Genomic DNA, 1,114,719 nt, shown 5'->3' on the forward strand with positions numbered 1-1,114,719 from the left:
TCATTCCAGCACTTCATAAATAAAGGCTCATTAGCCAAATGCTTGCCTTCCAGTACCTTAACTATGACTGTACCAGGAGATCCACTCCCTACGGAGGGATTTATGTTGGGCATTCATGGAGATCCACTCCCTACAGAAGTCCAGGACTGAGGCATTCATTATGGGCCTTCCTCATCTATACCTCTTCTCCATTGACTCCATCCTCTCCCCCTGCTTTGGAAAAGCAGCTAATGTGGTGATGCCCATATTTGATGCCAGGCAAGTTGGCTCTGTGTGTTACGCACATGTCATTGGAGCAGCCACATCAGAGATGGCATCGCAGCAGCCTTCGTTTCTGGGAGAAGCTCGGGGCCAGCCTGCGCAGATAGTGCGCATACATCACAAAGATGTGGTTTCTGGTGCGCTTGGGCAAGAGCTTTGAGTGCCTTAAAAGTGGAAATACGCTAGTCAAAATAAAGTTGACAAGTTCTAACCAGCCCACTGACTTCTGGTCTCGTTCATTCACTTGGTTAGCATGCTTGCTACATTGGTGACCCCAATGAGTTCATACGTTTTTGGACTGCTCAACGTGGACGCCGCAGCAGTAAGTGTCATTGCATTAAAACTGCCCACCTTCTGGACACTACAACCTCGCACATGGTTTGGACAAGCGGAGGCACAGTTCCAGATTAATCAAATCTATTCAGACTCTACCAAGTATTACCACGTGGTCAGTCAGCTCCTTGGACCAGGAGAATGCAGCCAGGATAGACGAACACATCCAGGCCCCACCAGAGGAAGGTAAATACGATGCACTGAAAGCGTTACTCATCAGCACATACGGGCTCTCCAGGTGCGAGAGGCCAGCCAGGTTCATGAATCTGATGGCCTGGGGGCCAGAACGCCATCTGCCCTTATTGACAAGATGTTCACTCTGGCAGAATGTCACAAGTCCTGCCTCATGTTCAAACAGGCTTTTCTAGACCAGCTACTGACGGTGCAGTTTTCAGCGACCCCAGAAAGGTCACAGCCAAAGCAGACATCCTCTGGTGTAACAAACGAGAAAACAAGTCCACCTTCTGCCAGCTGTCCAGACCTCAGGGAGAGCCACAGACCATACCCCACTCGTCCCAAGACTCAAAGCCCCCCCCTCCCCCCCACAAAATGACTAAAGGAGCAGACAGCAAATGGTGTTTCTACCACCATAGTAGGAGTTTTTCACCATTGACCACTTGGAACCAGCACACCTGGACTTAAGCTAGCCTGTCCCACTACAGCCGGCCAAGCGCCAGGGTGGACTTCCTAAATGAAAGATTGTACATACTTTGAACAAGGCAGCTGGTTCTTGGGGAGGTGGGGGGGGGGTTGTGTGGCGATGGAAATATTTGATGGCCAGACGAACTGGCTTCATATGTTGCACGTGCGTCATAGGAGCATCACGTAGCTTTCTTTTCTGGTAGAAACTCAGGGGCAGCCTGCGCGCTTACATCATGATGACGTGGTTTCCAGTGCATTGGGCTGGGAGCTTTGAATGCCTTAAAAGCGGCAGCGCGCTAGTCAAAATAAATTCATCAGTTATAACGAGCCCACTGGTCTCATTCATTCACTCGGTTAGCACACTCGCTACACCGATATATTAAAGGACTCATACCACTCTAATCACGCCGTTTTCCCACATCTCCCTTAAAAGGAGCAGTTAGATGAGTTTGAAAACACGCAAACCACATTTTAAGGACAGTTTTTTTCCTGCTGTTATCAGTCGCTGAACAATTAAATGTCTTGCACTGTTTTACTGTACTTCTCACTTTAACACTATGTACTTAAGGAAGTTCTTTTAACAGGTGTTGCAGAAGATGCAACTGCTTAAATGGGGAAGAAGGAACAGAAATGTGATAATGAGAGAAATAAACAACTGCAGAGGATAATGAGGAACTGGTGAATTGCAGCAGATCAGATGGGAATGAAATGGTCACTCAATGTTTTGGCTCAGGAGTCTCTTTATCAAGAATGTCATTATCACTGGAATAGTTTGATTTACAGTGTTAATGGGAATGAAGTGTTGACTAGGCCCTGTGGATACATAATTGTTCAAAACAATGCTATTGTAGCAGGCGTTTAGCGGGCCGAGCGAGCACGCAGCGTGGTGTCGTGAACCGTCGCCGGCATCGTTCTGCGGGCTGCGGAACAAATAAACAAACAGGTGAATACTCACCTGACGGGGTAATGCATGCTGGAGTACAGCACGTTGTCCTGCTGAGTAGCCTGCCAGAAGGCGCAGGACACTCACAAGGATCAATTTAAACCTGCCAGTCCCGTGGATCGAAAGCGTTCCATTAGCAATATCCCACCTTGTCCCGTGGAGCCCGGAACATGCGGGGTATAAAAGAACATTGTAAAACTTGAATAAAGTCAGTCTTGAGTTGACTAATCTGGCGTGTGTGTTTGTATTACTTTCGTAGCTCTACCGTAGTAGTAGCTACACTATGTTCTCTTTTGCAAATACCTGTTAGAATTCACTGGGTCTCTGATTTAGTGGCACTTGATTGGCTGAGGTTTAAAGTCTCATCCAAAGCAATGACTCTTTATGCAGTACTTCCACCATGCTAAACAGAAGTCTCCGCACAGATTTCTGGAATAGGAGTTGTCCCCACATACCCTGAAGAAGGGCTCAGCCCTGAAACTTCAGTAATGTAATATATCTTCACCCTCTACGGACACTGCGGGACCTGCTGAGCTGCTCTAGCATTTCTGTGTTTTCACTACAATCACAGCATCTGCAGACTTTCGTGTTTCATCCCCTTGACCCCCACAGCTCCCCAACAGAGAGGTTCTCACTGAGCTGTAGCTGAAGTGCTCCTGCCTTCAGCAGTGATTGTAAAAAAGAGTTTGTGTTTTAGTTTCCCAACGTGGACCTTGTTCAGACGGATGAAAATTTACAAGAGTTTCCACTTTCTTACCACACAAAATCAATTGGGAGTAGACAGTTCTGAAGTTCATCACAATAAATAACTTGATGCACCTGCCATTCATTTATCATTTAGATTCCCTTATCATTCCTTAATTGCACCTTCCTTTCTTTTTTTTAAAGATTTTATTTTGGATTTTCACGGACTCATATAAATTCAAACACACAGTACAATCTCTTCCAATACCTACATAACATCCAGAGTCCATTTTCATTCCCCCCCCCCCCCCACCTCCTGCCCCGATACAACTAAGAATAAAGTCATATAAATTATACAGCTATGAAAAACACAAATACCTGTGGGACTGATTGCTTCAATACCTTTGCTCCGAAGCACGAGAGTCATATCTGCAAACCTTTCATGCTTTATCAAATTGCCATATTTTCTCCATAAATTGTACTTGATTTTCTCCAGGTGAATACAACTCTGCATTTCTACATTCCACTGTTTAATATTAAGTTAGGAGTCGGACTTCCACATGACTGCCATAAAGTTCCTGGCTACTGCCAAGGTGACCTCCACAAATAGAATTTGGTACTTGGATAGTTCCTTTCTTCATATTAAGGTGGCAATGTTAGAAATGTACCCGGAATCATTCAGATTGGCAGAACCACCTCTCTCCTGGGACTCTTTATACATAACGAATGATATTGTATAACCTTTGTTTTCTATGGACAAGAATGAAAGTCATTTTGAACACAATAATGAATCATAAAGCTGAAAATAAGATAGTGATAATGTAATGACTGATACAGTTTTATGGTTTCTTTCTCACCTCTGACGCATAACAATCATTTTTTTCCCAGACCTGCTCTCGACTTGCTGGAGGTTAGAATTTTAGTGCAGGATTTATGCATCCCCGCATGTTAAATCAAGGCTCAGTCGACCTCCTTGGACAGACACAACAGATCTCATGGCATAATTCAGTATTATCTTTAGAAGAGCAATGTTTCAGTGTCCTCCCATAACTAAAAATATCGAAAATCAATGAAAGGTCACCCAGTCTTCTTCAGTTCCACTACAATGTTGCCCATTTAAAACCTGAATTTATGCAGTTGTTGAAAAGCGATGAAGACACATGAAAATGTTTTGTGTTCATAGTCCACAGGACACTTGAAAAATAAAGATATGAAAATCAAAATAAATCTTCAGATGCTCCCTGACCTCATGGCTTTTATTCACATTCTCTCTCGCCCCAGGTAGATCTGTTGCCAACGAGTTGACAAATGATCAAGGCCCTGTTCTGATGTTGATACCTCCATGAATGATCACGTCTGGGTATTTGGTCATCAGGAAAGTGGTTAATAATGGAAAAACTATTCATTATATTTTCTCCCCGATGTGTATAAAATTGCAACTGGCTTAGACAGGGTAAATAAAGTTGACAAATGGTTCATATTTTAGACAAAGATGCAAAGAAGAGATGGGACCCAAGACATTTTTACTCTGAGAGCATTTGCAATCCACATTTTACAGCTAGTAGGTCTCATATCAAACCATTGTTTAATCTGTCAAATGTTGCTTCATTTATTGAATTGTAATTATAATAAAGTGATATCAAGTGGAAATTAAAAGCTTAACCATTCATCCATCACAGCTAAAAACTACAGTTGGCTAATACTCTGTGTAAAACCTCATCTGAAACGTCATTGGATAAAGTGGCGACAAGACACATCCCTGGGGAGTCCATGCACCTTCTCTGTATACTTGTACAGTATCTGGGTAAATAACACAATGAAGCAGAAGTGGTAATAAAAATGTTCTTGATTAGCACATTGGCTATAGATAGTTATCAGTCCTGATTCTCTCTTTGATAACAAGAGGTCTGAATCTATTCTCTAACAAAAGTGTGTTTCAAGCTTTGACCTAACAAGTGCCAATTCTGTACCTAAATGAACATACAAGGCCAGTATTCATTGGAAAAACCTCCTGCAGCCACTGGCATCACTGGGTGGGGTGGGGGGGGGGGGGGGTGGTGCAGTGTTTCAGTAGAATTTTTTTTAAATCCCTACTGTAGTTTGTTATAATAATGAAAACATTTTTGGTAAGCCCTGTTTACATGTATCAGGGCTAAAACTCTCTGCTAATTTACTTTGAACCTTCTAATGCGCTCCGGTCAGTGCCGCCACCGCCGCCACCCTGGATATACAAGGAACCTGTTTTTCTATGCTCGGTCCATGGGGTGGGGGGGTGGAGGGGCAGTGACACTATGATTTACTTCACCAGGTGACACCAATCCTAATGACACCACTGCCTGCAGTTGCATCAAGGTCTCTGGCACAGCTAAACGACTGGTGTGCATTCAAACATTCTCATTGCTGCGGTATCATGAAGGGCTTCATCAAGACTGAGCTGTGGTCAGGGTACGTGTGTGAATGATGGGGGAGAGGGGTGAGTGATTAGCATGTGGTGTGATCAAAGAGGGACAATCGGGGCTTGTGTTGTGAATAATCAAGGTCTATCCCAAACATCAGGCTGTGGACTGCCATCATTAATCGATTTAGGTTTAGAGGATTATCAGATTTCCTTTATCTATTTAGCTTTAGTCGTGGCTAAGAAATGTATAGCACTTACTTGGAAAGATAAAAATATATTAACTTTAGATAAGTGGTATTTGGAGATGAAATTTTGTTTGACTATGGAAAGGATATCTTTTTCAATTCAGGATAAGATGTCTTTTTATAAGTTAAAGTGGACTCCGTTTGCTAATTATATGCATTTAAGTTTGATTTAAATATATGTTTAAGCGTGATATTTTAGTTTTTTTTTGAAGACTTTATTTAAAATTTTATAACATGAATACAATAGAGAATTACATTTAAAGAAAATTTTTAAAAAATTAAAAAGGTATGATTACAATATTACATCAGAAAACTACACAAAATAACCCTCCCCCCGTTAATTGTAACACAATATTAGTAATCTAACTTAAAATTAGTCTAACCCTCCCCCCCCAAATAAAGAGTGAAGAGTTAATAAAATTAACAATATATATGGATATATCGATATTTTAGTATTGATAAAAAAATTTTTGTTGTTAGAATTTTTTTTAGGTTAAGTTTTATCTCTTTTTTGTAAGTAGGTATTTTTTTTTCCAAATATAATATTGTTAATTTTATTAACTCTTCACTCTTTATTTTGGGGGGGAGGGCTGGACTAATTTTAAGTTAGATTACTAATATTGTGTTACAATTAACGGGCGGGGGGGTAATTTTGTGTAGTTTTCTGATGTAATATTGTAATCATACCATTTTAATTTTTTTAAATTTTTCTTTAAATGTAATTCTCTATTGTATTCATGTTATAAAATTTTAAATAAAGTCTTCAAAAAAAAGAATCACTGCTCAAGACCCAATTGTTACTGAAATATTTAGCTTGAGAAAAATTGTTATTGGCCCATTTCCTTTGGAGCTATGAAACAGTGCACATGATGAGTCAATTATAGATGATTAAAACAGTGGCTTTCAAACTTTTTCTTTCCACCCACATAGCATCTAATCACAGAGCACCTATGGCATAGGGAATGCTTAAAGTGATATGTGAGTGGAAAGCAAAAGGTTGAGAACCACTGGTCTAAATGCAGCAGTCACTTGAGCATTCTATCATCCCCATGGGTTTCAAGGCTGCCATCATCATCTCAGTATCAAAGAGGGCGACAGTGACAGGCCTCAATGATTCCCGCCCTGTGGCACTGATGTCCACCATTATGAAATGCCTCAAGCGTCTGGCGATAGAACCCATCAAAGTGAACCTCCCAGAGACACTGCACCCATTTCAATTCACCTACAGTCGGAACCGTTCCAGTGATGATACTGTAGCCTTATCCCTCCACTCTGTCCTGACCCACCTAAAGGACAATACCTCAAAGGCCAGTCTGCTGTTCATCGACCAGCTCGGCATTTAATACAATCATTCCTAGAGGCTGGTGGAGAAGCTGTCCTCACTGGGACTCATTGCCACTCTCTATAACTGGATTCTGGACTTCCTAACAGAAAGTCCACAGTCTGTCCGAGTTGGTAGCAGAGCGTCGAGCACCGTCACACTGAGCACTAATGCACCTCAGGGCTGTGTGCTCAGCCCACACCTGTTCAAGCTGCAGACCCATGGCTGCATCACTGATCCAGCTTCAACAGAGTCATCAAGTTTGCAGATGCCTCAACAGTAGTAGGTCTCATCAGCTTGAGACTCAGTACAGAGAAGAAGTAGAAAATCTCATGAAATGGGGTGAAAATAACAACCTAAGTCTTCATGTGTATAAGGCAAGGGAGATGATGGTGGATTCCAGGAGGACTAGGGTTGACCATCCTCCACTACATATCAATAACTCTGTAGTGGAGAGAATAGAGAGCAGCAAGTTCCTTGGAGTCCACTTAAGTGGTGACCTATCCTGGACACACTAAATCTTTTCACTTGTCAGGAACACACAACAGCGACTGCACTTCCTGAGAAGACTTGAGACGGGAAAGTCTACCAGCCACCATTATGGCAACCTTCTATTGGAACTCTATGAGAGTATCCTGACTGGCTGCATAGTGTGGTATGGTTGTTGTAGAACATTGGTTCGGAGATCAATCCATAAGAGCAGCAGAGAGGATTACTGGGGTCTTCCTCCCTCCTCGATGTGATCTACTGGGATTGTTATCTGAAGAAGGCTCACAAAATCATTAACACCCTGCAAATAGCATCTTCCAGCAACTCTCATCAGGAAAGAGATACATAAATATTAGAGTCAGAACCTACCAGGCTAAGAAACAGCTTCTTCCCATGGGAAGTGAGATGACTGAATAACCGATGAACTGCACATATTAATCATATTATCCCTCCAAGAATCTGTATTTATTTAACAATATTTATTTATTTTGAATTTAACTTGCTTGTAAATGTATGTCTTTATATGTGTTGGCATGTTTTCACACCAAGGACCAAAGGACATTGTATCGCCCAGCTGCACTTTAACAACTATATGATAATAATAAACTTGAATTTTAATCCCATGAACCTATTCACCATACTTGCATCTTGCATGTTATCTCTGTCCTTTGAAATTGTGCTCAGTACAGCAAATCAAAACATAATATTCTAGAAATGCACACAGGTCAGGCAGCAACTGCGGAGAATAAAACTGGTTTAACATTTCAGGCTAATGGCCTTTGTGACAGAGTATATAGACATGTTTTTAGGAGATAAATTGGGAAATGTTTGTTAGAGTTGGTTACATACAAACACTTTAAAACAGAGCTGGTTTGAAATACTGGAGTTCTGCCCCATGCTAGACATATCGGCTCCACAGCTTTTGCAAGTGCTTTGGAAAGTGCTCAAGAGACTTCACTAATGGATTGTTGTTTACAAAAGGCAACAGTGAAAGATCTTGTTGGAGCCACAGATTGTCTGGAAGAGAACTTTTTGTTCTAAGAGGCTCATGTGGTTTTGCAAGCAGAGAGAGTCAAACAGGCTTTCTTTCAATGAGAGAGAGAGAGAGAGAGAGAGAGAGAGAGAGACACACACACACACACACAGATCACTTGTACAATGTTACAGTTGGTATCAGCAGCTGGGACTTGAACAGGACAAGCTGGAAAGTTTGTGGAAAGCCCCATTTGGAAGATGGCCTGGTCACAGCCCTTATGGTTCATGCAAGAGGAGAGGATTGGCTGTCTAATGTTTCACTTGGAATAAGAGAAACAAAAGTCACTCTGTGGTGACCTGAAAGAAAGAGGTTATCATCTGGAGAACCCTGAAGGGGACAAATTTCATCAGCTAGACACTGGAGTGGCTGATTAAAACCAACAAGAACCTTCTTGAGCAGTAATCATTTACCTTTCAAGCACCAAAGCCTGGCGAACTTCATAAATGTTAAATTCTGTGCAGCGTATAAGAATTGCATGCAACCAGTGAACTTGGAGGAATGAGAATTGAGATTGGACTGTGAACTAAAGAACTTTTCTGAACTTACACACTCATTACATACATGTGCACTTAGAATTAGAAGGGGGTTATGTTAGGTTGGTTAAGTTAAAGTGATTCTGTTTTCATGTTTAAAGGTAAAAAAAGATACTTTTGTTTAAGTAACCATTTGTCATGGTGACTATCTATTGCTGCTAGGTTTATGAGTCCTCTGGGCTCATATCATCTTTCATCAGAGATGTAACCAGGAAAACATAGGTTTAAAACAATTGCAAGATTATCAACTTGAAAGGTTAATTCTGTTTACATCTCTGCAGATGCTGTCTGTCTTACTGATATTAAATTTTTTATATTTAAAATTTTAGACACACCGCACGGTAACAGGCCATTTTGACCCATGAGCCGATGCTGCCCAATTTACACCAAATTTATCTACAACCTCCAATATGTTTAGAATGGTGGGAGGAAACCTGAGAACACAGGGAAAATCCATGAAGACATGGAGAGAATGTACAAACCCCTTACAGACAACACAGGATTTGAACCCATGCCCCGATTGCTGGAATTGTAAAGGTGTTGTGCCCACCTTCACACACACAATGGTTAAATGATATTATGTCTTATCTAAGTTTAGAAAAAAAATTAGATATCCTATTAAAGATTCAAAAATTCACTTTCAAACTTCTATTGGATCATGTGGATAGTTGCGACTTCGGTCACAGCCTACAAAATAGAGGGAGGTGGTATTGAACTATATTATCACACCTATTGGATAGGGTACTTTTTGTTTATATATAGTTACATGTTCTTGCTGGAAGATATGTGATGGTACATTGTCAAATATTTTCAGAATTATGGACACTTCTTAATCTTTAATTAAAGTTTTATGCAAGAGACTTTTTGGATTTAGTAGATGCACATGATAATATTTTGATAGGAGGAGACTTTAACTTTTGTTTAGACCAAATTTTTGATTGAACTACAAGAGGAGCAGTAAGAACTAGAGCAGCAAATGCAAATTTTGTATTAAAGAGAGACTTAAATTCAATAGATGCCGAGAGGAGAATTGATTCTAAAGAAAGAGATTATTATTTTTATTCAAATAGACATGACTCTTTTTCTAGAATTGATCTTTTTTAATATCTGCACAAATACAAGGCAGACTATAAAACAAGAATATTATCTGACTATTTGCCTTTGTTAATGACTGTTATAATGCCAGATAAAGAAAAATCAGTATATAGATGAATTTTGAATTAAATATTATTAAAAAGGAAAGATTTTTGTGGATTTTATTTGAAGGCAAATTCAGTTATTTTCTAACACAAATTTAAGGTGAGTGAATGATTATTTTTTAATATGGGATTCCCTAAAAGCTTATCTGAGATGACAGACAGATTATAAGTTTTACTATTGAAATTAAGAAGAATTATATTAAGAATTAGATCAGTTAGAGCAAGAAATAAAGTTATTGGGAAAAGGACTTGAGAATCGAAGTTCTGAAGATAAGTGTAGGAAATTAATTAATAAAAAACTTCAAAATAATACATTACAAATTTAAAGAACCACAAAAATGATCACAAGAACTAAACAGATACTATGAATAGGACATAAAGTACTTGCATGGCAATTGAAATCCAAAAAGGCATGAAGAACAATTAACACAGTTAAAAATGATTTGTATGTAATTAGTTATAAACCTCAAGAAATAAATGAAACTTTTAAAAAACTTTTATTCTAAATTATATAGATGAGAGTAAAATAGATAGATACTTATCAAGGATAAATTTACCTACACTAAACCTGGAAGAACAACTAGAATTGAGTGCATGATTTACACAATTAGAGGTAGTGGAAGTAATAGGTTTATTACAAAGTAACAAATCGCTGGTGGAAGATGATTTTCCACCTGAATATTGTAAAGAGTTTAAATATGCATTGAGTCTTATTTTTCTGGAAATATTAGCTCTAGCATCAAGAACTCATACTCTTCCAGAATAGGCAATAATTATTGTGATACCAAAAGAAAAGATAGTGATCCTTTAAAACCTTCTTATAGACCACTCTCATTACTGAATGCAGATTTTAAAAGAACTGGCTAAAATATTGGCAAATAGAGTTGTTAAAGTATTGCCTAAATTAATAAAGATGGGTCAGACAGGATTTCTTAAAAAAGAGACAGTCAGCAGACAATGTGGCCAGATGAATTAGTATTATACACACAGTACTTAAAAAAGGAAGGATCTAAGTGTAGCAGTGACACTAGATGTGGAAAAAGTGTTGATAGATTGGAATGGGACTTTTTGTTTAAATGATTAGACAAATTTGGGTTTGGATAAACCTTCATAAATTGGATCAAGGCTTTATATAATAATCCTAAAGTGAAAGTAGTAACTAATGATCCACTTCAATTGACAAGATCTAGTAGACAAAGTTGTTCCTTACCCCAGCTTTGTTTATTTTAGGTGTAGGGCCATTGGCTGAGGTAATTAAGAGTGATTTATAAATTAGGGGGTTTAAGATTGGACATGAGGAGTACAAAATTATCTTATTTGCAGATGACATTTTGATGTATCTGACAGATATATCCTTATGCAAATTACATTGGAAGAACATTGGGATAAAAATGAAGTTATTCCCCTTATACAAGGAGATTATACTTTTGGTCAAAGAAATACTTAATTTAATGGCCAAAAGAACTGAATACTTAGGGATCTGGATAGATAATAATTTAAATACTTTGGATAAACTGAATTATTTATCATTGCTTAAAAAATTTGAAAATGGATGACCTTGCCAATAACATTAATATGTAGGGTAAATTTTCTTAACATGAATTTTTTCCACAGATTCAATGTCTTTTTCAAATTTTACCAATATTGCTACCACAGAAGTTTTGTCAAGAATTAAATAAACATATAAGAAAATTTATTTGGAAAGGTAAATTGTCAAGAGTATAGAAAGATTAACATGGAAATATGAATTGGGAGGTTTACAACTTCTTAACTTTAAGAATTATTAATAAGTGGCTCAATTGAGATTTCTTACTTCTTTATTTGAAGGATCAGGAAAACCAGCATGGGTCAATTTAGAAATCGATAAAATTGGAGACATATTAGCAGAGGAATTTATATAGGATATAAAGTTAATAAGTATCATGAAAGAAGCACCTTAGCTTTAACATTTGATTACTATCTGGAACATGATAAATAATAAAATTGAAACAAAAGGAAGTATATCACCCAAGACACCTTTAATTCAAAATAATCTTATACCTTTTACTAAAGATAATCAAATTTTAAATATTTGGTTTCATAATGGTATTAAAAATGTAGAAGATTGTTATGAACAAGATTAATTGATGTAATTTCAATAATTAAGAAATAAAATTGGAATTGTGGCAGGGGGTGTTAACCCATAATATAAACATTGTAATTTCAAATTTAATCAAATTTTGGTTATTTAAAGGTAAAAAATTACATGGATGGAAATTTTTAAAATAAAATATCAAAAAAATTAACTTTCAAGAGATGTGGGGCCCATTTATGGACAGTTACCAGAATCTAAAGAGTTAGGGTAGTCAAGGTGTTTTGGTGCTGTGCTGTCAAGTTCCAGGTTGAGCTCCACATATTATTTCCTAACCTTGCTTCGTGGTCGGGGTTTTGAGCTATGGGGAAGGGGGGGTCCTTTTTCCCCCTTTTTAAAAATTAGTTTAGGTTTCCTTTTTTTTCTTTTATAAACTGGATAATATAACAGAAGATGGCTTTGCCCAACTGTGAACAGTACAACTTGTGATAAAAATTCTTACAGAATGAGAAGAGAAGGAAAGATAATTGTATAACTTTTATTTTTTTTAAATTATAATTCATTCAAAAAGAATTTTTAATTTTATTTTTCCTTTCTTTCCTTTATTGCTCTTTCTTTTGGGTTGGGTTGCGGGGGGATTATTTTGTTTGATGTTATATTTTACTACATTATTACCAATGTGCATTTGAGTTATGTTCATACTTGAAATCTTTTTTCCTATATTTTTAAATGTATTGCACATTGTATAATTGTATCATTCAATTGTTTATATATTAAATATCAATAAAAATATTTTAAAAATAAAGGCTTTGCATTAACTGCTATGCCAAACATTCCAGCCTCAATTCAATCTCCATTAAGCCTCTAGTTGACGGAGCCTTTGATTGTTATCTACTTCCTGCACCTCTTCATTCACCCCTTCTACTCCTGGACTGAAGATAGAATTCCCCGGGTCTGACTTTCTAGTTCCCTGCTCTTTTAATTAAAAAGCAGGATACTGGGATTTTAAAGTAATTAGTAAAACCATTTGATATGTATAAGAGGAATTTTTTAAAAAATTGCATGTGCTTGGGGTACGAAATACAAATCGAACTGCAGGGATGGGAGGTCAGGGCAAAGAGAATTCTATCCTTCTGTTCACGAGTAGAATGTAGGTCGATTGGATGAAAGGGTCTGTTGCCATGCTGTATGTCTACATTTTTTGTAAATTAGAAAGCAAGGGACTGAGATTTAAAAATAATTAGTAAAAGCAGTTCACCCCAGTGGCTTGAGCCTCATACTGGAGGGTACAATTACACTGAGTAGCACAAAAGTTATAAAGCAAAGTGACCTCCCTCTCTATGGTACATTCTCTATGAGTGTAGGATCTAACTGCCAACCGGTCGTTGCAGTTCCAGCTCAAAATATTTGACTTGGCCATAAGTTACAAACTGTTCCCATGACCAATGCTGAAGCTGCGAAAGACTCCTTGTTCCCTCTTTCGGTTTCATTTCCTTCATCTTCATGTCTTCAGCTGACGGCAAATCACACAAAGGCCACTGTCACTGGGCCCTGGGCCTCTCATGTTTACCACAATCGTAAGTGCTTTCTGCAATGTCATATGGAACAATGAGTCATAAGGAGACCAGTTTCACATCATGTGGTTTCAATGGAAGTTCATGCAGTAGCTTAATTATTATCCAAGAGCAGAGTAATGACGACAATCTCATGGTAGGACAGTTCTTGGCCGGCACACCTTGTTTCACCAACACAATTATTACCTCAATAATCAAAATGAAAACATCACAGTCAGGAACTAAAGAAGAAAACCTACAGACGCTGCGACTGCAGTTTAATAAAGTGCTGGAGAAAAACTGCAGGTCACGTCGCGTACTTTATGGCAAAGATGCATAGCCAACATTTTAGATCTGAGCCCTTTGTCCAGGTATGAACAAAAAGCAGGCAGGCACCTGAATATAAAGGTTGGGGGGAGAACCACAGGTCCAAAGGCAAGAGGTTATCAGTAGATATGGGTGGGAGAAAAGAGGTGGAAATGGTAGTGGGAGAGGACAGCTGTAAATGGAGAGGGAGGGGATGGGGGTTGGGTGCTGGAGGAAAGAAGGCAGAGGGATGGAGAAGAGAGGGAGGCAGGGGAAACCAGAAAAAGTCGAGGTTAATGTCATCCAGATGGAATATTATGCGTTGTTCCTCTGATTTGTGCATGGTTTGGCGGTGTTTGAGGCTACAAGGCGACATATTAGCATGGATGTTGGATGTAGGATCAAAATGGGTGGCCATTGAGAGGTCCCTGCTATTGCATGGACAGAGTGAAGGGGCTCAATGAAATGATCTCCCAGTCTGTGTCCAGTCTCTTTCATGCAGAGAAGTTACTGTGTGGCTTTCTTCAATGGAATTACATTGTGTTGACTCATATTTACTAGATTTGGACAAGTTAACCTGAAAAACCTGTTTCCAACCTGTAAAGTTAGACTTTGTTTCCAAATTATCCATTTGCTTCTTTCCAATAATTTCAGTTCTTATTCAGTTCCTCCCACAATTTCCTATCCCTTACTCTCTTTGTTTCTGACCAGCCTCCATCTTCCTCTTCTTGTTAGTACCGTGATCAGGTGTCATTGACGCAAGATCCAACTTGCTGACTGCACTTGCTGATAAGACTGAGGCAGGCAAGGCTACCGGCCACCATCACGTCAACTTTCTACAGGAGTCCTATCGAGAACATCCTGGCTGGCTGCATCACAGTGTAGTACGGTCACTACAGAGAAATGGATCGGAGGTCAATCCACAGGACCATAAGAATGGCAGAGAGGTTCACTGGAGTCACTGGACCCCATCAATATGATTTTCTGGGGTCATTGTCTGAAGAGGGTGCGCAAAATCATCGAGGACCCCTTTTACATTGCACATGGCATCATTCAGCTGCTTCCACTGGGGAAGGAGTATCAGAGCCAGTACCACCAGGCTGAGGAACAGTTTCTTCCTACGGGTCAGTGAGAACGCTGAACGACCAAAGGAACTGCTCACACTAACCATCCAAGCTCTCATATTTAGCAAACAATATTTATTCATTTATTTGTATATATGAATACTGCATATATATTATTTGTCTGTGTATGTGTTATGTTTGGTTAGGTTTCTGCGTGTTTTGCACTGAGGATTGGAAAATGCTGTTGAGTCAGGCAGAGGTCGACAGCATCGAGTCCACGCTGCTGAAGATCCAGCTGCGCTGGGTGGGTCACGTCTCTAGAATGGAGGACCATCGCCTTCCCAAGATCGTGTTATATGGCGAGCTCTCCACTGGCCACCGTGACAGAGGTGGACCAAAGAAAAGGTACAAGGACTGCCTAAAGAAATCTCTTGGTTCCTGCCACATTGACCACCGCCAGTGGGCTGATATCGCCTCAAACCGTGCATCTTGGCGCCTCACAGTTTGGCGGGCAGCAACCTCCTTTGAAGAAGACCGCAGAGCCCACCTCACTGACAAAAGACAAAGGAGGAAAAACCCAACACCCAACCCCAACCAACCAATTTTCCCCTGCAGCCGCTGCAACCGTGTCTGCCTGTCCCGCATCGGACTTGTCAGCCACAAACGAGCCTGCAGCTGACGTGGACATTTACCCCCTCCATAAATCTTCGTCCGCGAAGCCAAGCCAAAGAAAAAAATATATATATTATTTGTCTGTATATGTGTTATGTTTGGTTAGGTTTCTGCGTGTTTTGCACTGAGGATTGGAAAATGCTGTTGAGTCAGGCAGAGGTCGACAGCATCGAGTCCACGCTGCTGAAGATCCAGCTGTGCTGGGTGGGTCACATCTCCAGAATGGAGGACCATCGCCTTCCCAAGATCGTGTTATATGGCGAGCTCTCCACTGGCCACCGTGACAGAGGTGCACCAAAGAAAAGGTACAAGGACTGCCTAAAGAAATCTCTTGGTGCCTGCCACATTGACCACCGCCAGTGGGCTGATATCGCCTCAAACCGTGCATCTTGGCGCCTCACAGTTTGGCGGGCAGCAACCTCCTTTGAAGAAGACCGCAGAGCCCACCTCACTGACAAAAGACAAAGGAGGAAAAACCCAACACCCAACCCCAACCAACCAATTTTCCCCTGCAGCCGCTGCAACCGTGTCTGCCTGTCCCGCATCGGACTTGTCAGCCACAAACGAGCCTGCAGCTGACGTGGACATTTACCCCCTCCATAAATCTTCGTCCGCGAAGCCAAGCCAAAGAAAAAAATATATATATTATTTGTCTGTATATGTGTTATGTTTGGTTAGGTTTCTGCGTGTTTTGCACTGAGGATTGGAAAATGCTGTTGAGTCAGGTGTACTTGTACAATTAGAGGATAATAAACTTGACTTGATTTAAACTTATTGACACATGGGAAAACCAAGAGTTGTCAATGACTCCAGCTCCATTATTGGAAGAAGAAAAAGAAGCAAAGCAGAGTCCCTTCAGAGACATCAAGTGACCGTGGATCTCGCATTCTCCTCCTCCAATGTCGTCATCTCAGCCACCTTCATTTCTACATGGCCTGTATTCAGGGGTGATCCAAGGTTAATGTATCCATGTTGAGCCTTCTCAACCCCTGGTTCTGAAGCATCAGGAAACCATCGGCACCTGAAGCCATTCGGGAGGCCAGTTCACCATCACACCTTCATTAATCCCGGACTTGATTCCTGCTGCCCAGAAACCATTCACAGGCACCCTACTGCTTGGTGTAATGCCTTCAGCCAGTGACCCTGAGCCAAGTCTGCTGCAGCAGCTACATTTAGCTCTTTGCTGCATGTAGCTACCCCATGCGACAGACAATCCTTACTGGATGCATTTCTAATACTTGCCCCTCGTTGACCTGGTCTGCCATACAATGTTCTTTCTCTACTGGGTTCTCTGAGCCTGAGATGTTCTCCTGCTCTGGTGCCCTACTCCAGTCCACCACTTCTTCTACTCATGCAACCTTTGATGTCCAACTGCCGAGCGTGGGAGCCACCATCTTGGATACAGCTCTCCGAGGATCTTCTGTGTAAAACTGCTACCGATTTAATTCTACAGGCACTAGGTGCCTTGTGTGGGATAGCCGGGCAGTAGGACCCTGCAGAAAAGCACTGAAAGGCTCCTGTCCCTCTGGAAATGAGCCTCCAGCCTGATTAGTCCGCACCAACCATCAAGCACCCATTTTTGCACTGATCCTCCCCTTATTTTATTCTCCCCACATTCGCATCAACTGCCCCGATTCTACCACTCAGAAGTCCACATCAGGGGAAAGCGACAGTATCAAATTAATCTACCGAACCACATGCCTTCAGGATGTAGAAGGAAACCAGAGTGCCCAGGGGAAACCCATGCAGACATAGAGTGAACACACAAACTCTGCAGGGACAGCGCCAAAGGGTTGGACTGAACCTGTGTCAAAGAAACAGTTTCTGTACTGGCTGTGCCACTGTGCCGCCCTTTGTTCCTACTCTGAGCAAGAGGCCAGGGATTTAGATTTGCTGGTATTTGGAGGGGCACCCATGTGCACTGATGCACGCATGCTGTGTCCAGGAAAGATCATTTTTGTGGGGAAGCAATCCCTATGATTTTCCTGTTTAATCCTCCACCTCCTGCATATCCCAGAATCAAAGTAAATACCAAGCTGCTTTATTATCCACCAAATGGCCCGCTCAGGGGTGGCATACGCATGGAATCGCGATTTCATACACTCAGCCCTTCAAATCTGCCCTGCTATTCAATGTGGTCATGGCTGATCTGTAGCCCTCAAATCCCTGATTTTTCAAAATTGCATTCACTCCCAATTTAAATCCTCCCTCTGATGCAGCCCCCACAGTTTTCTGGAGAAGAGTACTCCAGATATTCACCAGCCAATGCTGGAGGTTCCTATGCTCCACTGTTTTTAATATCCGCCCTAAATCATGTACCGTGTCTTGTCATTAGAGATTCTCCCACCAGTGGAAACCTTTTGACATCTGCCATGTCCTGCATGCTTCCGAGTGGATAGAACACAAGTTCGCCAGAAAGCACAGATGAATCTTTAAACCACCATAAATAGCAGAAGTATTCTGGATTAAACTCGCTCTCGTTTAAAAATGTGAGAGTTGGCCTCATCCCATATTTCAGACAACGTAGAAAGAGACCACTGATTCTATGTTGGCCCTGGGCAATCTCATTTCCCTGCTCAATCCCAGATCACCTGTTCACACACACCCATCAACACTCCCTGCATCTCCATCCAGCCACCTACACTGAGATTTCAATTTTAAATGTTTAAATTTAGATGTGCAACACAACAACAGGCCTATTCAGTTCACGAGCCCCTGCCCCCAACATGCAGCAAATAACTGATAACTCCCATACGTTTTGAAGGGTGGAAGGAAACCTGACCACAGAGGGGAAACCCACACAGACATGGGGAAAACCTACAAACTCCTTACAGACAGCGCCAGATTCGAACCGGGGTCACTCGCACTGTAATTACCTTGTGCTAACCGCTGTGCTAACCATCCCATCCAGATGGTCAATTAACCTGCCAACCAGCACGAATTTGCATTTGTGGGAGGCAAAGAGGAGCCCAGACAGTCTTGGAGAAGACATGCCAACTGCACACAGAAAGCCCTTCGGTCTAGATCAAACCTGATTCACTAGATCTGTCAGGTTGCAGCCCCATATACTGCAACCAAGACACTCATAGATTAATGTCTAATTGACTTAATGACCTGGGCACAAGGGCATCAATTTCCTCTCCTGGGGAAATCCAGCAAATAGGACTTTTTTACGATTAAAACAAGACTACTTCAGATTGATATCAAGAAACACATTTTCCAACAAAGAATCTGAGACCCACTTCCTCAAACAGCTGCTGTTAATGGGTCAGCTGAACAACTTGATTTTGGAAGTATTGAATGGTGTCTACAGGCAATAAAGCCATGCTCTTGTCTAATTAATCTATTGTGCCATTTAAAAAGAGTTTTTATCCCAGGGGGCAAAAAGTTGGCGCCAGCTGTCATAAAAAATGGCTGAGGTCTGTAATATTTTAACCAGTAAAATTATATGCATATATGTGTGCTAAAGTCAAATTTTTTAGACGAGATTTCAGATTTCAGATTTATTGTCAGCGAACATTCGCAACACCTTTATAACACCAGGGATGGGGATATGGGTTTGAATCCCGTGCTCTATGTAAGGAGTTTGTACGTTCTCCCCATTCCTTGTGGGTTTTCCACGGGGGCTCAGGTTTCCTCCCACCATTCAAAATGTACTGGGGGTGAAGGTCAATTGAGTATAAATTGGGCAGGATGGACTCATGGACCGAAATGGTCTGTTTCTGAGCTGTATGTCTAAATTTAGCATAAATAAAAATCACGTACAACCCTGAGATCCCTGCAAGCCAGGCAGAATGATCATTTATTGGTAATGCAAAAAAAAACTGTGCACAATGTACACATGTAGACAAATATAAACAACTGACTGTGCAATAGAGAGAGGAGAAAATAAAAACAAAAAGAAGTACAAAATAAGGATCCTTAAATGAGTTCATGACTGAGTTTGTCGTTGAGGATTCTGATGGTGGAGGGGTAGCAGCTGTTCTTGAGCCTGGTGGTGCGAGTCTTGTGGCACCTAGACCTCTTTCCTGATGGCAGCAGCGAGAACAGAGCATGTGTTGGGTGGCGTGGATCCCTGACGATTGCTGCTGCTCTCTGATAGCAGTGTACCCCGCAGATGTTCTCGATAGTTTGGGAAGGGGTTTGCCTGTGATGTCCTGGGCTGTGTCCACTATCTTTTGTAGGGCTTTACGCTCAGGGGTATTAAGTCCATAACGCAGCTGGTCAGCACACTTTCCACCACATATCTGTAGAAATTTGCCAAGGTTTCCGATCTCATACCAAACCTTCGCAAACACCTGAGGAAGAAGAGGCACTGACGTGCTTTTTCCATGATGCCATTAGTGTGTTTGGTCCAGGAAAAATTCTCTGAGATATCGACTCCCAGTAACTTAAATTTGCTCACCCTCTCCACCTCTGATTCTTCAATGATTATTGGGTTGCTCACCTCTGTTTTTCCCCTTCTGAAGTCAACAATCAGCCCTTGGCTTTGGTGACTGAGTTGTTGTTTGTGCACCATTCTGCCAAGTTTTCCCCTCATGTATGCCGACTCAGCACCTCTTTTTATTACATCCACAACTGTGGTATCATCAGTGAATTTGTAGATGGTGTTGTTGTAGTATGGAGCCACACAGGGGGAAGGGCCTACAAATGCAGCCCTGTGATGCTCTTGTACTGATGTAGATTGTGGAGGAGATGTTCTTGCCAACCCTCACTGATTGTGGTCTGTAGGTGAGGAAATCAAGGATCCAATTACACAGTGAGGTGTTGAGTCTCAGATCATGGAGTTTTAATGTTAAATTTATGGTGTCGACTATTACATGGATACTAACTTTGAAGGGCTGAAATTCACACTGGCCTGTTTTACCTTTGCGACCCAGCGGGAATTCCTGATAGATACTGGTGCATAAATCAGCCTAGTTCTGCCCATGTTCTTTGAGTAGAACAATAATGTCAGAGGCCTACCCCTACAGGCTGCCAATGGTTCAACCCTCCCCATCTATGGGACACATTGTGTGACATTCACACCGGGAACAGTGTTTTCAGGTGGGACTGTACCGCCACCTCAGTAGGCCAGGAGCGGATTTGGTCTGGGTGAATGAACTCCTGGTCGACCTCAACCAATGCTGGCTGGTTAATGCCACCACCACCTTCCAAGTTTTTCCCCCTCGCACTGCGCCAACACACTTTCCAGCCTTTGGGAGCCCACGCTATCGAACAAAGTAAGTACACCACACTTCTCGCCAACTTCCCCGCTCTAGTGGGCCTCAGCTTCTATGATGTGGAACCAGCACGTGGCATGCAACAACACATTGAGACCACCCGTGTATGCATGGGCACGGCGGCTGCCCATAGATAAGCTCCTCCAAGCCAAAGCCAAGTTTGCCATGATGGAGGAATTGGGGATCATCACCAGTACACATGGTTCCTAAGAACTCTGGTGGCTGGCGCCCCTGCGGCGACTACCGCAGGCTCAATGATGCAACGGTACTGGACAGACACCCAATCCCGCACATATAGGACTTTGCCTCATGATTCCAAGGTGCCCAGAATTTTTCCAAAGTCGACCTGGTGAAGGGCTACCACCAGATCCCAGTGCACCAGGACGACGTCTAGAAGACAGCCATAATCACCCCGTTTGGCCTCTTCAAGTCCTTGAGAATGCCATTCGGGCTGAAAAACGCGGCCTAAACATTCCAGCGCCTCATGAACATAGTGGAAAGAGACCTGGAGGGGATTTTTGTGTACCTGGACGTCATCCTCATTGCCAGCCCAGATGCCAGGTCCAAGAAAGAATATTTAAAATGCCTGTTTGCTCGGCTGCAGACTTTCAGGTTAACCATCAACCCATCCAAGTGCCAATTCAGTTAGTCCACCATCGACTTCCTTGGTCACTGCATCTCCTGTGAAGGAGCAATATCTTTGCCTGACAAAGTTGAGGCCATTTGGAACTTTCCCAGGCCCAAAACCATCAAAAACCTGCAGGAATTCCTTGGGATGGTGAATTTCTATCAGCCCTTCCTCCCAAGAGCAGCAGCCACCATAAGGCCTCTCTTCGACCTAAGGCAGGTAACAAGGAGCCCAGCTGGTGTATGGAGGCACTCCAGGCATTCAAAGGGACCAAAACTGCACTCTCCAAAGCCATGTTCCTGACACACCAGGATTCAGACTTACCCCTGTCGTTAATGACAGGAGCCTCAGACCGGGCAGTGGGTGCAGTGTTACAACGGTGGGTGGATCACCAGTGGCAGCCACTCACTTTATTCAGCCAACACCTCTGACCACCCGAGCTGAAGTACAGTGCTTTTGATTGCGAACTGCTGGCAATATACCTGGCCATACACCATTTCCAGTAGATTCTCGAAGGCCGAGTGTTCACAGCCTACACGGACCACAAGTCATTGGTGCAGGCACTGGGCAAAGTCTCGGACCCCTGGTTGGCAAGGTGATAGCAGTACCTTTAGTACATCTCTGAATATACAACAGACATCTGCCATGTAGCAGGGAAGTCCAATGTGGTAGCTGACGCACTCTCCAGGCCAACAATCTCCGAGGTGACAGGTGGCATCAACGCAGCACAGCTCACCAGGGACCAGGCTGAAGATGCCGACATACAAGCATACCACACCACCATCACCAACCTACAAATTGAGGAGTTCACGCTGGACCCAGGAGGCCCAACACTCATGTGCGATATGTCTACAGCCCACCCCAGGCCATTCCTGCCTGCAACCTGGAGATGGCGGTATTCAATCAAGTGCATGGACTCTCATCCTTCCATCCAGTCAACAGTCTGAGTCATTTTGGACAGGTTCATATGGTACAGGCTTCGGCACGAAGTTTCACTTTGGGCAAAAACCTGTGTACGATACCAGCGAGCCAAAGTCCATCAGCACACTAAAGGCCCAGTGCAATGTTTCCCACCCAGAGCGGACAGGCTCAACTACATGCATGTGGACATTGTAAGGCCCCTTCCCATCAGCCATGGGATGAGGTACATTTTCAATGTGGTCGACCGCTTTACACGCTGACCAGAGGTGGTGCCCATGCCGGCCTGTGACACAGAGACCTGTGCGAGAGCTTTTACCTCACAGTGGGTCACCTGTTTTAGTGTCCCTTCCCACATAACTTTGGTCCGGAGAGCCCAGTTTATCTCTTCCCTTTGGGCGACCATGGCCAACATCTGCAGCAGACAGCTACATCAAAAACGACTTACCACCCCCAATCCAATGGGCTGGTAGAGCGCTTTCACCACCATCTAAAAGCAGCCCTCATATCACAGCTATATGGGACCAACTGGATAGATAAATTCCCATGGGTCCTGCTGGGCATCCACACAGCACCTAAAGAGGGTCTCCCCACCTCATCGATGGAAATGGTCTACAGCGCACCGCTCTCCATCCGAGGCAACGACCATTTTGGCTCCACAGAACCACTACCGAATGCCCTGGATGTCCTTCAGTAGCTAAGGAGCCACACCACCTACCCACGTCCACATCCTACCACTACCCATGGGATGCCAAACAGCAACATCCCACAAGAACTCAAAGACTTTGTCTTTGTAAGATGGAACAAACCAGGTACCCTCCCTTCAGTGTCCTTATGAAGGGCCTTTAAGGTACTGAAAAGGTAGAGGGTTGTATATACTCTAGACCACACATGTCAAACTCTGGCCCGCAGGCAAAATTTGGCCCGCGATATAATTATATTTGGCCCGCAAGATCATTTCAAAAATGTATTAGAGGTGGCCCGCCCTGCAGCGAGAGCCGATGCTGTTTTTTGGTAATGTCACCCCCACCATCCTCCCCCTTCATTGCACATCCTTCCCCACCCCCTAACTATCCCCTCCCCCCTAAAACCATCCCCCTTAAAAGATGGCCAGAATATTCTCAAAAAAGAATCCAGAATGGTAAAGTTCCACAAACCTTCTGCTGGGAATCCTAACAACACCCAGGCATCAGATCCATGGGACGTGGAGGGAGCAAGAGTGTTGCAGATTGACCGTGCAAACTTTGAGAACGGGGAAAACAAAATTGTAACACGAGAAGTCTGTCGATGTCATCAGCCGGGAAGCCAGTTGGAAGGCTCCCCGCACAACCAGTCACTTCTCCCACCTGTCGAGCGGTGCAGCGGATTGGCGAGCGCCTGTGATTTCCTGTCGGCGCGACGGACATGGCAGGCTGCGCATGGCCCCCGCTGTTCCGCAAAGGCTGATCGGCAGCGCGCTGGGCCTGAGTGGGTGGGAAGCAGGGGTGGGCAGAGGGTGTAGGTGAGGAGTAATGGGCAAGGGAAGTTATGGTGGTGCGAGGGGCAGTTAGAGGGAGGAATGAGTAGAAGGAGGGGTGGATAGGGGAGAGGTAAAAGGGGAGGGGCAGGGCGAGTAGGGGAGGGGTGATTAGAGGGTGAGAGACGGGTAGAGGGAGGAACAGGTTGAGGGGAGAGGCAGTAGAGGGGCGTGTATAGGATGGGGTGGGTAGAGGCAGAGCGAGTGGAGTGAGGGGTGAGTAGAGATTGGGTAAAGGACTGGTCAGGTAGAGGGATGGTGGGTCGAGGGTGAATAGAGGCCTAGAGCCTGAGGAGTGAGCAGGAAATGCTGAGTCCTGATGCAGGCCAAAATGGACACAGCCTGTGAATGCTGACTACATCTCCACAGGGACCAAATATGTTTCCCTCAGGTCAAGCAAAGGGTAAACTCGAGCTACCTACTCCTGACCTGTAACATTATCCTCCTAAAGTTATATCCTAAAGTTTAACATTACATATGTTGAAAGAAGAGAAAACATGCAGATGTTGTTGAAAATTTTCAATAAATATTTAGTTCGGCCCTCGACTTAGTCCAAGTTTTTAATTTTGGCCCTCCGTGAATTTGAGTTTGACACCCCTGCTCTAGACATTGGAGACAGGAATGACGTGTGTTTACAGTCGACCATCTCAAGAAAGCCCACTTGGACCGTTCAGAGCCTTACCCTGCCCCTACACTATGGCGCCAGGAGGATCTTCCCAAAGACAATCTCCCAAACCTCACGCGAAAAGACTGTGTAGCAGGCCGGGTCAACTCCACACCCAATGGGCCAAATCACCATAGCGAACAGCCAATGCAGCAGGGCACAGGGGCTTTCCCCCCCACTGTGCAGAAGTTCCAGGCTGCAGGAGCGCGTTGCCAGGGGAACGGCCAGGCCTCACAGCAGCTTATGACATCACTCCCGTGAGCCAGTCGCCTCCCCTGAAAAGGAATGCACGTGGTTTGAATAATGGCAGCTGTGGAATGATCCTTTAGCTGGTTCAACACATAAAGTCCTACCTTTGTTCTACAATGGGTGAGGATAGATTGCATTAGCTTTGGTCTCTTTTGAAAAGCAGTTAGCTATTGAGGTTGATTATAATAAAGAGGCTATTGTGGTTGCTTCATACATTTTCATATTGCTTCATTTTGTTTTCATTTTACATTTAAAATGTAAACTTATTAAATAACACACGTATTTTATTATGTTTTGATTTTAAATACAAAATAACAATTATGTACATCCTTTGAAACTATGTCTTTGTGGTAAACCATTGTTGTGCCGTGATTGGCTGCTGCCAGCTGGACATGCATCCTGAGGCCGATCCTACCCATAATCCCTTGCATTTCCCCTTTCTCTTTACTTCGATCAGTCGATGAGGTTGATGGTTGTTCCAGTCTTTAGTTAACAAAAGCCTGAAAGTTTCTCAATATCAGACTTTTGTGATTATTGATGGTGCATCAATTTTATAAAGTAAAAAATTTCAAAAACCATGGAACAATACCTGAAACTTTAGAAGCTCAACATTGATCCCCGGTCGCCCGACACCCCAAATATGTTCAAATTTTGGCTATGCTGCTTTGAAAATTTCCAGGAAGAGGCTGTGGATGCCATTACTACGGATGCTAACTGACCAAACCTACTCCTCTTGAAGAGTGGGCTCCAAATTTTCCTGATGATCAGTGATGCCAGCTCATGCCAAGCAGCTATGGAGACCCTCAAGGCCCAGTATTGCAGGAAGGTTAATGAGGGCTATGCCAGGCATCTCCTGGCCACCAGAAAACAGTGACCTGGTTAGTCAAGTGCCGAGTATCTGTGGGCCTTCTGGATCCTGTGTATAGCATGTGATTGTAAGGCCATGTTGGCTGCCCAGAACACAGAGGACCTCATCAGAGTCGCATATGTGGCTGGTATCCACTCCGGGTATTTACAGCAATGGCTATTGGAACAAAAAGTTCTCGATCTCCAAAGGCCGGTTGAACTTACTGAGACTCTAGAAGTGGCCCTCCAGAACTCAGATGATTACTCGGCTGCTTGGTTGCTGCGGGCGCCACTATCCTGGGACAGGGCATCATCCTGCCCTGTGAGTGACTGGTCCCCTACACCATCCCACCACTCTAGTGATCTGACCTCGACTGCCGTTGTAGGAGATCTCCCCCAAGTGCTACTTTTGTGCAAAGGTTCAGCATCTGCGGAAACACTGCCCTGCCATGGACGCGGTGTGCTCCAGAGCCAGATAAAGGGGCATTAGGCCAACGTTTGCCAATTCTAACCGTCCATGAAATCTAGCAGCACAGAGTGCGGACAGTCACCACTCCGAGCAATGTAATCAGCGCCATCTTCCCTGCACTCCAGCAATGCCATGTGCAAATTATGCGGGCCGCCATTTTGGACTGTACGCCAAATGTCATGTTCCCAGGGATACAATACTATGAGGGGTTGAGGCTGGCTATCTTCGGGTGGGAGCTCTCATTAGACTCAGACAATTAATCCATACTGGCCTCCATCACCCTGAACCAGGAGGCACTGCACGAACACGCCAGGTCCATGATGGACGTCCAGGTAAATGAACGCGATATCAACTGTTTATTCGATAGCAGGAATACAGAAAGCTTTATCCATTCCAATACCACTAAATGATTGTCCCTTAAAGTACAGCCCGCCAAACACAGGATATCTCTCACGTTCAAATCATACCTGGGGTCCTATGTAATGACCCTCACTGTTGGAGGCGTAGAGTACAAACACTTCAGACTGCTCATTACGCCCCCTTGCTACTGGGGCAGGATTTCCAGTGCCAACTTCAGAAAGCCACTCTGCGCTTTGATGGGCCCCTTCCCTCCCTCCCAACACTGTCTGCAATGAACAGTTCACAGACGGCCCCCTGCTGGCATCGTGTGGCCTCTCGACCCTCAAGGTTGATCCCCCCTCTGTCGTTCACCAACCTCACCCCCCGATTGCAAGCTGGTGGCCACCAGGAGTTGGCGGTACTGTGTGGCTGACAGGACATTCATGAAGGTGGAGATTCAGCGTTTATTGGGCGAGAGCAGCATCAAGGCCAGTAACAGCCCTTGGAGGGCCCAGGTGGTTTAAAGAACGGGGATAAGAATAGGATGGTCATAGACTACAGCCAGACCATCAATCTGTATATGCAGTTCAATGTTTACCCCCTTCCCCACATATCTGATATGGTCAACCAGATTGCACAATATCAGATATTCTTCATGATTAACCTGAAGTCGGCGTATCACCGGCTCCTGATCCGCCCAGAGGGCCGCCAGTATATGGCATTCGAGGTGGATGGCTGATACAACATCATTGGCCCTGACCTGGACCTCATGCATCTGCTGATGGAGCCACTCACATACCCTCAAAGCTCTGAAGAGATGCCTCTGGTTCTTCTCATACTACACTCAAAGGATCCAAACATGCATTCAAGATTTGTCCATTGTCCACTATCTTGCCGGGAAATGGTTCACCCTCCTCACAGATCAGCGAGCAGTAGCATTTATGTTTAATAATAAACAAAGGGGCAAAATCAAGAATGATAAGATCCTCAGGTGGAGAATTGAGCTGTCCACTTACAACTATGACATTCTCTACTGGCCCGGCAAACTTATCGTGCCCCCCCGATGCTCTTTCTCAAGGGACTTGAGCTAGTGTTCAAATTGTCAGACTGTAGACTCTCCGCAATGACCTTTGGCACCCCGGAGTAACTAAGTTTTTCCATTTTATCAGATCTCAGAATCTACCATACTTATTTGAGGAAGTCCAGACAATGACTAAAAACTGTCAGGTCTGTGCTAAATGCAAACCTTAATTCTACTGGCTGGACAAATCACATCTGATCAAGGCTACCCACCCTTCAAGCATCTCATCATTGATTTCAAGGGACTCCTTCCCTCCTCCAACCAGAGTGTCTACTTCCTTACAATCATTGAGAATACTCTCGCTTCCCATTCACCATACCTTGCCTGGACAAGACCATGGCTACAGTTATCAGGCCTGCCATAATATCTTCACATTCTTTGGGTACCCTGGTTTCATCCACAATGTCCGTGGTACATCATTCATGAGTGATGAACTGCGGCAGTACCTACTGGCCAAGGACATCGCCACAAGCAAGGCCAACAGCTATAATCCTAGGAGTAACGGGCAAGTAGAAAGAAAGAATGCCACAGTATGAAAAACCATCCTCCAGGAACTGAATTCACAGGTCTCCCTGTCTCCCAATGGCAAGAAGTCCTCCCAGAAGCACTCCACTCTGTCCAGTCACTTTTATATACAGTCACCAACATCACTCCTCATGAATGGACGTTTGCTTTGCTTAGAAAGTCTGTATCAGGGACTGCACTGCCCACCTGGCTTTTCTCCCCAGGACCAGTCTTGCTATAGAAGCATGCCTAGCAATCTAAGACTGACCTGCTGGTCGAGATTTTTTCTCACCCTACAGGACTCTTCTTAAAAAGGGAGGGGTGAATGCGGTAAACCACTATTATGCCATGATTGGCAGGGCACTCCTCCCAAGAATGTTCCTTCCCTATAGGCCCTTGCATGTTCCCCTTTCTCTTTGCTTCGATCAGTCAATGAGATTGATGATTGTTCCAGTCTTCAGTTAATAAAAGCCTGATAGTTTCACAATACCAGCCTTTTGTGATTATTGATGATGCATTAATCCTCCTTGTATTTTGATGTTAAGTACAAAATATAAATGTATAATGAATTTTAAATTATTTGATAGGTGTCATTGCACATTTTTTATGTGCTCGCTCCTCCTAACTTTAGAACCTGGCTATGCCCCAGGTTAAACCCTGCTTGCCCCCAATGTTCCCATCACATCCAGGGCTGCAAAGGCCTCTTCCTCTGTCATATATTCTGTAGATAGCTCAAAACCTTGTGAATGCCATCTTGAATATTCTCCATCCAATACTTTGAATCCTTGGGGCATTCCGAGGTTCCCTGGTATGCAAGAGCTCCTCCGATCATTTCCAAATTCCATGAACTTCTGAGCTTTTCCTAAAATCAGACTCTATCATTCAGTGTTGGCTGAACATAATTCCGTGCAAGATGGTGGTGGAGGCAGGGACAATAAGATCTTTTAAGAGACTATTAAACAGGCACATGGAGCTGAGAAAATGGAGGGTTATGCAGTAGGGACATTTTAGGGAGTTGGCACGTACCATGTCTCTATCAGAATGGAGCCACTTTCTATTGCTTCCCTTGGTTAGCACAAGATTCAATTTGTTGGTATGTACTCAAGAAACAATGAAAAGCATTCCTTTGTTTGACCTCCAAAGTTCAGTAAATCCAGCTCAATGTGAGCTGTTTCACTTTTCCTCATTAATTGTACGCGCAGGATGAGACAGGGTTAAAAATACTATTCACCAGCTGGAGATCCAAGGCTCTGAACTTCCTAAGAGAATAGTGTTCAATTCTGGATCCTCTCATTGTAGGAAGGATGTGAAGATTTTAAAGAGGGTCAATAAAATATTTATGTGAATGGCAGCTGGGATGAGGGACCCCATTTACAAGGGTTCGCTGTGGAAATTAGGATTGTTTTCTCGAAAGATCGGAAGGATGGATGAGGGGAGATTGGATGGAAATATATGAAATGATAAGGTGTCTGGATAGAGTGGAGAGGATAGTGGGAGTCTATTATCAGGGTGGAGTGATCAGTGTCCGGAGGTCACAGGTTTAAAAAAGTAAAAAGATAATGAAGACTGACAGGGGAGCTATTTTTAAGCATTGTGCGATTGGAAACTGGAAAGCGCTGTCTACAAATGTGGTGGAGGTAGGTTCCTTTGTGGTCTTCAAGAGGAAGCTGGATAAATATCTAGTGTGGAAACATTGGCAAGGACCAGAGAAATGACCAACGGATACAAAATGATTCTAAGGACAAAATACTGAAGTTCCTGTCTCATGCAGACAGTGGGATGGTCTCCCTGCATGACGTTGATATGACCATCAGGGCATATCCATCACATGTGTCTGCAACATTGAAATTCTGAAGGGAGCGAGGAGATTGTATCAGCAAAGAGTTATGCAGATGCTGAACTGATGGATTTCAATGTAACCATCTGGGCTTCTCAGTGCATTAAACCTCACAACTGCTTTTGAGACCTGATTGAAACCATTTTGTTGACAATGTTGTGGCAGCTTTTGTTCTGCACCAGTGGAAACAAAAAGGAGCCACTGCCTTTTCAAGACAGTGGTGATAACTGGCAACAAACCTACCACTAGCTGTGGTATTGTAATGCCCAAGTTGTGCTAAAGCAGTGGTCCAAGTATCACTGGATTAATAATTTGATGAAAGTTTTTCTTGCAGACGAACATAATGGGAACTCATTGTCTGGAGTTCATTTCAGCCTCTGTAACTGTCTTGGGACTAAAATCAGGAAATGTGGAAAATAGATGTTGACATTCATGCTGTGACATAAAACACAGAAATCTACATCGCAGTATCGGTTCATCAGCGCACAGCTTTGTGCTGAACTAATAACCTAGTCTAACAACTCCCTAAAATGTCCCTACTGCATAACCCTCCATTTTCTCAGCTCCATGTGCCTGTTTAATGGTCTCTTAAAAGATCTTATTGTCCCTGCCTCCACCACCATCGTCGGCAGCACATTCTATGCACCCCTCCACTCACTGTGTGAAGAACTTACTTTTGATGCCCTCCCTGTACCTACTCTCAAGCATCTTTAAACCATGCTCCCTTGTAAGTCCCCTTTCAGCCCTGAGAAAAAGCCTCTCATCTGCAATGTTTACAGAATTGGGTGGAGGCTGATGAAATGTCGGCTAATGAACACTGAACAGGGACTATGAGGGGTGTTCTGAGCATAGTAATGCAGGCATTCTGAAATGACTGTGCAGAAGCAATCTTCACCTCCACCAGATGACTATCACTTCTTGCTCACCCTTATGTGGGCAGTGATGTCCTGCCCAATTCCTCAGCATTTCACCAACAGCTGCTGAATGCAACATAACCTTCCTCATTGTGGCATTATTTAGTATCTATAAGCTGCTCGGTTACACATTTGATGTATTCTATCTCTTTCTCCATTCCATCATGCAAGCTTTATTTAAGAAAAGATGTGCTGCATTGGAGAGAGTTCAGAGAAGATTCATAAGAATAATTCCTGCAATTAAGAGATTAGCGTATGAGGAACATTTGATTGTTCTTGAACTGTATGTACTCCTTGGGGTTCAGAAGAATGAGGGGGTGAACCTTATGGAAGCATTTCAAATGTTAAAAGGCCTGGACAGAGTAAATGTGGTAAAGTTGCTTCCCATGCTAGGGGAATCAAGGACAAGTGGGCACAACTTCAGATTTGAAGGTTGTCCAGTTAAAATAGAAATTCTCTAGCCAGTGAGTGGTGAACCTTGGGAATTTGTTGCCATGGGCAGTTGTGGAGGCCAGGTGTTGGGTGTATTTAAGGCAGAGATTGGTAGATATCTGAGTAGCCAGGGTATCAAAGGTTACAAGAAGAAGGCAGCGGAATGAGGCTGAATGGAAGAATGGATCCGCTCTTGATCGAATGGACGAGCGGACTCAATGGGCCAAATGGCCTACTTCTTCTCCTATACCATCCGCAGGCCCATGACCTCATTGTGTGTTTCAATTACCAATTGAAAACAGTGTTATCAGCAGGTGGCGATGCATCTATGTGGAGTGAACGTTTTCCCAGGGTTTTCCTTGGCGTGTGTACTGCAGTTAAAGCAGATCTTGGATGTTTAGCAGCAAAGATGGTCTATGGCACTACGCTCACTTTTCCCAGAGAGTTTGTGAATCTGAGTCCAGGTCTTATGGAAGTGGCTTAGATGAACAATCTACACTAATACCTGGCTCCCTGTGTATCAGCTTTCTGTTGTGATCTGACAAATAATGAAACATCAGAAACTCTTTTTCCCACAGAGGGGATCAAAGGGTGGAATGAGATGGATGATATCACACACTAATGCATTAAACCAAATGAATCCCAGTCATCTTAATGTAATTGAGGGGATTGCCAGATGGGTGTCATTGATTCATACAACTGGGAGTTTTGAAGCGTGCCCTTGTTCGTCTGGTTCAACCTGTTGAGAAATGGACTGCACTAAACAAAGTTAATACAGAAATCTTCATGCTCCTCTAAATTGTTGTGATAAAGGTTGGTTACTGCCTCAAACTGTAGGCAAATACAAGACCATGCTATTCTTAACTGCCACAAAAAATGTTGTTTTCTTGGTTGTAGATGTTCTGGTTTACGTCACATCGTGGTCCTCTCCAGATGTGAACTCATCTTTGTGAAGCAAACAGAGGTTCCAGCTGGACCTCTGGGCTCCACAGTGCACAGACACATGCAGGCAATGATTCCTGTGATGCCTCGGTCTTTGTCCCTATGACCTATCCTTTTCCACGTTTAATACAATAGTTCTCAGAAGTTGTGCGATACCTACATTATTGACCATCCCAAGTTGCTCCTTGACCCATTGGGCTTGCTGGACCATTTCAGTTAAGGGTCAACTACATTGCAGTGCGAAGGAACTCACAGATAAGTCAAATGTCTCCCAAGGATGAGCCAAATAACTTTTTGCAGGAAAGATTTTGATTGGTGGACTTGGTGATAAAGTGAGGAGAATCATAGGAATGTTGCTATCAAGAGGTGGTACGGTGCTTTCAACATGCAAGGAGCTCACAGTGAAAATGGGTATGCTTGAAGTGCATCTTATGAGGAGTTCTCAATTATACACTTCTGACTAACAGTTGCCCCTGCAAGTGATAAAGTACCTGTAAATATATGGTATTGTATGTACTGACCAGTACAGGCATGAGCTGGCCCACCCTCCTGATGACATCCTCTCCTAGACTCCTCCCTGCACTCCTCCCCTGTGACCCAGGCCATAAAGGTCGAATCACCTCTTCCTTCCCTTCACTTCCCTAGCTTGGACCCGGACCAGCAGTCTTGTGTGTAATAAAGCCTATTGCTCCCCTTAGTCTTTGTCTCTGTAATTATTGGGGCAACTGGTAGTGCCCAACAGTGACACAGTATATGAGCAAGCCAATCAGCCCAGTATGTCAATGAGAACCATCAAATAAAGAACATAGAACCCTACAGCAAATATTTCTCCATACCAATTCCATTTACCAGTGCTTGGGCTCCAGTGTACTCTGTCATAACAATTCAGGTGGTCATCCAAATGTTTCCAGAGTACCCGGCTCCACGACCTTCACAGGCAGTAGGTATCAGGTTCCAACTATCCCCTGAGTGAAAAAAAAAATTCTTCCTCAGATCCCATCTAAACTTTTGACTTTTCCTCTCAAACTTTTCTCTTGTGCTTACATACTTTGGATAAATCTCTTAACATTTATGCATCTCGTCATTTTGCATTCCTTTCTGTGTGCCTCCGTAACCTCCGCTCCTCCAATCTCCACTGAAACAATTTCCCGTGGAGCTGTCAACTCTGGGTGGTGTTTTCCTGGAGTTTTCATCATATGGCTTTCTCTCAAGTACTGGACAGTTCCCAGGGCTCTTGCGATTGACTCGTCCTCAATAACCTTGCGATTCTGCACGCACTGAATGGCAAAAAGACCCTCTCACCCAATTAGTGAAGTAACAGAAAATCTTTCCAAAACATCTCTATTATTGTTGCATACAATAAATCAAAATATGTCTTGGAGATTATCATTTAGTTCCAGATATTGCTGGAGCCTGCGGGGATGGTTACTTTGTAGTGTTTCTTTAAAACTGGGTGCAAAATTAAAATATTGACAAGATAATTCAAGGAACAAAACATTTTCTTCTGTTCATGTTAGGAAATTCACTCAGTACGATTTGTGCAGATGTAACAAGGAGAGCATTAGAAACATCATAAAGTCACAGAGTGACAAATGACTAATGTCAAATCCCACCTTCCAGTGACATTGGACTCGTGCCAGTTTGCCTGCTGTCGAAACTGGACCATAGATGATTCTATAGCCTTAACTCTCCACTCCATCCTGTCCCACCCAGAGAATAATGCCACATATGCCAGCCTTTTGTTCATTGACCAGCTCAGCATTCAATACAATCATAACTCAGAGGCTGATAGATAAACTTTCCTTGCTAGGACTGAACACCACACTGTGCAACTGGATTCTGGACTTCTTGAGTGAAAGACCACAGTCAGTACAGGTTGGTTAGCAAAATCTCATGCCCCATTACACTGAGCACATGTTCACCTCAGAGCTGTGTGCTCAGCCTGCTACTGACTCACAGCTGCACTGCCAGATAGAGTTCGAACAGAATCATTGAATTTGTGGATAATATTATAGTAGTTGGCCTCATTGGCTACAATGAAGAGTCACTTTCAGAGAGAAGGTTTGGAGATTCCTGAAATGGTGTGAGAAGTACAACCTGAACTACAACCAATGTGGACAAGGTCGAATGTGAACTTCAGGGGGATGAAGGTCAACCAATCTCCACAACACAGCAGAGGCTCCATTGTGGAAAGCGCAAAGTTCCAAGGTGTGCATATAACGTACAACCTGTCCTGCACCCACCACACCTACCTCCTCATAAGAAAAACAGAGTAAAGGCTACATCTGCTGAAGAGGTTCAGGAGAACCATCTTTCTCTCAAAGTTATTATCAGCAAACTCCAAGAACTAAGACTAAACACCTCACTTCCAGACCACAATCAGTGAAGATTGGTAGGACCATCTCCTCCACAATCTCCATCAGTACCAGAGCACCACTGGGCTGCATTCTTAGTGCACTGTCCTACTTGCTATACAGCTATGACTCTGTGATTCGGTACGACAATAACACCATCAACAAATTCGCTGATGATACCTGTAATGCGCGTCGAAAGAACCAAGGACTTGTTGATCCAAACCAAGGCTTTTATTAACTAAAAGACTGGAGCATATCACAAGTAGGTCGACCAGTCTAGAATGACCTGGTCTGGCTAGGAGCAATCCTTTAAGACCTGCCAGTAGGTGTGGCTACACTCTCAGCCAATCACAGTCATCCTACACTACCATCTGTACATATGTACAGATACACATTGGTGATAGAATCTGTTCTATCACAATACCACAGTAGTAGGTTGTATAAAAAGGACGATGAGTCAGCACACAGGAGGGAAATAGAAAACTTGGCTGATTGGTGCACCAACACCAACCTCGCACTCAATGTCACCTGATTGTTGTCTTCAAGAAGGGAAAACCAGATGTGTACGATCATTGGGGGATCAAAGGTGGAGAGAGTGAGCAAATTTATGTTCTTGGGAATCACCTTCTTGGAGAATCTTTCCTGAACCCAACACACTAATGGTTTCATGAAAAAAAACACATCAATGCCTCGACTTCCTCAGGAGTTTACAATGGATTGGTGTGAGATTGGAAACCCTGGCAAATTTCTACATATGTGTGGTAGAAGATGTGCTGACCTGCTGCATCATGGTTTGGTATGGGGACACCAATTCCCCTGAGCGTAAATCCCTGCAAAAGGTTGTGGACACAGCCCAGGACATCACGAGCAAAACCCTTCCCACCATCGTGAACATCGACAGGGAACACTGGCTTCGGAGAGCAGCAGCAATCGTCAAGGATCCACGCCACCTAGCAAATGCTCTGTTCTCGCTGCTGCCATCAGGAAAGAGGTGTAGGTGCCACAAGACTTGCACCACCAGGTTCAGGAACAGCTGCTACCCCTCCACCATCAGACCCCTCAACAACAAACTCAATCAGATTTCAGATTTATTGCAAGAGACGTCAGATACAACCCTGAGATTTCTTTTTCCTGTGGGCAGGGCAGAATTACCATGAATTGATAGGGCAAAAAATAAACTCTACACAGTCTGAACGTATAAACAATCAAAAGAACTGTTAACAGGTAATGAATGTCAGCAACCGACTGTGCAATGGAGAGAGAGCAAAGAAACAGTAATAAAGTGCACAAGTAAAAGTCCTTAAACGAGTCTCTGATCGACTTCGTTAATTCTGATGGTGCATGAACACTGGGGTTATGTCAACCTCCTGCTCTACTGCCTCAGAGCAAGTCTAGATTAAATGAAGACCCTTCTATCTACCCTTTGAGTTTTTTCATCTGTGAATCTCTCTGGCATCTACATTCATCCAGATGCTGATTACAGATAGGCTTTCAAAACCCTCTATGTCCAATTAGATGCCAGTAATAATGAAAAACCACCCCTCTGCATCCCCATGTCCCCTGATGATCCCATCCTGTCTGCATCTGAGGATGACATGCATGCTGCCTTCAGAAGAGTGAATCCTAAGAAAGCATCTGGCCCGGATGGAGTACCTGGCTGGGTATTAAAGTTCTGTGCTGATCAACTTACTAAGATATTCACAGATATCTTCAATATCTCATTCCAGCAAGGCGTGGTACCCACCTGTTTCAAAAAGGCATCAATCATACTGGTGCCCAAGGAGAGTGCAGGAACCTGCCTTAATGACTATTGACCAGTAGCACTTACATCAATAGTGATGAAGTGCTTTGAAAGGCTCGTGTTGAAACATATCAGTTCCTATCTGAGCAGTGACATGGATCCATTCCAGTTCGCCTATCTTGACAACAGGTCTATGGTGGATGCCATCTCACTGGCTCTAAACAAAGCTCTGGAACACCTGGACAGCAAAGATGCAGACATCAGAATGTTCTTTATCGACTACAGTTCAGCATTTAACATCATCATCCCCTCAAAACTGATCAGCAAACTCCAGGACCTGAGAGTTAACACCCCACTGTGTAGTAGGATTAGGGATCCATTTAAGAACACTTACTTTTGCATTTTAATGATTTTTTTCTCTCTCTCTGTATTGCACAGTCTGTTTGTCAAGTCAAGTTCATTTTCATCTGTTTGTACAAGTACAACCCGATGAAACCGTGTTCTCCGAGCCTCAGTGCAAAGCACACAGACACACAACCAGACACAACACACATACAGACAAGCAAAACATATAGTATGCAGGACAAGTCTATACAAAAAAATGAATAAATAATATTTCAGGAATATGAGAGTCTCGGATGGTTAATGTGAGCAGTTCCTTTGGTCGTTCAGCGTTCTCACTGCCCTTGGAAAGAAATTGTTCATCAGCCTGGTGGAACTGGCTCTGATACTCCTTATCTCTTTCCTGATGGGAGCAGCCGAAAGACATTGTGTGCGGGGTGCAAAGAGTTCTCAATGATTTTGCACATCTTCTTCAGATAACGATCCCAATAGATCACTTTGACGGGGCGGGGGGGGGGGGGGAGGAGACGCCATTGATCCTCTCTGCCATCCTTATGATCTTGTGGTCCTAAGGTCCAATCCATTTCTCTGCAGCAACCATACAACATTGAGATGCAGCCGGCCAGGACGTTGTCGATAAAGCTCCTATAGAAGGTTGACATAATGGTGGCCGGTATCCTTGCCCGCTTCAGTCTTCTTAGGAAGTGCAGTCACTGTTGTGCCTTCCTAACTAGTGAGGGGATGCTGAGTGTCCACGATAGGTCAGTAGTTAGGTAAACTCCAAGAAACTTGGTGTTCTCCATTCTCTCTACTGCAGAGTTGTTGATATTTAGTGGAGGGTAGCTGTTCCTGGTCTTCCTGAAGTCCATGATCATCTCCTTTGTCTTGTCCACATTGAGACTCAGGTTGCTACTCTCACACTAGTTCCCAAGATTTTCTGCCTCTTCTCTGTAGAGTGACTCATCATTGCTACTGAAGAGGCCGACTGGTGTTGTATCATCTGCAAACTTGATGACACTGTTAAAGCTGGTCTGGCAATGCAGTCATGGATCAGTAGCACAGTGTCCTGAGGTATGCCATTGCTCAGCATAATGACGCTCGACGTTCTACTGCCAACCCGGAAAGACTGTGGTCTTTATGTTAGGAAGTCCAGAATTCAGTTCCAGATAGGGGTGTTGATTCCCAGCGAGGACAGCTTCTCTACCAACCTCTGGAAATAACTGTATTAAATGTATTCAATGAACAGCAGGTGTTGTCTCCAGGTGGCTCAGAGCAGAGTGAAGGAACAAGGCTATAGCATCATCTGTGGAACGGTTTCTTCTATAGGTGAATTGAAATAGATCTAGCATCTCTGAAAGGTGTGCTTTGATGCGTTCCATAAAAAGATGTTTAATCCATTTCATCATGGTGGAGGTCGGTGCCACTGTGCAGTAATCATTGAGGCCTGTTCTTGATTACTGGTCTGAAGGTGGCTGTCTTGAACCCTATGGGAATGATAGACTGCTGCAGTGAGGTGTTGAAGATGTATGTGAAGATCTCCATCAATTGGTCTGTGCAGTCCTTTAGCACCCGACCAGGTATGTTGTCTGGTCCATCGATCTTGTAAAGGATTCACCTTTAGCCTTTTTCACATTGGCTAGCCAGTAAATTGGCTGTTCAACGAACTGGTTCAAGAAGCTGTTTTTGCCGTTCACTCTGGACCACTGTTAACCAGTCCTCTGCGTCCTTTCACACTCACTGCCAGGCATCCTGGGGAGAGGGCCGCCTGTCCTCTACCAGTGATGTCCTGTGTGACATAATATGCACCCACTGGAAGTGACATCTTCTCCTTCTCAATAGTGACGAATGCCATTGCAGTCCATGTGGTTGCCCTGAGAATGTGCGCTTCTCTCACCGCACAGGCAGGTCTTATCAACATCATTATCAGTAAAATGGTCCTATTCAGGACCATTTACACACTCCCAGGTGGGATCATTTAATGGAAATATTGAAGATTTTGGCTGAGTTTCACAGCCGTCGGCAAAAATGCCTAGTTATCTTGAAACATTTTGAATGGCTATATAATAATAGAAGAATGTGAATAAGAGAGAGAGAAAGAGAGAGAGAGAGACCACAAGGGCCTGTGTTCTGGTATAATGCCCTCGATAATTTTGATGATCATCATTTTATAATTTCTTGGAGTATGTGAATTTATTGTGGAGCTCCTTGAGCCAGGGCTAAGGCATACGAGCACCAACTGCCTGTGGAGCCTTAGCTCAGACTTGCCATCACTTTGTGGGGGTATGCCTTTGGTGTGGGCATCTCCACTGTGGACACAGTGGTGTGCTAAGTGACTGTCGCATTCAGAGAGACCCTGATGAAATGTTTCATTGACCTGCTGAGTGGGGACAATCGATGCGTATGCAGAAGGCAATGTGTGCTGGTGCCATTGATGGCACACATATTCCCATCATTGCTTCACATGATGACACATCAGCCGACTACAATCGAAAAGGGTGGCGCTCCATTATTCTTAAGGCGTTTGTTGACAACATCTGCTGATATGGATCATGGCCTGAGTTACAATCATTTGTCTCCATCTATCAGTGCTTCCATATGTCAATCAATGCCTTGTGCTTTTGTGGTTCCAGCTTCACAGATGTGTATGTGGGTTGGCATGTGTTGAACCCACGATGTTCAAGTTCTTGCCAACTCATCCATTTACAGAAAGGATCAGGGCACAGGCAGTCATCTATTCCCGCATGAACTAAGTGAGTATTCTCTACTTCTGATGCTTCCAACATGTACACGAAAATGTATCTAGCATGTGAAAAAGTCCTTAAGTGGTTTATATATGTGTATGTATGTATATACATCAGAACGAATGTTAGAGAAGGCATTAGCGTGTTAGAGGGAGGCACAGTGCAACACTCATAAACTCACTCAGTGAATGAGAGGGGATGCTGATCCTACCTGCCAACGATCGTTAACATCCTCCATTCCTCTGATTAGCAGACAAAGCTAGATGCTAATGACATTTGCCGCACATTAATGACGTGGCCGGGGGCTGGTGGAGAGTCGCTATCATGCGTCAAACTAGATGCTAGTGACACAAGCAGGAATGGGGTAAAGTCTGACTGCGACTAATAGTCGTGACCAAATGGGGGGTGCATAGCAACTCATTTGGGGGGGTAATGCCCACGGATGCCCCCCTTAGCACCGACCCTGACATACACACACACACACACACACACACACACACACACACACACACACACACACACACACACACACACACACACACTCACATATTTTTATATATATATATATCTTTACGAGTCATGTTGCAGCCTCCAAAAGCCACTGCAAAATTGTCATTCCCTCTCCAAAAGAGAAATCCTGTTTGTTTTTCTCTCTCTCTCTCTCTGCTTGCAAAACCAGAACTCCTTGCAGGGCCCAATCTTTGAAAGATCTTATCAGCACTTGAACTCAGACTCCTCCATTGGCACCTGCTTCTAAAAATTTGTTTCATAGCACTTCATTGTCTTTTGCAAAGCCACTGGTGGCTGAAAAACTGGCGTCAGCAAAGCTCTTGCATTTTAAATGAGATGTGAAGTGTTACTCTGTTTGTGGTGACCTACACTAAATCCCCACAATCTATCTCTTTTAAAAAACATTTATATATAAGATAAAATATAATATAATCCATAGCAGTAGAAATATATTTATATGTGGTGTCAGTGGTTGTATAAGAAGCCTACATTTCTGCATTGCTTTGCCACAGGTATCCAAGATTGTTAACATAGTTGAAATTCCTGCACATTTGATCGGGGACGCCACTTACCCACTTATGAATTGGCTGATGAGGGGTTTATGCACCACCAAATGCTCGATCAACAGAAGCACAAATTCAACTACAAGCTGAGTTCTGCACAAATGGTTTTGGATGGCTCAAAGCTCCCTGGAGGTGCCTGGCCAAATGACTGGATATTAGTACCACCTTTGTGTCTGAGGTGTAACCTGAATAATATATGTGAAATTAACAAGGAGTGGATGACTGAGGTGACAGATTTCCCTCTGCCAGATAGAGTTCCTAATCGGGGTCCCACAATGTGGGGTCACCAGACTATACATGAGGCAATTATGTCCATTTTGAGTGCACATCAAGCAAACAACTAAGGCCTTTAACTGAAAATTCAATAAAAAGTTTATTGCACATTGCACCAAATACTTCATCTTAAAATTGTTAAAGTTTTGGAATGAGCATTTAGGAGTCATGTATAACATTTTCAAAACCTTTTAAATGTTAACCTTGAATGAATCAAACTATGTACAATTGCTAAAAATACATACTTCCAAAATAAACTGCTTCTCTTCTTCCAAAACTATGTACAAAGTATTTAATAAAAATATCAATCCAGTTGCAAGTATGAGGAAGTGGAAAGAGGACTGAAGGAGTCATCTCCCTCAGACACCTCACAACTCCCCAGTACGTGTCCAGGTGCTGAGTGGGGTGGTCCATTGGGGTAGGTAGATGGTGGTGGGAGGAGAGCTGATGGTGGCAGGATGAGGGAGGATGCTGGAAGGGGGAATGCTGATGGTGGCAGTAGGAGGGAGAGGAATGGAAGGAGGAAGGCTGATGGTGGTGGGAGGAAGGCTGATGGTGGAGGGAGAAGTAATGTGGCTGGAGGGAGGAGGAATGAGGGTGGTGGGCAAAGCTGGAGGGTGGAGGGCGAAAGCTGGACAAGTGCAAGAACACCAAGTGAGGTGACAAGGTCCCCCATCAGGCCCGTCTAGGCCTGCAATTTCTGATGTACATATGGGATGAGCCATGCATTTTCCTGGCACTCTTGGTGGTCATTCTCCCGTTCCTGCCTCTTTACCTAGTGGTGTGCTTGGATCAGCACCTGCACTATTTCCCACTGCCTCTCCCGACAGAGGCGGTCATGCTCCTGGTTCTCCTGATCTATCTCTCAGAGCAACCCATGGATCTTCATTATGACTACCTGCATCTTTGTGGGCTTCCTCTTCCTCAACCTATCCTCAGTTCCTGGAACATATAGGAGATTAGAAAGATGGCACTTCATGGGCAAAAACTCACAAAACACATTAGACAAATTGGACAGATGGAAAAGCAGTTCTTACCTGCCTCTGGTGTACCAGCAGATGAGGTCCACTTGGCTCTCCTCGGGGCATTAGAGCTCCTCAGGGTGGCTGAGGTACTAGAGTCATTTGAGGTACTGGGAGTGGATGAGGTACAGAGAGCAGCTAAAGCACAGGGGGCAGTTGAGGAACTGTGGACGGATGAGGGTCCAAGAGCGGATGAGGTACAGGTGGTGTTTGTATCAAAATGGCTTCAGGTGAGTGTACGTGAACCCTCTCACTAGGCTGCACATTCACAATCAGAGACAAGGGCTTTGCTGATCCACTGGTGCCCCCAGATATCATAGCTCAGGTCATAATATGGCCAGTCCAGCCAGTCTCTCCCCCTCCTGTCATTGTGACAACAACCTGAAAAAACATCCTCCGAAGAATCTTCAGTTTATTGATCTCCTGGGGCTTGTCCCTGGCAAACCCCATGTCTCTGAGCCTGGCTACAATCCTTTCATAAAGCAGGCCATCTTTAATTGTGCCCGTTAACTCAAAGGAGGCCGCCTCCTCAGCCTGTAGTGAAAGGAGATTCCACACCTCCCTATCCCCTCAGTTTGAGACCATAGTTACACCAAATTTATGATAGTACAGAATGGGGAGAAGTTGGGCCTACCTGTACCCCTCCTCTGATGACTCCAGCAGACTGATTCACCTCACAGTCGCACGCACTCACGCAAATGTCATCAACATGTTATTAATCTGTCCTGGGATCCCTCATGTCCCTTTCTCACTGGGCAAACCGGCACGCAGGCATCAGATCACCCTGGCGGTGATACAAGGCGGTCCATCCCCAGAGCAATCTGATGCCTGCGTGTTGATTCGCGAGCCTTCACGCTGGCACGTTAGCCAGTAGATTGACAGCTAATTACTGGGATAAAGTGCCACTGTAAATGGGGCTTACCTCAGGCGCAGCTGCATAGCTGACCTGCTCATCATGAGGGCAAGGAGCTTTCTTCAGCGTCATCCTGCTCTTCTCATCAAACCATGCATTGAAGATGTTCAGTCTGGAAGGGAGATGTCATTATCCTTAACTCACAAAGTTGACTTGTGACCTGTTATAGTCTTGATCCCTTGTCACATGTGCCTCGTGTCGCCAGTGTCACCCAGCTGTCTGTGGATCCTCTATACATAACCCCACTTTGCTTTCCAGGTTGCATGGGCGAGTTCAGCCCTGACTGATCTTATTGCCATCCTATCTCCTGTCCTGAAGCCAGCATTACAAGCTATGAGAAAGGCCTTAACCTCTGCATCCAATCATGGTTTCTGGTTCGCCCTGGTGATGAAGCATTTGACCTTGATGACATTACATTTCTTTATTTGTTAACATGTGTACATTGAGTCCATTTTTTTTGCACCACTAATAATTCTGCCTCACCCACAGAAAAAAGAATCTTACATGCAATGCCATGACAATAAATCTGAACTCTGAGGAGGTCAAGGCCAATATCCCCCTTTTTGACAACATTTTACATGAGCACAATTGAGGATCTCCTGTCAGGGTGCATCATTGTCTAGAATGGTAGCTGCAAAGCATTGGAGCCAAAGTCAATACAGAAAATCATTAAAACAGCCGAGAAGGTCACTGGGGTCTCCCTTTCTATATTAACAACATTTACTGGGAGTGTTTAAATAGAACTCAAAGAATTATCATGTGTGAACATGAGTATGTGTGTGAATAGAGGTCCAGAGAAATGCTGTCTCGTCTGGTTGTATATGTAGTTAGATGTTCATAAAGTCCTCTACCCTACTTCCTATTCAGACAGCCACACAGAATAAGCTCATTCAAAATAAGACTTAAAAACTAATCGTTTCACTCGGTAAACTGTGGGAGATGACTTGCTTCCAGCTTTCAGGCAATTCCCAGATAACATCATCCACATCATGCAATATCATCTTGTTTCTGGTTCAGAACTGTTGAGTTGCTGGTTGAAGGACTCAAATTGAAGGACAAAAACTTGCACAAGCCCAAAGTCAAGAATTGGATTTTTATGGAAACATACAAGAGGAGCAGGGGCCTTCAAACCTGCTCTGCCAGTCATGGCTAATCATCCAAATTCAAATTCAGGGTTGATACAGCATCGTGGGCTGAAGGGCCTGTACTGAGCTGTGCTGTAATGTTTGACATCATTAGCTTTCAAATTTTTCCTTTCCACTCACATAGCACCTTAAGTAATCCTTCATTTCTGGCAAGGTGTATTTTGCACTTTATCGTTAGTTCTTGATATTAATTTGACTCCTTGCCCTTTTTTGCTATCTTTGGAGTGAGTGGGCCAATGGATTTAACTTCTTCTCAATCCCACAAGGTGGCTTTTGCTTCCCTCTTTGCTTGAAAGGCCACTTTGCTGAGATGGAGAGGTGCTGTCCCTCCCACTCAGACTCAACGGTTGTCGGATGTGATGGGTTGTCTTTTCCTATGAAAAAAAATTAGGTCTTCTACTACTGTAACAGATCTTAACTTTCTTTCTCTTTGGTGTTCTTATCTCAATTATTTTCAAAATTTATAGATTAATTATTGTTTTGTTTTTTTCTCTACCCCATTATTATTAATATTAGTAGTAGTGGACTCCTTAACTTGGCCAGCAATATATCTGTTTTTTCTTTCTTTCTCTTTTTTTCCATTTTATTAACATGGGTTCATATGTATTTTGTTCACTATTATTTGATATTTGTAATTTTATATTAATTCACTTTATCTTTATGTAATTTGTGTATGTAAAAACCAATAAAAAGTTTGAAAAAGAAGCATTCCCTATTCCATCGATGCTCTGTGATTAGTAAGGGATTGCTTCAGGTGATATGTGAGTGGGAAGGGAAGGTTGAGAATCACAGCTCTTGACCCAATTGTTACTGAAAGCTTTTGCTTGTGAAAAATTGTCATTGATCCATTTCCTTTGGAGTTATGAACGAGTCAATTAGGTACGATTAAAACAGAGGGTTTCAAACTTTTTCTTTCCATTTACATACCACCTTAAGCAATCACCTTACTAATCACAGAGCACCTATGGCATAGGGAATACATTTTCTTTTTAAAATATTTTTATTGTTTAATATATAAATCCTACATACAAAGTCAACCAATATAACAAATAGCATGTCATATCATATACATACCACAAATTAATATAAATATAAATCAAATCCATCCATATTTTAACATTATTTCTTAATAATAATTCTGGATAGAAAGCAAGTAAGTTGCATTACACAATCTTTTGGTCATGACACAGAGTAATTTCTGTCTAACTTGATGATATGATCCAAGATGACCATAATTTAACCCGTATATAGCTAGTTATGTTAAAAAAAAAGGAATAAAAAGAAAACAAAAAGAAAAATGAAAACAAAAAAAAATCTGTGATGGAATATTTGGGAGATAAATTGGAAAAATTAGAAAAGGTTACATACATACACACACTTTAAAACAGATCTTATATCAAATACTGAAGAATTCATATTCAATGACTTTACAGAAACTATGGAGAATGCTATGCACATTTCACAAGTAGGTGCCAATTGAAATGATGTCATGAAATGAATGGACTGGAGTCAGGTCGTCTGTGTTGGACATTTTTGCAAGGCTTCTTACCTCTCTGCAAAGTGCTCACTCAGAGGTTATTGAGAGGTTTGTTTAGCTAAAACAACAGATGGGAGCAGAAGATGAATTCCTATTGTTTGCTAGAGAAGGTCGTGGGGTTTGCAAGTGAGAGAGAGAAGGACCTGCTGCTGGCAGTTTGAATCTCAGATGGAGAGAGAGAGAGAGTGAGAGAGAGAGAGAGAGAGAGAGAGAGAGAGAGAGAGAGAGAGAGAGAGCTGAAATAAGCCAAAAGAAGCTTGTTAGAACTGAAACAGAAGCTCCAAAGTGGCAGATGTCTGGAAGTGCTATCTGTCTGATGTTTCTCTTGGAATAAGTGGAAAAATAAAAGAACTCTGTAGTAGTTTGAAAGAAAGAAGTTATCATCTGGAGAACCCCGATGGGGTAAGTTTCATCAGCAAGACATTGAGGTGACTAATGGTGGTACCTCATTTGTGGAAATCCTAGAACAACACATCTCTCTCTGCAAACCTACAAGAATCTTCCTCCTGAGTGGTAAACATTTACCTTTTGAGCACCAAAGCCTGGTGAACTTTATACATGTTAAATTCTATGCACAGTATAAGAATTCCCTGGAACCAATGAACCTGGAAGAATGAGAAGTGAGATTGAACTGTGAACCAAAGAACTTTTCTTAAATTTACACACACATTACATACATGTGCACTTAGAATTAGGAGGGGGTTAAGTTGGGTTAGTTAAGTTAATAGTGATAAGTTAAAGTTTGATTCCGTTTTCATGTTTAAAGATAATTAAAAACAACTTTTGTTTAAGTAACTATTTGTCTTGGTGAATATCTATTGCTGCTGGGTTTGTGGTCCTTTGGGCTCGTTACACTACCCTCTCCCTTTAATCAAGGTTACCTTGTAGAAAAGAATGTCAGGCATAGGGATTACTTAAGGTGGTATGTGAGTGGAAAGAGAAAGTTTGAAAACCACTGTTCTACATGCTATAAAATGTTGCTCCAGCTGTCTCCTTTAATCCCATACTTACAATTTCAAACTCCTCATTATGTATAATAACTTTTCTTCCACTGCTTTCTGTATTAGAGGATTCCGTGGATTCACCATTCTTCGGGAAACTTTTTTTCTTCCTCAATTCAGTTTTTAACATACCATTCGCGATGAATTCTGGGCCTGGAACATTTTTCCTGCTTGTAATCTGCTAGATTTCTTTAGGTTTCAATGAGATCTCCTCTTATTATTCTAAACTAGAGTGATTAAAAGCCCACTTGACCCAATCTTTCTTCATGCACCAGTTGGCTTTGGTGTACTTTTGCTGAATTCCCTCAACAGGATGAACATTCTCAGATGAAGACACCAAAAATTAGCTTAATATTCAAGGTGTGGTGTCATGAAGGCCCTGGATGATTGCAGCAAGATATTCTTGCTTCCAGACTGACATCCACTCACAATGATCAAATGAGCTCCAGACCCTGTAAAGCTCTGATAAGAAAATGCCAGAAAAACTAAGAAGGTAAGGGAGTGGATAACATTTCAGATTAAAGACCCTTCCACAGAAAAGAGAAAGAGAGGGGGAAAAAAGCCACACTGCCAAGGCAGTACAGGCTTTAAAGAGCCTGTCAAAAGATGATGTTTTATTTAAAATCCTGTGAGCATGGGATTTGGGCCCAAGATGGCAGCAGTTGTATTCGGCAGCGGCCTCAAGGGGTTGCAGACTCTGAGGAAGCAGCAGAATGGGGCAGTGCATCAGTAATCCGGGGTTAACCCCAGTTGCGAAGGAGAAGCAGAGGGGACAGTCCCAAGGACAGTGACCAGCGAGGGGCTCTGCGGCTGAAGGATTCACACAAGTGGCAAACTGATGGCAGCTTGCAGGCAAGGAACCCTCGCATCACGGTTCCAATACCTGGTCCTCCTTCGGCCAGTCCACAGCCTATGTGGATTCCTGCCGCCTGCGTGTAATTCAGCCTCAGAGCCCATCACTGGTTTGCCGCAGGTCACCGTCACATAACATCAACTCCCACGGTCGGTGTCAAGGGGAGCATCGCAGGCATCAACCTCACCCACCTCCCCTCCCCCCAATGAGGTGGCATGCCCCTGATATGGTTATGGCCATCACTGGCCGTCTGATCCACCCTAATCCCTCCTGCATCTCTGCATCACTAGCTTGATGCACACTAGCGACCCTTTACCACCCACGGCCATGTCTCCAATGTGCATCAAACGTCAGTAGCATCTAGTGACGCTTGACACAATAAAAGGAGCAGCCTCGTTTCCTACGTCAGAGGGATTTCTATCACCACCCTTCCCCCATGGGTTGAGAAGTGGGTCCTGGCTAGTACTCTCCTCATCACCCCGCTGAACAAGCGCCCCTCGAACATGCTGATGACTCCTCCATCATTAGTTCTGGCACCGACCTTGTCAACTCCTCTGCTTCTCCTTATCAAACAAGGGATGGACTCCTCCATTTTCTGGCCCTGCGCCAGCCCTCTGCTTCCCCTTGTGGCCACTGTCAATCATGGGAGCCGCTATCTTGGGCCCAGACCTCCAGTTTGGAGGATTTTAACATCAAACGCCTTTAGCGGACCCTTTAAAGACAGTACCAAGCCGTCTCTAGTTGGACGAGGAGGTAGAACCCTGCCGAGGAGTGCTGTATCTTAACTTCCCACAATCCCCGGCCCTCACCAGTGGCAACAATGCCATTACAACAGCTCTGGCTGCACCGCCATTTTAAAAAATTATTATTTCTGCTTCTGAATAGCTGGAAGAACTTCTCGAATGGAAAGCTCACACAATCCAAAGACAAGATTGTGATTTTTATGGAAACATACAAAATAGGAGCAGGGACCTTTAATCCTTTAATCATGGCTGATCATCCAAATTAAAATTCGTGGTAGGCACAACATCATGGGCTGAAGGGCCTGTACTGTTCTGTGATGTAAAATGTTCCATAAATTCATGTTCCAGCTTTCTCCCTAGATCCCTTGCTTCATCTAACGATAATTACAATTTCTAACTCCTCAATATGTTTAATAATTTGGGTTCAACTGCTTTAATTAGTAGAGAATTCCATGGTTTCACTACTCTTTAGGAGAAAAAAAATTTCCTCAATTCATTTTTTAACGTACTGTTAGGCTATGAACCCTGGGCCTGGAGTTCTCTGCCTTCAATAACATTCTTCATGCTTCTAATTTGTTAGAATTTGATAGGTTTCAAAGAGATCCCCTCTGATTCTTCTAAACCAGGGGTCTCTAAAATGGTTGATATTGGATCCCTGAGGTTTTATGGGGTAATTCAAGGGGTTGATAAATGCCAAAGGGGTCAAAAAGATATTGATAAATGCGGGGGAGGGAGAAGGGAGTTGATTGAATTTTTCTGGTCGAAAGCAGGGGTGTGTCTACGGATAATAGCACCTATGGCAGGGGTGGCCAACCTTTCGCGAGAGCTGGCCTTGGTAGCTGCCACGTTGCATTTTGCTTTGGCTTTTTAATAAGTAGAGAGTGAAGGACTGACAGAGCGGTGAAGAAAGAAGTATGTGTCAAACACCGCCACCACCCACCACCTCATCCAGCGCTGCCATCCCTCACCTGTCCAGTATGGACACCAACCCCTCCCCCCCATCTAGCACTGCCACCAACCCCCCCCCCCAGCATCAACCCTGTCTTGAATCCTATGGGAACGATGGACTGTTGCAGTGAGTTGTTGAAGATGTATGTGAAGACCTTTGTCAATTGGTCTGCGCAGTCCTTGAGTGCCCAACCAGGTATGTTGGCTTGTCCTTGTGCAGGCTCACCTTGGATAGGATCTCCTCACCTCAACCACGGCTGTGAAGGGGGCTCATTTATCAGGAGGACATGGAGCTTTCTTTAGCGTCACATGATCTTCTCAAGCCGTGCATAGAAGATGTTCAGTCTGTCCAGAAGGGAGGCGTCATCGTCCTTAACTCACAAGGTTGGCTGGTGATCTGTTATAGTCTTGATCCCTTGTCACATGCATCTTGTGTCGCTAGTGTCGCACAGCTGTCTGTGGATCCTCTATGCATAACCCCGCTTTGCATTCTGGATTGCATAGAAGAGTTCAGCCCTGACTGATCTTATTGCCATCCTATTCCCTGTCCTGAAGTTAGCATTACGAGTTCTGAGAATGGCCCAGACCTCTGCATCAAACCATGGATTCTGGTTAGCCCTGGTTGTGAAGCATTTGATCTTGGTGACATCCTTAATGCACTTGCTGATGCAATCACTGAACTTGTGTACTCCTCTATGTTTACATGACCGTTGTAGATGGCTGCCTCCCTGAAACAGCTTTGTCAGTGGTCTCAACCCATTCTTGCAGCTCTGCCGTGCACCCCTCCCCCCCACATCCAGCCATGTCCTGATCTACCTACAAACTGGAAGACTGACCAAGTTTGCTTTGCCAGAGGTCTATACACCAGGGTTAGAAGGACAGATATGTGATCCGAGTCACCAAGGTGGGGGAGGGGTGCAGCATTGTATGCACCAGAGACAATGGCCTACGCCCGATCAAGGATGTTCTCTCCTCTGGTGGTGAAGTTTACATGCTGCTGGAAACCGTGCTAAGGCTGTTTTTGGGTTGATGTGATTGAAGTCATCAATCGTGGCATCGTCAATCTGGGGTCTGGGCTTCGCAGATGACACAGTAAAGCTCCTTCATGGTTTCACCCACATTAGCTGAAGGCGGAATGTAGACTGCAGTGATGAGCATGGCCAAGACTCCCTGGGCAGGTACAAGGAGAGTCAGCATAGAATATGAAAATTGAATAAGCTCCAGACCCCGTAAATCTGTTGTTAGAAAATGCCAGAGAAACTCAGCAGGTTAGGGAGTATCTGTGGAAAGAGAAAGAGAGAACAAGATAGCAGTGCTTCTCCCCAGTCCTACTGCCGACACCTCCATACAGGTTTTAAAAGGCCTGTTAAAGGAGTCAATGGTGTTTTATTTAAAATTCTGCAGCTACTGGTTCTGAGCCCAAGAGGGCAGCACCTGTGTTTGATAGCAGCCTTGTTGGTTGCAGACTGGGGAAACAGTGGACTGGCACAGGCCACCATAATTTGGAGAACGTCCCCCCATTGGGAAGGAGAAACAGAGGGGATGATCCTAAGGACAGTGACCCCGGTGTGGACTAACAAGGGACTCTGCAGCTGGAGGACATGCACAGGCAGTGAGTTGTTGGTGACTTGTGGGTGAGGAACACACACATGCTTCGGGCTGTTGGCGACTTGAGGTCAAAGGACTCACACCAGGCTGCAGACTGCTGGAGACTAGCTCTCGATAATCAGTATCAGTTCCGGGATTTGATAGGATGCTGAAGGGAAGGAAAACTCCTGAAGGGCCTCGGATGCTGAAAGCTTCCTAATCATGTTGGGTGTTTAGAACTGGAGCTCGGGCTGATGATGCTTTGAATTGAACTGGAGTTTTGTGTGGCTGCCGAGGCTGCGGGAGCTCTGGAGGCGAATCCACAGACACTCAGTGACTCTGGGAGTCTCTCGTTTGCTTCTCTTTCTCTGACTGTAAGGGGGCACCAGGAAATGAAAATGCTAATGGCATTAAGGCAGACTAAAGGCATTTTTGTGTAATATTACATTTCTGTTTTATTACATGATCATAAGTAGCATCTGATCTGATCTGATTTGAAACGAGTTAGTCTAGGTAGCAGATAAGGTGGGGGGTAGGTGTCATGGGTGGAACAAATAGGGTGAAATAATGCAGCCATCAAATAGGCCTTAAATTTCTTTATCTATGTAATGGGTTGCATATGTGGTGAAGTCCAGTTGGTTTTGTAAAGCCTGACCTACTGGGATCTGCCCAGCAGTCCAGAATATACAAATAAAAAGAAATGAGAAGAGGTTTGGCATCAAAGCTTTTTGCATGGTGTTGCCGAAACCTTTCATAATCCTCTCTTCTTCACAACCTCCTCCATTTCAGGCCTTGCAGCTTTTGACTCTTTTCAATCATGATTCTGTTATTGTCATGTAACAATACAGAACATATAATATTAAGCAAAATTGTGTTCTGCCTGCCATAAGCCAGACAAAGAGTTACCGTTAATGTTGCCTGGTGCCCCTTACCGAAAAGGAGAAATAAAAGCAAATGAGAATCCCTTCAGAGTCACTGGGTGTCCATGGATTTGCCTCCAAACTTCCAGCAGACTCTGCAGCCTCGCAGACTCCTGTTTAGCAACCTGAGCACCATATCCAAACCTCTGACACAATCAAGAAGCCTTCAGCACCCTAGGTCCATCGGGAGCCCTTCTTGTCCTCAGCACCCTCTCAAAAATCTGGATCCAATATCTAGTTCATATGAGCCAGTCTCTGGCAGCCTGCAGCCCAACCACAAGTCACCGGCAGCCTGCGTGGGTCCCTCAGCCACTGAACATCTAGCTGGTTTGGTCCCATGGTCACCTTCCCTGTTGGGTCAATTCCTCTGCTTTCCTCAAAAGGAGAGGTATTCTTCCCATTTTTGGTGCCCTCTGCTGGTCCACGGATGCCTGGCCTCTGTATCCCTTTGGCAAGCACAGGTAGCAGTATCTTGGGCTCAGACCTCCATAGTTACAGGATTTTACTTACAAACACCTTTGGCTCCTTCAACAGGCCATTTAAACCCTGTACAGAACCTTCGGCATTATGTCCAGGCAGTTGAACCCTTCAGAACTGCACTGTGTCTCCGGTCCCCACTCTGCTGGGCCTGCACCAGTGACAGTGCTGCCATTCTTTCAGTGGATGATTCCAGTGAAAATTCCCAATGCCAGTTTTAAGGACATCAGAGTGTTCATTAAAGTGGCAGCATGAAATGTGTAATAGACTCCTATCAAGTTTCCTTGCTATCCACATTTTCTCTGTACCTGTACCATATTTATGTAATATATCTATACATCTCTATCTATCTATAGTGTCAATGAAAACTTCAACACCATTAGTCTCTTAAGACTGGATGCAGTGTGTCCGAAGATGACTGGTCAAGCCAGTTTGGGCGAGGAATGTCCTGGCACATGTTGGGCAGACAGCTCTGGACTTGCACAGCTCCCGCTTATTTTGTATATCAGCAGGACACCTTGCTTCATAAGCTTGACAGCCCATTTGGATAAGGCCATGCCAGGTAGGGCACGTTTGTGCCAGCATTTTGTAGGTGGCCACAACTATGTCAAGTGACTTCAGGGAGGCCTTTATTGTGTCTTTGTAATGTTTCTTCTGCCCTGCATGCGAGCATCTATCAGCAGAGAGGTTCCAAAAAAGGAGCTGCTTGGGTATACGCTCATCTGGCATACGGATGACATGAGCTGCCCACCGGGTCTGTGCTCTCATCAGCAGTATGTGGACTGATGGTCGACTTGCTCTAGGGAGAACTTCAGTGTCTGGTACTTTGTCTTGCTATCTGATACCTAATATTCTGCGAGGTCAAGTCATGTGAAAATGGTTGAGCTGTCTTGCATGCCTTCAATACACAGTCCACGCTTCACAGGCATACAGGAGGGTAGTGAATACCATGGTTCTGTAGACCTACAGTTTTGTTGCTGGACTGATTCCTTGATGTTCCCATACAGTGGAATGTAGCCTTCAGAAAGCAGAACTTGCCTTTGCTAGTTTGCAGCAAACTTCCGTATCAATAGTCAAGGCTCGGGAGAGGGTGCTGCCAAGGTAAGTGAGCTGGTCCACTGCCTGTAATTTCTGCCCTTTGACAGTGATTTTGGGTTTTGTGTACGGAGCATGAGGAGCAGGCTGGTAGGTGACTTCAGTCTTTTTCATGTTGATGATGATTCCAAAGTTGGCACAAGCCGTGGAGAATTTGTCCACGCTGACTTGCATCTCTGGCTCTGAGCCAGCACACAGGGCGCAGTCATCGGCAAAGTGCAAGTCACTCAGAACAGTCTCCTTCTCTTTGGTAATAGCTTGAATTCTCCTCAGGTTGAAGAGCTTCCCATCCACTGTGTACTTGAGGCTGATTCCAGCCTCACTGTCCCAGAAGACATCATTCAGTATGGCAGTAAACTACACAGTTTGGCGGGCAGCAACCTCCTTTGAAGAAGACCGCAGAGCCCACCTCACTGACAAAAGGCAAAGGAGGAAAAACCCAACACCCAACCCCAACCCACCAATTTTCCCCTGCAACCGCTGCAACCGTGTCTGCCTGTCCCGCATCGGACTTGTCAGCCACAAACGAGCCTGCAGCTGACGTGGACTTTTACCCCCTCCATAAATCTTCGTCCGCGAAGCCAAGCCAAAGAAACTACTTGCTGAACAGTGTGGGGGAAAGCACACAGCCCTGCTTGATGCCATTGGTGATTGGGAATGCCTTTGAGGGTTCTCCGCCGTCCAGTCCTCTGGTCATCATGCCACCATGGAACTGGCATACCATCTGAATGAATTTGGTGGGGCAGCCGAAATTTGACATGATCCTCCACAGGCCCTTGTTGGCTAACAGTGTTGATGGCTTTTATGAGTGAACAAAGGTTGCGTAGAGTTCGCGATTCTGCTCCTGACACTTCTCCTAAAGTTGGCGCGCGACAAAAATCATGTCAATAGTCCCACGACCTTTGCAGAAGCCACACTGACTCTGGCAGCTGGCCCAGCTCAAGATGAGTGACCAGACGAACCAGCAGGACTCTTGCGAGGGTTCTATGTGCGATAGAAAACTGTGAGATATCTCGGTGATTGTCGTATATTTGGGTTTTTTATATTTTATTTATAATAAACGCATGTATAGGTACAGTTTTCATATATCAAAATATTATATGAAAGAAATGATTAATGCATATTAAATTTATATATAAGAAAAAAGAAAGACTAACTAAAACACCCTCCCACTCCATCCCCTCCCCAAACCCCCTACCTACTCAGAAAAAACTACAAAGATATTTATTTAAAAAAAAAACATAACAGACATGGCAAAATTTGTGTAAAGGTAATTATAATTAATACAATTAATGTAAGCTACAGGTTGCTTCAATATAATTTTTTACATCAATTATATTTTACACCTCAAAAATTGAACAATGTTTTAGATCGATGTTTAGATGTGGTGATGAAATTGGAACTTTTTTTACACTCAACTTGGTCCTGTTCAAAAGTCAAACCATTTTGGATTTCTATTAGTAATTTTTTGCAACAAGGGACTGGTGTTGTTTTTCCATTAAATCCCGAATTATTTTTGATGGGAAATTTTGGAAATATAATTCCTTAATTAGATTTATCAGATTCTCAATTAAAATTTGATAAATCAGCTCTGGTAATAGCGAGAAAATATATTGTTGTTACTTGGAAATCTGATGTTTCTTTCACATTAGGAAGATGACAAACAGAGATTCAAAGTTGTATTCCATTAGAAAAAAAATTACATATAATCTGAGAGGTAAATATTCTATTTTTTTTTACAGATTTGGAGCCCGTAGGCTCAAATATTAGGTTTAAATTTATAAATAATTCCTTTGATTCCTCCAGTTCATGAAGTTTTCCTTCAATTAATTATCTTTTTTTGTGGAAATGTTTTTATGTGAGATCTCCAAGTGTTTCCAAGACCAATCCAAATCAATATGTATTCTTATTACTTTAGTGCATTAGTGTTTTTTTTTAAAATATATCGTATACTTGTTGATTGCCCTTCCTCTTGTAGAGGTGTACAATGGATGCATCTTTAAGTTCCTGAGGAATATATCCTTGCATCCAAAAAGGCTGGAACAACTCGGTGAGCTTCTCTATAAGTAGAGGACCATTGGCTTTGTAGATCTCTTCAGATATGGTGGCTATCCCTGGGGCTTTGTCATTGGACAGCGGCTGACAAAGTCCATCTGGGGAATACTATTGCCTCATTGTTGATAGATGATGATGGTTGGTTGAGCACGGCTTCAAAGTGTTCAGCCCATCTCTGTAGGATCTGAGCCCTCTCTGTAATGAGAGTTGTACCATCTATACTCAGGAGGGGAGAAACCCCTGAGAGACTGAGCATCCATAGAACCGTTTCAAGTCATTTCTGTCAGTGTATTCCTGTAGTTCATCTGCCTTGGCGCTCAGCCAAGCATCTTGTATTTTACCCAGTTTACTCTGGACTCCTGTGACCACAATGAGGGTGGTGCTTTTCAACAAGTAGAGCCTGTACTTCCTCATCATTCTCATCGAACCAGTCATGCTACTTGCGAGAAGAGGGTCCTAGCATCTTCAGTGCAGATGAATAGACAGCATCCCTGAAGCATTCCCGGTTGTCCTCAGCACTGCCTGCAAGGTGTAGGTCAGCAAGTTTGGTTTCTAAATCTTCCGCCAGTGCTGCAGCTACACTGGGGTTCTTCAGCCTGGCCACATTGATTCTTTTTATGGCCTTGCTTCCTTGTGGTGGCCTCTTGAGTTTGATACGGAGCTTCATTTTGGAGACAATGAGCCTGTGATCTGTCCAACAATCAGCATGACACATCCTGTCTGTCTTTTCTCCTGATAATGACATATATATATATATATATATATGCACATTGATATATAACTTAAAGACATAATTCAGAACATTTTACTTGATTCATTTATAATAGACCCAAGGTTAGAGGATATTGTTTATCAATCTCACAGCATACAGGAAGAAACAATTCCCCAGCCTGGAAGTCCTGATTTTAAGTCAAGTCCCCGTTTATTGTCATCTGATTGCACACGTGCAACCTGATCCTCAGTGCAAAAACATGCAGAATCGCAACCAGGCTGTACTACCAATCAACCACAACCAGATAATCGTGATTAATAGGCTTTAATCACCTTAAAGTGTCCGCATGGTTTGTAAGGCAGGTACTGAGGGAAGTGTTTTGCTGTAGCAGCCTTTATGGTGATATCTAGGAGGGAGGAGTCACAAGTTTAGGGGTCGGGCCAGCCCATGCAGTACATACATACATCTATATACATAGTGATAGCACCACATTCACCCCTCCTTTTTAAACAAAGTCTGGCAACATGGTGTGGTTTAATGTTTCTTGCAGCTTCGCGATACTTCAAAGACCCTTACAGGTTCAGCCTGTCCGGTGTTCTCATCTGTTGCTGTGACTGTCACAGGGTCTGATGTGGCAGAGCTGCCAGTTCCCGGGTGGCGTCTTGTGCAACAGGCGGTGCCTCTGGTGGCTGAGAGGGGTTTGTACCATGGTGCTGTTCAGGTTGGCTGGAGTTTGAGGCATGAGTTCAGGTGCCGATAGTGGGGCTGGTTGATTAGGGTTACAGGGGAAGGGGATTGGCCTGTCGGTTGAGGGGTCTCCTGCATGCACCAGGACCTGGATGGAGACAGTTTCCTGTCGACCATCCTGATACTCCACGAAGGTGTATTGGGGATTGGCATGGAGGAGGTGGACCTTCTCAACTAGAGGGTCAGTTTTATGGTGTCAAATGTGCCTTCAGGATTCGTCAGCCAGGACGGTAGTGTCATTCCAGATCCCGATTTCCTGGGGAAGGAAAAGAACCTTACATGTGTGGCCATGCAGAGAAGGGACCTGGTTGCATGAAGCATATCAGGGAGGGTGACTTGCCACCAGGAGGTGGGCAGTGCTTTCAATTTAAGGGCTGAGGAACACCCTCCAAACTGTGGGATTTTCCCTCTCTACCTGACCATTCCCCTGGGGATTATAGCCCATCGTTCTGCTCGTGGGCTATGCCCTTGGCCAACAGGTACTGGCACATCTCCTCGCTCATAAAGGAGGACCCCAGTCATTATGGATATAGCAGGGGTACCCAAACAGAGCAAAGATACCGTGTAGCACTTTTATGACCGTTGCTGTGGTCATATCCAGGCAGGGATGGCAAAGGGGAAGCGGGCTATTCATCCACGATGTTACGTAAGGACACATTCCTTTTGGTGGACGGGAGCGTCCCTTAAAGTCCATGCTCAGCCACTCAAAGGGGCGAGTGGCTTTGATAAGGTGGGTTTTGTCTGGCCGGTAGCACTGGGGTTTGCACTCAACTCAGTCTGGACGGTTGCGTCTTAACTCCTTGATGTCTTTGACTGAGTAGGGGAGGTTGTGGGGTCTAACAAAGTGATACAGCCTGGTGACTCTGGGGTGGCATAGGTTGTTGTGAAGGACTTTGACACAATTCAGCTGAGTGTTGGCACATGACCCCCCGGGACAGGGCATCGGGAGCATTGTTGAGCTTCCCGGGCTGGTACAAGATCTCATAGTTGTAGGTGGATAGCTCAATTCTCCACCACAAGATCTTGTCATTCTTAGTATTTACCCGCTGTTTGTTGTTGCATTGGTCAGTCAGTAGGGTGAACAGTTTTCTGGCCAGGTAGTGCCTCCAATAGTGTGCAGCTTCCACTATGGCTTGGTCCTCTTTCTTGACAGCTGAGTGCCAGAGCTCAGGGCCCTGGAGAGTTTGGGAGAAGAATGCCACAGGCCTGCCTGCCTGGTTGAGCATGGCAGCCAGGGCAAAGTCGGATGCATCACTCTCCATGTGGAAGGGGATGGATTGATCCACAGCATGCATTGCCACCTTGGCAACGTCACCCTTGATGCATGTGAATGCCGCTTGGGCTTCCACTGACAGAAGGAAAGTGGCCAATTTACCTGGAGGCGGGGTTTGTCCATATAATTGGGGACCCACTGGGCATAATAGGAAAAGAAAAGAAGCCCAAGGCCTTGAGGGTCTGGGGTAATGGGAGTTCCAACAGGGGTCTGGCCTATTGACGCCATTCTCCACCATGCATTCCAGGATGGCTAGCCATGAAGTGCTAAATATGCACTCTTTTGATTATAGGTCAGATTGAGGCTTTTGGCCACTGGGAGAAACTTGTGGAGGTTGGTGTCATGGTCCTGCTGGTCATGGCCACAAATGGTCACATTGTCCATGTAGGGGAATGTGGCCTTGAGTCTATAGTCATTGACTATGTAGTCTATCTCCCTCTGGAAGACAGATACCCCGTTGGTGACTCCGAAAGGGACATGGAGGAAGTGGTAGAGGCAGTCGTCCACCTCGAAGGTGGTGTAAGGGCTGTCCTCCGGCCAGATTGGTAGCTGGTGGTAAGCCGACTTGAGATCAATGGTTGAGAAAACCCGGAACTGGGCGATCTCGCTGACCACGTCGGCGATGCAGGGAAGTGGGTAGGCGTCCAGCAGGGAGAAGCCACTTATTGTCTGGCTGTAATCAATGACCATGCATTGTTTCTTTCCCTCTTTACTACCACTACTTGGGCTCTCCATGAGCTTGAGCTGGATTCTATGACTCCTTCGTTTGACCTCCACTTTAATGAATGCTCTGTCCCAGAGGCTGTACCGTCTGCTCTTAGTGGCTGCAGTTGGAGGTGAGGTTCTAAAACAGGGGCGGTGGTGGGCCCCAGGGAGTAGAGAGGCCGCAGGTTGTGTTCAGGGGGGATCGGCCAATTGGTGTTGCAGACCATGAGGGGCAGGTGGGGAGGCCGTTGAACTGCATGCAGATGCTCTTTAGCTGGCACTGGAAGTCCAGTCCCAGTATGACTGGCGCACAGAGGGGCGGCATGATCAGGAGCTTAAAGTTCCTGTACTCAGTGCCCCGCACAGTCAGCGACACGGTGCAGCAGCCGCTGATCTTGGCCGAGTGAGATTTGGAGGCCAAGGAGATCTTACATTGCAACGAGGGAGTATTGCTGTACTGTACCTGGGTAGATGAAGCTCTCGGAGCTTCCTGTGCCAAATAAACAATTTGTAGGGTGGCCGTTTACCTCAACATTCATCATGGCTTTGGCCAGTTGGTGCGGGCTGTCTTGGACAAGGATGAGGTTGCTGTTTGAATCACTACTGTTTTGGTTCGGGAGCGTTCGTCAAGATTGCCGCACCCATGTTACACATATAGTGCTGTCCCGTGCAGCCGGAAGTGGTTCTGCCCCGGCTTGTTGTCCCCAGAGCCCCGTCGATCTGTCCCCGGCAACCGGAAGTGACATTTGAGGTGAAGCTGGAAATGGGGAGGTCCAAGATAGCGACGGCTGTCGGCTGCATGTAGCGCTGTTGAGGGAAGGTAGGGACCTACACACTTTCACATCGTGCCCTTTCTTCCTGCAAGTGGAGCATGTGGCACTTCGGGCTGGGTAACTCTTACGGGGGTACTTCCCATGTCCGCAGAAGTAGCACTTCTGGGACTTGATGGCAGTGGCAGTGATGTGGCACCCGGCGTCCAAGATGGCGGTGCCAGCGACCCCACACGGCAGCTGCATAACCTGAAGTGAATTCTTGGGCGCTTCGTAGCACTGTCTACAGGAATTTAGCCAAGTCAATTACTTCCTGCAGGCTCCGATTGCCCTTTTCTAGGAGTCTCTATCTGATGTAGTCAGAGCTGAACCTGGCCACGTGTATGTCCCATATTAAGCCTTTGAGGTGGGCAGCTCCAGAGATATCTCGGCAGCCACAGGCTTGCCCCAGCTGCCACAGTGCTCAGATATACTCGTCAACCAACTTGCCTGGTGCTTGTTTTCAGCTGCCCAGGAGGAATTGTGTGTATATGACGTTCATCGGAGCCCAGTTCTGTTTCTGTAGGAACTCCATCACTTCAGAATAAATAGTAAATTCTCTTATCGCTTGGAAAACCCGGTGGCTGACTTGAATGAAGAGCACTTTCCTCTTGTCTTTTTCGCTCTGCACATCGTTGCGTCTCATGAATGCATTGAATTCAGTCAAGGCCTCCAGATCCTTTGGGTCGGTGTCTAATCTATCCACCCATACTACCTTGTCCATGGTCTAAAATTAAGGTGATTAAATTGTACTATCAATCAACCACAATCAGACAGAGGATCGTGATTAATAGGCTTTAATCACTTAAAGTGACAGCACAGCTTGCAATGTTGCTGGCCCGGTTCCAAGGCAGGAACTGAGAGAGGGATTTGGGCATAAAAGCCTTTTATGGGGATATCTGGGATGGAGGAGTCACAGGTCCAGGGGGCAGGCCAGCCCATATAGTACATACATACATCTATATACATAATGGTAGCACCACACGGACATAACACACATACAGGCAAGCAATACACATGCAGAACAGGTATTTTATCTATTCAAATAAATAAATAAATATTGATTTGTTCAAATGAGAGTCTCGGACGTTTAGTGTGACCAGTTCCTTTGGTATTTCAGCATTTTCACTATCTGTGGTAAGAAACTGTTCCTCAGCCTCATGGTGCTGGCTCTAATCCTCCTGTACCGATTTTGATGCTCCTGTACCTCCTTGCTGACGTTGGTAGGTCAAAGATCCCATCTGCTGCATAGAAATGGTCCTCAATAATTCTTTGAGCCCGATGTAACCAATACTCCTGGTTAATGTTTTCAATAGAAGAAAGGGAGACTCCAGTGATCTTCTACATTACACCCATTTTTGCTTCAAGCATTGCCAGACCATCGTAGTATTTTCAGTGCTTTTGATTGTGAGCCAACTGATTGTTTTTTTTGGTTAATTTGTTTCATCAGACTATTTTAATTGTTATTGCTGTTTGACCACGTTCATTCAATAAAGTGCCGGCAGCATGCCGTCTGTGACAGAACAGTTAATATAATCAGGCTCTGTGTGTTCTCTCACTCATGAGGGACTGATAAGGCTTTCTGACACAGGCCTCAAGAGTAACTTTTCCGTCCATTCATGTAGAATTTCCAGGTGGAAGCTTCAGCTTCAAACCCTTTCCTGGCCTCACCTCAACTTTTTGGCAGCGCCACCTCCCAGCTTGTTGTTAGTTCCTAACGAACCCAATTGCAGAGGAAGGAACTCATTTCCCTTACCAGCTGCCATATTTATCTCAGGGAACTCTGACAGCCTTGAACTTTCATACTCATATGCCGTATCCTATCAATACTTCCTCTTCAGAGATATATTTCAAGTCGCTATTTGTTCCATTGCTGTGAATTCCACACTTTGTCCATATGTAATTAGTGAACCGGACTTCAGCCATTGCTCAGCAGGGTGATGGTGGCCATGCTCAGTGTTGATTAATGAAGCTGGGGAGGGGGGGGGGGGTAGTAAAAGTAGATGGTAATCAAAGGAGTCTATGTGGGGAACATTTTCTCAAGTGTATATATTTCATTGAAAGGAGCATTTTAAGAAAGGTGGATGAGCTTAGAGTATGGATTGACACATGGAAACATGATACTGTAGTCATCAGTGAAACTTGGTTGAAGGAGGGTCATGATTGGCAGCTAAATATTCCAGGATTCCATTGTTTTAGGCGTGATAGATCGGGTTGGGGGGGGTGGGGGATAAAAGGTGGAGGAGTCACATTGCTTGTTAGAGAAAACATTACAGCAGTGCTGTGGCAGGATTGGGACCAGAAAATCTCTGTGTCCTCCGGTTTCCTTCTGCCGTTCAAAATGTACTGTGGGTGTAGATCAATTGGGTGTAATTGGATGACACGGCCTTGCGGGCCAAAAGGGCTTGTGACCATGCTGTATGTCTAAATTTAAAATGTAAATATAATAAAAGTTTCTACCTCCCTCAGGCAGTGAGTTCCAGACCTAGACAACTGGGTGAAGCCAGTATTCTTCAAATCCCCTGTAATCCTTCCATCCTTTATCTACCCTCTCACGTTATTGACATCCTCTGCAAGGGAGGTCACTGCATTGGGATGGTACAACTGGCCTAGCAAACATAGTTTTGCTCCAGACGATGGCATGGCTGATGCAACCCGGTTTCACAGCTCCAACACCCTGGATTCATCGCGGACCCCAGCTACTGTCTGTATGGAGTTGTCACTTCCCTGCGATCATGAGGACTTCCTCCAGGTCCTCATTTCCTCCCTCATCCTATTTGGAAGCTTAATTTATCGGGGGTGTATCTACAGAAAATAGTGCCTATGGAAAGCACTGAAATTGCCCTCGTGTCCAAACATCTGACACCCATTGTTTAGATAACTTTACCATAAAATCAGCTAACAAATACAGGCCAAGCTTGTTAATCTTTTAATTAACAAATTAAGGCACAACATAAAAATTATAACTGCACTTTCCTTGTTTTCACAGATGCAAATTGGTCTATGATGTGATCAAAGTCCATTTTTTCAATTTCTTCTCTTTCTACGCTCATCAGAGCTAGATCACAGGGTCTACCTTGACCCATAGAGGCTCAGTGCGGCTGCGCCTGAAGACCAGCAGGACGGCTGGGCAGTCTTAGATGTACATATCATTGAGGAAGTGCAGGATGATGAGCTCCTGCAGCCCATCATCCTGGTTCAGCAGCTCCTCAAACCACTCAGGCTCACTCAGGTCAAAGGCCTCGTGAATGTGGTCCCAGAGCCACTCGAGGCAGGGATTGTCGATCGATCGACATGGCCTGACTGGGCTGGGCCTCACCACCGGATCTGCACTAATGGCTGAGTTTGCAGTTTCGGCCCCCAGGTGCGTGACAGAGTCCTGCCTCCGTGGAGCAGCTTTTACTCCCATCCCCATGGTAACCGAGACATCACTTCTCCAGAGCTTGAACTGTTTAGCGGCAGCAAAGTTGACAGGCACAAGTCCCCAAACATTCTGCTCCTCAGAGGATGGCTTGTCTGACTTTAATAGAAACTGCTTAGTGGTGCCCCCTTTCAAGTAGCACCCAGGGCATGTGCCGTGTCTTAGATACACAACTGCCCTTTGTGAATGATAGAATCTGGGCTGCTGTTGATGGGAATGTGGTGAGGATAAAGGGGATCAGTGTAGGATTAGCATGCTTCATAGTTCTCCTGGACTCAGGAGATGGTGTCCATGCAGCAACTAAATGACAAACCAAACTGTGTTTGCAATTAAGCATTAAATCAATTGCTTTCCAGCATGGTCTACAACACAAGTCCAACAATTGGATTCAATTTTTTTTTCATTTTAGAATCAGAAAGTTGTCAAGTTCTCTAGCATTGTCCTTCCTTTCTCCCACAATGCACCCCTTACAAAATGGTCCTCCTTCCAAGAGGTAAGCAGTGTTTGACATCAATCTGTTTTGAAGGTACTATTTTATTATAAGAGCCATCCAAATCACACAAGCAGCTCAGCATCAATTTGCATTTAATATTCTTCAAACCAAGGTAAAAGGACCATCTTCTTCTTTAAGTTCCATTACTGGACCTGTGCTCACCAAATATATACACGTTGTCTGGATTCAAATGCAAGGGACACAAGGTACGATCACTGGCAAAGCATTCTTTTCTCAATCCATTTATTTTTCTGCCTATTTTCAGGTTCTGCACTCTTTATTGCCCATCCCTAACTGCTCATGGGAAAGTAATCACGAGCCACCTTCTTAACCCGCTGACATACGATTGGTGATAGGACCACAGTTCCAGGATTCATTCTCAATGATGATGCAGCAATGCTGATATATTTACAAATGGGCCTGGTGTTACCAGTCTGTTCTTACTTCCCAGCTTATATGTAATCTTGTGTGCAATGGGAGGGGTTCTTGTGGATGGTGACGGTGATACATGCCTGGTAGCCCCGGTCTTTGAGGCAGGTGTTGCTTGTTTAGGAGGAGCATTTTGCAGATATTCTTCACTGTAGCCAGTTGGGGGGCAGTGTTGGAGAAAATGAATATTTGGACTAGTGGCTGGATGCTGGTCGAGTGAACAGCTTTGACCTGGATGAAGTTGATCTACTTTTTTTTTAAACTTTATTTAAGATTTTATAACATGAATAACATATAGGATTACATTTTAAAAAATTAAGAATAAAATAATAAAATTACAATACAATATCAGTAATCTAAATAAACTATACCCTCCCCAATAATTATTACACATTAATAACCCAACTCAAATTAGTCCAACCCCCCCTTTCTCCCCCCCAAAATAAAGAGTGAAGAATTAATAAAGTTAATAATATATGTGAGAAAAAAAACCCACTTACAAAAAAAAACAAAAACATAACCGATTAAAATACTAACAAAAAGAAAAGTAATTAATACTAAGATATCAGACTTAAAAAACATATTTAAATCAAAGTTAAATGCATATATTTAACAAACGGAGTTAAGATGAAACATATATTTAACTCAAACTTAATATAAAAAAATTAGTAAAGTTAGTAATATTATCTATCAAAAATTCTTAAACAATAATCAATTCTTAAAAAAAAAGTTGATCTACTTAATAGGTGTTGGCAAATCAAACTCCTGCTTTGTGCCTATAATAGACTGCCTATTGATAAGTATCTCATTAAAACCACCCTCTTTACTGGATCTGCTACATGCTTTTTTTATGGAATATTTTATTTTGATTTTTTACAGACTCATAAAATGATTTCAACAATCAATACAATCTTTTTCAACATTCATGGAACGTACAGTCTGCCCCCAAGCACATAGCCAGACTGATTATACAAATACCAGTGGGGTTCAGAGCTCCCACCGAAGACCTAAAAAAAAGAACAACCTAATTAACTAAATAACCCAAGAAAGAAATAAAAGGAAAAAAAAACCCTAACATAAAAAAGGGCTGAAAAGAAAACACACACGTCACCTGTGGTCTGTTCTATTTCCTTCACTCCAATCCTTTCCCTACCAGGACAGGTTTTTGTAAGATCCATATTTTAGAGGGAGGTCTATCTATATGCCCATGTAGTTCAGATATGGCTGCCACACTTTAACAAATGTGTCATGTTTCCCCCTCAGAGGGGGGGAAGCGTGGCAAGATAGCGTAGAGGGAAGACATGCAGTTCCACCTTTCCCCAGTTAGACTTATAAATACCTGATTTTAAAACTTATAAAAGTTGTTAAAAACAGTTTTACAGACTTTGGAATAGTGGAGGATTGAAATGGCTACAAATGTGAAAAAATCAAAAACTCAGTTACAGAAGAAATTACCCTATAAAAGTGTTGAAGAATTGAAGCCTACATACCAATTTGAAGCCACAGAATTGTCAGCTGGAGTTCCCAAGCTTCAAAGGACCCCTGCTCGGCTGAGTATTACACCGGCGCCAATCATGCGTCTGCAAGATGGCGCCGGTTCTGTGATGACCTCGGTCGGCCCTGACTCGCGCCCCTGTGAGCCCAGGTATACAGGCGGATTGGCCGAGTGGGGATAGACGCGTGAGCCCACAGTAATGCCTGGTGGTCTGGGGGCGCGCAGTGTGGTGTCGGAGGATGCACCTGCGCGGTCAGTGACTCTTCTGGGCATGCATGGTGGATCGCGAGTTTGGGATTTATTAGAGAAGGTGTGGGTTGTGGGGGCTGATGAGGCCGGCACGCTGTCAACGGGTACCCAGACCTGCACCCGCACTGGAAGAGGAACTACTGTGTCAGAAGAGGAGGAGAGCCCAGTGCTATTGGAATCAACACAGGAAGAATATATGGGGTCTGGGACCAGAGAAAGTAGGCCTCAAGCGGAAGTGATGGAACCTGGACTGGATTCTGTGTTTACAATATTGGAAGGGATTGCTCATCAAATGGAAAATATGTCAATGCAGATGTCTACTCAGATAAATCAAAGATTTATGGAAGTGAAAACTAAAATAAACAATATGTGTGAAGAGATGTCTTCTAAAAAGAAAGATATGACTGTAGTTAAAAGTGATGTTAGTAGATGTATAAAAACAGTGGATACTGTTTTTTTAAAATTGATGAAGCTTATTTTGAATGTAAGAACCAAGTAGAGCGTAATAGAGAAAAAATGGGAAAAGTGGAGGATTCTTTCGTGGATAGGGGATTCCGAAAAAGGAATTACTGAAGAAGATTGACTCATTAGAGAATCAAGGTAGAAGAAATAATGTAAAAATAATAGGTCTCCCTATTATTTTTTAAGAAATGGATTCTTGAGGTACTGGGGAAGGAATTTTTTCCAGATGGTCTGGAGTTGGATCGAGCACATAGAGCATTGAGGAAAAAACCATTTCCAGGTCAACCACCAAGGGCAGTTTTGATTCGTTGTTTGAAATATCAAGATCGAGAAATGATACTACGAGTTGCGGTGCAGAAGGCACGGCAAAATCAGACTCAAATGATGGTTCAAAATAACAGAGTGTTCTTCTATGCAGATTTGAGTCAAGAAATTATTAGAAGATGCCGAGAATTTAATTCAGCTAAAGAAGTGTTGTGGTGAAAGGGTTACAAGTTTGCCTTTCGTTACCTGGCTGTACTTAAAATTTTTTATGGGAATTTTCAGTCTCAATTTTTTGAAAATGATCATGATGCATTAATTTTTGCTAATTCGTTACCAGATTTGCGAGAAAATGGTCGGTCGGCATTATTGTCACCTAAAAGGAGGGTAAATGGAAATAGGAATAGAAAGAACAGGAAACATGGAAAGAATGGAAAGAACGTTGAATTGACGCAGTGATATTGAAGTCCTGGAACAATAATTGGGATTGGAATCATTGGGTTGAATTTGTCTGTATAATTACTTTGTGAAAGTCTGATTGGGTGGTGGACGACACTGAGACCTGATAGTCGTCTGCAACTAGTGGGTTTCACCACACCAAGATTTTTAGGGAGTTACTACTTTTTAGTAGTTTATTGAGGGGAAATTTATATATTTTTTTAGTTTTTGTGGTATTTTTATATGGGGGGGGTTTAGTATATTTAGGGAATTAGAAAGGGGAGTGATATTTTATAGTTCTTTGGCTTTGCTTCGTGGATGAAGATTTATGGAGGGGTAAATGTCCACGTCAGCTGCAGGCTCGTTTGTGGCTGACAAGTCCGATGCGGGACAGGCAGACATGGTTGCAGCGGTTGCGGGGAAAATTGGTTGGTTGGGGTTGGGTGTTGGGTTTTTCCTCCTTTGTCTTTTGTCAGTGAGGTGGGCTCTGCGGTCTTCTTCAAAGGAGGTTGCTGCCCGCCGAACTGTGAGGCACCAAGATGCACAGTTTGAGGCGATATCAGCCCACTGGCGGTGGTCAATGTGGCAGGCACCAAGAGATTTCTTTAGGCAGTCCTTGTACCTCTTCTTTGGTGCACCTCTGACACGATGGCCAGTGGAGAGCTCACCATATAACACGATCTTGGGGAGGCGATGGTCCTCCATTCTGGAGACGTAACCTACCCAGCGCAGTTGGATCTTCAACAGTGTGGATTCGATGCTGTCAGCCTCTGCCATCTCGAGTACTTCAATGTTAGGGATGAAGTCGCTCCAATGAATGTTGAGGATGGAGTGGAGACAACGCTGGTGGAAGCGTTCTAGGAGCCGTAGGTGATGCCGGTAGAGGACCCATGATTCGGAGCCAAACAGGAGTGTGGGTATGACAACGGCTCTGTATACGCTTATCTTTGTGCGGTTTTTCAGTTGGTTGTTTTTCCAGACTCTTGTGTAGTCTTCCAAAGACGCTATTTGCCTTGGCGAGTCTGTTGTCTATCTCGTTGTCGATCCTTGCATCCGATGAAATGGTGCAGCCGAGATAGGTAAACTGGTTGACCGTTTTGAGTTTTGTGTGCCCGATGGAGATGTGGGGGGGCTGGTAGTCATGGTGGGGAGCTGGCTGATGGAGGACCTCAGTTTTCTTCAGACTGACTTCCAGGCCAAACATTTTGGCAGTTTCCGCACTCTACTGAAATGTCTAACTTGAATTTTGCAACTGTTAATATCCAGGGATTGAATAATCCTAAAAAAAGAAAAAAAATGTTTCCCCCTTAGATTATAGGTGATTTTCTCCAAGGGAATGCAATTCTGCATTCCGACAGATATATTTTCCTTTTGTTTGAATGACAACTACAACTTATCCTCAAGGAAATCCTGGCCTCACCCTAATGCAGAAAGTCACATCCGTCACTCACCCTACCTTCTCTGGAATTTAAAACAAATGTGTGATTTTTTTCCCTAAGGCCATGGATATTTGACCTGTAAACTCTGCGCACTTTGGTGTAGCAGTTAGCACAACGCATTTACAGCACCAGCGATCGGGACCGGGGTTTGAATCCCACGCTGTTTGTAAGGAGTTTTTACATTCTCCCCATGTCTGTGAGGGTTTTTCCTGGGAGCTCTAGTTTCCTCCTACTATTTGAAGTGTACCAGGGGTCTAGGCTTATTGGGTGTAAATTAGGTGGCACAGACTCATGGGCTGAATGGCCTGTTACCATTCTGTTGGCCTAAATTTAAATTTAAAATGTACACAGATGCTTTCAGACTTGCTCATTGTTTGATCATGTAAATTTGCCACCCCACTCCAATTTTGATCTGTCTGTGGGTCCCTGCATAATAATGATAAGGTTCAACATAAGCTTGAGGATCAGCATCTCATCTTCTAGATGTAAAAAATGGTGTGCTGCCGGAGCTTCTGTAATGGCAGCAATGCTGCTGGTGCAGACCCATGTGGAGAAGGGAGCGGAGTCACAGAAACTCCCATGCGGGGTCCAACTGCTGGCAGCTCCATACAGGCTTTAAACATCCTGGTAGTGGAGTTGTCGGTGGTTTAATTCAAAGAATCTGTGCCCAAGATGGTTGAGGGATTCAATACTAGGCAGCAGACTGCTGGAGACTGACTGAAGGGCTCCAAATATCAAAACCAGGATGCATGAGGCTGCTGAGGGAGCTGAAGGTTTCCTGATCGCGCTGGAGGTTCAAATCTGGAGCTCGGATTGTACTATGTGTAGTTGTGGAGACTTCAGCAGCGCTGGAGGTGAATTGACAGACACTGATGGACTCTGAAGGGACTCTTTTTTTGCTTCTCTTGTTCTAACTGTAAGAGGTGCTTCAGGCAATTTCTGCCATGGCAAATCTATCTGCCTTATGGCAGACAAAAGCAAATCCCGTGTAATGTTGCACTGTTTTTAATTACATGACAATAAAGGAATATTGAACCTTGAATCTTCCTTCAGAGCCAATATCAAATTCTATAACTTCAGCAAATTCACTTTTCTTCCACCATGAGAACTGACCAATTCTGGTGTAGGTCATCCTATTGCCTCCGGTCTTTTCCTATCGACACATCATGTCCTGCAGCCCTGCATTTCACAGTTGCTTATGCTTGTTTGCATTCTCACTTTAACTGACCCCGCAACTTACTCTTTACAACTTATCCTCATTGCCCCACTGGCCTCACCCGATCACAGATAGGTCCTTTGCCTGATCTACACTCCTGCCTTCTCAGCAACTTGGACCTGTCTTGTTTCCTCTCTTTTCCAGTTTTGATGAAGGATCTTTCTCCTAAAATGTGAACTTTGCTTCTCTTTCCACAGATGAGTGTTTTCAGAAATTTCTCTTTCTGTCTCAAAAATTATCGCTTGGATGATCATTTCTTCACCCCATGCTCAAGCTTCAATGTGTGGAGTTTAAGAAGCGTGTACCGCGATTGTGATGCATGAATAATCAGAATCCTTTGCAGTGGTGGGGTGTAATGCTGATGCTTGGCTCTGCCCCCATCTATCCATATATAAACCTTGTATCCCACCTAAACCCTGAGCCCTTCTGAAGACCACTGTGAACCTACCCTCAGTTATAAGCTAATAAAAGTGCACGTTCTTCTTCCAGTCGTGAGAGCTTTTATTCACGCTACAATTTTATTAGCTTTTTCCCTAAACGATGGAAGCGCTGCTGAAGCCAGGGATGTTGCTTATTGACCCCTGTTCCCCGATGTGGCTGAGGAGTTCACATACTGGCTAGACTGCTTCCAGGCCCACCTGAACGCGACCAACGATGTCTTCCATACCGATGAACTCAGCAGGTCCGCAATCGTTATGAAGGTAGGAATGAAAGTGTACACAGTCATTAGGGACTGAACTACATTGATGCTGCCATCAAGACTTTGAGGGCTCAGTACTTGAATTTGAAAAACAAGGCCCTAGCCAACAGCTAGGAGAGACCACTGACAATTACCTGCTGGATCTGTGGACATTTGCCAAGAAGTAGAGGTACGAAGTGTTTCATCTTGTGTTCATATGTGTGAGTTATTAGACAACACATGGATGAAGGAAAAGGTTCTTAACTTTAAATTTGTTGTAAACAGCACCATGAAAAATGCCACGAGGCTGCAAGTCTCCTGCTCTGTGTGTCAGCCCAAGTCTAATCAAACAGGTACTATAACCAAGGGCTTGCTAGTTGCCATGCAAACATGATCATCCCCCTTTTTTAAAACAAAAGTAGCTTACTTTTAACTAACATGTTTTCTTTGTGTAACTCTGCAATTTTAACTTTAACACAAGAACTTATGTTTTCATTATCATCAACATTGTTAACATATTTAAACTTGTTTTGTGTGTTCACATTTACATACTCTAAAACTTGAAGAGTGAATAAGATAGCACTACTTCATTTTATAACAGGAATCTTTAAATTTGCTCAGTGAGTCTCTTAGGAGGATTCACATGTCTGGACAATCACCTGATTGATTGTCCTTGAATCTTAGTTGTTGCCTCAGATTATGTCTTCTCAGTATCCGTTTTTCTATCTACTATGGCTGGTCCCATTTGAAAATCTCGACGATTTCTTTGCAGAACAACTCTTTCATCTGTTTGAATGGTGAATGATCTTGGTTGGACTTCACTAAGGACAGTTCCCTTCTGAGTTTAGAAGTTTGTTTTGTCTTTTAGCCTTACTTGGTCACCAGTGTAGAGTTCCGGTAGGTTTTTTTGTTCCTCTGTCAAATAAATACTTTTGCTTTTCTTTCTGTTGTTCTTTGAATTTCTTCACTTTCTCCCCCTCTTTTGTTTTTAGGAGGTTCTCCTGAATGGGTAGGTTTGATCTTAGCCTACGTCCCATAAGGAGTTGTGCTGGTGACATACCACATTCGAGCGGTATTGTGCGGTATATACTAACATGCTATGGGAGAAGTCTGTTCCATTGTCTTTTGCCTTGTTCATCAGTCTTTTCACTGTCTGCACTGATTTTTCCACTAGACCATTGGGATGTAGAAAATGAGGACTTGATGTGGTCTGTACAAAGTCCCAGTCTTTGGCAAACAGTCAGAACTTTAAATTGCAAAATTGGGGTCCATTCTCTGTGAAGACCTCACTTGCCACACCATGTCTGGAGAATATGGATTTCATACCAGTTATTACAGCATCTGCAGTGGTGGTGCTCAATTTACACACCTCTGGATACAGGGAGTAATAGTCTGTGACTACAAGATAGACCTTCCCTTGACATTCAAATAGGTCAGTACCTACCTTCTGGGAAGGTCTGTGTGGTGCTGGGTGTGGCTTTAGTGGTTCTGCAGGATTGTTTGCTTGATATTTCCAGCGTATTGTACAGTTTGACACTTCATTTGTTATATCATTGTTGATTCTAGGCCAGTACATCACCTCTCGTGCTCTCTTACACTTTTCGATTCCGAGATGTCCTCCATGGATCCTTTTTAGCATCTCTTTTCTGAGACTCTCTGGGATAAGGACTTTGCTTCCTTTGTAGATGATGTCTTCAACCACTGAGAGTTCCACCCTGCAGTTCCAGAACTCTGAAATGTCAGGTGAACAGTCCTGCTTCATGTTGGGCCATCCATCCAAGGTGATTTTTCTCAGTTGTCTCAGTGTTACATCTTTGTTCATCTATGACTTTATGAGCTCCATTTTTGCATCTGATATGCACAGTGCACGTGATCATGTCCACAAAAGCAATCACGTCTTCAACCATTTTGGTGTTTGTGGACTTTCGTGTGTCAACAGCTCTTGACAACGTGTCTGCTGTGTACATTAGTTTATCCAGAGTGGACGCTACATTCAGTGTGTATCGTTGCTTCATTCTTTGTATTCTAAGTGGACATTCATTTAATGGCTTTTGAAACAATGCAATCAAGGGCTTATGGTCAGTCTCTACATTGATGGCTTGTCCAGACAGAAACTTATGAAATATTTCGCAGGTGTATGTGATGCTGAGCTGCCCCTTTTCAATTTGAGCATATCGCGTCTCCGTGTCTGTCATTGACCGTGATGCATATACAATGGGTTGCCAGTCATCAATATTTTTGCAGAAGCACTGCACCAAGCCCACTATGTGATCCGTCTGATGATATCTTGATGGGTCTCGCTGGGTCGTAAAACCTCAGAACTGGTTCCGCTGTGAGCAGCTTCTTCAGTTCGCTCCATGACTTTTCATGCCTATGTGGAGTACCTGGGTGGCAGGTAGGACACCATCTCCATCAGGGACCTGGCACCTGCCGGAACAGAGGGTCCTTTGCCTCAAATGCCTAAGAGCCACGGAGCCCATTCTTGCCACCCCCAGTCAGGGCCTCAGGGGATCTGGTTCAGGAGGAAAGTACATCCCTGTCTATCATAGAGCCAGAGACCCGGCTCGCCTCGCCTCTCCTCCCTCACAAGGGGACCAGGAGACTCAAGACCCAAGGAGTCCAAGGCCCTCCTGTGCTTAGGCACTCCACCAGGATCTCCAGGCCCCTGGACCTCTTACATTTGTAAATAACTGTATATTTTTCAAATTTTTTGGAATCAGTGTTCTCTGTCTTCATCCACAGACCCTAAATTCTACAGGAAGGGGTGAATGCAGTGAACTGAGATTCACTGCTGGTATAGTAATACTGATGCCAGCCCCGCCTCCTGGCTCCGCCCCCATCTACCCATATATAACCCTGGTTTCGTGCCTAAACCCAGAACCCTTCTGAGGACCACTGTAAGACCCTATCCTTAGTTATAAGCTAATAAAAGCATATGTTCTCCTTCCAGTCGTGAGAGCTTTTATTCACTCTACACCCTTCTGATCTCGTTAATTAAACCCAAAGCATTTAATAGAGTACTCAACGATGCTGTAGATGGGAGCATATTTATTATGACAAGAAAGTTATATCCTTGTGTGGGGGACTTCACTGGTGTGAGGAGCCAGAAGAGGGAACAGCCACCAACATGTCTTTTGCTCCCAAAAGCCCTGTGATCGTGTTACACTAATTGGTTTGCTAAGTGTGCCATCCAACATCCTGTAGAATCAGAATTTATTTTTACACAGAAAACTCAGCCGGTCTTTTCAGCTCAGCCTCTACTGCTACACCCTCTTCAACTGCTAGAATATGTCCTTCTCACTGCAATGGGCAAGTATAAATTCTGAGTGAAACATGAAAGTCTGCAGACACTGTGATTGCAGTAAAAACACAGAAATGTGGGAGGAACTCTGCTGGTCTTTTTGGCGTCCAAAAAAAGCAAAGATATATTGCTGACGTTTCGGACCTGAGAACCTTCATCGTGGAATAAGAGGAATGAGCCGGAAGCAGGAAATCTCAGAAAGTCTCAGAATTTAGACAATGCTGCCTGGGGAAGGAATCCAGGCCAACAAAAGGTATTAATTAGATATGATAAGGGATGAGGTCATATACATTGAAAAGAGACAGGAAAAAAGGGAGAGAGACAGGGCTTGGAGGAAGGCGATGTGGAAGAAGTGGGGGGGAGGGGTTTTAACAAAAGCCACAGAAGTTGATATTAATGCCGTTTGGTTGGAGGGTGCACAATCAGAAGATAAGGTGTTCGTGGGTAGTCTCAGTCTGGCAGTGCACAAGATCATGGACAGACATGTCACCAAGGGAATGAGATGGGAAATTGAAATGGGTGGCCACTGGGAGATCCACATTATTGCTGCGGGCAGAACTGCACTGGAAGGGACTGTTTAATGTGCTGTATCTCTAAATTAAATACGAGCTTGTGTTTCTATTTACTCTGTTGTTCTGTCTAAATGGGTTTCATATTATCCTGATAGGTCATCTCAATCAATAATAAGTTTTACTTCAAAGAACAATTACATTCCACCAGAAACTATGACTGACACAACCTCAGCCCTCGGGCCACAATTAAGGGCCTTTCTGATCTGATAGAAGCTAGTAACTCACACCAAGAAACTTGGGTGGATATGTGTTTGTGAGCCTGACAGGGTGGTTGAAAGCACAAAAACTCAGCAAGTCAAAGAGTATTTTGCATTCAGGCCTGGAAGAGCAACAATAATCTTGAGTTTAACAAAAATTGCCTGGGATACTGACTGTAAATGCAAGAGATTGCAATCATACGAACATCCTGATTTAGAAGCTGCCTTTTCTGCATCAATGATGTTATTGTGCGGAAGCACCCTCGATTTTCTGCCAGTTCCTTTTCCTTCTTGTTACCTTGCTTTCTATATTCAAGGCACATTTTCCAATGTGTTCAACCTCCCTGAGATTGGCAGAATTGGAGCTAACTTTGTCCCTATTTATTCACAACAGTGTTGCCTTAAGTTTCCTAACCCTTTAACAAGAGCCTGTTCCTTCCACTATTATATCAGACCTGTAACACTGAAGAACAATTTTTTTTCAAAAGATTGGCTTCCTGAAAAGAAATTGGGGTTTATGATAGACACGTTCAAGCTGAACATTAAGATAATTTCATATTTGCTGTATCAAGTAGGAGGTTGGAGAAACATGAAATTAACTTTTATTGAATTTAGCATGTTTAATCGCTTACAATGTGGACACATTTCTCTCAACAACTGAAACGGAGCTCAGAGGTTTTCTTAGTAAGTGTTGTCACGCTGTGTCTTTGAGTCTTAAGCGTATACTCGCCACAAATGTAACAGAATGTATCGCAGCCGTTACCTTATTGACGAGACATTTCTGCGGTATTGAATCTTCCTGAAGACAATAAATTCCTTTGTTAAGTACACTCACTTTGCTATTACCTGATGAATATGTGCATCAACATGTGTTCAATCTAATGCACAGCATCTGTATATGAGATCTGCTTTTATAGCCTATGTATTTATCCTGACTAAGCATGCCCAGGTCTAAGACAACTTGCTTAGCATCTGCACTAAGTGTATGCCCAGGCATGCTTGGACTGACCAAAACAGCTTGCTTTGTGGACAGTATACTCATAGACTTAAAATATGGCAGGAAATCACAGAAATAGTTTCTTCTTCTTTGGCTTGGCTTCGCGGACGAAGATTTATGGAGGGGGTAAATGTCCACGTCAGCTGCAGGCTCGTTTGTGGCTGACAAGTCCGATGCGGGACAGGCAGACACGGTTGCAGCAGTTGCAGGGGAAAATTGGTGGGTTGGGGTTGGGTGTTGGGTTTTTCCTCCTTTGTCTTTTGACAGTGAGGTGGGCTCTGCGGTCTTCTTCAAAGGAGGTTGCTGCCCGCCAAACTGTGAGGCGCCAAGATGCACGGTTTGAGGCGATATCAACCCACTGGCGGTGGTCAATGTGGCAGGCACCAAGAGATTTCTTTAGGCAGTCCTTGTACCTTTTCTTTGGTGCACCTCTGTCACGGTGGCCAGTGGAGAGCTCGCCATATAACACGATCTTGGGAAGGCGATGGTCCTCCATTCTGGAGACGTGACCCACCCAGCGCAGCTGGATCTTCAGCAGCGTGGACTCGATGCTGTTGACCTCTGCCATCTCGAGTACTTCGACGTTAGGGATGAAAGCGCTCCAATGAATGTTGAGGAAGTCTACACAAAAGAGTCTGGAAAAACAACCAACTGAAAAACCTCACAAAGATAAGCGTATACAAAGCCGTTGTCATACCCACACTCCTGTTCGGCTCCGAATCATGGGTCCTCTACCGGCATCACCTACGGCTCCTAGAACGCTTCCACCAGCGTTGTCTCCACTCCATCCTCAACAGAAATAGTTTATATCTAAATTAAATGACACATGATAGAAATTTTAAAGTGATTTTTGTATCAGCAGCAAAAATCCATGAAATGTATCCAAAAGTGTTCAGGAAGCAAAATCTTTGTTGTCCAGTGTCATTTAAAATCTCAAGTCTCCACACGAATGGCCTCCTCTCCAAGTTGACATCCTGCTCTGGGCATGACTTTCATATTGGCACCACCCTCCCTCACTCTCCATATCTCTCCTCAATACTCAAACCTTCCTGCCCTCTTGCTGTTCAATTATTGAATCATGATTTCCTCACTGCCTTCCAAGGTAAAATTAATACATAATTTTTCTTCACTTCTCAAAAATCATGGGGAAACATGGGAGCCCAGCATTCCACACCAAACTCCATGAGTTCTTTGTCTGCTGCTGGAAACAGGGCCTCTGTGATGCAGTCATCATCACCCTGTACTAGAACAAGTGAGAAAAGCTCTAACTACCAAGAGATAAATCTGCTCTCCGGTCACGGTAAAAATCCTAGCAAGAGTACTCCTGAACAGGAGTTTGCTGAAGAACACCTCCCAGAGAGTCAGCGTGGCTTCAGAGCCAACAGGAACACCATCAACATGGTATTTGTTCTCAAGCTGCTCCAGGAGACATGTAGGAAACAGAACAAGGGACTGTACATGGCATTTGTCAACCTTACCAAAGCTTTTGAGGCTGTGAGCAGGAAAGGTTTGTGGCAAATCATGGAATGACTGCGATGCCTCCCCATAGTTCCTCAGCATGGTCATCCAGCTACATGAAGATCAGTGTGGCCAAGTCAGACACAACAATGACCTCTCAAAGTCCTTCTCAGTAGGAAACGGTGTAAAGTGCATCCTCGCCAATTCTTTTCACCATCTTCATTGATGCTCTAAAGGGCTACAAAAGAGTTTGATGTTGAAGACGGTGTCTACATCTGATATCGCACTGATGGCAGCCTGTTCAACTCAACCTCAGTGCCACACCAAGACATTAGAGCAACTCATTCAAATGCTACTCTTTGCCGATGAGGCTGGCCTCTTTGCCGATACAGAGACAGCCTTGCAGCATATAACATTCTGATTTGCGAAGGCTGCCAACCTTTTTGGACTGAAGTCAGCTTAAAGAAGACACACGTTCTCCATCAGCCCACACCTCCCTGCATTACCATCAGTGAGATTGAGCTGAAGACAGTCCAACAGTTCAGCTACCTGGTGTGCACCATCTTGCCAGATGCCAAGATCAATATAGAGGTTGACAACAGACTGGCAAAGGCAAACAGTACATTTGACAGGCTGTACAAAAGAGTCTGGACAACAAGCATCTGAGGAAAGGCACAAAGATCAGTGTGTACAGACCCATTGTACTGATCTCCAAGCTGTATGGCTCCGGTTCATGGTTCACCTACTATCGCCACCTACAACTCCTTGAGCACGTCCACTAACGCTACCTCCACACCATCCTCAAAATCCACTGGAGTGACTTGGTCACCAATATTGAAGTCCTTGAACAGGGGCGGAGGTTACCAGCATCAACACCATGCTGATGAAGATCCAGGGCACGTCTCTAGGATGGAGGAACATCACCTGCCCAAGAATGTGCTATATGGCGAACTCTCCACTGGCCACCATGACAGAGAGGCTCCGAAAAAGAGGTACAAGGACTCGCTGAAGAAATCCCTTGGTGTCTGTCACATTGATCACTGCCAGTTATCTGCTCTAGCCTCTGATCTCATGGCCTGATGACACATCATTCCCCAGTCTGTCTCCTCCTTCAAGAATGCATGCAGACCTGGCCTTGAGGACAAAAGGAGGTGGAGGAAGAACCATGGTGCAACAGCACCAAACCCAGAACTGAACATCCATGTAGTAGCTGTGGCCGGGCATGTCTGTACAACATTAGCATCGTCAGCCACCAGTAAGCCTGCAGTAGATGTAGACAGTCCCCTTCCTAAATCTTCATTTACAAAGCCAAACCATGATTCTTTCTTTGGCTTGGCTTCGCGGACGAAGATTTATGGAGGGGGTAAAAAGTCCACGTCAGCTGCAGGCTCGTTTGTGGCTGACAAGTCCGATGCGGGAGAGGCAGACACGATTACAGCGGTTGCAGGGGAAAATTGATTGGTTGGGGTTGGGTGTTGGGTTTTTCCTCCTTAGCCTTTTGTCAGTGAGGTGGGCTCTGCGGTCTTCTTCAAAGGAGGTTGCTGCCCGCCAAACTGTGAGGCGCCAAGATGCACGGTTTGAGGCGTTATCAGCCCACTGGCGGTGGTCAATGTGGCAGGCACCAAGAGATTTCTTTAGGCAGTCCTTGTACCTTTTCTTTGGTGCACCTCTGTCACGGTGGCCAGTGGAGAGCTCGCCATATAACACGATCTTGGGAAGGCGATGGTCCTCCATTCTGGAGACGTGACCCATCCAGCGCAGCTGGATCTTCAGCAGCGTGGACTCGATGCTGTCGACCTCTGCCATCTCGAGTACTTCGACGTTAGGGATGTAAGCGCTCCAATGGATGTTGAGGATGGAGCGGAGACAACGCTGGTGGAAGCGTTCTAGGAGCCGTAGGTGGTGCCGGTAGAGGACCCATGATTCGGAGCCGAACAGGAGTGTGGGTATGACAACGGCTCTGTATACGCTTATCTTTGTGAGGTTTTTCAGTTGGTTGTTTTTCCAGACTCTTTTGTGTAGTCTTCCAAAGGCGCTATTTGCCTTGGCGAGTCTGTTGTCTATCTCATTGTCGATCCTTGCATCTGATGAAATGGTGCAGCCGAGATAGGTAAACTGGTTGACCGTTTTGAGTTTTGTGTGCCCGATGGAGATGTGGGGGTGCTGGTAATCATGGTGGGGAGCCGGCTGATGGAGGACCTCAGTTTTCTTCAGGCTGACTTCCAGGCCAAACATTTTGGCAGTTTCCGCAAAGCAGGACGTCAAGCGCTGAAGAGCTGGCTCTGAATGGGCAACTAAAGCGGCATCGTCTGCAAAGAGTAGTTCACGGACAAGTTTCTCTTGTGTCTTGGTGTGAGCTTGCAGGCGCCTCAGATTGAAGAGACTGCCATCTGTGCGGTACCGGATGTAAACAGCGTCTTCATTGTTGGGGTCTTTCATGGCCTGGTTCAGCATCATGCTGAAGAAGATTGAAAAGAGGGTTGGTGCGAGAACACAGCCTTGCTTCACTCCATTGTTAATGGAGAAGGGTTCAGAGAGCTCATTGCTGTCTCTGACCCGACCTTGTTGGTTTTCGTGCAGTTGGATAATCATGTTGAGGAACTTTGGGGGACATCCGATGCGCTCTAGTATTTGCCAAAGCCCTTTCCTGCTCACGGTGTCGAAGGCTTTGGTGAGGTCAACAAAGGTGATGTAGAGTCCTTTGTTTTGTTCTCTGCACTTTTCTTGGAGCTGTCTGAGGGCAAAGACCATGTCAGTAGTTCCTCTGTTTGCGCGAAAGCCGCACTGTGATTCTGGGAGAATATTCTCGGCGACACTAGGTATTATTCTATTTAGTAGAATCCTAGCGAAGATTTTGCCTGCAATGGAGAGCAACGTGATTCCCCTGTAGTTTGAGCAGTCTGATTTCTCACCTTTGTTTTTGTACAGGGTGATCATGGTGGCATCACGAAGATCCTGAGGCAGTTTACCTTGGTCCCAACAAAGCTTGAAAAACTCATGCAGTTTGGCATGCAGAGTTTTGCCGCCAGCCTTCCAGACCTCTGGGGGGATTCCATCCATACCTGCTGCTTTGCCACTTTTCAGTTGTTCGATTGCCTTATATGTCTCATCCAGGGTGGGAACCTCATCCAGCTCTAGCCTTAGGGGCTGTTGAGGGAGCTGGAGCAGGGCGGAATCTTGGACTGAGCGGTTGGCACTGAAAAGAGATTGGAAGTGTTCTGACCATCGGTTGAGGATGGAGATCTTGTCGCTGAGGAGGACTTTGCCGTCTGAGCTGCGCAGCGGGCTTTGGACTTGGGGTGAGGGGCCGTACACAGCCTTTAGAGCCTCGTAGAAACCCCTGAAGTCGCCAATGTCCGCGCTGAGCTGGGTTCGTTTGGCGAGGCTAGTCCACCACTCATTTTGGATCTCCCGGAGTTTGCGCTGAAGATGGCTGCATGCGCGACGGAAGGCTTGTTTCTTCTCTGGACAGGACGGCTTTGTAAGGTGAGCCTGGTGGGCAGCTCGCTTCTTTGCCAGCAGCTCCTGGATTTCCTGGCTGTTTTCGTCAAACCAGTCCTTGTTTTTCCTGGAGGAGAAGCCCAGTACCTCTTCAGTGGATTGCAGTATGGTAGTCTTCAACTGATCCCAGAGGGTTTCAGGGGACGGGTCCGTGAGGCGGGTTGCATCGTCGAGCTTTGCTTTGAGGTTTGCCTGGAAGTTTCCTCTCGCTTCGTCTGACTGCAGGTTTCCAACATTGAACCTCTTTCTGGGGGCTTTATTGTTCCTGGGCTTTGGCTTGAAGTGAAGGTTGAGCTTGCAGCGAACCAGCCGGTGGTCAGTGTTGCATTCCGCGCTAGGCATGACCCTGGTGTGGAGCACATCTCGTTTGTCACTTTCTCGCACCAGGATGTAGTCCAGGAGGTGCCAGTGTTTGGATCGGGGATGCATCCAGGTGGTCTTAAGGCTGTCCCTCTGCTGAAAAAGGGTGTTTGTAATGACAAGCCGCTGTTCTGCGCAGAGCTCCAACAGGAGGCGCCCATTGTCGTTGCACTTGCCGACGCCATGCTTGCCCAGGATTCCTGGCCAGGTTTCTGAGTCTTTGCCGACACGAGCGTTGAAGTCGCCCAGGATGACAACCTTGTCGGCTGTAGGGGTGCGTTGGATGAGGTTGCGCAGGTCGGTGTAGAACTTGTCCTTTTCTGCTGGTTCCGCCTGGAGGGTTGGAGCATAGACAGTGATGAGGGTGATGTGACGCTTGTTTTGAAGGGGGAGTCGCATGGACATGATTCGGTCCGAGAGGCCTGTCGGAAGGTTTTCGAGTTTGGAGGCAATGAAGCTCTTGACCATGAAGCCTACACCAGATAGGCGTCGTTCATCCAAAGGCTTGCCAGACCAGTAGAGTGTGTAGCCCGCGCCGCGTTCTTGGAGGCTGCCTACATCTGCCAGGTGGACTTCACTGAGAGCAGCTATGTCGATGTCAAGTCTGAGGAGTTCATGTGCAATGAGGGCAGACCGACGTTCAGGTCGGTGGCTGTCAATATATTCAGCATTATGACTGTAGGGTTAGTGGTCTGTGTTGAGTGTCAGATGTGGCCATACCCTCAGTAACCAATTTATCATTCTAGATACTATGGTGGGGGGGGGGGGTGGAAATGACCTGACAGAGACAATCATAGTGACCGGCTCTTTGGCACTGAGAATAATTCTGTAGTGGAGAGGGCAGAAAGGCATGCAATAGTGATAGGAGATTTCATTGTATGAAGAACAGACAAGAGATTCCGTTAGCCTGATAAAGACACCCAGGAGGTGTGTTGCCTCCCTCGTGCTAGAGAATGGAATGTTTCCAATCAGGTCCAGAACATTCTAAAAGGAGAGGGCGAACAGGCAGAAGTATTGGTAGCTGTTATTAACAATGACATACATAAGATAGTGAGGAGGTCCTGAAGAGGGAATATGGAGAATTATGATGTGCTAATGAGGGCAAAAATAGCGAGATCAGATCCCTAGGGTCAGGGATGTCTCTGAACGATCTCACAGAATTCTGCAAGGGGAAAGTGAGCAGCCAGAAGTCGTGGTCCATGTGGGGACCAATGACTTAGTTAGAAGTGGGGATGAAGTCCTGAAACAGGAATACATAGAATTAGGCAGGAAGTTTGGCAGGGGGGTGGGGAGCAGAGTTTGCGAGCAGTGTCTAGGGTGCATGGCCACCTAGTTAAGAATGATAAAGATAACAAAGGAAGGATGGAGGTTAAGGTAAAAAGTAGAAAAGGGAATATATGTGAGGGTCATTCTCTGAAATGCATGTACTTTAATGCAAGAAGTATAGTGAACAAGGTAGATGAGCTTAGAGCATGGATTGACACTTGGAATCATGATGTTGTGGCAATTAGTGAGACCTGGTTACAGGTGGGACAGGACTGGCAACTAAATATTCCAGAATACAAATGTTTTAGATGTGATAGAACAGGGGGTAAAAAAGGGGGAGGAGTTGCTCTGCTTGTCAAGGAGGACATTACTGCCGTGAGGTGGCAGAATGGTTTGGAGGGATCATCCAGTGAGGCTGTTTGGGTGGAATTGAGGGGTGGAGGAGGCATGAGGGCACCAATAGGAGTGTATTATAGACCACCAAATGGGCCAAAAAAATTGGAAGAACAAATTTGTAAGGAGATAACATATATGTGTAATAAACATAAGGTAGTGATCATGGGAGATTTTAACTTCCCTCACATTGATTGGGATACCCATATGGTAAGAGGGCTGGATGGGCTAGAGTTTGTCAAATGTGTACAAGATAGTTTTCTTAATCAATACGTAGAGGAACCGACTCGGGATGGTGTAATACTGGATCTCCTGTTAGGGAACGAGATAGGTCAGGTGTCTGAGGTTAATGTTGGAGAACAAATTGGGTCTAGTGATCACAACTCTGTTAGTTTTAGGGTAGTTTTAGGGAAGAGCAAAGAAGGGCCTAAAGTTGAGGTTCTGGATTGGAGAAAAGCAAATTTCGAAGGAATAAGAATGAATTTTGGGAGTATTGAGCGGGACATGATTTTTTTCAGGAAAGGATGTAAATGAAAAATGGAGAATATTCAAAGAAATTTTGAGAGTACAGAGTAGATATGTCTGTCCTGGGTAAACTTGTACCTCTCATTTTTTTCATTTTAGATTGGTCACAGTGTTTGAGCTACCGAAAGAAAATAGACACACACACCGAGAGCAGTTCAGTTTATACAAATGTTTATTACAAATTCAAAAGCAGATTTCAAACTACAATATGCTAGCCCTTCCCAACTATACTTATCAATGCCTGGACTGGTCTCAACTGCCGAAACGAGGCAACGACTGCACACTTGTAGTAAGTTGTCGGGGCGCCGGTAGCAGCTTCTCCACCTCACTCGACCGGGACGTTAGCTGGACTCTAGAAGTTCTTCTTCTTGCTGAGAGATTTTGCCACCTCTCAGAGACTCTCAAACTTCAGCAGTGGGACCATGGCTTATATTACCCAAAAGTTGTTTACTTCATAGCTTATCTCTTTGAACAAATGATTTAATTATCTTCAAGGTCTCCTGACAGTCTGCGACCAACAAAAGAAAACTGCATCTCTGGGCCTCATGGTGGAATTTAGGTGTGTCATATGTATTCCTGGGCCTCATAGTGTAAATTAGATTATGTCTTCTGATTCAACTGCATCCTGGGCCCCACGGTGGAATTGAGGTGTATCTACTAATTCATATCCATCCCTGGCCCCCATAGTGTAAATTAAATAATGTCTGCTGATTCTAAAAAACAACCAGGTTCTCAGCCTTGCAGAAGCAAAGGCTGCAAAGGTAAAAAACACGGTTTAAATCTTCCATTACATTGTTCCAGTGAGGATCAAAGGAAAGGCTGGAAGTCATAGGGAGCCTTGGTTTTCGAGGAATATTAGAAATTTGGTTAGGAGAAAGAGGGAGGTGTACAAGAGGTATAAACAGCAGGGTGATGAGAAATTGAAAGAGGACTACAAGGAGTGTAGAAAAAATCTTAAGAAAGAAATTAGAAAGGCCAAAAAGAGGCACAAAGAGGCTTTGGCAGACAGAGTAAGAATAAATCCAAAGGGTTTCTATAGGTACATTAAAAGTAAAAGATTAGTGAGGGATAGAATTAGACCCCTTGTAGACAGGGAGGGTAGGCTGAGTGAGAAGTCAGAGGAGATGGGGGAAATTATAAATGATTTTGTTTCCTCGGTATTCACTAGGGAAAAAAATATTGTACCAGTTGAAGTAAAGAAAAATAGTGGGGAGGTCATGAATCAAATAAGGATAATCGTGGAGGTAGTGATGGCAGTGTTAAAAAAGATAAAGGTGGACAAATCTCCAAGGACACTCAGGGAGGCTAGTGTACAGAGAGTGGGGCCATTAACAGAGATATTTAGGATGTCACTGGTCACGTAGGTAATGCCAGAGGATTGGAGGGTGGATCATGTTGTCCCGCTGTTTAAGAAAGGGTCCAAATGTAAGCCTGGAAATTATAGACCTGTGAGTCTGATGTCTGTGGTGGGTAAGTTGATGGAAAGTGTTCTGAGGGATGGCATTTACAAATATTTGGAAGAACAGGGATTGATAGGAAGTAGTCAGCATGGTTTTGTCAGGGGTAGATCATGCTTACCAAACCTTATAGAGATTTTCGAGGGGATTACAAAAAAGATTGATGAAGGGAAGGCTGTGGATATTGTCTATTTAGACTTTAGTAAAGCTTTTGACAAAGTTCCCCACAGGAGGTTAGGAAAAAAGGTGGAGGAATTAGGTATAAATGAGGAGGCAGTGAAATGGATTCAGCAATGGTTGGATGGGAGCTGTCAGAGAGTACTGGTAGAAAATTGTTTGTCAAATTGGAGGCCGGTGACTAGTGGAGTTCCTCAGGGATCGGTCCTGGGTCCACTATTGTTTTGTTATATATATTAACGATCTGGAAGTAGGGGTGGAGAATTGGATAAGTAAGTTTGCAGATGATACAAAGATTGGTGGTATTGTGGACAGTGAGGAAGATTACCGTAGCTTAAAAAGAGATATAGGAAAGCTAGAGGAGTGGGCTGAGAAATGGCTGATGGAATTTAATACGGATAAGTGTGAAGTGTTGCATTTTGGAAAGGCAAATCTAAATAGGTCATATACATTGAATGGTAGACAATTGAGGAGTATAGATCAACAATGGATTTAGGAGTTATGGTAAATGGCAGCAAGACAAAATAATAGCTGGAGAGATAACAGGGATTCTTAAATGCATATAGCCTTAGAAAAATAATGGATGATCTTGCTGTACAGCTACAGATTAGAGGGTCCTATGTGGTGGCCATTACAGAGTCATGGCTAAAGGATGAATGTTATTGGGAGCTGAATGTGTATCGCAAGGATAGGCAGGGAGGTAGAGGGGCAGTGTGGCTCTGTTGGTATGCAAAAATATTAAATCAATGGAAAGAGGGGACATAGGGGTCAGAAGAGGTAGATTACTTATGGGTTGAGTTAAGGAATGGCAAAGGTAAAAGGAGACCAATGGCAGCTATATACAGACTCCCAAACTACAGCTGGGATGTGCATTACAAAATACAACTGGAAATAGATAAAGCATGTCAGAAGGACAGTGGTACGATAATTATGGGGGATTTTGATATAAAAGTAAATTGGGCAAGTCAGGTCAGTACAGGATCTCAGGAAAAAGTTTGTGGAATGCCTAGGGGTGACTTTTTGGAGCAGCTTGTTGATGTGTTCACCAGGGGATCCGCTGTTCTGGATTGGGAGGTATGCAGTGAATGAGAGGTGACTAGAGAGCTTCAGGTCAAGGAATCCTTTGGAAGCCGTGATCACAATATGACTGAGTTCACTTTAAAATTTGAAAAGGAGAAACTAAGGACGAAAGTGTCAGAAATTCAGTGGAGTAAAGGAAGTTAGGTTGGCACAAGAGAGGAACTGGCCAAAGTCGATTAGAAAAGGACATTAATGGGGAAGACAGCAAATCAGTAATGACTGGAGTTTCTACAAGAAATAAGGAATGTGCAGGACAGGTACATACCAAAAAAAAAAAAAAAATTTGTAAATGGAAAAATGAGACAATTGTGGCTGGTGATGGAAGTTAAAGCCAAAGTAAAAGCAAAGGAGAGGGCAAACAAGGAAGCAAAAATTAGTGGGAAGACAGAGGACTGGGAAACCTTTAAAAACTTAGAGAAGACAACTAAGTAAGTGATCAGGAAGGAAAAGATGAATTATGAAAGGAGGTTATCAAATAAAATCAAAAAAGATACTAAAAGCTTTTTTGAATATATGAAGAGTAAAAGAGTGACCAAAGTATACATAGAACCAATAGAAATTGATGCTGGAGAAATTGTAATGAGAAACCAAGGAGACGGCAGAGGAACTGAATGAATATTTTGTATCAATCTTCAATGTGGAATGCATTAGTGGCATATCAGACCCTTGTGGGTCTCTCAGAAGAGAAGTAATTGCAGTCAAGATCACGAGAGAGAAAATTTTTAGGAAGCTAAATGGTCTAAGTATCGATATGGCACCAGGACCAGATGGAATGCACTCTCAAGGTCTGAAGGAGGAAGCTGTCAAGATTGTGGAGACATTGTTAATGATCTTCTGTAAATCAATGGATCCTGGCATGGTTCTGGTGGACTGGACAATTGCGAATATCACTTCACTGTTTAAGAAGGGAGTGAGGCAGCAGAAAGCAAATTATAGACCTACTAGCCTGTTGTAGGTGGTTGGGAAGCTGTTGGAGTGCATTGTCAAGGATGAGGTTATGGAATACCTGGAGTGATATCCCCAAGTCAGCATGGTTTCCTTAAAGGAAAATCATGCTTGACAAACCAATTACAATTTTTTGAAGTGATCACTAGTAGGATAGATAGAGGAGATGCAGTGGATGCTATGCATTTGGACTTTCAAAAGACCTTCGACAAGGTTCCACACATCAAGTCAAGTCAAGTTCATCATCATCTGATTGTACATGTACTACCCAATGAAACAGAGTTCTCCAGTCCTTGGTGCAAAACATATAGACACACAAGCAGACATAACTCACATGCAGCCAAACAGTACACCTGCAGGAGAAGTCTTTTAACTATACAAATAAATAAATAATGTTTCGTACATATGAGAGTCTCGGATGGTTAGTGTGAGCAGTTCTTTTGGTCATTCAGCATTTTCACTGACTGTGAGAAGAAGCTCTTCCTCAGCCTGGTAGTGCTGGCTCTGATACTCCTGTATCTCTTCCCCAATGGGAACAGCTGAAAGATACTGAGTACAGGATGGAAGAGGCCATCAATTATTTTGCATGCCATCTTCAAACAATAATCCCGATAGATCACCTCAATAGGGGGGGAGGGAGACTCATGTGATCCTCTCTTCCACTCTTATGGTCCTCTGGATTGGCCTCCAATCCATTTCACTGCAGTAACCATTCCATAGCACATTCTTGACAGAGCTCCTATAGAAGGTTGACAACTCATCTTTCCATTTTAACAGAATTGTTCTCCTTGCTAATGAAGTGGAGAATGCTATAACTTGTCTTTGATTAGAAGATAAAATAATATTTATATCTTTAGAAAAAGCAAATAGTGCAATTGCCAGGCATTGATCTAAATTGATCCTAAATTGAGTTGAAAAAGTTCTAAAAATGTCAATCCAATATTTTTGCAAATTAGAGCAAGTCCATGTAACAGAGGCATTGAAAATTTTACATTTGTCAAAAAGTAAACTAATATCAGAATAAATTCGAGAAAGTTTAACTTTGGAGAAATTTACATGATGTACCATTTTGAATTGAATTATTCTATGCCCAGCGCACAATGATGAATCGTAAATCAGGCCCAAAATTGAAATCCATTCTTCTTCTGAGAAAGAGATATTCAGATCAATCTCCCAATCAGTTTTAGTTCCACATAAAGAAATTGCTTTCATATTCAATAGTTTATAATATAAAGCAGATATCATGCCTTTATGAGAAAATTGTAATTTGAAGAGTACATCGATAAAATTTGGGTCAGGAAGGGTAAGAAATATTAAAAGCAAACAAAATGTCGAATTTGAAAGTATATGAAATAATGTCTATTTGACAGGTTAAATATCATCCCCAATTGTTGAAGTGATATAAAATGTTGCTGTATAAAAAGATCTTTAAAACTATTCATTCCTAAAAATTTTCATTCTTGAAAACCAGCATCTAAAATAGCTGGTTGAAATAAATTAGATATTAGAGGACTTGTAGCTATAAATCCTTTAAATCCAAATTTTTTTCTTCAATCTTTGTGTCATTGTTAAGTTCTTTGTCACTTTTTTAATAGAGATAGGTAAAGATGACCCCAGTACTGCCTATAGGGTGGTATTTCTGAGGGTTTTTAACTCCATCTCAATCGAATTAGAATATCCATCCGTCTTTTCAGTGTGCAACAAAAGTAACATATTTCATATTTAAAGCCTAGTTGTAAAAAATTTCTAGTGTTCTGAAGATACCTTTTATTCAATCTAGGTTTCTTGCTTTGCATATATATAACATAATAATTGATTTGAAATTGTCAAAAAAGGATTTAGGAATAAATATCGGCAGTGATTGAAAGAGGTATAAAAATTTTGATAGAATATTCATTTTAATCAAATTAATCCGACCAATCATAGTCAATAGGGGGAGGGTGACCTTCCTTAAGAATTGATTTGGTTTGGTTGGCTAAAAGTGTAGTTTTCTTTAAAAAGATTTTTTTTTAATTCTTAGTTATAATAATGCCTATGTATTTAAATTGTTCATTCACTACTTTGAATGGATATCTAGAATAAATTCCAGTGCACCCTTTAGTGGTAATATTTGTCTTATGAAGATTGATCATATAATCAGTGAATCTGCTAAATCAAGAAAGTAGTGAAAGTATATTCAGTATGGATAACTCGGGGATGGTACAAATTGAGGCCATTGGAGATGTATATAAATGTTTTATCTAATGTATAAAAGCTGGGCCAAAATTAAATTTTACTAGGGTGGAAATAAATATTCCCATTCTACTCTGTTGAGTGCTTTTTTCAGCATCTAAGGATAAAATACATTAATTGTTATGAGTAGAAGGTATTTACATGATATTCAGTAATCTCGATATTATAATAAGAAAGCCTATTTTGAATAAAAACCTGTTTGGTTCAAGTTTATTAGACCTGGTAAGATTCTCCAATTGGTATGCTAAAACTTTAGATAAAATCTTAACATGAAGGAGATCGGTCTGTAAGATGCTCAAATCTCTGAGTCTTTGCCCTTTTTTAAGATCACCAAAATAGCTGCTTCATTAAAAGGAGGTAATTTTCCTTCCTGGAAAGAGTTATTTAATACCAAGTTTAAATGTGGGACTAGTTATTTTGAAAATGTTTGGTAAAACTCTATTGGATAAAGATTCGGCCCAGAGCTTTACTTGATTGTAATGAAAATCTGTTTTATGCAATTCTTCTTGTGAAATTGGAGCTTATAGACATTCTTTATTTTCCTGAGAAATTATTAGTATATTTAAATTGTTTAAAAATTCATTCATTAAATTGTGTTCATTATTAAATTCAGAGGAATTAAATTAGCATAGAAATCTTTTACAATATTATTTATTTTGGATTGATCGGTAGTAGTAGTACCATCAGGAAGACCTATCTTATTAATTTTCTTATTAGCCAACACTGCTTTCAATTGTTCAGTCAACAGTTTACCGGACATCTCTCATGAATATAAAATTGGTCTTTAGTTCTTAAAATCTGTTGTTCTATCGGGTGTGTCGAAAGAAAGTCAAATTTAGATTTTAGTTCAATTCTTCTTCTGAATAGCTCCAAGACTCTATTTTGGGCAACTCTGATTCTGAGAAGATTTACTAGAATATTTCCAGGAATGAAAGGGTTAGCATATGAGGAATGATTCTCATCTCTTGGACTGTACTCCATGAGGGGTCTTCTTGGAGGCATTCCAAATGCTAAAGGTCTGCATAGTGTTGATGTGGCAAGGATGGCCATGGTAGCAGACTCCCCTTGATGCTGCTCGATCCACTGAGATCCTCCAGTAGACTATTAATTTTTTTGCTGCAGATTCCACTATCTGCAGTTTCTCGTGTGTATCTGAGAGTTGGACTGTACCTTAAATTACCAGCAAAATCCTAACTAGAGGATTAATTACTTTTTTCTGGCTGTCTGCTCATCAGTGTCTCTTTATTCTTTACCAAAATTTCGTACCTTTGAGTCTTTGCAAAAGATTACTTTACAAAGTAAGAGCTCAGAGTACAGGAGATAGTAGATCAGCGTGGGTAGAAGCCTGGTTAAGCAGCAGGAAGCAAATAGCAGTGGTAAACAGCCTACATAGGCAAGGCTCCTCAGGTCTTCCTCCACTCCATTGATGACTACATTGGTGCTGCCTCATGTACCCATGATGGGCTCGTCAAATTTATCCACTTTGCTGCCAACTTCCACCATGACCTCAAATTTACTTAGTCCATCTCTGACAACACTTTCCCCCTTCTCTACTTCTCTGTCCCTATTTCAGGAGACAAACTCTTGACAGGCATTTTCTACAAACCCACCAACTCCCACTGTTACCTTGACTGTATCTCTTAACACCCTGTACCCTGTACCTTTCTCTCAATCCCTCCATCTCTCTTGCATCTATTCCCAGGATGAGGTCTTCCATGCTAGATCATTCAAGATGTGCTACTTCTTCAAAGCATATGGGTTTCCCACTACTACCATCAATTCAGCCCTTAACCACATCTCCTCCATTTCCTACACATCTGCCTGGTCCCCTCCACCCCCAGATGCAACAAGGGCTGGATTCCCCTTGTCCTCACATACCTCACCAGCCCCCTCATCTAACATCTAACACTGCAATTTCTGCCACCTACAACGTGATCCCATCACCAGACCTCCTCATCCCTTCTCATCCCATCTGCACCTTCCACAGGGAACATTCCCATCTCATCTACTCCTCCCTTCCCACCAATTGCTCCCATAGTACTGCTCCCTTAGTAATCACAGCAAGAAATGCTATATTTACGCCCACTGCTCCTCCCTCAACACCATTCGGGGCCCCTGAATCTGCAGGTGTCATCTACTGCATCCGATACACCCATTGTGCCCTCCTCTACATCGGAGACCTGGACACGAACTGAGAGATTGTTTCATTGAGCACCTTCACCCTGTCTGCTGTAATAGCAGGGATCTTCCGGTCACCACCCATTCTAATTCCCATTCTATCCATGCTCTCATGTACTGCCAAAATGAGACCATTCAGAAATTGGAAGAACAGCACCTCATATTCCATCTGGGTACCCTCCAACCAGAATTCTCCAGTTTCCATTAGCTCCTCCACCCCCAGTCTTTCTCTTTCTCTATCCCCATGTCTCCTTTCCTCCAACTACCCACAACCTGTCTCTCTTTCACGATCCCACTATCTCCTTTCCTCCAGCTCTGTATTCACAGAGCAAACCACCCCTCCCCAATAGTTCTCAGCTTTTTTATCCTGTCCACCTATGGCCTCTTGACTGATGGCCTGTGCTCCTTCCCCTGCCCCTTCTTCCCTCTTCCCCCACCTTTTTATTGAGGTACCTGTCTGCTTTTGGTGAAAAGCTCAGGCCTGAAGTGATACAGTATCTTTGCCTCCTATGTTCTAGGTCAGTGATGATTTGCCATCTACTGATAACAATGAACAACAAAAATTTTGCTTCCTGAACACTTTTGGGTTTATTTTATGGATTTTCGGCTGATGGTTAAGGAAATCTCTTTAAAATATCCTTATCAAGTTCTGTTTTTTAGATATAATCTATCGTGGTGATGTCCTGTCATATTTTAAGTCCACATCGAGCATTCAAAGCCATGGAATGCAGCATGTGATTGAATATTCATTTTCTCCACTCGCACTTGGACGTCTTCCCTGCTGATCCTGGTGCAGTCATTGACGAACATGGTGAAAGGTTTCACCAGGACATTGGGGCCATGGAAAAGATGCATCAGGGCAAATACTGCCACCGCAGAGCCCACCTCACTGACAAAAGACAAAGGAGGAAAAACCCAACACCCAACCCCAACCAACCAATTTTCCCCTGCAACCGCTGCAACCGTGTCTGCCTGTCCCGCATCGGACTTGTCAGCCACAAATGAGCCTGCGGCTGACGTGGACATTTACCCCCTCCATAAATCTTCGTCCGCGAAGCCAAGCCAAAGATTGTGGGACACTGACACGAGAGGCATCAGATACTGAGTACAAACAAAAATCAGCATTTTTAGGTAAGTTGAACTAATGCAACGCTAAATTTTTAAAAAGTTAATTTAATGTTTATGTGATATAGCAAATCTGAAATGATCTTTGTGTTCAGCTTGAAGTCGTCTATCATAATCCCTTCTTTTTTTTTTCCAAGAAGCAAACCTTTTGAAAAAAATTTGTTGTCCAGTGTAATGTGGAAATTTGCCCAGGAATGTTCTATTCACAGTAAATGAAAATCAAAAAAAAGATTAGATGCTGAAATCAGCCCAAAACTCATTACCCACACATCTCACCATGGCAACCCTGCCCCCACCCTGCCAGAGATCTTTTCTTTGCCACATCCATTCTTCCACCTCAGAGTCTCTGACCTTAAGCGTGCACTCTGTTTTCTCTTCTCACAGACACTGCCTGTCCCGTTGAATGCTTCCAATTTTTGCACTTATTTTTGTTTCAGATTTCTGCTATATGCAGCTTTTCATTCACAGACCCTCTGAGGATCACAACACCAGGCAAGTGAACCAATGATATTACCAGTCGAATTCAGGAGGGAGTCTGAAAATGAACCGACAGAGATGGAGCAGATTCTGAAATGGACGAACTGGTTAAAGGTGATGCCTTGCACTGTTTAGCTGGACTTTTCTTTACACCATGCTCTCTGTCTTTAATGTTATATCTGCACTAGTGTAACACCACGTCCTGTACTTTGGTATTATTATTACACAATCTGCTATACTTAAATGTGAGTTGACATGCCTGGATTATGTGCAAAACAAAGTTTTTCACTGCACAAATGGCAACAAATATTTCAATTCAAATATCAGCTAAAAGTGTGATCTTTGTCAGTCAAAGCACATTCTTGTTTTCTTCACCTCACATAACATATTAAAAAAAACATGTTTATGTAGTCAGAAGTACAGGGAAGGGGGCCCATAAACTTAGAGCAGTATGCAAGGGGTCCATAGCTGAAAAAAGTTTGAAAATGGCTGATCTATGTTCATCTCGCTACACCAAGTGGTCAGGGAGAATCAAGAATGCTAAAGATGAATGACATCCTCTAAAAACCAGGTTCATTTAACTCTCCTGTTTCCCACCTCTCTGTGTGGGCACATCTGATACAAATTTACAAATAGTGCACTGCATTCCTCTTTTTGAAAAGAAAGAATGATTCACTTATTTATATTATGCACAACTCATGCTGACTCTCTTTGATCTTATCAAAAGCCCTTATGTTCATGGTGTTGTATCCACCTGACTTGAGGAATGTCAGTGGAAAGTCAATTCTCTGGAATGTGGTTTCATTGCTTCCTCTGCCTCCACTGGGTCAACTTTGGGAATGCATTTATAATCAAACAACTCTTCAAAATTATCTTGAATATTTCTGGCAAGAATTAGGTGATTCACATATACACTTCTGATTTATCATTGAGAACCCTTTCCATCCAGCACACCGGATCTGTGACATACTACCATCAGGAAGGACTTCCATGCTGGGAAATAGCTTCTCCTTGCACACTGTGATTAATAATATTCTGTAAATCATCCCAAATATTTTGTATGATATGTTTAAGTACATATTTGATTATTATGTGCTGTGCATTGTGTGAGTATGTACAGTATATACTTATTCGTGGAATAGTCCAATTTTGGGACCAATGTTTCAGTTCAAATTTGGGGGATCGACTTTTACACGGATACTACTCTTGGCTGCAGTAAGTGCTACCATTGTTCAAGGTGTCAGGAGATCACATGGCCGGGACCGGGTGGTGTCCATGTTCAGGGCTTCGGGAGCTCAGATGGACAGGCGGTTGAGGCAAGGATCCGTGGTCGGGCATTGGGAGCTCTGGTGGGCAGGCATTTGAGGCAAGTGCTTGCAGTCATGGTGTCGGGAGCTTGGATAGACCAGTGGTCGGGGACAAAAATAGGGAGTTCGACTTTTTCATGGGGTTGACTGTTACACGAGTAGATATTGTATGTGCATGGTGGTCTGGGAAAATGCTGGTTGTATATGTACTGTCAGGTACTTGAACTTTCTATGAGGCATCTAATTATTCGGAATACTCCAACATGATCACGCCATCATCCCATTTCTGAATGTCAGATATGTCTGTGGTATAAAAGGTATTTGCATTGACTCTTTGCTATCTGTTCAATCTTAGCTACCTATTTTCTACTCCCACCTTCACATCAAGTTGGATGAAGGTCAACATGTTCTATCATCAATGCATCAGCAACTCTGCATGTATATAATCCGACTGGAGTCTTGTGTCATTTCCGAGTTGATTAAGAAAATCATTAGAAAGGCCAAAAAAAGGCATGAAGAGGCTTTGGCGGACAGAGTAAGAATAAATGCAAAGGGTTTCTATAAGTACATTAAAAGTAAAAGATTAGTGAGGGATAAAATTGGACCCCTTGTAGATAGTGAGGGTAGGCTGAGTGAGAAGTCAGAGGAGATGGGGGAAATTTTGAATGATTTCTTTGCCTCGGTATTCACTAGGGAAAAAAATATTGAACCAGTTGAAGTAAAGAAAAGTAGTGGGGAGGTCATGAATCAAATAAGGATAACCGAGGTGTTAGTGATGGCTGTGTTGAAAAAGATAAAGGTGGATAAATCTCCCGGACCGGACAAAATATTCCCAAGGATGCTCAAGGAGGCTTGTGGACAGATAGTGGGGCCATTAACAGAGATATTTAGGATGTCACTGGTCATGGGGGTGGTGCCAAAGGATTGGAGGGTGGCGCATGTGGTTCCGCTGTTTAAGAAAGGGTCCAAATGTAAACCTGGGAATTATAGGCCCGTGAGTCTGACGTCTGTGGTGGGCAAGTTGATGGAAAGTGTTCTGAGGGATGGTATTTACAAATATTTGGAGGTACAGGGATTGATAGGGAGTAATCAGCATGGTTTTGTCAGGGGTAGATCATGCTTGACAAACCTGATTGAGTTTTTCGAGGGGGTTACAAAAAAGGTTGATGAAGGGAAAGCTGTGGATGTTGTCTATTTAGACTTTAGTAAAGCTTTTGACAAAGTTCCCCATAGGAGGTTAGGCCTTCATAAATCGGAGTATTGAATTCAAGAGTAGGGAGATTATGATGAAATTGTACAAGGCATTGGTGAGGCCAAATTTGGAGTACTGTGTACAGTTTTGGTCACCAAATTATAGGAAAGATATAAACAAAATAGAGAGAGTACAGAGAAGGTTCACGAGAATGTTGACAGGATTTCAAGGTTTGAGTTACAGGGAAAGGTTATGCAGACTAGGGCTTTTTTCTCTGGAGCGTAGAAGATTGAGGGGGGACTTGATAGAGGTGTTAAAGATTTTAAAAGGGACAGACAGAGTAAATGTGGATAGGCTTTTTCAATTAAGAGTGGGGGAGATTCAAACTAGAGGGCATGGTTTAAGATTGAAGGGGGAAAATTATAAGGGGAACATGAGGGGAAATTTCTTTGCGCAAAGGGTGGTAGGGATGTGGAATGAGCTTCCGGCAGACGTGGTCGAGGCGGGATCATTGGTTACATTTAAGGAAAGACTGGATAGTTACATGGAGAGGAGAGGACTGGAGGGGCATGGACAGGGTGCTGGTCAGTGGGACTAGGAGGGTGGGGATTTGTTACGGCATGGACTAGTGGGGCCGAACTAGCCTGTTCTGTGCTGTAAGTGGTTATATGGTTATATGGTTATATTAATCCATGTCTCTTCTCAGACTTCAACACCCCCTTGCAACTCTTGCGTTTTTATTGCTTCTTTTACAATTCTCACTGATCCATCATCTGTAATCTTTGACACTGCATGTAATGGTAATGTAACTGTGGTTAAAATCATTTATTTTTCAGTGCTTGGATTTCAACAGATGAAACAGAGGACCATTGTGTGAGCATAACTTCCCAAGAAGCTTATGGCATAAGAAAATAGCTCTCAATTCTTCAGATGTAAAACTGCATTCTTTATGCTTGGTCTTCGTTTCTTAAAGGAGAAGTGCCCGATAGCTGGAACAAGAGCAGACAGATGCTTCTCAACAGAAAATGATCTTGAAAATATTGAAGGTGAAGCATGGGAGAAAATTTGAAATTTTTAATGATATAGTATGGTAGAATCCGATTCTGACCATTGAAACCTGTGCTGCCCTACTGACAACCAAGTATTCTCCAAATTCTGTATGTTTTTAGAGGATGGGAGGAAATGGGAGCACCCGGGAAAAACCCACACAGGAGAACATACAAACTCCTTACAGAGAGCGTTGGATTTAAACCCAACTCGCTGGCATGGTAATCTTTGGCTTGGCTTCGCGGACGAAGATTTAAGGAGGGGGTAAATGTCCACGTCAGCTGCAGGCTCGTTTGTGGCTGACAAGTCCGATGCGGGACAGGCAGACACGGTTGCAGCGGTTGCAGGGGAAAATTGGTTGGTTGGGGTTGGGTGTTGGGTTTTTCCTCCTTTGTCTTTTGTCAGTGAGGTGGGCTCTGCAGTCTTCTTCAAAGGAGGTTGCTGCCCGCCGAACTGTGAGGCGCCAAGATGCACGGTTTGAGGCAATATCAGCCCACTGGCGGTGGTCAATGTGGCCGGCACCAAGAGATTTCTTCAGGCAGTCCTTGTACCTCTTCTTTGGTGCACCTCTGTCACGGTGGCCAGTGGAGAGCTCGCCATATAACACGATCTTGGGAAGGCGATGATCCTCCATTCTGGAGACGTGACCCACCCAGCACAGCTGGATCTTCAGCAGCGTGGACTCGATGCTGTCGGCCTCTGCCATCTCGAGTGTTGTGCTAACTACAACACTAACCGTAGCTATTACAGCAACATGAACACCATGATGTTCCAAATGTACACTTGAGACGATGATGGAGGTGAAAGGAAATCGAGATGCCTGCATGCATCTCATGCAGACCGGAAATAAAATAGTTGGCTACTGAGAATTGGAGGAGGCGTTAAAATGGTTGGCCATTTTCCCATTCACTTCTCATTCCCAAAGTGACATGTCTGTCCCTGGGTCTGTCACTGCCATATTCTGGGTTCTCACAAATTAGAAGAATAGCACTTTAATGTTCCGTCTTGGCAATCTCCAATCAGACAGCATCAACATTCATTTCTCCAATTTCCAGTAATCCCCTCCCTTACCACTCCCCCCTTAGTTTCTGTGATCTCTGGCACAATTTAAATTTAGACATGTAGCATGGTAACAGGCTCTTTCGGCCCACCAACCCGTGCCACACAATTACACCCAAATGACCTTTGAAAGAGGTGCACAAAATTATGAGGGGTACGGAGAGAATAAATGCAAATAGGCTTTTTTCCACTGAGGTTTGATGAGAGAAGAACAGGAGGGCATGGGTTGCGAGTGAAAGGTGAAATGGTTAAGGGGAACATTGGAAGAACTTCTTCAATCAGTGGGTGGTGAGGGTGCGAAACGAGCTGCCAGTGGAGATGGTGGATGCTGGTACAATTTTGACATTTAGGAGAAATTGGTACATGGATGGAAGGAGAATGAGGGGCTATGCTCTGGGTGCAAGTCGATGGGACTGGGTGGAATAAATAGTTCGGCATGGACTAGATGAGCCGAAGGACCTATTCCTGTGCTACAGTGTTCTGTGATTCTACATGACACACATTACACTTCCACAAAGAGCAACTTGATGAATATCCACACCATCTATTTAATTATTGAGACCAGTGGAGTGATTAATGATATCTTCGACACAGGGGCACTCTCTCTTCTAATCTCTGAAATAGTCTCATGAAAATGTCTGTTAAACAAAATGATGTAGGCAAAATTAAGCCTCTATACAAGGTTTTATGTTATCCATTCCATTGTCTCAAGGTGCAGGAATGTGGGCCAATGCACTGCTGTCCATTTTGTTTCTCCTTCCGAATCTGAATGTCTCAAGAACTAGCTGACTCAAACTACTTGTAATTACAGCCATTTTATCAAATTGGTGAGTGACACACTTAGTGGAATCTGGAAGCAAAATAAAACTGCTGGAGAAACTCGGGTGGTTTTGTCGCAGTCGCGTACTTACCCTCATCGAGAGCAGTACCAGCCACCGCTGATGACGTAAGCAATGCGACATGTGGGGGTAATAACGCTCATGCGTAGTTGTGTTAAGCGTCAGTATGCGGGTGATGAATCTCAGATGCAGGAGGAGGAGAGTGAGAATGTCAGGACCACCCATGTGGCGGTTAGCCAATGAGAAAGTCAGAGGACTTTAGTTGGGCAGTGTTTGGGGAGTTGAAGAATGCAATGTTGTGTCTAGTGAATAATAAGGAAAGTCGACTTCATGCTGTGCTAAAAGAAAGGAGTGAGTATATTCTTTATTTAATTGTAAGCTGTGGTGAACCAGTGCCATTATAGCTTCGTGACGAGTCCCTGCCTCAGGATTAATACCTTTAGCAGTAAACTCTAAATAAGCTAAAAACATCTGGTTAATTATGTGACATTGGTGACCACGAATGATTGATGGAACTAACTATAGTATTTTCAGTTTGTTTGTGATAATTTCATGTGTTCTGGGTATACCATGTGACCACCATTAGAAAACTCTCCTGTGATTTCCAATGTTGCATCAAAGTGTTCTGAGTCTCTAGCCACTCATTTTAACACTTCTAATCCACAGAAGGTAGTATTTGAACAAGTCTCATTTTCATTTTTTTCTTTTAAAATGTCAGTACTTCAATTTTTCTTGATGTGACTTTTTGAAGTTAATGGAATTGGAACAAAACCAAAAAACTTTAGACATTGGAAGTCCATAATATAAACTGAAAATTCAGAAGTGAGAAATGGAGCTAAGCTTTTAGGATATGACCTTTCATTGGAACAGGGATGGAAATGGCGGCACAGTTACCATAGCGGTTAATGCAACACTATTATAATGCCAGTGACCCGGATGCAAATCCAGTGCTGTGTATAAGGGGTTCGTACGTTCTTCTCGTAACTTGCATGGGTTTTCCCTGGGTGTTCTGGTTTCCTCCCACCCTCCAACTGTTTGGGGTTGTAGGTTAATTAGAAGTAATTGAGCTTCAATGGCCGGAATCAACTTTTACCATGTTATAAATAAAAAGAAATCTGATGAAAGCTCATTGATCTGAAACTGTAGCTCTGATCTCTCTGCAAGGGTTCTGGGATAAGGACATATATGTGATTGCCCCAAACAGTGATATCCTTTAACAATTACAGCACAGAAACAGGCCAGTTTGGCCCTTCGGGTCCATACCGAACACCTTCTCGCACCTAGTCCCATTGACCTGCACCCAGCTGATAACCTTCCATACCTCCCTCGTCCATATACCTATCCAACTATTCCTTAAATAACCTGGAAGAACTCCACACAGACAGCACTGGAGGTCAGGAACACCAGTTGTTGGAACAATGCGCAGCTCCACGAACTATGCCATTGATTCAAGAAGGCATCTCCTCATCACCTTCATAAGGGCAATTAATGCTGGTCCATCTCTTAGTTGAATATAATCACTCACAGGTTCTGATAACCAAAAAGTCTGCAATAGAAACCTTCTCCTGATCCTCCCTTTACATTTCTCAAGGAATGCACCTTCGTCTCCTTAACTTCCAGAATACATTCCGCGGATTTTTCAGAGCAGAAGCCTGCTTACTTAGAAGCTTCCACTGTGTCAGACCAGTATCGATCATCTTTGACCATAAGAAGGAGAATATAAAGTTGCCATGGAGTGAAACACAAAAGTCTGCAGGCACTGTGATTGTAGACAAGGAACAGTGATGCTGGTCTCGCTGCATCCATAGGAGGTAAATTATCAATGTTTCAGGCCTGAGCCTTTCCTTAATGTATGAGTAAAAAATGGCAGACGTCTGTATTAAAGGCACAGGAAAGAGGGGAAGAATAGGAGGAGGAGGAGGAGAACAGGCAAACAGATATGATAAGCGGACTGGAGAGAGGAAAGGTGAAAATTAATTTGGCTCTGTGAAAAGGGGCAGTAGTAAAAGGAAAGGGAGAGACTGGGATAGAGCAAGAGGAAAGAAGACATGGGTAAAGATGGGGGGGTGGGGGGGGGAGTCTAATGGAAACCAAAGTAGTCAATGTTAATGTTATCTGGTTGGAGGGTGCCCAGACAGAATATGAGGTGTTACACCTTTAATTTATGGGTTATCTCATTCTGGCAGAACATGGACTAAGGGCAGACATGTCAGCAAGGGAATGGAATGGAATGGGGAATTGAAATGGGTGGCCACTGGAACATCCTAGCTATTGTAGTAGGCACAGCTGAGGTGCTTAATGAAGCCATCTCCCAATCTGCGCCCAGTCCATTCGATGTAGAGGAGGCCACAACCGGAGCACTGGGTGCAGTAAATGACCCCGGCAGGTTCACAGGTGAAGTATTGCTTCGCTTGGAAGGACTGTTTGAGGCCCTGAATGGTGATGAGGGAGGAGGTATGAATGTGGTTACAGGGGTAGGTGGCAAGGGGAACCAATTGGTGGGAAGGGAGGGACAAGGGAGTCACAGAGGGAGTGGTCCCTGTGGAAGGTGGAGAGAGGAGGAGATGGGAATATATGTCGAGTGGTGGGATCACGTAGTAGATGGTGGAAAGGGCAGAGGATGACATAGTGGCAGTCACACGGTGCACAGAGAATGGCAGCTGTGATCTATCCTGCCATTCTCCCAATACAGTGCATCTAACTGAAGACATAGGAGGCTGTAGATGCTGGATTTTGGAGCATCATACAACGTGCTGGAGGAACTCAGTGGGTCAAACAACTTCAGTGGGAGGAAAAGACTGTGTGTGCAGAGTGGATCTAGTAATGTGACACATTACACGAGCTGTCTCATCTCAGCACTCAGGAATTTAAATTGAAGCCATTACTCCAAAACATACTTGGAAGCTATGAGATTGTCATAAAAACCTGTCTCATTCACTGATTTCCCTCAGGGTAAGAAATATTCTGCCTATCTCAATCTTTGCGAGATATGTAACTCCAGATGCACCAATGAGATTGACTCTTAATTTACTTATCAGTCCAGGAACAAATGCAGTTGGACTAAAACATTTCAGTACAGACAACCTTGTCCATATTTTACAAAGTTAAACCACAGAACTGCTGCAGCAACTCAGTAGGTCCCGCAGAGTTCATATAGGCCTGAAGGTGTCTGATCTCGGAAGCTAAGCAGGCTCAGGCCTGGTCAGTCCTTGGAGGGGAGACCGCCTAGGAATACCAGGTGGTGTAGGTTTCTGTGAGGGGCGAAAGTGGTGACTCTTTGTCTGCTTTAAAGTTAATGAATTTCATGTGTGTTACATTCTAAATGGACCCTTTGTAGTGGTGCACAGTGCAGTATCACGAACCATCGCCAGCGCAGCTCTTCAGCAAACACGTGGAGCCGCAGGCCGGACCGCTAGGTACTCCCCTGGTTAATGGACCCCACGCACATGGTGCTGCATGCTGAGTGATGGTACGTTTGTTCGCTGTGCCTCCTTCTAGAGGGCGCGGGGCCCCCACTGTGTTTAATTTAAACCTGCCATCCCCGCTGACCGGCTGCAAGCACATAGATATAAAAGAAGCATGTAACCCGGTGTTTGTGTGTTCATTTAGTAGCTCTACCGAAGTAGTCATTACATCTTTACCTTTCTTTCTTTCTTTGGCTTGGCTTCGCGGACGAAGATTTATGGAGGGGGTAAAAGTCCACGTCAGCTGCAGGCTCGTTTGTGGCTGACAAGTCCGATGCGGGACAGGCAGACATGGTTGCAGCGGCTGCAGGGGAAAATTGGTTGGTTGGGGTTGGGTGTTGGGTTTTTCCTCCTTTGCCTTTTGCCAGTGAGGTGGGCTCTGCGGTCTTCTTCAAAGGAGGTTGCTGCCCGCCGAACTGTGAGGCGCCAAGATGCACGGTTTGAGGCGATATCAGCCCACTGGCGGTGGTCAATGTGGCAGGCACCAAGAGATTTCTTTAGGCAGTCCTTGTACCTTTTCTTTGGTGCACCTCTGTCACGGTGGCCAGTGGAGAGCTCGCCATATAACACGATCTTGGGAAGGCGATGGTCCTCCATTCTGGAGACGTGACCCACCCAGCGCAGCTGGATCTTCAGCAGCGTGGACTCGATGCTGTCGACCTCTGCCATCTCGAGTACTTCGACGTTAGGGATGAAAGCGCTCCAATGGATGTTGAGGATGGAGTGGAGACAACGCTGGTGGAAGCGTTCTAGGAGCCGTAGGTGATGCCGGTAGAGGACCCATGATTCGGAGCCGAACAGGAGTGTGGGTATGACAACGGCTCTGTATACGCTTATCTTTGTGAGGTTTTTCAGTTGGTTGTTTTTCCAGACTCTTTTGTGTAGTCTTCCAAAGGCACTATTTGCCTTGGCGAGTCTATTGTCTACCTCATTGTCGATCCTTGCATCTGATGAAATGGTGCAGCCGAGATAGGTAAACTGGTTGACCGTTTTGAGTTTTGTGTGCCCAATGGAGATGTGGGGGGGCTGGTAGTCATGGTGGGGAGCTGGCTGATGGAGGACCTCAGTTTTCTTCAGGCTGACTTCCAGGCCAAACACTTTGGCAGTTTCCGCAAAGCAGGACGTCAAGCGCTGAAGAGCTGGCTCTGAATGGGCAACTAAAGCGGCATCGTCTGCAAAGAGTAGTTCACGGACAAGTTTCTCTTGTGTCTTGGTGTGAGCTTGCAGGCGCCTCAGATTGAAGAGACTGCCATCCGTGCGGTACCGGATGTAAACAGCGTCTTCATTGTTGGGGTCTTTCATGGCTTGGTTCAGCATCATGCTGAAGAAGGTTGAAAAGAGGGTTGGTGCGAGAACACAGCCTTGCTTCACGCCATTGTTAATGGAGAAGGGTTCAGAGAGCTCATTGCTGTATCTGACACGAAAACCAACAAAATCTTTACCTTTACCTTTATATAAAGATACATAACCAATGCTACAGGCCTGAGCTTTTCTCCAAAGTATGAACTCCACATTTTCTGAACACATTTTTAGAAAGCGTTCTTCTGCACCACTATATGGACAAGTGTAAAAGGAGATAGTATCAATTCACGTGCAACGGTGACACCTTCTAGAACATAGAACATTACAGCAAAGTTCAGGCCCTTCAGCCCACCGATATGGCAACCTATGTAAACCTATATGTAAACAATCATCTAATTTTTACCTACCTCATATCCATAACTTATTTATCTTGCATCCATGTGTCTATCTTTTAAAATGTCCCTATTGTACCAGCCTCCACCACCACCTCTGGCACTACCCACCCACCACTTTCTAACCAAAAAAACTTTCCTCTGACATCACCCCCAAACTATCCTCCCCTCACCTTAAATGGATGTCCTTTGTGTGGTGAACTGCTGTATTCCTGATTATCTAATGTTACTCCTCATGAAAGAATTTTCTCCTTCCCCAGCAAGTCTGATTCAGGGACTACCCTACCCTCCCCTCTTGGCTGAGGTCTCCAGGGCCGGTCCTGCTACAAAAACACATGAGGGATCATAAAACTGACCCCCTGTTCGAAAGGGTTCAGCTCCTCTTCGCAAACCCCCTATACGCATACCTGGCCTACCCAGATAAGCACGAGGAAACATTCTCCATCCGTGACCTCGCACACATGGGGATCCCCGAGGAGCATACCCACCAAGAAGCACCCCCCCCACTCCTTCCACGGATACGCAATACATACTGTTGCTCCCTCCCCCTACCCCAGTCACTCTGGCCAAGCCATCGAGCCACACAGGTCGACACTGCACTAGAGGTCTGGGATGAGACAGCGTCCCCAGCCCCAATCCAACAAGCAATGTTCTGCCGGTCAGTATGGAAGACCAAGCCACCAGACCGGCTTAACCTGTAAGACTTTGTGTGTCTCATCACCCCGCTGGACAATTCAAAAAAACAAGAGGTGATGTGGTGTTTTCCTGACTACCTGGCTCCACCCCATCCTGTGACTGGAACTGTGGCCCCTCCTTCTTTGACCTTGTATAAAGCCTCTAACACCTTGACCCTTTCCCAGAAAGCCCGGGTTACGGAACAAGATGAGGTCCTTTGTCCATTGTGAATAAAAGCCTGTGACTCCGACTCTTAAGTTATTTGCTGCTCCTCACTCTAGTGTTGGTGAAAATTATGCATTGATGCATAATTGACACTCAGGGGGATCCGTACACATTTCTGTCTGGAAGTCAGTCACTGTACTTGTCCTGTTTCAAGGAAAGTTCATTACTTGGGTTGTTAAGGGGGGTAGGTGTTAGTTGGATTGTGCAAGGGTGATGAGTTGAAATTCCTGCGGGGAATTTGGTCGAACATGGAGATCGCAATAAATTTAGGAACATTAATGGAAGACTCACTGGACCTCTAGCTCAACTGGAGCAGCAGAGTAGGGCCAGAGAAATGGAACCCCTCAAAGAGAAAGGGTAAGGTCTACCTCAAAAGCCGCAGACCGATTCCCACTGCCCAAGGTGTTAGGCTTCTGAAGAGCAATGATGAAATGAGGCGTCATTGACCACTGTTTGTCGAGATGGTCTTGGACTCTGGGTCATTGCAGGTGGCAGTAATGCCGGATTTCTTAACAGTTTACATGCACTGCTGAATAATGGGCTCATGACCCATCCTTACTTAAGGACAGGAGGTTCTATTTCTTTCTTCTTGAGTAGAGAACTCTGTTGAAATCTTCATTGACCACTTGCATGATCACTTCCTGAAATCCCAGGTAGTCGGAAAGATTCTGGGACTTACCACCTGAATTCAAAGTCTTTAGGAAGATTCAACACGGCAGAAATATCTCATCAATGTTGCAACAAGTACCATACCTTCTGTTACATATGTGGCGAGTGTACACTTACAGCTCAAAGACACAGCAAGACTACACTTACTAAGAAGGCCTATGAGCTCTACTTCAGTTGTAAAATTGATGATCCAGATAAACCTTGGGCTCCTCACATTTGTTGTGCAACATGTGCAGTCAAGCTGAGATCTTGGCTCAGAGGTACAGTATGTGATTAAACATGTGAAATTCAATAAAAGTTAATTTAATGTTCCTCCAACTTCCTGCATGATACAGCAAATCTGAAATTATCTTTGTGTTCAGCTTGAAGTTGTCTATCATGATCCCAAATTTTTTCAGGAAGCAAACCTTGTGAAAAGAATTGAGGTCCAGCATTTTTGTGGATGCTCATTCATTGTCCACACATTACCAAAGTCAAAGATCTCCCACTGTAAAATCTCAGGTGGATTAGGAAGGGTATTTGTTTACCACCATCACTGGCAATGAATAGTTTCCTTCAGGGAAAATTTTACTTGACAAGTTCTGAACAGGGCAGACAAAAGAGGGTCAGTGGATGATGTTTATTTGGATGTTTAGAACAGCTTTGAATAGGTGCTGCACATGAGGCTGCCAAATAAAATAGGAGCTCATAATATTACAGAAAATGTAACAGCATGGATAAAAGATTACCTGGTCGGCAGAAGTAAAGAATGGGAATAAAGTGTTCCTTTCTGACTGAATGCTGGTGACTAGTGGTGTTCTGCAGGGGTCAGTGTTGCGTCTGACCCTTTTCATAGCAGACTCAATGGGCAGCATGGCCTCATTCTGATCCTTCCTCTTCTGGTCTTGTGATCTTAATATTGCACAACTCACAGCAATGTCCAATGCCAAAGATGAAATAATTGTTACAAAAGAGATAATGATGAGAAAACTAATAGGACTGAAAGCGGACAAATCCCCTGGTCCTGATGGGATGCATCCCAGGGTACTGAAGGAAATGGCGGGAGTTATAGTCAATGCGTTGATAGTCATTTACCAAAATTCTCTAGATTCTGGCAGGTCCCAGCAGATTGGAATACAGCAAATGTCACGCCACTTTTTAAAAAGGGATGTAGGCAGAAGGTGGGTAACTATTGGCCAGTTAGATTAACGACTATAGTCGGGAAAATGCTTGAAACTGTCATTAAGGATGAAATAGCAAGACATTCAGAACAAAGGGGTTCCATCAGGCAGACACAGCATGGATTCAGAAAGGGCAGGTCTTGTTTGATAAACTTGCTGGAGTTCTTTGAGGATATAATGGGTGCAGTTGATAGAGGCGAACAGGTTGATGTATATTTGGATTTCCAGAAGGGATTTGATAAGGTGATGCACAAGACACTTATCAATAAGATAAAGATGAATGGAGTCGGAGGAAGTATATTGGCATGGATTGAGAATTGGTTAACTGACAGAAGGCAGAGAGTCGGGATAAATGGGTGTTTTTTCTGATGGGCAGACAGTGGTGAGTGGGGTGTCGCAGGGGTTGTTGCTGGGCCCACAGCTGTTCACCATTTACATCGATGATTTGGAAGAGGAGGCAGGGTGTAGTGTAGCCAAGTTTGCGGATGATACTAAATTGAGTGAAAAAGCAAATTGTACAGAGGATGTGGAGAGGCTGCAGAGGATTTAGTTAAGTTAGGTGAGTGGGCAAAGGTCTGGCAAATGGAGTACAATATTGGTAAATGCGAGGTCATCCACTTTGGTAGGAAAAATAGAAGAGCAAATTATGAGTTAAATGTTGAAAAACTGCAGCATACTGCAGTGCAGGACTTGGGAGTGCTTCTTCATGAATTGCAAAAAGTCGGGTTGCAGATTCAACAGGTTATTAAGGAAGCAAATGGAACATTGACCTTCATCTCTCTAGGAATTGAATTCAAGAGCAGGGAGGTCATGCTGCAAATCTACAAGGTACTGCTGAGGCCACACCTGGAGTACTGTATGCAGTTCTGGTCTCCATACTTGAGGAAGGATATACTGGCCAGAAGAGGTTCACCAGGTTGATCCTGGAGATGAGGGGGTTGATCTATGAGAGGAGACTAAGTCACCTGGGATTATACTGTCTTGAATTCAGAAGAATGAGAGGAGATCTTATAGAAACATATATAAAATTATGAAAGGGATAGATAAGATAGAGGCAGGAAAATTGTTTTCACTGGTTGGTATGAAACAAACTAGGGGACACAGCCTCAAGATTCAGGGAAGTAGATTTAAGACAGAGATGAGGAAAAACTGTTTTTCCCAGAGAGTAGTGAATCTGTGGAATTCTCTGCCCAGGGAAGTGGTTGAGGCTGCTTCATTAGACATATTTAAGGTTGAGTTATATAGATATTTACATAAAAAAGGAATTAAAGGATATGAGGAAAAGGCAGGTAGGTGGAGCTGAGTCAATGGTCAGAGCAGTCATGATCTTATTGAAGGTCAGAGCAGGCTCGATGGGCCGGATGACCGACTCCTGCTCCTATTTCTTATGTTCTTATGTAAGCAGAGGAACCCATTTGTTTCTTGTAACAGTTTTCATGTTACCAACCTTTTTATAACTGATCAAATCAGCATCTTTTCTGCTCAAGCTATGACAACAAGATCAAGAAAATTAACGTGCCTAAAATTTTTATATATTCATTGAACAACAAATTACACCAGAGGCTTATTTAAGGACTTTTATTTTGCAGTTATTTTTTACTGAATATTTATATTTTTATTGTTATGACCCAAGAGGACCCCAAATCCCAGCAACAATAGAAATTCACCCAAGACAAATAGTTACTTAAACAAAAGTTGCTTTTAATTATCTTTTAACATGAAAACAGGATCAAACTTTAATGTATCAGTATTAACTTAACTAAGCTAACTTTGTACTGACAATAACCACACCAGCAGTGCGAGTATAAGACAGCTTTAATAAACTAATATGTACACTAAGAGATCTTGTCTCTCTGCAAGATGAACCTGGAAGGCTAGACTGTAGCTCTGGAATGCTTTATATACAAGGTCACTGGGATGACCCCTGGTGATCTAGTGGTGTAATTACATATCACCACAAACTTAACCCTCTTCTAAGTGCATGTGTATGTAATGTGTGTGCAAGTTTTAAAAAGTTATTTGATTCACAGTCCAATCTCACTTCTCATTCCTTCAAATTTACTGGTTGTAGGTAATTCTTATACTATGCAAAGAATTTAACATTTATGAAGTTCACCAGGCTTTGGTGCTTGAAAGGTAAATGGTTACCACTCAGGAAGGTTCTTGTCAGTTTTCAGAGAGAGATTTGTTGTTCGCTGGACACCCACAAATGATTCCTTTTAATCGGCCACTTCAGTGTCTTACCGAAGAAACTTGCCCCATCAGGGTTTTCCAGATGATAACCTCTTTCTTTCAGGTCACCTCAGAGTTCCTTTTTGTTTCACTTATTTCAAGTGGAACATTAGGCAGCCAATCCTCTCCTCTTGTATGAACCACAAGGGCTTTAACCAGGCTGAACTAAGCACTCACAATCCATCTTCCAAATGGGGTTTTCCACAAGCTTGTCAGCTTGACCTGTTCCAGTCCCAACTGTTCCTGCTGACTGTAAAACTGCAGAACTGATTTCTCTCCCTCTCCCTGTTTGACTCCCTCTCTGCTTGCAAAACCACACAACTCTCTCAGAACAGCAAGCAGCACTGCCAGAGAGCCTATGGCTCTGAACCTACTCCCCCGAGTTCTTTCATCTGTTGCTTTTCAAAACAACAATCCATAAGTGAAGTCTATTGGGCACTGTCCAAAGCTTTTGCAAAGGCTATTAGAGCCAGTCTGTCTGGCTTGAGCAAAGCTCCAGTATTTTAAATGAGATCTGATTTGAAGTGTTTGTACATATTACACTAAAAAAACTACCCCAATTTATCTCCCAAAATTATATCTGTAATCTGTCACATTACCAATAAGTAGAAATCCTGCCACGCCTGCAGGAAAAAGAATTTTAGGGTTCTATGTGATGTCAAGTATGTACTCTGCCAATAAATCTGAACTTTTAAATTTTTATTTTTTAAATTAACAATTTAAACAAAAAGCATTATAACAGGCTCTTCTGGCTCGTGTGTCCCAATAACACCAAATTAACCTACAATCCCTGTACATTTTGAAGGGTGGGAGGAAACCGGATCACCCAGATAAACCCATGCAGACCCAGGGAAAATATACAAACTCTTTACAGGCAGCGCCGGATTAGAACCAGGGTCGCCAGTGCTGTAACATCAATCCACTAGCTGTACTCTAAATGTACTGCCCAGACTTCAGATTTTGAAGTCTAAAACCATTTCAGTCATTCCTGAACATTTTCTGAGCATTTGTTTTTCATTTGCCTTAACTTAGCCAGGATGCTTGGTATGGGACCAGCTTTGGCCAAGACCACCAGAAACTCTAGAGAGTTGTGAACGCAATGTAAAGGTTAAAACCTTATGTTTTTACTTCTTAGTTAATTTTATAACCATCCCTTTAAGAAAAATTGTTGTTTGTAGTGTCACCATGATGTCATATGTCGTAATATCTGGGCGTACAGGGTGCTTGCTTTTGTTCTTTGAAGAACCATAGAGGAGGCGTAAGCATTGAAATACTTTTCTTTGAATTCATCTTATTTTGTATTAATTATCTATTGATCCTCTCTTATTATCGTCTTATATCATTATGTCTTTAAATATAGCCAAATGCTTTGTTTATCCATTGTTATGAAAATCTCAATGCAAAGTTATGCAAAATGTTTAATCATTATCAATGAATTAAAGCTATTTTCAGCTGAACTTACGAAGTTTGATTTATTGGATTAATAAAAATGAAATTCAGAATTTCGTCACTTGTGAAGATGACATGATTTGAAATTAGGAAATACAAGAGATTGGAAAGTATCATCTACACACAGCTCCAGCCAATGTCGAGAGCAACCTCTCCTCCATCAACTTCATTTATAGGTCCCGAAAGCTGCTAAAGACCACATTCAATGACCCATCCACATCTCATCCATCCTTCAGGTTTTAGAAACATCAGCTTGAGAAGTGTAAGGTAAAACATCATGAGATGGGAATGTGTAGGGAGTTACCCTGTACAGGGCAGTAACAAGAAGGGGAGGTGTCCTTGTACTCCTGTTAGGTAAAACATCATGAGATGGGAATGTACAGGGCTGTAACAAGATGTGAATGCATCCTTGTACTTACAAGATAAGAGAGACATTGATGGATTGAGAGGCAGGAAGCTAGCAGGGAAAGGATAGCAACAGTTTTAGTCATTGGACAAGTAATGATATGATGATGTTCTAAGCACATATCCAAGGGTATAAAAAATCACCATTTTGCTGATAATGGCGGAATGCATTCTCCGACTAACATGGTTGGTCGCAAGTGTTACAATCCGGTAATAAAGAACAAAGAACCCTGATTTCGACTCAGCCTGGTGTTTGTCTCACTCATTCATGAACAAAGCAGACCTAACAGAAGGCAAACATCAAATTTCAAGGACAGTTATATTTCCTGCTGTTATCAGACTTTTAGATGGAGCTCTCATTGGTTAAAAAAAAAGTATGCCTTGTAGTGTTTTAACTGTGTTTTTCTGTGAACCTGGACTTCACCTTTGTAATACTCTCCTCTGCACTCTGATTATGAACACTTATGTTTTATTGCACTGGCTACTGTACTTAAGTAAAAACAATGCTCAAGAAACTCCGCAGATTAAACAGTATATTTTATATAGCAAAGATAAAAGTACATAATCAATGTTTCGGGCTTAAGCCCTTCATCAAGGGAGGGAAAAATGGTGGGGGAGGGGAAAGAGAAGGAACATGGTCTCAAAGGCAGGAAGTAATAGGTAAAAGGAGGGGAGGGCACAGCAGCAAGCAGGGGGAGGAGGGATGGCTCTGGGAATAGAGAGGGAAGGGGTGGAGAGCTAGGGGAAAGAAGAAGACAAAGGGAAAGAGAAGGGAGGGAGAACAGAGAGTCAGTTAGAAGAAACCAGAGAAGTAGATAATAATGCCATCCAGCTGGAGAGTGCCCTGATGGAAAATTAAGTGTCGTTCCTCCAATTTATGGGTGATCTTGGTGGGATAATACATGAGACCATTGCCAGACATGTGAGGATGGGAGTGGGGCGCAGAATTCAAATGATTGGCCACTGGGAGATCCCTGTCACTGATGCTGATAGAGAGCAGGTGCTCAGTGAAACATTGGTTATGCACCTTTATCTTTGCTACATCAAGAACACTGTTTGACCTAATGAGTTTGTGTTTGCATTGTGTTTTTACTTCAACCACGGGTTTGTAGACTTTTGTGTTTTACTACTGTATTTAAGCATGGGTTGACTTTCCTGGATAACATTTGAAACAAAGCTTTCAGTACACATGACAATAAACAATAGACAACACATGGTTGTAGACAAACAATAGACCATTGCATCCTGATGTGGGGGAGGTTGCAAACAGTCATAAACAATGGCTGTGAACTCAAAATGGACCAGTTTCAAATTGCACCATCTCATTTTCAGCAAGGATGCAAATGCAAAAGCAATATAGGAGAGTGAGTAAAATGAAAACCAAATGGCTGCTGGAAATATGAAAGAAAAGCAGAAAATGCTGAAATATTGCAGCCTTCAATGTCAACTTCAAGATTTTCAGGTAGCTCACTTACTCTGCATTGGAAGGAGCTATTGGTCTGGACCCCTGCCCCTTCCAATCTTCCCCCTTAATTTTTAGTCTTTAATTAGGATGCCTGCCTACTATATGCTTATACCTTAATGGGCTCAGGCCCAGAACGATGGTAATATATCTTCACCTCCTATGGATACTGTGAGACGGTCTGAGTTCCTCCAGCATTTCTGTGCGTTTTTACTACAATCTCAACATCATCAGACTTTTGTGTTTCCCTCTCTCCAGTTCTACCAGTGACCCCATTTGTAATTTAACTGTGTTTCTCTGTCCACTGACTCTGCCTGGATGATTGAGCATTGCCTGCAGCTCTGACTTGCATTTCAAGGTATTAAATTGTTTTCTCCTTCTCAAATGAATCTATCAACCAGGGGGTTTCAACAACAGCTTATCACCACAGCTATCCTCCAAGCAACCAGAGATGATGTTCTCTTTGCCCTATGTGACTTTTCCTTCCCTCTCTATAACACAAAATTAACCTAATTTTCTCTCTTTTCCAATTTGGCCCAAAACTTTATTTCCATCTGCAGATGCTACCTACCTTGCTGAGTATTTTATCTTGGAGAGGGCATACCATTCCTGAAATGCTAGCAAAGTGGCACAACCCAGGACAGGGTGGGTCAATCTGATGACGGACACATTGATGGAATGTCAACACAATTACTTATTCCCTTGTTCAACATGATCAGAGACTTATAGGAGTGGTTGCCTCATTTCCCTTGTGAAGGGGATTTGACTGCGTTTCCCATTTGAACCATAGAACACTACAGCATATAAACAGGCCCCTTGACCATCTAGTCTGAACCAATCTATTTTTATGCCTTGTCCCATTGACCTACGCCCGAACCTCCATACCCTTCCCATCCACATACCTATCCAAATGTCTCTAAAATGTTGAAATCGAACCCACATCCGATAAAATATAATTAGTGATTCAGAAGCACCAGTCCTCTTGGCACTGACCAAAACCAAGTGGTGCCTCGATAGGACTGGTGTTAAACTGCTTGTTTCTAGAGGTCAAACCTTTCCACTAAGCACTCCATTGTGTCTACACCACTGTGGTTGTGAGGACATTAACAAGATTACATCCATGGAAACCCATGAGCAAGTTATTAAACAAGTAACAACAAACATTTCACAACATTCAAAGCATTCAAATCACACGCTCCATAAAACCTTCCATCTCAATTTCAATCAACCACAATTCTTCAAATCTTTTGAAATTAATTTTATGATTTAAAAAATACATTAATGCATGCAGTTTTGCATGACCCCTGCTGAGTTGAAACCATTTGAAATTCATTTTATGTTGAAAAATGTTTTAATGCAGGCAATCTCCCATGAGCTCTGCTTGGTTGAAACAATCATTTGTGCCTCAGAATTAGCTATTATCTTTAAATGATTTTTTTAATATCATCAGCGTTCTAATTTAATAGTTCGTTCCAACCAGTCACAACATTCACACCAACAAGCACATGAAAGCAGTGCCCTTAGTGTTGACACTTCCACTTTTGCCTTGGCATGTGCATGGTAACGGGAAATAAGTGTAGCAGTGGTATGTAGTAGAAAGAAAAAGTTTGAAAACCACTGTTTTAATCGTACCGAATTGACTCATCATGTGCATGGTTTCATAACTCCAAAGGAAATGGGCCAATGACAATGCTTCTCAAGCAAAATATTTCAGTAACAATTGGGTCAAGAGCAGTGATTCTCAACCTTCCCTTCCCACTCACATACCATCTTATTATAGAGCACCAATGGCATAGGGATTACTTCAAGTCATATGTGAATGGTAGATAAAGGTTGAGAACCACTGGTTTAAACTTTTCATATTTCACCCTTCACCCATGTCCTCTTGTTCTTGTCCCACCTAACCTTATTGGAAAAAGCCTGCTTGCACTTACTCTATACACCTCAGAATTTTGAATACCTCTATCCAATCTCCCCTCATTCTTCTACACTCCAAGAAGTAAAGTCCTATTTAATCTTTCCCTATATTTCGGTTCTCATATCCTGGTAGCATCCTTGTAAATCTTCTCTGCACTCTTTCAATCTGATATCTTTCCTGTAGTTAGATGACCAAAACTGCAAATAATAATCTAAATTTAGTCTGATCAATTTCTTATAAAATTGCACCATAACATTGTGATAGTACAGATCTATCTAGACTGTGCTTACAGCGATTGGCTGAGAGCTAAGCCACGCCTACTGTCTGGGCCTTAAAGGGTTATGTCCCTAGCCAGGTCGGATCATTCCGGACTGGTCGGCCACCTGTGAAGAGCTCCTGTCTTTTGCTAATAAAAGCCTTGGTTTGGATCAACAAGTCTTTGATTCTTTCGACGAGTTCTACAATTTTATTAGCGAAAGAATTTTTTTTGAAAGGGATGGAGCATTTAACTCGGCCAGAAAAACTTGATATCGACCCACAGTCAGCTACAGCCTTCAAAGCCTTTAACTTCTGGCTGCTGAACTTTGAAAACTTCCTGAGATTCATTGAGGTGGAGGAGGATAACCAGCGTCTAACAGCATTGCTGTCTATGGTGTCCTTGAGAGTCTACGAGAACATCCAGGACGAGACCACTTACACCACAGCCATAAAGGTATGATCAACCGGTGAACAGAGTTCATGCCCGGCTTGTGCTTGCATCGAGGAAGCAACAGCCCGGCGAGTCCAGCAGGGCATATTTACAAGTATTAAAGGCGTTGGGCAAGGACTGTAACTGTGTGGACAAAACTGCTGCCGAGATCACAAACGATCTCGTCCAGGATGCCAATGTGGCCGGGCTCCGATCGAACGAAGTGAGGCTGCGCTTGCTCGAGCAAGGGGTAGAAAAACTAGAGGACGTGGCCCAGATTGCAATCACAATGGAGGATACAGCCTTAAAGTCCACCGAGTTCTCTAGGGACTGGACCCCTCGTTCTGATGTGAGTAGAGTGCCCTTCTACCCTACCACTGACGGCCTGTCGGCTGCTGCTACACTGCCCCATGCGAACCCAAAATGTTATTTCTGTGGGAGGGACAAGCACAGCAGGTCCCAGTGCCCAGCAAGAAAAGCCAGGTGCCAGAAGTGCCTTAAAAAGGGACACTTTGCTGCAGTCTGTGGGTCTAAAATGGCCGCCGGCAAACACAGTGCCTCGTGTGAAGCCCAATCGCCACTATCCCATTCAAACTCTTCCTCCCCAGAGCTCTCGTCCAATGAGAGCGAGGGCTCCCCTGCACGGCAATGCCTGACGTCACGGAGACGCCGAACCCGGAAGGGGCAGCCCACCCTCGCAACCATGGTGTTGGCCCGCCTCTCGCCCCCGTGCGGAACACTCGACCCGGCCTCGGTCCCGACTGTGGCAACCGCTGCTGCTGCCGCCACCATAGACACCCCCGGGGCCGACGCTGCCACCGCCACAGCCACCCCCATGGCCAACGCTACTGCTGCTGCTGCCCGCTCCCTATCTGCCGCTGCCTACGCCACCGCCGATGCGGCCACCACGACCGACTGGGGACCCGCCGCGGCCAACCAGGTACTCACCCTAGCATCCATCGCTGATGACCGCCGGGGCCCGACAGTCACACCCGACGAGCCTGCTGGCGACACCACTCCAGCGACCCCAATCCCAGCATCACGGCGGTCACGCCAGATGGTCAGACCCCCTGACCGCTACAATCCTTAACCTACCCCTTCCTTTCTTTCTCTCCCTCATTTTTTTGTTTTTTTTTCCAGGGTCAGTTCTCCGAGAAGGGGTGAATGTGATTGTACAGATCTATCACCAATGTATATAGTGTATATAGTTACAGTATCTAGACTGTGCTTACAGCGATTGGCTGAGAGTTAAGCCACGCCTACTGTCCTTAAAGGGTTGTGTCCCTAGCCAGGTCGGATCATTCCGGACTGGTCGGCCACCTGTGAAGAGCTCCTGTCTTTTGCTAATAAAAGCCTTGGTTTGGATCAACAAGTCTTTGGTTCTTTCGACGAGCTCTACAAACATTCCAACATCTCCTCTCAATTCTTTGATTTATGAAGGCCAATATGCCAAAAGGTCTCTTTACAACCCTATCGACCTGCGACACCACTTTCAAGGAATCGTGTCTGCATTCCCAGATCCCTCTGCCGAATGCACTGTTCAGTGACCTACCACTTACTGTGTACGTCCTACCAAAGAGCAACACTTCATAATGTCCTCATTAAATTCAATCTCCCATTCTTCAGCCGATTTTCCATGATGCCATAAGTTACCGCACCAGGTGTCATTAACCCTAGTGATGCCACTGTCTGTTGCCATGCTGTGTGTCTAAACAAATATTAAAGTACATAAGAAGGTGTTGACCAAATAGGATTATTATGGCTAAGTACAATGATCTGCATGAATGTGAGGAGTCGAAGGGCCTGTTTCTGAGCTGTAGGACTTCATAGTTCTTTGTCTCCATGGCTTTTCTCATTATCTCTGTCCTTCTCAGTCCCCACGTGAGTCCAAGAGAGCACTTCTGATAATGATCAACCTGCCCAGTGTGGTGCAGACCCAATGCGGTCAATCCACAGGCGCATGAGAGTAGAAGCGAGGATCACTGGATTCTTCCTCTCCTCCACCCCTCCCCCCACCAACATGACCTACTGGGATTGTTGTCTGAAAAGGGCACGCAAAATCGCTGAGGACCCTTCCCACCCCGCACGCAGAACCTTTCAGCTTCTCCCATCGGGAAAGAGGGGCAGGGGTATCAGGGCCAGCACCGCCAGGGTGAAGAACAGCTTCTTCCCACGGGCAGTGAGACTGCTGAACGACCAAAGGAACTGTTCAAACTGACCCTCTGAGATTATTAGTTATTTGTAGATATGAATACTTCTTTGGCTGTATGTGTGATATGTCTGGTGATGTGTCTACATGTTTTTGCATTGAGGACTGGAGAACACTGGTCCATTGAGTTGCACTTGTGCAATCAGATGACAATATACTTGACTTGAGTCACTGACTCAGGAGTTCTATTTTGAAAGCCAACTGATTGCTCCTCCGTGGCAGGTACAGCAAACCAGAGCAGTGCTGAACCAAGCTGTGCCCACGATAGCTGTGGCTCCACCCCACCAGCTGTCCTTCTGCTCCTTCCTCCTGCACAGAAGTGTAGGAAGGGTTGGGGAGAATGGATTATGTCCTAAAACACCCTTGGCTGTTGATGCAAAATATGACAATGTTGTACTGGAATCTGGCATAAAAGAGAGGTTAACACCATTACTGTAGATACATGTAATAGTCGAATTTTGTAGATCAATTTTTGGGGCAAAATTTAGGGAGTTGACTTATACGCATACTACCTGTAGCACATCGAATGACCTAAAGACTTGTTGACTCAAACCAAGGCTTTTATTAACAAAAGACTGGAGTGCAGTACATCGAGATCAACCAGTCCAGACTGACCTGGGTCTGGTTAGGAACAGCCCTTTATGACCTGCCAGTAGGTGTGGCTACAGCTCTCAGCCAATCACTAATACTTTATGTGAATATATACATTGGTGATAGTATCCTGTACTATCACATTCACGCCTTCTTTAGGAACTGACCCCGGAGTAAAAATAAAAAGGGGGATATAGCATGCAGTGTTCACAGGCTATAATGGTCGGGAGGCCTGATTGACCAACATGATTGCCCTGGCGCCGGGATTAGGGTAGCTGGTGGAGTATCATTGCTGGGGTCCTCGGGTGTGGGCACACCTTCGCCTAGTCCACAGTCGTCATTGGCCGTGGGTTGGTCCGATCTGCTGCTGTTGTCTTCCGTGAGGTGCTACTGGTCCCGCTGTCCTGGCATGTAACCTAGGGGAGGATGGAGGTTGGGGTTGGAATGTGACAATGTTAGACCCAGCTTGAGCCAGGTCCCTTACCAAGACCGTGTCCCCCCGGCCATCCGGGTACTTGATATTAGGCGCAGTGCGGGTTCGCGTGTAACAGTGTTACCTGGTCGACTAGGGGGTCGTTTTTCGAGTAGCAGACATGACGACTCAGCAGTACAGGTTCAGGGACCGTCAGCCAAGCCAGTGTGGTCGTTCCCACTTCTGACTTCCGTGGGAACGAAAACATACATTCATGCAGGATAGCGTTGATGGCAATGCATAACAGGGACCTGATGGAGTGTTGGGCATTTGGGAGGACATCCTGCCAGTGAGTGGAGGGAAGGCCTTTGGACCTCGTGATGTCAAGCATTGTGGCATGATTGATTCCTCGCTCTTATTGGATGAGAGTTCCGAGGACGAGTAATTCGAATTTGGGGAAGATGGTTGGGCCTTGCATGAGGCGCTCTGCTTGGTGGTGGCCATTTTTGACTGGCAGACTGTGGCAAAGTGGCTGTTCTTTCCACATTTCTGGCATCAGGCCTTCCTCACAGCGCACAGGGATCAACTGTGCTTCTCCCTCCTGCAGAAGTAGCACTTCGGGGCCGCGTCGGGTAGTGTGGCGGCGGCGGCAAGGCCATCGACGGGGCATGGGGAGTCTGGGTTAAATGCAGGCATTCTACTCACATTGTGAGTAGAATATACACGCCCTGTGTATAGGCGTCCATGCTTAGGGCTGCAGCCTCCATTGTTTCAGCAATTTGAATGGTCTCCACCAGGTTGTCTCTGCCATGCTCCAGTTATCCTTGCCTCACCTCACTGGATCGGATCCCAGCCACATAAGCATCCCAGATGAGGTCGTCGGTGATCCCAGCCGCCATTTTATCGGTGCACGCACAAGCTCTACCCAGTAACCTCAGTGCCTGGAGGTAGGCTCTGCAGGACTTACCGGGCTGCTGCCTCCTGGTCGCCAGCATGTGCCTGGCATAGACCTTATTCACAGGCTGCTCGTAGAGTCCCCCCAGCACGTTCATGGCAGCCGTGCAGGAGGTCGGGTCCTGGATATTTTTGTAGACCCTCGTGGACACCATGGACATCAGGACTAGTAGCTTATCTGTGTCTTCCTCCACGATGGGATCTGATTGCTGCAGATATGCCTTGAAGCACCTCACCCAGTGCCTGAAATCACTCTGGGCAGTAGCTGACTGCGGGTCGATGTTGAGGTGTTCTGCTCGCTGCATTCGCTCCATCAGTTGAAATTTTTGTTAATAAAATTGTAGAGCGTCACATGACTCAAAGACCTGTTGACTCAAACCAAGGCTTTTATTAACAAAAGACTGGAGCATAGTACATCGAAGTCGACCAGTCCAGACTGACCTATGACTGGTTAGGAACAGCCCTTTATGACCTGCCAGTAGGTCTCAGCCAATCACTACGACTATATGTAAATATATACAAATGTATACATTAGTGATAGTATCCTGTACTATCACACTACCTTCGACTGCAGTAAGTACCTGCATTGTTCAGGGCATTGGGAGCTCAGGTGGATGGGTGAATAGGGTCATGGTTGGGGCACCGGGAACACAGACTGAAGGGCAGCAAGTTTGGATGAGTGGGTGTCTTGAACCCAGGCAAGAGTCTGCAGCTGGGGTGTAAGGAGTTTGGATGAGCAGGTGGCTGGGGCCTGGGCGAGAGACAATAGCCGGGGCATCAGGACCTCGGATGAGTGGGCAGCCTGGGCCAAAAGTGGGGGTGGGGGGGTCGACTTTTAAATGTTATCAACTAATACATGAGTATATATGGTATACTGATATATTTAAGTTCTCCTTCCAATGAAATGATGACCCAGTATTGGATCACACAGCTGGGTTGAGTTCAACACGTGAGTAAAGACCTTCTTTGTTAAAACAGCTGCATCACCCTCCATGGGGTGTGCAGCTGGGAGATAGTTGGCAGATTAACAAAGCCTCATATATGTGGGATATTGTTAATGGATAGCTGGAGTATTGGGCTCCATCACTGCAAGAGTTCAATGGCTTGATTCAGAGCCCAATGAGGGCAAAGGTTTGAGGATTGGTCGATGTGAACTTTTGTGATCCATGAATTTCACCAAGAGCTCAGTGGGAAAGAAAGGCTGAAGAGTTCCAAATTTGATTTTTTTTTAAATCTGGTAAATCTTATACCCTTCAAGGATGAGCCCTGTGGTAAAACTCAACTGGTCATAGAAGTGGTGCTCAAACTTTTTTCCCCCCACTCACCTACCACCTTAAATAATCCCTTACTAACCACAGAGCACCTATGGCACCCTATGGCATTAAGTACCACCATGACTACCAGCCCCCCCACATCTCCATCGGGCACACAAAACTCAAAACGGTCAACCAGTTCACCTATCTCGGCTGCACCATTTCATCAGATGCAAGGATCGACAATGAGATAGACAACAGACTCGCCAAGGCAAATAGTGCCTTTGGAAGACTACACAAAAGAGTCTGGAAAAACAACCAACTGAAAAACCTCACAAAGATAAGCGTATACAGAGCCGTTGTCATACCCACACTCCTGTTCGGCTCTGAATCATGGGTCCTCTACCGGCACCACCTACGGCTCCTAGAACGCTTCCACCAGCGTTGTCTCCGCTCCATCCTCAACATCCATTGAAGCGCTTACATCCCTAACGTCGAAGTACTCGAGATGGCAGAGGTCGACAGCATCAAGTCCACGCTGCTGAAGATCCAGCTGCGCTGGGTGGGTCACGTCTCCAGAATGGAGGACCATCGCCTTCCCAAGATCGTGTTATATGGCGAGCTCTCCACTGGCCACCGTGACAGAGGTGCACCAAAGAAAAGGTACAAGGACTGCCTAAAGAAATCTCTTGGTGCCTGCCACATTGACCACCGCCAGTGGGCTGATAACGCCTCAAACCGTGCATCTTGGCGCCTCACAGTTTGGCGGGCAGCAACCTCCTTTGAAGAAGACCGCAGAGCCCACCTCACTGACAAAAGGCAAAGGAGGAAAAACCCAACACCCAACCCCAACCAACCAATTTTCCCCTGCAACCGCTGCAACCGTGTCTGCCTGTCCCGCATCGGACTTGTCAGCCACAAACGAGCCTGCAGCTGACGTGGACTTTTTACCCCCTCCATAAATCTTCGTCCGCGAAGCCAAGCCAAAGAAAAAAGAAGACTTAAGGTGGTAGGTAAGTGTGGAAAAAAAGGTTGATAATCACTGAGCTATAGGAAGTAAAGAATTACCAATGTTTTGGGCCTGAGCTCTTCATCAAAGTATGCGCAGAAAGCAGGCAGACTGCATGACCTGCAGAGTTTCTCCAGCCCTTTCATGCATGGCACTACAGTCCCCTGCAGACTCTCCTGCTTAACCTGCAATGAATGCTGCAGTGAATAACATTATCACAAGTTTGAGTCTGATTGTGGTGCGCTTTTAGCCAGAATCAGACACACAAAATTTAATCCACAAAGACTTCCACTGGCTGTAGCTGCAGTGACTCGCAGGCTTATATCCTGGAGAGTGATTGACACCTGACTGGGTGGGGCTTGATCCATTCAGGCCGACTGATTGACAGCTGGCCAGGTGTTGTCCTGTCCCCTTACACTCCTGCAGGTACAGAGGTTGCCCCCTGCAGTAGGCCGGTGGTATACCACCATACTGATACAAGCTGCAAATAATGGCCATTATTTCCTCAGTGCCTTTTCTTCGAGGAAACATCTAAACCATTTGGTAAAAAAAATTCAATTTTCTATTAAGAAAATAGTTAAGTACGCAAGTAAGCTGCCGTTGATTGGATCATTGCCAACCTTATATCCGACCTCCAAACTCCCAACGGTGTTCCAATTTCCAAGCAAAATATGCCAATCTGTGTCTCAGGAATTCGAAGTTCAAGAATGTACAAGCAAAGTGATGATTCACTTGGAGGCTTGGAGGACAGTGGTGTGGCCTAAGCGAGCAGTGTGGAGGCCAGGGTGGCCCATGTGGAACTCCGGCAACTGAGGTGGAGCCCAGGGCGAAGTTGGCAGGCATGCTCGCGGGGATGCCTCACCAAGGTAATGGAGCTGAATTGTGGACTGTTTGCAGGGCCGGGACTTCTCCTCACTGGTGGGACGTTGCTGAGGGACTGCATTGTAGAGGCTGTGGGGTGCCTATATTATAACCCCAGGCACCAGAGAACGTGAATGGAGAGAGTCTTACTCAAGCTACTGAGTGTTTTATGTATAATAAATTTAGTTTAGCTTGTGATTTAAGTAATTTTATGAAATGTTTTGAGTCTAAAGTCTAAATTGTGTTTGGTCTAAAGTGTCTTGTGTTTTATCCTAATGATGCACCGGTCTCCAAGAGTGGTGTCTGATTTTTTTTTACTGCCTCCCTTTATAACAGCCACAGCTTTAAGAAAAGATAATAAGCTTCTAATTTGCATTGATTCCTCTGACCTCAGATAAAAGTCTTGGCCTCACTTTTGTCCTGGTTGTCTAGAGAGCTGCGTCGCCCACCCAGAGACTTTGGGCTTCTTTTGCACAGGGTTGAGTCGGATGAGCCAGTGTGTTTAGGCAGCTTATCACACCCCCCCCCCCACCCCCACCCCTACCACGTGTTTCTCCAACCCATTACTATTCTGTGAGATGACTCTCCTGTCCAGGGTCTAGTATTTTGTGTTTGTTGATTTTGTGCTTTGTGTACTTTTTGATTAATTGGAGTACAGCACTTTGGAGTAAAGTTTTGTTGTGTTAAAAATGTGCTACTGTGGTGACCCGCCACCACGGAGATCGAGCCGGCACATCATTCAGGGCGCGCAGTAGTAAACAGTAGCATAACACACTGCAACAAGTCCATTAACACAGGGAACTGGTACGGTTGAAAGCTGGAGCAGTACAAGACCAGCAGCTCTAAAATGGCGCTGGCCAAGCTGCCCACCTAACAGATTTATAACAGGCTAGGGAAGAAGGATTTTGACATGCAAGAATGTTCCCGCCTGCTATTGTTATTCATGCGGCTGATGTCAGCCAATCAAACAAACGGCGGGAACTCCAACTGTATAAAAGGAGCCTTTCCAGCCTCAATAAATATCAGAGCTTAAACTCCCCCACTGTGAGTGTGTGTGTGTTTCTGTGTAGCAGTCGGCTGAACTATATAAATAAAATATACAATTAAAGTCCTACAGTACAGAAACAGGCCCCTTTGCCTGCAATATCTTTGCTGACTCCTACATCTGCGTGAGGGACGATGGAAAACTGGGGGAATTCAGTGGGTCAGCCAAAGGTCATCAATAGGCATTTTTATGCTGCAGGACCTGGGTAGCCCTTCAGGGACCCAGGTGTGATTAGTGGGCTTCTAGCACCTTTCAAGCTGGGGGGGGATCAACCCAGTAAATTCCCAACATGGCGATTTAAAGGGGATCCCGTACCCACAATGATGTGGTAGGTGACGCATCACGCAAACTACTGGTGGTCAGTCTCCCCTGCCCCCCTATGAGCTATCAGTCGCCCCCCCCCCCACCGTCAATTGTGCTCCACCCCACCCCGCAGCAGCCAACTCCTGTGTCCCCGCCGATCGCGGCATCCCCCCCACCATGGCAGGAACATCTCCTCCCCTGTCAGCAACCTCACTCCCCCCGATTGTGCCCCCCCCCATAGCAGTGACCCCTCTCTCCCCCTGATCACGGCAGACACTTCAACTGGGGTTTCCTCTGTATCGCCAGAGCACAAGCACTGACATCACAGGAGGACTGAGTCTGCCATTTTTGTTTTAAAGCCTAGGTAAGTTTAACTGGGTTCCCTGACTATCACCAAGGTGAGGCAGGGACCTGCTGACTGGATCGGATCCTTTCAAGCTGCCTTGTGAGTGGGGCGTTAACCAGGCAAATTGCCCGGCTAACCCCATTTTACAAGGCGGCTTGAAAGTGCCCTCATGTTTTAGGGTAAAACCCTTCATCTGGAATAGCAAGAACCTGGCAGACAACTGAATAAAAGGGTGAGGGGAGAGGGGGAGGAACACAGGTTGGCAGGTGTACACAGGTGGGAGGAAGAAGAAATGGAAACAGCTTGAAAGGTGCTGGAAGCCCACTAATCACACCTGGGTCCCTGAAGGGCTACCCAGGTCCTGCAGCATAAAAATGCCTATTGATGACCTTTGGCTGACCCACTGAATTCCCCCAGTTTTCCATCGTCCCTCACACAGATGTAGGAGTCAGCAAAGATATTGCAGGCAAAGGGGCCTGTTTCTGTACTGTAGGAGATGATAGGAAGAAGGAGGCAAGGGCTGAAGAAGATTCACTCCGATGGGAGAAAAGAAGGGAAGGGGGTGGGAGCTGGAGGGAAGGAAGGAAGGAAGGAAAGAATGGGTGACGGGCAGCTGGAGAGGCCGGGGAAGGGGTAAGAGGAAAGGAGAAGAAGGAAGCCACTCTCTCCCCCTTTTATTTGGGCGTCTGCCCGTTTCTTCTACCTTTAACGAAGGCTTTGGCCTGAAACTTTGACAACCTATTGTCTTGCATCAATGCAGCCTGACTCATTGAGTTCCTCCAACAATATTTTATGTATATCTGTACTAATCCCATTGGAAAGTAACAGGTGTGTGTGTGTGTGTGTGTGTGTGTGTGTGTGTGTGTGTGTGTGTGTGTGTGTGTGTGAGTGTGTGTGTGTGTGAGTGTGTGTGTGTGTGAGTGTGTGTGTGAGTGTGTGTGTGAGTGTGTGTGTGTGAGTGTGTGTGTGAGTGTGTGTGAGTGTGTGTGTGTGAGTGTGTGTGTGTGAGTGTGTGTGTGTGAGTGAGTGTGTGTGTGTGAGTGTGTGTGAGTGTGTGTGTGTGAGTGTGTGTGAGTGTGTGTGTGTGTGTGAGTGTGTGTGTGTGTGAGTGTGTGTGTGTGTGTGTGTGTGTGTGTGTGTGTGTGTGTGTGTGTGTGTGTGTGTGGGTGTTTGCATCCATTTGCCATTCTCAGCGTGATGGGATGGATCTTCAGCACAGCCAAGATCCAAAAGTCAGGGGCTGCTGCTGACCGGAGGGTCAAACTGCATCAGGTGATGGCAGGCGGGTCTGAAGGGAATGCCAGCTGGTGCTTCAGCATGTGCTGAGAGCCTGATGTCATGCAGCCGGCTGGCTGCTCCTTCACTGAACTCACCAGCCATGTGCGCCAGACAGACTCACTTCACCCCCTGGCCCTGGGATTTGGGCCAGACTGAACTGGTGGAGCATCAGTGGTGCAGTCCAATGGGAGACAGTAAATGCTTGATTCATTTTACTTTATTTTAATGCTTTTATTTATTTATTAATGTTCTAATCTGTTTTTAATTCCTCTTATGTTTTCATCGTTGAATCCAGGTCAATTGATTTTTTAAATAAAATTAAGTAATTTTTTGGGGTTTTTTTTCAATCTTTTTTGTTAGTTTCTACAGAAAATAAAATACAATGAAGGAAAGGGAACAAAACTGAAAATGCAGTATTATTTATGTATGATAAATAAATAACTTCAAACAGTATAAACGCGATCCCCCCTTCACTGTAATGGGTGAAAATGAAAAAAAAGTCAAAAGTATTGTATAAAAAACCCCACCTAACTGTGGTGCGCTGTTAGACAGAATCAGACACACACACGGTAAAGACTGAACAACAGGCTTTAATCCACAAAGACTTCCACAGAGCCAGGCTGGCTGTGGCTGCAGCAACTCAGTGTGAGGCCTCGAGAGGCCAGCGCAGGCTTATAACCGGAGGGTGATTGACACCTGACTGGGTGGGGCTTGATCCATTCAGGCCGACTGATTGACAGCCAGCCAGGTGTTGTCCTGTCCCCTTACACTTCTGCAGGTACAGTTTGCCCCCTGCAGTAGGTCAGTGGTGTACCACCACATTCACCTACTCTAATAAAGCAACAACTAACAATAAACAGCTGAGCAGCTTATCCTGAGGGTCACACATATTTTCTAGTTTTTGTTTAATTGTTTTAAAGACAACGTTCAAGTCAAATTTATTGTCATCTGGTTGCACAAGTACACCCTGAAGAAACAGTGACCTCTGGTCCTCAGTGCAAACCATGCAGATGCACAAACAGACATCACACACATACAGACGAACAATGCCTATACAGAACAAGTATTCATATATACAAATAAATAAATATTGCTTCACGAATATGAGAATCTCAGACGGTTGGTGTGAGCAATTCCTTTGGTCGTTCAGTGTTCTCACTGCCCATGGGAAGGAGCTGTTCCTCAGCCTGGTAGTGGTGGCTCTGATCCTCCTGGATCTCTTTCCCAACAGGAGAAGCTGAACGGTGTGTGCAGAATGGAAGGGGTCCTCAACAAGAGAAGCTGAACGGTGTGTGCGGAATGGAAGGGGTCCTCAACAATTTTTGCATGCCCTCTTCAGACAACGATCCGGGAAGATCACATCAATGGGGGGAGACTCCAGTGATATTCTCTTCTACTCTTATGGTCCTGTGGATTGACCTCCAATTCATTTCTCTACTGCAACCACTCCATACTATGAGCCAGCTGGCCAGGACACTCTCGATAGAGCTCTTCAATAGCCTGAACAGCTGGCGAGCTGTCAAAGATTGTCCACACCCTCTGAGGTGGGAGGTCATTGGCAGTCCACTCCTCAGTCCCTGCTGTTGGCTTGGAGGGTGCTCTACCTCACCGGATGCCTGTTTGGAGCAGAACCTCAGATGGTCCGATCTTTCCCATTCAGAGACAGAGGGAGCAGGGCAATGGGTATAGTGGGTGGATGTTATGACCCGGCTGAAGGCCATGTGCGAGGCAGTGGGTGAGAGAGCCTGCTGTTTTTTTACATTCTATTGGAAGCCCCTTGCTGCACAGGTATGATCCACCAGCCAAAAGCTGGTATTAGATCCACCAACATCAGCCATTATTTTGCAACACCAATATTTTATCATCCACATCTGCTGGCAGCTCAGACTCCAACAGATACCTCCAGGTTGAGGTATAGGAATGTTTGCCATTAACTGGGGCCTCAAGGAGAAACTCAGAAAGAATCTAATGTAATTCTAAAATGTATATGACTGCATTTCCCAGGGTAAGCCCAGCAGAGGGGAGCAAAGTGCAATGGAACACAAACATACAATTGCTGAATCAAATCACTTAATTCTCCTTCATTTTATCCATTGCCACAGCACTGGGCAGATAAATCGTTTGGGAATCACCAAGCAATCAGAAAAGCCTTTGCAATCTTCCAGCTCTCGGTCTAACCGTCCACTTCTAAAACTCAGCCTTCAGAACACAAGGATTGTTCCCACTCCCTATTGTATTTTCTTCCTTTTTAATAAATTAATGTGACTGCAAGGAAAAGCTCCCAGCTACCACTGGATTACACCTGATGTATTGAATCGAGGAACGTGTTGCTCCACTCCAGAACTATGGGACCTTATTCACCTCATGCAGAGCACATTAGAAGCAGGAGGTCATTCATCCCCTTGTGCCCATTCTAATATTCAGTGATTAATGATTTCCTTGGAGGGCAGGAGGATGAAGGGTGATCTCAAAGAGGTGTACAAAAGCAGGAGAGAGTCCTTTTCCCAGAGTAGGGGAATTGATAACCAGAGGGCATGGGTTTAAGGAGAGGGGGGAGAGATTTAACTAGAACCTGAGGGGTGGGTGAGTGTCACGAACTGCTGGAGGGGGTAGTTGAGGCAAGTACTTTTGCAACATCCAAGAAACATTTGGAGGGATATGTGCATAGGATAGGTTGAGAGAAATATGGGCCAAATGCAGGAAGGTGGGGTGAATATGGGTTGGTCATTTTAGTCAATGTGGACATGTTGGGCCAAAGGGTCTGTTTCCACGCAGTATGACTGAGAGTCAAAAAGAAGTCAGAAAGACTTTTCAGGGGGCTTCACACAGCAAGGCTGAAGCTATAATTTAGAAGGCAGTAAAATCGGTGGGGGGGGGACCATCTGTTTGGGTATTTTCCTCCACCCTGACCATCACAGGTTCCAACCTCCCATCCTTTGAAGGCATTAATGTGAGGCCCTGCCTCAGACAGGCACCCAACATTACCTGGACGATGGCAAATGCAGTGCCGTTATTTTAAAAGGGCTGAAAGAATGATTTGAGTAACTACAGACTTATCGTCTGATGTCAATGGTCAGAGATAACATGGACAAGGTGAAGGAGATGTTTGTGGACTTCAGGAGGACCAGGAATGGGCACACTCCACTAGGCATCAATAACCCAATTGTGGAGAGAATGGAGAGCACCAAGATGCTTGGAGTTCACTTAACTAGTGACCTATCATGGGCACATATCCTCTCCTCACTTGTCAGGAAGGAGTAATAACAATTACACTTCCTGAGAAGACTGAAATGGGCAAGGTTACCAGCTACCATCATGTCAACTTTCCGCAGGAAGGCGTGGTATGGTTGCTGCAGAGAATTTGATCGGAGGTCGATCCACAGGACCGTAAGAGTGGCAGAGAGGATCACTAGAGTCTCCCCCCCCCACCACCACCATTAATGTGATCTACCGGGATCGTTGTCTGAAGAAGGTGTATAAAATCGATGAGGACCCCTTCTACTCTGCACACGGCATCTTTCTGTTGCTCCCGTCGGGAAAGAGATGCATGCGAATCAGTACCAGCACCACAAGGCTGAGGAACAGCTTCTTCCCATGGGCAATGAGAACACTGAACGACCCAACACCTGCTCATACTAATCATCCGAGACTCTCATATTCATGAAACAATATTTGATTGTATGAATACTTGTCCTGCATATGTATTGTTTGTCTGTATATGTGTTATGTATGGATGTTTTGCACCAAGGACTGAAGAACGCTGTTTCGTTGGGTTGTACTTGTACAATAAGATGACAATAAACTTGACGTGACTTGGGAAAACTTCAGGAAAAGATTCTTAGAGATAGAATCTATCTACATTTACATTGCCAGGTGAAAACTGTAAGATGTGTGCATGGGAAATAGTGTCTTATGAACTTTATAGAATTTTTGAAAAGGAGAGAAAGACAAGGCAGGAAGTGTTATTTATGTGGCTATTAATGAAGCATTTGATAAGGTTCCACACAGAAGGTTGGTACAGGACACACAGGATAGGAGGCCAACTGGCAGAAGGATTGGCTTAGTTATAATAGGACTTAGAGAGTGGCTGTTGAGGGCAGTTTCTCAGACTGGAGCACTGTTACCAGTGGAGCGTCTCAGGGGTTCAGTACAAGGGCCCTCGCTTTTTTGTGATGTACAAAAATGATTTGTACAAGGATGTTAATGGCAAGGCAAGTTTGTTGATGGCACAGAAATATGAAGTACAGTGGATTGTGAAGAAGATTACCTGGGTTAGCAATGGATCTAGATCTAAGGGGGGGGGGGGGGTTAAAGAATGTCAGCTTGGTACTGTATTTGAGCAGAGCCTACTCTGTTTACAACAGGACTTTAAAGGGTGTGATGGAACAGACAGAGTTAGGAGTGCAGGTACAGAGCTCATTAAAGCACAGGTAGACAGAAAAGAGCATTTGGGGCATTCATCTTCATCAATAGAAAGCCATAAGCAATCAACAATTCAGGCTGAAACCCTTCATCAGGAATAGCAAGAAATGAACAGACTCCCAAATGAAAAGAAGTGGGGGAAAGTGGTGGAATACAGGCAGGCAGGTGAGAAGGGAAAGGAAAACACTGGAGCTAAGAGGTGATAGGAGGAAGGGGCAGGGGCTGACAAAGGTGCCCTCTCATAGGTGGAAGGGCTGGGTATTGCTGACAGGCAGGTAGAGATGGTGGAGGAGGAGAAAGGGAATGAAAAGTATAAAGGAAAGATATGAGAGAGATAAGGTGGAATTGTAGGAAGTCCTTTCAAATTACATGTGGTCTCAAGCTGGCAGTACATCTCAGCGTGGGAATGGGAAATGGTAACCGAACTAACCTCTCATCCTTTCTCTCTTTGAAGTCAACTCTTATTCTAGCCTTTCTCTTGGGACTGTTTCATTCAGCTTGTGGGGTGACATAAAGAACAAACTTTTCACTGCACCTCAGCATGTGACAATAAACAAACTTGAACTTGAACTACATTTATTACAGACCATATTGTGGAAAGGCAAATTTATTTTCGTTTGTGACACAAAGCTTCTTAGCCTTCACTCTGATTTGGTGGGGTCTGAGCTGATGAAGACACAAGAAGACACCTATCTGCTAACTCCTTGATTTTCTTGGTTTTTCATGAATTTATCGATTCTGTCCCTAAGCATGTTGAATAATATAATATCATTAGAAAGAGGTGATATGGGATCAGAGGATATGTATTGAGTTAAGAAATGGCAAGCGTGAAAAGGATGGCTTTGGCGTAGCGTTCACGCAACGTCTTTACAGCACCAGCGATTGAAACCGGGATTCAAGTCCTGCACTGTCTGTGAGGACTTTTTACATTTTCCCCGTGTTTGTGTGGGTTTTCCCTGGGGGCTCCAATTTTCTCCCACAGTTCAAAAAATACCGTGGACGTAGATTAATGGGGTGTAAATTGGACGGCATGGACTCATGGGCCGAAATGGCCCGTTACCGGGCTGAATGTCTATGTCTATGACACTGTGGCAGTTATATACAGACCTCCGAACAGTAGCCAGGATGTGGACAACAAGTTACAACAGCAAATTGAAAAGACGTGTCAGAGGGCAAGGTTATTGTAGTCACCACGGTTGTCGGCAGAATCACAGATGGCAATGGGGAAACGTACAGGAGTGAGGTAGATCAGCTCATTGAGCACTATTACAACAACAACCTTGCATTCATCATAGCAAAACTAAAGAATTAATTGTGGACTTTAGGAAGGGGGAAAATGGATCAGCTCACGATAAAATTTCAGAGCAGATTTGATGGGCTAATTGATCTATTTCTGTTCCTATATCTTATGGTTTTAATATCCATGGCCCTCAGCAACCTCACCTAGAGAATTCTGAAGATTCACAGCAACTCTGAGTAAAGAGAGTTTTCCTCATCTCAGTTCTCAATATTGGTTCTTGAGACACGGCCCCAGGTTCCAGATACTCTCCAGTCCCCAGCTATCTACCTTGTCTTTTCCTATCAATTGTTTAAGGAAGGAAGTGTGGGAGGGAGGAAGAGAGAGGAAGGAAGGGAGGAAGTATGGGATGGAGGAAGGAAAGAAGGAAGTCAGGAAGGGAGGAAGTGTGTGAGGCAGGGAGGGAAGAAGGGGAGGGAAGGAAGGAAGAGGGGAGGGAGGGAAGGAGGGGAGGGAAGGAAGGAAGGAAGTGTGGGAGGGAGGGAGGAAGGAAGTGCGGGAGGGAGGAAGAGAGAGGAAGGAAGGGAGGGAGGAAGGGAGAAAGTATGGGATGGAGGAAGGAAGGAAGTCAGGAAGGGAGGAAGTGTGGGAGGCAGGGAGGGAAGGAGGGGAGGGAAGGAAGGAAGGAAGTTTGGGAGGGAGGGAAGGAAGGAGATTCTGAATCTGCACATGAGCAGCAGTTAGTTCTTTCATTAGATTTGAGGTTTAAAATCTAGATTAAAGTTAAACAATGATTGCCTGCGCATGTGACAATCATTTCAATGTAGCTGTAAAACAGATGTTAAGGAAATTGGTTCAAAACTCAAACAACAATCTACATAATTCTCAGCTGCACAAGAGAGCATGATCACCAAAATAAATGAGTGCCATATGAAAAGATAATAAAGATTTTTGTTGTCTGTACTCTTTGAACTGACGTTGCAAAATGCCATTAAGAAAAATGCAGTGCAAGATTACATAAATTAGTGATGCAGTTTTTCAGTGCATCTTCCCAGCAGGGCCAGTGCTAGGAATCGCGGGGCCCAATTAGAAAATTGATAGCGGGGCCTCTACTCTACAAAAGTCGAAATTGATGTTTTATATTTTGTGTAGTATGCTAGTCTTAGCCAAAAACCATTTAAATGCTTGATATACTAAATACTGAAAGACAATATGAAAGTTTTAATTTTTTTAATACAAGTTAAGACAATTACAGACGTACTGTTTATGCAGGTCTTTTAGAAACAGAGTTTTCTGGTTTTTTTATTTGCAAAACCTTTCAAAATAATTTCAAAGTCAATGGTTTTAGTTATGTCATTTTCTATAGATAGGATCACCAAATTGTTTAGTCTCTCTTGTGAAATTGTTGACCGTAAGTATGTTTTAATCAGTTTTAGTTTTGAAAAACTTCTTTCGCCCGATGAGACTGTTACGGGCATTGTTAAGTAAATCCTCAAAGCAATAAAAACATTAGGAAATGCTGTGAATCGATTGTTTACTACCAGGTATTCAAACAGAGCTTGAGGCTTAATGACACTGAAGGAAGAAAAGTTTTCAGAGCTTCCAAGTTTTTCAGCCAACAGATAACCATCCACGTCTTTCGTTGTTTCAGTAACTACCGCTCCATCAGTGCTTTGTTTTAGTATGCTGTCAGTTAAAGCTACTTCAAGGTCTGCTATTTGTTTCCTTATTTCTGCCTTTTGTAAGCTCTGAAAGTTATTTTAAAATCCAAATAATTTTACATGGCTTTTAAGCTGCTTAAATCTAGACACTAAAGATTGAATAGCTTTGTCTAGCACTAAGCTGAAGCACTGAGCTCTGTGCTCCTTTTGGATCATCTAAAGCTTGATCTTTTACCTCATATGAAAACATTCTCTTCCTTCTACGTAGTTTTTTTTCTTGAAATTGTCTAAACTCCATTGGTAATTCAACAGCTTCAGCCAATTCATTTGCGCCTATTAGGACATCATTAAAACTGCCCTCTCTATAAATTCTTAGCCATGATAATAGTTTTTCAAATGACTCCATGCCTTCATCAATGTCCTTTGTTTCACCTTGTAGTTCCTTGCTTACATAGTTAACTTTAAAAAGTACTTCATGGCAAAATATCAAAGAAACTAAAAATTTGTAGTGTTTTAGTTGGTTTGCTAAAGATTCAGCTTCTGCTTTTACCTTGGGCTCATCTGTTATCTCTGATATTTCCACAAGTGCATCATATACTTCTCCAACCTGATAACGAATAGCTTTAACACTATCAATCAGACACTCCCACCTTGTGTTGCTCAAGGGTTTCACTGATAACCCGGGTACATGTTTGTTAAAAACTGCCCACCTCTTAGTTGATGTGGAGAACAATATGTAGATTCTTTGCAAGATCCCAAAAAATGTTATAGCATCTGGACAACACTTGGCTACATCTCTCCGAGTAAAAGGTTATAATTGTGACATGCACAGAGTACGAAGAAAGCTCTTGAATTATCCTTCAACAGTCGTGCTTGTACTCCAGATGTGTGACTTTTCATGTTGCTACCATTGTCATAGCCTTGGCCTCGAATATCTTTCACCTCTAAATTTAATTCCTTCAGTGTGTTTAATAATGTTTTATATAAATCTTCTCCTGTGCTACTTTCAACCTGCATAAACTTTATGAAATGTTCATAAACACCTGAAGGAACCAAGTTACCATCAGACACATACCTGATCGTTAGAGACATTTGCTCTTGCTGAATCATATCAGGTGTCCAGTCTAAAATTATGGCGTAGTGCTTTTACGCATTTCAGTATCTCATTCAAAACAGCCATAATGTCTAGTAGTTCATTCTGAGTATCTTTTCCTAAATAGTGATTATGAATTTCGTGGGTTTTGACTTTTCGCAAATGTTCTTCAATAACAGCGTCAAACTTTCCAAACAGCTCAACAAGACCTAAAAAGTTTCCATTGTGTACACTCTCATTCCCAAGTTTTTCCTCTGTTCCTCTAAATGCTAGATTTCTCTCAGCAAGAAACTGCACTACTGCTACTAGCCTTTTGAATACTGGCTGCCAGTCCTTTGCACGTTCATTGACGATTATTTCAAGTTCTTTGTCAATTGTCTGTCCATTGCAAAGTCTTTGGTGTAACTCCCAGAAACTCCATGTGGCTTCCAAATGGTTTTTAGAATGTTCATGCTCACAAAACCTTGTATGAAGATTAGACCAGTTGTTGAATCCACTTGTTGATAATGCACTGGTTGTGTTCTTACTACAAAGTTTACAATAAAAGCAATAAATTCTATCAGCAGACTGAGAGTTTATAATCCAAGGTCTTTCAACACACTCCCCATTTGAAAGTTTCCTCTTACAGTGAAACTTTGAAATCCCTTTTCATTTTGTGGAAAGTTGTTCACTGGAATAGGAGGACCTTTCATTGTTAAATATTCTCTTACATTTTGATTTATGTATGCTGGCCAGTTGGCTGGGTCATCATAAATGTTAATTACAACTGTACTCATGGATGATCCATCATTGCGTGATGTTTGGGCTTAGTCTTTTTTGGCTATAAGTGGACTTTCTGCTTTGGCACTGTCTTCTGGTGTATTGAGATCGTCTTCAATTTGATTCACAGCTGCAATTGGACTCACGGCTGTATTGTCATTTTCTGAATTGTTTTTGTTTTCTTCATCCTCAATACATGGGGGCTTCAAAGATGGAGTGACAATGAATTTTGTGATAGCACCTCTATGTTTTTCATTTTCAGCTACCTTAGCCTTGGCCAGTGCTTGTTTCTGGTTGGCGCCCTTTGTCTCTATCTCTGCTTGTGCTTGCCATGTAAAATGAGATACAAATTTTAAGCTGCTAATTCTCTGGACTATATTTTTAAGGTAAAAGAAGTATATTTTAAAAGGTTTAGACTTAAAATTACACAAAAAACTTGACGTTAGCAATTTGTTATAAAATTGGACTCAACATCGCTGATAGCATGTCTACGTTGTTCCAACAGTGAAACGATGTCATCGTCGATGGTACAACGTAAGAAACCAACGTCAATCCCAAGTCATTTTGCTCATTAGCTTTACGTTTTTCCAACGTCAGCTGCTGACCTTGGAACAACACACTCAACTCTCAACTTGTGAACGCCACCAAACAGCAAAACAAGCAACCGTCTGAATTTGTTGAATGACGACAACTTCGAATAAGGTAAGAATTGCCTTTTTTAGTTACGGTTAGGTTAGTTAAGTTAGGTTAGTTAATTAAGGTTACATTCTAGAATGGGGGGTGGGGGGGACGCATTTTAATTTTGACGTTTTGTTTAGCTGATTTTCTAGTCAAATGTCTAGTGCGTTTGTTGCTAAATATTTGGCTAGAGAATCGGCGGAAAAACAGATGCGTGTAACGGATGAAATTCGCCCCCGAAGAAAACAATTTCCGCATGGTCAAGCTAAACTGCATCTGTTCCAAATCACCAAAAACATGAAATAGGCTATATTAAACCCTAGCGGTGCAATAGCATAGTTAGTAACAGTAGCCTAGCAAACCACTGCAAAATTATGAAACAATGACAGAGGCAGCCTTGCTAAGAATATCTGGATCTTGTAAAGATGAATAAACCCGAGATGTACAGTACATGCCCCTATAGCTGAATAACCTTGTAAACCAGCTCGTAAAGATGTAGGCTATAACACACACACCCCCCCCCCCCCATAACGACCTAACCTAGTAAAGATCAACGTAAACTAACCTAACTTCGGGGTTATTCATCTTAACAAGACCCGAATATCCTCACCAATTCCATCTATGATTGGTAACATTGTCAGAAATTCTACACTTAGGCCTAGGCTATTTACGTTCAGGCTCACTGCTTAAGCCTAGGCTATAGGCTAGCATGACGCTATCTCAATCTCATATTAAAGTACAAGTTCTCTTATTGATTAGCCTAAAGCCTGTTTTGATCTTGATAATAAGAAGAGATGCTTCATCAGCTCCGAAATACATCTATCTTACTGGGTCAAATGAATACGAAACATGAAATTTTTCACTAGGGAGACAAAGAAGGCCTATAGGCCAGTAGTTTAATCAAAGACATATTTACAAAAAATTTCACTGAGATAATACGATCAATTAAGGGCAATAACTTCATGAGTTCACTGACAAATCCCTCAGTTTATAAGGCCTACAGTATAATTATTTTCTTACCAGTTTAAACGAAGTCTGTCAGCCTGGGGCCCCCTTGAGGCGTGGGGCCCAATTTGATCAAATTGGTCAAATAGGCTTAAAACCGGCCCTGCTTCCCAGCTCCCCTAATATTAGCAAAGTAACTTGTGTGGCTATCATAAGTGGATAACATTGTGATGAAGAATTTTCACCAGGAGGGAAATGATTGGAAAAGGTTTTTAGGGACAGGATGTCCTTGCATTTGGAAAAATGGAGACTTATTAGGGATTGTCATCACAACTTGTATAGGGGAGGTCCTGTCCCACATCTGGAACTTTGAGGAGGTGGCAAACATGATTGACAAGGATAGGGCATTGGATATTGCATTTGACAAGGACCTTCATGGTAGGGTTATCATCAAGGTGGAGCGGTTAGCTTAGCGGTTAGCGTAACTCTAGTACAGCACCAGTGACCTGGGTTTCAATCCGACGCTGTCTGTAAAGAGCTTGTACGGTCTCCTCGCTCCTGCGTAAATTTTCTCCGTGTGGTCCAGTTTCCGATGTTACAAACCACACGTAACAAGCAGCAAGAGGCAATGAATCAGACAGTGTTTAATTTTAAAACACTAATTTTATTTCTAACTCTTAAACTATAGTCTTAACTATTGATCTTAACTTTTAGACTAACTTTTAAACTAAATCCATCCCAGCTATACGTAGGTAGTGTTTGTATGCATGTGTGTGTGTGTGTGTGTGTGTGTGTGTGTGTGTGGGTGGATGTGTGTGTTGATACAGAGTTCTGTGTTGTGTATTGGCCTATGTGTTGTGTGGTTTTATGTTAAAAAGTGACAGTTTGCCGTCAGGAGCCAAGGTGAAGGTGGACTGCTGAGAGAGTGGGAGACAGACTGAGCATATGCAGAAAATGATCTAAAAATTTCTGAACTTGGATGATACACCACTGTGCTGTGCAGTGGAAGGAGGCCCAGAGCATGAGTCATGGTCTGGAGGACGGTTTAGAATGTTGGGATTTCAAAATGGATGAACATTCTGAAGGCAGCCAGAAGGATCCAGACCAGGCCAGTTGTTCCTCTCTCTGCAAGCAACACAATAAGACAACTTCAAATTTTGTGCTCTCTCTCTCTCTCTCTCTCTCTCTCTCTCTCAAAGATCTCTTGGCTTCATTTTACCAAACAAACTGAATTTTGTTTATGATCTTTGCTTTGGTTGCGATCGAAGTTTTATGAGTCTTGTTTGTTTTGTGTCTAAGTTTTTCTGTGGGCTGGTTGGAAATATAACTTAGACTTTAATTACTTATGTTATATTTAGGCTGGGGAATTTATTAGTTTTACACTGTTATAGAAATTTGCATAGTAACTAGTGGGCATTGTTATAAAAGGGGGGATTTTGAATTAAAGTTTGAAGGTGAATTTTTGTTAATAAAGTAATTGTTCATCTTCACCCCTGTGTGATAGGCCTTCTTTGTGGTTGCTGGTTTGATCTTGTAACAGTGTGTATGTGTGTGTGTGTGTGTGGGTTTGTGTGGGGTGTGTGTGATATACCCAAACCATTCCAGTCCAGTCCAAAATCTAGAAAGTTACTTCAAAGTTCAGTCTTTCAAATGCAGAGTTGAAGTGAAGGCCTCCGAAATTTGTTGGCCAGAATTAATGTTGAACTGATGGGAAGACTGGAGTTGTGGCAGCTACAGACTCATTAATTCTTTTTACATTGCCTTTGAAGAAATGTCCATCCACACAAACTGTGGTCACAGCACTCCTGTAGTTGATGAAAAGCAGCCTGATGTACGTGTTTCTGTCTAAGAGAGCCAATGAGATTGCATCTGCTCTGGAGAAATTGTGGCAGTAGGTGAATTGCAGTGGGCCCAGATCTTTAGCTTAGGTACAAGTTCATTCTGGCCATGACCAACCTCTCAAAGGATTTCATCATCACAGTCAATGTGAGGGCTTTCTGGGAGGTCATCATTGAGGCAGCTCACTCTGTTCTTCTTGGGCACCGGGATGATCGATGCCCTTTTGAAGCAGGTGAAAACCTTCATCTTCAACAATGAGAGATTGAAAATGTCCATGAACACTCTAGCTAGTTTGTTGGCACAGATTTCCAGTACCATGCTAGGTACGCCATCAGGGCCTGATGCCTTGCGAGGGTTCATCCTCTTGAAAGATGTTTTGATGTTCACCTCATAAGCAGATATCATAGGGTCACCAGATTCTGCAGGGATTCTCATTGGTATAATTGAACTTTCCTTTGCAAAGCAAGCATAAATGGTGTTCAGCTCATCGGGTAGTGAAGCATCACAACCATTTATGATATTAGGCTTTGGCTTATAGGGTGTAATGGCCTGCAAGCCCTGCCTTAGCTGGCAAATATCAGACTCTGTTTCTAGCTTCCCATGGAATTGCCTCTTTGTTTCTGAAATGGCCTTCCATAGGTCATAGCTGGACTTCCTGTGGAAATCTGAATTTTTGGTCTTAAACACCCCCATTGACCTCCCCCTCAGAGGGTTGCAAATCTTTTGATTCATCCATGACTTTTCATTGAGGTACTCACATTATGTTCACGTGGGCACACATCCATCCACACAGGTCCTGTTGACAGCCGTGGCCTATTCATTCAAGAGTCCTTGAAAATATTTCCAGTTTACCATTTCAAAGCAGTCCTGCAGACACTCTTCCTCCTCCCTCAATCATACTTTTGCCGTTTTCACTCCTCTTGCTGTGGTCCTCAGTCTCTGATTGTACGCCGGGAGCAGAAGTACAGCCAGGTGATCAGACTTGCCGAAGTGCAGCCATGGAATGGCTCGGTAGGCATTATTCATAGTAGTGTAGCAGTGTTCAAGTGTGGTTGGTACTCAGGTAATATGTTGGTGATAGTTCGTCAGAGACTTCTTTGGGTTGGCCTGGTTGAGGTCCCCTACAAACGACTGAGAAGCCGACTCATGGCCTGCTGATTACAGCGCGCAGCCATGACAACGTAGGTGAGATTAGTTTGCTTGAAGTCTACTTGAAAACTGTCAGACTAATGTATGGGGAAGAAGGTTATCAAAGGATATCGCAGGGTATAGATCAGCTGAAAACTTGGACAGACAAATAGCGGGTGGGATTTAATCCAGATAAGTGTGAGGTGTTACATTTTGGGAGGTCCAATGCAAGATGAAAGTATAGAGTAAATGCCAGGACCCTTCAGGTATTGATATACAAAGGGACCTTGAGGTGCATGTCCACAGCTCCCTGAAAGTGGTAACATAAGCAGATGGAGTGGTAAAGGAGGCAAATCGCCCTCTTGCTTTCATCAGTCAGGGACCCAAGTATAAAAGTTGGCAATTCATGTTGCAGCTGTATAAAACGTAAGGACACATTTAGAGCATTTGTGTGCCACTGTGGTCACCACGTTACAGGGATCTGAAGGCTTTGGAATGTGGGCAGAAGAGGTTCACCTTGGATTATTTTCTCTTGATAGTCAGAGGGTGAGGGGAAACCCCACAGACGCTTATAAAATCATAAGGCTGAGATAGGATGGCGACTCGGTGTCTTTTATTCCCAGTAGGCAAAAGTCATATACCAGTTGGAATAAATTTAAAGTGCATGTGAGATGTGCAAGATAGGTTAATTACACAAAGTGATGGGTGCCTGGAATATGCTGGTAATCAAGGTAATAAAACTAGATATGATAACAATGCTTTAAAGTCTTTGGGTAGGACACACAAGCAGGCAAGGAATAGAAAGATACAGACTACATACAAGCAGATGGGATAAGCACCGTGGAAGGCCATGGAACCTGTTCCTGTGTTGTGTGAGGAACGTTTTCCTTAAAATTTGAGTTCAAATCTTGCCCCAGCAGCTAGAAAATTTAAACAACTCTGGATTGAAAACCTAAATGACATCACGAGAGGTCACTGTTATAGAAACTTTCTTGTTCATTTCTGCCCTTGCCTGGCTAATAACAACCCCAAGCACACTGATAGTTTGGGACAATTGACTGAAATGTCCCAGCGCTCTCTCTGCTCAGGGGGCAGTTCAATAGTTGATAAATCGTAACTGGGCATCTACACATACATCCTCCAAACCAGCTTCTTAAAGCGGCAATAATTCATAAAAAATTAACCCTGAAGAGATCACAGCTGCAATCAAGATACAGCCTAGGCTGACTTCCAGGAGGGGAGTAAAATCACTGCCTTTTACATCAAGGAAATACTGTAAAGCTTCTGGTACTCGCCACCTCTGGGGATTGGTAGATGCTGGGTGTGAATTTTCTGGTTGCTTGAGGTTGCATGTAATGTGATTGGCAAAATAACTGAGAGGCACGCCAATTTTTAACTTCCATATTGATTTGATTTGATTTGATTTGATTTTTCATATAGAACCTTAGAGCGCTACAGCACAGAAACAGGCCCCTTTGGCCCTTCTAGTCTATGCCGAACCATTACTTTTTCCCAGTCCCACTGACTTGCACACAGTCCATAGCCCTCCCTACCATCCATGTACCTGTCCAAATTCTTCTCAAATGCTAAAGTTGAGCCCACATTTATGACTTCAGCTGGGTAGCTCGTTCCACACACTCACCACTCTCTGTCTGAAGAAGTTACCCCGCATGTTCCCCCTGAACTTCTCCGCTTTCACTCTTAACCCATGTCCCCTGGTTTGTACCTCACCTACCCTCAGTGGAAAAAGTCTATCTACATTTACCCTGTCTACCCCCTCATAATTTTAAATACCTCCATCAAATCTCCACTCATTCTTCTATGCTCCAGAGAATATTCCTAACCTGTTTAACCTTTCCCTGTAACTCAGTTCCTGAACATCCTAGTAAATCTTCTCTGCACTCTTTCTATCTTATTGATATCATTCCTGTAGTTAAGTGCCCAAAACTGCACAAAATACTCCAACTTTAGCCTCACAAATGTCTTATACAACTTTACCATAACATCCCAGCTCCTGTACTGAATTCTTTGATGTTTGAAGGCCAGTATACCAAAAGCTCTCTTTACAACCCTATCCACCTGTGATGCCACTTTCAGGGAATTATGTATCTGTATTCCTAGGTTCCTCTGTTCCAGCTATTTTTTACTTATTTGTTTTCCATGATTTTTTTCCCGGATGCTTGAATTCTGGATACAGGTGTTTTACTCTTTGATTTTGTGAAAAATCAAGGAAATAAAAGTGAAATCAAATCTGGTCTTAACATATATATAACAGTTTATGGAATGGAAACAGGCCATTTTGGCCCTTCAAGTCCACGCCCATTCACTCAAACAACTCCACTAGATCCCCCCAACCTATTCTCCGCCAATAACCCTCCAACCCCCTCCTATCCATGTATATATCCAGCCTCCTCTTAAATGAAAGAATTGACTCTGCCTCAACTATTTCCTCCAGAAGATTATTCCATTCAGCCACCACTCTCTGAGTGAAGAAACATCCTCTAATGTTTCTCCTAAAATCTTTCCCCCTTACCCTCAACTTGTGTGCTCTTGTTTCAACCTCCCCTGCTCTCAGGGGAAACAGTCTACTTGCATCTAGTCTATCTATTCCCTTCATAATTTTAAACACCTCTATCAAATCCCCTCTCAACCATCTACGTTCCAATGAATAAAATCTTAACTTCTTCAATCTTTCTCTGTACTCTAGGTATTTTAAGCCAGGTAACAACCTAGTAAATCTTCTCTGCACCCTCTCCACCTTATCTATATCCTTCCTATAATTTGGAGACCAGAACTGAACATAATATTCCAAACTTGGCCTCACCAACGCCTTAAACAGTCGAAGCATCACTTCCCAGCTCCTATACTCTATGCTATGATTTATGAAGACTAACATGCCAAATGCCTTCTTAACCACCTTGTCAACATGGGAATCTACCTTCAAGGAACCCTGCACCAGAACTCCAAGATCTCTTTGTTCTTGTGCATTCCCCAATGTCCTCCCCTTTACTACATATGTCCTATTCTAATTTTTTTTGAATGGGGTGGATTGAGATAATGAGTAAAACAATATTTCCCATCAATGACATCTTTTCCCTTTGCACCCACAATGAGGATTCACATTTTAAGACAATGTCTCATTGAGATTGTGGTGACACAAGCACTGGACTGTCTGTGACTGTCTGTGCCTGTCTGCATTCCTACCTGCCTACTACTGTATCTGAAGGGAGGTAAGCTGGAAAGCAGGCTCTCTCCCAATCACTGGCCCCATATAAAGGTTCACACCGACCCTTATATAGGCAGTTGAGCACATGGAGCCAGAAAAGATATTGAACCTTGTGTGCAGGTTTTAAACTAATTAATGCCTGTAGAACAGCCTTCGTAGTTTGAGCTTGTTTGTTCGCATTTCAGTGCATCACAGAGATCAGCCATTTTAACTTATTCTTTGCTTCAATCCCCAGTCCTCCTTATAGCCAAAGAAGATTCTCCTTTTGAGAAATCAAAGCCAAACTGGGCTTTGGGCAAAGCACCTGACAATAAAAAGTCCTGAATCGAGCCCCAAAGTTTAAAAGAAAAGCACCATGCTGGTGAAGACGTACCCAGCTCTCAGTCACCATAAATAAAATGGCTTTGGCCGTGTGCAATGTTCCTCAGGGATATCCTCTTGGTTGGTGCTGACAACATAGTACTAATAGTTATCTGAGGAGCTTTGAAGCTGAAATGGGATAGTGTGGAATTGGGAGGTGATGCCTTGAATGCATTTTCAGGCCTGGTGGTGGTGGAGGCTGGTACAATGGGGACATTTAAAAGGACGTACAAAAATACTGGACTAGGGGTGTGAAGTGAGGAAGTTTGCATCCAGCACATGACGTCCTGTTTTGCGGAAACTGCCAAAATGTTTGGCCTGGAAGTCAGCCTGAAGAAAAGTGAGGTCCTCAATCAGCCAGCTCCCCACCATGACTTCTAGCCCCTCCACATCTCCATCGGGCACACAGAACTCAAAACGGTCAACCAGTTTACCTACCTCGGCTGCACCATTTCATCTGATGCAAGGACTGACAAAGAGATAGACAACAGACTCGCCAAGGCAAATAGCGCCTTTGGAAGACTACACAAAAGAGTCTGGAAAAACAACCACCTGAAGAAACACACAAAGATCAGCATGTACAGAGCCGTTGTCATACCCACGCTCCTGTTCGGCTCCGAATCATGGGTCCTCTACTGGCATCACCTACGGCTCCTAGAACGCTTCCACCAGCGTTGTCTCCGTTCCATCCTCAACATTCATTGGAATGACTTCATCACCAACATCGAAGTACTCGAGCTGGCAGAGTCCGCAAGCATGCTGCTGAAGACCCAACTGCACTGGGTAGGTCACGTCTCCAGAATGGAGGACCATCGCCTTTCCAAGATCGTGTTCTATGGCGAGCTCTCCACTAGCCACCGAGACAGAGGTGCACCCAAGAAGAGGTACGACTGCTTAAAGTAATCTCTTGGTGCCTGCCACATTGACCACCACCAGTGGGCTGATCTCGCCTCCAACCGTGCATCTTGGCGCCTCACAGTTCGGCGGGCAGCAACCTCCTTTGAAGAAGACCGCAGAGTCCACCTCACTGACAAAAGACAAAGGAGGAAAAACCCAACACCCAACCCCAACTCACCAATTTTCCCTTGCAACCGCTGCAACCGTGCCTGCCTGTCCCGCATCGGACTTGTCAGTCACCAATGAGCCTGCAGCAGACATGGACATACCCCTCCATAAATCTTCGTCCACGAAGCCAAGCCAAAGAAAAGGTGAGCATAGGTTGGTATGTCATCATGGGCTGAAGGGCCTGCAGTGTGCTATAATGTTCAGTGTTTTTAAGTGGCAGAATATCAAACTTTCCACCGGACTTTGAAGGAGGCTTGGCTGTTAATAAGTAAAGCAAAACTCTATAATTAGGGGAATTAAAAAGAGGCGTATTGTTTCACCTTAAATAAACTCTTCTGAAAGAGAAGGAATAGTCTTGCAGAATGCAAAGTTGACAGTTAATCAGAGGAAAATCCTTGCCATGTCTATCCTAAAGTCGTAAACAACCTGGGGAATTCATATTTGTCAAACTGAACATGTCTGAGGGCATTGCTGATCCTGGTTTGTGGAAATGATTGAGTCTGAACAGATTCCATATTTTTTTTCAAACCGCCAACCTTTCAGCAGTTTCTCCAGTTCAAACCTTCAACCCGCCAACAATGGCTGACAGATCAGATCATTGTTTTTTTTTTAATTTCAGAAAGCCAGTAGCAGAACCAGAGCTCCAAAGAGATTGTCAGATTTAAATAAATGCAAAGCTACCAAACAGTTTGTCCTTTCTCACATGTCAGTGTGTCCCTGGATGGCATCCAAGCAAGAGAACTACAGACATATCTGGGCATCAGTTTTGAGAAAAGCAGTGCACTTAATTTAATTAAGCATATAATAATGTTTAATTTTGCAGATGAGACAGGCACAGGAGCAGAAAATGTGCTGTAATTTTATTTGATCACTGATTTTTAATTTAAAATAGAATAGAGTCATGCTAAGTTGTCAGTTGTGTTTATATTAATAATAGGTGTCTTTGGGGCGTGGCTATGCAAAGGACCCAGGCAGATGTGTTCTGATCGAGCTCTCTGTGAAGAGTATCAAAAAGACGGTTAATATTTTAAAATAAAGTATTTTCATACTAAAAAATGGGAAAAGCAAATACTAGGAAGTCCAAGGCAACCAAAATTGAAGAAGTTTCTACTCAGCCAGGAACATCAAGCGAAAGCCTGAAAGGGAGCAGCGCAAGAGCAGTCTCGGGGCTGGTGGGCCCCGGCAGATCTGGGGAGCCGGGACAAGAACTAAATACCATCCTGTAGAAAATGGAAAACTTGAGCAACCAATTTTCTGGTGTTGAAAATGTAATGAGAGACGTGACTGAAATTAAAGAAATCGTTGAAGACTTAATTGAAAGAATGGCCCAAGCAGAAGTAGATTTGGTAAAACCGCAAGATAAGATAAAAGCTTTGGGAAAAGATATGAAGCAATGGGAGTCGGACAGACAAGGTCTGCTGGACAAGATTGACTACATGAAGAATTTTAGCAGACGAAATAACGTCTGAATCATTGGACTGAAAGAAGGAATCGAGGGAAGAGATCCGGTGAACTTCTTCGAAACATGGATCCTAGAGAAAAATTACATATTGAAAGGGCTCATTGAACCCTCAGACCCTAGAGAGCTGGCAATCAGCGATCATGACTGGTCTTGGTAAGACTTTTGGGTTATCAGGAATGGGAGACAATTCTAGAAGCAACATATGAATACTCTAAACAAAATAATGGTCTGCCTGAGATTGACCATGAAAAAGTGCTCTTTTCCCAAGATTTTATTCCTACTTTGATTAAGTAAAGGGAGGAGTTTGATGATAGAAAAAGACAACTGGGTTCCAAAAACTTGAAATATTCGATGATATGCCCTGTCATTCTGAGGGTCGAAGTAGCAGAAGGTAATTGACAATTTTTCAAAACTAAGAAGGAGGTGGAAGACTTCCTGCGAGTTTTAGGAAAAACCTAAGGTTTCCAAAGAGGAAGATAGTGAAGAATGTTGACAATGGGACTAATTAAATGTTATATTTTTTTAAAACCATCTTGTATTTATTGTTGAAAAGTAAATTTTATTGAACTGTTCACGGAGAGCTCAGAAAAGAGAGAAAACTTGGGAAAGGTAGTAGGTAAAACACTGTGGTTAAGTGAAAACAAACACACAATTGCTGGAGAAACTTAGCAGGTCAAATAGTGCCTTTATGTAGCAAAGGAAAAGATATATCACCAACGTTTCAAGTTTGAGCCCTTCATCAATGTGTGGGGGAACGTGAACAAAAGGGGGAAGGGGGATGGTGAGGGTGGGAGATGATAGGTGGAGAGGGAGTGAAGAGTCTAAGCTAGTAGCAAGGTGGAAACTCCATTCCAAGGGGGCAGAATGGCGCCCAGAGAGGAGTGCCTATAAAAGATGGTGCTAAAGGGAAGAGTTCCTCAAGAGATCTATGGGCTTTTTTCATAGGTTTTCAGGGTTTCCTTTTTATGTAGGGACATTGTGTTTTTTAAAGGAGAAAGATTACTGTATTATTTAAACAATCAAAAAAGGTTTTATTGTTAAATAATATTTGTTTAAAAAATCAATATGAATAGAACATTAAAATTGATTAGTCTCAATGTTGATGGTATAAAAGGGATGGTGAAAAGGAGGTGGTCTTGGCACACCTAGAAAAATTAAAGGCAGATATAGTCTTTCTACCAGAAACACATCTTACCAAATCAGAACATGCTAAACAAAAGAGAGGATGGGTGGGACAAGTAATACCATCTTCATTTGGCTCAAAAGCAAGGGAAGTAGTGATTCTAATTAATAAAAATATACTTTTAATAATAATAGAAGGGACATTGACTGACAAAGCCGAAGATTTTTAATGGCACATTGTCAAATTTATGATTAATCATGGACTTTTAAGAATGTCTATGTACCAAATTATGACGTTGAAGCATTTATGAAGGATATCTTTTTAAAAGACAGCAGAGGGAAGACAAAATATACTGATTGGAAAAGAATTCAGTTTCTGTCTATATTCAATATTGGATCAATCAGCCAGAACAGTGACAAGGGCAAAAGCTGTCAAAACAATGTTATCATTTAAATTTGATTGATATGTGGATGCAGCTTAACACCATAGAAAGAGACTACTCATTCTACTCAAGGGTAGATACAAGGATTGATTTGTATTTAATGTCTGTCCAGTTAAAAAGTAGAGTGGTAAAAATAGAATATTTGGCAAGACTTTTATCAGAACATTTGTCATTAACTATTGCAATAATGGAAAAACAAGAAAGTGATGGTGTCCCAATGCCACGCTGTTGAAAAGGACTAAATTTTGAGAGTTTGTTAAGAGACAGATAGAACTATTCTGAGAAACTAACTTTTCTTCTACAGATAATATGGCTTACCTAAGAGATAATATGGGATACGCTTAAAGCAGTGGTTCTCAACCTTTCTCTTTCCACTCACATACTACTTTAAGTAATCCCTATATCATCGGTGCTCCGTGATTAGTAAGGGATTGTTTAAGGTGGGATGTGAGTGCGAAGGAAAGGTTGAGAATGACTGCTCTAGACCTAATTGTTACTGAAATATTTTGATTGAGAAAAATTGTCATTGGCCCATTTCCTTTGGAGTTCTGAAACCATGCACATAATGAGTCAATTAGGTACAATTAAAACAGTGGTTTTCAAACATTCACACATTCACCCCATCTTTTAAAGTAAAACCCCACTGGGTTAAAATCCTAGAGGCTCAGCCGGTTGGGTGGTCTCTTTTGCCTCTGTGACCGGTGCAGTTCCACCAGTGGTATAATGGTCGGCTCCATTGCCGGTCATGTGTCGTGAGACTGGGGAGGGAAGGCTGCTGCCATAGGAGTTAGGGCTTCGCTAGATGTGGGAGAAGTCATGGTGCAGATGGAGCAGGGTACAGGGTGCATGGCGTGGTGGGTGGGGGTGGGTCACTGACGCGCCGAGTCCTTGATGGGGCTGGCATGGATGTAGGTAGGTCCTGGGTTGAAGGGGTTGGGGAGTGGGCACGCAGCAGGTCCTGGACAGGGACTGTGGCCTCATGGCTGTCTGGGTACACCATGTAGGCATATTGAGGGTTGGCATGCAGGAGTTGCACCTCTTTGACCAACGGGTCAGACTTGTGACCCCTCTCATGTTTCTGCAGCAGGACAGGTCATGAGGATGAGAGCCAAGGTGGCAGTGTGGTTCTGGTCGCCGACTTCCTGCAGAAGGAAAACATGCATTCGTATAGGGTTGTATTTGTAGTGGTGCATATCAGAGATTGGATGCCATGGACTTCCTGCCAATAGGACTCTGGCCAGGAGGACACCTTTCCAAACTGGTGTTTTCTCTCTCTACCTGACCATTCCCACAGGGGTTGCAACTGGTCGATCTACTAATGGCAATGCCTTTAGCCCATATGTATTGTTGCAGTTCGATGCTCATAAAAAAGGACCCCCCCCCACCCCCATCACTATGGATGTAATTCAGGAACCCAAAGACAATAAATATGCTATGGAGTGCCTTTATGATGGTGGCTGAGGTCAGGAGATGTTGGGACAGGAGATGGCAAAAGGGAACCTGGAGTACTCATCAATAATGTTCAGAAAATATATGTTCCTGTTGGATGAGGGCAGGGGCCCCTTAAAATCGATGGAGGAGCGTGGCCTTTATGAGGTGCGACTTGACTGGCCGGAAGAACTGAGGTTTGCATTCCGCACAAACCCAACAGTGTCTGGTTAATGACCTGACATCCTCATTGGAGTAGGGAAGATTCCAAGCTTTCACAAAGTGGATCAATCTCATGACTCTGGGGTGGAAAAGATCATCATGGAGGGTTTGGAGGTGGCCAAGATGCGTGCTGGCACAGGTTCCTTGGGATCGGGTGTCTGGGGGGGGGGGTCATTGAGCTTGCCCGGCCAGTATAGGATATCGTAGTTGTAGATTCTCCACCTCAGGATTTTGTTATTTTTGATTTTACCCCTCAATTTCGTATAAAACATGAAAGCAATGGCTCATTGTTCCATTAGCAGGGTAAATCTCTTCCCAATCAGGTAATGACACCAATGGCATACTGCCTCCTTCTCGACGGAAGTGTGTCGAGTCTTAGGACTGTGAAGGGCACGGAAGAAAAAGGCTTCTGGCCTGCCTGCCTGGTTGAGAAGTCGCTTTACACCTGAATGGCTGTCAGTTTTTGCTTTTCCATCATCTGATCCATTTCGCTCTGAAATAAGGAGACACCATTGGTGACTCCAAAGGGTACCTGGAGGAAGTGGTAGAACCTGCCATCTGCTTCAATTGCAGTATACTGGGCGAAGGGGAAGTTGTTGTATGCCAACTTTAGGACAATGGTGGAGATCATCCTAAACTGGGCGATCTTATTGACCATCTCGTTGATCTGGGGGGGAAGGGGATATGCATCCAGCTGTGTGAAGCGGTTTTTCGTTTGGCTATAATCATACAGGGTTTACTTCCGCCCCTGACCACCATGACTTGGGCTCTCCTCTGGCTGGAACTGGGTGCTATGCCCCCTTCCGCCAGGAACTGCTGTATTTCAGACTTTATGAATGCCCTGTCCTCAGTGCTGTAGCATCTGCTCTTAGTCGCTATGGGCTTACAAACAGTGATGGTGGGGGTATGCGGAAGGTGGAGAGACCATAGGCAAGTGCTGGCTGCAGGGGGTTCGTGAGCTTGGGGTTGTATACAGTGATGAGTAGTTGGGCCCCCCCAAATCCCATTGTGATACCCCTGAGCTGGCTTTGGAAGTCCAGCCCCAGAAGGATCGGAGCGCAGAGCTGAGACATTAACAGTAAATGGAAATTGTGATAACGTTCACTCCGCACTGTTAATGATGCAATACAATACCCACGGATCTCAGCAGATTGGTCCTTGGAGGCCATTAATATCATCCCACTCGTTGGTCTGATGGGGAGAGAGAGTTTGTGAGCAGTGTCCGGGTGAATTAAACTTTCAGAGCTTCCACCGTCGAACAGGCAGTTAGTTCATTTCTCATTTACCTCAATTTTGATGCAAAATGATGGACGCCAGTACTGGGTCACTGTCGCTAATGGAGGGGGAGCCGGTTCGGTAAGATAGCAGCCCCCATGTTGATCACGTGGTTGTGCTGGGAAAAATGGATGAAGATGGCGGAAGTAATGTAGTCCACCATGGCAGAAGTAGAATTAGGTAAGCTGCTGACCCTCAGGTCATGCACGTGGTCACGCTGATCGAGGCCAGAAGTGACATCGTGGCTGTGGGAGGAAGTGAAGTCGGGTTCAATGGCTGACCCCCAGGGATGCCTGGTAGGGAAGGCTTCAACTTACACACTCTCTCGCCAGGCAGCATCACCGGGAGTGTCTCTGCTGACTGCAGAAGTAGTACCTCGGGTGCTCGGCTGCGGCAGCAGCGGCAGTGGCGATGGCGTCGGTGTCTCCCTGTATGGAGGCAGTCTGTGACACCGTGCCCCAAAATAGCTGCACCCGTGGCCTGTACGTGGAGGGTCCATTGCCGGCCGCAATGGATTCAGTGTTGTGGTGGGCTGAATCTAAACTCTTAGTGAGCTGGAGGGCACTCTGCAATGACAGACGGTCCTTCACTAGCAGTCGCTGGCAGATGTAATCGGACCTCACCCCAGCCACGAAGGTGTCCCGGATCAGCTCTTCCACAGACTGGTCTGCCGATACTGGAGCAGGGAGACAGATCTAGGTGTTACAGTAATGGAAAAGCTGGTCTAATTGATGTTTGGAGAGCATGATGTCAATTATAAATGCAAGGTACGGATTAGTGCAAAATAATTTCCTACACCAATTATACCTCACACTACAGAAGTTGCATAAATCAAAATCTGAACTATCAGAAATGTGTTTAAGGTGTGGGTTAGAAATAGGAACGTTCTTACATGCTACTTGGTCGTGTGTGAAGCTGAGACCTTTCTAGCAGGATATTACTGAAAGGATACCAGGGGTGGACATCATGGGTGAGCCAGAGCTTTATCTTTTGGGTAACTTCATTGAAATAAGTAATAAACTAACTAAATTCCAAATTTCATTTGTTAAAGTTGGCTTAGCAGCAGGTAGGAAATGTATTGCAATTTCTAGGAAATCCAACTCCCCTCTACATATAGCATGGTGGATTGCTGAGATGAATAGTTGCATACCCATGGAAAAAAAATTACATACAACTTAAAGAACAAATAGGACATATTTATTAAGATAGGGCAGCCACATTTGGATCATATAGGGGCCCAAATGTAATTATAAATGTATTAATAAAAAGGATAATAATAAATGCTACTGTAGTATAAATACAAGTGACTTCCCCATGTAGAGTTTTAGATGGTCAACATGAATGTGAGCCCTGTCGGTGTGTGTATTTCTAATGCAAAAGGGAGGGGGAGGGCTTGTTTTGCTTTGCTTGTTTTTTGTAAAGGAAAGTTTTACATATATATATTTAAAATTGGAAAGTTTTTCTATGTATATTTACATTCTATGTATATTTACATTCTTACATTCTTAAATTTAGACATACAGCATGGTAACAGGCCCTTTCAGCCCATGAGTCCATGCAGTCCAATCACACCCAATTGACCTAAAGCCCAGGTACATTTTGAAGGGTGGGAGGAAACCGTAGCACCTGGAGGAAAGCCACGCAGACATGGCGAGAACGTACCAACTCCGTACAGAGAGTGCTGGATTTGCTGGTGCTGTAATAGCATTCCGCTAGCAGCTATCCACGTGCTTGTCTAAGGGTCTGTTGAGTTCCTATTGTACCAGCCTCCACCATCACCCCCAGTAATGCATCCCAGGTACCCATCACTCTCTGATTAAAAGTATTACCTCTGACATCTCCCCTAAACCTTCCTCCCCTCAGTTTAAACCGATGTTTTCTGGTATTCGTTATTGTCGTCCCAGGAAAAAGGTGCCGGCTGTCCACCCTGTCTAAACCCCCCATATTCTCATATACCTCGATTAAGTCACCTCTCATTCTACTTTGCTCCCAAGAGAAAAGCCCCAACTTCTGTCAACATTGTTTTTTCGCACTCTGGTAAACTGAAACATGTCTTCCAGTGTATGTCGATGTTCACATGGGTTTACTGCCGATTGTCGTGAATCAAGAGCATGAGGAACACACAAAGCTCAATGCAGCCAGTGCAAAGGCCTTGGGGAGAAGGACCACTGCCCAGGATTCTGGTGCTGCTGAGCCCTGAAGTGCTGGATCCCATGTAACAGCCTTTCAGACACTTCAAGGAAGAAATTTGAGTGCCAATTAAGATAATGGATGATACAATGAATGTGGAGAAAGGTGTGACACAATTGCAATGTCTGTGTCTACGTGATGAATAAACTATGACGAAAACAATATTTATGTGCCCCTGAGTTAAACGAGAAAGTCTCCAGATACTGGAGTCAAGTGCAACACACAAACGTGCTGCAGAAACTCAGCAGGTTACGCAGCGTCCATAAGAAGTAAAGAGTATCCAACATTTCAGGCCTGACAAAGGTCCCTTGCCTGAAACGTTCCTTACCTTTTACTCCCTATGGATGCTGCGTGGCCTGCTGAGTTTCTCCAGCATGTTTGTGTCTAAGTGCCTCTGCGCTGCCATCTGGGCTGTATCTGCGATCTGATCATCAATCTTGCTGTCGGTGGAAATAGTAAAGCCTTGCAAAAAGTCCACTCCTCTTTATGAACCTGTCTGTTAAATCTTCCTGGACCTTTCCACTTCCTACAGAGAGCAATTACAACCTGGATCATCTCTGCCTCTTGCTCCGCATGTCAAGATAGCTCTGGAAGAAAAATCTGTTCCTTCTCCTTTCAACTTAAATTAATTCCATATGCGGTGTCAGGTTTAAGTCTAGGTTTAAGAGCCCTTAATGGTGAAGTGTAGGGCCTTCCACTTAACCAAAGAATTCACAGCCACTCTAATCACAGCAAAATGTTCCTCCTTCTGCAAAGGATGGGGAAGCATTGGAAGAGCTTCATGTGAAGCCCAGGAAACTCAGCCTGATGGTTGCATGGTTGTTGCCGGTGAACTCAATCACATTAACTTAAAAACAGCCCTGTCGAAGTTGTAACATCGTGTCAACCTTGCAACCAGGGGGAGAATATGTTCGATCTGGTCAACACAAATGTCCCTGGAACCTACAAGGCTGTCCCTCGCACCCCCCCCCCCCACCACCTTGGATACTCAAACTACATATAGTACCTATTCTGTTAATCCATGGCTCATTTTATGCTGAAACCCCACATTACAGCCAGCTCAAGTTAAAAATAAAAGTGAATTTACCTTTTATGGTGACGACCCATAATGCGGATCCTGTGGTGCCTTTATGCAGAACTAAAGTCGGGAGTTGGCTTCCGGAGCTGAAGGAAGTGGGGTGAGTAGTGCAGTAGTGCCATCCGCCACCATGATGTCAAACTTGGGTGCCAAGAAGGGAAAGCGGCTTATACTGGAAAATGGCGATAGAAGACCAGGTAAGAGCACTAGTGGAGATCTCCTGCACAATGTAATCAACTCTAATAACAATATGGTTTTTTTTAATTCACACTTCTGGGTCGCGGGCTGACGGTGTCATTGCAATGACATCAGCCCTCCCCTTTGGAACCATGTTACAGAGGAGATGACGTGACTTTACTCCACCTCTGAGTCTAACCACCCTAGGTGGATGGAAGATGGAGTGAGTTCAACTAGTCAATCTGCCTTCAGACCTTTTATGGAGGTAAGTGAAGCGATTTTAAAGAGAGAGAATATTTGTCTGTACAATCACTTTTTTTTTCTCTATAAAAGGGCCTCCTATTTACAGAATGTAGTGAACTTGGATTCACTAGAAGTGTACTGTACTGACGACTGGTCCTGCCTCCCAGCTCCTCCCCCTGGGGGCACATATGTAACCTTGGTTTCGTGCCTAAACCCAGAACCCCTCTGAAGCCTGTTCGTAAACCCTGCCTGTGTTGTAAGCTCATAAAAGCGTTAGTTCTCCCTCCAGTCAAATGTGAGCTTTTATCTACGCTACAATTTTATTAGCTTATAAACAAGGATGGAGGCATTGCTCAAGCCCAGAATGTTGTTAATAGACCCCCAGTCCCCCGACATGGCTGAGGAGTTTGCTTATTAGCTAGACAGCTTCCAGGCCTTCTTGAATGCGACTATGGATGTCTTCCATACAGACGAGCTCTGGAGGTTGGCGTTCATCTCAAGGGAAGGGACGAAGGGGTACGCAGTCGTCCAAGACAGCCCAACGTACAATGCCTCCATCAAAGCACAGAAGGTCCACTACATGAAGGCCCAAAATGAGGTTCTAGTGAGGCACTGGCTCACCCTATGCCGCCAATGGCCCAGAGAGTCGATTGACTTGATTCTGCTGGATCTGCGGATGCTGGTTAAAATGTGCAGGTATGAGGCCGCTTCGGGAAGATGAATAGATCCGGGGCACCCTAGTCAAAGGGGTCCGCTCAACGTACTTGAGGCAGCAACAGCTCGAGTCGGGAAGGAAGGATCTCGCTAGCCATATCAAGATGGCCAAATCACTGGAACAGATCAGTCTTGAGAATGACTACCTTGAGGCCAGCGAACTCGTGGTCTTGAGTGAACACCTCCAAGGACCAGCTGCTCCTGCTACAGAAGCCCCACTCTAATGGCTGCTGCTTGCCGAGCCCAGGAGTGCTTTTTCTGCGGCAAGGGTCAGCACCCCCATGTGCACTGCCTGGCCAAAGACTCGCCGTGTTCCAGCTGTGGGAAGAAGGGACATTGGGCAAGGGTCTGCCGCGCAAAGTGAAATCCAGGGAAGTCCATGGCCTGTAATGCTCCTGGATCCAATTCCAGCTCCAAGCCGTCTGGCCCAGACTCGCCCAAGGTCGCTTGCTGCGCAACCCACCACCTACAGAAATGACGTGAAAAGGCTCGGTGGCCATCTTGCAGCTGCCCAATTTTGAATTCAGTGCCATCACATCGTCAGAGGAGGAAGGAGGGCGGGCATCTTGCTGCACCACGATATCGGGACTATCTTACCTGCACAGGTTGACTTGGGAAGGAGGGGGGCCACTCGAGAGAAGAACACGGCGTCTCCGGCAACCTCACATTGCTGGTCCTTCACCAGAAAAGACCTCATCAGTTCAGCAACGATGGTGAGGGTAAACGGACTTTTGACCAAGTACCTGACTGACACAGGCTCCATGGAAAGTTTCATAGACTCACAGACTGTGCAAAAATATAACTTAAAAATGTACCCCTCTAATTACTGAATCTTCCTAGTGTCTCAGTCCCATTCGGCGTGGGTACAGAAACATTGTATAATTCATCTGTCATTTGAAGGGGGGAAATTTTGTAAATTTTGCATGTATATTTTAGATTAATTGTGTGCTCCAGTATTGTTGGGTCTGGACTTCTGTGTCTCCTTAAAAGTGTGACCTTGGAGTTTTCTGTCCCCTTCCCCCGGTAATGGTTCGGAACGGAGGGCTTTCAAGACCAGGACCCACTTGCAGCCTCTCCATGCTGAACATCGACTGCCCCCCCAACCCCTTTTCCCAAACCTGTCTATTGACTGTAAGCCCATGGCCACTAAGCGCAGGAGGTACAGCACAGCAGACACGGAGTTTATAAAGATGGAGACCCAGCACCTGCTGAAGGAGGAGATCATCAAATCCAGCACTAGCCAGTTGAGAGCTCAAGTGGTGGTAGAAAAGGGGGAAAACAAGTCCAGGTTCATGATTGACTATAGCCAAACAATTAATAGATACACACTCCTGGACACATACCGCCACCCTCGCATTTTGGATATGGAGAATGATATAGCGCAGTATCGGGTCTATTCGACCATCGACCTGAAAGCTACCTATCACCAGCTGCCAATCCTTCCAAGGATTGCCCATACATGGCATTTGAGGTTAACGGTCGACTCTATCAGTTCTGGAGGATCCCTTTCGGTATTACCAATGGGGTCTCTATTTTCCAGCAGCAGATGGACAGGATGGCAGGCCAGTACGGATTGAAGGCTACCTTCCCCTAGCTCGACAATGTCACCATCTGTAGCCACATCGTGGAAGACCATGATGCCAATCTCCAGTGTTTTCTCCACATGGCGAGAGCCCTGAATCTCACTTACAATTCTGACAGGTGTGTATTCAGGACTACATGACTGGCTATCCTTGGCTATGTGGTGGAGAATGACATCATTGACCCCCAAACCTGATAGGATGCGCCCCTGTTACAGCTTCCCCTCCCTGGAACCACAAAGGCTTTGAGGAGACGCCTGGGGTTTTTCTCATATTACGCTTAGTGGATCCCTCAATACACTGACAAGGTTCGCCCTCTCTTAAAGGCCACCACTTCCCCCTTTCGGCCAAAGCCTAGATGGCTTTTAATTACCTCTGAAGTTACATTGCGAAAGTTGCCATGCACGCAGTAGACGAGAATTTACCTTTCCAAGTGGAAAGTGGCGCTTCAGACTTAGCCCTGGCCATTAACCTCAATCAGGCGGGCAGGCCGGTTACCTTTTTCTCACAGACACTTCAAGGTCATGAATTCTGGATCCTGTCCGTGGAAAAGGAGGCTCAGGCCATTGTAGAAGCCGTAAGGCACTGGAGGCACTACCTGGGTAATAGAAGATTTATGCTCCTCACAGACGAGCACTCTGTCGCATTCATGTTCAGCAACTCCATGAGGGGGAAAATCAAGAATGACAAAATTTCTAAGTGGAGGATCGAACTCTGCACCTACAGTTTTGACATCGCCTACAAACCTTAACAAACCTCCAGTTGCCTTGTCCAGCGGATGCTGTTCCTGCGCACACACCAGTCAACTGCGGACCATACACAATGAGCTCTGCCATCCAGGGGTCACCTGCATGGCTCATTTTGTCAAGTCCCACAATTTTCCCTACTCAATAGAAGATGTCAGGGTAATGACCAGGTCATGCCAGGTCTGTGCTGAGTGCAAGTCACACTTTTTTCATCCCACGAAAGCGCGCCTGATTAAATCATCCAGGCCCTTCAATCAGCTCAGTGTCAATTTTAAGGGATGGGAACATCTACTTTCTCTCGGTCATCGATGAATACTTCCGCTTTCTATTCATCATCCCGTACCCAGACACATCCACCTCGCCGTTATTAAAGCCTTAGACTCTATTTTAACCCTGTTCGGGTATCCTGGCTATATTCATAGCGACTGGGGCTCATCCTTCCTGAGCGACGAGCTGTGTCAGTACCTGCTGGTGAGGGCCATCGCATCCAGCAGGGCTAGCAGTTACAACCCTCGGGGGAATGGGCTGGTTGAAAAAGAGAACGCCAGGATCTGGAAGGCTGTCAAACTTCTTGAAGTAAAAAGGCCTTCCAGACTCGCGCTGGCAGGATGTCCTCCCCATCATGCTCCACTCAATTCGGCCACTACTCTGCACTGCGACTAATGCCACTCCTCATGAGCTCATCTTCACATTCATCAGAAGGTCGACATCAGGAATACACTCCAAGACTGACTCACTAGTCCTGGTCAAGAAGCACCTGAGGAAATGCAAGACCCACCCCCTGGTGGAAAGGGTGAAATTGCTCCAACACCATGTATGCCTACATTTAGTATCCAGATGGATACTACACCATCTCCATCAGGGACCTGGCACTCGCCAGAATATGGGATCCGTTGCTTCAGGTGCCCCACGAGCTACAGAGCTTTTTCTCCCAACCCCCGCTCAGGGCCTCAGGGGATTCAGTTCAGGAGGAGAGTGAATCCCCCTCTATCGTCGAGTCAGAGCCCCAGTCCACTATCCTTCCATCACAGGTGGACCAGGAGACTCAAGGAGCCCAAGACCACCCCCCCCAGTGCTAAGGTGCTCCACCAGGATCTCCAGATCCCCGGACCACCTGAATCTGTAAATAGTATGGTAAATATTTCTCTTCTGTGTCTATTACCAGCTTCTGATCCTTGTTCTCTTCATCCACAGACCCTTAATTCTGAAGGAAGGGATGAATGTAGTAAACTGGGATTCACTAGAAGTGTGCTGTACTGATCCCACCTCCAGCTCCTCCCCCGGGGCCCATATATAACCCTGGTTTCCCGCCTAAACCCAGAACCCATCTATTGGGCACTATCGGTAGCCCCAATAATGACACAGACAGAAGACTGAGGGGAACGATAGGCTTTATTGAGCAAGAGACTGCTGGCTCGGGTCTAGGCTAGAAAAATGAGCGGGAAGGAGAGGGAACTTGACCTTTGTGGCCAGGGGTCACATGGGAAGGATCAAGGGAGGAGCTAAGGTAGGGAGACACCCAGAGGGCAGGCCAGTCAGTGCATACAGCCATATCACCACACCCTCTAAAGCCTGTTCATGAACCCTACTTGTGTTGTAAATTAATAAAAGCGTTTGTTCTCCCTCCAGTCAAGTGTGAGCTTTTATCTACGCTACACATACCACTGATAAAATGAGTCAAACCAGTTCACAAGGAGATCAGGGCCATAGGAGTGCTGCAGGACTCCTTAGAAACCATGGACTGGAGTTCATTCGTAGAGGCAGCCACCTAGAACGACCACATCAAGATACTGGCGTAATGACTAGCTGCATAGGCAAGTGCATTGAGGATGCTACAGTGGACTACACAGCCATGGCAAATCTAGACAGAGAGGTTCGTGCTTCCAGTGGCAGATTAACCACTACCCGGGCCCCTAGTCTGAGCTTTAGTAAGGGTCCCCCTGACCTTACAACCATGCCCCGCCCTTCGTTAAATAAAATAAAGTGACATTAAGTTATGTTAAATAACTTATACCAGGTGTCTCCAAAATGGTCAATATCAACCCCTGCCTGGAGCCAGTCGTCCCCACTCCTGCTGGGAGACTAATGTCCCCATTTCTGCCAGGAGCCAGACATCCCTGCTCCTGCTGAGCCCCCCTCCTTTCCGGCCCCTAGGCTTAAGTCTGCTCAGCCTAATGATTAATCTGACACTGCTTGCATCACCCAGGAGACAAGATGGCTTTAAGATCAGCAAGAGCTGAACTTCCCCCATGCATTCAGGAAGGCAAAGCCTGCATACACACAGAGGATCCACAGGCACCTGTGCAACACCAATGACACAAGGCACATATGGCAGGGGATTCAGACCATAGCTCAACCTTGTGGGTTAGTGACAATGTTGCCTCCCTTCCTTATAGTTTGAATATCTTCTACACACAGTTGGATGAGAAAAACAAGGTGACATCAAAGAAAGTCTCGTCTTCCCATTAAGAACAGGCATCCTCTATAGCCACAGCTGAGGTAAGGAAGATCCTATCCAGGGTGAACCTACACAAAGCAGCAAGTCCAGACAACATCCCTGGTCGGGTGCTGAAGAACAGTGTGGCCCAGCTGGCAGAAGTTCTAATAGACATCTACAACATCTCACCACAACATTCTACTATTCCTGCAAAATTCAAGGCAGCCACCATCATCCCAGTGCCCAAGAGTGAATGGTAAATGGTCAAATACCTATCATCCTGTGGCCTTCTCCTCTACTATCATGAAGCGCTTTGAATGGCTAACAATGGAACATCTCCAACTGCACCTTCCAGTGGTGTTGGACTTGTTTGAGTTTGCCTACCATACAAACAGGACCACAGATGATACCATAGCCTTTACCCTCCTCTCTGTGCGGACCCACCTGGAGAGCGAGGTCTCATACGCCAGGCTACTCTTCATCAACTTCAGCTCACTGTTTAATACGATCATTCTCCAGAGGCAAAACTTTCCTCGATGGGTCTCAGCACCCCTCTTTGCAACTAGACTATGGACTTCTTGACAGAAAAACCACAGGCAATTTGGGTTAGTAGCAAAATCTCGTCCCATCACACTGAACACTGCCAAAACTCAGGGCTGTGCGCTCAGCCCGCTGCTGTTCCCACTGCTGACTTACAGCTCCACTGCCACATTCAGTTCCAAGAGAATTATCAAATTTGCACATGATACAACAGTAGCTGAAATATGAGTTGGCTTACAGAAAAGAGATTGAAAATCTTGTAAAATGGTGCAAGAACAACAAGGAGTCTCAATGCGGCTATGACAAAGAACATGATCGTGGACTTCGAGAGGATGAAGGGCAACCATTCTCCAGTGCACATCAACTGGAGAGGGGGGGAACCACAAAGTTCCTCAGCATATATATAAGGAACAACATATCCTGTACTCACAACCCCCCCCCCCCTCATTAGTCAAGAAGACACAGCAGTGCCTACACTTTCTAGTGAGGCTGAGGAAGGCAAGGCTACCAGCCCCCATCTTGACAACCTTTTACAGGAACACAATTGAGAGGGACCTGCCTGGCTTCAAAGCATTGGACTGGAACTCTATACAGAGGATTATTAAGACTGCAGAGAGGATCTCTGGGGTATCTCTTTCTTCTATAGATGACGCTCAATGGATTCAAGGAAATATAGAAGATGCCTTCCATCCAACACACAGTATCTTCGACCCACCACCATCAAAAAGAAGTTAAAGGAGCTTCAAATTCAGGACTGCCAGGCTGTGGAATAGGTTCTTCCCTCAGGCTGTGAGACTGATAAATAGTATTCTATAACCATGAAAATCACCCCAAATATTTATATATCTATTTATTTTGATCATTATTTACTGTGTATTGTGTATGTTTTGAGCATGCTCCATGGCCTGGAGATGCTGTGTTGTCGGATTGTACATGTACAATCAGATGATGATAAACTTGAACCTGAAGTCACAGGGCTACAGACACAAGCCACACCTACTCCCTGAGTATCTGTTCCCAGTGACTTGCATCAGGGAATTTTTCTTCAGCCAAGACATCATGAATGGACATTGGAGAAATAATTCGGATTTGGTCAGAACTCAGGTTTCCCACCCGTTACGAAGTTGAGAGCTCATTGAAACCTGGACTACTTCCTTCCCACTGAAACACTGAACTCAGTCCTTGAATTGAGAAAGTCAAGAGCCAACGTTTACAAGGTATGGCTAGCACAACCCTATTACAGGGTCAGCGAACCGGGTTTGAACCCGCCATTGTCTGTCAGGAGTTTGTACATTCTCCCTGTGTCTGTGTGGGTTTCCTTTGGGTGCTCCAGTTTCCTCCCATGTTCTAAAGATGAATGGGGTTTGGTTAATTGGCTACATTGATTTATTTCGGCAGTGCCGGCTTGTGCACCGACCGGAAGGGCCTGTTTCCGTGCTGAATCTCTAAATTAAATAAAAAATGTAAAAACACCCAGATGATCTGAAACACTCACGCTGGCAGCTGCTTCAATGGTCGCGTCTGAATGCATAATTGGGACGGAGACTTAGCTGAGTTTTACTTACCCACGGAATCAGGAAATTCAATTTGTCCATTTGCCTCAACAGATGGGTTTGTGGTTATCACACCAACATTCAGACTTACATCAATCTATTTGTTCACAGAATTGAAAGTAAATTCAGTTTAAGAAAGTAAACATAGCCATCAATCACAAGCGCAGACCTCAAGAGCGATGGAAAAAAAACCCCTTTCAACTGCTTGCTGGCTGCACCACACACTATGAGGTGACAATTTCAATCCCAGCATCAATATCAGAGGTCCGATGAAATGTATTCGATAGAAGGAGACATGGCAAGGTTTGCATGAAGGAAAGTCAAGCTGCAAGATCAATGTTATCATTCAATTGCAAATCATCCGCCCAGGATAAAAGCCACATCTGGCCCCTCTCGAGGTCGGTCACTCGGGAGCAGAGCACAGCTAGCTACAGCAAAGACTTTAACCTGAATAAAGCCAGTCTTTGAATCTTGTGTCTGTTTACTGTCATGACAGTGCATCACAGTCAGTCAATCCTGATCTGGGCCAAGGGAGCAGTCGAACTAGTAAACCTTGATCTCTGTCAATTATGAGATCCAGACGAAGAAGATATCAAAAGCATAAACAGAACCACACAACAAAAAGAGGAAATGATTTCCACTGAAGTACCTTTCAGGCCATGGCACACAATGGGATCAGACTTATTCACCGAGAATCATGAGTGGTATTTAATAACAGCCTGTTATTACTCTAAGTTTCCATTCGTCAAAAGAGTGAAAGACCTGAGAGCACCAACTATCATCTCAGAAATGAGAGCGCTCCTTGCTGAACAAGGAATACCCAAGCAAGTAATATGCGACAATGGAACACAGTTCACATCACAAGAATTCAGAGATCTGGTTGCAAAGTATGGGTTTGTTATCACTACATCATCCCCATACTGCCCCAAAGCTCATGGGTTCATTGAAAGACAAGTATAAACTATGAATCGCTCACTAGTTAACTGCCACAAAAGAAAAGAAGACTCATACTTAGCTCTTCTATCATTATGAACAACGCCTTTAAGGACTGACATGAAGTCCCTGGCAGAGCTTCTAAATGGCAGGAGATATTAAACAACTCTGCCAAGCAAAATACACCCTCCAGAAGACCAAGAGGAAACCAGAAGACTGGATGACACACAAGAAGACACATAATGCCACCATTATAACAAACATTTCCAGAACTCTTCAGAGGGTGGTAGCATGTGCATATTCAAGAGTCAATGCTGAAATCATGGACCCCAGCAAAGGTCATCAGAGAAGTTGAGACACCAAGATCATACATTGTCGAGACAGAGACTGGTGATCAGCTAAGGAGGAACAGAACTCACATCTGGCCAACACAAGATGTGATGAAGCAGAAAGCTTTAATACCAGCAAAGCCTGAAACACCAATATCAAGTGAGGTATCAAGTGTAGAGACCACAACCACTAATACAGAAACATCAACACAGCAGTTGTCAGGTGAAGCACAACAAACTACATCACCTACACGTGGACCAGCAACACAGAGCCCAACGATCACAGCCAAATCCATAAGATGGTGAAGCACCATACTGCCGTAATAGTTGTGTAAATAAACTAGTGTACAAGTTCAGTTACTTAAGTTGCACTGGAAAGAAAATGACAAAGAACTCTAAATTTTTCTTTATCTTGAGAAGGAGGGATGTTATATAGTCAAGATAATATGAACTATTTTGTAACTGTGTAAGAGTACACTGTAGGGTACCACTGTGGGGCATATGTATATATGTGTGTGTGAACAGTCTCTTCTGTTATTTGAATCTTGCATCTCTAAGTTATTTAAGAAGCCTCCCAAGTAACAACAGAAACATAACAAAGCTGATCAATTTTCCCATTCGGCCCCACTGCCCGACCTTCTCCCCATAACTTTTGATGGCCTGGCTAATCTCTGACTTAAATACACCCAATGACCTGACCTCCATAACTGTGGCAACAAATTCCACAGATTTGCCACCCTCTGGCTGAAGAAATTCCTCTGTATGTCTGCTCTTGGGAAAGAGTGTCACCATCAAAGCAATGGAGTTGGGTCTAAATCTGACATCACTCCAGAGCTAGAAGGAAGTTGACTCAAAATCCCAGCATTTTTCTAGCAAATGAGGTACCTTTTGAAAATACAGTCATTGTTACCATTTAGAAAAGGTGGCTGTCAATTTGCACATACCGTATGCTGTGTTTTCTTTCTTTCTTTTTCAGGGTCTGGGCTTCAGTGGCCAGGCCATCAATCTTAGCCTGACCTCCTAAACCAATGCCCCCGCCTGCGAGGGTTTTCCCACTCAACTGGTGGAGCGGGCATTCCAAGATTTAGATCCAGGAGGAACGTCTAGCTTTAGAATGATTAGTCATAGAGCACTGAAGAAGGCCCTTCAGTCCAATTTGTTCATCCTGATCAAATTGCCCACCTGAACTAGTCCTACTGGCTCACACGTCCTTATCCCTTTCACCCTCTCCTATTCAGAGGGCCTTAACCATATAACCATATAACTGTTTATGGCATGGAAACAGGCCATGTCGGCCCTTCAAGTCCACGCCGGTTCACTTGAACAACTCTACTAGCTTCCCCCTCGTGCTCTCCGCCCATAACCCTCCAACCCCTCACCTCCATGTACAACCCCTCACATCCATGTACACAACCAACCTTCTCTTAAATGACATTTAAATTTTGAAATTGCCCCTACCTCCACAAGGTCATCCTCATATCAGATACTATAGTAAAACCAATGGAATTACGAATTCAAGCAAATGGCACAAACTCGAGGAAAAGAAATAAAAATTAACATAAGTAAGAATAAAATAATAGGTAAAAGATACATCTGTTTAAAATTGGCGCACTTCGCTGTTACTTTGCCAATCCACCACTCGCGCGCCAAGCGACACCTGCAACCAATTGTGACCAACGTAAATAAACAAAGATTCTATTTTGCAGGACGTTATTTTGGACAAATTTCCTCCCTAACCCTACCATGCCAAAAGATAAAAGATAAACAACCAGGCAGGCTTACCCTTAAACAGAAGGTGGAGATATGTAAGAAACTAGAAAAAGGTGCATTGTACAGTGCTTACGGACGAATTTAATGTTGGCTCAGCAATCATCAATCTTATTAAGGCCCAGTCTCAGAAGATTAAGTCATTTTATATGAAGTCCAACACCGATAAAAGTATTGAGCGACATCACACTCTTAATACCTCCAAGGTAGGCTTACTGAACCAGACTCTTTTAGAATGATTTAGTTTGAAAACGTCAGAAAATGGTTGCCTATCAAGACCCAAATTGCAAGAAAAAGGAAAGGTATCCACAAGAAGATGAATATTGAGGCACAATGTTCTTTCTCAAATGGTTGGCTTAGAAGATTCAAGATTTGTCTCGGTACCCTGGTGAGCTGAAATCAGCATATTATACGTAGTGGACAAGTTTTGTGGTGTTTTCAGTGAGGCAGTTGCCGAAATGGCTTAATCCCATACCAAATTTACAATGCTGATGAGACAGAGTTGGGGTTGAAGTGTCTGCTTAAAGTGAGTCTGGCTCGTGCTAATGAAAAAGCTGATCAAGATTTCATGCAGAGTAAAGAGCATTGGTCAGATTTATGTAGAGCAAGTGTAACATCGACGATCAATGCCAGACTAAGATTGGTACAATAGAATTCCTTACACCAATTATACCTCACAGAACAAAAATCACATAAAGGAAAATCAGAGATATCGGAAATGTGCTTCAGATGTGGTTTAGAAATTGGTAACTTTATATACCCTACGTGGACCTGTTGAAAGGTGAGACCTTTTTGGTTGGAATTATCTAATATATTAACTTCTTTCTTTTTTCTTTCTTTGGCTTGGCTTCGTGGACGAAGATTAATGGAGGGGTAATGTCCACGTCAGCTGCAGGCTCGTTTGTGGCTGACAAGAACAGACTTCCCGCTGGATCCGGAGCTGTATTTATTGGGAAAGATAGAGGACGTGGACAGAACATTAATTAAATTTCAAATAATATTTGTAGATATTGCCCTGTCGGTTCCAAAATTATGTATTACGATAACCTGGAAATCCGACTTAACCCCCACCCCCACCCAGCTCATCACTCGATGGTCCACAACTGTGTGCTCATGGAGAAAATAACATCCAATTTAAGAAATAAGTATGATACTTTTGCCAAAATATGGTAACCTTATCTAGAGAACTTTGGTGCAAAGCTATAACATACAGCGCACAGTTCTAAAAAGCTAACAAAATACATAAAGACAATAGCTTTAGTTCTGGTTTAATTTTCAAAAGTTTTGGAGGGAGCGAAGGAAATTGTAAGTCAGCTGACATAGTGTTTGAATCTGAGAAATGGATTATACTAAAAGAAAGTGTAAATACGTTAAAAAGGATTGTTTTGGAAAAATTGGAAAAAAAAAATTCAAAAACAAGATTGCAAGCAGAATAAAGAAAGAATAACTCTGCTCCTTTGTGCACAGGCTTCTGCAGCCCCAGAGTGAAACTGACTTTTGTTGAAAAAGTTGCTAAACCAAAGTGCCCTCAAGGCAGCACTCGCCGTCCTGATGGTTATCAGCTGCAGAGCAATGCTCGGACGGATTTTGACATCTTTACCAGGTGGGGTCATCACTTTCTATGTCCCCCAGTGTCAGCAGGAATTGGCGCAAGAAATTAGTAAAGTTATGTTGTTTTTAGATAAGTGTCATACCCATCCTCCTGCTGAGAAACTTGTGAATGGTAATATATTTGGATATTCTCTCCCTTCAAATCTGAAGACCCCAACTCAACTCGTAGATCAAGGGGTTATCCAAAATGTGAAAATGTTGTACAGATGTGATTTCATGTGGAAAGTGACAAATTTTGACAGGACAATACTGAAATTTCAGAAGAAATATTCACTCAAGGATGCAATTTATAAATTGTGTTATTTTTCTCCATGGGCACTTAGTTATGGACCATCGAGTGTTGAGCGGGGAGAACTTCCGGGTGATCGCAATCCATTTCTTTGCTACTGACAGGGCAATATCTACAAACTTAATTTGGAATTTAATTAATGTGTTCTGCCCACGTCCTCTAGGTTTCCCAATAAATACAGCTCCGGATCCAGCGGGAAGTCTGTTCTTTAAATTCTTGTTGTCCTCGGAATTCTGCGAAGAGTGAAACATTAAGCAGATGCTGACAAAAGTTGGGGGCCAGTTGTAATATTTAAGGAAAGATTTGATGAGGAAGACGAGTTTAAGGGGCTTTTACCTCATGGCGTGAGCGAAAAAGTTTGTGATGACGTGTGTGAGTTGGTTGACCTTGCCGAATGGCTTGAAGTGGATCAAGATGCTCCTGTTACTCGTACATTAAATACAAAAGACCTCAGTTTTCTTCAGGCTGACTTCCAGGCCAAACATTTTGGCAGTTTCCGCAAAGCAGGACGTCAAGCGCTGAAGAGCTGGCTCTGAATGGGCAACTAAAGCGGCATCATCTGCAAAGAGTAGTTCACGGACAAGTTTCTCTTGTGTCTTGGTGTGAGCTTGCAGGCGCCTCAGATTGAAGAGACTGCCATCCGTGCGGTACCGGATGTAAACAGCGTCTTCATTGTTGGGGTCTTTCATGGCTTGGTTCAGCATCATGCTGAAGAAGATTGAAAAGAGGGTTGGTGCGAGAACACAGCCTTGCTTCACGCCATTGTTAATGGAGAAGGGTTCAGAGAGCTCATTGCTGTATCTGACCCGACCTTGTTGGTTTTCGTGAAGAAAACTGAGGTCCTCCATCAGCCAGCTCCCCACCATGACTACCAGCCCCCCCACATCTCCATCGGGCACACAAAACTCAAAACGGTCAACCAGTTTACCTATCTCGGCTGCACCATTTCATCAGATGCAAGGATCGACAATGAGATAGACAACAGACTCGCCAAGGCAAATAGCGCCTTTGGAAGACTACACAAAAGAGTCTGGAAAAACAACCAACTGAAAAACCTCACAAAGATAAGCGTATACAGAGCCGTTGTCATACCCACACTCCTGTTCGGCTCCGAATCATGGGTCCTCTACCGGCACCACCTACGGCTCCTAGAACGCTTCCACCAGCGTTGTCTCCGCTCCATCCTCAACATCCATTGGAGCGCTTACACCCCTAACGTCGAAGTACTCGAGATGGCAGAGGTCGACAGCATCGAGTCCACGCTGCTGAAGATCCAGCTGCGCTGGATGGGTCACGTCTCCAGAATGGAGGACCATCGCCTTCCCAAGATCGTGTTATATGGCGAGCTCTCCACTGGCCACCGTGACAGGTGCACCAAAGAAAAGGTACAAGGACTGCCTAAAGAAATCTCTTGGTGCCTGCCACATTGACCACCGCCAGTGGGCTGATAACGCCTCAAACCGTGCATCTTGGCGCCTCACAGTTTGGCGGGCAGCAACCTCCTTTGAAGAAGACCGCAGAGCCTACCTCACTGACAAAAGGCAAAGGAGGAAAAACCCAACACCCAACCCCAACCAACCAATTTTCCCTTGCAACCGCTGCAATCGTGTCTGCCTGTCTCGCATCGGACTTGCCAGCCACAAACGAGCCTGCAGCTGACGTGGACTTTTTACCCCCTCCATAAATCTTCGTCCGCGAAGCCAAGCCAAAGAAGAAAGAAAGAAATACAAAAGAGATCATACAAGCTGTTGAGAATCATCAAAAAGAAAATTAAGTAGAGGAGAGTGATATACAGGATGAAGAAGTCTGGAAAAATTGCAATTGCAGCATTGCAACCTGTCATTGTCTTTGCAGAACAACAACCTTGCTTAACTTCTCAACGTGCTATGCAGCTTCTACGTCATGCAAAACTTGACTTGGCCTGAGAGCAGGAGGGCCTTCAAACAAACTGATATTTATGCAGTATTGAAGAAAGCAGCCCAAAAGCAGTCCTGATCCACAGCCATCCCCTTCAACTGCTCGAGAACCACAGCATCATCAGTTTTCCTTGCAGATCTTGATGAAATCTTAGGGTCACCACCACATTCCCAGTAAACACTCTGCCCTAGTGTACCCTTAAGTTAATTTTTATTCAACTTTAAAAAAAATTTAATCTATTAATTTCAAGTAGGAGGCGAACTTTGTTCAGTGTAAACTGAAAAGGATCTATTAAATTGATTTTGGAGAAAAAAAATTCAAGTTTTCTAAGTTACAGGAATTACCTGATTAAAATGAACTCTACATAATTAAGGACTAAAATACTGATTTTTTTTTCCAAGTTACTTTACATTTTACACCACTTCAGGGGAGTGCAGCTTAAATAACAGCCAGGCTCAGAACTTCTACTTGTGATGGGAAGTACAGTATAGTATTTTTCTCTTTTGCCTTCTAAACTGTTTATTCTTGATGCTGATGGATTAGTTAGGACGTTGTTAGAGTAAGTCCCAAGCAACCGGAAAATACACTTATCCAACATCTATCAATCCCTATAGGCACCAGATACTAGGGGTTTCATGGTATTATTTGTCATGTAATAAAACAGAAATGGAATATTTCCGGCAGCTTGTTCCACATTCTTACCACCCTCTGTGAGAAAAGGTTGCCCCTTAGGTCCCTTCTAAATTTTTCCCTACTCTCCTTCAAATTTTGCCCTCAGGTTTTGGACTCCTCCACCCTTAAAAATAAAATCTGTGACCGTTCACCTCATCTATGCCCCTTGTGATGTTATAAACCTTGATATGGTCAGCCCCCACATCCCATGTAGCGACCATCTCTTTGTCTAACAGTGATCTGGGCTCATTTTACATCCAACTGCGAGGATTCAGGACGAGTTTGACGTATCTGAAATGCAGCGCCTCTAACAGTACATCACTGACACAGGAATGCAAGCCAAAGAAGTTAAATTTCTGTTCAAACAAAGAGCAGGCATTCTTTTACTTCCTGGACAGGAAACCAAGTAAATGATAAGGAAATGGAATATGTTCCAGAGTTGCATCTGTTCAGTCATTTCCAGAGCTCATTGTTGCATTGAGGGGAAAATAATCTTTGGTAACTTAGTATGACAGTAGTTGGAAAATTCAATATTATTTTATTGTCAGGTAATAAAACAGAAAATATCCTTTAGTCTGCCATAAGGCAGACGAAGATACGCTATGAGCAAAATTTGCCCAGTGCGCCTTACAGAGAAAGAGAAGCAAAAGAAAGTCTCGCAGAATCATTGAATATCCATGGCTTTGCCACCAGTGGTCCTGAAGCCTCTGCAGCCATACAACATTCAGTCCAAACAATCTGCAACCCGAACTCCACATGCACACTTCTGACACAATCGAGAAGCCTCTAGTGCCCTCTCGCATCCTAGTCCCAATATCTGGTACCCCTTCAGCCAGTCTCCAGCAGTCTGCAGCCTGGAGTGAGTCCTTTGACTGCAGTCACCCGCAGCATATATGGGTCTTCGCCTTGTAGCAAATAAATAGCTGATCCTGTTAACAAAGTGGCAACAAGGAAAATCACAGTGATCCAGCAAAGTTCAATGTTGTTTCAGAAGAATTAGAAAACAGAAATTACAGTGGTCTCCCCCTGCCCCCCTGTTCCCCCCCCCCATCCATGGTTTCAGTTACCCACGGTCAGCTGCGGTCCAAAACTGATCTGACTGCCCCTCTCTCTCCCCAAAGCCCAGTATCAGAAGTAACTAATCCCACTGCTCTGTGCTCTCCCCAAAGCCCTGTATTAGTCCCCACACTGATCCCACTGTCCCACTTTCTCTCCTCAACCATGTGTTGGTCCCCACACTGATCCCACTGCTCCACTCTCTCCCCACAGCCCTGTGTCAGTCCCCACACTGATCCCATTGCCCCATTATCTCCCCACAGCCCTGTGTCAGTCCCCACATTGATCCCACTGCCCTGCTCTCTCCCCACAGCCCGGTTGGTCCCCACACTGATCCCACTGCCCCGCTCTCTCCCCAGAGCTCCATGTCAATCTCCATACTGATCGCACTGTCTCACTCTCTCCCCATAGTCCCATGTTGGTCCTCACACTGATCCCCAGAGCCTTGTGTTGGTTCCCACACTGATCCCTACTTACAAATAAAAATTTTGTAGGTACACTACAGTATCCCATATTGCTTTGCTAAGTATACACTATGGTGTTTGCACAATGCCACATAGCATAATGCCCAATTTTGCAGAACTTATCGTGGACGTTAAGTGGCGCATACACTGTATAGAGTTTGGTACTATCCACAGTTTCATGCATCCAGCGGGGGTCTTGAAACATATCCCCCGTAGACAAGGGGGTCTACTATACTGGAGATACTAGGGAAGTAATGTCCGTGAAGAGAAAAGGGAAGTTAACATTTCAGGTAACGACTCTTTATTGGAACCGGAGGAGATCTTAAGCAATTTTAGCAGGCAGGACACACCAAAATCTCTACCTGAGAGCTTCAACAACCTGGGCTCAAATCCTGACCACGGGTGTTATCTGTGTGGAGTTTGCACCTACTCCCTGTGATTGTGTGTGCTTCCCCAAGTCCTCTGGTTTCCTCCCACCTTCCAAAGATGTGTGGATCTGTAGGTTAATTGGCCACAAGAAATGGTCCCGATTGTATTGATGAGTGGTGGGATCTGGGGGAAGTTGATAGGAATGAGAATAAAATTGGCGAAGATGGTAAAAATGAGATCTTGATAGTTGATGTGGACTTGTAGGGCAAAAGGGCCTGTTGGTCTGCTATATCTCTATATGTCTCAGACTACATGATGAATGAAGCAGAAGGTCTGCATAGGAATAGAAGGATTGGAAGATCAAATGACGAGATACTGTACAGCAAAGGAAAATAATGGAGTAAGATGCTGTCAATAGCAAGAGCATTTGCATAAACTGATTTGAATAAAGAAGATGCTTTGACTCTAACAATTTTCTTTTTTTCTCTCTCCAATGCTGCTGTTTGTTCAGCTGTATCTAAAATTGGGGTGGGGGGGAGGGGAGAGGTCAGAGTATGAGAGTAAAAAAGTCTTGCTGAAAGACCTTATCTCAAAACTGACAGAGAAAGTCATAATTTCCTTGGAGGGGGTGTCATCAGCAAGCTTGTAGATGGAGTTACAGCATCATTAGGCCACACAGACACGAGTGTGTTGGGAGCATGGGTCGCAGCCTTGTGGTGCTGCTGGCAGCCTGCTGGTCGGGCAATCGAGGATCCATTTGCAGAATGGGGTGCCAATGCTTGGGTCTCAGAGAAACATACAAAATGCCGGAGGAACTCCACAGATCAGGCAGCATCTATGGACGGGAAAAGATAGTCGATGTTTCGGTCTGAAACCTTTCATCGGAAATGGTGAGATGCAGGAAGACACACCAAAAAAGAGTTGAGGGGGGAGTATAGGTTGGGGGAGGGGGGGGGATGGAGGAGAAGGGACTGTAATGTGCTCAAATGTTCTCAGTTCCAGATGAGTCCATGGCACTCTACTCTCTTACACCGTCCAAGAACAAAGGGCTCTCAGGATGAGATGGAACAATAATACATGAGCCAATACACAGATCAGGTTAACAGGAAGTCTTCACATACTGGAAAACTGGAGCAATACACTAAGAAAGTATTGGAGGAACTCAGCAGGTCAGACAGTATCCATGGAAACCAATAGACAGTCCACATTTTGAGCCAAATCAGGATAACTTAAACCAAGATGAGGTTCCTTGGGGAAGGTTATCCGACTGAATGAAGTACCTCACTAAAGTCTTGTTCTGCTCTCTTCAGAAGCACATACCAATGATTCCTGCTGACCCATGCAGTACATTACTCAATCAAATTTAAATTTTAAATGTGGACATATAGCACCATAACAGGTCCTTTCAGCCCAGGAGCCCATGCTCCCCCCCAAAAAAACTAATTAACTGACAATCCTTTAGAACATTTTTGAAGGGAGGGGGAGGAAACCGGAGCACTCGGAGGAAATCTTCACAGACAAGAGGTAAACATACAAACTCCTTCCTTACAGGCGGATTCAGACTCGGGTCGCTGGTGCTATAATAGCAACATGCTCTTTGCATTGGTAACTGTGCTCGTTATCGTGTTGCTCTTTGTAACAGTGAGCAGAGCTCATTATTCCATGAGGCTTTATAATGTCCTGAAGTAATGAACAGAACTATAAACAAGACAGTCATCTGGGTCACATCCCATTACATACAGAAATCTCTGGCCATGATTGGATCCATTTTGAGAAAACAAGAATACAAGGAACATAGAATATAGAACATTACAGCATACAGGCCCTTCAGCCCATGATGTAGTGTTGACCTATATAAACCTACTCTACAACAATCTAATTTTTTTTCCCATAGCCCTCATTTTTTTCTTTCACCCATGTGCCTAACGAAGAGTCTTTTGAATGATGCTATTGTACCAGCCTCCAACACCAATCCCCACAAGGCACTCTAGGCATCCACCACTCTCTGTGTAAAAAAAATCCTATAATTAGGATGGAATGAGAAAATGGAAGAGGAATATAATGGACAGACTGAAGATAGCTTCACACCTGTGGTTCTGTATATTTGAATGCAAGGCAGGTTTTGCATTACACAATTGGCGGTGTAACTTTCTGTTACTGTTTTGTACCATTTGCATTAAGGGTCTATTCATTAACACCCTCAGAGAGTAGTTAAGCATCATGTAATGTGTACTTACATGCTAGATGAGCTGTTAATGGATGTTTAACAACCCAATTAACTTCCATGGAGAGAATTCAACCTGCAAACTTTCACCCACCAATAAAATTGACTATCAATCAACAGAAAAATATAGACCACAATGTACAAGATATTAAAAATGTATGTGATAATGAAATTCTAGCCCAGTAGTTACAATATAGAGGTCTGAAAATTCTCAGTGTTCTTCCATCTTAACCAGTAGGATATTATGAAAATGGCCGTGCAGAATATGTGGGGCTAGCAACTTCGAAACAGAATGTTATTCAGAAAGGGACTCCATCAACAGAATCTATTGATGGAGTCATCCAATTAATGCCAAGGTTCCCTTTCTAAAGAGCCCTCCTTCAAGTGGACATTGGTCAGGTTGAGTGAACTCTTAATGGAGAAAATGTGCCATTCAACTGAGGAACCAATCAACAAACAAGCAAAATCTTAAACACACATCTTTTGGAATACTGTGAGCCAGTATTTGGGCACCATACCATGAAGCCACTTTCCTACTTCTGGCTTATTCGTTGGAAGAAGGGCTCAGGCCTGAAATGTTGACAATATATCTTTGTCTGAAAAGGCTGGATGAGTTCCTCCAGCATTTCGGTGTGTTTTTACTATAATCACAGCGTCTGCAAATGTTCATGTTTCACTCGCTGGTGTTTAGAAGGGCAAGGGGGAATTTCATTGAAACCAACGGAGCATTGAAAGCACTGGATTGAGTGGAAATGGAGAAGATGTTTCCAGTAATGGGAAAGTCTAGGACCCAAGGACACAGCCTAAGAATAAAAGGATGTCCCTTTAGAAGAGATGAGGAGAAATTTCTTCAATCAGAGGGTGACGAATCTGTAGAATACATTGTCACATACGGCTGTGGAGTCTAAGTCATTGGGCATATTTAAAGCCGAAGTTGGTAGGTTCTTGCTTAGTGTCAAAGAGGTAGGATAATGGGGGATAAATGGGAAAATACAGCATCTGTGAATTGAATGATGAAGCAGACTCCGTGGGGTGAATGACCTAATTCTACTCCTATGTCTTGGTCCAGTGTTTTCCTAGTTTCTGAGGGCAAATCCATGAAAGTGTTGACCCATATGGAGTACCTGGCCATGTCCTTAAGATCTGGATGGACCTACTAACTGAAGTTTTCATTGACATTGCAAGAGGACATCCATTATACTGGTGACCAAGAAGAACAATAAGATGACCTGCCTCAATGTCTGGTGCGCTGACACGTACCATGAGAGGTTGATTACGGAACTCCTATCACAGGAAGGACCTGGACCCACTTCAATTCACCTGTTGTCACAACAGGTCAATGGCAGATGCCATCCGGTTGGGCCTCCACTCTGCGTTAGATCACCTAGACCACAGGAACATTTACGTCAGGTTGTTGCCCCTTGACTGCAGTTCGGTGTTGCCCATCAGACAAACATGATCAAACTAAGGGAACTGGAACTCTGTACATCCCTCTGCAACTGGATCCTCGACATTCTCATTGACAGACCCCAATCAGTATGAATCGACACCATCACTTCCTCCTCACTGACCATCAACATGTGTTCCCCAAGGCCACATGCTTGTTCCTCAACTCTATTCCCTGTATGTTGTGACTGCACAGCTAAGTTTGGTACCAATCCAAGCTATAAATTAGCTGATGATGCAACTACTACTTGTTGAATAACTGGAAATGAAGAGTCAGAATATAGGACAGGAAATGAAAATCTGGTTGGGTGGTGCCAGAACAATAATCTTCCTCTCAACTTTAACAAGGCCAATGAGTTCATGATTGATTTTAAGAAGAGGAGACCAAGAGACAAAGAAACTGCACACACTACCCATCCAAGACTCGCATTTGTACAAAGCAATGTTTATTTATTTATTTGTATAGATAAAATACTTGTCCTGCAGATGTATTGTTGGTCTGTATGTGTGTTATGTCTGGTTGTGTGTCGGATTTACACCAAGGTCCGGAGAACACTGTTTTGTCAGATTGCACTTGGACAATCAGATGACAATAAATTTGACTTGACTTAACTAAATGTACCTGTCTTCATTGATGGGACAGGGCTGGAGAGGGATAGTACCTTCAAATTCCTATGTAAATATATATATGGAGCTGTCCTGGAGCAATTACATTGAGGCAAGCGTGAAGAAGGAAAACCATGCATCTGCTTTCGATGAAGTCTGAGGAGATTTATCTTGCCGTCAAATGCTCTATCAAAGTTCTACAGGCGCATTGTGGAAAGAAAATGGTTGTATCCCAGGCTGGTGTGGTAATTCGAGTGTTAAGGAATGCAGAAGGCTGAAGAAAGTATCATGAAGTCCATCACAGACTCCGACCAAAGACACCTATGTGAGGTGCTGGCTCGAGAATCTGCCAACATCACATAGAACCTTCATCATCCTGGTTGTACTCTTCTCACTGCTCCCTTTGGGAAGAAGATACAGAAGCCCAAAGTACAGTACCTCCAGGTTCAAGAACAGTTGCTTTGTTTTCCCCAGTGCCTATCAGGGTCTTTGCCTCCTGAAACATAAAACTCTCCATGACACCAAAGATACCTGCTGCAATGTTAAGATGTCACCGTTTTTGTCTTGCTCTAACTGTAATTATTTGTTATCTATTTATTTTTTATGCTTATTATTTCTTTTCTTACTGCGGTAATTTAATATTTGAGCAGCACAGCTGGCGTAGCGGTCAACACATCACTGTAACAGAAGCAACAATCAGGACAGTAGTTCAAATCCCGCGCTGTCTGTCAGGTGTTCGTACGTTCTCCACATGTCTGCGTGTGTTTTCCCCAGAGACTCGGGTTTCTTCCCACCGCACAAAGCATACAGGTCAGTTAGGTGTAATTGGGCAGCACGCTCGAAGCAGCGCGATTAAATAAGGGATTTATTTCAAACAGTTTGGAAGAAAGTAACTGCAAAAATTCAAGCTGACATAAAATTTGCAGAGTCCCATAAAACTCTTTCTTGCTGCAAACAGTGAGACGCAGAGAAATAGAAACCTTTTCCTCCTTCAGACTAATTGATGGTATCTTTTGCCATCACCTTTACCTGGACCTTTCTCATCCATGAAAATAACTTCAGATACTTTACAAAAGATTGCAATTTCTCGTACTCAGCCCCAGTCTGCGGCTTACCGCAGGTTTTTAAGAATTTGCCCCACCCAGCAGCCACTGTATTCTTTGGCTCAGTGCCCTAATTGAAGACAGATGCAGGTTTTGGTGGATGAAAATCCATTACTTTTGTGCCAGGCAAAACTGTTCTGCAACAGATTCCTTTGCATCTTGTTCTGGTCCCTGAACACACGGGTTCAAGCTGCACGTGCATGTTACAGAGTTAATGCCTAAAATTGGAGGATTCATTTCGCTCGAACTGTGCTTCAAGAGAGATGATGAATATTTCACTAAATGATCAGGAAAGACGAGGGAACACTCCAGTTCTGAGTTGCTTTTACCTGACACCCTGAGATAAATCCCCAATCCTTCGGTGTTGCGGGTTCAAATCCTGCATTACTTACTCGTTACCAACAAGTTCTATGTTCTTGCCATAGGTCTACAATGCACATTTTCTTGGCAAAATAGCCAATATGGGTGGAGCAAGCTCGCCCAAACATGAGATGTAATCTCCTTTGAGCTCCTGTTAAACACATCTGGTGCACATATTTCTGGGAATATTTCAAGTGGATATCATGAGTTTCTGGCCCTTAGGCTCTGGAATTCCCTCTATATCTGCCTTTTTGCTCATTTACAAAAATCCTTCTTAAAACCTTAAAGAGATCATTTACCTGAAATATTTTACTGTCTCACTTCCAAATAAATTTTTAACATTCCCGATGCTTTTATTCCAGATTCCACACTAAATGATTTTGTTTTTACAAGCAGCAAAGGTGGAAATGTAAAGTTTCAATGACAAATTATCAGATTTAGTGATACCTTCCAAAAATGAATTTCACGTTGTATCCAATTGTGAAGCTGACGGTTTTAAATCCCAGGGAGGTGCTTTCTTAAAAGTAAGGTCAGAAGTCAAAAGCCATATGGCTGTGGTAAATGACATGTGAAAAATTGGCACATGAAGAACTCTTATCAATTGTTGGCATTTGTACAAAAGAATTGCGATCGCACTATTGTACAAAAAAGTGCTGGAGAAATTCAGAAGGATGTAAGATCAGACTTTAGATTTATTGTCAGACATCACATACAACCCTGAGATTCTGTTTCCTGTGGGCGAGGCTGAGCTACCACTTTTTGGTAGTGCAAGAAATAACTGTACTCAACATACACATGTTAACAAATAAAGAAATGTAAACAAACTTACTGTACAATACAGAGAGTCCTTAAATGAGTCTTTAATTGAGTTTGTTTTTGAGGAGTCTGATGGTGGAGGGACAGCAGATATTTGAGAACCTTGTGGTGCGAGTCTTGTGGTCAAACTCAATGGGTCATGCAACATCGATAGGAAGTAAAAGGCATCCTATGGCAAATGGAATTGCTCCATAACTTTTGTCTACTCCACTAGACTCCAGCATATGTATTTTCTTGTTTACCTCCAGATGTCATGGAGTTCAAAGTTTTTTTTAACCCAAAATAGACTTTATTCACAATAAATTATTTACAGAAAGAAAACCATTTTCACTTCCCTAGTGTCCTATCCATACATTTCCATCACATTGTTACATTCATTTTCTATTTACACCATTCCCACCACTTGTCATTACTCCCCCTCTGTTGTTTGAGGAATTTCCCCTCAGTCTCAGCCCCTCAATGCCCGGTGACAGGTCCCTAGGTCCCTCCCACAGTGCCCTCGCATTGGCTGAACTAAGCCTCAGTGTGTTCCTCAGGACTCACTCCTGCAGCCTGGACTGTGCTAGCCATCATTCCATCACTGACACTTCCATGTGCTGAAAGGCCCACAGGCTCGGGCAGACCAAAGGGCGAGTTGATGCTATTCAAGCAGTTCTGGCTGTCTGTCTCTGTGTGTGACCTAGGGAACAGTCCCTAAATCAGACTCCTCTGTCACGCTGCTGCTGGGGTCGTGAATCGTGGCAAAGAATGTTTCATCTTTCTCCACATATTCTGAGCAAATCTGTATTCTGCAATCAGGTGGGTGACTGCCTCCATTCCATCGCAGGCATCTCAGTGAGAACATGCATTGTCGGTGATGTTCCCATTGTACAGGAAGGGTGTGACCAGGAAGGTTCCTCTCACCACCATCTAGGCCAAGTCCCAGGTTTAGAAAGCCTTGGTTTCACCGCATCTGGAGAACTGCTCAAGTTCTGGACACAAACCATAAGAAGACTATACTGGAGTCACAGAATCAATACAGAACAGGTCCTTTGGCCCAATTCAACCAATTTGGCATTCTGCACTGCTTATCCTTACATCTGTCCAAATATCCTTTGAACGTCAAAAATATGTCCAGATTCCTCTGGCAGTTGGTTCCAGAAATGGACCATCCTCTGAGTGTCAAAGCCCCCCCCCCCCCCTTCCCCACCCCCATCACCAGAACATTTAGTGATTGCTGCTTGAGTTTAGAATGCTTCCTGATCTACAATGGATTGCACGATGCGGATATGATCTCTGCAGTTTATACTGATTGACATGATATCGCAGGTAGAAACTATTTCCACTGACCAGGAAATCTGAAGCAAGAGGCGATAGCCAAGAAAAAATTGGAGCCGCAGTCTTCAGGTGTCAGGAGAAGGGACAGAATCTTGGGTGTGGTGACTGAAATCTTTTAACTGAAGAAAGGGAGAAACACAGGAGATAAATGGAGTTTGTTCACAGGACAACTGTAAAAGTGAGGACAGAATGGGCCTCATCTGTTCTCGTGAGCAGCCTTACCCAAACATCGTCATCCTCCCTTTAGTGACTGGAGATAGTTTCTATTTTCAACTTAATAAACAGAAACTTTATATGTCCCTCTAGCTTTGGCCGATATGCAAACTATTTACTTCCTGTAAATAAGAAGACAGATATAGATGTCTCACTATAACATGTATTGAATTAAGTTGGCTGGAACACATTAATTTTTTAACGTGACAGATGTTGAAGGATGTGGTTCAGGGTGGATTTGTGATAAACAGCTGAAAATGTCGCTTGTTCTCTCCAGAAAATGGGTCTTGATTTTGCGATAAACAGCTGAAAATGTCTCTTGTTCTCTCCAGAAAATGGGTCTCGATGCAATGGAATACCTGTCTTTCTGAACCAGTCTCCACACATCTGCTCTTTGTATTTTATCAGGGGAGAGAGAGAGAGAGAGAAAGAAAACAAGCACTTAGCGAGATTTTAAATAGTCGATATTTTCCCTCAGAGACAAATCACGCTCCTCACACATGAGGTCAGTGAGATGGAGAAGGTACCTGGCACTTTCATCACTGCTCTCTTACTCTCCCACACCTCCTTCACCATTCTTCCCCTCCCCTGCCTTTCTCATCACAACCCCTTCACCCCACCTACTCCCTTTTTTGTCTCTGTCTTTGTCCCCTTCAATGGCTGAGACTGCAACATCTATATAAATTCATAATGAGTTCATTTTTACCATCAGTCCCATTCACTGGACACAATACATCCTCCACAACGTACGTGCGCCTCACATGTTACCATGACACTGCTATGCTCCCCTTAAATCAGAAAATAAAGAATGAAAGGATTATGTGTGAAAGCTTTGAAGTGCAACACTGGAATCTAAATAAAGCTCGATGATTAAAGCCACACTGTTTTTCTAGTTATTCATCTTTCATCATCTGAATGTTGCCAGCAAAGATCAGCATTTATTGCTGATCCCCAATTATCCTTGAGAAGGTAGTGATGAACAACTTTCTTGAACCACTGTAATGCTTCTAAGGAAGGCACCTCCTCAGTATGGTTAAGGGAGGAGTCCCAGGACACAGACCCAGAGTCAATGAAGGAAGGGCAAGGTATTTCCCCATCAGAATGGTATGCTGCTGAGAAAGGAACCTGTAGTGCAGTGGTTCTCAACCTTTTTCTTTTCACTCACATATCATTTTAAGTATTCCCTATGCCATAGGTGCTGTGTGATTAGTCAGGGATTGCTTAAAGTGGAAGGAAAGCAAGTTTGAAAACCACTGTTTTAATTGTCCCTCATTGACTCGTTATGTGCACAGTTTCCTAACTCCAAAGGAAAAGGGCCAATGACAATTTGTCTCAAGCAAAATATTTCAGTAACATTTGGGTCGAGAGCAGTGATTCTCAACCTTCCCTCCCCACTCACATACCACCTTAAGCAATCCCTTACTAATCACAGAGCACCGCTGGCATGGAGATTACTTAAGGTGGCACGTGAGTGGAAAGAAAAAGGTTGAGAACCACTGCTCTTGGTCTTGGTGCTCCCATACACCTGCTCTTTCTTGACGATGAAGGTTTTCGATAGGAGAGGTGCTGACAGACAGCTGAGGTGAACATGTGTGCTGGATATCACAGATAGTATGCAGTGCAGGCATTAAGCATGAGGGGTGAAAGGCATAAGCATTCCAGAAGGTGAATCAAACACGCACCTTGCAGGCTGCTTTCTCCTGGATGATGTCAAGTTTCTGGGCAAGGTGAGAGAGCTCCATTATACCCCGGCCTGCGTCTTGGAAATGATGGAAACATTTTGGAGACTCAGGGGATTTTCTCACACCGCGATACTCTGCCTCTGCTCTGCTCCTGTAGCCATCATATTTGGGCATCTGGTCTAGTTGAGCTTTTCATGTCAGTGCCAGGTCTCAGAGCAGTCCCATCTGTTCCATTTCCTGATTTACCTTTCTACAATCCAGGATTATTAACTTAATTTTTCTATAAAATTTGTGGTAAATGTTCACCTCCCAGCACATGTTTAGATAGGAGAGGAAAAAGAACCACTCCAAGGTCACAGGGAGAACTTGTGAACTCTACCTTCAGCACCAAAGGTCAGGAATGAACCTGAAACCGAGAGGTCACAGTGGTGACAGCAGTGCTGCTCTGCCATCTGCTTCTGAAGTTTGACGAAGAGTAGTCTAAATTGGGGTACAGTACAGCTTCCTTCATCTCACACAGTGAACTCAACAAGCCTTGCCCTTTCCACCACTTCACTATTCCCCACCCCTTTCCCTCTCCATTCAGAGAGCTATCCCTTCCCCCATCACTTCTCAGATTTTTTTTATCCTGTGCCCTCCCTCCCAAATCTACCTACGACCTCTTACCTGAGGGCCTGTACTCCTCCCTCTTCCCCTCTCCTCACTAATTTACTCATGCATCTGCCTGCTTTTTGTTCATATCTTGATGAAGGGCTCAGGTCCAAAACATTGCTGTTGAGTTCCTCTGGCATTTTTGTGTGAAATCCAACAGCAAGAGAAAGAGAAGCAAAAGAGAGACCAGTCATTTAAATTAAATTTAAATTAAATTAAATTAAAAACTGAGGTCCTCCATCAGCCAGCTCCCCACCATGACTACCAGCCCCCCCTCATCTCCATCGGGCACACAAAACTCAAAACGGTCAACCAGTTTACCTATCTCGGCTGCACCATTTCATCAGATGCAAGGATCGACAATGAGATAGACAACAGACTCGCCAAGGCAAATAGCATCTTTGGAAGACTACACAAAAGAGTCTGGAAAAACAACCAACTGAAAAACCTCACAAAGATAAGCGTATACAGAGCCGTTGTCATACCCACACTCCTGTTCGGCTCTGAATCATGGGTCCTCTACTGGCATCACCTACGGCTCCTAGAACGCTTCCACCAGCGTTGTCTCCGCTCCATCCTCAACATCCATTGGAGCGCTTTCATCCCTAACGTCGAAGTACTCGAGATGGCAGAGGTCGACAGCATCGAGTCCACGCTGCTGAAGATCCAGCTGCGCTGGATGGGTCACGTCTCCAGAATGGAGGACCATCGCCTTCCCAAGATCGTGTTATATGGCGAGCTCTCCACTGGCCACCGTGACAGAGGTGCACCAAAGAAAAGGTACAAGGACTGCCTAAAGAAATCTCTTGGTGCCTGCCACATTGACCACTGCCAGTGGGCTGATATCGCCTCAAACCGTGCATCTTGGCGCCTCACAGTTTGGCAGGCAGCAACCTCCTTTGAAGAAGACTGCAGAGTCCACTTCACTGACAAAAGGCAAAGGAGGAAAAACCCAACACCCAACCCCAACCAACCAATTTTCCCCTGCAGCCGCTGCAACCGCGTCTGCCTGTCCCGCATCGGACTTGTCAGCCACAAACGAGCCTGCAGCTGACGTGGACTTTTACCCCCTCCATAAATCTTCGTCCGCGAGGCCAAGCCAAAGAGACCTACAACATGGTTACAGGCCATTTCAGCCCACGAGTCCATTCTGCCCAATTTACATCCCATTAACCTACACCCCCAAAATGTTTTGAATGGTGGAGGAAACCTGTGCCCCCAGAGAAAACCCACACAGATACAAGGAGAATGTACAAACTCCTTACAGATAGCGCGAGACTCAAACCCCGGTCCAGTCCCGATCACTGACGTTGCACTAACCACTACGCCAAACATAATTTAGACAATCTTGGTATTTCACATCTAATCAATACTTATCCATCTAATGTAGACTGGTTTAGTACCCAAATCTAGAATGGCATACTTAAATGTGAAGTGAATATATTGTTTAGCATAGTTTTGATTTGATTTCCACATTATAGTTTACACTTCATTGTTTAAACATTGTTTAAAGAACTACTTAAGAATGACAGTTAATGAAAATTAAAATTAGTTCAGACGAAACCAGGAAGCCTTCAAATCCAATTTAAAAGAATGATATGAATGAATTTGGACAGGGTGGGAGAGATATGGAGGGCTATGGACTGGGTGCAGGTCAGTGGGACTAGGCAAAAAAAATGGTTCAGCACAGACTAGAAAGGCCGAAGGGGAATGTTCCTGTGCTGTCATGTTCTATGGTTCTATAACACCGAGTGCTTGTGGATTTGCCTCCAGCCTTCCCGCACTCTTTTTTTAAAAACTTTATTTATTCGTTCAAAAAACAAATAATATGACATATACAACAATTAACCATAAACATGAATGTTATTTTATATATATATAAAAAGAGAAAAGAAAAGAACCCCCCCCCCCCTTCAGCCAACTCTCCTAAGGAGAGCCATAAAGAAAAAAGGAAAAATATTAAAGAAAAATTAAATATACATATTAAGATCTAATCAATATAAATTGAAATGTAAATATTCTGAGTATAACAGCCACTTATTTATAAAAAATTATAGTTATCATGCGAAACATACATAATTTTTTCCATTATTAAACAATATTTCATCTCATTATGCCATCTATTAATATCAATCATATTTGTATCTTTCCACGTACTAGCAATACATTTTTTCGCTACGGATAAAGCTAAATATACAAAAGCAAGCTGAAACTTATCTAATCCCAAGCCTTTCAAAGGTTGCAAACTACCCAATAAAAATACTGTTGGATCTAAAACTATTTTAATCTTATACAGATATTCTAAAAATGATTTAAATTTTCTTCCAAAAAGATTGTATTTGTATACATGACCAAACGGCATGAAAAAAAGTTCCAACCGTATCACCACATCTAAAACACAAGTCTGATTCATGAAAACCATACTTTTTTAATGTTTCAGGTGTTAAATATAATTCTAGTTAATCATCCCTCCCGCACTCTTTGCAGTTACGCAGCCTTCTGCACGATCCAGATCCCAACCTCCGATACAGAAATGTCTACAGATGCTGTGATTGCAGTTAATACACAAAAGTGCTGGAGAAACTCAGCAGATCCCCCAGCACCAATAGCAGGCAACGATGTGCAAGCAACATTTCGGGCCTGAGCTCTTTGTCAAGGTATGTGCAAAAAGCAGGTGGACACCTGAAAAAAAAAAGGCTGAGGAAGAGCACGTGCCTGCAGCCAAGAGGCCTTAAGTGGGCATGGATTGGAGGACAGGAGAGAAGTGCAGGGGAAGGGGGTAGTTCTGATCATGCTGAAGGAAAGGAGACAGAGGAAAAGGGAAAAAGAGAGGAACAGGTTATGGGGAGTTGTATAAAAGGAGATATGGGTTAGTGAAGGAGTGAGATGAGGTGGGGTCTATTGGAAACCAGAGGTCGATGTTCATGCCATCTGAATGGAGGGTGCCCATATGAAATATGAGGGGTTATTCCACTAATTTACAAGGTAGTCTCAGTCTGACAGAGCATGAGACCATGGACAGACATGTCGGTATGGGAATGGTGCAAGGAGTTGTCACTGAGAGATGCATACTATTGTGGCGGACAGAGCAGAGGTGCTTAGTCTCTTGATGCAGAGGAGGCCACAACGGGAGCACTGAATGCAGTAGATCATCCCAACAAGTTAACATGTTGCTTCACTTGGAAGGGCTGCTTGGGGCCCCACATGGGGATGAGAGAGGAGGTGTGGGTGTAAGATTTGCACTTCCTGCGGTCACAGGGATAGGTACCAAACCTGGTCAGGTCACTCGTCTGAGTGCTACTGGTACCATGTAACCCAGTACTACCTGTTGCATGGGCAGTGGTCAGCGATTAAACCGGCTCCCCCACCAGGCTTGCCTGGTGAGAAGGGTGGCTAGACACACTGCAGGATGAAAAATAAGACCTGTCAAAGGGTGGACGAACCTTCTCTTAGGGTCAACAGTCATTTAGCAAACACATGCTGAGAAGTGCAGAAAGGGCATCCCTTGCGTCGAAGCTTGGTCTGGCCATTCACTGCAACAGAACTTACCCCAGCCATCTTGGACTTCACCATGCCGCTGAATCCAGGAAAGGATATCGAGAGGGTGGGTCTGGACCTGTGCAACCCCGACTCACCTAAATCCATTCACGCACACTGCACACGCTGTTCATTTCTGAGAAGTGGGGTATCCTCGCATCAAACCCCACAAACTGACTGAAAAGGAACCATAAGGGATGGATAGCCAGGAGAGGTACCAAGGGGTGATTGGTGGGAAGGGATGAGTGAATGAGGTAGCTACGGAAGGAGCAGTTCCTGCAGAAGACCGAGATGGGAGGAGAGGGAAAGATATATCTGGTGGAATCACATTGTAGGTGATCAAAATGGCAGAGGACAATAAGTTGGATGCAGAGGCTGGCGTGAAGGTAAGTGAGGAGTGGGAAATCCTGTCCTTGCTGCATCTGAGCAGAGGGGGTCAGGGCAAATGTGTGGGATATGGAGGATGTGCATGTAGTGGGCCGAGTTTTTGATGGGAGAGGGGAAACCACATTCTTTGAAGAACATCTCAGTTAATCTTACATGGAAGACCCCATCCTGGGAGAAGATGTGATGGAGATGGAGGATTGTGAAAAAGGATGTGAAGAGGTGTGATTTAGGTAACTGTAGGAGTTGGTGAGTTTATATAAACTGTCTGTCGAGATGGAGACAGAGGAATCCAACAATGGGACGGTGATGCTCAAGATGGACCAAGTGAATCTGACGACAAGTTGGAAGTTGTCAGCAAAGTGAATAAAGTTGACAGGTTCATCATGGGTGTATGAGACAGTCCCAATGTAGTTGTCAATATAGTAAAACACAAAAGTCTGCAGGCTCACTGATTAAAGTAAAACACAATGCTGGAGAAACTCAGCAAGTCAAACAGCGTACTTTAACTAGTTATCAATGCAGCAGAGGAGGCTTCTAGCATTGATTGTTCCACATAGCCAGCAAAAAGGCAGGCATAGCTAGGGCCCAATGGCTACCCGTTTGAAGAAAGTGGGATAAGTCAAAGGAGAAGTTATTGAGGGTGAGGACAAGTTCTGCCAGCCTGAGAGGGGTGGTAATGATGGGGGAAATGGTTGGGTCTGCTGTTGATAACAAAACGAAGGGCTTTGAGTTGTTCTGTATGGAGGTGTATAGGGATTGCATGTCCATGGCGAAGATGAAGAGGTTGAGTTCAGGAAGCTGGAAGTTGTTGAAGCGATGGGTGACATGTAAGTTGTCGCAGATGTAGGTAGGGAAGGACTGGAAAAGGGACAGTCAAAACAGAGTCGAGGTTAGCAGATACCAACTTGGTGGAGCAAAAGTATGCGGAAACAATGAGTCTACCAGGACAAATGGGTTTGTGGATCTTGGGCAGGAGGTAGAACCAGGCAGAGCGGGGTTGGGAAACAGTGAGGTTGGAGGCCGTGGAAGGGAGATGACTAGAAGTGTTGAGGTCGGAAATAATGTGTGAGATGGTGGCTTGGTGTTTTTTGATGGGGTCCTCGCCAAGGGATCTGAGACCTGTCGTTTGACTACAGCCAAGTGGAGGCAAACCATTTCAGGTAATGCGACATGGTGACACAATGCGCAACTCTGGGTGGAGCCTGCTGGTTGGTACCTTGAATTCACAGGGAGTTCTCCAGGCTCAGATTGAAGAGGATATGTCATTGGTTCAGAATCAGAATTTTTTGTCAGGAATGGGTCACAAATGCAGCAGTTATAATTATATATACTGCACTGTATATTGCAATAAATCATATTTCAAAAAAATAAATAATGCAAGAAAATAGGTTAAAGCGAGGTCTTTGATTCATTCACCATTCATAAATCTGATGGCAGTGGGGAGGAAGCTGTCCTTGTGCTGCTGAGTGTCATCTTCAGGCCCCTGTACCTTTCTCCTGATGGTAGCAGAATGAAGAGGGTATGGCCTAGGTGGTGAGGGTCCTTGAGGACTGTGCTGCTCTCTTCGGACACCGCCTCTTGTCAATGACCTCGATTGGTGCCCATGATGTCACGGGCTGAGTTAACAACTCTCTGGAGTTTTTTCCATGTCTTGTTCATTGGAACCTCTATACAAGCAGAAAGAATGGACGGTATACCAGTAGAAACCTTCGAGTCTTTGGTGACATATGAAATCTCCTCAAACTCCTCATGAAATTTAGGCACTGGCAAGCCTTTTTCATGATTGATTGCTTCGATGTGGAGGCCCCAGGGCAGATTCTCAGCTGTTGACCCTTTGAAGCTCGACCCTTTCCACTGCTGTCCCCATGATGAAAACTTCCTCCTGAAGTTATCAGTGGCAAATTATTGGCGTGACAACCACCTCATCTATCTCCCTCCTCTACGCTTCCTCATTGCCATCTGATATCCATATTTTGATAGTCTGCCATTGGCAAATTTGTTGGCGGCATTTGGATTGTGCCTGGTAAAGTCACCAAAGGGGTAGTGCAAAATGTTGGTTTTACTTTCATTTCTTTAACATACTTCCTCCTCTCTGCTCTGCATTTCTCCTCCTTCTGGTAATACCCACCTCATTCCCTGTCAAAGCCATCATGAGAGAATTGGGGTTAAACTGGTCTTCTTCTCTTATCCAGCAGGGGTCACTAGAGAGGAACGAGTGCAGAGATTGATCCAGTTTTTCAATGCACACTTTGATTACGGGGGATGTGTGACCAGAATCCAGAAGCACCATCTATCCCAGAGGGCCCTATTTTCAACACCTCTGTCAAGGCAGCAATCCCTCAGTACCACATGACTAAGCACTCAAGCCTTCAGAGTGACACTTGAAGCCAGCTTGAATCAGAGACAGGATCAACAGCTTTGCAGAGCAAGTAGCAGGCTGTCAAACACTTTATCCTTTGAAAGACTCCAGCTTTACTTTGCCCCTTCCTGGTCTGGAGAGGTTGGACTATTTCAGAGATAGAGACTTCATCACAGAAGGTTCTTTATGTCATGAAGTACAGGTCCGGAGTATTCTGCAGATATTGTAATTGGTAATTAATTGAAAATACAGAAATGCATTGAATGATCGCGTGGTTAACACCCAGCTGTGATAATTACAAGGCCAACAGCTGGCTCAAGTTAGGCCAGATCGCACTTGGAGTATTGTGCGCAATTCTGGTCACCCTGGCATGAGAAGGAGGTGCAGGTTTTGGAAAGGGTACAGAAGCAATTTGACCAGGATGCTGCCTGGATTAGAGGGTATGAACTACATGAAGAGGTTGGACAAACTTGTGTTATTTCCTCTGCATTGTCAGAGGGGAAATCTGACAGATTTATAAAACTGTGAGAAATGTGAATAGGGGACAGTCAGAATCTTTTTCTAGGGTTGAAATTAAAGGGCATGCATTTTAGGTGAGAGGGTGAAAATTTGAATGATATGTACAGGGCAATTTTTTAATATATATAGAATGTAGTAGGTATTAGAAACTGGCTGTCATACGTCTTGATAGAACCAGATACAATAATAGTTGAAGAGGCTTTCAGATGGGCACATGAATGTACAGAGAATGGGGGAGTATTGGATTATTGTCAAGGCAGAAAACAGATTAATCTGTCATTGTGTTTGACACAGACATCATTTTGATGCTGGCATTATGGGCAGAAGGGTCCTTTCCTGTGTTGCACTGTAATTGCAGAGAATGGTTTGAGCTGCTGCCTCACACCAGAGACCTGGATTCAACCTTGACCTCTGGGTTCTGCCGACGTTGAGTTTTCACGTTCTCCTTGTGACTGCGTAGATTTCTTCTGGGTATTCCAGTTTCCTCCCACAACTAAAAAGGTGTGGATCCAGGTGGCCTTGTGAGGGTATCAGCTCTTGGCCCATTACCAACCTGACATTGGGCCAGCGTATGACAGGCAACACAATCTACTGGAGGAACTCAACAGGCGGCACAGCATCAGCGGGAGAGGAAAGGAATGGTCAGTGTGGTGGGTGGGAACCCTTCGGTGCTGACAATTCTTTGTCCCACTGATGTTGTTCGACCTGCTGAGTTCCTCCACCAGATTTGTGCTTTGCTCCAGATTCGTGTATTCAGTCTCCTGCGTGTTGCCAGATAAAAGGCATTGCAATGGCAATTCCTATAAGTCCCATATGTAGATTGTCCTTTGTTTGAGTCCTTGTTTGACACTTTGGTTTACTCTTTCACAATCTTTTTCCTTTTACATTAGTCATCCTGAAACCCAAAAACTCCAAGTGAAGCAAGATTAACTGGTACTTTTTTTTGATTTGGTGTTAACATTTCAATGCTCACAGTGGCACAGCTAGTAGAATTCCTGCCTTGCCAATCCAGGGATAGTTCAGTATTGACCTTGGGTGCTGTCTGCATGTAATTTGTCCCCAGATGGCTTTTCTCCCTCATCCCCGGGACCTGCAGATTGACAGGTTAATTGGCTGCTGTATGTTGTCTTTGGTGTGTTGTAGAATCTAGAAGGAAATAATGAGGGTGTGGAGAGAATAAAGAGTGGGATTAATGTCGGATTGGTGTAAATGGTTGTCAGAGTGGACTTGGAGGTTTGAAGAGCCTGATTCTATGCAAATAAATTTTTTTAAATTTAAATTTAGATATGTAGCACGGTAACAGGCCATTTCAGCCCATGAGTCTGTGCTGCCCTATTTACACCCCATTAACCGAACGTTTGAGGAAACTGGAGTCCCCGGAGGAAACCCACGCAGACACAGGGAGAATAATATACAAACTCCTTACAGACAGCACAAGATTCAAACCCTGGACCCGATCGTTGGCGCTGCACTAACCGCCACACCATCCGCTCAAGTCCTAACTCTGTCTCCACCCCTTGCTTTGCACCTTAAAACCCCGTTTTAACTCTTCATTTCCTAATTCTGACCATTGTCCTGAAACATTAATCTGGTTTTTCTCTCTCCACAGATTCTAGAACCATAGAATAAGAAAAAGGGCCATCTGCCCAATCGAGCCTATGCCAAATTATTACTCTGCCCAGTCCTGTTGACCTGGACTAAAGCCCTCCACACCCCTCCCATCCATGTACCTACCCAAACTTTTCTTAAATATCAAAATTAAGCCTGCAATCGCCACACCAGGAGGCAGCTTGTCCTACGCTCCCACCACTCTCTGCAGGAAGTTCCCTCTAAAGATTTCCACTTTCATCCTTAAGCCTCTAGTTCTTGTCTCACCTCACCTCCATGGAAAGAGCCTGTTTGCATTTACACTATATTCCTCTTTCAAATCTCCCCTCATTCTTCTACGCTCCAGTGAATAAAGTCCTAACCGGTTTAACCTTTCCTTCCAACTCGGTTCCTCCTGTCCTGGTAACGCTCTTTTTCAATCTTATTGCTATCTTTCGGGTCGTTGGGTGACCTTGTACCTCTTTTGAAGAAGACCGCAGAGCCCACCTCACTGACGAAAGAGAAAGGAGGAAAAACCCAACCCCAACCAACCAATTTTCCCTTGCAACCGTACCTGCCTGTCCCGCGTCGGACTTGTCAGCCACCAACGAGCCTGCAGCAGACGTGGCCATTACCCCTCCATAAATCTTCGTCCGCGAAGCCAAGCCAAAGAAAAGGTGACCAAAACTGCACACAAAATTCCAAATTTGGCCTCACCAAATTTCCAGCCCCCTTTTGTTTTAATTTTACTATTTTAATCTGGCAGGGGGGAAAGATTACCAATAGCCACCTTGATCACCAATGGAAGCTGGTAGGAAGATGATTCATCTCCGAGTGCGAGGGGACGCGAACCTATAAATTGGCGTCCTTTATTCTCCTCCTCTCCCAGCCGCACAGAACATTCCTGCTGCTGACGCCGGGTTCCCCTGGAGCAGAGCGCTGTTCCACCGCGCGGTGGGCACGGTCTATGAAAGCCTTCATCAGGACCGGAGCGAACGAGCTCAGCCCAGCAGAAGAGAAGGCATCACCTTCGGGGGACACGTGGAGCAGACATCAGCCAGGACTTGAGGCAGAGAAGTGGGACGATTAAGACCCCCCCCCCCCCCCCACTCCCTCCCTCCACCTCCAGCAACCAAAAAGCAACAGGGTTTTGCTTTGAAAGAAGGTGTACTCTTGAAAAGCCACGAAGTTGCTGTTCGCGATCTACTTCTTTGTGAAACTGAAGCTGCTGTTAATTGGAAGGACGGGACTGACGCGCTCTCCAAGTGTCAGCTCAGAGCCAGGGCAACGTGTAACATTTTACGCACCGCATATAAAACCAAACTCCCTTGCATTTAACCCAACCACCCAAAAAAAGGGCACTGTTACAAGTCGGGCTTGGCTTTGAGGATACAGAAGAATTGCCAGCTCTCTGGTGAGTTGTTTTAATCATTTCTGCAGCGAATTTGGGTAAATAGTTGATTAGCTGGTGATGTGATCTGCAACCCCAAAAGCAGCCTTGTGCGGACACGCACATCAGGGCAAGGCGAGCTGTAGTTTGAATTGAGTTGGATCTTGTTGAAATCAAACGCTGGTAACTACTCAAAACGTAGCCTCTTGCAAAGGGGAAAGACGCGCTTTATTTTGCCCTCCCCCTCTCTCGTCTGGTCTGGCAGATGTAATATTATCTCCCGCCAGAGAGAAGGAAGACGAGAAAATCACGGTTTTGTCCGGATTTTGGGTTCTCTTTCAAAAAGGGAGTCCGAGAGAAGCGAGAGTGGAGCGGAGGGACCAAGTCGCCCACAGGAGTGGGGGGCTCTGAACCAATCGGGCGGTTTGTTGCCAGGGGCTCCGGTCTGCAAGGCTGCGCTCCGCATTAGCGTGGATCCCCTCTGCTAACCCTCCCTCCCGTCCCCCAGCAGGCTCGGAGACGAAAGAGTGTCCAGACCGCACTCCAACCGCAATTGTGTTCATTGGCGAGCGGGGCGGGTTTTAAATGCTCACAGATGGACTGTGGGAGGGAGGGTCTCTCCCGACTGGATGCAGGATTCTTCCTGGGTGCTCCTGTCAAACGTGTGTGGGCAGAGAGAGGAGCGCTACGACTCGGGGCGGGCTGCAGGTTCCCGGTGGACTCCCTGGATGGTCCTCCTGTAGCAACCCTTGTTGCCTGCTCCCTGGAAAATGCCTGCCTCTTGTGCTCATTTACCCCAGGACGACAGTGAGGTTGCATTCTTGCTTTTCGCGGCGCAAGCCCCGTGTTACTAGTGTATCTGACGTGACAGCCTGGGCTAGAGGGCACATGGGCTGCGTAATAAGGGGGCCACAGTGGCGCCCCGGGTCCAAGCGCCCGGGTCTGACCCTGAACCGCGTCGGGTTCTTCCCATGTCTCTGAGATTGGTTGACTCGGTGTCACTGGCAAGAGACTCGACTGTGCTGATGAGGGGTGACGGGAGGGGGGGGAGGGGGAAGTAGCTAAATAGGATGGGACGGATTCGATGGACCGAACGGCCCCCTTGGCTCTCAAGAAATGAAGCAAATCCAAGTCTTGATTGGCCATTTGCTTTGCACTTGTGCACAGCCCCGTGGGATCGTTAAAAGGCCTGGATCCAAAAGTTAAATAAAGGGGTTGGTGATGAGGCAATTAACGTTCAGCAAAGGAGATGCTATAATGAGCATTCTTTGGCAAGAATGTTAATGGTGGAACAGCTGACCACGTGGATGTTATTTAGCTTGTTGGGTGTGATTGAAAAGACCAGCATTTATTGCCCAACCCTGATGATCCTTGAATTTGCTGAGCTATTTCACTGGACATTTAACAGCCAATCACTGAGCACTCAATTCTTGTCATAGGCTTAATCTTCAGAATGACTAACTATGAGTGAAGTCATCTTGCTCTGGAAACCAAGACCTAGTCAAAGACCAAATAATATTTATTCCATTCATAATAATGTAGGAATTTAATGAGCTTTAATTATGTTTGCATGAATGTTTTATCTTTGCAAAACAAATAAATACCCTGGCTTCTAATATAGTGAGTTCTGTTTTTAAGTTTGCAGATGACATAAACTTGAAAGACATAGTAAATAGTGAGATGGGCAGCAGCTAGATTCATCAGGATACTGGCTGATATGTGGTGAATGCAGTTTAATGTAGAGTAATGTGTAGTTTAATTCAATGGTCTCAATGTTTGTGAGTGAAAATCCCCACTTGTTCACTCACTGTATGAATGATAATTGGCTGTTCTGTAGCTATCCACAGACAGCTGGCAGTCCCACTATGGTCAGGGTAGTAGGCATGCTGAGAAAAAGGTATACATTTTTTGTGACTTCTTTAATGATATTATCTATTATCCCATGGTCATCCCATGCACATATCAAGTTGGCACCTAATGAACTAGATTGGAAAGGTTCAGGTTTCAACAAGGCAGTAGAGTAAAATCTCTCCTAGGTGAGAGAGTATTAACTGTGAGGAAAAGATAGGTATGCTTGACTTGTTTTCCCCAGAGGGTGAGGGGCGATCCAATAGAAATATACAAAATTATGAGGTGCATATGATAGGCTGGTCAGAATCTTTTGCCCCAAGTTCAAATGTCAAATTTAGAAGCATCGTTGTAAGGTGAGAGGTAGAAAGTTTGAAGGAGAACTACAGGCCAATTTCTTTTTATTCAAGAGAATGGTAGATGTCTGGAACATGCTGCCAAAAGGTAGTGGAAGCAGATATGAATGAACATTTCACGAGCAGGCAGGGAATAGAAGAAATTGGACTATGTACAGTCAGCATTGATATGGTGGGCTGAAGGGCCTGTTCCTATTCTGTCCTGAATGATAGACTGCAGTGCTGTGAGATGCAGAGGGCCTTGAGTACCCGAGTGAATTATTTGCAGGTACAGCAAATAATTATGAAAACACATTTTGCCAATCTGAGAAAAGAAATAAAATTTGCCTATATTCTGATTCCTTTTGACCTGCTAAATCTTCAGGTCCATGTTTAAATGTCATCCCCTACATCATGAGATTTTATAGTCCTTTATGATTTTTGCACCATCTTACTCATTGCCTTCTGGAAATGTTACTACATTCACCAGTCTCATTGTCTAGAGCATGTTACTACTTCAAAGCACTCTAATAATTGGTCGAACAGAATTTCTGCTCCACAAAACTATGTTGACATTGCTGGAATACTTTAAGTGCCAAGTTACAACATTTTTAATAATTGTTTCTAATATTTTCCTTTTGACAGATGTTATCTGGCTGACTTTTTGTTTCTCTCCAAGTCTCAGAAACATTTTTTCCTCATTACTTATTTTAATATTTAAAAAAATATTTTATTTAAAATTTTCTCCATCCATGCAGTAATCAGAATTAATATAATAAGATAGATTGCAAAATAAGCAAAAGTTACATACATGATGGTATTCACCGTCTTCCAAAGCCCCCTCCCTTAAAATAGTCAATATAAAAGAAATAACATCACTTTAGAAATGTAGAAATAAATTTTCAGAATTGCACAGAGAGATGTTGTCTAGCACATGTAAGTAAACATTCTTCATATTCTTCATTAAAACTCAGAGGATAATCTCACAGGTCTAGAGTAACAAAAAGGGCATTATTACAAATTTAAGCCTAATATTTGGGTGTACAGGTGCCAAATTGGATTCCCCACCCCCCCCCCCCCCAAAAGGAATACAACTTTGAAATTCTGCAGTCCATCTTGGTGTACCTAAAAAATATCTGGTTTCCAAGTAACTGCAATACATTTCCTCATCACCGCTATCACTGATTTAGGCTTTGTTTCCTAATAAAAATATGTCTGGAATTTGCAGAAAAACAACTCCTGTAATTTGTTCCAAAAAATTCTGTAAATCTTCCCAAAATGATCTTGCATTAGGACAAGACCAAATTGAATACAAGTTCCTACATCTTCACCACACCTAAAGCATTAATCAGATAAATCTGATTTTATTCTATTAATTTTCTACGGTGCAAGATTGTGGTGTACTGTCAGAGATATAGCCTATTTTACTCTCGGTTTCAATGGGAAAAGACCTTTTTACATGATAGAGGCATTAGGGGATATGGGGAGAAGGCAGGTAGGTGGAGTTGGGTCATAAATTAGATCAGCCATGATCTTATTGAACGGCAGAGCAGGCTCGATGGGCCATTTTTGGCCTACTCCTGTTGCTACTTCCTATGTTCCTATGTTGCATTCAATCATCCTACAATTCTATTGAGCACTGGCTTCCATGTCTCCAACTTTTGCTGTAAAGTGTCATACAAGTTCCCCTGTTGCTTCCTTACTTGGGCCTTTTATTGTAAATGTGTAAGCCTGCAAGTCTGCCTGTAAGAGGTGCTTAGGCAACTCCTGCCGATGTCTGCCTTGCAGCAGGCAAAAAAAATTTCATGTAATATGACACTGTTTTATTACTATGATATTAAATTGAATCTTGAATCGAATTGACCATCTCTTCTCCGCATTTTCATCTTCCACAAGTGTAGTGTGGATTGTGGAGAATCATGTGAGTGACCTCTCTGACTGGAACCTGGTTGGAATGTGAATTGAGGAGGGTCTCTTGACCCTCCATCTGGAACCAAGTGAGAAGTTGGATCACCTGCCAGTCAAGGTTGGACTCTGTCCACCCATTAGTATGCACCTGACCATTGGTCCCTTTTATCACCCCAGTGATTACATGGGCCAGACCCTCCATCTTCCTCTTCTTTGATTTGGTCCTGAGATGATCCCTGCTCCATTCCAGGTTGCAAACTGTAGACAACACTGGAGGAGTTGTTGGTAAGGTGTGCTCTACACAAGAATCAGGGCTGTTAGATAGCCTTGGAACTGTGCCTATGTTAGACAAGGAATGGTGGGTAGTGTATTGTAATCCATAGTTGTTGTAAGTCTGTACACAGTTGCTAGTATTAGTAGTGTTAATTCCAATGTGACTGGGTTTACTGTGTTTTGTGATTAAGGGTACTAGTGTAAGAAGACCGCAGAGCCCACCTCACTGACAAAAGGCAAAGGAGGAAAAACCCAACCCCAACCAACCAATTTTCCCCTGCAGCCGCTGCAACCGTGTCTGCCTGTCCCGCATCGGACTTATCAGCCACAAACGAGCCTGCAGCTGACGTGGACTTTTACCCCCTCCATAAATCTTCGTCCGCGAAGCCAAGCCAAAGAGAGAAGAAAGAATCCCCTGATGTGTGCTTTAATAAAGATCCTTTCTGTGTCCAGACCCATTGCTTTTTGAACCCACCAAATTTTCTCTTTCCAATTAACAGCAGGTTTTTCTGCTTTTGCACTTTGTTGAGAACCTCAACATTTAGAAATCACTTCTTCTCATTGATTCTTGTTGCAGCTTCTGCTCAGTTTGTTTTTCTGCATCAGCTATTGACACCTGCCTTCCCATTCGGTGGTCTAATTTGCAGTATTGCAATGAGCTTTAATGTTGTTCTAGTGAACTCTCTGTTTTAAAGGAAGTGATTTCCCCCCCCTCCCCCCCCCCCCACAAAGATAATGATGATGTTCTCCATCTCCTTTTCCTGTAGGTCAATGTCAGCTCACCCATTGCACTGGTATTAAAATATGAGCATTGTTGCATGCAGGAAAGTGGGAGATGCACTTTAAATTCTGATGATGAAGGAAAGAGAAGGAGCACAATGTGTGGTTTGGAATGTGTTCGTGAAGCATCATTTCTTACAGTGCTATTTGACATTTGTTTCAGACCTGGGTTTCCTGGATAGGGATATGGAATGAACCATAATTGGAAAGCTTGTAATATAAAAAAAGCCCATTCAGCCTGTGGTATTTTTTACCCACTGCTGAAGAGCTCTGCAGCTTAGTTCCAACTCTACAGGTTTTGACTATTCAAGGACAGCTCTAATGTGAAGAAGATTTGTGCCTCTGTCACACCTTCAGGCAATGAGATACACCATGCTCCAGATAAAAATGTTTTCCTCGTCTTCCCTCTAACTCCTCTTCCAGTTAACCAAGTTACTCTTTCAGCCAAGTGACATAACGATACACTTCTGAAGGATTGTGTTACGTGTAGGTGTTACAGGCCTTTTTTTTAATCTGTATTTTTATATTATATTTTAGAGAGTTACTGTGGGGGGGTTTGGAAATGGGAAGGATGCACACATTTTGAAATCCAGATGGAAAGGCACCTACGTTTAGAGCCATAAAAACCAGCATTAGTGTTGTCAATTAAAAACCTGAAACAATGAATGTTTAGTAAGAGACACTTGTTTAAACAGAGTTACCTGCTCGTTGACCTGTATTTGAGAAATGAAACTAGAACCATATTGCTGAAGCCAGTCATGTATTACAGAGTCCAGAGGACCCCAAAACCCACAGCAATAGATGTGCACCACGACAAAGGGTTACTTAAACAAAAGTTTCTTTTAATTATCTTTTTACACGTAAAGAGGATCAAACTTTAAATTATTACTATCAACTTACTTGACCTACTTAACCCCCCCCCCCACTCTAATTCTAAGCGCACATGTGTGTAATGTGTATATAAGTGTAGAAAAGTTCTTTGGATCACAGTCCAATGTCACTGGTTGCAGGCAATTCTTGTACTGTGCACAGAAGTTAGCATTAACAAAGTTCACCAGTCTTTGGTGCTTAACAGGCAAATGGTTACCACTCAGGAGGGTTCCTTTTCCTGATTCCTTTTTAATCAGTCTTGCTGACAAAACCTGCCCCCTTCAGTATTCTCCAGATGATCCTTTTTCTTTCAGGTCACCACAGAGTTCCTTTCAGCCAGCCAGTCTTCTCCTTTGACCAGGCAGTCTTCCAAGGCAGCTTGTCCCTATGGAACTGAAGTTTCTGTCTCTCCTCTCTCTCACTCCCTCCCTCTCTGAGATCAAAACTGTTCTGCCTCTGCCTGCAAAGATCACATGCTCTTCCAGACAAGCTGTATGTTGCTACTTTGTTACCTTTTGCAAAATAGCACTCTGCAAAAGTCCTGCAAAAATTCTGTTTTAAAATGTTTGTGTGCAACCTGCTCTAACAATCATCCCAAACCAGCTCTAAATGCTCTGTCACACATGTGATTAAGACACTTCAAAAAACAACTTCATCTGAAGACAAAAATGCAATGACATTCTGTGAGATGGACACTGCTGTTGTGTTCTCCTTGCCAAGGGGAAACAATGACCTGCTGTGGCTATTATAATGGTCACTTATGACTGATCCATATCTGGGTTTAAAAAAAAATCAAGATCATCCTTGTATTTGGAATGTGACCATTTTGATGGTTATTTTATCTGAAACTCTTGCCTGGGTCTGTGAAAGCATCGTGGAGGTCACAAGCTTCGTAACCCTTATGCAAGAAAGGGAGAAGTTGTGTCACATCATTTGTATGAAGAAACATTTCTCTGAAATGAACTCGACAAAAATTCATGAGTTTTGAGAAGTTTGATGTCTCGATGTCTCACCTACATAATTACTTCTCAACAACTGTTTTAAAATTTGAGTTTCAATACAAGATTTCTAACACTGAACTTTGAATTCAACTTTTCAGAATTGTGCCTTCCAAGAAGTACAAAATGCTATTGGCATTTAGGTAATAGTTTAGGTAATCCATACACAAATATATACATTTGCACGTATTTGGGGTTAAGTTTAGAGTTAAGTAAGATACGATATTATTTAAAAATATATTGCTTTAAGTACCATTGTCTCATGAATTTCTATTGCTGCTGGTCTATGCTGTTATCGTAGGTAATTTCAGGTGTACTGAGAAAGTGGATTTTTTTTGTGTGTTGTGTGCTATTCAGCAAGTCAACTTGATGTGATGTGTACAAATATAGAAAGGGAGTCGAGAAGATGTTTCCAGTAGTGGAGAAGTCTCGGACCAGAAGGCACAGCTTCAGAATAAAATAAGATCCCTTTAGAACAGAGATGAGGAGACATTTATACAGCCAGAGGGTGAAGAATCTGTGAAGTTACTTGCTACAGATGGCTGTGGAGGCCAAATCATTGGGTATATTTAAAGCCGAGGTTGATAAGCCCTTGATTAGTAATGGTGTCAAACATTTATGGGGTGAAGGCAGGAGAATGAGGCTGAAAGGAAAAATCCATCAGCCATGATTTGAATGGTGGGTTGAATGGCCATCTGCTCCTAGGTCTTGAGATCACATGCTATGCTTCTCAGGGTGGCTGATAAGCAGTGTCGTCATTGGGCTGAAGGGCCGATCTCTTGATGTAAATGACCAGTTCCAGTGATGGTTTATTCTGATGTTGCTCTTTAGTAGGTATTTGAGCTTCTGTTGAAGAATATCCCAGAAGCAAGCACAGCTATTTTAAAACACCACAAATCCTTTGAAATGAACTCAGAAATTCTGTAAGCAGGCACCAAGATCAGAAAATTCCCTTGTACAGTCCCCATCTGGGCAAGTGTGTTGATTTATGTGGTGAAGCTTTCTTCATTAGCAGGATTCATATGCTTTAAGATTACATAACCTGATTAAATTAATGTCTAGCATAACACTGAACACCTCCAGCCTTCCAGAGGTACAAGTGCTATTGACGTCGTACTCTTCTGGAGCAAGTGGAAAATCTGTGCTGTTCCGGCAGAGTCAAGACCTACATCGTCAGCTGCATTTAAGAGTCAACAATTACCATGTCATTTTTGGTAATGGTAAGGAGTCATCTTAGCAACCCAGAGGTCGTGAGTTCAATTCACACCAATGTCAGTTTTGTAATTTAATAAGCCTGATCATTTTTGGGGTGGTCCCAAAGAAAAATTGAATGACTCTTGAAGCATATGGGTTGTCAATGAAGTTATACAACAAAGTCTGCAGATGCTGGGGTCGAGTGCAAGACACAAAGGCTGAAATGTGGGCTACGTCTCCAGCATGTTGGTATATGGCAGGTTGTCAGAGAGACCCATCTGCTCAGTGATGCCCTTCAGAGAATGGGAACTGCCATGCAATGCCCTGTCTCCCTCACATCAGGATCCCCGTCCTTCCATTCTATTTCAGCTGTTTGAAATCTGGAAGTCAGTGAACACGAAAGTGTTAATTTCCCCACCGGTGATGGCCATTGAAGTGCTCCCAGCCAGGGTTCTTAATATCTAGGGGAGAAATAAAACAAGAGCTCCCACGCCAAAGATTTTTTTGTTTGGTTTCTGTACAGTTTCAAGTTCAGATGAAAGGTCATCAGTTTGAATCCATGGGATGTTGCGGTGATAGAAACACTGCTTCACAGCTCCTGCAAGCTGTGCTCATCATGACCCCCGGTACTGTTTGTGTGCGGTACACAGCTTCTCTTTGGGACCACATGGGTTTCCTCTGGGGGGGTTCTGGTTTCCTCCCATCTCCAAGTATTTTGAATCATGAAGTTAATCATCCCCTTCCCAGGCTGCAGGTGAACAATGGGGTTAGTGTGGGATTAATGTGAATGGAAGATCGATGGACGAGGTGGGCAGAATGTCTCCATCCATGCTGCGTCTCCAGAGAGACTCTGCCTGACCTGGGTATTTCCAGCATTTCCTTTGTTGGAGAGGAGGGTGGATGGATTCTGTCCACTCCCTGTCACCTTTGCCTTAGCTCACAGGTGGTGGTTTGGCTTGGCCTTGGAGCTACTTCCTCTTTTCAGTCCTCATGAGACTCCACCTCTCACCTGATTGACCTCAAGCTGTGAGGTCAGATTTTGATTAGTCTGGTAAAGAAGCAGCGCCATCAATAGTGTTGGGGGATTTGGCAGCTTAGCTGATGTGGCTTGGACCTGAACACCAGAATAAATGGCTTCTTTTTAATATAAAAATATTTCAGATTTCTTGTCAGCGTACATGTATGGCATCACATACAATCCTGAGATTTCTTTCCTGTGGGTGATGCAAAAAGAAAACATCTCCAAAGTAAACAAGTAAACAAACCGTGCAATGCGGGGAGAAAAAATGTCAATAAAGTGCAAAAGACAGAGTCCTTAAATGAGTCCCTGATTGAGTTTGTTGCTGATGGTGGAGGGGTAGCAGCCGTTCCTGAAACTGGTGGTGTGAGTCTTGTGGCATCTACACCTCTTTCCTGATGGCAGCAGCGAGAACAGAGCATGTGCTAGGTGGTGTGGATCCTTGATTTTTGCTGCTGCTCTCTCCGATGGCAGCATTTCCTATATATGTTCTCAGTGGTGGGGAAGGGTTCTGCCTGTAATGTCCTGGGCTGTGTCCACTAGCTTTATGCTTAGGGGTATTGATGCAGCTGTTCAGCACTTTCTTTGCCAGACATCTGTAGAAATTTGCCAGGGTTTCTGATGTCTTACCAAACCTCTACAAACTCCTGAGGAAATAGAGGTGCTGATGTGCTTTCTTCACAATGCCATTAGTGTGTTGGGTCCAGGAAAGATCCTCTGAGATAGTGACTCCCTCGAACTTAAATTTGCTCACCGTCTGCTCTCAAGAACTTAAATTTGCTCACCCTCTCCACTTCTGATACCCTTATGATCATCCCTTCCGAAAGTCAACAAATCAGCTCCTTGGTTTTGATGACATTGAGTGCAAGGTTGTTGTTGGTGCACCATTTGGCCATGTTTTCAATCTCCCTCCTGTGTTACTCATCGTCCCTTTTTATACAGCCCATTATCGTGGCATCATCAGAGAATTTGCAGATGTAGAAATAACACAATATTATAAAATGTTAATAAAAAATACTCCTTTGTTGGATGTTGGCCATGAATGCTACATCCCTAAAATTAACCTTGAATGTTGCTTGTTGTAAACGTCCAAATGATTCTCGTGTCTTTTGACATTAGTTCTACAACTCATTTGGTGTGGTTTATGTCTGGCTTGAGTCCCCACTATGCAGTTAACTCTCAATAATTTCAAGCTGCCTGCATATCCAAAGTGGTTATTTAAAAATCTTCCGTCTTCCACGATGCAAAACCTGTTGGGTGCTTCCTAATTCTCTTTTTTTTTAATTCTTATTGTGGACTTTTTAAATGGCATCTGTACTCTTCTTCTCCAGCCACCAACCCTCACTTCCACTCCTCTGGAGGAATATGATCGATCGCATTTCATTTTCCACAGGCGGTTCCACTTGCGTTATTTTCTGGTGATTCAGTGTCTGGCCAGCCTAGGAGCTCTTGTCAAGAAAGCAGTCAAATTTCTTTATTGTCACATGTACAAGTGAGAAAGTTTGTTTTGCGAGCAGTCCATACATAGATCGTTATCCCTATACTATAGTTAGTGTTGGAAAGAGTGCAGAGGAGATTTGTCAGGATGATACCTGGTTTACAGAGTATGCATTATGAGCAGAGATTAAGGGAGCTAGGGCTTTACTCTTTAGAGAGAAGGAGGATGAGAGGAGACATGGAAGTTCAAGGGAGATATTAGAGGAAGGGTGTTTTGCCCAGAGTGTGGTCGGTGCTTGGAATGCACTACGTGGGTTAGTGGTAGAGGCAGGTACATTGGGGAAATTCAAGAGACAGCTAGCCAAGCATATGAAGGAATTTAAAGTGAAGGGTTATGTGGGAGGCAGGGTCTAAAGGTTGGCGTAACATTGTGCGCTGGAGGGCCTGTGTTCTATGTTCTATACCCATGACCCTCTCTGTGAAAAATGTGATCCTTAGGCCCTTTTTATTATCTGTCCCTTCTTACCTTAAATATATTCCTTATCCCTTGAATCTCTAATCCTGTTATTTTTAAAAAAGACAATGATTCTTCATCTTCTCCATCCCCCTTATGATTTTATACACCTCTATAAAGTCCTCCCTTCGTCTCCAGCCTCTCTTATAATTCAGGCACACAAGTCTGGTGAGTAATTGGATCACTGAATAGATATGGCATTGAGGAAGGCTATTCATCCCATCGATTCATACCAGCAGGTCCAATTCTCCCACCTTCTTCCTAGAATTTTCCCGAGTTTTTCCTCTTCAGATACTTATCCAGCTCCTTTTTCAAAGTTGAAGTTCCTTGCACCATGACCCTTCGCAATGCATCCTGCACTCTTGCCACCATTGGGGTTAAAGTGCACATCACCTTTGGGTTTTTTTGAAAATCACCTTCATGCTGCAAACCTGGCAGTCTCCTGGTCTCAGTGTTGACATTCTTCACCCATTGGGGCAGACCCTCGGCCTTTCAGCCTCATGAGATGAGCTAGGGATCAGTCCTCAGCCTCTGCACCCATGTTCTGCTTCACTGACCCCTGTGGAATTGCTTGACGTCATTTGAATTGCCCCTTGAATGTTTGGGTTTGCTTGATACAGCTTGATCACTGCAGCTTCTAAATAACCAGAACAGAAGGGAATCCCCATCGTAAGTGGGTTAGGGGACATGAATGAGTTTTATTTTGGAATCCACTCCATTTCCCATGGCCAGAGTTCATGAATGAGCAGCACCCACAACTCGCCAGACGTGCCATTGGTCAGGTAATTTCCGTTTGGCTTTTCATAGTGAATCATTCCAACGGGAGGCAGAGCCAGTGAATCTCCCTCCTTGTGTGGAAATAAATAAGCAAGAGGCTCAGGTCTCTGAAAGCCTGAGGATCAAAGAGCACTGAGTTTAAATTTAGCAGCTTTAGAGAAATTAACTTAAGTGACCTTGGAAAGTGAAGAGAAAATAGGGGGGGTGGGTTGGGATCCCTCTTTCAAAAATAATCTCAGATCAGAAACTGAAGGAGAGAGATACCATACTTAGTGCTTCATTTTCAGTTCCAGAGTCGTTTGGCAGCCAGTAAAGCTTAACACATTGCAAAGAGATGGACTTGGACTGGAATGGAAAGCCTAACCTTCTGTTTTGAGTTTCATTCCATTCTACCTCCCTGCATATATCTCAAGAGAACCCAGTGGAAACCCAGAAGGTAATCAGAAGAGCATGCAAACTCTACACAAAGAGCCAGGATCATTCTCAATCCCTAGAACAATGAGGCAGCAACACTAATTACAGTGCCACTGTGGTGTCTGCCTTGATCTGCAGTTCTCAACCTTTTCCACTCCAATACACTTTAAGTAATCCCTTACTAGCCACAGAGGACCTATTGCATCCTATGCCTTCGGTGTGTGATTAGTAAGGGATTGCTTAAGGTGGTCTGCAAGTGGGAGGAAAAAGGTTGAGAACCGCTAGCCTAGATTTTTGTGCAGAACAAGTCTTGAATTTCCCTCTTCTGCCTTGGAGGGGGAAATGTTTCCACCTGAGCTCCATTTGACATTTAAAGTGGAAATAGGCCCTCAGCCCCTTGTTAAACTCCTTGCTCTTTCTCTGTCCCGCTGCAGTTCTTTTCTGTTCAGGCACATGAGCTCCTAATTCTCGATTCTAAGTTGCAATGAATGGATTTGAGGATAAACTCTGTCGGTTCTGCAATCAGCCAAAGTCCAAGTATCCATACCGTCATAACCAGCTCAAGTGGTTGAGAGGGTGGGGCAGAATCAGCAAATAAAAGCCACATATAATGTCAGCATTGCACAACAGTTCAGAAACAGTTATTTTGCTTGACTATTCTGAATGGTTTGTTCTGTAAGAGATTATTGATTAGTTCCAAAAATGACTGAATCTCACAGAGATCCTAAGATAAACGCAACAATTTTTACATTGGCCAAGTCGAACTTTACAATAGAGGCATTGAAAAGGGCACATTGCTGCTTTAGCTGGTATGCAGATCTGTTGTATAGGGGAGGAAGGGGGCTTAGCGCCAGCTCGCTACAGCCCGAGGGTTAACTGTTTCAGACTTTCTAAAAATAAAATAATGCATCTTTCCAGCATTAGCCATGTGGCTTCTGAGTTCCAGCACAAAGGAGGTTTTGTGTTGACTGTCTGCCAGTACAGCGCCGACATAGCTTCCCTTGTAGTGACAAGATACAGTTGCGCAGCACTTGTGAAATGCTGGACTGGGAGACTTTGGAATGAGCACAAATTAATCCTGTTCCCAACAAGAATTCTGGGTGAAAAGGGAAATGCAGCAAAGGAATACAGTATTTTTCCCAATCTGGGAATGTACCAGAATTTTCCTGCTTCTTGATGAATGATTAGTGTAAGTGGTTGATGGTCAGGGGGGACTTGATGGGCCGAAAGGCCTGTGTACATGCTGCATCTCACTGTGACTCTGATCATTTTTAATGAAGGATATGTCACAGTTAATATGCACACAGGAAAATGGATAGATAATGTTGCTGTGATGTTTATATTAGGCATACAGTACAGTAACCGGTCCTTTTGGCCCTCGAAACCTTGCACCCCAATTAAACCGAACTGACCTTTATCCTAGGTATGTGTTTTTTAACAGTGGGAGGAACCTAGAGGAAACCCACTCGGAAACTGGGAGAACATTTGGATTTGAACCTTGATTGTTGGCTGTAACAGCGTCGTGCAATGTTGGTTCAGGGATTACTCAAAATAACATCAGAGAGATCTTTTCTGTTGAGATGCTGGGGGGGGGGGTGCCTTTCATTTAATTAATCTTTCATCTGAGAGGTGCCACCTCTGCCAACAGAGTGCGAGATACTCCGCCAATGGAGCATGAAACACTCCGCATACACTTTGTGCATAAGTCTACGAATTAGGAATTTTTTTTAAAAAAAGCAGAAACACTCAGGAGTGCAGGCAGCATCTGTGGAAAGTGTATCAGATTGGGAAAAGTAAGTTAGATTTCTGTAGCAGAGAAGGTGGTGTATAGATGGATGGAACAAAGGAAATATCTCTGATCGGGTGAAACCAAATGGATTAATGGGAACAGTTAGAGGAGCAATTTGAAACACACTATAATTTTTAGTCTGCACATCATGTTGTTAAGAGCTTGGTTGTGGGACTTCCCCAGCATGCCTGATGACAATAACAGAAACACAGAAGCAAAAGGAAAATTGTGCCAAGGTGACGACAGGCAAAAATAGCCGGTTCTGGTACAGAAAGAATGAATTAACCTACAGTTGTAGAATCCAAAGTGGAAAATGCTGGAAGCCCTCAGCAGGTCAATTAGCTCTCAGTGCAACTGAGTGCTTCCAAAATTCCAGCAAATAGGAATAGCTCAGGTGGACAACTTGATCGGTGTAGATGAGGTAGATAGAATGCCAGAATTTTGAGATACAAATTACTACACAGTGGAAATCTGAAATAAAAGATAGCATTGATCATCTGGAAAATTAGTTTTCCACAATGGGCATGTAATTGGTGTAGATTTAGGAGAATGAGGGGATCTGATTGAAACATTTTGAATATTGAAAGGCATGGACAGAGTAGATGTAAAAAGGTTGTTTCCCATGATGGGAGAGTCTAGGCCTCTAGGACAAGAGGGCACTTCATCAGGATTTAAGGACGTGTACTTAGAACAGAGATGCTTAGAAATTTCTTCAGATATAGGATGGTAAATTTGTGGAATTTGATGCAACAGACAGTTGTGGAGGCCCGGTCATTGGCTGTATTTAAGACAGATTTGATAGTTTCTTGATTAGCTAGAAAGGTTATGGGGAGAAGGCCGGGCAGTGGGGCTGAGTGGGAAAATGGGTCAGCTCATGATTAAACGGTGGGCTGAATAGCCTATTTCTGCTTCTATGTCTTCTGGTTTTTTTTTTTAACTCCCCAGTACATTGGATTAGCACAGGGCGAAGAATACTTCAGAGGGTAGAGAGGATGTGCAGTGGATGCAAGCCCGGTTCCCAAAGAGCTCTGTTTCCTGTTCTGACCTTGTGCGTATCCCTGATTCCATTACTTCACCTCTCATCTGCCAAGATCAGGAGTTCCCTCATGATAAACCCTTGCTCCATTGAAAACCAAGCTAGTTACTTGTCTTAATTGTTCCCCATTGAACTCTTGAGAAATTCCCCGGCATGCTTTTGCCAAGTGAAGGATGGTGCTGTGCCAGGGAGAAACGAGGCTTGCAAAATGCAAGTAAAGGGAAAAGGAGCAACAAGGGAGAAACAATCATGAAACAGTAAATGCATGTTATGAGGGAAAAAAAAAGGTGACCCTTTCCATCCATAGCTTTCTCCCTTCTGTTACCTCACAGCTGATGTTGAGCAGAGTCTTTGAGTTCCGTGAGTGCTAGTGCAAATTTGCCATCACATTTACAGCGGTGAGTCCCCACAATTGACTTAAGGAGTGAAGATCATTGACCAAGAACCCAAAAGAATTAGCCACATGGCAGCAAGAGACTGAATGTCCTGCAGCAAGCGACTTATCTTCTGGCAACTCTCAAATCTCCCACAATCTGCTAGGCACAAGTCTGGTCGAATGTTCGCTCCTTGCCTTCAGTTGTGGGAACACTCTCCACATCGAATGCCCCTTTCATCAGTGCCTATTGACGCAGGGTGTATCATCCTTCGTATTTAAGCTACACCGAAAGCACGACCCAAACCCATCCCCAAGAAGTACAAGCTCTTCGTGCGCGCGAGAGCACCACCACCTGCAGATTCCCTTTCGAGTCCTGATTTGGAAATATTCTGCCACTCCAGTTCTGTACCTCAGCCTAGCACTGTTAAGGTATCTTCACATGAAGAAGCACAATGAAGCATTTCACTGCCACCTTCTCGGGGTGGGAAATAGGTGTCTATTTTCTAAAGATGAATGAAATGTCAGCATGGGGCTACTAGGATCATTGGTCCACCGTGTTCCAAGATGTGAAGAGAGGCTAAACGTGTCTTCAGATGCTTACCTCAATTTTATTTTTGGATTAATTATTGACAACAATGAACAAAATTATTGGGAGAGAAGCTGTAAGGGTCACTGGCTGCTTTTTCTCACAATTATGTGGCGTGCATCCCCAGACTCCCAGCAGCACTGCATTTAGTCTGAGTCAGAGAGCTTTGGGAGGATCTGATTAAATGTTCTGCATGCACAGCAGAGAAACTTGTTTTTACACAGCACCTTAAACATAGCAGCTTGTTCCCAAGGCACCCTCATAGAAGTGTTAACAAACAAACGTTTGTCACTGAGCAATGAAGAGGTTTCTTGGTCAAAAGCATGATATCTAAGGTCTTTTTTAAAATGGAGTGCCAAAAAGATTTGGAGAGAAAATTCCAGAACGTAGGTCCTTGGTGACTGATGGCCAAGTGGTAGACCATTTAAAATTGGCACCGAAGGGAATGAGAATTGCAGGTGAGCTGGTATCTTGTAATTGTGGAAGAGGTCACAGCAGTAGGGAGGGACTTTGGGGTAAATGAGGTTACATCAGTGAGTTGTAGGTTCTTCACAGAATGAATGAAGTTTATTGCCATATGCACAAATACAATATACAGGTGCAATGAAAGTCCAAGACACCAGATACCCAAAAAGAGAGAAAGTAATCATTTTTCTCCTCTTCCATTTATATTGTTGTATATTCACATTTGGTTGTAGAGCAAAAATATGCCAAGGTAGTCCTGATGGTGGCCATTGGTAGCCTTGAAGTAGAATGAGAAGGTTCAAGAGACTGATAGCTGTTTGGGGAAGGTTGGGGAAGGGAAAATTGTTCTTGAATCAAGGGGTGCCAGACTTCAGGCTCTATACCTTCTGTTTTAAGGGAGCAGTAGGAAGAGGTAATAGCCAGGGCGATGTTAGCAGCTACCTTGTGGTGTAGATGATTTCAGTGGCCAGGAGGTTTATATTCATGGTGGACCAAGCCTTCTGCATTCCTGGGCTTTTAACTTTTCAAACTAGGGCGTGATGTAACCAAGTCTGTATGTAGATAATACTCTAATTTAAGGATGAAAATTTTAAAATTGAGATCTTTAAGCCAATTGAAAGTGGGACCTCCAGTAGATGTAGTGTAGGATCTGAACACGAGAGTGATGGGTTGAGGTGATTTATTTTTGAGGATCTCTGCTAAAATATGTGGAACATCTCTGCCTAGATCTGCTGTCTCAGGTCACATGTCACCACAGTGAAAGTTAAAACTGAAACTAGCAACTGATCAAATATTTAAACACCTCTTGAATCTGATTTCCAAATGCACTTGGCTTCATTGGTGACTTGTGTTTGTGGTGAGGTCTATTTATTGTGCAACTATCTCAGCAGGCAGTACCTAAACCTCTGGGCCATGGGAATGATTAGGTAAGTGTGAAACGCAAATTATTCTGTTTCCATCTAGCTCTTTATGTGGCAAGTTCAACATTGCATAATATTTCATTAAGAGCCGTGCTACAGAAATGATAATGTTAAGATATCATTGAATATATATATATATGGTGCTTTAAACTGTTTATTCTGTAAGATGAATAAATGTTTGATTTTTTTTTTTAAATTTTCTGATATGTCTTTGACTGAATTCCCCCTCATCAAGGGAAATTTGGAGATGTTTTGTAATGAGGTGGGATAGACGAACACAAGTGCCAATGCGGTTCCCAATGGTTCGTCTGTCATTTCCCACGGAGGTCTCTCAGGGTAAATCTCCAGGGGATTTCCTTGCACTTCCTTGGAACCCCCCCCCCCCCCCCCGTCAGTCATCCAAAAGCAGGTGTCCCACCATCACTAACTCCGTAGATGCCATAGCCAAGTCTGTAACTTTTCCGGTGTGTTTAGATCAGTACAATGTGGTGGGATCATCCAACAACGCTTTCAGCCACTGGGCTGGCACTCCTAAGGGGATCTCCTCCACTTTATACACAAAAAGTCTCCATTCTTCCCCTGAGCCATTGTGCTTCTTACCTCTCTGTGTTCACCTGTATCTTTGTTGTTTCTTTTTCAATATTTTATTGACATTTAAAAATTCATGTTAAAAGTCAAAAAATAGAAAAGTACAGAATTCACTATACTCAAAATTTCATCTCAATCAAACAGTTTATATTAGGGTAATATTTTATTATAAAAATAAAATCTAGTCCCATTACCAAAACCAAAGGTGTTTGCAAAGAAAAGAGAGAAAAAAATTCCCTGTTGCTGTAATAAATTATCTTATTAGCCAACACCTCTGCATTAATACCAAATCAAAGATTTTGAAAGTAATTCAAAAGGGATTCCCTCAGTGTTTGAAATTTTAAATTCAAATTGGAAATTGAGCATTGAAACTTTTCTAAATTTAAACATGAAATAACATCATGTAACCATAGAGCTTAAATAGGAGGAGCAACGTCCTTCCGTTGAAGCAACACTGCCCACCAAGCCATAAGAGAAACGAAAGCTAATACATCCAAATCAGATGCCATTAACGTTATGCCACTCTTGCCAACAATAAACCAAATAAGGCAGTTAAAGGATTAGTCTTAAAATTTACTTTAAAAATTACAGAAAATGTTTGAAATATTTCCTTCCAGTATATCCCAAGACTCGGACATGTTTAAAACACGTGAATTAGATGCAATAATGGAGATGTATCTTTATAACAGTGAGGAAATATATCCACATAAAAGCGAGATCATTTGACTTTGGACATGTGGGCCCTATGGACTACTTTAAATTGTATGAGGGAGTGGTGAGCACATTAAGATGAGGCATTGACCAATTAAAAAATTACATTCCAAGTTTTTTCAGTGATTGAAAACTGTAGGTCCTGTCCCAAGCTTTTTTTTAAAATGTTATAAAAGGAGCCCCTCTTCTTTCCAATAACATATAATAAAATGTTAGATATTGAACCATTGTAAAAAGGTGGCAAATTAAAAATTACATCTATTAAATTCTTGTCAAAACTTTTTGGAAATGTGTGTAATTAAGATCGCAAAAAATCTCTAATCCGTAAATAACAGAAAAAAAAAGAGTATTTGGTAAACTGACATTTGTTCAAAAGAAGCAAGACTTCCTTCAAAAAAATAAATCTTTAAAACATTTAATGTCTAATCCATACCATTCTTTGAAAGCTACATCGTGGAAGGTTTAAAGAAATAATTGGAAAAAATAGGACTAGAAAGAGAAAATTTCAGTAATTCAAAATATTTTTCTAAACTGAATCCAGATCCTTAAAATATGCTTAGCTACCGGATTTTCAGTTAATTTATTTAAAGATAAGGGAAGTGAGGATCCAAGAAGGAGGATGATAGAAAATTTTCTAACAGAATTAGATTCCAAAGAGATCCATATTGGACAATCTTCATGGTTAATATGGTATGACCAAAATGTAAGATTTCATGTATTGACTGTCCAATAATAGAACCTAAAGTTTGGTAGGGCTAAACCTCCATTCTTCTTAAGTTTTTTAAGATGGTCTTTACTTTAGGCAAAGGGTGTTTCTTCTTCCATATAATAAGAAGATAAGATTGAGTCAAGGGAATAAAAAAGACAGGAATAAAAACAGGAAAAGCCTGAAAAAAGGAAATAAATTTAGGTGAGATATTTATTGTAATAGAGTTTATCTGACCAACCAATGATAAAGACCAGTTTGATAAAGCCCCTCTCACATATTTTATTAAAATAATTGTTATGGACCTAGGGGACCCCAAAACCCAGCAGCAATAGAAATTCACCAAGACAAATGATTTCTTAAACAAAAGTTGCTTTTAATTTTCTTTAAACATAAAAACAGGATCAAACTCTAACTTATTACTATTAACCTAGCTTAACCCCCTTCTAATTCTAAGTGCATGTGTATGTAAGTTTAGAAAAGTTTAGAAAAGTTCTTTGATTCATAGTCCAATCTCACTTCTTAGACCTCCAAATTCACTGGAATCAGGCAACTCTTATACTATGCACAGAATTCAACATTTATGAATTATCACCAGGCTCTGGTGCCTAAAAGTAATTGGTTATCACTCAGCAAGGTTCTTGTTGGTTTCAAAGAGATTCATTGCTCATTGGACACACAAACTGATTGACTTCCATCAGTCACTTTAGTTTCTTGCCCAAGAAACTTGCCCCATCAGGGTTTTCCAAATTATAACCTCTTCTTCCAGGTCACCACGGAGTTCCTCATGTTTCCCTTATTTCAGGTGAAACACTCTAGCCAGCCATTTCCTCTTATATGGACCACAAGGGTATTCAACAGGCTGAAATCAGAACTCACAACCCATCTTCAAAATGGGATTTTCAATCAAGCTTGCCAGCTTGTCATGTTCCAAACTGATAATCCACTGCAAATCTCCAACTGAATTCTCTCTCTCTTAGAGAATACCTGTTTGATCTTTTTTTCTCTCTCTCTCTCTGCTTGCAAAACCACATGGCCTTCTTAAGGCTCCAGATGCTTATCAGCCTGGACTCTTCCATTTACACCTGCTCTCTGAAAATTATTTAGCAAAGCATTTCCAAAATAGTTTTATTGTCTTTGCAAAGCAACTGGTGCCTGCATGACTGGCTTCAGCCAAGCTCTTGCATTTTAAATGAGATCTGTTTTCTGAAGTGTTTGTTTGTGACCCAAACCCTCACAGTCTATCTCCTCCAAAAACATATTTATATGTATCATGAAATATGATATAATCCGTCACTTAAGAAAATTTTCTTTATATAAGTGTTTATAATTCTTAATAATTGTTACACCTAAATAAATAAATTTATTTCTTACAATTTTAAAAGGCAGGTTGGTATTTAGTTGGTTCCAAATTATTCAAAGGAAAGAGTTCACTTTTATGTAAATTCAACTTACCCTGAAAATTGACTAAAATGAGAAAGTAAAGAAAGCTTAGAAGGCAATGAGGTCTTAAGATTAGAAATAAAAGCATAAAGCTGTACTTTGTGGTCAGTGCCCTTCCTTAAAATGCCAGTCATTCTCGGAAAGCAATAGCTAAAGTTTCTAGAGCAAGGTCAAGGAAGGAAAGGAAAGATGGGAGTGGGGGTGGGGGGGGTGGGGAAGAACAAAAGAAACCAGAGGTTGATGTTAATGCCATCTAGTGGGTGGATACCCAGACAGAATTTGTGGGTGGTCTCAGTCTGACCATGCATGAGACGATGGACAGACAAATCGACAAGGGAATGGCATGGGGATTTGAAATGGGTGGACACTGCTTTTATGGAAGTATGGATTATTTCCAGCATTTACTTCTGTATTTCAGTGTTCATTCATCTGCTGCCCTGCTTAGTAACAGATCTTTACATGTTACTAAGCTAAACATGCTGAAGCAACATTTCTAAGCTCATAAGCCACAGTTTGACCTTTACAGGATGGTCATTATCTCAATATTTTCCATTAAAGTTGAATAGAGAATGGTTAAATAAGAAAGTCTGCAGATGCTTAGGTCAAGTGCAATACACAAACATGCTGGTGAAACGAAGGGCTCAGGCCCGAATCGTTGGTTTCCCTTTACTTCCTGTGGCTGCTTGCATGACCTGCTGAGTCTGAGTATGTTTGAGTATTGTATTGTTTAATCCAGGTTAATGCATTCACAGACAGAGGACAGTATGATTTGCTCTCTGTTCATTGTGGCCATCCATTCCCCATGCCACCTATTCAGAGACCGTTTAGGATTGTCCATGTCTTTGGAAAAATTATTCCATGGAACGAGTAGAGATTTAATAGGGCTATACAAATTATGAGGGACATGGGTTAAGGGTGAAAAGCGGAATGTTTAAAGGGAACATTGAGGGGGGGTGGATTTCCTCATGCAAAGGATGGTGAGAGTGTGGAACGAGCTGCCAGCTGAAGTGGTGAATCTGGGGTCAATATTGATAGTTAAGATGCATTTGGAAAGGCACGTGGATGGGAGGGGTACGGTGGACTATGGTACAGGTCAATGAGACCAGGCAAAATAGTAGTTCGGTACAGACTCGGTACCGTACAGACTGTACGGTAGTGTTCTATTGTTCTATGAATGACTTAAGATGTGGCTTTCTGCTCAATGAAGCATGTTTCGAAGCCCAAGGAGGCACAATGCTGGAAATGGGAACAAAAAAATAAACTACTGGAGGAACTCTTGTGGGCTAAGCAGCGTCAGTGGAGGAAAAAGGTGCACGATGATGTTTTGGGGAGCGATCGTGCATCAGGACATGATGCAGGATCTTGACCATCCCTTTGCTTCCACATATGCAGCCTGACCCCCTTAGTTCTTCCAGTACAGTAGTTTATTTTCTGCTTTTTACATGCTATTTTTGGCCAAAAGCTCTTTGGATCAGCAAAGGGTTGATTAACATAAATAGCTAATTGCACAACAAGGCTGTAACATCTGTTGTAAAATCTTTAAAGCTCAACCATGACAGGAATAAAAGGTAGTTGATGGCACACAGCCCTGCCCTTACCCTGTCAGCTTGTCTAGAACACCCTGGAGTTGACAGCCCTTATTTTCTGGCCTGCAAACTGGAGCATGTAGTTTCATGATTTTATGCTCTACCTGTTCTACCCGATGGCACAGTTAGCATCCCCTGTGACAGCTCCAGTGACCGGGGTTCGAATCCTGCATTGGCTGTGAGTGATTTGTGCATTCTCCCTGTGTTTGCATGGGTTTTCTCCAAGTGCTTCAGGCTAGTTGGAAGAACGGGCCTGTTACCATGCTACATGTCTAAATTTAAATTTAATTTCAGTGGCACATAAACCCTAATTGAAAATTGGGGACTTACTAAATACATGGAGTCTGGCACTCGGAAAAAAGGGGCATGGAGTTCAAATGTAATGAAGCTTTGTTTAAGCTTTTGGATCATAGCTGGAGGGAATGGCAATGTTCTTTAAACTCAAGGGTCCAAATTGAGACATTAATATGGGGCCTGCAGCAATTGTGCTGTAGGGCATGAACACACAGGGTTCTATTCTGGCCACTGCACTTGAGGGAAGATGGAAAAGTTCTTCAGAGGATGCAAAAGAAGATTTACTCAAATAGTTCCATAGATGATGAAGTTAACCTGGGGTGCCTAGAAGGCCCAGACAGGTGTCCAAGGTCATTGCAGGTGTAGAGGAAATCCGCTCCCATCATGAGAAGACAGCTTCAAAGTGAAGGACGAAAAATACTGGGTATGTCGGATGGAAATAATTTTTTACAATTCACAAATGTGGGGTAACTCCCATGCCTCAAACTTCAGTTACTGTTTCCTTCTTAATTTTAAGTATAGACATACAGCCTGGTAACAGGTCCTTCCGCCCATCTGCCCATGCTGTCTGAATATCCTAATTAACCTACAACCTCTGTGTTTTTGAAAGGTTGGAGGAAATCCACACAGACATGGGGAGAGCATGCAAACTCCTTACAGACAGTGCCAGATTCTAACGCGAGTTGCTGGCTCAGTAATAACGTTGCGCTAACTGTACTGTCCCTAGATTCCTATGGATGCTGTGTGGCCTGCTGAGTTTGTGCATTACTCTTCACCCCAGCATTTACAGATGTTCATGTTTGACAGGAAATATTTTTATACAGGGCGCTGATGACTTGGAAGGTTGCTGGAAATGGCTTTCACAGGAAATTGGATAGACATTTAAGGGGGAATAATGTGTAGAGCTGTAGGAAAGATGAAGGGAATAGATCTGAAAGAATTACTCCCGCGTATCATTCAATGTTGTTGCTTGCATCTCATTCTGTGTGTCAATGTCCGGGCCCATGTTTTGTCCTATGTTTCTGCATTCCATGCCAGTGTTTTGTCCTGTGCCTCTGTGTCAGATTGCGTGGGTCCAGTGACCTTCAATGCCATGGCGATTGCATGAAATCCGGCTGAAGGAAGGTCAATAGACAATAGACAATAGGAGCTGGAGTAGGCCCTTCGGCCCATCGAGCCAGCACCGCCATTTTACTACCATCAGTACCCCTTTCCAGCCTTATCCCCATAACCCTTAACTCCTTTGCCCACTAGTGTCTTATCTAACTCTCAGGCTTCTGCCTGAATGTTAACAAACGGGATCTGCTCAGCTAAATTTTGGGGATATTAATGTGGAAATTTACTTTTTAAAAAAAAAAAGAAATACCAGACAAAAGTGCTCTTGTTCAAAGTCTTTAGGTGCTGCTGCCAGAGACCAGTGAACTTCCTTGCGTTTATTCTTCCTTCTTGGAATATTGCTCCATGTTTTCAGCAGTTAGAATGCGCTGTCGGAGAACTGAAATGTCATTGTGTCAAATGGCATGGAAATAGACCCTTCAGCCCACATTAGCCATTATATCTACATGCACAAATTCCACTTATCTGCATTAAATCCATTGTCCAAGCCTTGACGATTCAAGTATTCCTCTTATCTGCCTTCGTTCAGTGATGATGACCCCCCCCCCCCCCAACAATCCCAGGACTCTGCTCAAATTTTATGCCCCCCCCCCCTTTCCATCTGAAGCAGTTGCTTTGGTTTCTTCAATGCTTCTCTCCTACCAACGACATAAAAAAGTTATGTTACGCAAGGTGAAAAGAAAACTAGGCTTTTACTTAAATGTGCTGTGGTCCCCAGGGAGGAGGGGGATGTGTGAGCTCCCCCAAGGAAGGAAGGGGTTAAAAGCAAGTGAGAACATAGTCAGATTTTGCAGCATTATAATAAGGCAGATGAGGTAGCACAAATGGACCAATTAGCATGACGACTAACTATAGGAATTTACTTTGAACCAATCAGCTTCAGCAATGTCTGATAAGAGGCTGTCAATCTTATGTAGCAACCTAATGTGTACGTAGAAGCAATTGTAATGGGTAAGAATGTATGGTGTAAACTTTCAACTGGGCCAAATGTAACCCGACCCAAGTGTAGACTGAACAAGTGAGAAACTTTCTGCCTGTTGACTCCATTGAAGCAGCAGTGAGCAGACAGCTCAAAAATTCTGCAGAATAAAGTAGTGTGTGACCAAGACGAAAGTTTAGGTGTCATCATTTTGCATGCTCCACCGAACGAACCGGAATCCACACCCCCACCCTGTTGAGAATGGCTGCTTCTTAAATATTGTGAGGGTATCTCCCTCCGACACCTCTTCAGACAGTACATTTGGTGTAGTGAAATTCCCCCTTTAAGTCGCCAACCTCTCGCCTTGAAATTTCACTCTCCTGCATTAGACATCCCGCTGGACGAAGGGCTCAGGCCCGACATATTGGTTATCTATCTTTGACTTTGCTACCTAAAGAATGCTACGAGATTTGCTGAGTTTCTTCAACATTTTTGTCATCGTGATGGGAATTTTGGTTTTTCCAATCTGCCGCCCTAGTTATTTTACATTCCTCTATCAGATCACATCTTCCTTTTTCTCTGCTCCAGGGAAGATGAGCACAGCATGCTCGGTCACTTCTTTATGTGAATCATAATTTACATTTTCAAAGACCATTTTCTTTGGTTATCCAGCAGCAGATGACTGTCAGGACACAGTGAGGACAACTCTCACACATTAAGTGCTTTCACACTGCCCATGAAACCCAGTATTTAATCGCCTTTTTTACCATTTCACTTGCCTGTTTGAACACGACCAACACAATATGGGGGGGAAGAGGGCTCATTTTCACCCGGTACTTACCCTCCAAGGTAGGTAGTATCAGAGCCAATGCATTTCGCATCGGCTCCAGAGTAAAAGTCTTGCCCACCTTCCTGGGACACCAGCACTCCAATGTTGCAGGTCCCGCCTCCTGTCGGGTCCCTATGTAAAAGGTTGCACGGACTTAGCTTTGATCTAATCCAACCCAGCTTTAAACAAAAGCTGTTGGCACACCAATTTACTGGGGTCTCAGTGTGAAAGCACCTCAGTGACCGAAGAGTTTTTGCATTTTAAAAAATGAATAAAGCCAATTAAAAATAATGGCAAAAGCCAAGTAAAACCAAATGCAATTCTTTGTCCCTTACAAACTTTGTTAAACATTTGTAATACAAGCTGTTATGGTTACTGTGGTTTAAAAAAATAATAATGGACAGTTCTGTTGAGAGCAAACAGTGAGGCCTTGTGGATCAGTTCCAGGGGCGTTCTGTCCATGTGTCATTCTATCATTTATCCTGTGGTCTTTCAATGGTGAATTGTAATGTTTATTGTCATGGGTACTGAGATACAGTGGAAAAACTTTATGCTGTGTGCTATCCATTGCAAGTCATCCCTTGCTTTAAGTACAGCAAGTACTGCAAAAATAACACCAAAGTACAGCAACAGTGCAAAGACCTGATGAGGTAGAGTTTGTGAAATTGAAGAGACCATCTTATATTTAAGAGAGGGCCATTCAAGAACTGTGGCAAAGAGGCTCTCATTGAGATGGAGGTCCCTGTATACCATCCAATGCTTCTGCTTTATCCTGTGTCTATGCATCAGTGCTAGCATTTTGTCCTGCACTCGTGCGTCTGTGGTTTTGGTGAGCTGCAGCTGTGTATCGGTTGATCTTAATTTCCTCCACCACTCAGCCCCAGAAGAGCATGTCCTTTGTACTCGATCTCTTGATACATGACTTTCTTGCGGGATAACTGGGTAACTTGGCCTTCAGCAGGTTTGCCTTCAGAAACTATTTCTCATTCGAAGTGCAGCTGTCAGATAGTTGTCAAACGTGCGTCTCGCTTTGGTCCATCCCTGCTGCCTGAGGCGTGAGTTCATTGGGGAACACCTGCTATTTTGCTGGTGGAAAAGGGAAAGGCGGAGATTGTGTTCCTGCAGGGAAATCTGACTCTGTAGGGTATTTTGTGATCTGCAGACTGCAGTACAGGGGAATGCAGACGATGCCTGATGCCATCAATCTATATCAGACAACTTGAAATTGATTGCAAAGAGCTGACAGAACATTCATCCACTGCTTTCTCTACTCCATACTTGCTTATTTACATTTCACCCATCATGATCCAAACTCCCTCATTCAATGAGCCATCCATTATAATTCACCTCAACCAATCTCTGCATTGCATGTTCTGAGCACGTGTATACCATTTTCTTCAGAATATTTTAATGCACCTGTGCCTCTATGGAAGTACATACTGTATATGGAGGTCATGATACTTCTGTAAATGCCACAAGTGTTGCCCATCCCCGGGACATCTGCCTTGGCAGTGACAAGAGCAGACCTCCGATTCATATCGGGATTCAAGATGGAAAGGGTCGTCATGTACAAGTCACCACACAATGGGGGGGGGGGGGGGGGGGGGGGGGGGGTGGAGGGGCAGTGGTGTAAGGTGAAAGAAGGGCACACCTAACATGGCCCTCATTCTGATTACCTCTTTTATGTGTGGTTGCATCAGGCTGTGTATGGAACCAAAGAACGAGGGCACCAAATGCCACTGTGCTGAGGTTCTACCTGTTGCGAAGGATGTGATTGGCCCCATTGCTGTGCAATGTCCCAGTCAGCCGGACATTGCCACATTGTCAACCTTCTGTGGAAAAGTTTTTTGTCCTGACAAACACTTTTTGACAACAAGTCTATCAGGCACTGGTCAGCACAGAATGTCTGGCAGACACCGAGAGACTCGGACTTGATGGATCTGTTCCAAGTCATCCAGTGGGATGCCTCATCACCAGTACTCACTAAAAAAAGCACCAGAATGTAGCATTGGCTGGTGGTGAAAGGAGGCCCCCCCAGTCAGATCTTTAATTTATGAAAGGAATATGGCCCAATGCACATTGTCCCCAAGACAACTGCGGTAGAGTGGAGACAGTCCTCCACTTCTTTGCAGAATGTGGATTTGCCAAGAGTGTGTGGAGAAGAATGCAAGGGTCCTTGTCACGGTCCAACCCCAGCAGCAGTGTGGCAGAGGACTTTCTGATTTAAATGCTGTTCCTGGGGACGCCCACTGAGACAGACACCCAGTGCTGCAGGAAGATCATCAACTCTGAGAAAGATGACCTTTGGTCTGCTGAAGATCACTGGTGTACCAGCGCCCCGAGATGCCGGTGAGGGAATGCTGCCAACTGGCACATTCCAGACCACAGGAGTATGCACTGAGGGATGCACTGAGGTTTGTTGGAGCCAACACAAGTGTGCTGTGGGGAGTGGGGGGGGGAGAGAGGATGGGTGAGGACCACAGTCTAGAGTCCTGCCATTACCAAACTGGGCTGAGTCCAAGGGGAAGTCCCTCAAACAACAGGTGACCAGGTGCCACAGTGTAAATAGAGAATGTACAGTGACAGATGTGACTTTAAGGAATAGGAATGACTCTGAACAATTTATCTTTGTAAATAATTATTGCGACAAAGTTTATTTTGGAAAGAAAACCTATATCACGTTAAATATTAACCTGTCCAAGAGTTATTGATAACGGACACATTTCACCAACTGGGAGTCTTCCCACAAGCAGGAGAAGCTTCAGTAACTTGTAACTATTAGGTGCGAGTAATCTCAGGGTAAACAATGAGACTCCTGAGAAGACCAGACTGATCTGCTGTAGTTTCTCTTTCTAAGTCACTCGTGGGTACTTTCATGTGGCTTAAATAGCGTGTAATTGAAATGCGCTTTGGAATAAAGAAATGCATTGGAATAAAGAGCCTACCTTGGAACTTCTGCTATAATCAGGCTTCTGATCTTTATAATGTTACTTAGTAAACATTAAAAATGTCTACTTGCCTGATCAGTTGAATTAAATAAAACCGGGCAAGTGTTTCACAACACGAACTGGCTCAAAGGCAGTTTCTTCCACATGGCCATCAGGCTCCTGAATGAACCCCACAACAGTGTTCTCCTTGCTTTGCACCAATTGACTTTTTTTTTCCATTGTCATTCCATTCGCTATGCTCTTTCTCTTCTACTTTACACAGCGGTGTGAATGTTACAGTTGACCTGGTGGAGGAACCCTTCTCACAGTACAGGTATCTCTTTGTTTTTGGTGATACAGCATGGTAGCAGGCCCTTCCGACCCATGAGGCTGCACTGCCCAAATATGCTCATGTGACTAATTAACTGACTGACCCCCCCACTCCGTGCACCTTTGGAACCTGTAAAGAAACCGGAGCATCGGGCAAAACCCACACAGGTCATGGGGAGAGCGAACAAACTCCTTGTACTCAGCGCCAGATTTAAACAGGGATTGCTTTGTTCAGACTTCAAGCAATCAATCACCGTAACCATTTCTTCAGGGTGCTCCAGTCTCCTCTTGCATCCCAAAGTTAATTAGCCACTGTATTATCTCTCCCTGAGCAAGTGGCAGGAGTTGTTGAAAACGTGGGGAAAATAAAAAGCTGGGATTAGAGTGAGATCATTGGAAAGGGGAGTGGAGGAGGGGGAAGGTTGAGGACTGGCATGGAATGAATGGGCTGAAGAGCCTGATTTTATGCTGTAAAAAACCAGGCACAACACTGAGGATGATGGAACTGCAGTCCACATCATACGGGCGTAAAGGGGCACAACACCTATTCATGGCACTCTGTCTGTGAATGAACTCGAGATAGGTTGGGATGTGCGACTTACAGCTAGCAATCTTCTGGACAGGGAAGGCCAATTAAAAAGCAAAGTATATTTAAATAGCAGATGCAGAAACCAGAGCAACATATTTCATTAGTAGATGCTTCTGGGTAAATGTTTCTCAAAGTATACAAAATTACGAGAGGAATAGATCAAGTGAATGCAGAGAGCCTTTTACCCAGAGTCAGGGAATTGGTAACCAGAGGACATGGGTTTAAGGTGAGGGAAGTGGGGTAGGGGAGATTTAATAGAAAAATGAGAGGTGACCGTTTAGACACAGAGGGTGCTGAGTGTACAGAACGGGCTGCCAGGAGGGTGCTGGAGTCACGTACTCTGGCAACATTTGAGAACAAAAATATGGATGCCTGGATAGGAGGGATTTAGAGGGATATGGGCCAAATGCATGCAGGTGGGACTGCTACGGGTGAGACATTTTGGTCAGCGTGGGCAAGTTGGGCCAAAGAGCTTGTTTCCCTGCTGCTCAACTCAATATAAGTGGGAGGTGGGTAGGAATAAATTGTGTGCATAAAATCAATTGCAGTCTCTGGCACCAGCAAGTGATTGATAGGTTTGGTTGATGGGGTAGCATCAAGCAGTGTCAGAAAAGGGAGCTTTCCTGATCAGGGCACATTTATAACCACTTTCAACAAATAAAATGGTCAAGATTCCAAAAAAAATGTATTTATCCTGAGATATCTGGAGTGCAGAAGTTGAAGATTGATTTCTTCTCCTTTCACATCTGAATGGTAAATTTTCAGCTACATGTTCCCAAGCCCTTACATATTGGCCTTGCTGCGACACCAGGCCAGTGTACCCGTGTACTGAATTCATCCTCATACCAGACTTTAAAGCAGAGCAGGAGAAGATAACTTGGGCCAACAGTGAACAAAGTGTTCCAATTTTCAATTGCAGTTGGATGCCGTGCAATAATCTGTGCAACTCAGACCGTGCATTGGGTCAATAAATCCTACATTTAGCAAGTTGAAGTCTGCCAGAACTGGATTGGCTGTATCAAAACACCTCTTGCTCTGGCGCTGAGGAAGTAACTGATGCACCCAGCGCACGCAGAACATTCCTGGACTCGATGAGATGCTCCCGTTTACATTTCCACAGAGCAAACGCTATTTCTCTTCTCGCATGTCTAAAGTCCGACTCAGGTTTCTTTCCACTGCTACACTCCTTGGTTGCTCTCTCTTGTTAATAGTGGTACGACAGCTTCCTTTTGCGTAGCACTGCCAAAGGAGCAAGGGAGATGTTCGTGAAATCCTGGGGGTGGTGATGCAGGGGCAGCTTTCCAAGGTGTGCAGGAAGGAGGATTATAAAGGAGGAAAGAAGTTTGAGAGGGAGTTCAATGACCTTGGATTCCAACAGTGATGGAAATTTGAGCAGACGTTTGGAATGGGAGGAGAGTAGATGCTTGTAAGGACTGGAGGAAAGTCCTGGACTAGGGAAGAGCAAGGCCTCAGGAATGATTTGGACACATTAATATTGTGCAGTCCAGAGGTTTGAACCAGAGACCCAAGTTCAAATTTCCCCAGGGCAGCTGAGAAGTTGGCAGTAGAAGACCGAATGCTGGAGCCACTGCCTAACACCTACATTAACCCTGGGTTCATTCCTGACCACCAATGACGTCTTTCTGGACTTTACAATTTTCAGTGTGGCTCTCCACTTCCCACAAATATGAGTATTGGTGGGTAAGATGCCATAAACGGTTGTGAAGTGTAGATGAGTAATGGAATCCAGAGGCAGTTAATTTTTTTTTAATTTTAGACGTTCAGCAGTATCAGGCCCTTACAGTTATTCACCCATTCTGGGAGCATGTGCCTGTACCACCCAATTACACCCAATTGACCTACAATCCTCATTATGTTTAAATGGTGGGATGACACTGGAGCGCCCAGAGGAAACCCACGAAAACATGGGGAGAATGTACAAACTCCTTAAAGACAGTGTGGGATTCGAATCCCAGTTGCCGACGCTGTAACAGCATTGCACTAACCTCTACACTAACGGTCATGCCCTTTCCAGTCATTGGAACTGTATGGAGAGTAAAATAGGATGGTATGCTTGATGGTCATCATTGACCTAATGGCCAAAAGAGCCTGTTTGCATGTTGTCTAAACTCTGCGACTCCTGGTTTTAGGATTATGTCAACAGATAAGCTTGGAGATTCAGCAATAATAACAATAAATCTGGATTATTGTAAAATCTCTTTGGGTCCTCGCCAAGAGTGAACCTACATGTGATTCTAGGCTCCCAGTGTTAGTTGCCTGCCTTTCTCTGGATTGTCTGTCCTGATTTTGTGCATGTTTTCTAGATTGTATAGCAGATACAGAGCTCGAAAGTTCATCCAAAGTGTGATTTTCATTCAAAATCTCGCATTTGTACAGCCCTATACACTGTCCAACATCACTTCACAGGAACCTATCCAGTCAAAAACTGACATCAGGCCATGTTAGGGCAATTAAAACCTGGCCCTGGGTGCAGTGGGTTAGAGACTGGGTGGGTCAAGGCATAGAAGGGTTTGGCTTTATTAGTATGTATTACCAGTACATCACTATAATCCAAAAATCAACAGGTCCTGATGCCAGTTTTATTCTTGCCAGTGGAAATTTGGCTCTGAATCGAATATTGCAACTTCTACACTGGATTTTTTTTAAAAATCCACAATTTTGAATGGTATCGGAGAAGGTTTCCCTGATATTAATTCCCCACCACCCTGTTCAAAAGAAAATGAAAATTGGATTATCTGGTCATTAGGGGTTTATAGGGGGTTACGATGCTGCCATGTTTTCTGGATTACAACGATGCTGTACTTTAGAAGTACTATGGAGAGGACATGGGTAATAAACAAGCCAGAGGACCTGGTAAGGTTGTGAACTGCACAACAATTGCAGTCTCTTCAAACTCAAGCAGAGAAAGGATGGCCGAGGGGGAGGTCAGCAGCAGGGGTGTAGTTCTGCCGGAGCTCACCAGGCGGGGGGTGGTCCAGGCACCTCATGGGGCGGCTCCAGCCCCTCCTTGTTGCTGTTTTTGGTGAGCTCCAGCACCTAAAATATTAGCACTGAACCCCTGGTCAGTGGGTCAAGCAAGCGACTGCAGAAGGGAAAGGAGAATTGGTGTTTGGATTTTGATACTTCAGATTCTTCTGTCTCTGGTCCTTTCTTTCCACTCTGTTCATTTTCAGCTTTGTGGACCTGGGGGAGGTTTGAAAGGGGGCCGTTGTTAGCTCCATTACGGACCAAAAGTGAATGAAATCACAAGGGTCTGCTGCTTCAGATAATGGGAGTATTGTTTTGTTGCTCATGCACAAGGCCTTTCCCCCCCCCCCCCCAGAGATTCTACACTGCCCCCTCATAGTCAGCCAGAAAGAAGTTAAACTAAGCCAATCTGCAGATGCTGGGGGTCAAGGGTAATACACAGACTCGTGCTGGAGAAACTCAGCAGGTCACGAGGCATCCACAGGAAATAAAGGGCAATGAATGGAATGAAGGGCCTTTGTCAGGAAGGGCTCGGGCCCGAAACATTGTTTACTCTTTACTTCCAACGGATGCTACGTGACCTGCTGAGTTTCTCCAGCACGTTTGCATATTGCAGGCAGAGAGAAGAACTGGAGTCTCTGCCTTCATATGCAACTTCTGATCAGAGTTTACATTTTCCTTCCATTCCACTTTGCGGATGGTGAACATTCGAGATTCTGGTCACCTGAAGGCTCACCATTATTCATTTTGCTTCAGATTCCAAAATGGGGTGATTGGTCACATTGCCACAGCATTAAGTTTCATGATCTATGACCTTCACTGATACCCTGCCTTTTTTTTAAAGAGATCTTCCTGGCCGTGTTTTAACAGCCGACATTCATTGCTTCTCAAATGTCTTTGGGTTGTCTCTGCCGGTACAACCCTGAGATTTGTTTTCGTGCCAGGCAGAATTTCGACTTGATGCTAACTATGAACTGTTCTGAAGAAGAAAGTTTTGTACACAAAAGAGAGAAATGTAAACAAATTGCGTAATGCAGAAAAGTTATTCAGTAATGAATAATGTGCAAAATAAGAGTCCTTAAATGAGTCCCTGATTATTATTTAAGAGTCTGATGGTGGAGGGGATAGCAGCTGTTCCTGAACCTGGTGGTGTGAGTCTTGAAGCACCTATACCTCTTTCCTGATGGAAGCAGCAAGGACAGAGCATGATCTGGGTGGTGTAGATCCTTGATGATGGCTGCTGCTCTCTGATCGCAACGTTCCATGTAGATGTTCTCGATGGTGCAGAGTGTGACAGAGTATATAGATAAGTTTTTGGGAGTTAAATTGGAAAAGATTTGTTAGAGTAGATCACATGCAAACACTTTAAAGCAGATCTTATTTGAAATACTGGAGCTCTGCTAATGCTAGACATATCGGGGTCTCTCACCTTTTTGCAAGAGCTTTGAAGAGTGCTCAGGAGACTTCACTAATGGATTGTTGTTTACCAAAGGAAACAGATGAAAGAGAATGCTGGAGCCACTGCTGTCTGGAAGGAGAGCTTGCTGTTGTAAGAGGGTCATGTGGTTTTGTAAGCAGAGAGAGAGAGAGTCAAACCGGCTTTCTCTCAGAGAGAGAAGACAGCGATCACTTGTACAGTGTTACAGCCAGAAAAAGTAGCTGGGACTTGGAACAGGACAAGCTGGCAAGCCTGACTGGAAGACACCCTGGTCAAGGCCCTTGTGGTTCATGCAAGAGGAGAGGACTGGCTGTCTAATGTTTCACTTGAAATAAGAGAAACAAAAACGAACTCTGTGGTGACCTGAAAGAAAGAGGTTATCATCTGGAGAACCCTGATGAGGAAAATTTCGTCAGTAAAACACCGAGGTGACTGATGGAAGTACCTCAGTTGTGGATGTCCAGGAACAACAAATCTCTCTCTGAAAACCGACAAGAACCTTGGTAACCATTTACCTTTCGAGCACCAAAGCCTGGTGAACTTTATAAATGTTAAATTCTGTGCACAGACTATGAATTGCCTGCAACCAATGAACTTGGAGGAATGAAAAGTGAGATTCGACTGTGAACCAAGAACTTTTCTGAACTTGCATACACGTGCGCTTAGAATTAGAAGGCTAAGTAAGTTAGTGATAAGTTAAAGTTTGATTTTATTTTTCATGTTTAAAGATGATTAAAAGCAACTTTTGTTTAAGTAACTATTTGTCTTGGTGTCCTCGGGGCTCGTAACATTTTATGGGGATTCAGCCATTCGATTTGAAAATTGGAGTTTTTGTGATTTATTAGTTAATTCGGTTTTTTTCAAGCTAATCTAAAGCTTGTGTGTGGGAAAACCGCAGCAATGGATGTTGATACATTTTTGTCACAACCATCACCTGCGGAGCTGCAGAGCAAGAGAAAAGAGGAACTGATGGTTATTTCTATGGCATTAAAACTGACTGAAGTTAAACATTGGATGAGGAAAATACAAATACAGAGGATTATAATGAAATATTATATAGGTGAGGGAAAATTTGTTGAGAAAGACTTAGAAAATTTTCCGCAGGATAGATCTGTTGGTTTGGAATTGGAGAAATTGTGGGTGGAAGAAGAGAGAGAGAAACGGAGGGTGTTGGAGGCTGAAAAACAGAGACAATATGAGGTAGAGGGAGCTGAAAAACCGAGGGAGGGTGATGAAAGACGAAGAAAATATGACTTGGAAAAGATTGAAAGAGACAGACAGTTTCAATTGGAGAAGTTGGAAAAAGGTAAGAGAATTGAGGCTGTAACTCCTGGGGAGAGGTTTTTGGCTAGTAGAGAGGTAAATCTAGTGCCTCCTTTTGATGAGGGAGATATAGATACCTATTTTCAGCTTGTTGAAAAGGTTGCTGAGTGTTCAAGATGGCCAAAAGAAAAATGACCTCAAGCACGTTTCATACTCTAGCTTGACTGCAGAGCAAGTGGCATTTTATGCAAGCAGTATTGAATCATGGGTCCTCTACCGGCATCACCTACGGCTCCTAGAACGCTTCCACCAGCGTTGTCTCCGCTCCATCCTCAACATTCATTGGAGCGACTTCATCCCTAACATTGAAGTACTCGAGATGGCAGAGGCCGACAGCATCGAATCCACGCTGCTGAAGATCCAACTGCGCTGGGTAGGTCACGTCTCCAGAATGGAGGACCATCGCCTTCCAAAGATCGTGTTATATGGCGAGCTCTCCACTGGCCATCGTGTCAGAGGTGCACCAAAGAAGAGGTACAAGGACTGCCTAAAGAAATCTCTTGGTGCCTGCCACATTGACCACCGCCAGTGGGCTGATATCGCCTCAAACCGTGCATCTTGGCGCCTCACAGTTCGGCGGACAGCAACCTCCTTTGAAGAAGACCACAGAGCCCACCGCACTGACAAAAGACAAAGGAGGAAAAACCCAACACCCAACCCCAACCAACTAATTTTCCCCTGCAACCGCTGCAACCGTGTCTGCCTGTCCCGCATCGGATTTGTCAGCCACAAACGAGCCTGCAGCTGACGTGGACATTTACCCCCTCCATAAATCTTCGTCCGCGAAGCCAAGCCAAAGAAAGAAGATTGAAAGCTGATGAGTTGGTTCCAGAAGCATATAGACAAAAATTTAGGAGTTTGGTGAAAACATGGAATCAACGTTATATGGATTTTGCTCTGAATAAATCTGTATGTTTTGACCGTTGGTGAACCTGTGATGTCCTGGGCTGTGTCCACTTTCTTTTTCCAGGCCCTTCCGCCACAGCCGATCACTTTCCACTAAATATCGATAGAAGTTTGCCAAGGTTTTCAATGCCATACCAAACCCCTGCAAACTGACGTGCTTTCTTCAAGATGCCTTTGGTGTATTGGTTCCAGGAAAGGTTCGCTGAGATGGTGACTCCCAGGAATTTAAATTTGCTCACTCTCTCCATCTCTGATCACCCAATGATCGAACACCTCCAGTTTTCCCTTTCTGAAGTCTACAATCTCCTTCATCATCTTTTCAGTGTAGAGCCTAGAGATTAATCAGGCAAGATGGAAATTTCCTAAGGTTTGCAGCACTCAGCTGACCGGGGAGAGCTCTTTCCTTGTTTGACTTTTCATGTTTGTCCTGGCTTTATTCCAGCACTATTCATGTTGATGTTTGCAAATGGCTGCCAGCTCACTTGACGTCCTTTGGAGGGGGTGTGATCACCAGTGCCAATAACTGGACCAATTACAAGTTCCTCAGCTATGGCAAGGCTCTCTAAACAGGGAGGTGTTTTGACTTTTTATTAAATCTTTCCACCCAGATATGTCTGACTGAGAAAGAAGAAAAACCTGGGAATTCTTAATAATCTATTTTGTGAGATTATTGTGATTCAGCTTTATAAAAAATAATTATTTTTTATTTAAACCTTAGAGAAGTGTTAAAGCGATTATTTCAGTGGGTGCTGCAGACATCAGGGCATGAGTGCAACAGAAATATGATGCTAAGCCGGACTGGGATCTCTCTCTCTCTCTCTCTCTCTCTCTCTCTCTCTCTCTCTCTCTCTCTCTCTCTCTCTCGTACTCTCTAGAACTGTGAACAGAAAAAATGGTTTTATAATGCAAAGAAGATGGGGAAAGAAATGTTTAAGACAATGGGAATAGAACAAGATGGGAAAGAAACCATCCTTCTCCCCTCTCCTTTTCTCCCTTCCCCCTCTCCTTTCCCACATGCAAAATCAATTTTAAATCCCCTCTTATCATATCCAATTAACATCTTTTGTTGGTCTGATCTCCTCCCCTGGCCAGTCTTCAGTCAGCTTTTATTCTAATGCCTTCCTGTTTTTGCTTATTCTTAGAAGAGGTGTTCAAACCCAAAACATTGAGAATATATCCTTACCTCCTATGGACACTGTGAGACCAGCTGAGGTCCTCCAGCATTACTGTATGTTTTTACCTCTAATCTTTCGTCACATGTATCAAAATATGGAGTGAGAAGTTGCTTTGCCAGCAGCCCAGAGGATATCTGATACACAGTACAAGACAGCTGCGGAGAGATATCAGTTGGTTTGGAGTAAAGCAACATAATTTCCCAATTTTGAAATTCATTGAGGAATCTGACAGGAAAAATTCAGTCCTTGAATCTGATGGTATGTGATCTCATTCTTGTGAATCTTCTTCCTGACTGGGAAGGGGGAGATGAAGAGAGTGTGTCCAGGGTTGGGTGAGTCTTTTAGCATGACGACTGCTTTTCCAAGACTGTGTGAGTTGTTATTCCATTCCATTCAACGAATGCCTGTTTCATACTTGTGAGATTCTGGTCTGATTCCCTAATATGATGCAGTGGTATCCAGGATGTTTAGAGCTTTTAATGGTCAAATGATTATGCATAGTTTGGGCTCGAAATTCCAAAGTCAGCTCTTGGCAAGCAATCTTCTTCACTGGGAACATGCGTTTGGAGAAATGAGTGAAAGATGGATATCAGTTAGTGAAAGAGGTAGTCAAGCCATTCATAAAATAGCAGGAGTTGTGCTCAAGGGTATGAAATATTCTAAAGATAATCCCTCCAACAGGCTGTCCTTGTTAGAATCCTGGGCTTGGAAGGGAGCAGAGAAGCATGCTGTGTTGAGGGGGCAGGGGATGAGAATGTGGTCTTTTATCATTTTCATGATGTTAACTGAAGGAGGGCCCAGTTTAAGGAGATGTAATAAATAACCCAGTGATGGGTTGTTATTAAGCAGAACACAAGACGTTCATTTGTCATCTCAGAGTGGCTTGCAGGATTCAAAGTCTTGTCCTTTCCTTGAACTTTAGAAAGGAAGTGCACAACTAAATCAAGCTTGCTTTATTTGTCCTTTTTCTTTGGAAGAAGCTTTGCACTGGCTATCAAGCGGCAGAGGACACCCTTATGAAAGAGCATCTCTTAGCACCGCTGGATGAAGGCACAAGGCACAAAACGGATGGGTGCCATGTTACCCTGTGACTCGTGTGTCTCGTTGCTTTGCCATTGCATTTCCAAGTCAGATGAGTCTTTTTTTAAAAACCGTCAGCCAAAGTGTGCAGCCTAGAAGGTGGACCTCCTGATCATCTGTGGTTAAATGGGCAATAGGACAAGCTGGAAATCCTGAAGGCCTTTTGCAAGCTTCGTATTTCAGAAGCTTAGAACACTACAGCACTGAAGTAGACCCTTTGCCCCATCTAGTCTGTGCCAAACTATTATTCTACCTAGTTCCACCGATCTCCACCAGAACCATAGCCCTCCATACCCCTCTCATCCATGTACCTGTCCAAATTTTTCTTAACTATCAAAAGTGATCCCACATTCACCACTTCAGCTGGCAGCTTGGTCCACACTCTCAATGCCCTCTGCATGAAGAAGTTCGCCCCAATGTTCCCTTTAAACATTTCCCCTTTCACACCCTGATTATGCATCCCCTATTTTTCATTGCATTTCCAGTAGTTATGGTTTCGCAATTGCATCTGACACAGGGTAGTTCCAGCAGAAGGTAAGGCCATTTGGCCAATCACAGGAATGCTGGTTCTTTATCACAGCAACACACTGGTTCAACTCCTCCAAGACCCTTCTCTAGAGCCTTGGAATTTTTTCTCTGGGCATATATTGGAAGGTAGTGCCATACTATGCAGATAGTCATACAGAAGGGCTAGTTTTATACCACTTTGTTCTGCTGTATGTGGGACAGTTCCTCCAGACTCCTGATATCTGGGGCTATTGCCATGTCACACTCTAATTTCCAATATTCACTCTTTTTTAAGCCCCCTCTTGAATATGCCCTCTCATCAAACAAACCCATGGTCACCCATGCCTCTGCAAAAAAGTTCTGCTTAGTAAGAGTGGCCCCCATTGGAGGCTTTATCTTCTATGTGGAGGGAGGGGGTTAATTATCTATAATGTTATTTGTCTTTCAGGGAGCTCCATGGAGGGGGAGGGACCTGCAGATGCAGCTTTGGTTAAAAGTTTTCAAAGAATGGGACTGAAAATGGATGGTATAGTTAGTGTTGTGGTTACAGCACCAGTGAACAGGACTGGGATTTGAATCCCATGCTGTCTGTAAGGAGTTTGTATGTTCCCTGTGCCTGCATGGATTTTCCATGGGGTGGGTGGGGGGGCTCATGGGTCAAAAGGACCTGTTACTGTGCTGTGTTTAAATTTGAAAAAAATTAAGTTCAGCAGAAGCAAAATACTGCAGAAGATGGAAATCTGCAATAAAAACGGGAGATGCTGGGATCACACAACAGCGTCAGAGAAGAGAGAACTGTCCCTGGTTGTTGGTTAAAGTCCTGATGAGGGTCATTCACCTGAATCGCCCCTCCCTCTGCAGAGTCTGCCTGACCTAGTGTGTATTTCCAGCATTTTACATTATGACGATGCAGTTTATCTGTAGATTAATTCTGGCTTATTTTAATCATGAAAATCTGAAGGTATCTCCCACCTCTAATGTCCCAGAGGGTTGCAGAGGTTTTTAAAGCAGGAGTTAGGTTAATTTTTCACAAGACGATGGGAATTTGGCACACCAGAGGAGTCCTGGCCATGACCCTGTTGATTGGCGAGGCCGAGTGATGGTACCGTCGCCTTTTTCTTGTTATTTACAAATAATTTTTCATTTAATTTTTTTGTTACCTGTGGATGTGTTGCACCCATCAAAGCCAGCTCACTGGAACATTTTCTTTGAACTTGTTGGTGACGGTTTGTAAATCGTCCTGTCCGTGTGTGTTGCGTCATGTTTTGGATGAGTTCATTCCAACAAAGAAGAACCTGAGCCTGAACGTAACAGGCACACAAGTATGCCTGGGGCGAACAACAAAATGGGATTAGTGCGGAGTCAGATCATTTAGATCAGAAATAGTTCCTTTGGCCCAACATGTCAATACTGGCCTTTTATACATTAATCCCATTCGACTGCATTGGGTCCGTAGCCGTGCCTAGTTAAGTGTCTGTTTAAAAGTATCTGATTCTATCACTTCCTCTGGCAGTACATTTCAGCTATCAACCACTTTGTGTGCATCTATCTATCTATGTATCTATCTTATTCAAATCCCCTTCTTCTCCTTTTTAAATCTATCCCTCTTGATTTTGATTCCCTTGCTGTTGGTAAAAGTCTTTGCCTATTTTCTTTATCTATATTTCTTACAGTGCTCTTCACGTCTTCCAGGACACCCTACACCCTCCACCCCAGGGAAAACCATCCCAGCCTCTCTCCCCAGACTGCTCCAGTCTAGGCAGACCTCTGGAAAACCAGGCTACACGATTAGCGTAACATTATTGCTGCACCTGTGGCTAGGGTTTGAATCCAGTGCTGTCTTTAAGGAGTTTGTACGTAAAAGGACCTCTCTGTGTCTGATAACTGCTTGAGACATGGGAAGTGACATTGGCCATGGGGAGTGGACTCGACTCCAGCCCAGCATGGTGGCCAACGCTAGGTCAGCAGAGGGGACCTATTTCCTTTTGCAAGGAGGTCAATGACTGAATTCTGGTGAACTGGAGCATCTTGGCTGGCTGCATCACAGTGTGGTATGGTTGCTGCAGAGAAATGGCTCAAAGGTCAATCACAGGACCATAAGAGTATCCGAGAGGATCACTGGAGTCTTCCTCATCCCTTACACCAGTAATGTGATCATCTAGGATTGTTATCTGAAGAGACCACGCAAAATCATTAAGGACCCCTACTACCCTGCACACAGCATCTTTCAGGTGCTCCCATCGGAAAAAAGATGCAGGAGGATCAGAGCCAGCACCTCCAGGCTGAGGAACGGCTTCTTCCCACAGGCAGTGAGAATGTTGAATGGCCAAAGGAACTGTTCACACTAACCATGCGAGACTCTTATTTTCATGCAACAATATGGATTGGTAAACATGAATACTGGTCCTGTATACGTATTGTTTGTCTGTATGTGTGTGTGTTGTGTCTGGTTGTGTACCTGACTGTTTTGGACTGAGAACTCTGTTTTGTCTGGTTGTACTTGTACAATTAGATGACCATAGACTTGGACTCTGAGAGCTGAAAAACCTTTTGTGAGAAGTCTGACACAGTGGTGGTAGAACACCTGTCTCCATTCAAAATATACCTAGGTGAGGATCTGGAGGTGATGCTGATGTGCGATTGGTTTAATTTAATTTGTCCCATAGTATTCCATACAAGGCCATTCGACTGCTGGTCAAGATTCTTCTTCAATGCTGTCAACAGCTCTGCTTCCACCACTCTCTCAGTGAGGTATCCTCCACATCAATGGAATGGAATCATGGAAGTGGAGTATCACACATAGCAGCCAGAGTATGATGCGTTCACTCCATGTTGGAAATCCAAAGCAAAGACTGCATGCTGGAAGCAATGTCTCTGCACAGAAAAACAGAGTCAATGTTTCAGCTCAAGTCCTTGGGTGGGAAGTCAAGTTATATTTTAACAGAAAGATGGAGTCAATAAGCTGCTGTGAATGGATCTGAATTATCTGCTGTGCCCAATGTTGTAAACACAGTTTGAAAATCGCCACAAATAAACTGGTTACCTTATGACGTTCTGTGAATCTTAAATCCAAAATAGCCACGGAGAGTGACAATAGTTTTGTAATGGCTGAATAACACCCAAACCTAAGCCATACACTGTATCTCAGTGCATGTGACAATAAAGTCAACTAAACTACCCAAGGCCAAGCTAACATAGCTCTGGGGGATGGCCATTTGCTTTCTCACAAACCAGAGATGGGCACAATTTATTTAATCAGATTTTCAACATACACACATCATAAAGGCAATCGTGGCAGATTCTGTTACAAGAGCATTCTTCTAAAAGAATTTCCTTCAAGGTATGCCCACTTTAAACCAGTTTTCCTTCTCTCTTCAGGAATTCTGTCAGTCTCCCCCTCACTCCTGCTCTCCTTCTCTTCAGCCGCATTCTTAGTCATTTATCACCAGCTTCATCCCTTGTCATCTCCAATTTCAGATTTATTGTCAAGAGTGCATACGTGGCAGCACATACAATCCTGAGATTCTTTTTCCTGCGGGCGAGGCAAAATTACCACTTATTGGTAGTGCAAGTTACTATAAATGCAAACAAATAAAGAAATGTAAACAACCTTGTCTGCAAGATAGGGGAAAAAAAATCAATAAAGTACAAAAAGAAGTCTCTGAGTTTATTGTTGAGGAGTCTGATGGTGGAGAGGTAGCAGCTGTTTTGAATCTGATGGCTCGAGTCTTGTCCTGATACCTTTTCCTGACCTCCCATCTACATTCTTTGTTCCTATACAATGCCCCAACCTGAAACATTGATCATCTCTTTCCTTCCACGACCTGCTTGGTCACTCTTGTAGTTTGCTTTTTCTAGCATTTGCATTCGCTTGAATCTCTTAAACCAGATATAGTTTCATATTAGCGACGTGAGCCAGGTTTGGCAGTGAGTGAAGAATTGGATAAACCTATAAAACGAAGTGTCAGAGTCCAGAGAGAGTGGTGGAGCGAGAATGAATGTTCACTGTATCACCAGAGATTAAACTTGATCTTCTCTTCTGTGGTTGGTGGTTTTAAAATAGTTATTGTAATTTACAAGTAGGACAAAGAAAGGAAATCTAATGCTGAAAGTAAAAACACAATGCTGGAGAAATTCAGCAGGTCAAACCGTGTCCTTTTATATAGCAAAAGACAAAGCTACAAAAACAACGTTTCAGGCTTGAGCCCTTCATCTGTGAAATCTCTTCGAAGGTTGCCTACCCTGAAGAAGTTCTCCTCTGATCTCCAAAGGTGGTTCTGTGGGATTCTCCCTGCTTCCCATCTGTACTGTGAAATCTCTAATACTGAAATGCAGGAAAAGAGTGAAGGATCTGGAATTAATTTTGAAGGATGGGTAAAGCCACTGCAGGGTCAATGCTCCTGTTTTACGAGGAATTCTAAATTCACAGCAGATAGCAGGCCCGGTGACATTTGCACAATTGATGAATAACATTCTGGATTTTGCTTTGCTTACTTTCAAAATGAAAAGAACCCGAGACAATAGGTGAAATCCTCACTTTGCCTCATTGTGCGAGGTCACCCACCGTGCAGGCACTACATGCAGGGTCTAGATCAGGAGAGGGCAACCTCTTTTTTCAAAACTCACATTCCACTTCAGTATTCCCTGTTCTCAGTGATGAGTAAGGGATCGCTTAAGGTGGTATGTGAGTGGAAAGAAAAAGGTTGAGAAAGCCAATGCTCTGATCAGTTTGTGTGAACTCGCAAATCTATAAACCTACTTTAGTCCTTCCTAAATGACGACATTACTGCATTCAGTGTAAATCACCCTAGCACATTCTTGGATCACAATACAGACACTAAATGCACTTAATCGATCCAGTTGTTTTTAACAACAAACGTAAGTGAAGCTCAAGGTATTTGTCACGCGTACCAAGGTCTGAAGAGGAAGTTTCTTCTGTGAGCAGTCTAGCTCATCAACCCATACACAGTGCCGAAGGTAAAGAGTACAGAGTTACAGAGAGAATAAGCAAAGGGATCACTATTTTACTTAAAGAGATTTACTCAGAAGTTTGATAAAGCTGGGAAAGAAACTGAACTTGAATCTGAACTCATACTTGAGAATCTCCTTTCTGATGGTAAACATATAATAATTTGTCTTGGTGAACTTCTATTGCTGCTGGGTTTTGGGGTGCTCTGGGCTCATAACAGTAATCAGCTGATTTGGTGACAGAACATTTGATTCCTTCATCCAAATTATTAATAGAATATAAGTAGTTGAAGGCCCACCATTGATCCCACTTAATATTGATTGTCAATCTGAAAATGGACCACTTATCTCAATTCTCCATTTCTATCCATTAATATCTTATCCCTGATTGCTATGCTCTTATCTCATGGTTCTCAAAGGCCTTCTGAAAATCAAAATACACTTTATCCTCTAATTCTCCTTTGTCTATCCTGATTGTGACATCCTTCAAAGAACTCTAGCACATTTGTCAAACATGCTTTTCCTTTCATCAAATCGTTAACTCCGCTTGAATGACCAATGGTTTTCTAAATTTCCAACAATTACCCTTTATTATTGGATTCCAGAATTTTCCTAATGAAAGATGCTATCCTATCTGTTATATTTCACTCCTTTAGTTTTTTTATTCTGTCTAAAAAGGAAGCATAACTTTTGAGGCTTCCCATTTCTCCTGCTCATTGCCAAATTTCAGTGAATTTTGGTAAATGTCAACCAACATGTACACTTTCTCTGCAGTCCTCCTGGTAGAGGAGTGAAGTCTGTGCTGGTGCAGGATAGATCTTTTAATATGCTGGTTGCTTTTCCAAGAAGCACAAAATGAAAATAGCATCAATTGGGAGGTTGGGTTTGACACAAAAAAATGTCTGATGCAAATCAACATTACTCTCTCTCTGTCCGCACTTGAAAGTAAAGTATAAATATGCTTTGAAAGTGGTAACATTTAATCTTTAAAGCACAACTGCAAAAAGCCTGCATTCTTCTGGGCTGTTGTCAGCCCAGCCAATTTCCTTTATGAAACCATGCACATAACGAGTCAATTAAGTACGATTAAAACAGTGGTTCTCAACCTTTTTCTTTCCATTCACATGCTACTTAAAGTAATCCCTATTCCATCGGTGCTCTGTGATTAGTAAGGGATTGCTTAAGGTGGTATGTGAGAGGGAAGGGAAGGTTGAGAATCACTGCTCTGGACCCAATTATTACTGAAATATTTTGCTTGAGAAAAATTGTTATTGGCCCATTTCCTTTGGAGTTATGAAATTGTGCATCTAAGGTACGATTAAAACAGTGGGTTTCAAACTTTTTCTTTCCACCCACATACCACCTTAAGCAATCCCTTACTCATCACAGAGCACCTATGACATGGGGAATACTTAGTGGAAAGAAAAAGATTGAGAACCACTGCTTTAAAGTGTTGATTGAGAAATATTAGGCCCAAGCTACAGGAAAAAAATAACCCCATTCCTGTTCAACATGATAATGAGTCTATTGTCATATAAATTGAACAATGTACATTGAGTCAGGTCACTCATCAGAGTGGTTAATCATGTAACCCAGGACTGCCTATTGAAGGTCAGCGACTAAACTGGCTCCCCCTCCAGGCTTGCCTGGTGCGGAGGGTGGCTAGACAACATGCAGGATTAAAAAAAAACAAGATCTGTCAAAGGGAGGTTGAACCCTCTTGTAGGTCAAGGGCCATCTAGCAAACACATGCCATGAAGCGCAGAAAGGACATCCCTTGCATTGAAGCTTGGTCTGGCCTTTCACTGCAGCATAACTTCCCCCAGCCGTCTTGGACCTCATCATGCTGGGAGGGGATGTCAAGAGGGTGGGTCTGGACCTGTGCAACCCCCTACTCACCTAAAATCCATTCATGCCCACTCTGTTCCTTTCTGAGGAGTGGGGTATCCTCAGAACCCCCACAAACTGACTGAAAGGACCCATCATCATCCTATGGGATGGAGAGCCAGAAGAAGAAGACGACAATGTACACTGAAATCCTTGCTGCATCTGAACAGGGGCATGGTTAGCGCCACTTCCAACCCTCGCAGGTTACGTCCACCCACACATACGATCTAAATTCAGGCACGGTTAGCGCAACATTATTACAACACCAACGACCTGGTTTTGAATCCAGTGCTGTCTATAAGGAGTCTGTGTGGGTTTCCTCTGGGTGCTCTGGTTTCCGCCCATATTTCAAAGATGTGCGGGGTTAATTTGTCACATGGGTTTAATTAGATAGCATGGGCTTGTGCACTGGAAGGACCTGCAACTCTTTTAAAAAAAAGAAATAACAAATAGACCGATAATAAGGGGCATTAGATAATGAGGGACAGAGATCAGGCCTTTTTCCCGGTCGGGAGTAGCAAACACCAGAGAACATCTGTACAAAGTTAAGGGAGGGAAGTTTAGGGGTAAAATTTTTATAGACAGGTAGTTGTGGGAGGAGGCTGAAACATTAGGGGCATTTAAAAGTCTCTTTGAAAGACACAGGGGTGAAAAAAATCAGATGGTTATGGGGTAGGAAGAGCTTAGTACTTTTTAAATTTTGGTAGGAATATATAGGTCGGCACAACATCGAGAGCCGAAGGGGCTGTACTGTGCTGCAGTGTTCTGTATTCAATTGCCATAGTGCAAGAAAACAATTATGGTGATACAGTAGTGAAGACAGTCTTTTTGCAGTCTGATCATAGATCCTCCTATGAGCAGGCAAACCCAGCCCATCCTGAGCAACTTATTACAAACCATGCATCATTTATGTCAATCTAGTTTTGGGAGTGAAACCCTCAGAAGTCTCACTCAGAAGTATCAGTAATGCGCACTGACCCACAAGGCCAAATAAAGACAGAAAATGTTCACAATACAGGTAATCCTCAACTTCCAACCCATGCAAGTTCCGTCCACCCACACATACGATCTAAATTTTTAAATAAATCTTTATTAAAACTACTGTACAAGTTCATATTTTGCTTTAAAAGTACTGTATACAGTGGTTGCCTGCTCCTGGTGGCAGCCCGAGGTCCCCTTTCCCAGCGGCAGCCGAGGTCCCCGTTCCCCGACTTATGACCAAGTTACAATCAATCCCTCCAACCCATTATGATCGTAAGTCAGGGACCACCTGTACTCAGGTCATTCAGGCAACATAAAGAGAGAAATGATGCTTCAAGCAGAGTAAAAGGGCATCCACCAAAAGTGTGAACTCTCTTTTTAAATCTCCTCCTCCTTGACCAGTGTTTAGGGAAGACTTGCTTCCTCTCGTGTTTAGTAGGTTCTGAGGTGAGGAATACCAACTGAAGGAGGAGGGAAGATGGCTTGTTTGTGAGATTATGCAGCCCTCCTGTTACTGGGAGCCGACACTGCCTCACAGGATGGATGTGTCCTTTCCCAGACTGACATCCCCACCACCAAGGTCATTGCTGCTCTTTTTTTTAAAACATATAGCCATTTACGGCCTTTCGAGTCTGCACCGGTTCACTGATTTTGTGTGCCCTCTTCAGGCATTGGTCCCGGTAGATCTTCATTCAATAACGATCGGCAAATTCAATGTCAACATCCACAGGGTTTCGCAGGGTATTCGGTAAATGGCGTGAGAGACCTGGAGAGCAGGTGGAGGACGGTTGGTTGCAATTGGCGGTACATCAACAAAACTCCAATTAATTAGAGGCGTGAGAGAGGAGCAGCAATCTAGGCACCTCCGAAGTGAAGTGTGCAGGAAATTGGTGTTTGCTTATGGATAAAACCCAGCATCCATATTCCATTAACCTTGACACAAACTGGCTGCAACAATCAGTCTCCAGCAGTATGTCTGCAGCCTGAATGGAATCTAGTCACTTTTTTTAATTTAAAAAAGTCAGCTGAACAGAAACAGTTGTAATACAGAGGAGCTGAGAGGTTCCAGCTTCACTGCTGTACTCTAATTGGTGTTTCCTTGTGAATTCCTGTCAGATGAAGCAATTTCCTGTCTATTCTGGTTTTTACTATAATAAAACGGTTGACATAATTGCCTCAAGTAAATACAAGCTATGTTTAAATTATTTTTGCTCTGCTATATAATAGAGAAATTTAAAAGACTCCTGGATAGGCACGTGCATTGAAGAAAAAAATTGAAGATTGTGGGTATGAGGTAGGGAAGAATTGGATGGCTGTGGAGGAGGTTTACATAGATCGGCACAATTATGTGGGCCAAGGGGCCTGTACTGTGCTTTAATCTTCCATGTTCTATAACAGCACCTTTCAGCTAACACAAATTTCACTGTAGATGTTCAGAAAATCGTTTTGTGTAACTTGAGTTCTGATAAAGATGGTTGTAGGACTGGCTGCTCTTGTGTCGCCACAGAGCTGCTGAAGCAAAGGGCCTGTTTTCTGTACTCTAAAACACTATAACGCTAGCTATAGCGCGAGTAATGTTCCCACGCTGCTTAAAAATTGTCCGCTATTGATATTTATTTCCTCTCTCTCCCACCGCGTCTTTCCCATGGCACAATTTATATCTTCATTTTAATCTTTTCTTCCTTCATGTTCCTGCACTCGCGCAAAAGATTGGGTCCTTTCTATCCCATTCTACACTTGCCCGATTACAAAGCCGGCGTCCGCAGACACCGGGGATTGTACTAGGGGCCGAGGCAGTCTATCCCTGACATAACCTGATGCCGGCGTTGAGAAGATTTTGCTTACACACTGGACTCTTTTGGCTGTTAATGTTTTTTTGGGACAACTTGCAAGATTAAAAGGGACTTCGGTCTGTGACGACAAGTTTCAGTTGATGAGCAGATAACACGAGGAAACACTTTTTAATGCAGCATGTCTGAAGGTCACTGCTTGAAAGGAGCAGCAAGACCAAAGAGGTTATTATGGACCATAGGATGGGGAGGGACCACACGCCTGTCTTCATTGACAGGACAGAAGTGGAGAGGATTAGTTCCTTCATGTTCCTGGGAATGTATATGTTGGAAGATCTCCACTGGAGCCAGCACATCAAGGTAATGGTGAAGAAGGCACACCAACGCCTCTACATTATGAAAAGTCCAAGAAGATTTGGCATACTCTGTCAAACTACTGCAGGTGCACTGTGGAATGTATACTGACTGGTTGCATCACAGCCTGGTTTTCAAACTCATGGAATGCAAAACGCTGCAGAAAGTGGGAAACCTAGCCAAATCCATGGCTACACTGAGCTCCCAGCCACTGAAGACATCAATGTGAAACACCGACTCTGGAAGGCAGCAAGCATCAGAAAGGCTCCCTGTCTCCATGGTCACCATCTCTTCTCACTGATGCCTTCAGGCAGGGAACACGGAAGCATTTTTATTTCCCCCAGTAGCCTTCATCTCTGGAACCTCCCCATGCTGCCCACACACTAATAAAATCTCATCTCCTCTCACTTCAGTGATAACCCTTTGAAATGAAATCAGGGAAATAATTGAATGAGAAATGTTTGCAGGGCTGCAGGGGAAAGGGAGTAGATGTGACGAAGGACTTTCAAAGAGCGGACATTGGCTGTATTGTGCTCAGAACCTTTCTAACGTATCTGTGCTATGCTCCACAGCAGTTGAGACCAGAGTTGCTCTCTCCTCAAGTGTGAGGCAACCCATTGATTTTCATTTAACTGAAGAAACCCTCAAATCCTACCCTCACACTCCCCCCCCTCAAGTGATGTGAGATTGTTCCTTATACATATTCCGTTTGAGCCATGCCTTTTGTGTGGAATGTGGGGGAGAGAGGGAATTACCGTCAGACGTACCTTGAGTCATTGGTCTGGGCACCCTGCCATTTGCAAATGAGAATAAATCATGGTTCATGCACAGAACTAAAAAGGAAGGGCCCTGACTAAACTTGACACGTGGAAGAAGAAACAAGGTGGAATGGGAAAGGGGGAAAAGTTTATTTGCGCCAAGTACCTAGCATTACAGCATTATCTCTAGCATTACAGGTAGCAATACAAACACACAATTTGCAGAGTATGCGAATACAATGACCAATTAGCATAAACTAAAGGTAGATAAAACTAAAACTATTATGGAGTTTATTCAGGAGCCCGATGGCTGCAGAGAAGAAGAGGAGTAAAACATGAGAGTCTTCAGAGACGGTGGCTGACGCTGGAGAAACTCAGAAGGTCAAACAGAGTGCTTTATTGAGTAAAGATACATAACCAACATTTCGGGGAATGTCTGTTGGCACATGCTTTCACACCCTTGAGTCTTTTCCCTGAAGGGAGAAGAGAGTGGGTCGGGGCTGTGACGCAGCATGTTGACTGGAGTTCTGGGGCAGCAGAAGATGTAGATGGAGTCTATGGAGGAGAGGGAAGTTTGTTTTATGTTTTAAGCTGTATTCACTACCTTTTGGAGCTTCATGTGTTCTCGAGGAGTGTAGCTGCCATGTGACGCTGTGATGCATCCAACAAATGTTTTCAATGTAAAAGTTATTAAGGCTACTCAGAAACCATTGTTCCCGCAAGATTTCAGTGTGCTGAAGCTGTTCAGGAAGAATGAGCAGAGGAGGTTTGTTGCAATAATACAAAGAATGAAAGTTTCAGTGAAGTGAAGAGAAAGGAAAAATGTGTTTGCTTCTGCTTAAGAGCCGAGATGATTCAAAGCTCTTCTTTGACACAGCCTGTTTTCTCTCCCCAATGACTCAGCTGAACCTGCTGAGTATTCCCAGAACCTTGCGTTTGTTTCAGGTAGCAGCGTCTGCAGTTTATTTTCCTCTGGTTTGAGGATGTGTAAACAGATGCATTCAGAGTTATACAGGGTGCAAAGTAGAGGATTCAAAGTTTATGCAACAAAAAAGGAGTTTGGATTTAGCCCACTGCTCTACTCATTATACACCCATGACTGTGTGGCCAGGCACAATTTCAGTGCCATCTACAAGTGTGCCAATGACACCACAGTTGTCAGCAGAATTACAAACGGCAAGAGGAAACGCACAGGAGGGAGAAGCCTCGAGTGATGCAACACAACAATCTTATGCTCAATATCAGCAAAACCAAGGAGATGATTGCGAACTTCAGGAGGAAGTCAGGGAAACACGACCCAGTCCTCATCGAGGGCTCAGTAGTGGAGATGGTCAAGAACTCCAAATTCATGGATGTCAGCATCTCCGAGGATCTGTCCTGGAGCCTCCATATTGATGCAATCACAAAGAAGGCTCGCCAGTGGCTATACTTTGTGGGATGTCTGAGGAGTTTCAGTATGTCACCAAAGACTCTCATAAACTTCACCGTGGAGAGCATTCTGACTGGTTGCATCACTGCCTGGTATGGAGGCAGCAACTCTCAAGGAAAGAATAAACTCCAGATGGTTGTGAACTCAGCCCGCAACATCACAGAATATCTATATGAGGCGGTGTCTTAATAAAGCAGCCTCTATCCTTAAAGGCCCCCACCACCCAGGCCATGCCCTCTTCACTCTGCTACCATTGGGGGAAAAAAGATACAGGAGCCTAAAGACGAGCTCACAGCAGCACAAGGACAGCTTCTACCCCTCTGCCATTAGATTCCTAAATAATCAATGAACCAAAGACCCTGCCTTACTTTTTGTGCACTAGTATTTTATTTTTTATATATTAATGTTGTAAGATGGTTATAATAGGAATGTTTGCTCTCTGATGCTCCTGCGATGCACCAAATTTTTGACTTGGTCATGACAATAAATTCTGATACTTATAGAAGCTTTTATCAGTGCCAGAATGATTGGCGAACCAATGGGGCCCAGATTTAGAATATCAATGGGAAAAGAAGTCACAAGATGATGGATTTGTTTTGTAACTGTATTTATGGTATGGAATGCAAAGTCTGAAAGTGGGGTTGAGTCGAGGCCAAACTGCCACAGGCATGGTGAGCAGCTGAATGTGGTACCATCAGCCATGTGTAAATGGAAAGGGCACTGAGGAGCGAGCAGCCCTGAGAATAAATAGAATCAGAATAATCAGAATTTATTGTCGTGAACATGTTGTAAAATTTTGGGGTTTTTTGCAGCAGTAGTATTAGTATCAGTAGTTCCTCTATTTGCACGAAAGCCGCACTGTGATTCTGGGAGAATATTCTCGGCGACACTAGGTATTATTCTATTTAGTAGAATCCTAGCGAAGATTTTTAACGTCGAAGTACTCGAGATGGCAGAGGTCGACAGCATCAAGTCCACGCTGCTGAAGATCCAGCTGCGCTGGATGGGTCACGTCTCCAGAATGGAGGACCATCGCCTTCCCAAGATCGTGTTATATGGCGAGCTCTCCACTGGCCACCGTGACAGAGGTGCACCAAAGAAGAGGTACAAGGACTGCCTAAAGAAATCTCTTGGTGCCTGCCACATTGACCACCGCCAGTGGGCTGATATCGCCTCAAACCGTGCATCTTGGCGCCTCACAGTTTGGCGGGCAGCAACCTCCTTTGAAGAAGACCGCAGAGCCCACCTCACTGACAAAAGGCAAAGGAGGAGAAACCCAACACCCAACCCCAACCAACCAATTTTCCCCTGCAACCGCTGCAACCGTGTCTGCCTGTCCCGCATCGGACTTGTCAGCCACAAACGAGCCTGCAGCTGACGTGGACTTTTTACCCCCTCCATAAATCTTCGTCCGCGAAGCCAAGCCAAAGAAAAGTATTACAGTGTAAATATTGCTAAAAATTACATTTAAAAATAAATAATGCAATAAAAATGAGAGAAAGTGAGGAAGTATGTGGGTCATTGTCCATTCAGGCATCTTATGGCGGAGGGGAAGAAGCTGTCCTTGTGCCACGCTGGGTGTTCGTCTTTAGGCTCCTGCATCTCCTTCCCAATGGTAGCAGAGTGAAGAGGGCATGGTCTGGGTGGTGGGGGTCCTTGAAGGTAGAGGCTGTTTTCTTGAGACACCGCCTTTTATATAGATGTCCTGGGAAGAGCGGAGACAGATGCCCGTTCACAACTCTAGTTGGTTCCTGTCCTGTGCATTGGGACCTCCATACCAGTCAGTGTGCAGTAAGTCAGAACCAAACATTTTTCACATAAGATACAAAGTACAAAAAAGAAACAAATAAATATTTATTTGTTCATTTCCGCAACTTCTGTGCATCTGTGGTGCTTATGCATGCATGCACGCACACAAAAGCCTGCTAAATTTTAAAAGTTTTGTGGAGTCCAAATTCTCGGGTGGTTTGGATTTCTGGAATCTGGTTTTTTGGACTTTTACTGTACATGGATGGGAGGGATATGGAGGACTCTGGCCTGGGTGCAGGTCAATGAGTCTACACACATACTAATGGGCAAAACAGCCTATCTCTGACCTGTGGCTCCAAAGAACCTAGCCTTGCACTTGGCCAATGGGCTTATACGACTGTCTCTTCCCTCCATAGGTGCTGCCTTATCTACTGAGTTCCTCTCACACACTGTGAGAAGCTGGAGAGATCCATCAGCCAGGCAGCATCGATGGAGAGAAATGTACAGTCCGTGTTTTGGGTCAGGTTCATTTTTGAGTCTCGAGAAAGGGTCTTGACCCATTTCTCTCTCCAGACACTGACTGACTTCCTGTGCCCCTCCAGCTTCTCTCTGAGTGCTCAAGATTCCAGTATTTTCAGTTCTTGTGCATCTCGAGGTTCCAGCAATTTCTTTTCAGCCAGTGAAGTATGCTTGAAACCAAACCCCAATGAAAAATATCCTTCAAATCCCTGCCAGAAGATTTTAATTAAATTAGAGGACAGGATGTATATAAGTTGCTGACTGATCGGGTCAAGGAGACCAAGAGCCCTGTTTTAACATGTTTCTGGACCATCCCCCAACACAGATGAGGCCTGTGTCACACATCAAAGGACTGGTAAACAGTGGGAAGCGAATGAGCACTGACCACCCACGAAATATCTCCACAAACCGTCCTGGGACACCCCCGTCGTGCGTCGGATGGGAATTATCTGAGAGGACTGGTGCTCAGCTTGTCTCTTGCGTTTGCCTAGCAACAAAACAGAACTAACAGCATGACTGGCAAAGACTTTTCTTTGGGAGGAATTCACAAAACTTTGGAGACCTAATTTTTAAACGTTAACTCCCGGTATATCTTTTTTATGAAGAAGAATTGTTCATTTTTAATTTTATAGTAACAACCCATTCACCATCATTCTCCAGCATTTATTTTATTGAATCAGAATTTATTGTCATGAACATGTCACAAATTTGTTGTTTTGCAGAAGCGTTACAGTCCAAACATTGATGTAATTTGCATTTCAAAATAAATCAAAGTTGATTGTTGCTTCGCCTGGAAAGTCTGGGTTCCTGGATGGTGGGGAGGGAAAGGGAAGGAGTGGAATCCTTTGGATCTGACAGATATTGTGAAGGATTGTGTATTGAATGCGAAGGATGGTAAGTTAGAATTTATTGCCATGAGCGGGTCAGGAAATTTGTTGTTTCGCAGGAGCGAATATTGCTATAAATTACATTTCAAAATAAATACAGTAGAGCAAGAAAATAGGATAAAGTGAGGTCATGTCCATTCAGAAATGTGATGGTGGAGGGGAAGCTGTCCTTGTGCCACTGGGTGCTCGTCTACAGGCTCCTGTACCTCCTTCCTGAAGGTAACAGAGTGAAGAGGAGAGGGCCTGGGTAGTTGCGGACCTTGAGGATAGAGGCTGCTTTCTTAAGACATCTCCTCTTGTAATTTCCTTGATAGAGAGGTGACTGGTGCCTGCGATATCACAGGCCGAGTTAACAAGTCTCAGGAGATTTTCCTGCCTTGAACATTGGCACCTCCAGTGATGCAACCAGACAGGTACACCTGTAGAAATTTTCATGAGTCTATGGTGACATACTGAATCTCCTCAAAAGGTAGAGGTGCTGGTGAGCCTTCTTCGTGACTCCATCAACATGGAGGGCCCAGGACGGATCTTCAAAGGCAGTAACATCCAGGAACTTGACCCTTTTATTGCCCTTTCAATTGCAATATTTCTTATCTACTACAAACCCCAACATTTATGAGAAACTGAACCAAGAGTATTGAATCTTTGCGTTCTGGCCAGGTTTGGATTATAAAAGGATTTGACGGAATTCAGCCCAGCATCCATGCCATCTGAAGGGGTTTCCAGGCTATTACTTGCCTGCTCCACGGTTGCAGCATGGAAGTCCAACTTCTTTCATTCAAGAATGTTTTTAAATAAAGTGAGTAGTTCTACCTCTGCCACTTAGCAGAGAATTCCAGACCTCACTGATCCTTTAGATGAAAACTCCCACCCCACCTACCCTCTAACATTAGATCCTCTCTGCTTATTGATTCCTCGGTAAAGACAAATACTCCATTTTTCCCCCTCCATATTTTATGTACTTCAGTTAATTCTCCCCTCATATTTCTCAATTCCAAAGATAATAACATAGCTAAAACCTTTCAGTGCTCAAGGGTGCAAAAAGAGTCCTGCTGGAACATCTGGAGTTTTTCAGGTGCAACCTACCCTCTGTGTGCAATGGTGACCAGAACTCTGCTCAGGAGTCCAACTGGTTCCAGTGTGGCTCCAGAGGCAGATACACGCCAGCTAGGGTAGGGAGTGCAGGCCACTACATTCAACAAAGCGTGAGCGAACACCATAGATGGTCCTGATGCTTCATTGCCTGATGAGCTGAACACCTTCTGTGTCCGCTTTGAGAAGGAGAACCAAACAGTGCCTATGAGAATCCCTGAGAATCCTGTGATATCTGTCTCTGAGGGTGATGTCAGAACATCATTCAAGAGGGCGAACCCTTGCAATGGGTGAGGCCCTGACGGTGTACCTGGCAAGGTATCGAAAATCTGTGCCAACTAACTAGCCCACTGCTTTTGAAGTAGATTAAATCTCCACTGAAATGGTTGTTACATTCTTGAAATACACCATTGACAGAAGTCATACTAAAGGACACTAAACACTGATACAAAGGTTTAGGTAACTGGCTCAGAACGTGACCTCCCCCATTTGTGCAATATTTGAAAATATTTTTTAGTTTAAAATCATTATTGAAATTTAATGTTGTCATAAAACTTTACTGGTGTTGAGGACGAAGATGCGTAAGTACTGATTTTGCTGAAGTTTGAATTCTGAGGCTTCCTCTGGGAGGACTGGGGAGTGGAGTGCCTATTGGTGACCATTGTAATTTTTGTCCCTCATCCCATCACTGAGTTGCCTCATTAAGGCAAAGAACAAGCCCTGGCCACAGATGTTGTATCATCAACCTTAGAGAATGAATCCAACGTTACTCCTTCTGTACTGAAGTTAACATTGTTGTCTGCTTCTTCTCAGTTTACAGATTGCATTTTAAGCTCTTTTCATTCACAGCTCATGGCAAATACTTATCAAGGGTGATTAACTAGGGAGAAAGACAAGAGGGCCTTGTGAAGTTTCCTGTAGAAAGATTCATTGTTCACTGAGAGCAGTATGAATCCTGATTTCCCCTTGACTCTCCACATCTGGCAATCACACTGGGCACTCTCCAACCAGATGGCAGTAAGTTGGGCTTCTCCAGTTTCTGTTAGGCCCCACCCACTCATTCTCAAAATACCTCATTAGTCTTCAGTCATTCATGAAATTCCCCAAAATTTCTTGTCAGTTGGACATTTTCAGTAACAACTGAGCCCCAGTCAGTTACAATCAAAGCAGTGCCATCAGTCCAATATCCCTTCTGCCTTGAATTGAATCACTCCTCGGCTCAGTCTACCACAATAGCGTGGATCCCCATCTCATGCCCTTGCTGACATGTCTATCCATGGGGTCATGCACAGCCAGACTGAGACCATTTGCAAATTGGAGGAACACATCGTCTTCCATCTGGGCCCACTCCAACCAATGTCATTAACATCAACTTTTCCGGATTTCTTTAAACACCCTCCCCACTTTCCCCCCCCAGCTCTGTCTCTCTCCCTTTTCCCTCTGTCTCCTTTCATACAGACAAATCAATTCTCACCTTTCCCCTTATCCTATCCAATTACCACCTTCTGTTGGACTGGACTCTTCCCACAGCCAGCGCTGTCTCTGTTCTGAGATTTTTCTGATTTATTTTTATTGCTTATTCTTTGCTTCCTTGAAGAAGGGCTCAGGCCCGGATCGTCAGCAGTATAAAGGTATTTGTCTCCTACGAATGCTCCTCCTGCATTTTGCTGCGTTTTTACTACAATCAAAGCATGTGCAGACTTTTGTGTTTTATTCCCTTGAATTGTTTCATGCCACACGTGCAAGATACAGTGGAAAGCTTTATTTTACATGCTAGCCTGGCAAGCAAGCCCATACTCATGTACAGAACGTAGAGCAGTAATATAACAAAAGTGCAGCATGTAGTGTTACATTAGGTCCAAATGTGCAGGTACGGGGTTATTATAAGTGCAGCATTACTAAGGCAAAGTGCAGAATATAGAGAAAAGTACAGTTAATCCGTGAAGGGAAATCAGTGAGAGGCTCATTCAAGAGTCTGATAAGCCCAGGGAAGAAGCTATCCTTGAATTAGGGAGATGCATGCTTTTAAGCTCTTGTATCTGTGCGACGGAAGGGGGCAAAAGAGGGGTCATTGGTGCAGGATGGTCCTTTCATATACTGGCAGCTTTCTCGAGGTAGAGGGAGATATAGACAGAGTCGAATGAGAGGAGGTTGGTTTGCATTTATTCTCTCTCATTGCCCCATAATGCTGTGATTTTATTTTCTCAGCTCATCTTTTTGCATCAGGAAAGTAACACAGCAGCGTGTCTTTGGGTTGGGGAAGGAAACTTGAGCATCCAAAGGGAATCTGCGCAGTCACAGGGAGAATGTGTAGACTCTGCAGAAAGAGAGGTCAGAATTCTGTCGAAGTCCATTTTCAGATAAGCTATATCCCACTCCGGTTCTGCTGTTCCCACCTATCTTTTACCTGTTCCCATTTTCATGGCCCATTCCGCTGCTCACCTTTCACTCAACTCCCCCTCCTGACCTTTTCCTCCGCTCTACTTTCATTTGTCCAGTATCCTGTGTCCTTTTGACCCCTCCCTCCCACCACATCCCCTTGCTGTCTCTTCTTCCCATCTTAGTCTCACTGAAGTGTCTTAACCTATATCGTTGATGGACCATTTCTCCTCACGGCTGCTGCCGGATCCACTGAGTCCCTCCTCTTTACTTGCTTGTTCACAATCCCCACATCTGCAGTTTCTGGTGATCTCTTGAACTCGAGCTCTCTTGTTCAGTTTGTAATGTACTGGTTTTAAAAAGAAATTCTTCCAAGGAAACCTGAAGAATTCTCTGCCCCATTGTTTTTACACCAGTTCTACCTTAATTAATGTTAAGGTCATTAAAATGCCTTTTGTTGCTACCATATTTTGCCCTTAGTGAGATATTTGCTAACTCTCTAAATGCACTCAATCCGATACCCTACGAGGTCATTGCACCTTTGTTTTCAACCTCTTATGGCCTCATTTAATGGTTCTTTGATTATAGAACATTACAGCATAGATCATTCCCTTCAGCCCACTATGTTGTGCCAACCATAGATACCTACTAAAAAACACAAATCCTTTCCTACTTCATAATCCTCTATTTTTATTTCATCCAAATGCCTGGCAAAGAGACTCCAACCCTAACCACAAACAGTAGTGCATTCCAGGCACTCACTTGCTGTGCAAAATAATCTTAGCCCCAATGTCTCCCCTTTACTTTGTACAGATGTCCTCTGGTGTTTGCTACTCCTGGCCTGGGAAAAAGAGGCTGACTGTGCACCTTATCAATGCCTCTCATAATCTTGTTAACTTCTATTAAGTCACTTCTCATCCCTCTTTGCTCCAAAGAGAAAGGTCCTAGCTCTGCTAACCTTACCTCATAAGACATATTTTCCAATCCAGGCAACATCCTGGTAAATCTCACCTGCACCCTCTCAATAGCTTCCACATCTTTCCTGTAATGAGGTGACTAGAACTGAGCCCAATATTCTAAAGTGTGGTCATGACTCTAATAATGATTGTTACAGTAATGTTGCTCCATTTCTCTCAGCTGCATTCCTACAGAAGTCCTGATAACACGATTCATCTGTGCTCTCCACCACTCAGCAGTCATTTTCCTGCCTTTGATTCCTCTGCCCCTCCAATCTCGTTTACTCAATGCTCAAGATTCTTTTCACAGCGGGCCAGGCAGAATTTCTACTCGGTAACTGCAAACCACCCTCAAAAAATAAGATACATAGACCAAAGAGAGAAATATAAACAAATAAAGAAATGTAAACAAACTGTGTAATACAGAAATAAATTAAAAATCAGTCATAAATAGCATGCAAAGAAAGAGTCCTTAAATGATTGAGCTTGTTGTTGAGTCTGATGGTCGAGGGGTAGCAGCTGTTCCTGAACCTGGTAGTGCAAGTCTTGTGGCACCTAGACCTCTTTACTGATGGCAGCAGCGAGAACAGAGCATGTAGTGTGGATCCTTGATGGTTTGTGCTGCTTTCCAACCGCAGTGTTCCATGCAGAATTTCTCGACGGAGGGGAGAGTTTTGCCTGTGATGTCCTGGGTTGTGTCCACTATCTATTGCAGGGCTTTACACTTAGGGGTATTGGTGTCCCTATACCAGGCCATGATGTAGCCAGTCAGCACACTTTCCACTACATATCTGTAGAAGTTTACCAAGATTTCCGATGTCATACCGAACCTGTGCAAACTCCTGAGAAAGTAATGGCGCTGACATGGTTTCCTTGTGATGACATTAGTATTTTGAGTCCAGGAAAGGTCCATCCAAGCCAGTTTAACACTTTCCACCCTCCAAATGTTACCATCAGTATAATTCCTTTGTTTTCCGCTGGTTTTCCACCCCTTGCTTTGTTGTGGCCAATTTTGACTTGCGTTCTATATTCTGTGTTCTGTGGCAAATCTGGGCCATGAGGGAGAGCGAGTTCCTGTTGACCTCTTAAGGTTTGGCAGCTTTTACATAGGCATTGGCTTTGGGACCACATGACGCAGGAGTGGAATTAGGCCGTTTGGCCCATTGAATCCTCCTTGCCATTCCATCACAGCTGATTTACTCTCCTTTACAACACTATGTAATTCTTGATTCCCTTCTAATTCTTTTTTTTAATTTAAATCCATTCACAATGTTAGAAGCCAATTTTGGCCATTGAAAACCATGTCGCCAGTTACATCCAATCAACCTATCAAACCCATATGTTTATGGAGGACCTAACTCTACCTCTATCTTAAATATACCATTGACGTAGCCTCCACAGACGTTTGCAGCAACGTGTTCCATACATTCACCACCCTCTGGGTAAAGAAACTTATCTTTATCCCTGTGAATGTCGCCTGTGATAACCATTGAGGTAACTCAGAATTAGCAATAATATATGGAGATACAGAGAGATGATGGGTTAGTTTTCTATGCCAGGCTTAGTCATGACCTGACTCCTGTGGCCACAAAAGGATACACTGAAGACAAATCTCAAGGAAAGAAACAATGTGCTTCAGAAGCTGGGAGGAGTGACCCCACTCTGAGGAATAACACACCTAATCAGAGCCAAAATTTGCATGAAGAAGGGGGAAAGGAAGACCAGTTGGATAAGTGGACCAGAAGGCTGTAAACACTAGGGAAATTCTACATGTAAACCCTCCCAAGTGAGGCTTGGATCTCTTGTAAACTGAATTTGTTTAATACTTTTAAATATTTTATTTAATATTACTTACATGCAGTAATTATTATTATACAACAGATATAAAAAAACAAAATTATTACATACATGATGGTTTTCACCCCACCCGCCCACCCAACCTTCCCTCCCAAAAAAAATATACAAATTGAAAATAGTTTTAAAAAATTATAGGTATAAAATGATAAGAAAAAAGAAAGTAAAAAAAGATCTTTGGATTGCAGAGAGAGAGAGATGTGTAGAACAATTCATCAGTTCTAACATAAACATACAGAGGATAATTTTGCAGGGCTTGAAGGACAAAAAGGATATCACTACAAATTTAAACCCATTATTTGAGTGTATGGGCACCAGATTTATAAAAACATAGAATAGTTATTTCTTAAATTATAAGTATTTTTTTTCTAAACTTTGAATTTCAGCATGCCTCCTTGGTAGAGTTAAAGATGTATCTGATTTCCAAGTACTTGCAATACATTAACAAATTTCAGTTGATAAATTGATAATTTAATTCCTTCCATACAGTCACCCAAAAAGGTCTCACATTGAGACAAGATCATATTGAATGTATAAATGTTCTTACCACACCTAAAACATTGATCTGATAAATTTGATTTCAATCTATTCATTTTCAGTGGTGTAAGATATAATTGATGTAAAAAAAATTATATTGAACTAATCCATATCTTACATTCATACAATCCCTACATAAATGTCCCCACATTTGTTGGTCTATTGTAATATTCAAATCTGTTTCCCATCGCTGTCTAGATTTATACACTCCTGATTTTGGAGTTCCTGCTTGTAATAATGAATATATCAAAGAAATATTTTTTAACTATCCCTCTCCCTTTTTAAATATTTAACTGACTGTGATAAGTTTAAGCCCTTGCCTCTGGTTCATTCTGACTGTCAGTCCCACTCTGCAGTATATAATCCTTCTTCAGAAAAGTAAACCACTACAATCGGCGCTGTTAAGAAGACCTTCAGTTGATAAATGGAGCCATCAGAATTACAGGAGGCAGGTCTGTTGTTTCATTTTGCCTGATATCATCATACTTTCAATGACAAATGAATACATTCTGCAGCAGTTGCTCTACATCTTGTAATTCACACCTTCATACCATTCACATGCAATCATTTGTATTTTGTTTACTGACTTCAACTGATATGGGCTCATTTTTATTTTTAAGTTGTTTTGTTTCCTTCATATTTTTGTTTAATGACACCATTTCTGGCATTCTTTACATTGTGGAAATGGTGAGAAATAAGAAGTCTCGTTACTGATCTTGGAGCTTAATCTCATCCGGTCTCCTTACCAGAGAAACAATGTTAGAGAAGACTTCAATATTATATAAAGGTTTAAAAGGGTTTGACAATTCCATCGTAAGGGTATTCAAACCCAATGGTTTCAAGGTTTTTATTGTCACCTAATACATGTAAAAAATGTAACATAAAGGATATATTTTAGCTTTCGCCTGCCATAAGCCACAGAATAAGTTGCCATGAGCATTGCCCGGTACCCATAACAAGAGAAGCAAAAGATTTCCCTCAGAGGCACTGAGGGCCCATGGATTCGCCCAGCTCTCCCGCAGCCTCTGCAGCCGCACAGACTCCTGTTCAACTTATCAGCAACCCAAGCTCCAGATCCAAAGCTCCGACACAATCAGGAAACCTTCAGCGCCCGAGGCCCTTCTTGCCTTCAGCATCCTCTTGAATTCTGGCTCTGATACCTGGTTCCCATGACCCTTGTGTCCCGCAGCCTGTGCAGGCCCCCGCGACTGTATATCACCCGCAGCCTGTGTGGGTCCTGCGGCCACTGAGCTCCTCGCTGGTCTGCAGCCGTGTCACCATCCTGTAGGGTTTATCCTCTGCTTCTCTTTCTCAATGGGGGGGGGGGGATGAAGGGGTGTTCTCCCCTTTTCTAGTGTCCTGCACTGGCCTGCTGGACCCCAGAGTCTGCACCCTTCATGGTCGCTGCCGAGCACAGGTGCCGCCATCTTGGAAACAGACCTCATGGCTACAGGATTATACTTGTAACCACCATTGGCTCCATTTAAAACCTGCAAGGAGCCACCGGTATTAGGACAAGGTGGTTGAAATCTTCAGAGCAGTGCTGTGACTCCGCTCTCTAAGATCTGCACCAACAATGCTTCCTTTACAGCAGCCCTTTTTTTAACGGTTATGTTAAAGTTGTATAAGACATTGGTGAGGCCAAATTTGGAGTATTGTGTGCAGTTTTGGTCACCTAACTACAGGAATGATATTAATAAGATAGAAACAATGCAGAAAAGATTTACTAGGATGTTGCCTGGACTTCAGGAACTGAGCTACAGGGAAAGGTCAGGACTTTATTCCCTGGAACGTAGAAGAACGAGGGGAGATTGGATAGAGGTATTTAAAATTATGAGGGAGATAGACAGTAAATGTAGATAGGTTTTTTCCACTAAGGGTAGGTGAGATACAAACCAGAGGAGATGTGTTAAGAGTGAAAGGGGAAACATTTAGGGGGAACAAGAAGGGGAACTTCTTCACACAGAGAGTGGTGGGGGTGTGGAATGAGCTACCAGCTGAGGTGGTGAATGCAGGCTCAATTTTCGCATTTAAGAAAAATTTGGACAGATACATGGATAGGAGGGGTATGGAGGTTTATGGACTAGGTGCAAGTGACTGGGAGTAGGCAAAAAAAATGGTTCAGCACGGACCAGAAGGGCCAAAGGTGCCAGTTTCTGTACTGTAGTGTTCTATGGTTCTGTAAGCTAGTTACTGATTACTTCCATAACAAATTCAAAAGAAGTCACTTTGCACAAAGAATAGGTGGAGTACAAATATCTGCTACCTGGAGCAGTCTAAAGCCCCTTTCACACTTGCCAGTGATCCCAGGAATCGAACGCCAATCGGCCTTTAAAGTGGCAAATGTGAAAGCAAAATCTGCTCAACGCCAGCGTCAGATGATGTCATCTCATGCCGGGGATTTCCAGCCTCAACCCCTAGTACAATCCCCAGCATCTGGCAGACGCTGGTGTTGAAATCAGACAAGTGTGAAACGGGCAGCAACATTGCAGACACTTGCGATTAAAGGTAGAACAGACCAAATGCCAGGGATAAACCCTTGCAAGTGTGAAAGCGTTCAGTGTCCCCGTTAGGAGTGGTCTAGTGTGAAAGGCCAAACCCCATTCCTATCCCGGGACACTGAATGGTCGATTTACTGGGATGCAAGTATGAAAGCAGCTTAAGTAACAAAGATGTACTTATGGGCAAAAAGCAATCATACAGCATAGAATAGGTCCTTCAGCCCAACTTACCCATACCAATAGTGTTGAAATTCTGGCCTAGTCCCATTTGCCTTATTTGATCCATATCCTTCTATGCCCCTCTTATTTCTAACCCTCACCCTAACTCTATTAATAATGTCATTTAAGTGTTGTCATTGTGCCTGCTTCTACAGTTTCCTCTGATGCTCACTCCAGAGATGGAACACCCTTTGAATGAAAAGGTTGCCTCTTGTATCCCTCTTGTATCTTTGCCCTCTCACCTTGAATCTATGCTCTCTAGTTCTAGAATCAAAAGAAGTCACTTTGCACAAAGAATAGGTGGAGTACAAATATCTGCTACCTGGAGCAGTCTAAAGCCCCTTTCACACTTGCCAGTGATCCCAGGAATCGAACGCCAATCAGTGAAGATTAGTAAGAACTTTTCCACAATCTCCATCAGTACCAGAGCACCACAGGGCTGTGGTCTTAGCCCTCTTGCTCTACTCACTTTCCATCTATGATTATGTGGCTCGATAAGGCAATAACACCCATCTACAAATTCGCAGACGATACCACGGTAGTGGGTTGTATAAAAAGAGACGATGAGTCAGCACTCAGGAGGGAGACTGAAAATTTGGCCGAATGGTGCACCAGACACAACCTCGCACTCAATGTCACCAAAACCAAGGAGCTGATTGTTGACTTCAGGAAGGGAATCCTATGATCTTTGGAGAATCAGAGGTGGAGAGGGTGTCTGCTATGGGGACACCAATGCCCTGCAAAAAGTAGTGGACACAGCCCAGGACATGACAGGCAAAACCCACCCCGCCATCAAGAACATCTACAGGGAACGCTGCCATTGGAGAGCAGCAGCAATCATCACGGATCCACACCACCCAGGACACGCTCTGTTCTCGCTGCCACCATCGGGAAAAAGGTTTAGGAGCCACAAGACTCTCACCTCCAGGTTCAAGAACAGTCACTACCCCTCCACCATCAGACTCCTCAACAATAATCAGGGACTCATTTAACGACTTTTACACGTTTTTCTCTTTGTATTGAAGTCAGTTTGATTACGTTTCTTGATTTCTTTACATGTGTACGTTGAATCAGGTTTTTTTTTGCACTACCAATAAGTGGTAATTCTGCTTTGCTCACAGGAAAAGCAATCTCAGGGTTGTATGTGATGTTATGTACGTACTCTGACAATAAATCTCATCTAAAATCGAACCTACTCTGGGGGAAAAAAATGTGAGCATTCACTTATTCCGTATCCCTCATGATCTTATCATTCTCTATAAGATCTCCCTTCAGTCTCCTTTACTCTAAGAAATATGTGCCCAGACTATCCAACCTATCCCTGTAACACAGGCCTCTAATACCATCAACACCTGGAGGAGCTCTGTGAAGCGAGCCACATCTGTGGAGGCAAAGACTTGCTCGATATTTTGTGCTGAAACCTTACATCAGGTCTGAGAGTGTACAGAGAAGATGTCAGGTATATAGAAGGGAAGGGCGAGACAGACACTGGCAATTAGAACCAGATGAGCAGGGGAATAATATATGATCCAGGAGGGGATGGGAAAGGCAGGGAGAGAGAGTGGAAGGTGATAGGTCAGTGGTTCTCAACCTTGTCCTTTCCACTCACATACCACTTTAAGTATTCCCTATGCCATCGGTGCTCTGTGATTAGTAAGGGATTGCTTAAGGTGGTATGTGGGTGGGAAGGGAAAGTTGAGAATCACTGCTTTAGACCCAATTTTTACTGAAATATTTTGCTTGGGGGAGGTGAAAGGAAGGCAGGGAGAATAAAATGGAATCAATGTGGTGTTGATGTCAATGCTAGTCAGCACAGACTTTATTGAACAAAGGTCTGACTTAGTGCCTTACGATTATGAGGGGGATAAACAGAGTAAATACAAATAGGCTATTTCCACTGAGGGGAGGTGAGATACAAACCAGAGGACATGGGTTAAGGGTGAAAGGGGAAAAGTTTAGGGGCAACATGAGGAGGAACTTCTTCACACAGATAGTGATGGGGGTGTGGAACGAGCTGGCAGCTGAAGTGGTGAATATGGGCTCAATTGTAACATTTAAGAAAAGTTTGGACAGGTACATAGATGGGAGGGGTATGGAAGTCTATGGACTGGGTGCAGGTCAGTGGAACTCAGCAGAATAAAAGTCCTGAACAGACTAGAAGGGCAGAAAGCCAAATGGGTCAACTTTTAGTGAAGAAATTAATTAAATATATAAATTTAACAGTAATTACAAATTCCAAGATTGCAAGAAAATTGTTTAAAAATGGTTAATTAAAAAAAATATATTTACAGCCATTTAAATGCATGCCACCCAAAAATGCCAATTAACTTACAACCCTGATACATTTTGGAGAGTAGGTAGAAACCACAGCACCCACAGGAAGCCCACACAGACAATGGGAGAGCTTGCAAACTCCTTACAGACAGCGCCAGATTCGAACCTGAGTTGCTGGCTCTTCAGTAACATTGTGCCAACCTCTTTGCTAAGCTTGCCACCCTGATGTTTCAGGTCATGTTCAATGTGTGGCATGAACCGTGTTTCTCTCTCCACCACTGTTGCCTGGCCTGCTGAGTACTTCTGGAACATTTCAGCATTCCAACATATACAATTTTATTTATAACTATCAAGGACTTCCCAGAAGCGAACAACTTTAATTCCACACCCCAAGTGCCAAGTTGAGGAGACCCTCAAATTGGAGGAACAAGGGCGGCACGGTTGGCGTCGCACCAGCGATCTGGACCAGGGTTCAAATCCCGCGCTGTCTGAAAGGAGTTTGTACGTTCTCCTCGTGTCAGCGTGGGTTTTCCCTGGGGGGGGGGGGTTCAGATTCCTCCAATCCTTCAAAACGTACTGGGGGTTTAGGTTAATGGGGTGTAATTTGTGTGGCACAGACTCATGGGCCGAAATGGCCTGTTTCCGAGCTGTATGTCTAAATTTAAATTTAAAACTTAACATCTCTTATTCTATCTTGGCAATCTCCAGTCAGATGGCATTAGTAGTGACCTCCAATCTCTGTTAACCCCCTCCCCCAGTCTCTCTCTTTCCCTTCCCCACTATCTCCATTCCTCCAGCTTCCCAACTCCTTCCCTTCCTTCCTGGCCTTTTTAGCCCTCTGTCTCTATCACCTGAGCTTCTTCCCCCTCCCACCTGATTCCACAAAACACCTGTTAGCCTCCGTTCCTCCCCCGCTTCTCTTCCCCTTCTTCCCCCACATCCCCCCCACAACCTTTTTATTCAGCTGTCTGCCTGATTTTTGTCACCCTGACGAAGGGCTTAGACTCAAAACCTCGACTGCCTTTTACTTTCCTGCATGACCTGCTGAGTTTCTCCAGCATGTTAGTGAGCTGTGCTAGACCCTCAGCATCTGCTGATGTTCTTGTTTACCTCCTGTGCCCCTGAACAGTTTTTGTTTTAGATTTTCTTTAAGACTGACGAGGTTTGCTCAAACACTTTATTTGTGGGTGAGGTAAAGTAATCCTAATCCTAAATGTACTATTGGAACTAAAGATGAGGCCAGGGTTGAATTTGTGCTGTATTGATCATAAATAGTAATAAAGATTTCCTTGGGTTTACATGGGCTGATTTTGGAGGGAGGTGCACATGACTAACTGTTAGTTCATTCCCAGAGCTGGAGTGGAATTGACACTGCCCTCGATTAGTTATGTCCTTAAAAGCATGTTAATAATTTCCTCATTATTTTACTTTAACAAAGGCGTTGACATTTTAACAACTAATTTGCCACTAATATTGTGCAATGCAATTTCAACCCTTTGCGCTCACTTGTTCAGTTTCATGCTTTCTGATCCTCAGTCATTGAGCCTGTCTCTCTCACACTGTGTTCTAGCTAATGGCTCAGAGAGTTCCCATTCAGGGGAGTTCCGGACACGGGAAGAGTTTCTGTTTGCCTCACCTGTTCAAAAAGTGGGGCATGGATCTATGTAACCTGAATCACAGGGACGAAACATCAAGCAAACAGGCCCTTTAGCCAATAAAATCCCTTGTGACCATCAAGCACCAATCCCATTTTATTTTTCCCCACATTCCCATTAACTCCCTATTATTGCTATGCATGCATATAACCAAACACATTACTTAACTTGCTTTTAGGGATGTGAAGAATCTGAGTACCCAAAAGAAAACTATATATTAGAGGAGAACATGCAAACACCATTCACACAGCACCCGAGGTGAGGATTGAAGTCGGATCACTAGAGCTTTGAGGCAGCCACTCTGTTGCCTGTTGAGTCCTTATGTATCTCTTTATTTCCCTTTAATCCCAAAGTTGTGTGGCAAAGAGTGTTGGATGGTTGGAAGGGTTGCGAGGTCAGGACATGTGCCCTAGGGTTGCGAGATCAGGACACATGCCCTAAGCTGGCGAGGTTGGGTTCAGAGGTCGGGACACACGCCCCAGTGTGGCAAGCTGAGGACACACACACCTCAGGATTGCAAGGTTAGGACACACACCCAAGGGTTGTGAGATCAGGACACACCTCCCAGGGTTGCAATCTAAGGACATGCAGTCCAAGGTTACGAGGTTGGGACACACGCCCCAGGGTTTTGAGCTGAGGAAACACACCCCAGGGTTGTGAGTTGAGGACACCCGCCCCAGTGTGGAGAGCTGAGTACACACACCAAAGGGTTGCAGGCTGAGGGCACCCGTCCCATTGTGGAGAGCTGAGGATACACATGCCCAGGATTGTGCGCTGAGGACACCTGCCCCAGTATGGAGAGCTGACACATGCCCCAGGGTAGCGAGGTCAGGACACACATCCCAGGGTTGTGAGCTGAGGACACACACTCCAATATGGAAAGTTGAGGACACACACGCCCAGGGTTGTGAGCTGAGAACACTCGCCCCAGGGTTGCGAGGTCAGGACACACGCCCCAGGGTTGCGAGCAGTTTCAGTGGTGTCTCTTCCTCAAGCCTTCCCTCATTATCGGGAACATTCTCCACTGAACTCATGTCAGGGTCTGTCATTGGTCTTGTTTGGATGAAGAAGCTGCAGGAATCTCAAGTTCAAGTTCATTATTATTTGACTGTACATATGCAACTTGCTGAAACAGCGTTTCTCCGGACCATGGTGCCCATACAATACACACCACATGATAATGACAGATTTACATAAAGATATAATTTTAAATAAATACAGTAAAACCCCCTGGTATTCAGAGTCTTTGTGAATTGATAGATGCCAGATAAGTGAATTTTCCGGTTGCTTGAGATTGCATGTTGCATGATTGGTGAGGCACACCAATTTTAAATTTCCATATTTCTTACCTATTCATTTTCCACAACTTTTTTTGCTGGTTTCTTGAGGCTGTTTGAATTCTGGATAACAGAGGTTTGAGTATCTTTTTTTTTAATATACATACAGCATGGTTACAGGCCCTTTGATCCCACAAGCTTGTGCAGCCTAAGAACCATAGAATATTTCAGCACAGAAAATAGGCCCTTCAGCCCTTTTAGTCTGTGCCAACCTATTAATCTGCCTAGTCCCGTCAGGTCATTTTGTCTTCTTCTCATTCTGTCATTTTAGGGGGTGTAGGCCCTCTCTGTTGTGTTCCATGTACGGTTCCCAAATTTGTTCAAATAATGTGACTTTATTTTTTCCAATGGAATACATTTATTCATCTCCATGTACCATTGCTGTAATAAATTTACCTGTTCACCTTTTCTTTATTCCTCCTTAATTTTGAATTTTCAATGTACTGCCCGCAAATCCAGAAAATCTGAAAATCCAGACTTCTACTGCAAAAAGCTTGAACTTGATAAGGAAGGTTTGGAGGGACATGGGGCAAACACAGTCAACTGGGACAACGTAAGATTAGCATCTTAGTTGGCCGAGGGGGTTTGTTTCTGAGCTGAACATTTGTGACGATGGTATAGAATGGTGGAGCAGGACCAAGGGGCTAAAGTGATTTCTTCACGTGTTCTTTTGTAGGGCATGACTACTATAATGGGTTCTTTATCATGATATAAGCTGCGCAGGCAGAAGTAAGACAAATATAAAGTGCAGAAGCTGAAATTGGAAACAAAACTAGAAATGCAGGTGAACTCAGGTCAGTCCAAGCAGCATCTGTGGAAAGTAAAAAGCAATGAACATTTTGTGTTGAAAACTCTTCATCAGAACTGTGTGAAGAAAATCAGCAGTGGAACATTTTTGGTTCAGTTGGACTAGTGCCAGCAAAATTATGCGATTAAACGTGCTTGATTCAATAAAAGTTAATTTAATGTTTCTCCAAACTCCTACATGACACAGCAAATCCGAAATGATCTTGAAATTGTCTCTCATAGTCCCCAATGTAGTTTCAAGAAACAAGCCTTTTGGAAAAAAAATGGTTATCCAGTGTTACTGGAGGTTGGAATTGTAAATTGTTACTGGATCTTTGAGAAAGATTCACAAAAAGATGCATGCACCTGCTTCAACTTCATGGTCAAATGGTGGAAGGTCAGCTGCAAGAGGGAAGGAGAGAAAGGTTTTTGCCTGGATAAAGGAAGAAGGGTAGGGTTCTTGTGGTCCTCAGGGAATAAATGATCTGGGGTTTTTTTTTGCCCTGTTGAATTCTTTGTAAAAGGTGAATTATTGCACAGCAGTCAATGTGATTGTGCAGCCACTTTAATATAAAAACACACATGGACGAATGCGTCCATGGAAGATATTACCAATGTTTCAGCCCTTAGCCCTTCTATGATATTGAGGGGCACCACTTGAAGGGGGCACCACTATCCTCACCTCACCCACCCAATATCGAACTCCTGTGATGGATACACAGCGTTGGTTTGAATTGTTTACCAGGTTTCAATGCAGACCAGAAATACCAGCTGTTTGCATTGTAATGAAGATTCTCTCTCAACTCCTGATAGGTGACAGACAGTTCAGGGCACAATGAAAACAACCAGGAAATGTAGAGCCTTGTTGACAGTGGGGTTAAATGGTGGCTCTCTTTTTTTCTCAACAACTGCTTTCATAACAACGTACTGGTGTGAGGGGACCCAAAAAGTGCCCAAACCAAACTGTAGCAAAGGCACGAAATTAAACAAGATCAACTTTAATGGCCACAATGGCTCCCTTTCCTACCTAATCCATTACAGTTGAGGGATGACAGGTGTTCCTTTTTCTATTTCCTCACGGGAATTTGGTATTCTTGTGAAGAAAACATAAATGGTGTTGGTAAATGTCTTATTGTGTTTCTTTGATGAGCAAGCTTTGGTTTGATTCCTCAATAGTCACCTCCTGAACCAGCTCATGGTTTTATTTCTGGTCAGGAATCAGGGGCAGAGAAACCCAGAGAAACAATTTTCCACTGTTTATAGGAAGCTGGTCTCTTTGGTGTGGGCATTCTGTGCACTGCTTGGCTTGGACGTTTGCTGAGCAAACACAGTGGAGCCTATGTTCAATCTCTGATGCCAGGAGTCTTAACCAAACAAAGAACACCAAAGATGATGAAAGGTTAAGTTGAGATGTTGCAATGTGTTGGGTAATACCAACTGTCCGATTTGGATTAAAACTTCTGCTGTACAGGAATTTCCTGTCTTCAGTTTGGTAAGAAGCTAAAGCAAACCCTAAAGCTTGAGTGATAAGCATTAACGCACAAGCACTTTGTATGAGACAAAATCTGCTAGCTCCCGCTCCAGTGCCGCAGGTTCAGTCCCAACCTCAGGTGCTGCTTGGGTGGAGTGCCCATGTTCTCCCTTTATCAACGTGGGCTTCCTCCAAGTGCTCCAGTTTCTTCCCACATCCCAAATTGATAGATGGAACTACTGTAGATTGCCTCTTTGTGTGAGTGAGAGAATGGGGGAGGGGGAAAAGTTGATTGGAATGAGAGAATAAAATGGGTTTGGATGGGATGAGTGGGATTGGGTGCTTGGTGGTTGTTGCAAAACTTGATGGGCTAAAGGGCGGGTTTCTGTTTGAAACTGTTATTGCCTGTATATAAGGAATAGTTCTAAACTGTTGTGTGCTAAGGTAGAAGTGATCAAGTGATGTAAAAACAGAAGTACTGAAAGATCTCAGCCAATTAGGCAACATCTGTGTAAAAGGAAACTGATTAATGTCCCTTAGAACTCAAGGCAGAGTGAAGGGAATCAATATTCAAAGCAGAGATGAGGGGAGGAGTAAGGCATAAGGCAAAAGACTGCATGAAAATTGGTTAAGACAGATTGGGGGGAAGGGGGTGGTGATAGAAACATGAATGTTTATCATTGTGGCATTCTAGAGAAATGGACATGGGTGTGTGATCATGGAAAATTATAAGAGAGTTTGAAAATTCAAATTCTAGACAATGAGGTTGCAAGCTCTAGGGGAGCAGCGATCCAGTACAGGGTACCAGAGCAGAACACCACCCTGCTGAGAAGGTGAAAGCTAGGAGAGGACCAGACAGGGTAGAAGACCACAGCAAAGAACCAATGAGGAACTCCAAAAGACTCGCACCAGGCTGTGGGCTGCATAAGACTGGCTTGTGGGAACCAGGTGTCAGGATTTGTGTGGGTACTGATGATGAGCAGGGCCTCTCAAGGACCATGGGCATAATCAGTTTCCTAATTGGATCAGAGTTTCAGAACCATGAGCCAAGGAAGGTGGCCTGGAACAGACAGAAGGCTATGTGGTGATGTAGATTATACACCGTATTTTTACACATATAACGCGCATTTTACAAACCAGGCACCTTGCCCACACCGCATGTTATATGCATGTGGACGATATTTTTACATGTTTACACAATTAATAGCATGCATAGGAAAGTCGAACCAGCAATTTATAATGAGTGTGCGAAGTTGTAGTGAGCGTGGAAATATAATAGAGGCAATGAAAGAGCAAACACGATTTATAGTGGAATATTATAGTGAGTATGAGAATGTAATAGCGGCAATGAAAAAACATGCACAATTTATAGTGGGTGTGGGAAATTTTGATCTTGGAAATATGTCTTCGTACTGAAAGCCATGGAATTCCTATAAAAAGAACATTCTGGCTAGGGCACTGCACCTTATCAATGTTAACGGCCCAGACCCGTCCCTGAGGGAGGAGATTAATATTTCAAGTGCCTCTGATTTGAAACAACATTAGAATTAAAATCTTGATTAATGTGTTGTAGCAGAATATCCTCTATATAATGGGCGATTGACACCTCTGGAGGAAGTTGACTGGGTTTTTATTGCAGGAGATTAACTGTGGCAGATATTGGTATGTGCTTTGTCTCAAGGCCCATTTAAATGCAACTTGGTTTTGCCAGTTGGAATTTAGTGTACATCTGCTCAATATTATTCAAAACAATTTTTACACAATTAATGATTTTCTGATATATATATATGTGACTCTCTCTCTCTCTCTCTCTCTCTCTCTCTCTGTATATTTATCAGTGATGGTGCTGTGCAATTTTTGCTCAGCAAAAGAAGGTGTAAGGCGCTCAATCCATCCGATAGCCTACAGGTCACTCTTGGGCAAGGTGTAGTACCTGTTTAGCCTCCCAATCAGGGTCATGTGAAGCCATGGATTGCAGATGGTGGATTGTTTTTACAAGCATATTCTACAAATTGGAATTTGTAGTTTTAAAACTAAAAATGCTGGGCAGATGAATTTGCTGGTCAATGGCCAGGGTTACCCGTCCAGTATGGACACTGTAACGGAAGAAGGCAACAGGAAACCACTTAGGTATTTTTCCCTTGTATAATCATGAACTCATCATTGAATCCAGTCTCAGCTCAAAGATGGAGCCTTCACCGAAGGAGAACAGGAGAGGCAACAACTACAATTCGGAGGGTCGGAGATCGTGACGGATGGAGAGACATGATCGCCCTCACGGAACGAATATATATATGTGAAAGAGAGAGAGACCCAAATATAATTTAAAATAAAATATATGTAAATATTTTGGGATGATTTTCTTGTTTATATAACCATATAACAATTACAGTATGGAAACAGGCCATCTCAGCCCTTCTAGTCCACATCCAATTAAGTGATCTCCTCTAGTCCCACCTACCTACTCTCTGTCCATAACTTTCCAATCCCCTCACATTCATGCACTTATCCAACCTTCTCTTAAATGACAAAATTGATCCTACTGCAACTACCTCTTCAGAAGGTCATTCCACTCAGCCACCACCCTCTGAGTGAAGAAGCTTTCTCTCATGTTATTTCTAAACTTTTGTCCCCCTAACCCTTAACTTATGACCTCTCATTCCAATCTCACCTACCCTCAAGGGGAAAAGTCTATTCACATCTAATCTATCTACCCCCCTCATAATTTTAAATACCTCTATCAAATCCCCCCTCAACCTTCTACGCTCCAACAAATAAAGACCCAATCTGCTCAATCTTTCTCCATATTCTATAAACTTCAATTCAGGCAACAGTTTAGTAAATCTTCTCTGCACCCTCTCTACCTTATTGATATCCTTCCTATAATTTGGGGACTAGAACTGCACACAATATTCCAAATTTGGCCTCACCAATGCCTTGAACAGTCTTAACATCACCTCCCAGCTCCTATATTCTATGCTTTGATTTATAAAGGCAAGCATACAAAAAGCCTTCTTTACCACTCTATCCACATGAGAATCCACTTTCAAAGAACGATGAATCATTATTCCAAGATCTCTCTATTCCTCTGCATTCCTCAATGCCCTCTCCTTCACTGTATATGTCCTGTTTTGATTATTCTTCCCAAAATGAAGCATTTCACACCTATTGATATTAAACTCCATCTGCCATCTTTCAGCCCAGCCTTCTAAGCAGTCCAAATCCTTCTGCAGTCCCTGATAACCATCGTTACTATCCACAACTCCCCCTATTTTTGTATTGTCCACATATTTACTAACCCAATTTACTACTCCATCATCCAAACCATTAATGTAAATGACAAACAACAAGGAACTCAACACCGATCCCTGAGGCACACCGCTCATCACCAGCCTCCAACCTCACAGACGGTTATCCACCATGACTCTCTGGCATCTACCTTCTAGCCACCGTTGAACCCATCTGACTATCTCAACATTAATACCTAGCTCCTGAACATTCCTTAACAACCTTCCATATGGAACTTTATCGAAGGCCTTACTGAAATCCATATAGACTACATCTACTACTCTACCCTCATCAACCTTCCTAGTCGCCTCCTCAAAAAATTCAACAAGATTTGTCAAACATGACCTTCCTCGCACAAACCCATGTTAGGTGTCCTTGATCAGTCCCTGCCCCCTTAGATACTTATACATATTATCTCTAAGAATACTTTTCATTAGTTTACCAACCACCAACGTCAAACTTACTGGCCTATAACTGCCGGGCCTACACCTGAAGCCCTTTTAAAACAGAGGAACCACATTTGCGAAACGCCAATCCTGCAGCACCATGCCCCCCTCGAATTACTTTTGAAAAATCAATGACAGAGCATCTGCTATTTCCTCGCTGACTTCCCACAAGGTCCTGGGGAAAATCCCGTCAGGACCTGGAACTTATCCACCTTTATATGCCTCATAAGTTCCAATAGCCCCTCTTTCCTAATCCCTATGTTTTCCATAATTACCCCTTTTTCTTCTCTTATCCTACACGATTCCATATCTTTTTTCCCTAGTGAATACCAAAGAGAAGAACTCATTCAATATCTCCCCCGTCTGATTTGGCTCCACACACATTTGGCTGCTCTGATTCTCTAAGGGACCAATTTTATCCTTCACTCTCCTTTTGCTATTCACATATTTGTAAAAACCCTTTGGATTTAATTTCACCCTGCTCGCTAAAGCCACCTCGTACCTCTTTTTCACTTTCCTAATTTCTTTCTTAAGCTTCTTTTTACAATCCATGTATTTTTCAAGCGTTTCATCTATACCTTGTTTCTTGTATTTAATGTAGGCCTCCCTTTTATTTTGAACCAACTTTCTAATCTCCCTTGAAAACCACGGCTCTCGAGAACCTTTGGCTCTGCCTTTTATCCTAATAGGAGCATAAAGATTCTGCACCCTCAAAATCTCTCCTTTAAATGCCCTCTAATTCTTCTCTACCTCCTTCCCAAAAAACAAATCAGCCCAAACCATTCCATACAAATAACCATATAACCACTTACGGAGCGGAAACAGGCCATGTTGGCCTTTCAAGTCCGCACCAGTTCACTGATTTTGTGCGCCCTCTTCAGGTCCCTTCTCATTTCATCAAATCTGGCTTTCCTCCACTCAAAAACCTTAATCGTCGGACCAGACCTATCCCTTTCCATAATTATATTGAAACTAATGGTACCATGATCACTGGATCTGAAGTGCTCCCCAACACACACCTCAGTCACCTGTCCTATTTCATACCCCAAAAGCGCCCCTTCTCTAATGGGTACCTCAACGTATTGCTGCAAAAAATATCCTGCACAGATTTTAGAAATTCTAATTCATCCAGCCCTTTCACAGAATGTGTTTCCCAATCTATATTAGGAAATTTAAAATCCCTCACTAACGTAACCCTGTGTTTATTTCAAATCTCAGCTATTTCCTTACACATTTGCTCCTCTGTTTCTCACTCCCCACTAGGTGGTCTATAATACACCCCTATAATTGTAACCTCTCCTTTTCCATTTTTTAATTCTACCCATACCACCTCCCTTGATGAGCCCTCCAATCTATCTCGCATCAACACCGCTGCAATATTTTCCCTGACAAGCAATGCCACACCCCTCCCCTTACCCCTCCAATTCTATCACACCTAAAGCACCGAAATCCCAGAATACTTAGCTGCCAGTTACACCCCTCCTACAACCACGTCGCACTAATCGCCATCACGTCATACTGCCAAGTGTCTATCGACACCTTCAGCTCATCCACCTTCCTTACAATACTCCTAGCATTAAAGTAAATGTATTTCAGAGATTTCCCACATCTCACCTTCCGCTTGTCCCCATCTTTACAGACAACTCTATTATTTATTACCATCATCCCTCTCTCCATCATGGCACCGATCCTTTTCTTTCTCGATATCCTGTCTTTCCATCCCCAAACTTTGTCTACAAGCCTTCTCTATTTGCAGACAAACCTTCTCCTTGCTATTCTCCTCTATATGCACCCCTTCCCCCAACCATACTAGTTTAAAGCCCCCTTAGTAGCCCTAGCAAATGCCTCCGCCAGGATCCTGGTTCCTCTGGGATTCAGATGCCACGCATCCGTTCGGTACAGGATACTATTCATCAATCTTACAGCGTGTGGGAAGAAACTATTTCCCAGCCTGACAGTTCTGTTTTTTGATGCTCCTGGACCTCCTTCCTGATGGTAGAAGATCAAAGATGCCTGGTAATGGATGGAAAGGGAGAGAGTCCTCAATAATTCTTTGAGCTCTCTTTAAGTAACGCTTATAGAAAATGTCAATAGGACAATCGGAGACACCAGTGATGTTCTTAGCCATTTTCATGGTCCTCTGGATTGATGTCCAGTCTGGTGCTTTGTAACTATGAAAGATTTTCTGACATCCAGCCACATTTTAAATGTATTGCTGGTCTGTGGCACCCACAATGGGGCTTGGCAGTAAGCTCACTGAGCCCCAGGTGCCAAGATCAAGGAGAAGGTGGCGAGGTGAATTATATCTTGTAGAATTTTACTCAGGTTAACCTGATTCGGAGCTCTCTGCCAAAGCTCGCAGTGGACAGTCTGTTGGACGGGATCATGAGAAGGAGGGGGTGGCATTTGTTTAATTTTCTCTCTACATCAAACATTGAAACAGTGAAACAAATTCAGTGTTGGCTGTGCAATCGCTGGTAAATATTAACCAATTTCTCTTTTTCTCTCCCTCTCCCCCTTTCCTTCACCTTTTCTAAAGCTATCCATGAGCACTGATTTAAGGCTGTCTAGCTTCAAGATGCCAAACATTGGGTTCCAGAACCTTCCCCTCAACATCTACATTGTGGTTTTTGGGACAGCGATCTTCGTCTTCATCCTCAGCTTACTGTTTTGCTGTTACTTGATCAGGTAAAAAATGGCTTCCTTATTGGAGGGGGGGGTGGGCGGGATGTGGAATGATTGACTGTACATTGACCCACCCAATAGACTTCCCATGAGATTGAGGCAGGTGGTATTTAACACCAAGCCCAGCAATGAATTATTAGGACTTGGGGACAAAGAGATGTGTTTTAATGGAGTGTGGGCAGGGAAGGCAAGGGTTAAACTTCTGGCAGATGGAGCAATCCTTAGCGTGATGAAAGTGTAAGCTGAAGTAATGCAGTGCTCTCAGGATGTGCAAGAGCTGGAGAAAGCGGCAGAGAGACATGAACTCACCGGATCACAAGGCCCAGAGCATTAAACTCAAGCAAAAGTTCATGGTGGAGTCAACAGCTGTGACCAGAGGGAAGGGGGAAGATGATGGGGGAGGGGGGGGGGAGATGCGGAGGAGGCAGCAGACTGAATGGGGGCCCTTGGGGAAGTGAGCTGCAAGATTTGGAGAGGATCCCAACCTGGAGAGCAGTGAGGGTTATTGAGAAACCACATTTAAAGTGGAGGGGGGGTGATAATTGAGAAACCACATTTAAAGTGGGGGGGGGAGAGAAGTGGGTAATTGAGAAACCACATTTAAAGTGGGGGAGGGAAAGAAGTGGGTAATTGAGAAACCACATTTAAAGTGGGGGAGGGGAAGAAGTGGGTAATTGAGAAACCACATTTAAAGTAGGGGGGTAGAAGTGGGTAATTGAGAAACCACATTTAAAGTGGAGGGGGGAGGTGGGTAATTGAGAAACCACATTTAAAGTAGGGGGGTAGAAGTGGGTAATTGACAAACCACATTTAAAGTGGGGGGGAGAGTAAATGACAAACCACATTTAAAGTGGGGGGGAAGAAGTGGGTAATTGAGAAACCACATTTAAAGTGGGGGGGAAAGAAGTGGGTAATTGAGAAACCACATTTAAAGTGGAGGGGGGACGTGGGTAATTGAGAAACCACATTTAAAGTAGGGGGTAGAAGTGGGTAATTGACAAACCACATTTAAAGTGGGGGAGGGAAAGAAGTGGGTAATTGAGAAACCACATTTAAAGTGGGGGAGGGGAAGAAGTGGGTAATTGAGAAACCACACTTAAAGTAGGGGGGTAGAAGTGGGTAATTGAGAAACCACATTTAAAGTGGAGGGGGGTAGAAGTGGGTAATTGACAAACCACATTTAAAGTGGGGGGGAGAGTAATTGACAAACCACATTTAAAGTGGGGGGGAAGAAGTGGGTAATTGAGAAACCACATTTAAAGTGGAGGGGGAAGAAGTGGGTAATTGAGAAACCAAATTTAAAGTGGGGGGGAAGAAGTGGGTAATTGAGAAACCACATTTAAAGTGGGGGGGAAGAAGTGGGTAATTGAGAAACCATATTTAAAGTGGGGGGGAGGATGTGGGTAATTGAAAAACCACATTTAAAGTGGGGGGGAGGGTAGAAGTGGATAATTGAGAAGCCACATTTAAAGTGGGGGGGAAGAAGTGGGTAATTGAGAAATCACATTTAAAGTGGGGGGGGGGTAGAAGTGGATAATTGAGAAGCCACATTTAAAGTGGGGGGGTAGAAGTGGATAATTGAAAAACCACATTTAAAGTGGGGGGGGAAGATTGGGTAATTGAGAAACCACATTTAAAGTGGGGGAGGTAGAAGTGGATAATTGAGAAGCTTCATTTAAAGTGTGGGGGGGGTAGAAGTGGATAATTGAGAAACCACATTTAAAGTAGGGGAAAAGCTGGAGAAACTCAGCAGGTCAAACAGTGCCTTTATGTAGCAAAGGTGAGGATCCATCACCAACATTTCGGGCTGGAGCCCCTTCATCAAGGTGTGGGGGAACCTGAGAGATGTTCGAACAAAAGGGGGAGGGGGGTTGGTGAGGGTGGGAGATGATCATCTCCCTTTTGTTTGGACATCTCTCAGGTTCCCCCACACCTTGATGAAGGGGCTCCAGCCCGAAACATTGGTGATGGATCCTCATCTTTGCTACATAAAGGCACTGTTTGACCTGCTGAGTTTCTCCAGCAATATTTGTGTGCTTTTTCACTTAACCAACAGTGCCAACAGAATCCTGTATTTTACCCACATTTAAACAGGATTGAGGGTAATTGACAAACCATATTTAAAGGGGGAGTGCGTGGAGTTTAATGATGTGTAGAGCAAGTTTTTTCAGGTAGTTGAGGAAGCAGTCATGATATTAGCATTTAAGAAGCCTCTTGATGAACTCATGAATATGCAGAGAATGGAAAGATATGGATCATGTGCAGAAAGAAGTTCAGTTTAATCGGGCATTTATATTAGTGCCGATGTCGTGGGCTGAGAGGCCTGTTCCTGAGCAGTTCCGTTCAATGTATGTCCAAAGGCATTGTGTAAATTAGCCAATAACTCGTAAAAGGGGAGATATCCAATCAAGTTTGTGTCACACACAAAAAAAAATAAAGGTCTTCCCTTTATCAGGGTTCCGCTAATCTCAACAGTGACGTGTTGGAAACATTGCACAAATCACCTCACTTCATTTTGAATTTACTTGCCGGTTTGGTATGTGCTTTAATTTCACCAGAAGAGAAATAAAACTGTTGACCAGCAAACTTAGTATTATATTTCAATCTCGCAGAGTCAGACTGAACAAGCTTTCTTTTTAAACATAGAAACATAGAAACATAGAAGATAGGAGCAGGAGTAGGTCATTCGACCCTTCAAGCCTGCTCCGCCATTCAATGAGATCATGGCTGATCTTAAAGTTCAGTACCCTGTCCCCGCCTTCTCTCCGTAACCTTTAATACCCTTATACTGAAGAAATAGATCTAATTCCCTCTTAAATATATTTAATGAACCTGCCTCTACTGCCCTCTGTGGCAATGAATTCCACAGATTCACTACCCTCTGGGTCAAGAAATTCCTCCTCATCTCAGTCCTAAATGGTTTGCCTATTATCCTCAAACCATGGCCCCAGGTTCTGGATTTTCCCATCCTTGGAAACATCCCATCTGCATCCATTCTGTCCAGTCCTGCCAGAATTTTATAGGTCTCCATGAGATTCCCTCTCAATCTTCTAAACTCCAGCGAGTACAATCCCAATTTGCGCAATCTTTCCTCATAAGTCATTCCTGCCATTCCAGGTCTCAGCCTGGTGAATCGCCTCTGCAATCCCTCCATTGCAAGAACATCCTTCCTTAGATCAGGTGACCAAAACTGCACACAATACTCCAGGTGGGGTCTCACCAAGGCCCTGTACAGCTGCAGTAAGGTATCCTTGTTCCTAGACTCAAACCCTCTTGATATGAAGGCCAACATACCATTTGCTGAAGGCCAACAAATCACAAGAGGCAGAGAAATGTCACCGTGAGACGACTGAGATCAGTGATAAACCATGTGGGGAGCTTCACTTTAAACAATCATTAAATTGTCGATTAATAAAAAAAGCCTATCACTAAACTAATTTCTAATAGCGATTATAAAGCCAGGCGTCAACTACTAATTTCAATACTAATTGTTCAAAAAATGAAGAAAAAGATAAAAAAGAAAAGAGCAAAAATAATTGATCTAGAAATTTTGAAAATCATTGATAAAAGAGCCCCAAGGAGAATGTGTTTTACTCGTTGAGCACCTAATTTCTCTCTAGAGAGAGGGATGGCCATCAAATCCAATGTCTGCGTGGGAAGGACGACATCGATCCACTGTGGCAAAATGAGCCGCCTAGCAATCGGGGACAAAACCAACTGCGTGGGATTGAGGTGGTGTCAAAATTAAGTCCATTGGTCCACTCATTCCAACTATAGCAATATAAGGGCTTGGAGAGAGATTAAGGATTTAAAGGTAGTGTAGTATATACCTCTTTCCTGTCATTAAAGAGGGAGGGACATAGCCAGAACATACGATATCAAGTAGCTTGACTTTAAGTTGTCATAAAGAATGTCGAGCGCATAGCGAGGATGAATGCACATCTTTCAAAATAGACTCCCGTACATTTTCAGCAAACAGTTGCTCAAAGTCGTGTTCCCAAACTTTCTTAATGTTAGATAAAGAACTATAACTAAATCTTAAGAGTAATTCATAAAGAGCTGAAAGCACCCCTTTCTGATTAGGTCTAAAATTATATACTTCCCAAATAAAATTAAATGCTAAGTCGTGGGAAAGCCTCAATGTTAAGGAGTCTAAGAAACTCCTAATCTGTAAATAGCGAAAGAAATGTTGATTAGGTCATTTAAATTTGGTCTATATATAAATCCAAAAGAGATTGAAGACCCAAGCTGGACCATTGAGTATATCCAATGTCTTGAACAGAGGGTTTAAAAAAGAAAGGACTTATGTAAAATTAGACTAATTCTTAAAAGTTGATGATAACCAAAATGCTTATCCTGAACGGTGAATGTAAGAAAAATCCCTCTTGTGCAGCCCTGGTCAATCCCTCTTGTGCAGCCCTGGTCTTGTACTGCACTGCCAATGTATTGAATAATCTGAAGAATAGGAGATTATGGCCTCTCTTCCATGACACTTCAAGAAAAGAAGGTTCTTCATTGAGCTGGCATCAATGTCGACATGAAGTGGGAAGTTTGCAGTACAAGGTAGTCAATACATTGGACAGGACATTTAGGAGAAGCATAGAGTGGGGAGAATGTGGAACTCGGTCATGTAGAGGAAGACGTGGCACAAATTGCTTTGAAGCATTCATTGGGAGCTAAGTACATACATTAGGGAAGGGGGCAGAGGGGACAAGCTGCCAATCTGAAGTGGTGTATGTGAGCTCACTTTTAACATTTAAGAAAAATTTGGTCAGGTACATGAATGGGAGGGCTATGGACTGGGAGCAGGGTCCATGGGACTAGGCAGACTAAAAGGGCCAAAGGGCCTATTTTCTGTGCTGAAATATTCTATGGTTCTAAGAAACGGAAGGAAACCTGTGTGCAGAATCAACTCCAGAACAACCAGCATTTGGTTGTAAAATTCTCCATGACCCCATATATGTGCCATTCACCTGTGTTCAGTTTGTGGTGATATGTAATTACACCACTAGGTCACCAGGGGTCATCCCAGTGACCTTGTCTATAAAGCAGTCCAGAGCTACAGTCTGGCCTTCCAGGTTCACCTTGCAGAAAGACAAGACCTCTTAGTGTACATATTAGTTAATTAAATTGTACTGGCAATAACCACACCAGCAGTGTGAGTATACGACAGCTTTAATAAACTAATATATACACTAAGAGGTCTTGTCTCTCTGCAAGGTGAACCTGGAAGGCCAGACTGTAGCTCTGGACTGCTTTATAGACAAGGTCACTGGGATGACCCCTGGTGACCTAGTGGTGTAATTACATATCACCACACAGTTGTTCTAGGTTATCAGCTGTCGCGCCCAGACCTCGGGGTAGATAACGGTCTCAGATTACGTAACTAATGTTTATGAACCTTTCAGAGTCAACGTTGGTAAAACACTTCACAGTTTGTCACTGCCAATCAAAGTCACCCACCCCACTCCCACACACCATCCCAGCCAGCGTGGCCTTGACTGTTTCTCTTGCTTCTCCCTGAGTAAGATCAGCAGGTGGGGTATTTTATTGAGGTTGGCGAAGCGCTCTTTCCTGTGCACTGCCAAGGTTCAACAATGCTGCCGTGGTTAAAACCTTATAATTATTAGCCCAGTGTGGTGCTGGCTGTCCATTGTGAGTGGAGCAGGGGAAAGAGCTGAGCGATGATTTTAGTGCAGGATCAGCAGTCCTTGAACTGTGAGGCACAGATAATAAAGCTGCTTTCCCAGTTCAATCCTAATATCCTGTGCTGTTTGTAAACCCTAACCCTACAGCCACAAGAACAAAAGAAATTTAGGAGCAAGAGTAGGCCATCCGGCCCATCGAGCCTGCTCCCCCATTCAATGAGATCACAGCTGATCTGATGATAGACTCATCTCCACCTACCTGACTTTTCCTCATATGCCTTAATTCCCCTATTATGTAAAAATCAATCCAACCTTGTCTTAAGTATATTCATTGATGTAGCTTCCATTGCTTCCATGGGCAGCGAATTCCATAGATTCACCGCCCTTTGGGGAAAAGTTCCTCCTCATCTCCATCCTAAATTTACCTCCCTAGATCTTGAGGCTATGTCCCCTCATGGGTATTCCCCCGCCAATGGGAACAACATTCCTCCCTCTATCTTAACTATGCCTTTCATATCTTTTTACGTTTCTTCTAAATCCAACTGAGTACAGACCCAGATCACTCAATCTCTCCTCATAGGCTAACCCCTTCATTTCCAGAATCAACCTGGTGAGCCTGCTCTGCACTGCCTCCAAAGCTTCCTCAAGTAAGGAGACCAGATCTGTATGCAGTTCTCCGGATGTGGCCTCCTCACCAGTGCCTTATACATTTTGATTGGAAGGTGACTTGGCCGCTGTAAATCGACCTGAGCTTGTGGGTGGTAAAATCTTTTGAGAAGAGTTGATGGGAATATGGGGAAAGGGAAGAGTCCCGACTCAAAATGTTGACTGTCCATTCCTCTCCCTGAATTCTGCCTGATCTGCTGGGTCCCTCCAGCTACTCGCTGTTTGCTCCCCTTCCCATCTACTTTTATTGCCACTTTCAGAAACTGTGGACTTGAACATTTCTTAATGCCCTGCCATTTATTTTCTTACCCCTATTTAACCTTACAAAATGCAGCACCTTGCTCTGGTCAGGGTCAAGTTCCATCTCACAATTCTCCACCCGACCTTCCTTCTGATCTATGTTGTGCTGCAGCCTTAGTCAACCATTCTCTCTTGTTCTGCCACCACCACATTTTCATTTCTATAAACTTACCAATCATACCTCCACTGCTGACATCCAAGTCATTAAATCATAACCAAGGTCATAGAACTTCTCCCTGTGATGTACCACTGGTCACAGACTTTCAAGCATGAAAGCCACCTCTACCACTACCCTCTCCTCCTATCACCTTCATCGGAGAGCCCAGACACAGACTGGGAGATTGCTTTGCTAAGTATCTCAGCTCTGTCCACCGCAATAGCACAAATCTCCTAGAGGCCACCCATTTTAACTCCTCATCCCATTCCCTTGCCGACGTCACTGCCAGGCTGAGACCACCTGCAAATTGAAGGTATAACACACCCTCCAACTGGATGGCATTAACATCGACTTCTCTGGTTTCTGTTAAACCCCTCCCTTCTTTGACCCCCCCCCCCCTCCTCTAGTTCTGTCTCTCTCTTCCCTTTTCCCTTGGTCTCCTTTCACAGAGCCAAGATCAATTCTCACCTTTCCTCTTATATCCAATTAACACCTTTTTTTCGTTGGTCTGGACTCCTCCCCCTTTCGTTCTTCCCCCTTTCTCTCTGCAGTCTTCGTTGAGAGGCCTGTCTGCTTTTTACTTATACCTTGAACAAGGGCTCAGGTCTGAAATGCCAGTAATATATCTGTAGCTCCAATGGATGCTCCAAGACCGGCTGAGTTCCTCCAGCATTTACTGTCTGTTTTTACTACAATCACAGTGTCTGCAGACTTCCATGTTACATCCCGCAATTTTAGATTCAATTAGCACATAATGTGTAGAATGAGTTTGGGTTCTCTTTTTTTCTCACCTTTACATTTTATCACCACATTTTGCCCTTCTAATTAATTTCTTCTCCTCTTGAGTTCCTCAAGACTTGCTCTATTCCACTTGCATGTAGCTGTAGATTTCTATTTTGTTCCTTTATCTACCAAAGTTCATTAATCTTGCCATCTTTGCCTTTCACTCTTTCTAATACAGGTGGCCCTGAGCTCTTTCCATTACCCTAACTCTGTTTTATAAAACTTGCATTTGTTCAATGTTATTTTCATTCATTTCAATTTAGTTTGGTTTTCTGCGAACAGATCAACAGGTTGTCTCAAACATTGCATACAGCTGTGTATAGGGCACAATTTACAGAGTCTAGAGTTATAATGAAAAGGAAAATCACTTAGCACCAAGCAAGGGCAGCATGGGAGCATTGTTATGGGGTTCATTCAGGAGCCTGATGGCTGTATGGAAGGAACTGTGTTTAAGCCTGTGGTGAGTGCTTTCACAATCTTAGGCCTGTGTGTGTTGGCTGCCTATCCCAGGCAATGGGAGATGTCGGTGGAGAGGAGGAGAGGAGAGAGGAGAGAACTGCATTCACCACCTTTAAATGTGAGGGTTCCATTATTGTCACATAATACTACATTTAGAATGTAACATATATGAAATTCTTTAACTTTTGTATTCCATAACGCAGACACCACTTTGACCAGCATCCCTCACAGATACCTACAACAGCTGGTGTTCCTGGGTGGTCTCCCCTCCAAGTACTGACCAGACCTGTGCCTGCTTAGCTTCCGAGATCAGACAATCCCAGATGTATTCAGGCTATTAGGTAGCTTCTGATCTTGAGCAGAGCATCTCCCATACCATGCTGGGATGCCTCCAGCAAGTATGCTTTCAAAGGTACACCTGTAGAAGTTGTTGGAAACGGGAGGCATGCCGAACCTATAACCCCAAAACATCTGTTCCCAATCTACTTTTGCCACTTCCTCTCTTAGACTAAAATCAACCTTCCTCCACTTTCATCTCAATTTATGACCTTACTTTGAGGAACCAACTTCATCCCTTTTACATTGTTACCTTGAAACTTACAGAATTATGATCAAAGTTGACAAAGTGTCTCCCGCCGACACTAACATTTCCATCATCAGCCTGGCCTGGGCCCCATTTGTTTCATGGAGTTCTGCTGCACATTCATTGGCTGTTAATCCACAAAACTAAAATGATTTTGCTGAAGTGGTAATGTAGTGCAACATGATTATCGTAAGGATGGCACGGTTAGCATAGGGGCAGCACAGTTAGCACAGGAACGGGACGGTTAGTGTAGGAGTGGCACAGTTAGCGCAGGAACGGGACGGTTAGTGTAGGAGCGGCATGGTTAGTGTTGGAACGGCGTAGTTAGTGTAGGACTGGCACGGTTAGTGTAGGAACAGCATGGTTAGTATAGGAGTGGCATGGTTAGCAAAGCAGTTAACACAATGCTATTACAGCACCAGCGATGTGGGTTCGAATCCAGCACTGTCTGTAAGGAGTTTGTACGTTTTCCCCGTCGAATCATATGGGGGTTTGGGGGTTGTAGTTATTTGGGTGTAATTAGGTGGCATGGGCTTATTGGCTGGTAAGGCCTATAACCATGCTGTATGTCTAAAATTAAAAATATTCTGCAAGTTTTATTCTGGAAATGCACTCGAAAGCAATACTTTTTTATGGCACAGATTCAGGCCCTTTGGCCCATCTGTCTGTGCCAAACTAATTATTCTGCTTCAACCCATCGACCTGCCCTCAGACCATCACCTTCCATACCCCTCCTATCCATGTACCCATTTAAGTGATAAGATCAAGCCCGCATTTATCACTTCAGCTGGTAGCTCCTTCTACACTCTAACCACTCCCTGTGAGAAGTTCTCCCAAATGTACACCTTAAACATTTCTCCTTTCACTTTAACCCATGTCCTCTTGCTCATGTCTCATCTAACCTCAGGGGAAAAAGCCTACTTGCATTTACTCTGTCTGTACCTCTCATAATTTTGTGCACCTCCATCAAATCTCCCCTCATTCTTCTACACTCCAGGGAATAAAATCCTAACCTGTTGAACCTTTCCCTGTAACTCAGTTCCTCGAGGGCCTGCAGCATCCTTCTAATGCTTCTATGCACTCTTTCAATCAAAGAAACAATAAACTTATCTAGCCCAATACTTGACAGAGCACACCAGTTCCTGCTTCCCAGGAAAACCGTTTTAGCTACACGGTAACTAGAAATTAGTGTGACAGAATATTTCCCGAATATGATGTCGATGTTATCTTTGATGCGAGAAAGATTTTGAGCTGGTTGGGTTGTGTGAATCAACTTTGTGAACAATATGTTGTCCTCAGTATCTTCCTCTTTGTTTCACCCACTCACCATTGCCAAACCATGGAAGAATTATCTGGGCACCCATCCACTCTGGATTGCTGCCTGGAATGTCTTTTGGGTGGTGTGGCCTGAGAATCTGATAAGGAGTAGTTGTGGTCACAATCTTTGAAAGGGAATGAAACAATGACCTTTGGATAAAGTTGCTGACAGTTTTATTTAGAAGAACTTGCGGGCTAATTAACTGTTTAACAGAGCCCAGTTACTACTGAAAAATCCCTGTTATCCGGAATTCAAGCAGCCGGCAAAAAAAATCACGGAAAATGAATTGGTAAAAAAGACAAGCATTTAAAATTGTGGCAATTGCGGTCGGTTCACCAATCATGCAACAAGAAATCTCAAGCTGCCATAAAATGTACTTATCTGGCATCTACCAATCCCCACAGGTGCCGGATACCAGGGGTTTTACAGTATTCCATTTCAATAATGGTGTGGGGTGGGGTGGGGTAATATATGGGTAGGTAGAATATAGGTAGAGCAGTGCACAGGATAATGTTAAATGAGGGAGACTCCCATAGCTAATAAAGACTTTGGATTCAGGTCCCCATTACAAAGTCTCTGGAGCTGCTCCACAGAACACCTCACGCCCAGTATCTTCTGTCTGGATGGGGAGCACGGAGTTCAGGACTGCTCAGTTTTGTACTCATAGACAAACATGCTTGTGTTTTCCGTGCTGCTGTTTGCCTGTGGGTGAGAGTGACCATGTGGTGGAAGCCATCAACTCCAATCTAGTGACTGCAGGCAGTGAATGTGCATTTGTGGGTCAACAGCTTCAGGCATACCATGTACATTGAAGGGTTTGCAGAGTTAATGCTCTTGTACTTTTAAGATGCGCAGGTTCCTAAACCAGCTTTGTCCAATTAATTCTTTTTGAAGCAATGTATTCCCACCCACAAGCTCCGCTGTGGGGAATGTAATGGGCAGAAATACTCTGACCTGAAAATTCTCTCAGCCAACACAAAGCCAGAGAAAGGAATTGAATCTAAAACCCCCATTGTTGAGTGTGGTGGGTCCTTTGTTTGTTGGTCTTTTGATGTCAAATCTCACGTGAACATTGATGGATGGAATGTCTGGTCAGCACATATTTCGACCTCTCTTGCTGTGGAATCGAAGCCCTATCAATGGCACCAGCCATTCAGTCCAAAGCAGGGCTGAGCTTGGCCTGGTCTTCAAGGGAGCCATTACCTTGGACTCCCAACAGAAGACCAGGAGTCTGGCCGTTCAATCCTCTTCTGGGATTTTTAAAAATGTTTTTAGTTTTACATTTAGACCTACAGCACAGTAACAGGCCATTTTGACCCACGAATCTGTGCCACCCAATTAACCTACACCCCTGGTACATTTCGAACAGTGGGAGGAAAGTGGAGCCCCCAGGGGGGAAAAACAAAACACACAGACACGGAGAGAACATACAAATTCCTTACAGACAGTGCAGGATTCGAATCCTGGCCCGGATTGCTGGTGCTGTGAAGGTGTTAAACTAACCACTAGGCCTACCATGACACCCGAACACCTCTTGTTGCCATATCATTGGGGGTCCAAACCATATGTGATCTCCTCTGTTGGTACATATGAGCCCACTTTCACTCCATCTTGAAATCACACTGACTGCACATCCAGCCTTTGTTGGATTTACTTCATTGAATCCTTCCCTGATGCTATCCCTTCCCTTGATCTCTATTCTTTTGATTTTTCCATTTCCCTTGAGCGCACTGGGTAACTTGATAAGTTCATGATGAGCCTTGTTCGGTAATAGTTGGCACTCAGTGGCAAAAATGTTCCCTCAGTGCTGTTAGTTGGGAGTGCCTGGAATTTGATGGAAAGTGATAATGGTGCTCTGTCCACGTGACTTCAAAGACTGGACTTGAGGAAACTTAGAGATGGCAGTGTATTCTGTTCATTTGCTTCCCTTACCCATCTCAACAGCAAGGGGCATATTTAGAACAGTGAACATTACAGCACAGTTCAGATCATTTGGCCCAAATGTTGTACCGAGCTGTATAAACATATTCCACATCATTTAACCATTCATTCCTTCACCGGTAATCACCCTCCATTTTTCTTACTATTATCTATTTTTATAAGTCTCTCAAATTACCCTCTTTGTACCAATATCCATCACCCCTAACAAAGCATTCCATGCACCCACCGCTCTCTTTATGTAAAAACAACTATCTCTGACGTGTCTCCTAAAATTTCTTCCACTCACCTTAAAAGGATGACCTCTGGTATTGCCCATCACAGCTCCAAAAAATGGGTGCACCCTGTCTTTTACAAAGCTGGACAATAAAGATTTTGCTTCCTGTATTTTATGGATTTTGAGCTGCTGATCACAAAAAGAACCTCAAAATTTTCCATTCATGTATTGTTTTTAGATATAATTTATTTTTGTGAATATTTGTCATAGAACTGTTTTAGTCAGTCCAAGCGTACCTGGGCACACACTCAGTACAGGTGCTATGCAAATGTTGTCTGCGGCTTGGGCATGCTTGGAAGGCATTTAAACATTTTGTGGAGAATTTTTTTTTTGGCAAGTGCAGAATACCAACCTAAAGCTGTGAAGTGCAACATGTCATTGAAAATTCATTTTCTGCATTTGCACTTAGACGTCTTCCCTGCTGCTCTTGGGGCAGTCAGTGCCGAACATGGTGTAAGGTTTCACCAGGACATTGCGTCCATGGAAAGGCAGTATCAGGGTAAACGGAATCCATCAATGCTGGCCAACTATTGTAGGACAAGGGCATGAGACACATCAGATGCTGAGTACAAACGAAAATCAGTGGCAAAACATTTTTAGGTCAGTTGAGCAAACACAATGTGCCATTATGTGATTAAACATGCTCAATTCAATAAAGGTTAATTCAATGATTCTCCAACTTCCTACGTGACACAGCAAATCTGAAATTATATGAGTTTCTCCAGCACTCTTGTGTATTGCTCGAGAAACAGATTTCAGATTTATTGTCAGATTACATACATTTTTCTTTTTTTCTTTTGGCTTGGCTTCGCGGACGAAGATTTATGGAGGGGGTAAAAAGTCCACGTCAGCTGCAGGCTCGTTTGTGGCTGACAAGTCCGATGCGGGACAGGCAGACACGGTTGCAGCGGCTGCAGGGGAAAATTGGTGGGTTGGGGTTGGGTGTTGGGTTTTTCCTCCTTTGCCTTTTGTCAGTGAGGTGGGCTCTGCGGTCTTCTTCAAAGGAGGTTGCTGCCCGCCAAACTGTGAGGCGCCAAGATGCACGGTTTAAGGCAATATCAGCCCACTGGCGGTGGTCAATGTGGCAGGCACCAAGAGATTTCTTTAGGCAGTCCTTGTACCTTTTCTTTGGTGCACCTCTGTCACGGTGGCCAGTGGAGAGCTCGCCATATAACAGGATCTTGGGAAGGCGATGGTCCTCCATTCTAGAGACGTGACCTACCCAGCGCAGCTGGATCTTCAGCAGCGTGGACTCAATACTGTCGACCTCTGCCATCTCGAGTACTTCGACGTTAGGGATGAAAGCGCTCCAATGGATGTTTAGGCTGGAGCGGAGACAACGCTGGAGGAAGCGTTCTAGGAGCCGTAGGTGATGCCGGTAGAGGACCCATGATTCGGAGCCGAACAGGAGTGTGGGTATGACAACGGCTCTGTATACGCTTATCTTTGTGAGGTTTTTCAGTTGGTTGTTTTTCCAGACTCTTTTGTGTAGTCTTCCAAAGGTGCTATTTGCCTTGGCGAGTCTGTTGTCTATCTCATTGTCGATCCTTGCATTTGATGAAATGGTGCAGCCGAGATAGGTAAACTGGTTGACCGTTTTGAGTTTTGTGTGCTGTTAGGTCTGCTTTGTTCATGAATGAGTGAGACAAACACCAGGCTGAGTCGAAATCAGGGTTCTTTGTTCTTTATTACCGGATTGTAACACTTGCGACCAACCATGTTAGTCGGAGAATGCATTCTGCCGTTATCAGCAAAATGGTGATTTTTTATACCCTTGGATATGTGCTTAGAACATCATCATATCATTACTTGTCCAATGACTAAAACTGTTGCTATCCTTTCCCTGCTAGCTTCCTGCCTCTCAATCCATCAATGTCTCTCTTATCTTGTAAGTACAAGGATGCATTCACATCTTGTTACAGCCCTGTACATTCCCATCTCATGATGTTTTACCTTACAGTGCCCAATGGAGATGTGGGGGGGCTGGTAGTCATGGTGGGGAGCTGGCTGATGGAGGACCTCAGTTTTCTTCAGGCTGACTTCCAGGCCAAACATTTTGGCAGTTTCTGCAAAGCAGGACGTCAAGCGCTGAAGAGCTGGCTCTGAATGGGCAACTAAAGCGGCATCGTCTGCAAAGAGTAGTTCACGGACAAGTTTCTCTTGTGTCTTGGTGTGAGCTTGCAGGCGCCTCAGATTGAAGAGACTGCCATCCGTGCGGTACCGGATGTAAACAGCGTCTTCATTGTTGAGGTCTTTCATGGCTTGGTTCAGCATCATGCTGAAGAAGATTGAAAAGAGGGTTGGTGCTAGAACACAGCCTTGCTTCACGCCATTGTTAATGGAGAAGGGTTCAGAGAGCTCATTGGTGTATCTGACCCGACCTTGTTGGTTTTCATGCAGTTGGATAATCATGTTGAGGAACTTTGGGGGACATCCGATGCGCTCTAGTATTTGCCAAAGCCCTTTCCTGCTCACGGTGTCGCATATAACCCTGAGATTTTATTGGTAATGCAAAAAAACTATACAAGGTGCACATGTAAACAAATAAAGAAATATAAACAACTGACTATGCAATATAGAGAGGGAAAAAAAACAATAAAATGCAGAAGTCCTTAAATGAGCCCCTGATTGAGTTTGTTGTTGAGGAGTCTGATGGTGAAGGGGTAGCAGCTGTCCCTGAACTTGATGGTGAGAGTCTTGTGGCAGCTATACCTCCTTCCTGATGGTGGCAGTAAGAACAGAGTGCGTGCTGGGTGATGTGGATCCTTGATGATTGTAGCTGCTCTTCAATGGCAGTGTTTGCTGTTAATGTTCTCAATGGTGGGGAGGGTTTTGCCTGTGATGTTCTGGCTGTGTCCACTACCATTCACAGGACTTTATGCTCAGGGGTATTAGTGTCCCCATACCAGATTGTGATGCAGCCAATCAGCACACTTTCCACCACACATCTGTAGAAATTTGCCAGGGTTTCCAATGTCAAACCGAGCCTCCACAAACTCCTGAGGAAGTAGAGGCGCTGACGTGCTTTCTTCACGATGACATTATTGTGTTGGGAAAGATCCTCCGAGATGGTGACTCCCAAGAACTTAAATTGGAACCTCTTCATCTCTGATCCTCCAGTGATCACTGGATCACACACCTCTGGTTTTTCCTGGGGAACAAGGACATGGCAGACCAATTAAATAACTACTTTAGTTTGGTCTTTACTAAGGAAAATATGAATAATCTTCAGGAAATAATAGGGGACCATGGGGCTAATGTGACGGAAGGACTGGGGAAAATAAGTGTAAGTTATGAGGTTGTGTTGGATAAATTGATGGGATTAAAGGCAGACAAGTCTCCAGGGCCAGATGGTCTGCATCCCAGAGTGCTAAAGGAAGTAGCCCATGAAATAGAGGATGCATTGTTGATAATTTTTCAAAACTCTTTAGATTCTGGAGTAGTTCCTGAGGACTGGAGGGTGGCTAATGTAACTCCACTTTTTAAAAAGAGAGGGAAAGAGAAATCAGGGAATTATAGACCAGTTAGCTTGACATCAGTAGTGGGGAAAATGTTAGAGTCGGTTATTAAAGATGTGATTGTGGCACATCTGGGAAGTGGTGAATTCATTGGTCAGAGCCAGGATGGTTTTATGAAGGGAAAATCGTGTCTGACTAATCTTATTGAATTTTTTGAGGATGTAACTAGTAGAGTGGATAGGGGAGAACTAGTAGATGTGGTTTACCTGGAGTTTCAGAAGGCTTTTGATAAGGTGTCACACAGGAGATTACTATACAAACTTAAGGCACAAGGTATAGGGGATATGGCATTGAGGTGGATAGAGAATTGGTTGACAGATAGGAAGCAAAGAGTGGGAATGAATGGGTACTTTTTGGAATGGCAGTCAGTTACTAGTGGGGTACCACAAGGCTCAGTGCTAGGACCCCAGTTATTTACAATATATATTAATGATTTAGATGAGGAAATAGAAAACAACATTTCCAAGTTTGCAGATGACATGAAGCTGGGTGGCATTGTAAGCTGTGTAGAGGCTGTTAAAGAGTGTGCAGGGTGACTTGGACAGATTGGGTGAGTGGGCAAATGCATGGCAGATGCAATATAATGTGGATAAGTGTGTGGTTATCCACTTTGGAGGAAAGAATGAGAGGGCTGAGTACTATCTTAATGGTATCCAATTAGGAAAAGGGGAGATGCAAAGAGACCTGGGTGTCGCTGTGCATCAGTCATTAAAAGTGGGCAGGCAGGTGCAGCAAGCAGTAAAAAAGGCGAATGGTATGTTGGCATTCATATCAAGAGGATTCGAGTACAGGAGCAGAGAGGTATTGATGCAGTTGTATAGGGCCTTGGTGAGACCTCACCTGGAGTATTGTGTTCAGTTTTGGTCTCCTTATCTGAGGAAGGACATCATTGCCATGGAGAGAGTGCAGAAAAGGTTTACCAGATTGATACCAGGGATGGCGGGACTTGCATATGAAGAAAGGCTAGAACGACTGGGCTTGTACTCGCTGGAGTTTAGACGATTAAGAGGAGATTTAATAGAAACGTTCAAAATTCTTAAGGGATTTGACAGGCTAGATGCAGGAAGATTGTTCCCAATGTTGAGCAAGTCTAGAACCAGGGGTCACAGTTTAAGGATAAAGGGACTGAGATGAAGAAGAATTTTTTCACTCAGAGGGTGGTGAATTTATGGAATTCTCTGTTACAGGAAGTGATTGAGGCTGGTTCCATAGCTATATTTAAGAGAGAGAGATTTAGTACTTGTGACTAGGGGGATCAGGGGGTATGTGGAGAGAGAGCTGGAACAGGGTACTGAGTGGATGATCAGCCATGATCAAAATGAATGGCAGTGTAGGCTTGAAGGGCCAAATGGCCTACTCCTACACCTATTTTCTATGTTTCTATGAAGACAACAATCAGTTCCTTGGTTTTGGTGACATTGAGGGCGAGGCTGTTGTTGGTGCACCATTCAGCCAAATTTTCAATCTCTCCCCTGTATATTGACTCATCATCCCTTTTTATACAACCCACTACTGTAATATCGTCAGTAAGTTTGTAGATCGTGTTGTTGTCGTACCGAGCCATACAGACATAGATCCAAAGTGAGTGGAGAAGGGGCTAAGAACATAGCCTTGTGGTGTTCCAGTACTGATGGAGATTCTGGAGGAGATGTTCTTACCAATGGTCATTGATTGTGGACTGTAGATGAGGAAATCTAGGATCCAATTACAGGTACTCCCTGACTTGCAACCTATGGAAATCGCATCCATGTGCACATATGACCAAAAATTTGTTTAAAAAATATAAAATTTACACGGTTTATGTTGTATTTGACAAACTATAGCAGGGATACAGGGCATACATACTTACTTTGTTAGTCGGCATCCCGGGGTCCATAAGCTGGTGCATCCATCTTGATGCTTGTGCGCATGCACAACCCTTCAGTTGATGCATGCACGGATCATGTATTGGAGTTGGTTTGGCACATGCACAAGAGTTTAAGGGCATAAATTAAATATCATTAGGGTGCTTAAATGTCGCGCATGCGCCAACCAAACTCCAATGCGCAAATCCATTGCACATGTGCCAACCAAAGACTCATGCATGTGAACAGGAATCAAGATGGGCTCATCCAGCCTACAAACCCCAGGACACTGACTAACAAGGTAAGTATGCACATTTTGGCTCTTGCATGCCCTGTATTCCTGTTATAGTTTGTGAAATATTTCATAAACTGCGTAAATTTTATATCTTTTCATTATTTTTTTAAACACAAACGCACAATTCTGACAAATGTCCATTCCAAGATACAACCGATCCTTCGGTCCAAATTACAGTCATAAGTCGTGTGAGTACAATGGGGTGTTGAATCCCATGGCTTGGAGTTTCCTGATCAGTTTTGAGGAGATGATGGTATTAAATGCCAATCTGTAGTTACCCTGATGAATGCATCTTTGCTGTCCACTTGTTCCAGGGCTTTGTGCAGGGGCAGTGAGATGGCATCCATGATGCTACAACAGGCGAATTGGAACAATTCATGCCGCTGGTCAGGCAGGAGCTGGTGTCCATCTGCAGACTTTCTTGTTTAACAACTTTGGCAGTTGTTGAGGCATGCCTGATAACATATGCAGGTAGTGTACTTCAAGCAGGCATAGACTTAGAAAGTCTTCAGTAAACTTTGCCTTCAACATAAACACGAACCCGTCTTGCAACCTAATTAGTCACTAAAACAAATTTAAATAGTTAACAATGCTCAGATTTGAGAGAGGTGTCACAGAGGGCATGTCATTGCAGTGGGAAAGAATGGTCACAAGGTAGGCAAGTCTAAAGTGGCACCTGCAGCACAACAGTGCCAGTGACCAGGGCGTAAACCCGGCACTATCTGTAAGGAGTTTGTGCGTGGATTTCCTCCCACCCTCCAAGAACGTACGGACTCAGTGGATTAATTAGTCACGAGTGTATTTGGGTAATGCGGGCTCGTGGGACGGAAGGGCCTGTTACCATGCTGTAATAAAAAAACCTGAGTCCATAGACTGAGACGAGACTGACCCCAGGCAGACTAGGGGTCATGTGGGATTAACTGATGCCAGGCAACCGGCTGGCAAATCAACCGTTACCACTTCTGATTGGTGTTCTGTGAAATTGATTAAGGACAAAGCTCAGACTCTGTATACCCCACAGCAGAATATTCAGCCAGCATTTGTACTGTGTCAGCCATCATTTCACCATTTTGTTCTTGACTACAATTGTCGTTCGTGGCTTCATGTTGCTGTTCAGTGTTTATGGTGATATTTTGTGTTTGGATCAATATGAAAAGTTTCCTTGCCTCACAATTTCTCACGCACGAAGCCATTCTGTCTATCCCTGATCAGACCTTGTCCTTTCCAAGTGCGGGTAGGGCCTGTCTCTCATCATCCCCTCCAGTAACTTTCCCACCACTGATGTTAGGCTCACCAGCCAGCAGTTCCTTGGTCTGTCCATGCAGCCCTTTCTTCAATAAAGGCACTCTGTATTTCAGTGCCCCACGATGGTACAAATGTCCCTGCCGGAACTCATGCATCACATCAGAATCAGAATTTTATTGTCAATGAACATGTCATAAAATTGTTGTTTTGTGCTGCATTATTAGTGCAAGTATTGCTATAAATTACATTTCAAAAATGTAACTAAATAGAGAGAGAGAGAGAGAGAGAGAGAGAGAGAGCGAGAGAGAGAGCGAGAGAGAGAGCGTGAGAGAGAGAGAGAGTGTGAGAGAGAGAGAGAGAGAGAGAGAGTGAGAGAGAGAGAGAGATAAATTAATACAAATAAAAGAAAAAATTAAGGCAGTGTCTGTGGTCGTCCATTCAGAAACCTGATGGCAAAGGGGAAGAAGCTGTTTTTGCACTGTTGGGTGTTCATCTTCAGACTCCTTATCTCCTTTCCGATGGTAGCATTGTGAAGAGAATTGAGGATAAGAGGCTACTTTCTTAAGACATTGCCTCTTGTAGATGTCCTTGATGGAGTGAAGACTGGTGCCCATGACGTTGCTCGCTGAGTTCACAACTCCATACCAGACGGTGATGAAACCAATCACAATGTTCTCCACGGTACACCTGCAGAAATTTTCAAGAGTCTTTGGTGATTTACCGAATCTCCTCAAACTCCTCACAATATATAGCTGGTGGTGAGCCTTCTTCATGATTGCATCGACACGGACATCTCCAGAGATGCGGACATCCAGAAATTTGAAGTTCTTAACCCTTTCCACTGCTGACCCCTCGATAAGGACTAGTTCATATTCTGATCTCCCCTCCTGAAGTCCACAGTCATTTCCTTAGTTTTGATAACATTGAGTGCAAGGATACATCACATCTTCCTAGAATATCTCATATCTTTGTTATGCCCTCCTGATTTCTCTCTCAAGTGCATTTCTTACACTCCTCAAACAGTCCATGATGCTAGCTGCCTATTCCTGACATATGCCTGATTTCTCCTGATCACCACTCATCAGCCAAGCCTGCTGGCCTTACATCTTTACTCTGATTCTCCCTTTTAACTGTCGTCCACTTGCCACGCGTCACTTTACTTACAGTCTCTTCAAATCAGTCTTTGAAAGTTTCTGTCTAATGCATCAAAATTAACCTTGCCCCCATTTGGGACTTTAAATTGCAAATCACAAAAGTGCTGGAGAAACCCAGCGGTCACACAGCGTCCACAGGAAGCAAAAGGCAGACTGCGGATGCTGGATGACCTTCTAAGTTTCTCCAGCACTTTTATGCCCTGCACTAGACCCCAGCATCTGCAGATTTCCTGTTTGCCACCAGAGGACTTTAACTTGTTTAGGAGACTATGTGCACAGCAGTTCTGAAGCTTGAGAAAAGTACCAAGCTCACGTTTCACTTGATGTTGTCCTCATTCAGAGTGGAGCTGGTCTCTGCAGAAGTCCGCATCCGTCCATCAACCTCTACTTTTGCTAGAACAGTACAAAGCCCCTATATTCCTGGACAATCATGTCAGACCCCACCTAGATTGGGCCAAAGATTTGACAACAGGATCTGCATCTCCGTCCTGAACAGTGACAATCTTCCCTGAAGCAATATATTCACCAATAGTAAAAGTCTGAGTGTATACAGTTAGCATAGCGGTTAGTACCCCACTGTTACAGTGCGGGCAACCGGGACTGGGGTTCGAATCCCGTGCTCTCTGTAAGGAATTTGTTCGTTCTCCTCATGTCTGCATGGGTTCCTCTGGGTGCTCCGGTTTCCTGCCACCTTTCAAAATGTACTTGGGTTGTAGGTCAATTGGGTGCCATTGGGTCGAAAGTTAAAATGTAATATGTGTATATGTGTTTCATATGTATATTTATTTATATCCCCGTGTTTAAGCATATACTTAGAAGCCTGTCTGTGAATGTGTTTGTGTGTGAATACATGAGTGCTTGCAAGCGTGATCACTTCTGTGTGTGTTCATGTGTGTGCGCGTGCATGCAAGCGATTGTGTGGGTGTGTGCATATCTGCATGCGAACACTCATGCACACACAGATAAATTGCTGTAGTAGGTGCTATTAGAGAATGAGGCTGCTATAGAACAGAGGAGTAACGTCATTCGCAGGAACCACCAACTTTTATTCTTCTTGTTTTCCTCTTTGCAGGTTACGGCATCAAGCACACAAGGAGCTATATGCCTATAAGCAGGTAAGACCTAGAGCTGCAAGAAACCAGTGAGGCAAGTTAATGGTGTTTTGAATTGATTGAGGTTGATTATTAAAATGGCAAAGCTTTTGTGTGAATATTCTTTTCTTTCACAGGGTCAAATAAGCAAGTTAGGAATAGAACATAAACAAGACATCATAGTGCAGGCCCTTCACCCCATAAGGTTGTGCCAACCTAAAAAAATCTACTACAATCTCATCCTTCCCTAATTTACACTCAAAACCCACAATTTTTGTTTGCATCCATGTTCCAATCTAAAAGTCCTTTAAATGTCCCAATTGTCACAGTCTCCACCACCATATCCACATCCACTACTCTCGGTAAAAAGTACCTCTACACATCTTAAATGTATGCCCTCAGGTATTTGATATTGTTGCCCCGGGGGAAAAAAAATGCAGGTTGTCCACCTTATCTATGCCTCTCATAATCTTGTGAATTCTATAAAGTCACCTCCCATACTTCTTTGCTCCAAAGAGAAAACCGTGGCTCAGGCAACCTTGCGTCTTAAGATGTGTTCTCCAATCCAGGCAACTTCGTGGTGAATCTACTTTGCATTCTCTCTAAAGCTTCTACATCATTCCTGTAATGAGGTGACTGGAACTAAACACAAATATTTCAAGTATGCTCTTATCAGAGTGTACATAATTGCAACATTACTTCATAGCTCTTAAACTTTACTCTCCTGTCTCATAAAGGCCAGCACACCTTGCGCCTTCTTAATCATTCTCTCAACTTGCACAGTAACCTCAAGGGATCTATGGACTTGGACCCCAACAACCCTCGGTTCCCCTACACCAGTAGTTGTCACCCTTTTTTCTTCCCCACAGAACACCTATGGCATAGGATTCCATGTACTCCACGTTCAAGTTTAACATTCCGAAGTCCATCACTTCACACTTCTGTGGATTGAACACCATCTGCCACTTCTCCACCTATCTCTGCATCCTGTCTATATGCTGTTGTAACCTCCACTATCCATGACACCTCTATCTGTTATATTATCTGTTACTGACCCACCTATGCATCCATTTCTTCATCAAAACCATTTATGAAAATAAGAAGAAGCAGGGGTTCCAGAGAAGATTGCTCCAGAACTCCAGGCCGAATATGTTCCATCAACAAGCCAATTCCTATTACATGCAGCATGCCTCATGAATCTGAATGAGCCTACCATGAGTCCTCTCCAAAATCCACGCACACCATATCCACTGCCCTAACTTCAACAATTTTTGTTGTGGCCTCCTCGAAAAACTCAGACTCATGAGGCATGATTTTCCCCTCACAAAGCCATGATGACTATTCCGAGAAGACTGTATTTCTCTAAATGCTCATATCTCCTGTCCCTAAGAATTCTCTCAAATAGTTTGCCCACCACTGACGTAAGATTCACTGGTCTATAATTCCCAGGTTTCTTCCTATTACCTTCCTTCAACAAAGAGGCTACATTTGCCATTCTCCAATCCTCCAGTACCATTCCTGTGACCAGGGAGGATGCAAATGCTCCAGCAATCTCTTCTCTTGCTTCCTGTAGTATACTGGCGTATATCCTGCCTGGCCCAGGGACTTATCAGTTTGAATATATTTAAGATTCAGCACTTCCTCTTTCTTAGCCTCAACATGCTCAGGCACATTAACCTGTTCTACATTGATTTGACATTGACCAAAGGTCCTCTCTGTGGTGAACACAGAACCAACCTATCTATTTAGGTCCTCTCCACTTCCTCTGCCTCCAGGCTCATGTTAGCTTCTTTGTCTTTGAGCGGTCCCATTGTAGAATGCCTTTGAGTTTTCCTTGATCCTACTTGTCAAGGCCTTTTCGTGCCTCAGATCATTCCCAAGACCTTTTCTAAGCTCCGTCCTGCCTACCATATAATTCTCATGAGCCCTTGCTGATTCTTGCTCTTGAAACCTTCTGTATGCTTCCTTCTTCCTCCTGACTTACTGTCCACCTCTCCTGTCAACCATAGCTCCTTAACCCTACAATATTTTTCCTGGAATAAACCTATCTCGGTCCGCATGCATTTGTGGCCTTCATTGGTCATGATCGACTGTGCCTCTGGTAGCTGGAGTGGCCTCTCCAGGGTGCAAGCATTGGCAGAATTGATATGGAGATCCGTCTGTTGCACATGCTAATGACAAGTCCAAAGGAATGACGGAAGTCGATACAGTTTGGTGCCAGCAGCATTGCAGGAGTTGCCGTGCCAGTGCTAGGTACAGCACTCAGCCGCCTTTGGGTCACTGACTCCGGAATTTTCCTCACAGTTTACTCCCAAAGCCTCTCCCATGAGCGGGTATAGCCACAAGGCAGCAGAGGCTTGAAATCAAAGTTTACCCCCGTTAGATGAATTACCATCCGTGGTTAACGATCCCCATCTGCCTGGAACAACAGAATTTAAAGCACCTTTGGCCCTTCTCCTGTCGGTGAAAACAGCTCAGCTGGGCATAAGAACTAAGCCACACATGAAGGCCAGGAGTTAGACTTGGTTATCAGAGGTGTTTGAGATGCAAACCATGAAGAACATTTGTGTAGCAGTGGAAACTCAACCCAACTACCACCTTTCGGCTGTGACAACCTTTAGAGCTCATGCATGTGGTCATAGGTATCCTCCACATTTCTTGTCCATATTCTAAAGCTCAGGGAGTTTGTTCACTGTCACCGAAATGGCCTGTCACCTGACCACGTTCATTACCCAGTGCTAACCATATTCTTCTTTGGCTTGGCTTCGCGGACGAAGATTTATGGAGGGGGTAAAAGTCCACGTCAGCTGCAGGCTCGATTGTGGCTGACAAGTCTGATGCGGGACAGGCAGACACAGTTGCAGCGGTTGCAGGGGAAAATTGGTTGGTTGGGGTTGGGAGTTGGGTTTTTCCTCCTTTGTCTTTTGTCAGTGAGGTGGGCTCTGCAGTCTTCTTCAAAGGAGGTTGCTGCCCGCCGAACTGTGAGGCGCCAAGATGCACGGTTTGAGGCGATATCAGCCCACTGGCGGTGGTCAATGTGGCAGGCACCAAGAAATTTCTTTAGGCAGTCCTTGTACCTCTTCTTTGGTGCACCTCTGTCACGGTGGCCAGTGGAGAGCTTGCCATATAACAATTACACCATAGAAACAGGCTAATTTGGCCCTTCTAGTCTGCACTGATCCAAGTACCCTCCTCTAATCCCACTTATCAGTACTCTGCCCATATCCTTCCATCCCCCTCATACTAAATCCATTTACAGCCTCACCTCTGTCAGCTGGTCCACATATCATATGTCATAGACACACCTGACAGATTCTGCCCCATTTGAAACTTTTGCCTCGGAGGTGCCAGTCCACATTAGGAAAGCCTCCCAAAACAACTACCCTGCTATTTTTGTATCTTTCCAAAATCTGCATAGTTAATCTGCACTTTAGTGCCCTGAGGGCTATTTTGAGGCCTATAGAATACATCCAATATAGTGATCACTCCCTTCCCAATGACTTTCACCCACTGACTCAATGAACAATCTTTCTTCAGCATTCTCCCTTTTTCCAGCAGAGATATCCCTATCTGATCATTATTACCATTATTAGTAATGCTACTCTGCCCTCCCCTTATTTTATTTCCCTCCCTATCCCTTTGGAAACGTCTAATGCCCGGCACCTGCATCAGCCAATCCTGTCCTTGTTTCATCTATCTCTGTAATGCCCACAAGTTCATACTTCCATGCACTGATCCATAGTCTAAGTTCATCTCCTTTATACTTCTTAGAACAATAGAACATTACTGCACTTTTCATCCCTTCTAGTCTGTACCGAGCTATTATTCTGCTCGGTCCCACTGATCTGCACCCATACCTCTCTCATCCATGTACTTGTCCAAATGTTTCTTAAATGTTAAAATTGAATCCGCATTCACCATTTCAGCCACACCTCGTTCCATACTCCCACCACTCCGTGTGAAGAAATTTCCCCTAAAATTCCCCCCTAAAGTCTCTTTCACCTTTAATTCATGTTGTCTGGTTGGTGTCTCACCTAATGTCAGTGGAAAAAGCCAATTTCTATTGATAACCATTATAATTTTAAAAATCAGTCCCTTATTCAATGTCAAAGTTCAGATTTATTTTCAGAGTACATACATGACATCATATACAATTCTGAGTTTCTTTTTTCTCAGTGCAAAGCAGAATTACCACTTAATGGTAGTACAAAACTACATTCCAGGGAATAAAGTCTTATTCAACTTTACCATAACAGCCCAACTCCTAGACTCAATGTCTTGATTTATGAAGCCAAAAGCTCTCTTTATGACCCTATCTGCCTGTGACGCCACTTTCAAGGAATTATGTGTATGTATTTCCAGATTGCTCTGTTTTACTGCACTCCTCAGTGCCCAACCATTTACCCTGTATATCCTTTCTTGATCTGTCCTTCCAAAATGCAACATTTCACACTTGTCTGCATTAAGTTCCGTCTGCCATTTTTCATCCTATTTTTCCAGCTGGTCCAGATCCTTCTGCGGGCTTTGAAAACCTTCCTTGCTGTCTTCAACACCTCCAGTCTGAGTGTCATCTGCAAACTTGCTGATCCAATTTAACACATTATCATCCAGATCATTGATATAGATGACAAACAACAATGGACCCAGCACCAATCCCTGAGGCACACCACTAGTCACAGGCATCCAGTCAGAAAGGCAAACATCCACTATCACTCTCTGGCTTCTCCCATAAACCCAATACCAAATCCACTTTACAACCTCACCATGAATTCTGACCAACTGAACCTTCCTGTCTAACCTGCCATGTGGGACCTTGTCAAAGGCCTTACAAAAGTCCAGGGAAACAACATCCACAACCTTTCCTTCATCATCTTTCCTGATAACCTCCTCAAAAAACTCTATAAGATTGGTTAAACATGACCTACCAAGCACAAAGTCATGTTGACTACCGCTAATCAGGCCCTGACTATCCAAATACTTGATATCTGATCTCTTAGGGCAACTTCCAAAAAATGACCCACTACTGATGTCAGGCTCACTAGCCTATAATTTCCTGGGTTATTGTTGGAGTCTTTTTAAACAATGGAACAACATGAGCTACTCTCCAATCCTCCAACACCTTACCTTAGGCGAGGGACTTATTAAATATTTCTGCCAGAGCCCCTGCAATTTCTACACTTCCCCTCAAGGTCCAAGGAAATACCTTGCCAGGTCCTTAGGATTCATCCACCTTTGTTTGCTTTAAGACAGCAAGTACTTTCTCCTCTTTAATTTGTATAGGTTCCATTACCTCACTGCTTGTTTGCCTCAAATCCCTGGACTCTGCCAGGTTCCTGAGTAAATACAGATGCAGAACCTCATTTTAAGATCTCCCCATTGCTTCTAGCTCTATACATACTAAGCACTCTGATCTTCAAGAGAACTAATTTTAACCATTACTGTCCTTTTGCTCTCAATATACCTGCAGATTCCCCTTGGGATTTTCCTTCACCTTGTCTACCAAAGTAATCTCATGTTTTGTTTTAGCCCTTCTCATTTCTCTCTTAAATTTTTCCTGCATTTTTTAATCTGCCTGAAAGAATCTAATTTTCTCCTTGTTGCCTATACACCTCTCTTTACTTCCTAACTAGATCCCCAATATCCCTTGAAAACCAAGGCTCCTTATGCCTGTTAATTTTGCCTTTAATCCTAAAGGAACATGCAGTCTCAAAATTTCACCTTTGGAGGTCTTCCACTACCAAGCCAGAAAACACCGAGCCCAATTGGCACTTTCTAGATTCTTTCTCATTTCCACAGAATTGGCTTTTCTCCAATTTAGAATCTCAACCCAAGTACCACACCTATCCTTCTCCAGAATTATTTTGCATTAAAGTGTACACATTTCAACCCATCCAACTGACACCTTTTATGCTCCATCCACTGCCTTTCCTTTCTCGCAGAATCACTAAACATTGTATCTTCCTTTACACCAACTGCTCCATCATTTGCCTAACAAATCCCCCTAACTTGTTTAAATCTTCCCCAATAGCAGTCGCAAACCTGCCCCCACCCCACCCAAGGTTATCAATCCCTCTCGATTTCAGTTACAACTCATTCCTTTTGTACAGGTCACACCTTCCCCAGAGAAGTTCCCAAATGATCCATATTGTGAACCCCTGCCCCATGCACCAACTCTTCAGCCATGCATTCATCTGCCAGAACTTCCTATTTTTGCCCTTCTGGTTTTCCCATGGTGAGATCCCTTCCCAACAGTACCTAAAATTGTGTACTTGGCTTTGAGAGCAACAGCCACCCTGCACTGACTGCCTGTTCCAATCCCTTTCCTGACAGTCACCCAGCTACCTGCTTCCTGCTTCCTAGGTATGACTGCTTCCCAATAATTCTTGTCATCCCCTCTGGCTCCTGAATGATCCAGAGTTCATCCAGCTCCAGTTCCATAACTCCAGGGGTGCAGTGCTGCCCGTGGTCACTGCAGCAATGCTCCGGCACCTCCTTATCACCATTTTTGGTGAGCTCCAGCACCTAAAAAATTAGCACTACACCCCTGCCTAACTCAATCTGTGCAGATTTGCAGCTGGATGCACCTCGCAGGTGCAGCCATGAGGGTCACTTGTGCTATGTGGTGCAGCCACTATATAGCTAGTAGCACTGTCTGGATACATGTACATATTTCCCCCCGGAAATCCCAGTAAAGACTGTTGCGCCCAATCTCCTCCCTCAGTACCTGCCTTGGAACTGGGCCAGCAGTGAGATGTGTTGATGTCTTAAGGTGATTAAAGCCTATTAATCACAACTCTCTATCTAATGTGGCTGATCATTAGTGCTAAATGCTATTCCAGATTTTACACATCCGACAAGAGGAGCATACTATTGCCCTCGCTGCCATTCCCGCTGCTCAAACTGTGGAATAAGAGAAGGCCTTACCAGACTTCACTTGCACGTGCTCGTGAAACCTTTTTTTTCCTGTCGTGCTGCTGTCACAGCCAACACCTGCACCACTTCCTCAGCCTCTACTCACTGAAGCCCCTCGAGCCAAAGCCTCCACTTGAGCTTCCCTTCCTTTTATTGGCTTCAGCAACTTAGCCGTTCTCACACAAGGCCTACCTGTACCGTAATTGTAAGGGCTCCTACTCTCACTTCATCTCAGTGAACTGCAAAACAAGCATTGACACAAATTCAACCATCTCATTCCCGGTGAGGAAGTAAATACTGTGTCTTTGCTTTTTGCTTTCTGTCCAGGTATACAAATTCCATCAGAAGTAAAAAAATGTTTTAATTTGTCTCAGGAGTTTAAGAACAAAGGAAATAGGAACAGGAGTAGGAATCATCCAGTCTGTCGAGCCTGCTCCGCTATTCTACGTGATCATGGTGGATCTGATGACGGGCTCATCTCCACCTACCTGCCTTCTCCCCAAATCCCTTAATTCTCCTACTTTGTGAAAATCTATCCAACCTTGTCTTAAATATATTTACTCCATTGCTTCATTGGGAAGTGAATTCCATAGATTCACCACCCTCTGGGAAGAGCAGTTCCTCCTCAACTCCATCCTAAATATACCACCCTGGATCTTGAGGCTGTTTCCCTTATCAATGGAAACAACTTACCTACTTCAATCTTATCTCTATCTTTCATAATTTCATATGTTTCTATAATATTTCCTCTCATTCTTCTAAATTCAAGCAAATATAGTCCCAGACAACCAGAGTTGGCATCAGACCAAGTCTAATTGGGGGCCATTAGGGTAACTGTGGGGGAGATGGGGTGTGTAGACACAAACTGATGCTCAAAAACTCATTCGGCGGTGGTGGGGGGAAGGGCCATACCTGTCATAAATCTCCTCCACTGCGCTGCCATCACACTTCCCCCTCTCTCCGATGTAGCAGACTAATGCACATGCCTATTTGGGGGTCAATGCCCATGAATGCCTCCCCTTGGTTCTGGTCATGCAGACAATTCAATCTCTCCTTAAAAGCTCCTTTGACCCTGGAATCAACCTGGAGAACCTCTTCTGCACAGCCCTCAAAGCCACTACATCCTTTCTAAAGTAAGGAGACCAGAATGGTACACAGTGCTGCAGATGTGGCCGCATCAGTACCTTGAACAGTTGCACCGTAACTACCCTGCTCTTAAGTTCAATCCCTCCAGCAATGAAGGCCATCATCTATTTGCCTTCTTGATAGCCTGTTGCAACTGCAAACCAACTTTTTGCGATTCATGCATAACCACTCCCAAGTCCTTCTGTGCATCGGCATGTAGCCATCACTTGCCATTTAAATAATATTCTGATCTTCCATTCTTCCTTCCAAGTGGATGACCTCATATTTGCCAACATTGTACTCCATCTGCCAGACCCTTGCCCATTCACTATATCTCTCTGCAGTCTCTCTGAATCACTGCTTTCTGCAGTGCTTTCACAGCCAGTGGAGCTCTTTTAAAATGTAGTCATTATGTCATGCAAGTTGATCGAGGAGAGATTGTCCCAATGTTCAGCCGAATACCATTTCCCTGATGCTATAAGTGGCCTGACAGTAAGTGTTGCTGTTCCATCATCTAATGAACTAATAAGCCTTGGCCCAGAGTCGACTTCCAGGATCCCCACTTTGCACACTCCCCCTAGTTCCTTGTAGTTGTATAGGCCCTTTCTTTGCAGTTGATATTCTGTAAGAATATCTGCCCCAACAGCAGAAGTGGGCTGATTGCACAGTCACCTTGACCCAAAGGACAGGTTGCATTAGCGTCAGGGCAGCCGAGCAGTCCCCATGGCCCTGGTTGACTAGCCTTGGATGAGAAACACCGGGGTAAGAAAGATCTCAGAATGGCTCTGGCCTCAGCTGATGTAATGGAGCATATAAGAGGAGGCATTACTTCATCTCCCTTCAAACCACCCCTCCCACCCTTAATCTGGAATCTAGCACTGAATCAGTGATCTCACTCAACAGAAGTTGGGAAGCATTGGTATATAAATTTTTAATTTAGAAATACAGCCCTTCTAGCCCACGTGTCCTTTCTGCCCAATTGCACCCAATTGACCTACAACCCTGATACACTTTTGAAGGGTGGGAGGAAACTAGAGCCAGGAGGAAACCCATGCAGACACAGGGAGAACATACAAACTCATTACAGGCAGCGCTGGATTTGAACCCCCATCACTGGCGCTGAACAACCTTGTGCTAACCACTACACTAACTGTAAAAGGATGTCTGTCTGAGGCTGGCAGACAAGGTTTAGAATTGAGAGTAAATTTCACAACAAACTATTCCCATACCTGATTTTTTTTAAATTTTTTTTATTTTTTATGATGAATACACAAAAGATAAAGTGTCCATTCCCAAAAAGCAAACACACCATCATAAAAGTATTCGTCAGCTATCAGCTCACTCTTATGGTAATTAGGAACTGTGACTTGCACTGTTCAATTTACAAGAATCATGTGAACAATGAATCATCTCTTCCTGGTTGGCAGTTCCGCAAGGGCAAGGTATACTTACACCTCCTCCAGTTTCTTTGGTTCTGAGATGGCGAATGAGGCAACTGTGGGAGCGGGGGGAAGCAGGCAAGGCGGGTAAGAAGTTGGTTTCCACGTGCTTAGCTTGGAAGTTCTCAATATTAATACCAATGCTTCTTCCTCACTTCAGTGGTCATAGGCCAAGAGTCCATGGGACGCAACACTTCCTCAGCAGAGTTCTATGCACCTCCTCGGATCCTAGTAGTAATCTCTACCTGCGACTGAGATCAGAATAGTGTTTGTTTTTGAAGTCTGGTGAAAATGGCCTGCCCAAGATGGTGCTCAGTCAATACCTCGTGTTATTCCTTTTTCTAAACCAGAATGTTAGGATGGAATTTTTGTCTGTTAGTGATCTTGGGGAGTCTTTGCATCTCTTCATCATCAAGGACATGTTAAATCTTGGAGTAAAATATGAAAGTCCGCAGACACAGTGATTGAATTTAAAACACAATGCTGGAGAAACTCAGCAGGTCAAACAGCTTATTTTATATAGCAAAGATCAAGATACATAACCAATGTTTCAGGCTTGAGCCTTTCATTAAAAGTTATATGTAGCTGAGAGAGCCTGAAATGTAGGCTATGTAACTGCACCCTCCCCCCACCCCCCACCCCCCCACCACCACCATCGATGTAATCTATCAATATCGTTGTCTGAAGAGGGTATACAAAATTGTTGAAGACCCCTTCCACCCCACACACAGCATCTTTCAGCTACTCCCATCGGGAAAGAGATACAGGAGAATCAGCCAGCTCCACCTGGCTACGGAACAGTTTCTTCCCACGGGCAGTGAGAATGCTGAATGATCAAATAAATGACTCACACTAACCATCCGAGATTCTAAATTTACTAAACAATATTTATTTATTGATTTTTATCTATGTCCTGCTGCATGTGTATTGTTTATGTCTACGCATGATATGTCTGGTTGGTTGTCTGCATGTTTTGCACAGAGGATTGGAGAATGCTGTTTTGCTGGGTTGTACTTGTGAAATCAGATGATAATAAACTTGAACTTCAACTTTGCTATATAAAATCTGCTGTTTCACATGCGGAGTTTCTCAAGCTTTTACAGTTAAAATCCTTCTCTATTCATCTGTGTATTGACAGCCCAAAATACCGTTTCAGTCGTTAACAACTCTGGAGTTTGGCAACAATCTCTTTTTAGTAGTTTAAATAACTTGTCATTTTTCTTTTGAAAACCAAATGTGTTTTAATCAAAAAATTGAAATGCAAAGACAGCCGATGCTGGAATCGTGAACAAACGAAGAGCTTCTGGATGAATTCAGCTGGTTACGCAGCATCTGTGGGTAGAAATGGACAGTCAGAGTTTCGGGTCGGGACCATTTGTCGAGACTGAAGTGAAAAAGGAATGCTATTGTATATATAAAAGGAGGACAGAACTGGAGGGAGGGGCCGAGAGGTGATGGGTGTACGACAGAAGGTGTGAGGGGTGGAGAGAGGAGGGAGTGACCATGAGAAAGAGAGGGGTGATTAGTGAGAGTAAAACAAGAAGTTCAGGACATGTTAAGAAGAGATGGAAATCCCCAATGGGGTGGGGATTACTGAAAGTTGAGGTTCAATTTCAAAATTTCAAGATTCCTTTGTCAAATAGTGTAACATACATGAGATAAGTCAACTTCTGATTGTCATAAAGGCAAATAAAGAGTCACCATTGCTCCCAATAAGAAGAGAAAAAGAAGCACAAGAGAATCCAGGAGGAATATGAGGTGTTGATCCTCAAGTTTACGTTTGGTCTCACCCTGGCAATGGATGTGACTGAGGACAGATATCTTGCTGCAGGAATGGATGGGGGAGGTGAAAGAGTCTCAAGCTTCAACCCATAGTTTGTAAATGTCAACTCTTTTTTAATATTTTATTTAAAATTTTTGACCTTGTATGGAGTCAACTACAAAGTTGAAGAGTACCAAGTATAAAAGTAAATCCAGTATTTACTCCATGATGGTTATACCCCAATCTCTCAACCCCCACGCTCCCAAGAAAAGACCCCAAAGAAAAAGATGGGTAAGTTTAAAGGGGAGATTGACAAGTGTCTACTGAGTTAAGGTATCAAGGGATATGGGGGAAAAGCAGGAAATTAGAACTAGAAGTGAGAACAGTTTAGCTCAGGATGGATTTGTGGAGCAGACTTGATGGGCCAAATAGCCTATTTCTGCTCCTTTATCTTGTGATCTTGTGATATGGGAAAGGAAAAGCAAGAAAAAGATAAAGAAAGAAAAAGCAGAATGGATTGCATCTTCTTCACAAAGCCTGTTTGGTCCATGTTTATCAGTTTTGGCAAAAATTTTGCCAGTCTGTCTGACAAGACTTTGGCAATAATCCTGTAATCTGAATGTAATAATGAAATAGGTCTATAAAATGATGGTTTTTAATAGATCCCTGTCTTTTTTTTGGTATCACAGTAATAATTGCTGTTGAAAATGATTCCAAGAGGGTATCTGTTTCTGACGCCTGATCCAACACCTCCATAAATGGAGGGATCAACGTATCTTTAAATTCTTTATAAAATTCAGGAGGGAAACCTCTTAACAATCTCATCTCAGAGATTTATTGCTTTGCAGTGAACTCAATGCTTCCCTCACCTCCTCCAGAGTAAAGGGGGCATTTAATACTACCTGTTCTTCTGAATCTAACCTTATTTGTGCTAAAACTTCTTCTATTTTATTAACATCTCCTTGAGATTCTGATTGATATAATTTAGAATAAAATTGTCAACAAACCTCATTTATTTCTTGGGGTTTATAGCTAGTCATATTCATATCTTTTTTTATCACATTGATCGTTCTTGAGACCCGTTCTGTTTGCCAAGAAAGTACCTTATGAGCTCTTTCACCCAGCTCATAATACTTCTGTTTAGGTTCTTATTATTGCTTTATCTTCAGCGCTTGACGTCCTGTTTTGCGGAAACTGCCAAAATGTTTGGCCTGAAAGTCAGCCTGAAGAAAACTGAGGTCCTCCATCAGCCAGCTCCCCACCATGACTACCAGCCCCCCCACATCTCCATCGGGCACACAAAACTCAAAACGGTCAACCAGTTTACCTATCTCGGCTGCACCATTTCATCAGATGCAAGGATCGACAACAAGATAGACAACAGACTCGCCAAGGCAAATAGCGCCTTTGGAAGACTACACAAAAGAGTCTGGAAAAACAACCAACTGAAAAACCTCACAAAGATAAGCGTATACAGAGCCGTTGTCATACCCACACTCCTGTTCGGATCCGAATCATGGGTCCTCTACCGGCATCACCTACGGCTCCTAGAACGCTTCCACCAGCGTTGTCTCCGCTCCATCCTCAACATCCATTGGAGCGCTTTCATCCCTAACGTCGAAGTACTCGAGATGGCAGAGGTCGACAGCATCGAGTCCACGCTGCTGAAGATCCAGCTACGCTGGGTGGGTCACGTCTTCAGAATGGAGGACCATCACCTTCCCAAGATCGTGTTATATGGCGAGCTCTCCACTGGCCACCGTGACAGAGGTGCACCAAAGAAAAGGTACAAGGACTGCCTAAAGAAATCTCTTGGTGCCTGCCACATTGACCACCGCCAGTGGGCTGATATCGCCTCAAACCGTGCATCTTGGCGCCTCACAGTTCGACGGGCAGCAACTCCTTTGAAGAAGACCGCAGAGCCCACCTCACTGACAAAAGGCAAAGGAGGAAAAACCCAACACCCAACCCCAACCAACCAATTTTCCCCTGCAACCGCTGCAACCGTGTCTGCCTGTCCCGCATCGGACTTGTCAGCCACAAACTAGCCTGCAGCTGACGTGGACATTTACCCCCTCCATAAATCTTCGTCCGCGAAGCCAAGCCAAAGATACATACCATTCTATATGTTTTTAATGTATTGTATTCAAGTTTTTTATTAATAAATTGTCTACACTTTTCTTCAGAGCCCCTCATTTGGAAGTCTTTATCCAATTGTTCTGCCTCGCTTGTATATTCCTTTTTAATCTTAGAATTATGACATAATTTGTCCTCTTAAATATGCTTTCAAAGCGCCCCATATCATAAATTTATTGGTAGTTCAATTGCAGTTTGTCTCACAAAATATCTGAATTTGTCTTCTAATAAAATCACAAAAGTCTAATCTTCTCAACAATGTAGAGTTAAATGTTATCTATAGACCAATTTTTCTTTATCCGGCATCATGATCGTCAATATCAAACATGAGGGTGGTGAAGAGGCAGGTAATTTCTTATATTCAACTTGGTCATGTCCCAAGATAAGGCCATTTTGGACAGATTTAGGAATTTAGGTATTTTTTTAGAACTGGTTGCAGAAGTTAAGTTTCCACAAAATCCAGAACTATCCAAAAATATTAAATGCTTCTATGAGATCTCCTCTCATTCTCCTATACTCCAATGAATACAACTCAAGAGCTGCCAAACACTCCTCGTGCGTTAGCCCTTGCATTCCAGGAATCATCCTAGTAAATCTCCTCTGCACCCTCTCCAACAACATCACATCCTTTCTAAGACACAGGGCCCAAAACTGCACACAGTACTCCAAATGAGGTCTCACCAGTGCCACATAGAGCCTCATCAACATCTTTTTACTCTTATACACTATTCCTCTTGAAATGGCCAATATAGCTTTCGCTTTCTTCACTACCAATTTCACCTGGTCATTAACTTTTAGGTTTCCCTGCACAAGGACACCCAGGTCCCTTTGCACATCCGAGGACTGAATTTTCACCCCATCCAAATAATATTCTGCCTGTTTATTTCCACTTACAAAATGTATAACTGTGCATTTCTCTATGTAAAATTTCATCTGCCATAATTTTACCCAGTCTCATAATTTGTCTATATCCTTCTGCAACTTTATGGTTTCTACTACACTTCCTTCTCCACCACCTGTCTTGGTGTCATTGCAGATTTGGCCACAAAACCATTCATACCACAATCCAAATAATTAATATAAATTGTAAACAGCAGGAGCCCTGATAATGACCCCTGGAAAGATAGAAAGAGACCTACAGAAATGGAGAGTCATATCGATTACTTTCGTGGGAAGGGTTAACTGCGTCAAAATGAAAGTGATGCCAAGACTCCAATACCTTTTTCCAATCACTGCCTATTTCATTACCTAAAACTTTTTTAAGCTACTAAACAACCACATTATTCCTATGGAATAACAAGGTACCAAGAATTGCATTGAGATGGGACTACAAGCTGGGAGGACTTAGACTTCCAGATTTTAAAAAAATATTACCTAGCTGCACAGGCTAGATTTCTCACAGCCTTCTTCATTGAAGACAACACACACACCCCCATCCCCCACATCTTGGATTCAAATGGGAATATACTCAATGGAGGAGGGGGAAACAAAGGACTTCATTTATAAATGGAGTGTCAAATCACTAAAGAAAAAGATGGATAATCCCATTTTAATACATATGATTAGAATGTGGCAAAAAAAAATGAATATATAGGAAAAAAGTAGGGATATCAATAAAATCACCATTGTGTAAAAATGTGTTATTCCCTGTGATCATGGGCAACAGAATATTAAGTTTGTAGGATGACAAAGATATAAGGTATAGTAAAGACTGTTACATGGAAAGAACTGTTATGTCCTTTGAACAATTAATACACAAATACATAGTGGCCTATGGGACCTTCTTCTCTTTTCTCCAGCTTAGATTGTTCTTAAGAGAAAGATGGGGTCCAACGTGGACTCCACTTGAAATTACTGAAACTGAACGAACAGTTTGGATGGGGAATACACCCAAATTTATAACAAAAATGTACTATGCTCTCCAGAGCGAAAGTCCAAACCCAGGGTTGCAGAGGTCAAGGGAAAGATGGGAGTCAGATTTGGGTGTAGTGATCTCCAAAAGAAGCTGGTCATATTGATGTAAGGACAGCATGACATCAATTATAAATGCAAGATATGGACTGGTTCAGTATAATTTTTTTACATCAATTACATCTTACCCCACAAAAGTGACACAGATCAAAAGCTGAAATTTCAGAGATGTGTTTCAGATGTGGGACTGAGACAGGAACTTTTCTACATGTCACGTGGTCATGCATGAAAGTGAGGCCATTTTGGCAAGTAATCGCAGAAACATTAAGCAGGAGGAGTGGCCTTCATGGGTGTCTCAGAGCTATATCTACTAAGTAATTTTATGGAACTAAGCAACAAATTGACCAAATATCAAATTGTATTTGTAAAAATATCACTAGTGGTAGTGAAAAAATTGGAAATCCAACTCCCCTCTACTTATAGCACAATGGACTGCAAAAATGAACAGCTGTATACCTATGGGGAAAAATCATAGATAACTTAAAAAATAAATATGACACTTTTTAAAGATCTGTCAGCCATACCTGGAGCATGTAGGGGCTCAGATACAGTAATAAAATGAACAAAAAAGAATATTAAAGTAAATATTATACATACCAAAACATAGTTTCCCCAATTGTACTCTATATATTTAAAATACATGTAAACTCTGACAGTGAACGGATTTGTATGTATGGAGGAGGATGGGGGGGTAGAGAGGGACTGTTTTGTTTTTGTTTTGTTGTGTTTGTAATAAAAAGTTTATTGTACTATGTATATTTTTGAAAAACAAATAAAATATTGGAAAAAAAAATCCAAAAAAATAAAAGGTGAGTGATCTGATAAAATTCTCACTTCATATTCAACTTCTGTAATTTTGCTTTGTAATTGAGCTGATACTAAAAAATAAATCTATCCTAGAATAAGAGTTGTGTCTATTTGAATAAAAAGAATAATCTCTTTCTCTTGGATGAATTCTTCTCCAGGCATCCACTACTTTCAGCTCTCCCATTAATACTAAAGTGACTTTTGCCACTTTTGTCATTATTGCCCTCGCTGATCTATCTAAAACTGGGTCCAGACAGATATTAAAGTCTCCTCCTTCTAAAATATTTTCATAAGCATCTACTAAATTAAGAAATGTTTCTTGAATAAATTTCACATTGTCAACATTTGGTGCATATAGATTCATAAACAAACAGGGTATATTTGACAGTGCCCTATAACATACCTGCAGGGTCTATTACAGCATCATGTACTCTACTGGAAGATTCTTATTCATCAAGATAGCCACTCATTTTGGTTTTGAATGAAACAAAGAAGGAAAGACCTATCCCACCCAGTCACTTTTTAATTCTTGATGTTCTTTGTCAATTAAGTGAGTTTCTTTTAGAAAGGCCAGACCCACTCCCATTTTCTTAACATTTGACAATATTCTCTTTCTCTTCACTTTTCCATTTACCCCATTAACATTAAAACAGATATTTCACTGTGTTATTCATCACAATATTTATGTTCCCCCTTTGCCTCTCCCAGGTTGCTCAATCTTTATCCTCCATGATGGAGCACACACCCTCCAGCAGTCCAGATAGAAAGGAAAGAAAATAAATACAGTTATATATATATATTTATAAACATAGTACACATGACATACATCAAGTAACCCACCCCCCTTTCTAGCATTGTTAATACAACACTAACCCCATCCATTGTACAGGTTGTGACAATTGCCATAAATATACACGTGGTACGATAGAAATCAGGCTCCCATTATCAGCAAATCCCTTGGAATATTCACCATATTACAGTTAATCATTCTTTGTATACGAGTTGTATCTGAATATAAAAAATAAGAAAACACACAACATTATCTTGAATTAATCACTCCACCAGTCTAATGTTTCCACAAACTCTGCTGCACGCTTTTAGTCCAAAAACAATTTTCTTTCATAATTTGTCGGAATAATTTTCAAAGTTGCTGGATGATGCAACACAAATTTTTATCCTTTCTGCCGTAGGGAGTTTTTAACTGGATTAAATTCTCGTCTTTCCTTCAATAAAGCCGCACTTATATCCAGATAAAACAATACTCTACTTCCTTCAAAATCAAGCAGGATTACCTCTTTCCTTCGCTCCTTCCGCCGCTACGATCAATATCTTTTCCTTGTCCTGATGTCTTAGATACTTAATCAACATAGAATGTGGTTTTCAATTTGATCTTGGTCGAGGTCTATGTGCCCTTTCAATTTCAATATTTTGTCCAACCTTCTCCACTCCCACAACTTTAGGTATCCAATCTTGGAAAAAAAACAGATGGGATCTTCACTTTCAGTGCCTTCCTTAAGTCCAACAATTTTAATATTGTTTCTTCTGCTAAAGTTTTCCAGTGTATCCAATTTTTACCACATTTTGTCCCTCTCAACAGCCAACACGTGTCACTCTCTACTTTTCCCACTTTTCTTTACATCTTCCACTCCATTTTCTACAGTCTTGACATTTTCATCCAAGTTACTCATAGAAACCTGCAAATTATTCACAATGGTAAAATATTTCTTAATTTGTTATTTCAATTGTGACAGAGTATATACAGTATACAGATACATTTTTGGGAGATAAATTGGGAAAAGTTTGTTAGAATAGGTCACATGCAAACACTTTAAAACAGATCTTAATTGAAATACTGGAGCTCTGCTAATGCTAGACATGTCAGCTCCACAGCTTTTGCAAAAACTTTGAGAGTGCTCAAGAGACCACTAATGGATTGTTGATTACCAAAAGCAACAGATGAAAGAGATTGTTGGAGCTGCATATTGTCTGCAGGAGAGCTTGCTGTTGTAAGAGGGTCATGTGTTTTTGCAAGCAGAAAGAGTCAAACAGGCTTTCTCTCAGAGAGAGAGAGAGAGAGAGAGAGAGAGAGAGAGACATACACAGATCACTTGTACAGTGTTACAGCCAGCAAGAGCAGGTGGAACTGGAACAGGACAAGCTGGCAAGAAGCCCCAGTTTGGAAGACAGCCTGGTCAAAGCCCTTGTGGTTCATGCAAGAGGAGATAACTGGTTGTCTAATGTTTCACTTGGAATAAGAGAAACAAAAATGAACTCTGTGGTGACCTGAAAGAAAAAGGTTATCAACTGGAGAACCCTGAAGGGGCAAGTTTTGTCAGCAAGACACTGAGGTGACTGATGGAAGTACGTCCTGAGCGGTAACCATTTACCTTTCAAGCACCAAAGCCTGGTGAACTTTATAAATGTTAAATTCTGTGAACAGTATCAGAATTGCCTGCAACCAGAGAACTTGGAGGAAAGAGAAGTGAGATTGGACTGTGAACCAAAGAACTTTTCTGAACTTACACACACATTACATGCACATGTGCTTAGAATTAGAAGGGGATAAGTTAGGTTAGTTAAGTCAATCGAGTTAAGTTAAAATATAATTCTATTTTCATGTTTAAAGATAATTAAAAGCAACTTTTGTTTAAGTAACCATTTGTCTTGGTGAATAACTGTTGCTGCTGGGTTTATGGGTCCTCTGGGCTCGTAACACTATTCTTCAATCCCCTCATTAAATCTTCTCTTTTTTTGATACTTTTCACTTTTTTACCTTTCGCAGATAGTAAAACTTTCTTCTGTATAAATTCTTGTTCCTCTTTTTCATCACTATCACTGTTTTGTGTGTCTGTTATGTCTTCGTCTTCTTCTTCTTCCTCCTCTGAGTCCTGTTGTAACAGCTGGAATCTCGCCCAGTGCTAGCAAAAGCGCGAGTTCTGCTGACTGCCGTTGAGGGCTCCATCTATTTCATGCACACGTGTCGTTCTGCGCATTTGCGAATGGTCTTATTTTTGGGCGCCATCTCCCCACCCCAACGATGAAGAGGCTCCTCCAGCTGCCCCAGCAGACAGGCCACTCGCACGGAGGGCAAATCGAACTCCAGCCTCAGGCTTACATTGTGCAAGAGGCCTCTGCTCTCGATCTTCTTCTGCTCACTGGACTCCAGAGGATCTGACAACAGATTTGTTTTTCTTTAGTGACATTCTTGGAGTGTTTAAATGTAGTTTGTTTCTTCACTGTTGACTTTTAGAATTTTGCTTAAATAACTCTTTTCAATCAATATTCCTCCTAGAGGGTTGGGTTCCTGCCTCCTGACTCTACGGCATCACATAACCCCCCACCCCCCACCCCCACCATCCTGCCGGTGTTGACTCTTCTAAGAAATATTATGGGGCCTCAGTCACTCTGAAATGGTGTCTTCCACTGGGATTTGGGGAGCAATGTAAGCACGGCCTGGTCTAACACGGACAGGACCAGAGGAGCACTGGTGGTGTGTGTCAGACAATGCATTGGTTGGTGGAATCAAAAGTTATTGTCATGAACATGTCACAAATTTGCAATAGCATCACCAGTGCAAGTAATGCCATAAACTACATTTTTTTAAAACTAAATAAATTAGTGCAAAAGAAGAGAAAAGAAAGTGAGATGGTGTCTGTGGTTCATTGTCCATTCAGAAATCTGAGGGCAGAGGGGAAGATGCTATTTTTGTGCCGTTGGGTGTTCACCTTCAGCCTCCTGTACCTCCTTCCTGATGGCAGCAGTGAGAAGAGGGCATGGTCTGGGTGACAAGGGTCCTTGAGGATAGCGTCTGCTTTCTTGAGACACTGCCTCTTATAGCTGTCCTAATGGAGTGGACTGGTTTCCATGATGGCGTGGGCTGTTCACAACTGCCTGTAGTCTTTGCCTGACCTGTGCATTGACACCTTCATAAAAGACAGTGATGCAACCAGGCAGAAAGCTCTCCATATAAATTTGTAAAAATTCCAAACTCCTTATTAAGAATCGCTGCTGGCGAGTCTTCTTCATAATTACATCAGCATAAGGGCCCCAGGATAGACCTTCAGAGATGTTGAAACCAACGAATTTGAAGTTTTTAAGCCCTTTCCACTGCTGACCCCGCGATGAGGATTGGTGTGTGTTTTACTGATTACCCCATCCTGAACTCCACAATCAGTTAGCATATAGAACACTACAGCACAATACAGGCCCTTTGGCCCTCAATGTTGTGCCAACCAATATATTCCTTTAAACAAAGTACTGAACCCACTCTACCCAGTAACCTTCTATTTGTCTTCCATCATGTGCCTGTCTAAGAGTCCCTTAAATGGCCCTAATGTTTCAACTTCCGGAACCATCCCTGGCAGGGCAAACCAGACTCCCACAACTCTGCATAAAAAAACTTACCCCTGATATCTCCCCTAAACTTCTCTCCCTTAAGTTTCTACTCATGTTCTCTGGTGTTTGCTATTCCTGCCCTGGGAAACAGGCGCTGGCTGTCAACCCTATCTATGCCTCTCATAATCTTGTAGACCTCTATTTTTCTACGATTCAAAGCAAAAGTCCCAGTTCCGCTAACCTTGCCTTATAAGAATTATTTTCCAATGCAGATAGCATTCTGGTAAATCTCCTCAGCACCCTCTCCATAGCTTCCACATCCTTCCTATAATGAGGTGACCAGAACTGAACACAGAGATTTGTTGAGTTGCAACATGTCCTCTCTACTCTTGAACACAATCCCCCTATTAATGAAGCCCTGCATCCTATAGGCCTTCTTAACTATCCTATCAACCTTTGCATAAACCTTGAGGGATGCATGGATTTGGACCCCAAGGTCCCTCTGTTCATCCACCATTAACCCTGTACTCAACATTCTGGTGTGTCCTACCAAAATGCATCACCTCACACTTAACTGGATCGAACTCCATCTGCCACTTCTCTGCCTAACTCTGCAACCTGTCTTTATCCTTTTGTAACCTTTGACAACCTTCAGCTCTATCTACAACTCCTCCAACCTTTGTATCATCTGCAAACTTTCTAACCCATCCTTCTGCCTCTTCATCTGGGTCATTTATAAAAGTCACAAAGAGCAGGGGTCCCAGAACATATCCTTGTGGCACTCCATTAGTCATTGACCTCCAGGCAGAATACTTTCCTTCCACTACTACTTTTGCTTTCTACCTACAAGCCAATTTTTTATTCACACAGCCAAGGTTCCATGGATCCCATGACTCAAGACTTTTTAAACGAGCCTCTTGTGGAGGACCTTGTCAAGTGCCTTACTAAGATCCATGTAGACCACGTCCTCATTCATTTCTTTTTTTAACTTCTCAAAATACTCAATTAAGCTCAAGAGGCATGACCTTCCCTTCACAAAGCCACACTGACTATCTTTGAGTAAATTGTACTTCTCCAAATACTCATAGATCCCATCCTTAAGAATCCTCTCCAATAGTTTGCACGCCATTGACGTAAGACTCACCGGTTTATAATTCCAAAGATTCCCTCTATTACCTTTTTTAAACAAGGGGAATACATTTGCTATTCTCCAGTCCTCCAGCACCTCCCCTGTGGTCAAATAGGATTCAAAGACCATAACTAGTGCCCCAGCTACCTCTTCCCTCACTTCCCACAGCAACCTGGGGCTATTTGGCAGCCTATAAACTACTCCCAACACAGTGATTGCTTACTTCCTATTTCTGACTTCCACCCACACCGACTCAGTGGATACTCCCTCTTCATCCTCCTCCCCTTCTATAGCTGTGATACTATCCCTGGCCATTACCCACATGAGCCAATCCTGCCATTCCTCCAGCCAAATGTCTGTAACGGTCACAACATTATAGTTCCACATACTGATCCATGCTCTAAGTTCATCCTCTTTATTCCTCGTGTTGAAATGGACACATTTCAACCCCTCTATCTCACTACATTTATGTTTTGTGCCCTGTCTGTCCTTCCTCACCAACTCAGAATACATAGCATCAAGCTTTTGACCTTCTGCGCTTTTCTCTGCACTCACATCCTGGTTCCCACCCACCTGCCAAACTAGTTTAAACTCTTCCCAGCAGGTTTAGCAAAACTGGCTGCCTGATCAGATCCCCTTCCAATTCAGGTGCAGCCCATCCTTTTTGTACAGGTCAGACCTTCCCCAGAAGAGATCCTAATGATCCACAAATCTGAACCCCTGCTCCCTGCACCAACTCTTCAGCCACGCATTCATCTTCCACAACTTTCTATTCCTACCCTCTCTGGCGCATGGCACAGGCAGCAATCCAAAGATTACCACCCTTGAGGTCCTTCTTTTTAACTTCTTACCTAACTCCCTATATTCCCCTTTCAGGACCTCATTCCTACTCCAAACTATGTCATTGGTCGCCATGTGGACCACGAAATCTGGCTGCTCACCCTCCCCCTTCAGAAAGCTGTGAAATGAATCAGAGACATCCTGACACTGGCACCTAGGAGGCTACTCACTATCTGGGAGCCTCAATCTCATTCACAGAACCTCCTACCCACTTGTATAACCAATGAGTCTCCAATCACCATAGCTCCCCTCTTCTCCCCCCTTTCCTTCTGAGCCAAGGGCAGTCTCTATGCCAGAGATGTGACAACCATAACTTACTCTTCCTCCCAACAGTATCCAAAACAGTATAGTTATTGTTGAAGGGAACAGCCACAGGGGTGGCCTGCAATGTCTGCTTATTCCCCTTCCCTCTCCTGACAGTCACCCAGCTACATGCCTCCTGACTTTTAGGGATGACTGTCTCCCTGAAACTCCTCTCTATCATTACCTCTGCCTCCTGAATGATCCAGAGTTCATCCAGCTCCCACCTCCAGTTCCCTAACTCGGTCTCCCAGGATCTGCAGCTGGATGCACCTCTTGCAGGTGCAGTCATCAGGGATAATTGTGCTATCCAAGATTTCCCACACCCTGCATTCGGAGCATTCCACTGCCCTAGCTGTCTCCATTAATTCTTATTAATTTAAATACAAATATCTTATTTGCCCTTAACTCGCTGGAATCAAGCTCGTCCTCAGCTCGCCAAAGACTCGTGAGCCATAGCCTCTAAATTCCACTCAGAAGCCTCATGAGCCAAAGCCTCTAAGTCCCATTCCTACCCTGAGCCACTCATACACTGGCTGATCTCCACTGTCAGCTCCTCTTGACCTATCCCTCTTTTTACTTGTCACTGCCCTTTATCTCCCACCAATCACCATTCTGTTTAACCCTTAACTTCCCCTCTGCTCCCTTTTAGACTGTCTCCCTCCAGTAGGTTCCCGACATTCACAGCACACACAGATCTCCCGAGCCTTTCGCTCCTCCTCTTTCAGTGATGGTCCCAAAATTCCAATACCAGAATCCCAAGTCCCAATCACTAGCGCTATTAAAGGCATTGCACTAACCTCAACGCCAACCGTGCCACCCTAATTTTCTAGTTCCTTCATTTTGCTCATGTTGAGTGCAAGCTTTTTGTTGTGACATCACTCAACCAGCTGATCCTTCTTACTCCTGTACACTTCCTTACTACTGTCTGTGATTCTGCTGGTGACCGTGGTGTCAAATTTATAGATGGCATTGAAATTGTGCCTGGCCAGCCAGCCATGGGTGTATAATGAGTGGAGAAGTGGGCTAAGCACGTGCTCTTGAGGTGAGCCTGTGTTGATTGTCAGTGAGGAGGAGACCTTGTTTCTAATTCGTTCTGACTGCGGTCTTCCGATGAGGAAGTCAAGGATCCAGATGCAGAGGCGGGGTGCAGAGGGCCAGTGTTTGGAGCTTGCTGATCAGTACTGAGTGTATGATGGAGTTGAAAGGTGAGCTGCAGTGGATGAAAAGTATGATGGTTTTGCATGTGATGTGGGCGTTCTCCATATTGAATGGAATGTGAGCAAAGTGGGAAAATTATGTTATACAATAGGAAAAAATCTTGGAAAGAGCAACAGAATGGTTAGCGCAATGCTGTTACAATGGTAGAAACCCAGGTTCAAAAAAGCTCGGACGTTCTCTCCGTGTCCCCATAAATTTCCTCTGGGTTCTCTGATTTCCTCCCACCCAGCAAAATATATGAGGTTGGTAGGTTAATTGGGCAGCACAGATATCATTAGCCAGAAGGAGTCATTAAATTTAAATTAAAACTGGAAATTTTTACTTGTCATGACAGTGAGGCAGGCTATTCAGCCCATCAAATCCATGCCAGCTCCCTGTCCATCCCATTCTCCTGGACTCCTACAAGGCATTCCCTCTCCATTACACATCAACTCCCCCGCAATACTTGGGTACGATGAGGGGTCGGTCGTTCACTGTGGCTGTTTAATTTTCCGGTACATCATTGTGATGTAGGAGGAAGACCGGCCCAGTGGAACAAGGCAGATACTTCACAGACCTCAGCAAGGGGCAGGGTTGAGCAAGGGCACTAGAGGCCACCGACCTGAGAGAGCAAAGGGGCCTTGTTTGGGGGGGTGGGGTGGGTGGAGAGAATGGGTGAGAGAGAGGACGTTTATTCTATGACCATCTATTGCAGTGTAACCTCACCTTTTCATTGGGTGATCTGTAGAATTTGAGAGGTAAGTGTTTCAAGTTCAACATTAATTGTTATCATCCAATTGTAGAAATACAACTGGATGAAATGGAGTTCATCGATCCTCGGTGTAAAAACAGTCAAACAGATATATAGACACAGCACACTTATTTACAAGTGACTCAAATACAATATGTATATACAAATAAATACATATTATTAAATGATAGTACATTCTCGGAGGGATTGTATGAGCAGCTCATCGGTCATTCAACAGTCTCACTGCCCATGGGAAGAAGCTGGAGGTGCTGCATCTAATACTCCACTGTAAATTTAATGCAGGCAAGTTCAAATGGAGCACTATGGATCACCAAAACACCAAAGAGAAAATTAAATCTGAAGATAAAATGTGGGTAATAAAGGAGAGGAGAGCAAACAGGAACATGAAAAGCCTGGGGATGTTCAAACAAAGTACAAAATCAATTTTTTTTTGAGCCAGACAAATAATTGAAATCTCTTTGGCTCATCAATATGGAACTTTTGCAGGTCATAGAACCAAAGTAATAATGCAATTTGTAAAAGTATTTTAGTCACAGATTTTAGTTAAAGAGCTTAAATGGCCTGCACTCCCAGCTATGGCAGGGAGTGCAGGCCATTACAGCCTACAAAGCGAGAGCGAACATTATAGATGGCTGTGATGCTTCACTACCCAATGAGCTGAACACCTCCTTCGCCTGCTTCAAGAAGGGAAACCAAACTGCCTACTAGAATCTCTGAAAAGGCTAAGGATCCTGCGATATCCGTCTCTGAGGGCGATACCAGAACATCATTCAAAAGGGTGAATCCTCACAAGGCATTAGGCCCTGATAGCATACCTTGAAAATCTGTGCCAACCAACTACTCAGAATGCTCACTGTCATTTTCAATCTCTCATTACGGCAGTCAGAGTTTCCCACCTGCTTCAAAAGGGCAGTGTGTGCTGCCTCAACGACTATCACAGAAGCTATAACTTCTACTGTGATTAAATGCTTTGAAAGGTTGGTCATGGCCAGAATTAACACATACCTAAGCCTGGCAATTCGCCACAATCGCTCCACAGCAGATACAATTTGGCTGGCTCTCCACTCCGCTCCGGATCACCTTGAAAACAGCAACTTATGCATAAGGCAGTTCTTCATCGACTACTGCTCGGCCTTCAATATCATTATTCCCTCAGTTCTAATCAAGAAGATACAAATTCTCAGCTTCTGTACCCTCATCTGCAACTGGATCCTTGACTTTCCCATTGGAAAGTTCATTTTAATTGGAAACAACGTCTCCTCCTCAACGATCATCAACACACGTGCACCCCAAGGATGTGTGGTTAGCCCACTGCTCTACTCATTATACACCTATGACTGTGTGACCAGGCACAATTCCAATGCCGTCTACAAGTTTGCTGGTGACACCACAGTTGTCAGCAGAATCACAAATGGCAATGAGGAACCGTACAGGAGGGAGATAGATCAACTCATTGAATGATGTAATGATAACAACCTTGCACTCATCATCAGTAATACCAAGGAAATGATTGTGGTCTTCAAGAGAAGGTGGGAGGAACAAGAAGGCTCAGAAGTGGAGAAGGTCAAGAACTTCAAATTCCTGGGGGTCAACACCTCCGAGGATCTGTCCTGGAGCCTCCACATTGATGCAATCACAAAGAAGGCTCGCCAGCAGCTATACTTTTGTGAGATTTCTGAGGTGGTTCGGTACGTCACCAAAGATTCTCGTAAACTTCTACAGGTGTACCATAGAGAGCATTCTGCCTGGTTGCATCCCTGCCTGGTATGGAGGCACTAACTCACAGGACAAGAGAAAAAACTCCAGACATCATAGACACCAGATTTCACTCCATCGAGGACATATACATGAGGCGGTGCAGCCTCTATCCTCAAAGACCCAGGCCATCGAGAGAAGTACAGGGGCCTAAAAATTAGCACAAGGGCAGCTTCTTCCCTGCTGCCATTAGAATCCTGAATGATCAAGTGAGGAAATAAATAATGAATAAATAATGAATATGTGGAGCCAAATCTGGATAAATCCCCAGGTCTGGATAATATGTTTTTTTTAAATAATTTAGAGATACAGTGGGGGCAAATGCACTCATGTGACCAATCAACCTACCAATCCCAAATATCTTTGGAATGTGGGATGAAACACTCGAAGAGAGCCCCCAATGATCTTTTCCGCTGACTTCACTATCCTCTGCAGGGTCTTGTGGTCCGAGGAGGTACAGCTTCCAAACCAGTAGTGATGCCATTGCACAGGATGCTCTCAATACCTCCTCTGTAGAATGTAGTGAGGATGGAGGGGGAGTACAAAGTAGGAGAATTAAAGGATATGGGGGTCATTGAATAGCGGATCAAGCTCGATGGGCCGGGTGGCCTACTCCTACTCCATGTTCTTTTGTCACCTCACCCAGCTGATTGTGGAGACCAGATCAGTGAGAATACTTAGAGGGGTGGATAACATTTTGAAAGATGAGGAAATCAAGGAATCCAGGATCCTGCACAGAAAAGATGAGGCCTGAGACAGATCAATCTTATCATATTTAAGGTAGGCTTGAAGGCTGAGTGGCCTTGTGCTATTTTCTCATGTTATTCTGTTCGAAATGGGTAGGGCTGGTAAGATACTTTTGGAGGAATCCACATCCAGAATCGATAAAAGTGAGATACACACGACAAAATTCAGGAAGGAAATCTCCTTACTCAGTTTGTAACTGGAATTTGGAACTCCTTCTAAATAAAGGGGTTGAGACAAATGACTTACTTTGAGGGGAAATGGGAAACTGGGAATAACTAAGGCGAGGCAAAAAGAACAAGAGGTCATTTTTGAGCAATGAACACGTCATTCAAGTATGAGCTCATACAGCTTGCAGCAATAAACAGTTGGCATGCTCGACAGTTGAGTCGTTGTGCATTTTATTGGTTGATACTTTGTGAATGACGGGTGCTTTCTCAGTGTGAATCATTGTGCTTCTCTTTGTTTTGCAGGTAATTCTGAAAGAGAAAGTAAAAGAACTCAATCTTCACGAGGTAAGGGAGAAACCATGAGTTCTCCTGGTGAACTCTCAGAACAGCTGATTTTGTTTTTAAACTCTGCTCACTAGACCCTTTCAAACTGCCATGTAAAATTTGCCCGGTTAGTACCCCAGTTAGTCAGCAAGTAGAAAAGATGTGACCTAGACAACCCTGTCGGGGAACCCAGTTAAACTTAACTAGGTCTCGTCCACAGGCGATATGAAAACAAAAATGGCTGACCCACTTATTCCGGTGACATGAGTGCTTGCGTGCATGCATCACTGGGCAGCCAGCATCTGAACATCTGGCAGTACTTCCAGTAAGTACATGATGCATCATTGCAGGGGTGGAATCCCCCTTAAATCACTGGGTTGGCGATTTAATGGGTAGGTCCCCCTGTAATTTAAAAGGTGCTTCCAGCACCTTTGCCCCAGTAATCGCATCCGAGTTCCAGGAGGGCAACCCAGGTGCTGCAATTTAAAAGAGGCTACTGTTTCCACCCACATCAAACGGCCTTGGGTCAACTGCCCATACCTGAGATTCCCCCCCCCCCCCATTACCCTTGTCACCCAGTTATCTGGCAAAGACCCGTCTCTGTGCCCAGTTGCCAATGCAGCCCCACCTGTCAGCGAATCAGGAAATAAAAGGCTCAGCGAGTCGAGGAGGAGCCAGGTCAGCAGAGATCAGTCACTTCGTGTGCAGGTTCATCATTAAGATGGAAAAGAGAGAGCTGTTCCCAGTGCAGGTGGGACGAGGCCAGGCGTGATTACAGGCTCCTTTTTGTGCTTGTAGGAGCAACGAGACTTCCCCTGACAGCAGCTAGTTCTCCAAAAAATGTGATTTATTTATAAATGTGTACAAAGACACAGTGAAAGGTTTTATTTTGCATGGCATTCATAGAACATCACAGCAATGTACAGGCCCTTCAACCCATAATGTTCTGATCTACTGTGTGTTAACGTACTTCACAACAATGTAATCCTTCCCTACCTCCCACCCATCAGCCTAGATCTTTCATACAGCCATGTGCCTATCTAAGACTCTTATAAATATCCCCATTGTACCAGCCTCCAACTCCACCCCCACCCCCCCACCAGTCAATGCTATCAAAGACTAACAAAGTCAGCACACGCTGGCATCATTTTGCAAGCACAGAAAGTCCATCCAGAGAAGGTGATTAGACGAGGATCGCCCTGCCTCTTTCAACCTGACTGCCACAGCCACCGCTGCTGGTTGCTGTGGTTCCCACATTGTCCATCGGCCAGCGAGGGGGGGGGGAGTGTGGGAGGGCTGCAGACACCTCGGTTCCACTGCACCTCCTTGACCCCAAGTCCCCCGGTTCCCAGAAGCCCCATGAACGCCTGGCGGAAGGCTTTCAAGCACCAAGGTAGAGCCCAGCCTATCCAGCCGCCTTCATTTCACCAAATTCAACCATCCGCCCTCCGCACCAGAGTGGTTGGGGGTGGGGGGGGGGGGGGGGGAGGAGGATGCGACTGAAGTCCCAGCGGCAGCTGCGTTCCTTCAGGTGAGTCGTGGTCCGCTGGCACAGGCCACCTCTCCTCCACAGATCTGCAGGACCTCCACCCCATGATTTGCCATCTGGATGTATAATTCACAATCCATGACCGCTTTAAGAAAGGTTTCTGCTAGTGAAACATGATCGTGCACCGACAAGGTCAGGTCCATCAGGTTTTGTATTTCAACATCCTTTGTTTATATTATGCTGTGGAGCTGGAGAGATTGAGGCTGAACCCATGGGATCAGCTTTGTATTTTCCCTGAATATGTCAAAATTTACTTATGAAATTTCTGACTGATTTGATTGCTGTAGGGCCTTTGTGTAGAAACATTTGTGGTCAGCTTACCATCGAAACCATTGTCAATTCAGAGATCTCATCCAGTCAACAGAAAGAGCTGACTGGGTATTCCCTGTTGAGAGGAATCTCTCAGGTTTGGTGCTATGAAAAGCATCCTTGCACCTTTTATGACATTTTTATATTTACTTGTGATAAAGAGATTTAATCAGGAATACAAAAAGGGGACACAAGATGAAAGAATAAAGGAAAATCCCAGAAAACTGTGTCTAGTGTCATCTACAATATATCAGTGATAACGGGGTAAATTGAATTAGCAAATTTGTACTTGACACAAAGATTGGGGGTGAAGTGGGCAGGCGAGGAAGGCTTTATGGCAGATGGAATTTAATGCAGACAAGTGTGCTCAAAGGATTGAATTAATTTTTTTTTTAATTATATTTAAATTTAGACATATAGCACAGTATCAGGCCCATGAGCTTGTGCCGCCCAATTACACCCTCATGTTTTTGAACGGTGGGAGGAAACCAGAGTCCCTTACCATTGGCCATGTATGTCCTACATTGGCTTGCACTTTGGGAGGACAGACCAGTGTGGGACATACATGGCCAACAGTAGGAAACTGCGGCATGCAGCCTAAAAGAGAGACCTGGGAATACAGATTCACAATTCCTTGAAAGTGGTGTCACAGGTAAATAAGGTCATAAAGAGGGCATTTGGCACAGTGGCCTTCATAAATCAAAGCATTGAGTACCGGAGTTGAGATGTTATGGTGAAGTTGATGAAGCCAAATTTGGAGCATTATGTGTAGTACTGGTCACCTAACTCCAGGAAAGATATCAGTGAAATAGAAAGAGGGCAGAGAAAATTTCTCCTCCCTTTTATTTGGGTGTCAGCCTGTACTTATTTCTCGACGAAGGGTTCAGGCCCAAAACATTGATTACCTTCAACTTATCATGAATGTTGCTTGACCTGCTGAGTTTCTCCAGTATTTGCACTTGACCCTAGCATCTGCAAATTTTCTTTCTGAACCTCCTCTGCACTGCTTAAAAAGCACGGTTAGCGACAACGCTGGTACACCACCAGTGATTGGGACTGGGTTTCAAATTCAACACTGTTTGTACATTCTCCCTGTGTCTGCATGGGTTTTCCCCACATGCTCTGGGTTCTCCCACCATTCAAAAACATATTGGGAGCTTGCAGGTCAATTGGATGACACCGGGTTGTGGACCGAAAGAGCCTGTTACCATTGCTGTATGTCTCCGCTCCATCCTCAACATTCATTGGAGCGACTTCATCACCAACGTCGAAGTACTCGAGATGGCAGAGGCCGACAGCTTCGAATCCACGCTGCTGAAGATCCAACTGCGCTGGGTAGGTCACGTCTCCAGAATGGAGGACCATCGCTTTCCCAAGATTGTGTTTGTGGCGAGCTCTCCACTGGCCACCGAGACAGAGGTGCACCAAAGAAGAGGTACAAGGACTGCCTAAAGAAATCTCTTGGTGCCTGCCCCATTGACCACCGCCAGTGGGCTGATCTCGCCTCAAACCGTGCATCTTGGTGCCTCACAGTTCGGCGGGCAGCAACCTCCTTTGAAGAAGACCGCAGAGCCCACCTCACTGACCAAAGACAAAGGAGGAAAAACCTAACACCCAACCCCAACCAACCAATTTTCCCCTGCAACCGCTGCAACCGTGTCTGCCTGTCCCACATCGGACTTATCAGCCACAAACGAACCTGCAGCTGTCGTGGACATTACCCCTCCATTAATCTTCGTCCGCGAAGCCATGCCAAAGAAAGAATGTCTAAATTAAAATTTAAAAATTTTTTAAATTTTAATTCAATCCCTTGAGCGATGAAAGCCAGCATTCAATTAGTCTTCTTGATTATTTACTGCAGCAAAAACTAACTTTTTGGGATTAATGACCAAACACTCCAGGTCTCTCTGCTCAATACCATGCAGCAATTTCTCATTATTTAATTAAATCATTTCTTTATGAAGTGAATGATTTTGCATTTACAGACTCCATCTGTCACATCTTGCCAACTCAATTAACCTCTCCCGATCTCACTCTCAGTGCCCTCCACCCTGTTTGCTTTTCCACTCAGTTTTGTGTCATCAACAAATTTAGATACACTACACACAACTCCCCCCTCCAATCACTTATGTACGTTGTGAACAGATGTGGGACCAGCACTGATTCCTTTGTATACTGATCCCTGTGGCACTGCACTAACCACTGATTGCCAACCACAGAACTCTGACAAGTGTGAGGTGTTGCACTTTGGTAAGTCAAACCAGGGCAGAACTTGTACAGTAAGTGGTGGAGTCCTGGACAGAAAGTGTCCTGCAGAAGAGAGAAGGGTCTGAGGAAGACAGTTCCCTGAAAGTGGCAACCCTTGTGGATAGAGTGAAGTGAATTTGTTTGTCAGGTTTGCATTTGTTGAGCAGGGTATTGAATACAGCTATATATGGCATTGGTGAGACCACACTTGATAGTAATGTGTGCAGTTTTAGTTGCCTGGCTACAAGAAGATTTCAATAAGTTGGAAAGAGTGCAGCGGAGAAACACCAGGATGTCGCCAGGATTGGAGCGGTTGAGTTTTAGGGAAAGGCCTGAGAAGTTAGCGGTAGGAGGCTGATAGTTGGCATTGTGTATCCATCGTGAACAGTGTGGTCAAATTAATGCTCACAGGACATTTCCCAGGGTTGACGATTCAAGAACTAAAGGGTTTAAGGCAAGAGGGGAGAATTTTAAAAAGGACCTGAGGGGCAACATTTTCACTCAGAGTAACTGCCGTACAACTATGATGTTCACAAGAGTGGCACAGTTGGCATAGCATTAAGACCAATGGTTCTCCACCTTTTTCTTTCTACTCACATTCTTCTTTGGCTTGGCTTCGCGGACGAAGATTTAAGGAGGGGGTAAAAGTCCACGTCAGCTGCAGGCTCGTTTGTGGCTGACAAGTCCGATGCGGGACTCACATACCACTTGAAGTAATCCCTATGCCATCGTGATTAGTAAGGGATTTACTTAAGGTGGGATGTGGGTGGGAAGGGTAGGTTGAGAATCACTGCTCTAGACCCAATTGTTACTGAAATATTTTGTTTGAGAAAAATTGTCATTGGCCCAGTTCCTTTGGAGTTAGGAAACCGTGCACATGACGAGTCAATGAGGTACGATTAAAACAGTGGTTTTCAACCTTTTTCTTTCCACCCACCTGCCATCTTAAGCAATCCCTTACTAATCACAGAGCACCTATGGCACAGGGATTACTTAAAGTAGTATGTGGGTGGAAAGAAAAAGGTTGAAAACCACTGGGTTAGCACAACACCTGTACAGTCGGGTTCGGGTTCGAATCCTGCACTGTCTATAAGGAGTTTGTACATTCTCCCCATGTCTGCATGGATTCTCTCTGGGGGGCTCCGGTTTCCACCCACCATTCAAAATGTACTGGGGTGGAGGTTAATGGAGTGTAAATTGGGCAGCACGGACTCGTGCACCAAAATGGCCTGTAACCATGCTGAATGTCTAATTTTTTTTTAATTAAAGACATTTGGGCAGATACATGGATAGGCAGGGTTTATAAGGAGACAGATCAATCGTAGGCATGTGGGATTAGTCAATTAGCTCAGCATGGACGAGATGAGCCAAAGGGCCTGAGCCTTGCTGTGCGACTTGATGATATTAAGAGAGCGAAGGTGTCCTGTAAGATGCAGAAACTCTGACTGTGAACAAGTTTGTGACAAGCCGAACACATAATTCTCTTTATCTCTGTGCGTCAGTGGAACCGCAGCAGCATGCATAGATGGAGCACGAGTGAGCCACACTGTCCTCAGGCTAGTCTAAACAAAATGGCCATCAAAGATAGTTCAGCATTTTAAATGCAGCTAAGTGTAATATTTAGTGAGGATTTGGAGGCCAAAACGCAGTTGTTGCTGGATGTGGGCTAAGGTAAGGGGAGGCCTAAAAGGGTGTGACCATTTTTACAAGACTGAGGAGATCTGGAACATTGTAATATTGGCCCAGAGCTGAGTGCCTCGAAACGCTTACTATGAATTTAATCAACATGTAAACACACTGGGTCCACAGTTTCCACGTTCCCTTTAAACACACAGGGTCCCTGGTTTCCATGTTCCCTGTAAACACACAGTGTCCCTGGTTTCCATGTTCCCTGTAAACACACGGGGTCCCTGGTTTCCATGTTCTTTTTAAACAAACTGGGTCCCTGGATTCCATGTTCCCTGCAAACAAACAGGGACCCTGATTTCCATGTTCCCTCTAAACACACCGGGACGCTGCTTTCCATGTTCCCTGTAAACACACGGGGTGGCTGATTTCCATGTTCCCTGTAAACACACTGGGCCGCTTATTTCCATGTTCCGTTTAAACACCCTGCATACCTTGATCCCACAATCCCTTTAAACTAGTGATTCCAAAAGTGGACACTGCCTCCCGTCCCCCCACCCCTGGTGAGGGTAAAGGGACCAGTCAGAAGGTGGTGAGGGAAAAGTGGGTGTTCCATACGTTCAGATTTGTTATTACTCCATTTGCTACAAAGTTTAACGAAGGAGCCAGTATCGTGATCTTTCTGGCCAGTAGTGAACAGTTTTAGCAAAATAAACAGCAAAAAGGCGTTCTCGCGAGAGCTGGTCTTGGTAGCCCCCAAGTGTACTGACATTAATAACCCCCTGCTCAGTGCCCCCACCACCACCCCCTCTCAGGACCACTGCCACCACCAACCCCCAGTGCTGCCACTAAGCCTCCACTCAGCACCGACACTTACCCCTCCTTCTGCTCAGTGCTGCCACTACCCCCATCAGTGCCACCACTGAGCATCACCACTAACCCCCCTCAATGCTGCCACCACCCCCTCTCAGCACCACCACTACGTCCTCAGTACCACCACTACTCCCTCAGTGCCACCACTACTCCCTCAGTGCCACCACTACACCTCTCTCAACACCACCACCACTCCCTCTCAGTGCCACCACTACTCCCTCTCAATGCCACCATCCCCTCTCAGTGCCACCTCTACCCCCCTCAGCACCACCACTACACCCCCTCTCAACACCACCACCCCACTAACCCCCATCCCGCTCAGCGCTACCACCTCCCCCACTCCCCAGCACTGTTTTATGGGGGGAGGTGCTCAGGATCTGGCCCAGAGGCCATGGGGACAGCACCCTGAAAAAGTTTGAGAACCACTGCTTTAAACTCTCTTGAGTACACAGTTCACATGTTCTCTGTAAGCACACACGGTCCCTGGTGTCTATGCTTCCTTTGAACTGATTGGAGACCAGATTCTCACCTGCCATTTAAACTCCCCACATGCTCTGGAAAGTTCAATATTATTATGTACAGCATCTGTGTTGGATATTAATAGAAAGAACATCCAATACTCCATAAAACCTGGAGTCTGACATCACCAAAGTATGTGTGCCAGTCCATCAGAATTTTACTCATTTCTATCCCAGCAGAGCTCTAGTCCTGCACTGGACGGCTCAAAAATAATGTATTACTTTATCTTAATTAGCACAAATCTTTATCCATAACTGATGGCAACCACACTCTCCGCTGAGATTCCATTGGCCTGGTATTGTGTTGGTATGTGTATTATTTGTTGACTGTTACCTGCTGTGGCTCTATCCCTCCAAATTCAGTAACTTAGTTAGGACCTGCCATTGCAAGTGTACCTTGGGAGTTCTGCTGACTCATGGGTCTGAAGTGGGGATGAGGATTGGAATGTGGTTGGGTTGGATTCTGCATTGTTCACAGTGTTGCAATACTTTCCTGTCTTAATACATTAATGAACCGATGAGTAACTCGTCAGATCCGCATTATTTCGTGTGGGTTTGTCTTCCTGGTGGTCGTCCATTGTCTTCAATCTTTCTCGATTGCTTGTGCACCCAACAAATACTTCCCTTTTAACATATTTTAAGTTCAAATTTCTCAGTTTCTCCCAAGATTATGTTACTTTGCCCTCATGTTGTTTATATTTCCCCTTTTGTTTAGGTTGAGCCTTTTTTCAGTTATTTATTATTATGATTTTATCCCAAATCCTCTGGACCTTTTTTCAAACGACTTCCTCTGGGCTTCTCTCCACTCTGTTAAAGGATGAAGGAGGGAGGGAAGGTGTGATAGTACAGATCTATCACCAATGTATATAGTGTATATAGTTACAGTATCTAGACTGTGCTTACAGCGATTGGCTGAGAGCTAAGCCACGCCTACTGTCTGGGCCTTAAAGGGTTGTGTCCCTAGCCAGGTCGGATCATTCCGGACTGGTCGGCCACCTGTGAAGAGCTCCTGTCTTTTGCTAATAAAAGCCTTGGTTTGGATCAACAAGTCTTTGGTTCTTTCGACAAGCTCTACAGAAGGGAGGGGGGAAAAGGGGAGAAAATAACACTGTGTATATTCAAGAGGAAAATATTTGTGTGTATTTTGGTTAATATGGTTCATAGTGTGAAAAATTTTTTTAAATTTAAAAAAAGGATGAGAGGTGACTCAGTGGAGGTATGCAAGATCATGAGGGCCTTAGGTAGGGGGAACAGCCAGCATTTTTTTTTCCCAAGGCAACAGTTGCAAGTGGGAGAAAGCATTTTTTGAAGGTGAGTCCAGGAAAGTTTAGGGGAGACGTCAGGGGTCATTTATTTTGCACAAAAAATTATAGGTGCCTGGAATGCATTGCCAGGGGTGGTGGTGGAGACTGGTGCAATAGGGAGATTCAAAAGACGCTTGGATAGGCACATGGGCGTAAGAAAAAAAAGAGGTTATGGGTGTGAGGTAGGGAAGGATTAGATCATTGCGAAATAGGTTTACATGGATCAGCACAATGTCATGGGCCGAAGGGCCTGTACTGTGATGTTCCCTGTTCAATAAACAACAGTGTAGGGAGTAATGTTACAATCAGTCAAATAATGTACAAAGGCATGGTGCAGTGTACGGAGAAATGTTCAGTTGTAAACAGGGAAAAGCTGTCATCTTTTACCAGTAAAAGATCCATTTGAGAGTCTCACCACAGCAGGAAAAGTCTTTTTGACTGCTGTCCATTCTCTCCAATTCATAGAGGTGCCATGTCACCATTTCAATCACAGGTTTTTATTTCAAATTCAACTATTTTGCTGCTGTATTCTTTTTGTCATGGCACATAGTTAGTGTTCTACTCTGTTCATCAATAAGGTGTGAAACCTACAGCCCATGGTGTTTGCAGAGGCGTCTGCAGACCAGAGGTTTGCTGGTCCTTACCATGCATCTGGTGAGCTGTTTATCTGGACACGTGGCTTTCCCAAAGGACATGAGCATTAAGTCATGTAAAATTACACAGCTGAATCCACCCAGTGGTTCCTCAGGGAACAGACATGGCCTGTCTAATTCTTTTCTTCATCAACAAGCTTTTCCAGAACATCTGAAGGGAGTGAAGTAAGATGTTGACCTTGGTGTAATCAGTAAATCTCCTGTGGAAGATTGACAGTGATGTTGTGAAGTAAGCCTGAGTCTACTGTTCCAAAGACTCAGCTTCTTGGCTGGTTGACAAAGAACATGGAAAAGATACATGAAGAATGGAAATCATCTCCACCCAGCAGATGCTGGAATGTTCCATCAGCCAAGTTCGCCTTGAAACTCTCTGAAGAGCACGCCTTGCTCCTGAGTTCCAGTCCAGACTGATTGGACAAGGCAGTCATATATGGTGTTGAAGGCTAACTTTGAACTACATTCCACTCTGTAGAACCTCAGAAAGTTTGTTGCTATTAGAACCATAGAACACTACAGCACGGAAACAGGCCTTTACAGTCTGTATTGAACAACTATCTCCCATGGGTGGTGAAAGGAACACTTTCTCGGCACCATATGGGGATCAAGTGTTTACGTGGCAGGAGAGTGCAGCCATAGCTGAGCCTGAGAATTCTGCACCTCTCCAAAGGTTAGCAAGAAGTCCCAATGGTAAAAGTTTATGGGTCATTTCCTCCTCCTGAGACTCCGCCAGGGAATGGCGTTGAATTTGCAATGTATATTTTAAATTTACACAAGCAGCACCGTAACAGGCCCTTTCAGCCCACAAGACCATGCCGCCCAGTTACACCCAATTAACCCAGGATGGATGGAAACCGGTGTCCTCGGGGAAAACCCATGCAGACACGGGGAAAACATGCAAACTCCTTACAGACAGCGCGGGATTCGAACCCAAGTCCTGATTGCTGGTGCTATAATGGCCTTGCACTAACCATTACGCCAACCATGCTATCCTATGAGTATGTTGTGGGTTATAAGTGTGAAGTAGGGAAAATGAGATTCTTGTGGAGTAGGTTTACATAGGCTGGCAGAACATCATGTACTGTGCTATAATGCTCTGTTATATTAAGTTAAAGAACAAAAGTGTATTAAAGATCCATCTGGTAATATGTATCTGGTAATCTGTATGTGGAGCCAAAGAACTAGCCATTGAGGCAAAAACCTCAAAACCTCAATAATTACAAACCATAGTATGTAATTCACCAAAATTGGTGATTATAGGCTATTTCAAATTACAACAGGATCCAGATCAGTTGAGAGAGTTGGCAAAGGAATGACCAGATAGGATTTAACTCAGTCAAGTGGAAAGCATTTCCTTAGTAAATGGCAGGGCCTGGGTGAGTTTTTTTTTTGGAGTTAGGTAACAGCCATACCAGTCCACGAGGCTGCACCTCCTAAATACAACCTTGTGACCAATTAACCTACTAACCCAGTACATCTTTAGAATGTGGGAGTAAACCAGAGCACCCGGAGGCAACATGCGCAGGACGTGTGGAGAATATGCAAACTCCTTACACACAGCATTGGATTCGAACTCAAGTCGCTGGCTCTGTAGTGGTGTCAGCTAACCGCCACACTAACCATGCCGCTCATTTTGTGGGGCAGGGCAACCTAAGGATACACCAAAAGTGGCAAGACAGCCGGAACAGAGGTGAAGAAGGGGTTCACATCAGTCAAGGCCACCAAGTACAAGAGTTGAGACATCACATTACATCTAATTAGACAAGATGGTGGTGAGACCACTCTTGGAGGATTGTGTACATTTCTCAACACCCAGCTACAAGAGGTGAGGGAGGGGGAGGGAGGGGTCAATCAGCTGGAAAGGTTGTTAAAAAGCTTCACGAGGATGTATTAGAGTTAGACTGGATAAGCTTAGGCTTTTTTCCCTGATTCATGTGAGGGTAAGGGGGCACCTAATGGAGATTTATAAAATAATGAGGGACATTAGAAACAGTGACTGGTCTTTTTTGCAGGGAGGGAAGGCGAAAGCTATAGATTTGAGGTGAGGGCAAATGTCACGCATTTGTGGTGGGCGTATTGAGTGAATTGCGAAAGGAATCTGCAGAAGTGGGTAACAGTAACAATGTTTTAAAAAATTTAGAGGGAGTTACATAGAGCAGGGTTTCCCAACCAAGGGTGCTAGATAACATTTCAGTTTTTTTTTATAAATCCATAATCCTTCAATTTGGATATTATGTTGGATGATGAAGAGCTGAAGGAAGATCTTATTGAACTGCACACAAATTGTGTTCTTGAAATGCAGTTTGAAAGCCAAACTTTGGAACAATAATGGAGTTCGGGAATGGACACGTTTCCAAGACTTTGTGAAAAAGCACTAACTGTGCTCTTCCCATTCACGACGACATACTTATGCGAGTCTGGATTTAGGGCCCTTTTGTCAATCAAGACAAAATCTAGAAATCGCTTGGGTGCCCAGGCAGACACGTGGCCTGCTATCAACAAAGTGCCACGCTTTGAAAAACTCTTAAGCAATAAACAGGAACAAAAGAGTCATTAAATTTAAATTGGCTTATGAACATTTGAACATTAGTTCTTTAATTTTTTTAAAGAAGTTTTATGCATGGATGAAAATTTAATTTTTTTGTAGGGCTTATGCAACTTTTAATTTGTTGCAATATTTTTTCTTTTCCATATATTTCATTTATGTTTATATATTATTAAAAATTGATTATACAAATTTGTTTTGGTCACCTTCACCTTTATTCTTAAATAAATCATTATTTTAAGGGGTGCGAGAACATATTAAAATTTTTTAGGGGTGCGGGGCATAAAAAAGGTTGGGAACCACTGGTTTAGAGGGATGTAGGGCAAATGCAAAAAAATGAGGCACGCGCAAGGAACTGGTTTGGTTGACATGAACAAGTTCAGTTGAAGGGCTTGGGTTCTGAGCTATAAACCTCCATGACTACCGTAATGTCTTCAGCAACATTGATCAACTATCCTCTTGCAAAGAACACCTGTCTCTGAATGGAAAAATTTGGGGGCTGGTACCCTCTCTTGAACTAATACTTTCTGGTGATATGTTATTGACTGGAATCGTGTCGACAGATGCCACCTGGCCTGCAGTCTTAACATTTTAATTCTGCCGCTTGTTTCCAAAACACTTCAGCTCCAGAATTTGTAGCTTCACTCTGAGTACCCTTGTTATGACAGCTGATGTGCAGAACAAGGATGCCTGACCTTAGGAATGCAGTTCCTGAAACGTTAACTTCTCGGTTGCTGCACGACCTGCTGAGAATTTCGAGCCCTTTATTTAATTTCAGAATCAAACTTTATTGTCATGACTATGTCACAATATTTGTTGTTTTGCGTTACTTTGCAGATATTTCTATAAATCACATTTCAAAAATAAATAGTGCAAGGAAAAGGATAAAGTGAGGTCATGTCTATGGTTCATTGTCCATTCAGAAATATGATGGCGGAGGGGAAGAAGCTGTCCTTGTGCTGCTAGGTCCTCGTCTTCAGGCTCCTTTTCCTTTTTCATGAAGGTATCAGTGAGAAGAGGGCATGGCCTGGGTGGTGGGGATCCTTGAGGATAGAGGCTGCGTTCTTGAGACACCACCTCTTGTAAATGTACTCGATGGAGTGAAAACTGTTACCCGTGATGTCACTGACCTTCTGGAGTTTTATCTTGTCCTGTTCCTTGGCACCTCCTTACCAGACCATGATGCAACCAGACAGGATGCTCTCCATGGTACATCTGTGGAAATTTGAAAGTCTTAAGTGACATTCCAAATCTCCTCAAATACCTACTAACATATGGCTGGCGAGCCTTCTTCGTGATTGCATCAACATGGAGACCCCAGGACAGATCCTTAGAGATGTTGACACCCAGGAATGTGAAGTTCTTGACCCTCTCCACTGCTGACCTCTCGATGGAGACTGGTTCGTGTTCTCCTGATTTCCTCCTGAAGTCCACAGCTCCTTGGTTTTGCTAACGTTGAGTGCAAGGTTGCTGTCTGTAGTAATCTGTATCTCATCCCGATAACTTCTGTAACCATGATCTTGGAAGTTTGCCCTTGATCCCCTTGCAAACTTTGACATATTTCCCCACCTCTTGTGCTCTCCAGTTTGGTGGTACTGCTCTTACTTGGTTTCACTTCAGTGTTATGCAGCTTCATTGACTCTTGTTGCACTCCGACGTGACCATAAAGTCCCTTTAGTTGTCAACGGCAATTGCTACCATGAAGGCCCATTCTCATCTTCTCAATAAACCAGACCATCACCCATATCCCAAGAACAAATTGTTTAGATCAGGTGCATGTTGACTTTTTTTAATGTAGACATACAGCATGGTAACAAGTCCTTTCGGCCCATGAGTCGTTGCCACCCCATTACATCCAAATAACCTACAGTCCCAAGTATGTTTCGAATGGTGGGAGGAAACCGATGCGGACACAGGGAGAACGTACAAACTCGTTACAGACAGTGTGGGATTCGAAACCTTGTCCTGATCGCTGGTGCTGTAACAGCGTTGTGCACTACATAAACCATGCTGCTGCATTGTGGGAAGAATGTCCATAGATAGGTGAGGTTGTAACTCTGTGAACTGGTGATGGACAGATGATAAATAGAGAACAGGAGAAATTATCTAAATGTCTTATTCATCATGAAATGTGGGCCTGATGGAGTGGGACTCACAATGGAGATGTCCTAGATCGGACAATTTAATGCACTGCTATGGGAATATGTTCCCACTGCTGTGCCTCGCTCTTGGATCTCAAAGGTTTAGCACATCCTTTTAAAGGAGGCTTCTGTGTTGGTTTGAAAATAGATCATTGTTATGGCATATAATAAATCTGGCCAGACAAAGAAAGTCTTTGATTCGCCATTAACTCTGTGAGCTTCAGAAACCCCTATCCTGTCCACATTTAGCGTATTTTTCTCTGTGCTCTTGTGAAAAGAAGTGCTGTAAACAGCTCTTTGCATGTTTACTTGATACCACTTCCCAAAATTGACTCATCTCCTATTTTTAGTGTCCACTGGGAGTTTTGTCATTAGAAGGAATTGCAACATGTCACATGTCAGAAAGGTGACGCAGGAAACCTTACCTGCCAAGCGGAGCTTCAGAAATTCCCTGTTTGTGGATTTTAATTAGCTGACCTGCATTTTCAGCGATGGACCATGATATACAATGCTTTAAGTTAAAATTGAGAGTGGGAGATTGATGTGTAAGGCACCTGACTTCCTGTAGAGAAGGAAGAATCGATCTCTATTGAGATGCCCTCCTCCCCTATGCCAATACTCACTGTTGCAATCTGACACAGCAATGCAAGGACTCCGAGAGGAAAGCACGGGATCAGGCTGGACAGAGAGTGGATGAAATTAAATTGTTGGTGGAGGAAGCCAATGAAGGCCCAGATCCCACTTTTAAGCAAGTTATAGGCTAATCCAGAGCAGGTTTAAGGAGATCCTCTTTGCAGTGGATACATTCTGATCTTAAGAAGGGAATTGGAAACACTCATCGGATAGCATTCCTGCAATTCCATGACAATTTTCTTTCTCCAAGAAAGAATCCACGCCTTTACTATCTTAAAGATTCTGCTTCAAACCTCTCCTAAGAAAAGGGGACCAGCAACCTCTCAATTCAGACGTGTAGCTCAGTGATACATTCAGTACCTTTTCTGCCCCCATGAAATGCCCATGATGTATTTATCACGAAAAAGGAATTGTTTAAATGCACGAGGAGCCTAAAGACAAGCACTCAGCGGCACAAGGACAGCTTCTTCCCCGCTGCCATCAGATTCATGAATAATCAATGAACCAAAGACATAGCCTGACTTTTCGGGCACCATTATTTTTATTATTATTTTATTTTTTAGAGTAATGTCGTAAGATGGTTATGTATATTTGCACTTTAATGCTGCCACAAAACACTGAACTTCGTGACTTGTTAATGACAATAAATCCTGATTCTGATCTTAAAAAACGTACTTTTTAGAACAGCAAATAATGGCAGAAGGTCTGTGATTTCCTACCAGAATTGATGGATTTCTTCTTTTGCAATCGATCAGCTTTTATGTCATGCAAAGCTTTAATCGTTAACTAAAAGCAAAAATCTGCTTCATTGGTAAAAGGTATTAGAAGATTTTCTGCCTGTCCCCCTGGGTTGTACAATTGGCAGGAAGCCACTCATTAGTCCACTAATCCTATCCAGATCTGCTCCAGGTTTGGGGCAGTGTGGGACAAAGGAGATGTGACCTAGAGTGCAGAGGTCACCTTCATTTCATGAGGTCACATCAGAAGTGAAGGATTCCTGCCAGGAAGAAAGTAATTAACTTCAAAAAAATGTGTTTTTGCTGCAAATTTAGACAGAGGTCAGTTAGAATTTTGAACATTTCAACTTGAAGTGCCAACAGTTTAAAAGAGAAAGTAAATCCTCTGCAGCATCTGGTTCCGATTGGAAAAAGTCGCAAGGGGAAATAATTTTGGGTCAGGAATCACTGCCACCGAGGTCAGTGGAAAATGAAACAGAAAGAGTCACTTGGTTTTAAATTTTAAACTCCTGGATGTTCTAAAGCTTTCGATGGGCTTTTGTTGAGCGATCTGCAAGCAGAAGATGACTGGTGCACAGCAAGATCCCACGGGCAGCAGGCTGGTAATGCCTAGATGCAGGCCATCCAAGGGTTAACGACAGGTTCCATTTTTACAAACATCCAGAAGTAGATTTTATCGGTAAAGTCAGAAGATACAGGGGGAAATAAAAATCACTGTTCCTCCAGTGTTGCAATGAATATCGTCAAATGCAGAAAGAAAGTGATTAGAAAGAACAAATAGTGAAAGTGGAGAGGGAAAGGGAGAGAGCAAACTAGTTCAGCCATTTGTAGGAACTAACATATAGATGTATTTTGTACGTTTGACTTTACAGGGAGCTTGTTCGTACATAGGTGGGGATGTTCACAAGCTGGGCATTTGTAACCTGGGGACAGGCTAGATTTAGTTTCTATAATGTTCATGTAGGGACATTCAGATACATTAAACCCACCTGAAAGATCAAACCATTCTCAGTTCAGTGCCTCATTTGAGAACCTGTTATTTCTGACAGGACTGGATTTGAGCCTGATTTTCCTGTCCAAACCACCAGAGTGATCAAGGATCTGAAAGCAACCAAGTGCCAATATCATTCAAGATTCTCCTTTCTCCCTCCCTTCCCTTGCCCCGTCTTCTTTCCCTCAGCTCTCCACCTCGCTCTCTCTCTATTCACAGAGCCATCCCTCCTCCCCCCGCTTGCTGCTGTGCCATCCCTCCCTTCTCCAAATATCACCTCCTGCCTTTGGGACCATGCTCGTCCCACTAACCCTCCCCCCTTACCATTTTGTTTGGATACCCACCAAAAATTTTCCATACCTTGATGTAGGACTCAAGCCCAAAACTTTGGTTATGTATCTTTATTTTTGCTACATAAAGTACACTGTTTGACCTGCTGAGTTTCTCCAGCGTTGTGTGTTTACGTGGAAGGGTTTAAGCTAGATGTAGAGAAGTTAATTCGCAGGTTTCCAAGAAGAGGTTCAATGTTGGAAACCTGCAGTCAGACGAAGCGAGAGGAAACTTCCAGGCAAACCTCAAAGCAAAGCTCGACGATGCAATCCGCCTCACGGACCCGTCCCCTGAAACCCTCTGGGATCAGTTGAAGACTACCATACTGCAATCCACTGAAGAGGTACTGGGCTTCTCCTCCAGGAAAAACAAGGACTGGTTTGACGAAAACAGCCAGGAAATCCAGGAGCTGCTGGCAAAGAAGCGAGCTGCCCACCAGGCTCACCTTACAAAGCCGTCCTGTCCAGAGAAGAAACAAGCCTTCCGTCGCGCATGCAGCCATCTTCAGCGCAAACTCCGGGAGATCCAAAATGAGTGGTGGACTAGCCTCGCCAAACGAACCCAGCTCAGCGCGGACATTGGCGACTTCAGGGGTTTCTACGAGGCTCTAAAGGCTGTGTACGGCCCCTCACCCCAAGTCCAAAGCCCGCTGCGCAGCTCAGATGGCAAAGTCCTCCTCAGCGACAAGATCTCCATCCTCAACCGATGGTCAGAACACTTCCAATCTCTTTTCAGTGCCAACCGCTCAGTCCAAGATTCCGCCCTGCTCCAGCTCCCTCAACAGCCCCTAAGGCTAGAGCTGGATGTGGTTCCCACCCTGGATGAGACATATAAGGCAATCGAACAACTGAAAAGTGGCAAAGCAGCAGGTATGGATGGAATCCCCCCAGAAGTCTGGAAGGCTGGCGGCAAAACTCTGCATGCCAAACTGCATGAGTTTTTCAAGCTTTGTTGGGACCAAGGTAAACTGCCTCAGGATCTTCGTGATGCCACCATCATCACCCTGTACAAAAACAAAGGCGAGAAATCAGACTGCTCAAACTACAGGGGAATCACGTTGCTCTCCATTGCAGGCAAAATCTTCGCTAGGATTCTACTAAATAGAATAATACCTAGTGTCGCCGAGAATATTCTCCCAGAATCACAATGCAGCTTTCGCGCAAACAGAGGAACTACTGACATGGTCTTTGCCCTCAGACAGCTCCAAGAAAAATGCAGAGAACAAAACAAAGGACTCTACATCACCTTTGTTGACCTCACCAAAGCCTTCGACACCGTGAGCAGGAAAGGGCTTTGGCAAATAGATGCATCGGATGTCCCCCAAAGTTCCTCAACATGATTATCCAACTGCACGAAAACCAACAAGGTCGGGTCAGATACAGCAATGAGCTCTCTGAACCCTTCTCCATTAACAATGGCGTGAAGCAAGGCTGTGTTCTGGCACCAACCCTCTTTTCAATCTTCTTCAGCATGATGCTGAACCAAGCCATGAAAGACCCCAACAATGAAGACGCTGTTTACATCCGGTACCGCACGGATGGCAGTCTCTTCAATCTGAGGCGCCTGCAAGCTCACACCAAGACACAAGAGAAACTTGTCCGTGAACTACTCTTTGCAGACGATGCCGCTTTAGTTGCCCATTCAGAGCCAGCTCTTCAGCGCTTGACGTCCTGCTTTGCGGAAACTGCCAAAATGTTTGGCCTGGAAGTCAGCCTGAAGAAAACTGAGGTCCTCCATCAGCCAGCTCCCCACCATGATTACCAGCCCCCCCACATCTCCATCGGGCACACAAAACTCAAAACGGTCAACCAGTTTACCTATCTCGGCTGCACCATTTCATCGGATGCAAGGATCGACAACGAGATAGACAACAGACTCGCCAAGGCAAATAGCGCCTTTGGAAGACTACACAAAAGAGTCTGGAAAAACAACCAACTGAAAAACCTCACAAAGATAAGCGTATACAGAGCCGTTGTCATACCCACACTCCTGTTCGGCTCCGAATCATGGGTCCTCTACCGGCACCACCTACGGCTCCTAGAACGCTTCCACCAGCGTTGTCTCCGCTCCATCCTCAACATCCATTGGAGCGCTTACATCCCTAACGTCGAAGTACTCGAGATGGCAGAGGTCGACAGCATCGAGTCCACGCTGCTGAAGATCCAGCTGCGCTGGATGGGTCACGTCTCCAGAATGGAGGACCATCGCCTTCCCAAGATAGTGTTATATGGCGAGCTCTCCACTGGCCACCGTGACAGAGGTGCACCAAAGAAAAGGTACAAGGACTGCCTAAAGAAATCTCTTGGTGTCTGCCACATTGACCACCGCCAGTGGGCTGATATCGCCTGAAACCGTGCATCTTGGCGCCTCACAGTTTGGCGGGCAGCAACCTCCTTTGAAGAAGACCGCAGAGCCTACCTCACTGACAAAAGGCAGAGGAGGAAAAACCCAACACCCAACCCCAACCCACCAATTTTCCCCTGCAACCGCTGCAATCGTGTCTGCCTGTCCCGCATCGGACTTGTCAGCCACAAACGAGCCTGCAGCTGACGTGGACTTTTTACCCCCTCCATAAATCTTCGTCCGCGAAGCCAAGCCAAAGAAAAAAGAAAGAAAGAGAGAAGTTAATTCTAAGACCAAGATGAGAAAAGTAAAATTGTTATAAATTCAGGAGGGACAGTGTTACCTGAGTAACACCTTGGTTCAGATCAAGTGCTTCATTGACGTTGGGGTGCCATGGTTGTTATCAGGTGCGGATTAGATGGTCCCTGGGTCTGAATGATCCGCCAGTGACTAGATGTAGAGAAGTTCATTCTAAGACCAAGATGAGAAAAGTGAAATTGTTATAAATTCAGGAGGGACGGTGTTACCTGAGTAACACCTTGGTTCAGACCAAGTGCTTCATTGACTTTGTGGTGCCGTGGTTGTTATCAGGTGCGGATGAGATGATCCCTGAGTCTGAATGTCTCACCAGTGAATGTTCCACGGAAACAGCAGTGGGAAGGATTTCTTGCTAACATTGGGAACAGCCAAGATGTAAGGCAATAACATTTTCACTTACGGATGTCTAAATTTAAATTTACAGTCCCCTTACTGCTCTGTAACTTTATAAATCCACCTTTCTGCTGAGTTGTGCACTGCATTAAGCTGGTAAACACAAAGGATTACAGTGTCAGGCACAGCAACAAACATCAAGTAAATATTTATAATCTTGATCGATTACACTGTGGATTTGCCTTCTCACTGCTGCACCTGAAACCTGATGATCATGTTTCCTTCCTTCCCCGCCTACCTTTACAAGGTCAGGACAGCATTGTTATGCCCAGAATCACAGGCAGGTTCATTAGTTGCTGAGAGGTCAAAACCGCTCACCCCCTGTTTAAACTTTGACATCAGCAAATCAGCAGGCTTCAATGCAAACTGAGATTAATCCCTTAATTCCCATTGATCATCCAGAGCCAGCTTCCATTTATTCATCTCCTCTCTTCCAGTCAAACATCCGCAATACTTTGGAAGACCTCCATCCCTCAAGGAATTTGATCCGTGTGAAGAAGATGAACAGCCCAGTACAGACCCTTCAGCCCATGATCTTATGTACCATATGTACCAACCAAAAAAAAATCTAAATCCTCCTTACCTCTTAAACCTTTATTTTCTTTCATCCATGTGCCTGTCTAAGAGCCTCTTAAATGTCCCCATTGTTCCAGCCTCCACCGCCACCTCTGGCAATGCATTCCAGGCACCCATTACTCTGTGCAAAAAAAACTTACCTCCTGATGTCTCCCCTAAACAGTGGCGGATTAATACTCATTAGGCTGAGTAGGCTGAACCCCAGGGGCCCGGAGGGTAAGGGGGCCTGAGCTGCCCGAGATATTTCTGTACTTTTGCATATATCGTGTTTACCATGTCCACGACTGCAGGCAGTGCGATTGTAGTGGGGTGTTGAGGAGAGGTGGGAGGAAGAGAAAGGGGAAAGAAGGGGTGTGGGAACACAGACTCACATGTGGCATCCATAGAAGGTAAAAGGCAAACAAGGTTTCAGGTCTGGCCCCTTTGTCAGGAATAAATCAAAAGAGAGAAAAAGAATCCCAGTTCAGTACAATTCCCATTATCCGGAATTCAAGAAACCGGCAAAGAAATTGCAGAAAATAAATAGGTAAAAAAATGGGAAGGTTTAAAATTCCCCCCACCCCAGCAGTCAGTTTGCCAATCCACGCAACACAATCTCAAGCAAGCAAAAAATTCATTTATCTGGCATCTACCAATCCCTGTAAGTGTCGGATACCGGAGGTTTTACTTTACGTCAGACATTTCTATTTACCTTGGAGAGTGGTGTTTGCCAGGGAGGTGAAGGGGTGGGGGGGGGGGGGGGGGAGGTGCGGAGGATGGATTTCTGATGAGGTTTGCTAAACAATCCTGATGTGTGGGAGATAGTGGTGTTGGGCCACTTTATTCTGGCTGTGCCTTGATGACCATACGATGACCTTTCGTTGGGTCAACAAAGGACCATCTCTGCTTGCCCCAACCCCATGCCAGTATCATCTCCATTCAGTTAAGACTCTGCAAATTGAGTTGAAAGAGACCAAAGTCCTCAGAGTCTACCAGTGATGTCTCAGAATGGGGAAGGTTCTCAGAGACTTCTTCAGTGTTGGCAGGAGAATTCGAGTCATAGAGCAAGCAAATAGACCATTCAGACCATTCAGCCCTCTGAGCACAAGCTGGCTATCAAGCACCTACTTACACTATTCGCATACAGTCCCCGTCAACATTGCCCAGATTCCACAATTCACTTGTGTTCTGCCATTCACCTGCACACCAAGGACTATTTACAATCTATCAATCTTCCAGTGGAAACTTACACGGTTGCAAGAGAAGTGTTCAAATTCCACAAAGACAGCACCGGAGGTCAGGATTGAACCCACGTCTCTGGAGGCAGCAGCTCTGTGAGCTGGACCATGGGCAGAAGGAGCCTCTGAACGTAATTGATTGTCTTAATCCCATTCCTCACAGGAGTGTTGCACAAATGCCTGTACTAAAATTAAGTTCAAATTTATTGTCAAAGAGCATACATGACATCATATCCAATCCTGATCTCCTGCAGCCCAGTAGTGTAGGCAAATACCGGAAGCGTAAAGATTTGCATCTGAGAGAGATCCCAGTTTTAATTTTTAAAAACTATAGCTTTTATTAGAAGTGTTTCAAGAATTTATTTACACCATAAGGAGAAAAAGCAAAGTAATTGGTTTTTGAGCGAAGGATCCTTACAAGTTATCGCAAGATTATATTCTGTTTGGAGAATGAACTGATTAAAGGAACAGTTGTTTCAAAGGCGACCGTGTTTTATGCTCTGAATATTGATTGAAAATGGGGCAGGGGCTTGCCAGCACTGCTGCTTAGATGATGTATGAATGTATAAATTCCCTGTTTATCAAGAGCAATCTCTGTAGAAAGTCATGAAAGGGGGTGGCTTTTGTTTTGCTAGTCTGCAGCAGTGCTTTGAGAGCGTTCAGGTGAATGAAATTATACCAGTGCGAAATTACAGTGTGATACTTCGATGCAAAGTCTAAATGTGTGATCTTCCGTTCTACTTTTGGCAGAATTAATTTGTTAAAAATGGATTACTTTCACACCATTTAGTATTTATGCAGCTCACGGTGTAATTTAATTTCCAGCATCAACTCCACTCCCTGCTTCGAAACACTGAGATCAAATCTCTCTCTGCCTCATCTCCCAGTTTGTCCCCCCCGCCCCCCCGTTCATGTTAATCATCACCCCTGCCTATTTCTGTGGTGCCTTTCCGAAATGCTCCAGTTTCACCTCTCCGGATACTGGCTCTCTCCCCTCCCCACAGTCAGTCCTGATGTTGCATTTCAACTCGAAACATTGGCAATTCCTCCCCACCCCCAACTGGTGCTGCTCAACCCACTGAGTTCCTCCAAGCAGGTTTGGGTTTTTTTTGGTGTAAGAGGAGTAAAATGTGAATAATAAAATCCCTCTGTCCACTCTCCAAATGGATGGCATTAATCTCAGGAGAAGGCCGGGCAGTGGGGCTGAGTGGGAAAATGGATCAGCTCAGCAGGGCACACTCAATGGGCTGAATAGTCTATTTCTGCTCCAATATCTCTTATAGACCTGCTAGGCCACTCCCTGTTCTCCCTCTCTTCCCTATCCTTCTGTCTTCTTTCCTCCAGCTCCCCACCCCCTTCCCTCTCCATTTACAGAGCCACCACCACCCCCCCCCCCACCCACCCCGACTGCTTGCTGGTGTGCCCTCCCTCCCTCATCCATCTATTACTTCCTGCCTGTGGGTCTGGGGTCATCCCCTGCCAACCCCCACCATTTTGTTTGGACACCTGCCTACATTTTTCTCCTACCTTGATGAAGGGCTGAAGCCCAAAACATTGGTTATGTATCTTTATTTTGGCTCTTTAAAGTACACTGCTGCGTTTCCCCAGCTTTGTGCTTTTACTAGTGCAGCCGGGCGTTGCTCAAAAGAAGATACACACACACCTAGTGTAGTCAAGTTAAGCTCTGTGTTTTATTGGGGCTCAGGCCCGACTTCTATACTCGTGCCGTTCCTGCCGTGGCCCCCTTTTACTGACGTCATGACCCGCATAACAAAAGCAGGTTTCTCACACACGGGTAATTTCCCTTCTTCCCTGCACACTGTCCCTGTCTGTTGGCCAGTGCCATTTTGGGGTCGTTGGCCTTTAAGCCGCCCTTGCTGTTCAGCCACCGGTTCGCCAGTGTCGCTGCGCCGGCTGCTGACCTCTGGTTGCGTGGAGTGCCGGCTTGATCACTGCCGTGGCGGGCCACCACACTAGATTGTTTTTTGCTCCAGGTTCTAGCATCTGCAGTTAGCAGTGTCTCTTATCAAGTCTTACCTGCTCATTAGCAGATGTTAAATTATATTTACTTTTAGTTCGGTTGTGCTGCAGTTTAGTTAGTGCCACGGGTAATCCTGAGGCAAGAGTTCAGACCCCATCACAGATGTTAACGATTTGGGACAGTGCTGTGATTGTGTGTAATTGTGACAATGACAATCGCTGTGGCACTCTGTTTCACTTCTTCCTGAACCTTCTACCTCACTCAACCTTCCTAGAAATTCATCCCTTTTCAATAGGGTGTTACGTTGGCCACACTACTGCAAGAAGTTACAGCAAACAGTGGGATTGGAGGGTGAAGACCCTGCTGCTGCCTCATTCAGCGTGCAGTGGAATGGGATCACGAGATATTTATTTGGAGATTATTTGCGTGACCAACATTTTTGTATCCATCCCCCATTGCCTTGGAGAAGGATTTGGCGAGGTTTGTTGAGCCTTGGCACCAGACTGATGGGACTGCTGCCACCAAGCAGCTGCCTATGGAATTGCAGGATGTTGGCCGATTCACATCGCTTTCCATTCAGATGTGATTTCTTTGTCACCCTTCTACAGCATGCTTCAATTGCCAGACCATCTGGGAGATGCATCTGGAGGAAGAATTTGCATTAACTCTGATATGGTCAGCACTTTTGTTACAAGTTTCAAATACTGTGACCCCCTTTTTAATTTCTGCATAGCGCAAGCTAAAACGTTTCCTAGAACTCCCTCACCACCATTCGGGGCCCCAAACAGTTTTTCCATTTGAAGCAACATTTTACTTGTGAATCTGCTGGGGTCATCTCCTGTTGTGGTCTCCTCTACGTCAGAGAAACTGGATGCAGGTTGGGAGATCGCATTGCTGAGCCCCTCAGCTCTGCCCACTGCAATAGAGTGGATCTCCCAGTGGCCACCCATTTCAATTCCCCATCCCATTCCCTTGCTGACATGTCCGTCCATGGTCTCAGCCAGACTGAGACCATCCACAAATTGGAGGAACACCACCTCCTCTTTCATCTGGGCACCGTCCAACTGGATAGCATTAACATCAACTTCTCTGGTTTCTATTAAACCCCCTTCCCCCTTCTTCTACCCTTTGTCAACTTTCCCCACCTCTCTCTCTCTCTCTCTCCCCCACCCCCACCCTCATTCTCTTTTCCATCTGTCTCCTTTCACAGAGCAAAAATCAATTCTCACCTCTCATCTTAACATATCCAATTAACAACTTTTGTTATTTTGGACTCCTCCCCTGGCCAATCTTCAGCCTTTATTCTTACATCTTCCTGTTCTTTGCTTAGTCCTTGAAAAAGGGTTCAGGCCCAAAACTTCAGTACTATATCTTTAACTCCTACAGTCACTGCGAGACTGGCTAAGTTCCTCCAGCATTTTTGTGTGTTTTTACTACAAGTATCTCCTCCCAAGAGAAATCCCTACTGTCCGTTGTAGACATTGCATTGCCAATTGAATGCCCCCCCCATCCCCCACCCCCACCACAGCACCCCTGCATCCAGGGTGGGATGGATATTTTGTCTGATCTGTGAGCCCAATTATTAAGGGTCAGTGTCGAATCTCTCTGCAATATAGACCTTTACGCAAAAGGATGTTTCAGTACTAAGGGCAGTGGAAGGTCCAGTTTTTGCCAGTAGCTACATGTGGCTCTTTGACATATAATGTGTGGCTCATGGATATATGTTGGCTGAGACAGGAATTGTTCGAGCCAGTGCTCACAATGGTAGTGTTGGTGGGCATTGCTTGCAATTGAAAGTATATGATATTTATACCATGTAAGCGTGTGTAATAGTTGATCCTCCCTATTTTTGACCCCAGTCACTTGCCATCCGGAGCTCCCAATGCCCGACTGTGGAATCTCACCTAGACTCCACCCACCCATCCAAGCTCTCAATGCCCCAGAAAAATGCAGGGTCTTACACAGTCAAAAGTAGTACACATGTAATAGGCCCCCTTAAATTTACCCTAAAAATTTGTCCACTAATTTCAGCTATTACACAAGTATATATGGTATGTGTACATTTTGATTATTAAGCTAATACAAATTAGCAGTTTAAAAACTACATGCATGAATAAATATTATTATGTACATGTATTTCTTAATATTTACATAAAAGTTTTAACAAAATGTGCATGTAAGAATAAAAACCTGTATGTAATTTTTTTAAATCTCATGTCTTCTGGCTCTCTAACATTTGAAGTTTATTGTATGTGGCTGTTATGTTAAGCAAGGTTGGCCACCTCTGCACCATGAGATAAAGGGGATTTTCTGCAGGCTGGTTGAGTGCTGTTCACTGAAGCAAGCCCAGAGCCTGAGCCCACATGCTGTGATCCTGGGACTTGCTGTCCACATAGCAGGCCAATTCTCTCCATTCTCCCTCAGTGGGAGCCCAACAACAATGCTCTCCCTCTTCTGCCACCAACTCAGCCCTTACACACAATCTCCTCCATTTCCCACCTATCGGCCCTGGCCCTCTCTGCCCCTAGAAGCACCTCACCACCTCACCAGCCACCGCAACCAACATTTTATCTTTCGCAATTTCTGTCAACAACAACATGATCACTGGTCACATCTTCCCCTCTGCTCCACTCTCTGCATGGACCACTCCTTCTGTGACTCCCTGATCCACTCATCCATTCCCATTAATTGTCCCTTTGGCTCCTTCCCCTGTGACTGCAGGAAGTGCCACACTTGTACCCACTCCTTCTCTGTTACCCCTGTTTGGGGATCCAAACAGTCCTTCCAAGTGAAGTAATACTTCACTTGTGAATCTATGGGAATCATCTACTGCATCCGGTGCTCCCGCTGTGAGCTTCCCTACATCGGAGAGACTGGACGCAGACTGGGAGATTGCTTCACTGAGCATTTTTGCTCTGTCCTCATCATTAACAGGGATCTTCTAGTGGCCAACCATTTCAATTCTGCTCCCCCCTCCTTCTTGCACTGCCAGACCAAGACCACTTGGAGCAACACCTAATATTCCATCTGGCATTAACATCGATTTCTCCAGTTTCTGCTAGGCCACTCCCAGTTCCCCCTCACTTCCCCGTCCCCCTCTCTCCTTTCCTCCAGCTCTCAACCTTCTTCCCTCTCCATTCACAGTCATTCCACATTCTCTGCTTGCTGGTGCGCCCTCTGTACCTTGTGCTCCTATTACCTCCTGCCTGTGTGTAACGTGAATAAAAGCTCTCATGACTAGAGGGAGAACAAATGCTTTCATTAGCTTATAACTATGGGTAGGGTCACACAGTGGTCTCAGAAGGGTTCTGGATTTAGGCGGGAAACCAGGGTTATATGTGAGCAGATGGGGGTGGAGCCAGGAGGCAGGGCCAGCCATCAGCGCAACTCACTACCAGTGAATCCTAGTTCACTGCATTCACTCTTTCCTGTAGAATTTAGGGTCTATGAATGAAGACAGAGAACATGAGTTCAGAAAAAGGATTGAAAAATATAGTTATTTACAAATTTACAGATTTAAGCGGTCCAGGTGATCCTGATGGAGCATCTTAGCACTGGGCAGCCTTTGGCTCCTTGGGTCTCCTGGTCCCATTGTGAGGGAAAAGAAATGGGCTGGGCCTCTACCTCAACAGTGGAGGTGGATGCATTTTCCTCCTGAACTGAAACCCCCGAGACCCCAACTGGGGGTGGCAAGAATGAGTTACGTGGCTCGCAGGGCTCAAGCTAAGTTAACAACCCTTTGGAATTTATTCTTGTCCTGAGAGTTGGCACGTCCATACTAGACAGTGATGCAACCACCCAGAATGCTTTCTATGGTACACTTGTAGAAGTTTCCGAGAATCTTCGGTGACATGCCGAACCTCATCAGACACCTCACAAAGTATAGCTGCTGGCAAACCTTCTTTGTGATTGTGTCATCAACGTGGAAGCTCCAGGACAGATCCTCAGAGATGTTGACACTCATGAATTTGAAGTTCTTGACCCTCTCCACTACTGAGCCCATGCTGAGGACTGGGTCATGTTCCCCTGACTTCTGAAGTCCACAATCATCCCCTTGTTTTTCTGATTTCAGATTGCTTTGCATAAGCAGATGATGGATGTTAATTGGTTTGTCTGAACTGTGGTTTCTCTCTCTCTCTCTCTCTCTCTCTCTCTCTCTCTCTCTCTCTCTCTCTCTCTCTATCTATCTATCTGGCCCCAGCTCAAAGCGGGTGACTGGTGTTTTAATACAAATAAATCTGTAATGTTTTTCTCATAACAGTAATGTCTGGACATCATAAAAATGCAAACTTTAACATGGGCACTGGTGGCCTGCCCATCCGAGCTCCCAATACCCTGACCACGGACCCTTGACCAGGCCCTGGATGCCTACCCATCCCAGCTCCCAATACCCTGACCACGGACCCTAGACCAGGCCCTGCCCATCCGAGCTCCCAATACCCTGACCACGGACCCTTGACCAGGCCCTGCCCATCCGAGCTCCCAATACCCTGACCATGGACCCTTGACCAGGCCCTGCCCATCCGAGCTCCCAATACCCTGATCACGGACCCTTGACCAGGCCCTGCCCATCCGAGCTCCCAATACCCTGACCACGGACCCTTGACCAGGCCCTGGATGCCTGCTCATCCGAGCTCCCAATACCCTGACCACGGACCCTTGACCAGGCCCTGGATGCCTGCCCATCCGAGCGCCCAATACCCTGACCACGGATCCTTGACCAGGCCCTGGATGCTTGCCCATCCGAGCTCCCAATACCCTGACCACGGATCCTTGACCAAGCCCTGGATGCCTGCTCATCCGAGCTCCCAATACCCTGGCCACGGACCCTTGACCAGGCCCTGGATGCCTGCTCATCCGAGCTCCCAATACCCTGACCACGGACCCTTGACCAGGCCCTGGATGCCTGCCCATCCGAACTCCCAATACCCTGACCACGGACCCTTGACCAGGCCCTGGATGCCTGCCCATCCGAGCTCCCAATACCCTGACAACGGACCCTTGACCTGGCCCTGGATGCCTGCCCATCCGAGCTCCCAACACCCTGACCACGGACCCTTGACCAGGCCCTGGATGCCTGCCCATCCGAGCTCCAAATACCCTGACCACGGACCCTTGACCAGGCCCTGGATGCCTGCCCATCCGAGCTCCCAATACCCTGACCACGGACCCTTGACCAGGCCCTGCCCATCCGAGCTCCCAATACCCTGACCACGGACCCTTGAACAGGCCCTGGATGCCCGCCCATCCGAGTTCCCAATACCCTGACCACAGACCCTTGACCAGGCCCTGGATGCCTGCTCATCCGAGCACCCAATACCCTGACCACGGATCCTTGACCAGGCCCTGGATGCCTCCCCATCCGAGCTCCCAATACCCTGACCACGGACCCTTGACCAGGCCCTGGATGCCTACCCATCCCAGCTCCCAATACCCTGACCATGGACCCTTGACCAGGCCCTGCCCATCCGAGCTCCCAATACCCTTACCAGGGACCCTTGACCAGGCCCTGGATGCCTGCTCATCCGAGCTCCCAATACCCTGACCACGGACCCTTGACCAGGCCCTGGATGCCTGACCATCCGAGCTCCCAATACCCTGACCACGGATCCTTGACCAGGCCCTGGATGCCTGCCCATCCGAGCTCCCAATACCCTGACCACGGACCCTTGACCAGGCCCTGGATGCCTGCTCATCCGAGCTCCCAATACCCTGACCACGGACCCTTGACCAGGCCCTGCTCATCCGAGCTCCCAATACCCTGACCACGGACCCTTGACCAGGCCCTGGATGCCTGCCCATCCGAGCTCCCAATACCCTGACCACGGACCCTTGACCAGGCCCTGCTCATCCGAGCTCCCAATACCCTGACCACGGACCCTTGACCAGGCCCTGCCCATCCAAGCTCCCAATACCCTGACCACGGACCCTTGACCAGGCCCTGCTCATCCGAGCTCCCAATACCCTGACCACGAACCCTTGACCAGGCCCTGCTCATCCGAGTTCATGAAGCCCCAAACACCCTCCTTTCCAAGCTGCTGATGACAAGACCGTGGACTCTCACCTCGGCCCCCAGCCGCCCACCCACCGCCCATCTGAGCTCCTGACACCTCGAACATTGCAGGTCAAAAGTAATATGCGTGCAATGGTCAACCCACTAAAATTAGTCCACAAAATTTGACTTATTAGATGCATATATACAGTAATTTATGTACTATGTATATAAGAGCCTGGTGCGCCAGAGTGCATTCACTATCCAACTCCAACCCTTAGACAGATGGCAGCTGAGGTCCTGCAGTGAGCCACTGCCAAACGGCTCCCTGAATGGACAAGCTGCAAAGAGGCACAACACAGAGGAATGCTGGCAGATGGGGCCAGATCGAGCAAGATCCGTCCTGATCCCTTTCTGATGCACTTTGAACTCAGCAGCCCTTGGGGGTAAATGGCAGGGCAGCAAAAAGACGGCATTACATTTAGAATGGTTTCTCCTGGTGTATACAAGAAAAGACGAACTCCAGAGGTGAGCAAAGCCCTTGGCTGCAGCTCATAAACACTCTGTGCAAATATGTAACGAGCAAACAGGATGGGCATATTATAAATGTCAACAAATGGCTCAAGGAGGACAGACTAATCAAATATATATCAACCCTTCAGACTCCCCATTAAACATGACAGGTACTCATGTTTGCTTCCTCTGTATTGTCGAGAATCGATCAGAGCAGTCGAAATGATTCATATATCCATGTAATCAGACTCAGAGATAAAAGTGGGTGTGCAGTTAGTAGTTCAGACTCAAAATTTCTGGACTTCCTGATATGAAACCAGACAGATTCCAGCGCCAAGCTTAGCCATATGTTAAACAGGCGGCATTAGTCATACTGAGAAGCCACAGCTGATGAAATCTGTCTTGTTACAGATCCTTTTTTAAAAGTCTCTGGTAGGGAAAACATTGCAATAGAGCTTGAGGAAGATGGAGCAGGAACCCCACTGTCTATTCAACAACATTTGGCCAATATTGTGCCTCAACTAAACTTTCCCTCCTGATCCCCAGCTCCTTTCCTGCTGTCTGGATTTCTAAAGAATCATAGAATTGAACTGTTTATTTTCATAGTTACTAAACTACAATGGAAAAGTTTCTTTTGCATGCTTGCCAGGCAAGTCGCCCCTTACTTGAGTACAGCAGTAAAAGTACAATGCTATAAACATTTAGCAGGTCAAATACTGTACTTTATTCTGGCTCTCCATCCCATAGGATGATGGTGGGTCCTTTCAGTCAGTTCGTGGGGTTTGATACGAGGATACCCCACTCCTCAGAAAGGAACAGCATGTGCGTGAATAGATTTCGGAGAGTAGGGGGTTGCACAGGTCCAGACCCACCCTCTCGACATCCCCTCCTGGACCCAGCGGCCTGGTGAGGTCTAAGACGGCTGAGGGAAGTTCTGTTGCAGTACGTAGCCAGACTAAGCTTCATTTCAAGGAATGCCCTTTCCGTGCTTCACGACACATATTTGCTAGATGGCCGTTGATCCTACAAGAGGGTTCGTCCACCCTTTGACAGGTCTTGCTTTTTAATCCTACAGTGTGCCCATCCACCCTCCGCACCAGGCAAGCCTGGTGGGGGAGCCAGTTTAGTCACTAAGCACCTGACCATGTGACAGGAAGCACTGGGTTACATGATACCAGTAGCACTCAGACATACAGTGTTCTTTATATAACCAAGATGAAGATACATAACCAACGTTTCCGACGAGCCCTTCGTCAAGGTGTGAGCAAAATGTAGGCGGGTGCCAGAATAAAATGGTGGGGGGAGGGGCAGGGGAGGAGCACAGTCCCACAGGCAGGAGGAGTCGGGTGGATAAGGGAGGGAGGGCACACCAGCAAACAGTGGGGGAGGGGAAGGCTCTGTGAATGGAGAGAGAAGAGATGGAAAGTGGGGAAAGAAGAGAGAGGGATGGGGAAGGAGAACGGGTAGGGGGTAGCCAAAACCGGAGAAGTCGATGTCAATGCCATCTGGTCGAAGAGGGCCCATGTTGCTGCTCCAGTTTACAGGTGGTCTTGGTTTGACAATACCTGAGGCCATCAAGAACAGACATGTCAGCGCAGGAGTGGGACACAGAATTGAATTGGTTGGCCACTAGGCGATTCCCTTCTCTGATGCGGACAGAGGAAGGTGCCCAGCAAAGCGATCTCCCAGTCTGCGCCCAGTCTCTCCAATGTTGAGAAGGCCAGTTGTTAGACAGGTAGTACAGCAGATGCTGAGGTTGAGTGCCACGCAACATCACGCTGGAGAAAAATCAGCAGGTCATGTAGCATCCATAAGAAGGAAAGAATTCAGGCCTGGGCCCTTCGTCAAGTATAAACAAAAACAGGCCAGGCACCTGAATGAAAAGGTGGGGGGGGGAAGGAGGAGAGGAGAGAGGAAGGGGCAGGGGAAGGAGCACAGACTAACAGTCATAGATGGATACAGCTAGGAGAGCAGAAGAGAAAAAGGAGAATGGTGTTGAATGGAAGAATACACTGGCCATGATACAATGGTAGGGCAGACTTGCTGAGCTGAATGGCCTGATTCTGCTTCTATCTCATGGTCTTTACTCGTGCACCTTTCACCGGGCAGGGGTGGGGGATGGTGAAGAGTGTGTAAATTGAATTGTTTCTTATCAAGTGTACAGAGGATACAGTAAAATGCTTCATTTAGCATGCTACCTACCTAGGCAAGTCCATTCACACAACATGTCGTGCAATATTGAGAAATAACAGTGTGGGAAGTAGTGTAACAATAAGCCAAATAGTACAGAGTATAGAGAAAAATCCAGAAAGAGTGCAGGGCATGTTGAAAAGTATGTTCAAAACTGTGCATAAGCATCACCTGTTTTCAGTGTGAGATCCGTTTAAGAGTCTGAGGACCAGGGTGCGGTGGAAACTTTAATATATTGGCTCTTCTACATAATTGATGTGGAGGCATAATAAGGCTGAAAGGCAACAGAGAAGGATGTTGCCGAGGTCATATGCCCACCCCCACCCCCCCCGCCTTGCCTCACAGAAAGTTTCTGGACACCAGGGGATATCACCAAGAAGGCCAGCCAGTGACTATACTTTTTGAGGTTTTGAGGAGATTCGGTATGTCACCAAAGAGTGTCGAAAACTTCTACAGGTGTACATGGAGAGCATTCTGGCTGGTTGCATCACTGTATGGTATGGAGGTGCCAAAGTTCAGGACAGGAAAGAGCAATGTTAACAAGTCACAAATCTTCACTCCATCAAGGACATCTACAAGAGGCAGTATCTCTTGTACCCCCATCCTCAAGGACCCCCACCATGCAGGCCACGCCCTCTTCACTCTGCTTCTTCCCCTCCACCATCAGATTCCTAAATGTACAATGAACCACCGACACTGCCTTTCTCTTTTTCTTACACTATTTTATTTATTTTTGTAAGGTGGTTTATAGAAATGTCTACTCTATGAATCTGCTGTGTAAAGCAATGAATTTTGTGACATGTTCATGACAATAAATTCTGATTCTGATAACCCACATTACACGGCTGTCAGGAAGTTTCAATGAATGAGCCCACACAAGTAACTTTCCCAAGCAAGTACTCGCCTAATCTGAACAGCAAGCTTCCTGGCTTTTCACATCCTTGGTGAACCAGAGGTAGAGCTGATCTGATCTCATTTCACCCCTGACTAAGCACCACAGGGCAGCCTGCTCCTGTTAAGGAGTGACCCAGTGCTTTTTACCAGGAAGTCGTCCAAATGGATAACAGTCAGAGCAAATTTATTCCTTCATGCTTCGTGGAATAATTCTGCTTGACATTTAAATAAATCTAATCTTCAACAGTCATATTATACAACTTTCTTGTGAACCATCTTAGAAAATACCCAGCCCTCTCGAGAGTCCAAGTATACCGTATGTCCCACATACCCATGCTTTAAATTAAATTAATTTTTTTAAATTTAGACATGCAGCATGGTAACATGATGATTTTGACTTGATTTATTCATGTTAATTTTATACGCAGCCTGATAGTGGCCTTTCCCAGGCCACCCAATTATGTCCAATTAACCTACAACGCCCGTATGTTTTATTGTGGGTGGGAGGAAACCTGAGCACCAAGAAGAAACCCACGCAGACATGGGTAGAACGAACAAACTCCTTACAGACAGTGCCGTATTCAAACCTGGGTCACTGGTGCTGTAACAGCGTTGCTTTCTCTTCCCGTTGTCGAACGGTTCTTTGCTTTCTCTGGCCTTCTACGAATTCATCACACCGTGTAAAATGGTTCAATGCAGGCCCTTCATTTGCCATCTGCAAAAATGAAGTTGTCACCTATTTATCGTGTAAATCAGGGTTCCATTTACCTGCAGACACTCAGTCAATGCTTCGATCAAATGTTCCCTGAAGGTTCTCTCCTCTCTGTACATTCAGCTTCTGCTATAACATAGTGCCAAGTTAATTGACCTCAACTGTACCATCTCCGGTACCAGGAACTTGATACACAATGCAGAGAGGTGCTGGAGAAAGTCAGCTGGTCAAGCAGCATCCCTGGAAAGTAAAGGGAAAGCAATGTTTTGGGCCGAGCCCTTCATCAGGTATGGGCAGCATGGTTAGCGAGGCAGCCAGCACCTGCGACCCCTGGTTCGAATCCAGCACTGACAGTAGGGATTTTGTACATTTTCCCTTTGACCTGCGTGGGTTTTCCCTGGGTGCTTCAGTTTCCACCCACTCTCCAAAGCGTATAGGGTTGTAGATTAATTGGGTGTAATTAGGCAGCAAGAGTTCAATGGCCAGAATTGGCTTTTTACCATCTTGTCAATATTTTCTTTTTGAAAATAATGGAAAAAAAATACAATAAAAATAGGATGTTGTGCGTCCTACTGAGTTTCTCCAGCACTTTTGTATATTGCTTTTGACCCCAGCATCTGCAAACTTTCTTGTTTAACACCAGGAACTCAGCCTGTGATGTGGGCACCAGTTCTGTTCTCAGTACTGGGCATGAGTCCTAGAGTAAGGTATAGGTGCTCCCCCACTTACGATGGCCCGACTTATGGTTTTTTGAAGTTACGATGGTTTGAATCCGTACTTTCAATTTTGAATTCCGATCTGTTCCCGCGCTTACGACATGCGGTATGCGAATCACCATCCAGCAACTGATTTTAGTACAATGCTTCAAACATACTTCATGCCCAGTGTGCTTTCAGCTGTGAACGTCAATAGGTTTTTTTTCAGTGTGGAATAAAAACATTCAAAATTTAATTATACAAAATGGTAGTTGCTGTATTCTTTTCGACTTACGACAGGATTGTCGGAATGTAATCCCATCCTAAGTTGAGGAGCACCTGTACTGATCTGTTGTTTTAGCTGTGTCATGTTGAGGATGATTTTGTCTTGATTTATTCATGATAATTTTATACTCAGCCTGATAGAGGTATCTGAAGAATAAATGGTCAATCCATACCTATCACTGATCAGGAAGGAATGTTAAATTGTATTACTTCTGTCAGTTAACAATTTATGAAAGCAACTGGCACTGCATAAGATGCGCACGTTCACACGATCACCTTGACCAGAGCTGGGCAACCTAAATTTATCCATACAGCCCCACCCCTCCCCCCCCCCCCCGACGCTCCAACACTGCCAACACCTTCACCTCCCCTCCCCCCCCTGGCTCTGACCCCATCCACCACCCACCTCCCCCCCAACCTTGGTTCTTGATTGGATGTTGCTTGGTTTTAGGAGCTCCCCTGACCCTCCCTCTTTGAAGGTTTCTCAGATGCGCCTGTTTTTGCATGGTCCTGTATCTATGGGTGCCAAGTTTTCTTTCAATCTCATTTCTACTTTTATATTTACTTCAAAGAAGTTTCAGACAAGAGAGGGATGGTTTAAATTCTTTGCCAGTTTATATACATTTTGTAGGAGTGGTTATAGTTGAAAGACATGATCTGCTCACAGCTGCGACACAAGACTTTCAGATATTTGTCTCGGACATTGTTGCCTCAACAGCATGCTGTTCGGAAGTCTCCGCTCTCTGTTGGAAAACTTGGCTTTGAAGTCTCCTTGCAGGCTCGTGACCTTGTATCAAGGCCTGTCATGGATAAACAGTCCTTGGTACTTGCTATTACTGAAGGACCATGAACCATTTGATCTTTCCTCTATTATTCCCTTTCTTTGCTGTTCTTCTGAGCCCCACCTTCTGTGTGAGATTACATCAACTATTCATGACATTAAAAACTTGTTTGCATTAAGATCATAAGACATAGAAGCAGAAATAGGCTATTCAGCCCATTGAGTCTGCCCCACCAGTAAATCCATTTTCCCACTCTGCCCTACTGCCCGGCCTCTTAACCATAACCGTGGCTAACCAAGAACCTATCAATTTTTTCCTTAAATGCATCCAATAATCTGGCCTCCACAACCATCTGTGGCAACATAATTCCACAGATTTATCACCCTCTGGCTGAAGACATTCCTATGTAATTCTGTTCTAAGCAGATGCCTGATTCCCGTATTTCAAGGCTGAAGTTGTGCCCTCTTTTATATGACTCTCCCACAATGGGAAACAACCCTTCTTCATTTACACAAACAAAACCCTTCTTCATCAACACAGACAATGCCTTTCAACATCCATTATGTTTCCATGAGAGTCCCTTCCTCCCACCCCCCATTCTCCTAAATTCCAACAAGTACAGACCAAGAGCTGTCAAACACTCCTCATATGATAAGTCTTTCATTCCCAGAATCATCCTTGTGAACCTCCTGTGAACGTGCTCCAAAGTCAGCATATTCTTTTATTAATCATCACATGGTACCAAAACTGCACACAATAATCCAAGAGAGGTCTTACTGGTGCCTTATAAAGCCTCGACATCACATCCCTGTGTTATGAACCCAGAGGGCCCATAAACCCAACAGCAATAGATATTCACCAAGACAAATGGATAAACAAAAGATGCTTTTAATTATCTTTAAACATGAAAACAGAATCAAACTTTAACTTAACCTAACTTAACCCCCCTTCTAATTCTAAGCGCACGTGTGTGTGTAAGTTCAGAAAAGTTCTTTGGTTCACAGTCTAATTTCACTTCTAATTCCTCCAAATTCACTGGTTGCAGGCAATTCTTATACTGTGCACAGAATTTAACATGTATAAAGTTCACCAGGCTTTGATGCTCGAAAGATAAATGGTTACCAATCAGGAAGGTTCTTGTTGGTTTTCAGAGAGAGATGTGTTGTTCCAGGATATCCACAATTGATGTACTTCCGTCAGTCACCACAGTGTCTTACTGATGAAACATGTCCCATCAGGGTTCTCCAGATAATAACCTCTTTCTTTCAGGTCACCACTGAGTTCGTTTTTGTTTTTCTTATTGCAAGTAAAACATTAGACAGCCAGTCCTCTCCTCTTGCATGAACCACAAGGGCTTCGACCAGGCTGTCTTCCAAAACCCTTCCAGCTTGTCCTGTTTCAGTTCCAGCAACTTCTGCTGGCTGACACTGTCAAGTGATCTCTGCTTCTCTCTCTCTCTCTCCCTACACACACACACACACACAAGAGAAAGCCTGTTTGACTCTCTCTCCTTACAAAACCACATTACCCTCTTACAACAGCAAATTCTCGTTTCAGAGACCATTGGCTCCAGCCTGCCTTTTCATCAGTTGCCTTGATAAACAATAGTCAATTAGTGATGTCTTTTGAGCACTCTTCAAAGCTCCTGCAGAAAGCTGTGAGAAGCCACTATATCTCCAGTATTTCAATGTTTACATGTGACCTACTCTAACAAACCTTTCCCAATTTATCTCCAAAAAACATTTCTATATACTTTGTCACACCTGCTCTTATATTCTTTTCTTCTTGCAACCATGGGACATCTAAAAGTGCTGAATGGCCAGTGACGTTCTTCTGGATGTAGTCATTGATTTTTAAACAGCTAAACTGCACAGAGCAGTCTCCCAGGAGCAAAGTGGTAATGACCAAAACATAGCTAACATTCAAGGCCATGCAGCTCATTATGTTTGAGCTAGCAATTGGAACGTAGCCCAGCTGATGACAGCTCTTCAAGCAAATATTTAAATGTCATGAGAGTTTCTATCTGCTAATTCAAGTACTCCTGTAAAAACTGAATCAATTTGAAATTATTTGTAAATCATCACACAAACTAAGCTGCTGTGAAAAACTGTTTTGTGTGCTATCCAGGCAAGTCAACCAAAACTTCAACACAACATATAGAACAAAATAAAAGTGTTCATGTTATTAGAGAAAAGGTTCCGTTAGAAGAGGGGGAAGGACAGCGTCATTTTATTAATGAGGGGTCTGTTCGATGGTCTGATAATTGAGGGAAAGAACTGTCTGTGAATCTCGTGCTCTGCTTTAAAGCAACTGCATCTTCAACTCTGGGCCTGACCAATGTTTAGCATAAGTTGTACCACAACCTCCTTCTATGACTCAGGTGATGAAGGAAAGTATCTCAAGGCCCTCTTCTACAGTGCTGCTGCTTTCAGGGGTTCTGGGACATATGCACCAAAGTCCCTCTGTTTCTTGGTACTTCCTAGAGTCCAGTCATTCATAACATATATTCTAGGCTTATTACATCATCTCATGTGTTTATATTGTTCTGTGGCCTAAGACTTCTTCATTATCCAAACCACTGTGGTCACTGGAATCACAGTGGACACGACGAAATAACCACTCAAGGCGTTTTTAGAGTGAATCAAATAGTTTTACTCTTCATCACCCGTGCAACCTTTTAAAAGTCAGAATCACGCGCTGATATCATCACGCTCTGACATCACATGGCCGGTTCGAAGCCTCCTGGGAGTTGGAGTGCCGCCATAGCATCGCTACACGATCACCAATTTTCATATCATCAACCTGCGGTAAATGTTTGTCATCCAGAAGACTGATGTGATCAGTGACATTTGTAGAATTCAACGGTGTACACGAACCTTAAATAGGGAAAGCCCTTGAATGCATACAACATTTTCTCTCTCCATGAGATGTAGAGCAAGGAGGGCCTCAGATAGATGTCTTGGAGTCAGGACATTTCCAGCTCTTCACTTCTAGCTATCATAGCATAAGATATTGTGAAGGGTCACAAAGTTGAGGCCAGCAACATATGCTGTGAGAAAGAGAGAAATTCAGGCTTTCCAGCCTTGAAATACAGGAATGACGGGGCAGGTTGTGGGAAATATTAGTTATTGCTGAATATCAGGATGGTCTCCCAAGAAGGACAATGGAAACAACACTGGAGCGTATTCCAAGGAACATAACTCTTGAAGGTGACTGCCTCTACTCTTTTATATGGGAACCTCATCACAATTCCCTGGAATACCTATTTAATTATTTTCAAACTCATCTGCAGCAAAAGCTGTCAAATAGAGTTGGGGGGTGCTCCTTCCATGACTTGTCATTCTGTCGGTTTTTAGTCTGTAAGTCAGAACATGGGAGTCATTGCACATTACTCTTGTTTGGGGTCTGTCTGTGACATCCCCATCACACCAGCCCCTCCCAACTCTCCATGTTAATTAGCTGTAAGAAGCCTTCTCCATTGCTGCAAACCGTCAAGATAAAATCACCATTGAATAGTTGAGTGGAGAGGGACTAGCAAGGATGCAATATTTAAATTGAAGAGGCTCAAAACCATTTAATTGGATGCTCTGTGTGGCACAAGAAATGATAAATTATAATTCTTCAGACAGGTATTAGTTCCAAAAATATAATTAAATGAGTTGTGTGCCCAGTAGGCCTTGTGGAACGAAATATACACAGTGGACATTTAATCACCTGTCAGTCTCACGGTGTGATCTAAGTAAAGAACAAAGGTTGATCATGTGAACCATGGGTTTGAGAGAACCCGTTCCACCCATGGCAAGTAGTAACCTCCATGAACTGGAGGCTGGAATGGGCTGCTTTGTAGCTCTGTTTTCTAGCCCTCCAGGGAGATTGTAATTAGGAAGCCAAAAGCACAAATACCAGCATACCTGGGCATTTCAATGACCACTGTCCAGGTGGGAGTTCAACAAGTGAATGTTTGGAACCAGGATAGCAAAGGACTGAGTACCGCAGCTGACAGTGCACTACAGAGTGAGGTCTGGGACCTTTCGGTTCAAGTTTTTTGCAACACCTATCTGGCTTTTGAACCTCATCAGAATCAGAATTTATTGTCATGAACATGTCATGAAATTTGTTGTTTTGCAGAAGCGTTACAGTGCAAACATTGCTATAAAATCACAAAATAAATAAATTAGTGCAAAAATAAGAGGAAGTGAGATCGTGTCTGTGGTTTATTGTCCATTCAGGAATCTGATGGCAGAGGGGTAGAAGCTGTCCTTGTATCACTGGGTGCTGGTCTTCAGGTCCTTCATGATGGTAGCAGTGAGAAGAGGGCACAGCCTGGGTGGTGGGGGGGTCCTTGAGGATAGAGGCTGCTTTTGGAGGACACCTCCTCTTGTCACTGTCCTCGGTGGGGTGCAGACTGATCCCCTTGACGGTGCTGGCCAAGTTTACAGCTCTTTGCAATTTTTTATTGTCCAGTGCATTGGCTCCTCCATACCAGACAGTGATACAACCAGTCAGAATACTCTCCACGCTACGCCTGTAGAAATTTGCAACAGACTTTGGTGACATGCCACATCTCCCCGAGAACCTAACGAAATATAGCTGCTGGCAAGCCTTCTTCGTGATTGCATTGATATGGAGGCCTCAATCTCTTTTAGAGAGATTGACGCACAGGAACTTTTTCTGCTTCTGAAACCTCAAAGACGACTGGTTCGTATTGATCTGATTTCCCCTTCCTGAAATCCACAATCAGCTTCTTGGTTTTGCTAACATTGAGAGCAAGGTTGTTGGTGCGACACCACCCAACTAGCTGATCGATCTGCCTCCTGTTCGCTTCCTCAATGCTGTCTGTGATTCTGCCGACGACTGTGGTGTCATCAGCAAATTTGTAGATGGCGTTTGAATTGTGCTTAGACACACATTCATGGGTCTATTTCTATAACTACCCTCACCGTAACCACTAACCATGTCTGAAAGACTCGACTCAGCACATTCTTCTACACTATGGCCATCTGTGAATATTTATTATTTTAATCCTTCAATTTTATTTTCTCTTTTGTATTGAGCATTTTATGTACCTGGGAAACTGCAGCAAGTATTTGTACATTGTACTTGTGTGTACGACAATAATTTTTTTTCATTCATTCAGTAAGGAGACTCTCACATCCCTTTCCAGCCTTGCGATCACCACACACACACTCCTCTAACCCCTTCTCCCAACCCCATCAGTTTAGCCCACACCACTACCCAATACTTTCAACCAAAATCATGGAAGTGTCACGAAAGAGGCGATTTACTACACCAGGTCATTACTTTTGGTGGGGGTGGTGATCTGACCCTTTTCCCTGGGCACCCATGGAATTTGTAGCATTGTCTGGGCTTCGCTTTATTATTATTTGAAACTCCTTGAATTAGCAGGCTAAATGTTGGAGCACTGGATTAAATTCTCAGAGGTGTCCAATCTTCTGAAAGGTATTTTGGCATTACACCTTGGGATTCATAACCCACTAACCTGAAAGAGGGATATTCACTGGGATTCAATTCCACCAACCTCTGGTGGATGGAGGAATGCATGTGGGTAATATCTGAAGGTCAATATTGCTGCATGTCCTCAGCTGAATACTCTTACCGAATTTCCAGAGAGATACTGTGGAAAGTATTCTGACCTGTTGCATCACAGTCTGGTTTGGAAACTTCATGCCCAGGAATGCAGAAGGTTGCAGAAAGTGGCAGACGTAACCAAGGCCACTGCCTTCCATTATACTAAAGACATCAAAAAAGACCCCGACCACCCTGATCATGGTCTCTTCTTGCTACAATCATCAGACAGGAAGTACAGAATTCCAAAATCTGGCACCTCCAGGATCAAAACAGTTTTATTCCCAACATCCATTGGGCTTGAGAACCTCCTCCTATCACCCACTCTATAACTTCACTCCAAGACTACCAAAGTAAGATCTGTTTGAAAAACTGACACAACATATTTTTTGTGCTATTGGCCAACTGTGAACATTATTTTTCCTCTTCCATTCATATTTATTAACCTTTTATTCTCAAATGTATTAGTTGTACAGTCATGCATCACTTAGCGTTCTGTGAAATAGGATGTTATGCGATTTGGACATTGTGTGAACACCATTTTATAGTAACAAAGATGTTTATTATAACTATCAAGACATATGTATTATAGGTTATATATGTACTGTACCATTATACGCCTGGCAATACAATCACTTTGTACACAAGAGACATGAGATGCATGTGTTGCACGCGGGGAGCCACTACATCCCGTTCTCTGATTGGGATTTCTGATCTCTATTATAACCTTATGGGGCCATGAAAGTATATGCAGTCGGACATTGGCTGAATAGATGTTATGCGGCACGTGACTATATATAAATTGTTGGGGTATTTTTTTAATATCTGGGAAGCAGCAGCAAGTAAGACTTCTGTACAATATACTTAGGTATATGTCAATATACTCTTCATTCATTTAGCCCAGATGTAGCCACAACTCAATATAGAAACAGCCTTTATAACATCATCTGCAAGATTTGTATGTGTAAATATGATATGATAAATGTTTATGCCAGATTTGAGACAAGTGGGGAATAATTTACTTCTGAGCCTTATCATTTCAATCAAATTTAAAGTTTACATATATTGTCACGTGTACTGAGGTACAGTGAAAAGGCTGTCCAGCAAGTCTTTCCATATGTTAGTTCTTCTTCTTTGGCTTGGCTTCGCAGACGAAGATTTATGGAGAGGGTAAAAAGTCCACGTCAGCTGCAGGCTCGTTTGTGGCTGACCAGTCCGATGCGGGACAGGCAGACACGATTGCAGCGGTTGCAAGGGAAAATTGGTTGGTTGGGGTTGGGTGTTGGGTTTTTCCTCCTTTGCCTTTTGTCAGTGAGGTGGGCTCTGCGGTCTTCTTCAAAGGAGGCTGCTGCCCGCCAAACTGTGAGGCGCCAAGATGCACGGTTTGAGGCGTTATCAGCCCACTGGCGGTGGTCAATGTGGCAGGCACCAAGAGATTTCTTTAGGCAGTCCTTGTACCTTTTCTTTGGTGCACCTCTGTCACGGTGGCCAGTGGAGAGCTCGCCATATAATACGATCTTGGGAAGGCGATGGTCCTCCATTCTGGAGACGTGACCCATCCAGCGCAGCTGGATCTTCAGCAGCGTGGACTCGATGCTGTCGACCTCTGCCATCTCGAGTACCTCGACGTTAGGGGTGTGAGCGCTCCAGGATGTTGAGGATGGAGCGGAGACAACGCTGGTGGAAGCGTTCTAGGAGCCGTAGGTGGTGCCGGTAGAGGACCCATGATTCGGAGCCGAACAGGAGTGTGGGTATGACAACGGCTCTGTATACGCTTATCTTTGTGAGGTTTTTCAGTTGGTTGTTTTTCCAGACTCTTTCAACAGCCCCTAAGGCTAGAGCTGGATGAGGTTCCCACCCTGGATGAGACATATAAGGCAATCGAACAACTGAAAAGTGGCAAAGCAGCAGGTATGGATGGAATCCCCCCAGAAGTCTGGAAGGCTGGCGGCAAAACTCTGCATGCCAAACTGCATGAGTTTTTCAAGCTTTGTTGGGACCAAGGTAAACTGCCTCAGGATCTTCGTGATGCCACCATCATCACCCTGTACAAAAACAAAGGCGAGAAATCAGACTGCTCAAACTACAGGGGAATCACGTTGCTCTCCATTGCAGGCAAAATCTTCGCTAGGATTCTACTAAATAGAATAATACCTAGTGTCGCTGAGAATATTCTCCCAGAATCACAGTGCGGCTTTCGCGCTAACAGAGGAACCACTGACATGGTCTTTGCCCTCAGACAGCTCCAAGAAAAGTGTAGAGAACAAAACAAAGGACTCTACATCACCTTTGTTGACCTCACCAAAGCCTTCGACACCGTGAGCAGGAAAGGGCTTTGGCAAATACTAGAGCGCATCGGATGTCCCCCAAAGTTCCTCAACATGATTATCCAACTGCACGAAAACCAACAAGGTCGGGTCAGATACAGCAATGAGCTCTCTGAACCCTTCTCCATTAACAATGGCGTGAAGCAAGGCTGTGTTCTCGCACCAACCCTCTTTTCAATCTTCTTCAGCATGATGCTGAACCAAGCCATGAAAGACCCCAACAATGAAGACGCTGTTTACATCCGGTACCGCACGGATGGCAGTCTCTTCAATCTGAGGCGCCTGCAAGCTCACACCAAGACACAAGAGAAACTTGTCCGTGAACTACTCTTTGCAGATGATGCCGCTTTAGTTGCCCATTCAGAGCCAGCTCTTCAGCGCTTGACGTCCTGCTTTGCGGAAACTGCTAAAATGTTTGGCCTGGAAGTCAGCCTGAAGAAAACTGAGGTCCTCCATCAGCCAGCTCCCCACCATGACTACCAGCCCCCCCACATCTCCATCGGGCACACAAAACTCAAAACGGTCAACCAGTTTACCTATCTCGGCTGCACCATTTCATCAGATGCAAGGATCGACAATGAGATAGACAACAGACTCGCCAAGGCAAATAGCGCCTTTGGAAGACTACACAAAAGATATGTTAGTACAGCAGGATAAATCACCATGCCAATTACAGTGAGAGATTGCTCCGTATGGAGTCCTGTAAGAGCAACATTATTTTTCATGACTAGTTTACATTCGTTAGTCCTGCCAGTCTCAAAATTGGTCCCCGTGGGAACAGTGCAAACTTTGACCATGAGATGTAGTAATTGAGCTCGCATTTCTCAATCCATACGAAGGAACATCAAAAGACTTTTGGCCTCCATGTCCCAGTCTAACGGGACTGGTTTTATACCCAACCGGATACGGTTCTACAGTAAAGGTTAACACAAGGGCCCAGTCTGGAGTATATATGATGTAAGGTTAAAAATGGCCAGATATCCTTAATGAATGGTTTTGGTGTGAAAATCTGATGATCCACTGACCCTGCTTGACCCACTGAGTTCCTTCAGCAGAACGCTTTTTGCTCCAGATTCCAGCGTCTGCAGGCTCCTGTGCGTCGAACGTCTATACACATCTGTTGTTTTTCTCTTATTTTTTTATTGCTGCTTCTGTCGAATAATCCCCCAATTCTGTTGCTGTGTTTTGTCTAACAGATTTGTGCAGTCTGCTTGGAGGAGTTTAAGTCAAAGGATGAGCTGGGAATCTGTCCGTGCAAGCATGCATTTCACAGAAAGTGAGTGCAATGAAGTGTGGAGGGGCGAGGGATGACCATGTGAGATTTGGCTGAAAACTGTGCATGTTTCCCTGGCAATACTTAATGGATGTACTTATTTGTCATTTGTCGTGTGTAACGAGAAGAAGTGAAATGCTTTCTTTTGTGCTCCATTAGAAAGGGGTTATCATGCTCTATCAAAATCTCACAAAAGGAGAGAAAGAAAGGATAAAAGCCCCTTCAGAAGCCACAAGAGGTTGAGGATCAAGCCTCCCCCTCTGTTCCCTTCTTCTCGCATGTGGCCTAGCAACGGAGTTGGGGGGGTGGGGCCGCAGTTGCTGAGCTCCACCCGCATCCAGCTACCCTCTGTCCATCACAGATCCATGGAGAGATGGCGCACCTGATCAGAGAAAGGACATAACTCTACTCTCACTCCCTCCCTCTCTCCCTCCCTCAGGGACAACGATGACTTGCTTCTGTTCCAGTTCCATTCTGAGGTGGCTGAAAAGGTGAAAGGGGAAAAGTTTAGGAGGAACATTAGGGGGAATTTCTTCACACAGAGAATGGTGGGTGTGTGGAACGAGGTGCCAATTGAAGGGGTGAATGTGGGCTCAATTTTAATTTTTAAGAAGAATTTGGACAGGTACATGGATTGGAGGAGTAACGAGGGCTGTGGCCAGGGTGCAGGTCAGTGGGACTAGGAATAACAACAGTTCAGCATGGTCCAGAAAGGTTGAAGGCTCTGTTTCTGTGCTGAAGACTTCTCTGATGGGCCTTAAGCATGGCCTGCAGCCTCCAGCACAGGCAAGCCAGATGTGGCCGGATCGACCGGTAATTCAGGGTGTTGATCGTGGCTTTAGTTGCCCCATCACGGAAGCTCCAGACCCTCGGTGCTTTCCTGGATGCTGCTCCCTCGTTTTGAGCAATCTCAAGCTGGAGATCCCATGAATCTCAGGGAAGGTTTTCAAGAAGAAGCGTCCTGGAAATAGCGACATGATAGTGAATTGTGGAGACGAGGGGGTGATTATTTCTCTCAAAGTAATTTGCATTTTTAAAATATTTTCATTAGGTGCCATCTCGATGCAGGGGACAATTTTAACACTCATATTACATTAGAAACGAATACTTACCAAATTTGAGGTGCATAATAATAGTTTATTAAAAATAAGCACATACCTGTAATATCAAGATTGCACTCTATCCTTGTCAGTGTTTTCCATTAGCAAATTTTATATGACATTTTTATTAAAGGTTACTTACATTTGAAAACATTTTTAGTGCCTCAGTGTCAGAAAAAATTACAGGTAATTAAAAACCCATCCCAGTTTTATAGCCAACAAAGATAGAATGGGGCTTCGCCAGCTGTCATTTAGGGGTGTTTTGGTAGGGGAGGGTCTTCCTCGGGGTATTGGAGACCAGGACACTTCAGGTTAACAGAGAAAGCCATCAAACATTTAAGGAGTATCTAGGTGAGCACTTTTAAATTTAAATTTAGACATACAGCACAGTAACAGGCCATTTCAGCCCACAAGTCAGTGCTGCTCAATTTACACCCAATTTAACCTACACCCCCAGTATGCTTCGAATGGTGGGAGTAAACCAGAACCCCCCCCCCAGGGAAAACGCACACAGACTCGGGGAGAATGTACAAACTCCTGACAGACAGCGCGGGTTTCGAACCCCAGTCTCTTTCGCTGGCACAAACCACTACGCCAACCATGCCTCCCCTTGAATTGCCAAGACACAGGAGGTAAATGGAATGAGTGCAAGTGAGGGTTTAATATTCAGCTTGGAGCTGGTGGGCCAAAGGGGGCTGTTTCTGTGCTGTGGGTGATGTACAAATTATTTAGAGTGGTTATTGGGGGAGATAGGTCCACAGAGACGAGGGACTAGCTCAGATGGACATCATGGTTGACACGGATAGGTTGGGCTGCAGGGCCCATTTCTGTGCTTGGATTCTTATCTGGACCAGCTGTAGGGCCATGGGTGGCAAGCTGCGCCATACTCACGTTGGTCAGAATGTATGGATGAAAGGAAGACTCCTTTAAACCATTGAACTCTTGCGATCCACTTTGGGACCAAAATGAGTAAACTCCTCATATTTGTAAAACAATATTTGTTATTTATTTGTTTATATGAATATTTTCCCTGCATATGTAATGTGTGCTATCTCTGGTTGTGTGTCTGCATGTTTTGCACCGAGGACTGGAAAAACACTGTTACATCAGGTTGTATTTGTGCAATCAGATTGACAATAAACTTGACTTAACCTCGTACAGTAATAACGCAAAATTTGCCAAGAGCGTGCTTCCCACTAAAGTCTGTTTTCTTGCTGACAGGTGTCTGATCAAGTGGCTGGAGGTGAGGAAGGTCTGTCCACTCTGCAATACGCCCGTGCTGCAAAATGGCCAAGAGCCCGGCACCGAGAGTGGGACGGACAATCTAGTGTAACCCCCATTGTTCGCAGAGCAACAGGCGGGAAGGATCGACTTTGTTTTTGGTCATTACTATTGTTTATTTTTTGTGACTATTTCTGTGCGCGTGATGGAGCCGGTCCACAAGACAGTGATGCGACGAGGGCTGGGACTGCCCAGCAAGAAAATCTGATCAACAGTGACCTCAGTTGGTGAGGTGCTGGGTGTCTTTGGGTGGGGACTAAGCAACATCCTGAGCTGAAGTACTTTTGTCATTGGATCCGCCAGGGGTTTGCTGCCAGACCTGCTTCGTTAATGCAATGGGTCACATTGACTTGAGATATTCACAAATGGGGCACTTACACTGGCTCTTCCTCCTCTCTCCTGTTAATGATCGCAGGTACAAGGTGGGAGGTGGATGTTGCAGAGAGGAGGGGAACATTATTTTTTATTGTGAGTTCCAACAAGTTCAGTGGCATTGTTAAGGAAATAGCAGAGAAAGGGAACAGATGCTGTTTTAAGAAAGTCCTTCGCCACATTCACGGCAGCCCAGAGGTGTTCGGAGATTTATCCCTCACAAAGGGTCCCCAAGCTCCTGGAAGCACCGGGAATGTCTGAAGCTTCTGCTCTTCGATCTGAAGGGCAGCAGCTTGCAGGGAAGGTGGGGAGGGTCAGTGGATGAAGTCACTATCTCGAGAGTGTTTCCTCCCCTGCTCCTGGAGGCCAAACTCTCACCCTGCCCAGAAGGCACTGCTGCAGCGGAAGGGGAAGGGGGGAGGGGCTTAGAGAGGAAGGTCCAGGTAAACAGTGAGCATCGGACATGCAGCCGGAGGGCTGGCCACTCCTTCGGACAGGGCCCACAGTTCATTTTGTTCAACAAAACTCGTTATTTGAAACCTATCGGACACTTCCTGAATTCTTTTGGGTTGGGGGGGGGAGGGGGAGGTGCGGCTTGTCCAAACCTCAAATTGCGGCTTGGATTCTTAGGGTCCACAGGCCATTTGGAGTGTTGATCAGCCGTGGGCACTGTCACAAAGGTCGTAGCCACTGGCCAGTCCTGATGCCTCTCCTAACAGCATGGGTTGTGGGCTCAGACCAGTCCAGAATGTTATTTACAGTTTCTTTTTTTTAACTTGGTGTTAATGATGGGAGGAGTTCAGTTGAGAGGGGAAGGGAGAGGGAAAGGCTGCCAGGAGAATCACTGGGTAAATTTCTTCTTTGTATCCAAGTGCAGTACAACTGGGACAAGAACGTCCTTGTCCTGTTCCCATTTACCGCCAGACCACTGCAGGTTTGCAGAGCACAGCACGATTGACACATGCCCTCGTGCAGCAGGGTGGTGCTGGGCATTGAGTTCACCTCAGAATGGAGTGGGCTTAACCCCCTCAAAACGACCCTCATCCTACTGATGCTCCCAGTCTAACCCATTCCAACTGACGCCTTTCAGCTTCTATCGTTAAATGCATCAGACAAAGAGTCTCCAGACACTGGAGAGAAGTGTATATTTCTCTTCCTTTGTGGAAGCTCCTGCTCAGGCTTGGGAGTGCACAGTCCATAAGTCATAGGAGCAAATTTAGGCTATTCAGCCCATCGAGGCTGCCTCTCCATTCCATCATGAGCTGATCCATTCTCCCATTCAGCCCCACTGCCTGACCTTCTCCCATAATTATTGATGCCCTGGTTAATCACGAACCTTTCAATCTCTTCCTTAAATGCACCCAATGACTTGGCCTCCATAACCGCCTGTGGCAACAAATTCCACAGATTTATCACCCTCTGGTTAAAGGAATTCCTCCGCAACTCCATTCAAAATGTTTCAGTGAGATCCACCCCCCACCCCCACTCATTTTCCTTCAGGCCAAGAGTTATTGAATGCTCCTCATATAATAACCCTTTTATTCCCAGAATCATCCTTCTGAACCCTCTTTAACATCAGTATATTCTTTCTTAAATGAAAAGCCCAAAACTACTCACAATACTCCCAAGTGAAGTCTCACCAGTGCCTTATAAAGCCTCAACATCCCATCCCTACTCTTCTATTCCCCAGCATGGCATTTGCCTTCTTCTCCACTGAATCAACCTGCAAGTAAACCATCAGGCTATCCTATACCTTTGCATCTGGGTATTTTCAATTCTCTCCCTATTAAGAAAATCATCTGCCTTTTTTTTTCTACTGAAACGTATGACCGAACACTTTCCAACAATTGCCAGTCTCATTCGTTCACTGTTGCATTTAGATTGCAACCACATTCTCCAGGATTCTGGATGTCTGAGGCTGTGAGCTGATCAGTTCCATTTGCCCATCCTGGACACAGACAGAATCATATGCATGTTACAGAGAAGTTGAACAGAAGCCAATTGCATCGGCCATTAGCAAAGAGAAGCTGGGGGGACTCAGTGTGTCAGGCAGCATGCAAGTAGAGAAATGATCAGTCAACAGTATGGTTTGGAATCTTATTTCAAGACATTTCCGTCTGTGATTATAGACAGGTCACAACAGCTGTGATCACAGTGTATTATCGAATCAAAGAATTGTTATAGCATTAAAGGATTGATTCAGTCCATCGGGTCAGTTCTAGCTCCTTGTAGAGCACTGCCTGCAATCCCACACCCTCTCTCGCAGGAGATACTCTCTCACCAGTGCCTTTCCAATTCTCGTTTAAATACATTGATTCTATTTCCAGCACCGATGTGAACAGTGAATCACAGATTCTCTCCACACTCCAAGTAACAGTGTGTTTTCCACACCCTTTTACCTACAACTTTAAATTGTGTTCTTGAACCATTTGCTAATGGGAACAGCCTCTCTCTAGGAACCCTGCCTAAACCTGCCCTGACTGTGTACACCCCCATCCCATTTCTTCCTTCCTCTGAGGAGAACAGCCTCTCCTTTCTAACAGGTCCTTAGCAAGTGAAATAAGGTGAGTGAATTTCTGTTGCTTTTTAATGCCCTCACAGAAAATCAATGCATTTGTGTGTGTGTGTGTGTGTGTGTGTGTGTGTGTGTGTGTGTGTGTGTGTGTGTGTGTGTGTGTGTGTGTGTGTGTGTGTGTGTGTGTGTGTGTGAGAACAGTCCGCTCCTCTAGATACACAGGAACGATGGGAAGAGTCTCTCAAGACCCGATAAAGCCTTTCTTCCATCTAAGTTTAGCAAAAATACACATCCAAATGCAGCAAATAGAACTGTGACAAATCAATAAATCGCTATCTTGACAACTGTGGCAACAAACAGCCTTTATTTTTGAATGAAGTGAAAAATGCCAGTTCCTGAGCAATAATACACATCAAAAATACTGAGAGACGCTTGTCCCAACTTTAGAATAGATTGCACAAAGAAAAGAACCAATGTGCCAAAGTTGTACTTGAACTGGAAGAAGCGTTGGATCCAGTGCCAGATCTCTGTCCTGAAACATTAGTAATTCTCTGGGGAAGAAGACTTTGAAGCTCCACTTTGATTTGTTTTAAAGCCTTTCCTTCACAAATACTGCGGATGTATCTGAGGGAATTAACTGTGCCTGTTTAACATTAGACAGATGACTTTTCCTCCACTGGGCACTGTTTGCTTTCTCCATCTTGAATGGATGTTGCTGCACTTGAGCTCCATATTAATGTCACAAAAGTCCTCAATTATGCAAACTTATGGAGAACTCCAGGGAGTGTGTGTATGTGTGTGAATGCAAGATGCCGTTGTCTTAAGTGATAGGAAAGTGCATTATTTCCCTGGGCACGGCTGTGGGGAATGTGACAGAAGTGGGACTCGCCAATTACTCCGGGTTTCTGAAAGAAAGGCGTTGCATAAATGGGTGCGCCGTGAGTGGATTGCCAACGATATCCAGTCCCATAGTTGAAACCATCTACATGCTGCCTGCTTCCTCCCCAACTGGTCCTGCTGTTGCAGGATGAAATTAACTGTCAAGATTTGCCTGAAAATGTGTTAAAATTTAGTCCAGTAGTCCAAAATTCCATTGGATTTCCATTATTGATACTGAATTAAATCAACCGCATTTTTTACATACTTATATTAGACATACATACAGCACGGTAACAGGCCCTTCCGACCCACGAGCCCATGCCACCCAAATTCACCCAATTCACCTACAAGCCACCAACCCCCCCGCCCACCCCCCGAATGCTTTGAAGGGTGGGAGGAAACTGGAGCACCTGAAGGAAACGGAGAGAACATACAAACTCCTGACAGACAGTGCCGTGTTCGAACCCAGGTCGCTGGCGCTGTAACAGCTCTGTGCTAACTGTGCCGCCCAACTGTTCTCACGTTATTTGGAGTTCTCGAGTGGTGAGAGAATGTTTTGACTTCAGGAATCCAGCCCACTCCCTCGTTCCTTCTCCGACCCCTGACTCCCGCTTTGTTTCGGGGTCTGCAGAAATTGGTACTTGGCACAACTTTAGTGCCACACTTAATGAGTGGACAAGGTTTTGGTTCTTTATTGGTGTAAATATTTACCGTTAATCTTTTAATATACTTACAACATTCTTCTTTCAAAGGCTACCAAAGCTAATTGTGTTACAATAATATTTTTTGTTTTGTTTATATTTTCTTTTTACAAAGAATCTCAGTGTTAGTTCCTGAGTAGGACGCCTTGTGTTGTACATTGAGAAGAACAAAGTGGTCTTTTCATTGGATCTTGCAGATTTTTCTGGACAATGTATCTCTCTGTTTGCCCCGCTGCGATTTGGTGTCCTTTGGAAGTGAGCGTATTCTGAGCATGCATTGCGCAATCAGCTTTTTCGTGCCCGGAAGCTGAGACGTGGTTGGCGAAATCAAGAGGTGTTTGTTCCGTGCTTCATTTCCTTCCCCTCCCCCCCCCCCCCACTTCACCATCAGTCCCAACACATGGCCACTCCTTGTTCTCCGTCACTTCTGCACCCACCTCATCCCTCTGTGATGTTTCGGTGTGGTACAAGGCTGAGTGCCTACAGCAGCAACACTCCACTGAACTATAAGGACACAGCAGTTGCTTTTGCCCTTTTATCACCCAATATTTTGGGAACTTACTGGTTAGAAAAGGTGGTTATCACTTCTGCTCTCTTTTCTTTAATCTGTGCCTTTCCCAACTTGTCTCCATCAGTGTCTCCTTTTTGCTTCCCGTCTCCCTTTCCCTGTCCCTCTGTCCCCTTTCTTCCAGTTCTGCGTTCACAGAGCTCCCCTTTCCCAATCAACATCAGCTTTCCTCACCTGCCCTCCTGCCCATAGCCTCTTGGCTGTTGGCCTGTGCTCCTCCCCTTGCCCTTTCCTCCCTACTGCCCCCAGCTTTGTTATTCTGTCGCCTGCCAAGAGACTGAGGTGCAGTCCAGAGATAGCACCTATCTTTTGCTTTCTGACCTCACCTTAATGAAGGGCTGGATATGTTGGTTATAGGTTTTTGTCTCCTATGGGCGCTGCACATTTCCTCAATGTGCAGTATTTAAGTTGAAATTGTCCCTTCAGTAAAGCAGTGGTTATCCTGTGAGGGCCATGCAAGTCAGAGAGTCAGATAGCTCAGAAGAAGACTCCTTGGCCATATCAATGCTGACCACTGTACTTATCAACACCAGGCCCATTTATTTGTGTGTGGTGAGGAGCTTTCTGTGCCTTTGTGACTTAAAGACATGGCTTCTTTCCTTAACCCAGTACATGTAGTCACTTGAGCAAGGCTTCGTTCTGAGATGCAGCTCCTGTTCCAGCCATTGGTGGAAAACGTATCGGCAGAGGTGTCCTTTCTTCCTGGACAGTGGACTGTACAGTAGTGGGACATCCTGAGACAACAGTGAGATGATCCTTTATCATCACCGAGGTCTCCTTGTGAGTGAGGCAACGACCTGTCTTCACCCAATGCCGCTGAATCTACCACTGGGTTACCAGCTTCCCCGAGCAGGAGACTGAGCTCATTGAAACAAGCAAGGGGCAATAGAACCAGAGAATATTACAGCACAGAAAACAGGCCCTTCGGCCCTTCTAGTCTGTGCCAAACTATTATACTACCTAGTCCCACTGACCTGCGCCCAGTCCATAGCCCTCCGTACCTCTCCCATCCATGTACCTGTCCAAATAGTTTTTAAATGTTAAAATTGAGCCTGCGTTCACCACTTCAGCTGGCAGCTCGTTCCACACCCCCACCACTCTCTGTGTGAAGCGGTTACTCCTAAACTTCTCCCCTGTCACCTTATCCCCTTTCCTCTGGTTTGTATCTCACTTAACCTCAGTGGAAAAAGTTTACATGTTACCCTCCAAAATTTTGTACACCTCTATCAAATCTCCCCTTATTCTTCTGCACTCCACGGAATAAAGTGCCAATCTGTTTAACCTTTCCCTGTAACTCAGTTCCTGGAATCCTGGCAACAACTTAGTAACTATGCAGTCCTGCCAAATTCTGGGAGGAAGTAAGTAATCTCAGTGGCCATAGCCCAACACACCACTGCAGAGGTGCTGAGCCTCTTGGAGGTTTCTGCTGGTTCTTTGGCCCTTAGCTTTTCTCTCCAGTTCTACCTTGAAGAAGGACTGATGACCGAAACCGACGCTGCGAGGCTGGCTGAGTTCTTCCACCATTTCTGTGTTCTTACTACATTCACGACATCTGCAGACATTTGTGCTTCACTCCAGTTCTTCGCAGTCCATCCTTCCCTTCTCCCCTGCATGACATCATCATCCCTCCATTCCATGCGGATTCAGAGAGTCAGACGACTCAGAAGCAGGCCCCTTTGCCATGTCCATGCTGACCACTGTACTTACTCTCCCCGATCGGACCACCCCCCCCCCCCCCACCATCTCTGTGACGCATCTCAGACGTAAAATGACAGAAGCAATTTGAAGGTGCAATGAAATCCACTTTAAACAGTCCAGTATTAAGGGTTTTAACTAATATCATGAGTGAAGATGTGTGATTTCTTCATGTTTTGGATAGAAGAGGTCAACTTCTAAAAACCGAGTGTGTTTCTATTCCTTCAGTAGCCACGTAACTTTGAGCAGATTTGGCTGTGATCTTCTTGTGGGTGGTCTTCTATTGATACAATGTAATAAATCTTCTCTAATGTTTATGGAACGCAACCTATCAGTTTCATAGACGTGTTTATATAAGAATTCTGCAGCAGAATATATTTTAAAACATTGCTATTTGTAAGCTATATTTTTGTATATTTAATTGCTATTTTGAAATTTGGATGGCTTTGTTTTGCTAATTAATTGCATTGTTTTTGAGAATATTTGCATGTGATTGACGGGAATTGTAAATAAAGAAGTTTCAAAGAAATTATTGGTGTGGCGTGATTCTTCATGAGCCCTATAATTCCCTGTTTCAGTTTCTTCCAGTGATCAGGTGAGGGAGCTTCTGGGTTATGCAATCCAATAAGATCAAGTTCCCAGCAAGGTCAACGAACAACAAGTCTATTTTCCCACTCCATCCTGGTCGACTTCAGGGCATAGAAACCAACGAACATAGAGCACAGAAAAAGGCCCTTCTGGTCTGTGCCAAACTATTAAATATTTTGCTTCGTCCCACTGGCCTGCACCTGGACCATAGCCCTCCGCATCCCTCCCATCTGTGTATCCGTCCAAATTTTTCTTAATATCAAGCCTGTATTCACCACTTCAGATGGCAGCTCATTCCACGCTCTGACTCGTCTCTGGCTAAAGAAGTTCCCTCTCATGTTCCTTTAAACATGTCCCCTTTCACCCTTAACCCATGTCTCACCTAACGTCAGTGAAAAAGCCTGCTTGCGTTTACTCTATCTACACCACTCATCATTTTGTATGCCAAGTCTTCAGCATGATGAGTGTGTAGTAAATAACTGCATTTCTATTCCACATAACTTGTATTTTACTGCTGCCTTATTTTGTGATTTATAGAAAATAATTTTGCCACACTTTGGCACAGGTTTACAATACATAATGGTCGACTGAGATAAAATCAGCATCATGTGATATTGAAGTAAGATTATCAGAACTCACCGGAAAATAAAATGAAAAAAAAATCTGCAGGAAATTGGAAGTTTTTTTTTCACGGAAATGCTCAGCAGTTTTGGCAGCATCTGCGAACACCAGCAGAACAGTACACCAACAGTATCTGTGGCTTCCAAATTTAATGAATAATTATATTTTTCCCTCCATGGCATAGCCCCTACCAGTTACTGTACATATGAGGCTGGCCCGCCCACTAATGACTCATCCCTTAAGTCTCCTCCCCTTTTGCCCTGGCCATAAAGGTCGAGTTACCTCCCCCTTTCCGGCAGTCCTGTACCTGGATCCGGGCCAGCCAAAGTCTTGGGTGCATTAAAGCCTATCGTTCCTGCAGCCCATGACTCTGTGGTTATTGATAGAGCCTATCACACCTTGAAAAATAATGTGCCAACAGAAACCGGAGTTTGATATTTACGCCATCTGATTGGAGGGTGCCCAGATTGAATATGAGGGGTTGTTCCTTCAATTTGTGAGTGGTTTCAGTCTTGGCAGTGTATAAGGCCATGCATAGACATGTCAGCATGGGAATGGGGTGGGAAATTGAAATGAGTTGCCACCGGGAGATACCCACCCTGGCGCTGGACAGAGCGAAGGTGCCCACGAAGCTGACAAGGATGGCACTGTGATGGTCTGGCACACTGACCTCTATCTGGCCGAAGCCAGACAACAGCTCTCAGACACTTCCTCCTACTTACTTCTTGAACAGGACTCCACCAAAAAACACCATCTCATGCCCTATGTAAGACCTCACCACTTCCAGTCATCTCCCTTCTGAGGCTGCCAACCCCACACTGCCCTGTTCTACTTCCTGTCCAAGATCCACAAATACAATTGTCCCAGGGACCTAGTGTTTCTGTTTGCTCCTGCCCCACCAAATCGATATCTGCTTACCTTGACTCTGTTTTGACCCCCCCCCCCCACCCCCAGGTACAGTCCCTCTCCCCTCCTATATCTGTGATACTTCTCATGCCCTCCATCACTTCAACAACTTCATGTTCCCTAAAGTCAACTGAGTCATCTTCATCATGGGCATCCATTGCTATCCCCCCATTCCGAAGGCCTCAAAGCCTTTTGTTTCTTCCTTATCAACAGACCTAACTAGGGGTGCCCACATGGGGCACAGCCATCCCTGCCTTTTGTTGGCTACGTGCAGCAATCCATGCAAGGCCAGGCTCCTCAACCTTTCCTCCACTACATTTGGTGCTGCCCTCATGCACCCATGATGGGCTCATCAACTTTGCTGCCAACTTCCACCCTGCCCTCAAATTTCTTAGTCCATCTCTAGCAACACTCTTCCCTTTCTTGATCTTTTTGTCTCCATCTTAGCAGACAACTTCCCGACTTCAAAAGTTACCTCCAAGACACCTCTTCACACCCTGTCCCCAGTAGGTATTCCATTCCTCCCAATCCCTCCATGTCCATTGCTCCCAGAACAAGGACTTCCATGCGAGATCATCCAAGAGATCCTCCTTCTTCAAAAAACATGGATTCCTCTCTGCTACCCTCAACTCAGTCCTTACCCCAGCTCTCCCATTACCTGTACATCTGCCCTGGCCCCCTCTGCCTCCAAGTGCAACTAGGACAGGATTCCCCTTGTCTTCCCCAACCACCCCACCAGCCTTTGCATCCAACACATCATCCTCCTCCATTTCTGTCATTAACTAATTGACATGTTTCCCTCTCCACGTTCTGCTCCCTCAGTGACTCTTTCATCCACTCCTCCCTCCCCACCAATCGTAACCTTGGCACTTGCCCCTGTGACTATGAGAAATTCTACACTTGCTCCTAAACTCCCTCCCTCATCATTTTTCGTGGCCCCAAACAGTCCTTACAAGTGAAGCAACAGGGGTCAATCTGCAGGTGTCATCTACATCGGAGAGACCGGGCGCAAACGGCAAGATTGCTTTGTTGAGCACCTCAGCTATGTCCGCTGCAATCGTGGGACCTCTCAGTGACAACCTATTTTAATTCCCTGCCCCATTCCCTTGCTGACACGTCTGTCCATGGTCTCATGCACTGCCAAACTCAGACTGACCACAAACTGGAGGAACCACACCTCATATTCCATCTGGGCAACTACCAACCAGATGGCATTAACATCGATCTTCGCTGGCGGATCCGGAGAAGACCTCAGCGGCTTGCTTCGTCGGCAAGGTAGGCCTGATTTCTCTCTTCTTCTTTTCTTCTGATTTCTTCGCGGGTGTTGCTTTTGCAGTCTTTTCTTTTTTTAGGCGACATTTCTTTTTCTTCTCCTGATCACTTTAAACTAACTTTAATTTTTATTAAATTAACTTTTCTTAATATGAATTTTTTAAATAAATCCCGCGGGAGTCGATAAGTTGGGTGATGTCTCCTACGGCATCACGTGACGTCCCCCCATCCGAAAACCATTTAACCAAAATTCTCAGTTAACCGTAACATTTTTTAAAGTTGAAAAAAAGATCTTTTCTTATATTTATGCATTTATCTTACTTTTAACAGATCACATTGTTTTTTGGGGTAAGAATTAAACATTCTGTTGTGTTTTTTAGTTGTTTAACCACTGAAACAAATATTATACTGATGTTACTGGATTCCTTAAAGCAATTTCTCAATTATCAAAAAAATCTGGTTAACCAAAAAAACTTCCGGTCCCAAGCATTTCCATAAGGACATATTACTGTGGGGTCCAATTCAGGAAGGATGCGGGGGAGGAGAAGGGGGTTGGGGAGACAGGAAATTTGCTGAAAGCATTTCTCATCCAATTATGCGGAGACACTGCTGGGTTCCACCAGCATTACTGTGTTTTTACTATTATCACAGCTGCTGCAGATTCTGGAAGATTCCTGCCAGAGCAGTGAAGGAAGGTGAAAAAACAGTATAAAGAAGGGGCTCAAAACAACAAAGACTATTGATAAATTTAAAGATCAGATTACTACAATGCCAGAAATGCACAAGATCAGGTTTATTGTCACCTGCACCTCGGTGCAGTGATAGAATTTGTTTCCGGAGCAACCCAGCTTGATAACTCAGACAAGTAAGACACAGCAAGTAGTGCAGAGTTACAGAGAGCGAGAGAGAGAGATCAGATGGTACAGAGCAAAGCCCCTGAACATCAGCTAGACTGGATGCAGATTGGAGGATTGCATCATTGAGCACCTCCACTCTGTCCGCTGCAAAAGCAAGGATCCTCTCAGTGGCCAGCAACTTCAATTCCACTTCCCATTCCCTCACTGACATGTCTGTCCATGGTACGGCCAAGTTGTGGCCGCATGTAAATCAGAGGAACAGAACCTTCTATTTCATCTCCCACCAGACAGTATTAATATTGACCTCCCATTTCCACCCATTTCTTTTCTGCAACACCTCCCACTTCTCAGATTCTCCCCACCCCCAATCTTTCCCTTTCCTCCTTCTGTGGCCCCATTCCCTTCCCCTACTCTCCCTACCTGCTCGACGCCTACACTTTCCTTCCTCCAGCTCCCACCCCCCCCCCCTTCCCATCCTGCCTCCTATCAGAATGCTTCTTTCTCAACCCTTTGGCTCTATCACCTCTCAGCTCCTTTCTTTTGGTCCCCACCTCTTGCTCTCTGTATTCATCTATTATCTACCAGCCTGTGCTCCCACCCTTTGGTTCCTGCTCTTCCTGATGAAGGGTTTCCAGGGATGCTGCCTGACCCACTGAGCGCGTCCAGCACTTTGCGTGGGAGCTATTGATTTAGCTATTATGAAAGAAGATCCGGTGGGAGCAGCCAGCAAAAGATTGCCGCACTTCAGCACCAAGTTTTATGTGAGATTTGAAAAAGGGGAATAGTAGGGACCAAAATTTACACAGCAAGTTGTTACACTGCCTGTGAAAATGGACGTTGTAGGGAAAATAAAATAAGAGAGAGGGGGACTGGGACAAAGTAGGGTAGCTCCTTCAAATAATACACCAAAGTGGCCTATCGATGTGCAACAGCGTGCTCTTGAGTACCTCTGCACAGATCAAGTAGGGTTCCTAGAAAGGGGATCGTTTGAGGCCAATAAAATGCATTCTTAGGGAGATGATGTTGGAGAGCACTCTGGCTGGGTGCATAATTTTCTGATAGGGAACTCCAGATGGTTGTTAACTCGGCCCGCGACATCATGGGCACCGGTCTACACTCCATCAGCGACATCTACAAAGGCAGTATCTTAAAAAATAGTCTCTATCCTCAAGGACCCTCACCATCCAGTCCATGTCCTCTTCACTCTGCTACCATTGAATAATGAACCACAGGCACATCCTTGCACTATTTTTATTTATTTCTAAGGTGGTTTAAAAATGTTTGCCCTGTGATGCTGCCACAAATTAACAAATTTTGTAGATTAAATTCTAAAGAGAAGGACTTTTCATTTTATTCATTTCGATATGATTCTTATTTTAGAATAGATTTATTTTTAATATCGGCGCAATTACAAAATTGTGTTATATCTGCTGAATATAAAAGTAGAATATTATCAGACCACTCTCTTTTGTTAATAACATGTACAGGCACAGAAAAGATAGATACCATATATCGATAGAGATTTAATTCTTTATTGTTAAAAAAATATTGAATTTTGTAATTTTATAAGGGATCAAATACATCAATTTTCAAAAATAAATACAGATTCATTTAATAGTAAGTTCATTTTATGGGATGATTGAAAAGCATATTTAAGAGGACAAATTATTAGCTTTACATCTAAAATTAAGAAACACCATTTTTTTGAAGTTAATCTATTGGAAAGGGAGATAGAAATTTAGAAGATTTACAACAGAATTCAATTGAGACTAAAAAAGTACATTTGATTAATAAGAAATTACAGTATAATTTATTACAAACATATAAGTTTGAGAAGTTGTTACAGAGAACTAAACAAAGATATTATGAATTAGGGGAAAGGACCCACAAGGTTTTAGCTTGGCAATTAAAGACAGAGCAGGTTTCCAGAACAATAAATGCTATTAGAAAGGATTCAAAAATCACATATAAACCTCAAGAGATAAATGATGCATTTAAGGAATTTTATGTGAAATGATTGACTTATGAATTATAAAAAGATAAAGTTAAAATTGATCATTTTTTATCTGATCTTCATTTACCTTCTTTAAGTAATCAAGATCTTAATGAATTGGAAGCTTCTTTTACTTATAGAGAGATTATAGAAGCACTCCAATCTATGCCTAATGGGAAATTTTCAGGTGACGATGGATTTACATCTGAGTTTTATAAAAAATTTCAAGAATTATTAATTCCTTTATTAATGTAAGTATTGGAACAAGTGACAGAGGTGCATTCTTTGCTGGATTCTTTTTCTCAGGCAATTATTACATTTATTCTTGAGAAAGATAGAGATCCTTTGAAAACTGGATCTTATAGACCTCTTTTCTTTGGCTTGGCTTCGCGGACGAAGATTAATGGAGGGGTAATGTCCACGTCAGCTGCAGGCTCGTTTGTGGCTGACAAGTCCGATGCGGGACAGGCAGACACGGTTGCAGCGGTTGCAAGGGGAAATTGGTTGGTTGGGGTTGGGTGTTGGATTTTCCATTCTTTGTCTTTTGTCAGTGAGGTGGACTCTGCGGTCTTCTTCAAAGGAGTTTGAGTTAAAAAAAGAACAATTATCTAGGATTATACCAGTAATTAGAAAAAAATCGGGTATTACTTTTAGACAAAAAGAAATTAATGAGGAATTTTGCAATTTTTATAAAAAATTATATACATCTGAGTGTAAAGATGTAAGTGAAGATGCAATAGATTCTTTTTTGAAAAATATTAATTTGCCACAGTTGAATCAAGAAGATAGACAAAAGTTGGATAAATCTTTTACAGAGAATGAAATTGAAATGGCTATAAGAGATATGCCAAATGGAAAGGCACCCGGTGAAGACGGGTTCTCTATAGAATTTTATAAAACTTTTTATGTTGATATATCTTCTATTTATAAGAATGTAATACAGCAAATTTATAAAACTTTTCAATTACCTGAATCTTGTTCTAATGCAATAATTACGGTTTTACCAAAAAAAGATATAGATCCTTTACAGGTTTCTTCTTATCGACCAATATCGTTGTTAAATGTAGATTATAAAATTGTAGCTAAAGTTATGGCTAATAGATTGGCTCAATATTTACCTAAAATAATACATAAAGACCAAACGGGATTTATAAAAAACAGATATGCGTCTGATAATATTTTGCGATTAATTACTTTGATAAATAAATTTAAATCTCAAATGAATTATCCAATAGTGGTTTCATTAGATGCAGAAAAGGCTTTTGATAGAGTGGAATGCAAGTTTTTATTTAAAGTACTTGAGAAATTTTGATTTGGTTCTTCGTTTATTGGATTGATAAAGGCTTTATATAATAGTCCGAAGGCTAGAGTTGCTACTAATGGACAGATCTCAGAATCTTTTGATTTAAAAGGTCTACTAGACAAGGATGTCCATTGTCACCTGCTTTATTTGCTATAGTTATTAAACCTTTGGCACAGTTAATATGTCAAAATGAAAATGTTAAGGGTATGAGAGTTTTGAATGAGGAATATAAAATTAATTTATTTGCAGATGATGTTTTATTATACCTGGTGGACCCTGATATTTCTTTGCCAGCAATTCAAGAATCTTTAGAAAATTATGGTCAATTATCTGGCTATAAGGTAAATTGGGCTAAAAGTGAAATTTTGTCAATTTGTAAAGATGATTATTCGATTTATAAAAATATTACGAAATTGAAGTGGACAAAACAAATTAAATATTTGGGAATTAATGTTAATATAGAATATCAAGATTTATATTCAATTAATTACCTTTCCTTAATAAAAAAAAGATTAAAATAGACTTGATTAGGTGGAAGGACTTACCTTTAGGTTTATTGGGGAGGATTAATACTATAAAAACGAATATTTTTCCTCAGTTGCATTATTTATTTCAATCAATTCCTTATTTTTTTTTTAAGTTTTTTTTTAAGGATTTATACAAAGCAGTTAGAGAATTTTTATGGAAGGGAAAATTTCCGAGGGTAGCAATGAAAAAATTGATGTGGGACTTTCAATTTGGAGGTTTGAGATTACCCAATTTTCAATATTATTATGAGGCAGCTCAATTTAAATTTCTTAGTGCATTAATGAATATGGACGATCCGCCCAGTTGGGCAAAGATAGAACTGGCAGTTATTTTAGAAAAATCTCCACATGAATTTTTGTTTCGATGGAATAAAAATTTGTTACGAACTTATGATGTTAAAACATTTATTGAATCTATGGACGAGTAAACTTGATAAAATGGGGCTTAAAAATAAATGGTCTGGGCGATTGCCATTATATAATAATCAACTTGTTCCTTTTACGGTCTCCAATATCACTTTGAAACAATGGGAAAGGAAAGGAATAAAAAACTTAACTGATTGTTTTTTCGAAGGACAATTTTGTTCTTTTAAGGAAATTTGGTATTAGTGGAAATTCTATATTTGTGTACTATCTGTTAAGATCATTTGTAAAACAGATATGTGGTCAGCAAATGACTTTATTGCCCGAAACTAGCTTTGAGAAATACCAGAAAAGGGGTATATATCTGATTTGTATTGTATTTTACAAGAAAATGAAAGTAAGAAAGATTGGGATAAAGATAAGTTGATATGGAAAAAAAGATTTAGGTTCTACAATAGCTGAAGAAGCTTGGATGGAAATTTGTCAAAATAGTATTCAGAAATTGATTAATGTTAGATTAGTGATGATTAATTATAATTTTATACATCAATTATATTTAACACCAGAAAAATTTAAAAAATTTGGTCTTAGTAAGTCAGCTTGTTGTTTTCGTTGTGACCAGACAGCTATTACTTTTTTACATACTGTCTGGTCCTGTGACTGATTGCAATAGTTTTGGCTAATAGATTGGCTCAATATTTACCTAATCTATATTTAATAGATTATATAATATCTGTGTTGTATTAGATCCTGATATATTTTTATTAGGGAATATGCAATCATTAATTGATTCAGGATTATTCTGGAGTCGTGATCTACCCAGCGCAGTTGGATCTTCAGCTGCGTGGATTCAATGCTGTCGGCCTCTGCCATCTCGAGTACTTCGATGTTGGTGATGAAGTCGCTCCAATGAATGTTGAGGATGGAGCGGAGACAACGCTGGTGGAAGCGTTTTAGGAGCCGTAGGTGATGCTGGTAGAGGACCCATGATTCGGAGCCGAACAGGAGTGTGGGTATGACAACGGCTCTGTATACGCTAATTTTTCTGAGGTTTTTCAGTTGGTTGTTTTTCCAGACTCTTTTGTGCAGTCTTCCAAAGGCGCTATTTGCCTTGGTGAGTCTGTTGTCTATCTCATTGTCGATCCTTGCATCCGATGAAATGGTGCAGCCGAGATAGGTAAACTGGTTGACCGTTTTGAGTTTTGTGTGCCCGATGGAGATGTGGGGGGGCTGGTAGTCATGGTGGGGAGCTGGATGATGGACGACCTCAGTTTTCTTCAGGCTGACTTCCAGGCCAAACATTTTGGCAGTTTCCGCAAAACAGGACGTCAAACGCTGAAGAGCTGGCTCTGAATGGGCAACTAAAGCGGCATCATCTGCAAAGAGTAGTTCACGGACAAGCTGCTTTTGTGTCTTGGTGTGAGCTTGCAGGCGCCTCAGATTGAAGAGACTGCCATCCGTGCAGTACCGGATGTAAACAGCATCTTCATTGTTGAGGTCTTTCATGGCTTGTTTCAGCATCATGCTGAAGAAGATTGAAAAGGGGGTTGGTGCGAGAACGCAGCCTTGCTTCACGCCATTGTTAATGGAGAAGGGTTCAGAGAGCTCATTGCTGTATCTGACCCGACCTTGTTGGTTTTCGTGCAGTTGGATAACCATGTTGAGGAACTTTGGGGGGCATCCGAGGCGCTCTAGTATTTGCCAAAGCCCTTTCGTACTCACGGTGTCGAAGGCTTTGGTGAGGTCAACAAAGGTGACGTAGAGTCCTTTGTTTTGTTCTCTGCACTTTTCTTGGAGCTGTCTGAGGGCAAAGACCATGTCAGTAGTTCCTCTGTTTGCACAAAAGCTGCACTGTGATTCTGGGAGAACATTTTCGGCAACACTAGGTATTATTCTATTTAGGAGAATCCTAGCGAAGATTTTGCCTGCAATGGAGAGCAGCGTGATTCCCCTGTAGTTTGAGCAGTCTGATTTCTCGCCTTTGTTTTTGTACAGGGTGATGATGATGGCATCACGAAGGTCCTGAGGCAGCTTTCCTTGGTCCCTGCAGAGCTTGAAAAACTCATGCAGTTTGGCATGCAGTTTTGCCGCCAGCCTTCCAGACCTCTGGGGGGATTCCATCCATACCTGCTGCTTTGCCACTTTCATTGTTAAATGTTGATTATAAAATTGTAACGAAGGTTCTAGCAAATAGATTGGCCAAATAGTTACATTCATTTAGACCAAACTGGATTTAATAAAAATTGTTATTCTGCAGATAATATCGTAAAATTGATTTTTTTGATTCATATTTCTCGGGAGAAATCCAACCTACCAATGGTTATATCATGAGATGCTGAAAAGGCATTTGATAGAGTAGAATGGAGTTTTTTTATTTAAAGTATTGGAAAAATTTAAGTTTGGACCAATATTTATTGGTTGGATTAAAGCTTTATATAAAAATCCTACTGCCAGAGTTGTGATGGATGGGCATTTACATTGGAAAGATCTACTAGACAAGGCTGCCCTTTGTCACCTGCTCTTTTTTTACATTAGTTATTGAACCTTTGGCTTAATTGATAAAACAAATTTTGTGACACATTCATGACAATAAATTTTGATTCTGATTCTAAGCACAGATGGACCAGCCCTACCTATTCCAGGCCTTTCACAGCAACATCCAGTTGATCCCCCATCCTTGATCCATGGTCCAGCAATGGTTTGGACTGAAATAGAATTTCAGATTTAAATTCCACAGTTTGTGGGATTTGAACTCAGGCTTCTGAATGACTTATTCACTTACTTACCTCTGCAGCCAGAGCTGTCTGCGATATCCATGCACATGTGCAAAGCAGGCAAGGAACCCACAGGGACCTTTGGCTGAAAAGTCAAACCAATTTCCCATCTTTCTCTGCCTCTGATCCTTCCAAGCAGGAAAGTAAAAATTCCCAACAATTGTTGGCTGTGTTTATAATTTTAAGGTATTGCTACCAGCTTGAGATTCAGGAAATTCTGTCCTAAACACAGCTTTAACTGATCACATTTCTTACAGAGGTCCATCCATCCAGAACAGCACTCTGACTTGAAGGTGGCAGTGGACTTTGAATGGGCTATTTCATTGTCAGGATTTCTTCAATAAGACAAGGGAATAATGAGCTGAACTTATTTTAATGTTGATCTTAGTTTGCACATTCTGTTTGCTGCATTATCCCTGGTCAATGCCCCAACTTATTTTCAGAAATGCTCTGAGGCCCCTTGCCGATGCTGTTTCAGGGATATGATAACAGCCTGGCTTAGTACTTCAGCCCTGTGGGACACACCATCCATAGAATCAATATCATAGGACAACTACACCTTAGGGAAAGGCCAGTCATCCTGTCGAGTCTCACTCCATTACTACATGTCAGTACGTACCAGATTCAGACCATTAGCTGAGTTAAAATATTCTCCTCATGTCCCTTTTAGTTCTTTTGCTGATCATACAAATATCTATTTGAATGTAATGCTTTGGGGTGGCACAGTTAGGGTAGAGATTAGAACGATGCTGTTACAGAGCTAGCAACCGGGATTCAAATCTGGCACTGTCTTTAAGGACTACCTGTGCGTGCATGAGTTTCCTCCAGGTGCTCCAGTTTCCTCCTAACCTTCAAAATGTACAGGGGTTGTAGGGGTTAATTGGGTGTAATTGGGCAGCATGGGCTTGTGGGACAGAAGGGCCTGTTACTGAACTGCATGTTTAAATTGTAAAATTAAAATTTTTAATTTGTATTTCTGTTTTGTTAATGCTCAGATCATGCAAAGCTCAAGAGATGTTGCTTACCTGGTCCACATTCTTTATGAGTCAATCAAGAACATGACGTTAACCGGTTGTTTAATCATGTCTCTCCTGTTTTCTCTAACATCATCGGCCTACACTTGATATGACCCTGAATATTTTTTGTTGGCTTGTTGTACCAGCGCCTCTGTTTTCCAATGATTTTTGAAACCAAAATGTTTCCAGAGTGTGACCTTTTCACGAGCTACCTGGGTAGCCCACAAAACTAAACTGCTCACGGTCCATCCGTACTCGTGGCAATGAAAAATAAATAAGAAATATTTTATATCAACACTATCGAATGATACATCCTAAATGATATTTTTCTGGGCTGTACAGTAAAACCTCGTTAGAACGCGGTAGTCGGGGTCCAAGATTTCATACCGCGTTACAGCCGAGTCGCGGAACCGATGCATATATTCAGGAAGCAGGAAAACAGAATACTGTGACTCAAACCCTATAGTAAGACTTTTAATCTCCACATGTTAACATAACCATCTTGTAAATGAGTCATAAAAGTCCATTTTTGAGTTTGTGGCTGTCAGCCACTGTTAGCCTGGCATCCTAAAATCAATGTTTGGGGTCCGCAGACACCCATGCTATAAGCGTTCTAACGAGGTTTCACTGCACCTCTAAAATAATTCAGCAAAAGTCCATAAGTTGCTACTCTTTATTCCCCTCCTCCCCCGATTTTTTATTCAGGCCCTGCTCTCTGCTCAAACTTGCTAACTAAAATAAAAAAAATTTTTTTAAATTCCCCCCAAAAAATAACTACCGAAAGTTAGTAATCCCTAAACAAAAATTGGGTGTGGGTAACCAACCAGTGGCTGATGACTAATAAAGAACTTAGAGCAAATCTCTCCCTCCCCAGCCAAACAATGAATAACATCAAAATATCATAATAACAAAAAAAAAGTAAGAAAAAGAAAATTCTTCTTTTCATCCAAGAGATTCCGATCTCGAAGATCCCATTTCAGAAGAAGTTGGACTCTTCCATTCCCGTTTTTCCCATTTCTGTAATTTCTTCCGTTTCCAGAACAACCAGATTTTTCTTCAGGAGACAATGGTGGACTACGTCTTTGTCCTCTTAAATCTGGCAAAGAATCAGCAAAAATCATTGCTTCACGATCATTCTCAAAAACCCGAAATCGATAGTCTCCATAAAACACCTTCAACACTGCTGGGTAGCGAAAAGTAGACTTATAACCTTTACGCCACAAAGCTTCTTTAACTAGATTAAATCGACGTCGACGTTGAATGACCTCTTGACTCAAATAGGATTTTTAAAAACTCTGCTATTCTGAATCAATAACGTAGTTTGTCGTTGTCTCACATTTTGCACAGCTAGTCGAAGTATTGCTTCTCTGTCCAAATAATTCAAACATCAAATTGTTACCGGTCTCGGTGGTTGACCAGCTGAGGGTGTTCTTCTTAGAGCTCTTAGTACAATCCTCCAGAAAAAAAATATTGCCCTAATACTTGTGGAATCCAGTCTTTAAAGAAACAAAGAGGATCTTGTCCTTCTATACCTTCTGGCAAACCAACGATTTTCACATTATTCCTTCTGCTCTGATTCTCCAAGTAGTCTATTTTCCTCTCTAACTCCTTCTCGTGTTCTCCCAATTCTATGACTGATTTTTCAACCTTCGACACTTTTTCTGTGTTAGAAGCCACTTGTTGTTTACAGTCCAAAAAAGCAGTCTGAAATTTTTTTAATTCTTCATAAGATGCATCCACACGTGCTTTAACTATATTCAATTCTGAACTTATCATTTGAACCATCTCATTCATTAGAGGCTGAATAACTGCATTTAGTTGCATGCACTGTAGATCAGAAAAGCTCAGCCCTGCTCTCTCTGTCGTAATGGCAGAACAAGGTAACTCCACCTCCTGCTGCAACTCAACAGAAGGCATTTTAAAAGTTTTACTGCGGGTCTGGACTCCCAGTGACGGCACCCCAACTTCCTCAGGGGATCGCCGCTGGTCTCCCCCCCGCAACTCGTTGTTTTTTCACAAAATAACGAAGGAAAGTGATATCTTCAGGTTGAAATGCTTCCTGATGCATTTCCAACAATGGAGTCGTCTTCCTGCCTGCTCTCTCCATTGAAATCGAAAGGTTTTCCAAATCGGGATCCACTTCTTGGGAACACGCACCTTTTTCCAGAGAACGGGTAATTCCAGCACCATCCTTCATTTGGTGAGTAGTAGACATTTATTTTCCAGCCTCCACAGGCAGTCTTTGAGGTTTAGACACTGAAGAGATTGAGCCTGGGGCTGTATCAAGTCATCTAGGCCCCAAATCTTCAACACTTCAAAAATGTAACTTCTTCTGCACTTGAGGTTTAATCTTTTTACCATTAGTGGCCATAATAGTTCCTTAATACTTTAAACTAAAATTTGAAAAGTATAAACTTGAAAACAAAGGGTTAAAAAACGGGTACTTAAAACTCTGGCCAGAGAGGTCGAGATTACACGTCTAGACTCTACGCCATCTTGCCACGCCCTCACCCACTCAAACTTGACAAAGGGCACAGGCGCGAAATGTTGCTTATATATCTTTGCCTCCTATGCACGCTGCGAGACCTGTTGAGTTTCTCCAACACTTCTGTGTATTAACTACAATCACATGGTCCTTTTACTTGGCCCTTAAAAAAAAACAATATTTAACTGCCTTTTATCCAATGAATGCAACGAACGTGAGTTGGGAATGGTCATTTACATCCCGGAACTTACCCACCAAAGTAGGTAGTATCAGAGCCAATGCATTTCGCCTTCCGGGGACACCGACATTGTTGTAATGCTGCAGGTCCCGCCTCCTTTTGCTGGGTTCCTATGTACAAGGGTTGCACTGTCCTGGCTTTTCTTGGTTCAGTGTGAACGACCCGAGCTGGCTTTAAACACGAGTCATTCAATTGCCAATTAAATGGAATCGCTATGTAAAAGGGATCCGCTGACTTTCTTGTTTCACTTCATAAGTTCCCAGCTCTTTGGGATGATTAGAAGTAAAGGCTGTATTCTTGTCCAGTATCGATGGCACCCCAGGGCATTGAAATAATCACACATGTGTCTTTTTAAAATATTTTTATTGAGTTTAACATATAAACTTACATACTAGATTTGGGAAAACACGTAACAATTCACCTTATATGGATACAAATATAAAAAAATTAATAGAACTACTGACAGTTCTTGATTCACGTAAGAAACAAGTTATTGAATTAATCTATAATAACCGCGTTAAACCCATATTTGCCAGGTTAAGCAAATAAAAATTAATAAAAATAAGAAAACAAACTAAAAGAAGTCCTAAAAACTAAATCTAATCTACCCCCTCCCTCTAATCAAGGTTACCTTATATTAAAAAAAAGGGAAATTGTGGATCTGATAGTGACCTCCAGACATCGGACAGAGAATCTCCAGAACATTCAAAATTCTTACTTCCTCCAGTCATGATAATATTCTATGAATGGGCCCCACATCTTCACAAATTGAAAGTTTCTGTCTTTAATATTGTATCTCATTTTCTCCAAGCTTAAGTAGGACATTACCTCGTGTAACTGCTGTATATGGGCAGGTGAAGGGTCAGTCACACATTGTCAATGACTGCAATTGAAGCCAGAGGTTGTGGCTTTTGTTCTGACTGTGGTGAATTGGAAGGAGGTAAAGTGATCCTGGCAGATAGTTGTAACTCACAGATGCCTGAAAAGGGCCGCATGGTGCATCAGTCAATACAATGAGCTCTAGTGCAGCTGGTAGAGCGGCTGCCTCACAACCCCAGTTTAGTCCTGTCCACAGATGCAACAGAATGACCCCCCCCCCCCCCCCCCCGCTATGAACACATGAATGTCCTCCTGGTGCTATTCCTTCCTTCCAACTCCAAATGTCATGCAGGTAGGCCACTGTAAATTGCCTCTAGGTATGTAGTGGATACTGAGGGGTGATGGGCAATGTTAATGGGAGTGTGAATAGAATAAAATGGGATTCGTTTAGGATTAGTGTGAATGGGCACTTGAGGGTCAGCAGAAATATAGTGGGCCGAAGAGCTTGTTTTCATGCAGTACAAAACTAACTACAGTGTGTCTCGAAATCTAGAGCAGCAAATGATAACAATACTTAGGGAACAAGAGGCGAGAATGGCATTTGTGATCAAGACGATGTGATATTATCACATCATATGGCAACATTTCAATTAAAAATAACACCCTTGGAATGAAGGGCATTCCAACATCAATCTGGCTCCAGTATAAAAGCAGGGTGCCTGCCCCATTACTGCATTATTGCTTCCTCTCCAATGTCTTTTGACAAACAAACTCCGTCAGATAAATATAACCTGCATGCAGACAACCAGCAGCAAAGATATTTATGGTAACACATTTTAAGCATGACTTCTGGCCTCGCCTCTCTCCCTTGTTAAATGTATTTCAGAGACCAACTCACAAACAGCCTGAAATGTCACGTGTTTGTGAATGTTATTTATAGAATTGCAGTGATTTAGGATGCCAGAGGCCCTGGTGTCCATTTTAGCCACAGAAAATGTGGTTATTCAGGCTGATCCCACTTCCCACCTCTTAGATTCTAAATTCATGTTCTGATCTATTATTAAACGGGACGGGGGCGTGGCAAGATGGCGTAAGGAACAGACGTGCCTTCCAGTCCTCTCCTGACTCTAACTTATTGTTTTGTCTTTAAGTGCCCGTTAAAACTTTTTTTAAAAGTTTGTAAATAGTATGAGGTGTTGAATTAATACCTAATGGTACATTTGTTAAAAAAAAAGTAAAAGGAAACATCAACAGATTGTTAAAATTTATATTTTCCGAAATTATCTGAGCCTGCTTGTTTACAAAAAGCCACGACTCAGCGTGAAATGGATCCAGGAAAACAAGCGAAGAATTCGGCCTTGGAGCTCCGTTCTGATTCCGTAAGTCTTTCGTTTTCAGCTGCCTTTAGAACAAAGGGCTGGCCGGATGCCAGTATTTCAAACAACGTCTACTGAGACTTTGACCTGCTGAATTAGCTGGGGCGCCACCAGTTGGAGAGTTAAAGAGTTGTTATTTGACTGCTATACCACCAGTTATAACAGCTCTTCCAGATACTGATGTAACGAAGCTTTTAAAGGAGGTTTGGATCAAAGATAAACCTGATCATCAGCCTCCTGATACTTCTGGGGGGGTCTGTGGCAGGGGCTCTTACACGGAGTCAAACTGCAAGAAAAGCTACTAAATTAAAAGAAGGGATAGAAGGTCCTCTGATTCCACAAGAACAGCAGGATCCCACCATGTCTGGATCTACTGATGTTGATATACTTTTCAAGAGTCTTGAACATAAGATATTTTCTTCAATGATGCATTTAGGTGATTCTATGAATAATCTTACTTCTAAGATTAATGCATTGGTGGATGTCAATACTCAACAGATGGCTGATTATGGAGCTTTTAAAGTTGAAACTATTGAAAGACTTGAGATGTGTGATCAAGGATTATCTGATGTACAAGATCAATTGCAAGATGTGAATAAAACAATTGAAACGTTACAGATTCAGAATAAAAATTTAGCAAAAAAGGTTGATTATTTGGAGAACCAATCCAGACTGAATAATGTGAAAATTGTCGGCTTGCCAGAAGGCATAGAAGGGCCAGATCCAAGAAAATTTTTCACTGAATGGATTCCACAAGTGTTGGGAGAAGATAAGTTTTCTGAAGGTTTAATATTGGAACGGGCTCATAGAGCTTTGAGAAGGAGACCTTTTTCAGGACAGAATCCAAGACCTGTTCTGCTTCGCTGTTTAAATTACTGTGATAGAGAGACTATTTTACGTATGGCTATTAGAAATGCACAGCAAAACAAATCTTCTTTGATGGTTCAGAGTAATCGTGTTTTCTTCTATCCGGATTTGAGTCAGGAAATTATGTTTCAACGACGTGAATTTAATTCTGTGAAAGAATTATTGTGGAAAAAAGCATATAAGGCAACATTTAGATACCCTGCGGTACTGAAGATTTTTCAGGATGGATATCAACCAAAGTTCTTTGATAATCCTCAAGAAGCTATGGATTTTGCTCAGTCTTTACCAATTACACAATTCCAGGAACGACGTAGTCCTCCGCGGTCTCCAAAGAGGGCAGAGCTGCAAGAAAGGAATTTAATTTCTGGAAGAAATGGAAGAAATGGTGGTCGCAATGGCAAAGGAAACTCATTTAATAGATAAGGAACATTTGAAACTCAAACGTGAATGGGTTGGGCACGTTTTTTATTCTTCGTTTAATTCTAAGGCAAAAGGTGTGGCAATTTTGGTACATAAGAATCTACCATTTTAGTTACAGAGTGAAGAGAAAAATGGTGGAAGATTATTAAAATTAAATTGTACAATCTTTAATGAGGCATGGACTTTGCTTGATGTTTATGCTCCTAATGTTGAGGATACAGCTTTTGTTGTGGATATGTCTTTATTACTTGGACAATCGAACTCTAATGTGATGTTGGGGGAGATTTGAATGTGGTGTTGGAGCCTTTATTGGATAAGTACTCAAGAGTAATTAAGAAGTCTAAGATGGCAATCCAAGTGATTAATATGATGGCAGATTTGAATTTAATTGATATTTGGCGAAGAGTTAATCCTTCAGAGAAAGATTTTTCTTTTTATTCCTCGCGACATAATTCTTTTTCTAGAATTGATTATTTTTTAATATCAGCACATTTGCAGGATAGGGTTACATCTGTGGAGTATAAGGCTAGATTGGTTTTGGATCATTCATTATTATTATCAGAATATTTGAGTTCACAAGATGTTCAGAAAGCTTCAAGATGGAGATTTAATACTATGCTATTACGACGCGAATTTAATTCTGTGAAAGAACGGTTGTGGAAAAAAAGACATAGGGCAACATTCAGGTATTCTGCGGTACTGAAGATTTTTTAGGATGGAAATTAGCCAAAATTCTTTGACAATCCTAAAGAGGTTATGGACTTTGCTCAGTCTCTACCAATCATGCAGTTTCAGGAACGATGTAGTCCTTCAAGGTCTCCAAAGAGAGTAGAGATGTAAGGTGGTATCCAGATTTTTAAAAGAAATGGAAGCAATGGTGATCGAAGTGGTAACGTTGATTTAAAAAAATAAATCTTTCATCTTTTTTTTTGAGAAGAGTTTAAATAGTTTAAATAATGATGATAGTTTAATGAAATGGGAGTTGGGAGAGGGAACTGGGTGGGCACTAGCTTCCAGAAGTCATCAGCTACCTGTGAGTTATCTCACACCCAATATTTTGGAGGAGTTACCGCTTTGGGTGGTTTAAACAGGAGGAGGTAGTTGTGACCTCTGACCTGTATTTTTTCTTTTTAATTTTTGGGTTTTTTTTTAAATAACTAATTTTTTTTAACTCTTTTTGTTTTCTGATTGTAATTGAGAGGGAATTAGGAGGTTTTTTTTTCTCTCCTTTTTTTTCTCTTTTTTTGGGGTTTTCTCTTTTTTCTTTCTTTTTTAAGAGGATGATGTCACAGAAGATAATAGTCAAAAATTGAGGATGTTGAATTAGATGAAGAGGAAGATGAGGGGAAAGGTGATAAGAAGAAAAAGAAGAAAATTAAGTACAAATACATTGAGGGAGAAGAGTTTAATAAAATTAAGTTAATTTCGATAGAAAATTTTGAAGATGTTATAAATGAAGAATATGGAGAATTTTATAAGAGTTTGATCTTTTGTTTTCTTTTTTTTCTTTTTTTATATAAGGGGAGGGGAAGGGAATAAAAAGTTTACCTGATTGTTTTTCTAAGGGATGTTTTTGTTCTCTCGATGAATTATAAAGGAAACTTGGTATTAATGGAAATTCTGTATTTATGTATTATTAATTATGATTTTTTTTATAACAGATATGTGGTTGATATACGATTTTAATATTTGAACTTAGTTTTAAAGTGGATTTCATTTGTTAAATACATGTATTATGTTTGATTTAAATATATGTTTAAGGGTATTATTTTAGTATTGATTTTTTTTTGTTGTTAGTAATTTTTTTGTTGTTAAGTTTTATCTTTTTTTGTAAGTGGGGTTTTTTATTTTATTTACAACATTGTTAATTAATTCTTCACTCTTTATTTTGGGGGGGAGGGTTGGACTAATTTTAAATTAGATGATTAATGTTGTGTTATAATTATTGGGGGGTTAATTTGTGTAGTTTAATGATGTAATATTCTAATTTTTATTATCTTATTTTTTATTATTTCTTTAAATGTAATTTTTATTTTATTCATGTCATAAAATTTTAAATAAAGTTTAAAAAAAAAACGGGACAAAACCATTCTAATGAGGGAACTCTGACCTGATGGATTGACTCTTCTCGATCAAAAGGTGTGTCCTGACCTGATGAAATTTCCAGAATTTTCTGTTCAGTTTATTTGTCACATTATACATTGTGGAAGGTTCTCCTGTGAGCAATCTAACAGATTAACTCTTACATCCAGTCAACCGCATAAAGTCAACGATCATCTCTTTCATTTTAATGATGTTGAGAGAGTTTGCTATTTTGATACCAAGACAACCGTCTTTCAATCTCCTTCCTGCATTCCGTCCTGATGTGATTTGATATTCAACCTCCCACTGAGACGTCATCAGCAAATTTGGAGAAAGGAATTGTAAAGGTATTGGGCTGTACAGCCGAGCATACAGAGGGAGTATAGTAGGGAACTGAGACCACATCCTGAAGGAGTGTGTGATCATGGAGGAGATGCTATCACCCAACTCCACTGATTGCCATCTGTTAGACAGGAAATCAAGGATCCAATTCAAATTCAATATTCGTTTTATTATCTTAGTAATAAAACAGTGTCATATGACATGAACTTCCTTTTTGCCTGCTGCATGGCAGACAGATTCACCACCGGAAGGAATTGCCCAAGCGCCTCTTACAGTCAGACTGACAGCCAGAGACAGAGAAGGAGAAGAGAGTCCTTCCAGAGTCACTGAATGTCCATAGATTCACCTCCAGTGTTTCCGCAGCCACACAGAGTACATTCCAAATTATTGGCCACCTGAGCTCCAGATCTGAACATCCAACACGGTCAGGGAACCTCCAGCGCCCTCGGCACCTTCTCGCATCCCTGTTCCAATACCTGGTACCCCTCCAGCCAGTTCGAGCCAGTCTCCAGCAGTCCACAGCCCGGCGCGAGTCTCCAGACAGCAATCTCCAGCAGCCCACAGCTTCCACGGGCTCCTTGCCTTGAATCGCATGCACTGGTCTCTCAGCTGCAGAGCCCCCTCACTGGTTCACTTATTAATCAAAGAGCATCGACGGCAAAGGGAATACTTAAAGTGGTACGTGAATGGAAAGTAAAAGGTTGAGAACCACTCGTCTATAGATTTGACTCCAGCGTTCTGCAGCCCCCGCAGCCACATAGGGTCCAGTCCAAACCATTAGCTCCAGATCCGAACTTGCGACACGGTCAGGAACCCCCTCAGTGCCTTCGGCGCACCCTCACATCCCGGTTCCGATACTTGGTACCCCTTCAGCCTTTTAAGCCAGTCTCCAGCAGTCTGTAGCCCAGTGTGAGTCTCCTGACAGCAGTCCCCACCCTCCGTGGATTCCTCACCTTGAGTCGCCAGAAGCCCGCCGCATGCATTGTCTTTCAGGCCACATGGGTCCACCACTGTGGTCACCGACCTATGGGTCATCTCCTCTGCTTCTCCTTCTCAGACGGGGGATGGTCTCCCTTTTTTCTGAGGCCCTGCGCCCCTGGAGACTGCAACTCTTCGTGGCTGCTGCCGATCAGAGGCACCACCATTTTGGGCACAGGCCCCACGGTCGCAGGATTTTAAATAAAACTACCATCGGCTCCTTTAATGGGCCGTTCAAAGCCTGTGCGGAGCTGACGGTATTTGATTGGGTGGTTGGACTCCACGGGAGTGCTCTTTGCTCCCCGCGGGACCTCACCAGCAACAGTGCTGCTGTTACAGCGGCTCCGGCATTTTCAATTTCAACTCAACTCAGCTCAAACGCTGAACAAAAAGCCAGTTGAGACATCAGGGCCATATTTAATGGCGGCCCACATACATTTTGCTTTCATAATAAGTTATTGTGCACTGGGTCCTGACCAAAGGCATTCCACATACACATGCTGGCCTTTATCAATCATTGCATGGAATATAGGAGTTGGGAGGTGATGTTGAGATTGTATAAGACGTTGGTGCGGCCTAATTTGGAGTTCTGTGTGCAGTTCTGGTCGCCTAATTATAGGAAGGATATAAACAGAGTGGAGAGAGTGCAGAGAAGGTTTACCAGAATGTTACCTGGGTTTAAGCATCTGGAGTATGGGGAGAGATTGGACAGATTGGGTCTTTATTCTTTGGAGTGTAGAAAGTTGAGAGGGGATTTGATAGAAGTATTTAAGATTATGAAAGGGATAGACAGAGTGGATGTGGATAGACTATTTCCGTTAAGAGGAGGAAAGATTAAAACAAGAGGTCATGAGTTAAGAATTAAGGGGCAGAGGTTTAGAGGTAACATGAGGGGGAACTTCTTTACTCAGAGAGTGGTAGCCGTGTGGAATGAGCTTCCGGGAGAAATAGTGGCGGCGGAGTCAATTGTATTATTTAAGAAAAGGTTGGACAGGTATATGGATGAGAAGAAAATGGAGGGTTATGGGCATTGTGCAGGGAGGTGGGACTAGAGAGGGTTGTTTGGTTCGGTGTGGACTAGAAGGGCCTAATGGGCTGTTTCCGTGCTGTAATTGTTATGTTTATGTTTATGAATTGGATGCTTGCCAGAAAGGATTGGATGACTCAGAAGAACAGGATCAAAATTTATTGTCATTGTTTGGCGACAGCATCACACAGTGCAAACATTTCTATAAATTGAAAATAAATAAAAAACAGTGCAAGAAAAAGAAAAAGACAGGTAGTGTCTGTGGTTCATTATTCATTCAGGAATCTGATGGCATGGCAGTGGGGAAGAAGCTGTCCTTGTACCACTGAGGGCTCGTCTTCAGGCTCCTGTACCTTTTACCCGATGGTAGCAGAATGAACAGGGCATGGCCTAGATTGTGGGGAATGTTGAGGATAGAGGTTGCTTTATTAAGATACCGCCTCTTGTAGACGACCTTGACGGAGTGAAGACTGGTGCCCGCGATGTCGCAGACCGAACATAACGTTGCAGGAACATGGTGTTGGATCCACACATCTTTTTCTGTTCAATTCAAAAATCGAGCAATGGTAGAATGAATGTCAGATTTATTAGGCTATGTATGATAACCTAGGCTATAATGCTTGCCTTGCCTTAAATTCTTCGCATGTTCAGGCATTACTGTTGGAACAATTGAGCTACTGAACATATTACATAAAACAAGAGCAATAGCATGATTTTCCTAAACAATGCGAATAACCAAAGTGATACAACCACAAACTCGACCTAAAAATAAAAATGAATGAATACCCCGAGGTATGTGAGTGCACACTACAAAGGATCTCGAGAGAGTGAACTGGGCGTAGTTGGTTCTATTAGCAGAGAATTGGTAATCACAAAAATGTAAAGTGGGATGTGCACGGAGCATATATTTTCCCAGGAAATTGTGCAGGTCTGGATTGGAACTGAGTGCTTGCAGAGGCAAAAAACCCTCCTCACACTTTACTGTGAGAAATTTACTGTGAGAAAGGAGTGGCCTCCTTTCTCACAGTAAATTTATTCACCAGCGACAATATATTTTTGTAGTCCTGTTAATGGGACTTGCATTCTGTTCTCCATTCTCCCATTTAAATTGTAAAGAAATCTACTTGCTACCTTTGTTTAACGTTTGGTAGTATTCACAATAATCACAAGGAAAAAAGCCCTGAGGGCCCAGTCTTTTCTTTTAATAATTTCTGTTTACTCCGTAGCGGGGTCTACCATTTTTAGACTGAGGCCGTTAAACTTTTTGACATACAGATCCAGAGACATGGGTTATCCTGATCACCCGGAGCAGTATGTGCGGTATTGCAGGTACTCCGTCTAACAGCAGGGCTTCCCTGGGAGCCCTGGCCTCCTCCCTGGTAGGCCGATTGTCCACTGTAAATTTCTACAAGTTTGGTGGCAGGGTGATGATCGGGACAGGTTTGAAGGTCATATGAGTATAAGCAGATAGAGGGGGGGAAAGGGACTGCTAGGAATGTTATGAGAGCTGTCACAAACGGTGGGCTGAATGGCCGACTGCAAGAATACACGGGGCATACTGCAGCTGCTGATGTGACCTCTCCAGCTCTCAGTACAAACGCAGCATGTGTCAACTCTGAAGTCAGTGGCAGTTCGACAAAGCAAGGAGTCTGGCATCCAGTTTAAATCCAGCATATTCCAAGTTGAATTTCCAAAGTGTTTAATCATCTCCTATTAAACCGAAGGAAAGTGCAGGCAAATTTTTTTTTCTGAAAAGATACAGCGCGGTAACAGGCCCTTTCGACTCACAAACCTGTGCCACCCAAATACACCACAATGAGAACAATTTAACTGCACATTTTGGGGCTTTTTGTTTTCTTTGTTGTGAATCTTCATGCTTGATTCTTTTTGGATTAATCCTAAAGCTCAAACCTGCACATCAGTGATCCAGACTTCTAACCCATCTTCTGACCCGTGTTTGGCTATGCACAGAAACCGATGTGCGACACCAGTGACATGAAGCGCATGTAGCAAAGGATCAAAATTAAAACCTTGAGAGTTAAAGACAATGACGCCTCCCTTCTGGCCAGACTGAGCATCTTCTATGCACAGTTCGATGAGAAGAACATGCTGATGCCAAACAAAGCTCTGGGCCCTCTGATGAATGGGCCCCCTCCACAGAGGTGCGGAGAATGCTATCCAAGGTGAACCCACACGAGACAGTGGGCAACCAACCTAGTCGGGCACTGAAAGACTGCACAGACCAATTGAGGTCCTTACAGACATCTTCAGCATGTCCCTGCAGCAGCCCATCATCCAAAGGCAATGATGGCAAGACAACCTCCATCATCCTGGTACCAAAGAGGCCAACAGTAACAGGCCTCAATGACTTGCTGCCCTGTGGCACTGACCTCCACCGTAATGAAATGCTTCAAGCATACCTCCCAGAGATGCTGGACCCATTTCAATTCGCCTGCAGATGGAACCTTTCCACTGATGATGCTATAGCTTTGTCCTTCTACCCCATCCTGACCCACCTGGAGAACGACCTCTCATTTGCCAGTCGGCTGTTCATCGACTTCAGCTCAGAGTTTAATATGATCATTCCCCAGAAATAGTTGAGAAACTGTCCTCGCTGTGATTCAACACCCCTCAATTGAATTCTGGATTTCCTAACAGAAAGACCACAGTCTGTCTGGGATGGGAGCGAAGTGTCGAGCACCGACACGCTGAGCACTGGTGCACCTCAGGTCGTGTGTTGGGTTGGTCCTGTTCACGCTACTGACCCACGACTGCATCGCCAGATCCAACTCCAACAGAGTCACTAAGTAGTCGGCTTCGTCAGCATCCAAGGATATGATACACGACAGTGAAGAGGTGGAAAATCTCATGATATGCTGCCAGTCTCAATGTGGACAAGACAATTGTGGACTTCAGGAGGACCAGGGATGACCACCCTCCACTACACATTAAAAGCTTGGTAGCGGAGCAAGTAGAGAGCTCCAGATTCCTCGGTGTCCACTTAAGAAGTGACCTATCCTGGACACACATCTCCTCACTTGTCAGAAAGGCGCAACAGCAACTGCACTCCCTGAGAAGTCTGAGGCGGGCAAGGCTGCCTGGAAAGGCAACTTTCCACAGGAGCTCTATTGAGATCATCCTGGCCAGCTGCAGAAAAATTACTGCAGAAAAAGGGATCAGAGGTCAATCTACAGGACTACAAGGGTGGCAAAGAGGATCACTGTGATCTCCCTCCCCCACCCCCCCATCGCTGTGACCTGCCAGGATCGTTGTCTGAAGAGGCTCGCAAAATTATTAAGGACCCCTTCCACCCAGCACACATTATCTTCCAGCTACTCCTATGTGGAAAGGGACTCAGGAGTATTGGAGCCAGTACCACCTGGCTGAGGAATAGCTTCTTCCCCCAGGTAGTCCGAATCTTGAACGACTGATGAACTGCTCGTAGAAACCCTCCTATTATTTATTTAACAATATTTATTTTTTGTATACATATGCATATGTATCGTTTGTCTGTATGTGTGCTATGTCTGCATGTGTGTTTGCATGTTTTGCACCAAAGATCAAAGAACTCTTTCATCCAGTTGAACTTACAAAATCAGATAATAAACTTGAAGAGGCTTGAAAGGAAATTAGAATTCACAGAAACAAAATTCAAAATCATTGTGCTGCAAATTTGTATTCAAATAAAAACGAGAGGCTGAATATAGATTCTCATTACACTTCAACTTCCCCTCCTCTCAGCATCTAAACAACTTCCCTGTTTGATGAGTTTCCAAGCTGGTCCTGGTGCTGAGTATGGAGATTAAGCCAAAGTGCTGAAGAATCAAAACTGCTGCACAATTAGCAGTAATAATCAGAAAATAATTGCATAGGAAACCAGCCAGCCAGCTGTCTCCACTGCCAGATGTCATCTTCATCACGACACTGTCATAATTTTGATGAGCTGATTTCCCTGCAGGGCAACTAGCTGTTGAGTTTATATGTCCAACATGCTGTGCTCAATGCCAAAGATCTGCTACTTGAATCAGTGCAAACGCGCTGGCAGGCCTGGTTCTATTCCATTTGCATTGAAAGCTGGGGCAGGAGCAGACACTAAAGGGAGTTTCCGTTTGTCCAACCCTGTGTTATGGAGTAATATGATACAGCACAGAAACTGTGTCTTTATTAGTTGCTGCTCCAAGATTTTCCAAGTGGAAAGAGATAGAATTTAAATTTTGGTAAAACTGGTGAGGGAGAGGAGAGGTCCAAATTCCATAAATTGAATAAAGAACTTTACACCACAGTACAGGCCTTTTGACCCACAATGTTGTGCCGACCTATGCAATCCTACTCCACAACAATCTGTTTTCCTCATCTCACCCCCGTAAACCTCTTTTTTTACATCCATGTGCCTGTCTTTTGAATATCCCTTGTTGTCCCAGCACTACCACTAGGAATGCAGTCAAGGCACCACAACTGCTTGTATCAAACAATTACTCCACTCACCTTCAACAGATGTCCTCTAGTATTTACTATTATCACCCTTGGAAAAAGGTGCTGGCTGACTGCCCTATCTATACCCCTCCTAATCTTATATACCGCTATTATGTCATCTCTCATCCCTTGTTGCTTCAAAGGGAGGTCAAAGGGAAAAGCCCCAGCTCTGTCAACCTTGCTTTATAAGACACGTTCTCCAGTCCAGGCAATGTGCTGGTAATTCTCCTCAGCACCCTCTCCATAGCTTCCACATCCTTCCTGTAATGAGATGGCCAGAATTGAATACAATACTCTAAGTGTGTCTAACCAGAGTTTTATAGAGCCGCAGCATTAATCTCATGCCTGTTGAACTCAATCTCCCAACTAATTAAAGTCAGAACAACATGCATTTTCTTAACCAACCTATCAACATGCTCAGCAACTTAGACCAGACCCCAAGATCCCTGTTTTTCCTCCACACTGTTAAGAATTCTGCCATTAAACACATACTCCACCTTCAGGTTTGACCTTCCAAAGTGCATTATTTCACACTTATCAAGATTGAACTCCATCTGTCACTTCTCCACCCAATGTTGCATCCTTTCTATATCCTGTTGCAACCTACAACACCCTTCTACTCCATCCTCAACCTCTTTGACTATGGCCCCCTTGGAATTCTGCTCAAAGTTTATGGACCCCCTTCTCTGTGAAGCAGTCAAGTTTTGGTTTCTTCTGTACTTCTCTCCTACCAACTACATTTAAAAAAAGCAAAAATATTTATATTACGAAAGGGGAAAAGTAGGCTGACCCACCCTTCTCTCCATCCATTTATAAAAAAATCACGAGGAGGGGCTCCAAAACAGATCCCTGTGGTACTCCACCAGTCACTGACCTCCATGCAGAATAGGTTCCATCTACTACCATCTTCTGCTTTCAGCTGGCAAGCCCATTCTGAATCCAAGCTGCTAAGTTTCCTTGGATCCCATTTCTCATGTCTTTCTGAATAAGCCAGTCATTGGGGTCCTGGTCAAATGCCTTACAGAAATCCGCATACACCACATCCACCGCCTTATCTCCATCAATTTCTCTTGTCACCTCCTCAAAAAACAGTCTCATGAGGCACAACCTACCCCTCACAAAGCCATACTGACAATCTCTAAGAGGATCCTGCCCCAAAGAATCCTCTCCAATAGTTTTCCCACCACTGACCTATAATTCCCAAGATTCTCCCTATTAACTTGCTTAAACAAGGCAATCTTCTTCTTCACAACTAAGGATGCCTTGTTTTCACTTTGATTTTGTGGGGGGTCTGTGATGGTAAATTAGGGCAAAGTGGGATCTGCAAACCCTACTACAGATGGGGCAGGAGTTGCCTGATGGAAAGATTGTGCCCTTTATCCACCATTTACACTGGGCTTCTGGTGCATGGACTTGAGGGTCTCAGTACCAACCCAAATGCTCCTTCGTCGCTTGGAGCAGTCAATGCGGATGTCATATTTTTCTCAAGGTGTCTTTAGTTATGTCCTTGAATCTTTTCCCCTGTCCAACAATTAATCTCTTCCCTTGACAGAACTGAAAATAGAGTCTGCTTTTAAAGTCTGGTATCAGGCATGCAAACGAGATGACCTGCTCGACAGAGCCAACCTACTGCAACTAGAACTTCCTGCTTATGTTGTTGGCTTGGAATGACACCGATGTCACTTATATTCCAATGAATTTGGAGGATTATCCAGAGGCAGCAGTGATGATATTTTTCCATTCCCTGATGTTTGCAGAGCAGATGTCAAACATTTTTCAAATCTTTTGAAATAGCGTCTCACGAACCAGGATTACAAGGCATGTGAGGCACATTTGATTCCCAATTTCCTCCATGATCAGTGCCATTTCACACCCATTCTCAACCCTATAATACACAGTATGGATATTCTACATACTATTTTAAAGGAATCTCAGCTGTTCTCAGGCAAAGCAATATCGAGTCGTTCTTCCTGAACCAGTGTCTGGGAGCCTTGGCAATAAAACCCTCTGCATCTGAACTTCAGCAAGGAATTCTCTCAGACACAACAGCCTCTCATAAAACAGCTGCAATACAGATTATTCAAGCATCATCACCGTGTGTTAAGATATTCTGCTCCAATTATACAAGGCCAGATGATGTGAAATATTATGTAAAAGTGGGTTTCATCACCTAGGGAACAACACATTTGAAGAGAGGGAGTGTAGTGAAGGATCATTAGACTGATTTCCGAGACAAAGGAAACTATTGAAGGAACTCACCAGTTGTCGGGTGAAATGAATTGTCCATATTTCAGATAGAGACTACAGTTGGAGAATTCCAAGCCCCTGTCTCACCCCTACCTGTCACCTCATTATATTGGCTATGTTCTTTCCATACCATTCTATTAACATTCTATTGCTGTTCATCAACCAACTCAGGATTTAATATGATCATTCCCCAGAGGCTGGTGGAGGAGCTGTTCCTGCTGGGACTCAACATCCCTCTCTGTAACTGGATTCTGGACTTCCTTACGGAAAGATCACAGTCTGTCCGGGTCGTTGGCAAAAGATTGAGCACAGTCAAGCTGAGCATAGCTGAACCACAGGGCTGAGTGCTCAGCCCACTCCTGTTCACGCTACTAGGCCATGACGGCATCGCCAGTCCCAGCTCAACAGTCATCAAGTTGGCAGATGACACAACAATCGTTGCCCTCATCATAAACAACGATGAGTTGCACTTCAGAGAAGATCATGAGATATAGGTGCTGAGATAGGCCCATTAGTCCAGGCTAATCATGAGCTAATCCATCCACCCACTCAGCCTGGCTTTCTCCCCATAACCCCTAATGCCCTTACTAATCAAACCCTTGGATGAAGAGGCAGAAGAATGGATCAGTAAGTTTGCAGATGACCAAATGTTTGGAGGAGTTGTGGATGGAGCTGAAGGTTAGAACCATAGAAAACTACAGCACCTGAAAACAGGCCATTCAGCCCTTCTAGTGGTGAAACATCGTTCCTCTTGTCCCACTGACCTGCAACCAGTCCATAACCCTTCAGACCTCTCCCATCCATGTATCTATCCAATTTATTCTTAAAACTTAAGAGTGATCCCACATTTACCACATCAGATGGCAGCTTGTTCCATACTCCCACCACTCCCCCTAATGTTCCCCAAAATCGTTCATTCTGAAGCCATGTCCTCTTGAACTTATCTCTCCCAATCTAAGTGGAAAGAGCCTACTCACATTTACTCTGTCTATTCCCTCATAATTTTATAAATCTCTATCAAATCTCCCCTCATTCTTTTACACCCTAAGGAATAAAGTCTCAACTTATTTAATCTTTCCTCGTAACTCAACTCCTGAAGACCCGGCAACATCCAAGTAAATCTTCTCTGCACTCTTTCGATCCTACTGATATCCTTCCTGCAGTTAGCCGACCAGAACTGCACACTAGACTCCAAATTTGGCTTCATCAATGTCTTATACAACCTCACCATAACATCCCAACTCAATACTTTCATTTAAGAACCATATAGATTGCTAAGCAAATGGCACTTGATAGTGTCGTCCATTATTCACTTTGCGAATGATTTTTGTCTCATTTAAAACATATTCCATGTTGCAATATCCAAGATCAGGAAATGCTAATTTGGATCTTTATTTAAAGATAATCCAGAGTCTAACTACATTAGTAACTTGCTAGCCAAAAAAGGTCAAAAGTTTGTATAGTTTGCAATTAAAAATGAACTCAATTAAATCATTCTTTTAGAAAAAAAATCGTTTCACAAATGCAAAACAAATAAATAGAAAAATAGTGGAAAATTGTTGTTGCAATACATCTGATTTAGTTAACTTTTTTGCAAAATAATCAGATTGAGAGTAAAGGGCATATGTGGAAGGAATTAAAATATATTAACAGAATAAAGGGTTTTTTATTTGTTCATGAACCATTCACCTGGAACTTCAGCAGTTGCAATATTTCTCAAATTTAAAACTGTAACAGCATTTACTAAATTCCATGTAGACAACATCCACAGCCTTTCATTCATCCGCCTTCCTGGTAACCTCCTCGAAAAATTATAAGATTCATTAAATCTATCATGCACAAAAAGTCAAATACCTGGATACCTGATCTCTCAGAACAGCCTCCAATAACTTACCTCACCAGCCTGTAATTTCCTGGTTTACTTTTAGAGCCTTTTTAAACAATGGAACAACATGAGCTACCCCCCCTCCCCCCAATCCTCCGACACCTCGCGCATGGATAAGGATGTTGGAAATTTTTCTGTCAGGGCTCCTGCAATTTCTACATTTGTCTCCCTCAAAGTTCGATGGAATATCATGTCAGACCTAGGGGATTTATCTACCTTTATTAGCTTTAAGGCAGCAACTACCTCCTCCTCTTTAATCTCTATATGTTTTATGCCACTACTGCTTATTTCCCTTCCTTCCTTATACACTACACCAGTTTCCTGTGTAAATACCGATTCAAAATAAACTGTTTAAAATCTCCCCCATCTCATGAGTCTCCACAGACAACCACTCTGATCTTCTAAAGGGCCATTTTTGTCCCTTACTATCTTTTTAACTCTTAAACCCTTCGGCTTTACCTTCACATTATCTGCCAAATCAACCTCATATCTTCTGTTTGCCTTCCTGATTTCCTTCGAGTATTTTATTACGTTTTCTATACTCTTGTAGAGTCTCATTTGCTCCTTGTTGCCCATACCTGCCATACACTTCTCTCTTCCTCTTAACCACATCACTAATATCCCTTGAAAACCAAGGATCCCTATGCCTGTTAACTTTAGGCTTTTACAGGTGCATTTTTTGCTAAGAATGTGTCTGAAGAAGCAGAAGTGGCCCTTTAAATTGCAGATTAGTTGGCAGCGTTGAAAGCGCACTACTGGCCACCTGAAGGGACAGCTGCGCTGAGATGCGCATCTGAGCACATTCCGGCTCCCGTTCCTTGGGCTGTCAAGTCAGGATGGCTGGCTGTCAGCTGGGACAGCCAGCACGGGACATCCCCACACTGATCCCGCTGTACTGCTCCCTCCCCACTCACAGGGCTGGAGTGGCCAGCGGGGGAGGAGGCTGGAGCAGCCAGTGGGGGAGGAGGGGGCAGCGGCCGGCAGGGGAGGAGGTTGGAACGGCCGGCGTGGGAGAAGGAGGCGCTCGAGTCAGGTACCGGCATTGTTTCGGCCAGCCAGTTTCTCCCCCAAAGGCCGCTCCAGCTTTCTCCCCCACCAGCCGCCCTAGCCCTCTTCTCCCCACTTCCAAAATCAGTCCCCACAGTGTAGGGACAGCTCGCGTCAGCTGCCCGACAGTGTGGGGACTAATTTCATGAGTGGGGAGAGAGCAGGGCAGCGGGATTAGTGTGGGGACGTCCTCTGCTGACAGCCCGTGCCGGCTGCCCGACAGTGTGGGGACTAAGAGAGGAGCTGTCAGCCGCTTTTAGGCGGCTGCATTCAGATGGCTGGGGAGGCCACTGTGCTGCGGGGATTATCCTCGGAGGAGGAGGGTTACCAAGCTCGTCTTGCAGGTGCAGCACATTCACGTGGCCTTCCCGCAGCTGCATTTTGCCAAAATATGTGGCTTTACAAGCAGGGCAATTTGTCACCTGAAAGTGCCTTCTGCCTTTAATTCTGTCTGCAACGTGCAAACTCTGCACTCTCAAAATGTTGCCTTGGAAATCCTTCCACTTACTGGACACATCCTTGCCAGGAAAAAAAAACTTATCCCAATCCACTCCTCCTAGATCCTTTCTCATTTCCACAGAATTGGCCTTTCTCCAATTTAGAATCTCAACTCGAGGACCAGACCTATCCTTATCCATAATTAACTTGAAACTAATGACATTATGGTCACTGGACCCAAAATGTTCTGCTCCACATACTTCTGGCACCAGACCTGCCTGTTCCCTAATAGGAGATCAAGTACCTCTATATATTGATTTAGAAAACTTTCCTGAACACTTTTGACAAGCTCCAAACCATCCAACCCTTTTACAGTTTGGGAGTCCCAGTCAATATGTGAACAGTTGAAATCTCCTACTATCACAATATTCTGTTGTGACAGAGTATATAGATATGTTTTTGGGAGATAAATTGGGAAAGGTTTGTTAGAGCAGGTCACACACAAACACTTTAAAACAGATCTTATCTGAAATACTGGAGCTCTGCTAATGACAGACATATCGGCTCCACAGCTTTTACAAGTGCTTTGAAGAGTACCCAAGAGACTTCATTAATGGATTGTTGTTTACAAAAAGGCAACAGATGAAAGAGCTTGTCGGAGCCGCTTCTATCTGGAGCTGTTCTAAGAGAGTCATGTGGCTTTGCAAGCAGAGAGAGTCAAACAGGCTCAGACAGACAGACAGACAGACAGACAGACAGACAGACAGAAACAGCAGCTGGGACTGGAACAGGACACACTAGAAAGCTTGTGGAAAGCCCCATTTGTAAGACAGGTTTGTAAGTGCTTTGTTCAGCCTGGTCAAAGCCCTTGTGGTTCACGCAAGAGGAGACGACTGGCTGTCTAATGTTTCACTTGGAATAAGTGAAACAAAAAGGAACTCTGTGGTGACCTGAAAAAAAAAGAGGTTATCATCTGGAGAACCCTGAAGGGGCAAATTTCTTCGACAAGACATTGGAGTGGCTGATTAAAAAGGAATCAGTTGTGGATATCGTGGAACAACAAATCTCTCTCTGAAAACCAACAAGAACCTTCCTGAGCAGTAACCATTTACCTTTCAAGCACCAAAGCCTGGTGAACTTTATAAATGTTAAATTCTGTGCACAGTATAAGAATTGCCTGCAACCAGTGAACTTGGAGGAATGAGAACTGAGATTGGACTGTGAACCAAAGAATGTTTCTGAATTTACACACACATTACATACACGTGCACTTAGAATTAGAAGGGGGTTAAGTTGGGTTAGTTAAGTCAATAGCGATAAGTTAAAGTGTGATTCTGTTTTCATGTTTAAAGATAATTAAAAGCAACTTTTGTTTAAGTAACCATTTGTCTTGGTGAATATCTATTCCTGTTTGGTTTTGGGGTCCTCTGGGCTCATAACACTGTTTCTAACCTTGGTCTGCTATCTCTCTACAGATTTGCTCCTCTAATTCTCTCTGACTATTGGGTGGTCTATCAACCATATCAGTGTCGTCATTTTCTCATTCCTCAGCTCCACCCATATGGCCTCTTGTGAGCCTTCTGGGCTGTCCTGTCCAATCACAGCTGGGATATTTTTTTCTGACTAGCAATTCCATTCCTCCCCCTTTCATCCCTCCCTCTCTATCACATCTGAAACAATGGAACCCTCAAACATCAAGCTGCCAGTCCTGCCCCTCTTGTAACCAAGTCTCTCTAACAGCAATAATATCATAATCCCACATGCCAATCCATGCCCCTAAGCTCATCTGCCTTTCTGATCATATTCTTTGCATTGAAATAAATGTACCTGACAACATTTCTATCTTGTACAAACCTTTGATTTCTGTCTATACATGCAGTCCTCGCATGACCTTAATTCTCCTCCACCTCACTATGTCCTCTAACACTCTGGTTCTGTTCCCCCTGCCAATCAAGTTTAAAACTCCCTGGCAGTTCAGAAGCAAACCATCTCATTGGATTAAGTTCCATCTGTTGTGTATAAGGCCCCCCCCCCCCCGGCGACGAGGATGGACCATGCACCAATTGGGTGAAGGAAGCAAAAGGATAAAGGCAAAAGGTGACTACCTCATGAGTTCCACGAGTTCCCATTAAAAGATCAAATCGAAAGCACGCCAAGACAGTGGAGGGAAAGTTTGAAGAATTCAATGAAGCAGATGAAAATTGGGGTAATTATGTAGAATGTTTTAACCACTACTGCATAGCCCATATTATTGAAGCTCCGGTAAACCAAAAATGTGCCCTATCCCTCAATATAATGGGCAGCAAAACATTCGATCTCCTTAAAACTTTGTAGTCCCCGGAGGACCCAGCACAAGGACATACACTGAGTTATACACAACACTGGGGAACCACTTAAGTCCCAATCCACCGGTTATGGCAGAAAGATAACGATTCTATGAAAGTAAACAAATGCCAGGGGAGGCAATAAGTGAATACCTCACAGTGTTGTCCAAGCACTGTCATTTCGAGCAGTTTCTGACTCAAGCACTTCAAGACAGATCAGTGATGGGGTTGGCAGATTGCCAAGCAAAGCAAAAATTATTGGCAATGGATGACGAAGCAACTCTCAAGATCACTTATAGAAATGTCTGCAGCTCAGAAATGGCAGATAAAAATTTGGATGTGGGCCAACAAGACCTGCTGGTTGAGAGGTTTTCCCACCAACAGGGCTTCCGTTGCAGGAAATTCAACCATCGCCCAGATGGTCAATTTTCTTCAAAAATTCCAAATGCCATCGTTGCAAGAAAAAAGGACAAATCAAAGCGAAATGTCCAATTAAAGAAACAGTAGAATGCAGCTGAACTCAAAATGCTGATAACCACTCAACCGAGGTGAAAGCGCTAGCAGAGAAAGAGAGAGAGAGAGCGGGTCTGACAATGAACATAGCAACAACTCTGAAGACGACAAAACAACAGCTGCAGTCTTGCACATCCGAAAGATAAACGAAAAAAGCACGGCAATTTATATTCAACTAAAAATAAACAACCAACCTCTGAAAATAGAACTCAACACAGGAGCTGCAGTGTCTCTCATGCCATTACATTTAAAGCAAAGGTGAAAACAACTGAAGTTACACTGAGATCTGTTACAGGAGACAAAATCAAAGTGTTTGGGAAATGTACGGTCAAGGTACAATACAAGCAACAACAACCAAAAACACTATCTCTCTACATCTTAGATACCAAGGGACCAGCACTTTTAAGAAGAAACTGGCTATAACACATTCCCCTAGACTGACTGGACATCAGTTCAATACTGACTAAGCCACGAAGACAACACCCAGCAAGAACTCAATGACCATGCTGCGGTCTTCAAACAATGGTTGGTAAAGATCAAAAGGGTTCAAACTAAACTGCAATGAAAAGAGAATGTGGAACCAAAGTTCATCAAAGCTAGAACACTTCCATTTGCAATTAAAGGAATAATTGAAGCTGAGTTAAATAGATTAAAAGATGAAGGCATATTAGAACCAAAAGAATACAGTGAATGGGCAACACCCATCGTACCTGTATGGAAAGCAAACGGTGAGATTTGGATTTGCACCGATTACAAAGTCACCATCAATCAGGCACTAAAAGTACCAGAACTTCCCATGCCCAAAGCAGAACTATTTCAAGCACTAAATGGAGGGCAAAAGTTCACAAAACTAGATCTGTCACAGGCATACCAACAAATAGAGTTGGACAAAGAATCAAGACAATATGCAACAATCAATACCCACCTGGGACTGTTCACCTGTACACAGGCCATACAGAATCTCAGGAGCACCTGCAACTTTTCAAGCTACAATGGACAAATTACTACACGAATACCAGTGGGATGTTACCTCGATGATATCATCTTCACGGGCCGAAACAACAAGGAACACTTAAAAAACCTTGAAAAGGTCTTACACAGACTACAACAGGCCAACATACGACTACAACAGGATAAGTGTGCCTTCATACTGCCCTCACTGACATACTTGGGATTTATAATCAACAAGGAGGGGGTACAAATGGATCCGGTGGCCACGGAAGCCGTTCGCAAAGCCCCATATCCAACTAACAAGTCAGAATTACAGTCCTTTCTAGGGCTTATAAATCACTATTGGAAACATATCCCTAACATGTCTACACTATGCATCCTTCCTAAACCACTTACTCAAGAAAGATCAACAATAGTACTGGAATACAGAAAATAAAAACACAGTTGATCAACTAAAAGAAATATTAACAACAACAAATGAGGGTCTGATCCACTACAACCCAAACAAGGAAGTAACTCTAGCCGTTGACGCTTCACCAGTAGGACTGGAGGCAGGATTGTCCCAAGTCACAGAGAAGGATAAGCATCCAGCGGTATATACTTCGTGGACATGAATTTCAAGCGAACGCAATTACGCACAACTGGAAAAGGAAAGATTAGCAATAATTTGTGGTGTTAAAAGATTCCACCAATATCTCTATGGAAGAACTTTCACCCAAATCACTGACAACAAATCTCTAAGTTTGATTCTGGTCCCCCACAAAAGGATACCAATATTAGCTGCAGCCAGAATTCAAAGATGGGCCATGATACTAGCCACATACAACTATGAGATAAAACATAAACCGGGAACACTCAACAGCCATGCTGAGGCCTTATCATGCTTGCACAATCTGAAACTGAACAAAAAGAAGAAATTATTGAATGGAGAGCAGAGGCAGCAGTTATCAACCAAGAACAACTACAACAACTGCCCATTACATCCTGATGATCGGTAAAGAAACCCAAAAAGAGGCAACGTTAAGCAAAATCTTAGACTTCACCCTTAATGAATGGCCAGAACTTGAGGTCATAACAGAAGACCTGAAAACTTACTTCACACACCACCATGAACTATCAGTTGAAGAAGGATGTTTACTTTGGGGTACCCATACAATTATCCCGGCCAAATGGTAAAACACCATATATTCAGAGCTGCACCACAACCATCCAGGAATGATGCAAATGAAAGTGCTGCCCCGGATGCAAGTTTGGTGGCTATCAATAGACAGAGTCATTGAAGCAACAGTGAGAGAATGCAAAATATGTCAGTCAATGCAGCTAAAAATGCCACAGGCTGAGGCCAACCCATGGAAATGGCCTTCCAGACCCTGGCATCAGATTCACGTAGATTTCGCGGGGCCATTCGTGGGAGAGACTTTCCTTATAGTGGTGGACGCACACTCCAAATGGCCAGTAGTTTCGCATATGAAAAACACCAAAACTGAATCTACAATTGAAAGTCTACAGGCTATGTTTGCCACATATGGATTACCTCACGAATTGGTAATGGACAATGGGCCCCAGTTTACATCCGAACCTTTTAAGAAATTTATGTGTGACAATATCAGACATATTTTGTCGGCACCCTATCACCCAAGTACTGATGGGGAGGCAGAAGGCTTTGTGTGCAAACATTGAAAAAGGTGATTAAAGCCAAGATCTAAATGGCTCCTGGACTCAGAGAATTGCAGATTTCCTATTGGGGTACAGAAACTCACCACAGAATTGATGTTTGGCTGCAACCTGGATACAAGACTATCCACAGTTCATCTTTATCTGGGCCTCCATTTGGAAAAATCCACATCATCACAAACCTTACCTAGAACACTGGAGGTGGCCGAGAGAGTACTGGCACAAGATTACAGACAACACAAAGAACCATAGGTGGTTGGGGTGATCCAACAAAAGTTGAGCCCCTGCTCATACTCTGTTCTAGTGGGAGACAGACTGTGGAAATGACACATTGACCAATTGAAGCCATTGTCTGACGCCAAAGTCCACAAACAACCTTATGACCTGGAGGAGGTAGAGCCTCCAACCCCTTGGACCAAGTGAAAGGGGGGTGGAGATGGGTAGCTCAGTGACTGCAACAAGCAGCCCAGGAAGTAAAACCTCAGAGGGCAGCGAAGGCTGGCAGTCGCTGTCGACCCGAATATTGGTGGGTTCCACCAAGAACATGTCCAGCATGCCACGCCAAAGCGGTCCAAGAGAGAAAGAAGACCACCCGAGCACTTTAAGGACTATGTTCCATAATTATTATCAAGTTCCTTTCCGTATTATAATCATTATAATCACTCAGTATATGTACCCTAATACGCACTAGTAGTCATGGGCCTGATGTAGTAATGGTAGTTAGAGAGGGCCCATTTAATATTTATTGCACAGGTGGGGGGGGGGGGAAAGAGTGTTGTGTATAAGCCTGCCTTGCTGTACATCCTGACACCCATGCCATGATGTCACCCCCCCCCACCCCCACATATATATCCCTGTATGTCAGTAGCATTGTTAGTCTGATGGTATTGAAGAATGACAAAGCACCACGTCTCTGAGTACTAATTGTGTAAGTGCATACACAACACCCTCTTCCCTGGAACAGAACCCAATTGCTCAGAGACATGAAGCCCTCCCTCCTGCGCCATCTCATTAGCCACGTATTTACCTGCATTAACTTCCTACTTCTCGCCTGACTAGCACTTGTAGCTCTCCTGAGATCGCAACCCTGGAGGTCCTGTTCTTCAATTTTGCACCTAACTCCCTAAACTCTCTTTGCAGGACCTCCTCATCCTTCGCACCCATGTCATTGGTAAATCACAATATTCTGTAGATACTGTGTGTGAAGTAAAAACGCAAAATGCTGGAGAAGCTCAGCAGGTCAATGTCCTTCCTGTAGAAAAGACAAACATGAATGACTGAAGTTCCGGGCTTGAGTCCATCATTAAAACACCATTGTCACTGGTCACTACATGGACCACATCTGGCTGCTCATCCTCCGTCCTGAGAATACTGAAAACTCTTTCTTTCTTTTTCCATCTTTTTATTAATATTATAGGAGAATATTATGAGGTTAGGAGTACATAATCATAAAGGAAAAAAAAAATATAAATAAAAAAAAAAGGAAAAAATATCACTATATGTCCACATATTGTATTACATCACCTCAAACCGAAATCTTCAAAAAAAAATTATTATATTAATGAATGTATTGGAAAAAAGTGGGAAATCAATAAAAGTTCCATTGTGCAAAAACCCCATCTAATCTTTATTTTTGTTTTTTCAAAAAATATACATAGTCTGGCAGTGTGAGCAGTGGAAGAAACACAGCCACCACGTTGAGGGTCGTTAACGACTGTTTTTTTATTCATATTCAGGACGCCCCTTTAAGGGCAGAATGAGCTCAGTCACCTGGTGCATTGCGACATCATAATCGCTGCCCAGGGTGGGTGCTGGAAGGGATGCTGGAGTCAGAGATAAACTTCTGATGACGCCATTTTCCCATGGCTGCCCTGCCACATGGCGATACAAGCGGGGCCGGTTCGCCATGAGGATGTGCGCTGCCACACAACGCTCCCCCCCTCCATCCTCCCAGAACCAGCTAAGCATCCTGTCGCTTTGGCGGCCATCTGCACCACCTGTGATAAGTCCAGATGGGCCGCCTTCAGGTGGTCCACCGTAAAAAGTTCCTCTCTCCCCCCAATGTCCAGGGTAAAGGTTCCGCCAGACCAGTGCAAGACTTTTTATGGCCCCTCGTACAGTTGCTGTAGCGGTGCACCTTGTGGTCCCCTCTGCACAAAAATGAACTGGGCCAAGTCAAGCTCTTTGGGGAGATTAAATGGCCGGGTGGCGTGGCATGCCAGTGGTGGGGGAGCTAGGGAGGCCAGTTGTCCATGTAGGTCCGGCAGCAGGTTTTTGTCGGTGGCCATGGTGTCAGGGTCTGGGCCAAAAAACTCACCTGACAGGGAAAGCGATGCACCATAGACCATCTCTAATGGTGAAGCCTGCAGGTCCTCCTTGGGTGCCATCCTAGTCCCAAGACCCAGGGTAGTTTGTCTGCCCAGTCTGGGCATAAGCGATCCCTTCAGGTGCCTGTAGAACCTCTCCAGCAACTTGTTGGACTGTGGGTGGTATGCTGTGGTGTGGTGGAGCTTGTCCCCCCCAGGAGCTTTGCCATCTGAGTCCACAGGGCAGATGTGAACTGCACCCCTCTGTCACTAGTGATATGCGCCAGTACTCCAAAAGAGGCAATCCATTAGCTGACCAAAGTCCTGGTGCACGTCTCCGTGGAGGCCTCCTTAATCGGGACGGACTCCGGCCACCTTGTGACACGATCCACCACCGTGAGGCGGTAACGAGCCTCGTTGGACACCAGCAGGGGCCCGATGACATCAACGTGGATGTATTGGAATCTGCGAACCGCTAGGTCGAAGTTTTGGATGGGGGCTCGTGTGTGTCGCTGGACCTTGGAGGTCTGGCAACTGGTACAGTTCCTGGGCAGTTCCGCCACCTCCTTCTTCAGCCTATGCCACACAAACCACTCCATGACCATCTGCACGATTGTCTTTACCGCTGGGTGAGCAAGATCATGGATTTGACTGAAGACCTTCACCCTCTATCTAGTATGGCGGGATCATCGGGTGCAGCATGCCTGTTGAGACATCGCAGAGCAACGTGTCTGGGCTTCTGAGAACCCGGACATCCTTGAGTTTGAGGCCAGAGATGGCGGTCCACAAGGCCTGCATCTCTGCATCATTCCTCTGTGCCTGAGCCAGTTGCTCGTAATCCAGGTTGGGCGTGAGTGTGTTGATGGCTAGACAGGAGAACGCATCTGCACTACATTGTCCTTGTCGGCCCTATGTCGGATGTCGGTTGTGAACTCAGGCATGTACAAGAGGTGGCACTGCTGTCTGGCAGACCACAGATCTTTGGTCATCGCCAGAGCTTGAATGAAGGGCTTGTAATCCACGAAGGCTGTGAACAGCCTGCCCTCGAGCAGGTAGCGGAAATGGCGGATGGCCAAATACAGCGCCAGGAGCTCCCGATCGAAGGTTCTGTATTTGAACTCCAGCGGGCGCAGCTGCTTGCTGAAAAAGGTCAGTGGGCGCCATTGTCTATTAAGCCACTGTTCCAGAACCCTCCCCCCCCCCACTGCCATAGCTGAGGCATCCACAGAGAGCGCAGTGTGCGCCGCGGATGCACCAGTAGTGTGGCGCTGGCTAGAGCCTCCTATGTCATGATGAAAGCCCTGTCCGCCTTCTTTGGTGGCCATGAGAGTGAACAATGGGCGCATGGTGCACCCAGCTTTGGGGATGAAACGATGGTAAAAGTTCACCATCCCTGCCAACTCTTGGAGGCCTTTCAGGGTGGAGGGTTTTGGGAATCGTTGAACAGCCTCTACCTTCTCCGGCACATGCGTAGCCCCAGCCGCCAAAATGGTGTGCCCCAGGAACTGCAGGGACTCCTTGCTGAACTGGCATTTGGCCGCGTTGACCTTGAGGCCGAAGTCTGCCAGCCAGGCAAAGAGTGTGTGGAGGTGAGCTTTGCGCTCATCACAGATGTGACTGGTAATGAGAATATCATCCAGGTAAATGAACACAAAGACCAGGTCTTTTCCAACCGCGTCCATGAGGCACTGGAATGTTTGGGCCGCGTTCTTTAGACCTAACGGCATACGTGGGAACTCAAAGAGTCCGGAAAGGGTGATAATGGCCATCTTACCCACGTTGTCTGGATGCACAGCGATCTGATGGCATCCCCGCACGAGGTCCACTTTGGAGAAGACCCGTGCGCCGTTGGCAGAGAAATCGTGTATGTGGAGCACCGGGGGTGGTTGCGTCATTCAACTGATGGAAGTTCCCGCACGGTCTCCAGCCCCTGGACAATTTCAAGACCATATGGAGCAGCGATGCCCAGGCACTGTCCGAGTGCTGGGTGCTTCCCAGTTCCTGGAGCCTGGAGAACTCCTCCTTTGCCGGCTGGAGCTTCTCGGGCGGCAGCTGTCTGGGTCTAGCATGCAGTGGGGGGTCCTGTGTGGCGATGTGGTGAAAGACCCAATGCTGGGGCAGGACAGCTTTGAACCGATGCTCTAAGATAGTGGGGAATTCGTGGAGGATCTCATCAAACTCATCCCTGGAGGCGGCTATGGCGGCGATTTCGGGCCTGTGGGCTTGTGCTGTGTCCAGTCGGGTGGAGAGGAACATTTGGGCATTGACCAGCCTTTTGCCCTTCATGTCAACTAGTAGGCTGTGAGCTCTGAGGAAGTCAGCCCCTAACAGCGCGGTGCCCACGGAGGCGAAGATGAACCTCCAGTGGAACTTCTCCTTCCCGACCAGGATTTGTGCCCTGCGGGTGCCATACCTCCTGATGGTGGAGCCATTGGCCGCCTGCAGGGTTGGACCTCAAGATTGGGTACAAGTCTCTAATGCTGTGGGGGGAAAGATGCTGAGCTCAGCCCGTGTTCACCAGGAATCGGCAGGCAGTGGATTTGTCTGCCACATGAAGGAGGCTGTTTGAGTAGCCAGCCATCGCAACCATTAATGGTGGCTCGCCTGGTCATTTCCCTGAAACCCACAGGGCTGGCGGCATTTATGGGCTTGCACTCCCCAGCGCTGGTGGTAGAAATACCATGTCGACTGGCCCTCTTCTGGCTTGGTCTTGGAAATGGCTTGCAGTCGGCTGGCTCCTGGTCAGGCCACCTTGTTGACGTTTGCCTCGTTCTCCCTCTTCGTGCACCAGAGGGTATCCGCATGCGCTGCTGCTCTCCTCGGGTTCGAGAAGTCTTCACCTGTGAGGAGCAGCTGGATGTCCTCCAGCATCCATTCCAGGAATATCTGGCAGAAGAGAAAACAAGGCTTGTGGTCTTCCACCACGTCCAGCATTTCATCCTTCAGCGCCGACGGACTATGGTCCCCAAGCCCATCTTGGTGAAGAGGCCTGGAAGCCCATTGCTGGGGAGTTAGCCCAAAAGTTCCAAGCAGCAGGTCCCCGTAGCCCGGGAGTGGTGGATGACGTTGTCCACCCTTGCTGCAGTATCTTGGTCCAGAGCACTCACATGTTAGAACATCGTGGCGTCTGAGGAGATGTTGCAGAGTTGAAATTGTGCTTCCGCCTGCCCAAACCACGTTCTTGGTTGGTGGGTCCAAAAGGGGGGTAGCTTGATAGAGGCAGCATTAACCTCTGCTGAATCCATGGTGTTTTCAGTCCAGAAAAACATCTGGGCTGGTCGGGGTCACCACTGTGGGGGTGTGAGCAGTGGAAGAAACACAGTCACCACGTTGAGGGTCGTTAATGACTGTTTTTTATTCATATTCAGGACACCCCTATAAGGGCAGTAAGAGCTCAGTCACCTGGCACATCATAATCACTGCCCAGGGTGGGCGCTGGAAGGGATGCTGGAGTCAGAGAGAAACCTCTGACGACGCCATTTCCCCGTGGCTGCCCCGCCACGTGGCGATACAAGCGGGGCCGGTTTGCCATGAGGGTGTGCGCCAGCACAATAGTAACATTTTAAATATACAATATACTGAACTTTTTGTCACAAACACAACAAAAACAAGTCTGTCCCTTCCACCTTCCATACATACAGATCTGTTTACCGTCAGAGCTTACATATATTTTAAGTACATAGAGTACAGTTGGGGAAACTACGTTTTTATATTTATAATAGTTACTTTTACATGCTTTTTTGTTCCTTTTTATTACTGTGTCTGGGGACTCTATGTGGTACAGGTATGGCTGCTAGACCTTTACAAAGTGCCATATTTATTCATTAGATGTGATTTCTTTCCATAGGTACACAGATGTTCATTTCCGCAGTTCATCGTGCTCTAAGTAGAGGGGAATCAGACTTCCAAGTGATCGCTATATGTTTTTATAAATAAGATTTGATAGTTGGTCAATTTCTTGCTTATATCCATAAAAATTACCTAATAGATATAGCTCCGGGTCACCCGTGAAGGCCACTCCTGTTACCCTGGTTAATTCTTCTGTGGTTTCTTGCCAAAATGGCTTCACTTTTACACTCTACCACGTGACATGTAGAAAAGTTACTGTCTCAGACCCACATCTGAAACACATCTCTGAAATTCCCCACCTCCACCATGAAATACACCAATCTGACCAGCTTCTTTCTGAAATCACCACATCCATATCTGACTCCTATCTTTCCCTTGACCTCTAAAACCCTGGTTTTGAACTTTTGCTCTGGAGAGCATAGTACATTTTTGTTATAAATTTGGGTATATTCCCCATCCAGACTGTTTTTTCCATTTCACCAATTTCAGATGGGGTCAACATTGGTCGCCATCTTTCTCTTAAGAATGATGTAAGCTGGAAAAAACAGAAGGTGGTCGCACTGGCCACGCATATTATTTTAATTGTTCCTTCTATGTAGCAGTCCTTAATATATTTTACACCTTTGTCATACCATGAATTTAATGTTCTATTGCCTATTGTTCATAGGCAATAGCACAATTTACACAATGGTGCTTTTATTGATTATCCCTTTTTTCCTATACTTTCATTAATTTCTTGCCATGTTCTAATCATGTGTATAAAAATAGGGTTGTCTTTTTCTTTAGTGATTTGACACTGCATTTATAGATAAAGTCCTTTGCTTCCTCCCTCCTCCATTGAGTACATTACCATTTGAATCCAAGACAGGGGATGGGGCAGGGGTGTGTGTTGTCTTCAGTGAAGAAGGCTGCGACAAATCTAGCTTGTGCTGCTTGGTAATATTTTTTTGAAATCTCGAAGTCTAGGTCCTCCCAGCCCATAGTCCCATGTCAGTTTTTCCAGTGCAATTCTTGGTACCTTATTATTCCATATTAACTATCTAATATATTTATTTAGTATATTTAAAACGTTTTTAGGCAATGGAATAGGTAGCGATTGAAAAAGGTATTGCAGTCTTGGCATCACTTTCATTTTGATGCAGTTAACCCTTCCATCCAAAATAATCGGTAAGTCTCTCCATTTCTGTAGCTCTCTTTCTATCTTCCCAAGAAGAGTTGTACAGATTTTGCAAGTTATTGTCAGTTACTATTCCAAGATATTTTATTCCAGCCATCTTCCATTTAAATTTACTTCCTTTTTGTCATCTTTCATATTCAAAATTTGTTAATGGCATTATCTCACTTTTATCCATATTTATTTTATAGCCGATATTCTTCCATGTTTTTCTGGTGTTCCTTGTAATTTTTCCAAAGATTTAGCCAGTTCTGATAAGTACAATATCACATCATCAGCAAATAGACCAATTTTGTGTTCTTGCCTGACTTTGAAACCCTTCATATATGGATCCCTTCTTAGCCATTCAATCGCTAAAATAAAAAGCACTGAAGACAGGGGGCATCCCTCTTTGCTCAATATCTGATTATTTGTTATTATTTTAGCTTGCGGTTTATGGTATAAAGTTTCTCTCCAATTTATAAATGTTCTGCCTATACTAAATGTTTCAAGTGTTTTAAATACAAGAGCCATTCCAAATAGTCGAATTCTTTTTCCGCATCTAGAGCGACTGTAATACTTGGATTTTGTTCAGATTTTGTCATGTGTATTATATTAAATAATCTTCCTAGACTATTTGAAGGATGCCTTCCTTAAACAAATCCTGTTTGATCTGTTTGGCAAGTATTGCCTTAACCTATTAGCCAATGCTTTCACTAATATCTTATAATCAACATTTTAACAGGGATATTGGTCAGTATGACAAAGTATTTTGTGAGTCCCTATTATTTATATGGTAAAACTGTAATAATTATGGTTGAGGATGACTCTGGGATGGTCCGTTTCCACAGCTTGATCCAGGACATCGATTAAAAAGAGCATTAATAATTCTTTGGTTTATAAAATTCTGGTGGAAATCCATCCTCTCCTACTGATTTATTAGCCTGTAGGGTACCCAAGCCTTTTTCATTTCTTCCCTTGTGAAAGGAGTATCTAATTCTATCCTTTCTCCCTCTTCAAGCCTTGGAAGTTCGACATTCAGCAAAAATTCTTCTATTTCATTCTCATCTAGTAATTCCTATTGTATATTTTGTGTAATATTGTCTATAAATGTCATTAGTTTTTTTGCATATATACGAGTGTCTTTGTTTTTATAGCATTTACCATTCCTGATGACTCCTGTTTTAATTTGCAGCTAAAACTTTGTGCACCCATTCACCCAACTCATAGTATTGTTGTTTAGTTTTTAAATACTTTTTTGTCCTATATGTTTGTATCGTATATCTTAGCTTTTGCTTCTCCAGTTATCTGGATTCTTCTTGTAGTCCTGTTCTTTGATATTTTTTTTCTAATTTTTTTAATATCTTTCTCCAAACTGTTTACTTCTGCCAAATGTTCCCTCCTAAGATTATTTGTATAGAATATAATTTGTCCCCTTTAAATGCTTTGATCATATCCTATATCAGAAAACTATCATTAGTAGATGGCAAATTTATTTCACAAAATATTTCTATCTTTATAAATTCACAGAAGTCAGTTCTTTTAAGCAATGTAGTATTGAGATACCATCATACATCCTCTTGCTTTTCCATTATTGCTATAGTTAATATTAATGGTGAGTGGTCTGATAAAAGCCTTGCTAGATATTGTTTTTAATCACTCTACTTTTTAACTGGGCAGACATTAAAAATAAGTCAATCCTTGTATGCGAGTCATGCACCCTTGTAAAGAGCAGACTCTCTCTTTCTCTTGGATTTAATTGTCTCCATACATCAATAAGATTTAGATCTTTCCTATATGAAATTGTGGTTTATGCTGCTTTTGCCATCATTATTGTTCATGTTGATTTATCTAGTATTGGGTCCAAACAGAAATTAAAATATCCTCCAACTAATATATTTTGTCTTCCCTCTGCTGTTTTTAAGAAGATGTCCTTCGTAAAGGCTTCATCATCATAATTTGGAGCATATTCATAAATGGCCATGCTTCTCCATAAATTATAGTGTGCCATTGCATACCTTCCAACTTGATCAAATCATCTTCTATTAACACTAGTATATTTTTATTAATTCGAACAACCATCCCTCTTACCTTTCAATGAAAGGAAGATGATAATATTTGTCCCACCCATCCACTTTTTAAATTAATCATATTCCAATTTGGTAAGATATGTTTCCTGCAAAAGGATTATATCCACTTTTAATTTCATGTCAAGACCATTTTCCTCTTCACTGTCCATTTATCCCATTAATATTAATAAATGTTAGTGTTTTATCCATACCATTTTTCACACAAATATTGTATAACAATAACATTTTCCCAATTCTCTAAATATTGTTGTAACATTTCCCTATTAAAAGACATTTCCAACACATACATTTCCCCTTTAAGAAACACACACATCCCTAGCTCTGATGGTGATGTTGACAATAGTACCTGGAAGCCCATGTGTTCTTCTGAAGAAGAAACCCTCCCTTTGATTCCATCTTTTAAAACTGCTCCTCTCCTGACCCCATCTTCCTTCCCCCCCCCCCCTTTCAGAGCTCTCCATACAAGCCCATTTTTTTCAGTGAAAAAATACAGCTCAGTACTATTAGTACAAATAAAAAGATACATTTTTCAGTTAGTCCCATTTTGAAATGGTACTTTCAGCTGGCAACTTTAATCTTTTCCTAAAAGTTGGCACTTTATTCTTGAACATTAGTCCATTACCTTCTGAGACGTCCATCCTCAGCATTGCTGGACAAATCATTGAATATTTAAAGTTTTTAGATCACAGTTGTCTCTACCTTTGTCAAATTCCTTTCTTTGTTTGACCAAGGCAAGGCTGAAGTCCTGGAAAAACATTCATTGTCCACCACTAATGGGACATTACTATTTTTCAAATATTCATATGCTGGTCCCAAGATCACAACTCTCTCCCCTGATAACTTAAAAATCTTACCAGGACTGATCATGGTCACTGTTCACTGGTTCTTCTGGGTCTGAGGGTCCAGTGAACCCTTTCAATTTGTACCTTTGCATTTAACTTTGTCACAGCATTTGTGGGATGGGTATTGGAAACTCACCATGTCTTTTCCCTCTATTTCTTCTTTCATTCCAATGATTCTTATTTTGTTACTTCTAAAATTTTCCATATGATCAATCTTATCCATCAGTCCTTTCTTTTCTGTCCCATATTTTTGTTTTCTCTTCCAGCTCAGCCTCTGAATGTGTCATTCATTCATTTAAGTCTTCCACAATTTATTTAATTTCCATTACCTTCTCTGATACATCTTCATTACTGATTCCATATTTGTAAAATGACTACATAAAGTTTCCATTGTATTCAGGATGATGCTATATCTTAGGCTGACTCCCCAACTCTGCTGGCTTTAGCCAATCCCAAGGCTCCTGCTGAGTCACTCCTCATCAGATTTCACTTGATGTTCCTGGCTGAGCTGTTACTTCTTCAGTTTTTGTTTTGGTTGCCTCCGTTATTTAGCACCAGTTTTATTCATTTTTGAGGATAAAATTCTATTTTTTGAGCTTTTAAACCATCTTTTTAATGTTTTTTTGTGGAGAGCTCTTTCAAAACACTTCTGCTCAACTCATTAACATGGCCACACCCCAATCTTATCTAATCTTTAAAAACTGGGCAGCCTATCCTGAGAATTTATTAGTAAAATTTAATTGTCTGGTCTTCACCAACAAACAGTAATTAAATATAGTCATGTGGAAGTCATTTATAAAAGTGGCCAAGTCTCTTCAATTTAATGGAAGTATCAAATATATGTAATTTAAACATGACATAATTTGAGAGAGTCAATAAGTCAAAGTAGGTAGATTAGAATCATTCCATGTAAATAAGATAGCTCTTCTAGCCTGCAAAGTAGAAAAGGCTACAACCCAATATGTGGAAGTGGGAATTCGTCCCACTTCTGGAAGTACAATTCCAAAAAGAGCAATCAATGGGTTAGGTTGCAAAATGATATCCAGTATAGCTGACAAAGTCTTAAAAATATCTATCCAATACCTCTCAAACATCGGGCATGAATTAGAGAAGTTACTTCTGATTTACATTTATCACAAACAGGACTAATGTTAGAAAAAAATATACAGGCCAATTTGTCTTTTGACATATGAGCCCAACGTACCACTTTAAACTGAATCAAAGAATGACGAGCACATATTGAAGATATTAACCATCTTCTCCCATGATTCCTCTCGAAGATGTAACTGAAGTTCCTCTTCCCAGGCCCTTTTAATTTTGTCGTTAGAATTTGATTGCAAATTAACAACTTATAATAAATGTTATCTATTAAACTCTTATGAGAAGGGTTCAAATGAAAAAAAACTAAATCCAGTTAGTACCATGTTGGAAAGTTATGCAGTATTCAGTAAATTTCTAATTTTTAAATATCTAAAAAATGTGACATAAGTATATTATTTTATTAGATTTTTGTTCAAAAGGCATTAAACTACCATCTATAAACAAATCTGAAAAAGAAACAATTCCTTTAACTTTCCAAAAAGAGGCTAAATCAATTATACAGTTAAAATAAAGAGAAATGGTGCTAGATAAAATAAAAAAAATTTAAAGTCAAAGAAACCAAATCAGTAATATATGTACAAGTATTGGGTTGAAGGCATGTTCACTATCTTAGAAAGTGTAAAAGAACTCGATTCAAGATGTTGCAGACCCTGGCACCAGGGAAGTAACAGACCATCTGGGATCTCAATCTCTCCCACAGAACCTCCAATCTGAATCTCCTATTACTACTGCTCTCATCTTTTCTCTCCTTCCTTTCTGAACCGAGGGTCCAGTCTCAGTGCCAGAAACATGACACACTTGTCCCTGGTAGGTCATCCCCACCAACAGTATCCAAAGCAGTATAATTATTGTTAATGGGAATAGGAATGTCTACAGGGAAACTCTGCTCTCTCTGTCCATTCCCCTCTGCCTCCCCTGACAGTCACCTACTTCCTGACTTTTTGGGGTGGCTATTTCCCCGAAACTCCTATCACCCCGCACCCCCCCCCACCCCACCCCTCAAATGATCCACAGTTCATCCAGCCCTAGTTCTCTAACTTGTTTGTCAAGAGCTGCAGCTGGATGCACATGTTACAGGTATAGTCAGGGACAATTATGCTGTCCCCTGATTTCCCACAATTGGAGGAATCCACTGCCCTAGCTGATCCCATTATGTACATCTAATTTGAAGATTAAACTACCTCACCTGGCCTTACCTCACTGGAAGCAAGCTCTTCCTCAGTGTCTTCTCTGTGAAGCCTCTCGAGCCCAAGCCTCAAAGCTCCACTCTTACCCTTGGCCACACACACACTGGCTGCTCTTTAGCTACACCTTTTTTTTTGTCCCTGCCAATTTTCTCAATTACTCACTCCCATAAATCAAGCCTTCAGTTGCCCTCCTTGCCCTTTATAAATTGTCTCTTCCACTCCTCTCTGCCAAGACTTTTGCTCCTCCTCTGGCCCTCCCATAATCAAAAAAGGCCCAAGTCCTCACTATGCACTCTTCTTAATAGTGCAAGAAAGTCAGTGTCATTCAGGAATCTGATGGCAAAGGAAAAGAAGCTTTCATTGTGCCACTGAGTGCTCATCTTCAGGCTCTCATTTCTTTACCTCGATGGTAGCAGAGTGAAGAGGCCATGGCCTGGCTGGTTGGAATCCTTGAGGATAGAGGTTGCTTTCTTAAGACACCACCTCTTGTAAATGTCCGTGATGGAGGGAAGACTGGTGCCCATGATGTCGCAGGCCAAGTAAACAATCATGGAGCTTGTTTCCCATCTTGAACATTGGCACCTCTGTACCACCGTGATGCAACCAGCCAGAATGCTTTCCACATTACACTTGTAGAGGTTTGAGAACCTTCACTAACATACCAAAATTATTCTTCAGAGTAAGAGGAAAGGAAAAGCAAGTCCCCTCAAGTCACTGAGTGTCTAGCACTCCACAGCCACCCAGCAGAATGCAACTCAAATTTTTCCCAGCCCTTGATTTTCCAACAGCAGAGAATTGGGGGGGGGGGGGGGGGGTCTCATAACCATAGGCAAAGCCCCAAAAGTGTAGAGTAGCCAGGTTCAGAAAAGCAATAGGGATAATCCAAAAAAATTAGAGAAGCTGGAGGGATGCAGGTCCAGAGGCACCAATGAAGGGAAATGGACAGACATTTCAATTAGGACTACCCTTGAGATGAAGATGCAAAGGAGAGAAGCTGCAAGGGGACGTGACCTGTGGGGATGTGAAAAAATGTTAGGGGGCTCGTCCACTAGCAGCTGCTCTTCTCCCACTTTAATTTCAAGCAAGGATCCAGACTCAAAACATTGTCCATTTATCCCATTTAACACTGAATGCAGATTTGGAAAAAAGGATTGTGAGGAATCAGGAAAGAGACAGTGGTTTAACAGAAAAAGTAGAAGCCAATATCTATACCACCTGGCTGGAGAGTGCACAGGTAGAACACTAGCTCCTCCAGTCTGCAGATGGCCTTTGTTACGAGCCCAAAGAACCCCAAAACCCAGCATCAAGATATTCACCATGACAAATGGTTACTTAAATAAAAGTTGTTTTTAATTATCTTTAAACATGAAAACAGAATCAAACTTTAACTTAACCCCCTTCTAATTCTAAGCACACATGTATGTAATGTGTGTGTAAGTTCAGAAAAGTTCTTTAGTTCACAGTCCAATCTCACTTCTCATTCTTCTTGGTTCACTGGTTGGAGGCAATTCTTGTACTTTGCACAGAATGTAACATGTATAAAGTTCACCAGGCTTTGGTGCTCAAAAGGTAAATGGTGCTCGAAAGGTAAATGGTTATCGCTCAGGAAGGCTCTTATAGGTTTGTGGAGAGAAATGTGTTGTTCTAGGATTTCCACAACTGAGGTACCACCATTAGTCACCTCAATGTCTTGCTGATGAAACTTGCCCCATCAGGGTTCTCCAGATGATAACCTTTTTCTTTCAGGCTACCAGAGTTTGTTTCTGTTTCTTTTATTCCAAGAGAAACATCAGGCAGATAGCACTTCCAGCCATCCACCGCTTTGGAGCTTGTTTGTTCCAATAAGCTTCTTTCTCTTGGCTTGTTTCAGCTGCGTCTCGCTCTCCATCTGAGATTCAAACTGCCAGCCACATGTCCTCCTCTATCTCAACTGCAAAACCCCCTCCTTCTCCAGCAAACAACAGGAGTCAGTCTTCTAGTCCATCTGTTGTTTTAGGTAAACAAACCTCCCATTGACCTTTAAGTGAGCACTTTGCCAAGAAGTCAAAAGCCTTGCAAAAAGGTGCAACACAGAAAACCCGACTCCGGTTGTTCATCCAATTCATGACATTTCAATTAGCACCTACTTGTGAAAGTACACACACACACACACAAACATATATTTTATATACATATATATATATATATATATATATATATATATATTTTATAGAGTAGTTCACGGACAAGTTTCTCTTGTGTCTTGGTGTGAGCTTGCAGGCGCCTCAGATTGAAGAGACTGCCATCCGTGTGGTACCGGATGTAAACAGCGTCTTCATTGTTGGGGTCTTTCATGGCTTGGTTCAGCATCATGCTGAAGAAGATTGAAAAGAGGGTTGGTGCGAGAACACAGCCTTGCTTCACGCCATTGTTAATGGAGAAGGGTTCAGAGAGCTCATTGCTGTATCTGACCCGACCTTGTTGGTTTTCGTGCAGTTGGATAATCATGTTGAGGAACTTTGGGGGACATCCGATGCGCTCTAGTATTTGCCAAAGCCCTTTCCTGCTCACGGTGTCGAAGGCTTTGGTGAGGTCAACAAAGGTGATGTAGAGTCCTTTGTTTTGTTCTCTGCACTTTTCTTGGAGCTGTCTGAGGGCAAAGACCATGTCAGTGGTTCCTCTGTTTGCGCGAAAGCCGCACTGTGATTCTGGGAGATTTGCAGATGATGCCGCTTTAGTTGCCCATACAGAGCCAGCTCTTCAGCACTTGACGTCCTGCTTTGCGGAAACTGCCAAAATGTTTGGCCTGGAAGTCAGCCTGAAGAAAACTGAGGTCCTCCATCAGCCAGCCCCCCCACATCTCCATCGGGCACACAAAACTCAAAACGGTCAACCAGTTTACCTATCTCGGCTGCACCATTTCATCAGATGCAAGGATCGACAATGAGATAGACAACAGACTCGCCAAGGCAAATAGCGCCTTTGGAAGACTACACAAGAGTCTGGAAAAACAACCAACTGAAAAACCTCACAAAGATAAGCGTATACAGAGCCGTTGTCATACCCACTCTCCTGTTCGGCTCCGAATCATGGGTCCTCTACCGGCACCACCTACGGCTCCTAGAACGCTTCCACCAGCGTTGTCTCCGCTCCATCCTCAACATCCATTGGAGCGCTTACACCCCTAACGTCGAAGTACTCGAGATGGCAGAGGTCGACAGCATTGAGTCCACGCTGCTGAAGATCCAGCTACGCTGGATGGGTCACGTCTCCAAAATGGAGGACCATCGCCTTCCCAAGATAGTGTTATATGGCGAGCTCTCCACTGGCCACCGTGACAGAGGTGCACCAAAGAAAAGGTACAAGGACTGCCTAAAGAAATCTCTTGGTGCCTGCCCCATTGACCACCGCCAGTGGGCTGATGACGCCTCAAACCGTGCATCTTGGCGCCTCACAGTTTGGCGGGCAGCAACCTCCTTTGAAGAAGACCGCAGAGCCCACCTCACTGACAAAAGGCAAAGGAGGAAAAACCCAACACCCAACCCCAACCAACCAATTTTCCCTTGCAACCGCTGCAATCATGTCTGCCTGTCCCGCATCGGACTTGTCAGCCACAAACGAGCCTGCAGCTGACGTGGACTTTTTACCCCCTCCATAAATCTTCGTCCGCGAAGCCAAGCCAAAGATATATATATATATATATATATATATATATATATATGGTTGGAATATTGAAATGGGTTGACACTGGGAGATCCCTGGCCTTACAGCAGACAGATCAAAAGGTGCTCAATGAAGTAATCTCCCTCTCTGCATCCAGTCTCTCCAACGTAGAGGAGGCCAGATGCAGTAGATGAACCACACAGATTCACAGATATTGCATCACTTGGAAGGCTGTTTGGGCTCCCAAATGTTGATGAGGGAAAAGATATGGGTGAAAGTTCAAAATTCAGATTTATTGTCGAAGTACTACATTACATACAACCCAGAGATTCTTTTTCCTGCAGGCTAGGGTAGTGGGATTGAGCAGCAGAATTTTCAGCCTTACAGGGGCAGAGGTCAGTATGGGAGCAGCAAAAGAAGTCAGCGTGAAAACTGATCAGGACCAGGGTTAGCATCGATGTCAGCCTGTGGTTCCCAGGACAGGGTAAGCAGTAGAGGAATTGGTGGCTCCAGCACGCGAGGAGCTGGGGCCAAAGTGGAGGTATACTTGCCCTCATTGGTCAGGGCATTGAGTACAAAATCTAGGTGATCTCATTTCAGCTGTCCAAAACCTTGATTCGACCACAATGGAGTATCGTATGCAGTTCTAATTGCTTCTTTAGTGATGATGTGGAGGTTTTAGAGAGGGTAGAGAAGAGGTTGACCAGGATGTTGCTCAGGTAGCCATTCTCAACCTTTTTTGGCTATGGTCCCCTTAGGACTGTTCAAATTTTTGGGCCCTTTCCCCTGTGAAGTTTAGTTAGTTTCTTCCTTCCTCACTTCTCTCCCACTGACTACATAAAAAATATTTTACCATTTCAGTCCATACCCCCCTCCCCCCACTCCCGAACATGCTGCAGCCAACCCAGAGGGCTGTATGGCTCCTGTTGAGAATGGCTGAATTAAATATTAACCACAAGGAGAGATTTGTCAAATTTTTGACATTTTTCTATGGAGCAGAGATACAAACTATGAAAGACAGAGGTACAAATTATGAAAGGTAGAGATAATCCATTTTGCAGGAAGGAAATTTCAAATACTATAAGGGCATCACTTTAGAGCAATGGGGTAGGAGTGAATTTTAAGATGTGCATGGCAACCTTTCTATTTTAAAAGCAGATGGTAGATCTTATAGCATGGTGCCAGGACAGGGGGTTGATAGTCAAAGCAGATTATAACAAATGTACATTTGAAAGATTTAATTTTGACAGGCACACAAACATGCAAGGGGATAAAAAGGGTGTCCAGGCAGATAGGAGAACTTCTATTTGGTATCATGGCCAGCACAGACATTGTGGGCCAAAAGTCTATTCCTCTATTGTTTTACATTCTTTGCATCAAACACTAGTCATTACAATTGTGTGGTGGAGGTTTTAGATCAAAAGTTTTAATGAAAAATAGAAAATTAACAAATGGGATACATGGCAAGTCAATAAATTGTTGTATTTCACTGCAGCTGTAAACATCTTTAATTTACCACACATTATGGACTTTCCAAAACATTTCAAATTCAAAACACTGAAATTCAGTAGTCAACTATATCAAGATTCAAAAGACATTCTCCCCCCCCCCCCCCCACCCCATCCCCTTCCAAGCAAAACTGAAATGTACATATATGCATTTCTCTTAATAAAATTGCCATTTTAATTATTGGAAATAACTCTAAGGTACCATAAAAATGCTAGATACAGGCAAAATATAATTCTCTATTCTTTCCTTTTAAGTTTAGTTGGAATAAATATAAAAGTGCAGATATACATAAACTATTTCATAAAAAGGTGCTTCATTTCTGTATTAAAATAGATGTGTCCCTTTCCCCTGCTCCCAAACATCCCTGTAAATAAAAGTTCAGAGAATCCAATTAGGTCACAACTTGCACTGAAGGTTTTTTTCTGCCTTCTCTTCCACAGCAGCTTCATTAAAGGGACTACAGAACAGAGTGAAGTGATTTATTGCAGGTTGCAAGAGTCAACAAGCTCAAGCAAGGCTCCCACAGCTCCAAAATAACCCTACAATTAAAAAAGTTACATAATAAATTTAAAATTATTAAACTGCAAATATTTCCTCCAGGTCAAAATAAGAACATTTAACAAATTACTTCAAAAAATGGGGTCAGAATTGAGTTTTGTGATGTACAATTTTATGTCTTGCTAAACATCATCTGTTGCAGGAACTCTATCAGTATCATTGGTAGAAAAAGAATGGATGTTTCAGGCTGGAGCCCTACATCAAGATTGGGAATCCAGTGATACATGGTCCAGCATCTGCAATCTTCTATGCCACCTGTTTTACAACATGGACTTGCATTTTGTTTTGAAGACCGCACACATTGACACCAAGTCAGTCAGTCATGGGATCAAAATTCTTACCCCTCCCTCAAAATCAATTTTAAAAAAGATAAAAAACAAAATGCTGGAGAAACTCAGCAGGTCAAACAATGTCCTTTATGTAGCAAAGGCAGAGATAGAGTCAACAGAATTTTGTGTTTTACTAAAAACTTAGACATGGGATATAGTATATTCATCATCTATGAAAAATCCTCCATTCAATCTTTTAAAATCAAAAAAAACTTCATGTTGCTAAAACACTCAGCACGCATGAAAAATGGCTGCATGTCAAGAGAACCTTGATGTCAAAAGTTTCAAGCTTTTATTTAACCTTGGGATAAAGATTGGATTTTTAATAATTATACTTTTCCCCCTACATAACACAACCAGATAAAAAGCAAGCAATGTTCATATACAAGTGAAGTGTCTGAATTTTCAACAATCAACGTGAGTGCCATAACCTACTTGCACAATTTTTGTTTCAGGTTTCAAGCTCTATGCAAAGCCTACCCTTAAGAGGTTCCAGAACAGTATCAGGGACCAATTAAAAAAGCTCCAAGGTGGTTATTTAACCACAAGAGATCTTTGTTCCTACAAGGTCAGGAATTCTGCAAAATAAGTTATAACTAAAACTTTTTTTTTTAATTTCAAAACCATGGTGAAAATGTGCAACTAATAACCTTAACAATGAGAGCCATCAACAAATTGATAAAAATGATTTTCTGTATATTCCTTTTAAATTTTAACAATCTGCAGACAAGAGGCAACAATCTTCCAATGCTGCCATTAATGAGGCCATCGCCTAACTGTATGGAACTGCAGATGGAGATAAATGCTAGAGAAAGCAGGTGTATTTAAAATCATCAACAAGGCACAGCATACAGAAAAAAAACTTCAGTGATTTTGATGATCAAGGGAAAAACAATGAATTACGATTTTGCCTGAAGGGATCAGGGCTGAAATGTAACTCCCCCTTGCATGATCTGCTGAGTTTCTTCAACACGTTTTGTGCATTGCACTGAACCCCAGCATCTGTAGACTTGAAAAGCAAAATTCTTCATGATCAACAAAAGTCAGAACCTTTCATAACTTCAACAGTGCTTTTCTTGCTCAAAATTTGCACTCTGTGTTCAAATACCAATCAAACCAACTTCAGGACCAATTTCTTAATTTTGCCATGAGTATATCAGGAACAATTTCTTAATTTTGCCATGAGTATATTGATGATTATCCTTTGATTTGACAATATTTTTGGTGAGGCATTATCTTCTTTGTGCAGTCACTTCGGAATCAGATTAGATACAGTACAGAATTCAAACCAAGTGGTTGTTCAATGTTGCTGCCCTTACTGTACTATACACAAATAGAGAAAAATTGTAGAGATAACTATCAGGGAAACATTTTGTTATAACCATCAGAACATCAATGTATTAGATTAGAACCGACATAATTGACCGAAACAAAACCAGTCTCTTTCAAAATATAGCTCACCTCATGTTCCATAAAGAACCCTTTCAATTGTCCCTGTGACCAATAATCCAAAGCATAGGCCAATAGCTTCATGGATAAGGTGTTGATTCTTAGAAAATTACCAACAAATACCACTCGGCTGATGTTCTAAACAAGAAAAATTAGAAAACACACGTATAGAAGAATAACCACAATACAACTGCAAGTTATTTCAAAATGAAGTACACCATTTAACTTTTAAAAAGTATGCAAGGGGACACAATAGCATTACAAAATGATTATAAACTTCAGCAGCTCACACAGAAAATGCATTTATTTTTTCTACAAATGCTCAGAAGGTACTTGTTTTACCACTGGTTCATGACAATAGTGAAGGACAGCTGACAGTTTGTCACTCAAGGACATTAGTGGAAGGGAAACTGGTTTTAAAAAATCTAATATCATCTCTGAAGACAAATACAGATTTTAATTACCTCTTGCAAAATACTTCCCTCCCTATCCCAAGGTCAATGATAAAAATCTTACAGCTCAAGCCCAAGTACAGGGACAAAGATAAGAAAGTTGAAGCCGTTACTCAAAAGACTAGCATGCAAGAACAGAATTTCAATTCACAGGGCATGAGCATCAGCATTGGGGAAAGAGCAGGTTTGTTTCCATTGGGACAAACTTTGCTTGAAATGGACTGAAATTAATGAGAGATATGAATCAAATATGTGCGCCACTTAATGTTCAATCGGTTCACATCTGACTGCATGCATATTTGTCCATTATCTGATAGGGTTATAACTGACTTCAGTCAGAAATCCTGATAAGAGAATGGGACGTAGCAGACATAACGGGAACTGAAGCAAGGGAGGTTCACTGTTAAGCAGTTAGCCAAATTCTTTGCTGAAGAGACGGACACAAACACTTCACAGAGGAATGCTTATGCAATGTTTGCTGCATATAAAGAAAGTTATAAAGAAAAAGCAAATTAGGCAAACAACACTGGCCATATTCCTGAAGAAGCCAACACCTCCCCAAGAAGAGCCTCAGGCAGGTCCTTCAGGCATTACAGAGTGACAGCTCATCGATGGAGGATATTCGAACTGAAACTCTTCCAGTGGAAGACTACGAGGAAGTTGAGAACAGTGATGTAGACGATCCTGTTCCTCTCAAATTGTGAGAGATACAGGCTGATAAAATGTTTACATAAAAGTGGAAAAAAATTAAACTTTATTATCGTAAATTCAGTATCTCTTAGTTTTCCTAAGTATATACAGTAATAGCGCTCACACAACTTCCACATTGTATAACGCCCAGACTCACAGAGCGCATCATTGACATTAAGTACCACATACCTGTAATTAGATCAGTGGAAAAGACTGACAGACAGGGTGGGGGTGGGGGGGGGGGGGGGGGGGAAGCACAGAATATTTCAAGTGAGGGAACATTCAATAAATTAGGACATGATAGCAAAAATAACTAGCGATAAATTAGGAATCAGTCAGGTTGTACAAAAATAGTTAGACTAGAGGAAAATAGTTGAGAGTTCTTGAAGTTCATCTCTTATAAATACTGGGTGTAGATAATGTCATAAAAAGATATTGTGTACTGGCCATCATGGAATAAGTTGTAAACATAGAAAAATGAACTTGGAAATAATCAACAAATTGAGGTGACCTACTAATTGGACAAAGGCAATTGAAAGGAAGGAAGATCCTAGTTCAGAAAGTAGTTGCTTGGGTTGAGCCAAGCCACCCATTGCCTTCTTTCACCCCCCCCCCACCCCCACTCCTTCAAACCTAAGAGTTGGCATACAGCACAAATCAGAAAATTAGAGGGACATGTTGCAAGACTAATACAATGAACCTACAGGATTCAAATCTCCACACTCTGGATAAACTCAAAATAGCATCAATAATGTGAAGGAACTCCTGAAGAGTATTGCAAATAGTTATTCTGGATCAGTGCATTGAGCACTGTGCGAAGTCAAGCAAGGTTACAGAACTTTTAGAGGAAAGAGATCATAAGATGGAAAGTAATTTAACTCTAATTTGAATCCAAGGTCTTAAGCTAAACCTGGCATACAATGAAGATGAGATCAGAGTTGGCTATGGTAGTTATACAAAGTACAGCAGTACATGAACAACAGCAAAGAATTAATGCATTGTTCCTTTAAAAAAGATATGTTAATGGAACTGAAATAAAGCAGGAAAAGTAGTCCAATCATGGTTATCAAGAAATTAAATGACACATGGATGTACTTGGACTGCGTGGGCTCAGGGTCTGGAAGGGCCCATTACTGTGATGCATCTCAAAAAATATTGGATCAAAGGAAAAAAGCTTTTAAAGGTTCAAGAACAGCAAACCAGAGAAATGTGAACATCTCAGAATTCAGCAGAAGATCATCTTGACTGACAAAATTACACAGCTAATCTAGCAAAAAAAAACAATGACCAAAATCATCTATTGCAAAAAATTGTTATTGGGATTGATAGATCACAGTATTCAAGCCTTTGTCCCAAAACGTGTAAGAGGCTTGGATGGGGGGCTGTGTGGAAGAAACCTTTGGGGCTTAAAGAAGGAAGGGCATAGAAATGGTCAAAGTATTTTTTTTCCCCAGAGTAGGGATGGATTTTAGGCAAGAGAAAGATTTCAAAGGGACTCAGTGGGTGGTACTACATAGAACAAGCTGCCAGATGAAGCAAGGACAATTGCCATTTTAAGAAAAAGACATTTAGGCAGGAAGGATACAGACTGAATGCAGCCAAATGGAATCAACTTTGTTATCATGGAGAAGCCAAGGTGAAAGGCCTGATTCTGTGCTGTAGAATTCTATGACAAGTAACATTAGCCCCTTACATATAGATGAGAAATCAGATTATGGAGAAAAAGGAAATAGCTGAGAAATGAAACTCATGCAGTGCCTGGTGACAATTCAAAAGCAAGAACACCAATAGTGAACAGCAAAAAATCCAAAGAAAATAAGTAAAATAAACAAGCATTTATCAAAAAATAAACGTAAAGCTGTTAAATTCCCAGGATCTGGTTGCCACCTTTCAAAACCTTGGATTTCAGACTATGAAAATAGTGAGTGCACTGGGTGCAAGATGAGAACAGGGACGTTAAGGGTTATGGGGATAAGGCTGGAAAGGGGTACTGATGGTAGTGATCAGCCATGATCTGTAAAATGGCGGTGCTGGCTCGACGGGCCGAAGGGCCTACTCCAGCTCCTATTGTCTATTGTCTATTGATTAGAAAGTAACAAATGCTCTTTCACTATTTAGAAAGCTACACATCAGCAGTAGGGAAAATAAAATTTTATTACAGGAACAGCAGCGTGAAGCTAAGAAAATATTTACGATTTGGCAGAGATGACAAAGTTAGAAAGAAAATTCCAATTTGGCATTCTTGTACTTTAAATGTAAAACTAGCCTAGCTGGGACCAGTAAATGAATTGTACATGAACTTTCAGAAAGTCTTCAATCAAAAGTGCAACATTCAAATGAAAATGCATACAGGATTAGGGATAACTTGACATGGATTGAGGGTTACTTAAACAGTTGGAACAAGTCAACTCACTAAAATTTAATACAAATTTAGTCAGTGATGAGAGGAGTTCCATGGAGATAAAGATACTGGGACCCCTGCTCTGTGATTTTTATAAGTGACCTGAACAAAGAAGTCGAGGAATAGATCAGCAAGTTTGCAAATGATGCGAAGGTTAGGTGCTGTGAATAGTGTAGAAGGTTGTCGTACCTTACAACAGGATGCAGACTAGGTCAGAAAAGTGGCAGATGGAATTCAATCTGGAAGAAGTAGTAATCCATTTTGGCAGGCAGAGTACAGAGTTAATGGCAGCATGCTTCAGTGCGCAAGAATAGAGGGATCATGGTGTCCAAATAGATAGTTCTCTCAAAGTTGAAATGCAGGTTGATAAGGTAGTTAAAAAGGCTTATGGAATGCTGGCCTTCATTAATCAGAGATTGAGTTCAAGAGTCTTGAACGAGGTAATATTGCAGTTCTGTAATTGTGTAGCCCATAATTGGAATATTGTGGTCAGTTCTGGGTTCCTCATTCCAAGGAGGATGTGGAAGCTGTGGAGAGGATGCAGAGATTTACCAGGTTGATGCCTGGAGAGGAGAAGGTGTCTTATTAGGCAAGGTAAACAGAGCTAGGGCTTTTCTCTTTCGAGCAAATATGGATGATAGGTGAGATAGAGCGAGAATAGCAAACACCAGAGAACATCTGTATAAGGTGAGGGGAGGAAAGTTTTGGCGAGATGTCAGGGATAAGTTTAAAAAACAGTAGTGGGCAGTTAGAATGCATTCCCAGGGTGGTGGTGGTGGAGGATGGTACAATAGGGACTTTTTAAAGACTCAGACAGACAAATGGATACAAGAAGAGGATTATGGTGTAAGGTAGAGAGGATTTAGTTGATTCCTAGCAGTCAGCACATCATGGGCCAAAGGGCCTGTATGGCAGGTTTCTTAACTCGAGTTTACAAACAATTAGCATGGCAAAACATCAGCTTTCATTGCAAGAGGATCTGTGTACTAGAGTAAAAACATCCAACTGAAGACCAGGTTGAATAAAATGCTTAGTAGGGTGTATCAAAAATAAGCAATATACTTTAAGGCATCAAGTAATGGATCAATATAATAAAGGGTTGTGTAATTTGATGAAAAATTTAAATATGTAATGACTACGTAAGCAGATTCAAGTTAAAAGAGCAAATTAAATGCAGAATTGTTTTTTAGTCATTTCGTGGAGTTCAAGTGGCAACTCCTCATCAGACAAAGGGCCAATCATCAAAATATACTGAGTAATGTAGTTGCCTCATGCCTGGTCATTAATAAGCTCAAAATATCAAATTCTATGATGGTTACATAAAGATCTGGTAATTCAACAGGGAAGAAAGAGGTCCCAGGATTGAACGCAAGATCTCAAGTGGGCAAAAAAAAATTTAAGACCACATACAACAGAACATGCAGGGCAATTATAATCAAGCATAAATATCATAAGGTAATGGATCAATATAATCAAAACTAATAGAAATTATCACCAGAAAATAAACAAATTTATACCATGATCCAAAATTGTTTGTTCTTCAGAATTATCTATTTTAAATGTTTTCACATGTGTTTTTTTAAAAAAAAGGAAATTTGTACATTACCACAATGAATTAAGTGTCAGGATCATCTGATTTCTTGAGAGAAACAAAGCTGATAGACATAGGTAACAGATTAGTCAGGACCCCAGAATAACGCAGCTTTTCAAAGACTACTGCAGAATTTTCCAATCCCACTTGGCTTTCAACTCTAAACCCCCCAAAAAAATTCGGGAAGACCAAATCAGACAAATGAGCTGAGAATCAAGTTCCCTCTAAAGTTCAATCGTTTTACCACTTGTTAATCAAGTTACTCCTTTAATGAAAGGATCTGTTAATAGGGAAGCACACGCTGTTATGGCACCAGTGACCGGATTTAGAATCTGGCTCTGTCTGTGAGGAGTTTGTACATTCTTGTGAGTTGCCTCCGAGTGCTCTGGCATCCTCCACCATTCAGTGGTCAGTCAGCTGGGCAGCATATGCGTGTAGGCCAAGGGGGCCTGTTACTATGCTGCATGCCCAAATTTAAATTTATTGAATTTTTCTAAACAGGAACATTTACTGTGCTCGATTGATATGGCTGCTAGCACATCCAGTGAAGTAGCTTTATTGGCTGCTTAAAAGTGGAGGGAAAAAATTTTCTGTCACCCCTTCAGTCTTAAGGTAAATAATGTCAACAGATCTAGTAATGACAGCTCCTACTTAAATAATTACAACAATTTATGAATGAACTTCATAAAAGCCTGTCAAAACTATAATAGAAATTATCACCAGGAAATAAACAAGCCATCAACAAATTGTTGAGGTGGTTTCCCCACAGGTAGCTGAATGCAATTTAGATCCAGTGGGTGTAGAACCCAACTGAAACACAGGGAAAGGTCATTTGAGAGAGATGTAGGTGTTCAAGATCTCACTCTTGGTGATCGACAAACAAATCATTCACATCTGCACAAATGTGGTTATATGGGGAGTGAAATCTGAAACCTCCAAGGAAAAAAAGCAAAAATCAAATCAATAAATTAAAAACACAAGATTTCCAGACAAGCCAGGCAGCATTCCAAGCATCTAGACGCACTTCTCCACACACAATTATTAATTCCTGGTGAAGAGCCAACCAGATGTTCGATTAGGTTAATGCTTGGCAGACAAAGGCAGGGAAGTCTTCAATATTTAGAGCCTTACGTCTACCCATTTTGATCTCAGTGATCTTGATAAGTGAAGCCAAGATCCTCAGTAGAAAGTCTTGCAGGTTCTTTTACAGTACAACTATAAATATTTAATATCTATATCTACTGTTCATTATCTGGAACTTAATTTCTCAACTTCAATGTTACTTTTTTATCCACATGGGCAGTTAAAACACTAGTAGTTGCAGGACAGGTCTTGATGCTTTCATAGCCCTGTACAATGCTGCTTGACCTGGATGCTACAAGGCAGCACTGTAAAGAAGCTGAAAACACAAAGCAACTTTTCCTCCCAATGCGCAAGCTCAATGAAAGTTCTTCAAAAACAAGCTACACAACTATTGAAAATTAAACATTGGCCTGCACATGATGACTACAGTTAATTTTCTCTACCATAATCTTTAAAATACTTTTAACTTCGTTTAGTGGGTGGGGAGGGAGGGAATGGAGGGGGGGGGGGGAAAGGGGAGAAAATGACACTGTATATTCAAGAGGGAAATGTTTGTGTATTTTGGTCAATATGGTTCATAGTGTGAAAAAAATTTTTTTTAAAATACTTAACTGATTTTCAGCTTATGGTAAACATTTCCTTTCTGCAAGCCAGACCTACTCAGAGATGGCACACAAACAGAACTTGAGCTTTTTTCCCCAGAATACATACAAAAGGGGTTTCAAAACTTGGTTCCAACCTCATTCAGTGCGCACATCCTGGCTATCGAGCCAATATTGTTTGTGATGGTGACCAAAGTTGCTCGAGCCAAATCTTCTTTGTTCACTGCTTCCCGCTTCTCTTTGCTCATCATGTTCCCAAAACTGGAGAAGGAAACAAAGATTATCCATCATGCACAAGCTGCAACTTTCAGATAAAATTTATTGTTTATTCATTTCTGCAATTCCTCCTTGGGCAATTAGCCAATTTTAACACCAATTATTACAAATCATTACAAACTGGTGTCATCACCTGCACATTTTCTGGATTTAAAATTGAACAAGTATTATTGTACAAACTCATCAGATTTTTCCAAGTTTGAAATTTCATTTAATAATCTCCATAGCTATTGCACCTTTGCCACCCTCACTCTTTTGCATGTTTTTTTTTAAGTAGTTATTTTACCTACCAGTAAAATAAAAATTATTCAAGAATATTTATATATATTTCTTTAAATTATTCCAGAATATTTATCTATTTTTTATTACATTTTTATTATGCATATGACTATGTACTGTGTCAGAAATGTATTGTACATGTGTGCACCATAGTCCAGAAAAAATTTTGTCTAGTTCAGTTGTTTTTATCTTTTTCGGTCTAAGGCCCACCTAGCTTCTGGCCTAACATGCCATGGCTCACTGGTGGCAATAACTGAGCAATATTTTCAAGTCAAAGACAGCTCTGTAAGAAGCACTTTTATCTAATTTCAAGAATTTTATTTAACATTTTTAAAGACCCACATGGAAACATGCTATGGCCCACTGGTTGAGGAACCAATGGTCTGGTTGTACATGTACAGTCAGATGATAAACTTGAAAGGGCTATAATTATGGACTACAAGTACATAATTTCCCTCTGGATTTAGTCAATTTTTTTTGCATTCCTAGATATTCAGTGAGTCCCCTGATAGGTTTAGCTGTGACGCCTGCCAAGGTCAAATAATTAATTCTGATTTAAGAATCAGTATTTGGTTGAGGTACAGAATCAGATGGAAGATCAAATTAGAGAACAACATTTTAACACCTGGCTCATTTTAGAGATTTAGTTTTATTTTAATCCAAAATTTACCAACAACATCTAGTTGTACAGTGGACAAGGATGTCAGGTCCTCATGTTGGGATTCTAAATTGGAGGAAAGCAATTTTTGTGGAAATGAGAAAGAATCTAGAAAGAGTGGATTGGGATATGTTGTTTTCTGGTAAGTGTGTTAAGTAAGTGGATGGCCTTCAAAGGCAAAATTTTGAGACTACAGAATTTGCATATTCTTGTTAGGTTCTTAGTTTTCAAGGGATATTGGTGATCTGGTCAAGAAGAGGGAGGTAATGAGATACTTGAAGAGTATAGAAAATACTCAAGGAAACCAGGAAGGCAAAAAGATAGGAGGTTGCTTTGGCAGATAATGTGAACCCAAAGGTTTCTACAAGTATATTTGGAGTTAAAAAGTTAGCAAGGGACAAAATTAATCCCCTCGAGGATCAGAGTGGTCAACTATGTGTGGAGCCTCACTTAATAGGGGATATCTTAAACAGTTTTTTTTCATCAGTATTTACTCAGGAAACTGGCATAGCGCATAAGGAAGGGAACAGAAGTGTCATGGAACAGGTGGCGATTTAGGAAGAGGTGGTTGCTACCTTACAGCAAATAAATGTAGATTAAAAAACCCCAGGCCAGGTATGATATTCCCTTGGTCCTTAAGAGAGACTAGTGTAGAAATTGCAGGGGGCCTGGCAGATATATTCAAAGCATCCTTAGCCACGGGTGAGGTGCCAGAGGATTGTTGTCCCATTATTTAAAAAAGGCTCCAAAAATAAACCAGGGAACTGTAGGCCAGTGAGCCGGACGTCAGCAGTAGGTAAATTTATTGGAAGAAGTTCAGAGAGATAGGATATTCAAGTATTTGGACAGCCATGGGCTGATGAAGGAGTCAGCACAGCTTTGTGCATGATAGGAGGTGTTTATGGAATCTTGTCGAGTTTTGAAGTTACCAAGGAGGTGGATGAAGGCAATGTTGTGGATGATGTCTCCAAGGACAAGGCCCCACATGGGAGGTTCACACGGTAGGTATCCATGGGAGAGATTGTAAACTGGATTTAAAATTGGCTGTGTGGAAGCAAACAGTGGTAGTGGATGGTTGCTTCTCGGACTGGAGGCCTGTGACTAGTGGTGTGCCTCAGGGATTTCTGTTGGGACCATTACTGTCTGGGGATGCTGCTTTTTTTTTTGCAAACAGAGAGGGAGTCAAACAGACTTTTCTGAGAGAGAGTGCTTGTGGTTCATACAAGAGGAGAGGACTGGTTGCCTAATGTTTCATTTGAAATAGGGGAAACAAAAACGAACTCTGTGGTGACCTGAAAGAAAGAGGTGATCATCTGGAAAAATCTGATGAGGCAAGTTTCTTCTGCAAGACACTGAAGTGGCTGATTCAAAGGAATCAGTTGTGGGTGTCCAGCGAACAACAAATCTCTGAAAACCTTCCTGAGCAGTATCCATTTACCTTTCAAGCACCAAAGCCTGGTGAACTTTATAAATGTTAAATTCTGTGCACAGTACGAGAATTGCCTGCAACCAGTAAACTTGGGGGAATGAGAAGTGACATTGGACTAGGAATCAAAGAACTTTTCTAAACTTAGACATACATTACATACACGTGCTTAGAATTAGAAAGGAATCAAGTTAGGTTAGTTAGTGATAAGTTAAAGTGTGATCCTGTTTTCATGTTTAAAGATAATTAAAAGCAACATTTAAGTAACCATTGTCTTGGCATATATCTATTGCTGCTGGGTTTTGGGGTCCTCTGCGCTCATAACACTAGAAGGGCTGAATGGCCCTTTTTCTGTGCTGTGGCATTCTATGGTTCCAACATGCAATTTTCTCATCCTCAAACCAAGCAAAATACTCAAGAATAGAGAATCATTGCACAATGTTTCTTTCAGGAAAAACTGGCTTGGATACAATTCCCATCTAGTTTGACTTATAGTTTCAAAGACAAATTGGATGACTTAAAAAGCAAATATTTGGTCAACACAAACAGGGCTTTACAAAAAAAAAATCCCCTAATTAGAGCAACAACAAAAAAAAAAATCAAAATCAGTCAATGCTCTCACCTTGATGCCACAGCCCAGCCAGGAAGTCCAAATCTGTTGTAGTCTCCTCCATAGATATCCCTTACTAATTTATCCACTCTTGTGCTCTCTCCAACGGATGCCATTTGAAGGGCTTCTTCAAAAGTTGAACAACCAGTCAACAGACAGCAAAGACCAAGAAAGGTTCCACCTCCAAGACTGAAATTACATTTATGAATCAGAATATGGATTATATTTTAATTCCTATATTTACATATGGAACTTGGGCGAGTTTAAATTAAAATTGTTTTATTTACAGTTAGCCCAACTATCACAATACCAGATTCAAATCAGGCACTGAGGAGTCCTCCCCCATGACCATGTGGGCTTTCTCCAAAAACACAGGGTTTGGAGATAATTGGTGGATATGGACAGCATGGGCTGGTGAGCCAGAAGGGCTACATTTCCAAATTTAAAAAATTTAATTAAATCTACTATGGCACTTGCACCACCTAGTGGTATGCTTTCAGTTCAAAGATCAACCAACATGCACCTGCAATCGAATTAGAAAAAGTTAACCCTAAGCCCACAAAGGAACAAAAAGTATTTAGTTTTTAATTATCACATGAAGCACATCTCCACATACACAAGGTTTCCCTCGACTACACAAAACATTGAGATACAACTATCATTGTTTCTATGGATGCAGCAACAACCCTCAGGCTACTTGAGTGATAGTTGGAGGAGGGAAAAGAACAAAGACCTCAATTTCTGCTCCAAACTATCAAGATTAGCCCTCAAAAAGTTTCCAAGTGCACTGATTTCCAAGAGTCCCGTTATTAGCAACCACATATTCATAATCAGCCTTTAAGCTCTTCTCACACAGGGCAGTGCCTGTCCCTTTGATTTGGAGGGGGATAAGGGGTGCAAGAAGGAATTTGGGAAGTCATCCTTAGCAAAAGGCATTTAGCAACCTGCTTTATGCAATTATTTGCCAAATCAAGGCTTTCAGTGATGAGAAAATTTCTATAGTAGTTTGTACCTCTTGGCAGGCCCTCTGTGGTCTGGTTACTCCCATTTCATTTCAATCTGCTGCAGTTAGAACAAACTCCTTACAGACTGTGCATGACTAACCCCAGTTCCAATCGCTGGCACTGTAAAGGCATTGTGCCTTTAATCTCTAGGCTAAACATGCCTCCCTAAGCTTTGTTCAACCATTTTAAAAAAGGACTAACTGAAAGACATTTTTATTTATATTAGTAGTACTGAACTGTTGTTTTCACTGTTAAAAGAAAAACAATTGTAGTTTATATGGAGAGTTCTGAAAAGATAGAAAAGTGGCAAGATAGAAAGGTGGGAAATCCAATGGGGTTGGGGGGGGGGGAAAAGATAGCGTTTCTTTTTGTTCAGAAGAATCTGCTGGCTTTTATTGTGGACTCCCAGGTACTATTGTCAACATCACCTTAGAGCTAGGGATGTGTGTTTCTTAAAGGTGGTGAAATACAAGTGTTAGAAATGTCTCTTAAAAGGGAAATATTATGACAGTATTTTTTAAAAATTGTAAAGATTTTACACAATATCTGTTTGAAAAATGGTAGGGATAAACATTAAAGTTTATTAGTCTTAATATTAAAGTCCGGTGAAGAGGAAAAGGGTCCCTTGGCACATTTAAAGTAATTAAAAACATCTTACTAAGTTGGAACATGATAAATTAAAAAGAGGATGGGTGGGACAAATAATATCTTCCTTTAGTTCAAAGGCAAGAGGTGTAGCAATTCTAATGAATAAAAATTCACCACTGTTATTAGAGGATACGTCAATTGATCAAGTCAGAAGGTATGTAATGGCACATTGTAAAATTCATGGAGACACATGGATATTTATACTCCAAATTATGATAAAGCCTTCATGAAAGATATATTAAAAACAGGAAAGGGAAGACAAAATATATTGGTTGGAGGAGATTTTAATTTTTCCTTGGATCCAATACTAAATAAATCAGCAAGAATAATAATGAGGTCTAAAGCAGCAAAAACCACCATTTCATATATGAAAGATCTAAATCTTATTGATGTAGAGAGGCAATTAAATCCCATAGAAACTACTCTTTCTTCAAGGGTGCACAACTCAAGGATTGACTTATTTTTAATGTCTGCCCAGTTAAAAACTAGAGTGACAAAAACAGAATACCTATCAAGGCTTCAATCAGACCACTCTCCACTAATATTAACTATAGTAATGGAAAAGCAAGAAAATGTACACAGATGGCATCTAAAAATTACAGAAGAAGACTTCTGCAAATTTATAAAAAGACAAAAATTTTGTGAAACAAATCAGCCTACTACTACCTCAACATACGGTAGTAAACACTTGAAGCACATTTAAGGAGACAAATTATATCCTATACAAAAAATCTTAAGAGGGAGCTTTTGGCAGAATTAAAAGTTTGGAGAAAGATATTAAAGATTTATGAAAAAAAAATCAAAGAACAACACCACAAGAAGAATACAGATGATTAGAGAAAAAGCTAAGATACAATACAAACATATAGGACAGAAAAAGCTATATTAACCACTTACAGCACAGAACAGGCCAGTTCGGCCCTACTAGTCCATGACGTAACAAATCCCCGCCCTCCTAGTCCCACTGACCAGCACCTGGTCCATACCCCTCCAGTCCTCTCCTCTCCATGTAACTATCCAGTCTTTCCTTAAATGTAACCAATGATCCCGCCTCAACCACGTCTGCCGGAAGCTCATTCCACATCCCTACCACCCTTTGCATAAAGAAATTTCCCCTCATGTTCCCCTTATAATTTTCCCCCTTCAATCTTAAACCATGTCCTCTAGTTTGAATCTCTAATTGAAAAAGCCTATGCACATTTACTCTGTCCCTTTTAAAATAGTAAATACCTCTATCAAGTCCCCTCTCAATCTTCTACGCTCCAGAGAAAAAAGCCCCAGTCTGCACAACCATTCCCTGTAACTCAAACCTTGAAATCCTGTCAACATTCTCGTGAACCTTCTCTGCACTCTCTCCATTTTGTTTATATCTTTCCTATAATTTGGTGACCAAAACTGTACACAGTACTCCAAATTTGGCCTCACCAATGCCTTGTACAATTTCATCATAACCTCCCTACTCTTGAATTCAATACTCCGATTTATGAAGGCCAACATTCCAAATGCCTTCTTCACCACACCATCTACCTGAGTATCAGCCTTGAGGGTACTATTTACCATCACTCCTAAATCCCTTTGTTGCTCTGCACATCTCAATAGCCTACCATTTAAAGCTAAACAATAATACTATGAGTTAGGTGAAAGACCGCACAAAGTTTTAGCTTGGCAGATTAAAACAGGAGATATCAAGAATGATAAGTGCTATAAAAACAGAGACTCTCGTATGTAAACAAAAAGAAATTAATGACATTTTTAGACAATATAACACAAAATTAAACAAATCAGATGAGAATGAAATGGAACAATTTTTGTTGATGTTGGGGAAAGAAAGGAGATAGAAAAAACAAAATTAGATTTTCCCTTCACAAGGGAAGAAATTGAAAAGGCCCTACAGGCTCACAAATCACTGGAGGAGGATGGATTTCCACTTGAGAAAGAACTATCAATGCCTCTGTTAATGGATGTCCTGGACCAAGCTATGGAAACTCAGACCCTCCTAAAAATCACTCAAGCATGATTAATTAGTATTAAAACCAAAAAAAAAGGGGACTCACTAAAAACATTGTCATATAGACCAATATCTGATTATAAGATACTAGCAAAAGCATTGGCTAATAGGTTAGGACAATACTTGCCAAAACTGATATATACGGACCAAGCAGGATTTTGGTAAAGGAAGGCATTCCTCAAATAGTCTAAAAAGATTTAATATAATACATGGCAAAATCTGAACGAAATCCCGAGATGCAGAAAAAGCATTCAACCATTTGGAATGGCCCTGGTATTTAAAACACTGGAAAAAAAATTGGTATAAACAGAGCATTTATAATTTGGATAAAATTTTATACCATAAACAAGCTAAAATAGTAACAAATAATCAGATGTCAGTGTTCCCGTTGAGTAGAGCGAGCAGACAGGGATGTCCCATCTCCAGTGCTTTTTATTTTAGCGAATGAACCACAGGTGGAGATAAGGGAACCGGATATAAAGGGCTTCAAAGTCAGGCAAGAAGAACACAAATCAATCTATTAGCCGATGATGTGCTATTGTATCTAACAGAACTAGCTAAATCTTTGAAATAATTACGAGGAACACCAGAAAAATATGGAAGAATATCAGACCACAAAATAAATATGGATAAAAGTGAGATAATGCCATTAACAAATTTTAAATGAAAGATACCAAAAGGAAGTAAATTTAAATAGAAGACAGATGGAATAAAATATCTTGGAATTGCAAATGACAATAACTTAAAGTCAGTACAAACTAAATTATGTTCCTCTTCTTGGAAAAATAGAAAGAGACCTACAGAAATGGAGAGACTTACCGATTACTTTCGTGGGAAGGGTCAACTGTGCCAAAATGAAAGTGTTGCCAAGACTGCAATACCTTTTTCCAATCGCTGCTTATTCCACTACCCAAAAACTAAGTTACTAAACAACCATATTAGACAGTTCCTATGGAATAAAGGTACCAAGAATTGCATTTGAAAAACTGACATGGGACTGACTACAGGCTGGGAGGACTTCGACATCCAGATTTCAAAAAAAATATTTCCTAGCGGCACAAGCTATATTTCTCAGATCCTTCTTCACTGAACCACCCCCTCCCCCCACCCCCCATGATTTGGATTCAAATGGGAATGTACTCAATGGAGGAGGGGGAAAGGCAAAGCACTATCTATAAATGGAGTGTCAAATCACTAAAGAAAAAGACAAATAACCCCATTTTAAAACAAGATTAGATTGTGGTAAGAAATGAATGAATGTTTAGGAAAAAAGTTGGGATATCAATTACACCATTGTGTAAAAACATGTTATTGCCTATGAACAAAGGAAATAGAATATTAAATTCATGGTATTTCAAAGGTACAAGATGTATTAAGGACTGTTACATGGAAGGAACTAGTGTCCTTTGAACAATTAAAACACAAATACAGAGTGGCCAATGGGACCGTCTTCTATTTTCTCCAGCTTAAATTGTTCTTCGAAGAAAGAAGATGGTGACCAATGTTGACCCCACCTCAAATTAGTGAGACTGAACAAATGGTCTGGATGAGAAATACTCCCAAATTTATAACAAAAATATACTATGCTCTCCAGAGCAAAAGTCCAAACCCAGGGTTGCAGAGGTCAAGGGAAAGATGGAAGTCAGATTTGAATGTGGTGATTTCAGAAAGAAGCTGGTCAGATTGGTGCAAGGACAGCATGGCATCAATTATAAATGCATGATATGGATCGGTTCAGTATAATTTTATATATAAACACACCAATTACATTTTATCCTACACAAGTTACAGATCAAAAGTTGAAATTTCAGAGACGTGTTTCAGATGTGGGACTGAGACAGGAACTTTTCTACTTGTCATGTCGTGAAGGTGAGGCCATTTTGGCAAGAAATCACAGAAATATTAAGCAGAAAGAGTGGCCTTCATGGGTGACCCGGAGCTATATCTACTAAGTAATTTTCTGGAATGAAGCAGCAAAGGGGGCGTGGCAAGATGGCATGGAGTCAAGACGTGCAATCTCGACCTCTCTGGCCAGACTTTAAAATACCCGCTTTTTAACCCTTTGTTTTCAAGTTTAAACTGACACCTGCCCCCCCACCCCCCCCATTTTTGAGGGGAGAAGGTTTAAAATTTTACCCTAGTTTATAATGCGGCCTGCCCGAGTCGTGCTGCTGACTACTGCTCGCTCGCCCGAGCAGTCCTGCAAGTTGCAGAAATTTTTTTTAAAATTCTTCTCCCATGTATAATGCGACCCCTCCCCCTTTTTTCTGAGGGGGAAATAGAGTAAAATTTTATGCATTATACACAAATATTTATGGTAAATGTGTAACAGGCATTTACAACAATTGCTTAACTTTGGCAAAAATTCTGCTTGATTTTTGCATGTAGTTAGTACTCATGACCATTGAGAATTAATACCGGTCTGGGAATATTGCCTCTTCCACTAAAATCAAAAGCAAGTTCTGGCAGGATCAGCAACTCCTAATATTTTTAAATAAAATGTGTATGAGGGTGTGTGACTTGATCACTGGACAGCTAAAGCTAATTGCAATACATTTTGATGGTATGAGTTCATGGTTTAGGTCGAACCAAAAAGTTGAATCATTTTTTGGTCATCCTTAATGGATAATATGAGTGATAATGTTTGGCAAACGGTGAAAAGTTACCTTCAGGTAATCATTTTGTTGAGATGGGAAGTTGAATGGTTAACATCTGTCATTAAGATAAGTGTTGATTCTTCAAGGTGAACTTGATCAACTTGGATATAACTTTACCAAGTGCAAAAGAAAGCATCTTAGCTGTGCGAAACATTGTTGAGACCACACTTCAGAGCAGGAGGGATAGAGAAAAGTTTCACAAGAATGCTAGCAGGAGACAAGAGTAGGGGTATCTAAAACTAGAGGGCAATGGTTTGTCAGATGGGAAAGATTTAAAAGAAATAGGGGAAATTTTTTCCACAAAGAATGTGGAAGGCATATATAGCAATCTGCCAGAGAAAGTTTAGGTGGGTACAGTTATGACATTTGGACGTGAGTAGGAAAGGTTGAGGAGATATGATCCAAACTCAGGCAAATGGACCACCTCAAGTAGGCAGTTTGACTGGCATGGATGAGTTGTGCCAGAGTTTGTGACTAATGAAAACAATAGGCTAAGAAAATATATTTTTTATAATACAAATAAAAAATGGTTTCACTATTTTGCTGTGAAAAGATGACAATATATTTTAAAGAAACTTTTGACCTCCACTGACATACTTTGGTCAGACTCAAGGAGTATCTTTTTATGTTCCTATTAAGTCACGTCACAATCTTAAAATTTTTAATTCCAAATCCCTTCATGGCCTACCTTTATAATCTACTTAAATGTAAATAACATTCCTGTTGCAAGACTTGAGGAAAGACTGGATAATTACATGGAGGGGAGAGGATTGGAGGGGTATGGACCAGGTGCTGGTCAGTGGGACTAGAAGGGTGGGGATTTGTTCCAGTATGGACTAGTAGGGCCAAACTGGCCTGTTCTGTGCTGTATATATGGTTATAGTTTAAAGTATTAAGGAATTATAATGGCCACTAATGGTAAAAAGACTAAATCTCAAGTTCAAAAGAAGATACATTTTCGAAGTGCTGAAGATCTGGGGCCTAGAAGACTTGAAACAGCCCCAGGTTCAATTTCTTCATTCCCTAAATCCCAAAGATCGCCTGTGGAGGCTGGAAAAAAAATACCTATTGCTCACCAAATGAAGGATGGTGCTGGAATTACCCATTCTCCGAAAGAAGGTGCGTGTTCCCAAGAAGTGGACCCCGATTTGGAAAACATTTCAATGGAGGGAGCATGCAGGAAGACAACTCCATTGTTGGAAATGCATCAGGTAGCATTACAATCCGAAGAAATCATTTTTCTTCGCAAATGGATGAGAAAACAATATGCGGGGGGAGACCAGCGGCGACCCCTTGAAGAAGTCGGGGTGCTGTCGCTGGGAGAACAGACCTGCAGTAAAACTTTTAAAATGCCTTCTGTTGAATTGCAGCAGGAGCTGCAGTTACCTTGTTCTGCCACTATGTCAGCAAGAGCAGAGCTGAGTTTTACTGATTCACAATGTATGAAATTGAATGCAGTTATAAGCAGTTATAAAACTTTTGTTGACATTTCTAATGAATGAAATAGTTCAAACGAATGCTGGTATAAGTTCAGAATTAAATATGGTTAAAACACATGTGGATGCATCTTATGAAGAATTTTTAAAATTTCAGAATAGTTTTTTGGACTGTAAACAACAAGCGACTTCTAACACAGAAAAAGTGTTGAAGGTGGAAAAATCATCATAGAATTAGGAGATCTAATTAGGAGAACTAAAAAGAAAAATAGATTTGGAAAATCAAAGCAGAAGAAATAATGTGAAAATTGTTGGTTTGCCATAAGGTATAGAAGGACAAGACCCTCTTCGTTTCTTTAAAGACTGGATTCCACAAATATTAGGGCAAGAATTTTTCTCTGGGGGATTGGCATTGGAAAGAGCCCATACAGCTTTAAGAAAAATACCCTCAGCTGGTCAACCCCCAAGACCGGTAATAATTTGATGTCTGAGTTATTTGGATAGAGAAGCAATACTTCGATTTGGAGTACAAAATGCGAGACAACGACAAACCCCATTATTGATTCAGAATAGTAGTTTTTTTTAATCCTGATCTGAGTCAAGATGCCATTCAACGTCGACGTCAATTTAATCCAGTTAAAGAAGCTTTGTGGCGTAAAGGTTACAAGTCTACTTTTCATTACCCTGCAGTGTTGAAGGTCTTTTACAGAGACTTTCAATTTCGGTTTTTTTGAAACTGATTGTGAAGCAATGATTTTTGCTGATTCATTTCCAGATATAAGAGGACAAAGACGTAGTCCACCATTATCTCCTAAAGAAAAATTTGGTAGCTCTGGAAACTGAAGAAACGGCAGAAATGGGAAAAATGGGAATGGAAAGAGTCCACCTCCTTCCGAAATGGGATCTTCGAGATTGGAGTCTTTTGGATGAAAAGAAGAATTTTTTTTTTTATTTTATTTTTTCTTTTATTATGATACTTGGATGTTACTGATTGTTTGGCTGGGGAGGGGGAGATTTGCACTAAGTTCTTTATTAGTCATCAGCCACTGGTGGGTGATCCACACCCAATTTTTGTTTTGGGGATTATTACTTTTCGGTAGTTTTTTTTGGGGGGGAGTTTTAAACTTTTCTCTTAGTTTTTAATTTGTGATTTTTTTTATTGGACGTTGATTTGAGTTTTTATATAAAGATATTATTGGTATTTAGTAATAATAGTAGATATGTCGAAGTTGAGGCTTGCTACTTTTAATGTTCAAGGATTAAATAGTCCGATTAAACGTAAGCGAGTCTTGGCATATATTAAGAAAATGAAAATTGACATTGCTTTTTTACAAGAAACACATTTGAATGTGAAGGAAAGTGAAATTAATAAGGGATTGGGTTGGGCATGTACATTTTTCTTTATTTAATTCTAGAGCTAAAGGTGTAGCAATTTTGATACATAAAAATTTATCTTTTGAATTACAATCAATGGAGGAAAAGGCAGGATGTATTCTTAAATTGAATTGTAAGATTTTTAGTGAATTTTGGACTTTACTTAATATTTATGCTCCAAATGCAGATGATGAAGTATTTATTTCGGATGCATTTTTATGTTTGGGTCAAGCTAATGATAATATTTTAGTTGGTGGTGATTTTAATTGTGTTTTGGAACCTTTATTAGATAAATCTCCGAAGAAAGTTAAAAAATCCAAGATGGCAAGCGTTGATGAAACATCTCAATTTAGTAGATATTTGGAGACGTCTTAATCCGACAGAAAGATTTTTCCTTTTATTCATCTAGACACTAATCGTTTTCAAGGATTGACTTCTTTTTAGTATCGGCACACTTACAAAAAATACAACAAGCGGAATATAAAAGTAGGGTGATTTCAGATCATTCTCTGTTATATTTTACATATGAAACTTCTGATAAATTTCAAATAGCTTATCGTTGGAGATTTAATACAATGTTGTTAAAAAATACGGAATTTATTAATTTTTTGAAAAAATCAATTTTTTTTTAAGTAAATTCTAAATCTGTTCAAAGTAAGTTTGTATTATGGGATGATATGAAAGCCTATTTGAGAGGATAAATAATTAGTTATACTTCTAAAATAAAAAAGAATTGATTAAAGAATTAGAGAAACAGATCGATGAATTAGAAAAGGAATTTCAGAAAGATGCTACAGAAGATCAGAAAATAGAATTATCTAGGTTGAAATTGAAATAATACCTTGCAATCTTATCAATTTGAATGTGTGATTAATAGGACGACACAACGGTATTACAATGAGATAGACAACAGACTCACCAAGGCAAATAGCGCCTTTGGAAGACTACACAAAAGAGTCTGGAAAAACAACCACTGAAAAACCTCACAAAGATTAGCGTATACAGAGCCGTTGTCATACCCACACTCGTGTTCGGCTCCGAATCATGGGTTCTCTACCGGCATCACCTACAGCTCCTAGAACGCTTCCACCAGCATTGTCTCCGTTCCATCCTCAACATTCATTGGAGCAACTTCATCACCAACATCGAAGTACTCGAGATGGCAGAGGCCGACAGCATCGAATCCACGCTGCTGAAGATCCAACTATGCTGGGTAGGTCACGTCTCCAGAATGGAGGACCATCGCCTTCCCAAGATCGTGTTGTATGGCGAGCTCTCCACTGGCCACCGAGACAGAGGTGCACCAAAGAAGAGGTACAAGGACTGCCTAAAGAAATCTCTTGGTGCCTGCCACATTGACCACCGCCAGTGGGCTGATATTGCCTCAAACCGTCCATCTTGGCACCTCACAGTTCGGCGGGCAGCAACCTCCTTTGAAGAAGACCGCAGAGCCCACCTCACTGACAAAAGACAAAGGAGGAAAAACCCAACACCCAACCCACCGATTTTCCCTTGTAACCGCGTCTGCCTGTCCCGCATCGGACTTGTCAGCCACAAACGAGCCTGAAGCTGACGTGGATATTACCCCTCCATAAATCTTCGTCCGCAAAGCCAAGCTAAAGGAAGGATTACAAATGGGGAGAGAAAGCACACAAGGTATTGGCGTGACAATTAAAGAAAACATATATCGAGGACTATTAATGCTGTTAGACGGAATTCTCATTACTTATAAACCTCGTGAGATAAAAAGTTATATACATCTGAAGGAAAACAAGAAATTGGATCGATTGATTTTCATGTTCAATTGCTGTATGTCATATATTATTTGTTTTTTGAACAAATAAAGTTTAAAAACCAGCAAATTAACCAAATATCAAATCTCACTTATAAACATATCGCGATCACTTAGAAATCTGACTCCCATCTACTTATAGCACGATAGACTGGGGAAATGAACAGCTGTATACCTATGGGAAAAAATGACTTTTGTAAAAGTCTAGCAGCCATACCTGCACCATATAGGGGGCCAGATACAGTAATAAAAGGAAAAATGTTATCAGAGTATATATACACAAAAATGTTGTTTCCCCAATTGTACTCTATATATTTAAAATAGAGTAAGCTCTGATAGTGAATGGATCTGTATGTATGGAGGATGATGGAGGAAATGTTTCATTTTCCCAAGAAAAAATTATATTTAAAATGTTATGTATGTTTTGAAAAAAAATTAGAAATAAAATATTCAAAAAAGTCACCAGAGGAGCAAGTGGAGAGCATTAAATGACCTTTGCTTCGAATGATCAATGGAGCATTACATGACAGCACTGATAAAATCATTTTTTGCACACAATACAAGTTACAATTTATAAATGTTTAAAGATAAGCGTCAGATAAATATCATTAGACAATCAGTTAAAAAAGAAAATCAGATCTGGATATCATAATGAAATGCAATGTTCGATACTGGAAAAAATGGATGATGAAGCAGATAAATTAAACACCTTGGACCAGATTACACCACTGGACTACTCATTCCCTGCAAAGAATGGACCTCGTGTGAAGCCTTCGCTCATTTCTCATCCAAGTGATGACCGAAACTCAAACCACAAGCCAGCACAAGTGGGAATGTCTCTGATGGATCACTTTTGTCAAAGGCAGTTAAATGGGTTTTAAAATGTTCCCAATATTCAGGAAAACTTTTTAAAAAAGCTTAAAAGTGAAGAGCGTTGATTTTTAAATCGTTATAAATTGAACTACTACAAATTAAAATAAATGCAGTTAAACAAGTTCATCTGAAATTATTTTGATTGAAGATTAGAAACACATTCAACCTTTACCACTTGAACAGTGAGTAAAGCTGGAGGCTCAAATGTAGAGAAGAATACCATTCAGAACTGCTGCAGTTCTCCACTCCAGCATATTTCTGTCATGTGTGCAAACCAGCAAGACTTGAATGTGGAGCTGAAGCTTGACACATTTCTAGTTCTGATGCATCGGTTAGCAAACCAGAAAACCCCCTCCCCCATTTCTGCACCAAATCCCATGGAAAAAGTCAGACTTACTCGAATGCCAATTCGAACAGAATATTAAACAACTTGCACTGTTCATTATACATGCAATTTCATGCTGCCCATCAAAACTGGCACTACTCTGACAAGGCTTGGCAATCATGGGCCTCGTTTCAAAATTGTCTGCCATATTTGTTACTCACCTGGTACCAGTTACCCGCTTGTAATTATCCTTCGAGTACACAGCGAGAATACTGACTCCTGATCCAATATTCACCAGTAACAACGGATATGGATTATCCAAAGAACATGTCATTTTTTCACATCTTTCCGGATCTGTTGGATGTTGAAAATAGTAGCACTCTGCACATCCATTGAAGCCTATTGCGTCAATATACATCATTCCATGGATAAGGCAGTCAAGTTCATCCAGCTTTCGAAGCTGTAGATTAGCAATCTATAAAATTGTTTTTATACATATCCATCTTCAATGTGAAGCAACACGTAGCAAGCATTAAAAAGAGCTCTTCATCCTTTTTTATTTCAATTGTTACTGAAATTAGAGTCCCAGGATAGGGGGGGGAAAAAAAAAAATCAAAAATCTAGAGGGCGTAAATTTTAAAGTGAAGAGAAAAAAATAAATACAAGGTACCGGGGGGGCAATTCACCACCCCCCCCCACCCCCCAAACCCAGAAAGGGGATAGTGGAAATCTGGAATGTTTCCAGAGGAAGTAGAAATAATTACAATTGTGCCATTTATAAGGCATTTAGGTGCCCAGGCAGGATAGGTTTTGAGGAGTTATGAGCCAAAGAGAACTAGCTTGGGAGACAACATGGTAAGCATGGAAAAGTTGGGCTGAAGAACCCATTTCCAAGCATTAAAACTAACTCAAGAATGCTGCTTTTAATTTCTTCTATAATAATAAATTCTAATCTGGAGAAAACTGCATAACCATTTAAATCTCCTATAAAGGCAACAATGGCCAAATATATTGAGTATTTGCACCCAAAACCCAAAGAATTCTCATTGTAAATAGATTACAGCACAAATCGCAGAACATTCAAATTAAATGAATTAGCTATTGGCAATCAGTATTGACTTGGGTACTGCAGAGGTCTGTGCATGGCCCACAACTGTTCACAATATACATCAACAATCTGGAAAACAGTGCACAGTCGAGTGGAAAAGCAAATTGTATAGAGGATATGGAGAGCCTGCAGAGCCCACAACTGTTCACAATATACATCAACAATCTGGAAAACTGCACAGTCGAGTGGAAAAGCAAATTGTACAGAGGATATAGAGAGCCTGCAGAGATATAGATAGGTTAAGTGAGTGGGCAAGGGTCTGGCAGATAGAGTACAATGTTGATAAATATGAAGTTATCCACTTTGGAAGGAAAAAGAGTAGATAAAAGAGTATTTAAATGGCAAGTGATGCAGTATGCTGCCGTGCAGAAGTGCTTGTGAATGAATCACAAAAAGGTTGGCTTGTAGGTGCAGCAGGCTATCAAGAAAGCAAATGGAATGTTGACTTTCATTGCTAGAAGGATTGCATTTAGGAGCAGGGAGGTTATGCTACAACTGTAGAATGTACTGGTGAGGCCACATCTGGAGTACTGCATACAGTTCTAGTATGTGTACTCAAGGATGTACTGGCTTTGGAGGCAGCACAGAGGAGGTTCACCAGGTTGATTCCAGGGACGAAGCAGTTAGTCTATAAAAGGAGATCAAGTCATGTGGGACTGTAATTTAGAAGAATGAGAGGAAATCTTATAGAAGCATACAAAATTAAGAAAGGTAAACAAGTAATTTCCATTCATGGGGGAGACAAGAACTAGGGAACATAGCCTCAAGATTCAGGGTAGGAGATTTAGGAGGAGGAACTGCTTCACCACTCCTCTCTCCCTTCCTTCTACCCCCTCTTCCCCCCCCCCCCCCCCCCAGAGGGTGATGAATCTATGGAATTTGCTGCCCATTGAAGCAGTGGAGGCCATCTCAGTTAATATACACGGTTGAATAGATTTTTTAAACATAGTGGTTACATAACTTAATAGGCAAACAGCTCAGCAAACCAGTAAAACTGCATTCCTGTCATAATCGAACTGATCAAATTCAGAACAAAATTTACTGAGTTACGCTAAATGGTCTTTTCAGAAATATCAGTGGAACTAAAACATTGAGACTTAAATACCAAGCCAGAGAAGGCTTCCTGCTTCATTTCTATTTAAGCTGCAGGTACCTGTTAAAACTGGAAACTAACTACATATTTTCACCAAATCTAACATACATTCACATTTTAATCTGGGGAGTGTTGCAAAGCAGAGCTATCTAGAACAGGTACATAGTATCTTGAAAGTGGCAACATACAAGTATGGGCAATAAAAAAGCTTTTGCCATATTGGCCTTCAGATTATTGAGTCATAATTTGGGAGGAAATGTTGTAGTTGTACAAAACATTTGAGTCCTAAATTGGAGTATCATGTTCAGTTTTGGTAAATGTGCTACAGGAAAGATGTCATTAAGCTGGAGAGGATGCAGGAGATTTGGGGAGGGGGGGGATGTTGGGAAGAAGAGGATGAGTAGACTGAGGCTTTATTTCTTGGAGCACGGGATTACAAGGAGTGATCGTATGGAGGTTTAAAAATTGAGAGGAATACATCAGGTGAATGCAGAGTCTGCACACATTTAACAATTCCTCTCTTCCCATCCCCATCCTCTTCCCCCCCCCCCCCTTTTAAATTGTGGCAAGGCCAGTCAATATGACGGAAATTATCTACTATTTTTCCTATATCTGTCTGCAATCTCACTATATATTTGCTCCTCTAACTCCTGTTGACTATTGGGGTGGGGCAATCAACAGGGGAAGTGGGTGCTGAGTTTTGTTTAAATAAGGAATAACTTCGCTGCACAAATGTGAAGCTATTATTGGGAAATCATCAAGTGAGACCTTTTGAAATAAGATAACCACCTTTATCAGGTCTGTAACAGCCATGCCCAAGTCCATTAGTTATCAGCCCTGCCCTCTCTCAGACATGTTTTCTGTTATTGTCAAAATATCCAAGTAAATTGTTCACATCTTATTTCATACCTAATTCACGACATAGCTACCCATGCCCTGAATTCATCCTTCTTGCCCATCATTCTTCTTGCATCAAAATAAATGCAATAAAGACCATCAGACTTTCCACCTTCCTGATTTGTTTCTTGCAGTTCTGCCAATTAAACTGGTTTGCTTTAATATCTAAATTGGCCAACGCTTGCTCATCTGCTAAATTGAAGCTTACACTCTTACCCCATCACACCAGCTCTTGGCTTTTTTTGAAAACCAATTCCATGGCTTCTGGAATCAACAACCCCAGTAGATCATCTAAGTTTTTTTTTAAGAAAGTACATTATACAAGACTGGCAATCAAACACAGTAGGAATAATGCATTTGATCACCTTTAAAAATTACTCTCAACCTATAAAAATTCAGCCAATGCTTTTTAGTCACATCATTAGCAAACCAATTCTCTTGTCTCCATACTAGCATTTACTTCAAGCCACCTTTTAACATCCAAGGACTTTGGATTGAACCAATCAAGGACCACAAATACCTGTGTGAAAAACCACAACCAATGGATTTGATTTGTCAATCAACATTTCACATATATATATATAGAGAAACAACTAGAGTGCACATGACAGATGACAAGAATGTGCAGGGGAAATTTTGGGTCCAGTGATCCTAGCTTCACTTCAAGGACCTCTGCTAGCACGATATGAAAGCCTTAAAAAAATCAACAGAGTACTGGGAGGATACCACCACAAATGGCAAAAGTTACTCTTCAACACCTGGAGCAAGGCAAGAGTGTGATCTTGAATCAGTTTGAGGAGTGGAGAGCACAACAGACAACAATTCAACAATGCCCTACACTTGCAGCAACTGTGGATGAGCCTGCTGTTCCAGGATCGGCCTTCATGGCCACAGTCGACAATGCTCAACGAACCAGTGACTACCAGAGGTGCAGTATCCGTGGTCAATCATGACCAAGAGGCCATGAAGAAGAGAGAATGCCATTAGTTTCAAGTTAATTATGGGGAAAGATAGGTTTGGTCCTCAGGTTGAGATTCCAAATTGTAGAAAGGTTAATCATGAGGAAATGATAAAGGATCTAGAATGTGTAGATTGGGGTAAATTGTTTTAAGGCAAAGATGTGCAAGGTAAGTGGAAGAACTTCAAAGGTGAAATTTTGAGTACAGAGTTTGCATGCTCCTGTCAGGATTAAAAGCAAGGTTGAAAAGCATAGGGAGCCTTGATTTTCATGGGACATTAGGGATCTGGTTCAGAAGAATAGGTGTATAACAGGTTACGGCAACATGAAGCAAATAAGGTACGAGTATAAAAAAAGTGCAAAAAAAAAACCTCAAAAAAATCAGGAAGGCTAAAAAAGACATGGGTTGCTTTGACAGACAAGGTGAAGGAAAATCCTATGGGTTTCTACAGGTATAGCAAAAGGATAGTAAGGGACAAAATTGGCCCTCTTGAAGATCAGAGTGGTAGTCTTTGTATAGAGTCAAGAGAGATGGGAGAGGAGGTCTTCATTTCATCCTCCCCGCACCCCCCCCCCCCCACCATCAGTATTCACTCAGGAAAAGGGCAGCATTGTGGGAAGAAAACAAGCAGCGAGGTCATGGAACTTATACAGATTAAAGAGGAGGAAGTACTTGCTGTCTTAAAGCAAATAAGGGTGGATAAATCACAAAGGCCTGACAAGATAGTCCCTCAGACCTTGAGGTAGGCTTGTGTGGAAATTGCAGGAGGTCTGGAAGAAATATTTAAAATGTCCTTAGCATGGTGTAAGAGGATTGGAGGGTAGCTCACATTGTTCTGTTGTTTAAAAAAGGCTCCAAAAGTAACCTGGAAATTATAGGCTGGTAAGCCTGATGTCAGTAGTAAATTACTGGATGATGTTCTAAGAGATCGGATATGCAATTATTTGGATAGACATGGAATGATTAGGTTCAGTCAGCATGGCTTTTTGCATTGTAGGTCGTATTTAATCAATCTTAAGTGTTTTTCATGGCGATTACCAGGAAAGTTGACAAAGGAAGGACTGGATGTTGTCCCCATGGACTTTAGCAAGGCCTTTGACAAGGTCCCTCATGGGAGGTTAGTAGCAAGGTTCAGACATTAGATATTCTGGATTCGACAATGGCTGCACAGGAGAAGCCAGAGTAGTGGTGGATGATTGCTTCTCAGACTGGAGGCCTGTTGACTAGTGGTGTGCCTCAGGGACCAGTGCTGGGTCCATTGTTGTTTGTCATCTAAATCCATGATCTGGATGACAATGTGGCAAATTGGAGCAGCAAGTTTGCAGATGACAAAAATTGGAGTTGTTATGGACAGCAAAGGTTTTCAAAGCTTGTAGAGGCTTCTGGACCAGTTGGAAAAATGGACTGAAAAATTGCAGATGGGATTTAACGCAGACAAGTGTGAGATATTGCATTTTGGAAGGACAAACCAAGAAAGGACATACACAGTAAATGGTAGGGCACTGAGGAGGAGTATGCAGAACAAGGATCTTGGAATAGAGATACACAATTCCCTGAAAATGGTGTCACAGGTGGATAGAGTTGTAAAGAGAGCTTTGGCATATTGGCCTTCATAAATCAAAGTAACGAGTGCAGAAGCTGAGATGTTGTTGAAATTGCAGTAGACATTGGTGAGGCCAAATTTGGAGTATTGTGCACAGTTTTGGTTACCTAACTGCAGGAAAGATAGAAGATAGAAAGAATGCAGACAAGATTTACTAGGATGTTGCCCAAACTCCAGGAACTGAGTTACAGAAAATAGTTAAACAGATTAGGACTTTAATCCCTGGAGTATAGAAGAATGAAGGGAGGTAGAGGTATTTAAAATTATGAGGGGGATAAACAGTAAATGTAGATCGGCTTTTTTCACCAAGGGTAGGAGAGATACAAACCAGACGACATGGGTTAAGATTGAAAGTGGAGAAGTTCAGGGGGAATGGTGAATGCGGGCTCAGTTTTAACATTTAAGAGGAATTTGGACAAGTGTATGATGGGAGAAGAATGGAGGTGCACTTATGGAATAGGTGCAGTTCAGTAGGACTAGGTAAAAAGTGGTTCAGCACAGACTAGAAGGGCTGAAGAGGTCGGTTTCTGTGCTGTAATGTTCTAGGGATCTATTTCCAGACCACTGAATTCTGAACAGAGTTAAAGACAGTAATACCTCTGGGTCTAGATTTTGGCAAGCAAAAACAAAGTATACGTACAGTGCGCAGGTCTGGTTCAAATTTGTAAGCCCCACCTCCAGTGGCACAGAGAGTTGTGTGTAAACTTGAGAAGTGTTTGGCCTTGCCCATCTGAATAAAAGCTGGCATGTTCTGAGTAGGAAACCTGATGAAGTGCAAATTGCCTTTGCGTCCACAAACTGTTAAATCACGGAGTTCAAGATGCACATCACGAATTCCCGTTGATCCATAAGCCACATTGGAAGTCAAATATTTTCGTATACTTCTCAAATTTTCCACTTCTTCTTGCTCCTCCTCTGCTGTAATGTCTTTTGGCTCAAAATAAACCAGTTTCACCAGAGTTCCACCAATGTCCATGCCAAACCAAGGAAAGGCTATGAAGGCAAGAAAAAGGCAGCATTTACCAGAAATTAATAAAAACGCATTGCAATCCTGCTCCAACACAAGAAATATGAACAAGACATTTGGCCCTTCAAAACTACTTCTACATTCATTAAGATAATGGTCTACATTTTTTTTTCCTCAACACCGGCACTATTTTCTTGCAGATTGACTAATACAGAAATCAACCAACTGTGTTTGAAGAAACAGTGTTCTCTAACCACAGAATTCCAAAGAAACACCACCTTCTCCTTGAAGAAATCTCTCTTGCCCTTATAGTGACACTAGTTTTCACACTTCAGCAGGTGAAAGATCCCTGTACTCAGTCTGTCATGTCTGGTCAGAAATAACAGAAGATGCTGAAAACACTCAGCAGGTCAGGCAGCATCTCTGGAAAGAGAACCAGAGTCAATGCTCCAGGTTAAAGATCCTTTGTCAGAGCCCAGATAGATAGGAAAAATAATATCAAGCTACAGCAAAGGATCAATAAACAATTGCTGAAAGACAGTTTGTTTGAGATAAACTGTAAACATGGTCAGCTGGTTCACAGGGGATAGTTAAGAGAAAACATGGACTATTCATAGCTGTTAAGAACCGAGGGTTAGAGCAAACACAGATAAAAAATGCTAAAGTTGCAAAATGCAAGATGCACCTAGCAGAGCAAGATAAGGCAAGGGAGAGAGAAAAAAAACAGATGGACAACTTGACTCCTTCTGTTACAGAAATAAATAGAAGACCAAAATACACCCAAAGACAAAGACATGCTATTCGTCAAACTCATATTGGGTCTTGTTATAATTGTGCATGAGGCCACAGACAAGAGAGACCAGAGTGGTAAGGGAACAGGAAGTTTTGAGCAATTCCTGTGGACTGAAAACTGGCACTCAAAGCAGTCATTTCACCTTTGTTTGATTTCTCCAATGCTGTAAAGTAAAATTGTAAAGAATGTAGTACACTAATTAGGAAGAATTGCAAACATATTACTCCTTCACCTGAAAGGGCTGCTGGAAAGGGAAGAGGTGAACAGACATATGTGAAATCTCACGGTTGCATTGATGGGGACTGAAGTAGAAACCTATTGTCAATAAAAGGAATAGTTCATTCAAAATGCTGAAAGGGAAGCAGAGAGGGGTATATAATTGTGAAATCTTGAAGGTAGTGGAAATTGCCAAATATGATCCGTTCAATGCACAGGATGAAGTCTTGTGCGGGGAGGAGAGCAGTTGTCAGTAGGCCATTACACGTCGGGCCTCGACCTTGAGACCAGCAACTGAGCGGATAGAAAAGTGGGAACTTACCCTTCAGACAGCAACCCAAAAAGGCTGCTCCAGCATCCCATTCATATCCAAAGGCGCCTCGCAGGGCCTCCCGGATCCGGAGGATGGGGGCGACTGGTACCGTAGCGCCACCCATCATCAATACACGGCAGAGCAATGGCCATCTTCCCTACCCATAATCCCCCACGCAGCTGAAACTGCTCTATGGTTCCCAGAACAGTTCCAGCTACGTGGGGGATTATGGGTAGGGAAGACAGCCATTGCTCTGCCACGTTTTGAGCTGCAGAGAATGGCCCCCATTGCCCTGCCGGTCGCTGCTGACAGCCCACCCTGGAGGGAGAGGAGTCGCAGGCTGACGGCATCATCAGCCCGTCCCTAAACAGCCGCTTAGCACGGCTGTACATTCAGATTGACCGGCAGAGGGTTGCACTGTAGAGATTACCCCTCTCAGCGAGGGGTTGGAATATGCAGCTTGGAGACCACCTCCACACATTCCGAAAGGTAAGTGATTATGTGTTTTGGCAGAGTTTCTCCGACTTTACATCTCAACTTTTTGGCTATCTGAAATGGCCTAGTGAGGGATTTCGCTTCAGAGTTGGGGGGGTGGGGGGAAGTGGAGAAACATGCAGAATGACTACAGAGGAAGTGGGTGAATGGAACTGTGGAGGCAGAGTGTGAAAGGAAGTAGTCCAGATGGCAGAGAAAGCATGAGGGTCAGAATGGAGAGCAGTTGATCCCAGAACTGAAAGGAAAGAATCTAATGAACCATGTGACGGAAAGTGCAGGATGGAAATTGGCAGGGGTAATGTTCCCCAGTGTTGCAGGATGCAGTACCAATACAGTGGACATACAGCAAAGGAACTGAGAGCCCAACTCCTCCACAATGAAAAATGGAACTGAACTATACCCCATAAAGACCATGCACGTCCCATTGCTGTCCCTTTGATCCAGTGTAGAGTTGAAAGAAAACGTCTTCAATGCGAGAGCCTTTCAGCATTTACTAAGCTTTGATGAAATTACCTCAATCACTTAAAATACTGTACAGTCCAAGTCAACTTAATTACCACCCCACCAGCCTACGGACCCAAGGTATTGCCCTCCGCAATTTCCGTCACTTACAACACCTTCCTTCTCTGCCTTCCCCAAGGACCAGTCCCTCTGGGACTCTCGTCTACTCACTCTTACCACTAATCCCCTCCTTAGTATCCATCTTTGTAACCACAGGAAGTATAGCTCTTTCGACCATACCTCCTCCCTTGCCATCATTTGGGGCCCCAAACAGTCATTCCTAGTGAACTTCACTTGTGAAATTCCATCAGGTGATGCCATTGTAGCCTTCTGTACATCGGAGAGACTGGGAGATTGATTCACTAAGCACCTACACTTTGTCTGCAGCAATAATAGGGAATCTCCCAATGGCTGACCATTTCAATTCTGCTCCCCACTCCCAGGCCGACATATCTGTCCCTGGCTTTGTACACTGACAAACCAAGACCACCCGTAAACTGGAGGAGCAACACCCAATATTCAGTTGGCCCCTCTCCAAATGGAGAGTATTAGCACAGACTTTGCCAGTTTCCATTAAGCCACTCCCCGTCTCCCTTTCTTCCCCATCCCTCTGCCTCCTTTCCTATAGCGCTCAAACTCCAAGCAGAGCTAGCCCTTCCCCTTTTCACCTCAGCTTTTTCCCTCATGTTCCCCCTCCCACCTTCACCCATGACCTCTTGCCTGTGGGTCATTACACCTATCGCTGCCTGGCTTCATACCTTGACGAAAAGTTCAGGCCTGATGGTTACGTATCTTTATCTTTGCCACATAAATAACACTGATTTGCAGTGTTTATTCAGCAATTTTTGTAAATTTGTCAACATAATCCTGCTTCATACAATAAACCTACCATCCTGAGTATTAATCTCTGATATTTGCCACATGCCATCTATGGTAATTGCAACTTCTGCTTCAAGACAAAGTCCTATTGATGAAGAACTCAAACTCAAAATCTTATGCATCCTTCTCTTTGCTGTAGGAAGTACACCATTTGACCAGCTGAGTTTCTCCAGAATTGGTTTTACTTCATTATACACCAAATCAATATCTCAAGACAGTTCTCAACAATCAGTTTAAGTAAAAACTTCAAAATAATAAATGTTTTTTTCTGCAATCCAATTAAATTTATTCTTTTCCTTGAAAAACCTTTCTACCCACTGCTGCGATCAAGAAACAATGCACTATTTATGAACAGTTAATTAAAAACAAGATTCTCAAACTAACGCTGCATATTTGTGAAAAATAGTACATTTGCAATTTGTAGGCCTAAAGCCTTGAACCTTCCTGAAAAATCAAAAAAATCTGTGAACACAGGTTTTGAACTGAATGGCTGAGAAAACATCCACAATAGGTCTATGGGCACCATTTATATCACCCCATGATTCCGTAGTCAATATTATTTGCATTATTCAAGAAAAGGTACCAGGCCCAAACAAGTCAGTGTATGCACTTAGGAGATGTACCATATATACTTCCTTGAATTAAAAAAAAAAGCACTGACACTGCAAACATGAAAAATAAAATGGCTGGATACACCCAAATATGAAAATTAGAAAACATGTTTTAGTACTTTGGATGCACTCGAACATTTTCAATGGAGGCTTACAGGACAAGAACTCACTCTCCACCCTCTCCATTTTATCTATTTACCCCAGGCAGACTGGGCCATTTCACACTGCATTCCATGAATTGTTGAATGTCTGTTACATTGCCTTTGTGCTGAATTAAAGATGTTCACATCAGTGCAGACTAAAGTGAATTGAAAATGGAAGTTAATTATTTTCCAGTAGTAAACTCGCCTGAAAACTAATACAAGGTTCCACTATAAAAAAAAAATTGCTGTTTACTGACTAGTTTGATTCCAATGAGAAATGATCAATGATATTTGAAAAGGAAATTATAATTTCTACATATTCATGCAAACTTTCAACAGAATACAAGAAAAATAATTTAAAATTACAAAACGAGCACAGGTATGGAAGGAACACTGAAATGTACTGGGTGGGGTTTAGGTTAATTGGGTGTAAACTAGGCAGCATGGACTCACTCGTGGGCTGAAATGGCCTGTATCTAAAAAAATTACAAGATGGTATTATGGATTTGTCCAACATTGTTTTCACTGGATTAAGATTTTCTATCCAAAAAATTAATAACGGACACCCATTCAATGATAAATTTTACATAATTTATTAATTTAGGATACTCACTGACAAAAGGCAAAGGAGGAAAAACCCAACACCCAACCCCAACCAACCAATTTTCCCCTGCAGCCGCTGCAACCATGTCTGCCTGTCCCGCATCGGACTTGTCAGCCACAAACGAGCCTGCAGCTGACGTGGACTTTTACCCCCTCCATAAATCTTCGTCCGCGAAGCCAAGCCAAAGATTAATTAGATTAAAACACAATTTCTTACATTTTAATGTTGAATATCTGTTTTCTTGTTTCTTTGAAAATAACTGAAATTTTAAAACCTCAACATTACACTTGGAAAAATATTATTGGGCAAAAGACACACCCAACAGACAAGCATATACAAAAATCACAGGCATAAGGAAATGAGAGGGAAACAAAAGCTGATGATGCTGGAATCTTGAGTGAAGTGAATTCCTGGAGGAACTCAGCAGGTCAGACAGCACCCATGGGTAGAAATTACATTTTGTATTAGCAAGCATCACAAAATCCCAAATGTGCCGTCAGATTCCAGAAACATTGTGCCAAAGTAAAATCAAAGACAAACCTTGCATCTTCTTGTAACACGGGAGTTAAGTATTCCAGCAGACAAAGCGACATTCCCATTCAGTCCAAGAAGCTGTTCTCTCACAAATGCCCAACAACTCCATTGCAAATCTCATGCACAAACTCACAGGTGAGGTAATTTGGGAATCAGCCGGCACATCTTTGGGATTGGGGAAAAGCACCCATGAAAAGGTCCAAACTTCACATCTTAAGGACTGAAACTGGGTAGCTCGCATCATGTAGTAACGGTAGTAACTCACTGATCTCAAACTTAGTTTTTCAGCATAATTGCCCTTTACTATAATATCTCAAAGTTAGAGACGGGTAGATTATTGAACTCTGAAACTAAATAACCTGAGGCAGAGATTTCCACTCTCCATGGTGGGAAACATCTTTTGTCCAAAAAGGATAACCCATCACATTTAACTCCGAGGAAACATATCCTTAACATTAATCTCTCAGAATCATATTCATCCTTAGCAATCAAAAACTTATTCTTCTAACCTCCAATAAAATGCGTTGTTGCTCTTTGATAAATTAAGAGGTACTGTACTAAATCATCACAGCTCCTGGAGCAACCATCTCATAATATCCAACAATGACTAATTATTCTGCTGACAGAACTTACTTTGACCGTTCAAACTACAAGACTTCCTTAAAATCTTGTATTCACACGAGGAGTCACGTGATGGAGTAGTGGCTGGTCGAGTGGAACCAGCCCCCTCCAGAGAAAAGAAAAAAAGTTTGTAAAAACAGAGCTCAATAAACATAAAATACAGGAAGAGAAAGATAAAGTTACAAAGAGACAGAAGATGGCCCCCAAAAGAGAAAAAGTAAGAATAACAGAAAAGGGAAGAAAGAAAATCACTGGAGAAGAAGGCGGCCTTACCTGCACGTCGGAGCAGAGAGCCACTGTGGAGAGGAGCGGCCAATCTCCGATGTTGGTAAGACTCCAGAGGAGCAGTGTCCTCTTGATTGGCAGACTTTAAAAATGGCTCTCAGAGCTAAAAGGAGATGCGCAACTGCACATGCTCCAAGAGTTGCGCATGCACAGTGCTCAAGTAAAAAAGGTTAATGCCGGTGGGAGGGGGACCCAGCTGGGGAGCGGCCAGCTGAGAGATGCCCAGTATCAGGGCGTTCGGCTGGGGGAAGCAAACAAGAAAGAAGAGTGGTTAGAAAGAGAATGATGGGCAGGAAGAGGATGAGCGGCAACGGGGTGACCGGCAGGGGGATGGCCTGCAGCTGGAGACTCAGCAGCTAGAGGCCCAGCAAAGAATGAAGATACACAGATACAAAGAGAAAACAGATACAGACACAGAAGAAGAGGAGGAAGACCAAGAATTTCAAAGGTAAAATAGAAGGACAAAATTTAGATAAAGCCTTTTTTGAAGAACAAATGAGGTCATTAAAAGAATGGCCATCATTAGAATTTAGTTCAATCAAAAAAAAAATGAAAAAAGCTGAAGACAGTATGCAAAGCTTAGACTTGGTCATGATTGAAATAGGGAAAAGAGTAGAAAATGTGGAGGAATGAGAAGCTGCTGTAGAAATGGAAATAAATGATTTAAGAGGGAAGTTGGAAGAAAGCGAAAAAAATTAAAGACAAGATTTATTGTCACCAAAAATTGACGTATTGGAAAACTACAGTAGGCGAAACAACATAAAAATAGTGGGCCTGAAAGAAGGCAAAGAAGGGTCAGATATGAAGGAATTTATAAAAGGATGGATCCCGAAGGTGCTGGGAAGGACAGATTCACATGAAGAAATAGAAATCAAAAGGGCACACAGAACACTAATACCGAAACCTCCACCACATCAAAAACCGAGATCCATATTGGTAAAACTTCTAAGATACAAGACAAGAGAGAACATACTGGAGCAGGCAAGAAAGAAGGTTAGAGAAGATAATAAGCCATTGGAATACAAAGGACAAAAAAATTTTTTTTACCCAGACATAAGCTTCGAACTTTTAAAGAAGAGGAAGGAATTCAACACGGCAAAAACAATCTTATGGAAAAAAGGTTATAACTTTATATTAAAACATCCAGCAGTACTCAAAGTATTTATTCCTGGGGAACAGAATAGACTGTTCTCGGACCCAAAGAAAGCCCAAGAATTTGCTGAACGTTTGCAGGACAGAAGAGAGGAAGGGGAGTGACAAGAAGGAAGACCAGCAAGAAAATATACAAAAATATGTAAAAATATAAAGATAATGTATATATAAAGATTTATAGATGGATAAGAGAATGGGAAAAAAGAGAAATTTGTTATATGTATAGGAAAATAGTGTACTCTGGGGGGCTGGGTGTGGGGGAATAATGGTCACTGCGAAATCGGTTGATGCTAGCGAGTAAGTTTGCAAACCAAATGAAAAGGGAGTGGTGGTTGCTGTCAAGGGACAAGGGGGAAACCAAGGAGGGGAGGTTCATTTGGGGTTAAAGGGTTATTGCTTGTGGGGGGATTGTTCGGGTATTTCCTATCTTAAGTGCGTTGTCATATATTGAGATTAAAAAGGAAAACGTTAAAAAAATAGTAATGGAAAAAAAGGGGATGGAGGTGGTGAAGAGGCAGAAAAGAAGTGAAAATAAAGATACAAGATGGCCATGTTGGACTATATGATTATAAACATTAATGGAATATATAACCAAGTTTAAGTGTATCCCGAAGGGGGAAACAAAAATCACAATTTAAAAGACAAAGTTACAATGTTTGAAAAAACCTGGGAACCATATACGGAACATAACAGAAAGAGCAGGCCTCGGACCACCACCACTTAAAATGATAAGAAGATTTAATGTGTATAAGTAGATGATACGTCTTTTTTGTTTGTATTCCTTTTGAAAAATATATTGTTTTAATGTATTTTAGATGTTCAATATTTACTGATTTTGGAGTGGGGTGGGAAGGGGGGAAAAAGAGAAAATGTCACTGAATATTTAAAAAGATGCAAATAAATATATTGGTTGATATGGTTCATAGTGCAATAAATAAAGAATTACAAAAAAAATCGTGCATTCACAGAAGTACAACATATTCTTGAAAAAAAATGTGGAGAATAAAGATACCAGTGACAAAGATGAGATTTGCTATCCAGCTATGATTGATGAACAGAAAGGGTGGCAAATAATGTTTGAACAAAACTGGAGTTATTTAATCTGGTACAAAGATAATGAATTTCACTCAAGGTCTTAAGATTAATATTCACACATTACCCCATTATTAACCAGTTTGCTTTCTAACTTCCATTACAATTAGCCTAATTCAAATTCCCCAGCTTTTATACTGCTTCTAGATTGAAGGGCTGTTTCTAGATTACAATTCCAACAAAAAAAGATACGCAATCATACCAAAGAGAGGTGCCGGGGGGGTGGGGGGTGGGAGAGAATCTCAATTATTCCACCTTTTACATTGTTCCAACCTCAATTACATGTCACAAACAAATGGCAAGTCCCATTCTGCATTCATCTTAAGATTGAATAAAAATACAACTTGCATTTATCAATAAAGGAGCTGGTAGATTGAAGATAAAATAAAATCACTCGGGCTCATTGTAGCATGGCACCAACCCCCACCCCAGCTGGCAAACCCCCCCACCCCAGCTGGCAAACCCCCCCACCCCAGCTGGCAAACCCCCCCACCCCAGCTGGCAAACCCCCCCACCCCAGCTGGCAAACCCCCCCACCCCAGCTGGCAAACCCCCCCACCCCAGCTGGCAAACCCCCGCACCCCCACTCTTCTCTCACCCTCCCCCACCCCTCCCCCCACCAGCCAGCCACCCCCATCCACCCTTTCTCCCTCTCCCCCACACCCCCCCCAGCCGGCCACCTTCCCACCCCCCCCCCCAGCCGGCCATCTTCCCCCCCCCCAGCCGGCCACCTTCCCCCCCCCCCAGCCGGCCACCTTCCCCCCCCCCCCAGCCGGCCACCTTCCCACCCCCCCCCCCCAGCCGGCCATCTTCCCCCCCCCCCAGCCGGCCACCTTCCCCCCCCCCCCCAGCCGGCCACCTTCCCCCCCCCCCAGCCGGCCACCTTCCCCCCCCCCCAGCCGGCCACCTTCTCTCCCCCCCCCCCAGCTGGCCACATCCCCCCCCCCCCCGAGCAGGCCACCTTCCCCCCCCCCCAGCCGGCCACCTTCTCTCCCCCCCCCCCAGCCGGCCACCTTCCCCCCCCCCCAGCCGGCCACCTTTCCCCCCCACCCAGCCGGCCACCTTCCCCCCCCCCAGCCGGCCACCTTCCCCCCCCCCCCCAGCCGGCCACCTTCCCCCCCCCCCCCAGCCGGCCACCTTCCCCCCCCCCCCCAGCCGGCCACCTTCCACCCCCCCCCCCAGCCGGCCACCTTCCACCCCCCCCCCCAGCCGGCCACCTTCCACCCCCCCCCCCAGCCGGCCACCTTCCACCCCCCCCCCCAGCCGGCCACCTTCCCCCCCCCCCCCAGCCGGTCACCTTCCCCCCCCCCCCAGCCGGCCACCTTCCCACCTACCCCCCCCCCACCAACCCCCCCCCCCACCAACCCCCCCCCCCACCAACCCCCCCCCCCCACCAACCCCCCCCCCCACCAACCCCCCCCCCCCACCAACCCCCCCCCCCCACCAACCCCCCCCCCACCAACCCCCCCCCCCCACCAACCCCCCCCCCCCACCAACCCCCCCCCCCCACCAACCCCCCCCCCCCCCACCAGCCGCTGACACTCACGGGGTCTGCCCTTCGCCGATTCCCGGCACCGCTGACGGCGGTTGCTCGGCGGCTCTGCCTCCTTGCCGGCGGCCGCTGGGCCCTGGCGCGGCTCGCTGCCCCAAGCCCGCTGCTGGCCCGCCAGGCCGCCCTTGACTCCCCCCCGTTCCTCACGGCCGCCGTCATGGGGCCCGATCACCGCCGGCTCGCTCTCCATGACCGTCAAACGAGCGGCGCCCAGCACGATATCACTGGCGGGTTCGCCGCCCCGTCACTCGGGCACCGGAGATGGACGGCCGCCTCATCCAATCACAGCTCGCCGTCCACTGTGACCTGACCAATCAGAAAAAGAGGCAGATTAAAACAAAACACAAATCTGTGCGTCTTAATATTGCGATACGTCAATGTAATTATAGGCACAGTCCATAATCTATTCCCACTGTGTAAAAACCCAACGATTAATTGTTCAGAAGATCATTCCAGCCCTCCCACTTGATTGACGTCAGAAGGAACCTATGGTTGTCACCTTATTATCGCTGACCCGTCAATTAGTGAGGTCCCGCCTTTTCTTGTTAATCTTCAGGGAAGGAGCGACCCTCTTAATTTCACAATGCAACAAAAGGACGTTTGGGCCATTTTGGGCGATGAGCTCCAACGAATTACGTCACGCATGAGAGCGGGGCGTTGCGGTGAGTGAGAGAGGCGAGGAGAGAGGGCGGGGCGCGAGGTGAGTGACATGGACAAGGGGCGGGGCGGGGCGCAAACGTGAGTGACATGGACAAGGGGCGGGGCGGAGCGCTAAGGTGAGTGACATGGACAAGGGGCGGGGCGCTGCGGTGAGTGAGAGAGGCGAGGAGAGAGGGCGGGGCGCGAAGGTGAGTGACATGGACAAGGAGCGGGGGTGAGCGCTAAGGTGAGACATGCGCTAAGGTGAGTGACCATGGACAAGGGGCAGGGCAGAGCGCTAAAGTGAGACATGGACAAGGGGCGGGGAGAGCACTAAGGTGAGTGACATGGACAAGGGGCGGGGCAGAGGGCTAAGGTGAGTGACATGGACAAGGGGCGGGGCGGGGCGCAAACGTGAGTGACATGGACAAGGGGCGGGGCGGAGCGCTAAGGTGAGTGACATGGACAAGGGGCGGGGCGGAGCGCTAAGGTGAGTGACATGGACAAGGGGCGGGGCGCAAACGTGAGTGACATGGACAAGGGGCGGGGCGGAGCGCTAAGGTGAGTGACATGGACAAGGGGCGGGGCGCTGCGGTGAGTGAGAGAGGCGAGGAGAGAGGGCGGGGCGCGAAGGTGAGTGACATGGACAAGGAGCGGGGGTGAGCGCTAAGGTGAGACATGCGCTAAGGTGAGTGACCATGGACAAGGGGCAGGGCAGAGCGCTAAAGTGAGACATGGACAAGGGGCGGGGAGAGCACTAAGGTGAGTGACATGGACAAGGGGCGGGGCAGAGGGCTAAGGTGAGTGACATGGACAAGGGGCGGGGCGGGGCGCAAACGTGAGTGACATGGACAAGGGGCGGGGCGGAGCGCTAAGGTGAGTGACATGGACAAGGGGCGGGGCGGAGCGCTAAGGTGAGTGACATGGACAAGGGGCGGGGCGCAAACGTGAGTGACATGGACAAGGGGCGGGGCGGAGCGCTAAGGTGAGTGACATGGACAAGGGGCGGGGCGCTGCGGTGAGTGAGAGAGGCGAGGAGAGAGGGCGGGGCGCGAAGGTGAGTGACATGGACAAGGAGCGGGGGTGAGCGCTAAGGTGAGACATGCGCTAAGGTGAGTGACCATGGACAAGGGGCAGGGCAGAGGGCTAAAGTGAGACATGGACAAGGGGCGGGGAGAGCACTAAGGTGAGTGACATGGACAAGGGGCGGAGCAGAGGGCTAAGGAGAGACATGGACAAGGGGCGGGGCAGAGGGCTAAGGAGAGACATGGACAAGGGGCGGGGCAGAGGGCTAAGGAGAGACATGGACAAGGGGCGGGGCAGAGGGCTAAGGTGAGACATGGACAAGGGGCGGAGCAGAGGGCTAAGGAGAGACATGGACAAGGGGCGGGGCAGAGGGCTAAGGAGAGACATGGACAAGGGGTGGGGCAGAGGGCTAAGGAGAGACATGGACAAGGGGCGGGGAGAGGGACACCTAAAACAAAAGCTATTTTTGTCCTAAAACAAAAGTAGCTGGCTCTCGCTGGGTTGCAAAACCTCAATTCCCTCCATGACTTTTCATGTTCATGATTCCACTCCCATTCAAAGTTCTTTTCTGTTCGTCTTCTCAATGGAGCCATCTTTTCTGAGATATGAATTTACCCATATAGTTGATCATTCCATTAAACCCCTGTATGTCCTTTTTGCATATTCCCAATGGTGGACACCTTTCTGGGATCTGGTCTGATGCCCTCACTGCCAATAATATCTCCTACAAATGTTAGTTCAGTCACTCCAAGCTGGCATTTCTCTCTGTTCAGCTTCAGGTTTGCTTTCCTCATTGCTTCCAGCATTTTCTTTAGTCTCTCATCATGCTCCATTCTTGTGGTTCCCCAAACTATGATGTCATCCATTGAGGTATCAACTCCATCCAGCTACTCTTAGACCATTTGGATAGTTTTGTGATCCACTTCAGGAGCTGAGGCAATTCTGAATGGTCACCTTAGGAATCTGTATCTGCCAAATGGACTATTGAACATGCTTCATCCAATTTCATTCAAATCCTGATGATGCATCTAACTTGCTGAAAAACTTTTCATTTGCAAATTGTGACATGATTTCTTCATGCGTTGGAAGCTTAAAGTGTTCTCTCTTTATTGCTCTGTTTAGATCCCTTGGATCCAGCAAAATCTAAGCTTTCCATTCTTTTTGTCCACAACAACGAGTGAACTCACCCACTCCATTGGCTCATCTATCTTCTGAATCATGTTCAGACTTTCCATCGTGTCAAACTCTGCTTTAATTGCTTTTGAAGCACAAATGGAACTTTTCTGCATGGATGGTGGCACACGTTTAACCACTCTGATCGTGTATTCTCTTGGAAGGCAGCCTAGACCCTGAAATAGGTCATTGTACTCTTTCACAAGTTCATCATAGACTGTCTTTCCTTCACTTTCCACAATGAGGACTTTTTACCAGTGTGGCGTAGATAAAAGTTCACAGCTCCTGTTCGATTATACTTGGCTGCCAAAGTGGCTGACACAGAGCAGGAGACACAATATGCAAGATCTGCAATGGAGGCTTGCAGCCTCATGGCCTGCCTCATGGTCCCAGGAGGTGATACCGGTTGTCAGTACAGCACACTTCTAGTGAATCCCAGTTCACTACATTCACCCCTTCCTTCAGAATTAAGGGTCTGTGAATGAAGAGAACAAGGATCAGAAGCCGGTAATAGACACAGGAGAAATATTTACAATATATTTACAGATTCAGGTGATCTGTGGATGTGGAGACACTGGTGGAGCGCCTTAGCTCCGGGAGCCTTGGGCTCCTTGAGTCTCTTGGTCCGCCTGTGATGGGCTCCAGCTTGACGTTAGAGGGAGGTTCACTCTCCTCTCGAACCGGGACCCTGAGTGAGAGTAGGGAGAAAAAGCTCAGTAGCTTGTGGGGCACCTGAGGCAACGGGTGACATCTGTGGGTTTAGCATAGAGCAATTTCACCCTTTCCACCAGGGGTTCGGTCTTGCTTCTCCTCATGTGATTCCTGAGAAGGACCGGACCAAGACTAGTGAGCCAGGCTGGGAATGTAGTCCCTGATGCCATCTTCTGTCGAATTTAAACATCTCATGAGGAGTGGCATTGGTCACAGTGCAGAATAATGACCAAATTGAGTGGAGCGCGATAGGGAGGACATCCTGCCATCGCGAGTCTGGAAGGCCTTTTTACTTCAGGGCAAGTTTGTCCATCTTCCAGATTGTGGCATTCTCTTTTTCAACCTGCCTGTTTCCCCGGGGGTTATCACTGATAGTCCTGCTTGATGCAATGCCCCTCACCAGCAGGTACTGACGTATCTTGTCACTCATGAAGACTGAGCCCCAGTTGCTAGGAATATAGCCGGCATACCTGAACAGGGCAAAAGTGGAGTCCAGGGCCTTCATAACGGACGAAATTAGATGTTCTTGTTCGTGGAGGGGAGAGGTCCCTTAAAATTGATGCTGAGCCGCTTGAAGGCCCTGGATTACCTAATCGGGTGTGCTTTCGCGGGACGAGAAAAGTCCAGCTTGCGCTCAGCACAAACCTGGCATGACCTGGTCATTTCCCTGACATCTTCTAGTTGAGTAGTGCATGTTGTGGGATTTGACAAAATGAGCCATGCGGGTGACCCCTGGATGGCAGAGCTCATTGTGTATGGTCCGCAGTTGACTGGTGTGTGCGGAGGCACAGCATCCCCTGGACAAAGCATCTGGCGGGTTGTTAAGGACCCCTGGCCAGTAGGCGATGTCAAAACTGTAGGTGGAGAGTTCAATCCTCCAGCTTGCAATTTTGTCATTCTTGATTTTTGCCCTCTTGATATTGACAGAGCGCTGGTCTGTAAGGAGCGTAAATCTTCTACCAGACAAGTAGTGCCTCCAGTGCCTTACGGCTTCTACAATGACTTTTCCACAGATGGGTTCCGGAGCTCGTGGCCTTGAAGTATCCGTGAGAAAAAGGCAACCGGCCTGCCTGACTGATTGAGGGTAGCGGCCAGGGCTACATCCGAAGCATCACTTTCCACTTGGAAAGGTACATTCTCGTCTACCACATTCATAACTTCAGAGGTAATTAAAAGCCGTCTGGGCTTTGACTGAAAGGGGGAAAGTGGTGTCCTTTAAGAGGGGACGAACCTTGTCAGCGTATTGAGGGACCCACTGCACGTAATATGAGAAATATTGTGTTCTGATTATGATAATATCTCCTCAAAGCCTTTGTGGGGAAGCTCAAACAGGGGGGAGCATCATATCAGGGTCTGGGTCAATGACGTCATTCTCCACCATGTAGCCAAGGATAGCCACTTGTCTAGCCCTCAATACACATTTGTCAGAATTGTAGGTGAGATTCAGGGCTTTCAGCATGTGGAGAAAGCTCTGGAGATTGGCATCATGGTCTGTCATGGTGTGGCCACAAATAGTGACATTGTCGAAGTAGGGGAAGGTAGCCTTCAACCCGTACTGGCCCGCCATCTGTCCATCTGCTGGTGGAAAAAAGAGATCCCATTGGTAATACCAAAAGGGACCCTCCGGAATGGATAGAATTGACCATTAGCCTCAAATGCCATGTACAGGTGGTCCTCAGAATGGATTGGCAGCTGGTGATATGCAGTTTTCAGGTCAATGGTCGAATTGACCCGATACTGCGCGATATCGTTCACCATATTCGAAATGCAAGGGAGGGGATATGCATCCAGGAGTGTGTATCTGTTAATAGCTTGGCTCTAGTCGGTCACGAACCTGGACTTGTTTTCCCCCTTTAACACCACTTGTGCTCTCCACGGGCTGGTGCTGGGTTCGATGATCCCTTCCTCCAGCAGGCGCTGGGTCTCCATCTTTATAAACTCCCTGTCTGCCACGCTGTACCTCCTGCTCTTGGTGGCGATGAGCTTAGAGTCGGCAGACAAGTTTGGGAACAGAGTGGAGAAGGGCAGGGTGTCGATGTTGAGCATGGAGAGGCTGCAAGTGGGTCCTGGTTTTGAGGGCCTTCTATTCCGAACCATTACAGGGGAAGGGGACCAGGAAACTCCAAGGTCACACTTTTAAGGAGACACAGGAAGTCCAGACCCAACAGTACCAGAGCACACAATTCATCTAAAATATACATGTGAAATTTATAAAATTTCTTCAAATGACAGGTGAACTATACAATATTTCTGTACATGTGCTGAATGGGACTGGGACTCTAGGAAGATTCGGTAATTAGAGGGTACATTTTTAAGTTATATTTTTGAACAGTCTGTGAGTCTATGAAACTTTCTGTGGAGCCTGTGTCAATCAGGCACTTGGTTGAACGTCTGTTTACCTTCACCATCACCATCGAGTTGCTGAGCTGGTGAGATCTATTCTGGTTGAAGATCAGCGATGCTAGGTTGCTGGAGTTGCCATGTTCTTCCCTCAAGTTGCCCCCTCTGTTCTGAGTAGGTGCGGCAAAATGGCCGCCCTCCTTCCTCCTCTGACTATTACGAAGCTGAATTCAAGATCAGGCCGCTGCAAGATGGCCTTCGAACCTTTTCCATAGGCGGCAGGTTGCGCAGCAGGCAATCTTGGGTGAGTCTGGAGCAGATGACTTGTGGCTGGAATCGGATTCAGGAGTGGTACAGGCTGAAGACTTTCCCGGACCTCCCCTTGCATAGCAGATCCTCGCCCATTGTCGCTTCCACCCACAGCTGCAGCATGCCGAGTCTGGCTGGGCAGCGGGCACAGGGGTGCTGTCCCTTGCGACAGAAAAAAGCACTCCTGGCTTGGGACGTGGCAGCCATTAGAGCAGGGGCCGCTGTAGCGGGAGCAGCCGGACCTTGGAGGTGCTCACCTGACAGCGTGAGTTCGCTCATCCTCAAGACTGGCCTGTTCCAGTGATTTAGCCAGCTTGACATGGCTAGCGAGATCCTTCCTTCCCAACTCGAGCAGTCGGTGCCTCATGTACCTCGAGTGCATCCCTGCGACCAGAGTGTCCCGGATCTGTTCATCTTCCTGGACTCAGACCGAAGCAACCTGCACTTCTTAGCCAGCATCCGCAGATCCAGCAGGTAGTCATCAATCGACTCTCCAGGCCGTTAGCATCGTAGGGTGAGTCGGTGCCTCGCTAGGACCTCGTTCGGGGCGTTCATGTAGCGGGCTTTCAGCTCTTCAACAGCAGCCTCATACATCGGCCAGTCTCGGACGACTGCGTACACCTTCATCCCTAACCTTGAGATGAGCACCGACCTCCGGAGCTCATCTGTATCTTTCTTTGGCTTGGCTTCGCGGACGAAGATTTATGGAGGGGGTAAAAAGTCCACGTCAGCTGCAGGCTCGTTTGTGGCTGACAAGTCCGATGCGGGACAGGCAGACACGGTTGCAGCGGTTGCAGGGGAAAATTGGTTGGTTGGGGTTGGGTGTTGGGTTTTTCCTCCTTTGCCTTTTGTCAGTGAGGTGGGCTCTGCGGTCTTCTTCAAAGGAGGTTGCTGCCCGCCAAACTGTGAGGCGCCAAGATGCACGGTTTGAGGCGTTATCAGCCCACTGGCGGTGGTCAATGTGGCAGGCACCAAGAGATTTCTTTAGGCAGTCCTTGTACCTTTTCTTTGGTGCACCTCTGTCACGGTGGCCAGTGGAGAGCTCGCCATATAATACGATCTTGGGAAGGCGATGGTCCTCCATTCTGGAGACGTGGCCCACCCAGCGCAGCTGGATCTTCAGCAGCGTGGACTCGATGCTGTCGACCTCTGCCATCTCGAGTACCTCGACGTTAGGGGTGTGAGCGCTCCAATGGATGTTGAGGATGGAGCGGAGACAACGCTGGTGGAAGCGTTCTAGGAGCCTGTATGGAAGACGTCCCTGGTCACGTTCAGGTAGGCCTGGAAGCAGTCTAGCCAATATGTAAACTCCTCAGGTGCATCAGGGGACTAGGGGTCTATTAACAGCATACTGGGTTTGAGTAACACTTCTAACCTAGTTTATAAGCTAATAAAATTGTGGCGTAGATAAAAGTTCACACTCAACTGGAGGGAGAATAGATAGTTTTATTTTAGCTTACAACACAGGTAGGGTTCACGAATAAGCTTCAGGTGGGTTCTGGTTTTAGGCAGGAAACTAGGGTTGTATACGGGCCCCAGGGGAAGGAGCAGGGAGGTGGGACCCATCATCAGTACAGCACACTTCTAGTGAATCTCAGTTCACTACAACCAGGTTCAGTTTCTCACAGGCTGTTAAACCTAGTATGGCCTGTACATCCTTTGGTACCATGATGAATGCCAGCATGTGCTCTTTGTCCTTGTGTTTCACTTTGACCATGCATTCTCCTTGCACTGGTATATCAGTACCTGAATATCTTGTCACCTTCACTTTTTTCCATACATCTTTGGTCTGGGTCTAATTTTCTTACAATCAGTCTCTGATATTATGTTAATTTGTGCTCCAGTGTCCAATTTAACTGAAATGTAAATGTCATTCACTTTTTATCTCAACATCCAGTCTCTGTTTTCTTTCTTGTTTTCAGTCACAACATCTACATAGAATTCCTCTATCTCCTTTTCATCTTTGTTGCACTTGGTTCCTACAGCAATGGGCATAATGGTTGCTTTTGTTGCACATATAGCATGTTTTATCATATGCTGGATACTTTTCTGGTAGGTGTTGTGCACCGCGTCGAAGACATGGCTTTTGATTGTCCCCTTCATTTTTGTTCACTGGCCACGCCTCTCTTCCCACTTTGGCGTGCTTTTTGTTAAACAGTTTATGTCTGTTTTTGCTCACTCCATCCACATTGCAGCTAGTTTTACTGAACAGCTCTTTTGCCTGCGTTTTTACAGTTTCTGTAGTCCTACAGAGTGCTATGGATTTTTCCAGGTCTAAATTTTGCTCTCTTAGCAGACTTTCCCTTAGATTATCATCTGGAATACCACACACAAGTCTGTCTTTATTCAGTGAGTCGGCCAGTCCATCAAATTCACACGTTTTGTTTTTCTGTTTCTCAATTCAGTCACATACTGATCAATACTTTCTTCCATTTTCTGTATACGTTAAAAATCTATGCCTCTCAAACATCACATTTCATTTAGGTATCCATTATTTTTTTCCAATTTAATTTTGTCTGCTTCAGCAGCAAATGTGAAGTTATTATACACCTCCAGGGCTTCACCCATGACATAAGAAAGCTGAAGCTTTCACTTTATCACTTTTCTCGTCAGCTCTGACTGCCACTAAATAGAATCCAAAATGCTGCTTATATCTGTTCCAATTTTCAGCCACATTACCTGTCAACTGAATTTTACTAGTGGATGTAATCCTTACATTTTCACTTTGTTAGCTTCTCTTCACTGTTCAGTTGCTGACATTAGATTTTACCTTTTAAAGTTTTTCCTTTTAATTTCCTTCATCCCACTTATAACACCATGTTTCATCTTGTATTCATATGTGTGAGTTCTTAGACAACACATGGATGAAAGAAAAGGTTCTTCACTTTCTTTTTCTTTCTTTTTCTTTGGCTTGGCTTCGCGGACGAAGATTTATGGGGGGGGGTAAATGTCCATGCAGCTGCAGGCTCGTTTGTGGCTGACAAGTCCGATGCGGGACAGGCAAAAGTTGAAGCAAATAGCACCATGAGGCATTCTGTGAGGCTGCAAGCCTCCATTACAGATCTTGGATACTATGCCTCCTGCTCTGTGTCAGCCCCTGTTGTCAGCCAAGTATAATAAAACGGGAGCTTTAATCCATAAGGCATTGCTGGTTGCATTGCAACCATGATCACTATCATTTCAGGGAGTGGGCGAGCACCAAGGTGAGTGACAGGCCAAGGCTCAGACAAAAGCAGCTGATTCTCCACCGCATTCACCAGTTATGACCGTATGACCTCAATGTGAGTTTGCAGGTCATAATAAAGGGCAAGTTTATTGTCACATCCATGCATGCAATGCACAGATAAACTCAAGTTCTTATTTACTTCAGCAAAACAGGTACACAAGATAGCTGCTGCAATAGTAAAAATTTTAATTTAAAAATAAATAAAATAATATAAATAAAAATGACTTAGCAATGCGCCAATGCAGAAAAAGAGATAATAAAAATGGAAAGATATTTAAAGTTGCAGTTAGTGGAATAAACGAAAGTGACCTTTTAGTAGTGCAAACAGATCTTTTGGTGGAGAAACACAAAGGCTGCAAATACATGAAACTTCAGCAAACATCTGCTGGAGGGACTCAGCAAGTCACAAAGCATCCATGGGGAGAAATGTCAGTCAACCTATGAGTTGAACCCTTCATCAAGACTAAGGATGGGTAAAAATTATACGAAAAAAGCTGGGGGAAGAGTGATGTAAAACAGAAGGTAGGAGCTGGAGAGACGGGAAGAGGGGAAACCATAAGGAAAGTAAGTGGGGAAAGGAAAGTTAATGAGAATGAGAAAAAAATAAATACAGGAGTAGATGGAAACTGGAATCAGATTGACTTCAGTAATTTTAGGTAGCCCCAAGCCCAATGTTTATGCCATTAGATTAGGCTGTCCAGGAGAGTCATTTTGCTTCCCATATTTGTATGGTTAGGGAAGTGTTCAGGAGCCTGGTTGATCTAGGATAAAAACTGATCTTGAATCTGGAAGTGCTGGATTTACAGCCTCTGTACCTTCTGCTTGAAGGAAACAGTGGAAAGAGATGATGACCAGGGTGATGGTGGTCTTTTGTGATGTTGGCAACCTTCTTGAGGGTTTTACTGGTGCTTGTGATGGACCTGGCACTTACTGCCAACGTTGTGCGTTCCTGGGCATTCAAGAGCAAAGCAACTCGTCAGTATAGTTTCCACCTGTAGAAGTTCAATGAAGTATTTGACCACAAGTGAAATCTCCTCAGATTTCTTCGAAAGTTGATGTCAGAAAGCATCGGTGTACAAGGTTTCTTTTATTATCATGTAATCATACATAAACATGTAAGACACTCTGACAATAACTTTAAATATACAGAATCAGAATTAGAATTTATTGTCACGAACATGTCACAAAATTTGTGTTTTGCAGCAGCGTCAGAGGAAAACATTTATATATAAACCTCCTTGCAAAAAAATTCAAAGCAAAGCAGTGTCTTTGGTTCATTGTACATTCAGGCACCTTATGGGAGAGGGTTATGGAAATCAAGCAGGTCAGCGTTACCAGCGGAATAATGATCAGCACAGTCTAGAAGGGCCAGATGGTCTGTTTTCTGTGCTGTAGCATTCTATGGTTTTAAGCTGTCCTTATGCCGCTGAGTGCTTGTCTTCAGGGTCCTGTACCTTTTTCCTGATGGTAGTCCTCGATAGAGTGAAGACTGGTCCCTATGATGCCGCAGGCTGAGTTAACAACCCTCTGGAGTTTTTTCTTGTTCTGTGCATTGGCATCTCCATATCAGACAGTGATGCAACCAGCCAGAATGCTTTCCACGATACCCCTGTAGATGTTTTCGCATATCTTCAGCACCAACAATAACCTTCCACTCAATGTCACCAAAATTAAGGAGCTAATGGTTGATTTCAGGAAGGGAAAACCAGGGTTATACAATCTAGTGATCATTGGAGAGGGTGAGCAAATTTAAGTTCTTGGTATGCACTATCTTGGAAGATCTTTCCTGGACCCAACACACCAATGGCATCGAGAAGAAAGCACATCAGCGTCTCTACTTCCTCAAGAGTTTGCAGAGATTTGGTATGTCACCAGAAACCCTGGCAAATTTCAACAACGGTGTGGTGGAAAGTGTGCTGACCAGCTGCATCACAGTCTTGTATGGGGACATGAATACCCCTGAGAATAAAGCCCTCCAAAAGGTAGTGAACACAGCCCAGGACATCACAGGTAAATCTCTCCCCACTATTGAGAACACCTACAGCAGTGGTTCTCAACCTTTTTCTTTCCACTACATACCATTTTAAGTATTCCCTATGCCAGAGGTGCTCTTAGATTAGTAAGGGATTGTTTAAGGTGATATGTGGGTAGAAAGAAAAAAGTTGAGAACCACTGAGCTACAGAGTACAATGCTGTCGGAAAGCAATCTTCAAGGATCCACACCACCCACTACACACTCAGTTCTCGCTGCTGCCATCAGGAAAGAGGTATAGGTACTACAAGACTCTCACCACCAGGTTCAGGACCAGCTGCTACCCCTCTACCATCAGACTCCTCAACAACAAACTCGATCAGGGACTCTTACGTTTGCACTTTATTGTTGTTTTTATTCTCTCTGTGTTGCACAGTCAGTTTGTTTACATTCATTATCTGTTTAGAGTTCTTGACTTGTTTACATGTATTTGCTGCTTACAGTTTTTTGCACCACCAATAAGTGGTAATTCTGCCTCGCCCACAGGAAAAAGAATCTCAGGGTTATATGTGATGTCATGAATGTACTCTGACAACAAATCTGAAATCTAACATACCGAATCTCCTCAAACACCTCACAAAGTGTAGCCGCTGGCGAGCCTTCTTTGTGATTGCATCAACTTGGAGATGTTGACACCCAGGAATTTAAATTTCTGGTTTTGAAGTATTTGAAGAATTTGAAGTACTGAGCTCTCGACGAGGACTGTGTCATGTTTTCCAGATTTCTTCCTGAAGTCCACAATCATCTCCTTGGTTTTGATAACACTGAGTTATCGGTGTGACACCACTCAATTAGCTGATCTATCTCCCTCCTGTGCACTAAATCATTTCTGTTTGTGATTCTGCCACCAACCGTGGTGCCATCAGCAAATTTATAGATAGCATTGGAATTGTGCCTGGCCACACAATCATGAGTAGCAGTGCTCTGGCGGCACAATAACTCCCAAGAGGCATCGAACCGACAATGTGATGTCCGTGCAGGATGATGTCAGCGCGTGTCGAGTGCAAGATTCAGGCTTTTAAAAGGTTGAGTGGGTGATGAAAGGTAAATCCATTTGATTCACTCTAGAAATGCCTTGTGCAGTTATTTCTTCGTGTCCACTGTAAGTCCAGTGCCCACCATTGGTGACCCCGATGAGTCCAAAAACGTATTTTTGGACAAACATGGACTTTGCAGCCGTTGCTGTGAAGCTACCACCTTTCTGGACAGCAGAGCCTGAACTGTGGTTCCAACAGGCTCAAGCATCATTTCACCTTCACAAAGTCAAATTGGACAACACTCGTAATTACCATCTTGACAGTGTCCTCGACCAGGCCGTCCCAAAGAGGATCGGCGACTTCCTAAGAGATCCACCATGTACCAGCAATTATGATGCTTTAAAAGCAACTTTATTACCTGTGTATGGTATGTCCCGTAGGGAAAGGGCAGACAAGCTACTACATCTCGATGCTTTGGGAGATCACGCCCTTCAGAACTAATGGATGAAATGCTGTTCCTGGCAGCTGGTGAAAAGCCCAATATGTTATTCGACCAGGTCTTTTTAGAGTGAATGCCAGATGATATTAGACTCTTGTTATCCAAAACCCAAGGGCTGTAGTGGTGGAGGCAGACATTCTATGGCTCGCTAAAAACACAGCAAGAAAAGACAAGTCTGCACAACAAATCCCTCCGATATTGACCCCATGTCACACTCTAGTGCTCTTAGTACATCACTCCCTACACACAAGCAATGGCCCAAGACAAGCAAACAGCCTGTGGACACCTCATCTTGGTGTTATTACCACAAGCATTGGGGAGTAAATGCCCGTAAGTGCCTTCCACCCTGCTCATTTGTGGGAAATGCCCAGGACAACCACCAGTAAGGGCTGCGGTGGTTGGCGAGAAACCTGCAAGCCTACTGTATTTATGGGATCAGTTGTCCTAGTGAAAATTTCTGGTGGACACGGATTCAGAAGTTAGTGTATTTCCACCCACCGGTTTTGGCACACACCATCTTACCCCGGACCTACAACTATGAGCAGTTAACAGTTCCAACATTCTGACCTTTGGCACCAGGAAGATGAATGTCAAGTTCGAGAATCATCTCTGCACTTGGCCATTTAATATAGCAGCAATATCCCAACCTTCAGGCTGACTTCCAGGCCAAAATGTTTGGCCTGGAAGTCAGCCTGAAGAAAACTGAGGTCCTCCATCAGCCAGCTCCCCACCATGACTACCAGCCCCCCCACATCTCCATCGGGCACACAAAACTCAAAACGGTCAACCAGTTTACCTATCTCGGCTGCACCATTTCATCAGATGCAAGGATCGACAATGAGATAGACAACAGACTCGCCAAGGCAAATAGCGCCTTTGGAAGACTACACAAAAGAGTCTGGAAAAACAACCAACTGAAAAACCTCACAAAGATAAGCGTATACAGAGCCGTTGTCATACCCACACTCCTGTTCGGCTCCGAATCATGGGTCCTCTACCGGCACCACCTACGGCTCCTAGAACGCTTCCACCAGCGTTGTCTCCGCTCCATCCTCAACATCCATTGGAGCGCTTTCATCCCTAACGTCGAAGTACTCGAGATGGCAGAGGTCGACAGCATCGAGTCCACGCTGCTGAAGATCCAGCTGCGCTGGATGGGTCACGTCTCCAGAATGGAGGACCATCGCCTTCCCAAGATCGTGTTATATGGCGAGCTCTCCACTGGCCACCGTGACAGAGGTGCACCAAAGAAAAGGTACAAGGACTGCCTAAAGAAATCTCTTGGTGCCTGCCACATTGACCACCGCCAGTGGGCTGATAACGCCTCAAACCGTGCATCTTGGCGCCTCACAGTTTGGCGGGCAGCAACCTCCTTTGAAGAAGACCGCAGAGCCCACCTCACTGACAAAAGGCAAAGGAGGAAAAACCCAACACCCAACCCCAACCAACCAATTTTCCCCTGCAACCGCTGCAACCGTGTCTGCCTGTCCTGCATCGGACTTGTCAGCCACAAACGAGGCTGCAGCTGACGTGGACTTTTTACCCCCTCCATAAATCTTCGTCCGCGAAGCCAAGCCAAAGAAGAAAGAATATCCCAACTTTTGCTTGGTTCAGATTTTCTTCGGGCACATTCATTCCTCATCAACTTAAAAGGATGACGACTGATAGATGGAACTACTTTTCAGTCCATTTCTCTGGCAGACACCTATACCCCTGCTCTGCACCTTCAAACATTAAGTAAACCAGTAGATGAATTCTCCAAGCTGTTGGAAGATTTCCTTGAGATTACTACTCTATAATTTTCTGCCTCCACTGCAAAGCACGGTGTTGCTCACCGTATTTGTACTAAGGGCCCACCTATCCATGCCAAAGCACATCGCACTAAATCACTTTTTTGGACTAAATGAATTAAACTAATCAACCTTGCTCCATTATCAGCATTATTTTTTGATAAATACAGTTTGGTCCATATAAATTGAATTACTTAAATATTTAGCTAATATATTTGCTAAAATTTTACAACAATTTTATAATCCACTTTTAGTAGTGCTAGATACATTTTTGAAAGATTGGAGAATTGAGAAAATGTGGAACTGGTTCAGAAGAGGAGATGAGATCTGAGAAGATCTGCCATGATCACACATAATGTCAGGGCAGGCTGGACGGCCCTGAGCTTGGTTCAATGTTTTTATCATTTCCTCATGTAAAAGAAATGGTAGTGCTGTGGGCCTGTTGCAATGGCAGTGGTATAGACCTGGGGAGAGTGGGGAGCAGAGATACAGCACTCCTCCATAGGGTTCTCTTCCCCAATCCAACTATCAATGACTCCGTACAGGCTCCGTATGGCCTGTTAAAGAAGATGATGGTGGTTTATTTTAAAATCCTTCAACTGCAGTATCTGGAACCAAAATGGTGGTGTCTGGGTTTAGCTGTGGCATTGAGGGGTTACAATCTCTGGGAAAACAGATGACTGGTGCAGGGCACCAGTAAAGGGAGACCACCCTCAATTTGAGAAGGAGAAGCAGAGGAGATATCCCTATGGGACAGTGACTGTGGCACTGGACCTATAAGTGGCTCTACGGTTGAAGTGTACACAGGAAGTGAGCTGTTGACAACTCGAGGCAAGGAACCTAAGCAGGCTGCAGGTTGCTGGTGCCTTGCTGTCAAAGACTGGCTCAAGACTGGCTGAAAGGGTACCAGATATTCGACAGGATGTGAGAGGGTCCCAAATGTGCTGAAGGCTTCCAGATGGTGTCGGAGATTTAGATCTAGAACTCAGGTTGCCAACAGTTTGGACTGATGTCTGTGTGGCTGCAGAGACTACGTGAGTGCTGGAGGTGAATCCACGGACACTCAGTGACTCTGAAGGGACTCTTTTGCCTCTCTGTCTCTGACTATAAGGAATGCCAGGCAATTTCTGCTGATGGCAAAATTTTGTCTGAATTACAGCAGACTAAATGCAATTTTGTGTAATATTACACGTTTTATAACATGACAATAAAAGAATCTTGAAAAATGTTTCTAATCATGCTTATTCTTCTTTGTATAATTTTCAGAATTGAGAAGCATGAAAGAAATTTTGTTTCCCAACAAACAAATAAATGGGAAAGAAAAAGGCAAACATTCATTGATGATTCCATGTTGAAATGTATCTGTCTGATTTACACTGGGCAACAATTTTTCTTAAAAGGTTTGCTTTCTGAAAAGAAATTGGAGAATGTAAAGGACAGCTTCAAGACGAACACTAAGATAAGTTCAGATTTGCTGTATCACATAGGAAGTTGGAGAAACATTAAATTAACCTTTATTGAATTCAACTGACCTAAAAATGTTTTGCCATTGATTTTCGTTTGTACTTAGCATCTGATGCCTCTCATGTCAGTGTTGGCCAGCATTGATGGATTCCAGTTACCCTGATACTACTTTTCTGTGTTCGCAATGTCTTCACCATGTTCACCATGTTCATCACTGACTGCACCAGGATCAGCAGGGAAGAAGTCCACGTGCAAATGCAGAAAATTAATTTTCAACGGCTTGTTGCACTTCATAGTTTTGTGTGCTTGAAGTAGACTCAAAATATGACAGGAAATCACAAAAATATTTTGCATCTAAAAAAAAAATGAAACATGATAGGAAACTTTTAAGGTGATTTTGTGATCAGCAGCCCAAAATCCAGAAAATACACCCCAAAGTGTTCAGGGAGAAAAATCTTCATGGTCCAATGTTATTAATGTCTATTATATTTAACGCCCTGGTGATTAAACCTCTAAACTTCAAGACACATACAAATTTCAAAATGAGACCATACCTTTATCTGCAGCATTTAAAACAACCAAAGCGTGAAATAAAATGACCGAAGCTTGGAGAACTTCACTTTTTAACTACAAAAACATTACATTTCATCTCTTGCTCACTTCATAATCCATGGCATTACTTTCCTTTTCAGAAGTGATTTGTTCTCAAGCCCAAAATGCAGCAATCAAATACCTTTGGGGAAAAAATACTTCAAAATAGACTGTATTGCCTTTATCTACACTCCATCAAACAATCTAAATTAATTTGGTCATAATTTTAACCTGTCTGTGTACTTTAATAGTTCATTTTTAATCAATTGTCTTGTTATTTTCCTCTTGACTAGTTAGATTATTAGTAGAAATGAGAGAGTGGTGATTGATGCAGACTTGGTGGGCTGCAGGAACTGTTTCATTTTAATGCTGCATTGGACCCCCCTTTGTTACAAACTCTGAAGATCAGGATGATGGGAACAATGGTTCCAGTATCTCGACATCATCTAAATCAGGCAACACAAGATACACTTCCCATGGGCAGTGAGAATGCTGAACGACTAAAGGAACCGCTCATGTTAACCAACCAAGAGCCTCATATTTACAAAACAATATTTGTTTATTTATTTGTATATATGAAGACTTGTCCTGCATATGTATCGTTGGTCTGTATGAGTGTTATGGTGTAGCAGTTAGCACAACGCCTTTTCAGCGCCAGCGATCAGGTTCGAATCCTGCACTGTCTATTAGGAGTTTGTACGTTCTCCCCGTGTCTACGTGGGTTTCCCCTGGTGCTCCGGTTTCCTCCCACTGTTCAAAAACGTACAAGAGGTGAAGGCATGGACTTGTGGGCCAAAATGGCCTGTTGCCGTGTGGTATACATCTAAATTTAAAATGTAACATTTAAAATTTCAATTTACTATCTGGTTGGGCTTCTGCATGTTTTGCACTGAGAACTGGAGAATGCTGTTTCATCGGGTTGTAATTGTGCAATCAGATGACAATAAACTTGACTTGACTTGACTACCTGCCAAATACTTAGGTTCTTTCCAATACAGGCTTGTTATGTTTTGTCCAGACACTCAGCAAATTCATCTCCCACCCTACCCTTTGTGATCCTTGGTGAACAGCGATACCTTTAACCTATATTATATAAATCAACTAGAGTAAAAGTTTTTGGAATTAAGTTAATTGATATCCCACAGAAAATACAGATAAAGTATATATAATACATAATATGCTTCAGTAATAATATGTGTGTAGCTTTGAACAATATATATTTAGAAACAATGAACCCTGATGCCAGTAACTAAAGCTATTTGGAGTGTCTTAATTTTCTGCTTGTTCCAATCCATGCGACTAATGAGTGAATAAATCCCAAACACCCTATGATTTGATTCTCACATTTTCTGTTGAATCTGATAATGCTGCAATATTATTTTATTGTAAGAAGATTACATATGCAAATAATAAAGAACGAAAAGCACAAAAGTATTAAGTTTCAAATTGTACATTTTTTAGACACTTTTTTACTAAGATAAAAATGTACTAACATAATGGCAACAGAACAGTCATCACCATCTTAGGGCCTGTCTGCGAATGAACGGATTCCAAAATGTAGCTCTTTCTTGCCTTTGTTGAGCAATTGCGAAAGTTAGTGTATTTCCAGTTTTCTGGCAAGGTTAAACAAGTGGAGATCAGTTGCTCTAGTTCATTCTTGTTGGTGCTGCTGTTCGACATGACTGCAACTATGAAAATGCAATAGGCTACAACGCTCCTTGCAGAAAAGGGCAGTGGAAGTTGAAGCAAGGAGCGAATGGAATTTGATTTTTTTTTTAATATTTTATTTTTCACACTATAGATCACATTATTCAAGATATACACATTTCTCCTTTCAAATATATACAATGTCATTTTCTCCCCCCTCCTCCCTCCTCCCCTCCCCCCCCCACCTCCCCCTCCATCCATTCAAAACTCTGAGTCCAAGATACATCAAACCCATCAAACAATGTTGTCACTCAACATTAACGAACAAAAACTTCCGCTGAGTCAATTCTTTCCATTCTCTTTTCCTTTTGTCATTTTAGGTGATAGATGTCCCGGTAGGTTTTCTCTATTATATTCCATGTACGGCTCCCATATTTGTTCAAATAATGTTATATTATTTCTTAAACTATATGTTATTTTTTCTAATGGAATACATTTATTCATTTCTATATACCATTGCTGTATTTTCAAATTATCTTCTAATTTCCAGTTTGACATAATACATTTTTTTGCTACAGCTAGGGCTATCTTAACAAATCTTTTTTGTACACCCTCCAAATCAAGTCCAAATTCTTTATTTTTTATGTTACTTAGGAGGAAGATCTCTGGGTTTTTTGGTATATTGCTTTCTGTAATTTTATTTAATATCTGGTTTAGATCTTCCCAAAATTTTGTCACCTTTTCACAAGTCCAGATTGCATGAATTGTTGTTCCTATTTCTTTTTTACAACGAAAACATCTGTCAGATACTGTTGGATCCCATTTATTTAACTTTTGAGGAGTGATATATAACCTATGTATCCAATTATATTGTATCATACGTAATTTATTGTATTTCTCATAGTTCCCAAACATAACCTCTCCCATGTTTCCTTTTTTATCTTTATGTTTAGATCTTGTTCCCACTTTTGTTTAGTTTTATCATTTATTTCCTCATTCTCCTTTTCTTGTAATTTGATATACATGTTTGTTATAAATTTTTTAATTATCATTGTGTCTGTAATCAGATATTCAAAATTGCTTCCTTCTGGTAACTTCAGACTACTTCCCAATTTATCCTTTAAATAGGATTTCAATTGGTAATATGCCAGCACTGTATCTTAAGTTATATTATATTTATCCTTCATTTGTTCAAAGGATAATAATTTATTCCCCGAAAAACAATTTTCTATTCTTTTAATCCCTTTTTTCTCCCATTCTCTAAAAGACAGGTTATCTACCGTAAAAGGGATTAGCTGATTTTGCGTCAGTATTAGTTTTGATAATTGGTAGTTTGTTTTATTTCTTTCTACATGAATCTTCTTCCAAATATTAAGCAAATGGTGCAATACTGGATAATTCCTATGTTTTACCAATTTTTCATCCCATTTATATAATATATGTTCAGGTATCTTCTCCCCTATTTTGTCTAGCTCTAATCTAGTCCAATCTGGCTTTTCTTTTGTTTGGTAAAAATCTGATAGATATCTTAATTGTGCGGCTCTATAATAATTTTTAAAATTTGGCAGTTGTAAGCCTCCTTGTCTATACCATTATGTTAATTTATCTAGTGCTATCCTTGGTTTCCCCCCTTTCCATAAAAACTTCCTTATTATTTTCTTTAACTCCTTAAAGAATTTTTCTGTCAAGTGTATTGGCAGTGCCTGAAATAGGTATTGTATCCTTGGAAAAATGTTCATTTTAACACAGTTTATTCTTCCTATTAGTGTTAATGGTAAGTCTTTACAATGCTCTAAATCTTCCTGTATTTTTTTCATTAGTGGATAATAATTAAGTTTATATAGATGGCTGAGGTTTTTATTTATTTGTATACCTAGGTATCGTATTGTTTGCATTTGCCATCTAAACAGTGATTCTTTCTTGAATTTTGAGAAATCCGCATTATTCATTGGCATTGCTTCACTTTTATTTGCATTAATCTTGTATCCCGACACTTCTCCATATTCCTTCAATTTCTTATGTAATTCTTTTATTGATGTTTCTGGTTCCGTTAGGTATACTATAACATCATCTGCAAATAAACTGATTTTATATTCCTTGCCTTTTATTTTTATCCCTTTTATTTTATTTTCTGTTCTTATCAGCTCTGCAAGTGGTTCTATGGCTAACGCGAACAATAAGGGCGATAGTGGGCATCCCTGCCTTGTTGATATGCTTAAGTTAAAATGTTTTGATACATATCCATTTACTGTCACTCTTGCCAATGGCCCCTTATATAATGCTTTAATCCAATTAATATATTTCTCTGGTAAACTAAATTTTTGTAGTACCTTGAATAAATAATTCCATTCTACTCTGTCGAAGGCCTTCTCTGCGTCTAAAGCAACCGCTACTGTTGGAGTTTAATTTCCTTCTACTGCGTGAATTAAGTTAATAAACTTACAAATATTATCTGTTGTTTGTCTTTTTTTTATGAATCCAGTTTGGTCTAGACTTACTATTTTTGGTACATAATCAGATAATCTGTTTGCTAATAATTTAGCTATTATCTTGTAATCTGTGTTAAGTAGAGATATTGGTCGATATGATGCTGGTGCAAGTGGATCTTTCCCTGCCTTTGGTATTACTGTAATTATTGCTGTTTTGCACGAATCTGGTAAGCTTTGTGTTTTATCAATCTGGTTGATTACTTCCAGGAGGGGAGGAATTAATAAATCTTTAAATGTTTTATAGAATTCTATTGGGAGACTATCCTCTCCTGGTGTTTTATTATTCGGCAGATCTTTTATTGTCTCTTGTATTTCTACTATTTCAAATGGTTCTATTAATTTATTTTGTTCCTCTGTTTGTAATTTTGGTAGTTCAATTTTAGTTAAGAATTCATCTATTTTGCCTTCTTTCCCTTCGTTTTCAGTTTGGTATAATTGTTCATAGAATTCTCTGAAATTTTCATTAATTTCCGTTGGATTATATGTGATCTGTTTGTCTTTTTTCCTTGATGCCAATACCATTCTTTTAGTTTGTTCTGTCTTAAGCTGCCATGCTAGAATTTTGTGCGTTTTTTCTCCTAGTTCGTAATATTTCTGCTTTGTCTTCATTATATTTTTCTCCACCTTATATATTTGAAATGTTTCATATTTTATTTTTTTATCTACCAATTCCTTTCTTTTAGTAGTGTCTTCCTTCCTTGCTAACTCTTTCTGTATATCTGCTATTTCCTTTTCCAACTGTTCTGTTTCCTGATTGTAATCCTTCTTCATCTTAGTTACGTAACTTATTATTTGCCCTCTGATGAACGCTTTCATTGTGTCCCATAATATAAACTTATCTTCACTGATTCCGTATTTATTTCAAAATACATTTTAATTTGTCTTTCTATGAATTCTCTAAAATCCTGTCTTTTAAGTAGCATGGGGTTTAATCTCCATCTATACATTTTTGGAGGGATATCCTCTAACTCTATTGTCAATATCAAGGGTGAATGGTCCGATAATATTCTAGCTTTATATTCTGTTTTCCTAACTCTATCTTGTATACAAGCTGATAACAGGAATAAATCTATTCTTGAATATGTTTTATATCTATCTGAATAATATGAATATTCCTTTTCCTTTGGGTGTTGTTTCCTCCATATATCCAAAAGTTGCATTTCTTGCATCGATTTAATTATAAATTTGGTTACTTTATTCTTTCTGTTAATTTTTTTCCCGGTTTTATCTATGTTTGAATCCAAATTGAGATTGAAATCCCCTCCTTATTAATATATTCCCTTGCGTATCTGCTATCTTCAGAAAAATATCCTGCATAAATTTTTGATCTTCTTCATTAGGCGAATATATATTAAGTAAATTCCAAAACTCCGAATATATCTGACATTTTATCATTACATATCTTCCTGCTGGATCTATTATTTCCTCTTCTATTTTAATTGGTACATTTTTACTGATTAATATAGCCACTCCTCTAGCTTTTGAGTTATATGACGCTGCCGTTACATGTCCTATCCAATCTCTCTTTAATTTCTTGTGCTCCACTTCAGTTAAGTGTGTTTCTTGCACAAATGCAATATCAATTTTTTCTTTTTTCAGTAAATTTAGCAGTTTCTTCCTTTTGATTTGGTTATGTATTCCATTAATATTTAAAGTCATATAGTTTAATGTAGCCATTTTATACTTTGTTTATCTTTCCCTTCCGTTTCCTCATCATCACCTTTCCTTCTCATCCATTTCTGCTTTCTTTCTTTGAACAGTTTATAAGACAACATTTTTAACACATCAAACATTCCCCTTATTCTCCTACCTAATATTTCTTTAACCCCGTTGTCCCCTCCCCTTCCTGAGTTGCCCATTATCCCTTGTCGGGCAACCACATCTCCCCTCTCCATTTGGATTTGCGAATTCACTCGCAAGCGTCAACTGATTTTGCAGTGACCGTAATTTCTCCCTACTGTTAGGTAAAACATCATGAGATGGGAATGTGTAAGGAGTTACCCTGTACAGGGCTGTAACAAGATGTGAATGCATCCTTGTACTTACAAGATAAGAGAGACATTGATGGATTGAGAGGCAGGAAGCTAGCAGGGAAAGGATAGCAACAGTTTTAGTCATTGGACAAGTAATGATATGATGATGTTCTAAGCACGTATCCAAGGGTATAAAAAATCACCATTTTGCTGATAACGGCAGAATGCATTCTCCGACTAACATGGTTAGTTGCAAGTGTTACAATCCGGTAATAAAGAACAAAGAACCCTGATTTCGACTCAGTCTGGTGTTTGTCTCACTCATTCATGAACAAAGCAGACCTAACACTACCCAGCCCCCCCCGAAAAGATTTCAATTTTTATATACAACAAAGGTCACTCTCTAAATTCCCTCTTTACTCCTCTCTTCCCCTTTTTTTCCCCTCATTAATTCTTCTCCATACACTATATATTTTCTTTTAAATGCACATACACTTATGTAATAACATAACATAACAATTACAGCACGGAAACAGGCCATTAGGCCCTTCGAGTCCGCACCGAACCAAACATCCCTTTCTAGTCCCACCTCCCTGCACAATGCCCATAACCCTCCATCTTCTTCTCATCCATATACCTGTCCAACCTTTTCTTAAATAATACAATTGACTCCGCCGCCACTATTTCTCCCGGAAGATCATTCCACATGGCTACCACTCTCTGAGTAAAGAAGTTCCCCCTCATGTTACCTCTAAACCTCTGCCCCTTAATTCTTAACTCATGTCCTCTTGTTTTAATCTTTCCTCCTCTTAACGGAAATAGTCTATCCACATCCACTCTGTCTATCCCTTTCATAATCTTAAATACTTCTATCAAATCCCCTCTCAACCTTCTACGCTCCAAAGAATAAAGACCTAATCTGTCCAATCTCTCCCTATACTCTAGATGCTTAAACCCAGGTAACATTCTGGTAAACCTTCTCTGCACTCTCTCCACTCTGTTTATATCCTTCCTATAATTAGGCGACCAGAACTGCACACAGAACTCCAAATTAGGCCGCACCAACGTCTTATACAATCTCAACATCACCTCCCAACTCCTATATTCCATGCAATGATTGATAAAGGCCAGCATACTAAAAGCCTTCTTCACCACCCTATTCACATGAGTTTCTACCTTCAGGGAACGATGTACCGTCACTCCTAAATCTTTCTGTTCTTCTGTATTCCTCAATGCTCTCCCATTTACCACGTATGTCCTATTCTGATTCTTCTTACCAAAATGAAGCACCTCACACTTATCAGCATTAAATTCCATCTGCCATTTTTCAGCCCACTTTTCTAAGCAGCCCAAATCCCTCTGCAATCCTTGAAAACCTTCTTCATTATCCACTATTCCACCTATCTTAGTATCATCTGCATATTTACTAATCCAATTCACCACCCCATCATCTAGATCATTAATGTATATAACGAACAACAATGGGCCCAATACAGATCCTTGAGGCACACCATTGGTCACCGGCCTCCAACCTGACAGACAATTATCCACTACCACTCTCTGGCCTCTCCCTTTCAGCCAATGTTCAATCCATTTGACTATCTTAAAATTTATACCTAAAGACTGCACCTTCCTAACTAACCTTCCATGTGGTACCTTATCGAAGGCCTTACTGAAGTCCATATAGACAACATCCACTGCGCTACCCTCATCCACATTCCTAGTCACCTCTTCAAAAAATTCAATCAGATTGGTCAAACATGACCTTCCTCCCACAAATCCATGTTGAGTGCTCCTGATCAGACGCTGTCTATCCAGATGTTTATAAGTACTATCTCTAAGAATTTTCTCCATTAATTTACCTACCACAGACGTCAAACTTACAGGCCGATAGTTGCCAGGCTTCCTCCTTGAACCCTTTTTAAATAACGGAACCACATGCGCAATGCGCCAATCCTCCGGCACTATCCCCATATCTAATGACATTTGGAAAATTACCGCCAGAGCCTCTGCTATTTCCTCCTTCACTTCTGTCAATGTCCTGGGGAAGATCCCGTCTGGTCCCGGAGACTTATCCACCTTTATATTCTTCAAAAGCCTTAAAACTACACCTTTTGTAATCTCTATTTTCCCCATATTTACCCAATTTGCTTTTTTTTATCTCACATCTCCCAACATCCTTCTCCTTAGTGAATACCGAAGAAAAGAAACTGTTCAATATGTCCCCCATTTCTCTAGGCTCCACACACAGTTTTCCGCTCTGATTTTCTAAGGGACCAATTTTGTCTCTAGCTTTCCTCTTACCATTAACATATTTGTAGAACTCTTTTGGATTAGTTTTCACCCTGCTTGCCATAGTTTTCTCGTACCTTCTTTTAGCTTTCCTAATTCCTCTCTTAAGATTCCTCTTACATTCAGTGTATCTTTCAAACATCTCCTTAACTCCATGCTTCTTATATCTAATGTACACCTCCCTTTTTCTTCGAACCAAGTTTCCAATATTCCTTGAAAATCACGGCTCTCTCAAACCTTTTGCCCCTCCTTTTAACCTAACAGGACCATAAAGCTTTTGCACTCTCAAAATCTGATCTTTAAAAGACTTCCATCTCTCTACTACATCCTACCCATAAAACAATTTGTCCCAATGCACACCCTGCAAGTCCTTTCGCATCTCCTCAAATCTAGCTTTTCCCCAATCAAAAACCTCAATCCTTGGCCCTGATTTCTCTCTTTCCATAATGACATTGAAGCTGATGGCATTATGATCACTGGACCCGAAGTGCTCGCCAACACTAACCTCCGTCACTTGACCCATCCCATTTGCCAACAGTAGATCTAACACTGCTCCTTCTCTGGTCGGCACCTCTACATATTGTTGTAAAAAACTATCTTGCACACATTTCACAAACTCTAACCCATCCAGTCATTTCACAGAATGTGTTTCCCAATCTATATGTGGAAAATTAAAATCTCCCATAATTACAACCCTGTACTTATCACAAATATCTACTATCTCCCTACAGATTTGCTCCTCTAGGTCTCGGTCCCCTCCGGGTGGTCTATAATACACCCCTACAAGTGTAACCTCTCCTTTCCTACTCCTCAGTTCCACCCAAATAGCCTCCGTGGATGTGCCCTCTAATCTATCCTTCCTAGGCACCGCTGTAATATTTTCCCTGACAAGCAATGCAACCCCACCTCCTCTTGCCCCTCCGACTCTATCACACCTAAAACAACGAAACCCAGGGATATTCAGTTGCCAATCACATCCCTCCTGCAACCATGTCTCACTAATCGCTACCACATCATACTTCCAAGTATCAATCCACACCTTCAGCTCATCCACCTTTTTTACAATACTCCTGGCATTAAAATATATGAATTTCAGAGATTTCCCAATTTTTAATCCCTGTATTATACATATATAATATATGTATTATTTATGTATATAGTCCTATACACACGTCTTTTTAGTTCGCAGTCTTCATCTCTCAGTCTATTTTGTAATTGTTCTGCAAATTTTTGTGCTTCCTCTGGATCCAAGAATAGTCTGTTTTGTTGTCCTGGAATAAATATTTTCAATACCGCTGGATGCTTTAGTATAAATTTATACCCTTTCTTCCATAAAATCGCCTTTGCTGTATTGAACTCCTTTCTCTTCTTCAGGAGTTCAAAACTTATATCTGGATAAATAAAAATTTTTTGTACTCCAGTGGCTTGTTGTCCTCTCTTACTTTCTCCATTGTTTTCTCCAGTACCTTTTCTCTTGTAGTATATCTTAGGAATTTTACTAAAATGGATCTTGGCTTTTGTTGTGGTTGTGGTTTAAAGGCTAATGCTCTATGTGCCCTTTCTATTTCCATTTCTTGCTGTAGTTCTGGACATCCTAAGATCCTGGGGATCCAATCTTTTATAAACTCTCTCATATTCTTGCCTTCTTCATCTTCCTTAAGGCCTACTATCTTTATATTATTTCTTCTGTTATAATTTTCCATTATATCTATTTTCTGAGCTAACAGCTCTTGTGTCTCTTTAACTTTTTTATTAGATTCTTCTAATTTCTTTTTTAAGTCCTCTACCTCCATTTCTACTGCTGCTTCTCGTTCTTCCACCTTGTCCATTCTTTTTCCCATTTCTGTTAAGGTCATATCTATTTTATTCACTTTCTCTTCTGTATTGTTTATTCTTCTTCTTAAATCACTAAATTCTTGTGCTTGCCATTCTTTAAATGAATCCATGTATTCTTTAATAAGAGAAAATATATCCATTGTCTTGCCTTTCCCTTCTTCTTCCATTTCACTGTACTCTTCCTCTTCCTCTGGGTTGGCCATCAGTTGTTTCTTTGTTTTCTTTTTCTTCTCTTCTTTCTTGTTTTCGTTGTCTTCTATGTTCTCCTCTTGCTGCTGCTGTTCTGTAGCTGTCATTGCCGGCTGTGGAGATTGACTCCCCAGCTGGTCCCCCCTCCCGTCGGTGTGTTTTTTTGCATGCGCGGTTGCGCACTTTTACTCGGCTCAGCGAGCCATTTTTGTAGTCCACTTTCTACCGACCTGAGGGAGCAGGCTTCTCTCTCCTCCGTGGGCCTCTTCGAATAGGTAAGGCCTTCTCCTTCTTCTTCCGTTGTCTTCTCTTCCTCTCTTCTTACCGTTGGTTTCGACTTTTCTTTTTTCGTCGCCATCTTCTTTCCACCTTTATACTCACTTTACTTTAATTTTTATTTTTGTGCCTTTGTGCTTTCCTTTATTTTTTTCAACTTTTCTGGAGAGGGCTGGAGTTCACCGTCCGGCCATTACTCCATCACGTGACTTCCCCCGCGAATGGAATTTGATTGATGACAAGATAGTTTCAAGTTTTTTTTTCCCAAAAGATGATTAAGTTTTCAAATTTTATGGGATGACAATTATTTGAATTCTCCAGTGATAACTGCTCAGGGCTTATTCTAACTTTTGACAAAGTCCATTGTCATAGTCATATTGAAAGATTTTGTTCGGGCACTTGCCTGTTTTGCTCGTACCTTGAAGAAGGCCTCAAGCCCGAAACACTGATGATGTATCTTTATCTTTGCTACATAAAGTGCACTGTTTGACCTGCTGAGTTTCTCCAGCATTGTATTTTTATTTCAATCACCATGTCTGCAGAACTTCGTGTTTTATTCCTTGAAGTTCTTTGTCGTAAACCACTGCATGTATTTATTTATCTGTCTGGGGCACATCTATTGGCCGACTGTACCTGTGGCTCCTCACTCAGACTCCTGAATAAAGGTGACTGTCCTTCAGCCCCCTCCCCAGTTCGTGACCGTCGACCAGCAGGGATATGCTTTCATTCTATTGCGAATAAAAGCCTATCAGGGTTATGCCAGTGGGTCCCCAACTATGTGTACAAAGCCCACCTCCTCGTTAAATCCACCTCTTTTCCCCGAACACCAGAGGCCTGTGCAGCCTTTAGCCACATCAAGGCAGACATTGCCAAAGCCACGATCCACGCTGTGGATCCCGTTACTGGTGGAGAGTCACACATCAGACTTCGCCATGGCTGCTACACTTAATTAGGCGGACAGACCCGTCACTATCTTTTCCTGCAACCTCCAAGACCCTGAAATTCGACACTCCTCTGTCAAGAAGGAGGCCCAAGCCATTGTCAAGGCTTGTTTCCCTACCTGGCTGGGAAACAATTTACCTTGCTAACCGACCACTGTGCAGTTGTTCAGTAACCAGCAGCAAGGTAAAATCAAGAATGACAAGATAACTTTTCACCTACAATTACGATGTCCTATACCGGCCCAGGAAACTCAATGAGCCCCCAGATGCCAATATCCTGTCGCACAGATTAACCACTTACAAGCCCTTCACAATGATCTCTGCCACCCTGGAGTCACCAGGTTCTTCCACTACATCAAAGCCCATGAACCTGGATGATGACCAAAAAGTACCAGGTCTGCACAGAGTGCAAACCACACTTCTACCGGCCAGACAGAGCGCAGATGATTAAGGCTGCCTGCCTCTTTGAACTCCTGAGTGTCAACTTCAAAGGACCCCTCCCCTCCTCAGACCACAATGTGGACTTCCTCAATGTCATTGATAAGTACTCACATTTTCCATTCACCATCCCCTGCCCTGACACGACAGCTGAAACAGTCATCCAGGCCCTTCGCAGTCTCTTCATTCTGTTTGGCTTCCCCAGCTATACTCATAGTGACCGTGGACCCTCATTTATGAGGGATGAGCTGCGCCAGTTCCCTGCTGGCCAGAGGCATCACCATGAGCAGGTCCACCAGCTACAACCTCCGGGAGAACAGGCAGGTGGAAAGGGAGAACACTACGACCTCCTAGCTCCGCAGTCCTAGGGGCCTCCCAGTCTCCTGCTGGAAAGAGGTCCTTCCTGAGGCCCTCCACTCCATCAGCTCCCTTCTATGTATGGCTACCAATGCCACACCACATGAACGTATGTTTTCCTTTCCCAGGAAATCAGCAATGCTGTTGGCATAGCTGACGTCCCCAGGGCCAGTCCTACTCTGGAAATGTGAGGAGTACAAGTCCAACCCACTGGTGGAAAGGGTCTACCTCCTCCATGCCAACCCCCAATATGCCTGTGATGTATACCCCAATGGGCATGAAGACATTGTCTCCTCTCAGATGCTCCGGAAACCACACCACACCCCTCCCATCCCCAATGCCCCAGGGCCATGACACATTACCTTAGCCCTAACAAATGACGTACCAGACTCGTCGCCGCGCACCCAGCAGTTCAACACTGACGACTGCATTCAGGCACTCCAGACTGTCCAGGACCCCATCGCTGCACCACAGCTGGTGCTATGACAGTCACAGAGGAAAACCCAACCACCCAAACGACTTAATTTCTAATTGTATCACCCCGCCGGACTCTTTTTAAAAACAAGGGGTGAATGTGATAAACCACTGTATGTACATATTTATCTATCTGGGCACATCCATTGGCCGACTGTCCCTGTGGCTCCTTCCACAGGCTCCTGAATAAAGGAGACAGTCTCTCAGCCCCCTCCTCAGTTCAGGACAGTCAACCAGCAGGGAAGTGCCTTCATTCTATTACGAATAAAAGCTATCAGTTTTGCTCAACTTCAGTCTTTTGAGTCATTGATGGTGCCTCAATCCTTTATCAGTCTGTCACTAATGGCAAGAATAAGGTACACATTTCACCCAACCTGACACAGTATTGTTGTTGATAATCGAGGAGATTTGTGCACCCCAGCCAATTGCATTTATTAGACATTTGCACATTTATAATTGGAACAACTTTAGTAAAAACTTGTCCCTCTTATATAAAAACACTTATCAGGCCAGGCAGCAATTACAGAAAGAGAAACAAATAATGTTGCAGGTCAGATACTCTTCATCTGAACTGTATTTCTCTTTGCACAGATGCTGCCCACTTTACTGTGTATTTCCTACTTTCAAGTCACTTTCTCTCATTAGGCCCTTTCAAACTGTCATGTAAAATGGGGTTAACTGGGGGAATTTGTCTGGTCAGCAGTTAGAAATGGTCTGACCTGGTAAACCCCACTGGAATCCAATTGGGTCTCTGACCTATCTCAGAGGTAGTCGTGGAACCCACTTAAACTTACCTAGGTTACGTCCACAGGAGATTTGAAAATTAAAATGGCTGATCCGCTTATTCCGGTGACGTCAGTGCTTGCGTGCGTACATCACTGGGCAATCAGCATCCGAACATCCAACAGTACTTCTGGTGAGTATGTGACGCGTCATTGTGGGGGTGGGATACCCCCTGCAATTTCAAAGGCGCTTCCAGCACTTTTGCCCCAGTAATTGCACTTGGGTCCCAGGAGGGCGACCCAGGTGTTGCAGTTTAAAAGAGGCTTCTGTGTGCAACTCTGGTTACCCCACTACAGAGGAAATTTACCAGGATTCTGCTTGGATTGGAGGGTGTGTCTAATGGGGAGAGGTGGACAAATAGTTTATTTTCTCTGGAGTATTAGAGGCAAGCATGATAGTAGCATTTAAAATGCTGTTAGATAGATGGAAGAATACGAGGGGGTATGGATAATGTGGAATCAGAATAAATTTAGCTTAACAGAGAAACACAATGTGCAAATATTGGAATCTTCAGTAAACCAAGAGAAACTGGAGAGATTCGACAGATCTGGCAGCATCCATAGGTAGAAATGGTCAGTCAATGTTTTATCAAGAATAAAGTAGGAAGGAGTCATGTTAGATATATCAACGGGATTAAAAGGATGGGAAGAGAAGCTGGGGAAAGACTAAGAGGTGATAGGATATTGAACTCCAGAGGGAAGAGAAAAACTTCAAAGTAAGCAGACCTTGAGAATTCCTGATATTATTCTTCTTTGGCTTGGCTTCGTGGACGAAGATTTATAGAGAAACACATAATGTGCAGATGCTGGAATCTTGAGAACAAAAGAGAAGTAGGAGGGACTTAACAGGTTAGGTGGTACTTCATCAAGACTAAAAACGGAAGGAGTTTTATCAAAGTTCAAAACTTCAAATTTCAGATTTATTGTCAGAATACATGCCACCCTGAGGCAGAATTTCTACTTATCAGAAGTGCAAAATAACTGTACTCAAGAAAATATATGTCTACATAAGAAAGAAATGTAAACAAAGAAAGAAGTGCAAACAAACTGAAGAAAATAAATTTTCAATAATAAATAATAAATCATACTCGGCACAGATATTGTAGGCCAAAGGGCCTGTTTCTGTGCTGTAAGAACTCCATGTGAGTTTTCTTAAATCTACTGGTTTTTTTTAAATATTGAATGAGAAAATGTTAGAATATCATATTTACAGTATGATGTTTGATAGTATTTCCATGTAAATGCAAATATCAGTATTTGAGAGGTGTATTTTAAAAATTACAAACCATCTGATAGGAGGCTGGGGAATGGGATGGGTTGTGGTGAGGACTGAGAATGAATTTGAGTTTTCTGTACTTGTTGAATAGTCTCCTGCTTTTGTTCTAAATAATGAAAATGAAAAAAAACAGCAATTTTGAAGAATGAAAGACAATCTCACTGAAATGCGCAAAATTCTGAGAGAATTCCACATGTTAAATGCAAGCACACCTTTCCAATGTCTGAAGAGATTCAAACTGGAGGTCACCATTTCAAAATAAGCTGGAGGCCATTTTGGACAGAAACATGGAGAATTTTATTCTTTCAGAAGGTAGTGAATCTTTGGAATTCTCTAACCCCTGAGGTCTGTGAAGTCTCGTTCAACGTGTTAATTGCCAATATACATCAATTGATTTTGGCATATTAAAAAAAGTCAAGGTGCTCGGCCTGTATGGCCTCCATCGGTCGTGATCAACCATAGGTACTGCGCCTAAAGTGAAGCTGGAGTGGCCTCTCCAGGGAACAAAGTTGAGATGGAGATACGTCTATTGCCCATCCAGTGGGACCACCCCTCCCACCCCCTTCTCCATGTTAATGACTGGTCCAAAGGAAGGAATAAAGTCGATACAGTATGGTGCCAGCAGCATCGTAGGAGTTGCCGTGCCAGTACTGCGTTCTGGACTCCGACTCTGGATTTTTCCTTGGGGTTTACTCCCAAGCCTTTCCCATAACCAGGTATAGTTTGAAATTGGAGTTTTCCCTCTCCTAGATGAGTTACCATCTGTGGTTAATAAGCCCCGTCTGCCCCTTCTCCTGTCAGTGAGAATAGGTCTGCTGGGCATAAGAACTATGCCATATGTGAAGACTAGGAGTTGGACTTGGTTGTCAGAGGCTGTTTGAGACCCACGCCATGAAAAACCACTACTTGTCCCCACTATCACCCTTCTGCTACAACAACCTTTTGAGCCATTGCTCCAGACAGGAACACAGTACTTGAGGGAGAAAATCAGCCATGTCTTGTTAAGTGGCAAGTTTGGTCTAGAGGGTTATTTTCCTTCTTGATTACATCTTATAATGTAAAATTAAACTCTCAAGATGTGGATTAACACAGCTGTTTTAGTCATGTTGGTAGCTGAGGTGAGGTACAGACAGTCTATGTTGCAGTAAGTATAGATTTTTAAAAATCTAAATTAAGGCCATATAGAACCATAGAACGTTGAAGCACAGAATGCCCTTCAGCCCTTCTAGTCTGTGCTGGACTGTTATTCTCTCTTTTCCCACCTGACTTGCACCCAATCCATAGCCCTCCATACCTCTACTATCCATGTACCTGTCCAAATTCTTCTTAAATGTTAAAATTGAGCCCACATTCAGCACTTTAGCTGGAAGCTCGTTCCACACTCCCACCATTCTCTGTGTGAAGAGGTTCCCCCTCATGTTCCTCCTAAACTTTTCCCCTTTCTCTCTGAATCCATGTCCTCTGGTTTGTATCTCATGTACTACCCTCAGTGGAAGAAGCCTATCTACGTTTACTCTGTCTGTCCCCCTCATAATTTTAAAATCTCCCTCATTCTTCTGCACTCTGGGGAATAAAGTAATCTTGTTTAACTTTTCTCTGTAACTCAGTTCCTGAAGTTCGGGCAACATCCTAGTAAATCTTCTCTGCACTCCTTCTATCTTATTGATATAATTCCTGTTATTAGGTAACCAGACCTGCACACAATACTCCAAATTTGGCCTTCCCAATGTCTAATACAACTGTAACATAACAACCCAACTCCAAAACTCAATACTTTGATTTACGAAGGCCAATATGGCAAAACCCCACTATACAACCCTATCCACCCGTGACACAACTTTTAGGGAATTATGTATCTGCATTCCCAGGTCCCTCTGTTCTACTGCACACTTCAGTGCCCTACCAGTCACCATGTATGACTTTTCTTAGTTTGTCCTTCCAAAATGCAAAACCTCACACTTTTCTGCATTAAATTCCATCTGCCATTTTCAGCCCATTTTTCCAGCTGGTCTAGACCCATCTGCAAGCTTTGAAAACCTTCTTCGCTGTCCTTCAATCTTTGTGTCATCTGCAGCCTTGCTGACCCAGTTTACCACAATATCATCCAGATCACTGATATAGATGACAAACAACAATGGTCTCAGCACCAATCTCTGAGGCACAGAACTAATCACAAGCCTCCAATCTGAGAAGCAATCATCCACCATTACTCTCTGGCTTCTCCTGTCGAGCCATTGTCAAATCCAATTCACTATGTCACCATGAATACATAGCATCTGAACTTTCCGGACTAATCTCCCATGAGGAACCTTGCCAAGAGCTTTACTAAAATCCATGTAGACAACATCCACAGCCTTTCCTTCATCAACTTTCCTGGTAACCTCCTTGAAAAACTCTATAAGATTGGTTAAAAATGACCTACCATGCACAAAGCCATGTTGACTCGCCCTAATCAGTTTTTGGCTATCCAAATAATTCTTAGAACACCTTCCAGTAATTTACCTACTACTAATGTCAGGCTCACCAGTCTATAATTTCCAGTGTTACCTTCGGAGCTATTTTTAAAACAATGAAACAACGTGAGTTACCCTCCAATCCTCTGGCACCTCACCTCAATCTAAGGACATTTTAAATATTCCTGCCAGAGCCTCTGCAATTTCCACACTAGGGTCCCTCAAGGTCCAAGAGAATATCTTGTCAAGCCCTGGGGATTTATCCACCCTTATTTGCTTTAAAACAGCAAGCACTTCCTCCTCTTTAATCTGTATAAGTTCCATGACCTCACTGCTTGTTTTCCTTATTTCCCACAAGGCTCCCTGTTTCCTGAGTGATACTGATGAAAAAAAAAATTAAGATCTCCCCCATCTCTTTTGGCTCCATTCAAAGCCAACCACTCTGATCTTCACGGGGACCAATTTTGTCCTTTACTATCCTTTTGCACTTAATATACCTGAAGAAACCCTTAGGATTTGTAGCTGAAGAAAACAAAAAATAATTGGTGAGGGATTATTTGAGGTGGTATGTGAGTGGGGGTTAAAAAAAAAGACTGAGAATCACTGGGTTAAACTATCTTCAGTCATTTGAAAGGCACAATGGCAAGACATAGCTATTTGGGAGATATGGAGTTTTTATTCCAGCTTCTTATGGCACAACTAAATGATTTGTGCAGGAGAGAGCAGTAGAAACTGAGGTTTCATCCTACATCAACTGCAGAAATCACCTGGTTATTATTGGTGTGGTTTATTCCTCTTTTAAAATGAACTGTTTCCTATCTTTGCTTGGACTAGAGAAATTATTTTTCCTGTTTTTTATTCTTTGGAGCGGCAGGTGATAATTGTGGACTTGAGGCATGAAATTGCTGAGTCGTTGGATTATGGCGACAGTAATTGCCGAAGGAGAGTCATGGTTGTGTCACGAAAATTGGGGGGGGGATTACTGAATTATGGGGAGGGCAGCAGGTTAACTTGGAGGAAAGGCAGTGTGTGTCTTTATTTTCTTCCCCCACAAGGAGTAACAAAGACCTGATGGAAGGTGGCACGGTTAGTGTAGCGCTGTTACAGTGCCAGCCATCAGGACCGGGGTTCAAATCCCACTCTGTCTGTAAGGAGTTTATATGTTCTCTCCATGTCTGCGTGGGTTTTCCCCTGGACCTCCAGTTTCCTCCCTCTCACCCCTTCAAAGAGAAAACGTACCAGGGCTGTGTTAATCGGGTATAATTGGACGGCACGGGCTCATGGGCTGAAAGGGCCTGTTACTGTGCTGTATGTATGTACATATTTTAAAAGGATGCCAGTAATGTAATAAAGTAAATATCCGTTAGCTGGTTATCCTTTCTCCTTTTGAATAATGATAGACCAGAATACTTGGAACCATGCAGAGAGCATCAAAATCAGTGATAAGTAGCAATGGAACACGATCCTGAAATCTCAGTCAGGTTAATTTGCCAAAAGTTTTTAAATGCTGATTCAAAAAGGTAATTTGAAACCTTTGTATCCCCATGGCTTTTTCATTCCTAATGATATGATGATGGTAATGGCTCAGGATAAATGACAAATATTTTCTCTAAATATTCAACACATTTTCGCTTAATAAAATTATGTTTCAATCTAGTCAAAAGAACAGTGAATTACATCCTGTTCATAGTAAGTCTGTTTTATGTTTTAACAGTAACACTATTAATAGATGGTGCTCTTCCTCTTTCCTTCCAAAGTATTCAGAATGCTGTTGTCATTTCCAAGCTCAAGGTCATCTTCTCCATTCAGCATTTGGAATAAGTTATGTGATCATTTGTATTAATAGAAAGCATTTTTACCTGTGAGTATTAAAATGAACTAAACAGCCTTCTTTCCTGCCTCAATGAGTTGATTGATGGTTTTTATACTGTAAAATGCAGTTAATTTAAAATGTATTATTGAAATGTTCAAAGACTCTGACTGTAAAGCTAATCAAACACTGGCATTAGAATTTCAGCTACATTGTGAGCTCAAATCGAGAGAGTTACTTACATACAAGGAAGCCATCTCGATCAGTACTCTGCAGTCAACACTCATACTGCCATAGCACTGTATCCATGACAACCAGATTGGCTCCTCTTTCCACCTGGCATGCAGCCTGAATTCAGACTGATGTCTGAATTCAGACTTTTAGCTCAGCCCATGTCCTTCGTCTCCGTCATATCAGCCTGACCTGTCTCGCATGAAGCAAGCTTCAGAATGCACTCTGTATCTTGAAGTGGACAAGTAGTCACACCGTTGTAATTTTGACCATGATTCAGACCGACTCTCAAACTTGGTATTGGTCATCTTTCAGGATTAGTGCGAGACTTTTAACAATTAGGGGCAACACTCTCCAAAGAGGCATTTCTACCTCTTGAGTCCATATGAACTCCAGATCATCCCAGTATGTAGACTGCGTTTCATAGCCCTACATATTATTTCTGAAAAAGTAAAAACACAAGAAATCTGGAGGAACTCAGCCGGTCTTGCAGTATCCACAGGAGGTAAAAATATATTACTGACGTTTTGGGCTTGAGCCCTTCCTCAAGGTGTGAGCAAAACGCAGGCAAGGGGCCTATATTAAAAAGCTGGTGAAAAGGGAAGATGGGTGGGGGAATGGTACAGATGAACAGTCTCTCACCGCACCATTCTTTCTGAAATCCATCCAACTCCAACCACAATTGGATCTGCCTTGACTACTGCCCCCACCCGCACTGTGTAACTCAGCCGCTGAACACCCTCAATGTACAAGGCTTGTTCTGATTTTTTTTTTGCTAATCTCATTCATTTTACATTCCTCAGCTTAATTTTTGTCTATTCTGCTGATATTATTTATGATTTTAAATCATCCAATCCCTTTGTTATCTCTTTTCTAAAGAGAAATATACCCCAGTTTATCTAGACAAACCTACAACCTCTCATTGCTGGAATCAATTTTAGAAAAATCTCTTCTGCCCTCTCCAAAGCCTTCACACCTTTCCTAAAGCTACGCACTGAAAACTAAACATAGCATTGCAATTGTAGCTCCAACATGTTTTATTAAATTGCACCGTAAATTCCATGTTCTTGTATCTGAAGGTTCTGTGTGTGAAGCCCAGGATCCCAGAATCATGCCCTCCAGTTATCTTGTCTACCAGATTAGAACACTTTATATTCATTAATTCAGCTGCCCATTCCACCAGGCTGTCTGTGTGTCTCCTTCAAAACTATTATTTCTCAAACCCTAGCTCATCAAGATTTGGAATTGTGCCAAGTCCAAGTCATTAGTACATAAGAAATAGGTTTATATTCCAACAGCAATAAAACATTTGGAGAAGTTCACAAAAACTCAATAGGTCAAACAGGACCCATAGGAAGTAAAAGGCAGTCAACATTTCAGGCCTGAGCCCTTTGTCAGGAATGTCAAAAAACAGGAAGATGGTGGGAAAGGGGGAAGGAAGGAGAAGGGGAGGAGCACAGATGAACACGTAAGTAGATACCGCTAGAAGAGTAAAGGGGAAATAAGTTATGGGGGAGAGGACAGAGGGCAAAGAACAGTCATTATGAAAGAAGAAGGGAAAGAGGTGGGGAGCTGGAGGAAAGGAAAGATGGTTAGGGAAAGAGAGAGACTGGGGAGAGGCTTAATGGAAATTGGAGATCCATCTGGTTGGAGACTGCTGAGAAGACTATATAATGTGTTGTTCCTCCAATTTAAGAGTGGTCTCAACTTGGCAGTACATGAAGCCATGGACAGACATGTCGGTGTGGCAATGGAGTGTGTGGAATTAAAGTGGTTGGCCACTGGGAGGGCCGAGTGAAAGTGCTCAATGAAATGAACTCCCAGTCTATGACCAGACCATCTGATGCAGAGGAGATCGCCTCAGGAGCACTGGATGCAGTAAATGAGCCCTTTTGCTTGGAAGGACAATTTGGGACCCCAAAGAGTGATGAAGGAGGAGGTGCAAGTGCAACTGTTGCACTTCTTGCAGTCACAGGGGTAGAATCTGAGGGGGAACTGGTGGGAAGGGATGAGGAGATGAGGGAGTCATGGAGGGAGCGATCCCAGAGAACACTTTTTCTGAGGCAAAATGACACACAATGCTTCCCAAAACCAACTATATTCAACATGACTGAAGGAGAAAAATGAGAGAAGCAGTTAAAAAGCAACAGAGAAAGGTGCTCCTTTTAAATCTTGTCAGGGGCTGCGAGAGTGGGACTGTGAACAAAAGGAAGAGTGGTTAAAAAGCAGCAGGAGAGGAAGATGCTTGTTCAAATTTCTCCATTGGCCAGTTAGCTGCAGCCTATATAAAGAAGGGGATCTCAAGCGGAGCATCCAGTGTGCAAGAGGCCTAATGTAGGAGTGGGGTTTTAAAAGCTTTGGCTCGAGCGGCTTTAACAAGCAGAGGCTGCAACACAGCGGCTGCTCCCCTCAACAATAAGTATACCATTTTGGATACCAGGGACAAGACCAAATGGTCAGGTCTCTGGCACAGATTCTGGCCCTTTGGCTGAGGGAGGGTAAGGAGCTCGTGGACCTCTTTATCTTCCCAATTTGTAGGTTTTGCAAACGAGACTCTTAGAGTTTGCCAAGGTGGAATAACGGAAGAATTCAGCTACTAACGTTGGAATTCGAGGGCCAAACCCATCGGGACCATTGGCTGAAGAGGGCGCACAAAATCAGTGAACCGGTGCAGACTTGAAAGACCAACATGGCCTGTTTCCGCTCCGTAAATGGTTATATGGGGGAGAGGATGGGAGTGATAGTGATTAGGGATTCGATAGTTATTGGGGATTCGATAGTTGGGCAAATAGGAGGTTCTGTGAACAAGGTCGAGACCCCCAAATAGTATGTTGCCTCCCAGGTACCAGAGTCAGGGATGTCTCCAATCAAGTTCACAGCCCTCTCAAGCAGGAGGATAAGGAGCCAGATGTTGTGGTCCACATTGGCACCAATGACATAGATAGGATGAGGTCCTGAAGAGGGAAATAAGGAATTATGAAGGAAGCCAAAAAGCAGGACCTCAAGAGTGGTAATCTCAGGGTTGTGCCACACACCAATGAGGATAGGAATAGGAAGTTATGGCAGATGAATGCCAGGCTGAAAAGTTGGTGCGGGTGCAGGGGTTCAGATTTCTGGTTCATTGGGATCTCTTCTGGGGAAGGTATGACCTGTACAAAAAGGACAGGCTGCACTTGAACTGGAAAAGTCATCAATATCTTGACGGGCAGGTTTTCTGAAACAGTTAAGGAAAGTTTAAACTAGTTTGGCAGGGGGGTAGGAACCAGAATGTGAGGGCAGACAATAGGTCAATGATATTTATTGTCATACGTATTGTACAATGCACCAAAACAGAGTAAACCAAATTAATTAAATTTAAAAAGACAATGCATGCACAAGATGGATAACTATTCACAATAGTTACAATGCATACACAATATATGGATAATATTCACTAATATTACTATTTCTGATCTATCTAATGAATAAAAAGTGACACATTTGTGCAGACATTCCTCTTGTGATGTTGGAGCTGTCTATTATTAGTGTAGCAAGGGGAGGTTCAATATTCTGACAGCTGTTGGAAAGTAACTGTTTTTGATGTGAGGGGCTTGTTTTCAGGCTTCTGTAGCTTCTACTTGAAAGTAGCATAAGAGATTGTGACCAGGGTGATTGTGGTGGCGGGGGGGGGGGGTGCAACCTTAATAATGTTGACTGACTTCTTGAATCATAGATGTCTGCAATGGATAGGAGATCAAAACCTGTGATGGACCTGGCTCTATTTACGATCTTCTGCAGCCCTCTACATTCCTGTCCACTTGAATTACCAAATGATGCCACAAACCAATATACTTTCCACAGTGCCCCTGTAGAAGTTTGATAAAGTATCCGACAACAACCCAAATCTCCACAGACTTATTAAAGGTTGAGCCATTGATGTGTTGAGTCCAGAAAAGGTTTTCTGAATTGTGAACTCCCACCAATGTGAAAGTTCTGACCCTCCATCCCTTCAATGCAGACAGGTGTGTGGTCTCTCACCATCTCTTTCCTGAAATTAACAGTCATCTCCAAGCTCCTGGTGATGTTGTGAGCAGGATTGTTGCTTTGGCATTATCCAGATTATTGATCTCCTTTCTGTGTTCCAACTCATCATTTTCAGTTTTTCAACAATGGTATCTGCAAATTTGTAGATCGAGTTGAGCTGAAGTTGGCTACACAGTCATGGGTGTAGAAGCTATACAGCAGGGAACTAGGCATGCATCTTTGGGGTGCCCCTGTGTTCATGCTCAGAAAGGAGGAGATGATGTTGGTGATCGGCATTGATGGGGACTACCAACGAGGAAGTCATCATTGCAGAAGGATGGAGAGCGTCGTGGGTCCTTTGACTTGCTCATGAGTTGTACTAGTATGATGGTGTTGGCGTAGTTATTCTTGTGGTCTAGGTGATTTAATGTAGAGTGGAGGCCAGCGAGACTGTGCTTGCTATTGGATATCAACACTTAGCTGATTACAGAAGCAAGGATCCTTATTGAAACCAGCATTCAATGACCTTCTGCGCAAGAAGAAATAATTGGTTTTAAAGGAAGGTGGAAAAGAGCTGACGTGCAAATTTAAAAACTGCATTTTTTCTCATTGAAAAACTTCAAACTTTATTGCAAAGAATAAGAGATAAAGTACTTAGGTTTTGTCAAAGTGTTTTACTTTGTTTTTTTTTAAATTTTGTTTTTCACACCATAAATCACAATAGCCATGATATACACTTTTTCTTTTTCACACATTTACAGTGACTTTTTCTCCCCCCCCTCCCTCCTCCCAAGCCACCCCCCCCCCCCCACCCACCCCCCCTCTCATCCATTTTAGGTATACAATCTAGGTTGCATTAATTCAGTCAGACAATGTTGTCATTCAACAAAAATACACCAGAAATTCTACAGAGTCCATTCTTTTCTTTCCTTCTCCTTCCATCAACTTAGGTAATGTTTGTCCCCGGTAGGTTTTCGCTATTGTATTTAATGTAAGGCTCCCATACTTGTTCGAATATTTCAATATTATTTCTTAAACTATATGTTATTTTTTCTAATGGAATACATTTATTCATTTCTATATACCATTGTTGTATTTTCAAATTATCTTCCAATTTCCAGGTTGACATAATACATTTTTTTGCTACGGCTAGGGCTATCTTAACAAATCTTTTTTGTGCATCTTCCAAGTCAATTCCAAATTCTTTATTTTTTATGTTACTTAGTAGAAAGATCTCTGGATTCTTTGGTATATTGTTTTCTGTTATTTTATTTAATATCTGATTGAGATCATCCCAAAATTTTTCTACTCTCTCACATGTCCAGATTGCATGAATTGTTGTTCCCCTTTCTTTTTTACATCGAAAACATCTATCAGATACTGTTGGGTGCCATTTATTTAACTTTTGCGGTGTAATGTATAGTCTGTGTAACCAATTATATTGTATCACACGCAGCCTCGTATTTATTGTATTTCTCATCATTCCAGAACATAATTTCTCCCATGTTTCCTTTTTTATCTTTATATTTAAATCTTGTTCCCATTTTTGTTTAGTTTTACCATTTGTTTCCTCATTCTCCTTTTCTTGCAGTTTAATATACATATTTGTTATAAATCTTTTGATTAACATTGTATCTGTAATCACATATTCAAGGTTACTTCCCTCTGGTAAACTCAAATTGCTTCCTAATTTATCTTTCAAGTAGGATCTCAGTTGGTAATATGCCAGCGCTGTATCTCCAGTTATATTGTACTTATCTCTCATTTGTTCAAAGGATAAGAATCTACTTCCTGAAAAACAATTTTCTATTCTTTTAATCCCTTTTTTTTCCCATTTTCTAAAGGAAAGGTTGTCTATTGTAAAAGGGAGTAGCTTATTTTGCGTCAATATTAGCTTTGGTAATTGATCATTTGTTTTATTTCTTTCTACATGAATCTTCTTCCATATATTGAGGAGATGGTGTAATACTGGAGAAGTTCTATGTTGTACCAATTTTTCGTCCCATTTATATAATATGTGTTCCGGTATCTTTTCCCCTATTTTATCTAATTCTAATCTCGTCCAGTCTGGTTTTTCCCTTGTTTGATAAAAATCTGATAGGTACCTTAATTGTGCGGCTCTATAATAATTTTTGAAGTTTGGCAATTGTAAGCCTCCTTGTTTATACCATTCTGTTAATTTATCTAGTGCTATCCTCGGTTTCCCCCCTCTCCATAAAAATTTCCTTATTATTTTCTTTAACTCTTTGAAGAATTTTTCTGTCAGTTGTATTGGCAATGCCTGAAATAAGTATAGTATCCTTGGAAAAATGTTCATTTTAATACAGTTTATCCTTCCTATCAGTGTTAGTGGTAGCTCTTTCCAATGCTCTAAATCGTCCTGTAATTTTTTCATTAGTGGATTGTAATTGAGTTTATATAATTGGCCTAGATTTTTGTTTATTTGTACACCTAGGTATCTTATTGCCTGCATTTGCCATCTGAATGGGGATTCCTTCTTAAATTTTGAGAAATCCGCGTTATTCATAGGCATTGCTTCACTTTTATTTACGTTTATCTTGTATCCCGACACTTCTCCATATTCCTTCAATTTCTTATATAGTTCTTTTATTGATAGTTCTGGTTCTGTTAAGTACACTATCACATCATCCGCAAATAGACTGATTTTATATTCCCTGTCTTTTATTTTTATTCCTTTTATATTATTATCTATTCTTATCGATTCTGCTAGTGGTTCTATAGCTAGTGCAAACAATAATGGTGATAGTGGGCATCCCTGCCGTGTTGATCTGCTTAAGTTAAATTGCTTTGATACATGTCCATTTACTGTGACTTTCGCTAACGGTCCCTTATATAATGCTTTAATCCAATTAATATACTTCTCCGGTAAACTGAATTTTTGCAATACTTTGAACAAGTAATTCCATTCTACTCTGTCGAAGGCCTTCTCTGCATCTAAAGCAACTGCTACTGCAGGTGCTTTATTTCCTTCTACTGCATGAATTAAGTTAATAAATTTACAAATATTGTCTGTTGTGCGTCTTTTTTTGATAAATCCAGTTTGGTCTAAATTTACCATTTTCGGTACCTGTTCTGCTAATCTGTTTGCTAATAGTTTAGCTATTATCTTATAATCTGTGTTTAGCAGAGATATTGGTCTATATGACGCTGGTGAGAGTGGATCTTACCCTTGTTTTAGTATCACTGTAATTATTGCTGTTTTACATGAATCTGGTAAGTTTTGTGTCTCATCAATCTGGTTGATTACATCCAGGAGGGGCGGTATTAATAGATCTTTAAATGTTTTGTAGAATTCTATTGGGAGTCCATCCTCTCCTGATGTCTTATTATTTGGTAATTTTTTTATTATCTCTTGTATTTCTACTGTTCCAAATGGTTCTGTTAATTTATTTTGTTCCTCTATTTGTAGTTTTGACAGTTCAATTTTAGTCAAAAATTCATCTATTTTCCCTTCTTTCCCTTCGTTTTCAGTTCGGTATAATTGTTCATAGAATTCTCTGAAGTTTTCCTTAATTTCTTTTGGATTATATATAATTTGTTTGTCTTTTTTCCATGTTGCCAATACCATTTTCTTAGTTTGCTCTGTCTTAAGCTGCCATGCTAAGATTTTGTGTGTTTTTTCACCTAGTTCATAATATTTCTGTTTTGTCTTCATTATATTCTTTTCCACCTTATATGTTTGTAATGTTTCATATTTTATTTTTTTATCCACCAATTCTCTTCTTTTGGTTGTATCTTCCTTTATTGCTAATTTTTTTTCTATGTTTACTATTTCCCTTTCCAACTGCTCTGTTTCCTGATTATAGTCCTTCTTCATCTTGGTTGCATAACTTATTATTTGTCCTCTAATGAATGCTTTCATTGCGTCCCATAGTATAAACTTATCTTCCACTGATTCCGTATTTACTTCAAAGTACATTTTTAATTGTTTTTCAATAAATTCTCTAAAATCCTGTCTTTTAAGTAGCATGGGGTTTAATCTCCATCTATACATTCTTGGAGGGATGTCCTCTAGCTTTACTGTCAGTATTAAGGGTGAATGGTCCGATAGCATTCTCGCTTTATATTCTGTTTTTCTTACTCTATCCTGCATACTAGCTGATAACAAAAATAGGTCTATTCTTGAGTATGTTTTATGTCTAGTCGAGTAGTATGAGTATTCCTTTTCTTTTGGGTTTTGTTTCCTCCATATGTCCACAAGTTTCATTTCTTGCATTGATTTAATTATAAATTTGGTTACTTTGTTCTTCCTGTTAATTTTTTTCCCCGTTTTATCCATATTTGGATCCAAATTTAGATTGAAATCCCCTCCTATTAGTATGTTCCCTTGCGTATTAGCTACCTTCAAAAAGATATCTTGCATAAACGTTTGATCTTCTTCGTTAGGTGAATATATATTAAGTAGATTCCAAAGCTCTGAATATATCTGACATTTTATCATAACATATCTCCCTGCTGGATCTATTAATTCCTCTTCTATTTTAAATGGCACATTTTTGCTAATTAATATAGCCACTCCTCTTGCTTTTGAATTATACAATGCTGCTGTTACATGTCCTACCCAATCTCTCTTTAATTTCTTGTGCTCCAATTCAGTTAAGTGTGTTTCTTGGACAAATGCTATATCTATTTTTTCCTTTTTCAGTAAATTTAGTAGTTTCTTCCTTTTAATTTGGTTATGTATTCCATTAATATTTAAAGTCATATAGTTCAGCGTAGCCATTTTATATTTTGTTTATCTTCTCTTTCCGTTTTTCCATCATTACCTTTCCTCCTTTTCCATTTCTGTTTTCTTATTTTCAACTCTTTACCAGACAACATTCCTACAACATCCAACATTTTCCTTATTCTCCTATTTCTATCTTCTTTATCCCCAATCTCCCCTTCCCCTCCTGAGTTGTCCTTTATCCCTTGTCGGACAACCACATCTCCCCTCTCTATTTGGATTTGCAAATCCACTCGCAAGCGTCAACTGATTTTGCAGTGACCGCTCTTTTCCCCCACCCAGCCCCCCCCAGAAAAGATTTCACTTTTCATATGTCACAAAGGTCACTCTTTTAATTCCCTCCTTATTCTCTCTATTCCATTACCTTCCCTTATTAATTCTTGTCTATACTATCTATGTTTTTCTCTAATTACAGATACTTTCACGTATGCCCATCGTGGTCATTTTTACCCTCATTACCTGTCTTCATCCCTCAGTCTATTTTTGTCTTTACCCACATACATATCAATCGTGATCATTTTTACTCTCATTACCCGTCTTCATCCCTCAGTCTATTTTTGTAATTGTTCTGCAAATTTTCGTGCTTCTTCTGGATCCGAGAACAGTCTGTTTTGTTGTCCTGGAATAAATATTTTCAATACCGCAGGATGCTTCAGTGTAAATTTATACCCTTTCTTCCATAAAATCGCCTTTGCTGTATTGAACTCTTTTCTCTTCTTTAGGAGTTCAAAACTTATATCTGGATAAATGAAGATTTTTTGCCCTTTATACTCCAGTGGTTTGTTGCCCTCTCTTACTTTTTCCATTGTCTTCTCCAGTACCTTTTCTCTTGTAGTATATCTTAGGAATTTTACTACAATAGATCTTGGTTTTTGTTGTGGTTGTGGTTTAGAGGCCAATGCTCTATGTGCCCTTTCTATTTCCATTTCTTGCTGTAGTTCTGGACATCCTAGGGTCTTAGGGATCCACTCTTTTATAAACTCCCTCATATTCTTACCTTCTTCATCTTCCTTAAGGCCCACTATCTTTATGTTATTTCTTCTGTTATAATTTTCCATTATATCTATTTTTTGAGCTAACAGTTCTTGTGTCTCTTTAGTTTTTTTATTAGATTCCTCCAATTTCTTTTTTAAGTTTTCTACCTCCATTTCTGCTGCTATTGCCCGTTCTTCCATCTTGTCCATTTTTTTCCCCATTTCTGTTAAGGTCATATCTATTTTATTCACTTTCTCTTCTGTGTTGTTTATTCTTCTTCTTAAATCATTGAATTCCTGTGTTTGCCATTCTTTAAATGACTCCATGTATCCTCTAACAAGAGCAAGTATATCCTTTACCTTGCCTTTCCCTTTATCTATTTTACTGTATTCTTCCTCTTCTTCTTCCTCTGGGTTGGCCATCTGTTGTTTCTTTGTTGCCCTTTCCTTCTCTTCTTTCTTGTTTTCATTGTTTTCTGTGGTCTCTTCTTGCTGCAGGTGTTCTGCAGCTGTCGTTGCCGGCTGTGGAGATCGACTCCCCAGCTGGTCCCCCCTCCCGTCGGTGTGTTTTTTTTCATGCGCATTGCGCACTTTTACTCGGCTCTGTGAGCCATTGATGTAGTTCTTTTTCCACCGACCTGAGGTAGTGGGCTCCTCTCTCCACAGCGGGCCTCTTCGGACAGGTAAGGTCTTCACCTTTTTCCTCCGTTGTCTTCTCTTCCTCTCTTCTTACCGTTGATTTTGATTTTTCTTCTTTTGTCTCCATCTTCTTTCCACCTTTATACTCACTTTTCTTTAACTTGTATTTCTGTGCCTTTGTATTTTCTCTTGTTTTTCCCGACTTTTCTGGAGAGGGCTGGAGTTCACCGTCCGGCCACTACTCCATCACGTGACTCCTCAAAGTGTTTTACTTTGTTGAAGCAAGTGTCTGTCTGTCAGTCACGATAAGTGGCTGAAGACGGAAAAAATGAGCGTCAATCTCCAATTAGGTACTGAGTCTGGCCATCACAGATTGCAGCACATGACTGAAGAAACCACAATTTTAAAAAAGTTAGAACCAACTGAAGGTTGAAATGTATAGGATAAGCCTTTTGTCCACATGTTTTAGTCAAACATAATGCACAAGTGACAGGAAAACATTTTCTTGCAAAAGCAGATACTATAGTGTCTGCTTTCACTGCTATTCCTGACAGCCCATTCTAGGTACCTACCACACTCTCTCCATAAAAAAAAAACTTCCCTCCACCTCTCATCTGAAGAGCAAGTCCTCCAGTACATAAAGACATTTTTACCCTGTCTGTGGCCCTTAGGATTTTATAGGCTTCCATCAGGTCACCATCAGCCTCTGATGCACCAGAGACAACCAAAATTATCTAACCTCTCTTTAGTTCCCAGGCAGCATCTTGGTAAATCTGCACATCTTTCCTGTGATTAGAAATCCACACAATACTGCAAGTGCTGCCTCACCAGTTTTAAATACAGCTTGCATTGGTTATGAAACCCCTCTTGGTGCACCAGCCCCAATGAAAAACAGAATTATGTCACCCCCTTTGTAAGTCACTTATAAATACTAATCAGCAGATTCCTATTTTCTGTGGTCACACTTATTGTGATATTTCACAAGGGTTAAAAGACATGAGAGTTGAGAGATATAAATTTGTCTGGTGTGAACCAGATGTTTTAGATCAAGTGCCTGGTGTAGCAATGCTCACACTGCAGCAAGTGAAAATAAATTCCAGGCAGTGGACATCCTGCTATCCCTCTAATCCATCAACTTTATGCCAGGTAAGTAGCACCTGCCCCTTTCTATCTCTAATGATCAAGAAGGGAGAGACTAAGTTTCAGTTATTTTTCGCTGCCCTTCGAGTCGCCGTTTCTAGGGAAAGAAGTTTCTGGTGCTTTGATCCTCCTGCATGATTAGGTTCATTGGTCCTCACTTACTTTGAATTCAGCAATAAAAATCACATAAGGACTATCTTTCAATTTCTGTAGGAGGTAATGGTGCAGGTGCTGATTACATCTCCTGCCAAATATTCCTTTCCTTGAATTAAAAAAAATAAATTTAAAAGTTAATGTTTAAAAATTTAGACATACAGCACAGTAACAGGCTATTTCAGCACACGTGCCCGTGCTCCCCAATTTACACCCCATTAACCTATTCTCGCAATACGTTTGGAAGAGTGGGAGAAAACCAGAACCCTGGAGAAAACCCACGCAGACAAAGGGAGAACATATAAATTCCTTACAGGCAGCACAGGATTTGAACCCTGGTCCCATTCGTGTGCTAACCGCATAGAACACTACAGCACAGTACAGGACCTTCAGCCCTCGATGTTGTGCCAACCCATATATTCCTTGAAAAAAAGTACTTGCCCACCCTACCCTGTAACCCTCTATTTTTCTTTCTTCCATGTGCCTGTCTCGGAGTCTCTTATTTGCCCCTAATGTTTCAGCCTCCACCACCATTCCTGGCAAAGCATTCTAGGCACCCATAACTCTGTGCAAAAACACTACCCCAATGTCTCCCCTAAACTTCCCTCCCTTAACTTTGTACATACTGTATGTCCTCTGGTGTTTGCTATTCCTGCCCTGGGAAACAGATGCGAGCTGTTCCCCTTATCAATGCCACTCATAATCTTATGGACCTCCATCAAGTCTCCTCTCCTCCTACATTCCAAAGAGAAAAGTCCCAGCAATGCTAACCTTGCCTCATAAGACATCTTTTCCAATCCAGGTAACATCCTGGTAAATCTCCTCTGCACCCTTTCCATAGCTTCCTCATCCTTCCTACAATGAGGTGACCAGAAATGTGTGGTCTTACCAGAGATTTGTAGAGTTACAACATGACCGGTCCACTCCTAAATTCAATCCCTCTATTAATGAACCCCAGCATCCCATAGGCCTTCTTAACTATCCTATCAACCTGTGCAGCAACCTTGAGAAATGTATGGATTTGGACCGCAAGGTCCCTCTGTTTATCCACACTCTTAAGTAACTGAACATTAATCCTGTAATCAGCCTTCTGGTTTGTCTTTCCAAAATGCATCACCTCCCACTTATCCAGATTGAACTACATCTGCCACTTTTCTGTTCAACTCTGCATCCTGTCTATATATTTTCTTGTAACCTTTGACAACCTTCATCTCCATCCACAACTCCTCCAACCTTCATGTCATCTGCAACTCCTTCTGCCTCTTTATCCAGGTCATTTATAAAAATCACAAAGAGCAGGGGTCCCAGAAGAGATCCCTCTGGTACTCCACTAGTCACCGACCTCCAGGCAGAATTTCCTTCTCCTGAACATAGATAGTTGAGAGGGGATTTGATAGACGTGTTAAAAATTATGAAGGGAATAGATAGACTAGATACAAGTAGACTCTTCCCCCTGAGAGCAGGGGAGGTTGAAACAAGAGGACACAAGTTGAGGGTAAGGGGGCAAAATTTTAGGAGAAACATTAGAGGACGCTTCTTCACTCAGAGAGTGGTGTCTGAATGGAATAATCTTCTATAGTTGAGGCTGTCAATTCTTTTATTTAAGAGGAGGCTGGATATATGCATGGATAGGAGGGGGTTGGAGGGTTATTGGCAGAGAATAGGTTGGGGGATCTAGTGGAGTTGTTTGAGTGAACCGGCGTGGACTTGAAGGGCCGAAATGGCCTGTTTCCATGCCATAAACTGTTATATGTTATGTGGTCACTGTTTGGTCCAGGTCTGGTGGTGAAAGCTGCTGGTAAAACTCATACAGGGAATTGTGAGCAGAATACTGGGGAGAAATTGTCACCTGATACTACTCTCTGCTTTCTTTTTGTAGCCAATTTTTTTTCCACACAGCCAAGGTTCCATTGATCCCATGCCTCATGACTTTCTGGATGAGTCTCTCTTGGGGGACCTTTTCAAATGCCTTGCAAAATTCCATGTAGATCACATCCTCTGCCCTACCTTCATCAATTTCTTTTGTTACCTCTTCAAAAATAACCCAATTAGGCCCTTCACAAAGCATGCTGACAATCCTGGAGTAGACTGTACTTTTCAAAATGCTCATAGATCCTATCCTTAAGAGTCCTCTCCAATAGTTTGCACACCCCTGATGCAAGTCTCACCAGTCTATAATTCCCAGGATTCTCCCTATTACCTTTTATAAAGAAGGGGACTACATTTGCCATTCCCAATCCTCCTGTCCTTGCATGTGGCCAAAGAGGACTCAAAGATCATAGCTACTGCCCCAGCTATCTCTTCCCTCATTTCCCACAGCAACTTGGGGTATATCACATTGGGTCCCAGGGACTTATTAATCTTGATATTTTTAATAAGATGCAACACTTCCTCTTCCTTAATCTCCACATTGTCCAGTACACAGGCCTGTTCTATTTCAACCTCACCATAATCAAGGTGGTTTTCTCTTGTGAATACTGAAGCAAGGTATTCATTTAGGACCTCCCCAACCTCCTTTATTCTTTAGTGGCCCCACTTTCATTCTCATCATATGGATATTGTATTAAAGGAAAACTTTAAAAAAAAGCCTTTGACTGATGTGAAAGTTACCCACAAAATCTGGCTCTCCAACAGCTGGGCAAAATGTGATAACCTCATGCAGTCAAAGATTTAAAGGGTGAAAAACTACAGCATGCTGTTATGCAGAGGGACTTGGGAGTGCTTGTGCATGAATCGCAAAGTTAGGTTGCAGGTGCAGCAGGTTATTAAGAAGGCAAATGGAATGTTGGCCTTCATCGCTAGAGGAATTGAATTCAGGAGTAGGGAGGTAATGTTGCAACTGTATAAGGTACTGGTGAGACTGCACCTGGAGTACTGTGTCCAGTTCTGGTCTCCATATTTGAGGAAGGATATACTGGCTTTGCAGACGGTCCAGAGGAGGTTTACTAGGTTGATCCCTGGGATGAAGGGGTTGACTTATGATGAAAGATTAAATCATCTAGGATTGTATTTGCTCAAGTTCAGAAGAATGAGAGGAGATCTTATAGAAACATATAGGATTATGAAGGGTATGGATAGGATAGATGTAGGAAGGTGTTTTGAGCTGGCCGGGGAAACTAAAACGAGAGGACACAGTCTCAAGATTCGGGGGAGTATATTTAGGACAGAGATGAGGAAAAATAGTTTTTCCCAGAGAGCAGTGAATGTTTGGAATTCTCTAACCAGGGAAGTGGTTGAGGCTGCCTCATGAAACATATTTAAAATTCGGTTCGATAAATTTTTACATGATAGAGGAATTAGGGAATATGGGGAAAAGGCAGGTAGGTGGAGTTAGGTCATAAATTAGATCAGCCATGATTGTATTGAATGGCGGAGCAGGCTCGATGGGCCATTTTTGGCCTACTCCTGTTCCTATTTCCTATGTTCCTATCAAACAAGGGAAGCACTGCAGAATGAGGTTCTTCTTCTGCAGAGCTACTTGTCCTGCAATGCAATCACAACTTTGGCTGTAAAGTGCTAAAGATTTGTGCTGAAGTCATAAAAATTGCCAAGTAAATGCAAGTCTTTCTTTCAGATTTTTTAATTAAAATAATTTATCAGTGGATAACATAATAAACATGCTTTGCCACACAGCATAGAAGAAAAATGATGGGCTCACCCAGAGGAAGACAGTTATAATTCACAACATTTCAGCCAAATTCCTGCACTCAGTCTGATCAGCAAAATCAGGTCATTCTAAAAATATTCATCAGTGGACTCAAGCCTCAAGCAGAGACTGCGCTGGCAGAAGAACAAGTCGGATGCAAAGTAGGGAAGACCCACAGAACAAACGTTTGGCATCCAAGTAATGGTGAAAAGTATTGGAATCATCAGAACGACCTTCTCCATATCTTCATAAATTCAAGCATTTTAAATGAGAATTAGAGAAAGGAGGCATACCAGTTTTAATGTAGTATTTCTAGATTGTCAAAATGAATAATATCCCCAAAAACTTTTAATTTGCATAAATATTTAGTTGTGTAGAGATACAATTGTATAATTATTTTGTTCATGGCGTTTTTTTGCAGTTTTATAAATAGCGCAACCTTTACTTCTGTGAAGAGCTGATTATTTGGTGTCAAACTCCGATACGTTGTAAGAATTCCAACTAGTTTTACAGTGAAAAATCAATGAGCTAAAATGAGCCCAAGCACATTTTAAGCAGAACAGAATTATATTTTCATGACAAGCTGACTTCTTAAAATTAGCATGATTTTTTTTAACAAATCTCTCAATCATTACTTGTGATAGCGTTTCCATACCAACCCAGCAAAAATAGTGATAGCAAAAAATATTGTGGAAACTAGGACATAATCTGCCTGTCTTAAATCCCAAATTGACTTTTCTGGCAGGTTGGTTTGTGACTTTTCCCGTGAGGCGAAAGACATATGTTTGTTGGACAAAGCATCGATCAATCCATCCTCTGAATAACATCTACTAAAATCTCCCAAGTTCCCCGTTTTAAATTCACGGTCCTTGTCTGCTTCATTTTCATATTCAGGCTCCTGATGAATGTCTCCACAAAACTCTTTAACATCTTCATTGTACAGACCTGTCTGGTTTTCTTCACTGTTAAAGTAACATTCACCATGGTTCACTTCATTATGCAGTTGGAATGAATCTCCTTTGGAAAGATCAACTTTTTGGCTCGACTCTTTATCTGATCCTTCCTTTGTACATTTCACTGGATGTGATGGATTAAAGTTCACCTCTCTGACGTGTTCTGGTTTGTTGTCGTGCTTAAGTGATTGATCCTGTGTTCGTGCATTCACATTAGTAGCAGAAGCACTTGTCTCATTGTTGGTTACAAGAGAATCCTTTTGAAAAGAGACGTCACTGAATCCGGACCTCAATGCTAACTCTTCTCTAGAAATTGAAACATTGCTGTTATAGGGTTGCACATTTCTCTTGAACTCAAGTTCAGAGTCAACCCCATCATCAACTGGGTGTGAGCTTCTAAGTGCAGGACTTTGGGCATTTTCAGTGCCACTTATCGGATTAAGTTTACTCTTACGATGCAACTCCTTAAAGTTTTGCTTCAAAGTTTCTTCTTGACCAAGGCCTGAACTTTCCCTCGTGTCAGTTAGTTTTTTCAGGGCATCAACATTTAACTGTATATTCATGGGGCTGTTGACGTCATAAAAATCTTCTTGCAGTTGATCATTCTGGTAACCTTGCAATGCCCGGATCTTTTGTTCCTTGAGTGAGTTTTCATCACTGAAGCCATCTAAAACACCATCGTGTTCGGGCTTGGAGACCGGATCACAGCCATCGTTTCCTGTAGCACTGCTTGTACTTTCACTGAACTGCAAATCACTACTTGTTATTGAATAACAACCTTCTGGGAGGTTACCAGTGGACTCATTTGCTGATTCCATATTCTCAGCATCACATAATGCTCCAGGTTTATCAGTGGTTGGCACCCAGTTACCACTTGATTCGTGTGATGGTCTCACTGGGTGCACTTGCATGCTTGGTGGAGGAACAATGGCAATGGCTTGATCAGTAGCTTGGTCACTACTGGGTGTGTTGTGCTTTTGAGGACTTTTATCTCGATTTGAATGTTGGGTCTGATTCTTTTGAAGCTGGGAGGAGTCACAAGACTTTGGAAGATCAGAAGGACCCATTTTCTCCTTTAAAAGCAAAACATAAAATCACACATCCAATTAGAGAAAGCAATAAATTGTAGAATATGCATATATTCATGTTAACTTATCTGCAACCACGTAGCTGAGACAATTCCTCATTCTGCCATTACCTTCAAGCCAGGGTATCAACCCTGATTCAAAGAAGAGTACAGAAGGGCCTGTCACCAGCAGCACCAGGTAGAGCTAAACTCTATCCACCCTTTCCAAGCCCCTCAAACTTTTTTCCTGGGGCCTCAACAGCAAATACCAGAGGATTTCGGATTAAGGTCAGTGAAAGAAAGTTTAGGGGTGATGTTGGAGGAAAGTTCGAGAGTGGTGTCTGCCTGGATTTCATTACCCGACTTAGTGGCGGAGGCTGGTACAATGGGGACATTTAAAAAGCTCTTAAGATAGACACATGGATGGAAGAAAAACAAAGGGTAATGAGCGTGAGGCAGGGAAGGATAAGACTGTAGTGGAATTGATTTACATAGATCAGCACACTTTGTGAGTTGAAAGGCCTATACTGTGCTGTGATATTCTATGCTCTATGTTTAAACATGCTCAGGTGCTAGCCATGTAAAGCTGTAGTTAAAGCATCACATGTTTGCTAAACCACAAGAAAAGCATGCAGTAAACAGAGCTGAGCAAGCTGGTGAAGGATCCAATCAAAGCTCTGCAATCCCATCACATCTACTCATGAATGGCGGTGGACAATTTAGCAACGTGTGAGAGGAGGCTCCAGGAAAGAAAGGGCCAAAGTATTCACTGACATGTTCAGTTGAAAATGTGCAACAGATGAACAAAGGCTTGTCCCACTACCACAGAATTCATGCTCTTTCTCATTCAATTCACTCCACTAGATATCAAGAAATGGCTGGACTCACTGGATACAACCAAAATGATGGGACAAGACACTATCCCAGCTACACTATCAAAAACCTGTTTTCCAGACCGAGCTATGCTTTTATCCAAGCTATTCCAAAATAGAGCACCCATCTGAAAATACAGATAAATTAGCCACAAACAAAAAACAGGACAAATTCAATCTGCTTAATTATTACCCAATCAAACATTGTAGGTCATGTCTAGCCAATCTTAGAAGAGTTTTATGAGGAGATTATCATGAAAATTGATGGAGGAAAGGCAGTGAATGTTGTGTACATGGACTTTAACAAGATTCCACATGGGAGGTTGTTCAAGAAGGTTCAATTGCTTGGCATTCAGGATGAGGTAGTACATTGCCAGAAACTTTAGCTTTGTGGGAGAAGTCAGAGAAGATTAGAAGATTGACTCTCTGACAGGAGGCCAGTGATGAGTGCTGTAATTCAGGGATCAGTGCTGGATCCATTGTTGTTTATCATCCATATTAACAATTTGGATGATAATGTGGCAAAATGGATGAGCAAATTTGAAGATGGCACTAAAACTGGGGGTGTTATGGATAATGAGGAAGGATCTCAAAGCTTGCAACAGGATCTGGACTAGCAGATGGAATTTAATGTGGACAAGTGTGAGGTGTTGCACACCTCCAAGATAGGAGTTAGACCATAAGACCATTAAATTTTCCATTTGGTCATCAAGTCTGTTCTGCCATTCCATCATGAGCTGATCCATTCTTGCACTTAGCCCCACTTCCCTGCATTCTCCCAATTATCTTTGATATCCTGACTATTTAGATACCTATCAATCTCTGTCTTAAATACACCCAACAACTTGCCCTGCACAGCTGCCTAAGGCAGCATATTCCAAAGATTCACCAATCTCTGGCTAAAGAAATTCGTTTGCATCTGTTTTAAATAGGCACCCTTCAACCCAGAAATTGTACCCTCTTGTCCTTGATTCCCTCTTCCATGGGAAGCAACTTTGCCACATCTACTCCTTCCCAGGCCTTTTAACATTCAAAATATTTCTTTTACTCCACAACACCACCACCCCCTCCCACAATTCTTCTGAACTACAATGAGTACAATTCAAGAGCTGTCAAACGTTCCCTAAATGCTCATCCATTTGGCCCATGAATCATTCTTGTAAATTTTCTCTGAACTCTCCAATGCCAGCACATCCTTTCTTAAATAAGGAGCCCAAAATTGTACCCTGTACTCCAAATGATTCAGATTTCTTGTCAGAGTACATACATGCCATCACATACAACCCTGAGATTCCTTTCTATTGGCCTTACGAGTGCCTTACAAAGCCTCAAGTCATATCCCTGCTCTTATATCCTACTCTTCTAGTTATGAATGCCATACTGCATTCGTTTTCTTCACCACCAACTCAACCTGGAGGTTAACCTTTAAGGACTGCATAAGGACTCTCAAGTCCCTTTGCACCTCCAAATTTTGAATTTTCTCCCCATTCAACTAATGGTCGGCCCTCTTATTCCTTCTATCAAAGTGCACGACTGTACACTTTCTAATGTTGTAGTTCATTTGCCATTTCTTTGCCCACCATCCTAAGTCTCTCTGCAGCCTCTCCATTTCCTCCTCACTACCTGCTCCTCCACCTATGCAAACTTAACTACAAAGCCACTTATTCCACAACCCAAATCATTAGCTGCTTTCAGGTGCTCGGACGCAGATAATGCGCCGGCAGATGCGGCTGGGGGAGTGCAGCTGGGGCGTTCAGATGGCCGCGGAGAAGATGTCTTTCTGTCACCTGAACGTGCCGGCTGAAGGAGAGCCGTGTCCGAGCGAACGCCGGTTCCTGTGGACTGTGGCCGTAGACCCACTGCTGCTTTCAGGTGCAATGGGGGATTCTCGGAGCCGGAGATTATATTTACAGGAGGAGGGTGAGGTGAGTGCTCCTCCTGGCCGGGTTCTCCACTTTCAGGTGGCCTCCCAACAGTCGCATAGGGGTAGAATATGCGGCTTTACATTGGAGTATTTTGGCCACCTGAAAGTGCCTATTAACATACAATGTAAAAAGATGTGGCCCCAGCACTGCCCACAGTGGTACACTACTTTTAAGAGGTAGCCAACAATAGGATTCCTTTATTCACACTGTTTCCTACCAATCAGCCCAATGCTCTACCAATGCTTGTATCTTTCCTGTAATTCCATGGGCTCTCATTTTGTGAAGCAGCCTCATGTGCGACATCTTGTCAAAGGCCTTCTTAAAGTCCAAATATACAACAATCCTAAATTTAGACGTATAGCATGGTTACAGGCCATTCTGGGCCATAAGTCCATGCCCACCAAATACACTAATTAACCTACAACCCCATACATTTTTGAAGTGTGTGAAGAAACAACAGCACCTGATGGAACTCACATGGACTCCATACTGACAGCACCAGATTTGAGTCTGGGTCATTAGTGCTGTAAACAGTAGGGCACTGAGGAGTGTGGTAGAACAGAGGGATATGGGAATACAGATATACAATTCCCTGAAAGTGGAGGTAGATGGGGTTGTGAGAAAGTTTTTTAGCACATTGACTTTCAAAAATCAAAATATTGACCATAGAAGTTGGGATGTTATATTGAAGTTGCATAAGACTTCAGTGAATAAAAACACAAATGCTGGAGCAACTTTGCAGGTCTCGCGGCGTCCATAGGAGGTAAAGATATATAACCAAAGTTTCAGACCGGAGCCCTTCTTCAAGGTACATATCTTTACCCCCTATGGATGTTGAAAGACCTGCCGAGTTCCTCCATCATTTCTGTGTTTTTACAACAATGGCAGTATTGCAGAGTTTCGGACACTGGTGTGGCCAACTCTGGAGTATTGTGTACAGTTTTGGTCACCAAGCTACAGGAAAGATACCAATAGAATTGAAGGAGGGCAGAGAAGATTTACAAGGATGTTGCCAAGACTTGAAGCACTGAGTTACAAGATTAAACAGGAAAAGACTTTATTTCCTGGACAGTCAGAGAATGAGAAGAGATTTAAGACAGGTATTCAAAGTTATGAGTGGAAAAGATAGGGTAAATGCAACCAGGCTAAATACAATGAGGCTTTTTCCCACTTTGTAGTTTGGCATAGTCTAGATCAGGGGTCTCAAGCTTGCGGCCCTCGGGACGATAGTTTGTGGCATCGCCTTAATATGAAAGTTTAATGTTAGTGCGGCCCACGAGTTTGATATGATTGGCACTTTTCAGTGTTGTGTGCGGAGCTGAACGAACCTACCAATCACGGTGGGGTATATTGCTCTCGGGGGCGGGACATCGGCTGGGCTTATTGCGAATATAAGCATATTTGTGTGCATTTTCTATTTGTCATTATATGCACGCGGCACATGCGCAAATTCTGCGGCTGCTCTCTTCAGCGCGTGAACTTCAATAAGTCCAAGTACAGGTCTAGACTTACTGATGAGCATCTTCAAGCCCTACTGAGGGTCTCAACTGCCTCCTCCCTTAAGCCAAATGTGGTTCGACTATGCAAGAGGAAGCGCTGCCAGATCTCTAGCAGTAAGAAGTAGGCAGAAGACATGTTCATAACAGTTTATGTTCAATGTTCCATTCATGTTCAGAAAGTTAAAGGTTAAAGAACTGTTAATAGACATTTGAATCTGAATAATAATTACATTTCTCCAGTCAGCAACTATATGTGGTTTCTTCAGTCTTCTATATTTTTACCCCCTCCATAAATCTTCGTCCGCGAAGCCAAGCCAAAGATATCTGCTGTATTATTATTATTTTAATTATTATTATTCTTTTCATTTTATTTATCTAATACTGATTGATTTTTTCCTTATGATTTATTTTTTCATCTTATTTTGTGTTAAAAAATAAACAATAAAGACATTTGATAACATTGGAATGTTTTTGTAAGAGCTTTTCTTGTGGAAAACCTGATGCGGCCCAGCCTCACCCAGACTCTACCTCCAGCAGCCCCTGGGTAAAGTGAGCTTGAGACCCCTGGTCTAGATGGTCCAAAGGACATTTCCGTGCTGTGGCATTCTATGGTTCTCACCAGCTTTCTCTCAATCATCAGCAAGTAATAGAGCAAGTGCAAAGGGGAGTTAGTATAATGAGTGACGGGTTGGACAGGGACCAGTGGAGGAATTGGCAAACCAAGGAAGGGGGAAGGATGGCAGATGCCAGAAAAAGGAAGAGGGGCAAGAAGGAAAAAAAAAGGTCAGGAAGATGAGTCATGCAGGGTAGAGTGGAGGTGGAGAGAGGATGACAGTGCTGGAATGTGATGAAGAGAGGGTGATGATGATGGTATAATAAGAGCCAAAGGGAAGAGCTGTTAGAGAAGGGCAGATATGACCAGATCAACCTGGAGGGGATGGAAAAAATACAGGGGAAATGTGGGTAGAAGGGGATGAAACCAGAGGGGGTGATGAGAATGGGTAGGGGCTAGGTGGAGGAGACAAAAATGGGGCAGGGTAGAATGGAAGTAACTTGAAAGAGACAGGGGACTGGGGGGACTCGTTATCTGAAGTAGAGGCCTTCTGTAGAGCTCGTCGAAAGAATCAAAGACTTGTGGATCCAAACCAAGGCTTTTATTAGCAAAAGACAGGAGCTCTTCACAGGTGGCCGACCAGTCTGGAATGATCCGACCTGGCTAGGGACACAACCCTTTAAGGCCCAGACAGTAGGCGTGGCTTAGCTCTCAGCCAATCGCTGTAAGCACAGTCTAGATACTGTAACGATATACACTATATACATTGGTGATAGATCTGTACTATCACACCTTCCTTCCATTCCAGGAAATCTGAGATGTTCTTCTTTAAGTCAACATGGATCTCCTTCACTGTGGTCAAGAGTTATCTCCTGCATTCCTCCATTTCTTGGAGATTAGCTCTCAACCCCCTCCCAAACAGAACAGGGGCAGGTTTCCCCTTGACCTCACCTTTAACCTCACACTCGGCATATAATTCACCATTTCTGCCAATTGCAACTAGACCTCTCCACCAGATACATCTGCCCCTCCCCACTCCTTTCTGATTCCACAGGGCTCACTCCCTCTGTGCCTCCTTTGTCTACTCATTCCTCCCTACCCATTTCTCTGTGACCCCTGGTACTTTCCTCTGAAACTGTAGGAACACCTATTCTTGGTTCCAGATTGCAGCATCTGTAGGTTCAATTAAAGATGGTTCTGTCGGAAAATCAGAAGAGGGGCTAATCTCAATGATTGCACAATGTTCAGATCCATTTTATTCGTCCAGGAAGCACTCAATTTCTGCATTCACCAAGACTTGATCAATATACAGACACACCAGATGATGAGTCCCCAAGAGGAGAGAATCTAACTGCCTTTTGCTGACATTCAATGGCACTATCATAGCTGAAATCTCAACTATGAGAGGAGGGCAGGTCAGAGAGCATGTGATTCACCTCTTGACAACCCAAGGCCCTTCCACCATCTCCAAGGCACAAATCAGGCATGTGAGTTATTACTCTCCAATAGCTGGATGTGCACAGCTCTAGTAACTGTCCAGAAACTTGAGAACAGCTTGGTTTAGCTCCCCATCAACCAATTCATTCCCTTTATCATCAATGCAGAGACGTTACCGCTATAAATGCACTCTGGGTTGCTTGTGTAGAAAGCGTTCATTTCCCCTCCCAAACCTGCAACCTCAACGACCAAGGATAGGGGCAGACGATGTGTCACTACACCACCACCACCACCTGCAGGTTCCCCGCCAAGTCGCTCATCATCCTGACCTGGAAATAAATCGCTGGCTCCGTATCACTGTTGGTTGGAAGTTCTCAACTGCAAAGTGAAAAAAGTGGAAGGTTCTTTTGTAGATTGGGGGATTCAAAAAAGAGATTTAATGAAGAAGATTGATTTGTTGGAAAATCAAAGTTGAAAGAATAATGTGAAAATAGTTGGTCTTCCAGAGGTCATTGAAGGTGCTGACCGATAAAAAATTTTTAAGCACTGGATCCCAGAGGTGCTGGGTAAAGAGTTTTTTCCTGAAGGTTTGGAACTGGATAGGGCTCATAGAGCTCTGAGAAGAAAACCACTTCCAGGAGAAACAGCGAGAGCAGTCTTGGTTCGTTGATAGAGAAATCTTGTTTCTCAAGATAGAGAAATGATTCTACATATGGCGGTACAGAAAGCGCAGCAGAACCGATCTCCATTAATGGTTCAAAATAACAGAGTGTACTTTTATGCTGATTTGAGCCAAGAGGTCATTAGAAGACGACGAGAATTTAATATGGCCAAAGATGTTTTGTGGCAAAAGGGCTAAAAGTTTGCTTTTCGTTATCCTGCAATTTTGAAGGTTTTCTATGGAAATTTTCAATCTCAATTTTTTGAGAATGATCATAATGCTTTGGTTTTTGCTAATTCTTTGCTGGAATTGCAAAGAAATGGGTGTTCTCCTCCGTTGTCTCCTAAGAAGAGAGTAAATGGAAATGTAAATGGACATGGGAATGGAAAGAAAGAAGAGTGACACAAAGTATTCTTGATGTTGAAGATCCAAAGCAGTCGTTGGGTTTGGAATCATTGGGCTGAATATATGGACTATATTCTATTGTGTTTGATTAAATAATAAATATGTATCTGGCTGGGGGTGGGGTGGATGACACTGAAAACTTTGATAGCCATCTGCCACTAGTGGGTTTACCACACCCAAATTTTTAGGGTATTACTACCTTTGGGTGTTTTTTATTGTATTTTTCTGGGTTTTTTTTTTCTTGGAAGAATTATAGAGGGGAGCATTATTTTATAGTGTGTAAATATATTAGTAGTTAAAAAAAATGTCAAATTTGAATTTTTCAACATTTAATGTTCAGGGATTAAATAATCCAATTAAGAGAAAGAGAATATTGGCTTACATTAAAAAAAAATGAAAATTGATATTGTTTTTTTGCAAGAAACACATTTGACTGAAAAAGAACATTTGAAATTGAAGAGATTGGGTTGGTCATGTTTTTTCTTCTTTTAATTCTAAGGCAAGGGGAGGAACGATTTTGATTCATAAAAATTTACCATTTGATTTGGAATCTTCAAAGGGGTATGCTGCTGGCACAGTATTAAGAGTGAACTGTAAAGTTTTTGCTGAATCGGAGTTTGTTAAATATTTATAGATGATGAGTGGTTTATTTCAGAAGCTTTTTTATGAACTCAAGCTAATGAAGATGTTTTAGTTGGTGGTGATTTTAACTGTGTTTTGGACCCTTTATTGGATAGAAATCCAAAAAGTATAAGGAAATCAAAGATGGCAACACAAATAAATGCTTTAATGAAAGATTTAAATTTGGAGAAAAGTTAATCCTACAGAGAAAGAGTTTTCTTTTTATTCTTCACATGATTCATTTTCTAGAATTGATTTATTTTTGGTATTAGCACATTTACAATGCAGAGTATTAAGAGCTGAATATAAAAGTAGAGTTATATCAGATCATTCATTATTACTTTTTTCTTGTGAAAGTTCTGAGGTAGTACATTTGTCATTTAGATGGAGGTTAAATGCAATGTTATTGAAAAACCCAGAGTTTGTTACTTTTGTTAAAGAACATATCTCTTTATTTTTGACCGAGAATGTTAAGGCTGTGGATACTCATTTTGTAATATGGGATGCTTTACAAGCTTATTTGAGGGGGAAGATTATTAGTTATTCTACGAAAGTTAAGAAACAATACATGGCAGAAAGTTTGGAGTTAAAAAATAAGATTGCTGAGTTAGAGAAAGATTTTCAGAAAGATGTAACAGAAGATAAAAAAAGTCACATTAGCAAGGTTGAAATTATGTTATAATACTTAAACTTATCAGTTTGAGCACTTAATTAATCGATCTAAACAACGTTATTATGAGTTGGGGGAAAGAGTTCATAAAGTATTTGCTTGGCAATTGAAAGCTGAACAGAAATCTCGGATTATTAATGCTGTTACGAATTCAAAAGTTACTTATAAACCTCAGGAAATTAATGACCAGTTTTATTCATTTTATTTAAAATTATATACTTCTGAGGGGAAACAGGATAATGGTTCTATTGACTCTTACTTGTCTAAAGTAAAGTTACCAGTATTAGATGGAAATGAGGTTCAGGAATTAGAATCTTCATTTATGGATTTTGAAATTAAGGAAGCTATTCAGGAAACCTAATGGTAAGTCCCCAGTGGATGATGGATTCCCTGTGGAATTTTATAAATTTTTTTTTATAATGATCTCTTTAATGTATTTGGAGAAGTGTTGAATCAAGTTACTAAAGATCAGAAGTTACCAGAATTATGTGCAAGGGCTTTAATAACTGTCATTCCAAAAAAAGATAGAGGTCCATTAAAAGTGTCTCCATATAGACCTATTTCTTTATTAAATGTAGATTATAAAATTATAGTGAAAGTATTAGCTAATAGACTTGCTAAATATTTAAATTGGTCTTTGGCTTGGCTTCGCGGACGAAGATTTATGGAGGGGGTAAAAAGTCCACGTCAGCTGCAGGCTCGTTTGTGGCTGACCAGTCCGATGCGGGACAGGCAGACACGATTGCAGCGGTTGCAAGGGAAAATTGGTTGGTTGGGGTTGGGTGTTGGGTTTTTCCTCCTTTGCCTTTTGTCAGTGAGGTGGGCTCTGCGGTCTTCTTCAAAGGAGGCTGCTGCCCGCCAAACTGTGAGGCGCCAAGATGCACGGTTTGAGGCGTTATCAGCCCACTGGCGGTGGTCAATGGGGCAGGCACCAAGAGATTTCTTTAGGCAGTCCTTGTACCTTTTCTTTGGTGCACCTCTGTCACGGTGGCCAGTGGAGAGCTCGCCATATAATACGATCTTGGGAAGGCGATGGTCCTCCATTCTGGAGACGTGACCCATCCAGCGCAGCTGGATCTTCAGCAGCGTGGACTCGATGCTGTCGACCTCTGCCATCTCGAGTACCTCGACGTTAGGGGTGTGAGCGCTCCAATGGATGTTGAGGATGGAGCGGAGACAACGCTGGTGGAAGCGTTCTAGGAGCCGTAGGTGGTGCCGGTAGAGGACCCATGATTCGGAGCCGAACAGGAGTGTGGGTATGACAACGGCTCTGTATACGCTTATCTTTGTGAGGTTTTTCAGTTGGTTGTTTTTCCAGACTCTTTTGTGTAGTCTTCCAAAGGCGCTATTTGCCTTGGCGAGTCTGTTGTCTATCTCATTGTCGATCCTTGCATCTGATGAAATGGTGCAGCCGAGATAGGTAAACTGGTTGACCGTTTTGAGTTTTGTGTGCCCGATGGAGATGTGGGGGGGCTGGTAGTCATGGTGGGGAGCTGGCTGATGGAGGACCTCAGTTTTCTTCAGGCTGACTTCCAGGCCAAACATTTTGGCAGTTTCCGCAAAGCAGGACGTCAAGCGCTGAAGAGCTGGCTCTGAATGGGCAACTAAAGCGGCATCATCTGCAAAGAGTAGTTCACGGACAAGTTTCTCTTGTGTCTTGGTGTGAGCTTGCAGGCGCCTCAGATTGAAGAGACTGCCATCCGTGCGGTACCGGATGTAAACAGCGTCTTCATTGTTGGGGTCTTTCATGGCTTGGTTCAGCATCATGCTGAAGAAGATTGAAAAGAGGGTTGGTGCGAGAACACAGCCTTGCTTCACGCCATTGTTAATGGAGAAGGGTTCAGAGAGCTCATTGCTGTATCTGACCCGACCTTGTTGGTTTTCGTGCAGTTGGATAATCATGTTGAAATGATTATACCAATTTAAATTGGTACATATTGATCAAACAGGTTTTATTAAGAATTATCCATCAGATAATATATTTCGATTAATTACTTTGGTCAATGCATATCAAAAGCAACCTAACTATTCTATGGTGGTTGCATTAGATACAGAAAAGGCTTTTGATAGGGTTGAGTGGGATTTTTTATTTAAAGTGTTGAGAAATTTAAATTCGGCCCTTCTTTGCTAGGGTGGTGACAAATGGACAGATTTCTTTACCATTTAAATTGACTCGTACAACTCGACAGGGCTGCCCGTTGACACCAGCCTTATTTGCGTTGGTTATTGAACCGTTAGCTCAGGCTATTAGACAAAATGAAGAAATTAGAGGGATGAGGGTTAAGAATGAAGAATATAAAATTAACTTATTTGCGGACGATGTGTTGGTATATTTGACGGTATCGAAATGGTCGTTAAAACAATTGCAAGAGTGTTTGCTGAAATTTGGAGAACTATCAGGATAAAAGTGAAATTTTACCAGTTGGAGTGGGAGATTATTCTGATTTTAAAACATTTACAAAATTAAGGTGGACAAGTAAAATTAAATATTTAGGTGTGTTTATGGATATGAATTATCATTCATTATATCAATTAAATTATGTACCTATATTAAGATGGATTAAAGCACATTTGATTAAGTGGAAAGATCTTCCATTAACTTTGATTAAAATGAATATTATTCCTCAAATTCAATATTTATTTCAGTCACTCCCTTGTTTAATTTCTAAGGGCTTTTTTCAAGATTTGAATAAAGCAGTGCGAGAGTTTTTATGGAACGGTAAATTAGCCGGAGTGGCGTTGCATAGACTTATATGGAAGTATACATTGGGCGGACTACAATTACCACATTTTCAAAATTATTATGAAACGGGCCAGTTGAAGTTTATTAGTAGATTGATGGATTTAGATCAGCCTCCTAGCTGGGCTAAAGTAGAAATGGCATGTATATCTAGGGTTGAAATACATGAATTTATATTTCGGTGGAATTTGATTTTGTTACAGCAATATGATATTGAAACATTTATTAAAGATTTGGTTAAAAAAACAGGGTGTTAGGGTCGAAAGATAAATTATCAATTTTGACTCCATTGTATAACAATCAGGTTATTCCTTTTTCAATGTTTAATAATTATTTAAAGATTTGGGATTCTAAAAGTATAAAGACAATACAAGATTATTGTTTTGTAGAGGGGCAATTTCTTTCTTTTAATCAACTGAAAGAAAGATTTGATATACCTGTAAATTCTTTGTTTGCGTATTATCAACTTAGAGCTTTGATAAAAGATAATTATGGTAGAGAGATGATTTTACCTACTTTGTTGAGATTTGAATCTTTGATTTCCTCTATATTGAAAAAGGGTTATATTTCAGTTATGTACAATTTGTTACAAGATAGTATGGATAAGACAGATTGGGAGAAATCTAAACTTAAATGGGAGAGTGATTTAGTATTTATTTTTCCTGAAGATGATTGGGTGAATATGTGTCAGACAATGTAATTAAATTGACTAATGTAAGATATGGAATGGTTAATTATAATTTTTTTTACATTAATTATATTTGACCCCAGAAAAGTTAAAAAAATAAGGGTTTATTAATTTGGATTCTTATCTTAGATGTGGCTCATATATTGGAACTTTTCTACATGCTGTTTGGAATTGTGTTAAAGTTGAATCATTTTGGCAAGGAATTAAAGTAGTTTTGGAGAAATTATATAATTTTATATTACAGTTAGATCCAACAATTTTCTTGTTGGGAATTTTGTATTTGTTAAGGGGAATGGGATTGGGTAAAATTCAAATTGCATTTGTACGTTTCGCGTCATCAGCAGCGCGTAAATGTGTTGCTAGTACCTGGATGATACTGAGATTAATATATCACATTGGCATAATGAATTAAAAGTATGGATTGTTATGGAAAAAATTACTTATAATTTACATAATTATTCTTCCTTTGTTAGTATTTGAAATATATGCATTTAGATATACTTTGAAATGTTATTAACATTTATAACATTTTATTTTTATAGAAATAATCTATATTTTTTTGTTGCTCCCCTTAAGGGAGTTAGTTGTAGGGACAGGGTGGGATGGGTGTTAATGCAAAATTTTCTTTGATTATTTCTATACTGTACGTTATGTTTTTGTTATCTTTCAAATAAAGTTTAGAAAAAAAAGATGCAGAGGTGATATTTTAGTATTATTTTATTTATAACTCTGCATTGGAATATTTATTTTGTGGCAGTTTCTGTATTTGCTTTTCTTTCAAACATAATCTGTGACAGACAGGATGAATGTGTGCAGCTGATGATCAATAGGGATTGGGTTTAGAACCTCACGCCGATCAATTTCTTTAATAATGAGGTTGTCCAGGTGGCCAAGACCTTCCTTTTAGTCCTCTTATTCCTGCTTTTCACTCCTTGCCTTTCCAATGGTGGAAGCAGCCACATTCCTTGGATCATGGAAGGTTGAGGCAAGGCATGATCGCCATTAATAAGATCATGGCAGGGAAGATGGTGATACATTTTGCCCCTTAGCAAAGCTATCTATGGCCAGAAAATACAGGAGGTTTTAAAAACATTGGTGGAAGATTTTTTTTCACTTGGGAGCTTTTGGAACACACTGTCTCAGGAGTGGCGAAGACAGGCACCTTCAAAGCATTGAAGTATTCTGACGAGAACTTGATTTGCAAAGGCATTGGCTATGGGTCAAGTGGGGGGGAAACAGGGTTGGAACAATGACCAGCATTTGCACAATGGTCTAAATGGTGTGGCGCTGAATGTGATAGTTTTATCATCCATGAAAAGACCCTAAGATTGGAGACACAAGAGACTGCAGACGCTGGAATCTAGAGCCAATAAACTGCAAACTCAGTGGGTCAGGCATAGAAGGAAATGAACAGTTCAATGTTTCAGGTCAAAACCCTGCTTCAGGGTTTTTGAGAAAATAAAATGAAGGACCACAGAGGGGAATAGTGAGAAAGGCCCAATGAACTCCCATTGAAGGAAAACTTCTTCAAAGTGAACATACCAAGAAGAGGGTTCACAGTGGAGCAACTGAATGGAGACTAATCCTGATTTTTTTTCCCCATTGAATTATTTGCAGCATCAGGATCACCAGAATCCCAAGAGAGATTATTCAGAACATGATGGCGGTGCTTAGTGCTAGGTGACCAATTATACCCGTCCTTTGATATACCCCCCCACCTCTGTGGAACAGTTTTACTCTTATAAACTGATAAAAAGGAATTCTCTCCTCTGTCCCTGTATCCTAGCCACAATAATGAATCTGTGACAGTCAGGATGCTGTGAGTTTGAGGCAAACTTGGAAGTTAGTGGCGTCACCTTGCAACCACTGCCCTTGAACATCCAGGTGGCAGACGCTGGGCAATCAGAAACTGCTGCCAAAAAAGACTGAGTTACTGCAGAACATTTTGTGATGGTGCCTTCCACAGCAAGTGTGTGTTAATGCTGGAGAAAGTGATTTATTTACTTGCTTTTATTTATTATTGCCACTTGCACCAAGATACAGTAAAAAAAGGCTTTCTTTTGCATGGCATTTAGGTTACAAAAGAATTCATATCAAATCAATTCAACACCAGAAGGACAAACTGATACATTACCTGCATGGGCATCTTGAAATCTTTGCTTTCTTCACTGTTCAACGGGTTTCCCATTTCTTGAACTGGTAATTTAAACCCTGTGGAATCAGAAATGAGGGAAGGTGCAGGGGATGGTTCATGAGCAGCATTCAAAACAGCTTCTGGTAAATCCAAGTGATGCGGTGCTGGTGCGGTCTGCACTACATGTGGGCGAGGGGTGAATGTGCCAGGCCTGGTCTGCACAGGTTTATTAGGCAAAGTTGTGGCAGACACAGGTGTGGAGTGTACCGGTGTATGAATCAAGGTTGCACTTGGCACAGGTGTAGACCGCACAGGTGTATAAGGCGAGGTCATGTCAAGCACTGGTGTAGACTGTACTAGTGTATGAGGCAAGGTTGTGACAGGCACAGGTGTGGACTGCACAGGTGTACAAGGCGAGGTCATGCCGAGCACTGGCGTAGAATGTACTGATGTATCAGGAGAGACTCTTTCAGATTCAGGGACAGAATGCACTGGTGAATTAAACATGGGTGTGCCGAGTACAGAAGGTGGCACTACTGCACTTGGTGCAGGCGTGGCAGATGCTGAGTGCTGATTGTTCACAGTGGGCTTGGGCTGATGGTAGGCAGCTAGTGCAACAAGGTCAGGAGAGGACAGCCGACTGTCAGCACCAACCGTAGTGTGTGAAGGACCATGCGGGAGATTAATAGAGAACTCAGATTTTGGAGGAGGAGTAAAATGTGTCAATGAGGAGTCAGCAGGAATGTGTGCAGGGAAAGGTGAGGATGTACCTCCGGATGCTGAATGACCTGCAAAATCACAAGAGAGATGGTTTTAATTAGACTGTTTTGATTGCATATTTTAGATATATTATCTTGTATAATTGCAGCATTCTGGTCTATTTAACAAACTGAGCAACATGAACAATTCCAGTTTGACCTTTTGAGACATTGTATGGACATTTCAGACAGGAAGCATTCAGTGATGGGTTTGGCTAGAATTTCCTCCAGCCTCCAGCTCTGCAAGCATTCAGACATTGGAGTTTGGCCTCTCACCATAGACTCCTTCAGTCCCTCAAGGCTGAGGCCTGTATTTCATGTCCCTGACACCAGCCTGGGTAAACTTCCTCAACAATGAATAGCCAGAGCATATGTCTCACTGAACTGGGCCCACCCTCTTGGGATCACCTGATCTTGGCCTACAGATGAACCCTCTTTTTCCTGTAGTTGAAGCAACATGACTACAGCTTGCAGAGCATGTGCATAACCCTGTGCTGACTGAGCATGTCACAGGTGGATAACAGGACTCAAATGTGACCGCTCTCCTGAGGCCACGACTGAATCTTGCCTTAGTGTTCAACATTGGGTTTATGAATTCATGAGGGTCATGGATGAAGTGCATGCTTAAAGTCTTTTTCTCAGGGGAGATGATTCCAGAATAAGAGGGCTATGGTGTCAGGTGAGAGGGGAAAGATTTAGGAGGGACTGGAAGGGCAACTTTTTCACCTCGAGAGTGAAAAAGTTATTTGGAACGCTTCTACAGGGAGTTATAGAAGGGGGTACAATTGTAGAACATTAAAGCACAGTACAAGCCCTTCAGCCCACAATGTTGTGGCAACTTATGTAAACCTACTCCACAACAATCTAATTTTTCCTGACTCTCATATCCATATCTCTCTATTTTTCTTAGAGAGGCGTCTTTTGAATATCCCTATTGTACCACAATGTATTCCAGACACCCACCACTCTGTGCATTGTTACAGGCCCAGAGGACCCCAAAACCCAGCAGCAACAGAAATTCATCAAGACAAATGGTTTTTTAAACAAAAGTTACTTTTAATTTTCCTTAAACATAAAAACAGGATCAAACTTTAACGTAATCCAACTTCTGAGCCTGTTCATCTGTTGCTTTCAAAACAATAATCCATTACTCCACAACATCAGTCCAATTAACACCTACTTGTGAAGTCTTGGCAGGCTTTTTCAAAATCACTTGTGTCTCAATGTCTCACTTTCAGCAAAGCTCTTGCATTTTAAATCAGATCTGCTTTGTGAAGTGTTTGTGACCTACATTAAACCCCCATAATCTATTTCCTTTAAAAACATGTATATATATGCAAAATATAATATATTCCTCACAGCATTAAAACACATCTCTGACATCCACTCTAAACTGTTCCTCGCTCACCTTAAATATTATGACATTTGAACATGTTTATGGATAGGAAAAGTGTGGATCAAAGGCAAAGAAGTAGCACTAGACCAGAATGCCAACATGTGCAGCAGGAAGACGAAGGGTCAGTTCTGTGCTGCATGTCCATCACTTTATTAATGCAAGAATTTAAGATGAACTGGTGTGTTGTATCAATCATTCGTTTGTTCAATGGGGAGAGAAGCAGATGGTTGGAACTGATTCTTTGAAAAAATTAAGCCCTTGCAAAAGCTTAGCAGGAAGTGATATCGGTCATTATTTAGTTTTGAAATGGTGATGACTTTTGCCTGTTACCAGATTCAAGTTGCTATTGTCCATTATATCAGAGAAGAATGGCAGGTAGAAGATGACACCCATCACCTATCCAGCGAAGTGGGGCACCAACAGAATGTCCAATTTCATCCAAACCTACATGGAATAAAAGTACTTCCACTTTGACATTTTAATCTCCACTAATCTCTGAATTTATTTTAAGTTACCTCATTGCACTTTAATTGGTTACAATAAAAGAGTTGCCCAACAACTCTAGGAATTTGCCTCACTAACTTTCTGGATAAAGTAAAAGGAAAGCTAAAGGTAGAGAAGGGAAAATAGTGAAGATGATGTAGGCGCTGCCTTAACAGCAAGGGGACAAAGATAAGGAAACAGAGAAAATGGAAACAAGAGTCAGCCATTTGGACCATTCAACATCAAAAATCTATCAGTGTCTTAAATACATTTACGAATAGTAGGGGAATTCAGGGTAATGGGGACAGCCAAAATCTAATTGAATGGTGAAGGAGGCTCAATGGGCTCCAATTTACATTTTTAGACATACAGCATGTTAACAGGCCCTTCTGGCCCACAAGCCTATGCTACCCAATTAACCTACAACCCCCAAACTTTTTTGAACGGTGGGAGGAAACCAGAGCGCCCAGGGAAACCCACGCAGACATGGGGAGAACATCCAAACTCCTTACAAACCATGCAGGATTCAAACCCGGTCACAGGGGCCGTAATAGCACTGCACTAACCGCTATGCTAACTGTTCCACCCCTAAAGAAGCTTGGTCTTACTGTATTAACCAGGCTGCACTCCATCATCTATTCATAGATGCGATCCGACTACTCAAGGGCATGGCGGCTTTGACCTGCTCCATTTCTGACCTGGTTTAATTCATCCCTCTTTACACAATTTGGATATGCTAGATTCCTCGAGACACTATATCAATGCTCAACTTAGGCTCTTTAATCCTGAAGCTGTGCCCTCTTGTCCTAGACTCTCCCCCCATGGGACACAACATTTCTACATCTACTGTTTGTGCCTTTCAAGATTCAAAATGTTTCCATGAGAAACCAGTTAGGGCTCAATGTGGTCTTATTTGCAGCAATAAATTTTACCTGGTAACAAACTGATCATGATCAACAAAATGTCATAATGAGCAAGTTAAAGCCAAACATAAACCAGAATGGCAGAAACAGTTTTTTTTTGCGTGGTTGGCACATAAACTCTCTCCAATAATACACGTTGTTCTTTTCTTCCCAAGAATTTTGTGGTAATAGTGTTTTTTTGCACTTTATTTATTTAGGGTGGTAATGAGGAATCCAAAAAGTTCTTGTTTAATTCCAGCAGCTTCAGTTTTCGTGATCATTTCTCCAAACTAACTGGGAAATATCTGTCAATCAAAATCCAGAAGACACTTCATGTGTCTTAACCATGTTAGGCCTTGCATTTTGTGGAGCTCTGCTCCGGAAATGTTCATAAAATGAAGATCAGGGAACAGTGAGAGCTCAATCTTGATGCTTCGTGTCTTACTTAAAATTTGCCAGTGGTGCTGCCCTGCACATGGACTTTTAAACAAATTACTTAACTTCGTGAAGGGAACACCACTTTCATGAATAAAAGTTGTCCTTCTCAATTGGTGGATAGCCTTTTATCAATTTCAAATGATAGCTGTGATTGAAGTGGCAATTTTGACACCAAAAAAAATCAAAAATCACAGTACTTACTCCTTGGAGCCAGTGATACAAGTTTAGTTTCTAAATCATTTGCAAGATCTTCAAACTCCGTATTCTTTAATGCATTTATCAGCTGCCTTTCCCAGTTTCTCCTTCGTCTCACAGAATCCAGCAACAGAGGGACAACGGCCTCATTGCCTTCCATTTTGACTTGAGCTCTTATTCGTTCCTGCACAAATAGGGAGAGCGTTTTTGCGCAAGTACCTTTTTCAGGAAAATGAACAGAATCGTTTACTTCCCATTTCCAAATTTAAATCTAATTTCACTCATCTTCTTTATTGTTCTGCTGAATGAACATTTTGGATTGTCTTTTACCTAAATAATTGTGCCTCATCGACTGAAGATCTGAGTTGGAATAACCATCATGACAGCTGGGAAACCCAAATTCAAGCAATTAAGCAAATACAAACAGTGATTGCAAAACTGCCCGCTTTTCTGAAAAGCTCTCTAGTTAATGACCTTTGACAATGTAACTGAGTCTTAACTGTCCTCGAAAATCAGTTGTGAGAATGCTGGAGGTGAACAGGGCTGAGTGACCAAAGGAAGTGCTCACACTAATCACCCGAGACTCTTATATTCATCAAACAATATTTATTTATTTATTTGTAGAGATGAATACTTGTCTTGCTTGTCAGTATGTGTTATGTCTGGTTGTTTGTCTGCATGATTTGCACCAAGGATCAGAAAGCGCTGATCAAATCAGGTTGTAATTGTACAATCAGATGATTAGAACTGTGACTTGAAAAAATGTGTTTTGTTAGTGACATCCTATGAATAGATAAATTTAAACAATTTGGTGGTATAAACTTAATTCTGCCTTCAAAACAAGAAATTTTACTCTGGAAAATCTACAAACTGAAATTCTTAAATAAATAAAAAACTTAAGATTGTATAATAAATGCAGCTTCCTTTAGTGATCGGAGTACAATTACCTGGTCCATCTGAGTCAGACAGGGCAGATGTGGTAACAATTCGATTACATTTACCACGAGGAATCTTGCCATTCTCTCCCTTATATACTTGTATAACTCTTCAGCCTCGAACGTCATCGTGCTATGTTTTTAAACCTTTCAAAAAAATGTTAATTTATTATTTTGCTGACTGTCATAGTCAAAAATTCATAAATATTTAATCACAGAGCATCGCAAGTGAAGTAAAAAAGAATAGTCTCAAAATAAAGCAAAACATGGCACCATCAATAACATATGCAATATTTAGAGCTATGAGCCTAGTGGTTGCTTGACCAGGAATCTAGAGTACTGGAATAATGAGCTATATAAACAAGATCAATTAATTCATATAATTAAAAAATGGAATTAAAAGATCTTAATTTTTTTTAAAATCAGTAATTGTTCAGAAAACAGGCATAGTGTCATGGGAAGTAAGGAAAACCAGAAGTGAGGTCATGGAACATTTACAGATTAAACAGGAGGAGGTGCTTGCGGTCTTAAAGCAAATAAGGGTGGATAAATCCTCAGGGCCTCGATAGTCCCTGAAGAGGCTAGTGTAGAAATTTCAGGGTCTCTGGCAGAAATATTTAAAATTTCATTAGCCATGGGCATGGTGTCAGAGAATTGTAGAGTAGCTCACGTTGTTCCATGGTTTAAAAAAGACTCAAAAGTAACCCTGGAAATTATAGGCTGGCAAGTCTGAGGTCAGTAAATTATTGGAAGGTGCTCCAAGAGATCAGATGTACAATTATTTGGATAGCTAGAAACTGATTAGGGATAGGCAACATGCGTGGTAGGTCATGTTGAACCGACTTTAATAGAGTTTTGAGGTTACCAGGAAAGTTGATGAAGGAAAGGCTGTGGATGTTGTCAACATGGACTTTAGTAAGACCTTTGACAAGATCCTACATGGGAGGTTAGTCAGGAAGGTTCAGATGCAAAGTATTCATGGTGAAGTAGTGAACTGGATTCGACAATGGCTGGACAGGAGCTCCTGCCTGTGATGCATGGTGTAACATGCTTTTTTTTAAAAAGCTGTTGCTAACATTTTCAGATGCCATCCCTTACTTTCTTTATTTACTTTTTCCTTAATGTGAAGTTCTTTCTTAGTTTTAGTTCTCTTTTCCCAGTTTATTTTACATTTATACAATATGAAAAACTACTCCTGGAGCTAAAGCTGAGAGAAAGGTAGAAGGAGCCTCTACTTCAGTACATTTTGCTTCTTTGATGGAAGACATCAAGGACTTGAGTAAAGATATTAAAGAGTTTAATTAGGATTCCAAAGATATGCACCTCTTGCTCAAGTTGCTGAAAATTTAGACGAATCACAAGATTTTATCAAAGAATACGACTTCAAAATTAAGGATCTGGAAAAAAACAGTTGAAGCTCACAATGCCCTGCTGGATGATGTACAAACAGATAATCTGGAATTTTTTTTTAATCTTGCAATTTGTTGTTGAAGAAGGTCACAGACTTGGAAGCAAGAAACAGAAGAAACAATGATTCTCATGTTTTTGGAACCAAATCAGACCAGTTTTCCAAATTCTTTGCTGGGTTTCTCTGCGAGGTTTTTGGACGTGATCTATTGCCAACTTCCCCTGAAGTCAACAGAGTGTACTGATCGTTCATCTGCCAGAAATTTTATATGAACCCTCAATTTTTCTTATTGCTAAAAAGAACCCATTGAACTGTTTCTCCTACCAATTTCGCTCTTAAATATTGACACTAAGATTTTAGCTCGTAAGCTAGAGAATATTATGCCTTTAGTTATTTCTGAGGATCAAACTGGGTTTATTAAGGGATGTTACTTGCAACTTAATATCTGTCAGTTACTAGACATTCTTTATTCTCCTACTACTGTTTCATCCTCTGAATATTATTTCTTCAGCTGCCAAAAAAGGCCTTGATAGAGTAGAATGGAAATACTTATTTAATGTGTTAGAGAAATTTAATTTTGGTCCCAAATTTATAAATTGGATTAAACTAATATAATCTCCTAGTTTCAATCTTTTCTAATTCAATTAAATACAAACCTTTTAGGCTGTATAGTGGAACCAGACAGGGATGTCCTTTAAGCCCATTATGATTTAATTTGGCTTTAGAACCTCTAGCAGTGGCTTTTCGGCAAATCAGGTGATATTTTAGGAATCATAAGAGCAGGAAATGTTCATAAGGTGTCTCTTTATGCAGATGATCTTTAGTTGTACATATTGAATCCTGACCAGTAGATTCCATCTATTTTATCACTTCTTTATCAATTTGGGAAATTTTCAGGATACAAATTGAATTTGCAGAAGAGTGGGCTGTTCATTTTCAGTTCTTCCTGGTCTTTAGATTTCTCTATTCCTTTTAAAATAGCTAAAAATCAGTTCAACTATCTAGGTATTACTACAGTTGCCGAACTTTCATCTGGGATTGTCAGGACCTGTCACCTGCCATTGTTCGGAATCTTCCGGATTTCGGGATAATTTTATAATGGTGGTCTCTTTAAGCCCGTCGAGTCACGCTGTCGACTCTCTCCCACACCTCTCCTGCCCGCATTGGGCTGCCGTCTCTCCCCCTCACCCCGTCGTGCTGCCATCTCTCCCTCACCCGCCCTCCCTACCACTGTACAGCGTCAGGGGAGTGGCCCCTTCTTGATTCCTCTGTGCTGGTAGAGCAGTTTCAGTTGTGTGGGGGATCATGGGTAGCGATGACGGCCACTGATCCCGCATGAGCCACTGCTAGGCCGACTGAAAGCACTGCAACTCTGGATGGGCATCCGTATACAGCAATTCAGAGGCGCTTGTAAAGTAGTGTAACAACACGGGATATTCCAATGCGAGTTGAGTGGTCATACTCAATAGGTAGGGTACTTATAATGACACAATTAATTAACGACGTCGAAAGCGATGGGGTACACGAAGTTGAGTGAGGGTTGCATTGGGTCATGTTTGGTGCCAAACTCAATCTTTGATAACCTGATGTCATCTACCCAAAAAAAGTGTCAAATTTTGTAAGATGCTATTTTTTGGAATCCCAGATAAAAGGGTAGACAGACACCTGTATTACAAAGAAATTTAATTATTTGTTTAAATAAAATGTTCTTATCTTAATGAATCATGTCAAGAAGTCCTTGACATAGTGGTCCCCTCTTTTGAGGACAATAATTGGGCGCATCAATATTATCAAGATAAATATCTTTTCAAGCTTTTTATACATTTTTCAAGCTATACCCGTTTTTGTTCCAAATCTCTTCTATGTGATAAATGTAAAACTGAAGGAGGTATACTGTACCATGTGCTCTGGTTATATCTTTCTCTTCCCAATTTTTGGGAAGAAAGATGCTGTCCCTCCCTCTCACAGTAACAGGCCCTTCTGACCCACGAGCCCATGCCACCCAAATACCCCAGTTAACCCAAGACATTGACAAGTTTTGAAGGGAGGGAAGCTCCCAGATGAAATCCATGCAGACATTGAGAAAACGTACAAACTCCTTTCAGACAGTGCGAGCTTTGAAACCAGGTCGCTGACAATGTAAAACCCTGTGTTAACTGCTATCCTAAATATGCTGGCCTGCGAACTACTGGGAAGGAGTTCATGCTCTTCAGCATTTCGTCTTGGGAGGCCAGTGTTGTACAGAGGAAGCAGGTTGGGAGAAAGCCTTTATTTTGTGGAATATTAAGGTTGAACAATTTCCTACTGGCCCTGTAGATTAGCTCCACTCCAGCAGAAACCTTGTTAGCGATACCGCACAATCCTATGGAGAGAAATCTTGTGCAAAGTATGGGGACTATGATGCAGCCAGTCTGCACTGAGAGCAGGAATGGCATGGACCTATAGGTTTAAGATGATGGTTTACATGCCATCATACAACATGCAAGGTGAAGATTAATTTCTTTAGGCAGCCGAATTTAATGGAATTTGAAAGATCAGGGGCTGAAAGGAGGCACTGAAAGAGTGAACTGATACGTGGGCAATAAGTGGCTCATAGACATCTCCAGACCCACACCAACTTATTGCACTCCAACTGCTCTCTGAAATGACTGAGCAAACCACTCACTTGAATAAGGACAGGCATACAGACATGCCAATGCGACACAGTTTCAATATAGACTTGCCTTGATTGTGTAGTAAGTTCTGGCATTCACCCAAGTGACTATAAGACAGAGACAATTGGGTGTTTTAAAAAATGTCTTCATCTTTCAGGATGAGGGCATTGCACCATTGTGGAAGCATCCTTTCCATCAACTCCGCCCTTCTGCAACCTCAGGAATGTAGCTCTTGTGATGGTTCACCACAAGGCAGGCGAACCAGCCCCGCTTGTAAGCCATGCGGCAGAGGAGCCGGCCAAAATGGCGCCGTCAGGGGTTTCCCTTCCTTCCAGCTCAGGACTCAGAAACCCACGGGACCACGTGACGTCCGGATGATGTCAGCGCCCTCCAGCGCGGTTCTCAGCCAGGTCCGGGCTGGGAGTATAAGTGCAGCCCAGCAGCCTGCAATAAACTAGTCTGCTCACTGAGCTCAACCCGTCTGGTTGCGTGTATTATTGCAGGAGCAGAGTAGCTGCCGCTACACTCTCTTCTTTTCCCCCCCTCCCTTCAGACAGATATACAAGTTTGAAAACCTGAAACACTGGATTCAAAGAGAGTTTTCCTCTGCTCTTATCAGATGGACCTCATTTGTAAAATGTTGATGTCCCTTTCACTGTTTTAAGTGAACATTTTCTCTGTAACAACTCTCCTCTGCACTTTTGTTTTATTTTGTACTACCTGTTGTATTTAAATGAAGGTTTACTTGCTTGAATAGGATGCAAAACAAAATTTCCTCACTGTATCTCAGTGCAAACAATTCAATTTAATTTGAATTAAAAATTCAATTCACTGCAAGGCCAGCATTTACTGCTCATCCCCAATTGCTCAAGATCTGCCTTCTTGAACAACTACAGTTCTCTGGTGAAGGTACTCCCACAGTGATGTTAAGCCAAGCTTCAGGATTCAGATCCAACAGTGAAGATTTAGCAATACATTTTCCTTGTCAGATGATGCAAAGACAAGGAGAGAAACCTGTAGTTCTAAAAGAACCATTCTTTTACTGGTGAAGTTTACTGGTTAGGGAGGAGCTGTCAGAATGGAGCAGGTGGAAATTGCACTGCATTTCTTGGATGGTACTTGCCTTGCCACTGTATGCTGAATGTGAAGGATCATAGAGGGTGATATCAATCACATGGCTGCTTTGCCTTGGATGGGGTTGAGCTTCTTTGGCGTTTTTGGAGGTGCCATCATCCAGGCGAATAAAGATATTCTGACATGTGCATTGTCTAATGTACCCAAGCCTTTGACCTGCTCTTGCAGTCAAAGTTTATTTTTACCCCAGCTAAGTTTCTGCTTGGCCCCTTTGTACCTCCGAATTTTAAATTTTCTCCCCATCTAAATAATAGCTTACCCTCTTATTCCTTCTACTAAAGTGCACAGCCATATACTTTCCAATATTATATTTCACTTCTTTGCCCATTGTTCCATTTTATCTAAAATGTGTTTGGTTTTTTTTAAAAAATAGGTTCTGTGTTCCAGGAAATAATTCCCAATTTCCTGGAATGTAGTCTGTGTAAAAAAAAAGTCGGAACAGGAATGCGGACTCATGACCATTCCGACATTTTACCTCCTTGACCCCTAGTTATTTTCACGGATCACCTGCAGTCTAAACTGAACTCCAGGCAATCCATGAACAACAGGCTAATAAATAGGATGTCCAGCCTCCTTAAATACCACACTTCTGGTATTCTGTCTAAAATCGCAGTGTGATATGGATATTTGGAGTTTTGGTCATTCCTGTGTGAACGGTTTGGTCTACCTCATCATGCACTTCAGATACTCCACATCATCATCCTCGACAATTGACTTCCAACTTCTCAACCACCGATGTTAAGCAAACAAGTTTATAGTTTCCTTTCTGCTGCCTCCCTCCCTTTTTCAATAGTGGAGTAACCTTTGCAAATATTACAAATGACATTCAAATGTAGAGAACGTATCTGTTGCTGAAGTAAAACACGAGTGTTTGTAAAATAGGTCTCTGTGGGAATAAATCTAATTTTCACAGATCTGAAGAATTACTATCAGTTGCCACATAAAGTGCTCATCACTTTCACCTCTCCCTTACACCAGTAAGCTACCCTGAAGATGAATTTGGAGAACGAAGGGAGTGAAGCAAACCCATGCGACAAAGTAGTTGATGACACTTAAAAAAGTATCAGCCATCTTTTAGTTTTACTTACGGCTATGGCATTCCTAGGCAAATTTTATGCAGCGTCTACCCATTTATAATAGCTAATATAAGGCAGCTATCAAAGAGGCATTCACCCTGACCACAACCTCTTCTCAGGCAAAGGATACAGAACCCCGAGGTCCAGCATCTCTAGATTCAAGAATAGTTTTTAATCCAACAACAATCAAGCTCTTAGACCCTGATGCTGGACCACCAAAAGATCTGTTTGCACTTTTTTTTCTTTGCACTTACTTCTGCATTCACCTATCACCTGTCAACCAGTGTCCCTCTCCCTACCCTTGTATTCGGGCATCCGCTGGGTTCTTGCTATTCCTGATGGGAGTGGTTTCAGCCTGAAACGTTGACTGTCTATTGCTTTTCAGATCCTGCCTGACCTGTTGAGTTCCTCCAGCACTTGGTGTGTTGCTCATGTAACCATTTACTCCCAGCTAAAGAAAGGCAAGATGGCTGTAATGCCGTAATTCCATGATGTACTGAACCTCTGCCTGGGCACAAGCAACTCTGCACAAAAGTTGGTCCAGAAGTAAAGATGGTTCGATTGTGACACCCATAAAACCACAGAACTCTACGGCACAGAAAACAGGCCATTTGGCCCGTCTAGTCTGTACCAGCCATTTTTCACTAGTCCCACTGACCTGCTAACATTCCACGATCCTCCAGATTGCTCCCATCCATGTATCTATCCAATTAATCTTTAAAACACAAGATCGAGCCCACATTCACATCAGATGGCAGCTCATTCCACACACCCAACACTAAGAATGTAGAGCTTTCCTCTAATGCTTCCCCCCTATACCTTTCCCCTTTTATCTTCAAAACTATAACCTCTCATATTTATCTCCCCCAGTCGCAGTGGAAAACGCCTACTTGCAGCCATCTCCCCTCATTCTTCTACACTCCAAGGAATAAAATCTAAACCTGTTTGATCTTTCCCTGTGACTCGACGCCTGAAGACCCAGCAACATCTTAGTAAATCTCCTCGGTACTCTCATTGAGATCCTTCCTGTAGTAAGTGGAGCAGAACTGCACACAAGGTTCCAAATTTGGCCTCACCCAAGGTCTTAAACAACCTCATCCTAACATCCCAATACTTTGATTTATCAAGGCCAAGATGCCAAAAGCCTGTCCACTGACCTTCAGGGAATAATCTTCCCAGATCCCCACCCCCACCCCGGATCCCCACCCCCACCCCCGCCCCCCCGGATCCCCACCCCCGCCCCCGCCAGATCCCCACCCCCACCCCTGCCCCCCCCTGGATCCCCACCCCCTGCCCCCCCCCGGATCCCCATCCCCACCCCCCCCGGATCCCCACCCCCACCCCCCCCGGATCCCCACCCCCACCCCCCCCCCGGATCCCCACCCCCCCCCCGGATCCCCCCCCCCCCCCGGATCCCCACCCCCCCCCCGGATCCCCACCCCCACCCCCCCCCCGGATCCCCACCCCCACCCCCCCCGATCCCCACCCCCACCCCCCCCCGGATCCCCACCCCCACCCCCCCCCGGATCCCCACCCCCACCCCCCCCCCGATCCCCACCCCCACCCCCCCCCGATCCCCACCCCCACCCCCCCCCGGATCCCCACCCCCACCCCCCCGGATCCCCACCCCCACCCCCCCCCGGATCCCCACCCCCACCCCCCCCGGATCCCCACCCCCACCCCCCCCGGATCCCCACCATTGATTGTGTGCGCCCGATCTTAGTTTGCCCTCCCACTTGTCTGCATTAAACCCCATTTGCCTTTGGGGGGAGGGGGGTCCAAATCCATTCCCCCCCCCCCCGTCTTCGTCGCTCTTCTTTGCGTCAAGTTCAACCCAACAATTTTCACCTGCGCAATTTCTTTTTTTACCTTGAACCCAAATCCGAGCCGCCGGGGGGAACCAACTCCCGGGCAACCACGGCGGGTCACGCAGAGGCCTCTGCGGAAACCAGGCCGTTTCTCGGCCCCATTTAACGCTGCATGTGGGCCGAGTCCGCCCCGAACGCTTCCCACCCCACCCTCGGCGGGCGGCCGGCCGGCCGGATGCACGCTCCCGTTTCCGCTCACAGCCGGAGGCCGGGCGGGACCTCCGAGCCTCGCGCTCACTCCCATTGGCGGGTGGTGCCATCCGTCACGGAGCCGCGCGCTCGCTCCCATTGGCGGGTGGTGCCATCCGTCACGGAGCCGCGCGCTCGATCCCATTGACGGGTGGTGCCATCCGTCACGGAGCCGCGGGCTCGCTCCCATTGGCGGGTGGTGCCATCCGTCACAGAGCCGCGCGCTCGCTCCCATTGGCGGGTGGTGCTATCCGTCACGGAGCCGCGGGCTCGCTCCCATTGGCGGGTGGTGCCATCCGTCACGGAGCCGCGGGCTCGCTCCCATTGGCGGGTGGTGCCATCCGTCACGGAGCCGCGCGCGGCGTGGACAGGCGGGTTCTTCTTTCAAGTTAAAGGCCAAAGGTCCGCCCACGCGGTGATGGAAATTAGACTAGACTGGAGAAGGTCAAAGAGCAAGGACGAAGGACTATTACCAATGCTTCAGTGCTCCCTCCAGCCCTTCATCTGGGTAGGAGAATGCTGGCTGACAAATCTCTCTTCTTACTGCTGGACTTGTTTGCAGATATTTGAAATTATACCTTTTGATGGAGATGACAGGTGATGGGGCCAAAATTGGAAAAGATGCCACTGGATGGCTGTTGGATACCATCTCTGGCTGGTCCGCCCACGAGCTGACTGTCCCAGTGACCCCTCGCCTCCAAGTCCCCTATGAAGGCACTTCAGCCCATGCCCCATGAAAACAGGATCAAACTTTAACTTATTACTATGAACTTAACTAACCTAACTTAACCCCTTTCTAATTCTAAGCGCCCATGTATGTAAGTTCAGAAAAGTTCTTTGATTCACAGTCCCATCTCACTTCTCCAAGTTCACTGGCATGAAGCAATTTCTTAAAAAATTTTCACACTATGAACCATATTAAAAATACACACAAACATTTCCCTCTTGAATATACACAATGTCATTTTCTCCCCTTTTCCTCCCTCTCCCCTCCCCACCCACTCAACGTTCAACCTATATGATACATTAAACAATGTCATCACACAATGAAAATAAACAAGAAAATTGTGTCATCTACTTTTACACACTGGGTCAGTTCATTTCGTCTTCTTCTCATTCTATCATTTTAGGGGGTGGAGGTCTGCAGTAGGCCCCCTCTCTTGTGCTCCATGTATGGTTCCCAAATAATGTGACTTTATTTTTTTAATTACATGTTATTCTCGAGCAAATTCTGTGAAGGTACTTCTGTTTTTCACATATCTGATAATGTTGGATCCCATTTATTTAACTTTTGGAGCGTGATATATAACCTGTGTAACCAATTATATTGTATTATGCATAACCTCGTGTTTATTATATTTCTCATAGTTCCGAAGCACAGCTCTTCCCATATTTCATTTTTTATCTTTATGTTTAGATCTTGTTCCCTACTTTGTTTGGGTTTATAGCTTATTTCATCATTTTCTTTCTCTGGCAGCTTGATGTACATGTATGTTATAAATCTTTTAATTATCATGTGTCTGTAATCACATATTCAAAGCTGCTTCCTTCTGGTAATCTCAGTCTGCTTCCCAATTTGTCCTTTAAGTAGGTTTTCAGTTGGTGGTATGCAAACATTGTACCGTGAGTTATTCCATATTTGTACTTCATTTGTTCAAATGAAGTACAAAAAGCAATTTTCTATTCTTTTAATCCCTTTTCTCTAAAGGAAAGGTTATCTTTTGTGAAAGGGATTAGTTGATTTTGCATCAATAATAATTTAGATAGTTGGTCATTTTTTTTTCCTTTCTACGTGAATCTTCCAAATGTTGAGCAGATGGTGCAGTACTGGTGAACTTCTATATTTTTATCCCACTTATAAAGTATTTGTTCTGGTACCTTCTCCCCTATTTTATCTAGCTCTAACCTGGTCCAATCTGGTTTTTCCCTTGTTTGATAAAAATCTGACAGATATCTTAATTCTGCTGCTCTATAATAATTCTTAAAGTTTGATACTGCAAACCACCTTGTTTGTACTATTCTGTTAATTTATCTCGCGCTATCCTCAGTTTCCCCCTCTTTCCATAAGAATTTCCTTATTATTTTCTTTAGCTCATTGAAGAATTTCTCTGTTAAGGGAATTGGTAACAATTGAAATAGGTATTGTATCCTTGGGAAGATATTCATTTTAATGCAATTTACCCTTCCTATCAGTGTTAGTGGTAAATCTTTCCAATATTCTGTCATCTTGTAATTTCTTCATTAATGGCTGATCATTTAATTTGTATAGATGGCCTAGATTATTATCTAGTCTAATACCTAGGTATCGGATTGCTTGTGTTTGCCATTTAAATGGTGATTCTTTTTTAAACTTTGTGAAATCTGCATTATTCATTGGCATTGCTTCACTTTTATTTGTGTTGATCTTGTACCCCAATATTTCTCCATATTCCTTCAATTTCTTATGTAATTCTTTTATTGATAATTCTGGTTCTGTTAAGTATACTATGATGTCATCTGCAAATAAACTGATTTTATATTCCTTCTCTTTTATTTTTATCCCTTTTATTTTATTCTCTATTCTTATCAGTTCTGCCAATGTTTCTATTGCTAAAGCGAACAGTGAGGGAGATAGTGGACATCCCTGTCTAGTTGACCTGCTTAATTTAAATTGGTTCGATATATATCCATTTACTGTCACCTTTGCCATTGGAACCTTATATAATGCTTTAATCCAATTAATATATTTCTCTGGTAGGTTGAACCTCTGTAATATTTTAAATAAATCATTCCATTCCACCCAGTCAAAGGCTTTCTCTGCGTCTAAAGCAGCAGCACTGCATGGATTAAGTTAATGAACTTACAGACATTGTCCATTGTTCGTCTTTTCTTAATAAATCCAGTTTGATCTAGTTTTACTATTTTTGGTGCACAGTCGGCCAATCTGTTTGCTAGTAGTTTTGCTATTATCCTATAATCTGAGTTAAGTAAAGATATTGATCTATTCGATGCTGGTGTTAGTGGATCTTTCCCCATCTTTGGTATTATTGTAATTATTGCTGTTTTACATGAATCTGGCATGTTTTGTGTTTCTTCTATCTGGTTCATTACTTCCAGGAGAGGAGGAAATAGTAACTCTTTAAATGTTTTATAGAATTCTATTGGGAGTCCGTCCTCCCCAGGTGTTTTATTTTTCAGTAGCTTTTTTAATATATCCTGTATTTCCTCTATTTCAAATGGTTTTATCAATTTGTTTTGTTCCTCTTCTTGCAATTTTGGTAGTTCAATTTTAGCTAGAAATTCATCTATTTTGTCTTCTTTCCCTTCATTCTCAGTTTGGTATGATTGCTCCTAGAATTCCTTAAAGTTTTCATTGATCTCTGTTGAGTTATATGTAATTTGTTTGTCCTCTTTCCTTGATGCCAATTCCGTTCTTTTAGCTTGTTCTGTTTTAAGCTGCCAAGCTAGTATTTTGCGTGTTTTTTCTCCTAGCTCGTAATACTTCTGCTTTATTTTCATTATATTCTTCTCCACCTTATACGTTTGTAGTGTTTTTTTTTTGTCTGCTAATTCTCTTCTTTTTGTTGTATCTTCCCTTGTTGCTACTTTTTTTTGTACTTACTATTTCCTTTTCCAGCTGTTCTATTTCCCGATTGTAGTCCTTTATCATCTTAGTTACGTAACTTTTTATCTGCCCTCTGATGAAGGCTTTCATTGGATCCCATAATATAAATTTGTCTTTCACTGATTCCGTATTTATTTCAAAGTACATTTTAATTTGGTGCTCAATAAATTCTCTAAAATCCTGTCTTTTAAGTAGCATGGAGTTTAATCTCCATCTATATGTTCTTGGTGGGATGTTCTATTGTTAATAACAGGGGGAGTGATCAGATAACAATCTAGCTTTATATTCCATTTTCCTAACTCTCCCTTGGATATGGGCTGACAGCAAGGAACAGGTCAATCCTTGAGTATGTTTTATGTCTACTCGAATAATATGAGTATTCCTTCTCCTTTGGGTGTAATCTCCTCCATATATCCAAAAGTTGCATTTCCTGCATTGATTTAACCATAAATTTGGCTACTTTGTTCTTTCTGCTAGTCTTTTGTCCAGTTTTATCCATCTTTGAATCCAAATTAAGGATAAAGTCCCCTCCTATCAATATATTCCCCTGTGTATCTACAATCTTCAAAAAAAATCTTGTATAAACTTTTGATCCTCTTCATTAGGTGCATATATATTGACCAAATTCCAGAGTTCTGAATATATCTGACATTTTAACATTACGTATCTCCCTGCTGGATCTATTATTTCCTCCTTTATTTTGATTGGTATATTTTTATTGATTAATATAGCTACACCTCTGGCTTTTGAATTATATGATGCTGCCGTTACGTGCCCTACCAAGTCTCTCCTTAATTTCTTGTGTTCCACTTCCGTTAGATTTGTTTCCTGCATGAATGCTATATCTATTTTTTTCTTTTTTCAGTAAATTTAATAGCCTCTTCTTTTTGATTTGGTTATGTATTCTGTTATTATTTATAGTCATATAGTTCAACATGGCTTTGTTTACATTTCATTTCCACTTCCTCACCACCACCTTTCCCCTTTTCCCCATTTCCATTTCTCAGTTTTCTTTTTTTGAAAGCACTGTATTACAACACTTCTAAAACATAAAATATTTCCACCATTCCCACATCTAAAATTCCCTTAACCCCAAGTGTCCCCCACCTCTCTGAGTTGTCCCTTGCCAGCCAACCACAACTCCCCTCTCCATTCAGACTGCGAATCCGTTCGCAAGTGTCAACTGATTCTGCAGTGACTGTTATTCTTTCCCACCCAACCGCCTCCAGAAAACTTTTATCTTCACATTACAACAAAGCTCCCCTTCTTTTCTTTTTCTTTATTTCTTTATTTTATTTTATTTTATTTTTTAAACCCCTCCTCTTTTTCCTCCCCCCTTCTCCCTTACTTCCCTTTTTTTCCCTCTTTTCGTTCTTACTTGTACATTATTTTTACTTCTTTATATGTAGTTCGTCGTCGTTCTTTGTTCTTGTTACATCTCTTCATCTCTCTTTCTGTCTTGCAGGCGTTCTGCAAATTCTCGTGCTTTCTCCGGATCTGAGAACATTCTGTTTTGCTGCCCCAGGATAACTATTTTAAGCACGGCTGGATATCTTAACATAAATTTATAGCCTTTCTTCCATAGGATCGATTTTGCTGCATTAAACTCCTTCCTCTTCTTTAGGAGCTCAAAACTTATGTCTGGGTAGAAAAATGTTTTTGGACCTTTGTATTCTAGTGTCTTTTTTGTCTTCTCTAATTTTTTTGGTATTAAGCAATTCTTATACAGTGCACAGAATTTAACATTTATAAAGTTCACCAGGCTTTGGTGCTTGAAAGATAAATGGTTACCACTCAGGAAAGTACTTGTCAGTTTTCAGAGAGAGATTTGTTGTTCCTGGACACAAACTGATCCCTTCAGTTTCTTACCACCTCAGTGTCTTACCGAAGAAACTAGCCACATTTGGGTTTTCCAGATGATAAGCTCTTCCTTTCAGGTCACCACAGATTTCCTTTTTGTTTCTCTTATTTCAAGTGAAACATTAGACGGCCAGTCCTCTCTTCTTGTATGGACCACAAGGACTTTGACCAGGCTGAACTAAGCACTCACAACCTGTTTTCCAAATGGGGTTTTTCCACAAGCTTGCCAGCTTGTCCTGTTCCAGTCCCAGCTGCTGCTGCTGACTGTAGCCCTGCAGAACTAATCTCTCTCTCAGAGAAAAAAGCCTGTTTAACTCTCTCTGCTTGCAAAACCCACATGATCCTCTTAGAAAAGCAAGCTGCACTCCAGACAGCCTGCAGCTCCAAACTTAATCCTCTGAGTTCTTTCATCTGTTGCTTTTCAAAACAATAATCCATTAGTTAAGTCCTTTGGGCAATCTCCAAAGCTTTTGCAAAGGCCTTTGGAGCTGGCCAGTCTAGCTTGAGCAGAGCTGCAGTATTTTAAATGAGAACTGCTTTGAAGTGTTTGTATGTGACCTACACTTAAAAAAAAACCTGCCACACTTTATCTCCCAAAATTGTATCAATATAAAATATAACCACAACATAATCTGTCACAATGCTAATTCCATCCAGTTGCAGGGTGCCCAGATATGAGATGTTGTTCCCCCAATTTGTATGTGGTCTGTCTGGCAATGCAATGAAACCATGAAAAGGCATGATAGTAAGGGAAATGGGGTGGGGAATTGACATGGGCGGCCTTTGGGAATCCCCGTGAATGCAGCAGACAGAGCCAAGATACTGAACAAAGCAATCTCCCAGTCTGCATCCAGTCTCTCTGATGTAGATGAGTCCACAACGGGAGCACCGAATGCATTAGATGACCCCTGCAGATTCACAAGTGAAGTGTTGCTTCACTTGGAAGGATTGTTTGGGGCCCAGCATTGTGTTGGGGGAGGAGGTATGAGCACAAGTGCAGCACCTCCTGTTGTAATAGGGGTAGGTGCCAAGGGGGTGATTGGTGGGAAGGGAAGAGTGGATGAGGGAGTCACAGAGGGAGCAGTTCTTGCAGAAGGCAGAGAAGGGAGGAGAATGTGTCTGGTGGTGGGATTATGTAGTAGGTGGTGGAAAGTATTGACATCCTTCGTGTAATGATATATTGGAAGTGGAGACTGGTGGAGGACAAGGGGAATCCTGTCTTTGTTGAAACTGTCAAATTAAAATTGTCATGTGGAATATTATAACACATCATAACAGGATACTTAAATTCAAGATAATCAGAAAAAGTTCACGATTTTGTCAAAGGAAACTAATTAAAATTCATAGCAAATAGAACATTACAGCACAGTCAAGCCCTTCAGCCCACGATGTTGTGCTGACCTACATAAGCCTACTTCACCACAATCAAATCATTCCCTACCTCACACCCATAAACATCTATTTTTCTTACATCCATGTATCTATCTAAGAGTGTTTTGAATGTCCCTATTGTATCAGCCTCCACCATCACCCTTGGCAATACCTTCCAGCTAACCAACACTCTCAGTGTTTTATATAAAAAAAGCTTACCCCTGACATCTCCCCTAAACTTCCTCCACTCATTTAAAACACAGATGTCCTCTGGTATTTTTTATTGTTGCCCTGGGGAAAGGCTGTCCACCCCATCTTTACCTCTCATAATCTTGAATCTACCTTTATTAAATCATCTATTTTCCTTCATCGCCCCAAAACCCCTACATTGCTCAACTTTGCTTTCTAAATTTTGTTCTCTAATCCAGTTAAATGTCCTGGTAAATCTCTACATTCTCTCGAAAGTATTGACATCCTTCCTGTAATGAGGTGAGGGATCACTATAAAAGGGCATGATAAGGACAAAGTCATTCTGAGACAACTGCTTGAAGTCTCAGAATCAGAATAGCAGGAGTCGAGTTAATGGTTTATTCTCCACTCCAGCATTTCATCCTCTTTGCTGTAAATACATGTGGAATTTATTCTACCCTGACAATTAAATTCCAGCAGAATAACCATTTACTATGTATGAACTTCAAAGGAAATGGAAATACTCTTCCCATAAAATTAGACAGAGGCAAATATTAAACTGCCTATAAGTTGTATGTGAATTTTATTTGACTATTTCTGATTTGAATTTTGTTCGTCGTAATTTTTTTGAGTCGTCAGTTATTTCCTCATCTGAATTTTGACAAAAAACTAATGAGTTAGCGAATAGAAATTCTGAATGAACTGCCAGAACACATTTTAAAAGTGAAACCACTGAAGTTCCAGCCACAGGCATATTGTGCACATGGAAAAAATGACTTGATTCAAAGATACTTGAAAGGACACAAAAAATGTCTTAACTTGGAACAGAACAAGAAGACACAAATTCAGTATTCCTTTCAACAACTAAAAAGTAAGTTGAGCTTTGGAAGCCAAGATACTGACTTGTTGAAGGAAAGCTTAAATTCATCATTAGATCCAAGGAAGAGTGTTAAATTAGATCCAAACCTACCTCCGTGGCAATAAATAAAGATAATGGGTGATAGGCCACAAACTGTAGAGTTGTGAATGCAGCTCAAACCGTCATACAATTGAATCCCCCCTCCATTAACTCCATCTGACCCTTTTGCTGTCGTGGAAAAGATGCCAGTATATTCCAGAACCAATTTCACCATGGTAACACTCTCCTTTTTCCTCTTCCCTCAGGCTCATGATACATGAGTTCCAGATTCATGGACAGTTTATTTCCTGTTGTTATCAGGCCCTTAAGGAAGGATTAGTAGAACATTGTCCCCTTGCACTTTTTTGACTCTTTTCTGTTCTCTGCTCTGCACTTTCTCTCTGTAACTCTGTACCTCGTATATTTTTACTAACTATAACACAACACACGTCATTTTTGTTTTATGATTGCACAACCTGCTATACTTAAGTATGGGTTAGCCTGCTTGGATAGCAAACAAAGCAATTTTTCACTGTATCTTGGCACATTTGAGAATAAATGAAAAGAACAGCATGGTTAGCATAGCAGTTAGCACAATGTTACTGCATCAGTGACTGAAGTTCATATCCCATGGTGTCCGTAAAGAGTTTGTACATTCTCCCCGTGTCTGTGTGGATTTCCTCCGGGTACTTCCGTTTCATTCCGTTCTTCAAAATTGGGTGTAATTGGGCAGCAAGGGCTTGTGGATCGAAAGCTCCTGTTACCATGTCTAAATTAAAAAATATATATTATTACAAGTTCACATTTCATTTCATGTCAGTCATTTTGAGGATAAGTGCAAGTTGCGACCATTCACAACTTGTGGAGAGACGGAGTGGCAGCTGGCAAGTAATTGGCTATAAACAAAAGTTCATACTCTGAAAGAAGAAAAAAACAAAGGTTGTTTATTCAGGACAAACAGATGGTGAGAGAGTCATGTGATTATGAGTCATGTGATTGGGACACTTAAAGAAACAGGATTCATTGTTGATTAGCCAGCCATCTGATAAACACAGCGATGGAATGACTCTGTGTGAAATGGACAATTCTGTTGATTCTCCTTGTCAAGGAAATTACTGAAACACCGGCACCTTGTAATGGTCATTTTAATTGACCAATATTTGGGTAAAGGAAACAGGAGGATTCCTGCATTGGATCGTGACCATTATGACGGGTCATTTCAACTGACCCTGGGTTTTGGAAGCCTCGTGGAAGTCACACATTTTGTTTCCCCTACACAAGGAAGAGAGATGTTATGACAACAATTCATATGAAAGGGCATTTCTCTGGAAGCAACTCGACAGGAATTCATGAGTTTTCAGCAGTCTGATGACTGAGTGTCTCACCTCCTTCGTGATTATTTCTGTGCAACAGTTTAAAAATCTGAGTTTCAACACAGGATTTCTAAGACTGATATTTCCAGAATTGCTTCTAAACTGTGATGGTTTGGGTATCTCACATACACACACCACACACACACACACACACACACACACACACACACACACACACACACACACACACACACACACACACACACACACACACACAAAGTATATTGGCGCACAGTTAGGCTTAAGTTTAGTTAAATTGTTATATTATTAGTAGCTATTAATAAATATATAATTTAAAAGAATAATAAGTCTCTTGGTCATTTTCCATTGCTGCTGGTCTGCAACATAACAATTTAATAATTTAATTAGAAAAATTTGTAAACAGCCAATGTGACCTCCTTGTTGAATAACGGAGAAAAGAGGAGGTGGTAACTATGGGCCAGTTTGCATGATATCTGTAGTTGGCAAGATGCTTGAGTCAATATTCAAAGAGGAAATAACTAATTATTCAAGATAGCTAAACAGGATATTTAGGATATAATCACACTTGACAAACCAGAAGATGTGGTTTGTTTCAATTTCCAAAAGGCATTTGATAAGTAACTAAATAAGCGCTCATGCATAAATCAAGGTCCAATAATATTGGAAGAGGTATGTTAACAGGGATTTAAAGCACTGTCATGTGGAAAACAGAATTGGAAAAAAATGGGTCCTCCTCAGGCTGAAAAGATGTAAATAGTGGAGTACACCAGGCGTCAGTGAGCAAGTTGGGGGTTTGATGATTAGTGAAAAAATTCACAATTCTGCCCACCTGAAATGAAGGTGGCTCAGTGTAATTGAATGAGGGCACATTTCAGCAGATTTCCAAGTTTTTAAAATCCATTTTCTGCATTTTTGCATGATTTTTACATTCAGGAGCTTGGATCGGGGACAATCACCAGAGGAAGGAGAAGGCTCTCTGCTTGGATTGGAGCTGATTACTGGGGAGCTCTCGCCTGCCAGGACCATCCCCATTACCCATTCCAGACTGCGGTCATTTTGGAGGGGTGGAGTGTGGCGGGCAGGCGGGAGACCGCCTCCCAGCCTGCTGCCATGGTGCAGGTCAAACTCACGGACTATTTCCCCCAGATTAAAAAAGTGAGGAGAGATGCGCCATCTGTGAAGCACAAGGGGGGAAATTGGGCTGGGATCATTGCCAGGATTGTATCATGAAAGAAGGCAGTGGAACCTGCTCCAGTGAAGAACAAGGACAGCCAGCCTTCTGCACTGGTTGAAGAGCCCGAGCTTCAGGGACGCTTGAAATCAGAGCCAACAGGCAGGCAGGGAAGAGGGTGTCCATGGTAGAGTATCTGGTGACCCTGTTAAATGGAGAGCAAGCGGCCACCAGGGCTGGTTTGGGAGCAGCTGGGCTCAGGGTTGGTAATAATGGGGTAGAGAGACAGCAGAACAGCACAGCGAAGAAACATCTGACTGATAAAGACGAGCTGACCCGTTCACAGAAACTGCGATGCGTACCCTTGCTGCAACTGGAGCAAGGGCTTCAACACATAGGGCCGCACTCAGAGGCATCCAAGGCCATGGTAAGAAGAGGCATTAAATTGGGATGTCCCAAAGTGCTTGCAAGAAATTATCTAGTTTTGAATTGGCTGCTGTTCAGAAAATGGAAGGAAAAAGAAATTGGTCTCTGTGATTTGAGTCTATTCCAAAGATGAAGGTCTTTGAGTGGGGGAAAGGCAGATTTGAAGAGATGAGAAGGGATTTGCAGAGAGTAGTTTGGGAAAGGAAAGGAAGTTGAGGAGAATTGGGGAGCTTTTAAAGGTGAGATTTTGAGGGTGCAGAATCTTTATGTTCCTGTCAGGACAAAAGGCAAGGCCAAATGTTCAAGGGAGCCATGGTTTTCTAGAGAGATATGGAAGTTGGTTTGAGATAAGAGGGAGGACTACATTAAATACAAGAAACAGAGGATTTATGAGATGTATCGACGATATAGATTGTAGAAAGGACCTTAAGAGGGAAATTAGATAGGCAAAAAGAAGGTACGAGCGGGCTATAGCAAATAGGGTGAAAGCAAATCCGAAGGGTTTTTACAAATATGTGAATAGTGAAAGGAAAGTTAAGGATAGAATAGGTCCACTGGAAAAATCAGAGCAGAGGAATATGTGAGGAACCATATGAGATGGGGGAGATATTGAATACATTCTTCTTGTCGGTGTTCACGAAGGAAATAAATATTGAATTGTGTAGGATAAGTGAGGCAGAAGGGTTAGTTATGGAAAAGATATGGATTAGTAAAGAGGGGATTTTAGAACTTCTGGGGTGTATAAAGGTAGATAAGTCTCCTTGTCCTGATGGGATTTTTCCCAGGACTTTAAGGGAGGTCAGTGAGGAAATAGTGGAGGCTCTGACAGCTATTTTTCAACGGTCACTGGAGGAGGATGTGGTGCCAGGCAAGTGGCAGGTTGCAAACGTGGTTCTTCTGTTTAAAAAAGGCGCAAGGTGTAGGCCAAGCAACTCTAGGCCAGTAAGTTTGACATTGGTGGTGGGAAAATTAATGGAAGGAATTCTTAGGGATAATATATATAAATATCTGGATATGCAGTGATTGATCAGAGACACCCAACATGGGTTTGTGAGGGGAAAGTCGTGTTTGACAAATCTTGTTGAATTTTTTGAAGAGGTGACCAGAAAGGTTGATGAAGGTAGAGCAGTTGATGTGGTCTATTTCAATTTTAGTAAGGCTTTTGATAAAGTTCAGCATGGAAGGTTAGTGAAGAAGTTTCAATCTCTAGGAGTTAATATAGAGATAGTCAGATGGGTTCAGCAGTGGCTGGAAGATAGGCACCAGAGAGTCATGGTGGACAACTGTCTGTCAGGATGGAAGCCGGTGACAAGCGGTGTGCCTCAGGGATCGGTGTTAGGTCCTTTTTTGTTCGTCATTTATATTCATGATTTGGATGACGCGGTGGAAAATTAGGTGAGTAAATATGCGGACGATACAAAAAATAGGGGGAGTTGTGGATTGTGAGGAGGGTGTTCATGGACTACAGAAGGATTTGGACTGCTTGGAAAGGTGGGCTGAAAGGCGGCAGATGGAGTTTATTGAAGATAAGTATGAGGTGCTTCATTTTGGGAAGAATAACCAAAATAGGACATATGCAGTGAAGGGCAGGGCATTGAGGAATGCTGAGGAACAGAGGGATCTTGGAATAATGGTTCAGTGTTCCTTGAAGGTGGATTCCTATGTAGATAGGGTGGTGAAGAAAACTTTTGGTATGCTGGCCTTTAAGAATATAGGCATAGAATATAGGAGCTGGGAGGTGATGTTGAGACTGTTTAAGGCATTGGTGAGGCCAAGTATGAAGTATTGTGTGCAGTTCTGGTCTCCAAATTATAGGAAGGATATCAATAAGGTAGAGAGGGTGCAAAGAAGGTTTACAAAAATGTTGCCTAGATTGCAGTATCTTGAATACGGAGAAAGATTGAGTAGACTTGGACTTTATTCATTGGATCATAGAAGGTTGAGAGGGGATTTGATAGAGGTATTTAAAATTATGAAGGGAATAGATAGAGTAGATGTGAATAGGCTCTTTCCCCTGAGGGTAGGGGAGATTGGAACAAGGAGTCATAAGTTAAGGATTAGGGGGAAAAACTTTAGGAGTAATGTAAAAGGATGCTTCTTCACTCGGAGAGTGGTGGCTGAGTGGAATGATCTACCGGAAGAAGTAGTTGCGGCAGGGTCAATTCTGTCATTTAAGAGGTGCTAAATGAGTACATGGATGTGAGGGGATTGGAGGCTTATTGGCATGGGAATGGGAGGTGGAACTAGTGGAGTTTCACATAAATCAGTGCGGACTAGAGGGGCCGATATGGCCTGTTTCTGTTATATGGTTATATGTTATCTTGCACACAAGAAGGACATTGAGTTTTTTGGGAAGAGATGGCAAAGCAGACTCGATGGGCTGAAGTGAGTGAAGCACGAAAGTCTGTAGATGCTGTGATGTGATTAAAAACACAGAAATGCTTGAGGAACTCAGCCTGCTTCACAGTGTCCACAGGACATAAAGATATATAATCGGCATTTCATGTCTGAGCCCTTCATCAAAGTTCAAGGAAAAAGCAACCAGACATCTGAATTAAAGAATGGGGAGAGAAAGGGGGAAGAAAAGGAGTGGAGTGCCGACTGTCAAATGATAAGAGGAAAGGTGAGAATTGGTTTTGGCTCCAACTTCGCTATCACTTTCACGTCCAGGACCACTCCATCACGGCACCAGGTTGCTGCTCGGCGAACTTGACAGTCGGTGGGGGATGTGGAACATATCAAGGGTTCTTTTATCTTACGAAAAGTTAATCTTGGAATATCTTCGTTGACAATTTGAACAGTGAATTATCAGACAGATTAAAACAGTTCACCCATTCGCATACAAATTTAGACAGGAAAAGGGAATTCAAACATGGGCTGGGGGTGGGAAGGGAAGTGTCTCTGGTGATGCAACTACTACACTAGCCGCACTGGGGGCAAACACTTTTCCTGCAGGTAGGTAACCTGGGAGGCTGGCCCCACCTGCCGGCCCCTTCAGGGGACAGTCAGACACACGTGGAGCCAGCTAAGGTACTAAGACTGGTGAACTCGATGAAGCTAATTAAAGCGTGTTGTACAGTCTGTGGACTTGTGGTGGCCCGCAATTGAGAAGATCGGGCCGGCACATCGTGCGACAGCAGACGCGGACAGATATCACTTAAGTGACTCCCAGGACAACGAGCCGGCAGGGGTAAAAGCTGGGGCAGCATCAGACCAACAGCCCTAAAATGGCGTTGGTCAAGCTGCCCAGCTAACTCAGCAGAAACAGGCTGGGGAAGAAGGGCATTCATAATTATGAGAGTTATAGATAGAATAGAGGTGAATAGGCTCTTTCTTTTGAGGGTAAGTGAGATTCAAATAAAAGGTCACAAGTTGAGACTTAGGGGCAAAAAGTTTAGAAGTTACATGAGGGGGAACTTCTTCACTCAGGGAATGGTGGCTGAGTGGAATGACCACCGGAAGAGATGGTCACAGCGAAGTCAATCTTGTCCTTTAAGGAAAAGTTGGATGTATATGGATGAGAGGGGATTGGAAGGTTATGGGCAAAGTACAGGTAGGAGGGACAAGATCACTTAGATCGGTACAGACTAGAGGGGCTGAGATGGCCTGTTTCCGTACTGTAATTGTTATATGTTATATGCATGGATGTTCCCGCCAACTATTATTCATATGTCAGACTCAGTCAATGAACAAAAACAGCGGGAACTATAAAAGCAGCCTTCCCAGCCCTAATAAAGGAGTGAGCTTAACCTGCCACACTGTGTGTGTGTGTTTCTTTGTAGCAGTCGGCTACAGACTTTGCTTCAGAATCGTTCACACGGCAGCACTCACAATTTAATTATCTTAAAATTAAAAGGCCTATGGAGAAGTTCCTCACCATCAAGAGGCTGGATATCGACCCTCAACTCCTGAATGCTCTGGATCTGGAAACATGCGATCGAGGTGATCATCCACACACAGGCTGAGGTCATCAACACATACCAGAAGGGGCTCATGGTACTTCACACCAAGCTGGGTCCGCACTTTCTTTCTTTTTTAAATTTTTTATTTTTCACACTATAAACCACATTGATCAAGATACATACATTTTTCTTTTCAAATATATAGTGTCGTTTTCTCCCCCCCCCCTCTCTTCCCATCCCACCCTCCCTACCTCCCCTCCCATTCATTTAAAGTTCAGAATCTAAGATACATTAAACCCGTCAAACAATGTTGTCACTCAATAAAAATAAACAAGAAATTCCACTGAGTCAATTCTTTTCATTTCCTTCTCCTTCTGTCATTTTAGGTGGTAGATGTCCCCGGTAGGTTTTCTCTATTGTGTTTCATGTATGGCTCCCATATTTGTTCAAATATTGTAATATTATTTCTTAAATTATATGTTATTTTTTCTAATGGAATACATTTATTCATTTCTATATAACATTGTTGTATTCTCAAGTTGTCTTCTAATTTCCAGGCTGACATAATACATTTTTTTGCTACAGCTAGGGCTATCCTAACAAATCTTTTTTGTGCACTATCCAAATCAAGTCCAAATTCTTTGTTTTTTATGTTACTTAGGAGGAAGATCTCTGGGTTTTTTTTGGTATATTGCATTTTGTGATTTTATTTAATATCTGGTTTAGATCTTCCCAAAATTTTTTCACTTTCTCACAAGTCCAGATTGCATGAATTGTTGTTCCCATTTCCTTTTTACAGCGAAAACATCTGTCAGATACTGTTGGGTCCCATTTATTTAACTTTTGAGGTGTAATGTATAGCCTGTGTATCCAGTTATATTGTATCATACGTAACCTCGTGTTTATTATATTTCTCATAGTTCCAGAGCATATCTTCTCCCATGCTTCCTTCTTTATCTTTATGTTTAAATCTTGTTCCCATTTTTGTTTAGTTTTACCATTTGTTTCCTCATTCTCCTTTTCTTGCAGTTTAATATACATATTTGTTATAAATTTTTTGATTATCATTGTGTCTGTAATCACATATTCAAAATTACTTCCCTCTGGTAACCTCAGACTGCTTCCCAATTTGTCCTTCAAGTAGGATTTCAGTTGGTAGTATGCCAACACTGTATCGAGTCCACGCTGCTGAAGATCCAGCTGCGCTGGATGGGTCACGTCTCCAGAATGGAGGACCATCGCCTTCCCAAGATCGTGTTATATGGCGAGCTCTCCACTGGCCACCGTGACAGAGGTGCACCAAAGAAAAGGTACAAGGACTGCCTAAAGAAATCTCTTGGTGCCTGCCTCATTGACCACCGCCAGTGGGCTGATATCGCCTCAAACCGTGCATCTTGGCGCCTCACAGTTTGGCGGGCAGCAACCTCCTTTGAAGAAGACCGCAGAGCCCACCTCACTGACAAAAGGCAAAGGAGGAAAAACCTAACACCCAACCCCAACCAACCAATTTTCCCCTGCAGCCGCTGCAACCGTGTCTGCCTGTCCCGCATCGGACTTGTCAGCCACAAACGAGCCTGCAGCTGACGTGGACTTTTACCCCCTCCTTAAATCTTCGTCCGAGAAGCCAAGCCAAAGATCGTGAGTTATATTATATTTATCCTTCATTTGTTCAAAGGATAATAATTTATTTCCTGAAAAGCAATTTTCTATTCTTTTGATCCCTTTTTTCTCCCATTCTCTAAAAGAAAGGTTATCTATTGTAAAAGGGATTAGCTGATTTTGTGTCAGTATTAGTTTTGGTAATTGGTAATTTGTTTTATTCCTTTCTACATGAATCTTCTTCCAAATATTGAGCAGATGATGTAATACTGGAGAATTCCTATGTTGTACCAATTTTTCATCCCATTTATATAATATATGTTCAGGTATCTTCTCCCCTATTTTATCTAGTTTTAATCTAGTCCAATCTGGCTTTTCCCTTGTTTGATAAAAATCTGATAGGTGTCTTAATTGTGCGGCTCTATAATAATTTTTAAAGTTTGGCAGTTGTAAGCCTCCTTGTTTATACCATTCTGTTAATTTATCTAGTGCTATCCTCGGTTTCCCCCCTTTCCATAAAAATTTCCTTATTATTTTCTTTAACTCCTTGAAGAATTTCTCCGTCAAGTGTATTGGCAATGCCTGAAATAGGTATTGTATCCTTGGGAAAATGTTCATTTTAATACAGTTTATCCTTCCCATTAGTGTTAGTGGTAAGTCTTTCCAATGCTCTAAGTCGTCGTGTAATTTTTTCATTAGTGGATAATAATTGAGTTTATATAGATGGCCGAGGTTTTTATTTATTTGTATACCTAGGTATCATATTGCTTGCATTTGCCATCTGAATGGTGATTCTTTCTTAAATTTTGAGAAATCCGCATTATTCATTGGTATTGCTTCACTTTTATTTGCGTTAATCTTGTATCCCGACATTTCTCCATATTCCTTCAATTTAATGTAATTCTTTTATTGATATTTCTGGTTCTGTTAAATATACTATAACATCATCCGCAAATAAACTGATTTTATATTCCTTGTCTTTTATTTTTATCCCTTTTATTTTATTTTCTGTTCTTATCAATTCTGCTAGTGGTTCTATAGCTAACGCGAACAATAAGGGCGATAGTGGGCATCCCTGCCTTGTTGATCTGCTTAAGTTAAATTGCTTTGATATATATCCATTTACTGTCACTTTTGCCAATGGCCCCTTATATAATGCTTTAATCCAATTAATATATTTCTCTGGTAAACTGAATTTTTATTGTACTTTGAATAAATAATTCCATTCTACTCTGTCAAAGGCCTTCTCTGCGTCTAAAGCAACTGCTACTGTTGGAGCTTTATTTCCTTCTACTGCATGAATTAAGTTAATAAATTTACAAATATTGTCTGTTGTTCATCTTTTTTTAATAAATCCAGTTTTGTCTAGATTTACTATTTTTGGTATATAGTCGGCTAATCTGTTTGCTAATAGTTTAGCTATTATCTTATAATCTGTGTTAAGTAAAGATATTGGTCTATATGACGCTGGTGCGAGTGGATCTTTCCCTGTCTTTGGTATTACTGTAATTATTGCTGTTTTGCACAAATCTGGTAAGCTTTGTGTTTTATCAATCTGGTTGATTACTTCCAGGAGGGGAGGAATTAATAAATCTTTAAATGTTTTATAGAATTCTATTGGGAGTCCATCCTCTCCTGGTGTTTTATTATTTGGTAGTTTTTTTTATTATCTCTTGTATTTCTACTATTTCAAATAGTTCTGTTAATTTATTTTGTTCCTCTACTTGTAATTTTGGTAGTTCAATTTTAGTTAAAAATTCATCTATTTTGTCTTCTTTCCCTTCGTTTTCAGTTTGGTATAATTGTTTGTAGAATTCTCTGAAGTTTTCATTAATCTCTGTTGGATTATATGTGATTTGTTTGTCTTTTTTCCTTGATGCCAATACCATTCTCTTAGTTTGTTCTGTCTTAAGCTGCCATGCTAGAATTTTGTGCGTTTTTTCTCCTAGTTCATAATATTTCTGTTTTGTCTTCATTATGTTCTTCTCCACGTTATATGTTTGTAGTGTTTCATATTTTATTTTTTTATCTGCCAATTCTCTTCTTTTAGTTGTGTCTTCTTTCATTGCTAATTCTTTTTCTATATTTGCTATTTCCCTTTCCAACTGCTCTGTTTCCTGATTGTAGTCCTTCTTCATCTTGGTTATATAACTTATTATTTGCCCTCTGATGAACGCTTTCATTGCGTCCCATAGTATAAACTTATCTTTCACTGATTCCGTATTTATTTCAAAGTACATTTTAATTTGTCTTTCAATGAATTCTCTAAAATCCTGCCTTTTAAGTAGCATGGAGTTTAATCTCCATCTATACATTCTTGGAGGGATGTCCTCTAACTCTATTGTCAATATCAGGGGTGAATGGTCCGATAATATTCTAGCTTTATATTCTGTTTTTCTTACTCTGTCTTGCATACGAGCTCATAACAAAAATAGGTCTATTCTTGAGTATGTTTTATGTCTACCCGAATAATATGAATATTCCTTTTCCTTTGGGTGTTGTTTCATCCATATATCCAAAAGTTGCATTTCTTCCATCGATTTAATTATAAATTTGGTTACTTTGTTCTTTCTGTTAATTTTTTTCCCAGTTTTATCCATGTTTGAATCCAAATTAAGGTTGAAATCCCCTCCTATTAGTATGTTCCCTTGCGCGTCTGCTATCTTCAAAAAAATATCTTGCATAAATTTTTGACCTTCTTCGTTAGGTGAATATACATTGAGTAAATTCCAAAACTCCGAATATATCTGACATTTTATCATTACATATCTCCCTGCTGGATCTATTATTTCCTCTTCTATTTTGATTGGTACATTTTTACTGATTAATATAGCTACTCCTCTAGCTTTTGAATTATATGACGCTGCTGTTACATGTCCTACCCAATCTCTCTTTAATTTATGTGCTCCATTTCAGTTAAATGTGTTTCTTGCACGAATGCTATATCAATTTTTTCTTTTTTCAGTAAACTTAGCAGTTTCTTCCTTTTGATTTGGTTATGTATTCCGTTAATATTTAACGTCATATAGCCAGGAAATCCAGGAGCTGCTGGCAAAGAAGCGAGCTGCCCACCAGGCTCACCTTACAAAGCCGTCCTGTCCAGAGAAAAAACAAGCCTTCCGTCGCGCATGCAGCCATCTTCAGCGCAAACTCCGGGAGATCCAAAATGAGTGGTGGACTAGCCTCGCCAAACGAACACAGCTCAGCGCGGACATTGGCGACTTCAGGGGTTTCTACGAGGCTCTAAAGGCTGTGTACGGCCCCTCACCCCAAGTCCAAAGCCCGCTGCGCAGCTCAGACGGCAGAGTCCTCCTCAGCGACAAGATCTCCATCCTCAACCGATGGTCAGAACACTTCCAATCTCTTTTCAGTACCAACCGCTCAGTCCAAGATTCCGCCCTGCTCCAGCTCCCTCAACAGCCCCTAAGGCTAGAGCTGGATGAGGTTCCCACCCTGGATGAGACATATAAGGCAATCGAACAACTGAAAAGTGGCAAAGCAGCAGGTATGGATGGAATCCCCCCAGAAGTCTGGAAGGCTGGCGGCAAAACTCTGCATGCCAAACTGCATGAGTTTTTCAAACTTTGTTGGGACCAAGGTAAACTGCCTCAGGATCTTCGTGATGCCACCATCATCACCCTGTACAAAAACAAAGGCGAGAAATCAGACTGCTCAAACTACAGGGGAATCACGTTGCTCTCCATTGCAGGCAAAATCTTCGCTAGGATTCTACTAAATAGAATAATACCTAGTGTCGCCGAGAATATTCTCCCAGAATCACAGTGCGGCTTTCGCGCAAACAGAGGAACCACTGACATGGTCTTTGCCCTCAGACAGCTCCAAGAAAAGTGCAGAGAACAAAACAAAGGACTCTACATCACCTTTGTTGACCTCACCAAAGCCTTCGACACCGTGAGCAGGAAAGAGCTTTGGCAAATACTAGAGCGCATCAGATGTCCCCCAAAGTTCCTCAACACGATTATCCAACTGCACGAAAACCAACAAGGTCGGGTCAGATACAGCAATGAGCTCTCTGAACCCTTCTCCATTAACAATGGCGTGAAGCAAGGCTGTGTTCTGGCACCAACCCTCTTTTCAATCTTCTTCAGCATGATGCTGAACCAAGCCATGAAAGACCCCAACAATGAAGACGCTGTTTACATCCGGTACCGCACGGATGGCAGTCTCTTCAATCTGAGGCGCCTGCAAGCTCACACCAAGACACAAGAGAAACTTGTCCATGAACTACTCTTTGCAGATGATGCCGCTTTAGTTGCCCATTCAGAGCCAGCTCTTCAGCGCTTGACGTCCTGCTTTGCGGAAACTGCCAAAATGTTTGGCCTGGAAGTCAGCCTGAAGAAAACTGAGGTCCTCCATCAGCCAGCTCCCCACCATGACTACCAGCCCCCCCACATCTCCATCGGGCACACAAAACTCAAAACGGTCAACCAGTTTACCTATCTCGGCTGCACCATTTCATCAGATGCAAGGATCGACAATGAGATAGACAACAGACTCGCCAAGGCAAATAGCGCCTTTGGAAGACTACACAAAAGAGTCTGGAAAAACAACCAACTGAAAAACCTCACAAAGATAAGCGTATACAGAGCCGTTGTCATACCCACACTCCTGTTCGGCTCCGAATCATGGGTCCTCTACCGGCACCACCTACGGCTCCTAGAACGCTTCCACCAGCGTTGTCTCCGCTCCATCCTCAACATCCATTGGAGCGCTCACACCCCTAACGTCGAGGTACTCGAGATGGCAGAGGTCGACAGCATCGAGTCCACGCTGCTGAAGATCCAGCTGCGCTGGATGGGTCACGTCTCCAGAATGGAGGACCATCGCCTTCCCAAGATCGTATTATATGGCGAGCTCTCCACTGGCCACCGTGACAGAGGTGCACCAAAGAAAAGGTACAAGGACTGCCTAAAGAAATCTCTTGGTGCCTGCCACATTGACCACCGCCAGTGGGCTGATAACGCCTCAAACCGTGCATCTTGGCGCCTCACAGTTTGGCGGGCAGCAGCCTCCTTTGAAGAAGACCGCAGAGCCCACCTCACTGACAAAAGGCAAAGGAGGAAAAACCCAACACCCAACCCCAACCAACCAATTTTCCCTTGCAACCGCTGCAATCGTGTCTGCCTGTCCCGCATCGGACTGGTCAGCCACAAACGAGCCTGCAGCTGACGTGGACTTTTTACCCCCTCCATAAATCTTCGTCCGCGAAGTCAAGCCAAAGATAGTTCAACGTAGCCATTTCATACTTTGTTTATCTTTCCTTTCCGTTTCCTCATCATCACCTTTCCTTCTTATCCATTTCTGCTTTCTTGTTTTGAACACTTTATAAGACAACATTTCTAAAACATCAAACATTTCCCTTATTCTCCTATCTAAAGTTTCCTTAACCCCACTATCCCCTCCCCTTCCTAAGTTGCCCTTTATCCCTTGTCGGGCAACCACATCTCCCCTCTCCATTTGGATTTGCGAATTCACTCGCAAGCGTCAACTGATTTCGCAGTGACCGTAACTCCTCTCCACCCAGCACCCCCAGAAAAGATTTTAATTTTCATATATAACAAAGGTCACTCTCTTAATTCCCTCCTTACTTCCTCTCTTCCCTTTCTTTCCCTTATTAATTCTTATCTATACTCTATATATTTTCCTTTAAATACGGATACACTCATGTACACACATATATATACACACACACACACACACACACACACACACACACACACACACACACACACACACACACACATATATATATATATACCCATATACACACATACATATAGTTCGTGGTCATTTTTACTCTCGTTACATGTCTTCATCTCTCTGTCTGTTTTGTAGTTGTTCTGCAAATTTTCGTGCTTCCTCCAGATCGAGAATAGTCTGTTTTGCTGCCCTGGAATAACTATTTTAAGTACCGCTGGGTACTTTAGCATAAATTTATATCCTTTTTTCCATAGGATCGCTTTTGCTGTATTAAACTCCTTTCTCTTCTTCAGGAGTTCAAAACTTATGTCTGGATAGATAAAAATTTTTTGACCTTTATATTCCAGTGGCTTTTTGTATTCTCTTATTTTCTTCATTGCTTTCTCCAATATATTTTCTCTTGTTGTATATCTTAGGAATTTTACTAGAATGGATCTTGGTTTTTGTTGTGGCTGTGGTTTCGGGGCTAATGTTCTATGTGCCCTTTCTATTTCCATTTCTTCCTGTAATTCTGGTCTTCCTAGGGCCCTGGGAATCCATCCTTTTATAAATTCTTTCATATTTTTGCCTTCTTCATCTTCCTTAAGGCCCACTATCTTTATATTATTTCTTCCATTATAATTTTCCATTATATCTATCTTCTGAGCTAACAGCTCCTGTGTCTCTTTAACTTTTTTATCAAATTCATCTAATTTCTTTTTTAAGTCCTCTACTTCCATTTCTACGGCTGTTTCTCGTTCTTCCACCTTGTCTACTCTTTTTCCTATATCTGACATGACCATCTCTAATCTATTCATTTTTTCTTCTGTACTTTTAATTCTTCTTTTTATTTCACTAAATTCTTGTGATTGCCATTCTTTTACTGATTCCATATATTCTTTAAAAAAAAATATCCATTGTCTTGCCTTTCCCTTCTTCTTCCATTTCTCTATGTTCTTCTTCTTCTTCCTCTGGGTTGGTCATCTGTTGTTCTCTTGTTTTCTTTTTACTCTCTTCTTTCTTGTTCTCGTAGTTTTCTATGTTCTCTTCCTGTTGTTGTGTTGTAGCTGTCATTCTCAGCTGTGAAGATCGACTCCTCAGCTGGTCCTCCCTCCTGTCAGTGTTTTTTTTTGTCATGCGCATCGCGCATGCGCGACTCCTCTCATATGCGCGGTTGCACACTTTTGCTTGGCTCTGCGAGCCATTTTTGTAGTCCCGTGCTCGGGACTTCAACTGACCTTAGGGAGCGGGCTTCTCTCTCCACGGCGGGCCTCCTCGGACAGGTAAGGCCTTCACCTTCTTCTTCCGACACCCTTTCTTCTTCTCTTCTTCCCGTTGCTTTCGACTTTTCTTTCTTCGCTGCCATTTTCTTCCCACCTTTACTTTCACTTTATTTTAATTTTTATGTTTGTGCCTTTGTGTTTTCTGTGTTTTTTTTAAACTTTTCCGGAGAGGGCTGGAGTTCCCCGACCGGCCACTACTCCATCATGTGACTCCTCTCGTCCGCGCACTTTCTAGGCTATCCGAGACTGCATGGATTTTGAAGCAGCAATAGTCATGCTGGAAGGCATGTACCGGGCCGCAACGAATGTGCTCTACACCCGGTACCTGCTCAGCAACAGGGTACAGCAGCCAGGGGAGATGGCAGGCGCTTACCTGTGGGCACTGTGAGAACTAGCACACCTGTGCATGAATGAGGCTGAGGTGACTGCTGGGGAGGTGGAGTGACTCGTCTGAGATGCCTACGTGCAAGAGTTGCGGTCGAGGGTGACTTGAGAGGGACAGTTGGAGGAGAATAATACCTCCCTTATCCAGGATCATGGAGGCGGTCCGCTCCATAGAAGGTGCAGCTCACCATGTAGAGGCCTTCGTTGTTCACCTCCCCAACTTCCAGCCTGGCCTACGCCAAGGATACCAGTCATTGAGGGGCCCCATGTGGAGAGATGATCGCTGCCACAGCCTCACCCTTACCTTTGGTGGCCCATTCCCCCCCTCACCATCCATAGCATAAAGTGAATGCCCCCAGTCCACCTGCAGGATCTCCACCCTATGGGTGCCCCCTCCATCCCTCTTCAGCTACCTAACACCAGACTAAGCCCATAGCTACCAAAAGCAGGCGCCACTGTGCAGCCAACAGGACCTTTATCAAGTCAGAGGTGAGACGGCTTCTGGCGGAGAGCCCAGGTCCTTGTCATTAAAAAGGGGCTGCAAACCAAAGATGGTCATCGACTATACCCAGACCTTCAACCGGTACACCCAGCTGGACGCTTACTTTTATGAGCCCAGAGGACTCCAAAACCCAGCAACAATAGAAATTCACCAAGACAAATTGTTACTTAAACAAAAATTGTTTTAAATGATCTTTAAACATGATAACAGGATCAAATTTTAACTTATTACTATTAATCTAACTTAGCATAACTTAACCCCCTTCTAATTCTAAGCACACGTATATGTAATGTGTGTATAATTTCAGAAAAGTTATTTGATTCACAGTCCAATCTCATTTCTCACTCCTCCAAGTTCACTGGTATTAGGCAATTTTAATACTGTGCACAGAATTTAACATTTATGAAGTTCACCAGGCTTTGTTCTTGAAAAGTAAATGGTTATCGGTCAGAAAGGTTCTTGTTGGTTTTCAGACAGAGATTTGTTGCTCGTTGGACACCCACAACTAATCCCTTTCAATCAGCCACTTCAGTGTCTTCCCAAAGAAACTTGTCCCATCAGAGTTTTCCAGATGATAACCTCTTTCTTTCAGGTCACTACAGAGTTCCTTTTTGTTTCCCTTATTTCAAGAGAAATATTATGCAGCCAGACCTCTCTTCTTGTATGGACCACAAGTGTTTTGACCAGGCTGAACTGAGAACTCACAACCTGTCTTCAAAATTGGGTTTTTCCACAAGCTTGCCAGCTTGTCATGTTCTCGTCCCAGCTTGGTGCTGAACTGTAGAAGTGTAGAACTGAATTCTCTCTCTCTCTCTCTCTCTCTCTCTCTCTCTCTCTCTCTCTCTCTCCCCCTCTCCCTCTCAGAGAAAACCATACGAACAGCAAACTGTGGCACCGGACCTAATCTTCAAAGTTCTTTTATCTGTTGCTTTCCAAAACAATAATCCATTGCTACACAGCATGTCCAATTAACACCTACTTGTGAAGTCCTTACCAGCATCTTTCAAAGTTTTTGCAAAGGCACCTGGAGCCTGGACTGTCTGGCTTGAACAGAGCTCTGGCATTTTAGATGAGATCTGTTTTGAAGTGTTTGTATGTGACCTACACTTAAAAAAAACTTTCCACAATTTATCTCCTATAAAACATATCTATATACAATATAAAATATAACATAATCTGTCACACTACCCACTGCCCCGCATCACCAACATGGTCAACGAGGTAGCCCAGTTCAGGGTTTTCCCTGGCCTACCATCAGCTCCCCATCCATACCCAAGATAAACCTTATATCACCTTTGAGGCAGATGGGCACTTCTACCAGTTTTGCCAGGTCCCGTTTGGGGTTACAAATGGAGTCTCTGTGTTTCAGCGGGAGATGGACTGCATAGTAGACCGGCACAACCTGGTGTTGAGTCACTGCAAGGACAGCTTCTCCACCAGTCTCTGGGAATGATCATATTAAATGCTGAGATGAAGTCAATAAACAGCAGCCTGGCATATGAGGCACAGCAGGCTCCAGGTGGGCCAGGATGAAGAGAAGTGACAAGTCAATAACATCAACTAGGAAACAGTTTCTTCTATAGGCGATTGAAATGGGTTCAGCGACTCATCACCAGACACTTGAATCATTTCATAACCTCATGAAGTGGAGGTCAGTGCTACAGGGCAATAGCCATTGAGTCCTGTTATTGTCACCCTCTTGGGTACCAGGATGATGTTGGCTGTTTTGAACCCTGCAGGAATTATAAACTGCTGAAGTAAGGTGTTGAAGATGTCTGTGAAGATCTCCATCAATTAGTCTGCATAGACCTTCAGTATCTGACCAAGTATGTTGTCTGGTCCCACCGCCTTGTGTGGTCACAGCTATGCAGGGGGCCCATTCATCAGGGGGACATGGATCTTTCTTCTTCTCATCAAACTGTGTATTGATGTTCTGTCTATTGAAGAATCCAATAATGAGTCCAAAGGCTGCAATGCACCCTTACGGAAGATGAAGTATTGTTCTTCAAGCCTGCATTACCCTTCATTGTTATACTGCAGACAAAAAAAAATCAGAGCCTAAATGGAATGGTGACTTGAAGTGGCAGGTATCAAGAAACTTGAGGTTATACCTGTGAACTGATTGCAGGTGCTCTGCAGGCCACTCACTCAATCAATATTTGGAGAGCACCTTGTGAATACTGAATGCAGTAGCCTAGATTGGAAGAAGGGCAAGTGAACTGTTGCTTTACATGGAAACACTGTTTGGATCAATGGATGGTGGTAAAGAAAGACATGAAAGAGCAGGTGTCAAATCTTCTGTGATTGCATGGAGAAGTGCCATTAGATGGGGAGTGGTTGATGGAATAACAACAGATCAGGAAGTAACAATGGAGCGATCCCTTCAAAATGATGGAAGGAAAGGGGAGAAAAATAGGAAACCTTTTGGAGCTGGTGAGGTGTGAAGGATAATCTGTTGAATATGGAGACTGGAGTGGTGGAAGGAGAGGACCAGGAAACTGTCCACGAGGAGAAGAGTTGAGAGCAAATGTGCAGGAAATAGATGAGGATATTGTCAAGAGCTCTATTCACAATGGTAGAAAGGAAATCATGGTTTAGGATGAATGGCTATGGTGGCTTTTCACACCCATGCTTTTAAGAAACTTGCAAGGATTTCTAATTGGTAAAAGATGATGCCCATGCACTGTTTTTCTGTACTTCCCTCCATAACCTGCACTTTGTCCCAGTTAAACCATCTCCTGCTGTACTTAAGTATAGATTGACTTGTCTGGATAGCAGGCAGAGCAGAGTTTTTCAAATGTATCTTGGGACACATGATGATAAGCAATTAATTCTTCTCTCTCTGGCTTAAATATTCAAAGACTGCCAATGCTCTTGAAAACAGTTTCAAAATCTCTTATCCGAGTGATTTTTTTTGCATCAAATTGGAAATTCCTTATTTTTTTTAACGAGTTGACTTTTCGATCCTTATTCTCCCACATCAAAATATACTCACTACATCCATCCTATCAAGACCTCTCAGGACATTGTACATTTCAAGCATCCCCACTTAACCTTCTGTCAGTACAAGATTAGCTGATCCAATCCTTCCTCATGAAACAACCCAGTTATTTCAGGTATGTCCTTCTAAACCTTTTATAAGCTGCTTGTTATGATTTACATGCTTGCTTAAATAAAGAAACACTGTTCATGGCTTACGTATCTGAATCAGTCCTGTCTGGCTGCAGCAAGTATCATGATGCATTTGTACAAGAAACTCTCACATCATTATCATAAAACCTGCATTATATCTTGAAAACCAGAAAATTCATTTCAACTTTATATTTCCCGTTAACAATCTTCTGTGCATCCAGTGTGTTGCCTCCTACTCCCTGATGCTTTAATTTCTAAATAGCCCTTGATGTGGCAAATTATCAAATACATTTTGAAAATCATACAGTATATTCACAACACACGTTACCTTCTCCAAAGGCAGCATATGTTTATTTTTCAAAGAACTCAAATAAACAGATCAAACATGATTTCTATTTCTCAAAACCTTGTCCCTTGCTATAACATTTTTAGTAATAGCTTATAACATTCTCCCAGTGACAGACCTTAAACTATCCAGCCTGTTGTTTCCTGCTTTTTGACTTCCTTTTGGAGTTACTTTTTTTACAATCTGAGGAAACCTTCAATGAATTGAGGGAATCTGGAAAAAAAATAAAACTAACATACAACAGGAGTGAAACATGAAAGTCTGCAAACACCGTGATTGTAGTAAAAACACAGAAATGCTGGAGAAATTCAGCAAGTCTCATAACATCCATAGGAGGTAAAGATTGATTACTGATGTTTCGGGCCCTGTGCCCTTCTATGGATGCTGTGAGACCTGCTGAGCTCCTCTATCAATTTTCTGTTTTTACTTTTTCCAACTTGCATCAGCAATATTACTCACCACGTCCTTTCAGATGCCAGGATTGTCGATGGGTCAAAGAGACTTGTCTGTGAACAGCTGCAAAAATTGGCTCAATACCATTTCCATGTTACTGTAATTTTCCTAAATTCCTTTGCACAATTATATGCTTTTTTATTTAAGGTTGATACTCTCTTTAATTATTTTAATTGACCACCGACAGTGGTTGTTCCCCTTCAAAATTTCTTTCTCGTTTGAACCTATCACACTGTGCATTCTAAATGAGCTCCTTCAATATCGGACATTGCTCCAAAACTGCCAGTTCACTTCAGCTATCCCAGCTCTCAGGGCTTCAGTATTGCCTTTTACAAAAACAAGTGTTTGAATCCATTTTTCTCTCTCTCAAACTGAAAGTAAACTATATACATAGTTTGATTTCTGTGAAGTCATTAACTAATCATATCTTACTGTACAATATGAAGTCTAGTATAATCAACTCTCCATTTGGCTTCTTAGAAACTAACCTAAAAATATTTAGGAAGTCTTTTAGGCTACCATATTCAAACTAGTTTTTCCATTTTAAATATTGGTTAAAAAAATCTCCATGATAATCATTGTATTTATTCCTTCATTCTCTATTTCACTGTGAGGTGACTTCTCCACCCCCACAAGTGATTCTTATTTTTATTATTTTTTATCTTGAGCTAAACTGATTCTATTTCTGGTCTCCTGGATTAAATAATCCCTGTCTATTTCTTAACGATCAGCATGAATTAACTGAGCCACAATCCCACTTTTACCCAGCTTCTTTTCCTTTGTAAATGATTGCGCCTTTAAGTATTCAGGTCTCATAACATGTCACCCCTCAGCAATGTCTCAACAATGGCTTTTGATAATTATTCTTTTTTTCCTTTTGTGGTCTCAATTCATCTTATTTGTTTAGAATTGTGGTGGTACACCACCGGCCTACTGCAGGGGCAACCTCTGTACTTGCAGGAGTGTAAGGGGACAAAACCTGGCCAGCTGCCAACCATTTGGCCTGAATGGATCAAGCCCCACCCGGTCAGGTGTCAATCACCCTCTGGGATATAAGCTTGTGCCGGCCTCACTCAGAGTTGCTGCAGCTACAGCCAGCCTGGTTTTGTTGAAGTCTTTGTGGATTAAAGCCTGTTGTACAGTCTTTACCTTGTGTGTGTCTGATTCTGGCTAACAGTGCACCACAATTTAACCCACAAAATTTTCCCACAGCTGCCATGGAAAAACTCCTGAGCGCAGGGAGCCTCGAAGTCGACCTACGCCTCTCGGAAGCCCAGACACGCTTTGAGATCTGGCAGCACGCGGTTGAGGCAATCATTGAGGCGCACGCAGGCGGCTTCCTGGACTCAGATCGGAAGAGGCTGGTCCTGCTTTGGTCAAAGCTGGGTCCCCGCGCCTTCCAGGCAACCAAAGGCTGCTCCACGTACAAGAGTGCAATGGACACTCTCGAGAACTTGTACAAGCCCCCCATGAATGCGGTCTGTGCAAGGTACCTCCTCAACACCCAAGCCCAGCAACCCGGGGAGACAGCTGAGTCTTACTTGGGACTCCTGCAAGAGTTGGCCCGACCATGTCTGGCTGAAACCCGGTTAGGCGCAGAGGAGGTTGAGAGGCTGATCCGGGATGCCTTCGTCTGAGGGCTACGCTCGAAGGCCATCCAGCAGAAGCTGATGGAAGATTGTATCTACGTCCTGACCAAGATAGTGGAAGTGGTCCGAACCCTGGAAGCGGCAGCCCTGCACATCAAAACCTTCGATTCCAGGTCCCCCAGGTTTCCTCATGCCCCTCTCACACTGCAGCTGCAGCCCCAGACTGAGCTGGGGGTAGAACGTTGCTGCTGCAGTACTGTGGATCCTGACGTGGGTCAGACCGACGATCGCGCTGAAACTACCCGGCTAGGAACCAGTACTGTTCCCGATGCGGCAGGAGAGGCCACTTTGCTAAAGTGTGCCTCTCAAAACCAGCCAGTAGCTCAGCGGCCCTCTATGACCTCCCCACCTCCCCCTCAGACCCCTCCACGTGCGTGTGCTGGGCGGCGCCATTGTCCCCACTACAACTTCTGCCTTCCCCAACACTGACGGTGCAGCATCCGGCTTTGCCAGCGATGATTGCAGTGTGTGCCCCTAGCACCTGGACCAGCCCCCACCCTCGCCAGCGCCGCTCGCCGAGAACTACAGCGATGCCACTTCCGGCTCATGGTGTGATGTCACTTCCAGCAGACACTTCCCCCGGCACAACGAACGTGACTGGGGAAGAAGGCCAGCCACACAGCAGGTCCCCACGTGCTGCCGCCATCTTGGGCCAGGCAGCGGATGACACTGACTGACGTCGACGTGGTCAACACAGGCGATGACCAGGCCACCCTACCAATGATCCCCATTCTTCTGGACGCCATAAATCACTGCGCATAACCGGAGGGCAACGACTTCAACCCCGAGATGGTCCTGGCTGCCACCACGCTGACCAGGGACATTGCTCACGACTTCGGGCGCTGTATGATGGATGTGCAGGTCAAGGGGCAGGTAACAAAATGCCTGTTCGACAATGGCAGCACCAAGAGCTTCATTCACTTGAGCGTGGCCCACTCCCTGAGATTAAAAGTCCACTCCACCACCTGCTCAATCGCCCTCGCTGCCAAGGATAAAACTGTTGGAACCCTCGGGCTCTGCTCGGCCGATATACTGTGGGAGGGGAGAATTACACAGGGTTCAGGCTCTTGGTCATGCCCAAACTCTGCACCCCAGTCCTCCTGGCCTAGATTTCCAGTGCCACCTGCAGAGTGTCACCCTTGCCTTCGGGGGGCCCCAACCTCCACTCACGTTACACAGCACGCCAACCTACCAGCCCTGGCCAACCTGTGGCCTCTCCACACTACGCATCACCCCACTGGCGCTCTTCCCACATCTTACACCAGAGACCATCAAGGTGGAGGTGCAGCGACTCCTGGCAGAAGGTGTCATAGAGTCCAGTAACACCCCTTGGAGAGCCCAAGTCCTGGTGGTCAAAGGGGGGAGTAAGCTGAGGATGGTCGTGGATTACAGCTAGACTATTAACTGGTACACCCAACTGGATGCCTACCCCCTGCCGCGGATCACTGACATGGTCAACAAGATAGCCCACTACCAGGTTTTCTCCACGATTGACCTGAAGTTGGCGTATCACCAAATCCTCATCCACCCGAAGTACAAACCCTATACCGCCTTCAAGGCAGACAGGTGCCTGTATCAGTTCCACCGAGTTCCCTTTGGGGTCACGAACGGAGTCTCTGACTTTCAGCAGGAGATGGATCGCATAGTAGACTGGCACAAGCTAAAGACGACGTTCCAGTATCTGGATAACATCACTATCTGCGGCCGTGACCAGTAGGACCATGATGCTCATCTGGAAAAATTCCTCCAGATGACCGGGGAGCTGAACCTCACTTACAACAAGGAGAAGTGTGTGTTTAGCACCACCCGCCTTGCCATCCTGGGGTACATTTTGGACCATGGGGTCGTCGGCCCAGATCTAGAAGGGATGTGGCCATTAATGGAGTTACCCCTCCCCCCCATGCTAAAGGCCCTCCGCAGGTGCCTTGGCCTATTCTCCTATTACTCGCAGTGGGTCCCTCACTTCTCGGACAAGGTCCGCCCACTGGCCCAAGCTACAACTTTTCCCCTCCCACCTGAAGCGCAGGGAACCCTCACCCACTTCAGGCAGGACATCGCGGATACCACGATACAGGCTGTGGATGAGGAATCCCCCTTCCAGATGGAGAGCGATGCCTCCGAGGTAGCCCTCGCCGCTACCCTCAACCAAGGTGGGGGAACCACGTCGCTTTCTTCTCTCGGACCCTCCACTGCTCCGAGCTAGGCCATTCCGTCATTGAAAAGGAGGCCTAGGCGATTGTGGAAGCGGTCCGCCACTGCCGCCACTACCTGGCCGGCAGGAGATTCACCCTCCTTACGGACCAGCGGGCCGTGTCATTCGTGTTTAACACTACCCACAAGAGCAAGATCAAGAACGACAAGATCATGTGCTGAAGAGTCGAGCTGGCAACCTGCAGCTATGATATCCAGTACCGCCCCGGGAAGTTTACAACACCCCCGATGCCCTCTCTCGGACCTGCACGTCTATGCACGACGACAGGCTGCAGACATTGCATGAGTCCCTCTACCATCCAGGTGTCACCAGGTTGTACCACTTCATTAAGTCCCGGAACCTGGTGTATACCATCAGGGACGTCAGGGACATGACCGAGGCCTGCTGGGTCTGCGCGGAGAGTAAACACCGTTTCTTCTGCCCACCCCAGGCCCATGTCGTAAAGGCCACTCGGCCCTTCGAGCGTCTCAGCACGGACCTCAAAGGGCCCCTGCCTTCCACAAACCGAAACATCTACTTCCTCACGGTAGTGGACAAGTACTCACGTTTCCCTTTCGCTATCCCTTGCCCAGGCACCTCCACGGCCACCGTCATCAGGGCCTCAGGGCAGATCTTCACCATGTTTGGCTACCCCGCTTTAATCCACAGCGAACGGGGGTCTAGTTTGATGAGTGATGAGCTACACCAGTACCTGACGGTGAGGGGTGTTGTAACTGGCTGCACGATGAGTTATAACCTGAGAGGTAATGGGCAAGTGGAACACGAAAACAGGGTGATCTGGAAGGCAATCCTCCTGGCTCTCAAGTTGAAAAGGTGGGCCGTTGAGTACTGGCAAGATGCCATGCCTGAGGTGCTGCATGCCATTCGGTCACTGCTATGTATGGCTACCAACGAGACCCCTCATGAACATCTGTTCACATTCCCCAGGAAGTCGGCGACTGGAATGTCTCTCACAGCATGGCTCACATCCCCAGGACCAGTGCTCCTACGTAAGCACGTATGGACACACAAGGTCGAACCCCTGGTCGAGCACACGAACCACAATTACGCCTATGTTAGGTTCGGCAGTGGCACGGAGGACACCGTCTCAACCAGGGACCTGGCAGCAGCAGGAGCACCCACCACTCCATGGCATCCTTCAGCCCAGGACGATGCTGTCCGGGCATACATCCCCGTCCCGGCAGCTATGGGGTGCGCAGGACCTCCTTAACCAACATGGGCCCCCACCCATCCAATACGACTCACACGTCGACCCTGGCCCCTTTGGCCGCCCCTTTGGCCACCCCTTCGCGCGGCACCACACCAGTCACACAGGCCCCTGCCACCAGCCCCCCCACTTTCCCTCCAACCAGGAGCCAGTACTTCGCCAGTCACAGAGACCCCGGTGGCTGCCGGATCGTCTCAATCTGAAAATATTGTATTTTGTATAATGGGTGCGATTCCTTGTTACTGCCCCCCCCCCAGGTCAATTTTAAAGAAGGGGGTGAATGTAGTGGTATACCACCGGTCTACTGCAGGGGGCAATCTCTGTACCTGCAGGAGTGTAAGGGGACAGGATAACACCTGGCCGGCTGTCAATCAGTCGGCCTGAATGGATCAAGCCCTACCCGGTTGGGTGTCAATCACCCTCCGGGATATAAGCCTGCGCCGGCCTCCCGAGGCCTCACTCAGAGTTGCTGCAGCTACAGCCAGCCTGGCTCTCTGGAAGTCTTTGTGGATGAAACAGTCTTTGTGGACTGTTGTACAGTCTTTACCTTGTGTGTGTCTGATTCTGGCTAACAGCGCACCACAAGAATGCTCAGATTTTCCCCCTCTATCTCTTCCTGTCACAGGTTGACGATTATTTCCCCATACCTTTTCTCTCAAGCCTTAGCTTTACTCTTTGACTGATAGAACAGTACAGCACAGGAACAGGCCCTTAAGCTCGTGAAGTCTGCGCTGAATATGATGTCAAATTAAACAAAATCTCATCTGCCTGCACATGTTTCATTCCTTGCATATTCATGTTCATATCCAGCAGTCTCTTATATATAACATTTGCCACCCAGACACCCACCACTCTGTGTAAAACTTGTCTGTACATAACAGTATGCTTTAAACTTTCTTCCTTTCATCTTAAATGCATGTGCCCTTGTATTTGATAATTTTACCCCAGGACAAAGATTCTGATTTATTCCTCTCACAATTTTATAGATTTCTGTCAAGCCACCTTTCATTCTTTGACACTCCAGAGAAAACCCCTTATAGCTGCTGCCTTGTAAACAAGGGAGCATCATGGTAAATCAATTTTGTACCATTTCTACATCCTTCCTGTCATGGGGTGACCAGAATTGCAGACTCCATGGTGGCCTCACCTAAGTTTTATATGGCTCCAGCTTGAGCTCTCACCCAATTAAGGCTCAATGTCTCACCCATTTAAGGCAAACATGTCATGCAGTGTCCTCCACAATGTCTGGGACAAAATTCAGAAGCAGAACCCCAAAGATACAGAGGCGACACTGTAAAATGGCAAAGGAGGTATGCTTTGGATTCTGGACAATTCCTTTGCACCTTCACACTTTGCTCTTGCTGTCACTCTGACACAGATTAATCTTGGTCTCATCTTTCCACAAGACCTTTTCCCAGAATTCTGCAGGCTCTCTTTAATACTTCTTGGCCATCCTTTCTGTGGCTAACTAGTGGTATGCTTCTTGCAGAATGGCCTCTGTATTACTTTTCATGTAGTCTTCTGCAGACACTAGTCATTGACACATCCACATCTAGCTCCTGAAGAGTGTTTGAGGATTTTTCTTCATTATGATGAGAATTTTTCTGTCATCAGCAAGGAGGGTCTTCCTTGGACCACTAAGATCATCAGTATGCTCTTTCTTCTTAATGAAGTTCAAATTGTTGTTTTTAATAATCCTAAGGCTTGGGCGATGACTCTTTCTGATTGTCAAAATGGCTTCTTTGACTTTCTTTGGCACCTGACTGGGTGCAGGTGAGTGGGACTAGGCATTAGAAGGGCTGAAGGGGCCTGTTTCTGTGCTGTAGTGTTCTATGGTTCTAACTTTGGTCCTCATGTTGAAAAATGACAACTTCAGACTCCAAAGGTGATCAAAAGCTTAGAAGCAAGCCTAGCTCTCTTATACCTGCACCAATGAAGCAATTAAACATACCTGAGTGATCACAAACACCTGTGAAGCCAAATGTCCCAAATATTGTGGTGACCTGAAATGAGGCAACTATGTATAAAAAGTGCTGTAATTTCTACATGGTCAAACCAAAATGTATACAAAGAACTTTGAATAAAATCTGAAATGTGCACTTAATTACATATAATCAGAAGTACACAATAAGGGCCGTCCCATATCGGTTTTAGTTTATGGTTTTGCCACGCTTTTACATATACCATATAACCATATAACCACTTACAGCACAGAACAGGCCAGTTTGGCCCTACTAGTCCATGCCGTAACAAATCCCCACCCTCCTAGTCCCACTGACCAGCACCCGGTCCATACCCCTCCAGTCCTCTCCTATCCATGTAACTATCCAGTCTTTCCTTAAATGTAACCAATGATCCCACCTCGACCACGTCTGTCGGAAGCTCATTCCACATCCCCACCACCCTTTGCGTAAAGAAATTTCCCCTCATGTTCCCCTTATAATTTTCCCCCTTCAATCTTAAACCATGCCCTCTAGTTTGGATCTCCCCCACTCTTAATTGAAAAAGCCTATCCACGTTTACTCTGTCTGTCCCTTTTAAAATCTTAAACACCTCTATCAAGTCCCCTCTCAATCTTCTACGCTCCAGAGAAAAAAGCCCCAGTCTGCACAACCTTTCCCTGTAACTCAAACCATGAAATCCTATCAACATTCCCGTGAACTTTCTCTGCACTCTCTCTATTTTGTTTATATCTTTCCTATAATTTGGTGACCAAAACTGTACACAGTACTCCAAATTTGGCCTCACCAATGCCTTGTACAATTTCATCATAACCTCCCTACTCTTGAAATCCTGAGTGATGGTTTCTCATCTTGTGCCTCTTCTATTCCTCTTTAAATCCAAGGGATAAATGAGACCAATAGCGCATTTACGCAGGACATTTTATGAAGGCCAACATTCCAAATGCCTTCTTCACCACACCATCTACCTGAGTATCAGCCTTGAGGGTACTATTTACCACAACTCCTAAATCCCTTTGTTGCTCTGCACATCTCAATCTTCTTTTCTTTGGCTTGGCTTCGCGGACGAAGATTTATGGAGGGGGTAAAAAGTCCACGTCAGCTGCAGGCTCGTTTGTGGCTGACCAGTCCGATGCGGGACAGACAGACACGATTGCAGCGGTTGCAAGGGAAAATTGGTTGGTTGGGGTTGGGTGTTGGGTTTTTCCTCCTTTGCCTTTTGTCAGTGAGATGGGCTCTGCGGTCTTCTTCAAAGGAGGCTGCTGCCCGCCAAACTGTGAGGCGCCAAGATGCACGGTTTGAGGCGTTATCAGCCCACTGGCGGTGGTCAATGTGGCAGGCACCAAGAGATTTCTTTAGGCAGTCCTTGTACCTTTTCTTTGGTGCACCTCTGTCACGGTGGCCAGTGGAGAGCTCGCCATATAATACGATCTTGGGAAGGCGATGGTCCTCCATTCTGGAGACGTGACCCATCCAGCGCAGCTGGATCTTCAGCAGCGTGGACTCGATGCTGTCGACCTCTGCCATCTCGAGTACCTCGACGTTAGGGGTGTGAGCGCTCCAATGGATGTTGAGGATGGAGCGGAGACAACGCTGGTGGAAGCGTTCTAGGAGCCGTAGGTGGTGCCGGTAGAGGACCCATGATTCGGAGCCGAACAGGAGTGTGGGTATGACAACGGCTCTGTATACGCTTATCTTTGTGAGGTTTTTCAGTTGGTTGTTTTTCCAGACTCTTTTGTGTAGTCTTCCAAAGGCGCTATTTGCCTTGGCGAGTCTGTTGTCTATCTCATTGTCGATCCTTGAATCTGATGAAATGGTGCAGCCGAGATAGGTAAACTGGTTGACCGTTTTGAGTTTTGTGTGCCCGATGGAGATGTGGGGGGGCTGGTAGTCATGGTGGGGAGCTGGCTGATGGAGGACCTCAGTTTTCTTCAGGCTGACTTCCAGGCCAAACATTTTGGCAGTTTCCGCAAAGCAGGACGTCAAGCGCTGAAGAGCTGGCTCTGAATGGGCAACTAAAGCGGCATCATCTGCAAAGAGTAGTTCACGGACAAGTTTCTCTTGTGTCTTGGTGTGAGCTTGCAGGCGCCTCAGATTGAAGAGACTGCCATCCGTGCGGTACCGGATGTAAACAGCGTCTTCATTGTTGGGGTCTTTCATGGCTTGGTTCAGCATCATGCTGAAGAAGATTGAAAAGAGGGTTGGTGCGAGAACACATCCTTGCTTCACGCCATTGTTAATGGAGAAGGGTTCAGAGAGCTCATTGCTGTATCTGACCCGACCTTGTTGGTTTTCGTGCAGTTGGATAATCATGTTGAGGAACTTTGGGGGACATCCGATGCGCTCTAGTATTTGCCAAAGCCCTTTCCTGCTCACGGTGTCGAAGGCTTTGGTGAGGTCAACAAAGGTGATGTAGAGTCCTTTGTTTTGTTCTCTACACTTTTCCAAGCTTTGTTGGGACCAAGGTAAACTGCCTCAGGATCTTCGTGATGCCACCATCATCACCCTGTACAAAAACAAAGGCGAGAAATCAGACTGCTCAAACTACAGGGGAATCACGTTGCTCTCCATTGCAGGCAAAATCTTCGCTAGGATTCTACTAAATAGAATAATACCTAGTGTCGCTGAGAATATTCTCCCAGAATCACAGTGCGGCTTTCGCGCTAACAGAGGAACCACTGACATGGTCTTTGCCCTCAGACATCTCAATAGCCTACCATTTAATGCATATGACCTATTTAGATTTGCCTTTCCAAAATGTTACACCTCACACTTATCTGTATTAAATTCCATTAGCCATTTCTCAACCCACACCTCCAGCCTTCCTAAATCACCTTTTAATCTACGGTAATCTTCCTCACTGTCCACAACACCACCAATCTTTGTATCATCCGCAAACTTGCTAAACCAATTCTCCACCCCTACTTCCAGATCGTTAATATATATAACAAACAATAGTGGACCGAGGACCGATCCCTGAGGAACTCCACTAGTCACCGGCCTCCAATTGGACAAACAATTTTCTACCACTACTCTCTGAAACCTCCCATCCAACCATTGCTGAATCCATTTCACTGCCTCCTCATTTATACCTAATGGCTCCACCTTTTTTTTTCCTAACCTCCTGTGGGGAACTTTGTCAAAAGCTTTACTAAAGTCTAAATAGACAACATCCACAGCTTTCCCTTCATCAACCTTTTTTGTAACCCCCTCGAAAAACTCAATCAGGTTTGTCATGCATGATCTACCCCTGACAAAACCATGCTGATTACTCCCTAGCAATCCCTGTACCTCCAAATATTTGTAAATACCATCCCTCAGAACACTTTCCATCAACTTGCCCACCACAGACATCAGACTATAATTCCCAGGTTTACATTTAAACCCTTTCTTAAACACCGGAACCATATGCGCAACCCTTCAATCCTTTGGGACTACCCCCGTGGCCAGTGACATCCTAAATATCTCTGTTAATGGCCCCACTATCTGTCCACTAGCCTCCCTGAGTGTCCTTGGGAATATTTTGTCCGGTCCCGGAGATTTATCCATCTTTATCTTTTTCAACACAGCCATCACTACCTCCTCTGTTATCCTTATATGCTTCATGACCTCCCCACTATTTTTCTTTACCTCAACTGGTTCAATATTTTTTTCCCTAGTGAATACCGAGGCAAAGAAATCATTCAAAATTTCCCCCATTTCCTCAGACTTCTCACTCAGCCTACCCTCACTATCTACAAGGGGTCCAATTTTATCCCTCACTAATCTTTTACTTTTAATGTACTTATAGAAACCCTTTGGATTTATTTTTACTCTGTCTGCCAAAGCCTCTTTGTGCCTTTTTTGTCCTTTCTAATTTCTTTCTTAAGATTCCTTCTACATTCCTTGTAGTCCTCCTTCAAATTGTCAGCTCCCTGTTCTTTATACCTCTTGTACACCTCCCTTTTTCTCCTAACATGTGAAATGTTTGATTACAAATTTAAAATTGTGGAGCACAGGGGCAAATAAAGGAAAAATTGTTTTTGTCCCAAACATAATGGAGGGCACTGATGTCTTCTCTGCTACCCCATTGACTTGCTTGCCCACAAACCACACTGTAAAAGTTAGATCCCTTCTTTCCACAATTTTGTTTAAAATCCACTCTGCTTCTTCATTTTTGTGACACTGCTCCCAGCTTGGTTTGAGTGTTACCTGTCGCAATAATGCAGCTCTCACTTTCTAAGTACTGGTGACAGTATCCAGGGATCCCACTTCCATCACATCAATCTTTGAGCCACACATTCACTTCTCTAATTTTATTTGTCTTAATCCAGTTTGCATATGGCTTGGAGGTTATTATCTTTGAGGTTCTGCTTACTAATTTTGTGTTTAGTTGCTCATACTGACATTGGAGATAAGTCTATTGCATTAGGAGGCTGAACTCCTCAATGTGCTATATGAATGATTTCAATTTAATATCAATAACTGGGTTCAACTCAATTCCATCAGTTGAAATCTTCAAAAATAAAATTATGAATGATGGCATAAAGTGTTTAACAAACTCCATTCTAATGCAAAGTAATCACAAATTCTGGTGAAGTACCTTGATGAAGGGCTCAAGCCCGAAATGTTGGTTATGTATCCTTATCTTTGCTGTATAAAGCACACTGTTTGATCTGCTAGATTTCTCCAGATTTGAGTTTTTACTTCAATCATGGTGTCTGCAGATTCGTGTTTTACTCCTGTCTACTGCAAAACTCTACAAAATCTCTTGGAGAGATGCCTACCCTGAAGAAGTTCTCCTTTGCTGTCAGAAATGAGTTCTGTGGGATTTTCAATCATTGCTTCCCATCTGTAATCCCTGCAACTTTCAAGCTTTATGACCATGTACTCACCCAGACTCACTTCCACAGCCACCATACCTTGATAGAATCTGGAACAGTACAGCACAGAAACAGGCCCCTTCAGGCCTCATCCCACTGACCTGCAACCAATCCATAGCCCTCCTTATCTCTCCCATCCATGTACCTGTCCAAATTCTTCTTAAATGTCAAAATTGAGCCCACATTCACTTCAACTGGCAGCTCGTTCCGCACTCCCACCACTCTCTGTGTGAAGAAGCTCCCCCTCATGTTCCCCTAAACTTTTCTCCTTTCACCCTTAACACATGTCCTCTCGTTTGTATCTTACCTATCTCAGAGGAAAAAGCTATCCACTTGATAATTTTATATCAAATCTCTCCTCACTCTTCTATGCTCCAGGGAATAAAGCCCTAACCTGTTTAACCTTTCCCTGTTACTCAATTCCTGAAGACCTGACAACATCCTAATAAATATTCTCTGCACTCTTTCTATTTTATTGATATCTTTCCTGTAGTTAGGTAACCAGAACTGCACACAATATTCCAAATTTGGCCTCACCAATGTCTTGTACAACATTATCATAACATCCCAACTCCTATACTCAATATTTTGATTTATGAATATGCCAAAAGGTCGCTTTACAACCCTATCTACCTGTGATGCCACTTTTGGGGAATTATGTACAACATCTATAATACCAGGTCCCTCTGTTTTACCGCACTCCTCCGTGCCCTACCATTTACTGAGTACGTCCTTTCAATGGTTTGTCCTTCCAAAATGTAACACCTCACACTTGTTTGCATTAAATGCCATCTGCCATTTTTTAGCCCATTTTTCCAGGTGGTCCAGATCCCTGTAATGATTTGAAAACCTTCTTTGGTGTCCACAACACCTCCAATCTGCAAACTTTATGAAGAGCTCAACTCCGAACTGTTGGTCATGTGTAAAGTACACTGTTTGTTTGACCTGCTGAGTTTCTCCAGCAATGTGTTTTATTTCAATCAAGGTGTCTGCAGACTTGTGTTTTACAAATTCTGGTGAATTGGATAGAATCAAACGGCAATGGGTGATAAAAAAAAAATAAGTCACATGCAGTATATGACTGAAAAGAAACCTGCAAATTACAAAAAAAAATCAAGTAAGAGGCTGTTAGCTAAAATTAAAGTCATGAGACTGACGTAAATTTATTGACTGCATTATACAATAAAATTGACTGAACAGAAGGAAGAGTCGAGCTAATGGGTAGGTACTGTGTGGATGAAAGATCATGGAGCTGAAGCTTTTGTACATTTTCTCTCTCCAAAAATGCTTCCTGACAGCTAAATATTTATAATATTTTCTGTTTTTATGGACAGGTACTCAAATTTGAGGAAATTGACTAGTGGTGCCCAGTAAATAAATTGGTTTGGACAACTATTCTCTTCGTTTATAAATTAATTTGATGATGGAACAAAATGTTACATCGCCAAGTTTCACAACATCATTGTAACTAATGAGAGCAGATGTATTGTAACAAATAAAAATAAATAAGTTAGACGAATTGGCAACCATGTGTCAAATGGATGTCAGTGAGGAAATGTGAGATTGTAGCCGACAGCTACACTGCTACTGAAAGAACACACAACCAGACAGTTTGAGCTCAGTGAGCAGAAAACTGGTTTATTGCTGGCTGCCGGGTTGGACTTGTACTCCCAGCCTGGACCTGGCTGAGAACCGCGCTGGGGGGCGCTGACGTCACTCAGGCGTCACGTGGTCCCCCAGCGCGGGCTTCTGAGCCCGGTGCTGAGAAGAAGGGGAACTACCCCGACAGCACCATTTTGGCCTGCTGCCCCGCTGCGTGGATTACAAGCAGGGCTGGTTCGCCTTCCTAATGGCATGCTGCCACACAGCCCCCCCCCTCCCAGAACTGGCACCAATGTCCTTTTTAGCTGGGTGGCCTCGCTTCTTGGGCTGGGCCACAATCACTGGTTTGGTGGGGTTGAGGTGAGCTGGCTTCAGCCAGTCCACAGTAAACAGCTCCTACCTGCCGCTGATGTCCGGCGTGAACGTAGACCCTGAACACTGGACAGCCCTGTATGGCCCCTCGTAAGATCTCTGCAGAGGTGCCGTGGGCGGGCCCCGCCGAATAAAAAATGTACTGTGTGGAGTGCAGCTCGCTGGGGATGTAAGATGGCTGTGTGCTGTGTCTGGGCGGTGGTCGGGGTGTGAAGGAATCCAAGTGGGCCCGGAAGTGGGGAAGTAGCTCGTGCAGCGACCACTGGGGGTTGTGAGCTGTGTTGATGAACTCACTGGGAAGTGCCAGCGGTGCGCTGTAGACCAGCTCAGCTGATGACACCTGCAGATCCTCCTTGGGCGTGGAGCGGATGCCTAGGAACACCCAAGGCAGTTTGTCCACCCAGATGGGACCGGTGAGTCGAGCCATAAGTGCCCACGCTTGACCTGTGGGTGATAGGCTGTAGTGCAGTGTAGCTCTATCCCCAACCTGTTGGCGAGCTGTGCCCAGAGCGCAGAGGTGAACTGGATGCCCTGATCGCTGGTGAGGTGATTCGTAATGCCGAACCGGGCGACCCACCCGTGCAGCAGCACTCGAGAGCAGGAGTCCATGGAGGCGTCTGGCATCGGGATCGCCTCGGGCCAACAAGTGGTGCAGTCTACCACCGTGAACAAGTAATGGTTGCCCCAGGAAACTGGTAAGGGCCTGACTATGTCCACATGAATGTGGCTGAAACGTTCCTGGATGTGCTCGAACTTTTGCACAGGCGCCCTGGTGTGCCTGTGCACCTTGGACATCTGGCAATGAGTGCATGTTCTGGCCCAGCCCGCGATCTGCTTCCGAAGCCCATGCCAGATGAACTGCTCTGCCACCATATGGACTGTGGACCTGATGGATGGGTGCAAAAGATCGTGGATGTGATGGAAGGCTTGCCTGTGCCACTGCTGGGGAACCACTGGCCGCGGGGTACCCATGGAGCCTTCGCTGCTAGGAGTCAGGAGGTCTTGGAACCGCAGGCCCGTGATGGCAGTCCTGAAGGCTCATGTCTCCTCATCACATTTCTGGCTCCGGGCAAGCTGGTCAAAGTCGAGGCCAGATGTCAGCGCGCAGATGGCCGGTTTATGGTCAGTGAAAATGGTAAAAGTACTCCCCTCCAAGAACCGCCAGGTACACGCCCAGTAACTCATGGTCGAAGGCACTATACTTGCATTCTGGTGGGCGGAGAAGCTGGCTGAAGAATGCCAGCGGCTTTCATTGTCCATTCACCTGCTGCTCCAGGACGGCGCCGACGGCTGTGGCAGAGGCATCGACGGAGAGCGTCGTATGCAGGTTGGTGTGCGGGTGGGCGAGCATGGTAGCCTTCGCGAGGGTGTCCTTGGGATCCAGGTGAGCGTTTTGTCTTTGGCTGTGATGAAGGCGAATAGCAGCTGTATGATGCACGTGGCTCCTGGGATGAATTGGTTGACCATACCCGCAAACTCCTGCAGCCCCTTGAGGTTGTCCAGGTATGGGAACTCCTTGATAGTGGCAACCTTCATAGCGGCGGGCGTTGCTTCTTCGGCCGTGATGGTATGGCCCAGGAACTGCCTGGACTCTTTCCCGAACTGGCACTTGGCTGGGTTGATGGTGAGGCCGAAGCCGGCCAGCTGGGAGAAGAGGGTGTGCAGGTGGGCCTTGTGTTGTGCCCAATCCCTGCTGGCAACGAGGATGTCGACCAAGAAAATGAAGACGAAATCCAGGCCCCTGCCCACTGAGTCCATGAGGCGCTGGAAGGTATGAGCAGTGATCTTTAGCCCGAACGGCATGCGAAGGAATTCAAACAAGCTGAAGGGGGTGATGATGGCCGTCTTAGGTATGTCCTCAGGGTGCACCGGGATTTGGTGATACCCGCGCACCAGGTCAACCTTGGAGAAAACCCTCGCACCATGCAGGTTGGCCATAAAGTCCTGGATGTGAGGGATGGGGTAACGGTCAGGAACTGTCGCTTTGTTGAGCTGTCGATAGTCTCAGCAGGGGTGCCAGCCACTGGAGGCTTTTGGAACCAGGTGGAGTGGCGAGGCCCACGGGCTGTCGGAGCGCCGAATGATCCCCAGCTCCAGCAGATGCGAAAACTCTTCCTTTGCCACCTGGAGATTGTCAGACAGGAGCTGGCATGCCTTGGCGTGAACTGGTGGACCCTGGGTGGGGATGTGGTGGAACACCCCGTGGCGTGGTGAGGCAGCGGAGAACTGTGGCCTGAGGAGGGCCAGGAACTTGTCCAGGATTTGCTGGAACCCATCTCTGGGCGTGCTGATCGTGGCCATCTGCGGCTGCTCTTTGCAGGAGGGGTCAAGGCGAATGGCCTGGAAAGTCCAGGCGTCTACCTCGAATGTCCACCAGGAGGCTATGGGTGAGGAAGTTGGCACCCAGGATGGCGGTTGGAAGGGACGAGACGGTAAACCTCCACAAGAACTTTCGCCAGCCGATCTGGAAGTGACTGTCTTGTTCCCATACGTCCGGATCTCTTTTGCGTTGGCCGCACGGAGGGGAGGTCCTCGAGGTCAGTTCCTGGACTTGATAGCCGTGGCCGGGATGTTGCTGATCTGGGCCCCAGTGTCGACGAGGAAGCGCTGGCCACTGACTGAGTCCTGCAGATAGAGGAGGCTGTGTCCTTGGCTAGCCGCCACAGCCATTAACGGTGGCTGGCCTGCTCGTTTCCCTGGCACGAGTAGGGCTGATGACACTTCCAATCCTTTGCTTCCCAGCGCTGGTGGTAGAAGCAGAGGCCCAGAGCAGATGCCATGCCCCTGGTTATGCTCTTGGTGGCCCCTGCAGAGGCTGGGTGTTCTACCGCAGCGCTAGGGGCAGGCTTGGCGTGGTCATGCCCGTGCCTCGTGACCTTCAGGACCGCTGAGCCCTCTGGGAATTGTTCGAACCATAGCACTTGGGCCTTCTGAGCAACCTTCCTCAGGTCGGTAAAGCACTCTTGGGCCAGTAACGGCCGGATGTCGTTGGGCAGATGGTCGAGGAAAATTCGCTCAAAGAGTGGGCAGTTAGTGTGATCACCCATGAGCGCGAGCATCTCGTCCATCAGGGGACCTGTCCCCCAAGGCATTGAGGTGCAGCATCCGAGCCTGTATAGTCCGAGGGATCCAGTGAACACTCGCTTGATGGTCCCATTTTTGTCTTCGGTGGGCGGGTGCTGAATGAGCTGCAGCACACGATTGGCGGTGGCCTGGTCCAGGACGGTGACCACATGGTAGAATTTGGTTGTGTCGGACGAAATCTGGCGGAGGTGAAACTGAGCCTCCGTGTGGCCAAACCAGGTCTCTGGCTCCCGAACCCAGAAGTCAGGCAGCTTGACGGCTATAGCACTGATCCCAGGTTCGCTCATGTTGGATTCAAAGACGTTTGAAACAGTCGGGGTCACCGATTGTAGTGGCAGCTACACTGCTACTGAAAGAGCACACAACCAGTCGGGTTGAGCTCAGTGAGCAGAAAACTGGTTCATTGCCGGCCAGCCCAGACCTGGCTGAGAACCGCGCTGGGGGCGCCGACGTCACTCGGGTGTCGCGTGGTCCCCCAGCGTGGGCTTCTGAGCCCGGTGCTGAGAAGGGGAAAACAATGGCGCCATTTTGGCTGGCTGCCCCGCCGCGTGGATTACAAGCAGGGCCGGTTCGCCTGCCTCGTGGCATGCGGCACAAGATCATTAAATTCGGACTGAAGAAAGGATAGAACAGATGCTATTGGAAAAAATTGGAATATTGAAATTTATGGAGAATTGGGATTCATTTACATGAAAAGGTACAAGGACTGCCTAAAGAAATCTCTTGGTGCCTGCCACATTGACCACCGCCAGTGGGCTGATAATGCCTCAAACCGTGCATCTTGGCGCCTCACAGTTTGGCGGGCAGCAGCCTCCTTTGAAGAAGACCGCAGAGCCCACCTCACTGACAAAAGGCAAAGGAGGAAAAACCCAACACCCAACCCCAACCAACCAATTTTCCCTTGCAACCGCTGCAATCGTGTCTGCCTGTCCCGCATCGGACTGGTCAGCCACAAACGAGCCTGCAGCTGACGTGGACTTTTTTACCCCCTCCATAAATCTTCGTCCGCGAAGCCAAGCCAAAGAAACATGAAGCAATAAATAGTCATAGAGATTCAGCAAAAAGTAATTAAAGGCTTATAGAAAGGTATCCACAGATCTGAAATACAATGGGGTAGAAATTTAATACAGTCAATTAGATGATGCCTGGAAAATCATTAATGATATGGCTGTATTTGGGTGGTGCAACCTATGGGCCAGAAAAGTCTGTTATCATGCTATATCTCAAAATTAAAATTAAATGTAAAGAACTTTGGAAGGTTATGAGCCTTTGTAAGTGTAAAGTGCAAGTTCGTCAAATTGATACCTGGATTCCAAGAGTTAAATTATATAAGGTTTAATTTTTGTGTTTTTCTCCAAATATGGACTCCTTTAGGGCACAAAGATGCAACAGATAAAATACTCCAACCATTGAATATGGAAAAAAATGGTAAAGATAGTATTAAATCAAAGGAAAAGATTTGTAATGTTGCAGTAACGCTAAGGATTGAGAATGTTTTAGAATTTAGCTGTTACAGAGAAATCAATACATAATGGTTAAATAGAATAAAAAGCAATTCTATATTTATGAAAATAGGATAATTTTTATGAGGCTAAAAGTGGACATCTTACAGATAGAAGCAGGAGAACCTATAATGAAAACTAAGGAAATGGAAGAGGAGTTGAATAAATACCATGTGTTCTTACAGAGAAAAAAAAGTCTCCTAGAACTACTGGAAAAGCAAAAATCCATTGCAAATTTAGAAGTGAATAACAGAAGTATCAGAAAGGGTATCCAACTAAATAAATTAATGAGATGAAACACAATGGTAAACTCAAAGGTTTAATAACTTATATTTCAGAATTTCCAAAGAATTGCCCATAGAAAGACTGATGCTCTGGACATCACCATCAAAAATGTTTAGAATTTGAAAAGTTTCTACAGATTTGAAGGTAGCAAATGTGAACCCACTTAATAGGTGTTAGAGAGAAACAGGGAACCACTAACCAATGAAGTTGATATTAGTAGTAGGGAGAATGGTGAAATCCATAATGCGATTCAACATCAAAGAACTTGGAAAAATATAATAGGAGAAGCAAAGTCAATTTGGATTTATGAAAGTGAACTCTTGTTTAAGTAATATTTGAAAGATATTTGAAGATGTTTCTAGTAGATGAGCAGGGAGAAGTGGATATGGTGTATTTGAATTTAGAGTTAGAGATATGGAATTTTGGTGACATGCTCATGCGGATGGAGAGTTGGATATCAGGCTGGGACTATTAGGGTACCACAAAGATCAGTGCTTGGACCCCAACTGCTCACTACTTGGTTAGAGAATCAAAAAATAGCCAAATGTAAATTACTCTCTGGTCACCTGATCCCTTCAAACAGTTTCCACTTCTGCTTCTGCATGCTCCTTTTCTTCTTGACTTGACTGCACTCCTCTGAAGGCAAGCCTAATCTGTTCAGAGGTTCCTCATAAGATGATCACTGTACTTCACATCAATCTCACCAATGCCCTGTACTGTTAGAGCACGACTTCCCCACGTTTGTTCTCAAATCTCCTACAAATTTTTTTTAAAATGACTCCCAGATCCCTCTGCATCTCAGTGCTCTGCATTCTCTTGCCAGTTGGCTGTGCACTTCCTTAATTTTCTAGTCAAAATGGATAATTTCATATTTTCTTACATTATGCTCCATGGTCAGATTTTTGCCTACTCACCCAATCTGTCCACATCCTATTATTGCCTGTCTTCAAACCAGTGGAATCAAGTGCCTTTTGATTTGTGGATGATATGGAGCCCACGTTTCAATTGTCATGAAGATTCAAATATGAACAGAGAGATTCCTGAGGTGAATCGTGAACCAATATATGTTACAGATACTGCCATCTCTAACTAAAATGTTGCTCAGAAGTTTCTTTGTTATCATGACCTTAACACTCAGGGAACTTGATTCACACATTGAAATTGTGGCTGCAGCATGTGATTTATCTCAGTGAGGACACCTACACTGAATTTTTCATGCATCGATCCTAAATGAAGTTTGGACGGAGAAGGCTTCCCCAACTACTCTGAGTAGATATATGTAGCTGCTTTTCTCTTACCCCCTCCAGCTCTTTTTTCTAGTTGGAATTCATATTCCCCAGGGCTTATTTCTTCCAAGGATGTTGAATAAGCTTTGAATTCCAGCACAAATGCCAACAAATCACAACTAAAAGCATTAAGATGCTACAAGGCATAAGGAAGCTGAATAGAAATTTGGCCTTTATTGCAAGGACTGAAGGAAGCTTTATGCAACTTTACACAGATTTGGTAAGACTGCAACTGGAATATTGTCTCCATAAATGAGGCAGACGTGCTTATATTACTGTATTGGCAGGCCAGAGAAGCATCATGTTTAATTCTTGAGGTGAAGGGTGGATGGAGGTTGAGCAAATCAAGCCTGTATATCATAGTTTTGAAGAATGAGGTAAATTTTATTGAAATATAAGGTTCTGAGAGGGATTGACAGTATGAAGACTGAGATATTTCCCCTATTGTGATATCTGGGATTGCCCCTTATGAGATGGAAGTGAGGAGAAATCACTCCTCTCACATTATTATAAATTACTTAAATTGTCTTCTCCAGAGAGCTGTGGAGGTGGAGCCTTTAATACGTTCAGTTGTTTAAACTACAAGGGACTTGTGGGATATACTGTATTCACAATAGCACAGAAGAGGCTATTTGATCCATCAGCAGGCTCTCAGAGAAAAAAATAATAATTTTCCTCTATCCATGTAATTTATTCTCCTCTTGCACATACCCAACTACTTTTTGATTATCTTTCTATTAATATATACCAAGGGACAATTTATAGTCTACAATTAAACTATCCGTACATCTTTGGGATGTGTGCACTTTCTACACACTCTTCAGCCTTGTCCAATGGGAAGAGGGAGAAGGGAATATGTCTGGAATTTGATGGGTTCTTCAGTACATTAGCTGTGTTTCATAATGTGGTGATATGTATATACTGTTCTGTGCTGTCTGTATATAAGTGGCTAGTCGGTCCACTGATGTCTCAGTCCCCTGGAACCCTGTGACCTGGCCATAAAGATTGACCTCCCTACCCCCTTCCATTCATTCGAGCACATGAAGTTAGACCAGCTGAAATCTAATGTATATCGTTCCTCACTCAGCCTTTGGACTCATTGATGATGCGTATCATATAGGCAATGGAAGATGAGGATGGGGTTCATGGATTGGAAGAAAGTTTGTGTTTTGTTCTGATCTGCATTGATTACTTTCTGCAGCTTCTTTCAATCTCCAGCTAAAACTCCTATACCACACTGTGATGCATTCAGATGACACATAGAAATTGTTGAGGGACAAGAGGGATGCACCGAACTTCCTTCAACTTCTAAGAAAGTAAATTAATTGACAGGCTTTCTTGACCATATCAATATCTTTGTCACAGGTCAGTACTTTGGAGATGTTTTTTTTTTCCTAAGAACTTTAAGATATCTACTCTTTTCACTTCAGTTCCATTGATGTGAACAGGGATGTGGTCTCTGCCCCCTCCCCTAAAATTAATGATCATCTTTTTTGTCTTGCTAATATTGAGAGAGGTTATTATCTTGGTACTGTGTCACTATACTTTTAATTTCTATCAGGGACATTGGGTAGAGGCAGACATTGTAAAGGCCCTTTTATAGGGGCAGATTTCCTCTGCCTTTAAGACACTCCTCTGACCTGCGTAAAAGGTCCAAAGATGGATTGGCGAATCCAATGCGATCCAGGTACCCTCTGCCAAGAGTGATAGTGTCAAAGGTGGAGTGAAGTCACTCCACCTCCTGTGTAAAAGGATTGCTGCTGAAAGCTGCTTCAAACATGAAGATAAGATGATTGACATCTCGCTGACAGCCCTGTCACCATGCTGCGCTATCACACAGAATGGTTGGTGGAGCTTTCAGGGTGTTCTTGCTCACACTACCCTGTTGCCTCACCCCGCTCTTTCACGCTGCCTGCTCTCTCACGTCACCTGCACCTGATAGGGCTGTCAGGCAGCGGGGCGACGGGGCTAGCAGGATAGAGCATGGTGGTGGGATTGGTGTGGAGCTGATGGAGGGGAGACGGGGCAAGAGGGCAAATGGGAGAGGAAGGGGGTGGGAAGGGAGGGGAATGAAGAGGGAGAGAAATGGAGGAGGAAGGGAGCGGGGTGGCCGAGCTGTCAGGCTGTGGGTTTGTAGAACTGTCAGGCAGTGGGGGAGCCGGGGAGTCAGGCAGCAGGGCGGGGGGTGGTCAGCCAATGGGTTGGCAGCGCTGTCGCAGAATGGCTGCTGCTGTGCTACACATCCTGCCCCATTTGGCCTTGGGAAGATGGCGCACTGCTCTGGGCTACATAAAAGGATTGTGCGATCTGCCTTTTCAGTCCTCAGCATAAACGGTAAATCAGTTTTTTTTAAAATGTGAGCTGGTAATAACGCAGCTTTTGTGCATAAAAACCCCTTAAGTTAGGGCACAGACTCAAGCCTCATCATATTAATTGGTAGAACAATCTCCTTTCTACGTGAATCTTCTTCCAAATGTTCAGCAGATGGTGCAGTACTGGTGAACTATATTGCACCAGTTTTTCATCCCACTTATAAAGTATTTGTTCTGGTACCTTCTCCCCTATTTTATCTAGCTCTAACCTGGTCCAATCTGGTTTTTCCCTTGTTTGATAAAAATCTGATAGATATCTTAATTGTACTGCTCTATAATAATTCTTAAAGTTTGGTAGCTGTAAGCCCCCTTGTTTGTACCATTCTGTTAATTTATCTAGCGCTATCCTCAGTTTCCCCCTTTCCATAAGAATTTCCTTATTATTTTCTTTAGCTCATTGAAGAATTTCTCTGTTAAGGGAATTAGTAACGATTGAAATAGGTATTATATCCTTGGGAAGATATTCATTTTAATGCAATTTACCCTTCCTATCAGTGTTAGTGGTAAATCTTTCCAATGTTCTAAGTCATCTTGTAATTTCTTCATTAATGGCTGATAATTTAATTTGTATAGATGGCCTAGATTATTATCTAGTCTAATACCTAGGTATCAGATTGCTTGTGTTTGCCATTTAAATGGTGATTCTTTCTTAAACTTTGTGAAATCCGCATTATTCATTAGCATCGCTTCACTTTTATTTGCGTTGATCTTGTACCCTGATATTTCTCCATATTCCTTCTTATGTAATTCTTTTATTGATAATTCTGGTTCTGTTAAGTATACTATAATGTCATTTGCAAATAGACTGATTTTATATTCCTTCTCTTTTATTTTTATCCCTTTTATTTTATTTTCTGTTCTTATCAGTTCTGCCAAGGGTTCTATAGCTAAAGCAAACAGTGAGGGAGATAGTGAACATCCCTGCCTAGTTGACCTGCTTAATTTAAATTGGTTCGATATATATCCATCTACTGTCCCCTTCGCCAATGGTCCCTTATATAATGCTTTAATCCAATTAATATATTTCTCTGGTAGGTTGAACCCCTATAGTACTTTGAATAAATAATTCCATTCTACCCTGTCAAAGGCTTTCTCTGCGTCTAAAGCAACCACCGTCTTATTTCCTTGTACTGAATGGATTAAGTTAATGAATTTACAGATATTGTCCGTTGTTCTTCTTTTCTTAATAAATCCAGTTTGATCTAGTTTTACTATTTTTGGTACACAGTCGGCCAATCTGTTTGCTAATAATTTAGCTATTATCTTATAATCTGAGTTAAGTAGAGATATTGGTCTATACGATGCTGGTGTTAGTGGATCTTTCCCCGTCTTTGGTATTACTGTAATTATTGCTGTTTTACATGAATCTGGCATGTTTTGTGTTTCTTCAATCTGGTTCATTACTTCCAGGAGAGGAGGAATTAATAAGTCTTTAACTGTTTTATAGAATTCTATTGGGATTCCGTCCTCTCCAGGCGTTTTATTTTTCGATAGCTTTTTTAATATATCCTGTATTTCCTCTATTTCAAATGGTTTTATCAGTTTGTTCTGCTCCTCTTCTTGTAATTTTTGTAGTTCAATTTTAGCTAGAAACACATCTATTTTGTCTTCTTTCCCTTCATTCTCAGTTGCTCTTAGAATTCCTTGAAGTTTTCATTGATCTCTGTTGGGTTATATGTAATTTGTTTGTGCTTTTTCCTTGATGCCAATACCGTTCTTTTAGCTTGTTCTATTTTAAGCTGCCAAGCTAGTATTTTGCGTGTTTTTTCTCCTAGCTCGTAATACTTCTGTTTTATTTTCATTATGTTCTTCTCCACCTTATACGTTTGTAGTGTTTCGTATTTGTTTTGTCTGCCAATTCTCTTCTTTTTGTTGTATCTTCCGTTGTTGCTAGTTTTTTTTTGTACTTACTATTTCCCTTTCCAGCTGTTCTATTTCCCGATTGTAGTTCTTCTTCATCTTAGTTACATAACTTATTATCTGCCCTCTGATGAAGGCTTTCATTGCATCCCATAATATAAATTTATCTTTCACTGATTTATTTCAAAGTACATTTTAATTTGGCGCTCAATGAATTGTCTAAAATCCTATCTTTTAAGTAGCATGGAGTTTAATCTCCATCTATACATTCTTGGTGGGATGTGCTCCAGCTCTATTGCTAATAACAGGGATGAGTGATCAGATAACAATCTAGCTTTATATTCCATTTTCCTAACTTTCCCTTGGATATGGGCTGACAGCAGGAACAGGTCAATCCTTGAGCATGTTTTATGTCTACTCAATTAATATGAGTATTCTTTCTTCTTTGGATGTTGCATCCTCCATATATCCAAAAGTTGCATTTCCTGCATTGATTTAACCATAAATTTGGCTACTTTGTTCTTTCTGCTAGTCTTTTGTCCAGTTTTATCCATCTTTGAATCCAAATTAAGGTTAAAGTCCCCTCCTATCAATATATTCCCCTGCATATCTACAATCTTCAAAAAGATATCTTGCATAAACTTTTGATCCTCTCCATTAAATGCATATATATTGACCATATTCCAGAGTTCTGAATATATCTGACACTTTAACATTACGTATCTCCCTGCTGGATCTATTATTTCCTCCTCTATTTTGATTGGTACATTTTTACTGATTAATATAGCTACACCTCTGGCTTTTGAGATATATGATGCTGCCGTTACGTGCCCTACCAAGTCTCTCCTTAATTTCTTGTGTTCCACTTCCGTTAGATTTGTTTCCTGCTTGAATGCTATATCTATTTTTTTCTTTTTTCAGTAAATTTAATAGCCTCTTCTTTTTGATTTGGTTATGTATTCTGTTATTATTTATAGTCATATAGTTCAACATGGCTTTGTTTACATTTCATTTCCACTTCCTCACCACCACCTTTCCCCTTTTCCCCATTTCCATTTCTCAGTTTTCTTTTTTTGAACGCACTGTATTACAACACTTCTAAAACATAAAATATTTCCACCATTCCCACATCTAAAATTCCCTTAACCCCAAGTGCCCTCCCCCTCTCTGAGTCACCCCTTGTCCCTGGCCGGGCAACCATAACTCCCCTCTCCATTCGGACTCCGAACCCATTCGCAAGTGTCAACTGATTTTTCAGTGACTGTTATTCTCTCCCACCCAACCCCCTCCAGAAAAGACTTTTATCTTCACATTACAATAAAGCTCCCCCACTTTTCTTCTCTTTTTTATTAATCTATTTATTTATTTCTTATTTTTCTTTAACCCTTCCTTTTTTTCCTCCTTCTCCCTTACTTCCCTTTTCTTCCCTCCTTTAGTTGTTACTTATACATTATTTTTACTTCTTTATATGTAGTTTGTCGTCGTTCTTTGTTCTTGTTACATCTCTTCATCTCTCTTTCTGTCTTGCAGGCATTCTGCAAATTCTCGTGCTTTCTCCGGATCTAAGAACAGTCTGTTTTGCTGCCCTGGAAGAACTACTTTAAGCACCGCTCGATGTCTTAACATAAATTTATAGCCTTTCTTCCATAGGATCGATTTTGCTGCATTAAACTCCTTCCTCTTCTCAGGAGCTCAAAACTTATGTGTGGGTAAAAAAAAATTTTTTGACCTTTGTACTCCAGTGGCATTTTATTCATTGCCTTCTCCAATGAATTTTCTCTTGTTGTGTATCTCAGGAATTTTACTGAAACGGCTCTTGGTTTTTGTTTTAACTGTGGTTTCGGGGCTAATGTTCTGTGTGCCCTTTCTATTTCCATTCCTTCCTGCATTTCTGGCATTCCCAGGACTTTTGGGATCCATTCTTTTATAAATTCTTTCATATCTTTGCCTTCTTCATCTTCCTTAAGGCCCACTATCTTTATATTGTTTCGCCTACTATAGTTTTCCATTATATCCATCTTCTGAGCTAACAACTCCTATGTTTTTAACTTTTTTGTCACTTTCTTCCAATTTTCTTTTTAAGTCATTCACTTCCATTTCTACCGCCATTACACTTTCTTCCACATTTTCTAATCTTTTCCCTACATCTGTTATGACCAGCTCTATTCTACTCACTTTTTCTTCTGTACTTTTCATTTTTTCTTTTCATTTCACTAAACTCTAGTGTCAACCATTCTTTTAATGCTTTCATTTGTTCTTGAAAATTTTTTAAATCTATGTACTGTCCATTCATTTTACCTCCTATTCCTCTGTGCAGAGCTTGGTGTTCTTCTTCTTCTGTGTCTGCTCTTGGGTTTGTGTCTTCTATTTCTCTTCCTTGTATCTGTGTCTCTTCTGACTTTCTTGTTGAGTTGCTTGTCTCAGTTTGTTGGGTATTTTTTTTTCCATGGTGAGTCGATGTTGGTCCTCTTCTTCTGGGCTGGTTATCTGTTATGTCTCTAGTTTCCTTTTTGCTTTCTCACCCCTCCCATTCCCATTGCTTTCTTTATCTTCCAGCTGGGAGTTCTGCTGTTGGGCCTCTCTCAGCTGTTCGTGCTGTGGTTTCACTCCACAGCTGGTCCCCCCTCCTGTCGGTGTTGTCCTTGTCGTGTGCATCGCGCATGCGCGATTCCTCGTGTCGGTAGAACAATCTTAGATGTAATGGCTTATTGTTTCTATTTCTTCATTATGTAACTTTCATAACATTAAAAAAACAGGGTGGATGTGGGCTATGCAGTCCCAAAAGTCTGCTTCATTTTTTTTAGTAAGGCTGTAGCTGATCTTGTGATTCATCCCCTCTCTGCTTGATTCCACAAAATACCCAAATACATTGGATAACTTTCTAAACTTAGTCATCATTCTGCTTCATATCACCCAGGTTTTGTTGATAAATTGTTCATTCCTGAGATATGGTCACATTATTCATTTCTAATTTCCATAAAGAGAGCAGGGTAAGCTGCCTCTGTGATCTGCTCAGTATTAAGTTACTTTCACAGTGCAATTGGGTTCGGAAATTCAAGGTTTTGAACGAGTGATCAAAAAGATCAGCATTTCCAGCTTTGTTTTTTTTCTTTTGAAGATTTTAAGTTTCCACAAATTTTCTGGATATTTGTGCGTATCTATGTGGTTAATACCAGTTTACCCCTCCATTAATCTTTGTCCGCGAAGCCAAGCCAAAGAAGGAAGAAGAAGAATACCAGTTTAGTGAACCTTGACTGATTGCAGTTTCAAAACATAATTGGAGTTTTAGTCTAGAAAACAATAAAATTAACATGTTTAATTTTTCTGGAATGAAGTGTTTATTTTCAGCTAGACAAATTTAAAGCAGATTACAAGCATGGCAGAGGTTTGTTCCTGCGTAAGGTTTTGTTTTGCAATACATGTTCTCTTGTTCATATTGTTTTTGCAGTTTCCATAAAGATCACATTGATTTCCTCTTCCAATTTTCTTTTTTTCACCACCTCATGACAACAGGGAAGAGTGACTCATCCCTGAGTTTCTCTCATTCTCCAATGAAGTGATTAGATTAGAATAGCACAGCTGACTTTGGCAACCTATTGTGAGAGGCAAGGGTAAAATGTAGAAAATATTCATGCAATAATTTGTGCTCAAACCACATTATTGGATTATATAACACAGTTACTTTATAATGATTTCAATGTTTATCACAATTTAAGATTCAACTCCACCTACCTGAATTCAATTTCCCTAAACTTGTTAAATTTTTTATTCTGCCTACACTTTGAGTAATATGAATAATGAAAGGCTGTACTCTGTATTTATCTTTTAATGATTCACGATATCTCAAAATCCTTTTTAGCCAGTGAAGTACTTGTAAAGTGTGGCCACTGCTGCAATGTTGTGCAGTTATCGATCTCAGTCACGTGGAACCGGAGATGTCTTCATTTCTCGCTGTTTTCTATCTTTTCTCTTTTCCGCTTAAAAATACAGAGCAAATTGAACATAAATTAAAAAAGAAATGTGATGACAATACAATTATAAATATATTTTTCAAGCTGCTGATTGAGGGTAAATTTTTTCAGGCTATTTGTATTTCAGTATGAATCAATTTTCATCTTTTCTTAATCACTCAAAGTATAAAAAATAAAATACTGTAGATGCTAGAAATCCAGAAGAGAAACAGAATTGCTGAACATATCCTGTCAGGCCACCTTACTGGATAGAAAAACAGGGTTACCATTAAAGTTTCTTACTCCCCAGATGCAGACTGACTTGCAGAGCATTTCCAATATTTCTGCTTTTAGTCAAGATTAAAGACTTGCCCAAGATGTTCTTAATATTATTTTCCAATGCCCATAGTTTACTAATAATTGCCTTTAAAATTACATATATCACACAGGAACAGCCACATTGTGTCAACCATGATGCAATTTAGACTAATCCCGTCTGTCTTCATGTGATCCATATTCTTCTATTCCTTGTCTGTTCATGTGCTTGTCCATATGTCCCTTCAATGTTGCCATTGTATCTGCTTCTACAGCCTCCTCTGGTAGCATGTTCCAGGCACCCACCACTTTCTTTGTAAAATACTTGCCTCAAAGATCAAAATCTAGTCCCTCTTGTATTTGATATTTCACCCCTAAGGAAAAGACTTTGACTTCTATCCTATCTTCTGTAGGTCTCTCATAATTTTATATACTACAGTCAAGTTATCCCTCCAGAGAAAACAATCCAAGTTTGTACAACCTCTCCTTATAGTTTATAGTCTCCACCCAGGCAACATCCTGGTGAACATCCGTCCTGTAATAAGGTGACCAGAACAGCACACAGTACTCCAAATATGGCTTAACCAAAGTTTTATACAGCTGCAATGTGACTTTCCAACTGTTATCCTCAATGCACCTTCCAATAAGGGCAACTCTTTACCATCCAAGCTACTTTGTTGCCACTTTCAAGGAACAACCAAGGTAGACACTAGGATCCCTCTGAATGCTCCCTAGAGTCTTGCCATTTGCATCTTTACCTCACAAAGTGCCAAGTGCTCAGATTCAGCTTCATCTGTCATTTCTCTGCCCATATAACCTGCTGTATCCTTTAACAACCTTGCTCACTGTTCACTACCAAAACATGGTTTGCTAACTTTATTTACACTATGCCTACTATAATCTCAGTATCAACCATACAAGAAGAGAATGAGTGATACAAACTCTACTGGTTTTCACTAATGTAAAAATAAAAACCACACCATTATCAGTTAAATGGTTACTATGTTGTTTTACCGTGACATACCGTAGTTTTTAAAGATAAGATTCATGCAAGTTAACAAGGCAATCTCATGTAGTTCACTTAATTTATACATTATTAAGTGGGAATTTAAAATTAACTTGCTTTTTCTCTTTCCCAATTCTAATGAAAGGGCTTTGCCATTTTCCTTTCCACAGATTGTGCCTGACAGATGAGTGTTGTCTGCAATTTCTATTGTTTCATATTTCCAAAGCTTCCAGGTTTTCTTAAATTTTCAGTAAACTCTTGTATAAGAAATTACTTTGCATGCTGGACACCTAACTTGAAATAAACACTTTATTTCAAGCTCTATAAATGAAAGAGCTTGCTAGGGGACAAAGGATGGTTGCAAAACATTTCTACTGACTTCGAGCCATTCCTGCCCCAAGACCACTCAAAGTAGAGAAAGAGTATTGGTAAGGCAATGACACCCTCAAGTCTACATGCAGAACCAAGGAAACCCAGCAGAAGCAAAGCATTGTATCACAAATTATCCATCTGCCTGTTCCTCAGGCACCTCTGTATTCCTGGTGGTAAAATTTGCAGGCCTAAATTGGTCTCATCAATTAAAGCAAACCCTTTACAATGGAAGCAAATCATCCTCAATCCTAAGGATGATCTTAAGGAGTCAACCATGAACATTAAATGACAACTGCACATTTATATTTTCAAATTTACAACTCAACAACAACAAAATGGTTCTATTCCTGAGAACCGTCTTATCAACCACTTTTTCTGTAAATCAGAAATGGGCAATTTCACCAAAAACTAAGATGAAAACCCTTTGCCTGAAAAGGTTGAGACTTTTCTTCTTGACATACTGCTTTGTTTTCTCTCAGTACTGCATCACGCTGCCACCTGTTATCCACCTGTTATCCACCTGTTATCCATTATGTCCCAATGCAGAAATTTGGTATAATTCTTTCATTTTATTGAATTTGTTTAATGTTCATCTTCATATTACACAAAGTTAAATTAATGGTATATAGTTTAATTGTTAATGAAAACTTTATATATATATATATATATATATATATATCTTCTACTTTCTTCTTTGGCTTGGCTTCGCGGACAAAGATTTATGGAGGGGTAATGTCCACGTCAGCTGCAAGCTCGTTTGTGACTGACAAGTCCGATGCGGGACAGGCAGACACGGTTGCAGCGGTTGCAAGGGAAAATTGGTTGGTCGGGGTTGGGTGTTGGGTTTTTCCTCCTTTGTCTTTTGTCAGTGAGGTGGGCTCTGCGGTCTTCTTCAAAGGAGGTTGCTGCCCGCCGAACTGTGAGGCGCCAAGATGCACGGTTTGAGGTGAGATCAGCCCACTGGCGATGGTCAACGTGGCAGGCACCAAGAGCTTTCTTTAGGCAGTCCTTGTACCTCTTCTTTGGTGCACCTCTGTCATGGTGGCCAGTGGAGAGCTCGCCATAGAACACGATCTTGGGAAGGCGATGGTCCTCCATTCTGGAGACGTGACCTACCCAGCGCAGTTGGATCTTCAGCAGCGTGGATTCGATGCTGTCGGCCTCTGCCATCTCGAGTACTTCGATGTTGGAGATGAAGTCGCTCCAATGAATGTTGAGGATGGAGTGGAGACAATGCTGGTGGAAGCGTTCTAGGAACCGTAGGTGATGCCGGTAGAGGACCCATGATTCGGAGCCGAACAGGAGTGTGGGTATGACAACGGCTCTGTATACGCTAATCTTTGTGAAGTTTTTCAGTTGGTTGTTTTTCCAGACTCTTTTGTGTAGTCTTCCAAAGGCGCTATTTGCTTTGGCGAGTCTGTTGTCTATCTCGTTGTCGATCCTTGCATCTGATGAAATGGTGCAGCCGAGATAGGTAAACTGGTTGACCGTTTTGAGTTTTGTGTGCCCGATGGAGATGTGGGGGGGCTGGTAGTCATGGTGGGGAGCTGGCTGATGGAGGACCTCAGTTTTCTTCAGGCTGACTTCCAGGCCAAACATTTTGGCAATTTCCGCAAAACAGGACGTCAAGCGCTGAAGAGCTGGCTCTGAATGGGCAACTAAAGCGGCATCGTCTGCAAAGAGTAGTTCACGGACAAGTTTCTTCTGTGTCTTGGTGTGAGCTTGCAGGCGCCTCAGATTGAAGAGACTGCCATCCGTGCAGTACCGGATGTAAACAGCATCTTCATTGTTGAGGTCTTTCATGGCTTGTTTCAGCATCATGCTGAAGTTATATATATATAACTTACCAACTTTCTTACAGAGAAAAGAGAAATCTGCAGCACATCTTCAGCTGACAGTGTTGTGCCTACACTTAATTTTCTGACTTCATAACCTTCCATTTTTCTCAGTTCCATATACATATCGAATAGTCTCTTAAAATATCCTATTGTACTTGGCTGCACCACTGTTGCTGGCAGTGAATTCTATACACCCACCATTCTGTGTGAAAAACTTAGCTCTAACATCCCCCTGTACTTACTCCCAAGCACTTTAAAACAATAATTCCTCATGTTCTCCATTTCAGCCTTTGGAAAAAGCCTCTGACCATCTGCACAATCAATGCCTCTACGATATTGTACACCTGATGGTCACCTCTCATCTTCCTTTTATCTAAGACGGAAAGACCAAACTCATTCAATCTATCTTGTCTTGGAAAATTCTTTAAAAATTATGAGAGAATTTGTGTAAAGTTGGATTTACATGTCAGGTATCCAGTAACCTAGGGAGCCCCTGTATATCATTAACGAAACAAAACATTACAGGGCACCTCACAGAATCTTAGGTCCTTTGACATTGACCCCTGTGAAATGTTAGGGTAGATCAAATGCTTGGTCAATTAAAGAAGAAAAGAGATGGAGAAGTTCTAGGAATAAATTCCAAACCTTAGGGATAGACTCTGAAGACATAACTAGCAAATTTGGAGCTAGAAATGCGAGATAATTCGGAGAGTTTGTTAAGTTACAGCAGGTCACAGGGATAAGGTGTTGATAATGATGATAAATATATTTGGAAAAGAAAAAGTGAATTTAAAACTGAAGCATTGCTTGTCTGTACCTTGTGTATGTCAGCAAACATGAGAGTAGTGGTCGACCTGATAGGAGATATGATAAGGCTCATCAGGTTTTAAGTCATTTGAATTATCATTGAGGCTGTAACATGCATTTGAATTTCTTGGAACAATTTTTAAGTCAACTATGATTCAGAGCATATTAATGTAAACATTATTTGTCATGACTTGTTCAGAGAAATTACAATGAATACTTTGAACTAATATACTCTCCAATACACAAACTGTATTGACAAAAGTTAACTTGTTAAGTTGATTAATCTTTCAAACTTGTTTGATCATTGTGCCATTCAGATATACATGCAGAATCTGCCACATTAGTGTTCAAATTCATTATTCAGAATACTGATAAACATTAGCTTGGTCCTTGCTAGAGAACACTGTAAATATTTAGTCACCAAACTGCATGAAGGATATGATTGTTCAAGGTACCATCTAGAGGAGATTTATTGCAGACGTTGTAGAGGAAATTTATGCTAAAATTAGTTGGGTTGGAGAATTATAGTTAAGTTAGACTGCCTAAAATGGGATTGTTTTTTTTGGCACAAAGTAGATAGAGGATGGATTTAGTTGAGGATGCACAAAATTGTGACAAGCTGGACAAGGTAAACAAAAGGAACCTATTTTCCATTACAAGAATTTGGGAACTAAGGGCCATAGATTTGAATTAATTGGATTTGAAGGAAGTTGAGAAAAAAATATAATTTAATAATGGTGGGGACCACTATGATTGAATGGTGGAAGAAGAAGCCTTTCATACATTTTAAAAGTACCTGGATGAGCATTTGAAGACTTTACAGGATTTTAGGACCAGACTTGGGAAGTGAAATGAATCTATTGCCCATTTTTAGTCAAGAACCTAATGTGAAGAATTTCCTCTATTGTGATATAAATTTCTATGATTCATGATAAATAGACTTAAAATATAAGATACTTCCTTGGGAATTAATCAAGCTTATCAGAAGAGATCTTAAATATTGGCTTTTGTGTGACAAGAGACTAATTGCTTACTCCCTTGAGTCTGTAATTCACACCAACAATTTTTTTTTCAAATCTTAAAATGCTTCTTTGCCAGTAAAAATCATCAGATCACTGGACTGCAATCAAGGACAAGAATCTTGGCTGACTTCTGTCTAATTCTGAGATCTTGAACCAGATGTTAGTACACCATTGCTGTTCTGGCTAGGATTAGTTAATGTGATCATCTTTTGCTGTGCTTGAGGCTTGGCTAACTTATTCTCAAAGTGGGGTTTTTAATCGGACCACCAAGGGAACAGTTGATTTCAGCCAGATGCATGTAGAGATAAGAAAACATGACCGCAGATTGTGTATTTAAGTTTAGAGAGGGGTTTAGAGCTGGGCTGCTTGACTCAGAGGGAAGGATGAATATCAATCGTCAGCCTTAAGTTTGTCAGTTGCACTTTGAAAAAGAGATCAAATGTTACAACGTAAATTTGAGCATATATTTGGAATGACATTTCAGTAGCCTACTGAGGGTATACTGCTGGAGGTACAGCTTTCAAGCAGGATGTTCCATGATGTTCAATTCATCCTCTTGGGTGGATACATTCTATTATCTGGTTATATTCAAAGAAGGATAGGGAAGCTCTCTTGATAGGTTAATATTTATGGCTCGACAAACATTACAAAACCTAACCTTCTGGTCAGTTCTTTCGTTGTCACTAGTTTGGTTAACTCATTATGGATACAGAAAATTGGGATATGGGAGAAAATAGTTTCTAACAATACTATGCAGAAATCATTTTAGAAGGTTTTTTGAACTTTATGCCAGGATAGAAGTTTCATAGATCTCTCAATTAGAAATTAAGATATATAGTCTTGAATATGAAAATTACATCATAGTGTGACAAAAATATAATGAAAGATTAAGTGGCTTTGGCATGTATATAATTTTTTTAATACATTACAAACAGTCTGTAAAAGTTTAAGTGTTGCAGTCCATAATTGACAAGGGAAGTCCACTTAAGACTAGCCAAGATTACATCCATGATTTACAGAACGAGTTCCCCTCCTTGGTCTGGACTTTGAAATCTCCTGGGCAATAATTGATTACCTACTTGTTTCAAACTTTAATTTTTCTTTGCTATTGCATACAACCTTCATGGAATCATGGAAATTTAGTAGGTTCTATTTTCTAATATTTTAATTGAATCAAATTGTGATGGTGGGATTTAAACTTGTTTCTCTGGATTATTGGTCCAAACCTTTGGATTAATCGTCCAATGATACAGTACCTCGTGACACAATTTCAATCTCCAAGATGATTCTCTGCTCTTTTCCAATTATCCACTAACAATAGGCTCCTTGAAATCTGACATCTACACATGATTTTATTACGTGGGACAGCCACATGATCAAACATACAATTAAAAGTAATAATGATTAAAATCCTGTACAGCAGGAAAGAACATAAGAAATAGGAGCAAGAATAGGCCATCCAGCTTGGAGAATCCCACCCCGTTGCACCTGAAAGCAGCAGTGGGACTACGGCTACAGTCCACAGGAGCCGGCGTTCGCTCGGACGTGGCTCTCCTTCAGCCGGCACGTTCAGGTGACAGAAAGGCGTCTTCTTCGCGGCCATCTGAACACCCCAGCTGCACTCCCCGAGCCACGTCTGCCAGCACATTATCTGCGACCGAGCACCTGAAAGTGGCTTTAGATACACTGCGCACTGTTCCTCTCCCCTTCCAGACTGTCTATATTGTGAACAGTTGTGGGCCCTGTGGCACTCAGCTCACCACTGATTGTCAACCAGGAAACACCCCCTGTGCCCCAACTCTCTATTGGTTAACCAATCTGTGCTAAGACAGCCTCAACTGATGCACAAGTCTTTAATGGGGCACCTTATCAAACTCCTGGAAATGCAGGTGAACAACGTCCAATGTGGCCGTATTTCTTTGTCGAAAAGATCCTCTCAATGCTGAATAAACCAGCTGAGCTCCTCCAGCAAGTTTTTTTACTGCAACTATATGTGGTGAATGTCTGCCAAGCTGCCTGTCTCCCCTCTGGTGAGCCTTGCTGTACTAACATTGGGTGTGCATTATCTCTACTGTTAAGGACACTCCCCTTGGGTATAATTGTCTATGCACCTATTGTCTTTCATTATTGTACCATGAGTTTAGCCAATAAAAGCCATGGTTATTATTTGACCACGTCGTCTTTGTCTACTTCACCAACTGGCACTTCAATTTTATTAGCAGAAATGGATGCTAATAAGCCAGCTGCCCTGAGGACCAGAGAAATTTTCAACCATTGGATTGCTTGTTTCGATAACTACATGGCTCGAAACAACGTGGTCGATGAGGCAATACAGTGCAGTGGGCCACCTGAACTCTCTGCTGGGTGAGGTCCCTTTCGCCGTAACGCAAGAAGCTACCACTCTGGCTATAGCCCGGGAACGTCTGACTGCTTACTATACAGCGCCACGGAATATGGTGTTTGCTCGACACCAGTTGGTGACTAGATGCCAGAAACCCAGGGAAAGTGATGCTGCCTATGCACTGGCCCTCGACTCACTGGCAAACGAATGTGATGTCAAGGCAGTCATTGTGCAACAACACCGCAATGCCTTGAAGCTGGATTCTTTAGTCAATGGGATTGACTCCAGTTACATTTGACAGAGGCTGCTGGAGACGGAGCTCTTAACCTACGACCGGGCAGTCACTCTACCCAAAACACTGAGAAGTGCTAAAGTGGTCCAGTGAAATGCTAGGAAACAAAAAGGAAACATCCAGGAGTGCTGGAACCCCGAAGGAAAGAAAAGGGCAAACTCCTGAAAAATGATACTTCTGTGATAAGAGCTGGCACCCCAGACAGAAGTGCCCGGCTCGATTTGCTACCTGCAGCTATTGTGGGAAACTTGACCACTTTGCTAAAGTGTGTAAGGTGAAAAGTACTCCCACTGATAAGGAGAAGAAGAGAAGCACCAAGAAAATGCGTCCTGGAGCTGCAGGAATGGAAGACAACTGTGAAAAGGGGGAATCTTCAAAAGAGCAGGCTGAATCGACTTCAAGTGACTGTGATAGCTCAATTGACTGTAAAGCTTGGGGGATGTTACGGACTGGAATGGTCGACTATGAAGGGGGAGATGAATGGTGAGACTCTTGATTGTCTAATAGACTTGGGGAGTACTGATAGCTACATCCACGAGAGAGTTGCCAGAGCCTTAAATTTGTGGAGATATCCAGCAAACCGAAAGATATCGATGGCTTGTAGTGAACTTACAAAAACTGTATGGGAAAAGTGTAAAGTTACTTTAAATTTGCAGGGACATTGCCTGGCTGATGTGTGGCTCTTTATTATGCCGGAGCTCTGCGCCCCTGTGTTACTGGGGTTAGATATTCAATCTCAGATGAACAGTGTAGTGTTAAATTTTGGTGGGCCACTACCCACACTTACCATCCCCCATGCTAGTTACTGTGGTCTGTCCGCATTAAAGATCAAAGCTCCTTTCCTTTTCAGTGATTTATCCCCTGAGTGTCAGCCGATTGCCACTAAGAGCCGTTCTGACAGCAAAGAGGATCGTGAGTTTATCAAAGTAGAGACCCAGAGACTGCTTAAAGAGGAAGTAATTGAACCTAGTAAGTGTCCGTGGTGGACCCAAGTGGTAGTCGTGAAAAATCACACTAAGAGACGACTGGCTATTGACTCAGCCAGACAAGCAACCATTACACGAACCTAGATGCCTAACCCCTGCCACGCATCAACAAAATGATTAATCAGATAGCGCAATATGGATAGGATAGATGTAGGAAGGTTTTTTGAGCTGGCCGGGGAAACTAAAATGAGAGGACACAGTCTCAAGATTCGGGGGAGTAGATTTAGAACAGAGATGAGGAAAAATAGTTTTTCCCAGAGAGTAGTGAATGTTTGGAATTTTCTAACCAGGGAAGTGGTTGAGGCTGCCTCATTAAACATATTTAAAATTCGGTTAGATAAATTTTTACATGATAGAGGAATTAGGGGATATGGGGAGAAGGCAGGTAGGTGGAGTTAGGTCATAAATTAGATCAGCCATGATCGTATTGAATGGCGGAGCAGGCTCGATGGGCCATTTTTGGCCTACTCGTGTTTCTACTTCCTATGTTCCTATGCTCCTAATACAAAGTGTACTCCACTATCGACCTCAAAGCAGCTTATCACCAAATCCCCATTAAGAAATGGGAACGACCCTATACGGCTTTTGAGGCTGATAGGGGGGTTATACCAGTTTAAAAGGGTACCTTTTGGGGTCACGAATGGTTTGTCTGTGTTTCAGAGGGAAATGGATAAGATTGTTAGGACGTACGAGTTACAGGGTATGTTCCCCTATCTGGATAATGTCACTATCTGTGGGAAAACACAGGCTGAGCATGACAACAACTTAAAGAAATTTTTAGCAACAGCTAAAGAACTGAACCTTACATTTAACGAGGGCAAATGTGCCTTCAACGCGACAGAACTACCCATTCTGGGCTACATTGTCCGCAAGGGCGAAATCCACCCTGAACTGGAAAGAATGGCCCCCCTTAAGAAGTTACCACTCCCAGACTCAGCAAAAGCCCTTAAAAGGTGTATGGGATTCTTTTCCTACTACTGCAAATGGGTTTGTGACTATGCCACGAAGGCACACCCTCTGTTTGACACTAAATCTTTTCCTCTCTCTCCAATGGCCTTGAAGGCAAGACTTTTGAGAGAATTAAAGCTGATATTGCCAAAGCTGCACTCTCGTCCATTGACGAGGATGTCCCATTCCAAGTGGAAACTGATGCCTCAGATTGTGCCTTGGCAGGAACCCTTAATCAAAAGGGCAGACCTGTGACATTGTTCTCCTGCACGTTACGCGAACCTGAACTTAAAGATCCTACCATTGAAAAAGAAGCCCAGGCTATTATTGAAGCTGTTCACTACTGGAGACGCTTTCTAGCCAGCAGAAAATTTACTCTTGTCCCTGATCAGAAATCTGTAGCCTACATGTTCAGTACTAAACACAAAAGTAAAATCAAGAACGATAAGATGGCACGCTGGCGAAAAGAACTCTCAACTTATAATTATGAGATCCAGTACAGACCAGGCAGGTTAAATGATCCTTCCGACGCATTGTCACGATCTGCTGCTGGTGCTCAGCTGGAAGGGGTAAAAGAGATCCATAGCAGATTGTGGCACTCAGGAGATAAGAGATTCTTCCACTACATAAGGGCTAACAACCTTCCCTATTCTCTGGAAGAAGTCAGGAGTAAAAGCTGTCCCGTTTGCGCAGAATGCAAACCGCAATACTTCAAAGCTCCGGAGGTCACTCTCATCAAGGCAACCTGACCTTTTGAGAGGATTCGCTTAGATTTTAAAGGGCCGTTACCTTCCAACAACAAAAATGTATATTTCCTTACTGTAATTGATGAATATTTCAGGTTTCCCTTTGCGATACCCTGCCCTGACGTCTTGTCAGCGTCAGTCATTAGGTCACTTGACAGAATTTTCGGTTTTCCCAATTTCATTCATACCGATAGGGGCTCACCATTCATGAGTGCTGAACTGTGGCAAGCCCTGCTATGGAAGGGGATTGCCACCAGCCATACCTCGAGCTACAACCCGCAGGGCAATGGGCAGGTTGAAAGGGCTCATGCTACAGTCTGGAAGACTGTTAATCTTGCTTTAAAAAACACATGGTTACCCTGTTACCCGGTGGCAGGAGGTGCTGCCTGAGGCACTACATTCTATTCAGACTTTATTGTGTACTGCAACAAATCAAACACCTCATGAACATATGTTTGTCTTTCCTAGGAAATCAGGAACTGTGATGGACTGGGCAGCGTGTTTATCTGAGCCTGGAACCGTGCTGCTGAAGAGCCACGCTCGGGCACGTAAAACAGACCCCCGAGTCCAACCAGTTCAGCTACTGCGTACTAACCCCAACTACGCTCATGTTAAATTCCAAGACAGGAGTAGTGACACTGTACCCCTAAGAGATCTGGCCTCGCCGAGTTTGCCCCTTCCTCGCACCCCTACTCAGAGGGAGCCTGAGAGGTTGGACTCACCCCCCCCCAGCCAGCCAGCCGGTGACCTCTAGTCAGGTTTCAGATGGCCATGCTGAGGCTCCACTGGCGATTCTGGAGTGGGTCCAGAAGCCAGTCCTTCCCACACTACAGACCCAGGACCTGTAGCAGTTCCCAAGGTTGCAAAGGAGCCACTTGTTTTGAGACGAAGCACCAGAATTCGTAAACAACCAGATAGGCTGACATTATATTTCGATTGCTTGCTAGATACTGGCATATTTTGCCTGTCCGAGTATCTCAAGGCCAAACATGGTATCCCTGTATCGCTTGATTCAGTCTTTCCTGGCAGCTGTCCTTTTGATTTTAACCCTTCTTCTGCCGGGGGGGGGGGGGGTGACTGGTGAATCTCTGCCAGGCTGCCTGACCCCCCTCTGGCGAGCCTTGCTGTACTAACATTATCTCTACTGTTAAGGACACTCCCCTTGGATATAACTGTCTATGCACCTATTGTCTTTCATTATTGCACCATGAGTTTCTGCTAATAAGAGCCCTGATTATGGTTGGACCCCATCGTCCACTTCATGAACTAGTACCCCCCCCCCGGGCCTCTGCACCAGCCTGATCGTGCTCCCCTCGGCCCTTCGCGATTTCCTTGGGAGCCCGCGAATCCAGGATCCCCGGACCTCGTCACTCCAGCAGTGATGTGGGAGCCGGCTCCTCCCCACTGCCGGAGCGGGGAAGGCAGGAGGATGGTGCAGTGAAGGGGAGCGCCCGGCGGGGGGCGTTGGCATGGACAGGGGAAAGGCTGGCGGTGAGCAGAGAGGCTTCTCCTTCCCCGCGTTGCTTTCGCCCGTCCCTGGCTCGCGTTCGCTCGGGAAGATGGCGGCGGGCTAGCAGTGCGCTCGAGCCAGCAGCCGTCGGGACGCAGCGCGAGCGGCGCCGGGCCGGGCCGGGCCGTGGGGAGGGGGAGGGGGAGGGGGGGAGTGCGCGCGCGGGGCGGGGCGGGGGGGGACTCGGCGGTCCCGACTCAGCGGGCTCGACTCAGCGGGCTGAAGGCTTCGCCGACGAGGAACGGAGACAGGCTCGCACGGTCGGTCGGGTCGGGTCGGGTCGGGGTGGGGCGGGGTGAGGGGCCGGGGGCCCCCGACACCCCCGACCCGGATGCGGGATCGCTGGGATTTGCCGCCCCCGGTGAGTTGGGAAAACATTTGCCATTTGAATTGATGCCAGTGTGTGTGAATGGTCGTGGCCGGGCTTGACTTCGGGCGGGCGCCGCTCCTGGGCTTTTATCAACAGATCCGTGTCCGTGTGCAGGATCGCGGGGCGGGGGGGGGGGGGGGGGCGTCCTCTTCTGCCCTGCATCCTGCCGCGAGCACGGCTGGCGGGCGGCCTCGGGCCTGAGGGAGGGCCGGGGGGGGTCTCCGCTGGGGCCTGAGGGGGGGGTCTCCGCTGGGGCCTGAGGGGGGGGTCTCCGCTGGGGCCTGAGGGGGGGGGTCTCCGCTGGGGCCTGAGGGGGGGGGTCTCCGCTGGGGCCTGAGGGGGGTCTCCGCTGTGGCCTGAGGGGGGGGGTCTCCGCTGGGGCCTGAGGGGGGTCTCCGCTGGGGCCTGAGGGAGGGTCTCCGCTGGGGCCTGAGGGGGGGGGTCTCCGCTGGGGCCTGAGGGGGGGGGTCTCCGCTGGGGCCTGAGGGAAGGTCTCCGCTGGGGCCTGAGGGGGGTCTCCGCTGGGGCCTGAGGGAGGGTCTCCGCTGGGGCCTGAGGGGGGGGTCTCCGCTGGGGCCTGAGGGGGGGGTCTCCGCTGGGGCCTGAGGGGGGGGTCTCCGCTGGGGCCTGAGGGGGGGGTCTCCGCTGGGGCCTGAGGGGGGGGGGTCTCCGCTGGGGCCTGAGGGGGGGGGTCTCCGCTGGGGCCTGAGGGGGGGGTCTCCGCTGGGGCCTGAGGGGGGGTCTCCGCTGGGGCCTGAGGGGGGGTCTCCGCTGGGGCCTGAGGGAGGGCCGGGGGGCGCTCCGCTGGGGCCTGAGGGGGGTCTCCGCTGGGGCCTGAGGGGGGGGTCTCCGCTGGGGCCTGAGGGGGGGTCTCCGCTGGGGCCTGAGGGGGGGGTCTCCGCTGGGGCCTGAGGGGGGGTCTCCGCTGGGGCCTGAGGGGGGGGTCTCCGCTGGGGCCTGAGGGGGGGGTCTCCGCTGGGGCCTGAGGGGGGGGTCTCTGCTGGGGCCTGAGGGGGGGGTCTCTGCTGGGGCCTGAGGGGGGGGTCTCTGCTGGGGCCTGAGGGGGGTCTCCGCTGGGGCCTGAGGGGGGTCTCCGCTGGGGCCTGAGGGGGGTCTCCGCTGGGGCCTGAGGGAGGGTCTCCGCTGGGGCCTGAGGGGGGGGTCCGCTGGGGCCTGAGGGGGGGGTCTCTGCTGGGGCCTGAGGGGGGGGGGTCTCCGCTGGGGCCTGAGGGGGGGGGGTCTCCGCTGGGGCCTGAGGGGGGGGGGTCTCCGCTGGGGCCTGAGGGGGGGGGTCTCCGCTGGGGCCTGAGGGGGGGTCTCCGCTGGGGCCTGAGGGGGGGTCTCCGCTGGGGCCTGAGGGGGGGTCTCCGCTGGGGCCTGAGGGGGGGTCTCCGCTGGGGCCTGAGGGGGGGTCTCCGCTGGGGCCTGAGGGGGGGTCTCCGCTGGGGCCTGAGGGAGGGCCGGGGGGCGCTCCGCTGGGGCCTGAGGGGGGTCTCCGCTGGGGCCTGAGGGGGGGGTCTCCGCTGGGGCCTGAGGGGGGGGTCTCCGCTGGGGCCTGAGGGGGGGTCTCCGCTGGGGCCTGAGGGGGGGGTCTCTGCTGGGGCCTGAGGGGGGGGTCTCCGCTGGGGCCTGAGGGGGGTCTCCGCTGGGGCCTGAGGGGGGTCTCCGCTGGGGCCTGAGGGGGGTCTCCGCTGGGGCCTGAGGGGGGGGTCTCCGCTGGGGCCTGAGGGGGGGGTCTCCGCTGGGGCCTGAGGGGGTTCTCCGCTGGGGCCTGAGGGGGGGGTCTCCGCTGGGGCTTGAGGGAGGGCCAGGGGGGTCTCTGCTGGGGCCTGAGGGAGGGCCGGAGGGGGCTCCGCTGGGGCCTGAGGGAGGGTCAGGGGGCTCCGCTGGGGCTTGAGGGAGGGCCGGGGGGGTCTCTGCTGGGGCCTGAGGGAGGGCCGGGGGGGGGCTCCGCTGGGGCTTGAAGGAGGGCTGGGGGGGGGGGGGCTCCGCTGGGGCTTGAGGGCCGGGGGGAGGGGGAGGGGGAGGGGTAGAAAGGACTCGACCAAATGCCCTGTCATTTAAAGCTCCTGTTCCCCCCCAACCCCAGCAAAGCTTTGATCATCCAATCCCTGTGATCCAGAGAGTAATGTGAATAATCTGTAAAAAAAACCCCAAACAATTGAAGTATTGCTTTATTTTCACGAGAATTTACGAACTGTCCTAACTACCCTTTTAGTCACATTTTCTTTGGTGCCCTATTCTTGTGTCGTTTTCTCAATGCAGGGAAATCTTTCACACGAATTGCCTCCAGCACCATTTCCCTTGAATTAGTTTCTTAAGGCATGGTTTGGTCACCAAGCCGCCCCGTGTGCGATCAGACCTTTTCGGTTAACTTCGGAAACCCTCCCCATCGAGAGATTTATGGGCTTTCTTAGCCAAGATTTTACTGTTCGGATCTGTTGGTGCACTGCTGTGTTGTCAAGAGTGTTCCAACTCGTGTTAAACCCAACTTTGAATGTCGGCCTTGACACTGGAACATTATGCGAAACCCAAATTTCGAGACCACTGTTCTCACCGCAGAAGCAAGCTGTGCAGTTCCCTTTAGTCTCTGTGACCTTGATTTGTTGGCGTAATTGCTTCAATCTTATATTTCTCGACGATGAATGCATCACCCTGTGCAGGAGTGTGTCACGAGAACCCATTGATGGAACTGTATGATAATATCAGAAACAAAGCTGAAGTCGTTTGTGTTCTTGGCCCCTAAAAAATGCTGCCTTGAAATGATGATTAGAAGGACGTATTTCATTTAGTTTAAACTAAAATACTTATGATGAAAGGTATTTGGAAAATTCAATGACAGGAACGTTGCAACACAGTTGACTTTTAAGTCTGAAATCAATTTTTACCCCATTGGATGTATTGAAAGTATGTACAAATGAGAATGGAAGCGCTGGATCAAGTCATATGTTTTAACTGTTTAAAAAAAAATGTGTTAAATGATCAGAGAAACATTCAAAATATTAGAAAGGGATTTGTATGACAAAATTCAGTATGGTCTGTCAAATGGAATTCTGGGATCTTGTTTGATTTGTAATGTGAATGAGGGGGGATGTTTTAGTTTGTTTTGAAAAATAGCACTTTGGGAATAATTGCAATGACATCAAATTATTTTTTACCACTATTTGGCATACCAGATAGTACTTGTCCTGTAGTTTCACTGAAATCTCTGCATTGCTTCTTTGAAAGAGGCAGGAGATGGAGAAATGGTTGGGTGGGAATAGTAGCACTGCCACCTTATTATTATTATTTTAATTATAATGATATCTCAGTGGAAATGTTCTGTTTTTAGTTCTGAGAGGAAAAGTTCATCAGAAATTTGGACTGAAATGTACATTTGCGTGGAAACAGGATTTGAGCTGAAATTTGTGGATGAAAGGGCAGAGGAAGTGGAAAGCTTCGAAGCCTTTTTTTAAAAAAATATTGGGTGTGCACTTGAAGCGTTACAAGTTGCTTGGTTGCTGTGGAAGAGAAAACCAGGGTAAAGGAGTGTCGTGGTCATCTTATTGAGCCATGCTTGGAAAAATAAGTTTAAATTCCAACAGCCACCTCAAGAGTTGGGACATTCAAATAACTTAAACTGATATAAATTGGATTGAAATTTTTAAAAAGCCAGTATCATTCATCATTCTGAAACTGCATACATGTTGTAATAAGCTATTTAGTTAATAAATGTCAATTATGGAAGGACACCTGCTGTTGCATAGCTTGGCATTTATTTGATTGCAGAACAGGCATTGCAATCGATTCTTAACTATATTCTGAAACTTTGTGTACAGTTAGAGATGTAGAATAAATGTCAGCCTGACTATTGATGCCTACAATCCCATGGTTGAATTAGCATTCAGAAAATTTGATTTTGATGGATGATTTTCTTTGGTAGTTTCATGCACCTTGTTTCCATCCCATTTCTGAGATGGCTGATGGCTGTAGGACCTTAGATGGAACATGAATATGCAGAGAAGTACTAGGGAGATGTGCTTTCCTGTAGCTTGTCAAATTGGGGTTCTTTGTTTTCCTGACTTGGTTCTCAGCATCTTCCCAAATGATCATTCTCCATTTAGTGTAGTCATAGCTTCGTTTACACCTGGATTCAGAAAAAGCTAGAATGTAGAATATTTTAGCTGAATGCAGGCCCATTAGCCCATGAAGTTGTGTTGATCTACATAAATCTATCCTTTCCCGACCTCATCCCCCTAACCCTCTATTTTTCTTCCATCCATATTCCAATGCAAGGAGTCTTTTAAATGTCTCCATTGTACCATTCTCCACTATCACCCCACAGCAATGCATTCAGGCACCCACCACTTTAAAAAAAAAACTTACCACTGACATCTTCCCTAAACTTTCCTCCACTTGCCTTAAATTGATGTCCTCAGCTATTTGGTATTGTTGCCCTGTCCACCATATTTGTGCCTCTGATAATCTTGTGTATCTCTATTAAGTCGCCTCTCATCGATCATCACTTCAAAGAGAAAAGTCCTAACTCCATCAACCTTGCTTCATAAGACATCCTGGTAACTCTCCTCTGCATCCTCTCTAATGCTTCTGCATCCTTGTAACGAGGTGACCAGAAATAAATGCAATTCTCCATGTGTGGTCTAACCATGGCCCTTGAATTGAATCCCCTGACTCATGTGCCTTCTTAACCACCCAATCAACATGTGCGGCAACCTTCAGGGATTTATCAAGATCCCTCTATTTGAATAGCGGGTAGTCACCTGATGGAGTAGTGGCTGGCCGAGTTGAACCAGCTCCCTCCAGAGAAAAGAAAAAAAAAGTTTGTAAAAACAGAGCTCAATAAACATAAAATACAGGAAGAGAAAGATAAAGTTACAGAGAAGAGACAGAAGATGGCCCCCAAAAGAGAAAATGTAAGAATAACAGAGAAAAGGGAAGAAGGAAAATCACTGGAGAAGAAAGAAGGCGGCCTTACCTGCACGTTGGAGCAGAGAGCCACTGTGGAGAGGAGAGTCCGATCTCCGATGTTGGTGAGTCCCCAGAGAAGCGGTGTCCTCCCGACTGGCGGACTTCAAAAATGGCTCTCAGAGCCAAGAGGAGGTGTGCAGTGCGCAAACAAAAGAAAAGGTTAACACTGGTGGGAGGGGGATTCAGCTGAGGAGCGGCCAGCTGTGGAGTTGCCAGCTGAGAGACGCCCAGTATCGGGGTGTTTGGCTGGGGCATGTAAGCAAGAAAGAAGAGTGGTGAGAAAGAGAATGAAGTGTTGGAAGAGGGTGAACAGCATCGGGGTGACCGGCAGGGGGGGGGGGCGACCTGCGGCAGGAGGCTCAGCAGCAGGTCAGCCTGCAGCAGGGGGCCCAACAGCAAGAGACACAATAGCTGGAGGCCCAGCAAGGATACAGAAGCAGCTCACCAGAGAAGGATGAAGATGCACAGATACCGAGAAGAAGACGACACATACATAGATAGAGACACAGAAGAAAAAGAGGAAGAAGACCAAGAATTTCAAAGGAAAGGTAAAATAGAAGGACAAAATTTAGCTAAAGCCTTTTTTTGAAGAACAAATGAGGTCATTAAAAGAATGGCCATCATTAGAATTTAGTTCAATCAAAAGAAAAATGAAAAAAGCTGAAGACAGAATGCAAAGCTTAGAGTTGGTCATGACTGAAATAGGGAAAAGAGTTGAAAATGTGGAGGAAGGAGAAGCTGCTGTAGAAATGGAGATAAATGATTTAAGAGGGAAGTTGGAAGAGAGCAGAAAAAAAATTAAAGAGACACAAGATTTATTGTCACCAAAAATTGACATATTGACAAACAACATAAAAATAGTGAGCCTGAAAGAAGGGTCAGATATGAAGGAATTCATAAAAGGATGGATCCCGAAGGGAAATCAAAAGGGCGCGTAGAGCACTAGTACCGAAACTGTCACCACATTGTGAAAAATGGTTGAATGTGATTGAACTCGCACCATTCTGTGAAAAGTGAAGGAATGCAAAGTATGTAGATTAGAGCTTGAAGGTAGACAGTACTAGCTAATGGGGCACTTCTTTTCTCGAGCCCCAAGGATGCAAGGATCTGGTTCAGGCTGGTACAGTGACCTAATGTAGTCTATAGCTAGTACTGCGCTTGCTTAATAGAGACATGAATATTAACTTAGATGCCCCTAAGGAGGGAATGAACTAATTAACATAACATGCGACGTATGAAGAGGGAGGAACTGAGTGATACCTGGATTGATGGAAGGGAGAAGGAGAATGTTGTAATGTATTGGGATTCTGATTGGAAGAAGGTAAATGAAGGTGGGGTGATGTTGAGCACGGGACTGTACAAAGGAGTGATGATTCTGAACCTCTGGTGTGTCTCCAGATCAAGGACACCCGACTTTGCAGACTCGAAATAAAGCTGAACCTGTCCTCCAAGACTTTGTCTTCAGAGTAGTGATTGTGAACACTTTATATTTCACAACATCAAAAACCGAGATCCATATTGGTAAAACTTCTAAGATACACGACAAGAGAAGACATACTGGAGCAGGCAAGAAAGAAGGTTAGAGAAGACAATAAGGGACAAAATTTTTTTTTTACCCAGACATAAGCTTTGAACTTTTAAAGAGGAAAGAATTCAACACGGCGAAAACAATCTTATGGAAGAAAGGTTATAACTTTATATTAAGACATCCAGCAGTACTCAAAGTATTTATTCCTGGGGAATGGAATAGACTGTTCTCGGACCCAAAGAAAACCCAAGAATTTGCTGAACATTTGCAGGACAGGAGAAGAGAGAAAGAGGAGGGGAGTGACAAGAAGGAAGACCGCCAAGAAAATATACAAAAATATATAAAAGTATAAAGTAAAGATAATGTGTATATATAAAGATGGATAAGAAAAAGGGAAGAAGGGGAAAAAAAAGAGAGAGTTTTGTTATTTGTATAGGAAAATAGCGGGGGAGAATAATGGTCACTCCAAACTCGGTTGACGATTGCGAGTAAGTTCTCAAACCAAATGGAAAGGGGAGTTGTGGTTGCCGTCAAGGGGCAATCCAAGGAGGGGCGGTTCATTTGGGGTTAAAGGTTATTGCTTGTGGGATTGTTGGAGTATTTAATGTCTGAAGTGCATTGTCATATTAAAAAAGAAAACTTAAGGAAAACTTAAAAAACAGTAATGGAAAAAAAGGGGATGGAGATGGTGACAAGGCGGAAAATAAGTGAAAATAAAGATATAAGATGGCTACGTTGGACTATATGATTATAAACATTAACGGAATATATAACCAAGTTTAAGTGTATCCCATTGGAGAAAAAAAAATCATGTATAATTTACAATGTTTGAAAAAACCTGGGAATAATATATGGAACATAACAGAAAGAGAAGGCCTTGGACCACCATCACCTAAAATGATAAGAAGATAAACACGATCAGATTTAATGTGTATAAGTAGATGATGCGTCTTTTTTGTTTGTATTCCTTTTGTATAAAGATATTGTTTTATTGTATTTATATGTTCAATATTTACCGTTTTTGGAGGTGGGGGGAAAAAAAGAGAAAATGTTACTGAATATTTAAAGAGATGCCTCTGTAGATATATTGGTTGATATGGTTCATAGTGCGATAAATAAAGAATTACTAAAAAAAAATACCTCTATTCATCCACACTTTGAAGGATCCTATGTATTTCACCTTCAAGGTCATCCTTCTAATGTACATCATTTCATGTTTCTCTAGATTGAACTCTATTTGCTACTTCTTTGCTCAACTCTGCGTCCTTTCTAGGTTCTGTTGTAACCTACAGCATTCTACACTATCCAGAAGACATCCAAACTTTGTCATCTGCAAACTTACTGACTCACCCCTCCACTTCTTTGTCCAACCCATTTAAGAAAATCACAAAGATAAGGGGTCTCAGAACAGATCCCTGTGGATTGCCAATAGACTCTGATCTCCAGGCAGAGTTGATAACCTCCAATTATTGATGCCATCTTCATTAACGAATTGCCTGATTGTAGAAACCAAAGAAGGTCCCCTGTTGATTTCTACAGGGAATTTCATTGCGAACGTACTCTTGAACTGCTTTATAAAATAAGAACATAGCAGAAGTAGGGGTAGGGTAGTATTGATGGTGAGAGAAGGGACCGACACGATTGACAGAAAGGATATCAACTCGGAAGATTTGGAATCTATATGGGTAGAACTGAGGAATAGCAAGGGGCGGAAAACGTTAGTGGGGGTGGTATATAGGCCTCCAAATAGTAGTGTAGATGTGAGGGAAGGCATTAAAAGAGAAATTAGAAAAGCGTGCAATAAGGGAACAGCTGTCATCATGGGAGACTTTAATTTGCATATAGATTGGACTAGCCAAATTAGTAAAAATATTGAGGAGGAGGAGGAATTCCTTGAATGTTTACAGGACGGATATCTAGACTAATATGTCGAGGAACCAACTCGGGAGCAGGCCATTTTAGATTGGGTATTATGCAATGATAAGGGGCTAATCAACAATCTTGTTGTACGAGGCCCTTTGGGTAGGAGTGATCACAATATGATGGAATTCTCACTCGACATGGAGAGTGATGAAATTAAAACCGAGACTAAGGTCCTGAATTATGATGATATGAGACAGGAGTTGAGTAAGATTGATTGGATGGTGTTTATGGGGGAGTTGACTGTGGATAGACAATGGAAAGCATTTACAGATCTAATGGAGAAATTGCAAAAATCGTTTATACCGGTTTGGCATAAAAATAAACCAAAAAAGGTGACTCATCTGTTGATAACAAGGGAAATTAGAGACAGCATTAGGTCCAAAGAGAGAGCATATCAATTGGCCAAAAGAAGTACCACAACCGAAGACTGGGAGCAGTTCAAGATGCACCAAAGGAGGACAAAGGGATTAATCAAGAGGGCAAAAATAAATTACGAAAGTAAGCTTGCGGCAAACATAAAAACCGACTGCAAAAGCTTTTATAGATATCTCAAGAGGAAAAGATTGGTGAAATCCAGAGTAGGTCCCTTGCAGTCGGAATCAGCGGAATATATAATGGGGAATAAGGAAATGGCAGACCAATTAAATTCTTACTTTAGTTCTGTTTTTACAAGAGAGGATACAAATAACCTCCCAAGGATGTTGGGAAACAGAGACTAATTCAAGGGAGGAACTGAAAGAAATCAGTATCTCTAAGGACATGGTCTTGGGGAAATTAATGGGATTGAAGGCAGATAAATCCCAAGGGCCTGATAATCTACATCCTAGGGTACTTAAGGAAGTGGACATTCAGATAGCAGATGCTTTAAGAATTATTTTCCAGAACTCGATAGACTCAGGATCAGTACCCATGGATTGGAGGGTAGCTAATGTTACCCCACTATTTAAAAAGGGGGGTAGAGAAAAAGCGGGGAATTATAGGCTGGTGAGCCTTACATCAGTAGTGGGCAAAATGATGAAATCCATTATTAAGGATGTAATAGCGGAGCATATGACTAGCAGAGAAGAGATCATACGGAGTCAACATGGATTTACAAGAGGTAAATCGTGCTTGACAAATCTATTGGAATTCTTTGAGATGGTGACAGGTAAAATAGATGGGGGAGAGCCAGTGGATGTGGTGTACCTGGACTTCCAAAAGGCCTTCGATAAACGACTGGCTTCCAAAATCAAGGCTCATGGGATTGGGGGCAAAGTATTGATGTGGATTGAGAACTGGCTGGCAGGTAGAAGACAGAGAGTTGGGATAAATGGCTCGTTTTCTGAGTGGCAGGCGGTGACCAGTGGGGTGCCACAGGGATCTGTACTGGGACCCCAGCTGTTCACAATTTACATTAATGATCTGGATGAGGGGATTGGATGTAATATCTCCAAATTTGCAGATGACACTAAGCTAGGAGGGGTTGTGTGCATGGAAGAGGGGGTCAGGAAGCTCCAGTGTGATTTGGATAAATTGAGGGACTGGGCAGATACATGGGAAATGCACTACAATGTGGATAAATGTGAGGTTATCCACTTTGGTAATACAAACCGGAGGGCAGATTACTATTTGAATGGCAATAGATTAAGAGATGGGGAAGTGCAGAGAGACGTAGGGGTACTTGTACACCAGCCTCTGAAGGCGAGCATGCAGGTACAGCAGGCGGTTAAAAAGGCAAATGGTATGTTGGCCTTCATATCAAGAGGGTTTGAGTATAGGAACAAGGATACCTTACTGCAGCTGTACAGGGCCTTGGTGAGACCCCACCTGGAGTATTGTGTGCAGTTTTGGTCACCTGATCTAAGGAAGGATGTTCTTGCAATGGAGGGAGTGCAGAGGCGATTCACCAGGCTGATACCTGGAATGGCAGGAATGACTTATGAGGAAAGATTGCGCAAATTGGGATTGTACTCGCTGGAGTTTAGAAGATTGAGAGGGGATCTCATAGAGACCTATAAAATTCTGGCAGGACTGGACAGAGTGGATGCAGATGGGATGTTTCCAAGGATTGGAAAATCCAGAACCCGGTGCCATGGTTTGAGGATAAGAGGCAAACCATTTAGGACCGAGATGAGGAGGAATTTCTTTACCCAGAGGGTGGTGAATCTGTGGAATTCATTGCCACAGAGGGCAGTAGAGGCAGGTTCATTAAATCTATTTAAGAGGGAATTAGATCTGTTTCTTCAGTATAAGGGTATTAAAGGTTACAGAGAGAAGGTGGGGACGGGGTACTGAACTTTAAGATCAGCCATGATCTCGTTGAATGGTGGAGCAGGCTCGAAGGGTCGAATGACCTACTGCTCCTATCTTCTATGTTTCTATGTTTCTATTTGTCCCATTGAGCCTCAATAAGATCGTGGCTGATCGGGCCATGGACTCTTCCCCCACCCCCCCCACCATTCTCTATAACTCTTAACTCCCCTGTCCTTCAAATATCTAATTGTCATGACTGCTTCTTTTTGGGCAGAGAATTCCCACAGATTTTATACTCTCTGGGAGTAATACTTCCTTAACTCTATTTTAAATTAACTCCCTTGAATTTTGAGGTTATGTTCTGTCTTAACTGGCAGTAGATGCAATCTCCCTACTTATATTTTATCCATTCCTTTAATAATTTTGTCTCATCAGATCCTCCCTCATCCTTCTAAACTCCAGTGAGTATAATCCCAGGCTACTCGATCTCTTCTGATTGCCTAATGTCTTAATTTCTGGAATGAAGCTGGATTTCTTTTAAGTGGCTAAAGAACTGCTTCCTGAAACACATTGAGGGTGCCTTGCATCTAGAAATACAGTGAATGTGATTATTATTGCACATCAACTTAGATAAACACATAGAAAAACATTGATCACCATACATGGCTTATTTTGATCTCCCAAAAAGTCTTCAACACCATAAGTCAAGAGGGACTGAGAATCAATTTTCTCAAATTTGTATGTTTTCAGAAATTAATTTCCATTTTAAACCTGCTTCATGATTGCATGCAGCAGGTCCAAGCAGACCCAGTATGTGTCAACGTTCCAACACGTTCATCAATCTTGAAGTATTGCATCGTGGCTTTAATAAGCTCCCACTGCAGGACAGATGGCATACTTTCAACCTATTTTGTCTTCACTCCAGAACCAAATCATCTTAATTTCAATCATTGTTCTACAATCTGCAAATGACACCGATTTATGTGAGAAGGCCGAATTCCAAGTCCTTATCAGTTTGTTTTCTGAAGCTCGAGCTTTGCACAATATCTGCAAAACAAAGGCCTCTTCCAGCATACATTTATGCAATTCTTGGTCTTTCTTTCCTTGCAGTCCACTCTGATTCATGCAGATGTAAAATAGCAAAAGTTATGTGATCATTGTAAAATAGAATAATTACTCTGCTTACTGATATGTATTTTGGGATAATTTGCTAATAGATAATGGAATATTGTAATGATCAATCAGTCTTCTTGTTGAAACATGAAAACTAGGAGAACTATCATGATCCTATATTATCATTTTTATAAATAAAACATCAAGCATTGGTTTAATTTGGTTTTGAGGTGAGAGGCTAACTTCAAATTGGGCGAGCTGCAAGCTAAAGTATAAAATAAATTTATTGTTTTTAGCCAGCATATAATCAGTAATATATTTGATAGCTGCAGGAATTGAAACATAACATTCCGAGTTTCTGAATCAGTGCCTCGGGATCAAGCATTCCATTCCAGTTAGAACCATAGAACATTACAGCACAGAAAACAGGCCCTTCAGCTCTTCTAGTTCTGTACTGAACAATTATTCTGCCTAGTCCCACTGATCTCCACCCAGTCCATATTGTTCCATACCTCTCCCATCCATGTATCTGTTCACATTTTTTACTTAATGTGAAAATTGAGCCTGGATTTACCAATTCAGCTCACAGCTCAATCCATACACCACTGTTCTGTGTGAAGAAATTCCCCTTAAATGTTTCCCTTAAACTTCTCCCCTTTCACCCTTAACCTATGTCCTCTGGCTTTTATCTCACCTAACCTCAGTGGAAAATGCCTACTTGTATTTACTCTGCCTGTATCCTTCATAATTTTGTATACCTGTTCTAAAGCCTCTATGTGAACTTTTTTTTAACATTCTGTAGCCATTGTACAATAGCATTCACGATCTCAGTCCTGTGACAAGCAAGCCCATGATGAATGGAGGCCAGGCTCTGCTCTCCAGAATTAGCATATGTGCACAAAGACACAAATATACTTTGGCCACGTAGGCACAAAGATAACTCTTTGAATACACCTTTCATTGCTATTATGCTATATTCAAATTTTGTATTATCCAAATAAGTTTACTGTAATACAATTTAAATGGTTATGGGAATTAGAAGTGGGTCTCTAACAATTCTTTCTTGTTTTAGATCTATACTTGTACTCAAGTTTGCTTGAAGGCCTATATTTAAAAAAAATACTTTGTGGGATCTTAATGAGGTGAAGATCAATTTTTAGAAACTTTTTGAATCATAACTAATGCTTGTAGATGCAAGCAGCTCATTTGGGCCATTTTAGTATAATCCATCCAAAAAGTTGTTAGATTTGTCTTCAGTTTAACAATGTTTATTAAGTAAATAATTTAAAACAATTCCTGGCATGGTATTCAATTCATTTCAGGTTTACCTTTGTTGGAACCTACTCTCTCACAATAAAAAAATGTCACATTAATTTGCTACTTGATTGGATGAAGTGGATATCGTGGTAGCATTCAAAAGACAGTTGAAAAAAATACTTGTGAACAAATGTACAGTACAGATAAAAGATAGATATACTGTAGGATCAGTTGGACAGTTATTTCAAAGAGAAATACAGACATGAAGAGCTGAGTAGACTTCTGTACTGTCGCACTGAATGATTCTATAATTATGTTAAATTAACTTAAATTGACAATTGTGATTCTTTTGTTCTTGAATGTTTGAGTGACCACATCTTGGGGCAGGTTTCTCCATGTGTATTTCAGTCTATTTTGGTTAATTTCTGCTGCATTGGTTTTGTGTGTTTAATTCTGTGAATTAATCCCATTTCAAGTGAAATTTCATATTGTTTTCTTTATTCTCTATTCATTTTTATGGTAAAGTTTATCAAACATTGCTTATTTAAATATTCTACCTAACTTGTTCTAGTGTGCTAATTTGTACAGTTCTATGACCTATTCCTAATGTTCAACCCATGTAAATTCCACAGTGTCTTCTGGTTTGTCAGCACTTTTTAAAATTTGACTTTTCATTTGGGGGGAGAAAACAAGTTCAAATTATTGGATTAAACAAATGAAGGCACATGGGTAATATTGATTAGGGCAGCATTTATTTCCCATTACATCTATTGGGGATGCGGTGATAAGAGTCCTCTGAGAAATGCTTATCTGCTTTCAGTCCTTCAGTGAAAGTTAGTTAGTTAAGTGTTCCAAATTTTAACCCATTAATGATTATGGAATAACTATTTCCATGTCACAATGATGAATGACTTTGAAAGTGGGTAATGTGGAGGTTGTGATATTTACCTTCATGTCTTGCTCTTGCTATCATGGTGGTTGAGTCAACAAATTTGGGAAATGTTATTGAAACCTTGGCATGATACTTGGCAGTGCATTCTGTAAATGGCTTGCACTACAACTATGATACACAGTGGTATCATGGGGTTTTCTTCTTTGGCTTGGCTTCGCGGACGAAGATTTATGGAGGGGGTAAAAGTCCACGTCAGCTGCAGGCTCGTTTGTGGCTGACAAGTCCGATGCGGGACAGGCAGACACGGTTGCAGCGGCTGCAGGGGAAAATTGGTTGGTTGGGGTTGGGTGTTGGGTTTTTCCTCCTTTGCCTTTTGTCAGTGAGGTGGGCTCTGCGGTCTTCTTCAAAGGAAGTTGCTGCCCGCCAAACTGTGAGGCGCCAAGATGCACGGTTTGAGGCGAGATCAGCCCACTGGCGGTGGTCAATGTGGCAGGCACCAAGAGATTTCTTTAAGCAGTCCTTGTACCTCTTCTTTGGTGCACCTCTGTCACGGTGGCCAGTGGAGAGCTCGCCATATAACACGATCTTGGGAAGGCGATGGTCCTCCATTCTGGAGAAGTGACCCACCCAACGCAGCTGGATCTTCAGCAGCGTGGACTCGATGCTGTCATGGGGTTTTATTGAAAAGCTATAGTGACAGTGAGTCAGGCACCATCCATGGATAGAAATAATCAATAAGCTTTGATCATTTCAATCCATGAATGCTGTCTGACCCTCTGACTACTTCCTTTTTGTTCACTCATGATATCACATCTGCAAAGTTTGTATTTTTCAAACAAGGACTTTGTTCTGAATAATGTTCAGCTTGATTTGCCAGCAAGGCCTGTTTCCGTTTTCATCACCCCCCCTAGCCCTCCCCACCTTCCCTTTTCCAACCTAAACATAAAAGGAACTTCACTCGACCAACACCAAATATAAGGTGAATCGTGGTGTCATCTCCATTTGGATGAATGAGTGCAACCACAAACACTTATTGAGGACAAACCTAGCCAGCTCAATAGTCCACTCTAAACTTTCTCCTCTTCTCCCTACATAATCCTCTTTTAAATATAAGAGCAGGGCCCATAGAAAAAAGAATAAAGGTAATCGGGCAAAGTTATTGTGGTCTTGTGAAAAGGAAATCACCTTTGACCAATTTTTTGGGAGTTTTTGAAGGAGTAGCCAATGCTGTTGAGAAAAAGGTGCTAGTATGTGTATAATACCTATATTTCTAGAAGGCATTTGATAGAGTATCATTTGAAGGCTTCCTGCAAAAAAAAACAAAACTTGTGTGCCAGAGGTAACATAGATAGTATGTTGCCATATTTTGGATCTGGAATCCTTTCATATGAACTAGAAAAGAGAGAAAAGCAGTTATATTTAAAACAGGAGATGTTGATCAAGCTTGTAATGAGCCTTGTAATATTGCAGGAGGTCATACACCATGAGTGGGTCATGAGTGGGAATGGCAGTGAATTATACTGGTCGGCAACTGGAAGCTCAAAGTCACTCCTGTGGACTGAACACGGATACTCTGGAAAGTGATTAGCTGATCATTGTGGTTTCTCCAGTGTAGAAGCCATTCGAGTCATAATCTGAACAAATGGAGGAGCGGGCTGTACAAGTCAGATGGCCAACTTTATTAGGTAGAGGAATACTGAATGCAGTACACAAGATTGGAAGAAATGCATGTGAATCTGCTTCTCTGGAAAAATTGATTGGGTCACTGGACCGTAGGAAGGGAAGAGGTGAAAGCATCTGTTCCTGTTGAATGGAAATATGGTATAAGAAATCGTGGTATATTTTGATGGAAGAGCAGACAAGGGAGTTGCAAAGGGACTGAATGTGCCTGGTGATGAAATCTTATTGGAACTGAAAGAAATTGTGAAGAATGATCTGCTCATTGTGAGTTGCCTGGCTACCTTTATTATTCTGTCTTTGCAGAGAAAGACTATAAGATTATATAAGAACAGAAATAGGCCATTCAACCTCACTATTTAATCATGAGCTGATCCGTTTTTGCATTCAGCCCCTCTGCCTGGCTTTCTCCCCATAACCTTTGATACCCTGGTTAATCAAGAACGGATCAGTCTCTACCTTAAATACACCCAATGTTTTTCCCTCCACAACCACCTGTGGCAATAAATTCCACAGGTTTACCACTGTCTGGCTGAAGAAATTACTGTACATTTCTTTACAGATGCCTTTCAATCCTGAAGATTTGCTCCCTTGTCTTCACATTTCCACCATGGGAAACAATCTTTCTGCATCTATCCTGTCCATGCCTTTCAACATTTGAAATGTTTCATTGAGATCCCCCATTCCCCTAAATTACCTAGAGTACAGTCCATGAGCCATCAAACGTTCCTCATATTATAATCCTTTCATTCGCAGAATCGTTCTAGTGAACCTCCTGTGAACAATCTCCAACGTCAGCACATTCTTTCTTAAATGAGGAGCCCAAAATTGCTCACAGTACTCTTGAGTGAGATCACCTTATAAAGCCTCAACATCACATCTCTCCTTTCGTATTCTATTCCTCTTGGAAAGGTGAGAGTAGAGGTGCAAGAAATAAATGAAATGTGTTGATGGATTTTGTCTGCTATGGGAGAAGGGAATCTATAGTTTGATTCTTGCTTGGCGTGCCACGGAGATAAGGGGTGGGGTTTCAAGTTCTACAGTTTACATAAATGACAGATGAAGGCATCAATGGAAGGGTTGCTCAATTTGCAGCTAACACGACAAATACTGTTTAAGGAAGTATGTAAGTGCTTTTTGGAAGCAGTTTGGAGAAGGGTCACTCAGTTGATATTATGTTAGATTGGCAGCAATTGAAATTGAGTGAGAGAGAACTTGAAAGATGATCCTAGTGATCTTGACAGGAAGGATGTTAGGAGCATGTTTCAATTTGTGAAAGAATGTGGAACTTGAATCCCTTTTTGAATTGCATATAAGACTCTCAGGGTCAAGTCTTTAAAATTCTTTCTCAAAAGCTGGTGGAAACAGATCCTTTGAATATTTTTTAAGGTGGGGATAGATGGAATTTGCATTTTAAGCTTGATTGTGGGAAAATAATTGAGATCGAAGATATTGTTTGCTTTTCAGAAATGGTGTCAAGAGCTTTAAAACACAAGTTAAAGGTGGACAGGTTTTGTTGGGGTCTCTATAATATGATTCCTCTTGAACATCATATGTCTGCAATACTTGAACAGAATCTGACTGTTAAAGATTGCTGAAAAGAAAATGGACTACCTGAGGCTGCATTCGAACCCCAGTCTGGTGATTACAGAAACATGGCTCCAGGACTAATTCCAGACTCAGTGATCCGGTCTATGTAACCATATAACATTTACAGTACGAAAACAGGCCATATCAGCCCCTCTAGTCTGCACCGATTTAAGTGAACTCCACTAGTGCCATCTACTTGCTCCCTGCCCATAACCCTCCAACCCCCTCACATCCATGTATTCCTCCAACTTAAACGACAAAATTGACCCTGTTGTTCCACCTCTTCTGGAAGGTCATTCCACTCAGCCACCACTCTCTGAGTGAAGAAGCTTCCTTTTATGTTACTTCTAAAGTTCTGCCCCCTAACCCTTAACTTATGACACCTCGTTCCAATCTCTCCTACCCTCAAGGGGAAGAGTCCATTCACATCGACTCTTATCTATTCCCTTCATAATTTTATATACCTCTATCAGATCACCCCCTCAACCTTCTACTTTATTGAAGGGTATGGCCAGAGGGGTACCCTGCGCTACTTGTCTGCTTGCTTTTGCTCTCCTTCTCCTGACTATCACCCAGCTACCTGCCTCCTACAGCCTTGATGTGACCTCCTCCTTGTCTCTGCATTCTATGAACTCATTCTTCCTCCCATGAAAGCCATCGAATTGCAGCTCCAATTCGTACCTTGCGTGCTTGGCGTCTGCCCCGTGACATCAGGCACTGCCGCGCGGTGGAGTCCTTGCTCGCATTGGACGAGAGCTCTGAGGAAGAAGTGTTTGAAATGAAGAGTGGCGATTTGGCTTCACTCGAGTCACTGTGTTTGACGGTGGCCATTTTGGAGCGACAGCCTACAGCAAAGTGGCCATTTTTAAGGCATTTCTGGCACCTGGCTTTTCTCACTGGGCACTGGGACCTTCTGTGCTTGTTCTTCCCGCAGAAATAACACTTTGGGGTTGCATCGGGCAGCGTGGCGGCAGTAGTAGGATAGAAGGAGGGCATCCTACTCACATCAGAGTGTGGGGTCCAGCCCCGAAAGTACATTTGTTAGACATATCTCCTTCAGAGCAGATTGACACTTTTGCTTCTGGCAAGATTTGAGGAGGGAGATTGTGCATTTACATCAGTGAGAACTGGTGCACAAATGTCTCTGTTGTGAAGTCTGTATGCTCAACAGAGATAGTGTGTCTAATGGTGAAGTGCAGACCCTTCGACATACCCAGGGAATTCTTGGCCACATTGATTGCTGTAGTTCTGCCCTTGGCTAATGTAAATGAAGCCATGAGGGAGCTTTATGATGCCATCTGTGAAGCCCAGACATCCAATCCTGATTGTTGCTGGTGACTTATATCACACCAACCTGAAAACAGTCTTACCAGGGTTTCAACAGTATGTCAACCTTGCCACTAGAGGAGAGAACACCCTGGATCATGTGTACATCTCGCTCCCACATTGGTTACTCAGATCACATAATCTGTTCTGCCAACCCTGGCCTACAGTCTGCTGGAAAAGCAAACTATGATCAGTTCGTAGGGACATCAGGACGTGCCAGGCAGGAGGGTGCGAGGGGCCACAGCATCACTACAAAACTGCTTTGAAACCACGGATTGGAGCTGTTTCAGGGAGGCAGCCAACCTCAGAGGTCATGAAAACATCAAGGAGTACATGAGCTCAGTGACTGGCTTCATCAGCAAGTGCATTGAGGATGTCACTGAGTTCAAATGTTTCATGACCAGGGCTAACCAGATGCAGAGGTCCGGGCACTTCTCAGAGCTTGTGATTCTGCGTTCAGGACAGGGTCAGGATCAGGATGGCAGTAAAATCAGCCTCTCCTGTGCAATCCAGAAGACAAAATGGGGAACGCACAGAAGATCCACATTCACCTCGGTGATGCCAGTGACACGAGGCGCATTAAGTTACCTTCACTCAATTACAAGTTTATTGGTTCAATAAATGGGCTCCTAAATAAAATTTGATACTAAACTTGAACAAGAGGATAGTAATAGACTGAGTAACAAAAGAATTGCAGAATAGACAGGCAAGTTGCAGATGAAAATACATTTTCCTATATAAAAGATGAGTTGCAACTTTAAATACAGTGCCCATTTGGTTTGATGCTGAAGGCCTCACACCAAGCTATGGCCTGCTGTTGACAGGCTTTGGGGCACCAGTGATTTGGATTTTGGAAGGTGTCAATGGCAAGCAAAGAGTCTTGAATGCAGAGAACTTCCCAATTGCTTTGGGGGGCGGGGGGGGGTGGGGGGGAGGGGGTTGATTTGGAACCAGGGGGTGAGGAGGATAACTTAAATGCCTTGAGCTTGTGTTTATGACTAAAGCGACCGTGAAGGGGTGGAGGAAATGGTGGCATTTGTGGAGCTGGCAGGATTCACAGACACTGTGACTCTGAAGAGACTCTTTTTTTGCTTCTCACTTTTGTCTTGATATTGGTATGAGGCATGATATTACCCTCTTTGTGTCCCTTGACAGGATAAACATGGAAGGGCCTGTCACTGTGCTGCATGTCTAAATTAAAATAAAATTACAAAGGCAATACATTTTTATGTATTTTATATACATGACAATTAATGGAATTTTGAATTCTACTTCTCTCTTTTGTAAATGTGCCTGTTTTCTTGAGTGCAGTTTAGTTACTGGTAAGTAGAAATTTTGCCTGCCTCGCAGGAAAATGAATCTCAGGATAATATGTGATGTCATATATGTACACTGACAATAAATTTGAACTGATGAACTTCGAATCTGTTAAACTTCAAAAAGAATGTGAAAATCCTGGAGAAGGTGCAGAAGAGATTTATTAGAATTAATCAATAGATGAAGGATTTCAGCAACAAGATTTAATGAGAGAACCCGGGATTGTTCTTTTTGGAGTAAGCAAGATTGAAAGAAAGTTAAAGACAAAACAAAATCATGATGGGGGTTGGAAAGGACAGAGAGAAACATTCCCTTGTTTCAAGGATAATTGGAAGGAGATTCCAATATTCTGGCAGAATATTTGGAAGTAGACTGCAATAGTAGAAATTTGAATAAGGTAGTAAACATGACAAGGTCCATCGTAGGCTCTGATTTCTCATCCATTGCAGGCAGGTATGAAGAACAGAGGCAACATCATAAAAATCTTTTACGATCCTGGTTGTCACCACTTCTTACTGCTATCTTCATGCAGAAGAAACAGAAATCTGAAAACCAGCACCTCTGGTTCCTCTCCAACAGTGAACCTCCCCTTGGTACAATAATCATAGTCTAGCACCAAATAAATATTTGTACTACTGCAAGCCATTTTTTATTTGCATGAGCTTTATTGTTAATATCTATATCTATTATTTATATCTTGTGGTTTATTATTTATTATTAGTTTGTAGCGTCTACTTCGGTAGAACAATACATGCACACCAGGTTAGTCAACACAAGACTTTTATTTAGACTTTACAGGCTTCTTTTATATACCTCACATCCCTGTCTCCACGGGACAGGGTGGGACATCATTGAGTTTGCTGCCGATCCACGGGACCAGCAGGTTTGTATTAAGCCCTGTGAGCGTCCCGCGCCTTCCGGCAGGAGATTCCGTGAATCCACGTGCCGCTACTCGGCATGCAGCACTGCGTGGGTGAGGACTCAGCTGTCTTATGGCTCCACACACCCGCCAAAGAACCGTGCCTTTTCGCAATACCGTGCTGTGTGCCCACTTGGCCCGCTACATGGCTGCTCCAAGTGTATTGTTGCAATACAAGGTGCATAATGATAAACTTATCAGCCTCATAAATTCAGTAGGCGTTCATTGTTTAGAGCTTAGTGTAAATCATGGACTTGATCAGGTTCTTGAAAAGGGAGTTAAATACATGTGGATAAGAATGGGATAGTGCTACCAACTTGTTTGGATTCAGTGAGGTTTGTGTCTTCCTGTGGTTTCTTGATTCTGTTGTGCTGGAGAGCTTTTTTTTGTTGTAAATATCTAAAAGTTTTCCTGATTCCTATTTTAGAAATTTTCAATAGTATTTCAAAGTGAGGTCATTATTTGTATCTTTATTTTCATGCAGTTGCAACAAACAATAGCTAAAATATGCATTTTGGATAAATTAACCAGAAAATCATACTTACCAAAAAGCATTTTCCTAATTTGGCATGTTGTCAGTTTAAAGTGGAGAAGGATAGTTTTATAGACAGTTTGTGATGTTCGATGGAATAGAAGGCAGCATTTAGTTAAATGATTAAATGTTGCAGTTCATTTGAATTTGACTCTAATATGGAGAAAAGTGTATGGTATCAGGTCTATATTGCTGATCATCTGGCATGCTTGGGACTTTGGCACTGGACTGGCAGATTGTCAGGATTGTTGGATGTCACTCCAATTATACTCCAATGTACCTAAATTCACCTTTTTAGATGCTAAACAGGATAGTCTCATAAATGTAATAACAAACCCAGTAATTTTCAAGGTAGTCCAGGAAAAAATACCATGTGAGTTAGAGAGGGTGTGGAAATGGCCCACCTGATGAGCCAGATGCTGAACCATCAGGATTTCTGAACTATTGGTCAGAGGATTACTGGAGCAGTATTGTACTGTTTGTTTTCTAAATATGTAACCCTAGATGAAATTGAGGATTAGCTTTAGTGTTTTTATTGAAGTATAAGATTTGCGATTAGAAATTAAATGAACAATGTGATTTTTAAATAAAAACGTTCGACATAAAATAGCTCTGTTTTTAGAAGATGAATACAAAAATATTATCTCCAAAGACCTTAATTTGCATCCCTAATATGACAGTTTACATAATCTGGGGAGGGTGGGATATAAATGCTTATCTTCTGCAATGCCCATACCCTCTCCATCCAGTTTGTATCTAACAGGCAATTACAATTAACAGTAAAGCGGATCAACAGTCTTTCAATATGTTGATTTTTTTTTAAAAAAGAGGGATGAAAGAAATTGCAAAATATAGAATTTGAAGAAAAAAGCAGATCATTCCTCTGGCTTTTGAGGCCATGCCACATCTGAAAGATTGGGCATTTACAAACTAAATTTGGCTGGATCTTTCTCATTTTAGTTTTAACTTGGACCTATTCCCAAATGTGTTCTGTTTTACATTCTATGGTTTCAAGAGCTTGGGCATTTGTTAGCTATACTCTTTTTAAATCTTGGATTGGACTCTTTGAACCTAACTGCTAAAATCAGTCAACAAAGATCAAATTTGTATTATTTTATTGCAAAGGATGTTAAGTGCCCATTAGCCTCAAAGTTCTGTAAATTTTAAGTTACTGTTACACATTTGTTTCTGGAAACTGCTGTCTTTAATTTCAGACAGTTTTAGTTCCTAATTAAGCAGTTCTTGCATTTTCTCTTGCAGTTTATTTTCAATAATCTTATTTGACAGTACGACAGTGAGAGCTTGCAATGGAACAAGGGAGACATTTAAGTTGTAATTAAAAGGTAAAATCCTTCACATATTGAAAATTAAAACTCCCATGTTATTCACAATGTGTGAAGAGAATAGGAGGACTAATGTGCAGCAAAATCTGCAGCCCGCTCCTCAGGCCAACACAGCAACCAGTCATTGAACCTGACAATCAGGCAGACAGGATGCGGATGAGATGCCTGCTCCCATAGGCTGCAGGAATAGCGGTTGAAATGGCCAATCACAACTAGCAGATTGAAGGTGGATCCAATTCAGGCCCTTGCATCTGGGACAACTAATAACAGCCAGCCTCTCACAAGCCACATCCCAGTGGTGACACGGCCGACTGCCTATAAAAGGCAGAGCTGTAGCCCAATAAAGTCAGTGTCGATTACACTCCCTTGGAATGTGAGCCTTCTTTCTACCTCGAGCTGTAACCGTAGTGGCCCTGCTACAGATGTTCCATTGGAACTGAAATCTTAACAAGTTTTCTCTCCACATCATGCATAATTATATCAGCACTTAAGCTTTTTGACTCCCATTATATTTTGTTTTTCCAGGTTCTAATATATCCTAATTTCAAATTGTGTCATCTTCAAGGAAATGTGGGAACAGTATTCCAAATTATTATCTTATTAATCCAAGAAACCAAACTTTGTAGATGTAGCTATAATGAGTTGATAAAATGGATAAACATTTTGCATAACTTCACATTAAGATTTTCATAATGAATAAACAAAGCATATACTGTATTTTTTTTTCAAGCAAAATATTTTTTTTTTTTTAATTTTTTTTATTTTTCACACCATAAATCACATTAGCCATGATATACACTATTTCTTTTCACACATATACAGTGACTTTTTCTCCCCCCCCCCCCCTTTCCTCCCAAACCACCCCCCCACCCCCCCCCCCTCATGCATATACTGTATTTAAAGATATAATGATTACTGAAATCTTAACAAGTTTTCTCTCCACATCATGCATAATTATATCAGCACTTAAGCTTTTTGACTCCCATTATATTTTGTTTTTCCAGGTTCTAATATATCCTAATTTCACATTGTGTCATCTTCAAGGAAATGTGGGAACAGTATTCCAAATTATTATCTTATTAATCCAAGAAACCAAACTTTGTAGATGTAGCTTTAATGAGTTGATAAAATGGATAAACATTTTGCATAACTTCACATTAAGATTTTCATAATGAATAAACAAAGCATATACTGTATTTAAAGATATAATGATATTCAACTTTAAAGAGATGTACAAGAATAAATAAGACTAATTCAAAGAAAATTATCTTGAGCTCATGTTCTCTTCATAGTTCGTCGAAGAATGCGATGCAGGCTCTTAGTCTATGCAGATATTACAACATATTGAGTCAGTCACAGGTAACACTACAAACAATAGTCTTAAAGAGACGAGGCCAAAAATTAACTAAAAATAAAAAACACAATGTTTTAATCATTACATTCCGGCCCCTAATTACTATAATAGACATTAATGGCTAATATATAATAATTACTATTACAGGTACTGTTGCGAGCCCAGAGGACCCCAAAATCCAGCAGCAATAGATATTCATCAAGACAAAAGTTACTTTTAATTATCTTTAAACATGAAAACAGGATCAAACTTTAACTTATCAATACTAACTAACCTAATTTAACCCCCTTCTAATTTTATGCGCACATGTATATAATGTCTGTAAGTTTAGAAAAGTTCTTTGATTCCTAGACCAATCTCACTTCTTATTCCTTCAAGTTTACTGGTTGCAGGCAATTCTTATACTGTGCACAAAATTTAACATTTATGAATTTCACCAGGTGAAATTTGGTGCTTGAAAAGTAAATTGTTACCAGTCAGGAAGGTTCTTGTCGGTTTTCAGAGAGAGATTTGTTGTTCACTGGACACCCACAACTGATGCCTTTTAATCAGTGTCTTGCTGACGAAACTTGCCCCATCAGGATTCTCCAGATGATAATCCTTTCTTTCATCCTACTTTCTCTTATTCCAAGTGAAACATTAGACAGCCAGTCCTCTCCTCTTGTACGAACCACAAGGGCTTAAGAACTCACAACCCGTCTTCAAAGTGGGTTTTTCCACAAGCTTGCAAGCTTTTTTTTGAATATTTTATTTAAAATATAAACAACCATGATGACACCAATAATAATACAAATATATCCTTAAATTTAACATGGTTTATATAGAAAAAAAAACCCTTCTATCCCCTACAATAATACACCCCCTCCCATCTTTAACCCTACTTGCCCCAATTAACCCCTAAAAAAGAAAGGATTAAAAAAAGAGGAAAAAACCAAAGCAAGAATTAATATATCGTGGCATAAGGAAACTCCACTACATCCAGATCAAAATCTTCAAATTTTCCAATTAAAATGATCCAAATACGGGCTCCAAACTTTCCCAAAAATATAGAATTTATCTCTCAAATTATTCCAATGGAATACAAGACCTTAATTCTCAATGCTATCTCTAAGTTTTATCTGATCTTTCCACGTACTTGCTATACATTTCCTCATCACTGCTAATGCCAGTCTCAGAAAAGCCATTTGAAATTTATCCAACTTGTATAATAAATAAATTTCACTTGTATCACCAATTAAAAAAAATGTTTGAATCTAAAGAAAGTTTTATTTTCAAAATATTCTGTAAACAATCCTTAACACGAGACCAAAACCATACTGAGTGTAAAAATGTACCTTTCTGATCATTACATCAAAAGCACAAATCAGAAAAAAAACAAATTATATCTTATTAAATGCTCCAGAGTTAAATATAATTGATGTATAAAATTATAATTTACAAGTCTATACCAGACATTTAGTATTTTTGTTATACTATCATTACAAATGATCTGTTATCCAAATCAACCCCCAAATCTTTTCCCATTTTAATCTTGATTTGTGCAAATCAATTTTAGACATTTTCTGTTGTAATAGTTTATACATTTCAGATATAAATCCTTCCTTCCCTCCATCACGAACCATCATTTCAAACTTTGACTCTTTTGGAATAAACAAATTCTTCCCAAAGGAATCGTACAACATCGATTTACATAGGAACATAGGAAGTAGGAACAGGAGTAGGCCAAAAATGGCTCTTCGAGCCTGCTCCGCCATTCAATACGATCATGGCTGATCTAATTTATGACCTAATTCCACCTACCTGCCTTCTCCCCATATCCCCTAATTCCTCTATCATGTAAAAATTTATCTAACCGAATTTTAAATATGTTTAATGAGGCAGCCTCAACCACTTGCCTGGTTAGAGAATTCCAAACATTCACTACTCTCTGGGAAAAACTATTTTTCCTCATCTCTGTCCTAAATCTACTCCCCTGAATCTTGAGACTGTGTCCTCTCATTTTAGTTTCCCCGGCCAGCTCAAAAAACCTTCCTACATCTATCCTATCCATACCCTTCATAATCCTATATGTTTCTATGAGATCTCTCATTCTTCTGAACTCGAGCGAATACAATCCTAGATGATTTAATCTTTCATCATAAGTCAACCCCTTCATCCCAGGGATCAACCTAGTAAACCTCCTCTGGACCGTCTCCAAAGCCAGTATATCCTTCCTCAAATATGGAGTCCAGAAATGGACAAAGTACTCCAGGTGCGGTCTCACCAGTACCTTATACAGTTGCAACATTACCTCCCTACTCCTGAATTCAATTCCTCTAGCGATGAAGGCTAACATTCCATTTGCCTTCTTAATAACCTGCTGCACCTGCAACCTAACTTTTTGCGATTCATGCACAAGCACTCCCAAGTCCTTCTGCACAACAGCATGCTGTAGTTTTTCACCCTTTAAATAATATTCAGCTCTTTTATTTTTCTTGCCAAAGTGGATAACCTCACACTTACTAACATTGTACTCCATCTGCCAGACCTTTGCCCATTCATCCAGCTTAACTATATCCCTCTGTAGACTCTCCACATCCTCATTACATTTTGCTCTTCCACTCAATTTGGTGTCATCCGCAAACTTTAATAACAAAAAAAGAGTCTGAATTGGTACTTGATATCTTTCATTCTTTCAAATGAAAGAAATTGACTTAATTCAAAGCAATTATTTACTAATTTAATCCCTTTCTGATCCCAAATCTTAAGAAGGCAATCATTAACCATAAAAGGAAAAAGTTTCTTCTGATACAAGTCAGTGTATCTAGATATTTTATCTTGAGTACCAATTTCATTATTTATCCCATCCCAAATATCTATCAAATGAGATAAAATTGGCAACTTACAACAATTTAACATTCCATTTATAAATAAATTGATCTCTTCTATCCTCACTAATTCTATATTCCCCCCCCCCCGCCCCCAAGTCAAAGGACTATCAAGATCAAACATTCTATTTATAAATTTTAGCTGAGTGGCCTTATTGTAATTTAAAAAAAATTGGAAGTTGTAATTCCCCTAATTCATATTTTCATGTTAACTTATGAATAAATACACTTACCATTTTACCATTCCATAAAACTTTCCTAACTTCTGTATGCAAGTCTTTGAAATTTTTTTTAGGAATATTACAAGGAATAGATTGAAAAAAATACTCGTCTAGGAAATACATACATTTTTAGACAATTCACTCTACCAACTAAAGTTATCAGCAAGTCTTTCCATTTAATTAAATCCTCTAATTTATGGAAATAATGGCAAATAATTTAAAGCATATAAATTATTTGTATGTCTATCCATTTTAATACTTAAATATTTAATTTGATGAGTTCATTTAAAATGTACTACTCCTTTACAAGGAGCTTCAGTATGCTTCGGACAATGGCATAAGTTCACTTTTATTCCAATTCACTTTATATCCCAACAATTCTCCAATTGTATTAACTTTTCCCGTAAAACGTTTTAACGACTTGTGGTTCTGTTAAATAAATCAACACATCATCCACAAATAAACTAATCTTAAGTTCATCCAATCCTGTTTTAATACCTTTAATATTCCTTTCCTGCCTTAGTAATTGTGCTAGAGGTTCAATAACCAATGCAAATAATGCTGGTGACAGAGGACAACCCTGTCTAGTAGATCTCTTTCAATTAAAAGATTCAGATAAAAGCCCATTTGTCATAAATCTAGCTTTTTCTTGTTTATATACTGTCTTAATCCAATTTATAAACATTAGTCCAAACCTAAATTTTTCCAACACTTTAAATAAAAACCTTTCCACCCTATGAAATGCCTTTTTGGCACTGATAAGTTGGATTTCTCCTGTGAAATATTAATTAAACTAATTAATTTAGTTACATTATCAGCAGAATATCAACCCTTAATAAAACCCACTTGATTAATATGAATCAATTTGGGTAGAAATTGTGCTAGCCTATTAGCTAGAATCTTAGTCAAAAGCTTGTAATCAACATTTAATAATGAAATTGGTCTATAAGATCCAGGATTCAAAAGGCCCCTTTCTTTTTTAAGAATAACTGTTATAATAGCTTGAGAAAAAGATTCTGGTACAGTTTGTGTATCTCTAACCTGCTGTAAAACTTCAACAAACAATGGAAGTAACAATTTTTCTTATAAAATTCCACAGTAAAACCATAATCTCCTGGAGATTTACCATTTGGCATTGAATTAAGAACTAAGGTAATTTCTTTAAAATATATTGGCTTTTCCAATTGTTCCTTCATCCAATCATTCAAAATAGGTAATTGTGACATTTAAAATTCCATCTATTTTACTTTGATCTTGCTGCATTTCTGAAGTATATAATTTTTTATAAAATTCCTTAAATTGTTCATTAATATCCTGAGATAAGAAATTTTCAAAATTGTTTTAACTGCTTATACTGTTCGAGATACTTGCTCAGATTTCAATTGCCATACTAAAACTGTGCCTTTTCTCCAAATTCAAAATATTTTTGTTTAGATCTTTGAAATAAACGTTCAACTCTAAGTTTATAATGTATTATATTTCAATTTCTTTGAATCTAATTGTACTTTTTTCTCTTTGTTAAAAGGTTTGTTAAAAGGATTCCTTTGTAACTCTTTCCAAAATGTTTATATCTTTCACCAAAATATTATCCTCAGCTAAATATTGCTTTTTAAGTTTGACTGTAAAACTAATAATATGACCTCTTAAATATGCTAATACAAATTTACTGTTCACAGAATTCCTATTTATATCTAAAAACTGTTATTTGTTTATTAATATATTTACAAAATTCTTCATTTTTAATAATAAAGAATTACACCTCCAGCAGTATGTGGAGACCATTTTTTCTGTTATTGCATATGTCAATAAAACAAGTGAATGATCTGACAAAATTCTTGACATATACATTATCCAATAACTGAGCCAATAATAAAAAAAATCAATTCTAGAATAAGTATCGTACTGAGCTGAATAAAAAGAGTAGTCCCTCTCTTTCAGGTTTAATTTCCTCCATATAACAATCAAATTAAGTTCCTTCATCAAACATTTTTTTTAGCCATCTTTGTCCTAGGCATCACCTTACCAGATTTATCCACTAAAGGATCTAACCAACAATTAAAATCACCCCTTATCATAATTTGATCATGAGAATATGATAATTTAAGTAAAAAATCCTGAATAAACATCTTGTCATCCACATTTGGTGCATAAAGATTCGCCCAAGTCCAAGATTTGGGATAAATTTTACAATTTACTAACAAAACTCTCCCTGTTGACTCGTATATTGATCCCAAAATAGATGGCAAATTTTTATGAACTAAAATTGCCACCCCTCTAGCTTTAGAATTAAAAGAAGAATTAAAAAAAACTTGACTCACCCAGTCTCTTTTTAATTTTTGATGTTCACTTTCAGTTAAATGAGTTTCTTGCAAAAATGGAATGTCATCTTTTAATTTCTTAATACAAGTTAACATGCTCTTACATTTAATCGGGTTATTGAGCCCATTCATGTTAAATGTTGTAAATTTTAAATTAGCCATCTAATTTCATAAAGATTTCAATCTGTCCAATAAGCTTTCAATCCACATAGAAGTTGTAAGATTAATCCAAATATCAAAAGAATAAAATTTAAAAAAAACAAAAACATTACCAAACCAAAAAAAAAACCCTCTCCCGCTCCCCCCCCCCCCCCATTAAGTACTAAAAATACTACTCACCTCTACAAACGGGTAAAGGCCTACTGTTACAGAGTCCAGAGGACCCCAAAAACCAGCAGCAATAGATATGCACCACAACACAGGGTTACTTAAACAAAAGTAGTTTTTAATTATAATTGAACAAGGAAACAGAATTGAACTTTAACTTGTTATTTAACCTACCTAACTACTTAATCCCACCTCTAATACTAAGTGCAGGTGAGTGTAATGTATATTTAAGATTAGAAAAGTTATTTGAATCGCAGTCCAATCTCACTGGTTGGAGGCAATTCTTGTACTGTGCACAGAAGTTAGCATTAACAAAGTTCACCAGTCTTTGGTGCTTAACAGGCAAATGGTTACCACTCAGGAGGGTCCTTGCTGGTTTTCAGAGAGAGATTCCTTTCCCAGGACATCCACAACTCATTCCTTCTCAATCAGTCTTGCTGATGAAACTTGCCCCCTTCAGGGTTCTCCAGATGATCTTCTTTCTTTCAGGTCACCTTTCAGACTGCCAGTCTTCTTGGTTGACCAGGCAGCCTTCCAAAGTTTGACAGCTTATCCTTCAGGAACTGATTTCTATGACCTCTCTCTCTATTTCATACCCTCCCTCTCTGAGAGCAAAACTCTTCTCCTCTGCCTGCAAAGATCACATGCTCTCCCAGGCAAGCGCTGTCGATACTTTGTTGCCTCTTCTAAACAGCATTCTGCAAAAGTCCTGCAATTATTCTGTATTTTAAAATGTGTGTGTGCTAGCTGCTCTAACAATTCCTCCCAAAACACCTCTAAATATTCTGTCACACTACAAGTTTGCCAGCTTGTCCTGTTCCAGTCCCAGCTGCTGCTGCTGATGTAAAACTGGAGGACTGATCGCTCCCCCCTCGCTCCCCCTCCACTCCTCTCTCCCTCCCCACCTCTCCCTCCCCCTCTCTCCCTCCCCCTCTCTCCCTCCCCCTCTCTCCCTCCCCCTCTCTCCCTCCCCCCTCTCCCTCCCCCCTCCCTCCCCCCTCTCTCCCCCCCTCTCCACCCCTCCCTCCCCCCTCTCCACCCCTCTCTCCCTCCTCCCTCCACCCCTCTCTCCCTCCCTCCCCCCTCCACCCCACTCTCCCTCCCCCCTCTCCACCCCACTCTCCCTCCCCCCTCTCCACCCCTCTCTCCCTCCCCCTCTCCCTCCCCCACCTCTCTCTCCCCAGCTCTCCCTCCCCCTCTCTCCCTCCCCCTCTCTCCCTCCCCCTCTCTCCCTCCCCCCTCTTCCCTCCCCCTCTCTCCCTCCCCCCTCTCTCCCTCCCCCCTCTCTCCCTCCCCCTCTCTCCCTCCCCTCTCTCCCTCCCCCTCTCTCCCTCCCCACTCTCTCCCTCCCCCTCTCTCCCTCCCCCCTCTCTCCCTCCCCCCTCTCTCCCTCCCCCCTCTCTCCCTCCCCCCTCTCTCCCTCCCCCTCTCTCCCTCCCCCTCTCTCCCTCCCCCCCTCTCCACCCCTCTCTCCCTCCCCCCCTCTCCACCCCTCTCTCCCTCCCCCCCTCTCCACCCCTCTCTCCCTCCCCCCTCTCCACCCCTCTCTCCCTTCCCCCTCTCCCTCCCCCACCTCTCTCTCCCCACCTCTCCCTCCCCCTCCCTCCCCCCTCTCTCCCTCCCCCCTCTCTCCCTCCCCCCTCTCTCCCTCCCCCCTCTCTCCCTCCCCCCTCTGTCCCTCCCCCCTCTCTACCCATCTCTTCCCCCCCTCTCCACCCCTCTCTCCCTCCCCTCCTCTCCTCCTCTCTCTTCCTCCCCCCCTCTCCAACCCTCTCTCCCTCCCCTCCTCTCCACCCCTCTCTCCGCCTCCCTCAGAGCAGAGCTCCAATATTTTAAATGAGATCTGTTTTGAAGTGTTGGTATGTGACTTACACTAAAAAAACCTGCCCCAATTTATCTCCCAAAAAAATCTATAATCTTTCATAATACACAAGCAAATATGGTAAGTATAACATTAGAAATCAAAACTTTCTGCTTCTTGTAAAAGACAGATTTTAGTAATAGGTCGACTTAAGTAACCATGCTTGGTTTTAATCTGCACTTGCTGAATGAAACCTTTCTTTCCGGAACTGTATCCATGGTTTTCCCCAGCAACCAAGAATTTCTTGGTGCAGAATCGTCCATGATAATGACAGTGTCTCTGTATACAAAATTACACGTAACTTTAGACCATTTATGTCTCTCTTGTAAAAATGAAAGATAATCTTTAATCCATCTTCTCCAAAATAAATCTGCAATAAACTGCACTTGTTTCCATCTGCGTCTTACATAAATATCTTTTTTCTGAAATTGACCTGGAGGCATTAAAGATTTAGATTTAAGAAGTAAGCGATGGTTTGGTATAAGTGCCTCGACATCATTTGAATCGACAAATTTTAGTTATTGGATGACTATTTAAAATAGCTTCAATTTTGCACAGTTCTGTCTAAAGATTACCATCATTCAGTATTTGACTATTCAAAATGTAATTAAGAATTTTCTTGATTGATCTAATCATTCTTTCCCATATACCTCCATGATATGATCCTGTGAGTGGGTTAAACATCCAACTAATTTCTTTCTGAAATAATGCATCATGAATTTGATGTTGATTTCAATCTTGAATAGCTTTTCGTAACTCCAGTTGAGCTCCTGTAAAGTTGGATCCATTATCAGAATGTAATTCCATTGATTAGCATGCAGAACCTTCTCAATCTCATTAATTGTGTTAGTCACAAAGGTACGAAACCTCATGGTTTTGTTATTGATGTATTTAAGTACTGATGCACTATCAGTCCAAAACCTAGTTTACTAACTTCATCTGTAATTCTCATTTTGCTCACCATAGTAGTGGCAGTCAATCAATTCCATTCGAGATATGGGGACTGGTTTTAATGGACTTTTCCCATTACAAATCCACAATGTACTTGCTCTTGGTTATTTTGCTAAACAACTGACAGTACCAAAAGCACCTTTGCTTGTGTCAGCAAAGTGATGTAACTGAGCAAATGTGGCAATTCCAAAGACTGATGGTTTAAAACACCTGTTGACTCTAAAACTTTCTAATATTTTAAGACTCTCAATTCAGTTCAATCCAATCTTGTGGGATGGAATCTGGTATAACTTCATCCCATCCAAATTTTCTTCTGCACAATTCTTGCAGAATTTTCTTGGCTATTAATACTACTGGTGCTAATATTCCCGAAGGATTGTATATTGAGCTTATGATTGAAAGAATACCTCTTGTCAAAGGCCGTTCTTTTAAAACTGTTTTGAAATTGAAAACAGTAGATTGAACACACCATTGCTCCCCTAGGATTCTTTCGACAGGTAGAATGTCACAATCTAAATCAAGATATTTTATCTTCTTTGCTCTTTCTGCCTCAGAATAACAGCCAACGCATCTTGACTGTTGCTTATCCATTTCATAAGGAAGAAACCTTTATTACAGATCTCTTTTAACTCATGATAAAGATCTATTGCTACTTTTTATGAATCCACTGAAGTGAGACAATCATCAACATAGAAATTATTTCTGATGATGTTTATAGGTGGAGAATGAAATTGTTTTTTATTCTCTTCAGCACATTTCCTGAGAGCAAAATTTGCACAACTCGGTGACGAAGTTGCTCCAAATAAATGAATTGTCATTCTGTATTCAATCATATCTTTACTGTAATCTCCATAACAATTATAGAAAATCATGATCTTCTGATGGTACTTTCACTTGATGAAACATGGCTTCAATATCTGCAGCAATTACAATAGGCTCTTTACAAAATCTTTTCAAAACACCTATTAAAGTACTGGATCTTGTAAAAGTTGAGAATTTAATGAAAGTCCTTGAAATGATGCTCCACAATCAAATACTACACGTAATTTCTCCTTTTGTGGATGTGTAATTCCATGATGATGTAAATACAATTTTCTACTATCTTTATATTCCAGGACATCATCTGATACCTTTTCTGCATAACTCTTGGTTATCATATTCAACATGACATTGGTATATTCCAAAGTGAAAGGAAGAATTTCTCTTGAATTTTCTTTTGAAATTCAGCTTATGCTGTTCTGCAATTATTGTCTGGCATACAAATTTCCATTTTCTTCAAAGGTAATGCTATACAGCAGTGACCATCGACATATTTAACAGAATTTGAAGTCCAGAAACTGTTTGTCCTCCTTCAGAAGTTCTTGAATATCTTTGTGCATTCAGCGAAATCAATTTTAAACTGTTGTTCCCACAGATAATTAAGTTTGACAACTGAAATTCTGTTGACATTTACATTTGTCAACTCCTGATCATTATTCATTTTCCTCCTAATGGTCCGTTAATTGTCCATCCAAGGAATGTTCTCATGGCATAAGGTCCATTATTTTGACTCCTTATTACTTCTAGAGGTTCAAGAGATTTTGGTACATCTAATCCAATTAACATCTCTATTTTTGGCATCAATCTTGGGTAAGCAAACGTTTTTTAGATGATCCCACTGTTTGATATCATCTTGATAGGGAATATTCTCCATATTCACAGGCATAGTCATCTGAGTATATACACTTTGAAGATCACAAAATTCATTGCTATTCAATCCAGCAATCTGTAATCCTGAAACTATATTAGTTTCAATGTTCTTTTCATCATTCATTGTCTTCAACAAAATCTGTGGTCTTTTACCATGAAGATTAAGTTTATTCATTAATTCAACAGTACAAAATGATGTGGTACTTCCTAGATCAAGAAAGGCTTAGGCCTTCAGTATGAAGCTCCCTTTTTTTTAAGCTTTAACCTGCTCAGGAACTATTGGCTGAGCTTTATCACTGGCCCCAGTAAGACTGTCTGAACTGAAGCTGAAGCATTCTCTTTGACTGTCGCATTAGCCTTGGATTCAGATTGTTTGACTTCCTTCTCAACTTTACTTCATTGAGAATGCGGTAACTTGGGATGTTTTAAACTGCATATATCACAATTGAGTTGCTTATTACAAGTTTTGCTGATGTGTCCTTTAATTTCTTATCATGCAACTTTTTCTCCAATTGTGAACATCTTTCTAAAGCATGCTTATCTTTGCAATACAAACAACTTTCATAAAAAGTCTGATCTTAATTTTCCTTTGTTTCTTTGTTCTTTCTTATGCTTGTATCTGACACAGCAGTAAAAAAGGTACTTCCCTTTTGGTTTCTATTGAATTGATTTAGACTTCTTTACATCTTTAGGAACTATTGAAGTATCCTTAATATTTCCAAATGCTTATATGGTGTAAACATAGACATGCCATTCCAAGAATTGTACAACATCCTAAAAAGTGGCGTCCTTTCTGGGAAGCATCTTAAGCTCTATAACTTTTGTTCTCCGTAAATCTTTCAGCTTGTAAGGCAATTTGTTTATAATAATTGACAGATTAGCAAGCAAATTCAGCTCTTGCAAATACACAGAACTTACCATTGTGTTACAACATCCTCTCAGATTGAGTGCATCTGCTTGTAAAGCCTTTGTGTCCTCTAATTTTATTGCTGGCGAAGAAAGAATCTTGTCTATGTGGGCCCTTGTGATTTTATGTTCATTGCCTTAATGATGATGCAATAATTCTTTTGCCCTTTTAAAACCTTGTTCTGGATTCATATATTGGCAACTTTTGATTAACTCCTTCACCTGTCCTCCACTATACTGTTCCAAGTAATACAGACAATCTTTAGTGTTTTTAGTATTAGTTTAAATGTGATGTTCAAAAGACTTCATGAATGTCAGATATTGTAGTGGATCTCCATTAAAACTGGAATTTCCTTCTTGGGTAAACCTTGTTGCTGCACCAACGAAGCAGAAATTTCATTTTGTTTTTTGCTATGAGTAATATATTGTCTTATTGTGAATGGGGAAAAAAAAAACATTTCTTGAACTGGTGCCATAGGTGTAGGACCTTGAGTTGTAAGTATTGGCATTAATCGCTTGTTCTTCAGCAACATGAAGAGACATAACCATTGAGTATGATCAACTTGCATTGGTGAACCTTTTTGAAATACACTCTTTTTGGGAAAATTCATATGTTGTGCCCTCTCAAGAGACTGAATATTGCTAGCTCTTTCCATTGTCATTTGAGCATCGGCAGCAACACCCGTGGCACCTTGCTTGAGAATACTCATTTCTTGTGGCTGCTGTACACATTGACCTACTGGAAGGTTTGTTGCTGGCCCTTTGGGTGTTTCACTTTGAGTGATAAATCTTGCTCAGCCTGAGCTAATGCTTTTACTTTGGCCATATTCATAGCACATTGTTCCTCAAGCTTTAGTCTTTTCTCTCTTCAATAATCTATTTTGTTCTTTTTTCAAAATATTTTATTTTTGGTTTTCAAACACATATCACTTACACATTCTTACATATTCATACCAAAATAATCTATATACCATTTACAAATAAATATATAGTCCTTCTTTCTTTTTTCTTATAAAAATAAAAAGTAAAATTTATATGCATATATATAACAAACCAAAATTTCCAAAACAAAATAATAACATTCCAGCAAGATAAATGGATACAGAGTCTTTTTGTCTTTTGCCGAGGCTCAGAGTCTATTTTACTGGTAAAAATAATCGTAGAGGGTTGAGGACAGATCATGTATTTACACTTGTGCACCAATGAAGTTCAAATACAGTTGCCAGTTCTTCAGGAATGCATCGTGTTTGTTTCTGAGTAATCTTTTCCATAGGAATACAACTGACCATTTCTGATATCCATCTCTTCATAGAAATCGGTGCAACTGATTTCCACGTGATGGCAACACATTTCTTAGATATCGTTAGTGCAATCATAGTAAATGAGATTTGGAACTCTGTTAAATGATTACTAATGTCTATAAAATTTCTCATCAAATATAATTCTGGATTGCTGGGGAAGTTGACTCCTGGAAAATAAACATTTACTTTCACATAGGAGAAATGTTCCTTCTTCTATTCCACATCGGAAGCATCTGCCAGATATTTCAGGCTTTGATTTGTGCAGTCTTTGCGGAGTAAAATATAATTGATGAAAAAAATTTATTGCACCAAACCATACCTCGCAGTAGTAATCGATGTTATCCCTTCTTTACACCATTCAGCCCAGGAATATTCTGATATGTTCACTGCTAAATCTGCTTCCCATCTTTCCCTGGACCTATGAATTTTGAGCTTTTTCTCGTCTGTCTGGAGGGTCAACTAAATTCAGTTACTTTAACTTAATGAGTATATTATCCACCCATAAAATGTGTTCTGTGACAGAGTATATAGATATGTTTTGGGAGATGAATTGGGAAAGGTTTGTTAGAGTAGGTCATATACAAACACTTTAAAAGAGATCTTATTTAAAATATTGGAGCTCAGCCCCATGCTAGACATGTTGGGGCCAACAGTCTTTGCAAGAGCTTTGGAGAATGCTCAAGAGACTTCACTAATGGATTGCTGTTTATAAAAAGGCAACAGATGAAAGAGCTTGTTGGAGCCGTCTGCTCTCTGAAGGGGAGCTTGCTGTTCTAAGAGTGTCATGTAGTTTTGCAAGCAGAGAGAGTGAAGCAGGTTTTATATCTGTGTGTGTGTAAGAGAGAGAGAGAGACACACACACACACACACAGATCAATTCTACAGTGTTACAGGCAGCAACAGCAGCTGGGACTGGAACAGGACAAGCTGACAAACTTGTGGAAAGCCCCATTTGGAAGACGGCCTGCTCAAAGTGTTTCATGCAAGAGGAGAGGACTGGCTGTCTAATGTTTCACTTGGAATAAGAGAAACAAATGGAACTCTGTGATAAGCTGAAAGAAAGAGGTTATCATCTGGAGAACCCTGAAGGGGCAAGTTTTGTCAGCAACACACAGCTGTGGATGTCCTAGAACAACAAATCTCTCTGAAAACTGACAAGAGCCTTCCTGAGCAGTAACCATTTATTTTTCAAGCACCAAAGCCTGGTGAACTTTATAAATGTTAAATTCTGTTCACTGTATAAGAATTGCCTGAACCAGTGAACTTGGAGGAATGAGAAGTGAGATTGGACTGTGAATCAAAGAACTTTTCTGAACTTACACACACATACACGTGCGCTTAGAATTAGAAGGGGATTAAGTTAGTTAAGTAAGTCAACAGTGATAAATTAAAGTGTGATTCTGTTTTCATTTATAAAGATAATTAAAAGCGACTTTCATTTACGTAAGCATTTGTCTTGGTGAATATCTATTGCTGCTGGGTTTTGGGGTCCTCTGGGCTCATAATAGTCCCAATTGACTCGACCCTGGAGGAGTCGTATTGTTTCCACAAATTTCTCTTTAAAAAAAAAGCTCTTAATTGCTTACAGCAAAGAAAGGTGACATTCGGGACATTATGTATTTGCTTCATTTGTTCAAATGACATTAAAATTCCATCCTTATCTTCTTCTTTGGCTTGGCTTCGCGGACGAAGATTTATGGAGGGGGTAAAAGTCCACGTCAGCTGCAGGCTCGTTTGTGGCTGACAAGTCCGATGCGGGACAGGCAGACACGGTTGCAGCGGCTGCAGGGGAAAATTGGTTGGTTGGGGTTGGGTGTTAGGTTTTTCCTCCTTTGCCTTTTGTCAGTGAGGTGGGCTCTGCGGTCTTCTTCAAAGGAGGTTGCTGCCCGCCAAACTGTGAGGCGCCAAGATGCACGGTTTGAGGCGATATCAGCCCACTGGCGGTGGTCAATGTGGCAGGCACCAAGAGATTTCTTTGGGCAGTCCTTGTACCTTTTCTTTGGTGCACCTCTGTCACGGTGGCCAGTGGAGAGCTCGCCATATAACACGATCTTGGGAAGGCGATGGTCCTCCATTCTGGAGACGTGACCCACCCAGTGCAGCTGGATCTTCAGCATCATGGACTCGATGCTGTCGACCTCTCCCATCTCGAGTACTTCGACATCAGGGATGAAAGCGCTTCAATGGATGTTGAGGATGGAGCGGAGACAACGCTGGTGGAAGCGTTCTAGGAGCCGTAGGTGATGCCGGTAGAGGACCCATGATTCGGAGCTGAACAGGAGTGTGGGTATGACAACGGCTCTGTATATGCTAATCTTTGTGAGGTTTTTCAGTTGGTTGTTTTTCCAGACTCTTTTGTGTAGTCTTCCAAAGGTGCTATTTGCCTTGGCGAGTCTGTTGTCTATCTCATTGTCGATCCTTGCATCTGATGAAATGGTGCAGCCGAGATAGGTAAACTGGTTGACCGTTTTGAGTTTTGTGTGCCCGATGGAGATGTGGGGGGGCTGGTAGTCATGGTGGGGAGCTGGCTGATGGAGGACCTCCGTTTTCTTCAGGCTGACTTCCAGGCCAAACATTTTGGCAGTTTCCGCAAAGCAGGACATCAAGCGCTGAAGAGCTGGCTCTGAATGGGCAACTAAAGCGGCATCGTCTGCAGAGAGTAGTTCACGGACAAGTTTCTCTTGTGTCTTGGTGTGAGTTTGCAGGCGCCTCAGATTGAAGAGACTGCCATCCGTGCGGTACCGGATGTAAACAGCGTCTTCATTGTTGGGTTCTTTCATGGCTTGGTTCAGCATCATGCTGAAGAAGATTGAAAAGAGGGTTGGTGTCCTTATAACAATCTGCAAAATATAGAATCTCCTTCTGGGACCAAAATTTAAAATCCTATTCTCCATTATTATAGACAGCAATGGATTGTTACATAATGGAGCCCTTATGGAAATTCCAGTTTTTCTTCCTATTATGTCATTGATGTCTTGCCGTATTTAAATCAAATGAATCAATATAAGATTAGAAGACTTTTTCTTAATTAGTTTCCACCTATAAATAAAATATTTATTTTATACAGAACCCGTGTAGCACCATATGTCCCCAATTAGGTGATTCTGATTTAAATAAAAATGGCAAAAACCTCCGTTGTGAAACCAGATAGTATTTCTTAAAATTCAGAAGTCTCAAACCCCCTGATTTGTATTCCCATGTCAATTTGTCCAGTGCTTTCCTTGGCACTTTATTGCTCAATAAAAATTGGCTAACCATACCATTTATTATTTTAAAAAACTTGTTTGATATATATAATGGTATTGATTGGAACAAACATTGGATCTTTGGCATTATCTTCATTTTAATGCAGTTAACCCTTCCTATTAAGGTCAGTGGTAGGTCCTTCCACTCTACAAATCTTTTTCTATTTTTGCCAATAAGGGAGAGTAATTCAATTTATACAGATTGTTCAAATTGTTATCAAGCATGATTCCTAAATATTTAATCCCATCGTTTTTCCAATTTTCCAATGAGTAAAGTTTGCCATTTATCATTATCTATCTACTTGCTTTGTGATGGAGACATTTTTCTACAGCGATCAGGACGCTCTTATTAATCAAAATTGCCACGCCCGCTGCTTTCGAATTGAATGAGGAAGAGAAGTCCTTCCCCCCCACCCCCAGAATTGCCTCAATTTGTCATGTTCCACTTTAGTAAGATGTGTTTCTTGGAGAAATACTATATCAGCTTTTAACTTTTTAAATTATGAGAGTATTCTTTTCCTTTTGACCATTTTGTTCAAACCGTTGACATTAAAACATAAATTTCAATGACTTATCCATAACAGCATATTAAAAATTCTGTGCAAATATACAAGTATGTAAACTTTTGTGATCTGTGACCTCACCCTAAAAATCATACAACCTCCGCTCCAGTGGTGACGTAGACAGGCCCACAAAAAAAAAACCCTTGAAAGCCTTCAGGGAGGAAGAAGAAGAACCCCATCCTAAAGCACCGTCTTGAAAACTATCTCCCCCATTGATGCCATTACCTCCCCTTAAGCCAGAATTATACCGTGCTGTAGCAACCTAACCTTCTTTCCATTCTCCGAGCTCCTCGACATGAGATAGGATAAAACATTGACATTTCGCTATCAAAATTAAGATGACCACCACACAATAAAAAAACTTTACTCTGTTCTTAAATATCTGATTTGCACCAGTCTTGCACCAGTCTTGCACTGTCGGCTTCACTGTTCCTCTTCATAATTGTTGAATAAACTCTTCCACTTCTTTCGATTTAAAATATCTTCTATTGAAATATCCACTCTCAATGTTGCTGGGTACAGCATTGTATATTAAAGTTCCTTTCTCAGAGTTGCCTCTTGACCACATCAAATTGTCATCTTCTTGAGTTTCAAGTATTTTAATAAGCAACTTTTAGGATTGTCTCTCTATCCTTGAAGCTCAGCAATCTTACCAGAACGGGGTCGAGGGTGGGCTTCACCCATTTTCCTTGGTCCCAATGTTTGATGAGCACATCAATTGAGCACTCGGTCGCTGAGTTCATCGGTACGAAAAACTTGAGGGATCCAAGTCTCGAAGAATTTCACGGCATCTTTGACTTCTGCACCTTCTCTCAGGCCAACAATTCGCACATTGATCCAATTTGTTCAAAAGAAGCAACTTATCTGTTGCCCATTATTCAACTTGTTTCTTTAGTTCTTTTATTTGTTTATTGTGTTTGCCAAGATCTTACTTGTCTCTATCTACTCTTTCATTTGAATCATTAATAGCTTAACCCACATCTCTTACTTTAGTGGTAATCTCTTTAATGGCATTCTCCATACTTGTAAAACATTGACCCAGACCTCCGATCTCTTGCAGCTGAGTTTCAAAGTCTGGTGTTCGTTGAGAGGAGGAGGCATCCCCACCCGCATTTTCCATCAAGGCGACTGGCGAGGCTTGAGCTTTTTCCATCATAGATTTTGGCTTCTTCCCATGCGATCGTCCAGTCATTCTTCAATATTAATCTTTAAAAGATATATCCACACTTACGTAGTTGATAATCTTTTTGTTAAAATCACTTTTTGGTTGTCTTTTATAGTATTTCCTCAGAGAGCGCAGAGAAATGCGTCTGCTCAGCCACACAGCATGGCCATGCCATTCTATTTTGTTCTTCTGGCTGAATCTTCATTTCAGCTTCTGCCTTTATCAAAATGAAGAAGTTCTAATAGAGGATTATTGACCTGAAAAATTGGCTCTGTTTCTTTCCATAGATGCTAGTTGATCTACTGAGCATTTCTATCTTGTCTTTCCTATTTCTAATGCTTGCAATTATTTGCTTCAAGATCAAGTTAAACATGTTTTCATTTAAATAATAAAAAAAACTTGGACTATATCATATTCTTAGATCACTTCTGTATACAGTCCAAATTTACACAACTAGAACATGATTTTCGGAGCCAAACTGAAATTAATGTGAACTTTTATTCTGAAAGGAAGTGATACTCTTATGTTTTTTGCAAAGGCTTATGAAATTTGACCTGCATATGTTCAGTAATCTATTAAAATTTATGACAGCTGAATGTTTTTAAAACACATACAAATTATATTTTGAAAATCAAAAAAACTTCAGATGCTGGAAACCTGAAAATTAAAAAAAAATTGGGAACACTCAGCTGATCAATGTTTTCTGTGCTAGTTTTCTATGGTCAGACAGCATTCGCATGAAGATAAGCAGAGTTGATGTTTCTGGTCGAGAGAAACACAAGAAGTACAGATGTTGGCATCTTGAGCAAACAATGAGAATCAGTATCCAAGGTTGAATGGTCATTCAATGCTTCAGGTTGGGACTCTTCACAAAGTCTGATGTTTGATATCATGTATCAATAAAGGGCCCTGACCAGAAATATTGGCTGACCATTTCAGCTCATTGATGCTGTGTGACCCACTAAGTTCCTTCAGCTTCGCATTATTTCTGATTGACTGAGTGCAACTGCCCTTTTGCTATTTTTATTTGTAATTTTTTTTTCAATTTAGACACAAATGTCAGACTTTACATTCACCATGAATAGATTTCTGGATTACATTCCACAAATAGCTCACAACAGTGCAGTTCCTCTTTTCTTACCTGGAAGCTGTGCAGAAGAGTGTTACAAACTAAGTCAGCAGTAATGGTAATAACCGGGACAATGGTTTTGGTAAAACAATAGTTTTTACTATTAATAACAGAAAACTTCTTACTTAACTCTAAACTTAACCCTTCTATGTGCAAGTGTGTGTGTGTGTGTGTGTGTGTGTGTGTGTGTGTGTGTGTGTTTGTGTGTGTGTGTGTGTGTGTGTTTGTGTGTGTGTGTGTGTGTGTGTGTGTGTGTGTGTGTGTGTGTGGTCAGGACTTTCTCCTTAGCGATGATCAACGTGAACAGCGGTCGCATGGTGCTGGCAGCGCTGGGGATGAACCAAGGATAAAAATTCACCATCCTGCAGGTCCTTGAGGGTGGTTGGCTTGGGGAACCACTGGACGGCCGCGACCTTCACTGGCGCCGGGGCAGCACTTGCTGCCGAGATGGTGTGCCCCAGGAACTGCAGCGTCTGCATGCCAAACTGGCACTTGGCCAAGTTGACCATGAGGCCAAACTCTGCCAGTCGGACAAACAGGGTGCGGAGGTGGGCCTTGTGCTCTTTGCGGTTGCGACTGGCGATAATGATATCATCCAGGTAGATAAACACAAAGTCCAAGTCCCCTACACACTGCGTCCATGAGGCACTGAAAAGTCTGGGCAGCATTCTTGAGGCCGAAAGGCATATTCAGGAATTCAAAGACGCCAAAGGGGGTGATGATCGCTCTCTTGCCGATGTCCTCGGGGTGGATCAAGATCTGATGAAACCCCTGCACCAGATCGACCTTGGAGAAGACTTGCGCGCCGTGGAGATTGGCTGAAAAGTCCTGAATGTGTGGAACCAGGTACCTGTCTGGTGTGGTTTCATCGTTCAAACGCCGGTAATCGCCGCAGGGTCTCCAGCCCCTGAAGGATTTGGGGACCATGTGGAGAGGGGATGCCCAGGCACTTTCCGAGCGATGGATGATCCCCAACTCCTGCAGTCAGAAAAATTCCTCCTTTGCCAGCTGTACCTTCTCGGGCAGAAGTTGTCTGGGCTTGGCGTGTAGCGGGGGGCCCTGCGTGGAGATATGGTGGTATACTCCGTGCTGGGGTAAGGTGGCGCTGAATCATGGTTGAAGGATGGCGGTGAACTCGTGGAGTATTTTCGAATACTCATCCCTGGAAATGGGAATGGCAGCGATCTCAGGCCTGCAGGCGTTTGTGGCGTCTAGGCGCACCGAATGGAAGGTGCGAGCGTTGACCAGCCTCTTGCTCTTCATGTCGACCAACGGTCCGTGTACCCTCAGGAAGTTGGCCCCTAACAACGTAGTACCCACTGAGGTGAACACGAACTTCCAGCGATATTTCTCTTTCCCGATCTGGACCTGTGCCCTGCGGATACCGAAGGTCTTGATGGCGGAACCGTTGGCTGCATGTAGGGTGGGACCACAAGATCAGGTGCTTGTCTTGAGGGCGATGGGGGGCAGGACTCTCAGCTCTGCTCCTGTGTCCACCAGGAAACGTCAGCGGGTGGACTTGTCGGACTTGAAGGAGGCTGTCCATGTGGCCAGCCGTCACAGCGATCAACGGTGGCTGGCTGGGTTGTTTCCCCTGATGGTCATGTGGTTGTCGGCACTTACGAGCTTGCGCTCCCCAGCGCTGATGGTAAAAGCACCAGGTAGAATGGTGCTCCTCCGGTTGTGCTTGGGGGAGTGTTACAACTGGCTGGCTCTTGGTCACGCAACCTGACTGAGGGCTGCTTCATTTTCCCTCTTGGTGTGCCAAGAGTCCGCTTGGCCTGCGACTTGGCGTGGATCCGTGAAGTCCTCATCCGCCAGGAGTAGTTAGATGGGCCGGGGCATCTGTTTCCTATCTGACGGAATAGGAAACAAGATTTATGATCCTCCACCAGCGCCAACATCTCGTTCATTAGGGCCGATGGCATGTGGACCCCAAGCCCATCAAGGTGTAGGAGCCTGGAGGCACGCTGCTGGGGAAGAGCCTGAAAGTGCCAAGGAGCAGGTTCTTGAGGGCAGAATATTTACCCTCGCCCAGTGGGTTGTGTATTAGATCATCCACCCTGGCTGCTATTTCTTCGTCCAGCATGCTCACGATGTGGTAGAACGTCGTGGCGTCTGCTGAAATGTTCCTCAGTTGAAACTACGTCTCCACCTGCCCGAGCTACGTACGCAGGCAATGGGTTCAGAAGGGGGGCAGTTTGATGGCAGTGGCGTTAATCTCTACCTGATCCATATTCTTGAGACCAGAGAGGCATCTGGGGTCAACAAGGTCACCAATGTAGTGCTGGACACAGCCAAGAAAGACTCAGCCACCACACTGAAAGTCATTAATGACTTTTTCTTCAAATTCACGCACCCTTTTAAAGGCAGCATGAGCTCAGTCACCTCGTGCATGAAAATCATAATTACTGCCACAGGTGCGCGCTGGGCAGGAGCGTTGAGGCAGGGAGAAAACCCTGACCGCCATCTTCCCATGGCTGCCCCGCCACGTGGCGTTACACATGGGTCGGTTCGCCATGAGAGAGTGCGCCACCACAATGGGAGCTTATTCCAATATAGGAGTATTCAGAAGTCATGTGTTTGTAACCCAGGGACAGACAAAATTTGCACATTTATAAAAGGAATCTTGGATAACAATTCAAACACAAAAAAAATGTTTTCTGTCAAAGACTTGTGTTCTATAGTGCCCTAGACGCCACTTTCTACTTAACTCATTATGTCAGGAACTAGCAAAGACAGTTGGTATATCATAATTAAAATCAGATTTAACAAAACATTTCTTTTAAATTTGCTGTACATATTTTTCAAAGAAATAAAATCAGAACTTAATGCTACTATTTAGATAATTATAATTAAAACACTGAAACAAAATTGATTGTGAATTAACATGTTCATATTTCATATGTATATCCAGCACAAGCGACATCCTATAAGTACGGACATTTCCAACTAACACAAATGTTTCCAAAATAATAGCTTTAAATGTGATACGGTAGTTTTCCAAGTTAATAAATAGCGGCTGCAGCCAATTTTAATGGTTGTTCTGGAAATTCCTTTGACCAGATGCGCTTAGAATAACACTGCATCAGTAATAAACTTGGCAACATTAATAGATAAAGACAACATGTTTGCTTTTGTTCTATTTATTTTTCATGCTATAATAGATACGGAAAATTCGAGTTTCATTTTAGTTGGTATACATTGTCAAACCACCTCCTTTAGTCACAAAATATATATGTAATACACCCCCTTCCCCCCCCCCACATATATATGTTAGAAACAATAATTTCTATACAGTTTACTCTTAAAAACATCTCCACAATCTCCATCAGCACTGGACCACTTCAGAGTTGTGTTCTTAGGCCCCCGACTTTACTCCTATGACTCTGTGGCTTGGTACAATGAAATCATCTACAAATTTGCTGACGAACCCACAGTAGAAGTTTGTATAAAAGGGGCGATGAATTGAATGGTATGCTAACAAACTTGCCCTCAATGCCACAAAAACCAAGAGCAGATTGTGGACGTCAGGAGGGGAAAACCAGAGGTGTACGATCCATTGATCATTAGGGGATCAAAGGTGGAGAGGGTGAGTAAATTTAAATTCCTGGAACTTGCCATTTCAGGGGACCTTTCCTGGACCCAACACATGAATGTCATCATGAAGAAAGCATGTCACCCCCCTCTACTTTCTCAGGAGTTTGCAGAGGTTTGATTTGATGTCAAAAACTGTGACAGACTTTAACAGATGTGTAGCGTAGAATGTGTTGACTGGTTGCATCACAGCCTGTTATGGGGGCTCCAATAATTCTGTGCAGAAAATCCTGCAGAAGGTAGTGGACAGAGCCCAGTACATTGCAGGCAAAACTGCCCCCACCGAGGAAATCTAGATGGAAAGCTGTTGTCAGAGAGTCGCAGCAATCATCAATGATCCACACCACCCAGCACACAGTTCGCACTGCTGCCATCATGAAAGAGGAATAGGTGCCTCAAGACTCATACCACCAGGTTCAGGAACAGTTGCCACCTCTCCACCATCAGATTCCTAAACAACAGACTCAATCAGGGATTCATTTAATATTTTCTGAATATTACACAGAAAATAAATATTCAATAATAAACAATGCACTCCTTCATTGTTACATTTCTCTCTTTGTATACGTATCTTTCCTTGAGTAGTTTTTTCCACTACCAATAAGTAGAAATTCTGCCTTGGCCATAGAAAAAAATAATCTCAGGATTGTATATGATGTACCTAATCTTCCAATTTATTAGATTACTGATGCCAGGGCAACAATCTCAAATAAAAGCCATTTCCACATTTGCATTTTCAGAATTTGCTCACCCCACCCTTTTTAGATCTGCTCCATACATACAATTTCTTATTGACAATTCATTTCTGTTCTTTCTGCTGACAAAACCATGTCATTCGACTTCTCATCTTCACTTCATCATGGTCTATCCTTAGTTCTCTTTGCACCCCACCATCTCTGGTGATATAACTTCCAGTTTTCTCTCTCACTCCACAGATACTGCATTATCTGTTGATTATCTTCAGCTTCTAATGTGATTGTAAAGGTTAAAACCTTGTGCTTTTGATTCTTAGTTAATTTTGTGCTTGTCTCTTTATTGTTTGTAATGTTACCATAGTGACTATGACATAATGTCATAATATCCACACAGACTAAGAGCTTGCATCTCATTCTTTAATGAACTATGAAGAGAACATGAGCTCAATATAATTTTATTTGAATTCATCTTATTTTTTTAAAGTTGAATATCGTTATCTCTTTAAATACAGTATATGATTTGCTTATTCATCATTATGAAAATCTTAATTCAAAGTTATGCAAAATGTTTATCTGTTTTATCAATGAATTAAAGCTACATCTACAAAGTTTGATTTATTGGATTAATAAGATAATAATTCAGAATATCATTCCCATGTTTCCTTGAAGATGACATATTTTGAAATTAGAATATATTAGAACCTGGAAAGTGTCAGTTTAAAATTGAGCTAAAGTTTTGGAAGACACCTGTGACCTTAGAAAGCTAAGATACAGCAGAATCTGACAGGAAGCCCAGAAGAATGTGTTCTTAAAAGTTATAAACATAAGATTACAAAGCTTGTGTGCAGAACCACACAAAGACAATTCAGAGAAATTATTTTAAAGGGACCACACAAGGTAGAAATTTGTTTACAGTTCCCAGGAACCAGAAGAAGCCAGGTTGCAGTGTGAAGAACCCAAAATGGATAACAATAAGTCTCATCAGGCTAAAGACCTCAAGCAAACAGCTCCTCTCAAAGAGCTGACTGGTTGTGAGTTGAGTCAGCATGGCGACTGACAACACTTGGCAAGAGGTTGGAGCCAGCCACCATAGAAGTAGCAGCTTCAACTATCAAGCCAGAAGAGGACACCATCAAGGCACTGCAGGCCTCATTAGTTGACAAAGATTAGAGGAACTGGATAAATGTACATTGCAAAGTCCCATTGGTGCTATACCAAGCAAAACCACACAAAAAATAGAGACTCAATCAGCAGTATCTGAAAGTTCAGATGTGAATTCTGACGATAGTATTTCCAAGGTTATGAGCGCAGGAAGATCTTCAAAGTCTTCAAAGGCATCTAGAGCAAGTACAGCTTCACATGCTTCAAGCCTATCAGCTGTGCTTGCTAAAGTGCAACCAGACTGTGTGCACAACAACAGTGGTTACAGAAAAGATATGGTTTAGAAGATTTGGCAGCTGAAGTGAAGAATCTGAATCTAAGGATTGTTCCTTGAAACCTTTTCTTTCTCCTGTTACACGAGTTCAGAGGACCCCAAAACCTAGCAGCAAAAGAAATCCTCCAAGACAAATGGTTACTTAAACAAAAGTTGCTTTTAATTTTCTTTAAACATAAAACAGGATCAAACTTTAACATTACTATTAACCCCAACAACCACCTTCTTATTCTAAGTGCACCTGTATGTATTGCTTATATGTTCAGGAAAGTTCTTTGATTCACAGTCCAATCTCACTTCTCACTCCTTCAAGTTCATTGGTATCAGGCAATTCTTATACTGAGCACAGATTTTAACATTTATGAATTCTCACCAGACATACACCAACTGATTTCCTCCGATCAGCCACTTCAGGGTCTTGCCGAAGAAACTTGCCCTGTCATGGGTTTTCCAAATTATAACCTTTTCTTCCACAGAGTACTTTTTGTTTCCTTATTTCAGGTGAAACACTCTAGCCAGCCTTTTCCTTTTGTAAGGACTACAAGGGTTTTTCAACAGGCTGAACTCAGAACTCACCACCCATCTTTAAAATGGGGTTTTTCACAAGCTTCCAAAAGCCACTGCCGAAGTCAGTACCCCCTCCCCCTTCTCCTCCCCCTCTCTCTTAGAGAAAGCCAGTTTGGTTTTTTCCTCTCTGCAAAAACACATGACTGCTCTTAGAACAGCAAACTGTAAGTAGCCAGATTTCCAGCATTGGAATCAATTTCTGCCTGGCCATGTTACTTTCAAAATAATAGTCCATTTACTCCACAGCAACAGTCCAATTAACACCTACTTGTAAAGTCTCCACAGGCACTCTTCAAAGTTCTGTAAAGTCACTATGGACATGGTCTCTCTTTCATCAAAGCCCTTGCATTTTAAATGAGATGTCTTTTGTGAAATGTTACCACCGTTTTTGTGAAATGAACTACACACAATCTATCTCTTTTAAAAACATTTATATATAATATAAAATATAATATAACCCGTCACACTCCAGATGCTGCGTGACTTGTAAGTATTTCTGCCATGATGGATTTCTGTACAATGTGTGAATGTAAAAATATGTTGCAGATAAATTTTTGAAGTTCATCAATGCCCTTTTCTCTTAAATTAAGCAATTTTATTGGTAGTGCTCTTGTGCCTTTGTCAGAGACCATTTGAGTCCTGTTTAGTGTTGGTGTTTCATATGTGAAACTGTAATCTCAAAAGATTATGGCTCTATTTAAAGAGTAAGATCTTTCAAATTATATTTTTTAATTTCAATGTTTTAGTGATATTGGTGACTTAGATTTCAAAAATTTTTTTTTAACCAGTTACCCAGAATTGTCAATGACTACTACTCTAGTCTGTTAATTCATTGTTGGCCGAAGAGTTTTTATGTGTAGATTTTTCTGCAGGTAAGGTAGAAGGGAGAGGAAATTTAATGCTTTACCCTTACCTAAACAGGCACTTTGGTTGTTAAATCTAATAGATGATGAGCTGCTGCTGTTTGTACATGTTTGTGTATGGATGATCCTTTTGTAGAGTCTGAAAATGCTTTGTGTCTACATGAAAGATCCATCTCTATTTTGACTGGTTACATGTTAGGGATCCCACGGGGCTTTGAGGATGCTAGATTTTTATGGAAAGTTACATCATCCTTGAATTTTCATCATCCTTGAACTATTGTAGCTTGAAGTTGAGTAGTTGACTTAACAATCTAGTTTGGGCATGCAGGTGATGTGGCTTGTCCATTGGAGTTGGTTGAGCCTTGTCAGGGACGATGTTGACAATGGGTTATTTACTCTATGAAAGGATTTGGAGCATTTCATTTATTGTCATATACAGTCCTTAAATCTAGAGGTGCATATTTTCAAATTTGTATCTTGTGCTCTCCCGAAAAGGGGGAGGAGAGACTGATTTGTGTGGGATGGGATTTCATGGAGAAGCATTCTTCGTTGTGTTGAAGTGCCCATTGTAAATGGAACACATCGCTGAAATGCATGTTCACTTTGGTAAATCGTATATTGAATATTGGGTTTGAAGTTTTGGTCTTTAAACACATGAGGCTTGTCTTCTCGTACATGCAAGAGAAGAGGTGAAAAACGACTTGTACACTTTTGAAGAAAGGACTTTTTGCAAGTATGTTTTAAATTGATGTCAAGCATTTAGATAATCTTGATTTCAGAGTGGAGATGGTAAAGCATCAAGTTTTCTCTCCCTTCTGTTGAATAACCATTTGAGTTAGATTACAGTAACAGGCATCATGTGGTTGATTCAGAAAGATTAAATTACATGTACATAATTTTTGAACTTTAATGAAAATGTCATTTTATGATCACTCTTTCATAGGGGCCAATTTGCAAGAAAATTTGAGAAGTTGCTTAACAATTTTATTATTAAATTTGAATAAGATTATTCACGATTCTCATTGCCCAGAACTAAAAGTCTACTGCATCATTAGTTCCTCAATATTTTGATCTATATATCCATTCCAAGAATTGATTCCGTATGTTCTGTGAGCCAGTTTGATTTGTTCACTCTCCGTGTAGATTAAAGACTCCACAATTACAGTATTATTTCTGTTTTATGCACCACTAATTTGCTCATTGGTACCCTGACTTCCATGCCAACTGCTCGTCAAAGGCCTATAAATGACTTGGTGACTTCACTTTCCTCCTTTTTTGTGGCTATACTGAAATTTATCCTAATTCTGTGCCTCCATCAGCTAATCCAAGTTCCTTTCTAATCACTGTGCTGTCATTCTGAGGCAATTGTATTGGACAGGCAATTTCAAGCTTTGACGGCAATAATCAATAATTTGTTACAAATATGTTTTTCCTTAAGGCACAAAAATGCAACAGGAAAAGTTGATCAAGCAAGGATTATAAGAAAAATTAAAATGACATTAAATCTGTGGAAAAAGCTCACGTAATTGCAGAAGTAAAATGGGAGTGATTAGAATTTATTAAAGGAATAACAAGAAATTGATAAAAGTTAAATAGATGAGAATAAACCAGCAAGAAGAAAAAACATAATGCAAATAAAAGTATAGGATTAAAAAAAAAAGACGAGAGGACATAGACTCTGAAATCTCTTTGACTTGGCTTCGCGGACGAAGATTTATGGAGGGGTAAAAGTCCACGTCAGCTGCAGGCTCGTTTGTGGCTGACAAGTCCGATGCGGGACAGGCAGACACGGTTGCAGCGGCTGCAGGGAAAATTGGTTGGTTGGGGTTGGGTGTTGGGTTTTTCCTCCTTTGCCTTTTGTTAGTGAAGTGGGCTCTGCAGTCTTCTTCAAAGGAGGTTGCTGCCCGCCAAACTGTGAGCTCACTCTGAAATACTGGAATATTTATAATGGGGAATAATAAAGTGGCTGAAGAATGAAACAAATGTGTTTTGTCACCTTCATAGAGCATTCCAACCAAGCTGGCCCCATTTGCCTTCATTCACCCCATATCCCTCCAAATCTCTTTAGCTATATACCTGTCTAAATATCTTCTGATTATTGTATGTCCATACTTTTACCTACCACTTCTTCTCACAGCTCATTCCATATGGCCACTACCTTTTGTGTAAAGAAGGTTTGCCACAGGTACCTTTAAAATTTTGCCCCTGTTATCTTAAATCTGTGCTCTCTGATTTTAGATTTCCCTACTGTGTGAGTAAGGCTATGACTATTGGCTTTATCTATGCTCATTGGACAAGTCCCTCCTATGCTCCAGGGATCTCCTTAAAACTCAAGCCCTATATTCTCAAACTTTTCTGCACCCCTTCCAGCTAAAGATATTTTTTTCCTTCAGCTGGATGAACAAAACTGCACAATATTCCAAATACAGTTTCACCGGTATTTTACACAGTTTCAGTCTTGAGCCCTTCATCAAGGTAGGGCTTGAGCACTTCACCTTGATGATGGGCTCAAGCCAGAAACGTTGGTTATGTATCTTTATCTTTGCTACATTATGTAACTGGTTGACCAGCTGAGTTCCTCCAGCGTTGTGTTTTAAATTTATCCCATTAAATTTTGAATACATTTGTACTTGTCTGCTACTGTCTCAATTTTTGCACACTTTCTGATTGGCGTAGTTTGAGAAATAGTCCTATTTGAAACATTAACTGATAGGTAATTTCACCTGTACTATCTTAGCCTTGTTAAATTGTTCAGTCCTAAAGCATTGACTGACTTTTTACACCCCAGGACATGCTAGTCATGATCTTTATGATGTTTCAATGGCACATTTGTAACTGTTCACTGCCATTTTCCTATCCAACCTCATTCACATTGATTCCAATTACTTTGAGCTAAATGGAAAGGAATAACATGATGATTGCAAGATGAAGGCAGCTTTTTTTTTCTGTTGGTGCTCTCAGAATTTCACTTCCTTTAAAACTTTCAATTGCTTCACATCTTTTCTTATTGTGTTGTTATCCAGCTGCACTCCAGTTAACTTATAACCATAAAACAATTATAGCAGGCCATTTTGGCCCTTCTAGTCCGCACCAAACTAAGTACTCATCTCAAGTCCCACCTTCCTGCACCCTGCCCATAGCCTCTATTCACTTCCCATCCATATACCTATCCAATTTTTCCTTAAAGGATAAAATTGATCCTGATGCCACTATGTTCAGTGGTATTATTTTTATCTTTGTTTTGTGTTTGATTATTTGCTTAATTTGTTATAGTTTTCAGCAAAATGGATATTTTTTGTTAGTTTAAAAAATCTTCACTCTGACGCATAATATTTGAATTTCTATTGTTCAATAAAAATGAAATTTGTAAACGCCAGGTAAATTGGGCATCACCTTGATTATTTGGCAAAATCAATTTCATGTATATATTGATAACTTTTGAATGTTTTAATTGGTGACTTCTTTCCCTAATTTTACTTTTCTAGCTATTTTGAAGTTGTTATGAGCCCAGAGGACCCCCAAACCCAGCAGCAATAGATATTCACCAAGACAAATGATTACTTAAACAAAAGTTGCTCTTAATTATCTTTAAACATGAAAACCAAGTCAGACTTTAACTTAACTAACCTAACTTAACCTCCTTCTAATTCTAAGCGAATGTGTATGTAATGTGTGTGTGTAAGTTCAGAAAAGTTCTTTCGTTCACAGTCCAATCTCACTTCTCATTCCTCCAAGTTCACTGGTTGTAGGCAATACTTATACTGTACACAGAATTTAACATGTGTAAAATTCACCAGGCTTTGGTGCTTGAAAGGTAAATGGTTACCGTTCAGGAAGCTTGTCATTTTTTCAGAGAGAGATTTGTTGTTCCAGGACATCCACAACTGACTATTTTTTAATCAGCCACTCCAGTGTCTTGCTGATGAAACTTGCCCCTTCAGGTTTCTCCAGATGATAACCTTTCTTTCAGGTCACCACAGAGTTCGTTTTTGTTTCTCCTATTCCAAGTGAAACATTAGCCAGCCAGTCCTCTCCTCTTGCATGAACCATAAGGGCTTTGACCAGGCTGAACAAAGCACTTACAAACCCGTCTTCCAAATGGGGCTTTCCACAAGCTTGCCAGCTTGTCCTGTTCCAGTACTAGCTGGTTCTGCTGGCTGTAAAACTCTAGAAGTGCTCTCTGTCTGTCCGTCTCTTTCTCTGTCTCTCTTTGTCAGTCTGTCTGTCTTTCTCTCTCTCGCTTTCTCTCTCCCTCACTTTCTCTCTCCCTCGCTTTCTCTCTCCCTCGCTTTCTCTCTCCCTCGCTTTCTCTCTCCCTCGCTTTCTCTCTCCCTCTCTTTCTCCCTCGCTTTCTCTCTCTCGCTTTCTCTCTCACTTTCTCACTCTCGCTTTCTCTCTCTCGCTTTCTCTCTCTCTCTCTCTCGCTTTCTCTCTCGCTTTCTCTCTCTCTCGCTTTCTCTCTCGCTTTCTCTCTCTCGCTTTCTCTCTCTCGCTCTCTCGCTTTCTCTCGCTTTCTCTCTCTCTCGCTTTCTCTCTCTCTCGCTTTCTCTCTCGCTTTCTCTCTCTCTCACTTTCTCTCTCGCTTTCTCTCTCTCTCGCTTTCTCTCTCTCGCTTTCTCTCTCTCGCTTTCTCTCACTCGCTTTCTCTCTCTCGCTTTCTCTCTCTCGCTTTCTCTCTCTCGCTTTCTCTCTCTCGCTCTCTCTCTCTCTCGCTTTCTCTCTCTCTCTCTCGCTTTCTCTCTCTCTCGCTTTCTCTCTCGCTTTCTCTCTCTCGCTTTCTCTCTCTCACTTTCTCTCTCTCACTTTCTCTCTCTCGCTTTCTCTCTCTCTCGCTTTCTCTCTCTCTCTCACTTTCTCTCTCTTGCTTTCTCTCTCTCTCGCTTTCTCTCTCACTTTCTCTCTTGCTTTCTCTCTCTCGTTTTCTCTCTCTCGTTTTCTCTCTCTCGTTTTCTCTCTCTCTCTCACTTTCTCTCTCTCTCGCTTTCTCTCTCTCTCGCTTTCTTTCTCTTGCTTTCTCTCTCTCTCTCTCTCTCTCTCTCTCGCTTTTTCTTTCTTTCGCTTTCTGAGAAAAAGCCTGTTTGACTCTTTCTGCTTGCAAAATCACATGGCCCTCAGACCAACTCCAGACAATCTGCGGCTCCAACAAGATCTTTTATCCAATGCCTTTTCGAAACAACATCATTGTGGTTACTGTATTAGAAATGGCTTCTCTTTCAATTAATGTTACTTAATCTAAGTTAGTGGTGAGAGTGCTTCCTGATATTTTTAAAAAGATGAGATGTAATTTTAAATTTTACTTCCTTCTTTTGTAATAACCTGATTAATTCTTTCATTATATTATTTTATGAATTCTTATGGCCCTGCACAACCTTGTGCACCCAGTTATCTGGACCATCGTGAAGATGGTGGCCAGCAGATTCATTTGGCATGGCCTCTGCAACAGGTCTGTCAATGGGCCAAAACCTGCACACACTGCCAGTCGTCATAGATGCAAACACATATCAAAGTGCCCCCCGCCTCCCCACCACCCCCCAGCCCCGCCAGCCACTCGAGCTGGCATGACGGAGGTTCAATCATGTGCACATAAGCATTGTGGAACCCCTGCCGGTGTCATGGGGGGGGGGGCACAGTACCTGTTGACAATGGTAGACCGCCTCACAAGGCCACCCAGAGGCAATCCCACTGGTGGAAACCTCAACAGAGGCCTGCACTAGAGCCCTAATAAACACATGGGTGGCACACTTTGGAGTTTCCGAGCACCTAACATTTGACAGGGATGCACTATTCACCTCAGGGCTCTGGGTAGCCCTGGCCAGCTTACTGGGAACCCAGCTCCATCACACCACTGTATACCATCCCTAAGCCAACGGGTTGGTGGAGAGGTTCCATAGACACCTAAAGGCAGCCATGTTAGTGTGGCTCAAGAGACCAAATTGGGCTGATGATCTTGGGGATCCATACCGCACCAAAGGAGGATTTCAACGCTCGGCGGCGGAAATGTTGTATGGCGCACCCCTAGATATCCCTGGGGAATTCCTGGCTACTGCCAGGGACACGGATGGACCACCAGCAACATTCCTTTAGAGACTGAGGGAACGACTGGACACGCTGGCCCTGGCACAGCCCTCACCTCATGGCTAGCCCAAAACGTTCGTCTCTAGGGACCTGAAAAGCTGTATGTATGTCTTTGTAAGATGGGGAGCATACCTGACACTGCTTCACTGGCTGTTCGAGGGACCCTACCGGGTGATCAGTCACAATAGGACCATATGCGTGCTGGATATTGGCAGCAAGGAGGAGTCGTTTACTATTGACTGCCTCAAACTAGTACATTTGGACACCAGTCAACCAATCACTCCACCACCCCTGCGCCATAAAGGCAAGCCGCCCAAAACTAGAGATAGCATCTGGATTGCCAGTTCTGGGGGCGGGTGGGGTGGTTGTGTGGCAGCCCACTACCCGATAGGCATCCCAGCACACAAGATGCAGTCAAACGTGGTGATCCCACAAGGACCACGCCAGTTAAATGGCCTTTTTCCACAGGCTGCAGGCTGTGCAGCGGGAAATGACGAGCACTGGCGGGAACGCTGACCGATCGGCAGTCAGCAAGCCCTTGACGTCATTTCTGCCGGAAGAGGTGGGAGAACTAGGCCCAGTGTAAGAAGGCAGTATCAACTGTACTTATCATGTATGGGTATCTTACCTTTGCGCCCTGCTGTTACACGTGCTATAATGTAATTAAATACAAACCAGAGGATATGGGTTAAGGATGAAAGGGGAAATGATTAGGGGGAACATCTTTACACAGAGAGTGGAGTGACTCGTAGCAGTGTGGAACAAGCTGCCAGCTGAAGTGGTGAATGCAGGCTCAATATTAACATTTAAGAAGAATCTGGGCAGGTACATGGATGAAAGATGGACATGGATGGAAGAGATTTGGAGGGCTCTGGACTGGATGCAGGCTAGTGGGGTGAGGCAGAAAAATGGTTGGGCACATACTAGAAGAATCAAAGGGGGCGTATTTCTGTTGTGTAATGTTCTATTGTTCTATTCAGTTTTATGTTATAAGTTTGTTTTCAGCTCTTCCAAGTCTATTTTTAAAAAAAATATTATCAGATTTCCCTTAATTTCTTATCATATTGTAAATTAACTCTACTCATCACATCAAACAATATGTAAACCAGCCAATTTCCAAGTGAAGTACTCGAAAGTGTTGGAGAAAGTTGGCAGGTCACTCAGCATCCATTTGAAGTTAAAGATAATCAACATTTTGGGCCTGAGCCCTTCATTGGGAATCAAGAAATACAGATGGACACCTGAATAAAAAGGTGGGGGAGGAGGACAGGCTGATGGGTAAGAGGAGGATATAGATGAGAGGGTAAAAGAGAAAGAAGCAGAGAAGTGATTGGGTTAGAGGACCAAGATGGGTAGCTCCTGAAAGGAGAAGGAAGGGAAGGAGGTGGAAACTGGGAGAAGGATAGGGAAAGAAGGAGACAGGGAATGGGTAAACAGAAATTGGAGATGCCGAGACAGATGACCTCGATTTAGCAGTACATGGTGATGCATGGACAGGCATTTCAGTGTGGCAATGGTGTGTGGAATTGAAATGGTTGGCCACTGGGAGATCCTTACTGTTGCAACACACAGAGTGAAGGTCCTGAACAAAGTGATCTTTCAGTCTTGTCCAGTGTTCCCTATGTAGAGTAGGCTGCATTGGGAGTATCAGATGCAGTAAACGACCACCAGATTCACAAGTAAAGTGTTGCTTCATTTTGAAGGACTCTTACACTTCCTCCTTCGCTATTTGGAGCCCTAAACAGTCCTTTCAAGTGCAAGTGTAGCACTTCCTTGCAGTCACAAAGGTAGGTACCAAGGGGATGATTAGTGGGAAGAGATGAGGGAGTCCTGGAGGGAGTGATCCCCACGGAAAGTAGAGGAGGGAAAGATGTGTCTGGTGTTGGGATCCTATTGTAGTTGGGAGAAATTGTGAAGATTCCTGAGAAGGGCTCAGGCTCAAAATGTCAGTTATCTCTTTACATCCTATGGATTCTGCGCAAGCTATTTATTTTCTCCTGCACTTCTGTATATCGGACTCGACACCAACTTCTGCAGATTGTCTTGTTTGACTCTGCTTTAAGGACAATTTCACTTGGAAACATTCTACAATCTCAGCAGCCAAGCTGCTTTTGCCAATTTGATTTGCTCAGTTAAATTGAAAACCCAAGTCTAGGATAATTTTCTGACCTTTGGTTAAAGAAAATAGTCTTGTATTATTTCTCATTTAATATTGGAGTTGGGTGAGAGATGTGCAGGTGTGGCTCTATAAATTATTTGCACCAATGTTTATCTCATTACTTACTAGCTTTTCTCATTACCTTTTCTAATTTATTACATTTAGACAAAATTTATTAACTTCATGTTAATATATTAGAATATACCAACCTTGGTTATGATGTAATTGATTCTCTGTAATGAACAATAGATCAAACACATTTATTTCTTCGTACGATGAAGTCTTTAGAATATTTCATTCATTTTTCTCACTGATACACGGACATTGAAATTAAATGTCCTTTCCTGTTGCACTTTGGGGTATTATTACCCTAGTTGCTATTTGGCTTTATGGCCTTGAATTTTCTTTCTCAATTTAAGGCTCTGACATACGCAGGCAAAGATAAAGCAATGGCGCTCCCTGCTGACCTTGAAGAAAGCTGCGTATAAAGTTAAAGCATCATCTGTCTTAGGATTATTACTTTTCTAATAATATTGCTTGCTTTCAGGTGTCAGTTCAAGAAAATTCCTGGTACAAAGCCAAGGTGTTCAAGCTATCTGTGTAGCCAGCTATAAAAAGTGATTAGGAAGTAGAAAATCAATAAAGAAAAAGCACAATTTGAAATTTACCTTTGAAGTGTTGTATTGAATGCTAAATAAAGAATATGCTTGCAAGATTAAAATCTGAGTTGAACTATCAAAATACTTGTGAAATTTTTTTTAAAAATTGTTGAATTTCCTTCAAATATTTAGAAATACAATATAAAGACTGCCTTCGGAATGTTCCTCCCTTTTAAAATGCCCAATGTTCTAAACTGCCTCCCAGACAATGACTCATGTTTTGGGCCTCCTTCCACTCCACAGCCACACCCAGTGGTGGTTTGTCTTTCAAGTCCAGAAATTTCTGGATCATAGACGGACGAGAGGGGTGCGGAAGATTGCGGGCTGGGTGCAGGTCAAAGGGACTAGGGGAGAGAAGGTGTTTGGCATGGACTAGAAGGGCCGAACTGGCCTGTTTCCGTGCTGTAATTATTATATGGTTATTATATGGTTAAAGCATTCATGAATGATCCTCAACAATAAGGATCTTGCCAGGACTTAAGGCACTGAGTTAGTGGGAAAGGTTAAACAGGTTAGGACTTCGTTCTCTGGAGTACAGAAGAATGAAAGAGGATTTAATGGAGGTATACAAAATTATGAGGTGTATAGGTAGAGTAAATGTTGGCAGGTTTTTTTTCCACTGAGGTTAGGTGAGACAATAATAGAGGTCTTGGTTTAAGGTTGAATGGTGAAACATTGGGGGAAGTTCATGCAGAGAGTTGTGAGAACGCTGCCAGCTAAAATGCTGAATGCAGGCTCAATTTTGACATGAAAGATTTGAATAGGTACTTGGAGGGTGCAGGTCATGGGACTAAGCAGAATAATAAGTTTGGCTCAGACTAGATGAGTCAAAGGGCCTGTGCCTGTGCTGTAGTGTTCGATGGTACCCGTTTCAGCATTGCTGATTAAGTTGCTGACTTTTTCCATTTTTATTTTTAAAGACTTTGGTCAGGTACTCGTCTTGTTGCTCAGTGGTATTCCAGATGGTTGAATAAAAACACAAGTAACTGGAAATGTTCAAGAGATGAGTCAGTATCTCGTGGAGAGGAGAAGCCTGGATGTTAACTGCTTCTTTTTCTATCTTCACGGATATTGCCTGACTGGCTGAGAATTTCTAGTACTTCTTGTTTGAAATTTGGATATTAAACTTGTGTGGTTTTTGCTTTTTGTTTCGAGATGCTCTGTGATAGGATGTTCTTGTACATGTAATGACTATTTTTTATCCTTGTGGATAAAAATATGCTGTTTGTAGTAAACTGGTGCCAGGATAAAACTTCACTGAAAGCACAGTGATTTAAACATTAGATTTGAATGTCATTGTATTTTTATGGGTGCTTTAAATATATTTTACTTAATTCTATGTCAGTCATTTTCTGCCAGAAATATAGGACTAAGACTCTATTTTCTTGTCCTTGCCAATGGCAATTTGGTGATTACTGTTGTGCAACTTTGAGTTTGAATGTTATTCTCTTGAAAACCTTCATGAAGCAGTTATTAATAAGCAGAAAGTAATGACTCAATATTTGTGGACAAACCTGATGTTTTAATGGATGCATCTGTTTGTAGAAAACTGGTGAAGTTAAAGCAAAATTGCTTTTGAATACAAATTAAGAGTATTGCATCATCTTGATATATGTTTAATGTTTTCACAGTTTTTATCAGATTAGTAATTTTTCTTTTAATGAAATAGAGAATGTATTCTGTTTCTTGAAACAAAGCTTAGCGACTTTTTTTTTACATTAACAGAATTTGCTGACATATTATCTTATGACTCATTTCACAGGCATGAGAAAATTTTGTGTGGTGATTGTTTGTTATACTGGGAAATATAGATATTTTGTAAACTCCTTTAAAAATGAGTGACAAATTGGTTTAGATTTCTAGCTTAAGCAAGCTATGCAGCAGACCCATTGGCCCAAATTGTCCATGCTATCTACAGTATTTGCCTGGATTTCACCCATATCACTCAAAGCCTTTGCTATCCATATACCTGTCCAAATATCTTTAAAAGGTCGTAATTGTTGTAATGTCAATCAATCCATTACTTCCTTTAATTTCTCAATATATTACTTATTACTGGCACGTGTTCATTGCTGCTGCGCTAGTTATTTCCCACTTCTACTTGACCTTGAGAAGATGGGCAAGGCAAGCTAGATTAACATCCATTTGTTAACTCTTTCTTGGCCAGTCTCTCAATTTCCAATCTTCCAGAAGCACAAGATCATACAAAAATCAGCTGTCTACTTCAATCAACCAGATATGCACCAATTTTTTTCATCAATGCTGACACTGGAAAAAAAGTTGAATAAAGCTTTGATTTTCAAACTAATTTCAGTCTGCTTCAGATTTTATATAACCTGGCCTCCATAACTCTGGATTTGTTTGCAGTACAAAACTAGAGCATTCCTATGGAATCTTTCGTAAGCCGAAATAGCGTAAAGCGAAGAAGCAATTGCCATTGATTCCTATGATAACATTTTTTTGAGCATTCTCAGACCCCAAAAAAACCCCACCAAATAACATATAAAATCTAAAATAACACTACCATAAAGTCAAAGCAGGAATGATATAAATACACAGCCTATATGAGGTAGAAATAACGTATGTACAGAGTGGTTTTACTCAGAATCAGAAAGTCAGCGAGTTTTGACAGGTTCTCTAGCCGCCCTGTGACAGCCTGCTAGCTGTGCTCTGACGGTCCCGCTGGCCATTCTGTGACAACCCCAACAATTGCTTTTTCAGAACAGTGAAAATCTTTTTGTCAAAGTGAATTTGTGTAAAGTGAGTATTCGTAAAGTAGGATGTACATCCATTTCTGTAGTCCTTGCTCATTGATTATCCCTAGTCTTTGTTCTTCAAGATTTAAGATTCTTTTATTGACATGTAATGAAACAGAAAAAAAATTACATGAAATGTCATTTCATCTACCATAAGGCAGACAAAGATTTGCCATCAGCAGAAATTGCCTGGCACCCTTACAGTTAGTAAAAGAGAGGCAAAAGAAAGTCGGTTCCCCCAGAGTCAGTGTCCATGGATTCACCTCTAGTGCTCCCACAGTATCTGCAACCACACAGTCCAAACCATCAGCAATTTGAGCTCCAAATCCAAATCCAAACATCTGACAAATAAGGAAGCCCTCAGCACCCTCTCACATCTCGAATCCGATACCTGGTACCCTTTTTGCCAGCCTCGAGCCTGCTTCCAGCAGTCTGCAGTCTAGTGTGAGTCCCTTGCCTGCAGATGCCTGCTTGGGTTCTTCACATTGAGTTGGCAACAGCTCACTGCCTGTGTGTTTTTCAGCCTCAGAGCCTCTCACTCTTCTGCCACGTTGGTCACTGTCCCATGGGTCACTCCCCTGCTTCACCTTCTCAAAAGGGATGGGAGGGGGGAAATAGTCTCCCTGTTTTCTGGTGCCCCCTGCACCATTCCCTTCCTCGGAGTCTGCAACCCCTTGAGGCTGCCATCTTGGGCCCAGATCCAATGGTTGCAGAATTTTAAAATAAACCTCCGACGGCTCCTTTAATAGCCCATTTAAAGCCTGTATGGAACCAACAGCATTCGGTCTGGTCAATGGGGCAGTGCTGTGTCTCCGCGGGTCCACACCAGCAAGCAGCACTGCTATTACAGCAGCTCTGGCACCGCCACCATTTTCTTTATTTTTTCAGCCATTCCTGGCTTTTCCTTCTGAAAACTATCAGTTCTGGAATTATCTTCTGAGAATTTGTAGTGTTTGGACCATTGTTTCATCCTCTGCCTTACTCTTTATAACCCTTGCGGCTGGATGTGATATTTTATATGATGAAGTTTATGTAAGGGCGGCATGGTGAGCAAAACGCCTTTACAGCATTAGCGATGAGGTCCAGGGTTTGAATCCCATGCTGTCTGTAAGGAGTTTGTATGTTCTCTCCATGTCTGCATGGGTTTTCCCCAAGGACTCAGATTTCTTACACTGTTCAAAACATTGGTTAACTCGGTGTAATTGGGCAGCATGGTCTTGAAGTAGCCTGTTACCATGCTGTATGTCAACATTTAAATCTTCCTGGTATTGGAGGAACTTAGTGGGTCAGGCAGCATCCATGGAGGTAAATAGTTGTGTTGGCTGTCTAACCCACTCAGTTCCTCCAGCAGTTTTTGCTCAACATCTACAACCCTATTTGTCTCATTTGCCTTGGCATTACTGAAAATTCTTCCAGAAGATTGATCTTACAAGACAAATGAAATGATCCAATTGTAATGAGAAAGCAAATGTCAGAATTCGTTTTGTATTTTCAACTAACATTGTTCCATTTAAAATAGTGGTTCTCAACCTTTTTCTTTCCACTCACATGCTACTTTAAGTCTTCCCGATGCCATAGGATCTCTGTGATTAGTAAGGGGTAACTTAAGGTGGCATATGAGTGGAAATAAAAGGTTTGAAAACCACTGTTTTAATTGTACCTAATGGAGTCGTTATGTGCCCGGTTTCATAACTCCAAAGGAAATGGGTCAATGTCTATTTTTCTCAAGCAAAATATTTCAGTAACAATTGGGTCTCGAGCTGTGATTTTCAACCTTCCCTTCCCACTCACATCCCACCTTAAGCAATCCTTTACTAATCACAGAGCACCAATGGCATAGGAATTACTTAAAGTGGTACGTGAGTGGAAAGAAAAAGGTTGAGAACCACTGATTTAAAGGTTCAAAGTTGAGATTTATTTTCAGAGTACGTGCATGTCATCACATGCAACCCTGAGATTCATTTTCCTGCGGGCCTGGCAGAATTTCTGCTTGTCAGTAGTGCAAAAAATTACTCACTTTTATATAGTATATTTTCTAATGTAAACAAGAAGAAAGTGCAATACAAAAAATAAATATTCAATAATCAATAAAATGCAAAATCAAGAGTCTGTAAATGAGTCTCTTGAGTTTGTTGCTGAGGAGTCTAATTGTGGAATGGGTAGCAACTATTCTTGAACCTGGTGATAATAGTCTTGTGGCACCTATACCTCTTTCCTGATGGCAGCAGCGAGAACAGAACATGTCCTGGGTGGCTTTCATCCTTGAGGATTTCTGCTGCTCTCTGGCAGCAGTGTTCCCTGTAGATTTTCTCGATGGTGGGGATTCCTTGGGTATTGGTGCCCCCATACCACCTGTGATGCAGCCGGTCAGCACGCTTTCCACTGTCCATCTGTAGAGGTTTGCCAAGGTTTACGATGTCATACCAAATGTCCTGACATGCTTTCACATTAGTGTGTTTGGTTCAGGAAAAAGTCCTCCAAAATTGTGACTCCCAGAAGTTTACATTTGCTCACCCTCTCTACCTCTGATCCCCAAATGATCTGGATTGTACAGGTCTAAAATTACTGAGAAACAGAGTTGGATCTAACCTCACAAATATTACTCACTAGAGCCAGGAAAGTCACTGCTTCAAGTTTATATCATATTTGTAATGCGTTTAAAATGACCAGGTTTCTTCCCTATTTACATTTGTAGTGTGAATATACCCCAAATCCTGGAATGTAATTTAAATTAATAAATAACATAGTGTGGCGGCGCACAGCCTCATGGCGAACTGGCCCCGCTTATATCGCCACATGGCGGGTCAGAGGTTTCTCTCTGACTCCAGCATCCCTTCCAGCGCGGACCCTGGGCAGTGATTATGATGTCATAATGTACCAGGTGACTGAGCTCCTGCCGCCCTTAAAGGGGCATCCTGAATATGAATAAAAAGTTATTAACGACCCTCAACGTGGTGGTCGTGTTTCTCCCACTGCTCACACCAGGTGACTGAGCTCCTGCTGCCCTTATAGGGATCTGGTGAATTAGAATAAAACCTTCGTTAACGACCCTCAACGTGGTGGCCGTGTTTCTCCCACTGCTCACACCAGGTGACTGAGCTCCTGCTGCCCTTATAGGGATGCGCTGAATTTGAATAAAATGTCATTAACGACCCTCAACATGGTGGCCGTGTTTCTCCCACTGCTCACACCCCCACAGTGGCTTTTAAGAATTTATTAACCTTTCTGGAGGTAGAAAAATATTCTTGTGCATTTCAAAAATCCAAGATTACCTATCTTTTTTCCCCATGTATGTGGTGACTGAAACTGAAAAATTATGTTCTGATATTCTGTGGAGTACTTAATTTAGATTTTCAGATTTATTGTCCGATTGCATGCAACCCTGAGATTCTTTTTCCTGTGGGCAAGGCAGAATTACCACGTTTTGGTAGTGCAAAAAGAAAACTGCGCACAATGTAAGCATGAAAACAAATTAAACAAACTGCAATACATAGAGAACAGTAATCAAAATGCAAATGTAAGTGTCCTTAAATGAATCCCTGGTTGAGTTTGTTGTTTTGTTTTGGTTTTGATGGTAAAACTTTTTATTCTAGTTTCTTTTTCATGACCATTAACAGGGACACAGGAGCATTCTCCACTTTAAACAAACCCAAACTGTGAGCAGAGGCAATTCCTGATCTTATTTGGTATAGGAGCAATTTTTTCGATTACTAATGCTTGATATCAACTAGTCTCCCTGCTTCTATGCAAAAGGCATATACAGTACCAACAATTAACATTTCCACCTTGATGCATTAATATACTTTAAAAAAAAATCAGCCATTTCATTTTCTATTCCACCTTACACGGGGTGCCCTTTGTGGGAATTAACAGTGATATTTGTTTTTAGGCACAAATCTGTTAGTTTCTGGAATAGGGGAAAGTGTTCCAAGGCTGCAGTGCTCCACAGCATCAAACTTGTACTGAAAGGTTTAATGAAAAACATCACTCATGGCACTCGTGTTTCAGTCGTGTAACTTTTTTCACAGATTTTCTCTTATTACTAACAAAGGCAAATAAACTAAAATTTCAAATTAGCATTTTTTTTTAAATTTTTTTTAAAATTTTTTTATTTTTCACACCATAAATCACATTAGCCATGATATACACTATTTCTTTTTCACACATATACAGTGACTTTTTCTCCCCCCCCCCCCCCCTTTCCTCCCAAACCACCCCCCCACCCCCCCCTCTCATCCATTTTAGGTATACAATCTAGGTTGCATTAAGCCAGTCAGACAATGTTGTCATTCAACAAAATTACACCAGAAATTCTACTGAGTCCATTCTTTTCTTTCCTTCTCCTTCCATCAACTTAGGTAATGTTTGTCCCCGGTAGGTTTTCGCTATTGTATTTAATGTAAGGCTCCTATACTTGTTCGAATATTTCAATATTATTTTTTAACCTATATGTTATTTTTTCTAATGGAATACATTTATTCATTTAAATTTAGTAGTTTCTTCCTTTTAATTTGGTTATGTATTCCATTAATATTTAAAGACATATAGTTCAGCGAAGCCCTTTTATATTTTGTTTATCTTCTCTTTCCGTTTTTCCATCATTACCTTTCCTCCTTTTCCATTTCTGTTTTCTTATTTTCAACTCTTTATAAGACAACATTCCTACAACATCCAACATTTTCCTTATTCTCCTATTTCTATCTTATTTATCCCCAATCTCCCCTTCACCTCCTGAGTTGTCCTTTATCCCTTGTCGGACAACCACATCTCCCCTCTCCATTTGGATTTGCGAATCCACTCGCAAGCGTCAACTGATTTTGCAGTGACCGCTATTTCCCCCCACCCCGCCTCCCCCAGAAAAGATTTCACTTTTCATATGTCACAAAGGTCACTCTTTTAATTCCCTCCTTATTCTCTCTATTCCATTACCTTCCCTTATTAATTCTTGTCTATACTATCTATATTTTCCTCTAAGTACAGATACATTCATGTATGCTCATTGTCTCTATTCACTCTTCTACCTCTTTACCCGCATACATATCAATCGTGATCATTTTTACTCTCATTACCCGTCTTCATCCCTCAGTCTATTTTTGTCTTTACCCACATACATATCAATCGTGATCATTTTAACTCTCATTACCCGTCTTCCTCCCTCAGTCTATTTTTGTAATTGTTCTGCAAATTTTCGTGCTTCTTCTGGATCCGAGAATAGTCTGTTTTGTTGTCCTGGAATAAATATTTTCAATACCGCTGGATGCTTTAGTATAAATTTATACCCTTTCTTCCATAAAATCGCCTTTGCTGTATTGAACTCTTTTCTCTTCTTTAGGAGTTCAAAACTTATATCTGGATAAATGAAGATTTTTTGCCCTTTATACTCCAGTGGTTTGTTGCCCTCTCTTACTTTTTCCATTGTCTTCTCCAGTACCTTTTCTCTTGTAGTATATCTTAGGAATTTTACTACAATAGATCTTGGTTTTTGTTGTGGTTGTGGTTTAGAGGCCAATACTCTATGTGCCCTTTCTATTTCCATTTCTTGCTGTAGTTCTGGACATCCTAGGGTCTTAGGGATCCACTCTTTTATAAACTCCCTCATATTCTTGCCTTCTTCATCTTCCTTAAGGCCCACTATCTTTATGTTATTTCTTCTGTTATGGTTTTCCATTGTATCTATTTTTTGAGCTAGTAGTTCTTGTGTCCCTTTAGTTTTTTTATTAGATTTCTCCAATTTCTTTTTTAAGTCTTCTACCTCCATTTCTGCTGCTACTGCCCGCTCTTCCATCTTGTCCATTTTCTTTCCCATTTCTGTTAAGGTCATATCTATTTTATTCACTTTCTCTTCTGTGTTGTTTATTCTTCTTCTTAAATCATTGAATTCCTGTGTTTGCCATTCTTTAAATGACTCCATGTATCCTCTAACAAGAGCAAGTATATCCTTTACCTTGCCTTTCCCTTTATCTATTTCACTGTATTCTTCCTCTTCTTCTTCCTCTGGGTTGGCCATCTGTTGTTTCTTTGGTGCCCTTTCCTCCTCTTCTTTCTTGTTTCTATTGTCTTCTGTGGTCTCTTCTTGCTGCAGGTGTCCTGCAGCTGTCGTTGCCGGCTGTGGAGATCGACTCCCCAGCTGGTCTCCCCTCCCGTCGGTGTGTTTTTTTTCATGCGCAGTTGTGCACTTTTACTCGGCTCTGCGAGCCATTTTTGTAGTCCATTATTTATCGACCTGAGGGAGCGGGTTTCTCTCTCCGCAGCGGGCCTCTTCGGACAGGTAAGGCCTTCACCTTTTTCCTCCTTTGTCTTCTCTTCCTCTCTTCTTACCGTTGCTTTCGATTTTTCTTTTTTTGTCGCCATCTTCTTTCCACCTTTATACTCACTTTCCTGTAACTTTTATTTCTGTGCCTTTGTGTTTTCTTTTGTTTTTCCCGACTTTTCTGGAGAGGGCTGGAGTTCACCGTCCGGCCACTACTCCATCACGTGACTCCTCCCCCCTCAAATTAGCATTGATGTAAGTTTGTTGTTGAGGAATCTAATAGTGGAGGAGTAAGAACTGTTCCTGAACCTGGTGGTACGAGACTTGTGGCACCTATACCTCTTTTCTGATGGCAGCAGCGAGAACAGAGCATGTGCCTGGTGGTGTGGATCCTTGAGTATTGCTGCTGCTCTCCAACAGCAGCGTTCGCTGTTGATGTTCTAGATGGTGCAGAGGGATTTGCGTGTGATATTCTGGGCTGTGTCCTTTTGCAGGGGTTTCCACTTGGGATTTTAAAAAAATTTAGACATACAGCCCACTTACCACTGATTGCCACTCCAAAAAACACTCTTGCACCCAAACTCTGCTTTCATTTGGTTAACCATGCTAATTCATCACCCCCCAATTCCATGCCTTCTTCTGGATAAGTTATTTTAATTCAGCATTTTATCGAACACCTTCTGAAAATCCAGGTAAACAATTTCTACCTGCTTCCCTCTATCTATTGTACTCATTCTATCCTCAAAGAACTCCAGTAAATCTGTCAAACAGGAGCTGCCTTTGCCAAAGCCATGCTGCGTCTGCCTGATGGATCCATTTCACTCTGGATGTCTTGCTATTTTAAAAAATATTATATGGAAGCAGGTTATTTTGGCCCATTAGCCCATGCTGCCCAATTACACTGATTGACCTACACCCCCAGTATGTTTTGAAGCCGGAGCTTCTGGAAAAAACCCATGCAGTCAAAGGTTCCATTATTGTCAAGTAATACTACATTTAGAACATAACATAAGAATGAAAGAAATAGGAACAGGAGTAGCCCATCCGACCCGCCGAGCCTGCTCCACCATTCAATAAGATCATGGCTGATCTAATAATTGACTCAACTCCACTTATCTTCCTTTTCACCATATCCTTTAATTCCTTTTATGTGTAAAAAAAAAGATCTGACTGAACCTTAAATATGTTTAATGAAGTAGCCTCAACTGCTTCCCTGGGCAGAGAAATCTGCAGATTCACTACTCTGGGAGAAGGAGTATTTCTTCATCTACGTCTTCATTCTTCTCCCCTGAATCTTGACGTTGTGTCCCTTAGTTCTGGTCTCACCTACCAGTGAAATCAATTTTCCTGCCTCTGTCTTATCTATCCCTTTCATAATTTTATAGGTTTCTATAAGATCTCCTTTTACTCTTCTGATTCGAGTGAGTATAATCCCAGGTGATTTAGTCTCTCCTCGTAGCTCAACCCCCTAATCTCCAGGATCAACCTGGTGAACCTCCTCTGGACTGCCTCCAAGGCCAGTATATCCTTCCTCAAGTATGGAGACCAGAACAGCACACAGTACTCCAGGAGCGGCCTCACAAGTACCTTGTATAGTTGCAGCTTGACCTCCCTGCTCTTGAATTCAGTTCCTCTAGTGATGAAAGCCAACATTCCATTTGCATTCTTAATAACCTGTTGCAGCTGCAACCCAACTTTTTGTGATTCATGCACAAGCACTCCCAAGTCCTGCACTACAGCATGCTGCAGTCTTTCACCATTTAAATAATAATCTGCTCTTCTATTTTTCCTACCAAAGTGTATGACCTCACATTTACTAACTTTGTACTCCATCTGCCAGACCTTTGCCCACTCACCTAACTTAACTATAGCCTTCTGCAGCCTCTCCACATCCTCTGTACAATTTGCTTTTCCACTCATTCTCAAACTTGGCTACACTACACTCTGTCCCCTCTTCCAAATCTTCAATGTAAATGGTGAACAGCAGCGGGCCCAGCACCACTGTCTGCTATCCTAACTCTTTGCCTTCTGTTAGTTAACCAATCATCAACGAATGCCAATATACTTCCCCTGACTCCATTCATCTGTATCTGTATCTTATTGATAAATCTATTGTGCTGTATGTTATCAAGCACCTTCTGTAAATCAAAATATACAACATCAACCTGTTCCTCTCTACCTACCGCACCCATTATATGCTCAAAGAACTCCAGAAAGTTTGTAAAACAAGACCTGCCCTTTCTGAATCCATGCTGCGTCTGCCTTACGGAACCCCTTTGTTCTAAATGTCTTGCTATTTGATCCTTAATGACAGCTTCAAGCATTTTCCCGACTACAGATGTTAAGCTAACTGGCTGATAATTACCCATCTTCTGCCTACATGCCTTTTAAAAAAAGTGGCGTGACATTTGCTATCTTCCAATCTGCCGGGACCTGCCCAGAATCCAGAGAATTTTGGTAAATGATTATAACTCCCGCCATTTCCTTCTGTACACTGGGATGCATCCCATCAGGACCAGGAGATTTGTCCGCCTTCAGTCCCATTAGTTGGCTCATCACTATCTCTTGTAACAATTATGTTATTGAGGCTTTCACCTCCCTAACACCACTTTTTGGCAAGCTGGATGTGTCTTCCACTGTGAAAACTGTTCAATGTCTCACCCATTTCTTCAGTTCTCAACATCATTTTCCCTTTCTCAGCTTCCAAGGGACCTATGTTGATGATAGCCACCCTCTTTCCTTTCATATATTTATAAAATCTTTTGCTAACTGTTATATTTTGTGCTAGTTTACCTTCATAATCCTTCCCTTTCTTTATTTCTCGTTTAGTTGTTCTTTGTTGCCTTTTAAAGTTTTCCCAATCCTTCAGTTTCCCACTACTCTTGGTGACTTTGTACACATGAGCTTTTAATTTTACACTTCCTTAGTTAACCAAAGTTGGCTCTTCCCTCTCTTTGTGCCCTTATTTTTTAGTGGGAATATGCTCTGTGAAAAATTTCTTTGAAAGTCTTCCACTGTTCCTTAACCTCTTCCTTGATGGTCGTGGGTCAAAGATACTGTACTGGATGGAAATGGTCTTCTATAATTGTTTGAATCCCATTTAAGCAATGCCCCAGTTAATGTCATCAATAGAGGAAAGTGAGATTTCAGTGATCTTCTCGGCTGTTTTGATGGACTTCCGGTCCACTCCTTTTCTGCTGCCAGACCACACAATGATGCAGTGAGACAGGACACTCTCATTTGTGATCCTTTAAAAAGTTGTCAAGATTGGGGCTGGTAAGCCTTGCCTTCCTCAACTTCCTTAGAAAGTGTTCTGCTGCATCTTCTTCTCTAATGAGGAGGTTGATGATCCACTCATGACAGAACTGTTGATGTGTAGTGGAGAATGGTTGACCTTGGTCCTCAATCATCTCCTTTGTCTTGTTCGTGTTGAGACTTGGATTGTTGTTCTTCCAACCTCTTCTTTGTAACCTGACTCATTATTGTTGCGATGAGACAAACTACTGTTATATCAACACAATTGTGATTAGACTCTTAGAACTGAAACTGGCAATGCAGTCATGAATGAGCAGCGCAAACAGAACTGGGTTGAGTGCACAGCCCTGAGATACTCCAGTGCTCAGTGTGATGGGACTTGACGTTTTGCTACTAACTCACTGACTGTCTTGTCGTCTTTCAGTCAAGAAGTCAAAATTCAGTTGACTTGATGCATTCCATTGCCAATAGCTCAAAGCACTTAATGATGTTAGAGGTCAGTGCCATTGTGAGAGTCATTTATTACAGTGATGTCACTCACTTTAGCATTGGGATAATGATAGCTGCCCTGAATCCTGCGGGGACAGTGGAATGCTGTAGTGAGATGTTGAAGATGTCCATTAGGACCTCCATCAGCTGGGCCACTCTCTCCTTCAGCACCCAACCATGTTACTTGGACATACTGCTTTGCAGCAAATTAGTCTGGACAGACAGACAGGGAGACTGAGGGCAGGTGTTGCACTCAAGTGGATCAGTCAGCAGCTGCAGGCTGGAAGAAGCCTGAGGTAAAGAATCTGTGGGTCACTGACCTTGACTGTCACAAAGCAATTCTTGCCCTACTCTAGAATCTGCATGCAACCTGATGATGATCACCTTCTAACCTAAGTGATTGCTGTTTATTTAGGCAGACTTGAAAAACTGGCTTCTAAACATGGTGTTAAACAGGAAAATCTACAGATGCTGTGATGTTCAATACACAAAAGTGCTGTAGAAACTCAGTAATATCCATAGGAAACAAAAGTATATAAATGACATTTCAGGCCTGAGCCCTTCGTCGGGGTATGAACAGAAAGACAGGTACCTGAATAAAAAGATGGCAGGAGGAGGAAAGAAGACGCAGGATCCCCTTGGCCTCACAGGCCAACAGGCAAGAGGTCATAGTTGGATGTGGGTGGGAGAGCTGGAGAAAAAAGCTGAGCTGATAGGGAAAGGGAAGGGGATACAGAACTGGAGGAAAGGAGACAGATGGCCCTTTTATAGAGTAAAAAAATGCAAATTTTTCGCCCTGAGGTTGCAGAATCTATCCTCGGAAATGCTCCTTGACTGGCTCTGAGCCACCAACTCCAATCCCTCTTCGACCTAGTGTCAGCAGCGGAGTGCAGAGCTCCACCATGCATCATAAACATACTGCTGCTGCAAACAACTGGCTAGGGGTGGGCTGATGACGTCGTGGTGATGTTGTCAGCCTGAAACACAGGAGTGAGGTTTTTAAAATACCGACAGCATGCAGGATTTCTAAGACTGGCTGCAAACATCACAATCAACTTTCCTACCTGCTTTGGGGTCGCCATTCTCCACTAAAGGGCTCTTTCCGCGCATGACATCCACTCCGTGGGTGGCGCCATGGCACCAGTCACATCACCTCAATCGGCTCTGGAGGACACTACGAGCACTGGTCTTCATAAATGCGGTGCACAAGAGCAGCCTTTTAGGCCTGCTCCATGAAAAAAGGGTAAGTTTGATTTTTTTTCTCCCTGAGAAATTAGCAGGCCTCGAAGCGAAGGCTTGACATAAATACACCTAGAGAGGTAGAGAAAGAGAGAGTGATGGGAGGGGCCTAAAGGAAACTAGAGGTCGATATTAATGCCATCTTGAAGACACAATATTAGGTGTCATTCCTCCAATTTGCGGTGGGCTCGGTTCGCTGTGAACAAGGCCATGAGCAGACATGCTGGTGTTGGAGTGGAGAATGGAGGTCCCCGTTATTGCAATAGACAGAGCGAAGATGCTTAACGAAGCAATCTCCCAGTCTGTGTTCAGTCTCTCTGATGTAGGGGAGACCATAATGGGAGCACCAGGTGCAGTAGATGACCCCTGTAGATTCACGAGGTAGAGAAGGGAAGATGAGTCTGGTGGTGGGATCAATTTGTAGATGGCAGAAATCACAGGAATATGTTGGACGGGAGGGTGGCCAGGGCTTCGAGAACTTTGAAGGGTAGGTAGTGGGGCTCGGGAGCTTGGATGGACGGGCGGCTGGCGCATCAGGAGCTCAGATGGGAGAGCGGCCAGGGTGTCTAGAGCTCAGATGGGCGGGTATGGAGATGTGTGGGAAATAGAGGTGTTAAGTCCTGAGTTGATGGGAGCAGAGCCATGTTTTTTTGAATTAGGAGGACATTTCAGATGTTCTGGAATGGAAGATCTCATCCTCGGAGCAAATGCAAGAGATGGAGGATTTATGAGAAAGGAATAAAATCTTTGTAGGGAACAGGTTGTGAAGAGATGTCAAGGTAACTGTGAGAGTTGGTGTGTTTGTAGAAAGTCAAAACACAAAAATGCAGGAGGAACTCAACTGGTCTCGTAGCGTCTATAGGAGGTAAAGATATATTACTGAAGACTGGAGCCTGACCCCCTTCTTCCAGGTATGATTGGAAAAAAGGCAGATGTTCGAATGAAAGGCTGGGGAAGAATGGGATGGGGAGAAGTACAGACATAGGTGAGAGTTGGTGTTAGCTCTCTGAAAGGAGATGCGGAGGGTGTAAGAAAATAGGGGTGGCATGGTTTGGGGTTTTTTTAATGGAAATTGGAAAAGTTAATGCCATCTGGTTGGAGGGTACCCAGACAGATGATGAGGTGTTGTTCCTCCATTTTGTGGGTGGTCCCAGTCTGACAGTGCCTGAGACCATGGACAGACATGTCAGCAAAGGAAAGGGGCAGTGAATTGAGTTTGAAGAAAATGTCTGAAGAAATGCACCTTCTACTGATATTTTGACAAAGGGCTCAGGACCAAAATATTTGTTATGTACCAGAGTGGCCAAACTTGTTTAAGGGAAGAGCCACATACGACAAACTTCAGACATTTGAGAGCTAGCTGCAAGACATGAAAAATATTACATACACGTTTTTATTCTTACATACACATTTTGATACAAAAAATTATAAATATTAAGATGTAATAATGTTTGTTCATGTATGTAGTTTGTAGTTTTTAATCTGCTAATTTCTATTGGTATCAATAATCATATGTACACAACATATACTCGTGTAATAGTTTAATTTTATGGACCAATCTTTCGGGTAAAATTTAGGGGTCACTTTTTCCACATGGGGGAAAGGGAACTCCAGAGGGTGGGTAAATTTAGGGGTCACTTTTTCCACATGGGGGAAAGGGAACTCCAGAGGGTGGGTAGCCAGGGAATCGGGAGCTTGGATGGATGGGGTGCCAGGGCATTGGAAACTCAGATGGATGGGCTGCCGGGGTGTCAGGTCCTCGGATGGAAGGGCGGCCATGGTGTCAAGAACTCCGAAGGGTGGGTAGTCGGGGCGTCGGGAGCTTGGATGGCCGGGGTGTCAGGTGCTCAGGCATCTAGAGCTGAGATGGGAGGCCGGCCGTGACGTCAGGAGCTTGGACAGGCAGGAAGCTGGGGCGCCATGAACTTGGATGAATAGCTGCTGTGGCATTGGGAGCTCTGGAGGACAGGCAGCTAGGGCGTTGGGAGCTCCAGAGGCAGCCTGCCGGGGCATCTGGTGCTTGAATGGGAGGGTGACTTAGGCATTGGAAGCTTAGATGGGTGGGCAGCCGGGATGTTGGGATCTCCAGAGGGTGGACGGCCAGGTTGTTGGGATCTTCAAAGGGCGGGCAGATGGGGCATTGGATTATCCGGAGGGCGGGTTGCCTGTATAACACCTAGACTCCAGTAATTCTACTCCCCTCAACACAGCTGCATGCACCACATTCATGCCCTCGCAAACCACGCCCATTAACACTACCCACCCAAAATAACTGAGAGCTGCATGTTTGTGTCAAAGAGTTGCATGTGGCTCGCGTGTCGCGGCTTGGCCACCTCTTTTATAAACCTTTACTTCCTATGGATGCCGCGTTACCTGCTGAGTTTCTGCAGCACTTCTATTTATTTCCCCAAACAGTGCGTATATGGAACAACCTTCCAGAAGGTACCGTAGAGGGGTTACAATTATGATGTGTATTAGACATTTAGGCTGATATTTGGACAGGAATAAATCTGGAGGGGAGTATGCTAAATGCAGGTAAATGTGACTCGGAAGATTGGTCGGCATAGAGAGTTGGGCTGAAGGTACAGAACCCAGATATCTTGTGCCTCTAGGTTCAAGAACCTTTTTTTTAACCAACAGCTAACAGGTTCCTGAGCCTCCATGTAACCTAGCAATAAACTACCCGGGCGGGGATTGCCAAAAGATCTGTCTGCGCTTTTGTTTTGCACTAACTGAAACTAACTTTATTTATTTTTTTATATTTATTATCTCTTTTTCTGTCTCATGCGATGCTTTTTTAATTTAGTTTATACAATTATTGGTATATCTTATAAATCTATGGCTGCAGCAAGAAATAATTTTGGTGTACCTGTATATTGTACTTGTGTATATGTTCAATTTGTCATCCGATGAAACGGCATTCTTTGGTCCTTGGTGCAGAAAAGTGCAAAATGCACGAACAGACATACATGCAGCCAAATGGCCCATTTTTGCAATGCATATGTACATATATTAAAATAAATATGAATAAATAATTGAGTCACAGAGAATTGCTTTAGCCGTCTTGTATTCATACCTTTATAGGTATAATAAAGGTGGAAAGAAACTGTTCCTTAGCCCGATGGGAGCAGTTGGAACGTGCTGCGTGCCAGGTGGCTCACCTGATTTTGTGAGCTCTCACGCCAAAGAAGTTTTGACTCACTTCAATAAATTCAATGCATATTATGAAATTACAAGCAAATAATTGATCATTTTATGTCGAGCATGTGGGTTAGATCTTTCTGTTGCTGTTGCTAAGTTTCTAGTGTCATATACATAGTGTTACTGGATAACAATGACCCAATTTGGAAGAGCTTCCACTAACACTGATTAACAATCTTTAAATGGATTACTTCTGGCATGCACTGGAACATGATAGCCAGTGAACAAAATGGAATTAGCCACAGTTTAAATGGATACTCTCAATTTGTGTAATGCTTTAAAACCTTTTCAGCTTGACACTTTCTGACCAATTTCAGTATTTAACTGCTTGAAATAAATTGGATTTGGAGCCTGAAATCCACTGCATATTTTCTTCTAACTTTTTATTTTTTGAATGTTCAGCACTCTTATTTAATTATGATTTAATTTCTATATAACTCCTTAAGTAATTTAGATTCCAGTTTTCATTTGTGCTGCTGTTCACTGACATCAAAGGTGTCTGTAATTTCTGACAATTCTTTTTTTTTAAATTTCAGAAAATATCTTCATTATCTTTTATGGATCCCAAATGAAGTAATTTTGAAAGGTAGGGATCTGCAGGAATTAAGGTAACTAAGAAAAGGGATAATGTAGTCAAAATGGTATGAAATGATGAAGAAATGCTGAATGAAATTAGAAGGAAAACATTTCTTCTGTTTTGCTGTAAATCTTGTAAATATGGCAGTTTGTAAAATTCTGTGCCTTTTTTTTGGCAATTGTTGATCATTGTGTTTGCTAATTGTCCATATTACCATTTAAAAAAAATATAGCTGGGTAGCATAATAAAAGACAACCTGAAATCAACCCAATGAATATTCTCTGAACTATCACCAATATGAGTGTATCACTTTTAAAATAAGGAGATCACAATTTAATGTAGTACTCCAGTGTGTTCTTACCAATCCTGCCAATCCTGTACGGTTTTGGTAATATTTCCTTATTTTATTTCCAGTGAAGACCATATTCCAAGTTTCCTTACAACTTCTTGTTGTACCTGCAATGTTTCACAAAATCTCACAATACAGAAACAGGCTTTTCAGCCATCAAGTACCTATCTACACTAATACCATTTAATGGCACTTGGTCTTTTTCAGACATCAAGATCCTATCTACGCTAATGCAAATGGAATTCCCTCCAGATACTTAAATGATAAGAGCACCTTCCTCACTTTATCTGTGATAGTATGGTCAAAATCCACGCCTTTTATTGCCATTTTGACTCAACCTATCACAGACAATCTTTGCTCTGCACATCCCTCCCTCCTTCCCCACCTAAACTTGCATCTCTCAGTTTTGATTAATATTGATTTTTCTCTTTCAGCAGATGCTGTCTAACTTGTGGAGTTTTTCCTGATATTTGTTTGATTTCAAATTTCAAATTCTCCTGCTTTTGTTCTGGGTGCAAGATTTGCAAATTGATTTTCATGGAGGGGATATGAGGGAAGGATTTGTCGAACAAGGAGTATCTGTGATAGAATGGTGTAATGGTCACAAAGGGAACAATTGCAGAACTTTATTCAGATGTGCATCGCATATGCAGAGAGTGAATCACGAAATGTTGGTTTGGAAGAGCAGCAAGTAATCAAGAAAGCAAATGGAATGCTGGCCTTTATTGCTAGTAGGATTGAATTTCAAAACATCGAGGTTCTGTTGCAACTATACAGGGTATTGGTAAGAGCGCACCTGGAGCACCATCGTGCTGAGCACTGGCGTAGCTCAGGCCAGAGTGCTCGGCCCGCTCCTGTTCATGTAACTGACCCATGACTGCATCGCCAGATCTCGTTCCAACAATGTCATCAAGTTTGCAGAAGACACCACAGTCGTTGGCCTCATCACCAACAACGATGAGTCACACTACAGAGAAGAGGTGGAAAATCTCTTGTAGAGAGAATGGAGTGCACCAAATTCTTTGGAATTCACTTAACTAGTGACCTATCGTGGAAACTCAACATCTCCTCACTTGTCAGGAAGACTTAACAGTGACTGTACAACCTGAGAAGACTGAAGCAGGCAAGGCTACCGGCTACCATTATGTGTGCCTTCTATTGGAGCTCTATTGAGAGCATACTGGCCGGCTGCATCACAGGGTGGTATTTGGAAACTAATCTTAATTCAGTTGATAAAAAATTTGTTATGTGGGATGCATTAAAAGCTTATCTAAGGGGACAGATTATAAGTTTTTCGGCTAAGATTAAGAACTTACAGGAAGTAGAAGATTTAGAGAAGGAAATTGCTCATTTGGAAAAAAATTACAGAAAAAACCATCAGAGAAAGATAGGTTAAAATTGGAAAATAAGATCCATTATAATTTGATTCAGACTTAGAATGGAAAGATTGATTGATAGGACTAAACAAAAGTATTATGAGCTGGGAGAAAGAGCTCACAAAGTATTGGCTTAGCAGTTAAAAGCAGAGCAAACTTCGAGGATTATTATTGCTGTTAAAAAGAATTCTAGGATTACTTAAATTACAGGATATAAATGATTCTTTTAAGGAGTATTATACAAAATTGTATTCATCAGAGACAACAAATAATGCAGATAAGATTGAGGGTTTTTTACATCAGCTTCAATTTTAAATAGCCAAGCCCATAATAACTTAGACTCTTCATTTACATTGAAAGAAATGATCAATGCTTTGAATTCAATGCAAAATGGAAAATCTCCTGGAGAAGATGGATTTAATTTGTTAATGCCTTTATTAATAAAAGTGTTGCAACAAGCTACTTTAGCATGTTCTTTACCTGAATCCTTTTCTAATGCAGTGATAACAGTGATACCTGAGAAAGATAAAGACTTATTGAAGCCAGAATCTTATAGACCTATATCGTTGTCAAATGATGATTACAAAATTGTAGCTAAAGTTTTGGCAAATAGAATAAATGAATATCTACTTAAATTGGTTCATTCAGATCAATCTGGATTTATTAAGAATAGATATTCGGCTGATAATGTAGCAAAATTGGTTTAGTTTAATACATAATGCTGAACGACTTCTTGACACAATATTTATTTGTATAGGTGAAATACTGCATGCATATTGTTTGTCTGTATGTGAGGTATGTCTGGTTGTATGTCTGCATATTTTGCACCGAGGACTGGAGTACCATCGTGCTGAGCACTGGCGTAGCTCAGGCCAGAGTGCTCAGCCCGCTCCTGTTCATGTAACTGACCCCGACTGCATCGCCAGATCTCGTTTCATCAATGTCATCAAGTTTGCAGAAGACACCACAGTCGTTGGCCTCATCACCAACAATGAGGGGTCACACTACAGAGAAGAGGTGGAAAATCTCTTGCAGAGAGAGTGGAGTGCACCAAGTTCCTTGGAATTCACTTACTTAACTGTTTGTTGTGTTGTACTTCTACAATCAGATGACAATAAACTCGACAACTTGACTTGGAGTACTATGAGCAGTTTAGACTGTCTGGAAAAGGCAATACTGGCTTTGGCGGCATTGCAGAGGAAGTTTGTCATGTTAATTCTGGAACTGAGGTGGTTAGCTTATGAGGAGACTTGGGAATAGCCTGGAACTATATACTTTCGAGTTTAGAAGGAGGGGAATATATACAATTATGAACAGAACAGAACAGATAGAAATGAGGAGTTGGTTTTCACTGTCAAAGCAGTCTAGAATTGGGGGATGTAGCCTCAAGATTCAGAAGAGTAGATTTAAGATGGAGGTAAGGAGGAACTACTCTCAGAATAGTGAATCTGCAATTATTTGGTCTTGGACGCAGTTGAGGCTGCCTCTAAATGCATTTAAGACACAGATTTTTGAATAATATGGGGACAGGAGTGTAAGTGGAGCTATTTGAATGGTGGGCCATACTCAGTGGATCAGAGAGCCAATTCTTGCTCTTGTTATGCTGTTGTATTCTTTATAGGAAAGTCTTATGAGGTACAGCACACAAAAATTGACTGTTTCAAACTTCCTCTCACTGCTTTTCAATGGATGCTATAAAATAAGTGTCACCTCAGATATGTTATGTGAGCTTTTGTTGTACCGTTCAACTTATTTTTTTTAAAAATATATCTATATTTGTACAGAAATTGCTATTAACCTGTGTATTCTCTAAACATTACCATCCCAGTCATTTTTATTGTGTAGTGTTATAAGGCAGCCTAGGGGGATTTCCAAGTTTTGTTTCCTGCTGAGAAGCAACAGGAGCATCCTTTGCAGGTGGTGCATTTGGATATTTTCCCAGGAGCTTGAAAAAGGCGTCTTTTCAAATTGTACCTCCTAAATCCTTTGCTGTCAGAATCCACCCACAAGGCAAAATGGAGTTCATGCCAATCTGAGGAATAAAATTTTGATGGATGATTCGACTGTATAATTCCAATTCTTTCATATTATTACATGTTTATATTTGGGAAAAAATATTAAATGAAAAGAGCAGGAGAAAGCAATCAAATGGAGATCTGTTTTAAAGCCTCAACAGTGTTATTTCAAATATGCAGTTTTTTTACTTTTCATCCAAAAAAGTTAATTTGGTTTCATTATTTTTGCCTTTTGCATCATTTTCAGCAGATGGGATTATTTAGTCTGGTATTGCTAGTTAGGTTGGTTGCTTGAATGTTAAAGAACCATTGGGACTGGCCTGTAATTCAGTTTCTCCCTGCTATTTGTATAGGGAAATGCTTGACATGTTCTAAAATAAATTCTTTCAAGACAAATGTTTCATTATTATTACTTTAATGCATCAATTTGAAATTGAATTTCAAGCATTTTTCTCCTTCAGACACACAATTGTTTTCTCTCATATTGTCGCGTTTTCTCCCAACATTCTGCCAATTTCATCCATGCTCACTCTCAGCATCACATTCCCTCACTTGTTTCTTTGTAATCTGTTATTTTTAAAAACTTTTTGGCCCAAAAACTTCCCCTGCTCTATTACACCTATGTGACTGATTAATAACAAACCTTACATTTTTGAAATGTGGGAGGAAGCCGGAGCATCTGGAAAAACCCATGGAGTCATTGGAAAAATGTACAATCTCCTTGCAGATAGCGGTGGATTCTAACCTGGATTGCTGCCACTGTAATAGCATTGCTCTTGCCACTTTGCTAACTGTGGCAGTAATTAACTTGCACATGTTCATTATTCTCCTACAAGCCATTGAGACAGGGGCCAGTTTAGAGTTTACACAAGATTGCTGGAGAAACTCAGCAAGTCATGAAACGTCTTTATGTTGCAAAGATACATAACCAATGTTTTGGGCTTGAGCCCTTCATGAAGATATGGAAAAATGTCGACAGGTTCCCGAACAAAATGGTCACAAGATCACAAGATAAAGGAACAGAAGCAGGCCACTAGGCCCATCAAGTCTGTTCCGTGACTCTACACTAAGCTGAACTATGCTCACAGCTAGTTCAAATTTTCAGCCTTTTTTCCCATATCCCTTGATTCCCTTACTAATGAGATACTTATCCATTTTTTGTTTAAATACTCCTTACATTGGTAGGGACAGAGGGTGGGGCACAGTTCCAAAGGCAGGAGGTAATAGTGGATAAGGGAAGGATTTGATCTGTCAAATACAGTTTTAAAAAAACCTTGGTATCTGGAATTCAAGCAACTGGAAACCTCAAGCAACCAGCATCCTCAAATAATGGGCAAAAAAAAAATAAAATTTTTAAATAGGTAAAAAATGCTCGTTTAAATGTGTAAAAGTAAATATTCTTTGAAGTAATGCATTGTAGCAGCCCACTCTGCGGGCCAACACAGGAAATGGCTGTCAAACACGGCGATCGAGCAAGCAGCACGTGATGGGAGACCCATCCCATAGAGTGCAGTAATAGCGGCCGAATCAATCAATCGCCGTCAGCAGATTGCAGGGGGTCCAATCCAGGCTTGCGGATCCGAGGCAGCAAAATCAGCAGGCAGTTCCGCTCAAGCCATGCCCCGGTGATGATGCAGCCAGCTGCCTATAAAAGGCAGAGCTGCATCTCAATAAACTTGGTGTCGACTACACTCCCTTCAAGTGAGATTCTTCTTTCTTGTTATAACCTCAAGCCATAACCATGCTATAACCGTAGCGACCCGGTACAACATTAAACCTTTGGTGAAGATTGGAGAACATCTAGTGGAATGCCTTGGTCATGCTTTGCTCTTAGCAACTGTTTGAATAAAGTTGTGTGAAACAGCAATGGTGTTGCCCAGGATGAAGAGCTGGTTGGTGCCGCTTGCTGTGGGGGTGACTCTTTTAAAGCGTCTCCTTATCCCTTCTTAGTAAGAGTCGCCACAGTAAGAGGCTTTATCTGTAAACTTGAGGTTGGGGGGGGGAGGGGGAGAGTTAATTCTATAGTGTTAATGTTCACCTTCGGGTGGCTCCCTGAAGGGGAGGAACCTACAGATGCAGTGACGATTAAATGTCGAAGAATATGACTGAAAATAAAGTAAAATGCTTTAAGATTTATATATTCATGCAAGTAAAGTTTGTTCAGTGAAAGTATATTATTTTTGTCTTTTAAACTTTTTATTCTTAATGCAGGTCTATTAGTTACCCATGGTAAAAGTAAATCCCAAGCAACCGGAAAATACTTTTATCTGGCATCTGTCAATCCCCATAGGTGCCAGATACCAGGGGTTTACTGTATATTTAGAATAGATTGCTAAAAGCTCGATTTTTATCCTCCTTGGCTGTGAGTTTGAATACAGCCATGTTTTTTTAATAAGTAGCTAATCACTATATATTTTCTCATGTATAGAAAACAGGGAAAGAAGAATCCTCTGAGATTTAATGAGCTGATGGTTGTTGTCTTTATTATTAGAATATATTTGAAATGTGTGGATTGATGAATGTAGTTTCAAATGGATGCAATAAGGTTCTGTGGTAATGGAGTGATGCGCGTTAATTGGGGTAGCTTAGATAAATGTGGTAGGTGAGGGTGGAGCTGAGCCAGTTTGCCAGAGGTATTTTAAGTGCTCTTTTTCTTGCCTGTTTCGTCTCTATGAGGATGTATATTTTGCACCTTCACTCTATTAGGACATTGCTGCTGGGGTCACCTTTTGCCATATTCTACTGGCGGTTGATCTTGAGTACTTCCTGGTTTAGTGTACTTACACTTTCCTTCCAGCATTGATTTTTTTCAACAAAAATGTCATAAATATTGGAATAATGGAAATTCCCTTCTTGACTCTTTCTCCCTTTCTATTTTAGTTATTGGTACTGTTGTCACGATGAATATTCCTTTAAGTATGAAAAGCAATGTAAGGGCAGCTTGAATAAGTTTATTTCAGTGATGTATACATTACTTCAAAAAGCAGCTCCTAAGTTAGGAATTCATAAATCAAGATTAAGATGGGAGATTGATTTAAATAGACAAATAGATTAAAATGATTGGATGCAATTATGTAAAGAAAAACGACAAAAATTATTAAAGTTAATTTCAGATTGGTTCAATATAATTTTTTGCATCAATTATGCTTAACTCCTTAAAAATTAAATTAAAAAAAATTGAATCCAATATTATCAGATCTATGTTTTAGATGTGGTCAGGAAGTTGGTTCGTTTCTGTATTCTACTTGGAAGTGTCCTAAGAGTAAAACCTTTTTGCTTTGGGAAATTTTTTGTAGAAAATATTAGGGGTTAAACTCCCACAGAATCCCAGTTATTTTTTGTTGGGAAATATTAAAGTGGTTAGATTGAAATTAAGGTTAACTATGTATCAAACTGAATTTTTACAACTAGCTTTAATTGGATAGTGCATAGCTATTACTTGGAAATCAGATACAGATTTAGGGATGGAGAGATGGTACGCTGAATTGCGTATTTGTATTCCACTTGAGAAGATAACATCATTTACATAATAAGTATCAGTTCTTTTCGAAAATATGGAGCCCATACTTACAAGCTTGAAAGTTTGAAGGACTCTCTGAAAGCCCATCCTGTTGGTGACCCTCAGTTCCATTGTTATTATTGGGACTTTTTTTGTCATTCTCCCAACTCTTTTTTGTCCTTTCTTTTGATATATTTTGAGGAGGAGAGTGGGTGGGTGGAGGGGGAAGGAAGGGAAGGATGGGGTTATTTATATATATATATTATATCACAAGTATTTTTTTCTTGTAGCTTCATAAATATGTATACATGGATGTGGTTTTAAAATTCTTAAATAAAATGTTAAAAAAAGTATGAGAAGAAAAAAAATCTCCTCATGCTGGTAAGTTAAAATGTAAACAAAAATGCTGGAAATGTACACCAGGTCAGGTCGCACCTCTGAAGAAGGGAATAGGTTTGAGGTTTTGGGTTGATGATCATCAATGAATTGAATGTCATATGAGATTGTGTTGTTGTACGTTGAGGTTCTGAATGGGACTTTGCAATCCATGTAAAAATTGATTTCAAGCTGCTTTGATAATAAGATCAAAAGACAAAGGAGCAGAATTAGGCCATTTAGTCCATCAAGTCTACTCCGTCATTCGGGTCGTGGCTGATGTATTCATCCTTTCGAGCTCAGTTTCTTGTCTTCTCATAACGTTGATGGCCTTACTGATCAAGAACTTAGCGATGTCTGTTCGCTACAAGTTTCACATATTCTGCACCCTATGTATGAAGAAATATCTCCTCATGCCTGTTCCTCTCGCTGGTCCGAGACTTTCACACCACTGGAAACATCTTCTCCATGTTCATCCTATCCAGCTCTTCCAATATTTGGTTTGTTTCATTGAGATCCATCTCATCCTTCTGAACTGAGTACAGGCCCAGCCAGAGTCACCAAACAGTCCTTGCATGTTAACTCTCTCATTTTCTCAGGACATCCTTCAACACTAGCACATCCTTCCTTAGATATGGGGCCTATATCTTCCCTCCCCCTATCCGCTTTCCTTGGGGATTGCTCCCTCCACAATTCCCTCATCCAGTCATCCCTTCTCACCAATCGCACGTATCCCTGCACTTGCACTTACACCTCCTCACCACTATTCAGGTCTCCAAACAGTTCTCCTTAGTGAAGCATCACTTCACCTGTGAATTTGTCAGGGTCATTTACTGAATCCTGTGCACCTGATGCCTCCTCTTTGTCACGATACTGGACACAGACTGGAGATAACTTAATTGAACACCTTCACCTTGTTAACTGCAACAGCAAGTGGCCTAACTACTTAAATTCAACACCACAAAGCCATACTGACAAGTCTGTCCATGGTCTCAAGTACTGGCATCTTGAGGCTGCCCGACCCCCACCAAGTTGGAGGAACAATATCATATATTTTGTCTCTGCAGTTTTGAAGCAAACAGTATCAATATTAACATCCAATTTCTGTAAGCCCTTTTCTCCGGTCTCTCTTTCCTTCCTCCAGGTCCCTTCCCCTTCACTTCCTTCTATCAGTGAACCATCTTTCTTAGCCCTCTGCCCACTCCTCCATCATTTCTCAGTTTCTTTCACTTCTAAGCTCCCATCTGTATCCACCTATTACTCTTGCCTGTTATCCTGTTTTTTTCCTTCCCTCCTCTACCTTTTAATCCAGGCAGTTGCCTGATTTTTATCACTCCTGAAGAAAGCCTCAGGCCTGAAACGTCATCTGCTTTTTACTTTCTATAGATGGTGCATGACCTTCTGAGTTTCTCCAGCATTTTTGTGTAATACACTAGGCTCCAACTTCTGCAGATTTTCTTGTTTACCTCCATTTTGGCCCCAAACTGCTCAGTACTCCAAATGTGATCTGACCAATTTTTATAAAGCGTCAGCATTAGATGTATGCTTTAATATTCTAGTTTTCTTGAATCCAAACAAGCAACATTTTCTTTGACTGATACAACAAAAATAGAATTTCCCTTTTCCTCACCTATCACTCCATTAGCCTCTGCATCCAATACATTATCTATCCTCTACAATTTCTGAAACCTACAGCATGATCCCACCACCAGACACATCATCCTCTCCTCTCCTACTGTAGAGGCCTCTCCCTTCAGAACTTCCTCGTCCACTCATCCCTTTCCACTAATCACCCCCTTGGCTCCTTCTTCTGTGGCTTCAGGAAGTGCCACACTTACACCCACCCCTCCTCCCTCACCACCATTCGGGGCCCAAAACAGTTCTTACAAGGGAAACAACACTTCACTTGTGAATCTGTGGGTGTCATCTACTATATCTGGTGATCCTGTTGTGGCCTTCGCTATATGGAAAGACTGGATGTGGACTGGGAGATTTCCTCTATATCTGCATCAATGACAGGGATATCCCAGTGGCCAACCATTTCAATTCTGTGTCCCACTCTTGCACTGACATGTCTGTCCATGACCCCATGCACTGCCAAACCAAGACCACTGTAAATTGGAGGAGCAACACCTAATGTTCCACCCTGGCTCTTTCCAACTGGATGGCATTAACATCAACTTCTTCAGTGTCTGCTAGCCCACTTTCAGTTCTCTCTTTCTTCCCTACCCCTCTGTCTTCCTTCCTCTAACTCTCCACCCCCTTCTCTCTCCATTCACAGCATCATCCATTTGGCGGTGTACCTTCCCTCCCTTATCCACCTATTACTTCCTGCCAGTGTGACTGTGCTCCTCCCCTGATCCTTCCCACCATCATTTTATTCAGGCACCTGCCTACATTTTACTCATACCTTGATGAAGGGCTCAAGCCCAAAAGGATGGTTATGTATCTTTATCTTTGCTATATAAAGTCCACTGTTTGACCTGTTGAGTTTCTCCAGCGTTGTATTTTTAATTTTCTCCTTTATCCTGTTTGTTACTTCCTCAAAGAATTTCAATAGATTTGTCAGGCAAGATCTCCCCTGAATTCAAGTCTGTTTCATCTTTTGCTTTAAAGTACCCCTCATTCTTCATTAAGATCTCATTCTTAATAGTGGAATCTAAAATCTTGCCCGCCACTGAAGTCAGGCTAACTGGTCTATAGTCTTTTACCTCTACTTTCTTAAAGAGTGGAGTGATATTTACAATTTTCCACTCCTCTGCAACTACTGCCTACTTCTGCCTGCCAGAGGCTTCCATGAGTTATGTGAATTTGTAGCATTTAGCAACGATAGCACTTGTACCTGTCAGTAATACCATAAATTACTGTTATGGATTTTAATTTGGTCACTGTGGTGATATCTTTATTTCAAAGAGTAATCAGTGGTTTAAATTGTGATATCTTTTTTTATTCCTACTCTCACAAATTGTCCACCCAATGGCTTTGTGATACAATGCCAGCAGCAAGTGAGAACTGTTAATCACCACCTTCAGTTTGCTTGTCATAATCCAGGTTATAACCCAGAATGTCCAATGTACTGGACTTGCTCACTCTTCCAACATTCCACCCGTTCCCCCTCCCCCATGTCTGGAAAAAGAAAATAGCTACTTGCAGAAGTGGTGATCCCAGCTGTTTGTGTCTGAGGTGAAAGGCTGCCTGAGGCCTTGGAAAAGATAAAATTCCTGCCATCCTTCATTGTTTTTAGTTTGTGCATATGAATGTAATTCTTGAATAAGAATGTTCATTTCTAAATGCAGTGAAATTATCAAATAAATAGTCTGTTTTACCAATGGAGCTATTTTAATTCTGAATTATATTCAGCACTAAATACTTAAATACATTTATTTATTTGCCAGTGATTGTTTGAGAGAATAAGCACCTTTACAAAAACACTGTGTTGGTTCTTATCTGTTAATTAACACCCAACCCCAACCAACCAATTTTCCCCTGCAACCGCTGCAACCGTGTCTGCCTGTCCCGCATCGGACTTGTCAGCCACAAACGAGCCTGCAGCTGACGTGGACTTTTACCCCCTCCATAAATCTTCGTCCGCGAAGCCAAGCCAAAGAAAAGAAGAATAGCGGAGCATATGACTAGCAGAGAAGGGATCGGACGGAGTCAACATGGATTTACAAAAGGTAAATCGTGCTTGACAAATCTATTGGAATTCTTTGAGATGGTGACAGGTAAAATAGATGGGGGAGAGCCAGTGGATGTGGTGTACCTGGACTTCCAAAAGGCCTTCGATAAGGTCCCGCATAAACGACTGGCTTCCAAAATCAAGGCTCATGGGATTGTGGGCAAAGTATTGATGTGGATTGAGAACTGGCTGGCAGGTAGAAGACAGAGAGTTGGGATAAATGGCTCGTTTTTTTCAGTGGCAGGTGGTGACCAGTGGGGTGCCCCAGCTGTTCACAATTTACATTAATGATCTGGATGAGGGGATTGGATGCAATATCTCCAAATTTGCAGATGTCACTAAGCTAGGAGGGGTTGTGTGCACAGAAGAGGGGGTCAGGAAGCTCCAGTGTGATTTGGATAAATTGAGGGACTGGGCAGATACATGGCAAATGCACTACAATGTGGATAAATGTGAGGTTATCCACTTTGGTAATACAAACCGGAGGGCAGATTACTATTTGAATGGCAATAGATTAAGAGATGGGGAAGTGCAGAGAGACGTAGGGGTACTTGTACACCAGTCTCTGAAGGCGAGCATGCAGGTACAGCAGGTGGTTAAAAAGGCAAATGGTATGTTGGCCTTCATATCAAGAGGGTTTGAGTCTAGGAACAAGGATACCTTACTGCAGCTGTCCAGGGCCTTGGTGAGACCCCACCAGGAGTATTGATCACCTTATCTAAGGAAGGATGTTCTTGCAATGGAGGGAGTGCAGAGGCGATTCACCAGGCTGATACCTGGAATGGCAGGAATGACTTAGGAGGAAAGATTGCGCAAATTGGGATTGTACTCGCTGGAGTTTAGAAGATTGAGAGGGGATCTCATAGAGACCTATAAAATTCTGGCAGGACTGGACAGAATGGATGCAGATGGGACGTTTCCAATGATGGGAAAATCCAGAACCCGGGGCCATGGTTTGAGGATAATAGGCAAACCATTTAGGACCGAGATGAGGAGGAATTTCTTAACCCAGAGGGTGGTGAATCTGTGGAATTCATTGCCACAGAGGGCAGTAGAGGCAGGTTCATTAAATATACTTAAGAAGGAATTAGATCTATTTCTTCAGTATAAGGGTATTAAAGGTTACGGAGAGAAGGTGGGGACGGGGTACTGAACTTTAAGATCAGCCATGATCTCGTTGAATGGCGGAGCAGGCTTGAAGGGTCGAATGACCTACTGCTCCTATCTTCTATGTTTCTAATTGGCCTTTGTTAGAAATTAAAGTACCTTTAAAGAAATTGCTCGAGACAAAAATTGAGAACAAAGAACATTTATTACAACAACAATGCAAAGTTGGGTGCTTCCCCTTACCCTGGGAATACACACACATACTGGGGCTCACCCAACTTTTATACAGTCAATTTCAGTATCAGAGTGCCCTCCCCCTTACATTCTTCTGCCCCCTGGATGGGTTTGGCATAGGTAATCCTTCCTGCCTACGTGCAGTTTCAGTACACTTGGAGGACCAGGGGGTATCCTGTGGGTGTTCCATCATGTCATTGTTCTTATTCACACCTTCCTGATTCTCGGGGCTACAATCTCTTGGTATGCGGAGTTGACTCATTCTATCTAGGGTTGGCTAATTTCATATGTATAAATCTGTGTATGGTTAGCTAATTAGATATGTAGGACTTGGTACTTCTGTCCAGGGCTAGGAGACCTTTATCTGATCCAGACTACCTCAACTTCCTACATTCTATTGTACCTTACCATTCCTTTTCTTAGTCTTATGGTCTTGTCACAAAGACTAGAAGATTCTTATGTTAATCGTGCTGACTCTGCTTTCCTGCATCCTAACCCCCAAGCTTATCCTGTTTGTACTGGTTACAGCCATTAACTGATGAATTTTAGTTTCTTTCATGTTCATAATTTTAGATCAATTTTCCCATCTCTCACACCTTTAATATAGATGCAGTTAATATGTAAGTGAAAATTACATATTTGGAGTTGGGATGAAGGACACTGATTTTCTTTAAGAGATAATGCAATTTTTAAGTCAAGGGAATAAAATGGAGGTACAAAGAGCACTTAACAAGTACCATATATTTAACAAGGTCTATAATAAGCAAGTTCTTAGTTATGGTCATGCTTCCATTGCCTTTTATTTAGCTAAAAGTTTTTTCAGAGGTTATTATTTACTAATTCTTGAAACGGAATGTTCCATTATTGTCTCAGTCTTAAAGAGAAATTCAAATAAGGAATGTCAAATGGAATTTAACTTGGACAGTGTGAAATGTTACACTTTGGGAGGTGAAACTAAGGCAGGAAGTGCAGAGAATGATAAAGACTGGAGGTGTGGGGTGGGGGGGGGGGGGGGGTGTTGTAGAACAGAGACTTGGTGGCTCCAGGTTCATAATTTCATGAATGTGATAACATAGGTTGTCAGGATGGTGAATGTGTTTGGCATGGTTGCCTTCATTGTTAGGGCATTGAGTACAGGCAGGAGCAAAGATGTACAGGATATTGGTGTGACTGCACTTGGCTTGAAGAGGTATATGAAGAGATGTGAACGTATTAATCAGACCCTTCAAGAATCACAAGAGTATTGTGAGAAACAGAAGTGCCTTCACAGAATTTGCTCGAGACAAAAATTGAGAACAAAGAACATTTATTATACAACAATGCAAAGTTGGGTGCTTCCCCTTACCCTGGGAATACACACGTACACTGGGGCTCACCCCAGTACAGTTTATTTCAGTATAGAAGTACCCTCCCCCTTACATTCTTCTGCCTCCTGGATGAGTTTGGCATTAGGCAATCCTGTCTGCCTATGTGCTGTTTCTGTGAACTTGGAGGGCCAGGGGGTATCCTGTCCGTGTTCCATCATGTCATTGTCCTTATTCACACCTTCCTGACTCTCAGGGCTTACTAACTTCTTATATGCAGAACTTGCTAATTCTGTCTAAAAGGCTAGAAGACCCTTATCTTATTCAGACTAAACTTCTGACATTCTATTATCTATCCTTATCCTATTTATACTGGCTTTATTCTTTACACATATATCCATACTAGTTTTCTTCATCTTTCATATTTTCATATTAGTTTTACTCATCTCTCACAATCCTCACTTTTCTTTTAGCTACGCTTCGTGAATTCTCAACTGGAATGTATTACTTGTAAACTTGGTCTTTTTCCCAGCGGGTCAGTAAATGAACGGAAGTCTCAGCATCATCAGACAGAATTTGGGAAACATACATCCTTTGGGTTATAGTGTTCTGACGAGGGGTCCGTTGAATTAAATACTGCACACAAGTCTTTAGGCAGGGGAGCACCATAATGGCCAGAATAGCGAGTCCAGCTGCTATAAGGGCTGTGGGTATCAGACTCCAGTTACCAATAAAAAGTCTAGTCCATCCCACACCGGACCAAGGTTGCCAAGTCTGAACCTGGGCATGGGAAGATTTTCGAACTCCTGAAGAAGTATCTTTAACCACCTGACCGTTGTGAGCATTGTCATTAACCAGTCTTTCACAAACGCTGCCTTCATCAGCCAACGAGTAATCGAGAGCCAGGCGGTTTTGTTGAACTGTGGCTCGTATCTGTCGTCTTTCTTCAGCCCATAAATTCAGGGCCATCACTGTCTGTTTGGTGATGATCTCCAAGGCTGGAGTCTGATTAAACGATTTAAATGCCAAGCAGCTGTGGTGTTCTGGAGCAGCTTATGTCGTTTACAACTGGAACTCCCCTTACAGTGGTGGTTCTTAACATTCCGAATGTCTGTGTGACCCAAAGGATGATTTACAGGAGACCAAGTTGGGGAGGGGTGTTTCTTGTCACTTAACCTGAGTTGCAGCTTGTCTGCGAACATTAGCATAAGTATCACTGAACCTGTGAGTTGCAGCTTGTCTGTGAACATTAGCATATCTATTCACTCTATCTCTGCTACATGTACAATCCTGACTAACATTCTGTCTGTCATTGTCCCACCATCTTCTTTGTACTATCTCTTTAAAACTCCTCTTTTTAATATCTGTAGAGGCCGGAATACAAACCGTCTACTCCCCTAGGGCCATTCTGTTCCCCTGGACCATGTTGGGATCCTATATTAATCCATACTAAATAAGGTACCACACTATGACTATACTCTATACCTGCGCCCTGTCTGCATTCTAAAGGTAAATAATTGTCACCTCTGCTGCCCCTATTCCAGGAGGACTTAATACATTGTGAGCAATTTGGTGATTTCCCAAAAATTGGGAACCAGCAAGTAAACAAAACAGCAAATGGTAAAAACAACATAACAGCACTTTTTCCCAGCGTAGTGTAACTTTCAGATCAGAAGGATGAAGGACTGCACGCCAGGTGGATGGTAGATTATCAATGTCTTTAGTCCGTGGATCAGCAGCTTGTTTAATTCGTTCTATGTGAGTCCACCCCTTTTTTTTCATTCGCACTGCAGTGTCTGTAATCAAAAGTACACAATAGGGGCCGTCCCAGACAGGTTTTAGTTGGTAATCTTGCCAAGCTTTTACATATACCCAATCACCAGATTTAATAAAATAAATAGGATGCTCCGGGGTGGGTTTTGAGCTAATAAACCCTTCCGTTTTAATTCGTATAGAGAGGCAGAAAGTCCCTTTAAATATTTGGATATGTACTGGTCGTTCGCCTCAGGGGTAGGGGTATTAAAAGGTGACATACAAGGTTCAAGTATACCAACTGGTCAATTACTGGCTGCAGCCCCTTTCAGCCAGCCATCGGAATTGGATACTGCTTTCGTCTAATTACTTGCTCAGGATCTTTTAAAGTAACTTGCAAGGGAGAAATATCTAACACTCCTCTATTGCCTCTTTTTGCCCGTACTCCAGGATTTATTAGTTCCCGATCCTCCTTGGTTAATACATGCAATTGAACCCCGATACCTGATTCCTGTGGTCTGGTGCTGATAGCCAATTGGTCCTGTAAATCTCATCCTAACAAACAAACTCCAGCTTGGGGAACCAGTAGAATATCCTCCGTTACTATCTTCTCTCCCATTTGTATTCTTACATCCCTTAATACAGGGAGTGTAAAATCTCTTCCTCCTACTCCCTAAATCATCACTGTCCCCTCTATCTTAACACCCTCGGGTGGTTGTAAAATACTAGACTGGGCTGCCCCAGAATCTACTAAAAGGTCATCTTGTCACTGTGGGGTTCTATGCTTAAATTTACCAATTGTTCTCTGTGCAGCCCCATGGTGTGTATTGACTAAGAACCGTGACCCCCCTATTCATAATCTGCTTCCATCTGTCGGACTCTGGCTTTACCCTACCCTTAATTTAGTCTATGTGTCGTCTGAGTCCAGCGTGTTCGTTAAATGAAGTGATAGGAGAAGGTATTCGATTCAACAATCAGTTTATTACACAGCACAAGAATAAAGCTTAACAGATCTCTGGTTCAGTCGTTAGTTCATAGGTCACCTGCACAGTGAGCTATTCCCCAAGACTGACCTCTACTGTCCAGTCTCTACAGTTTATATAGCTCAACCTTATCATACAGAACAAAAGTTGGCTTCCTTTGCTAGATTTAATTATCATACAGAACAAAAGTTGGCTTTCTTTGCTAGATTTCTTGCATAAGATTTATCACAAGTAATTTCCTGCTCTGCAGTTATCTGGGGTGTAGAGCTCCCATCTTAATCCTCAAAGTTGTTTTGATCAGAAATCAATTTCTACCCCAGATATTTCTAAATTATTTCTTTGTTCTCATCTGGCCATATTCTTCTGTTCTACTCAACACCTCCTTCTGTCTTAGCCTTCTTACTGATTCCATTCCTTAACCTTCCGACTAAATTGTTTCATACATATCCTCTCTTTTGTATTTTGGGAGCAGGCAATTCTAAACCTACTGTAATCAGCCAACTTTGCTACATACTGTGGCTGCCCCTGACTTACATTACTCTTTCCCTTCACCATGAGCTAAATATTAAATTGTTACATAGGACTGGATTCATGTATACAAACTGAATAGTACATAAGCATATATTCTACATATTTTCTATGATTAATTAACCCCTATATTCCAACACATCAGTGCGTAAGATTGTGTCTCCCTGGCTCGCATTGGGCATTCTCTCTTAAAATGTCCCTCCTTTTTACAATGGTAGCAAACTAATGCTCCTGTTTCCCAATTCCTACCGGGATTACCACGAGGTCCAGGGAATGGTCGTCGTCCCCGGAATTCCCCTCTACCCTTGCCCCTGCTCTGGTCTCTACTCTCCCACTCCCGGAGCTCCTCCCAATGTCCAGGAGCTGGCACACAGCCCCTACCCTTTCCTTGCTGTCCCTCCATGACTTCCTTGACTGCCTGCATCAAAATCTTAGCCTTTCCTTTCTGTTTATTGGGCATTCTCTCTTAAAATTACGCACCTCCGTACTAGTCAGAGGCACATTTACGAAACCGAGACCCCCTCCCATGGGAACTTCCCATAAAGGTCTCATCCAGTTAATTTCTGGCTTATCCTCTCCTTTATAATGTCTAGATTCCTGCTCTCTGGGAAATGAATCAAAGGGTTCTGCCCTTCCCTTCCGGAGGGTCTCACACTGTTTTGAATCAAAGTCTCCTCCCTCTCTTGTCAATTGAGGTGGTAATCTAGTACTTTGTGAACAGGTCATCATACCACCCCTATTTTCTTCTCCTTTCTTTAGCTGTGGGGGAGGAGGGGAAGGTGCAGAAGGGTAGAACATAGGAGAGAGGGGAAAGATAGGAGCCGGCATAGGAGGAGCATAAAGTGGAGGAAGGGAATGTAACACATCCCATCCTTGTGTTTCAGGGACAAAAGGTTCCTCATCCTTCTTGTCCTTACATTCCTTTTCATTCAAAACCAGTTGATCAACCGATCCACTGAGCCAGCAGGCTAGGCTGCATATTCTCTGCTCTCAATATTATCTCTTTGATTTTGATAGAGCCAGATGTTCAATGTCTGACACATCCAGTCCTCATCGGATCCGAACTTTGGCCAATATACCGAATTCCCTTTTATCGGGTTTTTTAACCCATTCCTTTTTTTTAAAATTTTTTATTTTTCACACCATAAATCACATTAGCCATGATATACACTATTTCTTTTTCACATATATACAGTGACTTTTTCTCCCCCCCCCCCCCACTCCTCCCAAGCCACCCCCCCACCCCCCCCTCTCATCCATTTTAGGTATACAATCTAGGTTGCATTAAGCCAGTCAGACAATGTTGTCATTCAACAAAAATACACCAGAAATTCTACTGAGTCCATTCCTTTCTTTCCTTCTCCTTCCATCAACTTAGGTAGTGTTTGTCCCCGGTAGGTTTTCGCTATTGTATTCAATGCAAGGCTCCCATACTTGTCCGAATATTTCCATATTATTTCTTAACCTATATGCCATTCCCTCCAATGGAATACATTTATTCATTTAAGTTTAGTAGTTTCTTCCTTTTAATTTGGTTATGTATTCCATTAATATTTAAAGTCATATAGTTCAGCGTAGCCCTTTTATATTTTGTTTATCTTCTCTTTCCGTTTTTCCCTCATTACCTTTCCTCCTTTTCCATTTCTGTTTTCTTATTTTCAACTCTTTATAAGACAACATTCCTACAACATCCAACATTTTCCTTATTCTCCTATTTCTATCTTATTTATCCCCAATCTCCCCTTCCCCTCCTGAGTTGTCCTTTATCCCTTGTCGGACAACCACATCTCCCCTCTCCATTTGGATTTGCGAATCCACTCGCAAGCGTCAACTGATTTTGCAGTGACCGCTATTTCCCCCCACCCCGCCCCCCCAGAAAAGATTTCACTTTTCATATGTCACAAAGGTCACTCTTTTAATTCCCTCCTTATTCTCTCTATTCCATTACCTTCCCTTATTAATTCTTGTCTATACTATCTATATTTTCCTCTATGCACATTGTCTCTATTCACTCTTATACCTCTTTACCCGCATACATATCAATCGTGATCATTTTTACTCTCATTACCCGTCTTCATCCCTCAGTCTATTTTTGTCTTTACCCACATACATATCCATCGTGATCATTTTAACTCTCATTACCCGTCTTCCTCCCTCAGTCTATTTTTGTAATTGTTCTGCAAATTTTCGTGCTTCTTCTGGATCCGAGAATAGTCTGTTTTGTTGTCCTGGAATGAATATTTTCAATACCGCTGGATGCTTTAGTATAAATTTATACCCTTTCTTCCATAAAATCGCCTTTGCTGTATTGAACTCTTTTCTCTTCTTTAGGAGTTCAAAACTTATATCTGGATAAATGAAGATTTTTTGCCCTTTATACTCCAGTGGTTTGTTGCCCTCTCTTACTTTTTCCATTGTCTTCTCCAGTATCTTTTCTCTTGTAGTATATCTTAGGAATTTTACTACAATAGATCTTGGTTTTTGTTGTGGTTGTGGTTTAGAGGCCAATACTCTATGTGCCCTTTCTATTTCCATTTCTTGCTGTAGTTCTGGACATCCTAGGGTCTTAGGGATCCACTCTTTTATAAACTCCCTCATATTCTTGCCTTCTTCATCTTCCTTAAGGCCCACTATCTTTATGTTATTTCTTCTGTTATGGTTTTCCATTGTATCTATTTTTTGAGCTAGTAGTTCTTGTGTCTCTTTAGTTTTTTTATTAGATTCCTCCAATTTCTTTTTTAAGTCTTCTACCTCCATTTCTGCTGCTACTGCCCGCTCTTCCATCTTGTCCATTTTCTTTCCCATTTCTGTTAAGGTCATCTCTATTTTATTCATTTTCTCTTCTGTGTTGTTTATTCTTTTTCTTAAATCCTTAAATTCCTGTGTTTGCCATTCTTTAAATGATTCCATGTATCCTTTAATAAGAGAAAGTATATCCTTTATCTTGCCTTTCTTTTCTTCTTCTATTTCACTGTACTCTTCCTCTTCCTCTTCTTCTTCCTCTGGGTTGGCCATCTGTTGTTTCTTTGGTGCCCTTTCCTCCTCTTCTTTCTTGTTTCTATTGTCTTCTGTGGTCTCTTCTTGCTGCAGGTGTTCTGCAGCTGTCATTGCCGGTTGTGGAGATCGACTCCCCAGCTGGTCCCCCCTCCCGTCGGTGTGTTTTTTTTCATGCGCAGTTGCGCACTTTTACTCGGCTCTGCGAGCCATTTTTGTAGTCCATTATTTATCGACCTGAGGGAGCGGGTTTCTCTCTCCGCAGCGGGCCTCTTCGGACAGGTAAGGCCTTCACCTTTTTCCTCCTTTGTCTTCTCTTCCTCTCTTCTTATCGTTGCTTTCGATTTTTCTTTTTTTGTCGCCATCTTCTTTCCACCCTTATACTCACTTTTCTGTAACTTTTATTTCTGTGCCTTTGTGTTTTCCTTTGTTTTTCCCGACTTTTCTGGAGAGGGCTGGAGTTCACCGTCCAGCCACTACTCCATCACGTGACTCCCCCCGTCTGTTTGTCTTTCCCACGAGTTTTCCCCGCACCCCAATCAGATAGCATTAATCCTAATGGACTTTGCTTAGTTATCTGATTGTCCCGTCCTTCCTTAGGATTATTTCCCTTGCTACTCACACCTCCCATACTAACAGGTAAGTAAAATTCCTCTTACCGGGATCCAGTAGCTATTCCTAGTGTGCTTCCTTAACGTCCTTCCATCGTTTGTTCTCAATGCCTCTTCTCGGATATCATCCACTGACAAGTCACCCGCCGTCCATGAGTCCAGCTGAATCAGCCGGGGTGCACCTACCCCTGTTGTCGGGCACTCTGTCAGTGGAGGGAGTGGGATCCCGGACGAGCCCCCATTTGTGAGAAACAGAAGTACCTTCACAGAATTTGCTCGAGACAAAAATTGAGAACAAAGAACATTTATTATACGACAATGCAAAGTTGGGTGCTTCCCCTTACCCTGGGAATACACACATACACTGGGGCTCACCCAACTTTTATGCAGTAGAAGTACCCTCCCCCTTACATTCTTCTCCCTCCTGGATGAGTTTGGCATTAGGCAATCCTGTCTGCCCACGTGCTGTTTCTGTGAACTTGGAAGACCAGGGGGTATCCTGTCGGTGTCCCATCATGTCATTGTCCTTATTCACACCTTCCTGACTCTCAGGGCTTACTAACTTCTTATATGCAGAACTTGTCTAAAAGGCTAGAAGACCCTTATCTTATACAGACTAACTTTACTTCCTACATTCTATTATCTACCCTTATCCTATTCATACTGGCTTTATTCATTACACATATATCCATACTAGTTTTCTTCATCTTTCATATTAGTTTTGCTCATCTCTCACAGTAGTGAGTGAGACCTGTATCTGTATGTATCTTTGTACAGTAGCATATTAATTGGGGGGGGCACTGGGGGTGGGTCCACCCAGTTGCCAGCCTGAGGGAATGCCAAAATAGGGACCCCAGAAAGTAAAGCTCAAAGCTAGTGTAGTTTTAATGCACTATCTGCAAGAAAAAATGTCAGAAACCATGCTAGTGTTTCCCCCCCAATTTTTTTAGGGTCATTATTCTTCCTTTGATTCAATCATTACTTTTATTACATTTTTCAATTCTAAGACATAATAAAATATTGATTAATCTGTTTTAGGGAGCTTGCGCTGTTGTGTTAATCTGTTTCAGGTAGCTCGCGCTGTTATATATTCAAAATGAGCAGACCAAACAAGCAAAAAGTTTGTCATTATTCAGTGGAGTTCTTGAAGTTTGGGTTTTTACCTGCAGTACATGATGAACGGGCACCTTTTTGCCTATTATGTCAGCAGACTTTGACAAATGAATCAATGAAAGCAGGCCATCTTTAAACTCATTTGAGGTTAAAACATCCTAACAATGTCAATTCGAAATTGGAATATTTTAAATCTCAGAGAAGTTTGAAAATTGATTTAAAAAATCACTTCATGATTCACTGCACAAACTACAGCCCTGAATTGTACCCTTGAAGCGAGCTATGGAATTACTGTACTGATAGCAAAACATAGGAAGAATCATACGATTGGGGAAGAACTGATTAAACCCACATTATCATTGTTTCTCAAAACAGTTATGCAAAAGGATGACACATGTCCGAGCAATGCCATTGAGTAATAGTGTAATAGTATTGTCTGCAACAGAATAGATGACACGGGCCAAGATACTGAAAAACAGCTTATCGAGAAGTTGAAATCACGAAAGTTCTCAATACAACTGGATGAATCTACCGTATGAGACAGTGAGGCTCTGTTATTGGCATACGTGAGATATATTGATCAGGAAGAGTTTCAAGAAGAGATGTTGTTTTGTGAATCATGAGAAACAACCGCTACTACAGTTGACATCTACAGCAAGCTCAAAAATTATTTGGATGAAAAGGAAATATTGTATCTTGTGCTATAGATGGTGCACCTGCTAGGATGGGTAAAAAACAGGATGTTTAAAATTAATGAAGGATGACCATCCAAATATGTTGGTTGTGCATTGTGTTATCCATTGAGAAAACTTGGTTGCCAAAAAAGTTTCCCCTGTTCCACACAAGACACTGCATTCTGTGATCAAGTGTATCATGCTATCAAAGCTAATGCCAAATGTGAACATCTGTTTAAGCAGTTTTGTGTCAATAAAAATGCAGAACATGTGAGATTATTGCTTCACACTGAAGTAAGGTGGTTGCCAAAGGGAAACTGCTTCAAAAGGTTTATGAAACTGTTTGATCTCCTCGCCAAACTTTTAAAGGGCAAACCTGAAATGAAGCTCCTGCTAACAACAGATGGCAAAGCTTAAGTGAGTTACTTCATGGACATTTTTGAGAAACTAAGTACATTGAACAAGCATCTCCAAGTAGCAAATATGATGCTTATTGATGCAAAGAAAGATATTTGGATTCATGACACTTTTAGAATTATGCCAAAGGAATATTTCTGCAAGAAATTTCAGTCAATTCTATTGGTTGAATAAGTGTGAGGTAACTAATGCTGCTACAAAAGTCAATGTTCACCATTTGAAAATGTTGGCTACTGACCAGTGACAGATTTTGTGTTTTAAAGGCAATGGATTTTCCCTCTTGGTTAACTCACCCATTGCTGGTGGACTTATCTGCAATACCAAGAGGAGTTATCTGAGTTGCAACATGATGAATCTGTGAAAACTCTGTTGAAATTGAAAAGGACCATGATGTGGCTGTCTAATGAGATTGAAAAGAATTACCAAACTCGACTACTTTAGCAAGGGAACTATTGATCCATTTTCCATCTTATTTAATAGAATGTGGCTTCAATGCTCTTAGTGATTTGCTATAAGCTAAGAGAAACGAACTGGAAATTACAAAACATAGAGATTTAAGGTTGAAAACCCAACACCCAACCCCAACCAACCAATTTTCCCTTGCAACCGCTGCAACCGTGTCTGCCTGTCCTGCATCGGACTTGTCAGCCACAAACGAGCCTGCAGCTGACATGGACATTACCCCTCCATAAATCTTCGTCCGCGAAGCCAAGCCAAAGAAGGAAATTAGTCCCTTGAATCAAAAAAAAATCTGCAGCCAGTGTCAGGGACAAGGTTCCCACTGAAGTGACAACAATTGTTGAATGTGTGTTGAGATGGTTGACATATTGAAGTAGTAGTTGAATATGAAATACGTGTTCCAGTATTCTCGACCTTAAATGTCTTGAAATAAACTTGCAGTAAATGATTTAATTAAAACTTCTTTTGAATATATAATGTTTTTCCCGCTAATGATGGGGTGTACTTTTTTTTTGGAAAAATTAAAGTGGGGTCTAGGGCAAAAAAGGTGGAGAACCACTGGTTTAGAGGAATATGGACCAAATGTAGGCAAATGGGTTGAGCCCAGTTGGCTGTGGCAAGTTGGGTTGATGGACATGTTTTCATGCTCTAGAAATCTATGATTCTCCATATCTGATGTATTGAGGGATATCTTCAATACCACGGGAATGCTGCAAAAAATATCTATGATAAAATAATGTTCACTTTTATTTCCAGCTTTACCATGGATATCTGGTTTTTGTTTCACCTGCTGATTTGCAGCTGTCCTATATGCCTTCAAGCACAGAACACAACAGGTTGGTAATGGAAGTTACTGCATTATAATCTAAATTGCTCCTTGGCTTCTGATCAATGTGTTGGAAAATCACACTTATTTTAAATTAGTTTCCAGTCTGAAAAATTGGTATCTTAAAATATATGCTTCAGTCGGTTTTAGTATGAATAAAAATATAAATCACTTAATTTTCTTTATCAAATTGCAATAAAATCCATTATGTTCAATAAGAATTGCACTGAAGCCGACAACAATTGAAAGAAAAATTAAGTATTTCAAATCAATATTTCTGCAGATATTAAAGCCACTATTTCTGCTTGTGTTTATCAAATTCAACATGTGTAGATGAATCTGAATGTACTGAATCTAAAGTGCATTTTTATATTGTTAATGGTGTAATACATTCATGGTGTGTGATGTGGAATATGTTTTTTCCATGTGGTACTTCTGTTCCCTTTTTATTTTGTTTCTCACTTGTCTGCTTCATTCATATATAAATTGCTTTTTAATGCATGCCCTTAGCCAATTTCAGTTTTTGATCTACTTTTTGCTTTTAGTTTCTCCTTCTGCCACCATCACCATCACCTCAAGCTTAACAAACTCAACTTTGCAAGTAGAAAATTCAACAGTCCAAGCAACCCCCAACCCAGGATCAACATCTATGACTGGAGATGATTCAAAAATGTTTAATACAACAGATACTGCCAATGAGAATTCTACTATAGCTACAACAGGAGCAACAAAAAAACCAATGCAGGAAGTGACTCCAAATATTACAAATTCTAATGCAACAGCCAATCCATCCATAACGGCAAATGGAAAATCAAATGAGTCGTCAGTCGAAACAACTGCAGTCCCCACATCAGGTAGAACAAGCTTCATCATGACATTTTGTTCAGATTTACTTTTGCTTGAAAAACAAATCCTGCTGTGATTATGTTGTGCTTGATTGAAAAATAATGAATTTGTTGCATTGATTTATTTCAAAAAGTGGAAAAAACATTTATTTGTGAAGTGTGGGTCATGAAAAGTATTAATAATACATTAATCATCCAACTACATTCAGATGCATGGGTTTCATTTATCGCACGTTATCCTTTCCCTCGCATGATTCACGATGTGTTTCTTGCCTTTGTGCTTCGAGGGTGAAAAGGACGCGAGTTTTACTTTACTGACCCCTGGAGATTCTAGGCTTCTCTGATCCTTTTGTTCTTTCTGATGCTCTCATGTTTTCCATAAATAGAAAGGTGTCAACTCAGCTGTTCTTGAGCTTCAGTTTTTGTAGCTCTGGTAACTCAAAGGGAAGCTGGTGTCATCCTTCAATATTTGCCCACTTGTGCTGAATCGAACCATTTGGATTATAATAGGGACTTTGAACAGATGATTGTTTCTTTTGCACATTGAAGTGAGTCAGATTAAATTGACATAGCTTAGGGGTTTCAAAATGAGAAAGGCACACTACTCATTTTTTTCATGACCACTGGCTGTGATTTTAAAAGTTATTCAATTCAAAACCAAGGCCCCACATTTATAAAATGGATCAAAGAATCAAACAGTACAGGGACTTACTTCATCGATGCTGGCCATCATGCCTGTACATATAAATCCCACTTGATACATTAATTCCATATTCCTCAAGGGCCTATTCAGATGCTTTGTAAAACTTATTACTGTTCCTGTCTTTACCATCTCTAGCATCTCATTGCAGATGCTAACTACTCTGTGTGGAATATTTACCCTTCAGATACTCTTTAAGCTTCTCTTTCTCATCTTGAGAGTATCCAATTTGGTTTTTGATATCTCTATCATGGGAAACATACACTGGCCACCTACCGTCTATACACATCTTCTAATTTTATATTAACTCTTGTAATGTCATCTTTGAGCCTCCTTTACTCCATGGAAAACTGTCCCAGCCTATCCATTTTCTCCTGAAACTTCAAGCCCTCCAAACCTGCAATGTCATTGTGAATCTTTTCTGCACCCTCTCTTGCTTAATCACACCCTTCTTCATATTTTGCACATCCAACATGATAACTTCAGTGTTCAGTGCATAGGGTGATGAAGGCAAGCATGCCAAAAAACCTTCCTCACCACTCTGATTACCCGTGTTCCTATTATCAAGGACTTGTACATGAAGGGCAAGTCTATTCAACAACTTCCAACTCTCAGAGTATCCATTCAAGCTGCCTTCAAAATGAGAATGCTCAAATGAAATGAACTTGGATATCCTTCCACTTGGTTAGTCGTGAGAATAGGTGGCACGGTTAGTATAGTGGTTAGTGCAATGCCTTTACAGCAGCAGCTTTGGGAAATGGAGTTTGAATCCTGTGCTGTCTGTAAGGACATTGTATGTTTTCTCTATGTCTGCTGGGGCTTTCCTGGGGATCATTTTCTTCCCACCATTCAAAATGTAGGTTGTCGGTTAATTGGGTGTAAATTGGGAGGCACGGACTCATGGGCTGAAGTGGCCTGTTACTACGCTGTATGTCTAAATTTTAAAAATAAGAATATTTTCTCTGAGCACAAATTATTTTTCTTTGTGCCTTTAGATTATTCCTCTCAAATTTATTGTAAGGCATTCATAATTTGTTGAAGTTAATTTGCATGTGGTTACTGGGAAATAACATTGTGTACTCAAATTATCTTCCTTGTCTTTAGGTGAAGCACACTGATATGGAGTGCAATCACTGAATAATGAGTTGCAAATATTATCTTATTTAGCCGCTGCTGTGCATGCATTGTTTTAGAAAATCTACTGTTTAATTACCAAGGCTACTGATTTATGACGAATCAGTAATTTTTTGTGAATGAAGTTATTAATTAATTTTGCTTTTCAAAATGCCAAGATCAAAAACATATAGACCCAATTCTGATTTACCTTTCAAAGAGATTTGATGTTATAAGAGGTCAAATACTGTATATGTTTTTTTTTTAAACTTTATTTAAAATTTTATGACATGAATAAAATAAAAATTACATTTAAAGAAATAATAAAAAATAAGATAATAAAAATTAGAATACTACATCATTAAACTACACAAATTAACCCCCCCAATAATTATAACACAACATTAATCGTCTAATTTAAAATTAGTCCAATCCTCCCCCCCAAAATAAAGAGTGAAGAATTAATTAACAATGTTGTAAATAAAATAGAAAAAACCCCACTTACAAAAAAAAGGATAAAACTTAACAACAAAAAAAAACTTACTAACAACAAAAAAAATCAATACTAAAATAATACCCTTAAACATATATTTAAATCAAACATAATACACGTATTTAACCAATGATATCTGTTATACAAAAGATCATAATTAATAATACATAAATACAGAATTTCCATTAATACCAAGTTTCCTTTATAATTCATCGAGAGTACAAAAACATCCCTTAGAAAAACAATCAGATAAACTTTTTATTCCCTTCCCCTCCCCTTATATAAAAAAAGAAAAAAAAGAAAAAAAAGTTCAAACTCTTATAAAATTCTCCATATTCTTCATTTATATCATCTTCAAAATTCTCTATCGAAATTAACTTAATTTTATTAAACTCTTCTCCCTCAATGTGTTTGTACATGATTTTCTTCTTTTTCTTCTTATCACCTTTCCCCTCAACTTCCTCTTCATCTAATTCAAGATCCTCAATTTTTGACTTATTATCTTCTGTGACATCATCCTCTTAAAAAAGAGAAAAAAGAGAAAACTCCCCCCCAAAAAAGGAGAGAAAAAAAACCTCCTAATTCCCTCTCAATTACAATCAGAAAAGAAAAAGAGTTAAAAAAAAATTATTTATTTAAAAAAAATAATTAAAAAAAACCTTCACTTCTTAACCAAAAAATTAAAAAGAAAAAAAAACAGGTTGGAGGTCACAACTACCTCCTCCTGTTTAAACCGCCCAAAGCGGTAACTCCCCCAAAATATTGGGTGTGAGATAACTCACAGGTAGCTGATGACTTCTGGAAACTAGTGCCCACCCAGTTCCCTCGCCCAACTCCCATTTCATTAAACTATCATCATTATTTAAACTATTTAAACTCTTCTCAAAAAAAAAGATAAAAGATTTATTTTTTTAAATCAACGTTACCACTTCGGTCACCATTGCTTCCATTTCTTTTAAAAATCTGGATCCCACCTTACATCCCTACTCTCTTTGGAGACCTTAAAGGTCTACATTGTTCCTGAAACTGGATGATTGGTAGAGACTGAGCAAAGTCCATAACCTCTTTAGGATTGTCAAAGAACTTTGGCTGATTTCCATCCTGAAAAATCTTCAATACCACAGAATACCTGAATGTTGCCTTATGTCTTTTTTTCCCACAACCGTTCTTTCACAGAATTAAATTCGCGTCGTTGAAACATAATTTCTTGACTCAAATCTTGATAGAAGAAAACAGGATTATTCTGAATCATCAAAGGAGATCTATTTTGCTGGGCATTTCTAATAGCCATACGTAAAATTGTCTCTCTGTCACAATAGTTTAAACAACGGATCAGAACAGGTCTTAGATTCTGTCCTGAAAAAGATTTTCTTCTTAAAACTCTATGAGCACGTTCCAGTATTAAACCTTCAGGGAATTTATCCTGTCCTAACACTCGTGGAATCCATTCAGTAAAAATTTTTCTTGGATCTGGTCCTTCTATGCCTTCTGGCAAACCAACAATTTTCACGTTGTTTCGTCTAGATTGATTCTCCAAATAATCAACCTTTTTTGCTAAATTTTTATTTTGGATCTGCAATGTTTCAATTATTCTATTTTCATCTTGCAGTTGATCCTGTACATCGACTAAACCTTGATCACACATTTCAAATCTTTCAATGGTTTCAAGCTTAAAAGCTCCATTAATGGCTTCCGCCATCACATTAATCTTGGAAATAAACGGGTTCACAAAATTAGCTAAGTGACTCAGTACAGAATACATCTTATCTTCAAGATCCTTAACAAACATTTCAACAGAAGTAGATACATGCATAATGCCGAATTCTGTACGTCTTTGGTGACCAGAACTGCACACAGTATTCCAAATTTGGCCTCATTGATGCCTTATACAACCTCAAAATAACATCTCAACTCTTGAAGGCCAAGATGCCAAAAGCTTTCTTTATAACCCTGTCTACCTGTGACGCCACTTTCAGGGAATTCTGTATCTGCATTCCCACTTTGGACATTCAGCCAATTTCAGATGCATTTTACAACTTATCCATAGATACCTCCTGTCTGAACCTTCTGAACTAACCTCTCATGTGGGACCTTGTCAACGGCCTTACAAACGTCCACGTAGACAACATCCACAGACTTTCCTTCATCTACCTTCTTGGTAATCTCCTCAAAAAACTTTATAAGGTTCGTTAAACATGACCTAACATGCACAAAGCCATGCTGAATATCCTTAATCAGCCCTTGGCTGTCCGAATACTTTTATATCCAATCCCTCAGAACACCTTCCAATAATTTATCCATTATTTACATCAGGCTTACCAGGCTGTAATTTCCTGGTTTACTTTTGGAGCCTTTTTTAAACAATGGAACAACATGAGCTAGCCTACAAACCTCCAGCACCTCAATTGAGGCTAAGAGATTTTAAATATTTCTGCCTGCAATTTCTACACTTGTCTCCACTAAGGTCCAAGGGAATATCATGTCAGGCCCGGGGGATTTATCTACCTTTATTTGCTGAAAGGCAGCAAGCATTCCACTACTGCTTGTTTCACTTCCTTCCTTGTACACCATGCCAGTTTCCTGAGAAAATACTGATGCAAAAAAACTGTTTAAGGTGTCCCCCATTTCGTTAGGTTCCCCATACATTGATGACCACTCTGATCTTATAGGGGACCAAAATTTCCCTTTAAACTTTTCTCTTTTCACCCTTAACTCATGTCCTTTTGTCATTTATTTCACCTTACCTCAGTGGAAAAGAGGTTTAGTGAGATAAACATGTCAAATACATTTTTCATTTTCAATTTCATATTAATCTTTAATTGTAATATGGGAATATCTGTACTTGAAATTTTGGCTGGTTGGTAATGTACGTCTCTTGATACATTAAAATTTAAATTGAAGCATAATCACTCTTTTAAATAACCTTCCTACAAATCTGAACTAAAACAAGTTATTCTTAAAAGTTCAGATTATTAATTCCACCCCCCCCCCCCCACCACCCCACCCCACCAGTTCACTAATGATGTGGAAAACATTTTGAACAACAGAATTAATTTAAACTGTTTAGAGGAAGTATTGTGTCCATTTCTCATTTATATTAAATTAGTTTGGTCATTTAATAAAATTAAATAAAACTAGAAAACCACAATATATGTCTGAAGAGCAACTGGCTAAAACAAAAACACTAAACATGTTTTAAATTTGAATTAAAGTTGTTTTTTTACTTTTAAATATGTTGTAATGCCTTTTTTTTCCTTACAGGTGGAACAACAGCTGGTCCAGGTAAGAGTTAAAATCTCAGCAGCATAATTTCTACCCTTGCTACTTCATGTGAGCTATTTAAGGATATTTCAGTTTTACATTGCATGACCTCCATATTTCACAGAAGTTTTTTCAACATTATCGGTTTTATCACCAAGCTTCAAGACTCAGTAATGTAATTCTGTTGGTACCAACACCCCATTAGCACTCAAATCGATATTTAATTATCTGGCAAGGCCAGCATTTATTGCTTTTTACCAATGGTCCTTGAAGGTGGTGGTCATTTTATGACCTTCAAATCCTGCTTTTTTTTGTTGTTATTATTGATAAGGGAGTAACCCAATTTGGGTATATTGACATGGAAGGAATAGGAATATATTTTCTTATTAGGACATTGCATGCCTTGGAACCTGAATATTCTTATTCATCTATAGTCTTTTTTAGATAAATTCATTAGTTTGGAAGGTATTTTTGAAGTTCCCTTAATGAGTATTTGCAACATATTTTGTTGACACTATGGCTAAGATACACTTTGATGGCAATGAATATTTCTAGTTTTGTCCTGGATGGTGTCACACTTGTGTACATTTGGAACTACGTTTATCCAGGCAGGTTCTGAGATCCTGCCAATTTTCTAACTCATGTTTTTTACACAGCTTTTGCGGGATTTTTTCATTATGAAGAGCCTGCAATATGGCGGCATTGGTCGTTTGCATTGAAACCAACAAAGCCATCGTTTTTCCGGGTCACTGCATCTTTTTACACAGCAAGCCAGTATTCTGTTTTTTCAAACAATAATCGTGGCTTTTATTAGCAGAAACTCATGGTACAATAATGAAAGACAATAGATGCATATAAAGTTATACCCAAGGGGAATGTCCTTAACAGTAGAGATAATGCACAGCCGATGTTAGTACAGCAAGGCTCGCCAGAGGGGAGACAGGCAGCTTGGCAGACATTCACCACACTTCTAAGTCTCTTTTAATCCTTACAATTGTAGCTGCCTCTACAGCTTCTTCTGGCATCTCATTCCATAAACTCACCACTGTCCAAATGAAGAAAGGTTGCCCCTCAGTTTGCCTTTAAATCCAATATCATTAAATACAACCATCATTAAATACAACCATCACCCTGACCATGTTCCCTTTTTGCTGCTGCTGTAAGGAAATGGGTACAGAAGGATGGTCCAGCCCCTCTCAGATCAAGAACAGTTATTTCTAAATAGCTATCAGGCTCTTGAACCTCTCTAACCATAACCATCCTAACCTTAACACTACAAGACCATCAGATACCTGTCTGCACTACTGCTTCCACACATTGTTTGTAGCATCAGCCAACTGTAAACATTGATTTCTCTTCCTTTCTTTTTTTTAAATTTTATTTTTCACACTATGAGCCATATTAACCAAAATACACACAAACATTTCCCTCTTGAATATACAGAGTGTCATTTTTCCCCCCTCTCTTCCCTCCCTCTTTCCCACCCCCCTCCAAACACATTAAACATTCAACTTATACAAATAAATAAACCCATTAAACAATGTCATCACACAATGAAAATAAACAAGAAAATTGTGTCATCTACTTTTACACACTGGGTCAGTTCATTTCGTCTTCTTCTCATTCTATCATTTTAGGGGGTGGAGGTCTGGAGTAGGCCTTCTCTGTTGTGTTCCATGTACGGTTCCCAAAGTTGTTCGAATACTAAGACTTTATTTTTTAAATTATATGTTATTTTTTCCAATGGAATACATTTATTCATTTCCATGTACCATTGCTATACTCTCAGGCTCTCTTCTGATTTCCAAGTTGACATTATACATTTTTTTGCTACAGTTAAGACTATCATAATAAATCTTTTTTGTGCTTCATCCAGTTTGAGGCCTAATTCTTTACTTCTTATATTACTTAGAAGAAAGATCTCTGGATTTTTTGCTATGTTGCTTTTTGTGATTTTATTTAATACCTGGTTTAGATCTTCCCAAAATGTTTCCATTTTCTCACATGCCCAAATTGCATGTACTGTTGTTCCCATTTCCTTCTTACAGCAAAAACATCTTTCTGATACTGTTGGGTCCCATTTATTTAACTTTTGGGGCGTGATATATAGCCTGTGTAACCAACTGTATCGTGCGTAACCTCGTGTTTATTGTATTTCTCATAGTTCCAGAGCATAGCTTTTCCCATATTTCATTTTTTATCTTTATGTTTAGATGTTGTTAGCAGGCCAGTATTCCGCGAACAAAAGCGTCGGCGGCTTCATCTAGTGTCTTGTATAACATATCGTATTTAACAACATGTTAGACTCACTTGTTTTTCCCAAAAAATGATTCAAAAATATTCCCCGGTCTTGTATGCCAGGTTGAAATTAGGGTTATAATTGGTGAGTAATGTCACCAGTAATGCTATCGGTCCCCACTCTGGACAATGTTGTGTTGAAAAAGTGTCAGATCTGTGAGAGACAAGTCTAGACACAAGGGTTTGCTATCAAACATTTCTTTTATTAACACAACGATTAATGAAAGAGCGTGGGAAAATCAAAGCAGGAATAAAACATATATGCGCACATTGTATATAAGAGCGTGGGAAAGACCACGCACAATTTTATAAGACATGCGCACAATGCATAAATGAGAGCAGGAAAATACACGCACAATTTAATAAAACATACACACACAATGTGTAAAGGAGCAATGGAAAATACACAGACAATTTAATAAAATATGTGCCCGCAATTTATAAAAGAGTGTGGAAAAATTTATGGCAAGTATTGATCTATAGAAGTGGATTTCAAACTATTGCTTTCCTCTCACATACCACCTTAAGTAATCCCTTACTAATCACTGCTACCTATCATTGGGCGCTGGTGGCGACTGTCGGTGGGGGAGCTGGGTAGTTGGCTTCAGATTGTTCAAACTGAGGACAAACCCACAGACCAGCTTGCTCACAATCTGGCAGATCTAGTGTTAGGATTCATGTTAATGTTTGTGTTAGTGTTAGGGTTAGGCTTAGCGGCCCACAGTAACAGAAAGCAGGCAGCGGACCGCCAGGACTGAGGAGGACAGTGGGCCGCAGGGGAGAGCAGGCAGTGGACCTCAGGGACAGTGCGTTACAGCAGGCTGCGGGAGAGGAAAGCAGCACTAAAAGAATTACAGTACACAATGTACTAAGAAACTTAGTACACAATGCACATCATGACCCAAGTTGGTCCCGAATGCCTGAAATGTAAATTATTAGGGGACTAGACAAAAAAAAATACAGGACTGGAATGGCACCCCAATTCCAGGTCTGTGCTTTTTTACACAGCACATGTTCCGGGGAAAATGGGTCTAACTTGATTGTCGATTTTAGTTTGGAGGTGAGATATTTGAGCTTCTGACCTCTTTCCCTCACATTAATGTGTCTGCTCATTCTTTTTCTCATCAATGATGTCCTCCCAAGATGTTGACAACTCTGCATGGTTAGTCACATTGTTGAATATTCCAGGCAGACTGTTGGAGATATTGCGAGTGGTAGAATTGATCATTGTCTGTTATTGTGTGATGCAATTGTTACTTGTTGCTTTTTAGTCCTGTATGAATGCAAGACATGCTGCATGCAGACAAGTTGTATGAGCAACATGGGAGGAAAGAGGGATAAAGTGAGGGAATTAGGCCAAGATTTAAAAGTAGGACCTCAAGGATTGTAACCTTAAGATTACTTTTTGTGCTGCATGCTATCAAAAGTAAAAGTGGGAGGATAGGACAGATGAATTTAACTGATGTAATAGGGAAAGATGTACAGTTGCTTAATATTTTATCCGAAAACTTTTGGAAACTAAACATTTTTTCGATGGATGTCATCTGCTCACCGAAGCTCGCAATTGGTGCCAAACATGATTCAACGCAACACACACAACTCACACTTGAATATCCTGTGTTGGTCCATATCAGTAATTAGTCACACTTTATAAATGTCAGTGGGGGAAAAAAAGAGTCCAGCACCTCCAATTCACCATTTATCGACGCTTGATCAACGTCAGGCGCCTCTGCTACTCAGACTTTGAAGACTGAAAATGTCAAAAAGAGCTGTAGAGTCCTTTGTGGATGGCAGTGAGAAGCAGAAAAGGAAGCATCTGTCATTATTGTTAGTGCAGAATGTAGAGTTATTGCAGAAGCTTGATCGTATTGTATCTATGTGGCATCTTACTGAAGATTATGGTGTGGGAACTAGAAGCAGAAAGATAAGTTGTTGAAGTTTTACAGTGAAAGAAATGAACAGAGACGAATGAAAAATAGGAAAACATTGGATATGGCAAAAACTTAGATACTGACCATGTGCTGATTGAGTGGGTTTGACAACAAAGTGAACATATGGCTCTGACTGGTTTGATTGTCATGAAACAAGCTAGACAATTCCATGAACCTTGTAGGCGAGGGTGAATATTTATAAGGTTGGCTGCAAATATCTGAAAATCTGTGGTGAGAAAACTTCTGCTGATTGATGCAGCTGAACGTTACATTGGTGAATTTGCCAAGAAAGAAGTAATTGTGAACTCGGGTGAAAAAATGTTCATAGATGATCTGGCTAAATGTGTGATTAGTTCATTGGTGGCATGGAACAATGTGGATTTAGCAGTGAGCATGAGATTATGGCAGTTTATTCAATTAAAGAGAGACTGCTTAGACAGAAACTTCTTTTAATGAAATAGTTGACACTGGAAGAAGTCTTTAAAAAGATTCCAACCGGAAGACGATGATCACCGTAACAACGATGTCGACATTGCTGTAATGTGGTTTTACTGCATATACAGTATATTTTCAGGTGTTAGTTTGAGCCAGTTAATGTTTGAAGTTGTCTTACTTAAAAATAAAAAGTATGCTAGCGATTTTATGGTCTATCTTTATCTCACCCCCCCCCCCCCCCCCACTCCCTGTACAGTGCCGTTGCAAGCCCCGCCTCCCCCTCCAGCTCTGCTGCAACCCTCCCACCAAGAGGTCCTTCTAGTTGGAGTGTGTCTTTGTTTTATGCATATTGGAAACGGCGCAGTTACTTAAAAGTACCGCTGTTATTATTAGTCTATTATCTGAAAAATTCCAAATTCAGAAAAGAGTCTGGACCCAATGATTTTGGATAAAAGATTAAGCACCTGTACTTGGATCATTGAGTTTGATTCTGGGGTGGAACACAGGGTGGTTGGTAGTTACAGATGTATTTACTTTAATGCAAGAATCCTGACAGTTAAGGCAACTCGAATCAGTACCAGTGTATGACCCCAGAGGGCCCCAAAACCCAGCAGCAATAGAAATTCACCAAGACAAATGGTTACTTAAACAAAAATTGCTTCTAATTATCTTTAAACATGAAAACAGGATCAGACTATTAACTTGTACTATTAACTTACTTAACTTCACCCTCTTCTAATTGTAAGCTGACATATATGTAATGTATGTGTGAGTTCAGAAAAGTTATTTGATTCACAGTTTAATCTCACTTCTCACTCCTCCAAGTTCACTGGTTGCAGGCAATTCTTATACTGTGCACAGAATTTAACATTTATACATTTCACCAAGCCTTCGTGCTTGAAAAATAAATGGTTACTGCTCAGGAAGGTTCTTGTCGGTTTTCAGTGAGAAATTTGTTGCTCGTTGGACACCCACAACTGATTCCTTCAGATCAGCCACTTCGGTGTCTTGCTGAAGAAACTTGCGCCATCAGGGTTTTCCAGATGATAACCTCTTTCTTTCAGGTCACCACATAGTTCCTTTTTGTTTTCCTTATTTCAAGTGAAACATTGTGCAGCCAGTCCTCACTTCTTGTATGGACCACAAGGGCTTTGACAACCCGTCTTCAATAGCTTGCCACAAGCTTGAGAGCTTGTCGTGTTCTAGTCCCAGGTCCTGCTGCTGATCTGTAGAACTGAATTTTCTCTCTCTCTCACTCTCAGAGGAAACCACATGACCCTCTTAGAATAGCCAACTGCACTCAGACAAGACTGCGGCTCAGGACCTAATCTTCCGAGTCCTTTCATCTGTTGCTTTGGAGAACAATAATCTATTACTCCACAACATGTCCAATTGACACCTACTTGTGAAGTTCTTATAGGCTTCAAAGTTATAGGCTTCAGAGCCTGAATTGTCTGGCTTGAAATCTGTTTTGAAGTGTTTGTATGTGACCTACACAAAAAAACCTGCCACAATTTATCTCCTTTAAAACATACCTGTATACAGTATAAAATTTAACAAAATCTCTCACACCAGAGACATGGATAGTGCAAAAATGTAGGTGAGGCATGGATAGGACTGGTGGTTCAATGGCAGATTACGGATGCCATTGCTGTGACAGAGGTGAAGATAAGAGTGGAGAGGGAGTTGAGGCTTTGATTGGGGAGAACGTCATTGCAGAACTTGGGGGTTGTCTTCTGCTGGATAGTTAGAAATAAGGGTGATTATTTTGATGGGTTTGCACTATCAGGCCCACATCTCCACTCCCACAATTAGGAGGAATAAATGGATCAAATATCTGGAGAGATCAGATGCTTGCAAGAATAATGGGTGTAATGGTGGATGATTTTTAACAACTCTAATATTGAATGGGATTGTATAGTGCCTGGAGCTTGGATGGGGCAGAATTTGTTTACATATTTTACATAGTTTTCTCAAGCACTATGTGGATGGCCCTACTGGAGAGGTGGCAATACAGGATCTCCTACTGGGAAATGAGGCAGGGCAAGTGATAAACGTGTCAATCAGGGAGCACTTATTTTCCAATGATTGCGCAATATTCAATCACTCAAAGTTAATTCTATCATCATAGTTTATTAAAACAGCACCGAAGCTGACAGGAGATTCCACGGCAGTGAATAAGACCACAAGATGTTGGAACCGTTTAGGCCATTTGGTCCACCGAGACTGCCATTTGTTGTGCCATAGACCTGCTACTACCCTACTCAGAAAGGCCATTCCCCCTTCCCCCTAAGTATCCAAAATAATAAACGTAACAGAGGAATCAGCACAGAGGAATCCTGCATTCTCTGCCTGCCTCCAATACCTTATCCAATAGTCACCCACCTACCTGCTGCTGAGACCTTGGGTATGACCACCTCACTGAAGCTTCTATTTGTGATTCTCTCATCATCCTTGCCTATGAGCGTGTCCAACTACAATTCCAGCCAAGAGCTGCAGCTGGATGTATCCTGCAGCTATGGACACCAGGGATGGTGGTTTCCCTGATTTCCTACATCCTGCAGGAGGAGCATATAACTGCCTTAAATGCCATCTGAAAAGCAGAAAGACCACAGACAAAATTTAAAAATCTACCGTAGTCTTCAATTGAAGTTTCTTGAGCCAAGGCCTCAGAATGGCCTGCTCCTAAATGGCAATTCTGCCATGGTTCAACACTTGTTATTATCTTACCAGGATCTGCTTGCTAGTCCTTCATTTGGGAATAATTCAGAAGCAGTGATCACAATATAAAGAATTTCAAGTTAATTAAGGCAAGGAATAAGGTTACACCTCAAGCTAAAGTCCTAAATTGATGGCAGGCTTATCTTGGTAGATTCTTGTGGCTAAAATAACATCTGATGTGAGTTTTTTTTAAAAAAAAACCCAGAATTTGCAAGAGTTAAGGAACAAAGATGGCAAGATTAGGGAAATACAGATAATAAAGATTATTGGAGCCCTGATAAAGGGTTCAGACCCGAAACATTGACTAACCATTTCTACCCATGGATGCCGTCTGGCCTATTGAGTTCTTTCAGCAATTCTTTGTCCACTCAAGATTTCAGAATCTGCAGCTTGTGTACTTCTCAAAGATTATTGGAGAAAAAGGAAGCATATGGCATGTAGAGGTAACTACAGTCGAGTAAATCCCTGACAAAATATTAAAGATGTCTGATATTAAGAGAGCAAAAATAAAAAGAAATATCCTGACAGGTAAAATTAGGAAGAGTCTTAAGTCATTTCAAGTATATTCAATACAGGATGATAGGAAAAATGTGGGTCCCCTGAAGGACCAAAGGAGTAAGCTATGTGAAGAACCATGTCATGTGAACAATGTCATAAATACATCCTTCTTGTCTGAATTCAAGGACATGGAGGGGAATGAGATAAGGAAGAGAGAGATATGTTGATTGGAACATGTGAAGATGATGTCTTGGAATCCCTAAAGGTGGATAAATTCCCAAGGTCAGATGAGACCAAACCAAGGATGTTCTTGGAAACAAAGGAAGAGATTCCTGGAACCTTGATAGTTTTTAACATCTTCATTTTGAGCCTCAGACTAAGTACCAGAAGACTGGACAATAATGAATGTTGTTCCCTTGTTTAAAAAGAGCACTGTGGTAAACCAGGTAACCAGATGTTGGTGATACCTTCTCCAGTAAAACTTTTGCAATAACATTTGGAAAGGTGGGGACAGATTGGAATGGTCAGTATTGTTTTATCCTTTCTAATATGATTTTTTTTTTAAAAAAAAGGTAACAAAGGATTGATGAAGGCAAGGCATTAGATGTTCTCAATGTGAAGTTTAACAAAGCATTTGACAAATCCCACATGTTAGACTGATCCTGAAGGTTAAACACTTTGCTTAATAAGATCCACAATTGTCTTGTTAATAGGCAGAGGGTAGTGGTGGAAGGTTTTTTTTAACCATATAACCACTTACAGCACGGAAACAGGCCATGTCGACCCTTCAAGTCACTTGAACAACTCCACTAGCTCCTCCGCAAACTCCTGAGGAAGTAGAGGCTTTCTTCATGATGCCATTGGTGTGTTGGTTCCAGGAACATATGTGGAAAAAGAAAATGATCCCCTCAGTACTGGTCAGCTGGACCTCTGCAACAGGATCCTTGCTCATCAGAAGATAACAGTCATGTCTTTTTTTTTAATTTTAAAATTTTTTAATTAAAATCAATATTTTAACCATGTCATGTTTAAAATAGCCAATATATAACTGCACCATTCAGGCTATTATGATTTACACAATGGAGTAAAGTTGTTTTTCTTTTCTAACTGTGCCAACGTGATGCCGTTGTTCTCATCTTGTTTGCTCAATATGAATAGTCTGTCATTACAGTTTGTTATCTCAATAATGCACAAATGGCTGGCTTCAGATATCCTTTTGTACCATTATACAATAGAAATTCTGTATTGTGTGAAATCGAATGGCATTGGCCTCTGAAACATAGCAGAGGTTTGTTGAATAGGGTTGACAGTTTGTGATTCGCACTACATAATAAGGATCTGCTGTAGAACCTTGACAGGATAAGTTTTTGTTGCGAGGCAAGAGTTTAAAAGGGGATTTAAGGAGTACATTTTTAGCACATTTTCGAGTGGTTGATCTCTGAAACGTGGTGCCAAATGTGCTGTAATCCGATATAATTACTATGTTTAAGAGACATTTGCATAATAAAGGCAAATCTGATCCTGTTGTGGGCAAATAGATTAGTGTAGATGTTTTTTTAAAATCAAAAAGTCAGCTGAAGTTGGTGGGCTGAAGGGTCTATTTCTGGGCATTTTGACTGAACTATGATAACTTCATTCTTTGAGCATGGTGCAGTCATTGAACACTCCTACAATTGGTTATGGTTTGTAATTTTAGACTGGATACTTCTGGAGTCCTAATAGTATATATATGCTTAAGATAAATGCAGATTAATTTTTGTGTTTAGTCTAAAAGCTAGGGAGCAATTATGAGAATTGTAAATGTTTACAAGAGTGTATCGCATGTTTGCAAGGGAAGTTCTTGCAACTTTAACTTGTACTCTTTTGCAGTTTACTGGTGAATAATATTGATCTTTGAGACTACCCTGTTGCATGGTATTGATTACATCTTGCTAATAGGAAATAGAAGCAAGAGAGTAAGCCATGCAATCTTTTCTGTCTCTTTTGCAATTTCAATAAGATCATGGATGATCCTTCGTATATGTATTTTTTGATTCCTTTTTTACCTATAAATCTATTAATATCTTAAATATATTCAGAAATAGCTTGGGACAGTTTCTGTGGTGTAATCCATAATCTTTCTATAAACAAATCTTCAAACAAAAGAAGCTGTGTGCAATAACAATATTTCATCTAATTTTCATGAAATTGTTCTCGATTGTAGGGAATACCCATATTCCCAAAGGGTGTGATGTCAGGCTTGCATTCTATGATCATCGCAATATATTGAATGTTGGTACCTCAGGCAATTATTAATTATGTACTATTGCTATGCAGGTGGATCTGATCCAGGGGGTGGAAAAGGTGAGTTTTGTATTCCTTGATGTGCTGTGTTGCGCCTTTTCATATTGTCTTTCTCCCACTGCTTAGATTGTTCCTTGCTTGGTATTGTGGTCTTGACCTTGTGTGGCACCATTGATGGATGTTTTGATGTGTCGTACCCAACAGAATGTTTCATTTGTTTCAGAAACGATTTTTGGAGGTCTGCATTTTTAAAAATATATTAGTCATAAATATCTCTTTAATCCAGCGATGTTGGGACCCAGAAAATGCCGGAAAACAGAAACTGACCCCTAAGGGAACACCCTATGTAAACAAATCAAAGGTAGAACAAAACTTAAAACAGGAAATAATACTGTGGGTTGGCACGGTTGGCGTAGCGGTTAGCGCAATGCCTTTACAGCGCAGATTTAAACGTGCCGAACCACGGGAGTTGCTGGACCATAGAACACCGGATAAGAGATGTCCAACCTGTAATTGGAAATTGTCCAATTCATCCAATAAATAAGTAACTTCTTCAATGGATTTGTTTCCACATTCATTTATTCACCTTGAGAGAATGCGATTAAAATGGTTACACCAATGGAGGATGGAAAAGTGGAACAAGAAAGATAAGCATCCCTTTGTGCTTGGACCATCATTTAAGTACTTGGTGGTGTTGCTGTCACAATATAAACCAATATAACTTGTGCATTGGATACCACATTAATTCTTCTGTAAAACTGACCATGGGTTGTTCAATCTTTATTTTTCCAAATGTGTTCAGGTGTTGAATTTAATTCTGACAAGACTGCATATTTTTGTTGCTCACCACTGATGATGTTGAACTGCTGCAGTCTTGAATTGTGAAGGTTTTAAAATAGATCAGATGAATCTAATAATTGCTGAAATAGAAAGGAATGGCTATTTATTTGCATTGCCATATTCTGGGATTAGAATCGAAGTATCCTTGATGGCAAAACAGTGTTATTTTTCAGGATTTGGACTCTTATCTTCCATGCTTTGGTGATGTATGTACTCTTCTGGATACTTACATTTTGTGAGAGTTTCTGTTTCCATTATCCCCTCCACAAGGAATGCATTGAAAACTCTGGATGAAAACATTTCATCCCAGACTCCCTCTCAAACTTGCACCCCTTATCTTAAACCAATGGCCTCTAATTTTAGATATTTTTGCTATTGCAAAAGTTTCTTAATATTTAACATATAGTGCCCTCTATATTGCCCCTGTGCTCCACAGTTTTAAATGTGTAATCAAACAATTCACACGTGATTAATGTTACATTCCAGATTTTTTTTAAAGGGTATTTGAATACATTTTGGTTTGACCGTTTAGAAATTAAAGGATTTTTTTTTATTCATAGTCTACTCATTTCAGGGCACCATAATATTTGGGACATAGCAATAGTGTGTATATTAGTCATGTTTAGTACTTTGTTGCGTATCCCTTGCATGCAATGACTGCTTGAAGTCTGTGATCACAGATATCACTCGGTGCTGAGTATCTTCTCTACTGCAGCTATTTTCAGCTCCTGCTTGTTTTGGGGGATTGTCCCCTTAAGTCTTCTCTTCAGCAAATTAAGGCATGCTCAATTGGATTTAGATCAGGTGACTGACTTGGCCATTCAAGAAGTTTCAGTTTTTAGCTTTGAAAAACTCCTTTGTTGCTTTAGCAATATATTTGGGATCATCGTCTTGCTGTAGGATGAAGCGCCATTCAATGAGTTAGGAGTATATTTGGGATTATTGTCTTGCTGTAGGATGAAGCGCCATTCAATGAGTTTGGAGGCATTTGCTCAAACTTGAGCAGATATGATGTTTCTGTTGTGATGATGTAATGGGGGGTGGGTGTATTATACTGACTGCTTGCTGTTGGCTATGGCTGTACAGATACTGCACCCTGCTGGTATAACAGATGGAGCTGCTTTCCCACTGGCTAGTTTAGTGGTGGTTATAGTCTGTTAATAAAAGCCCAGTATTAGTATAACACTTGTCTGGTCCATGTCTATGGCATATAACTTTTATTAACAGACTACTGTGCACGAGAGTCATCGCCTACCTCATGCTGTGAGTTGAAAAGTTAGAAGAAGAAGCGCTCAATCATGGTTATTTCCCTAAAACCTGGAAGGAAGAAAGAGAGAGAGAGAGAGAGAGAGAGAGAGATCACCACTGGCTCCAGTGTTTTGAAGCGTACATGTGAGTGAACAACGTTGTGCAAGACGCAGAGAAAATGGACTATCTTGTGGCTCTCCTCGGAGAAGTACCCTACTCCATGGTTAGGGAGACAGCTGTCTCCCAGAATGCACTGAATCTCCTCTGAACCTATTATGATCTGCCACAAAACACTTTGTTTGCAAGACATCAGCTTCACACTCGAAACAACGCCAGAGAGAGCGAAGATGCTTTCGCGCACACTAAAAGGGCTGTTCAGAGCCTGTGTATGCGCTGCTGTCACGGCCGAAGCCCACCAAGAATCTTTGATATTGGACGCGTTCATAAGCAGATTGGAGTCGTCGTACATCAGGCAACGTTTACTGGAGACCCCGGGCCTGACCTTTAATGCTGCTCAACAACAAGCGAAGATGCTTAAGTCTGCACTACAAAGTGCTAAAGCCCTTGAGAAAGAAAGAGGTGCTGAAGCGGCACCCCCAAGACCCACCCGCAACGATGATCCGCTGCTGACCGCCACTAAACATAAGATGCTACTTCTGCGGTTTGGTGCTGCATGTTCGGTCTCAGTGCTCCACGCGGCAAGCCAATTGTGCCAACTGCGGAAAGCGAGGGCACTGGGTCAGAGCCTACCGTGCACGAGAGTCATCGCCTAGCTCACACTGTGAGTTGAAAAGTGAGAAGAAGCGCTCAACTGCTACTAATAACTAGGGACGCTGCCACAACACTGCTCTTCTCCCTCTTCTCCTTCTACTTCTTCTGAAATCCTAAGTGGAACTGCCAGCAACTCCGACAGATCATTGGCGCGGGGAGACACTATTTTAGCGTTCATGACGATTAAGCAAGATGGACCCCATGACCTGAAGCATTCCACGATGAAGGTAGAGGTAAACGGGGAGCCAATTGACTGCTCGATTCGGGCAGTACTGACAGCTATACTCACCCTATGACTGCTAACGCATTGAATCTTGTATCCGTCTGAGCACAAAATTTCTATGGCTTGTTCTGGACTAAAACAAGACATTACAAGTTGCTGTAAAATGAACCTGAAGGTACAGGGAAATGAATATACAGATTTCAAATTGCACATGCTCCCCGATCTATGTACTCCGATACTTTTAGGATTAGATTTCCAATGCCAAATGAAAAGTATCATATTGGCATTTCATGGCCCATTACCATTGATTACGGTACCTCAAGAAGCTGTTTGCGGGTTATCAATTCTAAAGATTAAACCTCCACGCCTTTTTACCAATCTAAACCCGGATTGTAAGCCTATAGCTACAAAGAGTAGGCGCAATAGCAAAGAGGACAGGCTATTTATTAAGAACGAGGTTAGATGTTTATTAAAAGAAAAAATCATCGAACCTAGTACGTCCTTGTCGCGCACAAGTTGTAGTCGACAAAAATGGCGCAAAACCTAGAATGGTTGTGGTCTACAGCCAAGCCATAAACAGGTTTACGCAAGTAGATGCTTATCCCCTGCCTCGTATCTCAGACATGGTAAACCAGATTGCACAATACAAAATATATTTCACAATTGATCTGAAATCAGCTTATCATTAGGTGCCTATTCACAAAGATGAAAAGCAGTTTACCACTTTTGAGACAGATGGCAAACTTTTTCAGTTTAAAAGAGTCCCTTTTGGAGTTACCAACAGTGCATATGTTTTCCAAAGGGAGATGGATAAGCTAGTAGATGCTCATAACTTGCAAGCCACCTACCCTTATCTGGACAATGTCACTATATGTGGTAAGAACTTAAATGATCACGATCAGAACTTACAAAAATTTCTCTAGGTGGCCAAGCATCTGCACTTAACCCTTAACAACAATGTGTGTATACTGCACTAAACACCTGGCTATACTAGGCTACGTAGTGAGTAAAGGGGAGATCAGCCCTGATCCAGGGAGAATGAGACCACTCATGCAGCTACCCCCACCTATGACACAAAATTCCCTCAAGCGTTGCCTGAGATTTTTCTCCTCTTACACTCATTGGGTGCCCAACTATACAAATAAAGCGCAGCCATAATTTAAAATTACTGGTTTTCCCCTGTCTGAAGAAGCCCTCCGTGCTTTTGAAAACATTAAACAGGATATAGCCAAGGAAAAAATGTCAGCTATTGATTTATCATTCCAAATGGAATCTGATGCGTCAGATTGGGTCTTAGCAGCTACGCTAAATCAAGCTGGTAGACCAGTAGCCATTTTCTCTCAGACATTACACAGGCCGGAGGTCAGGCAATCCTCTATCAAAAAGGAAGCACGAGCTATTGTAGAATCCACTTTTTAGCTGGAAGGAAATTCACTTTGCTGACTGATCAAAAATTGAAGAGCAACATTAAAAACTATAAGATCATGCGTTGGCGAATTGAGCTTTCTACTTATGATTACAGTATTCTCTATCGCCCAAGAAAATTAAATGACCCTCCAGACGCGCTTTCTCACATGACCTGTACAAGTCTGCAGCTAGACCGTTTGAAATACCTTCATGATGAATTATGTCATCCAGGAATCACTAGATTTTATCATTATGTGAAGTCCCTCAATTTGCCGTACTCACTAGAAGGCATCAAGAAACTATCTAACGAGTGTCCTATCTGGTGGAGTGTAAACCACGCTATTATAAACCTTCCGCTTCCTCATTGATTAAAGCGTCCAGACCATTTGAATGCCTCAGTGTGGATTTTAAAGGACCACTAACCTCAAATAATAAGAATTCCTATTTCCTTAACATCATTGATGAATTCTCTCATTTCCCCTTCGCTATACCATGTGCTGTCATTTGTGCGAGTTCTGTTATTAAATGTCTTGATATGCTAATCCGCATTATGCTCATGTTATTTTTCCTGATAGAAGAAAGGACATTGTTTCCCTTCGGGATCTAGCCTCGCCTGGTCTGCTAGCCTTTCCACTGATCTGACTCCTTCTTTACCCTCCCCATCATGAGAAACACTAAGGAACAATATCCTCTTCAAGGGACTGTTCACTCACGCTCTCCACTTCCTTCCACACCTGGCGACAGAAGTCCTTCAGTTAGAGATAAGTCTCCTCCATCTGTGCCCTTGCGAAGATCAACATTTATCTCAAATCTTCCACAGAGACTCTGTGTGACCATTTCTAATTTTAGCCATGATTACAGTGAGTGGAGTCACCTTGTATTATCTCAGGCTCGCAGCGTTTTTTTTTGCTATGTATTCTCATTAATTTTGTTGGTAATCCTTGATCTTCCGTAATTTTTTTTTTTGCTTTATCTTTTACCATTATTGTATTTTATTAAAATTGGTTAATTTTGGGGGGGGAGGGGTGGTGAATGTAGGGTGTAATGTATTATACTGACTGCTTGCTCATGGCTATGGCTGTAGAGAAACTCCACCCTACTGGAATAACAGATGGGGATGCTATCCCACTGACCAGTTTAGTGGTGATTGTTCTTTCTTTCTTTGGCTTGGCTTCGCGGACGAAGATTTATGGAGAGGGTAAATGTCCACGTCAGCTGCAGGCTCGTTTGTGGCTGACAAGTCCGATGCGGGACAGGCAGATACGGTTGCAGCGGTTGCATGGGAAAATTGGTTGGTTGGGGTTGGGTGTTGGGTTTTTCCTCCTTTGTCTTTTGTCAGTGAGGTGGGCTCTACAGTCTTCTTCAAAGGAGGTTGCTGCCCGCCGAACTGTGAGGCGCCAAGATGAATGGTTTGAGGCAATATCAGCCCACTGGCGGTGGTCAATGTGGCAGGCACCAAGAGATTTCTTTAGGCAGTCCTTGTACCTCTTCTTTGGTGCACCTCTGTCATGGTGGCCAGTGGAGAGCTCGCCATATAACACGATCTTGGGATGGGGATGGTCCTCCATTCTGGAGACGTGACCCACCGAGCGCAGCTGGATCTTCAGCAGCGTGGACTCGAAGCTGTCGGCCTCTGCCATCTCGAGTACTTCGATGTTAGGGATGAAGGCGCTCCAATGAATGTTGAGGATGGAGCGGAGACAACGCTGGTGGAAGCGTTCTAGGAGCCGTAGGTGATGCCGGTAGAGGACCCATAATTCGGAGCCGACCAGGAGTGTGGGTATGACAACGGCTCTGTATACGCTTATCTTTGTGAGGTTTTTCAGTTGGTTGTTTTTCCAGACTCTTTTGTGTAGTCTTCCAAAGGCGCTATTTGCCTTGGCGAGTCTGTTGTCTATCTCGTTGTCGATCCTTGCATCTGATGAAATGTAGTCTTTTAATAAAAGCCCAGTGTTAGTATAACACTTGTCTGGTCCATGTCTTTGGTATATCACCTGTAAACCCCAAAATTAATGTTGCTACTGCCATCAGCAGTACCTGTGGCAGCCAGACCGTAACACCCCTACCACCATGTTTCACAGATGAGGTGGTACGCTTTGGATCTTGGACCTCCACACTTTGCTCTTGCCATCACTCTGATACAAGTTATTCTTGGTCTCATCTGTCAACAAGACCTTTTTCCAGAATTATGCAGGCTCTTTTAAATTCTTATTAGCAAATGTAATTCGGCCATTCTGTTTCTATGGCGAACTAGTGATTTGCATCTTGCATTGTAGCCTCTGCACTTCATTGACATGTCCACACCAGCCTCCTGAAGAGTGTTTCTCATCTATTGGACTGGCATTTGAGGTTTTTCTTCATTATGATGAGAATTCTTCTGTGGTCAGCAGTGCAGGTTATCTTTGGCCTACCAGTCCCTTTGTAATTACTGAGATTACCAGTACACTGTCTGTTCTTAATGATGTTTCAAGCTGTTGATTTTGGTAATCTTGAGGATTGGGTGATGTCACTTAATGATTTATTCTTGTTTTTCAACCGTATAAATGGCTTTTTTGACCTTTATTGGCACAGCTCTTGTATCATTTTGATACATGGCAACTACAGACTCCAAAGGTGATCAAAAGCTTAGAGGCAAGCCAAGCTCTCTTATACCTGCACCAATGAAGCAATTAAATGTATAATCGTATAAAATTCTGAAGGGGTTGGACAGGTTAGATGCAGGAAGGTTGTTCCCGATGTTGGGGAAGACCAGAACCAGGGGTCAGAGTTTAAGGATAAGGTTGGGTGGGTGGGGGGGGGGAGTCTTTTAGGACTGAGATGAGAAAAAATTTCTCTCAGTGAGTGGTGAATCTGTAGAATCCTTTGCCACAGGAAGTGGTTGAAGCCGGTTCCTTATCTGTATTTAAGAGGGAGTTAGATTTAGCCCTTGTGGCTAAGGGGATCAGGGGGTATAGGAAGAAGGCAGGTACAGGGTACTGAGTAGATTATTAACCATGATCAAAATGAATGGGAGTGTAGGCTTGAAGGGCCAAATGGCCTACTCCTACACCTATCTTCAATGTAAACATACCTGAGTAATAAAAAACACCTGTGAACCCAAATGTCCCAAACATTATGGTGCCCTGGATGTCTAAGAAGTGCTGTAATTTCTACATGGTCAAACCAAAATAACCTTGAATAAAATCTGGAATGTGCACTTTAATTGTTTGATTACAAATTTAAAACTGTGCAGCACAGACAAATAAGGGGAAAAAAAGGGTCTTTGTCCCAAACGTTATGGAGAGCACTGCAGAATAGTACAGCGTAGTACAGGCACCTCACTGACAAAAGGCAAAGGAGGAAAAACCCAACACCCAACCCCAACCCACCAATTTTCCCCTGCAGCCGCTGCAACCGTGTCTGCCTGTCCCGCATCGGACTTGTCAGCCACAAACGAGCCTGCAGCTGACGTGGACTTTTACCCCCTCCATAAATCTTCGTCCGCGAAGCCAAGCCAAAGAGTACAGGCACTTCAGTCCACGAAGTTGTGCCAACCTATGTAAACTTACTCCAATATAATCCTTCCCTACTGCACACTCAAAGTGCTCTATTCTTCTTGTGTCTATCCAGGAGTCTTCAGTTCCTTTATTGTACCAGCCTTCATCACCAGCCCTGGCAATGCATTCCAGACACCATTCCCTGTGTGAACCTAAACTTTGTCATTTCCCCTAAACTCTCTTCTGCTCATCTTAAAATATCCAATGAGGGAATTGATAGATGAAAGCTGCAGTTTATGGTTTGCAGTAGCTTTGGCAGGATCAGAGTAGTGATAGGGTGGTGATGTGAAAAAGATCTTGATTGATTTTCAGAGGGCAGCAGGAAGGATAAATGCTGATTGGCGTGCATAAGCAAGTTGTTGAATGTTGTTCATGGTCTCAGTCAAATTTAAGTAACAGATCTTGCATTTGTAATGCAGGCATGTTTTCACATGACTGGTCATGCTGTCCAAAGGTTGTGCATTCATAATGGACTTTCTTAAGTGAACCATTCTGATACACCAATTCACTTTAATGAGTGCCTCTTATATTCATTGGTTGTGTATTTTTTTTATATGATTTTTTTATTTTTCACACTGTGAACCATATCAACCAAAATATATACAAATGTTTCTCAATAAATATACATTTTCTCCCTTTCCCCCCCCCTTCCCACCCCCTTCGAAAACCAACAAATAATCAACATATACAATACAATAAAACTATTAAACAATATCATCACACAATGAAAATAAACAAGAAAAATGTGTCATCTACTTTTACACACTGGATCAAGTCATTTTGTCTTATCATTTTAGTGGTGGAAGTCCAAGGCAAACCCTCTTTGTTATGTTCCATGTATGGTTCCCAAATTAGTTCAAATAATGTGACTTTATTTTTTAAATTTGATGTTATTTTTTCCAATGGAATACATTTATTCATTTCCATGTACCATTGCTGTATTCTCAGGCTCGCTTCCATTTTCCAAGTTAACATTATACATTCTTTTGCTACTGCTAAGGCTATCGTAATCCATCTTTTTTGCACTTCATCGAATTTGTGGCCTAATTCCTTACTTCTTATATTACTTAGAAGAAAGATCTCTGGGTTTTTTGGTATGTTATTTTTTGTGATTTTATTTAATATCTGACTGATTTAGATCTTCCCAAGACATTTTCACTTTCTCACATGCCCAAATTGCATGTACTGTTGTTCCCATTTCCTTCTTACAGCGAAAACATCTATCTGATAATGTTGGATCCCATTCTTTTAACTTTTGAGGCGTGATAGATAACCTGTGTAACCAATTATACTGTATCATGCGTAACCTTGTGTTTATTATATTCTTCATAGTTCAAGAACATATTTTTCCCATGCTTCATTTTTATCTTTGTTTAAATCCTTTTCCCACTTTTGTTTAGGTTTATAGCTTATTTCATTATTTTCCTAATCTTGCAGCTTAATGTACATGTTCGTTATAAATCTTTTAATTATCATTGTGTCTGTAATCACATATTCAAAGCTGCTTCCTTCTGGTAATCTCAGAATTCCCAATCTATCCTTTAAATAAGCTTTCAATTGATGATATGCAAACACTGTACCATGAGTTATTCCATATTTGTACTTCAACTGTTCAAATGTTAATAAGTTATTTCCCAAAAAACAATTTTCTATTCTTTTGATTCCTTTTCTCTTCCATTCTCTAAAGGAAAGGTTATCTATTGTAAAAGGGATTAGTAGGTTTTATGTCAATAACAATTTTGGTATTTGGTAATTCATTTTTTTCCTTTCTAAGTGGATCTTCTTCCATATATTAAGTAAATGATGCAATACTGGCGAGCTTTTATATTGCACCAGCTTTTCATCCCAATTATAAAGTATATGTTCCGGTACCTTCTCCCCTATTTTATCTAGTTCTATCTTAGTCCAGTCTGGTTTTTCCCTTGTCTGCTAAAAATTTGATAAATACCTTAATTGTGCTGCTCTATAATAATTTTTAAAGTTTGGTAACTGCAAACCACCTTGGTTGTACCTCTCTGTTAATTTATCTAACGCTATCCTCGGTTTCCCCCCCTTTCCACAAGAATTTCCTTATTATTCTCTTTAGTTCATTAAATAATTTCTCTGTTAAGGGAATTGGCAACGATTGAAATAAGTATTGTATCCTTGGGAAGACATTCATTTTAATGCAATTTATCCTCCCTATCAACATAAGTGATAATTCTTTCCAATGTTCTAAGTTTTCCTGCAATTTCTTAATTAGTGGCTGATAATTTAGTTTGTACAGGTGGCTTAAGTTATTACCTAACCTAATACCTAGGTATTGGATTGCTTGTGTTTGCCATTTAAATGGTGATTCTTTTTTAAATTCTGTATAATCCGCGTTACTCATTGGCATCACTTCACTTTTATTTGCGTTGATCTTGTACCCTGATATTTCTCCATACTCCTTCAATTTCTTATGTAATTCTTTTATTGATATTTCTGGTTCTGTTAAGTATACTCTGATGTCACTGCAAATAAACTGATTTTATATTCCTTCTCCTTTATTTTTATCCCTTTTATTTTATTTTCTGTTCTTATCAGTTCTGCCAATGGTTCTATTGCTAAAGCAAACAATGTGGGGGATAATGGACACCCCTGTCTAGTTGACCTACTTAATTTAAATTAGTTCAATACATATCCATTTACTGTTACCTTCGCCAATGGTCCCTTATATAATGCTTTAGTCTAATTAATATATTTTTCTGGTAGATTGAACCTCTGTAATACTTTAAATAAATAATTCCATTCTACTCTGTCAAAGGCTTTTTCTGTGTCTAAAGCAACAGCCACTGTTGGCTTCTTATTTCCTTGAACTGCATGAATTAGATTAATAAATTTACAGACATTACCCACTGTTTGTCTTTTCTTAATAAATCCAGTTTGATCTTGTTTTACTATTTTTTGGTACACAATCGGCCAATCTGTATGCTAATAATTTTGCTATTATCTTATAATCTGAGTTAAGCAGAGATATTGGTCTATATGATGCTGGTTTTAATGGATCCTTCCCCGTCTTTGGTATTACTGTAATTATTGCTGTCTTACATGAATCTGGCAAGTTTTGTGTTTCGTCTATCTGGTTCATTACTTCCAGGAGAGGAGGAATTAATAACTCTAAATGTTTTATAGAATTCTATTGGGAATCCATCGTCTCCAGGCGTTTTATTGTTCGGCAGCTTTTTTAATATATCCTGTACTTCCTCTATTTCAAATGGTTTTCTCAATTTGTTTTGCTCCTCTTCTTGCAATTTTGGCAGTTCAATTTTAGCTAAAATCTCTTCTATTTTATCATCTTTCCCCTCGTTCTCAGTTTGATATAATTGTTCATAAAATTCCTCAAAGTTCTCATTAATCTCTATTGGGTTATATGTAATTTGTTTGTCCTTTTTCCTTGATTCCAATACAGTTCTTTTAACTTGTTCTGTTTTAAGTTGCCAGGCTAATATTTCATGTATTTTTTCTCCCAGTTTGTAATACCCTTATTTTCATTATGTTCTTCTCCACCGTGTACGTTTGTAATGTTTTGTATTTTATTTTTTTGTCCGCCAATTCTCTCCTTTTCGTTATATCATCCCTTTTTACTAGTTCCTTTTCTGTACTTACTATCTCCCTTTCCAACTGGTCTATTTCCCGATTGTAGTCCTTTTTCATCTTAGTTACATAACTTATTATCTGCCCTCTAATGAAGGCTTTCATTGCGTCCCATAATATAAATTTGTCTTTCACTGATTCCGTATTTATTTCAAAATATGTTTTAATTTGGCATTCAATAAACTCTCTAAATTCCTGCCTTTTAAGTAGCATGGAGTTTAACCTCCATCTATATGTTCTTGGTGGGATGTCCTCCAGTTCTATTGCTAATAACAGGGCTGAATGATCAGATAGTAATCTAGCTTTATATTCAGTTTTTCTAACTCTCCCTTGAATATGGGCCGACAACAAAAATATATCAATCCTTGAGTATGTTTTAGACCTACTTGAATAATATGAGTATTCCTTCTCTCTTGGGTGCTGCCTCCTCTATATATCCATGTATCATTTTCTGCATTGATTTAACCAGAAATTTGGCCACTTTATTCTTTTTACTTGTCTTTTGTCCAGTTTTATCCAACATTTGATCCAAATTAAGGTTAAAATTCCCTCCTATCAATATATTTCATTGTGTGTCAACAATCTACTCATTTCCCTATTTCTGTTATGATTAGTTCTAATCTTTACATGTTATCTTCTGTTCTTTTCATTTTTCTTTTAATTGCACTAAATTCTAATGACAACCATTCTTTTAATGCTCTCATTTATTCTTCAAAAAAAGCTTTATCTATATTCTGTCCATCTGTTTTACCTTCTATTTCTCTGTGAAGATCTTGGTCTCCTTCTTCCTCTTCTTCTGTATCTGTACCTGTGTTTGTGTCTTCTTCTTCTCTGTGTCTGTATCTCTTCTGACTTTCCTGATGAGTTGCTTGTCTCACTTTGTCGGGCCTCTTCTTGCTTGGCCTCTTGCTGTTGGTCCTCTCCTTCTGAACTGCTCATCTGTCGAGCCTCCTGTTTCTGCTCCTCTTGCCGTTCACCCCGTTGACTTTCTTTCTCATCTGGTACTTCACTCCCTCTCCTGCCGCTTTCCTCATCTTCCAGCTGAGAGCCCTGGTGTCGGGCGTCCCTCAGTTGGTCGCGCCGTGGTTGCCCGCTCCTCGGCTGAACCCCCCTCCCATCGGTGTTTTTCTTTACCTTAGATTGCGCACTGCTCATGCGTGACTCCTCGCACATGCGCAGTTGCTCAGAGAGCCGTTTTTGCAGTCCACCGATCAAGTGGTCGCGATTCCGCAGGGCCGACACCAACCTCGGAGATCAGGCGCTCTTCTCCACCATGGCTCCCTGTTCCTTCGTGCAGGTAAGGCCTTCTCCTTTCTTTTCCCGTGTCTTTTCTTTTTTTTCCCGTAGTTTTTACTTTTTCCTTCTTAGGTGCCATCTTCTTTCTCTTATCTGCAACTTTATCTTTTATTTCTTAGATTTTATATTTATTGAACTTTGTCGTTTCTTAACTTATTTTCTTCTTTTCTGGAGAGGGCTGGTTTTACCCTAACGGCCACTACTCCATCACGTGACTCCTAGCAGTTTGTTGTGTGTTTGAAGGATTTTTAAATTTAGAGATACAGCGTGGTAATAGGTTCTTCTGGCCCACACCACCCAAATACACGCATGTGTCCAATTTACCTACTAACACCGTACATCTTGAAATGTGTGAGGAAACCAGAGTATCTGCAGGAAACCCATGCCGCCATGGGGAGATTCGAACTCTGGTTGCTGGCACTGTGATTGCATTGCACTAACATATTTGCAGAAAATTTCATGAAGCTTCAAAAAAATGAGAGAGTACCTGATCTATTTCAGTGGATTTCCAAAAAAACTCACAATGTAGTTCTCATAGTTATAACAAGATCCAGATGAACTTGTCAAAGTGGCTTAAGATACATACATTAGGATGCTCTTTATTGACAACAGTTTGCCATTCATCACCATCATCCTCTCAAAGCTAACCAGCAAACTCCAAGACCTGGGCCTCAATGTGTAATTGGATCATGGATTTCCTTTCCTCTGGACCCCAGACAGGTGGATTGGCAAGAATATCTCCAAACTCTGCATCTGTACTGGAACACCGCAGGGTTGTGTACTTAGCCCCCTGCTCTACTCGCTTCACATCTATGACTGTGTGGGTCTGTACCATATTCCAACTTGCTGATGAAATCACCATAGTGGGCTGTATAAAAAAAAAGTGTGATGAGTCGGCATCCAGGAAGGAGATTGAAAACCTGGCTGATGTACAAACAACATCCTCTCACTCTTAATGTCACCAAGACCGAGGCACTTAGAAAAGGAAAACCAGAATTGTCCGGTCCTGTATACATTGGGTGATACATTGGGATGAGTAACTTTAAATTTCTGGGGGGTGGGTGGAGGGGGGGGGTCACTATCTTGGATGACCCATCATACATCATACTAATGCCATTGGGAAGGAAGCACGTCAGTGCCTCTACTTCTTCAGGTGTTTGTGGAGGTTTGCTATGTCATTGGAAACTTAGATTTCAGAGTTTGAATTATAGGGAAAGGTTGGAACTTTATTCCCTGGAACGTAGAAAATTGAGGTGTGTGATTTGATAGAGATATTTAAAATTATAAGAGGACAGATAGAGAGTCAATGTGGACAGTCTTTTTCCACTGAGAGTGGGGGAGATGCAAACAAGAGTACATGGATTGAGATTTAAGGGGAAAATATGAGGGGGAATTTCTTCACTCAGAGTGTGGAATGAGCTTACGGCTGAAGTGGTAGATGCGGGTTCGATTTTAATATTTAAGGAAAAGTTGGATAGATATTTGAACGAGAGATGTGCAGAGGGTTATGGGCTAGGTGCGGGTCAATGGGATTGGGTGGGATTAGGTGTTCGGCCTGGCTGTTTTCTGTGCTGTTATTGTTATATGGTTATATAGTTGAATCCTGTTAGGTTGAGAATATAGATTGGCCAATGGTTGATTGATGAGATTTTTCAATTTTACAATTTTTTTTTATTCCTGATAGATGGTCCAACAATGCTACTGTTTTGACTTTCATATTGTTGATCAGCTTACCAATGAGGGAATTTAGGCCAAATCTAGATGAATATTTTTGATCTATAAAATTGATTAGAGCATTGGTGCCCGTGACAAATGCCAGAAATGACAAAAAATTGAAATAAGGCTTCTATACTTCAGAGCAGTATTCAATAAACTGGGCATTTCATAGAATATGAATACATTGTGTTTCCGATTATCTGAAATGCTTGGGTCCAGACCTATCTTGGTTAAGCAAAGTTTTCGGATGTTCTGGAATTTTCTCTCATCAGACCAGTAGTATCAGGAGAATACTTATATCAGCTGTCGTTGATCCCTGACACTTTCTCACTACCATCACCAATCCTGCCCGGGAGCCCGAGGTCTTACTTCACCTGTAAGCTCTCTCCCCACTCACCCGAGCTGCACTGTCCCTGCCCGATCGTCTGAGCCATGCTCTCCATTCCCACTCACCTGAGCTGCATGCTCCTTCCCTGCTCGCCAGAGCTATGCTCTCCCTCCCCGCTTGCTCGAACCACACGCTCCCTCCCCGTTCGCCTGAGCCTTGGTATCCCTCCCTGCTTGCCCGAGTCACGCAGTCCCTTCCTGCTTGTCCGAGCCGCCTGCTCGCCCAAGCCGCTCCCTCTTTCCTGACTTGCTCGAGCTGTGCTTTCTGTAAAATATCCTTTCAGTACGGTCACTGAAATGCTGCTGGAGGACAATGCAGAATTTCAGTGGCCTCGCTAAAAGGGTATTTGAAAGAGGGAATGGCAGGGCAGCTCAGGCGGACAAGCGGGGAGAGAGCATCAGTGCAGCTATTTATGGTCCATTTATTCTGAGAATAATCACCTTCAACACTTTGCATGTAAATAGTATCCACAAGGTTAACAAATTGTAACGTCATGTCTCACCTATAAAAATTTTTTGATATTGGAAATTCCGGTTGATCGGATTTCGGTTAATTAGAAGTGTACTGTATACATAAAGATATTCGGCAAACTTCTCAAAGGATGCTTAAATGTCAATGTTGGATCTCTTTCTATTCAACTTGCTCTATAATGATAATAAGTTTATTGTCATACACGTTCAATGTAGAAGTGAACCAAATTTTAAGCTTGTTGCGTCTAAACAAGTGCTTGTATAGAAAATAATAATAATGAAATTAAGAGAGACAAAAATTACTGACTGCCATTTAGGTCACAGTTTTTTAAGGGTAGGGCAAGAAGTGGAAACTTTCCAAGATTGCACCATATCACCATTAACGAAGCGGAAACAGGCCATGTTAGCCTTTCGAGTTCGCACCGGTTCACTGATTTTGCGCGCCCTCTTCAGGGATTGGTCCCGGTAGATCTTCATTCAATAACGATGGGCGAATTGTTGGCCCATATGAAGGTTCTGTTCATCTCAGACTGGGAGCAGAGACACAAGACTGTGGGGTGTTGTGAAGGCTTTTGATTGCTTTCTTTTTTGAAGCAAGCATAGAAGGCATTGAGTTTGTCAAGGTTACGTACTAACCTTTGTCAGGAGCAGTGCCGGCCGCCGCTGAAGACATAATCGATGTGGCGCGCGGGGGTAATTGTGCGGGTGTGTTAAACATCAGTTTATGGGTGGTGAATCTCAGATGCAGGACGGAGGAGAGTGAAAGTGTCAGGATCATCCTTGAGGCAGTGAGTCAACGAGAAGGTCCGAGGAGTTTAGCTGGGGTGGTGCTTGGGGAGTTGAAGAATGCAATGTTGTGCCTAGTGATTAATAAAAAAACTTCATGGTGTGCTGATCGAAACGAGTGAGTGTTGTTTGTTTGTAAGCTGTGGTAAATCAGAGCCATTATAAGTGGTAACCCTATGATCTCACAGTACCTTCTAATTTAAAATGGGTAGTGATGAGGATAAATCCCTTACAGGAGCTGTTGGAGAGATCAAACAGAAGATTCCCACCCTCCTTAATGATGCACCAGTATGGTTCATGATCCTCAAAGCACGCCTCTCTGTCCTCAGTATGACGAGTCAGAAGATGAAGTACAGATTACTTCTGGAGCATCTTCCAGAGCAGATTACCTGTGAGGTGGAGGATGTCTTAGTGGATCCAGATGGTAATCTTACATATGACATGCTTAAGGCGGCTATTCTGCAGCGTATACAGCCATCTAGGGAGACTCGTATTGCCCAATTACTAGCTGATGACAGCCTAGGCGATAGGCAACTGTCACAGATGTTGAGGATGTGGTGCAGGTTAGCTGGAACAGACCCCGTCGAAGGTGATATTTGGAAACAGAGACTCATTTGTGTTTACCTCGTCATGTTCAAGAGCATTTGGTGAGTGTCTTTTGAATGTCCACTCTCGATCATTCGGTGGATCATGCCAACCTCGTTATGTCTACAACGTCTGCATTAAAGATAAAAGGATTGGTTTCTTCCTCTAGTCAACAGGAGCAAATAGAACTGAAACATCTGCTTACTGCACCTTGTGAAGCACTAGCACCTTATCAATTGAAGTACAATGGAGTTAGAGCAGCAAATGGCAGCATTGACTATGCAGGTCCAGGCTTTGACACACAATGGAATTCCTTCCGTCGACCTGGTTGGAATTGTGATTGAGGACGTGGTAGAAGCGACGGACAGCCTATTTGTTGGAAGCATCTGAGATTTGGTGGTGCTGCCTGGTCCTGTCAGCCACCTTGCGACTTCTACAAATAGCAACTGGAAAACGACCAGGCCTGGCAGTAGAGGCACCTGCTGCTCTTAGGCTCAACAGCCGCCGTGTTTTTCTCAAAGACCGAATCTTGGGTGTTCAGTTTCTTGTCAATAGCGGTGCAGAGATTTCAGTGGTCCCTCCAACCACAGAAGAACACAGGCACCCCAATATGTCATGTGTTCTTTCAGCCATCAATGATTCTCATTCAAACATATAGCCAGAGGTCACTTACTTTGGATTTTGGTCTCAAAAAACCTTTTCGGTGGGTTTTCACGGTTCTAAATTTGGCAAATTCCATTTTGGGAGTGGATTTCTTATCATATTTTTCTTTGTTGGTGGATTTGAAAAATCGCTGTGTGGTGGACCGCAGTTCTTGCATGCAAGAGCTGCACCTGTTATTCCTCCAATGTCATCAGCCAACTGATAAGCCTTCAACCTTGCTCCTGCCCTTTCCGAGCCTTGCTTAAGTGTTTCCTTCACCGAGTGACCCCATCGCATTGTCACACAGATGTTAAGCTTACAGTAACCCACCATATAGAGACTCGGGGTCCTCCGTTGGTAGCATGGGCTTGTAGATTACCCCGTACCATCTTAAAATCGTGAAATTGGAATTCAACAACATGCAAGAGTTGGACATAGTCTGAAGATCGCACAGCTGCTCGGCTTCACCGTTCCAGATGGTTCCAAAAAAAATCTCATGGGGATTGGCAGCCTTGTGGTAATTATCATGCTCTAAACAATTCTATCATGCCTGACCATTAAAACATACCCAATTTTCAAGACTTTTTAGCAAACTGCAATGGAAAATGTGTACTTGTGAAAATAGATCAAGTATGTGCTTACTGTCAAATTCCAGTTGAGCCTTCTGATGTTGTGAAGATAGTAGTAATTACCCCTTTCGACACATTTGAATTTCTGTGAATGGAATGCAACTCAGATATTCCAGTGGTTTATTGACCACGTACTCATCGGCCTTGATTTTGTGTTTGTTTACATCGATGATATTCTGGTTGCAGGTGTGGATGAAGAGGAACACAAGCACCACCTTATCTCATTGTTTCAGAGGTTTAATGAGTATTGGCGCTGCTGATCTTATATTTTTGGGATGTAGATTTACGTAACATGGTATTTTGCCCAATGAATTGAAAGTGTGAAAGATTTGAGAATTTCCAACACCCATTATGTTTGGCCAGTTGCAATGTTTTTTAGGTGTGATGAATTTCTATCACCGATTCCTGCCAAATTCTGCAAATTCTCTATTACCCCTTACTGAACTACTAATAGGATCCAATAAGTCAGTGTCCAAAAGACCATTAACTTTGGGGGATGATGCTGTGCGTGCTTTCATCAACATGAAGACTGCACTTGTGAATTCCACGATGCTTGTACATCAAAGCTATATACTCTGTCACAATACATATATACTTAGATTTTGACCAAGTACTATATATTGTACGGGATCAGTTGAAGGCTCTGGGATCAGTTGAAGGCTACCATACTGCAATCCACTGAAGAGGTACTGGGCTTCTCCTCCAGGAAAAACAAGGACTGGTTTGACGAAAACAGCCAGGAAATCCAGGAGCTGCTGGCAAAGAAGCGAGCTGCCCACCAGGCTCACCTTACAAAGCCGTCCTGTCCAGAGAAGAAACAAGCCTTCCGTCGCGCATGCAGCCATCTTCAGCGCAAACTCCGGGAGATCCAAAATGAGTGGTGGACTAGCCTCGCCAAACGAACACAGCTCAGCGCGGACATTGGCGACTTCAGGGGTTTCTACGAGGCTCTAAAGGCTGTGTACGGCCCCTCACCCCAAGTCCAAAGCCCGCTGCGCAGCTCAGACGGCAAAGTCCTCCTCAGCGACAAGATCTCCATCCTCAACCGATGGTCAGAACACTTCCAATCTCTTTTCAGTACCAACCGCTCAGTCCAAGATTCCGCCCTGCTCCAGCTCCCTCAACAGCCCCTAAGGCTAGAGCTGGATGAGGTTCCCACCCTGGATGAGACATATAAGGCAATCGAACAACTGAAAAGTGGCAAAGCAGCAGGTATGGATGGAATCCCCCCAGAAGTCTGGAAGGCTGGCGGCAAAACTCTGCATGCCAAACTGCATGAGTTTTTCAAGCTTTGTTGGGACCAAGGTAAACTGCCTCAGGATCTTCGTGATGCCACCATCATCACCCTGTACAAAAACAAAGGCGAGAAATCAGACTGCTCAAACTACAGGGGAATCACGTTGCTCTCCATTGCAGGCAAAATCTTCGCTAGGATTCTACTAAATAGAATAATACCTAGTGTCGCTGAGAATATTCTCCCAGAATCACAGTGCGGCTTTCGCGCAAACAGAGGAACCACTGACATGGTCTTTGCCCTCAGACAGCTCCAAGAAAAGTGCAGAGAACAAAACAAAGGACTCTACATCACCTTTGTTGACCTCACCAAAGCCTTCGACACCGTGAGCAGGAAAGGGCTTTGGCAAATACTAGAGCGCATCGGATGTCCCCCAAAGTTCCTCAACATGATTATCCAACTGCACGAAAACCAACAAGGTCGGGTCAGATACAGCAATGAGCTCTCTGAACCCTTCTCCATTAACAATGGCGTAAAGCAAGGCTGTGTTCTCGCACCAACCCTCTTTTCAATCTTCTTCAGCATGATGCTGAACCAAGCCATGAAAGACCCCAACAATGAAGACGCTGTTTACATCCGGTACCGCACGGATGGCAGTCTCTTCAATCTGAGGCGCCTGCAAGCTCACACCAAGACACAAGAGAAACTTGTCCGTGAACTACTCTTTGCAGATGATGCCGCTTTAGTTGCCCATTCAGAGCCAGCTCTTCAGCGCTTGACGTCCTGCTTTGCGGAAACTGCCAAAATGTTTGGCCTGGAAGTCAGCCTGAAGAAAACTGAGGTCCTCCATCAGCCAGCTCCCCACCATGACTACCAGCCCCCCCACATCTCCATCGGGCACACAAAACTCAAAACGGTCAACCAGTTTACCTATCTCGGCTGCACCATTTCATCAGATGCAAGGATCGACAATGAAATAGACAACAGACTCGCCAAGGCAAATAGCGCCTTTGGAAGACTACACAAAAGAGTCTGGAAAAACAACCAACTGAAAAACCTCACAAAGATAAGTGTATACAGAGCCGTTGTCATACCCACACTCCTGTTCGGCTCCGAATCATGGGTCCTCTACCGGCACCACCTACGGCTCCTAGAACGCTTCCACCAGCGTTGTCTCCGCTCCATCCTCAACATCCATTGGAGCGCTCACACCCCTAACGTCGAGGTACTCGAGATGGCAGAGGTCGACAGCATCGAGTCCACGCTGCTGAAGATCCAGCTGCGCTGGATGGGTCACGTCTCCAGAATGGAGGACCATCGCCTTCCCAAGATCGTATTATATGGCGAGCTCTCCACTGGCCACCGTGACAGAGGTGCACCAAAGAAAAGGTACAAGGACTGCCTAAAGAAATCTCTTGGTGCCTGCCACATTGACCACCGCCAGTGGGCTGATAACGCCTCAAACCGTGCATCTTGGCGCCTCACAGTTTGGCGGGCAGCAGCCTCCTTTGAAGAAGACCGCAGAGCCCACCTCACTGACAAAAGGCAAAGGAGGAAAAACCCAACACCCAACCCCAACCAACCAATTTTCCCTTGCAACCGCTGCAATCGTGTCTGCCTGTCCCGCATCGGACTGGTCAGCCACAAACGAGCCTGCAGCTGACGTGGACTTTTTACCCCCTCCATAAATCTTCGTCCGCGAAGCCAAGCCAAAGAAAGAAAAAGATATATTGTACGGTAGTGTGTTAGTTCAATATTTATTTTATATTTAGGGGTTATACTCTTAGTTGTAGAGGTTAGCATAATTAGGTCATAATTTAATTATAAGGTAAAATACAGTATTGTTAATACAATCAATCTTTCATTTTTTTCTTTTTCTCTTCTTTCCTTTTTCTTTTCTTGGGGGTTTTTCTATGAGGGAGGGAGTAGGAGGGGGAATGATAAAACACGGAATGTATTGATTTTAATCTATTGTAATTTGGAATTACAATAGATTGTACATCAAATGAAAAGCAATTAATATACACAGTTTACTTTTATTATTAAAATTTGATAAATTCATTAGTCGCCCTTCTTGGGTGGAAATGGAACTGAACTTTTCTAAGATATTGCCTATGTTGGCAATTTTAAGTTTGTTTTACCCTTTTCATTTTCTAAATTGACACGTAATTTGATAATGAGAATTAGATTGAGAATATGGGCTCAATTTAGGAAATTTTTTTGGTTATAATTATTTTTCTCTGGCTAGTTCTAATATAGATAACCATCTATTCCTGCCTTCAGTATTAGATGATGGTTTTAAGGAATGGTATAGATTTTGTATTAAAAATTTGAAAGATTTATTTATTTGAAATAACTTCTTCTTTTAAACAATTATCAGTTAAATTTAAGCTCACTAATAGACATTATTTTAGATATATGCAAGTTAAATATTTTGTTCAATCTAAATTGAATGCTTTTCATCGAATCACACTCAAATTTTTTTTTCAAATTTTATTTTATTGGCACATGTAAAAAGTACATACATAGCCAAATTACAATAGATTAAAATCAATACATTCCGTGTTCTATCATTCCCCCTTCTACTCCCTCCCTCATAGAAAAACCCCCAAGAAAAGAAAAAAGAAAGAACAGAAAAAGAAAAAAAATGAAATAGACTTTCAACTGATGGAGGTGAACAAGAACTGAAATTTTAGCTGATGAAATTCACAATAGTACTGGAGAAACTTAAACAGGTCATGCAGCATTCATAGGAACTAAAAGGCAATCAACATTTTGGAACTGAGCTGTTCATCATGAATCTAGAAATAGTGGCATCTGAATAAAAAAGATGGGAGTAGCACAGGTTAACAGGTAATAGGGTGGGTGATGAGAAATAAGCTGAGAAAGGATGGAGGGAGGGACGAGTGCAAAGAAGAGTCACTGTCTGGTAGGAGCAGGAAAGAAAGAGGATGGGGACCTGGAGGAAAGGAGACAGAAGTGTAGGGAAAGAGAGAGAGCGGGGAGGGAGGTAACTGAAATTAGAGGTCAATATTGATGCTGTTGGTTTAGAAACTGCTGAGATGAAATATAATGTATTGTTCTTCCATAAAATGTGTCTGGGTTGTGATCGGTCCTTCAGCATGTTGCTGTCTTTCTGAGGCACCAACAGATGTAGATGAATTCCATGGAGGGGAGAGAAGTTTGTGTTATGTTCTGAGCTGAATTCACTACCTTCTGCAGCTTCTTTGAATTTTGAACACAGCAGCTCACATCCCGCCCTGAGGCTTCGAGCACGTAGGCTTTTGATGATCCACCTGATGAAGTTGTTGAAAGACAAAGGGAACATTTGGTCTTCTAAGAAAGCAGAGGCATTGGGGTGGTTTCTTGATTGCCATATCAATGCAGTTGGTCCAGGTCAACTCTTTCCACTTCAGTGCCATTGAAGTCTATGATTGTTCCTTTATCTTCTTGAAGTTGAGAGAGAGAAATTGTTATCTCCATGCCACTCGGCACAGGAGTAGCTTGTTCAGCTGATTAGCATGCACAATTGTACAATTCGACACTGGCAAATGGAATTAGATGATGTTTTTCCCCTTGATAGACTTGCGTAATAAATGTTTTATTGTGCAGTCTTTTTTTTCTAAATAATTAGAGAATCCGATACATTTACAGCTTAGGAGGTAGTATTCGGTTCAATCCATCCATAAAAGCTTGTTTGGGTATCCTGACCCTGTGTTGAAACAATATTTAAATTTTAACAATACAGCACAGTAGAAGGCCCTTCAAGGCCCATGAAAGCTGTCCTTCCCAATTCTACCCAATCCTTTCAAAAGAAGATGCTTCTGGTTGTTTGTCAATCACCCAGGCCAGTTGCAGGTCTTCCAATGGTAATGCCCTTGGCTCACTTTAATCAACTGCTTCATCAATAATCTTCCTTCATTTGTAAGATCACAGCTTTAAATGTTCACTGATGATTGCACCATGATCCATTCTCTTGGTAATTCCACACAAGATAATCCACTATTGCACGCAACAAAAATAAGCCTAAAGTTGGATATGGTCTTGATAAATGGCAATTCCCACTTGTGCCAAAGTACTAACAAATAACCATCTCCAACAAGATACAGTTTAGATTTCAGATTTATTGTCGAGAGTACATCACATAACACCCTGAGATTCTTTTTTCTGTGGGCGAGGCAGAATTACCACTTATTGATAGTGCAAAAAAAATGTACACAGCGTATACATGTAAACAAATAAAGAACTCTAAACAGATAATGAATGTAAAGTCCATTTGGGTAGAGATAAAGAATAACAAAGGGAATAAATTATTGGTGGGTGTTATCTATCGCCCACCAAATAACAATAGTTTAGTGGCACAGGAAATAAATAGAGAGACAAGTGAGGCATGTAATAATGATATGGCAGTAGCCATGGGGAACTTTAACTTCCCCATAGATTGGGAAAATCAAGTTGGTCGTGGGAGTCTGGAAGAGGACTTCATAGAATGCTTTCTTGAGCAGCATGTTAAGGAACCCACAAGAGAAAATGCTCTCCTGGATCTAGTGTTGTGCAATGAGATAGGTAGAGTAAATGATGTAATAGTCAGAGACCATCTTGAAAATAGCGATCATAGTATGATTGAATTTCTCATTCAGATGGAAGGGGAAATAGTTAGATCTAAAACTAATATATTATGCTTAAACAGGGGTGACTACCATAGGATGAGAGAGGAATTGGGCAAAGTGGACTGGGAGCACAGGCTAATTGATGAAACAGTTGAGGAACAGTGGAAGATTTCCTAAGAAATATTTTGTAATGCTCAACAAAAATATATTCCGGTCAAGAAAAAGGGCAGCAAGGGAGGGAAAAATCAACCGTAGTTAACAAAGGAAATAAAGGAGTCGCCGGAAATGTTCTCCCAGAATCACAGTGCGCCTTTCGCGCAAACAGAGGAACTACTGACATGGTCTTTGCCATCAGACAGCTCCAAGAAAAGTGCAGAGAACAAAACAAAGGACTCTACATCACCTTTGTTGACCTCACCAAAGCCTTTGACACCGTGAACAGGAAAGGGCTCTGGCAAATACTGGAGCGCCTCAGATGCCCCCCAAAGTTCCTCAATATGGTTATCCAACTGCATGAAAACCAACAAGGTCGGGTCAGATACAGCAATGAGCTCTCTGAACCCTTCTCCATTAACAATGGCGTGAAGCAAGACTGCGTTCTCGCACCAACCCTCTTTTCAGTCTTCTTCAGCATGATGCTGAAACAAGCCATGAAAGACCTCAACAATGAAGACGCTGTTTACATCCGGTACCGCACGGATGGCAGTCTCTTCAATCTGAGGCGCCTGCAAGCTTACACCAAGACACAAGAGAAACTTGTCCGTGAACTACTCTTTGCCGCTTTAGTTGCCCATTCAGAGCCAGCTCTTCAGCGCTTGATGTCCTGTTTTGCGGAAACTGCCAAAATGTTTGGCCTGGAAGTCAGCCTGAAGAAAACTGAGGTCCTCCATCAGCCAGCTCCCCACCATGACTACCAGCCCCCCCACATCTCCATCGGGCACACTGTACTCAAAACGGTCAACCAGTTTACCTATCTCGGCTGCACCATTTCATCGGATGCAAGGATCGACAACGAGATAGACAACAGACTCGCCAAGGCAAATAGCGCCTTTGGAAGACTACACAAAAGAGTCTGGAAAAACAACCAACTGAAAAACTTCACAAAGATAAGCGTATACAGAGCCGTTGTCATACCCACACTCCTGTTCGGCTCCGAATCATGGGTCCTCTACCGGCATCACCTACGGCTCCCAGAACGCTTCCACCAGCATTGTCTCCACTCCATCCTCAACATTCATTGGAGCGACTTCATCTCCAACATCGAAGTACTCGAGATGGCAGAGGCCAACAGCATTGAATCCACGCTGCTGAAGATCCAACTACGCTGGGTAGGTCACGTCTCCAGAATGGAGGACCATCGCCTACCCAAGATCGTGTTATATGACGAGCTCTCCACTGGCCACCATGACAGATGTGCACCAAAGAAGAGGTACAAGGACTGCCTAAAGAAATCTCTTGGTGCCTGCCACATTGACCACCGCCAGTGGGCTGATATCACCTCAAACTGTGCATCTTGGCGCCTCACAGTTCAGCGGGCTGCAACCTCCTTTGAAGAAGACTGCAGAGCCCACCTCACTGACAAAAGACAAAGGAGGAAAAACCCAACACCCAACCCCAACCAACCAATTTTCCCCTGCAACCGCTGCCTGTCCTGCATCGGACTTGTCAGCCACAAACGAGCCTGCAGCTTACGTGGACATTACCCCTCCATAAATCTTTGTCCGCGAAGCCAAGCCAAAGAAAGAAAAAAAAGGTGTACAAAGCTGCAAAGAGCAGTGGGAAACTGGAAGATTGGGAAAACTTTAAGAGACAACAAGGGGTTACAAAGCGAGTAATAAGAAATGGGAAAAAGGATTATGAAAGTAAATTGGCACAAAATATAAAAATAGAAAGCAAAAATTTTTATAAATATATAAAACGGAAGAGGGTGGCCAGAGTTAACATGGGACCCTTGGAGGATGAGAAAGGAAAACAGGTAGCAAAAAATGAGGAAATGGCCGAGGCATTAAACAAATATTTTGTGTCAGTCTTCACGGTGGAAGACATGTCCAGCATGCCCAAGTGCAGAGTTAAGGATGTGAATGTTGGGGAGGGCCTTGATAAAATAGTTGTTACAAAGGAAGTAGTGATGGAGAAACTAATGGGACTAAAGCCAGACAAATCACTTGGTCCTGATGATATGCATCCAAGGGTTCTGAAGGAAATGGCAGAAGTTATAGTTGATGCATTGGTGGTCATATACCAAAATTCCTTGGATTCTGGGCAATTCCCGGCAGACTGGAAGACAGCAAATGTCACGCCACTTTTTAAGAAGATGATGTAGGCAGAAGACTGGAAATTATCAGCCAATTAGCTTGACGTCTGTAGTTGGAAAAATGCTTGAGGCCGTCATTAAAGATGAAATAGTGAAACTTTTGGAACACAAAGGTTCAATCAGGCAGACGCAGCATGGTTTTAGAAAGGGAAGATCTTGTTTGACAAACTTGTTAGGATTCTTTGAGGATATAATGGGTGCAGTGGATAGAGGGGAACAGGTTGATGTTGTATATTTGGATTTCCAGAAAGCGTTTGATAAGGTGCCGCACAAGAGACTTCTCAGTAAGTTACAGGAAAGTGGAGTCCGGGGAAGTCTATTGGCCTGGATTGAAAATTGGTTGTCTGACAGGAGGCAGAGAGTCGGGATAAATGGGAGTTTTTCAGGTTGGCAGAGAGTAGTAAGTGGGGTGCCGCAGGGGTCAGTGTTAGGCCCACAACTGTTCATCATTTACATTGATGACTTGGAGGAGGGGACAAAATGTGGTGTAGCCAAGTTTGCGGATAACACCAAATTGAGTGGAAGAGCAAATTGTAATGAGGATGTGGAGAGTCTGCAGAGGGATATAGTTAAGCTGGATGAGTGGGCAAAAGTCTGGCAGATGGAGTACAATGTTAGTAAGTGTGAGGTTATCCACTTTGGCAAGAAAAATAAAAGAGCTGAATATTATTTAAAGGGTGAAAAACTACAGCATGCTGTTGTGCCCAGGGAATTGGGAGTGCTTGTGCATGAATCGCAAAAAGTTAGGTTGCAGGTGTAGCAGGTTATTAAGAAGGCCAACGGAATGTTGGCCTTCATCGCTAGAGGAATTGAATTCAGGAGTAGGGAGGCAATGTTGCAACTGTGTAAGGTACTGGTGAGACCACACCTGAAGTACTGTGTCCAGTTCTGGTCTCCATATTTGAGGAAGGATATACTGGCTTTGGAGACGGTCCAGAGGAGATTTACTAGGTTGATCCCTGGGATGAAGGGGTTGACTCATGATGAAAGATTAAATTGTCTAGGGTTGTATTCGCTCGAGTTCAGAAGAATGAGAGGAGATCTTATAGAAACATATAGGATTATGAAGGGTATGGATAGGATAGATGTAGGAAGGTTTTTTGAGCTGGCCGTGGAAACTAAAACGAGAGGACACAGTCTCAAGATTCGGGGGAGTAGATTTAGGACAGAGATGAGGAAAAATAGTTTTTCCCAGAGAGTAGTGAATGTTTGAAATTCTCTAACCAGGGAAGTGATTGAGGCTGCTTAATTAGACATATTTAACATTCGGTTAGATAAATTTTTACATGATAGAGGAATTAGGGGATATGGGGAGAAGGCAGTTAGGTGGAGTTAGGTCATAAATTAGATCAGCCATGATCATATTGAATGGCGGAGCAGGCCTGATGGGCCATTTTTGGCCTATTCCTGTTCCTACTTCCTATGTTCCTATGTAAAAAACCCACTGTACAATTTAGATAGAACCAAAAAATCAATAAGAGTCCTTAAATATGTCCCTGATTGAGTTTGTTGTTAAGGAGTCTGATGGAGCGATAGCAGCTGTTCCTGAACCTGGTGGTGTGAGTCTTGTGGCACCGATACCTCTTTACTGATGGCAGTAGCGAGAACAGAGCTCGTGTCGGGTGGTGTGGATCCTTGATGATTGCTGTTGCTCAATAGTGAGGAGGGTTTTTCCTGGGATGTGTCCACTATCTTTTGGAGGGCTTTACGCTCAGGAGAACAGACCATGATGCAGCTGGTCAGCACACTTTCCACCACACATATGTAGAAATTCTGGTGTCATACTAAACCTTCGCAACCTCCTGAGGAAGTAGAGACGCTGACATGTTTTCTTCTTGATGCCTCTAGTATGTTCAGTCCAGGAAAGATCTATCTAACCATCTATGGGAATTGTGGATGCTACATGTGCAAATTTTCCAGTTGACTGAGACACACTGTTACAGTGTCTAAGTAATGCACCTGCTTTGAGAAAACATGGTTTAAAACAAAAAAGACAGTGCAAAGTGTAAAATAATTTGTAAAAATATCTGTTTTGTGGTATTTAATTATGTTTAATTCACTTTAATCAGGTAATTCCTGTAACTTGTAAAATTTAAATTTGAACCTTGGATGCTGATGCACAAGATTGCACTAACTGCTCTGCAAACTGTGCCGCCGTCATAATTGCCTGCCCCCCCCACAAGTTACAGATAAAGTCTTACTAATATATCTGATACGAATAAAGATAGAGTCTTATTATGCAGAGATAGGGAGACACTTTGGGAGAGTCGCTATAGCGGCAAGATGTATCAACCGGTTCTTCTTCCTGGACCCTGCCATTTTATTCAAACACAACTTTATTCAAACACCTGCTGTGGCAGGGCACGACTGGGGCACTCCGCTGGTTGATTGTTTGCTTCCATTCATCAAAGTTTACTTTAATTTTAAGCTTTATTTAAAATTTTATTTATTCTTAACCATCATGCGTTCTATTTATTTATTTCTGGCCACTTTTTTGGGTTTCCGGTTGATTGAATTCCGGATCATGCGAATTCTACTGTACCTTCTTCGACCCCACCCAACTCCCTCCCCTTTTCTCAGCATCCTGGAGATCATCATTGATTAGGAACCTAACTTGTCTACCCACATAAATACTGTGTCTGGCCAGAGGTTACGATGAGTGACTTGCATTCTGAGACCCCAAAGCCTACCCACTGTTTACAAGGTACAAGGCAGGAGTCATACACATTGCAAAACAGAAATAGATCCTGTGACCCAGCTAGTCTGCACTTGGACCATATCCCTCTAACCTTTTTCATTGTGAAAATAATTGTCCCTTGAGTCCTTTTTAAATTAACCCCTCCTCCACTTTAAGCCTATTCACTCCAACTTTAGACTCCTCTGCCCCGGGAAAAACATTTTTTTTCTCTTTATCTATGTCCCTCATATTTTTACAGGTCCCACCTCACCATCCCATGCTCCAGAGAAAAAAGTCCCAGCCTTTGTTGCCTGTCCTTATAATTCAAGCCTTCCAGTTCCAATACATTCTCATGAGCCTTTTCTACTCTCTTTCCACCTTCTTAATACCTTTTCTAGTTATGGATGACCAGACTGCGCACAATTTCTTGTGAATTCACATATCGATGACTCATTGATTTTTAAGGGGCCCTGTTCTCTCCCTAGTTATTCCTTTTCCCTTGATATACCAGAAGAATCTCACGATTCTCTTTACCTTTATATGTCAGAATGATCTCGTGTTGTCTCTTGCCCTCCTGCTTTCCCCCTACTGTGAACATCTCTATGCCTTGTACTCTTCAAAGGATTCACAATCCCATCTTCATGTCTCTTATTTTCTTAACCAGAGCTTCAATTTCTCTTGTGATCCAGGGTTCTTTAATCCTGCCGGATGTACTGTTCACTCCAATGTTATTCCTGAACGATCCCTATCTCCCTTTCATAAGCTTCCCAATATCTGAAGCCTCTCCTCATTAGTCTTTCCGAGTCTGATTAAATAATCTCGACCCATTTGGATGAGTGCAGCTGCAATTCTCAAGATGCCTGATACCATAAGGAGCAGAAGCAGCCTATTCGGCCCATTGAGTCTGCTCTGTCATGATATGATCCATTCTCCCACTGAGCTCTACTCCCCTGCCTTTGAAATCACCAAGAGCAAATTACCCAGTTGTTGGCACACCCTCAGCCCTCCTGGATATTTGTTCCATTCAATTCTTGGGCATGTTAGCTGCAGTACGAACAATCAACAAAAAGTACCTAAGTTTGCCCTGGCTTCTCCAATAGCATCTTTCAAATCTGTGACTTCTGCTACTAAGAAAAACAAGGGAACCAGTGCATGAAATCACCAGGAGCTGCTCTAGTCTAAGTTGCAAGCATCCCATTTTGAAAGTGCATTGTTGGTCTTTCATTATTATAGACTCCAAATACTGAAACTTGGCCCCTCTTTTTCAAGGGTATTTACAGAAGGGCAAATCAGTGATCTTTTTCTGTTACATTTATTCACTGTCAGCTAATATAATCGTTGTGTATCTCCAAGCACTTAAAACATCTAGAAACATTGATTAAATTTATCAATTAATGTGGGACTCTTAACCTGCACATTACATACTTTTCAACTTAAATGCGTATGAGAGGTAAGCGGTTAACCTGAGTGGGATTTTGCTTTACTATCTATGCCTCTCAGAATGTTGACCTCTAAGTCTCCCCTCATCCTTCAACACTCCAAAGAGAAAAGTCCCAGCTCTAATAACCTTGCTTCACAAGACTTATTTTCAAATCCAGGCAACATTCTGGTCAATCTCCTCCACACTCTCTCCATAGCTTCTATATCCTTCTAATAATGAGGTAACCAGAACTGAACACAATATTCTAAGTGTGGGCTCACCAGACGTAGAATATTTTGGAAAACATTTAAATTAAATACATTGTTCTTCAATACTCTCTGCATTATACCTAAATTCTGCACCAATCAAATATTTCCTTGAAGCAGAAACCAGACTCATTGGGTTCATTGAGTGAACTAATTTAATGAATTTTTAAACTTATGGAGCAGGATGGCCCCATTATTTTATCAGTGGTGTAAGTGTTTTAATTCTAGCCAGAGCACAAATAATTACATGCCATTTCCCTTGAGATATTTTAATGAAGAAGGAAGCTATACTTAATTGCACAAAATTAATTGTGTGGGTCAAATCTTAAAAGTGAACGCATTTTCAAATTTAAAATGGCAGCACTGAAGATTGACAAGTTCATAGCATACTGTTTGCCATAATTATCAGTGAAATATAAACATTAACATTTATGTATTTGTTTAATGCTATTATTTTCTTTTTTGTAAGTTTTTAAAATCATATGACCTTCCTTCATTCTGTGAGAAGATCCATTTTTTTCAGCTCCACATAATTGATAGGTTTCCATTGCAGTTTACAAGCAGTTGTTTCTACTGTTAAGCCTCCAGGAAGAAAAATGAACAAAGAATCATTGTTAAAACACATTCTGGCCATAATGAGCGACATTATGTCAAGTTGGCACTGTTTATCACCATGTGTGGCATCCAATTTTAATATTTACCCTATAGTTAAATTTATCAGCCTTATATTTATGACTGCCCAGCAGTGTTCAAAGGGTATTGGTACCTAAGGTTGTGGCAGTTATGGACAATATCTGTTCAAGTGTTGCTTGACAACTGTTAATAAGTGCTAGGCCTGGCCTGCTCAGAGGTAAGCTTAAAAAAAATAACTGCTTTCATTTGTAATCTGTAATTGCCATAACCACCAGCACCAGTCCCTTCATGTAGCCCATTATAGACATACTAATGATCAAGTAGCCTCTAATTCAAAAGGCATCAGCTCATGCATGCTGTTTTATGTAGATGCTTTGTTTTGGAATGTTTGTTGGCCTTCCAGTTGTAATATGCAAAGTATGCTAGGTCAGAATCTGATCTCTAAAAAATCTTCTTGTTGATTGTACTTTAGTTGACTGAATGAAAGACATTGATAGGATAAAAGTATTTTTCTTAATAGGTAACCTTATTTTCAATAGTTAGGCATTGCTGTCCATTCTAGTCGATTGCAATAAAATCAAAATTGATTGCTCAATAAAACAAAACTCTTGGAGTTATATATTTTGAAGTGAAAGCATCTTTTTTATTTTATTTTCTTGAATAATAAAGTTCCTTATTAAGGCTACATACAATATTAAATGTTTTGTATTGAACTATTTTGTAACTATAATTCAATTTGATATGTGTTAATAGTTCTCCACCTAAGTCATATTTTCTTTTCATTTCAGATGAAATGCCCATTATAGCTGTAATGGTGGCCCTCTCATCACTGCTAGTTATCGTATTTATTATTATAGTCCTTTATATGCTGAGGTAAGTGATTATTCATCATTTTCAGTTGGCTATTAGTTGAAATCTTCATCCCACTCCAATTTTGATTTCTCTGTGTGTCTCCAGCACGGTTCCAACATAAAATTGAGGACAACACTTTAGCCTATAGCTGGACATCTTGCAGGATCTCAACATCACTCAATATCCACTCAACTCCATAAACATTGGTGGCTCTGCCCTCGCGCTATCACAGAGGTTTCCTTTATACTAACCACCTCTCCTTTGCCCTTAATGCAAGTTAAAACTAGTTTTTCTCACTTTCCCAGTTTTCTTTGGGCCCTTGCGTTCTTAAGTATCGATTCTGCTTTTCTCATTGAATGTACTACCTAATCTGCTGAGTGTTTCTTGCATTCCCTGTAGTATTCTCTGTTTGTAGCATTCTTCAGTTCTTTGGCACACCTGCCCTTACCCAAAAAAGGTTTTAAATTGATGGTGGAGACATTTGCACTTTTCACTCCTGTTGTATGGTAGCAACAAATCAACCCATGATCTTATTAAATAACATTACAGACTTGAGGAGAGGGAGAAAGAGATCCATTGCTTTTCTAAGTTTCTGCATCTCTCACTCTAAGATATGAGCCATCTGTATGCTTAAGTTCACCCAGTCTTTTAGGTCTCAGCTCTGAATATCCATCTTATAAAGCACCACTGTTGCTTAACAGAATAATCTTCCTTGCTAATTCCAAAAATCTAGTTTTCATTGTGTATCTCTATCTCCATGCATTGATACATTACAGTTCTTAATTGAGACACCAATCCTCTCATCACTTATTTATGATCATAGAAGACTTTTGGATTCCCTCCTGTGTAAGTTCTCATGATGCTCTAACATTTTGCATCTCCTTGTTTTCTCCTCCATTTTTCTGAGTATTCAGCCAAATTGTAATGTATATTAAGAACATTAAATGGTGAGAAGACTGAGCAGGTTTGGAATAATCTGTGGAAATGGTCAGTTAATGTTTTGAATCAGCATTCCTTTTTGGAAAAGTTATAATTGAATTAAGTTTGGATGGGCATAAGCAGAGCGATCAAACAGGAAGATATATGGTGGAGAGAGACTACGAGAGATTGGATTTCCCAAGTGATGGACATGCTGGCTCAAAAAGAAATGGTGTAAAATGCTTTTTGTAACTGATTTGTATTAATCCTTAGTTTAATGTTAAAACTATATTTTATCTAGATATGTATATAGACAACACTTTCCAAAAATACAAGGTTTTAACCATTACAGTGTATTCTTAGTAAGTTAGTTGTGGGTTGGTACAAGGTCACACAGTTCACAGCACATTTACAGAGAACCATTGAACTCAAAAAGAGTGTTCATTTTTGGAGGTGACATGTCTTGGAAAGACAGCTAATGGATTTCAAGCGGGTCTTAATTATTCAAGAACAATGGAGTATTTGCTTTATTAAAAACTGAAGTATCTAAGTTCTCAATAAGAACTGCTGAAGGAAGCCATTTGTTTTTAAAACAAACCACAAGGCGATTTGAAGTAATATACTATGACTATAAAGAAGTCAAAGTCTAAGAAAGTGACTACTAAAGACATTAGTATAACTGAAGAAGTTGGACCTACCATAACAAATCACCTGGGGAAGATGGTACTGGAGTCCAGAAGAAGACTACTAAACTACAAACTGCGTAGGAACATCTGCACATGGGCGGAAGTCTACTCATGCGCACAACTGATAAATCGATATCCACATGGGGACTTACAGAGTTGATTGAGCCTGGGTCTGTGCAAGTCAGACTCATTTGCAGTAGTGGTTTTATTCAGAGCATGGACCTATTTTATCTTCGGAGGAAGAGTAAGAAAATGCTGAAAAGGAAGTAAGGATTTATGAAGAATTAGAGGGAGAGGGAGTGGAAGAAGAAGCCTAACTGTTCAAGATATGGAGGATGTAAAGTTTGAACACCTTGAAGTTAAGTTTCAGAGTGAGGAACTTAAGTCAAGTAGGGAATTTGGTCAAACGTATGGATTCACAGTTTGGGTTTTCTAAAAATGAATCTAAAATGCGATTTCAATATTTAAAAGGTGAAATGAAAGTTATTAAGCAAGAAATTTGCAAAATATGCTGAAATTGTGGAGAGAGTTGAAACTAAAGTCCAGAAAATTGAAGATGATATTCAAGATTATTGTGATACAAAGGAAAGAACATTTACAAAAAAAAGTAATGTACTGGAGAATCATAGTCGCAGAAATAATGTTAAGATTGTTGGGCTACCTGAAGGTAATGCATTATTTTCCAAACTGGATTCCAGAAATTATGGGTCCTGAAAATTTTCCTAATGGATTAGAATCGGATAGAGCACATAGAAAGAAACCATTTCCAGGTCCAAGCACCATGCTAGATTTTGATAAAGTGTCTACGTAATCAAGATAAAGAAATTATATTAAGATTGGCAGTTCAAAATTATTGAAAATAACAAGGCCCATTAATAGTGGGAATTTTTTTTTAAACTTTATTTAAAATTTTATGACATGAATAAAATAAAAATTACATTTAAAGAAATAATAAAAAATAAGATAATAAAAATTAGAATACTACATCACATTAAACTACACAAATTAACCCCCCCAATAATTATAACACAACATTAATCATCTAATTTAAAATTAATCCAACCCTCCCCCCAAAATAAAGAGTGAAGAATTAATTAACAATGTTGTAAATAAAATAGAAAAAACCCCACTTACAAAAAAAAGGATAAAACTTAACAACAAAAATAAATTACTAACAACAAAAAAATATCAATACTAAAATAATACCCTTAAACATATATTTAAATCAAACATAATTCATGTATTTAACAAATGAAATACACTTTAAAACTAAATTCAAATATTAAAATCATATATCAATCACATATCTGTTATACAAAAAATCATAATTAATAATACATAAATACAGAATTTCCATTAATACCAAGTTTCCTTTATAATTCATCGAGAGAACAAAAACATCCCTTAGAAAAACAATCAGATAAACTTTTTATTCGCTTCCCATCCCCTTATATAAAAAAAAGAAAAAAAAAAGAAAAAAGTTCAAACTCTTATAAAATTCTCCATATTCTTCATTTATAACATCTTCAAAATTCTCTATCAAAATTAACTTAATTTTATTAAACTCTTCTCCCTCAATGTTTTTGTACTTAATTTTCTTCTTCTTCTTATCACCTTTCCCCTCATCTTCTTCTTCATCTAATTCAACATCCTCAATTTTTGACTATTATCTTCTGTGACATCATCTTCTTAAAAAAGAAAGAGAAAAGAGAAACCCCCCCCCAAAAAGAGAAAAAAAAGGAGAGAAAAAAACCTCCTAATTCCCTCTCAATTATACAATCAAAACAAAAAGAGTTAAAAAAAAATTATCTATTTAAAAAAAATAATTAAAAAAAACTTCACTTCTTAACCCAAAAATTAAAAAGAAAAAAAAACAGGTCGGAGGTCACAACTACCTCCTCCTGTTTAAACCGCCCAAAGTGGTAACTCCCCCAAAATATTGGTGTGAGATAACTCACAGGTAGCTGATGACTTCTGGAAGCTAGTGCCCACCCAGTTCCCTCTCCCAACTCCCATTTCATTAAACTATCATCATTATTTAAACTATTTAAAGTCTTTTCAAAAAAAAGATAAAAGATTTATTTTTTTAAATCAACGTTACCACTTCGATCACCATTGCTTCCATTTCTTTTAAAAATCTGGATACCACCTTACATCTCTACTCTCTTTGGAGACCTTGAAGGACTACATCGTTCCTGAAACTGGATGATTGGTAGAGACTAAGCAAAGTCCATAACCTCTTTAGGATTGTCAAAGAATTTTGGCTAATTTCCATCCTAAAAAATCTTCAGTACCGCAGAATACCTGAATGTTGCCCTATGTCTTTTTTTCCACAACCGTTCTTTCACAGAATTAAATTTGCGTCGTAATAGCATAGTATGAAATCTCCATCTTGAAGCTTTCTGAACATCTTGTGAACTCAAATATTCTAATAATAATAATGAATGATCCGAAACCAATCTAGCCTTATACTCCACAGATGTAACCCTATCCTGCAAATATGCTGATATTAAAAAATAATCAATTCTAGAAAAAGAATTATGTCGCGAGGAATAAAAAGAAAAATCTTTCTCTGTAGGATTAACTCTTCGCCAAATATCAATTAAATTCAAATCTGCCATCATATTAATCATTTGGATTGCCATCTTAAACTTCTTAATTACTCTTGAGTACTTATCCAATAAAGGCTCCAACACCACATTCAAATCTCCCCCAACATCACATTAGAGTTCGATTGTCCAAGTAATAAAGACATATCCACAACAAAAGCTGTATCCTCAACATTAGGAGCATAAACATCAAGCAAAGTCCATGCCTCATTAAAGATTGTACAATTTAATTTTAATAATCTTCCACCATTTTTCTCTTCACTCTGTAACTAAAATGGTAGATTCTTATGTACCAAAATTGCCACACCTTTTGCCTTAGAATTAAACGAAGAATAAAAAACGTGCCCAACCCATTCACGTTTGAGTTTCAAATGTTCCTTATCTATTAAATGAGTTTCCTTTGCCATTGCGACCACCATTTCTTCCATTTCTTCCAGAAATTAAATTCCTTTCTTGCAGCTCTGCCCTCTTTGGAGACCGCGGAGGACTACGTCGTTCCTGGAATTGCATAATTGGTAAAGACTGAGCAAAATCCATAGCTTCTTTAGGATTATCAAAGAACTTTGGTTGATATCCATCCTGAAAAATCTTCAGTACCGCAGGGTATCTAAATGTTGCCGTATATCCTTTTTTCCACAATAATTCTTTCACAGAATTAAATTAACGCCGTTGAAACATTATTTCCTGACTCAAATCCGGATAGAAGAAAACACGATTACTCTGAACCATCAAAGGAGATTTGTTTTGCTGTGCATTTCTAATAGCCATACGTAAAATAGTCTCTCTATCACAGTAATTTAAACAGCGAAGCAGAACAGGTCTTGGATTCTGTCCTGAAAAAGGTCTCCTTCTCAAAGCTCCATGAGCCCGTTCCAATATTAAACCTTCAGAAAACTTATCTTGTCCCAACACTTGTGGAATCCATTCAGTGAAAAGTTTTCTTGGATCTGGCCCTTCTATGCCTTCTGGCAAGCTGACAATTTTCACATTATTCCGTCTGGATTGGTTCTCCAAATAATCAACCTTTTTTGCTAAATTTTTATTCTGAATCTGTAACGTTTCAATTGTTTTATTCACATCTTGCAATTGATCTTGTACATCAGATAATCCTTGATCACACATCTCAAGTCTTTCAATAGTTTCAACTTTAAAAGCTCCATAATCAGCCATCTGTTGAGTATTGACATCCACCAATGCATTCTTAGAAGTAAGATTATTCATAGAATCACCTAAATGCATCATTGAAGAAAATATCTTATGTTCAAGACTCTTGAAAAGTATATCAACATCAGTAGATCCAGACATGGTGGGATTCTGCTGTTCTTGTGGAATCAGAGGACCTTCTATCCCTTCTTTTAATTTAGTAGCTTTTCTTGCAGTTTGACTCCGTGTAAGAGCCCCTGCCACAGACCCCCCAGAAGTATCAGGAGGCTGATGATCAGGGTTATCTTTGATCCAAACGTCCTTTAAAAGCTCTGTTACGTCAGTATCTGGAAGTGCTGTTATAACTGGTGGTATAGCAGTCAAATAACAACTCTTTAACTCTCCAACTGGTGGCACCCCAGCTAATTCAGCAGTCAAAGTCTCAGTAGACGTTGTTTGAAATACTGGCATCCGGCCAGCCCTTTGTTCTAAAGGCAGCTGTAAACGACCTTCAGAAAGACTTACGGAATCAGAACGGAGCTCCAAGGCCGAATTCTTCGCTTGTTTTCCTGGATCCATTTCACGCTGAGTCGTGGCTTTTTGTAAACAAGCAGGTTCAGATAATTTCTGAAAATATAATTTTTTAACAATCTGTTGATGTTTCCTTTTACTTTTTTTTTAACAAATGTACCATTAGGTATTAATTCAACATCTCATACTATTTATAAACTTTTTAAAAAAAGTTTTAACGGGCACTTAAAGACAAAACAATAAGAGTCAGGAGAGGACTGGAAGGCACGTCTGTTCCTTACGCCATCTTGCCACGCCCCCCAATAGTGGGAATTAAAAATGTTTTTCTATGTGGATTTAAGTATGGCAATTGCTAAAAGAAGAAAGGAATTTAATCCTGTGAAATCTGTTCTTTGAAAGAAAGGATGTAAGTTTTCTTTTCGTTACCCAGCCATACTCAATCCATGGTTTTTCACTGATGAAGAAGAGACTTCGAAATTTGCTAATTCTTTGCCAAATCTGAAACAAGATCAAGCTTCAAGTTTCAGTCAATTTGCGCAACTACTTTCATTTCTTCAAGTCCAGGAGACTCAGGATGTGCAACAGTTCTTAAAACATCAAGAATTGGTGGAGATTGATGATGACCAAGTGAATAAGGATCTCGAGCAAGCCGTTCATATCTGAATGAATTATAATTGAAGTTATGTGTATTCTGTTTGAGGTGGGAGGTCTTTTTGTCTTCTCCTTCCGCAGCTGCATGCCACTTTGTGACGAAGGCCACTTCCGGCACAGTAAAGAGAATTAGTTCTGTGGTTTTTTTTAACCAGTACTTTTGTTTTTTTTTCTTGGGTTCTTATTTCTTTACTTTCTTTTTTCTTGAGGATGTTATATTTATTTGAATATGTTTATGGAGCAGGGGTCCAGTGTGACAAGTGGCAAGAGTTCTGTAATTCTTAGATTTGAATATGATGCGTCATAATGTATTAAATTTTGTATCTTTTAATATAAATGGGCTTAATAAGTCAATTAAAAGGAAGAGGGTATTGGTTTATATTAAAAAATTAAAGCTTGATATTGCTTTTGTACAAGAAATGCATTTAACTGAAAAGGAACATCAAAAATTAAAAAGGGAATGGGTAGGTCAAGTGGTAGCTTCGTTTAATTCTAAAGCATGAGGAGTTGTTATTATGATTAATAAGAAAGTCCTGTTAAGATACAATCTGTAGTTACGGATCCTGCTGGGAGTTGTGTCTTAGTACATTGTCAAATTTATTCAGAAATGTGTACACTCTTGTGTATTTATGCACCCAATGTAGATGATGAAAAATTTATTAGTGACTCTATTATGTACGTAGCTGAAGCACATGAAAATGTTCTAATTGGAGGAGATTTTAAATGTTGTTTAGATACAATTTTAGATATGTTGCAAAAATCAGTTATTAAGTCTAAAACTGCTAAAAGAATTTTGACTTTGATGAAGGAATTGAATTTGGTTGCTATTTGGCCAAGGTTAAATGCAAAGGAAAAAAAAATATTATTTTTCTTCTGAAAGACATGATTTTTATTCGAGATACTTATTCTTCACTGTTTAAAAAAAGTTGATTTTTGTAATTTTATAAGGACAAATCCAAGAATATTTAGATATTAATTCAAATTCAATAGACAATAAATATATTGAAGGCTTATTTAAGAGGCCAAATAATATGTTATTCAGTTAAAATTAAAAAGGATTATGTTACGGATTTAGATAAATTGGAAAAAGAAATAGAGAATTTGGAAAAACGATTTACATAAAAATACATCTGAAGTGAAAAAGAAAGAATTAATAAAGAAGAAATTGTATTATAATTCGATGCAGACATCAAATTGAAAAATTAATTGAAAGAAATAAACAAAAATATGAATTGGAAGAAAGGGCACATAAGGTTTTAGCTTGGCAATTAAAAGCTGAACAAACTTCAATAACTATTAATGCTATTAAATGGACCTCAAAGAAAAAAAAAGATTCTTTCAAAGATTTTTATTTTAAGTTGTATACATCTCAGTCTGATAATGATGAAAGTAAGATTCAGCATTTTTTAATCTAAAATTAATGTGCCTACTTTAAATTTCCAAGATCAAAAAGATTTAGATGCTCCATTTATGGTGAGGGAAATTATTAATGCCTTTAATTCCTTACAAACTGGTAAGTCCCCCAGAGAGGATGGTTTTCTGCCAGAATTTTATAAAATTTTTTTAAAGACTTATTAATACCTCCCTTTATCGAAGTATTGAAGCAGGCAAGTGAAACCCATTCTCTACCGCAATAGTTTTTTTTATGCAATTATAACAGTTATCCCTAAGAAAGATAGAGATTCATTAAAAATGGAATCTTATAGACCAATATTATTAAATGTTGATTATAAGAGAATAGCTAAAGTTTTAGCAAAGAAATTGGCTACTTATTTAATTCACATAGATCAGACTGGGTTTGTTAAAGGAGGACATTCTGAAGATAATATTGTTAGATTGATCAGTTTAATACTTACATCTCAAAAGAAAGGGGAATTGGTGGTGGCGGTAGCTTTCGATGCTGAGAGGACTTTTGATAGGCTATTTATTTCAGGTGTTGGAAAAATGTGGTTTTGTATCTTTGTTTATTAATTGGATTTAAACATTATATAAAAACCCTTCTGCCAAGGTTGTATCGAATGGTCACATTTCTTTGGCTTTTTTATTGTATATATCAATTAGACAAGGATGTCCATTATCCCTGGCTTTGTTTGTTTTAGCAATTGAACCATTAGCAGAATTAATAAGACAGGATATTGGTATTAAAGGTATTAAAGTTAGTGCAAAGGAACACAAGATTAATTTATTTGCTGATGATGTTTTGATTTATATGACAGATCTTATAAATTATTTGAGTTCTTTATATATATAATTGAAAGAATATAGTGAAATATTAGGTTATAAAATTAATTGGGATAATTGGTAAAAGGTGATTATATTCAGTGTAAATAATTTACCCAATTTAAATGGTCAGAAAATGGAATTAAATATTTGGGGATAAGAATTGATAATGATTTAAATAAATTATATAAATTAAATTATTTACCTTTATTTAATAAAATTAAGGATGATTTAAATAAACGGAATGATTTACCTATAACTTTAATGGGTAGAGTAAATTGTATTAAAATGAATATTCTCCCAAGGGTTCAATATCTTTTTCAATCAATTCCTTGTGGAATACCTCAAAATGTTTTAAGGATTCAAATTCATGTATTAGGAAGTTTTTATGGAAATGAAAAATTCCTTGAGTTTGATTAGAGAAATTAACTTGGTACTTTGAATTAAGAGGTTTACAACTTCCTCATTTTAAGAATTATAAAGCAACCCAATTCAAATTTATTAATGGAATGTTTGATTTGGAGAAATATTTAACTTAGGCTAAAATTGAATTGAGTAAAATAGGTGAAGATAATATGCAGGATTTCATTTATAAATCGAATCCTAAATTATTAATAGGAATTAGAGATATGCCTATTTTGAGGCATTTGACTGAATTATGGAATAAAATAGATTATGAGATAGGAGAAAATGGTTTAATTTCTCATAGAACACCTTTATATCAAAATAGACTTCTTCCTTTTTCTATTAATAATCAATTTTTGAGGACTTGGGAGTCAAATGGGAATAAAAAGAATAGAAGATTGTTTTGAAGCAGGTGAATTTATTACTTTTGAATGAATGAAGGAAAAATTTAATGTCCTGAATAATACTTTCTTTGTTATTATCAAGTTAAAGCTTTTTTGATTGATAAACTATATCTTAATTTGAGATTAGCTAGTTAAACTGAATTAGAATTTTTAATAATTAAGGGTGATATGAATACATTTATTTCAGAGATGTATAAATTACTTCAGAAAACAGCTCTTAGAATAGGAATTCATAAATCAAGATTAAAATGGAGGTTGGTTTAGGTAGACAAATAGATAAAAATGGTTGGAAACAACTAAGGATAGTCTGATGACAATTATTAATTGAAGATATAGATTAGTTCAATATTTTTTACATCAATTATATTTAACTCCCCAAAAATTAAAAAAAAATAGTTGAATTTAATAGTATCAGATTTATGTTTTAGATGTGATCAAGAAATTTGTTCATTTTTTTTTCATTCTACTTGAGAGTGCACTAAAGTAAAATCTTTTTGGTTAGAGGTAAAAAATATTTTTAGAGAAAATATCAAAGGTAAAGGTCTCACTTGATTTTTGTTGGGTGGTATTTAAAGGATTAGTCAGATTAAAAATTGAATTTTTATGGTAACTTTAGCAATTTCTAGAAAGTGCATAGCCATTACTTGGAAATCAATACAGATTTAGGAATGGGGAGATGGCATGCTGAATTGCATTCTTGAATTCCACTTGAGAAAATAACTTATAATTTATGAAATAAGTGTAATTTATGTTTGTAAATAAGGAACCCATGTTTACAGTGCGTTGGTTTGAAAATTTGAAGTACTCTGATGGCTTGTCACTCTGAGATCCCTTAGCTCCAATATTATGTGTAATGGGATGTTCTTTTTGTGACTTTCTCCTTATTTTCTTTTTCTGTGTAAGGTTGAATGGGTGGAGGGAGGGATTAGGTAACATTTATACATATATACCACATTTATATTTTTTTTCAGTTTATTAATTTAATAATTGTAGATGTGGCTTTAAAATTCTTAAACTAAAAAAACACTAATAGTCTTGATAAAGGGTTCAATCCTGAAACATTGACTGAGCATTTCTATCTATGAATGCCATCTTGCCTCCTGAGTCCTTTCAGCAATTCTTTATCTTGCAAAGCTGCATGATGTGGCCCAACCATCTCTTAGTCAGTGATTTTAACCAGGCTTGTGTCAAGAAAACTCTGCCTAACTACCACCAGCATGTAACCTGCTGTACCAGAGGCCCCAACACACTTGATCACTGCTACACCAAGATCACGAATGCCTACCATTCTTTCCTGAGACCACACTTTGACAAGTTGGATCACCTGGCTGAGTTCCTTCTGCCTCCATACAAACAGAGCCTAACAAGAGAGGCTCTGGAGATCAGGACATATAGAAAGAAAATGGTCACAGGAGGCTGAAGAATAGTCATAGGACTTCCTCGAGTCAGCAGATTGGACGGTGTTCAAGGACTCTGCTAAGAATCTGAACGAGTACACCAGGGATGTCACAGACTTCCTCAAAACAGCTGTGGATGAGTGTATCCCAAACAAGAAGCCCTGGATGAACAATGAAATCTGGAACCTGCTGAGAGCCAGATCACAGGCATTTAAGTCCTGAGATCCACATCAGTACATCAGAAGTAGGTATGATCTGCAGAAAGCTATCTCCCAGGCAAAGTGAAGATTCCAGATGAAAATGGAAATAACAAGGGACACCAACAGTTAAGACAGGGCCTAATTGGCATAACCTGTTACAAAACCAAATCTGGTGAAGTAGCAGAAAACAAAGCTTAGCTCCCAGATGAACTCAATGCCTTCTACGCCCTATTTGATTACAGTAACAGTGAAGAACCACCCCTCCGTACCCCCATGTCCCCTGATGATCCCATCCTGTCCGTATCTGAGATTGACGTGTGGTGTCTTCAGGAGAGTGAATCTGAGGAAAGCATCCGGCCCAGATGGAGTACCTGGCCAAGTATTAAAAATCTTTGCTGACCAATTTAACAATGTATTCACGGATATCTTCAATATCTCACTTCGGCAGGACATAGTACCCACCTGTTTCAAATAGGGGTCAATCATACTGGTGTCCAAGAAGAGTGTAGTTACCTGCCTTAATGACTAGCGACCAGACGCACTTACCTCAAGAGTGAAATGTTTTGAAAGGCTGGTATATCACTTCCTGTCTGAGCAGATACATGGATAGATTCCCGTTTACCTATTGTAGTAATAGGAAGATGCTATCTTATTGGGTCTACACAAAGCCATGGAACACCTGGACAGCAAAGATTCATACATCAGGTTGCTCTTTATCGACTCCAGTTTGTCATTTAACACCATCATCCCCTCAACACTGACCAGCAAACTCCAAGACCTGGGAGTTAACATCCCACTTGGTTATGTTCTTCGCTCCTTGCTCTACTCAGTTCACACTTATGACTGTGGCTAGGAACGACACCAACACCATCTACAAACTTGCTGATGATAACATCGTCATGGGTTGTATGAAGGAAGATTGTGGTGGAAAGTGTGTGCTGACCGGCTGCATCACAATCTGTCATGGAAACACCAACACCCCTGCATGTAAATCCCTCCAAAAGGTAGTGGACACAGCCCAGGACATCACAGGCAAAACCCTCCTCACTAGCAAGAACATCGACAGGGAATGTTGCTGTCGCAGAGCAGCAGCAATCATCAAGGACCCACACCACCCAGCACACTCTTCTGTTCCTGCTGCTGCCATAAGGAAAGAAGTACAGGTCCCTCAAGACTCGCACCACCAGGTTCAGAATAAGCTGCTACCCCTCCGCCATCAGACTTCTCAATGACAAACTTAATCAGAGGCTCATTTAAGGACTGTTACTTGTTTTTTATTCTCTCTATATTGCACAGTCAGTTTCTTTACATATATTGTCTGTTTACAGTTCTTTATTTGCTTATATGTATACACTGTGTACAGTTTTTTTGCACTATTGATTAGTACTAATTCTTCCGTGCCTGCAGGAAAAAGAATATCAGGGCTTGTATGTGATGTCATGTATGTACTCTGACAATCCAACGTCTGTGGCTTCTGTGTTTCAAGTGGAACCCAGGAAAGAGCCAAAATTTGCTGAACAGTATAGGTTAGACTGTTTGAATGGATGTTCCTGACTAAAAAATTAGAAGTGTTAGAAATTAAAGTACCTTTAAAGAAATTGCTCGAGACAAAAATTGAGAACAAAGAACATTTATTACTACAACAATGCAAAGTTGGGTGCTTCCCCTTACCCTGGGAATACACACACATACTGGGGCTCACCCAACTTTTATACAGTCAATTTCAGTATCAGAGTGCCCTCCCCCTTACATTCTTCTGCCCCCTGGATGGGTTTGGCATAGGTAATCCTTCCTGCCTACGTGCAGTTTCAGTACACTTGGAGGACCAGGGGGTATCCTGTGGGTGTCCCATCATGTCATTGTCCTTATTCACACCTTCCTGATTCTCGGGGCTACAATCTCTTGGTATGCGGAGTTGACTCATTCTATCTAGGGTTGGCTAATTTCATATGTATAAATCTGTGTATGGTTAGCTAATTAGATATGTAGGACTTGGTACTTCTGTCCAGGGCTAGGAGACCTTTATCTGATCCAGACTACCTCAACTTCCTACATTCTATTGTACCTTACCATTCCTTTTCTTAGTCTTATGGTCTTGTCACAAAGACTAGAAGATTCTTATGTTAATCGTGCTGACTCTGCTTTCCTGCATCCTAACCCCCAAGCTTATCCTGTTTGTACTGGTTACAGCCATTAACTGATGAATTTTAGTTTCTTCCATGTTCATAATTTTAGATCAATTTTCCCATCTCTCACAGAAGGAAAAAATATTATTTTAATGTTCATGTTTTTTATTTAGTGTTTCAATGTGGATTACTGTATTTTTACACATATAACCCATGCATTATATGTGTATTTTACAAACCAGTACCACCCGCTCGTTACATGTATGTGCATGCTATATGAGAATATTTTTGCATGTTCATATTGAAAGAATGTGCACAATTAATAGCGGGTGTGGGAAAGTCGAGCCAGCAATTTATAGCGAGTGTGGGAATATTATTAATATAACAGTGGCATTGAAAGAAAAGGACATTCTGGCACTGAACCTTATCAATGTTAATGAGGGAGGAAATTAACATATCAAGTCGCCTCTGATTTGAGACAACATTAGAATTTAAATCCTGCTTAACTCTGTCTTCCATCTACTTAATTGATTCCTCTCCAAAACTTGTTAATGTTTAGCAGCAGGATCTTTGGCTTGGCTTCGCGGACGAAGATTTATGGAGGGGGTAAAAAGTCCACGTCAGCTGCAGGCTAGTTTGTGGCTGACAAGTCCGATGCGGGACAGGCAGACACGATTGCAGCGGTTGCAAGGGAAAATTGGTTGGTTGGGGTTGGGTGTTGGGTTTTTCCTCCTTTGCCTTTTGTCAGTGAGGTGGGCTCTGCGGTCTTCTTCAAAGGAGGTTGCTGCCCGCCAAACTGTGAGGCGCCAAGATGCACGGTTTGAGGCGTTATCAGCCCACTGGCGGTGGTCAATGTGGCAGGCACCAAGAGATTTCTTTAGGCAGTCCTTGTACCCTTTCTTTGGTGCACCTCTGTCACGGTGGCCAGTGGAGAGCTCGCCATATAACACGATCTTGGGAAGGCGATGGTCCTCCATTCTGGAGACGTGACCCATCCAGCGCAGCTGGATCTTCAGCAGCGTGGACTCGATGCTGTCGACCTCTGCCATCTCGAGTACTTCGACGTTAGGGGTGTAAGCGCTCCAATGGATGTTGAGGATGGAGCGGAGACAACGCTGGTGGAAGCGTTCTAGGAGCCGTAGGTGGTGCCGGTAGAGGACCCATGATTCGGAGCCGAACAGGAGTGTGGGTATGACAACGGCTCTGTATACGCTTATCTTTGTGAGGTTTTTCAGTTGGTTGTTTTTCCAGACTCTTTTGTGTAGTCTTCCAAAGGCGCTATTTGCCTTGGCGAGTCTGTTGTCTATCTCATTGTCGATCCTTGCATCTGATGAAATGGTGCAGCCGAGATAGGTAAACTGGTTGACCGTTTTGAGTTTTGTGTGCCCGATGGAGATGTGGGGGGGCTGGTAGTCATGGTGGGGAGCTGGCTGATGGAGGACCTCAGTTTTCTTCAGGCTGACTTCCAGGCCAAACATTTTGGCAGTTTCCGCAAAGCAGGACGTCAAGCGCTGAAGAGCTGGCTCTGAATGGGCAACTAAAGCGGCATCATCTGCAAAGAGTAGTTCACGGACAACACGGACCCAACAAGGTCGGGTCAGATACAGCAATGAGCTCTCTGAACCCTTCTCCATTAACAATGGCGTGAAGCAAGGCTGTGTTCTGGCACCAACCCTCTTTTCAATCTTCTTCAGCATGATGCTGAACCAAGCCATGAAAGACCCCAACAATGAAGACGCTGTTTACATCCGGTACCGCACGGATGGCAGTCTCTTCAATCTGAGGCGCCTGCAAGCTCACACCAAGACACAAGAGAGCAGCAGGATATCATCTATTTAATTGGCGATAGATACCTCGAGGGAAAGTTGACTGCGTGTTAATTGCAGGAGATTATCTGTGCTTTGTCTCATGATGGTTCCATTTAAATGCAAATTGCTTTTGCTAGTTGGCATTTAGAATTCTACACCCATGCATCATATGTGTGTGTGCATTATATGAAAATATAATGATAATTATATGAAAATATAATGATAATTTATGATTTTCTGCGTGTTATATGAGTGTGCTATGACAGGTTATAGATATATTTTAAAGGAGATAAATTGGCATAGGTTTTTTAGTGTAGATCACATACGAACACTTCAGAACACATCTAATTTAAAATACTGGAGCTCTGGTCAAGCAAGACAGGTTGGCTCTGAGAACCTTTGCAAAAACTTTGAAGAGTGCCCAAAGGACTTCACTAATGGATTGTTGTTTTGAAAAGCAACAGATGAAAGAACTCGGAGTAGATTTTGAGGCCTAGTCTCTCTGAGAGTGCTGCTTGCAGTTCTAAGAGGGTCATGTGGTTTTGCAAACAGAGAGGGAATCAAACAGGCAAGACACTGAAGTGGCTGATTAAAAGGAATGTTATCAGTTGTGGGTGTCCAGCGAACAACAAATCTCTCTAAAAACTGACAAGAACCTTCCTGAGCAGTTAACCATTTACCTTCTAACCACTTCATAAATTTTAAATTTTGTGCACAGTATAAGAATTGCCTTCAACCAGTAAACTTGAAGGAATGAGAAGTGAGATTGGACTGTGAATCAAAGAACTTTTCTGAACTTACACACACATTACATACACATACGCTTAGAATTAGATGAGGGTAAAGTTAGGTTAGTTAAGTTGATAGTAATAAGTTAAAGTTTGATCTTGCTTTCATTTAAAGATAATTAAAAGCAACTTTTGTTTAAGTTACCATTTGTCTTGGTGAATATCTATTGCTGTTGGGTTTTGAGGTCCTCTGCTCTCGTAATAGCGCGTTATCTGTGTGTGTGAATTATACGAGTGAAAATATACAGTACAGCTTTTAAATGTCTCAATTCTCAACTTTGCTTCCTGTTAAAGGGTGTCAAAGTTCTGCACGAGGCGTGAGGTGTTGTCTTGATGTTGGACACAAACAAACTTGAGTTGGACTATTATCTCAGCATTTGTGCCTAGGATAGGAACTTTGCAAAACTATGGTTGTTTAATTAAATACAATGCTGGTATCTATTTATAGTGGTACCAAAGCTGTAACGAGTGGGACTGGCAAAATCTTTGTTGAGAAGGTTTTTTTTCATGATGAATGAAAGCAGCTAATAGCTCACTTTCTCTCTTTATGATGAATGACTTTTTTGAATTTGAAGCTTTTCATATTTGTTGGATGTGATTTTGAAAAGCCTTCCGATGCTTTCCTCCATTATTTTTGCAATGAATTTAGTGCTTTTGAGGCTATCTATAATTAAACTACATACTCCAAATATGTTTTTCTTGTTTAAAGGATTGGTTGCTTTCGTTTTCAGCACTCATTAATTATTCTGCTAAGCTTTTAGGTTCAATATCATTTATGACTTTTTTCTATAACATTCAAAAGCTTATGCCTTAAGCTAATAATAGAGAAGATGAAGGCTGATTGGCACATTGGATCCATGTTGGATCCCAGGGAGCAATCATATTAGTCCCATTATTTACTTATATTTCACTGCAAGTATCTCTACAACTTGTCCTCAGATTTTTTCTTACAATAATTTTACACTTGACCCTTAACTTAAACTGGTTAATTAACCTACCAGATGTCTTTGGGAACGTAAGAGAAAACCAGACAATATGGTGGTGATATGCCAGAGACATGGACCAGACTTGTATCATACTATAGGCTTTTATTAACAGAAAAAGCCAACTCTACTGGTCAGTGGGATACATTACACCATCTGTTATACCAGTAGGATGGAGCTAATCTACAGTCATAACCAATCGCAAGTAGTCAGCATAATACATTACAACACTACATTTACCCCCCCCCCCCATAAAATTAACCAATTTTAAGTAATAGCAAAAAAAATCTAAGGGATAAACACTACAGAAGAAAAGAAAATCAGTAGTCAAAAAAAAACTGCGAGAAATGCTGCAATTAAAATTTATCATAAGTAAGCCATTGGGGTGGCCTTGAGACTCTTCGAGACCGACGCAGAATAATTGGTGAGGGCTCCTGTAAGCTTACAGGAGAAGCCTCCTTTTCAGAAGATAAGAATTGTAGTAACAGGTGTTATTTGGGGTAAGTCTCTGTGTGTTACAGACTGGATTTCAGGGACAGATACACGCTGTTTTGAAGATCAAGGAAAATAAGTGAGAGCGGAAAAATGGTTAGAAGCTCTAGGCAGAACCCCTGGCGAAGCAAGATCCCTAAGGGAAACAGTGTCCTGTCTCCCATTAGGGAAAGCAATTTGAGCATATTGCGGGTTAGCATGAATCAGTTGTGCACGCTCGACTAAAGGGTACACCTTGCTCTGTCCATCATGCTTTCTCAGTAAAACTGCTCCAGGTCGGCAAGGTCGATCCAGTCTTTGACGTTCTGGGAAAAGAAAACAAACGCTGATGAGGCGTTTCATTAGTTGATGTGCAAAGTAAAGTACAGATAGAGTTCAAAGCTTCAGGTAACACTTCTTGCCAGTGACTGGCGGGGAGACTTTTAGATTTGAGTGCCATAGTGACTGCTTTCCAGATTGTGCCATTGCTGCGTTCAACTTGCCCATTTCCCTGAGAGTTGTAACTGGTCGTATGACTTGTGGCAATGCTTCTGTCAAGAAGAAATTGCTGAAGCTCTGAGCTCATAAAGGCTGAACCTCTGTCGGTATGAATTAAATTCGGGTAACCAAAAATGCTAAAAATGGAATCAAGACATTTAATTACCGAAGCAGCGGAAACATCTGTACAAGGTATAGCAAAAGGGAAACGAGAGAATTCATCAATAACACTAAGAAAAAAATCTTTCTATTATTTGAAGGCAGTGGCCCTTTAAAATCTATGCTGAGACGTTCAAAGGGTCTAGAAGCTTTGATCAATGTGGTAGGTGAGTGTTTGTAAAATTGAGATTCCCATTCAGCACAGATAGGACATTGTGCAGTTAGGGTTCTCACATCCTCCACAGTATAGGACAGATTGAGATTTTTCACATAGTGGTAAAGTCTGTTGACCCCCCCAGGTGGCACAATTCTTCAGGGAGAATCTTTATTCTGTCTAACTGCAGACAAGAAGCGCGAGAGAGAGCATCCGGGGAATCATTGAATTTTCCTGGACGATAGAGTATGTCATAGTCATAAGTGGAAAGCTCGATGCGCCATCGCATAATCTTATCATTTTTAATCTTGCTTTTCATTTTAGTGTTGAACATGAAGGCAACAGATTTCTGATCAGTTAGCAAGGTGAACTTCCTGCCAGCTAAGAAATGCCTCCAGTAGTGTATAGCTTCTATAATCGCTCGTGCATCCTTTTCAACGGATGAGTGTTTCAATTCTGGTCCACACAGTTTTGCGGGAAAAGAAAGCTACAGGTCTGCCAGCTTGATTCAATGTGGCAGCTAGAGCAAAATCAGATGCATCTGATTCCACTTGAAAAGGTAAATCCTTATCAATTGCAGACATAGAGGCCTTAGCTATATCTTGCTTAATGTTTTTAAAAGCTCGGAGAGCCTCATCACTCAGAGGAAAATTGGTGGTTTTAAAAAGGTGATTGTGCTTTGTCAGCATAATGTGGTACCCACTGAGCGTAATAGGAGAAAAACCCTAAGCAACGCTTGAGAGCCTTTTGCATTGTTGGAGGGGGCAGCTCCATGAGTGGTCGCATTCTCTCAGGGTCTGGACTAATATCTCCCTTACTTATAACGTAGCCTACTTTTTGTAGCTATAGGTTTACAATCCAAGGTCAAATTATTGAAGAGACGAGGGGGTTTAATTTTCAGTGTTGACAAACCACCAAACTTCTTTGACGAGACGGTGATCTCAAGGGGCCGTTAAATGCCAACATGATCATTTTCATTTGGCATTGAAGGTCTAAACCCAGAAGCATACAAGTGCATAGGCCGGGGAGTACAGAAATCTTGAAATCAGAATATTCATTGTCATGTATTTTTAAATTAATTCTGCAATATCTTGTTGTATCTTGTTCTAGTCCTGAGCAAGCCATCGTGATCATGCATTTAGATGGGTATAACGCTGTCTGTACTGCCCGAGTCAAATAAACAGTTAATAGGCTGCTCATTTACCTCCACTTTCATCGTGGACGGTTGCAGGTCATAGGATTTATCTTGATTTACCTTCAGAGAAGCCAGGATTGGATCCCCTTGTGGCATTGGCATATAGGGCCTTGCCTTGTCACTGGTTGATTCGTTTGATGATTCAGAAGAAGTCGATGAAGTCGAGGTCGGGCTAGATGAGTCATTAACTCTCCAGCCCTGCATCGTGGTGTTATGACGGCGATTTTGCTTAGTATCAGCGCTTGGATGCTTCTTTTCCTTTTCTTTCTTCTTCTTTTGCTTGTCGCAAGTGCCAGATGTCGTCTTTCTAGCTCGGCATGCTCTTGCCCAATGGCCTTTCTTCCTGCAGATGGCACAGGTATCTTGGCGTGCAGGGCACCAGTTGCTGGCAAGCCGCAGAAATAACACTTTGGGAACCGGCTTTTGCTTCGCAGTTTCGTCGAGTGAATCTTCACTATGGGTCAATTTGAGGGACGCCACTTCGGCACCTCTTTCTTGCTCGAATGCTTTCGCCCCTTGTAATGCAGTTAGGAACATCTTCATTTGTTGCAGAGCCACATTAAAAGTCAAGCCTGGAGTCTCCAGTAGACGCTGTCTAATGTATCCGGATTCCAGACCGTTTATGAATGCGTCTAACATCAGGGACTCACGGTAGGCTTCAGCCGTGATGGTGGCGCAGGCACAGTCCCTGGATAATTCTTTCAGGGCGAGCGCAAATGCAACTAAGCTCTTTTCTGCTTGTTGCTTCTGAATGTGAAGCTGGTGTCTTCCATACAGAGTGTTCTGAGGCGCATCATAGTAGGTTTTAAGGAGATTCACTGCATTCTGATAGCCAGCTATCTCTCTGACCACGGAGCAGGGGACGTCTCCGAGGAGAGCCACAAAATGGTCCACTTTCTCAGTGACTTGCTCAACATTGTTCTTCCGCATGTAAGCTTCAAAGCACTCGATCCAGTGGTGGAACTTTTCTCCGACTCGGGTGGCATCCTGACCTATTTCGAGTTTTCCAGGTTTAGGGAAGTATCCATGATTTTTCTTCTGTTAATAAAATTGATATGCCAGAGACATGGACCAGACTTGTATCATACTATAGGCTTTTATTAACAGAAGAAGCCGCCTCTACTGGTCAATGGGATTACGTTACACTATCTGTTATACCAGTAGGGTGGAGCCAATCCGTAGTCATAAGGTAGTCAGCATAATACATTATATCACTACAGGTGGAAATCCACATGATCATGAATGGAACATGCAATCCCTTATGGTGGGAAAATGTAATATCATTCTGGCAGAATTCATTTATACTCTACCTCCATCTCAATTGTGCTCGAGTGAAATAATATTCACTTTTTAAAAAATATATTTTTACAATATCATGTTCACAAATTAACTATTTATTTTTCAGGTTTAAAAAGTATAAGCAGGCTGGAAGTCATTCAAATTCTTTCAGATTGTCCAATGGGAGAACAGATGATACAGGTTGGTTTTTAAGCTAGATCTATACATATGGATCAATTTAATTTATATTAAATACATTACTCAGTAAAATGACAACTTTGATGTTTCATTCAGTTGAAATCATTATTGAAAATAGAATATCCTTTAATTATCAAAGCTGATGTATTCAGAAGCTCATTTGTACCATATGATGTTCAAATTTGTTGCTCGAGTGAAATTATTAATTATCAATCTTAAGGTGTGAAGATTCATCAAAATGTAAATTGTCTTGAGGCTGAAAGTCAGAAACCAAAGTTAAAAGGCTAGCTTTCCTTTTTTTTGAGGATGATTGCTTAGGAGATATTGTAAATAGAAAATAATTTTTTTTGTGGCAGAGCATTTAGGAAAAAAAACATTGACCATAGCATACAAGCAACTACCTTTTCATCTATTCATTCCCTGAAGGCAAGCACTGCCATGTAAACCCTAATTTCATACATCACTCAAGTGAAACTCTGTCATTCCATTGCTCCTTTAGTACTGAAGACCCAGTCTAGATGCCACATGTTATAGCAATTTCATTTGTCTTGTATTGCACCGTAATCTGGAAGCCCAGTCTGTTGATAAGGAGACATTTAAATCACACAGTGATGACAGGAGATCTTTGGAATTATAAAAAGTTTACGACACAGAAGGAAGTCGATCATCCCATTGTGGCCCTGCCAGTCGAGTCGCTTTTGACCCAATGTGATCCCCATTCTCTTCACTCTTATTAGGTGGTGAGCTAAGGTGATGGTCACCTTATTTGGTTGAAGTGCCAATAGATTTTTGTTTTTCAAATCAAAACAATTCTTTAAAAATTGTGGACAACCTCTAAATTTTCCCAGTGGATGTATCTGTGTTAGAATAAACAGGGGAGTTGATGGGCATGTGAAAAATATAGATTGCAAGATAATAAGTAGAGGAATGGAACTAATGGGAAGTTTTAATAGCTCCACCAATGTCGCAAGAAAATTATGAGAGCTATCCAGGCTAATTTTTTCTTCCAGTATTTGACCTGTAGCGAAACATGATCTGAACAGTTTCCTACATTCGATGTACGATATCTGTTAAGTTGGAATTCTTGATGCTACACTTTTTATTCCCCTAATTTCCTTACCATTTTAAGGAAAAACAAAAGAGGATGGTGTTTAATATGTTGTTTTTCTGCATCCCTTCAATAATGGTCCACTTAAATCTTTATTTACATACAAGGGGCGGCATGGTTAGCGTAGCGGTTGGTGCAATGCTGTTGCAGCGCCAGTGATCAGAACCAGGGTTGGAATGCCATGCTTTCTGTAAGGAGTTTGTGTGTTCTCCTTGTGTCTGCGTGGGTTTCCTCCAGGTGCTCCAGTTTCCTTCCACTATTCAAAATGTACTGGGGTTATAGGTCAATTGGGTATAATTGGGCTAAAGTGGCCAGTCACAGTGCTGTATGGTTAAATTTAAATTTTTTTAAAATACGATCATTCCAACTATAATTTATATTTCCCTTATTATAAAAAAAATGTACATCGTCCCAAAATATTTAATCTTTTGTGCAACTCCAAGTGTAATGACTGTTTTCTAATTGTATGTAATAATTCTACTTTATATTGTTCAAGTTGAAAATTGTTTTGAAAGTTTTGGATGCATTTACTTAAAAACATATCAAGTTCAGTTTTACACTATGTTATGTGATCATGTTCCAAGTAAGAGGACTATGCACAATTCTGTTTACCAGCTTGTATTTTGTGTTCACTTCAGCAGCTTCTTTTGAGATCAACTCACTTAGTTCAGCTCTGGTAAAGTCATTATTATGTTCACATTCTTTCTTTTCATCATTCCCTTTGTGCATTCTTTGTATTTCATTCTTTTAACTGAAGCTTGCTTTTTATGTGACCTGCTAATTATTTGTTCTCTTGCATTTGAAATTTGTATAGCATGATATACAGAATATAAAATTGTGAATATGTTTTTTCATGATTTAGCATTCTTTCCTACTATGTTTTTGGAGGCAGTAAAATTACTAAAATACTCCTCACAGTTCAAATGATGTGTAATTGCAAATCTTAAAATTCTTAACAGACATTCTTCTAACCTCTTCATGACTGCTCAGGTGTGGTGCAATCTGCAGTGGTGTTTCTGTGATACAGGACAAATGTCAAAATAGCTGCAGTTCCTTGATTCAGGCTAATGGAAAAATAAAAGACGTCTGAGTTTCTGCAGCACATTTGTATATTGTAGCTATGTAAAACTTCGGTTAAGCCGCACTTGGAATGCCATGTGCAATTCAAGTCATTCCTTTTTTTTTATAAATTTAATTTGTAATCAAACAATTCACATGTGATTAAAACGCAAACTCCAGATTTTATTCAAGTTTATTTGTATACATATTGGCTTGGCCATGTAGAAATGACAGCAAGGTTGTTGCCAATGGGGGGGAGGGGATCCCAATTCAAGTCATTCCAATGTGGAAAGGATGTGGGGCTTTGGAAAGGGTGCAGAAGAGATTTTCCAGGAAGTTGCCTGACTTAGAGGATATGAGCAATGGGGAGAGGTCAGATGAACTTGAGTTGACTTCTCTGGGGTGTCAAAGGTGAAGGAGAAACCTAACAGGTTTATAAAATCATGAGGTGCCAGTTAGAATCTTTTCCCAAAGGTAAAAGTATCACATTTGAGATAACAAGTTTAAGGGAAGGGGAGAAATTATGTTACACAGAGTGGTGGGTCCTTGATATGGGCTGTCAGGAGTAGTGGTGGAAGAGCATACAATACAGTTAGTCTCAAACTTATGACCTATATGACTATACACACAACCAAAATTTTTTTTTCAATAACTTCTCTGTCTGTGTACAATAGAGACTGTCTCCCATTTGCCATTCTGTAAGTGCAGTAAGCTCGCCAAAGAAGACGGTGAGCAAGAGAAAAACCCATCGCCAGCTACACTTCGCTATACCGCTGAGACAAAAGGAAGGAAGGTGGGGGGGGGGGGTTGGAGGGGAGGGAAAAGTACAAAGGAAGCAAACTTATCATCTTATCTGGTCTTTGTATCTGAGCTCAATGCACATATCAGGCAGTGGGAGAAACAGCCTCAGCTTGACTGGGTGTGGACAGACCTCATTAAATTTCACCGCACTCCTTGATGGCAAACATCACCTGACAACTGACTGGTCAAAATTTCACTGCACACATTTTTTTTTCAATATTTTTTATTGAAATTGAAGTTCCACATTAAAAAATTCAGAGTACATAAGAATACATATTAAAAATCAAAAAATAATACATTACACTTAGATCATGCCAGTTCATCCAAGCTATCCTGCATTCTCATTTGAACAAATTATATTATAGTAATATTTTATTATAAAAAAAACTAAACCCACTACCAAAAATGAAGTTGTTTGGCAAGGAGGAAAAAAAAATTCCTAAATACAGTAATAAATTACCTTATTATTCAACACTTCTGCATTCATATTAAATCAGAGATTCTGAAAATAATTCATAAAAGGTCCCCACAATGTCTGAAAATTTTAATTCAAATCAGAAATTGAGCATCGAATCATCTCTAAATTTAAACATGATATGATGCCACGTAGCCATTGAGCATGAGTAGGCGGAGCAATGTCCTTCCATCTGAGCAACACTGCCTGCCAAGCCATAAGAGAAAAGCTACTACATGCAAATCAGATGCCATGAAGAGTTATGCCACTCTCTCCAACAATAACAAACAAGGCAGTTAAAGGTTAAGGCTTAAAATTAACTTTAAAAAGTACAGAAAAGTTTGAAATACATCATTCCAGTATTTCTTATGTCCAAAACATATGAATTAATGAAGCACCTCCATTGTTGCATCTATCAGAAGGAGGAGATACATCCGCATAAAAAAACAGATAATTTGACTTTGGACATGCGAGCTGTATGGACTACTTTAAATTGGAGGAGAGAGTGGCAGGCACATAAAAAATGAAAATTGCATCCAAGTATCTTCAGAGATTAAAAGCTGTCAGTCCTGTTTGCAGGCTTTTTAAATTTTATCTAAGGGAATCTATCTTATTCACAACCACATACCATAAATGTTAAATATTGAACCGTAATAGAAAGTTTATACATTATAAGCAATAGTGAAAAAAATGTTCAAAAAATCCAGGGTCATCCACATTTGGGACATAGACATTACCAAATATCACTAATTTATTGTAAAATTTCCAACACCGCACACTTTTGGATGTGTGTTTATGGACGGTGGAATTGTATCACGATATACAATGTGGTTATGAATTGCAGCACAAGAGTGAAGGTGTGTTGTTACAGGTTTACGTTGAGTGTGTACAGTATAAACAAGGACACATATGTATTTCCGACTTGCATCCATTTCGTGATATAACCTGTCAGTCAGGATGGAACACAGAGGGACTACCTATAGTAGCATTTAAAAGGCTTCTCGATGGACATCTGAATTTGAAGGGAATGGCGGTATGTCTGAAATCAATCATTTACAAGCAACAGAATTTTAGTTTGATCATGTTTGGCACAAACCCATGGGCTGAACTCAGGTGCTGAACAATTTTACCATTTCTGCATTCATTTGTCCAGCAAACCCTGAATTCCATGTGATCTGCCCTTCCAGATCAGTGTATCAGGCAAGACCTTGTCAAAGTCCTTGCTAAAGTCCATGTAGGCAATGTATACCACTCTTACCTTATCACTCTTCTTGATCGCCTCTTAAACAAACTCCGACAAATTTGTGAAAGATAATTTCCAATACCCAGATCCATGCTGACAATCATTTCATGCCTTTCCACATACATTTGTATGTGGTATCTTTTTAAATATCCTCTCCAGTAACTTGCTTACAACTGACCGTAAGCTCACCACCTGCAGTTTCCTGGCTTATCTTTGCTGTCTCTCTTAAATGAATTTTCAACATTAGCCACCTTCTCATCTTACAGCACCTCAGCTCCTGCTTTCTTAGCTTCCTAACATACACTTGATCAAAACTTGAGAAACAGCTAAAGTTTCAAAGTGAGGATCCTTCATCAGAACTCAGAAGACTAAAGAAAAGTGTTAAAGCTGCAGGGAGGGTGGGAGAGGAAGCATGTCTTGGATGAGGTAAGAGTGGGATAAGCTCTAAACAAGTTTAGCGGGTCAATGATTCAGTATTTAATGCTTCAACATCATGGTTAGAATCTCAGTTCCAAGCAAGGTTGTTCGAACAGAAGTTTTTAAATCATAATGTTAAAACGTTAGGACATAATCTAAGAAATAGGATGTGCTTAAATTCTTGCCTGGTTTATTGTTGACTCATGAAAAGAAAGATAAATTAATTCTGGCTTAGACTGGATAGATATGCTTTTCTGAGGGAAACATAAAATTGCTTAGAATGAAAAAAATAATTTTAAGGGAATTAAGTTCAGCATAGGAATGAAACAGAAATCGCTTTCAGTCTGAATTCTCACGAAAGGACAAACCACAATAAATAAAAAGTCTTATAATATGGGGACTTTCCCAATTGGAAGCTGACCTAAAACATAGAAATAGGTGTGTGTGCATGGATTGAATATGAGCTAATAAATTACTAGAGAAATTCCAGTGGTTTAATTTTCTATTTTAAATTCATATTTTAATTTATTTCCAAACTTACAGCTAGCATTAAATGCCAAGAAACTAATCTTTGATATTTTTTGACTTTTCCACCCTGAATCGAATCTTTGCTTCCTTAAAGATTAATAATGTCCATAGTCAAGTGCGGGAAGCGCTAACATGCTGTACAAAGTAACAGGTTGTGTCCTTGATTCTTGGCACTGGACATTCTGGCTTGACCTGGGTCATTATCTGATTACCAAGAGACCACACATTTAAGTTTATGGCCATTGGCTGATGCCACATTGTATTATTGTGAGCTATCAATTAATGTGTGGAAACTGGAAATTGCATGGTTGTGTCTATATGCAGATCATTTTCAAAAATGAAAATCAATCACAATTAACCTGCACTCACTTCATTTAATCTGCTTGGAGTGGCTCATCTTCTGTTTTCATCCACAACCTAAAAAGATACTGGTCAAAATTATAATGAACTACTCTCCATCTGTTTCAACGGGTGTAAGTTCACAGCCAGGGAGAGATGGCCATCAACTTGTGTAATGACAAGAAATGTGTTTATGTTGGTTGAGAGATAAGTACCTGTAAGTAGAAACTTTCCTTTTTTCGTAGATTCAATATATTTTATATCTACCGAGCAGAAAGGGTTTCAGTCTTGCGATTCATCAAAAAGTGGTGCTTTTCTTGTGCATTGCTGCCTTAGCACAGTGCTAAGTTTCATTTTCAATTACAGGGTATGTCCTGAAGTTTTTGGAATTTGTGACACTTCTGTGTACTTTTATGGGGAAACAAAAGTGAGCAAATTTTATGTATTTAACTCTGCGGAAGAGTGCCATCCATCATTGAGTCTGGCCCAACACCTAATCATTATCTGATCATAAAGCAATTATCAGTAGGCTTTTCTTTCCCTTGAACTCATGATGTCAGATTTTATCGTCAACTAAAAGCGTGAAGGAGCACACCAAACAAGTTTAAATTACTTGTTCTATTAATTATGTTGAGGTTGTAAAATTGCACAGCATAAAAACAGGCCCTTCAGTCCAATCCTACTTGCCTGCATTCATTCGATATCCCTCCACTCCCTTCTCTTAAATATTGCTACTGTTCCTGCTTCCACCACCTCCAATGGCAGCTCATGCTATGTGTGGAAAAAAATTAATCAGCCAGGCCTTTTTTAAACCTCTTTCCTTTCACTTTAAATTGTGCCCTTTATTTTCAGCCATTGCTCTCGTAAAAAAAAAACAACCATACTGATGCCTCTCATAGCTTTATGTACTTCTATCATGTCATCTCAGCTTCCTTCACTTCCCTATCCATTCTCTCCTTACAATTCAAGACCCTCAAATGTATCCTTGTGGATATTTTCCATATTCCCTCCAACTTAACCGCACCTTTTCTATAATGACCTGAACTGTACACAATTTTTGGACAACGGTTGTATGACGTCCCAATGATCTATATTAATGAAGGCTCTCCCCCTCTCCACCTTTTCTAGCTGTTTTTAGTGAAATATGTAAACACACTGAAATGCTGGAGGAACTCAGCTGGTCTTTTCAGCATCTGTAGGAGACAAGGATATGTTGCTGATGTTTTGGGCCTGAAAGTGAGGGAGGAATCCTGACCAACAAAAAATGTTAATTAGATATGATAAGGAACTAGGTCGAATTGATCATGTCTGCGAGAGGAGACAGGGAATGGAGAGATGATGGGGAAGAAGGCGGTGGGGTTATCTTTTAACAAAAGCCAGAGAAGTCAATATTGATGCCATCCAGTTGGAGAGTGCCCAGTCAGAAGATGGGGTGTTGTTCCTGCAGTTTACGAGTGGTCTCACTATGGGAGTACATGAGGCCATGGACAGTCATGTCGGCAAAGGAATGGGATGGAGAATTGAAATGGGTGGCCACTGAGAGATCCACGCTATTGCGACAGTGGCCACTGGGAGATCCACGCTATTGCGACAGAGAACGGAGAAAGGTGAAATTATCAATGGGGACATGAGGAATTTAACAATTACTTTGCATCTGTTTTCACCAAGGAGGATATAGGTTACGATCAGAATAGGGGTAGGGGTCAAGCAGTATCTGGGGACGTGGTGAAATTACCAAAGGAAACAGAGAATTTGATGGATATTCAGATCCAGGAGCAGGTGGTTGTGAGCAAATTGTTAGAACTGAGGCCTGATAAGTCCCTGGGCCTGATGGGCTGCATCCCAGGGTGCTTAGAGAGGTTGCTCTGGAAATTGTGGAAGCACTAGTTGACATTTTCCGGGGAAGTGTTTGCAGACTGGAGAGTGGCTGTTGTTGTACCACTTTTTAAGAAGGGAGGGAGAGAGAATACGGGAAATTATAGTCCGGTCAGCCTGACGTCAGTGGTGGGGAAGATATTGGTTGACTAATCTTGCTTGACTAATCTCCTGGAATTTTTCGAGGACGTAACAAGGAGGGTGGACTCGGGAGAGCCAGTGGATGTGGTGTACTTGGACTTTCAGAAAGCTTTCGATAAAGTCCCACACAGGAGGCTAGTTTGCAAAATCAAGGAGCATGGTATCGGGGGTAGGGTGCTGTCATGGATAGAAAATTGGTTGAGAAGTAGGAAACAAAGGGTTGGGATAAACGGGTCATTTTCTGGATGGCAGGATGTGACGAGTGGGGTCTCGCAGGGGTCAGTGTTGGGCCCTCAGTTGTTTATCATTTATGTAAATGATTTAGATGAGGGGATAAATAACTACATATGCAAATTCACAGATGACACTAAACTGGGTGGGAGTGTAAAGATCGAGGAGGATGTCAGGAAATTGCAAGGGGACTTGGATAGTTTAGGGGAGTGGGTGGAAAGATGGCAGATGAAGTTTAATGTGAGTAAATCCGAGGTTGTCCATTTTGGAGCCAGAAACAAGAGAGAAGAGTATTATTTAAATGGAGTTAAGCTGGGGAGTAGGGTAATGCAAAGGGATCTGGGTGTACTTGTTCACCAGTCATTGAAATCTAGCAAGGAGGTTCAGCAAACGGTGAAGAAGGTGAACGGAATGTTGGCTTTCATAAAGAGGGGATTGGAGTATAGGAGTAGAGAAGCCCTCCTGCAGTTGTACAGGGCCCTGGTGAGACCTCACCTGGAGTATTGCGTCCAATTCTGGTCCCCATATTTAAGAAAGGACATACTTGCTATAGAGGGTATGCAGCACAGGTTTACAAGGTTAGTTTCCGGGATGGCAGGATTGTCATATGCGGATAGGTTAGAAAGACTTGGATTATATGCGATGGAGTTTAGAAGGCTGAGGGGAGACATGATTGAGGTATTGAGGATTATCAAAGGACTTGACAGGGTGAAATCAGAGCACATGTTCCCAATGATGGGTGAGACTAGGACTAGAGGGCATAGTTTAAGAATACAGGGAAGGCCATTTAAGACAGAAATGAGGAGAAATATTTTTGCCCAGAGAGTTGTGGGTTTGTGGAATACATTGCCACAGAGGGTAGTGGGGTGGATTCGTTGGATAGATTTAAGAGAGAGTTGGATAAGGCTCTTGTGGGCAGGGGAGTTGAGGGTTATGGAGATGCTGGGATTGATTATTGAAAGGGAAAGATCAGCCTTGATCCGATAAATGGCGGTGCTGGCTCGAAGGGCCAATTGCGATGGACAGAGCTGAGTTCACAAAGTGATCTCCCAGTCTGCACCCAGTCTCTCTGATGCAGAGGAGAACACAGTGGGATGCAGTAAATGACCCCTGCAGAATCACAAGTGAAATGTAGCTTTACTTGGACTGTTTGGGGCTCTGAATGGTGCTGAGGGAGGGGGTGTGGGCACAAGTGGAACATCTGCAGTCACAGGGGTAGATACCAAGGGGACAATTGGTAGGGAGGGAGGAGTGGATAAGAGTGTCACTGAGGGAACAGTTGCTGTGGAAAGCAGACAGGTGAGGAGTGGGCATACGTGTCTATGGTGGGATCACATAGTAGGTGGCGGAAATAGCAAGTGGAATCCTGTCCTTGTTGCGCTTGGGTTGGAGGGGGCTAGGGCAGATGTGAGGGTAATAGAGGATATGAAGGCAAGTGCTTAGTTGATGGTGGTAGAAAGAAAGCCATGTTGTTTGAAGGAGGACACCTCTGGCATGGAAGTCGTCATCCTGGGTGTACATGCATCGGAGACGGAGGAATTGAGAGAATGGAATGGAATCCTTAAACAGGACAGGGTGGGAAGAAGTGTAGTCAAGGTAGCAAGGTACTTTCATACTGCCACTGAAAGCCAGAATTTAATCGCCTTTTTTACCGTTTCACTTACCTGTGTGAACATGACCAACATGGGATGGTGGGGTGGGGGGGGGGGGGTGGTCATTTTCATCCTGGTATTTATTCTCCAAGGTAGGTAGTATCAGAGCCGATGCATTTCGCATCGGTTCCAGTGTAAATGTCGCACTGAACTGGTTATACTTGGTTTAATTTGAACACTTCGATCCGACCCGATCCAGCTTTAAACGGGTCATTGACACGCCAATTTACTGGGATCTCATTGTGAAAGTAGGGAGTTGGTGAGTTTATAGAAGATGTCTGTCAAGAGTTTGTCTCCTAAGTTGGAGAGAGAGATTGAGGAAGAGGAGAATGTTGCTAGATATGGACCAAGTGAATTTGAGGTCAGGGTTGAAGTTGGCAGCAAAGTCAACAAGCTCATCATTTATTTGTATCCCCATAGTCTCTCTGTTTGACAGTACACTGCAGTGCCCTCCATTCATTGTGTGTCATAGTTTAACTTCCCAAAACTTTACAGTTGTCTGAGTTAGATGCCATCTACCTTTCCTTTGGCCACTTTCTAACTTGTTTTATATCCAGTGGTAATCTCAGACAATCTTTTCCACTGCCACACCAATGTTGTTTTATTATAGATTAGTCTTTCATCATTTAATCTTCAACTTATAATTAATGTTCTGAAATTTGTAGTATTTTTGGTAATTGTAATTTCTAAATGGGGATATGCCAATTTATTAATTCAATTTGTATTTAAAAAGAAGATAAAAATAGTTTAGTGCATCTCATGTTTGTTAATGAAGTGAAAGTCTGAAGTGGTTGAAAGCCCACTCCAGCAACTTGCCATCCAGTGCCAACTTCAAGAGGCTGCATGAGTGTTGTGCATTCTTGGGGGTGTTTAAGGGAAAATCCTGCACAGTTGTAGAGCATTTTCTACTAAAAGCTTATTTATATGTCTGCGTATTTTTGTACACTTCAACTTGTATTCAAATAATTTCTAGTTTCTGTGACAGTTGTATCATTAAAGAAGTTAAATAGCAGTTTGTTTTGCATGAAAGCCTATACTTTCTTCACCCATCTCCAGTGAATCTGTGCTGTATTATTTTCATTCAGAGCTTCAGAGCATGCCACTGCTTGCAAGATCTCCAAGCACCAACCGAAAGTATCCACCTCTATCCATTGAGAAATTGGAAGAAGAAGCTAATCGCCGAATGGCAGACGACAACAAGCTTTTCAGAGAAGAATTTAATGTAAATTTTTTTTAACTTCATTAATTATAGCTTCTGCACCTGAAATTCTTTTTGTCTGAGTGTTTAGCATTATCTTTTCTCAGTCTTCATGTTTTCTATTTTTGGCATGATCTTTCTCTAAATCCCTTCCTGTGTAGTGTATCTCAATGGGTCTGTCTACAAATTCACCTGCTTCCAAATAATAGCTGCATTGTCAACTTTTTTTTAATCTCTTCTTCCAATCCACATGTACCCAGGAGTACTGTTATTTCCATTGTTACATTAAGGTCTGCATCTGGCTTCTCTCATATGTTCTGTTCATTGCTCAAAGATCTGATTAGGAATTACATATCAGGAACACATACTATGTCCATCTCTTGCTTACTATCACCTCTTGTATTTTCAGCCTTGGCGGTGAGAGTTTGATGATAGAGGCTGTTTTCTTGAGACACTGCCTCTTAAAGATGTCCTTAATGGAGCGAAGACCAATGCCCGTGATGGCACTGACCAAGTTTACAAATCTCTGTAGCTTTTTCCTGTCCTATGCATTGGCACCTCCTTATGAGTCAGTGATTCAATCAATCAGAATGCTCACCACAGTAAACCTATAGAAATTTGCAAAAATCTTTGGTGACGTACCAAATTTCCTCAAACTCCTAACGAAATATAGCTGCTGGCAAGCCTTCTTCATGATTACGTGAACATGATGGCCCCAGGATAGATACTCAGAGATGTTGACACCCAACAATTTGAAGTTCTTTACCCTTTCAATGCTGACCCTACAATGAGGGATTTTTTCATTCTTCTAAGTGAAAGATTTTCGATGCTAGGAATTATTGCATTTCAGCTTGTAGTTTATATATTTGGCTGTAGTATAACCAAAAGCTGAATTAAATTTATTTGCAGGAATATATTTTAACACGATTGCTCTGAGTGAATAGAGTTGTAGTCATACAATATGGATATAGGCCCAATTAAAACATTCCACCTTCCTGCATTTGGCCTATGGTCGGCATAGCAGATAGTGCAACACCTTTACAGCGCCAACAATCAGGCCCAGGCCGGGGTTTGAATCCCTGCTGTCTGTAAGGAGTTTGTTCGTTCTCCCCTTGTCTGTGTGGGTTTTTTTCAGGGGCTCCGGTTTCCTCCCACCATTCAAAATGTACTGGGGTTGTAGGTTAATGTGGTGTAAATCAGGCAGAATAGATTCGTGGGCCAAAATGGCCTGTTACCATGCTGTATGTCTAAATTTGAAAAATTTAAATTAAAAAATTTATATCTCTCTCTAAACCTATCCGATCCATTCAATTGTTTTTTCAAATATCGCATTAATACTTGTCTCAACCACCTCCTCTGTCAGCGTATTCAATGCACTCTCCACCCAATGTGTAAAAAGAAAAAAAACCCTCAGATTCCAGTTAAATCTCTTCCTCCTCACCATAAATCTATTACCTCTAGTTACTATTTCCCCTATTCATGGCAAAAGATTCTCCTTTTACCTGATCTATTCCTTTCATGATTTTGTGTACCTCTATAAAATCACTCTTTATCGTCCTGCATTCAAAGGAATAAGCCCTAGCCTATTCAACCTCTCCTTATTAGCTCAGGCCACCAAATCCTGGCAACATCTTCGTAAATCTTCCCTGCACCCTCTCCAGCTTGACAACAACTTTCCTGTAGCATGGTAACCAAAACTGAATATAGTACAATACTCCAAATGGGGCCTCACAAACGTAGAACCTTACAGCAGTGCCATTGGATAGAAACCTACTTAACAAATAGTAGCAAGGTTAGCATAATGCTGTTGCAGCGCGAGTGACCCAGGTTCTAATCCAGCGCTGTAGGTTTCCTCTGGGTGCTTGGGTTTCCTCCCACCGTTCAAAACATATCAGGGTTGAAGGTCAATTGGGTGTAATTTGGCTTTACGGGCTCTTGGACCGAGAGGGCCTTTTACCGTGCTGTATGTAAAAAAAAATTTAAACCCTCCCTACCTTACACACATAATCCTCATTCTACATTACCTTCATTTCTCTTCTGGATCAGGTTCTGTACCACAAAACTCTTAATTATTTCACCTTTTATTTTGTTGTCCACTGCATTTCATCCTCCCTAATCTGTCACTCCTTGTAAACTCCTCAATCTTCTCAAGTCCTTGCCGATCCCTGGTCTCAGTTGTGTTTCCATTTTGAACACATCTTTGTATCTTCTCGGATGTCCCAAGTTGCTCTCTCAAGTCACTTACTGCATTTTCCTCTGCTTGGAAAAGCAATGTTTTAGCTCCTATACATATTAAATGTTAATTGTTTAACCTTTGGAGCTAGTAGTTTGGCATAGTCCTGATTAGGTATAGACCATAGAACACTACCAGACAGAAACAGTCCCCTTTTGCCCTTCTGGTCTGTGCCAAACCTTTGTTTTGCCTAGTCCCACTGACCTGCACCCAATCCATTGCCCTCCATATCTCTCCTATCCATGTACCTGTCTAAGCTCTCTTAAATGTTAAAGTTGAGCCTGCATTCACCACCTCAGCTGGCAGGTCGTTCCGCTCTCCCGCCACTCTCTGTGTGAAAAGGTTCACTCTCATGTTCCTCCTAAACTTTACCTATTTCACTTTTAACCCATGATCTCTGGTTTGAATCTCACCTACCCTCAGTGGAAAAAGTCTATCTACATTTACTCTGTCTATTCTCCTCATAATTTTAAATATCTCTATCAAATCTCCCCTCATTCTTCTACGCTCCAAGGAATAAAGTCCTAACCTGTTTACCTTTTCCCTGTAACTCAGTCCCTGAAGGCTGGGCAACATCCTAGTAAATCTTCTTTGCACTCTTTGTCTTATTGATTTCTTTACTGTCATTAGGTGACCAAAACTCCATGCAATACACCAAATTTGGCCTCACCAATGTCTTTTATAACTTCCATAACATCCCATCTAACACTTTTATTTATGAAGGCCATTATGCCAAAACCTCTCTTTATAACCCTAACCACTTGTGATGCCAGTTTCAGGTAATGCTGTATCCATATTACCAGCTCTCTCTGTTCTGCCACAATCCTGAGTGCCCTACCATTCACTGTGTTCATCCTTTCTTGGTTTGTCCTTCCAAAATGTATCACCTCATAATTGTTTGGATTAAATTCCATCTACCATGTTTTCAGCTGTTCCAGATCCTTCTGCAAATTTTGAAAATCTTCTTCGCTGTCCACAAAGCCTATAGTCTTCATATCATTTGCAAATTTGCTGATCCAATTTACCACATTATCATCCAGATCATTGATATAGACTACAAACAACAATGGTCTCAGCACCAATCCCTAAGGCACACCACTAGTCACAGTCCTCCAGCCTGAGAACCAATCATTCACCACTACTCTTTGGCTTCTCCCGTCCAGCCATTGTCGAATCCAGTTCACTACTTCACCTTGAATACCTAGCATCTGAACATTCCTGACTAACCTCCCATGTAGGTCTTTGTAATAGGCCTTACTAAAGTCCATGTAGACAACATCCACAGCCTTTCCTTAGTTAATTTTCCTGGTAATCTCCTCATAAATCTCTAAGATTGGTTGAACACAACCTACCACACACAAATCCATGTTGACTATCCCTAATCAATTTCTGGCTATCCAAATAATTGTATAATTGATTTCTTAGAACACCATCCAATAATTTACCTACTGCTGCTCACTGGTCTATTATTTCCATGCTAACTTTTGGAGCCTTTTTTAAACAACTGAACAATATGAGGTACCCTCTAATCCTCAGCCACCACACCCATCACTAAGAACATTTTAAATATTTCTGCAGAGCCCCTGCAATTTCTACACTAGCCTCCTTCAAGATCCAGTGGAATATCTTGTCAGGCCCTGGTGATTTGTTCACCCTTATTTGCTTTAAGGAAACAAGCCCTCCCCCCACCCCCCCCCACCTTTAATCTGTATTGGTTCCATGACCTCACTGCTTGTTTTCCCTACTTCTCACAACTCTGTGCCTGTTTTCGGAGTGAATACTGATGAAAAATAAAATGTTTAAGATCTCCCCCATTTCTTTTGGCTCCATACAAAGCCGATCACTCTGATCTTCAATGGGACCATTTTTTTGTCCTTCACTATCCCTTTGCTCTTAATATACCTGTAGAAACCCTTAGATTTTTCCTTCACATTGTCTGTCAAAACAACCTCGTCTTTTTTTTTGCCTTTCTAATTTCTTTCTTGCATTTTTTATACTCCTCATTTGCTTCATGTTGCGTATACCTGCTATATACCTCTCTCTTCTTCCGAACCAGATCCCCAATATCCCTCGAAAATCAAGGTTCCCTATGCCTACTAACCTTGCCTTTCATCCTGACAGGAACATACAAAGTCTGTACTCTCAAAATTTCACTTTTGAAATTCCTCCAATTACCTAACAAGTCCTTGCCCAAAAACAACCTATCCCAATCCACGCATTCTAGATCCTTTCTCATTTCATCAAGATTACCCTTTTTCCAATTTAAATCTTAACCCGAGACCCAGACCTATCCCTCTCCATAATTAACTTGAAACTAATGGCATTATGATCACTGGACCCAAAATGTTCCCCTCCACATACTTCTGTCACCTGTCCTGTCTCGTTCCCTAATAGGAAATCCAGTATTGCATTCTCTCTATAGAGTTGGTACACTATATATTCATTTAGAAAACTTACCTGAACATACTTGACAAACTCCAAGCCATCCAGCCCTTTTACAGTATGGGAATCCCAGTCAATATGTGGAAAATTAAAATCCCCTACTATCACAACCTTGTGTTTACTGCAGCTGTATGCTATCTCTTTACAGATTTTCTTCTACAATTCTCGTTGGGTGGTCTATAGTACAACCCCATGAGTGTGGTCATATCTTTACATCTTAGATACAGTACTTGATAGCCATTGAGGGGTACATTATGGAAACCTGTTCTATAGGCATGCAAAGGACAACAGACATCCATTTACCCTAACCCATTTTTTAAATTCTTCCCACATTTCCATCAATTACTCCTAAATTCTATCACATACCTCAGACAGAACAAGGGGCAATTTTGAGTGCCCAGTGAATCTACCAATCTGCATTTGTCCATTTGATATTAGAGTATGTTTTGAATGTAACAATTATGTTAATGTGTCATCTGGTTATTATATTGATTTTATTATTATCTTTTGACTTATTGTTGACTTTGGATTATTGCAGTAAAGGTGATCGTTGTATTCACCTCCAGACAACCTCATTCTCCACCTAATGTTCACTTTTCCACCATTTGGCTATTTTAGCAATTGGACAAATATGGGAGGTATCTCGAAAGCCTTGTAGGTACAAGCTTCAGCTTGTATTATTAATTGAAAGTACCTGCCTTTTGACAAAGTTTGTATCCAGGCAAGGTGTTCATATTATAAAATATCCCTTGAGGCAGCATTTCCTCTATGTAAATATCACTTTATTTTGTCTGAAATGCAGTAAACATTTCTTCATGCCAATTCATTACAGACTTAATGTAACAAAATATATATTATTAATTGAATGTTTGAAATATGTGGCAGTAGTTTTGATTCTTCTGTGGTCATTTATTTAGAAATAGGTTATCTTCAGCAATGTACTAATGTGAATTATGTTTCCTTGGCAACACAGGCTCTCCCTGCATGTCCAATTCAGGCCACTTGCGAGGCTGCTTCAAAAGAAGAAAATAAAGAGAAAAATCGATATGTTAACATCCTTCCTTGTATGTAATCAGACCAAATGCAAATAATATTATAGCAATTGATGATTTTTGTTTTTACAATTAACAAAACAATTGTGTGATAGGAATTTTTTGATTTGAATTTGAATTCTTTGAATTGGAAAGTTCTTTCATCACTAACTTTATAGCTTCCTAGCCTAGTTCAACTAAATGAACTGTGGCCTACTTAGAGGAAGATTTGTCCAAGAAATCATTGATAGAGGACTTGCAGTTTGTAAAATAAAATAATTGACACTTAATTTATAATTATAACATTGAAGTTTGATTTGCAAGAAAACCCAAAGAGAAACCAGGCACGCTGAAACAAGAGGTTGTATCAGAAATGTTAAATAGATGATCTGACTTTCCAAAGTCCACACCATTACAGAAACCAGTCTTCTCAAGATTAACACTGGCCATTGATGTGTTGATGGTTTTACTGGATGCAAGCACAAAACTTGCTTTAAATTTTAAAACAACAAATCCTTACATTTCTCACTGAAGCCATATGCAAAGGCTTTTTTCTTTTGGCAACTTGCTTCCCTCCTGTAGAGTTAGAACAAATATGTTCATGGTTGCAGAAAAACTGCTTACCCTCTCATATCTCACAAGAAGGCATAGAATTATATAGCACAGAAACAGCCCCTTTATCCCAACTTGTCTGCCAACGAAATTGTCTACCTCAGTTAACCCCAATTTCCTGTGTTTATGCTTATTCCTCTAAACCTTTTCTATCCATGTTTCTGTCCAAATGTCTTGAAGGTCATAATTATACCTTCCTCAAAAAGTTCTTCTGGCACCTTCTTCCATATGCTCATGACCGGCTGTATGGAGAAAGTACAGATATACAGCACAGTAATGGGCCCTTCTGGCCCATGAGCCCGTAGCGCCCAAATAGCTACAATCCTCTACTTTTTTGAAGGGTGGGAGGAAACCAAAGCACCTGGTGGAAACCTTCACAGGAACATACAAGCTATTTATAGACAGCGACAAATTCAAAGCTGAGTCACTGGTGCTGCATTAGTGTTATGATAACTGCTACGCTAAGCTGGTATGGGGAGCACATAGGAAGTTTGCTGGACGAGATCAGGGCTCCCAGTTGGTATGTTGCCTCTGAGTTGCCAGAGCCAGGGATGTCTGATTGAGTACACAGCATTAACCATATACCATATAACCACTTACAGCACAGAACAGGCCAGTTCGGCCCTACTAGTCCATGCCGTAGCAAATCCCCACCCTCCTAGTCCCACTGACCAGTACCCGGTCCATACCCCTCTAGTCCCCTCCCATCCATGTAACGATCCAGTCTTTCCTTAAATGTTACCAATGATCCCGCCTCGACCACGACTGCCGGAAGCTAATTCCACACCCCCACCACCCTCTGCGTAAAGAAATCTCCCCTCATGTTCCCCTTATAATTTTCCCCCTTTGATCTTAAACCATGTCCTCTAATTTGAATCTCCCCCTTTCTTAATTGAAAAAGCATATCCAAATTTACTCTGTCTGTCCCTTTTAAAATCTTAAACACCTCTATCAAGTCCCCTCTCAATCTTCTACATTCCAGAGAAAAAAGCCCCAGTCTGCACAACCTTTCCCTGTAACTCAGACCCTGAAATCCTGTCAACATTCTCATGAACCTTCTCTGCACTCTCTCTATTTTGTTTATATCTTTCCTATAATTTGGTGACCAAAACTGTACACAGTACTCCAAATTTGGCCTCACCAATGCCTTGTACAATTTCATCATAACCTCCCTACTCTTAAATTCAATACTCCGATTTATGAAGGCCAACATTCCAAATGCCTTCTTCACCACACCATCTACCTGAGTATCAGCCTTGAGGGTACTATTTACCATAACTCCTAAATCCCTTTGTTGCTCTGCACTCCTCAATTGTCTACCATTCTGGAGGGAGAGAGCGAGCAGCCAGATGTCGTGGTCCACGTGGGGACCAATTACATAGATAGAAGTGGGGATGAGGTCCTGAAAAAGAATATATGGAGTTAGGAAAGAAGTTAAAAAGCAGGACCTCGAGGGTGGTAATCTCGGAATTTCTGCCTGTGCCACGCGCTGGAGAGGGTAGGAATAGGAAGACGTGCCAGATGAATGTGTGACTGAAGAGTTGGTGCAGGTTCACATTTGTGGATCATTTGGATCTCTTCTGGGGAAGGTCTGACCTCAACAAAAGGGATGGCTGCACTCGAACTGGAGGGAGACTAATATCCTGGTGGGTAGGTTTGCTCGAGTTAATGGGGAAGATTTAAACTAGTTTGAGAGAGGGTGGGAATCAGAATCTGAATGAGAGTGGAGATTCGGGTGGAAGAACACCTAGATTTGAAGAGAGAGAGAAACCAGAATGTTAAAGTTAATGAATTGTGGGGGGGGGTGATAAAAGTAGATGGTAATCAAACTAGTCTATGTGGGGGACATTTCGCACATGGAAATATAATATTGTAGCCATCAATGAAACTTGGTTGGAGAAGGGGCATGATTGGCAGCTAAATATTCCAGGATTCCATTGTTTTAGGCATGGTAGAACAGGGAGATGAAGGAGTCACATTGCTTGTTAGAGAAAACTTTACAGCGATGCTATGGCAGGATAGATTGGAGGGCTCGTCAAGTGAGGCTATTTTCGGTGGAATTGAGGAATGGGAAAGGCATGAAAACAAATTGGAATGTGTTATAGATCTGAGGGAATTAGAGAAGCAAATTTGTAAGGAGATAGCATATGTGTAAAAAACATAAGGTGGTGATTATAGGAAATTTTAACTGTCCACACATTGACTGGGATGCCCTTACTGTAAAAGGACTGGATGGATTGGAGTTCATCAAATGTGTTCGGAAATTTTTTCTAAATCAATACATAGAAGAACCCATTAGAGAGGGAGCAGGTTTGGATCTCCTATTAGGGAACAAGATAGGTCAGTTGGGGAACGCTTTAGGTCTAGTGATCATAATACTATTAGTTTTATGTTAATAATGGAGAAGAATAGGGCTGGGCCTAAGGTTGAGATTCTTGATTGGAATAAGGCAAACTTTGAGGAACTGCAAAAGGATTTTGAGGGTGTGGATTGGATAATTTATTTTCAGGGAAAGATGTAACAGATAAATGGAGGATATTCAAAGGGGAAATTTTGAGAATACAGAGTTGGTATGTCTCTGTGAGGCTTAAAGGAAAATATAGGCAGCTTTGGTTTTCGAATTGGGAATTTGGTTCAGAGGAAGAGGGACGTGGACGACAGGTATAGACAGCAGGGAATAGATAAGGTGCTTGAGGAAATTAACGAGTGTAAAAGAAATAAATTAGAAAGGCTAAAAGGAGATATGAGGCTGCTTTGGCAGGCAGGGTCAAAATAAATCCAAAGGTTTTCAACAGGTACATTAAAAGTAAAAAAAATAGTGAAGGATAAAATTTGGCCCCTTGAGGATCAGAGGGGTAGGTTATGTGAGAAGTCAGAAGAGATGGGGGCAATTTTAAATGATTTTCTTTCTTCAGTACTCACTGATGAAAAGAATATTGAGTTAGGGAAATATGGTAGTGAAATCATGGATAATATACAGATTAATGAGGAGGTAGTATTGGCTATTTTAAAGAGAATAAAGGAGAATAAATTGCTGGGTCCTGACAAGATATTCCCTAACATCTTGTACAAATAGTGGGGGCTCTGGCAGAAATATTTAAAATATCACTGACCATGGGGGAGGTGCCAGTAGATTGGAGGGTAGTTCATGTTGTTCTGCTGTTTAAAGTAAATGTGATAATTACAGGCCTGTGAGTCTGACGTCAGTGGTGGGTAAATTAATGGAGAGTGTTCTTAGAGAAGGTTTATACAATTATTTGGAAAGACAGGGATTGATTAGGAGTAGTCAACGCAGGTTTGTACGTGGTAGATCATGTTTAAACAATCTTATAGAAATTTTCGAAACGGTTACTAAGAAAGTTGACGAGGGGAAGGCCGTGGATGTTGTCTACATGGACTTTGGTAAGGCTTTTGACAAGATTTTGCCTAAGAGGATAATTAGTAAGGTTCAAGCATTAGGTATTATTGTTGAAGTAGTGAAATGGATTCACAATGGTTGGATGGGAGATGCCAGAGAGTAGTGGTAGAAATAGTTTGTCAAATTGGAGCCATTGACTAGTGGAGTGCCTCAAACATTGGTACTTGAACTATTGTTGTTTGTCATATATATTAATGATCTAGTCCACACATGTCAAACTCAGGCCCGCGGGCCAAATTTGGCCCGTGATATAATTATATTTGGCCCGCAAGATCATATGAAATATGTATTAGAGCTGGCCCGCTGGCCGCCGCGCCAGTATAGCGCATGCACAGCTAACACTAGAAATCCCAGAATGCTTTGCAAATGCATTGGCGCCGGCCCGTCAGCCCGCTAATCGCCCCCACCTCCTCCTCCTCTCTTTACTTTCATTAGCATCTGCGACCTGTCGCCCAACTCACGTGTAATAAACCCCTTACGGAAAATGGCCAAACGAAAGACAGAAAACAGGACCTTTCAAGACGGTGGGAGGCAGACTATATGTTCATCATTTTAAAAGACAAGCCTGTTTGTCATTGAAGCAAGTTGTTATTTTTTTGACTTGTTGGCTTGTGAAAAAAAATACATTTAAAAGGAGCTTAAAGGCTATAGAGAAATATTATTTATTGAATATTTTATTTCTCATTTGTTAATGCTTCTTCTGGAAAGAGTTTAAGCAAAACTATTATTAAACAAGAAAAAGTTTAACATTACATATGTTGAAAGAAGAGAAAACATGCAGATGTTGTTGAAAATTTTCAATAAATATTTAGTTTGGCCCATGACTTAGTCCAAGTTTTTAATTTTGGCCCTCTGTGAATTTGAGTTTTCACCCCTGATCTAGACAATAGGATTGTAAATTGGATTATTAAGTGTGCAGATGATATGCAGTTTGGTGGTGTTGTGGACAGTGAAGAAGATTATCAAAGCTTGCAGTGGGATATAGGACAGTTCGAAGAATGAGCTGAAAGATGGCAGACAGAGTTTAATACTGATAAATGTGAGGTGCTACATTTTGGTAGGACTAATCAGCAAAGATCATCCACGTTAAATGCTAGGTAACTGAGGAGTGCAGTAGAACAAAGGGATTTAGGAATTCTGGTACATAATTCCCTGAAAGTTGAGTCACATGTAGATTGGGTGGTGAAGAAAGCATTTGGTATGTTGGCCTTCATAAATTAGAGTATTGAATACAGGAGTTGGGATGTTGAAGTTGTATAAGTTGAAGTTGTAAGCCAAATTTGGAATATTGTGTGCAATTTTGATCGCTGAATTATAGGAAGGATATAAACAGAATAGAGAGAGTGCAATGGAGATTTATAAGAATGTTGCCAAGGTTTCAACTACAGGGAAAGGTTGACCGGGCTGGTGCTTTATTCCCTGAACCGTAGAAGATTGAGGGGTGATTTGATAGAGGTATTTAAAATTATGAGTGGGACAGATAGAGCAAATGTGGATAGGCTTTTTCCATTGAGAGTGGGGGAGATTAAAACAAGAGGACATGGATTGAGATTTAAGGGGGAAAAGTTTAGGGGAAACATGGGGGAATTTCCTCACTCAGACAGTGGTGGGAGTGTAAAATGAGCTTCCGGCTGAAGTGGAAAAGTTAGATAGGTATATGGCCGAGAAAGATGTGGAGGCTTATGGTTTGGATGCGGGTCAAATGGGACTGGGTGGAAGTAGGTGTTCGGCATAGACTAGAAGGGCCAAACTAGCCTATTTCTGTGTGGTATTTGATATATGTGCAACCCCTTTTGGATCTTTCTCTTCTCACCTTAAATCTATGGCCTCCAGCTTTGAGACCCTTTCATCCTTGGAAAATGACTGTGAGCATTCATTTTATCTATGCCACTCATGGTTTTATAAACCTTTTTATAAGATCACCTCTCAGCTCCCTCTGTTCCATGGAAAAAGTCCCAACCTATCCAGCCTCTCCTTTTCACTCAAATCCTCCAGTTTTGGTAACATTAGGGGGAAAATGTAATAACTGTCATACTTACATATTTCATTCATACTCATTGGATTGTGTTAATGGAGTAAAAAGATTAGGCCCTTGACATATTTCTTCATTTCTCTGAGGTAGTGTATGACATTCAGTTCAGCATTCTTTTCTACCACCCCCATCATATCTTAATTCCCTTAGTGTCCAGAAGCATTGGATGGAGACACCTGAGATGGAGGGAAATATTAGCAGTAAACATTGGTGAGAATTGCCCTTGGTTGTATTCATCACTGACTGTTTTCATCCATTGAAGTTTATAAAACCAAAAGTGCAATGTTTTGACTGTATTGATAACATCAGGCTTCAATCTCTGGGATGACTATGTTGAAGAGGCAAATTTGTTTGTTATTATCGTTAGATTCTTTAAATAATTTAAATTGTTGTCGCCTGAAAGTGCAAATGTTTGAAAAACAGTTTATAAACCAGCTACTGTGTTATTTAAATAATGGGAGATTAGCCATTTTGAAAATTTGTGGCTTTTTGATTCAATTGTATAATATGATTTCCTTGCTTTATCATTTAGATGATCACTCAAGGGTTCATTTGATACCTATAGAAGGTGTTCCAGATTCTGACTTTATCAATGCTTCTTATATAAATGTAAGTTATTGAATCAATTGTACATAAGTTTATTTTAACTTTTAAATTCACAAATATTTTAAAGTTTAATTTTAATTTAGGCATACAGCGCAGTAGCAGGCCATTTTGGACCATGAGCCCCTGCTGCCCAATTGACCTACATCCCCTGGTACATTTTGAACAGTGGGAGAAAACCAGAGCCCTCAGAGAAAACCCATGCAGACACAGGGAGAACGTACAAACTCTTTCCAGACAGTGTGGAATTTTAACCCCGGTCCAGATCACTGGCGTTTGTAAAGGCATTGCTCTAACCATTGTGCCAACAGTGCCCAATATTTCTCTAAAATTTTCACTTTAAAATACAATCATTATTTGTTTTAGGAGAGAATAAAACAGCACAGTAAAGGATGCACAATTAGAACAGAACAATACAGCACAGTACAGACCCTTTGGCCCACCATAGGGACTGCTCCCTCTGTGACTCCCTCGTCCACATCCCTTCCCACTAATCTCCCCCCTTGGTACCTTCCCCTGTGACTGCAGGAAGAGCCACACTTGTGCCAACAGCTCCATCACTCCCATTTGGGGCCCCAAACTGTACTTCTAAGAGAAGCAACAGTTGTGAATCTGCAGAGGTCATCTACTGTACCTGGTGCTCCCATGTGGGGTTCTCTACATCGAAGAGATCACTTTGCTGAGCATCTTCATTCTGTTCTTATCAATATCAGGGATCTCCAGATGGGCAAGAATTTCAATTCTACCACCACCCCCACACTGATATGTCTGTCCAGGGCCTCTTGCACTACCAAACCAAGGCCATTCATAAATTGGAGGAGCAATACCTAATATTCTCTCTGGGCATTCTCCAATCAGACTGCTCAACCACTCCCCTTTCTCCCTTCTTCCCTCTCTCTCTGTTTCTTTTCCTCCAACTCTTCACCCCCTTCCCTATCCATTCACAAAGCTAACCTCCCTTCCCCTGCCTCTGTTGAGCCCTCCCTCCCTTATCCACCTTTTACCTCTTGCCTATGTTCCTCCCCTGTCCCCTACCCTCCAACATTTTATTTAGAGGGCTGCCTACATTTTGCTCACCTTAATGAAGGGCACAAGCCTGAAACGTCACTTATGTATTTTGATCTTTGCTATATAAAGTACACTGTTTGACTTGCTGAGTTTCTCCAGCATTGTGTTTTTACTTCAGTCACAGTGTCTGCAGACTTTGATATTTTACTCTATTTGTAATGAAATATGAATAAACAAATGAGCAAATTAAAACTTTTTTTTAAAGGGTTATCAAGAGAAAAACAAGTTTATAGCAGCACAAGGTAAATAAATATTCAAATATTTTATTGTCAGTGTGTAGTTAATCAATAATCTCTTGCACCTAATTATGTTAATTGAAGTCAAATTGATAAATAACACTTCTACAACAATAATATCCTGACAAGTGTTGTGTGATGCATTTTGAGATGGCAAGCAAGTTAGGATATGGGTAGTAAATGGTAGGATTCTGAGGAGTGTTGATATAAGTTCATAGATGCCAGAAAATAGTGGCATAGGTGGATAAGGAGGTGAACAAGGAATACTTGCTTTCATCGGCCATGGCATAAAATACAAGAGCCAATATGTCATGTTACGATTTTATAAAACACTGGTTAGGCCGCCTCTGGAGTATTGAGTACAGTTTAGTTGCCACATTATAGAGTCTTTATCATACAGCATGGAAACAGGCCCTTTGGTCCAACACGTCCATGCTGACCAAAATGCCTTCTTGAGCTTGTCCCATTTGCCTGCTTTGGTCCATATCCCTCTAAACTTTCCTATCTTTGTACCAGTTTTAATTGTATCCACATCCAACACCTCCATTTACAGCTTGTATAGTAAGGATATAATTGGTGATGGTGCTGAGGGGATTCATCAGGATGTTGCCTGGATTGGAGCATTGCCATTATAAAGAAAGACATTTGGTTTTCCTTGATGAGTTGATGAGATGAGGTGTGTGCATAAATAAATAAATAGGAAGATGATAATATCAAAAGAAGAAGGCATATGTTTAAGGTAAGAGGTCAGTTTAGAGAGGAACAGGAGTGGGGGGGGGGGGTTCTTGTCATATTGAAAGTGATTGATGAAGAGATATTGAAGGTTTAAGAAACATTGAGACAAGCACTTGAATTGCCATAGAATAGAAGACTAGGCATCTAATGTAGCACAATAGGATTATTATGGATACATACAGTCGTCAGCATGAAGATGGTAGATTGAAAGGTCTGTTTAAATGCTGATTATAGATCTATAACAGGAAAACTGTACTTTCTTTGCATCTTTCTCCTGCTAATTTTGGTGTCATTACTTTTTTATAGTTTAATGGAAATACATCATGTATGTAGTTTTTGCTTCATTTAAATTTTTATTTTGTATTTAGACATACCACACTGTAACAGCCCAATTCTACCCTACAAGCCCGTGCCACCTAATTTATACCCCATTAATCTACACCCGTGGTATGCTTTGAAGGGTGGGAGTAAACCGGAGCCCCCGGAGAAAACCCACACAGACATGGGGAGAATATGCAAACTCCTTACAGACAGCTCAGGATTCAAACCCAGGTCCGGTCCCGATCGCTGACACTGTAAAGGTGTGGGGCTAACTGTTATGTAAGCTATGCCACCCTTATTGAACCTTATTGAAGTGGTTGTTGGTATTAGTTGTTCGTGAAAAAGAAGGGAAAAGTAGAAAAGCATACACATAGAAGGAAATAAATTACTATTAGTAATTGTTTAACTGTTCGTAATTTATAGATTGGTTTCGCTGGGTTAAATTATTGAGATAAACTAATTTAGAAAAAGGCTTAAAGTGCCAAACTTTCAGTGTTATGCTGCAAAATAGTGAAAATTTGGTTTGACTGGTTTGTTCTGAGATCAAGATTTGGTTTACAAGGGGAATAGTTTTAATATGGTGTGATTTGCTTTCTCTGTTGTTCAGAAGTTAGAATCCTGCAATATTTGTGAATTTTCACCAAGCAATTTATCTATTATTTCCTCTGATATCTCTTAGGGCCTAAAGAAGAAACTGTGAATGACTTTTGGAGGATGATATGGGAACAAAATACTGCGACAATTGTCATGGTCACAAACCTAAAAGAAAGGAAAGAGGTGATTTTGTTACCTTTGCTTATTGTGGCCATTTGATACCATCCATCAGATAAATATATGTACATTTTCAATATCCATGATGTATGATGGAAGAAATGAAGACCATAGCAATTCTAACCTGTTTCCCTTAGATACATTTTTTAAAATAAAAGTCACCTGCAATCTGTAAGGCAAATAAATGCATCATCATTGCATAGAAATCATTTACTTTTGTATCAGTTCAATGTATAAATGTAAGGACGAACACTTCCAATTAGTTTTGAAGTCTTGTTTTGTCAGTAGAGCATATATCAGAGCAACTAAGGAGAGTGTAAATAGGAAAAGTTGAATTTTTTTTAAAAATTGCAAATCCCCTGCTCTATTCTCTTAAATTCAATGTTTAAGATCAGAAATATATTTAAAAAATTTTGGATGTAATCATTTTCCAGAAGGGTCTGGAATCTGTAAGGCTGTAACGATACCCCGTCTTAAAGAATATTTGATCAAGAAAGTTATTTTGATCACCCTGAAACTATTTACAATTGTTTTGAACTTTTTAAAATTGTAATCCCCTCCCCACTTGGCCTTCACTCCTTCCATCTCCGCTCCTCTACTATTCCTATTTGCCCACCTTATCTGTTCTACTCAGCACTTTATCAGATTCTATAATCTGCAGTGCTTTTTTATTGTATTCACATTACCTCCTAGCCAGAGACTTTCTATGCTCTTTCCTTCCCCTATTTGGCTAAATACTCAAATGGTTAACTTGCAGGTATAGTTAGTAGTAAGGAAGGCTAATGCAATGCTGGTATTACGTATAGTGGATAGAATATAAAAGCAGAGATGTAATGTTCAGTCATTGGTCAGACTATTTATTTGAACTTTTGTGAGCAATTTTTGTCTTCTTAACTAAGGAAAGACATTGGAGAGAGTCCATTCGACATTCACCAAAATGATTCTTGGAATGAAGAGGCTCTGGGACTGTACTTGCTGGAGTTTAGAAGAATGAGGGAAGATCTCATTGAAACCAATTGAATGCTGAAAGAACTGGATAGAGTAGTCATGGGGAGGTTGTATCCCATGGTGGGAATCTCTGGCACCAGAGGACATAGCTCTAGAATATAACAATGTTCCTTTAGAACTGAATGGAGGGGAAATTTCTTTACCCAGAATGTGAGGAATGATTTTCGATCCAGAATCAGATTTGTTATCATGAACATGTGTCACAAATTTGGCAGCAGGATTGTGTAGAACAAAGTGAAAAATTACTGTAAGTTACAATTCCATAAACGGGAGATTTAAAAAAAATAAATGATTAATGAGACGGCAAGAGAAAGTGAGGTGGTGTCCTTAGGATAATTGTCTGTTCAGAAATCTGATGGCAGAGGGGAAGAGGCTGCTTTTGTAATGTTCAGTGTGTCTTCAGGCTCCTGTGCCTCCTTCCTGATGATAGCAGTGAGAAAAGAAGGTCCTTGATGATGGAAGGTGTTTTCTTGAAGTACTATCTCTTAAAGATCTCCCCAATGGAAGGAAGATGGTGCTGGCTGAGTTTACCTCTGAAGCCTGTTCCTGTCTTGTGCGTTGACATTCCATAACAGACAGTGATGCAACCAGTTAGAAGGCTCTCCATGATATAACTAGAAATTTACAAGAATCTCAGCTGACAGACCAAATCTCCTCAAACTCCTAACAAAATCTGTCTTGCATGCCTTCTTCATGATTGCATCAACATGAAGGCTCCAAGATAGGACTTCAGAGATGTTGACACCCAGGAATTTGAAGGTTCTTAACCTCTCCACTACTGATTCCTCAATGAGGACTGGTTTATGCTCTCCTGGTTTTCCTTTCTTGAAGTCCACAATCATTTCCTCAGTTTTGCTGATTTTGTGTTGGAATCAATGGAATTTGTTGATACAAATGACTATGGAAGCCAAGTCATTGGGTATGTTTAAGATAGAGCTAGACAAATTCTTGATTAGGAAGGGAATTAAGGGTTAATAGGACAAGGCAAAAGAATGGGGTTAAAAAGGATAGTAAATCAGCCATGATGACATGGTGGAGTGGATTTGGTGGGCCAAATGGCCTAACTCCACTCCCATGCCTTGTGTCTTATTAACCACTCCACACTTGGATCCACCTATCGCTTCCCAGATCCTGCCTCACCCTCCCCTCACCTCTCATGGAGGCTATCTCCTCTTGATGCTCTCCATCCTTGTTGCAGGACCTTAGGCCAAAATGCCAATTGTCAATCATGCCTTTGCCTCCACATCTGCTGCCCGAGCTCCTGTGTTTCCTCTTGCAGTTTCCTTTTTGCTGCACATTCCAGCATCTGCTGTTTTGAGTCTCCAAATTGGAGAGTAAATTAATTCAGATCCTCCAGATGCTGAATAGCAGGCATAATGGTCTAATGTAGGCTTGACTGTTCTCTGTATTTTTCCTTTGGTATTTAAGTTTGTCACAAAATACCAAATACAGTAAGAAGGGCTCTTCTGCGAATGGATGAACAGTTTTGTATTGCATTGGAAGCAGCCATGTAAAGAGCATAATTTACAGAGTACAAGATTACAATGAAAAGGAAGATCAATTAGCACCAAGCAAGGGCAGTATGTGAGCACTGTAATGAGGTTCATTCAGAAGGCTGCAGGGAAGAAGCTACAATAGGTGCAGGAGTAGGCCATTTGGCCCTTCAAGCCAGCACTACCATTCACATGGCTGATCACCCACAATCAGTACCCCATTCCTGCCTTCTCCCTATATCCCTTGACTCTGCTATCTTTAAGAGCTCTATCTAACTCTTTCTAGAAAGCTTCCGGAGAATTGGCCTCCTCTACCTTCTGAGGCAGATTGTTTCTTCATTGGCTGCTGTACCTGCATGCTTACTTTCATTAACTGATGTACAAGTATACCTAGATCTCGTTCTACTTCCCCTTTTCCTAACTTGACACCATTCAGATAGTAATCTGCCTTCCTGTTCTTGCCACCTCACATTTATCCACATTGTCCACTCACCCAACCTATCCAAGTCATCTGAATTCTCCTAACATCCTCCTCACATTTCACACTGCCACCCAGCTTCGCATCATCTGGAAATTTGCTAATGTTACTTTTAATCCCTTCATCTAAATGATCACTATATATTGTAAATAGCTGCAGTCCCAGCACCGAGCCTTGTAGTACCTCACTAGTCACCGCCTGCCGTTCTGAAAGGGACCCATTAATCCCTACTCTTTGTTTCCTGTCTGCCAACCAATTTTCTATCCTTGTCAGTACCCTGCCCCCAATATCATGTGCTCTAATTTTGCCCATCATTCTCTTGTGTGGGACCTTATCAAAGGCTTTCTGAAAGTCCAGGTACACTACATCCACTGGCTCTCCCATGTCCATTTTCATAGATACATTCTCAAAAAATTCCAGAAGATTACTCAAGCATGATTTCCCCTTAGTATATCCATGTAGACTTGGACCAATCCTGTTACTGCTATCCAAATGTGCCGCTATTTCATCTTTTATAAGTGACTCCAGCATCTTCCCCAGCACTGATGTCAGGCTAACTGGTCTATAATTCCCTTTTTTCTCTCTCCCTCCTTTCTTAAAAAGTGAGACAACTTTAACCCTGTTGGTACATGCTTTCATAATCTTAAGTCTTTATCACAAAGGAAGGGGGGAAGAAAGATGATGACCGGGGTTTGATGGCTCTTCCAGCATGTTGGCTGTCTTTCTCAGGCAGTAGGAGATATATCTGGTCCTTGGAGGGAAGGGATGTTTGCATGAGGTTCTGAGCTGCTTTCACGTTCTTCCGTAGTTTCTTCTGGTCTTAAGCAGAGCAGATCCCATACATAGCACACTAATGTATCCAGTTAGTATTCTATCATTGGTAGTCTTTATATATCATAAGTGGAGACATGAAGCTATCTACTCTTTTGACTTCTATGCCATGATATAGACATGAGTGTGGACTCTTTCTCTGCCCCTTAAGTCAATTGTTGTCTTCTTGAGAGAGAGAGAGAGAGAGATTGTTATCTTGATGTCATGCCACTGGACTTTCAATCTCTTTCCTGGTTTTTGACTCATTGATATTTGATTCCTGACCCACCACTGTGGTGTGGGCTGGCAAATTTAACAATGACGATGGAATGATATTTAGCTGTACAGTCATGAGTGTAGAGAAATTGTAGAAGGGGGAGAGATGTTACCCATCTTCTCAGATTGTGGACTGCTAGGAAGTCTAGGATCCTGTTGCAGGGAGGGAGCACTGAGTAGTAAATCTAGATAAATTTCGGAATGAGTTTGCTTGGGTCTGTGGTATTGAAGGTAGTCCTAAACTCTATGAGCAGTAATCTGACATGCATGTCTTGACATCTAAATGTTCTGGGGCTGAGGGGAGAGCTAGGGAGCTGGCATTTGCTCTGGATCTGTTTAGCCGATAGGGAAGTTGAAGTTGGTTAAGGTTGGCTAGTAAGCTGGATTTTATGTGAGCTATGACCGGCCTCAAGATGGTGGATGTCAAAGCTACAAGTTAATATTCATTTAGACCTGATATTAAGCATTTCTTTGAAACTGGTGTGATTGTAGCCTCCTTGAAGCAAGTGAGGTTTTTAGACTGTTAGAGGGAGAGATTAAAGATGTGTATAAGTACATTTTCAGATTTATTGTCAGCGTACATACATGACATCACACAACTCTGAGATTCTTTTACCTGCGGGTGAGGCAGAATTATCACTTATTGGTGGTGCAAAAAAAGGACACAAAGTCTACATGTAAACAAATATAAATTTAAACAATCTGACTGTGCAATACTGAGAAAAAAAATCAATAAAGTACAAATGTAAGAGTCCTTCAATGTGTCCCTGGTTCAGTTTGTTGTTGAGGAGTCTGATGGTGGAGGGATAGCAGCTGTTCCTGAACCTGGTGGCGCGAGTCTTGTTGATCTGCGTAGGCACTCTGGATGTGTCCTGGGATTCTTTAATGGCCACTTGTTTTCTGTGGGTTCACACACTGGAAGGCCACCCTGACCTCAGAAACAGTGAACATGGATGTAACATGTAACATGGATGCTTGCAGTAATTGATGTTCATAGATATCTTCTGACACATAGCACAGCTCATTGGTATCTATTGGCTCTGGTGTTTGTAAGAAGTACCTCTGCCACATACAACTCTTTTGGCAATGGTTAAAGTGGTACCATGCCTTTTGCTTTGAGAATGAGTCATCTGAGCACTGTAAATGCTCTGATTTATCTTGCAGTGCAAATGTGCCCAGTACTGGCCAGACCAGGGTTGTTGGACATATGGGAACATTCGAGTTTCAGTGGAAGACATGATGGTGTTGGTGGATTACACTATTCGCAAGTTCTGTATTCAACAAGTAAGTCTTTCTTGCTCTCTATGTTTGTTTGGCTCTGCAGTGAAAATATTTGAAAATAAAGTTTTTTTTCAGTGGCTTATTTGAGTTTTGATTTATTTTTAAAACATTGTGGCAGGATAAGGTATTCAAATTCACAAAAAAATTTCTACAAGTCTACATCAATCCAATTAAGCCATTAGCAGTGACTTCTCTTGGCTCTTCATTCCTTCATCTGATGGAATCAAAAATTGTTATGGAATTCAAGCAGGCCACTCACCACATCATGCTGTAAGGGCATGACATGGATCGATGCTGGAACCGCTGTTGTTTGTTATTTACATTAACAATCTTGATGGCATTGCAGTTATCAATTTGCAAATTACACCAAAATTGGTGGTGTGGAAGGATATCTCAGTTCACAGCAGGATATGGATCCATTGGGAAGGTAGGTCAGGGAGTGGCAAATGGAATTTAACTCTAGTAAGATGTTGTACTTTGGTAAATCAACCCAGCCTAATACATACACTTCAGTTGGTTGTTTTTCCAGACTCTTTTGTGTAGTCTTCCAAAGGCGCTATTTGCCTTGGCGAGTCTGTTGTCTATCTCATTGTCGATCCTTGCATCTGATGAAATGGTGCAGGCGAGATAGGTAAACTGGTTGACCGTTTTGAGTTTTGTGTGCCCGATGGAGATGTGGGGGGGCTGGTAATCATGGTGGGGAGCTGGCTGATGGAGGACCTCAGTTTTCTTCAGGCTGACTTCCAGGCCAAACATTCTGGCAGTTTCCGCAAAGCAGGACGTCAAGCGCTGAAGAGCTGGCTCTGAATGGGCAACTAAAGCGGCATCGTCTGCAAAGAGTAGTTCACGGACAAGTTTCTCTTGTGTCTTGGTGTGGGCTTGCAGGCGCCTCAGATTGAAGAGACTGCCATCCGTGCGGTACCGGATGTAAACAGCGTCTTCATTGTTGGGGTCTTTCATGGCTTGGTTCAGCATCATGCTGAAGAAGATTGAAAAGAGGGTTGGTGCCAGAACACAGCCTTGCTTCACGCCATTGTTAATGGAGAAGGGTTCAGAGAGCTCATTGCTGTATCTGACCCAACCTTGTTGGTTTTCGTGCAGTTGGATAATCATGTTGAGGAACTTTGGGGGACATCCGATGCGCTCTAGTATTTGCCAAAGCCCTTTCCTGCTCACGGTGTCGAAGGCTTTGGTGAGGTCAACAAAGGTGATGTAGAGTCCTTTGTTTTGTTCTCTGCATTTTTCTTGGAGCTGTCTGATGGCAAAGACCATGTCAGTAGTTCCTCTGTTTGCGCGAAAGCCGCACTGTGATTCTGGGAGAATATTCTCGGCGACACTAGGTATTATTCTATTTAGTAGAATCCTAGCGAAGATTTTGCCTGCAATGGAGAGCGTATACAGAGCCGTTGTCATACCCACACTCCTGTTCGGCTCCGAATCATGGGTCCTCTACCGGCACCACCTACGGCTCCTAGAACGCTTCCACCAGCGTTGTCTCCGCTCCATCCTCAACATCCATTGGAGCGCTTACATCCCTAACGTCGAAGTACTCGAGATGGCAGAGGTCGACAGCATCGAGTCCACGCTGCTGAAGATCCAGCTGCGCTGGATGGGTCACGTCTCCAGAATGGAGGACCATCGCCTTCCCAAGATCGTGTTATATGGCGAGCTCTCCACTGGCCACCGTGACAGAGGTGCACCAAAGAAAAGGTACAAGGACTGCCTAAAGAAATCTCTTGGCGCCTGCCACATTGACCACCGCCAGTGGGCTGATATCGCCTCAAACCGTGCATCTTGGCGCCTCACAGTTTGGCGGGCAGCAACCTCCTTTGTAGAAGACCGCAGAGCCTACCTCACTGACAAAAGGCAAAGGAGGAAAAACCCAACACCCAACCCCAACCCACCAATTTTCCCCTGCAACCGCTGCAATCGTGTCTGCCTGTCCCGCATCGGACTTGTCAGCCACAAACGAGCCTGCAGCTGACGTGGACTTTTTACCCCCTCCATAAATCTTCGTCCGTGAAGCCAAGCCAAAGAAGAAGAATACATACACAGAAAATGGCAGGAGCCTAGAGAGTGTTGGAGAGAAAATTTATAGGGATGTTACCAGAACTTAAAGAACTGAGTTGCAGGGAAAGGTTAAATGGTTAGGACTTTATTACCTGGATTATAGAAGAATGAGGGGAGGTTTGCTAGAGGTGTGCAAAATTATCTTGGTGTAGATGAGTAAATGCAAGCAGGCATTTTTCACTGAGGTTAGGAGAGCTAAAATCTAGAAGGCATGGGTTAGGGATAAAAGAGGAAAAGTTTAAAGTGAACATTAGGGAGAACTACTTCATTCAGAAAGTGGTGCGAGTCTAGAGTGTGCTGCTAGCTAAATATTGACATTTAAGAAAAATATGGGCAGGTCTGTGGATAGGAGGGGCCTGGAGGGATGTGGTGCAGGTCAGTGGGACTAGGCAAAAATAATAGTTTGGCACAGACAAGAAGGACCAAGGGGTCTGTTTCTGTGCAGTAGAGTTCTGTGATTCTAGAACTGAAAGATCTAGGGGTACAGCTGCATCATTCTATAAAAATGGTGACAGGTGGACAGGGTGGTGAAGAAGACATTTGGCTATTCACCTTCATTGGCAGGTTACTGAGTCCAACAGTTTGTACTTCATGATTCGGCTACAGAAGGCATTGGTGAGATCATACTTGGAGTACTGTGTGCAGTTCTGATTGCCCAGCTATCGGAATGAAAAGATGGGTCATTATTCCTGTATTCAAGGCTGAGTGGTGACTTGAGAGAGTTTATAAAATCATGAGGGTATGGATAAAGTGAATACTCAGAGTATTTCCCAGGGTAGACGATTCAATGCATCCCTCAAGGTCACTGCACTATGGGATGCTGGGCTTCATTATTAGGGGGATTGAATTCAGGGGTAGAGAAGTCGTGTGGCAATCTACAAATCTCTGGTGAGACCACACTTAGTATTGTGTTTAATTTTGGTCACCTCATGTAGGAAGAATGTGGAAGCTATGGAGAGGGTGCAGAGGTGATTTACCAGGATGTTGCCTAGATTGGAAGTCTTATGAGGCAAGGTTACCAGAGCTGGGACTTTTCACTTTGGAGCTTATAAAGATGGGAGGAGATTTGATAGAGGTCTACAAGATTATGAGGGGCCTAGATAGGGTGGACAGCCAGCACCTGTTTCCCAGGGCAGGATCAGCAAACACCAGAGGACATATATACAAAGTTAAGGGAGGGAAGTTCAGGGGAGACATCAGGGGTAGGTTTTTTACACAAGAGTTGTGGGTGCCTGGAATGCCTTGTCAGGGATGGTGGTGGAGACTGAATCACTGCGGGCATTTAAAGGACACAGACACATGGATGAAAGAAAAATAGAGGGTTATGGCATAGGAAGTGTTTAGTACCTTTTTTAAGGAAGGAATATATTTTAAGGAAGGAATAATCAACATGATTATCCAACTGCACGAAAACCAACAAGGTCGGGTCAGATACAGCAATGAGCTCTCTGAACCCTTCTCCATTAACAATGGTGTGAAGCAAGGCTGTGTTCTCGCACCAACCCTCTTTTCAATCTTCTTCAGCATGATGCTGAACCAAGCCATGAAAGACCCCAACAATGAAGACGCTGTTTACATCCGGTACCGCACGGATGGCAGTCTCTTCAATCTGAGGCGCCTGCAAGCTCACACCAAGACACAAGAGAAACTTGTCCGTGAACTACTCTTTGCAGATGATGCCGCTTTAGTTGCCCATTCAGAGCCAGCTCTTCAGCGCTTGACGTCCTGCTTTGCGGAAACTGCCAGAATGTTTGGCCTGGAAGTCAGCCTGAAGAAAACTGAGGTCCTCCATCAGCCAGCTCCCCACCATGACTACCAGCCCCCCCACATCTCCATCGGGCACACAAACTCAAAACGGTCAACCAGTTTACCTATCTCGGCTGCACCATTTCATCAGATGCAAGGATCGACAATGAGATAGACAACAGATTCGCCAAGGCAAATAGCGCCTTTGGAAGACTACACAAAAGAGTCTGGAAAAACAACCAACTGAAAAACCTCACAAAGATAAGCGTATACAGAGCCGTTGTCATACCCACACTCCTGTTCGGCTCCGAATCATGGGTCCTCTACCGGCACCACCTACGGCTCCTAGAACGCTTCCACCAGCGTTGTCTCTGCTCCATCCTCAACATCCATTGGAGCGCTTACACCCCTAACGTCGAAGTACTCGAGATGGCAGAGGTCGACAGCATCGAGTCCACGCTGCTGAAGATCCAGCTGCGCTGGATGGGTCACGTCTCCAGAATGGAGGACCATCGCCTTCCCAAGATCGTGTTGTATGGCGAGCTCTCCACTGGCCACCGTGACAGAGGTGCACCAAAGAAAAGGTACAAGGACTGCCTAAAGAAATCTCTTGGTGCCTGCCACATTGACCACCGCCAGTGGGCTGATAACGCCTCAAACCGTGCATCTTGGCGCCTCACAGTTTGGCGGGCTGCAACCTCCTTTGAAGAAGACCGCAGAGCCCACCTCACTGACAAAAGGCAAAGGAGGAAAAACCCAACACCCAACCAACCAATTTTCCCTTGCAACCGCTGCAATCGTGTCTGCCTGTCCCGCATCGGACTTGTCAGCCACAAACGAGCCTGCAGCTGACGTGGACTTTTTACCCCCTCCATAAATCTTCGTCCGCGAAGCCAAGCTAAAGAAGAAGAAGAAGATATGGGTCGGCCTAACATCAAGGGCCGAAGGGCCTGTACTGTGCTGCATTGTTTTATAAAGAGCTTAGAATGGTATTGAATAAACACAGGCAAATGGGGCATGCCCAGAATGCCAATTTGGTCAGCATGAACAAGTTGGGCCAATATGCCTATTCTTTGCCTTATGACTTTCACTTGATTAACAAAGGTTTTTCAGTTTCATATATACTTCTGAGTTTTGAAATCTCAGGAGGTATAGTTATGCCAATAAAGATCATTGCCCGTTGTACTTGCAGCTGCTCTTGTTTGCATGTACCATTGTCTTAAGTGTTTACTGAAATAAAATATACACAATGACCTAATTGACTGGTGGTTATTGGTTGCAGCAGAGTGTTACAGATGAATCAACTTTTGATGAAAACATGTGATTGTTAAGGCATCATGGCCTGTTTCTGCTCCATATATGGTTATATGGTTAAGACTTGAACAAAAGAGGGGTAATATATCTTCTGGAAATGTCATATATTCAAGTAAAAACACACAGAGGTGCAAGAGGAACTTAGCTGGTGTCGCAGGATCCATAAGAAGGAACGATAAATTACCGACAGAGTCTGCAGACTTCCTCAATTAACTCCAGGCCAGACAGAACCTGCAAATTTACAAATTTTCTTGTGGAGACAGCAACTGCAAGTATTATGATGGCAATTTTTTTTTTCCCCAAAGGAGCTGAACCAAATTGTTGAGAAAGATGGCTACTCTCCTGACCAAGTGCTTACCATGGATAAAATTGGGATCTTTTGAAAGTTCATCTCAAGAGATGAGAAAACTGTTTAAAACTTCAATGGGTCCTTATTCATTTCCTTGGAGGGATTGCAAGAGGTTGACCATAAACTTGAGCCTTGATTAATCAACCACTCAGAGAATCGGAGGACTTAGAAGGGATATTTAAGAGACAATTTTTCAGTAGTATGTTAACCAAACAAGAAAACCTAAATGACTACGCTGCTGTTCCATTCATCTCTCAACATTTATCTCCCCTTATCTATCAGTATTGTTGGGAATAAATTGGACATCTGGTTACAACTGAGAGTGTGACCTTCCCCCAGCAGCATTTCATTGTTACAACCCATGGAGCAGGGAGCTCTATGGTATTGAGCAGCAATGGCAAATCCACCATTCAGTGTGGAAGAATTACAATATGCAGGTAGCCGTAGACCACATCAGTACCCTTAGGATGATGTGCCAATGCAACAGTGAATGCTGTATGGAGGAATCTGGCTAGAATTGTGTCTGTGACTTGCATGACTTTACAATCTAGAATAAATCTGCAAGAGACATTGTTCATTTGGATAAAAGACTGGGTTTAATGGGGAAGACCAAGATGATAAGACATAATTAGTATAAATACTTGAACAAAGGACTTACAAATGAGAATCTGTTAGAGCTTGAGCCGCAATGTTAAAAGGAGCAAAAAGTTAAATGCAGAGTGAATTAGGAACAATTAAGCCTATGGGCCCGCTTTGCTTTTCATATAACCATATAACAATTACAGCACGGAAACAGGCCAATTTGGCCCTTCTAGTCCGCACTGATCCGAGTACCCTCCTCTAATCCCACTTACCAGCACTCTGCCCATATCCCTCCATCCCCCTCCCATCCATATACTTATCCAACTCTTTCTTAAATGACAAAATTGACCCTGCCTCCACCACCTTTCCCGGAAGCCCATTCCACACAATCAGATCATAGCCAATAGGATTTGGTACATCAATCCTTTCTACTCATGGTGATCTTTCACCTCACCCCAACCTTCATTGGTTTATAAAGTACCTGCCTGAAAAAAGGCTCTGCTTACACCAGTGTCTGAGGAAGTGAGTTCCATTTAACCTTGGAAACATTGACCTCATTTGTCTTAAATGGGTGAATCCTTAATGTGCAACAATGACTTCTTTGTTCTAGATTCTCCTATGAGTAAACATCCTGTCCACATCCACCATGTCTGGGCCCCTTTGAATATTATATTTTTCATGCAGCCCACCCTTCTGAATTCTAACCTATCCTACCTTTCTTCATATGTCACTTGTTGATTTCATCGATTAGTAAATGATTTGTAGACTGTTTGTATCCCATTCAAATCTTAAATGAAACTAAAACTACAGTATTGCAGATGAGATCACATCAATGCCTTGTATTCAAGGTTAGACTATCAATTAACAGGCTTTCAAAGATAACAGGCAATGTCAGGTAAGGCTATTTAACACTCCTCTACCAGTGATATATTCCTCAAGAATGGTACAGATTCCATCAGACACTTGTTATCGGAATTGGTGCATTGGTATCTGGCCCGAGCGAGGTTAAGACTCAAGACAGTTCAATCATAAGTAGGGGTAAAGTATGGGAGGGGAGTTTAGTGAAGAGAGAATGGGAGGGCAGGGTGTGGTGTCTGGTTCGATATGCCTTCAGCAGGGGAATCAGAAAGGAGAAGAAGAGGGACAGTAAGAGCTGTAGTTGGATGGAAACAAGTGGTACCTGTGTGACACAGTGGGGTATTGAAAATACAGGAGTAACGCTAGTCCTATAAAAATTGAAAAATAATGTGTAAATATTGACGAACGCCTAGAATGATTTTTCTGTTTATTGCCATCTAGAGACAATTCAATACTGGATCTCCTTTCGGGAAACAAGACAGGACAGGTGACAGAAGTATGTGTAGGGGATCATTTTGGGTCCAGTGATCATAATGCCATTAGTTTCAAGTTAATTGTGGAGAAGGATAGGTCTGGGTCTCGGGCTGAGATTTAAATTGGAACAAGGGTAATCTTGAAATGAGAAAGGATCTAGAATGCATGGATTGGGATAAGTTGTGTTCAGGCAAGGACATGTGAGGTAAGTGGAGGAACTTAAAAAGTGAAATTTGGAAAGTACCCATTTTGTATGTAACTGTCAGGATGAAATGCAAGGTTAGCAGGTATAGAGAACCTTGGTTTTTGAGGGATATTGGGGATCTGGTTCAGAAAAAGAGAGAGGTATTTAGAGTGTATAGGCAACATGGAGCAAATGAGGTACTTGAGGAGTATAAAAAATGCAAGAAAAACTTCATGAATTAAATCAGGAAGGCAAAAAAAGACTTGGTTACTTTGGCATACAATGTAAAAGAAATTCCTACAGTTTCTACAAATATATCAAGAGCACAAGGATAGTAAAGGACAAAATTGGTCCCCGTGAAGATCAGAGTGGTTGGCTTTGTATGGAGCCAAAAGAGATGGGGGAGATTTTAAATTTTTTTTTCATCAGTATTCACTCAGAAAACAGGCACAGAGTTGTAGGAAGTAGGGGAAACAAGCAGTGAGGTCATGGAATCTATACAGATTAAAGAGGAGGAAGTCCTTGCTGTCTTAAAGCAAATAAGAGTGGATAAATCCCAAGGGCCTGACAAGATATTCCCTTTGCCCTTGAGGGAGGCTAGTGTAGAAATTGCAGGGGCTCTGACAGAAATATTTAAAATGTCCTTAGCCACAGTGTGGTGCCAAAGATTGGAGAGTAACCCTGGAAATTATAGGCCAGTGAGCTAATATCAGAAGTAAGTAAATTATTGGAAACTGTTCTAAGAGATCAGATATACTGTACAATTATTTGGATAGCCAGAAACTGATTAGGGGTAGTCAACTTAGTGTTTTTCAAGGAGGTTTGCAGGAAAATTGATGAAGGGAAGACTGTGGATGTTGTGTACATGGATTTCAGTAAGGCCTTTGACAAGGTCCAAATTGGGAGGTTAGTCAGGAAGGGTTAGATGCTAGGTATTCAAGGTGAAGTACTGAACTGGATTTGACAATGGCTGGACAGGAGAAGCCAGAGAGTAGAGGTGGATGATTGGTTCTCAGACAGGCGGCTTGTGACTAGTGGTGTGCCTCAGGGACCATTGTTGTTTGTAATCTATATCAATGATCTGGATGATAATGTGGTAAATTGGGTCAGCAAGTTTGCATATGACACCTAAGATTGGAAGTGATGTGGACTGTGAAGAAGGTTTTCAAAGCTTGCAGAGGGATCTGGACCAGCTGGAAAAATAGGCTGAAAAATGGCAGATGAAATATAGTGTAAACAAGTGTGAGATCTTGCATTTTTAAAGGAGAAACAAAGAAAGGGCATACATAGTGAATGGTCGGGCACTGAGGAGTGCAGTAGAAGAGGGATCTGTGAATTCAGAAACATAGTTCCCTGGAAGTGCCCTGATAAATGGATAGGGTTGCAGAGAGCTTTTGGCATATTGGCTTTCATAATTCAAAGTATTGAATATAGTAGTTGGGATGTTATTATAAAGTTGTATAAGGCATTGGTGACGCCAAATCTGAAGTATTGTGTGCAGTTTTGTCACCTAACTACAGTAAAGATATCAACAAGACAGAAAGAGTGCAGAGAAGATTTATTAGGCTGTTGATCGGACCTCAGAAACTGAGTTACAGGGAAAGGATAAACAGGTTTTAGGATATTATTCCCTGGAGCATAGAAGAATGAGGGGAGATTTGATGGAGGTATTAAAATTGCGAGGGGGTAGACGGACTAAATGTAGATAGGCATTTTTCCACTGAGGATAGGTGAGATGCAAACCAGAGAATATGGGTTAAAAGTGAAAGAGGAAAAGTTTAGGGGGAACATGAGGGGGAATTTTTTCACACAGAGAATGGTTGGAGTGTGGAACAAGCTGGCATCTGAGGTGGTGAGTATGGCTCAATTATAAAATTTAAGAAGAATTTAGAGAGGTACATGGATGGTAGAAGTATGGAGGGCTATGGACTGGGTGCAAGTCAGTGGGACTAGGCAAAAAAAAATGATTTGGTACAGACTAGAAGGGCGAAGAGGCCTGTTTCTGTGCTATAATGTACTATGGTTCCATGTAGTGTATTAGAGACAACTTGGCCAATTAAATGAAAATTATGTTTTTATTTTTATTGCAGATGAATAAATTGCAACAGATTATTGTAAGGTTTATGTACTTTGAGCACTCTTGAATGATGGTCAACCTTTTAGTGAAGGTTGTTTGGCAGTGTTGCCTGCATGTCTTTATATTTTAATAATTCATGATTCCCTTTGTCTTTACAGGTAGGTGATGTAATGAATAAGAAGCCTCAGAGGCTGGTCACTCAATTCCATTTTACCAGTTGGCCAGATTTTGGAGTTCCATTTACTCCTATTGGAATGCTAAAATTTCTAAAGAAGGTGAAAACATGCAATCCATCCTTTGCAGGTGCAATTGTTGTGCATTGCAGGTCAGTGTCTCTTCAATACATAGTTTGGTGTAAAGAGGTCAAAACTGATCTTTTTTTTCCCCTTTTTCTTGATGTTGCACTTTAAAATGAAGCTTAGGGAGCATTTAACCCATACAAGAGTTGTATGTGTGAAATAGAACTAAAATTGAAGCAGAAAAGAAGTGTTACAATCAATAGTCACATTGAAGATTATGATGTATCAAGTTTACAACTTGAGCATCATTGGAATTTAACTATTCCATGTAACAAAAAAAACAAAGAAAATGACACCAGTTGGAACAGAGGAACAATAAAACATTGAAAGGTGCTGGTGGGAGGTGAACTAGTGACTTGATGTGGGATTAAGATGAATATTATTTCTGAGATCACGTGAACAGCAAAAACATTAGATTTTATATGAGGTTTTAACTTCTATATCAACCAGCAGAAGCAGAAGAGTTTAAGTTACTAGGCAAATGGGACTAACTTGGATGGACAACCTGGTCAGATGGGATGAGTTGGGCTGAAGAAATTGTTTGTGTAATTGTTGCTCTATGATTCTTGATTCCATAAATAAAAACCTCTTTGATAGGGGAATTTTGATTCATTGGGGTGGGGGTGGAGTGGTGGGGGGGGGGGGTGGTAATCCTAAAATTAGAGCCAAACAAAAAATTTAGAAGAGAAATCAAGGAGCACTTTCTCACAAAGCGTAGTGGAAATTTAGAAGTGTGATCCTTCCAAGAAGTGAGCTGCGAAGAAGAATCCATTGGGCTCGAGGTATTGATTTACCAATAATCTCCAGAAACAGAAGGAGTAAGAATTCTGAGGCAAGGGAGAATGTAAATTTAAACTAAGATTTGCGTGAGCTTTCATTTCTTGGCAAGAACAAGGATTTGTCCATTTTCAATTATTGGATTTTCATTTAGCATTTGATTTTGAAACATGACCCAGCACTTCCTTGTCGGAGGAAATTAAGAATTTCCCACAGAGTGTTGATCAAGTAATAGCTTCTGTCTTGTGAAGCTGAAGATATTGTGTGCACATAATATGCTAAACCTGTGTTGGAGAACACAGCATGTCACGCAGTGTTAGGGTAATCAGTGTTTTAGGCTTGACACCTGATAAAAACCCTAGACCTAAAACATTAGCTATCCTTTACTTCCTATGGATGCTGCATGACCTGCTAAGTTTTGCTGGCATGTTAATGTACTGCACTCCACACCAGCAACTGCAAACTTCATTGTTTAACTAGGAACAGAACCTTGAATACAGCCTGGGTATTCTACAACCCAAAAGCATGAATTTTCAAGTATTTAATTCCAGGTAACCCACAATCCCTCTGTTCCTTTCTCTAACTAGATCCATCCACACGTCCTATTATGCGTACCCTTTTTGGCAAAATCCCTGCTTCATCTCCCCAGAGCCCTGTTTCCCAGTTTCTTTCACTTTCCTCACATCTGCCCTTCACCTATACCTTCCAGCCACTGAGACCCAATTGTTGCCCACCATCCCCCTCACTTATCTGATTCAACTCGTCACTTTACTTCCTTATCAAATTCCATAATCTGCAGCTCTTTGTTATTTTCTTATTATCACCCAACCTCTATTGCTATCTCAGCTCTTCCTTCTCCCACCTAGCTCCATTTACCCATCAACTTTCTTCACCTGGATCCACATATCACTTAACCATCTCCTGCCTCACCCCTTCCCGTCACTTCTTTATACAGGCAATCTCTCCTCTTTACATTCTGAGGCCATAGACCGTAGGAGAACAACTAGGCAAATCAGCCCATTTAGTCGTCTCTGCCATTCAATTCATGGGTGATGTATTTTTCCTCTCCATCAAATTCTCCTGCCTTCTCCACATAACCTTTGACGCCATGCTAATCAAGGACTTATTAACCTCTACTTTAAACGTACACAACGACTTGGCCTCCATAGCTGTCGGTGGCACTGAATTTCCCAGATTCACAGCCCTCTAGCTGAAGAAATTTCTCATCTTTCAAACGATGCCCTTTTATTTTGAGGCCGTGTCCTCTGATCTTTGACTGTCATATCGCTACTGAAACTGATGCAAGGTCTCGACTCAAAACATCATCTATCCCCTGCCTCTGCAGGTGCTGCCTGACCTGCTGAGTTCCTACAACTCATTTTTTTTCATGAATCTTTTTTAGCACTTAACGTAAATGTTTAAAGCAGTGTCTGTAGATTTAGGCTTAAACACATTATGTTCTAAATGTTTGGCTTTCTGAAAACTTTCTTCACATCAGTTTTTCTCACAGCCACAGCACCTAACAAATCTAATCAAAGTGTGAAATAATTTGTAGAATTATGGAGTAAGAATATATGTGCTGAAGTAAAAACACAATGCTGGGGTAACTCAGCAGGTCAAACAGTATGCTTTCTATCACAAAGACAAAATTATAACCAACAATTTGGGCTTGAGCCCTTCATCAAGGTGTGGGCAGGTGCAGCTCAATCCCGAAACGTGTGTTATAACTTTGACTTTGCTTTAGAAAGTACCCTGTTTGACCTGCAGAGTTTGGTCAGCATTGCGTTTTTATTTCAATCATGGTGTATGCAGACTCTTCGTGTTTTACTCCCAAGTATTGAAGGAAATCAAGAAGGCAAAAAGAAGACATGATGTTGCTTTGGCAGATAATGTGACAGTAAACACGAAAGGTTTCTATAAGTATGTTAAGAGTAAAAGGATAGTAAGTGACAAACTTGGTCCCCTAGAAGATCAAAGTGGTTGTCTATATGTGGAGCCCAATGAGATGGAGGTGATCTTAAAGTTTTTTGGCATCAGTGTTTACTCAGGAAACTGGCATAGTGTATAAGGATGGAAGATAAACAAGCAGTAGTGGCATGGAACTTATAGAAATTAAAGAAGAGGATGTGTTTTTCTGCCTTACAGCGAATAAAGGTAAATAAGTCCCTCAGGCCTGACGTGATATTCCCACAGTCTTTGAGAGAGACAAGTGTAGAAATTGCAGGGGCCCTGGCAGAAATATTTAAAATACCCTTAGCCTCAGATGAGATGCTGGGAGTAGCTCATGTTGTTCCATTGTTTAAAAGAGGCTCAAAAGTAAGTTGGGAAATTACAGGCCAATGAACCTGACGTCAGAAGTGTATAAATTATTGGAGGGTGTTCTGAGAGATTGGATTTACAAGTATTTGGACAGCTGAGTGCTGATTAAGGATAGTCAGCAGGGCTTTGTGCGTGGTAGGTCATGTTTAAGAAATCTGGAATTTTTCAAGGAGATTACCAAGAAACTAGATGAAGGAAAGGCTGTAGATGTTGTCTACATGGACTTTACTAGGCCTTTGACAAGGTCCCACATGGAGGTTAGTTCAGAAGGTTCAGACACTAGGTATCCAAGAAGAGGTTACAAACTGGATTTGAATTTGGCTGAATTGGAAAAGACATAGAGTGGTACGGGATGATTGCTTCTCAGACTGGAGGCCTGCGATTAGTGGTCTGCCTCAGAGATTAGTGCTGGGATCATTGTTGTTTGTTGTCTATATCAATGATCTGGATGATAACGTGGAAAATTGGATGTGCAAATTTGCTGATGAACAGCAAGGAAGGCTTTCAAAACCTGCAGAGGGATCTGGACCAACTGGAAAAATGGGCCAGAGAATGGCAGATGGAATTTAATGCAGCCAAGTGTGAGGTATTGCATTTTGGAAGGGCAAACCAAAGTAGGACATACACATTAAATGGTAGGGCACTGAGAAGAGGGGAGGAACAAAGGGAACTGGGAATACAGTGTTACAAACTAACAACCCTTTAAATTATATTTTGGGACTAAGGGGACTTTGTTAGCACTAACACAGGAACAGCAATGGAAAATTCACCAGACAATGAGAAATTCAAAATAAGTTTTTTTTTTAATTAACTATTAACAACATAACATTTTTTTTTACTTATCTTTAAACTTAACTCTAAATTTAACCCCATTATGCACAAATGTAAAATATAAATGTGTGCGAGTAATGAAGTGCCACTCTGAAAAGTCCATTTTAAAATGAAGCTTGAAGCTCTTAAATTCTCAGTTCAGAAATAATTACAAAGTGCTTTTAAACATAACAATTCTGCCCTCTTTTCAAAAAAACAGGGAATGTAAGAATTTTCTTCCATGATGAATTCACAAACCCAGACAAAGGATAAATGAAGTAGCCATACAAAAAATAGACCCAGTAGAATTCTGTCCTCTTTTCCAAAGAGACAGTGGAGCAGTCTTCCTTATTTCAAAAGCCACTGATTCTGTGTTTCGTTTCCCTTTTCCCAGGAGCCTATTTTGGTTACTGTAACTCAGCCCTGTGTGTCACAGGGTTTTGACTTCTGTCAATTCCAAACTGAACTCTTATCAAAAATGTCTGAATTTGATAATATATTTCTCCAAATCGTGACCATTTACATCATCAATGAGTTCAGTTCCAATTCTTTAAAATCATGTGATCAGTTATCGTAATTTTAAACAGTTGCAAACCCCAGTTTCTTGTAAACCATGTGACCTTCATACCTGTCTTGTAGACAACACGGCTCCAAAAGATTATTTCACTTCTGTTTCAAAGGCTTAAGTGTATCGCTCATATGGCGCTGAGTTTCATTTCTCTTGTTTGAGGCCTTAAATGGTTTAGTTTAAAAATAGATGGCTTCAACAGTTCTTATTGAGTATTGAGATACTTCTGTTTTTAATAAAGCAAACACTCCATTGTTCTTGAATAATTGAGACCTACTTCAAATCCATTGGCTCTGTCTTTCCAAGATAAGTTGACTCCAAAAATGAACAATCTTCTCAGAAAACAATGGTTCTCTGTAAATGTGGTATGATCTGTGTGTGACTCTGTACCAGCCCACAACTAACTAAGAATACAGATACAATATTTTAACTTTCTAATTTACTTTGCTAAGATATTTTTATATATGAGAAATATAGTTTAACATTAAATTAAAGATTAATATAATTCCATTACAACAGATACAAAATTTCCTGAAAGTGGCATCAGAGGTTCACAGGATTGTAAAGAAAGATTTTGGCATCTTGGCCTTTATAAATCAAAATATTGAATATTGCAGTTGGGATGTTTTGGTGAGATTGTATAAGACATTGGTGAGGCCAAATTTGGAATATTGTGTGTAGTTTTGGTCACCTAACTACAGGAAGGATATCAGAAAGATTGAAAGAGTGTAGAGAAGATTTACTAGGATGTTGCTGGGTCTTCAGGAGTTCAGTTATAGGGAAAGATTAAACTGGTTACGGCTTTATTCCTTGGAGCATAGGGGAGATTTGATGGAGGTTTACAGAATTATGAGGGGTAAGGACAGAATAAATGTGAGTAGGTTGTTCCCATTTAGATTAGTAGAGATAAATATGAGAGAACATGGCTTTAGGGTGAAAGGGGAAAGGATTAGGGGAAACATTTAGGGGAACTTCTTCACTCAGAGTGGTGGGAGTGTGGGCTGAGTTGCCATCTGACTATGGGCTCGATCTTAAGTTTTAAGAATAAATTGGATAGATATATGGATGGGAGAGGCCTGGTGGGTTATGGACTGGGTGCAGGTCAATGGGATTAGCAAAATAATGTTTTGGCACAGACTAGAAGGGCCAAATTGCATGTGTTCTGTGGTTCTATTTGTGCTGAATCTTGCTCAGCCCAAGGAAAAATTCTGTATCGGTTTCTCATGAAGAGTATGCAATTATTCTGTTTTGCTACATTGGTGCAGAAGAAAATATGAGGTAATTATTGTACTTCAGGAATGGAAAATCTGCCACTCTATTACTCAGTCCATCTGGGATCCATGACTCTTAACTGCCTTTGAAGTGAATTGGCAATAATTGCAAGAGCCACTTGTTTGAAAGTGATTTAAGAATTTGTGTGGTTTTTAAAAATCTCTCTTTCAATAACTTTCCTTGTTAAAAATGTTTGGAAATTTTCAGTGCTGGTGTTGGTCGTACAGGCACTTTCATTGTTATCGATGCCATGTTGGATATGATGCATGCAGAGAGGAAAGTCGACGTTTTTGGGTTTGTGTCACGGATTCGAGCTCAGAGGTGTCAAATGGTTCAGACAGATGTAAGTATGAAAACTGTACAATGACTAATTAATGTTCCCTCAGTATCTTGAATCGTGTAAATGCTGAATCTGAATAGTTTGTAATAAGGAGGCAGGGGATACAGTAAATGCTGAAAATGGGGAAAGAAGATAATAGAACATTTAATGAGGAAAACCAACACTCGTTCAAAAACGAGGTTGGAAGCAGGATGGAGAAATGGATAGTTGAATTTCATATGAGAAATGTGTTAAGGTGAGAAGCACAGGGAATCCAGTATTAACAGAATTTTATAAAGGATTTTACATTTGAAAGGATTACAGGTGAGTTAAAGACAGATAAGGAAGACATTGGAAAAAAAGAGCAGCAAGAACTTTTTGATGCTAATATTTTGTAGAGGTCAGATTTGACAATTTCATGGGAGTAAATGGAAGTACATACATGGAGCACAAATTAATGGCTTATGGGGAGAGATTGGTTTAGGGGCTGTGGAGAATTATAAGTCAAGGTAAAGAAGATGTGGATAACGAGTTCAGCACGAGTGAAAGTACAAATATCTGAAAACTGAAACCTCTGAAAACCGAACATTTTTCCATGGATGTTGTCTGCACACCAAAGCTCGTGTTTGACGCCAAAAATGACCCAACGCGACCCACCCTGTCTCAATGCTTCTACCAGTCAGAGGTGCTGGGTGTCTGAGGTGCTCCTGCCCAGGAGCCCGACGGGAATTCTTTGATGCAGACGGCTGCCGGTCCCCATCACCTCCCAACTGCTGCCACTGGTCCCTGATCCTGCTGGGAGCCCAAAGCAACTTCTTCGATGTGGACAGCCACCGGTCCCCGACACCTCTCAACCACCGGCGCTGGTTCCTGACAATGGTCCCCGCTCCTTTTAGGAGCCTGAGATCCTTGCTCCTGCCCTTGAACCCAAAGACATTGAAGGAGTTTGTAAAAAGACTCCAACCTGAAGACAATGGTCACCATATTTTCAGGGGTTTAGCTTAGTTTAAGGCAGTTAATGTTTGAGGTTTTGCTGTATGTTTTACTTACAAAAATACACTAGGAATTTTATGATCTGTCTTATCTCACTTCATTTACCCCCCCACCGCCCAACACGGCCGCAACCACCCTCTTGTCCAGCAAAACCCTCCCATCCCGTTCAGTGCAGACCCTGTCCTGAGACCCTTCTAATTGGAATGTGTCTGTATTAGTGCAATTACTTTAACGTACTGTCGTTAACTATTATTCTACTATCCGTAAAATTCCGAATTCTGAAAAGTGTGTGGTCCCAAGAGTTTTGTAAATGGAAAAATTGTTTTGGTATTGGATTGGATTTGATAAAGAAGCTGTGCATGGAGTTGAGCCAGTGTTGATAGATTTGTTAAAAACATAATGCTGGAGAAACTCAGCAGGTCAGTGTTCTTTATATAGCATTTATAGATTCGTATTGGGCGTTGGTGAGACTACACCTCGAATATTATGTGCTGGTTGAATTGCCACACAACAAGAAGGATGTGATTAAATTAGAGAAAGTGCAAACCAGATTCACATAGATGTTTCTGGGACTCGAGGGCTTGAGCTGTGAAGGCAGATTAGATAGACTAGGACTGTTTTTTCTGGAACAAAAGAACCTGAGAGATCATCTTATGGATATTTATAAAATCGTGAAGAAAAGGTGAATGATCACAATCTTTTTCTCAGCAGAGGGGAGTCTGAAACTAGAGGTCATAGGTTTAAGATGAGATGGGGAAAGATTTAAAAGGGTCCTGAAAGCGAGATTTTCAACACAGTGGTGGGTATTTAGGAATCGCCAGAGAAAGTAGTAGAGGTGGGTACAATTATAGTTTAAAAGACATTTAGAACTTTGCATGGTAAGAAAGGATTAGAGGGCTGAAGGTGAATTGCAGGCAAATGTGACTAGTGCAAGAAGACTCCTTCAACATAAACGAATTGCGCTGAAGGCCCTGTTTCTATGCTGTTGATAAGTTCAGTCATGTTGTCAAAAACTACCTTTGTTGTTGCTCATTTGTATTGTGTAAGGTAAAACATCATGAGATGGGAATGTGTAAGGAGTTACCCTGTACAGGGCTGTAACAAGATGTGAATGCATCCTTGTACTTACAAGATAAGAGAGACATTGATGGATTGAGAGGCAGGAAGCTAGCAGGGAAAGGATAGCAACAGTTTTAGTCATTGGACAAGTAATGATATGATGATGTTCTAAGCACGTATCCAAGGGTATAAAAAATCACCATTTTGCTGATAACGGCAGAATGCATTCTCCGACTAACATTGTTAGTCGCAAGTGTTACAATCCGGTAATAAAGAACAAAGAACCCTGATTTCGACTCAGTCTGGTGTTTGTCTCACTCATTCATGAACAAAGCAGACCTAACAATTGTGTCAATAAACTTTGTTACATTGTAGATGCAGTACGTATTTATATACCAGGCACTACTGGAACATTATTTATATGGGGACACAGAACTGGAAGTGACTTCACTTGAAAGCCACTTGCAGAAGCTTTACAACAGAGTATCTGGAGCAGGCTGCAATGGTCTGGAGGAAGAATTCAAGGTAAGAAATGGAAACAGTACTCCATTTAGTGAATGGGACCATATTGGGAGCATGTTTTTAAAAACAATTTAGTCTTTTAATACCACTTCAAAAAAACTAATTAATCTTTCTTTTGGATAACTTTTGCTGTACTTGAAGAAAATAAAATGCATCCTGTAGGTTGTCTGGCACAAATTTCAACTGTTGGTTTAGCTAAGTCCCTATTTCCAAGGTTTCCAAATAAATATTACACATCCTGAGATCTGATCACAGTAGAGCTAGGCATTTTACTGATAGAAATTGCTTAGATTGTAGTGAGGTCGCTATGACTACAGCTAGGTTATAGTTCTTGGTTATTGCCCTAAGGTTGTAGCTCGATCCACAGGAGAAAAAAGAAGTAGAGTGTATTCGACACTGAATTTATTCAGTGCCAGCTCTGCTTTTTAATGTCAACTTAGCTGTGTTACCACCAGGGTGTGGCTTGAGCGGGCTGGCTGCTGATTGGTTACCTCGGATGCCCAGGTCCTGATTGGGCCCCCTGTGATCCACCGGCGGTGATTGGCCAGTTTCACCACTCTGCTGGCAGCCTATGGAAACGGGCGTTTGCCCGTTGCTGTGTTCGACAGCTATTTCCACGACCCCCACCCCACACCGAACTTGTGATCCAGGCACTGTTTTTAGGAGGCCGACCCCTGCGCCATGGTGTCAGGTGAGTGATGGACTTGTCAAAGACCAAGTAGGCCAGTTTCAACCAGTCGAGTGTAAAAGTCTCTTCCCTGCCGCCAATGTCCAAAACACAGGTAGAGCCGTTGTGTCTGAAGACATGGTATGGCCCCTCATAAGGCCACTGTAGAGGTGGCCAGTGAGCCCTATGCCGAACAAACGCATATTTACAGTCAATAAAGTTCTTTGGGACGTAAGTGAAGGGTTGGCTGTGAGGTCTAGGTTTAGCGGGGGCCAGGCTGCCTAGGCGCTCGCGTAGTTGGGAAAATGTAGTTGCCGGGGGCTTCCCTAAGTCCTCAGAGGCCCATAGACTAACTCAGCAGAGGATGCCTCGAGGTCCTCCTTGGATGCAGTGCAGATGCCTTACAGGACCCAAGGGAGTTTGTCGGCCCAGTTAGGTCCATTAAGCCGTGCCATTAAGGCTCCCTTAAGGTGTCTGTGGGGGTTGGTCTATGAGTTATATGCCGAGGTGTGGTGGAGTGGTGTCCCCAGGGCATGGGCTAAGGCGGTCCACAGGCTGGAAGTGAATTGGGCACCCCTGTCTGATGAAAGGTTTTTGAGGACCCTGAAACATGCTACGCAAGTGTTGAGTAAAACCTGTGCGCATCCTTCTGTGGAAGCCTCTGATAGTGGCACTCCTCTGTCCATCTGGTCAACCGGTTGACCATTGTGAGAAGGTAATGTGCGCCTCTGGATATGGGTAGGGGCCCCACAATGTCAATGTGCGCGTGGCTGAAGCGACGACGTGCTGGCTCGAATATCTGTGGTGGAGCTTTGATATGAGTCTGGATTTTGGATGACTGCCAATGAGTACAAGCCTTGGCCCATAGGGTGACCTCTTTGTGGAGCCCATGCCAGACCTAACTGTTCGCCACCATTTTGATTGTAGTCCTGATGGTGGGGTGAACCAAGTTATGGACTGAGTCAAAAACCCACCGCTTCCATGCAGCCAGAATGACAGGGCGAGGTTTGCCTGTCGAGGTGTTGCAAAGCAGCGTGTGATTGCCAGGGGTGACTGGATGTCCTCCAGTTGTAAGCTGGTGAGCGCTGTCCGGTACACCAGAGTGTCAGGATCTGCTTGCTGCACATCAACCAAGGCCACGTAGTCGATGCCAGGGGTAGGTTCAAGATAGCCAGATGGAATAGGGTGTTGACCACAATGTTGAATTTGCCAGCTATGTGTTCAATGTCTGTTGTAAATTCGGAAATGTAGGACAGGTGCCCCTGTTGCCTGGCTGACCCCAGATCTGACATCTTACTAAAGGCGAAGGTAAGGGGATTGTGATCCTTGTAAATTTTGAACTTCCTGCCCTCCAAGAAGTTACGAAAGTGCCGAATTGCTAGGTTTTAGGCAGTTTTCCGTCGAAAGCACTGTACTTGAGCTTTGGTGGGCTGAGGTGTTTACTGAAAAAAGCCAGCGTTTGCCATTGTCCATTCACCAGTTGCTCAAGTACAGCCCCGACCACTGTGCTGGAGGCGACTGTCGTGAGGGTGTTCAGGGTGTCTGGTCGGGTGTGCAAAAGGAGGGTGCCGTTAACTAGGGCATTTTTGGTGGCCTGGAAGGCCTCTGTTGCCTCCTGCTGCATTGTATGTTTTTACTGTGCTCATGATGCAGGCCGCTGCAGGTATGAAGCAGTGATAAAGGTTGACCATACCTGCAAACTCTTGTCGTCCCTTCATCGTCGATGGCATGGGGAAAGAGCAAATAGCATCCATCTTTGTGGGTAACGGTCTGGCACCATGATGGTCGATTCGATGGCCAGGAAAGTCAATAGTCTTTCGGCCAAACTGGCACTTTGCCGGGTTGATGGTTAAGTTGAAATCGATCAACCTTTAAGTGGGTGGTGTGCTCGGTGCGGGTGTGGCAGGTGATTAAAATGTCATCGAGGTAGACAAAGGCAAAATGCAGATCCTGCCACACTGCATCCTTCAGCCTCTGGAAAGTCTGAGCCATGTTTTTGTACCCAAAGGGCATGTGGAGAATTTCAAACAATCCAAAGGGGATTACAATGGCAGTTTTGGGATGTCTTCGGGGTGTACTGGGATCTGGTGATAATTCCTGATGAGGTCCAGCTTTGAGAATATCCATGTCCCTTGCAAGTTAGTGGTGAAGTCTTGGATATGGGGCACAGGATATCTGTCTGGTATGGTGACCTCATTGATGCAGCGGTTGTTCCCGCACGGCCTCCAACCACCCACTGCCTTGGGGACCATGTGGAGAGGGGAGGCCCAAGGACTATCAGAGCGCCACACAGTTGCTGAGTTCCACCAACTTTTTGAACTCATTCCTGGCTAGGTTGAGTTTCTCAGGTGGAAGACGCTGCGCCCTGGCATGGAGGGGAGGGCCCTCTGTAATGATTTGGTGCCTTACCCCATGTTTTGGTTCTGCCGAATGGAAGTGAAGAGTGGTTATGGAGGGGAATTCATTGTCAGCAGTACTCACTCAGCGCAGGTGGGGGCTGGTGAGGTCAGTGCCCTTGTGTGAGAGTGACTGAAATGTCCGAGTGTGCATCAGCCCCTTGATGTCCAGCAGGAATGAGTTGGCCCACAGGAAATCTGCATCTAGTAATAGTTGTTGCACGGCCGTCACCGTAAACTTCCAAGTGAATTTTCTGTCCCCGAAGCGTAAGGGAATGGTGCAGGTGCCGAATATTCGGATGTTGGAGCCATTTGCCACTTGGAGCTCCTGGCCCACTTTGCCACAGCGAGCCTCTAGATTGGTCGGGGGAATGACGTTATATTGTGTCCCAACAAGAAACGTCAGCCCGACAGGGAGTCTTTAATGTGTAACAGGCTATGCAGTTGGCCGATTGTCGCAGCCATTAATGACGGCCAGCCTGGGCGTTTCCCTGGAACGTGTAGGGGGAGCGGCATAATCGGGCATCGGAACCCCACCGTTGGTGATAGAAACAGTACTGCTCACCCGGCGTTTGGACAATCAGTTGGTGGTCTTCCTGACCGGACGCTGTTGACGAACTGCTATCACCTGCTCGAGTGAAGCACAGGCATTCCTCTTCGCCGCCCATAGCAGGTCTGCTTGAGCAACCACCTTCCTGGGGTCATCGGTCTTCTCCGCGATGAGCAGCCAGATATCCTTGGGCGGCCTTTCCAGGAAGATCTGCTGCAACAACGGCAGGAGATGTAGCCATTGTTGAGAGTGAGCATGTTGCTCATGAGGACGGAAGGGGCCCTGTCCCCCACACTGTCGATATGCAACAATCGGGCAGTGCACTTCCACTTTCAGAACCCAAAAGTATTGCCAAATACCTTCTTTGTTCCAGGGACTGCTGGAGGAAGTTTATGATGCGGGCTGCGGTGTCCTGATTGGTAGACCATATGGTAGAGGCGAAAGGTGCCTTGGCTTGCTGGAGCCATAACTGTGGTTGCGACGTCCGTAAGCCGGGCAGCTTCAATGCAGGTTGCTCTTCCATCTTTGGGTCCAAAATGCTGTTTGGACCATTCGATGTCACCACTGTAGTTTTTTTTAATCTTTCACACTGAACCATATCAACCAAAATATATACAAACATTTCTCATTAAATATACACAGTGGCATTTTCTCCACTTTTCCCCCCTACTCTCCCTCCCCCCTCCAAAACCAATAAATATTTAACATATACAATACAATAAAACCATTAAACAATGTCAACACACAATGAAAAATAAACAAGAAAAATGTGTCTATCTACTTTGCACACTGGATCAAGTCGTTTTGTCTTCTTATCATTTTAGTGGGTGGAGGTCTGAGGCAAGCCCTCTCTGTTATGTTCCATGTATGGTTCCCAAATTAGTTCAAATAATGTGACTTTATTTTTTTAATTTTATGTTATTTTTTCCAATGGAATACATTTATTCATTTTCATGTACCATTGCTGTATTCTCAGGCTCTCTTCCATTTTCCAAGTTGACATTATACATTCTTTTGCTACTGCTAAGGCTATCGTAATAAATCTTTTTTGCACTTCATCGAATTTGAGGCCTAATTCCTTACTTCTTATATCATTTAGAAGAATGATCTCTGGACTTTTTGGTATGTTATTTTTTGTAATTTTATTTAATATTTGATTTAGATCTTCCCAAGACATTTTCACTTTCTTACATGCCCAAATTGCATGTACTGTTGTTCCCATTTCCTTCTTACAGCAAAAACATCTATCTGATAATGTTGGATCCCATTCTTTTATCTTTTGAGGCATGATAGATAACCTGTGTAACCAATTATACTGTATCATGCGTAACCTTGTGTTTATTATATTCTTCATAGTTCTAAAACATAACTTTTCCCATGCTTCATTTTTTATCTTTGTTTAAATTCTTTTCCCACTTTTGTTTAGGTTTATAGCTTATTTCATCATTTCCCTTATCTTGCATCTTAATGTACATGTTCGTTATAAATCTTTTAATTATCATTGTGTCTGTAATCACATATTCAAAGCTGCTTCCTTCTGGTAATCTCAGAATTCCCAATTTATCCTTTAAATAAGCTTTCAATTGATGATATGCAAACATTGTACCATGAGTTATTCCATATTTGTACTTCAAATGTTCAAATGTTAATGAGTTATTTCCCAAAAAAACAATTTTCTATTCTTTTGATTCCTTTTCTCTCCCATTCTCTAAAGGAAAGGTTATCTATTGTAAAAGGGATTAATGGGTTTTGTGTCAATAACAATTTTGGTATTTGGTCATTTGTTTTTTTTCCTTTCTACTTCTTCTGTATATTAAGTAAATGATGCAATACTGGTGAGCTTTTCTTTTGCACCAGTTTTTCATCCCATTTATAAAGTAAATGTTCCGGTACCTTCTCCCCTATTTTATCTAGTTTTATCTTAGTCCAATCTGGTTTTTCCCTTGTCTGGTAAAAATCTGATAAATACCTTAATTGTGCTGCTCTATAATAATTTTTAAAGTTTGGTAACTGCAAACCACCTTGGTTGTACCTCTCTGTTAATTAATCTAACTCTATCCTCGGTTTCCCCCCTTTCCACAAGTTTCCTTATTATTCTCTTTAGTTCATTAAAGAATTTCTCTGTTAAGGGAATTGGCAACAATTGAAATAAGTATTGTATCCTTGGGAAGACATTTATTTTAATGCAATTTACCCTCCCTATCCACGCTGCTGAAGATCCAGCTGCGCTGGATGGGTCACGTCTCCAGAATGGAGGACCATCGCCTTCCCAAGATCGTGTTATATGGCGAGCTCTCCACTGGCCACCGTGACAGAGGTGCACCAAAGAAAAGGTACAAGGACTGCCTAAAGAAATCTCTTGGTGCCTGCCACATTGACCACCGCCAGTGGGCTGATATCGCCTCAAACCGTGCATCTTGGCGCCTCACAGTTTGGCGGGCTGCAACCTCCTTTGAAGAAGACCGCAGAGCCCACCTCACTGACAAAAGGCAAAGGAGGAAAAACCCAACACCCAACCCCAACCCACCAATTTTCCCCTGCAGCCGCTGCAACCGTGTCTGCCTGTCCCGCATCGGACTTGTCAGCCACAAACGAGCCTGCAGCTGACGTGGACTTTTACCCCCTCCATAAATCTTCGTCCGCGAAGCCAAGCCAAAGAAGAAAAGAAGACCCTCCCTATCAACGTTAGCGGTAATTCTTTCCAATGTTCTAAGTCTTTCTGCAATTTCTTAATTAGTGGCTGATAATTTAATTTGTACAGGTGGCTTAAGTTATTATCTAACCTAATACCTAGGTATCGGATTGCTTGTGTTTGCCATTTAAATGGTGATTCTTTTTTAAATTCTGTATAATCCGCGTTACTCATTGGCATCACTTCACTTTTATTTGCGTTGATCTTGTACCCTGATATTTCTCCATACTCCTTCAATTTCTTATGTAATTCTTTTATTGATATTTCTGGTTCTGTTAAGTATACTCTGATGTCACTGCAAATAAACTGATTTTATACTCCTTCTCCTTTATTTTTATCCCTTTTATTTTATTTTCTGTTCTTGTCAGTTCTGCCAATGGTTCTATTGCTAAAGCGAATAATGTGGGGGATAATGGGCACCCCTGTCTAGTTGACCTACTTAATTTAAATTGGTTTGATATATATCCATTTACTGTCACCTTCGCCAATGGTCCCTTATATAATGCTTTAATCCAATTAATATATTTTTCTGGTACGTTGAACCTCTGTAATACTTTGAATAAATAATTCCATTCTACTCTATCAAAGGCACAACAGCCACTGTTGGCTTCTTATTTCCTTGAACTGCATGAATTAGATTAATAAATTTACAGACACTATCCGCTGTTCGTCTTTTCTTAATAAATCCAGTTTGATCTTGTTTTATTATTTTTGGTGCACAATCGGCCAATCTGTATGCTAAGAATTTCGCTATTATAATCTGAGTTAAGTAGAGATATTGGTCTATATGATGCTGCTTTTAATGGATCCTTCCCCGTCTTTGGTATTACTGTAATTATTGCTGTCTTACATGAATCTGGCAAGTTTTGTGTTTCGTCTATCTGGTTCATTACTTCCAGGAGAGGAGGAATTAATAACTCTTTAAATGTTTTATAGAATTCTATTGGGAATCCATCAAATCTAGGCATTTAATTGTTCGGCAGCTTTTTTAATATATCCTGTACTTCCTTTATTTCAAATGGTTTTCTCAATTTGTTTTGCTCCTCTTCTTGCAATCTTGGCAGTTCAATTTTAGCTAAAATCTCTTCTATTTTATCATTTTTCCCCTCGTTCTCAGTTTGATATAATTGTTCATAAAATTCCTTAAAGTTCTCATTAATCTCTATTGGATTATATGGGATTTGTTTTTCCTTTTTCCTTGATGTCAATACAATTCTTTTAGCTTGTTCTGTTTTAAGTTGCCAGGCTAATATTTTATGTATTTTTTCTCCCAGTTCTTAATACTTTTGCTTTATTTTCCTTATGTTCTTCTCCACCTTGTACGTTTGTAATGTTTTATATTTTTTTTTGTCCGCCACTTCTCTCCTTTTCATTATATCATCCCTTTTTACTAGTTCCTTTTCTGTACTTACTATCTCCCTTTCCAACTGCTCTATTTCCCGATTGTAGTCCTTTTCAATAAGTTACATAATTTATTATCTGCCCTCTAATGAAGGCTTTCATTGTGACCCATAATATAAATTTGTCTTTCACTGATTCTGTATTTATTTCAAAATATGTTTTAACTTGGCGTTTAGTAAACTCTCTAAATTCCTGCCTTTTAAGTAGCATGGAGTTTAACCTCCATCTATATGTTCTTGGTGGGATGTCCTCCAGTTCTATTGCTAATAACAGGGCTGAATGATCAGATAGTAATCTAGCTTTATATTCAGTTTTCCTAATTCTCCCTTGAATATGGGCCGACAACAAAAACTTATCAATCCTTGAGTATGTTTTATTCCTACTTGAATACCTCTTTTTCTCTTGGGTGCTGCCTCCTCCATATATCCATAAGTTTCATTTCCTGCATTGATTTAACCATAAATTTGGCCAATTTATTCTTTTTACTTGTCTTTTGTCCAGTTTCATCCAACATTTGATCCAAATTAAGGTTAAAATCCCCTCCTATCAAAATATTTCCTTGTGCATCTCCAATCTTCAAAAAAATATCCTGCATAAACTTTTGATCCTCCTCATTAGGTGCATATATTTTGAGCAAATTCCAAAATTCTGAATATATCTGACACTTTATCATTACGTACCTCCCTGATGGATCTATTATTTCCTCCTCTAGTTTGATTAGTACATTTTTATTAATTAATATAGTTACATCTCTAGCTTTTGAATTACATGATGCTGCCGCTACATGCCCTACCCAGTCTCTCTTTAATTTGTCATGTTCCACTTCAGTTAGATGCATTTCCTGCACAAATGCTATATCTATTTTATTCTTTTTTCAGTAAATTTAATAGCCTCTTCCTTTTAATTTGGTTATGTATTCCATTAATGTTTATAGTCATATAGTTCTACATGGCCATCTCATATCCTGTTTATACCTCATATCAGCTTCCTCACCACCACCATCCCCCTTTTCCCCATTTTCATCTCTCAGTTTTCCCTTTTTAAACTCAATGTATGACAACACATTTGAAACATAAAATACACCCACAACTCCCACAGCCAATATTACCTTAACCCCAAATACCCCCACCACCCTCTCTGAGTTGCCCCTTATCCCTTGCTGGGCAACCACAACTCCCCTTTCCATTTGGATTGCGATCCTGCTCACAAGCATCAACTGATTTTTCAGTGACGGTTATTCTCTCCCCAGAAAACACTTTTTTTTACACATATAACAAAGTTCTCCCTTTTTTCCCCTTACTTCCTTCCTTCCCTCTCTTTCCCTTCTTTAGTTCTTTACATCTTTACATATAGTTTATCTCCATTCTTCATTCTTGTTCCATCTCTTCATCTCTCCTTCCGTCCTGCAAATGCTCTGCAAATTCTTGTGCTTCCTCTGGATCTGAGAACTGTCTGTTTTGCTCCCCGGGATAAATATTTTAAGCACAGCTGGATGTCTTAACATGAATTTGTAACCTTTTTTCCATAGAATCGATTTTGCTGGATTAAACTCCTTCCTCCTCTTTAAGAGTTCAAAACTTATGTCTGGGTAAAAAAAATATTTTTTGACCCTTGTATTCCAATGGTTTATTGTCTTCTCTAATTTTATTCCTTGCCCACTCCAGTATATTTTCTCTTGTCGTATATCTCAAATATTTTACTAAAATGGATCTTGCTTTTTGATATGTCTGTGGTTTCGGAGCTAGTGTTCTGTGTGCCCTTACTATTTCCATTCCTTCCTGTATTTCTGTCATTCCCAGGCCCTTCGGGATCCATTCTTTTATAAATTCCTTCATATCTGTGCCTTCATCTTCCTTCAGGCCCACTATTTTTATGTTGTTTCGCTTACTATAATTTTCCAACATATCAATTTTCTGAGATAACAACTCTTGTGTCTCTTTAATTTTTTTATCAATTTCTTCCAATTTTCCTCTTAAGTCGTTTTCTTCCATTTCTACAGCTGTTTCTCATTCTTCCACATTTTCTACTCTTTTCCCTATTTCTGTCATGACCAGTTCTAATCTTTGCATTTTATCTTCTGTTCTTTTCATTTTTCTTTTAATTGCACTAAATTCTAATGACAACCATTCTTTTAAAGCTCTCATTTGTTCTTCAAAAAAAGCTTTATCTATATTCTGTCCATCTGTTTTACCTTCTATTTCTATGTGAAGATCTTGGTCTCCTTCTTCCTCTTCTTCTGTATCTGTACCTGTGTTTGTGTCTTCTTCTCTTTGTGTCTGTATCTCTTCTGACTTTCCTGATGAGTTGCTTGTCTAACTTTGTCAGGCCTCTTCTTGCTTGGCCTCTTGCGGTTGGTTCTCTCCTTCTGAGTTGCTCATATGTCGAATCTCCTGCTGCTGCTCCTCTTGCCGTTCACCCCGTCGACTTTCTTTCTCACCTGGTACTTCACTCCGTCTCCTGCCGCTTTCCTCATCTTCCAGCTGAGAGCCCTGGAGTCAGGTGTCCCTCAGCTGGTCACACTGTGGTTGCCCACTCCTCGGCTGAGCCCCCCTCCCCTCGGTGTTTTCCTTTACCTTAGATTGCGCACTGCTCATGCGTGACTCCTCGCGCATGCGCAGTTGCTCAGAGAGCCGTTTATGCGGTCTACCAGTCAGGCGGTCGCGACTCCGCAGGGCCGACACCAACCTCGGAGATTGGGCGCTCTTCTCCACCACGGCTCCCTGTTCCTTCGTGCAGGTAAGACCTTCTCCTTTCTTTTCCTTTTTTTCCCCCCGTAGTTTTTACTTTTTCCTTCTTAGGTGCCATCTTCTTTCTCATCTCTGCAACTTTATCTTTTATTTCTTAGAATTTATATTTATTGAACTTTGTCTTTTGTTGACTTTCTTCCTTCTTTTCTGGAGAGGGCTGGCTTTACCCTAGCGGCCAATACTCCATCACATGACTCCTCCCTGTCACCACTGTTGTGAGGTTGTTATGGATACAGCTAGGTTATAGCTCTCGGTTATAGCCCTAAGGTTATAGCTCATCCGCAGGAAAAGAAAGACAGACAGACAAACACACACACACACGTGTATTCGACACTGATTTTATTCAGTGACAACTCTGCCTTTTATAATCAGCTCGGCCACGTCACCACTGAGGCGAGGCTTGAGCGGGCTGATACCGATTGGTTACCTCGGATGCCTGGGCCCCGATTGGGTCACCAGTGGTGATATGCTGGTTTCACCGCTCTGCCGGCAGTTTATAGAAATGGGCGTTTCAGTCTGCATGATGCTTTTCCAGTCGCCGCGTTCGGCAGCCATTTGCTGTGTTGGCCTGAGGTGCGGGCCGCTTCAAGATTTTATTTTTCTATCTTACGTCCAGAGTTTCAATACACCTATTTTATGCTTGTGTGCTTCAAAAGTGTTGTAGCCCAGCATTTTTTCCCAATCTGTGTTCCCAAAGAAGAAGCACGTTTCAAATGGTAAAATATGGGCAGAACAGATTTTGTTTTGCAAGCAGTAAAAATAGCATAAGCTGACAGACAGCCCTGAATGTGAATTAATACTTCATACTTGAACTTTGCCAGAGTGTAGCAGGTTATAGCTATGCTATTCAATATGCTAAAACCTCTTGTAATCAACAAACGAGGTTAAGTTGATACCCCCTTAGGTCAATAAGCCATTACAGTAGAAGAGATTATCGTGGCCCACACATCCAGTTGTTACTTTGTTACTCCAAGTTATAACCATATAAACACTTACAGCACAGAACAGGCCATTTCAGCCCTACTAGTCCATGTCCTAACAAATCCCAACCCTCCTCGTCCCACTGACCAGCACCCGGTCCATACCTCTCCAGTCCTCTCCTCTCTATGTAACTAGTCTATTCTTAAATGTAACCAATGATCCCACCTCAAGTTAAGCTGTCTACTATCTATCTTCATCTTAGGATTGTTGATGTAGACGGTAGATGTAGACCCCTCTTCTGGAAGTCTGTGACAAACTCTTTGATCTTACTGACATTGAGGGGGAGGTATTTTCTCAGAACTAAGTCAATAGAACCTCTACCTCTCTTTTATACCTTCACTCTTCATTGTTCGATATTCAGCTTACAATACTGATGTCATCCATACATTTTTATTTGAAGTTGGAGTGGTGTTTTGCCATACAATCGTGGGCACTGAGTACCCCTCCTTGTCAGGCCCCATTGTTAAGTGGGGGTGTAGGAGAGGAGTGGTGGTAGGGTGGGCTGGTAGGTTCTGAGGCCAAGACCAGGGAGTTGAAAATGATTGTTTGGTAATATAGTGTACCATCCAGGTGTTTCAAGACTGAGTGTAGGGCCAGAGAGATGGTGTCTACCATGAACTTGTTGTGAATGTAGATGAAATAAAGTGGCCTGAGTTGCCTGGAGTTCATGTGCTCCGTGACCAACTTCTCGAAGCTTTTCATGATGAAGTTCAGCTAATCAACCATACACGGTACAGCAGTAAAAACCATAGTGCAAAGTACAGAGTTACACAGTAACAGAGGTCAGTCAGACCAGACCAAAGGCAACATTTTATTAATTTTTAATGCTTAAAAGTGCTGGAGAAAATCAGCAGGCCACCAGACATTCTTTATGGCAAAGATATATAACCACCGTTTTGGGCCTGAGCCCTTCATCAAGGTATGACCAAAAAGCAGGCAGGCGCATTTTATTATTTTAGTTTTATTAATGTGAGGTTTGTTCAGGATCCTGAAATGGTAGGAAATAAACGGTTGTTGAATCTGATGGTGCATGATCCTGTCACCAACCCTCACTAATTGCTGGAAGAAATAAAAGCAGGAGTCGAGAATTCAACGCTTCGTGCATTATGATTCAACAAGAACATGGCTGATTTGCTACCTCCGTGCCACTTTCCTCCACTGGCTTCATAATGATTGATTCCCTTGCTATCTGGAAAGCACATTGATTTATTTCTTGAATATACTTACTAACTATCTTAACCAAAGAATTTTGAGCTTATACTCCCTTGGAATAAATTTCTTTTTATTATTTTCCTGAGTAACCAATTCTTTGAGATTGTTGTGACCCCAATTTCCAGGTGACATACCTAGATCTACCCTATTAAGCAGGAAATGAGTTCATTTATGTCAAAGACCATCTCCTTGACATTTACTTTGCAAATTTTAATATTTGTGATGGTTATTATCCTTCTTAGAAGCTGACTTCAATCAAAATTCAGAATGATAAGATGAGGACAGGAAATTTGCCAGCCAACATGAAGAAAAACAGAGTTCTTCAAATAATCCCGTGTAAGAAGTTTTTCCAAAATTAACTTTTCTGTTAAATTCTGAAGATCTAAGTTATTAACTGAAAATCTGAAATGATAATACTCTTGAAATTGAATTTCCTGCATATGGATGGTTAAGTAGTGATTTTTAATTGTTTATGCTGACTGGATAATTTGATTGCATTGATAGAAAATATTTCTTCTGTTGCAGCAGTTCACATAATCAGGGCTGATATCAAAAGTCACTTATACTAAGGTTGGTGGTCATGCACATTTAGAAAGTCAGGGTCAAATTGGGGATAGTCGACATGGATTTGTGAGCAGCAGGTCATGTCTTACCAGTTGGATTGAGTTTTTTGAGGAGGGGACAAAGTGGTTGTTGAGGCCAGGTAATGGGTGTTATTGACAGGGACTTTAGTAAGATAGTTGACAATATTTCTCATGATAGGCTGATTCAGAAGGTGTGTGGGATCCAAGGTGAATTGTTGGCTCTAGGGGCAGCCTGAGATGTGTATAAAATTAAAAGGCATTGATAGAGTAGACAGACAATATCTTTTCTCCAAGGTAAAAGCATCACAAAGAGGAGGAAATGTGTTTGAGGAGTGGAAGTTTATGAGAGAGGTACAGAGCATGTATTTTACACAGAAAGTCATAGGTGCTTGGAAAAGGCAACTAGGAGTAGTGGTTGAAGCCAATACAATATGCAGTATACAATAAGAGGCTTCTAGATAGACACATGAATGAAAAGAATGGAGGGATATCTATCAGGTGCAGGTAGTAGACTTTTAATTTGGACAACATATTCAGTGCAGACATATGGGCCAAAGGGTCTGTTCCTGTGCTGTACTGTGTTAAAAGATCTAAGGGATATTTGCTGTTCAGAACAGGTCATAGATTGAGCTACCCCTGGCACCCCTGCCTCCAAATCTTCCTCCATCCTTCCTCCTTTCAAAAATTCAGGATTCTGATAGAAAATTCGCTTAGAGAGAGGAGGCCAAGAGGTACATAAAATCATAAAGGGCATGGATAAAGTGAATTCTCAAGTTTTTTGGGTAGATGATTTTAGAACTGTAGAGTGTAGCTTGAAGTTGAGAGATATGAAGGAAATGTGAGTCAGAGAGTTGTTCCTGTCTGAAACAAACTTCCAGCGGCAGCAATAGAAGAGTGTATAATTCTGGCTTTCAAAAGATATTTGGACAGATAGGTGGTTAAGAAGGTTTAGAAGGGTACGAGCCAAATGCAAACCAGTGGGATTAGGCCAGTATGCCAACGTTAGGTTAAAGGGTTATTCCATGCTTTGTGATTCCATGGCTCTATAATTTGCCTGGATGAGTGTAGCTCCAACTGTTCAAGACATTCAGTGCCATTTTGGAAAAAGCAATCTCCTTGACTAGTATACGATCAACCACAATATGCATTCATTTTTACTTCCATCCCAGCACCAGTACACAGTTGTTATGTACAGAATCTACTAAATAAATTGGATTTGCTTACTTTGACTGTTTCGATCTCATGTCCTGCAACGCAAGGTTCACTTTCAAGGACAATTGTAACAAATGCATGAGAATACTACAGCCTGCAGGTTTCTCCTATACCTTGTTTTAGAAATGTCTAAAACTTGGAATGATCTATTTAACAACACATTAATGGCTGCAGCAGTTCAATAAAGAACTCATCAAATTCTAGAGAGAAATTGAGGATGGGCAATAAATGCTTTGTCAGACCATGTGGCTAGGAGCAGAATTCAGCCATTCGGCATTAGTCTGTCCACCCCCCCCCCCCCCCCCCCGCCATACAAATAATGACTGATGTATTTTTCCTTGACCCCCATTCTCTTGGATTCTCCCTATAACCTTCAGCACTCTTGCTAATTAAGAATCTGTCACCTAAACAACTGTTTGTGGCACTAATTCCACAGATTCACCCTCTGGCTGAGGCAATTTCTCCTATGTTCTAACGAGACATCCTTTTATTCTGAGGTTGTGCCTTCTGATCCAAGACTCCCCTACAGCTGGAAGCATCTTTTCCATGTTTACTCTATCAAGCCTTTTTAATATACGGTATGCTTAAATAAGATTTTCCCCTCCCCACCCCCATTCTTCTAATCTCTATCAAGTACTGACCCAGAACCATTGAACAGTTCTCATACATTAACCTCATTCCTGGAATTTTTCTAATAAATTTCTGGACCCTTTCCAATGTTAGCACATCCCTAAATATATATGGGACCCCAAATTGCTCACAATACCCCAAATTTTGTCTAACCAGCATCCTCTAAAGTCTCAGCATTACATCTTCACATCAGTGACATCTGATTCCAAAAATTGAGTAAAGCAAAAATAATTCCCAACAAGAAACTTGTTGGACATGAAGTACAACATGGTGACAAGGTTGGCTTTGGAAACAAATGTTAAGTAGAGACAAATTTATGATGGTTGCCAAACTTCAAGTGGACACCCCACGGTCTCGAGCATGCTTGGTGGTTGGTATTTCTTGAAGTTATCAGTTTGTGAAGGTCATTCCCTACAGCCCGAACTAAGCAGGTACTTACACTGTCATGTAATAGTTGACCCCTAAATTTTATCCTAAAATTGGTCCACAAAATTTCAGTGTAACGTGATATATACAATATGTGAACTATTTGATTATTGAAACTAATACAAATTAGCAATTTTAAAAGTACATACACTATACATAATATTTAGATAAAATTTTGTAACAAAATCCCCATAGGAGTATAAACGTCAATGTACTATTTTTTCATGTCATGCACCTCTCAAATGTCTGAAGTTTACCGTATGTGGCTCTTACGTTAAGCAGGTTTGGCCACCCCCGGACTAGATTTTTTTGAAACATTGCTGCCCTCAGAAATTTGTCTCTATGGCTGTTACAAGCTGCCATCCAAGCACTGATTATAAACCAAGTGTGCAAAGTAGGCCCAATCCCGGTGCAGACAGCTCAATTAAAACTCATCACTTCAAACCTTTTGCTCATCAGAGTGGTGTGGCTTGTAACGCTGCTGTCTCATAGATCCAGCAACCAGTTTGGATCATGACCTTGATCTATGATCTCATGAATTTTCTTTCCAAATTCAAAAGATATGCAGTTTGGTGGGCTAATTGCCACTGTTAATTGTTTCTGTAGTGGGAAGAGTCAATGGGAAGTCATTGAGGAGAATGAAATGAAATGCGATGGGGTTAAACTTTGTGAAGGCTATGGAAACAAATTAAAAATATGTTGAAGAGAGTCCACATTACAGAAAATGTGGTGCCATAGGTCTTAAATGATGTAGATAAATCCCTGTGGCCTGATCAAGCACATTCTCCCTGTGTCTGTAAGGGTTTTCCCCAGGGTCTCTGGTTTCCTCTCACCCTTCAAAACCTACCTGGGGTTGTAGGTCAGTTGGGTGTAATTGGGCTAGTGGGCCGAAAGGGCCTGTTACTGTTCTGTTGTATGTCTTTAAAAAAAAAGTATAACTTAGGACATTATGGGAAGAAATTTGTAGGATGATATTTGCATCATCGTTCAGCAAGGGTGAGGTACTCGAAGACTGGAGGATGGCTAATGCTGTGTCTTTATTTTTTTTTTAAACTGGTTTTTGAAGAGGTGACCAAAATGATTTATGAGGGCAGGGTGGTAGACATTGACTACATGTACTTTAGCAAGGTAGGCTTGTCAGGAAGGTTCAGTCGCATGGATTTCAGCGGGTGCTGGCCAATTGGATACAGAATTGGCTTTATTGTAGGAGACTTGAGCAATCATTGTTCAGATTAGAGGCCTGTGACCAGGTGGATGCTGCAGAAGTTGATGTTGGATGCACTGATGTTTATCATCTGTATTAAACAGCTTGATGACAATGTTGTTGGCATGGTCAGTAGGTTTGTGGAAAACACTAAAATTGGTGCCATAGCGGCCAGTGAAGAGGGTTATCTAAGATTACAGTAGGATGTTGATGAAGTATGAATAAAAGAAGCCAAGGAATGGCAGATGGAATTTAACTCTGACAAATGCAATGAGTTGCACTTAGTTATGTTAAACAAGAGCAGGACCTTCACAGTGAATGGAAGGGCCCTGAGCATAGTTGTAGAAAAATTATTCTTGGGGTTATAAGTACCGTAAAAGTGATGACAAGATGGCGAAGAAAGTGTTTGACATGCTCACCTTGGTCGATATTAAATATAGGAGTTGGGATGTCATTTTACAAATGTACATGATGATGGTGAAACTGGGCTTGGAATAATGGATATAGTTTGGTTAGCTGTCTAGAGGAAAGAAGTCATTAAGCTGGAAAGGGTTCAGAAAAGATTTAAGAATGTTAGTGAACAGGTGGTGTTGAATTTATTGAATAGGCTAGATAAGCTAGGACCTTTCTCCTTCGAGTGTAGAAGGCTAAGGGTAACCTTATAGAGATTTATAAAATCATGAGGGGTGTAGATAAGGTAAATAATCAGGGAAGGGGAATTTTTGGTCAGAGGAGAAAGATTTTAAATGGACCTGAGGACAACTTCACACATTTGTTGGTGGGTGTATCGAACGAACTGTTAGAGGTGGTAGAAGTGGGGAAGTTTTAAATAATTTAAAAAAAATTAGACAGGTACATAACCAGAGCGTCATCAAGGGAGCAGTCATCAGAGTGGGGTTAGTTAGAGTGGTAAGGCTTTAGCTCAACAGGCTCCGGCAAGTACAGTTAAGAAAGGGGTAGTAAGAAGAGACCACTCTAATCAAGGAATAAAAAGGATTCAGCAGGTAGGCACAGGTAAGGGCAGTTTTTAGAAACCATATATTTTGTTCCTCTCCTCGTAAACAGTGGGAATGGCAGCCAAGGCTGCTCTTGCAAATGTGGGTCGTCAGGGAAGCCAGCAGTATCCCTGACGACTTCATCTGTGAGAAGTGCATCCAGCTGGAACTCCTGACAAGCCATGTTAAGGAATTGGAGATGGTGTTGGATGAACTCTGGATCATTTGGGAGACAGAGGGGGTAACAGACAGGAGTTACAGGGATACCATCATACCTAGGAGGCAGGAGGAGGGTAGATAGGTGACAGTCAAGACAGGGAAAGGGAACAGGCAGGCAGTGCATGACGCTCCTGTGGCTATTCCCCCCAAGTATACCTTTTTAGATACTGTTGTGGTGGTGGGGGGTGGGGGGGAGTCCTCTGGCACAGAATCTGGTCCTGTGGCTAAGAAGGGAAGGGAGGAAAAGAGGCGAGCTGTAGTTTGGGGACAGAGAAGAGGTTCTGAGGTAGAGAGTGAGTACCCTGGTGCCAGGGTCCAAGTTATCTCAGATCAAATTCATGGCATTCTCAGGAGTGAGGGTGAGGAGCCAGATTTTATGGTCCATGTAGGGACCAACGACGTGGGTTGGAAGGGTGAGAAGGTCCTGCAAGGAGAGTTCAGGGAGTTAGGGGCTAAGTTGAAGGACGGGACATCTAGGGTTGTGATCTCAGGATTGCTACATGCTAGTGAGGTTAGAAATAGCAGGATAATGCAACTTAACATGTAGCTAAAGACACGGTGGAGGACGGAGGGTTTCAGGTTTCTGGATCATTGGGCTCTCTTCCAGGGAGGGTGGGACTTGTTCTGACAGGCTAATATCCTTGTGGGAAGGTTTGCTAGTGCTGCTTTGCTGGCTTTAAATGAGATTTGTGGGGGTGGGGCATATAGAGAAGTGGAGGATGGAAAAGATAACATGAAAATTACATGTACCATTAGAAGTCAACGGGTTGAGCATGGTGGAAATGTTCTCAGGTGCATCTATTTCAATGCAAGGAGTATTGTAGGAAAGGCAGACAAGCTTAGAGCATGGATTTGCCCATGGAATTATGACATTGTGGTCATTAGTGAAACTTGGCTGCCGGGGGGGCAGGACTGGCAGCTCAATGTTCCAGGCTTACATTGCTTTAGATGCAATAGAACAGGGGGAGGGAAGGATGAAAGGGGAAGGAATGGTATTGCTTATCAGGGAACATTATCACAGCTCTGCTCAAACCGGACAGACCAGAAGGCTCATCCACTGAGGCTAAATGGATAGAACTCAGGAATGGAAAAGGTATGACCACACTCATGGAGATGTATTATAGACCACCCAATAATCAGAGAGAATTGAAGGAGCAAATCTGTAGAGAGATAGCTTCAGGAAACATAATGTTGTGATAGTAGGACATTTTAACCTTCCACATATTGACTGAGACTCCCAAATTGTAAAAGGGCTGGATGGCTTGGAATTTGTCAAATGTGTTCAGGAAAGTTTTCTAAATCAATATATTGGTCGTGCTTCGGTTCAAAGAAGACACGTTGTTGTGCAGTTCATCTGTGGACATGAAGGTGATTTGCAGTTCCAGTCTGGAACCACAATGGGGGGCACTAGAAGTCTGTTTTTGTAATATCCGTGACTGGTGCTTTGGGATGCTGTCACAGTTCTCCATCAGTTTTTGGCAGTATCTGTCTTCAAAACTGGTGTAGGCTCCATAGCCCAGGGCTCGCCAACAGCATGTCAGCAGCCACAGCTTCTGGTTCTCTTGGCTGGATGCCACAGTGGTGTAGGGTTTCCTTCATAGCATCTTTGTAATGCTAGCTTAGACGACCATGAGGTCTCCTTCTGGTCTTTAGTTCACCATACAGCAGCTGGCGAGGTGTACGGTGGTCATCCATTCTGATGACATGTCCCATCCACCGCATCTGGGCTCTGATGATCAGTGACTCTATGCTGGTGGACTTTGCGCAACCCAAGACCTTCAGCTTGGAGATGTGGTCTTGCCAACGGATGCCAAGAATAGAACAGATGGTGCGCATGTGGAATTTCTCTATTTGTTTGATGTGACATCAATACAGATCTCACATCTTGTAGGAGAGAAGGGATGACCACAGCTCTGTCGACTTTCAGCTTTGTGGATATATGGACATTGTGTTGCTTGAGCACAATGAACCTTGCTAATCCTGGAATCAATTTCTTTGTCCAAAGACCCATCATCTGAGATGATGCTCCCCAAGTATTTGAAGCTTTTTACATTTGTCAGCTTGGTGTCATCAACAGTGATCTTTGGTTGGTGTTTGGCAAGGACTGATGGAGTACCTCAGTCTTGTTTAGATGATAGTCAGGCCAAAGAGAGTAGCAGCGTCTGAGAATTTGTTCAGCATTAACTATATTAAAGATAGTGATCTAAATCAATATACAGAGGTGCCAACTAATGCTGGATCTCCTATTAGAGAACGAAACAGGACAGTGACAGAAGTATATGTAGGGGGACATTTTGGGACCAATGATCATAATGCCATTAGTTTCAAGCTAATTATAGAGATGGATAAGTCTGGGCTTTGTATTGAGATTTTAAATTAGAGAAAGGCTAATTTTGAGGAAACAAGAAAGGATCTAGAATGCATGGATTGGGATAAGGAGTTTTCGGGCAAGGATGTGTGAAGAAAGTGGAGAACCTTCAAAGGTGAAATTTTGAGAGTACCCAGTTTGTATGTTCTTGTCAGGATGAAAGGCAAGGTTAGTGGGCATGGGGAACCTTGGTTTTCAAGGGATATTGGGGATCTGGTTCGGAAGAAAACAGAGGTGTATAGCAGGTATAGGCAACATGGAGCAAATGAGGTACTTGAGGTGTTTTAAAAAAATGCAAGAAAAGCTCAATAAAGAAATGAGGAAAGCTAAAAGAAGACGAGGTTGCTTTGGCAGACGGTGTGAAGGAAATTCCTAAGGGTTTTTACAGGTCCCCGTGAAGATCAGAGTGGTCAGCTTTGTATAGAGCTAAAAGAGATGGGGGAGATATTAAATGGGTTTTTTCATCACTATTCACTCAGGAAATTGGGCACAGAGTCATGGGAAGTAGGGAAAACAAGCATTGAGATTATGGAACCTATACATATTAAGGAGGAGGAAGCACTTGCTATCTTAAAGCTAATAAGGATGGATAAATCTCCAGGGCTTGACAAAATGTTTCCTTTGCCCTTGAGGGGGGCTAGTGTAGAAATTACAGAGGCTCTGGCAGAAATATTTGAAATGCCCTTAGCCACGGTGTGGTGCCTGAGGATTGGAAGGTAGCTCACATTCCATTATTTAAAAAAGGCTCCAAAAGTAACCCTGGAAATTATCGACATCAGTAGTAGGTAAATTATTGGAAGGTGTTCTATGGCATTGGATATATAATTATTTGGATAGCTAGAAGCTAGGGATAGTCAACGTAGCTTTGTGCATGGTAGATCATGTTTAAGCAATCAAATATGTTTTTTACACAGCCGCTGCATTCCAGAAAATTATTCCCAAAATTCCTGAATGCATTCTGTGTAAAAGATCATGGAGGTAATATATCATTCCAATATTTTACCTCCTGGACCCCCAGCAAAATGCAGGCATTCAGCAGCAACTGGCTAATGAGTGGGATGTTATTGATAACGCATGATGCTGTACATCGCATGTAGGATATACGCCACGGTTGTCATCGACACTGTGGTGCCTCATGTCAACCGCAGATACACACGTCAGATATTTAGTATAAACATGCGGTAAGATCCAAATTTTTGGAGTTCTGGTCATTCCAGTGTGAAGGAACACTCTGGAAGGTAGGTATGATAATTGTTGATGGGGGAAAAAAGGACAGTTAAATGTAAAAAAAAATTAGTACTTTGAGGAGGTTACCAGGACAGTTGATGAAGGAAAGGCTGCGGATGTTGTCTACGTGGACTTAAAGCCTCTGACTACGTAAAGCCAGAGGCTTGACTATGTAAGGTCCCATGTGGGAAGTTAGTCAGGAAAGTTCAGATGCTAGATATTCATGATGAAGTAATGAACTGGTTGTTCTTAGATCACTGTACATTGGACCTTACATGACAATGGTTGGATGGGAGAAACCAAAAGGTAATGGTGAATGATTACTTCTCAAACTGGAGGCCTGTAACTAGTGGTGTGATTGTTGTTTGTCATCTGTATGAATGATCTGGGTGATAATGTGGTAAATTGGATGAGCAATTTTGTAGATGACACTAAGATTTGAAGCATTATGGACAGCAAAGAAGGATTTTAAACTTTGCAGAGGGATCTGGACGAACTGGAAAAATGGGCTGAAAAATGGCAGATGGAATTTAATGCAGACAAGTGTGAGGTGCTGTATTTTGGAAGGACAAACCAAGAAAGGACATACACCATAAATGGCAGAGGACTGAGGAGTGTGGTGGAACAGAGGGACCTTGGAATACAAATACATAATTCCCTGAAAGTTGTGTCACAGGTGGATAGGGTTGTAAAGAGAGCTTTTTGCATATTAGCCTTCATAAATCAAATATTGAATAAAGGAGTTGGGATGTTATGGAATAGTTGTATAAGATGTTGTTGGGGCCAAATTTGGAGTATTGTGTGCAGTTTTGGTCACTTAACTACAGGAAAGATATCAATAAGATTGAAAGAGTGCAGAGAAGATTTACTAGGATGTCACCTAGACTTCAGGAACAGGGAAGGACTTTATTCCCTGGAGCATGGAAGAATGAGGGGAGATTTGATAGAGCTATTTAAAATTATGAGGGGGATAGACAGAGTAAAAGTAGATCGGCTTTTTCCACTGAGGGTAGGTGAGATACAAACCAGAGGACATGAGTTAAGAGTGAAATGGGGGGGCAACACGGGGTAGAACTTTTTCACACAGAGAGTGGTGGGAGTGTGGAATGAGCTGCCAGCTGAAGTGATGAATGTGGGCTTAATTTTAACACTTTAGAGGAATTTGGACAGGTACATGGATGGGAGAGGTATGGAGGGCTATGGATTGGCCCAAAACAATGGATCAGCACAGACTAGAAAGGCTAAAGGGACCAGTTTCTGTGCTGTAGTGCTCTGTGGTTTTGTGGGACTAATTTGATCAGCATGAACAAGATGGGCTGAGTTGCTTTTTTCTGTGCTGCAGGTTTCTTGCCCTGTGACACATTCAACCAATCCTGCCCCTGCAAAATTCTCCATATCCACTGCAATAATCAGAATTTGTTTCCAAGGCCAATATCCCCAGCAATTAATAAAAATGAAATTTGTACATGTGTCTATTTGGATGGAATTGTGTTGTCCTAAGCTTGTAGAATAACATTGGACCTTTTTCTTACCATGTTGTTGTAGATGAGTTTAATAGAGTCATCATTCCTGTAAAGAGAGGTGAAGAGAACACAGATTATGTCAATGCATCATTCATTGATGTAAGTATTTTTAAAGATTTTAGAGCATCTCAATGAATAAAGTTGTTTTCAATAAATCACGAGCATTAGAGTTTATTATATGAAAATCAAGTACAAAATATTACTTGTATCTTCATTATAACTTGTAGAGATTTATTATATATTTCCCCTTGAAATCTTAAGTAAAAATCAGAATAAATGGAACTGCATTATTCAATGGAAGGCCTAAAATGAATAAAGTTGGATTGAGAGTTTTTTTTAATGGGTTTTCATCTATATATATCCTATTTATATAGAATTCTGCATCTTACAGAGCAAATTTGATCTCTAATATTGGAGATGGAAGCAGTATGAATTTAGATATAATTTTACCTGAATGAAATTTTAGGATTTTCACTTTTTATATGAGGTTAAGAAAAAACAGATTTCCATAAGCATACTGTATCTTTGGTAGATCAAAACCTACATTCTTATCGTAGCTTTTTCTGGAGTACCATATCGGTGCTTTTGCTTTCCTCAATTTGGTGAAATTATTGTGGCGCAGAACAAGGCCTATCAAGTCTATGCCAGGCCCAATGTACAGTGATCACAGAACAAGGCCTATCAAGTCTACGCCAGGTCCAATGTACAGTGATCTAAGAACAATGTACAGTGATCACAGAACAAGGCCCTATCAAATCTACACCAGGTCCAATGTACAGTGATCTAAGAACAATGTACAGTGATCACAGAACAAGGCCTATCAAGTCTACGCCAGGTCCAATGTACAGTGATCTAAGAACAATGTACAGTGATCACAGAACAAGGCCTATCAAGTCTACGCCAAGCCCAATGTACAGTGATCACAGAACAAGGCCTATCAAGTCTACGCCAGGTCCAATGTACAGTGATCTAAGAACAATGTACAGTGATCACAGAAGAAGGCCTATCAAGTCTACGCCAGGTCCAATGTACAGTGATCACAGAACAAGGCCCTATCAAGTCGACATCAGGTCCAATGTACAGTGATCTAAGAACAATGTACAGTGATCACAGAACAAGGCCTATCAAGTCTACGCCAGGTCCAATGTACAGTGATCACAGAACAAGGCCTATCAAGTCTACGCCGGATCCAATGTACAGTGATCACAGAACAAGGCCTATCAAGTCTACGCCGGATCCAATGTACAGTGGTCACAGAACAAGGCCCATCAAGTCTACGCCAGGTCCAATGTACAGTGATCTGTTTGCTCTCACTTTTCCTGCAGCTCAGTAAATCATTATCCCTCTAATACTGTCCAGTCTCTTTTAAAAAATTATCATCGGCTCTGTTTCCGCGAGCATTAGAGGCAGTGAATTCCAGGTGGACATTATTTGTATTTATTTAAGCAAAACCTCATTCCTTGTCCTTCACTTTAAATTGATCACTGATATCTATCATGGATTGCCTTCACTTGAAGCTTCATCTCCTTTCTAAAGTATGACAAGTAGACCTGATCACAATGTTTTTTCAGTGTTTTGTTTTGGAAGTTGAACATTACCTTTATGCTTTTGTATTCTGTGCACCTATTTGCAAAGGCTAACTCCTCAAATGCTTTGCAAAGCACCAGCAATTTCTGTGATTCACAAAGACTTGCACTACATCCATATCATTTTATCCCTGCATAAGAACTCTACTATTGACTATATTACCTATTCTCATTCATATGACCAAAATGTATGACTTCACAACCGTCTATATTAAATATATTTTCTGCTATATGTGTCATTCTACCAGTCTACCCAAGTCTTTGTGCAGTCTAAACCTATCCTCATTATTCACTACTAAAATCTTACTTTTATGTCCTTTTTCAGCCCATTGGTATATTCTTTTGTTTTTAAAAAAAGGTGATCCTTATGCTGCTTATTAGGGAACACTCTTGCCTTCCTTCCAGTCTTGGCTTTTTATCCTTGAGGTATGACATCTTTATTCAGTCGGCTCAGTTTTGCTAATCAACTTATTGCTTCATTCCTTTGTAGTCACCTATGACATTAAACAAATTCAAATATGTAAGACAAACAAAATTTGTCTTTAATAACTCTGTGCTTATTCTCCTTTATTAGCTATCTTTCCCAAATTTCTTGTTTTTCTCCTATTTACTAACTTTGAATGTTTCCCCATGACATTCCTCTGACGCACACTACCTCTTTTGCCTTTCTCCAAAACTGACAAGTCTTTAGACACAGCATTGTAATAGGCTATTTCAGCCCATCCAATTACATCCAATTAACCTACAATCCCTGGTTCGTTTCGAATGGTGGGAGGAAACCAGAGCCCCTGGGGAAAACAGGGGATTTGAACCCCTGTCCTGATTGCTGGCATTGTCAAGGCATTGCACTAACCGCTACACCAACTGTGCTGCCCATGTCCTTCTGCAATTTTGACTGCTACCTCCTTCAACAATATTTCTCATCCATTAATTTTTTTACGCCCATTAAATTTACTGCCTTGTTTCCACTGAGGTTTTGGCAACATGCTCTTCTGTGATAAAGAGAGATTCAAAGTAGTCACTGAGCATTTCCATCTACCCTTGTACACATTAACTCTTATCACCCCTCTTGTTACCTACTTTTATTCACATCCTAACAGAATTTTTTTTTTGTTTCTATTTGTCAACTGCAATGTCATTTTTCTTCACCACTCACCTTGTAATCAGTTTGGTTCTCGTGTGACCTGTTCAAATTGCATGCATTTCCTTCCCTTTCCCTTTATCTTCTTTCATCCAGCTCTCCACCCCCTTCCCTTTCCATTCACAAAGCTATTCCTCCTCCCCCTGCTTTCTGGTGTGCCCTCCCTCCCTGATCCACCCATTACCTCCTGCCTTTGGTGTTGGGCTCCTTCTGCCCCTCCTCTCTACCATTTTCTTCGGGCACCTGCCTATATTTTTTCATATCTTGATGAAGGGATTGTAACTGCTGTTATGAATTTCACCAGGCTTTAGTGCTTGAAAAGTAAATGGTTACTACTCAGGAAGGTTTTTATTGGTTTTCAGAGAAAGATTTGTTGTTCACTGGACACCCACAACTGATTCCTTGTAAGCAGCCACTTCAGTGACTTGCTGAAAAAACTTGCCCCATCAGGGTTTTCCAGATGATAACTTCTTTCTTTCAGGTCACCACAGAGTTCCTTTTCTGTTTCCCTTATCGCAGGTGAAAGATTGTACAGCCAGCCATTCTTTCTTGTATGGACCACAAGGACTTTGAACAGGCTGAACTATGAACTCACAACTGGTCTTCAAAATGGGGTTCTCTCTCTCTCTCTCTCTCTCCCTCCCTTTCTCTCTCTCTCTCTCCCTCTCTCAGAGAAAAACCTGTTTAACTATGCTTGCAAAACCACATTGAACTTCCTAGAACAGTAAACTTCATTCAGACGACTGCAGCACTGGACCCAATCTTCTGAGTCCATTCATATGTTGCTTTCCAAAACAATAAGCCATTACTACACAGCATGTCCAATTAACACCTACTTGTCAAGACCTTCAGCAAAGCAGCTACCATTGTCTTTTCAAAGGCTCTCAGAGCCTGCACTGTCTGGCTTGAGCAGAGCACTGGCATTTTAAATGAGATCGGTGTTGTGATGGTTGTATCTTTTTGTGACCTAACTAAAAAATATCCACAATTTATCTCCTTTAAAACATATCTCTTCTCTCTTTGGCTTGGCTTCGCGGACGAAGATTTATGGAGGGGGTAAAAAGTCCACGTCAGCTGCAGGCTCGTTTGTGGCTGACCAGTCCGATGCGGGACAGGCAGACACGATTGCAGCGGTTGCAAGGGAAAATTGGTTGGTTGGGGTTGGGTGTTGGGTTTTTCCTCCTTTGCCTTTTGTCAGTGAGGTGGGCTCTGCGGTCTTCTTCAAAGGAGGCTGCTGCCCGCCAAACTGTGAGGCGCCAAGATGCACGGTTTGAGGCGTTATCAGCCCACTGGCGGTGGTCAATGTGGCAGGCACCAAGAGATTTCTTTAGGCAGTCCTTGTACCTTTTCTTTGGTGCACCTCTGTCACGGTGGCCAGTGGAGAGCTCGCCATATAATACGATCTTGGGAAGGCGATGGTCCTCCATTCTGGAGACGTGACCCATCCAGCGCAGCTGGATCTTCAGCAGCGTGGACTCGATGCTGTCGACCTCTGCCATCTCGAGTACCTCGACGTTAGGGGTGTGAGCGCTCCAATGGATGTTGAGGATGGAGCGGAGACAACGCTGGTGGAAGCGTTCTAGGAGCCGTAGGTGGTGCCGGTAGAGGACCCATGATTCGGAGCCGAACAGGAGTGTGGGTATGACAACGGCTCTGTATACGCTTATCTTTGTGAGGTTTTTCAGTTGGTTGTTTTTCCAGACTCTTTTGTGTAGTCTTCCAAAGGCGCTATTTGCCTTGGCGAGTCTGTTGTCTATCTCATTGTCGATCCTTGCATCTGATGAAATGGTGCAGCCGAGATAGGTAAACTGGTTGACCGTTTTGAGTTTTGTGTGCCCGATGGAGATGTGGGGGGGCTGGTAGTCATGGTGGGGAGCTGGCTGATGGAGGACCTCAGTTTTCTTCAGGCTGACTTCCAGGCCAAACATTTTGGCAGTTTCCGCAAAGCAGGAACATATCTATACACAATATAAAATATAACATAATCCGTCACAATGGTCAGGGTGGGATAGTACACAAGGCCATGGACAGACACGTGAGAGCAGGGGTGTGACTCAGAATTGAAATGGTTGGCCACTGGGAGGTCACTGTGGTTGCAGACGGAGCAGAGGTGCTGAGCGAAGCAATCTCCCACACTGCAACTGTTGTCAAGCTCACCCACGATGAGCTTGTCAACTTCATCCACTTTGCAGACAACTTCCACCTTGATCTCAAACTCAGCTGGTCCATCTCCAATAACACTCTCCCCTTCCTGGATGTCTCTGTCTCCATCTCAGGAAACAAGCTTTCCACTGACATATACTACAAACCCTCCAACTCCCACAACTACCTAGACTACACTTACGTCCTGTCCCCTGCAAGGATTCCATTACCTTCTCCCAATTTCTCTGTCTCCACTGCATCTGTTCCCAAGATGAGGTCTTCCAGTCCATAATTTCCAAAATGTATGTCTTCTTCCCCAAATATGGCTTTCACTCCAGCACTATCAGCTCAGTCCTTACCCACATCTCCTCCATTTCTTGCTCATCTGCCCTGGCCCCTCTGCCCCCAGAGATAACAAACAAAAGATCCCCCTCATCCTCACCTACCACCCCACCAGCCTCCCCATCCAAAACATTATCCATTGGAATTGACAGCACTTACTATAGGGTCCCACCACCAGAAACAATTTTTCTTCTCCCTTCTAGGCCTTCCACAGGGACTGCTTCCTCCACGATTCCCTCTTGCACTCATCCCTCCCCACCCATCGCACTCCTGGCACCTTTCCTGTGCCTGCAGGAGGTGTAATAGTTGCGCCAACACCTACTCCCCCACCACAGTCTGGGACCCCAAACAAGCCTTTCAAGTGAAGCAACACTTCACTTGTACATGCAGAGGACTTACTTACTGCATCCAGTGCTCCCTTTGTGGCCTTCCCTACATCAGAGAGACCGGTCGCAGACTGGAAGATCGCTTCATTCAGCACCTCCACTCCGTTCACAACCACAGCGACCTCCCAATGGCCAACCATTTAAATTCCGAGTCACACCCATGACTGTCCATGCGCTTTATACTATCCCACCCTGACCACCTGCAGATTGGAGGAACTACACCTTATTTTCCATCTGAGTCATCTCCAGCCAGATGGCATTAACATTGACTTTACTGCTCTCCATTAAACCTGCTTATCTTTTCTTTCCCCCTTCCTTTTTTCCTGTCTTAACAGTTCTTCCCTCTCAGCCATCCATCCTCCCCCTTATTGCTGCTGTCCCCTCCCTCCTTTCTCACTTATCATCCTTCCTTGCCCCCCCCCCTTCAAACTCTTGTTTGGATGCCTGCCAGCATTTTCTCATATTTTGATGAAGGGTTCAAGCCTGAATCATGGGTTGTGTATCTTTAACTTTGTTTGACCTGCTGAGCTTCTCCAGCATTTTGTGTTTTTTTTTACAGCATCATAAGGCAGCTGGGATGGAGGTACAAGACATACAAGGGGCATCCATCCTGTGCTGGATACTGCTTACTTACGAAATTTCCAGTGATGCTGCCTTGTTAAAATGCTGAATCAAAGTGAATGTAACCAGTTTATTGGAGATAGTGGGAATCTGTTTTTCAATTTTGGTTTCTGCTTATCTCCAGTTCTAGATTCCTATGACTGTTGCAAGTTCTATCAGCCTTTGCAAATCTCATGTTAATTTAAGAAAATTATTTTCCTCTTATGAACACTGCCACGTAGAAAATAAGAAGTTTTACAAAGCAGCTATGAAAATATTTCAACAAATTACGAATAAACTAACATTTGTAGCCCATTTACCAAAATAGTTTAATATTGAATATAAGGACATGTGTTAGTGTAATTTGCTTTATGTTTATTTCTTTGTCATCACTGTTTGTTGCAGATGATCAGCCAAACAATATCTGTCAGAATTTGGCCACAAGTGTCAAGCACGAGTTTATGAATACTTGCTTTATGGAAGGAATAATGTTGAGCCTTTCTAGACTGGGTATTGAGTAATGGAGAAGGGTTAATTAGCAATCTTGCTGTGAGGAACCCCTTGGGCAAGAGTGAACACAATATCCGTGGAATTCTTCATTAGGATGGAATGTGACAATTGATACGGATACAAAGATTTTGAACTTAAAGGGGGGTGACTTTGATGGTATGAGATGTGAATTGGCTAAAATAGATTGGCAAATGGTACTTAAAGGACTAATGGTAGAAATGCAATGGCAATCGTTTAAGGATAGCTTGGAGCAAGTGCAGAAAATGTACATCCCAGTTTGTACGAAGAATAAGTCGAGGAGGGTAGCACATCCGTGGCTGACAAGGGAGATCCGGGAGAGTGTCAAATCCAAAGAAGGAGCTTACAAATTAGCCAAGAATAAGATCACTGATGATTGGGAGAAATTCAGAGTTCTGCAGAGGAGGACAAAAGGATTAATTAGGAAAGGTGAAAGGGATTATGAGAGGAAGCTAGCAGGGAACATCAAAAATGACTGTAGAAGCTTTTATAGATACTTTTAAGAGAAAGAGGTTAGTTAAGACAAATGTGGGTCCGTTGCAGACAGAAACGGGTGAGTTGATCATGGGGATCAAGGGTATGGCAGACTGTTTGAATGACTACGTTAGTTCTGTCTTCACCAAGGAAGACATAACTAATCTACAAGAAATTATTGAGGATCGTGGATCTATTGTGACGAAGGGACTAAAGGAAATAATTGTAAGTTGAGAAGTTATATTAGTTAAATTGCAGGGATTAAAGGTTGATAAATCCCCAGGGCTGGATAGTCTGCATCCTAGAGTGCTGAAGGAAGTAGGCCAGGAAATAATGGATGCGTTGGTGATAATGTTTCAAACTTCTTTGGATACTAGATTAGTTCCTGAGCATTGGAGGGTGGCCAACGTAACCCCACTCTTTAAGAAGGGAGGGAGAGAGAAATCGGGAAAACACAGACCGGTTAGTCTGACATCAGTAGTAGGGAAGGTGCTAGAATCAGTTATTAAAGATGCAGTACATTTGGAAAGAAATGGTATCATCGCACAGAGTCAGCATTGTTTTGTGAAGGGGAAATCATGTCTGACGAGTTTTTTGAGGATGTAACCAGTAGAGTGGATAAGGGAGAACCAGTGGATGTGGTATATCTGGACTTTAGTAAGGCGTTTGATAAGTTTCCGCACAGAAGACTAGTATAAACTTAAAGAGCACTGTATAGGAGGTATGGTATTAAGGTGGATAGAGAATTGGTTGAGGGACAGGAAGCAAAGAGTAGGTATAAATGGGTTCTTTTCAGAATGGCAGCCAGTGACTAGTGGGGTACCGCAGGGCTCAGTGCTTGGGTCACAGTTGTTTACGATATATAAAAATGACTTAGAAGTGGGAATAGATCTCAAAATTTGCAGATGATACGAAGTTGGGTGGCAGGGTTAGCTGTGTGGAGGATGCTAGGAGAGTGCAGGGTGATTTGGACAAGTTAGGCGAGTGCGCCAGGACGTGCCAGATGCAGTATAATGTGGATAAATGCGAGGTTATCCACTTTGGAGGTAAGAACAGAAAAATGGTATCTGTTTAGGAAAAGGGGAGATGCAGCAAGACTTGGGTGTTGCTGTGCATCAGTCGTTGAAAGAGGGCGTGCAGGTGAAGAAGGCGGTGAAGAGGGCGAATGGTATGTTGGCATTCATAGCGAGAGGGTTTGAGTCCAGGAGTAGGGAGATCCTGTTGCAGCTGTACAGGGCCTTGGTGAGACCACACCTGGAGTACTGCATGCAGTTTTGGTCGCCTTATCTGAGGAAGGACATCCTCCTCACCATGGAGAGGGTGCAGAGAAGGTTCACTAGGCTGATACTGGGGATGGAGGGACTCGCATATGAAGAAAGGTTAGATGGACTAGGCTTGTATTCTCTGGAATTTAGAAGATTGAGGGGGGATCTTATAGAAACATAAAATTCTTAAGGGTTTAGATAGACTAGACACAGGAAGGTTGTTTCCAATGCTGGGAAAAACCAGAACCAGGGGCTATAGTTTAAGGATAAGGGGGAATTTTTTTAGGACTGAGATGAGGAAAAATTTCTTCTCTCAGAGAGTGGTAAATGTGTGGAATTCTTTGCCACAGGAAGTAGTTGAGGCTGGTTTCCTGTCAATATTTAAGTGTGGGTTAGATTTGGCCCTTGTGACCAAGGGGATTAGGGGGTATGGGGAGAAGGCAGGAACTGGGTACTGATCAGCCATGATCATAATGAAAGGCGGTGTAGGCTTGAAGGGCCAAATGGCCTACTCCTACACCTATTTTCTATGAGATCATTTAATTAACATTGAATTGTCACAAAGCAAGGCTAAGAATTGAAATTATTCTCCAACGGTATATTTTGTATTTCTAAAGTTGTCGTGAAGTCTTGTCTACCAACAGCAACACTTGAAGTTGCAGCATTAAACTTTTTGGACAGTTGGTTGGATATAGAATCATTGTAGCGCAGAAACGGACCCTTTTGGCCCACTCTGTCCACGATGTCTATCATCAGGATACCATCAGGTATCCTACTTATCACTTGTTCCGCAACTTTCAGTACTTTGGCAATTCAAGTGCTTATCTAGATTAAATATTTGAATGGAACAGTTAGTGTAATGTTTAGCACAATGGTATTCAAAGCCGACACTGTGTGTAAGAAATTTGTACATTCTCACCATAACTTCATGAGTTTCCTTTGGGTTCTGGTTTAATCCCACATTCCAAAATCATACAGGGTTTGTAGATTCATTGGTCACATGGGTGTATTTGGGCAGTGTGGGCCAGAAGGGCCTGTTTCTATGCTGTATCACTAAATTTAAAATATAGTTTTTAAACATTGCAGTACATTCCAAACACCAGTCATTCTCTGAGTGAAGCAATTCTTCAGTGAGTCTTCTCTAAACCTCTCATTTCATACCTTAAACCCATTCAGACACTTTTTGGTTACAGACACTTTTATTATTGGAGAAAAGTTCCCATTTCATTCCTTTTCACGCCCTTTATAATTTTTGTATCCCAAGCTCTCCCCTCAGGCCCTTTGCTGGCTTCAAAGGAAACAACCTCAAATTATTTTGAATGTATAAATCTTAAGTTTTGCAAGTCAAACTTTCAATATAGATTTGCACTAGAGATTGAATTGTCAGATTTCAGATTTATTGTCAGAGTCCATACATGATATCACAACAACCCTGAGATTGTTTCTCCTGCAGGTGATGCAGAATTACCACTTATCGGGAGTGCAAAATAACCTGTTCAGAATGTACATGTAAACAAAGAAAGAAATGTAAACAAATTGTGCAATTATAGGGAGGGAAAAAACAATAAAGTGCAAAAGTAAGGTACTTGAATGAGTCCTTGATTGAGTTTGTTATTGAGGAGTCTGATGGTGGAGGGGTAGTAGCTGTTCCTGAACCTGGTGGTGCGAGCTTTGTGGCACCTAGACCTCTTCCCTGATGGCAGCAGTGAGAAAAGAGTGTGTGCTGGGTGGTGTGGATCCTTGATGATTGCTGCTTCTTTCTGAAGCCAGTGTTCCCTGTTGATGTTCTTGATGGTGGGGAGGGTTTTTCTTGTAAAAACACATGGAAATGCTGGAGGATCTTGGCCAGTCTTTTCAGCGTCTATTGGAGACAAAGATATATTGTCAGTGTTTCGGGCCTGAGCCCTTCTTTATGAAATCTTGTTCCTCAGCCCTGAAACGTCGGCATTATATCTTTGACTCCTATAGAAGACCGGCTGAGTTCCTCAGCATTTTGCTGTGTTCTTATTACAATCACACCGTCTGCAGACTTTTGTGTTTCACAAAGTTTTGCCTGTGATGTCCTGGGCTGTGTCCACTAACTTTTGAATATTGGACATAAACAGTAAGATATGATATTAAAGAAGGTTTTTTTAATTTAAGTTTTTTGGATGTGGAGAAATGCTATAAAATTCTTTACCTTAATTCATAGGGGTATCGACAGAAGGATTCATACATAGCCAGCCAGGGACCTCTTCAGCCTACGATAGAAGATTTCTGGAGAATGATTTGGGAATGGAAGTCATGTTCAATTGTTATGCTCACAGAGTTGGAAGAACGAGGTCAGGTATGTATTTACAGATAGATGTATTGAACTCAAAACTCATAATTTTTTAATATATTTTCCAATCTTCTGCTCTTTAAATTAATTGTTTAGATTTTTATCTGAACTATAACTGTCCAGCCATCCTTCCACCTGCCTGACTTGGCTTATTCCTGCTCTGCTATTAGCAGCATTCACATTATTTTATCAAGGTTATTTTGTTTATGTTCTCCCCTTCTAACTGCTCCCATTCATTGATTGACCTGGTAAAGCAGTTGACAGCTTATCATTATGGTCTCCCAGATTTATCCCCATCAGAGACATCCCCCACCCCTACCCTCCCTGGAGACTTACATGCTCTTTTTATCTTTTTTCACTCAGTGACTTTTACTCTTCACACAAAAGTGGCTTAACCTGCCAAGTATTTCTAGCCTGTTCTGTTTTTTATTTTAACCGTCCTTTTATAAAGCATGAAAATTGCCCTTTGAGTTCCTTTTTAGATTTGTCCTTTTATCTTGTGCACTGTTCATCAGTTTGTGGTAAGGTATTATGATGTTTCAATCCACTTCAACCACCAGTATCCGAAATAGCACCTCAGTGGCTTGAGTGGCCATCACTAGCCAGGGTTGAGCCTTATACACTTCAAATGTTTTCGAATAGGAAGTGAAAATTCAGTTGATGCAATTTCGAGGAGTCCTTTGTTGTGATGAATATACCAGATGAAAAAGCATTGAGTTAGCTTGTTCTGTGGAGAGAAGCCAGATTAAATGGAGAACATCATTTTATATTTATTCAATGTATCTCTGCAGGAGAAATGTGCACAGTATTGGCCATCAGAAGGATCTGTCTTCTTTGGAGATATTACTATTGAAATAAAAAAGGAAGAGGAAAGTGAAAGTTACACAGTTCGTGATCTACTCGTAACCAACACACGGGTGAGCTTTAATTTTTCATAATAATTTGCCACCATATCCAGAATAGATGAAAATAAAATCAAAGCAGAAATCTGTTCAGAGGAACTTGGAAGATAGAAGAAAACTGGTAATAAACTCCTATGCTACTAAGTGGTTGGGTTAGGGGGTGACACAGGCCATCATCCCAGATGACCTCCACACAACGGGAAGATGGGGAACTCTGGCAGGAATTCCAGCCAACCTAAGGTCGGCACTCCAATGACGTCAGCGCCAGGGGCCCATATAGACAGATTTTCCGATGCAATAAAGCAGTCTTCGATTTCAACTGTGTGTCTTCCTTCCATACTCGTCATGGTATGTTCTCTACATTGTTGGCCCCAACAGGTCCATCCAGCATTTGGACCCAAAGATGACGGATCAAGTCGAGCCAGCAACCATCTTTGCAGTCTCCCTCAGGCTCCCGACGTTCTTGGTGTCGCAGCCGCACATGTGTTTCGAGCAGACAGAATGTGGCATTTCTACCGGCAGCCCCTGCCCATCACCCCAGCCGCCATCTGCCCCACGGTCAAGATGGTGGCCAACAGGTTGTTCTGTCATGGCCTCCATAAACAGGTCAGCCAGTAGGCCAAGACCTACATGAACTGTCAGTCCTCCAAAGTTCAGGTCCACACCAGAGTGCCCACCACAGGTTCAGTCACATGCACATTGACTTAGTGGGGTCGTTACTGGTTTCCAATGGGGCAAGATACCTCCTGACCATGTTAGACTGCTCTACGAGGTGACCAGACGCGGTCCCTCTGGCTGATACCACCATAGAAACCTGCACCAGGCCATTCATTGACACATGCGTGTCACGATTTGAGATCCTGGAGCACCTCACCTCGGACAGGGGGGCACAATTCACTTCCGGACTCTAGGTGGCGCTGGCTAACTTTCTGAGGACGCAGCTCCACCAATAGGCCAATGGGTTGGTCGAGCACTTCTGTAGGCACCTCATGGGAGCTTTGAGCACCTGGTTCAAGGATCCCAACTGGGTGGACAAACTACCTTGGGTCCTGCTAGAAATCCACACCATGCCAAAGGAGGACTTCAATGCCTTGGTGGCAGAGATGGTCTACGGCACACCTTTAATCATTCCCAGGGAATTCCCCGCCCTCAATCAGTGCCCGGAAGACCTAGCAGCGAACCTTGAGAGCCTACGGTGGAAGCTGGGGTCCTTGGACCCACGGCAGCCCCCACCGCACAGCCAGCCTAAGCCTAGCATCCCAAATGACCTAAGGACTTGCTGATACATGTTCATGAGGAGGTGCACACACAGACCACCACTGCAACGACCCTACGAGGGGCCCTAAAAGGTCATTAGAGACAGTCCTTTATCCTCGACATCAGCAGTAAGGAGGAAACCTTTACTGTCAACTACCTGAAACCAGCATATCTGGACTTTAATGAGCCAGTCTTCATTCCATCTCCGCGATGCCAGGGCAGACCTCCAAAGGCTATGGACAATTGCTGGTTCTAGGGGGGTGGGGTGGGTCGTGTAGCAGCCTGCACACAGAGACGCGAACAAAATGGCCGATGAATGCGGCGACTGCGTGGACCAGAGGGTGATACCGGCTGTTGTCCCAGGTGACCTCCACACGGTGGGAAGATGGGGAACTCTGGTGGGAACGCTGGCCAACCCAAGGACAGCAGTACCATGATGCTGGCCCCTGACGTCAGTGCCAGGGGCCCATATAAGCAGAGCTGCTGGTGCAATAAGGCAGTCTTCGATTTCGACTTCTCATGTGTGTGTCTTCCTTTCACACTCATCATAGCTTGTATGCTACAGTGTCTATTTTCACCACTACTCATGGCAGCCCTTTCCAGGCACCTGCCATTTCTGTGTAAAATATTTGCCACTCACACCTAAAAAAAGCGTTCTCTCCTCACCTTTAATGCATGTCCTCAAGTCTGTGAAACTTTTGCAATGGGGTAAAATGCCTTTCATGGTTTTATATACCTCTATCAGGCTCCCCGCCCCCTCCACCCGCAGCATCTACGCTCTAGAGAAGACAACCCAAGTTTGTCCAATCTCTCCCCATAACTCTTCTTACCCTTTCCAAAGCCTTCACACCCTTCCTGTAATGGGGCAACCAGAATTGAACACAATATTTCCAAGAGTGGCCGATCCAAAGTGTCAGATACCTGGAGCATTTATTCTCAAAGACATGAAGGTTATGGGGTAGGAAGAGTCAAGTAATTTTTTTTTCGGAAGGGATATATGGGTTGGCACAATATTGAGGGCTGAAGGGTCTGCACTGTGCTATATGTTCAAAGCATGTTAAAAATATGACAGGAAATCACAAAAATAGGTTATATCTAAAGAATGGTGTATGATTTTATTTTGTGCTCAGTAGCCCAAAATCCATAAAATACACCTAAAAATGCTCAGAAGAAAATCTTTGTCATCCAGTGTTATTGGAAGAATATGGAAACTCCATATAGACAACATTGGAGGTCAATATTGAACTTGGAGCTGTGAGATAACTGCTCTATTTGCAATGCCACTGTGCCATTGGTTTTGGGATAGTTTATTCATCACAGATAACAAGCTTCGTTAAATTTATTGGATTTATTTATTTATGTGGTCTTTTTGTTTCCTCAAGGAAAACAAAGTTCGTCAGATCAGGCAATTTCATTTCCATGGATGGCCTGAGGTGGGTATCCCTGCTGATGGGAAAGGAATGATCAATCTGATTGCAGCAGTGCAGAAACAGCAGCAAAAGTCAGGAAACCATCCAATCACTGTGCATTGCAGGTAGGCCACAGCTACCTCAAAATATGGACATATCATGACTTTAATCTTTCTTTAAATGGAAAAAATGAGAATTCTGAGAACATCCCGTGGCACCAAAGCACAAGTTGAAATACCCCTGTATTTGAATTGGCAACTTGAAAGGCCACTATCTATATCTGAGAGATGGATTTTCTCATTTCTGACATCTTTGAAGTGAGAGGAGAGAAACAGTGGGTGTGAAATAGAAATTGCCATTTGTTTCCACCTAGCTGCAGTAAAGGAACAACAACATAATTTCAGTTCGACGACCCCTGTGCAGGTGTTCCCGTGTCTAAAACCCTTATCCGGCCACCTTGGTGTTAGATTGTGGGTTTGGAAGTTGCGGTCAGGATTGCCTCGGAAAGTAAAACCACGTTGTACTACCTGGTGAAGCTATTTTGCATGTTTGGTTGGTGGATTGGGTACCAATCCTATATATCACTGAGCTTCCACAGTAGTAGCCACCCTCATCTAAGCAAGTGAAGATATTTGCAGTACACTTCTGATTTGTGCCTTGCAGATTACAGAAGGTGTCAGGAGGTGACTAACTCACCACAGGATAGGCAACTTTTGACCTCTTATGTAACTGGTCCAGTTAAGTTTCTGGTCAATGATAACAAGCCAAGATGTTATACAATCCAGTAATAGTAATCTGATTGAATGGTGAAGTGTAAGAAGTTAATTTCTCTATTGTTGGAAACGATCATTGCTTGGCACTTCTGTGACATGAATGTTACTTTCCACATATCAGCCATGCCTGAATGTCGTCTAGTTCTTAATATATTCATGCATGGACCGTTTTTGTCGAGGAATTATGAATGGAATTGAATATTCTGCAGCCGTTGGTGAGCATTCCACTTCTATCTTTGAGAAGATAGTTCAGCTTGGGGCACAACCCTGCCGTGATGAATTGGTGCTGGAATAATTGACTTCCTTTATTTTCTTTTTAAATTTTATTTATAAGTTTTGCAAAATACATACATACAAAATAATCTTAACAAAAAAGAACTAAATCCCTACTACCCCCACACCACCGTCGGAGCTGAAAAACAATGACGTCACGTATTTAATAGTTGCTGCTTGGTGCGCCATCACAAAAAAAACATTTACTTTATATCTAAGCCCATACATTTCATATATAAAGTCCACATTTTAACAAAGAAAGAATAATAATTTTGCAAATGATGTTATCTTCTCTAAATAAATACATGATTGTAACTCATTATGCCATCATTGTATATTCTTCCAAGTAACTGCTATACATTTTCTAGCTACCGCCAACCCTAATCGTATAAATGCAATTTGAGATTTTGTCCATTCACAAACCCTTCGTTAATGTATTGGTATAACCCGATAAACACACTAACGGATCAAGTTGCAAATCTATCTTAAATAAATCCTCCAAAAACTTAATTTTTCCCAAAAAGTTTTAACTTTTGTACATGTCCATAGTGAATGTAAGAAAGTTCCCGTCTATTCTCCACATCGAAAACACAAATCCGAAGAACTAAAACCATATTTTTTTCTTCTCAGGAGTTAAATACAACTGATGTAAAAAATTATAATTAACCAAACTATATCTCACATTACTTAATTTTGTAACACTATCAACACACATATTCGACCATTCCTCTGAAGATAATGCAATAAATAAATCCTCCTCCCATTTATCCTTCATTTTATATACATCAACCTTACCCATCTTTTCCTATAATAACACATACATTTCAGAAATAAACACTTTCTTTTCCTTATCAGCAAATTTTGATTGACTAGGTAACACCAAATCTTGTCCATAATTTTCTAACAATAAATCTGGAACTTGATAATAAGCAAAAAAAAGAATTTGATGATATCCCATACTTCTCTCTAAGTCTATTAAAAGAAAGAAACATACCTACTTCAAAAGAATCCTCCACCAACTTCATACCTTTCATTTCTCAATCTATCAGATAGGGGTTGTTAAAAGAAAAAGGAATTATTTTATTCTGATCTAATGCTATCTTAGCTGAAATTTTACCTTTAGTTCCTATAATTTGATCCTGTTTACACCATGCATCCATTAAATGTCTCAATACTGGCAAATTATACTTTTGCAAAAGAGAAGAATTCCATTTATATATAAATTGATGTATTTTACTCTAGAAATCTGATCCAACTCCACCTTCAGTCACCCATACTGGATATTGATCAATATCAAACATCCTATTAATAAATTTTAACTGTGCTGATTCATAATAATTCAGAAAATGTGGTAATTGAAGTCCACCTAAATCATACCTCCATGTTAACTTCTGCAGAGAGACTCTCGACAACTTACCTTTCCATAAAAACAAACAAATTACTTTATTTAATTCCTTTTAAAAATTCCTCAGTACTGCACTCGGAATAGACTGAGAAAGATATTGAATATGAGGATATATATTGTTACAAGGTCAAACCAGCAACCACAAAGAAGGCATATCACACAGGGGTAAAGATGAACAATTAATTTATTAAGAAAAATTCTCCTACAAACTTTAATTCAAAAACCCCCCTTTTATAACAATGCCCCTGGTTACTATGCAAATTTCTGTAACAGTGTAAAACTAATAAACGCCCCAACCTAAATATTTCATATGTAATTAAAGTCTAAGTTATATTTCCAACCAGCCCACAGAAAAACTTAGACACAAAACACACAAGACCACAAAACTTCAATCTCAACTGAAGCAAAGATCATAAACAAAATTCAGTTTGTTTGGTAAACTGAAGCCAAAAGATCTTTGAGAGAGAGAGCGAGAGAGCACAAAATTTGTTGTCTTGTGTTGCTTGCAGAGAGAGGAACAATGACTTGGTTCGGATCCTTCTGGTTGCCTTCGGAATGATCATCCCTTTTTGAAATCCCAACATTCTAAACTGTCCTAATCGTCTATTCTTAAATTTCATTTTAGACAGAAAAACTAATGGATTTATCATCAGTATATATTATTAACGGTTTTTGAGCAGTACAAATATACACATCAAAATGTTGCAATGCTAAAACAAGTGCTAATAACTCCTTCTCAATGGTCGAGTAATTTCGTTGATGGTCGTTAAACTTTTTCGAGAAGTACGAAATAGGATGTTCTACTCCATCACCATTCTTCTTCTGTAACAGTACAGCACCAACCGCTTCGTCACTGGCGTCCACAGCTAAAGAAAATGGCTTTTAAAAGTTAGGGGACACAAGTACAGGCTGATGGCATAAAATGGCCTTTAACTTCAGAAACGCTTCCTGGCATGCATCTGACCAGATAAATTTTTCTTTCTTTCCAAGTATTTTTGTTAATGGGAGTGCAATTTCTGCAAAGTTTTTACAAAATCTACGATAGTAGCCAATCATACCTAGAAATCTCCAAAGAGCTTTCTTATTACTGGGGATATGGAACACAGTGATAGCCAATACTTTCGCTCCAACCGGTGCCACCTGTCCCTGTCCTACCTCATAACCCAGATAAATTATAGTGGCATGTCCAAACTCACTCTTGTGCAAATTCACTGTGAGGTGTGCTTCTACCAGTCTATGAAATAATTGCTCTAATTCAAGCATGTGTTCTTCCCATATATCCATACTAATTACTAAATCATCGATCTTGGCTCCTGTGTGCTCTAAACCCTGAATTACTGCATTTAATCATTGTCTGAAATGTGCCAGGTGCATTTTTCATCCCGAAAGGCATAACATTATACTCATACAATCCCAAAGGTGTAACAAATGTAGAAATCTCCCTTCCTTTCTTTGTCAAAGGAACACACCAGCATCCTTTTTAAGAGATCAATCTTTGTAAGAAACTTAGCCTTCCCCACCTTATCTATACAATCATCTATTCTGGGAATAGGGAATGCATCAGTCTTTGTCACCATGTTTTCCTTTGGATTATCTGTACAAAACCTAATTGAGCCATCTCACTTAGGCACCAGAACACAGGGTGAACTCCAATTTGAACTTGATTTTCAGACGATGTCATTTCTGAGCATAAAATCCACCTCTTGATTCAACAATCTGCTCTTTTCCTGATTAACTCGGTAAGGATGCTGCTTAATAGGCTTAGCATCACTGACATCCTGAAGTGCCAGTTGATGAAGAAGACAAGGGCGATGTGGTCAAACAATAATCATGGCTTTTATTAGCCGAAACTCATGGTACAATAATGAAAGACAATAGGTGCATATACAGTTATATCCAAGGGGAGTGTCCTTAACAGTAGAGCCAATGTTAGTACAGCAAGGCTCGCCAGAGGGGAGACAGGCAGCTTGGCAGACATTCACCACAGTGTCCCCCAGCAGAAGAAGGGTGAAAATCAAAAGGACAGCTGCTAGGAAAGATTGAAGCAAGCGATAAACGGATACCATGTTTGGCCTTGAGATACTCTAACAGCCGAAATACGCCAGTATCTAGCAAGCAATCGAAATATAATGAGATGTTTACTGAATATGTCAGCCTATCAGGTGGTTTACGAATTCTGGTCCTTCATCTCAAAACAGGTGGCTCCTTTGTAACCTTGGGAACTGCTACAGGTCCTGGGTCAGTAGTGTGGGAAGGACTGGCTTCTGGACCCACTCAAGAATCGCCAGCGTGAGGCAGTGGAGCCTCAGCATTACCATCTGAAAGCTTACTAGGGGGTCACAGGCTGGGGGGGTGAGTCCATCCTCTCAGGCTCCCTCTGAGTAGGGGTACGAGGACTGGGTGAACCAGGCGAGGCCGGATCTCTTAGGGGTACAGTGTCTGTACTCCCGTCTGGGAATCTAACATGAGCGTAGTTGGGGTTATCGTGCAGTAGCTGAACTGGTTGGACTAGGGGGTCTGTTTTACACGCCCAACCGTGGCTCTTCAGCAGCATGGTTCCAGGCTCAGATGAACAGGCTGGCCAGTCCATCACACTTCCTGATTTCCTAGGAAAGGCAAACATACGTTCATGAGGTGTTTGATTTGTTGCAGTACACAATAAAGACCAAATAGAATGTAGTGCCTCAGGCAGCACCTCCTGCCACCGGGTAATAGGGTAACCATGTGTTTTTAAAGCAAGATTAACAGTCTTCCAGACTGTAGCATTAGCCCTTACAACCTGCCCATTGCTGTGTGGGTTGTAGCTCGTGGTACGGCTGGTGGCAATCTCCTTTCGAGGCAGGGCTCGCTGCAGTTCAGCACTCATGAATGCTGAGCCTCTGTCGGTATGAATGTAATTGGGAAAACCAAAAATGCTGAAAATTCTGTCAAGTGACTTAATCACTGACGCTGACAAGAAGTCAGGGCAGGGTATCGCAAAGGGAAACCTGGAATATTCGTCAATTACAGTGAGGAAATATACATTTTTGTTTTTGGAAGGTAACGGCCCTTTAAAATCTAAACTAATCTTCTCAAAAGGTCGGGTTGCCTTGATGAGAGTAGCCTCTGGAGCTTTGAAGTATTGCGGTTTGCATTCTGCGCAAACAGGACAGCTTTTAGTCAGTTTCCTGACTTCTTCCAGAGAATAAGGAAGGTTGTTAGCCCTTATATAGTGGAAGAATCTCGTGACACCTGGGTGGCACAGTCTTCTATGGAACTCTTTTAGCCCCTCCAGCCGAGCACCAGCAGCAGATCGTGACAATGTGTCAGAGGGATCATTTAACCTTCCCTGTCTGTACTGGATCTCATAATTATAAGTTGAGAGTTCTATTCGCCAGCGTGCCATCTTATCGTTCTTGATTTTACTTTTGTGTTTAGTACTGAACATGTAGGCTTCAGATTTCTGATCAGTGACAAGAGTAAATTTTCTGCTGGCTAGAAGGTGTCTGCAGTAGCGAACAGCTTCAATAATAGGCTGCGCTTCTTTTTCAATGGCAGGATGTTTACGTTCAGGTCCGCGTGATGTGCGGGAGAAGAATGCCACAGGTCTGCCCTTTTGATTAAGGGTTCCTGCCAAGGCACAATCTGAGGCATCAGTTTCCACTTGGAATGGGACATCCTCGTCAATGGACGAGAGTGCAGCTTTGGCAATATCAGATTTTAATTCTCTCGAAAGCCTTCAAGGCCATTGGAAAGAGAGGAAAAGATTTAGTGTCAAACAGAGGGCGTGCCTTCGTGGCGTATTCCCAAACCCATTTGCAGTAGTAGGAAAATAATCCCATACACCTTTTAAGGGCTTTTGCTGAGTTAGGGTGTGGTAACATCTTAAGGGGGGCTATTCTTTCCAAGTCGGGGCAGATTTCGCCCTTGCGGACAATGTTGCCCAGAATGGATAGCCCTGTCACGTTGAACACACATTTGTCCTCTTTAAATGTAAGGTTTAGTTTTTTAGCTGTTGCTAAAAATTTCTTTAAGTTGTTGTTGTGCTCAGCCTGTGTTTTCCCACAGATAGTGACATTATCCAGATAGGGAAACGTACCCTGTAACTCATACGTCCTAACAATCTTATCCATTTCCCTCTGAAACACGGACACACCATGAGTGACCCCAAAAGATACCCTTTTAAACTGGTATAACCCTTCCCCCCCCCCCATCAGCCTCAAAATTCGTATAGGGCCGTTCCCTTTTCTTAATGGGGATTTGGTGATAAGCTGCTTTGAGGTCGATAGTGGAGTACACTTTGTATTCCGCTATCTGGTTAATCATTTCATTGGTGCATGGCAGGGGTTTCACGACTACCACTTGGGTACACCACGGACTCTTACTAGGTTCAGTTACTCCCTCTTTAAGCAGTCTTTGGGTCTCAGCTTTGATAAACTCACGATCCTCTTTGCTGTAGGATCGGCTCTTAGTGGCAATCGGATGACACTCAGGGGATAAATCACTGAAAAGGAAAGGAGCTTTGATCTTTATTGCAGACAGATCGCAGTAACTAGCACGGGGGATGGTAAGTGTGGATAGTGGCCTACCAAAATTTAACACTACACTGTTTTTCTGAGATTGAATATCTAACTCCAGTACCACAGGGGTGCAGAGCTCTGGTACAATAACGAGCCACACATCAGCCAGGCAATGTCTGTGCAAATTTCAAGTAATTTTACACTTGTCCTGTACAGTTTTTGTAAGTTGACTTCAAGCCATCGATATCTTTTGGTTCGCTGGATATCTCTGCAAATTTAAGGCTCTGGCAACTCTCTCGTGGATGTAGCTGTCAGTACTCCCCGAGTCTTTTAGACAATCAAGCGTCTCATCATTCACCTCCCCCTTCACATTCGACCGTTCCAGTCCGTAACATCCCCAAAGCTTTGGAGTCAATTGAGCTAACACAGGGGATCTCACCTCGCCATCACTTAAAGTCAATTCAGCCTGCTCGTCTGAAAATTTCCCCCTTTTCAGAGTTGTCTTCCATTCCTGCAGCTCCGGGACGCATTTTCTTGGTGTTTTTCTTATTAGTGAGAGTACTTCTCGCCTTACATACTGTGTAAGTGGCCGAGTTTCCCACAATAGCTGCAGGTAGCAAATCGAGCTGGACACTTCGTCTGGTGTGCCAGCTCTTATCACAGAAGAAGCATTTTTCAGAAGTTTGCCCTTTTCTTTCCTTCGGGGTTCCAGCACTCCTGGATGTTTCCTTTTTGTTTCCTAGCATTTCACTGGACCACTTTAGCACTTCTCAGTGTTTTGGGTAGAGTGACTGCCCAGTCGTAGGTTAAGGGCTCCGTCTCCAGCAGCCTCTGTCGAATGTAACTGGAGTCAATCCCGTTGACTAAAGAATCCAGCTTCAAGGCATTGCGGTGTTGTTGCACATTGACTGCCTTGACATCACATTCGTTTGCCAGTGAGTCGAGGGCCAGTGCATAGGCAGCATCACTTTCCCTGGGTTTCTGGCATCTAGTCACCAACTGGTGTCGAGCAAACACCATATTCCGTGGCGCTGCATAGTAAGTAGTCGGACATCCCTGGGCTATAGCCAGAGTGGTAGCTCCTTGCATTACGGTGAAAGGGACCTCACCCAGCAGAGAGTTCAGATGGCCCCACTGTATCACCTCATCGACCACGTTGTTTCAAGTCACGTAGTAAATTGAAGTGCCAGTTGATGAAGTAGACAAAGATGATGTGGTCAAACAATAATCATGGCTTTTATTAGCCGAAACTCATGGTACAATAATGAAAGACAATATACAGTTATATCCAAGGGGAATGTCCTTAACAGTAGAGATAATGCACAGCCAATGTTAGTACAGCAAGGCTCGCCAGAGGGGAGACAGGCAGCTTGGCAGGCATTCACCACACCTCCATATGATGACAAGCCACAGTAGTTATTCTTGGAAAATCTGGGAATATATCCTTAAATTTCATGTAATGTCTTCATTTCTTCCCTTTCTGATTTAGTCAAATGCATTAACTTGGTGTCTATTTTTTGCAAAACAATAGAATTTTCCAGCCTGGGGCTTATCACTTTCTGTGCTCCATGACCTTCCACAAAACTTATCTCCTCCTTCCTTTCCTCTATAACTAGCACCTCCTCAGTCATTTTCTCAAAATAAGGTTTAAGCATGTTCACGTGACAGACCTGTGTCTCTCTTTGACATAGGTGACCTGGTTAATTTTTGATTTCACCTTATCTGGTCCTGAAATCTGAGCACTCAAAGGGTTTGACTACATTGGAAACAAAACCAATACTTTGTCACCAAGTTTAATGTCCCTAATATTTGCTTTTTGATCATACTGATTTTTCAGTTTTCCCTGAGCAGTTTTTAAATTTTTCCTTGCCATCGCGCAAGCCTAATGTAATCTGTTTTTAAATTTGAAAACACAATCCAACAGATTTGATTGTATATCTTTATGTATCCACTGTTCTTTCAACAATAGTAATGGACCCCTGACTTCATGACCAAACACCAACTCAAATGGAGTAAAGCCAAGAGACTCCAGAGTTGCCTCTCTAACAGCAAACAATAACAAATGGATTCCTTCATCCCAATCCTTATTATTTTCCACGCAATAAGCCCTCATCATATTTTTCACAGTTAAATGGAACCTTTCCAAGGGCCCTTGACTTTCAGGATGATAGGCAGACGACACAATTTGATGGGCTACCAATTCATACACAACCTGTTGAAATATTCCAGACATAAAATTACTCCCTTGGTCCGATTGAATTTCCTTTGGTCGGCCAAGCAGTGTGAAAAATTTTAGCATAGCCTTCACAATCGTCTTCGCTTTAATGTTTCTCAGGGGAATAGCCTCTGGAAACCTTGAAGTCGTGCACATGAGTGTTAACAAATATTCATTTCCTGCCTTGGTTTTTGGCAATGGGCCAACACAATCCACTATCACTTTTGAGAAGGGCTCCCCGAAAGCAGGGATGGGTTGTAAAGGTGCCACTGGTGGTCCTTGATTAGGCTTGCCCTCCAGTTGATAAGTGTGACAGGTTCTACAAAAGTTCACAACATCCTTTCTTAATTTCAGCCAAAAAACTGTTTCCTTATCATTTCTACCGTCTTCTTCACTCCAAGATGACCTACTAAAGGTGTGCTATGAGCCAACTTTAATATTTCATTCCTGTAAGTTTTGGGAATTACAACTTGCCTTACTACCGCTCAGTTTTCACTGGCAGGTATCACTTGTCTCCATTTTCTCATCAATATTCCATCTTGAACAAAGTAACCTATTGGCACAGTTTCAATTTCCTGGTTGGACAGAATCTTATCTCTTATCCCAGCAAGATCAGGATCATGCTTTTGTCTAGCTATTAATTCCTCTCTTGATAACAGCAAAGCTGGATCCTTAGGTTTGTCCTCAATACTTGCCTCCATTACAGGATCCTCACAGACTTTCTCTACCTCTACCTTTTTTCTAGACATGGCTCTAGTAATGTCATACCTACTCCACTCGTGATCTCTTCACAGCCTTGGGGAGCACGCAACGAAGATTTCCAAATCCTTTTCAGACTCATAAATCAATGGCTTACTTGTGAGTTTCACCCCAGATATGACTTTACCCTCTGCTAAATCATTTCCTAACAAAAGAGAAACTCCATCCACCGGCAGACTTGATCATATCCCTATCGTAACTGGGCCATTAACTAAGTCTGATTTCGTCACTATTCTATGCAAAGGTATAGGCTCTGCTTCATCACCAATGCCTTTAATTAAATTCACATCTCCAGTATCGGTCTCCTCACCAAAATTCAAAACGTTGCTTAATACAAGCGATTGGGCTGCTCCAGTATCCCGCAGGATTTTAGCTGGCACTTGATTGGATCCTTCTTTAACCAAAATGAAACCTTCAGTCATGAATGGTTCAAAAATATCCCTAACTTTCTCATTCTGAACAGAAGCAGTTGGTACCACCCCTTTCTCTTTCTTTCTTTTCAGTACAGGACAATTTGCTATTATGTGCCCTGGCCTCTTCTTTGGCTTGGCTTCGCGGATGAAGATTTATGGAGGGGGTAAAAAGTCCACGTCAGCTGCAGGCTCGTTTGTGGCTGACAAGTCCGATGCGGGACAGGCAGACACGGTTGCAGCGGTTGCAGGGGAAAATTGGTTGGTTGGGGTTGGGTGTTGGGTTTTTCCTCCTTTGCCTTTTGTCAGTGAGGTGGGCTCTGCGGTCTTCTTCAAAGGAGGTTGCTGCCCGCCAAACTGTGAGGCGCCAAGATGCACGGTTTGAGGCGTTATCAGCCCACTGGCGGTGGTCAATGTGGCAGGCACCAAGAGATTTCTTTAGGCAGTCCTTGTACCTTTTCTTTGGTGCACCTCTGTCACGATGGCCAGTGGAGAGCTCGCCATATAACACGATCTTGGGACGGCGATGGTCCTCCATTCTGGAGTCGTGACCCATCCAGCGCAGCTGGATCTTCAGCAGCGTGGACTCGATGCTGTCGACCTCTGCCATCTCGAGTACTTCGACGTTAGGGATGAAAGCGCTCCAATGGATGTTGAGGATGGAGCGGAGACAACGCTGGTGGAAGCGTTCTAGGAGCCGTAGGTGGTGCCGGTAGAGGACCCATGATTCGGAACCGAACAGGAGTGTGGGTATGACAACGGCTCTGTATACGCTTATCTTTGTGAGGTTTTTCAGTTGGTTGTTTTTCCAGACTCTTTTGTGTAGTCTTCCAAAGGCGCTATTTGCCTTGGCGAGTCTGTTGTCTATCTCATTGTCGATCCTTGCATCTGATGAAATGGTGCAGCCGAGATAGGTAAACTGGTTGACCGTTTTGAGTTTTGTGTGCCCGATGGAGATGTGGGGGGGCTGGTAGTCATGGTGGGGAGCTGGCTGATGGAGGACCTCAGTTTTCTTCGGGCTGACTTCCAGGCCAAACATTTTGGCAGTTTCCGCAAAGCAGGACGTCAAGCGCTGAAGAGCTGGCTCTGAATGGGCAACTAAAGCGACATCGTCTGCAAAGAGTAGTTCACGGACAAGTTTCTCTTGTGTCTTGGTGTGAGCTTGCAGGCGCCTCAGATTGAAGAGACTGCCATCCGTGCGGTACCGGATGTAAACAGCGTCTTCATTGTTGGGATCTTTCATGGCTTGGTTCAGCATCATGCTGAAGAAGATTGAAAAGAGGGTTGGTGCGAGAACACAGCCTTGCTTCACGCCATTGTTAATGGAGAAGGGTTCAGAGAGCTCATTGCTGTATCTGACCCGACCTTGTTGGTTTTCGTGCAGTTGGATAATCATGTTGAGGAACTTTGGGGGACATCCGATGCGCTCTAGTATTTGCCAAAGCCCTTTCCTGCTCACGGTGTCGAAGGCTTTGGTGAGGTCAACAAAGGTGATGTAGAGTCCTTTGTTTTGTTCTCTGCACTTTTCTTGGAGCTGTCTGAGGGCAAAGACCATGTCAGTAGTTCCTCTGTTTGCGCGAAAGCCGCACTGTGATTCTGGGAGAATATTCTCGGCGACACTAGGTATATGTGCCCTGGCCTCTTACAATAGTGGCAAATAACACTTGAAAATTTATCTTTTCAAGAAAAATTTCTCATTTCTCTTCCACTCTTCCTTTAACCTCACTTCTAGATTTTCTTTCTACTCTACTTGGATTATCAGCAGTATTCCTTTGAAAGGTTTTCCCTGGTGTCCACTTAAGCTTGTGGGTTAAAGCACATTCCTCTGTGAATTTAGCCAATTCTTGCCAAGTTTTTATACTTTTCTCTGCCAAATACACTTGAATATCGTCAAGAACACAATTTTTAATCTCCTCAATCAGAATGATTTCCCTCAATAAATCAAAGTTATTTTCTACTTTCATTGCGACACACCACCAATCAAAACACCAACTTTCTTATTAGCAAAATCCAGGTCAGATTGAGTTGTTGCTTTCTTTAAACTCCTGAACTTTTGTCTATAAGACCCTGGGACTAGTTCATAAGATCAGAGAATAACCTGGTTTACAAATTCATAATCAGCTGCTTGTTGTACAGTGAGATATGAATACACCTGTTGAGCTTTCCCTTTAAGAACAGTTTGTAGCAGGAGTGACCACTGGTCTGGTGGCCATTTTAAATTTACAGCTACTTTCTCAAAATGCTGAAAATACTGGTCTATTTCAGCTTCCTCAAATGGAGGAACTAACCTCACCTCTACTAACCAGAAACCTCTCCTCCTGACCAGCACATGGGTTTTGGGCTTCTCCATCTCATTGCATTATGATCAGCTTTAATTTAGCTAGTTCTAGCTCATGCTTCCGTTCTTTCTCTCTCTCCTCCATTTCTGTCTGTCTTACTGCTTCCCGTTCGGCTTTCCTTTCTGCCTCTCTTTTTTCCTCTAACTCTAGTTTTCTCAAAGCCAACTTTACTTCCTCTGAAGTTTTCTCCTTTGGAAACTGTTCTCATGTAGCTTCTTCAAATACCCCCTTTCCTACATAGTGCTTAACAATCTTTTGGGCAATTTCCTTTTTTTTCATCCCAGTTCTTATTGTAAGAAGTTTTAACTTGCCAACTATAACCATCAGTTCTGTCTTTTTAGCCATTTTTAAATTAACCACTGAAGGGTTCGCGATGAACTGGCCACTACTCATAGTTGTTGGTTTTTCTGCTGGTGATTTATACACTCACCGTTTATTTTTAATTTCAAGCTGGAGGTTGAAAAACTCAGACGACTGATAACTAAACACAAGTCAATCGCCACTAAAGCTTCCAAATTGGTTTGATCCCAGACGGTACCCCCAAATTATGTTACAAGATCAAACCAGCAACTAAAAGAAGGCATATCACACAGGGGTAAAAATGAACAATTAATTTATTAACAAAAATTCACCTTCAAACTTGAATTCAAAAACCCCCCTTTTATAACAATGCCCACTGGTTACTATGCAAATTTCTATAACAGTGTAAAACTAATAAACTCCCCAGCCTAAATATAACATATGTAATTAAAGTCTAAGTTATATTTCCAACCAGTCCACAGAAAAACTTAGCCACAAAACACACAAGACGCACAAAACTTAGATCTCAACCGAAGCAAAGATCATAAACAAAATTCAGTTTGTTTGGTAAACTGAAGCCAAAAGATCTTTGAGAGAGAGAGCACAAAATTCAAAATTGTCTTGTGTTGTTTACAGAGAGAGGAACAATGACTTGGTCCGGATCCTTCTGGCTACCTTTGGAATGTTCATCCTTTTTGAAATCCCAACATTTTAAACTGTCCTCCAGACCATGACTCATGCTCTGGGCTTCCTTCCACTCCACAGCACCACCTAGTGGTGGTTTATCATCCAAGTCCAGAAATTTTTAGATCATTTTCTGAACATGCTCAGTCCATCTCCCACTCTCAGCAGTCCACCTTGGCTCTCTAAGGCAAATCGTCACTTTTTAACATAAAACCACACAACACATAGACCAATACACAACACAGAACTCTGTAACAATATTCATTTTCATACAATTTACTCGTCCAAGCAAAGTTAAATCTAAGTCAAATTTAATCTTATTTAATATTGGTATGTAATTTAAACTATATAAATTTTGAGATTCTCTATCCACTATTATTCCTAAATACTTAATTTTATTAGACTATTTAAACTTTGTAAGCTGTTTACAATCTGAATAATCTTCATCCAATATTGATAATATCTCACTTTTATCCTAATTAACTTTATAACCCCAAATCACTCCATATTGATTCAACAGATTTTGTAATGGTTCTAGAGAATTTTTAGGATAAGATAAATATATCAACACATCATCTGCAAACAGATTAATTTTATACTCTTGTTCACCTATTTTGATTCCCTTAATATTAATATCTTACCTTATCACTTGAACCAAAGGTTCTATAACTAATGCAAATAAGGCTGGTGACAGTGGGCAGCCCAATCTAATTGATCTAGACAAATTAAATGCAGACAAAACCTGTCCGTCACCAACCGAGCAGAAGGATTGGTATATAATGCCTTAACCCAACCAATAAAGAGTGGTCCAAATTTAAATCTTTCTAACACTTTAAATAAAAAATTCCACACAACACGGTCGAAAGCTTTTTCCGCGTCTGACTTCCTTTATTCTTTATTATCTTCCTTTATGCAATGATTGATTTCAGTAGTTGGAAAGTTTTCCCATTAATGTCCTTGATTCCATAGTTGGTCAAATGCTGCTTTAATGTAAAGAGCAGTCAATTTTAATTCCTATCTGGAATTCATATTCAGACCAAGGCTGTGAAGAGATCAGGATTGGAGTAGGTATGATATTCCTGGAATATATTCTGCATTGTCAGTTAGATATCCATGTTGTAACTGTATTGCAGTGAATGAGCAGGAGGTGCAATAGTTTTGGAACAAAGATCTTCAGAAGTGCAGCTAGGATATTATCTCTTCCTTGATTCTTGCTGTGACAATTGTTCTCTGCCATTTCTTGACTTATATCACAGTGAAATTTTTGATGATGATGGAAATCTCAGGAGGAACCTAATGTGGATCATCTATTCAGCACTTTTTGTTGAACACAGTTGCGTACACTCCAGTTAATTCTGGGCACTGTTAATCCATTAAACCTAAGGAACTTTGTTATGGACACAATAGAAGAGGTCTCAAATTTTTACAATTTCTAGAAATGATTTGGATGAAAGCACCAAAGGTATGGTGTTAAATTTGCTGATTTTTTGATGATAGGTTGGATTGCCAGTTTTGAAGAGAAATATAGAGTGAGAAATTTGAAAAATGAACATTTTGGTGGGAAAATGCTTTAAAGACATTGTCTAAATGGTGAGTGAATTCAGAGGAGTTTGGTTTCCTTGTGTATGATGCACAAAGGCTAAAATATATATACACAGCGAAGAATTAAGAGGGCAAGTAAAAACATAATGCTGGAGATTTTGTCTATACTTTGATGAAGGACTCAAGCCCGAAACATTGGTTATGTATCTTTATTTTCGATCTGTAAAGTACACTGTTTTTCTCCAGCTTTGTGTTTTTACTTCAGCCATGGTGTCTGCTTCAAATAAGAGGGCAAACAATGTCATAGTTTATTGAAAGGGGAATTGATTACAAAAGTGGGAATTTGTGATTCATTTGTATCAGGCATTGATGAAACCACATCTGTAGTAGTGTTTCATGCTGCTGATCTTAAGGAAGGGCCTTAACATGTTGAAAGCAATTCAGAAGTTTACTAGATTAACATTTGGAATGGACATATTGTCTAATGAGAAAAACTTGAACAGGCTAGACTTGTAATCCACTGGATTTTAGAAAAGTGATAGGCAACTGTTTGAAATATGCAAGATCTTAAGTCCCTTTGACAGGCTGTGGAGGAGAGGATGTCGGGGAATCTTGAGATCGCTGTTTAAAATAAGGGCTCATCCAATGAAGACAGAATTTTTTTCTCTGAGAGTTAGAATACTTTGGAATCCTTTTCCTCAAAGGATGGTGGATGCAGAGTCTTTGAATATTTTTCAGGCAAGATGTTGAGCTTTTTGATAATCAAGGAGATGAGAAATGCTGATGGGACTGCAGATCTGAGGTTATAATCAGATTAGTGGCCATCTTATTAAATGGCACAGCAAGTTCAAGGAGCTGAGTGCACCACTCCTGCTGTAAACATCTCGTACTCATGGGTGAATGAAGGGAGATACTTTGAGCCAAGCTTGCTTTGTGGATGCCACATAAAATGCACTCCGTAACCCTTCCATGATGCCAAATTATCCTGTACATCTGGACAAGAGACCGTCAAGTGGAAAAAAAAGAAAACAACCAAAGGCAGAGGTAGAAACATATATAGCATGAAAAAGACAAATAGAAATCACACAATGGAGAGAATGGTTTAACATTGAATTGAATCATACATTGATCATTTCTGATATGTTTTATACATTACAGTAGTAAATTAATAGTAAGCACAAGGAGAAGTAAAGTTAAAGACTTTGCAAGGACCAGAAGGGGTAGGCCATGCATTTCCCATTTTTATATTTCCACATTTCTAATACAAACTTCCTGTTCTCACAGTGCTGGAGCTGGAAGGACGGGGACTTTCTGTGCCCTGAGTACTGTTTTGGAAAGAGTGAAGGCTGAGGGTATCCTGGATGTATTTCAGACAGTAAAGAGTCTACGTCTGCAGAGACCTCACATGGTCCAGACACTGGTAAGTGCTGAGAACAAAACACTCTGGTAAGTTTAATACAAAAGGACTGAAATTGTAGCCAAATTAACCAACTTTAATTGGGTTCAAAAACATCTGATGGAAGGAAGAATTAAAACAAAAAGCAAATTATTATTTAAATGAAGGGAGTTTCCAACTCCATCTATAAATTCGCAGAAGATGTCACAATTATAAGCTGGATATCAAACAATAATGAGATGGAACATGGAAAGAAATAGAATGTCGAGTGACTTTGTGTCAGGACAGTAACTTTTCCTCAATCTTAGCAAGATGAAGAAGCAATTCATTGACTTCAGGAAGAGGAGTGGAGCTTGCTCCCCTATCTGCATTAATAGGGATGAGGAGAGCTTTAAGTTTCTAGGAGTAAATATCTCTAACAGCCTGTCCTGGACTAACAAAGACACAGAAATGCACCAAAACCTCAACATCTTCAGGAGCCTGAGGAAATTTGGCATCCACATCTTGTGGAAGATTGAGTGTTTCCTGATATGATGTACACTGCGTGGTATGGGAATTGGTCCACCCCAGACAGCAAGAAACTGCAGACAATTACAAATTCAGATCTTTATACAAACCTCCATTGACTCCATCTACACCTCCCATAGCCTTGGTAAAGCAGCCAAAATACTCGAGCTAAAGCACTCATCCCACCCTGATCACACTTTCTTTTCCTTCTGTTGGGAAGAAGATTCAAGAATGTGATATTGTATCATACACTGCCAGATTCAAGGACAATTTTTCTCCCTCTTCTCAGTCTGCTGAATGAACCTCACACTTGTAATGTTGGTCTTACTCCATTCAAGCTGATCTCTCTGTCAATCTACTCTCATTCTGTTTTATTCTGCTATGCTCATACTGGATAGACTAAGTAGAGATAGCACATAAAACAATTGTTTTCACTGCCCAGAACATATGATAGATTTGAATAAGACCATCAAACAATGACTTCAAACAAATATGGGGGTTCTTGAAAAAATATGGATTTAGTAATTCATAGTTGTGTTTTAGATGTTTGAGGCGATATCAGCCCACTGGTGGTGGTCAATGTGGCAGGCACCAAGAGATTTCTTTAGGCAGTCCTTGTACCTCTTCTTTGGTGCACTTCTGTCACAGTGGCCAGTGGAGAGCTCGCCATATAACACGATCTTGGGAAGGCAATGGTCCTCCATTCTGGAGACGTGACCTACCCAGCGCAGTTGGATCTTCAGCAGCGTGGATTCGATGCTGTCGGCCTCTGCCATCTCGAGTACTTCGATGTTAGGGATGAAGTCGCTCCAATGAATGTTGAGGATGGAGCCGAGACAACGCAGGTGGAAGCATTCTAGGAGCCGTAGGTGATGCCGGTAGAGGACCCATGATTCGGAGCCGAACAGGAGTGTGGGTATGACAACGGCTCTGTTTACGCTAATCTTTGTGAGGTTTTTCAGTTGGTTGTTTTTCCAGACTCTTTTGTGTAGACTTCCAAAGGCGCTATTTGCCTTGGCGAGTCTTGTCTATCTCGTTGTCGATCCTTGCATCTGATGAAATGGTGCAGCCGAGATAGGTAAACTGGTTGACCGTTTTGAGTTTTGTGTGCCCGATGGAGATGTGGGGGGGCTGGTAGTCATGGTGGGGTGCTGGCTGATGGAGGACCTCAGTTTTCTTCAGGCTGACTTCCAGGCCAAACATTTTGGCAGTTTCCGCAAAACAGGACGTCAAGCGCTGAAGAGCTGGCTCTGAATGGGCAACTAAAGCGGCATCGTTTGCAAAGAGTAGTTCATGGACAAGTTGCTCTTGTGTCTTGATGTGAGCTTGCAGGTGCCTCAGATTGAAAAGACTGCCATCCGTGCGGTACCGGATGAAAACAGCGTCGTCATTGTTGAGGTCTTTCATGGCTTGGTTCAGCATCATGCTGAAGAAGATTGAAAAGAGGGTCAGTGTGAGAACGCAGCCTTGCTTCACGCCATTGTTAATGGAGAAGGGTTCAGAGAGCTCATTGCTGTATCTGACCCGACCTTGTTGGTTTTCGTGCAGTTGGATAACCATGTTGAGGAACTTTGGGGGGGAAACCTGCCTAAAGAAATCTATTGGTGCCTGCCACATTGACCACCGCCAGTGGGCTGATATCGCCTCAAACCGTACATCTTGGCGCCTCACAGTTCGGCGGGCAGCAACCTCCTTTGAAGAAGACCGCAGAGCCCACCTCACTGACAAAAGACAAAGGAGGAAAAACCCAACACCCAACCCCAACCCACCAATTTTCCCCTGCAACCGCTGCAATCGTGTCTGCCTGTCCCGCATCGGACTTGTCAGCCACAAACGAGCCTGCAGATAATTTTCAGACAGCATTTCTTCGTTTAGCATTGGCTGTAGCTTGTAAATGTGTTGCAATTTCATGGAAAGACGAGGTTGAGGTAAATGTAACTCGTTGGCACAATGAGTTGAGGTCCTGTATTTATATGGAGAAAATAACATACAACTTGCATAATAATTATAACTTTTTTGTTAAGATGTGGTCACCTTATTTGAAATGTATGAGTTTAGTAATACTTAAATTGTTGTATGTATTTCTTTTATTTTCTTAATGCTTCCCTTGTGGAGTTTCCTGAGGGTGGGTGGAAAGGGGGTGGGTTAGTTATAGCTTTCATTTTCATATTAAGGACTTGTGAAAGTTTTTCTTTTGAAAATATTAAATAAAGTTTTTTAAAAAAGAATATGGGGGTTCTGACACAAAATGTTAAAACATGGTCTTGTGTTAAAGTACAATCGTTTTGGGAGGAATTAGATTGGTTTTGGAAAAATTATTTAAGATTAAATTGCCATTAGACCCATCGATTTTTTTTTGTTGGGATATATGGTTTCTTTGAAAGGACTAGGGTTGGATAAATTTCAAATTGCATTTGTACGTCTAGTGCTGTCTGTAGCACAAAAATGTGTAGCTAGTATTTGGAAAGATAATGTGGAGATTAACATAGCACGCTGGCAAAATGAGTTGAGAAATTGTATTATTATGGAACAACTTACATGTAATCTGCATGATAATTATTTGTTTTTTTGTTAAAATGTGGTCTTCTTATTTGGAAATACTTTGAAATATTCTTTATATTAATCGTATTGTTTTTATATTTGGCTCCCTTTAAGGGAGCTGGCTGAAAGGGTGGGAGGGTGGGTGGGTTTTTTTTAATATAAAAATTTGTTCTTCATTTTTCTTTGTTATGTTTAACTGTATTTTGATTAAAGACTTTAAATAAAGTTTTTTAAAAAAAAACAAAATGTTAAAACATGTGGATGTGCAAATAGTTTGGAAGTCCTGTGCATTGTTGGCCTTCATGGAAAATTATATGCAATATAAAGGTAGATAAGCTTTACAATTGTACAGTGTACTGGTGATACTACAGGTGGAATATTACATGCCGTTTGGTCTCAAAATTTAAAGAAGGACACCCTTGCAATGCAAGCAGTGCAGAGAAGGTTCCCTCAGTTAAATCCTTGGAAGAAGAACCTGAAATGTGAAGAAATGAATGTGTTAAACGATGGAGTTCCAAACATGAGAAATAGGAGCAGGAGTAGGGCTATCGACCATTTAATAAATTTATGGTTAAACTGTCTACAGACTCAGCTCCACCTACCTGCCTTTTCCCCAGAGCCATTATTCCCATACTATAAATATTTATCTAACTGCCTTAAATATATTTAGTGAGGAAGTTTCTACTGTTTCCTTGGACAAATAATTCCACAGATTCATTATTCTATGGGAAAAGCAGTTCCTCCTTAATTCCATCTTAAATGTATTCCCCCTGAATCTTGACACGATGTCCCATTGTTCTATTTTGTAATATAAAGGATTCTGACGGGAATTGGCAGACTGAATGCTGAGAGGATATTTCCTTTGGTACAATTAAGAAGTATTTATGTGAACACAGGAAACGTCATGCCATACAAGGCTAAGGGTAGAATGCTGGAACATGGGAATGCAGTTATATAACCATATATGGGAACCTGGTGACAGGTGTCGGCATGGTGGGCTGAAAGGCCTGTTTATGTACTGTTTGACTCTAACTGGTATTGAAGGTGAATATTAGCAGATATTTGAACTACAGGAACTGAAGAAATTGGGGAAGGAACAGGAAAATGGATCAGCCATTAACATATTAAATTAAGACTGTCAGGTCTGCTTCATTTATCATATACTTGGTGTTCATTACACTGGAATAGTCTTGCATTTCATTCCTTCGTGATCAAGCCATATTTACCCAGGTAACAGTTCAGGGAGGGATATGTTGATAGTCCGGAGTATGTCAGTGTAAAGAAGGTGGAAACGTCTTGAAACTCATGAGGCTGGATAAATCCCCATGACTGAGTTAGATCCATCTCAGAATGATATGGAAACAAGGGAAGGGATTGTTGGAGTGCAATTAACTGCCCAGTTAACGCCCAATTGAATGTCTACAGCTACAGCTAATAGTAGATCAGACCAAAGATCAGGCAGATGGGATTTAAACAACAAGTGCAAGTGATTTCTCCAGAACAAAGGAAGCTAAGGGTTGTCCTAATAGAGTAAACAAGATCATTGCATAGCTGATTATCAGAATTCTTTTCCCGTGGTAGATGTATTCAAAACAAGAAGTTTAAATTGAGATAAAATAGTTTTAAAGATCTGAGGGCTTTTCTTTCTACACAGTGTGGTTGGTTTCTGGAACATGCTGCCAAAGGACATTTACGATCTTTAAGAGGCATTCAGACAAACCCAAAACAGAGAAAGATATGGTCCTATCGGCAATCAGGGTTAATGTGGATCGAAAGAGCATGGGCGTGTGGAGGGGTAAAGAGTTTCTCTGTGCTGCAAGACTGCCCAGTGTTCAAGATGCTGTACTTACAACAGTGTGCACATTTTTTTGTGTGCAGCAGGCATTGTCGTCAAGGAATAAAGGAATTCTAACAATTTTTCAAACTAGGTTCAAAGTTCCTTTATTGTCATTTGCACAAAACACACAAAATTTGTTTTGTTTGTCCTGTAAAGGCACACAAAGAGGCGTTCAGTTCCCCACCGAGACAATAAGGGGAATTAAAGAGTCCCTTCAGAAACAGAGGGTCTGTAGATCGCACCACCTCTCCCTATGCCACCACCTCCTGTGCTCCCATAACCTCTGTTGTCATTTAGCCTCCCGTCCATTTGAACAGTAAACCCAAGCTCCAAATCACCTTCTCAGCCACTGGTTCAGAACCCCAAAAAAGATTAGAAAGCTCTCATCACCCGAGGCCCTTTGGAAACCCTGCTCACTATTGGGACCCTCATCAATCCTGATCCCAATGCTTGGTTCACATGAGCCAGTCTCCAATAGTCTGGTGTGAGGCCTTTGGCCACTGAGCTCCTTGCTGGTCGGCTGCTATGATCTCCTGCCCTGTAGATCCTTTCCCAGGCTTCTCCTCCCCGGTAGGGATGTTCTCCCACCCTGCTGCCTTATGCTGGTATGCTGCTCCCTAGCGCCTGGAATCTTTGTGGTTTGGGCTGCTGAGCATGGGCGCCGCTCTTGGGCATGGACATCCATGGGTTCTCCATTGTTAAAAAAAAGTGTCAGTACCCCCATCCTACAGACAGCTGAAACCTGTACAGGGCTGTCAGCCATGAGGATCTGGCAGTAGGACCCCATGGAAGAGCGCTGCAAGATGCATCTCAGCTGCCTGCCTCCTCTGAGGTCTGCACTTCTGACAGCGCAGCCATTACAGCAGCTACACACCGCCACTTTGTGATTGTCTTAAGACAAGACATTTCTTTGGGGACCAATCAAAGTTATTGAAGAAAGATGAAACTTGTTCCCAGAGTGTGATGTCATTAATAAATTGTCAGAAGCTGGTACCACATTATTTGTTTGCTTGAGATTTATTGTTTTATAGCAATAATGTATTTCATGATATGATTGAAATGTAAAAAAAGTGATCATTGTTATTTTCTTTTGCAGGAACAGTATGAATTCTGCTACAAGGTGGTGCAAGAGTACATTGATGCATTTTCGGATTATGCTAACTTCAAGTGAACAATGGCCTTCCTAATATTTTGTAATATTCTGTTTGTTAATATACAGAAACCAGTGTACATATCTTATTGGTTTTAGAAGTTGGTACCTTAAGGCTTTCATATTAGCTTGAGTTTATTTTTATGTAGCAGATGGTTCATATATTAGTCTCATTTAAGCGATTTTATTGAGTAATGTGGCCTGATGTTTGGATTAATGTTAATGAAATTTATTTAGTAGCTGCTTCAAAGGGTATTCATAGAGAGAGGGCAGGATTTTTGTAAGTCATCACTGCAAAGTCTGCAGTGTAATCAGTTGCTGCCCTTGGATCCAGTTTGTCGTGCCAGTGCTTTTTGTTATTTCAACTATGATAAATAATCAAATTTGGAATACCCTTCTGTCGTTAACTGATCAGTGCCATTTTGATGTAATATTATTCACTTGGACCATTCTACTCAGGCATTTAGCAACTTTGTAATTGTACACCTTATATTTTCAATCTCATACCATTTTATTTATCTGATTTGGGGTAGAAACAGTACTTTATTGAATTGTGTAGATAGCCAAAGCGAATTCAGAAACGCTTACTGTGCTACTATATTGTAGAAATGCTGACCTGTAAAGGGATACAATAAGAAAATACTGCTTTTAAAAAAAGCTTTTTTTTCGTGTGGAGCCTGCAACGGCTGAACTGAAAAGTACTGAATGTCCTACCTGTGTTATTTTTCCACTTATCTCAAAAATTGTGTAATGTCCAGTTTAATTATATGTAACTTTAGTCTTGTAAAATGAACACATCTCTCTAACTGATTTTGCATTAAAAATTCATGGGACTTGTTATAAAGTTCTGTACGAATTAAAAAACGTGGGCTTTGAGAAATAAATTTGGAAATAAATTCTTAATAGGACAGAATAAAAATATTCTTTAGCCAAAGCCACTATATTCTGTACATATGAGCTGTAACTTGAAGGGTTATTTGTTATATATGTTTTTAAAATCTACTTGTTTGAGCTTCTGTCGTAAGTGGAAAGTAAATGAAATATTCTGGATGTTTCAAAGATGTGAAAGGTTTGTCTGGGATTTATCATCCATTCCTGAGTCACTGCTGCTCCACTTCCTCATTTTCTTTTCCCAGTTAATGCTCATCTTTGTGCAAAGTGTGAGCTGAGTTATGGTTGTAACTTGCACAAGAAGAGTGTGGGGAGACGCAAGGAAGAGTTCAGTGATTCACATTATCATTTATGTCCAATCTGGACCAAAAAATAATCAGATTATGGTTTAATAAATATCTCAATTTAGTTTAAAAATTAATAATTATTTTAAAAAGAATAGTTGATAAATGTCTTTAGTTAGTCATTCGCTCCTAACAATTATATTTTTTCTTAAATTGTACAAATAACTACAATTTCTTAGCCTGTATTTATTTTTTTATGATGAGGAGAAAATTTGGTGAATTTTTTTTTAATTTTATCTTTTAGTAGTTTAGGAGCACTCGTTATTAGGTCATCTAAGGATGGGTCATTATTTGGCTAACATGTATAATGACCTGTAAAACATAAGGCACACAGTCCCATTAAGTTATTTGAAATTTTGGTCATATCACATTTGGGAAAATATGACAGTTCTCCAACAGTGCATTCAGTACATGGACTATGATAATTTACAATATGTTAAATGGATTTAATGTCAGTTTCCCTACGTTCAGTAATTCTGATATCACTGACCACACTAGTGTAAATAGGTAATGTCTGAATCCCTGGCTCTTGAAACTTTGGTATTTTGGGACAATGGCTAAGCTAAAGTTATAATCAGAATAAATGTGCTCATTACAAAAAAAATGCTTAATTTGCTTCTCTTTTGTTTGTTTTGAATAAATTAATAGATATAAACATTATTTGTGAGTTTGAAGATTTTTGACACCTCATTGAATCTACTGTCAAGGGTCTTTTCTCTTTGAGCGACAAAGGATGAGAGGTGACTTAATAGAGATCTTCAAGATTATGAGAGGCATAGATAGGTTGGACAACCAGCACCACTTGTGTGATATTAGAAGATACATGAGGGCATCTGCTTAAGATGAGTGCAGGAAAGTTTAGGGGACATGTTAGAGGTAAGTTTATTTTTATACAGAGGGTCTATGCCTGGATGCAGGTGGGTGCCTGGAATGCATTGCTGGGGGGTGGTGATTGAGGCTGGTACAATTGGGACATTTTGAAAGACTCTAGATGCAAGAAGAACACAGGGTTATTGGTGTGTGGTTGGTAAGGGTTAGACTGTTGTAGAGTAGATGTATATAAGTCGGCACAACAACATTGTGTCTGTTCTAAGCTGTAATGTTCCAATCTGAGCATCAAAATAATATAATAAATAGGTAGTTAATAAATAGTGCAGACAGGGCTTTTTGTAGTGCCAGAGCAGCACAGCAGTTCTAGATTAGTCTAACAAGAGGAGGTTCAAGTGCCTGATGGCTGTTGCAAAGAAACTGTTTTTGAACCAGGAGATGCTGAACTTCAGGCTTCTGTATCTTCTACCCAAAGTTAGCACCAAGAAGTTGTGTTCAGTGTGATGGTAGTTCTTTATGATGTTGACTGCCTTCTTGAGGTAATGCCTCGCATAGATGTCTTCAATGCATGGGAGAGTGAAGTCTGTTATGGACCTGGCTGTATGTGCTGCCTTCTGCATTCCTAGGTGCTCGAATTACCAAATGAGGCTGTGATGCAACCAATCAGAATACTTTCTACAGTGTTTAAAAGTTTGATGAAGTACTCGACAGCACATCAAATCTCAGACTTCTAAGACAGTAGACGTGTTGGTGTGCCTTCTTAGTAATTGCCTTGATATGCTGGCTTTAGGCGAGGTTTGCTGATATGTGGACTCCCAGGAACTTTAAGGTATTAACCTTCACCACCTCCATCCCATCAAATGCAGACAAGTAAGTGGCCCCTCATCCTCTCCTTGCTAAAATCAACAGTAAACTAGTCTCGATGATGTTGAGAGTAAGGTTGATGTTCTGGCACTATCCCAAGCCAAAGAAGAATCCCATCACATTCTTCATCTCTCTGCTGTATTCTGACTCATTTTCAGTTATTCAGTTAACAATTGTGGTGCTGTCAGCAAATTTATTTATGGATTGCATTGGAGCTGACCTTGGCTACATGACTGTACAGGGGATAGAGAAAGAGACTTACCATGCATCATTAGGATATCCCTGTATTGATGATCTGCATGGAGCAGGTGATGTTGCCGATCCATGCTCAGTGGGAAGTTAAGGATCCAGTCACAAAGAAATGAATGGAGTCCCAGATCCCTTTGTTTCATCATGTGTTTTACTGGTGTTGAATGCTGGTATGTCAATGTACAACAGTCAGACTAAGATGTTGCGAACTGGATGATCCAATGCAGAGTGGAGGGCTAGCAAGATGGTTTCTGCCAGTGGCCTGTTGTGGCGATAGACAAATTGAAGTGGATCCAGGTCCTTCTTGGTTCATCTGCTCTGTTAACCATTCTCTCAAAACATTTAATCACGGTAGACATACAGTATGCGCCTCTGGCTGAAGGTCGATAAGCAGATCACTTTGCTCAAATTGCACCCATCCAGGCAAGTATTATATCACATTCCTGAACGACATCTACATAGTAAAGTGCATCAGAGCTATGACATATGCTAACTCACCACTTACTTTGCAGCCATAATGTTTATTAAGGTTCTTCTTTACAGATCCTCCCTGACGAACGACAGTGAGTTTATTGACATTCACATTGTTTAATGTACATATCCCCAAAATTCTTCCTTGCAACAGCTGAAAAGAAAAAAGCTATCATAGTAAACTAATTAAGTTAAAAGAAACAATAAATGCTCCTAAAGTAGGGGTCCATAAATCAAGGCAGAGATGGGAAGTAGATTTGAATAGGCAAATAGATTAGTTGAAAGGATTTATTTAAAGAAAGTATGAGAAGTATAAATGTAAGATATATGCTAGTAATAATATTTAAATCATCTGTTATATTTACCTCTGCATAAATTAAATAGATTGAATTATACTTTATCAGATTTGTGTTTTCGATTTGGACAGGAAGTGGGTGTATTTTTACATTCTACTTGCCAATGTAAGATTTTTGGATGGAAGTGGGTAATTTATTGGAACGAGTAACAGGATTTGTTATCCCACAGGTTCCAATGCTATTTCTAGTAGGTAATATTAAAGGAATCAGGCTTAAATTAAGATTTACTATGTATCAAATGGAATTTGTTAAAATTGCTTCAGCAATATCTAGGAAATGCATTGCTATGACCTTGGAAATCAGACACGGATTTAGGAATGGAGAGATGGCATACGGAAGTCGGAGTTTCATACCACTTGAGAAAATTACATACAATTTAAGAAATAAATATCACATATTTTGGAAAATATGGTGCTCATATTTACAAACTATGGGTATGAAAGTTTTTAATTGAGATCCTGACCATCTTCTCTCTCTCGTTGATTTCTCTTACTGGATGGTTTTAAATACTGGAAGTTACCCTGCTGACAATCTCTATATAACCAAATAACCATTTACGGAGCGGAAACAGGCCATGTTGGTCTTTCGAGTCCGCACCGGTTCACTGATTTTGTGCACCCTCTTCAGGCTAGTCCTATCTTTTTTCTTTATGGGTTAAGTGGGGGTAGGAGGGTGGGTGGGGGGGAGGGGTCTTTTTATATACCACATATATTTGAAATTGTCTTAAAGATTTGTCATGTGATTTACATTTATAAAAATATTCAAAAAAAGATTGTATACAATAATGATGAATCATATTCACAATATTCCTAGTGCAAAAAAGTTATAACAGTGCAGACTGTCCATGTTTAGTGTACTAAGGCGAGGTTTTTAAGATAGCTATAAGAAAGAAACAGGTCTTGAGGTGCTGGTCTTCAGACTTCTGTAACTTCTTCCAGAAGGTAGCAGTGAGAAGAGGTTGTGACCAGGATGATGGAGGTTCTGTATGATATTGGCTGCCTTCTTGAAATAGCACCTCACATAGATCTCTAGGAGGTTAGAGTCTATGATGGGCCTGCCTAAGTTTGCTCCATTCTGCAACCTTGTGTATTCGTGGGTACTTATATTGCCAGGCTGTAATGCACCAGTCAGCATATTTTCCACTGTGCCTATAGAAGAGTGATAGGAGTATCTGACAACAAATCTGCTCAGACTCTAGAAATCGGAGGGAGGCACTGGTGTGCCTTCAACATGGTTGCCTCAATGAGCTGACATCAGGAAAGGTCTGAGATATCGACTCCCAGGAACTTGAAGTTAATGACTCTCCCATCAATACAGGGAAGTGTGTGATTGGCATCTCCTTCCTATAAGGTCCTTGATCTTGCTAACATTGAGAGCAATATTGTCGATCTGAAAACACCCAAATAGATTATCTACATCCTGTATTCTGACTCATTTCTGGTTACTCAGCCAATAACTGGTGGTGTCAGCAAATTTTTAGATGGAGTTGGAGTTGAACTTGGCTACACAGTCATGAGTTGAAGTGCCAGTGAATGAAGAAACCAAAGGCAGTGTAGTTAATCAGAAATCATGGCTTTTATTAGTAGAAACTTAGTAATACAATAATAAATGATAATGGATGCATACACAGTTATAGCCAAGAGGAGTGTCTTTAGTGGTAGAGATAATACATATCCAATGTCAGGAGGGCAGACTAGGCACAGTAAAAGACTGACAGCATGACAGATTCATCAGTCTTCACCCCCCACCCCCCCCCCCCCCACCCCTGGCAGAAGCTTGGTTAATATTAAAAGAACAACTTCTAAGGTAACAATGAAGTGAACAAGAAATTCTACTGTAAGCATAACATAAAATGGTTGAATAAATGGCATTGAGAATTTACTGACAGCCAAAACAAGGCTAGCAACTATTAGTGCAATCAGAATATAATGAGAATAGTGGAGCCTCTCAAGTTGTTTTCGAATGCGAGAAGACCTCCTTATTGGAGTAGGTGGAAGTTTTGCAGGAGTGTCAACCTTGGAAACTAGCGGTGTTGGTACAGTTCCCTGTCTGCAGTGAGATGGCAGGACTTCTGGACCCACTCTAGAATTACTGTGAGGCTGTGGGGCCTCAGCATGGCCATCTGAATACTTACTTGGGGTCACAGGCTGGGGTGGTGCATCCAACCTCTCAGGAGCACTCTGAGTGGGGCGTACGGAAGGGGTGAACCAGGCGGGGCTAGATCTCTTAGGGGTACTGTGTCTGTCCTCCCATCTGGAAATTTAATATGGGCATAATTGGGATTAGTGTGCAGTAGTTGAACTGGCTGGACTAGAGGGTCTGTTTTGCGCATCCGAGCGTGTCTCTTCAGCAGCATGGTTCAGGTTCAGATAGACAGGCTGGCCAGTCCTTCACAGTCCCTAATTTCCTAGGAAAAGTAAACATACATTCATGAGGTGTTTGATTTGTTGCTGTACATAATAGGGACCAAATAGAATGTAGTGCCTCAAGCAGCACGTCCTGCCACTGAGTAATAGGGTAACCATGTGTCTTTAACATGAGGTTAACAGTCTTCCAGACTGTGGTGTTAGCGCTTTTGACCCGCCCATTGCCCTGGGGGTTGTAGCTCGTGGTGTGGCTGGTGGCAATCCCCTTGCGTTACAGAGCTTGCCGCAACTCTGCACTCATGAACGCTGAGCCTCTGACTGTATGAATGTAGCTGGGAAAACCAAAAATACTGAAGATTCTGTCAAGTGCCTTAATGACAGATGTCGTTGAGACGTCAGGGCAGGGTATCGCAAAGGGAAACCTTTAATATTCGTCGATTACAGTGAAGAAAAACACATTTTTGTTGTTAGAAGGCAACGTCCCTTTAAAATCTAAACTAATCTTTTCAAAAGGTTGGGTCGCTTTGATGAGAGTGCTCCCTGGAGCTTTAAAATACTGCGGTTTGCATTCCGCGCAAACAGGGCAGCTTTTAGTCAGTTTTCTGATGAGAGAGTAAGGAAAGTTGTTAGTCCTTATATAGTGGGAAGAATCTTGTGACCCCCGGGTGGCACAGTCTGCTATGGATCTCCTTTAGTCCTTCAAGCTGAGCTCGTGACAATGTGTCAGAGGGATCATTTAACTTGCTAGGTCTGTACAGGATCTTATAATCATATGTTGAGAGTTCTATTCACCAGCGTGCCATATTGCCATTTTTAATTTTACTTTTGTGTTTAGTATTAAACATGTAAGCTACAGATTTCTGATCAGTGACCAGGGTGAATTTTCTACCAGCTAGAAAGTGTCTCCAGTAGTGAGCAGCTTCAATAATAGCCTAGGCTTCTTTTTCAATGGCCGAATGTTTAATTTCAGGTCCGTGTAGCGTGCGGGAGAAAAATGCCACTGCTCTGCACTTTTGATTGAGGGTTGCTGCTAAACCACAATCTGAGGTATCAGTTTTCATGTGGAACAGGACATCCTCATCAATGGACGAGAGTGCAGGTTTGGCAATATCAGTTTTAATTTTCTCGAAAGCTTTCAGGGCTGCTGGAGAGAGACGGAAAGGTTTTTTTGTCAAACAGGACGTGCTTTCGTAGCGTAGTCACATACCCATTTAAAGTAGTAGGAGAAGAATCCCATGCACCTCTTAAGGGCTTTTGCAGAGTTTGGGGGTGGCACCTTCTTACAGGGTGCCATTCTTTCAGGATCGGGGCAGATTTTGCCCTCGCGATAAATGTATCCCAGGATGGGTAGTTCTGTTGCATTGTAAACACATTTACCCTCGTTAAACATAAGGTCAAGTTTTTTGGCCATTGTTAGAAATTTTTTTAGGTTGTCATCATGTTCGGTCTGGGTCTTCCCACAGATAGTGACATTATCCAGATATGGGAACGTACCCTGTAACTCATACATCCTAATAATTTTATCCATTTCCCTCTGAAACACTGACACCCCGTTAGTGACTCCAAAATGTACCCTCCTAAGCTGGTATAGCCCCTGTAGCGGGTGCCCCACGCATACAACAGAATTGCACGCAGCCACAACATTACCAGAGCGCATAGCCTCCAACGATGTCCCAGTCCTCCAGCTACAAGCCAGGCACCAGCAATTAGGAAAAGCGTGCAAATAAGACTCAAGGCTGGAAAGTGACGTCATTACCACATCCCAGAAGGCTGAGCGTGAAATGTGCAGAGGGAACTATAAAAGCTGTGGTTAAGCACAATAAAGGGACTGATTCCTGACTCCACTGTCTCCAGTGTCATTTATTGCCACTTGTGTAAGGTAGTGCCATCATATAGGCCACTACATATTTTGGTGACCCCCAACGGGCCTCAGCTACACTGAGTCCCACATGACTGATATGGACGAGCAACCGACGACTTCAAGGTGGAGGTCGACGCACCCTCGCTGGTGATTAATGCAGTAGCAGTTCGCCTGCCTCCATTCTGGTTGGATCGGCCACGTAGCTGGCTGCAGCTGGCCGAAGCACAAATTGTGCTTCAGAACGTTACATCTGAGGACATGAGATATTGGCACGTTGTAAGTGCATTAGATACTATGACCGCAGCAAGGGTGAGTTCATTCATCAATAACCCGCCAGTGGACCAGAAGTACACTAGATTCCTGGACTTTCTGTTGAAAACATTTGAGCTCTCTCGTCATGAACGGCCTATAAGGATTTTGAATACGCAGGAATTGGGGGACCATAGTCCATCCCAGTTAATGCAGGACCTGGTATCACTAGCCGTAGGCCATACAGATTGTTTTCTTTTCGAGGCACTGTTTTTATCGAAATTACCCATGCATGTGGCGGCGGGTGTGGTGCACATGAAATTTGCAGAACCGTACTTGGTAGCAAGAGAGGCCAACCGACTTTATGGCCTTCCACAGGCTAACAGATTGCAAATTCAGCCCATCTGTGTGGCTGAGTTGTCCGAGCCCCCCGAAATACCAAGGCCACCGGCATGTGCGGCAGTATAGCGACCACGTCCTGTTCAAGGAAACAAGAGTTCTGGATGTTGTTTTTATCATTGCTAATGGTGTCATCTGCAAACTTGGAAATGTAAGAGTCCTTGCACTTACCAAGATCCACCACCACGTCCAGGAAATGGACCTGCCAACCGCTTCCACGGTTGGCACAGAAGAAGGTCTACTTTATTTACATGACATGATTTTGGGGGTGGATTACTTGATAGATACGGGAGCTGAGTTCAGTATTGTTCCTCCGATACAGTTTGAGTTGGCACAATGTGCACATACTCCACCGCTTTCATCAGTTAATGGTACCACGATTCCTCCTTTCGGAATGAGGTAGGTCATGATACATATGGGTTCAGCGGTATTCTACTGGAAATGCATGGTGGCCTCAGTAGGTTTTCCCCTGTTGGGCGCGGATTTTTTGAGAGAGCATGGTCTCCTGGTGGATATACATAAATGCCGTCTGATAAACATGGCTAACTTCCAGAGTTTGCCCCTTAAGAGAAGGCGTCATTCTTTCCAACCGGTAAGAGTTCAGGCGATTCAGCAGAATGCATATGCCTTGATACTTAGAGAGTTCCCAGGACTGTTGACGACTCATTTTCAGGATAATGGGCTGCGGCCTGGTGTAGATCATTACATTGATAGAACTGGTCCACCTGTTTATGCTCGGGCTCGTAGACTTCCAAAAGACAAGCTTTCAATTACAAGAGCAGAGTTCGCAGTAATGGAGGAATTAGGGGTGGTATGCAGGTCCAAAAGTCCATGGGCTTCACATGGTGCCTAAAAGCTGTGGTGGTTGGCGGTCATGTGGGGACTACAGGTGGTTGAACGATATAACCGTCCCTGACCGCTATCCAATCCCTCATATTTAGGATTTCTCCGCACGGTTGGCTAACGCTACTATATTTTCTAAAGTAGATTTAGTGAAGGGATACTATCAGATTCTAGTTCACCCTGTGGATGTTCCAAAGACTGCTATTATAACCCACTTTGGTCTCTTTGAATTTATCAGAATGCCATTTGGTCTGAAGGACGCAGCCCACACGTTTCAAAGATTGATGGATGTTGTCACTAGGGACTTAGAAGGAACCTTCGTATATTTGGATGACATCCTCATAGCGAGCCCAGATGAGGAATCACATAAACAACACCTCCCTCTTCTGATCGCTGGATTACAGGATTTTGACCCCACAAAATGCCAATTTGGTACAGCTACAATTGATTTTCTTGGCCACAGGATTTCTCGTACTGCAACTATATCATTGCCGGACAAAGTGATTGCCATACGCAAGTTTCCCCAGCCTCTTACTCAGAAGGATTTGCAACGATTCATAGGAATGGTTACCTTTAACCATTTACCTAAAGTCAACAGCTTGACCAAGAAGACTAACTTCTATAGTTTGCTGGAGAAGGTCAATGGTTTTGGAAGTGAGAGAGTCACATGGGCTTTGTAGAGTGTGTGTGTGTGTGTGTGTGTGTGTGTGTGTGTGTGTGTGTGTGTGTGTGTGAGAGAGAGTGAGAGAGTGAGAGAGTGAGAGAGTGAGTGAGTGAGTGAGTGAGTGAGAGAGAGAGAGAGAAAAGCTTGTTGGAATACATAACCCAGGAGTGACTTTTCTGTGCACTCTGTCAAAACCCTTGCAAAGAGCTCTTACCAGCCAGAATGTCTCCTGCTTGTTGCTTTAATGACATCATTTCCATTAGCACCTACTTGTGAAATGTGCACAGCATTGTCCATAGTTTTGATATATTCACTGAATATGAATTCTTCAATATTTCAAATAAGATCTGTTTTAAAGTATGTGTATGTATTCCATTACACTCTACTATTTAAAAAATTGATTTATATTGTTTCAGATTATGTTATATTTTATATTGTATATAGACATGTTTTAAATGAGATAAATTGTGTTGGGTTTTTGGTTAGATCAAAGCAATAGAAATTCACCAAGACAAATGGTTACTTAAACAAAAGTTACTTTAAATTTTTTTAAACATGAAAACAGGATCAAACTTTAACGTATTGCTATTAACTTAATCCCCTTCTATTTCTAAGTGCACGTGTATGTAATGTGTGTGAAGTTCAGTAAAGTTCTTTGATTCACAGTCCAATCTCACTTCTCACTCCTCCAAGTTCACAGGTACCAGCCAATTCTTATACTGTCCATAAAATTTAACATTTATGAATTTCACCAGTCTTTGATGCTTGAAAGGTAAATGGTTACCACTCAGGAAGGTTCTTGTAAGTTTTCAGAGAGAGATTTATTGCTCATTGGACACAATCAGATTCTTTCCCATCAGCCATTTCAGTGTCTTACCGAACAAACTTGCCCCATCAGGGTTTTCCAAATGATATCCTCTTTCTTTCAGATCATCGCAGAGTTCCTTTTCAGTTTCCCTTATTTCAAGTGAAACGTTATATAGCCAGCCATCTCCTTTTGTATGGACCACAATGGCTTTGACCAGGCTGAACTAAGAACTCACAACCCGTCTTGCCAGCTTGTCCTGTTCCAGTCCCAGCTGCTGCTGCTGGACTGTAGAACTGAATTATCTCTCTATCTCACTCAGTGAAAACTACATGACCCTCTTAGAGCAGCAAATTGCACTCAGACAGGACGCTGCAGCGGACCCAATTTTCTGAGTCTGTTCATCTGTTGCTTCCCAAAGCAATAATCCATTACTCCACAGCATGTCCAATTAATGCCTACTTGTGAAGTCCTTCAGCAAAGCAGTTTCCATAGTCTTTACAAAAGCACTCGGAGCCCGGACTGTCTGGCTTGAGCAGAGCTCTGGCATTTTAAATGAGATCTGTTTTGAAGTGTTTGTATCTGTGTGTGACCTAACTAAAAACTCCACAATCAATCTTTCGAAAACATATCTGTATACAATATAAAATATAATCTGTCACACTTTTCATATATCTGAATTGTTCATTGTCATATTGAAGTGCCAGTTGATGAAGTAGACAGACAATGTTGTCAAACAATAATCAGGGCTTTTATTAGCAGAAACTCATGGTACAATAATGAAAGACAATAGATGCATATACAGTTATACCCAAGGGGAGTGTCCTTAACAGTAGACATAATGCACAGCCAATGTTAGTACAGCAAGGCTCACCAGAGGGGGGACAGGCAGCCTGGCAGACATTCACCACAGTCTCCCCCCAGCAGAAGAAGGGTTAAAATCAAAAGGACAGCTGCTAGGAAAGACTGAAGCAAGCGATACATGGATATCATGTTTGGCCTTGAGATACTCTGACAGGCAAAATATGCCAGTATCTAGCAAGCAATCGAAATATAATGAGATGTTTTGTGAACATGTCAGCCTATCTGGTTGTTTACGAATTCTGGTGCTTCATCTCAAAACAGCTGGCTCCTTTGTTACCTTGGGAACTGGTACAGGTCCTGGGTCTGGCTTCTGGACCCACTCCAGAATCGCCAGCATGAGGCAGTGGAGACTCAGCATGGCCATCTGAAAGCTAACTAGGTGTCACTGGCTGGCTGGCGGGGGTGGGGGGGGGTGAGTCCAACCTCTCAGGCTCACTCTGAGTAGGGGTGTGAGGAAGGGGCTGTGATAGTACAGATCTATCACCAATGTACATAGTGTATATAGTTACTGTATCTAGACTGTGCTTACAGCGATTCGCTGAGAGCTAAGCCACGCCTATAGTCTGGGCCTTAAAGGGTTGTGTCCCTAGCCAGGTCAGATCATTCCGGACTGGTTAACCACCTGTGAAGAGCTCCTGTCTTTTACTAATAAAAGCCTTGGTTTGGATCAACAAGTCTTTGATTCTTTCGACGAGCTCTACAATGGCGATCCAGGAGAGGCCAAATCTCTTAGGGGTACAGTGTCAGTATTCCTGTCTGGGAATCTAACATGAGCGTAGTTGGGGTTAGTATGCAGTAGCTGAACTAGGGGGTCTGTTTTACGCGCCCAAGCGTGGTTCCAGGCTCAGATGAACAGGCTGGCCAGTCCATCACAGTTCCTGATTTCCTTAGAAAGGCAAACATATGTTCATGAGGTGCTTGATTTGTTGGAGTACACAATAAAGACCGAATAAAATGTAGTGCCTCAGGCAGCACCTCCTGCCACCGGGTAACAGGGTAATCATATGTTTTTAAAGCAAGATTAACAGTCTTCCAAACTGTAGCATTAGCCCTTTCAACCTGCCCATTGCCCTGCGGGTTGTAGCTCATGGTATGACTGGTGGAAATCCCCTTTCGTAGCAGGGTTCGCCGCAGTTCAGTGCTCATGAATGCTGAGCCCCTATCGGTATGAATGTAATTGGGAAAACCAAAAATGCTGAAAATTCTGTCAAGTGACTTAATGACAGACGTCAGGGCAGGGTATGACAAAGAGAAACCTGGAATATTCATCAATTACAGTGAGGAAATATACATTTTTGTTGTTGGAAGGTAACGGCACTTTAAAATCTAAGCTAATCCTCTCAAAAGGTCAGGTTGCCTTGATGAGAGTGGCCTCCAGAGCTTTGAAGTATTGCAGTTTGCATTCTGCGCAAACAGGACAGCTTTTAGTCAGTTTCCTGACTTCTTCCAGAGTGTAAGGAAGGTTGTTAGCCCTTATGTAGTGGAAGAATCTCGTGACTCTGGGTAGCACAGTCTTTTATGGATCCCTTTTAGCTCCTCCAGCCGAGCACCAGCAGCAGATCGTGACAATGCGTCAGAGGGATCATTTAACCTGTCCGGTCTGTACTGGATCTCATAATTATAAGTTGAGAGTTCTATTCGCCAGCGTGCCATCTTATCGTCCCTGATTTTACTTTTGTGTTTAGTACTGAACATGTAGGCTATAGATTTCTGATCAGTGACAAAAGTAAATTTTCTGCTGGCTAGAAAGTGTCTCCAGTAGTGAACAGCTTCAATAATAGCCTGGGCTTCTTTTTCAATGGCAGGAGAAGATTTAGTGTCAAACAGAGGGTGTACCTTCGTGGCGAAGTCCCGAACCCATTTGCAATAGTAGGCAAAGAATCCCATACACCTTTTAAGGACTTTTGCTGAGTTTGGGGGGTGGTAACTTCTTAAGGGGGGCCATTCTTTCCGGGTCGGGGCGGATTTCGCCCTTGCGGACAATGTAGCCCAGAATGGGTAGCTCTGTCGCATTGTGGTGACCGCAGCAGGATACAAACCTGCAATCTTCAGATTCTGCCAATGTTAGTACAGCAAGGCTCGCCAGAGGGGAGACAGGCAGCTTGGGAGACATTCACCACACACATGTTCCAAGATTATAGTGAAAAGCTTTGTTTTGTGTGCTAAGCAAGCAAGTCAACTCATACATCAGGTAGTGTAATACTAAAGCAAAAGTGTTGGAGTAAGTCAAAGAGTGTGGGGTGCAGTATTACAAAGTGAAGAGTATTGAGAAAAGTACAGTTAAAACAGTGCAGTATAATTTTCATAAGTGAGAGGTCTATTCAAGAGAATGTTAACAGCAGGGAAAAAAAAAACCTATCCTTGCATCTTGAAGTTTGTGTTTTCAAACTTGTCTATCTTCTGCCCAATGGAAGCAGGCAGGTGGTGGTGGGGGGTGGGGAGGGGTGGTGGTAGAAGAAAATCTGAGCAGGGTGAGATGAGCACTTTAGATGTTTGCAACTTTCCCAGGACAGTGGGTGGCATAGACAGAGCTGATGAAAAGGAGGTTGGTTTGTGTGAATGACTGAGCTGCATTCACAACTCTCTACTGTTTTTTTTGTTGTCTTGGGCACAGCAGTTCCTGTAACATCTGTGATGCATTTAAACAGAATACTTTCTTTGGGGCATCTGTAGAAGTAAGAAACCTTGGGGACATGCTGAATTTTCTTAGAATGCTGAAGATGTAGAATCATTGGGTGTGAAGTCTTGATCGTAGCATTGACATGATTGGAGGGCTTATTTGGTACCAAAATCTGTGTGTCTGGAAGTATAAATGTACCGTTCTGGAAAGATGGAGAGGCACTGAAGTAGGAAATTAACATTTTAGTTGTGGAACTAAAGCTGTGACACCCATTCCACCTTTTCCAAAGGTAAGTTTTGGGTTCAATGGCTGGGCCTGCAGGCATCGAAACCTGATACTCAGAGGAGGCTGGGATTATGAGATAGGCTGGGTGTGAGAAATGACTGGAAGTGTTTTGGGAGGTGGGGGGGTTGGATGGTAATAGGAAGAAACTGCTGTAGTTTAAAAATCCCCAAAACTGTAAATGCAAGAAAATGAAAATACTGGGAATACAGCACAACGTGGCCCAAGTTCTCCTGCAATATTCCAGGAGGAGGTTGTTCAGGAAATAACATCACCCCATGTCCCACCACAGAAATCCTATGGTTGTTGTAAGAGAGCCTCATGATTAGAAATTCTCTGCTTTCCAACTGTTGCAAAATGGCCCTGATATAGTTAGCAATTTTTTTTCAAAAAAATCAAACCGATAATGTTGAAACTAACATGACACAAATGAATTTTGAGGCATTAGTTTCCAAACATAGCATCAGTGATCTGTGTCTATATGATGTGTTCCTCAAGGTAGAATGATAGCAAATCAGAAGTTGCATTCAAACAAAGTCTACAGTGCAATAATTATGATTTCTGAAGACATTGTACTGCACCTTAACCATAGAACATTACATCACAGAAATGGCCCTTCTATTCTGTGCCAAATCATTTTTTTTGCCTAGTCCCACTGGCCTGCACTCAGTTCATAGCCTTCCTTTCCTCTCCCATCCATGTACCTGTCCAAATTCCTCTTAAATGTTAAAATTGAACCCACATTCACCACTTCAGCTGGTAGCTCATTCCATACCCCCACAACTTTCTGTGTGAAGAAGATCCACCTCTTAATCTATGTCCTCTGGTTTGCATCTCACCTACCCTCAGTGGAAAATAATATATCTACAGTTACTCTGTCAATCCCCCTCATACTTTTAAATACCTTTATCAAATATCCCCTCATTCTTCTACACTCCAAGGAATAAAGCCCTAACCTGTTTAACCTTTCGCTGTAACTTGGTTCCTGAAGTCTGGGCAACATCCTAGTAAATCTTCTCTGCACTCTTTCTATCATATCGATATCTTTCCTGTAGTTAGTGATGAAAACTGCACACCATACTCCATACATTGGTCTCACCAATGTCTTATACATCTTTACCTTAGTCAATGTAGACAACATTCACAGCCTTTCCTTCATCAACTTTCCTGGTAACTCCCTTAAACAACATGATCTACCACACACAAAACTGTATTGATTATTCCCAATTAGTTTCTGGCTATCGAAATAATTGTATTTATGATCTCTTAGAAAACCTTTCAACATTTATAGACATCAGGCTCAATGGACTATAATTTCCAGGGTTACTTTTTGAGCCTTTTTTAAACCATCACCTTTTATATTCCTGCATCTGCCTGTATTCTTCCATACCACATAACGAAGTATTAAATAATTATGTGGAAGCGTCGTAAAGCATGCCATTCTTTATGGTATTATATTTGTTCCGTGACAGCAGCCATTCTCAACATTTATTTTAGCTATGGTCCCTCAAGGTCTCTCCTCAAAATGTATGGGATCCCTTCCCTGTGAAGCAGTCAAGTTTAGTTGTTTTTTTCTGTACTTCTCTCCAACCAATCATATTAAAAATATTATGATTTCAGTCCGTGGAGACTCATAAATGTGCTGAGGATTTAAATGAGTTGAGAATGGCTGCTATACAGTAAGTTGTTGAGCTCCATCAAGAAAATACATAAAGAAGTATAATTCATTTGAAAAATATAATTGAAATTTACAAACATATGTTCAACCTTTGGTCTAACTCTCCATTGCTAATAAAGCTGCCTGCCTGAGGTAGTCCCATATTCTTCTGAACCTTTTAGACAATAGACAATAGACAATAGCAGCTGGAGTAGGCCCTTTGGCCCGTCGAGCCAGCACCACCATTTTACCGATCATGGCTGATCACTACTATCAGTATCCCTTTCCAGCCTTATCCCCATAACCCTTAACTCCTTTGCCCACTAAAGTCTTATCTAACTCTCTTTTGAACATAATCAGCGAATCTGCCTCTACCACCCTCTGTGGCAGAGCATTCCACAGATTCACACTTCTCTGGGTAAAAAAATGCTTTCTCATCTCCGTCTTAAAGGGCCTACCCTGTATTCTTAAACTATGCCCTCTAGTCCTCGTCTCCCCCATTATTGGGAACAAGTAATCAGACTTCACCTTGTCTATCCCCCTGATGATTTTGTATAACTCAATCATGTCCCCCCTCATCCTTCTAAACTCCAATGGATACAAGTCCAGTTTTTCTAGCCTTTCAGCATATGTCAACCCCGCCATCCCTGGAACTAACCTTGTAAATCTGCGCTACACATCCTCTATAGCTAGTATGTCCTTCCTCAAAATTGGAGACCTGAACTGGACGCAATTCTCCAGGTGGGGTCTCACCAGGGCCCTGTATAACTGCAGAAGGGCGTCTCTGTTCCTATACTCCAATCCCCTCTTTATGAAAGCCAACATGCCATTTTCCTTCTTCGCAGCTTTCTGAACCTGCATGCTAGTCTTCAGTGACCGGTGAACAAGTACTCCCAGATCCATTTGCACCTCCCCACTCCCTAGCTTGTCTTCATTTAAATAATACTCAGCTTTCCTATTATTGCCCCCAAAATGGATAACCTCACATTGGCTCACATTGAACGTCATCTTCCATTCAGCAGCCCACTCCCCCAACCTGTCCAAGTCCCTCTGCATTTTCCTGACATCCTCCTCACACCCCACACTGCCACCCAGTTTAGTGTCATCTGCAAATTTTCTCATGTTATTTATAATCCCCTCATCCAAATCATTTACATAAATTACAGTTGAAACGTTTTTTATAGTTGGTCTCACCACTTTCTCTGGCAGCTCGTTCCTTGTGTTAAACTATGTGTCCTTCAGGTTCCCTCTCACCTTAAATCTGTGCCCTCTAGTTTCAGACTCCCCTTCCCTGTGGAAAAAGGCTGTGACCATTCAGCTTATCCACCTGCACCTTTGGTACACCTGCAGAGGTGCTTTGGCAGCACTACAACTCCCAGAAGGCATCGAACTGGCTATATGATGTCAGTGCATGATTCTGACTTTTAAAGGTTGCGCGGGTGATAAAGAGTAAATCCATTTGATTCGCTCTATAAACGCCTTGTGTGGCTATGTGGCCACTCCTCAGCATACTAGTCTCCAAGGAAAAAAGCCCCAGCCTATCCAGTCTCTCCTTATAACTCAAGCCTTCTGGACCTGGTGACATCCTTCTGAATTGTTTATGCATCCTTGCAACTTAGTGGCATCTTTCCTATAACATGGTGACCAGAACCCTATTCTGATGCTGTCTATAAATGAGTAAACTGGCTAAATGTTTTAGCTGATCTATAATATTAAGGATTCATGACGTTAGAGTTATGTTTGGTACAATTTCACATATTAATTGAATATTTAAGTATTTGATGTTCCAAATAGTGTCGATAAGCTAATGATTGAACATTTTGTTGGAGCATCTCCCTGAACCCTGACTTGTCAATTCATGTTCTGTCACAATTACAGTGAATACATGTCATCACAGAATAATTAAAGGAAATGGGTTATTGATTTGCTTCTTGACAACATTACCCTTTAGATCTTCAGTCAACAATTCTCCATGGCCTTTGCTTTCAGAATTATTTGCTAAAACCAGATGTAATTTCCTGTCTGGGCCTCGATGAGGCTCTAATTCATTTAAGCAAAGACCTCACATCCGCGAGTACACAAATCACTCACAGTTCCATTTCAAATTTTCACCTGAATATTGATTCAGAAAAATCCATCAATTTCACAGTCATGGATATTAACGTCAGCAATAATTTTATGTACTGATAAGATCAAATTTTCAGAAATATGGAGTGTGTATCATGGTTGCAACAAACTCTGACAATACAATCCTTCAAAATAAAAATAGTGAATTCCCATTAAAAACAATGGCAGGAAATGTTTGAAAAATATTAAATGTCAATTAACCATCGAAAGATACAAGCATATTAAAATATCATTGAGTTTGCAAGTCATTTAACTCCAATAATGGGTCAACTTCCCCATCCATGTTGATGCTCACAGTCCAGAAAGTTGTTAAATTTTAACAGAGTTGATTAAACTGAGTAAAAGAATCACAAAATTATGGAATCATATAATTGTTCAACACATAAAATGGCCAATTCTCAGCCTCTCTTGTCCATGACCACTCTAATCCCTGTCCATGCTGTTCCCACTTGCATGCATTAGGCCCATATGCTCCTACACCATTCCCTATTGAAGTACCTGTCCAACCATTGTACTTTTATTTGTCGACAACACCAACTTGTTTCTGGTATTTGCCACCCATATACAGCATAGAACAGGCCAGTTTGGCCCTACTAGTCCATGCCAGAACAAATCCCCACCCTCCTAGTCCCACTTACCAGCACCTGGTCCATACCCTCCAATCCTCTCCCCTCCATGTAATTATCTAGTCTTTCCTTAAGTGTAAATAACGTCCCTGCTTCAACCACCTCCACCGGAAGCTTATTCCACATCCCAGCCACCCTTTGCGTGAAGAAATTTCCCCTAATGTTCTCCTTATAATTTTCCCCCTTCAATCTCAAACCATGGCCTCTGGTTTGAATATCCCCCACACTTAATTGAAAAAGCCTATCCACGTTGACTCTCTCTGTCCCTTTTAAAATCTTGAACACCTCCATCAAATCCCCCCTCCATCTTCTACGCTCCAGAGAAAAAAGCCCCAGACTGCTCAACCTTTCTCTGTAACTCAAACCCTGACATCCTGTCAACATTCTCATGAACCTTCTCTGCACTCTCTCTATTTTGTTTATATCCTTCCTATAGTTCGGTTACCAAAACTGCACACAGTACTCCAAATATGGCCTCACCAATGCTTTGTACAATTTCATCATAACCTCCCCACTCTTGAATTCAATACTCCGATTTATGAAGGCCAACATTCCAAATGCCTTCTTCACTACACCATCTACCTGAGTATCAGCCTTGAGGGTACTATTTACCATAACTCCTAAATCCCTTTGTTGCTCTGCACTCCTCAATTGTCTACCATTCAATGTATATGACCTATTTAGATTTGCCTTACTGACCCTCTGTCAGTAAAAAAAAACTTCCCCCTCAGATCTCCTTCCAAATACTCCCCTCCACCCTTAAATCTTTGCTCGCCCTCTTATTCTAGACTATCCTGCCTTGGCGGAACAATAAACTGGCTATTGTGTTCAGGTTCATGTGGGTTGCACAGGTTAAAAACCAGACCACTACAGTGCAGGTACAAAGCACACGTTTATTTCGGGGATGGAAATGGGACAACAGGATCAATATGTTAGGCAAACCTCTACACACACAATGAACTGGTACATACAATGATCAGGGAAAAATCACTAGGATGACCCCCCCCCCCCTTGACTCAGTGCAGGCACAGCTCTATGCTACAAAGGACACTAATTAAACACTCCCAACCCTTTTAACAGTGCACATCTTACCAACAGTTTCTCCAGCACCTTCCACATTTCTAGGCCTGGAGTGAAGCAGGGTGGTCCCAACTGGCAAAGAGAGAGAACAAAGATCACATGGCACCTTTATAGTGCTGGAGGGACAAGCCCACATCATTTACTGGGGGCCAATAGCTCAGTGGCAGGAGGGTTAATCTAATTACAACAGCCAATGGCCCAAGGCCAAGTACAGGCAGACTGGAGAGTGCAGTCCAGGTAATTTACATGAGACAAGCAGCAAGGTTTGCACTAATGGTTTGCGGAACCAAACCTCGATTGGCATCTGGTGTGTCCTCCGACATGACAGTTACAACCCTTCACAATACAGCTATCTACCATATCTACCATACCTATGCCCCTTATAGTTTTATAAACCTCTATTAGGTCACCCCCCCCCCCCCCAACCTCCTATTTTCCAGTGAGAATAAACCCAGCCTAGACAATCCATTGCAGGCAACTTACTTGTGAAACTCTTCTGCCCTCTTTATTGCAACCACATTCTTCTGTAGGGTGACAATTAAACTATACACAATGCCCCAAGGGCAGCCTAACCAATGTTTTGTGCAACTGAAGCATAACGTCCCAACCTTTCATGCCTTGGACTATGAGGGCAAGTACAACAAGCCTTTTTCTTCACCATCCTATCCAAATCTGTTGTAATTTTCATCAAACTGTTTATTTGTACCCATGGGCTCTCTGTGAATCACTGCTTCTAATGTCCTTGATATTTACTCTATATGTTCTACTAGAATTTAACCTATCAAAGGGCGTCTTTTCACACTTGCCTTGATTAAATTTCATCTGTGACTAATCTACCCAATTTTCCAGATGTCTACCATGGAAAATTCTACCCATGAACAACTCCACCAATTTGTATCTCATTTACAAATTAGACCATCAGCAATCTCATCCAAATCACTGCTATTTATCACTAACAACAAACATTCAGATTTATTGTCAGATTACATAACTGACATCACATACAACCCTGAGATTCCTTTTTCCTGATGGGGTGGCAGAATTACCAATAAATGCAAAAAGTAAACTGTACACAGCGTAAATAAGTAAACAAACAAAGAACTGTAATCAGATAATGAATGTAAAAACACTGACTGTGCAATGTAGAGAGAATTTTTAATAAATCAATAAAATGCACAAGTAAGAGTCCTTAAATGAGTCTCTGATTGAGTTTGTTGTTGGGGAGTCTGATGGTGTAGGGGTTCCTGAACCTGATGGTGTGAGTCTTGTGGCATCTATACCTCTTTCCTGATGGCAGCATCGAGAACAGATCGTGTGCTGGGTTGTATGGGTCTTTGATGATTGCTGGTGCCCTCCGACAGCAGGTTTCCCTTTAGATGTATTCAGGAGTGGGGAATGTTTTGCGTGTGATGTCCTGGGCTCTGTCCACCACTACTGGGTGCAAAACTATTACAGCACAAGTCTCCCAGGTTCAAATCTGCTACTGTCTGTAAAGACAATTTATTCCCAGGTTCCAAAGGTGTACGGGATTAGTTGGTTAATTGGTCACATGGGTGTATTTGGGTGGTGTGGGGTCTGTTATTGTGGTGTATCTCTCAGAATAATGAATTCTTTCACAATTTCTGTTTTTCATTTAAAGAAATATGCTCCATGCTGCCCACTCTAGTTACTAAGAATGCTGAAGGTGTTGCGCCCATGATACAGTGGCGCTGGAAAAAGAAAGGAACACATCTGTACTGAGTTGAGTGAACCAGTAAGTGACTCCTCATTCAAACAGACAATACTACAAAAGCAATACTGCGAAACCCCCCACACACCGCGCTGGCTCATGGGAGTGACATCAGTGCACAGTCTCAGGAGTGGGGCTCGCTCCCCCCAGTCTGCTCTTTAACTCTGGCGCTTCTCCTCAGTGAGGAGGCCGTCTCTGCGCCGTTGTGTGTAGGCTGTGTGCTGCGGCGATTTGGCCCCTTGTGTACATGGCTGCACTGGACTGCTACACCACCCCTCCACGCCCCCCAGAATCACAAACAATTCTCATAGTCCTTGTTTTAGAGTACTTAGGAGGGCAGCCACGTTGCTGCAACCAAGGAGCAGAGAAAGGTTCTGCACCGTCTAAGTGAGCCCATTTCAAATGGTCCATAGTGAACATGTCCTGTCTACCCACAACGTCCAGAGTAAAAACCATCCCATCCCTCTTAAGCACTTTAAAATGGTCCATCGTAAGGGTATTGTAAATAGGTTCCTTGCTGGCCCCTCCTGATGAAAACAAAATCTGCCATTTTCAAATCTTCTGGGGCATGGCAGGGTGGCGAGCCATGTGTAGTAGTAGGGAGTGGGCATGGTTTGGCTGTGGTGTCCTTTAAATGCTGTAGGATGTCCATGGCATTGGATTGAGGTTCATTGGAGCTGAAATGGGGTCCTGTAGACTATCTCGGCTGATGAGGTGGGGAGACCTTCTTTGGGTGCTGTGCGGATCCCCAGAAGGACCCATGGGAGTTTGTCCATCCAGTTCGGGCCCTGGAGACAAGCTTTCAGAGACGCTTTCAAGTCACTTGGGGGTGGTAGGCAGTCATGTTGTGTAACTGGCTCCCTTAGAATTTTAATAGTGTTGACCACAGGTGAACTGGGCTCCTTGTTTGGAGGTAATATGTGAGAGGACGCCTGGTACAGGAGGCCTTTACTGGTGCCAACCGCCGATGCCACTTGGCTTGCTCATTTCCCGGCATCCGGGCAGGTGTGGATCTGGGGAAATTGCAAGGGGGATGCAACGTCGGACATTACGGCCCCATCGACGGTGGTAATAACAGTAACCAGTAGCCTTGTAGGGACGGTCGCCGTGCTGCATCTGTACAACTGCCATGGCTGCCAGATAGGGAGATCGAGTAGTCCCTGCTGGTGTGGTAGCACCTACTGCACAAATAGGTTGGACATGGATTGAGTCCGGCTAGGGGTTCAGAAAAGCCAGTCCGCTTCCTTGGCCATGAGGTGGAGGTGAGCAAAGTCCATACTAGAGATGGCTGAGGCAACATGGACTGGCAATTTCGACAAGAATAGGGCTTCAAACAAGAAGCACTTGGTGTGTCCGTCTGCTAACGCCACCATCTCCTGCATAAGGTCAGAGGGGCTGCAGTCCCCTAGGCCCATTCGTGCTGGCTGAGTTTGAAAGAGTCAAATAAGAACCGACGAAAATGGGTATACTAGCGTTCCATGGTGGGTGGTTCACAAAAGGGCTGACTCTTGCTGCTGTGACTGGGTCCAGGGCATTGACAATGTGCCAGAATTTGGTATCTTCAGCCATTACACCTCTTGACATGAACTGTACCTCAGCAAGCTGCAACCAACTACGTGACTGGTTGGCCTAAAATAGCAGCAAATGGACGCCCACGACGTTCACCATAGCCGGGGCAGGAGTGGAAATGGCCGAGACTGCAGCTTCAAGAGCCACTAAAAAGCCAGTAGGGTCCATGCTGCTGCCTGCTTGGTAGGTCTCAAACCATTGAAACCTATGCGGGGGTCACACGATACGGTGGCACTGCAAAAAGAAAGGAACACGTCTGTACCGAGCTGAATGAACCAGTAAGTGACTCTTTATTCAAACAGAACGCACTACAAAAGCAATACTTGAAACTCCTCCCCCCCCCACCCGCTGCGCTGGCTCACGGGAGTGACGTCAGCGCACAGTCGCAGGAGCGGGGCTCGTTCCCTGCAGACCGCTGTTTAACCCTGGCGCTTCTCCTCAGTGAGGAGGCGGTCTCTGTGCCATTGTGTGTAGGGTGTCTGCTGTGGTGATTCAGCCCCTTGTGTATGGGGCCAGACCGGACCACTACAAAGGCATTGGCAATGAGTGAAATGAAGGCAGACATTGCATTGAGTGAGTTTCATCAGCGTACATTTAACACAGAAGACGAATTGACATGTCTGAGGTGAAGAAGAGGTTTGATTCCATGGAGAGAAAGTTTTTTCCCTGGTGATGATACCACAGAAGTGGGACGTATAAAAAGGGGCAACGAGTCAGCATACAGGAGAGGGACTGAAAATTTTGCCAACTGGTGCATCAACAACTACCACAACCTCGCACTCAGTGTCTCCAAAACCAAGGAGGTGATTGTTGACTTCAGGAAGGGAAAACTAGAGGTGAACAATCCAGTGATCATTGGGAGATCAAAGGTGGAGAGGGAGACCATTGGAGAGCTACAGTCAGTATGAATTGGAAACAACGATTCCTCACAATGATCAATCACACAGGCACACCTCAAGGATGCGTGCTCAGCCCTCTGCTCTACCCATGACTGTGAAGCCAGGCACAATTCCAATGTTACTTACAAATTTGCTGATGACATCATGATTGTCAGCTCAAATGGCAATGGGGAAGCATACAGGAGGGAAATAGATCAGCTCGTCGAGTTGTGACACACCAACAACATTGCACCCAACATTAGCAAATCCAAGAAGGTGATTGAGGACTTTAGGAGGAAGTCAGGAGAACACAAACCTGTCCTCATCGAGGGCTCAGTAGTGGAGAGAGTCAAGAACTTTCAATTCTTGGGTGTCAACATCTCTGAGAATCTGTCCTGGAGCCTCCACGTCGATGCAATCTTGAAGAAGGCTCACCAGCGGCTATACTTTGTGGGTGTTTGAGGAGATTGGATATGTCACTGAAGATTCTCGAACACGTCTACAGGTGTCCTGTGGAGATCATCCTGGCTGGTTGCATCACTGCTAATGCTCAGGACTAGGAGAAACTACAGAGGGTTGTTAGCTTGGCCTGTAACATCACGGCACCCATCTTCATTCCATTGAGGACAAGGGTGGTGCCTTTTATTTTTGTAAGGTGGTTTATATGAATGTTTTGACTATGACGCTGTGGCAAAGCAACGAATTTCATGACTTGTTCATGAACATAAATTTGGATTCGGACTCAAATTTAAGTTCTTAGGAGTCATTTATCTCGGAGGATCATTCCTGGACCCAACAGATTAACGGCATCATGAAGAAAGCGCATCAGCACCTCTACTTCCTCGGGGGTTTGCGGAGGCTTGGTATGGCATTGGAAAACCCGGCAAAGTTCTACAAATGTGTGGTGGAAAGTGTATTGACCGGCTGAATCACGGTCGTGTACGGGGATACCAATACCCCTAAGCATAAAGCCTCCAAAAGGTAGTGGACATAGCCCAGGACACCACAGGCAAAACTCTTCCCGCTATCGAGAACATCTACAGGGAAACAATTATATGTTTATATGGTAACGCTGCCATCAGAGAGGAGCAGCAATCATTAAAGACCCACACCACCCAGCATACGCTCTGTTCTCGCTGCTGCCATCAGGAAAGAGGTCTAGGTGCCACAAGACTCGCACCACCAGGTTCAGGAACAGCTGCTACCTCTCCACCATCAGACTCCTCAACAGTAAACCAAATCAGGGAGTCATTTAAGAATTCTTAATTTTGCATTTTATTTTTTCCCTCTTGGTCTGCACAGTCAGTTTGTTTATATTTCTTTATTTGTTTACATGTGTATATTGTGTACAAATTTTTTGCACCACCAATAATTAATAATTTTGCCTTGCCAGTAGGGTTGTATGTGATGTCATGTATGTACTCTGACAATAAATCTGAAATCTGATAACAGTTCAGATCAATGGACCATAAACCTAACTATAGCAGTTTGGTTAGAAGTTGTTTCCCCACAGAGTGCAGTGGAAATCCACATCCTTCCACAAACCCAAATAATTAGAAATTTCACAGTGGAGATTGATAGATGTTCTCAGATAGAATATAGAAGGTGGTGGTGGTGATTTGAATCCTTTAGATGGGTACTTGGATGGGAAAGGTTTGGAGGGATATGGGCCAACTGAAGACAACCTAGTTAGCATGAGCTGAAGGGCTCGATTTCTTACAGTGAAGCTCTATGGACCCACAATGAGTGAATGGAGTGGGGGTGGGGGGTGGGTGGAATATAGTGATGGTTGAAAAGGGTGTCACAAGCCTGAAATTTATTGTAACATGATGTTTGTATCAAGTCAGATCCTGACCATGTACAGAAACCTCTTGTGTAATTGTGCAAGATGATTATGGATCTCATCTAAGTAGACGCAGAGTAAATGAGCGTGGAAATATACAAGACTGCAGGCAGCAACTGTAGCCTTTCTCACCAGTACCAGGGCTCTTGAATAACAAATTTCTGCTTGTAGGTCACAGACATGGTCCCTCAGGAGAAGAGATCAATGGAGAGATCACTTTGAGCTTGATGACTTATTTATTCATGCCTCCTAGTTATTTTATTTACTGGTCTCATCCATTTCAGAGATTGGCAGGTTAATCTCACACTTGATCAAGGCTGGCTGGTCCCCCATCTCATTACCAGGATGACAGAGGAAGAAGATTTTGTTGACTTTTGTCTATTTAAGAGAATCCAACTCTTGGGAATAGAAAGTAAATGATAATTTTCACAGGTTTTGTACAAGTTTCAACATAGAAGGATGCCATTTAGCCCATCTAATAGCTGCTGGTCTTTTCAAGCAATCCCATCAAACCAACTATAAACAGTTCATTGAAATGGAAGATGCTTTTACTTTGCAGAAGTTGACAAATAATTGAATTGGAATGTCGATCCTTGTAGTGCCATACAACCATGACAGTCCTTCTTGATATGGAATTCCAGATTCAGACACAACGACAATGTAGGGAATATGTTTTGGAATCAGGCTGGTGTGCTACTTGGAGAAAAACCTGCAGGCAGTGCACTTGGTTGGCCTTGCCCCTCTGTGTGGAAGTGATTGGTTTAGGAGTTGGGAGTCACCGGCACTGATGTGGAGTGAATGAATGATTAGGAAGAACGCCTGCCCTCCTATGTCCTGGATAACACGGAGCTGCTTGAGAATTGTTCCTGCACTTATCCAGGCAAGTGGGGAATTTAATTAAAAAAAAAATTGGAGATACACCATGATAACAGGCCCTCTAGTCCACGAGTCTGCACTGTCCAAATACATCCGTGTGCCCAACTGACCTACTGTCCCACTATGTCTTTGGAACGTGGGAGGAAACTAGAACACCTGCTACATCACAGGCAAAACCCTCCCCACTAAAGAGTGTATCTACAGGGAACGGTACTGTCAAAGGGCCACAGCAATCATCAAAGACCCAGCACATGCTCTGTCTTGCTGCTGCCAACAGGAAAGAGGTATAAGTGCCACAACTCACACCACCAGGTTGAGGAACAGCTGCTCCCCGTCCACCATCAGACCCTTCAACGACAAGCTCGATCATGGACTCATACTTTGCACATTACTGAGATTTATTTTTCTACAATTCACAGTCAGTTTGTTTACATTTTACATTTCTTTCTTCTTGAGTTCAGTTTACTGTTACTGATAATCAGAACTACTGCCTGTCCCATAGGGAAAAGAATCTCACCATTGTAAGTGATGTACTCTGACAATAAATTTGAACTTTGAAAGCTATGGGAAGGATGTCCAAACTCCTCACAAACAATGCTGGACTCAAACTTGGGTGGCTGGCACTGTAATAACCTTGTACTAACCACTCCACTAACCATGTTGTCCAAGGTGTTCTATCATGCTCTTGATTTCTGCCTTGTGAATAGGGGAAAAGGCAACGGGACGCTGAAGGTGAATCGCTTGCGACAGCATACCCAATCTTTGACCTGTAATGTATTTGCACAGACAGTTTGTTTACATTTCTTTCTTTGTTCACATTTTTCTCTTTTGTACAGGCATCTTGCCTTGAGTACAATTTGCAGTACTGATAAGTAAAAATTCTGCCTGGCCCTTAGGAAAAAGAATCTCAGGGTTCTATGTGACGTTATGTATGTACTCTGACAATAAACTTGAACTTTGAAAGCTATGGGAAGGATGTCCAAACTCCTCACAAACAATGCTGGACTCAAACTTGGGTGGCTGGCACTGTAATAACCTTGTACTAACCACTCCACTAACCATGTTGTCCAAGGTGTTCTATCATGCTCTTGATTTCTGCCTTGTGAATAGGGGAAAAGGCAACGGGACGCTGGAGGTGAATCGCTTGCGGCAGCATACCCAATCTTTGACCTGTAATGTATTTGCACAGACAGTTTGTTTACATTTCTTTCTTTGTTCACATTTTTCTCTTTTGTACAGGCATCTTGCCTTGAGTACAATTTGCAGTACTGATAAGTAAAAATTCTGCCTGGCCCTTAGGAAAAAGAATCTCAGGGTTCTACGTGACGTTGTGTATGTACTCTGACAATAAACTTGAACTTTAGGCCATGGTAGTGATGCTGATGCTGGTGACTCCCAACTCTTGATGGTGAAGGACTCAGCAACAGTAAAGAATCAAGGAAATTTCAGAAGGTCGAGGAAAGACTGGATTCTCCCTTATGGCAGATGTTGGTGCAAATGTTCCTTGCTCCTTATTACCTGATACCACAGGACTTGCTGCATGTGAACACAGACTGCTTCATTTCCTGAGGAGCTGTGACTAGAATATATCATTATGCAATCACTGGTGAACATCCACAGTTCTGATCATGAAAGAAAGGTCACTGATCAAGCAGCAGGGCTGGGGTGGTTGACAATCAAGCTCTGACTCCAAGCTTTGAATTGTTTTATCTTTTAATGACCAGTGACCAGTTTCACTAGGGGCACTTTGATGCTGCACTCAGTCAAATGCTGTCTTGACATCAAGGGTAATCATCCTCTACAACTTAGCTTTCTGGGCAAAGATGGTGATGAGTTCTGACTAAATGTAACCTAGCCTTCAGTGCACAAGAACACTCGACAACAGGAGCAGGAGCATGTTATTTCATACCTGAAGCCAACCCAACCATTCTACACAACTATGGCTGATCTATGTTGGCTTTTAACATCTTCTAAACCCATGACCTGACCTTGACCAGCTGGAAGCAGTGGTTCTCAACCTTTTTATTTCCACTCACATCCCACTTTAAGTAATCCCTATGGCATCAGTGCTCTGTGATTAGTAAGGGACTGCTTAAGGTGGGATGTGAGTGGGAAGGGAAGGTTGAGAATCACTGCTCTAGACCCAATTGTACTGAACTATTTTGCTTGAGAGAAATTGTCATTGGCCCGTTTCCTTTGGAGTTATGAATCCGTGCACATAATGAGTTAATTGGATACAATTAAAACAGTGGTTTTCAAACTTTTTCTTTCTACTCACATCCCACCTTAAGCAATCCCTTATTAATCAGAGAGCACCTAGGGCACAGGGATTGCTTAAAGTGGGATGTGAGTGGAAAGAAAAAGATTGAGAACCACGGGGCTAGAGGGACAAATGCATGGGAAGACCTGGGAGTTGCCCTTCCTGCCACACAACACCCAGATTTGAAAATCTTCAAGTCCTCCACCATCACTGATTCAGAATCAGAAATTATTATCATGAACATGTCGTGAATTTTGTTGTTTTGCGCAGCGTCACAGTTTAAATATATCAACCACTGTACAAAACAAATAAAAATAGTGCAAGGCAAAGTAGAAGACAAAGTAAGGCCGTGTCTGTGGTTCATTGTTCATTCAGGAATCTGATGGCAATGGGGAAGAAGCTGTCCTTGTGCTGCTGAGTGCTCCTCTTCAGGCTCCTGTACCTTTTCCCAATGGTAGCAGAGTCAAAAGGGTCCTGGGGCTCCTTGAAAATACAGACTGCTTTCTTAAGACACCGTCTTGTAGATGTCCTCAATGGAGTGAAATCTGGTGCCTGTGATGTCACAGGCCGAATTAACAACCCTCTGGAGTTTTTTCTTCTCCTGAGTGCTGACACCTCCGTACCAGGCAGAATGCTCTCCTGTTGAAGTTTTCGAGAGTCTTTGATGACATACTGAATCTCCTCAAACTCCTCACAAAGTATAGTCGCTGCGGCAAAATCATGTAGTGGGTCTATCCACGACACAAGGACTGCTGCGGTTCAAGAAGGTTACTCACCATAATCTTCTCAAGGACAATTAGGGATGGGCAATTAAACTTTGGCTCAGCATACAAACGAATAATAGAACAAAGTTCCTCTTCTATGCTAGTTCTGTGCAGCCCTCCGTTCCTCCATCTTTCAAAAACTTTTCTCTTCGATAAAAATCATTTAATTACTTTAAATACATCAAGTGATGTAGACTCCTCAGCACTTCGGGGTAGAGAATTCCCAGGATTTACCACCCTTGGGAAAAAGAAGTTTATTCACACTTCTCTTTTAAATTATTATTTTCTAATCTTGTAGCCACAAGTCAAGTCAAGTTTATTGTCATCTGATTGTACAAATCTGAGCGTCTGCGGACTTTTCTGTTTCACGCATCTGACTGTTCAAATACAACCCGAAGAAACAGCATTCTCTGGTCCTTGGTGCAAAACCTGCAGACACACAACCAGACATAACACACATAAAGACAAACAATACATATATCGGACAAGTATTTAATTGATACAATAAATAAATGTATGTGGTTTTGTACAAATGAGTCTCGGATGGTTAGTGTGAGCAGCACCTCATTTAAAATGTCCCACTAGCGTACAGTATGTAACATTTTGGTGTGTGAGTGCCATGTAATGGAACTATCAGAAAGAGGACATGAGGTATCCTTGTTAGATAAAGTAAAGTAGAAACTTTAAAGATCTGATGAATATGTTATGGGTAAAAGGGTAACTAAGAAGTAACTTGGAAGCGAATCAGTGTGGTTATCTATGTGTGAATCTACTGGAGATAGGCATGGTCTTAAATAAGTACTTCTCTATATTTATGGTGGAATCAGTGACATCCTGAAACATATCAATCATATGCAAGAGGTGGTGTTGTTGGTTTTGACATATAAAGATGGATAATTCCTCAGCACCTGACCAAGTGTATCCTAGGACTTTGCCTAAAGCAAGGGAAGAGACTGCTGGGGCTCTGTCAGATGTTTATATCTTTCTATGCCACGGGTGAGATGCCAGAACCCTGGAGGTTGGGAAAGGTTGTGGTTTTATTTTAAAGGGGCTGCTGGGATAAGGCAGGGAACTGGAGGCTCGCGAGCCTAACACCAGCAGTGGGAAAGTTACTGAAGGGGATCCTTACTCACAGGATCTATTTTCATATGGAAAGCTGAGGACTGATAGCTTTGTGCATGGGAGATCGTACCTTAAATACTCAATCAAATTTTTTGAAGAGGTGACCATGTGGACTGATGAGGGAGGACCACGTGAAATTTGAGGGCTACAAGGGGTGGCACGGGTTTGCATAGTGGTTTAGTGAAACGTTGTTACTGTGCCAGTGATCGAGGCCGAGGTCCGAATCCCACACTGTCTGTAAGGAGTTTGTACGTTCTCCCCACGTCTGCGTGGGTTTCCACCGGGGGCTCCGGCTTCCTCCCATCCTTCAAATCGTACCGGGGGGGTTGTAGGTCATTTGGATGTAATTGGAAGGCACGGGGCTCATGGGCAGAAAGGGCCTGTTACTGTGCTGTATGTCTAATAAGGTTCTACATGCCAGCAGGTAAGGTCATATGGCATGCAGGGTGAATTCGATAATTGGATCTCAAATTGGTTTGGTGGGAAGGGGAAGACGATGGGGGCTTTCCAGATTGGAGGCCTGAGACCAGAAATGTGCTGCAGTAATTAGTGCTGGGTCCACTACTGTTTGTCATCTACATCAGTGATTGGATGAGAATGTATGTAGCATGGTTGGTAAGTTTGCACCTGATGTGAACATTGGAGAGGTGAAGAAGGCTGTGTAAGGTTACAGCAGGATCTAGATTAACTGGGAAAGTGGGCTAAGGTGAGGAAAAAGATGTTTGATTTCAAACCTGGCTTAAAATTTGCTGTCCATCACCCATATGAAGGTAAGTAGTCCTCATTGTTTCCCCAAGCTTGTGGAGTTTAAAACTTGAGGGCGTGAGAGAAGAAAAAACATCTGAGGGGCAGCATCTTCGCACAGAAGGTGGTGGGAAAGTGGAACGAGCTGCCAGTGGAAGTGGCAAGACTGCCACCTTCTCTGTTTCTGAGTCACGGGCTACCTGCAGTAGGAGAAGCAAATCAATTTCATTGCCCAATCCCCAGCCCACCTGAGTTCTAGGACAATTGGGTGTAATTGGCTGGCGCAGGCTCATGGGCCAAAAGGTTCTAAATTTAAAATTAAATTAAATTAAACAAAAATCAGCCCACCTCTCCAGTTAACAAGGTTCTAAATTTAAAATTAAATTAAACAAAAATCAGCCCACCTCTCCAGTTAACAAGGGTCTAAATTTAAAATTAAATTAAACAAAAATCAGCCCACCTCTCCAGTTAAAAAGGCCCTGATCCCTGATGCACACTCCATGCCCGACACCAGCTCTTGAATCAGGCGCTCACTCCGAGCTCTGCCATGCCAAGAGATGGTCAAGTGGACAGAGGAAATGACCAAACACTGTTCACAGAGCTTCCCTGAAAACTGGGACATTCTTGTCCATCTGTAATGTAGAGTTTTATAGCATTGAAACAGGCACTTTAGCCTAATGTATCCATGCTGTTGTCTACCTCAGTTAGTCCCATTTGTCTGCGTTTGGCCCATATCCCATGAGACATTTCCTCTCCATGTTCTGCCCCACTGTCTTTTAAGCATTGTAATTGTACCCACCTCTATCACTAGCTGTGGCAACTTATTCCACAGACTCACAAACCTCGGGGAGAAAAACGCCCCTGAGCTCCCTTCTAAATGTTTCCCCTCTCACCTTAAACCTATGCCCATGAGCAGTGACAATGCTGAATGACCAAAGGAATTGCTCACACTGACCATATGAGATTCTCATATGGACAAAGCAACATTGATTGATTTATTTGTTTGTATTGATGAAATACTTGTCCTACATATACATTGTTCATCTGTATGTAGTTATATTTTGGTTGTGTGTCTGCATGTTTTGCACCAAGGACCAGAGAACACTGTTTCATCAGGTTGTATTTGTACAATCAGGTGACAATAAACATGACTTGACTTGACTTGCCCTCTAGTTTTAGATTCCCCTAACTCTGGGGGAAAAAACGGAGACCATTTTCCTTATCTATACACCCTCATGATTTTAGAAACAGCTACCAGATCCTCCCTCAGTGCCTCCTGTGCTCCAGAGAGAAAAGCCTTGGAGTCTCTGGCCTATACTTGTTCAAAGCGAAGAGGGGGTTTTTGGCGTGGCAGAGTCCACACTCTGGGAGAACACGGGAGTCCAGCATAAATGGAATTCTCCTGACCCGAGCTACTTACCTGCTTATCCAATCAAATACCTCCTGCTCCATCTGTGGCAGAGTCTGTGGGTCAGCCACCAGATCCCACAAACTGAGCTGGAAGTTATCCTTCATCCCAAGGGTAAATACGTGAAGGCGAAGGGAATAGATTTAGCTGGGGAAAAATGGGCTTAAGTGGAGCTGTACGTCCCACAGAATTCTCATCTGCAGGATGTACCATTTGAACTTCAGTGCGTATTAGCAATCAGTGATTTTTCAAAAAAAAGTCAGTGCTTAAAAATATAAGCAGACAGAGATTTGCGGTTTTTTTAAAAGTCAGTGATGAGGAAAGATCAGTACTATTTGGTGAATATTGCTCCTCACTTTGTACACAACAGTGTTTGCTCGAAAGTGTAAATATGAGGATCGTTCCCCAGGGACGGGGAGGACGGAAGATTTCTGATTGGAGTTGGGGACTGTTTGCATTGGTTATTCTTCACAAACAAGGTGATTCCACATGGAAGTTATTCCGATCAGCTCAGAATACCCTGCTTTGGTTCCCGCCCTCCCCAAGGCTCTATATATAGAGAGTGAGGGAGAGAGAGCGGACTGAGGTCTGGTTAGCAGGATAAAGAAAGCATCTTCAAGCTTTTTGCCACAGGTGAGTCCCGAGTGCTTGGCTCGTTTCTTTTATTCCACTATAATTATTGTCAAACTTTTCTCAATGGCTGTAAGTGTTCAGTTTAGTTCGAACAAATAATTTAACTTTCATGCCTGTTAGTCCATTAACAATTTGCGAGATGAATAAATTGTTTGGCTTTATGAAACAATGATAAAAAAAAGATCATTTTAAAGCACTTTGGTAGCAATGTACCTGTGGGGTTTATTTGGTGGCGGTAAATTGAGTCCTGAGAGATTCAGATTTTACTTTCTTAATCCAAGGTCAATGTGAAATTGCATTTATGATATTTCAGAATGAGCAATATCGTCAGTGTCATCAGGGGCTGAAAATGCCGAACACTTCATTAAAATCAGATTTGTCCCCATTAATGAAAATCTGCTGTTTGGGCTCACCTGGCCTTAAAGATAAAGGCAGATATCAATGGGGATACACTCTGCGGTTTTGAGCATGTACACTCACACATTGAACAGAGGCTCCATAAGTGTGTGATGCTTTTGAACCTTTGCTCATTCACAGATTAAACAATCAGAGCTTCTGGAGCACCGTGACCTCTGTACTCAGTTGCTTTGTCCGCATTTTCCTCATTAAAGCTATGGCTTGTTTCAATTAACTTGACACACAAGTTAGGAAATTGGCAGCTGCCTGGTCTTTCCGCACATGCGTTGCCGCTCCTTTATTCAAAGCTTCTTGAGGCCATTCATAGCATTCCACTCCAGGGCTAGGGCACATCATTAAGGATAAGACACCAGTTGTTTAGGAAGGGAGAACATTATTATTGTTGGGAACAGAAACACAAGAAATGCAGATGCTTGAATTCGGAGCAGACAAAGAGACACTGCAGGAACCCAGCAGGTCAGGTAGCATCCATGTGGAGAAATGTTCAGCCAAATGATTCATGCTGGGACCCTCTTTTCAAAACGAAGAGATATCAGCCATAAAAGTATGTGGAGAGGGAAAGGGAGGGTGAAGAGGTAAAAGATAGTTTTCAAATGAAGATGGGATATGTGATGAGACAGTGAGGAGAAGAGATCCTTGGGTTAGGACAGTGGTTCTCAACTTTTTCCTTTCCACTCACGCACCAATTCAAGTAATCCCTATGCCATCAGTGCCCTGTGATTAGTAAGGGATTGCTTAAGATGGTCTGTGAGTGGGAAGGGAAGGTTGAAAATCACTGCCCTAGACCCAATGGTTACTGAAATATTTTACGTGAGAAAAATTGTCATTGACCCATTTCCTTTGGAGTTACGAAACTGTGCACATAACGAGTCATTTAGATACGATTAAAACAGTGGTTTTCAAACTTTTTCTTTCCACCCACATCCCACCTTAAGCAATCCCTGACTAACGACAGAGCACCTATGGCATAGGGAATACTTAAAATGGTATGTGAGTGGGAAAAAAAAGGTTGACCACCACTGGGTTAGAGGTCGGGAGAGGAATGGATAAAGGAAAGATAGAAAATGGAACTGGATGAGGATGGGGCTGACCTGAAATTAGAAAATTCAGTGGTTATGATGTTTGGTTTTAGGCCACCAGGGTGGAAATCGGAGGTATGGATAAAGAGGATGATCACAGCCTTTTCCCCTGGGTAAGGAAGCCTAAAATGTGCAGGCATAGGTTTACGTAAGATGGGAAAGATTTAAAGGGCCCCGAATGGGCAAATTTTTCACATGAGCTGTTAGAGCCAGGGACAATTAAAATATTTAAAAGACATTTGGATTGATACATGGATGGGAGAAGTTTAGAAGAGTAGCCGGCAAACACAGGGACCTGGGACCAGCTCAGGCAGGCACCTTAGTCAGCATGGATGAGATGAGTTGAAGGACTTCTTTTTGTGGTGTATCACAATAGGATTATGACTAGATTTTGTGCTCAGTTCTCTGGGCCAGGTTTGAACCTGACCCATGGGATCAGCGAACAAGTGACAGCTGAGAGTCATGCGTGACGCCACATCCATCAGCCGTTGAATAACTTGGCATGGAAAACCATACTAGGGAAATAGATCACGAACATATGAAATTATATAAAAGAGAGGATATGGCCTCAGAGTGAACAGCAATTAAAACAGTCATGCCACGTCAAAGAGTCACATTTAGAATATGATCTTTCCATAGCAGAAAACATTCAAAAGCACTTTAATCTCTCAAAGGTGACTAGATTTTGCATCGCTGCAGACAATTAATTCTCTTCAAAACCCCTAGTATCTGACGGCACCAATGGGGATTGGTAAATGCCAGATAGGTGAATTTTCCGGTTACTTGAGATTGATTGTTGTGTGATTGGAGAGGTTACGGCAAGGTGCACTGATTTTAAACTTCCATATTTTTAACCAATTTATTTTCCACCACTTCTTTTACCAGTTGCTTGAGAATGCTGGTTGCTTGAATTCTGGATAACAGAGGTCTTACTAAATCTGATTTTACCACCCAACATATTCAAATATAATAAACAAGAGGCTGGGATTAAACATGGACTCTTTGAAACTGGCAAAATATAGCATCTTCTTTAAAAAATAACTTGTTTTCTGTCCAGGGCTTGAGCATGTAATTCAGGATAAGACATTATTGTTGGGAAGAGAAGCACAAGGAACACAGAGGCTGGGAGCAAACGAGTGTAAGCTGGAGGTACTCAGCAGGTCAGGCAGTATCACATGAGGAGAAACGAACAACTAATGATTTGGGCTGGTTCCCTTTTTCAGGATGAGGATGGGAAATATTAGCCATAAAACCGCGTTGGTGGAAGGGCAAGAGAGGGGTGTCCTGGTAACACGAACAAGTGCGTTTGTATTAATTTTGAAGTACGAAAGTCTGCAGACGCGGTGATTGTAGTAACCACACAGAAATGCTGGAGGAGTTTGGAGGGTCCATAGGAGGGGTAGAAATATAACCAATGTTTTTGGCCTTAGCCCTTCTTCAAGGTATTAATTTCCCACTTATCTCCTGCACCCCCTTATTTTCATTGGAAATATGCTCTGTATAAATTTGCAGTTTCAGTGACTTTCTTATCTCTTTGCCAGAGATAAACTGTGAGATCTCATCGGTGGCCACATACAATGACCTTCCAAATAAAGCTTTGCTTCCTGGTGTATGTCCTACTGATTGTTAACCCTCAGTTTTCCAGAGGCCAACATTGGTCACATGGATGGTATCCAGGGGGCAAAAGAGAGCTGGATGTACCCCAGTCTCCGCTGGTGAGTCCCATTTACTTCCTGTTCCTTTAACTTAGTGGAATAACAACATTTTCCAGCAATTCTAACAATTAAAAAGTTATCATTAATGTCAGGCAATTAATATTTATGAGAACTATTTAATGCAAAAATCTATTTTTCCAACATAATGAGTGCATTGGAATGTTTTGTTAAAATTGCAGCGTCAAGTATATATTTTTTTTAAGAACTCATTATTGGAAATGGGAAAGAAGAGGAGATTGGTATTTTTTCAGGACACAATAACTGAATGAGAGCCCATGCATGGCAGCCTGGCACTGCTGGAAATGTTGTACGTCACTACGTTCCCAGCGGATGCCACTGGCTGACCGTTATTGTGAATGACGGAGGCTCTGCAATGGAAATGTTTCTGCAAATTTCCCACTGTAAAAAGAGGATATATTTATCCAGAAGAGATGCTGATATATGTACAAGTCAGCATGGTGGATGGATTATAAAGGTGATAATTCCCAGGGATCTGGTTGGTTAAGACCCCCCCCCCCTCCTCTCTCTCTCTCTCTCTCTCTCTCTCTCTCTCTCTCTCTCTCTCTCTCTCTCTTCCCTTTTCTGTCTCCTTTCACAGAGCCAAAATCATTTCTCACCTTTCTCTTATCAAATCCAATGAGCACCTTGTGACTGTTGGACTGGACTCCCCCTCCCCCTGCCATTCTTCAGTCACCTTTCTGTTTTATTTGCTTCTACATTTTGCTCAGGCCCAAATTGTTGGTGATATATGTTTACCTCCTATGGGTGCTGCGAGACTGGCTGAGCTCCTCCAGAATTTCTGTGTGCTTGTACTACAATCACAGCATCTCCAGACTTTAGTGTTTCAAGACTTGTCTATCAACTGCTGACAAATACTATAAAAAATTGCATACAAGTTGTACTGGTGCAACCATTCTCAACCTTTTTTCGGTGATGCCCCCCCAAGAACTCTGCTTGAGATATATGGGCCCCCTTCCTTTTAATCACAGTCAAGTTTTGGCTTCTTCCTACTTCCCTTCTGCTGACTACATAAAAATCATAAAAATATTTTTGTTTACATGAGGTGAAAAGAAAACAAGGCCTTTATTGAATGTGCTGTGGCCGCAGGGTAGGGGCCCCATTCAATATGGCTGCAGTAGTGTTCCATTTGGAGACTTCAATTTCTTAAAAAAATGTTTGAAGGCTTTTCCCTTTAAACTTTAAGCCTATCGTGAAATATAAAATATTTGCTGTTTTAAACCCCTATCAGGAATAAAATTATATTATATTTTAATTTACAATTTACTTACTTGAAATTTATTATGAGAGTACAGATATCTGAGAATACTGAGAGGTATAAAATGTTGGCTTCCACATGGCCTTCCCAAGATCGTGTTATATGGCGAGCTCTCCACTGGCCACCGAGACAGAGGTGCACCAAAGAAGAGGTATAAGGACTGCCTAAAGAAAGCTCTTGGTGCCTGCCACATTGACCATCGCCAGTGGGCTGATCTCACCTCAAAACATGCATCTTGGCGCCTCACAGTTCGTCGGGCAGCAACCTCCTTTGAAGAAGACTGCAGAGCCCACCTCACTGACAAAAGACAAAGGAGGAAAAACCCAACACCCAACCCCAATCAACCAATTTTCCCTTGCAACCGCTGCAACTCTGTCTGCCTGTCCCGCATCGGACTTGTCAGCCACAAACGAGCCTGCAGCTGATGTGGACATTACCCCTCCATAAATCTTCGTCCGCGAAGCCAAGCCAAAGAAAAAGAAGAACAAATGCCCAATGCAAAGCCCAAAGGCAGACTGAAACACCAGACATTTCTTGACGTTTGATCTGACACGTGGTCAGAAGGTGTATTGTGTCCTTCATGGGGAGGCAGGGACAAATCTGTTCAACCATTGACTCAGGGTGGCTAAAATAGCATTGTGATTAAAATATACCACTTAATGTTTCTGTTTAATGGGATGGATTTGATAAAGAGCAAATCAAATATCATCTGATATTGATACGTGATTGAAAATCATTGGATAACACCAGACCACAGTTTTTCAAAAGGCTTTCTTCCTGAAAAAACATTGGAAATGACAACTTCCAAATGAACAGACAGACAAGTTCAGATTGTTGTATCACATAGAAAATTCTAGAAACATTAAATTAACTTTTATTGAATTTAGCATGTTTAATTGCATAATAATGCTGACACATTGCTCTCGGGTTGACTGCATATATTGCACAAGAAATGTGAAGAGCCCAGGGTGTCTTTTGGTCACCAATTTTACAACTGAAGTAGAGCTCATAGGCTTTCTTGATATGTGCAGTCATGCTGTGTCTTTGACCCTTAAGCATATACTTGCCACATATGTAACAGTATGCATTACAGCTGTTAGACATTGACGAAACACTCCTGCTGTATTAAATCTTCCTGAAGACGATAAATGCTATTGTTATGTTCATTCATAATGCTATTGCCTGAAAAACTTGTGCATCGACATATGTTCAATCCATATCAATGAAATGCACAGCACCAGTATATGTGAACTCGTTTTATAGCCTGTCTCCATCTATCCTGTCGAAACATGCCCAGGCCTAAGACAGCATTTGAATAGCACCTGTAGTGAGTGCATGCCCAGCCATGCTTGAACTGACCAGACAGCTTGCCTTGTGGGCAATATATGAGTAGATTTGAAATATGACATGAAATCATAAAAATAAGTTATATTTAAAAACGGGTTCATGATAAGAACACTTTAAAGTGATTTTTTTGATCAACACAGCCAAATCCCATAAAATATACACACATGTCATTTGTTTAATAGTTCTTAATTGGGAGTGACCAGATGTGGGGAGTATCCAGATGTGGGGAATGACCAGATGTAGGAGTGACCTGTCACTAGCACAGAGCAGTGGCACACAAAGAGTGCACAATGTGATAAATCTATTGTTCATCCTTAGGATGTTTTCAAGTATTAAAAGGTGGTTGGAAGTAAATTGTGTGGAGTTTCTTGACCAAGGAGAATAAAACCAAAGATGGGAGATAATTAAGGGATACATTGAATGTACAACTTTTTGTTTCTTCTCAGGTTTCTGAAGAACTCAAGTTATGTGAAGGAAAGAACTGTGTGTTCTTGCAAAGTGCTCCAAAGGACTTCATGCAGAGCTTTTTGGTAAGTAAAGAATCCTCTTGAGTTGTGGAAAAACAGGGTGACTTTTACCCAATTCATTTAGAAATGGCATTAGAATTCCAAACACGTTGTGATATAAAATGGAACCCTTCCTATACACATGCATTACCTACCCACACACTGCATCTGAAACATGGTTGGATTTTGTGGCACATACCAGTTAGTAACGATCTTCACTTATGTGATGAGGCTCGAGAAGCTGAGTTAGGAACAGAGAAAAGGAAGGGAATTTTAAGGAAATTAGAACCTGAAACAACAAATTCATGCATTAAGTGCCATCTGGCCCATCAAGCCTGCTTCGCCATTTAATAAAACCATGGCTGAACTGGCCATGAACTCAGTTTCCCTTACCCGACTTTTGTCTAAAATCCTTAATTCCCCTACTATGCAAAAATCTATCTCACTGTGTCGTAAATATCTTTAATGAGGCAGCCTCTACTGCTTTCTTGGGCAGATAATTCCATTGGTTCACCACTCTCTAAGAAAGGAAGTTCATAAAACATAGAACTCAGTACATTACAGCACAGTATTGGCCTTTCGGCCAATGAACCATCAAGATTTCTGATCGAGACACTACCTCAGGTCAGAGAGCACAGGGGACAAGGACGTAGAAGGATGCAGAAAGTGGTAAACATAGTCAAGTTCATCACAGGCACTAACCTCCGACTCATTGAAGACATCAGTGTGAGACACTGCCTCAAGAAGGCAGCGAATATCAGAAAGGACCCTCATCGCCCTAGTCACAACCTCTTCTCACCACTATCTTGGGTAAGATGGTATGGAAGCCTGAAGTCCAGAACCTCTCAGTTCAGGAACACCTATCAGGCTCTTGAACCTCCCATACTAACTCAACTCTGACCTTAAACTCCAGGGCCAACAAAAGATCTGTTTTTATTGTTGAATCTCATCCTTTTTTTTTTATCTTGCACTAATGGCAATTGTGAATATTTATGTATCTATTGACCTGGGAATTGGAAGTTGCCAAAGTGGTGGTGGGCATCTGGAGGAGTTTGCATGTCCTTCTGGTGCTCAGAGAAAGTATGCCTATTGTTGTATAGTGAAACCCCATTATAACGCGATCATTGGGATCCATAAAATCTCACTGTGATAAAAGTGGGGTTGCACTAAATCAGGGTTTCACTGTATTCTCCTGTTTAATTTGTGTACCTACATCACTTCCATTTCTCCTTTGTTTGGAACATCCCAGTTATTTTGTATGTATTTTAAATCAATTTGGGAGCTTGACATCCCCGCTCCTGCTGGCAACCTGATGTCCCTGCTCCTGCCGGGTGCCCGACATACCTGCTCCTGCCGGAAACCCAATTCCCGAGTTATATCCGAATTCATGTTAAATTGGGGCATGTAAAATCAGGTTTTCACTATATTTGTCATGTGGGAAGTACTTGAAGCATCAACAAACTGAAGCCATTCTGGGTAAAGCATGGAATACTATTAACTCTGCTCTTTCTCTCCCACTGAACCACTTTGCTCATAATGTCAGACCAATATGTTGTTACGACGGATTCAGAAGAAGAAATGAATTTTCCATTGTGTCCAGTGTAAATTGTAACCCAAGATGATGTTGAAGAGCCTCCAAAAACATGATTTTAAAATCTATAAAGTTTACGTCAAATACACAGCAGCTTGTCATCATCTAAGTAATTCCAGAACACGTTGCGGATGATACAAGGATGGTCATGTCACTTCAGATTAAACTCTACAATAGGCTTCCATCTCCTGTGCGTGAAAGGACTTTATTTTGCTGCATACCTTATGATCTCTGTAATGCCATTGGTCAAAAATGAGAAAACTTCAAAATGTACTATAAATACAAATGTATTATTTATCGTTAGCTCTTATTTCATTTTTCATTAAACATCTGTTCTTGTTTCCAAACCATTATGAATTATAATTTCTGACTATTCAGCATTAACTATTGATTGATTCAACATTTAAAGGCATCAAGCTTCAGGTTGCAAATTAGGATTTCTGATCTGGCATTACTGATTGTATTTCCCCAGAGATTCACAGTCACCTGAGGTTGGGTGGTGTCAGTGGTACTGCCTGCCACAGGTCTACACTTCAACTGGTGTTCCTCTCCCGTTACACGTGTCACTTCCAATCTCCAACACGACAGGCACTTAACATGGATCTTTCCAAATGAGAAAATTATTGTAAATGAGCTCATTGAAACTCGAAAAAGGAAAAACATTAGGAAAAATATTCTATTTCTAATTGGTGCCTAGTAAAATGAAAGAGTGTTGGAGGAAGGGGTTGAAATGGATAAGATATAAAGCAGAACCTTCTTGTACTGCCCAGCATTACATGGAGAGGAGCACACCATTACACGCACACAACATGCACACACAAACCTCTCTCCCCCTCTACCGACACACCCTCGCTTACATTCCTATGACCCTCCTCATGCATGAGTTGGGTGCTTTGAGATTTGGCATCCTTGCTCTCTTAAATAGAAATGTGAAAACAAAGTTGGGAAGTTACTTTTGCCCAGTATCAAACTCTGCTGAGGCCACAACTTGGAAAATGCAACCAATACCTTTCCTCACACAGTAACAAAGATGCAAAAGCCTGAGAGAAGGCGAAGAAAAGATGACTCATCTGCATCCAGATGTGAGGCAGCTTCCCTCTAAAGACAGGCTGGGGCAACTGGGATTGTTCTCTTGGAAGCTTTTTGACAAGATCACAATGGAAGCCATCTCCAAGGACAGATGTTTCAAGGACTGAGGACGCAGATATAACATTTTAGAACATAGACCGTTACCACAATGTTGTGCCAACCTACTCCACAACATTCTAACCCTTCCCCACCACACACCCATAACCCTCCATTTTTTTTACATCCATATGCTGAATCTTTTAAATGTCCCTATTGTACCAGCCTCTACCACCAATTCCATTTTCGACATCTGCCACTTTCTACGTAAAAAAAATTATTCCTCTGACATCTCTCCCAAAACTAAGTCCACTTACCTTTTAATAGATGCCCTCTGGTGTTGTCTATTGTTATCCTGAGAAAAAGGTGCTGGTTGTCCATTTTATCTCAGCCTCATAATCTTATACGATAACTCACCCCTCATTCTCTGTGGTTCCAAGGAGAAAAGCCCCAGCTCACTCAACCTTTCATCCTCTGTTACTCCAAGGAGAAGAAGCCGAGTTCACTCAACCTGTTTTCATAAAGCATGCTCCCCAATCCAGGCAACATCCTTGTAAATCTTCTCTCCACCTTTTCTATGGCTTCCACATCCTTCCGACAGTGATGCCACCAGAACTGAGCAGAGAACTCCAAATGGGGTCTGCACATATATAGGTGCAACATTACCTCTTGGCTCCTGAATTCAATTCCACAATTAACGAAGGCCATTACACTATATGCACAAGATAATCCCCTAGTTTTCTTTAAACAATACTGGGGAAAGGTCCCCTAAAACCAAACCAAGGTATTGCAGTAGCACTTGAAGCCACAACCTTCTGTCAGAAATAAAGTAAACCCACTATTGATTCAAGGCTGATGTTAAATTGAAGTAAATGGAAATATTGGAGTAAATAAGACTGGAGACACCTGTTTTTCAAAGGTTGGTTTGCTGGGCCTCTAGATTTTCATGTTTGCAGACCAACTTCACACTACATTGTACATTTGTACATTGCACTCATGAAACTTCTCATCCATCCATCCACAACATATTAGCAGCCACACAACCCAAGCATAATTCCAGTGTTTTCCTGCAGGGAACTTCTCCCTTCATGGAATCAACCTGTGCCATGTTACATGTGTTGGACCATCACAAAACTTACAGGGCCCTGCACTCAAACATATCCACGTGTGATGTAAGAGCCAAGGCTGTGCTCATAAAATGTCTGACTTTAGTGGCTGAGGAAGAAGAGAAGTGAAGGAAGAGGAGGTGAACCAGAATGCAGTGAAAATGTAAGAGTTTACACGACTTCCACCAGGAAGAATCTGACTAATATACACGGACAGAGACACAGGTTTAGTTGTTTTATCTGACAAAACTCAGGCCTTGCATGAACCAGTATTTATAGGTTGACACAACATTGTGGGCCAAAGGGCTTGTACTGTGCTATATCTAAATTAATACTAGCTGACAGCTGTTTCTACCTGGAGTGGTGGCCTGTGATGGTCCTGTACATAACATAACCTGGAAAGTTTTGGGGGATTCAGCCACTCAGTGAGATGGCAACAACATGTGTCGTATGATCCCTCATACATTGCCGTAGTTTTACAGTATTGTAATCTAATAAAGTGACAAGAATGAACTTGAAATGCAGTGTGTATTTTACACTGGGCCACTCTGATCAATGGTTTGGTATTACCTTTTGATAATTGGCTGCTCACCTTGCAGTTGGTGGCTAACAATGAAATACAAACTGTCTGCTGATTGCCTGCCTACGAGCTATCCATGCTTTATTTTGTGAATGAAACTGGCCGGGTGAGGAGAGGGAGACTTGTTTCAAGGATGAAGGCGCTGATTTGAAGTCTTTGGCAAAAGGCAGAGCTGGACAAGTAAAATTTGATTCATTTTGACGGAGAGGCAGGTACATTAGCTTCCTGTAAGAAACACTTGGACAACCAAATGGATGGGAGGGGATTGGAGAGATATAGATCTACTGCAGACAAATGGGAATAAAGCACGAGGGCACATTGTTCGACATGGACAAGCTTTCTGTTCTGTAATATTCTATGATAAGGTACATGGAGAGGAAAGGCTGAGAAGGATATGGCCAAATGAGACTGACTGGTCTGCCTTGACAAGTTGAACCGAAAGGCCTGTTTGCTCTCTGTAGAACTTCATGACTCTATGACTTACATTTTCTTCAGTATATATTTTTTTACATATTTGTCAAAACTTTTAAAGTCCTCTTTTGACAATTTAACTATGAATAATATCACAAGATCACAAGACAAAGGAACAGAACCAGGCCACTAGGCCCATCGAGCCTGTTCCGTAAATCTACACTAAGCCACTCTACACTAGTTCCAATTTCTAGCCTTTTCCCCATATCCCTTGATGCCCTCACTAATGAGATACTTGTCTATTTCTTGTTTAAATACTCCTAGTGATCTGGCTTCCCCTGCTGTATGTGGCAGTGAATTCCACAGATCCACGACCCTCAGGCTAAAGAAGTTTTTTCTAATCTCTGTTTTATATGGATAGCCTCTAGTTTTCAAACTATGACCCCTTGTCCTTGATTTACCCACCAAGGGAAACATCTTACCCACATCCACCCTATCTAAACCTTTCAAAATACAAAATGCCTCTATGAGATCTCCTCTCATTTATCTATACTCCAATGAATACAATCCAAGAGCTTCCAAATCCACATGTTTTAAATTAATTGTTTCAAATTAAGTTTTGTTTAATATTAATAGGCATTACTGATGAGATTGTGAATGGCAGTCACTTCCTGTGCTTGAATTGTAATGGATTTGTATTAAGGGTAAAGGTTCCATTTTGTCCCATAGTACTACATTTAGAATATAACATACATAAAATTCTTTAACTTTTGTCTAGCAAAAGGCAGACAGTCACCACTTTCTGTGTCTGCTTAGCTCTGAGATCAGACAATCTCACGCACAATAATCTTTAAAGTTAAAATCTTTAGTTATAAAATATAAATTTCTTAGTAAAGTAAGTTATCAAGTTAAATATATTTCTAGTGAGGGAATTATGGGGTGGATACAGGGGCACACACAGGTTACAACACATTACACAGAGACATCACAGACCTTTGTACACCGAACTGACTTCAGTTCGGAGTCGCAATGTCTGGAAAATTTAGCCAAAAAGCTGGAGAAGTGTTTTTAATTAATGTGTGGTTCTTAAAAGCATTTTTGTGTACAATCAGTATTATGCTAGCAGCTGTTTCAAAACTCAAGTGCCATTTGAGTGACATGTGCTAGACTTTCCAGAATCGTAAACCACTTAATTGTCTTGGAACAGAGATGAGGTCAAAGGTTTGGAAGAAAGGCAAAAGGTTTTGCAGAAATGAAATTGAAACAGTAGTGATGTCAGGTTATGATTTCAGAGAAAGATGTTTATGAAGAAAGGCATAGACATTTTGGAACTAGAAGAAGAATTTGACACAGGGATAAAACAGTCATCTATAGAGAAAGGGAGATGCTGCTCTGTATTGTATTATCCTTATCTTAGGAAACGCACAACATAAGTGGCTTTTAAATAAGTAAGACCACTTCTGACTGCTCTTTTAAGAGAGGCAGCCTCATTTGTGTCCATAAGATGGCCAATCCTGTTTGAGAATGAAATCATTGGAAGATCATCGTTTTGCAACTCTAACAAGATGGGGGAAACTTATGAAAAAACTCGTAAGCAGAATATTTCTCTGAAAGACAACTTATCAAAACATGTGAGTTTAAAGAAATCTGAAGATATAATGTTTAAAAGTGCTTCATAATTACTTCTGAACTGCAATTTAAAAAGATCCTCAAGTTCAACAAGATGTTTGAAACTGGACTTTAAAATTGACTTTTCAGAATTATGCCTAAATTGTAATAGTTTGGAATTTAATCACACACACACACACACACACACACACACACACACACACACACACACACACCCACACACACACCCACACACACTCACACCCACACACACACCCCCACACACAACCACACACACACACACCCACGCACACACACACACCCACACACACCCGCACACACACACACACCCACACACACACACACCCACACACACACACACGCAAACACACACCCACACACACCCACACACACACACACACACACCCACACACACCTACCCACACACACTTGTAGGTGTTTAGAAACAGTTACTTTTTGATTTTTGTAAGAGTTTAGAAACAGTTACTATTTTAATGGAACTTAGAAACAATTATAGAAGGTAGAAAAAGTAAGGAAATAGCTAAAATGTTCTTTGTGTAAAATGGTGCATGAAAAAGTAGAGAAGATAACAGAGGAATTTAAGCAGATATAGAAATATGCACGTACACACAAAGGGCTTGTTTAATAGGGGGTGGGGAAAGGAGTGTGAGTACGGGATAGGAGAAAGTCGGAGTCAGTCAAGAGTCAGGCGAATAGGGAAAAGTGCCAAATCAATCCAAGAAGGATAAATGTAAGAAAAATGTAAGGGGAGGTGAATTGAAAAATGTATAAAAACAAAGAAGCTTCCCGCCTCGGTGTACTTTCCCGAGGTAGGGGGAGAGTACCCAACCTTGCAATGTTGTAAATGTAAATAAATGTTCTTTGTTCTCAACTTTTGTCTCTAGCATATTTTGTGAACGTGAAGGCGCTTCTCACAACTTGGGAGCTCGTCTGGGATCACACTCCCTCCACTGACTTGTGCTTGTCTGAAAGGGGGTTGGTGCACCCCAGCTGATTTAGCCAGACTCCTGGTCATCGAGTGTCCAGCCAGTGGACGTAGCGAGTGATATCCGAGAAGAGACGTTGAGAACAAAGGACGGGACAGCCGTGCGAGTGACGTGCTCGGAAGTCTCGACAGCCGGGTAAGACAGATTTATACACCATGGGTGGGGGAGGGAGCAAAAAGAAAGGTCTGAGAATAGGACCGATTGATAGAATTCCCCCGGGAAGCCCATTGGGGAGGCAATTAATGAATTGGGGTGCAGGAAAGACCCGCGGGAATGATAAAAAGAAAATGATCCAGTACTGTTGCCACGAGTGGCCTGAGAATCCAATTAAGGGGTCTTCAGTATTTTGGCCAAAATACGGTTCAGATGAGGATTGGGTATGACAGGCGTTGAATACCTGGCTTTATGAGTATAGACCCGAGGACTCCGAAAGTAGAGATTATGCTGCCTGCTGGTTGTTTGTAGAATTTGACCAGATGGTGATGAATACAAGGGATGCGGCGAAATCTAAGGAACAGGAGCCGTTGGCTCCTCTTCCTGAAAATTGGGACCCCTTGCAGGCATTACCTCCACCATATCCTGAGCCGGCTCCTCCCTTGCCCTCTCCTCCCCGCTCGCTTTATCTTCCCCTTCCTATGTCTGCCACTCCAACCCCTCCAAGACTCATCAATGAAAATGAATGAGAAAACACAATAAGGACTAGGTTACAAGCTAAGGGTCCTCCGCCGCCTCTTACCCCCCAGGTATATAACCCAGGCTGTATGGGATTATTAGAAGAGCAGTATGAAAAACTTCATGAAGAGAAGGCTGGGGAATTTGCTTTGGGTCCCAGACATCATAAGGAAGATCCAGTTCCATCAGGAGCCTGGGGACCGGACCCTTCTCAGGCGCAAATGTTTCCCCTTCGCGAGGTACCCTTGGGAGGTCCAGGGGGTGGAATAGTCTTTGTAAATGTCCCCTTGACTAGCACAGAAGTGAGAAATTTTAAACGGGAAATGAAGTCTTTAATTGAAGATCCTCAAGCCTGTGCGGAGCAATTAGATCAGTTTCTGGGTCCTAACATTTACACCTGGGGTGAGTAAAAGGCAAAGGAGGAAAAACCCAACACCCAACCCCAACCAACCAATTTTCCTCTGCAACCGCTGCAACCGTGTCTGCCTGTCCCGCATCGGACTTGTCAGCCACAAACGAGCCTGCAGCTGACGTGGACATTTACCCCCTCCATAAATCTTCGTCCGCGAAGCCAAGCCAAAGAAAAAGAAGATTTTCTTTAGATGAGAGAGGAATGATTCGACAAGCTGGAATTAGGGTGTGGGATCGGGAACACCAGGGAGGTCCAGGAACAGTTGCTGGAGAGGACAAATTCCCTCTGGTCAATCCATACTGGGATAAGGGGATGGTAGATGGTCGCACCCGGATGGAAGAATACAGGGTGAACCTGATAAAGGAAAGGTGAAGATATTAATGCAGGCGGTAAAGGAAGTCGTAAATGGACAGCAGGGAAGTCAAAGATGCCGGACCAACGGTCCGGACGGATGGATGGGAATGAGAGAAAGAGGAGGGCCAGGATTTGAAGGATGGGACGAACCCCAGGGTCCCTGACCACGAGCGGGGGCTCCAAGAGGTGGTCCCAATAAAGGATGGCAGACAGGGCCCAAGGTTTGTTACTATTGTAAAAGAGAGGGACACTTCAAGAGGGCCAGGGACACATGATCCTATGTCCTTGTTAGGAATTAAAGTACCTTTAAAGAAATTGCTCGAGACAAAAATTGAGAACAAAGAACATTTATTACTACAACAATGCAAAGTTGGGTGCTTCCCCTTACCCTGGGAATACACACACATACTGGGGCTCACCCAACTTTTATACAGTCAATTTCAGTATCAGAATGCCCTCCCCCTTACATTCTTCTGCCCCCTGGATGGGCTTGGCATAGGTAATTCTTCCTGCCTACGTGCAGTTTCAGTACACTTGGAGGACCAGGGGGTATCCTGTGGGTGCCCCATCATGTCATTGTCCTTATTCACACCTTCCTGATTCTCTGGGCTACAGTCTCTTGATATGCAGAGTTGACTCATTCTATCTAGGGTTGGCTAATTTCATATGTATAAATCTGTGTATGGTTAGCTAATTAGAAATGTATGACTTGGTACTTCTGTCCAGGGCTAGGAGACCCTTATCTGATCCAGACTACCTCAACTTCCTACATTCTATTGTACCTTACCATTCCTTATCTTAGTCCTATGGTCTTGTCACAAAGGATAGAAGATTCTTATGTTAATCGTGCTGACTCTGCTTTCCTGCATCCTAAGCCCCAAACTTATCCTGTTTGAACTGGTTTCAGCCATTTTACTGATGAACTTTAGTTTCTTCCATGTTCATAATTTTAGGTCAATTTTCCCATCTCTCACAATCCTCACTTTTCTTTTAGATCAGTAACACTGATCTTTCACCATGATCAGTGTTACTGATCTTTGGTTACTAGTGTCAGTGTGACTGATCCCCCCCCCCCCCCCCTTTCCTCACTTTTCTTTTAGATCAGTAACACTGATCTTTCAAGTGTAAGGTGTAGTTTTACCCAGCTGGTCAATAACCGAATTGTAATGTCTGTGTAAAGTCTTTAGGTAGGGGAGCACCATGGAGGTCAGGGGAGTGAGTCCAGCTGCTTATTAGGGTTTGGAGTATCAGGCTCCAGTTCTCAGTAAAGAGTCTAGTCCATCCCATACGTTGAAATATGGAAGCAGTGTCTTTGAAGCACACGACCTTTGTAAGTGTTGTCCCGACGAAGTCTGTGAGAGGCGCTGCCTTCAGCAGCGAACGAGTCGCAGTCTATGAGAAGCGCTGCCTTCAGCAGCGAACGAGTCGCAGTCTATGAGAAGCGCTGCCTTCAGCAGCGAACGAGTCGCAGTCTATGAGAAGCGCTGCCTTCAGCAGCGAACGAGTAGCAGTAGTCAGGCGGTTCCGTTTGATTGTGGCTAGTATCTGATGTCCCCTTCAGCCCCGAACCCTAGGGCCACCGATCTCCGAAGGCTGTTTGGAGCCTGATATTAAAGTGTCAAGCAGCTCACGTTGTTGGAAACTGGTGCTCCCTTTCATGGGGTGATGAAAAGAGACCAAGCTGGGGGGGGATTGTTTCTTGTGATTTAACTGTGTGTTGCAGCTTGTCTGCTAACATTAGCATATGTGTCAACTCTCTCTCTCTCTGCTACATGTACAATCCTGACTACCATTCTGTCTGTCTTTGTCCCACCATGTCCTTTGTGAGGATTTTGACACCCTGCACTCTACTTCGCTCCTTTCCACGTTATATAACCACCAGATGAGCAGCAGCTCCCTGAAAACAGGTGTTCCCCTTCAGGGATGATCAGAGAGAGAGAGCCAGGTGGGGGATTATGTGTCTCGTGGTTGTGTGAAGTGTCTGTTTGTTTTGCGGTTAGTCTGTGTACACAGGTGCCTCACTGTGTGACTGCCTATCCCCACTGTGTTTCCCTGATCCGTATTCTAAATACCTTGCCTCTATGCCCTCTCTAGCCTGTAAAACAGTACAATCTGTAACCTCTGCTACCCCTTCTCCAGAAGTACTTAAAACATCGAGAGTACTCCACTAAAGCTGTTTAATTCCCCTGGTCCGTATTGGGATCCCTTATATCCCATTATGACTATACATTAAATCTATGCCCTGTCTACATTCTAAAGGAGCTGAATTGTAACCTCTGCTGCCCCTATTCCAGGGGGGCTTAAAACATTAACGAACAATATTCCAAAGAAATTAGTAAACAACAATGAAGAATACATGTAAGCTCATTAAAATACAATAAGAACTTAATAAAACACAAAAAATGTAAAGCTCATTGAAAACTGCAATAAAATGCAAGAAGAACTGAATAAAACCACAATAAATGTAAAGCTCATTGAAAACAGCAATAAAATACACAAAACTGAATAAACCACGATAAATGTAAAGCTCATTGAAAACAGCAATAAAATACACAAAACTGAATAAACCATTAAAAAAAACGAATAAAATTGTAACATTATGGCACTTTGTCATTAATTCTTTGAATGTGGGTCCAGCCTTTCTCTCTTGTTCTTACTGCGGTGTCTGTAATTAAAAGTACACAGAAGGGACCATCCCAGGCAGGTTTTAGTTGATCCTCTTGCCATGCTTTTACATATAACCAATCACTAGATTTTAATAAAATGAATAACAATCTGACTTTCCTTTGTGTTAGTGTAAAAATTGTAAAATGAAACACAAACCATATTTGCATGGGTTTTGAATATGTTAGACCTTATTAAAATGCAGTTGGAGCTGCTTGTCTGTATGGGGCACAACCCTCCAATTTGTTAGAGTGAGTACATAACAGACATTGCAGCACAAGAGCCCCTGCAAGAGAACTTGAAACATATTCAACCTTTAGTTCTGCCTTAAGTAAAATGCCTTGTGCCACAGCTCACAGGAGCTGGCCTTATTTAAAACAGTCTGTAAAACAGGCACCAAAAAAAGTTAAAAGATGTTCTTATGAATTGCACACACAATAATTTAAGTACAGGCTAGTTTCTATTATATTCCACTTAAAAGTTCTGCTGCATGAATCCTGGAGCTTGTGGAGTCATTATTGAATCAAGAAATATTGGTACCATGCCAATCTCATTCTAACATGCCAATTTCTCCAGTCCTTAAGTCAAGATGTACTGAATAGCATCTGGTACAAGATCTGTGAGTTCTTAATGATATTATTATTCTTATGCACCCAATTGTTCTGAACTATGCCACCAATTTAAATCATATTCCACCTATTGCAGTACTCACACAGCACCATAGACCAGTTCGCAGGTTTATTTCTCCATTAAGCTGAATCCAGTCGCGCAGGATTTACCTCCGTGATTATTTACAATGTAACTTCCGCACTACCGGATTTAAATATAAACCTGATGAATGGGGAAAGTTATCATGAATTAAATAACAGCGGCAATACAGAGAAATTGTGCTGAGGCATTAATTTCACTCCGGAGGAAAATGCACCAGAGAAATGAATGATTAAACTTATAGGAATCCCCATAGGAATCCCCAGAGGTATCTTTATTCTCCAGAGGTGGGTGATCTTTAAACTCACGGACCTTGACTGCTGAATGTGTAGAAGAAATGTATTTGATAGGGCTCCATACCTCTAACTGCAAGACAAGAGCCTGAAGCCTCAATTTCAAGTGCCACAGTGCACTTAAAGGGACATGCACACTCCCCCTTCAACTGGCTGATCCAGCCACTTTACACATCAGATCCTTTCTTTATCTCACATACACTTAAAGTTAAGATGTATAGAACTCACCCTATTTGCGCAAACATTTCTCCCTGCAAATGTTATAACATCACTCAACTCTCAGGTACTCCCTGTGCAAAATCACATTTAAATACAATTTATTTCATAAATTGGAATTAACTGGTAGTTAAATTCGCTAATTCTACAGTATTGAAAAACGATCATTTATGACATTTAATTTTTAGCATGAATTTTAATCAATATTGGTCAGTGACTGAAGTGGGAAGTCGTGATTTATGAAATTATCTCTGGTCTCTACTCTCCCACTCCCTGCACTTCTCCCAACATTCAGGAGCTGGCACACAGTCCCTGCCTTTTCCATGTTACTCATCTACTATTACTTTAACTGCTTGCATCAAAATGTTAGCCTTTGCTTTCTGCTTATCCTCAGATGTCTGGACAAATGCTTTTTGTGTGATCTGTAGAAGCTGGGTTATTCCCTGCTCATGCCAATTTTCTGTCTTTTGTAATTTTCTCTTAATGTCTGGGGCTGAGTTGGTAACAAAACCTGTTAGTACCAATTGTTCCCCTGCTGGGGATTCTATGTCGAGACCCCCATATTGTATATATATATATGGTCCCAAAAATTGGTCTAACTGTTCAGCACATCCCTGGGGATCTTCTATCAGGGAGGTCAGTTCTTTCTTAAAGTTACACACTTCAGTACTGGTCAGGGGCACATTTACGAAACCGAGACCCTCTCCCATGGGAACTTCCCACAGTGGTCTCATCCAATTGGTTTCTAGCTTATTAGGTCTGGGTTCCTGCTCCCTGGGAAATGAATCAAAGGGTTCTGCCCTTTCTTCCTGAAGAGTCTCACGCTGTTCTGAATTAAAGTTACCTCTCTCTCCTGCCAACAGAGGTGGTAATCGAGTGCTTTGTGAGCAAGTTATCATACCACTCCTGCTCTCTTCTCTCTTCTCTAGTGGTGGGGGAGGTGGGGAAGGTGCAGAAGGGTAGGTCATAGGAGGGGAAGGAAAGATAGGAGCCGGCATAGGAGGAACATAGGGTGGAGGGAGGGAATGTAACACATCCCAACCCTGTGATTCAGGGACAAGAGGTTCCTCCTCTCTCTTATCCCTGGATTCTTTCTCATTCAAAACCAGCTGTTCAATGGATCCCTTGAGCCAGCAGGCTGCATATTCCCTGCTCTCAACATTGTCTGGCTGGTTTTGATAGAGCCATAAGTTCAAAGCTTCACACATCCATTCATCCTCGGATCCGAATTTTGGCCAGTACACGGAGCTCCCTTTAACCGGGTATCCCACCCATTCATTACAACAATACCTGACCGTCGTCAGTTTGTCTTTACCGCGGGTCTTTCCTGTGCCCCACTCAGATAACATCATCCCAAGCGGGCTGTACGTAGCTATCTGGTGGTCACGTCCTGTGTCAGGACTCTCATCTCTACTGCCCGCTAGTTTGTCTTTACCGCGGGTCTTTCCTGTGCCCCACTCAGATAACATCATCCCAAGCGGGCTGTACGTAGCTATCTGGTGGTCACGTCCTGTGTCAGGACTCTCATCTCTACTGCCCGCTATTCCCATACTTAGGAACAAGTAAAATACTCTTACCGAGTTCTGGCAGTACTGCTCTAGCGCGCGTCCTTCCGCCGTTTGTTCTCAATGCCTCTTCTCGGATATCACTCGCTTCTTCCACTGACCAGCCACCCGTCGCCCGTGAGTCCAGCTGAATCAGCCGGGGTGCACCTACTCTCGTCGTCGGGGTACTCTGTCAGTGGAGGGAGTGTGATCCCGGACGAGCTCCCATTTGTTAGGAATTAAAGTACCTTTAAAGAAATTGCTCGAGACAAAAATTGAGAACAAAGAACATTTATTACTACAACAATGCAAAGTTGGGTGCTTCCCCTTACCCAGGGAATACACACACATACTGGGGCTCACCCAACTTTTATACAGTCAATTTCAGTATCAGAATGCCCTCCCCCTTACATTCTTCTGCCCCCTGGATGGGTTTGGCATAGGTAATTCTTCCTGCCTACGTGCAGTTTCAGTACACTTGGAGGACCAGGGGGTATCCTGTGGGTGCCCCATCATGTCATTGTCCTTATTCACACCTTCCTGATTCTCTGGGCTACAGTCTCTTGATATGCAGAGTTGACTCATTCTATCTAGGGTTGGCTAATTTCATATGTATAAATCTGTGTATGGTTAGCTAATTAGAAATGTATGACTTGGTACTTCTGTCCAGGGCTAGGAGACCCTTATCTGATCCAGACTACCTCAACTTCCTACATTCTATTGTACCTTACCATTCCTTATCTTAGTCCTATGGTCTTGTCACAAAGGATAGAAGATTCTTATGTTAATCGTGCTGACTCTGCTTTCCTGCATCCTAAGCCCCAAACTTATCCTGTTTGAACTGGTTTCAGCCATTTTACTGATGAACTTTAGTTTCTTCCATGTTCATAATTTTAGGTCAATTTTCCCATCTCTCACATCCTGATGGAGGAGGAAGATTAGGGGAGTCAGGGTTCTCTCATAAAGAGTGCCGTGGGGCAGCAAGGAGAACCATTGGTAAACTTAAGCATAGGACCCCACGAAGAAGATATGATTTTTATGGTAGACTCGGGAGCTGCTCGTTCTAGTATTTTAACCAAACCCAAGGGAACAGTTTTTAACGGGAGGGTGATTATTTCAGGGGTCGGGGGATCTAACTTTGAGGTTCCTGAATTAAGGGGCCTTAGGATACAAATGGGGAGAAAAGTGATAAGGGGAGACATTCTACTAGTCCCTCAGGCGGGAGTTTGCCTATTGGGTCGAGATTTGCAGGATTCGTTAGGCATTGGGTCTCGGCCCCAGGGGAAGGGGATCGGAGTCCAGTTCTATACATTGGCATAAGAAGATCACGAGTTGATTGACCCCAAAGTGTGGGCGAAGAAGGGAAATAGAGGGGGGTTGGATGTTCCTCCACTTCCACCACGTTAAAGGATCCCAATCAGACATTTAGGCGTAAACAGTACCCGATTTCTATGGATGGAAGGAAGGGTTTGCAACCCGTAATCGATCAACTACTACTGGATGGTTTGCTTGAACCCTGTATGTCCCCCTTTAACACCCCAATACTGCCAGTCCGAAAACCAGACGGTACTTATCGGCTGGTACAAGACCTACGAGAGTTAAACAAGATAATTTTGGCCCAATACCCCGTTGTACCTAATCCATATACTATTATGGGAAAAATAGATCCAATTAGTAAATGGTTTAGTGTGATAGACCTGAAAGACGCCTTTTGGGCTTGCCCTCTGGATGAGGGCAGTAGGGACATGTTTGCCTTTGAATGGGAGAACCCGTACACTGGACGAAAGAACCAGTATCGCTGTGCAATTCTTCCGCAAGGCTTCACAGAGTCCCCTAATCTGTTTGGCCAGGTATTAGAACAAATGTTGGAAGAAACTCCAAAAAGATCGGATTGTCAGCTTATACAATATGTGGATGACTTATTTATTACGGGGGAAGGACAAGAGTCTGTTAAACAATATACGGTGGATATGTTAAACTTTTTGGGAGAAAAGGGGTTGAGAGTAAGTGAGGCAAAATTGCAATTTGTGCAGCCAGAGGTAAAATACCTGGGCCATCTAATTGGTCAGGGGTGTCGGCGAATAAGCCCGGAGAGAATATGTGGCATTTTGCAGGTCCCACCTCCCAAGGATGCCCGACAGCTCAGGAAGTTCCTTGGTCTGGTGGGATATTGCCGAATTTGGATAGAAAATTATTCTAGTTTGGTAAAATTTTTGTATGATAAGTTAGCTGGCCTAGATAATTCTCTTGTCTGGACAGAGGAAGAAATGGAGGGATTTAAGAGGATAAAGAGTTGTCTCACCAAGGCTCCAGTGTTGGCATTACCTGATTTGAATAAACCATTTGACTTATTTACTAATGCAAAGGTTGGGGCAGCTACGGGTGTATTGAGCCAGGAGCGAATGGGGCTCCGGCAACCAGTGGCGTTTTTGTCCAAAGTATTGGACCCAGTTTGCCGCGGATGGCCGGAGTGTGTCCAGGCTATTGCTGCCACCGCTGTCCTGGTAGAAGAGGGTCGAAAGATTACCTTTGGCGTACCCATGACTGTCCATACCCCGCACACTGTCTGAATTATTCTGTTACAGCGTGAGGGGAGGTGGGTGACTGATTCGAGAATTCTAAAATTTGAAGCAATTTTGATGGACCGAGATGACTTGACGCTGGTCACTAATTGGGACCAGAATCCAGCAGCATTCTTGGTATCTCCGTCAAGTGAGACAACTTCTGACCAGTTAGAACACGAATGTTTGGAAATAATAGATTTGCAGACTAAGATCCGGAGCGATCTAGGAGATGAGCCTCTATGTGAGGGAGAAAGATAGTTTATAGATGGTTCTTCTCGTTGAAGAGAAGGAACCCGTTACAGTGGATATGGCGTAGTGGATAGCAAAAACGGTTCCGTGATCGAAGCTGGTCGCCTCCCCGGTCCCTGGTCGGCTCAGACGTGCGAATTATATGCGCTGTATCGAGCCCTCCACGGACTATAAGGAAAAGTGGGAACAATTTACACAGATTCTAAATATGCTTATGGGGTTGTACATACCTTTGGAAAAATTTGGAAGGAACGGGGGCTGATTACAGGAAAAGGCCAAAAATTGGTTCATGAAAATTTAATAATTAAATGCTTGGATGCTTTCATGCTGCCTACGGAGGTTGCTGTGGTCCATGTGCGGGGACACCAAATAGGGGAAAGCCCCGAAGCCCGAGGTAATAGACAGGCAGATGAGGTCACAAAGGAAGCCTCTATGGGAGAGACTATACAAATGCATGCGTTGTTACCTGTACCCCAGGAGTTACAGATAAATCCTATTTTTACCGAGACAGAGCAGAGACAGATGGAGACACAGGGGATGTATAAAACCTGAGATGGATTGTGGTGGACAACAGACGGGTTACAAGTATTAAATCAGGCCATAGCAAGACAGGTTATAACCGGACTCCATCAGCAATCGCACTGGGGAACGCAGACATTGGTTGATGCCTTTAGTAGCTGGTACTATTGCTTTGGTATTTATACCCTCGCTAAGCCAAGTGTTCAGGGGTGCCCCCTATGTCAACGAGTTAATAAAGCCTCTACGCGTAAGTCCATGAGTGGAGGTCGGGACCTGACTGTGCGCCCTTTTCAGCGCATGCAGGTTGATTTCACCGAATTACCCAGGTCCGGTAGTTAGAAGTACCTGTTAGTAATGATTGATCATTTTACCCGTTGGGTTGAAGCCTTTCCTACTTCAAATGACCGAGCCGGAACAGTGGTTCGATTAATTCTAGAACAGATAATCCCGCGATATGGCATTATCGAGACTATTGATTCGGATAGAGGACCCCATTTTACGTCCCTTGTGTTGCAGGAGGTCTGTAGATATTTGGGTGTAGATTGGCAATTGCATACCCCATGGCACCCTCAGAGTTCAGGACGAGTTGAGCGTATGAACCAAACGCTTAAACTTCAGCTTACCCGCCTGTGTGCTGAGACAGGATTCCCCTGGCTTAAATGCTTACCTTTGGCTTTGATCCGTATTCGTACTGCTCCCCGCCGGGATATTGCCGTCTCCCCGTATGAAATGCTGTTTGGCCTCCCTTATTTGGGCTCACATGCAGACCTCCCAATACTGGAGGCAAATGATCAATTTATATCCAAGTACTTGCAGGCGCTTTCCACCACATTGGCTGATTTGAGAAGGAGGGGAATTCTAGCGCAGACACCACCTTTAGAATTCCCCATACACACCATTCAACCCTGTGACTGGGTATTGATAAAGTGTTGGAAAGACGTTAAGCTGACGCCAACCTGGGATGGTCCTTATTGTGTCCTTTTAGTTACAGACACTGCTGTTCGGACCCGAGAGAGAGGTTGGACACATGTAAGATGAGTAAAACGTTTTTGTCCTCCCCCTGAAAATTGCAAGGACTCCAAAGGCTCAGAGTGGCAATCTGAACGACATACTGATGGACTTAAATTGACTTTGCGGAAGAAGAATCTAAGAAAATGATGAATATGTATCTTTTATTTTGTGTTATTGTAACGGGATGTTTCTTGGTTAATGTTACGTCACCAAATCTTACTCACTGTATTAAGAAAAAGGGGGAGAAGGAATGTAAAAAATCTGCCATACCTCCCTGTTCTCAGTTTGGTTGTGTGAAGTCCTATTGGAGAAGGGGCCACACTGGGAAAAGATAAAGGGGAAGTTTGGAAAGTTAAGTATTTTGAGGAGTTGTCAGGTACACAGGCAGGATGCTTAATTCAACAGGAAAGTCTGAACTGTTTGTTCCCTGAATGTTCCTGGTGCGGGAATGAGAATAAAATCTATACTGTCCACCGGAGTACAGGGGAGGGCTCTAAACGGAGTAGGTCTCCATCTTGCCCACCTATTGGGCCAATATGCTTAGCTCAATTGGGAAAACAGGGGGAACCCCTTGTCAGGTCATCATGTTTCCTTGGTCGGGATCTCTCTAAAGTGGAGTGCCAGAATACAACAGAGAGGCCTCAAGATACGCCTGCTCTGCCACAAGGGGATCCAAAAGATTTATACGAAAGGGCAAGAAAACAAGCCAACAAACATAGGCTCGGGGATAACCTATGGGTCGATTTGCATCAACTTACAGTCCAAGAGCTTGGTGTTTGTAACTGTTGGATTTGTAGCGGACCAACCTGGGATGGAACTTGGCCATGGAGAGGTGAGCCATTAGATGATCGTACACTCCTTGCCTCCAATACTTCTACTAGCGCTTCTGGTCAATCCCGTGAGTTTTGGAAGTTGGAAAATCATCCACAAGGCTTTGAGTGCTTGGTAAAAGAACACGGCAGGAACCCAAAAGGCGATTTGGCTTGCCAGCGCTGGAAAAATATCACTAGTGGAAATTGGGTTCCTGCCCCGCCTACCGGATTCCTGTCCCTTTAAACGAGCCGTCCAACAAATCAGCCCCATTATGGTTCCGCAACAACAGAATTATGCTGAAGCAGCAGAGAACCTTCTGGAACTATGGGAGATAGATACCTCTATTATTTAGACAGGTTTGAAAGTGTAGCTCTTTTTAAGGGGTGGATTGTAGGAGTTTAGAAACAGTTACTTTTTTATTATTGTAGGAGTTTAGAAACAGTTACTATTTTAATGGAACTTAGAAACAATTATAGAAGGTAGAAAAAGCAAGGAAATAGCTAAAATGTTCTTTGTGTAAAATGGCGCATGAAAAAGTAGAGACAAGATAACAGAGGAATTTAAGCAGATATAGAAATATGCACGTACACACTAAGGGCTTGTTTAATAGGGGGTGGGGAAAGGAGGTGTGAGTACGGAATAGGAGAAAGTCGGAGTCAGTCAAGAGTCAGGCGAATAGGGAAAAGTGCCAAACCAATCCAAGAAGGATAAACGTAAGACAAATGTAAGGGGAGGTGAATTGAAAAATGTATAAAAACAAAGAAGCTTCCCGCCCTCGGTGTACTTTCCCGAGGTAGGGGGAGAGTACCCAACCTTGCAATGTTGTAAATGTAAATAAATGTTCTTTGTTCTCAACTTTTGTCTCGAGCATATTTTGTGAACGTGAAGGCACTTCTCACACACACACACACACACACACACACACACACACAGAGTGGAGTTTAAGGTAGAGTTAAGTAAGAAATGTTACGTTATTAATGGTTTAATAAAAACGATTATTTTGAATGTACCATTGTGAATTTTCCATTGCTGTTCCTTTGTTAGTACTAATAACCCTCTTTTCAATCTTCTTCAGCATGATGCTGAACCAAGCCATGAAAGACCCCAACAATGAAGACGCTGTTTACATCCGGTACCGCACGGATGGCAGTCTCTTCAATCTGAGGCGCCTGCAAGCTCACACCAAGACACCAGAGAAACTTGTCCGTGAACTACTCTTTGCAGACGATGCCGCTTTAGTTGCCCATTCAGAGCCAGCTCTTCAGCGCTTGACGTCCTGCTTTGCGGAAACTGCCAAAATGTTTGGCCTGGAAGTCAGCCTGAAGAAAACTGAGGTCCTCCATCAGCCAGCTCCCCACCATGACTACCAGCCCCCCCACATCTCCATCGGGCACACAAAACTCAAAACGGTCAACCAGTTTACCTATCTCGGCTGCACCATTTCATCAGATGCAAGGATCGACAATGAGATAGACAACAGACTCGCCAAGGCAAATAGCGCCTTTGGAAGACTACACAAAAGAGTCTGGAAAAACAACCAACTGAAAAACCTCACAAAGATAAGCGTATACAGAGCCGTTGTCATACCCACACTCCTGTTCGGCTCCGAATCATGGGTCCTCTACCGGCATCACCTACGGCTCCTAGAACGCTTCCACCAGCGTTGTCTCCGCTCCATCCTCAACATCCATTGGAGCGCTTTCATCCCTAACGTCGAAGTACTCGAGATGGCAGAGGTCGACACCATCGAGTCCACGCTGCTGAAGATCCAGCTGCGCTGGGTGGGTCACGTCTCCAGAATGGAGGACCATCGCCTTCCCAAGATCGTGTTATATGGCGAGCTCTCCACTGGCCACCGTGACAGAGGTGCACCAAAGAAAAGGTACAAGGACTGCCTAAAGAAATCTCTTGGTGCCTGCCACATTGACCACCGCCAGTGGGCTGATATCGCCTCAAACCGTGCATCTTGGTGCCTCACAGTTTGGCGGGCAGCAACCTCCTTTGAAGAAGACCGCAGAGCCCACCTCACTGACAAAAGGCAAAGGAGGAAAAACCCAACACCCAACCCCAACCAACCAATTTTTCCCTGCAGCCGCTGCAACCGTGTCTGCCTGTCCCGCATCGGACTTGTCAGCCACAAACGAGCCTGCAGCTGACGTGGACTTTTACCCCCTCCATAAATCTTCGTCCGCGAAGCCAAGCCAAAGAGAAAGATAACAGAATTCAAACTCAAAAAGGATCAAGAAGTTTGAAAACTCTATTTATTGTCAATTGTTAGTCCAAGTGTTGCATTATTTCACATTTACTTAACATGGCTGTAAATGTCTGAAAATCTTTAGCAGTTACAATTTCTGTCTATTCAGCATTAAAAGATGATTGTATTCAATGTTGATCTGTGGCGAGTGACGTAGGTTTGTTGTCCTGTGCTGCAGATCAGGTTTTCCCTGGTGGCACACGTTAATCTGAGGAGAAGATGGTCCTGGTGTCACAGGTGGGATCCACTGTGCAGCTCTCTGTGATAAATGAACAGCACAATGCCATGACAGTTATTGACAAACACAATACCCTGAAACATCAACCACCTTAAACAATGTTCAAACTTGTTTTACTTCTCTAACTTTTGCTATTGAGTTGAAATATTAATTCAGCTTTTCTCCCCAATGGAAGCTGCCCCACCAGCTGAGTATTTCAAGCATTCTCTGTTTATTTCACTAATTATTCACTGATCTAAATTGGAAAATTAATTCAATTTCCACACCTCAGCAGACATCATTGTTAAGTTTTAAATGAATTGCAGTCTGATCGCATCTGATTAAATAGTCCGAAAGCAGAAATACAGCAAAGATGTGGATTTGGAATCTTATCTGTATTCACGTGCAGCTAGAGTTTGGGGTATAGCAAGCTAGGCATCTCTCCATACACTAAGAGTCATACCGCAACATCCTGCCCACCACATTCACACCAATTAATGTGTACCAATCTGTATTAATTCCAGAACATTAGGACGGCATGGTTCGTGTAGTGGTTAGCGCAATCCTGTTACAGCGCCAGTGACTGGAGTTTGAATCCAGTGCCATCTGTAAGAATGTTCTCCTCATGTCTGCTTATCTGTGTGTGTTTTCTCCAGGTGCTCCAGTTTCCTTCCACCCTTCAAATCCTACCGGATTGTAGGTCAATTGGGTGTAATTGTGTGATGTGGACTGGTGGGTCAAAAGGACTTGCATGTCTAAATTTTAAATTTAAACTTGTAGCCTTCTCTGCCATTAAAGTGCTGATCAAGACACTTTTTGAATTCTGTCAGCAACTCTGCTCCCACCAAAGATCCCCCCCACTCCGATTCTCTTTAAATCTCTTACCCCATGCCCTAAATACATGTCCTCTTGTGCTATCCACATTCGATAAGGGGATAAGCTACCTGAAGCCTTCTCTTGTGTGCGCCCCTCAACATTTTATATGCCTCAACCATGCCCCATCTTAACCCCCTCTACGCCTGAAAAAATAGACCTACCCTCTCTTTATTCTACCCAAGAGAGTGCTCTACCATTGGTCTTCACCGTGAATTGAAGAAATTGCTAATTTACGTCCAGGCTCACGCACAGGAATAGATTTTTGCTAGGTTTCCAGGAGACGTGTTCAGGTTCTGTGTGGAGCCGAATGCACTCAACTCCTCTGCTGAGTCTGATGTTGAGGGTTTCTGAACCCAGATGCTAAGTTAGAAGATCGGCCCTACGTTTATTAGAGATGAACTTCAAGGGGTAAACTCTTTGTTGCATGGTTGGAAATGCTGTAGCTTAAATCCAAAGTGTTGCTTCAGATAAAATGTCGCAAGGTATGTCATAGAAGCTAGGAAGTAGCAGAGACAATCAACACAGGTGCATATCATGACACATGTTCACGACAATAAACCTGATACAGATTCTGATTTCAGAATAAATTTCCATCCTTCCAATGGAGGAAACTCTCAGCAGGGTCTGGCAGCATCTGTGGAAAGAGAAACAGGGTTATGTTTCAGGTCCAAAGACAAAGTGTCATCGGCTTAAAACATGAACTCTGTTTCTCTGTCCACAGATGTTGAGTATGTTTCAGATTTTCAGCTGCAGGTGATGTGCAGATAAACATGGCATTAAACAGAAAATGGGGATCTACCATCCACGTTGTGGGCTTCTCACTTTAGCTGCAGTGCCTATGTCCAGTGGGGTCCACAACAAAATGAACGACATATTCCACTGGACTAGACGACTTCAATTTCTCTGGAATGAAGTCAATTGGATTAAAGGGACAGCATCTCACCAGCAGTGCAGCAGGTTCCCGATGTGGCACATTTCCCACCATTCCTGCCGCAGAGTCTGCCGGTGGGTTCACAGGGAGAGGGCAGGTAGACTTCCTTTTGGCACCTCAATGTCTCAGAAGTTCCAAAGTAGCAACCGATCTCCTCCCCACAGCAGATGCTGGTTCCAAAGCATTGACCCCGATTTCCTGGGCCACAAGGCAAGCACTGGGGAAGGATAGAACATGCATCACCACAGCAGTACAATTGAATTGTTCACCAAGGTACAGTGAGAAGCTTTGATTTGCAATGCTAGTGAGGTCATTCAATCTGTTCTTGTGCAGCAGGTAGCGTAATAATAAAACAAAAGTACAGAGTATGGCATTTCAGAACGTCAAAATGGTGTTACTGGGACAAAGTGCAGGATATAGGGAAAAAGTACAGTTAGACGGTGCAGGAGCATCATCTTTTACCAATGAGAGGTCCCTTCAAAAATCTGATAACAGCAGGAAAAAAAAACTGCCCTTGCACCCAGAAGTTTATTTTTTTCATTTATCTTCTGTCTGACCCAATAAGGTGATTGGGGCGGGATGGATCCTTTATTGGCAGCTTTCCCAAGGAGGTGGGAGGTATTGATGGAGTGATGGAGTGGGGTTTGGTTTATGAGGCCGATCTCACAAAGAGTTAAATATTTCTCACACTATCACCAAGTTCTAAAGGCTCTTTTGTCACAGTGGTAAACAAGAACAAATCTGCCTATGTTGGCGTCTAGTGCAATATCCAAAAATGTTGGAGAAACTCAGCAGGTCATGCAGCATCCGTAGAAAGCAAAAGTCGGTGGATGAGCGTCTTCCCTTCCCTCCCACTTCCTTATATCTGGCATCTGCCTGATTTTCAGTGCTCATAGAGAAGGGTTTGGCCTCAAAACGTTGCCCGCCTTTTGCTTTCCATGGATGCTGCTAAATTTCTCCAACGCTTTTGGCTACTGCGCCCTTTTTTGTAAAGATAGTTTACTTCTTTAAACTGCCAGGTCACATAGCATGGAAACAGAGCCTTCAACTCACTGAATCCGCATCAAGCACTTTTTCAAGTAATTCTGTCTTTACCTTCCATTGAAACCTCAATAAATTATTCTCCACAGATTAGATGTTACACGTAACCAGCCACTGTATCTTTCTTGTTGAAATATATTCCTTTATAGATTTTAGTTATTTAATAGCACCGTAACACCAGAATATATCCAAAATGACCAACATAATATTATTAAGATCCATTCTCTTGTTGAGGCATTGTACCACAATTAATGTCATTTGAATCTATAGAATCAGTACGTCTATTAGGCTAATATGGTCTTTCTTTTATAATGATCAATCTCAGTTACCAACCTCTTAGACCTGTTTGTAAACCACACATGAACTACCTTTAATCTAGCTCTGCAATGAAAATTCCAGCCTAATACTATATCAGGTATCACGAACAAAATTGGGCCCCAAATATTTCACTTTTCCCTAAATTGGTTTTGTTCTGAGTTGTAAACTCCAATGAAGTACCTTTAGAATTTTCCATTCTATTGAAATATAAAAATACCTTTTTGATATTTGCTTTTGCGCCAGAGTTCCCAGCTGCTGTCTACCGTGATCTCTGTGCCTCTAACATACCTCTTTGTTGGACAATGCCATTGTCCAATGTATTGCCATTTGTATCAGTGTTGGATAGAGAAAGAATCCTCAATTATTTAAATTCTCAATCCCAGTCCCATTCTCACCTGTCTGTTGGCAGCTTCTTCCATTGTCGATAATAAGACCCAATGTCAACTAAAAGAACACTACCTTACCTCCTATCCCGGCACCATGAAACCCTTTCCAACTGAAACCATCTCTCAACTGATCCCATTGATTTGCTTATGTCCTTTTCTCACTCTGTTCACTTAAAATATCTGGTTGACAGTATCCATGTCCTTATCACTTTATCTGCCTTAACCAATCTCCACACAACTTTTTAAAAATCTTGCACCTCTCTCCTCCCCCGAGCTTTGCAGGGAAATCTGTAAACCCTCCACTCTCTCCTCTGATCTGGGCAAAGGTCCCTGGTAACTCCATCTACAGATGCTACTGGATTGGCTGAAGTTTTCCTACATTTCTATTTTTGTTTAATATTCCATCATTTCTTCAATAGATGTCTCTTAATAAAACACTATCTTACCTTGTCCACACTAAAACCTAAAAGGTATTAAAATCCTTCAGATTGGATGTATAAAGTGCCATTGTCCTTGACATTAGCTTTACAGAGAGTAACAGATCTCCAATCTCATGAGAACAGTATGCATGTTCAGGATAGGATCATGTGTAGGACTACTTTAGAATGCACATGAAACCTTGGATTAAGAAAAGAGGGTTTGCATTCATTATGTCAGACCATAGTCAATCTTATTAAAGGCCACCCTTTGCTATATCTGTCAGTGAAAAAAATCTGTGATCTCTGCAAATCTGGATCAATTGGAATAGCTCAGTCAATGTGAAGAAAGCTGCCCCTTACCTGTCTGATCTCCATCTCCATGATGGATCTTTTGCCTCCGATGGGGCAGTTGCTGATGTAACAAGCTGTGGAGAAGGAGAAGAGGCAGAGGAATCCAACTGTGAGGCAACCGGAATGCATGATGTTCTCCTGGTGTACCTGGACAGAACAAACCTTCCAAACTGCAATGAGCAACTTCAACTTTCCTCCCTTTTTATACCCTTGAAAATCTTTGGTGCATTGGGTTGTTATCATTTTGTTAATTTATTGTTAGCTGATTATATTTTCTGAACTATTGTAATGAACAATCATACAGTGCCACTCACGATTCACCTGAGGCCAGTCCCTAACCTCAATGTTTTAATTTTACGTGCTTAATTTATTCAACACATAAGTGGAGGCCATTCCAATCTGAATATCATTTACCAATTAAATACTACCTTTATTCTTTAATGCATAAAGATCATTGCAATCAAGGTTAAGGTGAAAATTAACAAGTACAAATGATTATGAATTAGAAAAAGGGTTTGTGGCTAGAAGTATCTGGAATTAATTAAGTAGAAAATGGGACTGAACATCCTATTAGTAAATTAATTTGAAAAGCCCCAGTAAACTGATGAGAACCTACCCAAACTAAAGACCACAGCACAACAGATGTCAGAGTTGATGGATTGAGGGAAGTTATTGGATTTGGAACTTTACTACAGTAGAACTCCTGGTATCTGGCATCTATGGGGATTGGTAGATGCTAGATTAGTGAATTTCCCAGTTAATCAGGATCATGGTTTAACGAACTAACTGCGAGGGGGTGCCAATTTTAAACTTTCCTATTTTTTACCTATTCCTTTTTTGGCTGGAATTCACAATTTTTTTTTTTGCCGGTTGCTTGAATTCCAAATAACAGGGATTTTACTGTATTCAGATTGAACAACCAAAGCAGGATTGCCATCAGATCAGTAAAGTGTACTTTCAAAGTGGTTGAAACCTAACCCCAAACTAATATCTCTTGAGCAAGGTGCCTAGATCCTGTCACTCCAGAAATGGAAGGAACTCAAAATGGGAACACCTCTGGACTTTATCCCAAAAGTTAGCTTGAGAATATAACAGCTCAATCCAGCCTTCACACACTTGGCCAAAGTTCATGCAGGTCGCGACTGAAGTTCACGTCCAAATGTTTCTGCTTCAGTCTATCAAGAAGAGAATTCCAGACCCCTGCCACCTCTTAGGTCAAACGCTTTTCCCACCTCTCCCTTCTATCAATGACTTTTCTATTTTTTTAAATCCCTCTCCTCCTCTCCTTTTCTCAGGGAAGCAGGTCCTTCCCACTTATGCTATCCTCACTCCTGATAATATTTGCAGCTCAGTCAAACCTTTCCACAGCTTCCTCTGTTCCCTAATTTATCCAATCTTTCTTCATAGCTACGATTTTCTTGTCCCACAACATCTGTGGAAATCTTTTTCACACCCTCTCCAGTGCAATCACATCTTTCCTGTTAGATGGAGACCAGAACCACACATATGGACTAATTAGTGTCACAGAGTCAGACGGCACAGAACTAGGCCATTTGGCCGACTATTTCCATATAGAACATGGTACCCATTGTACTAATCCGAAATTCTGGACTTGACCATATCCTCTGCCTGGAAGAGTCATCAAGACACCTCCTAAATGCTGACAGTTGACTCTGCTTCCACCAATTACTCTGGCTCAAACTGAACAATTTCTTAGGTTCAAGCATTTTCCTGACTACAGATATTAAGTTAATTGGCCAACAGCATTGGTTCTCAACTTTTTTCTTTCCACTCACATACCACTTTAAGTGATCCCAATACCATTGGTGCTCTGCGATGTGAGTGGGAAGAGAAGGTTGAGAATCACTGCTCTAGGCCCAATTATTACTGAAATATCTTGCTTGAGAAAAATTGTCATTGGCCCATTTCCTTTGGAGTTATGAAACCGTGCACATAACAAGTCCATTAGGGGCAATTAAAACAGTGGTTTTCAAACTTTTTCTTTCCACTCACATATGACCTTAAGCAATCCCTTACTGATCACAGAGCACTTACGGCATAGGGATTGCTTAAGGTGGAATTTGAGTTGGGGGGGGGTGCGGTTTGAAAACCACTGATCTAGAACATAGAACATTGCAGCACAGTACGAATCCTTTGCCCTAAGATGTTCTACTATATCTTCTGCCATTTCTTTATGTTCCTGGGGTTGCATTCCATTTAAACCTTAGGCCCACTGCTGTTCTGAGCACTAACTCTTTAGTGAATGAAGTCCTCACCTCTCTCTCTGGCATGTTAGGTGTATCATCCACTGTGAAAACTAACACAAATGTCTTGTTCAAATCCTTGACCATTTCCGCATTGTTCATTATTAGTTCCACCTTTTCATCTTTCAAAGGCTGGCTGCGGTCACGTACTTACCTTCATCGAGAGCAGTACCGACCGCTGGTGATGACATAAGCCATGCGACGCGTGGGGCTAAGAACATGCGTGATTGTGTTAAGCGTCAGTATGCGGGTGATGAATCTCAGATGCAGGAGGGAGGAGGGTGAGAGGGTCAGGATCACCTGTGTGGCAGTGAGAAGGTCAGAGGGGTTTAGCAGGGTGCTGTTTGGGGAGTTGAAGAATGCAGTGCTGTGTCCAGTCACTAGTAAAAGAAAGTTGACTTCCTCGTGTGCTGAAAGAAATGAGTGAGCGCATTCTTTCTTTGTTTGTAAGCTGCGGTAAATCAGTGCTGCTACATGTTCACTTCAGTCACACTTTACATATTTATAAAAAATTCTTACGTCTTTTATGTTCTGTGCTAGTTTACTTTCATAAGCTATCTTTTGCTTCTTCATTGCTTGCTCAGTGGTTCTTTGTTGCTTTTGAAAGTTTTCCCAGTCTGCCTGTTTTCCACTACTCTTGACAACTTTGTTAACGCATGAGCTTTTTAATTTAATGCCTTAAATTCATTAGTTATCCAAGGCGGACTTTCCCCATCCCTTACTCTCCTTGTTTTAAATAAGAATACAGTTTTATGAGCACTCTCTTTGAAATTCTTCTGCTGTCCCACTATATAGCCTGTGCACCCAATCCATGCATTCATGATCAGCTCGTTGACTTCATCCACTTTGCTGCCAACTTTTGCCCCAACCTCAAATTCACTTGGTTTATCTCTAGCAACACTTTCCCTTTCCTCAATCTCTCTGCCTCCATCTCAGGAGACAAACTCTTGACAGAGATCCTCTAAAACTCACCAACTCCCACAACTACCTTGACTACACCTCTTCGCACCCTGTCTTCTGTCCTAAATCCTAAATAAAGAGGACCCCTTGTGGTGAATGTCTGCCAGGCTGCCTGTCTCCCCTCTGGCGAGCCTTGCTGTACTAACATTGGCTGTACATTATCTCTACTGTTAAGGACACTCCCCTTGGATATAACTCTATATGCACCTATTGTCTTTCATTATTGTACCATGAATTTCTGCTAATAAAAGTCCTGATTATTGTTTGACCCCATCATCTTTGTCTACTTCATCAAATGGCACTTCAATTTTATTAGCAGAAATAGATGCAGCTGATAATCGACCAGTTGGCCCCGAGGGCCAGAGAAATTTTCAACCACTGGATTGCTTGTTTCGATTACTACATGGCTTGAAACAACGTGGTCGATGAGGTGAATCAGTGTGGCCACCTGAACTCTCTGCAGGGTGAGGTCCCTTTCGCCATAACACAAGGAGCTACCACTCTGGCTATAGCCCAGGAATGTCCGACTACTTACTATGTAGCGCCACGGAATGTGGTGCTTGCTCGACACCAGTTGTTGACTAGACACCTGAGACCCGGGGAAAGTGATGCTGCCTATGCACTGGCTCTCGACTCACTGGCAAACGAATGTGATGTCAGGGCAGTCAATGTGCAACAACACCACAATGCCTTGAAGCTGGATGCTTTAGTCAACGGGATTGACTCCAGTTACATCCGACAGAGGCTGCTGGAGACGGAGCCCTTAACCTACGACCGGGCAACCACTCTAGCTAAAACACTGAGAAGTGCCATGCGGTCCAGTGAAATGCTAGAAACTGAAAAGGAAACATCCAGGAGTGCTGGAACCCTGAAGGAAAGATAAAGGCAAACTCCTGAAAAATGCTACTTCTGTGATAAGAGCTGGCACCCCAGACAGAAGTGCCCGGCTCGATTTTTACCTGCGGTTATTGTGGGAAACTCGGCCACTTCGCTAAAGCATGTAAGGCAAAAAGTACTCCCACTGATAAGAAGAAGAGAAACATCAAGAAAATGCGTCCTGGAGCTGCAGGAATTGAAGACAACTCTGAAAATGGGGTATCTAGAAACGAGCAGGCTGAATCGACTTCAAGTGACGGCGAGGTGAGCTCCCCTGTGATAGCTCAATTGACTCCAAAGCTTGGGGGATGTTACGGACTGGAACGGTCGACTATGAAGGAGGAGGTGAATGGTGAGACTCTTGATTGTCTAATAGACTCGAGGAGTGATGACAGCTACATCCGCGAGAGAGTTGCCAGAGACTTAAATTTGCTGAGATATCCAATGAACCGAAAGGTATTGATGGCTTGTAGTGAAACTGAACAGGACAAGTGTAAAGTTATTTTAAATTTGCAGGGACATTGCCTGGCTGATGTGTGGCTCTTTATAATGCTGGAGCTCTGCGCCCCTGTGGTACTGGGGTTAGATATTCAATCTCAGATGAACAGTGTAGTGTTAAATTTTGGTGGGCCACTACCCACACTTACCATCCCCCGCGCTAGTTACTGCGGTCTGTCCACATTAAAGATCAAAGCTCCCTCCCTTTTCAGTGATTTATCCCCTGAGTGCTGGCCGATTGCCACTAAGAGCCATTCTTACAGCAAAGAGGATCATGAGTTTATCAAAGCTGAGACCCAGAGATTGCTTAAAGAGAGAGTAATTGAACCCAGTAAGAGCCCATGGCGAGCCTAGGTGGTAGATGTGAAAAATCACACTAAGAAACGTCTGGCTATTGACTACAGCCAGACAATCAACCATTCCACGAACCTGGATGCCTACCCCCTGCCACACATCAATGAAATGATTAATCAGATAGCGCAATACAAAGTGTACTCCACTATCGACCTCAAAGCAACTTATCAACAAATCTCCATTAAAAAATGGGAATGACCCTATACAGCCTTCGAGGCTGATGGGGGGGGGGGGTGGTTTTACCAGTTTAAAAGGGTACCTTTTGGAGTCACTAATGGTGTGTCCGTGTTTCAGAGGGAAATAGATAAGATTGTTAGGACGTATGAGTTACAGGGTACATTTCCTTATCTGGATAATGTCACTATCTGTGGGAAAACACAGGCTGAGCACAACAACAACTTAAAGAAATTTTTAGCAACAGCTAAAGAACTGAACCTTACATTTAACAGGGCAAATGTGTGTTCAACGCGACAGAACTACCCATTCTGGGCAATATTGTCCGCAAGGGCGAAATCCGCCCCGACCCGGAAAGAATGGCCCCCCTTAAGAAATTACCACCCCCAAACTCAGCAAAAGCCCTTAAAAGGTGTATGGGATTATTTTCCAACTACTGCAAATGGGTTTGGGACTATGTCATGAAGGCACACCCTCTGTTTGACACTAAATCTTTTCCTCTCTCCCCAATGGCCTTGAAGGCTTTCGAGAGAATTAAAGCTGATATTGCTTAAGCTGCACTCTCGTCCATTGACGAGGATGTCCCATTCCAAGTAGAAACTGATGCCTCAGATTGTGCCTTGGCAGGAACCCTTAATCAAAAGGGCAGACCTGTGACATTCTTCTCCCGCACATCACGTAGACCTGAACGTAAACATCCTGCCATTGAAAAAGAAGCGCAGGCTATTATTGAAGCTGTTCGCTACTGGAGACACTTTCTAGCCGGCAGAAAAGTTACTCTTGTCACTGATCAGAAATCTGTTGCCTACATACTCAGTACTAAACACAAAAGTAAAATCAAGAACGATAAGATGGCACGCTGGCGAATAGAACTCTCAACTTATAATTATGAGATCCAGTATAGACCGGACAGGTTAAATGATCCCTCTGGCGCATTGTTACGATCTGCTGCTGGTGCTTGGCTGGAGGGGCTAAAAGAGATCCATAAAAGACTGTGCTACCCAGAGTCACGAGATTCTTCTACTACATAAGGGCTAACAACCTTCCTTACACTCTGGAAGAAGTCAGGAAACTGACTAAAAGCTGTCCTGTTTGCGCAGAATGCAAACCGCAATACTTCAAAGCTCTGGAGGCCACTCTCATCAAGGCAACCCGACCTTTTGAGAGGATTAGTTTAGATTTTAAAGTGCCGTTACCTTCCAACAACAAAAATGTATATTTCCTTACTGTAATATGGCGAGCTCTCCACTGGCCACCGTGACAGAGGTGCACCAAAGAAAAGGTACAAGGACTGCCTAAAGAAATCTCTTGGTGCCTGCCACATTGACCACCGCCAATGGGCTGATATCGCCTCAAACCGTGCATCTTGGCGCCTCACAGTTTGGCGGGCAGCAACTTCCTTTGAAGAAGACCGCAGAGCCCACCTCACTGACAAAAGGCAAAGGAGGAAAAACCCAACACCCAACCCCAACCAACCAATTTTCCCCTGCAGCCGCTGCAACCGTGTCTGCCTGTCCCGCATCGGACTTGTCAGCCACAAACGAGCCTGCAGCTGACGTGGACTTTTACCCCCTCCATAAATCTTCGTCCGCGAAGCCAAGCCAAAGAAGAATTGACGAATATTCCAAGTTTCCCTTTGCGATACCCTGCCCTGACGTCTCGTCAGTGTCTGTCATTAAGTCACTTGACAGAATTTTCAGCATTTTTGGTTTTCCCAATTACATTCATACCGATAGAGGCTCAGCATTCATGAGTGCTGAACTGCAGGGAGCCCTTCTACGAAAGGGGATTGCCACCAGCCGTACCACAAGCTACAACCTGCAGGGCAATGGGCAGGTTGAAAGGACTAATGCTACAGTCTGGAAGACTGTTAATTTTCCTTTAAAAACACATGGTTCCCTGTTACCCGGTGGCAGGAGGTGCTGCCTGAGGCACTACATTCTATTCGGTCTTTATTGTGTACTGCAACAAATGAAACACCTCATGAACATATGTTTGTCTTTCCTAGGAAATCAGGAACTGTGATGGACTGGCCAGCCTGTTTATCTGAGCCTGGAACCGTGCTGCTGAAGAGCCACAGTTGGGCGCGTAAAACAGACCCCCGAGTCCAACCTGTTCAGCTACTGCATACTAACCCCATGTTAAATTCCCAGATGGGAGTACTGACACTGTACCCCTAAGAGATCTGGCCTTGCCTGGTTCGTCCCTTTCTCATACCCCTACTCAGAGGGAGCCTGAGAGGTTGGACACACCCCCCTCCCCCCAGCCTGTGACCCCTAGTTAGCTTTCAGATGGCCATGCTGAGGCTCCACTGCCTCACGCTGGCAATTCTGGAGCAGGTCCATAAGCCAGTTCTTCCCACACTACAGACCCAGGACCTGTAGCAGTTCCCAAGGTTGCAAAGGAGCCGCCTGTTTTGAGACGAAGTACCAGAATTCGTAAACAACCTGATAGGCTGACATATTCATAAAACATCTCATTATATTTCGATTGCTTGTTAGATACTGGCGTATTTCGGCTGTTAGAGTGTCTCAAGGCCAAACATAGTATCCATGTATCGCTTGCTTCAGTCTTTCCTAGCAGCTGTCCTTTTGATTTGAACCCTTCTTCTGCTGGGGGGAGACTGTGGTGAATCTCTGCCAAGCTGCCTTTCTCAGCTCTGGCGAGCCTTGCTGTACTAACATTGCCTGTGCATTATCTCTACTGTTAAGGACACTCCCCTTGGATATAACTCTATATGCACCTATTGTCTTTCATTATTGTACCATGAGTTTCTGCTAATAAAAGCCATGATTATTGTTTGACCACATCGTCTTTGTCTACTTCATCAACTGGCACTTCACCCCTGAATAGAGTTGGGGGTGGGGGTGGGAGAGGTGGGGCGGGTGGTGGGGGTGGAAGGGAAGAGAGCAGAGAAGCAGGAGGAACACAGGCTAATAGGTAAGAGGTAATAGGTAGATGCAGGTGGGAGGGTCAAAGAGAAAGAAGCTGAGAAGTGATAGGGAGAGAGGGCAGAGGGCAGCTAAGAAAGGGCTCTCTGACAAAAGAAGGAAGGGAATGGGTGGGGAGCTGAAGGAAGGGAGAGAGTGTGATATGGAAAGAGAGAGAGAGAGAGAGAGAGCAGAGGAGGGGGTTAATGGAAATTGGAGGTCTATATTAATGGCATCTGTTTGGAGACTGTTGAGACACAATTATTAAGGAGCTGTGGGGACCTTTTGCACTTCCTCTGTTCCTCCACACCACTCTGTACAGTTGCCTTTACTTGTGGCACCTCATAGTTCTTCAGAATAAATTCTATTTGCCTCTTCTCTTCCCAACGCATCACGCCACTTGGAGCTTCCTGCAGTCTAAACCTCCGCAGACTATCATGCAATATCATTCCCTTATAAGATAATGATTCAAGATTCAATTTATTGTCTTAGTAATAAAACAGTGTCATCCTGTATGAAATTTCTTTTTGCCTGCTGCAAGGCAGACAGATTCGCCATCGGCAGGAATTGCCTAAGTGCTTCTTACAGTCAGAGAGAGAGAGAAGCAAAAGAGAGCCCACCCAGAGTCATTGAGTGTCCTTAGATTCTCCCCCAGTGCTTCTGCAGTCTTCGTAGCCACACAGAATCCAGCCCAAACGGTGGGCAACCTGAGCTCCAGATCTGAGCTGCCAACACAGTCAAGAAACCTTCAGCACCCTTGGCTCCTCCTCGCATCCCAGTTCTGATACCTGCCACTCCTCCAGCTGGTTTGAGCCAGTCTCCATCAGTCCGCAAGTCTCCTGATAGCACTCTCCAGCAGCCCACAGCTTCTGCAGGTTCCTTGCCTCGAGTCGCATGCACTGGTCCCCCAGCCACAGAGCCCCCACACTGGTCCGTTGCGTGGTCACCGTCACCATGAGTCATCTGAGTCATCTCCTCTGCTTCTCCCTCTCAGATGCTGTGCGATCTTCTTATCCTCTGGTGTCCTGCTCTAGTCTTCTGCTTCCCCACTAAGTTAAGTTTAAATCATTAATATTTATTACAAAAAAGCAAGGGAGACTGTTTTGAGCTTTGTGGAATCTCACTGGCAACTCTTCCAATTTTAAAGAAAGCAGTCAAGTCAACCTTGCTTTCTGCAGCTGTGCTACTCTCACTCTCTGCAAATTTTAAAACATTTGATGCTTTTAATCCTGATAATTCATTGGATAAACAAAGCCTCACACTGAGCTGGCTCCAGCATGTCTGAAGAGAAAGGACTCTGAAAGGACTATTTGAACATGCCATGTCAAGTTGGTTGAATACTCATTAAAAACAGCCACTGAGTCAGGAAGAGAACAGGAGAACTGGCCCAAAGATTAGTCTGGGAAACACATCAGGAGGTTTTTAAAGGGAGGTGTAATGTTTGATGGAGGTAGTTCCATGGTGTAGCATGAAGTCAGCTCATCACTCTGACACACTGGATGAAAAGCTCAGTACAACCCCTTCCTGAGATCAAGTGCAGTATTAATGTTTAGCTGATCAATTGGATCATCTGCAAGAAGGAAGAGAAAGAGGGTGCAAGAGAGTCCTGCTCAGGAGGAAGTGACTGCCTGGTGCGAGTTGACTTGCTGAGGATTGATGCAGATTGGAGAACATCTCATTCCAGCATTAAGCCCACCACCACGTTGTAATGATAGTGATCATGTTTGCATGGCCACTAGCAAGGCCTCGATTATGGTTCCTGTTTGATTAGACTTGGCTGACAGCAGGGGACTGAGACAGTGTATGCAAGATCTGTAATGGAGGCTTTGCAGCCTCATTGCATGCCTCATGTGCTGTTTACAACAACTTTAAAGTAAAGAAACTTTTTCTTCATCCATGTGTTGTCTAAGAACTCACACATACAAGATGAAACATGGTGTCAGAAGTGAGATAAAGGAAATTACTGAAGGAAATATTTTAAAAGGTAAAATCTAAAGTCATCAACTGATCAGTGAAGAGAAGCTAACACAGTGAAAAATGAAAGGATTACATCCACCAGCGAAGCTTCAGCTGACAGGTAATGTGGCTGAAAATTGGAACAGATTCAAACAGCATTCTGGATTGTATTTAGTGGCAGTCGGAACTGATGAGAAAAGTGATAAAGTGAAAACATCAGTTTTCTTACATGTCATGGGTGATGAAGGCCTGGACGTGTATAAGAACTTCATATTTGCTGCTGAAGGAAACAAAATGAAACTGGGAAAAGATAATGGAGCAGTTTGAGGCATACTGCAGACCTTATCATAATGTAATGTTTGAAAGGCACAGATTTTTCACATGTATAGAGAAAACGGAAGGAGGTATTGATCAGGAGGTGACTGAATTGAGAAACAGAAGCAAAATGTATGAATTTGGTGGACTGACCAACTCGCTGATAAAAGACAGACTAGTGTGTGGTATTCCAGATAATAGTCTAAGGGAAAGTCTGCCAAGAGAGCAAAATCTAGACCTGGAAAAAGCCATAGCTCTCTGAAAGGCTACAGAAACTGTAAAAATGCAGGCAAAAGAGCTGTTCAGTGAAACTAGCTGCAATGTGGATGCAGTGAGCAAGAATAGACATAAACTGTTTAACAAAAAGTGCACCAAAGTGGAAAGAGAGGTGTGGCCAGCGAACAAAAATGAAAGGGACAATCGAAAGCCATGTCGTCGATGTGGTACACAACACTTACCCAAAAAATGGCCAGTATATGGTAAAACTTGCTATAGGTGCAACAGAAGCATCCATTATGCCTGTTGCTGTAGGAACCAAGTGCAACAAAGCAATATTCATGCAGTAGATGAAGGGGAGATAGAGGAATTCTATGTAGATGTTGTGACTGAAAACAAGAAAGAAAACAGAGACTGGATGTTGAGATTAAAAGTGAATGACATTTACATTTCAGTTAAATTGGATACTGGAGCACAAATTAATGTAATATCAAAGACTGATTTTAAGAAGATTAGATCCAGACCAAAGATGTATGGAACAAAAGTGAAGGTGACAGCATATTCGGTACAGATATACCAGTGCAAGGAGAATGCATGGTCAAAGTGAAACACAAGGACAAAGAGCACATGCTAATATTCATCGTGGTACCAAAGGATGTACAGGCCATACTAGGTTTAACAGACTGTGAGAAACTGAACCTTGTAAAAAGGGTCCTCATTGTGGAAAGTGAAGGAGAGACAGTCTATGATGAGCTCATGAAAGAGTACAATGACCTATTTCAGGGTCTAGGCTGCCTTCCAGGAGAAAACACGATCAGAGTGGATAAATGTGTGCCACCGATAATACATCCATGCAGAAAAGTTCCATTTGTGAAGCAGAATTGGACAGGATGGAAAGCCTGAACGTGATTCAGAAGATAGATAAGCCAATGAAGTGGGTGCGTTCACTTGTCGTTTTGGACAAAAAGAATGGAAAGCTTAGAATTTACTTGGATCCAAGAGATCAAAACAGAGCAATAAAGAGAGAACACTTTAAGGTTCCGACGTGTGAAGAAATCATGTCACAGTTTGCAAACGCAAAGTTTTTCAGCAAGTTAGATGCATCATCAGGATTTTGGCAGTTGAAATTGGATGAAGCAAGTTCAAGACTGTGCACGTTCAATAGTCCATTTGGCAGATACAGATTCCTAAAGTTACCATTCGGAATTACCTCAGCTCCTAAAGTGTATCACAAAACTATCCAAATGGTCAATGAGGACGTGGACGGAGTTGATACCTCAATGGATGACATCATAGTTTGGGGAACAACGAGAATGGAACATGATGAGAGACTAAGGAAAGTGCTAGAAGCAACAAGAAAGCAAACCTGAAGTGGAATAGAGAGAAATGCCAGCTTGGGGTGGCAGAACTAACCTTTATAGGAGATATTATTGGCAGGGAGGGCATTAGACCAGATCCCAGACAGGTGTCCGCCATTGGGAACATGCCAAGACCACAATGCAAAAAAGACATACGGAGGTTTAATGGAATGGTCAACTATATGGGTAAACTCATATCTAACCTCTTAGAAAAGATGGCTCCATTGAGAAGACTAACAGAAAAGAACATTGAATGAGAGTGGAATCATGGGAATGAAAAATCATGGAGCAAACTAAATAAATTGCTCAAAGAGGATCAAAATTGACAAAATCCTGAGGTAGAGAATTGAGCTCTACATCTATAACTACGATAACCTATACTGGCTGGGCAAGCACAATAACCCCCCCCCCAGAGGACCTATCCTGGCGGACGTGCGTCAGTGCAAATCTCAGCTGCCTCCAGTCTCTCCACGATAACCTTTTCCAGCCTGGAGTAATGAGATTGTTCGTGATAGCCTGAAACCTTGCCTACTCCATTTAACATGTCAGGTCTGCACCGAGTGCAAGCCACAGTTCTTCCGACCTGACAAGTCGCACCTCACAAAGGCCACACGTGCCTTTGAATGACTCAGCATCGACTTCAAAGGGCCCCTGCCCTCATTCAGCAGTAACGTATATTTCCTGAACATCATTAACGAGTACTCCATGTTCCCTTTTGCCATCCACTGTCCCGACATGAACTCAGCCACCATCATAAAAGCACTCCACAGCATGTTTACCCTCTTCAGGTACCCAAATTACATCCATAGTGATTGGGGGTCCTCTTTTATGAATGAGGAACTACAGCTGTACCTGTTGGCTAGAGGCATTGCCACAAGTAGGACGACCAGTTACATATCCCGGTGAAACGGCCAGATAGAGAGAGAAAATGCCACATTTTGGAAAGCTGTCCTCCTGGCTCTTAAATAAAAAGACCTGGTAGTGACTGGTAGTGTCCCATTGGCAGAAAGTCCTGCTGGAAGTACTTCATGCCATCCAATCTCTGTTACGTACCACTATCAACGCAACTCCACATGAACACATGCTTTTATTCCCAAGGAAGTCGGCGACCAGAACCACACTGCCACACTGGCTCTCATCCCCGGGACCTGTCCTGCTGCGGAAACATGAGAGGGATCACAAGTCTGATCCATTGGTTGAAGAGGTGCGACTCCTGCATGCCAACCCTCAGTGTGCCTGTGTGGTGTACCCGGATGTCCATAAGGTTAAAGTCTCAGTCTGAGACCTGGAGCATTCTGGACACCCCTGCCCACTCCCCACCCCCTTCAATGCAGGTCCTACCTACATCCGTACCGCCCCCCCCCCTCACTCAGTGACCCATCCCTACCCACCTCGCTATACACCCTGGACCCTGTTCCAGCTGCTCCAACCACCGTGACTGCCCTCACATACATCCAAGCCCCACCTCCGATGGAGCCGGCCCTCCCTCCCCAGCCTCAGGACACATGACTTGAAATGGAGCCGACCATTATACCACCGGTGGAACTGCACCGGTCACAGAGGCAAAAGAGACCACCTGACCAGCTGGGCCTCTAGGATTTTTAACCCGGTGGGGTTTTGTTTTAAAAGAGGGGGTGAATGTGGTGATATGATTATGTGAATATATGGCTATCAATGGATAGCTGGCTCATCCCCCACTGGTGACTCACTCCCTGGTAACTCCTCCCCTTGTGACCCTGGAATAAAGGTTGACCTCCTCAGTTGAGCACATAGAATTTGGCCAGTTACAAGTCTAAAGTATAATAAAGCCTATTGTTTCCTCGCTCTATGGCTTTGGAGTTATTGAAAGGGCCGATCATACAGCAAATCTGAAATTATCTTGAAATTGTCTGTCATAATCCCCAAATAATTTTTCAGGAAGCAAACCTTTTGAAAAAATTGTTTGTGTCCAGTGTAATGGCCAGCACTACAACGTACAGCGACAAAATGTGTGCAGGAAAATGACGCTAAGAATGTGAACCAACCTTGCACTGTTTTCTTTTGTATATTTTTTTTATTGTGAATAAAGATTTTTGTAATAAAAAGTCTATTGGACTGGAGTGAGAAATGTTGGAGAAAGGAACTGAGCTGAAGGTGACTGGAAGAGTCGGCAGAGAGAATGACCTTTAAAAATCCGATTCAAGAGATTTCTAAACCGAGGAAACCATGGTAACTTTTCAAAGAACAAATCCTTACAATACAATGAGCGTTTAAAGTCTCAGGAAAGCAAACCGCTGGAGCAGAAAGTTTCCCCAGCAAACCATTTGATGAAAGAACCTCTGGTAATAAATCTATAGAGACAGGGTAACATCCGAGGGGCACCTCCCAGGACCTTTCTCAAAGACTTCTTTACCAGGATAAGAATGAAATGTTTGTTAGTAATTGCATGACGCTCAGCCCCATTCACTGGCAATCACACTTTGTCTGCACACAGAGCAACCTGGGCACCATCCAATTTGCAGCAAATAAGTAATAAAACCAGAAGACAATAAAACATATGAGCGGAGATGGAGACAGGCCATTTAGCCCATTGAGTCCACCCTGCCATTCCATCATGGCTGATTTTCTGTCGTTTTCTCTTGTCTTCTTCCTGTTGATATACTTCCTGCTCAAGAATGTATCTACCTCCACCTTAAATATCTCCAATGACTTGGACATCACAGTTGTCTGGGGCACTGAATTCCACAAATTCACCACCCTCTGTTCCAAAAGGATGTTTTTGTATTCTAAGGCCATCCCCTTGGTCCCCTACGATAGGAAACATTTCTATCCACATCCACTCTAACCAGGCTTTTCAGTATTTGATACGTTTCAATGAGACCCCCCACCCCATTCTAAACTTCAACCGTACAATCTCAGAGGCTTCAAATGCTCCTCATATGAAAACCTGTTTCATTTGGTGATTGTCCTTGTAAACCTCCTCTGGACTCTTTCCAATGCCAACATATCCTTACTGAAATAAGGAGCCCAAAACTGCTCACAATATCCCAGATGCGTCTAACCAATAAGGAAGGGTTGATGAAGGGCCTTTTTTCTGGAAACGTCGACAATTCCTTTCTCCCCTATGGATGTGGCTTGACCACTCAGTCTGTCTGTGATTAGTAAGGGATTACTTAAGGTGGTATGTGAATGGGAAGGGAAGGTTGAGACTCACCGGTCTAGATCCATTATTGGGAAAAATTGTCAGTGGCCCATTTCCTTTGGAGTTATGAATCCATGCATATAATGAGTCAATTAGGTACGATTAAAAGAATGGTTTTCAAACTTTTTTTTTCCATTCTCATAGCACCTTAAGTAATCCCTTACTAAACACAGAGCACCAATGGAATAAGGATTAATTACAATTACGGTGGTATGCAAGTGGAATGAAAATGTTTGAAAGCCACTGCTCCAGTAGATTGTTCTTTTTTGCTCAGATCTCTTGAGGAATGACCATCTTCAGCAACATGAAAATCAAACACCTCCATTGAAATTCAATGAGGTTATCATTGTTGGGTGGACCACCATTCTCAGCCAGCGGTGCAGAATAGGCGAACCATCTCAGCTCTGTTCTGTCATCATCACTATGACAGGCCTCAGGCTACAACCAATTCGATCCCCTCCATATTAGGGGAAGAAATGCCTCATAGCCCCTGGCAGGGCAAAGGCTACAGCACTGGCACCTGCCAGTCAACTCTCTCTGCCTCAGAACTCCACTTTTAACCCTCCCCATCTGTCCACTATCCTTCACCCCTCCCTCTCTCATCACTCCCTTCCTGACCCCTCACCCAACCGAGCCCCAAACACACTGGCTATCCCTCCTGTGCCCTCTCAGTCTTGACCCAAATTGTTGACCACACTTTTCCTCCCACTGATACTACTCGACCTGCCATGTTCCTCCAGCGGACTGTTTTTATTTGTTACCCAGGACTGACAACATTGAATTGATTTGTTTCATTGCCATGTGCACTGAAATGGTTTGCTTAGTGCTGCAGCTAATACTGGAGCACAGGCCTTCAATAATGATTTCAGATCTGCCACTGAACTTCCTGATCTATATGCTGCAAGCAGTGAGGATTGGTGTCACACCTCCTCCATGATAATGCTGAACACCGGGACACAAGGATGTGTCACTAGGAGTGGCGGTAGAGGCTGAAAAATTAGGGGCCTTTAAAAGACTATTAGACAGGCACATGGACGAAAGGAAAGTAGGAGGTTATAGGGTAGGGAGGGTTTAGCACTTTTTTACAGTACGGCACAATGTAGAGGGCCGAAGAGCCTGAACAGAGCTGTAATGTTTTAATGTTTAATGTGTACACTCCCTATATACGAGTGACTGTTTCAGTGAACACTGCTTCAATATGCATGCTATTGAGCACATACAGCAGTTGGTCCAAAACTAAGCAGCAAACAAAGAGATAAATAAATAAGACAGTGTAACCATATCAAAGAGTGCGTGGCATAGAGAAAACTATAAAATATGATGCAAAAAGAAAAGTACAGTTAAACACCGACATCACCTTTCACCAGTGAGAGACCCATTCAAGTGTCTGATAACAATAGGGGAAGAAAGAGCCCTTGAATCTGGACATTTGAGTTTTCAAGCAAATATATCTTCTGGCTGATGGGAGGTGGGAGAGGATGGAAGGTAGGAGAAGTGAGGATAACTGGAGTGGGATGACTTTTAATATTTTGGCAGCTCTCCCAAGACAGCAGGAGGTATAGACGGAAGCGATGGAGGGGAGGTTGGTTTGTGTGACGACCTGAGCTATGTTCACCACTCTCTGCAATTTACCGTGGTCATGCACAGAACTGCTCCCATACCCATGATGCATCTGGATATGGTGAATACTTAAAAGTTGGTGGGAGAACTTGGGGGCATGCTGTACTTGCTCAGGTTTTTGTGAAAGTGGTCACTGATGTGTTTTCTTGGTTGCAACACCAATATGAAGGCAGGTTGTTGGAGGTACGCACTCCTAAGAACTTAAAGCTCTCCACCGTCTTTACTTTAGCACCTTTGATTTGTGCAGGGGTGTATGCTCCTTCCCACCTCCTGAAATCAAGGACAGTTCCCTTGTTTGGCTGACGTTGAAGTTGTTATCCTGACACCATGCCACCAGACTTTCTATCTCCTTCATGCGTTCCATCTCGTCATTGCTTGTCATCACCTGACAATGGTGGTTTCATCTGCATACTTGTCAATGGTGTTACAGCAGACACTCCCTTCCTCATAACCCTCCATTTTTATTTCATCCATTTGTCTCTTAAATGCCCCTGTTTTTCCAGCCTCCATTACTGCCCTCAGCAATAAATTCCAGGCACCCAAACTCTCTGTGTAAAAAAACTTACCCCTGATGTTTCCCCTAAACTTTCCTCCTTTCCTTTTTTACAGATGTCCTCTGGTGTTTGCTACGGCCACCTTAGGAGGAAGGTTCTCACTGTCGACCTTATCTATGCTTCTCAGAATCTCATAATTGTCACCAATCCTTACCGATTGCAGTCTACAGGTCAGGAAGTTCAGTTGCAGCTGCTCTTAAAAGAATTATTGCTTCAGGGTAGAGTATATGGATGTTTCGACTGTGACGCTGCTGGAAAACACTGAATTTCGTGACTTGTTCATGACAATAAATTGTGATTCTGATGTCAATGTCTTGGCATTTTCCATTGCAGGTGTAGTACTGAAGGTCTGTGCTCCTAAACTAGCTGCAGTACCAAGCAATCTATTCCAGTCATTTACAACACTGATGATGTGGGAAATTGCCCAGAAATATCCCATTCACAAAGAGAAGGAAAAATTCAATCTGGATAATTCCAGTTGATTCATCTGCTCACAATCACCAGCAAAGTGACAGAGGTTGTCGTTGACTGTGCTGTCATTGGGCACTCACCGATGACTAACTTGGGATTGACCAGGATCAGACATCATCAAGGCCTTCGTCCAAAGGGTGAAAAACTACAGCATGCTGTTGTGCAGAGGGACTTGGGAGTGCTTGTGCATGAATCACAAAAAGTTAGGTTGTAGGTACAGCAGGTTATTAAGAAGGCAAATGGAATGTTGGTCTTCATCGCTAGAGGAATTGAATTCAGGAGTAGGGAGGTAATGTTGCAACTGTACAAGGTACTGGTGAGACCGCACCTGGAGTACTGTGTCCAGTTCTGGTCTCTATATTTGAGGAAGGATATACTGGCTTTGGAGACGGTCCAGAGGAGGTTTACTAGGTTGATCCCTGGGATGAAGGGGTTGATTTATGATGAAAGATTAAATCGTCTAGGATTGTATTCGCTCAAGTTCAGAAGAATGAGAGGAGATCTTATAGAAACATATAGGATTATGAAGGGTATGGATAGGATAGATGTAGGAAGGTGTTTTGAGGTGGCTGGGGAAACTAAAATGAGAGGACACAGTCTCAAGAGTCGGGGGAGTAGATTTAGGACAGAGATGAGGAAAAATAGTTTTTCCGAGAGAGTAGTGAATGTTTGGAATTCTCTGACCAGGGAAGTGGTTGAGGCTGCTTCATTAAACATATTTAAAATTCGGTTAGATAAATTTTTACATGATAGAGGAATTAGGGGATATGGAGAGAAGGCAGGTAGGTGGAGTTAGGTCATAAATTAGATCAGCCATGATCGTATTGAATGGCGGAGCAGGCTTGATGGGCCATTTTTGGCCTACTCCTGTTCCTACTTCCTATATTCCTATGTTCCAAGGGCCAAGGTGGGGAGTGACTGCCCCTGACATCACGGCTGTGTCTGAGAGGTGGTGGCATCAGGAGTCCATGTAAAACTGAAGTCATTGAATGGAATTGAATATTTTATTAATATAGCACATTTTAAACACAACGGAACTTTACTCCAAAGTGCTGTACTCCAATTAATCAAAAAATAATCAAAGTACAAAAATCAACAAACACAAAAGACTAGACCCTGGACAGAGGAATCATCTCACAGAATAGTAATGGGTTGGAGAAACACGTGGGTGGAGGGGAGCGGGCGATAAGCTGCCTAAACACACTAGTGCGGCCGACTCAACCCTGCGCAAGACAAGCCCTGGGTGGGTGCTGCAGCTCCCTGGACAACCAGGACAAAAGTGAGGCCAAGACTTTTATCTGAGGTTAGAGGAATTAGAAGCAAATTAGAAGCTTATCATCTTTTCTTAAAGCTGCGGCTGTTATAATGGGCATCAGTAAAAAAGAATCAGACACCACTTTTGGAGACCGGTGCATCATTAGGGTAAAACACAAGACAACTTTAGACTAAACACAATTTAGACTTTAGACTTAAAACATTTCATAAAATTACTTAAATCACAAGCTAAACTAATTCTATTATACATAAAACACTCAGTCGCAATTATATTAAAAAAAACTTTGGTCTCATCTGTCCACAAGACCTTTTTCCAGAATTCTGCAGGCTCTGTTAAATACTTCTTGGTAAACTGTCATCTGGCCATCCTTTCTGTAATTAACTAATGGTGTGCATCTTGCAATGTAGCCTCTGCATTTCGTTTCCGGAGTTATGAGTGGAGAAGTGGCAGATGGTGTTTAATCCGAGCAAGTGTGAGTTGTTGAACTTTGAGAGGACAGATGAAAAAAGGAAAGTGCACAGTAAACGGCAAGACCTTCAAAAGTACGGAAGGTTTTGTGGTATAAGCCCTTGACTCTGAACGTTCAGTACTTGCAGATGGGGTTGTGTCAAAGAAGGCAAATAGAACACTTGCCTTTGTCAGTGCATTTAGTAGAAAAGTCAAAAGTCATGTTGCAACTGTATAAAATTGTGTTTCGGCCACATTTACTCATGTATGCCACATTACAGGAATATATGGAGGCTGCAAGATTCCTCTGTATATCAGTACTCTTGAAGGTGCTGCCATCTTCTGTAAACTTTCCTTTTATATTCATCTTCTCAAAGCTCAACACTTACCCGGAGAAGGTACAGAAGAGGTTCAGCAGGATGCCTGGATTAGAAAGCAGGCACATCTTCCCCTCACCTTCCCTCTCCACTTTCCAAAGGGACTGCTCCTCCGGGACTCCCTCATTCACCCGCATCCCTTCTTACAAATGGCTCCTCTTAGTACTTAGCCCTGTGACAGCAAGAAATGCTACAGTTGTACCCACACCTCTTCCCTCACCACCATTCAGGGCCCCAAACAGTCTTTCCAAGTGAAACAACACTTCCCTTGTGATCCTGCAGGGGTCATTTACGGTATCTGGTGCTTCAGTTGTGGCCTCCTCTACGTCGGAGAGACTGGTCACAGATTGTATCATTGAGCACCTTCCCTTACTAGGATCTTCCAGTGGCCAACCTTTTTAATTCTTCACAATATTGTCACAGCGACATGTCTACTCATGGCCTCAAGCACTGCCAAACCAAGGCTACCTGAAAACTGGAGAAACTACATGTTATATTCCATATGGGCACTCTCCAACCAGAAGGGATTAATATTGACCTCCAATTTCCATTAAACCCCTCCCAAAATCTCAGCCTTTTTCCTATCTCTTTGCCTCCTTTCCACCAGCTCCACACCCTCTACCCTTCCCTTTCCTATCACTCTCTGCTTTCTTTTCTTCTACCTTCCCACCTGCATCCACCTATTACCTGTCAGCCAGTGCTCCTCCCCCTGCCCCTTCCTCCCTCCTCTCCTCTCCTTTCCCTCACCCTACATTTTTATTCTGACGCCTGCCTGTTTTTGCTCACCCCTGATGAAGGTCCCAGGCCGGAAACGTTGATTACCCTATAATTCTTATGTGACCTGCTGAGTTTTGCAGTATGTTTGTGTATTGTAGCTATGAGGAAAGGCCTGACAAACTTTCTCTGGAGCGCTGGTGGCTGAGTCTTTTGTGTTTGACAGTGAGAGTCTAGTTCCCAGGGTGGAAATGTCAAATGCTAGATGACTTAGGTTTTAGAGAATGGGAGAATGTCTAAAGGATCTTACAAGGCAAGTTTTTTTTCAACAAAGAGTGGTGGGTGTCTGGAATGCAATGGCAGGGAAAGTGGTGGGAGCAGATATGAGGCATTTGGACCGGAGCATGAACTTGCAGGGAATGGATGCATATAGAATAGGTGTGGGCAGGTGGGATTAGATTAATTTGGCATCATGGATGACAGAGACCTCGTGGCTGAAGGATCTGCCCCTGAGCTGTCATGTTCTTTAAACTATGTTCTAAGGTTGCATTACATTACATTTTATACACAAATTAAAAAGCCAGTACCTGGAACTACCTAGAAGGTAGTTCAAATCCTCAAGTCCATGGTGGATCCCACAGAGTAATCCCATCAGTCTCATTTCCCTGTTATTTTCCTATACCCCTGAAGGTTTTATTGTCACATCTGCTTGATAACTCTCCTTTCGTTCTCTTGGCAGACATTTCTGTGTGTAATCTCTGCTTCTTCTACCCCACACCCTTTCCCCAAGTCTTAAAAGTTCTCTTCAATCTCTAACTTTTCCCAATTTTGTTGAATATTCAAAAGCATAGTTCAGAGAATGCATCCATGATAGCTTCCTTGATCAGAAGGTAACCAAACCTACCAAGGGAACATGCTCTTTTAAATCTGGTTATGTGCAATGAGACAGGTGAAATTAGTCATTGTATAGTTAGAATCATCTTGGAAAGAGCAATCACAGAATTATTGCACTTCTCGTACAAATGAAAGGTGCAATAGTATGATCGAAAACCAGTATATTATGCCTGAACAAGGGAGACTACAACGGGATGAGGGAGGAGTTGGTTCGTGTAGACTGTGAACACAGGCTAATTAATGGGACACTTGAGGAACAGTGTGATACACTCTATCAATAACTCCAAAGACTGAGTGAGGAACGATATGGCCAGGTCACAGTGGGTTACATGGGGTTGAGTCATCAGTGGGCAGGCCAGCCACTTATGTACAGAGCAGCCACAGTATATACATGTATACATATCATTACATTCACCCCTCTTTAAAAAAAAACAACCCAGTCCTAGAGGTTCAGCCAGTCAGGTGGCTTCCTCTGCTTCTGTGACCTGTGCAGCTCAGGCGGGGATGTACTGGTCGGTTCCGTTGCTGGCCGCGTATCTTGAGGCGGGGGAGGGGGGCAAGGCTGTTGCCATAGGGGGTGGGGTCTGGTTGTCTGTGGGGGAGGTCGTTTTGGTTGGCTCAGCGGGGCGAGGGTCCCGGGCATATAGTGTGGGTACCTGGGAGGCATCAATAGCCTGCACGAAGTCCTTGTAGGGGTCGATGTGTGTGTATGTGGTGTTTGGGGCTGGTGGTAGGTGGGTGTCTCTAGCACGTGCCAGGTCCCGGACAGGACTGTGTCCTCACGGCCGTTAGGGTACTGGATGTAAGCATATTGAGGGTTGGCATGCAGGAGCTGCACCTCTTCCACCTCGTGTGTTTCCTCAGCAGAACGGGTCCCAGAGATGAGAGCCAGGGCGGCAGAGTGGTTCTGGTCGCTGACCTCCTGGGGAGAAAAACAAGCGTTCATGAGGGGTCATATTTGTAGCAGTGCACAGGAGATATTGGATGGCATGGAATGCCTCTGGCAGGACTTCCTGCCTGTGAGACACTGCCAGGCCTTTTGACATAAGGGCCAGGAGGATCACCTTCCAAATGGCGGCGTTTTCTTGCTCCACTTGGCCATTTCCCCTGGGGTTGTAGCTCGTAGTCCGACTAGTGGCTATGCCTCTAGCCAACAGGTACTACCACAGCTCATCACTCATGAATGAGGATCCCTGATCAGTATGAATATTGTAAGGTAAAACATCATGAGATGGGAATGTGTAAGGAGTTACCCTGCCCTGTACAGGGCTGTAACAAGATGTAAATGCATCCTTGTACTTACAAGATAAGAGAGACATTGATGGATTGAGAGGCAGGAAGCTAGCAGGGAAAGGATAGCAACAGTTTTAGTCATTGGACAAGTAATGATATGATGATGTTCTAAGCATGTATCCAAGGGTATAAAAAATCACCATTTTGCTGATAACGGCAGAATGCATTCTCCGACTAACATGTTTAGTCGCAAGTGTTACAATCCGGTAATAAAGAACAAAGAACCCTGATTTCGACTCAGCCTGGTGTTTGTCTCACTCATTCATGAACAAAGCAGACCTAACAATATAGTCTGGATACCCGAAGAGGGTGAATATGTTGCGGAGTGCCCTGATAACTGTGGCAGAGGTCATGTTGGGACAGGGGATGGCAAACGGGAATCTGGACAACTCATCTATGAAATTGAGGAAATAGATGTTCCTATTGGTCGAGGGCCAATTGATGCTCAGCTGGCGCATGGCCTTGATGAGGTGTGCCTTGTTGGGCCTGAAGAACTATGGGAGGTTCTGGGCTTTTATGAAGTGGAACAACATTGTGACTCTAGGGTGGCAGAGGCTGACTGGAGGCAGTTGAGATGCACGCTGATGCACATCCCCTGAGATAGGGCATCTGGGGGATTGTTGAGTTTGCCTGGCTGGTGCAGGATATCATAGTTATAGGTGGAAAGTTATTATTCTCCACCTCAGGATTTTATCATTTTTGATTTTTGTGTTAAACGTGAAGGCGACAGCCCGTTGGTCTGTCAGCAGGGTAAATCTTTTCCCGGCCAGGTAGAGACGCCAGTGGTGCATAGCCTCAACGATCACCTGTGCCTCTTTCTCGACTGAGGAGTGCCATGTCTCAGGGCCTTGGAGGATGTGTGGAAAAAATGCTACTGGCTTGCCTGCCTGGTTGAGAGTGGTGGCCAGTGCAAAGTTGGAGGCATCACTCTCCACTCTCCACCTGGAAGAAATAACAAGGCACCTGGATAGAAATTGTTCCATTAGGCAGATACAAGATGAGTTCAGGAAGGATAGGTCCTGTTTGACAAATTTACTGGAGTTCTTTGAAGATATAATGAGTGCAGTGATAGAGGGAAAAAAGTGGATGTAGCCAGGGACCGTGATGTAACTTCTCGTGTCCAAGACATTCTAAGGGGGGAGGGGGGGTGGTACATGTTGGTACCAACAACATAGGGAGGAAGAGTGAAGTGGTCCTAAAAAATGAATATAGGGAGTTAGGTAGGGAGCTAAAAAGAAGGACCGCAGAGGGGGTAATCTCTGGACTGCTTCCTGTGCCATGTGATAGTGAGGGCAAGAATAGAATCAGGTGGTGGATGAATGTGTGGCTAAAGGGGTGGAGTAAGGGGCAGGGATTTGAGTTCTTGGATCACTGGGACCTTTTTTGGGGGAGGTGGGACCTGTACCGAACGGACAGATTGCATCCTGGCGGGGACATTTGCTAGGGCTACTAAGGGGACTTTGAACTAGTACGGTCGTGGGAAGGGGTCCATATAAAGGAGAACAGCAAAGAGAAGGTTTGTTCACAAATAGAAAAGACGTAGATAAAGTTTGGGGGTGCAAAGATAGGTGATCGAGAAGGAAAAGGATCAGTGCCATGATGGAGGGGGGATGATGGTCATAAATAATAGAGTTGTCCGTAAAGATGGGGAGAAGCAGAAGGTAAGATGTGGGAAATCTCTGAATTGCGTTTACTTTAATATTTGGAGTACTTTGTAAGGAAAGTGGATGAGCTGAAAGTTGGATAGACACTTGGCAGTATGATGTGGTGGCGATTAGTGAGACATGGTTGCAGGAGGGATGTGACTGGCAGTTAAATATTCCAAGATTTTGCTGCTTTAGGTGTGATAGAATTGAAGAGGGGGTAGTGTGGCATTACTTGTCAGGGAAAATATTTCAGTGTTGCTGATGGGAGATAGATTGGAGGGTCCGTCAAGGGAGGTGGTATGGGTGGAATTAAAAAATGGAAAAGGAGAAGTTACAATTATAGGGGTGTTTTATAGACCACCTAGTGGGGAGTGAGAAATAGAGGAGCAAATGTGTAAGGAAATAGCTGAGATTTGTAATAAGCACAGGGTTGTGTTAGTGCAGGATTTTAATTTTCCTAATATAGATTGGGAGATGCATTCAGTGAAGGGGCTGAATGGATTAGAATTTGTAAAATGTGTGCAGGATAGTTTTTTGCAGCAATACGTTGAAGTACCCACTAGAGAAGGGGCAGTGTTGGATCTACTGTTGGGGAATGAGATAGGGCAGGTGACTGAGGTGTGTGTTAGGGAGCACTTCAGATCCAGTGATCATGGTACCATTAGTTTCAATATAATTATGGAAAGGAATAGGTCTGATCCGAAGATTAAGGTTTTTGAGTGGGGAAAGCCAGATTTGATGAAATGAGAAGGGATTTGCAAGGAGTGGTTTGGGCTGATTTGTTTTATGGGAAGGAGGTAGAGGAGAACTGGAAGTCATTTAAAGGTGAGATTTTGAGGGTGCAGAATCTTTATGTTCCTCTCAGGATAAAAGCCAGAGCCAAAAGTTTGAGGGAGCCAAGGTTTTCAAGGGAGATTAGAAAGTTGGTTCGAAATAAAAGGGAGGCCTACATTAAATACAAAAAAACAAGGTATAGATGAGATGCTTGGAAAATACATGGATTGTAAAAAGAAGCTTAAGAAAGAAATTAGGATAGCAAAAAGAAGGTACAAGGTGGCTATAGCAAACAGGGTGAAAGTAAATCCGAAGGGTTTTTACAAATATGTAAATAGCAAAAGGAGAGTGAAGGATAAAATTGGTCCCTTAGAGAATAAGAGCGGACAAATGTGTACAGAGCCGAATGAGATGGGGGAGATATTGAATGAGTTCTTCTCTTCGATATTCACTAGGGAAAAGGATATGGAATCATGTAGGATAAGAGAAGCAAAAGGGATAATTATGGAAAAGGTAGGGATTAGGAAAGAGGGGTTGTTGGAACTTTAGAAGCATATAAAGGTGAATACGTTTCTGGGTCCCGACGGGATTTTCCCAAGGACCTTGAGGGAAGTCAGGGAGGAAATAGTGGAGGCACTGACAGTGATTTTTCAACAGTCGCTGGAGGGGGGCATGGTGCCGCAGGATTGGCGGGTCGCACACGTGGTTCCTCTGTTTAAAAAGAGTTCCAGGTGTAGGTCCAGCAATTATAGACCAGTAAGTTTGACGGCAGTGGTCGGTAAACTAATAAAAAGTATTCTTAGAGATAATATGTATAAGTATCTAGAGGGGCAGGGATTGATGAGGGACACCCAACATGGGTTTGTGAGGGGAAGGTCATGTTTGACAAATCTTGTTGAATTTTTTGAGGAAGTGACTAGGAAAGTCGATTAGGGTAGAGCAGTAGATGTGGTCTATATGGATTTCAGTAAGGCTTTCAATAAGTTTCCACATGGAAGGTTGGTAAGGAAGATTCAGGCGCTAGGTATTAATGTTGAGATAGTCAGATGGGATCAACAGTGGTTAGAAGGTAGATGCCAGAGAGTCATGGTGGATAACTGTCTGTCAGGATGGAGGCCGATGATGAGCGGTGTGCCTCAAGGCTTGGTGTTGGGTCTCTTATTGTTTGTCATTTATATTAAAGATTTGGGTGATGGTGTGGAAAATTGGGTTAGTAAATATGAGGACGATACAAAAGTAGGGGGAGTTATGGATAGTGAAGATGGTTTTCAGGGACTGCAGAAGAATTTGGACTGCTTAGAATAGTGGGCTGAAAGATGGCAGATGGAGGTTAATATCAATAAGTGTGAAATGCTTCATTTTGGGAAGAATAATCAAAACAGGACATATACAGTGAAGGAGAGGGCATTGAGGAATGCAGAGGAATAGAGAAATAGAATAACTGTTCAGCACTCTTTAGAAGTGGAATCATATGTGGATAGGGTGGTAAAGAAGGCTTTTGGTATGCTGTCCTTAATAAATCAAAGCATAGAATATAGGAGCTGGGAGGTGATGTTGAGACTGTTCAAGGCGTTGGTGAGGCCACATTTGGAATACTGTGTGCAGTGCAGTTCTGGACCCCAAATTATAGGAAGGATATCAATAAGGTAGAGAGGGTGCAGAGAAGATTTATTAAAATGTTGCCTGGATTGCAGTATCTAGAATACAAAAAAAGATTGAGTAGACTGGATCTTTATTCATTGGAGTGTAGAAGTTTGACGGGGGATTTAATAGAGGTATTTAAAATTATGAGGGGGCAGGCAGTACTGGGGGGGGGGGTCAATCATTCAGGGCAGTCTGGGCCCAGTTGGCTGCTGTAGCCAATGGCTTGAAGCCAAGTGCAAGGGCTCAGCAGGGGTCAGCTGAGGTGATTTACCTGAGCCAATTGGGTGAAGGTCAGGACTAAGTGAGGCAGGCAGTGTGTCCTCCAAACAGGAGTGCAGCAGTGCCACCAGGTGGTGGACACTGCCTCTCCATTACAAGGTGGCAAAAGTTTAGAAGTAAATGAGAGGGGGTTTCTTCTCTCAGAGAGTGGTGACTGAGTGGAATGAACTTCCGGAAGAGGTGGTTGCAGCAGGGTCAATTTTGTCATTTAAGAGAAGGATGGATAGGTGCATGGATGTGAGGGGATTGGAGGGTTATGGTTAGGGTACAAATAAGTGGGTCTAAAGGAGGTCTCTTGAATCGGTACAGACTAGAGGGGCCAGACTAGAGGTAATTGTGATATGGTTATAAGAATTTGGGCAGGGACATGGGTGGAAGAGGTTTGGAGAGCAGTAGACTGGGTGCAGGTTAGTGGGACTAGGCAAAAAAAATGGTTTGGCATGGACTAGAATGACCGAAGGGGCCTGTTTCTGTGATGTTCTATGGTTCTAATATACTTGGATTTCCAAGGTGTTGCATAAAAGACCTATCCATAAGATAAGGATGGATTGGGTTGGTGGGGGTGGTGGGGGGTGGGGGGTGATGTATCAGCATAGATAGAGGATTGATTGAAGAAGGTAGAGAGTTGGGATAAATGAGTGTTTCGCTGGTTGGCAATCAGTGGTGAAGGGAATGGTTCATTGCTGGGTCCGCAACAGTTCACTATATGCATTAATGATTTGGAAGCGGGGGCCAAGTGTCGTATATCTAAGTTTACCAATGACACTAAATTGAGTAGAAAGACAAATTATAGAGAGGATGCAGAGAGAAATAGATTTGTTGAATGAGTGTGCAAGGTTTTGGCAGATGGAGTACAATATTGGGAAATGTGAGATCATCCATTTTAGAAGCAAAAATGGAGGGTCAGATTATTATTTAAACAGTGAAAGATTGAAGCATATGCTGCTATTCAGAGGGACTTGGGAGCGCTTGTGTAAAATTATAAAAACAAGTTAGTTTGCGGGGGCAACAGGTAATTAAGAAGGCAGATGGAATATTGGCCTTGGTTGCTGGAGGGATCGAATTGAAGAGTAGGGTTGCTCTGCTACCACTGTACCACTGTACTGATGAGTCTGTACCTGGAGTCTTGTGTGCAACTTTGGTCTTACATGAGGAAATGATGGAATTGGTGCAGAGGAGGATGACCAGGTTGATTCTGGAGGCCCAGGTTCAAATCTGCTGCTGTCTGTGAGGAGTTTGTACATTGTCCCCATGTCCTTGTAGATTTCCTCCAGGTGCTGGTTGGGAGGTTTGTAATGGGCACTGGGGGTGGAGGGTGGTGTGGTGGGGTGACACTCATGGGACTCTGCCTTACAGCAGGCTGAAGGCAATTTTGTGTAATATTACATGACAATAAAGGAATCTTGAATCTTGAACAGTTGGGAGATCTAGTTTTCCTTTCTTCCCTCCCAGGTTTATATGAACCACTTAGTTCTTCCTCAGACTTTTGTTCTTAAAACCATTGCAACTTAAGGGTTATGGGCTGATTCTACCTGCTTCCAGTTCAGATTCACATCACTTTTTCACGCTTTTTAATTGTTACGAGCCCAAATGACCCCAAAACCCACCAGCAATAGATATTCACCATGACAAATGGTTACTTCAACAAAAGTTGTTTTTAATTATCTTTAAACATGAAAACAGAATCAAACTTTAACTTAAGACTATTAACTTAACTACCCAACTTAACCCCCTTCTAATTCTAAGGGCATGTGCATGTAATTTGTGTATCAATTTAAGAAAAGTTCTTTGGTTCACAGTTCAATCTCTCTCCTCATTCTTCCAAGTTTTTCTGCTTGCAGGCAATTCTTATGCTGTGCACAGAATTGAAAATGTATAAAGTTCACCAGGCTTTGGTGCTTGAAAGGTAAATGTTTAGTGCTCAAGAAGGTTCTCATAGGGTTTGCAGAGAGAGATGTTCAGGATTTCCAAAACTGAGGTCCCACCATTAGTCACCTCAATGTCTTGCTGATAAAACTTGCCACAGGGTTCTTCAGATGATAACCTCTTTCTTTCAGGCTATCACAGAGTTCCTTTCTGTTCCACTTATTGCAAGAGAAACATGAGACAGATAGCACTTCCAGCCACCCACCACTCTGGAGCTTCTGTTTCAGTTCCAACAAACTTCTCCTGGCTTGAACAGCTGTCTCTCTCCATCTGAGATTCAAACTGCCAGCAGCATGTCCTCTCTCTCACTTGCAAAACCCCTGACCTTCTCTAGCAAACAATAGGAATTCATCTTCTGCTCCCATCTGTTGTTTTAGGTAAACAAACCTCTCAATGACCTTTGAGTGAGGTCAGAAGTCTTGTCAAAATGTCCAACACAGACAACCTGACTCCTCCAAGGCAATGGTCTATTCATTTCATGACATCATTTAAATTAGCACCTACTTGTGAAATGTGCATAGAATTCTCTATAATATCTGTAAATTCACTGAATATGAATTCTTCAGTATTTCAAATAAGATCTGTTTTAAAGTGTGTGCATGTATATAACCTACCAATTTACCAATTTATCTCCAAAAACATTCCTAAATAACCATATAACCATATAGCCACTTATAGCACAGAACAGGCCAGTTCGGCCTTACTAGTCCATGCGTAACAAATCCCCACCCTCCTAGTCCCACTGACCAGCACCCGGTCCATACCCCTCCAGTCCTCTCCTCTCCATGTAACTATCTAGTCTTTCCTTAAATGTAACCAATGATCCCGCCTCGACCACGTCTGTCGAAAGCTCATTCCACATCCCCACCACCCTTTGCGTAAAGAAATTTCCCCTCATGTTCCCCTTATAATTTTCCCCCTTCAATCTTAAACCATGCCCTCTAGTTTGAATCTCCCCCACTCTTAATTGAAAAAGCCTATCCACATTTACTCTGTCTGTCCCTTTTAAAATCTTAAACACCTCTATCAAGACCCCTCTCAATCTTCTATGCTCCAGAGAAAAAAGCCCCAGTCTGCACAACCTTTCCCTGTAACTCAAACCTTGAAATCCTGTCAACATTCTCGTGAACCTTCTCTGCACTCTCTCAATTTTGTTTATATCTTTCCTATAATTTGGTGACCAAAACTGTACACAGTACTCCAAATTTGGCCTCACCAATGCCTTGTACAATTTCATCATAACATCCTTACTCTTGAATTCAATACTCTGATTTATGAAGGCCAACATTCCAAATGCCTTCTTCACTACACCATCTACCTGAGTATCAGCCTTGAGGGTACTATTTACCATCACTCCTAAATCCTTTTGTTGCTCTCCACATCTCAATAGCCTACCATTTAATGCATATGACCTATTTAGATTTGCCTTTCCAAAATGTAACACCTCACACTTATCTGTATTAAATTCCATCAGCCATTTCTCAACCCACACCTCCAGCCTTCCTAAATCACCTTTTAATCTACGGTAATCTTCCTCACTGTCCACAACACCACCAATCTTTGTATCATCCACAAACTTGCTTATCCAGTTCTCCACCCTTACTTCCAGATCGTTAATATATATAACAAACAATAGTGGACCGAGGACCGATCCCTGAGGAACTCCACTAGTCACCGGCCTCCAATTGGACAAACAATTTTCTACCACTACTCTCTGACACCTCCCATCCAACCATTGCTGAATCCATTTCACTACCTCCTTATTTATACCTAATGGCTCCACCTTTTTTCCTAACCTCCTGTGGGGAACTTTGTCGAAAGCTTTACTAAAGTCTAAATAGACAACATCCACAGCTTTCCCTTCATCAACCCTTTTTGTAATCCCCTCGAAAAACTCAATCAGGTTTGTCAAGCATGATCTACCCCTGACAAAACCATGCTGATTACTCCCTATCAATCCCTGTACCTCCAAATATTTGTAAATACCATCCCTCAGAACACTTTCCATCAACTTGCCCACCACAGACGTCAGACTCACAGGCCTATAATTCCCAGGTTTACATTTGGACCCTTTCTTAAACAGTGGAACCACATGCGCAACCCTCCAATCCTTTGGCACTACCCCCATGGCCAGTGACATCCTAAATATCTCTGTTAATGGCCCCACTATCTGTCCACAAGCCTCCCTGAGTGTCCTTGGGTATATTTTGTCCGGTCCCGGAGATTTATCCACCTTTCACTACCTCCTCGGTTATCCTTATATGCTTCATGACCTCCCCACTATTTTTCTTTACCTCAACTGGTTCAATATTTTTTTCCCTAGTGAATACCGAGGCAAAGAAATCATTCAAAATTTCCCCCATTTTCTCTGACTTCTCACTCAGCCTACCCTCGCTATCTACAAGGGGTCCAATTTTATCCCTCACTAATCTTTTACTTTTAATGTACCTATAGAAACCCTTTGGATTTATTTTTACTCTGTCTGCCAAAGCCTCTTTGTGCCTTTTTTTGGCCTTTCTAATTTCTTTCTTAAGATTCCTTCTACACTCCTTGTAGTCCTCAAATATTTCATCACAATTGTGTGTGGAAAGATACAATGATCAAGGACGTCATTTGTTGCACTAATCCAAGTGAAATCTGTGAAGGAGTTCTCCCACTCCGTAAATTTTCTGTTGATTTTGCCAAACTTCACAATAACACCATGTACTTCAGCCTCTTTACTTTGAGCCAATATAAAAATAGAAATAGCTACATGTGGGATGAGTCATGGTGTAAATTAAATATGCTATTTTATGCTAATTGGTAGACTATTAGTTGGTTCATCATCCAGTCCGATAATGAAAAACATGAATTTTTGCTCAGGGCCAACTGCAAAGTCTGTGATGTTTTAGAATTAATGTCAACTCATTGAGTATTCATTGACGCAATTGATTTTTAAACCAAAGGTTGTGGATAATATGCTTGGGACGATTCACCACTGATCTCTGAAGTGCGAGAAATCTCAGAAATCTCTTTTTCATTGTTGTTAGTTTCTTCAATGTTTAATACTTTGTTGTTCGGCTTTTCTGCAAGACTAAGAAGATGCCTGTCCGTGATGCTTTATAGACGCTCCTTGAAATAATGGTGTTGAAACCTTTTGCTTGTAACCCTCTATAAGTGAATCTCATAACTATTTTCCTATTCAGTCAAAAAGCTTTCAATCTGAAATGTTCACTCCGTTTGTCTTTTCAGATGCCATCTGTCCTGCTGAGTGCCTCCAACATTTTCTGTTTGTGTTTCCAGTTCTGCGGATATTTTGATTTTCATTGAAGTTTCACTCATATAACTCACTCACTATACGTCTAATTGTTAGTGCAATATCAACAAGAATCAGTCTTTGAATCACTGTATTGATGGTTACTGGTGAAGATTAGTTTTGAAATTACATGGGACAGCAAAGGAAAGACCACACTCTGTGAGAACAGCAATTAAGGTGTTTGTTCACATTACACAGCCCTTCCTCAGTGGTTTATAATCTCTGAGAAACAAGCCTTCAGTCGTGCATGCAGCCATCTTCAGCGCAAATTCCGGGAAATCCAAAATGAGTGGTGGACTAGCCTCGCCAAACGAACCCAGCTCAGCGCGGACATTGGCGACTTCAGGGGTTTTTACGAAGCTCTAAAGGCTGTGTACGGCCCCTCACTCCAAGTCCAAAGCCCGCTGTGCAGCTCAGACGGCAAAGTTCTCCTCAGCGACAAGATCTCCATCTTCAACCGATGGACAGTACACTTCCAATCCCTTTTCAGTGCCAACTGCTCAGTCCAAGAATCCGCCCTGCTCCAGCTCCCTCAACAGCCCTTAAGGCTAGAGCTGGATGAGGTCCTCACCCGGGAAGAGACATATAAGGCAATTGAACAACTGAAAAGTGGCAAAGCAGCAGGTATGGATGGAATCCCCCCCAGAGGTCTGGAAGGCTGGCGGCAAAACTCTGCATGCCAAACTGCATGAGTTTTTCAAGCTCTGCTGAGACCAAGGAAAGCTGCCTCAGGACCTTCGTGATGCCATCATCATCACCCCGTACAAAAACAAAGGCGAGAAATCAGACTGCTCAAACTACAGGGGAATCACGCTGCTCTCCATTGCAAGCAAAATCTTTGCTAGGATTCTCCTAAATAGAATAATACCTAGTGTCGCAGAAAATGTTCTCCCAGAATCACAGTGCAGCTTTCGCGCAAACAGAGGAACTACTGACATGGTCTTTGCCCTCAGACAGCTCCAAGAAAAGTGCAGAGAACAAAACAAAGGACTCTACATCACCTTTGTTGAACTCACCAAAGCCTTCAACACTGTGAGTAGGAAAGGGCTTTGGCAAATACTAGAGCGCCTCGGATGCCCCCCAAAGTTCCTCAACATGGTTATCCAACTGCACGAAAACCAACAAGGTCGGGTCAGATACAGCAATGAGCTCTCTGAACCCTTCTCCATTAACAATGGCGTGAAGCAAGGCTGCGTTCTTGCACCAACCCTCTTTTCAATCTTCTTCAGCATGATGCTGAACCAAGCCATGAAAGACCTCAACAATGAAGACGCTGTTTACATCTGGTACCGCACGGATGGCAGTCTCTTCAATCTGAGGCGCCTGCAAGCTCACACCAAGACACAAGAGAAACTTGTCCGTGAACTACTCTTTGCAGACGATGCCGCTTTAGTTGCCCATTCAGAGCCAGTTCTTCAGCGCTTGACGTCCTGTTTTGCGGAAACTGCCAAAATGTTTGGCCTGAAATTCAGCCTGAAGAAAACTGAGGTCCTCCATCAGCCAGCTCCCCACCATGACTACCAGCCTTCCCACATCTCCATCGGGCACACAAAACTCAAAACGATCAACCAGTTTACCTATCTCGGCTGCACCATTTCATCGGATGCAAGAATCAACAATGAGATAGACAACGGACTCGCCAAGGCAAATAGCGCCTTTGGAAGACTGCACAAAAGAGTCTGGAAAAACAACCAACTGAAAAACCTCACAAAGATTAGCGTATACAGAGCCGTTGTCATATTCACATTCCTGTTCGGCTCCGAATCATGGGTCCTCTACCGGCATCACCTACGGCTCCTAGAATGCTTCCACCAGCGTTGTCTCTGCTCCATCCTCAACATTCATTGGAGCGACTTCATCACCAACATCAAAGTACTCGAGATGGCAGAGGCCGACAGCAACGAATCCACGCTGCTGAAGATCCAACTGCGTTGGGTAGGTCACATCTCCAGAATGGAGGACCATCACCTTCCCAAGATCGTGTTATATGGCGAGCTCTCCACTGCCCACCGAGACAGAGGTGCACCAAAGAAGAGGTACAAGGACTGCCTACAGAAATCTCTTGGTGCCTGCCACATTGACCACCGCCAGTGGGCTGATATCTCCTCAAACCGTGCATCTTGGCGCCTCACAGTTCAGCGGGCAGCAACCTCCTTTGAAGAAGACCGCAGAGCCCACCTCACTGACAAAAGACAAAGGAGGAAAAACCCAATACCCAACCCCAACCCACCAATTTTCCCTTGCAACCGCTGCAACCGTGTCTGCCTGTCCCGCATTGGACTTGTCAGCCACAAACGAGCCTGCAGCTGACATGGACATTACCCCTCAATAAATCTTCGTCCGCGAAGCCAAGCCAAAGAAAAAAAAAGATTCTTCATCAGTTGCAATGCACATGGCTTTGTGTGCACATGCATGGTGCGTGCCTTGCTAAACTTAGGAAGTGAATCCTAACTTGATCAAGAATTGAGGACTCAAGGGAACTGGAGGAAGAAGTTCAGAGGTATACTCAACTCTGTTAAAGTGCACCAGAAACAGCTGATATTAGGACATGGCAACTTCATATGTCAGGGTCTTGTTGTGAAGACAACTGTCTCATTGTTAAAATTGTACAAGGCATAGGTGAGGCCAAATTTAGAGTATTGTGTATACTTTTGATCACCAAGGTATTGGAAAGATAATTTGGAGAGAATGCAGGGAAGATTTACCAAAATGTTGCTGGAGTTACAGGGTCTAAGTTGTCTTTTCTTTGGCTTGGCTTCGCGGACGAAGATTTATGGAGGGGGTAAAAAGTCCACGTCAGCTGCAGGCTCGTTTGTGGCTGACAAGTCCGATGCGGGACAGGCAGACACGGTTGCAGCGGCTGCAGGGGAAAATTGGTTGGTTGGGGTTGGGTGTTGGGTTTTTCCTCCTTTGCCTTTTGTCAGTAAGTTGTAGGGAAAGGTTAAATAAGTTAGGTCTTTGTTCTTTGGAGTTTAGAAGAGGGGATTTGATTGAGGTATTTAAAATGATTAGGGGTATAGATAGAGTGGATGTGGAGAGGCTTTTTTCTTTAAAAAAGGGCAGATACAAATGAGAGGACATGAGCTGAAAGTTAGGGGGCAAACATTTAGAGGAAACATGAGGGGGGAGCTTCTTTACTCAGAGAGTGGTAGGTGTGTGGAACGAGCTTCCAGATGAAGTGGTGGAGGCAGGCTCGATTTTAGCATTTAAGGAGAACTTGGATATGCATATGGACGGTTAAGGAATGGAGGGTAACGGATTGAGTGTAGGTCAGTGGGGTTAGGTGGGAGAAAGTGTTTGGTATGGATTAGATGGGCCAAGTTTGCCTGTTTCTGTGCTGTAATTGTTATATGGTTATTTGTCTCTCGGAAGAAGTGCAGGGATAGGAGACATGGAGACAACACCACGGCACTGGTGGTCTGACCTTTCTGTTTATTACCAGAGGCTCGTGGGTAACTCCTCTTGCCTTATTTTACCTCTCCTTCACTCACAGTGAGGCAATACACATACTTATCACTTGCTTGAAGAGATTGAACTAGCTATTATCCAGTGAAGTTACAAGCACACAGGTAGGAGGGGAGGAGACCTTGAGAGTCCATAATTGGTCTATGTTTAATCTTCCATGCAATTTCCATATGTGTCAGTTATATTTAGATGATAATCAATGGTATACCTTTGGCATTTTGACTTTGCAAATTGGGTTTGCATCCTTGACACATAATAAACTCAACCATGGACACAGCTGTAGAGCCACTATCCCATGGCATCAGAGAGCCAGGTTCAATCCTGACCTCTGGAGCTGTCCATGTGGAGTTTGCACATTCTTCCTGTGACTGCATAGATTTCCTTAGGGTGTTTCAATTTCCTCTTATATTCTATATCCGGGTTGGCAGGTTAGTTGGCCACTGTGAATTACCCATAGTCTGATCTCAGCCACAAAAAAACCCACCAGCTATTACTTTGATGCTTACATTTCCAGAATGTTCATTTTGAAGATCTTCTAGCAAATGTATTCTCAACACACTTAGTCGATCAGCTCTAAGTTGGGACAGTTTGGCTAGAGATGCAGTTAGTTCTGGAACCAGACGGTGGTGATTCTGTGAAGTCATTGCCACAGATGGCTGTGGAAGCCAAATCATTTGGCGTATTGAAAGCAGATAGATTCTTGATTCTTAACAGTCCAAAAGGTTACAGGGAGAAGGCAGGAGAAACTGATTGAGGGGAAAAATACATCTGCTGTGATTCAAATGGTGGAGAGGACCCAATCAACTGAATGGTCCAGTTCTTCTCCTGTCTTAGGGACTTGTGGAATGGAGGTCCTCAGTACCATGATTGGGAAATCATCAGGCCTGATTCCCTTTGTGTATTCCATTAACTCAGCTGTTTCTGTGATGTAGCCTGAATATGCCTGAGATTGTCTGATCTTGGAAGCTAAGCAGGCTCAGGCCTGGTCAGTACTTGGAGGAGAAAACATGTGCTGTAGGTTTCTGTGAGGGGAGATGGACAATGTGGTGACCTCTGTCTGCCTTACGGTGGACAAAAGTCAAAGAATTTCATGTATGTTACATTCTAAATGTATTACATAGCAATAATGGAACCTTAACCTTTACATGGAGTGCACCTAATTGGCATGAGATGGGCATCGATGGGTGCTAGAGGGACGTGATATGGATCATCCGCTCAGCTCCTACACCTGGACATGGTTGTGAACATTTCACTTTATTAGTCGCATGCTGAGCTTCCCCATCTTTGAGGATGTATTCGGAGCATCTTCTTCCCATGAACTGCTTAAATGTCCACAGCCATCTGCAGTGATACATGTTAAGACTGCTGAGCTTTCATCTGGTGCTGAAACTGCAGTCACAGAGAAACGATGGGTTCATTGGATTTCTTCTGTAACCGTGTTGTTCAATTTGTACCCTGTAACTTTATTGAATTCTTCATAAGGTTTTATCATAGGTGGAGCGTTTGTCAGCTCTTGGCCTGTACTTTATGGAATTTAGGAGAATGAGGGAGGATCTCATTGAAGCATTTCAAATGTTGAAAGGCATGGACAAAGTTGGTACAGAAAGGTTGGTTCCCATGGTGGGAGAGTCTGGGACAAGAGGGATTGAAGGACATCTGCTTAGAACAGAGATGAGGAAGAATTTCTTTTGCCAGAGGGTGGTGAATCTGTGGAATTTGTTGCCACAGGCAGTTGTGCAGGCCAGATTATTTGGTGAATTTAAGACAGAGATTGATAGGTTCTTGATTAGCTAGAGCATCAAAGGTTATCGGGAGAAGGCCGGGCAGTGGGGCTAAATGGGAAAATGGATCAGCTCATGATGAAATGGTGGGACAGATTCAATGGACTGAATAGTCTAATTCTGCTCCTATGGCTTAAGGTTCTATGGACACAAAGAAAAGGAATACCATTCTAATTTAGAGCGCTAATTTAGCTTTAAGGAACTTTGAAAAATGGAATCAAATTGAAACAATCAATAAAACGCTCAGACCATATAACAATTACAGTTTGGAAACAGGCCTTCTTGAGCTCTCTAGCCTGCACCAATTTAAGTGATATCCTTTAGTCCTACTTACCTGCACCCCGCTCATAACCCTCCAATCCCCTCACATCCATGCACCTCTCCAACTTTTTCTTAAATGTCAAAATTGACCCTGCTGCAACCACCTCTTCCGGAAGTTCATTCCACTCAGTCACCACTCTCTGAGTGAAGAAGCTCCCTCTCATGTTACTTCTAAACTTTTGCCCCCTAACTCTTAACTCATGACCCCTCATTCCAATCTCACCTACCCTCAAGGGGAAGAGCCTATTCACATCTACTCTATCTATCCTCCTCATAATTTTATATACCTCCATCAAATCCCCCCTCAACCTTCTACACTCCAATGAATAAAGACCCAGTCTACCCAATCTTTCTTTGTATTCTAGATACTACAATCCAGGCAACATTTTAATAAATCTTCTCTGCACCCTCTCTACCTTATTGATATCCTTCCTATCATTTGGGGTCCAGAACTACACACAATAGTCCAAATTTGGCCTCACCAATGCCTTGAACAGTCTCAACATCACCTCCCAGCTCCTATATACTATGCTTTGATTTATAAAGGCCAGCATACCAAAAGCCTTCTTCATCACTCTATCCACATGAGAATCCACTTTCAAAGAACGATGAACCGTTATTCCAAGATCTCTCTGTTCCTCAGTGCCCTCCCCTTCACTGAATATGTCCTGTTTTGATTATTCTTCCCAAAATGAAGCATTTATACTTATCGATATTAAACTCCATCTGCCATCTTTCAGCCCACTCTTTTAATCAGCCCAAATCCTTCTGCAGTCCCTGAAAACCATCTTCACTATCCACAACTCCCCCTATTTTTGTATCGTCCACATATTTACTAACCCAATTTACCATTCCATCATCCAAATCATTAATGTAAATGACAAGCAATAAGGGACCCAACACCGATCCCGGAGGCACACCGCTTGTCACTGGCCTCCATCCATGACTCTCTGGTGCCTACCTTCTAGCCACCGTTGAACCCATCTGACTATCTCAACGTTAATATCTAGTGCCTGAACCTTTCTTACCAACCTTCCATGTGGAACCATTCCCATCATGTTTTGTTCCCAGCAGCTCATCAAGACAACAGGATGCTCCAGTAGGTTATGGGTTGCTCCAGATTACAACATCTGCAGTCTCTTGTGTGTCCCCTTCTAATTTAAGTAGCTGTCTTTGATCTGCATAGAATGGATCTGTTGCATTGACATTCTGCACCCATCCTATTTTTTCCAGATTACCATTTTTCTTTATGATATAAGAAGCAACTAGCCCATCATCTGTCATCTGGCTCACAGAGCAAATCCTATTTCCCACTCATTTGCGTCGTAACTTATGCTCCCTTCACCACATGCGCACTAGGGGCACGCTACAGTGGCCAATAACCTACCTTGGAATATGGGAGGAAACTGCAGGACCTGAAGGAAACACATGTGGTTGCAGAGAGAATGAGGATATGTCACACAGATGGCAAGGGTGGTCAGGATTGAACCCAGGTTATTGAGGCTATGAGGCAGCAGGTCTGCTAGACTCCACTCTGCACTTATCTGGCATGCAGTTCCAATATCCCAAGTTACCACCACTTAACAGGTCAGAGGATTCCAGTGATTCACAACCATATGATCATATGATACAGAAGTAGGGGATTTGGCCCATTGCCTCTAATCTGTCATTCCATCAAGAGCCTGCCCTGCCTTCTCCCCATAACCTTTGATGCCCTGACTATTTAGAGACCTGTCAATCCATAGCCACCCATGTCAACAAATTCCAGAGATTTGCCAGTCTCTGGCTAAAGAATGTTCTCTGCATCCTTTTTTAAATAGGTGCCTTTCAAACCTAAAGATGTGCCCTCTTGTCCTAGATTCCCTTACGATGGGAAACAACTTTGCCATATCTACTCTGTCCAGACCTTTCAAAATTTAAAATGCTTCTATGAGATCTGCCCCCCGCCCCCATTCCTCTGAACTCCAAGGAGTACATTCCAAAAACTGTCAAACGTTCCTCAAATGTTAATCCCTTCATTCCATGAATTATTCTTGTGAATCTTCTCTGAATCCTCTCCAATGCCAGCACATATTTACTGTAATAAGGGGACCAAAACTGTGCACCATACTCCAAGTGGGATGGCATGGCTAGTGTACTTGATATTGCAAGGCTATTACGGTGGCAGCGATCGGGATTCAAATCCGACCCAGTCTGTATGTTCTCCCCATGTCTGCGTGTGTTTCCTCTGGATGCTCCAGATTCCTCTTACCTGCCAAAAAATCAAAATGGGTTGTAGGTCAATTGGGTGTAATTGGGTGGCATGATCTCTTGGGCCAGAAGGGCCTGTTACCATGGTTTATGTACAGGTCTAAATGGGTCCTTTTTCCTCATTGTACTTACCTAAACAGTCGTGGTCAGCAGCTGCTGCAATGGTGTGGACCCAGGAGAGTGGAGAACGGAGACACAGCGCTCCTTCGCAGGGCCCTACTGTCTGATCATTATGTTGACAGCTCTGTACAGGCTTTATATGCCCTGTAGATTGGTGAAGCCATGGAGGTCCTTGCCGAACGTGGCAGCACACATGCTTGGCAGCAGGCCATGAGGGTTGTGGGCTCCGGGGGATTATCAGATCTATTCAGGGCACCAGAGGTGAGAATAACCTCCATCAGGGTCAGTGTCATGGGGGGGGGGGGGGGGCATTCACAGGCCATGCTCCCGAAAATGAGTTATTTTGCCCCCACACACCTGCTGTACTAGCATCAGTAAGTGGGGGGGGGGGGGGTGTGGACTGCTCCGGGTGATGCCATCAGAGAGGTGTCACCAAAATGAATCACATGATTTTATTTCCACGCACTAGAAGCACACGCGTTAGTCTGCAATGCCGGAGCGAGGGGGAAGTGTGACAGCGCAGCGGGCGGAGGAGGTCCATTGCAGATATGGCACCCACTCCCCCCCCACCTCAGGCTGAGTGAGTTCTTGAACAGCAGTTTGTGCCCCCTCACGGTCACCCTAATGCCACCCCCCCTGATTAGATCTCTTCTGACGCTAACTCTGCCTTCCACTGAGAAGGAAACACCAAAGAGAGGACCCTGTAGGGAAAGTGACCACAGCAACAGCCCAGTGAGAGGATTGGAGGCTCACACCAGGCTGTGAGACGACCTTGTGAGAACCTGGTATTGGGGCTGGGATTGATGGCCCAGGGTGTTGGCAACATTCTGTTTGTGTCAGAGGCTTGGATCTGGGAGCTTGGGTGCACAGCTGGAATGGAGGCTGTACAGCTGGAGATTGCGGGACTGAAGGAGGTGAATGCATGGACACTATGTCTCTGAATGGACTATCTTTTGTTTTATTTTCTCTTAATGGTGGGGGCACTGAGCAATGCTAGTGGCTCCTTTTTATGTGCCTTTACGGCAAGCAAATGTTGACAGATGATACACATTTATTGCATTACCATAAAGGAATGACCATATAACAATTTACAGTACGGAAACAGGCCATATTGGCCCTTCTAGTCCGCACCGATTTATGTGAAACTCCACTAGTTCCACCTGTCCACTCCCTGCCCATAACCCTCCAACCCTCTCACATCCACGTACTCATCTAACCTTCTCTTAAATGACAGAATTGACCCTGCCGTAACTACCTCTTCCGGAAAATTATTCCACTCAGCCACCACTCTGAGTGAAGAAGCATCCTCTTATATTACTCCTAACGTTTTACCCCCCCAACCCTTAACTTCTGACCCCTTGTTCCAATCTCCCCTATGCTTAGGGGAAAGAGCCTATTCAGATCCACTCTATCTATTCCCTGCATAATTTTAAATACCTCTCTCAAATCCTCTCATACGCTCCAATGAATAAAGTCCCAGTCTACTCAATCCTTCTCCGTATTCAAGATACTGAAATCCAGGCAACCTTCTTTACACCCTCTCTACCTTATTTATAATTCTTCCTATAATTTGGAGACCAGAACTGCACACAATACTCCAAACTTGGCCTCATCCATGCCAATCACCTCCCAGCTCTTATATTCTATGCTATGATTTATAAAGGCCAGCATACCAAAAGCCTTCTTCACCACCCTATCTACATGGGAATCCACCTTAACATTGAACCGCTATTCTTGAATATATGAGTTCTATTTTCCTAAAGTTGGTGTGAGCCCTCTTTGCCTTGGTGATTCTTGAAGTACCTATCTTGATACTCGATAAATGAGAGAGCATTTGCCTCCATCACCTCTTCAGACATCACAGTCCAGTTCCAGCTATTCTCTGTGTGAACAGAAATCCCCCTCAGTTCCCCTTTAAGCCTCCCACTTCATCTTATTCCCTCTCGCCTTTGACACACCCAGCATGAGAAAAATATTTTTACTATATCCCTCCCTAGGCCCCTCATGGTTTTATTTATCATGTCACCTATCAGCCTCCTACACTCAGGAAAACTATCCCATTCTATCAATTTTCTCCTTGAATCTGAAATGGTTCAATCCAAGAAATATCCCAGTAAATCTATTTTATACCCTCCCCAGATTAATCACTCCCTTCCCAACTCGTGGTGACCATATTTGTACATAATACTGCTGCCAAAAATTTGACCCATCATGACTTCTGCACTGGGGATCACATAAAGTTAACTTATGTGCTAAGCAGCACAGGAAAACTATCAGCGCTGATTTTATCAACACCCATCATTTTACGCTCCCCCCCCCCCACAGAATCTGGTCTACCACTTGAGATGCTGACAAGGTAATACTTGCCCATATTCCCAAGTCATGACATCACCCCTCACCCCCACCAACAGCTCTACTCACCGAATGTTACCCTGATCAGCCTAATCCTGTGACCACTTCTTGCTATCTCTCCTGCCCAAAGGGATCTCCAACACATTGTTTCCTCCCAGTCTCTTCTATCTTTCCATCCAAGTCTCCGAATTTTCCCTCCCTCTGGCTCTCCATTTTCTCATCCCCCAGCTGACTGCTCCTTCCCGGCCTCCAACCCATTGTTTTCCCTGAACTTCCCACTTTTACACAGCATCCTCCAGGAATTCACTGAGAACATCAGTTTTTCACCAGAGGACAAAGGTTTAAGATGAGGATTTAACTGGAATCTTTTTTTTGCACAGAGTAACCTTTTTTTTTTACACAGAGGGTGGTGGGTGATTGGAGCGAGTTGCTGGGGACATGGTTGAGGCAGTCTCTATTACAAAGTTTAAGAAAAAAATTGGAAGGATGGGTTTAGAGCGATACGGACCAAACTTAGGCAGGTCACCAGTGGGCGCGGGACATTTTGGTCATCATGAAGAAGTTAGCCCGAATGGCCTATTTCACACTGTATGACTCCGTGACTCTTTCACATTGGGTTGTTTAATAGTATAGAGTCAGCATTAGAACAAATCTAATAGAGCGGCATTAGAGTAACCGCGGTGGGGGGTGGCGGGGAGTGTGGTGGGGCAGGGGATTATCTGTGCAAAGTAGTGCCTATGGCAGGGATGGCCAATGCACCAAAATAAATGGCGACAAGGAGGTCTCACAAGACCTGGTCTTGGTGGCCGCCATGTTGCATTTGCCATTGTATAATCAGAGCGAATGCTAGGAGTTCATTCTATGTCCAGGATAGAGCTCAGAGGGTGGGGGGCAGAAACAATAACTTATTTGGGGGTGCATGGACCGTGAATGCCCCCCCCCCCCCACCATGATGCTGCCCACGAATATTATTGACATCAGCTTTTACAATTAGCCATGAAAAGGGATTGAAATTCAGTGAAATGATAGCTTTAAACACTAAGGGGCAGTGTACATCCATTCAATGTATCTGTTGCTTAACTTCACAACTAGCCCAAGTGCCTAAATGTTCAGCTTTGATGGATAGGATGTGATGGATCAAAGAACATTCCATTTGGTTCATGGTGCACAATATCACACAATTCACTATTTACTCATCCATTAATTTCCTTTATTGTCATTTAATTAAAAAAAATGCAATATTACACGAAATTTCCTTTAGTCTGCCGTAAGGACAAAGATGCATCATCAGCAATAGTTGCACAGTGCCCCTTACAGTCAGAGAAAGAGAAGGAAAAGAGAGTCACTCCAGAGTGTCCTTGGATTCACCTCCAGCGCTCCCGCAACCTACATTACCACACACCCTTCAGTCCAAACTACTGGCAACCCAAGCACCAGATCCAACCCTCTGACACGATCTGGAAGCCCTCAGTGCCTTCAGCACCCTTTCCCACCTCAGTTGTCCTTGTCAAATGTATTCAGGAAATTTTTCTGAATCAATATATGAAGGTACTAACTAGCCAGAATGCAATACTAGATCTCCTATTAGGGAATAAGACAGGACAGATGACAGAAATATGTGCAGGGGAGCATTTTGGGTCCAGTGATCACAATGCCATTAGTTTCAAGTTAATTGTGGAGAAGGACAGGTCTGAGCCTCAGGCTGAGATTTTAAATTGGAGAAAGGCCAATTTTGAGGAAATGAGAAAGGATCTGGAATGTATGGATTGGGATGTTGTTTTCAGGCAAAGATGTGCGAGGTAAGTGGAAGACCTTGTTACAACCCCAGAAGACCCCAAAACCCAGCAGCAACAGATATTCACCAAGACAAATGGTTACTTAAACAAAAGTTGCTTTTAATTATCTTTAAACATGAAACAGAATCACACTTTAACTTATCATTATTGACTTAACTAACATAAATTAACCCTCTTCTAATTCTAAGCACACGTGTATGTAATGTGTGTTTAAGTTCAGAAAAGTTCTTTGCTTCACAGTCCAATCTCACTTCTCACTCCTCCAAATTCACTGGTTGCAGGCAATTCTTATACTGTGCACAGAATTCAACATTTATAAAGTTCACCAGGCTTTGGTGCTTGAAAGGTAAATGGTTACTGCTCAGGAAGGTTCTCGGAGGGTTTTCAGAGAGAGATTTGTTGTATGCTGGACACCCACAACTGATTCCTTTTTAATCAGCCACTTCAGTGTCTTGCCAAAGAAACTTTCCCCCTCAGGGGTCTCCAGATGATAACCTCTTTCTTTCAGGTCACGACAGAGTTCCTTCTTGTTTCTCTTATTTCAAGTGAAACATTAAACAGTCAGTCCTCTCCTCTTGCATGAACCCCAAGGGCTTTGACCAGTCTGAACTACGAACTCACAACTCATCTTCCAAATGGGGTTTTCCACAAGCTTGCCAGCTTGTCCTGTTCCACTCCCAGCTGTTGTTGCTAATGGTAACACTGTAGAAGTGATCTCTGTGTTTCTCTCTCTCTCTCTCTCTCTCTCTCTCTCTCTCTCTCTCACACACACACACACACACACACACACACACACACACACACACACACACACACAGAAAGCCTGTTTTACTCTCTCTACTTGCAAAACCACGTGACCCTCTTATTTTTTTTCGAAACTTTATTTATTAATTTTAACATTTGAAGAAAGTAAGTAATTCACGTACAGAAAAAATACAAAATAAAGTAATACAAGTACAAAGTAACATAGTTAATACAATACCAATCTCGGCATCTCCCCATAACAACTAAAAACTAAGACTAAAAAAAAACAATTTTTAACCGCTAAACCCCCCCTCCCCACCCCCACGATAAAGAGTGAAGAATTAATACTATTAGTATAATAAAAAAAATAAAAAATATATATCTTAAAAAAAGATCGATATATATATATAAAAAACAAAAAAAATTAATTAAGTATTAATTATTAATCCAAAATTTTTTTATTATATAAGAATATATATGAAAAAACAAAAACAAAAAGAACTTAAATAAAAAAGCAACTAATAATAAAAAAAACTAAAAAAAAGAAAAAAAGAAAAAAGAAAGAAAAAAAGAAAACATATATATAGAAAAAATATATAATAAAAAAAGTTTTTTTAAAGAAAAAATGATTAATTCAAAGTTATTTAAATTGTATATAATCAATAAATGGGGTCGACTTTAACTCATAAAAAGACATCTTATCTTGTATAGAAAAAGATATTCTTTCCATAACCAAACAAAACTTCCTCTCTGAATACCACCTATCTAAAGACAATACATTTCTATTCTTCCAAGTAATCACTATACATTTCTTGGTCACTGCCAGTACTAAGTAAATAAAAGAGATCTGGTAATTATCTAATTCTAAATCAATCAACGGTTGCATATTCCCTAATAAAAATATATCAGGGTCTAATACAATATGAAGATTATATAGATTATTAAATACAGATTGAATACCTTTCCAAAATTGTTGTAACCGATCACACAACCAAACAGCATGTAAAAAAGTACCAGAAACCTGATCACAACAAAAACAAAGATCTGACTTACTAAAACCAAATTTTTTAAATTTTTCGGGTGTTAAAAATAAATGATGTATAAAACTATAATTAATCATCGCCAATCTAGCATTAATCAATTTTTGAACACTATTATGGCAGATTTCAGACCAATCTTCTTCAGTTATTGTTAAACTTAAATCTTTTTCCCATTTCATTTTATCTTTATCCCAATCTATTTTACTTTCACTTTCCAACAAAATACGATACAAACCTGATATATAACCCTTTTTTGGAAATGAGAGCACATATTTCTCAAAATCAGTTTCAGACAATAAATTCATTTGACGACCGCATACCTATTTTACAAAAGATCTTAACTGATAATACACACATATAGAATAACCACTTATATCAAATCTCTTTTGCAATTCTACAAAAGAACAAAAATGACCTTCTAAAAAACAGTCAGATAAATGATGTATTCCTTTCTCCTCCCATTGTTTCAAAATAGTATTAGATACCGTGAAAGGAACAAGTTGATTATTATATAATGGTAATCTTCCCGACCACTTATTTTTCAATCCCATTTTATGTAATTTACTTGTCCATAAATTAATTATATGTTTCAATATTGGTACATCATAAGTTCGTAACAAATTTTTATTCCATCGGAATAAAAATTCATTCGAAAATTTTTCAGAAATAACTGCCAATTCCATCTGTGCCCAACTAGGTGTATCTTGTGTGGCCATTAATGCGCTAAGAAATCTAAATTGAGCTGCTTCATAATAAAATTGAAAGTTAGGTAGCCGTAACCCTCCAAATTGAAAATCCCACATCAATTTTTTCAACTCCACCCTAGGAAATTTTCCTTTCCACAAAAAATCCCTAATTACTTTATATAAATTCTTAAAAAATCTTTTTTGTAAACAACAAGGAATTGATTGAAATAAATATTGTATACGAGGAAAAATATTCATTTTTATAGTATTAATTCTTCCTAATAAACCCAAAGGTAAATCTTTCCATTTAACTAAATCTGCCTTAATCATCTTCATTAAAGGAAGATAATTAAGTGAATATAAATTTTGGTAGTCAGTATTAACATTAATTCCCAAATATTTAATTTGTTTCGGCCACTTCAAATTCGTAATATTTCTAAACATTGAATAATCATCTTTACTAATTGATAAAATTTCACTTTTAGTCCAATTAACCTTATAACCAGATAATTGACCATAAATCTCTAAGGAATCTTGAAGTGTTGGCAGAGAAACATCAGGATCCACCAAATACAGCAAAACGTCATCCGCAAATAAATTTATTTTATAATCTTCATTCAAGACTCTCATAACTTTGATACTATCATTCTGACATATTAATTGTGCTAGAGGTTCAATAACTAAAGCAAACAAGGCGGGTGATAATGGACATCCTTGTCTAGTAGATCTTGTTAAATTAAAGGATTCTGAAAGCAAACCATTAGTAACAACTCTAGCTTTCGGACCATTATACAGAGCCCTAATCATACCAATAAATGAGAGACCAAACGAAAACTTTTCAAGTACTTTAAATAAAAACTTCCATTCTACTCTATCGAATGCCTTTTCTGCATCCAATGAAACCACCATTGGATAATTCTTCTGAGATTTAGATCTATTTATCAAAGTAATTAATCGTAGAATATTATCCGAAGCATACCTATTTTTTATAAAACCTGTTTGATCACAATGTATTATCTTTGGTAAATACTGAGCCAACCTATTAGCCATAACTTTAGCCATTATTTTATAGTCTACATTTAACAAAGATATAGGACGGTAAGAAGCTACCTGTAAGGGATCTTTATCTTTTTTTGGTATAACTGTAATTATAGCATTAGAACAGGACTCAGGTAATTGAAAAGTATCATAAAGTTGTTGTATTACATCCTTAAATAAGAAAGATATATCAACATAAAAAGTCTTGTAAAACTCAATAGAAAAACCATCTTCACCAGGCGCTTTTCCATTTGGCATATCTTTTATAGCCATTTCAATTTCACTATCCGTAAAAGGTTTATCTAACTCTTGTCTGTCTTCTTGAGATAACTGTGGTAAATTAATATTTTTCAAAAAAGAATCTATTGCATCTTCTTTTATCTCTTTACATTCAGTCAAATAAAGTTTTTTGTAAAAATTACAAAATTCATCGTTAATTTCTTTTTGACTAAAAGTAATACCCGATTTATTTCTAATAGCTGGTATAATCCTAGATAACTGTTCTTTTTTTTAATTGCCAAGCTAATACTTTATGAGCTTTCTCACTCCATTCATAACATTTATTTTTTGAACGATTCAACAGACATTCAAATCGATATGACTGTAACTTATTATACTTCAACTTTAAATTAGTTAATTGGATCTTTTGGAATTCAGTAGCTTTCTTTTGAAATTCTTTTTCACAGATTGTTATTTTCTTCTCCAAATCCTCAGTTTTTCTAACTCTCTCTTTCTTCAGTTTGGATGCATAACTGATAATTTGACCTCGTAAAAAAGCTTTCATTGCGTCCCACAAAACAAACTGTTCAGAAACAGAGTGAACATTATTAGCAATGAAATCCTCAATTTGTTTTCTCAAACAAACAATAAATTCTGGCTTTTGTAGTAACATAGCATTAAATCTCCATCTTAAAGTATGTTGTGTAACTTGAGAACTTTGACATTCCAGTAATAACAATGAATGGTCCGAGACTAACCTTGCCTTATAATCCACAGATATAACCTTATCCTGTAAATGTGCCAAAATTAAAAAATAATCAAGTCTTGAAAAAGAATTATGTCAAGAAGAATAAAAAGAAAAGTCTTTCTGTGTAGGATTAAATCTACGCCAAATATCAACTAAATTCAAATCTTTCATCATATTAGCCATATGTATCGCCATCTTAGATTTCTTAATTACCTTTGGATACTTATCCAATAATGGTTCTAATACCATATTTAAATCCCCCCCCAATCATCACATTGGAATTAGCTTGTCCCAATAATAAAGATATTTCTGTAATAAAAGCAGTGTCTTCAACATTTGGAGCATAAACATCAATCAAAGTCCAGGCTTCATTAGAGATCATACAATTCAACTTAAGTAGTCTTCCTCCATTTTTCTCCTCGTGTTGCAATTGAAACGGTAAATTCGTATGTACCAAAACCGCAACTACTTTTGCCTTTGAATTAAATGAAGAATAGAAGACTTGTCCAACCCAGTCCCGCTTAAGTTTCAAATGTTCTTTATCTGTCAAATGAGTTTCCTGTAAAAAGGCCACATCTACTTTAAATTTTTAAAAGTAAGCAAGTACTTTCTTACGCTTTATAGGATTATTCAAACCCTGAACATTAAGAGAAGCAAATTTAAATTTCGACATGTCTTACAAAAGTTAGAAAAAAACCCAACTCTTACCCCCTTACCCTCTCTTAATACGATCAAAAAAAAGAAAAAAAAAGAAAGAAGAGAAGAAAAGGGAAAATTTTTTTATTATTTAAACAAAAAAAACCCTTCACTCTTTAATCTAATAATACAAAAAAAAAGAAAAAAAACGGGTAGGAGGTTAAAAATACCCCCTCCCGTCTAAACCGCGCAATGTGGTAACTCCCAAAAAAAATGGGTGTGAGATAACTCACAAGTAGCTGATGACTTTCAGAAAATAGTGCCTATCCAGTTCTTTCCCCCAACTCTCACTTCATCTTAAACTAACATCATCATTATTTAATATCCCTTTTTTTTTGAAAAAAAAGCATTAGAAAAAAAAAGACAACTCTTCTTTTAATCAGCTCCAACTGCCGAGTCACCATTACGACCATTCCTTCTTGGAGCACGGCTCTTTTCTTCCATCTCTTGTCTCCTTGGAGATCGCGGCAGACTATATCTCTGTTGAAACTGAGTGATTGGCAGCTCTTGAGCAAATGCTATAGCTTCCTTTGGAGAATCAAAGAACTTTGATTGGTAACCATCTTGAAAAACCTTCAAAACAGCTGGATATCTAAAGGTTGCCTTATAACCTTTCTTCCACAACAACTCTTTAGCAGGATTGAATTCCCGTCGTTGGAACATAACCTCTTGACTCAAATCCGCATAGAAGAAAACTCGATTATTTTGAATCATCAAGGGTGATTTTCTCTGTTGTGCATTTCTAATAGCCACTCGTAAAATTATTTCTCTGTCATAATAATTCAAGCACCAAACCAAAACAGGTCTTGGACTTTGACCTGAAATAGATCTTCTACGCAAAGCTCTGTGAGCATGCTCCAGTATTATACCTTCCGGGAAATGTTCTTGACCCAGCACCTGCGGAATCCATTCAGTAAAAATTTTCTTGGGTCTGGTCCCTCCATACCTTCCGGCAAACCAATAATCTTTATATTGTTCCGTCTGGATTGGTTTTCCAATAATCAATCTTTTTCACCAAGATGGCGTAAGGATCAGACGTGCCTTCCAGTCCTCTCCTGACTCTATCTTATTGTTTTGTCTAGAAATGCCCGTTAAAATTCTTTAAAAGTTTAGATAACTTCAGTGCTGTTAATTTAACTTCTGATGGTACAATTGGTGAAAAAGAGCAAAAAAAAAACGACAACAGATCATCAAAAAACTACATTTTCCAAAAGTTCAAGTTTTGGAGCCTACGTGTAGAAAAGACACCGGGACTCAGCGTGAAATGGATCCCAGGAGAGAGGTACAGTGTTCGGATACAGAGCTCTATGTTACATCGGTAGAGCCCCCTAAAGAGGGCGCCAAACAGCCTTTAGAACAAAGAGTTACTCAGGTTCGCACATGCGCAGAAGCATCTGATGGCAATGTTATGAATGAACTGCTTGTAGTATCATCAGCTGAAGTATTACCAGCTGAAACACTGGCTGGGGAAAGGCATCTGTCAACTGTAGCGGTGGTGCTGCAAACTGCACCTCTTGAGATAGAAGAACCTATACAACTTGATGTACTGGGAGAACTTAATACATTATGGACTGGGGAAAACCCCGGCCCACGTCCTCCAGTCACTGCTGGAGGGGCTGTGGCATGGGGTTTCCACATGCAGTCATACTACAAGGAAGGCAACCAGAATGAAGGAAGGAACAGAAGATCCTTTGGTTATGCAGAAGAAGCAGGAATCTGTTGAGCCAGAATCTCTTCCAATTGAAAAGATTCTTGTGAATCTTGAATCTAAATTATCTTATACAATGCAGGGATTATCCAAGATTATGACTGAACTTGGTACTAGGTTTAATACCCTGGTGAAAATACATTCTCAATATATGGCTGAGTTTGGAGCTTTTAAGCTTGAAGTGAGAGATAAATTTAATTCGTGTGAAGAAGATATAGACGAAATACGGGATCAAGTTCTTGATGTGACCAAAATGGTTGAAGACTCACGTGACCCTCTTAGAACAGTAAGTTCCACTCCAGACAATCTGCAGCTCCAACAAATTCTTTCATCTGTTTCCTTTTTGTAAACAACAATCCATTAGTGAAGTCTCTTGGGCACTCTCCAAAGGTATTGCAAAGGCTCTGGGGTTGACATGTCTAGCATGAGCAGAGCTCCAGTAATTTTAATCAAATCTCTGTTTTAAAATGTTTGTATGTGGCCTACCCTAAAAAACCTGCCCCAATTTATTTCCCCAAAACATATCTATATACAAAACAAAAACGACATAACCTGTCACACTTTCCCCTACAAATAATTAAACTGTTATAATTAAACTGTTTTTAAAATCACTAAAGAGATAACAATACACAATATATAACATGTTATAATAAAGTAACCCAATGTTGAGAGGATATATTTCTATACATGATCAATTTTAACATCTTGACAATCTGCTATCACATTATTTGTACCTCTGATAATGATTAATTTGCAGATTATATTCCTGCAGTATTAAACTCCAGTTTAACAATCTTCTGATTTTATTCTTCATTTTATTTAAAAACAACAGAGGATTGTGGTCAGTAAATATCACAATTGGTTCACAAGAGGAATCAAGATATTTATCAAAATTCTGCAGAGCAAATATTATAGACAACAGTTCCTTCTCAATAGTGGATTAGCTCCTTTGATGAACATTAAATTCTTTTTGAAAAGCAGGCTACTGGATAGTCAATTTCATCATGTTTTTGTAATAAAACTACACCTGCTGCCCCCTCATTGGCATCCACTGCTAAAGAAAATGGTCTGTCAAAATCAGGAGATTTTAAAACAGGGCAATGGCATAAGCATTTCCTTTAAAATTTCTAAAGCTCTCTGACAAACTTTAGTCCAGGCAAATTTCTCCCCTTTCTTCAAAAGATTGGTTAAAGGAAGAGCAACCTCAGCAAAATGTTTGCAAAATCTCCTATAATACCCTGCTATTTCTAAAAACCTTCTCGCTGCTTCCTTGCCATTGGGAATAGGAAATTCAGAAATTGCATTCACCTTAGCTTGAATAAGTGCAACTTTGCCATGACCAACTACAAGACCTAAATATGTTACAGGAACATGTCCAAATTCACTTTTTGCTAAATGAACAGTTAAATTTGCTTTGGAAAATCTTGCAAACAATTTGTCCAATTACCTTAGATGTTTTTCCCATGTGTCACTTTTTGTGACCAAGTCATCAATATAAGCATCTGTATGTGTTAACCCTTGGATTACTAAATTAATAATCCTTTGGAATGTTTCAGGGGCATTTTTCATGCCTAAAGGTAACACGTTATACGCATATAAACCAGATGGAGTCACAAAAGCTGAAATATTCTTTCCTCAGTCAGTTAAAGGCACACATCAGTAACCCTTCAACAAATCCACCTTAGTAAGAAATTTAGCTTTCCCAATTTTATCAATACAGTCATCTATTCTCAGAATAGGATAAGCATCTGTTTTAGTTACTAAAATCTGTACAGAGCTTAATGTTTTCATTTGGTTTAGGTACCAGAGCACAAGGAGAACTCCAATCTGAATTCGAAGATCAAATTATATCATTTTTTTCAAACCTCCTGATCCATGATTTTACTCTTCTGCATGTTTATTCTATATGGGTGTTGGTTTATGGGATTTGCCTCTCCCATGTCCACATCATGATAAACCATTGATGTTCTTTTTGGCACATCAGGAAACAAATTTTCATATTTCAAAATTAATTCTTTCAATTGCATTTGTTCTTATGACTTAAGATGGCCTAACCTTTCTCCCAGATTTTCCAAAATTATTGAGTTAGACAGCCAGACAGGAAACATGGTTTCTTTAAGGTTACTCTCACAAGATTCTGTTTCCATAATCTTATGATCCATAATTTCCTCAACCCTGTCAACAACTAACATCTCTGATACAGAATGTTCTCCATAACCCTTATCCTCTAAATAAGGTTTCATTAACAATTTCACCAAGTAATATCCGCAGACAATCTCCAGTTCACTTCCTGCTTTGATCTTTCAGTCAATAAGATCTGTATCTCTCCTTTGTTGCTGAATTAACTCTTTCCTTGACAAAGAGAAATCCTTACTCTCACAATTAACCTGCTCTTTCAAAACTATTTCAGAAGTACTGGGCAATCTCCATCAACTGGATCTTCCTTTACTCTCATCATGTTCTTAGACAAAGACCTTGTTACAGCACATGCAGGATATATCTCACAATCATCTTCAAACTCATCCTAGGCTTATTTGTTAATCTCAAAACTGACCCAACTTTATCCTCTGCCAAATCATTGCCTAACAAAAATGAGAAAATCCTGGCATGGGTAACTTTGAAATAACTCACTCTACAACAGGTCTTTTAACTAATTCTGAATTCAGCACTACCTCACCTCCAACACCTCTAATCAAAGTGATCTTTCCTGTCTCAGTCTTTTGATCAAGAGTTAAAACATTCTCCAATAACAGTGACCGAGCAGTTCCAGCATCTCTAAGAATTTTAACAGGAAGCTGTGATTCTCCATCTTTTAATTAAACCAAGCCCTCTGACACAGAAGGTTTGAAAACATCCATAACACCCTTATCAGGTTTGGAATATCTGATCTCCTTAAATTCAACTGTCTGAATACAAGCTTCTGGTAAAACCTTCTTTTCTCACCTCTTTTTCCAAAACAATAATCCAGCATGCCCAATTAACATCTACTTGTGAAGTCCTTACTAGCATTCTTCAAAGTTTTTGCGAAGGTACTCGGAGCCTGGACTGTGTAGCTTGAGCAGAGCTCTGGCATTTTAAATGAGATCTGTTTTGCAGTATTTATATGTGACCTACAATTAAAAAAACCTGCCACAATTTATCTCCTTTAAAACATATAAAATAAACATACAATATAAAATATAACGTAATCTGTCTTTGAAGTTCCTCGTTTCACAAAGTTTTTTTAAAATTTTTTTATATTTCACACTATAAACCATATTGACCAAAATACATACAGACATTTTTTTTCTTGAATATATAGAGTGTAATTTTCTCCCCCTTATTCCGCCTCCCTTCCCTCCCTCCCTCACTCCCTTTCCCATTTATTTAAAGTTCAATCTATAAGATACATTAAACCCGTTAAACAATATTGTCACTTAATAAAAATAAACAAGAAATTTTACTGAGTCAGTTCTTTTCTTTGTCAGCCAAATGAGGTTTGACCCTGGAAAAGTCACCTCATCCCAACCCCCAGATTGATGTGTGTGGGACCCCAACGCAATTTGATACCCAGTTAATCTCAATTCCAAGGTCAACATTTTAACATCACAAAAATCATGTTGGGTCCAATTTATTCTTCTGTCATTTTAGGTGGTGGAAGTCCATGGTAGGATTTCTCTAATGTGTTTCATGTATGGCTCCCATATTTGTTCGAATATTGTGATGTTATTTCTTAAATTATATGTTATTTTTTCTAATGGAATACATTTATTCATTTCTATATACCATTGTTGTATTCTCAAGTTCTCTTCTAATTTCCAGGTTGACATAATACATTTTTTTGCTACAGCTAGGGCTATCATAACAAATCTTTTTTGTGCTCCATCCAAATCGAGTCCAAATTCTTTGTTTCTTGTATTACTTAGGAGGAAGATCTCTGGGTTTTTTGGTATATTGCTTTTTGTGATTTTATTTAATATCTGGTTTAGATCTTCCCAAAATTTTTTCACTTTCTCACATGTCCAAATTGCATGAATTGTTGTTCCCGTTTCCATTTTACAACGAAAACATCTGTCTGATACTGTTGGGTCCCATTTATTTAACTTTTGAAGTGTGATGTATAGCCTGTGTATCCAGTTATATTGTATCATGCGTAACCTCGTGTTTATTGTATTTCTCATAGTTTTGGAGCATAGCTTTTCCCATGTTTCATTCTTTATCTTTATGTTTAGATCTTGTTCCCATTTTTGTTTAGGTTTACCGTTTGTTTCCTCGCTCTCCTTTTCTTGCAGTTTGATGTACATGTTTGTTACAAATTTTTTAATTATCATTGTGTCTGTAATCACATATTCAAAATTGCTTCCTTCCGGTAACCTCAGACTGTTTCCCAATTTGTCCTTCAAGTAGGTTTTCAGTTGGTGGTGTGCAAACATTGTATCGTGAGTTATATTATATTTATCCTTCATTTGTTCAAAGGATAATAATTTATTTCCCGAAAAACAATTTTCTATTCTTTTGATCCCTTTTCTCTCACATTCTCTAAAGGAAAGGTTATCTATTGTGAAAGGGATTAGTTGATTTTGCGTCAATATTAGTTTTGGTAGTTGGTAATTTGTCTTATTCCTTTTTACATGAATCTTCTTTCAAATGTTGAGCAGATGATGCAATACCGGTGAATTCCTACGTTGCACCAATTTTTCATCCCATTTATATAGTATATGTTCAGGTATCTTCTCCCCTATTTTATCTAGTTCTAATCTGGTCCAATCTGGTTTTTCCCTTGTTTGATAAAAATCTGATAGGTATCTTAATTGTGTGGCTCTATAATAATTATTAAAGTTTGGTAGTTGTAAGCCTCCTTGTTTGTACCATTCTGTTAATTTATCTAGTGCTATCCTTGGTTTCCCCCCTTTCCATAAGAATTTCCTTATTATTTTCTTTAACTCCTTGAAGAATTTCTCTGGTAGGTGAATTGTAATGACTGAAATAGGTATTGTATCCTTGGGAAAATGTTCATTTTAATACAGTTTATCCTTCCTATCAGTGTTAGTGGTAAGTCTTTCCAATGCTCCAAGTTGTCTTGTAATTTTTTCATTAATTGATGATAATTTAGTTTATATAGATGGCCGAGATTTTTATTTAGTTGTATACCTAGGTATCGCATTGCTTGTGTTTGCCATCTAAATGGGTATTCTTTCTTGAACTTTGTGAAATCTGCATTATTCATTGGCATTGCTTCACTTTTATTTGTGTTGATCTTGTACCCCGATAATTCTCCATATTCCTTCAATTTCCTATGTAATTCTTTTATTGATATTTCTGGTTCTGTTAAGTATATTATAACATCATCTGCAAATAGACTGATTTTATATTCCTTCTCTTTTATTTTTATCCCTCTTATTTTATTTTCTGTTCTTATCAGTTCTGCTAGTGGTTCTATAGCTAACACGAACAGTGAGGGAGATAGTGGACATCCCTGCCTTGTTGATCTGCTTAAGTTAAATTGTTTTGATATATATCCATTTACTGTCACTTTCGCCATGCTTTAATCCAATTAATATATTTCTCTGGTAGGCTGAATTTTTGTAGTACTTTGAATAAATAATTCCATTCTACTCTGTCAAAGGCCTTCTCTGCGTCTAAAGCAACTGCTACTGTTGGAGTTTTATTTCCTTCTACTGCATGAATTAAGTTAATAAATTTACAGATATTGTCCGCTGTTCGTCTTTTTTTAATAAATCCAGTTTGGTCTAGATTTACTATTTTTGGTACATAGTCAGCCAATCTGTTTGCTAATAGTTTAGCTATTATCTTATAATCTGTGTTAAGTAGAGATATTGGTCTATATGACGCTGGTGCGAGTGGATCTTTCCCTGTCTTTGGTATTACTGTAATTATTGCTGTTTTGCATGAATCTGGTATGTTTTGTGTTTTATCAATCTGGTTGATTACTTCCAGAAGGGGAAGAATTAATAAGTCTTTAAATGTTTTATAGAATTCTATTGGGAATCCATCCTCTCCTGGAGTTTTATTGTTTGGTAGTTTTTTTTAATATCTCCTGTAATTCTTCTATTTCAAATGGTTTTATTAATTTATTTTGCTCCTCTGTTTGTAATTTCGGTAGTTCAATTTTAGTTAGAAATTCATCTATTTTGTCTTCTTTCCCTTCGTTTTCAGTTTGATATAGTTGCTCGTAGAATTCCCTGAAGTTTTCATTGATCTCCGTTGGATTATATGTAATTTTTTTGTCCTTTTTCCTTAATACCAATACCATTCTCTTAGTTTGTTCTGTCTTAAGCTGCCATGCTAGAATTTTGTGCGTTTTTTCTCCTAGTTCATAATATTTCTGTTTTGTCTTCATTATGTTCTTCTCCACCTTATATGTTTGTAGTGTTTCATATTTTATTTTTTTGTCTGCCAATTCTCTTCTTTTAGTTGTATCTTCCTTTATTGCTAATTCTTTTTCTATATTTGTTATTTCCCTTTCCAACTGTTCTGTTTCCCGATTGTAGTCCTTCTTCATCTTAGTTACATAACTTATTATTTGCCTTCTGATGAATGCTTTCATTGCGTCCCATAGTATAAATTTATCTTTCACTGATTCCGTATTTATTTCAAAGTACATTTTAATTTGACATTCAATGAATTCTCTAAAATCTTGTCTTTTAAGTAGCATGGAGTTTAATCTCCATCTATACATTCTTGGTGGGATGTCCTCTAGCTCTATTGCCAATAACAGGGGTGAGTGGTCCGATAATAGTCTAGCTTTATATTCCGTTTTCTTAACTCTCCCTTGAATGTGGGCTGATAACAGGAATAGGTCTATCCGTGAGTATGTTTTGTGTCTACCCAAATAATATGAATATTTCTTTTCCTTTGGGTGTTGTTTCCTCCATATATCCAAAAGTTGCATTTCTTGCATCGATTTAATTATAAATTTGGTTACTTTGTTCTTTCTGTTAGTTTTTTTTTCCAGTTTTATCCATGTTTGAGTCCAAATTAAGGTTAAAATCCCTTCCTATTAGTATGTTCCCTTGCGTATCTGCTATTTTCAAAAATATATCTTGCATAAATTTTTGATCTTCTTCATTAGGTGAGTATACATTGAGTAAATTCCAAAATTCTGAATATATCTGACATTTTATCATTATATAGCTCCCTGCTGGATCTATTATTTCCTCTTCTATTTTGATTGGTCCATTTTTATTGATTAATATAGCTACTCCTCTGGCTTTTGAATTATATGATGCTGCTGTTACATGTCCTATCCAATCTCTCTTTAATTTCTTGTGTTCCACTTCAGTTAGATGTGTTCCTTGTACAAATGCTATATCATTTTTTTCTTTTTTCAGTAAATTTAACAGTTTCTTCCTTTTGATTTGGTTATGTATTCCATTAATATTTAAAGTCATATAGTTCAACATAGTCATTTCATACTTTGTTTATCTTTCCTTTCTGTTTCCTCATCACCACCTTCCCTTCTTATCCATTTCTGCTTTCTTTTTATGAACACATTATAAGACAACATTTCTAAAACATAAAATAATAGTTTGTTGTCATTTTTGTTCTTGTTACATCTCTTCATCTCTCTGTTTTGTAGTTGTTCTGCAAATTTTCGTGCTTCTTCCAGATCCGAGAATAGTTTGCTTTGCTGCCCCGGGATAACTATTTTAAGTTCCGCTGGGTATTTTAACATAAATTTATAACCTTTTTTCCATAGGGTCATTTTTGCTGCATTGAACTCCTTCCTCTTCTTCAGGAGTTCAAAACTTATATCTGGATAGAAAAAAAAATTTTGACCCTTGTATTCCAGTGGTTTTTTTTGTCTTCTCTTATTTTTTTCATTGCCTTCTCCAATATATTTTGTCTTGTTGTATATCTTAGGAATTTTACTAGAATGGATCTTGGTTTTTGTTGTGGTTGTGGTTTAGGGGCTAATGTTCTGTGTGCCCATTTTATTTCCATTTCCTCCTGTAATTCTGGTCTTCCTAGGACCCTGGGGATCCATTCTTTTATAAATTCTTTCATATTTTTGCCTTCTTCATCTTCCTTAAGGCCCACTATCTTTATATTGTTTCTTCTATTATAATTTTCCATTATATCTATCTTCTGAGCTAACAGCTCCTGTGACTCCTTAACTTTTTGATCAGATTCTTCTAATTTCTTTTTTAAGTCATCTACCTCCATTTCTATGGCTGTTTCTCGTTCTTCCACCTTGTCCACTCTTTTTCCTACATCTGTCATGATCATCTCTATATTCACTTTTTCTTCTGTACTTTTTATTCTTCTTTTTATTTCACTGAATTCTTGCATCTGCCATTCTTTTACTGTTTCCATATATTCTTTAAAAAAATATATCCAAGTACTTGCCCTTCGCTTCATCTTCCATTTCTCTGTGTTCTTCCTCCTCTTCTTCTGAGTCTACTCCAGGATCTGTGTCCTTTACCTCTGTCTCTTCTGGTTTTCTTGTTGGGTTGTTTGTTTTATTTTGTTGGGCATTCTTGTTCTTCTTATTTTTATTAAAAGTGTCTTGGTGTTGGTCTTCTTCCTCTGGGTTGGTCATCTGTTGTTTCTTTGATTTCCTATTTTTATTCTCTTCCTTCTTGTTCTCGTTTATTTCTATGTTTTCCTGTTGAGAGTCTTGCTGCTGTGTTGTACTTGTCTGTTTCAGCTGTGGAGATTTACTCCTCAGCTGGTCCCTCCTCCCGTCAGTGTTATTTTTGTCTTGCGCATCGTGCATGCACAAGGACTTTGGTGAGGTCAACAAAGGTGATGTAGAGTCCTTTGTTTTGTTCTCTGCACTTTTCTTGGAGCTGTCTGAGGGCAAAGACCATGTCAGTGGTTCCTCTGTTTGCGCGAAAGCCGCACTGTGATTCTGGGAGAATATTCTCGGCGACACTAGGTATTATTCTATTTAGTAGAATCCTAGCGAAGATTTTGCCTGCAATGGAGAGCAACGTGATTCCCCTGTAGTTTGAGCAGTCTGATTTCTCACCTTTGTTTTTGTACAGGGTGATGATGATGGCATCATGAAGGTCCTGAGGCAGCTTTCTTTGGTCCCGGCAGAACATGAAAAACTCATACAGTTTGGTATGCAGAGTTTTGCCGCCAGCCTTCCAGACCTCTGGGGGGGGGGGTGGGGGGGGGATTCCATCCATACCTGCTGCTTTGCCACTTTTCAGTTGTTCAATTGTCTTATATGTCTTTTCCCAGGTAAGGACCTCATCCAGCTCTAGACTCAAGGCCTGTTGAGGGAGCTGGAGCAGGGCGGATTCTTGGACTGAGCGGTTGGCTCTGAAAAGAGATTGGAAGTGTACTGACCATCGATTGAGGATGGAGATCTTGTCGCTGAGGAGGACTTCACCATCTGAGCTGTACAGAGGGCTTTGGACTTGGGGTGAGGGGCCGTACACAGCCTTTAGAGCCTCGTAGAAACCCCTGAAGTCGCCGATGTCGGCGCTAAGTTGGGTTCGTTTGGCGACGCTAGTCCACCACTGTAGAGCTCGTCGAAAGAATCAAAGACTTGTTGATCCAAACCAAGGCTTTTATTAGCAAAAGACAGGAGCTCTTCACAGGTGGCCCACCAGTCTGGAATGATCCGACCTGGCTAGGGACACAACCCTTTAAGGCCCAGACAATAGGCGTGCCTTAGCTCTCAGCCAATCGCTGTAAGCACAGTCTAGATACAGTAACTATATACACTATGTACATTGGTGATAGATCTGTACTATCACATTCACCCCTTTTTGGAGAACTGACCCTGGAAAAAAAAACAAAAAAACGAGGGAGAGAATGAAAGGAAAGGGTAGGTTAAGGACTGTAGCGGTCAGGGGATCTGACCATCCGGCGTGACCGCCGTGGTGCCGGGATTGGGGTCGCTGGAGTGGTGTTACCAGCGGGCTCGTCAGGTGCGACCGCTCCTTCGCTCAATTCCCCAGTCGTGTTGTCGGCAGGGTGGCCCGGGTCGTTGGGGTGATGTTGGTCCTTTTGTTGCGGCACGGGGCCTGGGGAATAAAGAGTTGGGGAAGGTTGGGTTGGGGGGGTTTGCTGGGTTTACCACGTCCTGAGCTAGGTGCCGCACTGAAACAGTGTCCTCCCACCCGTCTGGGAACTCAACGTAGGCGTAATGTGGGTTTGCGTTGAGTAGAGTCACTCAGTCGACCAAGGGGTTGTTCTTTGAGTGCCGGACATGGCATCGCAAAAGGACGGGGCCAGGGATGGTGAGCCATACCAGTTCAGTGGTTCCTGATTCGGATTTCCTCGGGAAAAGGAACATCCTTTCGTGGGGTGTGGCATTTGTTGCGGTACATAGGAGGGAGCGGATGGAGTGTAAGGCACTAGTGAGAACCTCCTGCCAGTGAGAGGTGGGGAGACCATTAGACCGGAGAGCCAGTGTAACCGCTCTCCATATGGTGGCATTCTCCCTCTCGACCTGGCTGTTACCACGTGGGTTATAGCTTGTGGTCCTGCTTGAAGCGATACCACACTCCAGAAGGTACAGTTGCAGCTCTGCGCTCATGAATGAGGACCCCCTATCACTGTGGATGGAATTGGGGTACCCGAAGATGGCGAAAATACTGTGAAGGGCCTGTATCACTGAGGTGGCAGTGGTGTCTGGCAGGGCACAGCGAACGGGAAGCGGGAGTACTCGTCAATGGCCGTAAGGATGTAGTTATTACGGTTGGTCGACGGTAGGGGCCCCTTAAAGTCTACGCTAAGACACTCGAAGGGGCGGGTGGCTTTGATAACGTGGGAGTTATCCGGACGGAAGAAGTGGGGCTTCCATTCAGCGCACACCGAACAGGCTTGGATCATGGAGCGGATCTCCTCGACTGTGTAGGGTAGGTTGCGTGCCTTCACAAAGTGGGCAAACCTAGTGACCCCTGGATGACAGAGTACCTCATGGAGTTTCTGTAGTCTGTCCATCTGTATGCTGGTGCACGTCCCCCTGGAGAGCGTGTCAGGCGGGTCGTTGAGCTTACCAGGCCGGTACAGGATGTCATAGTTAAAGGTGGAGAGTTCGATTCTCCATCTGGCGATTTTGTCGTTGAACATGAAGGAGACCGCGCGTTGATCAGTCAACAGTGTAAAGCGCCTCCCAGCGAGGTAATGTCTCCAACGACGCACCGCTTCAACTATGGCCTGGGCCTCCTTCTCGATCGAGGAGTGTCTACTCTCTGGACCCTGGAGGGTTCTGGAGAAGAAGGCTACAGGCTGACCAGCCTGGTTCAAGGTGGCTGCCAGGGCGAAGTCGGATGCATCGCTCTCGACTTGAAACGGGACAGACTCATCGATCGCGTGCAGCGTCGCAGCGACGGTGTCGGATTTGATTCGATCGAAAGCTGCTCTGGCTTCAGTCAAGAGGGGAAAGGAGGTGGTTTTGATAAGGGGACGCGCCTTGTTGGCGTAGTGTGGAACCCATTGGGCGTAATACGAGAAAAGGCCCAGGCAGCGTTTGAGCGCTTTCTGTGTATGGGGGGGAGGGGGTAAGTCCATTAGGGGACGCATGCGGTCAGGATCTGGCATGACTATTCCGTTCTCCACCACGCAACCTAGAATAACGAGTCATGTGGTCCGGAAGACACACTTGTCCAAATTGTAAGTCAGGTTCAGCCGACGGGCAGTTTGAAGAAATTTGTCTAGTTTGGCGACGTGGTCCTGCGTGTCATGGCCGCAGATGGTGATATTGTCCAGATACGGGAAGGTAGCGGTTAGCCCGTTCTGGTCCACCGTCCGGTCATTTCCCGCTGGAAGACCGCGACACCATTCGTGACCCCGAATTGTACCCTGAGAAATTGATATAGCCGCCCATTCGCTTCAAAGGCCGTGAATGGTCGGTCTTCACAGCGGATTGGGAGCTGGTGGTAGGCCAAACGTAGGTCAATGGTGGAGAATATGCGGTATTGGGTGATCTGGTTCACCACATCCGTGATGCGTGGCAGGGGGTACGCATCCAGGAGTGTGAAGCGGTTAATGGTCTGGCTATAGTCGACCACCATCTGTAGTTTTTCCCTGTTCTTGACAACCACCACCTGGGCTCTCCAGGGGCTTGAACTGGGTTCGATGATGCCCTCATCCAGCAATCTAAGCACCTCAATCCTAATGAATTGCCTGTTTTCATAACTATATTGCCGACTTTTGGTGGCCACAGTCTTCCAGCCAGGGGTGAGGTTTGTGAAGAGTGCTGGCGGGGCAATCCGGAGTGTGGAAAGGCCGCAGGATTGGCCCCGGAGCACGGGGGCGGGTTGCTCGGGTGCTTCGGGGGTGGGGCGATGGCAGACCGAGAGGGAGGCGTGGGGTCCCCCAAAGTGTAGGGACACCGTTCGGAACTGACACTGAAAGTCTAATCCCAGCAACACTGGGGCGCACTATTGGGGAAGGACGAATAATTTGAAGTGGGTGACCGTTACGCCCTGTACTTCCAGCGTGGCGATGCAATACCCCTTTATCCTGGTCGAGTGCGACCTCGTCGCTAATGAGATCCTCTGGGAAGTGGGGATAATGTCAGGTCCCCAACGGAGAGCCAGATCTGGCTGGATAAAACTGTCAGTTGACCCAGAGCCAAATAAGCAATTGGTGTAGTGTCCATGCACTTTAATCAGTTCTATTGTTCTGGTGAGGGGATGAGAGCATTGCTGGTTTAGTGTTATTGAAGCAGTTGACAGGGGAGTTTCGCGTGATGATGTCACGCAATGGGGTGACATCACACAACAGGATGACGTAATGGACATAGTCAACGCTGGAGGAGCAGGTTGGAGGAATTCCTGTAAGTGCTGTTGTGGCGGCGTCGGCGGATGAAAGGTAAGTAGTGGGGTTTGTAGTTGCTTGCGGTTGGCGGTAGGTAGGTCGTCGGTCGCGGTGGTCAGGCCCCGGCGGTCGTCAGCGATGGACGCTAGGGTGAGTACCTGGTTGGCCGCGGGGGTGGTTGTGGCGGCGGCAGCAGCGGCGGTTGCCACAGTCGGGACCGAGGCCGGGTCGAGTGTTCCGCACGGGGGCGAGAGGCAGGCCAACACCATGGTTGCGAGGGTGGGCTGCCCCTTCCGGGTTCGGCGTCTCCGTGACATCAGGCGTTGTCGCGCAGGGGAGCCCTCGCTCTCATTGGACGAGAGCTCTGGGGAAGAAAAGTTTGAATGGGATAATGGCGATTGGGCTTCACACGAGGCACTGTGTTTGCCGGTGGCCATTTTAGACCTACAGACTGCAGCAAAGTGGCCCTTTTTAAGGCACTTCTGGCACCTGGCTTTTCTTGCTGGGCACTGGGACCTGCTGTGCTTGTTCCTCCCGCAGAAATAATATTTTGGGTTCGCACAGGGCAGTGTAGCAGCAGCCGACAGGCCGTCAGTATCTCGTGGGGTGGTAGGGTAAAAGGGCACTCTACTCACATCAGAACGAGGGGTCCAGTCCCTAGAGAACTCGGTAGACTTTAAGGCTGCATCCTCCATTGTGATTGCAATCTGGGCCACGTCGTCTAGTTTTTCTACCCCTTGCTCGAGCAAGCGCAGCCTCACTTCGTTCGATCGGAGCCCGGCCACATAGGCATACCGGACGAGATCATTTGTAATCTCGCCAGCAGTTTTGTCCACACAGTTACAGTCCTTGCCTTTAATACTTGTAAATATGCCCTGCTGGACTCGCCGGGCTGTTGCTTCCTCGACGCAAGCACGAGCCGGGCATGAACTCTGTTCAGCGGTTGATCTTTCAGTACCTTTATGGCTGCAGTGTAAGTGGTCTCATCCTGGATGTTCTCATAGACTCTCAAGGACACCATAGACAGCAATGCTGTTAGACGCAGGTTATCCTCCTCCACCTCAATGAATCTCAGGAAGTTTTCAAAGTTCAGCAGCCAGAAGTTAAAGACTTGGAAGGCTTTAGCTGACTGTGGGTCGATATCAAGTTTTTCCGGCCGAGTTACACGCTCCATTCATTTCAAAAAAAAATTCTTTTTGCTAATAAAATTGTAGAACTCGTCGAAAGAATCAAAGACTTGTTGATCCAAACCAAGGCTTTTATTAGCAAAAGACAGGAGCTCTTCACAGGTGGCCGACCAGTCCGGAATGATCCGACCTGGCTAGGGACACAACCCTTTAAGGCCCAGACATTAGGCGTGGCTTAGCTCTCAGCCAATCGCTGTAAGCACAGTCTAGATACAGTAACTATATACACTATGTACATTGGTGATAGATCTGTACTATCACAACCACTCATTTTGGATCTCCTGGAGTTTGTGCTGAAGATGGCTGCATGTGAGACGGAAGGCTCGTTTTTTCTCTGGCCAGGAAGGCTTTGCAAGGTGAGCCTGTTGGGGAGATTGCTTCTTTGCCAGCATCTCCTGGATTTCCTGGTTGTTTTCGTCAAACCAGTCCTTGTTTTTCCTGGAGGAGAAGCCCAGTACCTCTTCAGTGGATTGCAGTATGGCCGTTTTCAGCTGATCCCAGAGGGTTTCAGGAGACGTGTCCGTGAGGCAGTTTGCATCCTCGAGTTTTGCTTGGAAGTTTGCCTGGAAGTTTCCTCTCACTTCGTCTGACTGCAAGTTTCCAACAATGAACCTCTTTCTGGGGGCTCCACTGTTCTTGAACTTTGGTTTGAAGTCAGCCTGAAGAAAACTGAGGTCCTCCATCAGCCAGCTCCCCACCATGACTACTATCCCCCCCACATCTCCATCGGGCACACAGAACTCAAAACGATCAACCAGTTTACCTACCTTGGCTGCACCATTTCATCTGATGCAAGGATGGACAACGAGATAGACAACTGACTCGCCAAGGCAAATAGCGCCTTTGGAAGACTACACAAAACAACCACCTGAAGAAACACACAAAAATCAGCGTGTACAGAGCCATTGTCATACCCATGCTCCTGTTCGGCTCCGAATCATGGGTCCTCTACCGGCATCACCTACGGCTCCTAGAACACTTCCATCAGTGTTGTCTCCGCTCCATCCTTAACATTAATTGGAGTGACTTCATCACCAACATCGAAGTACTCAAGCTGGCAGAGTCCGCAAGCATCGAATCCACACTGCTGAAGACCCAACTGTGCTGGGTGGGTCACGTCTCCAGAATGGAGGATCATCGCCTTCATAAGATCATGTTATATGGCGAGCTCTCCGCTGGCCACTGAGACAGAGGTGCACCAAAGAAGAGGTACAAGGACTGCTTAAAGAAATCTCTTGGTGCCTGCCACATTGACCACTGCCAGTGGGCTGATATCGCCTCCAACCGTGCACCTTGGTGCCTCACAGTTCGGCGGGCAGCAACCTCCTTTGAAGAAGACCACAGAGCCCACCTCAATGACAAAAGTCAAAGGAGGAAAAACCCAACACCCAACCCCAACCCACCAATTTTCCCTTGCAACCGCTGCAACTGTGCCTGCCTGTCCCGCATCGGACTTGTCAGTCACCAACGAGTCTGCAGCAGATGTGGACATACCCCTCCAGAAATCTTCATCCGCGAAGCCAAGCCAAAGAAGAAGAAAGAAGAATACAGCTTCACAATGAATTAGCATCTCTCCAAATGGTGTGCTCTTTGTTTAAGTGCTTTTGAGAGTCCCTGTATCCAATGTACAAAGTCCCTTTACTAAAAAAATATATTTATAGCTTACAGATTACTAATAACATAATATTGTAACACTTCTTACCAACGGAAGAACTTTTGAGATTTCAAGAACAAAATCTGCAATTGACCATTTATCTTGTAGATTTTACATTATAACCATTTAACCATTTACAGAGCGGAAACAGGCCATGTCAACCCTTCGATTCCGCACCTGCTCAATAGAACAACTCCACTAGCTCAAACCTCCTGCTCTCTGCCAATAACCCTCCAACTCCCTCCAACTCCCTCACCTCCATGTACAGATTCAACCTTCTCTTAAATGACAGAAGAGACCCTGCCGCAACTATCTCATTCAGAAGATCATTCCATTCTGCCACCACTCGCTGAGTGAAAAAGCCACCTCTAATATATCTCCTAAAGTGTTGCGCCCTTCACCTTAACTCATGGCTTCTTGTTACAACCTTCCCTGCTCTCAAGGGAAAGAGTCTAAAATTATGAAAGGAATAGATAGACAAGAAATAAACAGACTCAATCAATACCTCAATCAAGTCCCCTCTCAGTCCTCTACATTCCAATGAATAAAGTCCCAGTCTCCTTAATCTCTTCCTATAATCCAGATGCTGTAAGCCAGGCAATATCTTCTCTGCACCCTCTCCACCTTATCTATATCTTTTCTATAATTTGGAGACCAGAACTGAGCACAGTACTCCAAACCTGGCCTCATCAATGCCTTAAACAGCTGCAGCATCACGTCCCAGCTCCTATACTCTATACTATGATTTTTGAAGGCCAGCATACCATATGCCTTCTTAACCACCCTGTCTACATGGGAATCCACCTTCAGTGAACTCTGTACCATAACCCCCAGGTCCCTTTGTTCCTCTGTGTGCCTCAATGCCCTCCCTTTAACTATCAATATCCTATTCTGGTTATTTTTGCTAAAATGCAACACCTCACACTTGTCTACATTGAATTCCATCTGCCATCTTTCAGCCCACTCTTCCAAACAAACCAAATCTTTCTGTAATCCAAGAAAATCTACCTCACTATCCACCACTCCCCCTATTTTCGTATCATCTGCATATTTGTTTACCCAGTTAACCACACCCTCCTCTAAATCATTAATATAAATGATAAACAATAAGGGACCCAGCTCCGATCCCTGAGGCACCCCACTTGTCACAGGCTTCCAACCTGACATACAGTGGTCCACCATGATTCTCTGCTGTCTGTCTCCCAGCCATCTCTGAACCCATCTCACTATCTCTCTACTAATTCCTTGTGACTAAACCTTCCTTTCCATGCGGAAACATCAAAATCCTTCCTAAAATCCTGGATTTTCCTGGAGCAATAACATAACAAAAATAAGTAACTGTAGTACAACAAAATTCACTTTTACTAAATTAACAGTAAGGTTTGATACTCAGGTAGATGGTGTGGTCAAGGCTGATACACAGGTAGATGGTGTGGTGAAGAAGGCATTTGTAATGTTGGCCTTCATAAATCGGAGTATTGAATTCAAGAGTAGGGAGGTTATGATGAAATTGTACAAGGCATTGGTGAGGCCAAATTTGGAGTACTGTGTACAATTTTGGTCACCAAATTATAGGAAAGATATAAACAAAACAGAGAGAGTGCAGAGAAGGTTCACGAGAATGTTGACAGGATTTCAGGGTCTGAGTTACAGGGAAAGGTTGTGCAGACTGGGGCTTTTTTCTCTGGAGCGTAGAAGATTGAGAGGGGACTTGATAGAGGTGTTTAAGATTTTAAAAGGGACAAACAGAGTAAATGTGGATAGGCTTTTTCAATTAAGAAAGGGGGAGATTCAAACTAGAGGTCATGGTTTAAGATTGAAGGGGGAAAATTATAAGGGGCACATGAGGGGAAATTTCTTTACGCAGAGGGTGGTGGGGATGTGGAATGAGCTTCCGGCAGACGTGGTCGAGGCGGGATCATTGGTTACATTTAAGGAAAGACTGGATCGTTACATGGATAGGAGGGGACTAGAGGGATATGGACCGGGTGCTGGTCAGTGGGACTAGGAGGGTGGGGATTTGTTACAGCATGGACTAGTAGGGCCGAACTGGCCTGTTCTGTGCTGTAAGTGGTTATATGGTTATATGATTTGCTTCTGAAATTTTAATGAACAATTTCTCTAATGCAAACATATGTGCTTCCCAGGTACCATTCCCCATGACCAAATCATTAATATAAGCATCTGTATGCTCTAAATCTTGAGTCACAGAGTCAATCGTCCTTTGAAATGTTCTTGGTGCATTCTTCATTTGAAATGGTAGAACATTGTTGTCATATAAACCTGACAGTGCTACGAATGCAGAAATTTCTCTACCTCTCTCTGTTAAGGGAACACACCAGTAACCTTTTAATAAATCCATCTTTGTAAGAAGCTTAGCTTTTCCAATCTTATGTAGACAAACATTCTCCCTAGGGATGGGATAAGCATCTGTCTTTATTATGGCAATAACTTTTCTATAATCAGTATAAAATCTAACTGTCCCATTTGATTTATGTCCCAGGACACAAAAGCAAACTCCAATCTGAAGTAGCATGCCTAATGGTGCCATTCTTTGCCATGTATTCAATTTCTTGATCTACCAGTTTACACTTTTCATCATTCATTCTAATATGGATGCTGTTTGAGAGGTTTTGCAACTCCAGCATCCACATCATGACACAAACTACTCAAGTTCTCTGATGCACATTTGGAAACTTGTTCCTAAATTTTAGCTGTTCCATTTGTTTCTTTACCTGGAGTTTCAGATGAGCCAACTTATCATCTAAATTCTGCAAAACACTTGTGATATAGATGACTGGAACAATGCTTTCTCTTAATTGATCCTCACAAGAATTGGCTTGTATCATCCCATGATCCATAAACTCCTTAGCTTTATCAATAATTAATGCCTCTAGTAAAGGCTACTTCATGCTAACATCCAAATTCTCAAAATAAGGTTCTAACCTGTTGAAAGAACAACTCTGTGTTTTATGTTTCCAATCAGATGTTGAAATTTTTTCCATTTGAGGATTAGAATTTATTAGGAACAGAAGTAACACTTTATCCTGTAATTTAAAAATCCTCTCTCTTGCTTTTTTAAAAAATCATATCAGACTTTGATTTTATCCTGAGCCATTTTCAAATTCTCCTCAGCTATTTTACAAACTTCCTGCAAATGATCTTGAAACATAATCTAACAAATTTAACTGCACATCCTGATTAATCCTTCAACAACATTAAAGGTCTTATAATGTCATATCCAAATACCAACTCAAAGGGTCTAAAACCTCATGATTCTTATACAGACTCTCCCACTGCAAACAAGACAAATGGACACCTTCATCCCAGTCCTTCTCATTCTCATAATAGGTTCTCATCATGGTTTTTAGGGTTGAATGGAAACTTTCCAAGGGCCCTTAAGATTCTGTATGATATGCAGATGACGTGATTTGTTTATCCCCCAATGTATAAACTAATTGCTGAAACAATCCTGACATAAAATTACTCCCCTGATCTGATTGTATCTATTTAGGTAGACCAACTAAAGTGAAAAATGTCACAAGAGCACATGACACAGTCTTAGCTTTAATATTTTTAAGTGATATGGTATCTGGAAATCTTGAAGCTGTACACATGATAGTTAACAAGTATTCATTTCGAGCTTTCGTCTTGGGCAATGGACCAACACAATCCACAATAATTTTAGAAAAGTGTTCTCCAAAAGCAGGAATAGGTTTTAAAGGAGCCACTGTGGGACCTTGATTAGGTTTCCTGCAACCTGACAAATGTCACAGGTCTGACAAAATGTCCCAACATCTTTTCTTATACCTGGAAAATAAAATTGTTTCATAATTTTATAGATAGTTTTCTTTACCTCAAGATGACCACCTAAGAGTGTGCTGTGGGCCAAGATTAAAATTTCATCTCTACAAACTTTAGGAACCGTAACCTGGTGAACAACTGCCCGTTCTTTATTGGCAGAGATATCAGGTGATCTCCACTTCATCATCAACACACCTTTCTTGAAATAATATCCAACTGGCACATACTTAATTTTGTCAGCAGAGAGAGCATTGTCTCTTACTTCAGTAAGATCAGGATCTCTGTTCTGCCTCTCTACAAGCTCCTTTTGAGATAACGACTAATCTTTCAGCAGGTCACTACAATCTAATTTCTACTGTTCAATATCACAAATGTCTGTCTCTTTTAAATCATTTTGTATAGCACTATTTTCACTGGCCAGTTTTTTCACCATTGCCTGCATTACTGCACAAGCTGGGTATGTATCCAAATCCGTCTCTGTCTCATCAATGACTGGCTTATCTGTTAACTTGACTGCAGGGACAACTTTACTCTCTGCCAAACAATTTCCTAATGACAATGAAATCTCGTCCACTAGTAAACATGATTTGATCCCTATCTTAACAAGTTCATCAACTAATTCTGATTTCAACGTTTTCTTGCGCAGAGGTATTGACTTTGAAACATGCCCCAAACCTCAAATCAAATTCATTTCACCAATTGCAGTCTTAAAGCTACACTCCAAGACACTGACTAACACGAGTGACTGGGTGCCCCCAGTATCTCGAGGGATTTTTACTGTCCTTCCTTTCATGAAACTTTACCTTCCTAATTTTACCAGCAGGACCGACCCTTTCTTTACATCCGTGTTTCATCACTTTGATTACAAGCATCCATTGCTGCCTCATTTTCTTTCTTTTTCTTCAACACAGGACATTTTTCTATTATGTGACCAGGTTTCTTACAATAGTTGCACAGTGGACCTGAACATCTTCCCTTTTCTTGTCTCCCTTCCTCTTTATCTCCAGCATTACTTCCCCATTTATTTTCTACACTACGTGGATATTCCATATTACCCTTTTGGAAAGTTTTATTGGGTACAAATCTAACTTTGTGAGTTAAAGCATTCTCATCTGTTAATTTAGCAGACTTTCACCAAGTTTACACTCCCTTTTCATCTAAATATGCTTTTATGTCATAAGGAACGCACCTTTTAATTTCCTCAGATAACATCAACACTTTTAGTCTGTTATCACCATTTATTTCTTTTGATGTGCACCATCAATCAAATCACATAGCTTTATCAAAGGCAAGATCCACGTAAGACTGATCCACCATTTTTTTTAAATTCCTGAATTTTTTGTCTACAAGCCCAGCTTGCTTTACAGTATCATAATCACCAGTTTGTTAAATTGTAAGGGCAGAATAAGCTTGCTGAGCCTTCCCTTTAATTACCCTCTGTAACTCGAGGGACCATTGGTTTCTTGGCCATTTCAGACTCTCAGCAACTTTCTCAAAATGCTGAAAATATTTATCAATATAAGCCTCATTAAATAAACTTCACCTCTCTACTTAACAAAAATCTCTCATGAGAACTAAGAGATTGATCTCCTCCTTCTCTCCTATTTCTTCTTTTAAACTCTGTTTTCCAGCTTCCTCAGCTTTATGCGTTTCTCGATCTATCAAAAACTGCCTTTGTTCTCTCTCAAACTGCCTTTGCTTTTCTGCTTCTTCAGTCTCTAATCTACTTTTTTTGTAACCTCATCTCCAGTTTCTGCCCGTCTGCGTGGATTTCCACTGGATGTCCCTGTTTCCTTCCACTGTTCAAAAATGTACCAATGAGTAGGTCAATTGGGATGTTTGGGCAGCACTAGCTCGAGGGCCTAAAAGGTCTGTTACCATGCTGTATGTCTGAATATAACATTTAAAAACTTTTCCAAAGTGGAATTTAGAGATGGAGTTGATGGAGGGGAGGGGGCATGCTTGATGGCCTGAGCTCTGCAGTTTCTTTTGGTCTTGGGCTGAGCAGTCTCATCCCACACACCATCGCTTTGTGGCTGTTATCCAATGCAGATTGAAAAGAGGAGACACATGCAGTGGTGGATTAACTACCACCCGGGGTCCTAGGCTGAGATTTAGTAAGGCCCCTAGGGTCGGTACAATGAAGGTGGGGGGGGCTTGCACAGGCTACGTCCACCCACTCAGAGGTGTACCTACAGAAAATAGTGCCTATGGCAAGCACTGAAATGCACCACTGTCAAAAACATCTGACAAAAACTCATCGTTTAGATAACTTTATCAATTCAAAAATACAAGTCAAGCTCTGAATGTTGAAGGAACCTCCCAATGCACCAATTCCCTCTCCACCCCAGCCCAACCATCGACTCCCTCTCCCCCACCCACTCACACCTTGTCCTGCCGACCCCCTTCCCCAGGCTGTACCTGCAAATGCTCTCTAGTGCCATTGCTTTGGAACCAATCAATGCTGAACGATCAATTCTCCATCGCCTCGAGGGCTTGGCAATGCCCCCGAGCCCCCCCCCAGCCCTCCTCCATCTTCGCTGCTTCCGATCCACGCCCAGCTCCTTTGCTCCTCCCTCCTCGGTGGTGCAAACACACGTTAAGGCCGGGTTGCTATTTTTCGGGGCTGAATAGTGGCCCCACTACAAGGCATGATGGTACGAGAGGCATCGCAATGGCAAACATTGCTGCTTCTTCGCTCCCTCCCTAACCCCTTGCCCACCTACTGCTCTGCCCCAGACCGCGACAGTCACTGGCTGTCTAACGAACAACCGGGCAGCGAGCCAATGGAAAACAAGCTCGGTGCTGGCCCAGACAATGGGAAGCATGGAGGAAAGGGGCCGCGGTCATTCAGAGGGCCCCTGAGTCCTTTGCCCATGTATTAAGAGTGGATTTTATTTTATATTTAATTCAAAGAAGCACAATACGTTAAGGCCAAATCAGGTCAAACAATTTTATTAACATTTCTTTTCCAGTACTCCCACAACCCACCCCCGTGCAACTCTATTTGAATAGAAAATAAAATTTTCTGAAGTGCATGGGTTATTTATACTAACCCGCATTATGATTACAATTGTTAGATTATCACTTTAACAACAGTTGGGTACATAGTTGTGAATAGAAAGCAGGCAACAACAGGCATGTGCGTTTCCCTGACCCTAGCACAGACAGAGCAGTTCCAGCTGTGTGGGGGATTATGGGTAATGAAGGCAGCCATTGCTGGCCCATTGTTTTTTGATTTCAGTGTATAGGTGAAAGTCAATCGACAGGAGCGTTGAAAGCAATAAGTTGTTGCAATTTTAAAATAATTTTAATATTGCTGCTTAGTTCCCTTTGGCATAATTAAAGTAACATTTTTATTGTTCTATCTCTTATTTCTATTGTTGTTTGATGTCGGGCTCCAGCCTACTCATGTTTCCACCACTGGACACACAAGAGATACCAATACTGGAATTTGGAGCTACAAATCCTTTGCTAGAGGAACTCAGCCAGTCAAATAGCACCAATGGGAGGAAAGGAATGGTTTTGTTGAAGGGTCCCATTTCAAACTGTCGACAAATCTTCCCACTGATGCTGTTCGACTGGCTGAGTTCCTCCAGCAGATGGATTTTTACTTTTAACAGAGGAGGGTTCTGAACGAGTTAGCCCAGATAACTTTTTCCAGACATCATTTGTCTCCTGTAGTCTGCCCACCTGTGGATCGGTGACAGTGGGAGTGATTGATAAGGTTGGCCCCTCTCCAGTGGGGGTCCCTTTACTGCTCTCATCACTGTTTCCTGAGCTGCCCCACTCCACCCCTTGGAGAACTGCGATCTTATTGAATTAAACTAATTCAAAGTTTCTTGCCTGGATCAATGGTCCAGAACATTCATGCTCTTGCTCCAGTTCCTTAATCCAGATCACAGAGATTCTTTTTTCCCCCAGAGTAGGGGAATCAGTATGGACTTTCTAGTGTGGTTTAAGGTGATGCTGGAGAAACAAACAGTATGGCGATGGGAGACAATGAGGTTAGTACCCATGGGGGAATGTGGTTTGAAGGTGAGGTTGGGAGTGGTGTGGAGAGGGTGGAGGGCAGAGCTTTCAGAGGAAGTAAGTTTAGGACATAAGAGGTGAAGTTGAGATGGTTGATGTCTCAGCAGCAGTTGGAAATAAAAGGGTCCAGAGCGGGTAGGTGGCTAGGATGAGGTGTCCAGGAGGAGGAATAAAGCTTAAAGTGGGAGAAGGAGTCTTGGATGGTGGGGGGGGGGGGGTGAAGGGGGGAGAGTCACAGTCATGGAAGTGAGCCCAGAAGCCGAGGTGATGAAAGAAGAGTTCGGTTTCGTGGCATGAACGGAACTCATTGAGATGTGGGTGGAGGGGAACGAAGGTGAGGCCTCTACTGAGGACTGAGCACTCCACCTCAGAGAGGGGAAGGTCAGAGGGGATAGTAAAGACCAAGCTGGGGTCAGATTGGGAATCGGTGTTGTGGAGGGTATTGGAGGGAGGGGGAGATGGAGGGTTGGGGAGGTCTGAGGGTGGAGATGGAAGGTGGGGAGGTTGAATGGAGGAAGTGGACAGTTGGGGGGTTGACAGGAGGAGGGGGATGTTTGGGGAGGTCAGGGGGAGGGAGAATGAGGGTTGAGGGGTAACCAGAGAGAGGGAGAGGAGATGAGGTCTGAGGGCTAAGGGGTTTGGGAGAGAGAGGGAGAGATGGTGGTGGAGTAGGGAGAGGTATGGGGGAGAGGGGGACAAGGAAGGACAACAATGTTGCTCTCAACTTCACTAAGACCAAGGAGTTTAGTGTTGGGAAGGTGAAGCTGATGGACTACACACCTGTCCACAGTGATGGAATGGAGGAGGAGCATATTAGAAGCTTCAAGTTCATGGGAGTCCATATTTTAGAAGACTGTTCCTGTGCAGAAGCTGTTCTCACTAGGACACAACAACCTGTTACTGGATTCTGGACTTTCTAATGGAAAGACTTCAATCTGTCTGGATCGACAGCAGAACATCGAGCACCATGCTGCGCACTGCCGCATCTCGGGGGTATGCGCTCAGTCCGCTCTTGTTCCTGCCATCAACACACAATTGCAATGCAGATCCAGCTCCAACAGAGCCATCAAGTTTGCAGATGACACGGAAGTAGGTGGCCTCATCTACGGAGAAGAGGTGGAAAATCACATGAAATAATGTGATCATAACAACCTGAGTCTCAATGTGAACAAGACAAAGGAGATGATGGTGGACTTCAGGAGGACCAGCCTCCTCTACATATTAATAGCTCGGTAGTGGAGAGAGTGGAGAGCACCAAGTTCCTCAGAGTCCAATTGAGAAGTGACTTATCCTGGACACAAAATATCTCCCCATTTGCCAGGAAGGTGCAACAGCGACGCCACTTCAGGAGAATACTGAAGTGGACAAGGCTATTGGCCAACCATCCTGTCAACCTTCGACAGGAGCTCTATTGTGAGCATTCTGGCTGGCTACATCACACTGTGGAAAAGTTGCTGTGGAGCATTAGATCAGAATTCAATCCACAGGATCATAAGACCGGCAGAGATCATCACTGGGGTCTCCCTTCTCCCTTCCCCCTCCCCCTCCCCCTCCCCCACCAATCAACAGGATCATTGTCTAAAGAAGACTCGCAAAATCATTGAGGACCCCTACCACCCAACATGCGACAACTCCTGTCGGAAAAGAGATACAGCAGTTTCAGAGCCAGAACCACCAGGCTGAGGAACAGTTTCTTCCCACAGGCAATGAGACTGCTGAACGACTGATGAACTGCTCATAGAAACCCTCCCTGGTGCTACAATTTATTTAACAAAATCATATTTATTTATGTTAATGTTCGTATGGCATATGTATCATTTGTCTGTTTGTGTGTGTGTGTGTGTGTGTGTGTGTGTGTGTGTGTGTGATGTCTGTATGTGTGTTTCCAGTGCTTTACACTGAAGACGCTGTTTACATCCGGTACCGCACGGATGGCAGTCTCTTCAATCTGAGGCGCCTGCAAGCTCAAACCAAGACACAAGAGCAACTTGTCCGTGAACTACTCTTTGCAGACGATGCCGCTTTAGTTGCCCATTCAGAGCCAGCTCTTCAGCGCTTGACGTCCTGTTTTGCAGAAATTGCCAAAATGTTTGGCCTGTAAGTCAGCCTGAAGAAAACTGAGGTCCTCCATCAGCCAGCTCCCCACCATGACTACCAGCCCCCCCACATCTCCATCGGGCACACAAAACTCAAAACGGTCAACCAGTTTACCTATCTCGGCTGCACCATTTCATCAGATGCAAGGATCGACAATGAGATAGACAACAGACTCGCCAAGGCAAATAGCGCCTTTGGAAGACTACACAAAAGAGTCTGGAAAAACAACCAACTGAAAAACCTCACAAAGATAAGCGTATACAGAGCCGTTGTCATACCCACACTCCTGTTCGGCTCCGAATCATGGGTCCTCTACCGGCATCACCTACGGCTCCTAGAACGCTTCCACCAGCGTTGTCTCCACTCCATCCTCAACATTCATTGGAGCGACTTCATCCCTAACATCGAAGTACTCGAGATGGCAGAGGTCGACAGCATCGAATCCACGCTGCTGAAGATCCAACTGCGCTGGGTAGGTCACGTCTCCAGAATGGAGGACCATTGCCTTCCCAAGATCGTGTTATATGGCAAGCTCTCCACTGGCCACTGTGACAGAGGTGCACCAAAGAAGAGGTACAAGGACTGCCTAAAGAAATCTCTTGGTGCCTGCCACATTGACCACCGCCAGTGGGCTGATATCGCCTCAAACCATGCATCTTGACGCCTCACAGTTCGGCGGGCATCGACCTCCTTTGAAGAAGACCGCAGAGCCCACCTCACTGACAAAAGACAAAGGAGGAAAAACCCAATACCCAATCCCAACCCACCAATTTTCCCCTGCAACCGCTGCAACCGTGTCTGCCTGTCTCGCATCGGACTTGTCAGCCACAAATGAGCCTGCAGCTGACGTGGACATTTTACCCCCTCCATAAATCTTCGTCCGCGAAGCCAAGCCAAAGAAGAACACTGAGGACCGGAGAACATTGTTTTGTCAGGTTGTACTTGTACAATCAGATGACAAATAATCTTGAACTTGAACTTGAATACAACATGCCTTCTTTACCACCATGTCGACATGTGTTGCCATTTTAGGGAGCTACAGATTTGCAACCCAAGATCTGTTTGTACCAAAGGACTCTGCCATTTACTGAATACTTTCCCCTACATTTGACTTTCTAAAGTGCAACACCTCGCACAAATTTGAATTAAGCTCCATCTGCCATTTCTGCTTCCATATTTCTAGTGGGCTCATATGCTGCTGTATCCTTTGACCACCCTCCTCACTCTCCAAAACTCTGTGAATGTTGGTGTTGCCTGTAGCTCACCTATATGTTTATCCCAGCACTAATCCTTGTTGAACGCCACTGGTTACAGAGCTCCAGTCAGGGAGCACTGCTCCTTTCCCTAACAATACCCTCTAGTTTTCTATGGCCAAGCCAAAATTTAATCCAATTTACTAAGTCTCCATGGAAATCATGTGTCTTCACCCAAGTGCTGGCATAGGATTTAGCAGCGTGAGAACAGGGAAAACCTGTGGAAGTTATCACTCCATGAAGAGTCCAAGGGATGTGAGGTCAGCGATCTGTGAGCAGAAGACGGAGCTGCATTTGTCCAGTGATGGGGATTGGTGTCCGCAGATACCTATAGATCTGGGTGTCAACAGCTTTGAGCATCTGTCCTGGGGCCTCCATGAAGATGCAATCACGAAGAAGGTTGTGGAGAGCATTCTGTTTGGTTGCATTACCATCTGGTATGGAGGTGCCAATGCATAGGACAGGAAAAAAAAACTCCTGAGTTGTTAACTCGGCTTGGGGCTTTACTTGTACCCGTCTTCACTTTATCAAGGACATCGACAAGAGTGGGTCTTACAAAAGCTTCCTCTATCCTCAAAGACCCCCACTACCCAGGCCCTCTTCACATTGCTACCATCAGGTAAAAGGTAGAGCCTGAAGATGACCAGGTAAAAGGTAGAGCCTGAAGATGAGCCTGACCAGCCTCCTCTACATATTAATAGCTTGGTAGTTGAGAGAGTGGAGAGCACCAAGTTCCTCAGAGTCCACTTAAGGAGTGACTTATCCTGGACACAAAACATCTCCCCACTTGTCAGGAAGGTGCAACAGCGACGGCACTTCAGGAGAAGACTGAAGTGGACAAGGCTACCGACCAACCATCCTGCCACCAGGACAACATCTTTCCCTCTGCCATCAGATTTCTGATTGGAAAATGAACCACGGACACTACCTCACTTTATCATATTTTCTTGGACTCTATTTATTTTGAAATATAATTTATAGCAATATTTGCACTGTGATGCTGTCGTAAAACAATGAATTTTGTGACTTGTTCATGAAAATACATTCCGATTCTGAAATCTCATTTGCTGAAAACACACCAGCTGGCCCATACTTTTCAAGGTCTAGGAGCTGCCATAATGCTCCCTCAGCTGGGGTCAAGAAAACTCATTCCTTTGCTCAGTTTGGGTCATGTTGGAATCTAGGGGTTAAAACATTATGGAAGAAATGATTAATTAATAAGTTTATATGTACTGCATGAGTCAGGGAAAAAGAGGAATGTGATTCAGTGGCAATCACAGCATGGAGCAAAGCTGGCTGAGCAAAATGGTCTGCTCCAAAATACAGGGAGAGGAAATGTATAAAACGATTTAGGAGGAATGCTCAAACTAAAGGAGGTGGTGAGTAGCACAGGAGACACAGGCCAGATCAGAACAAAGAATGGCCTGCAAGAAACAAAGGGAATGGAAAACCAGTCTAGGAGGAAGATTAAGGCAGGAGGAGGTGTTAAAGAGAACAGCAGAAATTGGCCAGACAAGAACAGAATGATGATTAGAAATATCTGGGGATGAATTAATTTCTGATCAACTCAACAGGATAGTCTGGCTTGGAGGATTAAGATGGGAGTGCTACATCCCAGATATCTGCAAAACAGGAGATGACTTGTGATAACCCTTATGCAAAAAGATCTAGCAAAGGAAGACAACTTTTGTTCTGTATGATAATGAAATCTAGCAAAGGAAGCCAACTTTTGTTCTGTATAAGGTTGATCTATATAAACTGAGCCAACTGGACAATAGGGGTCAGTCTTGGGGAATAGCTCACTGTGCAGGTGACCTATGAACTAATGACTGACCCAGAGCTCTGTTAAGTTTTATTCTTGTGCTGTGTAATAAACTGACTGTTGAACCGAATACCTTCTCCTATCACTTCATTCAAAGAACGCGCTGGACTCAGACTACACATAGACTAAATTAAGAGTAAGTTAAAGCCAGAGTCCGACTGTCATGACCTCCACTTTTTCCCTTTCAGGAGATGGAGTTTGGTTTCAAACATATGAAACAAGAAATGGCAGAAAGTTATGACCAACAATTTGTTTTTATTGGGAAGGCTGGTGAGTGACTCTACATTTGGAGATAAACAGAAATAACTCAAAATATGGAACATATTGGCATTTGGTGACTGCTTTATATTCTGCTGCATCATTTCACAACCCACCTTAGTATCCAAAAGGTATCCATTTTATTTAACTGCAACAGTAAGAGATGATAAACCTGTTGGTTGCTGTTTAAACACTAGCCGGTGAACTAATGGAAGATCTCCCATCATCACCCAGCCTGGTTTTATTCAACTCCAGATCAAAATAATCAATTCTTACTTGCCTTCTATCAAATCCCTTGATCACATCAAGCTCCTTAGTAGCTACCCTGGATGGCAGTTCATCGTTCAGGCAATTTAAATTTGCCAGCTGTCATGGTTTTGAATTTTGGGTTTGAACTTCTGGTTAACAAACACTGGGCTGGAATCCTCATCTGGTTATGACAATAGATAATAGACAATAGACACTGGAGTAGGCCAATTGGCCCTTTGAGCCAGCACCCCCATTTATCAGATCATGGCTAATCTTTCCCTTTCAATAACCAATCCCAGCCTTATTCCCATAACCCTTAACTCCCTTGCCCATAAGAGCTTTATTCAGTTCTCTCTTAATTCTATCAAGCGAATCCGCCCCCACTACCCTCTGTGGCAATGTATTCCACAGACTCACAACTCTGTCTTGGGTAAACTTATACCTCTCATTTAGTTCGTTTTAGATTGGTCACAGTGTTTGAGCTACCGAAAGAAAATAGACACACACACCGAGAGCAGTTCAGTTTATACAAGGCTTTATTACTAAATCTAAAGCTGAATTCACACTACAATATGCAAGTCCTTCCCAACTATACTTATCAACGCTTGGACTGGTCCCAACTGCCGAAGCGAGGCAACGACTGCACACTTGTAGTAGGTTGTCAGGGCGCCGGTGGCAGCTTCTCCACCTCCCCTGTCCGGGACGTTGGCTGGACTCCAGAAGTTCTTCTTCTTGCTGAGAGATGTTGCCATCTCTCGGAGAGTCTCAGACTTCACCATGGCTTATATTACCCAAAAACTGCTTACCCAAGCACCTATTCCCAGCACAGCAAGAAAGATAAGTGAGCAAGCTAGCATGCTAGGCTTCTAACGAATAACATAATTTTCAGCTTATCACTTTGAATACAATGGATTATTTTGCATCAAGGTTAGGCCTCTGACAGTCTGTGACCAAAACAAACAGGAAGATTAAATGTTCTTGATACACAGATCTCTTTCGTCAGATAACAGCATCTCTGGCCCCTTGGTGGAATTTAGCTTATGTCTGCTGATTCTAAAACACAATCAGGTTCTCAGTCTTGCAGAACCCAGACCTGCAAGTTTAAAAAAACAGGTTAGAATTTTCCATTACATTCCACCCCTTGGTCACAGGCTGTCAGACACAAGACTTGACAAGCATAAGAGTACAAAAAGAGTGTAAAAGAGAAATTAAAACTACAATAATCACAAATAACAAGTAATAATGTGAGCAACCAATGGAGAATATTGTGGCCCAACCCCCCGAATGTACCAGCTAACCATGAAAAAGGATTCCAACCAAGGCTCACATGATCCTTGTTGGCCACAATACCCACACACTGGAACTCACGAACAGATTTTGAAACATGCTGAACAATAACATATTTATATAAGCTGCACTTGAGGTGGGTGACCGAGGATTTGGTGTAATGCCTCGGACCGTGTCTCCCACGGGCAATTCCCTCGGAACATCCTCGTTATTACAAATCCAATTGTTGGTACCAAAGCAGCTGTTAAGCCAGATCACCAGGAGCATAAAACGGAGAACCTGGAACAAAGAAGCCTGACACATATTGTGGAATGCACACTGCTTTCATGGGGGGGTGGCACCATCACAGGATCCCACTTAGCTTGACCCACTAATAGTTTTTTTGTAATAGTCCGAATTCCAAATGCAAATCCCCCTTGGCTAGTATTAAGGGCCGTACCGGCCAACATATTAATACCCAGGATACACTCGTCAGTAGCAGCCACCAGGGCATGTAACCAGACAGGGGAAGGGCTATCACCCACTGTGGCATGGACTTTTATTTCCTTTGCCAGGGTGACTGTTCCTCCCAACCCCTCTATTCGAAAGGTCTGTCCAGTCCAGAGGTCGGGGTTACCAGGAATCACCGAGTGCTCCGCACCGGTATCGACCAAGGCCTAATATTGGCGGTCATTACCCCCACCCCAATGGATTGTTAACGGTATGTAGGGCCGTGGGTCCCCGTGTATCCGTTATATCTCAATGGTGTAGACACGGGAGCCCTGCCCATACCTTCATGCTTTAGTAGGGTTCGGGGGCTTCCAGGTCCACGTGCCACTATTATCCATTAGAGCCTTGTTAACCATTTGTTGTACCTCATCACGGGGAACTGGAGCAGGAGAAGCTGGCTCGATAGAGGCAGCAGGGGGAGTAGAGGGCACAGCCGGGCCAGGAGGACTCAGCAGCTGGGGATGATGTTCCCCTGCCTTTCTCTTATAAAGGGCATAAAGGACCGCAGTAGGTTTCCCATCAATATCACTTTTAGGTCCGTCTAACTTTAACAAGGTTAGAAAAAGGTCCTTTCTTGTCGGTCCGTTATTAGTAGCAGCCCCTCTCTTTTCATCCTGCTTGTCTGATTTAACCTGGGTTGTACGTGAGTGGATTTTACCTCCTAATTCTAATTCTCAAAGCCCAGATAAGGCATGCACCGCCTCAGACACAGGGTGCCCAATTAGTGGACTAGTTACGGATAGAACCAGCCCCCGTGTAGTGGGTTGGGCGGAACGAACCAATCTGGTATGCATTCCGGCCGTGAATATCTCTTCATCAGGGCTCCCCCCGTGTACCCACAGCCTCAAATGCCCTGCATACAAGGCAGAGGCCAGGGCCTGTTGACGAATTACTGCTATGCCCTCCTCTGGGGTTCTCCAATTGTTCTGCAAATGTAAATCCCAATCTACTGGTGATGGGTATACTCGTAGCAGTGCATCCCCTAGAGTGGCAAGTAAGTAATCCACCTCTCTCCCTCTACCCTACAGCTCAGCAGTGACCCTGATATCAGTAGACAATGTTCCTAATCCCAAAAATTCCTCAGGGTTTAAAAATACATTACCCCCTCCTTGTTCCCAAACACCCAGGAGCCAGGCTGCCAGAGTTTCTCCTGCCTTTTGCCTAAATCGATCTCCAATGGCAGCCAGCTCTTTTACAGAGAAATCACGTATCTTTGACTCCTTCCGACCCCTGTTCCCACTTTGGCCCACAGGGTCCTCCACCCAGTCTAGGGGAGGAGGTCGAGGCCATCCCGTAGAGGGAGTAGGCCATAGAGCATAAGCAGGGGTTTGGGTATTTTCCCCTGGGTCCACGTGGGAGACCGGGGTATCTATCCCTTCCATCTCTACCCTTACATCATCCCCCCTTCCATCTGTTTGGGAAGTCTGCTGCCTTATGGGGCAGGCGTGAACAGCAGGTGGAGAGGGTAGTATGTTAGACACATGCTGAGGAGTATCTGCATTATTACCATGGTCATCTTTCCAGATATTCCCATCCCAATCCTCAATTACATCAGGATCGTCACCATTCATTATCATGGCATGAATACGATATGGATTGGGTTCTACTCCATGCCTTTCCTTATCTGCATAGAGCTGCTGCCGGAGTTTAATATTACGGCAGATCGTTTGTACATGCTTATCTTCCTATTCTTTGGCTCTGTCCTGACTGGTGCGAACAATCTCACTCATCATGGAACAGCATTGTCGCATGGCTTCTAGCTCCTCCTCTAATTGCTTTATCTTGCGCTGAGATTCTACTTCTCTTTGAACTGATTCTGCTTCACACTGAACGGAGTGGCGTAAGGCTGTGGCCAGCAACCAAAAACTATCCGTCAGCGTTCCCTTTTTATCAGGAAATTTACTTTCTCGAAGGAAAGTGGCAACCCGCTCTCCCAGAGGTGCACTTGATGGGTCTAACATCTCATCACAACTAATGGGTGGTCCCAACAAAGACAGGGTATTGGCCAACATGCCAAACCCATTGTCTTTGGAAGTCCATCCTGGAATCAAGAACTGCTCAGGGCTCACCTCTTTCTTTCGGAGAAACATCTTGAGACCAATCCTGCTCGCAGCGTCAATTGTCTTGGGTAAACTTATACCTCTCATTTTGTTCGTTTTAGATTGGTCACAGTGTTTGAGCTACCGGAAGAAAATAGACACACACACCGAGAGCAGTTCAGTTTATACAAGGCTTTATTACTAAATCTAAAGCTGAATTCACACTACAATATGCAAGCCCTTCCCAACTATACTTATCAACGCTTGGACTGGTCCCAACTGCCGAAGCGAGGCAACGACTGCACACTTGTAGTAGGTTGTCAGGGCGCCGGTGGCAGCTTCTCCACCTCCCCTGTCCGGGACGTTGACTGGACTCCAGAAGTTCTTCTTCTTGCTGAGAGATGTTGCCACCTCTCGGAGAGTCTCAAACTTCAGCAGCGGGACCATGTCTTATATTACCCAAAACCTGCTTACCCAAGCACCCATTCCCACCACAGCAAGAAAGATAAGTGAGCAAGCTAGCATGCTAGGCTACTAATGAATAACATAATTTTCAGCTTATCACTTTGAATACAATGGTTTATTTTGCATCAAGGCTAGGCCTCTAACAGTCTGTGACCAAAACAAGCAGGAAGATTAAATGTTCTTGGTACACAAATGTCCTTTCTTCAGATAACAGCATCTCTGGTCCCTTGGTGGAATTTAGCTTATGTCTGCTGATTCTAAAACACAAGCAGGTTCTCAGCCTTGCAGAACCCAGAGCTGCAAGTTTAAAAAAAACAGGTTAGAATCTTCCATTACAAACTCTCTGGGTAAAAACATTTCTCCTCATTTCTGTCTTAAATGGCCTTCCCTGTATTCTTAAACTACGCCCTCTAGTCCTAGTCTCACCCATCATTGGGAATATGTGCTCTGATTTCACCCTGTCAAGCCCTTTGATAATCCTAAATACCTCAATCATGTCTCCCCTCATCCTTCGAAACTCCATCGCATATAATCCAAGTCTTTCTAACCTATCCGTGTATGACAATCCTGCCATCCCGGGAACTAACCTTGTAAACCTGTGCTGCACTCCCTCTATAGCAAGTATGTCCTTTCTTAAATATGGGGTCCAGAACTGGACACAATACTCCAGGTGAGGTCTCACCAGGGCCCTGTACAACTGCAGGAGGGCTTCTCTACTCCTATACTCCAATCCCCTCTTTATGAAAGCCAACATACTGTTCACCTTCTTCACCGTTTGCTGAACCTGCTTGCTAGATTTCAATGACTGGTGAACAAGTACACCCAGATCCCTTTGCATTACCCTACTCCCCAGCTTAACTCCATTTAAATAATACTCTTCTCTCTTGTTTCTGGCTCCAAAATGGACAACCTCGGATTTACTCATATTAAACTTCATCTGACATCTTTCCACCCACTCCCCTAAACTATCCAAGTCCCCTTGCAATTTCCTGACATCCTCCTCGCTCTTTACACTCCCACCCACTTTAGTGTCATCTGCAAATTTGCATATGTTGTTATTTATCCCCTCATCCAAATCATTTACATAAATGATAAAGAACTGAGGGCCCAACACCAACCCCTGCAGGATCCCACTCGTCACATCCTGCCATCCAGAAAATGACCCTTTTATCCCAAACCTTTGTTTCCTATTTCTCAACCAATTTTCTATCCATGTCAGCACCCTACCCCCGATACCATGCTCCTTGATTTTGCAAACTAGCCTCCTGTGTGAGACTTTATCAAGGGCTTTCTGAAAGTCCAAGTACATCACATCCACTGGGTCTCCCGAGTCCACCCTCCTTATGTCCTCGAAAAATTCCAGATTAGTCAAGCAAGATTTTCCTTTAAGGAACCCATGCTGACTAGCACCTAAGTGTTCTGCTATTTCTCCTTTAACGATGGATTCCAATATCTTCCCCACCACTGACGTCAGGCTGACCGGTCTATAATTTCCCGTATTCTCTCTCCCTCCATTCTTAAAAAGTGGTACAACAATGGCCACTCTCCAGTCTGCAGGCACTTCCCCGGAATCTAAAGAACTTTGGAAAATGTCAACTAATGCTTCCACAATTTCCAGAACAACCTTTCTAAGCTCCCTGGGATGCAGCCCATCAGGCCCAGGGACTTATCAGGCCTCAGTTCTAACAATTTGCTCACAACCACCTGCTTCTGGATCTGAATATCCATCAAATTTTCTGTTTCCTTTGGTAATTTCACCAAATCCCTAGATACTGCTTGACCCCTACCCCTATTGTGATCATAACCTATATACTCCTTGGTGAAAACAGATGCAAATTAATTGTTAAATTCCTCAGCCATCTCCTTGTTCCCATTGATACTTTCACCTTTTTCCATTTTCAAGGGTCCAATTTTGGCCCTAACCAATTTCTTCCTTTTAACATATCTGAAGAAGCTTTTGCTATCCCATTTTATATTTCTTGTCAATTTGCTCTCATACTTCATTTTCCCCTCTGAATGACTTCCTTAGTTTCTCTGTTGTTTTTTAAAGGGCTCCAAATTCTCTAACCTCCCACTTATACTTATTTTATTTTTGGACCTGATACTGCACTTGATCTCCTTTGTCAGCCACAGTTACCATTTGCTTTTCGAAGAGCCTTTCCTCCTCTTTGGGATGAATCTATTCTGAATCCTGTGAAAAATGTCTAGAAATACCTGCATTTTTGCCCAGTTGTCTTCCGAGCCAGAATGCCCTTCCATTTTATTTTGGCTAGCTCCTCCCTCATAGCTGTATAATCACCCTTATTCAGCTGTAGAACTAATGTTTCTGACTTCCTTCTCTTCTCCCTTTCCATTTGCAGATTAAAAGTAATCATATTATGGTCACAATTACCTAATGGCTCCCCTACCTCAAGGTCCCTTATTAACTCCACGTTGTTGTACAGTATCAAGTCCAGAATCAATTTCCCCCGGTAGGTTCCGTCACAAGCTGCTCCAGGAATGTATCTCAGAGACATTCAATAAACTCATTCTCTAGCTTTCCCACACTTACTTGATTTTCCCAGTCCACTTGCAAGTGGAAGTCACCCATAACTACTGTATCACTACCACTCTGACATGCCATTTTAAATTCTTTATTAATACTGATTCCCACATCAGAGCCACTGATTGGAGGTCTGTATATGACCCCCATTATGGTTCTTTTGCCTTTGCAATTTCTCAGCTCTATCCAAACAGACTCTACTCCACCTGATTCAATGTCTTTCTTTTCCATCGCCTGAATTTCATTCTTCGCCAACAGAGCCACCCCACCTCCTCTAACTAACTTTCTGTCTTTTCGAAAGGACGTATACTCTGGAACATTAATTTCCCAATCCTGTCCCTCCTGCAGCCATGTCTCTGTTACTCAGGTAACATCATATCCTCCAATGTTCATTTACGCCACAAGCGTATCCATTTTATTCCTTATATTCCGTCCATTCATATACAAAACCTTGAACCTGTATCACCCTGCTCTCTCCAATTTGCTACCTGACACCCTCTCTGAAACTCTCCTATCCCTCTTTGCTCCCTCTGGCTTTGAGATTTCAGACTATTGGAACTACCCCTATGTTCTTCTTCCTTTACATTTCCCTAGCAGTCTGCTTCCCCTCCCCCTGCCAATTCAGTTTAAAACATATTCAACAGCATTATTAAACCTTGTTGCAAGTATATTTGCCCCCTTTGGATTTAGGTGCAACCCATCCTTCCAGGAGAGGTCAGGTCTCCCCCAGAAGAGATCCCAATGGTCCATGAACCCGAAACCTTGCACACTGCACCAATCCTCCAGCCATACATTTAACTTTCTGATTTTTTTCATTTTTGCCCCTTCATGCACGCAGCACAGGTAGCAACCCTGAGATTATGACCTTGGAGGTCCTGCTTTTTAATCTCCATCCTAGCTCATGGTACTCCCTCTTCAGGATCTCCTCTCTTAATTTGTCAATGTCATTGGTTCCCATGTGTACCAGGACGTCCGGCTGCTCACACATTCCTCCCAGAATATCATGAACCCTGTCTGAGATATCCCGCACTCTTGATCCTGGAAGGCAACATACTATCCGGGAATACTTGTTGGGTGCACAGAACCTTCTGTCTGTTCTCCTGATGATGGAGTCCCCAAAGACCACTTTGTCCCTCTTCCTTCCATTCTGCACTGCTGGCTCCCTTGATCCAATCTCAGACTGGCCATCTTCCCCAACATCAGCCAAAACAATATATTTATGCTAAGAGGAGTAGCCACTGGCATGCTCTGCACTGACTGAGCAACTTCCCTTCCACCTTTGACAGTTCACTGTCCACTTACCTGACTCCCCCAGTCTGAGGGTAACCACCTGCTTGAAAGTCATGTCAATAACTTCCTCACTTTCCCTGATAAGCCTCAGATCATCACGTTGCAACTCCAGCTCCTTAATTTTATCCTTTAACCGTTGTGTCTGGGTTCCCCCCTTCCACGTATGCACTCTGGGGAGGGAAAAGGTCCTCTCACTTGCCTCCTTGCTTTCCCTGATGAGCTGTTGGTCCTCAAGCTGGAGCTTCAGATCACTAACCCGGTTTCTAAGAAACTTCACCTCGTTGCACTTGGCACAGACAAGGGAGGGAGTAACTCTCCCATGATTCCCACATCTGGCAACTTGAGTAGAGTATTAACCCTATAGTCATGTCGCAGATCTTTAATGGAAAACTGACCTATGAAGGGTAAATAAGAAAGGCCACCTTTCTCCTCATCTGCTTTCACCGAAGACTGATGAGCCAAAGCATGAAAGTCCCACTTGTTCACCAGGCCACTCACTCACCTGGGCCGCTCCCTAATACCTACCCTCCTTGTATTGGCCCTTGACCAATTGACCTAAATGCACCTGGCCCTGTAAAAGCCCTTAGAATAACATCTCTTACCTGCTCACCTCTTCCCTCATCTGCTCCCTCGAGTGTTCGATCAGACCCCAGTGACTGACTTTTTAATAGGCCCTTACCTTCCCAGCAGCCTCTCCTCCTTGCTCCTCTAATGGTCGCCTCTGACTCCCTCCCTTCCTGATTTAATCAACAGGTCCCTAGATGAGGGCCTTTTAAAAAGACTCCTTACCTTCCCTCCTCTTTACACTTTACTCCCATCCTCTCCTGACTTTACCTTACTTTTCTTTACTTTAGGCCCAGTAAAAGCCCTTAGAATACCTCTTACCTGCTCACCTCTTCCTTCCTCTGCTCCCTCGAGACCACCTACTTACATGAGGTTCCGTTTCTCACACAGGCAGAATAATTTGATAAGATGACCACATCATTGGTACTGCCAGACGAGTCCTTGTCTTCCAAAATAAGTGTCAACCTCCTCAATGTCGGTGTCAGTGCTGCACAATTGCTCAACAGAAGGAGATATAAGGTGCTCCATCCATCCGATAGCCTATTGGTCATTCTTGGGCAAGGTGCAGTACCTGTTTAGCCTCCTAATCAGGGTCATGTGAAGCCATGGATTGTAGGTGGATGGATGTTTTTTTTCACAAGCAGATTCTACAAATTGGAATTTATGGTTGTAAAACTAAAAACACTAAGCAGATGAATTTGCTGATCAATGGCCAGGGTTATATGTCCGGTATGGACACTACAACAGAAGAAGCCAATGGGAAACCACCTCAGTGTTTTTCCTTTGTATAATCATGAACTCAACATCAATTCCAGTCACAGCTCAAAGATGGAGCCTTCACCGAAGGAGAACAGGTGAGGCAACAACTACAATTCAGAGGGTCGGAAATCGCCCATGGCGAATTCCAAGGCACTGGATGAACGACAAGGAGATAATAAAGTGAAGTGATGGCTCAAATAGTCTTAGTGCTTGACCCTGGTGTCTGTTTGCCAGATATTGTCTTGGAATTATGTTTCAAAAGACATGAAATGCAATCAATTTTCATTGCAAATCCACAGTACACACACATCCATTTTATTTTGGTATACATATACAAGCTTCTTTAATGATGTTGTTAACAGGTTACTGATAAAATGAATACTAAATTGAGCTAGTGGTGTTAAAAATGATTTAATTAAAAATGTAAGTTGACAATGCATACTTGTGGCCATCAACAAAAAATATTCAATCGACATTCTGCAAATATGTACACTCTTATGTATCACAGATCAAGCATCATTTCTGCCCTATTGTTAAAACCAGTTCCATGTCCAGCTCCTTACAAACAGTAATGATTCTCAATGGCAACAAAATGAGAGCACGCTTTAAATACCAACTTAAAGTGGATGCTGCTTTCCAGCAGGCTTCTGGGGTGATAGACGCAATAGTCTTAGCAGGATATTAGTTGCAGCGTTGTCTAACAGGGTCAAGTTTCCTTCCACAGGAAGGTGCCTCCATTTACCTTCATTCTCCAGGCAAGTAGAGTCTGTGGTACAAGTTTCTGGGAGGAAGCAGAAAGAACATTCACAAAACTGTTATCTGTACGGTAGAAAGACTTTTCTCCCATTAAGTCAATGCTGGCTCCAATTCATTAATGTCACATTAATGTCAGACAAGTATTTCTGTCAAGCGTTGATTGATACCAAAAATTGCTGGAGGAACTCAGGTCAGGCAGCATTCATAGCCGGTCGATGTTTCAGGTCAAAGTCCTGACCTGAAACTTTAACTGTCTACTTCCCTTCATGGATGCTGCCTGTCCTGCCGAGCTCCTCCAGCAGTTTGTTTGTTCCTTTATATTCCAACATCTGCAGTCTCTTGTGTCAGGCAGTGATTGTTTCGATTTCTGTTTACGAATCGAGTAAATGCGATTTCCTTTCATCTCACTTGCTCCTTTTGGCCAAGATTTAAAATCTGTGCCCCCTGACTCTTAAAATATTTGCTAATGGGAACAGCTTTCACAGAAGCCAGCTGCAATCTTGGAATCACGATGTTCCACATTTCCACTCATCGAGTTTATGCCACATTGAAGGGAACCATTTTTATCCTATCAAGTCTATGCTAATTCACAGTACAAATGTATTTCTGCAGAGACGTGATTATTATGTTCCATGTATTGCATGCACCGCGATCCTGAGAAACACTGTTTTGTCGGTGTGGTGGAACACTAATACATGCATTGTACAGGTTGGCCTGCCCATGATACTGTAACTCCTCCCCTTCAGGATCCTTATAAAGGTGGTATCAGCAAATCCCCTCCCTCAGTACTGCCTTGGAATTGGCCAACATCATGCAAGAGATGCCTGTGTTTATAGCCTGTTAGCTTCTGGTCTGTCAGGTCTAATTGAAAGCACTACAATTGGTTATATGTACAGTCAAATTATAATAAACTTGAATGAATAGTACAATTCCAACCCCCCCCACTATTTTTCCCATCATTTCATCCAGATTTATAACCTCCCAACTCTGTATCTTTGCAATGCACGAAGAAATATTAGTTTTCACTTCTTTAAGAGGTGGTACTTCAAGAAATCCATCATCAAGGACTGCTTCCATCATCAAGGACTGTCACCACCCAGGCCATGCCCTTATCTCACTGCCACCATCAAGAAGGAATTACAGGAACTGGAAGTCAAACATCCAGTGGCACAAAATCAGCTTCTTCGCCTTCTGCCATCAGATTTCTGAACGGACAATGAACCTATGGACACGACCTCATTTTTCTGTCTTTTTTGCACGAGTTTTTTTTTAAAGTCCATACAGAATTGTAATTTTGCACCTTGCTCTGCACCATACTGCTGCCACAAAACAACAAATTTCATGGCATGTTCTTTACATTAAACCCGATTCTGAGAACATGCAAAATACACACAGAAAGCACCAGAGGTCAGAGTTGAATCCAGGTTTCTGGGACCGTGAAGCAGCAGCTCTATTAATCACACTACTGACCTGATCTTCATAAAATGAACTTCATTTCTAGTTCAGGCTGCAGACAGGAGTTTAAGCTGAAGATGCATCCATTGAGAAGGGCCCATTGCTCCCAATCAAATCCTCTTCCTCCACAAACCATGTGCAATTAGCTCTCTCATTTAAGGAAAAGTTACAGATCTGGAACCCCACCCCAACACAGCACTGACTGTCTGATGGAGAGTCTTTGATCCAAAACATTCACTAATGGAGAGGTGGCAGGGATTGTTTACACTGGGCTGTCAAGGACCAGAAGTATACAAGATTATCAAAAGTATAGATAGGGTAGGAACTAGAAGGCTTTTCTCCACACATTTGAAATGTCAAGTACCTCAGGGCATAGTTTTCAGTTGGGGTCAGGGTGGGAAAGAAATGTAAAAGAGCTTTGCATAGCGAGTGCTTTGTTTTTGAAAACACAGAGAGTGGTAGGTGTCTGGAATCACACTGCTTGGGGAAGTGGTGGAAGCAGATCCAACAGTAATGTCGGAGAGGTATTTAAATAAATAAACGAGCAGGCCGGGAACGATAGTGGACATTTTGGGGCGCGTGGCTGGCAATCAGACTGCATTTGAGAAAGAGTTGTACCGTCAGTGCAGCAGATTCTTGATGAGGCACATTTCCCACCATTTCCACCACAGGGTCTTCCTACAGGTTCGCAAGGGGAGGGCAGATAATTCTCCTCCTGACATTGCAGTGTTTCCAAGGTTCCAATGTAGCAGCCGAGCTCCTGACTGCAGCAGATGTTAGCTCCGAAACAATGGCCTCTGTTGGCAGGACCGCAAGCCATACACTAACAAAGTAGAGAAACAAAATTAAACCCTAATAAACACTGCTGTTCACAACAATGGTTCAGAAAGGCAGTTCATCACCATGCTTAAGGCCAAGGAAGGGGATAGACGATAAATGTGACCTTGTCAATGGCAGGAGAGCTCTACACAAAAAATGAAACAACTGCAAAAGAGGTGAAATTAATCAGTAAGAAGGGAACAGTTCATTTAAATCATTGCATTTGATACACATGGACTGAGTTAACTGTTAAAGTTGATTTAGTTTTATCCTGCAGAATCACTGATAGCTAATATGTACTGAAGCTCTAAACTGTACATCCTGCAGACGAGAATTCTGTAACCTAGTGAGAGTAAAACATGAAAATCTGCAGGCACCGTGGTTGAAATAAAAACAATGCTGGAGAAACTCAGCAGGTCAAACAGTGACCTTTATGGAGATAAAGATACATAACCAACGTTTCCGGCTTAAACCCTGCACTCCTCTTCATACCAGTATTAACAAAGCAATATTATGATTTTCATCAAATGCATGGATTTTCAACATTTCAGAATAATTCCAATCAGGACTCTTGTGTGCTGCAACATGCCAGTATAGGATTTGTTCTGAAGCATCACAATTCTCTCAGCTTTACTTACAGTCTTTGAGGTGCGATGATCTGGGACCAATATGTGGACCAATCTCACATTAAATCCCAATGATATTGCCACAGTCCTTGCCAGATAAGGAATACAGGGATTTTTCCAATTTGGAAATGTGAGAGATAGGAAGGAATGGAGTGAAACATGAACGCTGCTGATGGTATGTGCTGGAAGCAGATTCTAGTTCCAGAAGGCAATTGAGCAACTATTTGCAGAAACAGAAGACAGAAGCAAGGGATGTGTTAGAAGCTGTACAAATTGGATAGCTCCTTCATAGAACCTCTATGGGCACAATGGGTTGAATGGCTTCAAAAAACTGCAGCTGTGTACAATACAGTTGTGGACAATCTGCATTGGAACCACAAACACGGCAAGATCTTCGGGCTTCTTTCCTTTATCTGGGACGAACCTAACTCTCATCATCTTTGTATAAATTTAGATATACAGCACGGTAACAGGCCCTTCCAGCCCTTGAGCCCATGCCAACCATTTACGACTAATTACATCCCCAGTACATTTTGAAGGGCAGGTGAAAACCAGAGCACCCAGAGGAAATCCCTTGCAGACACAGAGAGAACGTACAAACTCCTTATTGACAGCGTGGGATTTGAACACATGTCTCTGGCCCATTAACAGCATTGTGCCAACACGTACAATAACTGCCAAAGAACTAATTAACATTAGTTACTTTCCAGAATATCAAATTACTTGAACACTGAGCAGGAGATTAAACAACTGACAGAATAGGAGACAGGCAAGACTGATATTCTTTCCTCTTTACACCACTGGAGTAGGAAGACATTAACTGCAAGCCTCAAGTAGCAGAAAGTAATAGAAAGAATGATGCAATCTGAGGATGTAGCTGGACATTTCCCAAATAAGGGTACATTTTGGGTTGCCAAGTGTCTGAAAGCAAAGGTACAGTATTATTACCTTTTTAGATAGTAAATCACATGACCCATCAAACTATGACAGCTGAATTTGCTCAGATTGTTTTGGGGTCAAATGATGGGGTGGGATATTTCAGTACAAGAGCAAAATCTTACAGGACCAAGGAGATCATGAATAAATTCTGGCTACCCAGCATTAAGCTGAATCGACATGGGACATTAAACCACAGGCCCACTGGCTCAGGTTCACTCCTGAACTCAGGTACTGTCTGTGTTGGATTTGCACCTTCACTCTGCGATCATGTGGGTTTCCTCCAAGGCCTCCAGTTTGTTACCATGTTGGAAGATGCACTGACTTGTAGAGTAAATGGTCAGGCCCTCAAGGGCCTTGTGGAATACAGGTACAAAACTGCATGAAAATGGCCACACAGGGAGACGAGGCAGCACTTGATATTACAGTGCCGACAAGTCGGATTCAAATCCAGTGTTGTCTGTAAGGAGTTCATACTTTCTCTCCGTGTCGGCATGGATTTCTTCTGAGTACTCCACTTACCTCTCATATTTCAAAGATGTATGGGGATAGTTGGTTAATTGGTCACATGGGTGTAATTGGGCAGCAAAGACTCTTGGGCTTGAAGGGCCTGTCACCATTCAGTGTGCGAGTGGGAATGGAAGGTTGAGAACCACTGCTCTAGACCCAATTATTTCGGAAATATTTTGCTTGAGAAAATTTTTTATTGGCCCATTTCCTTTGGAGTTATGAAACCATGCACATAACAAGTCAATTAGGTATGATTAAAACAGTGGTTTTTAAACTTTTTCTTTCCACACATACCACCTTAGTCAATCCCTTACTAATCACACAGCACCTATAGAATAGGGAATACTTAAAATGGTATGTCAGTAGAAAGAAAAAGGTTGAGAACCACTGCTCTAAATTAAAAGGACAAGTCCATTTGATTCTGGAAGTTTCATTCAGCTCTGGGCCCCTCCACCGCTCACATTTCCCTTTTTCAATACCTACTTCTCTCCCTGCCTTCAGTGAGATGACCAAGTGGTAAAAGCTGATATATAAGGAAGTCAGGTTAAAGAAGATTTAAATGGTAAAACTGGCCCCTCCTTCTATTGCTTATGGCCAGAGATTAAACTTGGTAAATATGACATTTGTGCAATTTCAGTTTCTTGTGAGAAACCATTGACCTTTAAATGTTTATGATGGACTCTGCAGAAGCTGAGTGAGTTCCATCAAATCCGCTGCATGAAAACGAGCCACTTACACTAACTTGCCTCTGCGTAGGAGGCTCTTCTCTCAAAACCCAAGTCCTGACGAAGCATTCAGGCCCGAAATATCGACAGCCTTTTACTTCCAGTGGATGCTGGGTGGTGACCTGCTGAGTTTCTCAAGCACTTTTGTTTCCTGCACGAGACACCAGCATCTACAGATTTGCCCGTTTACGTCCAAGCTATCACTCACTTCTACTTTCCTCCATTTATATCAATCTCCACCTTGCAGTTTTCCCATCTTTACCACCATTTGGTGAAAGCTCCTCCCTCAATAATCTCATTTCAGCCTTCAAGGAAAAGCCGATCAGTTCAACTTCTTCTTGCTGTGGTTCCTTCCACAGTTCAAACGAACCAGAGGGTGACCCCCAACTCCAGTCTCTGCACCTCCACTTGAATGGACCAGTTCCAGGCAAAGGTCAAACCTCACATTTAATTAGACCACCCCCTCCCCAGAAGAACTGGGATAAAGGTCGAGGAAAATGGAAAGATGCCACACTCCTGCTGGTAACCCAGAGTTCAGCATCTTGTGAACTCACAAGAAACTGAAAAAAAGGACAAGTTAGAAAGCAGCCCCCAGGGTGTAAAGTTACAAAACTCCAGAAAGACAGAAGATGGTACCTTACCTGCCGGACGTTCGCGTCGAGGAAGGACCTCTTGCCCCCTCTAGGACAGTTCTGGATGTAACATGTTGAAGCCAACGCCAGCAGGCACAGCAAGTAAGGGAGGACCGGGAACTGAGGCATCGCCTTCACCGGTGAGCGATCCACCACTTGCTGCAGACCCGGGGACGCTTCCATCTATTTATACTTCGCCGCGAACGTCACTACTTTCTACCAATTCAGCTTTTGCATAAATTGATGGTGATTTAAAAAAAAAATTTTGAAATGTCGACTGTAATCAGTGCATCCCACTGCCAAACACGCGCAACTCGTGGACGCCTTTCTGGCCAGGAACTTGTGGACAAGTTCAACTTGACAGACGGGGGAGCGGGTCCAGGACCTTGCATGAAAGGCTTGTTTTGTTTAGGGGGGGGGGGGGTGCAGGGAAGAGTTTCCGCAGACTTCAGCTGCCCTCCACCCCCGTGCAGCCCTCGCTGTGTGTGTGTGTGTGTGTGTGTGGGTGGGAGGGAGGGGAGCGAGTTTCGGACACAGTTCGAAAAACTGTCCTTAACGAGGGAGAGGTGTTGTCCAGTCTGTGGGTCATGTGTCTCTTCGCTGTCCTGGGGTGGGACAAAAGGAATGTTAACACCTTTCCATGTCAAAAACACACCCTGCCTACCATTAGGGTTCAGCCCTTCAAATCTTTGGCAGCTCACGGAGAATTTCTATTCCCTCCACAAATTTTCTCTGTAATCTGTCACGTTTCCATCCGTTCCTGCACCCGCCTGGAACGATTTTACAATGGTCAGTTCGTCCAACAACCTGGGAGAGCAGAAGTTCTCAACCTTTTCCCTATGCCATCGGTGCTCTGTGATTAGTAAGGGATTGTGTGACAGATTATGTTATATTATGTTTTAAAGGAAATAAATTGTGCAGGTTTTTTTTTTAATAGTGTCACAAACAAATGCAAACACTTCAAAACAGATCTCATTTAAAATGTCAGAGCTCTGCTCAAGCCAGACAGTCCAGGCTCCGAGTGCCTTTGCATAAACTTTGAAGGATGCCTATAAGGACTTCGCAAGGTGTTAGTTGGACATGTTGTGGAGTAATGGATTATTGGTTTGGAAAGTAACAGATGAACGAACTCAGAAGGTTAGGTCCGATGCCTCAGTCTGACTACAGTTTGATGGTCATGTGGTTTTCACGAGAGAGAGAAAGAGAGAGAGAGAATTCTGTTCTACAGTTCAGCAGCAGCAGCTGGGACTAGAACAGGACAAGCTGACAAGCTTGTGGAAAACCCCCATTTTGAAGATGGGTTGTGAGTTCTTAGTTCAGCCTGGTCAAAGCGCTTGTGATCTATACAAGAGGAGAGGACTGGCTGTCTAATGTTTCACTTGAAATAAGAGAAACAAAAACAAACTCTGTGGTGATCTGAAAGAAAGAGGATATCATTTGGAAAACCCTGATGGGCCAAGATTCTTCGGCAAGATCAGAAGGAATCAGTTGTGGGTGTCCAATGAGCAACAAATCTCACTCTGAAAGCCGACAAGAACCTTCCTGGACGGTAACCATTTACCTTTCAAGCACCAAAGCCTGGTGAAGATTCATAATGTTAAATTCTGTGCACAGTTCAAGAATTCCTTGCAACCAGTGAACTTGGAGGTGAGAGAAGTGAGATTGGACTGTGAATCAAATAACTTTTCTGAACTTACACAGATATTACATATGCATGCACTTAGAATTAGAAGGGGGTTAGGTTAAGTTAATAGTAATAAGTTAAAGTTTGATCCTGTTTTCATGCTTAAAGATAATTAAAAGTAACTTTTGTTTAAGTAACCATTTGTCTTGGTGAATTTCTATTGCTAATGGGTTTTGGGTCCTCTGGGCCTATAACAATTGCTTAAGGTGGTATGTGAGTGAGAAGGGAAGGTTGAAAATCACTGCTCTAGACCCAATTGTTACTGAAATATTTTGCTTGAAAAAAATTGTCATTGGCCCATTTCCTTTGACATTATGAAACCAGGCTCTTCAGCGCTTGACGTCCTGTTTTGTGGAAACTGCCAAAATATTTGGCCTGGAAGTCAGCCTGAAGAAAACTGAGGTCCTCCATCAGCCAGCTCCCCACCATGACTACCAGCCCCCCCACATCTCCATCGGGCACACAAAACTCAAAACGGTCAACCAGTTTACCTATCTCGGCTGCACCATTTCATCAGATGCAAGGATCGACAACGAGATAGACAACAGACTCGCCAAGGCAAATAGCGCCTTTGGAAGACTACACAAAAGAGTCTGGAAAACAACCAACTGAAAAACCTCACAAAGATAAGCGTATACACAGCCGTTGTCATACCTACACTCCTGTTCGGCTCCGAATCATGGGTCCTCTACCAGCATCACCTACGGCTCCTAGAACGCTTCCACCAGCGTTGTCCCCGCTCCATCCTCAACATTCATTGGAGTGCTTTCATCCCTAACATCGAAGTACTCGAGATGGCAGAGGTCAACAGCATCGAGTCCACGCTACTGAAGATCCAGCTGCGCTGGGTGGGTCACGTCTCCAGAATGGAGGACCATCGCCTTCCCAAGATCGTGTTATATGGCGAGCTCTCCACTGGCCAACGTGACAGAGGTGCACCAAAGAAAAGGTACAAGGACTGCCTAAAGAAATCTCTTGGTGCCTGCCACATTGACCACCGCCAGTGGGCTGATATCGCCTCAAACCGTGCATCTTGCCACCTTAAAGTTCGGCGGGCAGCAACCTCCTTTGAAGAAGACTGCAGAGCCCACCTCACTGACAAAAGGCAAAGGAGGAAAAACCCAACACCCAACCCCAACCAACTAATTTTCCCCTGCAACCGCTGCAACCGTGTCTGCCTGTCCCGCATCGGACTTGTCAGCCACAAACGAGCCTGCAGCTGACGTGGACATTTACCCCCTCCATAAATCTTCGTCCGCAAAGCCAAGCCAAAGAGAAGATGAAACCAGGCCCATAACGAGCCAATTAGGTACAATTAAAACAGTGGTTTTCAAACTTTTTCTTTGCATCCACCTTAAGCAATCCCTTACTAATCACAGAGCACCGATGGCATAGGGAATAGTTAAAATGGTATGAGAGTGGAAAGAGAAAGGTTGAGAACCACTGGGTCAGAGAAAGACCTCTGCCAAACTCTGCACAAACAGTTCAGGGGATCAAGACCCCAGGTTCCTGAGGTGGTGAGGCACCAACTTGAATCCGTTGCATCGCTCTGCCACTCTTCTAACCTTCCCCCCCCCCAACTATAACATGGGTTTAAATTCCAAGTGGAGACACAGAAAGGTCTTGAGGAAGGGTTCTGACCTGAAACGTTGGCCATTCTTTTTCTCCTACTGATGCTGTTTGATCTGTTGAGTTCCTGTTGCAGATTGATTTTTGTTTCAAATTCCAAGTCAGACATTTCAAATGCTCCATTCTGTCAAGCTGCAGTGTAAAACCATAAGGCATAGAAGCAGAAATAGGCTGTTCAGCCCATCGCGTCTTTCCCACCATTTAATCATGAGCTGATCCATTTTCCCACTCAGCCCCATTGCTTGGCCTTCTCCACAGAACCTTTGATATCATAGCTAATCAATAACCTATCAATTTCTCCCTTAAACACACCCAATGTCTTGGTCTCCACAACCCCTGTGGCAACAAATTCCACCCTCTGGCTAAAGAAATTTCTAAGCAATTAAGTGGATACTCCTCAATCCCTCTTGTTCTAGAATCTCCCACCATGGGAAACAACATTTCAAAATTTACTCTGTCCATGCCTTTCAATTTTTGAAATGCTTCAATGAGATTTTCCCTCATCCTCCCAAATTCCAACAAGTGCAGGTCAAGAGCTGTCAAACACTCCTCATATGATAACCCTTTCATTCCTGAAATCATCTTAGTGAATCTCCTCTCTCCAACATCAGCACATTCTTTCTTAAATGAGGAGCCCAAAGCTGCTCACAATACTCCCAAGTGCTATATAAACTGCAATATGTCATCCCAATTGGTGGTGGAGATGGAGAATTCAGGCCGTTTATTGCCTACACTCTGTAATCCTAACGATTGGTTATCTGTCCATCAGCAGGTCGTGAAGCTTCCCAACTCTCTCAGGGTTTTACATTCAGAGGCTTCATCTCACCAGCCCCTTCTTTCAAACACCCCTCTCAGACAAACAAGTTATTCACCCTGCATTAGTCTCGCAAAAGGGTCCCAACCTGAAACGTTGACCAACCACTTCTCTCCATGGATACTGCCTGACCTGCTGAATTCTTCCAGCTTCTCACTGTTTGCTCAAGGCTCTGGCATCTGTCTGACTTGTGTTTCTTTAACTTATTTCCACCATCTCCAGTACTTTCTAAATATGTAAAAGTCAGGACAGCCGGACTCGCAATGGCCTTGAGGAAGGGCTCAGGCCCGAAATGTCGGTCTTATGACGCTGCAAGACTGGAGAAACCCTCCAGCATTTCTGTGCCTTATTTACCAGTGGAAACTACTTTCCTGCCACTGTCTTTCCCTTTCATAATTTTACAGGTTTCTCTTAAGATCCCCTCTCATTCTTCTGAAGTCTAGCAAATATAATTCCAGGCAAGTCAATCTTTCTTTAAAGGTAACCCCTCATCTTCAGAATCAATCTGGTGGACCTTTTCCGCATCGCTCATTTCCTCGAGTGAGAGCAGATCTGAATGCAGCAGTTCAGGTGTGGCCTCCCCAGTTCCCTGTACAGTTGTGGCAGAACTTGCCTGTTCTTAAATTCATTCCCCCTAGCTATGAAAGCTGGCATTCCATTTGCCTTCTTTTTTAAATTAAAAAAAAAAATTTTCACACTATGAACCATATTAATAAAAATACACACAAACATTTCCCTCTTGAATATACACAGTGTCATTTTCTCCCCTTTCCCCCCCTCCTTTCCCTCCCTCCTTCCCTCCCCTTCCCTACCCATTAAACGTTCAACATATACAATACACTAAACCCATTAAACAATGTCATCACACAATGAAAATAAACAAGAAAATTGTGTCATCTACTTTTACACACTGGGTCAGTTCATTTCGTCTTCTTCTCATTCTGTCATTTTAGGGGGTGGAGGTCTGTTCCATGTACGGTTCCCAAATTTGTTTGAATAATGTGAATTTATTTTTTAAATTATATGTTATTTTTTCCATGTACCATTGCTGTACTCTCAGGCTCTCTTCTGATTTCCAAGTTGACATCATACATTTTTTTGATACAGCTAAGGCTATCATAATAAATCTTTTTTGCACTTCATCCAGTTTGAGGCCTAATTCTTTACTTCTTATATTACTTAGAAGAAAGATCTCTGGATATTTTGGTATGTTGCCTTTTGTGATTTTATTTAATACCTGATTTAGATCTTCCCAAAACTTTTTCACTTTCTCACATGCATGTACTGTTGTTCCCATTTCCTTCTTACAGCGAAAACATCTATCTGATAATGTTGGATCCCATTTATTCTTCTTGATTACTTGCTGAGCCTGTAAACAAGCACTCCCAGGGCTCTCTACACAAAAGCATGTTGCAGTATTTTACAATTTAAATCGTCGTCCAACTATTTTTTTCTTCCAAAGTGGATGTCATCATGTTTACCAACATTGTACTTCACTTGCCTGCTCACCTAATTGCCTACAGTATACAGGTAGCCCTCGACTTCTGACCTATGCGAATTACAGCCACCCGCATATACGACCGAATTATTTTTAAAAAACGTCTTTATTAAATCTACAGTATAAGCACATATTTTGTATTAAAAGTACTGTATACCGTGGTTCCCACTCCCAGCAGCTGCCCGAAATGCCCGCTCCAGGCAGCAGCCCAATGTCCCTGCTCCCGGCGGCAACAGACTGACGCCCGAGTCCAATGACTTTATTATTTGCTATGTTCATACATTGAGTATCTTTATTAAAGGTACTGTACTGTACATATATTGACATTCTTCATGAATGGTTCAATGTTGAAAGTCTTTTTAAAAATTGATTTAAGATCGGGATAAGGCATGCGCGGTGAGGTGAATCCGACTTGCATCCTGTCTGAGTTATGACCAACCCATAGGTCCCAATTACATTCTTAAGTTGGGGACTACCTGTATCTCTCTGCAAACTCTCCATGTGTTCTACACAATTTGCTTTTCCACTCATTTGTAAACTTAGATATGTGACACTTGATCACCTCATCCAGATCATTTATTATGAACAGTTGTTGGTCCAGTATTTGATCACTGTAAGGGTCCACTAACTACTAATTGCCAACAGAGATACATCAATTCATCCCAACTCTCTACCTATTTTTTAACCAATCTGTCCATGCCAATGCATTAGGCCCAATGCAAATGCCTTTTGTGTCACACCTTATTGAACACCTTCTAGAAATCCAAATATACCACCTCCACCTGTTCTCTATCCCTGCCTCTTCCCCACACCATTTTAATCAGGCACCTGCCTGCTTTTTTGTCATACCTTGGCTATTTAACTTTGTTTCCTATGGTTGGTGTGCGACTTGCTGAGTTTCTCCAGCAGTTTTGTGTATTAGACTACAATCACAATGTCTGCAGACTTTCTTGTTTAACTGCTCTCTCCACTCCACTTGTTTTATCCTCAAAGAACTCCAGTAAATTAATTAAACTAGTTTATCTCATCTAGAACAGAAGGTGGTCTAATTCATATTCTGTTGGGGAAGTAGTAAACCTGCAGGGGACTGTAAGGGTGAGTGGTGAGGAATCATGACCTCTTGTAGAATATTCCCCTCTTCTTGTGTCACGTTCCTGGAATCGTTCTTATGAGATTTTAAATATTAACAATAGAGCAGAGTAGAAGCCCCTTTCCAACCCATGAAACTTCTGCTGCCCAATTGTGCCCTATTAACCCTGTATGTGTTTGGAAAGTGGGAGGAAATAGATGCCCTTGGAGGGAACACTGGTGGGTGTGAATATGGAAACTACTTCCAGACAGCACGGATTCAACCTCTAGGTTGTCTTCTTTGGCTTGGCTTCGCGGACGAAGATTTCTGGAGGGGTATGTCCACGTCTGCTGCAGGCTCGTTGGTGACTGACAAGTCCGATGCAGGACAGGCAGGCACGGTTGCAGCGGTTGCAAGGGAAAATTGGTGGGTTGGGGTTGGGTGTTGGGTTTTTCCTTCTTTGTCTTTTATCAGTGAGGTGGGCTCTGCAGTCTTCTTCAAAGGAGGTTGCTGCCCGCCGAACTGTGAGGCGCCAAGATGTACAGTTGGAGGCGAGATCAGCCCACTGGCGGTGGTCAATGGGGCAGGAACCAAGAGATTTCTTTAAGCAGTCCTTGTACCTCTTCTTGGGTGCACCTCTGTCTCGATGGCCAGTGGAGAGCTCGCCATAGAACACGATCTTGGGAAGGCGATGGTCCTCCATTCTGGAGACATGACCCACCCAGCGCAGTTGGGTCTTCAGCCTCTAGGTATTGTAATGGCATTGTGCTGTGTCACTGATATCTTCCCCTATTAATTCGGATTTGGGAATGGAATAATGTTTAAATATTCCTCACTGTTTTTTACCTTTCCAACATTTGGACTATCCACGAACGTCGAAATGATGCCCCCTGTACAAATAATCTGAAACCACTAGCAAAAATGACTGCCTGCCCAATTCTGCAAAATAATATCTGGGAGATGATTGAAAAGTTGGGGGACCCATCTGTTCAAACAACAGCCTCAGAAAATCACAACTTCTCCCACCCAACATTTCAGATTCCTCTCTCACCCAAGTCTGTGCATTCAGGAGAGACCACCTGTTTAGTGCAGTAACCTCTATTTAAAAAGAATTAAATTTAGGCATACAGCACAGTAACAGGCCTTTCCAGCCCAATTACATCCAATTAACCTGTAATCCCCTGTATGTTTTGAAGGGTGGGAGGAAACTGGAGCACCTGGAGAAAACCCGTACAGACACAGGGTGAACATACAAACTCCTTACAGACAGCGCCAGATTCGAACTTGGGTTGATGGCGCTGTAACAGCACTACACTACACTACGCTAACCGTGCTGGGGGACCTTCTCAGCAGTTCCAAAGCATCAACCATGTTGGCATAACTGCTAGTGGACCAGTATTCAAAACCTGAACAGTTAATCGAGGGACATGCATACATGCATTCAAATCCCAATAAAATGGTAGTGTCACACAACATGATGGAGGTATCCTCAGTATGTAGATGGGGCTTTGCCTCCAAAAGGACAGTTCGCTGGTAATTCCCAACGGCATTGTCACTTCCAGTGTAAATAGAACAGGGAGATTGGAGAATATAAGTTCAAATACTTTGGAATGAACAGCTGGAGTCTGTAATGGTAACATTTAAAACCTTTGTTTTCTAATGTCCTTCAGAAAAGGAAACCTTTACATGGTTGGGGCTTAAATGTGACTCTGTGCCCACCAGTGCATGACTGACTCTCAACTGGCTTTTGAAATGACCAAAGAGACCACTTAGTTCAAGAGCATTAAGAGATGGACAATGGGAGTATGCATACCCACAACACCTACATTCCCTGTATAATTGAAAAATAATCATAAAGGACAAATGTGAGCAAGTAAACTTTCTGCTGCTCCCACCTCCTACGGCTGATGAATCAGCTCTGCTCTACGTCAAACAACACTGGGGAAGAAGCACTGAAAGTAGCAAGGGCATAAAGTCCTGCAAAAGGTAGTGGACGGAGGCCAGGACATCACAGGCTAAACCCTCACCACCATCAAGAACATCTACAGGGAATGTTGCTGTCGGAGAGCAGCTGCAACCATCAAGGATCTTCACCATCCAGCACATACTCTGTTCTCGCTGCTGCCATCAAGATGCCACAAGACTCGCACCACCAAGTTCAGGAACAGCTGCTACCCCCTCCACCATCAGACCCCTCAATGACAAACTCAACCAGGGACACATTTAAGGACTCTTGAGCACTTTATTGATTTTCCTTTCATTATTGCACAGTCAGTTTGTTTACATTTCTTTGTTTGTTTACGTGTATGCAGTTTTTTGTTGCACCGCCAAAAAGTGGTAATTCTGCCTCGCCCACAGGAAAATGAATCTCAGGGTTGTATGTAATGTCATAAATACTCGGACAATAAATCTGAATCTGAATCTAAAATCACAGAATGCTTTCCAGGTGCTTTACTTAGAGTGATTTGGTGGCACTACCATTGCCAAGTGTCTGTGTTCTGAAGGATACAACTACAGGTTAAAAATCTTTTATCATTCCATGGATGTCATCTGCACATCAAGGCTAGCATTTGGCGCCAAACATGAGCCGACGTGACCCACGCGCAACTCACGCTTGAATATCCCATGTCGGTCCGTGTTGGTAATTAGTAGAAACTTGGGAATCCTTACTTTCTAGGTGCCAGCGGAAAAAAAAACAGTCCAGCACCTCTGATTCGCCGTATATGGACAGCCAATTCATCGTAGATGGCCCGACACCTGGATGCGACCCCCCCCCCATCCAACACTACCGCCAGCCCCCCCATCCATAGAACCATAGAACGCTGCAGGACAGAAAAAAGGCTATTCAGCCCTTCTAGTCTGTGCTGAACATTATTCTGCTAGTCCCAGCGCCGCCGCAGCCCCCCGTTCATCACCACTGCAAACAACCATGTCCAACGCCATCACAACCTCTCCCCCCATCCAGCTTATATGCTGCAACCTCCCCCGTCCAGAGACCCTTAGTTGTTTTGCACATATCTGAAATCAGTGAATTACTTAACGCATCACCGTTACTATTATTCTGTTATCCGAAAAATTCCAAGTTCTGAAATGTGTCTGGTCGCAAGGGTTTTGGATAAACAATTTTGTACTTGTAGCAGATTGGAGCAGGTTCTGAACAAGACAACTAGAGAGGTAAAGATAAGGTCTCATCCTTAGCTGGCAACCTGTGAGGGGATATATCTGGACATGATTGTATTGGTAAGATTGATGGCCATTCAGCCGACGTAGTGATCTGAACTTCCGACTGAGGATGGTCTCTCTCATGTCACGATCATACTCGTTCAGAAAAGACTCAGAATGGACCCAGAAGCTCAAAACTGGACAATTCATGCTGCAGGTATGAGGGAGGAACTGGTCAAAGTTGAAGGGAATGGGATCTGAGCAGGGATGATGGTAGAGCAGAAATGGCAGGAGCTTTTGAGAGTTAATTCAAACAATGCAGGATGGTTTCATCCCAAGGAATGGGATGAGTATTCTAAAGGGAGTGTGAGGTAACATAGACAAAGGCAGCATGAAAGCAAAAGGGAGGGCATATAGTATTGCAAAAATTAGCCAGAAGCCAGAGGATTTGGATGCTTTTAAAAACCAACACAATGCAAGTTAAAAAGCAGTAAGGGGAAACAAAGGAAATATGAATGTAAGTTCACCAATAATACAAAAGAGGATGCCAAAAGTATTTTTAAATGCATAAAGAATAAAAGAGACCGAAGACTGGGCATTTGACCACTGGAAAATGGCACTGGTGGAATGGTAATGGGGAAAAAAGGTGGATGGACTGAATCGGTATTTTGCATAAGTTTTCACCATCAAAGACACTTATGACGTGCCTGAAGTTCAAGAGACTCAGGGGGTGTCACATTTGTGGCCCGAAATGTGAAGTTAATAAAACATTAAACACAAGTTTATCAGGTAAACTTCTCCATTGTCTTTATTTTCCAGTTTCCCTTTGTTCTCCTGCTTGTGTTCTTATCTCTCTCACGTGACTTCCGGTACATCTCATACATATTCATTATCATGACATCCCTCCTTTAATCAGAAATAAACTTTACCTTCACTTATCAATATCCCTTGGAAACCTACAAACATCGTAACTAATGGTAATACTATAACTCAACTACATAAAATTTACTTCCCACAGCACTCATACATGCACTGTATGATATAAGATTAAAATACTGTCCCAAAGTTCTTATTAAAACTATGGCACAAAGTCTTCGTATCGTTTGGGCACTTTCCGGTTTCGTTTCGGCCTGCCTGCGATATTGTCGTCGCTTCTCGGTTGTTCACTCTCGGCGTCGGAAATACTGCTCGCCACAGCTTCGGGTGTTTCTGGCGCTCTAGTCACTTCATCAGGAGTGCTGGTAACTGCCTCTGGAACATCATCAGGTCTCTCAGTTTCAGCATCTCGTATTGGCCTTCCAACCTCTTCGCTCGATGTATCTCTGGACTGGTACCTTTTTACACCTGAGACATTTCTCTTATACAGGACTCCAGTCGGAGACTTGACTGTCACCATACTGCCACTTCTGGATACGACAGTATAGGGTTGATGGTAATAAGGTGTGTCTAGCTTACCACCAGTTTCATGCCTCACTAGAACATTATCTCCTGGCATGATGTCTGAGTACTTGGCTCCACGTTTCGAATCTGTGTACAGCTTTGCTGCACCTTTCTTTTCAGCATCGTGGTCCCTCATCTCCTGGTCGTCTCGGATTTCCTTTATTTCTGGCATTTTTGTGTGTATTTTTCTCCCAAAAAATGCTTCTGCAGGACTTTTTCCAGTGGTTGCATGAGGCGTTGCTTGATAGACAGCCACATAAGATAGCAATGCTTCTCGCCAATTTTGTCCTTCAGCGTGTGCAATCCTCAATCTTTTTTCAATGGATTGATTTTGTCTCTCTACTTCTCCATTGGCTTGCGGCCATTTCGGAGTTACTTTATGATGGTGGATACCTGTGGTCCTCATGTATTCTGCAAATGTCTCTGAAATGAATTGTGGACCATTGTCAGAGTATAATGTAACAGGTAATCCATATTTTGCAAATATCTCTGCTAACGCTTGTATTGTTTTTTCAGTGGTTGTGGACTTCAACACCACATATTCATAGTATCTGCTGTAGTAATCTATCACTACCACAATTGATTCACCCGTCGGTAAAGGTCCAAGAAAATCAACAGCTACGTCGATCCACGGTCCTGTCGGAAGTTGCGTACTCCGGATCGGTTCTGGCGGATTACTCCTACTTGTGATTTGACATTCGTGACAAGTTTTAACAAATCTCTCTGCGTCTTTATCACAACTTGGCCACCATACCTTGGTCCTGAGGTTTTGCTTGGTACCAACAATACCTAGGTGTCCTTCATGCGCTAAGGATACGATCTTCGGTCTCAATCTTTGCGGTATCACCAATCTGCAACCTCTCAATACACACTGTCCGATGCAACAAAGTTCGTCTCTAATGGGAATGTAAGCCTTGTGAGTACACTTGTCCCATTGTCCACTCTGTATGCATTCTCTTACTTCCTTGAGTTCTGGATCACATTCGGATTCTCTCTCGACCTCCTTCGTAGTCACAGCTTTCGGTGTCGACTGAAACGTACAAAGCTCTCTGTTTCAGTTCCCAATTCTGACTTGGATTGTGGACATACATCCTTCACCAATCTGGACAGCGGATCAGCAATATTTGCTTTCCCTGCAATGTGGATTACTTTATATTTGTAGGGTTGTAGTCTGAGTACCCATCTCTCTATTCTGGCACATGGTTTGGATCTAGGTGCATAGATCACCTCTAATGGCTTATGATCTGTGATGAGTTCAAATTCATTGCCGTATAAATATGCATGGAACCTCTCACAGGCCCATACAAGTCCGAGTGCTTCTTTCTCTGTCTGAGAGTATCTTCTTTCCACATCTGATAATGATCTGCTGGCATAGGCAATGATTCTTGGTCCTCCATCATGCATCTGGACCAACACGGCTCCTAAACCAACCGGGCTGGCATCCGCTATGACTTTGGTTGATGCCGCCGGATCGTAATATCCAAGAGTTTTTGCATCTGTCAGGCTTTGCTTCAGCGCTGTGAACGCTTTCTTCTGCTCAGATCCAAAATGAAATGGTACACCTTTCCTGGTTAGTTTCCTTAGTGGTTCTGCCACTGTAGCGAAATTAGAACTTTGCACAAAAATTGACCAATCCCAGGAAACTCCTCACCTCTGTTGCGTTCTGAGGTGCACGTGCCTCTGCAATAGCTTTCACCTTGGCCTCTGCAGGGTTTAGTCCTTCCCTTTGGCCTCTGCAGGGTTTAGTCCTTCCCTTGTAAGTCTGTGTCCCATGAAGTCCATTTCTGACACACCGAACTGGCACTCGTTTCCATTCACGGTAAGGCCTGCCTCCTGTAGTCTAGATAGTACACACCTCAACCGTTTGTCATGCTCTTCCTTCGTTGGTGCATGGACTATGATGTCGTCAGAAATGTTGGCAACTCCAGGAATGCCTTGAATCACTCGATGGATTTCATGCTGGTAGATCTCCGAAGCGGCATTAATTCCAAATGATAGTCTCTTGTAACGATACAATCCACAGTGAGTCACAAATGCTGTCACATCTCGGGAACCTGGATCCAGCTCTAATTGATGATAGCCCCATTTCAGATCAATTTTTGAGAATATCTTGCTGGTTGTTAGTTCTTGAAGTATTTCTTCCACTGTTGGTATAGGATGTCGTTCTCTAATTATAGCTTCATTGGCCATTCTCATGTCAACACATAGTTTTATGTCACCCTTTGGTTTGGGCACAATCACTACGGGACTGACCCATTGTGTCGAATGTTCCACCGGTTCAATAATGTCTTGTTCGATCAATTCTTTAATTTTGGCTTCGACTTTCCCACGAAGTCCAAACGGAGTTCGGCGCATTGGTTGTGCCTTGGGTTTGACTGTTTCATCTACCGCTAGCTTCAATTGTCGACCTTTCAGCTTTCCTACTCCTTGGAAGACTGCGGGGAATTCTTGCTTCATATCCTCGTATGACTGAATTGAATTGACATAAGCTCCAATATGAAGTATTGCCAGGTCTTGCGCTGTGCTTCTACTCAGCAATGGTTCTCCCCTCTCTTCTATGACCATAAACTCTGCTTCGGTGTACTTATCTCCAGCTTCAACAGTTGCAGTAAAACATCCAATGGTCTGCAATGGCTTGGTTGCTGTGTATGGATACAGTTTCTTGGAACACTTCTTTGAGGTACAGATGATCTTTTTCCTTTTCAACTTCTCCCATAAATGTCGATCAATCACATTACTGTCACTGCCTGAGTCTACAATGACCTGCACTGTCACTCCACCAATGATCACTGGGACCTTCTCATGACGTACTTCATTCAACGTAAATTGGTAACAACTCTGTTTCTCCTGGGTATCATCATCGTCACCGTCTATCTGGCGAATGGTATCTTTCTTTCCAGGATACTTTCCTTTCCCCCAGACTTTGCCTTTGGAAGTTGTACTCTTCCTCTTCTGGTCTGCATTGGACTTGCTTTTGCACTTCTTTGCAAAGTGGTCCTTACCTCCACACTTTCTGCAAACTTTGCCTTTGGCCGGGCAATATGGGTCTTTTCCAAAGTGACCTCGGCTTCCACATCGATAACACTCCACGTCCTGTGTCAACGTATATCTTGGCTGGTTATGGCGATGTGAGAGCCTCTTAATTTGCTGGCTTGAGTTGTCTTTCAGGGTCATGGTATGAAATTGCCCTTCAACAGCCTCTAATGCAGCAGCAATGGCTAAAGCATCGGTGAGTTCCAACTCACTCCCTCTTTCCAGTAGACGTCTTCTGAGTTTATCTGATCTACAGTGCTGTACGACTTGATCCAATAATTGGTTGTCCAAATCAGCTGGCATGTAATTGCATCCAACAGCTAGCTGGCGTAGTCTCGTCACGTACTGAGCAATTGTCTGGCCATCTTCTTGTCTCGTTCTCCGAAACAAATGGCGTTGAAATGTAGCATTCGGTGTCACTACATAGTGTGCATTTAATGCATCTACCGCTTTCCGGTACTCATCCTTTCTTCAAGTATTCAAAAGTGTCTTAAATGTTTCCCGAACTGCAGCTCCAGCAGTGAAAAGAAGTAACGCCCTTCTCTGTGCTTTTTGTTCAACTGTATGTAGAAATAGGCCACGACTGTCGGCATAGGATTCAAATTCTTCCAGCCATGCCTTCCACTTCACACTTACAGTGCTTGCATCACCAGTCGGGTCAAAATGAGCAATTCCACTATGTGTTAGAAAGTCACTGTCTGCCCCAGCCATGAGGAAATATTTCAGCCCCAAAAGTACTGAGTCACAGAGAAAATTCTTATCACCTTGAAGTTGTCTGTAATCCTCTGTAATCTTGTTTAGTCTTTAATTTTCTTCAAGCTTCTTTCATCCTCGTCGCCAATGTCACATTTGTGGCCCGAAATGTGAAGTTAATAAAACATTAAACACAAGTTTATCAGGTAAACTTCTCCATTGTCTTTATTTTCCAGTTTCCTTTTGTTCTCCTGCTTGTGTTCTTATCTCTCTCTCATACCACGTGACTTCCAGTATATCTCATACATATTCATTATCATGACAGGGGGCAGAAGTGAATGTAGTCGCTGTTACTCAGGAGAAGGTGCTTGAGAATCTAAAGGGTCTGAAAGTGGATAGGTCACATGGACTGGATAGACAACAAGGCATTAGCAGTGATCTTTCGAGACTCACTAGTATCAGGAATGGTTCCAATGGATCAGAAAATCACAAATGTCTCTCCACTCTTTAAGAAGAGAGAGGCAAAAGATAGGAAATTATAGCCAGTTAGCCTAACTTGAGTGGTTGGCAAGACTATAGAGTCCATAATAAAAAAAATGAGGTTCCTTGGTACTTAAAAATACATGATAAAATAAGCCAAAATCAGGATGGTTTCCTTCAGGGGAGATCTTGCTTGACCAATCTGCTGGAATTCTTTGATGAAGTAGCGAGCAGGACCGACAAAAGCGAATCAGTGGATGTTGTTTATTTATATTTTGAGAAGCCCATTGATAAGTTGCTGCACTTAATCTACTGAACAAAGCAGGAGCCCGTGATGTGACAGGAAAGGTGCTAGCATGGCTGACTGTAGAAAGCAAAGAGTAGGAATAAAGGGGGCTGATGGTGACTAGTCTTGTCCTGCAGGGTTTGGTGTTGGGTCTACTACTTTTCATGTTATGGGTTAATAATTTGGATGATGGAATTGATGGCTTTGTGGTCAGATTTGGGGATGAGGAAAATCGGTAGAGGGGCGGGTAGTGTGGAGGAAGCAGGGACTTGCACAGGTTGGGGGAATGGCCAAAGAAGTAGTAGATATAATACAGTGTAGGGAAGTGTATGGCCATGCATTATAGTGGAAGAAATAAAGGCATAGACTATTCTCTAAAAGGACAGAGAATTCAGACTGTCCTGCTACAGGAATCCCAAAAGGTCAATTTATAAGTTGAGTCTGTAGTAAGGAAGTCAAATGCATGTTGAGAAAACTAATATACAGAAGCATAGAATATTACAGCACATAAACAGGCCAATTCAGCCCTTTTAGTCTGTGCCAAACCATTTATATGTTGAGTCCCACTGACCTGAACTCAGTCCATACCCCTCCATAACTGTTCAAATTCTTCTTAAATGTTAAAATGGAGCCTGCATTCACCAATTCAGCTGGTAGCTTGTTCCACACTCCCACCACTTCCCCTCACATTCCCCTTTCACTCTTAACCTTTGTCCTCTGGTTAACGTCTCACCTATCCTCAGTGGAAAAAGCCTATCTATATTTATTCCATTTATCTCCCTGTTAATACTTCTATCAAATCTTCTACACTGCAGGGAATAACGTCCTAATCTGTTTAACTTTTCCCTGTAACTCAGTTCCTGAAGTCCAGGCAATATCCTAGTAAATCATCTCCACACTCTTTCTATCTTTTTGATATTTTTCCTGTAGTTAGATAACCAAACCTGCACACAATATTCCAAATTTGGCCTCACCAATGTCTAATACAACTTTACCTTAACAGCCTAACTCCTACACTCAATACTTTGATTTATGAAGGCCACTATGGCAAAAGCTCTCTTTACAACCCTACCTACCTCTGACGCCACTTTCAAGGAATTGTGTATCTGTATTCTAGATCTATCTGTTCTTCTGCACGCCTTAATGCCCTCCCATTTACTGTGGGTAGTGAACTGGGATTCACTAGAAGTGTGCTGTACTGATGACTGGTCCTCTCCCTTGGGCCCATATATAACCTGGGTTTCTCGCCTAAACCCAGAACCCCTCTGAAGCCTGTTTGTGAACCCTACCTGTGTTGTAAGCTAATAAAAGCATTTGTTCTCCCTCCAGTCGAGTGTGAACTTTTATCTACACAACACCGTGCATGTCCTTTTTTGGCTCTTCCAAAATGCAACACCTCACACTTGTCTGCATTAAATTCCATCTGCCATTTTCAGCCCATTTTTCCAGCTGGCCCAGATCCCTCTACAAGCTTTGAAAACCTTCACTGTCCACAAGCCTCTAATCTTAGTGTCATCTCCAAGCTTGCTGATCCAATTTAACACATTATCATTGATATAGATGACAAACAAAAATGGTCCCTGAGGCACACGACTAGTCACAGGCCTCTAGTCTGAGAAGCAATCATTTAGCCAGTTACTCTCTGGCTTTTCCCATCCAGCCATTGTCGAACCCAGTTCACTGCTTCACCATGAATACTGAGCATCTGAACCTTCCTGACTAACCTCCCATGTGGGACCTTTTCAAAGGCCTTACAAAAGTCTATGTACACAACATCTGCTGCCTTTCCTTCATCAACTTTCTTGGAGTTCTTGGTACTCACTTGTATATCCTCCATTACTCGCATATCTGGCCTGGCCCCCTCCATCCCCACGTGCAACAAGGACAAGAATCCTCAAGTCCTCATCCACCACCCCACCAGCCTCCGCATTAAACACATCCTCCTTCACCATTTCCATCACCTTCTATGTGATCCCACCACTCGACACATATTCCCCTTTCCTCTGTATCCTCCTTCTGCAGGGACTGTTCCCTCTGTGACTCCCTTGTCCACTCCTCCCTCCCCACTAATCATCCCCTTGGGACCTACCTCTGTGACCGCAGGAAATACTCCACATGCGTTCATACCTCCCCCCCCCCCACCCCCCCCCCCCCCCAGCACCATTCAGGGCCCCGAATAGTTCTTTTAAATTAAGCAACATTTCATTTGTGAATCTGTAGCAGGTCACCTACTGCATCCAGTGCTCCCATTGTGGTCTCTTCTACTTTGGAAAGACTGAATGTAGATTGCGAGATCACTTTGTTGAGCACCTTAGCCCTGTCCACCACAATAACGTGGATCTCCCAGTGGCCATCCATTTCAATCCTCCACCCCATTCCCTTGCCAACATGTCTGTCCATGATCTCATACTCCCAGAGTGAGACCACCCGTAAATTGCTGGAGCAACATCTCATCTTCCAATTGGGCCCCCTCCAACTGGATGGCATTAATATCGACTTCTCTACCTTTCGTTTAAACCCTTCCCACCTCATTCCCTGACTCCTTTTGCACAGACATGATAAATTCTACCTAGTCCCTTGTCATATCCAATTAACACCCTTTGATGGCTGGATTCCTTCCCCATTGTTTGAATTCTGAGACTCTCTGATATATCCTGCTTCTGCCTCTTCTGATATTTGCTTGAAGAAGGGCTCAGGCCTGAAATATTGGGAATATAACTTTGTCTCCTATGGATGCTGAAAAGACCAGTTGAGTTCTTCCAGCATTTGAGTGAGTTTACTACCATGCACAAAGTAATGTTTGCTATCCCTAATCAGTCCCTGGCTATCCAAATACTTGTATACCCGATCTCTTAGAACATCTTCCAATAATTCACTTACTATTGATGTTAGGCTCACTGGCCTATAAATTCCTGGGTTCCTTTTGGAGCCTCTTTTAAACAATGAAACAACGTGAGCTACCCTCCAATCCTTTGGCACAACTCCATGACTAAGGACATTTTAAATATTTCTGCCAGAGCCCCTGCAATTTCTGCACTAGCCTCATTCAAGGTCTGAGAGAATATCTTGTCAGGCCCTGGGGATTTATCCACCCTTATTTGCTTTATGACACCAAACACTTCTTCCTCTTTAATCTGTATAGGTTCCATTCCTCACTGGTTGTTTTCCCTACATCCCCTGACTCTGTGCCAGTTTCCTGAGTGAATACCACTGCAAAAATACCATTTAAGATCTCCCCCATCTTTTTTGGCTCCATGCATAGCCATGCACTCTGATCTTCAAGGGGGCCAATTTTGTCCATTACTATCCTTTTGCTCTTAACATACCTGTAGAAACCCTTAGGATTTTCCTTCACATTGTCTGCCAAAGCAAGGTCATGTCTTCTTTCAGCCTTCATGATTTCTTTCTTGAGTTTTTTCTTCTATTTTTTAAAAATTCTCCTCAAGTACCTCATTGCTCTGTGTTGCCTATGCCTGTTATACACCTCTCTTTTTCTGAGCCAAATACCTAATATCCCTCAAAAACCAAGGTTCCCTAAGTGCACCAAGTTTTCTTTTATTCCTGACAGGAACATACAAACTCTGTTCTCTCAAAATTTCACCTTTGAAGGTCTTCCACTTACCTTGCACACCCTGGCCAAAAAGCAATTTTTCCAATCCACGCATTCTAGATCCTTTCTCATTTCCTCAAAATTGGCCTTTCTCCAATTTAGAATCTCAACCCAAGGCCCAGACCTATCCTTCTCCATAATTAACTTGAAACTTATGGAATTATGATCATTGGATCCAAATTGTTCCCCTATGCATACTTCTGTCAGCTGCTGTGTCTCATTCCCTAATAGGAGATCCAGTATTGCACTCTCTCAAGATGGTTTCTCTATATATTAGAAAATTTTTCTGAATACATTTGACAAGCTCCAAGTCATTCCATCCCTTTTACAGTGAAGGAGTCCCAGTCAATATGTGGAAAGTTACAATCTCCTATTATCACAACCTTATGTTTCCTGCAGCTGTCTGCTATCTCTCTACAGATTTGCTCCACCAATTCTTGTTGACTATTAGGCCGTCTATAATACAACTACATGAGTGTGGTCAAACCTTTCCCAATTCTCAGCTGCACCCATATAGCTTCAGTAGATGAACCCTCTAGTCTGTCCTGCCTGAGCATAGCTGTAATATTTTCCCTGACGAGCAATGCCACTCCACCCCCTTTCAACCCCCCCCCCCCACCACTGTTATATCACGTCTGATATGTAAACGAAGATGTAATGTCAAAGACTTTACAAGGTATTGCTTAGAACCCATATGGAATATTATGAGCAGTTCTGGGCCCTATATAAAAATGTGGTGGCTTGAATGATCCTGTGGATGAGAGAGTTAATGTACGAGGAGCGTTTGATGTCCCTGGGTTTGTACTCACTCGAGTTTAGAAGGATGAGGGTTTAGAAGGATGAGGGGGAAATCTCATTGAATCCTACCGAATATTGAAAGGCCTAGATAGAGTGAACATGCAGAAAATGTTTCCAGTAGTGGAGGAATCAACGACTAGAGGGCAGAAGCTCAGACTAAAAAAGGCACCCCTTTAAAACAAAGATGAAGAGAGATTTCTTCAGCTAGAACGTGATGAATCTGTGGAACTCTGCAACAGATGACTGCGGAGACCAAGTCATTGGGTTTATTGAAAGCTGAAGTCGATAGTTTTTTGATTAGTAAAGCTATGGGGAGAAGGCTAGACAATGGGATGGCAAAAAAAAAAATTCAGCCATAATTTGAATGGGACTTGATGGGCCAAATGATTTAATTCTGCTCCTATGCCTTATGGACTTACAACCTCATGTCCAGTTGTGTCTCAGTCCATCTTCGCAATCAACTTGAGTGGTGCAGTAAGGCAGGTATATCTAAAACATAGACAATGTCTATCATCCTGAACTTGTCAATCTTCCAAGTCACCTCTTCAAAAAATTCAATCAAACAACATTGATTATCTGTAATCAGTCTTTACATATATATAATACACAAACGAGCTGGAGAAACACAGCAGACCATGCAGCATCCATAGGAAGTAAAGGGTAACCAATGTTTCAGGCCTGGGTTCTTTGTCACATAAAAATGTTGGATGCCCTTTACTTCCTATGGAAGCTGCGTGACCTACTGAGCTTCTCCAGCAAGTTTGTGTATTGCACTTGAGCCCAGCATCTGCAGACTTTCTTATTTAACTCCTTTTTGAATATATTTACTGAACCTGTCTCAACAACTTTTTTGTGTGAGGGAGTTCCACAAGTTCACAACTCCCTGAGCAACAAAGTTTTTCCTCATCTTCATCCAAATGGCTTGCCCCTTATCTGTGGACTGTGATCTCCTTGTTCTGGACTTCCTCAAGCAGGAACATTCCTTCTGCATCTCACCTGTCTAGTCCTGTCAGAATTTTGCATGTCTTCATGTGATGCTCTCTTATTCTTTTACATTTCAAAGAGTGTAACCCTAGCTTATCCAATCTTTCTTCATACATCAGTCCTGCATCCCAGGAATGGGTCTTGCTGCACCTCATTTATCAATATATTGCCCATTCTCTAAATCTGTTCAAGTCACTCTGCAGTCTCTTGGAATCTTCATCACGTTGTCACCCAGCTTTGTTATCTACAAACTTAGAGAATTACACACAATTGTTTCATCTGGATCCTCTATATATATTGTAAATAGCCAGGCTTCCAGCACTGAGCCTTGTGGTACTCTACTTGTAAGTGCTTGTTAATCTGAAAAGAGCTAATTTATTACCACTCTGCTTCCTGCTTATCAACTAGTTTTCTATTCACATCAATACATTCCCTCCTATACTAATCTCTTGTGAAGAACTTTATCAAAAGATTTTTGAAAGTCCAGAGACATCACGTCAATTGGTTCACTGTTGTCCACTCCATTGTCGTGACCTGAGAAATATTCCAGATTGTAATATTCATGCCATCTATGAAGGTACAAAAATACACAGCAGAACCCCAAAATACAAGACAGATTTTATTCGAGCCATGCTAGCTAGAATGAATAGTATTAATATCAGGTAACCAGTGCTTCCCTGGTTAATGCCAGAACCTCATTCGAAGGTTCAAGTGAAAACAGCACAATATTTAAGGCAGATTCTTGCAATCAAATTTGATTGGCATCCCTTTGAATTCATTGATACAAGCTTAGATTTTTACATATGGTGTCATTCCCTTCTAAAGGCATGGAAATTACTTGACGTCAATCATTTATTTACATGTACAAGTCATAATTAAAAGATATCCTTGTGTGCAAAATTAACAGTAGTCTGGAAGAGTTGCTCCCAATATAAATTGACATCCATTCTCCACCGGTCTTTAATTAACATATTCAAATGGATAGTTTCACATTAATATTAAGTCATTAAAATTAACAATGGAGAGTGAAACTTCTGGGCAGAAACAATATTGAGTCGGGGCTGGACTGGTGCCATTAGAGTCACTGGGTGTGTTCTACAGCCTTTGACTATCTGACAGGTTGTGAAACCTGGACAGCCATGTTTGCGTGGGAAGCTTTTTATGAATGGACTTGCCTGTTGATAGTTTGACTGAATGGAACTAGCTATTTAACGCTAGTTGATATAAACTATAACGTCTTTGAGGCTGCGAATGCTTCTTTGCCGAGGAACCCAGGAAATGACTGAAGCATTAGCAGATGATGGGTGTTAATTGGTTTGTCTGGAATGTGGGTTCTCTTTCTCTCTCTCTCTCTCTCTCTCTCTCTCTCTCTGGCCCCAGCTCAAAACTGGTGGCTGGTGTTTTAATACAAAAAAATAAATTATGTTTTTCTGATAACAGTAATGTCTGGACATCATAAAAATGCGAACTTTAACAAGATGATTCGTCAAGCATGATTTTCTGCTTGGAAATTCTGCTGACTTGGACTAGTCCTCTCCAAATATGACATCTTTAATTATTGACTTCAACATTTTCCCACCATTGCATTCAAGCAAGCTAACCGATAGTTCTCTGATTTCCCTCTCATTCCATTTTTAAAAAGTGGTGTAACATTAATAACCCTCCAATCCAAATGGACTGATCCAGAGGGTAGAGAATGTTTGAAAACAATCACTAATGCATTCATTATCTCTCTGGCCACCTCCTGAAGCACTTTGCATTTCAACACCATTAATTTACACAATTTCACAAATGATAACAATTTTCAATAATTCCTCCTCTCTGCTGATCAACTAGTCGTGGATACTTGTCGTACCTTCTTTAGTGAAGAAGAACCAAAAGATCTGTTCAATTGATCTGTCTTTTCCCACTGGCTTTTCCTGATTCTGAGTGCAAAGGATCCACATTTGCTTTGACTTGTTTCTTTCTCTTTACATGCCTGTGGAAGCTTTTGCAATCGGTTTTTATGTTCCCTGAAAGTTTCCTCTTCTTGTTCTAATGCTCTACCTTCTCATTCAACCTTTTGTTAAATTCTGAATTTCTTCCAGTCCTCACATTAGCTGCTTTATGTGCCTTCCATACATCATAAGGTCTGAAGTGAGCATGCTCCTGAGTAATGAACCACCAGGATCTTCTCTGACTGTAGGTCTGTGACAAGAGGCGATTCACAGGGATCAAGCTCGGAACTTGATTGTTTGGATTTCTATAAATGTTTTGGACAATAATGTAGGTGGATTGATATGTAACATAAACATAACATAACATAACATAACAATTACATCACGGAAAACAGGCCATTAGGCCCTTCTAGTCTGCACCGAACCAAACACCCCTTTCTAGTCCCACCTCCCTGCACAATGCCCATAACCCTCCATCTTCTTCTCATCCATATACTTGTCCAACCTTTTCTTAAATAATACAATTGACTCCGCCGCCACTATTTCTCCCGGAAGCTCATTCCACACGGCTACCACTCTCTGAGTAAAGAAGTTCCCCCTCATGTTACCTCTAAACCTCTGCCCCTTAATTCTTAACTCATGACCTCTTGTTTTAATCTTTCCTCCTCTTAACGAAAATAGTCTATCCACATCCACTCTGTCTATCCCTTTCATAATCTTAAATACTTCTATCAAATCCCCTCTCAACCTTCTACGCTCCAAAGAATAAAGACCCAATCTGTCCAATCTCTCCCCATACTCCAGATGCTTAAACCCAGGCAACATTCTGGTAAACCTTCTCTGCACTCTCTCCACTCTGTTTATATCCTTCCTATAATTAGGCGACCAGAACTGCACACAGAACTCCAAATTAGGCCGCACCAACGTCTTATACAATCTCAACATCACCTCCCAACTCCTATATTCCATGCAATGATTGATAAAGGCCAGCATACTAAAAGCCTTCTTCACCACCCTATTCACGAGAGTTTCTACCTTCAGGGAACGATGTACCGTTACTCCTAAATCTTTCTGCTCTTCCATTTACCACGTATGTCCTATTCTGATTCTTCTTACCAAAATGAAGCACCTCACACTTATCAGCATTAAATTCCATCTGCCATTTTTCAGCCCACTTTTCTAAGCAGCCCAAATCCCTCTGCAATCCTTGAAAACCTTCTTCATTATCCACTATTCCACCTATCTTAGTATCGTCTGCATATTTACTAATCCAATTCACCACCCCATCATCTAGATCATTAATGTATATAACGAACAACAATGGGCCCAATACAGATCCTTGAGGCACACCACTGGTCACCGGCCTCCAACCTGACAGACAATTATCCACTACCACTCTCTGGCCTCTCCCCTTCAGCCAATGTTCAATCCATTTGACTATCTCAAAATTTATACTTAAAGACTGCACCTTCCTAACTAACCTTCCATGTGGTACCTTATCGAAGGCCTTACTGAAGTCCATATAGACAACATCCACTGCGCTACCCTCATCCACATTCCTAGTCACCTCTTCAAAAAATTCAATCAGATTGGTCAAACATGACCTTCCTCCCACAAATCCATGTTGAGTGCTCCTGATCAGACCCTGTCTATCCTGATGTTTATAAGTATTATCTCTAAGAATTTTCTCCATTAATTTACCTACCACAGAAGTCAAACTTACAGGCCGATAGTTGCCAGGCTTCCTCCTTGAACCCTTTTTAAATAACGGAACCACATGCGCAATGCGCCAATCCTCCGGCACTATCCCCATATCTAATGACATTTGAAAAATTACCGCCAGAGCCTCTGCTATTTCCTCCTTCACTTCTCTCAATGTCCTGGGGAAGATCCCGTCTGGTCCCGGAGACTTATCCACCTTTATATTCTTCAAAAGCCTTAAAACTACACCTTTTGTAATCTCTATATTCCCCATATTTACCCAATTTGCTTTTTTTATCCCACATCTCCCAATATCCTTCTCCTTAGTGAATACCGAAGAAAAGAAACTGTTCAATATCTCCCCCATTTCTCTAGGTTCCACACACAGTTTTCCACTCTGATTTTCTAAGGGACCAATTTTGTCTCTAGCTTTCCTCTTACCATTAACATATTTGTAGAACTCTTTTGGATTAGTTTTCACCCTGCTTGCCATAGTTTTCTCGTACCTTCTTTTAGCTTTCCTAATTCCTCTCTTAAGATTCCTCTTACATTCAATGTATCTTTCAAACATCTCCTTAACTCCATGCTTCTTATATCTAATGTATGCCTCCCTTTTTCTTCGAACCAAGTTTCCAATATTCCTTGAAAACCACGGCTCTCTCAAACCTTTTGCCCCTCCTTTTAACCTAACAGGAACATAAAGCTTTTGCACTCTCAAAATCTGATCTTTAAAAGACTTCCATCTCTCTACTACATCCTGCCCATAAAACAAATTGTCCCAATGCACACCCTGCAAGTCCTTTCGCATCTCCTCAAATCTAGCTTTTCCCCAATCAAAAACCTCAATCCTTGGCCCTGATTTCTCTCTTTCCATAATGACATTGAAGCTGATGGCATTATGATCACTGGACCCGAAGTGCTCGCCAACACTAACCTCCGTCACTTGACCCATCCCATTTGCCAACAGTAGATCTAACACTGCTCCTTCTCTGGTCGGCACCTCTACATATTGTTGTAAAAAACTATCTTGCACACATTTCACAAACTCTAACCCATCCATTCCTTTCACAGAATGTGTTTCCCAATCTATATGTGGAAAATTAAAATCTCCCATAATTACAACCCTGTGCTTATCACAAATATCTACTATCTCCCTACAGATTTGCTCCTCTAGGTCTCGGTCCCCTCCGGGTGGTCTATAATACACCCCTACAAGTGTAACCTCTCCTTTCCAACTCCTCAGTTCCACCCAAATAGCCTCCGTGGATGTGCCCTCTAATCTATCCTTCCTAGTCACCGCTGTAATATTTTCCCTGACAAGCAATGCAACCCCACCTCCTCTTGCCCCTCCGACTCTATCACACCTAAAACAACGAAACCCAGGGATATTCAGTTGCCAATCACATCCCTCCTGCAACCATGTCTCACTAATCGCTACCACATCATACTTCCAAGTATCAATCCACACCTTCAGCTCATCCATCTTTTTTACAATACTCCTGGCATTAAAATATATGAATTTCAGAGATTTCCCATTTTTTAATCCCTGTTTTCCCTCATCTTTAAGAACAACATTATTTACTTTTCCTGCCAATTGCCCTTCATCTTCTTCCAGAGCATTTCCCTTCTCTATCACCTGCCCATCCATATTCAAATACTTACTACAAACTTTCATTGTTTGCATTCTAACCTTCTCCTTACTGCTCTGTACTATTTTGTTCCCTCCCCCCAACCATTCTAGTTTAAAGGATCCTGAGTAGCCCTAGCAAATACCTCTGCCAGGATTCTGGTCCCCCTGGGATTTAAGTGTAACCCGTCCTTACTGTACAGGTCACAGGCGAGGCAAAAATTGGTGAAGTTGGGTTTTGTAAGGAAGGTTGCCAAAGGATACCGCAGTTATAGGGTTGATCATTTGGAGATGTGGTTGGAGAAATAGCAGATGGTGTTTAATCTGGAGAAGTGTGAGGTGTACTTTGGGAGATCAAATGTAAGGGGAAAGTATACAGTACTGTAAATGATAGGAGCATTGGGGTTCAAGTCCAAAGCTGTCTGAAAGTGGCACACAAGTGACCAAAACAGACAAGAAGGTATATGGTCAGGCCTTTCATAATTTTTGAGACAAAGACACTTTTTTTAAACCTTTATTTGCTCCTGTGCTCCACAGTTTTAAATTTGTAATCAAATAATTCACAAAAGCACACATTCCACATTTTATTCAAGATTATTTGTATACATTTTCATTTGACCATGTAGAAATTACAACTGTTTTATATGTAGTCCCCTCATTTCAGGCCACCATAATGCATGAGACATTTAGCTTCACGGGTGTTTGTGAGTACTCAGGTTTGTTTAATTGCTTCATTGGTGGTGGTATAAGAGAGCCAGGTTTGCTTCTAAGCTTTTGATCACTTTTGGAGTCTGTAGTGGCCATTTTTCAACATAAGGATCAGAATGAAAATCAAATAGTCAAATGGCCACTACAGACTCCTCATCTTTGTCCCAAAAATTATGCAGGGCACGGTAAGTTGGCAAGCCAGGCTGCATCTGCACTAAACTTTGATTAGCTCACAAATGTGTTCTGGTTGGCACACAATAGGATGGATGAGGAGGCTTTGGAGAAAGTAGAGAAGTGGTTCAGCAGGATACAGCTGAACACACAAAACAATTAAAAAAATGTTAACAATGTTAACATTGTGGTTGCAATGCAACTAGCAATGCCTTACTGTTTGATTAGACTTGGCTGCCACCAGGGGCTGAGACAGAGCAAGACACACAGTATGCTGGATTGGTAATGGAGACTTGCAGCCTCATGGCCTGCCTCATAGTGCTGATCATAACAACTTTAAAGTAAAGAACCTTTTCCTTCATCCATGTGTTGTCTAAGAACTCACACACACACACACACACACACACGAATACAAGATAAAACAATCATTTGGGCAGCACGGTTAGTGAGATGCTATTACAGTGCCATTGAAGTGGGTTCAAATCTGTTGCTGTCTGTAAGGACATTTTACCCATGATCTGTGTGGGCTTTCCCCGGATTCTCCCATTTCTTCCCACCCTCCAAAACCTATGGGGTTGTAGGTTAATTGGGTGGTACAGGTTTCAGTGTAGTCTTCCAAAGGCGCTATTTGCCTTGGCGAGTCTGTTGTCTATCTCATTGTCGATCCTTGCATCTGATGAAATGGTGCAGCCGAGATAGGTAAACTGGTTGACCGTTTTGAGTTTTGTGTGCCCGATGGAGATGTGGGGGGGCTGGTAGTCATGGTTGGGAGCTGGCTGATGGAGGACCTCAGTTTTCTTCAGGCATTTTGGCAGTTTCCGCAAAGCAGGACGTCAAGCGCTGAAGAGCTGGCTCTGAATGGGCAACTAAAGCGGCATCGTCTGCAAAGAGTAGTTCACGGACAAGTTTCTCTTGTGTCTTGGTGTGAGCTTGCAGGTGCCTCAGATTGAAGAGACTGCCATCCGTGCGGTACCGGATGTAAACAGCGTCTTCATTGTTGGGGTCTTTCATGGCTTGGTTCAGCATCATGCTGAAGAAGATTGAAAAGAGTCTGGAAAACAACCAACTGAAAAACCTCACAAAGATAAGCGTATACAGAGCCGTTGTCATACCCACACTCCTGTTCGGCTCCGAATCATGGGACCTCTACTGGCACCACCTACGGCTCCTAGAACGCTTCCACCAGCGTTGTCTCCGCTCCATCCTCAACATCCATTGGAGCGCTTTCATCCCTAACGTCGAAGTACTCGAGATGGCAGAGGTCGACAGCATCGAGTCCACGCTGCTGAAGATCCAGCTGCGCTGGGTGGGTCACGTCTCCAGAATGGAGGACCATCGCCTTCCCAAGATCGTGTTATATGGCGAGCTCTCCACTGGCCACCGTGACAGAGGTGCACCAAAGAAAAGGTACAAGGACTGCCTAAAGAAATCTCTTGGTGCCTGCCACATTGACCACCGCCAGTGGGCTGATAACGCCTCAAACCGTGCATCTTGGCGCCTCACAGTTTGGCGGGCAGCAACCTCCTTTGAAGAAGACCGCAGAGCCCACCTCACTGACAAAAGGCAAAGGAGGAAAAACCCAACACCCAACCCCAACCAACCAATTTTCCCTTGCAACCGCTGCAATCGTGTCTGCCTGTCCCGCATCGGACTTGTCAGCCACAAACGAGCCTGCAGCTGACGTGGACTTTTTACCCCCTCCATAAATCTTCGTCCGCGAAGCCAAGCCAAAGAAGAAAGAGGTTTCAGTGGCCGAATCGGCTTCTACCATGCTGTAAATAAAAAAAATAAAATTTAATTGCCAAGTCAAAATCTCAGCACTCCCTCCCTTGCAGCAGTATGGGGGTGAGGGGAGATCTCGATCATTTGGACTGCAGTGGTTTTAGGAGAGGGGGTTAATAAAATCTTCCAACAGGCAATAAAAAGACAATAAATGCCACAAAGAAATGACAAATTACATCAGAATTATTCATTCCTGACCTCGGATGATATTTCTTTTGGTCTAAGGCCAGGGGAAACTTTAGTCTTAGTACAATGTTTGACAATCATTGTTTTTAACCTTATAAAATTTGTGGCAAATCTGTCTGTTTGCTCGTCTCATTGTTAATGTAATAACTGCATCCTGACCCCAGCCTACAGTCACTGTTGAACAGTTGCAGCTGACGCACATGAGAGTTGATCACAGATAAAAAAGGATGAAGGTTTGTCGTGATCAAAGACACAACGTTTCATTGACGTAATGGGCCTTCTCTCTAAGCATAATATGGTTTCCGGAACCTATGGAGATTGATAGATGCCAGTTTCTTGAGAATTCATATAGTGTGATTGGTAAACTAACCGCTAGGGATACAATTTTATCTTTCATATTTTTACCTATTTATTTTCCGAGATTTTTGCCGGTTGCTTGAATTCCAGATAATGAGGATTTTACTGTAATTTGGGTTGTTTTGGAAATTGTTTACAATGAAGATCAACAAATTGCAATAAAATTAATATATATTTATCATTGACTGCACCAGTCATTGATGAGACCACCTTTGGAGGGTTGTGTGAGTTCCGCATGCCCAGCAATAAGAAAGAAGACATTATGCTGAAAAGAGTGCAAAAACACTGGCTCTGGAGGGTTTAGGTTATAAGAAGAGGCTGGATTGGCTGGGACATTTCTCCTCAGAGTCTGAGGGATGACCTTAAAATCATGAGGAGGGTATAGATAAGGTCTTAGCCTTTTCCAAATCAACAGAGCAGAGTTTCGACGGAAATATTCAAAAGGGACCCACAAGCAATTTATTTGTACAAAGGTCGGTAGGTACATGGAACAAAATGCCAGAAGAAGTGATAGAGGCAGGTATGGTTATACGCTTTATAAGGTATTTTGGCAAGTACCTGAGTGGTTAAAATGGGCCAAATGACACTAGTTTAAGCAGATAATTTGGTCTTGAAGGACCTTGGGCCAAATTTTTTACTGTCTAACTTGCTAACTCCATGAATTTATATGAGGGATCTCCCAGTGGCCAACCATTTCAATTCGGTGCCTAACTCCCACAGTGACATGTCTGTCCATGACCTCATGTACTGTCCAACAAAGACCACCAGTAAATTGGATAAGCAACATTTAATTTTCCTATGGGCAATCTCCAACCAGACAGTATTAATATCAACTTCTCCAATTTCTGCTAACCTATTCTCCACTCGCCCTCCTTTCTTTTTGCCTTTGCCTTCCTTCCTCCAGCTCTCCACCCCTTTCCCTCCCCTTTCATAGAGCCATCCTTCCTCCCCTTGTTTGTTAGCATGCCCTCCCTCACTTTTCCACCTCTTGCCTTTGAGACTGTTTTCCTCCCCCTACTCTTTCCCTTCCATCATTTTGTTCAGGTGCCTGCTCACATTTTGTCATACCATGATGAAGGGCTCAAGCCTGAAAAGTTGGTTACATCAAGTACACTGTTTGACCTGCTGAGTTTCTTTGGCAGTGTGGTTTTATTTCAACCACGGAGTCTGCAGACTGCCATCTTTTACTCATGACTTTATCTGATCCTCTTTTAGTGAAAAGATGTCAGAAGAACTCCAGGCTATTCCTCAATCATCACAACTGGTCCTTCAATGTTGGCATGGACTGGCTGGGTGGATTAAGAATTGATTGGGAGGAGGCAGTGTGGCATGATGGCATAGGCGAGAGACATGGGAAAACATCTCTCCCAACAGATTAAAGAAAAGCCCATTTTAAAATAACTTTCTAACAGTATAGAAGTTTTCTAAAAGTCTATGAGAAGAAATTAGAAATAAATTTCAGAAATCCAGATCTCAAACAATAAAGAAACCAATTTTGAAACAGTCGGTAAGTTTGGAAGAAGTGAGGCCTACCTTGGAGTTGGAGCCTGGAGATTTAGGTGGTGCTCCTTTTCACCCCCAGCGATGACAGGCAGCTAAAGTGACGCCGGCGCCAGTGCCATGGAGCTCCAGGCAAGATGGTGCCAAAGCCAAGAGACACTCCTCCATGGAGACTGGAGAGCTTGTGAGCATGCTCACTTCTATGTGAGTGCGCACTATTCCGAGCATTTTCCTCCCCGTGGGGGGGGGAGGTAGGGCTGGCGCTCGCCGACCCAGTGACCCTTGACCCAGTGCCCGACTATCTGTACACTAGTCTCCCTGAGTCTCCTTGGGAATACATTGTCCGGACCCAGAGATTTGTCCACCTTTATCTTTTTTAACACTGCCATCACTACCTCCACGATTATCCTTATATGATTCCCCACTAATTTTCTTTACTTCAACTGGTACAATATTTTTTTCCCTAGTGAATACCGAGGAAAAGAAATCATTCAAAATTTCCCCCATTTCCTCTGACTTCTCACTCAGCCTACCCTCCCTATCTACAAGGGGTCCAATTCTATCCCTCACTAATCTTTTACTTTTAATGTACCTATAGAAACCCTTTGGATTTATTCTTACTCTGCCTGCCAAAGCCTCATCGTGCCTCTTTTCGGCCTTTCCTATTTCTTTCTTAACATTTTTTTCTACACTCCTTGTAGTCCTCTTTCAATTTCTCATCACCCTATTGTTTATATCTCTTGTACACCTCCCTCTTTATCCTAACCAAATTTCTAATATTCCTCGAAAACCAAGGCTCCCTGTGACTTCCAGCCTTTCCTTTGATCCTCACTGGGACATATCTATTCTGTACTCTCAAAATTTCTTCTTTGAATATTCTTCATTTTTCATTTACATCCTTTCTTGAAAAAAATAATGTCCCACTCAATACTCCCCAAATCCATTCTTATTCCCTTGAAATTTGCTTTTCTCCAATCCAGAACCTCAACTTTAGACACTTCTTTGCTCTTCCCTAAAACTACCTAAACAAATAAGAGTTGTTATCACTAGACCCAATTTGTTCTCCAACATTAACCTCAGGCACCTGGCCCATCTTGTTTCCTAACAGGAGATCCAGTATTACACCGTCCCGAGTCGGTTCCTCTACGTATTGATTAAGAAAACTATCTTGTACACATTTGACAAACTCTAGCCCATCCAGCCCTCTTACTGTGTGGGTATCCCAATCAATGTGAGGGAAGTTAAAATCTCCCATGATCACTACCTTATGTTTATTACACATATATGCTATCTCCTTACAAATTTGTTCTTCCAATTTTCTTGGCCTATTTGGTGGTCTATAATACACTCCTATTAGTGCCCTCATGCCTCCTCCACCCCTCAATTCCACCCAAACAGCCTCACTGGACAATCCCTCCAAACCATCCTGCCACCTCACGGTAGTAATGTCCTCCTTAACAAGCAGAGCAACTCCTCCCCCTTTTTTACCTCCTGTTCTATCACATCTAAAACATTTGTATTCTGGAATATTTAGTTGCCAGTCCTGCCCCTCCTGAAACCAGGTCTCACTAATTGCCACAACATTATGATTCCAAGTGCCAATCCATGCTCTAAGCTCATCTACCTTGTTCACTATGCTTCTTGCATTAAAGTACATGCATTTCAGAGAAAGACCCTCACATTTATTCCCTTTTCCACCTTTTATCTTAACCTCCATCCTTCCTTTGTTATCTTTATAATTCTTAACTAGGTGGCCATGCACCCTAGACACTGCTCGCAAACTCTGCTCCCCACCCCCCTGCCAAACTAGTTTAAACCCTCCCCCACAGCTCTAGCAAATTTGCTTTCCAGGATATTGGTCCCCCTCCAGTTCAAGTGGAGTCCATTCCTTTTGTACAGGTCCAACTTTCCCCAGAAGAGATGCGAATGATCCAAAAATCTTATCCCCTGCCCCCTGCACCAGCTCTTTAGCCACGCATTCATCCTCCACATCCTCCTATTACTACCCTCTCTAGCGTGTGGCACCGGCAGCAATCCAGGGATTACTACCTTAGAGGTCCTGTTTTTTAACTTCCTGCCTAATTCTATGTATTCCTGTTTCAGGACCTCATCCCCACTTCTAACTAAGTCATTGGTCCCCACATGGACCACGACTTCTGGCTGCTCACCTTCCCCTTGCAGAATTCTGTGAACTCGATCAGAGACATCCCTGACCCTAGCACCAGGGAGGCAACAGACCAACCTGGATCCCCGATCTCGTCCAACAAACCTTCTATTTGTCCCTCTGACAAGTGAGTCCCCAACCACACTTACCCTGTTCTTATCCCTCCTTCCCTTCTGAGCCTCAGGGGCAGCCCCTGTGCCAGAGACCTGACCCCCACAACTCATCCCTGATAGGCTGTTCCCCCCAGCAGTATCCAATGCCAAATACATGTTGCTGAGGGGCACTTCCATAGGGGTACTCTGCACTGGCACTCTCCTTCCTTTCCTAATAGTCACTGAATTCCCTGACTCCTGCCTTCTAGGGATGACTGTCTCCCTGTAACTCCTCTCTATCATTGCCTCTGCTTCCCTAATGATCCTCAGTTCATCCAGTTGCAACTCAAGCTCCCTAACACAGTCACTCATGAGTTGCAATTGGATGCACCTTTTGCATGTGTAGTCGTCAGGAACAGCTGTGAAGAAGTGGAGTTTAGTGAGGAGGAAGAAGCTGAAGAAGAAATATCTCCAGCTTATGGTTGGCCTACAGCTAAATATAAAGATTATTTTGCACAGCAATTCCAGGCTATGTCTCAACAGATTTCTTCAGGCTTTACATCTGTGAATAAACAACTCTCTAATGTCCTGGAAGATATAACGGCTGTTAAAGTGGATGTGGCAAAATATGCTAAGTTGGTGGACAAAGTACAAGAAAAAGTTAAAAAGATGGAAAGTAAACTTGAGGATTGTGTTTGTGATATTGATCAATGTCAACAGAAATTGAATTCTACAGATGACTCTGTTACTGGGTGGAGAATAGAGAAAAATTATTTATTAAAGAAAATTGACTTTTTGGAAAATCAGAGCCGGAGGAACAATGTGAAGATAGTGAGACTTGTGGAAGATTTTGAAGATTTGGAACCAGTAAATTTTTTTCAAAAATGGATCCCAGAAGTTTTAGGATTAGAATTTTTTTTCTGAATGGGCTGGAATTGAATAGGGCCCATAGTGTGATTAGAAAAAAAAAATGTTACCAGGTCAACTGCCCTGATCTGTTTTGTTACGGTATCCTCGTTATCGAGATAGAATTAATTTTATGATTGGCAGTTCAGAATGCTCGACAACATGGAGGTCCATTGATGGTTAAAAATAGAAGTGTTTTTCTATGTGGATCTCAGTCAAACTATCATTAAAGAGGTAAAGAATTTAATTTGGCAAAAGTAGTCCTCTGCCAGAAGGGTTATAAATTTGTTTTCAGATACCCAGGTGTATTAAAGGTCTTTTATGGAGATTATGAAACACAATTTTTTGACAATGATGGAGGTGCATCGATATTTACCAACTCTGCTTGACCTTAGAAAGGGTCAATCTCCCACCTCTCAGATGCAGAAATCGAATGGAACTTTCAGAAAGGATAATGGAGAATGAAAAGAGAGAAGGAAGAAAATTCAGAAAGTTCAGAAGGATTAGTGGCAAAAGAAGGAGAGCAGTGATTCTGAAGAGATATTCATTGACGATGATCAAGTGAATAAAGACTTGGAAGAAGCTTGACATACCTGAACTTTCTTTTATATATACTGTTTGTTTAATTAATTCTGTTTGGGAGAGATGCAAAATCTCATTGTATCTCTAACCGAAACTGTTGGTCACTTAGTGACTTAGGCCACAACCCGTACAGTAGAGCGGGGTAGTACAATTAAAGGGGTCGGAAGGGGGGGGTTGTTGTTTTTTTTCTCTTCTTTTTTAGGAGGGTCTTTATCCCTTTTTAAATTATTGTTTACTTTGTTGAGGAGATGTGAATTAATCTTAGTATGTTTTACGTGAATGGGCGTCCTGGTACATGGGTTTGGATGATAGTGAAATAAGATGGCTAATTTAAAATTTGCAACATTTAATGTGAATGGGCTCAATAATCCAATTAAAAGAAAATGAATGTTAGCTTACATTAAAAAATTAAAGGTAGATGACACATTTTTTGCAAGAGACACATTTAACCGAAAAGGAACATCAAAAGTTAGAGAGAGATTGCATTGGTCAGGTTTTTGCTTCTTCTTTTAATTCAAAAGCTAGAGGTGTGGCAATATTAGTCTGTAAAAAGTTAGCATTTAGTTCAGAATCTGTATATGAGTCAGGGGAAACAGTTTTGATAATAAATTTTGAAATTTATTCAGACTCTTGGACACTTGTGAATATTTATGCACCAAATGTTGACAATGAGATATTTATTCAAGAAATTTTTCTTCATTTCGTACAATCTTATGACCAAATTATGACTGGAGGTGATTTTAATTGTTGTTTAGATCCTTCAGTGGATAAATCAGGGAAAGTGGCAAGTAGGACAAAGATGGTGCGAAGGCAGGAGGGGAGAGCATTGCTGGAAAACTGTAAGTAGTGGGCTTGTGAAGTGTCTATTTATTTATTTATTTAAACAAGTAAAGGGAAGAGGTAAGTGGAGTAGAGGGTTGGAAGAGAGATTTATTTATTTATTTATTTTCTCTAAGGGTCGGTTAAGAAGTAATAATTTATTGTTGAGGGTTGAGGCAGTGATTAGATAGAGAGCACAGGTGTAGGAAATTGAGTTGATTGTGTAAGGGGGCACAGTAGGTGTATTTCACTCACTAGCAGTAGATAAGGGTAGGAAAAGGTCTGAGAGTGGCTGAGTGAAGGAGCGGGATTCAGAGCACCGAGGATTTGACCCAAGAGGCTTCGACACAGAGAGGCAGAGGAAAGAGTTTGGTGAGTATTTCATTCTTTTTTAAAAAATTTAACTTCAAACTGCAACATTAAATAATAGCTTCATTATTGTTATATCTTTTTTACTTTTTTCTTTCTTCTTTGGCTTGGCTTCGCGGACGAAGATTTATGGAGGGGTTACGTCCACGTCAGCTGCAGACTCGTTTGTGGCTGACAAGTCCGATGCGGGACAGGCAGACACGGTTGCAAGGGAAAATTGGTGGGTTGGGGTTGGGTGTTGGGTTTTTCCTCCTTTGTCTTTTGTCAGTGAGGTGGGCTCTGCGGTCTTCTTCAAAGGAGGTTGCTGCCTGCCGAACTGTGAGGCGCCAAGATGCACGGTTTGAGGTGAGATCAGCCCACTGGCGGTGGTCAATGTGGCAGGCACCAAGATATTTCTTTAGGCAGTCCTTGTACCTCTTCTTTGGTGCACCTCTGTCACGGTGGCCAGTGGAGAGCTCGCCACATAGCACGATCTTGACAAATAACATTCTTTTAGAAGTGTTGTATAACTAATAAGTTTTGTTTTGCTGTAAAACATTGCAAACTTAACATCCTGAAAGGCAACCAGCAATTACATTATTTTTGCTTTTAATGTAAATTATCATTAAATTATACTCTTACAGAATTGAACTCCAGTTTATTAATCTCTATTCTTATTTTTAATCTTACTCAAAGATTATGATCAACGTAAACAATGCTTAATACCATAACAATGCATGCATACACTGCAAAAAGTTGCAGAGCCAATACAAGAGACACCAATCACTTTCCAGTAACAGAACAACTCCCTTGAGTGTTCACTGAACCTCCCAAACATACAAGACACTGGATTCTGCAACAGCACCAGCTACATCCCCACTGGCATCAACCGCCAAACCAAATGGCCTCTCAAAATCAAGTGATCTACGCATAGGCCCATGACATATCATGTCCTTCAGTCTGTCAAATACCTCCTGACAAATAGCTGTCCAAACAAACTTTTTACTCCTCTTCAAAATATCAATCAAGTGAAGAGCAATATCAACAAAGTTTTCCCACAAATCTCCCATCCCACCCTTCCCACAAATCTCCCATCCCACCCTTCCCACAAATCTCCCATCCCACCCTTCCCACAAATCTCCCATCCCACCCTTCCCACAAATCTCCCATCCCACCCTTCCCACAAATCTCCCATCCCACCCTTCCCACAAATCTCCCATCCCACCCTTCCCACAAATCTCCCATCCCACCCTTCCCACAAATCTCCCATCCCACCCTTCCCACAAATCTCCCATCCCACCCTTCCCACAAATCTCCCATCCCACCCTTCCCACAAATCTCCCATCCCACCCTTCCCACAAATCTCCCATCCCACCCTTCCCACAAATCTCCCAAATAGCTTTCTTACCTGTGGGCATAGGAAATTCAGAAACTATCTGAATTCTAACCTGAACATGCTCCAATTCCCCATGGCCAACAACATAACCAAGACAACTCACCCAAGCAAGATAAAATTCACTCCCAACTAAAGTAGCATTAAACTTGGCTTTCAAAAAGCTACCAAACAGCCGTTCCCTAAAACTGTAAGTAGTGGGCTTGTGAATCTGTCTTTGTCTCATCAATAACCGACTTCTCTGTCTATTTCACCACAGGACCCAAATCACCTTCTGCCAATTCATTTCCCCAAAATCAATGGAAATCCATCTATTGGTAAACTCTCTCAAATCTCGATAGTAACTATCTCGTTAATTATTTATGATTTCAGCAATATCCTATGCAGAGATACTGGCTCCATTTTACCTCCCAAACCTTGGATTAAATTTATTTCACTGTGGCAATCTCATCACCAAACTCCAAACACTGCTGAACGAAGTGACTGGGCTGCCCCAGTGTCTTGAAATATGTTCACTGGCACTTGTAGTGCTCCTTCCTTTACCAAAACCAAACCCTTTGACATAAAATATTTAAACTCATTCCTAATGTTGTCAGCTTATCTGAAGCTTCCTTTGTTTCCAGGTCTCTCATCTTTCTGAATACAGACATCCAGTGCTGCCTATTTCTTTTTCCTCAGCTTATAACAATTTGTCATCATGTGACCAGGTTTTCCAATAATGACAAAGGGGACCTGTAGGTTTTTTCCTTTCCTGCTGCCCTTCATCTTTAACTCTCACGTTACTTCCTGATTTATTTTCAAATTTACTGGGAGAAACCACATTAAACTATTAAAAAGTTTTATTGGGTATAAACATAACCTTGTGGGTTAAAGCATACTCATCGGCTAACTTAGCAGATTCTTGCCAAGTTCCTATTTCTCTTTCATCTGTATAGTTTTATATCACTAGGAACACATCTTTTGATTTCTTCATCTAACATCAGTTCTCTTAGTCTGTTGTAATCATTCTTTATTTCTTTTGATGTGCATCATCAGTCAGAGCACACAGCTTTTTAATCGGCAAAATCCATATAAGATTGATTCATTGATCTCAAAGTCCTGAATTTTTGTCTGTAAGCTTCAGGAACCAATTTGTAAGCTTTAAGCATGGCTTTTTTACAGTTCATAATTTTCTTTGTTGGGGAGGTATTACGAGCTCCTATTTTAGTAAAATGGGATTATCACTGTAACCGATAGTATAGACAGGAGGAACTGAATGGTCACAATTAACATTTAACATTTCGTACAGTCTGTTCCAGATTTGATATATTTGCAAAGACACTGATTTTGCAAAGGGAGAACCCTTCTGATGGCTGGAGAGAAAACAGCTTTTTGAAGCAGCTCTTGTGACCAACCATTTATGTGCAATTCAGAGCAAAGCATGATCTGTGAAGGACTGGGCCTTTTTGATGGATTGACCTGTGCCAGGAGGGTCTTTTGGGAAGCAAAGTGCTTCATTTTGAGTGAAGGTCACTCGGAGAGACCAGTGCCAGGGTCTTGGAAGCTTCGTGGAGGCCACTTACAAAAGGACCAGGAATGTTATTACTACAGCTTCTGTGGATGGACATTTCTTCAAGGGCAATGCACAACTCTGTAGCAATCTTCCCATCAGTTTGATATTAATTCTGGGCATCAACTTTCAAAGGCCTACACTTCACACTGAATTTGAAAGACTGAACATTGAAGTAACTTTTTAGATTTTGGCCTGGACTGTAATGGTTTGGGTCACACACACACACACACACACACACACACACACACACACACACACACACACACACACACACACACACACACACACACACACACACACACACACACACACACCTCTGCATAGATAGGGAAATTTCAGAGGTAGGTTTTTTACACAAAGAGAGATGAGATCATGAAATTCACTGGCAGGGGTGGTGGTTAAGACTGATACAATAGGGATATTTAAGAAAGAATTAGATAGGTAATTGGATATAAGAAAAAGTGGTGTAATTGCCTGTGAGGTAAGGAAGGGTTAGATCGAACATGGAATTAGGTTATGGGCTGAAGGACTATACTGAGCTTTGCTTGTCTATGTTCTCTGTCCTAACTTGTTAAAAAATGATTGGCACATTTAAAGTTACACACAAAAAAGATAAATTGTTAAATTGTAAAATGGAATTTCACATGACAAAATGTGTTGCTGGATATCAGACAACCTCCTCGTATCAGTAAAAATCGAGAAAATCTGGATTTAGGGTGCAGATTATGATATTTAAAACAAAGATCTCAGAGCATACAAAAAACTCAAGGGAAATATAAAAGCTGCAGAACCTTGTGGAAACAAGGAGAAGCTGGAGGAACTCAGCAGTGTTCAGACAGCATCCATGAGTAAAAATGGTTTGTCAATGGTTGGGTCAGAATACTTTGTTGAGATACAAGGTAACGCCCACCTCTGTCTGGTCCCGCTGTTTCCATCTCTTCTTTACTTACTCAACATTCTTACTTTTCTCTCTAATTCCTTCCCTAATGACCATGATGAGTTTTTCGAGATAAACATAAGTAAATGTACATAATGCACCAAAATTCTTACTTGCTGCAGCCAAACGTGTTTTAAAAAAAAAACTAACTCCAATAGTATATGGAACATTAAATTACCCTCATATGGAAAGAATAATAGATGTAAAAGATAGATCAATAAATGAATACTTACAGTTACAATTAATGCCAAAAAAAGTGATGTTTCAATAGTGCAGACGTTTTTGTGGTGCCAGAGTAGTTCATGGTTAAGGCAGTAAAGGGAGGTTCACTGGGAGGAAACAGTTCTTGAACCCAGAGGTGGTGGACTTTAGGCTTCTGAACCTCCCTCTCCCTCTACCCATCTCTCCATCTCTTCCACCTTCTGTCCTGTTCCATATAATCCCTTGGCCCCTCCTTAGCTTCTTTCCCTCTTCATGTATGCGATATCACATCTTACTTTAATCTTGAAAAGGATCCCTCCCCAAAGTGTTGACTGACCCACTGAGTTCCTCCATCATCTCATTGTTAAAGCAAAAAGCAGAGGTCTGGAAGATCTCAGAGGGCCGATCAGCATCTGCGGTGCAAGATCTTGACCCAAAATGTCGACAATCACCTTTTGACTCCACAGATGCTGCTTGGCCCTTTGAATTCTTCCATATTCCTGCATCTGTAGTCTCTTATGCTTCCAGAGCACTGGGGTAGATTTTAAAATATGATGTGACTTGGATTCATAGGAACATAGGAAGTAGGAACAGGAGTAGGCCAAAAATGGCCCATCGAGCCTGCTCCGCCATTCAATACGATCATGGCTGATATAATTTATGACCTAACTCCACCTACCTGCCTTCTCCCCATGTCCCCTAATTCCTCTATCATGTAAAATTTATTCCGCAAATGTCCTTTTCATGCACAATGAAATGTCAATGAAGTCCAGGACAGGTTTACCAATCAAAAGTTACAACACATCAACATCAAAATACTTCACATCCCGTGTCATCCTCACCACTCCTGATGGACACTATAGCTATTGTTTTTTTTATATAGCACCATTTACAGATGGGAAAATCTCTGAATGCTCCATTTTCCCACCGCATCTCAAAGATGAGCTGATAGGTTAAGTGTTCACTCTAAATAACCCCTTATGTGGCAAATAAATCAAAGCAAAGTTGAGGTTAAGTGGCAGGAATAACTGGAGAGGTGATGGCAGCAATGGGATTGTTACATAAGGAATTGGCATGGTCCAGATGGGCTGAATGGCTTCCTCTGAATCATAAACAGCAGGAACTAAGAAATTCTATGACTTAAGATTTTTAACTCTTGAATTTTAATATTAACATTCCAAGATTCTCAAGTTAGTCTTTGATGCAGATTTCAGAGTAAAGCAGCTTCATGTCAAACAAATTAGATGTTTACCTAGTGAAATAAGGTCATAATATTGTCTGTTAGGAATTGGTAAAGGCTAATTTTATTTTCCCAGACATTACTACAGCTGATTATCATCTTGAGCTTTGAGGTGCCAGAAGTCTGAATGTTTTTAAAGGCTCATAATAATGTTAATTAAGCTTTAATGGTCAGGGTGGTGGTGTTGTATTTTCCCATTAACAAAATGATAGAATTATTCATCATTATTAAAAAGGAATACAGATGGGCCATGGTTATAGTTTAAAAAAAGGTAATAACACATTGCTGGAGAAACGCAGCAGGTCAAACAGTGTAGCAAAGGTTAAAATACATAACTGTCATTTTGGGCTTGTGCCCTTCATCAAGGTGTGGAAAAATGTCATCAGAAGTCCAAACAAAAGAGTTGGGGGGGGGGGGGGGAGGGGTGATTGTAAAAGCAGGATGTGATAGGTGGAGAAGGGACAGCAGCGATCAAGGGGAGGAGGGATAGCTGAGTGAAGGGAGGGAGGAGAACTGGAAAGGAGAAGGGAGGAGGGAAGAGGGGAGCATGTCAGCAGAAACCAGAATAGTCGATGTTAATGCCATCTGGCTGGAGGGTGCCCAGTCCGAAAATCAGGTGTTGTTCCTCCAATATGGGATAGTACATAAGGCCATGTAACCTAGGGGAGGAATGGATGGGGATCGAGGTTGGAATGTGGCAATGTTGGACCCAGGCTTGGGCAGGTCCCTTAATGAGACCGTGTTCTCCCACCCGTCCAGGTACTCGATTATAGGCGTAGTGTGGGTATGCGTGTAGCAGCGTAACCCGGTCGACGAGGGGGTCATTTTTGGAGCAGCGGACATGACGTCTCAGTAATACAGGTCCAGGGACTGCCAGCCAAGCCGGTGTGGTTGTTCCCGATTCCGATTTTCGTAGGAACATACGTTCATGCAGTGCATAACAGGGATCTGATAAAGCGTAGGACATTTGGGAGGACGTCCTGCCAGCGACTGGTGGGGAGGCCCTTGGACTGGAGGGAAAGCGTGACCGTTTTCAGACAGTGGCATTCTCCCTTTCGACTTGCCCGTTACTGCACGGGTTATAGCTAGTGGTCCTGCTCAAAGCAATATCACGCTCCAGGAGGTACTGCCTCAGCTCTGCACTCAAAAACGAGGATACCCGGTCACTGTGGATGTAACTGGGGTACCTGAAAATGGAGAAGATGCCATGTAGTGCCTCTATGACTGAGGAGGCGGTCACGTCTGAGCAGGGGGATAGTGAACGGGAAGCGGGAGTACTTGTCAATCACCGTGAGAATGTAAGTATAGTGATTCGTCAACTGTAGGGGCCCTTTGAAGTCCATGCTGAGACATTCAAAGGGCCAGGTGGCTTTGATGACATGGGTGTTCTAGGGCCGGAAGAAATGGGGTTTGCTCTCAGGGCATACTGGGCAAGCTCGGGTCATGAAGCGGATCTCCTTGACCGTATAGGGAAGTTGCGGCCCTTTACAAAGTGAGCAAACCTGGTGACCCCCGGATGACAGAGCTCTTCATGGAATCTCTGCTGCCTGTCCAGTTATACACTGGCACATGTTCCACGGGAAAGGACATTGGGTGGGTCATTGAGTTTACCAGGATGGTACAGAATGTCATAGTTGAAGGTAGAGAGTTCGATTCTCCACCTGGTGATCTTGGCTGACTTGGTGATTTGGCTGCTGCTAAACATAAATGAGACCACACGTAGGTTGGTCTGTCCAAGAGCGTGAAGCGGTTGACTGTTTGGCTGTAGTCAACCACCATCCGCAGCTTCTCCTCATTCTTCACGACTACCACCTGTGCCCTCCAGGGACTTGTGCTGGGTTCGATGATGGCCTCGTCAAGCAATCTGTACACCTCACTTTTAATAAATTTCTTGTCCTCGAAGCTGTAGTACCTCAACCAGGACACTGCCAGTCGAGTAGTGGATTTCTTTCAGGACCCACCAGCTCTCAGCAAGTACAAAGTCCTAAAGCCCTACTCTGGATTTACGGTCTCTCACGGCTCCTCCATATCGATGGCCTGGGGGACCGCGTCCCTTTGGAGTTGATGAACGACTTGTTGGCACTAACAGATAGCCATAGTCCTTGCTTGCTTAGTGAGCAGTTGCTTTTAGAACATATGCCAGAAGACATCCGCTTCATGTTGGCTGAAGAGGACTTTGATAACCCTTGAACAATGGCCGCCCATGCAGACATTCTGTGGTGTACAAAACAGCAAAGTGCAAGGCCCACAGAAATTAGTGCCGCATCACACCCAAAGGCCCAGGCTCCACGAGTACCGACAACTAGAGCGCACATTCCCCCGGACAAGCATGACTCCGTGACAATGGCTACAGTGGCTAGCGACTATCACAGCCTACTCTATGTATGGGACAAACTCCCGCAGTGCAAATTTCTAGTCAATCAGGGTGCGGAAGTCAGTGTCCTTCCTCCATCGGGCTTTGACACCCATACCAAGAGTATGGGTCCGGTGCTCACTGCGGTGAATAATTGTTCGATTCATACGTATGGCAGATTTTCCTCCTTGGAAGAGCCAAACTACCCGCCCCCCCACCCAGACGCCATGGAGTACTCGAACAATGAATTCACCAAACTTCTTGTGGAGTTTCTGGACATTGTTACTCCCCAGTTCTCCACTGCCACTCCCAAACATGGCATCGCACACCACATCCTCATCCAAAGACCTCGTTGCTATGCCCGAGCCCAATGCCTGTTGCCTGACAAGTTGCTGATTGCAAAACAAGTGTTTCACGAAATGGAGGAACTTGGAATCATACGCAGGTCAAAAAGCCCATGGGTGTCCCTGCTAAATATGGTGCCCAAAGCCACGGGAGGCTGGAAACATTGCAGGGATTACAAGCATCTCAACGAAATTACCACTGCAGACTATTATCCTGTGCCCCATATACAGCTAATCTTCATGGGGCCAGGATATTTTCTAAAATTGACTTGATGCGTGGGTACCACCAAACATCTGTAAACCTGAAGGATGTGCCCAAGACCACAATCGTAACACCTCTCGGCCTCTTCGAATTTTTGAGAATGCCTTTTGAGCTCAAAAATGCTGTACAAACATGAAAGCGACTGATGGACGCAGTGGGGCATGGCATGCAGGAATTTGTGGGGATGGTCAATTTCTTTTGTCGCTTTCTACACCTTGAAGCTTATATTATGAAACCCCTCTTTGACATCATGTCCAGTGATACCAAAGAACTTGAGTGGACAAAGGAGTCAATGGTAGTATTCCAGCAGACCAAAGATGCCCTAGCAAAGGCAACAGTGCTGGTTCATCCTCAAATAGATACACCAAGCACCTTGACAATAGACACGCCCAACATGGCAGTGGATGGGGTCTTGGAACAGTGCACCAATGGACAATCGAAGCCTCTAGCATTTTTTAGTAGGCACCTCCTCCCTCCAGAAACGAAATACAGCACATTTGATAGGGAGTTGCTGGTGCTGTACCTAGCTTTCAGACAGCTAATATTCGCCTTCGCAAAGGCATCAGATCACTGGTCAGCTCACCAGCGATGCCGCCTATCTTACGTTTTCAACCAGGATAAAACATATCTCTGGTAAAAGTAATGTGGTAGCTGATGTCTTATACTGTGCACAGAATTTAACATTTATGAATCTTCACCAGGCTTTGGTGCTTGAAAGGTAAATGGTTACCACTCAGTAAGATTCTTGTTGGTTTTTATAGACAGATTTGTTGCTCATTGGACACAAACTGATTGCTTCCGATCAGCCACTTCAGAGTCTTGCCGAAAAAACATGCCCCATGAGGGTTTTCCAGATCATAACCTCTTTCTTTCAGGTCACCACAGAGTTCCTTTTTGTTTCCCTTATTTCAAGTGAAACATTATACAGCCAGTTGACTCTTCTTGTATGGACCACAAGGACTTTGACCAGGCTGAACTAAGAACTAAGTCTCCAAAATTGTTTTTTTTTCTACAAGTTTGCCAGCTCGTCCTGTTCCAGTCCCAGCAGCTGCCGCTGAACTGTAGAATTCTCTCTCTCTCACTCAGAGAAAACCACATGACCCTCTTAGATCAGCCAACTGCACTCAGACATACTGCGGCTTCGGACCTAATCTTCTGAGTCCATTCATCTGTTGCTTTCCAAAACAATAATCCATTAATCCACAGCAGGTCCAATTAATACCTATTTGTGAAGTCTCCATAGGCACTCTTCACAGTTTTTGCAAAGACACTCGGAGCCTGGACTGTCTGGCTTGAGCAGAGCTCTGGCATTTTAAATGAGATCTGTGTTGTGAAGTGTTTGTTTGTGACCTACACTAAATAAACTGCCACAATTTATTTCCTTTAAAACATATCTAAATACAATATAAAATATAACATAACCATCACAATATAAAAGGGGAAGCCAAACAGAATGAAGAGGCTGTGCAGGGCCTTGATGACTGTGGCAGCAGTCATGTCCGAGCAGGGGATGGCAAATGGAAAACAAGAGTATTCATCAATGATGCTAAGAAAATACATATTGCGATCAGTGGAGGGCAGGGGTCATTTAAAATCAAAACTGAGTCATTCTAAGGGGCAGGTGGCTTTAATTAATTGTGCCCTGTCTGGCCAGTAGGAGTGAGGCTCGCACTCAGCGCAGACCTGGCAGTTCTTTGTCATGGACCTGGTCTCATCGATGGAGTACAGCAGGCTGTGTGTTTTGCCAAAATGAAAAAGCCTGGTAACTCCAGGGTGACAGAGATTGTTGTGGAGGTTTTGCAGCCGGTCGATTTGTGCACTGGCACAGGTCCCACGGGACAGGATGACTGGCGGCTCATTAAGTTTCCCCGGCTGGTACAAAATATCGTAATTGTAGGTGGACAATTCAATCCTCCACCTCAATATTTTGTCATTTTTTGATTTTACCCCGCTACTGATTGTTAAACATGAATGGAATTGTGCATTGATCAGTCAGCAGGTCATATCTCTTACTGGCCAGATAATGGCACCAATGCTGCACTGCCTTGACAATGGCTGGGGCCTCCTTCTCGACTGAGGAATGCCGAATTTCTGGGCCCTGCAGGGTACGGGAAAAAAAATGCTATTGGCCTGCCTGATTAAGGATAGCTTCCAAAACGAAGTCTGATGCATCCACCCTGGAAATGGCATGGATTCGTCCACAGTGTGCATCAGGGCCTTGGCAATATCTGGGTTGATGCGATTGAAGGCTGAACGGGCCTTCGCTGTCAGGGGTAAGGATGTGGATTTGATAAGGGTGTGGGCTTTGTCCACTCAATGGGGGACCAATTGAGCAAAATAGGAGAAAAATCCAATGCACCTTTTCAGGGAGTGGAACCTCCAGGAGCAGCCAGCCATATGTGGTCAGGGTGTGGGCCAATGACTCCATTCTCAATTACACACCCAAGGATGCCCAGATGGTTGTGAGAAACACACACTTGGCCTTATTATATGTAAGGTTAAGGAGCTTGTTTTTTCCGAGAAATTTCTGGAGATGGGCGTCATGATCCTGCAGGTCATGGCAGTAGATGGTGACTTTATCAAGGTATGGGAAAGTGGCCTGCAGCTCCTATTGATCCACCATGTGGTCCATATCCCACTGGAAGACTGAGATGCTGTTCGTAACACCAATGGGGACCTGCAGGAAGTGAAAGAAGCGGCCATCCACCTTGAGCCCCATGTACTGGCGGTCCTCTGGGCAGATAGGGAGCTGGTGGTATGCCGACTTCAGGTCAATGGCCAAAAAGACCTGATAATGGAAAATTTGGTTGACCATGTGACCATGGGAGGGGATATGCATCCAAGTTTGTGGATCTGCTGATGGTCTGACTGTAATCGATGACCATCCTGTTCCACACTACCACTGCCTGCGCTCTCCAAAGGCTGGTGCTGGGCTCAATAATCACCACCTTGAATACGTGGTGAGTGGTTAGATTGTTGGCCGTCCACGACAGGGTGTTGCAGGGGCTGGTAGGGTGAGGTGGTTGCTTTGGAAATTGCCAGTTGTACACAGTGAAGGGTGGAAGGAGCCCATCAAACTCCATCGTCATCTTTTAAGATGACACTGAAACTTCAGTCCCAATAGCAAACCAGTGCATAACTGCGACATTACCATCAGTCTAAAGTCTTTATATTCAGTATCCCGCACCATTAGAGTCACTATGCAAAAGCCCCAGATGTCGGTTGTTAGTGACTACGGTTTCTGTTAACTCACTCCATTTTCTCCCTCTCTTCCCCAACCCTCTGTCTTATTTTCTCCAGCTCTCCATCCTTTCCCTCTCGTTCAAAGAGCCATCCCACCTCCCCGTATTTGCTGGTGTTCCAATTACTCCCTGTTTATGGAAATGTGTTCCTCCCCCTGCCCCTCCACCCCACCAGTTTGTTCAGGTGTCTGCCTACATTTTGCTCATACTTTGACGAAGGACTCAAGCCTGAAACATTAGTTATTTATCGTTATCTTTTCTATATAAAGGACACTGTTGTAGTGCCAGTTGATGAAGTAGACAAAGACGATACAGTCAAACAATATTCATGGCTTTTATTAGCAGAAACATATGGTACAATAATGAAAGACAAAATAAGGCAATGTCTTTGGTTCATTGTTCACTCATGAAGCTGATGGCAGCAGGGAAGAAACTGTCCTCGTGCTGCTGGGTGCTTGTTCTCAAGATCCTGAAGCTTTTTCCCAATGTTAGCAGAGTGAGGAGGGCATGGCCTGCGTGGTGAGGTCCTTGAGGATAGAGACTGCTTTCTTAAGACACTGCATCTTGTAGATGTTCTTGATGGAGTGAAGACTGGTGGCCCTGATGTTGCTGTCCAACTTAATAACCCTCTGAAGTTTTTTTCTTGTCCTGTGAGTTGGGCACCTCCTTATCAGACAGTAATGCAACCAGCCAGAATGATCTCCATGGTACCCATGTAGTTTTTGAGAGTCTGCAGTAACATACTGGAACTCCTCACAAGCGTTCTTTGTGATTGCACCAACATGGAGGCTCCAAAGCAGTTCCTCGGAGATGTTGACACCCAGGAATTTGAAATCCTTAACTCTCTTCACTGCTGACCCCTTGATGAGGACTGTTTTTTTTAAAAATTTTTTATTTTTCACACCATAAATCACGTTAGCCATGATATACACTTTTTCTTTTTCACACATATACAGTGACTTTTTCTCCCCCTCCCCTCCCTCCTCCCAAGCCACCCCCCCACCCCCCCTCTCATCCATTTTAGGTATACAATCTAGGTTGCATTAAGCCAGTCAGACAATGTTGTCATTCAACAAAAATACACCAGAAATTCTACTGAGTCCATTCTTTTCTTCTCCTTCCATCAACTTAGGTAATGTTTGTTCCCGGTAGGTTTTCGCTATTGTATTTAATGTAAGGCTCCCATACTTGTTCGAATATTTCAATATTATTTCTTAAACTATATGTTATTTTTTCTAATGGAATACATTTATTCATTTCTATATACCATTGTTGTATTTTCAAATTATCTTCCAATTTCCAGGCTGACATAATACATTTTTTTGCTACGGCTAGGGCTATCTTAACAAATCTTTTTTGTGCATCTTCCAAGTCAATTCCAAATTCTTTATTTTTTATATTACTTAGGAGAAAGATCTCTGGATTCTTTGGTATATTGTTTTCTGTTATTTTATTTAATATCTGATTGAGATCATCCCAAAATTTTTCTACTCTCTCACATGTCCAGATTGCATGAATTGTTGTTCCCCTTTCTTTTTTACATCGAAAACATCTATCAGATACTGTTGGGTCCCATTTATTTAACTTTTGCGGTGTAATGTATAGTCTGTGTAACCAATTATATTGTATCATACGCAGCCTCGTATTTATTGTATTTCTCATCGTTCCAGAACATAATTTCTCCCATGTTTCCTTTTTTATCTTTATATTTAAATCTTGTTCCCATTTTTGTTTAGTTTTACCATTTGTTTCCTCATTCTCCTTTTCTTGCAGTTTAATATACATATTTGTTATAAATCTTTTGATTAACATTGTATCTGTAATCACATATTCAAGGTTACTTCCCTCTGGTAAACTCAAATTGCTTCCTAATTTATCTTTCAAGTAGGATCTCAGTCGGGGTACAAGATAAACGTAAATAAAAGTGAAGCAATGCCTATGAATAACGCGGATTTCTCAAAATTTAAGAAGGAATCCCCATTCAGATGGCAAATGCAGGCAATACGATACCTAGGTGTACAAATAAACAAAAATCTAGGCCAATTATATAAACTCAATTACAATCCACTAATGAAAAAATTACAGGACGATTTAGAGCATTGGAAAGAGCTACCACTAACACTGATAGGAAGGATAAACTGTATTAAAATGAACATTTTTCCAAGGATACTATACTTATTTCAGGCATTGTCAATACAACTGACAGAAAAATTCTTCAAAGAGTTAAAGAAAATAATAAGGAAATTTTTATGGAGAGGGGGGAAACCGAGGATAGCACTAGATAAATTAACAGAATGGTATAAACAAGGAGGCTTACAATTGCCAAACTTCAAAAATTATTATAGAGCTGCACAATTAAGGTACCTATCAGATTTTTATCAAACAAGGGAAAAACCAGACTGGACGAGATTAGAATTAGATAAAATAGGGGAAAAGATACCTGAACACATATTATATAAATGGGACGAAAAATTGGTACAACATAGAACTTCTCCAGTATTACACCATCTCCTCAATATATGGAAGAAGATTCATGTAGAAAGAAATAAAACAAATTATCAATTACCAAAACTAATATTGATGCAAAATAAGCTACTCCCTTTTACAATAGACAACCTTTCCTTTAGAAAATGGGAAAAAAAAGGGATTAAAAGAATAGAAAATTGTTTTTCAGGAAGTAGATTCTTATCCTTTGAACAAATGAGAGATAAGTACAATATAACTGGAGATACAGCGCTGGCATATTACCAGATGAGGACTGGTTCATGTTCTCCTGATTTCTTCCTGAAGTCCACAATCATCTCCTTGGCTTTGCTAACACTGAGTGTAAGGTTGTTGGTGTGACACCACTCAACAGTCATGAGTGTAGAGTGAGTAGGGCAGTGGGCTAAGCATGAATCCTTGAGATGCACCTGTGTTGACCGTCAGTGAGGAAGAGATGTTGTTTCCAATTCCTACTGACTGTGGTCTTCTGATGAGGAAGTCAAGGATTCAGTTGCGGAGGGGGAGGCAGAGGGCCAGGGTTTGGAACTTGCTGACCAGCACTGAGGGATTAATACTGTTGAAGGCTGAATTGTAGTTGATGAAGAGCAGCCATATGTATGAGTTGCAGTTTTCTATGTGACCCAGAGCTGAGTGGAGAGCCAACACTATTGCCTCGGCTGTGAAGCGATTGTGACGATTGGTGAATTGCCAAGATGCATATTAATTCTGGCCTTGACCAAACTCTCAAAGTTTTTCATCACAGTAGATGTTAGTAGTATGGGTGATAGTCATTGAGGCAGCTTACCCCGCTCTTCTTGGGAACTGGGACGAATGATGCCTTTTTGAAGCAGGTGGAAACTTCCGACTGCAGCAATGAGAGATTCAAATTGTCTGTGAACACTTCAGCTAGTTGGGCTGGTTGATTGGCGCAGACTTTCAGTACCCTGCCAGGTATGCCATTAGGGCCTGATGCCTTGCGATTTTCTGACGTCGGACTCAGAGACCAATATCACAGAGTCCTCAGCCTATGCAGGGATTCACATAGGCTCTGTTGGGTTTCCCTTCTCAAAGTGGGCAGAGAAGGTGTTCAGATCATTGGGTAGTGAACCATCATAGTCACCTATGGTGTTTTCGCTCACTTTGAAGGATCTAATGGCCTGCGTTCCTGCCCATAGGTTTCGTACATCTTCCTCCAGAATTACCTCTTTGCTGTAGAAATGGCAGGTGGCGAATCCTATGATTAATTCAAGGCTTGTGGTCAGGCAACTCCCGGTATGTGCATGTAGGCACACACTCGTCCACACAGGTCTTGATGAAGTTGGTGAATTGGTTCAGACCACCAATTCAAAGCAATCCTGCAGGTGCTCCTCCACTTCTCTCGACCATACTTTTGCCATCTTAATCATTGGTACTATAGTCCTCAGTCTCTGTTTGTATGCCAGGAGTAGAAGTACAAGCAGGTGATCAAACGCTTCACAACCAGGGCTAACCAGAAATCAGGGTTGGATACAGAGGTACGGGCACTTCTCAGACTTGTGTGCTGTCTTCACGACAGGGGATAGGATGACACTACAATCAGCTTGGGGTGAACTCTCCCTTGCAATTGGAAGGCAAAGCGTGGATATGCATGGAAAATCTACAAACAGCTGTGCGTCACCCTTGACACAAGGCGCGTCTGGCAAAGAATCAAGACTATAACAGATCACAAGTCAACCTTACGAGTTAAACAATGACACCTCCCTTCCAGACAAACTGAAGATCTTCTATGCAGTTTGATGAGAAGAATAAGATGAATCCGAAGAGAGCTCCGTGTCCCCCAGATGAACAGGCCCCCAGCACAGCTGCAGCTGAGGTGAGGAGAACCCTATCCAAAGTGAACACACTCAAGGCAGCGGGACCAGACAGCATACCTGATCGGGAACTGAAGGACAGCACAGACCAATTGACGGAAATCTTCATGTACATCTTCAACACCTCACTGCGACAGTCCATCATTTCCACAGAGTTCAAGACAACCACCATAATAGGCCTCAATGACGACCACCCTGTGGCGCTGACCTCCAGAATTATGAAATGCTTCGAGTGTTTGGGATGTATCAAATCACATTTCCCAGAGATATTGAAACCATTTCGATTCACCTATAGAAGAAAACGTTCCACAGAGGATGTCATAGCCTTGTCCCTTCATTCCATCCTGACTCACCTGGAGAAGGATGTCTCATACGCCAGGCTGCTGTTCATCAACTTCAGCTCAGTGTCTAATATAATCATTCCCCAAAGGCTGGTGGAGAAGCTGTCCTCACTGGGACTCAACACCCCTCTCTGTAACTGGATATTTTCTGGGAAACAGAAAGACCACAATCTGCCCAGGATGATAGCATCAAGCTGACCACTGGTGCACCTCAGGGCTGTGTGCTCAGCCTGCACCTGTTCACTCTGCATCACCAGATACAACTCCAACAGGGTCATCAAGTTTGCAGATGACACAACAGTCATTGGCCTCATCAGCATCAATGATGAGTCACACTACAGAGGTGGAAAATCTCTTGACAAGGTATGAGAGTAATAATCTGAGTTTCAATATGAACAAGATGATCATGGACTTCAGGAGGACCAGGAATGACTACTGTAATGTGAAGAGTGGAGAGCCCCAAGTTCCTTGGAGTTCACTTAACTAATGACTTATTGTGGACACACCATATATCCTCACCTGTCAGGAAGGTGAAACAATGACTGGACTTCCTGAGAAAATGGAAAGGACAAGAATACTGGCCACCATTATGCCAACCTTCTACAGGAGCTCTTTTGAGAATGTCCTGGCCAGCTACAGTGGTATAGTTGTTGCAGAGAAATGGTTTGGAGGTCAATCCACAGGACCATAAGAGTGCCGAGAAGATCGTTGGCATCTCTCACTTCCCCATTGATGTGATCTACACATGTCCTCCATGTGTATTATTTGTCTGTATGTGTGCTATGTCTGGTTGTGCGTCTACATGCTTTGCACCAAGGACCGGAGAATGCTGCTTCATCGGGTTGTATTTGTGCAATCAGATGACAATAAACTTGGCTTGACTTGGCTTGTCTGTAAATGCATTAAGTCTGGTTGTGTGTGTGCATGCCTTGCACCAAGGATCGGGGAATGTTGTTTCATCAAGTTGGACTTGTACAATCGGATGATAATAAACTTGAACTTGTAAATGACTGCATTGTTTTTATTCCTGCTGCTGATAGGATAAATACAAGGCATGAGGAAAATTCTGGGCTTATCTGAATAGTCTTAGAACGCTTCCATCAGTGCTGTCTCCGCTCCATCCTCAACATTCATTGGAATGACTTCATCACCAACATCGAAGTACTCGAGCTGGCAGAGTCCGCAAGCATCGAATCCACACTGCTGAAGACCCAACTGCGCTGGGTGGGTCACGTCTCCAGAATGGAGGACCATCGCCTTCCCAAGATCGTGTTCTATGGCGAGCTCTCCACTGGCCACTGAGACAGAGGTGCACCAAAGAAGAGGTACAAGGACTGCTTAAAAAAATCTCTTGGTGCCTGCCACATTGACCACTGCCAGTGGGCTGATATTGCCTCCAACCATGCATCTTGGCGCCTCACAGTTTGGCGGGCAGCAACCTCCTTTGAAGAAGACCGCAGAGCCCACCTCACTGACAAAAGACAAAGGAGGAAAAACCCAACACCCAACCCCAACCAACCAATTTTCCCTTGCAACCGTGCCTGCCTGTCCCGCATCGGACTTGTCAGTCACCAACGAGCCTGCAGCAGACGTGGATATACCCCTCCATAAATCTTCGTCCGTGAAGCCAAGCCAAAGAAGAAAAAAGAAAGAACAAATGTTTGAACGATTTAATATCTCATGAAAGATAACACAGCTTATAATGCAACCTTCCCTTGGAGCTACACAGAAATGTCTGTTTTCTGCAAGTTGGCTTGAATTTATCTTATAACTCAGTGAACCTGCAGATTGCACATTTACAATGCATCCAATTCTACTGGATACATTCTATTCATTCAAGATAATCAAATTCATTCAGTTTTACCATCAAATTAATTGAAAATATTTGCTCTACAGCTACAGCTGG

General features: G+C 42.5%; 6 protein-coding genes and 7 long non-coding RNA genes across 42 annotated transcripts; 7 read left to right on the plus strand and 6 right to left on the minus strand.

The window, feature by feature from the left end:
- Positions 1-92,088: 92,088 nt before the first annotated feature.
- On the plus strand, positions 92,089-98,768 carry LOC138756069 (uncharacterized). Its single transcript, XR_011352717.1, has 2 exons — positions 92,089-92,314; positions 95,536-98,768. It is a non-coding gene; the product is annotated as an uncharacterized lncRNA (long non-coding RNA).
- A 19,612-nt stretch (positions 98,769-118,380) lies between these two features.
- Positions 118,381-151,773, plus strand: LOC138756071 (uncharacterized). Of its 3 annotated transcripts, none has more exons than XR_011352719.1 (3): positions 118,381-118,424; positions 133,624-133,820; positions 141,170-141,316. It is a non-coding gene; the product is annotated as an uncharacterized lncRNA (long non-coding RNA). The 3 variants fall into 3 exon arrangements; XR_011352720.1 differs by lacking the exons at positions 118,381-118,424; positions 141,170-141,316 and adding exons at positions 118,713-118,800; positions 151,638-151,773; XR_011352718.1 differs by lacking the exon at positions 118,381-118,424 and adding an exon at positions 118,713-118,800.
- Positions 151,774-188,656: 36,883 nt separating this feature from the next.
- Positions 188,657-370,135, plus strand: rnf24 (ring finger protein 24). 5 transcript variants are annotated; one of them, XM_069923577.1, is made up of 6 exons: positions 188,657-189,197; positions 218,114-218,164; positions 266,823-266,971; positions 288,226-288,268; positions 315,945-315,986; positions 362,817-370,135. In XM_069923577.1, the coding sequence occupies exons 3-6, from the start codon at positions 266,829-266,831 to the stop codon at positions 363,105-363,107; spliced, it is 519 nt and encodes a 172-aa protein (XP_069779678.1). In that variant the 5' UTR covers positions 188,657-189,197; positions 218,114-218,164; positions 266,823-266,828; the 3' UTR covers positions 363,108-370,135. The 5 variants fall into 5 exon arrangements, with proteins under 5 accessions (XP_069779678.1, XP_069779680.1, XP_069779677.1 ...); XM_069923579.1 differs by lacking the exon at positions 218,114-218,164 and adding an exon at positions 360,419-360,498 and having other exon boundaries at positions 362,817-363,013; XM_069923580.1 differs by lacking the exons at positions 188,657-189,197; positions 218,114-218,164 and adding exons at positions 246,854-246,911; positions 360,419-360,498 and having other exon boundaries at positions 362,817-363,013.
- Positions 231,522-336,853, minus strand: LOC138757007 (uncharacterized). 3 transcript variants are annotated; one of them, XR_011353271.1, is made up of 5 exons: positions 336,740-336,853; positions 335,105-335,232; positions 332,087-332,198; positions 305,689-306,090; positions 231,522-231,698 (listed from the first exon to the last, which is right to left on the minus strand). It is a non-coding gene; the product is annotated as an uncharacterized lncRNA (long non-coding RNA). The 3 variants fall into 3 exon arrangements; XR_011353272.1 differs by lacking the exons at positions 231,522-231,698; positions 305,689-306,090 and adding an exon at positions 315,894-315,950 and having other exon boundaries at positions 336,740-336,845; XR_011353273.1 differs by lacking the exons at positions 231,522-231,698; positions 305,689-306,090 and adding an exon at positions 331,173-331,357 and having other exon boundaries at positions 336,740-336,848.
- Positions 337,316-467,699, minus strand: LOC138757005 (pantothenate kinase 3-like). 8 transcript variants are annotated; one of them, XM_069923567.1, is made up of 9 exons: positions 467,130-467,696; positions 466,625-466,936; positions 456,513-456,865; positions 450,434-450,687; positions 438,108-438,284; positions 434,984-435,107; positions 428,040-428,165; positions 349,423-349,550; positions 337,319-337,450 (listed from the first exon to the last, which is right to left on the minus strand). In XM_069923567.1, the coding sequence occupies exons 2-8, from the start codon at positions 466,818-466,820 to the stop codon at positions 349,428-349,430; spliced, it is 1,353 nt and encodes a 450-aa protein (XP_069779668.1). In that variant the 5' UTR covers positions 466,821-466,936; positions 467,130-467,696; the 3' UTR covers positions 337,319-337,450; positions 349,423-349,427. The 8 variants fall into 8 exon arrangements, with proteins under 8 accessions (XP_069779673.1, XP_069779668.1, XP_069779671.1 ...); XM_069923572.1 differs by lacking the exon at positions 428,040-428,165 and having other exon boundaries at positions 337,316-337,450; positions 467,130-467,699; XM_069923570.1 differs by lacking the exons at positions 337,319-337,450; positions 349,423-349,550 and adding an exon at positions 360,932-361,456 and having other exon boundaries at positions 467,130-467,692.
- On the plus strand, positions 399,670-414,254 carry LOC138757008 (uncharacterized). Its single transcript, XR_011353274.1, has 3 exons — positions 399,670-399,807; positions 404,026-404,756; positions 414,166-414,254. It is a non-coding gene; the product is annotated as an uncharacterized lncRNA (long non-coding RNA).
- Positions 467,700-468,200: 501 nt separating the features above from the next.
- Positions 468,201-544,019, plus strand: LOC138757009 (uncharacterized). 2 transcript variants are annotated; one of them, XR_011353276.1, is made up of 3 exons: positions 468,201-468,254; positions 471,193-471,309; positions 543,723-544,019. It is a non-coding gene; the product is annotated as an uncharacterized lncRNA (long non-coding RNA). The 2 variants fall into 2 exon arrangements; XR_011353275.1 differs by lacking the exon at positions 543,723-544,019 and adding an exon at positions 482,753-484,773.
- On the minus strand, positions 518,091-547,844 carry mavs (mitochondrial antiviral signaling protein). Of its 5 annotated transcripts, none has more exons than XM_069923562.1 (6): positions 547,645-547,844; positions 546,434-546,490; positions 539,516-539,650; positions 538,575-538,752; positions 534,397-535,184; positions 518,091-520,198 (listed from the first exon to the last, which is right to left on the minus strand). In XM_069923562.1, the coding sequence occupies exons 3-6, from the start codon at positions 539,630-539,632 to the stop codon at positions 518,804-518,806; spliced, it is 2,478 nt and encodes an 825-aa protein (XP_069779663.1). In that variant the 5' UTR covers positions 539,633-539,650; positions 546,434-546,490; positions 547,645-547,844; the 3' UTR covers positions 518,091-518,803. The 5 variants fall into 5 exon arrangements, with proteins under 5 accessions (XP_069779663.1, XP_069779667.1, XP_069779662.1 ...); XM_069923566.1 differs by lacking the exon at positions 546,434-546,490 and having other exon boundaries at positions 534,397-534,473; positions 535,167-535,184; positions 547,645-547,841; XM_069923561.1 differs by lacking the exon at positions 546,434-546,490 and having other exon boundaries at positions 547,645-547,843.
- A 353-nt stretch (positions 547,845-548,197) lies between these two features.
- Positions 548,198-899,344, plus strand: ptpra (protein tyrosine phosphatase receptor type A). Of its 9 annotated transcripts, none has more exons than XM_069923586.1 (24): positions 548,198-548,340; positions 693,054-693,103; positions 717,320-717,399; positions 717,935-718,243; positions 723,802-723,822; positions 734,001-734,027; positions 766,062-766,146; positions 786,877-786,950; positions 797,881-798,017; positions 803,642-803,732; positions 810,294-810,370; positions 811,638-811,674; positions 813,404-813,501; positions 818,725-818,844; positions 828,654-828,820; positions 834,748-834,883; positions 837,287-837,436; positions 850,322-850,415; positions 860,490-860,566; positions 871,123-871,257; positions 872,043-872,168; positions 874,793-874,944; positions 891,303-891,438; positions 897,396-899,344. In XM_069923586.1, exons 3-24 carry the CDS (start codon positions 717,327-717,329, stop codon positions 897,468-897,470), a joined length of 2,397 nt encoding a protein of 798 aa, XP_069779687.1. In that variant the 5' UTR covers positions 548,198-548,340; positions 693,054-693,103; positions 717,320-717,326; the 3' UTR covers positions 897,471-899,344. The 9 variants fall into 9 exon arrangements, with proteins under 9 accessions (XP_069779687.1, XP_069779689.1, XP_069779686.1 ...); XM_069923588.1 differs by lacking the exon at positions 548,198-548,340 and adding an exon at positions 616,308-616,375 and having other exon boundaries at positions 693,054-693,125; XM_069923585.1 differs by lacking the exon at positions 548,198-548,340 and adding an exon at positions 616,308-616,375.
- Positions 640,324-675,427, minus strand: LOC138757012 (uncharacterized). The gene is made up of 3 exons (XR_011353277.1): positions 675,337-675,427; positions 674,878-675,146; positions 640,324-640,704 (listed from the first exon to the last, which is right to left on the minus strand). It is a non-coding gene; the product is annotated as an uncharacterized lncRNA (long non-coding RNA).
- A 56,284-nt stretch (positions 899,345-955,628) lies between the features above and the next one.
- Positions 955,629-958,384, plus strand: LOC138756072 (uncharacterized). The gene is made up of 2 exons (XR_011352721.1): positions 955,629-955,866; positions 956,691-958,384. It is a non-coding gene; the product is annotated as an uncharacterized lncRNA (long non-coding RNA).
- A 1,416-nt stretch (positions 958,385-959,800) lies between these two features.
- LOC138756073 (oxytocin-neurophysin 1-like) lies at positions 959,801-983,756 on the minus strand. Of its 2 annotated transcripts, XM_069922741.1 has the most exons (4): positions 983,632-983,756; positions 964,332-964,396; positions 961,820-962,024; positions 959,801-960,042 (listed from the first exon to the last, which is right to left on the minus strand). In XM_069922741.1, the coding sequence occupies exons 1-4, from the start codon at positions 983,681-983,683 to the stop codon at positions 959,987-959,989; spliced, it is 378 nt and encodes a 125-aa protein (XP_069778842.1). In that variant the 5' UTR covers positions 983,684-983,756; the 3' UTR covers positions 959,801-959,986. The 2 variants fall into 2 exon arrangements, with proteins under 2 accessions (XP_069778842.1, XP_069778840.1); XM_069922739.1 differs by lacking the exon at positions 983,632-983,756 and having other exon boundaries at positions 964,332-964,478.
- A 70,789-nt stretch (positions 983,757-1,054,545) lies between these two features.
- Positions 1,054,546-1,060,720, minus strand: LOC138756074 (vasotocin-neurophysin VT-like). Its single transcript, XM_069922742.1, has 3 exons — positions 1,060,564-1,060,720; positions 1,056,925-1,057,129; positions 1,054,546-1,054,876 (listed from the first exon to the last, which is right to left on the minus strand). The coding sequence occupies exons 1-3, from the start codon at positions 1,060,681-1,060,683 to the stop codon at positions 1,054,713-1,054,715; spliced, it is 489 nt and encodes a 162-aa protein (XP_069778843.1). The 5' UTR covers positions 1,060,684-1,060,720; the 3' UTR covers positions 1,054,546-1,054,712.
- Positions 1,060,721-1,114,719: the final 53,999 nt, after the last annotated feature.

Source organism: Narcine bancroftii, chromosome 3, assembly GCF_036971445.1.
Source record: "Narcine bancroftii isolate sNarBan1 chromosome 3, sNarBan1.hap1, whole genome shotgun sequence".
Lineage (NCBI taxonomy): Eukaryota > Metazoa > Chordata > Chondrichthyes > Torpediniformes > Narcinidae > Narcine > Narcine bancroftii.

Bases quoted from the DNA above. Each gene is read 5' to 3' on its own strand.
- rnf24 (XM_069923577.1), top strand. From the start codon at position 266,829: ATGAGCACTGATTTAAGGCTGTCTAGCTTCAAGATGCCAAACATTGGG. The intron at 266,972-288,225 runs GTAAAAAATGGC...TCCTCTTTGCAG, and splicing joins TTTTGCTGTTACTTGATCAG to GTTACGGCATCAAGCACACA. The intron at 315,987-362,816 runs GTAAGGGAGAAA...TCTTGCTGACAG, and splicing joins AAGAACTCAATCTTCACGAG to GTGTCTGATCAAGTGGCTGG.
- LOC138757005 (XM_069923567.1), bottom strand. From the start codon at position 466,820: ATGGAGAGCGAGCCGGCGGTGATCGGGCCCCATGACGGCGGCCGTGAG. The intron at 456,866-466,624 runs GTGAGTGTCAGC...TTGCCTTCATAG, and splicing joins ATCGGCGAAGGGCAGACCCC to CCTTTCCTTGGTTTGGCATG. The intron at 450,688-456,512 runs GTACGTATACTT...ACAATTTTATAG, and splicing joins TTGAACCAGACCTGCGCACT to ATTGCTAATCTACAGCTTCG.
- mavs (XM_069923562.1), bottom strand. From the start codon at position 539,632: ATGACGTTCGAGGCTGAAGAGTTATACAAGTATATAAGGGAGAGAATG. The intron at 535,185-538,574 runs GTAAGTACTGTG...GTGATTTTGCAG, and splicing joins TGTATCACTGGCTCCAAGGA to GTCATTCAGCATCCGGAGGT. The intron at 520,199-534,396 runs GTAATGTATCAG...TTGCTTTTAAAG, and splicing joins ATTTCAAGATGCCCATGCAG to GAGAAAATGGGTCCTTCTGA.
- ptpra (XM_069923582.1), top strand. The intron at 786,951-797,880 runs GTTGGTTTTTAA...ATTTTCATTCAG, and splicing joins TGGGAGAACAGATGATACAG to AGCTTCAGAGCATGCCACTG. The intron at 811,675-813,403 runs GTAAATAAATAT...GATATCTCTTAG, and splicing joins CAAGTTTATAGCAGCACAAG to GGCCTAAAGAAGAAACTGTG.
- LOC138756073 (XM_069922739.1), bottom strand. From the start codon at position 964,451: ATGCATTCCGGTTGCCTCACAGTTGGATTCCTCTGCCTCTTCTCCTTC. The intron at 962,025-964,331 runs GTAAGGGGCAGC...ATCCTTCCCCAG, and splicing joins TGGAGATGGAGATCAGACAG to TGCTTGCCTTGTGGCCCAGG. The intron at 960,043-961,819 runs GTGAGATGCTGT...CATTTATCACAG, and splicing joins GGGAACCTGCTGCACTGCTG to AGAGCTGCACAGTGGATCCC.
- LOC138756074 (XM_069922742.1), bottom strand. From the start codon at position 1,060,683: ATGCCTCAGTTCCCGGTCCTCCCTTACTTGCTGTGCCTGCTGGCGTTG. The intron at 1,057,130-1,060,563 runs GTAAGGTACCAT...CTACTTTGTTAG, and splicing joins TCGACGCGAACGTCCGGCAG to TGTATGGCTTGCGGTCCTGC. The intron at 1,054,877-1,056,924 runs GTACAACTCTTT...GCTTCCTCCCAG, and splicing joins AAGAATCTGCTGCACTGACG to AAACTTGTACCACAGACTCT.